Genomic DNA, 956,376 nt, shown 5'->3' on the forward strand with positions numbered 1-956,376 from the left:
ACTGAAGCGTAAACTTTGATGCAAAAATGTAAATGTCTAAGAGATGAAAGGAATGAGGCAGCAGCGAGACCGCATGACTGCACAATGTTAAACAGAAGCAATGCAGCGCTCATCAACACCGATATACTGTAAAACTTACATTAAACACATGCTCTCAGAACAGCATCACTGCAACCAACACAATCTGTACCATTTTAGACAGCAACAATGCATAATATGCAGTAAACACAAGCATTTATGGTAACAGAAGAGTCAGCATTATTTTCAGCACCAAAGACGATTCCAGGTTAGTGTAGTTAATCAGCACCATGGACAGCGCTAGTGTACTCTCAATGTAAATAGCGGCTCCTTCAACAGCATTTAAGATCAAAGATATTGAAGATAAGCTCCATGTAGAGGTGAACAAATGATTGGGGCATTTTGTACACACAATGCAATTATCACAGTCCTCTTATGGGTCTATAAAACACATACTGCATATGCTGATGATGAGCATTCTGTCTGGCATGCACTAGAATCAGCTGAAAATGGGAATATGTTAGAGGGATGAATGAAAAATAAAAGTGATGGAGATTCAGATGGGAGAAGGACAGTATGTACGATCATGTAAAGACTGAATGATTGCACTCTCAGTGGAACAGGAAGAGAGCAATCTTTCTCAAGCGCCGTCCTTCACTTGCCCTTCAACTCGCAGCATCTTTTGTTCTGCTTCCTTGAGTGTTTTACATCAGTTTTTAAGAAAGGCATATCATGTAGATCAGGATTTTTCTTGCTCTTTTGAAATACAACAGCCTGATGTACTACTAAAAAGAGTACCCAAAGAGTACCCAAATTTATCAAAATTAAGCTGCAAAAAGGAGTCGTTCATCCATCTTTGTCCCCAAAGTGAATTTCAGTTTTGCAAGACACTTCAGCAGCATGGATTGTCACTGTGTTACAGTGTAATGTAGGAAATAAAGTGGGTTAACCAATTACAACGGAGAACATTTACATATAGATTTAATGGAAAAGTATGTCATCATTTACTCAAACTCCTGTTTAAAGGTATATGAACATACATACACTCTAAAAAATGCTGGGTTAAAAACAACCCAAGTTGGGTTGAAAATGGACAAACCCAGCGATTGGGTTGTTTTAACCCAGCGGTTGGGTTAAATGTTTGCCCAACCTGCTGGGTAGTTTTATTTAAACCAACTATTGTATAAAAATTGCTATATGGCTAGCTTAAAATGAACCCAAAATAGTTGGGAAATTAAAAACCAGATGCAATTAGAGGCAACAATAATAGACAAAAGGTGAATGTTTATTAATAAGCTTTAATATTTTATTAATATAAATTTAATAGTTTAATAGTTTATTAATATAAATGTATTAATAAGCAATTTAATAAATGTTTATTGTTTAATAATTATTTATTGAACATTAATAAATGTTCATTTCCAACATACTTTGGGTTAATTTTAATTAAGCAATACAGTAATTTTTAAACAATAGTTGAGTTAAATAAAACTACCCAGCAGGTTGGGCAAACATTTAACCCTACTGCTGGGTTAAAACAACCCAATTGCTGGGTTTGTCCATTTTCAACCCAACTTGGGTTGTTTTTAACCCAGCATTCTTTAGAGTGTACAGTATGAACATATAAGAAATGTATAAGAAAATTTAACATCCATGGAACCTTTCCAATCCACAAAAGGCAAAGTCCCTTTAAGGCAAGTCATTTCACTCGGCGGCCATCTTTGAAACACCTCTCAGGCATGCAAGTGCAGCTTCTATCTATTTGGATGGGGAAACTGTATTTTTCAGGCTGGATCAAGCTCATGCGCATGCTCAGTCCTAAAGCGCACGTCTCTTGTGTCTCATTTCGGAGGCGCGTGTCTGACTGTTTCTATAGGAACCAGAGCTTCTGACGGCCGCTGCAGTGATGCGATGACTTTACCAATCGGCGATTGGCTCTTATCTAGAAGGCGGGACATATTCTGCCATATTGCACGTTGCACTTTCTCCCATTCAAAACAATACGAGTGACGTGTCTTGTGTTATTCTATAGTCTTTGCAAAAGGTTATTTATAATGGAAAAAGGTTCTTTAGACTTTGAAAATGTTCTTTACACCAAGAAAATATGGTTCTTTTAAAGGGTTAATTCACCCAAAAATGAAAATTCTGTCATTAATTACTCACCCTCATGTTGTTCTACACCTGTAAGACCTTCGTTCATCTTCAGAACACAAATTAAGATATTTTTGATCAATTCCGATGGCTCAGTGGTTCAACCTTAATGTTATGAAGCGACGAGAATACTTTTTGTGCACCAAAAAACAAAAACAAAATAACGACTTTATTCAACAATATGTAGTGATGGGCGATTTCAAAACACTGCTTCAGGAAGCTTCGAAGCTTTACAAATTTTCAAATCAGTGGTTCAGAGCGTGTATCAAACTGCCAAAGTCACGCCCCCCAGTGATGAACCATTGAAATTTCGAAACACTTATGGCGTAATGAAGCCTTGTTTGCTGAAATCACGTGACTTTGTCAGTTTGATACACACTCCGAACCACTGATTCGAAACAAAAGATTAGTAAAGCTTCGAAGCTTCATGAAGCAGTGTTTTGAAATCGCCCATCACTACATATTGTTGAATAAAGTCGTTATTTTGTTTTTGTTTTTTGGTGCACAAAAAGGATTAAGGTTGAACCACTGTAGTCACATGAACGGTTTTAAAGATGTCTTTAGTAGCTTTCTGGGCATTTGAAAGTGTAAAATAACTTGCTGTCAATGCAGGCCTCACTGAGCCAACGGATTTTATCAAAAATATCTTAATTTGTGTTCTGAAGATGAATGAAGGTCTTACAGGTGTGAAACGACATGAGGGTGAGGAATTAATGACAGAATTTTCATTTTTGGGTGAACTAACCCTTTAAGAGCTGTTCACTGAAAGATTATTTAGAGAACCAAAAATGGTTCTTCTATGGCATCACTGTGAAAACTCCCTTTTGGAACAGTTGTTTTTATGAGTGTATAGTTGCAAACACAGAGAGTTGAAAAACGGTCACGTTAAAATAAATGATGACACCTTTGGAGACTTGAGATGAAAAATTATAAGTGAACATTTTAAAAAAAGAAGTAAGATATGGACCTTACAAGTGTTTAAAAATGGATTGACTTTATAACCCCAAAAACATTCTGGGTGAATTCAATATCAAAAGATGTTTTCGTGTCCACTGCAAGAGGAAAAAAAAAAGAAAAAGAAAAAAATCAGTGTTTGATCATAGTAGTGGAAGTGATTTAAGGCTAGGATTTGTTAAAATAAAATGGAACACATGTATCTGATCGATTCTTTCTTTTCCAGGTTGTACTTCTCCACTCACTTTTTCTCCCTCTCCCCCTCACTCTCTTTCTAGTAGGTGGTATCTTTATATTGAAAAGGACCCCATCACCCTCTCTGTCTCTATTGTGCTTATCTCTATCACACATACTTCTGCCTTCTCCTCCATCCTCCCCTCTCTCTCTCCTCATCTAAACCAAATATCGCTCCTTTCATTTTCCCTCTCCTTCTTTGCTTTGTTTTTTGTTCACTTTGGGGACAAAGAATAAGTAATCTCTGCATCTTTTCAATCTGTCACTCAGCCGGAGAATGGCAGAGGAACGGAAAAGAGGAAGGGAAAAAAAGCACGTCTGAGTAGAAAAGATGGATGGGATCTTTTGATTTTAGAGTGCTTGTTAATTTTCCCCAGCTGTCGTTCTCACAGAACGGCGCACAAACTGCTATAGATAGATGCCGATTTAGTTAGCGCCGTGGCATACTTTCATGAGTCATTATGTTGAAAAGAGCCAAAGAGTTCGTAGAAAGTTGATGAATCTTTTGTGACCCTGAAACCTTTGATCCGCATTAGCAATTTATAGCTGCAGTTTGACGTGATGAAAAAGACTAGGTTTGTTGGCTGATATCTTTAAGATAAACAGTCAACAAACTTAGCAATAGGCAATCGCAACACAATATACACACACAAAAATCACATAAGGAATGAGTTAGAGAAGGATAGTTAGGAAGACTAAATGACAGATGATCTGGTGTTAATTATTCTGGCCAAGAACCGCCCACTTAGACAAGAAACTGTCAGACTGACAGACTAAAGCAACAAGCCACAGCAACATTTTTTTTACGTGCTGTTTGGAGGCAGATTTGGATTTAGATGTGGAAACAGATTAAACCACAATCATATAATAAAACATTTTATACATAATAAATTGACTACATAAAATGCATTTAAATAATGATGCTGAAGTCTCTGTAAACTGTTATACAGGAAACAATACAATAGTTTGCACAGACTGCCATGCAACTATGAAGTTTTTATTATATTATATTATAATAAAACATAATATTGTTTACACTACCATTCAAAGCTTTGGGGATGGTAAGATTGTTTTTGTAAGAAGTCTCTATGCTTACCAAGGATGGATTTATTCGATCAAAAATACAGTAATATTGTGAAATATTATTACAATTTGAAATAACTGTGTTCAGCAGCCATTACTTCAGTTTTCATTAATCTTTCAAAAATGTGATCTGAGACTATGAACTGCCTACTAACTCTACCCCCTAAAATCGATTTAATTTATCACAACATGCCTCATTACTGTATGTTGAATCACTTAGCCTTAGCAAATCAGAGAACCTTTAAAACTACATTAAATCCGCACTTGATTAGCTCACGACAATCCTTATTAGTTTCTCTCCATTCATACAAAACACAAAAGTCCCCATGGAAGGGAATTTAGGTGGAGGAACATTAGCTAAGTCTTCCTGTGCTTACTAATGCTCTCTGAAAGTCATGACCAATCTGTTTCCTGCCACCGAAGGCTGCGTGTGACTCATTCCTCACAGTCTGGATAGACCGCAGAGCACATGAGAGGAATATAACACCATCCAGATTCAGAAGTTAGCTTAAATCACTTCAAATCATGGGATCCGACAGGGCCTCCAACAATGCTTGGTTATTTTTAATGCATAATGAATGAATTTACAATATGCCGCAGCTGCTGTCAAGTCAATAGAGTGCCTCAGGGATGACGCATTTTTGTAGGCAAAACCCGGAAGTGAGTTAGCATTTTAGGACTTCCGGTTCCAATGCCATAAAGTCTATGGGTTTTTTGAATGGGTTTTTGCTAAATTGCCTGAAATAAGGTCTGTGGTTAACAAAGCCTCTAAATACGTTCACGTTTTGATCTATGACATAAAACACACCAGTTATAACCCACTTGTGATTTTTTAAACTTTTAATGTGTCTTAAAATCGGCGGTTGCTAACAAATTGCTAAAAGGGACTACTTCCTTTGGCGGGGACTTTAGACGTCATCATTAAAAACGGGACATTTGGACAGCATTTCTCATGAAAAAGTGGATAAGTATTAATAACAGCGCAGATCATAATCAGCGAGCATGTTTTTAAATAACGTTGTTTTTTAAATAAAGTTTGAGGAAGCTTGGTGGTGACGACGCTGATCCGCGACCATGGTGTGCTGTAGTCCGTTTATAGCCTACTGTTAGCTTTTTATATCTGACCACTTTATTTAGGCTTCAAAATCTATAAATGTTGTGTTAACTTGTAAAGATTATCTTGATAGACAAAACGTGTAAGTGTCATAACCCTTTGTTAAACACAGAGCTTATTTTCTGCGATTTTCCAAAAGTCTATGGGAAAAATGCATAGGCTTTCAACCGAGGGAACCCGTGCGCCGCTAACTTCTGGGTTGGCCTACAAAAACGCGTCATCCCTGAGGCACTCTATAGCCTGCTACACAACAACTGGCACCATTAGTGGCACCAAAAAAGTGGCACCAAAAGTTTACCATATAGTCCAGAAAAATATGAGGTGCATGAATTTTATTTTAAACCTTGCGCATGTTCCCATGGCTATATAATATAAATCTTATTGTAAACAGATCTATGAAAGAAAACACTTTTACCTAGGCAAAGACTGCAGCTCTCCAAATGATCTAACTCAATAAGAAGCAGTAGATTGCTTCATGGTTTCCCATGGTAGTTTGGCTCTGGCATGCTCTTCTGATGTGCTGCACTAATTGGCCTGTGCTGTCAAAGGCCACAGAGCATAATATGAAAGAGGAAAATGCCAGCTTCAAAAGACATCAGGCAGAGCGCCTGTAGTGAGAAACTTACTCCATCTCTCCTCACTGTCACATTCATTCCATCATTCTTCCAGATCACTGTTGCACAGATTTAATTTCCTCTTAAAGCCCTCATTCATAAAACAAATGGGTTTCAATGCTTTTGAAGCACTTCAGTTTCAACAAATAATCATTTGTGTCATTTACAGTTGAGTTGACTCTATAGTTTTTTGAAGTTATATGCTATTATAGTTTCTTTAAATCAACAGCACACAAGCATTGGAGTTTAAAAGACTGAGACCACACTGAAAATTTGAACATATTTTTGTGTTTTAAAACCTAGATTTAAAAAGAATGAAAACACTTAAAAAAAAAAAAAAACTAAAATGAGTAAGAAATATTTTAGATTCTGCTCTATTTCTAGGTCTCTAATCAAAGAAGTAAATTACTTTTGTAATTGTGACTCTTTGTACAGATGCTCAGATGTTCCTCTGTTCTTAGACTCAGTTTTAGAGGGGGGTATCACACAGTTTCTGCCAATCTCATGTTAATCATGAGTACCTATAGAGTAGTACAGCATCCTTCATATCTCCAAAAAGTCTTTAGTTTGATCATATTTATAAAAGATACACACACATACCGAGTCTTTCCGAAAACAGCCGAGCGCCTGGAGGCATGTCGTGTGAGCGGAGGTAGAGTGACGAGCTGTCACGAGCATACGCAGCTTTTGCCAACAAAACAGACATTTGAAGCAGTTTTACTCACCACCTGCGGTTCAGACTCATGACCGGGATCATTATCGCTGTGACCGCTCCATTTTTCAGTTTTAAACAATCTGTAAATCCAGCGTGGAACTGGGCCACCATAAGTATAAGCACCGATCCAAAAACGTGATTGCAACTATCAGTTTCCTTGGTTATTTTAATGACAAATAATGAGAGCGCATCAATGTATTGCGTGAGCACAAAATCTCAGCTCTACTTAACTCTGGGTTCTTTGGGAAGCAAGATTATCTTTTCCTCACAATCAAAAACACACTTCTTTGGTGACATTGTTGATTTCGTGAAGTCCTGTGACCTGTGCAGCGCTGCCGACAACTTCTTTAAACCCGAACGCGTGTTGATGGGCGTGCTCTTGCTCTCTCGCTCTGGTCGACGTGTGCGCGTGCACCCTTCTGGCAGAAGTGCCCGTACAAAGGATTCCACCCCCGTTTACGTCACTCAGGCCCATACTAGAAAAAAAGACCTCGAATCCTGTAAGGATTTGGAAGAGAATTTTTGGCACAGAAATACTCTGTCATTCGCCCAACTCATGTTTTGAAACTTTGGCCATGTTTAGCATGAGAATCCAACTCTTTAACAGAGTAAATAAGTCAGAATACATGAAATAGCATTATACCCCCCCTTGAAAGGATTAATCCACTTTTAAATACACTTTTCCTGATAAATTTATTCACCCCCATGTCATCCAAGATGTTCATGTCTTTCTTTCGTCAGTCGAAAAGAAATGAAGGTTTTTGAGGAAAACATTCCAGGATTATTCTCCTTACAGTGGATTTCAATGGCTACCAACAGGTTCAAGGTCAAAATTACAGTTTCAGTGCAGCTTTAAATCAAGGGCTTTAAACGATACCAGACGAGGAATAAGGGTCTTATCTAGCGAATCGATCGTTCATTTTCGAAGTTACGGAAAAAAAACAAAACTGGCGCCGCGTTCGTTCCGTAAGTTGAATAGGGAAGGCGTAGAACATTCAGCGTAAGCGTTATGAAGAATGCGGAAGCGGAAAGTACGTTCAATGCGATATTTTGTTTATAAAGCATAAACGGTTGTATTTTGTTCGAAAATGACCGATCGATTCGCTAGATAAGACCCTTATTACTCATCTGGTATCGTTTAAAGCCCTTGAAGCTGCACTGAAACTGTAATTTTGACCTTCAATCTGTTGGTAGCCATTGAAATCCACTGTAAGGAGAAAAATCCTGGAATGTTTTCCTCAAAAACCTTCATTTCTTTTCGACTGAAGAAAGAAAGACATGAACATCTTGGATGACATGGGGGTGAGTAAATTTATCAGGAAAAGTGTATTTAAAAGTGGACTAATCCTTTAAAGAACATTTTATGTTTTTTTTTGTTTTGTTTTTTTGTTTTTTTTTTACTTTATGCTTTATTTATGCCAAAAAGTTTCTATATAAGGAAGAAATGTCTTAAATGATTTCATAATACTTTCATGTTTAACGGGTTATGTTGTAGGGCTGCCCTAGTAGTCAACTAACCGTTAGTTGACAAGAAAAATTGTATTAGTCGCAGGAAAAAAAATCCACAGGAAGAGCGAAGTCATGCAGTCTGTGACGAACAGATCATTAACAGCTGGTCTGGTAATTACAGTACATCTGGCAGGACATGCAAATGCTCGGCTATCATTCATCGACCTCAAATATGGCTTGTAATCTGAAACATGTAAGCAGTAGAAACTTTATATGGCCGCTCGCTTTAATGTTAACCTAGAAAAATGTGGGCTATTCAAGTGTTCGTGAGGAGTGTGAAAGCTCAATAATAGTAGCGTGCTTTCTGACAGCTAACATCGAGGTGCCGGTGCGATCACTTGCACTTAAAATACTCTGTAATTTTTGGTCATACAGATAAGTGTAATACATACTTTTGAATCTGCGAAGAGTCTACTTTTATTTGTGTGCACTCAAAATAACAACAAAACATTGTGCTTTTGTAAAATAATGAAAGCAAACAGTGCGCTTTCTGCCGTCTCTCTCTGTGAACTTGAGCGTGCCCCAAAAAAAATAACCGAACCTCCATGTAAACTTGCCTCATAGACATGAAACATATATCTATAGAAAGCAAAATATATATGAACCAATTAAAGTGGAAAACAGATATTCTCAGGTTATGTAATCCATATGAAACGTGCATATAGGCGCGTCCACTACTGCGAAGATGACGAGTCAGCATCGTCAACATCATCACTGCAGGCAAAAATACAGAAAACACTAGTTTATCAATAGTTTATCATTTCCCCTGACACATTCATAATCATTACTGGTGTGCCATGGCAAGCTTTATGCGTGTGCACTTGAACACAGATTAGGCTATGTAGGCATTAAAGGGATAGTTCACCCAAAAATGAAAATTTGATGTTTATCTGCTTACCCCCAGAGAACACAAATGTAGAACACAAATGATGATTTTTAAAGGTGCCCTAGAATTAAAAATTTAATTTATCTTGGCATAGTTAAATAACAAGAGTTCAGTACATGGAACAGACATACAGTGAGTCTCAAACCCCATTGTTTCCTCCTTCTTATATAAATCTCATTTGTTTAAACGACCTCCGAAGAACAGGCGAATCTCAACATAACACCGACTGTTACGTAACAGTCGGGGTGTACGCCCCAATATTTGCATAATGCCAGCCCATGTTCCCAACATTATGAAAGGGATTAGACAAGGACAGCCAGTTAACGTCTGGAGCTGCACACAGCCGAATCATCAGACTAGGTAAGCAAGAACAACAGCGAAAAATGGCAGATGGAGCAATAATAACTGACATGATCCATGATAGCATGATATTTTTACTGATATTTGTAAATTGTCTTTCTAAATGTTTCGTTAGCATGTTGCTAATGTACTGTTAAATGAGGTTAAAGTTACCATCGTTTATTACTGTATTCACGGTGACAAGAGCCGTCGCTATTTTCTTTTTTTAAACACTTGCAGTCTGTATAATTCATAAAAACATCTTCATTCTTTATAAATCTCTCCAACAGTGTAGCATTAGCCGTTAGCCACGGAGGACAGCCTCAAATTCACTCAGAATAAAACTTTAACATCAAAATAAATACTTTACTCACATAATTCGAAGAATGCATACAGCATGCATGATGAACATCTTGTAAAGATCCATTTGAGGGTTATATTAGCTGTGTGAACTTTGTAAATGCGCTGTAATATAGTCGAGAGCTCGTGTGGCAGGGAGCACGCGATTTAAGGGGGCGGCGCGAGTGTAAATCAGTGCATTGTTAATGATGCCCCAAAATAGGCAGTTAAAAAAATTAATTAAAAAAAATTTATGGGGTATTTTGAGCTGAAACTTCACAGACACATTCAGGGGACACCTTAGACTTATATTACATCTTGTAAAAAAGCATTTTTGGGCACCTTTAACTGCAACCGCTGCCGTCTGTCAGTGGTATAAGAGTAAATAAAACACGACAGACAAATCCAAATTAAACCCTGCGGCTCGTGACGACACATTGATGTCCTAAGACACGAAACGATCGGTTTGTGCGAGAAACCGAACAGTATTTATATCATTTTTTACCTCTAATACACCACTATGTCCAACTGCATTCATCACTCGATTCGTGAGGTCTGATCGCGCTCTGACAGCGGCAGTGATGTTTCGCGCATATACTTCAATGAGTGCTAGACATCACTTCCGTCGTTATTTACTCTTATAGTCCAAGTTCCCGCTGACTTGCATTACACCACTGACAGACGGCAGCGGTTGGAGTTAAAAATCATCAATCATCATCTTGGATGCGCTGGGGGTAAGCAGATAAACATCAAATTTTCATTTGTGGGTGAACAATCCCTTTAAAGGCTCTTTATTATGATTTATATGGTTTATTAATAAAAATGCGATTAGTCGACTAATCGCTTAAAATGAACGACTAGTTGAACAGAAAAATCTTTAGGTCGAGGCGGGCAGCCCTTGGGTTTTCATGTTTTATGGGGACTTTTGTGGGATTTTTATACTGTACAAACTGTATATTCTATCCACTAATCCTAAACCTGCCCATCACAGAAAGCTTTCTGCATTTTTACATTTCAAAAAATAAATAAATAAATAATCACTTTGTATGCTTTACAAGCTGTTTTCCTCATGAGGACCAAAAAAATGCCTTCTCCATTTTGTCCCCATAACATAGGGTTTACCACGACCACGCACACACACATATAAGAAAAATGCCATAGAGCACAACATTTATCTCAGGCCTGCTAATGATGTGTGCAAACAATTAAGAAAAAGACAAAAGCTTTTCTATTCTTTGTCTCGCAATCCAAACACAGCACAATCTAATCTGCACAGCAGACAGAGAGAATAAAGCCGCTGTCTGCATTAAAGTTCCTCGATGAATTAAAATCATATTTCACGTTCCAGCACAAACCAAGAAGTAAAACCTCCAGCCACTTGGACCTGATCCAGAAAAGCCCTGGTCAAAACTTACAGCACGGAGGCGAGTCCGAAGAGTAAAAACCCTCCCCGTCCAGCCCAAACAGCAGGCAGTCTTCCTGCAGCATGACTATCAGTCCAAGAAGAGTAGGATGTGATGTTATGCTACAGCACACTGTTCAAATGGATGCATTTAATGCACCATCCTCCCATGTGTGTGTCCATATATATGTGGTCAAGTGTATTAGGAAGAGGGAAGTGCTATACATAATGGTGTAGACTCACATATAGTTTAAGCGCTTACATCTGCACTGTACAGCATGGCTATTCTGAAAAGAAACACACACCTGAGGGCACAGAAGCACTTAGGTTAAACCTGTTCATTTCTTTCTAGAGGAAGGATGACAATTGAAAATAATGAACATGGTTATGCTAAATATATCATATATTAAATGCTGTATTTGGAGTCATATTTAAATTCAATAATTGTAGAAGGATGCAAATTTTAGGGACAGCACACTGTAAAAATAGTCAATGCATGTTAAACAGCATGCAGTAAAAATGGCAGTTCACACACACACACACACACACACACACACACACACACACACACACGTGTACTAAAGGTTGATCCTTGCTTTTAAATGACAGAATTAACCTCTATTCAACCCCAGGGACAATACTGAAAACACATCAACAAAAAACAGCAGCCAAAAGCCAGTCATCAGTCGCTCAGTAAACACAGCTCTTCAATCCTGCTCTTTTTATGTTTTTTCTCTCCTCTTCCGCTCTCTGCCAAATTACCTCCTTTCTGCTGCCTCCAATTAAAGTGATTATGAGACTGTGGCTGCCGCTTGTGTGTATGCAGAGAAAAGAGGAATAACATGCTGATTAGAGCTAATAGAAAATGTGCATGTGGCTGCGGTAGTCAGTGTCTTGAAATGGTGTATCAGAATTTGTCCATCTATCATTTCTATGAATGTATGTGCATACATCTGTGTGTGTGTGTGTGTGTGTGTGTGTGTGTGTGTGTGTGTGCGTTTTAAAGGAAACATAATGGCAACTGCAGCACATCCGTAATGTGATATGAATCTGAAGGAAATTTTTATTGGAAAATAATATTTTCAAGGACTTCATTTCATCCACTGGGATTTGATTGGATCATGAAAACATTAGGCAGTCCATTAGGCTATGAAATTTTTAGTTCATATTTTTTTAGTCTTAGTTATATCATTTCAGAGGCAGTGAAAGTTATTTATAAGTTAAAAAGTGATACATTTCTGTTCAATTTACCATAACATGCACTGATGAACACCCTGAACAAATATTAAGAAAGTAAATAGGGTTTTTAAAGATTTATGTGAGTGTTAGATGACAGCAATCTAAATGTAAAATAGGGAAAATGGGCATGCACAATTAAATATCTAATATCAATAATCTATTAAAAAAAACTCTGTAGTATCAGATTTATTGGTATGGCACAGATGCATCCCCAAAACACTTTCTTATATTCAAGCTAAGCATGCAGAGACAACAGAGTCATTAAAACATTGTCATTATATTTACACATTCATTTGGTGATGCTAGTGGCACAGAAATTAAATGTGCCACTTTTAAACACTCCCAGCAGCTTCACAGGTATAATAATAACTTTAGAGAACACATTTACAGCAAAGAAACGGCAGGCCTCGCTTACTAGAGCACCATATAGTACATGCTGAAGGTCGAATTGACAGAGCAAAGCTCACAGCCATGTAGAGAACAGCAGGATCTGTGGCTCAGGGCTCCATGTTGAAGAGTGGGCGGACATTGGCTGTCAATAGACTTTATGCACACTGAACAAAAGATGGAAGGAATAATCCAGAGGGAGAGAGGAAAGAGAGATGGCAATATCACAGCAAATCATGTGTCAAACAGAGAGAAGAACAGGAAGGAAGGAGAAGAGAAAGAGAGCTAAATCAATACTGTTTTATATGCTGTGTATGTAAAAGTCAGATCATGCAGGACAGGGGGGTACGATGAGTGGGGAAGAGAGGAAATTGTAGACACGAATAGGTACAGTGCTATTGGTGTCCTTGTTTTTTACGAGGAATTCGTTCTCACTTGCACATACTGCACACATGTACACTGAGCACTGTGAACATCACTTCCACAATTAGATCTTGAATTATTCAAGGTACTGAAAATGCACTTGTTTATTATTACTACTGTTATTTTTAAGATATTTTTAAGATAGATGCAAGTGGTTACCAATGATTTAAAGGTAAAATCTTTGACAGTGAAAATGTGCTGGATATAGGTGTTCAGTTTTTGCACAGTGAAGAAAGTGAGGATGAGGTTTAGGTTCGAGCTTACTGCAGTGATGGTTAGGTTAGCACTCGGACAATGTTTAAGTGCAGCACAGTGACATAAAATTGGTCCTATTATGCTTTTTCACTTTTTCAATTTTAGTTTGTGTGTAATGTTGCAAACAGAGCTTTAAAAAAGATCTACAAGGTTACAAAGCTCAAATCCCACTCCAAAAGAAGATATTCACTTCAACAGAAAACACTTTTCAAGAACTACAACTAAAGGCTCGTTTGGACTACAACGCACTTCTTCCGGAACTTATAAAGTCACAACGTCACTCATTTAAATTCTTGTCCATGGAATATGCAAAAAAAGGGGTGATGCCTGGTTGAGCTGAGCTAGAGAAGACAAAAAAAGACCTGGGCTGCATCTGAAAACTGGAAAATGCTGCCTTCGGAGGACACATTTCAAGGTAGGAACGCATCAAGGCACGTCCGAATCCAATGTTAGCTTCACTTCCTGTTTCCGGAGATACCTTCATCTGTTCGTTTTTGAAGGCAGCATAGATGTATCCTTCGCTGCCTTTGATATCCCACAATCCTGTGCTTTACATTCTGTGACAGTTGAGCTAGAAAAATAAAGATAGGCGTCCGTAAGTTGCATTTGCTGGTCAGTTTGTGTGTAAATATACGTTTTTGACCAACATTTTCCACTTTTGATGTCATTTCTATCGAGAAATTAGAATTAACTATTGTAGTAATTGAATATTTGTTTAGTTCTCACCAAAGCTCACACTATTTTGTGGTAGATAATTACGTTACGCTGCCTCAGAAGTCTGTCTGAAATCAGTTTTGTGAGGTGACTTCATGCACAAACACTGCCTTACAAGTCATTGCCTGATACGGCAGTGAGGCAACAAGTCAGCTGCCTAGATTTTCAGATTAGGCCCTGCTTTAGTAGCGTGTTGTTGCCATTAGGGGTGCAACAGATCGTAGTTGATCTGTGATCCGTACGAACCAGGTCCCACGGTTCGGAACGCATGTGATTCGTGGATTAACTGCATTTAGCCATTATATAGTGAAAGTTTATTATTTGCACATTTTTGTAAGGCTTACCAATTTAAAACACTCAAGCGTTTCTAAACAACTCAAAAGCAAGAAGAGGCAAAAGAGATTTTGCACAAACACAAAATCTAGCTCTGTTTCGCGACTCCTTGAGCTTGAACGGACACATACACACAAAATGATCGTAAAAGTATTCTTGTATACAGTCAGTTATAAAGTCTTAAGTGAACCTAAACAGTTGAGATAACTTGAGAAAGAAATCGGATGCGTTTCATCATATTGGGTCCATACATTCGTACATTGGTTGTGACAGCAGCCTAAAAATAACTGCTATGTCATTAATTGTCAAACAACAAAACAACTTTAACAATGATTAATCTATATTTAATTTATACATTGAACACTATGCATGCAGTGTAATTACAATTATATTTATATGTATATTATTACATTTCTGTACTACTGTTAGACCTAACTTTATTTGTAACCGTTCTATAGTAGCTATTTATCTCTGTTTTAATTTGTGTATTCTTATTTTTACTGTCTGTTCACTTGTCTTTAATAATGTTTGAAGTTTATTAGTCAGGAGTTTTTGCTGTCCTTTAAGTAATAAATGAGAAGCAAAGTTACATTTGTCTTAAAACCGTAATATGATCCGAACTGTGAGTTTTGTGATCCGTTGCTATGTTGAAGAGAAGCTGGTTTTACAGCCTGGTCTCATTGTTAGGTATTAATAAGTAACTTTCAAAGGCACAAAACATAAATTTTTGTACGTTTGGATAGGTGCTGAAATGTACAATATGGACGTATTGGCAGCATTTATATGTAGCATTATTATGCTTTTATAGTGAAAAAAATATAAAAAAAAATATCATGTCATAAAGATGTATAATTTCCCTTTTATCACTTTATAGATACATGTAAGATCCCTAAACCCCACTCTTAACATAAACATACCTATTTTATACAGAATTTTAAAAGAATAAAACATAATGGACATAAATGTGTAGGAAAATGACAATTTTAGTAACTATAGCATAAAAACGATATTTTGAGCCGCTAATCCTACACCTACCCACAGCCATTTCTTAAAACTAAAGTAGTTCAAATGATGATGAGTTGCAGTCGCAGTCCTCGCTCGAAGTAATAGTTTTTAAGGGGTAAAGAGCAGAATTTAAGTTATTAATCCATGAAAATATAAATTCGACTTCTCTCCGTTAAGGCGCACACTTATTTCAAATGTAAATCCACTGAAACACGGCAATGTCGCAATCTGTGACGAAGCAGGTGAGAGCGTAAACCGTAAAAAAAAGTAATCCCTTACTTTACTTTTTCAAAGGAAAAGAGTTTACAGTAATTACTTAGTTACTAGTGAGTTACACCCAACACTGCGTTAGGGTTCAGATGATATTTTGGTTCAGTGCAGTGATGTTTACATTAGCGTTCAGATGGTATTTAAGTTCAGTGCAATGATGTTTATGTTAACGTTCAAAATGTGTTCAGTGCTGTGGCATTTATGTTAGAATTCAGAATGAGTTTACATTAACAGACTGGGTTTAGGTTGAATGCAGTTAGTCACTGCGGTCATGCATACAGGAACTAATCAGGAGCTATTACCATTATGAAGGAACTTACATGAATATATGATAGTTTAGTAGTGTTTAGGTTCAGCACAGTGGCATTTGAGTAAGTGTTTATACAGTGTTTTGGTTTAGTGCAGTGGGAGATGAATTATGAATGGCTCTTATCCAGTGTTGGGTTGTGTAAAAAGCACATGCTCATTTAAGTTGACTCCATAAATCAAAAACTCCTAATTAGTTCCTGTAGTTCACATACTCTGATTGGTTGAGAAACCTTGAGCAACAGTGGACATGGGTTTTCCTTTAATTTCTTGTTTGTGTTTGTTTAATTTATCTGAAATGACTGCAGATGGAATCTCATAAACTGTGAGACCTTGTCTCTCAGTGGACAAACACACACATACTTAGTCTAATACACATACTTTCACACTCTCTGGCATTTCATACCGACCGGAAAAACAGACTCTTTAAATGAAACGCGTAAAACACAAAAGCCCTCCCACGGGAAACACTCGCGCTCCGCATCAATAATTCCAGAAGTTCATGAATATTTGAAGATTCCATACCTGAGATGTGACAGGAACAAAGAATGTAAGAAAGAAATGCAACTGAGTGCACAAGAGAGATTTAGAGAGTGTGTGTATGTGTGTGTGTGTGTGTGTGTGTGTGTGTCAGACAGAGAGAGAGAGAGAGAGAGGAAATGCCACTGCTTTTGTCATCTAAGTGGATCTCTAAGTGACAAGAGTTGTGAACAGTTATTGATGGTGTTCCAGAATGGCCAAAAAAAAAAAAAAAAAAAAAAAGAAAAAAGGCGGCAACTCTTTGCAAAGTTCCAGAAAGTTCACCGAAACACACCCAGAGCATCTTGTCCAGGCAGATGCCAGGCAGCTAAAAAGACACCACTTTGATACCTGTCCAACTATGATGACATCACATCCAGTCAACACAGCAGGGGGCAACAGATGGTTTGTGTCATCTGCTATCTTCCTCGGATGCTTCTAAAACATCTTCCGCACCGCAAAAGATGTTGCGATGGAAGATGAATAGATGAACACATGAGAGCAGAAATAAAATTGAAGGAGGATCCTTTCAAATGACAACAGCATCTGCCTGTGGCTATTTTATTAATGCTTACACATCTATGCGTGTAGGAACAAGCAGGACTTGTTTTCTACATGACGTCTGAGATACAGTTAATAATATAGGCCGTCTGTGATTTTATGCTTTGGACCGGATTAGGATATAAGCAGTTTTTGCTAAAATTGGAGTGTCTGTAGTCTGGATTTAGGCATTATGCAAGATCATATGATCAAGATGTGTACATCACAAAACACACCCAAATCTTACTTGAGAGATGCAATGTAATTATAGCACTATGCATATATTTAAGGAATTAATTTAGATGATATCCAAGACTGCTATTACAGTGAGTGCTGAACAAAATATGATCACCATGCAACGTCATCAACCATAGATGACACTTGAGCCGTGCATATTAGAGGAATATAATGTATTATGACATAATATGCTTCTGTAAATAAACATAATGTTCATGTAATATGTATGATGTGTAATGTATCCAATACATCGATTTGTATTTATATATTAAGTTAATATTAATTGAATCCATATAAATTGTCATTTGAAATGCTAAACTGAATCTCTTAAAGGGGTAGTTCATTGCGATTTCACTTTTTTAACTTTAGTTAGTGTGTAGTGTTGCTGTCTGAGCACAAACAACATCTGCAAAGTTACGACGCTCAAAGTTCAAAGCAAAGGGAGATGTTTTATTTTTTAAAGAATTCTCTGTTTAAGGACTACAACAAATGGCTGGTAGGGACTACAACAAGCTTCTTCCTGGGTTGGTGACATCACTAACCCTAAAATTTACATGAACCCTGCCCCCGAGAACATGCAACAAAGGGGTGAGGCCATGTTACTGCATTACAGTACGTAACACAAATGCTATAGCATGTAAAAGCAAGATGACAACATAAGTTATCACCGTAATTAAACTAAACTATACCTGTTATATCTTTATGCAGCATTTATTCTCTAGCCCTGTAGGACCTTACAACAGTTCCCACAACAGCGATTGATAGATTATCTTTAAGATAGTTAACTCCACATCAGCTACATAAATTCATCAACTAACCATTCAGAAACGTCCTGTTGCATTCTGCAAGTTGTCACTTCTTCTTGATTCTCTCCATCATTGTCTGACTCCGGTTTGAACATAAAAGGCTGAACAGTTTCTGACATTTTCAGTGAGTCTGCCTGCTGCTAACATGAGCTCTTGAAACTCCACCCCCTTCATAGGAGCAGCAGCTCATTTGCATTTAAAGGGACACACACTCCCTCTTGTAACAGTCACATCTCTTGCTCCTTATACCCGTGAACAATGTTGTGCAAACCACACTTGGGACAAATTAAGCTCAATAAAAATGCCGGAGCCTCAAATAATTTTCACTACCTTTATTTTAGTCAAATTTCTTCTAGTACTGGAGTGATATGTAATACTGGGGAGTAAATTTCCCTCTTCACTTACTGTGAAGTGATGTTAATTTATTCCTTATGCAGTGCTTCAAACTGAACGTTGGCTCCCTTCGAATTGGAATCTCACTTAAGATGGTGGAATACCCTGTGAAGTTCACTTGGCAGGGTACTTAGGATCAAATGGAATATACCTTCTCAACCTACTCAGGTTTTAGCCTGGATTTGAACTTGAATGAGCTGGTCTCGACTACAACACTACTTTTTTCCTTTACATCAGGTGGTATACTATTAGTCCACAGAAAGTTGGCAGAAAGAACTGAATCCATAGTGGAGCTGCACCAGGAAGTGAAACGATGAATGTAACTTTAGCTACAGTATTCAACATAATAATACTGCAATAATACTGCATAATAAAATAATATACTGCAATCAAAGACATTCCTATCTTGACATGATTCAATTTCTCAGAGTACACTTGAGTCACCTGGAAAATGGCAGGTAATTTGCTCAGTTTTTTCCAAGGTTGTGTGAGAAAAACACAGACGTGTTTGATGTGGACATGACTAAAATAGATGCAAAGTATATTTCTGAAACGTGAATTTACGTGACCTCCACTGGGAAAACAAGTCTAGTCCTAATAGGGCCTTACTTCTGCATGCATACACACAAATACACACCACAGAGAAGGAAATACAATGAAACTGGAGAAGTAAATGGATGGACAATGCAATAACTCTTTTTCAGAAGCCATCTGATGTAGCTTAATTTAATTGATTTGTGTGTGTGTGTGTGTGTGTGTGTGTGCGTGTGTGTGTGTGTGTGCGTGTGTGTGTGTGCATGTGTGTGCACATTCTGGCATCAGTCTGTGTTGCACTCAGATTTTGATATTGATGAAGGTCAGACATTAGCCAGTTTAACTCACAGGCATGAAAGCAACTTTCTCTCATTCTCTATCCATCATTTCACTCCTCATCAGAGTTCCCGGCTGCCAACTTTTCCATTTTGTTCCTACCTTTCTCCATTTTAACGTCACAAATCCATAGAGAGCATAAGCAATTTAATAGCACATTACCAAAATGCATTGGACGCTAAAGCAAAACATTAGCTGACTACCACTTGCTCCAAATTTACATGTAATATTAAGCCACTATAAATATGCATTACATTTTCCCAGTCATTCACTGCACTGCACCCCTATAGCTTTGCTTGTAAACAAAACCATGGTGTCCTTACTTATTACTGAGCTTAAAGACCGGCAATTACAGATGACAATCTGATCTCACAAACAAACAGATTCTCCAGACAAGCTTCACTAAATGATTGAGTATGTCACATGCAGGGAGATATGACAGGGTGGGTGGCAGAGACAAAAAGTAGAAAAGGGTGTGTGTAACAGTATTTAAATACCTACAAAAGAAGCTCTTAATCATTTCAACAAACTTATTAAAATATTCAACATCTCCAAGTGCATTTCAGTACCTGGGTTGCATATTGCTGTGATAGAAAAGAGAAACAGCGGTATATATATATATATATATATATATATATATATATATATATATATATATATATATATATATATATATATATATATATATATATATTAGGGCTGGGCGATATATCGCATGCGATTCTCACGCGCATTTCGTCAGTAAAGCCGGTTCCCTGATTACCGCTAAATCGCCATCACCTGCTTTCAAATGGAGCGCCATTTAACAGACAGAGCCGTAGTTCACTGATAAGCCACGCAAATATCGCGTTCATTATCGAAGGCGATTCATCTGCGATATGAACGTGATATTGCGTGGCTTATCAGTGAACTACGGCTCTGTCTGTTAAATGGCGCTCCATTTGAAAGCAGGTGATGGCGATTTAGCGGTAATCAGGGAACCGGCTTTACTGACGAAATGTGCGTGAGAATCGCATGCGATATATCGCCCAGCCCTAATATATATATATATATATTTATTTATTTATATTTATTTTATTTGTTTTATTTTTTTTGAGATCTGCAATAGGTTTACATTCATACAAGGTCAAAAACAGTTTAATTTTCTCATAATATACATTGCAGCATCACCTCTTTTCTCACAGTGTCTGAAACAGCTCGATAAAAGATTCGGTCTATCTAAACTCCTCCTTTCTGGGAGCTACTCTGCTCTGATTGGTCAGATGGCGCAGTCTGTTGTTATTGTCTACAACTTACAGCATGCGTTAGAAGCAAAATACCTATTACCATATCTGAATTTCAGTTTCAGAGGCTTCCTCAGTGCTTGTGATACAAATAGTAACAATGGTATCGCTATAGGGCTGGACAATTAATCGAAAAGTAATCGAAACCGAAATTCAGAACCTCTAATCGACGTAATTTTCCTATGTCGGTTATTTCATTTTTTTTAATCCTGTTAATACTTCCCCCTTTAAAAACATACTACCGCGTGTGTAGCCACGTGACTCCGCCCTGTCCAGTCAACACGGCGCACGAGCGATAAGCCTTGTGTCTTCACTAAACTGTGTAAGTTGTATGTGTTTTAAGGTTTGCCAGTTTGGACATTCAAGCGATTTTAGATGATTGGATGTGTATTATTGTATTGAGCTACCGTACTTGTGCAGCTGCATTGTGGCACGAACACTCATACAAACAGTAGCTGCGCAAAACGCGAAGATCTGCGCGCACAGAGAGGAACGCAGTAACTGGTTGCAAAGACTATAGAATAACACAAGACGTGTCACTCGTATTGTTTTGAATGGGAGAAAGTGTAACGCTCAATATGGCGGAGTAAGTCCCGCCTTCTAAATCAGAGCCAATCACCGATTGGTAAAGTCATCGCGTCACTGCAGCGGCTGTTAGAAGCTCCGGTTCCTCTAGAAACAGTCAGACGCGCATCTCCGAAATGAGGCACAAGAGTTGCGCATTTAAGACTGCGCATGAGCTTGATCCAGCCTCGAAAATACAGTTTTTAGTCATGATTTGAGTGTTTAGAAACAAAATTTATGAGATATTTGTTGTCAGATTTCATTGGTGATTTCAAATATGAAATTTAATCGAAAGCTTGGCAAACAGTTTTGGAGAATTTGATGTTTCCCCATTCAAAGAGGTAGGAGCTGCACTTGCATGCCCGAGAGGTGTTTCAAAGATGGCCGCCGAGTGAAATAACTTGTCTTAAAGGGACTTTGCTAGTTGTCAGCGCTGTCCTGTGATTTATCACTAAAATAGTTTAGAAACTCAAAAGTTATTATAGCATATATTTTTCTACTTTTGAAGTAACTATTTACAACCCACAGCTTCACAATTAATATAGAGACGGTATGAATAATTCACACGCGCAATCGTTCTTATTATGTACTGGTACTGTTCTAATTTATCTTTATCTGATTTACGACAAGCAAAAATCTGTAAGAAATGTTACGAACCATAGATAACATCACTGCTGAAAGTGAGCTATGTCAGATCACTCTTTCAATAGGAAAAAATATCTCACCTTTAATAGTCAAGCATATTTATAGTACAAACCTTGTCAGTGAACTATGTGGGCAAAAATAAAAAAATAAATAAAATAATCGTTCATTAATCGTAATCGAGGTAAAATGTTAAATTAATCGAGGTTTTGATTTTAGGCCATAATTATCCTGCCCTATATTGAAATATGAAATTGAGCCGAATCCTCACCCTTTGGATGTTCTGCAAAGTAGATTTACATTTGCAGCACAGAAAACAGCGTCTTCTCGACATGTCAACAACACAAACCAAACTCTGCCAGGCCTCAGCTTCAACTACAATGTTTGAGCCAATGAAGACCAAAGACAGGCATTATGTAAATTTGTTACAAACCTACCTAGGTTCAAGCAGAAAGTAAAATTGGAATTACAGGCGATTTGTTTCAGGCAGTTCAGAATCGGTTCTGTCTTTTGGGAGACAATAACTCAATTTATTTTTGATCACTGAAACATTGACCTTTTACATTCACGAAGATCTATATAACACACTGAATAAAAGGTAATATCTGAAAAAGCATAATAGGGGCACCTTAAAAATTGCTAGCAAGGTGTCATAAGCGCATCACCTCATCCCTACCCATAAACCCCTCTGCCCCACACACCTCCCACATCATCTCGACCTGCTTTGTATTCTGGAGCGGCTGCCGTGTACGTTCACTCTCTCTCTCTCCAGCAGTGATGGCTGAAGAACAGAGGGAGGGAGATGAGTGTCAGACAGAGGCCAGGCGATTACCATTTCAGTGCAAACACACGCTTTCACAGTTTCAGACTGACACAACCAACTCATGCACATATACACATATATGTTGTTTCTGTGCCAGGAATGCCTAGGGATCTTTAACCTTGTGCTGAAGGCTACTATTTAAACATTTACAGATTAGATTCAGCTGTGTGAATTTTTTTGTGCGTGTGAGAGTCAAGCAAATCCATGAGTGTTTAAATATGCAGCTGGTGCTGGATGTTCCCCGCTCTCTGTCACTCAACATTAAACATCATCCTGCAAACACAGAGACTCGATGAGTGACTTTGCTCTCATCCTCATCTCTATACTATGACCTCATACATAACAGACAATCATATAACTCAACTGCCAGCACTTTATGTCCTGGAGTTGATTATTAATAGATTTTTGATTTTTTTTTTTTTTTTCCTTTTTGTTACATTAAGGTCAATTAACTTTTTACTAAGCCTTCATTGTTTCCAGCTTATTTTATTGTTTTACTCTGGTCCCAAATCTTACAATATTATACCCCATTATAAAAAAAAGGGAAACAAAACAAGATAATCTAAAAAAGAGCAAATCATTTCAAATATTGTCTGAAAATGATTTATATAAACTTAAACACAAATATAAACACAAATTATGATAGTCCCTTAGTTGTGGTGTCTTTTTCACTGCAACAAACATATTTACCACTAATAAAGTTTTATTAAAGGTTAATGTACTTGGTTTCCAGTAGGGCTGCACAACGATTAATCGCGATTAATCGTTTGCAAAATAAAAGACTGTGTTTATGTACTATATGTGTTTGTTCTTTGTATAATAATTATGTATATATTATACACACATACATGTATACATTTAAGAAATATATGCATGTATAAATAAATATATATATTTTATATTATATTTAAATATAATATTTTTCTTAAATATATACATGTATGTGTGTGTATTATTATATACATAATTATTATACACAGAACAAACACATTACATAAACACAGACTTTTATTTTGCAAACGATTAATCGCGATTAATCGTTGTGCAGCCCTAGTTTCCAGTGTCACATGGTGTCGTGTCAGTAACATGATTTGTAAACAAAACTTAGAAAAATATAGATCACTTTTGCTACCATGTGTCACTTCCAATCAAGCTGTGATTTCGCCAAATTATGCAAAAAGTATGAAAAATATTATTTAATTGTAAGTAATTGGCATTTAAAAAATTTTACTTATGAAATTAGCCGTAGCCATTAAAATGTTTAATATGCCACTTCAGTCATTTCCACCACAATATGCTGTTAAATAATACACACACTCTTGTTTGGGTTGGTGAGACTTTTTAATGCTACTGAAAGAAGCATCTTGTGCACCAAGGATGCATTTATTTGATCAAAAATACAGTAAAACAGTAATATTGTGAAATATTACAGTTTAAAATAACTAAAAGATCGCCGTTCAGCATCATTACTCCAGTCTTCAGTGTCACATGATGATAATTTGCTGTTCAAGAAACATTTCTTATAATTATCAATAGCTGAAAACAGTTTCTGCCAATCTCATGTTAATCTTGAGTACATATAGAGTAACAATGCATCCTTCATATCTCCGAAAAGTCTTTAGTTTTATCATGTTTATAAAAGATAGATACACTAAACCGAGTCTTTCCGAAAAAAGCAGAGCTCCTTGAGGCGTGCTGTGTGAGCGGAGCTAAAGAGTGACGAGCACATGCAGCTTTTGCGTAGAGATCGTCTGCTAGCTGCAACATCATTATAAATACAAAGGGAACAAAAACGTTTGTGGTGTTTACATTTTATGCACTATGGCAAAACAAAACACAGACATCTGATGGAGTTTTACTCACCACCCATGATCTGCAAATCCAGCGCCAAACTGGGACTTGTTTACAAAGTATTTGTCACCGAAATCCCGGGAACAAACAAACATACGTGCACAGCTCCACTGCTGCCCCAGAAAGACAAATTTCATCCTCTGTTCCCTTAACGCTGCATTCTTTGGGGAGCTTAAAAAGGTCATCTTTCCCTCACAACCAAAAACACACTCCTTCGGTGACAGGAGCTGCATCTCATTTCGGAGGCTGTGTCCTCCGGAGGTCACATTTGAAGGCTGTGTACGTCATCAAGGATGTCATATTTAAGAAAAGTAACCATAATAAAATTGACTGATATTCATTGTGAGGTGTAAATTACTGTAATTTCTTTCTTACGTTGCAATCTAATGGTTATTTTTCTTAAATGAGACTGCCTCGATGATGCATGCAGCCTTCAAAGGGTGCAGCCCCTGAATTGGGACACAGCCATTGTTGAAAAATCTCTCTGCTTCCGTATCCCAAACGAAACGCGTTGATGGGCGTGCTCTTGCTCTGGGTGGGGTGTGTGTGCACGCTTATCAGGGAGAAGTGCCTATACAAGGAATTCCACTCTCTTTTGACGTCATACAGGACACACTCGGAAAGAAAAAAAAAACTCTCTGAAACCCGGCCTGAAACCGGAAGTAGTGTATTTGGCACAGAATACATTACGTCCAACTCGTGTTTTGAAACTTTGGCCATGTTTAGCATGAGAATGCAACTCTTTAGCAGTGTAAATAAGTCAAAATGCATTGTAACATAGTTCGTATATACGGGAAGGAGGAGGCGGGAACCGCAAAGAACAAAACAAAGAACAAAACTAAAGTAATGCCGGCAGACCCTCGCAGACGTCTGCCGACCACACCAACATAATAAAACATAAAATAATATGCAGGCCTGGTCCTCTCTCGTCCTTCACAGTCGTCGCTCCTCCTTTTATGCTCCCGGAGCTCCTCCGTGAGAGACTCAAGGCCGGTACGCCTCCCAGGTGATGCTCGTTATTACTTGCGTCACCGGCCTCGCACCATTCCCTCACGGCTCTCGCCCGCCCTGGTTGCCACATACCCCCATCGCCCCTCACAGGCCGGGGGGTACTCCCAAGACTGCGCTCTACCCCCCGGGGCCTGTCTCGGCGGCCGCAGCACCTGGGGGTAAGGACAGACGAGACGAGAGAAAGGAGACGGAAGCAAGGGGAGCGACAGGACGAGAGAGGGGAGAGAGAAAAAAAGAGAAAAAAAAAAAATTCTGGGTCCGGTTCCCAGACACACTGCCGCTCGGTCCTCAGCCTGCCAAGAGGCTCTTCCTCGCGGTGCCATGCAGTGGCACTGGACGCTCAGTGGACGGCCAGATCCTCGACCGCCTCCTGGCGGCCGGCGATGGCTCCTCCGATTGAGGGCAGCCGGCAGCGAGTCCCAGGAACACGGCATCCGGGTCTCCGTCCCACCTTTCACAAGGCTCCAGTACCACCGCCTCGGGCAGCCTCTCGCGGTCTTCACTCCTGCACTGCCCGAACTCCGCAGCACCGTGATCCCCCTCAGCAGCGAGGGCTCTCCGACAGCATGTCCCTCCTTCCTCCCGGGTTTCAGCACCAATGTAACACAGTTCGTATATACGGGAAGAAGGAGGCGGGAACCGGCGAACATTCAACAAAACTTTAATACCAAAATAAACAAAGAACAAAATGAACACCAACATAATAAAACATAAAATAATATGCAGGCCTGGTCCTCTCTCGTCCTTCACAGTCGTCGCTCCTCCTTTTATGCTCCCGGAGCTCCTCCGTGAGAGACTCAAGGCCGGTGCGCCACCCAGGTGATGCTCGATCACTTGCGTCACCGGCCTCGCACCATTCCCTCACGGCTCTCGCCCGCCCTGGTTGCCACATGCATGAATTAGCATTACCCCCCCCCCCCCTTCTACATTTTATACATTTCATACTTTATACATGTCTCCACTGTAACTTTTGATTAATTTAATGCATCCTTGCTGAATAAAAGTATTAAAAACTTTTAAACAGTAGGCCTATAGTGCACATAATTTGAGATATACTGGAAATGTTCATGAAGGGGGGAGAAATGGCAAAAATAACCCTGTTGGAATTGTTAGCAAGCCATTTAAACAAACTTGTGAGGCTTAAGAGTGAGACTAGGGATTGGGGAGACATCTCATGGGCTGCTTTTAAAAGCAGATATGTGTCTATGGGATGCTCCGCTGAATATGTTCATTGAATTGAGTGATGGAGCGCGGTGCCAGTGGAGCCTCATTGTCTGGTACTAATGGCTAACAGCAAACAACTGTGGGCTCCTCGGGCCAGACAAAGTGGTGATTGCTTGTTTCTGTCTGCAGGCTCAGACACAGGCACCAGTCTGACCTAGTTCTGCTGCTGACAGGAAGAGAATTAAGACCAGTCCAGCCACAAATCGCAGCACTACTTCCAGCCCCAACAGCTGAACAGTCAATCACAGATGAATGACATGGAGAGGGAGAGGAAGGTCACAGAAATGCTTAAATACATGCATAGAATGGAATGGAATAGAATAGAAAGAAATATGTACCAAATGTCTCTAGCTGTGAGCAATTTGAGTGAGATCAAGGTGAACCTAGAAGCTTGTGTGAACATATATATGTGACAATGTAAGGGTAGATGGTTTTTCTACTGAGAACAAACAAACAAGAACAAAAGAGAGAAACTGTGCTACATAAGTTTATTTTTATATTTAAATATGTAGCACTGTGGGGTCCTGCGAGGCATGGCATTTTGTTCCACTTTTTGTCTCCACATATAGCAGAATGACAATAAAGCTTGACTTGAATATTCAGGTAGCTGAATGAGTCTGAAAAAGCCAGTGAGAGCAGTGACCGCAGGAGAGGAAGACCAGGCTCAGACACCTGTGTGGAGTCTGTGGTGCTGTGTGATTGCCTCACTGTTTGAATTATATCAGGCAATGATAAGAATCACTGAAGAATGACATGAGGCGAATATTATCAAGAAGTAACAGCTTCTGAAAGCCTGCTTTTATATTCAGCCGAATATCAGAGACCATTTTGAATCAGAGCAATAAAGATTTGCACATAATTTGATTTCATATATGGGTGATTCTTCAATTACGGGAACTTTTCTGTCCTCTAGGATGATTTAAAAGCAAAAAAAAAAAATCTAGGTTTAAAGAAGATATTACATTAGCTTTTTACTGCATCTCTTTACTTACATTTTAAGTGGAGAAAAGCTAAATTACTCTGACATTTTAACATTCCTTTATAAATGTTTAAAGGGGATATATGATGAAAATCTGACTTTTTCCATGTTTAAGTGCTGTAATCATTGCATCTACCAACCCAGAAAACGTGAAAAAGTACAAGCCAGTAACTTTGTTTTTGTAAGCCTTTCTCTGCAAGCATGTGAAAAAACGAGCCGTTGAGATTTCGCTCCTCTTGTGATGTAGGAAGGGGATCCAATTATAATATTACCGTCCCTTAATCTGTATGTTTCCACTCACTGTGGCGCCATTTTTGCCCTCTGGGGACACCTGAGACTTATATCACATCTTGTAAAAAGGGGCATAATAGGTCACCTTTAAGGTGTTGTGTTTTCTTTCTAAAACATATAAGTATATTTATGCACATAATATGAATATATGAATTTACACACTACTGTTCAACTGTTTGTGGTCGTTAAAGGTGCCCTAGATTCAAAAATTGAATTTACCTCGGCATAGTTAAATAACAAGAGTTCAGTACATGGAAAAGACATACAGTGAGTCTCAAACTCCATTGTTTCCTCCTTCTTATATTAATCTCATTTGTTTAAAAGACCTCAGAAGAACAGCCAATCTCAACATAACACCGACTGTTACGTAACAGTCAGGATCATTAATATGTACACCCCCAATATTTGCATATGCCAGCTCATGATCAAGGCATTACACAAGGGCAGCCAGTATTAACGTCTGGATCTGTGCACAGCTGAATCATCAGACTAGGTAAGCAAGCAAGAACAATAGCGAAAAATGGCAGATGGAGCAATAATAACTGACATGATCCATGATAACATGATATTTTTAGTGATATTTGTGAATTGTCTTTCTAAATGTTTCATTAGCATGTTGCTAATGTACTGTTAAAGGTGGTTAAAGTTACCATCTTTTATTACTGTATTCACGGAGACAAGAGAGCCGTCGCTATTTTCATTTTTAAACACTTGCAGTCTGTATAATGCATAAACACAACTTCATTCTTTATAAATCTCTCCAACAGTGTAGCATTAGCCATTAGCCACGGAGCACAGCCTCAAACTCATTCAGAATCAATGTAAACATCAAAATAAACACTGTACTTACGCGATTAGACATGCTGCATGACGAACACTTTGTAAAGATCCATTTTGAGGGTTATATTAGCTGTTTGAACTTTTTTTTATGTTGTTTAAGGCAAGCGTGAGCTCTTGGGGCATGGAGCACGAGAATTAAAGGGCCACACACCCTGAATCGGCTCATTTCTAATTATGCCCCAAAATAGGCAGTTAAAAAAATGAATTAAAAAAAATCTATGGGGTATTTTGAGCTGAAACTTCACAGACACATTCAGGGGACACCTTAGACTTATATTACATCTTTTAAAAAAAGTTCTAGGGCACCTTTAAGATTTTTTAAAAAATTTGAAAGAAGTCTCTTATGCTCACGAAGGCTGCCTTTATTTGATTAAACACAGTAAATACAGTAAAAAGAGTAATGTTGTTAAATATTATTGCAATTTAAAATAACTGTTCTCTATATGAATATATTTTAAAAAAAAAAAAAATTTCCTGTGATGGATTACTCCAGTCTTCAGTGTCACATGATCCTTCAGAAATCATTCTAATATGATGATTGGATGCTCAAGAAACATTTCTTATTATTATCAATTTTGAAAACAGTTGTGCGGCTTAATATTTTTGTGGAAACCTTGATTTTTTCTTTTTTTCAGGATTCTTTGATGAACAAGAATCTGAAAAGAACATTTCGTTTAAATGCAAATCTTTTTTATCATTAATAATAATAATAATAATAATAATAATAAATGTCTTTACCCTGACTGCTACAAAACATTTGATCGGTAGTGTATATACACTCTATTTATATATGTATGCATTCATTTGGCACTAATACACTATAAAATGTGGTAATGTGCAAATTTAAAATATCAGTGGTGTAACCTAGTGCAGGTGAATTCAATCATAATAAAAAATATTTTTGACTTGACTAGACATCAGTTATATAGATAAATTGAAGAATCACCCATAACTAAATATAGGTCCTGTGTACACCTGGTATTAACCTCTGTCTTGAGTAATCTGATCACGAGTAATCTGATCACTGTTTACACCTATTAACATGCATCTCATCACAGCACTTGTGATTGAATTTCTTAACTTCGCAAACAAGACTTTAAGCTGAGTGCTCACTGTTATTATAGTACTTTAATAGTTTGAGTGATCAGATCAAAATAATATTGTACCCCATTGGGACCAGTACTTAGCGCTGTCTATTTGTATTCAGATCACCTGAGATGACTGTAAATATAAAATGGGGCTATAATTCAATCCAGACCAGTTGAACAAAACAGTCAACAGAGTAGCTGAAGGAGCAGTGCACTGTTCTGACAAAAGCAAAATGACTAAATTATCACTTGCAGGTTCCAGTCTGTACAAAGACAGACAGATGAAGAGAGAGAACAGAGAAAGAAAGACGGACAGACTGGCAAGAGGGGATACAGCGGACAGGCGGGATGTCAAAGGGGATCTGGCTGTTCATTCATAAAGACTAATCGATTCACAGGAGGAAAGTGCTAAGAAAGCATCTGCAGGCTTTCTGTGCTCCCCAGCAAATTACGCACTGATTGATATGGATCCTATAGCTGCCAGGATTCGGATTTATGAAGTAAATCTGCAGATATAGACACACACATTCAAATGCAATGCACATACATAGCTGTGTTAAGGGATGTAATTTTCTGATTTATTTCATGGTTTATCTTGTGAGCCAAGACCTAAAGCCTCACAGTTAATCCTCTTTTATGCACAAAAACAAACACATATACTCAAATAGACTGACTCTGACAACTTAGTAAGAGATTTTCAGGCCTAAATTAGCTATTACTGCGGCAACACTGAAAAAACTAGGAGAGAAATCTTCTCTCTGCAGAAACAGACAGCGCTCCAATTAATTCAGATTGAGCCTGGAAAGCAATAACTGTCATTTAAGCGCCCCTGCTGTTATAAAGCCCCAATGAATACCAGCATGCACCTGTTTGTGTGTGTGACTGAGAAAAACAAGAAGAGAACGAGTGAAAGAATAGATGGACACCCCTCAAGGTTACCTGTCACAGCAATGTCATTGCTGGAGGCTGGCGTATCCCATGTTGCCATATACTGCGGATGAGATCTCTGGCTGATGTTTACCAGTGACACTCTATGTTTCCCTCTAAAATAAAACTCTCCGTCCAATCATCAACGCACTGTCACAGAAACATTGTGTCATCATCAGCCAATCACAGGACAGTTCGCATTAAAACATTTTTACAGTATGTATGATGGCAGAACTCTCCTGAGGGTAAATGCACTCAGAGTAAAATGCAAAAATTTAACTTAAAAAGGGAATATTGAGGTAGTATCACACAGCAATCAAAAATTCATAAGCTGCAGTTATAATGGAAATTTGTCCCTGACGATTTTACTGTTACAGCTATAAATTTTTCAATTTAATAAGCCTGGTGTTTTTTTTTAAATACAGGCCAAATTAAAATGCTCACTAGGTCATAAACTTTTTTTTTTTTTTAACTACTGCTCAAACATTTGGTCCAGAGAGAATTTTCTTTAAATAAACTGGTGCTTTTATTCAGCATTAAATTGATTGAAAGTGACATTTATAATGTTATAAAAGATTTCTTTTTCAAATAAATGCTGTTTCAAACTTTCTATTCATCAAAGAATCCTGATAAATGTATCATGGTTTCTGCAAAAATATTAAGCAGCACAACTGTTTTCAACATTGATAATAATCAGAAATGTTTCTTGAGCAGCAAATCATCATATTAGAATGATTTTTGAAGGACCATGTGACACTGAAGACTGGAGTAATGATGCTGAAAATTCAGCTTTGCAGCACAGGAATAAATTACACTATAAAATATATTAAAATTATTAAAAATATATATATCAAAATGATTTGAAATTGTAATAATATTTTTACTATATTTTTGATCAAACAAATGCAACCTTGGTGAACATAAGAGACTTCTTTCAAAAACATAAACAAATCTTACTGACCTCAAACTTTTGAAAAGTAGGATACAATGGGTTTTGCACAGCTGTGCGCAAACCAGTTAACCTTTGCGTAGTTTAGTCACTCTGAAAAAACATCATTCTGACACTAGAAATTGAGTTTTTTTTTTTAAGGGTTAGTTCACCCAAAAAATTAAAATTCACCCTAATGCCGTTCCACACCCGTAAGACCTTCGTTCATCTTCAGAACACAAATTAAGATATTTTTGATAAAATCCGATGGCTCAGTGAGTTCTGCATTGCCAGCAAGATAATTAACACTTTCAATGTCCAGAAAGCAACTAAAGACATATTTAAAAGTTCATGTGACTACAGTGGTTCAACATTAATGTTATGAAGCAACAAGAATACATTTTGTGCACCAAAAAAAAATATTTTATTCAACAATATCTATTGATGGGTGGTTTCAAAACACTGCTTCATGAAGCTTCGAAGCTTTACGAATCTTTTGTTTCGTATCAGTGGTTCAGAGCGTGTATCAAACTGCCAAAGTCATGTGAACTTTTAAAATTTCGAAACGTTTCGAAACACTTATGACATAACGAAGCCTCGTTTACTGAAATCATGCTCCAAACCACTGATTCGAAACAAAAAGCTTCGAAGCTTCATGAAATCGCCCATCACTAGATATTAGGGGTGTAACGATTTATCGCAGTACGATATTTCGCGATGCAAAAATGTTACGCTATGCATCGTAGAGTGATGTTGATACTTTTACGATATGACGGCAGTCTAATCTTATTGGTTGAGCTGCCAAAGTGACCTACTCTGCAAGGTGGGAGTGAGAGAAGCCGGTTGTCACCGCATATAAATGATGTGTCTCAATTAGCTCTCTAGTTCAGTAAGCGTTTCAGGCACACATTGAATCTTGCAAGCAGGTTTAAACGTTTCTCACGTCAGTCTCTTGCTTGGTCGCGTGAGAAAAGTCGTGGCTTTCCTTTACCGCAGTGCAATAGCAATAGCTGTGCTCACAGAAAAGCAAAAGATGCTTGCGATGCTTTGCTTTAAGAAGTTCCGCGGGGCCGTTCACATATTGCGTCTTTTCCACGTGCAAGTCAGTTATTTCAAATGTAGCCGCGCTCATAATGGGATCAACGCGGTCGCGACGCGCATCCGGTGCGTTTTCCAGGCGCATCAAGATGAACAATTCCCAACTTTTCAGAATGCCGCAAGCGCACCGCAGGTCGTGTGACATGAACCAACCGATCAGCTATGGCCTTTCCGTAACAAAACATCAAAAGCTCAGCCGAACAACTGATCATAGCTGTGCAGGGTGGTTTTTATATATTATCTCCATAAATATCTCTAGTAGTAAAGCTAATGCAAGGGCTAGAAATCATTTATCCTTTGCAGAAACTTCCTGCAGTTCATGGTTGCATAGCAACGACCGACACCACTGGAGCGCAAGCGCTTTGGAAAGAAGGAGAACCTTCCACGCGTTTTTAGACGCGATATGTGAACGGCCCCTATTCATAATTCAAAGTTCATGTTAAATTTAACTTTCTTGTTCAGTGACAGACAGACCTATTCAGCTGTTGATCTGAATACAGAAGGTTTTTATTAAACCTTGAAATGTGAAATATCATAATTTGTGTTCTGAAGATGAACGAAGGTCTTACGGGTGTGGAACGACATGAAGGTGAGTAATTAATGACAGAATTTTTATATTTTTGGGTGAACTAACCCTTTAATTTCCTGTTATCATTCTGTTGTCTACAAAATGACAAATTACCCCTTCTCTTCTCTCAAATGAGACTGTAAGTGTGGTGCTATATAATAGAATCTTACTATTATATAAAGCCTCTTTCTCAAACACTAATTCATAATCCATACAGATACGAAATGACATGTGAAGAAGTGGCATAACGTAAATCCTTCCTCAATCCATGGCTTTATATTCAGACAGTATTATCATTCAAGGGTGTTTAGTATACGCACAATGAAAAATATACAAAGCATTACCAGTACACTATTACAGGTCCTCTGGTTTTAGTCATGCAGCAGCAGAATACAGCTGTCAGTCCTGTTTGAAGTGCTAATGCGCTTCTGCTCATAGACATTTCAGTACACAACCATTTTTAAACAAAGTCACATTCAAAACTTTAAATTTTCAGCAGTCACAACCAAATTTTGAGAACAAGTTGGATGTGCAGTATGGACATGCTTTGTGGGTTATATTTTTGCAGTGAATAAATAATATTAGGGATGTCAACTTTCAGTTTATAAAAAATGCTCCTAAATAATGTTTAAATGTTCCTACAAGAAATGGTTAAGGGGGAAAAAAATCTTCTTCATTGCACTTTTTCCCCCATTCAGACGTTTAATGAAGAACTTTTTGAATTTGATTAATATGTGATATTGTGAAGAGTCTTTTAAGCTTCGGCTCTCTCTGCAAAATGAAAAAGTTCAAATAACCCAAATAACAAGATGGTTTCCTGCTTAATGATACAGATAGGATTTTAATTACATTGGATCAGAAAAAGAGCTAATTTGAACTGGGTCTGATTCACAGTGATTTTACACTTTTACTCTACTGCCAAACTGTGCTCTGACAATCGGCTGAGAAAACAGATGAGGAGAGTTTCTGACCTCATACCTGAGAGAACTAACTTTGGTTTGGAAAAAAGACCTGTTTTAAATATCAAAAGAATATTTATCATCATTATTTGTATGGTTACAGGCATTGCAGATCAGTTAGAATTTCTGTTCCATGTACAGGAAGTTTGAGAGAGTTTGTCAATCCCAAATACTTCATTGTGAAAAGCACATGTTTTAGAATGCTGTACACAAACAGTCTTGAAGGGCTAATTCTCTGTGAAGTAAATCACTGTATTTTGAGTAACTGTGTCTAACCACTTGAGATTAATGATACGTCCGTCTGAATATCTGTTTGGAGGAACTGTAGAATGTAATTTGTAACCATTCCTCTACCTGCCATTCACCCCAAAAAGCATATTCTGCGCAGACACTCAAATCAGACACAAATCATCTCAACAGCACTCAAACAATGTGAAGGTAGGCAAAATTGGGGCTGGTATCTGGATGGCTATTTTTACCTACACTAGTCCACAAGGGTAAGAGAAGACACTTGTGACGGTGCAAGAAAATTTAAAATAAATTAATAGTTTTATTCAGCAAGGATGCATTGAATTGATCAAAAGTAACAGTTAAGACATTTATAATAATAGCTGAACTTTCTATACGTCAAAAATTCTCAAAAAACAAAAAAAAAACAAAAAAAACAATCATGGTTTCCACAAAAATATTAAGCAGGTTTCAACATTGATAATAATAAGAAATGTTTCTTGAGTATCAAATCATCATAATAAGGCATCTTTACACAGAAAAAGCGGCACAGAAACCAACTCTGAAGCGGCATAAAAATCACAAAAATGTGCATTTACACAGACTGTTTAATGCTCCTCTGAAGCGGCATAAATGCATTTACACAGGAATTAAAATCGCGGGAAACAATGCTTTGAACATAAGTATTTCAAAACTAACAGTTTTAACAAAATTAATTTAAAAATAATTAAATAATAAACAATGAAATATAACTCGAAATAAAAAAAATACGAAAATTTAAAGTAGTAAACTGCATGCTATAGCCTATCTCACGCTTTGATGTTTGTCATAATAAAAATTGTTACAGTTGGAACGATGCAACAAAAAATTATTCATTATTACACCGGGTAGTTCACAACAGGATTAAAAGAGGTCGAACATTTTTTTTTTTTTTTCAAAGAGACAGAAACAACAAATGATGCTAGCATTTGCCTGTATCAGGCAGCAGCACATCACCAGACAGTCGTGTGTGGGTGAAATATCGTCCTCAAGGAGATGATTTTTGGAATATAATATAACAGTACACAATCAAAGTGACACCGATTGTGTTAAGCATTTACCTTATCTGAGAGAAATGTAGCAGCGCGTTGATCTGACAGTCTCTTCATAGGAAGATTACAAACGGCGAAAGCTAATTGATGACACACGATGATTCTCTGCTGTTATTTTGGTGGTTTGCTTCACGATGTGAGTACAGGACTCTTTTACTTCAATGCCCCTTGATGGTAGACAATATTTTTACTATTTGCCCTAAGTTATACGTTTCGTCTCCTGCTTCTTGAATCTCGCGCCGCCTGAGCTGACTGGAGTGATTTTGGTTGTCATGACAATGACGTAGTTTAGAGCGGCTATATTTCGCGTTCATTTACACTGAACCAGAACAGTATCAGACTCGCCTTTGATACCAGGGGCTGAGGTGGGTCAATTAAGATCTTTAAGATGCCTTTAGAATGATTTCTGAAGGATCATGTGACACTGAAGACTGGAGTAATGATGCTGAAAATTCAAATTTGACAACACAGGAATGAATTACATTTTAAAATGTGTTTAAAAAAAAAAGGAAACAGTTATTCGAAACTGTGATAATACTTCCCAGTATTACTGTTTTTATTGATTTTACATCATAAATGCATCCATGGTGAGAGACTCCTTTCAAAAATAATTTTAAAAAATCTTACCAACCCCAAACATTTGAAGGGTATTGTTTGTCTCTCTCAAGGGGACCTTGGCTTCATAAAGGGTGAAAATCTACATTTACACATGCTATAACATATTTCATCCAGAGATATCATATTATATAGATACATACTTTTGAGACACTTTACGATACTATGGTCTTGGATAGAGATTCTGTATTATAGATACTACAATAAATGCACTGGGAAACTGATAAGCATATTACACAACAAAATATCACACAAACCATCATCATGTGTACACACACACACTCCATGAGAAAGAAACTAGATCACACCAGATAACCTAAAGTCTTCAAGTTTCAACCAGGAACTGTTTCTCCTTCATCTCTCTATCCCTTCCTTTCATCCTAGTAGTGCTTTCATCCCCCTCTTTTCTTTCATCTACACCTATTTCTCCTTTTCATTCCTAAGAGCAATGCTCTTACACTCTCCGTCCTGCACACCTTCTACACCTCCACATTCTGCACTCTTCACTCTCTATTTAGCTTTCTTAAATATTGCTTCTGACATATTTTCCTGTGAAATGGGTAAATAAGAGTGGGGGTGAAAAAAGAACCAGCTTTGGAACATGGTAGCTGGTTACTATCTGGTCCATGCAATGGGTCCTTAGCTAATTGTTTACTAATCAAAGCTGGCCATTAGCTTGCCCAAGCTGGTCAAAACTAGTGATCGTTACCTGGCCCAAGTTGGTCACTAACAGGTCAAAGCTGGTCATTAGCTAATCACTAGCTGGTCCAAACAGGCCAACCAGTCAAAAAACAGCTTGACCACATTACATAGGTAAAGTATCTGCTGGTATAAATAAGCTAGAACAACTTCAAAAATAATCAAGAAATTCCTTATTTTAATTCACCCCTCAATAATGGTTTCTTTTTTCTTTGAAGAACCAAAGCTTTGGAAAACTTGGAGATGTGGTATAGCCCAATTATAAAGGTGGGATTTCTAAAGCAGGAAAAGTCATGTAATGTAAATGAATAAAACTGTATAACTCCATGGCCATTTAATGAATATACAAAGGTCTAAAATATTTTATTATAGTGTAGAAACTGTGAGTAAAAACTACTTTTAAAAGTCCTTTTTCTTATTCTGAATGGCTGGAAAAGTCATGGGGCCTTCAAAAACTGTTGTTGACAATGGGGGCCTTTGAGAGTTAAAATAAGGTTGAGAACCACTGCTTGTGACCTGCTAAAGCCAGCTTCATTTAGAAGATTTAGGAAAAGAAGGAATAGAAGGAGAGAAATTGTGAGATGTTCTCAGACTCTTGTTTTCCTGTTCTTCAGATTATCTGTTGTGTAGTTCATGTAATGAAGCATCAGTGTTCTCCATCCTCTGCAATTCCTTCTTTTTTTAGGCATATTGGCCCTCCCTTTCGTGCTTACCAAAGCTGGACTGTCCCAAGAGAGTGTGGGTATGCCTTCAATAGCCAGTCTCCTTTCTTACTCTCTCTCCCTGCCTTCCTCAATCTCACTTCAAGCAAGCATTTCCCTAGTTTCAATCCATCTTTCATCTGCTCTGTATATGCGTTTTTCTCTGCTGAAGAATTTTCTTGTCTTCTCTTGTAGCATTTCTATCTCAGGCCTCATATGAAATCTTTCTATCATTCTCGTGATGCCTTATTTCTTCTCCCAGCAGACTTCAGGGACAAATGCCTCTAAGCTCCTTTTTGTCCATTTTCTCTTTCTTTGGCTTTTTCTATCTTTTTTTTTTTTCGGCCATCAATTCGCAGCCTCCTTTCAAGAGAAGTGACTTTGAAACTGTGAGATACAAGACAAAAGAGGAATCTGAAACTAGATTTTTAAATTTTCTGAAGAAAATGCAAGTGCTTACTCAGGCTAAATTCTAACCACCACAGTGCCACACTTATGTTGGTGGTTGCCAGGGTGTTGCTAAGGAGCTCTAATGGTGTGTGCACACCAAAAGCGAACTTAATTATTTGAGCAAGTAGATTACATACAAAGTCAATGCAAAGATGAGATGCGAATGACGTAAAGTGGGTGACGCGAATGCCGCGAACACGCAATATTCGCTTCAAATGCGTCTTCCGCGCGAGTTAAAAAATTTCAACTCGAGCCGGAAATTCGCATGATGCGTTATCGCGCAAGCCAATCAGCGAAGAGCTTATTGACATGTCCAGTTTGACACGTCTGATTGTATCAGAAAATGGAGGAGAGCATTATTGTAGCTGTCTGAGGGCACCCCGAAATTTATGATACAACTTATTCATACAGAGACTGGACAAAAAAGGAGATAGCTTGGAGAAAAGTAAGCGAGGAAGTTGGATTATCTGGCAAGTGATGAAAATATGCATCTGTTACTTGATTCTAGCTATGAGTTTAACATTACTAAGAACTTATTAACATGGTTGATGACGGAAAAATGGCAGAAAGAAATATTGTTGTTGATGTACATGAAGAAACCCAATCATTGTGCGATTTTTCTTTTTTATTTGATAGAGTGTTCTGGGTGGCTGCTCAGTGACCCAATTCATAAGAGGCCTTCAAGGGATAGTTCACACAAAAATGAAAATACTATAATCATCTACTCATCCTCAAGTACACATGATAAAAGGACTATGAAGACTGTGAAACTCAATGGGGTTCCAATGTTGTTTTGGACCCCACTAACTCTCACTGTATGTACAAAAACAATTGAAATATTTTTCAAAACATCTTGTCTTGTGTTCCACAGAACAAAGTCATACTGGCATAAGCAGCAAATTTTGGGTAAACCATCCCTGTAAATGCATGAGAATATTTTTTTGATTGTTTTATAGTTCAATAGGTAAGTCAAAACGCTTGTAAGAGCAACTTCCAATCAACAAGCCACATTATTTGACGTTTGTGGCCCAAACAATGCAAGACAAGTTGCTCAGTAAAGTTTATTCCTCAAGGTTCAAATAGTAATTGCCTTCACAAGCACCACAAAATTCTCTCTCACCACATACTCACACACTCACTTCAGGTTTAATGGGTGTGATGCTTCCAACCATTATACCTACACGGCCACTGAAAGCTAAGATGCAAAACCACAAATATACACACTCACATACACGTTCACGCATTAAGCAAAAGCATCATTAGCAGATGTTTTTTTTCCCCTCTCCCTCTTTCCCATCCTTCTATTTCTCTAGGCATGGATCCCGCAATTTATCTCTGAGCTTCCACACCCACTGAGCCAGCCTTATCACTCCCATCCCTGGATACCCTGCTCATCAGCAGAGCCCTTGGCTCCCACAGACACAGAGCAAACGGCATGAACCGCCAAAAGCTCACTATGCACACAAACACACACATATACACACACACACACACACCCTCCAACCCCACCTTGCCCCACCCCCTCACCAAAAGCAATAGGAAAAAAAAAGCAGAAAATGAGGGAAAACAACAAACACAGCAAATAAAAAAATACCTGCTAGAGAAGAATAAATGAAGATAAGGTTGACATACCTTGGGATGGTGCATTTCCCATAATGCCTTCACCGTGCTCCGCTGCCTACAAGAGAGAGCCACCAGCCTGCTTCCTGATCCACCCTCCTGGTCCTCCTCCTCTCTCTTGTCTTCACTCCGTGTCGTTAACCGCTCCCGGAGCCGGCCGCGCTTCTATTCGCTCCTTTTCTCCTTCCGTCCCTGCCTTCCTTTGTCTTGCTCTCTCGTCCTCTGTTCCTCTCCCTCTCTCTCTCGGCGCGCGAGATGGGCTCGTTCTCTCCAGCTGGTTCTCACAGGCAGCAGCGCCGTACGCGTGTGAGGTGATGTGTGTGTGCGCGCGAGTCAGGGAGAACGAGCGTGTGCGGTCGTGTGTGCATGTGTGTACGTCCTTGCTCGCCGCCGTGCTATTGAGCTGGCTTACTAGTGTTGGAGAAGCTGCAAAGAGCTTTTACTAAACACACAGCTTGTACTAAGCAAAAAGAAAAAAAAATAGAGTCAGTGACAGATTAGCATGGTTTTGTTGTTCTTCTCTCGCTCACGCTCTCTTAAAGGTACAGTCTCTTATCTGCAGTGATTGTACTCATCTCTTTTCTCTTGGCCCTTTTCTCTTTCTCAATCTCTGCAGACTCCTTTGTGGAGGAATATTGGGATCTCTAGGGATGGTAGCTCTCCGTGGTGCTGAAAGTCACAGGAAGGGCTCTAGAGAGTGATGCTTAGATTAGGGAGGGGGGAGCCATGGAGGTCCCTCTTCATACTCAGGGTAACAACCAGGAGAGTAAGGTGACCAAATTTAACATAATAAATGTGGGAAGAACTTAAAGAGATAGTATTCCTTTAAATGAATTAAGACAACTAATGACAATAATTAAAGTATGAGTGAAAAGCATAAGGAAACACATTGTGATAGTGATCCTGTTTGCATGAGGGTTTGGCGGGAGCCCGGCGTGGAAGTGTCAAGGAAGTGTTACATGATTGCAACGAAACATGGCGAGGTTGCCATGACAGCAACATGTCCTTCTGCATGGGAAGGGGAGGGTTTTTTTGCCCACGTTAGCAGATGAAGCTGATGAAGGACAGGACTCTGTGTCCATTAGGCGCAACACATACAAAAATCCTTCTCTTATACACATGCACAAAACATAGACATACGTTAACAAAAAGTCACACTCACCCTCTTTAAAATCAGTTGTTTACCTCTGATCATAGACTACAAGTCAAGCCACCCTCTCTAACATAATGACCATGAAAATCATGAAGGTCTTCCAAAGGTCACATAAAAAAAAGTGTCCTAAATGTACAATTCAAGATGTTTGAATGCAAAATAGCCACACGACGTGACACAATCACAGCCAATCAGAAGGTATTTGATGTTTATTGTACAGCTATGCCGAGCAAACTTTGGACCAATGAGATTTCACTGTAGACGGAGCTACCCGAAGCAGCAGAAATAAAAACCAAGTGATCAACAAAATGTCCTGTGTCACAACTGAAGATAGTTAGGACAAAAGCTCAGAGCTTTCATCGCTTGTCACATGGCTCCTGTAGAGAACACAGTGTAAACGTGACATCATGCACTACAGGAGTAAAGTCATGGAACAGATGGTGGAAATACATGAAGGATCATGCAGAGAACACATAAGCACATGCTAAGACAACAAATCATATGGCTATTTTGCATTCAAACATCTTGAATTGTACCTCTAGGACACTTTGGACAAACCAGGAACAACAGCACTGGGTTAATATGCATAATATTAGGGTTGCATAACATTATATTGAAGGTCATATTAAGGTCATTCTTAAGTTCTGTTCATACTTAGTCAAACTAAGAACATGATATGAATCTGAGATCACGTTAATGACACACCACTGGCAGGGGTGTAACAATACATTGATATGGATCCATACATCAATATCGAACAAATGACTAACGATACGATCAGAGGCGTCATGCATTGAAATTGAGGGGGAATGTGCCCCATCAGATTTTTGAGCCAAATGGATTTTGAATGCAGATTCCATAAGACTATAGACACAATATATATATATATACATACACATACAGTGGGTACGGAAAGTATTAAGACCCCCTTAAATTTTTCACTCTTTGTTATATTGCAGCCATTTGTTAAAATCATTTAAGTTCATTTTTTTCCTCAATGTACACACAGCACCCCATATTGACAGAAAAACACAGAATTGTTGACATTTTTGCAGATTTATTAAAAAAAGAAAAACTGAAATATCACATGGTCCTAAGTATTCAGACCCTTTGCTGTGACACTCATATATTTAACTCAGGTGCTGTCCATTTCTTCTGATCATCCTTGAGATGGTTCTACACCTTCATTTGAGTCCAGCTGTGTTTGATTATACTGATTGGACTTGATTAGGAAAGCCACACACCTGTCTATATAAGACCTTACAGCTCACAGTGCATGTCAGAGCAAATGAGAATCATGAGGTCAAAGGAACTGCCTGAAGAGCTCAGAGACAGAATTGTGGCAAAGCACAGATCTGGCCAAGGTTACAAAAACATTTCTGCTGCACTTAAGGTTCCTAAGAGCACAGTGGCCTCCATAATCCTTAAATGGAAGACGTTTGGGATGACCAGAACCCTTCCTAGAGCTGGCCATCCAGCCAAACTGAGCTATCAGGGGAGAAGAGCCTTGGTGAGAGAGGTGAAGAAGAACCCAAAGATCACTGGCTGAGCTCCAGAGATGCAGTCGGGAGATGGGAGAAAGTTGTAGAAAGTCAGCCATCACTGCAGCCCTCCACCAGTCGGGGCTTTATGGCAGAGTGGCCCGACGGAAGCCTCTCCTCAGTGCAAGACACATGAAAGCCTGCATGGAGTTTGCTAAAAAACACCTGAAGGACTCCAAGATGGTGAAAAATAAGATTCTCTGGTCTGATGAGACCAAGATAGAACTTTTTGGCCTTAATTCTAAGCGGTATGTGTGGAGAAAACCAGGCACTGCTCATCACCTGTCCAATACAGTCCCAACAGTGAAGCATGGTGGTGGCAGCATCATGCTGTGGGGGTGTTTTTCAGCTGCAGGGACAGGACGACTGGTTGCAATCGAGGGAAAGATGAATGCGGCCATGTACAGGGATATCCTGGACGAAAACCTTCTCCAGAGTGCTCAGGACCTCAGACTGGGCCGAAGGTTTACCTTCCAACATGACAATGACCCAAAGCACACAGCTAAAATAACGAAGGAGTGGCTTCACAACAACTCCGTGACTGTTCTTGAATGGCCCAGCCAGAGCCCTGACTTAAACCCAATTGAGCATCTCTGGAGAGACATAAAAATGGCTGTCCAACGTTTACCATCCAACCTGACAGAACTGGAGAGGATCTGCAAGGAGGAATGGCAGAGGATCCCCAAATCCAGGTATGAAAAACTTGTTGCATCTTTCCCAAAAAGACTTATGGCTGTATTAGATCAAAAGGGTGCTTCTACTAAATACTGAGCAAAGGGTCTGAATACTTAGGACCATGTGATATTTCAGTTTTTCTTTTTTAATAAATCTGCAAAAATGTCAACAATTCTGTGTTTTTCTGTCAATATGGGGTGCTGTGTGTACATTAATGAGGAAAAAAAATGAACTTAAATGATTTTAGCAAATGGCTGCAATATAACAAAGAGCGAAAAATTTAAGGGGGTCTGAATACTTTCCGTACCCACTGTATATATAATTTTTTTTTACATTTGATACGATCACACAGGTGTGATCAGAACGTTCAGAGCGGCATGTAATTAACTGCTAAATTCAGCGTACATGCTTTGGCTGGCGCTGAACCAGAGACAGATGTGCTTGCCTGTCATGAGTCACAACTGTTCAGTGTTTTCAACCATATAATCTTTATTTTAGATTAGCGGCACCCACTACCTGTTATAGATCAACTACAGTGCCCTCCACTAATATTGCCATCCTTGGTAAATATGAGCAAAGGCAGCTATGAAAAAAAACCTGCATTGTTTATCCTTTTGATCTTTCATTAAAAAACAAAAAAATTCACAAAATTCCAACCTTTCATTGAAGTAAAACGACTCTTATTAAAACTTAACTAATAAATGTTTTTTTCTCCAATGTAGGGTGGCCACAATTATTAGAAACCCAAGAAATCCTTATGAGTAAAATATCTCTGAAGTATATTCCCATTCATTTTTTTGGGGGGGGGGGGGGGGGGCAACAGGGTAACTATGACAAATATGAAGAAACACAACGGCCGAATTCCCTTAATCATCCATCACAATAGGTAAAACCAAAGAATATAGTTCTGATGTGCAGAGAAAGTGACTGAAAATAGCTAAAAGCATTGAAAATCCCCATTTCCACCAACTAAAGATGTTACAAATCTGCCTGGAAGAGGACGTATGTCTATATCGTCCTAATGTGCGTGGTGAAGAGGAAAGTTTGAGTGGCCAAAGACTCTCACAGGAGTCACAGCTGGAGAATTGCAGAGATTAGTTGAGTCTTGAGTCTCAGAAAGCCTAAAAAAAAATTATCAAACCCCCTACATCACCACAAGTTGTTTGGGAGGGTTTCAAGAAAAATCCTCCTCGCTCATCCAAAAACAAACTCCAGATTTTTCTGAATGAAAGATCAAAAGGATAAACAATGCAGATTTATTTTCACAGCCGCCTTTGCTCGTATTTACCAAAGGTGCCAATATTAGTGGAGGGCACTGTAATATATCATTAGTCAATAAACTGGTGTTTAAAAAATACATTTACTATTTGAGAATGGGAATATTAGATCTTTTATGATATAGTTAACAAGTTTGAAAATGTTTCGAAAAAAAAAAAAAAAAAAAAAAAAAAGGAAAATTAAATAAAACCAATAGCCTTTTATTTAGCATGCAAGGGGACAAAGTTAAAATATGCTATTTAGTTATTGTAAAAAAAATAAAAAATAAAATAATAATACATATAACTTGTACATTGCTTAGTTAGTGTTACTTTTATGTTACTTTTTCCTCAAATAGGCTGGGCTTGCTTGCTTGTTTGTTTTTTAATAATTAAAAAAAAAAAGTTCCAAGCGAAAAGTGATTTTTTTAGAATTAGAAGGTTCTATCTGCATTTGACCCTTTCCAAAAATCCCCATTTACAAATTTGAGAAGATTTTGATATTGTACAGAATATATTTAGATTAAATACATTTCAATACATTTTTTGTTTCATTTATCATTTAATTATTGCAGGTTTGTGTAATATTCTGAGTTTGCATTTCACCATTTCTATTCATTTTCAGGAATACTGAATCTGTTGTTGTGCAGGTGAGATGAGTAAATTCATGTTCACATTTAGTCTAGATCTACAATAACCATCATGTTCACACACAGCGTCTCTGCAGGTGTCAGTCAATAAATGGGAGAACAAAGTAATTTGAGTTACTTATTTAAAAAAATAACTAAGATTTTTTTGGTTGTAATGCATTACTTTAGATTACTTTTTTCAAGTAACTAGTAATTATGTAACTTGCATTACTTGTAGAGTGTTATATATATATATATATATATATATATATATATATATATATATATATATATATATATATATATATATATATATATAAAATATATAAATTTCAACAATAAATGATAACAACAACAACAACAACACAATTTTATATGATTTTAAAAAAAATAATAATAGTAACAACAATAATAATTAGAATTTATATTAGTATTATGTATAAATCAAAATACATACGTGGATATGGAACTGGCTTAAAAATCAAGGGGCAAGAGTTTTTTGGTCATATTAAGGTCATACTTCAATCCCAGCTAAAGAACGTGCTATGAATCTATGAGAGCACATTAATGATACATTGTTGACTCATGGGTCAAAAATCCTTCTGATCATAACAAAAGGCAGAAGAAGAAACCACGACAGTTGCGCATAAGGGTCTGTTTGTGTGCATGTGTTTTTAAGGATGCTTCACAGAAAGGGTTTCGTAAGATTGACAGAGATGGCAAGGGAGAGAGAGAGAGAGCTTAATGATTTGTATCATTAATAATGTATGGCCAGGCAGGCTCAGGGAACACGACTGCCTGCCTGCAGTCCATCTGGTAAATGACAGGAAAAAAAATGAAAGGAGGACAGGATCCAACCTGCTGCTGTACCTCTATTAAAAAAGAGGGAGATCACAGGAGATCTCAGGCAATGTGCCAGGTAGTTATACATAGTTCAATATATCACTTACAGGTCCAAGATCAGTTTAACCAATAAACTTGTGTCCGTGTTATAATGAGATGGGTCAGATCTGATTGCAAATCAACCTCAGTGCAGTTTCTGTTCAAGGTTCTTACAGAGCAAAAGGAAAGATGAGTCAGATGAGAAACGCACACTCATTAACATGCAGTACTACACGCGATACAGTTGGACCACAGGGGTCTATCACACTCAAACACAAGTGCATGATTAAACGCACTCAAACACACACACACACACACACACACACACATCTTTCACTGTCGCTCTAATCTAGCACATGTCACCATGACAATGATGATGAGGATTGGGGATGATAATAATTGCCAAGTAATTCTCAAGGTCATCATTATCATGATGGAGAAAAGTGAGAGAGGGGAAGAAGAACTAGATTGGGGAATGGGGAACAGACAGTGAGTGTGAAAACGGGAAAAAAACAATATGGATTTATCGGAAACAGCAGAGAGAAAACCATGAAAGGGTCAGTTTAGTCCTTGAACCCCTACCAAGTTTGGACTCTGCAACAAACAGGCAAAACCAGCAGAGAACAAGGCAAAGGGAGATATTGATGGGGTGGAAACAGCAGGCATCTAATTTGCTATATAAGGACAAAGCATCAGACTCAGCAAAAAACAGAGCAACTTTTTAGGGTGTTTGATACTGCTGTACTTGTGGTTTTTTAAGATTGCAATTCAATTTTTGAATTTAAATGAAGGTAGCAAACAGGATGTATAATAATAACAACAACACAACAACAGGGGGGTATTCCAGAAAGCAGGTTATGTGACACACCTGGGTATGTTTAAAGGATTAGTTCACTTTCAAATGAAAATTTCCCCATCCTAGGTGTATATGACTTTCTTCTTTCTGATGAACACAATCGGAGAACTATTAATAAATATCCTGACACATCCGGGCTTTTAGGAGGTGAAGAAAGTGATTCCATCCACATCCATCCATCATAAACGTGTGCTCCACACGGCTACGGGGGGTTAATAAGGACCTTCTGAAGTGAAGCGATGTGTTTGTGTAAAATAATCCATATTTAACAAGTTATGAAGAAAAATATCTAGCTTCCACCAGACCGCCTTCCATATTCAACTTATGAAGAAAGCGTAAAACTTTCGCAGTTCAAAAAGCTTATTATACGTCCTACGCCATCCCTATTCAACTTACGGAAAAAAAAATTAACTGACGCGACACCAGTTTACACTTTCTTCAGAAGTTGAATATGGAAGGCAGTCTGGCGGAAGCTCTGATTGTGTTCATCAGAAAGAGAGAGTCATATACACCTAGAATGGCTTGATGGTGAGTAAAGCTTGAGGTAATTTTCATTTGAAAGCAAACTATTTCTTTAAGAGTAAGTGGGTAACCTCAACTTTCGGTTCCAAAAACGGAGGTAACTTTCAGGGTATGTAAGAAGCTATGGCAAAATACTCTCTGAACATACGGTAACCTCTGGAGCAGGTTATATTTCAGGGTTAGTTTGCTTAAGTGGCATTAATATAGTAATTATATATATTAATATAGTAATTTTATATATATTATATATTATATATATATATATATATATATATATATATATATATATATATATATATATATATATATATATATATATATATATATATATATATATATATATATAAAGGGGTGTGACGAGATCTCGTTTACAGAGTTACGCGCGATCGCTGAAAGTAAAAGCGAGCGCACATTCAAACGCGATTTCAATACCCCGCATTTTGAAAGCGGCTCCCTGATGAATGCAAATATCTCTCAATATGAAAGCTATCTTAGGCTGGGTAGTGTAGTGGTAACCATCTCTTAGCTCTGTATCAAAGAAAAATTTGGTCTTATTTGCACTTTGAATATTGAGAGAGTGTGATTATGGTTGCACTTATTGTAAAGTCTTACCATAAAAATGATAAACAGTTTTCTCTTAATCTTATAAGCACAAACAATAAGGTTTCATTTGTTAACATTAGTTAATGCACTGTGAACTATCATGAACTAACAATGAATGACTATTTTTATTAACTATCATAAACAAAGATTAATAAATACTGTAGCAAATATATTGCTCATTGTTAGTAGATGTCGGTTAATACATTAATGTTAATAAATGAGACCTTATTGTAAAGTGTTACCATTTTTATTTATACTGTTTTTATTTCTATGATCAGTTTGTGGAAAGGAGATCAGTTAGGAGGTCAAAAGTTGTAGAAGCTCATAAATCATGTACAGTAAGGTCTGAAGAGACTGAAATCATACAGAAGAGAAGTCAGTCAGTTGAGTTAGTAGCAAAACGTTTTACAGTACTTGAATATTGTTGTCTTTTACTGCATATGATAATTCATACTCAGAAAGTTGAACTGAAATGACATTCATTACAAAATGATTAAAACATTTCAAATGCACCTGCAGAATATTTTTTCTAGTCATGCATTTCGCCATTGAGGATTTCTTAAAAATAGTGTGTAAAAATCTTGTCTCGTCTCGTGAACTCAATCTCGAGTCTCGTCTCGTCTCGTCACACCCCTAATATAATTTTTTTTTCTTTTTCATCTCACAAATAGATCTCATATGTTTTCTATGCTATAATTTCTATAACAAAATGCATATTTGATATCTTATTAAATAATTAGCATCAAACAAACAATATTCTTATTCTCAGTCAATAAAGATTATTTATTAAATGAACAGAATGAAAGGATTGCACAACCACCAAATTGGTGGCTATGTGCACTAAGTAGGTTATGTAAATCGCAATTAAACAAAAGTAGTAGTAAAATGGCGCAGTTTCTATGGTGAATCATCGATCGTCGCTCTGTTGAGAATGTCTTGTGTGTTGACCAGGAAAATTATCTGGGTTGGCTGAACTTACTCCCGGACTCATTTTTGGAACCAACATACCTAGAGTAAGCAAAAGTTTGGGTTAATCCACCGAGAGTTTAGGGTATATGTGACGGTAAGTTAACCTTGCTTTCTGAAATACCTCCCAGTAAATAATAATATATTGTTACTGTTATTAAGCCATTTTGCATACTATTTTAAAACAAAGTCAATGACAAATTATCATTCATAAATCAATTCGAAATAATACTCATCCAAACTTGGTTCTTGGCCAAAAAAAGCAGAAAAAGCATTGTGCCGTGTTTTTATTATTATTTTTATAATTATTATTTCCTTAAATTATCATTCATAAGAAGAATTAAATCTGATAAATTTACAAGACGAGATTTGTTTTTGATTTTTTTTTTAGTATTTGAAGTGTGAAATGAGAATCATCCTGCCAGCATATGACAAACCTACAGTGCCCTTTTCAAAATGTATAAATGATCAATGACTCAAAACAACACTAAGGCGGCATTAAAAATGTCAAATGGAATGTCAGCCCAGGCAGCTTTTCCCTTTCAAAGCAAGCGAATCATCACAAAGCAAATTTTACAGTGACTTCTGACTTGACGCTAAAGGCATTCATCTATAAAGAAATGTTTAAAGGCCTTTTCTTTGTTGCTCATTCAATCAATGTCATCTGAAGAATACCCTTTCCTAAAGGAAGCTTTGATGACGTTATGAGAAAATTACTCAGAACTTCCTCTCTCTAATTCTTTGTGAGATTTTTGCTTGAAAACACCCCATAATTGCCAGGGAAGTAGTGTTCATACTAAATAACTCAATTTTCATGACATTTTTATCAAAATAATCACTATGGTTCAGCATCAACCAGTGATATAAATTTGGACTAGATGTTTATGATTTATTTGTTGTCGTTGTTGTTGTTATTGTTATTTTGCTCTCCAACAATCTCTCCGAAATTGAATGTTTTGAATTAGTTCCTGTTTATGCCATTTAAAGTATTAGTATTGCCTGAAACTAGCTCATGAGGTCTTAATATTAAAGCTACTTGTGTGAGAACACAGAACTAAACTAACACAGCTGTCCAAACTTTTATGAGATATTTTATGATTTATTCCAGGGAAACAAATTACCATGCAAAAACTCAGCATATTTCAGCCTATTTGATTTTGGACAGTAATTTGTACCCTTAAAAAGCATCTGTGAGCGGTAATCAGTGGAGGCATGCTGAGACCAACTGAGGGATTTGATTACTGCAATTTAAATATCGCCAGGGCTTTTGAGCTCTACCAGCAAGCACTGAAATTATTTTCTCTGAGAATTTTAGCTCAGAAGACTGAGTGGTTATGACATTCTTTTCTGAGGCAGAATGTGGAGTTTCACAGTGTTTAATCCCTTCCTTCTAGAGCACCACAAATTATATGGACGTGCAAAGCCGACAGCACTTGGCTGGCAGAGACTGACCACTGCTGATCATGTTTATTTCCCATGCTGCTCTTTAACTATTCATGTATTCTCAGTGCATGTCATGGAGCTCTGAAAAAGGTGAAGGTTTCTGGGTTGTTTTAATCTAATACAAATACCTTTTGTTTTCCATTTGGTTGCAAGATATATCAGATTTAAAAAAAAAAAAATTATATTTATATATATATATATATATATATATATATATATATATATATATATATATATATATAATTTTATTTTATTTATTTATTTTTCATTTTATGTGTGTATATATATATATATATATATATATATATATATATATATATATATATATATATATATATATATATATATATATATATATATATATATATATATATATATATATATATATATACACACACACACACACACACACACACACACACACATACACATATACATATATATATATATATATATATATATATATATATATATATATATATATATATATATATATATATATATATATATATATATATATATATATATATATATATATATATATATATATATATATATATAAAACCACACACACACGCTAGCATTCAAAAGTTTAGGATCAGTAAGTTTTATTGTTTTATTTTAAAAAAAGTCTCATGCTCACCAAAGCTGCATTTATTTGATTACAAATAGAGTAAAAAATTGTGAAATATTATTAAAATAAGTGTTTTCCATTTTAATACATTTAAAAATGTAAATTATTCCTTTGATGTCAAAGCTGAATTTTCAGCATCATTAATCCAGTCTTCAGTGTCACATGATCCTTCAGAAATCATTCTAATATGCTGATCAAGAATAACTTATTATTATTACCAATATTGAAAATAATTGCATTGATTAATATTTTTGTGGAAAGTATTTAAAAGAACAGTATTTATTTGAAATCTTTACGAAATTACGAAATCTTTTGTAACATTATAAATATCTTTGCAACTTTTGATAAATTGAATGTGTCCTTGCTAAATAAAAATATTAATTTCTTTAAAAAAAAAAAAAAAAAAAAAACTTTTGAACGGAAGTGTATATATAAAAATTTTACTTCTTAATTCTTTTGTACATTTGTACAATAAATATACAAAAAAAAAAAAAAAAACACATTGATATGTAGGCCTAAATTTTTATTAAACAAATATTATATGCCCCTGCTCATGTGGTCTGGGTTTAACAACAATCAATACAAGAGCAATTGATGTGCACCATGATTTCTCTCGCCAAACCTCCATCTTTCCTTCGCCTTTCACTCTTATACTTGTTTCCCTGACCTGTGTCTGTGTGTGTCTGTGTGTGTGTGTCTCATTAGTGAGGTGGTTGTGGTTGTGTTCAATAAAGCACCAAGCGGGTTCCTCCGCTGCTCTCCTCTCTTCCCTCAGGCACTGTGCTGCACTCTCTCTTTCCCTCCTGCCTTCTAATAACATGTCATCCCTCCTTCACTGCTCTGACGGCACAGTGAAGCTGATGAGGACAGATTCGAGTTCCTGCGTTTCTTTAACCTTCCTCATCTCTGCTCCCCTCTCCTGTACTCCACCTGCCATTTCCCTCAGAAAGGCCATGAGCAGCTCAACGCAATCGCTTTCTGTGCACGTGTATGTGTGTGAACAACTGTTTTCTAGTCCCCCGTTTCTAGCACTGGCTCTCTGAAAAGCACTGCGCACTAACCCAGAAACCTTTGCAACAGACAGCAGCTCAACTAAAAGAATTTCTCCTTCGCTCCAGTGACAGCATTGCTATGGCAATCGTTAGCCCTCTGGAGGTAGAGATGCTGATGTGAAGTGCTGGGCTAGTGGCTTGAGAAGACTGGATCAGACAGGGCAGTTGCATGGGACCGTAATCACACACGCACACACTGGGTTTCCATATTTCATGGGGACTTTCTATAGACATTATGGTTTTTATACTGTACAAACTGTATATCCCCTACCCTTCAGTGCACCCATTATAGAAACCTTTCTGTATTTTTACATTTTCAAAAAACATCATTCTGTATTATTTATAAGCCACTTTCCTCATGGCATGGGGACCCACAAGGTCAAAGATTTCTCACACACACACACACATACTTCTTAAGCTAGCATAATATGAATAATGATAATACAAACTGCCAAAAAAAACCACCAATATTGATACTAATGCTGAATCCACTATTAAACTGAAAGCTGCTTTCTAATAAAATTGTTTAAACAACATTTAAAAGCCATTATTAACATTATGGTAATAACCCTGTGTTATCCTTTCTTCAGCAAACATTTTAGAAAATAAAAATAAACTTATATACTTTAAAAGGACAAATATCGCTTAATGATTTGCTAACATAGTTATAATTTTCAGCCAAAATAGAACAAACTAGAGCCATAACTAGACTCATAATTCTTGTTTCTGATTATGAATTTTGAAATTCTGAATATTCTCTGAAATTTCACATTTATTCATTAAGAAAATATATTAAGAATATTTTTTGAAAGCTTAAGGTTGCATTTTTTGAATATTTAGACTGTAGATTCATTAAATTATATCATTATTAAATATTTTGTGTGTGTGAAATTATGTATATTATACAAATGACATACTTGAACATTATTTTTCAAACAGCCTAATAAAAAAAGAGTGGGGTGGTTCTAAACAATCTGGAGCATAAAAACATGTTCATTTTAATGCTTGTAAATAGTTGTTGTTGTTTTTTTTTTGGGGGGGGGGGGGGGGGGGGGTATTTAGACAAATGAGTAAAAACTGTTACACTCAAATTAGTGGCTTAATGTGTCTAATTCTAATGTCATTCCCTACAGATATGGTGGAGTTATTAAAAACAGCTTACTGCCATTTCAATGCACATCAGTATTTGTGCAACATAAAATCAGTATTAAAACACACACAGAATATGTTATCTGTACAACACTATATCAGTATAACATCAGTGTCAAAGAACTGATACATCAAGAACAATCACTTGTGCATGAGGGATGAAATGAAGAACATTGTGCATCTATCACAGCTTTACCCTGTACATCTTTTGTGTACCAACACACCTACACAGACAACATGCCATGCGCACAACAACATACATTTGTTTTCACACATCGCTGGGCCACTGCAACTGGCTTTCAGTGGAAGAATACACTCATATATCTACATCTTTGCACTTCATTTAAAGGTACACAAACAAGTGAACATCTCTGGTTTAGCCTTCACATTTTTGCTTATACTATTAAAGCCTTATTGCTTTGTGCCATGGTACAATGATGAAGAGCCAGGTTGATGGATAACTGTAGAAAAGCACGGTGAGGCACAGAGGATTCAATAACCTCAATTCTCCATCACACATTGACATCCCATCTTCTCACCATCTGGATTTTTACTGAAATCAGCTTCTCCTTTTCCAAGAACACTCCTTAAATTCCCTTTTTAAAAAAACTCTTCCCACAGTTCTATGCCTTTACTAGTTAAATCCTGCTTTTCACTGGCTTCAAAATCAGTGTTAAGGAATCTGTTTTTGTTTTGTGCTGTAATGGATGAGAATGACAGCTGTCTGTCTTTTCTTGTGGACCAATAGAAAATTATGATCATTGTGATGTGCATATTATATGTAATTAGTCTCAGGTCTTCCCTCAATGATAATTATCTACCCATCTCTGTTCTAGACTCATTCATATGCAGTATTGCTTTACAATTAAATAGGTTGCATCTCTATAGATTCTATGGAACAATTATTCCGACGTCTTATACTCTTTTTACTATATAAAGAATGAATTTTCCCTCAAATCATAACCCTAAAGCACAGCACACACCAACCAACCAAGACCTTTGGGTTTCCATGGCGACTGTGATGATGGTGGAGGGGTGCTGTATTTTTGCATTGTTGCGTGAGACGAGGAAAGTAAAGAAACTGTGGGGAGCTGTGTTTACAGGGCACTGATGTGGTCTGAATGTGGCCATTACAGCGTCCATAGCACAGGAAGTATTAGGAGAGGATAAAGAAAAGAAAAGACAGAGAGCGGAATCAGATTTACAGACACTGAGTCTTGTTTACTGTACGTTTGTATCTCTATGTGAAACCTGTTCACTAGTTTCACGCGAAAATTAAGATTCAACGACATGTTCAACTTAAAGTGGCTTTAGAAACATGGAATCTATTCATTTTCCCTACTTTGACATTGAAAATACTTTATCATCACATACTAATAAATTAACAACACAATTAAATGTAATCTGTAGCAAATGTCAAAGTAAATATTAATTTTCATATATACATTGTAATGCTGTGATGCCAAGAAACACTTGCAGCATTTACATTTTCAACCATATAACATATATATCATATATATATATATATATATATATATATATATATATATATATATATATATATATATATATATTATATATATATATAACATATATATATATATATATATATATATACATATATATATATATATATATATATATATATATATATACACACACACACACACACACACACACACACACACACACACACACACACACACATCAGGCATAACATTATGACCACTGGGTGGGATATATTAGGCAGCAAGTGAGCATTTTGTCCTCAAAGTTGATGTGTTAGAAGCAGGAAAAATGGCCATTCATAAGGATTTGAGCGAGTTTGACAAGGACCAAATTGTGATTGCTAGATAACTGGGTCAGAACATCTCCAAAACTGCAGCTCTTGTGGGGTGTTCCTGGTCTGCAGTGGTCAGTATCTATCAAAAGTGGTCCAAGGAAGGAACAGTGGTGAACCGGTGACAGGGTCATGGGCGGCCAAGGCTCATTGATGCACGTGGGGAGTGAAGGCTGGACCATGTGGTCCGATCCAACAGACGAGTTACTGTAGATCAGATTGCTCAAGAAGTTAATGCTGGTTCTGATAGAAAGCGCCAACAGTAGTGGGCATGTGAGCATCAGAACTGGACCACGGAGCAATGGAAGAAGGTGGCCTGGTCTGATGAATCACGTTTTCTTTTACATCACGTGGATGGTCAGGTGTGTCGCTTACCTGGGGAACACATGGCACCAGGATGCACTATGGGAAGAAGGCAAGTCTGCAAAGGCAGTGTGATGCTTTGGGCAATGTTCTGCTGGGAAACCTTGGTCCTGCCATCCATGTGGATGTTACTTTGACACGTACCACCTATCTAAGCATTGTTGCAGACCATGTACACCCTTTCATGGAAATGGTATTTCCTGGTGGCTGTGGCCTCTTTCAGCAGGATAATGCTCCCTGCCACAAAGCTTAAATGGTTCAGGAATGGTTTGAGGACCATAATGAGTTTGAGGTGTTGACTTGGCCTCCAAATTCCCCAAATCTCAATCCAATCGAACATCTGTGGGATGTGCTGAACAAACAAGTCCGATCCATGGAGGCCCCACCTCGTAACTTACAGGATTTAAAGGATCTGCTGCTAAATTCTTGGTGCCAGATACCACATCACACCTTCAGGGGTCTAGTGGAGTCCATGCCTTGATTGATCAGTGCTGTTTGGCAGCAAAATGGGGACTAACACAATATTAGGAAGGTGGTCATAATGTTATGCCGGATCTGTGTATAACCCCCACACACACATAAGAGATTCATTCAAAAATACAGATTCACCAGTTATGAAAAGTCAGTGAATCATTCATTCAAACTGATTTTTTAAAGAAACAATTAATTAAATATTTTTTAAATAGACTGCAGCAAATAATATTTTGTCAGAACCTCTTGTAAAAGTTATTTTGTTTAGTTGTCTACAGAATCAGGGGAGAATCATAATCTCTATTTTTAAACAAAAAAAAAAAATCATTCTGTGCAGCTCTGATTATCTCTCTCTCTCTCTCTCACATACATATATATATATATATATATATATATATATATATATATATATATATATATATATATATATATATATATATATATATATATATATATATATAAAATACACACACACACAGTTTGTGCACACATCCACAAGAGAGAAAGAACCATCACTCAATGTCCCTAGAGTATAGCTTGCGTGCCAATGATTGCGTGTGAAGCTGGATGTGAGCTGTCGATTTGATGCAGAGGAAAAAGTGATTCAACACCCTGAAAGAGGTCAGATAACAGATGAAATGTTCACAGATGCATACAAATACTCCAACTGACCAAAGAGCAAAATCATGTTCCTATAATGTATATAAACACAAAATGCAAACACTTTATGCATACAGGCGAGATCACACATGCACATTTACACCCGCATACACACAATAAATAACTAAAGAGGCACTCATGATAAAATAGGCTTTTATCTACTCTTCAATCTGAATCTGAATGCAGAGTGAACCGTTTGTTGCGAAGATAGATAGATAGATAGATAGATAGATAGATAGATAGATAGATAGATAGATAGATGATAATCAAAAATTATTGTCTTCTAAACTGTAAAAGTAGAATTGATACTTTGTTTTATTAAACATTTTTAAACATCAATTTAAGTATGTTTTTTATTTTACACGTGTATTTTAATATTTTAAATGTAAAATGATGTATTAGTTTGTTTTATTATTTTATTTAACTACATTTTAATATAATTAATTAAATAATTTTAAAAGTCTATTCATTTCTTTTTTTTTTAAAAACTGATTTCCATTTTTATGTTTAAATAATTGATAACTGATTCCTTCATTGTATTTTCAAGTGTCACTTCTAGTCCTCCATAAAAATGAAGGCATGGAATTATGAATTGATGAGGTGACATAGACATGACCTTTAACATTATTTCGATCAGCTATAACAAAATGCAAACTTCGCAAAGAAATATGAGGAAAAATGTCTTCTCAATTATACTTTGTTCCTTAATGGCAGTGTGGGGAATAAAGGAGAAATAAACTCTCATCCATCCATCTTTCCTCAATTGACGATGGCCTTCAAACAGTCCTTTGGGATTTAGAAGGGCGTGAAGGGAGGAGAGAAGCTCTGTGTGGAGGAGACTGAAGTTGTCGAGCTTGTCAAATGAATAACTGCCCACGAATTTCAAAGGACCCATAGGTTCAGCGATCAATGCGATTAATGCCGGGTGAGTGCATGTGTGATGCATGCGCCTGTTTCCTCTCTTGGGAAACATGGGTGGGGTTACTATGGCACTGAACTGTGATGCTGAACTCGATATGAATATTTAAGAGACATACCTCACCGATCAAACACCAACCAGATGTGGAGGGAAAAGAAAGACAGGGGCTTTCTTTTTTATTTTACCAGCTCTTTCACACTCTCTCTCCCTCTCCTCTCAGACTCTATAAATAAGTAAGATTCCGTTTCCAAGGTAACATGTCCCCTGAGACTTGGTCCCTTCTACTATTAGGGGGAAAAGGTGTGCAATGAACCAACAATATCACACAACAGGTCTCTCAGTCCTCGCAACTTCCACACACCTTAACCGTGACACAAATGTTTACAATCAAGCATAAGCTAGAGTCATAAATCTATCTATATGCCTCATGTTTCCCATCATTCCCTCCTGCTGTGTTTGTGTTGCCACCAAAGCATCGTTCCCCATCAGCAGCCCTCCGGTAAATCACAGCATATGGGGATGGCTTTGTGCTGAGATGCATGAATAAGTGCTCATAAACTGGGTGGGAAATTTACAAGTACACTGCTACAGCATGTCAGTAACAAGAACAGATGCCAAGCCAGAGATATTTGAGTAATGCTTCTGCAGTTCATATCTAACTGCTGACTTCGCTCAATTCCGCATTGTAAAGTGAAGCAGGGAAAGCTTGATGTAATTTAGGCATTAACATGTACCCTAGTTGTTTTTAAGTAAGTGGGCCTCTCACCTGCAGTCGCTGTGAACGGCTCCCTCTTGTGGGGGTTTTGGTGTTTGGAAGCAGAGCAGTCTCTGGCCTACAACGGACAACCAGGAACAATCCGTCCAAGCATTTGGCGATTTAACGACGCCATTTTTACTTGGCCGAGCCCCAGTAAAACACTGATGTAGGCCAAGTCAAATGTACAGTCTATGGTACAGATAAGTCATTATCCGACGAGGGATATTTTGGATTGGCAGCCGTGTCGTGTGCGCCTCGTGATCCGTCGACTGTTTGAATCAGAACTACTGATTCGCGAATGAATCACTCTTTTGATTTATTTCAGTGCATCGAACAAAACGTTAGCGAATCGGTGTGATTCGGTTCGTGATTCATTCTGAATCATTTGGACAGCTTCCTTGCACGTGCTGAGTCGTTGGAGCGGTTTGTAACTGAGAACAAATATTTTATGACAGGGAGAACAAAAAGAGCGCTTGATGAAATTAACATTCACCTAATAGCCTATAGAAAACGATCTTTTGTCAGTTATGAAGCAGTTTTTCTAAGTTCAACACTTTTGAATGACGACTGCAGATAAACACACTTTTCGGTCAAAACAGTAAACAAAAGTGCTTAAATTCCCGATATTACCGTGTAGTTTGAGTATGGTACACTCAGACTAAAAAAAAAGTGATATAGCACTAAAAGTGGTTCTTGTCTCGTAGTCATAAGGGAACCACTTTTGGTGTTATGTAGCACCATATTTTTAAAGGTGCTCTACAGCACCTTTGTCAAATGGAGCTATGTATTAGAGGTGCCATATCACATTTTATTTCTTCAACAAAAATGGTGCTAAACAGCACCAACAGTGCTTCTTTGGCTTGTAAAGAACATTTAAAGGGGCTTAACAGGTTCTTTGTACAGCAGTGGTGCTTAATAACACCTTAACCACCCTAAAGAACCACTGAAGAACCATACAGGGGCTTAACAGGTTCTGTATACAGTAGTGGTGCTATATAGCACTTCAGTCATGCCAAAGAACCAGTAAAGAACCGCTGAAGAACCACTGAAGCACCAAGATTTGGTGCTATACAGCACTTAAAGTGGTTCCCCTATGATTACGAGCCAAAGAACCACTTTTAGTACTATATAGCACCATTTTTTTTAGAGTGTACTGTAACCTTAATCATTTTACCTAGGACTGCGAGCAGGCCACTTGTAGTGTAATTTTGAGATCTAGTGCTGTGTGATGTGAATAAATCTTTTAGAGCTAGCTCTGTATCCCAACATTAAATAACTTTATTAATGTTTAACTAAATAACTATAATGTTTATTTATGGTTCTGCATATTTATGAAACTGTTTTTAATGGATAGAGCTGAAGAAGCCGAATATATAATTCTATTGCTGTCAAATTGTATTAATTTGGTTTGTGTTGGTATTTTACCCTTCAGGTGAATAGGAGCTACAGTATAGTACTTGTAGGTCTATGTATGACTAGATAATAGTCTGCAGAAGGCATTAAAATGTTTCCTGTGTGAACTGACTTTGCCTGAACTCGGTAAGCTTATCTTGGCTAAACACTTTCCAGCACTGTCCATTAATATGTGCTTCAGTCAAACAGACTATTATATGTTAAGGTGTTAATGGAGCACACTAGGGAGAATGAAAATACAGTATTAACCTACTGATTACACACACCAAGTCTAGTGGGAAGAGTATCTAGCAAAAAAATCCCTCCTTGTCTCTCCTCTTTTCGATAATGCTAATTAACATCTTTTAGCTGCGCGGATCCCAGGAAACATCAAAGCGCACGATTAAATTATCACAATTAATCCACTGGAAGTCATTATCCAGCGATCATTCCAAATATCAGTCATGGGGATTGGGAAATGGAGGGAGGAGAGATGGGTGGAGAGCCATTAGGGTGTCAAACAATGCAGTAGAGACAAAAAATAGAGATGGAGACAAAAGGGAAAATTTAATGCTCGACCTTATATTTCTCAAAAGCTCATTTGCGAACGTGTGATGATGGTTCTTCACCTCAGCTAATGAGTGACATGGAAAGCCCTGTACGAGAATGAAACATTCACACTGGAGCTCTTCAAAGCAACACACACCTCTCAGTGTGAGTAATGAGATGAATCCACCGGCAGCGGTTTCTGTTCTTACCCTGGTCTCTGGGAGTATTTTATAGGATTTTTGGACCAAATTTGTCTCTATTTTTACCAGCAGAAGAATTGTATTTTCTCTATTGGATTTCAATCCTGGGCTATGTTTCCAAAAAGCATTGTGAGCCTAAGTTTTTCATAAAGACAGCAATGCAGCAATGGTATCTATGATCAATATATGCTCACAATGCTTTTGAATGTTTTTAGAGTAATTGATCATTAGTCATGATGTACACAGGGGTGCCCAATCCTGAGATCTACCTTCATGCAAAGTTCAGCTCCAGCCCTGATCAAACACAACTGAACCAACTAATTAAGATCTTCAGGAGGAGCATTTGATCACAGACAGATATGTTTGATCAGGGTTGGATCTGAACTCTGCAGGCAGGTAGATTGGGAACAGGATCGGGCACCCCTGATATAACGGAAGTATCAAAAGATCTTTTATTCTGTATTGTAGGGTTTTAATATTTGGAGAAGTCTGGCATACGTCACCAGAATCTTTCGTTTACCAGATCAAGTCAGTATTTTTATGAAAAATTACATGGTCGACAAAACTGTACAAAAAAAAAAAAAAAAAAAAAGATATGGTGAACTTCTTTGTCAGGTGGACCTTGAAATGAATAACCTATATCTGAAATTCACTTTAGTATTAAGCCCTTTGGTTTAACAATATGAAGTGATTAATCTTAGCAATCATGCTAATTAACAGGCTACAACCTGTTCATTTGAATTCACCTGTGTTCAATTGCTCGATGCCATCATTAATTTCAGTTTGAGAGTTTGTGAGCTCTTATAACTGAAATAGAAACGCACATCAATCTTGCTGTCTGTGGGGTGTTGTGATGAATTTGTAAGAAGGTAAAAAGAAAGACTGTCAAAGCCTTGAACTGTCTTGCCTGAAAACAAAGTGCTATATTGGGTGCAAACCAAATATAGTTAAACCTCCATGACAATGTGTTGACAACATGTTCATTTGAACAGGAGGACCTGGAAAGCTCGTCATTATCAGCCTGAATTGTTTCAGTTAGACAGAGATCTGCAGGACAAAACACAAAAGGGTTAGTATTAGTGTTTTGAAGTGGCTCGATTTTGAAAATTACCTTAAATTTGAGTATTGGCTGCACTTAACCAGCACCAGTTGTGGTTGGACGGCTGGGTGCATAAGGATTATAAGAGAACGTAACTATCTAAAACCATATATGATTTGATGTACAACAGGCTGTTGCCACAGCATTAGACCCTTTCATCAAAGCAGAAGATTATATGTAGGTTTTCATCTTGCTTTTTCTTTGAATCAATTAAGTACTTTTCTCTTCAGATATATGGATGGCTATTGTCATGCTGCACAGTTCCATTTACTGGGAGCAAAAATTGGGATTACTCACTGCCACGTTCTTCCTCCACACTGATCACAGTTAAATGGCCTTCCTTCAGAGTGAGTTATTATTTATTCAAGTTGATTGTGATATTATAAAAATACATTTTGCAATTGTGTGAAATTGTGGCTTAAAGTCAGAATATATACAATATATTATAGATAAGCTTGCAATTCTGAGGAAAAAGTCAGAATTGAGAGATATAAATGAGCACTTCTGAGAAAAAAAAATCAGAATTGCAATTTATATATCACAATTCTGACTTTATAAGACACAATTGTGGCTTTATGATCATGCAATTCTTATTAAAGGGTTAGTTCACTCAAAAATGAAAATTCTGTCATTTATTCACTTTCAAGTTGTTCCAAACCTGTTTGAATTTCATTGTTCTGCTGAGCACAAAGAAATATATTTGGAAGAATGTCAATAACCAAAAAGATCTCGCCCCCCATTGACTACCATAGTAATTATTTTTCCTACTATGGTAGTCAATGGGGGGGCGATATCTGTTTGGTTCCAAAACAATATTCCAAAACAAATATACTAGGACTAAGAAGGGCATGTTATAATTTTCACAAAATTTATTTCAAATTTAATTCAAGCACTTTCAAGGTCCAATATTTGTTTTCAAGTACTTTCCAGGCCTTGAATTCATGTGTCTGAAATCCAAGTACTTTCAAGGTGAGTGGGAACCCTGAATATAATATATGAAGACTCCAGATGCAAAAGCCTCTAAGTGCCGTCTGAAATTTTCTTCTAAAATTAGCATTTTTATCAAGCTCTTATATTTAGGTTCAGTTATTTCACTTTAATGGCAATTAAAATGTCATTTTCATTGCCATTAAAGTGAAATTACTGAACCTAAACATACAATCTTGATAAAATTGCTCATTTTAGAAGAAAATTTCAGACTGCACTTAGAGGCTTTTGCATCTGAAGTCTTCATATGTGTGTGTGTGTGTGTGTGTGTGTGTGTGTGTGTCTATGTCTATATATATATATATATATATATATATATATATATATATATATATATATATATATATATATATATATATATATATATATATATATATATATATATATATATATATATATATATATGCACCAGACATTCCGTATTCTACTTGACGAAAGTGTAAAACTATCAGTTCAAAAAGTTTACGCTACGTCCTACACCTTCCCTATTCAACTTAAACTGACACGACGCCAGTTTACACTTTCTTCGTAACTTGAATATGGAAGGAAGTCTGGCGGAAGCTACATATTTTACTTCATAACTTGTTAAATATGGATTTTTTTTTTTTTTTTTTTTTTTTTTACACAGATGCATCGCTTCGCTTCAGAAGGCCTTTATTAACCCCCCAGAGCAGTGTGGAGTATGTTTATGATGGATGGATGTGGATGGAGACAGTTTATTTCTATGTTTGTGTATATAGGTACCAATAAAGCCACTTGAATCTTGTTTTTCAGGTGAGGTTTTTTCCTCCCTCAATTTTTCTCAAAACTCCAGATCCTATGTGGCAAGAAACTTAATTCATGAAAAACTTTACATACATTTTTATATTGATTGATGTCATTTGAGAAGTCTATTTTAAAATAAATTCTTAAATACTTAAGTTTTTTTTTTTTTAATAAATATATATAACTTTTATGCAGAATCTGTTTAAAGTCAAAGTTTGGAAGTTCAGCTCCACAGCACCACTTTGTGATTAACTAGAGTATGACATGGACACGTCAGTGCTCCACAAACAGCAACCATGCATAAGATTTGAATCTAGATAAAAGTTGTAAAATAAAAGCACAACAAAATCAATTGTAATAGAGATCTCTTTATTATAGTGCATTTATCAGATGTTACAAGATGGGTTTAAAAAAAAAAAAAAAAAAAAAGCTAAACAAAAACCATTTCAGTAAAAGAAAAACATCTGCACACGTTCCTTCCTCCTATTATTTTACAGATTTTTTTGAAATTAAAGCTTCACATCTGAACATAGGATAGCTAAACGAAATCTGAAAGCTAAATACATTTTCATACTCAAGTTCATACACTTTAATTACTTGTCATAGATGATGCTTATTCAAATAAATCTATCTACTACAGTAGATTTGTATCATAACTAAAAGGCCAAGAAAAACATTATTAGAGTTATGAAACATGAATTTTGGTGACAGACAAAGGGGAAAGAAATTAATAAAATGCATTCATGTTGCCATCAGGTTTCACACAAGGTGAAACGTCAGCTATTCCCTTGTGAGAGGTCAGCACAGGGTTCGGACCACTGGGATCTTTACAGCAGAATGTTCAATGCTGTATATTCAACACTGCAGTTGCCTTTGGAATATGAAGGGAAGCAAAGCGTTTGTCAGTTTTGGATTATTAGAAGATGCGTATACACGTTCTCAAAGCAAACATCTTTCTGCTGGTGCTTGTTTCTATCAGTGACGTGTTTCAAAATAAACCGGTGCATCAGGTAAAGCAGCCATCAACAGATGAAGAGAAATGAAGGAAGAAAGAAATGTGAAATATGGAATGGGGAGGACTATAGCTGGCTGGAGGAGTTTGCATTTTCACCTGCAGCTGTTCTGTATTTCTCTCACACAAAGAGAACCATAGAGACAACCACTGGAGCGTGTTGGCGACTCTGGATCAGTTGCAGATTCGCATGGATGTTCATCTATATATCATGGATCTCATTTTCATTTTCATTAATAGGGAACCCGAATGCACCCCAAAAAGCCCTTAGTGGCCTCACCTGAACACTCATGCGATTCTGACTCTACATATGATGCAGGACACCTTGAAAGAGACCGTAATAACAAAAAAATAATCATCACAACAATAAAAATAAAGAAAAGAGCTAAAAGAGTCATCACTGGAGTGGGAGCAGCTCGCAAAAGGCCTTGCTGCTCCAGCAGAAGGCGCTCACTCCCTCCATACTCCCACAAACACTCTTCACTTCTGCAGTCGCCTCTTACATGCCAATCAAAACACATGTAAGGCTGTTAGTTAGTGCCTGGGATCTGACTGGATGATCATAATACAGCAAGATCCAAGAAAGCAGACACACAGGGTCACATGATTTCTTCCCCACAGGCAATAGTTTAAGACGTTTTACAAGCTGACTATGTGTAAACAAAAAGTTTCACAGGCTTGTGCTTGAATGCGCTTGACTGAGGACAGCAGTAGGGAAAGCGAGCTGGTGTTCACATGATAAGTGTCATGTGACGTACCTGAAAGCATTAGCATGATTTTCAAATAACGCGAAGAAGAATGGATGAAAAACAAATGTCACTTTATTGTCTGATTTTTTTTCCTTCTTTTTTCCCAACCTGATGCAGGTTACAATGAGTTTTATCAAATGTGGGGTCAAAGGATGGCAACTCACACCTTGTAACATTTTAGTCATGCGTGATTGCTTTAAACATTGGGAAAGGGAAAAATCAGGCCTATAGTCTGGTTTCAGTGTATTAGGTAACAGAAATATTTAACATCCTGGGTCATTCTTTGCGTGCAGAAAACCACGGGGAGAGGAGGGAGAAGAGAGAGAAAGAGAGAACCGTGCTGTACGCTGAGTGTCTATTTTGAAAGGCACAGCAGGGCTACTCCCACCCTCAGTTCACTCACACACACACACACACACACACACACTTGCATGTGTATTTTAGACAGCACTGGGCTAAGTCTCTGACGTATACAAGACTGGACAAGAGAAAGATATGAATAAACTGGGCAACCGGGGAGACTGAAACCAGTGCTGTCACCCTTTACACACACTCATACACACAGCGCTGACAGAAGAGGAGAGGGTGGAATGGATCATTTAGCGTTTTTGAGCTGGTTGGAGAGCCAGTCGAGCCCTTCGTACAGGCCATCCCCGCTTGTGGCGCAGGTGGCCTGAATGTACCAGTTACGATGACGCAGGGAATGAAGGCCCAGCTTATCTGTGATCTCGGCTGCGTTCATCGCGTTGGGCAGATCCTGTATGGAACAAACGGGAAGAATGATGCAGTCAGTTACTGAGCTTTGTTAAAAAAAACAAAGATTTTTGATTGGAAATGATACTGAAATTAAAAAAGGTCTATAATTGTTCTGACTATTAGGGGTGTAACAATTTATCGTGTCACAATATAGCGCAATACAAAAATGCAACAATATGTATTGTGGATAGTGACAATCTGTATTGTGTATAGTTCACCCTAAATGAAAATTTTTAGCGTCAGTACTACATTAAACTAATGTTGAATATAATGTATAATAATGCAATGGAGGAATATTTGTGTCTCCTGATGTTACCAGTAAAAAGGGCTACATTATTTTAAATACTGTATATATTTAGCCAATTACAGAGTGAAAGCATATTTGTCTAAAATAATTCTGTATTTTCAGTGTTAGAATCATGAATATTTTTATTCTGGTATCATTGTCTTGTGCATTTTGTTACCAGCACCAAGTCCAAGCCTATTCATTCCCACCCAAAATGTAATACAAAATTTAACATTTTAATCAACAGTGCAGTATTTGTTATCCTTTTACCGTATGTCTTGGAGTATCACAATAATATCGTGAGTTCAGTATCGTGATATATATCGAATTGTGACATGAGGGTATCGTTACACCCCTACTGATTTTTTTCCCTGGCTTTGTGAAAATGTGTTTGTACAATGTTGCCCGTCCTGCAGATGTCATTCCTGCTACTAAATATTTTTGTGAAAACCATGACTTTTTCCCCCATATTTTTTATGAAATTAAAAAAACCTTCATAACAACAGCATTTATTTGAAATAAAATCCTTCGTAACAATATCGTAACACATCATTGAATAAAAATAAACATTTCTTTAAAAAAAAAAAAAAAAAGACTGACCCCAAACTTTTGAACAGTAGCGTATGTAAGCAAAATCAATTTAAGTGAAATATACCCAACTTAATCGGAATCAAATCAAATCAGAATTGGATCATTAGCTTGTGAATCAGAATCAAATCAGGAAAACTATATCGATACCCGAACCTCAGCCATAGCTGAAGTCTGAAAAGGAACCAAATAAATACTGGGGCTGCTGATGCTCCTTGAGTTCAGCTAATTATGTTCTGCTTTCTCTTACCTGTTTGTTTGCAAAGACGAGCAGCACGGCATCTCTCAACTCGTCCTCCGCCAGCATCCTCGTCAACTCCTCCCTTGCCTCGTTCACTCGCTCCCTATCGTTACTGTCCACAACAAATATCAGGCCTGTGAAAGAGACAGTGGGAGATTGAGTATGTGCTCAAGAGTTGCTTGATACCTGGTACTGTGTGTATATGAGTAGACACTGACCTTGTGTGTTCTGGAAATAGTGCCTCCAAAGCGGCCGGATCTTATCCTGACCACCCACATCCCACACCGTAAAGCTGATGTTCTTATACTCTACTGTCTCAACATTAAAACCTGCACAAAGAGAAGGGAGGCAAGTTAAATAAACATTGGCAGAAGGAATGAGGGTGAAAGGGCATGAACTGGTCCTGTCTCACACTGGGGCCCTACTCTAATAACACTACAGCCAGAGGGCAAAAACTTTTACCATATACACACACAGAGCAAAGAAAGAGGGATAGAGGGATAAGACCGGACACACAAAGATGGGATGAGATGGGAGACGGGGAAAAGTAGAATAAAGAGTTTTGTTTGGAAAAGACTTTTGACGATGGCTTACAACTATTTATTGATCATTTTTTAAATGCCCATGGAAAAAAGAAATATTTACAGAACCAAGCCGGAAAAAAAAGGGCAGCATTCATGAGCTGTATACATGGTGCAAAACTAGCTTATTAGTCTGAAATAAGGATGACTGAGAAAGAAAGAATAGTAAAAGTGAAAAAGTCACAGACCGATAGTTGGGATGGTGGTGACTATTTCTCCTAGTTTCAGTTTGTACAGGATGGTGGTCTTTCCAGCAGCATCCAAGCCCACCATCAGAATTCTCATCTCTTTCTTCCCAAAGAGATTCTTAAAGAGGCCTGCAAACATATTACCCATGGTGGCGGATCTGCGGGGAATAGAGAGGGTAGATAAAGTTATAGAGCAGACAAATAAGATAAGTGAGACAGAATATAAATGTTAGTATTATAAATGTTAGAAGCCGCACTTCAATGTCAATAACAGCACATTTAAATACACTACAGAAACAAAGAAGGTTATGAGGACACCAATTAATTTGTGATCTGACCAGTGTTACAATACTGTCATTGTGTATCAAACAGAAGCCAAAATATATGCCCAATTCATCAGACAACAACCATGTGACAAATACCTCAAGTTACAGATACAGGCATCTGCTAAATAATTACATACTATTCAAGTTATTAGAAAGAAAGTAAAGACCCAAATGACACAACCACAATCATATACACAGGAACTGATTAAGTGTTTAATGTGCCATGAATGCAGGTTATGCTTTAACCACATCTGACTGAGGGTAAACATGTATAGTTCAAGGCTGATTCACGTGTGAAGAGAAAGGAGGGAGGAGAGTCACAGAGAAACAAAAGGCTCAGTGAGGAGGTGAATGCAAGATGCCACCAGTGGAAAGAAGAGTATGGGAGGTAACCAGACACCTGACAAACCTGTAAGAGGAGACACCTGCCCTCTGAATTAATCAGAAACATGGAGAGAGAGAGAGAGAGGGCTGGAGATCGATTGAGTTACTCTCTAATCCCAACTGTAACTCAAGAGATAAACTACACAGTTTTAGACAATGAGGCCACTACATCCCTATACAGAGGAAAGACCGTCAATCCATCTTCTCCTTTCTTGTGTCTGAACAATAAGGGACATGTTTTAAGACTCTCAGAAAACAGCCAACCATAATAATTCAATCTGCTTTAAAACCTGTAAAGTTTGAACTGTATAAGAGTCAAAATCTGCTAAGGGGTAATAATGGCCATGTACACAATGCAGCTAAATTATGCACATCGGCAAACAAGAACAAGCCCATAAAAAAACAAAAAACAAAAGTAAATGTTTTATGCTGGAAAAAAATAAGACCTGCACCTGCTCACATAAACACAATTGCTTCTACCCCAAAAACAATTATAATAAGTGGATACTGGACATGGCAATACTGCAAGAGCCACTCTGTAAAGCAGCCTTTAAACAAAACACAACGCCTCCGTCGACTGTGCTTTAGTTAAAATTGCTGAACATAATGAGTCTTTTGTCAATATAACTTTTCTTTGGTCAGAATAGTGGTTTGGTATGTGCTATGTTCAAGGAAAATGATGCCAAGCAAAAATAAAGAAAATAAGAATTAATAAACAAATACAAGCAATAGCACAAATAAATACAATACAGCAAGGATGCAAATAAAATAAAATGTGCTTTTCTGGTTGTTCTAACAGTAGTTTTCAGGTACAGAAATTGAATAAAGCAATCAAATGTCAAATAACACTGCATATAATCTTCACTGTGTTTCTTTGTCATTTGTTGTCTGACTGACAAAAACAGACAGAAGCAGGAATTTTTAGGTTGCTGTCACTTTAAGGCAATGCACGGATCCAAAATACAGATACTTTACACGCGCTGTCTTTCTCAATTGTTTATATAACAGACTGTGTTTGTATGGATACTCGCAAAGACGGGCGTGATGTCCCGATGTCATGTCACATCTTTCACGATGGCCCCAGGCCATCAGCCAGTCCTTATTTGTCGAGCCCCACTGTCCAGGTCTCACCTGCTCTCACGTGCTATCAACACCCAGGTGATGACAGCGTAAATGACTCTTCATTTTAAAACATACGGCACTCGCATCAAATAAAGTTTACAAGAGTGACTTTTTTCCCCCACTTTTTTTTGACCATCGCTGTTGTAACATATAGGAAAGCCAGAATGTTCCCAGACATGAGCGGCTGTATCAACGGCTTCTCTCCTTTGCTTGTCATGCTGAACTGCAACACCAACACGTGAGGAACTGTAATCTCATTCAGTTGATTGGACAGCTTCTCTCACTTGAAAGGCATGCCTGTATCCATCAACAGAAACCTGCTCTATACAAAATACATGAGTGCAAAAATAATCCATCACACTACAGTACCACAAATAATAAAAGCAAGCTTGTTCACAAGTAATTAAAGATCTGAAGGAATGTACTGTCTACTGAGTCTAAATGTAGAACAAAAGTTAGGTGCCAAGAATGGTGTGAGAACACACCCATTGAGATTGTGAGAGCAGTGTCCTTTGGGTAAAAAGAAGAGAGGTGGGGCTTCATAATGCAGTGACTCCAGAGTTGAAACAAAGTCCCAAAAGAACAAACCTACTACATAATCCTCAAACTATTTGAAAAACACCCTTTTTGTTTTAAAAAAAAAAAAAAAAAAAAAAGTACTCCACAAGGGGCCACATCACTGGAAGACATCCCTGCAAATACAAGGAAGTACTGACTCATTCTGTGACTTACACATATTTCCACAGGTTGACTCACTGATCAGTCTGACAGGTTGCATTGTGGTCAATGTGTGTGTTTCAGATAAAGAAAGAACAGGCAAGACAGTATGGTTTGGGAAAATAATGGAGGACAATGCAATTTTTTTTTTTTTAATCTGCCATAGGGTACGTCAGCCACAAATTAAGCCACATCAATTATTCACAGGAACCAAAGAAGCTGAATTATTGAGTAGAAAAGGTGAAACGAGAAGCTCTTGCTAATGTTGTTGTAGTAGTCATAACTGCACACTAATCTCTGTCTGGTGTAAATAAATCTACAACCTTCCACTGAAAATCATACCTAAATCATCAGTCTAAAAAGTCTCGATATAAATTCATTTGATTCCATTAACAGGTTTCAATGACTATGTCTTAACATTTAAAAACCTAAAAACATTTAAAAACTATCAAGTGAAAGTTTTCTATTTTTTTTCCATGATTATTCACTTTGTCCTTCTGTGCAGCAACACATTTAAAAATCATGCATCAGATGTGATGAGTATTGCTGACTCTTTTTGTTTCCACTGGTTACAACAGACTGAAGTAGTCATGCTGAAACTGAAGGCATTTAAGGTTAAGCACTAGCTTAAATAACAGCCCCATTATTACGCTGAAGTCTTCAACTTAATACTCAAACAGCAGAGTAACAACCACATTGACTGACACTACAGTTCAAAAGTTTGGGGTTTAGGTTTTTAAACAAGTGTCTAATGCTCACCAAGTCTCCATTTATTTGATCAAAAATACTAAAAAGTAAATTTTATGAAATTTAAAATAACAGTTTTTTTGGTTACACTTCATTTTACAGTGCCGTAGTTACATTGTTACTCAAATAAGTACTGAGTAATATTAATTAACTACATGTATACTGTAGAGTTACAGTTAGGTTTTTTGGGTTTAGGGTTAGTTACTTGTAATTATGCATAATTTATTGTTATTGCTATAATAAGTACATGTATTAACGTGTAGCTACGGCACTGTAAAATAAAGTGTTACCGTTTTATTACTTATATTTTAAAATGTAACTTATTCCTGTAATGGCAAAGTTAATTTTAAGCATCATTACTCCAGTCTTCAGTCACATGATCCTTCAAAAACCATACTTAATATGCTGCTCAAGAAACCATGATAGTCATTTTCTGAATTCTTTGTTGAATAGAAAGGCATATATTTGAAATAGATGTTTGAAATATCATAAAAGGGTTTGCTTTCCATTTTGATCAAATCAATGCATCCTTGCTGAATAAAAGTGGCCTATTCATTTTTTTTCCCAAACATAAAAACTTGCTGGACACAAACTTTTGAACGGTATTGTACATTGTGTTGCTCCTATGTACATATAAAGTGACTCCAGCAGCTGTCCTCTCACAGTTACCAAAACTGCCTTTCACTAAGCACACATTACACACACAAAAATGTTTATTTTTCCAGCAGGGAGTAGCAGCAAACAACATTCCTGACATTTAGGAATGAGAATGTAAAAATAATAATATATTCAAACATCTCTGAAATTTTTTTTTTGATTAAACAGTACTCTTGTCTGATATATGTAGAATACTTCCCCTATATGAAAAGAATTATCATCAAACGATCAAAAAGATCAAAGACCGAAATGGTTGAGGCAACCCGTTTATCAGGCAGACTAGGAAGTGAGAGCATCACATGACAACATACGATCCCATCCAGTTTCAATGTTGCGACAGACACAGCCAATTATACCGAGAAATGCTTCCTAAACTAGAAATCAACACGTCAGTCATTCATAATCTTGGTGACTGGGAGGCTGTGCTTGCTTACAAAACACCTTACAACTCAGCAGCAGCACAACAACCACACATTGATTTAGAAAAACGGCAATCATCCGACATCAGACATCTAGTTCTACTATCTGACCAGGAACTGAAGGGGGTTAAATGAGTCATCACTGACAGTCAACTAAAATTACACATTCTTTGATTGAATCAATCTCGCCATACATTACAGTGTTTGACACCCGCTGGACAAATGAAAGATGTCATTCGCGCTTTTCAAAACGCAAACCACTTTAGACCTAACATATAGAGCATGTTGCCAACAATTATACAGGCAAACATCACTTCTGGTGAAACACCTGAAATAAAGCGAAAGAAACAACGTCAGTTGTCTCGTACACCAAAATCAGAAACGCGGCCTAGCAATTCTTCACCGATTACGCACAGTAAACTGACTTTGAGTCACTGCGATCTAATAGTCTGTTTATTTCCTCCATCGCTCCTATTTATCCTGCTAGTTACGAGACCAATTCGATCGACCAGATTACAATAAATGTAGACTGTCAGCGCAGGAGCTGTTTTTTTAATACAGGGAGCGTTCTGCTTGTGTCGCGAGCGACGCCTTGTCTGCTATATCATGTGCTAAGGGCGAGGTAACTAGATCACTCTACTGTTTACTTCACCGCTTATTTCACTCTGGTCATACCTGAGTATCTATACAGCTTGCGTAGACGGTAAAACGCGTGTACGCAGAAAAAATGAGCGCTGAAATGTCTGTATATTCGGATAAGCGGGCGCGAACTGGTTATGCAGTTCCACATCAGCTAAGCAAACATCCGTTAGTTAGCATGTTAGCCTCCGTGACTGAGATCATCATTCATAACCGAATTCTCGTTTTCCGTTAGCCACATCCGAACGACAGGTGATTTAAAACACCTCTGTACAACTTACGTCAGAATGACAAAGCAAAATATGTCGTTTCGGCGTTATTTACCTTTTGGTGCAGTTTCGCTACGATTTTTTTTCCGGTTCTCCTCCTCACCGCTAAAAAACAAAATGGCGTCTTTCTCTACTCGGAGGACGGTGGCGTCATGTGTTCCGCCCTCGCGTAAGTGCTGTCCAATCACATTGTCCAAAGTGTATGCGAAACCCCACCCCATTATTGTCCTCGGCCAATGACTGCATCGTGGGCGTGAGGGCCGAGGTACGCGTGTACAAGCCGCCTCTTCCCATGCAAAATGAAAGATGAGTCGACCTGAATATGTTTAGCAAATTTATGCTTCTAATGAGAACCTGTTTTTTTTCGAACCGAGCTAACCAGAGAGTTGAGGGAATATACAGTAAAAGGATAAAATGAATTGAAGGTTGTGTTGGAGGAGGACATTATAAATATGACAGATTAGCTGCTTCGAGGAATGCATCGTCTAACATCAACATGTAGGTTACCCTCTAGCGGCAAAGATACTACGACGTGTCAGGTGCCCATTTTATAGTCTTTAATAATAATAATAATAATAAATATAGTGGGTTTTTTCCCATTGTAGGATCATTTGTGATATCTTATCGCACTCCATATGCAAACAAACAAACTAAAAATTGTAAACAAAGTTTCATACTTGAAATAAAACAATCGTGTATCTATATAAAAATGGAAAATATAAAATAAAAACTAATACAAAAATATTAATAAACACTATAATAGTATCTTAACGATACTAAAACAACACTGATATTAAAAAAACGGAGGCCTAATTAAACATAAACTTTAAAAAATATATATTTTCGTTACCCTATTTATTTATCAGGCATTTTTGTCCTAAATCAAGATGATCTATTGGCCATAAATATATGAATAGCATCAAATCATAAATCAATAGTCCACTAGATGGTGTACTACAGCATTAATTCTGCAGAATATAGACAGAGTATGTTCCAGTCAGCAGAGGGTGCTACAGATAAGACCAAGCAATTGCCAATCCAGTGAAGAACAAAACTACAACTACTGGTAATTCACTGAATATTTGAAAGCTAATCTTTTTGTTGTTATTTATTTATTTATTTGAACTTGTACTTGGATGGCACATTCAAAGATTTTAGGTCACTGTGGGACATTGTACAAGGTCATCAACAATTTGAAATTACTGCATGTTAACATAATAGCTGGATACCAGGAGAGTCTGGCCTTAAATTAATTAAACTACATTTATTCATTGAAAAAAAATTCATTGATAAAAAAATAACCAAACAAGGCCTTTTCGAATTCAGACCTGAAAAATCCCTAAAATGTAAAATACATAAATAGACAAATTGTTGGGGAGACATTTTCATTTTAGAAATAAATAGTATTGTAGTAACAGTCCCAAAAGTTTACTTCTGGCTATAAAGAATAACATTGTCAAGGACTAACAGCCTGAAATATAAGTTCCTCTAACAACTTTAATATCAGTGGCAGTCCGGTATGCAAGGCTTTACTGTCAACAAGAAAAAAGCATTTTAATAAATACACATAACATTCTTAAAGAACTTTATATCAACTTAAGTGTTATCTGCTGTATCATTTTAAAGACCTCAAAACAAATGGACCCCTATTCAAGAATCCAACACTAAAGATGATTGTGTCTCTTCTCAAATGTCTTATTCACATTTTAGGAGCCGAGCATGTTTCCTCCATATATTGTTTGGATTGGTCACCACAAGCAGGAAGTGCACCTGACACACCTACGTCATAAAGGTGGGTGTCTTAAACAAAGAAGGTGACCTCATAAGGGAAATGCGGAGCCCAGTCGGTCAGTCACTGATGGAGGCGAGAGGAACTGAGATGAAAGATCAGTCATGATTAGCTCATTATATCTTGTGCTTAGTGATGACAACGGCATCAAAGATGCCAGTGCGTTAATGATGCTGAGGAAATGAGAATGGAGCCACAGTTTGTAAACAAGGTGTCGGAATTAAACAAGAGTAAACAGACACTCATTATTCCTCTCAGAACACTTATGTTTAACCTCTTTAAAAGAATTGTATTTATAACAAGTGATGATGACACACACACACACACACACACACACACACACACAAAAAAAGTCTAAATTATTCAATGTTGTATTTGTTTGGCATCAGTATGAGATATCAAGACACACAAAAAGTCTCTTCACTCCTTAATTTCCTCTTTATTTATTTTCATTTGGATTACAAAAGCAGAAATTAAAGTATTATACAGTATGTGAAGATAATTATTGAAACAGTACTTTATTAGTTTATATCGCCTAATCGATTTGTGGTGTTGGATAATTACATAATTGTCCATCCATGTGCTCCATAATCAGAAGGGCAGCCCTTAAGTAAACGCGAACCATTCAGCAGGTACGCGCACCTGCTAATCTGTAGGGAAATAAGAGTCATTTCCTTGGATGGCAAAAGGCGGAGTATATGACTGATGATCCAGTAAGTTCAGCGCTCATGCCTCACCCCTCTCGGGACCGCGCCTCCCCAAGGGCTGAAATGAGTTTCTGCCCCTTTAAGAAGTTGCTCTGTCCAGCACAGCTGGGATTTCAACAAGGACAGATAGCGCAATGAAGAGCAGCGTCGACCCGTCATCATGTGCACCGGGCTTCCAAGGACTGCCTGTCCGCTGCGACTTATTGCCCTCTGCATCCTTCTCTCCCACGCAGCAGCCTATTTCGGGTCAGCAGAGTCTTTTATATCCTGCATCTTTTCTGAATTCTTGGAAATAGCCTCTGAGTGTGTTAGTGATATATTTGACATGGAATAGAATCATTTTAAGTGGTGTCAACAGGTGGAGATATTTGGTGATGTTGGATAACCCATGCGCAATTACGCATATATTTTTTTATGTTTAACAATCATGTTTAAAACCTACATTGCAGACTGTCTGTTACAAATAACCACATTGTGCCGAATGAAACAATTATTTAAAGAATGTGGTATTTTAAAATGATCTAAAATTAATGAACTAAGAAAACGTTTGGCTTGCTCTTAAAAAGTAGTAACTAGTAATTTTTATGTATTGTTTACTTTGTTTGTTTGTTTTAAAAACATTGATTTGTCTAAAATATTTAAACAGTGTGTTGTTCTGGCTGAATATTGCCTTTTAGAGCAGCGCAGTGTATGGATCCAGATGTCTTCCGATGGTTTGGCACCGCGTCCTTACCCTAGCGCTACCTGATCATTAAGATCTTTCTGGCTTACGCTCACAGGACGTTGCCCCACTGGTGTTTATATTAAGAATCCTATAAACACGTAAAAACACTCTCCAGTGGGTTTTAATTAAGAGTGCTTACTGGAGATTGTTAAGCGCCACAGTGTTTCCAAAAGCACAAGGGCGCTCAGACTTCTGACTGGGGGAATAGCACGTGTAGTTGTGCGCGTTCTCTATTCAAACACGACTATTCAAATCAGGTATTTAAACATATATTCAAAGCACGCGTGCCTTCACTAGTGCATTCTAATTTGTTGATTTGCTGCCTTAAGATTTCAAATACAGTAAAAATTGTGCCAAATTTTACACTCTGAAAACCAGTGGACATTTAAGTAAGAGAAATAACAGTTAAACTGAAACAAATATTTTATAAAATATTGATTAAAACATTTTACAGTGTAGCCTATGTGATGTTTTTAAAGTTCTTTAAGGCTAATTTGACAGTTTTGTGTGTGTGTGTGTGTGTGTGTACTAATCAAAATAAACCTCCTTAAAAGTAATGCTTTAACTGTACTGTAGTTTTAGTGACTGTATTGTGTGTTATCGTTAGGCTTACAGGTCGCGAGCCCTTGGTTTTTCTGCCCGGTCCATTTGCCAACGAGCCTCCAAACGGTAAAGCGCACCTGAAGCAATGCGAGCAGATGACTTTGACGCGCCGGCAAAAGCGATTGTGTCGGCGGGAACCGGGGTTGGCGGAGACTCTGAGGGAATCTGTCCGCCTCAGCCTCCTCGAATGCCGCTATCAGTTCCGCAACGAGCGCTGGAACTGTAGTATGGATGGCCGTGGAAGCCTTTTAAAACGAGGTAAGGTGTTTTTGGAATTTATTCTGAAAAGGTGATTTTAAAAGAGAATTTCTGTAAAAAATTAAACAAATATTAGCTATTAACATTACATTTTGCTCAACTCAACGGGGGGTAAATGTAAATAGGCTATTGCGATATATGTCATTATAGCTATGATAGGCTTGACAGCCATTTTATTTTTAGCCATTTTTACCCTTTTGCTCAAGGTCAAAAAATTACAAGTTGTTTATGGGATTGTTTTCCCATCACGAGGGTGTTTTTTTGTTTGTTTGTTTGTTTGTTTGTTTGTTTGTTTTTTCAAATAATAATAATATAAAATTGTAGGCTATGGCCACTAAAATTTTACTAAAAACATAGATAGATAGATAGATAGATAGATAGATAGATAGATAGATAGATAGATAGATAGATAGATAGATAGATAGGCCTAAAGAAAAGCTAAAGTAGGCTAATTAGAATTTGTTGGGAAAAATAAGACAGGCTAGAAAAAGTAACTGTTGGGGAAAAATTAATACACAGTTACTGGTAGCCTATCAGCTTTTTATTGTTAAAGTCGTTGTTTGGACGTTCATAAGGGACAAAAAAGAAATGACTAAATATTGTGAGTTTAAAACCCACAAAACACAATTTTACAATTTGCTGTTAGTCTGAAATTAGTCAGTGCTACTTATATGTCAGAAAAGGAAATGTTTTAGTATTAACAACTATGCAGAAACCTCCATGTGGTGTCTGTTTCCAAACGGACATGTGCGTAATGTGCAGGATGTGAATGTTAAAGCCATGCGTAGGTCAGTCCGCTGGTAATTAGGGACTTGGGAAGCGCGGAATCCCTGTGCGGTGAGGCCTCGCGGGGCCAGTTGAAGTATTTTTATCTCGCGGAAAAGCGCCCAGTTCTCAGAGGAAAAGGGCGGCGTGATCGCGCGCTTTCATCTGACAGAAAACCTAGTCAAAATAATAATTAATTGGATCAAAATACACGCCTTGTCTCAGCTCTGATCTAAGCAAACAATAATACGAAGAGGTTGCAAGGAAGGATTATGGTTAAAGGATCATGACACGACACTGCACTTAACACTTAATGGGAAAAGTTGTAGGATATGCTGGAGGATTTGAATGTTGGAGAACGACGTTAGAGAGTCACGATAAGAGAGGGCTTTTCGTTTAAAACTTCACAAACTAACTTACATTAAATTATTTTTAAATAATGAACGTGGTCATGGAAATTTACTTTATAAAACAAAGATCCAATATCTCTGTTGTCTCATAATCACTTATAACGTATCGTCAGTTAACGATGCTGTTGTAGAAATGCATTATTTACAATCAAACATGATTAATTTATAATTTTATTAATATTAAATAATTCCAATAAGTGTTTGTTATTTAACTTGTCATGTAAGCTCATCAAGTCACTCCCATGATGCAACCCACTCCATTTAAAATCAAACAGCTTTTATTATGCTACTTATATTACTGGAGTTGCCATCTACATCATTTAAAAATATTTTCCAAAAGTACTTTTCATTTATTTTTAATGTGGAAAAAGACACATTTAAAGCAGTTTTGCACAGTGCTCATTAATAAATGCATAATTTCATCAGGTTTTAAAGAGACAGCCTTCCTGCTTGCGGTGTCATCAGCGGCCTTGTCTCATGCGCTGGCCAAAGCGTGCAGCTCAGGACGCATGGAGCGCTGTACCTGTGACGATTCTCCTGGTCTGCAGCACCGCGAGGCCTGGCAGTGGGGCGTATGTGGGGACAATCTGAAATACAGCACCAAGTTTCTCAAGAAGTTCTTGGGGCAAAAACGGGTCAGCAAGGACCTGCGTGCCCAGATCGACGCTCACAACATTAACGTCGGCATCCGGGTAAGATGCAAAATATTAAAAATATTATCATAGTACATAGTCCAAAAAACTCGAAAAACAATTTAGTATTTTTCATACTTTTTGATAGTGATATAATGATGGGGGAGCTTTTAATCTACTCCAAAGCTCGTAGAAGAGAACATCTGTAAGGGTTAATTACTCTCGCACCTTCCCGTCCTCTCTTGGCTGGCGGGTTGCGGTCTCCTGGTTCATTGTAGCCCAAAGGAGAGTTCAGCGAGTGGGGTGAGGCAGGTAGATGAGCAGGTATTGGCCAGCACTCTGGAGCCAGGTGTTCCTTCCCCTGGTCCAGGCATGACAGCGCTTGCTGTGGGGGCCCTTTTCAAAATTAGAGGTCTCCCATGAGGGCGATTATACGGAGAGGAGGCCTCTGTAATATACGAGCATTTTTTCCACCTACTGTATGCCTCCTGCTCTACCAGTCTCACTGCTGCCGCCGCTGCCGTCGCCGCTGCTCTCCCAGACTTTCATAAATCCTCATAACATCCCTCAAAACAGTCCTGTTACCAGGAGACTGGTAGCCTCAGGGAAAGACAGAGGGAACGAAAAAGGGGGAGGGTTTACGAGGTTCACAGAAAGAGTAAGAAAGGAACGGCTGGACAAACTCGGATCTTATCTTATCAGTCTCCGGTTTTGTTGTTTTCCACAATCGACACCTCGGGCCACAGATGGCGGTTAACAAAAACAAGCAAAGGTGGCTGAGGTCTTGTTATCCCCTCCCCTTTCAGATTCTCTCCATTTCCTCGCTTCTCCTTCTCTGTATTTCTCAGGTGGCCCTGGGGTGGGAGCTCATACCTGTGTAGGGTGGAACACCCCCATCGACCATTTGACCTCCCCATCTCCCCCTGGGCTCTTTTTTGATAGATTGATCTGCAGCCTCCTTCCCATTATGTGAAATGAAGAGAGGAGTCTGAATAGGAGAAAAACATCAGCAATAATAATTTGGCTCTCAAACTCAGAGATACAATACTTTGAAATATTAAAAATAAAGAGAGAGAGAGAACATTAGAACAAAGATGGAAATGTGCTGATCGGAGCATAGCTCAGGGATGGTGGTCTCCAAGAGGTGCAGGTCAGAGTTGAAAGACGACCAGCTCAGACATTCCCTCTGCATCCATCATCTACCATGTCAAACTGTTTTTTTTAGCGCAGTGCTATGTGGAGTCCTTGAGTATCCACTTAATTTCTTGTGAACAACTTATAATTTAAGCTAGCATGCCGCCCCACTTTTAGAAATGTCTGTGATCATCTCCCTCTCCACTCCTGGGGAGATAATCAATACCAGTATATTATTGTGACCCCTTAAACATGTAAAAATCGTTCTTTCTAGGCAAGTAGTCCTCAACCTTTTTGACCCCAAGGCCCCCCATTGGCCACAAAAATATTCCCAATACACTCCATAACTTTTCCAGTTTTCTTTATTTACTTGATAAGGATTTAGGAGAAGGATTTTTTTAGAGCTTGGAATAACTAGAATATCCTAGATTTCAAAGGCTGGGAGAATCCTGGTTTTTCAATGAAAAAAGAAAAAACTGAATTGGTGGATTAAAATAAGAAATATTTGATCTTATTTTAAGTCATTTTAAGTGATCTTGAGGCCCCCTTGGAAGTTTGCTGAAGGTTCTTAGTTTGCCTGGGCCCTCTGGCTGAGAACGACTATTTTAGGCCCTTTCACGCCAACATGATACAAACAAGTGAAAAGGAATCCCCAGCGAATGGTCTGTTCACACCAATAGCAGCAGAAACCATAGCAGCTTATGGTTAGTGAAAATTTTGAATTTTAAATTTGATTCACAGTAAATTTCAGGCTTGGAATGTGGACCAAAGCTTATATCTTATTGGCTGGCACGTTTCATCACTGGACAAAAAAAAATAGTCACAATCACAAAAGTGTTAATAGTTCTATAGGAATGAATAGCTTCAATTTAAAATCTTCTTTACTTCCAAATATTCACAGGGAAAGGGTCTTAGCCAGTCAAACTTACAGCATCCCATATCTAATCTGTATCAATCCTCTCTTTCGCCTCATAGTGTTGTATTTGGCATACTATGTTCATGTCTTCACCTGTCTTTTCTTTACCTCTCAGGCGGTGAAGAGTGGACTTAAGACTACTTGTAAGTGTCACGGCGTCTCTGGTTCGTGTGCTGTGAGGACGTGCTGGAAGCAGCTCTCCCCGTTTCAAGACACAGGCCATCTGCTGAAGTACCGCTATGACACGGCCGTTCGAGTGCACAGCGTCACCAACTCCGCCACGGGGGAGACGGAGCTGGCGAGCGCTCGTCGACATAGCAACACGATTCCCCGTCCACGGCCCACTGAGCTGGTGTTTCTGGAGGAGTCGCCCAGCTTCTGCAGGCCATCACGATACTCGCCCGGGACGGCCGGCAGACCGTGCTCCAAGGACACCAGCTGCAGCAGCCTTTGCTGTGGACGAGGCTACAACACGGCCCTCCGCCTCACCACCCTCTCCTGCAACTGCCAGGTCCGTTGGTGCTGTCACGTCGAGTGTCAAACCTGCCTCCGAGAAGAGGAGGTCTACACTTGCAAGAAACATTGATAGATCATGCAAGAAGGAGACTGAGAGGAAGAAGCAGAAAGTGAGAAAGGTTGTGGATGCGTCTAGTAGTCAACTAATGAGAGATTTGGAAAGGTTTGGATGTTGTGATCCAGGTTGTGCTAAGAGAAAAGATTTTGAGGATGATCTGCCAGTCTTACCTGATTCAGAATGGCTTAGATGAGATGGCGAAATAGCTGAGCGTCACTTTCTCAAACTCTGGGCTCCCACATGGAGTTCCTAACTCTGAGGAACATTTTCATGTAATCTAACCAATCAGCACCTGAACAAGAGTATAGAAGCTGCTGCTTACCCCTGTCCTACAACAATTCTTCCTCCAACTTCTTGGTCGGTTACCAATAAAACCGGTCAAGAGATTCCTAGGGGGGTATTTAGGGCTCGGGTCGGTCTTGAATCCTCCATGGACAGCAAGCCAAATATGTATGCTTTCTCTTCATTAAAGATTACATGAACATGTGAACTCGTGAGACCTGGACATTGGCCCCAGAGCGTTTGTGAGATGCTTGACTAGAATAAAATGGCTCTTCTGCTGTTAAGGAAACAAAATAGGACTTTCCATGTGTTTCCCAGCTTCTCGCAAGAAGTGGAGGTTTGAATTGAACCAGACTACTCTTTTCTTCTGCAGTGATAAACCAACCTCTCGGGGAAGGCTGCCTTTTGAACAGTCTGTGTTGCACGCACACTAATGCCAATGGACTAGTGATCTGCAACATTTAGATATACTCAAACTAATAAGTGAGATGGCTCACTTACAATTCTGACTGCTTGTCTCTTTTTACCTGCCTATACTGTATATCTCTCTATTGCTCTGAGAGTCCACATATGGCTTCAAAATATACTGAAAGTATGAAGCACTTACGAATGCATTTATTTGTGAATATTATTTTAGTCTTTTATTTGTAAGAACAAAACTTTGTGTCTGTTATGGTTGTTGTGTTGTCATGCTTAACATAGATATATATTACAAATGGGTGGGTGGGTTATGCTGATAAACTGGAAATCTACTGGGACACAGTCTGCTTTTATAGACTTTTAATGAATGTTAGAGCTAAAGTTATATAATCAAAAATGTTATGTTATCTTGAATGGCCATTAAATGGCTGTATCTGGTAATAGATAGGAATGTATTTATTGCAATTAGACAAAACCGATCAACTGCTGCACCAATTTCAAGTAAACTTGCTGGTGAATTCCAGACTGCATTTATGCAATTACACTTTTTTAGTGTAATTTGCCACATTTCTGCATGATATGCTGCTTCTCTATGCAGAAGTATGTCAAAAACACAAGCATTAGAGATCGACCAGAACAATGTGTGTCATTACAGCATGACCCAAACATAACCTCTCCCTACAGCTGCATACAGTGTGTGCAAACATCTGGGCTTCTGAGTGTGTTGTCTTCGCTATCCCATCAAGGGCAATGAGAGTGAATATGTCCCATCCAGAACAAAGGAAAACATCTCCTTCCCTAGTAAGCAAAGCTCTCTGCCCTATAAAGTCTGGAAGCCCTTTCATGTGTGTGAAGCCTTTGATAAAAGTCCATTCCAGTCCCTTATTAGCCCATTACCAATCAGAGAAAATAACAGTGCTTTTTTTCCAGGATGTGCCAGAGTTGAAAGTTTGCCTTTGTTACAGAGATTTTTAAATTCAACAACAACAAAACAACAAAAAAATACCATTCTTTTTTCAGAGTTTCTTTTTGTTATTGTTTTGTAGATACAAAAAACATGTTTTTTTGCACAAATTGCAAATTATATTGTAAAAGAGACCAAATATGAGAGGAAATGTTAAAAAAAAAACAGTTGTATTGGTGCACTGCACATAAAGGCACATTTCAACCTTCAGACACAAAGTATTACTCAAAAATATTTTCTGTTAAAACATCGCATGCATTTCTTCACTTAACAATAGAAATTTGAACTGAAAGTATGAGAATGTGAGCGTGAGCGTGTACGTGCCTACTTGTATGTACGTGTGTGTGTGTGTGTGTGCATGGTGTTTCTGGGAAGGGAGAAAACTGCAGTAAAATTGGCCACATCAATCAAGTGCAAGAAAGTCCAAGCATTCAGTGACGTGCCATTCAGCTGAAGCGAAAACGTTCGCTGTAAAAGGGTTTCACTCTGACTAGTTTATATGCATATAGTATGAAAGCTTTCACCTGTAATCAATTCATTTTCTATAAAAGAGACTAAAGAAAGAGAGTTCTCACACTGAGTCAACACATGCAAATACCTGAAACCCCAACTGTGGCTTTGAAAATCCAAATGAGATTGTACCCTTCTGAGTGTATGTGCATGTGAGTGTATTATGCCTGTGTTTCTCTGCTGCAATTGCTGAAATGGTAACATTTGTAGCATAGACATCCATAATGAAACCTCTGTCAACCTGCAGGTTATGGAGTCTATGTGTTTGTTTGTGTTGTCATAGCTTTAACAGTGTACTGTTTCACTTTGTGATTTCACGCCGGGGATTTTTTCTACTACCTCACCCGGTCTATGGGGGAAATGAATTTTTTTTTTTTCTTACTAGATATTTAAGACAATGCTTCTTTTAAAAGCTTTAGCCTGAAATACAGATGCATTTACTCCTTTTTTACTATTGTGATCTATTTCCTTATTTAAGAACCAATTTATCATATTCAAATAAAATAATACATTTGTAAAAATGGTGTCTGCACATTTATCTCTTCAACTAAAACACTGATTTCCTTTCTGTCTCTTGCGTTCTCTCTTTCTCTTTCAGTGTTTGTGGTTGCACACCTGTCCAGAGCTCTGCACGCAAGCACCTGCTCTCTAGTTAAATCGCAGCTAATCATGGAGCTGATGGATCCTGACCTGCAGTATTTTCCTGTCACTACTCTCAACCTGAGCCTCATTCTCATTTCACTCACCCAAAACATATACAAATAGTTGAACTTGCACATGATGATTTACCACACTACATTCGTAGCCACACATAACCAAAACATACAAAATGTACACTGGGAATCTGGCATGAGCCAAGTGAGTGTCTCGAGTATTTCAGTTGCTTTCATAATAGTGTAGCTTTTCCAGTAACAAGCTACTTTATGAAACCTTTGCTGCCTGAGCTAAGAGAGAATAATCAAACTGACTCACCTCAATAGTGCTATATCCCTCTCATATGTAACATAGTTAAAGGGTTAGTTTACCCATGAAATGGGTTAGTTTACCAATGAAAAGAAAATTAGCCTCATTTCATTCCAAACAAGTTTCATTCATCAAAACACAAATGAAGATCTTTTAAATGATGTTTTATTAACAATGTTCGGGAGGAGCAGATTCAATCACTTTATATGAACAGATTTAAATGAACATAAACAGAAGCTCAATCGTTCTTGTTTGGTGCTTACGAATAAACCTCACTTGCGAAAGCTCAAATGTGCTACGTAACATGAGAATGAACCTCATTGGTACTTATACTTTATAACTTGTAAAATATAGATATTTTTTAACACAAACACATCGCTTCACTTCAGAAGGCCTTTATTAACCCCTCAGAGCTGTGTGAAGTACATTTATGATGGATCGATGCACTTTCTTGAGCTTCATACTTCCCGTTCATTGCCATTATAAAGCTCGGACGCATCAGGATATTTATTAATATAACTCAGATTGTGTTCATCAGAAAGAAGAAAGTCATATACACCTAGGATGGTTTGAGGGTGAGTAAAGCTTGGGCTAATTTTCATTTGAAAGTGAACTAATCCTTTAAACTCTTATATGTAGTGTTGAGACGTGCGATTCATTCTAGTGAATCAGCGCTGGGAAGTCTGACACATTCTCAGATCATGCTAAATTGTCCTTGCTCTTATATGTACTTGGGAAGTCTGATTCATTCCAATTGAATTGTTTTATGATAAATGATCCTTACTCTCATAAAATGTTGAGTCCACATTCATTCTAGTAAATTCGGTTCATTCTAAATGGTCCTTACTGTGATATGTAGCGTGCACAAAAGATTCAGAATTTCTAGTCTGTAAGTACTATATATGTTTTCAACTCAATTATGTAAATTATGTTGTTTTGTTGTATTTAGTATAAATTTGTACCTGCACAAGTTTAATACTGACACACCAATTGAAACTTCATTGCTTGTAACCCAATCAATGAGCATGAAATTATTATAGAGTATCACTGTTTTATTTGTTAGTTATAAAAACATATTTCCCCCTTAAGTATCTTCAATATAGTTTACTATTTTTGCATGAATGCTTCAGAACAGTAGTTTGACTTCAGAACTCTGCAAAAGTTCTAAATATTTCCACAGAATTGGAACGCCCATAATTCATAAAGTTCTACACCTTACCTGCCCCGTTTAGGTTCATTTATTAAATGTTAAATATTTATTAGCTAAATATTCTGGCTAAAATGTCTCCAGATACCGTCTGGGTCTGGTGATATTCATAAGCTGACTCATCATAGAACTAATGTGCGCTTTATTGTCTGAACATTAAAGCATGCATGCATTGCTGTGTTTGATGTAGAGGTAATAGCCCTAATAAGACCCTCCCATTCTCTGTTAAGACGTAATGAGTATAATAGTTGTGCTCCATCAAACAGATCTGTGCTTTCACTGTCTGCCCAGATCCTCAGACCCAGACCTCATCTAATGACTGTTTATCAGTACTTACCTTTATTAAAGTCCCAGAAAAAGGTTGGAGGTGAAGCAGACCAGAGATTTCATGTTTACAAGACAACAGCCACGTCATGTGGTGGCTTTGTGAATAAAAGCTGATTTGGTACTAAAACAAAGTCTAAAAACAGTTAACTTAAGCCTTGTTGACTACATTTAAGCACACACACACATACACAGATGCACGCATGCTTCAACAAAGGAATTTCTATCCCTTGGGGCATGTCAAGGAGAGAAAGGTAAAGTTCAGACAGAAGGGAGGGATGAAGAGTGAGTGAGTGAGTGAGCATATGGATGAATAAATGAAAAATGTGCAGTAGAGAGATGGCTAATGTGAATAAGTTACTGTTTGACATTGGTTTCACACAGAAGCAAGCAGACTGCAGATGGATACGCTGCTATGGTGAACCGCAGGGGGTCTGTGAGGGATGATACAGCACTAGTTTAATAATGAATCCTAAAGCCTTAATTTCCCCAAAGCCCAGCATCCACAGCCTTCTTCTCACGCACACATCCCCTAGAGAGAGGCTGCATCAGGGAGAGAGTGTGTGTTCCTCAATGAGTGGCTTTGATGTGTCTATTTTCATCCTCATCATTTTTCTTTTCATTTGCATATACAAATGTGTTTGTGTTGCTTTAAATATTCACTATTCAAGCATGTTTTAATTGAACCAGAATGTTTGTGTGTGTGAGGTGTGTTTGGTCAGTGAGGTCAAGCAGGTAGGTCTGTTACCCTCTGGGGACAGGACACTTTATCTGCCATCTTCAGTCTGGACAGAAAACAGACACACATAGCATAAAAATACCAGTTGGCTCTTTGATAAATTAGAAATAAATTCAATCTAATTTTTAAGCTCCTGACAAGATGAAACACTGCAGGCCAGCCTGGGACAGTGATATGTAGAAGATAGATTATTCCGTTTTAGGAGCATTCCTGTTTTGTGATTTTGGAACACAAACATATATTTTGAGAAATGTTACAATTGAAGTCAAAACATTAACTTTCATTGTATAGACAAAAAAGCATTTAGACAGTTCCTAAAATGTCATTTTATGTTCCATAGAAGAAAGAAATACAGGTTTAGGATGACATGAGGGTGAGTAAATGATGACAGAATTTTCATTTTTGGGTGTACTATGCCTTTAAATAAGTAGGTCATGTATTTTCATAAATATTATTTTCTGTTGCTTAGGTAATGTCCTTTATCCATAATGGCTTACATAGTTTTACATTGATTACTGGTTTATGCGTTACCTATTGGAACACACACTGATGCTTAGCTCCTTTGCCTTGAGCAAGAACACATTTCTATGAATTTGCTACCTTATGTTTAGCTATGCACCCTTCAAGACCATCATATGAAATATCAAAGGAAAGAAAAAGAGAAATGCAGAAGAACAGTGGAGTGTTTTCATTTTAAAAGACAGGGAGCAATATAATAAAAAGGTATTGTCTGAAATGTTTCTATGAGTGGGTGAGGTGGGTGGTTTGGGGGGGGGGGGGGGTACGATGGCACAGGGTAAGAATTTGGAATGTGAAATGAGTAATGTTATTGCTCAACCCACATCACAAAGCCACAGTGCCTGGAGCTATGACAAGCTGAGTGCATATCTCCATTCCTTCATCCATCCCTTCATTCCACCATCTCTCTGTACTTTTTACATTCTTTATCCTTTCATTTGTCTGACTCTCTATAATTATACTGTATCTGTTTTAAGTTAAAGATTTAATCTCTTAATATCTGCCGATATTATAATGCAGATAAAGGAATCGGTCCATATGGTAAGTTACCGGGTAAAGCAGCAACGTTTATAAGAGCACTAATATACAAGTAGCACAGTAACTTTCAATGTTTGTTTCACTACACTTATCCATGTTTGCACGTTAAAGACAGATTATTTGTTTCTGTATTTTAGTGGTGGAGACTTGACTTTTTCTATCAGTTATATAGTTATATTGCCAGTAGGTGATGTAAAATGACTGTCTTTACAAGACAGTCATTTGAATTATTCACTCAACTGATTCATTGATTCAGTGACTGGTCATTCTGCATTGATTTCCTTTGAAACTATTTTCATTGGTGGCAAAATATAAATAAAATAAATAGTCATAATAACTGGCAATATTGTGTCTAAAATGCAAGTTACTCAATGCTGAATTCTTGTTTATTTAATTGTTATATATAAGCATATATATTATATGTCTTGACTGCAATATTGGTCTGAAAATCAGCATAGCTGTGATTACCTGCAGCATCATATCTGTGGCAGCTGCTTTCAGTGAGATAAAGTCGGCATGAAACGGAAGTTGCTATCATCTTTACTTCCTTATTGTGAGGTGTATCTGATCAAATGACTTCTTAAGAAAAAAACGTAGGGCGGCACTTGATTTTGTGCATCAGGAACTGATTGGATCGTTGAATGGTTGTGGTTTGCTATTGCTGTGAGATCATTTGAGCGACAGGTTGTCCTGCCCTCGCATCAGTAAACAGATCCGAAGAGAAGAGATATTGCTGCAAAAGGAAGGGGAATTTATTTTGATTAAAAATTACGAGGGCACATGAATTTTAAAAAATTGATGTAATGATGTAGATGAATAAATCATTTACACTATGGATGAAAGTGCTAATTAATTGATAATGGACTTCAGGTGTTTCAATCAGACCCATTGCCACAGGTGTATGGAATCAAGCACCTAACCATGCAGTCTGCATTTACAAACATTTGTGAAAAAAGGGTTGTTCCGAAGTGCTCAGTGAATTCAAACATGGTCCTGTGATAGCATGCCACCTTTGCAATAAGTCAGTTATTCATCCCTGAAATTTCATCCCTGCTAGATATTTTAAGGTCAACTGCAAGTGAATTATTGGAAAGTGGAAGTGTTTAGGAGCAGCAGCAACTGAGCCACAAAGCAGAAGAACACGTAAAGCCACGGAGAGTTTTGGCATTCCATTCGACTTTGTAAGTAGAATCGGTTTATTTTCTAAATAAAAGTCCCAAAATGTACACAACTTGAAAGAAATAACAATGTAAATAAGTCACAAGGTCATGGAAACTCATTCCATGAAGCTCTCTACAGTTTTTGAGCTGATATTATAGTGTGTGTTTTGTAGCACACTATGGGTTCAGATGTACTAAGTGGTATCTAAATACATTTTTAAATACAGAGATAGTATATTAAAAGCACAATTTAGTTCATATTTCATGGTGTCTCAAAACAGCACAGTTGAGTACACTTAGATGTTCTTAAGATTTTTTAGTATATAAAGTACAAAATTAGTGCTCTTTAAGTACATTATAGAAACATACTTTTTTTTCACCTGGGGTACCAACATATTCATAAACCAGCTTGATGTTCCAATGGGCCAGTATATATACTGTGCACAATCAGACCACTTCGTGGTCGACTCAGAGGGTACTTTATAGCTAAACATGCATGGTTTATACTGGTGACAATGGACTAATTTCAAATCTTGAACAGTTTTATAATAGCCAAGGAAAAAAAGTGGAAGCATTTCTGTTGTGTTGTGGCTTGATTCCGCAGTGTTGTTGATTTATATTTGCCTTTTTAAAATTTTTTTGTTGTGTTGTGCAAAACTGGGCCACCTTTCTGTTATTTCTGCTATTATGAGTGCTTCAACCATGCATAGGCGAAGACTTACTTGTGCTCAAACTCCTATATTCACTGTGAAACACCCGTTCAGCGCTATTGCTTCAAATGGACCAGCCCACAATGCATTACATACTACAGTACAAAACCTTAATACATAAATACAATAGAACAGTGTGAAATGGGCTTATATATATATAACAGCAATTGCTCACCATGCAAAATATTGCCCAGAATGCATTGTTTTTAATGGGATCCGCTGTAAAAAAGCTGTATAAAGCTCCTAGATCAACTGTAAATCAAAACATGATCACAAAATTTTAACAAATTTAGCTGTAAACAAAAGTTGGATTGAATTACATTGGATTTTGGTTGAAAATGAAAATCGGGTTGATGTCTTGACTCAACGTTTGTTTGATACAAAAGGTCCAACGTAAGGCAGATGTTGAATTTTGGTTGGAATAAACACCAAAAAAAACAAAAAAACTGTGAAATCCATACAGGGTGCCAAACGTTTACCATTAATGGAACTAATGATTGAAGACGTTACAACTGACTTCAGCCACAGCCTTAGATGAAATCAACCAAAGATAAACAAAGACATTAATTACTAACCAGATTGACCTGATTTCTGTCAGATATCTACAGAAGTTCTAATTGAGAATTAGGTTTAGATGATGTTCTGTTGAAAATGTTTAGTTTGAAGTCACCATCATAATTAAAAAAATTATATAATTTTAAAGAATCCTAGATGACACCAGCCAACTATACACTGATTGTATCTTCTTTATCAAGTAGACGACACCATCAGCTTCTCTTTCCACAACAAACACAGTCAAGCAGCCAAAGTACAACTAAAGGCCTGGGACAAACTGACTAGACGATTTTCAAATCTTAATAACACATTTAAAACGGTGGGAGACCACAGACATGACAGTTTCAGTCGATTTTTAGCATTATGATGCTCTGAACGAACGCTAGATGATTCAGCGTTCACACACCTGTTGATTGTGGAACGATCTCACGGAGACTCGCGATATCAAACGTGAGAAAAACAAATGGAGGACAAACGATGTTGTCAGCAGGCTTCTGTAACACGTTGTGCTTTACAATGTAAAATAAAAGAATAAGGGGGGTCTTCTTTCTCAATACTATACTTTCGTGGAATGTTTGTGGCTGCCAAGCACGCAACATCCGGTAGGTGACGCTTGCTCTCATTGGCTATCGCGGTTATCACGTCAGCGGCAGCCCGCTCATTTGAGATCTGGGACGTTCAGTCTCGTTTGGGAGCAGTTAAATAATCGTAGTGACACCACACAATAGAGGGTTTTTTGAACAAAAAATCGTTTGCGATAAGCCTCGAATCTAGCCATTCGAGGTATGCAATATTCATTATGTAATATATCACATTGTATTTTGCAGTATAATTTTTGCTTCATACGAGGTCTATGAAGCCCTGCACACCCATTAAAGCTAAGCAGGGTTGAGCCTGGTCTATATCTGGGTCGGAGACCTCCCCCAAACTGGGCTCATAAAATCTTCATGTGTGTGTGGATAGGCATGCGCGAGGCGAGTGCTCTGTAAAAGAATGTGTATATGCGCATGCGCATAGTCTTTCTTTACAAAGTAACATCGCCAACTACTTCTCTGGCATGCGTAATACAGCATTTTAGTTGTTTGCGTGGATCCATGTGAATGGGGATTTTTGATAATGTTGTCATCTGTACAAAGAAAAAAAAGTTTTTAGTACATAGTTGTTGTGTAAACATACCTTTAGTGTTTTTCTCTTGCTGCTGAAATTGTGTTAACTGTGGCACAAATAGCAAGGGAAAAAGTAATGTTGACAACATGATGATGAAGAGGTTGTCATCATCTAGTCATCTCATTTTACACAGTGTTTTTTTTTTTTTTTTTATCATGTAGATGTAATGCAGTTGATTTCAACTTAATAATAGTCTGTTATAGAATACATTGTGGCATCAAGCATGTCACCATTGTCGAGATTTGTATTCAATGTAAGAGGTTATAAAAGAGTTGGAAAAGCTGTTTGAGCAGCCTTGCAGCGGTCAACCTGAAGCTTTCACCTGTACACCCACTGAAGCTAAGCAGGGTTGAGCCCAGTCTCTATCTGGGTAGCTGCGGGAAGAGGTGTTAGAAAGGCCAGCAGGTCTGATCAACCTGTAGGCTGAGTGGGTCTTAATGCCCCGGTACAGTCGCAATAAGCTGTACTGTATAAAGGGTGTCACCCTGGTGTAAAATAGTCCACACATCACATACCGCCCAAAGCCCCCGTACAGTCGCCATAAACTGTACTGATAAAAGGGTTAAAATAAACCCCAGAAAATAAGGGGTGTAACCCTGGGGCAAAAAATAATCCCTACATTATTTTCATATCACAAATGGTTCTTACAACTTACATGGAAGCACTATATATATTTTTTTTCATTACTATTTTTAATGTTTTTGAAAGAACTCTCATATGCTCAACAAGCCTGCATTTATTTGACTAAAAATACAGAAAAAAGTAATATTGTGAAATATTAATAATATTAATAATATTGTGGGGTTTTTTTTCAGGATTTTTTTTTTTTTTTTTTTTTTTTTTTGTAGGAGGAGTAGGTTTTGTATGGTAGAAAATGGCAAATTTGGTATTGTAGAGCTCTGCATAAGCCAACAAATCTAACAATGTAAGTTAAATGACAATATGCTGAATTTTTCATATGTTATAAGCATTTTCATAATTTTCATTATATCTCTTAACCACTAGGATGTTATGTGCTATACAAGAACGGATTGGCCGATCAAAGCTTTTAATAACTTTTTGCCTGAAGTGTGAGTAGATGCTATATAGCACATTTTGAGCAAATTGTACAAACGTTCTAGAAGTTAGAAAAAGGTTTTTCAGAAAATTCAAAATGGTAGAAAAATTTTAATGATGGAAATGACATCATAGCATTCAAATCAGCATGAGCCATGGAATCAGAGGAAAAAATCATTCTGTTTCTAGGAATTAATGTGTCAAAAGCATAAACATGAGTGAATCTTTGAACTGTTGGTGGCACTAGAGGGTTTGAGGTAGAGACTCCAAATTTGCTATGGTAACATTTCAGACTGTCCTCTATCTGTGGCCCTTTTTAAAAATTTTACCATATTGTTCTATGGGCTGCCATAGACTCAAGAGCGGAAGAATAATATTAAGAAAACTAACGATCTGGTCCCTTCCCTTTAGTCCCTTTGATCGCTACAGTGAAAGTGCCCTTTACGGTCACATCGCGGTGCTCCCGCGTTCCCATTTCATTGAAAACTGACAGTCATTGAAATCTAATAACCGAATAAAACTGACCGTCATTGAAATTTCGTAGTGGAAAAAAAAACAACAACTGTCATTAAAATCTCATTAAAGAACAAAATATACCGTCATTGAGATCACGATCTTGATCTCATAGAAAACCGACAATGATTGAAATCTTGTAACCAAACAAAGTCAACCATAACTGAAATCTCGTAAAAGAACAATTGAAATCTTGTAAAGGAATGAAACTTACCGCTATTGAGTTCTCCTAAAGTAAGAAAACCTACCATGAATAAATATCGTAAAAGAACAAAACATAGAGTATTGAGATCTTAATCTCATTGAAAACTGACAGTCATTGAAATCTCGTAACCGAACAAAACCAACCATCACTGAAATGTTGTAAAAGAACAAAACCGACTGTCATTGAAATCTCGCAAAGGAATAAAACCGACGGTCATTGAAATCTCGTAAAGAACAAAACATACCGTATTGAGATCTCAATCTCATTGCAAACTGACTGTCATTGAAATCTCAACCCAGCAAAACCGACCTTCATTAAAATCTCATTAAAGAACAAGACATACCGTCATTGAGATCACAATCTCGATGTCATAGAAAATTGACAGTGATTGAAATCTTGTAACTGAACAAAACCAACCATCACTGAAATGTTGTAAAAGAACAAAACTGACTGCTATTAAGATCTTCTAAAGTAAGAAAACTGACCATGACTAAAATATCGTAAAAGAACAAAACATAGTGTATTGAGATCTTGATCTCATTGCAAACTGACAGTCATTGAAATCTCGTAACCGAACAAAACCGACTGTCATTGAAATCTCGTAATATAAAAAACAACTGTCATTAAAATCTCATTAAAGAACAATACATACCGTCATTGAGATCACAATCTCAATCTCATTGAAAACTGACAGTGATTGAAATCTTGCAACTGAACAAAACCAACTATCACTGAAATGTTGTAAAAGAACAAAACCGACTGTCATTGAAATCTCACAAAGGAACAAACTGACTATCATTAATCTTGTAAAAAAACAAAAACAACAACTGTCATTTAAAGTATCGTAAAAGAACAAAACATACTGTATTGAGATCTCGATCTCGACCTCATAGAAAACTGACAGCGACTGTTCGTTGAAATCTTGCAAAGGAATAAAACCGACTGTCATTGACCATCCATCTCGTAATGGAAAAAACAATTGTTATTAAAATATCGTAAAGAACAAAACATACCGTATTGAAATCTTGATCTGGATCTCATTGCAAACTGACAGTCATTGAAATCTCGTAACCGAACTAAACCAACGGTCACTGAAATCTCGTAAAAGAACAAAACCGACTGTCATTCAAATCTCATAACCGAATAAAACTGACCGCCATTGAAATCTCGTAATAGAAAAAAAAACTGTCATTAAAATCTCATTAAAGAACAAAACATACCGTCATTGAGATCACGATCTTGATCTCATAGAAAACTGACAGTGATTGAAATCTCGTAACCGAACAAAACCGACTGTCATTGAAATCTCACAAAGGAACAAAACCGACTGTCATTGAAATCTCGTAAAGAATAAAACATACCGTCATTGAGACCATGATCTTGATCTCATAGGAAATTGACAGTAATTGAAATCTCGTAAAAGAACAAAATCAACTGTCATTAAAATCTTGCAAAGGAATAAAACCGACTGTAATTGAAATCTCGTAAAGAACAAAACATTCCGTATTGAGATCTCGATCTCATTGCAAACTGACAGTCATTGAAATCTCGTAACCGAACAAAACCAACGGTCACTGAAATCTCATGAAAGAACAAAACCGACTGTCGTAAGAAAACCGACCATGACTAAAATCTCATTGAAAACTGACAGTCATTGAAATCTCATAACAGAATAAAACCGATCGTCATTGAAATCTCGTAATGGAACAAAACCAACTGTCATTCAAATCTTGTAAAAGACAAAACATACTGTATTGAGATCTTGTAACTGAACAATGCTGACTGACAATAGAAAACCAACTGTCATTGAAATCTCGTAAAGGAAGAAAAAAAACTGACCGTCATTGAGATCTTGTAACCAAGCAAAACTGTCTGTCTCTGAAATCTCACAACCCAATAAAACAGACATAATTGAAATGTCGTAACTGCGTAAAAGTGACCCTGATTGAGATCTTGTAACTGAACAAAACCGACCATCTTTGAAATCTTTCAAAGGAACAGAACTATTATCCATTTTGGTTTCATGGTGACTTTAAAGTCGGCATGAAATGAAAATTCACCCTATCTATTTTCTAAATGCATGTTATTGATCTTATTGTGAACGATCGATTAATGCATTTTTCTTTTCTTTTTTTTTTTTTCTTTTTTTTTTTGGAGCTCACAATTTTTAATCGAAATGTCATAACTTGATCTTCAAGTGAAATGACAGACTGGTGATATGCCCGATTTAGTCCACTTAAACCCCATCACTTTCTAACGATCAACCTCAAACTTGCATTCAATATTTCTCAATATTTTTCAGTAGCCCTTTTCAATCAGATGTACAGTATATCACAATATGAGTGATAAGATCTGTCGCTACTTCTGTTTCAGAGTAAGTGAGTGTGTGAGTACAAAGTGAATGATGAGGTTGTCTCTTTGAATGATTCTATTGTGAGATATTTGGAGGGTGAAGGGGGTGGGTTTTTTTGTCTACAGACATAAACTCTCTTTCTCTCTCACATGTACACTTTACACAAGTAACTGTGTGTGATTACTTCTACAAAGACCATAAGGATAAACAAAAAAATGAAACACCTTTCTCAACCTGTTGTTCGCCCTTGCAATATAAGCACACTTACCAGGGATTCATCTCCTCATGATCCTGACTGGGTGGCCGAGGGCTGGGAAAACTGTGAGGGAGGATTTCCCATGAGCCTTGCCATGGTGTTAAAGAAACACCTGTAGGGTTAAAACTCAAAGCCACTTAGGATAACTTTCATTCCAAACATATCTTACACTACACTGCTTGACAAGCACAGAAATATCCTGTACAACCAAATATATAACTTAAGATCACAAAACATCATATTCGGTACCTGTGTTACTAGATCCAGACTTGGATCTGACCTCCATTAGCGATGGAAACAAGAGTTTCCCAGACTGATCAACAAGTGCACTGAAGATAACGACAGATAGGAGGCAGGAGCAGCCTTCACTCCTCTTCTCTTCACATCAACATTCTCTCTGTTTCATACACATACAAGACATGTGTTCACCTAAACATGTAGTGTGATTAGAGTTTTTTGTGTGCTCCCTTTCTTTCCCAAGCCTATCTGTAATGCACCCATCTGTACTCTTTCTGTGGACGGCCAGCCATCTGCACACTGAAAACTCTATTACACGAACAAGGATATGAAACATTCTTAGTGTTCATGTATCAAATTTTGCTATGTTCATGACTTCACACAAGGTGCTTATTGCAAAGTTAGGGGCGATTTATATGGAATGCATTTTTGTGTTAAAAAAAAAATGTAAAAAAGGGGGTGAAAAAACACAAAGGTCTGTAAAGACATTTTTTATAAGATGAACTTTTAACTTGAGTGCTGTATTTTTATAATGTTGTGTTGTGCACAAGATGCAAGTGTAGCAGTCAAACATGTGGAAAAAAAATGCTGTGGAATGCAAAACTGCATTTTGAATTAATGGCCGCTTAAGGCCTGTTCACACCAATGATGATAACAATAACAGGGGAACAATGTCATTTGAATCACTTTCAGAAAGATTTTTAAAGTCCCCATAAAAGTCAAAATGTAGCCTTAAGGTTATGAATAAGTTGGTCTCTCATTTCCACCAAAATAGATCACGGATTTTCATGACATCACCGCAGCCTTCAGCTTCTCATCAGATCTTCTACCCGATCAAAATGCTCTCTAGAATCTAAAGCGCCCGCCCCCTACATTACAAATAGACGCTGAAGCTGTGGCTGAAATTGGTCACTTGTTCACACATTTACTGTTTTCTACATGGTGAATGGCACATAGTGCACTATATATTGTAGGGGACAGGGAACGATTAAGACAGTGTAAATATGCTTTCCATTGAGGCGAATGAAGTCTGGTTTCACGTTAGTGTCACGCGAACTGCCGCAGCGTGAACACAGTCTGCTCTGGTCTAGAGACACGATAGCACAGAGCGGATCATATCCGTGAGTCAGCTCAGACCACAAAATGTATCGGACCTATTTGAATTCTGCACAGAACCCTGCAAACATGCCCCTGCGGGGCCCATGCTGGCTTTTTGCGGGCACAGTTGGCTAGGGCCAGCCCACATTAAACCTAAACAGGCCCAGTGCGGGCTTGCCCAGGCGAGGCCCACAGCTTTGGGCTCACTGTGCCCTCTCTGTGAGCAGTCCACACTAGCGAACTGCCCACATTAAGCCCATGATGGCCCAGTGTGGGCCAGCCTGTTCGGGCCCAGAGCAACTTTTGTACCTTTGGGCCCATGCAGGTTTTGTGTAGGCAGCCCATTTTCATTTCCCATGCTCTGTTTGGCTGTATTTTTATACAGTATTTTCTGTTTTCTTAAATTACATACAAATGTATGTAAAATTACAAAAATGAATACAATAACAAAACAGTTAGATGATAAAACTTAAAATCTTTTAGATGGTAAAATCTCCTTATTTAAATTAGCTGAAAACACTGTCACATGACCAGCAGCAACAGAACATTAAATGCTAACAGATCTGTCTAGATCTCAGCATCTTTACTTAGTACAATGCAGTTTGACTATTTCTTTCATACAAAACTTTTAGATGTTGATGTTTTATTGAAAATAGTCCATTTTGAAGTCACCGTTATGGAGGTGAGCGTTTGCTAGTTGTGCTCTTGACCCTTAAGTTTTCAGCATCAGTTGTTCTCTGGTTGTTATAACTGTGTGTTTCTGAAGCATGTTTGTTTTAGCAAAAATTGCTACATGCATTGAATAACGTTGCATGTTCCAATCCAAGGCACTTCAGTGGGGCTTTAATAAAACTTTGACAACCAATCAGAATACATTCTGCTTTAAAGAGCTTGAGCTTTCAAAACAGCAGCTATGGCATAAGTGCAGCACGTGTTATATCTACAGAATGTTATTGTGTATTAGTGTAGATGTTAAATAATATACAGTAGTTATTGCTATACTGAAAATCCTCATTTTGGATTTTATATGCAATTCAAATACATAAATCTCAAATTCAGGCATAAATATTTATTTGAGTGTGCCCAATGCTGAAGAGCCCACTTACAAATACAGAGGAAAAAGCACAAAGCCTTACAGGTTTTTATTTGATCTCAGTAACCTCTTATCAGCTGAAACACAAGTGCTTTATTCTTCTTCTCAAAGTAAAGACAGTTCAGAAAACAAGAATGAAAAAAAACAAAAAACAAAAAAACAGACGTCTGGCATCCAAACATTTCTACCCCTGGAGCGATTTCAGCACCATTCATGATCTTCATCATGACATCATAGATTGCCACCTTTACCTGCTGTGCTGTCAAGTTAAAAGACACCGACTGCAGTTCTTTCCACCAAACATTAAGTGGCTTAATAACATATTATTTTCTCTTTATGCATGAAAAAAAGACACAAGAACACCTCGTGTTGTATATTTATAGCCACAGAACAGCAGTGTTGTTGCTATGGTGCCTGATGTAATGCCGACAAAATAGACAATTTAACCTACTGTTTATTTGTAGTCATTCTATTAGTTTCTTAGCAAAACAGGTCATCAGGGGCATTCACAAATCTCCAGCACCTGACAAAACCCCCTGCCTCTGGTTCACAGGTGCGTGAGTTTGTGTGATGGCAGAAGGTTGAATGATGCTCTGTCGCTTGAGGACAGATTGCTTTGACATGTGTAACCTCTGAAAATATGATCGAAAACATCATCTAGCCTCATTGCTCTCTATCTACTTCCTCTTCCCAGAATAATCATCCCTGTTTCTCCCCACCTCCATTTCTCTTGACTCCTGTCTGCTTATTCCTGTGAAAGTCTCCCTCCCTCTCTCTTTCCCTGAATATCCCTCTTGGCCTCAGGAGGTGTTATGACAGTAAGGATGGAGTGTGTGAAGAGCAAGAAGGAGCATGAAGAGAGATCGTGCTGGGGGCGAGCTGAATGGAGGGTAGACGGGAGTTAAAAAAGGGGCACTGTTTCAGAAAAGTAGCCTGGAGAGACAGACATCAACTACCATTTGGCTTCCATTCAGACCTGCCCATCTCACCCACCACACTAATGGTTTGGGGGGAACACATAACATCTTGAGTAACACATAAACACACATGCACACACACACGTACGCACGCACACATGTCTGGTTTGCTTTCTCTTTGGGGACTCTCCATAGACATAATGGTTTTTATACTGTACAAACTGTATATTCTGTCCCCTTACACTAACCCTACTCCTAAACCTACCCATCACATTTTACATTTTCAAAAAACACTCATTCTGTATGATGTATAAGCTTGTTTCTCCATGGGGACCTCAATTTAGGTCCCCACGGTGACAGGAGTCTCATCTTTGTAGGGACATTTTGATGCAGGAGGTAATACACTTGCCCTTCCCTCATAATGTAGGGAATACCAGACACACACACACACACACACACACACACACACACACACACACACACACACACACACACACACACACACACACACACACACACACACACACACACACACACACACACACACACACACACACACACACACACACACACACACACACACACACACACACACACACACACACACACACACACACACACACACACACACACCACACACCTGTCTATAGAGAATTCAGTGATGAAATTGTTGAGGTTTAACCATAGGGCAAAAAAAAAACAACAACAGTGTAGCAAAATCAATGTCACTTTCATCCACTCACTTGCTTCACACTGTAATGAACAGGTCAGCAAACAACCACCTCGTCTGTCTGTCTGTCTCTCTTGTGGAAATTTTGATATCATTATTCTTGTGTCTGTGTCTCCAGGCATGGGAGGCACTAGATCTGACTAGTGTTTTCTGATACAGGGCTGCGGAATCCAACATAATTAGACAAAACCGGGATGAGCGAAAGGAGTTGACAAAATCTAGCCCCAAGAAGTTTTGTCATTATGTTCTTCCTGTCACTGACGCTCCATCAAGGGATGAAAGTTGACACATCTTCCCCCAGGCCTCAAGCTGTTACCATACTATAAGAGTGATGGTATTTGCTTTCATAAAACTAGAATTGCTGCATGATTCATGTTTCACATTAATGATGAATGGGATTTAGGATTAATGTATTGAGGTTTACATTAATAGCTGCCATTTAAAGGGCTTTATGGAGCAGATTTCTGAATGCAGAGATCTATGGGAAAAATAGCCTATTAAGATTAAAGCTGGTTACTAATTGCGGTTCACATTCTAATATAAACATTCAGCTCTTCCTTACAAAAACTTAACGCTTTGGTTATAGTTTCCACCAAAATAGCCTACAGGGCATTATTTTTGCACGGGACACGATTTTATGAGCCACACAATGCTACAACGCAGTGTTTATCAATCAGTTGATGTTTTATGTCTCATCTTCATTAAATTCGATCACTTTTAGCATTTTATAATATCTCTATTATTCTGTTATTAGAAATGAATAGTGTCTGTAGGAGAAATGCCTTTTCATGTAGAAGTTCATAGAGAACTGTAGGCTATGAGAAAAAGGTACAATATTTTTGTCAAATTTCATTCACAGATATAGATTTATTCCTTACAGACTATATTAGGATTAATGAACACCATCTTTGTTTTATGTCCCCTCAAATAAAACAAATTATTAATTTATTTTAGCCTAACTTTAATTTTCGCTAAATATCATATAGGCCTAGCCTAAATAAAGTTATATAGTAAAACCACACCCTTGTTTTTGATCCTTGAACAACAGATTAAAATAGGCCTATGTATCAGGACTATTCTTCAATCCGATATATGGACATGCCCGTAGGCTATGTTTTCTTTTGTTTATATGATTGCAGTTCTGAATGTAATTTGACTTTGTTTGGTCTGTTGTACCATGAATGAATGAATGAATAATACGATGTTGAATACATTCGCCACAGCTGGCGCTGTTCTCTCGTCTAGTGTTTTTTTTTTTTTACAGTCAGGCGGTTGAGAGGGCGCCTAAAAGAGGTCCTTTTACTTGGTGACGTGTATCCTAGACAGCGATATGTGAAACTAAACGAAACGGATGATAAAACATTGCATAACTTTCGATTAGAGGCTTTTAAATTTTATTTTTTTTACCGTGTTTTTGGTGGCGTCTTTAACCGTCACTGAAGATGGAGATGCTTTACCATCAGACCAATAAGTGAGTTTGTTCATTCTTATTTCAAAACTATCAGAAATTAGCTGGCTTACCAGTAAACTGAACTATTAAATGCTGAATGTTTTCATAAGTTCGGTACAACATGTAACAAATAAAAGGCTCTTTGAAATCTGTTGTGTGGAAATGTGATAAGCTGTTTGGTCTGACAGCATCCGTTAAATGAAGAAGATAATGTGGCTTTGCCTTCTCTTTTTTCTTCCTGTTTATGAATCTATTTTTGTTGTTGTTGTTGTTGATATTATGCTTAATTATGGTCTCTCAGGTGTTTAGTACGCAAAAAGTGAGGTTAAACTATAAGGTAAAGCATGTATAATGCTATCATCTGTCTGACAGCAGAGACGTCACACTAGATAGCGGGTCATCCACATGAACCTGAAGTGCCCTAATGTCTCTAACAACAGAGAATAATGCCTTTCTTAATGTAGTGTGTTTAACCCTCTCTCTCTTCTCACACACCCGTGTCTTTCACTGCCAGACAAATTCAGGAGGTTCAGTCTCAGATGGGACGACTGGAGACAACAGACCGACAGTCAGTCCACTGTAAGTCTGTGTGTTTAATGTGTATGTGTGTGTGTGTGTGTGTGTGTGTGTGTGTGTGTGTGCTTACAATAGCTCGAATAAAGATCCTCATTCCCAAAGAGACAATAGGATACAATTAAGACACATATCTTTAAACATTAAGGCCCGGTTTCACAGACAGGGCTTAGACTAAGCCAGGATTAGGCCGTAGTTCAATTAGGGTATTTAAGTAGCTTTTAAATGTACCCTAGAAAAGAAACATTACTGGTGTTCATCTTGAGACAAAACAATGGCTCTTACATATTTTAAGATATATCAGTGCAAGTTGCTTTCAGTTAGGACCGCTCAAACGTGCATTTCAGTCTAGGACTAGCTTAAGCCTTGTCTGTGATACTGGGCCAATGATAGTCAGAGATGGGCAGTTTGGTTTATGAATATGAATTTCATCTAAAAGCTGCTTCATTATTTGTATTGTGTCTACCAGGTACATACATTGTTCTCTCTCTCTCTCTCTCTCTCTCTCTCTCTCTCTCTCTCTCTCTCTCTCTCTCTCTCTCTCTCTCTCTGATGTGTATATATAAACATTAACGTCATGATTTTTTTGTAAATGCTTTTAAAAATTGACTTTACTTTTAAATCTGGACATGAATAAGAATATACCAGTTGTTGTATAGGCCATACCAGGTATTTATTGTACCAGAATGTCAATATTGTAGCTCTACATTGACTTTAAAACATATTTTTGGTCTGCCCAATGTCATGAGACAACGATTTTTGAAACTTATTTTGTATCTTCCTACTCTGAACTGTTTGACGCTCTGCACTCAGAAATTAGTTGTTTCTGTGGCAGTGCCCATAACTGCGCCCGTTTTTTGTTTATATTTTAATCCCTACATAAATTCACATCTTTATTCTCTTGCAACATATTGAAGAACTGAGAAAGCACACTGGGTAACACCAGTTATAATAATGTGACATATAACGAGTCCCGATCAGCAGCTGTCCTATGCCTTGTTTACACCTGTGTACCGATTTAACTTCTTTTAAAAAATGTAAATAAAAAAAATTGTGGTTACATGCGTTTTCCACAACTTCCTAATGTAATTAAAAAAATGTATTGACCCCATTCACACCAGTATTTTCCACTTGATCGGATAACCTAGATGTAATACCACATGTAAACTAGGTCCAGCCGATCGAAGTCATTTGTGGTGCCACTGACCAGCTGATTGTTCTGTGGAGGTGGAGCTCATGCACAGAGCCAGGCTGGTGCCATGGCAGGAAGGACAGGGAGGAGTGATGGGGTGGGGGGCATGGAGAATGGATGCTTGACAGGAGGGCGAGAAGTGTGGAGTGGCGTGGTTTGTGTGTGTTTGAGGTGGTGTTGTGGCTCTGTGGTGAGTCTGAATAAGATAACTGTCTCCTACCCAAACTGATGACATCATATGAGATGTCATAGGCGGGAAGGATGCGTCACATATGCATATGTTCTTCTGTGTGAGAGCAACTTTGAGATTGCATTGTCTCAGTGGGTGGGGGTCAGGGCAGACTGTTTGATAAAACTTTCCCACCAGTCTGTGGTTCTCTCCAAGCAATCTGCACTCATTCCCAATCTGTGGATCTGCATGTCAAGGCTCGATTTCATCTGTACCTGTTACTTATTTAGTGAGCAATGTGGCATTTGAATTCCAGACCAAGGCTCTGTCTTCACAGCTGAGGCTCGAGCATTACTTCTGGTTCTGGAAAATATTGAGAAGGGTCAAGAACGGGACTTTTTAATTACCTCTGACTCAAGATCATGTCTTCAAGCACTTAAATCCCTAAAGGCTGATCGCCCCATAATTGTTGAAATTTTAACTAAATTAGATCTTTTAAAGAAGGAAAACTAGAATATTATTTTTTTGCTGGGTTCCAAGTCACATTGGACTGACTGGTAATGAGAGTGTGGACACGACTGCCAGGTATGCGCTTGACCTGGTAATATCTGACTGTCAAATACCACCTTCTGATTTTAAACCAGTAATTAATTTATACATCACCTAACAAGTGGCAGAAAGAATGGGATGAAAATAAAAATAATAAGCTGCATGAAATAAACCCTAGTATAAAAAGAAGTACCTTCCATAACTTCAAACATGATCAAATCGTCTTCACTAGGTGTAGACTGGGTCACTCAAGACTTACCCAAGGGTTTTTATTAATAGGTGAAGTTCCTCCTTTAATGTCTCTCATGTCAAATTCCTTTGACTATGAAGCATATTCTGTTGAATTGTAATTTTTATGATGCTACTAGAAAACACTTCTATTTCATATTTCAAAATGTATCACCTGAATGTATTTTAGATTTTCTATCTTATGTCAAAGACAACTTATTTAGTGCTATATTTGCATTTATTTACATTTGTAGCATTTAAAATGGCTAATTTTAGCTTTTAGTGTTTTGACTTTAAATTTATTTAGACAAAATAATGTAGAAATTTAATATCTGCCTTTTATCATTATCAGACATAACATGATTATCAATATTGGCCAGAATTTAAATATTTGTGAATCCTTAGTATATATATATATATATATATATATATATATATATATATATATATATATATATATATATATATATATATATATATATATATATATATTTGAAACTCATTATGAAACTTATTATGAAACAATGAGTAAAAATTTGTTTTGATTTTTTATTTTATTTTTTTTAGAAAATTTTATTCAGCAAGTATGCATTAAATTGATGTAAATTGACATTTAGACATTTATCATGATACAGTGTTTTTATTTTAACCAGTCAAGAACTACTGTTTGAACTTTTTGTTCAACAAATATAATATCCTGAAAAAAAATGTATCATGTTTTCTGCAACTGTTTTCAACATTGATAATAAGAAAATGTTTTTGAGCATCAAATCATAATATCAGAATGATTTCTGAAGGATCATGTGACACTGAAGACTTGAGTAATGATGCTGCAAATTCATAAAAAAAATTACATTTTAATAATATATTAAAATAGAAAAGAGTAGTAATTTAATATAAAAGAATAGTAATTTCAGAATATTATAGTTTTTACTGTATTTTTGATCAACTTGAATCGGTAACGTATGTGAAGTAATTTTGTGATGTACTGATTTGTGTACTTATATTTTCTGATGCTTGTATTTCTTGCAGTACTTGAGAATGAACTTCAAGCCAGAATTGATCAGATCTTTAATCAGCTGGAGCGACTCGAGATACTAGCCAGTAAGGAGCCGCCAAACCGACGGCAAAATGCCAAACTGTGAGTGCATCAGTAAAAATATCCACTAGTGCCTTCTTGAATCCAGTCCTCATCTTGATCAGAGGTTGGTTTCTAAAGAATTGTCAACTAGAGCAAAATATCCTTCCTGTCAGAAGTTTAAATTGGAATCCAATTTGATCATTAACCACACACAGATAGCAGTCCAGTATGAGAGTAAGTGGAAGCTGGACTATAGACTACCTCAACGTTGTAGGTTCAAAGATCAGAAGATTCATAAACTACCGCAATCGTGTCCACCATGGGAAGCCAAGTTGCTCTTGGAGGATTTTCCCTGTAGTAATTACATAATGTAAGTTGCTTTGAATAAGAAAGCCACTGCCAAATGAAGAATAATGTGATGTGATGTGAGGTGATGACGGTTAGGAGTGTTTGTGTTGTGTGCGCGCCCCGTGGCAATGAGATCCAGTGAAAACATTCCGTCTGCAGTCACGTCATCACCAACATTCCTGTCGTGTGTGGCAAAGCCTGGCTAAAGCACTGCACAAACACACCTGAGGCCAACACACCTGTGACACTCGCTCACAAAACACTGAATATCATACAGACGCTTCCTGAAGAGTGCCTTTATGACAATGTGTATGCATGACCTCAAACACTCTACACAGAAACAGCATAATCTTCTCACAATCCAGCTTAATGTTGGTAAGTTAGTCTAACAATGGGAATCCTTGTTGTAATTTAAGTGATTGTTAGACCTATATATAAAAGAATAATTTAAAAAAGTAAAATTGTAACACTATTTATTAATATATAACAAATTTACAATATTTTTTTTTTATTAATTTTTAAAAATTTTAATATTAATATAATATTAACTTTAATAGTATTTATCACTTTTAAAATGAATTTTAACAGTCATTGAAACAGTCCACTGGCCTGAAATTCTTACACTAGCCTTGAGCCTTAGTATCATCCTTACCGCTTAGCCCTGAGTGGTGTAAATAAAATGTGAACATTTTGATTCAAAACTCGTTTTTAGCTGTTACTGAGAGCAAGATCTCTTTATACTTAAATGAGCAGGAACTTTACAGCTATTGCATCACTAGACAATCCCTGCTGGCTGCTGTGTGGTCCAAAAGACACTCACTGTGTTTTTCTTTCTGTAGGCGTGTTGATCAGCTAAAGTATGATGTGCAGCATCTTCAGACAGCCCTGAGGAACTTCCAGCACAGACGTTATGCTCGCGAGGCTCAGGATAGAGAAAGAGAGGAGCTCTTGAGCCGAAGCTTCACAACAAACGTCAGTAGACCACACACGTTCCTCTGCATACTTTTTGCCCAAACTGTTTCATTATCACTCATCAGTCTATAAACATAACCTCACACTACAAAGGCATGATTTTCACAGTGCTGTGTGCTTTTTTTTTTTTTTTTTTGTAGGATGCAGACACCTCCATCCCTATTGATGAAACCCTGCAGTTTAATAGCAGTCTACAAAACGCTCACAGAGGAATGGACGACCTGCTGGGCTCAGGCTCCAGCATCCTTAATGGACTGAGAGACCAGAGGAGCACGCTTAAGGTCTGTGTGACACAGAATACAGGGCGGATTTCATTGGAGACCAGGAAGGGGAATTTTTTTTTAATCCTCTTATCAGGGTGTTTCTAAACATTTCAAATAGTGCTTGACTGATTGCTGGTAAAGTGCCGATGGCAGTTTAATGATAGCCAAATGAAGTGTATACAACATTGAGGAAAAACAATACATCTACTGATCCATTTAAAATTAAATAACAGTTGTTTAACAGTAGGTTTTTGAGGCAGTGATATTTTAGTGTTATTTATATACTATTATATTAGTTATTCACATTTTGAATTATGTAAGTTTATGCTTTTGTCATTTTATTAAATTATATTTCTGTTTAGATTTATTTTATTGTTTAAGTTTTTCATCTAATATTTATTATATAATTTTATTTCAGTGCAGGGTTCCTACGCAGTTTGGAAAAGTATGGAATTTGACTTGCGTAATTTCCAGGTCTGGAAAAGTATAGAAAAAAGAAAACCGTGTAGGGAAAAATATTTGTTTCTTCAGACTATTGCCCTTATTCAGTTTTTGACATATAATATGAAGAATTTCTAAAAATAAATGTATCATACAAGCAGAGTGTTTAGTGATTAATCAGGCAGTAAATAATCAAGCAGGTTTCTCTAAAAGGATGTGATTGTGCCACTCAAACCAGCAATGTAAAAGGAGGAAACAATCATCTAAATCAGAGTACTTTGCTGTTTGGTGATCGTGCAACATCAAATCATGATTGCAGTATCAAACTGATGTGTTAGAGGTGAATATATGCAGGTTATACAGCGTTTAAGGTTCCTTCTCATCATGTAAATGTCATCACTTCGAGAAAACCAATGAAAAAACTGAGAATATAAAAATATTTACCGATGACTGCTATATTCCAAAAATAATGCTGTATGAACCATATTTGTTAAATATGGTCTGAAAAATTGTGTGGAAGGGGGTTTGGAAATTTGAGTATGGAATTTTGAAATGGAAAATGTGAGGAACCCTGTCAATTAATGAAAACGTTTCAGTTAACGATAACACTGGTTTGAGGTCATGCGTGCACATACAGACGATGACTGTGTGTTTCCAGGGAGGAGTATGTGCTCTTCCTGAAGCTCCTCTGATTATCACAGAGCGTGAGAGACTGTCTCTGATGGTGGTTTTTGGGGAAATGGGGGGTGATGTGTACCTCAGATGTTTTACTGAGTGAATGGATGTGTCTGTTGCTCACTGTGTTAAAAAAAGCTGCAGATTCTTGGTAAGATCTTTCACCTTCTCTCTTTTTTTTCTTTTCATAGGGTACCCATAAAAAGATGTTGGATGTCGCAAACATGTTGGGTTTGTCGAACACGGTCATGCGTTTGATTGAGAAGCGAGCAACACAGGACAAGTTCATCATGATGGCTGGAATGCTGGCTACTTGCTTTGTCATGTTCCTGGTGGTTAAATACCTTAGCTGAACTTTCCCAGCTTTAGCCAACCTTGCTCCTTGATCCCGTCAGTGGCTCATTCCGGTTTTCATGGCACGTGCATCACATCTGTGAAAATTGCAGATGTGTGCTGAAGGAAGTCACACAACTGCTTCTTTGCAGGATGACTGTCAGTATCTTTTGTGTCTCTATTTCTTCATCTAATGTATTTTAAAAGACATTGAATTATTTCATAACTTTCTGCTCAGCTGATTTTCACACAAGCAGTTTAAACACATTAGTCTCTGCTAGTCTGAACTAAAAAGATCAGTCCTCCTGTAGTTCAATTTGGCTGTTGCTGATGGTGTCAGAGCAAATAGTCATTAAAATGTACTTGAAAATGGTCTGTTATCTGGCTCTTCATCGCCATCTTTTGGAGAACAAACCAAAAATGTTTGGTTATTTAATACTGATTTTGTACTGTATTATTCCTAACACTTCAATCCTGTAAATATAGATTCTTGGACGTTTTTGTGCAATAAACTCATCGCCCATATACATCCAGCTGCCCTAAAATGTAAAACTTGTTTCATACTGTTAAAATGTCTACGCCTGGATCTAAGCAGGAGCCACAGCCCCCGGCAAACAGGAAATGAGACGTCTTATTGGACATCTGCTGCATGGATCTTGACGCTCTGTGTGCGCACATTCACACATGCTCAGGACCCCAGCAGCAGAATCCTCAACAATGTTCTCCTGCAACAGTCGTATATCATTCATGTTTTTGCCACTGTTGCTGAAATTCATGTGCTGCTGAACAAGATACCATAAAGCTCCTAATATAGACTTAATCAGAGTTTATTTAAATTATTTGTTCATAGTAATGCACAATCATGATTTGTGTGTGTGTGTGTGTGAAAATGAGATAAAAATGTAAAAGTAAAATGTCACCTGCAGTTCTTTTCCAATATAGTTTAGGATATGATGAGAAAGACAAATGCACACAGTTAATGCTTATATTTGCGCAAACACATATTTTAAGGTATTAAAAACCTGCCTCTGTAATCCGACAAGCAGGCCGCACTTGTAATTGATTTGAAAGATAATTACTTCTTCCTCTATATAATTCCTGGTGAAAACTTTGCAACAAGCCTCAATTTACGGCGAGTGAAGTACAATCCAACAGTGCCATCTAGTGTTTGAAACCAACAGCTGTAAAATTGACATGTCATTTGGGTGAACTTCATTGTGGTGGTAAATTAGGGTTTGTTTTACCAAACCATTAGTAAATATATCTCTAAAATCTGCCTACAATAATGATAACATTGTTACAAGTTCAAGTTAATTTATATGGATTGAAAAAAATTCGGAACTATACTTGCTCAAAGGGCTTGTTCCACAGTAAGGTAATCCATCCCAGAAGGAAAGCTCTTTGTGTGGGTTTTGATCTTAGAGTACAGAGTTCAAACACTTTTAGTACAAAATTTTAAATGCCTTAGTTTGTTTGACTAGTACACTGGACATGTCCAATATAACCTTTTGTAATGGGTCAGGATACACATCAATAGGCTACTTTTATTGTCATGCAACTGGCTAAACAAAAACTATTATTTTATCAGGTTATGTCTATATATAGCACAGATGACCTTGCAATTTGATTCACTTGTTGCCATTTTCTGATGGCTTGCAGCTGGTTTTGCTCTTCCTGGGGTTCACCACTAAACAGTGAGGGACAGGTCATGGTGGTTTGCAAAACAAAATAGCCTGATGTTAAAGTGCAATTTTATTTATTTGCATTTCTATATCTTCCTGTTTTTTTAAGTGCAAACTTCATGTCCTGCTGATGTTCAAACCAAGGCTTTTTTGGAATGTTATTTTAAGTTAACCTAAAATCTTAATGTAAAGTTATGCAGCTGTAGTATAAGGCCGTTAAGGGCGCTTTGCTTTAGGAACATTTTTATTCAATGAAAAAAAGGTTTTAGTACTACTTCATATAAACCTGGATAAAAAAATAATCATACCTGTACACCAGAATTACAAGTCAAAGTTTTTTATTTGCTGATGCATCAAGGAGGAATAAAAAAAAGCTAATGTCATTGCTGCCATTTACAGTACGTCACCAAAAGTTGCCACATTCTGTCCCCTCCACTGTCCAAACACACTCCTGACCCCTGTAGTACCAGCCCTGATTCATGTTTACATATGCTTTTTTCCCCCATTTTTAATTTCATTATATTTTATTAGCATTTTAAATGGGTGTTACAAACCTTTATTTTACAGTTTCACTACGTTAACTTATTTACATTTAACTAATTGTACAGAAAGAAAACATTTTCCAAAAACAAAAAAAAATAATTTAAAATCAAATAGAAAATAAAATTATTGCAGAATACTACAATCATACAGTTGTTACAAGATGCAAAAACAGCATCTCAATGTACATTTTTCAGTGCAAGATTTCACAATTTCAATAAGGGATGGGAATCTTCAAATCCCAAAGTGTAACTTGTTATACAGTTTCAACTGCCTGTGACATTATAAAAACTTTTGACATCAACATGTGTGATGTCTGTTTCGTCCACTATTTTCAGATCATTTATATTGATTTACAACCAATCAGCAAAAATAGCTTAACACTGTTGAGTGCTGAGTATGGCTTTTATTTTAATCATCTTGTTCATGTTTCGTGATACCCTTTGATCAGAGTATAGTACAATGGTTTTTGATGATTGGTGTGCTGAAAATGACCAAATATGATAATCCTACAGCAAACCAATCAGTTTATCACAGCCTGGTTTTTAAATAGCAGGCTTAAGTATCTTTGCATATTCATACAATGTGTTAATTCTTAAACTCTGCAACTTTCATGAATGCTTAGTATGCAGAAAAACAAAATCTCCAAAAGTGACCCTTAAAGACCACCCATTATCAACTGTATACAACCATGCTAAAAGCCCACAACAAAGATCTTGATTATGGCTTCAGCAAGTGAGCTTCTGGATACAAGAAACACGTCAGGAAAAAAAACAAAAATTTGACATACCATACAAAATGAAACAATACGCCAGTGGTTTCCTAGTTGTAAGATCCATGTCTTGGCCTATAAACCAACTCATTCTCCTTGTGTTACATACCTTAACCAACCAACCTAGCTCCTGGTTCAGGACATACAATTTCTTAACATTGCAATCTCAAAAGGCAGACAAGATCTTATTCTGTCCTCAATTTAAATGCACCCCTAAACAGCCTTGTTGAGGTCACCCTAAGGTAGCAGAGGACGTAGAGGACAGAGGAGGACTATGGGTCACTGGACTGAGACACCCATTAGCTAAAACTCTTCAGCTTTACACGCTGCTTGGCCAGGCCTTCTCTTTGAGAGAAGCCGGACTTTCAGGAGCCATGGTTTGGAGGGTGCTGAAGGTCCTGCCCTGAGAAGATAGGATGCAGAAGTGGGTGTAGCTGTAGGGCAGCCGCTGCCGCAGCAGAGGCTGGCCGAGGGGCGAAAAGCGTTGGGTAGAGGGCAGCATGGGGGATGTGGTGTAGAGCAAGAGGGGTGTGATGAAGGGCAGAGGCTGGTATAATATGTATGGGCTGGCCTGAAAGGAAGGCAGTGTGGTGGGCTGGAATCAGGCCAGTGTGTCCTAATGAGTGACCCAGTGAATGGCCCAAAGAATGGCCCAGTGGTGACAAGGAGATAGGAGTTAGATGATGTTGAGGTATGTGGTGCACCTGGGCTAGCTGGGCATGGTGGGGATGATGTGGGTTATGGGGATGAAGGCCCATGGCAGCAGCGTGGTGCTGCAGGATGGCGTGCTGCACTGTGGTAATAGAGGTAGCAGAAGCTGCAGAAACTGTAGGTTGCTGGATGTGGATAGGCTGCAGTGCAGCTGGTGGTGGCGGCGGTGCAGGGGCAAGGTTAGCCGCTGCTGCCAAGTTAGCTGCCGCTGCAGCAGCTGCAGCTGAGGGGAAGCTCTTCACCTGCTTGGCCAACAGTTGCTGTTGAATGTGCTGTTGAGCTGCTTGCTGCAACTTGCTGTATTTCTCCATTTCCTCTGGGGTAAAGGTGATTGGTTGACTTTCTAAAGGTGCAAGACCATCCTCTTCAGCTTCCATGCCCATGTCCCCATCCTCCATTGTGGGAGGGGGGTAACCAGGGTAGGCATGCATAGAAGGCTGCGGTCCCATCTCGGGGCCCATAAGATGCCCGTCCAACATGGGGTTACTGGGGTCTTGTCTTGGCTCACCTTGGTATTGTGACATCATCATTGCTGGATCCTGCTCATATTGTGGCTGAGACTCATGAAGGGCTGGAGGGTCTGAGGGTGGATGTCTAGTCTCCTCGGGCACTGCAGCATTTGATACAGCCTCCTCCAATTGCTGCTTTTGTTGTTGTTGCTGTTGTTGAACTGGTGGCTGAGGTGGAGGAGGTGGTGGGGGAAACTCACGAATGGGTTCTACCAGGATCACTTCATTACTATCGGAATTTTTCCCCTGTTCGCACTTTTCACTCTCGGTTAAACGTGTAAGAGGAAGTAATGGTGGCTTCTTTCCTGCTTGGAGCTTGCCAAATAGAGACAACATACTTTTGTTTCCAAGGGCAGGGGGGAGCTTGGGCCCAAAGTATCCCTGTGGAGGGTCCTTGATCTTGATGCCCGTCTTAGTGCCAGTACCAGATTCATCTCCTCCTTTTCTAGATTGGATTTTCTCCAAGAGTTGTCGAGCTGTGAATGAATTTCGATGTTCTGCAGCACCTCCACCCTCCTTTGAGGAAGCTCCACCACCACCTCTAGTTCCTTGTACAGATGAAGAATTGCTGTTTCGGGATTGTGTGCGGGAAGAAGACCTAGGAGACTGGGAACGGTAGATTCGTGATCGGTTGAAATCCCGTCGCCGTGTTGAGCTGTCAGATCGCCGGCTGTGACCATGTCGATGTGGAGAGCCCTTGGTGGAGCTAGATGAACGACTGGCAGAGCTACGGCTGCGACTGTAGCTACTGCGTCTGTAGGAACGGGCGCTGCTACTCCTACTACTACGACTGGAGCTGCGACTACTGCTCCGTTGGTGTCTCCGCCGATGATGTTTCCTGCGGCTATGTGAGCGTGAACGTGAACGCGAGTCTTCCTCTGAAGAAGATGAGGAGTAATGTCGCCTGTGAGATCGCCCACTATCACGCCTCTCATAGTCTGAGTCTGAGGAGGGTATTCTTGATCTGTGGCGACGTTCTTCATCACTGTAGTCACTGTAGCTGTCTGAGTAGCTATGGCTACGGCGGCTGTAAGCACTGCTCCCTGCTGAGGAACGCTCTGAGCTACTTGAGTAGGATCGACTGCGTGACTTTTGTCCTCTGTGGCGTCTATGGTTGTGGTCTCCTCGACGAGACGACCTACTGCGTGAACGTCCAGAATCATCACTGCGGTGTCTGCGCTGCTCACGTGGTGGTGTGGAACGACGGCGAGCTGGTCGAGAACGTTGAGAGGATGATCCTCCATCCTCCTCACTGTCACTGCTTGGAGGTCGACCTCCACTTAAGCTCTTTTGGGCTGAGGCAGAGCAGGAGGCAGCAGGTGCATTGGTGTCAGATTTAAGACGTTTAGTACCATTGTGTTCCTCTTTAGAGCTAGGTTTTCCTGCACTGCCTTCCTCAACTCCAGACAACTGAGACAATTTGTGGGACCGTTTTCTCTTTCCTCCCTCAAGGGATGTGCTTACTCCTGATGACTGAGCAGTGGATACTCCATCTTTGTCATCCTTGTCTTTCTCCTTTTCCTTAATGCCACCTCCCTCTGCTTCTATTTCATCAGTGCCACGTGGTTTATTTTTGCTTTTCTTTCTTTTATGTTTCTTTTTCTTTTTTGCTTTCTCTCCTGGTGTCTCATTCTCCAACTCCCCCTCCACTGCTGCTTTTTCTTTACGTTTGGAATGCTTGCTTGACTTCTTGTGTTTCTTCTTCTTTTTCTTTTTCTTAGACCCTGCAGACACATCTTCATTACTTTGTAATTTCTGCTCATTGTTCTCGCTTTCAGCACCCTCCCCTTTCAATAAAGATTGTTCTTTTTGAACAGTACTGGGTCCTGCAACCGATGTAGTAGTGCAAGTCTCTCCACTAGTGTCAGGAGTCCTGTCTGTGTTTTCAGGCTTAGACCCCTCTTGTCCATCAGTGCTAACGACCTTGGCAGGTTTGCTGTTTTTGCTTGCCCAGTTTCCTTTGTTTCTTGACAGTTTGAAGTCAAAGTAAAGAGGATTACAACTGTAGGAGAGAGATGGCTGAGCCTTAGTAAATTCCAACAATTCAGAAGGCCATTGCAAGGTAGTGCTTTCATCCTTACTTAGCACAGGAAAGAAAGGCCCAGTTGGCATGCGGGGACCTGTGTCTGGAGACTCTGATATCCCTTGCTTGGCATCAGCTGGTTGGTTCGGGCTAACTACTACTGCTGTATCAATTTGCCCTGCAGCTGTACTACTTGATTCTTCCTCTGTGTTCACTTTAGCTAATGCGGGAGAGGGATTTGAGTTTTGTGCCTGTGCAGGTTCATTCTCAGGGTCTTTTTCAGATGTGCAGCTGCTGACTTTGACATGTTTTTGCTCTCCAACATTACCTGCTGCTGCCTTCTCATCTTTCGCTCCATCCTCATCCTCCTTGCTATCACACTGGTCTGTAGCCTTCATGAAAAGCAGAAATTGGAAATGGGGCTTGACCCGACAATGTGCAGGAGGTACGTAATGGTAATACTGTGGCTCCTGTCCAGAGTAACCTTCCTCCTTTTTCATCATCATCTTCAACTTGTTCAAAGTGGAGGCCAGGGCTGCTCCATCATCTGGTTGTGTCTGCTCTTCTTCACCCTCACCCCCCCACCACCATCTCCTCCTCCTCCTCCTCCACCTCCTCCACCACCACCACCTCCTCCTCCTCCTCCTCCTCCTGCTTGGGGGATATCAGTGGTAGATGCTACACCTATATCCTCTCCTCCAGTCTTTTCTCCTCCCTCTTCCTGACCTTCTTCTCCTTCCACTGTCTCTTCCCCAGGGTCTGCAAAGAAAGCTGCAGCTGTCTCAAGTTTGACTGGGGCTTTCTTAGCAAAAGAGAAGGAGACACTGACTTTGGGAGCCTGTGAGCCTCCAGAGGGTGTTGGAGAAGAGCTAGTCTTGTTAAACCCAAAGCTGATGGTAGGGCCTGTTCTAGGGGAGCCTTGACCACTAACACTACAGATTCCCTTATCTTCAATAACCTCTGTGTTGGTATCCACTGTCATAGGCACACCATCCATGGAGTCTTCCCCCTTTTCTCCATCTACTGCCACTGTGGTGGTTTTAAACATAGGGCCACTACCAGGGACACTGTAAAATAAATTAAAGAATGAGACCATTTGCTACAACTGGCAACACTTAGAAGACAGACTCAGAATTTTACTTACTGGTCTTGCTGTTTCCTCTGTTCGGCCAGTTCATGAAGCCGCCGCAGCATCCGCTCCTGTTTTCTGCAATCCTTTTTGGAACGAGAAGACACATTCCGAGCATACTCCCTCTGCTTCAGCTCCTTCAGTCTCTGTAGGATTAGACAGAGAGGAATAAAAACTTACTGAAAGTGTTACAATCTGGAGCTGCACATATGAAAAAGACATTAAATGTGAAGAAAATTATGACATGTTCAAATGTTGTTCAGTGTAGTCATGCCTATGTGAATCTCTCCTACCTGCTTGTGTGCATGATCGTAGGAGTTGATATGATTGTCAAACTCCTGATGTTTCTGGTATTGCTTATCACACAGTTCACAGTAGAAGTTGGCCCTCAGTTCCTCTAGAGCTTTAGCAATGGCTTTTTCCTTCTCTGCATAATCCTACAAAACACAGAACAACATATCATGAAACATTAATGGAATCAGGTTGATTGGGTGTGGAAAACTGGCTTGCATAGGCAACTTTTGGCATTTTGGGGATTGGTATATCAACATGTTAATGTACTGTACATGCAGGATAGTTTGTCAGGAAAGACATCAAGTGAGAAAGAGACAAATTAATTATAAGCATGCTTATAAATTCAAATGGCTTTCGAGAGAGACACAATCCACTAAGGTTACCCACAGTTATCCACAGTTACCCACAACTGATGTTTTTGTATGTGGTTGAGCTCCAGTGGAACAAGAGAAGCTTTGTATCCGTCCAAGGCAAGTGACTGTGACAAATCGATCTCAAACATTCACTGCATTTTAACTAGATAAGACTTGCATTCAATCTACTACAAATTAGGGAACTGGGAAGAACTGTAAGGAAAGAGAAATTAGGTGTGTAGGTTTGACAGAAATACTAACAGAAAAAGGCAATGAACCTTGTTGCTGTCATAGAATTTCACCTTGTATTTTTGACGCAGTTCCTCTGTGTCTTCTTTTTCAATTTCCAACACCCGGCGCTTCTCTGTGGCATCTTCTGCATAGTCCAGCTGTGGGTACACGTGCACACGGAGGTTAGAGGAGCACACATTAAAATGAACATTCATTATGAAAAGAAAGTACAAACAACAATGTTCTCACCTCCATTTCCATTCGCCCCATTCCCATGACGTCATATTTGAGGACGATGGGCACTGGGTCAGTTCGTCCTATGAGGTTGGGGGCGAGAGGCAGAGAGAGAGACATAGGACAGAGGTTAGACTTTTGTTCACATTTAAGAGAAAACTCGGGGCGGGACAGCCTGCTTAGAGCACAGGGTGCTGGGTTAGAGAGACTGCCTTCAAGTGCAAGAGACCAGAAAGCTACAGTGAACCAAACTCTAGCCATTCTCACAGCTTCATGTGCAGCTCTCCCCTTTAAAAGGCCATTCCAGGTGCTGCAATATGACTAACTAAGGCTAGTTTAATCGTTTACTGTTTGAATTTGCTGCCAATTTATTTTGTAATGAACTGCATACACTGAAAAAGTACAAGCTGCTTCCACTGAAAGAAGCAAGGGACAGAAAACAAGAAGGGGAATGTTGGACTGAAGATTTCACTGAATTTGCCGCAGTGTCCCTACAGTGGCCTGCTTAAGGGCCTGTCTTATTTCCACTTACTTTCCTCCTCACTTTCTGTTATCACCCTCACTCGCTTTTTAGCCAAGTCTCAATGCAGTATGGATTGTGTTCAGTCCAGCTCATGTTTTTAACGTTGGGTTGCCAGGAGTATTTAAGAGAGGGAGGAGATATCAGCATTCACTGCATCTTTTCACAGTACTTTGACAACACTGGCTACCAGATCCAAAGTGTGTGTCTCACAATATTCTCCTCTTTACACCCATTTATCTAGGTCTAAACCCTTTCTGAGCTGCTCAACTTTCCTACCTGGCAGCAGGCCACACCTGGATGCAAATGAGGTTTATGTCCCATATGATATCCTGAGATAGTACTTTCTTTTACTGATAGTCATAGCCTGTCATATGTTTTATATATGCAAGCTGTGAAAAGACCTAGATCAGAGGAAAAGTAACATCAGAAAAAATGAACACAAATCAGAATGAAACAAAAGAAAAAAAGACAATCAAAACTACATTGAAGATTGACACATAATTGCTTAATCCACTCATAACCAGCCAAACGAAGCAGAGAGAGAGAGAGAGAGAGAGAGAAAGAAAGAGAGACACAGGGAGTGAAAGACGGAGAACAGAGAGAATAAGGACAAGCAATGAGCTACAGCAGCAGAGTGACGTCAAAGGCCAGAGGTTGCCATGGTGACAGTGCAGGGTTGGGGAAAGGATGTACTTACCTGGGAGAGTGTGGGGATGGGGTGGGGGTGGCAAACATACAGACACAGAGACAGGAAAGGGTGGGGGGTTTCAAATAAAGGAGAAAAGGCACAACAACAGAAGTCATACTAATTTGCGGCTGCACAGGCTAGCACCATGGTCACAGTCAATCAGACTCCAATCAATCGTTTGGATTTCAGTTTTTTTTTCTGTCAGTCTTCCTCTTTTTTGTCATTTTTTTTGGGGGGGGTGGGGGGGGGTGGGAGTTGTTCAAGTTTTAAAAGTAGGATCAGTTCATACCCTTGGGCTGATGTAAATGACAAAAGGCAAGAAAAAATTATGAATAACATCAGGAGCCACGTAAAGCAATAAAGGGCTAGGAATTTAACAAAAAAATAAATAATTATATTAGAGATTTACAATTATTTAACCATTACCCATGTACATTACAATTACGTGATGCCTAAATGTCCTTAAGCATTGAAATGCTGATTTGAAACTTACATTTTTCAATATTAGCCATACCATGAAAATAATTCAGTCCATTAGTATTGGCCATAACTTTAATATCAGTTCATTCATATTTTATTTAATCATATTTTATTATTAGTTTAAAGATAAATAACCTTTGCCTATTACTTGTTTGAGAAACTTTCAAAACCGAGTAAAACAAGCAAGTATTCTCACCCTGCTGAACTAACAAAAGAAGAATATGCCTTTCAAATTTCTCTAAATAAAAGGAATTAAGGCATCAGCAGTGCAAATACATTTTGAGAAATCTGTGTTTGAGTCAAAAAAGATAACACATTAAGTCCTAGCCCTTGAGCAGAAAGAGATCCATTAAAGTTTGGATACTTGAGACTGTCTAATTTGTTGGCAGAGAGGACTGGAGCTTCAGCCCAGTGGTATAATTGTTCCTGTAATAAAGTGATAAAGGAGCATGTATGGAACGAAAAGGGCCTGAAGGGATTCCAGCCCCACCAGAGTCTCCAGGAAAGTGCACTGAGGTATTCATCCTACCACCAGGGTGCACAAGAGAGTTTATTAACAAAACAGAGAATCTGTATATAATAAATGAGCTTCATTTGAAATAGATACTTAATATTTATGTATCTGGTTAGTGTCTTAACATTCTAGCACATATAATCAGAAACATGGAATGTCTTATATGTTCCTGTAATGATTAGCACTGATTATCTCAGAGGTTAGAATATGCCTGAGACTATTCCCTAAAAGGTAGGGGGGAATCCCAAAATCAGGCCCCAAAATCAACTAATCCTTTCCCTTCCCAAACAATCAGTCGTTGGGAACAATGTGAGGTCAAGACTAGCATTATGCATTCCAGTGAAAGAACATAACGAGACTGGACGAAAAGGGTGCAATGCAACAAAAAAGGGGAAGTGAGTCTAAATATCCCCCAAAAAACTGAAAACAAACAGAATGAGAGTGTTCTAGAAGAGTGCATATTGAACACTAAGAGACGGGCAGCAGAATGAAGACTAATACAAAGAGAGGTAGAGACAGTTTAAGCCTATTAAACACTGGTGCTCTGATGATGAGAGTCATATCAAAACAAGAAATGGGGGAAGTAAAATCAAACAAAACAAAACAAAAGAAAAATATTTAAAAAATGAAAGAATAAATCAAAATAAAATAACCAATTCAATCAGGGGTAAAAATAACATTTACCACTAAGTTTACCATCAGCACAACATGGCCAGGATCATAATGCTGCAAAAAAGAAACACCAATTGGTTAAGCAGGAAGATTGAGGCACAAAGAGAGCGTTCAGGGGTAAGGGGTAAAGGGTTAGGGGTTGGGTTTGGGGGCAGGGGCTTTGGTGTACCCCCTACCAATGGGCCTGGGTGATTACAGAGATACCCTCTCACCATCCCTGACTCTCCTCCTCTTTACTGCTCATTTCTGGTACTATAATTTCAGGCTTTTGGGTTCCCCCCTGACAAAGCAAGGAGGAGTTTCCCCTCTCTTTGATGATTGTCTTTCAACAGAAATGTATCAAACCATCACTCAATCCAAAAAGGAGCACTCAACTCCCCGTTTCCCCCCTTTCTCCAATCCCCATGCGGGTCCAAGTCTCCACGTGAATGTGTTTCTGAGACAGAGAGGCAGTTATATACATACTTCATCACGCAGCTGTACGAGCTATGAGAAGCATACGCTGTGAGTGAGCTTTTAGCAGCGCATCGTTCTTATCGGACTCTGGCTTCTTTAGAGGACTAGATCTGTTTCATAGCCATTTTCATCTCACCATTTATCTAGAATCAACTCCAATCAGTTTTGTGGTCTCTTGCGTTGCTTAAAACTCAGCTTCACAAGACTGTGTCTCTACAGCCAGCATGCTCTGCAGGAGAGGGGGAAGGAGATGGGTCAGGTCAGGTGAGGCTTTCACAAGTAAGTACATTTATAAGAGGAGAAGTGGGATGCAGGTGGGATGGTGTGAAGACTTCTCCCTGCAAGCTAAAACACCTGAGCCCCCACCCCATGTTTTGGTGACACATACACACACTCAACACATACAATTTCCACTCCCACATGTACCACATGTGTACATTCACTTCACAATAGTGGACGCAGGCAGATAGACCGATCGAAGGCGGAAGGAGGGGGAGAATGGGCGGGAGATTGAGGCTCATTCTGGCAAGCCATTCAGGGGAATCATGGGAAAGAGGCAGAATCATGTTCACAGCCAATCAGAGGGCCCCATCTCATGTTCTCAGCCAATCAAAACACCCCCATCGCAGCCAAACAAACATTAAACTAATATATACAAGTACTATTCTAACATGGGTGAATTCTGAACAATCAAGAGAAAAAAAAAAGGGCAATTAATTTCTACAAAATGTTTACTGATTCCATTTTGGTATGAGTTTCAAATCGTAGCGCTGGTATTTTGAGCAGAGAGCGTTTAGTGATTGTAAGCATATATAGAGAAGAACTAAGAGAGGCCGTTAGGCTACACTGTAAAAGGGGGAGAGTTATTTTGTATTATTTACAAGAAAAAACATCCACACGCACACACACTCTTACTCAAACATACACACAAACATACAGTGGGGGAGGTCCTACAAACCTTACCTAAAAAACAAGAGTAAAAAAAAAAGAAAGAAGAGTAAAAAAACAGAGTCAATACAATGGAAACTCAAAGCATTTGGGGAGACATTTCAGTAAATTCACACTCAGTACCAAGGCTCTTTCCAAAAGATAGAGAGAAAAGGAAAAGGATAAGGTTCAAACACCATGGCATGAGCACCAGAATGGGTGAACAGGCGTGTGTGTTTGTTTGTTTGTTTGTTTGTGTGTGGGTTTGTGTATTTATGCAGCCAAGTTCTTTGCACTAAGAGCGAGTGTTTTCAAATAATTCCCAACACTTGACTGGGTCAAAACACACATACGCATGGTCACTTTCTCCTGAGAAACCTTGAGTCAGTTTCTCTGAGGATTCCACAAAAGCAATCTGCCATGTAATTTGGTGTACATGCTTTCCACAAGCTCTCACTCTACCCCTCCCCTAATTTCTCTCCTGCAAGATGGAACTAATCTACTTCCTAAAGCCTGCTAGAAGCTCCAGGATTTTATCTGATCTGGAAAATCTCTTTCACTGCAAACAAACTTCAGACACTCTGTCTGCTCTGTGTATTAAACACAAACAGCGTGATGACAGGAAGACGACAACCAAGAAAGGACAAAACTCTGATCTTTGGTGTGTTTTGCCAACAGATGGGCGGTGCTGGGGAGCACTGGAAACATTCCTAATCTGTCACACACTTGACTTGGCTGGGATGACAACCTCTGGCTATGGCTACTTCCTCTGGGTTCTCCGCAGTGCGAGTTCTAAGAAAACAACTCACACCAATGGAGTGTGAGTGGCTACGGCAAAGGCCAAAAAGAGAGCTGTCGTTCTGGTTTCTGCTGTCACCGCTTGGGGAAATGCTGACTGTGTGAAGTAGTGCTGGCAATATAAAATTAATCAATATGGTGAACATCACAATGATTTTATTGTGATTTTATAGGCCCATTAAGCTTCCTAATGGGCAAATAACCTCTTTCTACTGCAATGTGTGATTACTAAGAGAGCGAAATGGAGATATTTTGAAATTGCCTCCGACTTAAACCTCAGCAGCAAAAATAGCTATGCAAAAAAAAAAAAAAAAATGCTAGTTTTAAGCCATTTCAGAGCAAATATATATTTTGAACAATATCCTTACAGTGTGTACACCACTCAAATGTTTGGAATCTGTTTTTTTTTTTTTTTTTTTTTTTTAATTTTAAAAGAAGTCTCTAATGCTCAACAAGGCTGAATCAAAAATACTGTAAAAACAGTAAAATATTATTACAACATATTTTGTAACAATTTAAATGTCTTTACTGCCACTTCCAATTAATTTAATGCATCATTGCTACATAAAAGTAGGAATTTCTTTCAAAAAAAATTATCCTGCTATTTTGTTATTTTTCTTACTATGGTTGACATGGTATGTTGAGGGAAGCTCTCACTGAAAGAAATGAAAACCGATATGATGCCTTTCCCATTTATGCGCACTTATAACTGGATTAAGATCTTGGGCTTTTACACAACACTGACTTCAGTACTTGAATAGCAACAGCTGCAGGGCAGTGGTCTAGAGTGTATGTGTGCGCATGTGCAAATTTGTGCAATAAAAGCGATCTCTAGGGAGAGACTCACATACTTGCCTGACGGGCCAAATGACCTTGCAAAAGTTAGCTGACACAAACCTTCACTGTTTACTTTCAATAGAGGTAGAGAGAGAGCCATTATTATTCCTATCATTGATTTGTGTGAGCAAATTATTTCAAATCAAAACCTTTCTGCTGAAAAGATTTGTAAATTTCATTTTAACAAGGCAGCATGTCAGAAAGGTGTCAGCTGGGTTTGCCTCCTTTCACCTTGTTGAGAGTATCTTGTACTGATTTACATGTGGGCAGATCAATTTACATGTTTCTGTGCAAACAAAACCTCTCACGCACTCAGAAGTTGCAATGAGGACTAAAGGGAAAGAACAAAAGAAAGATCTAGACCTAGAAAAAAAATCTTTTGAAATGTGCTCAGAAATCTAAACATTCTTTCAGACTATAATACACTACATTTTGTTCTGATGCACTAGGAGGATGACACATACTAGCATTCCTCACTGTGTGCTTTATTTCCTGCAGGCTTTGCAGCGTGACTGCTGCACACATGCATCCTGCTGGGGTGATAAGATGTTTGTGTGTGTCTCAGAAACTGCTGGTCAATGTCTACATAGATTTCAGTCTGCCAACAATTGTATCAGCCTGAAGTAATGACCAAAATCAGAGCCTTTATAAAGCTAACTTTACTCTCTGTCTTGGCGCAAATCTTAACGTCTACTCTGTCCGTCCATGAAAAGAAACTCCCTTCTAAGTAATTGTGTTTCCTTACTCAGTGTTTGAATTTATGTTCCAAGTCCCAAAATGTAACAAGTACATTTTTTTAAGAAAAGTCAACATGAAATCTAACACTCTGTACATCTCTGCTCTTTGCACAATGAGAGACAAAGTGATCTTTTTCAGGGAAGAATGGCTCATATGCATATTATTCTACTCCCTCACACACATGCAAGCCAAATGACCACTGAACTCAGAAAACAAGACTGCATCAATACAGCATCTCAGCAGGCTACAAATCAAGTGCAGGGGAAAAAGTAGAGAGGGAACTGGGAGAGGACAGAGGGATGGAGAAAGAAATTAAAGAGTTGCTCTTCCTTAGCAAAAGCACAACAAAAGAACACAGTGAATATGTTTATCTGGTGTGACCGTCTGTGTTTCGGTTTCTCACTGATTCTGGGTTGCATGAGTGTTAGGGTGTGACTGTCCATATCAGGGATGTGCATGAGTAAGTACTCCTCCTACACTTAATACTTTGCTAGTACAAACACTATTTAGACTAATGCCAATTCATTTACACTTTCCAACTCAATTATAAGTCTTTGATTATATTGCTTTAATGAATGCATATTCCTCATTAAGTTTTGTGAAAATGCATTTTTGAGTGCGAGGTTTTGACACCATTATTTTTAAACTGCGATGTAACATTTGTAAATGAAACAAAATATAAGCTTCAATTGAACATTTTTGGTAAGGTTATTTTCCTACTTGCTCAGTCGGGCCGGTTGTTTTCCTTGTTTTTGAACCATGCAACATTGTAAAAGTGCTTTAAGATTTTCAGGTAGGTCTAAATATACAGAAATTGAAAAATTAGGCACTGTGCAGACGTCACTGAATAAATTGTAAATTAAATAAAGATCCTTATTAAAGCTACAGAAGTTATTCAGTCAAGAGCAGTGTGTGATTTTTTCATTGTCTTTTTTTCTTTGATTATCATTTATGAAACAGACAGCAGGAGGTTTATTAGGCTGCTGTCACTTGAAGACCTGACACACACAACGCGGATCTGACACACCACTCTTTATGTTCATTTAACACTTTTTAACTCATTTAAGACTGCGCTTATGAGGATACTCGACAAATACTCGACAATTTCGTGTGGCAAGCGGAATTATGTGCATGCGTTTCGGGTTTTTGTTCACGGAGAGCCGCTTCACAGACAGTAGGCTACAGATTTTAGGGGTTTTTTTTGTGTCTTATCATGCTTGAATGGTTTAATAGCACTTGAATGAATGATAGCATGATCATATACTGTAGCGCAGCCAAAGGACAACAGAAAAAAAACAGATGCTGCGTTAATTTTTTACAGCGTTAAACTGAATAAATTAAATCACAAAATTAGTGTGTTAATTTTGACAGCCCTGACAGAAATATATAAAAAAAAACTAAAACGGGCCATTTTGGTCTATTTTCAAATTTCAGAGGCATTCTAACTGCATTATAATATGCCATATCACACAATATATGTGTGCAGTCTCAAGCCGTGTTTCTGCTTGCTTTTTTTGCAAACTGAGTGAAAATGCAAGCTCCCACATATTTAAAACAATTACAATATCATAATATAAATCATAAAAGTATCTTTTTATTTTTACAGAACTGCAAAATTACTCAAATACCCATCTCCATATCTACTCTAGACTATAATGACCATAGAAATGCTAGAGCACTCAGTGCTTATCTGATGTCACCTCATGCCATTCTACCAACTCCTTCCTGTCTATCCATCTCACCCTGTCTTCCCCCATTCACCGTATCAACACTAGTCCAAACAAATTCATTCCTCACAGACACATCCACTAATGTCAGTACAAATGAAAAATACAAATGGGTGTGCTGGAACAGAATATATAGAGAGAGAGAGAGAGAGAGATCAGAAAAGAAAACATTTTTACAACTGATCAAACCATAGGGCATTGATGCTGTTGGGTGGAAATCAAGAGAGAGTAAGAGTGGGAGAGATTGAGCTTGATAGAGAAAGGTGCTTGCTTACCCTGCATGGTTTTGCCCAGGCCTTGACCCAACTTCCAGCCATGTTTCTGAAGGAGCCGGTGCCCAATGTTATCCTGATGTGAGGAAGAAAGGAAAGAAAGACCACAATATTCCAATAATAAGAAGCGCTTTCCTCACACACACACACACACACTCACACTGAGTCACGAGTACACATGGTAGCCAGACAACTGTCAAAACATCTTCACTCACTGTCATCAACATTAGCAACATCTGCTACACCTTTAAACTCCTTGTCAGATGGGGAGCGGAAGGGAGAAAGAGGGAGGAAGAGCAGAGGGAGATAGATAGAAAGAACAGGAGGAGGAAAAGTCATTGGGGCTCTGTAAAAAGGCACATATCTGAAGCCTTTACTCTAGTGTTTCTTGTGGAGGAGTAATTGAACCCAACTTCATACTAAAGTCTATAGTCTAACATCTAATCTATAGCTTAAAAGGGGCATTCCTCAAATTAACTAGTGAAGGTAACAGCTAAAAGGGATATAAGTTTACGCTACCAACCTCTGAGTTTACGAACTCACTTTTAGTCTCAAAGGAAGGAGGGAGGAACGTACGGTTATATACGTATCATGACACACAAATACATATATAAACCATCTCAGGGAGAAAGATTAATGCACAAACAACTAAGGGGGAAGGAACGGCACAGACATGAGCTTGCATACACATAAAAACCAAAAACTTTCACAAGCTTTTTGTGAGTTCATCATCATGACAACAGAGCCACCACAAAAAAAAACAAAAAAACATACAGTATGTAGCTGTAACGAGAGCGAAAGGAGGAGATCAGGGAGTGAGACAGTCAGAGAGGTAGATTGATAGATTTATGGAGAGACAAAAAAAGAAAAATGGAGAGAGAGGGAGGCCTCGGTTACCATTGAGAGGCCCGATCTGCATGTGTGTGAGTGTGTGTTCGCATTTTATAGACTGATCTGATGCTTCAAAAAATAAATAAAATAAAAATAAATAGAAAGAAAAAAGATAAACAGAAGTTACTAAAATAAATACATGAAATGCAAGAATATAAAACAAAAAATAAAAAAACAAGCTTAAAGTCACAACAGCTTTAATCTGATCCAAGCATAAAGAAAAAAAATAATATAAGGATTAAAAATGAGCACTGAAAGAAAAAAAATATTTATCTACACACACACACCACAAATAAAGGCCAATATGAACAACAACAAAAACAAAAAAATAGAGGTGAAAACCAAAACCATTAACCAGCATGCAGCTTTTTGTTAAACTCTTTTAACAAAAAGAGACGGCGGTGTTAGTCATATCTGTATAATAGTAACTTAAGCATATACAGGGAAGGAGAGGGCAGCAGAGAGCTCAGGATGTTGTTAGAGATGAGGGCAAGCATCTTACAGTGATTATGCACAAGGTCATCTAAACAGATGTCACAACCTACAGAGCGTGAGCATAAGATGGAGCAGCCATGAGTGGTGTGTGAGAGGCAAGGAGTGGAGCAAGAACAAGGTTAGAGCATTATGGGTAGGTAGGGAGGGTTTACCCCCACAAGACACACCCGCTTTCCATTTGCTCTGCCGATTGTTTGCCACGCCCACGCAATGGTTTGCCCAATTTAGATACTGAACTGACAGCCCTAAATATACATTTTATAAATATAAAGCCATTAGTCTTACAGCCTGTTATTAGAGATCCATGAGGCTTGTTTTTAATAGTGCTTCAAATAGCTACTCCATTTCTTTTCCTTACTTTGGTGTTAAGACTGCTACTGGGATTTGATCATATTTTTCCATTTATTTAATGGGGTTATTGCAACAGACCTCCTGAGGCATCCCTAACTCACTTAGGTGTTGGGTTGATGAGAACACCTATGGCAAATTTGAGAAGACCATTCAATTCACACTTTTCTGCTTTCTCTATGGGTTTCTTAAGAATAGTGCCAATAACTGTATTAAACGCAAGTACGTTAAACAGAGTACGTTCAAAGGAAAGGAAACTGACGTGTTTGAATAAATTCATTTTATTTGTGAATTTGCGTTTGCATATACACTAATGTTCAAAAGATTGGGGTTGGTAAGATTTTTTTGAAAATCTTATTATTAAATCAATAATACAATACAAAAATACAAAAAAAAATTTAAATAATAATATTGTGAAATATCATTACTATTATTTCTTCATATGATTTGAATTTTTTTCAAAGTGTCACAATGCGACTGAATAATAATAATAATAGGCTACAATTTCTTATTTAAAAAACATTTGTGCTGCTGTTCATGGATTATTTGATAAAAAAAAGTTCAAAAGAACAGCAATTATTTGAATTTTTTTATTTTTTTTTATTTAACAATGTCTTTAAGTCTGAATGAAGAAAAAAAAAAACCAAAAAACTTTTGACCCCAGACTTTTGAATGGTATTGTATATCTTAAAACAACTATAGCAATACTATTGTTGTTATTCAAAATTGTATTATTTGTATCAAAATGCAGAGCTAAAAATAATTAAAAATCAGTTCTGCTTCTTGGTTATCATACCCATACAAAAACAATAGGTATCATATCGGCCATACAAAATGAATAGTGGTCGATCTCTCCTTTTACATATGTTATAATAAGTTATACAAAATAATCATGTTAAATCTTCAGGTCATTTATGTCTTAGCTTGGAGAGTTTGTGTTTGCGTGCGTGTGTGTGTGTGGTGATAGAATATGGAAACGTTTTCTCCAGATGGTTTGCGCATGGGGAGCTGCACTAATGCTCATCTTGTACAAAATCCCCTTTGGGCCTCTGGACATCCAAACAGCTATGTGCATGTTCTCCCGTTCAAATTACAGGGATGAAAAAAAAAAAAAAGGAACAAGAGCGTGGGATAACGATCATTTCCTTTTCTGTATTTAGAGTCAGCAGAGGAGGCCACAGAACGCACATCAAAACCAGCAAAAGGCCAATTGCAGCTTGCATGTACCTCTAAAGAAATGATGATAGTCCAACATAATTAATCATAAGACACAAGCTCGTGTACAGATGTGAGGACAGACCGCACGATCAAGAGCGCAAGTCCCAGGATCTTTCATTTATCAGCAGTGCAGATGCGCCTGCAGTAAGCCCAACCCAAAAGGCCTGCAATGCAGTGGCTCTGCAGCATCCTCTGCTAACAACACACAGCATTTCATCATTCTGAAGACTCAAGGAGCATCTAAACAGGGTGCGCATTGAGCTGACCTAACATTACCTCTTCCTGCTGAGTGGAGCACTTTACATAGCAAACCTGAACTTTTCTTTCCCAAACAGGAGACCATTAGATCAAGAGAACAGAACTTGGGGAAGAAAGCTGTCTTTGTTTAGTATAATTGTTCATACGAGCCAATCAGAATCAGGCAAATGTGGCCCAGATCCACTGGCCCTGTGGATGGTGTGTCAGGCAGACGTGGGAGGCGGATGGGTTTTGTGGGGGCAAATGGATGAATGCACTAAAATTAAACAGACAGATGAAGAGCAAAAACGCCGAAGAATCCAACAGCAGTGCAAGTGGAGTGAAAACATGTCCATACGAACCTGGCTTTTAAACCCTGGGCTGTCAAAAGAACAGTCAAACGTCACACAAACTGAAGAAACTGGCCAATCTCTACAGCTTTCTACTGGTCACACTGTCTCTTTGATCCACTACATTACCACAGTGAATTCACACATCTACACATCCACTAACTGGCAGTTAATTCATATAAATGATTAAAAAAAAAACAACAAAATGTTATATTGTCCAAACATATACACTCCCACAAGGAAAGAGTGATAGAGAGTGATGTTATCAACAAAGTAAAAGCAGGAAGTGAGAGAGGGAGTGGAAGGTGGGATTAAAATAAAACAGGAGAGAGATGTGCAGAGCAGCGAGTGGTTTTACAGTGCGTTTAGGGCTTTATTAGCGGTTTGTGACCGCTTCATTAAGACCAACTTAAAACTTGAGAATGAGTTCACACTAAATTTGATGTTTTATATTGTGTATATCAATACTGAAGCATGGAAAATTCACAGCACCGCTGTTATAAAAACATGTCAATAAACATTTCTTCTTTTCTTTCTGTCCATGAAATTATGTGAAATGTAAATATGAAAATAGAAAGGACAATTATGCTGATACACTGGAAATAAAAAACATAGGAACTAGGAATTGATGGTCTCAGAGACCCATGGAAATGTCGAATCAAAGAACTATAAAGGCTGTGACACACCAAGACGTCAGTCGGTCACCGGTGCGCATCCGTTGGGCTGGTTTTCGCAGTGCATCCTACACATCGGCTCTAGCAGTGCTCACGGCAGAGTTTCCCAAAAGCATCGTAAGCTTAAGTTGATCGTAGCTCCATTGCCACCAATGGAGCTACGATCAACTTAGACTTACGATGCTTTTGGGAAACCCTGCCCACGACGGTGGGAGCTCACCAGATTCAGCGTGTTGAAATGCCGTCTGCGAGAAAGATCGCTTCGAATGGCTGCTTAGTTTAGCGAACGAGTCAGTGCATGAGAATAAAAGTGATGAAAACTAGCAAAGAAGTCAAGACGGCACTGACAGAAGGCCGTTTTAATTTTACATCATCTTACCTGAGCAACCATACACCAATATTTTAATAAAATGAGCTTGCTAGAATGAAGGAAGTGAACAGCATAATTGATATTCAAAATGGTAAGAAAGAGCTGCTTTGTTTTTACGGTTTGTATATCTGCAGTCCTATATTCGGTTTCCCTTTTTGAATGATAAATATAGACTATTGATACCTGCTGATATAGACAGTTATTTCCTTCCACGCAGAGGTAGAGCTCATGTGCTAGTTGGCAGTCGCCTGTAGTCCTTTTGATGTGTTCAAGTGCAGCTTTATGCCTCAGACGCAGTGGCAACAACAGTCAGCTTCTGTTACCGGTAGTTCTTTGACATTGGCTTGGTGTGTCACGGCATTAAGAGCCAGTGAGTGGTGGTTGATTAAGAAACCATTTATGAGATGACAGTGTCCCTGCTGACCTTCATACTCTGTAGCTGGTTGCCAAAAATGCTTTAAACAGATAGATGACCAACAAGAGCGAGAGAGATCAGAGCAGGAAAGTGTTATCAAGTTAAGGTGGGGTATTGGGCCAGCCAAAGTTTTTTAGGTGAGGGTGTATGTTTGTTAGGGGACCTTGACAGCTGTTGTTGCATCAGTGTGCTTATGGAAAAGAGAAAGCGAGAGAAATCGAACATTCTCTTCCTTACTGCTTTTGCTTAAAAATTGAACCGTTTCTGAATTCATTCCACTTTGTTTGATATTTGGTTCTCTAATGCTCTAACATTAAGTATGGCTAAAGTGTCCAAACACTTTTTGATGCCACTGAGTTCCTTGGAAAGTCCTGGTATTCAGTGTTAATTTAAAAAAAAAAATAAATAAAAAAAAAAAAAAAAGGAAGAGAAAGACTGAACACAGATGACGGAAAAGACACCTCGGCTATAGGGTCACAACTACAGGTCAGGGTTTTTTGAAATGGCAAACCTTGACCTTTCTATCATAACATTCCTCGGTTTATATTTCACACAGAAGATCATCAAGACCTTCATTAAGAGAATGTGTGTGCATGCTGCAAACTTAAACTGTATGAACTGAATGTTTTGAAGAATGCATGTGCCAATTTTTCAAGTCTATTAAGTTGTAAACTGTTGTATCAGTGAGAGACATTATGTATTATACTTACTGTATCTCATAGTCACTCATGGGCTATGTTTACACAGTCAGCATTTGAGTTTACAATCATTTATTCATACTGTTGGCATGAATAAATAACCAAAGCCAAGCTTTTTTTATACAGTGACTGAAAAAAATTAAAATGGGGACCTGCAGAACACTGGAAAGTCTTGTATAATAAATGTGTCCAATCAAGGTGCACATTTCTCCCTTCAATCTTGATTTAACGGATAGCAGCTTTGAAAACTTTTTTAAAATTTATATTTAAGTGTAGAAGGCAATGCTTGGGTCTTACCAGATCACAAAACCGACGGGAGCAGTGCCGGCAGAATGGTGACTGGACCTAAACCTTCAGATATCAAACAGCTCATATAACCATCTCTGTGAGTTACCAGAACCCCAAAAGAAAACACACTCAAGACACTGACTGTATGACGTGACAGACGACTATTTTTCCCGTGTGGCTGTGTTCACACAGCACAGGTTTACTGTTGCCTTGAACATTTAAGGGAGTGATGTTGGTCATAAATGCTTTTGTGACTCTAGTTAATGAACAAATTGTGAGAAAATAACCATATTTAGCAGTGCAAAACAGGACTGACAATTGTATTGCCAGTCATTATACATTCTGAGTTTCCTACAATATTCAAAGTAAAGCCTCTAGGGAAGCCAGTTACACAATCAAATCTATTATGTGTATGATTTATGTGATGTCTGTCATTTGACTTGATCACTGCCCTGTGCACATCTCCTTGGGTTGGGAGGCAAGAAAAGGAAGATGAGAATTAGGGTACATAGTAGGATGAAGGGGAGTGTGTGAAAGAGATGCACTAATGAGAGAACTAATGCTATTGACTTAACATGCAAACAGACAAACAAAGGTGTTAAGAGAGCAAGAAAGAAGAGGGAATAAGTAGATAAAAGCATATGGGAAAAATAAGAGAATATCCCGATTACCACAAACCTCTAGCTGCCTACAGATCACACACAATGATTGGCAGAGGAGAGGCATGGGAAACAAGAGCATGACAAACACAGCGCTCGAACACAAGACGCGCACACATACATGCAGCGATGGCTGTCACTGTCCACCCAGACCAGCTGCTAGGAGTTCTTCGATATAAATACACCACTGGTGTTTGGTGGAAATAGACCTGACACACTAGATCTAGAACAGGAAAACAGGGGGCAAATAAACCAAAGCTCAGATGTTGCTGTGTGTTTGTGTGATTGAGGAAACATTATGCACTGTATACTATGCTCTGAGTGTAAAAAAAAATGAATCGACAGTGATAGCCATTGCTTCCTGAGGTGTGTAACATCTCTGCTCTTCACGAACGCTGCGTGTGGCAGTTCTGCTCTCCACACCCCTCCATAGACAATAGTGCAGGAGCAGGAATCATTTGGTTCAGGCAGGCAGCCAGGCCACCTCTCCTGCTCTCTTGTGTCCTTCTGAACCGCACTCTGGGACGGTGGCTGCTCCAAACAATACTGAATAGATCTGACCAAGAGACATCTTGATGAAAAAATAAATAAATAAATCTGCCCCTAGACATATGAAAACATACTTCTACAGCTTGTTAAAAAAATATTGGACATGAATACAAGTCATACTTACAGTAATAATAGCTTTTACCATAGTACAGAAATATATATATATATATATATATTATTTACTTTTGACATTCAATTCACCATGTCAGTATCACACTCAACAATAAGGATTTTTTCCCCCAATGTTTTTAGCAAGTGTAATTGCTTTCATAATTTGAAAATTCCCTTTACCATAGAACAAAATAAAATAAAACAATAAATAAATAAAAATGTATATAATTTAATATATGTTTAAAATTTCCAATATGGCTGGCTCAACTGGGATACTCTCACACTGTGCCATCCTTATTGTTGAGCCCTGATACTAATGTCAACACATGGAAAAGTAGTCATTTCAATACAAAATGGTGTTTTTTATGAAACCGATGACCTGCTTTTAAAGACAGGACTGCAGATGTTTTATATAGCTTGATTTTCATGTATAAAAAAAAAAGAGAAAAGAGAGAGAGCGATATTAATATAATAGAATGATACACTTGAGAATCTGATTTTAGAGAATTTACCCTACAAAAGTGTAACTGGAGCAGAGAGGACAACATGGAGAGGAGGAGAGGCATCCGGCATGCAAACCTCTGAAATACAGAGCGAACCAGAGGAACAAGACAGAGAGACAGAGACGAGAGCTGCCTGCGATATTATCTACATGCCTAGTCAGCGAAAAATGCAGTCCCAGTTGCACAAGCACCATGCCAGCACATAATGACAGAGGGTACTGTACACCGAATCACTGTGTTGGAGAGACAGAAAGAAGGACAGAATGATGAGAGAGAGAGAGAGAGAGAGAGAGAGAGACAGAAAGAGGGAGCAAGAGAGAGTGAGAGACAGAGAGAGAGAGAGAGAGAGAGAGAGAGAGAGTGAGAAAGCGTTACAAGGAGCCCCTAAAGAGACAGGAGGAGGAGAGCAGAGCGTGCAGATACAAACCGGGTCAGAGCTGCTTAGCTAATTGGGGCCAATTCGCTGCAGGAGAGAAATGTCGAACACCCCAAGTTGTGTACAATACTGAAAATATCTGAAATGAACTGTCCTACACAAACACTAACACAAAAAACAAAAACAGACAAGATACTGGGCACTAGTGTGCTCATACACACATACACCACATTCCCTCTAGCTCTCTGCTATGTGAGGTGGACGACACACTGAATGGTTCATATCTAAATCAGGTCAGTCTAGTTTGAATCAAATGGAGCAGACACACAGACCAGTTGTGTAATTCAATTGGTGGCGTATCAGAGGTGTGCCTCTAAGTCTGTCAAATCTCACACTAAGAGTGAATGCATTGACGGAAAGCTTTAATTAAACCACTACATGTCTGTGTGAATAAATGAATTATTCTAGCTCTGTGAGTTAATGCACATGCACGTCTTCTAAAGAGGGAGTTTTTTTTTTTTTTTGTTCTGTATGCTTAAAGGACATTTGCATCACAAGTTCATGTATCTATTTGTACAAAAACACTGAGAAAAATACAGATTTTTTTGCAACGCATTCCAACATTTAATGCCATGATAATATATTTAATACTTTCTGCTCTGATTTAAGACCTTTTCAGGGTTCCTACTCTTTTTCAGCGATCATTTTCCAGGACATTTTCAATTTTAGTATGGCAGGAATAAAAGACAAGGATCACACCCTAAAGTAATATATTGCTCTCTAAGTCTTAAAGGCGTACAGTTTATTGCCATGACCTAACTATAAAATCAGTTTTTAATATGAGCTCTTAATCATACATTATGACTATGGAAGCTTGTTTCTGCCACAGAATAAAAAAAAAAATAAAAAAAAATGCAATTACCTTTTTTGTATCTCACTATTCTGACTTTTTTTCCCCTCGCAATTGCGAGTTTATATCACAGTTATGCAATTTATAATTCTAACTTTATAACACAATTGCGAGTTTATATCACAATTATGCAATTTATAATTCTAACTTTATAACACAATTGCGAGTTTATCTCACAATTATGCAATTTATAATTCTAACTTTATAACACAATTGCAAGTTTATATCACAATTATGTAAGCTTGGGATTTTTTAGAATTTTGAGATAAAAAGTTGCAGTTACCTTTTTTATTTTTTATTCAGCAGCAGACACTTCCATAGTTTATTGCCATGACTTAACTATAAAATCAGTTTTTAATATGAGCTCTTAATCATACATTATGACAAATTGTTCTCGTTACCAGTGTCCATATCATAGCAAAAAATATTGGAACTATTTTAATGTCTTGTTTAACTATTTGAAAATAAAAATATTAGTCAAAAGACAAAGTCGATGAACAACAAAGAAACCAATAACACAGAATATGTGGCAGGTCTATTAGTTATTTCTGTCCCGTCCAATGCTGGTTTTCACCATGTCAATGAATATAATTTTGGATTCAATCCTGCATTTAAATAAATTAGTCATTCCCAAAACTTTGCAGTGTGTATACTTAGCAGCATGAAATTATTATCGCATCAAAATTATTAGTTAGAAAGTTACTGAATTAGGTAGCTGCTTACTAATTAACATTTTCTGCATACATATGAACAATTAATAGCCTTAGCTTACTGCTGCAAATGGCAACACAAGACTAAACATCATCAATGAAAATACTATGTCAAAACTCAGCATTCCTGAACATCGCACTTTCTGCAACTAACGGTAATTGTTTTGGCCAGTAATAAACTTTTTGTTCTCGACTAAAGAAAAACCTAAGAACTTTTTAAGAAATTATTTTCAAGAACATGAAGATTTCCAGGACTGGAAATGACAGGACTGTCATAAATTTTTCAGGTTTTCAAGGTTTTCCAGGACAAGTGGGAACCCTGCTTTTTAAGGCCTTCATTTGTGCAAGGGCAAATTAAGAATTTTTAAGACCTGCAGAAAGCCTGTATAAAATTTACATTTATTCCTGCGATGCAAAGCTGAATTTTCAGCAACATTACTCCAGTCTTCAGTGTCACATGATCCTTCAGAAATCATTTAAAATGCTGATTTGGTGCTCAAGAAACATTTTTTTATCATTATCAATGTTGAAAACAGTTGTGCTGCATAATATTTTTGTGGAAACCATGATACATATTTTTTATATTTTTGTAACATTTTAAATTTACTTTATCACTTTTGATCAATTAAATGTGTCTCTGAATATAAAGCATTCACTTCTTTCAAAACAAAAATAGTGGTAGTGTCTACATATATTTTAATGGTTTTTGTGGATTGTTTGATTAATTATATGGCTATCATGAGGGCCTTTGGCTTCCTCCCACACTGAAGCTGAATGAAGCTCATCCAGGACAACAGCCAGAGGAGCCTACTTATGTACAAGCGGACAAACACTCCAGGTCTGCACGTTGAAACAGCCTTGGATAAGGCAGTGTAACAATTGAGCAATCATGGATAATAGATCAAAATTTGTTGATGTTGATCAAAAAGCCTGGCCAATGTTGAATTATATATTGTACATGCATGACGGTGCATGTCTGTTTCTATCTTTTACCTTTTCCACAGTGTGCCATCCACTTCACATTTCAAACAAATGTCAAAAACTCATTTTATTCAGGAAAACCATCTAACATCCACACAAACACATCCATCCTCACTCATCTGTGATCAAACAAATAAAAAAAATAGCAAGCTGATCACAGTGATTGGTACAATCCAACAGATCTGCTTCACCTGTGTCTTCATTATACAGTCACACAGGTGAGGACACCAGATGTGTTCACTGAAGGCCGAAGTGGAGAACAGGGAAGGGGGTCTACGGTGGCCTCCAGAAAGGGAGTGCTGACTTATTTACCAAAAAGGATGTGATTTGACTATCTCTAAAATAAGGGTAGGGGCTGACCATAGAGGTGGTGTGGCTATCCCTGACTGGACCAATCATTCACACACTCACACACAGGAAGCAGCTGTTCTAGTCAACAGTACCAAGTGAGGTGTGCAGCCTTACCGGTTCTATGGGCTTGTCCAAAGAGGCCTGTTCCAACTCCAACTGACCTTCCTCATACTGGTCAAAGTGATTTCCACCCTGAGAGGAGAAAGGGAAATGAAAAGAGACAAGGAAGATGATAAATTAAAGCAGAGCAAAAATTCCCTATAAAAATTTTTTGTGTGTTAAAATGAAGGATGTCCCTCAACGTTTCCCCAATAAAAATGTAACTGCATACAAAACAAACAGATGTTTCATTCTTTAAGGAAATGAGCAAACAGTACTGGAACATCCACTGATTCTTGGCTTCATGGTCATTGCCAAAAATCTAGACAAACCAGATCATTCATCTACCTCGATTCCGACAGCAGGAATTTAATCAAATGAGAAAAACAAGGTCAGCTTGAAAGGGAGGAGGGGTGATTTCCAATCCACATGCTCATCTTTTTCTCTATGAAAGATAGGTCAGTCCGTCTAGCCATTTTTGTTCTATTGGTATTTATATCTTTTGCCACTCGCTACTGAATTGAGAGGAAATTTGCAGGCACAAGAATGAGAGTGGGCTGGAATCAAAACTGTGTCTGTAATATATGAGTTTCACAGCTCAAAGCCTAACCATTAGGCCATGGCTTTGACCTCTTTAACCTTTTAAACATGTAGTTACATTGGAACTATTACAACAAACCAGGGACCAGTCTAAAAGTACGTTTGTGTAAGACAACAACGGAAGTAGATCTTTTCTTCCATATTGTGATCTACATCCTAAGGTATTGAGAAAAAAAAGTGGGACGGGGACTTGGATTTATCTATCGGTTGCAGATCTGAATGCGAGAATGAGGTCGATTGTAAGAAAATTTTAGGTTTTAATGATTGGAGAAGTCCAGGCATGTCACCAGAGAGTAGAGATCGACCGATGTATCGATTTACCAATATTTTCCCCAATATTTAAGCATTTTACCATAAACGGATATCGATTTTGTAATATCGGATTTACCGATGAACACGTGAGAATTGCGCGCAGGATTGCCGTTAAAGCGGGAGACGAGACAATGGCGTACACAGGTAAAGTATACTTACCTGCTTTGCTGTAATTAGTGAACTTCATTTAACATAACAGCCATTAATGTACAAATTAGATGTGTTACATAAATGCCTGAAATTTAGCTAGTTTATGCAGCTTGTATCTAAGAAAGAGAGACAAGCTCACGGAGTGACGTAAGATAGTCCGTCAAGTCCTGTCCCAATAAAGATGTAACTTTGCATGAATTAATTAATACAGCCATGAATGAGCACATGTTGGAAATAAAAGCACTGAATTTAATTCTCTGTGTTGTCTATGCTCATCATTGGTCTCTTCAAGTCGTCTGCATTTTGCTGGTCACTCAGCGGGTTGATGCTCTAGCACAGCCACCGAATGTACAACAAGATTCACTTGTTTTAAACACCGTAATTATATAAGCATTTACTATATAACCATTAATTTGCTAATAAACATCCAAGTAAATACAACTCTATGGAAATTAATTTATTATCTCCGTGAGTGATTGCAGTTTGAGTATAGTTCTCTGTAAATGCAGATAAACAGCGCTTTGTCAGCAGATATTTCATAATCTAAAATGACAAAAATATTATTAATAATTCTGATATAACATACCAGTTGAGAAATGCAATAAAATACAATGTTTTGTTTGTTATATTCCAATATTCCAGAGAATATTATTCTATATAATATTATTCTAATGTTATTTAACATTATCCAGTGAATTACTCTTCACTCTTGCCTATTAAACAGCTTATAAATCCACTAAAACTGTAGTTTAAAATGAAGAATTACATTTCTGCAAAGTTGATATGACTCCTGTCTTTAATTTATTTACTCCATTTGAAAACATTAGACATTCTACATTTATTTTTCTTATTGTTAACATTAGTGTTGCTGCTGATGCTTTTTATAAATAAAATTATTTTTGATATATTAAGATTAAAATTAACATGAAAGACTACAAATTTTCAACAAAAACAGTTTAGTAACAGTGCACTTTTTTATCTTTTGCACTTTCAGACCCCTCTATTTATTGGTGTATAAATAAGATTTGATTTGTTTTCTATGCAAGGAGTGAGTGATTGTTAGAAATAAAATGGTTTGTTCAGTTTAGTGGTGTTGTAATCGTGTCAAAAGCAGAAGTATAACGGTAAATAAATATCGGTTCTGCATATCAGTTATCGGGCACATAAACACAATATCAGTTCTGCAAAAAAAAAAAATCTATATTGGTCGATCACTACCAGAGAGGTTTGTCTTGTCGTTCACTGGAGGATTGAGCAATTTTGATTAAAAATAATGAGCTCAAAAAAAAAGGAAACATAAAAAAAATAAATAAAAATGGATGAATCATTTACAATAAAATGCATTTAGAAAATGGACCAGGTGAATTTATATTTCATGCTGACTTAAAGCTTTGATTTCACTTCTTTAAAACTATTGATCTTAATAATTAAAGCACAGGATCATGGCAAATGAGTAGACAGAAAATAGATTTAATACGAACAGAAAAAAAGACTGACAGCAGCTAAAACTGTTTAAGCTGTCAGCTGTTTCTGTACACCGCCATCACTCTCCAGCTCTGTGTGCGCCATCAGGAGCCTCTGCTACAGTCAACGCGTCCCAATGACAGGCCAATGACAAACCCACACCCACCCGCATACAAAGAGTTTAAACCCGAACTGGCCACAACAACATACTGAAGAACATCTATAAATTCACTCAACACAGCTTTTGCACTTGACATTTAGCTCTTTTTATGAACATTCAACAGCAGACACCCACATATATCCAATGGGACTACTGTGTGCTCTTACGCATGCAAACAAAGGAAAACTTGCTCTCAGCAGGGTCACGATTTGACACGCTCCTGCCCTCTGACACAGATCAGAGTGTTGTGGCAGCAGGACTGCAACACTGAGATAGAGACGAGAGATTTGTAGGCAGAAGGGTTATGCAGAGGAGCAACTGATGCAACCTCACATATGACAGATGCATGTGGTGTGGTGCGTTCCCCAAAGGATGGATGAGGGTGTTTATTCCCCCTTATCTAACCAGCGGCTCTATGGCTGTCTTTGTTTAAACTCTGACCCAAGTCACTGCTTAAAGCTGTTAGGCATGAAACCACACCTGTTCTGAGAATTTACACTCCCCACTCACATCTACACAAAAAAAACACTCAGCTAAACAACAGGGGAGCAGCCGCCCCCCTGATAGCTAGCTTCGCGTTCACCCGAACAGCTGAAGACAAGGGTCAGGCTCATTATTGGAGGTCTGTATGATCCCACTGCTTTATCTCTTACTGATGATAATGTGAACAAGTAAGGTTGTGCTAATGTATTACGTGGTTCTCTGGAATACTTGATTCTGATTGGTCAGTTGCTGCACTAAGCAACTGAGCAGTCAAATATGACCAATGAATGTAAATATTTCACTGCTGTCCATTGCAACATATCACAGATACTTTAATGTCTCTCATGACTTTGCAGTTAGCATAAAAAACAGAGGACCTAATTAGTGACATTTTGTGAGACTGTATGAGAGAAACATGTGACTGCAGATCAATGTTAGCTTACTAGTCTAGGGCTGTAACTATCTATTATTTTTATATTATTTAGAGATGCACCGATTGATCGGCTAGGGATCGGAATCGGTCAGTCTCACTTCTTACCGATTCCGAGCCGATCTTTTTTGGCAATAACGTCGTATTGGCACGGGCAATAACGTCAAATGCGCGTTCTCGCTCTCTTCTCTGTCACGGTGAAGTGACACACACCCGCACGGGCGCCTCCTCTTTCTCACTCATCTCATTCGCTCCGGTTAAATAGTGCTTGTATTGCGCATAATTTTAGTCATTCCCGCAGGTTTCGCACTCACACCGAAAAAGCCACGCTCCGTCTCAAACAGAGACAGAAGTCAAACAGTCACAAGTACCAAAACGAGTAGCATAATGCGCTTAAACTGTCAAATACATACAAAAGTATGTCAAAACCAGTGGCACAGGCAATCTTGGCGAGTATACAGAAACACACTTAGTTTTGAATCATTAAATAGCTAAGAAACTGAACCCACGTTGTGTGTAACAGTATTGGGTCCGTTCATAAACTCTTAAAGGGACAGCAGTCCACTGTCATGTTAATCAAAGAACAAAAGACAAAGAAAATCACTTTCTGCTCTTGAAATACGTTTTATAACTTTAATGGTAAGAATTGATCTGTATTAATATTTACAATAAAGACTACAGAAATTAAGGTAACCAATGTAAAATAACACTGAATGTGTCATTTTACATTTGATTACTTTAATTTCTGTAGTATTTCTTACCTGAATAGAAACCCAGTTAACCCAAAAAACTTAGTTTCATAGCTTTCTTTATTCTTTTGCATTTATTTGAGCTGTTTATATTTTATTACTGACTTTTACTTGTTTTTTTTTTAATGAAAATAAAACTTTGCATTGAAGAAAAGTAGATTTTTGTTTGTAGTATATGTTGTCAATTATAGTTCTTAGAAAAATCGGTATCGGCTGATCTCACTAACAAAAAATCGGAAATCGGCCAAGAAAATTGCAATCGGTGCATCTCTAATATTATTATATTTTTTCTTGCTTTCTCACTATGGTGGTGATATAATGATAACTCAGTTTCATTAATTAATCTGATCAAAAGTGATTCCATTGTGTAAGATCATTTTCATCCAAGTAATTCCAAACTTCGCAAGGCAGACGACAACATTGTGACGATCAAATAAAATAAACTTGTTAAACACGCTGCACAGCGCCACCCGGTGCCTTTAGTTATAACTGCGAGTTGTAGTGCTTAGGATTTATCATGAATTCACTGCATTTACGGCCAACAAAGCAACACAGTAAAATTCGAATAGTATTTTTATTTTTCGAATATTAATTACAGGTCGAATATTCGAATATTTGTGCACACCCCTAGTGCTGTTATGACAAAATGAGTGTATTTAATTCTCAGGCATGTCTCCATCTCTCTGCACAATGCTTACTGTTAAAATAAAGTTTTTAAAAAAATGGGGTCTTCTTAGATCCCTTTTTTGAAAGCATGAAATATGGTTGGTTGAAAAAGTAATTTAAGCATTGTTGCTTACCTCATATGCTGTGGATAATTTTCTTAATTTCTGTTAGAGCACATGAATATAGTTTATTAGAGACTAAATGGACAACTTAAAAAAGGATTTTGTTCTTTTGGTTAAAACTTTTTTTTCATGGTAAGGATGACCTTTGCGTGGAATTGCCCAACAAAAAAGGACAAGAAAAACAACGAGTTTGAGGACTCTGAGGAGAGATTGTTCTCCACATTTATTCTGGAATAGAAGAAAAATAATAATACAATTGAAAGAGACTGTGACAACCCCTCTGGGAGACCTTTCCCGGGAAATACATTTCCATTCTGTATGCATTCTACTATCATCCCGTCTGCTGGTAGTGAAGACATCTGCCTGACGACAGCAGGATCAGTGACAGTTTGAGTCCAGTCCCCTCAGGAGCCAGAGCTGAACTCTTATCAGCAGAACTTTGACAGAAAGGACAACCACTGAGAGAGAATATGGCATGGGGCACATCGATATATATAATAAAATTTTGGTTTAAGCAGGAAAGAAGAGAAGGGGTTTTAAATTAACTTTTTTTGAATACACACAAAACCCTTGCTTAACTGCAGCCAAGTAGGCCTGGGCTATATGGCCAAAAAGATTATGACAATAACATTTTTCATATCAGTCGATATTAATAATTATCAGGATAAATATCAAATCTTGGTCTTCCATTAGTATTTGGATCATGCTAATCACAGGTAAAATTATGCACTACCATGGTAAAATAGAAACTGTGTTGTTTCTATGGTATTTGTTAGGAAAACAGTGGCGTAAAGACATTTACAATACAAATGCACAAAAAAATATGGTTATATTAATTATATTCCATCACTCCTTTAATGCATTTAACGTCTTGTCTACATTAATGTAATAATATAAAATTCAATTTATATATCCCACATTTCTGCCACAATGATGTTTGTGACTTGTGGAGAGAAAAGCCTCTCACTGCATCGTTTTGGCTAAATGTTCTCCTGTTTTCTATGTCAGTGTTTTGTTGGGAAAGTTAGTACCTTTTCATCTGGCTTTAAACTAGTTTAAATCATAAGGCATTTGCGGTTTGTATGGGAGAACTCTGAGAAACATTAAATTCGGCGCATACGCAACAGAAATGGTAGCGCTTATCAGTTATTGCCACCAGTGCGGCGGTCTGCAACAAGTATGCGGAGCATTATTTGCATAGTGCATAAACATATCGAACACTTATCAAACTTTTGTTCTAATTTTATTGCCTATATGACGAACCCAGCCCTACAGCCAAGACAGGAGTGCAATGCAAAAATGTGACTGACAGTTCTTCTGTTGTGGACTAACCAAGCAGAACATGCGACTCAGACCGTGCAGCATGACGTAAGCTGACCCCACAACCGAAGTTCTGCGAAACTGCGACTCATCTCAGAGATCCTGCACACATCTCAGTGCTGCAGAAAACACAACCAAAAATGGACAGACAAACAATCACAGCAAAGATAAATAATCCCTCTCCATCACCCTATAAAAGACATTGAGCAAGCTGCAGAATATCATGCTAAAATGATCCACACATACTGCATGATGTGATGTCCAGTCTCGTACATAGATAAGCTTGAGTCTAACTCACACAACCACTATCAGGGAACGGTAGCATTACAATGAGAGTACAGAAAGTAGCGGTCTCTTTCTAGCCTAAACGCACACAACGATCAAACGCAGTGACCTTTAAACACTCCATGAAATTGTGTTTATTTAGCCTCTTCAGCTCAAATATTCACAAATAAATAAATGCACTGCATTCAGTTGTTTGGTGAACACTGCAAGTAGAAAATGCCAATAGTCAATTAAATACAAGCCTTTGTCACAGACTGTCAGACTGTATCTGATACAGAACAGGAAAGATATAGATTTATAGAAACATACCTCATGAATAAAGATGGATCAAAGCAAAAATACACAAAACAGACCACTCCATCAAGACCTTGAAGGAAAATACACATACCATAACATTGGTATGCTGACCAGAGTCACCAGGAGGCATTGCTGTTCAAAGATAGACACAAAGCATTTGAATTCATAATGCACTCTCACCTAAGACAAAGATGAGCAAAAAGTAAGCGGAAAAACCCATGGGAGAAGTAGAATGACCACAGCTATCCAGCTTTGGAAGTGACCTCTGAATGACGTCTATTAATATTTACTTTCAGCTTTCCAACATTTTGTGGGCTTTATATTTATATTTCCCTTAACATAATCACAATGTGAAGTTTAAAGGGTTAGTTCACCCCAAAATGAAAATTATGTCATTAATTACTCACCCTAATGTTGTTCCAAACTCGTAAGACTTCCTTGTAAGACGCAAGTTCATCTTTGGAACACAAATGAAGATCTTTTTGATGAGATGTCTGTTCCTCTATTGACTGTCTTTGCAACAACCACTTTCGTGCTTCAAAAACTTCATAAAGAGATCAGAAAACTAATCCATATGAATAGAGCGGTTTAGTCAAATTTTCTGAAGAGACTCAATCGCTTTTTATGATGAACAGAATTTAATTTAGGCTTTTACTCACATGTAAACATTGATCAGTGAACATAAACAGAAGCTCAACCTAACCTCAATGGGACACAACAACAAACCTCTTCCGGAAGCTCAAACTAACTGCGTAACACACGAGAATGAACAGGGCTCGACAATAAGGACTGCCCGATGGTCCGGGGCCAGTGTGAACGATGCTCGGGACAGTAGACGGAAAGGTCACTTGCCCGATCGTGCCAGTGCTGTAGGGTGTGTGATATATATTGTCTATGATATCGTAATTGTTAATTTAATGATCTGATATTATCGATTATGTCCCTCACTTTACAAAAAACAAACAAAAACACACCCATTGAGTGCACGCATACACTACGTGACATAGTCTAGTAGGTCAGACTAGTGCGCGTGCATATTTAGATGCACGCATTCACTGCGTGATTTAGTCTATTAAAATGCATTTAGAATGCCCTCAGAATTCAAGATAAGGGGCAAAAATGCCCCTGTATACATTTCATGTTTATATCATTTAATATAGTGAATTACACAAAGAGCGCAGTTTTTATCCAAATATTAGCATGATTAAGTTACAAATGTGATATTGATTTTATTCAGCGTACAGTTTAATGAACAAGAACTTAATATCAAGTGACTTACATTTTACACACCAAATCGTCTGTTTCGCTGTATTTCGCTAACGAAAATAGTTCCAAAGTCCACAGAATTGTTTTGTGTCTCTGAGCAACACTTCCTGAATGAATAAGCCGTTTGAATGAATCGGTTGAATCCGATTCGCTCATTAACAGTGATTCGCTGCCACCTGCTGGCGGGTTTAATTTCGCATTTAAAGTGTCTTCATTTTTTTTTAATAATTTCAAGTAACAGTATTTAACGTTTTATATTTTCAACATTAAAAACATTTTTATGCATCTGTAACTGTTCTCGACTGATTAACTTTAATAAAGTTTAATCTATAGTTATACATTTAGCTATACATTTAGATTACAATTTCTGTACCTGAAAATCTAGTTGAAACCTACATGAAAAACTTGAAAAGCACAATTTATTTAATTTATATGTTTGTTCTGTTGTATTTATTTGTGCTATTACTCATAATTTGATTATTTTTTATTATTTTATTACTTACTGTTTATTTGTCTAACAATATTTAAAATATGAGTGAGTTAATCTAATAGCTTTTGGTGTAAAAACCTATTTATTGAGGTTAAATGTAACAAAGACAAGGCCCATTTTCTTGTCTTTTACTTGTATTAATTTTTTGTTGTGGGGCCAGTAGAAAAAATCCTTAGCGTTGAGCCCTGATGAACGTCGTTGGTTACGAAGCTAGTTTCCGGAAGAGGTTTGTTCTTGTGTGTCATTCATGTTAGGCTGAGCTTCTGCTTATGATCAAAGTTTTGTTTTTTCATCAAAATATCTTAATTTGTGTTCCGAAGATGAAAGAAAGTCTTATGGCGTTTGAAACGACATGAGTTGGGTCATTACAGCAGAGTATCGCAATACTTTCTGCGGCAACACTGTATCAATACACGGACCCCAAGTATCAATTTTTGGTAGAATAATAAAATCAATTTCTTTTTCAGTCCACTAGATGGTGGTGTTGAGTTTTTTTTTTTTCTGGTGTAGCATAGCAGTGCATACCTGTTTGCATAACATTGTGGAGCAAAGAGGACACTGACAACGCACTAACAGACAAGACAGAGGAGGTTACTTTTGGTATGAAACAATGTCTTACGTTTCAAATTCACATGTTTTTAAAAGAAATTCAAACAATAAACCTTTTTTTGGCTCTTTAATGTGTCGTGACAGATCACTCTAGCGCCTTGAGCACACGTAAACCGATCATCTCTTCCTAGTTATTGGACGAAATAAATATGAATGAACATCAGAAGGAATGTTGTTTCAACTGCGGAAAGACGTCAATACACCATTTTCAAGTTCAAGTCCACCGACGTTAATCTATTAACTCTCCTGTCTGGTTTGTTTGTCCGACAAAACGGCGGATTCGGCGTTATGATTGGTCAGATCGTCTGTTAATCAAACTCCCAGCAAAGGGTGAATTAAGGTGGACTGGACTGTAATACAAATAGTTGAGTTTACCAGGGGCATACAACATTTATGACAGGTTTTCATGAAAGTGTTGGTCAGTTTGTCTGCTTGACAATCCCATTTTGCAGCAATAAAATTTAAGATGAACAAACAGAAATGTATCTTTTTAGATAAAACAGATTTTTCCTTTGTAATAAACTGCAATATTTCGCAGAATATCGTACTATTTAAAATCACAATAATATTGTATCGTGACACAAGTATCATGGGGCCCAATGTTCCCTCTCATTTTTTTCCCTCACTGAGCAAAACTTTTCTATGTTGAGCGCACATTTTAGCCACCTGAGCAAAAACATTCTTTATATCAGACCTGTACAATGAACGTAAACACACACACACACACAAAAAGGTTTTATCATGCAACTGTAACTTTAACTTTAATGTGCCATTTCTATTTTATTTGACCCTTGATGTAACTTAGTGATATATTAAATCATATTTCTGAAAACAAGCAGTTCAGTCACTAAATTAAGCACATTTTAGGTTACTTGAGATTTTTTCACATTGCTTTGTTAACTGTACCAGTCTTTACCAAGAAATTTTAAAAAAATCTATTTAAAAATCTCCTGCAGGACAGTTCAATTCTTTATAATAATATAATATGAGCAGTTACACTGATGGTTTGGGACAATGTTAACTCTTTTATAGTTATCTAAACATCCCTGAAACCCACACCACCACACACAATAATCTATTTAAACTGATGTAATTAAAACATGACTTTTTATTTCACATTTCATTTCGTTTCGCGTTGCCTCTCGTATTGAGGTATTAAGTCCGCAAACATGACAGTATTCTTACCGCGACTGATTTGGCTCAGGCCTGCTCACACGCGCTCAATCGTTCTGTTTCTATGAAACCTGTAAACCGCATTCACCGGTTCCAACTCTATAGCGACAATAACTCTATAGCGGTTGACCAGAGCACTGCACTTATTTCTCATTTAAACTATAATCGAATGGATTTTCCCCGATTTTCCCACATATGATTTCAGTCCTCTGCGCGGCAATTATTCTTTCTGCGCAGCCGTGTTATCAGAAGTGCGCGGTTGCGCACGCGCGCAGCTTAGATGAAACAATGATGGGGCCTCTGTTGAATGATTCCCACCCCTAGTAATTAATTACAGAATTTTCAATTTGGGGTAAAGTAACTCTTTAACATGAACAACTATTTTAGGCCGTGTTGGAAAAAAAAAAGAAGACTTTATCACTTCACCATTCAAAAGAGGATCATAACCACCCCGTTACCAGTTGAACATGCTTAGATGCAAAAATACTGAAATTTGATTCCAATGAACAAAGCAAAGCCAGAAATGCAAATATTATCAGCTGTTTGTTTAGACGTTCAATGACGCTAGATCATTTTCTCAGGGCAGTTTGCAAGAGCTAACACTTTAAATGAACTAAGTGATACTCTGAGTTTAGTTTTCAGCAAATAAATGGCGCGTTGTTTAAACTGATATATTTTTTCAGGATTCGGATGAGTAGAAAGTTAAAAAGCGCAGTATTTATTTGAAAGAGAGTTAAATAGAATAGTATATTGAGTAAAATAATGCATTACAATTAACATACATCAAAAAGTAATCTGATTACATAATGCAACGAATAAAGCATTACTAGTAACATGCATTACATAATCAGATTACTTTGTTGATGTAAATGCAAATTACATTCAGTTAACACAAATACATTTATTTACAGCCAAAAAAGTTACTGCAGATGAAGTATATTATTAAGAACAGTCACAGAAATAGTATGAATTGTAGCTGAAATATAACTAGTGATGTATGATGTCCAATTTAGTGGATGATTAATCAGAATTTCTTCTTTAAAATCAATCCTTGGAAAATGTAACAATGATATGACTCTTTAGATGCTAAAAGAGTCTCCTAGGATAGAAGGAATGGATGGATATTCCAGAGCAACTTGGCATTTCTGACTGGTCTTCAGCCATCTTTGTTTGGAAAAAGAAAATTCCACATACAACTGCATGCCACTTGGTGGCAGTGTATAGGATGAGCACTAGAGTCCTGTGTAATGGTTGATGTGCCATCAAAACCCATGCATATGCAAGAAAATGGCTTTTTGAATAGCTGTCCACTGTAGTGACCTCTATGCGTGAAAGGGTTAATTCTGTCGCCAGCTCTTGAAAAATTGCCAGTCAGTTTGGCTGCTTGCTCTAATATAAACACAGTGTTCGTCGCTTCACAGTGTTCCTAGGCACTCTAATGAAAGCCTGTTTGTTCCTGTCAATACTTGATGTGCAGCCCAACTGCGCAGTTTTAGAAACCCTTCTTTCAGAATTAGGGCTGGACTCTTCTTTGACAACATGGCCCATCTGACTAAACACAGGGACAAAACTAACTCAGTCTCTAGTTAAATAAGAAAACCTTCCCAGAGGGACCATTAAGGATTATATTAAGAAACCCTCATGACAAGCAACATATCATTTGTCAAGACAAGAACAACATTCCTCATACATTTCTCAAGAGATGCACAGAACACACACACACTGACATCTGCATAATGCAATACACAATGGATCTCTTTTATAGCCTTGTGCCCAAGCATCAATACTCCAGACGCTGTAATTGAGGGTAAAGTGTTATTTATCAGCTGGCATAACTTGCAAATCAGGTATGCAAAATACAGCACAAACATGGCATTGTGCTAGTCAAGAGTCAGTCTGAGACAAAAACAAATCAAACAATGCCTTTATTATTCGCATATAGTCACAAACGCGAGCAGACACAGGACATGATATCACGGCTAACGTCCTAGCAAAGTTAAACTGCACAAATTTGACTAGCTTTAACTACAAAACGCAGCATTAGATTTTGAACTTTCACAAGTAAAAGCGAACATTTTACATTCAGCGCATATTAGAGTCAGGTGGCCGCCAGTCGATTATATATTTGCTCATATTCTCCAGACTGAGGAGTTTATCTCTTAGTGCCAGGCCGGGCAGAGCCTGCGGTCATTATACCAGCGTCTCAAATTCACAACATACCCCTGTCAAACACAAGGGGTCAAATGACGACACTTCCCAAACTTCAGCGGCCATTTGGATGTTTTTTGGAGTTCTTAAAAATGTATGAGGTGAACTGGGAAGCGGCAAGGACACCTCAGTGGTCTCGAGCTTGTCAATGCTGAATTGGGACGATACCGCTGTTGTAGTGTCACAGTTGCAGCGCGAGCTCAGCGGCTCAATCAATTAACCCCAAATTGTACAAAGCACGACTCTCTAAAATACACACTGACCTAACATGTCCAGGATACGTGCAGTTTCCAACAGTTTTATTTACCTGGAAATCACGTTCTTCGTTGAATCTAGAGAATCTGTCGGCCATTTTCTCTGCTGTTCGCTTCGTCTCCTGCGTTCCGACTTGTTCCTCTGTTGATCGAAACGCCCAGTGAAGTAGGCGGATGAGCGATTGACCAATGACAGAGCGCCGTGGTTGATTGATGTGCTGGCTGTCCAATCATCTAAGCGCGTCGTGCTCCGAACGCATTGAAAGAGAAAGAGAGCGTTTTGAACCATTGCTGGTGTTTTTGTTGTTCCTAGTATGAATAGTACAATGTACGGTCATTGATCGCAGGATTTTGGACACTTTTACAAATTTTACGCATACCTTTTAAAATGTGGCTTGCATTTGTCTACTAGACATAAAACCTGAATGTATGAATGATCTAATAATACTTAAATTTGAATGACAGTATTTACTTAGTATGCTACTTAAGATGTTTTAGTGTGTATTGTATTTCATTATTTCTACGCATGTAACAATTATCATTCACGTGATTTGTTTTTATCAGCTGTCCTTTGTTAGTTGCTGTGAGGGCCCCCTCTGGTGACAGGATTAAAAAACAACAGCATCCATTTGGCTCACAAGCTTGCCAAAAAGTTAAAAAGCCTTTGAATCAAATGGAAAACTCTTGACTCTCAATTCTCCAGCCTATCCTCGGCCTATGGCCGTAGCTATATCAGCATTATGCAAAATTAAAAGAAAAAGTAAGGAAACTTGTGTTATAATATCCTCCTGGGACCCAGGAATAGACTTTTGTCCTCTGTAGTGGACATCATATTTTAGTGATTTTCTCTGACATCATAGGCTACATGTCACAGTTTTAAATCTGAATGTCCTGTAAAGAGCACATTCAGGGCTTTGCAGAGAGATCAAATGTTCAGAGGTTTCACTGTGACCACTCCTTCTCCTTGGTCTTTAAAAATGACTGACATCGATTTAGTGATCAAATTTAACACCCTTATGGAAATATGATAATATTTTGTTATTATCATTTACATCTGAATAATTTTCAAATTGTTTGTTATGAATCAACATCTCAGGAAAATGTTATGGGGTTTATAATCAAAATATGACTTTCTGTTATGAAACAGGGCATTGATTTCATACATGACCTCTCTAGAGGACACCAGGACTAAAATCATGTTTATCAGGCATTTTAGGAGACACAACAAGTGAATAGGGAAAGAAATTATATATCAATATTCCTATTAATTATTAGATATTATTATGAAAATGTTGCAAATTATTACTCCCATTATTACACCTCTTTTTCCATTACATGTTGCTCCAAGACCACATTAAAATGCAAATTAGACACAATGTATAGATGCATTGTATTGAATAGAAAAACTCATGTATGACTATTTTACCCACATACTGCATAAAGTAAAATGGTATATCAATTAATTTCATTATATCTTTCATAACATAGTTGAGAATCATCTTTATACAAAGTTTGGTTAAAAAAATCCTGAAGCCTAAAAAAATCCCATTGTCCCATACATGTAATTTCATGTCATTTATTTTTTAAACAACTTAGTCCTGCTGTCCACCACAGAGGACATAGCATAACATATGAATAAAATATAATTTTTCAAAAAATGTTATTTTTCATTTGTTTCTTATGCTCTAAACAATATAATGACATTTTTTTCTGGGTCCCAGGAGGATAAAATCTATGCAGCATTTCTCCAATACATTTAGTTGACAGTACAAAGTATTTTCAAAAGCAAATATGGAGTGAAATTGTGGCTGAAACTATCTATACCTTTAGAATAAGTATTACCTGTTCACCGCAAAAAGCAACAACACAAGTTAGTAAACATCATGAGGAAAGTTTTAACTTATGTCCAACTCCATGTAAACACTTTAAATCTTTTAAAGTGTAAAGATTTAATTTAATTTCAGATAATACAATAGCTGCTTTAAGGACAACGCACATGATTGACAAAGTACATATATGCAGGTGAGTGGAAAACACACAAGAATTGATGACAGGATTTTTTCTCACATATAATTTTATGGCATTGCCTGTTTTAAAACACACGATTGGTATATGGCTAGGTTAAAATGCAAAAATCTACAACCAAATCAGCACTTCTGGCAAGGTTTCTGAGAACAAAAATCATAGCTAATCAAATCTTTTTAAGTGAATCTTCCCACAATTGAAAGGCAAACAAAGTTTGTTGTGTTTTTAGTTTAATCAGAATCATGTAAAATTAAATAAATATATAAAATAGATTAGATAATATGGTCTGACTCTTACATCACTTGATTATAGATCAAATTCTACATAAACCTTTCTGTGAAAATGGGTCCTTCTTATTATCCTTCTTTATTATCTTTATTATATTATATTCTCGCAATCATAAGGGAACCACTTTTGGTGTTATGTAGCACCATATCTTTAAAGCTGCTCTACAACACCTTTGTCAAATGGTGTAGAACCATCTACACCATATCACATAGGTGCCATATCACATTTTATTTCTTCAACAAAAATGGTGCTAAACAGCACCAACGGTGGTTCTTTAGCTCATAAAGAACATTTAAAGGGGCTTAACGGGTTCTTTTTTACAGCAGTGGTGCTTAATAACACCTTAACCACCCTAAAGAACCACTGAAGAACCATACTGGGGCTGAACAGGTTCTGTATACAGCAGTTGTGCTATATAACACTTCAGTCATCCCAAAGAACCAGTGAAGATCTGGTGAAGAACCACTGAAGCACCAAGGTTTGGTGCTATACAGCACTTAAAGTGGTTCCCCTATAATTACGAGCCAAAGAACCACTTTTAGTACTATATAGCACCATTTTTAGCACACAACAGTGTGTACAGCTTTCATCTCTGTAACTTTTTCCCACACCCTCCTCTCATGGGATGCTTCTTTCCCCAACTTCTGTGCAAGCATTTATGTACCCACATGCCAGTTTGCCAGCAGATGGTGCTGTTGACCAAATATTGGCAAAATACCACTAAAAACTGAAGATTTTTTTGGAAACAAGACTGGATAAGTCAAATTTATATTATTTCCCATTACATACAACCCCAAAAAATTAAAATAAAAACAAAATAAAAACGCCTTAGATGCTATGAGATAAGAATACTAGCCTATTACTAATAAAGTAATACATAAACTAAAATGAATAAAAAATTAATGAGAGTTTAATGTTTTCTACATTGTTTGAATTGAGATACTGAATTTATTATGGTTGTATAGTGTCTATAATACTTGTAATGTGGCTGAAAGTGTGTAATGGATGTTCCACAAATGTATTTTATCGCACTACTGTGGCGGAAATACACACACACACACACACACACACACACACACACACATTTGAAACAAACACATCAATATGGCCATTTAACGTCAAACTCAACGCTGCTTTGAGGGAAGTCTCTTTCGATATGACTCTTCAGTCGTGTGTCACATTCCTTGTCTCAAAGCCTAGTGAGCTGTTTATCGAGACAGCCGCTTGAACGCGTATGTAGTGCCCAAGCATGCTGTCTAGGTAGGCAGCTTACTAGGTTTTGACACGCATTCACAGTCTTCCTGTCTCAGGCGATCAGAAGAGTTCGACACAGTCCGACACAAGACGATTCTCCTGCCTCATTAAATAATATTAAGGTAAGTCCCCTTAACTTTACCGAATTACCCTTATAGTGTCCGTCACGAACGCCTGTCTTTAATTCCCACAACAGCAGAATTCACTAAATTTAGTCTCGGACGATTTTCTCCCTGATTTGTGCGAAATGGCGGCGCGAAGGAGGAAGTTAAAGCGCTTCTTCCTTTCATCGTTTTAAAATGTTTTAACTTATGCAAATCCCCATTAAGGCTCTCAAAATAATGCTAATATAAATGTATAAAGATAATTGAGAAAAAAAGTCGTTCATTTGTGAAAACGAGGTATTTCATGCACAGATCTGTTGATAAGACAATTAAAGTTTTTTTTTCTCCATATCATGTGTAACATTCATGAAATATATACATCACGTATTAAGTTGCTCAACTTTAACAGTTACCTTGAGTGTGCGAGAAAAAGGATCTACAGTAAAACATACAGTTCATATTCTCTTCATATACAGTACATACAGAAGTGCAAATGTTTATCTTGTGTTTAATGTCTAATAATGAAAGCATTTCTGTAATGCAATGGAAATGGTGTCTCATAGCAACAGCCCTTTATGTATGCATTCTGTGTCACTTGGTGGCAAAGAGGCCCCTGACAGGTATTCAGGGGGGTCTGTTTGCAGTGGGCTGATCAGGTCTGGATCTTGCAGGCCTCCAGTTCCTGAGTTTAGACTTTTGAGCAGGACTTACTCAGGCCAAAAGCATCCTGTTCATGTGTGGGGGCGTGGATGAGTCACACCTAATGTCTCAATGTGTGTGTGTGTGTGTGTGTGTGTGTGTGTGTGTGTGTGTGTTTAAAGCAAGACACTACAGACAAAACCATTGTGTTTTTTTTTCTTCATGCTCTTGTCATTTTTGAGATTTTGGGCTTTTTGTTTCCATAGCATGTATTCTTTAAGACTAGTTGAAAGCAAACACCCAAAATACACATTTAAGTGTTTATTTTATTGCACTAAATAGCGCAGATTTATATTTTAAGGTGATTTATATCTATTTGCATCTGTAAATTTCAGTTACAATAGACAACTTTAAAGGCCTCATGTGCTAAACCAGAAATCTGAGCACTTTGCAGTTTTATTCATTCCTTCTGAGCGGGTTGTTCATATATAATTTGCCTGTTATATGTAAAATTGTATTCCTAAAAACTCTTTCTGGCTGTTTGACAGTATCTAATATGTCAACAAAATGAAAGAGAATTTTTTCATGTTCAGATTTTTTGTTGTGGAAATGTATGCAAATTTGTGTATATATAATTCCTCATTTGCATATTTAAAGATAGTATTTCAAAAAACTTGTAATTACAAAATGTAATGTCTTAATCTACTGTGATTCATTGAGTGAGGAAGTGTTGTGATATATTTTCACCACATTGGAAGACTTATTCTTTGATTTTCATGCTTCCATCTGTCTTATTTTTGAATGTGTAAAGCGAAAAGTTTGTGGTTTAGTGATAAAGACTAAAAGGACCTAAAGGTAACTGGCTTGCAGGAAGCAAGTACACTACGGTTAATGACTGGTCTTTCAAACACATAGTCATTGTGAAGTGGACATTCCCGTTGGTTAAACCGATTTGTTTTGTCACAGACTTCAGTGGTAAAAGGCTGTCATTATAGCTCTTAGCATGTGTGTTTTCCTTCTCGGCCCCGTCCCTGGCCTCAATACCACACTGTTCCTTTTTGAGCTGCCCGAAACATCCACACTTCCGTATGCCATGGCCCGCTGAATCCACTGTCTGTCATTTTGTGTTTTCTTCCTCATCTGCTTGCCGCTCTGCGCTCTCACTTCTGCATTCAACATTAAAAAAACAAAGACACAAAACCTGCTTTTTAACCGGCTTGATGATTACAGGCTGTGAGTTTTGACGAGTTGATGAAAAGTTAGCAGTTAACAGAAAAGATAACGAGTTTTTGTCTGTTACAAGCCAAACCACACCATTTCCCTGAACTGTTAATTAGAAATGACAAATTCAAGGTGTGGCTTAACTCCCAGTTCTGTAGTAGCCTGAACATAATTGACTGTGACAAATGTTTGCTGTGTGAAACTTTCTTTCTTAGTTGTTTTCTTACTTTCCGTGGCTTTGAATAACAGATAGATGCGTGACTATTATGCAGTAAGATATACACAGCCGTTAAAATTTTGGGGTTGGTTGGAAGGTTTTTGAAGGAAAGTCTCTTATTTTCACCACGGCTGCATTTATTTGATCAAAATTTTTGTTAAAACAGTACCATTATGATAAATTATTACAATTTAAAATAATTTTAATATATTTTAAAATGTAGTGTATTCCTGTGGTGGCAAAGCAATAAACATTCTTCTTACAATGTTGAAAACAGTTATTTTTTCAAAATTCTTTGATGTAGAAAGAATAGAAGAACAGCATTTTATTTGAAATAGAAATCCTTTGTATAATTATAAATGGCTTTACTCTCACATTTGATTTTTTTAATGCATCTCTGCTGAATAATAGTGTTACTTGAAATGTTTTTTGTTACCAAAACTCTTAGTGACTTTCGATCAGTAGTGTATCTTCTAAATGTGTTTAACGCCATAAAAATGTTCCTTCAAAGTGAAAATAGTGATCTGTAATGGAATGAGGTTGTTTAAATATGCAGTATTGTGTTGTTGTCATACTTTTCGGCTGACAAGGTTATGTCTAATTTAAAGACTATTCAGTTAAGCAGTCAAACCGGTTACAAAAAAACAAAACAAAAAAAGATGTTAGTCAGATGTCATTTAGGGACAAATTTTGCTCTCTGTGTTTTTATTATCATATAATTTTGGTGAGAATTGTGTGGCCCTAATGCTTCTTTTTCTCTTTCGTCAGCAACACTAATAATTGGATAACTTCTTTGTCATCTAAAGCCCAAGTATACTTCAGTTTTGACAACACATACACACTAGAACGTTTCATCATTGTCCAGTTTCTGCGCTATTTTTCTCCAGAAGTTATGACCGATAAAAATGTCTCTGTACTTGTTTAAACTTAAAGTTGTGGGTATCTCTTAACCCGCCTTACACAAGCGGTCATCAGCATGAGCATTTATTGTTGTCTCCGTTAGTTTGTGGTTGTTTTGTCTCCTCCATTTCTTTTTTTTATTGCAAAACAATGGGCTGGGGCAGTGTTTCCACCTTGTGGACAAACAAATTTGTACAAAAAATTTAAGCCACATGTTCAAGGTAAGCATACAGAATTAGAAATACGGCTGTGTGCATACTGTACAATATATGCGTACTATGCTGATGACAAAATTTTCGTCATACACTGTATGCATACAAAAGCATACGCATAAAATATGCTTTAGCCTCTTTAGTTTTATACAGCTTTGTATGTTGACTAGGCTATTACACTGGCGGGCGGCATTTTTGATGTTGGGTCAGATATGGAAATTCCACGACAAATGATGGACTTGATATCAGTGAATAGACACTTTTCACATTTCCAGGGTTCTTTGAAGAGGAAGTCGTCATAATTGGGTAAACTTCTATTGTGGTGAATGGAAACTACAACAAATCTAATTTTTTACATTCTATTGGCTGCAATTGCAAGAGAAAAAACAATGATAATAGCATTTCTATGACTTAAAAGAGTAAAAAAAAATATATTGAGAGATTCTGACATTGGTTAGAAGAGCGATAGATGTCAAATTTGCCGTCACTCCCTCAGATGTTGGATTAGAAACACTTACACAGCAGTGTTAACTAGTTTTCTGTCATTTGACGTCAAAGTAAATAAATACAAGGTATAGTGTTATGAATGTATTTTTCAAATACATTCATAAAACCCTTTTTTTTAATATAAATACAAAAAACGTTGATAGATTTATGCTATGGAAATGCGTCATCGCAGTCTGTGAAAAGGGTCTATTGTGAGGTTACAGTGGATGAGCAGGATCTGGCAACTGTCTTTCTCGGTTTGAATTTGTGCATCACGAGGATGTCTTCATCACCTCTACATTCAAATTGGACATTTCAAAGATCACAAGCTGTTGATATTTGTTTGAGTGATATCTGCCTTCTCACAAGAGAGAGCACCAATAGTTCATTCAGTCATTTTACTCACCCTCACGTTGTTCCAAACCTGACTTTCTTTGATCTGTGGAACACAAAAGAAGATATTTTAAAGAATGTTGGTTTCTCAAAATTTCTTATTTTATGTTCCACAGAAGAAAGAAAGTCATATAGGTTTAGAACGACATCACTATGAGTAAATAATGACAGAATTAAAATTTTAGGGTGAACTGTGCCTTTTGAGATGATAAATGCCAAAAAAGATAGAAATAAGGTGACAAATATATGAGGAGAAGAGACAGAGTCTTTCAGGCAGATTACTGAGAGCCTGACTGCTGCCTCAGGAGGAGGAGGAGGAGGGAGCGCAAGCAGGGGAAATGGAGATGGATTTCCCGTAAATCAGCCCCATCCAATCAGAGCGCAGTCGCTCTCGACATGGCAGACAGCCAGCGGGATCAATCGTCTGAGGTGAACACTGACTAATGGAGAGAGAGAGAGAGAGGGGAGGGACCGCCTGTGATAGTGTTAGTAAACGAGTTCTCATGCTTTGCTCTGCATTTGAAGCTGCATTTAAAAAGCGGTATGTTATCTTCTCTCTCTCTTGCTTTTTCTTGTTTGCAAGATTAAAGTGTGATACTATTTGCTACTCATCATTGAAGATGCAGATGACTACATTGAAATGAAAAGGACTGTCATTCTCTGCTGGGGTCTCATGTGGGTGTAACTGGACGTGTTGTGAGGAACATTTGAGGAACTACAGGTTATTTGACTGCATGACTTTGTTGCAACATATTTTCCATTGCTCATGTTTGAAACGCGGCTATAGGATGATTTTTATCTTCCCACAGTGCTGTGAGTGCTCTCTGAAGTCATTTTGGTGATGTAACAGCTTCTCCATTAGCTATCAAAATGGAGGATTCAGCTCCTTGCAGCCAATAAGCCGTTGGCAGCATCTACGTGGATGACGTTGGTTTTAGATGGAGGCCTGTTTTCTCTTAGTTTAGAGAGATTGAGAGAGAGAGAGAGAGTGGGAAAGGGAAAGGGAAAGGGAGAGTGTGGGACAGATTAACTGGGGTCATGTAAAGGCGCACTGATGCAACATGCTGCAACTGCCTGAGACCTTGCAAACCTTTCTTCAGGCTGTGAAGATCTTTCCAGCTGAACTGAAGAAAATGACCTGATTGAATTGTTGAAATGAATTGTTAGTGTATTCATATCATTAAATGCTTTTTGGAATAATTATTTCGAAAATGAAATTTATTTGCATGTTTGACTAATTTTATAAATGTTAAATGACTGCACAGTAATAAGATTTTCTTATGAAAATGTGGTTGCTGCTTGCAGAACTTGCTGCCACAGTGCTGTGGGTGGTTGCCAGGGTGTTACTGTGCGGTTGCCAAGGTGTTCTGGGCTGTTTTAGCTTGTTGCTAGAGTGTTTTTTCTGAGTAGTTTTAGTTTGTTGATATTCAGATGCATAGGTGTTTTATCTTGTTACTAACTACGCAGTTCCCTAAAGGATTTCTGAGTGTTTTTTGCTTTTTGCTAGTTTGATAGTTGCTAAAGTGTTCTGACTGGTTTTAACTTGTTGCTACGGTGTTCTGAGTGGCACAATTTGAGGCATCTTTACTGTCCGTAGGCAAGATGCAAACCAAAGATTAATGCTTAAGGCAAGGCATGACTAATATTTCTCACACAAGCGCCACTAACAAAACCTTCACTGTATTTCCAAACAATGAGGAAGTTGAAGACAAAAACTGAACCACACCTTCTGCATTTGAAAAGTTATCGTAGACCAATCAAACAAGGAAAAAGATTGTCTTGATACCTCCCACATATACCCGCAATGAAGTAGTGAGAAATAGTCACTGACGTTAGGTTTATGATAACAAGCTAGCTTACTTCTGTAATTCATCATCAGAGATAAAGCTCTGATATATTGTTCTAAATTAGGACTTTTTCAATACCAAAATGAGTCTTATAGTCTGATTTATAACTGGTTAGCTTGTTTAAATGTGTGTTGTACAACATCATGCCGTCAAACAGTGTCAAAACACTGCAGCAGTGGTGTGAGCCACCAGACCACACCTCCATTTTGATAAGCAGAAGGCTCATGTTACGCCCTCAGCAGCTCCTCCCGTTCCACAGATCAACCTAGAGGAGCAGGAAGTGTTAAAGTGAAGAATAGAGTCTTTGTGTTCACTGGAAATACTTAGAGTAGTGTCCTCTGTCACCTTCAGCAGGTACAAAGTTCAGGCGTTGTGACCAATCACTGTTAGAATGAATATATATCACCTTGTTTTACCTGAAAGAAAATACCCTTCCCTGCCAGTTAGCGTTCGTGAAGGCCAGGTGTGTGGGATCTTTTTCCACGGAGCAGTTATGATCTTGCTATGTGTGTGCGTGAGACAAAAAGTGAATGAGGGACCCTATTTAAGACCCATGAGGTTTAGTGATACGCATTTAATGTCACTGAGCAGTATGAGACTGAATTGATTTATTGATCTGTTTCTTTGTTTCATAGAATTTCAAGATGCCGTCTCAGAGAATTCTGAACTCCACCGTCCCGTTCTCCCACATGGACAGCAAAGCTCTCAACTGCCTCGGCTCCAACCCAGCTTCTCACACGGAGAGCAAAGGAGGAGAGCTGGACAAAGTGGATCCGTTGAAATATAACTACTTATGGAGTGTCATGAATCATGGCACTGCCAAACATGAGTGGAGACACGGGACAGAGATACAATCCATCATCGCACAGGCAGAGTGTAAGTACTGATCTAAAGAGACAGAAACAATATAAATAATATTTCCAAATATATTTGGGCTGAATTGCTTCTCTTTTTTCATAGGTGAGTCCCAGGATTCGCAGGAGTTCTGCCCCAATGGCAGGTAAAACCTACGGGACTGTCAAACAAACACGTATTTCGTTATGTTTTCTTTTAATACCAGGAATTAATATTTCACTACAACTTACGTATGTTTTCAGCCACAAAAATGGGCCACGTGTTATCTCCTCCATGTCGCCTGTTGGCTCCGTCTCTCGGAGTCGGTCCAGAAGGAAACGTCGTAAGAGACAGCGGCGGAGACAGGATGAGAAGGACAGCCGATCCAGCGAGTTCATGGGAGTCACAGGTGTGCAGGAGCAGGACAGCGGCGAGTACCTGTCGTCATCGCTCATTCAGGTTAGACTGAATTAACTGTAACTAGTGTAATTATCATAGAGCTGAGGGGAGGGAAGAGTATTATACAAAAATTAGGTTGAATTTAATGAAAGATATATGCAACAGTTTTGTTCCAAATCCTAGTGTGCTGTTTAGATAATCCACAGCGTGCAAAGAAAGCATCCAAATCCTCTTTCAAGGACACATCAAGGACAATATCTATTCCCTTCTTAAAGCGATAGTTTGCCCAAAAATGAAAATTCTGTCATCATTTGCTCAACCTCAAGTTGTTCCGAATTTCTGATGAACACAAAAGAAGATCATTTAAAGAATATTGGAAATCAAACAGTTGATGGACCCCATTGACTTCCATAGTATTATCGACTATGGAAGTGAGTGGGGTTCATCAGCTGTTTGGTTACTCGTATTTTTTTTTACCCAAAATATCTTCTTTTGTGTTCAGCAAAAGAAAGAAATTCATACAGGTTTGGAACAACTTGAGGGTGAGGAAATGATGACTGAATTTTCATTTTTGAGTGAACTATCCCTTTAAGAAGCATTTTTTTTTTTTATGGAGAAGTCCATACCACAACTATAACAATAACAATAATGACCCAGATGAAAGATATCATTGGAATTTCTTTCAGAGCTATTTTGTTTCCAGCAGGTGACCAGTAAAAACACTGACAGCCAATCAGAAAAAGCTTGTGCACTTAAAGCAGTAGACGACATAACAATTATAATAAAACAAAACGTTATTGTCTGTTGGTGTGGACACTAATATAGTTAAAGTTATATTTATATTTTGTTCTTGGTGTAAATGGGCCTGTTGATGCACTAAGCAAATTAATCTAGCAGAATCTGACAATAGCAGATTGTTAGCAGTTGTTAAACAACAGAAACTAATAAACACTACAAAGCTAATAATTTAATATTGATTAAATTAGTGCATTTTAATATCTTTTTTACTTTTCTGTAGTGAATTAAAAATGGTTATTTCTTTCTTCATCACTTTGGGATGCAAATTTTCACAGCAGAATCAGCATAGTTCTTCTAGGCAGGAAGCTCACTATGTTTTGGAACTGAATGTATATAAAGTCTTTTGATTTAATTTAAGACTATTAAAGACTCTTGTCGCAGCTGTTAGTTTGTTATGTCCCAAAGGAAATCCAGTGATTAGCTAAGTACTGAGTCATGTTTTGTCTTTAGCTCTCACTAGAGGCTTGAAGCACTTAATCTAAGGGACACCTTTACACACCCAAACAGATTTTTCCCATTGTCTGCATTGATTTTATATAGCTTTCAAGTGTCTTTCTCTCTAATCAAGTCCGGTCACCTTTGTTGTGTCCTCTTGGTTCAGGTTAGAGACCCAGTGTGCATCAGCAGCAGCAGCGGCCTCAGCACAGAGAGGGTGTCTGTGCAGGAAACAGAGGGACCGTCATACTCCTATCAGTGGGAATCCTCTTGCCAGAACTATGCTCAAGTGAGCGAAGAGCTGAAGTCTCCACTGAGAAGTGAGATCGAATTTCGCCTGCCTGTTATAGCCCTGAGGAACTACGTTACAACTGAAGATCCCTGCTTTGCATATAGCTTTGTCAAAGACGTGCTGAGAGAGGAGAGGGAGAGAGATGAGGACGAAAGAGAGGAGAGCGACAAGAACGAAGGGATCCTGTTTAAAGAGGTGATTTTAAATGGCAATTAAAACATGCGGCAACTGACACATGGATGAACTCATACTGAAAGTGCATAGATAGGTTCTCTTGCACGCTAAGATACAAATTTACATACAAGTACACAGCCTAAAAGTCATACAAGCACACACAACCCGACACCTTTAGAAAGACAATACAGATAAAGACAACATAAGTATACTAATACAGAGAGGAAGAGAGAGAGTAAGAAACACAAACTTGTCTGCGTGTGTACACATAGCCAGAAGTTGACTTGCGGTCGTCGATTTCCTGTTTTTCTTGCGTTCAGCCGGGTTTCATGTTTACATCACCAGCCTAGTTCTGCTTGGGGAGTTTCCTTTACAAAGAGAAATAAGCAAACAGCAAAAAAAAAAAAAAAACGTCTTCACACACTTACTGTGGTAGTCATGTGCTCTAATATGACATTTAGAAATTCTGGACATTTTCAGTAATTCTATTGAACCGTTTGATTATGTAATGAAGATGCATCAGTTAGGTATGCATCAATATTGAATCATGGTTGTACAAAATCATATATTTAAATGATTAAATAAAACACTAAAATAAATAGTTATAGTTTAAGTAAATGTAGGCATTACAACATTAAAAGGTACAGTGTATTATGAAAGATGGATAAAAATTGGATAAAAATTGAAAAAAGTGAAAAGTTGAAAGTTGTTTTATTATGCACAAATGCACATAATTTTACCATTCACATTTTTTAAAGAAATCAATACTTTTATTTAGCAAGGATGCATTAAATTGATCATCACAACATTTAAAATGTTACAATAGATTTCTATTTCAATTAATAAATGCTGTTCTTCTGAACTTGTTGTTCATCAACAAGTTTTCAACAAACATTATCACTGTTTCCACAAACATATTAAGCAGCACAACTGTTTTCAACATTAATAATATTAAATATTTCTTGAGCATTTCTGAAGGATCATGTGACACTGAAGACTGGAGTAATGATTGAAGCTGAAAATTCAGCTTTGACATCACAGGAAAAAGTTACATTTTAAAATATATTAAAATAGAAGAATATTACAGTTTTCTACTCGTGAAGAAACACTTGCAGCCTTGTTGAGCAAAAGAGGCTTCTTTCAAAAACAAAAAATCTTACCAAGCCCAAATGTTTGAATGTTAGGATAACCAGTAGATGTTAAATATTAAAATTCCATACTGTTTTGTCTAAATAAATAAAAAAAATAGAAGTCAATTTAGGAAGCACAACATTATAATGTACACTATTCATTTTGAGATTTACTAAAGATCACATTTAACATTATTTCTGTTTTTAAAGATTAACTTTAAGTGAATGTTAGATGACGGCAAATATATATTGTGGCATGGCTGGAGCACTGTATTGGCCAATCAGCATTCATAACATCATTGTGTCGTTTTTTTTTTTTTAGGGTCTACAACCTGTGAATTATGAGTACAGAGAGGGACGGGAGTATGAACGCTGTCGATTTCTCAAGCAGGGCTCCTTCGGAGAAGTCTACAGCATCAAAGACAAAGGCACCGGGTTCATGTGTGCCGCCAAAAAGGTATTTGTGACCTCCTTTGTGTCCAGCTTATTCTTCTGGCAGATGGCACTGCTGATATTTAAATGCATGTTGTTTTCCATTGATCCACTGATCGTGTGTTTCAGGTGCCGTTGGAGAGTTTCAGCAGTGAGGAGGTGGGCTCGTGGAGTGCCCTGCAGTCTCCTCATGTGGTAGACCTTTTTGGAGTGGTGCGTGAAGGTCTGTCCATCATCCTCTTCATGGACCTCAAATCCAGTAAGAACTCATAGACACACAACCTCTTTATTCCCTCATCCATTTCTTAGTTCATTATTTGGCATATCTGGTGTTCTGCACTAAGGAAGTCTCTAGTGGAGAGATGGAAAGTTTGATCCGCTCTGTTTGCACACTCTTACAGGTTCTCTAGGACAGCTGGTGGAGGAACGAGGCCGCCTGCCAGAGGATCTGTCCCTGCACTACCTTCAGCAAGTACTGGGGGCGCTAAACTACATACATAAGAAGCGGATCCTTCACCTGGATATCAAAGGTACGTGCAGAATGTAGGCTGGATTGCTAAAAAGGCCTCTGAAGGATTTGACTGGTTGATAAAAGTGGAAGCTAGGTGGAGTCTTATAAACAAGTCTAAAGCTTGAGCATTTGTTTTGTCCTCTTTTCACTAAACCAAAGACTAAAGATGACATTTAACATTAACGCGTCTTCAGGTTATGTGGAAAATGGACATCCCTTTTTTAATCTCACTTCCTTCACAGTTCTTTGGAAACCGCATAAATAAATGAAAATCACAAGTGAGATGTCCTTAATGTCACAATTGTTTCTTCTAGACAGCAGTTGTGATTAAATGGAGAAGAAACTGATACTTTTGCTTGTGTCTACTACTTAAAAAAAAGATTTTTTCTTGAGTAAAATGAGCCTGTGGTAATCTAACATGCGTGTTCAGATTTGCCAAGATACCAAATGCCAAAATGTAAATGTCAGATATCTCAATATGAACTAGTTTCTTATAACTTCTTTCCAAAATCGAATGTCAGTTCTTCAGTAGTTACCTCAATGTAAATTTTAGGAGATACATCTCAGACAAAGTTAATATACAAGTGAACCAGTGTTGTTATTGTTAAAACTTTTAAAAATAGTTTTCTGTATATAAAATAAATAAAATATATCATAAAGTAAAATATAAATATAAGACAAAACTCTAAACGTAAAAAATCTGGCAGCTAACTGAAATAAAACTAAAACTGAAATAAAAAAAAATAAAAAAAAACAACAACTAATAAAACTATTAAAAATGACAAAAGCACATAATACAATTACCAAAACTTAAACTAAAACTGAAAATATATGAATGAATGAATGTTAATAAATAAATACTTTAATAGTATATAAAAAATAACATAACAATACAAATATAAAATGACATAACATTGAAAAGAGCCATAACTGATGGACTTCAGGCCTCCTGAGCTATAAAAGAGCAGTATATGAGCAATAAAATGACCTTCTGGGTTGGTTCTGTTATCTTCCTCAGAAAATGCTGTAAGAAACACATTTTCAAACAAACTGTCATAAAGCCATATCTGAAGAATTACATATAAGCAGGTGAAGAAGTTGATTTTAATATTGTGTTTGTGGCTGGGTTTAGTTGTTTTTCCGTAAAATGGGGTGAAACAAACAGCACCTGTGGTGAGAGAGAAAGAGATCAGAGAACATTGTGAGCAACCCGGGGCTGGGAATTTCCCACAGCATGACTCATGTGGCTCAGATGAGGGGGGGTTGAGATCAAGTAGAAAGAAACAAGACACTGACTGAAGAAGTGACCATATATAATGCAAAAGGACACAGGAGATTAAATGAGCAGCTTTATGTCATTATAATCCATTCAAATTGATAAAGGGCAGTTCAATTCAAGCAAACAGTAAAACAAACCTTTCTTATCTGACATCTACAGCGCCATCTGCTGTCCAAATATTCTGCAGTTGATTATCAGCGTTTTAATCTTGTCTATTATTTTCTTCAGTAACAAGTTGTGGTTTGCAATTTAGAAACCGAAAGTATGCCGCATTCCAATTTTAACTTTTCCTGGAACCGGCCAATCACCACTTCTAGAGAGACTTATGGGAACACATTGGAAAACATAAATATTTTCTAAATACACATTGCTGGTATTCCTGTACACAATTCAACAGTGTTGCAATAGAAAAGTTGCTCTGCCTCTAATTTTAGGTTACTGCATCACCTTATTTTTCATGTAAGAGTGGCTGTGTAAATCGAATTCTGCTTCCAGTTATTTACAAAACAGCTCGTTATGCTGCTTGATATTGCAAACTGGTATTTCTTATCATATTATTTTAATGTATGGTCATAATTATAAACACACTGGTTTTAGGCGAAAATAGTTTGACCATTTACTACACTTTTTTAGTCGGCTAATGAATCAGAAGTCTCACACATTCACAGAAAATAGCTTACTTCTGCATTGAAAAATAAGGTACTGCTCCCATTCTGAAAACTTACCAATAGTTAATAAAGTCATTTCAATGCACTATAAACTAGATGCATGTAAATTATTGAATAGTAATTAAGTTTTACTATTCTTAATTATGTAATTAAGCAAAGTATGATAATTTTATCAATCGATTTTTAATCATTGTGATGCATCAAGACACTCTTGAGGATGATCTTAACCTCCCAATCAAAATGACTCAAAAGTGGGTGCTGGTCACCACTCTTATGCTCACCAAGGCTGCATTTATTTGATAAAAAAATACAGTAAAACCATATTTATTTGAAATAGAAATCTTTTGTAACATTATAAATGTCTTTACTGTCAATTCTGATCAATTTAATGCATCCTTACTGAAAAAATTAATTTCTTTTGAGGAACCCCCAGTCAAACTGGTCCAAGCCTTACTGAATGGTAGTTTAGCTTTTAAGTATTTCTCAGGGATTTTCCAAGTAATTATTCAGTTATGCTTAATAAATAAAGTAAATCATTTACTGTCATTTTTTTGGTCCATTTTTGTGTTCTCATGTTTATGTTTTATTTTCAGCGGATAACGTTTTGCTGTCAGAAGATGGGAAAGATGCATTCCTGTGTGACTTTGGGCATTCAGAGAGATCAGACAAACAAGGGCTTAGTGATGGTCAGGGTAAGCACATTTCATTATAGCCTCACACATATTGCAAGTGAATTTAGACACATGCATGCAGTGTTGGGGGTAAGGAGTTACAAAGTAACGGATTACAGTAACGATATTACTTTTTTGGGTAACGAAGTAAAGTAACGCATTACACTAATAATATTGGTAACTACACTACTTTACTAAACTATAGGAACGCGCTTTCCTTCGTTACCCAAGCCGTGTTTGCCTGCGTGTAAAGTTCTCTCTGTTTAAGTGGTGCGTGCATGTGTGTGCCTGTATGTGTGCCGTTGCCATAGAGATCGATTTGACGTAGCTACTGGAGCGGTAAATGGAGATGGAGACAGGGGGTTTCGGCAGGCCCGGCGCCACGAGGGGGCAAAAGGGGGCATATTGCCCCCTCAGATCTGATTTGTGCCCCCTCAGTTTCAATTTGTCCCCTTTCACCCGATCGATTTTAACTTTTTTAACGTGTAAGATAACACCGGTGTGATGAGAACGTTAAATTCAAACCTGCTTTCCCGCTGCTGGCGCTGAGCCAGAGATTGACGCGCTCTGTGCTTTTCATATTTCACAACTAAGTTTTCAACCACATGTTTATTTGAGGTTTCAAACGTTTGAATGAGGACTAGGCTATACATAAAAAAAGACATTTATAGTTTGTTAAATGCAGATTCCATACAGTCATATGGAAGCTGCGATAATCCTTTAAACTATAATTTGACGAAGTTGTTTATTCATATCAGATACAATGCGTATGAAACAAAGTTTACTCTCTTATCCCAGTTCACCAGCCACTTACGTTTATTTCGGGAAAAATTGATGAATTTATGTAATGTAAATCCGACAGATCCTATGTTTTATCAACTAACATGATCATTATAAAGGTGTTTAAACAAAACACATTCACTTCCACATATATGACAATCGGAAAATATCATATAATTCATGATATAGCCTAGTTAAGAAGTTTGTGAATATTTTAAATAAAAAAGGAAAAACAAAATAAACGCGATACCTGTAGCTTGGCTGCATGAGGCGTCGAATGTAATATGTAAATAATGTAAATAATAATGTTCTAAAAAAACAGGGCTTCCCAAACGGGGGTTCGCAAGGGAATTGCAAGTTGATGACAAGCAATTAATTAAATTATAATTAAATCATTACAAATCAAACAAATAGACTAAATAATATTCAAATAAAAAAAAAATCTAAATTTGGTTAACAAAACTTAATATTTTATTTCTTTATTTTGCATGTGACCATTCAGTTACAGAACTGAACGCGTCTGCTCAATTCAAAGTGGGCTGAACGAGAGTCGCACCTAACTTTGCCCATTTCGCCTCACCTTTGACTGGGCGCCTTTTTAAGCGAGTTTGTCATTGATTGTATTGTTTTGTTGTTGGGTTTTTTATTAAGAATAATAATAAACTCATCATTAATGAACCCATCATTAAAATGCATTCACGGGCGTTCATAACCGTACGTGCGTGTCCACGCGGTGCCGTTATGAATGCCCGTGCGGCCGTGAGCACTATACTTTCACTTTTGAATTAGCGATTCAAAGCCTGTGTTTTGAAACTTGTGTGTTGACACCATTTTAAAATGACCCCACCATAGCCTTCTTTATTTCTGTTGTTTACGGTGAGGCATATTTCTTTGTGCAGACGGGGTTATTGTTCTTTCATATGGTTCAATATTTATACAATAAACTCTATGCAGAAAGGTTAAGTAATGATAGGGCTATGATGTTTGTCCATGTAGCTATCTACACGGTAAATTAAGAAAAAGTAAAGTAAAGTAATAAGTAGTGAAGTTACTTTTCAAATGCAGTAACTAGTAAAGTAATCTCATTACAATTTACAGAAGTAACTAGTAACTAGTAACTAATTAAATTTTTTGAGTAACTACCCCAACACTGCATGCATGAGCTGAGCATCTAATTTGTTATGCGTTTAGGGCTGAAAGGCACAGAGACTCATATGGCACCTGAGGTGGTGCTCAATGAGCCCCGCTCTTCAAAAGCAGACATCTGGAGCAGCTGCTGTATGCTTCTGCACATGCTCAATGGCTGTCATCCATGGACCCGCTACTATTCCCGTCCACTCTACCTCAAGGTAAGCTATGATTGGAAATGAAGCCAAATATGGCCCTCCCACTTTGAAAGTCACATTTAATTTTTAATAACAGTGTTGATTTGCATTCACTAAACACTTAAGAAATATTGTTTGTGTTTGCACGGTGACAGATAGCAACAGAGCCTCCACCAGTGAGGGAAATCCCATCGGACTGCAGTTCCAATACAGCTGACGTCATAAAAGCAGGACTACAGAAAGATCCGATCAATCGAGCTTCTGCCAAAGAACTCGCTGTTAAAACTGCTAAAGCACTTAAAGAAGGTACCATTAAAGAAGCATGCAACACATACAAATGTCTTAATATTAAATATTGCACAATTAAAAATGTTATCCATTTATTTGCAGTCGGGGGACTTCGCAGTCCCACGAGAGGAGGAACCTATATGAAGCCACTGGGGAAGCCAGAGGAATCAGGCCCCGCCCATTCAGCCACACCCACCACATCCCACCACACCACATCCTCTCATAACTCTGAGCTGCAGTGGATGAGCTTTGAGCAGAAGAGGAAAGAGGGTGATGGGGAACCTGATGACAAACCACACAAGGGAAAACAGTGGAAACACATAGAGGAGACAAGAAACGATGACCACTCTCCTCTGAAATCACTGCTCCACATTCAAGCCACTTCAACTGAGCCGCAAATCATCTATAAAACCAAGCCAGAACAAGAGATGCGGAGACTGGAGAAAGGTGAGCAGCCCGTCACATCCGATCATGTGATATTCAAATGAATGCAGAATTGGTGAGCATAAAAGAACTTTCAAAAAATTGTACAAACCCCAAATGTTTGAACGGTAGTGTATAATAAATTACATGCAGTTTCAGAATTTTGACGTGCATCTAGTATTTTACTCCATAAATGTGTTCCTTAAGTGGTTCATCCACGTCTTTTAAAAAATTCAAATGTATCCACCTCAAAGGAACCTATTGGTTTTATGTGCATTTTGGATATATCATTTGCATCTTGGCGTCTCCAGTGGGGTTTTTTTGTGCCATATCCCAAAAATATATGGATGGAAACAAGCTGCTTGTTAATATTCATTCTGAACCATAGAATTGCAGATTATAATTAGTGATCGACCGATATTGATTTTTTATAACCGTACCGATACCGATTATTTGCATGTTTATGTACCCGATAACCGATATGCAGAACCGATATTTATTTACTGTTATACTTCTGTTTTTGACAATTATTACAACACAAATGAGCTGAACAAACCATTTTATTTATAACAATCACTCCCTCCTTGCATACAAAAAAAACCTTTATATTTATACACAAATAAATAGAGGGGTCTGAGTCCAAAAAATTAAAGTGCAATGAACTAAATAATGGTTATGTAGTAAATCAAAGATTAATAATTAGGGTGTTTAAACGAGATAATCTTGCAAAATTTCTGCAGTGGCCGTGCTTAGGCTTCCTGATCGTCAACCCATTCAGGTCTGAGCAATATAACGCACTTTTTTTTCCGAGACTATGTAAAGTTAAACAGCACTTGTCAGTTGGCATTTTAGATCTAAATTTAATCTAACGTTAAATCATGAAATGCCAACTGACAAAGTGCTGTTTGACTATAACTTAATCAACCGCGTCGCGCATGGAGATAATAAATAATTAATTTCCACAAAGCGGTAGGCTATATTTAATGTGTATTAGCGAAATAATTGTTATGTAGTAAATGATAATATATCTAGGGTGTTTAAACAAGATAATCTTGTCAAAAGTTTCATTCAGTGGCCGTGCTTAAGCCTCCTGATCATCCGTCAGTTGCTAAGCAATATGAACGAACTTTTTCTTCTAGACTATGTGAGCAAATACAACAGATAGAGAATTAAATTCAGGCTTTTATTTTCAACATACATCATTCATGTCTGTTTTATTTAATTCATGTAAAGTTACGTCTTTATTGGGGCAGGACATGACGAATTACACTACGTGACTCAATGAGTTCGTCCATTGTTTAGAAACATGCTGCATAAATTAACTATATCAGGAATTTATGTCTCAATCTATTTGTGCATATCTGTTATGTTAAATAAAGTTGATTAATTAAAGCAAACCAAGTAGAACATATACTTTACCTGTGCACTGAGTTGTTGTTGACTGATCTCCTCAGACGCCCGGGCTGCAATGGCGGAAATCTCAAAACGGCCACAAGATGGCGCCGTAAAATCGGCGAATCGATATTACAAAACCGAACCCGATTATGGAAAAATGCATATCGGGAAAAATTCGGTAAACAGATATATCGGTCGATCACTAATTATAATTGTAACGTTGAGTTTGTTCTCTTGCTTTCTCTGCAGATTTATTCCTGAGTAGTCTCTCCCATCCTCATTCTGCTGAGATACAGGAGCAGCTGCTCTCTTGTATCAGTAGCGACTGCCTCTCCACTAGAGAATACGGGGACAAGAAGGTAAACAAACCCGGGCATGAATGCTGGATACGAGGCAGCCTGTAATTCCTTCTAACCTAATTCATGTATATTAGAGGTTGAACGACTTAAGATTTTTTAAAGTCGGCATTTATGTGAGTCGACATTGACTAGTTGCTGATTATGTACATTAAGCTGAGACTCGGACGCGGGTTGCCTTGTGCACAGCTATGGCATATGACACAGTGTTGCCCACAAGGCTATTGCTCCTACATAACAGCTTATTTTGATCAGAACTAACCCTTTTTTGGTGCAACCCCTGGTGTATAGTAAATACAGTACATTATAAGGTTATTAAGAGTGATGGTTAAGACCACACTTCCTGACAACTCTCAGCTGTTGGTTGTTAGTGGAGCATCTGACTTTGACCAATTACATCTTAACTGAAATTCAAAGGGTTTCCTTTTTTTTTTTTTTCCACCAGGATTCGGGACGTTGGTCAGTCGCTGGTGATGATGACAGCTCAGGCGTGTTTTCTTACAACAGTCAAGATATCCAGAGCTTCAGCAGGGACTGGCTCTCCCCCACGCATCAACCTCCGCCCCGCTGCTTTGAGGGTGTGTTAACAAATACTGATTACTTCAAAGAAATGTTACTGGTCCAAAACTTAAAATTAAATCAGTAAATCAACAGCAGTTTAATTAATATTATTAACAACAGCAGGTCTAGACCTAATGCACATAATGCACAGTTCCATTTAATCTAACTTTTTTTTTTTCACATATTGGCACATAATAGTGAAGCGATGAGAACATTCACACATGCCGTTGTTGTGATATTTTTAGATGACATTTATCATGGTTATTTGTGCCATGCTCACATCTGTTCTTTGTTTCTTCAGGGGTGGATGTTTATATCAGGGACTTCGATGGGAAATGTTTTCACATTCGGGAGACGCCCAGGGTGAAAGTAGGCCACATTGCAAGAGGAATCAGCGATCAGGTAAACATTGTGTGTGTATAGTGTGTTTATGCAGAACACATTTTTTTCTGCATTACTCTTTGTGTTTGCTAGAGAATAATATCTTCTCTCTCGGGCAGATCTCAGAGAACGTGTTCAGTCTGCAAACAGAGGATGGTTGCATGGTGCCCCATGACAAAGAGGTCCTGGAGAACAGCCTGTTTCTGCGTTGTGTCCCTGCCCCTGACTCCTGCCACTATCATCAGTATGGACACAAGCCCTGCTGCACCCTGACCCCTGACTGCAAACTACAGTGGAACTGGAGGATCAGGGAGGGGATGCTGGAGACTAGAGACTGATCTCTCCAACCTCAATCAGTTTCTGTCAAGCTTTCTGTTTTGCATTGAATTTGGGCTGAATTTGTCTTCATGAATCTCATCTGACTAAAGGCCAGAACACACCAAGCCGACACCAGCGAACTAGTGGCGACGAAAGCAGACTGCGGGGTTGGCTCACGTCGGCAGCGTCTGTGTCCAAAATTGCCCTGACACACCAAACTGACGCTCAACAGCCGACGGCCAAGTAGCATGTCAGTTCTGCGCCTGTGTGAGATGAAATGCCTTTCCATCCCAGCAGGTGGCAGTATCTGAACAGCCAATCAGAATGATCAGATGGCCCGACGAGCTCTGACGCCGATTTAACATTTCGAATCGGCCGGAAAAAAAAAGCCAACGAGGACCAACTTCAGCCGACGGTGCGGAACACACTGAGAAAGCTGTCGGCCAACGAAGAAAAACTGCCAGACGGCTGACCGTCGGCTTGGTGTGTTCCTGCCTTAACTTTTGAGCCATTGTCATATTATTGGTTTACATTCTTATTATTTTGAAGTGGTTTTAACCGACTGTGCAGGTATTTTTTGCGCTGTGCTGTGATCATCATGGGACTTCATGGAGTCTTTTTATGATTAATGGCAAGATTTTAAGGCCTTTAGTCAATCAAGTATATGCCTTAAACCCTAAGCACTTATGAATTAATTACTTTGTCAATATGGTTGAGTTGTGGGACATAAAGATGCACATCAATATTTGAAATAATCACTAATCTTCTTTGCTAAGAATGTTTTATCTTGTATTTTAAAGATTCCTTAAGAATTCAATAAAAACTTTTCTTTACATTTGTTTGCAGTTGTTTCAATTAAGAATGATTGATAGTATTCAGTATTGTGCTTGCAAGCGTTAATTATATGGATAATCTTATTGATCATTTAAAAGTCAATCAAATGTCAGAAGTACAACCTGAATTCTGGAAATGTTGGGATGTTTTTTAAATTTCAATAAAATGAAAACTAAAAGTCTTTCAAATCACATGAGCCAATATTTTATTCACAATAGAACATAGATAACATAAATGTTTAAACAGAGAAATGTTACACTTTTATCTACTAAATGAGCTGATTTCAAATTTGATGCCTGTTACAGGCCTTAAAAAAGTTGGCATGAGGGCAACAAATTAAAATTTGAAAGGATTCAGCTGGGAGAACATCTAGCAACTAATTACATTAATTGATATCAGGTCTATAACATGATTAGCTATAAAAGGGATGTCTTAGAGAGGCAGAGTCTCTCAGAAGTAAAGATGGGCAGAGCTGTGAAAGAGTGCGTAAAAAGATTGTGGAATATTTTAAAAACAATGTTCCTCAACGTCAAATTGCAAAGGCTTTGCAAATCTCATCATCTGCAGTGCATAACATCATCAAAAGATTCAGAGAACCTGGAGAAATCTCTGTGCGTAAAGGACAAGGCCGAAGACCTTTATTAGATGCCCGTGATCTTCGGGCATCGCTCATCGGCATGATTGTGCCAATGACATTACTAAATGGGCCTAGGAATACTTCCAGAAACCACTGTCGGTAAACACAATCCGCCGTGCCATCTGCAGATGCCAACTAAAGCTCTATCATGCAAAAAAAGAAGCCATATGTGAACATGGTCCAGAAGTGCCTTCGTGTCCTGTGGGCCAAGGCTCATTTAAAACGGACTGTTTCAAAGTGGAAAAGTGTTCTATGGTCAGACGAGTCCAAATTTGACATTCTTGTTGGAAATCACGGACGCCGTGTCCTCCGGGCTAAAGAGGAGGGAGACCTTCCAGCGTGTTATCAGCGTTCAGTTCAAAAGCCAGTATCTCTGATGGTATGGGGGTGCATGAGTGCATACGGTAATGGGCAGCTTGCATGTTTTGGAAGGCACTATGAATGCTGAAAGGTATATAAAGGTGTTAGAGCAACATATGCTCCCCTCCAGACGACGTCTATTTCAGGGAAGACCTTGTGTATTTCAGCAGGACAATGCAAAACCACATAATGCAGCTATTACAACAGCATGGTTTTGTTGTAGATGAGTTTGGGTGCTGAATTGGCCTGCCTGGAGTCCAATTCTTTCACCTATAGAGAACATTTGGCACATCATTAAATGAAAGACGACCAAGAACTCTTCAGCAGCTGGAAACCTATATCAGGCAAGAATGGGACCAAATTCCAACTCCAGGTACTCATACCCTCGATGCCCAGACGTCTTCAAACTGTTTTGAAAAGAGATGCTACACCATGGTAAACATGCCCCCGTCCCAACTATTTTGAGACCTGTAGCAGGCATCAAATTTGAAATGAGCTCATTTTGTGGATAAAAGTGTAAAATTTCAGTTTAAACATATGTTATCTATGTTCTATTGTGAAATATAGGCTCATGTGATTTGAAAGTCTTTTACTTGCCAAGACAACATATCTGACTTTTAAAATTGTTGTCTAATATATCTTATTTCTGTTTTATTTCAACTAATAAAACCTTTTTTTTTTTTTTTTTTTTTTTAATTAAAAACACAGCATTACATAGTCAAAATTAAGTCAAGCTAAATTTGTTTCTCATGATTTCAAAGATAAGGATTATTCTTAAATGCTTCCAATTATTTTGCAAAATGTATTACAGCTAACAAGTGTCCAGCGTGCAAGTGAACTCCAACTGTTTTATAAACATACCAGGATGCACCTCATAAAGTCTTCTAAAATCAACCCAGAGTGAATAGTTTTGTTTTTTTAACATTCCCTACATAATTCCCATACTTTCGTTTGTTATTGCATTGTTCTGATGCTTTTCCCATTATTTTAAAATGTGGAAAATTATAAAGAGTATCTTTGTCTCTATCAAAAACAAAATACACCACACATTTAAATTGAAATCCATAAAAACAATTTATTGTTTCATTTTACATCTTACAAAACAAACTCATGGGCTCACAGCACATAGACTGCCTTAGGGTGCACAGTTCATACCATTTTACAAAGATGTAGAAAAAGATGAAAAAGTGGTGGCTAGTATCATAAAAAGGCCAAGGCACTGTCAACGAAAGAATCAAAAATAAAAAGAAACTGTATCCAAACCACCAAAAGAGAAAGAAACGAGTATATAAAAAAAGAACAATTGCATGTAAAGCTAGGATTCTGGGTCTGACTAACCATGGTTAAAATACAGTACTAAGAAGACTTTGCTGAGGGGAAGAGCTCAACTGGTCTGTCTGTAAGTCTGAGATGAGTCTGTGCCCATGAACTATGCCTTTAAACACCCAATGTTTGCACCAGCTCAAGCAAAACCAACTGCTTTTCGCAAAGTCCCCTTATGTGGAACGAATCTTCAAGTGTTTTGATAGTCAGGCAGGACCCCCCACTATTCGAAAAGGAAAATATTTGGTTCTGTAAAAAACAAAGTTGTCATGGCTCAGAGTTTAATGCATTTCAGAGTCACTAGTATCATCCATCCCTGTCGTAAGAGGGGCTCGGCGCTCACGCAAACTAAGACACGCCCACATACTGCAGCCAGAGTGCTGATTGGTTGGCTGCACTGCTCAAACGCTGCTGCAAACACTTTATGAATGCTTAAGAGGCTAAAATTGTACCTTCAAGTATAATCAACTTCATTGACATTGGTAGCCCCTGCTGTGATGTACTGGTTGAGACTGTGAACAAAGAAGAGGAGGAAAGAGGACATTCAAATATCAGCAGAATACAGCCTGAGCCCATTCCTACTCTTTCAGATGACAGACGTACACTCAAAAAAAAAAAGAAAAGAAAAAAAGAGACAGATATTGTAATAATTCAACATTTATAAGCTATTATAAATTTTTACTAAATGCAACTGTGACTGTCATTACGCAAAACTTTGGACCAAAAAAACAAACAAAAACAATATGACTTCTAAATCAGAATTCTGCATTCAATGTTTAATAAATTAAATCAAATACCAATACAGTCTTTTATATAACCTAGATACCCATAACTAAGAATAAATAGCTAAAATTAAGCCTAAACCTGAACTCTTGCGCATTAATCTCTCATTTTTCAGTGCAAATATTTAGAAGTTGTAGATGAGAAAGGGCACAGGCTCAGGAGTTACAAGAGTGGCTCGAGACATCTGCATCATGCTTGACTCTCACTCTTTCCTCCTCTTCTCTATCTCTTTCAGTGAGTTCATATCATTTTCAACTCTCTTATTTGTCTTTCTCTGTATATCTCTACTTCAAATCGCTCTCTGCTCCCCCTCATCTTTCCATTCTCTTTGCTGGTCTGTTTCACCCTCTGTTCACTGTCTCAACTCTCTCTTCTCTCACTCTCCACCATCTTATCAGTCCTCGTTCTCACATCTTGCGGATCACCACTACTGTGGTGAGAACTCCTGCCAGGAAAACCCCAATAGTTTGCCATGTGGGGGTGCCAAAATAGGAGCGGATTCCCTCCTGAAGGAGAAGAAAGGGGATGTTTGAGATGGCAAGTGTGGAAGAGTATTTCATACAGAGCAAATTACATACTTTATTTAAAAAAAATACAAAAATCAATGGTATAAAAGAGCCGATGACAGATAAGAGTGATCCTATGATAATAATATTAATAAAGCTTTTAGAAGAAGGGGAAAAAATTGTTTAAAACACACCAAGTTCTTAGAAATGTAATTCTTTAAATCATTTTTAATAATAATAATAATAATAAAGTTTCATTAAATGATTAAAGAAATCTTGTAAACATACACATATTCATCATTATTTGTAAAAAATTTTGTTTTTTATTTAATTATTTTTACAAATATCATTTATTATTAATTCTGTTACATTTCTAATTTTCTATTCTGACATAATCAAAGCCAAATGGGTTTGGTAAATAATATTAACCAATAATTTCATAGTCAAACAATTAAACCAAATCCAATAAAATTACACCACCATTCAAAAGTTTGGGGTCGATACAATTTTTAAAACATTTTTGAAAGAAGTCTCTTTTTCTCACCAAGGCTGCATTTATTTGATCAAAACTACAGTAAAAACAGTCATATTTTGAAACAATTTATTTCTATTTGAATGTATTTTAAAATGTAATTTATTCCTGTGATGGCAAAGCTGAATTTTCAGCAACATTACTCCAGCCTTCAGTGTCACATAATCCTTCAGAAATCATTCTGATATGATGATTTGTCTTGAATGCTCAAGAAACATTTCTTATTATTATCAATGTGTGCTGCATAATATTTTGTGGAGTACTGCCTGAATATTGAGCTTCACATTACGGAAGTTAAATATTCGTGTTGTTTTATGTCTTTTGTTTATCGTGGTATCGGTTTATTTGGTAAAGGTCAGTGTGACCTGTGCGGAAAAATCACATCGACATTGACATTTCACATTTCTTTGATTTTAAGGAACTGACTGAGTGACAAAGTCCCTGTCACGGCTTACCCATCCACCCTGTTCCCTGATCCAGTTGATAACATGTTCCTGAATGTAGGACATTGTCCAGCTAATGATGGTTCTAATGATGTCAGGAATCTTGGTTGAAATAGCCTAGGAGTTTAAAAGTAATAAAGATAAATATTTAAAATATCAAAACAATCTATTTCAATATGAGACTGAGCTTGCGAAGGTCTTTACCTTGATGACAAGCCGGCACGCAAAGTAGAAAAGAGCCACCACCCTGCCCCAGTTGAACTTCCCATCAGAGAAGATCTCGCGGGCCACTCGTATGAAGACGTCTTGAGTCGGTTGAAGAGCAGAGTCATTTAACATCCTAAAGCAAAACCACAGTGAAGACGTATGGATGAGTTGCAGCACAGTGCCATCCAGTGGGCATTTCCGAGCACAGCAGGAGATCACCCACAAGCTGGACCCCTAACTTACCTTTGCAGCTGCATATTTCCATCCAGCTCATCTCCGATCTGCTGCAAACACTGCGCAAGACGTTTATGGCTGGGGTCACACAGCTCAACACCACCCAACTGACTCCGGGTTACTTCAGCATCACCATCTCCATGGCGACGAACACGCTCATAGACGAAGCTGCAAGACAGGGGCGAGATGACCGAGATAATGAACAAAAACAAAGAAAGTGGGAAATGAGAAGTGGAGAGAAGATGATACTCACTTATTGAGAAGTGCAGAACCCAAAGCAAGTATCTGGTCATTGCCAATGCCTTCAAATGACAGGGAATAATAATGATTAAAAACAATACGCTTGAAAAGACACTTACAGTAAAAAAGGAGCAAAAAAAAGTTCAATATAAAAAACAGTAGTAAAAAAAGGTTTTAAAAACACTCATGTGAACTTTAAAGTGAACAGACAAGGATCTAACAGTGGAATTGTCCCATACTGTTTGTTACGTGACTCAGCAATGAATAATTCTGCACACATTTGGTTTCAGTTTCCCGGTGAGAAAAGTTGATGTAAAGAAACTAACATGCATGAGTGGTCCTGTGGAGAAAGATTAACTTAACCTAAATCCCCCAGGCACATATCATAAATAACTCATTTTGACTACTAGTTTACATAGTTTGTAATATTCAAATAAAACTAAGGACTGTAAAATAACTCAGAACTAGATTGCTGACCTTAAACCTTCACTTGACATAAACACAATAAAACAGGCTGTCTCAAAACTAGTGAGCTGCCTAACTAGACAGCATTTGATACCTAGAAATTATGTCCAAGTAAGCAGGTTGGAAACAAAACCCATTTCTGGTCATATATCAAGTATGTAACCCTCTTTTTGTGTTTGGGTCATTTTGACCCATGATACACTGCTTGAAACACTGGTTAAAATACTTATTTCTTTTTGACATTTTGTGACTGTTTCCTCATTTGGGGTCATGAATATCTACTCTTAGATGTGTTTTGGAATGGATGTACAAATTGTGTGTGTACGATGGTGTTAAAGGGTTAGTTCACCCAAAAATGAAAATTCTGTCATTTATTGTGTTCCAAACCCATAAGACCTTCGATCATCTTCAGAATCGATCATCTTGTTTGTAATTTTATTTTTTTGTATCTCTATTCTATTTATTATTCTGTGTGTTGAGCTTGCTGTGGCATGTGAATTTCCCTTCGGGGATTAATAAAGTTAATCTAATCTAATCTCTAATCTAGAACACAAATTAAGATATTTTTGATGAAGTCTGAGAGCTTTCTGACCCTCCATAGAGATCCAACACAACTACCACTTCAAGGTCCAGAAAGGAAGGAAAGATATCATTAAAGTACTCCATGTGACTCCAGTGGCTTAAACTCAATTTTATGAAGTGACGTGTTCACGCAACAATGACAGCTCTCGCGTGAACACAAAACGCATGTGTCGTGAAGCTCCTGTGAACGCGCTTTCCAGATCAATATTTTTGTATGCAAAGTGGTAAATTATGTTTTCTGGGATAAACAAAGCACTCATGTCACTTCATAAAATTGAGTTTAAGCCACTGGAGTCACATGGAGTACTTTAATGTTGTCATTCCAACCTTTCTGGACCTTGGAGTGGTAGTTACGTTGGATCTCTATTGAGCAACAGAAATCTCTCAGACTTCATCAAAAATATCTTAATTTGTGTTCCGAAGATGAACAAAGGTCTTACGGATGTAGAAACGACACGAGTTTGAGTAATTAATGACAGAATTTTCATTTTTTGTGTGAACTAAGCCTTTAAAAGGTCAAACTGGCCCCCATTAGTTTTCCATTCACCAAATTTCTAAATTCCCGTCTTGGCAATTATTCATGTACACACAGCCAGTTATGTCTCAAGTGAACATAATCAGTTTGGGTAAAGAAATCATGATGGAGATCTATTTTATTAACACAGCAGGAGCGTTATAAAAGTATAGTTCACCCGAAAATTACAATTCTGTCATCATGTCCAAGACGAGATGTTATGCGGAACGACAGCCTCGGTGACCATTCACGTTCATTACATGGAAACAAAAAGCAATAAAACTGAGGCTGTTACACTGCCTTACATCTCTTTTTGTGCTCCACAAAAGAAAGACAGTAACACATGTTTGAAACAACATACAATTAAGAGGTCAAAGATGACGTCATTTTCATTTTTTAGGTGAACTGTTCCTTTAAATCGACAGCAACTCAACTCGAAACCTGAATATGACCAGCTATCGCTGTGACGAGTGTTTACTGCCCCCTCCTAAGGATCATACGATGATGTCACCTCTTCCAGAAATCAACAACATCTCAGTATCGGGCATGTGAGCACAGCGAACACGCGCGCACACAGGCTGTGTCTCAAAACGCAGCGCGCTGCCTATCTAGACAGCAGGCATCATCTGCGCGTTCTAAACAAATCGAAAGTTCGGAACGCTCCAGTGATGCTCGAGTGTTCGTTCAGAACGCGGATGATACTCAAATACTTGGTCTGGTTAGGCGGCTGACTTTAAGACACTGCAAAAGACGACTGTGGGTTGTTTGTTTGTTTGTTTATTCAGCTCGAGTCATTGTTGTCAATTAGCAGCTCTGAGCAGGGATCGTCCGGTGCTCGGTATGTGTACAGACATGTTTCAGACAGACAGCGGTGTTGTGACAGTGAACGGAACTGAGCAAACTCACAGTTTACCTTATAAATGAAGTCTAATCTACATTAAAACGCAAGTCTAGATGCTCGGTTGGGTATCTGAGATACGAAGCGAAAAACTGGCAAAAATCATAATCTGAACATAAAGCGGCACTTACCCGTATCGCCTCCACCCGACGGCGCTGCCATATTAGCATGAAAATAAGCTTCCGCTGCCTGCGTGACGTCAATCAGTGATCCAGAGGTAGGAAGTCATGACGGACAAGAGTCCGATGCTGCACGCTTCAAATACAACGGTTTAGAGGAAACATTTTTGACCCGTTTTAAAAATATCACTGATTTACATTACAAGCTTTCAGAATTTCATTGTACCTTGTGGCCATATAAATGACAACATCTGCATATTTTTGTTCATTTCATTAAGAAATTGCGGTGTTTTTCCTCCTCGAGTGTGAGAATCAAATTCTCCACGTGAGCCATAAAAAATCTGAAGTATCAAATGCGATACACAACATAAATGCAAATTTTTATATGTATGTATATGACAAATAATTATTCCCTTGTTACTCGTAACATTGGGATCTGTGGTTCAGATGTATGACAGTTGTTGGTAATTTAACGTTGGTAACTTACTAATGTTAGTAATAATTTCACCACTTAATTTAATCGATTTATACTCACTATGATATATGACTGTCATTGCAGTTTGTCTTTCTTTTTCCTACTCTATCTGTGTAGATTCTCATAGAAAATAATATTTGATGTTCCTGACGGCACACCAAATGATATACGATGGTACAAGCGAATTCAATACCTTCTCAACAATGAATTCAGACGGTAACATCAAACACTTGAAGAACACAATGTCATTAAAACGATTTTAAATGTAAAGAGTTAAATAATAAGTCTCGGATAAGAGACCAGTTTGAATTCAAGATTGAACGGTTAGCTCAGCCACGCCCACAATTTGTCGTCACATCCGCGAAAACCTCTCTTCCGTCCGTCTCGCGCATGTGTAGCTCTCTTTACGACTCTGCTGGCGAAGATGGCGGACGCACAGGTATGTGAGCTCAAACGGCGTGGTCATGAAAACCCGGTTGATTTCATGTTAAACTTCAGCTGAAAAGCCACAGATTCTGGTAGATGAACAGCGAAGAAACCATCATGGAGACAATGATGTCCAAATGGACCACATTTAGGACTAGAATACGCGTTTTTCCGTCTCAGGCTAACGGGTAGTTAGCGCTGTTGAACGGAAACGCGAGCGGCCTTTCCTTACCAGACGAACAGAACGTGACTTATTAAACATGCAACTGTTTATATGGACTAACGTTACAGTTGTTTTAAGAGAGACAGTTGGATTTAGTATGCAGAATCAACTTCGTCGAGTGATTAAAATAACTGAATTTGTCTGCAAAGCACTCCAGCACATGGATGGCTTTGCCTTGAGAGGTGAGGAAGGATATGCTACAGTTCCAGTAGCAACAGTCTCAATGTTACACGAGTCCAAAAGCCCATTTTTGTGGATTTGAACACATCCTCTGATGCTGCAAATGATGTTTTCTCACGATGGTCTTCCAAGTCTGCGAGACTCTGACGACACTGCCTTATGGCATCACTGATGCAGCAAACAATGCCTAAAATGTTTAGTTAAAGCCGTTTTGATGCTTAGTCAAAAGTGTCCATTAATCAGGCTTTTATGTGGTCTGTTGAACATTCATATCAGCATCCATACTGACTCTGTGCTTGTGTTGTTTCAGAACGAGAGGTCTTATCAGAAGCAGCCCACCATCTTCCAGAACAAGAAGCGGGTTCTGGCTGTTGAAGGAGGTGGCAAAGAAAAGCTCCCACGTTACCACAGAAACGTTGGCCTGGGCTTCAAAACCCCCAGAGAGGTGAGTTTGTGTTTGCATGAAAGTGTAACTTTTCACAGCAAATGATGTTTTCTCACGATGGTCTTCCTAGACTCCAGGAGAGCTCTGAGGATAGAGCCTTATGGCAATGCTGATGCAGCTGAATATGCTTCTGTTATGTAACCCTTATACTTATTTCAAATGACTAAAGTTCTTGTGCTTTACTTCCACAGGCTATTGAAGGCACTTATATCGATAAGAAATGCCCTTTCACTGGAAACGTGTCCATCAGAGGCCGGATTCTGTCCGGTGAGTCTTTGTAGTTCTTCTTGGAGTAATGGTAGTTTTAATGGGGTGCAGATGATGTTTTCTCACGATGGTCTTCTGAAATGATTTTGAAGATAATGCCTAATGGCTTTACTGATGCCTCCCTGTATCTAATTTTACTATATCTTTATCCCTTTTGGAAATCAAAGAAAATGTAATATCTAGCCACCAGTATCTACATATGTGAACTTATTGGTTGTCGCCTTTTTCCAGGTGTGGTGACCAAGATGAAAATGCAGAGGACCATCGTCATCAGGCGGGACTACTTGCATTACATTCGCAAGTACAACCGTTTTGAGAAGAGACATAAGAACATGTCTGTCCACCTCTCCCCATGCTTCAGGTAAAACTCATCCTGTGGTGCTTTTAAGTGCCCAAAAGCTTTTGTAGACCCTTTAGTGGATTTGAACACATCCTCTGATGCTGCAAATGATGTTTTCTCACGATGGTCTTCCAAGTCTGTGAGACTCTGACGACACTGCCTTATGGCATCACTGATGCAGCAAATAATGCTTAATGTTTCTCATTGTTTTTGGTTTGAGTAGTTTGGAAACTACAAAGTTAAATTTTTTTTTTTTTTTTCTTCTTGAACATCACTAATGTTCTCCATCTGTTTAGGGATGTGACTCCTGGTGACATCGTAACAGTTGGAGAATGCCGACCTCTCAGCAAGACTGTCAGGTTCAACGTCCTGAAGGTCACCAAGGCGGCTGGAGCCAAGAAGCAGTTCCAGAAGTTCTAGAACTGTTGTTTGAACAACATGGCTCCTCTGTATTGTTTGTGGGAAAGACAATAAAAATCTGTTCTTTAAATGTTTCTATTGATTTGCCTTGTATACTATTATCTATAATGAAGTTACTTTGCAAAAGCATCCTACTCTTATGCCCCTCAACATTTTATATTTTGCACGTCTCCTAACTGACCCAATTAAAATGGTCAGCAGAGATTATATACTTTATAAAATATAGTATTGTTTTGAATTTTAGTGTGAATGACGCATGTTCATGTAGATTATGAACTTGCTGTTAATGCATTTGACTTTGCTGGCCCAATACTTGTATGTCCCATCAGTACTAAGAGAACCATTCACATTTAGAACAAATGCATATTCTCACATTTTATGAATGAATACTCTACATTAGATTGCAGTAGGCCTAATGTTTGGCTGCAATCAATGTACAAAACGGGGGTGCAAATGGATAAGGGGGAAAAAAGGCAAGAACATTCGCGTATGGCGTGGTCATGTTTCGCACAATTAATACCGTGTATATCTAAAACTGTAATGCAGGATATTTAAGACAATATTGGCTGATTAGACGCAATACTGAGCTAAACTGCAAACTTTTTGCCCTGCTCTCTTCACCATTCCCACATCTGAGACCTCAAATACATAAAATATTTCCCTTTAAAAACATTAGTTTTTAAAGTAAGAGTAAAGGAAACAATGTACAGTACTTATTGAAACAACCAAGTACCCTTGTAAGACCCCCACCCCCATAAAAACACTTTACATTGGATCTATGAAAATCCCATAAGTGACCTATTTTGATCTCAAAAAGGTGAGTTGTCACTGAAAGGTGAGGAGTTTGCATCTATGCAGTGTTTCCCAACCCTGTTCCTGGAGGCACACCAACACTGCACATTTTGCATGTCTCTAATCAAACACACCTGATTCAAGTCATCAGCTCATTAGTAAAGACTCCAAGACCTGAAAGGGGAGTGTCAGACAAAGGAGACATGCAAAATGTGCAGTGTTGGTGTGCCTCCAGGAACAGGGTTGGGAAACACTGATCTAGTGATGAGTGCTAGATTATAAATTGTAAATAACGGTAATATCTCATTTGAAAACTTTACGGAAGACCCTTCCCTGGGATTAGGGCCAGCTGACCCTTCCCTGGGCAATAATTCTGATCTGTGAAAAAATAACGGGTCAGCTGACCCTTCCCTGGGTCCATCTCGAGATTAAAGTCACTAACATCACTATTTGATCTTGAAAACTTTCAATTTCTGACCCTTCCCTGGGAAAAAGTCGAAATAAAATGTTGATAATAAAGCTGACCCTTCCCATTAAATTACGAAAAAAAAACTCGTTAAATTACGAGAAAAAAGTCGAAATAAAATATTGATAATAAGCTGACCCTTCCCTGGGTTAAATTACGAGAAAAAAACTCGTTAAATTACGAGAACAAATTCGTTAAATTATGAGAAAAGCTGACCCTTCCCTGGGTCACTAATATCGATTCTGATAAAATGTTGAGCTGACCCTTCCCTGGGTCACTAAAGTCTGTGAAAACTTTAAATGTCAGCTGACCCTTCCCTGGGTCACTAACATCACTATTCTGATCTGTGAAAACTTTCAAATACGGGTCAGCTGACCCTTCCCTGGGTCACTAACAATATTCTGATCTGTGAAAACTTTCACGAGTTTATTCTCAACATTTTATCTCGACCCTTCCCTGGGTCCTAATTCGCTTTCTGATCTGTGAAATTTAACGAGTTTTTTCTCGAAATTTAACTGAACTGTGAAAGTTTTCAGAATAGTGATGTACATGACCCAGGGAAGGGTCAGCTGACCCGTACTGAACTGTGAAATTTTTTTATTATTGACCAAAACTCAACTTGAAAGCCCGATATTAGTGACCCAGGGAAGGGTCAGCTGACCCGTACTGAACTGTGAAAGTTTTCACAGATCGTAAATGACCCAGGGAAGGGTCAGCTGCCTTTAGCAATAACTTCAAACTACAACGTTTATTATTCCTATGTTTTGTTCGCCATCATTTATACGTGTATTTTTATTTTTTATTTTTTATTGAGATAACAAAAGGGGAATACAAAGACATTTGAATCTGTAAAACAATAAAACAAAATATCTTATTGGTTCTCAAACCTGTCCTGGAGGACCCCAGCCCTGCACATCAGTCTCCCTCATATATCGCACCTGATTCAACTCATGCGCTCATTAGTAGAGACAGCAACACCTGAAATGGGTGTGTCAGAAATAGGGAGACGTACAGAATGTGCAGGGCTGGGGGTCCTCCAGGACAGGTTTGGGTACATCAAGTATTTTGTATACGTGTGTGCACGCGTAGGAAACCTCCAGCAGATGGCGCTACGTCACTGGTGCTGAACACGGCAACAAAACACGTCACCTGCGTACGTCACGCACGCTGTCCGTGTTTGAACGTGGCGGCGCGAGGGTGTGAAAATTCGATAGTTATAACACTATATTCGGTGTTTTCCATGTCTGCACACCTAATGAGAACGAAACTTTCAACAAATAGTTCCATACTCCAGTAATTAATGCTTGTCGCGTTGCATATCTGCTCTTATGATTAACAGAACAGACATGACAGCCACGGTAAGCTGTGTACAAAGAGATAGCATTTTTGTCGTAAGCTAATAACTAACGTTATATAAACTGACTATTGCGATTTTGTGTTGATGATTTTATTCACTATTTGTCGACACAGGCTGATAATAAATGGAAGGGGCTGTTCAGTGTTGGAGAGGAGTTTGATGATGAGGTTTGGAATGTAGTTTTAGTTTTAAAATGTATTTTAAGGCATGTTAGTGCAGTTTACAAAACAAACTAAGTTTACATAGAATATTGATGCTTTTTTTTTATAGTTGAGTAATGCCAACATGCACGTTAAAACGAAATACAAATATAACGTGTGTTGTGTGTATTCATATTGCTATATTTTTAACTTTGTTTTTCATCTGTAGGATTTGCTTGAAGCTGATTGGACATGTCCATCAGAGCACACATCTTCTTCATCTGTGTCCTCACATGTGTCGGCTGAAAAATCCACTCATGTTCAGCAGAGACCTGTTAGCTTGTCATCAGGCGCTGGGGAAAATAGATCAGGATCTGTTTGTGTGGCGACTCTTCGAACCCCAACATGTGGCACTATCAGTTCCCCACCAGACTTCTCCATACCTTGCCATCAGACACTTTCTTCCTGCATTTCTTCCCTCCGAGCGCCTGTGTCCTCCCTGAAACCCTCCTCTAACCCAATAAACCCTGCACCGCCAGCATCTCTCAGTGTCCCGCAGAGAGACCTCACTCCTCAGGATGACTTTGATGACTGGGATGTGGATCTGGAGGAGCTTGATAGCATTCCTCAGATGGTTTCTGAGCCACAAAATATTTCACCACCACTGGACAACATTTCACCCCTTAAACGAATGAGACATTCAGCAGCAGAAGTGTCCTCCCATGAAAGGTTCGGTGCAGCCTGCTCAGTGTCAGTTGCACGGCCCTTAATCAAGCACCTCATTTGCTTCCAATGTCGAAGGCCCCAGGTGTCCATCTACCCCTATGCAGAATCCAAATCACATGCATATCCCTGCTACATTAGACTCACGATTTCCCAGACCTGTGACTCCAAGGCCTCCAGATGTGTCGCCTCAGTGCCAGAGGGGTGCTTCGACACCGAGGACACCACTGCAGCCCAGAGGATCTCTTTTCCACTCTGTGTCTTCTGCTATCGATTCTTCTTCCACATTTACACCTCGTCCTCTCAACACGCCTGTCCTGACCAATCACTTGGTCCAGCTGGTGTCTGCAGCCAATAAGACACCTCAGAGACCACAGAGCTGTATGATGCCAGCCAAAGCACGCCGTTTCCCTGGCCCAGCAGGAGCACTACCACAGCAGGTCAGCCAAGCATTAATTTAGCTGATTACTGTCAATGGCACACAGTATGTACTGCCCATTTCTGTTATTTAGTACATTGCAAGACTGTTTCTCACTAAAACTCATGTTGTTTATGTTTATTATTGTTCTGTAACCTAGAGATTTCCTTTGTTTTCTCACTATTTGCTTACAATATTCCTGATTTTTGTAGGTCAGTGGGCGGAGTCTTGATGACATTGTTGTGTCAGTTCCTCAGACACCTGCACATGGAGCGGTTGCTCGCCTAAAAAGCGAGGTATGTGAAAGTGGGACCTTCCACATTACAAAATTACAGTCAATAGATTTTAGGCTTGTGGTGTCATTTTATTGTGTTTTTATTCCACTTTTATTGTTTACTAAAACTTATCAAACCTTTAAAAGTAATTCAAATAAAACATACATTGTTAGATGGAAAAAAACTTATTTAAAATTATTAAAACTAAAAGAGAAATAAAAATAAATAAAAGCTAAATGGCTAAATAACATAGCAAAATTACTAAAACTAAAGTGAAGAGAAAAAAAATGATAAAAAAGCTAATTCAAAGTAAATTAAAGGGATAGTTCACCCAAAAATGACAGATTAATTACTCACCCTCATGTAATTATCTCAATAAGATATTTGTGATGAATTCTGAGAGCTTTCTGTCCCTCCATAGACAACTACACAACTAACACTTTGACGCTTCTAATAGTTTATAAAGAGATTGTAAATCTAATTCATATGAATTGAGCAGTTTTGTCCAAATTTTCTGAAGACACTCAATCACTTTATATATTGAACAGATTGAATTTAAGATTTTATTTAGGATTGTCAGATGTAAACATTGATCAGCGAATATAAACAGAATCTCATCCGAACCTGAATGATAGAATAAACCTCTTGCTTTAGCTCAAACGTGCTGCGTAACACGAGAATGAACCTCATTGGTTCTCGCATGTCATGTGAACATGCTTGAGCTTTCGTTTACCACAACTGATGTGTGAGATGATGAATGTTTATATGTGAATGAAAGCCTAAATTCAGTCTGTTCATCATATAAAGTGGTCATGTTAGAAAATTTGGACTAAACTGCTCGATTCATATGGATTAATTTTCCGATCTCTTTATGAACTTTTTTGAAACATCAAAGTGTCAGTTGTGTAGCTGTCTATGGAGGGACAGAAAGCTCTCAGATTTCATCAAATCTATCTTAATTTGTGTTCTGAAGATGAACGAAAGTCTTACGGGTTTGAAACAACATGAGGGTGAGTAATTAAATTAAATTATGTTAATTAATTAAAGTTTATTTTTGGATGAACTATCCCTTCAATAAATGATAAGAGTATATAAATAATACTAAAATAACACTGGTTTGTTCCCAATGTACAGAAATTTTTATTCCAGGATTCCTTATAAAAATAAACACTACTTATGAGTAAATAATATATATTTTTTATTTGTTTACTTGTTTGTTTAGATGGACCTATTTTCGCTGATTTTAAAAGAAAAGACAACTAAAATCAGTCATTTTATATGCTACAGGTGAATTTAGGCATCTCAACATTATTAAATCAGGGTTCCTACGCAGTTTGGAAAGGTCTGGAAAAGTATGGAATTTGAATTTAGTATTTTCCAGGTCTGGAAAAGTATGGAAAATCATGTGTTTCCAGACAATTTCCCCCATTTAGTTTTCTGAAATATAGAATTAAGATAAATCTATCAGACAAGCAGAGTGATTTCATGGCAAAGTTTAGTGATTCTCAAACACATCTGAATGAATTAAAGGCATTCATTATGCAAAACTGTTTCTTTACTATAAGCCAGTCTGTTTTGAACTTCACTAATCACTCAAACCAGCAACACATTACAGTATCAAACTGATGTGTCAGAGGTGAATATGTCTAGATTAAAAGTAGGGCTGCAAAAAAAAAAATACTATTATTTTGATAAGCGATTATTCGAATGATTCTTAGAATGGTTAAGTGATGATTATTTCACTGATTAATCGATATGTTTGATTGACTATTAAATTACAGTTGTGTTACAGTGCCCCACTGGTCAAACTGCATTATTGCAGGCCTTAAAAATAGGTCTTATGAGTTCAAACGACTTTTCGTCAACAAAAATATTTGTCCACAGCTTTTTATTGTTATATATATATATTTTTTTTTTATTGCCCACATTGTCAATAATCATCATTTCAGCCCAAGTTATAAAGCATTTTAGGTTTCTTCTCATCATGCAAGCACGTTATCACTTTGAGAAAACCAATGGGAAAATTCCTGAGAAAATACTTACAGTTGATTGTACTATATACCAGATATAATGCTGTATAATGAACCGTTTATGTTAAAATAGGGTCTGAGTAATCTACAGAGAGGTTTGGAAATTTGAGTATGGAAAAGTATGGAATTTTGAATTTGAAAATCTGTAGGAAACCATTAGCCAATACCAGTAAATTAAAACGGTTCAAAATTCATTGGTAATCGATATTATATATATGTTCTTTTTCTTACCATTTCGTTTTTATTTTTTTTACACCCTACAGTTGTGGATTCACTGACACTTTCACTTTCTCGCACATACTCTCAAACTTGCACTCATCAGACGGGGTGTCCGTTTTTCTCAGCAGGTCTCCTGCTCTCAGGTGAGCGAGGATGAGGAGTTCAGCAGGGGTCCGTGGGCAGTGATGAAGTCTGAGATGGGATTGGATGAGAAGAACCCTTCTTGCTTTCTTAATTCTTACAGTGTTGCCATGGTTCTCCGCAAGGTGAGCTATTTAAGTCTCACAGCACACTGTGTATTTAAATTGGATTATTTGAGTGTTTGTGCTTGGGATAGAACTTTGTTAGCTTTCAGATTTCTTCGTTTTATCCAGATTTGCACAATAAATATTTGTATTGCTTTTTTATGCCTGAAGTGGAAGTTCATGACAATAATCGGGACAAATGAGAAGTCTCAGCTCCCTAAATGATTAACACAAACATAATCACCGTTGTCATCAGTCACCTTAAAGTGATTATTAATGTAATTTTAATGTGTTTTGCCCAGTGTGTCATAACGATCCTCTGCTAATGGTACACGTGTGTTAAATATTCATTAGGCTGACAAATGCTGATTAGCTTTTCACTTGATTCATTACCAGTGGCCTTGAGGCTGTGCTGCAGCTTATGTTTTTTTTTTTCTCTTCTTTTCTGTTAATCCTTTTTTTTTGTGCTTATTTGTGACTTAAATCTTTCTCACTCCTCCAGGCTGCTCTCAGGCAGCTAACTAAGAATAAGGTCCCTAACATGGCTGTTGTCTTGAAGAGTATCACACACACACACGCAGATGCAAAGGCCGTCTTCAGAGATCCCACAGGTACTACAATTAGGGTGTAATGTACACTACCAGCCAACTCTATCTATCTTGTTAAAAACATAGCTTACTGTCTCCATGGAGATATGGATGACCGTACCCATCTGTCTCAAGTTCTCTCTCACCCTCATACAATCACTGTTATTGTGAAATCAGGGGGTCCCTGACTGAGCCGGTGTTCCTGGTCTGATTGCACAATCTTGTTCCTAGAAAAGTCTTTTTTGACTTGTCTTTTCTTGTTTCTCTTTCTCTCTGAAGGTGAGATGCAGGGCACGGTTCATCGTCGCCTGGTGGAAGACAGACAGGGAGAGCTCAAGACAGGAGCTGTGTTACTTCTTAAACAAGTAACTATCTTTTTGACCTCATTATAAGCTATAACATGAAATAATATGCACTTAAGATTACACCAGAAATTGTTTTACTTTACTCATTATTATTTTAATTTATTACTCTGAGCCATGGCTTAATGGACAGTACATGTTGAGCCGTAGTGCTTATGTGGGCATTACGAGATCAGGCTCGCAATATTTGCAGAACCCATTGTGCACGCTTCTCTATCGTTTCCAGTCCTCTACTGTGTGTCTATCCAATAAAGAGACAAGGAGTCCATAGATTTCTAATTATTTTTTTTAAAGGTGGGTGTGTTTTCACCATCACACCGAAATCACTACCTGAATGTCACACCCAATAACCTTCTCAAGATATACCCACCTGATGGGGTCTTCCATAACTCCCAGCCATCCCACCCTCCACCGGTGAGTCACCTTGTTCTGTTCTCCAGTTTATAATTGTTTTGTATTTTGCATTTTCTGTGTTGTCTTTTTACAGGTGTTTGAGTCTAATTTGGTGGTCTCCAGCATTTTGTACCTGTCTTGAGGAGATGCTTCCTTTTTTCCAAAATGTTTCTCTATTAAACTATTTGTGTTTATCATTTGTTTTTTTTATTTCACCCCTGTTGTGCCGCATACAAGCAGGAGTTTGCATTGCGTAGTGAACCCAGCAGGTCTGCAGGGGGCCCGGTCTCTCAGATGGAGCTCCACTTTGATGACGAAGATGAAAATGCAGTTGAGGAAAGTCGGGCTGCTGATGGTTTAGCTGTCTCTAATGACCTCTGTCGAGCATCTACTGTGTCAGGACCAACAGAGGACACGGCATGGGACAAAGGTGTGTATGTTGGAGACAGTTTTGTCAATTAAGCAATGTCACACAAGCAAGAGTGCTGCTGTAGTCATGAAGCGACGTACCGGCTGAAAGCTGGTCTGGAACATAGTATGTGAGTTGAGCGGAGAGAGTCCCAGCTATTAAACACTCCAGCTTTGCTCCAAGTTTTGCATTTCCACTGCTGAGAAAAACTGCTCTGGGGTCCATTTCCTGTACAGTGATGTAACCCGCTGCTTAACCACTATAATATAATGATGATTAGTTGCTTACTGTGCTCAAGAGCGTGATCCACATGTCATACTAACAAGAATCTGTGTTTCAAACCACAGGTCGAAAGCTGTAGTTCCAACCACACACGTTTACGATGCTGTTTGCGAATGTTTGTTGAATCTCTGTTTTTGGGGAAACGCTGAATTCGCTGAACTATGTTGGCAATGACATAGTTAGTGACCATAGTTGTCTAATAATGATTTTGGGAAACACACCGCTGAGCTTTTCTGGAGTGGTAAGGAAACACAGGTGTGTTGGGAGGAAAAAATTCTTGCTCCAGGAGAAAACAGACCTTCACAGAAAACAAACAAGCAAAACAAAAATGCTCTGCTTCCACACTCACATACTCTAGTCTGGAATGGCACAGACAAGCAGAGTGATACTAGCAGCACTCTTGTGTTAGAAATGGCACTTCACCATTTAAAATAGGATCAGAACCAACAATTGTACTTTTTGGATGGATGCATTTTGCCAGATCCATTTAAATTTAGTAAAGAATTTCTGTCATTAATTACTCCCCCTCATTACTCCAAAACTGTAAGACATTTGTTCATCTTCAGAACACAAATTAAGATGTTTTTGATGAAATCTGAGAGCTTTCTGTCCTTCCATAGACAGCTACGCAACTGACACTTTGACGTTTCAAAAAGTTCATAAAGAGATCGTAAAACTAATCCATATGAATCGAGTGGTGTAGTCCAAATTTTCTGAAGAGACACGATCACTATATGATAAACAACAGATTTAACCCCTTAGCATTCCTGTAAAATTTGCCTAAAACAGCAAAAAAAAGCATACCCAAAGTAAATTGCATGCTGTTCTTGAACCATGTGGAGTATATGCATGGTTTTGGTCTCTTTTGAAAGGTATGTGCGTTACAGTTGAACGCTAACAATTTAATTTAAGCTTTTATTCACACACAAACATTCGTCAACTCCACTTCCATTGTGGTAAGCGGAAGCTCAAGCATGCTTGTTTGATGTGCAAGAACCATTCTCGTGCGACGCATCACATTTGAGCTAAAGCAAGAGGTTTGTTCTTGTTTGTCATTCAGGTTCAGTTGAGACTCCATTTATGTTTGCTGATTTATGTTTATATGTGAGCAAAAACCTAAATTCAATCTGTTCATCATATAAAGCGATTGAGTGTCTTCAGAAAATTTAGGCTAAACCGTTCAATTCATATGGATTAGATTTACAATCTCTTTATGACCTTTTGTCAAGCTTCAAAGTGTCAGTTACGTAGCTGTCTCAGATTTCATCAAAAAGATCTTCATTTGTGTTCTGAAGATGAACGAAAGTCTTGTGTGTTTGGAACGACATGAGTGTGAGTAATTAATGATTCATTTTTGGGTGAACCATCCTTTTAAGCTAATTTAAGTCATATTCAACTGCCTTGACATTCTAAGCAGCATTGAGGAGGAAAACATTGTGCCGTGCATAGTGGGAATCAGATCAGCATCCTTAGAAAAATTGACCATGTATTTACTGTAGTATCATTAATGTTAGTGACTATGAAGCTCTGTCAGGCCTAGGATGACCTGATGCGATTTATATATTGACCAAAATTGAGCGTATTGTGATGAATTCTTGCTTATTGCACACCACTAGAGCCGGGGACACACTTAACGTCTAGCTGAAACATTCTACAACTGAGCTCAACACACAAAGACTGTTTACTTCGACTGAAAAAAATTTAAAATACTTAAACGCGGCATTTAAACACCGACTAACTCTATGCATTAGGGCATGATCAGTTGTAAGTATCAAATTACATTCATAATTGGCCTTACAGTCGTTAATTGTGTCCCTGGATTAATTTTCATTTATACATTTTTTCACATTGTTTATGCTTTATTTGAACATACATTAAGAATAATGCACTTATCTTAATGGCTTTTATCACACAACTCACTAGAATATATTAAGTTGCAACCAATAATGTTTTATCTTCTAAACAGTGGGTGGTATGCTGTGCTTATTTGATCTGTTTGAAATGAGATGGGGAAAGAAAATTTAACTTTAACAGCTGTTCCAATGTCTTTGAACTGTGGAGAGTGTATGCATTTGAGTATTAATCTTTGTTTGTGAATGTTTCTTTTCTTAAGATGACCTTGATGAGCTGCTCGGGGAGTTACCTGTGGAGTCATATGATGGATTACATTGATCACTTTAAATACAAAGTATAATTGTAGAACATGTCTCATATTAATACATATTATGACCATACCCACTATTAAACAAACACCTACTAACCAAAGACATCACTACTTTTGTTCAGTTTTTGTGTAAACCTTTGTAAATATGTACATAATTCTATATGCATAAATTGAAGAAATAAATTCCCGATGAGACCCGTAAATGATGTGTTCACTTCTTGAGTCTTGCTGACAAATGCAACATGCTTTTGTAGGTAGTATTAGATGGGTTGAAAGAATTTGTCTTTAAGAATCAATGTTAATTTCATGCTGAAATTAGCCAGTAATCTGATGTGTTCTTTTTTGGCAAGCTTTCCTTGTGAATTTTAATCAGCCATTAAGGCTATACTTTGCCAGCTGGATTCCTCCTTAAAGGACTTGAATGGCATAATTAGTCATTTCTGGTGTGCTAACAGAGTGGCTGGCATAATGGGGTTTGTTCACGCCGTTTAAAAGCTTTTTCATGTCTTACCCTAAGACATCTTGAGTGGTTGACGTGATTTGATCACTTCATTGATTATAATTGGGAGTCCCAGCTTGTTACTTTGTCTTTCACTGCCATCTTTTAATTTACATTTTTACCTGTCTTGATTAATCTTCATATTTTAAGAATTGCTCTGTACTTTCTTGGTCTCACTGTCTCAACAGCATGTCGCTCTGTGTATTATTGGTTTCTCGATTAGGTGTATTCACTGCAGTGAACCCATTATAAAGTCATAAAGGTGCAATTACTTCTTCAGTCTTCCCTGGCATACCTTGTGTCTAATAATTTATTGGTTAAATATTAAATCCCCTGTCCTCCCTGCATAACTTATAAATTGGGCTGGAGGTGGGTTAGATCTATCAGCTGGGTGTCTTACGCTGTATCTCTCTCTTTTTTTTTTTTTTGAGTGAGATAGATGTATTTTTATATATATATTACATATACACATACACACACAGTAATATGTGATTTAGCAGGTGCAGATTTAGTTTATCAGGCTAATATTTGGACTAACTAATTAGTATTTACTGTTAATCTGCATCCGAAAGCTCTTTGTTTCATCAAAATCTGTCTCATCTTTAAATGGCCAAATGCAGCATTAACGGCTTTTGAACTTTGAAGTTCTCATAGGCATTTTCCTCCATTAATAAACCTGTTCTTGCTGCTTAGTATTGAGCTCAGAACAAAGACGGGATCTGATCTAATCAGTCAGCATGTCACAGATGTCTCTTGTTACTTGGTGAATGAATGTGTGAGTTTTATCCGGGGCCCAGAGGAGGAGTAATCCATGTTTAAACTTTGTTCATTACTGCAGCTGAAGGGGCACAGGGACCTTGCCTTATTCGCTTCATTAAGTCATTAACAGTCTGGAAGCCCTACAGCTGTCAACATTTTGGTGGCCTCCACAGAGATTTTGGTGCGAGACGAGCTGTGAATGGCATATATGAATGATGGAGGATGGGGATTATCAGTAAATGTAATATGGCAGCCATCATTTCTAATATGTCCTCTTTCATTTGGACTCTATCCTCATGTTAATTTCTTTACTAAAGGGATTTAATAGGCATATTGCATTGACTTATTTTTCTTTTATAAAATGAGAGATTTGTTCACTTCTCTTTAACATTCTTGGCTCGTCTAGCTTCCGTCGGTATGAACCACCCCAATAATCTCTTCTAGATAGTTATGCAGGCATTTTAAGCATTAATGCATGCTGTAGGATGTGTATCAGTCGCTAGGGGGCGACGTGCGCACTAATGATCAGCCTCCTATTGAAGCGTGTTTACCGAGTCATTCCTCCATGAGGTCTTTAGCTTAAAGTCCATAAAGGCGTTAGTGTTTCCGACCTTTTTCTTTAGGTCTTATTAATTTGCCTCGAGTAATTAACACACTTGAACGAAAGCCAGATTTAATCAGTATTGGGTCTTCTCTCAGTTTGAAAAGCTCTTCATTGTTATACATGGAGACACCTGAAGGATCAATCACCCAACTCTTCAGCATTGATTGGAAGACCTTCACCATTAGAGACGCCATCTTGCCTCTTTGAACGCGCCAAGTATACACACTTCTCATTCATTTTTCTCCACTAAATTGTGAATATAATCTTCTGGTCTAAATTATTATTCTAACTGGACAGGTGTGTTCTCACTGTACTTTTAATTTAGGTCTCATGATGTGCAGTTAAACGGCTGCTAAGAGTTATGAGTGACCCTGCCTGCTGTTGTCTTTAACTACTTGAAAATAACAGGTAAAATACAGCTTCTGTCTTTATACTTGGAGAAATGATCATGATTATCAGCAGCTAGAGCAATACCTGAAAACTTATTTGTTAATTTTCATGTAGTTCAATTTGATATACTTAAACTAAAACTGCAATACAAAACAGTAAAAAGACCAATTAAAAAAAGTTGCATCATTTTATTAGTTAAAATAATATACAACTAATAAAAATGACAAAAAACACAGTTACTAAATATTTAAAGTTAGAATGAAATTGGAAAATGTAAAAATAAAAACTAATACAAAATATTAAAAACTACTAAAATTACACTGGATCAAACTAAATTTGCTTTTCCAGAGTGAAGTAAAGGTTTTTGGTAGGTAGGAACAGATTATTACCGTGATTTTGCCAAGTAAGACATTTCAATCAACCAATCAGATTTGAAGGTACAAGTTTACTGTTTATGTCAATTTTAGGCTTGCAACCAGGGTTAGGTGCTTCTACATCAATGTTATTCACCTATCTTTCCCCTCTGATTTTATGGATAAGTTATGGGTAGGATTAGGTTTAGGGATAGGCATAGGGTTAAGACTAAATTTTCAGACTGGAATGTTGTTCCAGGATCAACAAAATGTGTCAATCCAGGAACATGTCTTATTTGGCAGAACCATGGTGACCGACTATTGTTAGCCAGCACCCCTGCTTTTGAAAAAAACAGATGCAGTTCATGAACCCTTTGCACTAAAAGCATAAGTATGGTCTCATTTGAAAGCAGACACTTTGCAGTTTATTGTAAAGTCATAATTAAGAAGATAATTAAAAATAGCTTAAAATGGCTAGTTTAGTTTTTATGATCAAAAAATATAACAACTTTATGTTTTAATATCTCATTTCTTTCATCAAACTTCTCACTTACCTTCTTTGAAATAAAATTGAAGTTGGCCTTGTTCATGTTAGCAGTCAAGAAATGCACTGCAGCTAAAGCCACATGTAGAGACAAGGCAAACACGGACTCAATAGTTATATCAAACGAAGGAGCATTCAAATAACAAAGCAAACTGAAGATGACATTATGTATATATATATATAAGTCTAAAACTCTGAGTTGTATTAAATTTTAAGTTTTTCAAGATCATGTCCATTAACAACTTTCAATTCACACAGACAACATTTATACATTTTTAATAAAGCCCAGATATAAAAAGCTCATTTCTTTCATCAAACTTCTCACTTCACCTTCTTTGAAAGTGTATCAAATGCCCTTCTTGGAGACGTCTAAAAAAAAAAAATAGCAACCGCCTTTACAATTCATAACTGGTGTGTTTTATTTGCATTACAACCACAGACCTTATTTCAGGCGCTTTAGCAAAAACCTATTTACAAAAACCCATTGACTTTAGGGCGATGGAACCGGAAGTTATAATATGCTAACTCGCTTCCGGGTTTTGCATACAAAAACACGTCATCCCAGAGGTACTCTATTCTGCACAATGAGAAAAGCTATGTTGATTAACATTGCATTATAAATAGAATCTATTATTATGAAAATACCCAACATGGCATGAAGAACACAGATAAACCATATATTGTCGCAAATGGGTATTTATTATCTAGTGTCTATCTGCATGTTATAGCGTTCTCTGGAAGCCTCTGTTAGTTCCTGGAATGTCACATGGTATGCTTGTTCCTCACCAGTGCCATTTGTGGACAAAATGTGTATAGAGCGCCCTCAGGCTGCAAGTATGAATTGAAAACAGTACATCAGAGTATCCAGTGCTCATAATGATGACAACGGCGCGTTTTGGGTAAAAATTGAATAAATATTACTCCTATGTATAAAAATTTGACATAAACATATGAGAATCCATCAATATTTCTCCAAATGTGCATGCTTTTGACCTAAAAGCCCTGAGGGATGTTGTTTTGTCAAAGTGTTTTCATGATGACCATACAGGAGTTTTTCTCAATGAATGTGGCTGATGCTCATGATTCAAAGAAAAGGTATTGATTCAGTTTTTCATATTCATAACTCCTGATGCATATTAACAAATTACAGTCACTCTAAGATTTTGAGAGTAAAACATAGGTCAGAAATTGAAGCTTGAGTCTTAGATCTTTTAATGATATTTAGTTTGTCAAGGTAATTACATTACATCTAACAGTAAATTTGAGCTAATTTAAACAAAGAAGCTTCAGTGCGTCTGTGTCCTCGTGAAGGTTAACAGGCGCTGTTGTCCTGACATTCATGTGTCTGTTTTCCATTGCTGATCTTCAACACAGAATAGGGCTTCTGTGCCACGTTTGCAATGTAAGGCGCTGGTCACACTGGAAGCATTGCTGTTTGTCTCAACTAGTTGAAAAAACTGTCAATTTTTGTAATGCAAGATGCTGAAAAACCAGTGAGATGCAACTGAACAGCTAAAGATTTGTTTTATTTAATACATTTTTAATATGTGGCATTCATCAGCAATAATGTGAAAATAATTGGCGTCTCAGTATCAGCCAGAATCAGTGCATCCTTATTATCTCCTAAATTTGAAAGAACTCTGTGTTCAGACATTCAAGCAGGATAACGCAAGTGTTGCAATGCGACATGAAGTCAATGTTTTGTCATTCTTTGTGCACCATATGGCAGTGGGCATGGGTGTCATGACTTTTTTTTTTTTTTTTTATGTGTGAAGGGGCACCAGAGGCAGTTCAAGCTCACTTAATGGGTTAGTTTACCCCAAAATGAAAATTATCCCATGATTTAGCTACTCACCCTTAAACCATCATAGGTGCATATGACTATCTTCTTATGTTCTAATAAAGGCCTTCTGAAGTGAAGCGATGTTTGTTTTTTTTGTTTTTTTTGTAATAATAATAATAAATCCATATTTAAAACATTATTAGGTTGTACTTTATTTTAGGGTCCAATTCTCACTATTAACTATTTACTATAACTTTGCCTCAAACTATAAACTAATTACTGCTTATTAATAGTTAATAAGGTAATTCTTAAGTTCAGGAATTGGGTAAGATGTAGAATAAGGTCATGCAGAATAAGGCAATAATATGTGCTTTATAAATACTAATACACAACCAGTATCCTAGTAATATGCATGCTAATAAGCAACTAGTTAATAGTGAGAACTGGACCTTAAACTAAAGTGTTCCCCATTATTGATACAATAACTTGATTCCGGCAGACAGCTGTACGCATTGATTTCCCGAAGCATGACGTAATGACAAACGCAGAAGTGCAGAGTATAGAGCAAAACAAAGTCTAAAACGAGAAATTCAAAGAGAAATGTGGGAGGATTTTGATATAAGAGAAAGAGGAGCTTGAGATTGTTGCCCAGCACTATTTGTTTAAATCACGTCCAAGCTTGCGCTACTCTTACATCCTACGTCATACATCGTGTCATGGGTTACTTTTGTGGAGCTAGTTATTTTAGATTATAAAGTTTTTAAATATGGATATTTTTCTTACAAAAAACCATCGATTCGCTTCAGAAGGCCTTTATTAACCCTCCGGAGCTGTGTGGATTATATTTATGATGGATGCACTTTTTTTTTTATGGCTTCAAAATCGACCCCCCCGTTCCATTATTATAGCTTGGAAAAGCCAGGATATTTTTAAATCTCTGATTGTATTTGCCTGAAAGAAGAAAGTCATATACACCTAGGATAGCTTGAGGGTGAGTAAATCATGGGGTCATTTTCATTTTTAGGTGAACTAACCCTTTAATGAACTAGGCGGAAAAAAACAGTAACAAAGGGATTTTTTTTTTTTAAATTAAAATGTGAAGTGGGATAGCTAGATGCTGATACATTTTTGTTTAGCATGAAAGAGGACGAAAATTCTGACCTAAACTATTTTTTAATGAACCAGTCAAAATTGCAGTTGATCTTGACAGCCATTGATCATCATGCAATTTGTTGAATGGAAAAGTGATGCATTTGGAGAGACATGAGAGTGAATAGATGATTTATGGAAGGTGCAACTTAATTTAAATGATAATATGTGAAAGAGTGATGTTTGCACTAGCATTTTAGACATACACTACCATATTCAAATAAATGCTGTTGCACAATTTCCATAAAAAAATAAAAAAAATTAAGCAGCACAACTGTTTTCAAAATTGATAATAAGAAATGTTTCTTGAGCACTAAATTAGCATATTACAGTCATAGCCAAAAGTTTTGACAGTGACAAATTTTGTTTCACAAAGTTGGCTGCTTCAGTTGTGTTGTGGATTCTCATTGTTTCTAGATTGTTGTGCAGAGTGATCGGATGCATTTTTAAATCATTGCAAAAAGCTTCATTGGCCAAAACAAAACAAAACAAAAACAAAACCTTATCACAAAAATCCAAATTTCACTGTTTTTGGCCCTGGCACAAAATGACCAGCTCACTAATTATATCATCAGCACATTGGAAAGTGTGAACGAGCACAAGTCAGTATCATTGCGACTGGATTATAAGAGCACTTTGATTGATTGCTATAAAAGGAGGGAAGAAGTGCTTCCAATCATTGTGTTCTTGTGTTAGCAATGTTACCTTCAAAGAAAGATGTGCAGCATCATCACACTTTGCAACAAAATGGCTTCACATGCAAGGAAATTGCTTCAAAAAAGATTGCACTTGAACAGTCCTTTTACTGGATAATCAAGAACTTCAAGGAGAGAGGTTCAGCTGCACTGAAGCAGGCTACAGGACGTCCCAGATTGTCCAGCAAGCGCCAGGACGGTCTCCTCCTGAGGAGTCTGCTACAGAATTGTGTCACCAGCAGTGCAGAGCTGCTCAGTAGAGTGTGAGTGAATCTGCACGCACAGTGAGGCCAAGACTTTTGGACAACGGCCTGGTGTCAAGAAGGGCAGCAAAGAAGGCACTTCTCTCAGAGAAAAACAGACTGAAGGACAGACTGAAGTTCTGCAGTAAGTACAAGGATTGGACAGCAGAAACTGATGAAGCCCCCTTCTGGAAACATCTGGAAAATCAATTGTCTGGAGAAGAGTAGGTGAACTGCACCATGAGTTCTGTGTCGTGCCATCAGTGGAGCATCCTGAGACCATCCATGTGTGGGGCTGCTTTTCATCCAAGGGAGTGGCTCTCTCACAATTCTGCCCAAAACCACTGTTATGAATAAAGAAAAGTATCAAAACGTCCCACAAGAGCAACATCTCCCAACAAAGCAGGAGCAATTTGGTGATGATCCATGCCTTTTCCAGCATGATGAAGCTTGTCACATGAAGTGGGATGGAGATCATTACATTTGAAATTTTGGATCTGTGGCCAGGCAACTCCTTGGATCTTAATCCCATAGAGAACCTGTGGTCAGTCCTCATAAGACAAGTGGACAAGCAGAATCCCACAAACTGTGATCAACTCGTCCCAGAAGCTGATATCCAGCATCCCAGAGTGAATTGCAGAGGTTACAAAGAACTGTAAATATGGACTCTTTGCTAAATGTTTTGGCCAATAAAAGCCTTTAAAATGTATGAAATTCATATCATTGTTTTCCAGTAGACCACAGAAGCATGAAAAAAATAATTTACAAATACCAAAGCAACAAACTCTTTATCTCACAAAAAGAAACAAAACAAAACAATTTGTCACTGACAAAACCTTTGACCATGACTGTAGAATTTCTGATGGATCATGTGACACTGAAAACTGGTTGCTTTAGCATCACAGGTATTGTAATAATATTTCACAATATTACTGTTTTTACAGCATTATTTATCAAATAAATGATGCCTTGCTAAACATAAGGCTTTTTTTTCAACATTAAAACAAATTTTCAGATGGTTGTATAAACCACTTCTTTTTTTTACCTACAATAACCGTGCATGCTCATTTAATAATTTGTGTTTGAAAGTTGCATTTGATATTAATTCGGGTGAATGGGCATGATGCTTCAGGCAGTATGTATTTTCTGTCAGGTCATGACCGTGTGTCTCATACGCCCTTTACTCTTTCAAATGGTTTTTGAGCTCGTGTCATTACAGGCTGTCAGAAATCCAGTATAAAGTTCCAGCCTCACCTATTGATCTGTGTGCCAAACGCTTTCCACACTTAGAATCAGAGCTGCGTGTGTGTGTGTGTGTGTGTGTGTGTGTGTGTGTGTGTCCCGTACACCCGTTTTGTGTAAATGTATTTGCAGGGGTTCATAAATTACCTCTTTGCTCGTTCCCCTTCTCTGTTCCTCACATCTGCGTACCCAGGGCTGAAACAGATGAGGAAATCAGGGAACTGGAATGAAGGAATGAAAGTGTGCAGCAGAGAGACCGATGAGGGAGAGAGAGGGAGAATGAAATGGGTGTCAAGGGCAATGAAATGGAGAGGAACATTTTCTCCACCTCACCTAACCCAAAAAGAAAAAGAAAAAAAAAAAAAAAACCTGAGAAAGATGTTTACGGTCTGTTGTGAAAGATAAAACAAGCTTCTTTCTTTCTTGTCTGCTTGATCTGGGGAGGTTTATGAGAGGTGAAGGGAGCTCAAGTAGCCATCCAGTTCCTCAGGCTCTGCTGTCTTAATGCGGTCTGGCGTTTCCCGCCAGATGAGCCGTGAAAAACGTGGCGTAGACGATGTCATTTCCGAAGAGTCGCACTACATGACTGTCAGGAGGAGAAATGGAAGGAGAAATAAATGCGAAAAGTATTGTAGAATGATCTTCTACAGTGGCGCTCAGAGATGGAGGAATGACATATTTTTTTATATATCAAATTTTTCACCAGCTGCTCTCATCCATTTAAATTTTATTTTTATATCCTTCTGGCAAATCCTTACTTTCCTCCAAATTCAGCTCTTGCTGTCATCTTATTTTGGATCTCACAGTCCCTGCTCTTTCCCTCTCTCTCTCTCTTTTGTCCTGTCTGCTTGCATTACAACACACACTTGTAGCATCTCTCTCTCTCTCTATCCCTCTTTTTATATCTCTCTTTTTCATATCTATCCCTTTCAGTCTTATTGCTTTTCTCAGTCCCCCTCCCTCAAGTGTTTGCGCCTTGAATGTTGTGCAGACGCAAGCATTAAACTTAAAGATGCCTCACACAGTTTCTATTTCACATTTTCAATGTGATGATAGTCGCCCGCCGGGCACCAAATACAGTATCTGTCATCACTCCATCTTTTCTCTCTTTCTCACTCTGTGTGTTCCCATCCTCTCCCCGTTTTCGTATTTGATTCTTTCAAGTCCCTCCGTTCCTGCTTTTACCCACAATCTGCTTCTTGTGTCCATCCATCACGCTCTAAGCGGAGAGAAGAGGAGTGGAGTATGAACGCACGCGGGAGGAGAGGAGAGAAAAGCGAGCGCGAGAGAGGGAAGTCTGCACAGTGTCTCGCGAAGAGCAAGAGCGAACGCGCCCCCTCTCTCTCCCTACCTCAGTTTGGGTTTTTGCACGTGAATGTGTGCGTGTAGCTCACATCTGTACCGGCTCAGCGGTCTTTCGCTTGGATACGACGAGAAGAGGTGCGGAAACGCCGGGCGCGCGATGGTTTGGCTGGACTAGCGCGAGAAGCGCGCGACTGGGAGAAGATCGCGCTCACACATTCAGCCGACTCAGGATCAACGACAACATCTTCTCCGGCCCGCTCTGACCCGCCTCTCTCTCTCTCTCTCTCTCTCTCTCTCTCACTCATGCACGGCGGGATGTTGTGTCGTTAGGCTGCACGTGAGGTGCTTAGAATTGCCATTGGATGTCTAGTGACCGTGTGTGTATGTGTGTGCACGTGCATGAATTTGTTTATGGGGGATGGGATTATTAAGCTCCATGTAATATTTAATTTATTATTCAATTGCAGTTCAGTTAGCTTTATTGACATGTCTGTAAGTAGACTAATACAATATTGCCAAACTCTTTACTGTATTTGCTCTGGGCACTTTCAAAACATTTCTTAAACAAGTGGGAGAAAGTTAGAGAGAGAGAGAGAGAGATTGATGTGAAATAAGGAAATGGTGGAGCGAGATTGCGTAGAGAGGGAGGATCCTGGGTTTCGGAGGGGCTGAAGTGATGGAGTGGGTGGAGAGACAGACGGAGGGAAACCCTTGGGCAGCATCTTCCACTCCATTGCTGCCCTCTCACACTGCTTAATATGGAGCAAGATCTGATCCTCCTTCAGTGCTCTGTGATCTCTGGTCCAGCCTGATATTTATTTGTAGGAGCAGCTCTGACTTCTAGTGTTCAATGGACCCTGTCTTTCTCGCTCTGTATGTGTTGCTTTCTCTGATTGGACAGGAGACAGTTTGACTATGGTTTCAGGGGGTGTGTGTACCATGATTTGTCTCTGTTTGAACATATTTTTTTTTTCTTTCTTCCTTTATTCTTAGATTTCTTTCTCCTTCTTTCCTCCTATTCTTCTTTCATTTTTTCCTTGTCATGTTTCTTCCTTCCTTGTAATTTTTCATCTCTATTTTTCACTCTCCTTTCTTACTTTCCTATCTTCCATATTTTCCTCTTTCGTCTGTGTCTAAAACTGTCACAGTTTCTTTGGTCAGTGGGGTTCATGTTACGTAACTCTCTCACTGGTGTCTACATTCAGTTTTATGTTTTTTCATAAAGCCTTACAGTGTCACAGTGTCTCTTCATGTTTGCATCAAACCCGGCGCTTCACTATATTTCATGATATATTATTGATGTGTTTCTGAAACTCTAATGTAGTGAAATATAGCCAGAATCAGATGCCAGAAGGTGCCTGGGCTTAAGCTGACAATCACTATGCGCTGATCTCCCCGCAGGTGTGTGCGTGTCAGCCATGGACCTGAAGGAGGGCTGTGGAAGTGAGGTCAGTCGTGAGACAGAGAGCGGAGGGATGGGGAGCCTGGGAGGCCCCTCGTCCTGGCAGTCCTTTGCCCACCGAAGCACCCTGCATGGTTTGCGCTTCATCTTCCCCTACTCTTCCTCCTCCTCGTCCTCCTCTTACCGCTCCACTTCGCGCCGTCTGCTCTGGAGCGTGGCCTTGCTGGCCAGCCTAGTTCTACTGGCTCTGGAGAGTGCCGAGCGGCTGGCCTATTTCCTCTCCTACCCCCACGTCACCAGCGTGGATGCTGTGGTTTCTGGCAGCCTCGTATTCCCCGCCGTCACCGTCTGTAATTTGAACGCCTACCGGTTCACACGTCTCACGCAGAATGACCTTTACCATGCCGGGGAACTGTTGGCCCTGCTGGACGTGCACCTGCAGATCCCCGAGCCACACCTGGCTGAGCCCCATGTGCTGGCCTTTCTCACAGAGAAATCCAACTTCACTAACTACCGGCCAAAGCCCTTCAGCATGCGGGAGTTCACTGAACGAGTGGGTCACGACCTGAAGGAGATGATGCTCTACTGCCGCTTCCAGGGCCAGGAGTGCAGCCACCAGGACTTCAAAACGGTGAGTGTCTGCAATACGTTTCTTTCACAAGGTATTTCTTTTAGCGATCAATTGACTCGGAAGAAGTGTGTTTCACTGCTGTGGACTAAAGCGTTATGGGCTCAGTGTTGTTAGCTCTAAAGATTATCCTTGTTGTTGAGCTGCTTCATAGGTTTGTAAAGAAATGATATTGATTCTTGCTGATGGTGTAGTTCTGGATGCTAAGCTGTGGTCTGAAGAGTTTTACTGCTCCATTAAGATACTCTCAGACTCTGTGTGTGTCTGGAAAAGCTAGCTTTCATTCTGAAGGTGCAGCTGTTTTCACCTTGACTGTGATTCTGTTCCTGGAATGTTTATGTAATGTGATGGGCTGATTAATTATCTGTTGAATTCCTAGGATTTAATGTGCCTCTTGCCAAGTACTTTAAGGATTCAGAATAGATTCTACCTCAGTAACTCTGAGATATTTTAGGATTTTCTCCAAAAATTATGCTTGTTTTAGAATTTGAAGGGTTAGTTCACCCAAAAATGAAAATTCTATAATTTATTACTCACCCCTATGTCGTTCCACAACCGTAAGACCTTCATTCATCTTTGAAACACAAATTAAGATATTTTTGATGAAATCTGAGAGGTTTCGGAGGTTTCTGATCCCCAAGAGAAAGCAACGTAATAACCTTCATTCAAGGTCCAGAAAAGTAGTAAAGACATCATTAAAATAGTTGACGTGACTACAGTGGTTCAACCTTAATGTTATGAAGCAACGAGAATACTTTTTGTGCGCAAAAAACAAAACAAAAATAACGACTTTTTTCTCCTAAGCTGTTTATGTTGTAGACACAGTGCAGTGCTTCCGTGTTCATCAGACTGCCTACTCATTATTGGCCGGCTCCAGCGTCAGCATCACACGCTGCGTTGTGCTGCTCACTTGAACAGCGGCGGCCAAAACTGAGTCGGCGTTCAGACATAGAATCCGAAAGCCTGCACTGTCTGAACGTAAACAGCATAGGAGAATGACAGGGAAGAGAAGGAATTGAGTAAAGTCGTTGTTTTTTCACACAAAAAGTATTCTCATCGCTTCATAACATTAAGTTTGAACCACTGTAGCCACGTTGACTATTTTAAAGAGGTAGTTCATTGCGATTTCACTTTTTTAACTTTAGTATGTGATGTTGCTGTTAGAGCATAAACAACGTCTACAAAGTTACGACGCTCAAAGTTTAAAGCAAAGGGAGATATTTTCTTTTAAAGAATTCTCTGTTTAAGGACTACAACAAACAGTTGGTAGGGACTACAACAAGCTTCTTCCTGGGTTGGTGACATCACTAACCCTAAAATTTACATAAAATTGACATGAACCCTGCCCCCGAGAACACGCAAAAAAGGGGTGAGGCCATGTTTTTGCAATACAGTACGTAACACAAATGCAATAGCATGTCATAAAAGCAAGATGACAACATGACAAATTATAACCGTAATTGACCCTTCACCGGGAGTTTGATTGACAAGCGATCGAACCAATCATAACACAGAATCCGCTATTTTGTCCGATAAAGCAGTCAGGAGTTAGATGATTAATCTCGGTGGACTTGAACTTGAAAAATGGTGTGTATTTACATCTATCGGCATTTTAAACAACATTCCTTCTCATGTTCATTCATGTTTATTTGATGCTATAAATGAACTAGTAGGAAGAGATGATCGGTTCACGAGCCGCTTGATCTGAGGCACTACAGCAATCTGTCACGACACATTAAAGAGCCACAAAACGGTTTTTATTGTTCGAATTTATTAAATTACACAATTTAAAAGATGGGACTTTGTTTAATATCATAAGTAGCCTGCTCTGTCTTGTCTGTCGACGTGTTGTCAGTGTCCTCTTTGCTCCGCTATGTATTTTTCACTGCGTGTGCCGTGACAGCGCCATGGCTTGTCGGACAAAGCAACATTAACTAAGGGGGGCAGGTCTTTGCAAAGGGTCAATTAAACTAAACTATACCTGTCTTCATCTATCTTCATGCAGCATATATTCTCTGGCTCTGTAGGATCTTACAAGTTCCCACAACAGCAATTAATAGATTATTATGACAGAATATGCTAATCAATGACTTTAAGATAGTTAACTCCACATCAGCTACATAAATTCATCAACTAACCATTCAGAAACGTCCTGTTGCATTCTACATGTTGTCACTTCCTCTTGAGTCTCTCCATGAGTGTCCGACTTCGGTTTGAATATAAAAGGCTGAACAGTTTCTGACATTTTCAGTGAGTCTAATAAGGTAATCAGTGCTGCTAACACGAGCCCCCTTCGTAGGAGCAGCAACTCATTTGCATTTAAAGGGACACACACAAAAACAGAGAGTTTTTGCTCATAAAGTGACAATTTAACACAGTGTTTCCCATACATTAACTAGACTGTGGCGGCCCGCAAAAGAACCGGAAATAGAATGTTCATAATATATGAATATATCAGGACCGGAAATATAGTGTCTCTTAATACCCCCATAGAAGCGAGCCGAGCGAAAGGAGCTATTTCTGTCGAGTGCTTGAGGTGTTACAACTGATAGACGAGTTCGGCTAAAGCTTCTGTTTATGGATACGCATTCTGGCTTCCCAATACATTACAACAACAGCAATTACAAAAAAAAAAAAACATGGACAAAACAGTCACTCTTTGTAAACTTTGTTCAATCCGAGTGCCGTATGCACCGGGTGTTGATGGCGCGCGAGTGCTGGAAAAACATGAACAGCACACGACGTTGCTATCTGTGTTTAAACTAAACTCATTTAACCCTTGCCAAATTAAACATTCAAGAGCCAGAAGACGCGAGTGAGAAGATTTGTGTGTGCGCTCATCTGAAGCGCACATACGGAAACCCGCGTCTCAGACAGCACGCAAATATAGAGTTCTCTTTCAAGTCTTGCGCTTCAACGGATAAATTCACACAAAAATTATGTCAACATGCCCATCTTGATGAGTAGCCTATCCTAGCAGACATACCCTGCTTCTCAATCTGCTCCCTAGCTTCCTAGGTTGTAAATCAGTATATCATGTAAATGAATGTGGCCGACTCCCTGATCAGTGCCCTAACTACTTAACTAGGGCACTGATTGAGACACATGCATTGTCTGTTATGCCTTAAGTGAACTTATATAGTCGAGAAAGACAGTATCAATATTTTGGATCCTTACATTGTCTTATAGTGAGAGCAGACCAATATTACTACTGTCTGTGTTTTTAATGTTAATCAAACAACAAAAGACAAGGAAATCACTCACTGCTCTTGATTGAATAGCTTTTGTAACTTTAATAAGGATTAATCTTTAATTTATACAGTCAAATATGTAAAGTTATTTTACATTTGATTACTTTATTCAATACTTTATTCTGAAAACTACTGAAAACCTGAAATGCACGGTTTATTTTATTTCAATCTTTGCTCTACTGTATTTGTGCTTGTGATTTGATTATTTGTTCTTATTTTCTTTATTTTTATTTGACAGTCCTTTTTCCCCTGAACATAGCACATACCAAACCGTACCGAAACTGTGACCCTAAAACCGTAATAAAAAGTAATTTGAACCATTACACCCCTAGTAAATAATAACTGTACATAATAAATATGTATTACCGGCCCCCACTAATAATTCTAGAAATAAATTAATTCAACAAAGGTAATCTCTTTTGCTACATATTTTTGATGGTTCAAGTTTGACCATTTATGAACCATCATTTACTATATGTTGTTTATGTGACTAATGTGCCCTACCATCACTATTCATGTCTATGCAACCAATAAATAAATTACTACGAGAACAAATTTCTTCATTGATGTAGTTACTTAATTTTGCTTTCAAAATGCACCAGATTTATGCATTTAAATGTAAAATGTCCAAATTTTCTTACGGGGGAGCATGTCCCCGGACCCCCCTAGAACGCCTGATGTCCACCCACCACAGTCTCACTAAATTCTGTGGGAAACACTGTAACATGCTATAAAAATGATCTGTCTTTGAGCTAAAACTTCACATACACACTCTACTTTTCTGGACCTTGAATGTGGTAATTACAATGCTTTTTCTGGGGATCAGAAACCTCTTGGATTTCATAAAAAATATCTTAATTTGTGTTCTGAAGATGAACGAAGGACTTATGGGTTTCGGACAACATGAGGGTGAGTAATTAATGACAGAAATATCATTTTTAGATGAACTGAGCTAATACATTTGGCTCTGCCTCAAAACCTACTGTCTCTGTCTACCACCTACTTAAACCGCATCCTAACTGAAACAGAATCTTATAAGCCTCTGATCTGAGACCTTCTTCATTGGCAGCAACTTTATAAACAGCCACTCAAGCATGCCCTGTGAATAGTGGTCCCCATGTGAACCTCACGAGATTCACAGACACTCACATTTCGTTCTGTTGTTTACATGTAGTCTGCTAATGATTTCGGATTAAAACAACTCTTTTATGTATCTATTATCAGCATCTCCCTTGATGCTTCAGGCACATTTTTCGCTGACCTCTTCGCAATGCATTTTTAGCCACAAAAGACGCAAACAAAACTGTTTCAAAGTATCTTTGAAAGCATTATTTGCTGATTACAAATTGAAGCTGAAATGGTCGTGAGACAGAGCCATTTGCTTTTCAGAAATGTTATTGACTAGTAGTTGCTCTAAATATTTCAAGACCACTAGGATGTTCATATTCTCTGACTGGTAAAAATGGATTTAGTGGTTTCGTGGAGTGGAGATGTAAATGCTGGCCGCAGCTGTGTGTGGAGAATGTGTTTTTCTCGACACTAAGGAGGGCTGAGATGATGAGGGTTGATAGCTGGTGTGATACTCCGTTGGAGTGCTGCTATTCTCTTCAGGGGTTGAGGTCTGTTTACCCCCCCTCAGTCACTACACGTGTGCTCTCAGTGCCTCAAACCACACAAGACCATTATAAACAAACTCGCGCACACGCTATGCTTGCTTTCTGTTGCTTTGAGCTGTCTCTTCTTGTTTTCATTGATGATACAGTATGAATTTGCACTGCAGCAGACAGGCATTATAGTGTTCTTGCTTTTGTATCTTCTGGTTAAATAGTGCTGTTATAGTTAATGATGCTAACAAAAGGTAGCTACCTACATTAAGTAATTTAAGGTTGCATAATTTAATATGTTGCAATATTTAGCAGTATCTCAAATAAAAACTGTGTGGAACTCAATTAAGTTGGAAGCATTCATTTGGATCAGATAGTTTACTATAAATACAACTAATGGGACATTTTAATTTTGCATAACTAAGTAATGAACCTCTGTATTTAACTTGATGTTTCAGTAAAAAAAAAAAAAAGGATGTAAAATGCCATGCAGGGACTTTCTGGCCCCCAACTTTTTTTTCTTTGAACTGGTTAATTGAAATGAACTGTCAGAACAAACCAATTTGCTCAAATGTATCGGACTTTTTGCTTAGGAGAGAGAGGGAGAGAGAGATTATAGGGGAATTTGTTTAATGATTGCTTCAGCTAGCTTGTGTTCAATACAATGTGACTTTTTTGGATAAAGTACCTTATTACAGTATCTTGAAAATAACCGAGCTGCTGTTGCACTTCTGAAAAATGTATTATTGTTTAACAGTACAGGTGCTAGTTAAGGGTTTGGGACTGTGCACTTTCTTGTGGTGCCATCATCCATCCAATTAGTGTTGCCATGGAAGAGCGATTAATCACATGACATTTAGAGCTCTGGTGATTGTTTCGTATGATAATGTACTTTAATGTAAAGTAACGGCCATTGAGACGCATGCAATATGTAAAAATGTTAAATCTAAAAATATTCAAATGTAAAAATAAAAGTAATATTTACAAAATAATCAAAATGCTACAGTAAAAACCTGTTAACTGTAAGTTATCAGAAAAACAAATGGTTGAACATTGCATTACATGTAAGGAAAAATGGAGTTTCCATATAATTTACAATGTAAAACAATAAAAGGACATTCCATTACTTCCCCATGTGACACATCACATATGATTAAATTCTCATTTTTGTTATCGGTAATGTTTTGTTACATATTCTATTGTTTAGTAAATCTTTATCGTATTGTTTCACTGTGGTTTGTTACCCTGATGGTGTTTTGACTTTGTGTGTATTGCCTGTGTATGTGCATTATTGGACAGGTCACTTAAAGTGAACCCTGATTCATCATGATGCATTCTTACCATCTGTGTTATAATGATGGTTATCTGTACATTTGAAGGTAAAAATCACATTTTGGTACTGGTAAATTAACATTATGTCTATGCAAATTATAACTATATTATAAAAAACACATATATTGTTATAAGTTGTATAGTCAAGCTGTAAAGATTCATGCTTCTCTTTATGTATCTTCAGAGATGAGAGAGCAAACATACAGTATCACATGAGTCATTGTACATCCTGTCTATATTACTGAATTGCCCTTGCTGTATTGTCATGACCCTCTGTCCACCAACAGGCCGTGTGTTATCACACGCTGAGAGCCAGGACATCAAATGGCTGTGCATGCTGCTTTACTTTGAAGATAGCCTCTATTTTAAAGATAAGTGCTTCATGTGTAGGCAGCAGATATCAAAGTCAGGAGTGAGCCTGGTACGGCATGACCTGATGAAATTCTTCACATGTAGAGCTGACCGTGAACAGGATATTGTGTGTATTGTGTCTGCATTTTCCTTACGCCCTGCATGTGGTCTGATTCAGTGCTAATGTATGATAGACTAACAACACTGAAGAATATAGACACACTCATGGTGATTCCATAAGTGTGGAAGAAGACATACTTTCTCTGTTCTAATTCAGGTCTATCTTTGCACAAACATAGCCTTTTCTATACTCAAGCCTTTCCTGATTGCACCCCCCAGTCATCAACCTGTCATTTCCTGTCACTTCTGTGAAATTACAGCAGTATGACAATAATTTCAATGGTGGGTAAAAGACAAGGCAGACTGTGCGACATCAACTATCCTTTATGTCACACTGTGTGCTGCACTTCTTAGCGTATGACAGCGTTGACTCAACATTTACCAGTCTGTGTTCATTCTGACATCCTCATTTACTTATGAAATTCAAATTACACTGTGCAAACCCAGTCAAGCTCTTGCACAAATGCTGCAAATGCATTGCCTGGGGGAAAAAAAAGTTGTGACTTTGTAAAAAATTGTCCAAATTTTCAAAAGCAAATTGAAGTGGCCTAAGTTTGACTGAGAAATTATAACTAGGGGTAGTGCACCGATATAAAAATTCTTACCGATACAGACAAGCCGATAATCATTTTAATTTTATGGCCAATAATCGATAAGGACTTTTTTTTGCCATAATAAATTAAAATAAAAAACTAAAGTCAGTTGTTTTAAATGCTACAAGTGAATTTAGGAATCGCAGGAATCATACAGATTTGCTAAAGATTACATTTAACTGTGTCATTAAATTATTAAAGTGCACCTATTATGCCTTTTTTTAAGGTTCCTAATATTGTTATGGGAGTCTCCTACAACAGGTTTACATGCATGCAAGGTGAAAAAACACTTTCGTTTTCTCATAATATACATTTAATTTCACCTGAGTTTTCAATGTTTTGTAAACGATTCGTTAGAAGCAGTTCAAAGAATCAGTCTCTCTAAACCCCTTCTTTCTGTGAGTCTACACTGCTATGATTGGTCAGATGGCCCAATCCTTTGTTTTTTCTCCTACTGCGCGCCCATTACCATAACTGAATGACAGCTATCAATTCACAACACATTGCATGCAATTTATGGACAGAAATGATGGCATCGATTTTACCGTATCAATTCGAGCCTGAGTCCGACGATGAAACATCTGAAGTAGTCGATCAACCAGAAACTGATTCACAATCAAGACTGGAGTAGGACGTTTCTATATAGTAAGTGTCACCTTAGTTATTTATAAGACGTGACAGCAGCGTCACTGTTATACTCTCTGTAGGTGCACCTGTGGGAACTGTATCAGAATGACATATACCTCTATAACATAAGATAAACATTTAGGCCAGATGTGTATACAGACTTTTTCGTCATAACTATTAACAAAGAAAAATGGCTATATCATTGTTGGACATTACAATGTCAAACAGTATTTACTGTTTACAGAGAGAATACTTCAAATAGTTAACGTGGACTAGCATCTTAACATCCTATTAAAATACAGATAGAGCTCCACTGTATTGAAATAATAAAAACGCAGTTTGTTTTACAGTTATGCAAGCGAACCAAGCCCACAGCTATGTTGTAAACTCCCACGTTAGCCGAGCACAAACGTAATAGCTGCTAATGCATTATACTTTGTAAACAGAAGTCATACTCCATCCTTGATCATTACTCCAAATAATAAGCTGCATTAATCGATGCATTTTTAGACAATATTGGACCAAAATCTGAATAGCAGAACTAAAGAAACGTGAGTTAGCCGGTTAGCAGGAGACATACAGACTGTACATTACACAATATAGCATACAAAACTACGAATTTTGAATGATCACTAGAAAATATAAACATATTAAATCATACTTACAGGTTGAGATTCAGAGGAGCAAGCTGGTCCAAATAAACTGGTCACTGATCCATATTTTAAGACCAAGCGTTTTGTGAATCCTGTGTTAAACTCCCAGAGGTTTGAGAAGCAGTCATCAGTAAAATGAAGGGAACACAACAAAAGACTGTACTGCTGTGGTATTGTTGATAAAAAAAACAACTTTCCCTGGCGTCTGCGCGCGCAATAAGTGGGCGGGCAATATGCTAATGTTTCGTTGTGACGTCACAACGAAACGGCTTGGGATTCGTTTTACAAAAGACTCGTTTAATTGACTCAGAGTTTTGAGAGACAATAACTTTATATACAGTGCACTTTCAGATTTAAAACTTTGCAGGATGTTTTCATTCACTTAGAGCTATGTTACACACTACATGAAAGGTAATTTTCAAAAATCCATAATAGGGGCACTTTAAAGTGGTCCATGTACTTTTGCGTCCATTCCTTTTTCGTTTTTAAACCACGTCAAGAAAAACAAAAAACGAACGGTTGTTGTATTTTTACGTGCTATGGTTAATACCAAAATTTAAATTAAAACTGAATACACAAATTTCATGTGCACAAAATAAATATTGACTTCTTTTCAGATTTGTTTATTACGATTTGTTTATTACGTTTTACGCTTAAACCAAAATTAAAAAAGGACATATTAAAGTCGAAGAAATGTCAATTTACAAGTTTTCTTTTGTAAAATTGTTGTTTCTCCCACACTTTCGAGAGCCAAGTCTCTGAAACATGATAATACTTGACTTGATTTCCACCCCATTCTCACTCGAGGGGTCCGATACTGCCTCATGTCCGAGAGAATACTACTGGCGGCAAACACGTCCAGTGAAGCGGGACATTCTGAGTGCTTAACGTGAAAAATGCTTAATGTGGCTTAATGTAGGTGATATTGGAGGAGCGAATTCACTACACCTTATAAGCAGCCCACTGTGAACACAATTAATAACACGTTCAGCATTTTCCTAGAAAATAAAACAGTTATGAAGAAAACGCTTAATGCATTTAGACACTGATATTAAATGCCCAATAAAAATATGCAGACAAGCAGGTGAGGCCGAATATGAAGGCAACGCGCTTTCAATGTTCAGCGTTAGGCTATAGAAAACCGTTATAAACACTTAACATAAAAATATTGTCCTTCCACTTTGTTTACGCTGCCGTTGTCCTAGCCTTAAATGCTGTCGATGACAAGAAAATGTGCGAGAAAATAGTTTCTCCCTGAATGTTGTTTTAGTAGGATTAAGCCACGTAAAGCGTTAATATCCATAACGCATCGAGAATTGAGAAATATTTCATGTCAAACCTCCACTGAGGCAAAGGGCATGGGAATTTTGTCTTCATGAAAATCACATATTGGGGTATAATTTTGTCATCATAACAAAAATTTTCAACTTGAACAGCATAGCATAGCTTAGGGCTGGACAATAATTCAATATCAATATATATCGCGATATAATTTTTTTCGATAACGGTGATATGATTTTTAAACATATTTCCGGTATTTCGATATATAACGTACATTACAGCATTTCTCTGAGGCGCAGCGGTTAGAAAGAGCATAACGCGATTGGCTATTTGCGTGATGACGTACACCACATAGACACGCAGCCATCAGCCAGTGCTCAGCGTGGTTAATATGCTTTGTTTAAAATAGCAACGTGGAAAACAGACAGACAGAGTTCAGATAATGTATGTTTCAGTCGATGGATGCGCAAAACGTTACAACAACGATAATCAAAAAGCGTGGACAAAACAGTCACTCTTTGTAAACTGTTAACAGCTAGTGCCGTATGCTCTAATGTCCAGTCATTTACGCCGTCATCACCCGTTGATAGCGCGCGAGTGCAGGTGAGACCTGAACAGCACACGCTGCTATCTTTGTTTAAACTAAACTCATTTAAGCCTTGCTGATTTAAACCTTCAAGAACAAGACGCGAAAGAGAGCTCGCGCGCTGTGAGAAGATTTGTGTGCGCTCATCCGAAGCGCGCACACGCTTATTTCAGTCAGCGCGCAAATGAGTTCTCTTTCAAGTCTTGCGCTTCGGCGGACAAATTCATACAAAAATTATGTCAACATGCCCGTCTTGTCGAGTATCCTAGCAAACATAGTCAGTTACGTCTTAAGACTTAAGTGAACGTATAACAGTCGAGAAAGACAGCGCATGTGTAACAGTATATGTACTGGATCGTGCATGTCTTAAAGGGGAAAAAAAATATTCCTGCTGCCTGTTTTTAATGTTAAATCAAACAACAAATAACAAAGAAATCACTCACTGCTCTTGACTGAATAGTTTTTGTAACTTCAATAATGATTCATCTTTATTTATTTTATACAGTAAGGATAATATGCAGTGTTATTTTATATTTGATTACTTTATCCATTTTCTGTACCTGAAAACTACTGTTAGATACCTGAAAAACTTGAAAAGCACTGTTTATTTTATTTGAATATTTGCTTTATTGTACTTATTTGTGATGTTGCTTGTAGTTTGATTGTTTGTTCTTATTTTCTTTATTTTTATTTGACAGTAGTCCTATTTTTATGGTCACGGTTTCGGTACGGTTCAGTATGTGCTAATAGCACGTACCAAAACCGTGACCCTAAAACCGTGATACGAACCGAACCGTGAGCAATTTGAACCGTTGTACCCCTAGTGTCATCAACACTCAACAACGTCCCTGCCCCAGCAATGTGTTTTTGTTGTTTCTCACTGTTTTTTTCTGTTTTTACTGTTCACAATCTTTATCTTGGCTGAAGCACTTTTGTTTTAATCTATATTAAGGATAATAAAATCAGCCTACATTATAGTTTAATGTTAAAGATATTAATATTACTAAAGTGATTGAGTCTTATGTTTATTTTTTATGTTTGTATGAAGGCTAAATACAAATAAAAGCTGAACATAAATTTATTTGTACTGTTTTTTTTCTAAAATATTATATAGTTTTATAGGAAGAGATTTCATAGATTTGGCAAATTCTTTTTTCAGACATTTGTAGGTACAGACATCCATTGTGGCCGTTCTTGGCAGTTTTTCTGAGGCTATTATATAGTTCATATCGATATCGGAATTATATCGTATCGACCGAAATTAAGAATTATATCGTGATATAAATTTTGTCCATATCGTCCAGCCCTAGCATAGCTATAAAGTGACTCCTAATCCCAAACAAGTTCTCAATATAAAACGATATAAAACACCTAAGATAGCCAAACGAAAAAGTCACATTAATTTAGATTCGTTTTGGCCTTTATTCATATAAAACAGAGTAAAAAGCAAAATGACAGGATTGAGACCACAAGCGGGAACTCGATAATGTTAGAGCGCTAAATAAGAGGCTATAAGGTTTAGAAATGTAATGTTTAGGTTAAAATATAAATGTAAAAATAATAATAATAGTAATTTAACGAATGAAATGAATGTTGTTCATATGTCTATTTGGTGTTTTTAATATGCTCTAAGACAAACCATGTGCAAGTTCATGAGTCAACGCCATTGCTGAGTATTTTCTCTTTAAAATTGCAATGATCTAAAGACAGTCCCACAGTTTGAAATTGCTGTCATTTCTGACATCACAAACTACCTTGTAACCAATCCTGTCAACGTGCTGGCAGGCTTTAGCATATCATTACTATGACCGATCTGAAGCAGGGGAGTCTCAAGAGAAGCCAGTTTATCCCGGTATATTTTTCTGTTGATATGAAAAATCATGTAGATTTAGCAATATAGTGGGTGTAAGATATCATGATGTTATGATGAACTTTATTTCTCCACCGACGTTCTGAGTTGTTCAAACTGTTTGTAAGGATATTGATTGTTAGAAGGCAGCTGTATGACTCTGAGATAGCAAAAGGGAACATGGTTTGTGTAACATTAGCATGAGTTTGATAGCATAGTCAAGCAAAAGGCTAATCATATTAATTACCGTTATGTGTCCGACGTTGTAAAAAACAATACCATTGTGCTCCATTTACCTCAGTAAGTTGACCTGGTGTGAGTGAGTGGAGGTGGGGCTAATTAGCATATTCATAGTTCCACGTATACTAAATGAAGCAAGGGTGTAGTGTTACATTCAGGCTATTTTAAGGCATGAAGAAATTTGTTTTCACAGGAAAAAAGCGTTTAAATATGTCATTTTAGGGATCAAAGTTGATTTTTAAGAGATAAAATGGGCAGTTGTGCATTTTATCATTTCTTCCACTCTCATTACCCATAACTGAACTGCCCTTGAGCAAGGCACCTAATCTAACCCTCAGTCGCTCCCCAGGTGCCACAGCAAAAATGGTTCCCCACTGCTTCTGGTGTGTGTTCAAGGTGTGTGCTGTGTGTGTGCGCACTTGGATGGGTGAAATGCAGAGCACAAATTCCGACACACGTCACGTCACTTTCGATTTAAAATGATTGACTACGGGGGGGCTTCAATGTTTAACATTATATGTTTAACATTAAAGGGGTGGTTAAATGCGATTTCACTTTTTTAACTTTAGTTAGTGTGTAATGTTGCTGCTTGAGCATAAACATTATCAGCAAAGTTACAGCGCTGAAAGTTCAATGCAAACGGAGATATTGTCTTTTAAAGTTAAATGACTACAAACACGACCGGTTTTGGACTACAACGGGTTGGTGACATCATAAACCCTGCAAAACACGCCCCTGGAAACACGCAACAAAGTGATCGAGGCCATGTCGCGCAGCATGTGGAAGCGGAAGAGTTGTGTACACCGGATGCGAGCGGCACGACGCGTCAAAAGATAACAGAACCCATAATAATCTGTGATATTTTCTACACTGGATGCGCCGCTGAAGACAGCTTCCAGAATCTACACGAGTTCAATGCTGGATTTGCACAAAACTAGGCTTTTACTGAAAGATGAAGCAGTTCCCACTTTAAAAGCAGAAGCTGCTGTTTATTGGCTTCAAACTGTAAGTACGTTTTATTGTTTGTACATGTCTTTTAAACATATAGTTCTGTTGCTATTTTTTGGTTGCATCAAGGACATATACAAAGAGCAACTTGTTTTTGCTTCACTAGCCAGTTAGCTGTATTATAGTGCATACTTCTCCAACAAACACCAACAAACGTCTATGTTCATAGACAAACAGTTGTTCATTCTATAAATTAAAAGCTACCTTTACAAAAATGTGACTACTCAGTCATGTATTCAGCTACAGTAAAACTTTAATCAGGATAAAACCTTATATTGAAAGCTAACAAACAGCAGTGAAAGCATGTCTATCAAGCACTTTGACACAAGTAAAAAAAAAAATGAAATACCATTCATAAATGTCCTTTAAAAGCCACGATTGCAGCTTGACCCTCTTCATCTGGGTCTAATTTGGGATCAATTTGATACAGCAATATAGACGCTATTATTTACATTTTCACTGAAGCAACGGATGGTAAGGGGCGTGTCGTTTCCGGATGCTTCAGCGAATCACGATACACTGGGCCAGCTACCAACCTGCTAACCAATCTGAGCACACTGCATAATTTGGAGGGAGTGGCTTCATAGAAGCAGGAAGTCAAACGAGCCGTTCATATGACAGTGGAAACAGAGGTGTAGAATAAAGATAAAATATATGAAAAATACAGCGTTTTCAAAAAAACGAAGCATTAAGACATGTTAAAGGTGCCCTCGAATGAAAAATTGAATTTATCTTGGCATAGTTAAATAACAAGAGTTCAGTACATGGAAATGACATACAGTGAGTCTCAAACTCCATTGTTTCCTCCTTCTTTTGTAAATCTCATTTGTTTAAAAGACCTCCGGAAAACAGGCGAATCTCAACATAACACCGACTGTTACGTAACAGTCGGGGTGTACGCCCCCAATATTTGCATATGCCAGCCCACTTTCCCAACATTATCATTATGAAAGGCATTAGACAAGGGCAGAACGTCTGGATCTGTGCAGAGCTGAATCAACAAACTAGGTAAGCAAACAAGGACAACAGTGAAAAATGGCAGATGGAGCAATAATAACTGACATGATCCATGATAACATGATATTTTTAGTGATATTTGTAAACTGTCTTTCTAAATGTTTCGTTAGCATGTTGCTAATGTACTGTTAAATGTGGTTAAAGTTACCATCGGTAATTACTGTATTCACGGAGACAAGACTGTCGTTATTTTCATTATTAAACACTTGCAGTCTGTATAATTCATAAACACAACTTCATTCTCTATAAATCTCTCCAACAGTGTAGCATTAGCCGTTAGCCACGGAGCACAGCCTCAAATTCATTCAAAATCAGAAGTAAACAATATAACAATATACAATACTCACATAATCTGACGCATACATGCCGCATGCATGACGAACACTTTGTAAAGATCCATTTTGAGGGTTATATTAGCTGTGTGAACTTTAAGGCACTGTTTAAGGCAAGCGCGAGCTCTGTGGGCGGAGAGCACGGGATTTAAAGGGGCTGCAGCATAAATCGTCACGTTTATAATGATGCCCCAAAATAGGCAGTTAAAAAAATTAATAAAAAAAAAAATCTATGGGGTATTTTGAGCTGAAACTTCACAGACACATTCAGGGGACACCTTAGACTTATATTACATCTTTTAAAAACATAATCTAGGGCACCTTTAAACTGTGCCCCAAAACACACAATCAAGCCTAGAAAAAAAACACTTAACCACCCCTTTAAATTTTTTTAACAGGAATAATCTTTGATGTAAAAGATCTAAAAATTGGGGAAACAATTAAATATCCAATATCTGCATATATGGATACATTTACAGCTCTAATATAATTTTGTTTGGTTTATTCTTTTTGTATTATTTCCTCTATCACTATCGTCTACAACCAGAATGGAGTCATACAGTTTGAAGTCAGCTGCAAGTCTTAGAAAAGCTCTTTCACATCCCACAATGCTCCTCAGCAGGCACATGCACAGGTAGGGCTCAACCTTTGCAGAGCACATGCCCTTTTTGTCCTTACACTCCGAAGTGGCCTTTTTTTTTGCACACATTTGCTGGTCAAAATCCCGGTGTAACTGCATTTGACTTTGACAAAGTGATTCTCGTCGTCAGCTAGGTAAAATATGTTTCTAAGAAATTTCTTGTTTGATTTATGACACACTTAATTTATTAACATTTAATCATATTATATATAGTCACACAGCATGGTTAATGTTTACGATGTTAATATGCATGTATTTGCAAGCTAGATCATTTTTTTAATGTAGTATTGTATACTTCCCCGCTTGTCTTCACATGTATAAACATAGTAAAACATGGTTTTGAAACGTGGGGGACGTGTGTGTGTGGGTGGGGTGGGGTGGTTGGGCATGATTGTTCTGCGGTAGAAATCACGTTCCTGGGGGAGAAATGGGAGAAATGGGAACGTGGGGGCACTGCGATGCGACCGCAAAGGGCACTTTCACTTTCGCGATCAAATAATTGTGCACGCCACTGCATGTTGGATAACGGTATGGCTATAGTATAATCTCCTATTTTGATAATTAAGAACCAACTCCGAAGTCTCTGCTCAGAGGAGAGACTCTCAGACAGTGTTAATTTTGACAGCAAATTTTGATTTAGTTTTAGTCATAGTCTTTTGACTAAAATGCCATTTAGTTTTAGTCATATTTTAGTCATCTGAAATTGTTTTAGTTTTAGTCTAGTTTTAGTCGACTAAATATCATAAGATTTTAGTCGACTAAATCTACAGTAAATTTAGTCGACTAAAATCTAATTTAGATAAATTGTAATGCATTAAGCATTTTGTTAACAATACACAGATCCAATACACTGATAGATCTGATATTCCCCAAACTATTTATGTTCACCCAACTGTACTTTGCTCGCCAAAGCGGACGGTTTTTGACCGTTTAAGTGCAAAAAGACATGAAAGAGAAAAAGAGTGACTTTTCAGGGATTGACACACTTATCATTGAGGTACTATTATAGTTTTCGTCTAAAATTTTTATTAGATTTCATTTTTAGTTTTTATGCTTTCATTGTAATTTTAGTTAAAAGTTTTTTAACTAAAAAAAACGCGTTTCCCGCGGTTAGATCAGCACATTACACTTCAAATGTGCGCATCTTCCACACAGGACAGCAGTCCTGACTGGATATCTTCCCAAATCGTCCCTCTCTTTCATTTTCGTCTCGTTTTTATTCGTTGATGAAAATTAGAGTAGATTTTAGTCATAGTTTTAGTCATTCAAAACGCATTTTTATTTAGTTATCGTCTCGTTTTCGTCCATGAAAAAATGTCGTTGATGAAAATTATGATGAAAACACTGCTCTCAGACCTTCTCCTCATAGCCATAGAGAGAGACATTTATTTTGTGTTATTTATTTGGAAGTGTGTGTGGGGGGTGGGGACGGGGGGTGCTCTTTTTCAGTTTCAGCACATGCCCATCAAAAGGTCTGTGCATGGCCCTGCTCCTCAGTAAAGAGTGTGAGGGAGGACAGCCACTTGTCTGTAATGTTGGTAAATATTTCCCTCTTTTTGATTCTTCCTATGATTGTGCATTGACCACAACAATGCTCGGTAATTATACTGTTTCGATCGTGTATTTCAGATGTGGTGAGTCACAGTGCTTCCCTGTGGCGCTGTCTGTGATTTTTGATGCAGCTCTGTGTCCTCCTGCGCTCCTCTCTGCTGTGATTCATTTGTAGTATGCTGATGTCATGAGTATTGAGTTTTCACTTACATCCTGCAATGACCCTGCTCCGGGGCTCTCACTGCCGCATGATGCTGTCGTCGGTTGGGGAAAATGTGTTGTTTTCTTAAAGTGCTTTTTTTTTTTTTTTTTTTTTTCCGTTTAGTATCAAAAGTTGTATTTAACAAACTCCTTGGGTTGTAACAGCTGGCAGACTACTCCATGACTTTGCTTTTTTGTAAAACAAGAGCAAGGGCTTACTGTTGTAGTCTGCACATAAGTTTTATTCTGATCTTCTCGGATAATTGCTAAAGGCTTATAAGCTTTACAAAGCAAAACGGACCGATGAAAATAGCCCAGCTAGGAAGCTCTGGGGTGTTTTTTTATGTCTATGGTAAGACTCTTGTCTGGATTTACAATGCTCGGTTTTGGTCTAAAGTTTTAGTGCTCTCAGGAGCCACCTGCAAAATCGACATCTTCCTGTTTGGTGCTTTGAGAAGCACTTTTGAAAGTGTCTTTTAATCTCCTCTTCCTCACTTCTCTCTTCTTTTGTTCTGTGCCTCTCTAAATCCTGTTTGGGACACAAAAACAACCATTTCTGTCTTCTGCTTGTTTTCCCAACCTTAGAGCATTTCAATTTTTACTGATGTAAACATCCAAATAATTTCAGATGTATGGGATAGATAGTTGTGCTTTCAAAATGCTGCTTTATTTCAAACTGATTCGGCTCTTTCCACACCCTTAAAGGTCCCGTTTTTCGTGGTTTTTTGAAGCTTTGATTGTGTTTATAGTGTGCAATATAACATGTGTTCATGTTTCGCGTGTAAAAAAACACAGTATTTTTCACATAATTTACTTATCTGTATACCGCTGTTTCCACTGTCATAAAAACGGGCTGATGACTTCCTTGTTCTATGAAGTCCCTCCTTCAGAAATACGTAACGAGTTCTGATTGTGCCAGCGGTTCCTGTGTTGTGATTCGACAGCAGCTTAGCGAACCTTGCCCGGAAAGGTCACGCCTCTTACCATAACGTGGAGATGCACGCGCTCAGTGTTATTGTAAACATGTCTTTAATTTTACCCTATCAATTTGAGCCGGAATCAGACCCGGTGATTGGACTGCGGGATGAAAATAACAGCGTTTCGACGACATGGCGACAAACACACTCTACAAACGCAACTCTTGTGTATTCCTGTGGGCGGAGGTTAGTCAAAAAACTGTTTTAGTGACGTCATTAAAGAAGGAAGTAGAGGGATGTAGTCCAAACTGGCCGTTCGATGTAGGCGACTTCTGTTAAATAAAATATCTCGCTTGGCATTGAACTTTGAGCTTTAACATTTTACAGATTTTATTTATACTCTAACAACAACATTACACACTAACTAAAGTTTGAAACATGGGATCACGAAGAACGGGACCTTTAAAATGAATTGTATGCATTTTTATCTGTCAACCACTCGGTTAGAGCTTGCTCTAGTGCAGCGTTACTTATTTCTACTTCTGGATAACCATCTTCCTACTCCAACACGCCTAACTGCCTTGATTATTTTGGTTAGCAGAGATGGAACTAAACTTTTCTGGAGCATAAATGTGTGGTGTGGAGGCACCATTGTTTTGAGAAATCTGATTTCTGAGTTATGAGCCCCATACATGACATGCAGAAAAAAGTACATATTTTAGAATTAAGAAATTAAGAATTAGAATTAAGAATTTATTATTCCCATAGCTTATTTATTCCTGGCCTCTTTTTATACTTTGTCTTAGTTAAATCATGTCAAGTCAATGTTTGATTATGTCGTTCTCTTGTTTTAGGTAAATCATGACCATTCTGTGCTAATTCATTCCCTCATTTTAATATAGTTAAACTGTGGCCACAATTTACTAGGGAATCACCAATCATGATTTTTCATGGCATATTCCGATTGCCAATTTTTTTTTTTAAAGCTAATGGGCCGATTCCAATAGTCCAATAGTCATCATGAAATCAAAATTGACCCTATTTACTTTGTTAGTGCATATTACTAGTCTTGTGGTGAACAATTAATCCGTGCAAGTTAATACACAGAAAAAAATTGTATGTCGTGGTAATCTTAAATCAAAATCTGAAAAGTTACTTCCGGTCTGGAATGGTGTTCCTTGTCTGATGACGTCAGTTTGACGGCTTGGTTTGAAAATGCTTAAACCACTCCTCTCCAACCGTTAGTCTGCTATGAGCGAGAGACGGAGAGGATGAACGCTAAAGTAAAACTCTGCCCTCTATTCAATATTCCTTTTCACTTGGAAATATATCACAACACTGGAGAAAAGTTGTTTGCAACTTCCGGTTCGCTGGGACTTTAAAGTTGCTCTATGTATGTAAGAATGACAGCTAGTGGTTGAAATGGATACTGCAGTCCAAATTCAAAATATTGTTTGCCCCGCCCCCTCCTCTTCAGACTTGACACGGGTTGCCAGTTTGAAGACACGCAACAGGAGCGAGCTCAATTGACATTGGAAGGTGAGGAGAGTTGATTGTAGTTGATTGATGATAAATGAATGATTCGTGAAACCAAATTCATGGCCACCATATTTTTTTTTTTCATTTGCAGGGCTCCATAGATGAACGTTAAGATAGTATAGTGAAACATGTTTTAGGACCATGCAAATACCATGCTGCATGTATATGGTAGTCATGTCAAGTCAAGTCAAGTCAAGTCACCTTTATTTATATAGTGCTTTTTACAGTGCAAATTGTGGTAGTCATTAAGTTACCTTGGTATATATGACAGTATTACATTCTGATAATATCACTGTACTTTTTTGTTAGCGTAAACTAGTAAATTAGTTCTCTAATTAATTACTAGGGCACTAACAACAACGTGTTGTAACGAGCAGCTTCACTACTAATAGGACTAGTAAGTAACTATTATAATAGCCGCGCTAATGTACGATTTAAATAATAATAGAAATAATCATCTAAATATTAGAAATCCGTGTCTGAGAAGATGAGAGATGTTTAATAGGGAAAGAAGCACTTTCACTCCACTGCTGCTCATGGGACTAGATATTAAAACAGTAGGGGATATAAAGCAGCAAACAGCAGGAAGTTTGAATAACAGAAAGATATGTTTAAAAAACAGACATTTCTTGCATTTTTATTTCATGCTTTCTGTGTAGTGTCTAAAGAGTAAAGAAGCGGGACTGTAGGGCCTCTGAAATTCCTCTGAAATTGTTATATTCTCTAAATAATGTTACAGATGTGTTTCAGTCATTGCCTTTGTAGCAGCGACATTGTAATGTCAGTTTCATACATGCTAGTGTTTGTGCTAGTGTTTGTTTATTAGGGCTCTAATTGGACTTTGATGATCACATCTCCACTGATTTGAAGATAATGTGCCATTCAGGAATATCTTTACACACATTGTGTTCATCCAGCTGAGTTTAGCATTTCCTTTGGTTGGCCTTTTAGAATAACAAGCACTTTATAAAAATCTTAACTTGCTTGAATATCTGTCCCCTAAGGGCGAGGTAGACAGATCCAGCTGCGCTCTTTTTGTTTTCTAGATGATTCTTTCTCTTTAATCTCCTCACAAAATAGGATCAAATTGGAGTTTTTGGAGATCATATCTCAATTAAATACAGTCCTCACGCACCTTCCTTTAAAAGATAAGTGTGGCATAAAGCACACACAGAGCTATAGTCATGAAAAATGCATGCTTGCTTTATCTTGATCGCTCTCTGTCGCACACAGTGCATTGTATAAAGTGTTTTTTTTTTTTACATTGTGTTTTTACTCAGTTCTATAAAATGGCATTATTGGTATGCTGCTGTGCTCTATACCACCTATTGTAATGTTCCTCACCATTTCACAGTGACATGTATTTTTTTACTGCTTCATAAAGCATTATTTAGTGAAGGCTAGTAGTTAAAGAAGGTCTGGGCTGTTATTAGGGATGGGAAATGTAACGATTTTTTTGCTCAGTTCTTTAAGTGCTTTTCAGGGAGCTCAATTCATACATTTAGACATAGTAAGAATTCTATGTTTATTTCAAGTTGGATGAAAGTAATGAGTTGCGGTTCAGTAGGCATGAGTTAGACGTGAGTTGAACTTTGCTTGTTAAAGTCCGAACCATGCATGTACTGGGTTCTGTCATGTTTCCTATGCAACATTTTGAAACTTTAGTTGTGGCAAGTTTGATTCAAGGCTTTATTAATTTCTTTGGATCTCATATTGTGCTCTCTTTTTCTGAGATATGGATTCAGATTAGTTATTTATGTTTGAGGGAGCTACTGAGTCTTGTCTTGCTTGTGTAATTGCAAGGTGAAATTGAATTGTCAATTTTTATATCAGCACACTGCACTTAATTTGCAGCTGTCAGGCAATAAACACGTTCATGTGATGTGCTAAGAATAGTCTGCGACTGGAAAAAGGAGAGAGGTTGTCTTAATATGTAGTTTCTGGCTGTCTTCAGAGAGCCTTTTCACAGAAACGAGAGAAAGAGACTGATTGAAAAGAGCTGTAAGATTTTCCTTCTACCAAAAGACAAATGGACAGGCAATTCAGACTCCTACACTCTTTCTGCTGGAATCAGACAAAAAAAGTGGAGAAAGGAAAAGACATTTGGAGAGTGTATGGGGAAGAGGTGATGAAACAGGGTGGAGAAAAATATGTATGTGGTGGGCAGGTTTTCCTACATAATGTTATTTTTGCATCATGGGAGCCCCTGGTCTACCTCTATTGCACTTAAAATGTTTAAATTCATAACTGATCACAACTACAAAATACTAAAATTAAAGGTGGGGTAAGCAATATTTCAAAAACACTGTTTGGAGGTTAGTCAGACCGACACCAATAACAAACGTTTAGCCAATCAGCATTAGGGTGCGTATAATGGTCAAGGAGACAGAACGAGGAAGAGGGAGATTTGAAGAAAGACTGCAGAAAGACAGATGAGACACAATACAAAAGAGCTCAAAAGAATATCACTGGAATGAAGTTTCATGACTGGGTAAGTGCCTTTAGGACCCGCATTAATATTAGAAAAGCTTTACAGTGCTGGAGAAAGCTAAGTGGGAAAACCTGAAAACAGACGTGGAGGCTGCGTTTTTTGTGCTGCCAAAGTCACGTTGTAACGGTGGTAACCTACCCACACAGCAAAATAACTCCACGGCGGATCGGCCGCGGAGGTATTGCAGCTTCTGGACTGTATCCGCGAACGGACCCGTATCGGCGTCTACTTGTGCGCAGTGACAGATCCGCAACGAAGGCGGATCGTGGACCCGCCGTGGCTCCGCGCTGCATCCGCTCCGCATCCACGATTAAAAACTTTACCTTCGCGGCGGGTCTGTTTGGGACCCGCAAATTGATACAACCGTTACAGTAAAGGTGTGTGCGCGTCCACGAATCCGACATGGGTCCGCTCAGGATCCGCTGATTGACAGTAGAATTTACGGCGCCGCCCGGAGGCAGAGCTGATCCTCTGGGCGGTGCCAAAATGAATGTGACTGTCACGCGGGTTTGGCGACTTGAATATGGATCCTCCTAGGAGTCTCCTGCTGTGTGGGTAACTATGGGAATTAAATTATTAATTAAAAATTAATTCCTCAATTTTTGCCAATTCGGGCACCAGGCAGACTCAGATCTGCCACATTAAATTAATTGTTTGACCCAGGATAACTCAAACCACCAGTTACACACAATTAAATGTCAAAATAATATAATGGAATTCACAACAAAAACCACAAAAAAGATTCAATCTCATCAAATTGTAATGTGCAATATCAAAATTGGAAAAAGCACTTTTCACACAGAGGATCACTGCAAATACACAAGTACAAAAAAATGTAATTATTAGTCCATGGGGGTAAGAGTTCGTTTCTCAAAATGAAAATGAAAAACAAAATAAACAAAAAAAAAGGTTGGCAAAACACTTCAATAATTTCAATAACTAAACAACCAACAAAGTTTCAATAATCAAAATATTCAGAAAAACAACAGTTCAGAATCAAACTTTTACCCAAAAAAGAAAACAAAAATAAGTAAAGCTTCAAAGATAAACAAAAATAGTGTGTGTGTGTGTGTTGTACTGGGGCGAATGATGTTGGGGAAGCTTTTGGACGTTTTAAAGTGCGTTGTTGATAGGAAATACCTGAATTGCGTTGAGGCGGGACTCGGCAGTTTTAAAACCGTTCGGCAATCGACACCGGTGAGGGCGATACAGCAATTAGTTCCTCTTTATTCGTTGAACTGAAGACCTGACTGAGGTTAAAGGCGAGCGCGTGGTTCAGGCAACGCTCCTCAGACGGCATCAGAGACGAAGGATCAAGCGAACTCAGCAAACACTCCTGGAAGCGATAAAAACCGGCAGCTCTCTGTCCGTGCCAGGCAACGCTCTGCAGTCGGCTTCAGAGACGAAGGATCAAAAGAGCTCAGCAGACAAACACGGAAACGATAGAACCCAGCACTTGTGGTCGTCCGTGCCAAGAAGATCCATCAAAGCGGCCGGTACATAATTCCTCTTTCAGTGCTGTACCGATCTTCACAAACTAGCGTGCACATTATTCAAATGCACCGCGACTTGACTCAGCAGCCTCTATTGTTGGTTGCCCTGTCACTGCGAACTCAACACGTCACTCACTACCTGTTGTTGCTCAAAACATTAAAGGTGATAAAGAGGATCTTTTCGTCAACTGAGAAACCAAAGACTATTACTGAGTTTTTGAAATGAGTGCATGCGTAAGAACAACCCCCCCTCCTTTCGAGGGAACGCCTCCCAAAACTTGTGCACGAGTATTGGAAAACGAGTGTTTACCACCGGCATTCGCTGTATCATGTTAGTGGATTCATTATGTCGGACTCACCGCGGGTAACTCATCTGCAGCTGTTATTCCTGTCTCCGGACAAAAACATTGCGTGCGGCGCCTGTGGAGTGTGGAAAGTTACTGGAGCGCGCAGCCGCGCTCGTCTCTCACAAGGAACGTCATGGCAGTGATTGACAAGCCAGAGGGCCAATCGTTTACGCGATGATCTCACACACGATTGGCTGATGTTTTTAAGGCCCTACCTCATCCACAGATGATGTATATTGATATTATTCCTTTCAGTGCACCTAATAAATAGTCTTTATCAGTTAGTAAAGACAGTTTCAAGTAATATTGCAAAAATGTAAAACAATAAAACAAAACATCCTCTTTAGCACCTTTAAGGTTGAACCACTGTAGTCACATGAACTGTTTTAAATATGTCTTTAGTACCTTTCTGGGTATTTGAAAGTGTTAATTATCTTGCTCTCAATGGAGGCCTCACTGAGCCATCGGAATTGATCAAAAATATCTTAATTTGTGTTCCGAAGATGAATGAAGGTCTTATGGGTGTGAAATGACATGAGGGTGAGTAATTAATGACAGAATTTTCATTTTTGGAAACCCTTTAACATGGGTGGGCGAAATGACCAAATTCTTATTTCACGAAATGCGAAATTTTATTTCACAATAACGATATATATCGTATATTGTGTTAATTCATCTCATTTCTGTTATTAAAAAATAAGAAAACATAAGCAAATTACAAACAGTAGGACAAATACAATAAAATAAGAATTAAACAAATTAAGCTTTTTAGGTAAAATAGGTTCATTTAACATGTAGTTATAATTAGTTCAGAAATTTAATAATCAAATGTTAAAATAAAATATTGCATAATCTTCACTGTATGAATTAAATATACATTTATGCTTATTAAAGCTAAAAAAGTTATTCAGTCAAGAACAGTAAGTTATTTTCTCTTTTGTTTGATTCACAGAGCAGCAGATTTATTAGGCTGCTGTCACTTTAAGACCAAACGCATGGATCCATTATAACGGTACACATCCGGTTTACACCCAACTGTTTACTTTCACTCGAGACATAACCGGCTGTATTTACATGAATACTCCATATGATGGGCATTTTGACATAATTGCATCTGTATTTAACCAATATTATAACAGTATTAACGCAATAAGACGAGAAAGTGTGTTGTGGTGCTCGGTCCGATCCACTTTCAACAGTGTTTCTCAGTGTTTCACCTTTAACAGTAACTAGGGGTGTAGCGGTACGTGTATTCGTACAGAACGGTTCACGGGGTTCACAAATGGAAGTGATCATCCCTATGCCCCGTGTGATCATCCCTTTGTTAGCAGGGCATGCGTGTGCCGTATGTAGCCATTTAGAATGCACTTGGCAAAGGGAGTGGCGTAATTTCCTCATTAACTTCAGCTGGGATGTTCCTGTGACAACACAGTGCCGGTATAAATAAATATACAATTTATATTTGTAAACGTTTAATATAAATAAGATGCGCAATATATAGTCATAGTCATGGAGTGGGTCAGACATGATTTTGACCACTTCATTAAGTTTTGTTTTATAGAAAGCCTCTCTTTAAAGTGAATTTCGTTTTGTAAAAATTGTATCTTAATTTTAATCAATGTTTCATCAACCAATTGCCTGGATTTAATAAATAAGAAGCATATATAGCAGGCAATATAATCATGGCAGGTGCGGGCGCGGGCGCGGGCGCGATCACTGGCGCGTGAACTGGAGCGCATCTTATAGGCTAAATGAACCGAAACTCAGCGTATAGGCTGCTTGCCTCGTAGACATGAAAAATATATCTATAGAAAGCTTGAAATATCTACTGTAAAACGAAATAATTAAAAACGAAAAGAGTCTACTCTGATTGTGTAATCCGAATGAAATGTACATTCTCTCTCTAGGCGCGTCCAGTATATGCGGAGATGATGAGAGTCTGCAATGTCAACTTCATCTTTGCAGCTGACATTGATTCAGAAAACATTACTTTATTAACAAACAATTAAAATGTCTCCTTGCTGTTTTTTGTCATATTCATAATCATTACTTTTGCCGGTTCTTTATGGCAAGCGTTATGTGTGCGCTTGAGTGCGCAGCCTATATTACATAAACGCTCATTATTAGTTTATTCTCTCCAGTATTTAAGAAATTAAATTAATATAAATGTGATTAGTCAACTAATGGCTTAAATGAACAACTACTAGTCGACTAGAAAAACTTATTTCACATAATTTCGATCCAGCATGTCACGTTTATCGCAGTAGATAGGACCTTCGAACCAGAAAGACACTGCTTACATTTGACTAAAAGGTTTTTGTCTTTATGCTCAACTAAAGTGAAATAATGAGCATATTTCCACTGTTGAGAAACTCGTCTAGCTCTCGCCTTGACTCGCCATGACTGCCGCACATACTTGAATAAACGGAAACACGCCCACAGTGTGTTTTCATGTTTACAGTGGTTGGCATCCACCAATCCTACAATGAGTCGCTGCTGTAAACAGGTTAGGCTGTTATTAATAAAATTAATTTAAAAAAGTAACGCATAACGCACCATATGGTAACGGTAACGGAGTTAATTTATTTAAAAAGTAATGCGTTACAGTATTAGTTACTGTCAAAAGTAACTGCGTTAGAGTAACGCGTTACTGCCCAACACTGACAACAACAATACACTTTAGCATTATAAACAATAGGAAAGTAATGATAATGGTCTAAATTTCATGAACGTTTAGCACATATAAAACATGTCAGGCTTCATTTCAAGTTGTATGTGACATGTGGTTCAGTAAGTGAGATCATTCAGTGAAAGTTTTGTTAGAGTGATTAAAACTGATAACGTATTAGTCTCTTGAACAATTAATTAAAAGAAACTGGCTCATAAGACTCATTCATTTGTGAATCATGTGTATTGTGGTGTATATTTGTTTTTGAGTGCAGCCAGCAACACAGTGCATTAAGTTAGTTTTCTTGCCATTATTTTGTGCTACATGGTCTGTTTATCTCATTACTTTGAATTTACTCCCACAACTTTGGTAAAATATTATTTCTTTTTTTCCGTGGCTCATATTCAGTAGCAGTGAAGTGCCAGCACTGAATACCGATGCAGAAAAGATCAGTGGTGGGTGAGGTGCGTTTTGATGGAATGTAGATGCATACTGCACAAAACAACAGATTTAATGTCCTGAGTGCTTTGTCTGGTGAGATTTGGTCTCTGATGTGCTGCAGGATGGCCTGTTTTAAGTGGAAATAGAAGATCAATCTTTAGGGGAATGTGCTTGCCTTTTACTTTTCTCCAGCCTATCAAAACCAGGAATTTCTGTGATGCAATTTCAATATATGAGGCAATACAGTGCAACAATGACCTCCCACTTTCTCAGCAGCATCGGTTCTGGAAGTACTTTTTCCATTCATCTCCACTGGGATTAAAAGAATCTTTCATTGAAGAGTTATGAATCAGACTTTTCAGCTAAACATTAATGGAAAACTGAAAGAAAGACTGATACTTCTAAGGGATCGTCTTTTATGAGGGAGTGAACTACTATCCAAACCTCAATGGTGTTTTGCACTCAAAAATCATGTTTTTATTAATAACATGGGAGTCAGTGTCACAGTGAGGAAAGCCTAAGAGCTGAAATATTTGTCTTTTTCCCTATGTTAATAAAAACAGTAAATGAGTGTGAATCACCATTGAGGTTATGATGCAAGTTATATGAATTCACAAAAATAAGACAACACAGGACATGATTGTTGGAATGAACTGCTATCCCATGATGCATTGCAAATTTTATAATTTTATCAGTTAATGGCAATGTATACTATGAAACAAAACAATGGGCTATATTTCAAAATATCCAGATATATACACATTTAAATTGTTGAGATAATCTTAAACTGAGATTATAGGGAAGATCAACTGCCATTTAGCATGCACTTCATGGGAGTGTAGGTCATAATTTCAATGGTAACAGGGACTTCTCTGATTTGTGGATCTCTCTTCAGAATTCATTGGTAGTGTAAGCATTAAAAAAAAAAAAATCACTTTAACTTGTTGCTTCATGGTAGGTTTGTTTTCAATGGCTCATACATTATTGATAGAAATCAATTTCTCAATGGAGAAAATGTTTTTTTTTTTTTTTTTCTGGAACCCGTCTGTTACACTCTATTAATGTATAATGGCACCTGCTCTGGGATGTTTTCCAGAGAGTCCTGGAAAACACTGTAGCCTATTATCAAAATATGTGTCATTAGTCTTGTAGTTAAAGAGAAACACAGAAACTCCAAAGACAGGAGGACAGAGAAAGGCACACAGTGTTTTTTTTAATATATGTCCAGGACACCGCTGTCTCATAAACAACATGACTCTCTTTATTACAGTATATCAAACACAGTTAAAGGGATGTAATATTACTCCAGTGCCCCAAACGAGTCTCCACCCAACCTAATGCATTTTAGTTAAATACCTGACTTGACACATTTTCAAGGACATACATCCGAGACACATAACATCACAATAACATCATAACAACACTGTGTTATGTATGAGTGCATACTGTGACATTTGAATGACTTTTCAGTGGAAACTCAAGCTCTCAAACCTGTTTTTTTTTTTTCATTCTTTGTGCTCAGGACTTCCCATCCCTCTTTTTCTCTCTCTCTCTTTTGCGGTCTCTCTTACTTCACCTTTAAAGGGAATATGTAATTGACAGATGCAGAGCTTTGTTGTACTTGTCTGTGTCCTTAACCATTTAAAGCCTGAAATAACAGTCTGAAAAAATGGATTGACCCCATAGATAAAATATAAAAGCATAAGTTTTTGAGGAACATATATGATACATCAGGCTGTTATGGCTTATATAGCATGATACTGGAGAATATGGACATAATTATGGCACATAATTATGGAGGAAAAAAAAACACCTCAATTTTATTCAAAGGGCCCAAACTCAATAATATGCAGTTTGGGGGACATTGAATATAAGCAGGTACACTCAAAAAAAAAAAAACTCTGAACGAACATAAAAAAATCATGGAAAGGATTTCCACATGATTAAGTTGCTTTATTTCAGCATTATGCAATTCTGTTATTCCAATTTAATGTACTTACGTTGGGTCAACTTAATTTATTAAGGTTGATTCAACTTATTTACTATGGTTGGGCACAGCTTAATGTAATAGTGTCAGTCCAACTAATTTGCAACGTTTTGGAAAATAAATAAAAAGCAATAAATAAATAAATAAATAAATAATAAATTGTTTTCATATACATTGATTTTTACAATTAATTCTTCTTGTTTAATTTTGTGATTTATATAACTTTTGTGATGTTCTGTGTTAGAAATCTAGATGTGATACTGGATTCATTCTAAATTACCTTAACCAAAAACATTGTAAAGCCTAAGTTGATCATATAAGTCCATTGGTGACAATGGTTTTACAATCAGCATAGGCTTACAATGCTTTTGGGAAATGCAACCCAGAGCACTACCACAGTGATTACTTTCTTATTAAAGTAATTTAAAAGTTTGTTAGCAGGTCCTCAACCCAAGTACAAGTGCAACAATTCACCACAATGGTAACCCTAAAACTATTAATTAACAGAAACTTTTAAATACCAACATAATAGAAGAGTAAACATTAAAAAGTCTTTCCATTTTCTCATCTTCCTAAAAACTGCTTAAAATAACACTTTATTTCAACATTTACACTCCTAGTTCAGCCCCTTTGCAAAGCATGATGGGAAGTGAAAATCCTGTTTGATTGAGTCCTGGTTGGGTTTACTTGATTGAAACATGTTATTTCAATATGAAAACATCAAGTTAAGTCAAAGAGTAATCGTTTCAAGTCAATTTAACATGAATCAATCACATTTAAACCAGAAACCTGATACAATGGTGTTGAATCATAATAAATTGTTTAAATAAACTGAACAGCATCAAAAAATCTTTTTTTTTTTGAGTGTAAACAAGTTGCTTCATTCCAGTAAGTGTTCATCTTAAAATATTGCTCATATAAAAATTATTCTTACATTTACTTCAAATCATTAAAGATTTCATAGTAAAAAGACACAAAATATCCAGATTGAGATGCATAAAATGTATTTCTATATTTAATTAATCTATTTTATTATTATTATTAACAACAACCATACTACTACTACCACTACTACTACTAATGGTAATAATAAAATTATTTGTATGTATTAAATATGCGGAACATATTTTTTTCACAGTTATTAAATAGTATTGTTCAGTGCAGCCTACTTTCTGTCACACTGTTCTGTGTGGATTTTTGGCCCAATTTTTTGGAAAAACTAGATTTTAGAATGAAACCATGCATCCCTATGGACCTCTTTACACCAAATGCATGAATATGCACTGCACTGATGCAGATAGGATGTAGGTTTTTTTGTTTGTTCACATTCTGAATATAATCAACCAATGAGATTTAAAGGTGCCCTAGAATTAAAAATTGAATTTATCTTGGCATAGTTGAATAACAAGAGTTCATTCCATGGAAATGACATACAGTGAGTCTCAAACTCCATTGTTTCCTCCTCCTTATATAAATCTCATTTGTTTAAAAGACCTCTGAAGAACAGGCGAATCTCAACATAACACCGACTGTTATGTAACAGTTGGGGTGTACGCCCCCAATATTTGCATATGCCAGCTCATGTTCAAGGCTCTCAAGCCAGTATTAACGTCTGGATCTGTGCACAGCTGAATCAACAGACTAGGTAAGTAAGCAAGAACAACAGTGAAAAATGGCAGATGGAGCAATAATAACTGACATGATCCATGATATCATGATATTTTTAATGATATTTGTAAATTGTCTTTCTAAATGTTTCGTTAGCATGTTGCTAATGTACTGTTAAATGTGGTTAAAGTTACCATCGTTTCTTACTGTATTCACGGAGACAAGAGCCATAGCTATTTTCATTTTTAAACACTTGCACTCTGTATAATGCATAAACACAACTTCATTCTTTATAAATCTCTCCAACAGTGTGTAACGTTAGCTTTAGCCACAGAGCACCATCAACATAAACATCCAAATAAATACCATACTTACGAGATTAGACATGCTGCATGACGAACACTTTGTAAAGATCCATTTTGAGGGTTATATTAGCTGTGTGAACTTTGTTTATGCTGTTCAAGGCAAGCGCAAGCTCCGGGGGCAGGGAGCACGAGAATTAAAGGGGCCACAGCCTATATATCGGTGCATAGTTAATGCTGCCCCAAAATAGGCAGTTAAAAAAATTAATTAAAAAAAATCTATGGGGTATTTTGAGCTGAAACTTCACAGACACATTCAGGGGACACCTTAGACTTATATTACATCTTTTAAAAAGATGTTCTACGGCACCTTTAAAATTTTTGACTTCAGAGTGGTGAATTGTATTTTTCATTAAACGTGAATAACCTGTGTGGCATCAGCTGGTGGGATTTTCTGCTGTTGCTGCTCTTGTGGTCAACTGTGTCCAATCTGATTCTAGTTCACATTTAGCCTCAATTACATGTTTGACAGAACAACAAATGGTGGGAATCAAGACTAATCCTCAAGTGACATCAGTCCTGAAGCAGCGGACTGAAGCCAGCACACATGGCTTAGGACACATACCAGGATCGTTTAAACCCTTAATTTTTCTGTGCCACTTGGTAGACACTTTTCATCCTGATCGGCATCTTGATTGTGATCTATAACAGTTCAACCTTGTAGTTTGTAGCTTAACCGTTAGTCTGCCCCTATGTAATCTATTGCTTGTCTAAGTTACACCAACAGCTAATCAATCACTGACACCTTGTGTATTCCGTCAGTCATAAACAGGCTCACACACAACCTGCAGATTATTTTGCATTATCTGAGCTGATTTTGAAAGAAAATCTGCAGAATGGATTTAACCATGATAAAATGTGTTAAGCTGAGCTGAGGGTACTACACTGTCATTCATAGCTGAATGCATGATCAAATTAGCCAGATTTTATGGCGTTCTGTGTGGATCTGGTCATGAGGTCATGTCTCACAACCAAGCCTCAAGTCAGACTTGTCATTACCGTTTAGATTGGATGAGGCACTTTTTTACAAGGTGATCCCACAGCAGTCATAAGAGCTCAGAGCCAACAGCTGTGTCTAAGCACCTTAAGAATCAGCCATTTCACTTTTTTGAACTCCAGAGACATTAAACAGAATGTCATATCAGTGTGTAGCTGACATATTGAAACAGAGAGCATTAATCTGTGTGTGAGTGTGCATGTGTTTATGAGATAAGATAGACAGAGAGGGGGAGAGAGTATTAATCTGTTTGTGTGTAGAACAGGTAAACAGACCAGCTGTGAGATGAGCGAGATGCTTTTCATACAGAGGCTTGATCCTCTGTTTATGTGGACGTGAGAAGAGTAGCAAGAGAACAGACTGCGTCAGTTCACCACTCTACACATTACATCAGAAACATGGCATTGTGCATCTGTGTTTTTAGGGGGCACAAACGGCATTCTTGGCTGAGCCATGGCCAAAGAAAACAAAATATGTCTTAACAACTAAGAAGATCACTGTCTGTAGTAGCATGCAAAGGGACCAAACCTACTGTGTATATGTGGACATAAAAGCATTAAACGCTTTATTTATTTGTATTAATAAACTAGCTGGTTTTGACAGCCAGTGATCATGTATTTTGATAATTCACTTTGTGTTCCACGGGATAAAAAAAACATGAAAGTGGTTCAGATTTCATTTTCAGTTAAAAGCACATGATCTGTGTGTGTGTGTATACAGTTGAGCCCAAAAGTTTACATACCCCTTGCAGAATCTTTGAAAATGTGAATAATTTTAACAAAATAACATGCATTTTGTATGATCTCTCTTATTTTTTATTTAGTACTGCCCTGAGTTAGATATTTTACATAAAAGATGTTTACATATAATCCACAAGACAAAAAAATTTGCTGAATTTATAAAAATGACCCCGTTTAAAAGTTTACATACCCTTGATTCTCAATACTGTGTGTGGTTACCTGGATGATCTACGACTGCTTTTTTGTTTTGTGATGGTTGTTCTTGAGTCTCTTGTTTGTCCTGAGCAGTTAAACTGAGCTCTGTTCTTCAGAAAAATCCTCCGGGTTTTGCAGAATCTTAAGTTTTCAAGCATTTTTTTGGCATATTTGAACCCTTTCCAGCAGTGATTGTATGATTCTGAGATCCATCTTTTCACACTGAGGACAACTGAGGGACTCAAACTCAACTATTAAAAAAGGTTCAAACATTCACTGATGCTCCAGAAGGAAACACGATGCATTGAGAGCTTTTGAACAGGATGAAGAAGTCTAAATTTTTCTTATTTTGTTTATATATCACATTTTTTCATTTAGTACTGCCCTTCGTAAGCAACATAAGATATTTTCACATTTCCTGGAAGACAAATTAAGTACAATTTACCTCGATATTCAAATTCCTCTGAATGCATCATGTTTCCTTCTGGAAACATTCCCCCCCCAACAACAGTTCAACAACAGTAAATGTTTTTTTTTTTCAAAATGTTTGTCAAATAAGTTTAAATGAAGATAATATATTATATTAGTGAATGAACACTTTATAAAATATGCTGAAAACTATATTAATCCAAAATGAAGAATGTATCATGTAAACAAAGTGGTTATAGTGAATTTGACCGAATTCTCTGGAAATATAAAGAGTAATCTGGAAATATTAACCTATGTATGAGGTAAAAAATAAGAGCTAGCATAAATCAACCCATTACTCTGTCAAATGAACTTTATTTATTTATTTATTTTTCCAATTTCAGGAGCTTACAGAATCTGCTTGGCTCAAAAATCTGAGTGGGCACAGTTTGAATGGGCATAATACTTTTTATCATAAAAAGTGTGGACGCTTTACCGGGTGTCTGCCTTTGTTGTCTGGAATCCAATCTCCAGTCCACTTTTTTTCCTTTTTTTGTATAAATTTGACAGCGTTTCTTTCCTCCTCCCTCTCCTTTGCTTCAGTTTCTCCCTTTTTCATCCTCTCCTGCTGAGCTGTGTTTGTTCAGACGTTTGAGGCATTAACACAGAGCGTGGTGCTCAGGACACTTCAGTGAGGCCGGAACAGGAGGACTGCAGAATCCCTCAGTACGTAGATCAATAATCCACTGAGTTTTGAGAGACACTCCACAGCCTCTCCTTTAATGCATCACCATTTATTAGGGCTTCTGTTCTACCTTCCACACAACAAAGTTTCAATTGCTTTGTCTGTTTGTTTTCAATACAGGTGTCTTTGAAGGTTGGGAAAAAAGCCTGTTCTGTGGTGTTTTATCATCTCTGTAATGTCCTTTTAAATGGAGGCACCTGTAGAATACATAAGCAGTTGGACATTGTTATGCTCATAAGGCAGTTGATTGTTTTTTCTTTAAAGTCAAATAAAACAAAAAAACAAAAAAACAGACAGAACAAGAACAATGTGACAGAAGTGGAGACAGAACAATGGATATGTTTACATGCAGTTTCAGATTCTGATAGTTGTATGTACTTCAGATTTACATATTCATTTACATACTTTACATGTATTCCAAACTTTGAAACAGAGAAGTCAGAAACATAGAAAGCACTGTGATTATGTCACCAGAACTACCGTGAGCATAACTGGTTTTTCTCTTGATTTTTATTTTTTTTTAAATATTTATTATATAATCATTCTCATTTGCTGACCGGTTTGTAAAATAAATAAACATAAGTCTATTTCATATGTCTGCAGATTATTTTTTAAATCCAATTGAGAAAGTTGTTTGTATGACAAAAATGTTCTTGTTAAACAGACTATTTAATATCTACACCATCCCTTTCAATTCGATCAAAAGGTCATTTGGATGAATTTGAGGCGTTTAAAACTAAGGCTGTTCCATCCAATTGAGCCATTGTATAAATGCATTATTTGGTTGCATATTAATAGCTAAATGATTCCATAACTGTCTTATGCCAGTAACCTTATACCTTCAACAGTCAGGGCTAGATTAAAGGACCATTGAACCCTGAGACAAAAACATCACAAGACCCTCAAAAGCAAACAGAGGGGATTGGTGATGTCACTGAAAATGAAACCCTTTTATTACAGTTTTTAGCTGATCAAACGTGGTTAATAGCTTGTCCAAACTAGTATAGGAGGTTATTCAGCTAAACAAGGGGTTTTTAAACTTTTTGATGACATGCATCTCCCAAATATTATAGTCTTTTTGCAAGCACACACACACAACAATGTTTTTAAAAACTCATTAATACTGAATAAGAAAAATATAATTTTTTTATATATATACAGGTGCTGGTCATATAATTAGAATATCATCAAAAAGTTGATTTATTTCACTAATTCCATTCAAAAAGTGAAACTTGTATATTATATTCATTCATTACACACAGACTGATATATTTCAAATGTTTATTTCTTTTCATTTTGATGATTATAACTGACAACTAAGGAAAATCCCAAATTCAGTATCTCAGAAAAATAGAATATTGTGAAAAGGTTCAATATTGAAGACAGCTGGTGCCACACTCTAATCAGCTAATTAACTCAAAACACCTGCAAAGGCCTTTAAATGGTCTCTCAGTCTAGTTCTGTAGGCTACACAATCATGGGGAAGACTGCTGACTTGACAGTTGTCCAAAAGATGACCATTGACACCTTGCACAAGGAGGGCAAGACACGAAAGGTCATTGCAAAAGAGGCTGGCTGTTCACAGAGCTCTGTGTCCAAGCACATTAATAGAGAGGCGAAGGGAAGGAAAAGATGTGGTAGAAAAAAGTGTACAAGCAATAGGTACCGCACCCTGGAGAGGATTGTGAAACAAAACCCATTCAAAAATGTGGGGGAGATTCACAAAGAGTGGACTGCAGCTGGAGTCAGTGCTTCAAGAACCACTACGCACAGATGTATGCAAGACATGGGTTTCAGCTGTCGCATTCCTTGTGTCGAGCCACTCTTGAACAGCAGACAGCGTCAGAAGCGTCTAAAGACAATAAGGACTGGACTGCTGCTGAGTGGTCCAAAGTTACGTTCTCTGATGAAAGTAAATTTTGCACTTCCTTTGGAAATCAGGATCCCAGAGTCTGGAGGAAGAGAGGAGAGGCACACAATCCACGTTGCTTGAGGACCAGTAAAGTTTCCACAGTCAGTGATGGTTTGGGGCGCCATGTCATCTGCTGGTGTTGGTCCACTGTGTTTTCTGAGGTCCAAGGTCAACGCAGCCGTATACCAGGAAGTTTTAGAGCACTTCATGCTTCTTGCTGCTGACCAACTTTATGGAGATGCAGATTTCATTTTCCAACAGGACTTGGCACCTGCACACAGTGCCAAAGCTTACCAGTTCCTGGTTTAAGGACCATGGTATCCCTGTTCTTAATTGGCAAGCAAACTCGCCTGACCTTAACCCCATAGAAAATCTATGGGGTATTGTGAAGAGGAAGATGCGATATGCCAGACCCAACAATGCAGAAGAGCTGAAGGCCACTATCAGAGCAACCTGGGCTCTCATAACACCTGAGCAGTGCCACAGACTGATCGACTCCATGCCACGCCGCATTGCTGCAGTAATTCAGGCAAAAGGAGCCCCAACTAAGTATTGAGTGCTGTACATGCTCATACTTTTCATGTTCATACTTTTCAGTTGGCCAAGATTTCTAAAAATCCTTTCTTTGTATTGGTCTTAAGTAATATTCTAGATACTGAATTTGGGATTTTCCTTAGTTGTCAGTTATAATCATCAAAATGAAAAGAAATAAACATTTGAAATATATCAGTCTGTGTGTAATGAATGAATATAATATACAAGTTTCACTTTTTGAATGGAATTAGTGAAATAAATCAACTTTTTGATGATATTCTAATTATATGACCAGCACCTGTATATAAAAAAAAAGGCTTCCAAAATTAACTTTTATATTGTTATTTTACTAAAGCAAATTGTAAAAATATTACCTTAAACATTTTTCGGTAACACTTTACAATATGGTTCATTTGTTAACATCAGTTAAAGGTTTATTTCACCCAGAAATGAAAATTCTGTCATTTATTACTCACCCTCATGTCGTTCCACATCCATAAGACCTTCGTTCATCTTCAGAACACAAATTAAGATATATTTTTGATGAGGTTTTTTTATCCCCCATTGAAAGCAATGTAATTATCACATTCAAGGTACAGAAAAGTAGTAAAGACATTGTTAAAATAGTCAACGTGACTACATTGGTTCAACTTTTATGTTATGAAGTGACGAGAATACTTTTTGTGCGCCAAAACAAAAATAACAACTTTATTCAACAATTCTGTTATTATCTGGTCTAACCCTAACCAACAAAACAGTTCTGATGTAGAACAAGAAACATAAAAATAGGAGACTGACAGGGGAGAGACTAAGTTGTTGAATATAGTCGTTATTTTTGTTTTGTTTTTGCGCACAAAAAGTATTCTTGTCGCTTTATAACATTAAGGTTGAACCACTGCAGTCACGTCAATTATTTCTTTGATTTCTTTACTACTTTACTAGACCTTGAATATGGTAATTATGTTGCTTCCTATGGGGGATAAAAAAACTCTCAGATTTCATCAAAAATATCTTAATTTGTGTTCTGAAGATGAACGAAGGTCTTACGGATGTAGAATGACATGAGGGTGAGTAATTAATGACAGAAATTTCATTTTTGGGTGAATTAACCCTTTAAGGTATTAACTAACATTAACTAATCATGAGCAATACATTTTTGTTACTATATTTGTTAATCTTTGTTAACATACAGTAAGTTAATAAAAAATGCAGTTGTTCATCGTTTGTTCATGATAGTTCACAGTGCATTAATTAATGTTAACAAATACAACTCTTTATTTTAATAATGTATTAGTAAATGTTGAAATTAACATTAACAAAGATTAATAAATGCTGTAGAAGTGCAGTTCATTCTTAGTTCATGTTAACTAAAGTGGTTAACTAATGAACCTTATTGTAAAGTGTTACCCATTTTTCAATAATATCTTACATAGGGCTAACTTTGAGAGCCCTAAAATACAATTTGGAAAAAAAAAATATCTCAAATTTCTCACAGATGTCCTAGAACACTCTCGTAGCTCCCTGGGGATCAATTGATGTCAGTTTGAAAATTCCTGTACTAGACAACTTTGATGTTTCTTTGTTCTGCGTTTTTAAATTGCTATGTCAAGTTGTGTTAAAAATGAATTCTCTTCCATTCAGTTGCTTTTTGTCTAATTGTTTGAAAGGAAGAGTTTCCATTGTGCTTTCTCAAACTGAACTGTGTTGTTTGGAAACAAATTGATATCTTATTGTACCTAAATTATAAGGACTGTTAACTGAGCCGGCCAAATTGACTACGCCACCCCCACTTTTCTATGGGTAGGGGACACCAAAGATATTTCTAGTGCAGGCAGAGGACAAAAGGTTGACACTTTATTAAAAAACAAAAAACAATCCTTCTCCACAAATACACTGTTGTTTAAACTGTTGCTTACAAGCAATATGATATGATTTGCTTTGCTGGGCCATGAGACGGAAACATCTCACTCGAGGGGAAAAGTGAACTTCAACGCTCTCTACTCTCTATGTACGTCCAAAATTGATGTTGTCCCCAAATCCCCTTCATCACAGGAATGGTTATTAAATTGCAGAAGCCAAGCCCAGGCATACACACACACGCAGCTCTTCCAACACGCCAGTGCAGGGGAGCAAAACGCACGCTCGTTTGTCAAGGGGAAACGAGAACAAACTGCATTTCACCCAAGATCGCGAGTCTTTAAAAGTCACCTGCCCTATTACCTCAGTATTATAAAGCAAGGTCATGGAAAATGACACTGTAACCAACCACATTTGGCACATTTGGCTGAATTGTGATCAGTGTGAAATGATTCAAAACAAAAGGTCAAGTCATGCAATTATTGTGTTTTCATTATCGATCATCGCTGTTGCTTCTTAGTTCTCGTGTCCTCACGCCCTCACACCCATCTCTAATTCCCAGTGATTCCTGATGAGTGGTTGCTGGCACACTTGGCCTGGATTCTTGTCTCATTTATTATTCAGCAGACGCTGTGGCACACAGGGACAGAATCTGGATTAAGGCTGAGCCCCAAAAATATCTCACAGCTACATTTGCATTCTTCACATTGGAGGCCCAGACCACCGTAACACAACACAAGAATCATAGTCACAGGCTGAATCCTCTGTGTGAATGGGCGGCAGTTCAGACTTGGGGATTTGAATACCAAAACGTGTACGTTTTGGCCTTGTGCCACAGTGAAGATTGAGGTTATCTGTATTATATGCATGGTAATGTGTCATGTTGAGCGATTAGAGTATACAGACATGCTTGTCATCCTAAACCCATTAAGATAGCAGGTGTTTAATGAAAATTAGAAAGGACTGTTTTCAGATAATCCCTGTAATAATCCCAGATAATAATTAAGCCATACAATTCTATAAAAAAGCTCATGTCATTGTGAAAACCAGCCTCGAGACTGACTCCGTCTGTTGCTTGGTTTATAATTCACAAATTCTTTGTAACTGTGTTCCTTATAGGAAACCATATTTGAGAGCAGTCATCTGGTGCAGTCAGAGCAGCTTCTCCAGAGCTGCTGCATGAGAACTGATGATGACACAGCTGTTTCACGATTGACCAAGTTCACTGATGACACTGATAATGTGTGTTTCGTGTTTATTCTGACACCTTCAGTTGCACTGAAGCTCACAGATCTGTGTTTTTAAGACAGTGAAAATTCTTTTCATCTAAACTTAATGTTATATTGTGTAATGTTTATCAAAATAAAATTCATAAAAATGTAGACCCCACTTTATGGTATTTAAATAATATAGGCTTATATTAAATTTAATTCTTGTACAGTCAAATGAAAAGCATTTCTATTGCTTCATGGAAACGTCTAAAATGTCAATGTGTTTGACAAATATTGCATGTAATCCTCTTCATCATCTGTGATAAAGTACTTAAAGGGTTAGTTCACCCAAGAATGAAAATTACTCCATGATTTACTCACCCTCAAGTGATCCTAGGTGTATATGACTTTCTCCTTTCAGACGAATACATCAGAGTTGTATTAAATAATGTCCTGGCTCTTCCAAGCCTTATAATGGCAGTGAATAGAGGATGTGATTTTGAAGCCCAAAAAAGTGCAACCATCCATCATAAAAGATATCCACTCAGATCCGGGGGGTTAATAAAGGCATTCTGAAGCAAAGCGAAATATATCCATATTTAAAACTTTAAAAACTAAAATAACTAGCTTCTGGCAGACGGCCGTCTGCACATCCACTTAGGCCAAAAGAGTAACCCGATGCGATGTAGGAGTAGCGCAAGCTTTGACGCCCCTCGCTGTTCAAACAAATAGGGCTGTGCAGCAAACTCAAGCTCCTCTTCTCTTATATTGAAATCCTCCAACATTCCTCTTTAAAAATTCTCACTTTAGTCTTCTAATTTGTGACCGGTGTTTTGTTTTACTCTCTCTGCACTTTTGCATTTGTCAATACATCATACATCAGGTCTGAGTTCACTCTTTTGCTGTAAATCGACACATACGGCCGTCTTTTGGAAGCTTCAAAATCCTCTATCACTGCCATTATAAAGTTTGGAAGATCCAGGACATTATTTAATATAACTCCAATTGTATTTGTCTGAAAGAAGAAAGTCATATACACCTAGGATGGCTTGAGGGTGAGTAAATCATGGGGTAATTTTCATTTTTGGGTGATCTATCCCTTTAAACACAGCATGAGCATCACTATGGGACGCAGAAAGTATCCGACTTGACGTCTAAGTTTTCAACTCTTTCTCGACTACAAGCGGTAAATCTTGCCAAACGGTTAAATCCAACCACAGCTGAAGTTGAGTACACCTAATGTCTGATGAAAAGGACCAGTCTCAAAGCATACAATGTGTCTGCTTTTTTCAATTATTGGGATTTTACAGTCATCACTTCCGAGTACTCTGGTCCTCATTCCTATCCATAATTCCCAGTAAATCCTGATGAGTGGAAGATGGCACAGTTGGCCTGGATTCTTGTCGCATTAGTTTTTCAGTGATTGCTTAAATTGTTGTTTGTAGCGTTTTATAATAGCTGTTTTATGGCAGCCAATTATGAGACACTCAGTTGAGTGGCAGTTGAGCTGAAGCTTTATTAAAATGTATTATTATTATTATTATTATTACTTTATTTCTGTCTGAGGATTTTAGTGCTGTAGGCATGGCCAAATATCATCCAAGGCTGACTGTTATATCAGTCTGCCACTACTTTTTACAGCAATGCACAGTGTGCTAAACACTCACTTCATAGCAAAAACCTCTATTAATTCATTCTCCTCAGAACGACTTTTTTCCTGTCCATGGTCTTGCCGAGTTCAGCATGAATTCTAGCCACAAAATGTTTACCACCACACTCAGTGACCCACATACACATACTTACACAGCTAAAGATTTGAAAAAAGAGCAGCAGTAGCAGATATTTGGCTGTAGGAAAGCAGAGAGGGGCTGTGAGGTGTTTGGCAAGCTATTATGATGCTTAGATGTGAAATTGAGTTTGCCATCTGGGAGCAGTTCTCCTGGCCCACGTGGAATATATTTGTCAGCTTTTTTTTTTCTCTTGCTTTATGATTGTGTAAAACTTTTGGAATATGTAATACTCTAGTCATATAGTAAAGTAGGACACAGAATTATTGATATGTAGGTACATCTGGAGCATATGCACACAAAGGACAGAGGTTTGAAGCAATGCATTAGTTATGAAAGAGAGAGAACAAAGAAAACAAGACAAAGTGAAACAGATGTTTACATTTCTATTTACAGCGTTAAAATCTGCCCTTTGAATTGCATTCTGTCCAATAGGAACATTACATACAAACTGTAAATCTGACAAAGAAGCATCGTTCGGTTAATACAAGACTGCAAAATCCATTCCTGCAAAACAAATAATATTAATTTGCAAGTGTGTGTTCAGATAGATTGCGCCGGCTTTCCTGGGTTTAAACCAAGGCGATATAGGCACAGATTCACACTCCACTTCTCACTTATCAGTGGTTTCATGGGATCATGACCACTTTTCGTTCCACTCGACCTTCCTATTGAGAATGAAATGTAACCTAGCGTGTAACTTTCTCTGAACAGCTCTCTGTGCTTTACCTCTCCAGCCGCTCTCACTTTGACTACTATTTGTCTGCACCCTAGAAATATGGTAATTGGTCTCTCCATGAAAACTCTCCACCTGCTGAAGAATGAATGTGCATTGACTCCTAATATCACAAAGGTAGTTTCAGTTATACATTTTAAAAACCCTGAACCGTACAGTCATATGAGACCATCAATATTTTTTTTGTTTTTAGTTTATTTGAGTGTGTGTACAATACCGTCCAAGGTAACACTTTATTTCAGCAGTCCACTTTAGACATTCTACTAACTTGTCAGCTAGCAGTCATTAGAGTATTAGTAGACTGTCTGCTTAATATCTGTTAACACTTTATTTTGATGGTCCTTCAACAGACATTCTACTGACTATAACTTTGCAAGCACATGTAAACTTATTCTACTAACCCGAACCCTATCCTAACAGAGTCTACTCTAATGAGAGTTAGTTGATATGTAGATGCAAAGTTACTTATAGTTAGTCGGATGTCTAAAGTGGACTATCAAAATAAAGTGTAACCTCATTCAAAAGTTCTTTAAATAAATTAAAACTTTTATTTAGTCAGCATTAAATTGACCAAAGTGACAGTAAACACATTTATAGTGTTACAAAAGATCTTTAATGCTGTTCTGAACTTTCTATTCACCAGAATCCTAAAAAAAATTATTATGGTTTCCACAAAAATATTAAGCAGCACAACTGTTTTCAACATAGATGATGATTGGAAATGTTTCTTGAGTACAAAATCATCATATTAGAATGATTTCTGAAGGATCATGTGACACTAAAGACTGGGGTAATGATGCTGAAAATTCAGCTTTACTATCACAATAATGAATTACATTTAAAAATTGTTTAAAATAGAAAAGTTATTTTAAATTGCAATAAAATTTCAAAATAGTACTGTTTTTACTGATTTTTTTTTTAATCAAATGAATGCAGACTTGGTGAGCATAAGAGGCATCTGGTGTTGTTTTGAAATTTTGACTTTAATCTGAGACTCCCAAGGATAAATAATGAAGCAGTTAAAAAAGGAGAAATTAAAAAAATTATATATATATATATATATTATACATTTTTGTTTCTCTAATCTTCACTGAGGGACATGCACATTATATTACATTTATTTAGAAAGAGCTCGTCACATACAGCTGCTTGTAATTGAGAAATGCAATTGAGAAAAGTCACAATTTTTTATGCTATATCTTTTATTTTTTGGCAGTAAAATTGTCATCATCAAAATTTCACACAGACAAAATAAGGTCACATAACGATTTCAAACCAGACAGCTTTCTGTCGGTCAATATGGTGAATACATGTAACCAACACTAAACCTATTGTGAAATCTGATTTTGCCAGTAAAAATTTCCAGAATAAAGCTAAGTGAAATGCAGTCATTAAAGGCCCGCTGTAGTGTCTTGGAACGCACAGCATTATTCAATGTGTTGACGTAATTTCAACTGAAACAGGAAGACAGGGTGATATATCGAACAGCTCTGCCCCTTTTTTAAAAAAATAGCCAATAGCGTTTTGTTTATACCACAGCTCGGCCAGAGCCGTTAAACTCAGTAAAACCTCTGTTCCTTCTAATCTCTAACAGTTTCTCCTCCTAATGCCCTCTATATCACTTTACAGTACAGCGTGTGATGTCATGAAAATCCGTGATCCATTTTAGCGGAAGTGAGAGACTGTAAATTTTGAATGCTTATATCTCCTAAATGCAAATTTTGTCAATGGAACACACCAGCTTATTCATAACCTTAAAGCTAAAAAAATAAGACTTTGTAATGGGTTGCATCAGTAAAAAATATTTTTTCATGTTTGTATTTGACATGGTATTTTTTAAATCTTCAAAATCAAATTACCCCTTGAAATATCAGCATGTGTGTCAGCGCCACTTTTTATTCTATTTTTGTCCAGTCATATTTCTGTGGCCTTTTGTTATTGGTAAAAATATTTTAAATAATTTTTGTTGTATTTGGTTTATATCATTTCATATCTCATATTTATTTTTCCCTTTAGAGGACAACTTGAGTAAGAAGTGGCACAGCTTACCCCACCCTCCCCATGCACCCTAGCGAGAAACACAGTCAGCGACACTCTTCAAATATTCACCGCACACTCATTCAAGGCATCTGAACAAAGATCTGCTCATCAGGTGGAAGGAGATGCTAATTTACTGTAATTTACTGTGAAATGAGTTGGATGACCTCCCAGGAGAGAGCAGACTGTTTATTACAGTGAGGGAAAGAGAAGTATTGAGCAGCTAAAGATCAGTCCCATCTGAATATTTGTTTACAGGTAAAGCCAATTGAACACCCACGACTATTTATTCAAATCCCTGCTTATTTGCATTCTGTCTTTTTTCCTACACCTTTGTGGAGATTTGTCATCTCCACACCTGTGCCTTATTTGTTTTCGCTTTCTCGCTCACCATCTTTCATCTTGTGGTAATGTGATGATTTTAGATTACACTTCGGAACTTATTTGGACAGTCCTCTACCTCCAAAATGACTTTCCATGCTGATTGGTCGAGGCTGACATGTTTGCAAGGAAATACGTGACCTGATCTCAGTTCATCAGACTCGGCTGAGAGAGCGAGGCATCAATCGCTCCTTCTAGATTGATTGAGAGTGGCCACTTCAGAGGTGCCAAGGCGTAAAGATTTGGTCTTCTAGCCTGATTAACTGCTTTTCCAGTGTAATTTGCATAAGCAGTGGCCACTGCAGAGTCTGGAGGCATAGTGATATTTTTTTTGAGGAATCTGTCAGTGGCACTGACACACTTAGCCATTCCGGTGCAATGGCTTCTTTTGCAAACCAAGACAGCGGCTCCATCAAGGGGCCCCATTTAGAGCTGCTAATGTAATCAAATTCATCCAATGACAATGCCTGCAAACATTTCACTAGGCACATGCATATGAATGAACATTATGCAAAGAGAGCACTTGAGGCCAGCTGTTGAAAAATGTGTTTTTTCTTAAAAATGGTCCTCCTCTCTCTTGTCTTCTCATTTGTTGAGTATCTCTGAGAAACAAATGTAAATACGCATAGCTTGAAGTAAAGTCTGATCTCCTCTTGTGGTTTTTACAAGGCTGAGTGATATCGTATTCTTTTTGATATATTACGTTCTCAACCCTCACCTCATTAAGTGTCAACTCATCCCACCATCATCCCACAATCCTCAGTGATTTTCTGTTCTTGTCTGGTTTAGATTCCTGCATCTCCTACCCAGGGCGAATCGGTTTTGGGCTGAGTGGTTTTGGCTGCTTGCCATTCGTTGTTTGATGAACGTCTCTGCTCACTGTAGGATGGGCTTCAGACACTGTGAACTAACTAAACAGGAAACAAGTTGTTTACTCAGCAACACCCCCTCAGGAGCATTAATTATGAGCATAGGTGATGAGACATGGAGCTCGCCTGCTGGGATGCTGGGTTGTGCCGCCTGTTGCGTTGGCTGTGTTCACCGCCGGAACCATTGATCTTCAATAGTTAATCATGACTATAGGCTTGTAGGAGCTGGCAAGACAGGCATGGCATGGCAGTATTACTCTGAGATATTTATGGACTGCATAAACATAACTATTGCAGCTCTCTATATTTAGTATTACTGTTATCAAAGTTCCTTTCAAGGGAAGTCATTTCACTCCTAATTCACTCCTATATACTTCAAAGGGGAATTACCAAAATCTCAAAAACTGCTTGCCAAACTCACATAAATAACATATTTCACATTAGCAACAAAATCTGACATGACCTGCCACATAAATGTTTGTTACGCTCAAATAGTGTTAAAAAATTGTAATGGGATTGGTCCAGCCAATGCACATGTGCAGTCCCAATGCATCTTTAGAACTGTAATTCTAAGATGCGGCAGCCGTAGTGACAAGATATCTTTACCAATTGACCCTTCGCAAAGAGTTTAACTTAGTTACTGTTGCTACGTTTGACAAGCCATGGTTCTCTAACGCCACACATCATGTGTCGTTTGAAAGTAATTAGTTACATTACAATATTACTGTTTCTGAATTCTAACAAATTACACTATTTTTGCATTATTTTTGAGTTACTTTCACTAAAATAACCACAGAAGTATAATGGCATAAAATGCTAAAATGTAGTTTATTGCTACTCATTATACGTCTAGTGAAGGGCGATGTCTTGCGGTGTTGGTAAAAAATAAAACTAACACCATTTAATTTCGAGTTAAAATGTGTTGTTTTAACGTGCGTTACTGAGATTGAGTACAAACGAGTATAACATTACCCAAATTTTGTTAGTAATGTGTTATATTACTGTGTTACAGCAAAAAGTAATATAATTACTTTTGTAATGTGTTACTCCCAACACTGGAAACAAAGTCTTAGCTTTACAATTTTGTAATTTTTTTAAGAAATTCAAACAATGAATACCATTTTGTGGCTCTTTAATGTGTTGTGACACATTGTGTTCATCTCTTCCTACTAGTTACAGCACGAAAAAACATGAATGAACATCAGAAGGTATGTTGTTTCAACCAAGGAAAGATGTCAACACACACTCCATTTTTCAAGTTCAAGATCACTGTCTTTAATCCACTAACTCTCCTTTAATCTACTAACTCTCCTGTCTTGTTTGTTTTGTCGGACAAAATGGTGGATTCAGCATTATGATTGTTCAGATCGCCTGTCAATCAAACGCCCGACAAAAGGTGGATTGGTGATGGACTCTTTTTATTTAGAAGGCGGGACTTATTCCACATATTAGGCATTGCAGTTTATCTTTTTTCATATTAATATGGGTAAAACATCTTGGTATATAAACAGTCTTTGGTGTTATGTAGAGTGCCATCTAAACATATAAGGTTCTTGCACATTCTTGGAAAGATTGTCAATTCAGATATTTGGTACTTGTGTAGTGCCTTAAAAGGGGTTATTATACTTTTATTTAATGTTATTTAGCTGTTTTTCCACATGATATAATAGTTTTGTGTTCAGAAGTGTCATGGCCATTCAAATGACATGTTTGAAGCCAAGTAAATTTTGGAATGTGAAAAAAAAAAGGAAGTTTGTCCCAAACACCATGGCAGAAATCTTCCATTCACATGTATAAATTTGGTAAGTCCAATCAAGTCACCTTTTCCACAGATGATTTGCTTTAAACCAGAAAATTCTGTCTCTGACACTCATATAATTTTTTTATTTTTTTTAATTTATTTATTTATTTATTTTTACAGTGAATACACAAGGAGTTATCTATTTTAGTAGCTAATTACTAGAAGCCTCTATATTTTAATATAAATATAAAACACATTTGACACACTCCAGCTATTTGTTAAAAAAAAAAGCTTCCTATAATCGACTGGTGGTCAGCTTGTGTATTTTTTTTAATTAATATTTTATTATTATTATTATTATTATTATTATTATTATTATTATTTTTACTTTGACTTTATTTATAGTGATAAATTAGTATTGTGGTTAAATATTCATTTAGTTATAACCAAAGCTTTCTGTATTTGTTGTAGATCATTAGACTGTTACACTTTTTCAGAATCAGTTTCAGGAGATACCGTGGAACGCAAATGCTATAGCTCATAAAGCAGCAAGGCAACAAGGCATCTGTCTAAGCGAAATGAAATCTGTCAACTCTGAATGGCCCAAAATCTGATGACAGTTGCCGACAAGCACAAATGGTGTTAAAGTCAGGTAATTCAGTTTGGCCATTAGGTCAAGAATCTGTCTCTTTGCATTGTAAATTACAGCTGTACCACATGAATAACACATCTTATACTTATACTAAGTTCTTAAAAAGTTGTTTTATTTTCTGTGGACACGTGTTACCTCGCCTCAGGCACCAAGTGAGCCAGGATTAAAGCTCTTGCCCTCTCAAAAAATATAGATGCATGATGCCCTTGTCAGATTCTGCCTCAGATATTACTTTAGAAATGCATCTTCACCTCAAGACCTCAGACTGAAATGGTCTTTTTTGATCATTTTGATTTAGACCACGAGAGAAAATGTTCTTTTTGAGTGGAGACATCCCGGTGTCTGCTTCTGTCATTTTCTGTTTAGTGGGAGAGTATTGTGAAGGGTTTGGAGCTCTTTCTAATCGATTGTGATGTCACATTGTGTTTAACATGACCTCAGTTTTGTTGTGGGGCCTCCTGTGATATTCTGTGGCTTCTTTTGTGTATGTACGTTTGTAGGTTTGTTTAAATGCTATGCTTGCCTTCTGTGTTGACAGTTGTGCTTATGGTATTTATCAGTCGTATACATGATACATATTTTAGTATCAGACTTCAGTGCAAAGCAGACGGCTCTTACTATAGACAAACTGTACCCAGTGAAGCAATGGATTTTCCTGAATAAAACATGCTGTATATAACAGATGTATATTAATAAAGAATGGTATTTGTACTCTTTTATGCCAGTTAACATACAGTTTAACATTTTGGGGTTGTTAATATTACAAATATTATTACAACTTGAAACAACTGTTTCTGTTTGAAAATATTTTAAAATGTAATTTCTTTCTGTGATCAAAGCTGGATTTTCAGCATCATTACTCCAGTCTTCAGTCACATGATCCTTCAGAAATCATTCTGATGTGATGATTTGTTGCTCAAGAAACATTTATTATTATTATCACTGTTGCAAACAGTTGTGCTGCTTAATATTTTTGTGGAAACCGTAATGTTTTTTTAGGATTATTTGATGAATAGAAAATCACTTTTGATGAATTTAATGCATCCTTGCTGAATAAAAGTATTATTATTATTATTATTATTATTATTATTATTATTATTTTTTTTTTTTTTTTAATAAAATAAAATAATATATAGCTACTGTGTTCCAAATTATTTTTCAAGTGACATATCAGTAGGATTTTGGAACAATAAACATTCAGATTTTAGATTTTCAAAGAAAGTGTTTGTTTGTTTTATTCCTCATATCTTTTTAGATAACTGGTTCAATCTAAGATAAGTTTGTTAAATAGTTTGCCAAGTCTTTTTAGGTAAATTGGAAACCTACTTAAAGAGGTTGTTCCACATTATTAAACAAGGCACAGTTCTCATGCAATATGGGGAGGAAGAAAGATCTTTCTGAAGATGAAAAGCATGAAATAGTGCAGTGTCTTGCAAAAGGAATAAAAAAAAAAAACTAATATTTTGCTGTCAAAAGATTTGTGAGTGATTTAGAGCATAGAAGCACAGAACTCAGATAAAGGCTAATTTAGCAAAGTTTCTGTCAAACAAATTAGTTGTATTAAAAGGGCAGCTGTAAAATAAAAAGGAAAAAAGCTGCTCTTGAGCAACAAACAGGTATTTGAAGCTGGTGCTGTCTCTGGAGTCTCAAGAACCTCTCCATTGAGGCTGGCAGATGTGTGTAAAGTTGCATTTCAGCCTTCCGAACCAAAGCTCACAAAGAGAAATCTTTACAGTGCGTTTAGAAATACATTTTCAAACATGGTGTTGTCCTGCATGAAAATCATTCTTATTTCAGAAGGCATTATCCTTCTTTTAATATCATAGCAGAAAATGGTCAGTTATAAACTCTACATATCTTGCAGAAGTCATTCTGACACCCTCAGGCACTGTTTACACTAGTGCATTTTCCTTTTAAAATGTGTTTTAAAATGAAAACACAATGCTGTAAACGGGGCCTCAGAGACCCTAAAGGGGACCTTTCACCTCAATTCCCAATATTCTAACCCAAAACATCAACCGCAAAGCTCCTTGCTGACATTGCGGTCTTGTTGGAATGGGGTGGCCATTCGCCAGCCATCCACAAATCCATTCATCTGGACCATTTATTGTAGTACGGCATTCGTCAGTGAATAAAACTATTTAAAAACGATTCTTTATGTATTTCAACACACACTGTAAAAGTTTCTCTTTGTGAGCTTTGGTTCAGGGAGGCTGAAATGCAACTTTGCACACAACTGCCAGCCTGCATGTAGAGGTTCTTGAGACTCCAGAGACACCGGCAGCTTCAAATACCTGTTTGCTGCTCAAAAGTAGCTTTTTTACAGCTGCCTTTTTAATACAATACATCCCTTTTGTAAGACATTGCACCTTTTCATGCTTTTCATCTTTTCATTTCATTCCTTTCCATATTGCATGAGAACTGTGACAGGCTTAATAATGTGGAACAACCTCTTTAAGTAGGTTTCATATTTAGCTAAGAAGACCTGGCAAACTATTTAACAAACCTGTCTGAGATATTAGTTATCTAAAATGATTTGAGAAATAAAACAAACAAATACTTTAGTTGAAAAACTAAAATCTGAATGTTTACTGAAATCCTATGGTGATATGTCACTTGGATAATAATTTGGAACACCGTATATATTAATGTCCCCAAACTTCTGAAAGGTATTGTATAACAGTATTGATTAATGAAATATGACATACACATTTCTCAACACACTTTCTGAGCTCCACCCTCTATCAGTTACATACTGTAGATTCTGTCCATTTAAAAAAGAACGCATTACTTTGCATCCTCTGTCTAAATTACAATCATTATGTTGCCCAGGAGAGTATAAGTTTCAGATCAGTAAGAGATATGATCATCAGGGATGATCATTTTTAATTAGGATCCATTAAGTGACTGTATTCATACATTATGTATGCATCTTTAATCGCAGTAAACAGCCTACAGCATGACTGGTTAAACCACAAGGGCATGACAGAGATTGCAGTATCACTGGAATAAGGAGTTATTGCTGTTAGTAAGGGGGGTCAGACCCCTCCCAAGCCCCCTTATTAGCTTATTTAAAAAACAAGAACATGCTGTCCTGAGGTGACAAGAAGCAGTGAGCACTCCAGCACTTTAGCAAGACATGCATATAAACATACAAAATGAAGAGATCAGACAACTTAAAAGATGAAGGCAACAGTTTGCATGTTCAGTTCAGTCCATTTATTTAATAGTAATAAACATATTGAATGTCAAGTCTCCATGACTTCCTGTATAATCCGCCATCATTATACATTTTTAGCATCTGAGAAAGGATTTTTTATATACAAGACAATGTGTTGCTAAACATGACAAGATCAACGACAGTGGTGTAAAGAAATCTGGCTTACAATCAAACAACGCAACCATATTAATTATTCATGCCCCAGTGCATGCTGGGAAAGGGAAATGGGAGTGAACCATAAAGCAATTTTTTTTTAACTCACTTCAATTATTAATCCATCTCACCTGCAGTGCTTGCTGGTTTGACATAAAAATTTTTTAGTTTATTTTATTACAATAGAAGAATGACATTGAGGTGCATTACTTGAGTACTTGTAAGTAAATCTTTGGTTATTTTCAGATTTTTTTCCTTGATTTAAAAGTCATTTTTATTATCAGGCCCATATAGAATTTGTTTTTCTTGCACTAATTTTTGTGAATAATCTGTGAATTCCAACGTAGTAGAATGCATTAAATGAACCCGAGAGTACTAACTGAAAGTGTAATTAAACACACCAGAGATGGGACGTGTATCACTTTGTGAATGACGGCTGTTCCAATTTGGCAGATTCTCTGTGGGTCTGTTTATTGTATCAGAGGACCGTGTCACACATTTATGAAGTCATGGGAACACATTGAGTGGATGTGTATTTCCCTCAGAGGGAATGACCTACATTTGACAAACTCAATCAGTCTGTCTCAAACATTACACTGTACTTTTCCTATCACTGTAACCGAGTGAACAAGTCTACTTTGCCGTAAGTTAGTAATGCCAACTCGGATCAATTCAGTGGACAAATTTACTCAAGCTTACATTCGCTGTGTGTATGGATGGAGAGGAACGGAAAACTCGTCCCAATTCATTGTCTGTATGCAGTGTTACATCATAGCTCTAACCTTAAACCTGAAATTAAAGGACAGTGACTGGTTAATAGGAAGTTAAAAGGATAGTTCACACAAAAATGCAAATTCTGTTTTCATTTACTCACACTCATGTCATTCCTCTTTGGAACACAAATTGAGATATTTTTAATGTTCTTTCATCATTTTTCTCCATCAATTGAAAGTCCACACAACCAAAATTTTCACCCTTCAAAAAGTTCATTAAGACATCATAAAAGCAAAGACTATACAGGTGCAGGTCATATAATTAGAATATCGTGAAAAAGTTCATTTTTTTTATTGTAAATTATTTTTAAAAATGAAACTTTCATATATTCTAGATTCCCTACATGTAAAGTAAAACATTTCAAAAGTTTTTTTTTTTTTTTTTTTTTAATTTGTTGATTAGAGCATACAGCTAATGAAAGTCCAAAATCCAGTATCTCAAAATATTAGAATATTTACATTTGAGTTTCATTAAATGACTATTCCTACAGTATAAATTCCGGGTATCTCTTGTTCTTTGAAACCACACTAATGGGGAAGACTGCTGACTTGGCAATGGTCCAGGAGACAATCATTGACACCCTCCACAAAGAGAGTAAGTCACAGAAGGTCATTACTGAATGTGGTGGCTGTTTACAGAGTGATGTATCAAAGCATATTAAATGCAAAGTTGACTAGAAGGAAGAAATTGGGTAGGCAAAGGTGCACAAGCAACAGGGATGACCACAAGCTTGAGAATACTGTCAAGTAAAGCCGATTCAGACACTTGGGAGAGCTTCACAATGAGTCAAATGAAGCTGGAGTCAGCGCATCAAGAGTCACCACACTTGGACATCTTCAGGAAGAGGACTACCAAGCCACTTCTGAAACAGAAACAACATCAGAAGCATCTTACCTGGGCTAAGGAAAAAAAAGAACTGGACAGTGAACAGTGGTCGAAAGTCCTCTTTTCAGATAAAAGTAAATTTTGCATTTCATGTTGAAATCATGGTCCCAGAGTCTGAAGGAAGACTGGAGAGGCACAGAATCCAAGCTGCTTGAAGTGTAGTGGGAAGTTTCTGAAGTTAGTAATGATTTGGGGGGGCCGTGACGTCTGCTGGTGTTGGTCCATTGTGTTTTATCAAGTGCAAAGTCAATGCAGCCATCTTCCAGGAGATTTTGGAGCACTTTATGCTTCCATCTGCTAACAAGCTTTATGGAGATGCTGATTTCCTTTTCCAGCAGGACTTTAGCACCTGCCCACAGTGCAAAAACCACTTCCAAGTGGTTTGCTGACCATGATATTACTGTGCTTTATTGGCCAGCCAACATGCCTGACCTGAATCTATGGGATATTTTTAAGAGAAAGATGAGAAACAGTCGATCCAACAATATACAGATGATCTGAAGGCTCAATAGTGCCTCAGCAGTGCCACAGGCTGATCACTTCCATGCCACACTTCACTGATGCTGTAATTTGTGCTAGGAGCAAGTCATTTGCTGTAATATGTGCTGCCGACCAAGTATTGAGTGTACAAATTAACATACTTTAAAGAACTTGAACTTTTCTGTTTTGAAAATTCCTTTTGTTGATTGATCTTAGGAAATATTCTAATATATTGAGATACTGGATTTTGGACTTTCATGAGCTGTACGCTCTAATCATCAAAATTAAAAAAAAAAAAAAAAAAAAAACTTTTGAAATGTTTTACTTTACATGTAGGGAATCTAGAATATATGAAAGTTTCATTTTTAAAAATAATTTACAATAAAAAAATTAACTTTTTGATGATATTCTAATTATATGACCAGCACCTGTAGATATAGAAAGACGGTTCACTCGAATTAGTTACGAATGGGAGAAACTGCAATGCGCAATATGGTGAAATACGTCCCACCTTCTAAGTAAAGAGCCAATCGCTGATTGAAAAAGTCATTGCATCACTGCAGCTGCTGTTAGAAGCTCCAGTTCCCATAGAAACCTGAAGACTCACGCTTAGGACTGTACATGCACATTGGCTCGTCTAGCCTGAAAAATAAACTTTTTAATGTTATTTGAGCATAAGACACAGCATTTATTGGAGCGTTCATGTCAGATTTTGTTATGATTTTATTTTATTTTTATGAAATATGTTAGATTTTATGTTATTTAATTGTGAGTTCGCTAAGCAGTTTTTGAGATTTCAGCATTCCCCCATTAAAATAGATAGGATCAAATATTGCAAATATAGCCGCCTAGTAAACAGACTTTCCTTGAAAGGGACTTTGATAAAAGCAATCCATATGAATCGAACAGTTTAATCCAAGCCTTCTGAAGACAGATTTAATTGAGGCATTTATTCACATAGAAACATTGATAAAAAAGATCAGACAAAATGATGAAAGAATATTAAAAATATAATAATGTTTAGAAAATGACCAATCATTTTGCCGGACAAGACCCTTATTCCTCGGCTGGGATCGTGTATAGTCCTTTGAAGCTGCATTGAAACTACAATTTTGACCTTCAACCCTTTGTACCCTGATGAAGTCCACTATATGGAGAAAAATCCTGGAATTTTTCCTCAAAAACCTTAATTTTTTTCGACTGAAGAAAGAAAGACATAAACATCTTGGATGACATGGGGGTGAGTAAATTATCAGGAAAATTGAATTCTGAATTGAACTAATCCTTTAAGCAACATTTACTTAGACTTATATAGTTATATATAGAAATTGAATGTGTTATTTTTTCCCTTTCATATTGCAACTATTACACCAACTAATGCACTTCAAAATAACAACTTATATAAGACTTTTTTATATAAAACTTATATAGAGCTGCAAGATTAATTGTAAAAAGGTATTTTCTTATTTTATTAATGACAACGATTCTCCCATGTCTATTAAACCTTTGACAAAATCATATTGTAACATTCAAATGTGTTCGTGCTGCAGCGGTTTTGCACCTCACAGTAGTTATTTCTGTTACAAATATTCAAATTATCACAGAAGTACTGAGATAAAAGTTTAAAGTTAGAATATAAACACTGATGTCTACAATAGCGATAAAAATAGAGCAAACCACCTTTTGAAACTAACTTGGCGCTTCAAATAATGGTTGTATCAATTACGTCTTACATCAGGTGACTGTTAAAAAATGTATTTGTCTTCATTATCATTCATTCAAAAGATCCGTTCAAAAAGACTGATTCATCCAGTAATTGAACAAGCATTTATTAATGAGTCGTTGAATTAATGACTATGCCGAAATTAATGCCTAATCGTTTTTTTTAAATAATTCATTAAAATAAGCTTTTTTTTTCCAGCAATTAATATTTTGTCAGAACCTCTAGTAAACAGCATGTTATTTTGTTTAGTTGTATATTATTCAGTATTGTGGGAGAATCGTGATCTCTATTTGAAACCAAACAATCGTGATTCTCATTTTATCCACAAATGTGCAGCTCTACAAGAGACAGTAAAATGCATAAAGATGAATGAACTGAATTTACTGTTGTATGTTTATAGAGGATTAACTAAAGTTAATTAGCATAAGACTAATATTAAAAGTTACTGTACCTTAGCTCAACTAATAAAGCTGGCAGGAAATAGTAACATCTGGTACATGATACAGGTAGTGCATTTTGAAATATGCTAGATATGTAAAAAAAAAAAAAAAAAAAAAAACTTTGCACCTGACTATCACAGCGAATATGTACTTTTTGATGAAATCCAAATGCATAGATAGGGTAGATTAATTTGGCCTTCAACTTGCTGCCCATTTTCAATCAAAGAAAGTCTGAAATGAAGTGCAGTTCGCTGCAGTCAGACTTTATGGAGCTGCAGTTATCAATGATATTACAGCTCTGTTTGCATGACAGTGTCTCTCTTTTATCATCCGATTGAGGTTTTTTTGTTTTTTTTTCAAATTGTAAATGTTTTTTGCAAGCATATTCCATTATCTGTTCCTGTGACACCACTTCTGAAACAGTTAAATGAGATGCAAGTGAATGAACAGTTTGCAGCACATGAATGTCAAAGTTGATCTATTTCTCATTGTCTGAATATTCAAATCATTGCAGTACCTTTTTTTTGCTCCAGGATATGTAACTTCACTGGCTGCCATTCAACAATTTATGGATGTGGATCCATGAAATTGCACTGCGGGCTTTTAAGGTAAATTTGATTGAACAGCAGCACATGCAAATGAGAAAATATCCAACTCATATTCTGCAAATTTTAGTCATTTTATAGCAAGTTTTGTAAAAGCAAAAACCTTTTCAGGTCAATGCTGTTGTGCAAACAAACCTCATTATTACCACTATGACTACTTATCTTCGTATTTTAGACCAAATACTAGACAAACGTTTCATTCTCAGATTTACCCTCGGCTTTGAAAGACTTTCTTGAATGAATCAAGATCAAAGTGACGGAAAAAAAGGGGAAAGAAGTCACACATAATAAGGATGCTGTACCAAAGCACACAGAAATCCCTTTTGTATTATAAGTACGTAAATGTGTGTGCAGGTCTCATTGGTTCGCAGGGGTAAAGCCTGCTTGAAGGCAGTGTAACTCAGACAGTGTTGTCCTTTATTCTCTATTAATGATGACAGGCCTTAACCCTGGTACATTATTACTGAAACCCTGTCTCTCTGTATCAGTAACCTTTAAAAGAGAGGCAGGCTGAGGATAAGAGAGATGAACTGAACAATTTTATAATGAAATTTAATTTATTTTCTCTGAAAATGAGGCTGTCCCTTGTCCTTATGTAAGGAGCATGCCTGTGTGTGTGTGTGTGTGTGTGTGTGTGTGTGCGTGCTCTTGAAACAGCTCTTGAAGATGATGGCCTTTTGGGAACTCGACTACTAGACAATTTCAAACAACTTTCCTCCCAATATCTCACCATCAAATAATAACCTTGGTCTGGCTGAGATTGTGATCCTCTCCATTGTGTGGGTATATTTGTGATTGTTTCTGTCTGCATGTACCTCTTTTTTTGTGTTTGTTTGTGTGTGTGTGTGTGTGTGTGTGCGCTCAAACACGATTTTGCAGCTACAAAATGAGCTGTACTTTCACAAAAGCTTCTGTTGACATTTTTAGACTCGTAACCATATATACACACAATCACACAAGCACAAATACTCTCTCTACAGCCAGGTTAGGTAATAGTCCTCTAATTTTTATGTGAATGTAATTGGAGAACTGTCTTGTTCTCCTTTGTTGTGCCTGGTATGGTAAAGTTCACTCTCCTGTTTGCCTATTTAATGTTAATTTGTGCTGTGCTGGCTGATACATTGTGAACTTTTTTAATGAAAAATACTAATACTGCTCTATATTTTCACATATAAACACCCGTTTAAAAGTGCATTTAGTAGTTTTTTTTAGCCATTCTTTATGTACTTCAAGTACCAATATCACAATGGTGGATCAGCATGAATGTCTCTTGAGTTTTATGTAAATTACACTGACATTAGGCGGTGTGTCCACCAAAGCATTTTTTCCAGAGGCTAGCAGCATACTTTTCCAATTGCTTTCAATGGGAGCGTCGCGTTTTTTAAACGGCAGGAGCGTAACGAGCCGCTGAGTGTCTTTTTCACGCTCAAGTGCTGAGCGCTCGCTGTTTTTTACTGGTCACCTCGAGTTGAAGAATGTTCAACTTTGAGACTTTTTAGCCAGCCGTCCAATCAGAGTGAAGGAGGGCGGGACAAATACAACACCGGCCAACTGTCACAACATTCTTGCTGTACAGCGACATCAACAGGCAGAGAACGGACCAAAATGGATGAGAAATTAATATTGCTGGTCTCCGAACTTACAAAGCAAGTACTATATTGTGTCTACATTTTTAGTCTGAAACAAATTATCTGGGTAAAATCGCTTTGGTGGACATGCAGCCTTAGTGGGTTTTAAGGCCAATTCACACCGCCCCGACAACAGCCAACAAACGCCAAAAAACTCGTCTGTTGGAGTTTGTTGGATCGGTGTGATAACCCTGTTGGCGTCTGTTGGCGTTTGTTGGATCGGTGTGATAACCCTGTTGGCGTCTGTTGGAGTTTGTTGGATCGGTGTGATAACCCTGTTGGCGTCTGTTGGCGTTTGTTGGCGTTGGTCGGAGTCGGTTTTCACCCGACTGAACATGTTTAATCGGCGTTTGTCGGGTCGTGGAATGTCTGCGCGGTGTGAACAGTTTTCCAACAAACGGCAACAAACTCTGACGTAATCTGACCTGATCACGAACCGTTGCCATGACGATGAGGCAAGTCCCCTGAATAGACAGCTGTTTGATCGCGCCCGTGCCTCACGCACACACAACAAAGTACTGGAAACGTGACATCGCAGCTTGTTCTTTATAAAAAATAAAATACAGTTAAAAAATTAAAATATACAAAAGGTACAATAGTCCATAGGGCAATCCGTGCCATTCAGCAAGATGCAGCTGCTCCACTTCACTGAAAGATAGAGGTAACGACGTTATAACCACCATGAGAGCAACGCAGGTTTACCTTCAGTTTCGTTTTTTAATAATTCGTTTTGGCTTGTTTAGCTACATGGTTTTATATGCTTATGGGTCTCGTTAATAAAAAGGGTTGCGCTAAAAAAAGTTTAAAAACCGATGTATACCAACCGCAGCGCAATAGGTTACGATCAGATCGATGGCTACAGCGCTTTGGATTTCAGGTTAGTATTTTTGTTTTGCCTCAATACTTTAATACAATGAAAATATATATGATGCTATATTATTAATATAATAAACTTGCCTGACAATATTGTTAACATGGTATGTAGTTGTGGAATTTTCCCAGTCAGACGTCACTCGTTTGTTGGTGTTTGTTGGGGCGGTGTGAACATGACAGTTTTTTTCTCATAGAATTCTAAATCCAACGGCCAACTTGTTCGTCGGCGTTTGTTGGTGTTTGTTGGCGTTTGTCGGTGCGGTGTGAACTGGCCTTTAGAGAGCGGTTTACACAATTAATTCCCTTACCCATCAAACAAAAACGAAGCAACTTTGGTGTCTCTGCTCAGGATTTTCTTCACCGTCAGATCTTTCCACCGTGTGTATGCTGTAACAATGTTTACACTTGCATTTGCCTTTGTCAGTCTCTCTGTCTTCTGGCTTTAGAGCTTTTCTGCTTATTCGGCCCTACAAGTACTAATTCTCCCATTCTCCATCGGTACAGCACAATAAAATGTGTCTGTATAGTCCATTGTCTAATTTTCCATCTTCGCATCACAAAACTGTATTAAAGCTGCAAGCAGTGATGAATGGGCCCTCGCACCTGAGCTCACCGCCACCCGGTGGCCTCAGGAAAACAGTGAACAGTGGGCGGCATGCATTTAAGTGAGTAAATACAGGAGAATTATGGCAAAGTAATTTCAAAGTGCCACACTTCCTCCTGCCAACAGGTGGCGCTTTGACTGTAACTGAATATTACCATGTAGATGTCTTCAGGCCAGGAATATTATCAAACGTGTGAAGTTTGGAGCAGATCAGACGTTGTATGCCTGAGTTACAACAACTTCCTGTTTCGTAGCGTAAATCACACACATTAGCACTTAGCCAAGTGTTGCATGATTTAACGTGTTTCTAGCATGTTTGGTACTTTGTGGCATATTTAACTGTGTTTCAGGGAGTGAATTACAGTGTAAAGCATGCCATTTCATGTTGCCAGCAAGTGGCGCTATGACTAACTGAATATTTGCATGTAGATGTCTTCAGGCCAGGACTCTTATCAAACATGTGAATATTGGGGCAGATCGGACATTGTTTGCCTGAGTTACAACAGCTTCCTGTTTCATGGCGAAACATCAGATTTTGTCAGGCCGCCACGGACACGCCCTTCAGCGAAAACTCAAGACCTTCACAATTTATCATCGCTAAGATCTTAAAGGGTTAGTTCACCCAAAAATGAAAATAATGTCATTTATTACTCACCCTCATGCCGTTCCACACCCGTAAGACCTTCGTTCATCTTCAGAACACAAATTAAGATATTTTTGTTGAAATCCGATGGCTCAGTGAGACCTGCATAGCCAGCAATGACATTTCCTCTCTCTGGTTCAGTATTAATACTATAAAGCGACGAGAATATTTTTTGTGCGCCAAAAAAATCAAAATAACGACTTATATAGTGATGGCCGCTTTCAAAACACTGCTTCAGGAAGCTTCAGAGCTTTATAATATTCTCGTCGCTTTATAATATTAATGTTGAACCACTGTACTCACATAAACTGATTTAAATATGTTTTTAGTACATTAATGGATCTTGAGAGAGTAAATGTCATTGCTGGCTATGCAGGCCTCACTGAGCCATCGGATTTCAACAAAAATATCTTAATTTGCGTTCCAAAGATGAACGAAGGTCTTACGGGTGTGGAACGACATGAGGGTAAGTAATTAATGACATTATTTTCATTTTTGGGTGAACTAACCCTTTAAGATTAGACTGACAACATATGATGTTAATCTGGGCCCGTATGTATAAAACTTCTCAGAAATGCTCTTAAAAAAAGTCTTAAGTTTTGACTAAAGTGTCAAAAAATTCTTAGTAAAGAGTAGGACTTTTCTAAGAGTAGGAGACTTTTACAAAGAAGCTAAAAGCAACTTTTAGTAAAGAATAAGACTGAACAACGCTGTACTGCACGTTCAAACTGCCGCCGGCGCGGTGCCGCTCTCGCCTGAGCTCGCCGCCGGCTCACATTGAAAATGAATGACTTCCTGTCACTTTGACACTCTCGCTGGTGGCGGTGTGAACACATGGTAAGTGTTGTGAACTAAGGACTACAATGATGTCAACTCAAAATGGCCACCCTCAACCTCTGAATCAGCCAATAGCGAGCCTGCAAGTGTGAAGTCACAGCAGCACAACACCAATAATTTAATGTTGTTAAAAAAAAATCATTTAAAAAGACACTGAAACGTTTTAATATTTTAATTTATTTTTAAAAATAGCTTTGCAGTACGCAAAATGATCACAAATTGGTATTGATGGTGTGTAATCTTTTTCTATTGATGTACTGTATGTCTCTTCATTTACAGTTAGAGCAATGATGTGTCATGAGTTCATCAACGGCTCCAACAACTCCACTATTAACATAAAAGTGGCTTGCTTTTGCCACATGGTTTGATGGTCAGTTGGAAAGTCAATGAACTGCCATAGAGTAGTGGCCAAATGTGATGTCCAACCATATGAAAATTAACATCTTCAGCCTTAATTCAAATATTTTTTAAAAATGTATTAAAAGATGTAAGTGTCATGTAGCTGTGCTTGGAGTCAATTGTTTCATGTGTGATAATGAAATGAAATTTCAAATTATTTATTTCAAATTATTTTTGGCCAGGCTGTCATGCAAAGAAATTATGAACAAACGCAAAAACAAGAGAGAACCAATGAAATATTAAAAACTGATTATGTTGTAGTCAATGTCATATTTTAAAACATTTAAATAATATAAACATAAAAATATTTTCCTCATATTTTGATGGTTTAAGCAAAATTGTAGGGTCATTTTAAAAAAAACAACAACCTTTGCACATCAATTTTGGCCACTATGTTTGGTGTGGTAAGTTTAGCAATAGTACTATGTAGTAATAGAACCAATAGTACTAATAGTAATTAAGCCTTACTGTGGACTGATGGGCTCAAGTCATCACCGGTGCACTGCTGCATTCTTACAGTCACCAAAAAAATATATTAGATATTAGATATCCCGCTGAAGCAGGATGCCCTGAAAACAGACGCGGAGGCTGCTTTTATTCCTTATTATGCAAGTAACACTGGGTTTTGATTGTCTGGAGCTGCTGTTCTGTTGGTGATTAACAAGAAACTCTTGTTTGTATTTACTCTTGTGTACTCTACGTTCATTTTTTGTGCTTCCTTGTCATTCGTTCATCATCTGCGCTTTATTTTGTTATTTTGTTGCGCGTCAGCTGAGATAAACAGAAATCCACTCGCATTGCGTGTATAACAGTGGCCAGATAGTGAGACTTTTGCAGGTAAACCACTGAACACTGATGACTGCTAGAGAAAGAGGTGTTTAGCATTTGCCTCGCATGCCAGCAACGATTGGGCTGGGATTCGAGACTGACTCGGAGCAGGGTGGTTAATATTGAAGTGTGAGTTTTGGAGGCGGCGCAATGACTCAATGTATCAACAGTGTTCAACAACGAATTTGAGAAATCGCATACAGCACCTTTAAATGTAATAAAATGCATTAAACATATAAATTATTGTTTAAGTAATATTTATTAAATTTATTACATTCATTTAAAGTTATTAGATTTCTTATTAGGTCAATTACAAAAAGAATTGACAATCAAGTTTATATAATTTTATCAACTCCATGTCATCATATAACATCGTATCTTTATTGGAAAGCATGTGTTTCCTGTTCTTTGCTGCCATCTTGTTACTCTTAACTAGGTTAGGAGACCTCTGCAGCTCTCCTGAATAATTTAGGAGCTAAGACCTAGGCTTGACACTTAGGAACCTTTATGAATCACACTTATTCTTAAGTCTAGGAATAAGAGTAAAATTACGTCATTCTTAGAATTTTGACACACTTAAAGGGTCATGAAACCCCAGAACACATTTTTTGAGCTGTGAACAGATATGTATAGGCTGCACATCATTGAAAACACAAAAGGTACTCATTAATTTTATTTAAAAGTTGAAATTAGTTATTTTTGCATTTTTCAGAGCGATTTCTGTCTTCCAGTTTGAAAAGCAAAGTCGGAGCAACGTCATAAAATCTGTCGTCATCGTGTACTACCGGCAAGATCCGGAGTGCTGATTGGCTCCAGTATGGGCTGGTCTAACATGCTGACATCAACAGTTTCTGCATTTATTCATGACATAAAGCTCATTCAAATCCAATCACTGCGCTGTAGTATGTATAAGATTATAATTGCGGTATTATGCATGAGGAAGTATCACTTCTCTTGCCTCTGTCTCTGTTGTCATTCAGAGACATGGGTCGTAGGTGCTTGTTTTCTCAATGTGGAGCTCTGCGATGAGTTTAACAACACTAGCCACGTGGCTCATAGCTCATATACAGAATAAAGTATCCGTGTTTAAAGTTTTTTTTAGACATATTTCACATATTCTCCTGCACCAAACATGAACCAGCACGGTGTATGCACACATATTTCATCAAGTCTTCTTCAAATGAAATATATGTGCAAACTGATACAGTGGTGTGAACGTGATGACACGATTATTCTAATTGACAAAAGACTGATTTAGATTGAAAATTTGAAAAAAAAGTAAACTGTCTTTATTCTTTCTGTGTTAAACTACGTGTTGTTTATCTTGAGACTGCAGTGCTCGTAAACATAATCAAAGTATTATTAGCCCTTTTAAATATTCTTTCGCATTTCTCCCTTGTGCTTGGGAGTTTGTTGTCATTTTTCTCTGTCCTCATATATTAATATTCATTATTCTGTATAATGAGTGTGTTCTGTGTCTGTGTTTCATTGGTTGTTCTCTCCCCTCTTCCCCCCCTCTACACTCCCACTTTTCCAGAGCTTTACACGCCCATTTTCACAGAGTTTTTACGCTTTGAGGTGTGAACGACCAGGGTAAAACGGGGGTTTCATGACCCTTTAAAGGCCAGAACACACCAAGCCGACGCCGACGAACTAGCGGAGACAAAAGCAGACTGTGGGGTTGGCTCACGTCGGCAGCGTCTGTGTCCAAAGTTGCCCTGCCACACCAAACCGACGCTAAACAGCCGACGGCCAAGCAGCACGTCAGTTCTGCGCCTGCGTGAGATGAAATGCCTTTCCGAAACAGCAGGCGGCAGTAGCTGAGCAGCCAATCAGAATCATCAGATGGCCCGACGGCCCGACGAGCTCCAACGCCGATTCAACATTTCGAATCGGCCGAAAAAAGGCCGACGAGGACCAACTTCAGCCGACGGTGCGGAACACACTGAGAAAACTTAATCGGCCGACGAAGAAAAACTGCCCGACGGCCGACCGTCGGCTTGGTGTGTTCCTGCCTTAAGACTAAAATTTTACTCTGAGCGGCTTTAAACATACAGGCACTGGTTAAATCTCCATGAGGAGTTAATCACAATGTAAAACATGACATTTGTTGTTGCCCGCAGGTGGCGCTATGACTGTAACTGAATATTGGCATGTCGATAAAACGTGAAGTTTGGGGCAGATCGGACATTGTATGCCCAAGTTACAACAACTTCCTGTTTCATGGCGAAACATCAAACTTTGTCAGGCCGCTACGGACACTCCCTTCAACAAAAACTCAAGATCTTCGCAATTTTACATCGCAAAGGCCTTTAGATTAGACTGACCAATATGATCTGATTAAAGCTCCAGGAGGAGTTTGTTAAAATACATCTGGAAATGGCAAAAACTGCAAAGAATTTGAAGGGAAAATTCAAAATATCTCACTTCCTGTTGGGTTTTCGCATTTTGCACCAGGGACTTTTTTTTTGTAGGTATTGGGCTGTTACATCTGTCTACCGAATTTCATACTTGTATGTGAAACGTAGAGCAGAGGGCGCTTAATTTAAATTTTGTAGGTGGCGCTATCGAGCCATTTTGCCACACCTAATTCTGAAACCCATATCAGATGTAAATTTTCACCACTTTTGACGCATGTGCAAAGTTTCATGCGTTTTCGAGCATGTTTAGGCCCTTAAAAATGCAATTCATTTCAGAGAAGAAGAATTGACTGAGCAATTACAATAGGGTCCTCACACCATCGGTACTCAGGCCCTAAATACACTAGTAGCGCATATACAGAGGCGGCATAGTTTATTGAAACTCGACCGGTAATGCCATTTCATGGTGAATTACTGTACATTGAGGAGTATCCACATTATACATAATTAAAACACTTTTTATAGAAAACTGTTATGAGTACAGTCTTCATCTCGTGAATTTACACCTTTCAGATGACTCTTCACAAAAACACAACGCATCTCTGATGAAAATGAAAATTCTGTCATTAATTACTCTCCCTCATGTCTTCTACACCCCTAAGACCTTCTTTCATCTTCAGAACACAAATTAAGATATTTTATTTAAATCCAATGGCTCAGTGAGGCTTTCATTGCCAGCAAGTTAATTTATACTTTCAGTGCCCAGAAAGCTACTAAAAACATATTTAAGTTCATGTGACTACAGTGGTTCAACCTTAATGTTATGAAGCGATAAGAATACTTTTTTGTGAGCCAAAAAACCCCCAAAATAAGGACTTTATTCAGCAATATCTAGTGATGGGCGATTTTCAAAACACTGCTTCATGAAGCTTTGAAGATTTACGAATCTTTTGTTTCGAATCAGTGGTTCGGAGCGCCAAAGTCACGTGATTTCAGCAGTTTGACACTCGATCCGAACCACTGATTCGAAATTAAGGATTTGTAAAGTTTCGAAGCAGTGTTTTTATGAAATTATTTTCATTTTTGGGTGAAATAACCCTTTAATGTGTAAAAATTTTGAATTAGCACTAAACTATTGAATGCACCTTTAAGAAAAATACTAAGCATGATAATAAGAAAATGCATTGTCAAAATTAAAAAATCAAAAAAAAAAATCATATTTTTTTCCCTAAAGTTTTAAATTGACCAGCATTCCCTCGGGGCTCCCTAGGAATCTTTGGACCCCAGTTTGAAAATTCCTCATCATGAAACAAAAAAAGTTTACTGTATCAATGCATTGATAAAAGTACCATATTTACAGACAAATTTGTCACTTGTGATCAATTTGTTCCAAAAAAGGTCTCATAATAGGGGAGCTATAGAGTCAAAGTGAGTCGTATTTGTCTGACCACGTGATCTAAACATGGCTCTTTTCTTTTCTTTTCTTTTCTTTTTTTTTGGTAACGCTTTATTTTAGGGTCTTTTAACTAGTTGCTTATTAGCATATTACTAGGATATTTATTAGTTCTTATAAAGCACATATTAATGTCTTATTCTACATTCTTAATCCTACCCAATACCTAAACTTAACAACTACCTTACTAACTATTAATAAGCAGTAAATTAGGAGTTTATTGAGGGAAAAGTCGTAGTTAATAGTGAAAAATGTGTTTCCTATACAAAAGTGTTAACATTTTTTTTCAATTAATTTGACAAATGCTTAAAATTTGGGATATAAAATCTTTATTTGTCTTAAATACATACACAGATTGTACAGCATCCTAGGTAGAGAAGTTTTAGGATATGTTTAAAGGGGTGTTTTTGGATCAATACATTGTGATGTAGTAAAAAGATGAAAAATTGAGGCGCTGGAGGGAAGAGGACAAGACAAATCAGGACTAAGAAATCAAAGTCAAACTCTCATTAATGGATCAACTCCTGTCTCTAACCCTCAGGGAAAGATGGATTCTCCCTCCACATCACTGTGCTTTTATCATTACAACTAACAGGCTCCTTCAGCAAATAAATAAATAAATAAGAATGCATTGTTTTGCAAAATTTAAGATGAGAGCTAAAAAAAAAAAGAAGAGGATCACCTGCTGTTTACAGACTGCGGTTCAAGGTCTTTCAGCTGAAAATATGGCTGTGTAAAAAGCTTTTTTATACAGTCAGTTAAATAGGTTCATAAAACTTGCCATCTACTGTAAATTACTTTAAGTAATGACCTCCTGGGCTTAAAATAGAATGTGATTCATCTTTTTTCATTAATTTTTCAACATTTTAAAGAGTTATCTGTTTGTAACTTGTGGTGTTAAAGACCATAAAAGTGAAGGAAAGTTGCTGCAGCTAACTTAGGCTGTTTGTTGATTGTTTGTGACGTTTAACATTTCGCTCATGTGAAATACGACTGACCAGATCGGCTCAGTTTCTCAGCTTTATGCACTTCTCCTTCATAAAGTATCAGGGTGGATACGTAGTTGTGTTTTGGCGGGGTAAAGCAGGGATGATTAAGAACACAAGGATTTTTCCAGCCCTCTCTCAGAGGAAAGAGAGCTGCTCTGACATGGTATGATCCCTCTAAGTGGCTCTGCTGGCAGGGCGGACGTGTCTGTGTTTGAGCGATTCAGCTTGTCCACACTTCACTGGGTTCAGGGCTCTCTGGGACTGGGTCACTCTGGATGAACCTGGTTTGAACTCTCACTACATCTCTATACTGCGAGCAACAGCACAACGTGATGCAACAAAACAGAATTGCTCTTGCTAAATTAAAAAAAAGCTGTTGTTAAAGTTGTTTGTTGAAAGCTACAACACCAGATAATACAGTATCTGTTGAGCGTACCATTTTATAACATACATGCATACACAAACACACACACACACACACACACACACACACACACACACACACACACACACACACACACACACAAAACAGCCCTGTAATGAACAATAAATCTATCTGGCTATAATGTACACAATACCATTCAAACGTTTCGGGTCAGTATTTATTATTATTGTTATTATTAATATTTAAGAAATTAATTATTTTATTCTGGAAGTAAATTGATCAAAAGTGACCGTAAATACATTTAATGTTACACAATTTTTTTTTTTTCTTGAGCTTTCTGCTCATCACTGAATCCTGAAAATGAATGTATCTGGGTTTCCACAAAAAGATTAAGCATCACAACTGATTTTAACATTGATAATATGAGGAAATGTTTCTTGAGCAGCAAATCATCATATTAAAATGATTTCTGAAGGATCATATGACATTGAAAACTGGACTAATGATGCTGAAAGTTCAGCTTTGCATCACAGGAATAAATTCTATTTTAAAATATATTAAAAAAAGAAAACAGTTGTTTTAAATTGGAGTACTATTTCACAATATTTCTGTTTTTACTGTAACCCAAATGAATACCCTACCCCTTTTTACGATATTGTATCTGTAAGTGCCTCATTATCATTATTATTATTTCTAAAGGGCAGGCAAAGATTCTCTAAATATCATTCATTTCTTGTACACTCTGTGAGTTTTCTGATGCAAAGGTATTTGTTAAATGAGCTGGATTGTTTGTGTTTGCTTGGTAAAACAGACCAAAGACAGGGTCTAATAATGGTCATGAATTATGGATAGAGAAGGATGTGATTAAGTTGTTAGAATAGACAAGTAGAGAACAAGAGGAGAAACGCAATAGAGAGAGAGCAGGTGACTTCAGAGGTAAGGTCAGATACAGACAGGCTATATATTTAGCAAAGTGTAACCACGGAGACAGTTGGTTTGATGTAAATGTGTTAGTATCCATGTGTGAGCAGCACACAACACATACTCAGAGATAATTCAGAATGACACAGAGGACACTGTATAGCAATTTTTTTTTCTGTTGTGTGTTTTTTTTTTGTACATGTAACTTGCCCAGTGTTTACCACAATCGGAGCATCTGAGACTTTGAACGTTGTTTTGTTTCTTGTCTTGACTTGTATATGTAATTGTGGAGATTGGGGCTAGTTGTCACATGAGAAAGTATCTCATATATATAATATAGTCTTTTAACTGGAGTCTAGCTGTACTGCAACACTTGGTAATTGAGAGACAAATCTGAAACTGAGCCAGATGAAGTCCAATTAAACACATTTGTGTTGTGTTTTCTCCAGCAGTGTTATAAGTTAGTTCTAAACATCTTGTTCAAAACATAATTTTTGTGAATTCTTTACTCCAAAATAAAACTCCAGTATTATAATTTTCCTTTTTTAGGAGAGATTTGAAATAGACTAATATAAAGAAGGTAGATTTTATCCAAATAGTACTTATAATACCTGTAATTCTATAACTGGCTGTGACAACATGGTAACACTACTGACAATGTGTGTTCAACTGACTCTTTTGCATTTTATGGAAATGTTCCTTAGCTTGCCTATAAAAATAAACATCCACTGGAGTAAAAAGTATGTTTGTTATTCTTGTTAGTGTGTTTTCTTTTTTTTTCGAATGATATTTTTTTTTTATGTTATTTTTTGCACAAAATTACTACTGTGTTTCTAACAAATGTGAGTTAGCCTAACATGAGGTAGCATGTCCCATAGCTTTCTCTCTGGAGTAATCTGGGAAATATCTCCAGGGAGCTCGTTTTGTAGGCACAGACCTGCTGGAGCTCATGTCAACAGTAATGATTGAAATTCAGAGGAAGGGTAAATGTCAAACCATGTTTGCTGTCTGCTCTTATTTAGCATTCATGTGCAATACTTAGAGAAAGAGAGAGCTGGTGAAGGTCTCAGCTTTGCTGTCTTCTTCCATCCTGTCTGTGAGTGATCACAGTGACTGGTGAATGTTATTGAACTAATAAGGGAAATTTCTACAGGATAATATTCTATTCTTCCAGATGTGTAGGAGTGTGTATATGTTACCTGTTTGACTCTGAATAGTGTGTATGTGTGCAGGTAGGATTAGGTCATTTCAGGTAGGATTAGGTCATTTTGTCATTTCAGGATGTTTCAGGTCTGTCTTGTCAGGATCTATTTAAATACACCGAGTAGAGACAGAGAATAATGTCATTTCACATCCTCAGCCCTGACGGATTAGTTCATCCAAAAATGAATCATTCTGTCATCTATCATCATTTCCTCACAACCTGCATGACTTTCTTCATTCCTTGCAACATGAAAGGAGAAATTTGGAAAAATGCACTAGTTCCTCTTTTCCATGCAAAGGCAATTCAAAAGGGAGGTGTAGGGGAATTTACAGTTAAAGACCCAAAGACCAGATATGATGAATGAAGACCTGGAGCCAGAGTTTAAAAAAATAAACTGAAGAAAAAATTTACTGAAGAATAGTTTGCAGTTTCAGCTTCAACACTCACAGGGAGTTTGTAGGCCGCTCTGCCTACACATTCAATACAGCAGCAATTATACTCTAACAGAGTACACTAACTACGTCATTACTTCAGGTTGAATGGCTCTGATTGGTTAAGGAATAGATAAACTTAGAAAATAGGCAGAAGCATGATTATCCGGATGACACCAAGACCATGCTTTAGACATGAAGTGACATTCATTTCTGGTCCACCTCTCCAGTACAGGATCTGTAACAGAAAATACTAGCACATAGCTTCTTCAATGTTGAAGTAGGCTGAACAGGATACTTTTCCAAAACATACTGATAACATGTTCTCTCTCACAGTAAGAGGTACAGACACTCTAGTGATTGAAGATGGAAAAGTAAAATAAATGCTTTAAAGGTGCAATTTGTAAAATTTGGGAGGATCTATTGACAGAAATGCAATATAATATACATAACTATGTTTTCAGTGGTACATAAAGACCTTACATAATGAACTGTTATGTTTTTATTACCTTAGAATGAGCCATTTTTATCACACACATCGCGGGTCCCCTCTCCATGTCAAGTCGGCGTTATGCGCCGGCATGTTTGTACAGCAGCCCTAAATGGACAAACACTCCACAGTGCGAGTTTCGTTACTATGTTGTTCTTCTTCTAAATCGTTCATGTTTTTAGAGGCAGCTTGCATCGTCACCACGTTGAATACGCACAGTAGTCGTCTGGTTTATTAGAAGTAGAGACCATTCTCTGTTAGAAGTAAGAAGAAACCTCATTGCTTCACACAAGCTACTCTCTGCTCTCTCAGATGACGACATGACGGCCACCACAGCTTCTCTGAAGAGGAGGGGTGCGAGGGGTGTGCGCAGTTAGTTGCAGTTCGCAACCTCACCTTTAACATATGCTGAAGAAGTCATTCAAATAATTTAATATTTAGAAAGATAAATATTGATTAATAACTTTATTATAAATCACTCAAAAGATATATATTGAAGTGGCAAGTGATTCCAGAATCCACCCCCTTCAAATGCAAAATAAAACCATTCAAACGTTTGGGGTTGGTAAGGAGTTTTTGAAAGAAGTCTCTTATGCTCACATTTATTTGATCAGAAATTCAGTAGAAACAGTAAGATAGGGCCCTATAATTTCCGCGATCACGGAATCGTGGAATCCAGTCATAAAAACGGAATTTACTATATAACGCGGAATGTCACAGAATTTGTCAAATTTTTGATGAATGAATTAAAAGCAGGTCAGTACACGTAAATTAAATTGCGATATTGACTAGTGACTGAATATTAAACCGCAAAAAGACTATTTAAACATGAATCCTGCATGCCTGTATGCCTCTGAAATGAATGATGCGGAAGCGCAGTTTCATTTACCTCACACCGCCTCACGCACACTCGCGCGGGGGCGCACGCACACTGAAGCACGTGCAACGCTCGCGGTGTTTTCGTCCTCTGTCGCCTCACTATATGAACCATATGAACACACGAATTCATCTCCAGAGCTGCTCTGAAAATCACTTCATCAGCATTTAACCGCTTCATTTGAGAAAACTACTATCATAAACACAGAGAAACTCAAAGCTCTAGGCAAACCGTCAAAATAAACGTTCGATTTAACTTGACAGAAACATATTACTGTTGTACAGTAGAATTTAGATAAATTAATTTAATAATAAATTATTAAAATATATTTTAAACAATAATCTCAGTGTTTCTTCCATGTTTTAATTTTAACAGTAAAGCTCTGTTGTGCAGCACATTGTTTGACCAAAAAGTTTAATTTCATGATTAATAGATAAATTAAATGGTATGCGTTCATTTGATTGCCAGAAAAATTTGAATACACAACAGAACTTCTGAAGAAAAAAAAATCATAAAAATATATTTTTTAATTAATTAATATTGTTGTTTTTAAGAATTCAATTAATTAGACATGCTTTTTGATTATTAAAATGGAATTAAACCATAAAAATGGAATCCAGAAAACAGAATTTGGTAAAAATAAAATTTGAGGGGAAAGAATGAAACGTAGGGCCCTCAAAAAAAAAAAAAAGTACTTTTTTGTTAAACTTTTTTTAAATTTTTTGTTAAATTGGACAAGATTCATTATTTCAATAAATTAGACATGCTTTTTGATTATAAAATTTAATTTAACCATTAAAATGGAGTCAAAAAAATAAATAAAACGGAAAAAAATGGAATCCAGAAAAATTAAAACGGAAAAAATTTAATTTGGGAAAAAATAAAACGGAATTTGGGAAAAAATAAAACAGATTTTATATTTTAAAATGTAATTTATTCCAATGATGGCAGAAGCTGAATTTTCAGCATCATTATTCCAGGCTTCAGTGTCACATGATCCTTCAGAATTCAGTCTAATATGCTAATTCGCTGCTCAAGACATATTTCTGATTATTATTAATGTTGAAAACAGTTGTGCTGCTTAATATTTTTGCTAAAAACTGATACATTCAAGAGAACAGTATTTATTTGAAATAGAAATCTTTTGTAACATTATAAATGTCTTTACTGTCACTTTTGAATGTTCATTTCTTTAAAAGAAAACCTTACTGACTCCAAACTTTTGAACAGTGGTGTGTATAATACAATACCACTAAAGTTCTCATTTTGATCTACATGCCTTCTAAAGTCATACAATAGCTTTGTGTGACAAACAGACTGAAATTCAAGTGGTTATTCACACATAATCTTCCCCTCCTCCAGTGAGCTCGAGATTCACTGCAACCAGGTCATTGAGACAGTGAGTCACTTAGAGTTCATTTATGTGAACAGGGTCAAATGATTCATTCAAAAGGTACTTGTCCTATGAATGCTCATAAATGCAAAAATATGAGTCAGTGAATAATCGCTTCAGAAGACTTGAAATATAGTGTACAAATCATCTAGATGACTTTTAATGATGCTTTTATGCTGCTTTTTTTTTTTTTTATAATGTACTTATTCATATTTATTTTGAGTGGCCAAGATGATGTTAAAAATTCACCTTTTGTGTTCATTTGAATATGACATTTGTAGGGTTTGAACCAACATGAGGATCAATAAATGATGGAAAAAATAGCTTTTTTTCCTTTAAATGAGTTTCATAATCTAATATCTTCTACACCATAGTGTCGAATATAATTGCATCTCCTGAGACATAGCTAATTGTGTCTACTCCTAATTGTTAGTCATTTCCTTTTAATTATAAGAGCTCTGAGTCTGGCGGTCTCATCCCAAACAGTCTTGATCTTCACTCAATGGTGATCTGCACTGCTAATGGAGCAGAGGATGATGTGATGCAGACGCGTGCACTAAAGATATCCTGATCTGTCTGGACCAGTGACTAATGAGACTTTCTGTGACCACATATCAGTTCTTTATCTTCACTTCACATGCACTTTTATTCTGCACTTCATTACATAGCTCTCAGGAGTATTTGATAATGATTGGTCAAATGCAGCAATGGGCAGTCAAATATTATATAATGACCTCAGATCTGTATAGTTGACCAGTATACTTGGCAACAGTGTTACTTTCAGTTTTCTATTGAGGGTGCTAGAAAGACTCAAAAAAAAACAAACAAACAAAAAAAAAAAAAAACACCTACTTTTTTCAAGGAAATTATTGCTTTTGTTAAGCAGGGATTAGGAGTGTGACGATACACTTAGCTCACATGATATTAGGTTCACGAGAATAAGACAACAATATTTTAACACTATTTATAAAAAATCCTCAATGACAAAATGACTGGAAAAAGTCTTTTATTCCACTGAAAGTCACAAAATGCAAAACAATGCAGGTGCATTTTGAAATGTTTTAACTATAATCATCTTGTAATGTCAATTCAGTTCTACTTTCTGAGTTTGAATTATATGCATTAGAAGACAGAACAATATAATGCAATCACCGTAAAAGGCTGTGCCACAAATTCAACTCTGTCATGAGTTGATAGTAAGAAATGTTTATTGAGCAGCAAATCATCATATTAGAATGATTTCTGAACAATCAAAATTCAGCTTTGACATTACAGGAATAAATTACATTTTAAAATATATTCAAATATAAAATAACCCACTGTATAACTTCACTGTTTGTACTGTATTTTTGATCAAAGAAATGCAGCCTTGGTAAGCATAAGAAGGTTTTTTTTTTTTTTTTAATAAAAACATTAAATCTTACTGACTCTAAATGACATTACTATACATTATCTCTTACAACCTAAAAACATAAAATAACTAGTTTTATTCAAGTCAGAAAGCATATTAACACCAATAAAAGTCATTTTTAAAGGTCATGTCAGGTATAGGAATAACTCCTTAATGTAACTATTCACATTTTCACTTTTCACAGTGCACTTAACTATGCAGCGAGGGGAAGATGTGGATAAGAAGGAGTGAATTATGTATTCAGCACGTTTGTTCACTGCTGAAATTGCTGTAATGACAGATTGACAATACAGTGAGGGACGGTGTGCGAGCAGGAAAGAGAGACAGAGCAACACAGATCAATATGCACACTCAATCCAGACAGTTCTGCTGATAGTTTGATAAATGTCATTCTCTCAAACTCAGGCTGAGCAGCGGGCTCAAAGCTCTGTGGGCGTGCGAGTGCACTTGTTTTCTTGGCTGCTTTGTGATAGACAGTAGGAAATATGAAAATTAAATGAAAACAGCACCAGTAGAGACATTAAGGATCCGCCCCTGACAACCCAGAGTGACTCTGATTGGCTGAGGAATAGGCAGGGCGAGCCTATAATTAAATTTGACTGGTTTAAATTCTGAAAGTCCTTTGGGAGACTGAGACTGATGAGGACTTTATTGCCGATGACCCCAAGAGCTTTGACGCTTCAGTGGCAGCGACGGGGGGCTCCGTAGACCAGTGAGAGGTGAAATCTCTGGCTGATGGATTGATCAATTGGACAGATTACTCTAAAGGACTCAGTCTGAAGCTGGGAGAGATTTGATTGGTTTAGGACTTTAGTGTACGGTTGGTTTATGGAGTAGAGGTTTTATTTGAATGGATAGGGCACATCACCCTAGATTTCCCTTTAAGCTTTTTTCTCCTTACAAACGCTTCCTGCCAAGTATATTGATCATGCACATTCCCTGAACAATCCAGTGGGAGGCCTTTTACTTAGAGTCCATTAGAAGCACTCTTAACTCACATCTCACCAGCCGACTATTTTCAGTCGTAAGCATCGTTTCCATGTGGGTGGGTGTTAATGGTTTAATGGCTGGGTTAATGGTTTTACTGACTAAAAATAAACTTCTGTTTTGCTTGAAATTGTCGTTCAGTCACACTGAAGGATCGCATTAGATCCTAATGTTTCTATAAAAAATCCTAATGTATTGCAAACTCCTGTTTTTAATTGTGATTGTGTAAACAAAGAGTTTTTCTGGTGTTCACTTTAACTTATGAAACAAACAATCAAAAAAGCAGGGACAAAACTTATTAATAAAAAAAATTATTTATTTTTTTCTTACATAAGCTTTTTTGTTTTGATGAAAAATGTTGTTGGCAAGTGTCAGACTGTACTACCGTTGAAAAGTTCAGGTCAGAAAGATTTTTAATACTTTTATTCAGCGAGAATGCATTAAAATCATCACAAAATACATTTATAATGCATGCATGCATATATATATATATATATATATATATATATATATATATATATATATATATATATATATATATATATATATATATATATTTTTTTTTTTTTTTTTTTTTTTTTTTTTCAAATAAATACTATTCCTTTTAACTTTATATTAATCTGAGAATTCTTAAAAAATATTAGGAACACAACAGTTTTCAATGTTGATAATAATCAGAAATGTTTCATGAGCTGCAAATCATCATATCAGAATAATTTCTGAAGGATCATGTGACACTGAAGACTGCAGTAAAGATGCTGAAAATTCAGCTTTACATCACAAGAATAAATCACTTTTTAAAATATATTAAAATAGAAAAGTTATTTTAAATTGTAATAATATTTCACAGTTTTACTGTATTTTTACTGTATAAAAAAAAAATGCAGCCTTGGTGAGCATAAGAGACTTCTTTTGAACGAAAGGGTATGCAGTGGAGATTCAATAACACCTCTATGGCCAATTAAACTGACAAGGCTTTGCAATATAAAACTATATTAATTAGCTACTTTATTTTTGATTAAAAAAAATCAGCTCTAAATATTTAATCAGCTTTTTGTGAGATAAAATTCTTGGATAAAATTCTTAAAACATAAAAATCCTTATCTAGTAAGAACAAATAACAAAGAACAAATAGGTGACAAAAAGTCATGTACAATTTCATTGGTTACAAAAGCATTGACACCCAGATTTTTAATCTTTTAAAAAAATATATAATTTATTATGTGTACTGTGTGAAAAAAAAGTTTTTCCATTTGAGAATGTCCCTCAATGAAGGTTTGTGTCAGACTTAGCTCATACACTCACACTTTATAGTCCTGACACAATCCATCTCACACACAGCAGTGAACATACAGCAAGATCATTCATGCTTGTCTTTCCATCACTCATGTGCTCCGACTAATGGCTTTGAGTTGGCAGCACACATCTGCCTTCTGGCAGAGGTCAGCAAGAATACGTCACTATGGTGATCAGCGCTGCTGGCACCTCTTAACATACAAACAACTGTAATCCTCCAACCAGGTTTTACTCTTGACCTGTGACCTGCTCTGTTCCTCTGGAAATACAGTAGGCACTGTATTTTCTCTCTCTCTCTCTCTCTCTCTCTCTCTCTCTCTCTCTCTCTCTCTCATATATATATATATATATAACCTACTCTGTTTACTCAATTTTTCTCAGCGCTTCACTTAAATTTGCTGTCCTCTCTGACTTACTACTACCTCCTTACACTGTAGCATAAACGGAAGTGGCAGCTTCCATTCATTTTCTCTTTTCAGACTGTTGGACACAATAAATGTTATCACAAGATAACCACCTTCAACTGCCAAATGGCATGTGTAGACTGTCAAATGCAGAATGTCTTCCTTTTTCGATCCACACTGACAGATACACTGTGCGTGGGACTAAAAATTTGTCAATTTGAGCCTTGTGGGTAAAACTGAGGAGTAAAAAACTTCATACACACACATACCCCGCCCTCTCTTTACCCCCATTTCTCTCCCTTTCCTTTTCTTATCTGGAATTTCCCCTTCAATCCTTCCCAAATAGATAGCATCAGCAAGAGATTACATGAAGATGAGGCAGTAATTGCTGTAATGTGGAGAGTGCTCTGAATCTAAACAGCTCTACACTTCCCCGTAAACTCACTGGCATTGCTCGGTTTTCTTCATCTATAAATCATTCCTCCAGGGCTTTGTGGCTGTCCTCTCTCTGTCTGAAGAAAACTCCTATTTACAGTAAAGCATAGATCAAACCAAGAGGTCAGAGTTTGCCTGGTTAGATTGGTCCAGTTTGTCCCTGCTGGTTAGAGCTGGGAATCGCAAGAACGTTTTCGGTTCTGGTTCCGCCTAATGGTTCCGGTTCCATTATAATTATTAAACAACTTAAAAAAAAAAAAAATAGTGGGAACAGGGTTGGGTTTTGTTTGAATTTTAACGATTCCGATTCTGCTTATCGATTCCTAATTTTGATTCCAATAAGGTAAAAAAACCCAACAACTTAGATATCATTCACATTTATTTTAAGTCTTAAAGGATTAGTTCACTTTGAAATGAAAATTAGCCCAAGTTTTACTCACCCTCAAGCCATCCTAGGTGTATATGACTTTCTTCTTTCTGATGAACACAATCAGAGAAATATTAATAAATATTGTGACGCATCCAAGCTTTATAATGGCAGTAAGCGTTACCAAACGAGTTTGAGCTGAAGAAAGTGTCTCCATCCACATCCATCCATCATAAACATACTCAACACGGCTCCGGGGGGTAAATAAAGGCCTTCTGAAATGAAGCGATGCATTTGTGTAAAAAAAAAAATAAAAAAATCCATATTTAACAAGCTATGAAGGAAAATATCTAGCTTCCACCAGACCACCTTCTGTATTTAAATTACGAAAAAAATGGAACTGCCGTTGCATCAGTTCTGTAAGTGGAATAGGGAAGGCGTAGGATGTAGCGTAAGCTTTTTGAACGGCAAGAGGTGTTACACTTTCTTCTTAAGTTGAATATGGAAGGTGGTCTGGCAGAATTATAAAGCTTATAAAGCTGCCATTATAAAGCTTGGATGCGTCAGGATATTTTTTTATATTTCTCCGATTGTGTTTGTCAGAAAGAAGAAAGTCATACACCTAGGATGGCTTGAGGGTGAGTAAAACTTGGGCTAATTTTCATTTGAAAGTAAACTAATCCTTTAATGCAAAACATTTCACTGTAGTTGAATGTAGCTGTTTCTATGGTTATTTTAATGACAAATATCGAGAGCGCATCAATGTAATGCGTGAGCAAAAATCTCTCAGCTCTACTTAACGCTGGCTCTTTGGGAAGCAAAATTATCTCTCCCTCACAACCAAAAAACACACTTCTTTGGTGACATTGTTGATTTCGTAGTCCTAAAACAAATCTTTCTCGAGCAGGGCTGCTGATGACTTCCACAAAGCCGAACGATGGCCGTGTTCTTGCTCTCGCTCTGGTTAATGTGTGCGCACACTCTTCCAGGAGAAGTGCCCGTACAAGGAATTCCACACTTTATTACATAATAAAGGGCCATGCTTGAAATATGAAGAGTATTTTTGGCACAGAAATACGTCCAACACGTTGTTTGAAACTTTGGCCATGTTTAGCATGAGAATCCAACTCTTTAACAGTGTAAATAAGTCAGAATGCATGAAATAGCATTAGACCCCCCATGGATCCATTCAAGCATGAGAAGACTGCAGTGCAGTGATTCACTCCGCTTTCAGTCATTTGTCAAACAAGGACTCTCATTATCATGATCCAACCATTGTAATTAACCAGTGAGGTCTGTCATTCAGTTTAGTCTTCAGTCTTAAATTCAGTTAAGATCAAATTCCCTTTTCTGCACAGCTGACTACTGGAATGCATGTTAGTATGCAAAAATGTCTTAGCGTGTGTTATTCAGTATGTCATGGCATTCATTCCGTAACATAGCAGCTGTTGTCTTGTGACCATGCCACTAAATGTGAACAAAGTAGTCAGAGCCTCAGACGACACTCTCAGAGTTGCTCATCACATCTCAGAAAAATTGAGTAAGAACATGAATAAGAATAATGAACTTCATTAAAAAGGTGTTTGGGCTACTGTATAAAACACGTGTTGGAGGGTTTTGGAGTCCTTGGAGTCTACTTCCAATAAATAAACACATTTTTTTCAGATGCTTTAGATGCTGTTACCGTAATTTTCCAGCCTATAGATTATTCATGTCTTTTTTGCTTGCTTGATGGGATGAATATAAATTTAGGTTATGTTAGGTTAGAGAAAGGGTGAAATTTATTCATTTAACAGTCCCAGAGTGGACTATAAAATTAAATAAAAGGAGGAAGCATGTATGAGTGTCTATGCCCAGGTGCGCATGTGTATATCCAGGTGTGTGTTTGAAGCTAGCGGTGAGTCTTGTGCTCATTAATTTTCTCATTTAGGCTGAACAGCGAAATGTGCAAACAGTAATGCTGGTCCTGCCTGCTAATGAGCGAGAGAGTTTCATGTGCTCATGTTAAAATAACCAACATTTGCTAGGAAGCTCTTTGATGTGTTTTGCTAATCAATAGTGCATCTGTAGAGAACTCTTGCTGTTGTAAACATCACTCAGCCTGACACACTCTGATTCAATTCCGCTCTGTGCAGCCTGAAAACCCCTCCATGTGTCCGTGGCCCTTTATCTCTGCTGTGGAGCTCTACTGTCACTCTCTATCACTGCACTCTGGGCTTTGGCTGGAGTGTGTGTATCCACAGAAGTGCTGCTCTTTTGCTCGGTTTATGCGCACTGTTAGTGTTTAACTCTATGGAGCGGATTCACTAAGAATTGTGCCTGCTGATAGAGTTTATATTTGCACACACTGCTTTGTTTTGCCGCTGTCTGCAATTCACTTGTAATTATCCAAATCAGGTATCAGTTCTGACAAATCTATGCTGAACTAACAGGGGTTAAGGTTAGGTTTAGGGGTAGGATCAGGGTTATTACCTAGTTAATACCCAGTTATTGTATTTACTGTAATAAGTACATTGTATGAATAGGTATGTTGAAAGATGCAGTATAACTTACTGAAACGGTCATATCTCTTGTAATCGCTCAATCAGTGTTTCAACAGCGGAAAGACATTAATGAAATCTTGTAAACAATATGTCATGTAGCATTTACCTCAGAAAAGCCATTCAGTGTCCATAGCTTGTTAGTTCGCTAGAGAAATGAACTCTTTCGCTAAATATATGCACTGTATTAGCCCATATATTCATTATGTTTTACTTAACCTTTTAGCGATGTCTTTATTATTTAATGTATGTATGCTTATATTAAACTGTCATGAAAATGACAACCACTGTGTGGGAATGATTATATTTCAACAACGAATTTAGAAGTTAATGCAAAAACTGCCTTAGGTGCAGCTTACATGTTTGTTATTTGAGTGTTGATTATTTTATCTAAAAATAAAAAAGCTCCCTACATAGTTTATACCGTTAGCAAAGATAATTTATCCTTAAGAAACTTTTAGTTATAAATTAATTTCTTATATTTAAAGACAAAAACACAATTTGTTCAGTAAACCTCTGTTTAATAATAAAAAAATGTTTAGTTTACTCCCCACCTGCTGTACTGAAAAACCAAGGTACATAACCGTGAGTTTTGTGTACCGTTACACCCCTAATCTTTACTGTCACTTTTGACCTATTTAATGCATATTTGCTGAACAAAAGTATGAATTGTATGAAAAAGTATAAGTATGAAAAAAAAAAACATTGAACAGTATATATTCAGATTTTTTTTTTCAAAGTTTAATTGACAAGTGATTTTATAGAAATATATTTATTAGGATTATATTATATATATATTTATTAAGAAAATGTATTTATTAGGATTTTTAGCCATTGTTGTGCCTGTTGTGTTTTGTTGCACACATAGCACTGAGTTCTGTGAATAAAGCACAGTCTATAATTAGACTAATTTATATAGAATGGAGACATATGCTAAAAATAATGACTAAAATTTATATAGCTTTGTTTCAGCATGTTTAGCACCTAGTTAAACTGGGTTGTAGGTGGTTAGTAAAAAAAAAAAAAAAAATACTGCAAAAGTGACAGCTGTTCAGTTCGTGTGTGTGGTATTATGGTCAGTTTAGCTGGGGACCTCAGTAGTACAATAAAAATCTGAGCCAAAATATTACAGAAAGACATCTATCTGTCCTTTCCTCTATCCTCTATTCCATCCCTCATTCCTCCTTGCTCTCCTGAAAACTCACACTGCATGCCAGTTGCTCTGTCACTTTATCATCACGTAATTCTGCTTTTCAGGTTGCCCTTGTGTCCCTGTGTCCATCTCTATCTTGCATTCTAGACAGCATAATAGGAATTTCACACATGCTTCTCATACAAAGTATCTTCTAAACAGTAGACAAGTATATTCTGCTCCCTCATGAACCTTATTTTACCTATCTATCTATCTATCTATCTATCTATCTATCTATCTATCTATCTATCTATCTATCTATCTATCTATCTATCTATCTATCTATCTATCTATCTATCTATCTATCTATCTATCTATCTATCTATCTATCTATCTATCATCTATCTATCTGTTGATGAATCAATAGCCCCTTTCACACAACAATCCCGGTAAATTACTGTAAAATTACCAGAATAACTTTACCAGTAAATACACAAATATGCTGTTCACACAAGCAATGGTGTTCTGGCTTTTTACCGATAAGAGACCATTCACTCATCAGCACCAAAATACTGGTAAATTCTGTGATGTCAGTCATCAGAAATTATCTTTAAACGCTGCACTGTTTTTGATGTCTGATTGAAATGCGTAAGGGGAAGATCAAACTGAATGTGTTTTTGCTCTTAAGGCAGGAACACACCAAGCCGACGGTCAGCCGTCGGGCAGTTTTTCTTCGTCGACCGACTAAGTTTTCTCAGTGTGTTCCGCACCATCGGCTGAAGTTGGTCCTCGTCGGCCTTTTTTCGGCCGATTCGATATGTTAAATCGGCGTTGGAGCTCGTCGGGCCATTGGATCATTCTGATTGGCTGTTCAGCTACTGCCGCCTGCTGTTTCGGAAAGGCATTTCATCTCACGCAGGCATAGAACTGACGTGCTGCTTGGCCGTCGGCTGTTTAGCGTCGGTTTGGTGTGTCTGGGCAACTTTGGACACAGACGCTGCCGACGTGAGCCAATCCCGCAGTCTGCTTTCGTTGCCACTAGTTCGTCGGCGTCGGCTTGGTGTGTTCTGGCCTTTAAAAACACAAAACGGAGCCGCAGTGCTAATGAATAGAAAAGAAGGCTGGGTCTTGAGTGCGACACATTAAAAAAGCTTCAAGATGTGGCGCAGCGGTCAAAGATGTCTATCTAGTGCTTTATTTATGTTTATAAAAAGTATTAAAAAGTAGCAGAGCTCACTGTAAATAGTGCGGAGTAATCACGTCACCTCCATAAGAACTTTATGGTTGGCCCAAAGCAGACTTCTTATGTCAGCGCATTCTGGCATACGTGCTAATACTGGTAATCTTTATTCTACATTCACACAGCGTCATACACTCTAAAAAATGCTTGGGTTGAGTTGAAAATGGACAAACTCAGCGAATGGGTTGTTTTAACCCAGCAGTTGGGTTAAATGTTTGCGATCCTGGATTCGGCTGAGTCATGTAGGTGGTTAAATATATTTGCACCTCGGCTCAGAATGTGTTTATGATGCGAGATTTGTAATTCGCTTCATCCTTTTTCGAACTTAATGAATGATTATTTTAGGTTTAAGTGGTGTGTGTAAAGGAACTGGAAGCAGGCAGTGTACGAGTGTTTCTAAAGCACGTATAGTAGTGCCATGTGCTGTTTAAAAATTAAGCTCAGAATCTAGGGCTGGGTATTGACACAATTTTCACGATTTGATTTCTATTCACATGCTTTCGATTCGATTATTTTGGATGTAGTATATCAGATACAGTATATGGCAAATTTTCTAGAGGAAAAAAATCTCAACTAATGTTGTCAACTACACATGGGAGTCAGTTGGTGCTACATTACTATAACATTGAAGGTTAAAATTAACTTATTAATATACAAACACTTAAATTACACTCAATGACGTTTTTTATAATAAATAAAGTTTAGAATTACATAATCATATTTCTACTCCAGTTCATGTTTTTTGTTTTGTTTTGTTTTTTTAAATATAAACATTTAAATCATGGTGGTCATAACTGATTTAATCAAACATGCCTTAAATATTGAAGAACATTAAAAATTATAATGAATATGTAACGGTGCATATATTTATCAGGATGCTGCTCTCTAGAGTTAATTTTTCTAGCTGACTAATGAGTTTATGGTCACTGAATATGGTGTTTCTGAGGTAAATGTGACGTTATGTGACATTGTTTAGCCTACAAGCTGTTTTATTGACGTCTTTCCAGGGTTGAAACACTGATTGAGCGATTACACGAGATATGATACAGATTTTGGTAAGATGTACTGTATCTTTTAACATACCTTCAGATGTTTAGTCGTGTTTATTTCGCATTGTAACTGGTATTAAAGCGGAGGAGAGGAGGTTCACATGTGGTCCGTGCTGCCGCTTCTCTTTAACTGAGGCGCTACAGCGATCTGTCACGTCACATTAAACAGCGCCAAAACGGTACTTATTTTTTGAATCTCAAGATGGACGTCATTTGAAATCTGAGACTTTGCTTCATATCAAAAGTAACAAAACACAAAGATTATTGTGATTTATTGGATGGGAGGCGCGCTACATATTCTGTTCATTCATCAACTGAAAACAGACTAGACTAATCGATTCTTGGGATTTAAGAATCGATATTGGTTCGTAAAAATGAGAATCGATTAAAATTGAGAAATCGATATTTTTTTACCCAGCCCTATCAGAATCGATTCGAGAGAGAATCGCGATACATCTGAAAATATCAGAATCTCTCCAGATTCTTTGTATCGCGAATCAAGATTCGATATATTGTCCCAGCCCTACTGCTGGGTAGTTTTATTTAACTCTACTATTATTTAAAAATGACTGTATTGCTTGCTTAAAATGAACCCAAAGTATGTTGGAACTCATGAACCCATGTGTGACACAATGGGAATCAATGGTTTATAGTTTGTTGTTTTTTTACACTAATTTTGCATGGTTTTTGAAGTGTCAACTTTGAGGGTCCCATACAAATGCATTAATGGACTCAAAGAGTTTTCTAAAAAATCTTTGTTTGTGTTCACCTGAAGATAGAAAGTCATATACAACTGTGACAGCATGAGGGTGAGTAAATAGTGAGTGAATTTTCATTTTTGGGTGGACTAACCCTTTATTTTTAGAAGAATTTCTTATTTTTAGAAGAAAATGCCAATTTCAGATTTGAAATGAGATTTGTTTGTCTGATTGATAATGGTTCTTGGCGACGAAGTCTCGCTGATCAAAAACACCTCAAAAACTGCCTGTAGATAACCATGATAATCATCATAAGCATGCACACTATTTTCGCCATTACTTGAAGATAACAAGGTAGCTCACTTGGTATTAGAACAGACCCTTTTTCTCCCCTCACCACCTCTCAATCCATTTGTTTGAGCATTAAAACGTGTTTTGTCAAACTTTGCATTGAACCAGCCTGAAAAATGTGAACCCCAGCACTCACAGAGGATATTTATTAGGCCTGATGCCGGTAATAATGACAGCAAACACACAAACACTGGCATGATTGGTTTTCTGGTGTTCTAGGGCCACACTTACAGTATGTTTCAGGCTGATGAGTGGAGCAGTGAGGTCCTGGGTTGCCACATCCTTCTGTCTGTTTGACAGCTCACAGCAGAGCTCCTCTAGCAGGTGATAATGAGGGGTCTTGGCACTGACTGGCCACCTGCTGAAAGAGTTTGATTTTAATGATCTTATGGACAGCGCCCTGTTAATGAGCTCTCTTCCCTGCGCGCGAAGGCACACGGTCACGCACGCCCCCTGTTAATGAGCTGTCTGTCGGGAGAGTGGGTGGATAGCAGGTTTAGCGCTGTTGCACATCCGTAATGACTTGCACTTCCTGCCCCTCTGCTCTCTAGAAGATCACGCTGCGACTACTCAGCTAAGCAAAGACACTCAGTATGTCCCTGCTTGGAGTAAGACACATCAGAGTGTGTGAGCACAGCTGTGTGGGCCAGAGGTATTCGCACACACACAACCATGTACTTATACACACAAATACACAGATTATCATGACCAGCTACACCATTAATCTTAGTTAGTTCTGTCAAGATGCAGAAGGCCTGTATTTGCATCTGTGTGTGTGTGTGTGTGTGTGTTCGCCCTTCAGCAGAGCGTGCAAATGCTAAACAACCTCCCACTGATTGAAACCTAAGGCAGTAACACACCAACACTGATTATACACGTCAAAGGAGAAGAAATAGAAAAGGGAAGAGGAGTTGTAATTGCACTGGAAGAAAGGCACTGAGAAAAAAAACACACATACAATGAGATTTTAGCGTTCTTACAACCAGTGCTGGGTAGTAACTGATTATGTGTAATCTGGATTAAGTAATCACATTCCTAAAATTTAAAACTTGCAATTAGATTTTAAAAAACTAATTTTAGTTACTTTTTTATTGTTTACATAATATTCACAAAATTGCAGTAAATTAATCATAATTCAATAATTCTCCTCAATTCTCCTAATTTTATCTTTTAAATTTTCCTTTCTAAAAACACCTATTGCTTATATATGTTCGGAAAGTCTTCCAGATTTGTAGAATTTTTGTGAAATTTCTTACACAAGAACAGCCGCTAATTAGGCAGCTATAATTACATGGAAAACTGAGAGGTTTTTAGTAAGTATTTTTAGTAAGTGTTTTATTTTGATTGTTTTTAATGTTTTAACTTAACATTTTTAAGATTTATTTAGCTTTTCATACATTTCGGAACCCCCTTCCCTTACACAAACCTCAGTTTTAATGTATGTTTAATGCATTTTCTTTCACTTTGCATTTTAATATCAATATGCTACAAGATTATTCTTTTCAAATCAGTGTGATAAATGAGTTTGGTCAAAAGTAATCAAAAAGTAATTCAATTATATTACCTAAAATGCATAATGTAATAGATTATGTTACTATCTACAATTTTCATCATGTAATTTGTATTCAGTAATGGATTACAGTTTGCAAGTAATCTACTAGGGATAGGCAGATCGATATGAAGTATCGATATATCGATACTGATGTTGAGTATTGAAAGTATCGATACTCAAATTAAAATATCGATACTAAGGTATCATGGTTTACCATGGTTTACCAAGTAAACATTTTAACCATGTGTAAACAAAAATATAATCTAATAAACTGCAATTAAGGCATATTGAATGTTAAAGTGCCTTTCAAATATAATGTTAAGTGGGTATCATAACCCATTTTACTCTTAGTAATTCATTAATTGAATAAATGTTAAAATCTATAAGTTCATATTAGAGGTATCGGTATCGATATCGGCAATATTGGCCTTGAAAGTATCGGTATCGTATCGAAAACAAAATAAGTGATATCGCCCATCCCCATAATCTACCCAGAATTGCAAAACAAACCACCATTTTCTAATGCAGTTTTTTTTCGGTTTGTCTATTTGCACTAAGTGCAAATAGCGTCCCTTGTTGACAAACACTATTTACACTAGCTCCGCCCACCAATGTCTGGTTGGGCCACTCAAGTATAAAAAAAGACGCATGGAATTCAATGTCTTCAGTGGCGCAGCAGTAGCGAGTAAGGCTTGCAGACCTTTTGACACGGGTGCAATTGACACGGGTTTGAATCCACCTTTTGCTGAGCTTGCTCTTTTCCATTTTCCCATCACATTTTACACCAGAAAGGCATTTATTTTTAATAAAAATAATGTTTTAAAAGTGGAAATAATCTGCCTAACGAGTGTTTAATAAAAGTGTTTATTGGGTAGGGATAGGAGAAGGTGTAGGGAGGGATTTTATTCTCCCAATAAGGCAGCATCCATTTAATAATTTTAACGAATACAATCATTTAAACTCTATAATATTATTGCATCCTGTTAATGTACAAAAATACTGAGGTGCAAATAGTATCTGCCAATATAAAGTAAGGTAACAATTACAATTTACACTACTTTTACTAGAATCTATCGCTATTTTCAGCAATATGTAAATAGCATATCGCTAAGAAAATGCTGCTGTTGACACTGTGATTTTGTAATTTTCACTTATTATGAATAGCATCTACATATATTTGCACTTGGTGTACATAAGATCTATCGCTAAGAAAATATGCTGTTTTCGCTTGGTGTAAACAGCATCTTTCGCTATTGCTATTTGCACTTAGTGCAGCTGCCTTTTTTTCATATACCAGTCTGCTAACTTCTAAATGTGATGTTGTTCATTCTTGAAAAAGTATCGGTATCGTATCGAAAACAAAATAAGTGGTATCGCCCATCCCCATAATCTACCCAGAATTGCAAAACAAACCACCATTTTCTAATGCAGTTTTTTTTCGGTTTGTCAAAAACATGTGTATGTCAGTATTGTCTGTGTGGTGATTAGATTCAGACATCTTGAATCTCATCAGAAATTGACTTTAAACTTAAGTCTGTGCATACAAAATGACACTTTCTATGTGTGGTACCCGTTTTGTGCTTGGATACAGTGTGGTGATATGACTTTTATGCTGCATTACATCTTTACGCAGAATTTGCAGCAGACAGAAAGACAGCTTAAATTTCCCTGACTAAAAATCCCTGAATGCTGAATAAAAATTTTTACAGTGTGGGGGGATGATAGAAGAAAGAAGACTAGACTGGAGTGTGAAATAAGTTTAGTAAGGCAGAATATCAAACAGGTTTGTCCTGCAAATGCTGATTAGAAACAATGTCTTTGGCTGTTTCATATGAATAATGGAAGAGAAGGTTGTAGGAGAGGGGAGATTCAGTGGAAAAAAAAAAAGAGTCAGAGAGGGAATGGATGTACTAAAAGGCTACAGAAGTGAGAGCGCACACATACAGGCACGCAAAGGAACGAAGCACAAAAATGAGAGTAGCAAGTGTGAAAGATGACAGGAAATGGGGAAAGAGAAAAGATGAAATGGCAAGTGAATGAAGATGAAAAAAAGCAAGCGAATGTAGAAGAAAATTGAGGTGGTTTGCATAATTAGCATACACTGAGATTGCTGATGGGTACTGCTGTCCTTAAATTCACACAACACTTATGTTCCTAAACAAAAACACTCACACCCACAAACCTTCTAGTCTTCAAGGACGGGTCATGATTGAAATCACCAGTAAGTGTGTACTTGTTGTAAGTGAGTAGCAAGTCTCTGTTCCAGATATGCCTTTCTCAAAATATTATTATATTTTGTATTTTTTCTCTCACCCTGTGAATTTCATGTGATTTTGAGCATAATGTGTTCATGAAGTCTGTTTGCAAACTAAATCTATCTATCTATCTATCTATCTATCTATCTATCTATCTATCTATCTATCTATCTATCTATCTATCTATCTATCTATCTATCTATCTATCTATCTATCTAAGCACATCTGTCTTACCTATCTGTCTGAAATATTTAATGTTTAAAGCTTTATACAAACTGCACATGGTCACAAATATGCTTTCCTTTTGGTCTGATTGCATTATGCATATCTGTTTGTTTTCATTGTTTTTAAGCACAGAATGGAGAGAAGAGACAGATGTGCTTTTATCAGTATTACAGTTTTTCCTCAGTCGCTTTGGTGCATTTCTCACATGACTATTTACATTTGCACAACAGTTAAATGCAGTTCTCAAAACAATTAGTACAAACTGCAAAACCTAGTTGATAACCTGCAAAAGCCTGTCACTTGCTCAAAATGGATAGGTCATTCCTCAAAAGCAAGTATTCATGTCAATGAAAGTGTCAGTGTCATCAAGATGAAAAGTCCTGACACCATTGTTTATGAACAAGATAGTCAAATGGCTTTGTCATGTTTTCATTATGACTGTTTACTCTGTCAGTGTTTTCCAATGCAAAAAAGTCAGATCTTGGTGACACTAGCTGAAAATGCTCAAGACAGCACTATATACTATTTGCACAGCCATTTGAAAAATGCAGTGAAGTTACACATTACTGTATTTAGTGAGGTAACTGAGTACAAGACACTGAATATGTGCTCTTTGCAATTCTAATTTGTTCACAGCATTGTGCAAAAATAAAAATACACCCTTATTTACAACAAACATAAACTCCCTTTGGGTAGAGCTGTGCACAACTGTAAACAATATTGCAGTACATATGGCAAATCTTTACTGTAACACTACTGTACACTACAATACACTAAATGTGTGATGCAGTAAAGCTGTACGTCTAAATGTAAAATGTACAGGGACAAGTTATTGTCCCACTGCAAGCTTCATGTATGACACGATGACAGTAGTGCAGTGCAGATTGTTTAGTGCTGAATCACTGTCCATTTATACACGTGTTCTCCTGATGAAATGTTTGAATAATTGAATTTACAGTGGTTCTCCCAACATTTGGCTGCACCCTTTGACCAGCCTCAGCCATTGTGAGGCCGTGATTGACAACATGATCCACAATTGTAGCCCTGATTTCATCAGGGATCTGCATATTGGCCTCTTCTTCCTCTTCCCCTGTTTTGTCCCCTTCCCCTTCCTCCCCGCACCCTCACCCCTCTTCCACGACGCTGACCTTCCATTTCTGTGTCACAGTATTGTAGAAATGGTACACACTATGTCCTGCTTGGTTCGTATACGCTTGTAAAGTGGGGGTTTATGGGATTCAGCTCTGACAGTGGTTGTAGAGAAGTGGCTTATCATTGGTTGCAACTAATGCTTCACACACCCCTTCTCATCAGTGAAAGTTGAGATTCACCTGAGAGAAATTGTTCAATTTAGGAGACATTTTCAGGAAAAAAAGATTTAAAAAAATGTGTAAAATTTGCTTGACAGATTTTGACAACTAGTTCAACATTTTTGTATGTAATGACTCAAGCAATGAAATGAGGAGTATTAGTTTTATATGGAATGACTATTCAGCATTCACAAGTATAGTTAATTTTGACTGACATGACATAAGCAAATGATAATGTTATAAAACAGCAGAGAGTTGTATGAAAGCAATTGATGCATGTCCAAAAGCATTTGCAATTTGTTTCGATGGAATGAGAAACTGCTACTATGATGTGCACAAATGACTAAATGTTGTGGAGGTTGAACTAACTGTTGTGCAAATGTAAATAGTGATGTGAGAAATGCACCAAAGCGACTGAGAAAAACTGTAACAGTAAATGATTTATTGAATGACTGATTTAGCCCTCAGATAAGTCAGCGTGGAGAGGCGTCTCAGGCTCATAGAGTTGTATTTGTGTAGGTGTGTGTCTCTGGCTGATGCATGTGTGGTTTTAGGTTCTTAGTGTCAGGACCACTGGGCGTATTTTGCAGTTGTCAGCTTGGCTTCTGCCCCACAGCAAAATAACTGTGTGTGCATTCTCCATTCTGTTTGTTAATGTGTGTGACACATGATGTGTGCCGAATTGATCCACTGTATCACTGAGTTTTATAGCTTCACAGCACCATTTTCACACATTTCTCAAAATAGTAAAACAAAAAACAAACAAAACAAAATTAAAAAACCACAAACAAACCTAATGATTTTTACCTCAGTGTAACGCAGAGAATGAAAGAGCACAAGCAGACACATCCTTTGCTCTTGTTTACTGCATTTTGTCTAAATATATTCCCTCATATATTCCCTTTCATCTGTCACCTGTTCATTTGTTTCTTGCATTCTCACTTTCTGAATTTGCTGGGAGTAAGCTCAGATGAAATGGGATGAAGTTTCCTCCTCCTTCTTGAGGGAAATGAACTGTCATTAGAACTGAACCTCACAGAGATGAACTGTAAATATATGCGAGTGGAAAGATGCCACATCTGCCTCCATATGTTTGAGAGCCCTTCAGATGGCAGAATGAGATGGAGGAAGCGCGCAATGAAAAGACATCAGCGCCTGCCACTGTTGTCTGACATTCTGGTGTGTTTGTGTTTGTGTTTGTTCATAGCCACATGTTGCTTCAGATGAGCATGTATTAGATGCGCATATGCTGTGTGCTCAGTCATTCTCTCACACTTCAGTTACACTTGTTTCTCATTCTCACAGTCTAGTGGGTGTTCGTGTGTCTGTGGGTTTATTTAGCTATTTTTTAAGGACAAATCTCCCTTTGGTGATATTAAGGGATATTCTTAACTGGAAGAATGGTCATAAATAAAATTATTTAGTTCTTAACAATGGTCTGGCTCTGGTGGCTTTGCCACAGGACCCAGATTTCAATGCTACACAGTGCCACAAAACTAACCAAGTACGTTCTTAAAATTGAATATTAATATTTTAACAAAATGACTGGACTAGGCTGACTAGAAAAAGCAAAAATTTGATAAAAGCATACATTTTGGTCGCTTGATGGTTTAAAGGTGCCCTCGAATCAAAAATTGAATTTTCCTTAGCATAGTTAAATAACAAGAGTTCAGTACATGGAAAAGACATGCACTGAGTTTCAAACTCCATTGTTTCCTCCTTCTTATATAAATCTCATTTGTTTAAAATACATCCGGAGAACAGGCGAATCTCAACATAACACCGACTGTTACGTAACAGTCGGGGACTCCGCCCCCAATATTTGCATATGCTCATGATCCAGGCCAGGCGGAACCGCCCAGCGGAATCATCGGAAGTTCTGCAGGCAGAGTGGAGAAACAAGCCAAGCGAGGATAACAGTGAAAATGGCAGATCATGGAAATAAATGTTATGTTCCAGGCTGTGCAGGGGATGTGAAAACTTTTCATAGTCTTCCTCCAGAAAAAAACTGTCAAAAGGCATGGCTGATGTTTATCTATAACCGGATACCGGAACAATTTAACTCAAAGTTGTTAGTTTGCTCTGCCCATTTCACCGCGGACAGCTTTTCTAACCTGGGACAATATCAAGCAGGCTTTGCTCAGCGTTTGACACTGAAGAAAGGGGCAATTCCAACTATATTCCCACAAGCAGTAAGTAGTGCTTTTATCCACATCTTGGCTGTAGAAACTATTTCTGATTAAATGTAAAGTTTCTTAGTGAGCTAACAACATTAACGACCATGTACCCAGTGATGTCTAGATCCAATGCAAGATGCTAGTACAGTAACAAATAGCAAAGTTTACGTAACTACTATTAACGGTGAGGTTAAAATTTATTACTGTCTTTGTTATATAAATCTATAACATAACCGTAGATACATATGCCAATTCTCTTTTGTCGGATATAATTATAATTTGACCTATATTTAACCAACAATACATTACACCGAAGCTAACTATGTAAGTTTATTGGCTAAATAAATCAAATTTAAAATCATATCGGTAATGTCAATATATTAGAAACAAATTTCCACGCTACACAGTTTGTTGTTTAGAGTTGTTATTGCAAAGTGAAGAAGCTATCATTGTAAAACCATACAGCGACACATTATTACAATTAATTTTTTTTACAATGCTAAAAACAAAGTTGCAAATACTGACGTTATGAGTTATAGTGTAAAGTTAACGCTATATTCTAGTTCCATTGACGTAACAGTTACGTTTTGCAGGTTCATACTGAAAATAAAGACAAACTTACCACTCAGAAACGTCCATGGCCAATCGCAACAAAATTGGTTGTTCCTCTACATCTGCATCTTTGTCAGAAACCGGCTCAAACATATAAGGTTGAATACCAAAACTCTCCATCGTTCACGCCGTACAGTACAGATTTGTTCGCTATCAGTGTGAGCTACTGGAAGGAGCCGAACAGTGAAACAGCCAATCAGAGCGGAGCACCATATTACTATTCATGACCCTTCCAAATAAGGCAAAAACAGACCTTTTCATTCTAGGGGCTATTTGTGGGGTTATAAATGGAGCTGTAAAACCATATCTGGACAATTTTCGACCATAAAAAAGCCACATACCCTCTATGTAGATATCAGGGAACAATTTAAAATGTTTTTTCAAATCACTCAAGGGCACCTTTAATACTTTCACCAGTCAATAAGGGGCCGTCTTCATGCCACCATTTTGTACTAAAAGCGGGAAACTTTTTATGCGTTTTGGGGGCCTGAAAATGCAAACTTTTGAAAACGGTTTTCAAAGTGCAAGTTTTTGAAAATAATACCTTTACAGTGTTTCCCACAAGGTTTTGTGAGACTGTGGTGGGTGGACATCAGTCTCTCTAGGGGGGTTGGGGGCATGCCCCCCAGAGGAAAATTTTGTACATTTTAAATTTAAATGGATAAATCTGGTGCATTCTGAGAGCAAAATTAAGTGACTACATCAATGAAGAAATTTGTTCTCTTGTAAACAATTTTGTGCTCTAATAGTAATTTATTTATTGGTGATGGTAGGGCACATTAGTCACGAACACAACATATAGTAGGCTAAATGATAGTTTGTAAGTGGTCAAACATGTAGAACAGTGTTTCCCAACCACATTCCTGGAGGCCCACCAACATTGCACATTTTGCATGTCTCCTCAATTAAACACACCTGATTAGGGTTATCAGCTCATTAGTAGTGACTCAAAGATCTAAAATGGGTGTGTCAGACAAAGGAGACATTCAAAATGTGCAGTGTTGGTGGGCCTCCAGGAATGTGGGTGGGAAACACTGATGTAGAATATACATTTAAACCATTAAAAATATGTAGCAAAAGAGGAATTAATTTATTTCTAGAATAATTCGTGGGGGCCTATATCTATACATCTGTATTTGTGGAACTAATGGTGTTAAACACAATACAAAATGCACTAAACACACTACTTCATTATAGAGAAAAACAACAAATTAATAGAAATATATAATCATAAGCTGACCAAAAAATAAATAAATCAATAAATAAAAAATCTAGGTGACTATATATAATTCAGCCTAATGCTAGCCTAATTCTTGGAGGGAAAAAAAAAAAAAAAAAAAAAAACTTTGCACAGTAATTTTATAAAATCGAAATATGTTAATACAAAAAAATTACAATTACTATTTGTATTCTAATGAAATGAAAAAAACTTTATATTTGATTGATATTTATATATGAATGTAAAGACTTATGCATTTATAATAATCTAAGATTAAAAGACGTTTATTTTAAATGTATTGTGCAGCTTTTTAATGGGGCAACAAGATATGATAGATATGACAGAACAAAACAGGCTATTAATAATCTTTCAGTGTGCAAAACCATGATAATATGAAACGCTTCAAAACAGCAGCACATCACGGGTGCAGAATGATGTGCTTAAAGCAATATGTCACAGTGCGCATTTGCGCTGCGCATTGAAAAGTTCACGGCACAAAGAGAATCTCTGTGTATATCTGCATCTAACAGTTTATTAATCATATGTTTCTTCTCACTTTTAAATTCCAGTTATTGTGCGTGTGATGCCAATTCATAGTCCTTGTGTTGTGCGATCTAACAGACACCCTGTAGCCAGTATGTACGATATCGATCTGAAACAGCAATAAACTCCAGCAAGATAACGACATTTTATGCAAATCCACAGTCCTTTATCTACATATCAAGTATTATAATGGGAATATATCATATTGGAGAGTTTTACCATGCTGACTGTTGTGACCGAATCTGAACAGAGAATGATTGACAGCTGCAGCGGAGGGAAGACGAGTTTCCTTGAACTTTTAACGATGTACATATTCTTCTGTCCCTCACATCAAGCTATGGAATGGCTTCAGATGACTTTGAATATAGTACACGAAAAACTTAATTGGTGCTAGTCTATTTTTGGTCTATGACTCCAATTTTTGCCGTATAAAAGCGCAATTATCAATCGGTTATTTAAATATCGCGACAGGCCTATTTTGAGACTGTGGTGGGAAAAATTAGAATGTTGCGGCCCGCCACAGTCTAGTTAATGTATGGGAAACACTGTGTTATAACTTCTGTGTAAACTGCCAAAACGTGAATTTGTGAAAATGGTGACGCCATACGCATGCACATTACAGGCCCTATCATACACTCGGGGCTATGCGGCACAAGGCGCGACGCAAGTGTTTTTTGCTAGTTTCATCCCGACGCAGTTATCATTTTCACGTCCAGCACCACGTTGTTTAAATAGCAAATGCATTTGCGCTCATTTGTGCGCCCATGGGCGTGCTGGTCTGAAAACAAGGTGTGTTCAGGTGCATTGTTGGCTTGTTGCTATTTTGAGGCAACTGAATTAGACTCACACGCAAGCAGATCCCTTTCCTCGCTAGAGAAGCGTTCAGTTTTTCCGCTTGCAAATTCCTCCATTTAAATAGCTCCCTGATGCGAGCGCAACTGGCTTTTAAAGGGAATGGGAGATGACACTCTGTTTGGTTTATTGCATGTTATGCCCAAAACACACCAAATACTCATTAAGAGAATAGGGACAACCGTTTTAGACCATGTGCCGGATGCGGCGTCCATTTTCCCTGTAGTTAAACTAGCAAAAGTGGATTCAGACACGCCCTAAGTGCACTTGTGCTATGCGCTTTAGACCATGCATTTAGATCGTTAGAGCCCTACATGTTCAGTCTACAGGCTCATAGTGTTTCTTTACAAAGTGACACCGCCAACTACTGGCCTGCCATGAATAATACATAGTTTTTAGTCGTTTTCATGGATCCGTGTGAACGAGGATCATTTTGACAATGTTGTCAAAAAAAATAATAAAAATAAACGCAAAGGAAAAACGTTCCAGTTTTTAGTACATTGTTGTCTTGTAAACGTACCCTTATTCACCACACAAAACACATTGTGGTCAACACAAACCATGTTTATTCTCATTGCAAATTAACTTTTCAACTATTTAATGTAGACTGGGTCATGTTTTCTTTTACCTTTCATGATTTTGTTCATGGTTGTTGACCCTTAGATACGATTAGAATGAACTTGCAAATATTTTTGGGGTTGCAGCCCACCAGTTAAGAACCAATGCATTACTATACACATTATAATTAAGCATGTCAGTTTAACATGTAAATTTAGTACAATAATTGCAATGCAATATATAGGATAAAATATAAAAAGAGTGGATGTGCACATCTGGCTGAGCAGAGATACAGTATTGGGAAGTTGTGCTTGATTTGGATTTGTTTAAAATGTTTACTAGAGGGAAGCTTTTGGAGCAGGTAATGTCCAGGGTGCGAAGGATATGTGATAATTGTCCTCTCGACACTCAGCCAAAAATGAAAGCTTGCAGCAATTACTTTTTCACAACACCTGATAATGCACTTTAGCTGTTTCTTTCATTAGTGGGCCAGACAGTCCAGACAATGGCAGAAGAAGAATATTCCTTCAATAATGGCCCTAAAGAACTGTCTGAGAAAAGGTTATGCAATGAAGGCCAGGTGTGTATGTATGTCTATAAGGTGCAACTTTCTGTATGGCATTCAAATTTCAACATTTCTACATTCACATTTTGAAAATAAGATCAGAAGGAAATATATAGTACTCTATGCTCGGAATATGTTTTTTTGTGCATTAGCATTGCAGGTATGTGCGCGTATGAGTATAATGCATCCATTTCCATTCTCTGCCACCGTACCTCTGTCGATCATAGTGTGACACCATCCACACTGGCTCATTACCATCCATTCTCTCTCTCTCTCTCTCTCTCTCTCTCTGTGTGTGCTTACTCACACAATATCTGATTTATCTGATATTATTCCTGCGTGCACATTGCATAAATCACCTGCTACTGTACGTATCTGGAGCAGACAGCATCTGAGACTTGATTGATAGAGCTCTCTTTCTCTCTGTCACACACACACCATTAAGTTTGAGGATCTCTGTGATTTTTCTGTTCTATGTCTCCTCACAAAACCAATCATGGTCATATTTAGCATTTTTTAGTTTAATACAATTTTCCAAAAAATGACTGCAGCACTCAAACATAATGATCATGTTCTTCAGGATAATTTGAGATGATCCAAAGAGCAACTTGATCTTCAATGGAAGAAGAACATCTATCTGCCCATCCATCCATCCATCCATCCATCCATCCATCCATCCATCCAGAAAATTTTCTTTAAGGCATAGAGGTTTAGGTTAGTAATCACAATTAGATTTATATAAAAACAATAGAAATCTGTGTTAGACTTTTAATGAAATACCAGAATGTCCATTTGAAGACTTCAGATGCAAAAGCCTCTAAGTGCTGTCTGAAATTTTCTTCTAAAATTAGCATTTTTATCAAGCTTGTATGTTTAGGGTCAGTAATTTCACTTTAATGTCAATTAATAGGTCCTTTTCATTGCCATTAAAGTGAAATAACTGAACATAAACATACGAGCTTGATAAAAATGCTCATTGTAGAAGAAAATTTCAGATGGCACTTAGAAGATTTTGCATCTTTGCAACTCTTCATTTCTTACATTTCGAATCCCATATTTTCAATAGAGTCTCAGGCGTTTGTAATATTCCAGTGGTTTATAATGAATATAAATTAACCTTCTTACGTCACAGTATTGAACCATCACAGACATTTCATTGTGACTATCATAGATTCGTTATTATTACACAATAATTCAAATGCATGTGCATAGAATCTCACACACTGGCGGGTTGTTGCTGGTGAGTGTCGCAACTAATATAATCCAAACTTGCCGGGAGATAATTGCTTTTCTAAACTCATGAATACACATGATACTGCAGCACGAACAACCAGTGGACTCCAGAGCCAACGCCAGGCCGATAAATCAGATTTGGGCCGCTTGTAATGAAAAAACGAAAGGATGCTGACACCAGGACTGCATTTCCCAGGGGCCCCGGCAGTTATCACCTTAGCAACAGACACGGCCTGAAGGTCATAGTTTTTAATTGAGTTTTTGTTTGTTGTCAGTCTGAGAGACTCTCGGAATGATAAAACATCAGTGAGGAGCTGTGCGGGTATAAAAGAGAGAATATTCCTATTTTATCTTGTCTCAATCTCTATTACACTTTGATTATGTCTTCCTTTTAACGATTCATGCTGTTTTCTTATCGGACATGCATTTCCCCCCTCACTTTCCCTCTTTTTCATTATAAATCAATACCAAATGCTTTCTGTCTTTTTGGACATCTTATTTTCCTTCCTTTTCCTTTCCTGCATGCTATAGCTCATGAGTTTACAACCTCAGTATGGCCACTGCAGTCAAACTATCCAGAAATGGACTGAAATATGTTCACGCTCTTTTTCATGTTCCATGATGCTTTGCTCCAGGCATGACCAAGATCTCTTGACATATTTTCCCCTTAAGCTTATAGAAAACTATTTTGTTCTATGAACAAAATTGGTCATTAGATTTGCTGTTTCACAAAATTTATAGTCTCAATTTATATTTTCATATCTCTGAGGATTAATGTACAATATATTCATAAATCATCATAATGCATATGTCTTTGCGAGAGTGGGTGATTTTCAGTGAGTATAAGGTTGTTGTTGAACCAATTCTAAATTTCTGTAACAGAACCCTTTAGTTTCCCAAACATAGATCAAAATGTGGGAGAGATGAAAGTCAGGTTTAGGGAACATTAATTCTGATGTTTCCTCAGCGCGAGGAACTTAACTGCGAGAGGAAGGGGTTTTTGGGATGGAAGACGTCTGATGAAAGGAGGCTTATCACCTTCATCCACAGCTCACTCTGATCTGAATATTTCTCTCTCTCTCTCTCTCTATGAAGGCTTATGAGGCTTCAGCACACATACATCCCTCAGGGAAACTTGCGTAACTGTGTTTGCCTCTCATCTCTCTTGAGATGAGGAGACACTTGAGCGGCATTTCAGAAACTCTCCGAACAGACTCTGGATTTAAACAACTGGCACTTTTCTTTCTTTCTTTCTTTCTTTCTTTCTTTCTTTCTTTCTTTCTTTCTTTCTTTCTTTCTTTCTTTCTGTGATCAAGAGGTTCAGTTGATGTTTATACTGTAAATCAGAAGAAATGTGATCTTTGATCGTAGAACGATTGTTGGTTTGAGTAGTTTATGTACATTTTACATGATTTAACAAGTAATAAAATACTGTATTACAAATTTTACTGTGAACTCCAAACAGGCCAATTTATTGAAAATAAAATTAATTCAAGAAAATGGTTATGTTAAAAGTCACCATTAATAGTGATTAGTTTTCTCTTTGTTTGGGAACTTGTTTAGTATAAATCAGTTTTACACAGATATTAATATCTCACAGCCAGTGTAATACACTGTAAAAATATCCTGTTAAGTTTACAGTAAGTTAGATGGTGCACAGGGTGATACACAAAAAGACAAAACACAGTCAAGGTAACACACATGACAATAAAATAATGCAATAAACACTAAGTAACATAAAATATAACAGAAAACACCCTAATGTACATTAATAACTGCTGATAAAATACAAAAAATATATATATAATTTTTTATTATAATTTTACACATCTTTCTTATGTGACATGCAATACCTCAGAAGGAATTATTATTATATATTGTTTTTTTTGGGTGACATTCCCCTACATGTGAACTGCGTCTGGATTAAATTTTGTGGTGATAGCATAAAGTAATCAAAAGTTACAGCATTTGGAACAAAGATAACCTTTTTGTGTAGCCCCTGACACACCCCTAATGGACATTTTAAAAATCGTTCCTCCATGAGGAATACCTCATGATTGACACAAGGGATTATGTTGATTTTATGTTGATATGGGTTTTGCAGGGCTTCATGTACAAAAAGGCGCAATGATATTATGCAGTGCCTCTCACAAATGTCTCCATGGTTTCACGGCACGCTCCCTGTGCAAGCAGGGGGTCACAGACGCTGCGTAATATCATTGCGCCTGCTGCACCCATGATACGGCAGCAAAGTTCCTTGATTAATACGCCGGAATGAGAGTATAGTTCCTAGCCAAATCGGCCTAGAAAATCGCAACTTTTCATTTTCCGGCAGTCTTAGTACACGATGTAACTACAGAGGAGTCAAGTTTTAAATAAGAAAAATATCGAAACTCTTTGGTCATTTTTGAGCGAGATGCTAACAGTCTAATCAGATTCAATGAACTATGCTAAGCTATGCTAAAAGTGGTACCGCCAGACCCGGAGATCAGCTCAATGGATTCGAAAACCGTAAAACTCAACTGTTTAACTCTAGGGGAGTTGGAAAATGAGCCTATTTTCAAAAAAAGTTGAGTGTTCCTTTTAGAATTGATCAAAATGGTTAGATGCATTAAAAAGCTGAGCTTTAAAATGATACCTTTTTTGTTATTCCTGTCAGTGGTTGCTTAGTAATTTGATTATGATTTTTTTCGAGGAGGGTGATGTGCTGCCGGTGGTACACTTTGGGTTTAAAGGGTTAACAGGTTTTTACTGTAGCTTTTTTTTTTTTACAGTATTTTCTGTAAAAATTACTAACATATTTTTATACACTGTAGTGTTACAAAGCGCAGTTGGTAGTAAAAATATGCTAGGCTTTAAATATAGTTCTCTGGTCAGGACTCATAAATTTTAATATTAGAAATAATATAGTCTTATAAACAGTTATAAACAGCATGATATGATGTTTGTACTGATGTTGTAGTGAGCTGAGTGGTTGGTGTCTGTAGTTAGATTTATCAATCAGGCACACACTTAGCAAGTCAGCACTTACTGTAGCATACAAAACTCAGCAATGCAGACAATCATCTAACATCATTTTAAATGAAAAATGAAAATTAGAATGCAAGTGTCTTAAAGTGGTATAAAAAAACAACAGCAGCAAAATAAACCAAAAAAATTTAAAACAGTGGAGCTGCATAATTTATTGATGCCGCAAAACAAGTGACAGCATATTACTGTGAACGTAACATTACAGTTAATGTGTAAATACACAAGTGCTTACTGTAAGGCAAACACGGATAATCACTGTGATTTCCTGCTCCTGTTCATTGTGAAGTCACACTGTAAATTATTCAACTACTATAAAAGAGCAACAGGGAGCCAGAAATATACTGTACATTCACACTAAGAAGTTTTACAGTGTTGGATTTTCGTGCACAACAGCCTCTAGGTTTCACAGAGAATGACTGGAAAAACAACAACAATAAAAAAAGCAGTGAGTGTCAGTTCTGAGGGTGAAAAGGCCTTGTTTTGAGAGAGGTCACAGGAGATCGCACCAGACTGGTTTCAAGCTGACAGGAAGGTGACAGTAACTGAAATAACCACACAATTGCACAGTGACATGCAGAACAACATCCCTGAACACACAACACATCAAACCTCGAAGGGGATGGGCTACAGCAGAAAGAAGACCACATTGGCTGCTTCTCCTATCAACTCAGAAGAAGAAAATGAGTCTAGTGGGCACAGTTGCAATTTGACAGTAAGCCACCTCGTCAAACTTTGACATTAACAGCATGAATCAATGTATCTTTTCTGCCTTGTTTCAGTGCTTTAGTCTTTAGTAATAGTGTGGGAAATATTTTTCCGGCATACTTTCGGCTGCTTAACAGCATTATTTAAGTCACAGTCTGAGTACTGTTGCTGACCATGTACCAGAGTAAACCTGCTGAAAAAAAGACAAAATCAATTTATCACTTACCCCCATAGTGACCTGATGTCAACACAATTGAGCACATTTGTGGTGTTGTGGAATGGCACTCAACCTGACATTTAACGCAACCAATCGCAGTTCGTTTTGTTCAGCGTCATGTTTAGGGGCGTGAAAATTTACAGTGGTGGTCGGAATTATTGGTACCCTTGGTAAATATGATCAAAAATGACTGTAAAAATAAATCTGAATTGTTTATCCTTTTTATCTTTAATTCATAAAATTAGCAAAAATCTAACAATTTATTGAAGGAAAAGAATTGAAAGTGGGGGAAAAATCAGATTATGAAATAAATGTTTTTCTCCAAAACACTTTGGCCACAATTATTGGCACCCTTAGAATATTTTATGAGTAAAATATCTCTGAAGTATATTCCCATTCATATTTACATTTTTTTAGCACACCAGGGTGATCATGAACATGAAATTGTCCAGCCATGACTTCCTGTTTCACAGGAGAATAAACATGAGGAAATACAATGGCCAAATTCCCTTAATCATTCATCACAAAGAGAAAAACCAAAGAATATAGTTATGATATGCAGCAAAAGATTGTTGAGCTTCACAAAATAGAAAGTGGCTGTAAAAAAAATAGCTAAAGCATTGAAAATCCCCATTTCCACTATCAGGGCAATAATTGAGAATTTCCAATTAACTAAAGATGTTACAAATCTGCCTGGAAGAGAACATGTGTCTAAATCGTCCTAATGCACGGTGTGGAGGAAAGTTTGAGTGGCCAAAGATTCTCCAAGGATCACAGCTGGAGAATTGCAGAGATTAGTTGAGTCTTGAGTCTCAGAAAGCCTAAAATAAAAAAAGATCAAACAGCACCTACATCCCCAAAAGTTGTTCAGGAGGTTTTCAAGAAAAATCCTCTGCTCTCATCCAGAAACAATCTCCAGCATATTCAGTTGTCAGTCAAGACTAGAACTTCAAACGGGACGAGCTTCTATGGTCAGATGAAACTTAAAAAAAAGAGCTTTTTGGCAGCAAACCCACCAGATGGGTTTGGTGCACACATGGATAAAAATTACCCCATGTCCACGGTTAAATATACTGCTGGATCTTTAATGTTGTGGGCCTATTTTTCTGCTGGAGGTCCTGGACATCTTGTTCAGATACATGGTATCATGGATTCTATCAAATACCAACAGATAAAAAATCAAAACCTGACCGCTTCTGCTAGAAATCCAATAATGGGCCATGGTTGGATCTTCCATCAGGACAATGATCCAAAACAAACATCAAAACCAACACAAAAATGTGTCACTGAGCACAAAATGAAGTTTCTGCCATGGCCATCCCTGTTTCCTGAACCCTAAAGAAGATGAGTGGAGATGAGTGAACTGAAAAGAAGAAGCACCAACATGGAGAATTTGGGAATCTGAAGGATCTGGAGAGATTCTGTATGAAGGAATGGTCTCTGATCTCTTGTCAGGTGTTCTCCAAACTCATCAGGCGTTATAGAAGAAGAGTGAGAGCTGTTTTCTGCCAATAATTGTGGCCAACGTGTTTTGGAGAAAAACATTTATTTCATAATGTGACTTTCCCCCCACTTTCAATTCTTTTTCTTCAGTGAAAGGTTAGACTTTTGCTAATTTTATGAATTAAAGATCAAAAGGATAAACAATGCAGATTTATTTTTACAGTCATCTTTGTTCATATTTACCAAGGGTACCAATAATTCTGACCACCACTGTAAAGTCTATGTCCCTACAATAACAGCCCAGAACATTGTGCAAGTTTACTGCAACAATGGAACCGCAAACTTTACAGCCTGCTCGGTCACAGTTGTAAACTTAACAACGTTCTTCTTCCATGAGGGGGTTTGGCATTTGTTTCCAGGTAGACAGTTAAAGAACACGACACACACATCTCCCGGACATCCTGTAGAATTCAACCAACCGTATGACGACTTCGAAAATCCTGAAGTGTTTCCAGTTAAGTGTGCCATATGCATCAGCCACCGGTCTGTAGATGTGACGTCTGAGGCAGAGACTATCGAACATCTGACACCACCCACACTACTGAGAGTGACGTATAGATAAGTATGTAAATATGTGCTGCGTGCTTTCCTCTCAGTAACAAAATAAACACAACAAAAATTAGAAAACAGCAAGCTTTTTTTATAGAAAACATAAGAAAAGCATCTGATCATAACAACATGGGTATGTTAGCACAAGCTCTGCAAATTAGCACTCCAGTAAAGTCATGCTTATGCTTACGTTTATTTATAAGGCATTTTATCTAATAGATTGCTTAAAAGCAAGCAGCTTTACAGTATCAAACATGAAAAAAACAGTCAGTGCCTCATTTAATCATAAGCACAAATTCATGTCCTACTATATAGCGGCTATGTGTTCAGTCAGTGCAGTGTGTTCATGTTTTCACCTGCGAAGATCTTACCTTGACAAACTCAACAGATGAAATGAGTCAAAGAACTCAGCGTGAAAGAAGGCGTAGCCTCAGTGCACAGCTCCTATTACATTTTCATCACAGTCCTGTGGTAGTACAAAGGTGTTTTGCAGCTGGAGCGAGCCATTTTGAACTCCCAAAACGAACTGCATTTTGTCCTGATTTTGTTCGAAATTACGTCACATCAGTTCGTTCTTAGATTTCTTTTGATGTATATCAGGATCTTCATGCTATCATGTCATCTTGGACCAGAGGATGGATATGTCAGGCTGTTCACATGGCAACTGATTAGAAAGATATGTACAAAATAGTGTTTCTGCAAAAAATATTAAATAAATAAATAAATAAATAAATAAAATTAAGCAGCACAGCTGTTTTCAACATAACCAACAAATCGTCATATTAGACTGATTTCTGAAGGATCATGTGACACTAAAGACTGGAGTAATGTTCACAGGAATAGATTAGATTTTAAATTATATTCAAATAGAGAACAGATTTTTTAAATTGTAATAATATTTCACAATTACTGTTTTTATTGTATTTTGATCAAATAAATGCAGCCTTGTTGAGCATAAGAGACTTGTCATGTTTATGTTCAGAACAGAACCCGCTGAGAATTCATTTGTTATTATGGTTAAATCAATTTAAACACGGCTGTGACATCTTTTCTTTCCATTCAACCTATGAATCCAGTGCATTGTTTTCTTCTAAATCATGATAAATTATGGTAGAAGAGGCTCTTTTGTATATGAATGTGTATGTGTGTTTTTTGTTTGTTGCTGTTTGTTCATTTGCATTCATCATTGGCCACTGGATCTTCAGCTCTTTTATGTAAGTGCAGTCTGTTTATTGCCTTTACAATGTAATTGGCAGAGCTCCCAGGTAGCACATGCGCATACGCACATACATACACACACACACATACACAAAGAGACAACCAGCTGAGTGCTATGGGTTTAATTGTGCACAGTGTTAATTCATAATTGAATTCATTATGGGTACAGGACGCCAGATCACCCACAATTCTCCAGTTAATCAGCGAAGAGGACAAGTTCAGTCCTTGTGGGACACAAACATGCACACATGCCAAACGTAGACACACACACTTTTTTGTACAGTGGCAAGCAGATGCCACGACAAAGCAGTAATTAATGACTAATCGTAATGCCTTTGTGTAACTGGTGTGTGTGTGTGTGTTCTGTACAGGATAATGGATTGCAACATTATATGCCAATAGATCCACACACAAACTGATCTTCAGTTGAACAAATGCATTCTCTACTCTTTATGTGCCTCTAGGAGTCATGAATATTTAAACCAGATAGGAGAAAGGTTACTCAGAGGGTGCCCTTAGCTCTCTAACACTGTAAGTTGAACAAAACAACGATGGGATGTTGTGTGCTGTATGAGTGTGAGTGTGTGTGTGTGCACGATCACAATATGGTGGATATTAACATCTCTCAGCTGTCAGAAGTTTATCATCACAACATATGTATAGTCACATTTTACCAAACTATCTCTTTCGTTAAAAAAATCTAAACATCCTTTATTTATGTAGATTATTTCACTTTACTATATTAATTCACTTTAGTATAGTATTAGTCACAGTCTATTCTGTCACTGAACAACCATTGCAGTTACTCTGTAATTTGGCAACTCTAAAAGTCATTTGGCTCTTGAATGCTTAATTTTAAGAGCCAATTGCTCCCTAATCATATTTTATCTGGGGCCCTGCCTTGTAACTATTTGAAGCATATAACTATTTGAAGCAAACCTCTTCTCTGTGCAAACAAATGGCATTTTGATATTTTTGCACCGATAAATGTTACCTATAACATTAACAATATAGTGATATTTTAGCAAACTGAGTCACATTTTCTCCCACACATAGGCATATATTGTGGTGTTATTTTAGTATTATTTATATACTATTATAGTATTTGCTTTTATTTTTATATTTTCAGTTTTCATTTTAATATTTTTATTTTGTTTTGTTTTTTTTTAGCTGTGAGTGTCATTTTTATTAATGTTACTTTTTAGCTTTAATTAGGCTATTTATAATTTCAGTAATAGTTTTTTTTAATTTTAGTACTTTAACATATCGTCGCTGCCCGATGAAACTCACGTATGTCCAAAACGGTTACTTTTCAGGAAGTGAAAAAAACACCGTATTTCAAAAGCAGTTGAATGTAGCGTTGTCATACTTGGTACGGCATCTTTACATGTAACCATATTCTTGCCAGTGTAATGATATAATCCACATTTGACCAAAATTGAGTTTAAATGGACATACGTGCATATTTTACAGTAACGGTGGTCGATACGCGTTCTTCCGATCATTAATTAGAATGGCCAAGTCGCGTTTCATATTGACAGATGAATACGCTCAGTTTATTAAATAGCCTACGTCTTAGTTTATTAAATACGCTTAGTTTATTTAATATTAATTATAAATTTATTAAATGTCTCTTGCAAACTATGAAGGGACAATGAATCAATACACTGACATGGTAATGCTAGACAGATACTTTGTTTGCACAGTCCTACCGTAATTTTGTCACTCCTAGACGTACGTCTGGCGTCAGGGGGGAAACGTTTACTTGAGAACAGTTGTCAAAAACAAACGTTTGCTGATACTTTACCTCACAGCGTTATTCGGCTATCCAGTGCTGAGCTTCGATGAAACTTCACGAGACCGGCGAGATGCTTCCACAGGGCGGGAGATACGCGGCGTGATTGACAGCTTTGACACCAAATGGATATACGTGAAAATCAGATGACATGATTTCACAACTTTTCATTGGCCATTTAGATATGTGAAGCATACTGTATACGGAAATGAACCTGGACATTCAATCCGTCGAAAAATCTCAAAATCGGCAAAATGGACATACGTGGTTTTCATCGGACAGCGACGATAAACATGTTTATTTCAGTCCGTTTTTAAGGAAACATTTAAGTTTTTCAGTTAATATTTATATTTTATTTAATTTTAGATTTATTTCAGTTACTGTGAAAGTTAGCATTTTAGGACTTCCAGTTCCATCACCCTAAAGTCAATGGGTTTTTGCTAAATCGCCTGAAATAAGGTCTGTGGTTAACAAAGCCTCCAAATATTTTCACGTTTTGATCTATGACAAACCACACTAGTTATAACCGGCTTGTGATTTTTTTAAACCTTTGTGTCTTAAAAACGGCGGTTTCTGACAAGTTGCTAAAAAGGACTACTTCCTTTGGCAGGGACTTTAGACACCATGACAAACAGGACATTTGGACAGCATTTCTCATGAAAAAGTGAATAAATATTCATACACAGCACAGATCATAAACAGCAAGCATGTTTTTAAATAAAGTTGTTTTTTAAATAAAGTTTGAGGAAGCTTGGTGGTGGTTGTTACGGTGCTGGTGTATAAGAGACGAGGCAGTACACGGAAATCCACAAATAAGGGTCTTTACTAAACAAAGGAGAATACATACAACTGTGACAGTGGTGACGTTGATCCGCGACCATGGTGTGCTGTAGTCCGTTTATAGCCTACTGTTAGCTTTTTATATCTGATGACTTTATTTAGGCTTCAAAATGTATAAATGTTGTGTTAACTTGTAAAGATTTTCTTGATAGACAAAACGTATAAGTGTCATAACCCTTTGTTAAACACAGAGCTTATTTTCTGCGATTTTCCAAAAGTCTATGGAAAAAATGCATAGGCTTTCGATCGTGGGAACCCGTGCACCGCTAACTTCCGGGTTGGCCTACAAAAACACGTCGTCTCTGAGGTACTCTATAGACCTTATGCACCAGAGAAACAAGTGTGCAGCCATCTTCAGAATTTGTATTTGAGCTTCCGTTTTTGATGTAGCTCTGTATATTTCTATGGCATCACTGTTGAAGAGTAATTAGCTGGAGAAGTGGATTTACTATTTACTAATTGAAGAGTTAACGAAAGTTATCATGAGAATTGTAATGTTTAAAGCGGATGTCATAAATTTCAGTAGGCTGAGGAGATTTTAAAACAAGCGGTTAAGTCATAAATCCATAAGATCTTATCAATCCTTAATACAAACCAGAAGACAGAACACAACGAGCGTGGTGCTGAAAAGGGGCTGGACTATTCTTTTAGTTTTGGTTAACAATAACAACACTGATACTATCATCATGCTGTTAATGTCACTTCCAGTCTTGCAGTCTGATCCCAAACAATGACTACTGTCGTACAAAGAGAGTAAAGCGAGTGAGGATCGATGAGATGTGGAAAGAGAAGGAGCCGTTATGTGCTGCAGAAGGGGAGGTCAATTTGACATTCATTTCATCAAGTGCAATGCTCAGGACTCTGTTAGTGGAAGAGGGCGCTGGGATGTGTTTGTTGTTTCATTGTGGGGAAGGCAGCATTTCCACACCGCTGTGCTTTTAAAATGTGAAATGAGAGATAGCAGGAAAGAGAGGCACACAGCCAGAGATCAAGAGGTGTTTCAGAACGAAAAAGGAAGGAAAATATTTAGGATTAGGAGGGAAGTACTCGGGTTGTGAAGTTAGAAAGTTAGTATGTGTGAGGGATGTTGAAGGAAATGGACTAAGATACAGGAAAGGAAATTACCCAGAAATGAAATCTGGATTTATGGGGGAAGAGGACAAGAGAGAGGGAGAGTTTTAGAATTATCTTTATAGAAAGAAGTTGCTAAGCAACCCCCTCCTTCAGATCGCATTTGGATGGATGGTGCATTTAGAGAACAGAAATAAAGAAATAAGAGGCCATGTAAACTGGGAGAAAGAGGGAGGAAATAGGAAGAGAGGAGCAGAGGAAGTGAAATTGAGGAACACAGTATGAGACATTATCATTCAGGGACATTTTTTTTCTTTTCTTTTCAAACTGAGTGAGCTATGGGTGGATATAGGGTTGAGATACACTTTACTATGAATACACACACACACACACACTTAATTCAGTCCCTTTCTGCATCATATTCCCAGACTTTAGTCCCACCAGTGTGCAGTGCTATTTTTAACTGACCTAGCTAACACAAACATAAAAAGGACCAACTCCCTTCAACTGCTGGAGAATGTTCTTCTGCCGTTTTACTGAAGCACTCCTAATTATTCAGTCTGGTGTTTAACATATTATCATGATTAAGGTTTGGGAAAGTTGCACTGCTTTGTAGCACTTTCATGAAGCCTGTTCCTATTAAATTATATTCGTATATCTCATATTCACACATTTAAAGAGTGTAATGCATTATATACCTTGACACATGATTGCAACACATGAATGTACTTGTGATAATGTGTTTAAACGGTATAGCCGTGATGAGTAGCTAAATATTTTTAATTTATCAAGAATACCTTTAAAATACATTACATGTAGAGTGAAGTCAGGTAAATTGGGTCACATTTTGACAAATTTTAGTGTGTAATGTTGCTGTTCGAGCATGAAAAAGGTCTGCAAAGTTACAAAGCACAAAGTCACTCCAAAGGGAGTTACTCTCTGTATCAGTAAGCACTGTTTCTGAGCTCCCTCAGACGCCTCGATTGTTGCCTTAGGTTTTCTTCCGGGAACGTACATGTCACAATATTCCTCATTTAAATAAAATCTGCGCAAGGCATAAGCAAAAACAAAAGTGAGCTATGCCTGGTTGAGTGGCATTAGTAGTGTGCTGAAACTCGCGGTTATGGTAAGGGGCGTGACATTTCCCAAACGCGCTGGAAGTGGCTGACCAATCACAACACACTGGTCCAGCCGACTAGTCAGAGCACATTATTTTGGAAGGAGTTGCTTCATAGAGACTAAACAGAACGTTACTGACAGACTGGGAAGAGAGGCGCTGCAATAATAAATGTGAAAAATAATGTGTTTTTTAGCATTAAATCCTATTCTTGTAGACCCCAAATATAAAATCAAGGCTTTGTAAAAGATCATAATATGGCCTGTTTAAAATGTTCCATAATGCTCAGTTTCCAGAAGTGTGTTCATATCTTGTCTGTCATTCTGTCAAAAATATTCTGTTTTCAGGTAAAATGGGTCAGTGAAGCTGCAAAAACATTGTAATGAACAATGATTACAATGAAAGAACAATTGCGCATTGTATTTTATTTATTTATTTGCAATATGGCTGTCACGGTCCCCGTCACTCCCTGACTCCATCTCCCATGATCCTCCCTGTTCCACACCTGCACTCGCTTCCTCATCACTCTCCTGATTACGGATTCCCCGCACCTGCACTTCATCGTCAGCACTCCCTTTATATGGACTCACTTCCCTGCACTCCTTTGTCTGTTCTTATGTTTGTTTAATTGGTGTAGTTGTTCTGTTCCTTGTTCAGTTTTGATAAATAAACCCATTGTTCCTGAATCCTCTCTTGCTGCAACTACCCGTAACAATGGGATTACACAAAATCATTTATATTTAAAGAAATGTGTGTGCTTCTGATAGAGAGAAAGTTTTTTGTGTGTGAGTGTTGTATTTAACAATATAAAAGGTATAATTTTAAAATGGAAATAACATTGAAATACAATAGCATTTAGTTAATATACTTAGATGCTTCAGCTCATACTGTTACTCATTTGGCTTGTTTTGGGCCGTTCTTTGTGAACCTCTGTGTGTGCGATTGAAAGACGGGACAAGCGGATCACTCTGTCTTGAATATTTGTTCATAAGAAGTCTTGGCAGTTATAACCTTCATCCCATAAATTCTGTTTGTTCTCCACGGCACTCGTGGTATTATTAAAACAAGGAGCGTGAGTGTGTGGGAGTGGGTATATGTAAGACCAGAATTAGCTGATATTTTTTTTTTACCTTTTCATTTATAGCTTATAGATTACTTCAAATATAAATGTCATCTCTTGGTATTTTAAACATACACTAGCATTTTTATAAGAAATGAAGACTTTTATTCAGCAAGGATGCATTCAATTGATCTAAAGTGACAGTGAAGACATTTGCAATGTCACCAAAGATTTATATTTCAAATAAATGTTGTTCCTTTTGATTTTTTTTTCATCAAATAATCTAAAGTATCAGTTAAAAAAAAAAAAAAAAAACATACAAAAAAACCCCAATCTTTTCAACAGTAATTGATGATAAATAAATAACTGATAATAAACAGTTTAGAGGACACGGAGCAAAGTAAGACTATAAAAAAAGAGAAAAAGAAGTGATGAATTTTATAGAAAAAGAGTGATGAATTGCATGTCATTCAAATTTCAAATTGATCAAAAAAAATAAAATAAAAATCCTTACAGACATCAAACTTTTTAATGGTAGAATGCTAAAATAACAGTGCCATTCAAATATTTTCACTATTAAAGTGTAACTTTAGATAGCAGATTTTCAAGCTGTTTTGTATTGTTGCAGTGTCGGTAGTAGGTGTAAATGAACAATGTTTACTTGTTCTCTGTGTCACCTGGACCAAAAATTCACTTTTATTTGTCAGCAAAAGTCTGCCGGATGACATGTTTTGCTTTTGACAGCTCCAAGGCAAGGCTTTCGTGAAAACTACAGATTACACTTCCACAATTTTGCATCCCCGTCCACGGGCAGTTGAATTGACAGGGTTATTAACAGAACAGTTATTGTAAGGGTAGGTTTATCACTGAAACCTGTATCATACTTTTTCTACTCTTTAAATGGCATTTAAAGAGTTTTTTTTCTCATCTGTATGCGACAGTGTTTTGCTACAGACGGAACTGACAGAACAGCAGTTTTTTCCCTCCATTTGGCCTAAAACACTGTGTTTTGTAGTCATCCAGTTTGAAATGTTGACTGTAAACATAGAGGTTTTTCAGATCTTCCATTGTGGCGTTCTCTCCATATTTATGATTCTTTGCAGCCTTTAGCCAGAGCCTACAATGCTCTGGATCATTCACTTTAAACCAGAAGTATCTAACTCCCTCTAAACGTTTAGTGTTTGAATTCTTGCACCCGGGAACAATACAAGTCAACACCATTATGATTAAAAGATAACTAAGAAGTATTTCCTACTAAAGCAAGGTGATATTTGAGTCTAGTGAAGCATATCCATAGCAGACTGGTGGTAGTGGCCTTGTATGGCAACAAACCAGTGCATTATAGGTGTTGAAGTTTTCCTACCTATTTGGCAAAAGGGAAGACAGGGTTTAATCAACATGCAAGTACACTCATCTGATGTTTCTCCAGCCTCTGGAGGAAAAAAAAAAGCATGTTAAGCACAGCTGAGGAAAGTTTGTATTTATACTAATTGTCTATTGATAATTAAATTAGTATTACACACCAACCATTTTATATGACGGATGATTTTACATGAATTAAGGTGTTACCAGAAGGTTTGTACTGTTATTTATGGCACTACTATTCAGTTGCACATTACACCCCCAAGCAGAGCGCACATCTAAATAAATACACTTCGGTGTGCCTCCTTTACAGCTATTTGTGGCATGTTCATTTAAGCATATGTTTTTAGAACATCTTTATTAGAAAATAAGTTACTGCTGGCAAAAATGCAATTAATTCTCTATAAATAAGAGAGTGTCTATAAAATCCGAGTGAATTGTTAGTGAAATATGAGATGATTAGCAAGCTGTGAGGTTTAGTTTGCAGTTGACTGATCTCAGATAAGTCATTTAGATGAGAGTGAGTCTTCATGATCCTGCATAAGTGATTTACAGCTCTGGTCATACTGTACAGAATAACTAGATTCTCTCTCACTGAGCTTGTTAAGTTACTACAGTAAATCACTGTAAATGCCAATTAAGCTATGTATCTCAGCTGTTTGTTGTAGTCTTGTGTCCTCTGTGTAGGTGTGTAAGTGCTCACCCTGGAGCATGACATTTTGGTTTGTGCGTGTGTTGTAATATGTAAGAGAAACCAATATGTGTGTGTGGCGGGTTTATATTACAGGGACAAATTTGACGAAAACATCCAGAAGGGGTTCCATGGTGGTCCGGCAATTATTGCTTGATCAAGTTTTTGTGAAATAAGTGAAAATATTTAATATTCAGTTAATACACATAAACTAAAAAGTAAAGAACTTAAATTTATTAACTTAAATTATCTTTGGAACACAAATGAAGATCTTTTTAATGAAATCTGAGAGCTTTCTGTCCCTCTATAGACAGCTACGCAACTGACACTTTGACACTTCAAAACGTTCATAAAGAGATTGTAAAACTAATATGAAAGGAGCGGTTTAGTCCAAATAATCTAAATAGACTCTATTTAAAAAATAGACTCTAGACTTAATATCAGGGTTCCTCAATTAGTTTTCACCAAGGGCCAAATTCTGCCAACAATACAAAGCCAAGGGCCACCGACTAGTGGTCGACCGATATTGTTTTTTTGATGGCCGATGCCAATATCTTAAAAAGCAGGGTGGCTGATGGCCGATATAAAGCAGATATACAATATGTATAATTTATATTTTAATTCATATTTAATCAATTAGAAATATAAAAATTATGAAAATTAAATTAATGAAAATTAAAATTAAAAGAAAATTTAAAGAAAAATCATGCTTATATTTTAGATGGCAACTTCTTGATCCTGCAATATCAAATAAAGACAAGGTAACACTAATTTTACAAACAGTGGTGCTCAGAATTATTGGTACCCTTGGTAAATATGATCAAAGATGACTATAAAAATAAATCTGCATTGTTTAGCCTTTTGATCTTTAATTCATAAAATGAGCAAAAATCTAACCGTTCATTGAAGGAAAAGAATTGAAAGTGGGGGAAAAATCACATTATGAAATAAATATTTTTCTCCAATACACATTGGCCACAATTATTGGCACCCCTAGAAGTTTGTATGAGTAAAATATCTCTGAAGTATATTCTCTTTCATATTTACATTTTTTTAGCACACCAGGGTGATCATGAACATGAAATTGTCCAGCCATGACTTCCTGTTTCACACGAGTATAAACATGAGGAAACACAAAGGCCAAATTCCCCTAATCATTCATCACAATGAGAAAAACCAAAGAATATCGTAGACTAAGAATAAGAATATAGTATATAGTTCTGATGTGTAGCAAAAGATTGTTGAGCTTCACAAAATAGAAAATGGATGTAAAAAAAATAGCTAAAGCATTGAAAATCCCCATTTCCACCATCAGGGAAATAATTAAGAAGTTCCAATTAACTAAAGATGTTACAAATCTGCCTGGAAGAGGACATGTGTCTAAATCGTCCTAATGCACGGTGTGGAGGAGAGTTTGAGTGGCCAAAGACTCTCCAAGGATCACAGCTGGAGAATTGCAGAGATTAGTTGAGTCTTGAGTCTCAGAAAGCATAAAAAAATGATCAAACAGCACCTACATCACCACAAGTTGTTCGGAGGGTTTGAAGAAAAATCCTCTGCTCTCATCCAGAAACAATCTCCAGCATATTCAGTTGTCAGACACGACTTGAACTTCAAACGGGACCGGCTTCTATGGTCAGATGAAACTAAAAAAAAGAGCTTTTTGGCAGCAAACCCACCAGATGGGTTTGGTGCACACATGGATAAAAAGTGCCCCATGCCCACGGTTAAATCTACTGCTGGATCTTGTGTATCTATTAATGCTGCTGTATCTATTAATGTTGTGAGCCTATTTTTCTACTGGAGGTCCTGGACATCTTGTTCAGATACATGGTATCATGGATTCTATCAAATACCAACAGATAAAAAATAAAAAACTGACTGCTTCTGCTAGAAATCAAATAATGGGCCGTGGTTGGATCTTCCATCAGGACAATGATCCAAAACAAACATCAAAACTAACACAAAAATGTGTCACTGAGTACAAAATGAATCTTCTGCCATGGCCATCCCTGTCCCCTGACCTGAAACCTAAAGAGAATGAGTGGAGTGAACTGAAGAGAAGAAGCACCAACATGGAGCTGGGAATCTGAAGGATCTGGAGAGATTCTGCATGAAGGAATGGTCTCTGATCTCTTGTCAGGTGTTCTCCAAACTCATCAGGCATTATAGGAGAAGACTCAGAGCTGTTATCTTGAGAAAAGGAGGTTGCAAAAAGTATTTAACAAAAGGATGCCAATAATTGTGGCCAACGTGTTTAGGAGAAAAACATTTATTTGATAATCTGATTTTCCCCCACTTTCAATTCTTTTCCTTCAATGAAAGGTTAGATTTTTGCTTATTTTTTGAATTAAAGATCAAAAGGATAAACAATGCATAATTATTTTTTATAGTCATCTTTGATCATATTTACCAAGGGTGCCAATAATTCTGACCACCACTGTACAGTACACAGTGAAAATAGCATGAATATGACATAGTGGGCAACTGAATATAGCGGAGCGTTTTTTAAAATCAAGGATTTGAAGTTTGTCGATCGCGTCTCCAGTGAAGCTGAATCCTCCAGTCCACATTCACTTCCCACGGACCGACTGTCATGCACAGAATACACACGTTCATGCGAGCTACAAATAGACACTTCAGAAGATCTCACAGTTCTAATAAATTAAATCTGCAAGGTTTATCAAATTAAATGTTAATTAGATATTCAGTGATTTGTTTTAATGATATAGATGTGTATTTGCTGAATGTTGAAGGTAAATGAGAATGTATTGTGACCTTTAGTTTGCCTTTCTGTTACTAATAATATAAAAGCAAATGCGATAGTTTCTCACATACCATTTACTTTCTTTGTTCAACATGCTGTCTTTGTGTTGTGGTGGTTAGAAAAAAATATTAAATTTCTATTTCTAATATAAAATTCTCATTTGAGTCATCTATTTTCCATGTCCACTTTTCTTTTCTTCACACTTGCCTTGTTTCCGCTGTCTGACTAACGTAAGCAGTGATGCTGCATTTGAATTTTTGCGACAGAAAAATTATGCTGACGTTACCTTGACAACACTATTTGACATAAACGCAGGCCACACATTTTTCTGATCATCATATAAAATGATCGAGTCTCTTCAGAAAATTTGGATTAAACCGCTCAATTCATATGGATTAGTTTTCCGATCTCTTTATGAACCTTTTGAAGCTTCAAAGTGTCAGTTGCGTAGCTGTCTATGGAGGGACAGAAAGCTTTCATTAATTAGATTTCATTAAAAATATCTTCATTTGTGTTCTGAAGATGAACGAAAGTCTTACGGGTTTGGAACGACATGAGGGGGAGTAATTAATGACAAAATTTTCATTTTTGGGTGGACTATCCCCTTAATTGACAGACAGTCCTACCTTATTTATAAAACATTTGAAGTGTTTCCTTTCCATTTAGATAAAACTTGTGTTTTATCCATGTAGATAAACTTGTGTTTGTGTGGCTGATACTGTCTTAGCACCTACTGTTACTGACAATGCTGGTTTTTGTTGATTTTCTGGGACATTGCTTGTTTTTCTGGGACACATAGCAACGCTTTCTCACCTGCTGATGAATTCTACAGCCACACTTTCCCGTGCTGTGAAACAACATCTTCACACAGAGCACTGATGGGCCTCATTAACACTTTCACATACTCAACAAGCCCAACTCCCCTGTATGCCCACTTGCTCTCGAAGCCTGTTCTCCCACTCCCTGAGTATCCTGCATGCATGATAAAGCTGAAATAACCTTGCCCTAGATTTTATGGAAACTTAAGACCAAAAAATAAGCAGTTTGAGCTTGCTAGCCACACTGCTTTGCAAGTCAAATGTATTCTTTTACTCATTGTCCTTTAGAGAGTGATTGGATCTCTGTGTTCATATTGCATACATCACTTCATGTTCAGCATTACAAAAGCCTCTACGAAGTGAAGTCCTGGTCTCTTCAGAGTTTTGATTCACTTGTCTCCCATTGTTCCTCAGAGCTAAAGGTCATCAGTTTACTCTGAGGTTGTCTTTCACTCAGAGAAATGTAGAGGTCTGTGATTCGATGTTCCAAGGTTCATAATACTTGCAGGTGACAAGCAATGTTTAAAGGATTAGTTTACTTTAAAATGAAAATTACGCCATTAAAGCCATCCTAGGTGCATTTGACTTTCTTCTTTCTGATGAACACAATTGGAGTTATATTAGAAATATCCCATCATGTCACTTACGCTTTTTTCGCGTAAACGTTTTGAACTGCGAGAGGCGTTACACTTCTTCGTAAGTTGTAAGATTGAATAAATGCAAATGCATGGAAGGCAAATAGATAGACATATAGATAGACAGACAGGCAGACAGGCCGATAGTTTGATAGATGAACATGTGTGAGTTTTTGAATCTTCACAATAGTGTCCTTACAAATAATGCTGCTAATGCCAGTGAATCCTACTCGACACTCTTACAGTACTAACAGGTCAGTGATGTGACGCTTATTGTTTTGTCCAGATTTATGAAATTAACTATAAAATAAATGAATGCTGTTTATACTGTTTTATACAATAACATTTTTTCTATAAAGATCATGTTTCAAATTTCTGAATTTATTTATTTGTTTATTGATGGGGCAAGTAAAAATGTCTAGCTTGAATCTTTTTTGTTTTCTTTTATTATTTATTTTTTATTTCCCTTTTTATTAGACATTTAATTTAGATATTCTTGCAAACTTACAGAAACATCAAATTGTCTAATCCTAACAAAACTTAAAGGTGCCATCGAACATTTTTTTTACAAGATGTAATATAAGTCTAAGATGTCCCCTGAATGTGTCTGTGAAGTTTCAGCTCAAAATACCCCATAGATTTTTTTTTATTAATTTTTTTAACTGCCTATTTTGGGGCATCATTAGAAATGCGCCGATTCAGGCTGCGGCCCCTTTAATTGCTCGCACTCTCCGCCCCCTCCCGAGCTCTCGACTTTATCATTGCATAAACAAAGCACAGCTAATATAACCCTCAAAATGGATCTTTACAAAGTGTTCGTCATGCATGCGGCGTGCATACATCGGATTGTGTGAGTGTAGTATTTATTTGGATGTTTACATTTGATTCTGAATGAGTTTGATAGTGCTCCGTGGCTAACGGCTAATGCTACACTGTTGGAGAGATTTATAAAGAATGAAGTTGTGTTTATGAATTATACAGACTGCAAGTGTTTAAAAATGAAAATAGCGACGGCTCTTGTCTCCGTGAATACAGTAATAAACGATGGTAACTTTAACCACATTTAACAGTACATTATCAACATGCTAACGAAACATTTAGAAAGACAGTTTACAAATATCACTAAAAATATCATGCTATCATGGATCATGTCAGTTATTATTGCTCCATCTGCCATTTTTCGCTGTTGTTCTTGCTTGCTTACCTAGTCTGATGATTCAGCTGTGCACAGATCCAGACGTTAATACTGGCTGCCCTTGTCTAATGCCTTGAACATGAGCTGGCAACAGTCGGTGTTATGTTGAGATTCGCCTGTTCTTCGGAGGTCGTTTAAACAAATGAGATTTATATAAGAAGGAGGAAACAATGGAGTTTGAGACTCACTGTGTGTCATTTCATTGTACTGAACTCTTGTTAATCAACTGTGCCAAGGTAAATTCAATTTTTAATTCTAGGGCACCTTTAAATAATATAAATATAATATGATTTATATAACATAATAATATACATTTGTCAAAAATTAATGATATTTATAAAACAGTATATATTATTAAATTAAAATATATATATATAAAAAATCTGTGAAGCTAACAGGAATGCTGGGATTTCTTTAAAAAAAAAAACAGAAGGTTTTTTACTTCATAATTTCTCCTTTTCACCATCTCCTACATCCTCATATTTCACTGACCCTGACTCTTCTGCCATGAAAGTGAGCCCAAGTGTTCCTTCAATGTTCTCGAAGCATTGGTGGTGGGCTCTGCTCCAGGTATAGTCATGGATAGACATGAGCTGGTCTTTAGGGGTAAGAGCTCTTTAGATGATTGATGCGGAGACACTCACCGCACCTGAGACTCTGATGAAAGGGCTCTGCTGATTAGACGTCCTGATTGGATGGCATTCAGTTGGATGAATATTATTGATTTGTGAGCACTCATTCTAGACTGTGTGTGATGTCAGAGATGAAAAAAAAAAAACCCCTCCTTTACTGATAGCTCTTCATGCATTTGCGATTACAATAGAAACCTAGTGTTCACACGAAACCTTACCTAAATAGTTCTCTCCCTCATTGTGTGTCATTTTTCTCAAGTCTCTTAGCTTTTTACCGGCATGTTCTATTTCGAGATTGTTCTGGTAAAGTTGCACAGGTGCTTTCTTATCTCCTCACTATAAAATCCTGATTTAATCCCTCATTAACATAGAGAACGTTCCAGGTGCATACCTCAGCTGCAGCCAAACATTATTCTGCTCTCTTAATCAAACATGTTATTAATCTCTTCTGCTATAACACTGATTATCCACAGTTTGTACATTCATTTACAGCACTTGACTACTGAGAACAGGGAAGATGACGTTCACTTTAGTTTATGGATTTAAAGCAGTGACGTGTTTCTGGTGAGAGATGACAGGAAATCCACAGCTCATTGTCTATGAAGTGTGTGTGTGCTAACCACCAGAGGCAGTGTAAGGAAGGAGGAGGCAGCAGCTCATTGATAGAGAAATGAATGACTTTGCAATTTTCAAAATGGCAGCTGTTTGGAAGGACAAGTATAAGAGCCAGTTATTGGTGAAAACCAAATTCATTTTGCTCTAAAACAGACATGAGCATTACCATGGGCTTGGTTTAGGTATTTTAGGTTTTATTGATGATTTGATTTGTTTTGGCAAGATTTTTGCTCTTATGTTCACCAAGGTAATATTGTGAAATATTATTTCAATGTAAAATAGCTGTTTTCTATTTATATTTTAAAATATTTCTCTGATGACAAATTTTAATTCTCAGCATCATTACTCCAGACTCCAGTGTCACATGATCCTTCAGAAATCATTCTAATATGTTAATTTGCTGCTCAAGAAACATTTCTTATTATTATCAATATTGAAAACAGTTGTGCTGCTTAATATTTTGATGAAAATAGTCATACTTCTTGTTTTTTAGGATTCTTTGATAAATTAAAAGTTCAAAAGAACAGGATTTATTTGACATAAAGATCTTTTGTAACAGTGGAAAAGTCTTTAGTGTCACTTTTGATCAATTTAACACAAAGTTGCTGAATAAAAGCATTAAGCTTAATTAAGGGAAAATCACTGACCCTAAACATTTGAACAATAGTGTATATTATTGAATATAAGCTTGGGAAACCATTTTGAAGGCTTCAGATGTTCTCCATTTAAGTCTATAGAAGATGTAAATTCAGGTGTGTGTGTTCTTGTATATGGTTTACGATGACACAAATGTGCATAATTACATCTGTATTACACTTCCTGTGTCCTCATATAGCAAATGGCTTAAAAACATATTATACTTTTTTTAATTCCAAAAATGCCAAACATTTTCTGTGATGGGTAGGTTTAGGGGTAGTTTTACTGTAAGGGGATAAAATATACAGTTTGTACAATATAAAAAACATTAAGCCTATGGAGATTCCCTGTAAACCACATATATAAGTGTGTGTGTGTGTGTGTGTGTGTGTGTGTGTGTGTGTGTGTGTACGTGTGTAAGCCCATGTGCAAGCAACTTCATCTAAATCCCTATTCCGAATCCATCCTGATTCTGACAGCTCCTCAGGATAGTTTTAGCTCCAGGCTCCTGTGTGCCTTCAACTTTTGTGTTTGGACAGCCCAGTATTACAGAAGGGTGACCTCATTGCTGTTACTTAGAGGGATTGATGTAATAGCCAAAATGTCAGCCTGAACCACCTGTGTTTTCATCACTGCATAGGCCAAAGACCACAAGATCAAATTGCTTCTATATTTTTGATGTGTATGCTTGAAGGAAAGACATAGTTTTATCAAATCTTCAGATCCAATCTCCACTTATGATATCTTCTGGGGTTATCGAAACTTCACATAAGATCAAATGTTTGTACTGAGGCTACAAAGCAACTGCTAACCAAAAAGTAGATCTGAGACTTGTTAAAACACATCTAACTAATGACAGCTTTGACACATCATGCTTTGAATGTAACCACACATACTTTTACTGTTCAGAGCAGGGAAGATGTAGAAGAGTAGAGATGATGGTCTTTTGTGGCAGTTTTAATTAAATAAACAAGATAATCCAACAGAGAACACAAATGTAATACAAACATCAAGACAAAACAATAACTGACCCTGAACTAAGGAAACTGAGGAGTATAAATACACATTGCTAATGAAGTAACAATAGAAACAAATTAGAACATACTTAGAAACCAAGTCTGCATCTGAAATCACATACTTCCCTACTATATAGTAGGCGAAAACAAAACAAAACAAAACAAAACAAAAAAACAAGTGACAAGTAGTCAGTCCGAATTCACAGTACTCATAAAAGAGTAGGCATAGATGACCTACTACTTCTGGTGAGATTTTTAAGTGTGCATACAATAATCCCATGAGGCCACGGGAGAGGATTTGTGAATGGCAGTGAAGCGACACAATTGACACTAATAGGTCACATGATTATGACAAAATGTTGAATATGCACTGTAAAAAATAAATCCATAAAATAACAGAAAAAGTACTGGCAGCTCATTACCAGGACATTTATCCATTCATTTTACAGACATTTCCGTTAAATCTAAAACACTCAACTCAAGTGCAGTGTTCAAAAAAAAAAAAAAAAAAAAAAAAAATCTAAATACTGGTAAAACACATGTAAAAAAAAAAAAAAAATGAAGACAGTACATTGTGTCCTATTTTTACAGTTTTTATTTTTGTGTGTAGAATATCCGAATTTCTTTCATACTACACACATTCATTGTATAGAACATACTTTTTTAGCGACCGTGAAGTAATTACTTATTCAAAATAAATCTACTCAAAAGCATATACAAAGTGCATCTTGATATTAGGTGTAAACAGGGCCAGAAAGCAGACCATAATATGTTCTTATGTGAAGATCATCCTTTGAAAGAAACTGTTTACAAATTAAAACATTTATAATTATACATTATACATATTTATACACAAAACCAGTTTGTCACAGGGCAGAATATAATGTAATTGTCAGTGTTACAAGTATCTGAAGGGCAATATAAAAACTCTCTTCTCTTCTTCCCCTCTCTGTGTACGTTTTGAAATCAGCACATGCACACACACGCACACGCACGCGCACACACACACAAAACATTAAACATTAAACATTTTTAAAACATTGTTTTTAAAGCTATTTTAAATATGAGGACTCATGAAATGTCCTCATATTTCATATTTATGTCATAATACCAGTGTAATACCCATGTCATTATACAAATTTGTGTCCTCATAAATCAGAAAACACACACACACACGCACACACGCACACACACACACACACACACACACACACACACACACACACACACACACACACACACACACACACACAGACACTCACACACACAGAGGTCTAGTGTCTCCTAAAGAGAGCTGTACAATTACACTCCTGTCTAATGAGATGTGTTGGATGACATCTCATGATGTCATGATTTGCAAGCTGATTTACAGAAGTCAAACACATAATATTTCTGGGGGATTAACAGATGTGATGCAGTTGAAAGAGTTTTTTGTTTAATAAATGTGTGTGTGTGTGTGTGTGTGTGTGTGTGTGGGCGTGCGTGCGTGTGTGTGTAATTTGTGTAAAATGGAAAAAGGGAGAGAAAGAGTTTTTCTCGAATCTATCATAGCTCTATTTTATGAGCCAGCTGTTGAGATCTTGGAGATTTAGTGCATTTTTCATGTGCCTTTATTTTGAGTCGATGTTGAATGTGTTTGCATATCTCTGTGTACTTAGAGTTTGACGTTTAAGTAAAGCTTGGGGTTGCATACAAAAAATATATATATATTAGTAAAAGTTACATAGAGAAGGAAAAAAAATCAATCAATCAATCAATCAATAAATAAACAAATTTCAATTTTCATGCAGTGTAGATTTGATGTTTTTTAAAATGTTAAATTTTCTTTCTTTCTTTCTTTCTTTCTTTCTTTCTTTCTTTCTTTCTTTCTTTCTTTCTTTCTTTCTTTCTTTCTTTCTTTCTTTCTTTCTTTCTTTCTTTCTTTCTTTCTTTCTTTCTTTCTTTCAATGATCTTGTCGTCCAAATTACTGAAGTGTTGCAAATGATTAATCATCATATTTTATGCGCTTGGTAATTAGAAACCACTTGAGTTTGACTCATATTTTGTTAGTCAGTGTTGTTTTAATTTCCTCTTATTCCCATGTATGGTGGATTCCAGGTCTTTAGGCATACTAATGCCCATTACCCATAGTGCTCCGTGCTGAGATTTCAACCCGTTAGCCTGCTCCACAAAACATGCAGCAATTTGCAGGCTTGACATTGGTTTAGTGCTTGTTTCTAGGAGTTGGCAGGCGAGTGTGGATGACACAAAATAAAAGGGAGATAGAAAGAGAGAATAAGAATTAATGGGAATGAGATAAAGCTGAGTGTTAGTCTGTGGGCTTTCTAAAAGCTACTCGGAGGCTGGAAATGTAGCACGTAATTCCAGAATGTTACAAAGAGCCAAATGTAATTAGAGAGTAAAGCTGGAGGCTGCGATGTTCCACTGTGTCATTAATGACTTCCTCCCCCTCCTCCTCGCTCTCGCTCCCTTTTTCTGTCCCTGGCACCTTTCTTCATGTTTCCTCCTTCTGTTCTCTTACAGTCATTCTGATAAGCTCAGACACTGCTGTATGCCCTTTGCATTGAATAATGACATGTAATTGGCTTTGCGTTGGAGTTGTATGAGAATCTCCTTCATTCTGAGGCTTGTAGGGTGTGTGTGAGGAGCTGCTCTGTTTTAACTGTGGCTTTAAGAGACCGGGAGTAAAGGGAAGGTTGTTAGAAAAGTTGCAAAACCCTTGGACCGATTCAGAGTGAGAGAGAAAAAGAGTGTATCAAGAAAGATGAAAAGGAATAAGGAGCCAAAGATGAGGAGCATGTCATGGTTTGACGTTGACACAGAAAAAAAAAAGGACTGAAATTAGAGTTTTTTTGTGAAGAGGAACTCTTGTGGGTCTCTCACATCTGTTTCATTTGTTTTAGAACACTTGATAAAGGCGATTTTCATTCTTTCTCATTCTAAACCGCATTTCTTTCTCATGTTGTGTTCTACATTTGCTCCTCTAATACAACTCAAATATTGAATAGCACACCTTGAAACCTATTCAAACAATGATTGATTTTTCTTTCATTGAAGATCCATAGAAATCACTGTGATGGCAAATCTGTTTTTGGTCTTGAAGATGAAGATGTAGATGTACTCCTCTCTGACAAAAAAACAAATCAAATCAAATAAAATAAATAAATAAACAGCCCTATCTATCTACTGATTTTCCCATCATAATATACAGTATAAGATTACTCATTTTAAGCAGATCAGCCACTTACAGTGCTTGTATTTCTGAAATTTCACATTTTTAAATTAACACTGTGTTGCCAAAGTTCGTATTGTGGCTTTATATATGGTTAGACACTTGCATGTGTCATTATATTATTAACATTTTACCAAAATTAAGCTCAAATGGAGTTAAAAGGTTTTTGACCAGTGAATGTCAGACATGTGTTTTTTCCATCGGTAGAATGGCTGCAACTGAGGCAGTAAATGCATACACACACACACACACACACACACACACACACACACACACACACACACACACACACACACACACACACATAGGTTTCTGCTATCTTAGTGAGGACATTGCATAGACTTCCATTGATTTTATATCAGGTCAATGATATTTTCTATACCCCTACTCCTAAACCTACCCATCACAGAAACATTTGCACATCATTAGATTTAAATAAAAACCTCTTTTGGCTGAGATAAAACTAGTGAGGACCAGTCAATGCCCTCACTAGTGGGTTGTGAAAGCATTTCACAATATAAGTGAGGACATTTAGTCCTCACAAGTATAGTCAAAACAAGTACACACACACACACAAACACACACACACACACAAACAACACACACACACACACACACACACACACACACACACACACACACACACACACACACACACACACACACACACAGTGTAGATTTTTGAATCTTCTCTGCTGTGGTGCTCCATCTTAGCAGGTCATTTCACTCCACGTGTTCTAGCATTCAAAGATGGCTTTGGCACATCTGTGGACATTGGAGGTGGCAAGTGCACATAGGGGTGGATGCCTGTTGAGCCTACGGGAGTTCTTTAATGGCAGCTCTCTTTTCTTTGACTCGCTTTCCAGTTTGTCATCGAAGGAGCCAACAACATATATGTCACCCCACTCATCCCAGTGTTCACAGTAGAAGATCTTATACAGTGGGCACATTGCACATCGCTCTCCAGCTTTCTAGCACAGTCTACTGTCTCCTTACACCCATTACATGTACTCCAGTTGACATCCTCCTCCCACAGTAGACTGAGAAGAGTTTTCATCGGCATCGAGCCTGAAATCTCTGCTGGCATCGAGAAAAGACTCAGCCATTCTGGCAATATCCGGTACCCATGGTTCTCATACTTTCACAGAGCTACTCCTGGCAGGACGCCAGATCAACCTTCCAAAGCTTCCAAAGCTTCTTTGCTCTTGCACTCTTCTATCTGGAGTTGGCCTTCCTCTGGACCCCAGTCTATTAATTTGTCTCAATTGTTTCACAACATCCAGATGAGGACTTCTCAACACTATCCGTTGTTAGCTTCACAACTTTACAGCTGCACAACTATAATGAAGAAATATTAATGATCTGACCAAAGCAGTAATTGCACTTGAAAAACTGCCATATAGATATTTTTTAATATTATCTCATAATTTGACAGCAGGTATATATTACGCTACTGTCACTTTAAGACCTGATGCGTGGATCCATTATACTGTTACACATGCGTCTTCTCTATCAACTGTCTACATTCATTTAAAACATAACCGTTTACGTGAACACTCGCCAAGATAAGCATTTTGACATTATTTTGTATATTTGACTGTTTGAGCGTCAAGTAAATTTAGTACTGAGAGGCGGCTTTATGTGCGCACACTTTGGGAATGAGTAAAATTATGCACAATATGCTTAGTCCCACACTGAAATTTATGCTCTGTACAACCATCAATAATGAAATGAAACGAGTGAGTTAGGGGAGGCGGGTTTGTGTGTCAAGTCAACAGGATGTTGAAGAGATGAGAGAGCGAGAAAGCACAGCTGGTATTGTGTATCTATTCTGTGAAAAATTTCAGATATTTCAGTATCGATGTGTATGGTAAAAATAGATTTTTTTCATTGCATTTAGTTTATTATTTTAGAGGCCTTTTTAAAAGACTACAATTGAAAAATGTATTATATAAAATTCAACCTGCCAAAGTAGCTAGAAGGAGTGACTGCGTTACACGCCACTGCTGAAATCCTCATATAAGTCTATATATATATATATATATATATATATATATATATATATATATATATATATATATATATATATATATATATATATATATATACATATATATATATATATATATATATATATATATATATATATATATATATATATACTTAAACACTAAGTTACTAAATGTTAAATAAATGCTAAATGTTAAATAATAAAACTTTTGTTTCTAATTTCATGATGTAATTTTGTCAAATTATGCAGAAGACATTGACATAGAGGTTATTTTGAATGCAAAATGGTTGTATTTTTACACATTATAAGGATACTGTATTCCCAACATGATTAAGCACTAAAAGGTGAAGTGAAATGTACATGGCCCTAAGACTAATGACTTACATAGAAACATATTTGTAAATCGTCCCTCTCTGCTGAACTCTGATGTTGATTTTTCTATTGTCTTCTGGGAAATCTTAGAATTGATTTCTAGAAAACATGATTAAAATATGCTACAGACTAGAGCGGAAAAGTGCTGCTGAATAAATGCTATATAGGACCGCACAGTTTGTTCAGCATTCAGAAAGGGCAATTACCATTTCCTGTGAGTGGGCAGGTTTTTCTACCCACTGCCTGAGTTTGATTAGCAGCAGCATAGACTTTTAAAGCATTCTGTGAAGTCAGGGCTCTTTTATTTGTCCCTCTGGAATACAGATTCTAAGTAGAACTAGTTCTACCAAGAAACCTGTCAGAGCACCGATTTTATTATTTACAATTTTTTTGGTATAGAAAATGTGAAAAAGAAATGGGTTAAATGTAAAGTGCAAGTGTTTTATGTGTGTTCTAATTTGCCTTTCTGAATCCAAAATAAAAAAAAATGCCTGATTCATGTCATAGAAGATTTATGTAGTGGAAACTTGAAGACATATTTTTTTACTCATGTTCTACTGTAGCTCTACTCTTCGATTCTACATGAAAAACATACAGTAAATTACTCTTTTTGCATTCAGAATAACTAGGGCCAGATTTACTAAATGGGGCAAATTAGCATGAGAGCGCAATTCCACAAATGCGCTGATGGGAGTGGCAAGTTTTGCGTGTGATCTACTGCTGATGCGCAAATTAAAGAACACAGATGCAGTCAAATCATTTACATAATGACCAATGCAATCTACCTAGAGCAGTGCAAGTTAGTGTTGGGTTGCAAATAAGCAGAGCTGATGCTGTTTTATGCGGTGTCTCCTCCTAGCAGCAAAAATTGCAACCATGTCGCAAGTAGGGTTAAGACATGTTTTTTTTTAGCCGTTAAATAATGGCTCAAATACCAGTAAATTGACTAGTGCAAACATTAGTAAAACGCATTGTGTGATTCATTTAAATACTCTTCTCTAGTAAATTTTGCGTTTGAAAGGGAAACGCCTACAAATGCATATGCAATAAGGTCAGCCGCAGAAACAACTGAGTCCATGCCTTTTCAGCGCTAATTTTAACACTGCATGTCTTTAGTAAATCCTGACAGTAGTTTTTTAATGCCAAAAGAGGGTTTGCGCTGGCGCAAACTATTAGTAGATCTGGCCCTTAATCTCAATCTAGTTTACATTACTTTAAAATTAATGTACACTACTGTTTGGGGTTGGTTTATTTAATCAAAAATGCATTAAAAACAGAAATACTCTGAACTATTATTGCAATTTAAAATAACAGCTTTCTATTTTAATATTTCCTATTTTTATTTCTGTGATCAAAGCTGAATTTTCAGCATTATTACTCCAGTCTTCAATGTAACATGATCCTTCAGAAATAATTTTAATATGATGATTTGATACTCAAGAAACATTTCTTCTTTATCAATGTTGAAAACAGTGGTGTAAACCTTGATTAAAACAAACAAAAAAAATGTTTCCAGGATTCTTTGATGAATAGAATGTTCAAAAGAACAGCATTTATTTGAAATAGAAATATTTTGTAACAATATAAATGCCTTTATGTGCACTTTTGATGAATGCAATGCATTCTTCCTGTATTCATTTCTTTAAAAGAAATTCTGGACCCCCCAAAATTTTGAACGATAGTGTATGTGTAAATTCCAAAAATTAAAACATTCAATGAAAAATTCAATTTAAGTAAATTAAGGAAGTCTTTTTTTTAACACTGTCAAATTAAGCCTTTTAAGTGGTAATAATAAAATAATAATAATAATAATAATAAAATGTTGTAGTCCTGTTGTACTAACAAAAGATTGTGAACTCAAGTCATTCTGACCACAGTCTGAGGGAACAGGAACATGGTGCATGACACTGCTTTTAAAGAAGTTTCTCAAAAAAAAAAAAAAAAAAACTTAACTTAATGTTTCTGATATTGTTTTCACACAATTAAATTGCTTTTGGGATTGACAATACAGCATTTGGATGCTAATTACAGGCCTTTCTAATCCTTTTGCTGTTAGTGAAGTGACCACTGGCAACAATAATGAGCTCTTAGTCTGTGTTAATTAAACATATTAATTCTATTTCTACTGCAACTTTCTCCATGGTGAAGCTGTCAGTCGCTCACTTCTGATGAGGCTTACATCTCTGAGGTCTGTCTCGACACTTCTGTGCAATGGGTACTTCACAGTCTTGAAAATGTCATCCAGGCATGGATGAGTGTATAGAGCCCACGCATGATTTTGTGTTTACTTGCACAGCTGCTTGTGCCAGATTCTATATATTAGCGTGTGGGAGTGCAGATTTGAGTTTTACTCCATACAGGTGAGACTGAGCTAGACGTGTTCAGGACCTTGCTGTAATTACTGCATGTTTTTAAAGCCTGGAGTGATGTCTGTGTGATCTCTCATTAAATGAATACCTTTGCTCTTGCTAAAATGAACCTTCAAGTGCTAAAGGTCAGTTACGTGCTGGACTTTGTCTATAAATAAAATTAGATCTTTTTAAGAAAATGTGGCATATAGTGAAATAATGTAAAATAATATTTGAACAATATGTAATTTTGAGTAAAAGAGAAAAATAAATACTTGTGGTGAATCAAGTTGAACTCATCTCTCTGGTTCTTAAGGAAACTGCATTAGTGAGCAGTAGTTCCTGATGATTAGTTCCTCTACATCACTCTGCTAATCATAATAACATAATAAGCTTTCTGATTCTAAGTAACAACTACTGTAGATATATTCCACATACAATTACAACAATAATGAAAGTGCACATGCAGCAGAGCACAGACTCAAATCAATTTAAGTGGGAGTGAAGATTTGAACATGTTGAATGTACTTGCTTTTTCTACTGTTGTAAAGACACTTAATGGGAATAAAGTAAATATATGTGTACTCAAACATGGAAAAAAAAAGTTCTGTCATCATTTAGTTTCTTTTAACTATTCCCCGTGTGCATCTCAAATTGAAGGGTGATTGTGCTTTCTTTGTTGCTGGTCCAAGACTGTGGAATAATCTGCATTGGATCTTTCTCAACTCTTAATGTTTTTAAGGACAGTTTAAAATCATATTTGTACTCTCTGGCATTTTAGTACATTAGTATATGGATGTTTTATGTCTTGTTTTGTTTTTCTATTGCTTTCTATTGTAATGTACAGCACTTTGGAACTGCTGTGTAGCCTGTAAGGTGCTATATAAATAAATAAACAAACAAATGAATGAACGAACGAAACGAAAAAGTAATAATCAGTGTTGGGGAAAATTGCTTTTAAAAGTAATGTGTTACAATGTTGCATTACTCCCTAAAAAGTAAATAATGGCACTACTTAGTTACTTTTTATGGAAATTAATATATGTTATGTTACTTTTGGATTACTTTTTCTCACCTGGGCTGAGCTGGACTGTTTGTTCTTTAATTAATTATCCTCAGGCTAAAGGAAATGCAAATCCACATCTGTAGAGTGTGCAGCTCAAACAAACCTTTCAGCTCTGCTGCCCTTCTGAGTTCAGCACTCTTACTTCAGCAATAATAAAAATAATAATAATAACCATACTAATAATTGCTTATTAGTATGGTTAAATTGGATTATCAAAGGTCAGCAGCAAAGACACTGGTTAATAAAGTAAGGTTAAATACACATTTTGTATTTGCGTTATTTAACATTTAATTATTGCAGGTTTGTGTAATATTCTGAGTTTGTATTTCACTGTTTCTATTCATTTTTAGGAATACTGAATCTGTTGATATTTTAAAATGAACAAAGACATTTGTTTTACTGTTTCAACCCCCTCTCTCTTGCTACAAGGGCCCTTTGAAAGGCACAAATGTGTTGATAGTGATCAAGCCCTATAGGCCAAAATGTGTGTACATCAGGGGCCTACAAATTGTCACATCTTTAGTACAGTGGGGGAAGTTTTAATCTTCTGATTGGTCAGTTTGAATGTCTCACATTTGGGTTTCAGTCACATGGTCAAGGAAGGGATAAAAGAAGATTGTAAGCGTTGCTCTGTCTCTTTTATTCTTGGCTTTTCTTGGGCACTTTCTGGCCCTCTCTCTTTTTACATACATGCTGGGTACAATTATTGGTATATGATTTTATCATCTCATACATCTATTTTGTAACTATTTTACCATAATCAGATATTGTCATTAAACCCTTTCAGTTACAAATGATGTGCTAACTAGTTTTGATTTAATATTAACATTAATGTGCTCCCTATTGCAATACAATATTGTCACACTATAGCAACACTCTCCCACATATTTTGCTAATTGTAACTGCGCTTATTTCCGTCGTTGGTATAAGTAGCAGTGGGTGGTAATAGACAAGAAATGTACAGTTTTCTACCATCTTGCTGATAACGTTTCTTTAGTCATTCGGCGACCCTACAGCCTGAACCCCTGTAGGCAGACCACCCTTACAAGTGAAATGAGTAAATGCATGTTCCCATTTAGTCTAGAACTACAATAATCATTACTTTTTTGAAAAAAAGTAACTCAGGTATTTTGTTGTAAATTTAAAAGTAATGCATTACTTTACTAGTTAGCGCAAAGCTTCCTTAAAATAGCCTGCTACAACCTTATTTTTATGTTGACCGATCACCTACTGATTTGAAAACTAACAATCCAATCATTCCTAGATTAATTTTCATAATCATGTGAAATTGACTTCACCATTGCAACAAGCTTGCTTTTAAGATAGAAAAGCTTACATTCAGTGGCTAGAAATATTGCCATTGCTTTGAATTTGTCGGGAGAAAAGATGGCAAGAACATTGTTGTCAAATGTAAATTGTGGCATTATTTTGTCAATACAACTCTTTGCCTACCCACATCCCTTTGATCCCAGTGTACATTTTACACTATATTGCCAAAGGTATTGAGACACCTCTCCAAATCATTGAATTCAGGCTTTCCAATCACTTCCATGGTCACAGGTATATAAAATCAAGCATCTAGGAATGCAGACTGCTTCTACAAACATTTCTGGGTCTGGGTTTGGTGTTTGCCAGGAGAACGGTACTTGCCTGACTGCATTGTGCCAAGTGTAAAGTTTGGTGGAGGGGGATTATGGTGTGGGGTTGTTTTTCAGGGGTTGGGCTTGACCCCTTAGTTCCAGTGAAAGGAACTCTTAATGCTTCAGCATACCAAGACATTTTGGGAAATTTCATGCTCCTAACTTTGTGGGAACAGTTTGGGGATGACCCCTTCCTGTTCCAACATGACTGCACACCCGTGCACAAAGCAAGGTCCATAAAGACATGGATGAGCGAGTTTGGTGTGGAGGAACTTGACTGGCCTGCACAGAGTCCTGACCTCAACCCGATAGAACACCTTTGGAATGAATTAGAGCGGAGACTGCGAGCCAGGCCTTCTCATCCAACATCACTGCCTGACCTCACAAATGCCCTTCTAGAAGAATCTTATAGCTCAAGAAGATTCTCTAGAAACTGTTATAGCTCAAAGGGTGAGCCAACTCCATATTAAACCCTACGGATTAAGAATGGGATGTCATTAAAGTTCATGTGCACGTATAGGCAGGCGTCCCAAAACTATAGTGCAATATAGTGTATATTATCAAAAGTATTTCTAGAAAACAAAACATTTTCTTACGACCTCACATGACAAAATACATCATGAAATATAGTCTCACTAAGGTAACAAGTGCAGTATTTCTACAATTATCAAGCTACATGTGACAATTTATGAGAATAATACTATATTCACTCAAAACTCACTGTAAAGCACCATTGAGTTTTTGTAATAACATCCATTTGCGATGGTATGTAGCTTTTGGTTATATAATAAGGCAGAAATATATTATTTATAAGCTAATTGTTATACCTGCTTAACATTTTTCATGTAAACATCTTATATTCTTATAAAAATAACCCAACTCACATAAGAATAATATAATGTTGTAATTGTATGTAGCTTCATGTTTCATATGTATAAACATTTCAGTGTGTTAGTTAAGAAAGAATGCAGAATGTCACAGGATATTTCCTCCACTGTACAAAAACAGTTGTAACATTTTTTTGTAACATCAAAATATCTTCTTTTGCTGTCATTTTGGGTTGAACTACTGCATTTGTCATACAACATTTTGTACCACTATCTGTTTAATCATATAACAACAGCAAGAAATACACTAAGGCTCGTTACACCTATCGCCTTTCCTTTTTCTAACATTACTGTGATGTTTATAGGAAAGTAAATGCTTTCTAAATTACATTTTGCCTGTCATCAGGTTCCTCAGTTCTGCATAAATCTGAAAACACTACAGCAGTGACTGGCTTATTTCTTCATAATTATTATTGCGCTCTATCATGAGCAGTTAAGCTACCTGTGCTCTCACTGCTAATATCATCTTCACACCAGCTACTTATCAGGGAAGATCAGAGATGCAGTGCCACTCTAAAATGTGTGTGTAAATTTGCTTTATGTCATCTATTTTGAGACCGGGGTTATATGTCACTCTTTATGAGGTTAGTTGTCTCAATGAAACCCACCATTAAACAGTTCTTTCTTTTCATCAAAGAATCCTGAAAAAACACAAAATATTATATACTGTAGCACAGCTGTTTTTAGCATTGATAATAATAAGAAAAGTTTCTTGAGCACCAAATCATAATATTACTGTAGATTGATTTCTGAAGGATCATGTGACACAGAAGACTGGAGTAATGATGCTGAAAATTCAGCTTTGCATCACTGGAATAAATTACATTTTTAAATATATTTTACCAGAAAATATTTTTAGAAAGCATTTTATTTTATATTGTAAATTTTATTTTTAAATTGCATAAAGACTGCCTCTTGACCAAAATCAACATGGGGTCTAATTGTACCATGATTGTTTTGGGGTTAACTTTTGGGCCAAATGGGTCTGTTAACATTCTTTCATCTTCAGAACACAAATGAAGATCGTTTTAATGAAATTTGAGAGCTTTCTATCCCTCCATTGACAGCCTCCGCAACTACCACTTTCAAGGCCCAGAAAGGTATAATGACGTTTTGTTTTGTACATTTTTGCAATATTACTGGAAACTGTCTTTATTAACTGATAAAAGACTATTTATTAGGTGCACTGAAAGGAAAAATATTAATATACATCATCTGTGCACGAGGTAGGGCTTTAAAAACATCAGCCAATCGTTTACGCGATCATCTGCCGGTGGTAAAGAAACACTCGTGTTCCAATACTCGTGCACAAGTTTTGGGAGGCGTTCCCTCGAAATGAGCTGTGAAGGAGGGGGTTTGTTCTTACGCATGCGCTCATTTCAAAAACTCACTAACAGTCTTTGGTTTCTCAGTCGACGAAAAGATCCTATTTAGCACCTTTAAAGTACTCCATGTGACTTCAGTGGTTTAACCTCAGTTTTCTGAAGTGACAGGAGTGCTTTGTTTGTGCAAAAAACACAGTTTACCACTTTATTTACAAAATATTAATCTCCAACACGTGTTTACGAGAGCATCATGACGCATGCATGTGGTGTTGACGCAAGAGTAGACGTTGCAAGAACGCGCAAGATTTTTTTTTTTTTTTTTGCGTAAACGAAGCACTCGCGTCGATTAATAAAATTGAGGTTCGAATCATTATATATCCCTGCAGTCACATGGATTACTTAAATGATGTCTTTACTACCTTTCTGGGGCTTGAAAGTGGTAGTTGCAGTGGCTGTCAATGGAGGAACAGAAAGCTCTCAGATTTCATTAAAAAGATCTTCATTTGTGGAGTTCTGGGGCCGGTTGCATAAACCACTTAGACTAGTCTTAAAAGTTAAGACACTATTTTTTTCTTGAAGAGTGGTCAAAATTTTTAAAAGTCTGTTACATAAAAAGGTAGATTGGTGTACTTGGAATTGGAAAAATAACATTGATTACCCCTTGGTTAACTGCAAGTTGGTCAAACTAGTTCTTAAGACACAGTCTTAATATAGTGACTAAGTTTATGCAACTGGCCCCTGGAGATGAACAAAAGTCTTACAGGTTTGGAATGACATGAGGGTGAGTAATTAATAACAAAATTTTCATTTTTGGGTGGACTATCCCTTTAAGTGTGCTGAAAGGTGCTGAACTATGGCCAAAACATTTAAAAAAAAAGATAAATAGTGCTGCCAGATGCACAAATTGTATGTTATCTTATTAAAAGATTAAAAAAGTTATTAAGCATTACTGAATATATTAAGAAGAGTAATTGTGGTTTTGGTAAGAAGGGTCTGAGAAATGTTATTGCTCAGCTACAGAGATAAATCAATGTGCGCTCATCTGTGGTTTGTGTGTGTGTGTGTGTGTTTTTTATCAGTTGTAAGCAAATATCACAATCCCTGATGCTTCTAAAAATCAAGGTCCTCTTTGAACTTTTTGTTTCATGTATTTCATTTGCTGAGAATTATAGTGATTGTTCTTTAATTATACTTAATAAATGAAGTGTCAGTAGAGCGTATGCTGATAATCAGATCAGTAAGAATAGGGATTGTTTGTAGGTACTTGGGCTATCCCAGCATCTTGGGTCACCACTAAGCAGGGTTCAAATTACACATACTTATGCACATGTATTTGCACAAAAATTGTAAAATGTAAATTGCCTATACAATTAAAAACAGGAACTCATTAGAGATTGAAGCTGCAATATCATGACAAAATCATTATTGTTGATTATTGCTGTTGTAATAATGATTTTGTTAAAGTTTTTTGTGGGCATAAAGCACATCATTTTCTGGCAAAATAAGCTAAGAACCTTTTAAGAATTTGTTTATTGCTTTTTACAGATTAGAAGACTTAACATTGGTTATTTCAGTAGCATGAAAAACAAAGGGTCAGAGATACCTACAGTGTCTAAAGTTGCAGAGAAGTTATTTGCTCAACAAATAATCACTCATTTAAACACCACATCATTTTCCCTTCACCCTATGCAATTTGGTTTTAGAGCTCAACACTCCACAGAAACAGCAAACTGTTTTTTAATAGAAAATGTTAAAAGCCTATTAGATAAAGGTGGAGTAGTTGGTGCTGTGTTTCTGGACCTGAAGAAAGCCTTCGATACTGTAAATCATAAAATACTAATGGCCAAACTAACTAAATTTAACTTTTCACCAGGTGCAATAAAATGGACAGAATCATATTTATCAAATCGATCACAGTCAGTGAGAATCAATGATCACCACTCTCCCTCCCTCCCGTTGGCCACAGGTGTCCCACAAGGTTCTGTTTTGGGCCCACTACTTTTTTCTCTCTACTTTAACGACCTTCCATCAGTTTGTTCAGATGTTTACATTCAGATGTATGCAGATGATACGGTCATTTATACACATGCCAAAAACACCACACAAGCTGCGGCTAAACTAACACAATCTATGGTCCATGTAACAGAATGGCTAAACCAATGTTGCTTAAAACTTAATGTTAATAAAACAGTAGCTATGTTCTTTTCCAGATCTAATGTTGCAAATAATAAATCTGAGGTTTTTGTTGCCGGGGAAAAAGTACAAGTTGTGCCTGAATATAAATATCTTGGGGTGTTAATAGATTCAAAACTTACTTTTAAATCACATGTTAAAAAAGTCTGCAATCGTGCCAAATTCAATATTTCAAATTTTCGGTTCATAAGATCCCACATATCACTCCAGGCAGCCAAAATGTTCATGTATTCTATGGTCATGTCCCATATAACTTACTGCTTAACCACATGGTCACAGGCTAATAAAACAACACTAAAACCTATAGAATCATTGTACAAGCAGACAATTAAAATACTGGATAAAAAACCACAAAGACATCACCACTGCAACATATTACAAAAGCATCATCTTTTAAGTTGGGAGAATGTCATCAAATACTCAAACCTTTGTCTGATGTACAAAATCGTTCATGGTCTGTCATCGCCTCCACTCAGCCAATTTGTGAACATAAGAAGTAACACACATCGGGTAACTAGAGGGGCAGCAAGGGGAGATTGTATTGTTCCTCTCCGCAAAAGTGCATTCAGTCAGAGTGTCTTCTCAGTTACAGCATCCCAGGAGTGGAACTCAGTCCCTGGGAGCATCAGAGAACTGGACACTTACAGTCTGTTTAAAAGACATCTAAAAACATGGTTCATAACAAACCAAACATGCCATCATCATTAATTTTTTAATATTATTAGGACTGTATCCCCCCTCTGACCTGAATATGTTACTTCTGTTTATTGTTTTCGGCAGTTGACTGTCTGAATTTGTTTTAATATGTTGTAATTGTATCTGTTTTGTCTCTACTTTGTATTTATCTACAGGTTTTGATGTATAGCTGTGTTTTTCACTGCTCGTTTATGTTTGCTTTGTTCTTAACTTTTTAATCTTTTAGGGTGACACTTTTTACCAACTGTCCAGGGACTATGGATGAAAAATAGCCTTTTGGCTAATTCCAGTGCATTTACAGTAATGTTAATTAATGTACATTGTCCCTGTCAAATAAAGGAAAAAAAAGAAAAAAAAAGAAAAAAAGATCTTTAGACCCCCGATATAAACTCCTGATATAATCACTGAAGCTGTCTACACTGCAAAATGAATCTCTTACCTGTATCTTGTTTATGATGACAGAATTTGTGCGTTTGCAGATTCAGAATTCAGTGAGCGCACACACTAAACTATGCAATCAAAATGCCTCTGATTGGACATTGCATTCATAAGCTCAACAGAAACGTGTGTGATTGCATATAATGCTCAACGCTGCAAACCATGTGTAAAAAGAAATCAGAAAACATTCTTGTAATTAATCAACTGTACCCATGTACACAATGTCCATCCAACAAATTGGACACTTTACATTCAGTTTCACATGGGGTTAAATACACTGTAAAAAAAATCCCAGTAAAATTTACGGTAAAAAAACGGCAGCTGTGGTTGCCAGAACTTTACCGTAAAACATACAGTAGCAACGTAAAAAAAAAATCTGTTAAAATTACGGTAAAATAACGTATTTCATTAACTGATATAATGTTAATTTACCAACCTAATGAAGTACTAATATCTGTTTTGTACCTTTATAATACACTGACAGTCACCAAACACAGTGGTGATAAGAGTCACATGATGAATCAAAGTTCATCAGAAGGACAATACTAATATATAGAAGGTGCACACAGTGTCATTCACACACACACTAAACACCATCATGGTAACATGCATGAAATTTTAAAAATGCAATAAACATTAATTTAACAACATTAGATGTAACATAAAACCCTAATGTACATAACTGATTAGAAAAAAAATGAGAAAAACTAAGAAGAAACAGAGTTATTTCAACGAAAATATATCAAATGTGAAGTGTCACGCAGGGAATTGTGGGAATGTCAATTTACGTTTTTTCACTGTAAATTTTACAATGAATTGTTATTTTTCACTTCCAAAAACTGTGAATTTAACGGTATTTTACCGCAAAATTACATTAAATGTACCATTAGATCTATTACAATTATTCACCGTATATAGTACGGAAACTTTCTGTAAACCAATTGACAGTTTTTCACCGCAGCATTTTTACAGTCTTTTACTGTTAAAATCACGGTCATTTTTTTACAGTGTAGTTTCACAATACACTAACAAACGTACAAGTGGATTTCTGTATCTGTTCAATATTTCACATGCCAGCATCTGAAAAGCCATTGATGTGTAGAAAGTATCCAGGATGTACTTGACTTCATCTCTAAACCTATTCACAGTGCAGAGGTGGGGAACCATTTTTCCACATTCCCTTCATATCTGAATCATAGCTGAGCTCATTCAATGGGTGGAAGATGAATTCTCAACCCTATGCAATGAGTGATATTCATATGAATGCAAAGTCTGTCTCTTTATTAACTCGACTGCCTTTGTGCAGGCTGCTCCTGACCTTGCCTTTAGAGTGAATACAGAAGGTTGCTCTGTTTTAATGAGGACCTGACCGGCTGCCTGGTATGTTGTTGCTGTACAATAACAAAATGAAAATATAGGGGACGTGACTTGGCTTGCAAAGTCAATCGTTGACATATTCTTCTCCATATTCAAGTGCACTTCTTTGTGAATATAATACAATATGACAGTGCAAATATCCTGTAGGAAGAAGGCAATCACGGTGGTAAGAGAAACCAATTTAAGTATCTAAGGATCTAAGAAATACCTGCCAAATTATTTTAAACACAACCTTTTCCAGAACAATCCGTGTATTCTTACCATGGGCATATTTTATTATTATTTATGTTATTATCTAAATTGTTACTCTTCTTTTATTTATTAATTCTTTTTAAAGTAGCTGCATACCAAAGCAAATTCCTTCTACACGTTGTACTTGGCAATAAAAGTGGATTCTGATTAAGTAGTTTTAAAAACATCTTGAATGCCTTGTAGTTACTTCCATTGATTAATTTGTTTTTTTACAAACTAAACGAGCAGGCATGATGCTGTGGGAACCATAAGCAAGAAAATGCTAAAAAAAATAAATGAAATAAATTAGAGAAGGTTGAACATCAGACTTCAGCCAGGCTGTTAAAAATGAAAGAAAATGGTGAGATAAGTGGAATGATTAAGCAGATAGATAAGTCCTCCATTTCATCTGTTTTCTCTGAAGTCAATGCAATCCATAAGTGAGGCTCAAGTCACTTCAAGGATGCAGACGGTATTCAGTGATTGAATAGTAAGAGGTAATGGCAGGGCAACACATCTGATATCGCCTGCGCTCTTGTTCTTTGGAGAAAGAACCAGGTGGTGAGATCCAGGCTCACTGTGTTTTGATGTTATGGATGTTTTTATTTTTTATTTTCTTTGTAGTGGTAGGGTATAGAGGTCTCTAAATCATACGATTATTAGACGTTTCAGAAAGAGTTTATCTCAGTTCGATAAAGGGTTCTCTGTTGGACACTGGGTCACTCAATATTGTGCTGTTTACAGAACGAAGTCACGTCCCAGTGTGGCTTTTCATTCAAGCAGTGGCAGCTCAAGGTGAAAAAGGGGAAAGAACCTAATTTGTTTCCTTTCAGTTTCCATTGTTTTTGGTCAGAAAGGGGTTTGGCCCAATAGACAGATGTGAATACTGGAGAAATGGTGGGATCATATGTTGATCAGCTCCTATCTTGTAAACCATAAAACATGATTCTTAGATCAGGTAAATAATGCATAACCAAAGATTGGCTTCGTATTTGAAATAATGCATTTTTTTTTTTTTTAATTATTATTACTGAAGTGAGTATGAAAGGACAACATTTTACTCTTCTTGCGTTACTTACTCTTACTCAGCTTGCCTAGAGTTTGACAAAACTCAAAAAATGATTAGGAAATCTAGATAATTGCTACAGTAATGGTGGCTTTTAAATCATAACTTAACAATTTAAGTTCCATCAACACATTTAAAATTAAGTGAATTCAGTGCAAAAAGAAAAAAGTCAATCAATGTTTAATTTTTTAAAAAACATTTTTAGTTCTACTTACAGTTTAGGATTACTGAAATTTTATAAACAGCACAAAGTCATGCTGTATTCTACAAATGTTTCTTTTGTTACTTTTGCAACAATTCTATTTCAAAACCTACAAATCATCAGTGCAAATAAATGACAACATAACCATATCAATATCACTAACTGTCACTGAATATGTAAGAAAATATAATATACTTTTGAGAATTATGAAATATAATATGAGTTTGAGTTTGGCTTTGACTCCACCACAAATAAATGTGAGAAATCGCCTTTGTACTTGATAGAGTGATTTCTTCAGGGCACCGGTGCGTGGTGTATGGAGTAGACATTTTGTGTACATTTTGTAAAGAACCATCAATCTCATGTTTTCAAATACAGAGCAGATGCCTGAATGAAATTTGATATACAAGTTTTTCTTCTTCCCGTCACACCAAACCAAACACTGTTTTTGTCTTTATTCTTTGAATTCTTTTCACCATAGCAACAAAACTGTCAAACTGGAGAACACAATCAATAGCAACCTGGGGAGAGAGGAAAAAACAGACCAGGCAGAGGAGATGATGAAAAAGAGGAATAACATTGACGTTTACAGTAAATGGCTCATTGAACAGTAACACACATACAGTCAGTCTCTCTTTGTTTCTCCACTGCAAATGCTTTAGGCTGTTGCTCTGTAATATTTCTCTCTCTCTATGGTTTATTTTTCAAATGTGGATGTGAAATTTTTTCTCAACATTTGGATTTAGGTTAAAGTATTATAATAGTGTTACATTAGTATGGATTTATATTTTTTTCTATTTTATATTATATTAAAATATTTTATCTTTTTTGTCTTTTTCTGGCTGATGAACTATAAAAACATTGACAGCCAATTAGAATCATCCCGATTAAGAGATCTCACTTAAGATGTGAGATACTGTCAATACTGTCCATTTGTGTTCTCGCTATAGTTATCATTCTCGGTGTTGAAAGTGGCCTTAAGTATCAGTTCTTCATATTTCATTCTCTGTATACAATATTTTTTTTCAGTGTCTATAGCAAAGAGAGTCCAGCCTAAATTCTCAGAGACCCAACTAAATAATTCCCATGTTTCACTAAATAAATAATGCTAACAGTACATGTAAGAGCAGTTCAAACTCTTGCTAAGAAATGTATCTTAGCAACAAGTTTGGTAGGAAAATGGCAGGAAAATAACCACAATTTCAATCTCCAGCATCAACCAACATAGTTGTCTTTCGAGGAAGCATTTGACCTGTAATTTTTTATTCACAATTCTTAAATATGACAGAAAGAAATGGCAACATTCCCCCAAAAATTAAATAAATAGATTATTTTTACTGAATGTTGCAGATATGCAGCATTGGGTCATAGTGGTCAACCACTTTTGTTTTGTTCACGAAACAGATCCTGTTCAGTAAATGTTACATAAACTCCTCCAAATGTTTTTTGTGACTTGATCAAGAGTAGGAGGGCTTAGTAATGCTCTGAGATGAACATACTGAGGTTTCAGCCTTCAAGCGTACTGTAAAGTACTTTGACCTTTTATAAATGTCAACTCAACTCTACTGTAGTTCTGTAAATGTGAATTTTCAGGCATTTACAAGGAGGTCAGAGAGGTGCAGGAATGTTTCAGGATCGTGAAACTTTAGAGTGTGCCATGAGAGTTGGTCCGACACTGACATACTGAGGTTTCAGCCTTTAAGACTCTTCATGAAGGTCATTGGCCTCTCAATGTGCATTTCTGAGAGTCAGTGAGGTTCTTGGATCATGAATCTTCAGAGGTTGACAAAGGAATGCTCTTCAGATGAACATCTCCAAATGTGCAAATGCAATTTTTGAAACCCATTTTTTTTTTTTTTTTTATAATTTAATAAATGTTATAAAATTCCAGTAAGATTTTTTAACAAGTGGCTTCTTAAAAACATGTTATAAAGAGGAATAATACATCAAAATCAATGCTAGAGTCTCTGAGGGATAATAAAACTATTAATGAGACTTTAAGATTCAGAGAGTGCCTCATAAAATCATTGAGATGATTAAACGTCATTCTTCATTTCGGAATGTGTCCTGCGTCTTAATTGCACTCACTGTATTTTTTCTCTTCCTTGTTCTTCCTTCCTTTATCCGTCATGTTCTCTGCACTCCCTGTCCTTCTTTTCTCGGGATCAGGGCGGTGGAGTTAGCAACAATAGGACTGCTGTAAGCTTTCATTGCTTGTCTCTCAGCGAACTGTCTTTATTACACAGGAAATATCGTTCTAATATCCTTTCTCATCTCTTCTACCTTGTTTTATTATTTCATTTTGGTTGACAGTGCTGATGTTGAAACAGCCACACATCTATTACAAGGCCATTTTTTATGATGTAACTGAATGTTATTCAGGTCATGAATTAGAACATGACTGTGTATAACTTTATCCTTATTGCTCCTTATAAAAATATAATAAGGTTTATGTTAGAAACAGTTGCTTGATTTAGTCTCACGTATAAAATATTATCCTGTTATTGGACTTTTGACTCTAAACCTTATAGTACTGAAATACAGTTGAGCCTCTGTGACAACTAGCCCCAGTCTTCCTTATACCAAACCTCTAATTCCTACATATCTGTTGTTATTAACTGAGGTATTAATAGCTACATTACTGAGCATTTTTCATTACAGTGACAGTAATCGTGCATATAATTTGGTAGCGTTAGTGTGGATTATCCACATCACACACAAAATGACTGCAGTTGCAGTTAAATTGCATGATTATATTTGTTTACACCTCTTCAGGGCAATAGACTGTAATGAATGCAGCTGAATTGCATATTTAAAGAGATAGTTCACCCAAAAATGAAAATTACCCCATGATTTACTCAACCCCATCCTAGGTGTATATGACTTAATTCTTTCAGACGAATACAGATAAAGGTTAATAAAGGCCTTCTGAAGCAAAATATACATATTTAAAACTTTAAAAACCTAAACAACTAGCTTCCGCCAGATGGCTGTACACATCGATTAATGGCGAGAGTGTGAACGTAGCAAAACAAAACACCGGTCACTAATTAGAAGTGTAAAACGATACATTTTAAAGGGTCATGAAACGCTAAACCAAATTTTCTGAGATTTTAACAGAGTTATGTGTGTTGAACAGCACAGAAGTCAATGTTACCATCTGTATGTTTTGAATGTAGGAGAAAACTAGTTAATTTTAAAGGTGCCCTAGATTGTTTTTTTACAAGATGTAATATAAGTCTAAGGTGTCCCCTGAATGTGTCTGTGAAGTTTCAGCTCAAAATACCCCATAGATTTTTTTTAATTAATTTTTTTAACTGCCTATTTTGGGGCATCATTAACTATGCACTGATTTTTTCAGCGCGCCGCCCCTTTAAGAGATGCGCTTCCTCTGCCCCACGAGCTCTCGACTATATATACATTGCATAATCAAAGTTCACACAGCTAATATAACCCTCAAATGGATCTTTACAAGATGTTCGTCATGCATGCTGTATGTATGCTTCGAATTATGTGAGTAAAGTATTTATTTAGATGGTTACGTTTGATTCTGTGTGAGTTTGAGGCTATGCTCTGTGGCTAAAGCTAACATTACACACTGTTGGAGAGATTTATAAAGAATAAAGTTGTGTTTATGCATTATACAGACTGCACGTGTTTAAAAATGAAAATAGCGACGGCTCTCTCGTCTCCGTGAATACAGTAAGAAACGATGGTAACTTTAACCACATTTAACAGTACATTAGCAACATGCTAATGAAACATTTAGAAAAACAATTTACAAATATCACTAAAAATATCATGATATCATGGATCATGTCAGTTATTATTGCTCCATCTGCCATTTTTCGCTGTTGTTCTTGCTTGCTTACCTTGTCTGTGCACAGATCCAGCCGTTAATACTGCCTTTCCTTGTCTAATGCGTCGAATGGGCTGGCATTATGCAAATATTGGGGTCGTACATATTAATGATCCCGACTGTTACGTAACAGTCGGTGTTATGTTGAGATCCGAGTGTTTTCCGGAAGTCTTTTAAACAAATGAGATTTACATAAGAAGGAGGAAACAATGGGGTTTGAAACTCAATGTATGTCTTTTCCATGTACTGAACTCTTGTTATTTAACTATGCCGAGGTTCAAATTCTGATTCTAGGGCACCTTTAAACCTTTTTGCGGTATTTTCAACTTCCGGGTTTAAATTTGTCTTTGTGTCAGTGTCACGGAATGTTACATGAGAGATGCATTAATGGATCAAAAACGACTGCATTGCACAAGTTCAATATCTGCATCTTTGACACAAACATGATTGTAACAAAGTTCGTAGATAAGGAAGAAGGAGGCGGGAACCGGCGAACATCAAGCATAACTTTAATTCAAAATAAACAAATAAAATAATATCCAGGCCTGGTCCTCTCTCGTCCTTCACTGTCGTCGCTCCTCCTTTTATGCTTCCGGAGCTCCTCCGTGAGAGACTCAAGGCCGGTGCGCCTCGCAGGTGGAGCTCATTATCTCCTCCGTCAGCCCTGCTCGCCACATAGATTCATCCACACTGTGAGTGTAACCAGTCTTTACGGCTCTTTAACTGTTCAAACTTATACAAATGCCACAAAATAAGTCTAAAATGTTATCAGAGATACAACAGCGTGTTCATATATGTATTTGTTGCAGAGAACAAAATGCGAATGGCTGTGGATTTATTTGTGCATTAAATTATAAAACCATGTGTATATTGTGTTGCATGTAATGGTATTTGCAGCGTGCATTTGTGGGAAGCTTTGATGCTTTAATAAGAAAATCTGTTGCTGTGTTGTCAGTCGCACCTCATCCCCCTCCACTCCACAGCTTAACCCTTTGACGCGTACGATCACACCGGTGTGATCAGTCTTGGCTGGCCCCAGGAGCGTACGATCACAGCGGTGTAATTAGAACGTTCAGTGCATCACGTGATCAACTGCCAAATTCAAATGTGCGTGCGCGCTTTAACTGGCGCTAAACCAGAGACGGACGCGCGCAGCGCTTTTCATATATCACATATATGCAGTGTTTTCAACCAAATAATTTTCTTTTAAGGTCTCAGACATTTAAATACACATGAGTACTAACAAAACAATATATTTAGAGTTTGTAAAATACACAATGATGTCTATAGAAGCGGAAATAACAACCCTTTCCATTATAACTTGACCACACGTTTAATTCATATCAGATACACATTGTGAAAGTAACTTAAAAGCTTACTCTATTCTTCCCCAGTTCACCGGCACACTTACTTTCATGTATTTCGGGAGAAGTGGATAAATTCACGGGTTGTAAATCCAACAGATCCGATTCTCTGCGCGGTGCAAACTAACATGGCGGCGCCCATCGCTCATATGGCTCAACTAACGCGATCGTTATAAAGGTGTTTAAACAGCAAAACACATCCACTTGCACATATTTGGCAATCGGAATATTAGATATTTCATGCTATAGTTAACAAATTTGTGAATATTTTGAATAAAAAAGGAAAAATTAAATGAAAGCAGATCATCAGTCATACAGCGCTGCGGTGTGTCACGTAACAAGCAATGGCGCGTCACCATGGAAACCATAAAGTGATACGTTCTAAATAACGGTCGCCTTAAAAAACCAGAATATTTGAAACTTACGTGCGAAAGGGTTAAACACACCCACTTCTGTAGCATTTTTCAAAACTGTAGTGAGAACTTAAGTTTAAGGCAACAAACTTCAGCAGATTTTTGAGTTTTCTCAACTTCTTGTATTCAGTTTATACAACAAAAAGTTGAGAAAACTCAAAAATCTCCTACAAAAACAAGTTGAGAAAACTCAAAACTCTGCTGAAGTTTGTTGCCTTAAACTTTTAAGTTTTCTCAACTTTTGATTTTTTTTACAGTGTAGGATGGCTTGAGGGTGAGTAAATCATGAAGTAATTTTCATTTTTGGGTGAAGTATTCCTTTAAAAAAAAAAAAAATTAAAAAATTTTTAGACTCTTTGTTTTTCAGTGCCTGAGCTTAGTAGTTTTTCAAGACATGATATGACATGACAATTTTATTAAAACTTGCCATACTAATGTAGCATTATGATACTTCATATGCTGCTCACCCAATCAGAATATAGAGTCAGATTCTGAGTTATATATATATATTTTTTTTTTTTACTGATTACAGTCTTTTATTACATAATGTGAAGCTGTTTTTTTTGGATGCCATATAAACTCACTGGCCACTTTATTAGGTACACCTGTTCAACTGCTCGTTAATTCAAATATCTAATCAGCCAATCACATAGCAGCAACTCAATTTATTTAGGCATGTACACATGGGCTGTGTCCGAAACCATAGTGAACATTATCAAGTGCACTCCTCAATCCTATAATGCACCGCAATAATGAGTGTACAACCGATGGACACTCGCCGGCCAAAGAATACCCATGATAATGCACTGTGAGGATAGTGCCAAATAAATTACCGTCTCTGACCAGAAGATGGCGCCTGCAGCTGAACCATCCATCCATTTTCCAAACCACTGATTCAATGTGGCTACACCGTTTATCATACAGGTAGAAATTCCCTTTTAATTGATTAATAAATTGTTTAATGAAGGTTTACATAGTTTCCATGACAGAGTTCAAGTTAAATCTTTTCATTACTACTGGAGATGCCAGTTTGCTAAGTTTCCAACTATGCAAAAGCGGCAGCCCTTCCGCCGCACTCAGTGTCTGAATTCATTCACTTGTTTTCATTCACTCCTTCAAGTGGACTATATTAGTGAAGCAATATAGGGAATAGTGAATGAAGGTATAGGGGCAATTTTGAATACAGTAACAGTCAAGACGATACACTGAAGTTAAGTATGGGGAGGAAAGGTGATTTGAGTCACTTTGAGTGTGGCATGGTTGGTTACTCACAGAGGAACATCATGGTAATTTCATGAGTTTGGCTTCAGCTCAGCTCTTAAGCATGGGTGAATATGATGGTTTTGAGGTGTACCAGTGTATCCATGGTTGCAGGTGAACATTTTATCAGACCAAATGTCATGAACGACATCAAAACTCACACTCCTCCTCATAAGTAAAAGCATAACATTAAAAAAAGTCTTCAACTTTTTTTTTTTTAAATTTTTTTTTTAATTGAAAACAAGTCTTTTAAAATAAATGTTTCAAATTATTTTAAAATGATTAAAAATAATCAATTGGAAATGTTTTAGTATTTATTTATTTTTTATTTTAATACATTTAATTTATTAATTTCACCAGATCTAATATGTACTACTACTGCTACTTTATTTAATTTAGAGCAAAAAACAAACAAACAAACACACAAACAGAAAACCCTAGATCTTAATACATATCATTATTGTGATATAAAATTCTGCTATAAGATTTTGCTCATACCCCTCACCCAGACTCTCTGGACATGAAATCCAACGTGACACTGGACGACATTTACCCAGTCTTGCATGGCAAAAGGCAGTCAATCATTTGGCTTTGCATATATATTCATATCATGAAGCTTCTATAGCATTTGGCATGCTTGACTATGAGAGAAGGTCACAGTTCAAAAGCATTTGAATCACAAGAGGTTGTCGGTCATTTGACTTGACTTCTGTAAGAGAGGCATGTGATGCACATGTCATACCCGTGACTGTTGTTTTCAAAGGCCAAGAGACCATGCCCTCCCCAGTTCATCTTGACTTATATACCCGCTGACAGGAAGGATATTATGAGCTCGGGGACAGTGTAGTGTTGTTTGAATGTGTGTGGTTTGTGCCATCAGCCAGCCTAACTGCTTTTAAGCATAGAAGTGTGTGTGAGAGCTGTTGCACAATGCTGAAGATGCTCGAAAGTGGTGTGCTCACAGGAATAATGGTGCAAATCTAGCCTGTGTCGTGTCCTGGTCCCTTTGCTGTTTCTCCGCTGTCATGTCTACTGTCCCAATCTGTAAATGATTAAATAATTCATTTATTATTTAAATGTCTAAGTACATACAATGTCTTACGGAAGAGGATTAGGGCCAAGCAATAATAAAAAAATAAAACCATCTCGAGATTAAAGTTGTTAAATTTCGAGAAAAAACTCGTTAAATTTCGAGAAAAAAGTAGAGATAAAATGTTAAGAATAAAGTCATTAAATTACGAGAAAAAAGTCATTAAATTGAGAACAAATTTGTAATTTAACGAATTTGTTCTCGTAATTTAACGACTTTTTTCTCGTAATCTTCGAAAAGCCAAGCCAATGTTGATTCTCATTTTATTATAAGCTCTGTCGCATTCTCTTTTTGCCAACATACACGGCTCTATTCTGTTTTTTATTTATTTATTTATTTAAATGGGTCATTCCCCGGAGATTAGAAATTTAGCTGCTCCATGTCAACCCTTCTCACTCATTGTGACAACTAACCTATGCCACTCTCACACCATACACGCGTCAAAGTAGCTGGAGCAACTTTTCTCTATTTACGGATATGATGCAATTTACAGCAAAAACCATCCCACCAGGTCTGAAATATAAGCACTTATAATAGGCTTACCATAGTGAATTGTGGATGACCCCTCACCCTGGACACAAACCTCCGAGGCACTCCCCTCCAGTGATGCGCGGGTCAATGTATAAACAACCCGCATCCGACCGACGTTTTCAACTAACCCGCCCGCAACTCGGACCGCAAAAAAAAAAAAAAGGAAAATATTGTACCTGACCCGCTTCCTGACCCGCATTTTTTTTAAAAGTAGTAAATGCTCATTGTAGCGTCATTGGGCCATAGACATAAGAACTAAGGGTGCGGGGGGGTGTGGCCGCCCCCCTCCCATACGCCCCCCATCAGCCTCCCTGGCCAATAATATCCATTAATCCAGCCTGTGGAGGAGAATGTTTCAGGACCTGACGTGGTGCGCTCAGAGGTGCAGCGGCGAGAGCAGGCAGTTCTTGATGCGGCCCATCATTTTCCATTTCAGCTGTCTAGATGCATATTATTGATGAATGCGATGTTTATGTTTCGTCCCTGCTTGAAGAATTAATCAGCAGGTCAACTGAGAGAAGGCCCACTTTTGGAAAAGTGTGAAAGCCCTTAGGAGCGCAAACTGTTCTTTTTCTGAATGTTGTATGATATAGCCTAGTGTTATGTAATAAAGGCTTGATTTATTCATTTATTTCGTTTCATTTTCTTAACAATTAAGATGCTGCATGTGTTTATCCAGTCTAGTCGAAGTGTGCGTCTCTCCCCCGACTTTCCCAACAAAAATCCCGCCCCCTCTCAGAAAATACATAAAACTGACATTACTGAGCTATATGTGTTTAAAAGTAGCCTATTAAAATGGTACAATGGCATTGCTCAGTTCAACGTGTTGGGAAATCGGGCATTTTGTCCCGCGTCAGCATTTATTCAAAAGCTAATAACGCTCAACATTCAAAAGGTAAATAAGGATTTCCCACTTGTATTAGTAGGCTTAGGCTATTTCGCCAAGTGAATGCCCAATTGAAGCTCTCACAAGCACAAAATGCAGGGATAGAATATGTTAATAAAGTATTTATTAACGCATTTTAGACGAACAAAAAAAGGTAGGCTAAGCCAAAGAGGCTACAAATATCCATAAATAAATGTTCACAAATACCCATGAAAGTAGAACTGAAACCTTTAGTAAGTAAAACTGAAAATTACAAAGGTTTAATTGGCATCTTTATTTCAAACGACCCGACCGACCGCGACCCGAATATCATTAAAAATATTTTTGGATGACTCGTAACCGCGGGTGAATCATTTTGGATCAACCCGCGCATCACTGCTCCCCTCTAATAGGAGGCTGCGGTCCGTCAAGACTAAAACATCCACAAGAAGAGTTTCTTTCCATCTGCAACTGGCCTCGTTAACAATACCCAGGATCCACCTGTCACAGATCCCTTGTCTCCAGAACTCCAATTCCCATTATCCTCCTGTTCTCCACACCTGCACCCACTTCCCTCGTCATCTCCCCATCTTCACTCATCATCATCACCTGGACTTCCTCGTTTGATAGACTTTGTTACAGAGCCCGTCGCTCCAGCCCTCAATGAGCCCTCAGCTCCAGTAGCGGCCAACGAGCCCTCATCTCCAGGCTCCGCCGCCGAGCCAGCATCTCCAGTCTCAGCCGCCGAGCCCTCCGCTCCAGTCTCAGCCGCCGAGCCCTCCGCTCCAGTCTCAGCCGCCGAGCCCTCCGCTCCAGTCTCAGCCGCCGAGCCAGCCGCTCCAGTCTCAGCCGCCGAGCCAGCCGTTCCACGCGCCGCAGCCGAATCAGCCGCTCCACGCGCCGCCAAGACAGCTCCATGCTCCTCCACCCACAAATCCATGATATTCCTTGGACTCCTCAAAATGATCCTAAACCTCCCCAAGTATTTTTTTGGGGGGGGGGGCAAGTACCCGTGGGTGGGGGACATGTGGGGGACACACATGTGGGTGGGGCTTTGCCATGGCCGCCCAAGGCTCCTGACCCGCCATGGCTGCCCACTGCACCTGACCCGCCATGGCTGCCCGCTGCACCTGACCCGCCATGGCTGCCCACTGCACCTGACCCGCCATGGCTCATGGACCCGCCCTGGAGACCTCCAGTCCTACCCATGCCTCTCCCTGCACCCGCATGAGGTCTCCAGGGCGCCCACCCCCCCTCCCCGGTGTTCCATCTACGGCGTGAGGTCACGCCTTCCGGGAGGGGGAGGTACTGTCACAGATCCCTTGTCTCCAGAACTCCAATTCCCATTATCCTCCTGTTCTCCACACCTGCACCCACTTCCCTCGTCATCTCCCCATCTTCACTCATCATCATCACCTGGACTTCCTCATTTGCACTCCCTATATATATGGACTCACTCCCTTCACTCCTTGTCTGTTCTTATATGTTATTCGATGTGTTGATGTTGTATCTCTTCATTGTATCATTAAATACCCATTTGCTGTGGAAGTCCGTGAATGCTTCATCCTTACAACACCAACCGTAACACCACCATGGTCTCTTATCCATCTCCATGGACATTACACTTTACATTAATGAAAAAAATCCTCATTGTCGTCTCTTATGCGTTAAATTAATGCACATAACTGCTATACTGCACCTTCTCACTTCAAACTGTGAAGATTTGCACTGGCCCTCTTTTGCATAGTTAAATGTTTCTATCTTTATTTTCCTAAATTTTTATATTATATTTGTATGCTCATTAGTTCTCTTAGCTTCATAGTTTCTTTATATTTATGCTTCTGTTTTCATAACTTCCTCTCCTTTACTTATCTTTCCTCACAATGTGTATCTTATTCATATCTTTTTAGGCACTAAGTGCAAATAGCTGTAGATGCTATTTACACTAAGTGAAAATAGCAATATATTCTATTTACATTAAGTGACAATAGCAACATTTTCTTAGTGATATACTATTTACACTAAGTGACATGATAACATGAACAAATATTTGCATTCATGTTATCTATCAACTTTATGTAAAGCGTCCTTGCATGGGTCCTTGAAAGGCACTATATAAATAAAATGAATTATTATTATTATTATTGTTATTATTATTATTATTATTATTATCAATTGAAAACAGTAATATATTCTGTTTACACTATATAAAATAAGATATTTTTGTTGAAATCCGAAGGCTCTGTGAGGCCTGCATAGGGAGCAATGGACATTTCCTCTCTCAAGATCCATAAAGGTACTAAAAACATATTTAAATCAGTTCATGTGAGTTCAGTGGATCAATATTAATATTATAAAGCGACGAGAATATTTTTGGTGCGCCAAAAAAACCCCAAAATAACGACTTATTTAGTGATGGGCGATTTCAAAACACTGCTTCATGAAGCTTCGGAGCAAAATGAATCAGTGTATCGAATCATGATTCAGATCGCGTGTCAAACAGCCAAACTGCTGAAATCACGTGACAATGGCGCTCCTAACAGCTGATTCAATACGCTGATTCATAATGCTCTGAAGCTTCCTGAAGCAGTGTTGTGAAATCGTCCATCACTAAATAAGTTGTTATTTTATTTTGTTTTTGGCACACCAAAAATATTCTCGTCGCTTTATAATATTAATATTGAACCACTGTACTCACATGAACTGATTTAAATATGTTTTTAGTACATTAATGGATCTTGAGAGAGGAAATGTCATTGCTCCCTATGCAGGCCTCACTGAGCCATCGGATTTCAACAAAAATATCTTAATTTGTGTTCCGAAGATTAATGAAGGTCTTATGGGTGTGGAACGACATGAGGGTGAGTAATAAATGACAGAATTTTCATTTTTGGGTGAACTAACCCTTTAATCTTTATTGAAAATAAATGCTGTTCTGAGTTTTTTTTTTTTTTGTTTTTTTTTGAATGGCACACATCTTCTTTAATCTTGTGTGGCCCCAACCAGACATTGGTGGGTGGAGTTAGTAAGTAGCATTTTACTGTTATTGGTAAGCACTAGAACACCATGACAAATCCCTTGTACATTTAAACCCACAGAACTTAACAATAAAGGTGATTCTGATTCTTATTCTGTATTGACTCATTATTTACATTTTGAAAAAAAAAAAAAAAAGTTACATAGTGTACCTTTAAATTGAACAATATGTTTATCTTTGTGAAATGTGCAACCAACCATATTCATTATTCATGGTAGAAAAGACATTTAGTAGAATTATTCAATAGAAAAGCTGCATTGAGATGGATTACTTGTGTTCCTGAAACTTATAAGTTGTTTACAAAAATATGCATGTATATATTTTACTTGATTTTAGAATTATATTTTAAGGTGTATATAAATCAAACAGAATGATGTAAATAGAATTAGAAGATTTGCATTTTCAAAAGAAAACACCAGTGTTTGCAAGGCAGCATAGCGTTAGACAAGCTTGTAAATGAAATGAAATTGACAGCATCAGAGCTGCTTTGCTGTTGTCACGACATTCAGCATGTGTCTTGCTGTCAGTCGCACTAGACACAAGGGTCGAAAAGGATACTGTGTAGGTGTGAATTTCTGTATGTAAAAAAGAAGAAACAGAAGTAGGCCAGAAAGAGAAATGAAAGAAAGAGAATTTTTTTAAGATGTTCTGCTCTCTCTGTTGGTCTGTCAGCACCACTGATTTTGACTTTAACACCATTAGACAAGTCTGCAATCATAGATGGCTTTTCTAATGATGTGACCAGACAAAGCATTGGCAGAAAGGATTTTGTGGCCAGTGACAAGCGCACATTGGAAAAATTTAGTGAAGGTCGCGTATTGGGCCAGAATTAATAAAGCCGTGCGGATTAGTTTGAATAGTACACTGGCTCTTGATAATGAGATTTCGTGACCAGAGGAGTTCTGTAATAAGTGTGGAAATTGTGCATCACACTGAGAAATATCCTATCTTCTAATTTTCTTGCTATATAATTGTATATATTATTCCATGTAGATTAGGGGTGCAACGGTTCAAATTGCTCATGGTTCGGTTCGTATCACGGTTTTAGGGTCACGGTTTCAGTACGGTTCGGTATTTGCTATGTTATGGAAAAATATGACTATTGTCTAAAAATAAAGAAAATAAGAACAAATAAACTACAAGCAACAGCACAAATAAATACAATAGAGCGAATATATTTAAATAAAATAAACAGTGATTTTCAGGTTTTTCAGGTATCTAACCATAGTTTTCAGGTACAGAAAATGGATAAAGTAATCAAATATAAAATAGCACTGCATATTATCTTCACCGTATAAAATAAATGAAGATTAATCATTATTGAAGAAAACACAGGCAGCAGGAATAGTTTTTTTCCCTTTAAGACATGCACGATCCATATACTGTTACACATGCGAAGTCTTTCTCGACTATTATATGTTCACTTAAGACATAACCAACTATGTTTGCTAGGATATTCGTCAAGACGGGCATGCTGACATAATTTTTTGTATGAATTTGTCTGCTGAAGCGCAAGACTTTAAAGAGAACTCAGTATTTGCGCGCTGTCTGAAATAAACGTGAGCCTCTTATCCCTGCCCTCTCTCCACCTTGATCTAATTACTGTAAAGAAGCTTGAAAGTGAGCTGTTCTTGGCATGATCCTTCCTTCATGACGATTGACTAGTCCTGTCCACCTTACGCTCAACAATTAAGGAGAATTAAGAAGACGTATAGATACTATTATTTGTAAACACCAGATGTTATTATTCTTCTTCATATCCATCTGAAGTTTACAAGGTCCCTGATAATTTCAGTCCATTTCAGGCATATTTCAGCACGGATTGCTCAATGTAATGCAGGCTTTGCGGTCCTGCAGCTCATGACAAATGATGTGTAAACAGATGTTTTGAATGCACAGTAGCAAAAACAACCTTTTTATATTATCTAAGGGTCAGACAGAATCATAAAAAAGTCATGTTTACATAAATAAAATAAAAAAAAAAGTAATGTTTACATAAATAAGAAAAAAATAGCAGTGTTGAGGAAAGTTACTTTTAAAAGTAATGCATTACAATATTGAGTTACTCCCTAAAAAAGTAACTACTTGGGTTACTTAGTTACTTTTTAATGAAAGTAATGTGTTACTTTACTTTTGTGTTACTTTTCCTACTTTTCCTTGGGCTGGGCTTGCTTGTTTGTTTTTTAATAACAACAAAAAGGTTATATTTTTTGTCAAATGTAAAGGCCCTTTCACACCAAAATTGACACGAATAAGCCTCAGGCTGATTACAGATATGATATTTATCTAAAGTCATTTTTGCTTATTAGTATGGTTGAAATAATTCATGAAGGTCAGCAGCAAAGGCATTGGTTAATAAGTGAGATTAAATACATAAAATATATTTGTTTAATTTAATATATTCAATTATTGCAGGTTTATGCAATTTTCTGAGATTGCATTTCACAGTTTTATACATTTTGTGGAATTTTATACATTTTCTGCTTTTGTGCAAGTGAGATGAGTAAATGCTCACATTTAGTCTAGAACTACAATAACCATCATGTTTACACACAATGTCTCTGCACTTAATCTCGATTTATCTAAACTTGGGGACAGGAGAGCTGTCAGTCAATGCATGGGAAAAAAAAGTAACTTGCGTTATTTATTTGAAAAAGCAACTCAGATATGTTGTTGTAAATTTAAAAGTAATGCGTTACTTTATTAGTTACTTGAAAAAAGTAATCTGATTAGGTAACTCAAGTTACTTGTAATGCGTTACCCCCAACACTGGTTAAACAGTTTTAACTAACCAAACTAGTTAAAATTGATTCACTTCATATTACATGTGTTAGACAAACACAGGTTAAAGGTAAAGAGGATTTTATTTACACAGGATAAAGGTGAGGAGGGACGATGATCCGCATTAGGAGAAGCAGTAGTTGTGGTTGTGCTTGTTGATCCACAAGTGCTTCAGTTTCGGATCGTTCATGTAGCGATCAAGCAGCAACTCTTTTTCTCGTCGCTCCTTCTCGATTATTTTTTTCTCCTCCTTGTTCTTGGCCTTCTCCTCTGCCCAGGTGAACAGAAAAAGTGGCACTTTTCTTTTGCACTTTTCCTGGATGTTCACAGTTTGCTGGGTCTCATTCTTGGGACAGTCAGGAGAGGTTACACAGAAGAGCTTCATCGAGAACTCACTGAGCTCTGTTTTCGGCGAGGCATGGCCTTGTATGGCACTGGAGTCTCCCATTTCACTGGGGTCTTCTTCTTCAAATCCCTGGACATCCACCTCTTTGCACTCCCACACTTCCTCCTGCACCTCGCTGTCCTTCTCCAACCAAGCAACCATCTTTCTCGGTTTCATTTCAGTCTCCGGCGCTTGGGGGCATTCAGACTTGAGAAAGTCACTGGCCGGGAAGGTCACATACTCGTTCTCCTCATCCTCTATATCAATCAGCATGAGTTCTGGAAGCGGCTCAAACAGGGAAGAAGTAAACAGCTGAGGCTTCCGGCTGGGAAGACGTTGCAGAGCAATGACTTTATCAGGTGCAGGAGTCGGGCTCGGAGGAAGTCGTTTGGAATGATGCCCCTTGAGATGAAGAAAACAGTTCATCAGGCGCTGGAGTTGGGCGTGGAGGAACCGCCAATGGAAGCATCGGTGGTTTGGAAGGACGCACTTGGGATGAAGAGTTCTGGAGTGAAACAACTTCATCAGGACATGGAGGAACCACAGACAGTTTGGGAGGATCCACTTGAGGTGCTGGAGCCGGTTTCTGAGGACTCTCAGGTGGTTTTGTCACTGGCGGCAGGGGTTCGAAGCGAGCAGCTGGTAGAGCGAGGTGCTCGGAGACACTTGGAGGCATTGGTAGTTCTCCCTCTATTGGCTTCAAGAAGGAAGATCTGACCGGAGTATGCAGAGGTTTGACCTCTAGCTAATTTTTTGCTAGGCTATATATCAACCTCAAATTTGGAATTGGAACACAACTTGTTTAGATTTATGGCTTTGATTTTCTCAGTTTTAGAGTAAAATGTGTTTTGAAAAATATAGATTTCATATAAAAATTGAAAATAGTATTTTTGTGCATTTTTCATAACAATGTAGATGTAATCTGTCCAACTCAATATCCCTAATACTGTGAACCCTTTAAGTTTTCTCTAAGGAAAAAGGTGACCTGATTTTTCTTTAGTTTACTAATTTGTTTCCTCTATGTCTATCTAAGTTTCTATTTTTGAAGTGAGGTTATTTCTATGGCAACGACATGAGATGTATAACCATTGTTTTTCTCCAGCTGGTTTGACAAGGGCGTCATCAATGATCTAGTGCAGCAGAACTTTAATGAGACTTGTGAAATCTAATGTTGGCAAACACATAAACATAAAGCGTTTCATGAAAACAAAAATGATGATTACTGATGGTAGCGACAGTCATATATCTCCAACCTGATATGAGTTCAACATATTGACAAAAGTTATGTTTTTTTTCATTCTTTATTCTCTAAAAAAAATCCATTACATTGGAATAATAGCTCCACCTTTTTCCTTTTTGTGTCATGTTTTGATGCACACTTATTATCGGTTTAGTTATTTATTGGTAAAGTTTACAATAAGGTTTCATTAGTTAACAATAATAATGAACTACACTTCTACAGCATCTATTAATCTTAGTTAATGTTAATTTCAACATTTACTAATACATTATTAAAATCAAAAGCATTGATAACATTATTTAATGCACACTGAACTAACATGAACAAACAATGAACAGTTGTATTTTTATTAGCTAACATTAAAAGATTAGTTCACTTTCAAATTAAAATTTCCTGATAATTTACTCACCCCCATGTCATCCAAGATGTTCATGTCTTTCTTTCTTCAGTTGAAAAGAAATTAAGGTTTTTTGATGAAAATGGATTTTTCTCCATATAGTGGACTTCAGTGGCCTCCAAACAGTTTCAGTGCAGCTTCAAAGGACTTTAACGATACCGAACGAGGAATAAGGGTCTTATCTAGAGAAACTATCGTTCATTTTCTAAAAAAAATAAATAAAAATTGTATACGTTTTAACCATAAATGCTCATCTTGAACTAGCTCTCTTCTTCTCTATTTGAATTTCAGCAGTGTAGATGCTGCCAAGTGTATTACTGCCCTCCACAGGTCAAAGTTTGAACTAAATTGTCATATACAATATGCTAGTGCAACAATTAGTTCAAACTTTGACCTGTGGAGGGCAGTAATACACTTAGCAGTGTCTACTCTGCCAGAATTCTAATAGAGAAGAAGAGAGCTAGTTCAAGTTGAGCATTTATTGTTAAAACGTATAAATATATACATAAATTTTATTTTTTTATTTTTTTAGAGCGATGGTTTCTCTAGATAAGACCCTTATTCCTCGTCTGGGATTGTGTAGAACGATTTGAAGCTGCACTGAAACTGTAATTTTGACCTTCAACCGTTTGGGCTCCACTGAAGTCCACTATATCGAGAATAATCCTGGAATGTTTTTGACTGAAGAAAGAAAGACATGAACATCTTGGATGACATGGGGGTGAGTAAATTATCAGGAAATTTGAATTTGAAAGTGAACTAATCTTTTAACAAAGATTAATAAAAACTGTAACAAATGTATTGCTCATTGCTAGTTTGTGTTAATACATTTATGTCATGACAACTCTCAGGAGATTGGTATGGTAATAGAGATTAGCATGGTAATGGATATGACAATGTTAATGTATTTGGTCTTGGCGGAATAGATCTGCTATGCTGCTGCTGCTGCTGCAGAGCAAGTACAGAGACTTGCTACTGCCAATAAATTCACAGAGCATGTAAGACATGCTGTTGCTGCTGCACATGTAACATACATGAATTAACTGCCATAGCAGATTTATACAGGTGGAGCTGGGGAGGGTGGAGGGTTTCTGAAAGTGTGCTGCAGACTGCTAACAGCAACACTACCAGTATTTGTTTGAATGTTGAGCCGCAGCTCATTGGCGGCTGAAGCAACAGCAACTAATCAGCTGTGCTATGTAGATAATGACAAGATCGCTATCAAATTAGTTAAAGACCTATCAGGCTGTGCCATCTAGAATTTCATGCCAGAACTAGGTAATGACTAATGTTAACAAATGAGACCTTATTTTAAAGTGTTTATGTATTAATTTATTGCATTTTACTTAGCATTGTTATAATGCTTTCAGTATTGGTGTTTAGACAATAAAGATTAATGTTAGACATCACTTTCTCAGGTTAATTTTGACTTCAACTTAAAAATTCTTGCTTGCTTCTATGAATGTGCACTTTATCAGTTACTTTAATCTTTTCTTAATTGTTTTTTCTCAGTTTATTTTTTTAACAGTTCTGTTGTTTTACATTTGGTACACTACTGGTATTGGTACATTACATAAAAGGCACACTACTGTTCAAAAGTTTGGAGTTAGGTTTTTTTGAAAGAAATTAATGCTTTTATTTAGGAAGGCTGCATTCAAATTCAAAAGTGACTGTGAAGACTTTTATGTTTCCAAAGAAGTTTATTTCAAATAAATGTGGTTTATTCATCAAATAATTCTGAAAAAAAAAAAAATATTGTAACAAGTCGTCACACAAAGTGGGATCCATAAGCAGGCTTTATTGACAAGTCTCGTGGTCAAACAGGCAGGGGTCAAACAGAGGCAAACAGGTTTGGCAGGGATCAGGCAGAATCATGGTCGTAATACAGGCAGTAGATCAGGGCAGGCAGATATCAATCACAAGTCCAATAAACAGTCCAAGGGCAGGCAGCAGAGAATCATAGACGGGGAACAAACTGGGTCAATCAGAATAATAAGTGCTCAGAAATGCAAACCGCAGTAATACAAGACCTCGCAATGATAGTGAGGTTGCGAGTGACTTAAATAGTCCAGATAAAGCACGGCAGCTGGTTTAGTTAATGAAAATATAGTTGTTCATTGTTTGTTCATGTTAGTTCGCAGTGCATTAACTAATGTTACAAGATTTTAATAATGTATTAGTAAATGTTGAAATTAACAAAGATTAATGCTGTATAAGTGCAGTTGATTATTAGTTCATGTTAACTATGTAGTTAACTAATGAACCTTATTGTAGTGTTACCTATATCACTAAAACAGGACAACTGTTTCTTGAGCGCCAAATCATCATATACTGAAGGATCATGTGACACTAAAGAATAGAGTAATGATGCTGAAATTTCAGTATCACACGAATAAATTACATTTTAAAATATATTACAATAGAAACTATTTACGAGAGTACAAAAGTGCTGATCCGAGACCTGTCTTGAGATTTATTGAACAACTTGACCCAGCTAGGTACTATTTGAGAAAAATACTCTGAAACTGCTGATCCAAGACTTGTAATATAGTATCTTCAGAACGGGGGTTGATTTAATGGAAAGTATATATTTATAGGGGACATGGGCAGGTTCATCTATATTGATCTGCGGTATTGAGAAATAAATTTGCACACACATACACATGATGAAATGTGACATCCCGGAAGGTTACAGAGATGCACGCGCATCGACCCAATTTATGGGTCTGGAAAATAACCTGTCCCTACACACCCCACAAAACACTCGCTCCCTTTTAATGGCCTCTCTGTGTGTATAGCCTCAGGCTGTGGACATTTTACACCAAGTCTTTGTTTGTTTACCGTTTGCTTGCTTGAGGATCTATTTACTGCTCACAGACGGCTGTTTAAGTCCATAGATAACAGTGCAAGCTTCATTTCACTCAGTCCTTAATGCTTTATCAAGAAATCACAGAGAACATTTCATGGCTTTTTGCAAACAGCTTTCTCATTGAGCCTAATCCAAAAATTCAAGGCAGTAAAATGGTACTTTGTGATGCTTGGAAGAAACACTTTCAACCTGAAGAATACTTGCAGACAGGATGGCATTAAGGTATATCTGAATCCAGTGTTGGCAAAACATTGTCTACCCAAAAATAAGTATTGTATTATTAAATATTCAATTACCTTTAGAGCTCACTTCGATTTGCTCTGGATCATTAGACATGATGTTATGAAGCTGGTCTGAATCAAGTTTCCTTGAGGTGCCTTCATACAAACAGGGATTTTATTATCAACAGATGGTAAACTGGATGAAAATATCATATAATATCAGATAGTGTTGTAGGAATTCAAAGCAATACACCATACGAGGTTGTGTTAGTGGTATAGTGTAGTCACATTAATGAATGTTTTGCAAAATTTTGCAGTCAAAAAGCCAAAGGGCCATTGTCTATTTTCAGTTTGTAGCGATGTATGAAGCACAGCTCACACAGAACTCGCTTTCAAATCCAGCAAATAGGCTTAAACAACTTGGACCCATTGCAAAACTGTGTGGGAAAATCTTTTGCCCTCACGTGAAATTCAATTCACATTTATTTGTATAGCAATTCACAATACATATCGTTTCAAAGCAGCTACTGTATACAGAAAATGCATGTTTCTGCAGTACAATTTAAAGTGATCTGTTATCAGAGATGACTATGTGTGTAATGTATTTCAGAAATGTACATATACAAATCATGCAGTTAGCTAACATAATGTAATAGTTTAATGCAGAAACAATGACCTCATTGAAATTATTATTACAAGTTGTTAACATAACGATTACAATATATAGAAAATGTAGCATTGGTGCATGTTTATTCAGAGTTTTCGTCATCTGAAGTCCTCGCGGGAGTTGGGTCATCTTTTCACATGTGTTGGGGCATCTGAAGTCTTCTGAATCCAAACTGGAGCTGGCATAGTCTCTAGATACCTCGGGATGGGCATCTCAAGATAAAACATAAAAGCAAATGGTATATAATAATTAGCGTTGCTGCTGTTCATAACATTTCAAGCAGAGATAATCATATGCATTTGATCTGATAACTGGATTTAATTGTGCATGTCAATGTTTTAACGCTCTCCTATTGTTATAATTAGATTACCTTTGCTGTTATTTAACACACATTTAAAGTAAATCTTTAAAAACACAAATAATTGCATAACACTGTAAATTCTCAAAATGAATATCCATTTTTCATACGGTACATTATGTTTTAATGCCTAAATTCATGTAGCATTTAAAAAGATTTTAGTTTTTAGTGTTTTATTTTTAGACACAATCATGTAGAATGTTAATATCAGACATTTTCCAATTGACATGACATGAAAGTAATTATCATCTTATTAGTAGCAGTCAGAATTTTAATCGCCTTAAGTATGTCACCTTATCCTGTGTTTCCTCCCTCTCTTCGCTGGCTATCCAACTCTTCTTTGTCATTCTCTTATTTCCTCTGTCACTTCCTCCCATTCTTTCTCTCTTCATCCTGCTATCCTTGTCTATTTGACTGTGCTCAGTCACGTAGGATGACAGAGTAAGTTGTTGATGCTCTGTAATTGCTGGGCTTTTGGAGAAAATGGGGTTGATTTTATTGGCTGGCTTTTTTGTCATCAACTTGGCCGGCGTTCAGTATCTGGCTCCCGTTCATGGATGGAAGGTGAAGGAGTGGTTAGGGCCAACCCGACAGAACTGTGCTAAATGAACCGCTTCATGGACTCTCACACCGTTTAGTTTGGGGTCATTTGTATGTTATTGCTTTCCCTAATTGCTCTGGAACATTAGTAACTGCTTTCCTTAATATCAGTAGGTTATAGTGAAATGCATTATGAATGCATCAGTGAAAAAACAGCAAGGAGACTGCTTTAACATTTTAATAATTAATTGATAAACTAGAGTTTTCTGTATTTTCACCTGCAGTGATGAAGTTGACGATGCTGATGCATCATCTCCGCGGTAGTAGACTCGCCTATATGCACGTTTCACATGAATTACATAACCAAGGGATATTTGTTTTACATTTGAATTGGTTAATTTAAAAGTAGACATTTCGCTTTCTACAGATGTATTTTTCATGTCTGTGAGGCAAGTTTACATGGAGTTTTTGTTCTTTCTTTTTGGGCGCGCTCAAGTTCACAGAGAGAGACGGCAGAAAACATACCCTGATTGCTTTCATTATTTTACAAAAGCACAATGTTTTGTTGTTGTTTTGAGTGCACACAAATAAAAGTAGACTCTTCACAGATTCTAAAGATTACTCTTATCTGTATGACCAAAAATGACAGAGTATTTTAAGTGCAAGTGATCGCACCGGCGCCTCCATATTAGCTGTCATGGAGTAAGCGTGCTACTATTGAGCTTTCACTCCTCACAAACACTTGAATAGCCCACATTTTTCTACTTTAACATTAAAGCGAGCGGCAATGTAAAGTTGCTACTACTTACATGTTTCAGATGATAAGTCACATTTGAGGTCAATGAATGATAGGCGAGCGTTCGGATGTTCTGCCAGACATACTGTAATTACCACATAAACCAGTTGTTAATGATCTGTTCCTCATGGACTGTGAGACTTCGCCACTTCCTGTGGACTTTTTTCCCTGCTACTAACAGACTAATACAATTTTGGTTGACTAAGCCTCTTCTCATCGACTAACGGTTAGTCGACTATTAGGGGACAGCCCTAATGGTCACAAAAACTAAAATTTTGATTTCATGGGTCTTTATGAATAATGAAGAAAACCACCTGATGAAAAACTTGACGAATTTCTTGACATTTATAAGGAAACAGCCAAGCGAATAAATGACAGAAGAACGACATAAATGTTATAATAGATAAATGAAATGTGCACTATTTTTTTTTTATTTTTTTTACATGATTACCCAATTATTTAGGCTATATTCACAATTTCTAGTATTTGTACAGGCAATTTTTTTATTTCAGTGTTGTAATTAGCAACTAATTTACCTTTGAAGCATATTTGACAGCATTAATTAAAGTTTCTTAAGGGTCAAGATCAAGTTATCTGCATCTCCTGCGCTTCATCAAGCCACTCCCATAATATCTGTCGCGGTTCAAATGCACAAATGCATATACGGCATAGACATCTGTACATCATGTGTGTAAGACTCCAATGAAAAATATTACATAATTATTCCCTCACGAATGATTCTCTCAAAGAGTAAAACTGTCGGTGTCTATGTTATGACACTACACGGCATTATAGTATTATTTGCAAATTTATTTTTAAATCATTATTATTGTCCCTGGTTTACATTAGGGTACTCTTGTGGGAAAGTAGCAGTGGCTGGGACAGACTTTAAGTATCACCTCCGCTTAAAAAGATGCAATCTAATAAAAAGTGAGTTAGCGATGTATGAAGAATATGCCCCAGGAGGCACACTGATGCACAAAAGGCTCAAAATTAATCTTGGAGGAAACATGTTTATAATTACTTGGATTTGAAACATTATCATTCAAAGGTCAGTCTCTCAACCTTCTCTACAAAGACAACAGCTCTGTTCACTCCTATGTCTTTCATAACCTATTAGTGTCTTTGTTTTATATGCTCTTCTATAACAGCCTGATAAAGTCATAAAAGACCTCAGGCAAGAGAGTGACTTTCAGAAAAGCACATTCCAACCAAAAACATTGAGTCTTCTTTGAATCGTAGCCTAACATTCAAATATGATTGAATAGTTGTTTATTTTTTTATTAATTTAATTTGATTTTTTTTAATTATTATAATTTTCCCCCTGTGGAAATCATAATCTCATTGACTGTGGACTTATAGAACATGAACATGAACACTTATATGAACATAAGTCAGATTTATGACATTTTATGTTCTGTTTGGAGCCGGTGCAGGTGCAGGTACACTGGTGCAGGCTTATGAAAAATACTTTTTGTGGTGCTGCTAGACACTTTTAATGTCAACACATTGAAAAGAAAATTACTTTTCTTCTCAGAAATTGAACAAACTACTTATATTTTTGCAGTTTTTTAGATGGTAGGTTTGAACAGTTATGACTCAGATGTGAGTCACTGACTGGAAAGCAGTTGTGCTTTGGGGTACAAGGATTGCAACACTACAGATTATGACATTCATGTGGCTGTCTCTCTGATCCCAGCACAGTGACCTTAACAAAGCAGAAACCTGCTCACTAAAACACAACTGAGCAAGTCAGCACAAAATCAGTAGTGTGTGTGTGTGTGTGTGTATGTGTATGGGTAATGCAGAATTCTGAAAAAACGAAAATAAATAAAAACATGTTTTCTCTCTTATATTACTTTAAAAAGCCCGAGGGGAAAAAAAAAAATTGTATTGCATATCACCAGCAAACCTATTTTGACAAATGTAGAAAATCCATAGCTCATAGAGATGGAAAAAGGATTAGGCAGTCTGAGCCTAATATTAAAAGTTTCTCTTATTCTTCTGTGAAGGTTCTGTAGCAGGAATTCACTACAAGGGCATTTTACCATCCCCCCACTTTGCTTAGCTTTCAAAAAGATTTAAAGAACATTTAGTTTGCACATATCATACTTCAAAGTAGTGGTGCGACAGATCACAAAACTCATGGTTTGTTTACATACAGCACGTATTTATAGTCTGCTGTCACTTTAAGACCGAATGCACGGATCCAATATAATGACACACATCCAATTTTTTTTCTCAATGGTTCAAATAACCAGCTTCGTTTTCAATAATACTTGCCGAAAAAGGATATTATGACATAATTTTGTGTGTGTGTGTATGTTGAAAGGCAAGGAGATGCGAAAGAGGAATCAATTCTGTGTTCGTAGTGAAAGGCACAGTTAACAGAGTGCAAGTACCGAATTGATTTCTTTTTTGCCTCTCCTTGCACAGAAATTGTAAATTGGCAAAACAAAACACATACAAATGATAAACTTTTACTCTATGATGGTTAAACATTGCAATTAATCCACGAATCACATGCGTGTCTCAGTGAATTTTATTTTTATTCTTAACATGAGGTGGCCACAATATACCATATTGTTCCGAATACAAGACGACCCTGAATATACGATGACCCCCCCCCCCCCCCCCCCCCAAAAAGGCTTTTTGAAGACCAAATCTTGTCTTTTAGAAAATAAATGCTTTTATTTGAAAATAATTTTCATATTGCATATTTTTCATATTTTCATTTTTAAATTTTTGTATTGAAAGTATGATAAATACTAGGGTAAATTGTATGGTAAAATGTACCAACAATAACATTTAATAATAAACACTTTATGGCATACCATAAAAATAACATGTAGTTCTCATTTTCAGTAGATTTCACAATGACTGATTTCTCACCTTTTTTATGTATAGTGACAAATGTTGGCATGTCAAATAACACAGGTGTTTGATCCGCATTACCTATCTGATCAAGGGGATATGAATGTTTTTTTTTTTTTCTTTCTTTGGGCCACTCACATAATGCTGAAAAGACAGCAGTTTCTCCCTAAGTCGGAGGGCAAATGCTGGGCAAGATTTGTTCTGTGGCGTAATGCTAATCCATTATGCTGCATCATTCTTACACAGCATCAAAGCAGCTGCTTTGAAGAAATTGACAGGCGAGTGTGTCAGTACATAGCTGAAATAAGAAATGAGGGGCCTCGCTGGTGGGTATGTTCAGCTCTTTGGTGATATCCAGTGCCTTCAGCTGGATGATGGCTCTGGTTATAGGCAGCCCCCCATTTCTTTTTTCAGCTATGTACTGACACACTTACCTGTCAATTTCTTCGAAGTGGACGCATTTAGGACTACGGTAAGCTTTTCTTTGACAGTTAGCTTTTTTTTTTTCTTTTTTTTTTACTGATGGTTCACACTCTGACACACCATATTTCTTGGCTGCTCAATAAGAGTTGTTTGAAACATGAGTTTTGCTAAATGGAAATAGGACAAATGGTGTAAAAAGTCCACGCATTGCATTTAAATGAACACGCATTTTGATTGGTATTGACAGTCAACACGACAGTGTCATTATTTTTTTACGCCAGCTAGAGGGCGCATGACTTATATGTTGTAATAAGCTAGGGTCGTTTTTTGTTTTGTTTTGGAGGACAGTCTGAAAGCGTCAAATGCAGTGGTGTAAAGCGCGCCGCCACTGGGTTTGGTGTTTGCCAGGAGAACGGTACTTGCCTGACTGCATTGTGCCAAGTGTAAAGTTTGGTGGAGGGGGATTATGATGTGGGGTTGTTTTTCAGGGGTTGGGCTTGGCCCCTTAGTTCCAGTGAAAGGAACTCTTAATGCTTCAGCATACCAAGACATTTTGGACAATTTCATGCTCCCAACTTTGTGGGAACAGTTTGGGGATGGCCCTTTCCTATTCTAACATGACTGCGCACCAGTGCACAAAGCAAGGTCCATAAAGACATGGATGAGTGAGTTTGATGTGGAGGAACTTGACTGGCCTGCACAGAGTCCTGACCTCAACCCGATAGAACAACTTTGGGATGAATTAGAGCGGAGACTGCGAGCCAGGCCTTATCACCAACATCAGTGCCTGACCTCACAAATGCACTTCTAGAAGAATGGTCAAAAATTCCCATAAACACACTCCTAAACCTTGTGGAAAGCCTTCCCAGAAAAGTTGAAGCTGTTTTAGCTGCAAAGGGTGGGCCAACTCCATATTAAACCCTATGGATTAAGAATGGGATGTCATTAAACTTCATGTGCACGTAAAGGCAGGCGTCCCAAAACTTTTGGCAATATAGTGCATAATGTCAGTGAATAATGAGTTTATAATGCAGAGGCCTAGCCTGCATGCAGTATTATTTGTGTGTGTGTGTGTGTGTGTGTGTGTGTGTGTGTGTGTGTGTGTGTGTGTGTGTGTGTGTGTGTGTGCGCGCGCGTTTTTGCGATTTAAGAGGACACAAATTTGTATGATGACACGGTATTACATTGGTATTATGACATAAACATGAAATATGAGGACATTTCATGAGTCCTCATATTTAAAATACCTTTAAAAACATACTAAAAATGTTTTATTAAAAATGTAAAAATGCAGACAGTTTCCTCTGATGGGTAGGTTTAGGAGTAGGGGTAGTGTAGGGGGACAGAAAATACAGTTTGTACAGTATAAAAACCATTACGGCTATGGAATGTCCACACTACGATAGCACGCGTTTAGATGGAGACGCGTTTAGATGTATCTGTAAAAATTTTGTATCGTATCGGAATTTCGTCCAGACAGATCCGGCATTTTGGGAGCCTGAAACAACTATTTTTGAAACTGGGTCCCAAAGTGGATAAATCTGAAAAGTCAGACACCGCTGCATCACGTAACAACAGCAACAACAACAACAATAGCGGACTACGTGCTTGTGTTCATGCCGCAGAAGCTACTGAGCCTATTAGCTTTACTAAAATAAAGCTTTATTTCTAAGCTTTACTAAAGTTTGTATAGGATGCGCAAGGTTTATGCGCATGCTCCTATTCTCCATTTTTAGTGCATTCTGTGGCAGAATTACAGCACCACATACTGATCTGGCATGTATACTGCATCGTTTTGAGTCGGTTTCAGTGGTTTTGTGTGTATGCAGATATTTTTTTGAGATGAGGGAAAAAAGATTGGACAGGGAAAGCTCTAGCTTTGTGTGGATGAATCACTTTCAAGGTTTCCTTTTTGAAACAGCTCGGCACACAATAACTCAGACCTCTTCATCTAATGATGTGATGATCAGTTCAGATGGACAAGTTGTACTTCAGTCCTGCTGTCTGGACGCTTACACATTCTCTCTGCGTGAAAGCATAAAAACCTAAGCCACTTGAAAACATAAGCTTAATTGTTGCTTTAAAAACCTATGCGAAACCAAAGTGATTAAATTCATTATTGCAGAGTAGATTGACTTTGGATTGCTCGTTGTTTTAATGTTGCTCTGCAAATTGACTATTTTCTTTTTTGACTGAGCAGAAAAATTCCTAGAGGATAATTTTTCAACTCCATGCTGAATGTTTTCCAGGATGGATCATCTTATTGGCAATGTTGGCAAACGCTAAGGGCCTTGACATGGCGAGAGCCCTCACAGACACTATCACAATGATCTGAACGGACTGAGGAGCCAATACATATAAATATTCTAGACACACATGGACAGTACACGCGTGGAACTTGAATAGCACTACAGCATCTATCACACTATCGCAAATGTGTAGTCCTGTGTTCGTGATTCAGTTATTCAGTTTTTTTTTCATTAATAATATATATATATATATATATATATATATATATATATATAATGTCAAACATCAAACAAATTATTAAAAGAATGGTTCACACCAAAATGAAAATTCTGACATCATTTACTCATGATATTTCAAACCTGTATGACTTTTTTTCTTCTGTGGAACACAAAAGAACATTGTTTTTTTTGTTCATTCAATTAAAAAGTGATTGTCCAGTGACTTTCATTGTGTATATATAGAGAGAGAAAAAAAAACATTTGAAAAAAAAAATATTCTTCTATTTTCTGCAGATGAAATAGTCATGCAAGTTTGAAATGACATGAGGTTGAGGGAATGATGTCTGAATTTTCATTTTACGGTTTACTGTCCCTTTAGGACAATATGATCATATGGAAATATGCTTAATACTGTTCTTAGTGTTCTTTTTTCTAGCACATGCATCCAGTTTCACACAGCAAACTGCAATGCTGAAGTTAAATTGTACAGCATAAGTTAAGCATTATGCTTAATAAAACTACATTACAGTGAATATTTAGCCTGATTTCACAGACGGGGCTTAAATTAAAGGGTTAGTTCACTCAAAAATGAAATTTCTGTCATTAATAACTCACCCTTATGTCATTCTAAACCCGTAAGATCTTTGTTGATCTTTGAAACACAAATTTAGATATTTTTGATGAAATCTAAGATTTTTTTACATTTTTTATCTCCAATAGAAAGCAGTGTAATAACCTTCATTCGAGGTCCAGAAAGGTACTAAAGACATCGTTAAGTAGTCAACGTGACTGCAGTGATTCAACCTTGGCAGAAATTATTGTGAAATAAATTAATAAAATTGATAAAAACAAACATGCTGGTATACCATTTGGTACAGTGAATGTGTGTGTGTGAGATGGCACTCAGGAGGACACTGTATGTACAGTATGTCTGTGTGGGTGTTCGTTCTGGGAATGTCTCTTAACAGACTGTGAACAGATTGGAGATAGAGTGTGAGGTGTTTTGTTCACAGCTAGACAGCAATATGGTGTTTGTGAACTTACTGCCTTCTTTCAGTGGCTCATACCTGTTAAACAAAAGCCAGGTTGTAAGGACACCCTTTCACAACTTTTTTAATATCATCGTACAGAACTCCCATTGACTTCTATTTATCTTAAATGGAGGTTATTGTAATCCAAACCTTAATCATTTTGACATTTTAGCATCTGAAACTTTATTTAGCCTCATCAGAAGGCAGATCTCTACAAAGTAAGTAAAATCTGATGTAGTATTGTGGATGTTTATTGTGCTATAGTTGGTCTATAAAAGATCAAATTTGAATATATTATTTAGCTGCACCTGAAGTGTTTCATGTTTCCTCACATGTGGCAGTGGAACGCTGCTCTTTGTCTTGCAGCAGCTGTTCCTAATTCCAGCGTGTCTTTAGAATGTCAGCCGATCAAAGCTGGCCTCTCCTTGCAAAGCCAGAACAAAAAACAGCTTAATTAGAGAGACCTCCTGTACTTGTGAAATCACACACATCCATTATGTACAGCACACGTCTGTGTTTCAACACAAGGTTCTTTGGGTGAAAGCCAGGAATTTTCAAAGCCTTCCCTTTAACTTGCGATGACTCTTAAAGGGTTAGTTCACCCCAAAATTAAAATTCTGTCAGTAATTACTCACCCTCATGTCGTTCCAAACCCGTAAGAATCCAGTATCTCAAAATATTAGAATATTTACATTTGAGTTTCATTAAATGACCATCCCTACAGTATAAATTCCGGGTATCTCTTGTTCTTTGAAACCACACTAATGGGGAAGACTGCTGACTTGGCAATGGTCCAGGAGACAATCATTGACACCCTCCACAAAGAGAGTAAGTCACAGAAGGTCATTACTGAATGTGGTGGCTGTTTACAGAGTGATGTATCAAAGCATATTGAATGCAAAGTTGACTAGAAGGAAGAAATTGGGTAGGCAAAGGTGCACAAGCAACAGGGATGACCACAAGCTTGAGAATACTGTCAAGTAAAGCCGATTCAGACACTTGGGAGAGCTTCACAATGAGTCGAATGAAGCCGGAGTCAGCGCATCAAGAGTCACCACACTCAGACATCTTCAGGAAAAGGACTACCAAGCCACTTCTGAAACAGAAACAACATCAGAAGCATCTTACCTGGGCTAAGGAGAAAAAGAACTGGACAGTGAACAGTGGTTGAAAGTCCTCTTTTCAGATAAAAGTAAATTTTGCATATCATGTTGAAATCATGGTCCCAGAGTCTGAAGGAAGACTGGAGAGGCACAGAATCCAAGCTGCTTGAAGTCTTTGCTGACCATGATATTACTGTGTTTTATTGGCCAGCCAACATGCCTGACCCCTGAATCTATGGGATATTTTCAAGAGAAAGATGAGAAACAGTCGATCCAACAATATACAGATGATCTGAAGGCTCAATAAGTGCCTCAGCAGTGCCACAGGCTGATCACTTCCATGCCACACTTCACTGATGCTGTAATTTGTGCTAGAGCAAGTCATTTGCTGTAATATGTGCTGCCGACCAAGTATTGAGTGCACAAATGAACATACTTTAAAGAACTTGAACTTTTCTGTTTTGCAAATCCATTTTTTGATTGATCTTAGGAAATATTCTAATATTTTGAGATACTGGATTTTGGACTTTCATGAGCTGTACGCTCTAATGATCAAAATTAAAAAAAAAAAAAAAAAACAACTTTTGAAATGTTTTACTTTACATGTAGGGAATCTAGAATATATGAAAGTTTCATTTTTAAAAATAATTTACAATAAAAAAAATGAACTTTTTCACGATATTCTAATTATATGACCAGCACCTGTGTATATATATACACACACACACACACACACACACACACACATACACACACACACACACACACACACACACACACATAATACTGTGCAAATTCCTTAGGCATGTTAGTATTTTCACACTCCAAAAAATGTTTTTAAGCCAGTTATTTATATCTTTTGCTGTAATGTGCCAGTAGAAAATATCAGTTTTCATTTCCAAACATTCATTTTGCCATTAATTGTAATAATGCAGTGAGATTGTCTGACAACAGCCGGTGCTCCACATGAGATCTGATCTCACCATCATCAAGTCTGTCTGGGATTACTTGAAGAAACAGAAACAACTTAGACTAAATCCAGAAGAACTGTGGCCATGTCTCCAAGTGGCTTGAAGAATCCTACCTGCAAAGATACAGTACTGTGAAAAGTTTAGGCACTTGTGTAAAAATGCTGTAAAAGCTTTCAAAAATAATGTCATAAATAGATTTTATGTATCAATGAACTTCTATTAACTAAATCAAATGAATATTTTGGTGTGACCACCCTTTGCGTTTAAAACAGCTTTTGTCCAGGTACACTTGGGTACACTCCTATATCTTGGAGACTTTGACACAGCTCTTCTGGATTTATGCTGCCTTCACATGCTCCTGTTATCGTAAATAAAAGTTTCCTAGGTAAAAATTGCACATGAACACCCTCCATTTTTGAACCTTGAATGCGATGAGTGAGTATTCACGACTTCAGAAGTGGGAATTACAGACACTCTCGATAATGGTGAGATCAGATCTCTGTGTTGTCATAGTCCTTGTGCATACAAAAATCTCACTGGATTATTACAATTAATGGTAAAAAGAATGTTTGGAAATGTAAAATGATATTTCTTTCTGACACACTACAACAAAAGATATAAATAACTGGCTTAGAACCATTTTTTGGGGGGTGAAAATACTAACGTGCCTAAGACTTTTGCACAGTACTAGTGTGTGTATATGTGTGTATATGTGTGTATATGTGTATATATATATATATATATATATATATATATATGTATATATATATATGTGTATATACGTATATACAACATTCACTAAAATGTAGAAGATATGTTGTCATGCTCTGTATTCCAGTAGAATAACAACATATCTTCTACATTTTAGTGAATGTTGTACTTAAATTAAAGTAGATGAAATTTCTAAGTATGGTAATTGGATGATGCATTTGTTTTTCATTTGGTTGTGCAAACTTTTCTCAGACCATTTGAGGTGGATCAAAATGTGTTTGTTACTCGATGCAAACAGTTGGGATGCAAATGTTCACTGTTGCTTTGTTGTGTTGCTCTCAGTGTGCAGTCAGTGTGAAAGACCTTGAGTTGTTTTCAGAGCATTTTAAATCTGTTTTATAGTTTGCTTTAAGATGGGAAGGCTGTTTGTTGCTCTTTCTGCAATTCCCTCATAGCCTGTTACAGTTTCTATGGGAAATGTATGTGATGTGAACTTTACATTATGACAGGATGAGCATTTAGAAGATGCTTTTATCCAAAGCGACCACCAATAGCGTTGAATAAGCAATTCATCACAGATTTTAGCCTTATTGATTCACTGTATAACTTGAATTGATTCATTTTAAAAAAACACACCATCTAAATGTGCACTGTGAGGGATGTACACAGCCTCATCAAGGCTGATGTCTGAATTAATGGACCCGTATGAAAAAATCAGGAGACTGGAACAGCGTCTTCTGTATATAAGGATGTTGTTCTGAATAGTAATAGACTTTTTTTTTCTGTTAGGGTCTAATAATCTGCTTGTTCACAGCTTTGCCCACTGTGTGGGTGGTGTGTCAGTTCCTCTCGCTTTTGTTTCATTGAAAATGTATTTTCTGGAAATTATCAATTGTTGCTTTAAAGGTATAGTTCAAATTAAATGATGGGAAAAAAAAAAAAAAAATCTGTCATTATTTGCTCACCCTCATGTCACTGATTTTTTATATCCATATAACATTTAATAGTGACCACATCTGTCAAGCACCAAATCACATTTCTTCCTTTAAGTTTCTCCTCATCAACTGAACACCTCTGGTTTGATACAAATAATGAAGCTCCTGCTGTTCATCATTCTTCAAGCCATCAGTGTGCATCATCAGCAGCACAACAGATGTTAACACACTCGTCTCAGAGTGACTCATGATGATTAGCTTCATCAGGGGAAAAACAACAGCAATTTTCTTACATTTGTGACTTGAACAACCTGTTTTTAAAAGTGTGCTTTTGTGTGGTGTTATTTGGATGCCCTCAAAGCTATTATCCACTTATCCCGTTATACCACTGGTCAGTGATTTGGTCAATCAGTCAGGTTGTGTGTGGTAAAAAAAAAACTAAACTATATACAGTGTATGACTATTCAAAAGTTTGGGGTTAGTACAACTTTACACTACTGGTCAAAAGTTTGAAATAACAGTAAACATTTGGAATATTTGTAATATATTCTACAATCTAATCCTTATGGTAAAATTGAATTGAAATCAGTATTATTTAAATGTTAGCACATGACGCACTTTTTTATTGTTGTTTTTGGTATACACTATAAAAATGCCAGATAACCTTATGTGCTTTATGCCGTAACATCTAAATTAACTGTTTTGGTTTTAAGTCAAACATATTTTCATATCACTGAATCACCCTGTCTAAATTAGGCTGCACCAACAAAGTCATTTGATAATTGTGAGATCAGGTAAAATAGCTCCTTCAGGTATCAAGTACCTGTTACTACATTTTACAGCGCAGTTTTATATGCATATGCCATATAATATGTTTTTGTTATATCAAATCTGCAAGTGTGCGTTCAACAGAAAACATTTAATCTTTACAAACCACAAGCCGTGGCTGCAGGGAGGGGAAAAAATCTATGCCATCTAGTGACAACTGAACATGACATCACACTCACACATGACAAATGTTACATGGCACATGCAATGTGCAACTGCATTGTGTGTCTAACACGGTTTTAATTTTTCAGGAATGTATGCAAACAAGTAAGTAATGTGTTTGTTCATGTTAGATGTGTAGTCCCTGTTGACAAAACAAAACAAAACAAAACAAAAACCAGCATATGCTGGTTAGGTATGTTTTGAAGCATGGCAGCTGGTTTGAGCTGGTTTAAGCTGGTCCTGAGCTGGAGCTAGTTGCTCTGGACCAGCTTAAACCAGCTCAGGACCAATTAAGGACCAGCATAAACCAGCTACCATGCGTCAAAATATAACTAACCAGCATATGCTGCTTTTTTTTTCAACGGGGTACAGGCATGTTTGTGAGATGAACTCCCAAATGCCATCAGAGAAAAATAAAGTGAAGGGTTTTATTGTTTAAAAAAGGTCACTTAACTGTCTCTCTCTCTCTCTGTGTGTGTGTGTATGTGTGTGTGTGTGTGTGTGTTTTGTGGGATGGTTATTTTGACAGTGTGGGGACAGCTGTAATGACTTCGTCTGGAGGTGGCACAATAACTAACGTTTGACACATCAATAATGCATTTCACACGCTGCTCTCCTCTCCTTGTAATTTCTGTTGTCATTGTCTCAGGCGATCTGAATGAAAAAGGCATTACGATTGGATAATGATCAGTCAGTAAATCTCATTCGCAGGCCACTGCTTTATCAAATCATCTTTCATTTCATCCTCTGACCTAAAAGAACTCTGGAGCAGATGAATCTGAATTGAAAGTGTGAATCAGAGTGGCTTTGAACTGAACCGGAGTGACTCAGACACGGACACAACTCTGATCTCTAATCCTCTTTCCTGTTCAGTGTCTGACAGAAACGGTGTTCAGAAAAAGAGCAGATTAAAAAGACAAGATGCTTCTTTTGCTTGAGACTCTTGATGTTCTCCTGCTTTCATGTGTGTGAAGTTAGTTTGTGCCTGCTTTACACACTAAGGATGGTGGATAGATCTGAAGTACGCTACTTTCGATAATGATGTTGTATTGAGAGGGTTATTTTAAAAGTATTGATGCAAAGTGGTTTAACCTAGCAATTTAATTATAAAAGCCTGAAAATTAATGTTCATCAAAAGTTAAAAAAACAAACAAACAAACAATAAAATAAAATAAAAATGACAGGGTTGTGTAAGCTGCTTGTACAGAGCTTTGCCCACTGTGTGGGTGGCGTGTCAGTTCCTCTTGCTTTTTTCCTTGAAAATGTATTTTCTGGAAATTATCAATTGTTGCTTTAAACTGGTATAGTTCAAATTAAATGAAAACAAACAATCTGTCATTATTTGCTCACCCTCATGTCACTGATTTTTTTTTTTTAAATACCTAAATTCACTTGCTGTAGCATTTAAAATGATTGATTTTAGTTTCTAATGTTTTTATTTAATTTGACAAAATTGTATATCATTTTAATATCAATCAGTTATCAGCCATAATGTGAAAATGGTTTTTGGCTCTTTAGTATCAGTCAGAATTGTAATTTTAATTCTCTTTTAGGGTTATTTCATATTAAATAAAGGTTAAGCTAAATTTGACATTTATAATTGGTTTGTGCATTTAAATTAAATCAATTAAATTTAAAAAAGCCTCTTTTATCCTCAGAAATGACAAAAACAGTTTCAGATTTTTAGAAGCATCAGTAATGTATTGATATTGGTCATTTAGACCTTAATAGTAATTTGTATATCCCATATCTATAACACCCCTGCTGTATTATAAAGCTCTTCTGCTTATGGGTGTCCACAGGGGTCAGTCATGCAATGGAGGAAGACTGTATTAAGCCCTGACTTCAATGCTACTGTTGTATTAGAGAGCATTACGATGATTTGCGCTGTAAATAAGTTTGTCTCACAGTGTGTGTGTGTGCTGTTGAAAGAAGATACAGGAGGTGAGGGAGAGAACATTCATCTCATGAGAGAGAATAAAAACTTGTTCCCTCCACTTTCTTTCGCATCCCTTCTCATTGGGGAGAACGTTTGCTTTCTTCAAGGACACTGAAATGATACTTGATTAGAGTGAATTCAAAAATGAGACTTCTTTTATATATATATATATATATTTCCTCAGCAGTGCCACTGGGTATCTGTGAAAAGAGACTGGTTTGAATTGATGGAGAGCAGAGAAACTCTTATGGAGCTGTATTGTTTTTCTTCCTCTGAAAGTTCCTTCCCACTAATGAAAGGTTTCCATGTCTCCTCGAATGCTGACAGAAAGCTAGCAGTATTGCAGAATGAACTCTTAAAAAGGTTGTAGTACTCCTAAAAAAGTTTGCTCAGTGTACTGTAAGAGGGTTTTATTTTTTATTCTATATTTATTATATATATATATATATATATATATATATATATATATATATATATATATATATATATATACAATGCTCAGCGTAAATGAGTGCACCCCCTTTGAAAAGTAACATTTTAAACAATATCTCAATGAACACAAAAACAATTTCCAAAATGTTGACAAGGCTAAGTTTTATATAACATCTGTTTAACTTATAACATGAAAGTAAGGTTAATAATATAACTTAGAGAACAAAATTTTCAGTTTTACTCAAATTAGGGTGATGCAAAAATGAGTACACCCCACTGAAAGTCTCTGGAGCAAAGCTAAATTTTAGACTACAAATGTCTAATTTAACAAGAATTCAACCACAGGTGAGTCTAATTATTCACTACACAGGCATCCAGCAGACAGGTGACTATAAAAGGGCGTTAAACCCCTTCCCATTTCATGCTGTCAGCAATGGCACCACATAGAAGAGAAATGTCACAAGACCTGAGAAAGAAAATAATTTCTTGACACCAGAAAGGTGAAGGCTAGATCAGCAAAGCTTTACCTATCAGTCAGAATACTGTAGCAAAAGTGGTACAAAATTTTAAAAAAGATGGAACTGCAACCATCTCACAGAGACGTCCAGGTCATCCACGGAAGTTAACACCTCGACAGGAGCGTCTTCTGATGAGAAGGGTTGAAGAAAATCGCCATGCAAGTTCACTGCAGTTATCTAAAGAAGTAGAAAGCCAAACTGGGGTGATTATTTCCCATGACACAATACGGCATACACTGCAGAGGAATGGCATGCATGGGTGCCGTCCACGAAAGAAGCCTCTCTTAAAGCCCAGGCAAAAAAAAGGCAGCCTAGAGTTTGCCAGGGCCCATTCTGACAAAGATGAAGACTACTGGGACTCTATACTCTGGAGTGATGGGACCAAGATAAATGTTTGTGGAACTGATGGCTTCAAAACTGGATGACGTCGCAAAGGTGAGGAATACAAAGAAAAATGCATGGTGCCTGCAGTGAAACATGGTGGTGGCATTGTCCTTATGTAGGGCTGCTGGTGTCGGGGAGCTGCCTTTCATTGATGGCATCATGAATTCACAGATGTACTGCTCTATACTGAAAGAGAAGATGCTACCATCACTCAGTGCCCTTGGTCGTCGTGCACTTTTCCAACATGACAATGATCCTAAACACGCATCTAAGGCCATGTTGGATTTCTGAAGAAGAACAGGGTGAAAGTGATTCACTGTCTCCTGATCTGAACCCAATCGAACACCTATGGGGAATTCTGAAGAGACAATTTGAGCATCACTCTCCACCCACCATCCAGTCTCTAAAAGAGCTCATTCTTGAAGAATGGAAAAAGATAGATGTTGCAAAATGTCGCCAACTTGTTTATTCTATGCCTAGAAGACTTGGTGCTGTCATTAAAAATCATGGAGACCAGACAAAGTACTAGATGTAGTAGTTTTTGTTGTGGGGTGTACTCATTTTTGCATCACCCTAATTTGAGTAAAACTGAAAATTTTGTTCTCTAAGTTATATTATTAACTTTACTCTCATGTTATAAGTTAAACAGATGTTATATTAAACAGTGCTGAGCACTGTGTGTATGTGTGTATGTATATATATATATATATATATATATATATATATATATATATATATATATATGTACTGTCTGTTGAGAGGATTGGACTCGATTTGACATGACAAATAAGTCCCATCATTCAGTTTAAACAAAACAGTTGCCTATTGGCAAAAATATGACTTTGATTATGCATGATGTATGGTTATATATGGTTGCTTTTTATTTATTTATTTATTTTTTTTGCTTTTTATTTAATTCTATTATTGTAGACAAAAGGGTTAGTTGAAATGAAATTTCTGTCATTAATTTCTCACCCTCATGTCGTTCCACACCCATAAGACCTTTGTTCATCTTTGGAACGCAAATTAAGATATTTTAGAAGAAATCCTTAATGACAGAAATTTAATTTTTGGGTGAACTAACCCTTTAACAGATGCCGACCAATGGCGACAGTCACCAGATTACAATACGTCAATTCTCAGACATTCCAAGACAACAAACGAGAGCCAACCAATGCAGACTGATGCCGACAGGAGACACACTGATCTGACAAAACCCGATGAAGCATCTGTTGCCGTCTGTCGGTGCGTTGTGAATACCTTATTTTCAAGTAACCCCCAAGACCTTGATTAGCTGTTGTGCTCGATTGCCTGTGAACACAGGTGGTCCTTGTAGCCTGATATTGTAGTAATACTGTAGTACCAAACTTCAACATGAAATGAAACTTCATTGGCAAAGTTTAGCTTAATGCTTTGCCAGCAACTTGGCCAATCCATCATCATATACGCCTGAGCAGATGGAACCTCTCCTAAACACACATTTTCTTCTGATTCTCTCTAATACCTTGTTCTCTCTGTTTCGTTCTACCTCCTTCTGTCTTTTCCTTCTTCCCTATCCTCTCTGGCACACACACACAGCCTGGTTGGCAAGCCTCTCCTCCCATAAGAGCTTTCGCTTTCTTATGCAGTAGAAAGCAGTTTAGCAGTCTCCTGCCTTCAGAGGAATGGTTAAATCCCTGCTGACTGACTTTTGAGGGTCTCATGGGATTCTGCAGTAACAGAATGAGAAAGAAGGGCCTTTACTGAATCCTACACCTCCAACACACACATAGCTCCAAACATTTATATTGTGGATCAGACATTTGAGTCATTTTATGAAATACAAATACATCTGTCAGACCCCCCATTGTACTATCCAGGTGGGTTGAAGGGAAAGGAGAGAGTTATTCTTTAGCATTTACATTCATCTTAGGCCCTGTCCCAAATGGCACACTTCATATGCACTTACAGACTTGTGGACTTACAATGGCTGCCGCATGTGCGTATCCTTTAAGTCCCTGAGACCGTAGGGTGTCTCATTTGTCATTTTATGTTTCAAAAGGGTGCTCTGGAGCGCCCCCTTTGAGGTCGATATGCATCCTTGATGCACATTTTTGCCAAGCCCACACTGGTGCAAGACTTCTTCCCGACAGTCAAAGCAGCGTTACATCACGAATGTGCGGACTTATAGGAAGAGTGCCATTTGGGACAGGTTCTCAGTGGCAGCTGAAATCAACTTTTTGAGGCAATCACTGAGACGAATGAAAAAAAAATATTCAGCTGAAGAATGCTGGATTGGAAGTTGAGTGAGAATAACAAGAAGTAGAATTCAATTCAAATTTCAACTCATAAATTAAAAGTGATCCAGAGGTTTGCCCTGAACTCTTTTTTTTTTTTTACTCAACCAAAGAACAAAGAGCTCATCACCAAATAGCAGTGGTGCAATGTAGTACGTTCTGACATATCACAGCAAATATAAGCTAGAACAAGAGGCGGACCTCCTGAGACAGATCATGTTTATTAAACATGACAATATCAGACTTGCAGGGCTTTGATCATATGCTGCTGTGTGTGATCATTTTAGCCAGCCCTACAGGCCAAGGGGCAGTTGATCAGAGGGAGCGTCAGCACAAATGAGTGTGAAAGCGTTAAGCTAGTGCCCACACTGAGACCTTGTGGGTGTCAATGATCACATTAGCGTCTGGAGGTGAGCTGACGCGTGGAGGTGAAGATGGAGAGGAGGATGAGGGTACAAATCAAAGCAGAATGAGGGATTTAGAAGATGTGTCTGTCTCTCACCTCTCCATTGATTTTAGTGAGTGTGTGTGTTCAGTCAATGTTTCTGTTATCGCTGAGAGAAAATTAAGTAAGGACTATGTGAGCATATACCCTCTTCAAGCATGATTACCTCCTGTGAGTGTGTGGAGAAAATGCTGGCAGGCCTGAAGGCCTTCAGATCTGTCCTTGTTTCAAGCCTGTGATAAATAACTAAATAACGTTTTCTTGACGTAGCTAATGTTTAACAATCTTTCAATGCAGAATTGTGTTGTTATTCTTTTATTCTAAGGACTTTATTATCCAATAATGCTTTGACCTTGCAGGTCATGATAATTATGTCAAATGGTCATCTTTGTACTTGATTCAAGGAGCTTGGGAAATTAAATATTGTTTACATATTGCTGCATTCAGTGTTTAAATCACTATTTATTAGGACAGGGCAATTTGTTGATTATTTACAATACATTCAAGATAATTTTGTTTGGTGAAATATTGAGATATTTTGAAAGTGTCTTAAATCTCATTAGCAAAAATTGTCTATTTATCTTTAAATAAATAATCACCCATCTATAGAAAAAGTAAAGTGTCAAGAGCCCAACTAAAGTAAACTGATCACAATTTTAAGTCACCATTATGGTGATCAGTGTTTACTTTAGTTGGGCTCCTGACACTTGACTTTTTAACATTAAAGGTGCCCTAGAACCTTTTTTAAAAAGATGTAATATAAGTCTAAGGTGTCCCCTGAATGTGTCTGTGAAGTTTCAGCTCAAAATACCCAATAGATTTTTTTTAATTCATTTTTTTAACTGCCTATTTTGGGGCATCATTATAAATGAGGCGATTCAGGGCTAGATTTGTTTAGAGATTTGTAAAGAATGAAGTTGTTTAAAAATGAAAGTAGCGACGGCTCTCTTGTCTTCGTGAATACAGTAATAAACGATGGTAACTTTAACCACATTTAACAGTACATTAGCAACATGCTAACGAAACATTTAGAAAGACAATTTACAAATATCACTAAAAATATCATGATATCATGGATACTGGCTGCCCTTGTCTAATGCCTTTCATAATGTTGGGAACCTGGGCTGGCATATGCAAATATTGGGGGCGTACACCCCGACTGTTATGTAACAGTCTGTGTTATGTTGAGATTCGCCTGTTCTTCGGAGGTCTTTTAAACAAATGAGATTTACAAAAGAAGGAGGAAACAATGGAGTTTGAGACTCACTGTATGTCATTTCCATGTACTGAACTCTTGTTATTCAACTATGCCTAGATAAATTCAATTTTTCATTCGAGGGCATCTTTAAGTTTTGTCTGGCTGCTGTAACTGAGTTGTAATAGCCAGGAGAAAAGGTGAACAGGTGTTGTTGGTTATGGTTTGATATAATCATCACTTGAAGATGTCTTGACTTGTCAGGGTCAGATCAAGTCAAGGTTTACTGGCCTAACTAAAGTAAACACTGACCACTATAACGGTGACTTAAAATTGTGATTTTCTCCTTCAGTGATTCTGCTTGTTAACATAAGGTGTCTTCACTTATGGTCAATCAGTGTTCATTTTAACACTCTTGAGTGTGGACTCAAACTCAGAGGAGAGTTAATTTAACACTGGGGCTTTTGCTATGCTGTTTTGCTTTCAGAGCAAATACATAAAAATGTATATATACACACAAATATTGATTATCATAAATATTGGATATCATCAAAAGGTTGAAAGATATGGATATATACATATTGCCCAGTCTTTCCTTATGTCATACAAATCCAGTCTCACAGAATCCTTTAACATTTTACCTTATCAGTGAGTATTAGTACAGTATTGTAAATGTGCATTTTTCTCTGTTTTTTTTTTTCCATGCTGGTAATACCCTCCTCCTTGACATCCTTTTCAACAACTCTCCGAACCTGGACAATGCTGATGTGGGACTCCTCCTCGGGCCACACAGGTAAGTTATCAACCTATTTGCCTTGGCAGCACTGCAATTGATGAAGCCCTTGATCTGTCCTCTTGTGTGAACTCCCTGCGGAGGACAGTGTTAAGACCTGCTTTAGACAAGGAATTTTGTACAACGGAGATAAAAAGTACTAGATTGGAGATCAGTGTAAGTCTTTTTCATTTTCAGGGTTATGTCTTTGTCAGGGTTATGTTATGTCTCTTGTATGCGTGCCTTTTCTTTACCCATGATTAATCAGTCAGAGCTTTAAGGCTAATAATGGCATGTGTCCTGGGACGCTCTGTATGGTTTTGATTTGTGGCACTGCATTCGATCTCTGCAGTCCTTTATCAGGCTAATAGGACGTTTTTCCAACTTTAGGCAACTCTGTGTTGTGTGGCTCACATTGTCCTCAAGGAGTTTGAAGCTGTGGTGTGTTATTTCACTAGCGCCATCAAACCGAATTGATAAGCTGAAAAATAATGATTGTGTTCATATAGGTTTTTGCTCATCTGTCACAAAGTTGCTTTGTTGGGCCGCTTATGGAGCATAGCAATGTTTTGAATGTAACAGTGTTTACATGCTTCAGGGAAATCAAGTTACGAATGACTGATGTATAGTTGTCCTTGCAAATGGGTTATTTATATTTGTCGCTACACATTAACATGATTGGAGGATTGGAGAACATATTTAACAGCTTTAAGATGAAGACAAATATGACAAGAGAGTGTGAACTGAGAATAAACCATTACTCATTTAAAGAGAGACACAAGCTACATCATACTGCCAGGAAGAGATGACGCACTCGCACATATATTTATTTATATAAATTAAGTCATACTTGTTCTGTTATTTCTGTTACTTATATACACTACCATTTAAAGATTTGGGGTCAGTAAGAGTTTATTTATTTATTTATATATTTATTTTTATAAATACATCTTAATATTTATTTTTAATAATTTTATTATAAAATGAGGTTTGACTGACAGTTTGAGGATCCAATGGAGTTACTAGGTTTTGTCACAAGCTCTTTAAAATCCTTTTCATTCGTTAAATATTTGTAAAAACCCACATACAGGCATAAAAGGGTGACCAATAGAATTGATTTTTTGAATGCAATTGTTGTTAATTTAAATATTGTTGTTCAATAAATATTATATTTTATCAAAATAATATGTTGTATTTGCTATCGAGAAAGGTCCATTAGTGCTTAATATGGATTGAGTGAAAGTTACATTAATATGCCTCTAGATGGCAGCAAAATTTTACGAGTGAATAAGTCAGTGAGCCGCAAGACTTTTAAATTGAATGAGATTTTTTGGAAACAAAGGAGGACGTTGTTTTGGTGCTGTTATGGAAAATTCCCTTAACCATAAAAAGGACAAATACGAAGATCGCTTTCCTCAGCGGACGTTCAAACGGATTTTTATAACGGATATAATATTGGATATAATATTGTGGACATCGACCTAAAGAATGAATGTTATATCAGACAGGTAATGCTTGCTTAGGCGATCTCTCTCTGCTCTCTCGCGCTCTCTCTCTCTCTCTCTCTCTCTCTCTCTCATACTGTACAAAATGTAATGTTTCAACAGAGGGACTCAACATTCCTTCGTTACTAGTTCTAAAGTGACATTTTAGAATTAGTAACGGAGGCGTGGTCAAACTGTCAAATTGAGATTTGAATCCATGGCGGAAAGAAGTAGTTCTGTACTAAAGAGGGTTTTAAAGACACTTATTTATTTACACTGTACCGTCGAACTGTTGTATAAACGCAATATCACACTCGTAGCCATGCGATATGGCTGTATATCAGCACACTGTGATTACCTGCGGCCTCGTGCCTACGGCCGAATTACAGCCATGCTGATATGCAGCCAATATCGCACGGCTACTCGTGTAATATTGCTCATATATATATATATATATATATATATGTGTGCAGTATCTCACAGAAGTGAGTACACCCCTCACATTTTTGTAAACATTTTATTATATCTTTTCATGTGACAACACTGAAGAAATGACACTTTGCTACAATGTAAAGTAGTGAGTGTACAGCTTGTATGACAGTGTAAATTTGCTGTCCCCTCAAAATAACTCAACACACAGCCATTAATGCCTAAACTGCTGGTCACAAAAGTGAGTACACTCCTAAGTGAAAATGTCCAAATTGGGCCCAATTAGCCATTTTCTCTCCCCGGTGTCATGTGACTCATTAGTGTTACAAGGTCTCAGGTGTGAATGGGAAGCAGGTGTGTTAAATTTGGTGTTATCGCTCTCACTCTCTCATACTGGTCACTAGAAGTTCAACATGGCACCTCATGGCAAAGAACTCTCTGAGGATCTGAAAAAAAGAATTGTTGCTCTACATACAGATGGCGTAGGCTATAAGAAGACTGCCAAGACCCTGAAATTGCAGCACGGTGGCCAAGACCATACAGCGGTTTAACAGGACAGGTTCCACTCAGTACAGGCCTCGCCATGGTAGGCCAAAGAAGTCGAGTGCACGTGCTCAGTGTCATATCCAGAGGATGTGTTTGGGAAATAGACGTATGAGTGCTGCCAGCATTGCTGCAGAGGTTGAAGGGATGACAGGATCAGCCTGTCAGTGCTCAGACCATACGCCGCACACTGCATCAAATTGGTCTGCATGGCTGTCGTCCCAGAAGGAAGCCTCTTTTAAAGATGATGCACAAGAAAGCCCGCAAACAGTTTGCTGAAGACAAGCAGACTAAGGACATGGATTACTGGAACCATGTCCTGTGGTCTGATGCGACCAAGATAAACTTATTTGGTTCAGATGGTGTCAAGTGTGTGTGGCGGTAACCAGGTGAGGAGTACAAAGACAAGTGTGTCTTGCCTAGAGTCAAGCATGGTGGTGGGAGTGTCATGGTCTGGGGCTGCATGAGTGCTGCCGGCACTGGGGAGCTACAGTTCACTGAGGGAACTGAATGTCAACATGTACTGTGACATACTGAAGCAGAGCATGATCCCCTCCCTTTGGAGACTGGGCCGCAGGGCAGTATTCCAATATGATAACAACCCCAAACACACCTCTAAGATGACCAATGCCTTGCTAAAGAAGCCGAGGGTACCTAAACCCTATTGAGCATCTGTGGGGCATCCTCAAACGGAAGGTGGAGGAGCGCAAGGTCTCTAACATCCACCAGCTCCGTGATGTCGTCATGGAGGAGTGGAAGAGGACTCCAGTGGCAACCTGTGAAGCTCTGGTGAACTCCATGCCCAAGAGGGTTAAGGCAGTGCTGGAAAATAATGGTGGCCACACAAAATATTGACACTTTGGGTCCAATTTGGACATTTTCACTTAGGGGTGTACTCACTTTTGTGGCCAGCAGTTTGGACATTAATGGCTGTGTGTTGAGTTATTTTGAGGGGACAGCAAATTTACACTGTTATACAAGCTGTACACTCACTATTTTACATTGTAGCAAAGTGTCATTTCTTCAGTGTTGTCACATGAAAAGATACAATAAAATGTGAGGGGTGTACTCACTTCTGTGAGATACTGTGTATATATATATATATATATATATATATATATATATATATATATATATATATATATATATGAGCAATATCACACGAGTAGCCGTGTGATATTGGCTGTATATCAGCACAGCTGTATATATATATATATATATATATATATATATATATATATATATATAAAATATTCAATCAAGGACATTTCCTTAATTTCCTCAAATGGTTTTGTCAAAACACACACTCAGACAACATTGTAGTTGCAAATACACAGGAATGACAGATATATGAAATTACAGATCAATTATAGTTTTATATGGCATATCCATAGAAATAACACAAACCAGTTGAACAGAGACATGGATTATGAGTAGAGACATAAACAGAGCGAGACAGTATGATACACAGTAAGAGGAAGATGAAGATGCTAACTCACAGTGACAGAGAGAGAGAGAGAGAAAGAGAGAGAGATAAACAGTAAGAGGTGAATGACTACTAAGAGGAAGGGGCTAGACAGGGACACAGATGGGAGAAGACAGAAAGGTTCCCTCAAGCTCAGTCATTTGTTTTCATGTTGGATGGTAGGAGGTGGTTCTGACCAGTGGTTCCCAACTGGTTTTGCTTCAGGACTCAGATTTCACACTGGACATATAGCGCCAGATTTGTTTATTATACAAAAGTAAATAATGACGACTCGCTTGTTGTATTCCTCACTTGTAAGTCGCTTTGGATAAAAGCGTCTGCGAAATGAATAAATGTAAATAAATGTAAATGTAAATAAAATATCTATTTTTGTGCTCTCAGCAGTCAATAATTCACTGCACAAAACACACTGTGGCACAAACCATGTTTATCCTTGCAGCAAGTGAACCATATTTAGGGCACGTCGTGCAGCCTGTCTGTGTTGGCATCTGCCTAATTTGACTCGTGACAGATGAATTTGCACTGAAATACTGCAGACGGAGTTTGATTGGCTGTACAGTCTTTAACATCTGTAAAAGATGAGAGTAGAGTTTTCTAATCTTAAAAAAAATGATATCTATATTACATGTTTTTAGTTGCATTCTATTATTTACATTGAGCATTTGGGATTTTGCCCAATGTCAGAACAGACCTGTGCTATTTTTTGGGTCGTGACCCACCGGTTGAGAAGCACTGTTTTAGTGAGGCCTAGAGAAAGGACTTCTGGAAGGAGTGAAAAAAACATTTGATCTTCCTTTCAAACATTGAAATCTTCCTTATTTTTATTCTGGTTCTTCTATTGCCCTCTGGTGGTTGATTGTGGAAGTTAATTTAGACTTCTTTGACGAGATGCCTTAATATAATGTGATGTATTTATTAATAATAATATAACCGTATCAGAAATGTTACAGCTTTCTGATAAGCCTCACTGCATGATAATGATGTAAACCTGGGAAGTAACATTAAGTCAAGCCAAGTAAATTCATGTTTTGGGTAATACCATTATGTGCTCAGTCATTAGCTAAACTGTTCTTTTAGTGTTGTGCACTAATTTGATGAGAGATTCAGCTTATTCAGTCCTGTAAAGATGACGCAGTCTTTCTGTGGGCTTGTAACGGTTAAAGAGTCTGATGATGCAGAATGAGATTTGCTGCGTGCCACAAAAATCCACTAGATGGCAGAGCTGAACAAGGACCAGTGGAACACCGTACCAGTTCATGAGAGACCGTTTGGGATGGATAGGGAAAAATACAAACATAGAACAGCTTAATAAACTTGATCTTAACTGCAGTCTAGAAATGCAGAGTGGTTTCTCTACAGGTAAGATTTAGATAGATGTAGGACAGAACATTTCATTAGCTCAGAATAAAAACAATAGAAATCAATGTGTGTGATATTCAGGGTTGGGGAGTAACGAAATACATGTAACTTAGTTACGTATTTAAAATACAAAAGTTGAGTAACTGTATTTCATTACAGTTACATTTTAAATGGGCGGTAATCAAATTACAGTTACATTTGGAAAAGTATTTTAGATTACCAAAGTGATTACTTTGAATGTTAACGTAATTTAAACATTAATGTAAACTGTGGCAGGCAATTAATGTGAACAGCAATTAGTGATCCTCCGACTCTGACGGAAAAAGCATCCTAAGCTGTAGTTCTGCTTAAAAGTTTCTTACCCCTTGCAGAATATGTAACATTTGAATCATTTTAACAAAATAAGAGGGATCATAAAAACTGCATGTTATTTTTATTTGGTCCTGTCCTGAATAAGCTATTTCACATAACAGATGTTTACATACACTCCACAAGACAAAATAACTAAATTTATAAAAATTGCCCCATTCAAAAATTTACATACTCTTGAATCTTAACTATCCTGTCATTACTGGATGATCCACGACTGTTGTCTATCATGTTTTGTGATAGTTGTTTGTGAGTCTCTTGTAATTGTAAAAAAGGTAATTGCGGCTTTTTCTCACAATTCTGACTTTTTTCTTTCAAATTCGAGTTTGCATCTCACTTTTTCTCAAAATTGTAAGATAAACTCACAACTGCAAGCTATAAAGTCAGAATTGCGTGATTAAAAACGTGCAATTCTGACTTATTTCTCACAATTGTGAGTTTAAATCTCACAATTATGACTTCTTGCAATTCAGACATTTTTCTGAAAAATTACGAGTTTTTTTCTCAAAATTCTCAATTTTCTCAATATTGCGAGTTTATATCTCACAATTCTGGCTTTACAACTCGCGATTGCAACTTTATATCACATAATTCTGAGAAAAAAGTCAGAATTGTGAGATAAAAACTCGCAATTGCCTCATTTTTATGTTACATATTTATTAGTATTCCAAAGTATTCTAAAGCATTTAGATTAAGTTACAAAACTTGGGTAATCTAACAAAATACGTTACAAATTACTTTTTAAAGCATGTATTTTGTAATCTGTTGTGAAATACACAGCCCTGGTGATATTTTGCTCTTTGTCCTCACTGTATAATAGAGCTGAGCTGAACATATTTAACCTCAAATTGTTTCTGATGTCTCTTGTAAATTCATAACTGTTCCATTAACAAATGTGATGGAGAGGCAAATAATGAAATGCAAAACGTTTCAGATTCCCTTGCATCACTCTTTGCGATTAAGTGGTTTTAATGGCAATTTTAATAACTCGTATGTGGACAAATTGCATTCATTTGGCATGAATGAATTGAGAGCAATCTCAGGTATGACTTTTGCTTTTTGTGGGTTTGGTGAAGTGGATAATGAACTGTTTTTATGTCACTGTGCCCTTGTGTCAGGTACTTAAAGCGATAATTCACCCAAAAATAAAAAAATTCTGTCATCATTTCAGCAGAAGAAAGAAATTCATACAGGTTTTCAACAACTTGAGAGTGAGTAAATGATGACAGAATGTTCCTTTTTGGGTGAACTAACCCTTTAAGCCCATGTCCTTCCATGAAGGGGTGTTTGTTTAATAAATATACAGTAGTATATGTAGATTAGAATAAAATCAGCTATATTACTTACTCCTACACGCTTGATAAACAGAGGCAGAAACGTGTTTTACCACATGCAGCATTGTACACTATTTCAAAAGCAACAGAAATATACAGTATGTTATGCTGGGAAATTGTACTGTTGAGAAAAAAAAGGGAATGGGGAAAAACTAAATTGTTTGCAAGGAAAAGAAAAGAGGAAGGAAAGAGACAAATCAATACTGATGTTTATGCCTGTTAAGCATACTTATTTTTAGATTTTATTTGTCCTTCCCTCAGGCGATAGAGAGAGACAGAGAGAGAGAGAGAGAGAGAGAGGAGAGGGCGCCAAACATCTTAGGTGTTTGTTTATTTGACTTTGATGATGAAGAGAGTTATAAAGACACCGGTAACAGGATGAAGATAGAGATGGACAAAGAGATTGTCGATAGTCAGTGGAGGTCAGACTTAAACCAGAATATCTGTGAAATGCACTCATTTATCACAAGACAATAATGTCTGTCTTTACAATAAGACCAGAAATGTGATTTAAGAGAGTAAATATGGTTAGGTTTTTAATTAAGTTTATATGATCATTCATATTATTTGTTGATTGATAATGTTGCTTAGCAGCTCTAAACATTCTACAGTTAATGAACTATATTACTTTTTTTTTTAAATTACCACATTTATGTATTTTATATAATTGCTGTTGAAATGTATTGTTTATATAATAACCTTATGTTGTTATTATTATTATATCTAGCGTGTTTTATATTTTTGTATATCGTTTTTAGTTGAATAAAGTACATGCATGTTCATACAACAGCGACAACAATAACTATTATTATTGTTGTTTATTGAACATTGCTGTTGCACTATTTATAAAAATGTAAATTATAAAAATTGGGTAACACTTTAGTTTAGGTTCCAATTCTCACTATTAACTAGTTGCTTATTAGCATGCATATTACTAGGATATTGGCTGTTTATTAGCATTTACAAATCACATATTAATGCCTTATTCTGCATGACCATATTCTACATCCCTTAATCATACCCAATACCTACTTAACAACTACCTTAATAACTATTAATAAGCAGTAATTAGGAGTTTATTGAGGCAAAAGTCATAGATAATTGACTCAGAATTGTATAAAATTGCTGTTGCACAATTTATAAAAGCAATTAGCCACTCAAGACTGTTACAGCATTGCGCCATACCCTAGAAACACAGTGCTAACTGTGGTAAAATCACTGCAATATACACTGTCTCGAGGCTTATTGGATATTACATTTTGTATGCTTATAATACAAAAAGCCTAAAACCTGTCTGTGTTGGCATCCTGTTTACTATTGATAAAATATAGCTGCATTAAAATCTCAATGCAGTTTATGCAAATGTGCTATACATAATATATGGCCATAAGCACTTTATTGTATTGCGCTCTCCTAATTTAGTTTTATTATATTGCTCTAAACTAATTAATTCCGCTCATTTTAGCATAACCACCTTATACATATGTATTTGCTTTTCAGTAAAATACAATAGCACATCTAATCCGACTATATCTTCCCACCCTTTTTCTCAGTCTGAATTTTCCCGTCACAAGAGATTTACTTCACTGATGTGTTTCATTTGCATTCCCACCTTCACGTGTGTTTCAATATTTGTTCATGTATGTGTGCCGCATGTGTCCTTACTGAAGGCGCTTTGCAGCTGTGTGCATTAAACTGACCCCTGTTTGCGTCCAACCTCATTAGCCTCTGTCTCACAGCAGGGCCCACCCTTCATACAGACACCCCTGCCTCATCCGTCTCGCCTCTCACCGGCCACCTGCAGCTGTGTGATACCACGTACATTCAGAGCACATAGTGCCACTGACACCAAACAAACCGTGTTGTTCTGTGTCTGCGAGGCTAAAGTCTGCATGGCACAGAAGGGTCTAGAACTGAAGCTTGTGCTGATATTCAAATTCTATTCAGTCAAAACCTTTGTCTTTCACATAATGCGTTTAATTAAAAGGTGTTCCTCTGATTGTAACAGATTGATATGAATATGCAAATGGGGAACATCAGTTGAATTTTAACTAAATCTAAATCCACTTAATTTGAGAGTAATAACATCAGTCAGCGCCAAAAAAAAAATCTGGGAGGGGGGGTTGGCTGGGGGGAGTATTGTCCTTTATTTGCACATGCTGTCAGCATTTCAGCACCCGATTCACTAAAGGAATCATGCAAATCAGTTTTTGCCACAAATACGGCTGAGCACAGTTTGCATGCATACCACAATTCTTCACCTTCCAGTTTTCGGTTGTGGTGGATGCAACAGACTACCGCAATATGCCATATTTTACTGGAACGGTAGAGCATCACTTTATAACGTGCAATCCAGACTCCTAATCGGGCGTATGCCCTGTTATAATACTGTTATCCATTATTGGATCATCATTTGATGAATTACTTATGTCATGATCACTAGAAAATGTACACAAATTTGCCATCTGCTTCCCACAGGTGGCAAATGCGTAATGTTAATTGCACAGGCTAGTAGAGCAGGGTTTTGTGAATAAATTGCAGTATATATTATCACTCAAAAGTTTGAGGTTATTTATTTATTTTAGAATTATCTTTATTTGATTTTATTTAATATCTTTATTTTAGAAAGGTATACTTTTATTCAGCAAGGATGTAGTAAATATATCAAAAGGTACAAACATGTGAACATCAAAACGTCCTGATAAAAATGAATCACTTTGAATCACAATATTCTGATAGTCAGAAATATTTCTTGAGCATTAAATCATCATATTAGAATGATTTCACAGATGCGGGAATAAAACACAGGGTTTTGTACTGAAATACTGTCTGCACACACACACACACACACACACACACACACACACACACACACACACACACACACACACACACACACACACACACACGTTGTGTTTTTGTGAAATGTGGGGACTTTCCATAGGCGTAATGGATTTTACACTGAACAAACTGTACATTCTATCCCCCTACACTACCCCTACCCCTAAACCTACCCATCACAGGAAACATTCTGCATTTTTACATTTTCAAAAAAACATCATTTAGTATGTTTATAAATCCATTTACATTGGCTGGTCCCCAGCAGTCATTGTGACATTTGGTCCCCACAATGTAATATAAAAAAGTACACACACACAAACTCAACAGTTTATTGATTTCACCCTTTATATTTGGCAACAACCGAAGCAAACCATCAGCTGCTCATGGGTCATTAACAGTGGACAGAGAAGAATATAGCGATATCAGAAAATCTCACCGATTTTTTTTTTTTTTTGGCTCCAGTGGTTTATTTCTTGTTTCTCACCTGCTTTTGATAAAGTCAATAAACACACAACACGCACATACGCCAAATTCAGTCACTCTTTGGGTAATCTTAGCTTTCATTCATGTCCTCCTCCTTTTCGTTCCCTCGCTTTTTGCTAGCCAAGTACATGCCTCCCCCTGCGGTCACTTTCATTGATGTCTTTACATGCTATTAGCTCTCTAATGGAACTCTTTTCTCTCTCCATACATTACTACAATCCCTTGCCAACTGGACGCAGTTTGGTCTGCCTGTCCTGTCAATTACAGTGTCCACTGAGGAAACCACTAAATGAGAGGGCTGGTGGTTGGAAGAAGAGAGAAGGATGGGGTGAAAAGTTAAAGATACACAGGAACTGTGGGAGAGAGAGTTTAAAAGAATGAAAAAGGTCAATTTTTTTGTCTCTAAAGGCGTATGTGTTGGCATCAGAGTGCTGGAAGTAAACTGTCTGGAAAAGCTTTCTTGACTCTGACACCCCCACATACAGTCTTTCCTCTGTGCTCATTTACCTGCTAGCAGAGGCCGGCATCCTGTTGGGACTTCACTAGACAAGCGAGTCATGAGAGAGAGAGAGACTAAAGATTTGGCTCTTTTGATTTATACATCCAAGCTGTCAAATGTCCAAATAAATTAGCTAAGCATTTGTCATCTATGCTTATTAGTCAATACAGTCAGTTTAAAGAAATGTTTGTGTAAATAAAGCCGTTTTCATGCTAAATGCCAGAATGTTTTTGCCAGTTTATGATAGGACAATAGGATCATTCATTTAACAAGGACACATTCACTGATCAAAAGTATATCAATAAAGACAATTTTGATACAAAAGATTTCTATTTCAGATAAATGCTGTTCTTTTGAACCTTCAGTTCATCATTGAATCCTGAAAATGTATCACAGTTTCCACAAAAATATTAAGCAGCACAATTGTTTTCAACATTGATTATAATAGTGTTTTTTGAGCAGCAAATCATCATACTAGTATGATTTCTGAAGGATCATGTGACTGGAGTAATGATGCTAAAAGTGCAGCTTTAGCCCTATTTGGACGGTCATTGTTTCTTAGGGGGATGTAAGGTATTTTCACCATTTACAGGGGGTAGTCTGTGATTTTATTGCCATCTGAATCCAGAATGTTGGTGTTTTTCTCCGACCACCCATGTAAAAATTCCCATCTGAATTACCTACTGTTTTTTGATAAACACCAAGGTTATGTGGTAATTTAATTGCCGCCTGAATCCTCTGACTGTACAAGAAGAAATCAATACAAAATGCACTGTTTAAATCCTTTTTGGCCACTGCAGAGCACCTTATAAGTGTTGAGCTTCGCTGTAATTTGCATGCGTTTTAAAGATATACAGTACATCTATTCGGAAATGTTGGAAAGTATTTATAAGAACAGTATTTCATCACCGCTCCATCACAGTGGTGGAAAGATGTTAAAGGATTAGTTTACTTTCAAATGAAAATTAGCCCAAGCTTTACTCACCCTCAAGCCATCCTAGGTGTATATGACTCTCTTCTTTCTGATGAACACAATCGGAGATATCTTAATAAATATCCTCCTGACGCATTCGAGCTTTATAATGGCAGTGAACAGGGTGAACATGGCTCCGGGGTGTTAATAAAGGCCTTCTGAAGTGAAGTGATGCGTTTGTGTTAAAAAACATCCATATTTAACAAGTTATGAAGTAAAATATCTAGCTTCCGCCAGACCACCTTCCGTATTCAACGTACGAAGAAAGTATACAACTCTCGCAGTTCAAAAAGCTTACGCTACATCCTACGCCTTCCCTATTCAACTTACGGAAAAAACTGACGCGACGCCAGTTTACACTTTCTTTGTAATTTGAATGTGGAAGGCGGTCTGGCGGAAGCTAGATATTTTACTTCATAACTTGTTAAATATGGATATTTTGTACACAAATGCAACGCTTCGCTTCAGAAGGACTTTATTAACCCCCTGGAGCCGTGTGGAGTATGTTTATGATTAATGGATGTGGATACACTCTAAAAAATGCTGGGTTAAAAACAACCCAAGTTGGGTTGAAAATGGACAAACCCAGCGATTGGGTTGTTTTAACCCAGCGGTTGGGTTAAATGTTTGCCCAACCTGCTGGGTAGTTTTATTTAAACCAACTATTGTTTAAAAATTGCTATATGGCTAGCTTAAAATGAACCCAAAATAGTTGGGAAATTAAAAACCAGATGCAATTAGAGGCAACAATAATAGACAAAAGGTGAATGTTTATTAATAAGCTTTAATATTTTATTAATATAAATTTAATAGTTTAATAGTTTATTAATATAAATGTATTAAGCAATTTAATAAATGTTTATTGTTTAATAATTATTCATTGAACATTAATAAATGTTCATTTCCAACATACTTTGGGTTAATTTTAATTAAGCAATACAGTAATTTTTAAACAATAGTTGAGTTAAATAAAACTACCCAGCAGGTTGGGCAAACATTTAACCCAACCGCTGGGTTAAAACAACCCAATTGCTGGGTTTGTCCATTTTCAACCCAACTTGGGTTGTTTTTAACCCAGCATTTTTTAGAGTGTAGAGACACTTTCTTCAGCTCATACTTGTTGATCCTCACTCACTGCCATTATAAAGCTCGGATGTGTCAGGATATTTCTTAATATTTCTCCAATTGTGTTCATCAGAAAGAAGAAAGTCATATACACTTTGGATTGCTTGAGGGTGAGTAAAGCTTGGGGTGATTTTCATTTGAAAGTGAACTAATCCTTTAAGAACAAAAAGGAGAAAGAGAAATAAAGCACAAATGGGCAGTTATTCTGTCAGCAACAGTGTGCAATACCATTTTAAAATATGTAGCCTATTATATACAGTTACATTAAAAATATAAACCAAGCAGCTTCATGCTTACCTCATATACTGTAAATAAGATGCTGCATCAACTTATTTCCATTAAATTCTCCATTTTTAAAATGACATTTGACATGAAATGCAAGACAAAACCATTTAAACTATATAGCGCTTCTATATTCCTATTTTTAAACAGATTTAAATAATCAAATAATGCTAATATAGCGCTAAACTCGCTCCTGACCATGAATAAATCGCCATCTGAATGCTATGCCATGCAAATTTATTTTCACAAATGTCCACATGAGAAACAATTACTGTCCGAATAGGGCGGTCATCACTGGAACACATTACATTTAATAAAATACATTAAAACAGAAAACAGATATTTTAATATTATTGATCAAATAAATGCAGCCTTGATGAGCATAAGAGACGTCTTTCAAAAATCTTTCCGGCCCCAAACTTTTCAACGTGCAATCCAGACTCCTATTCGGGCTCTTTAACATGCAGATAGTGCATTAATCTGTGTGTATGCCTGGTTATAATGCTGTTATCCATTATTGGATCATCATTTGAAGAATTACTTATGTCATGATCACTAGAAAATGTACACAAATTTGCCATCTGCTTCCCACAGGTGGTAAATGCGTAATGTTAATTGCACAGGCTAGTAGAGGCGGGTTTTGTGAATAAATTGCAGCATACATTATTGCTCAAAAGTTTGAGGTTATTTATTTATTTTAGAAATGTGTACTTTCATTCAGCAATAGATCAAAAGTTACATTTGAACTTCATAAATATGTGAACATCAAAACATCCTGATTAAATAAATGCAGCTTTGGTGAGCATAAGAGACTTCTTTCAAAAATCTCTCTGACCCCAAACTGTTGAACAGTAGTGTATTTTTTTCCACACTGCATTTGTCTGTGTTTTAAAAGCAGATGGATTCTTTTTTTCTTTTTTTTTATAACTTGGTGAAAGATCAGGTCAAATATCATGATCAATTTATGCAGTAATCTGCTGTAAGTTCACATACTTTATCCCGCATCTGTTCATTTCCGATGCTTTACAAGCCCTCTAGACTGAGCAAGCAGTTGGTTTTATTTGTTAGTTTTGTTGCTTGCTGGCAGTATATAATTATAAGCACAGTTCAAAAGTTCTGGAAAGAAAGTAATAGTTTTCCCACAAAGCATTTGTAGCAACGTAACACAACAAATGAATGCGTGATCTGTAATGTGACAAAAGCGAAGACTGAGAGCCGAGACGAGATGCATGACCTTTGGCATTCTCAGCCACCGGCAGGTGATGGACCAGAATACTGAACACTCCAGACACTGGACACTCAAAATGTCAGACTGTCTTTGGCTAATTTTAATTGCAAAAACAATCCAGCTTCACCGGACAGGCACACAGGTGTCATGATGTGGTGGGTGCTTAATTCAAATTGAATCATGAGGTAAACAACCCGATGCCATTAGATTATGCTAAATGTTGAATTTCCATGCTTGAGGAGTTAAAGCAAATGTGCTCGGACGTGTGTTTTCAGGATTCTGGCCAAGCACCTGCCCAATGCAGGATGAGGAAGGTCATGTTTCTCACCTCTCATGCTTTCAGTGTTTTCACTATTGTGACAACATTAAACATTAGCCATTAAATTATTCTGTTATTCTACAGATCTTTGTGAGAAATGCATTTGTTTTCCAGACCTTTCTGAACTGTGCTTCTCATTATACAATGCAAGCAAGCAACATGTCGAGAAGTGCTTTCTAGTTTTATCTCATCGCATTGCTTGCTCACGTTGTAGACAGCATATAAGACATTGCAAAGTACAGTTGCCAGAAAAAGTATGTGAACAATTTGATGTATTTCTGCATACATTGGTCATAAAATTTGATAGCAATAGACGAACACAGTGTGCTGATGTCTTTTTTTCACACTGCAGGGTGGGAAAGTATGCAAACACTTGTATTTCATGACTGGTTGATCCAAATGTTTGCTTTTAGAGCAGCCCTGCAAAAGCAGTGCATTTTGCACCCATCTGTTCACAAAAGTGCTTCAGTTTAGCAATATTCTAGGGAGGTTTGGTGTGAATTGCCCGAATTGTCTCGAAGTCATGCCAAAGCATCTCAGTCAGGTCAACAAACTCTGTCTGGACTGCTCCTAAAGATGTTTTCTTTAGCTGAAGCTCTTTTGTTCTCAGTTTCCTCCTGTGCTTTGGGTCATTGTCCTGTTGCATCATCCGAATTCAGTGCAGTCATCTTTGCAGGACGCCCACTTCTTGAGAGACTAAAAACAGTGCTGACCTTTCTCTGTTTATTTATCTTACTGTGAACTGATGATTGACAGCTGTAAGCAAGTCAACAATTGTGAGATCTCTCTTCAGACGATGCTTCCTGTGAAGATCAAACTCAAAATGAGGGAGTGTTTTCATAGAGCTTCATTGTTTGGGCTCCTCCAGGTTCGCTGACCTCTTACTCTGAATAGCTTTTGGAGAAATCATTAGTGTGGAGAGTTTGTCCACTCTGCACTGAGAATGTTTACACATTTTTGTTGCATTGTTTGTTTAAAGTCAGCATGAACATCTTTTTTTTCTCTCTATTGTGATAGTGAAACAGCTTCTCGAATGAGAAGAAATGGTAGGGACTTGATTTTGATCAGGAATTCAGGAATAATCATTTATCATTGATAATTTAAAGTAAACAATGCGATATTCCATAACAAATAATAACTGTCAATTTTTGTGTTGACTTTAAGCTGTATTCATGCTTGCGACTTCACTTCAGGTCAAATTATATGACCAATTTATGCAAAAATCCAGCTAAATGCACAGGGTTCATATATTCCTATATTCCTATTCCTACTAACTATCAACTGGTGGTAAACAAGCTTTCCAGGCACAAATGAGGGAGTTAATTGCCAATCAATGCTTGTATCAGTCCAGGAGTGTGTGTGTGTGTGTGTGTGTGTGTGTGTGCACTAATGATGCAGGGAAATGAATTTTGTATAGAGGAAATAGTCTATGTTTGTGTTAGTAATACATTGGGCAGCACAAGCCACCAATCACTCTGAAAGTGCAATGCTTGCAGACACTAATTTCACCTCATCCCCTGATAAAATGGCCTCAGGATTTATATAGCACAGTCAGAGAGATGGCAGGGTGAGCAGGTGTGCTTTTGTATATAAAGGCGGAGGCTGCAAATTAATTCATTTTTGTAATATTTTCACATGATTTAATGTAGTATTATATTTATGCTGTCGGTGGAACGGCCCTCTGATAGAGGGCATAACTGTCAAGTGCCGAAACATGAGGGATATCAATGACTTGTGTGTTGCTACTGCATACACACACACTCAAACCCTTAATAGTATTTGGCTGCTGCAGATGTTATTACTGTACTCTGTCATAAGTGGGTTTTCCACCTTAGGCCCTAATAGTATGAGCATGCTGATGATAGAAAAACACACACAAACTCACACTTGGGCTCCAAATTCACCCCTAGGCATTGTGTTCCTCTGTCATATGGCTGTTATTGCTTTATATGTTCTGTTCGAAGACAAATTGTCCAATACAGCAATAAAGCAGCCCCTGTCAGGCACGTACAGCATTCGACCGCTCTCTCAGTGACCACATATGTGTGTTTACATGCAGAATGGCAATTCATACAGATGGCATTCAGATTGTATACGTTATTACTAGCGATTTGAAACAAATTGTGTTTAATATCACAATGGAGAGAGCGTCTTCCCAGAGATTCCGTTTACTACCCTTCTCAATCCTGTTAGAAATGTTTAGAAAACTGATTCATAAGTATTCAGAGAGTATGTTGTTGTATAGTAGCTTCAAATGAGCTTTTAATCAAATATAGTATTGACAGTTTTTTTTCAAGAGTTGCTTTCATGTTACAAGGTTTGCTGTATTTTTAAAAACTCGCTATAGTGAAAGTGTTTTATGGTCAGGGAAGTGGGTTGGCATTGTTTTTATTGCCAAATAACTGCAGTATGCTCTTAGCAGTGGATTGGTCGCAGATTGAAAATATAAAGAATTTTTCCATTGATTCAATGTCATATTATTTTCAATGTGAGTTTTATTTCAATTCATATCTTAGATTGGAGTAGTATGTTTGGTCCTGACAAACCTCTTACGATTAATGTACTTTAGGTAAGTTATTGAAAGTGCACTTGGCTGTTTTCTTTAAATCATCTTTCAAATATATTGCAAGCTGGATTGATTTGATTTCATGTCTGTCCAAAATCAATACGAGGAACATTATGGAGAACATTTTGTTTTTTCAGTTTTGTTGTAGTGCAGTATTAGTAATTAATCAGAAACCCAAGCCACTATTACAGACCCAAGTTCCTCTTAAAAATCCTTTTATTGCTTCATTGACCATCGAGTACCTTCACAAACATGTTGTTCCTCCAGCTTTCATTTCTCTTGTTTTGGAGCAGGCCGAGCAGCTTCATTAGGTTCTGTTTTCCTAGTTGCGCAGTGACTCTTTGATCACAGGGAGTTCAGAGACATTTCGGCACAGCGTTGCTTTGGACTGTTTCATGTGCTTACAGCACCCTTTCAGATGTCTTCAAATCAGCGTGGCTTTCTGAGCGCTGCTAGAGATGGACAGATGTTTGATGGCGGCAGAGCAGATTAAACGCACTCTTTCGTATTCAAAGAATAAAAGAATGCAAGACAGAATGGGGGTAAAAGGGAACAGAACATCATACAAACAAACACAAGAGCATGATTTGACTGTGTATTTGTTCAGCCATACTGATTTTTGATGTCTTGGTCAGGGTTTAAATTCTGAGAACATCATGCTTCCACCATTTTGCTAGATTATAGAAGGTTCGAAATGCAGAAATGTTAGTTCAGATACACCAGTGTCTCCATAAATAAACTTGTTCAGAACATACAGTATCAGCTGGAAAAACAGGTACTAAAAAAATGATCATTTCAGTCAAATGTTATTATCGCTGCACTGGTTACCTGACTGTGGACGTGTCATTTACATATGTATTTTGTATTTTACAAAAATTGCAGGAACCAATTTTTTCTCACTGGCTCTGATGACATGTGACATGGGTATGACCCGACTCATGACATATTCCACAGGTTCTCTGCCTATTGGCAGTGAGGGGCTTGTTTGAGACAGCGCCTGCCTTTTTGTTCCCAGGATGTTTACCACCATTTCCATCAGAAAAAACGTACAGGAAAGGTAAACTAATTATTAACAAAAAAGACAATATTAAAGAAATTATCTCCAACTGAAATATTTAAATATACAGTAGTACAATCCAAAACAATCAAAGCAAACCAGAGAGAGAGATAGAAACGGACGCGAATGACAAAATGTCCCAAAAAAAGTGTTCAGAAGTTTTTTTTTTGTTTGTTTCTGAGAAAAAAAAGAAAAAAAAATCTCTTATGCTCACCGAGGCTGCATTATTTGATAAAAAATACAGTAAAACAGTGATATTGTGAAATATTATTACATTTTAAATAGATATAAAATAACATACAAAAAAGATAAAATAACAAATTCTATTCTACTATGTTTTGATGTAATTTATGTAATTTATTTCTGGCATGAAAGCTATTTAGTCATACATAACAGCCATTACTTCAGTCTTCAGTGTCACATGATCTCATTTGATCTCACATGAAATCAATCGAATATGCTGATTTGCTATTCAATTAACATTTCTAATTATTATACAGTTAGGCGTTATGACTGAAATAATTCATTTACAGCATGTGTTATTCTAGGTTAAAAATTGTAAGTTACTAATGATTATACTTGACATTTTAAGTTGTATAAATATTTGTTACATAAATTAACAATAAATAATGGTATATTTATAAATTAACATTAACCTAGATTAATAATGCTGTAAAAATTGTATTGTTGCCATAGCTATTTTATGATTCCTAATGCGTTAACTAGGCTAATGCTTATGAATTAAACCCTACTCTAAAGTGTTACCATTACTTTTATTGAACCTTTACTTTTTGGTCCCACTTTATATTAAGTGGCCTTAACTACTATGTACTTACATCAAAAAATAAGTACAATGTACTTATTGTGTTCATATTGTATTGCAAAACACTTTTGCTGCTATTGAGGTGGGATACGGGTAAGGTTAGGGAAAGCTTTGGTGGTATGGGTAGGTTTAAGGGTAGGGGTAAGGGTTAAGGGAAGGTCAACAGTGTAATTATAAATGTAATTACAGAAATTAATTACAGATGTAATTACATGCAGGTGTTTTTAAAATATAAGTACAATGTAAAAACATGTATGTACACAATTAGTGCATTGTATCAAATGATTAATTTAAATGTAAGTACATAGTAGTTAACGCCACTTAATATAAAGTGGGTCCTACTTTTTATAGATATACTTAGGATGGCCATCCAGAGGTTAGCTCCCACTAATAATTTAGTCAATATTTTATTAATATAATTCCGGAATACATTTGTTCAAATCACCATTTGTGCATGTTTGCATGCTTTTTTCCTCTCATGGTTTCTTCCTCATCTACATAAACATCTTTTCCACTCTCGCCTTTGGCTTGCTCATTGGGGGTTTTGTCAGGCAGTGCTCTTTGTAGCTGCTTCTGGGTGATATAGAGTGTACAAAGTGCTGTAGTTTAACATTGAATTGAACTGAATTGAATTAAATTAAACTCCTTTCAGGCCAAGTGTGAATAGGCATATTAAACACTTTTAATATTTGTTACTTGTGAAAAGTGCCAGGCTTTTTTTTTCTCTCTTTCTCTCTATCTCTCTCTCTTCCTGTCAGACAATAGCAAGTGAGTTGGGCTTGTTCTGTGTTGAGAGCTGTGCTGCCACAGGTCTGCTTTCCTGTTGTCACACATGGGCGTCCTCTGGCTCTGACCCTATCATCTGCCAGCGCATCCAATTAAAGCGTGACAATGGCCACCTTCACCACGTCCAGAACACCATCTACTGACCATCATTGCTGATACACACACACACACACACACACACACACACACACACACACACACACACACACACACGACCCCATTCTCCAGTCTCAACAACTCAAACCTTATTGAACTCCACAGGGAATTTTGCTCATTGCATGATTCTCTTGCTCATTTCACACTTTCATCAGCCTCTTCTTAATCATTGAGTGTCATACTGCACCAGCATTAATATGTTGGTAAATAAAAGAAACATGCAACCGGGATGCTTCTAGCCTTTCATAAGTATTGGAGCAGTTACAAAACACTCTGACCAATTAGATCAAAAGTGATTCATTTTTTTTAATTGGCATCGCTAGTTCTGATCCTAAGCAGCTGATTGAAAACACACAGGATTGTGGAGTATTAGCATGAAATATCATTCCCTACGGCGGCCGAGAGAGCTCAACGTGCTGCAACTGAAGAAAACACATGCAAATAGAAAAAACACTAGCATATCTTCATCAGTTTGACAACATATAAGCTGAAAATACTCACAACGCAACCAAATAGAGAAATGTGCAGCAAATAGCACGGAAATGTTTCAAGTAGACCCCAAGTTACTTATTTTTCAATGTCTACTCGCCAGTGGTGTTGTCGATGAACTGAAAGGTGAGTTTTTTTATTATAACATCCTGATCGTATGCGTGTTGTGAGTATTTGCTGAGAATTTCTGTAATTGGTTGCGTTGTGAGTATTTGCAACACATGTGTTGTCAAACTGGTGATGTTTCCTTAATTTGCTGGTGTTTTCTTCAGTTGTAGCGTGTTGAGCTCTCTCGGCCACCGTATGATTCTCAGGCCGCTATAAAGTAAACTTGACCATCAGATATAGGATGCATATCCTAGGAAAACCTAGGCAGCTGCCTTATCAGGCAATGACTTTGCAGGGAGCGTTTGCACATGAAGGCACCTCACAAAACTGATTTCAGACAGACTTCTGAGGCAGCGTAACGGTTTAATGATCTACAGCAAAATAGCGTGAGCTTTGGTGAGAACTAAGCAAATATTTAAGTTCTACAATAGTAATTTCTCGCTAGAAATGATATCAAAGGTGGAAAACAATGGTCAAAATTGGACATTTACACACGAACTGACCATCAACCACAACTTTCAGATGCCAATCTAAAATTTTTAGCTCAACTGTAACAGAATGGAAAGCACAGGATTGTGGTATATCACAGGCAGCGAAGGATGCATCGATGCTGCCTTCAAAAATCAATTGGATGAGACAGGAAAGTAGAAGAAAGTGAGAAAGTAGAACCGTTTGAAAGCTTTGGATTCGAACATGCCTTGATGCCTTCCTACCTTGGAATGCATCCTCCAAAGGCAGCATTTTTCAGTTTTCGGATGCAGCCATATATTTATCAGTAATATTTTACTGAGACTCAGAGTTTGTCACATGTTGTGATTAGGGATGGATGATGATGGTCAATAAGTCATTCAAGAAGATTGCCTAGTTTATTTAAATTAGTTGTTGTTTTGATATTTTAAAAATGGTACTTCAATTAGTGTTCTCTGCTTTGGTTGTTACACCGCTACATGGTAAACACTCTCAAAAAGTTGATCATTCCCTTTAAAGCACATCTTTGGCCATTGTGTCACATGTCATGTTTTTTTTTCTTTTTCTGTTTCAAGTTAACAATAGTTCTACTTTAGAAAACCATACTGTTCCACTCCTTTAAAGCTCTGTATAGTTGTTTTTGAGTGCAAGAACATATCTGCTAAGAAAAGTGTCAGACTGGAGTCTTGCAAACCGGAAATCAACCTAATTATGCGTGGTTTCCTCAAGACTACCAACGGTTGAGGCAACCCACAGACTAATATTTGGAATATAGTCTTACACATCTTTAATTTGAGTTGCAGAGGAAAGTATGAAAACGCAATTTGTTCACTTGGACCACAGAAGAGAGAAGCAAAATTCTCCATCCTTCTAGCTGGCAGTGCTGTCAGGTGGCCTGATTCCAGCTGCTCTGGTTGACAGAGAGTGACACTGAAGCCCATCTCTCACTCTCCGGCTCTGTGTGGATGGCTGTTGTCTGCTCTTTTCAAACAACCCATTAGGGTGCAACAGTACATCTGTCTGAAGTAAACACGCCATTGTTCCAGGTAAAGACCCCTCCGTCTTCCTTTTCAGAAACTCCTGTCTCAATATAAAAGCAGGGTCATCATAGATGTGATACTCAGTCCCCCATGAAAACAAATTGTAGGGGGTAGTAATAATAGTTAGGCACCTGTACAGCTGTGAAATCAGACTGACATCCACTAGCAACCTGTTGAGCACAGAGCTGTAGCCCCTAGTATGCCAGCAATAATTTAACACACACTTTTATCCAAAGCACATAACAGTTCACTTATTACAGGAACAATCCCCCTGGAGCAACTGCAGGATAAGTGCCTCGCTCAAGGGCCCACTGCTGGTGCTTTATGGCTCGCTCCTGGTATGGATCAAACCAACTTCTGGATATCAGCCCACATGCTGTAGTGAGCAACAGAATCTTTGATTGCACTTTATTCTACACTATGTGTACTTACAGAGTAATTACCTAAGAATATACTGGGTAATATAAGGTTACCATACAGTGGTTAAGGTTAGGTTAAGGGTTAGTACCTAGTTATCGTATGTACATGGGGAACAGGACTCTAATAAAAAGTACTACCGAATCTTTTTATGAAGTGTCCTTCTGCAAAGCTGTTAGCAAAATGTACATATGTTTCACTTTACAGAATTCATTTTATAGTTTATGATTGCGTTTTGGATCGTAAGTCTTTCTGATTCATTTTGAAACCCTAATGTGTCTTCAGTGTCACATGATCCTTCAGAAATTGCTGCTCAAGAAACATTTCTTATTATTGTCAATATCGAAATCAGTTGTGCTGCTTAATACTTTTGTGGAAACTGTGATGATTTTTTAGGGTTCTTTGATGAATTGAAAGTTCAAAAGAACAGCATTTGTTTGAAATATAAATATATTGTGATACTCCAAATGTCTTTACAGTCACTTTTGATCAATGTAATGCTTCCTTGCTGAATAAAAGTATCAATTTCTTAAAGGTGCCCTAGATTCAAAAATTGAATTTACCTCAGCATAGTTGAATAACAAGAGTTCAGTACATGGAAATGACATACAGTGAGTCTCAAACTCCATTGTTTCCTCCTTCTTATATAAATCTCATTTGTTTAAAAGACCTCCGAAGAACAGGCGAATCTCAACATAACACCGACTGTTACGTAACAGTCAGGATCATTAATATGTACGCACCCAATATTTGCATATGCTAGCCCATGTTCAATGCATTACGCAAGGGCAGCCAGTATTAACGTCTGGATGTGCACAGCTGAATCATCAGACTAGGTAAGCAAGCAAGGAAAACAGCGAAAAATGGCAGATGGAGCGATAATAACTGACATGATCATTGATATCATGATATTTTTAGTGATGTTTGTAAATTGTCTTTCTAAATGTTTCGTTAGCATGTTGTTAATGTACTGTTAAATGTGGTTAAAGTTACCATCGTTTCTTTCTGTATTCATGGAGACAAGAGCCGTTGTCATTATACACATTTGCAGTCTGTATAATGCATAAACACAACTTCATTCTTTATAAATCTCTCCAACAGTGTGTAATGTTAGCTTTAGCCACAGAGCACTATCAAACTCATTCAGAATCAAATGTAAACATCCAAATAAAAACTATACTTGCGCGATTAGACATGCTGCATGACGAACACTTTGTAAAGATCCATTTTGAGGGTTATATTAGCTGTGTTAACTTTGTTTATGGTGTTTAAGACAAGCCTCTTGGGGAGTGGAGCACGAGATTTAAAGGGGCCGCAGCCTGAATCGGCGCATTTATAATGATAGGCAGTTAATAAAAAAAAACTATGGGGTATTTTGAGCTGAAACTTCACAGACACATTCAGGGGACACCTAGGGCTGTCACGGTTAAGGAATTTCCCTTGCGGTATTTTTGAGTGGCTCAATAGCACGATATGCGGTATTACCGCCATATATACATATATATATATATATATATTTAGAGAGAGAGAAAGAGAGAGGTCATATTCAATAACGAAACTAAAGAGCATTGAAATAAAGAGAATGTCAAAATAAGGGTCTACAAAACAGAACATAAACCTGACAATAAGATGGTAGAGCTATTGTTGTATGTATAATAGTTAGTTTCGATCCTCGAATCTGACAAAACAAGACTTTCTGCTGATATTTCACGAGTATAAGCAGAACTAACGTTACTCATCTCTGCGCGTTCTAAACGGCAGTCAGTGCAGTTACATTGTTGTGACACAAGGTGGCGGCAAGGGACTGTCTTTGAGTCTTTAAACCGTTCATTCAACTGCACGTTCAAAAACGCAGATTCATTCAAAGAGAGATGAAATGAAACAAGCTGTTGAAATCATTTTAACGTTGAGCGTCACTTTATAAGGCTCAGCTGACCAGTAATGCTTCGATGCTAAGGCAGAGATTTCGCTATCCTTGGACACGACAACTTTTTTTCACGAATATATGTCTCGGCCTGAAGGACAGACGCAGGTAATCGCACACGCTCCGTCGATCTCTCTCACATTCACTGTCTGTTTAGGCTTGTTTAGTGCAAATCTACGGAGCCTCTGTACAAATCACCATGGTACACATTATGCTATCATTATTACCTTATTTAATATTTAGTACACGTGTATGAAGTGTAAAACGAGAAGGACATAGCCTTTCAAAAAATAGAAAACATGCAAATATCGCGGTTGCTGCGGTTTTTGCAGTGTTCTGCGGTTGGCTCGTCAAAAGCGCGGTATTACGAAATTGCGGTTATCGCGACAGCCCTAGAGACACCTTAGACTTACATTACATCTTTTGAAAACATGTTCTTTGGCACCATTAAGAAACACTTACTGACCTCAAACTTTTGAACAGTAGTATATTAAGTTTATATATAATCATATATGGCAGCCTGTATGAGATATATAAATGCAAGACAATTGCTCTGTTTGTTTGACCAGCACAGCATGGTTTTTCCAGCCAGTTGGACTTGAGATTTGTGTTTCATTATACAGAGACAATACACAAGTTAAAGTTAATTTGAAATAAATACTCCAGAGGCAATATTTGACACAAAAGGATTACTTGCAACAACATTTGTAACAGAATGTAGCTATATAAAGGTGTTACAATGTGAGGTTGTGGCAGAGATGAGGCATTCATGGACTTCAACAGAGCAGGGTATTTATTCAAACGAATGAGAAAGAACAACCAAAACATATCTAACTTAACAATAAGAATGGACAGGGAGTGCAAGGAGTGAGTCCAACCTAAAGGGAGTGCTGACGATGACAACAGGTGCAGGGAATCCAGGGATGGCGGGAAGGCTGACGAGGGAAGTGCAGACAGGTGAGGAACAGGGAGGATACTGGGAAACGGATCCGGGACAGGCGTAGTTGTAACAAAAGGATAGTTGAAAAAGGAAAATTCTGTCATCATTTACTCAGCCTCATATTGTTCCTCACATGTATGGCTTTCTTTCTTCTGGATCAACGCTGTTTTAGACACAATTTTATGGACAAAAAGTCTCATCAACGTATCTCCTTTCCTCTTCCACAGAAGACAGAAAGTCATGCAGGTTACATGTGAGCTTATTGAGTGATGTCCACACGCTACTTATTGACTGATGTCCACACGCTACGTTTCCCTCCAACAACTAATTACAAACCGCGAGGCAACATGCATCTCTGTAACCTGCACAGCATGCTTGGCCTGATCTCAAATCAGTGCTGAGCCCAGATGATCCATGTAATATAAACACTCTCACAGTTGAGTTTCATCAGCGCAAATGACTGTCTGCGCCACATCGTTTGGAGTCATTTTTCATTTGTGTAATTATAAACACCACCACTCTGAATCACACAAATGAGCTGAAGTGTGTGATAGCCGGAGTGCTGTGCATTATTAAGACAGTGTTTGGGTGTACAACTGGTTTGTAAGAGGATCCCATTACGCTGATGTTAAAACCCTGTTCAGACAGCAGGATTAGGACTGGATTTGGAGCAGGGTAAAGTGTATCTGTCCTCAGAGAGAGAGGATATGCAGGAATCAAGAGTGAGAGAGAGAGAAGGAGAGGTCTGGTTGTTATGAGAAAAAAAGATTGCCGAACATTTGTCACGTTCAGTTCAATGTGCTGTTCTTGTGTCACAGCAGAGCTCAACTCTAGAGCTGAACTCCCTTCATCAAGTGCTCCTTAAATGGCATGCCTGCAGAATGCTGTGCGTCAGCTATTTCTAAAGGACCCTTAGGATGGGAGTTTAAAAATATTGTAAAACACCCCTGCTCTGTTTTAGAGGTAGTTAGACGTTTTAAGTGCTCTTATGTGAGCGCCTCTACTCTATATGGATGGCAAAATAGCGAAAGTGAAGAGATTTGCATTGTGAAAGATTTGTGTGTGTGTTTCTGTGTCCTATGTTGAATAGATGACTGGAGATCAGCACAGAGGACAGGCTGAAACATTCTACACTTGATTATGTCAATATTTATGATTTCTTGCACGTAATATCAGCACTGTCACCGCACTTTTTGTCTGTTTGTGTCTTGTATTTATCTGTCCTCTGACCCAAACTCCTGTCTGCTACTGTGCTCAATTTCACATCTATTTTCTTCAAGCTGCTAAATCCCGTTTCAGTGCCCTCACTCTGCCCCTTAAGTGTTCTCGTGTTGCATGTCTTGGCCCCCTGGTCAAACAATAATTCATTCTCTCTTGTAAATATATTTATGTCCTGTACAAAAAAAGTGAAAATATTGGACCAGTGGTTTTCATCTGATAGGTCATGCATTATATGCCAATAGTGACAGTTCAAATATGGCAAAAAGCACTTCTTGTGTTTTTTTGCCTCAAGTTTGCATGCCTGTAACTAAAGAAGTATTAAAGATATCTTAATATTCTTTTAGATTCTGGTTCTTAACAAACTTTCCTTTTGGTTTCTTCATTTTAAAGGCCCACGATGGTTCAATCCCAGAGATATGGTGATCTTAATGTGGCTCCATTAGTAAATTGGTAAATTGTACACTTTTCAGTGGTCAATAACCAAACGTGGGTCACTTTGCATACAGCTGATACTTTAAAAAGGACAGTTTATTAAGAATGAGAATCTAGAAGGATATTAAGATATCTTGAATACTTTTAGAGTTGCAGGCATGCAAACTTTGGAAAAGGAGTATTTATGGCTCTCACGTATGTTCTATGCAATTGAGATGATAGAAAAAGATACATTTCTAGTTTCAACATTATTTGTTCTTCAGATATTCCTCTTTAAAACAAAAAAAGTATCAGCTGTATTCAAAGTGACCCGCATTTGGTTTTTGACCACTGAAATTGTGTACAATTTACTCATGGAGCCACATTAAGATCTCCATATCTCTGGAATTGAACCATTGAGGGCCTTTAAAATGAAGATACCAAAAGGAAAGTTTGTTAAGAACCAGAGTCTAAAAGGATATTAAGATATCTTTAATACTTCTTGAGTTACAAGCATGCAAACTTGAGACAAAAAACAAAAGAAATGCTTTTCACCATATTTGAACTGTAACTGTTGGCATATAATGAAACAAAGATTGCTAAAGTTAACAATTTTACAAATAGACCTACCAATCTCTGTGTAAAAATAAAATAATGATGCTGCCATCTTTCTAAAGTCATTTTTAAACCCCTGTAAATTAGCTTCAAATCTCAGGTGAAAACTCAGTAAATACACATCTGTGACATTTGACATTTTGGCGTTCATCACTACTTATGTTTTTCTTTCTACAGAAAAAATATTGACAAAATCTGGACCTCTGGTTGATTTGACATGGAATGACCCTATTGTATATTAGGGGTGTAACGGTACATGCATTCACTCCCAACTGTCACGGTACGGTTCGGTGCATACAGTCAAATGACGAATACAGTCAGTCACAGCCTTACAGGCAACCCACACTCCAATTCACATGGGGTGCGTGCGATAATACAACACTGTTTTCTAACCACCACAACAGGAAAAAGTGCAAAAAGAAGAAGAAGAATGATCTATGCATAGATCTTTTTACATGTAGTCTCTCAACCAGAGAATACTGAGAATAATATCTCACAGCATTACATTTACCTCAGACAAGTCATTTAGTGTCCACAACATGTTAGTTCACTAGAGAAATGAAGAGGGGAGCATTTCACTAAATATATGAACTATATTAGCTTATATATTCATTATATTTACTTTACCTGTTAGTGATGTTTTATCCAATATAAAATAATCTCTGCTTTGTAAAGGATGTTTAAATGTTCTACTGCATTTACAAAATAGTCAATACTTCAACTTGAGTTACAATAATTTTGCATGTCATGTGGTTGGGTTTGTGCAGTTAATAATAATATTAATACATTTAAATTTCATAAAATTCAACAATTTCATATGTTAGAATTTTGGGTAACACTTTAAAATAAGGTTCAACTCATTAGTTAATGCACAAAATGAGCAACTTTTTTTTTATATCATTAATGTTGTTTATGTTAATGTTAATTTAATACGCAATTGTTCATAGTTGATTCATGCTTGTTACAGAAAATAATATTAATTAATACATCTTGAAATGTTAAAATGTATTTCTTTATATATAACTCAGCATTAACCAAGATTAATATATTACAGCAGCGGTTCCCAAACTTTTTTTCCTGCGCACCCCCTTCTATGTCCCAACCGGGTTGGCGCACCCCCAATCCCCACTTCAAAAAAAACGCAACAAAGCTTTGTTTTATCGCTATATAAAGACTCATGTTTAATCATGCGCAAATAACCAGAACACGCATGACAATAACATCAACAAAGTTTCAATATAATGCAACAATATAATGCGCACCACACTTTGGGAATCCCTGTATTACAGTATAGTGTTGTTCATTGTTATTTCATGTTAGCTATTGAATTAACTAAGTTGCAGAACCTTATTATAAAGTGTTTCCAGATTTGTTTGTTTTATGTTGCAAAAGCACTTGCGATTCACTCTGGTAGACCAAGCTACTTTACTTTTTGTTGGTGTTTTCAAGTGCGCATGTATAAACAAGCCGTGACCTCTGACCTGCACATTACTGTGTGTACAGTATGTGTGTGTAACGTTAGGCTCCTGTGAGACTCTGATCATTCGAATCTCATTACCAGGCTCTTCACCGGGTGAACTGACCTATTTGGCACACAGGTGCCCAGCATTATTAGCCCTCATTTCTGCACCTCACCTCTACAACAAACACACACACACACACACACACACACACACACACACACACACACACAGGTACAGTTACATAAGGTGTAGTCTTTCCTTCATTAGAGAGCTCAACGCTCACAGCAGGCTCTGTTCCGTGAGCTTCATGCCTCACGGTGGGTTTTGGGTCCTGAACTCACACTGCTCATTATATCCTACCAACCACACTCCCACATACTCACTGTACTGCATCCAGCAGAGATATGCACTCATACCGCATTCAGTCATTCTGCTCAAGTATACACATCTCCAAATGGGTTTTTTAAAATTACTCTTGTTCAAAACAATAACGGGTAATTTAGACAAACAAAAAGAGTTTGGATTTGTATTGTATAAAGTACTGAGTCGTTATTCACTACCATTTAAAAGTATCTGGTCAAAAGTTTTTTTTTGTTGTTTTTTTTTTTTTTTAAAGAAGTCAATACTTTTATTCACCAAGGACACATTACAAAGATGTTACAAATATATATTTTAAGATAAAAGACATATTTCAAATAAATGTGGTTCTGTACTGACAACTCTCGGGAGATTTGTATGGAAATAGAGATTGGTGTAATGGATAATGCAATTTGCATTATTTGCAAATCAAATAATGCAAATAAATTAATAAATGGTAATTTATTTGGTCTTGGCAGAATAGATCTGCTACGCTGCTGTAGAGCAAGTACCGAGACTGGCTACTGCCAATACATTCAATACATTGCTGTGAGCATATAAGACATGCATGAACAAACATTAATTAGCAGATCTATACAGGTGGAGCTGGGGAAGGTGGAGGGTTTTTGAAAGCGCGCTGCAGACGTGATCGCTACCAAATGATTTAGATCTTTCAGCCTGTGCCATCTAGAGTTTCATGCCAGAACTATGTAATTCTTTTGAACATCAGTCAATCAAGAATTAATCATCATATTGGAATAATTTCTAATGGATCATGTGACACTGAAGACTGGAGTAATGATGCTGAACATTCAGCTTTGACATCACAGGAGTAAATGACATTTTACAATGCATTAAAATAGAAAACAGTTATTTTAAATCATACTTTATTTATTTTAATCATATTTCACAATATTGCTGTTTTATTGTGTTTTCAATCAAATAAATGCAACCTTGGTGAGACAGACTTCTTTCAAAAACATGAAAATATCTTACCAACCTCAAACATTTGAAAGGTGAACTCACCCTCATGTTGTTCCAAACCTGTATGGCTTTCTTTTTCTTGTGGAACATAAAAGATGATGTATTATTTAAAGTGTCTTCTGTTGCATTCCACAGAAGAAAGTCATATCTTTATGGAAATGGATGCTGTAAATTATAAAAACATTGAAGCAAAAGTATTCAAGTAACTGATATTAAATGTGTTTAATTAATAAAAATTGTAAGTGAACAGCAAGGCAGCCTAGATAAGTGATGTGGTTCTGGAGTGTATGTTAGGATATGTTAGAGCTGTTCACTCAAGAAACGCTCCATGTGATTCAATGATTGAATGTTGTACTACTGTGGCCTTGGGAAACAAAAGTAAACTAAAGAAATTAAGCCACAACACTACAGGAATAGTCCACAACAAAATACAATTAAGATATGAAATATGTATTTATAAAAGGACTGCATATGCAGTCGCTCACCACAGAAGTGCTCTGGGCGATTCATAATTGCTTGGGTTGCACCAGAACTGATATAAGGAAAATTCTTTGCTCGCCTCTGACTCAATAATAATAAATCACATATAATTAAAGGTGACCTATTATGCCCCCTTTGACAAAATGTAATATAAGTCTCTGGTGTCCCCAGAATGTGTCTGTGAAGTTTCAGCTCAAAATACCCCACAGATCATTTATTATAGCCCCGATTTGGGCAAAAACACGCTATTTTTTAGGGTGGGTTGCTTTAAATGCAAATGAGCTCATGCTCCCCGCCCCCAAGCTCGCTCATCATTCCAATACACTGAGGCATACATAAACAGAAGGTAACACAGCAAATATAACTCGCAAAACGGACCATTACTAACTATTCCTGATGCAGCATATAACATAGGTATGACATATAATTTGTGGATGTTTGCTAAAATTCGATCCTGAATGATTTTTATAGCGTGATGCAGAGCTAACGTGGCTATACACTGCTGGAGAGACTCAAAAGGATGAAGATGTGTTTATGAATTACTCAGGCTACATGTGTTTTTGGGTTGAAAATGAAAACGAAATGGCTCTGGTCTCCCTGAATACAGTAAGAAACAATGGTAACTTTAGCCACATTTAACTGTACATTAGCATTGTGCTAGCTAAACACATTCAGAAAGACCATTTGCAAACATCACAAAATAAATATATATGAAATTGGATCAGTTGGTATTGATCCATCTTTGAAAATCAATTTCTATGCAAATCCTGTTTTACTGATGATCGTGTGAAGCATTCTAGTGTTAATGACTTACACATACTGGTATATGAATTTATCTGGACACAGGAGTTTATGGAGACTCGTATGTTTACCATTATAGCCGTTAACAGATCAGTGATAATGTTTACATAGCTGAGACATATCATGAGCTCAGGGACAGTCGTTCTTATTTGCTGCTGTCCTGCAGAGTTTTGCTCTGACTCAACTCACCTTCCTTCGCGTAGATTTAGTAATCCTGGACACCAGGACCAGTGTTACTCGTCGGTTGTGAAAACAGTGGCGGCACCTTGGGTGGAAACATACAAATTAAGGGCCGGTAATATTATAATAAGATCCCCTTCCTACATCATAAGAGGAGCGAAATCAGAATGGCTCAATTTGTCTCATGCTTGCAAAGAAAGGCTTACCAAAACAAAGTTACTGGGTTGTCTTTTTTCACATTTTATGTGCTGGTAGATGCACCAGAGACCTGATTATAGCACTTAAACATGGGAAAAATTCAGACTCATGGCTTGTTTTTCACCCTTTAAAGGTGCCCTAGAACACGTTTTCACAGGATGTAATATAAGTCTAAGGTGTCCCCTGAATGTGTCTGTGAAGTTTCAGCTCAAAATACCCGATAGATTTCTTTTAATTATTTTTTTTTAACTGCCTATTTTGGGGCATCATTAAATATGCGCCGATTCAGGCTGCGGCCCCTTTAAATCCTCGTGCTCCCCACCCCCGAGCTCGCGCTTGCCTTAAACAGCATAAACAAAGTTCACACTGCTAATATAACCCTCAAAATGGATCTTTACAAAATGTTCGTCATGCATGCATGCATTGGATCATGTAAGTATAGTATTTATTTGGATGTTTACATTTGATTCTGAATGAGTTTGAGGCTATGCTCCGTGGCTAAAGCTAACATTACACACTGTTGGAGAGATTTATAAAGAATGAAGTTGTGTTTATGAATTATATAGACTGCAAATGTTTAATAATGACAATAACGACATGGCTCTCGTTTCCGTAAATACAGTAATAGACGATGGTAGCTTTAACCACATTTAACAGTACATTAGCAACATGCTAACGAAAGACAATTTACAAATATCACTAAAAATATCATGATATCAATGATCATGTCAGTTATTATTGCTCCATCTGCCATTTTTCGCTGTTGTTCTTGCTTGCTTACCTATTCTGATGATTCAGCTGTGCACATCCAGACGTTCATACTGGCTGCCCTTGTCTAATGCCTTGAACATGAGCTGGCATATGCAAATATTGGGGGCGTACATATTAATGATCCTGACTGTTACGTAACAGTCGGTGTTATGTTGAGATTCGCCTGTTCTTCGGAGGTCTTTTAAACAAATGAGATTTATAAAAGAAGGAGGAAACAATGGAGTTTGAGACTAACTGTATGTCATTTCCATGTACTGAACTCTTGTTATTCAACTATGCCAAGGTAAATTCAATTTTCCATTCTATGGCACCTTTAAATGATAAAACACCTTAAAGGGATAGTTCACCCCAAAATGAAGATTTTGTCATCATTTACTCACCCTCTTTGTTCCAAACCTGTATGAATTTCTTTCTTCAGTTGAACACAAAAGAAGATATTTGAAAGAATATTGGTAACCAGACAGTTGATGGCACCCATTGACTTCCACAGTATTGTTTTTGGAAGTCAATGGCTTTCGTCAACTGTTTGATTACCTACATTCTTTAAAATATCTTCCTTTGTGTTCAGTAGAAGAAAGAAACTCATACAGGTTTAGAACAACATGAGGGTGAGGAAATTATCTTTAACATCATGCTTTGCTCAGGCAAGCACTAATCACATCACTAATCACAAGTATTGTTTGATACTGTTAAAATGTGTGTTTTTCTATTTATATCCAAGTTATGTAGTAGAGTTTATCTGTTTTATAAAGGAAAAGTCTGTCACGCTAACATTTTCAGGCTAAATCAGTTTTGAAGATAAACCCACTCAGTAAATAACATTAGCATTGTTATTGTCAGGCATTTTCATGAGCACATCTGGTCTTTTTATTGATTCACAACTCCCAAGAACATGATATTAAACATATGGCACCTTGGTAAAATGGAAACGGTACCTGCATTTTATTGACTTCTGAACACTATATCTGCTAAAAATGATAAATATGAGGAGTTCTGCAGGACAGCGGGAGACTTATTTTACATCTTATTACACATTACTTCAGCAATATTTAGCAACTTTTTTATATTATTTAAGCCATGAATGTATCACATAGATTTCCAAAACACAAGTTAAAGCTCACATGGACAGTTTCTTCTGGTTATATTTTCCAGTGGAAGCCATTGTGTGTTTTCCGAGGCACTTCTGTGATTCAGATTAATGATTTGTAATATGTGATCTTTGCAAACCAGTTTTTGATGAGTTCTTTGAGATTTTTCTCAGTACATAACATGTATTCTGCTGCATCTCAACAGATTCTTTTGAGTTTAGAGTCACTCTACTCCTGTAGCGACTCATTCGTAAGAGTTCTCCTCACTCTCTCTTTCACTCTCAGTGGGTAGTGTTGTTTTTTTTTTTATTTCACTTTCACCTGCTGGTGTGATTTCATGCAGTGTCATTTTAAGTTCTGAATTAATTTCATTTGAGCCTACTTTCCTGTCCTTCATATCTTTCTCCTCTGTTTCTCCCCCCCCCGGACAAGAAATTTAATGCACCTTTTGTCACGCATTTACAGCTTGACATGGTCCTTCTTTGCACAGATTGTTGAGTGTGTGTGTGTGTGTGTGTGTGTGTGTGTGTGTGTACCATTAAGGCATTCTTCTGTATCTCTGTACGTTTTCATTTTCCTCTGTAATTCAAAAACTTGTTTTTGCTCAGAGATTAATTAATTTTCCATTATTTTATTTTCTTTGGTGTTTATTTGCTGGTTTTTAGATGTTGTAACTACACCCCTCTGCTGCCAAAAAAAAAAAAAAATAATCCTTCTCCATTGACAGCCATTTAGAGTTACTTTTGTAACTGGACTAAAAAACATATTGTTAGTCAAACATAAATTACAAATATTTCATTAATTTATAGTACCATATTTTCTGAAAAATAAGTCACGCCAGATCAAAATTTGAAGAAAACAACCAAACAAACAAACATAAGTGGCATCTGCAACTCCAGGAGAAACAAGAGTGAGCTGGATCCAAATGCAGATGGTTTATTAGAACAATACAAAAAAACAAAGAACAAAAACATAAGGTACACAATACCAGGAATATGTAACAGCTTTGGTGTATATGTCACATTTTATTATTATGTTCAGAAATAATGTAAAAGACTGGTAAATAAAGCAAAACATTCAAAAACATTATAAACACTATAATGAAATAGTTTCCCTCACTCCACAATAAATCCTTTAAATTTTAAAGGATTGGTATTCTGAACAGAACAAGAATGTAAAGTATAAAACAAACTTAAAATAGTGGCATTCATTATAAACAGCATTTATAAACAAATATTTTTAAAGTGAAAATGAAACATATGGGAAAAGTGTTATACAAATAAACTTGGCTCGCGTAAATCTCCTATTCGACACAAATCCGAATGTGTCTGCTTTGCGCATATAAATCGCTTACAGCATGTTTCAGATTAAAAAAAAAAAACTTGTCATGTTCCAAAAAATACAGTATTTTTTTTTTTTTGTCTGTGTGAAATGGACATATTCTTTAATCATTTGCCATCGTTGATGTTACAGATCACATTCTTGTGGTACCATCAGCCAATCAGCATTATTGTGATGTTATTTTCCTGTGGCTATGGCATAGATGACTGGCTTGAAGTGAGTGTCTGTGAGGAAAGATACAGGTTGGAGCAACTGCTATTGAGATGAATGGGAATGTTAACAGTTAACACTCTATTATAGATGTCTTTGCAGACCAATCATCATCTGCACATCGCTAAAGCTCTTCCCATCACACACCGACCAATCTCCAGTCACATATCCCTAAAACTCTTCCTATTATCCTCCTGCATCTAGAGCACTTCCAAGTGACAGCTTAAAAGTTGATTACACTCCTGAGTAGCATTAATAATTCATGTCTTTTGGCTGAAACAAAAGAATAAAAGGTATTAAACATTTATATTCATTCATTAAAACTAAAAGGATAGTCTCAATTTAACTGTATAAAGTATTCATGGTCTCTAGCGCCAGCTCAGGGCACCGGATCAGATGTTGATTTACCGACCTTGCTATGGTTGTGTATTGTGCTAAACGTTAGTCATTAATCAGCATCTCTATGTGCAATGACACTGTTCACGAGTCCCAAACACATTCACTGCTGTGGCTACAGAAATACTTTAATATGTAATCCGATGCATCTTCCCTCAGGATTTAATATGAAGTGGTTGTAGATGCTTTGGGACTCTGTAATCCTGTACCTGTGGCTGTAATTATGCCTGATTTGTGTCCTGGCTATAATCTGTGATTCATCCAAATGGCTAATTTTCTCATTTCATCATCTATGTTCTTCCTAATTAAAGCTCCTCTGTTTTCATCATCTCTCTTCAAACCTGTTATTGCAGCGGTTTTAAATGTGGGAGGCTGGGCATTTTGCATCAACAACTGTAGCTTTCTCCTACTAGCCATTTATATAATTTCTTATTGCCATAATATTCATCACTATGGATGCATAAGCTTTGTCAAATCTACGCTTGAGATAAAATGGCTGGTTTCTAGAATAGTCAGATGTGAGAATGCACAATACCAGTTGTTTTCTTTTCTGTCGAACCATTAAGGCAGATAAACCAATACAAATACTGCTATTAAACTGCAATTAATTTCAGTTTAATAAAATGGGTAATTATAGCCATTTAACATTAAAATATTAAATTGTAGAATCCTCTTTTGTTTACTTGTTGTTGTTTTTTTTCATTTATTAACAACAATTCTAGAAAATCATTTAACTATAATATATATAGGGATGATTTCAGGTTGATTCAGACACTTTTCCCCAGTCATCTCAATTGCAAAAAGTGTCCCAATCAACCTGAATTCACCCTATATTACAACTTTTATTTTATTATATTTTATATCTTATATGTAAACAACTATTATAGCTTACATTTTTATCAAACACCAGAAAACCTATTAGCCTATAATAAATGTAACATGTATTAAATGAAGTGTCACAAGGGACACACTGTCACTTGTCCTGTGACTGTGTTCAGATGTCCAGAAGAAGAAATAGTTCATATCTTACAAACTGTTTGCTATATACTGTCCAAAGGTTTGGGACGATAAGACTTTATGCTCAACAAACCTGTGCTTATTTAATCAAAATTACTGTAAAAACAGGAATATTGTTTTAAAATGTCACCTGATCCTTCAGAAATCATTCTAATATGCCGATTTGGTGTTCAATAAATACGTATCATTACTATTTTTATTATCAATGTTGAAAACAGCTGTGCTGCTTAATATTTTTGTGAAAACTGTAGTACTTTTTTAGGATTCTTGATGAATAGAAAGTTCTAGAGAACAGCATTTATTTGAAATAGAAATTTCTGTAACAATGTAAATATAGCAAAATACTTAATAATGTACTTTCAAACTTATAAAATAAATGATGTTGAAAACTTCTTTGGATCGATATTTTGATGTAAGGATCGATCTTCATTTTGAAGATATCTTTTGTAGAGAAACCTTTTTTTCCCCTCATAATTGTGTAATATTTTGAGTAGTTACAGTTCATTTATCTTATATGAATGTAATTTTAAAGAAACTGAAGTTGATTAATTGATTCTTTGTTCTGTTAATCCTTCAGAGCTTGGCCTGGTTTGATGCATTAATAAGGAGTGCAGACTTTCGTTTTCGATGTCTGTGATGTCTTGTTCTTTATATCCATCAGTCTCAGTCTTTCTGGATGTCCCTTTGTTTCTTTCTATTGTAGGACAGCTTTGATTGCCCTGTTTTTAATGCTGTTTTAACTAATGCCAGTTGTGAATTTTCAAAGTAAAGCAAAGTGATAAAAACACTTCAACGATACACGGTTTCTGTATGTGACTGTGTGATGTAACATGTCTGCAATTGTGTACTGCAAGGAGTATGTGCAAGAGCTTTATGCACAAGTAATTGATCTCTTATTGTGTTTTTTCTTTCTTTGGTTTTAAAATACTTACAGTATTTATCGTGAACAGAAACCTTTCAACTTTTTTACTGTGTATGTACTGTACATGTGTCCAAACCTCTTAACTTGTACTTATCGATACTGTAGGCTTTAAATAATGATCACACAACTCTTAAAGTCACAATGCATGAAATTGGAAGGAGAGGACGCAGGGAGTGAGTGAAGCAGATGAGTGGAAACAGAATGTTTGTTAAGAGGACATGCTGTTAAAGTGATGCACTGTTTCCAGCCTAAATCATGCTGGCTGTACCAATGAAAGACTTTAGCAACAACTACAGCAGAAATAACTTTTAATAAGTGTGTTTCCATTATCAGAAATCACAACCAAATGGCAACACAACAGTCAATACCAGTTCTGTATTGGGCACTTCTTTGTCTATGAAATCAGTATTAAAGGGATAGTTCACCCAAAAATGAAAATTTGATGTTTATCTGCTTACCCCCAGTGCATCCAAGATGTAGGTGACATTTTTTCTTCAGTCGATCACAAATGATGATTTTTAACTGCAACCGCTGCCGTCTGTCATTCAAATAATGGCGGTTGATGGGAACTTCATCTATAAGAGTAAATAAACCTTGCTTAGACAAATCCAAATGAAACCCTGCGGCTCGTGACGACACATTAATGTCCTAAGACATGAAACGATCGGTTTGTGAGAGAAACCGAACAGTATTTATATAATTTTTTACCTCTAATACACCACTATGTCCAACTCCGTTCAGGACTCCTTTAGTGATGTCTGATCGCGCTCTGACAACAGAAGTGATGTCTGACACTCATTGAAGTATAAGCGCGAGACATCACTGCCGTTGTCAGAGCGCGATCAGACCTCACTAAAGGAGTCCTGAACGGAGTTGGACATAGTGGTGTATTAGAGGTAAAAAATGATATAAATACTGTTCGGTTTCTCTCACAAACCGATCGTTTCATGTCTTAGGACATTAATGTGTCGTCACGAGCCGCAGGGTTTAATTTGGATTTGTCTAAGCAAGGTTTATTCACTCTTATAGATGAAGTTCCCATCAACCGCCATTATTTGAATGACAGAGGGCAGTGGTTGCAGTTAAAAATCATAATTTGTGATCGACTGAAGAAAAAAATGTCACCTACATCTTGGATGCACTGGGGGTAAGCAGATAAACATCAAATTTTCATTTTTGGGTGAACTATCCCTTTAAGTCTCTAGCATACACCTGGCTTTTAAAGGGAATGGCAGAAGACACTTTGATTGGTTTATTGCTCATTATGCCCAAAACACACCCATGAATCATTAAGAGACTATAGGTACAATCCTTTTGGACCATGCACCTGTTGCGCTGACCATTTTTTCAGTCTTTAAACTAGCACCAGTGGATTCGGACATGTCTTAGATTGTTAAAATAGGGCCCTATGTCTGTTAGCTTTTATGCCCTCTTATCTGTTCCCAAATCTGTTTTAGCCCATTTAAAACATTTCAAATGTACTGCCTTTATAAATATACTCGCATGTATCTCCAGTCAAATGCTCAATCAAACGAAAATGCTCCTCCAATTATCACAGGAACTTATTTAACTTCATATTTTATTATTTATTTTATTATTTTTGATTATTTACCCTCAAATCCGACCATTTCATAATGTACATTTATGATCTGAATTCACTGGTGGCCTGATTGAAATCTGCTGAGAGTTACAGCAGATTTATATCTAGTAGTAAACTTTACCGGCTGTGTATCTCTCTGTCTGTGTCTAGCCGCAGCCATAAATCAGACCTAGTTATTAGCCCTAGCGTTGACCTCTGTGGATCCAACTGCTTTGCCTGTCTCCGCATGTTCCATTTGTACACACACTGATGGTCTGGCCCTGTGTGCTGCTTAGAAACAGAGATATTGATTTAGAGGATACTCCTGTGCAATTTACAACATAGAGTACAGTCGGATCGATCCCAAGCAAAGTGACAGTGGCTGCATACACATCTCTGATCTATATAACTAGAGCAGATTGACAGAATGAGTATTCGATCTAAATCCCAATGTTTAACCAAAAAGCATTTTTAAAAAAAAGAAAGAAAAACATGCAGTTGGTTTTATAGTCTCTCAGGAGTACTAAATGACAGTTGGATCCTAAATGAAGTCCTGGGCTTCTTTCAGTGACTTGCTGCTTTCAATTTTCATGCTGTGCTGCTTTCCCCCCTCCTTTTTTAATAAAGCTACCGCAGTCTTCTGTCTGCCATTAAAATGTAAGTCCAGAAAACTTATGTAAATAAATTGTGTTTAAGAAATTATTATGAGACTTTGTCATGTGTATGATTGAGGTGTCATCTGATTGGTTAAGATTGCTGTAAATCTAAATAAATAAGCTCTACATGGGCAGAGACTTTAAATGACACTATTGTTAAAGGGATAGTGAGCTTAAAAATGAAAATTGTGTCACCATTCTGACACCAAGTTCATGTTATTCCAAATACATCTAACTATCTTTCTTCCATAAACACAAAAGGAGGATTTTCGAAGAATATTCTGGGGACTCTTTTCATTGTGACAACAACAACAACAACAACAACAACAACAACAATAATAATAATAATAATAATTTTTGGTCATTTTGTAGCTTGACAGCTCCAGTCCTCATTCACTTTCATTATATAGAAAAGTATAGGTTTTGAAACAACATGAGGGTGAGTAAATAATGACAGGAGATTCAAAATGAAAATTCTGTCATTAATTCCTCACCCTCATGTCGTTCCACACCCGTAAGACCTTCGTTCATCTTCAGAACACAAATGAAGATATTTTTGATGACAGAATGCTGTCAGATTTCCTTCCATTAAGTGCCTTTGTAACGACCACTTTGACGCTTCAAAAACTTCATAAAGAGACCAAAAAACGAATCCATATGAATCAAGCAGGTAAGTCCAAATTTTCTGAAGAGAATCGATCACTTGTTATGATGAACAGATTTAATTTAGGCTTTTACTCTCATGTAAACACTGATAAGCAGAAGCAGAAGCTCAAACAAACCTCTTCCAGAAGCTCAAAATGTGCTGCGTAACACACGAGAATGAACCTCATTGGTTGCGCAGCACATTTGAGGTTCTGGAAGAGGTTTGTTCTTCTGCGTTATTCATATTAGCTTTTGCTTATGTTTTTGATGTGTCAAAGTGGTTGTTACAAAGGCAGTCAATGGAAGGAAATCTGACAGCATTCTGTCATCAAAAATATCTTCATTTGTGTTCCGAAGATGAACGAAAGTCTTACAAGTTTGGAACGCCATGAGGGTGAGTACTTAATGACAGAATTTTCATTTTGGGGTGAACTAACCCTTTAAGGCATTGCATATCCGTGCCATCCAGGATGCAATTTTTATTTCAATATGTATTCACAAATACGCACACACTCAGAGAGCATTTCTGTAAGCATCCTAGGCAAAGGCTTAAGATTACACCACATCAGCTGCCTAGCAACATATTGCTCTGAACATTTTCTTTCTTGCTGGAACTTTAATACTTTGAAGCTGTCCAAAGTTATGGGTCTGAAATCATCCCTCAGAGGGAAACCTAAGCTTCAAATCATCAGCTCCCTGCCCATCCTCTAACACACAAACACACACACGGGTGGATAAAACTAGATTTTAACTATAAACCCTGAATGGTTTTCGTTGTCCTCAAGTACACCATGTATCTTATATAAATTCACCAGTTCGCTTTCTGCATGAAGGTACAGTATGTGTAATTTGAATTTCTGATAAATGGATCTGTTGAATTAATATTTAAAACACTCCAACTAGGGCTGAACAATATGACCTAAAATCAAAATCTTGATTAATTGAACATTTTATTTCAATTATGATTAATGAACTATTGTTTTGGGGGGTTTTTTGCACTCATAGTTCTCTGACAAGGGTTGTACTATAAATATGCTTGACTATTAAAGGTAGGATATTTTTTTCAGAATGAAAGAGTGCTCCGACATAATATCTCACTTTCAGCAGTTATTTTATATATGGTTTGTAACATTTCATACAGATTTCTGCTCATTGTAAATCAGATACAAATAAATTAGCAGTTAACAGTACATTTATATGAATGCATTAATGAGAGCGATTGCGTATGTGAATTAGTAATACCATCACTCTATTAATTGTGAAGCTGTGGGTTGTATGCCATAATGCATCAGCGCAGTAGCTAATGATAATGATAGACGTCTGATGGTCTAAAATCGCTTGAATGCCCAAACTGGCAAGCTTTAAAACGCATACAATTGACAAACTTTCATGAGGACGCAAGCAAAAGTGATCTGTGTGTTGACTCGACTTTTGTGTTCGCCTCGGTGTTGCTTCCATGACGCTGACTGGATGGGGTGAAGTCACGTGACGACACACGTGGTAGTATGTTTTTAAGGGAAAAGAATTAACAAGATTAAAAAAACGAAATATCCAACATGGGAAAATTATGTTGGTTAGAGTTTCTGAATTTTGCTTTCGATTACTTTTCGTTTAATCGTCCAGCCCTAACTCCAACACTTATTGGAGTTTCCATGGATATACAGTTTCATGAACTTGCATTTGCATTTATAATGCATATAAAATTGTACCTTTCGGGGTACAACAGCTTGTTACTGCATGGGGCAGTGCCCTCAAAGAAAAAACTTTGTACCTTATCTACCCCTAAATGGATCATATTAGTACCTTAGAGTAATAATATGTACCCTTATGGTACCTTTTAGGGCTAAATAAGGTACAAAGTTGTTCCTTTGGGGCACTGTTTTTTGCACTTTTTTATAGAGTGAATAACATAACTGTTTATTTATGTTTAAGAAACTTTTTTTTTTTGCTTTGCTTTGTTCTTGCAACATTGTAAAAAGAAAAATGAAGTGAGAATGAATTGAAGTGAGAATAAATTTGCCTCACTTATTGGACTAAAATTGTGAGTAATTGTGAAGACACAGAAAAACAGGAAACCAATAAAACACTCTATTCCAGCATACTAAACTTTAGCTGAGAAAATGAAATCCTCTTCTATCTCCAGATCAGAAATGTCCCACCTTTCATTACTGCATATATTTATCACTGAATAGGTACATGTTTACTATCGTCTTTTATTTATTTAAAGCTCATTTTGTACTGAAACCGCTGTGCCGTCTCCACCTGCATATGTTTCAGTCAAACTTGTACCGTAACATTTAATTATCTGAAACCAATAGCAGCCCTTTTCTTTAAATACCGAATCCCTGTTTATATGTCTCTGCCTCCTACTCCCCTAAAGATTGCACTATAATCAACTTCATATTAGAGTTTTCTTTTTGTCAATACTGCAGTAACATCTTGTGTTTAAAGGTGAGGTGTACAATTTCTTCATCACTAGCAGCATCAAAAGTAATTGCAAAAACAATGTTTTCAAATAGCATTAAAGCCCTTCCATTATCTTTCAGGAGGTCTGTAATACCTGCAGAGAACTATCCAGTAACATTCCCATTCATCTCAATGCCATTTTCTCAGCTGGCATAGGACCTCCTGGAAGTGATTTGCAATGGTGAATGATGCATTTTGGATCCAGCTGAAACACCAGGAGCCAACAGCCTCCTTGGTTGGTTTGGTTAGAGCAAATATTGGAAAGAAATGTCACACTAATTTAATTGCAGGAAATGTAAAAACCCATTAAAAGCCACAATTATGATTCTTTAAGTTCAGAAGAAAAAGCTTTGTGCCGCTATTATGACAGCAGTCTATGATAAATGAATTAAGTGTAGCAGCTAAGTGCCTGTTAATTAATTATGCTAATTGGATGATTGTGGGTTTGCGAATTTTTTAAGGCTCATAATATGATGCTATACTGTGTATTTTATGAATTTTTACAGGGCTTTTCTTTGTCAGAGAAGAGCGGGAACAGCTCGTAGTTCACCTTGAAATTACATGTGAAAAAGCATCAGACTGAGTTGACGTCTTAATAAGAAGTTTGTGAGACACGGCAATCAAAGAATTGTTTGCGTGTATGTGACACTGATAGTCAGGAAATTGTTGTGTAACTGATTTCACGGTAATGTAGCAGAGGAGGAGGGAAGTGTCTCTGTTGTGAGGATAAACGCTGCCCATCACTCGCATCACTGTCCCCTCAGAGCAGACACGAGCAATCAATATAACTGCAGGGGTCAGATGTCAGCACCCCTCCTTCTCCCTTGAGGATCTGAGAATGTGATAAAGCTTCTCTCACCGTATCGCTCACGTTTGATTCTGCCTTGTAATGCCGTACTGCAACCCTCGTGTTCTGTTTGGCATTCCAGGGCCATTTTAATACAGTAGCTCCAAAAATACTAAACATTGATACTTCGTGACTGTTCCTAATCGCATGCAAACTGATTATATTTTTCCTCCATGAAAAATGTTACGTAACTTTACTAGTTTAAGTTTGAGGTCACAAAACATGAATGGTCTGATTCATGTCCACTCACCTGCCTGTTTATATGGTATGATTTATTATGTTTATAATGTCGAAATACAACAGTTTTATGTTATAGTAATATCACTATAAAAATGTTTGTAATTTTTACAGAAAAATTGTAAATGGTTTTATGTCACACTAGTGTCATGTACTGCTCGGAGATGCAGAGGTTGAGGATCCAAATGCAGTAGTTTATTGAAGGGTAATCCAAAGACGTAATCCAGAAACAGACAAAAGGTCATGAACAGTCCAAACGATAACAGGGCACAAGAACTCACCAGAGACAGGCAAAACAGGGTGAATCCAAAAGACAGGCAAACAGGGTCAGAGAACAGGAAACCAAATGTAGGAAAAGAAATGCAGTGCAGAAACATACAAGACTTCACAAAGAATGACAGTGGGAACCAGGCTTATTAGGGTATGTTAACACGACAACGATATGCTTAAAACGGAGAAGTTTTTCTTTTGAGTTTTCTGCATACGGACGACAACATTGTCAAAATGATCCCCATTCACACGGATCCGCGAAAACGACTAAAAACGCTGTATTCTGCTGGCAGGCCATTAGATGGCGATGAAACAGATTTGCATTTTTGTTGTTTACCGTTTTCATAAACTTGCAATTTGAAACCGTTTTCAAAAGTTTGCGTATTCAGGCCACCAAAATGCCGGTGTCGTGTAAATGAATGGCCAATATGCGTAACAAAAAAAAAAACAAAAAAAAAAAAAAACAGTTTTTAGTTGAAAACAGTGCCCGTTTAGCAGAAAACGACCCCATAGGGTGGTGAGCTAAACAGGCTAATGAGATGCAGCTGTAAGAAATCAGGGATGATGAGACCAAGCAGAGAATTATGGGAAATGTAGTTTGTGAGGGAATGACAATAATCTGATGTGGAGTGCCCTCTGGTGGCTATGAAGGGCACTCCAGCTGGTGATCGTGACAACTATTAAGTATTGCTGTAAAATACTGTCTGTAAGTATAAACTTTTTTGAAGTAAAAACTATGAATTACAGTATAATTTACAATGAAAAACAGTCAAATTACATTACTAGAAGACCCACATCACATATGATTGTTTTATATAAATAATTTTGTTTCTTCTTGTTTTGTTTGTTCTTCTTGTTGCCAATATCAGTATCAGTAATGTACATTAGGTAAAATATATTATCAATGTATTTTAAGGTAAAATCAGAAATTAATAGTTCAAGAAGATATATTGATATGGTATATTGACATTATATCACTAAATGAAATATTTGGTTATAAGTTTTAAAATATACAAGCACCAATATGCCATCCCTTAACACATGAAACAGCACAGCTGGCATTTTTTACACCATACGGATAGTGGGTTTTAATTAGGTCAGATGAACATATTTAAAGAATTTAAAGGGAAAATAAGGGGTTAATTTTGAAATTACTATTATTATTCTTAGACATACATCATTAGGGTTTCTGGGTCCCCAACCATGAAAACAATCTCAACAGATCATGAAGGTTAATTGAACTGAATAGATTCATGTATTTTCCAACCCCCAGCAGATATACAGATAATTTACCGAATGATATTAAAGAAATATTCTTCTTTCATGTTGCCCGACCACATTAAAGGAGAGTATTCTGCTCTATTTGCATTCATTTACTGCATTTCTTTGCTGGACTGCACAGCACCATTGTTCTAGGTTTGCAATACTCTACTTTAAAACCTGTGTTGCAGCATTACACTTTTTTATATGTGTGCATTTGCTCTATAGCTTCTGTTGCATCAGCATGTTTACCAGCCGCATCTGAGATCAGTGCTGTCACACTATGCCTCAGATCTTGCACTTAAACTCACTGCTTTTGCTGGGTGTGTATGTAAATATGGATTTGAAGTGTCAATAATCACTGTTTGCATGAAAACACCACACTGGCAGCAAAGATATACAGTATGAGGCTCTGGTTAAACCATGTCTCTGAAACCGACTCATAGGCATAACTGGAGTTCTGCTCCAGCTTAATCAATTTACAGCCTATGGCAGCACTGACAGGAATGTATTCATCCTGTCAGTTATTCATAAAACAGTATTTATGATGCCAGATGTTTACAGTTAACACCGTTAATCATTCTGTTCTGAAGCAGAATCAGTGAGAAACCTGTGTTCATGATATCACACGATTGTTTTTCCACCCAATAGCATTTTTTTTATGTAATGAAATATACATTTCTCCTCAGTATAGAGGGCATGCATGTGACATCACTGTCGACCGGAGTGACTGCGGTTTCGCCCACTGAGTGGCAAAAAGACTGAGTGGCAGCATTGGTTTTCAGGGTGAATGCTGTAGAAAACACACAAAACACATCTAAAATGGGAAAGAGCTTTGAGATTGACTGTACAAATAGTTTTGACAAGAAATCTGAGATATATTCTTACAGACTGCTGAAAGCTACAGAAAAGAGAAGCTAATGTATTGCTGCAATTCACAGAAATTCACAGCTGGACTCCAGGCAGAGAAACATGGATTTGCAGTTATCATTTTGTGTCAGTATGTTGAATTTTGAGGTAAAATCATCCCATATATAACTGTACTGTTATATATTGTATTGACAACCCATTAATTAAATATTTACTATTTACAATTAATAAATATTGACTTTTTAAATCAATGCATACCCTCTATTGCAAGTGATTGAAATTAATGAATTGAAAAGATGAAATCTGTTAATTTATGTGCTGGATGACAAAGTTAAAGGGACAAAAATGAAAATTCAGTCATCATTTACTCAACCTTGTGTCGTTCCACACCTGTAATGACATCTGTGGAACATGAAAGAAGAAATTTTTAGAAATGTCTCAATGTTTTTTGCCAACACATTCTAAGCTAATGGGCACCAAAACTGTTTGAAAAATAGAAAAACGTTAAATAAAAAAGTCATACTGATTACAGTTCAGGGGGAGTAAATAATATACTTAAAAATTTCCTCACTTAATATAAACCTTTCTCTTGAGTAGCACTTGGATGTCTGATTCATTTTAGTGAATCAGTTCATTCATATACAAGAATCGGTAACACTTTACAATAAGGTTCATTAGTTAAACATTATTTAATGTATTAACTAACATGAACTAACCATGAGCAATACAGTTGTTACTGTATTTACTAATCTTTGTTAATGTTAGTTAATGAAAATACAGTTGTTCATTATGTTAGTTCACAGTGCATTAACTAATGTTAACAAGATTTTAATAATGTATTAGTAAATGTTGAAATTAACATTAACATAGATTAATAAATGCTGTATAAGTGTAGTTCATTATTAGTTCATGTTAACTAATTTAGTTAACTAATGTTAACTAATGAACCTTATTGTAAAGTGTCATCCAAGAATCTGCTCAAAAACGATTCATTGAAACAAATAATTTTATTTTTACACGAATCGCCTGAATGAACCAATGTTTTATAAAGTGCACAGCATTTTTATCCTCTTTTTTTCCTAGTGAAATATGTAGTTAAAGTCCTTCATTTTTTTTATTATTTAACTATACAGTTTTAATGTAGTCAAATGAATTAAGATCTTCATTGATTTGGTATCAGATAAATTCTGTGCTCACTGTAAAAATAAATGATATCATCTACCGGTTTCGTATTTAACGAGATATTGCCATCTAAAACAGCTTGACTAGTTTAACTGTTTTACATTATGAGTAGCACTTTAACTTGCAGTAGCAAAGTAGCTTCCTCATCACTGTTAATAGACTGTGTAAAATGACCCCCACAGTGTGCAGCTAAATCAATGTCTCTGTTTAAAAACTAGATCTCCATCTAAAAGAGATCTTTAATCAGTTAGGCAATAATATGATGTAAATGAGGTGAAGACTATACACTCGATTCATTAATTCAGATTTGAGCTGCATTAATTCTCATCCACACAGTTTAGAAGAGCATGACTGATACAGTCCTTCAAGATGGCAAAATACTGAAGATTAAAAACTAGAATAACGTTATGGACTATCAGCATCGCAAATGAGAAGTCAATGGATGTGAAGATGTCAAGAAATGCGAAATGGCTGTTCAACAGCGTTGAAAATAGCGTTATCACTAAATAGACCCTTTGATCAAATTTTGACGAGGAAGTATATGTTTTCTGCGTGTCGCTGCATTTGCTATCTGTCTCTTCAGATGAGCGTATTTGCATGTCTGGAAGCTGCGTTGTTTGTGGATTTGCACCTAGCGCAACACCCTGCCACATCAGCCTCAGTCACAAAGTGTTAAACAAGTCACAATCTTGTCAGGCAGTTGAAATCCAGAGCCTGGGAGTCTTAGCCCAGCTTGTCTGCCTTAAGTTCATGAAATATTTAAGAACTGCTGCCCCTGTGGTGCTCTGTCCGATAACACTGAGTGTACTGAGTCCCTGGATGGTTCCTGGTATCCCAGAAACGGTCAGATCCGGACACCCTCACTCATTTGCCCCCTTTGCCTTCTCATGTTGAGTGTTTAAACAGATCCTTTAGAGAGCCTTTAGGCCTACACAAAGACAAAGTAGAAGGCACTGAATCTCCTCCTCAATAATACATAAGGCAAGTGTGGAAGAAAGCTGTCTCTAACAGTGATGTGAGAGAGCGGCTAGAGACGGACAGGAAAACCCCAGAGAAATGCGCTGCCACAGTTGGAGAAGAGAAAGACGAATGTTTCATTTCACCTGGGACAGAGGGACGGGGAGAGAGGATAGACAGATTGCATTTCAGAATGACTCAGTGGATAGATGCTGACCTGCATCAATTGTTTTTTTTTTTTTTTCTTCTTCTTTTTTTTTCTCCAATTTGCTCATTAATTAGCATGGAGAAGAGAGGGTGAGATAAAGAAAAGAGGGTCAAGTGTTAGCTGAGATGCACATATGTTTTCACAGATGCTCTGTTCCTGTCCATTCTCCCCTCGGCACAATTAGGATATGAATACAACATTTGTGGAGTGGAACAGTGAAAGTGTTCCTTTGAGAAAATATCGATAATCAAATGATTCTTAATTGTGTTGCCAAAAATGCAGTTGAAGCTTACACAAAGGTTCTTTGGTTTATAATATCTGATCCATGAAAAGATTATGCAGTAAGGGGCCCGTTCCACATTGCTCATTCAGTTAATGTTTGTTTGATATATTTGAATGCACCTGGGCCACAAAGCCTGCTTTCTGTTTAACTTTATTTTGTATTGTTACCAATGAAATATGCCATATATGGTGATCTCAATAGTAATCATAGGTTTTTAAACATTATTAAGATACTGACAGCATCAAAAATGAAGGCATTTTGCCTAAGAACAACTTTAGAGATGAAAAATAAATGTTTATGAATACTTCTGTCAGGTATTGCTGTGGCTTTATAACACGCACAGCTCAGGAGACTCAAGGAAACAATCTTTAATAAACTAAACAATCACTCAGAAAAACTACAGGAGAAATAAGTTTTACCGCAGTTAAACATAAACAACACCAAACTAGTGATGTTCGATTCTCGAACAATTTGTTCTTTTGAGGAAGCAACCGGTCAAGCCGGTTCACAAATCGAACTGAATCGAACTTTAGTTCCGGGTTGATGACGCAAAGACACACAGCCAAAGTAGCTCGTCCGACTCAAAAAGAATGAGCCTGTTCAACCAACCTGTCGAAGTTTGCCAATGATTACCGAGGACTCAAAATGAACCAAATGAGCCGGTCCAACTGACTGTCGAAGTTTGCCGATGATTACCGAGGAGTCTTGATGATACAATGCAGGCCTGAGGCACATACTGGAAATATGCTTATTATGACTACTGTTATTAAATAACATTTCATTAAAACCTGCAAAAACCTTTCTGTCGAGAAATAAATTTTACAATGGTTCATTGTACATTCAGATTATATTTTAACTTGACTGGTTTATTCTTTTTATAGGCCTATACTTTAGACAGGTAGAACATATCCACGTTTGTGCATCAAATGTGTGTGAATCTTATCCAAGATGTAGGCTACTCAATAGTGGTCAGTCATATCTGACATAAAGGATCCGCAAATGAAACTGTGACCGCAAACTCCATTAACTTAAGTGAATGAAAGGCAATAATCTGCAACATGCGTTCACACAAATAACTTTTTATTCGAATGATTCAATATACGTTGGCACAAATGACTTTATTTGAATGTTTCATTGATATAACATGACACTAAGTTGTTAGAAAAGAAATGCATATTGACATCATTGCATGATGACGCAGGAACCTACTGTATGAATCGGCTTTTTTAACCGGTTCATTCAGCCGAACTTTCCAAAAAGAACCGGTTTGCGGAAATGAATCAGACTTTGCATCTCGACACCAAATGAAGAACTGAATGAACTGAAGGTTTATATATATATATATATATATATATATATATATATATATATATATATATATATACAGTACAGTCCAAAAGTTTGGAACCACTAAGATTTTTAATGTTTTTAAAAGAAGTTTCGTCTGCTCACCAAGGCTACATTTGTTTAATTAAAAATACAGTAAAAAACAGTAATATTGTGAAATAGTATTACAATTTAAAATAGCTGTGTACTATTTAAATATATTTGACAAAGTAATTTATTCCTGTGATGCAAAGCTGAATTTTCAGCATCGTTACTCCAGTCTTCATGATCCTTCAGAAATCATTCTAATATGCTGATTTGCTGCTCAATAAACATTTATGATTATTTTCAATGTTGAAAACAGTTGTGTACTTTTTTTTTCAGGATTCCTTGATGAATAGAAAGTTCAAAAGAACAGCATTTATCTGAAATACAAAGCTTCTGTAGCATTATACACTACCGTTCAAAAGTTTGGGGTCAGTAAGAATTTTTATTTTTATTTTTTTGAAAAGAAATTAAAGAAATGAATACTTTTATTCAGCAAGGATGCATTAAATCAATCAAAAGTGGCAGTAAAGACATTTATAATGTTACAAAAGATTAGATTTCAGATAAACACTGTTCTTTTGAACTTTCTATTCATCAAATAATCCTGAAAAACAATATTGTACACAAATATTTTGTACAATTTTACACATTAAATGTTTCTTGAGCAGCAGATCATCATATTATAATGATTTCTGAAGGATCATGTGACACTGAAGACTGGAGTAACGATGCTGAAAATTCCGCTTTGCATCACAGGAATAAATTACTTTGTGAAATATATTCAAATAGAAAACAGTTATTTTAAATTGTAATAATATTTCACAATATGACTGTTTTTTACTGTATTTTTAATTAAATAAATGTAGCCTTGGTGAGCAGACGAAACTTCTTTTAAAAACATTAAAAATCTTAGTGGTTCCAAACTTTTGGACTGTACTGTATATTATGCATACAATATCTATATAATATTATAATGTAGCTAAAATTATTATTAATGTATTGATTAGGTTTAGAGATTGGGTTAGGTGTTCAAAAATTTTGCAGTAAAATGTAACCACACATCTGTATTTATGACAAATATAATATAAAATATTATATTTGCAAAGATTTTCATGTTTCTAAAGCTGTGCATAGGTCAGTAATCATACGGTTTAGATGCTACATTATTATAATTAAATAAACTGATTTTTATTTATTGTATCACTGTAATTTATTCCAGTGATGCAAAGCTGAATTTTCAGCATCATTACTCCAGTCACTCCAAATCAGTTAATTATAATAGCGTAGAATCCAAACTTTTTTTTTCTTCAATTTTTCAATTTTTCAATTTTTTTTTACTAACCCCAAACTTTTTGAACCATAGTCTATGTGCACTATGTATTCATAAATCAAACTCTCATTTTCTGTGTGGCAGGATATTCTGTTCTATTCTCTTTACTTATTATTTATAGACTAACTTTGCTCTGTGTAATGAAATACAAGTTCAGTGCATCTCTTCAAATACATACTGGTTTGAACTAAAAAATGTATCCAGTGATGTCAAAGTAAATGAAATGAGACATCACCATGTGTCAGTTGAACCTCACAGTGAGATAAGATCTCTCAAAAGTAACATCCGTCAGCTCTGCTAACATCAACAGCGCATTACTATTTCATTGTCACAGAGATGGCTTATATCTACAGTCTTTTCTAGAAAGGTCACACCAAACAAAGTCATGCACACAAACAAAACAAGACAGGATCAAGATAAAGATATATTTAATATATCTTGTAATATAATGCCGGGTTGGGGCAGGTTGTCTCGTGTTTCAGATGTTTTGCATTCTATACAATTACACACACACACATGTTATTATAAATTCAATATATTTATATTAATTCATAATAATGTTCATATTTATACATTAATTTATATAATTCATATGTTCATATATAATTTATTATTAATATTACATTACAGAATATTCATTATTATTATAATAAAAATAATGCGGGACACGTTGAATATCTTTTTAAGACTTGGATGTATGTTCTATATTTAAATAAATAAAAAAAAAATCAACTCAATTTGAACTTACTTTAAGTACCACAGTGGCAAATCTTGAAGATCTTTCCTTTTCTCATTTTGCTTCCTCTCTATTTCAGAGTAGCTTAGTACTGATACAGACTATGCACACTATAGTTTCACTTTTTCATTTTTCACTACCTAATGACATCTTTAATACTGTAAATCAGAATACCACTTAAATTTAAAATTAAAAAAAAAAAACGTTCTGTCTCTCCCTCTCCTCCCACGTACCTCCAGTACTTCAGAAAATCTCAGTGTGTAAATTACATTTCTCCACATTTTTTTTTTCTTTTTTAAGTCTTTTCTTTTCTCTGATTCATTTTTGTGGCTAGAAAGGTTGGTCAAACCTCTTTGTATCCAAATTCCCCTTCATCAAAAGCACACACTCACCATCGTCCCCATCCACAAATTATTCTTGCAAAGCGCTTAACCGCCAACCCTTCAAGTGTTTGCCCTCATTCACCATGACAGGATCAAAGTAGCAGGTAGACTTATACATGAGGGAGCTGCCAAAATCAGCAATTTTCCAAAGCCATGGCTCAGGAGAACCAGCGTACGAGAGCTGCCAGTGCATACAGCCTCATTTTAATTGCACAGAAGAGGAGGAGTGAAGTGGGTGTTAGGGAACGAGACTACCTGTGTTGGAGATAGTGATATCTTCTTTTCCGCAAGACCCTGCAATTTTCTTTCTCGCTGAAGGAGACTGAGTTTGCTCTTAATGCGTGACTGGATCCTTGCAGCCAGTCTGAAGGTTCAGATACCGGTCGTATTTCAAGTAGGAATGACCTTTCCTGACATACTCTTTAATCACTCTTTTTCTTGTACTCCTCAACTGTGATGGCCGTTTCTGCATAACACTTCTGTGTTTTTATTTGTCCACTTCCATGTTAGCAAGCAATGAAGCACACGAGACAGGAGTAGCAAACTTCATCCATCTTGTATACTCTTCACTTCTGTTCTCTCACACAACACTTCAGAATAGTAGTCAGCAATACAGTGTTACTCGTGAACACAACACTATAACACAAGAGATGGATCTTAATAATGTCTGCGAAAATCAAATGATTACCAGTGATGATTATACAGCCCACAGGGACTCTTTAGCACCACATTGTCCACAAATCTTTTTTTCTTTGCTTTCCCATGCACAGTTAACAAAGCCGCAAATAGAAATGGTTCCTGTGGCGATAAGTCTAATTAAGATTTGCGCTATAGTTCACTGTAGCTTAATGCGTGCGACTAATTTCGGCCTTTACATCAGGCCTTTGAGAAAGAGAGACAGCTTTGTTTATGCCCTACTTCTAATATGAATCACACATCAAAGTGTGCCGTCACATTTTGGAGTTTCAGATTGGTACATTTTAGTTTTGTAACTGCTGGCTTTCAGCTAGCAGAGGTTAAGTTATTAAAGTGCTGTAGTCATGGTTACAGTTATAGCTTCTCCTAATGCATGAGGTTTATTTCAAGTAATCACTGAAATTTGTGACTGCCATAAAAAGGTTAATTATTCATTTTGTGTGTGAAGATTTTTCAGTTGAAGAAGTGGCAAAGAATACAAAGTAAAAGTGCACATTTAATACCTGAAATTAAACTGCAGTGTTGGATATGATGTTTCGTTGGCTTCATTTGAAACTTATCCTCTCTTTTATAATGAGAGTAATTTATAATTATATAATACCCGGAGATTTCATTAAAGCAGCTTGCAGAATCAAGGGGTTCTTCAAAAAGCAAAATGAGGTGGGAGGGTCTGCAACCACAAAAGGTGAGTTAATGAATGCTTGTCTATGGCTTTAGCCCAGAGCTCTCCTCTCAGGTGGTCCTTTATCTCCACAGCCAAGAGGAAAGACCTGCATTACAATCACATAACCAGCGGCCTTTGATCTAAATTCAGCTTGTGTGATGATAAAGATAGTGAGAAGAATCTGGCTGAAATTACTGTATTTTAAATAGAGGAGCCAAAATGTTGGACCATTTTCACTTTTAGTTAAAGGAACTTTTTCAAAAGATTACTCGTATATAAAGTTTTATGATTGTTTTTCATGTCGCCCACTAATTTTAACCCTGCGCTGTAAAAAATTAGCATAATTTTAATGGTACAAGACTGTAAAAATGTGATGGTAAAAACCTACTGATTGGTTAACGGTAAGTTTTTTTTTTTTCTTTTTTTCTCATCAGTTATGTACATTAAGTTTAGATGTTACACAGATGTTACTGTTGTTAAGTTAATGTTTATTACATTATTTTAGTGTCATGTGTGTTACAATGCACTGTAAAAAAATATCTGTTTTAAAAAAAATTAACTTACAAAACAAGATAATCGCAGTTTTAACTGGTAAATTCAACAATGCAGACTGCTACTAAAATCAAAGTTACAAATCAAATACAAATGTTTTGTACCTTTAACATATACTGACAACCACCATAATAATGCAGGTGGTTAAAGAGGAAGCCACATGAAGAATCATGAGGAAGTTCATCACAAGTAGCCTTTCTACAAGCTGAATTAACGCACATGACACTAAAATAATGCAATAAAAATTCATTAAACAACAGAAGATGTAATATAGAACCCAACTGTGCATACTGGAAATGTCAGTTTACAGTTTTTCACTGTAATTTATAATTTGACTTGCCTTTTTACTTCTTCTAACTGTACATTTAAAGGTATTTTACTGTAAAAAAATTAGTTCTTTTACAGGTTTTTCCTGTACTTTCTGGAACATACTTGTCACGTTCTCGTTCATTCTGGACTCCAATTCCCATAATCCTCCCTGCCAGTCACATGCACACTCTTCACCAATCACCCATTGCCACATACAGTTAAGTACATTCTCTGGACTATTTAAGACTCACTCACACACTACCTCATTGTGAGGTCTTGTTTACCTTGTGTAGCAATTCTGAGCGTTTGTATCCTGTCTGCCTGTCTGTTATTGATCCTGCCTGTTTCCTGTTTATGATTCTCTGCCTTCTGCCTTTGGACTGTTTATTGTTATCTGGACTGTGAACGATATCTGCCTGCCCTGATCTACTGCCTGTATTCTGACTACGATTCTGCCTAGCCCTTGCTGTTCCTGTTTGCCCCTGCCTAGACCCTGCCTGTACGACCACGCTATTATTTAATAAAGCTTGCAGATGGATCTCTGCTTGAGTCCCGTCTCGTTACAATACTGTTAACCTATTAACTGTTTTTTGTTTTTGTTTTTTTTCCATTATATCAGTTTGTTTTTACTGTAAATTTTAGTCAATTCTGTAAAACCTAAAATGTTGCTCCCGTATTTGTTGCTGTAAAGTTCTGGCAGCCACAGCTCCTGTTATTTTAAATTGCACTACATTTCATAGATTTATTATTATTATTATTATTATTATTATTTATTTATTTATTTATTTATTTAGATCAGGACTCCAGGACCTTAAAGACCTTTAAGATGTCTTGTGATCACTATTGTATAAAGTCTCAAAAAAGAAGACAGTTTGGATCCTAATAACCTCCTAACAACAATGTAATCTACCTACATTATTATCCTTTAAAAAGGAAGCTTGAAGCTTGACGTAGATTAACCCTCTGTGATGGATGTATGGAGATACTTAATGGATCTGTCAGTGGGAAAACAGTCCATCGTCTCTCCTGTAACAGGGTAGACCCTTAAATAAAGATAAGTATTGTCTGAAGAAAATTATCTCTGAGTGAAGGGCAGGCAATTACACTTGGGCTGTTTCCCAATAATTGCTCCTTTTTATATTATTATTATAAAAAATCCTTGCATATTGACATCCCAGACCATCACTTATGGAAATAAGATGAAGAGATGAAGTTTCTTTCACAGACGCTCTTCAAAATAGACAGTGATCCCTGCCCTGACATCAACCTGTTCTCATTTTCCAGGAATTGTCCATCCATCCATCCATCCATCCATCCATCCATCTGTCTCTTGTGCAAAACAGATTCATCTTCATAGTATGATTTTTTCTGAAGACTCAAAACAGGTCCCCTCTAATTTTTTTGCCACAAATCTAAATGACAAAGTGGCAGTCATTTGACCCAGAGGTTACTGGAGTGAAACCTCTAAGAGCAGCGAGAGCTTTTTTCTGTGAGAGTGATTTTATGTATGCACTTAGCAGATGGAGTCTGTAGCTACTTTGTTCTGAAATTTGCTGTATGAACCATTAACTCTGCTTTGTTAAGGTTGACTGGCCTAGAACAATGTAGAGTCCTAATAGCACAGCACAGACCCTGTCCTGAGCATGCCTAATGTCTTCTGAAAGTGTGTGTGTGTGTGTGTGTGTGTGTGTGTGTGTGTGTGTGTGTGTGTGTGTGTGTGTGTGTGTGTGTGTGTGTGTGTGTGTGTGCGTTTTTGTGACACATCAGGACACAAATTTGTATAATGACATGGGTATGACATAGGTATTACAAGGAGAGAGTGACTTATTAGGACATTACCCCATGTCCCCATTTTTCAAAAGGCTTATAAATCAGACAGAATGAGTTTTTTTTTGAGAAAGTAAAAATGTGCACAGTTTCCTGTGATGGGTAGGTTTAGGGTAGTGGTAGTGTAGGGGGATAGAAAATACAGTTTGTACAGTATAAAAACCATTACCCCTATGGAATGTCCTCACAATTCACAAAAACAAACCTCTCTCTGTGTGTGTGTGTGTGTGTGTGTGTGTGTGTGTGTATGTGTGTGTGTAATAACATTTTCTGGCTTTAAATGATTTATCCATTTTAAAAAGTCATCAAAAGATGTTAAAGACAATGTTTTAAGAAACACCTTGGATAAATGTGGGGGAGCAAAAGGATGCACCTTCTTTTTTTCTTGTTTCTCTTATAACAGGTGAAATAAGAATAGATTTCCTAAGAATAGCAAATACTCTCTTGTTATTATTAACTAATATATATATATATATAATTATTTGTAATCCACAGTAATCTTTATCTGTAATCTGGCCTTGTCTAGAGCTAGTGAGCTAGTGCACAATACTAAACCTGCTTACTAAAGAGGACTATTTACACAGTTTTGTTACTTTATATATATTTCAACACTTGCACCAAGTAAATTGTCTATGGTTTAATTTGGAATAGCATAATAACATATTACTATTTCTTTTATAGATGCACAAAGCATGCTAGTATGCGATTCTGAATTCAGCCATTAGTTTTGCCATGTAATATAATATATAGGGGATTTCAGTTGGTGCCAGTGTTGAGATCAATTCAATTCAATTCATTTTTTTTTTTTTTTTTTAATGTATACAGTAATGTGACATGAACAAGTAATATGCACTATTGTTAAAAAGTTTGGGGCCAGTAAGAATTTTGTTGTAAGAAATTAATACTTTTATTCAGCGAGCTACGACGCGGCTACCGGAGCTGATACACGGCCACTCTAGTCAATGCTCGTGTTTACACCAGCCGTGCCGTGGTGCGTTTGAGAAGCGTCCCAGAAGCGGCTCAACGCGCCGCATCGCTAAAGATAGGTGCCTCGCCTATTTTGACGGACGCCGCGTCCAAGACGCGCAGCTCAACTACAAAATAAAGTCAGAATAATCACCCTGAGTAAACTCCTGCTCATATTTCACACCACTAGGAGGCCAGAAACTGACGACAAGTGATTCGAAGTTGAAAAACTTTAAATTTCTTTGTTTTTGTTGTCCATAACTGGACTTTTAAGTATATTAACTTCATATGTATGGCTACAGCAAAATAGTATGGCATAGCAATAAACACAATAAAACTGGACAAAATATAACAATTTAGCCATTAAATACATGAAAAAAGCAACGAAAACAACGTTGGACAGGCAAATTTAGTGGTCTCGCGAATCCAGCCGCTTCGCTTCTGAAATGCTTCTGGTGTAAGTTGACACCGCGCAGAGGACGGAACAAAACCTTGCCGGGGCCGTAACGAGCCGCACACGTGTGCAATGTAAACAAGGCTTTACGCCAGTTTCACACTGCAAGCGTCAGCGGCGCGTGAGCAGCGCGTATTTTTTTTCGCCGTGCATGTTAACAAAAAGATGCATTCACAACGGCAGCAGGAGCAGCACGTGAGCAGCAGTGAAGCGGGGGTTTCGGCGCCGAGTCTATTTTTGCTGCGCTGCTGATGCTCAATAAAAGTGAAAGCACACTTTTGATGGACAAAATAAATGTAATTTCACACAAAAAGTGTTCAATTCACAGAATAAGCATGTCTAATGTGTTTTATCAAACATTTGAGTATGACAGAATAAAAAATATTTATAGAAGATTTACCCATTTAAAGGTGCCCTAGAACTTCTTTTTAAAAGATGTAATATAAGTCTAAGGTGTCCCCTGAATGTGTCTGTGAAGTTTCAGCTCAAAATACCCCATAGTTTTTTTTTAATTCATTTTTTTAACTGCCTATTTTGGGGCATCATTAACTATGCACCGATATATAGGTTGCGGCCCCTTTAAATCTGGCGCTCTCCCTCCCCCGGAGCTCGCGCTTGCCTTGAACAGCATAAACAAAAGCAAGTTCACACAGCTAATATAACCCTCAAAATGGATCTTTACAAAAATGTTCGTCATGCATGCTGCTTGCATACATCGGATCATGTAAGTATAATATTTATCTAGATGTATTACATTTGATTCTGAATGAGTTTGAGGCTGTGATCCGTGGCTAAAGCTAACATTACACACTGTTGGAGAGATTTATAAAGAATGAAGTTGTGTTTATGAATTATACAGACTGCAAGTGTTTAAAAATTAAAATAGCGACGGCTCTTGTCTCCGTGAATACAGTAAGAAACGATGGTAACTTTAACCACATTTAACAGTACATTAGCAACATGCTAACGAAACATTTAGAAAGACAATTCACAAATATCACTAAAATATTATGTTATCATGGATCATGTCAGTTATTATTGCTCCATCTGCCATTTTTCGCTATTGTTCTTGCTTGCTTACCTAGTCTGATGATTCAGCTGTGCACAGATCCAGACGTTAATACTGGCTGCCCTTGTGTAATGCCTTTCATAATGTTGGGAACATGGGCTGGCATATGCAAATATTGTGGGCGTACACCCCGACTGTTACGTAACAGTCGGTGTTATGTTGAGATTCGCCTGTTCTTCAGAGGTCTTTTAAACAAATGAGATTTATATAAGAAGGAGGAAACAATGGAGTTTGAAACTCAGTGTATGTCTTTTCCATGTACTGAACTCTTGTTATTCAACTATGCCAAGATAAATTCAATATTTAATTCTAGGGCACCTTTAAACTTGTTTTTAATTATTCAGTTTGGGTTAAAGTATGGTGTATTATAAAACAACTAAAGTAAACTAGCCAGAAAATATGATATATAAACATTTTTTTCACAGACAGCTATATAGGCTGCAGCATACCCAAATCAAACCCGAGTTTGCTGTCTTGTAAAAATGTGCATGTGGCAGATGATGTAAAACAAAGCTTACCTCATTCACGTGCAGCATGGATGACACAAGGCTTTAATTTATTTATTTCTATTTATTTATTTACATGTTGTACACCTCCCCATGTTGACAAACTTTCAAGACTGTCAAGTTTATAAATTACCAACTTATAAAAACAAATTTATAGCCGTCTTTGTAAAGAAATGCTCACTTTATATGTAGCTTAGAGCCGCTGCTGTGACGCTGTACAAACGCTTCCAGTGTGAATACTCGCGCGTCTCTGCAGCTGCAGTGACGGTGTAGTTACGCTCACGCACTGCTCATGCGACGCTCAAGCTTGCAGTTTGAAACGGGCGTTAGAGTAAAATACAATATCTATTGTGTAAATATCAAAAAGATGCATGTTTGACATGTTGAACTTACTATAATATAAATATTACTTTATGAACACTTTATAAACAGGAAAAACAAGAAAAGTGCAATGAAAACAGAAGGATAGAAAAAGCCCTGGGTCAAACTCAATTCATGTGTGCTTGTATTCTTTAAACTGTGTGAGACAGAAGTGGAACGCTGTTGATCTAATGCAGGTAACCTTTAAAAGCCCTCATTACGGATAATCCCTCACCAGGATCACTGACCTTTTCCTGTCCCACTCACTCCCCGGGGGCCTTATGGACCATCTGATGAAAGCAATAAGAAGCCTAGAATGACTGGAGACTATAAAAAAGCATACCAAAAGCTTCATGAATATTTCTAAGACCCATCCTCTCCGTCTTAGAGAAGATTGCAGGATTAGATACATCAGAAAGTGGTTATCAGAGAGCATAATGTCTTACTCGCCTTAGAGTGATAATGACCAGCGGCACTCATCTAGAGCAGATGAGTTATTTGCAGGATAGTGCTACATGCGCCATTTCCTTCAATCCATTCACTGTATGTAGATACTGGCCGAAAGACATTTTGTGCATGTTGAAATTTGGTTTCCATGTCACCCAGGCAGACACTTTGTGTCTGAAGCACCATACAGTGATCCCAAAAAGTATTTCGATATACATACACGTGTATTTGTATTATAAAAAAATCTGGTCCCACTTTATATTAGGTGTCTAACTACTATGTACTAACATTTAAATTAAACATCTGATACAATGCACTTATTGTGTACATACATATTTTTTACATTGTACTTATGTTTTAAAAATACCTGCATGTAATTACACTGTTGAGCTTTCCCGGTTACACTTTATTTTAAGGTGTCTTTGTTACACTGTAATGTCAAATTTAAGTACTGAGTAACATTAAGTAACTACATGTACATACTATAGGGCTAGGGTTTGGTTTAGGTTAGTTGCATGTAATTATGAATAATTTATAGTTCTTACTATTGTAACTGCATGTAACATATGTAACAATAGGGGCTTTCGCACCGAATAGTTCTTGGAACTAGCCACTAGGATAGTTCCCCAAGAACTAATTTCTCCCCCGGGCCATGTGCCTAGTTGCATTCGAAGTGGGAATAGGAACTGTGAAGCGGCCGACAGCGGCATCTTTAAGCGCAGCATTTACAAATGCTAAAAACTGCTGGATGGAAGAAGCCGTGATTGGAGCTGTGTTTGTTGTGTGTCGTGGGTTTCATGATAACAGAGATGGAATGTAAATGCATAATTTACGTGACTGAAAGAGCACAAAGTGGGGCTAAGAGACGAAATCTCCTATGACAACGTTCAGTATTACATATCATCGAGGCAGAGAAAAGAACACAACCCTGCAGACAACAGGTAAATGCCGTTATCGCTGTTTTCCATGTTCGTGAAGTAATTACATTTACACACAGCTTTTTAAAAATGCCGGGTGCCGGTGTTTGACCAATCACTGAACACTTAGATCACTGATAGTTCCTATAGCGCTGGTTTAGACCCTACTCTGAAGTAGGAGCTAATTTAGTTCCCCCAAAGGAGTTCCTAGTACTAAAATAGTTCTTAGTGCAAACACGGCAAAATCCGGGTCCTTCAGCCAACAGTTCTAGGAACTATTAAAATGTTCCTCCGGTGTGGAAGCCCCTAATGACACTGTAAAATAAAGTGTTACCGCTTTCCCTTACACCTTAACCCACCCTTAAACCTAACCATACCACCAAACCTGTCCCAAACTTTACCCGTATCCCACCTCAGTAGCAGCAAATGTGTTTTGATGTAAGTATATGGTAGTTAAAGACACCTAATATAAAGTGTGACCTAATCAAGTGCAATTAATTCAAAGAAAGAGAACACTTTTTTAAAGTAAAACATCCCTGCTGAAAAATCCAGCATAAACCAGCATGAATTCCATGTTGGTCCAGGTGCGTTTATGACGGTTAGAACTGGTGTAGTGCTTGTCTAGCTGGTTGAAGCATCCCATGCAGCTCCCAGCATGCAAAACATACCTTATGCTGGTGACCGGCAATGCTGCAGGGTTTACAACTGTCAAATATTTTGAAGTGTCCAAATGTGCCCAAATATTATGTTCCTTTCATTTCAATTTCAAATGATCAGTTGATGCCCACTTTATTTCCATCACATGGCATGGCAAACAACATCCACTGTTTGTTGCCTTTTAAGCGCTTCATGTTGGAGTGATTGTAGAGCATGCCAGGGACATGCTGAGATTGTAGCAGTTGTTACAATGAACAGATGAAGGTTCTGGTGGCCAGATTTAATCAGTGTACGATCTGATACTTGGCTCTGACATCAAGATAACGGCCTCTCCCTTTCGAGAGTGTCTCCATGGGAACAATCTGATGGAAAGCACACATCCAGGACCCAGCCTTCATGCCTCATTTGATCTTGTAACCATCTGTGCTAAGTATGGGTCTCATATTTAGCCCAAAGTTTTCATTGTCCTAAGTTGACTTCTACAAGCTCGCTGCTGTATTTTAACACTGATAATAACAAGAAATGTTTCTTGAGCAGCATATCGGCATATTAGAATGATTTCTGAAGGATCATGTGACACTGAAGACTGGAGTAACGATGCTGAAAATTCAGCTTTGACCTCGCAGGAATAAATTACATTTTAAAATATATTAAAATAGAAAACAGTTCATTTAAATTAAAATAATATTTCACATAATTTTTTTAAAATAGTGATTTACAGTTTACTGTATATGAACAAATGATATGTGTATATATCGTTTTGGCCCAATTTACACCCTTGTTATCCTAAATCTTTTGTCAGAACTTTCTGTGATAAGGTTTGCTTGTCTACAATAGGATCTTGAAGCACTTCAATCCAAGACTGTCAAAAATATATGTTCCTGCCAAATGAACGGTTGATGCTCACAGGCTTCTTAGCGAAATGCAAATTAAAAATCTGTTCCAGTCAATTCAAGTGCTGCTAGAATAATGTGAGCTCATCTTTAATTCATGGCTGTGTTTTTTCCTGGGCTGCTGTTTGAGGGTGACTGTCTTAAGATTAACACGGATGTCCGTTAATCCCATCACTGGGATCCCATCGCCGGATCAGTCCCTTAGGGAAACAACTGGAAAACATTTCACCTGCTGCCTTTTCCCTGTGTTTATCTGTGCTTTTGATCTCACTCATTCCTTTTGTGCCTCTCATGTCATCTCTCTTTCCTCTCCATCAGTCATGGTTCAATCTCGACACAGCTCTGCATGATAGAAACATGGGAGTTGTTGGTCATCGATCTTCACCCTGGGCATTAAAACCAGTTGTAATGTTTCAGCTGCCACTGCTGACTCTGAGCTTGATTGCATGCTAGGCATAAATATTTTATTTGAGGAAGCCATTTGTGCTCTTGTTGAGCTATCCCTCAACATGATGTCAGGTGGACACCAAGCAGGAAATGAAATGAAATGAAATACTGGGAGCACACCTTGCCTGACAAGATAGCATTTGTCTAAATTACCATATCCAGCGGCATAGTTTTCTGATGTTCTTTGTTTCTGACACATATTCGTCTTCTGTCATGTTTCTTTTTATTTTCATTTCTATTCCGTATGGGAATAATGTCTTTCTTTCTTTTTCTTTTTTTTTTTTTTAAATAAATTACACAGTTTTGCTGTAAAATAATCTTTTGTAAAGTGTGCATAATTCTGAGCTCAACTGCTCCAAGGGTTTGTGAACTTAAATTACGTTAAAAATGAATCTTTTAAATTGATTCTGTTTGGGCAAATTTGTTATGCTATATCTTAGTATTGAAGTGTCTACTGAGTTTAAATTACATTCTGTCATATCGAACTCAAGGCTATAAACCTTATTGTTGAACATCTAAGGTCAACAGAAAACAAATATTATGTTATTGTATTTATTTATTTATTTATTTTTTCTTTTCAATTTTAAGGCAATAGTGAAAATGCCTTACCTATTATTTATAACAGTGTGCAAAAACTTTTGGTAACACCTTAGTATAGAGAACACATATAAACTATTAACTGTGATTTTCCCTCAATAAACTCCTAATTTACTACTTATTAATAGTTAGGTAGTTGTTAAGTTTAGGTATTGGGTAGGATTAAGAATGTTGAATATAATCTTGCAGAATAAGGCATTAATATGTGCTTAATAAATAGCCAATATTCTAGTAATATGCATGCTACTAAGCAACTATAGTTAAAAGACCCCAAAATAAAGTGTTACCAAACTTTTCCTTGAGACATCTGAATTGCTGAAGAGCCATTAGAAGTAACCTAGATAAACATTATTGTTTGTCATTAAGAGTTCCCTGTCTTGTTGTCAGTTGTTGACAGGCAAAGATTACACTATGACATTCCTGCTGATTTGGCATATTAGCCATCTGGCATGCCCTCCTCCCAAAGACACACACATTTGCGCTGGTGGCACAAACCCACAGCAATCCATCTCCCCCTGTGTCCATTTAGTACACAGCTGAAAATGATGCCTGTTGACTAATAGTGTGCGTGCCTTCCTTTAGTTAGCACTAATAACCTCCTGATTGATCGGCTCCCTGCTGAACGTCTAATGACATCATTAGAAATATTCCAACTTTTCACTTTTGTGTTCCTGTACTTCTTCAAGGGGGTGATCTGGTCATGTTTTGGTGCATCAAAAGCTGGGACAGTGCTTAAAGCCCTGATTTATTTTATTTTATTATATTTTACACTATTACTCTCACAATTATGTTTCTATGGACGCTGATTCAATCATCACACCTGTTAGTCTTTTAGTTTGTTATTTTGTGTATAAATGCTTTCTGTTTTCAGTTCCTCATTGTTGAGTATTGTTTGTGCACAGCACACTGATTTGTGGAGTTTGCTTGTTGTTTGGATGATCTGATTCCGAGTTATTTAATAAACCTTGTGTTATTTGGATCCTTTTTGGCATTTCTTCATCATCTTTGGACATTACAATTACACACAAAGTCATATAGCACTCGCAGCATATTACAATAAGCGTTTCATTGTTGACAAGCACTTGGCAAAATGTTTACCGCATATTCAGACACATGCAGTTTTATATAATACAAAAGTAAGGAATAAATAAATTTACTAACTCATGATGTGTTCAGTCTGTTTCTTTAACTGGATACAAGTAACCAATTAGGACAACTGTTCAGTCCAGCCGCAACCTGCATGTTTTTGTAAATGTTACTTTTATGACACCTGAGCATTAGCAGCGGAGAGAACAGTAAGTATACAGTTACAGTGAGCAGTTGCCATGGTAACATCCAATAAACTCCGCAGGACTAATTGCAAAGTACAATCATGAAAGAAAGAAGGAAAGAAAGAAGGAAAGAAACTGTGTACTTTAGTGGAATGGGACAGGTTTTTCTGGGAAAAGCGAAGGCATTTATAACTCAAGTTAAATCAAATATATTGTCATTCATCTTATTACAGGCAAGTTTTTGGAAACCAAGGAAAGAGCACAGGAGTTCTTTACAAGAACGTCAATCATTCTAGGCTATTACCTCCATCTGATTAGGTGCTGACTCGCAGCGCTATATGCCCTTTTGTTACCCCTGAGGTCCAGTCTCACGCTGCTAAACACCGCTAGCATACATCATTTCAATTTATTTCTGGAGCTTTCAAATTATTGCATTAATGCTCCACTCAAAGAGCATGTGTGATTAAATAAGAGTTGACATATGCCTCGTAGTACGAGTGAAATTTGATAACGAGGACACTATTTACAATACTTGTATGGCACGTTACATTTAAAAGCTTATGATAATCGTGTATTGATTATTCTTAAGCAATTAAAAGCAATTGCATTTCTGTATTTCTGCTCTGAGAACTCCTCGCAGTAGAATATTTTTAGGCTTTTTATTGTTTTTAAATAACCATGCATCTCTTTCTGGGCAAGAAAACATTAGTAAACTTGTTTTATGATGTTTGAGATACAATAACGGCCAGCGTGTGTGCATGAGGCAAGCTGAGCTGGAAAAAGTTGCTACCACATTGTTAGTGCTTGCTATTGGCATCACACACACTTTAATGTTTTTAATTCGCACATGCCCTCAGAGGCTGTAGAGAGATTTTTTAGGTGCAGGTGCAAAGTAAATTATATAAATAAGTTGCTGCCTAGAAGAAATAAGAAAACCAACATGTTGTCCATCTTTAAAAGCTAGAATCTTAATTGCCAGTTGAATAGGTGAGGATTTGAATGACTAATGGCAGAAGAACATGCAGTGGACTGAAGTCAAAAAACACTGCTATTAGGCGAGGATAAGTAAGGAATGAGCCTTTATAGACCAGGCAAATTACCAAAGTATAATGAAATCTCAAAGGAGTTTTGCTACTGATTTTAATTGCTAGGTTAATTGCAGGACTGGCCAAGAATAAGCTTTTAAGAATTGAGCAGGTGTTTCCAAATAATTAGTGTCCTTCTTCCATATGTACAGTATGCAGAAACTTTAAATGGTTCGGATGTGCATAGTTCAAAATGTTACAACAAGCTCTAAAGCTGCAGTCAAGCTCATATGAAGATCAATATTCAAAAGACAAAGTTTCCCATTGGTCACATGTTAAGTGCACGTCATATATGTATATTTTTCATACAGTTTCAAATGCTGTAAAAATGTATTTTTCAAAGTTGTAACAGAGATTATTGGATTGTGCTTTACAAAAAAAAAAAAATATTCTACTTCAGACTTTCATTGAATTGTTTAATTCAGTGTGTTACTTGCGGTTCCTTTGTAATTATTTGTGACATTTTTTTTTTCAAAAGAAAAAAAACAAAATTCAGTGCAGAGAGACTGTACAATTGTAGTCTCATGGTCTGTCTCATGTTCCAATTTCTTTCTTAACATGAAAGAAGATATTGTGATATTGTGAAGTTTTTGTCCACACTTTCATTGTATAGGATTTCACAATATCTTCTTTTGTGTTAAACAGAAAAAAGAAAGTCATACAGATTTGGAACGAAATGAGGGTAAGTAAATGATGACTGAATTTTCCCTTTAACTTTATGGTTTAAGTTTTAGATCTGCAGTTGTGCTGGTGATCATTAAGAATCATTCAGTACTGAAATATGGTTTGGCTGGTGGCCAGATATTTTCTCTTAGTCAGTGCCAACCTTACCCTTTGTGTTCTGCATGAGTTTGCCATTAGCCCTGATGAGAGGAGGGGAATTTAAATCAGATCTGATCTTTACGGACCATAGATCCCATCTATGCTGATTTAAGAAAGTGCAATGCTGCATTTGTAGTTTACACCAGTTTCCTGAATCTATAGAGGAGCATGTGCATGTTGATGTCTGAGTTTTGCTCCATTGGTGTTCATTTTGCGAATGTGAACTCATTGAGAAGCCATGGCTTTTTGGCTCAGATTCTGCAGCTTATACTATATAATTACCATCTAACCCCTATATTTTGTGGTGACTGCCCATTTAATGTGCCTTGGACCTCAAGAGAGTGTAGTTTTGTGCTGGCGCCGGCTGTGGCTTACTCTGCAGTGATTAGTCACTGCTGAGTCTGTGTGTTTGAGCGGGAATAAATAACCCGGCTGGTAATTCAGGTCACGTCAGAATCACTCTTTACAAACACACACGCGCATTCTGAGCAGCACCATGGCTTAGTAGACGGTGCTGGTCACCAAAACAACTGACCAAAGGAAACTTTCGTGCAATTGTATTAGTTCCAGAGAGGGAATGACACCACAAGTGCACAAACACACACACACACACACACACACACACACACACACACACACACAAAACTGAATTTAAGCATCTCTACAGACACTCTCCCACACATTTTATGTAACACAGAGCTTTCTGTTTTCATCATCAAAGGTTGTCATGCTTTCTTCACATGGGTTATGTGTTATGTCACTGGACACAGATGTTTTTGTGAGGCGGTAGGTAATAAGAGAGCCGTATTGAAACATTCAGGTGGTTTCAGTGAGAGAGAGAAAGAAAAAGAGAACAGGAGGAAAAGGAAAGAAAAATATCACACTGTGCAGAAAATCTGTAATGATTTTTATTGCTTTTCTGAAAACAGGAAGCAGCTGAATGTGAAATGTGCCACTTGCTTGGTGATATGAAAAGGTCAGAGATGTTGGAAGCTTGCGTGTGCTGCTGTGTGTGCAGATAGATAGCAACTTTTCTCTCCTGACCTTCCAGTGGTGGAAAGGAATATTCTCTCAATCACAGTATGGCTGCCAAACACCAATAACATTTCACTGTAACGTAGTTCATAGATGCGGGAAGAGGGAGGCGGGAACCGGCGAATGTTAAGCACAACTTTAATATATAAAATAAACAAATACAAAACGAAAGTAAATGCCAGCAGACCCTCACGGACGTCTGCCGGCCACACAAACATAAAGAAAAGTCCAGGCCTGGTCCTCTCTCGTCCTTCACTGACGTCGCTCCTCCGTGAGAGATTCGAGACCGGTGCAACACGCCGCTCCCTCACGGCCTGCCCTGCTCGTCACATTCACTATTGTAGGAAATCTTACCTCAGAAATCTTGTCAATATGCCAAAAAGGCTAAGAAAGTAGACACTTTAGAAACCACTAAATCCAACACTTTTTTATGAGCTAAGAAGCTATCCATCTATCTATCTATCTATCTATCTATCTATCTATCTATCTATCTATCTATCTATCTATCTATCTATCCATCCATCCATCCATCCATCCATCCATCCATCCATCCATCCATCCATCCATCCATCCATCCATCCATCCATCCATCCATCCATCCATCCATCCATCCATCCATCCATCCATCCATCCATCCATCCATCCATCCATCCAAAAAAGAACATATCATTGCTACAATATACATAAGAATACCACTGTAAGTTGGTGCCACCTAAACTGGCCAAAGGTTGAATAAATAAATGAATAAATAGTATTTAATCTACTCAGTCTTTTCAACTAACTTGGACCTGCAGTTGCTGCTTGCAGCTATATATAAATGTACATGTAATAGAAAAGATGAACAGGCAGGAAGTTAAAAATTAAGATATCAAGAAACAAATGTTTTATCAGTGTCTGGACTGAGTCTGAAAATTACATTCATTTTTATAGTCAGTTTAAGTGCCATTCTCCCTTTGTATCTCAGAGACCTGATAACATAGACGGAGAGGCTCCAATAAATCATTGCTAATAATTTCTGTGGCACATCTTTGCTCCCTGGTCAAGCTGGTCTCGGAGAACACAAGCAGGCAGAGCTCTATAGAGACCTGGAAGCATCTGAGATTACAATCCTGCAGATGAGTCAGAGAGCTGTGCCAGCGGCACTATAACACTTCTTCCCTTCTGAGATTCATCCTTTGTGATTGCTGCGTTTGCTTTTTTTGGGTGTATGACTATATGTGCACATGTCTTTTTGCAAAAATTGTGACCTTAAAAATGAATGCCAATAACAGCTGTGTTATTTATTTTGTTTGAAAATATGACATTTAAGGGTTACATTAGAGATGATTCCAGACTCATAACCTTGCTGATTCATTTGTTTAACCCTAAAAGGGGCGACATATCCTGGGGATACAAACATTTGAAAGGCTGTGGGGAGGGTCAGGGAAAGTTTGGGTTTCATTTCTTGGTTTCATGTTGAAAGGGTGTTTGTTGTGAATATTGATCTGGTGACTTTGTTCATACATTCTTTGTTTAGCTCACTGGCAGCATTTAAAAACAATGACCACCTGTAGTGGGAAATCTACTCACCTTCAGATAAAAGTTGATATATTTCACATATTTACAATATTTGGAGGGGACTTACATGTTTAAAAAGTTGTTGTTTAGTGTTAGCTTATTTCATTTATGTTGAAATTTTATGAATTTAATTTTTAAATTTTTCATAATTTATCTATAAAAGTTTGTATCTCCCTGTAGGTGTCGCCCATATAAATCCATTGAAAAAAGAATGCTTGTTTGACGGTGTGTATTACAACATTATAGCCACATTTTCTAAAACATTTATTCTCTCATAACTTAAATTAAACATTCTTATCTGTTGAACAATAAATATAATGCCTATTTATGAATATATTTTCTTAATAAAAAAAGTATGAACTATCAATCAGAGGACAGAAGGCATGAAGTAGATTGTGTACAACAAGTTTTCCGGCAACGTTTTGGTCATATTGATAATTTATAGGTCCTAGAACTTTGTGTATTAAATGTTAAACAGTAGGCTAATATATTCATAAATAGGCATTATTGTTCAACTGAATTTTACAAAGAATGTATGTTTAAGTTATGAAAGAATAAATGGTTTTAAATATGTGGATAAAATGTTGTCACTCATAATATAATGTTACAAAAGATGTCTATTAAAAAAAAAATGCTGTTCTTTTGAACTTTCTATTAATCAGCACAACTGTTTTCAACATTGAAAATAATCTGAAATGTTTCTTAAGCTCCAGATCATCATATTAGAATGATTTTTGAAGGATCATGTGACACTGAAGACTGGAGTAATGATGCTGAAAAATCAACTTTGACATCACACAGTTATTTTAATTACTATTTCACAGTATTACTGTTTTTACTGTATTTTTCTGTAAATAAATGCAGCTTTGGTGAGCATGAGGACTTTTTTCAGAAACATTAAAATTTCATAAATATGTCACCAATAAATTTACTTTTTACTTCAACAGTTTGAGTCTTGACATGGACTCCAAATTAGAGATTTAAATGGCTGTAATTGTATTTATGTACAATATGTATGTATATATGTACTACGGTACCTGCTGTGCAAAGAAAAATATTACAAAAAGGCATTTGAGACATCAATTGTCCTTGAAAGCCTTGCGATTTGACTTGGATTCTACATCAGACACTTATAACATGGATTCATTTCTGTTCTTAAAATGTCACTTTTGTGGTTAGGGTTCATGTCAGAAATGTAAATCAGCATTTAACTTACATTTCTATTCAAACTGACTTACTTTTACAGAAACCTGTAATCAAGTGCCTTACTCAACAGCACAACGGTAATAGCTTTAACTATTACACCACCACAACACATCTGATCTTAATAGCTCTTTAGCACACTGTTTGTCTTCACCAGGTACAGTGCTTCATTAGTCCTACTGGTGTATAACTATTATAACAGCTCAACAATAGTCAGGAGGATGTCATATTATTCTAATAAAATCATTCTAATAAAACAACCTCAGCCAAAACATATTTTGGCTGGTTTATCAAGGTTGTTTTGTCCAATCGCAAAAACAGGAGCAGAGACTACTTGTGAAAAAAATGTGTTTTTTTTTAATGCCTGAAATACCTGAAATGGTTGGTTCTAGTCATGCTACAAACAGCAATCTCTAACTGAAAAACTGATGTTATTATAGATGATGCACTTGCATTTTTCCGCTTGCAGAGCATCAGGTAGGCAGTGATTGCAATAGATTGAAAAGTTGTCATACTGCCTGTCCTAATCCATCCACTACCAGGATCACAAAGTATTCATGACATTTTGGGTGACATATTCACACTTCCTCTAGCTGGCCCACATGCTTGATTGAAGTCACTTTTCCCTTGCCATCTTCTTGTATCAGTCCAGAATCACACAGTTGTCTTGGTCATGTGACATCTGTGGAGATGCCCCAAGGGCAGCAGTTGGCTAAAGAGCTTTTTTCCCTTACTAATGAAATGATCTCTGTATTGATGGCATGAAGTGATGATTTTTGTCTGTAGTGTGACTGAACAAGTTTCCATCACCATCAGCAGAACGCTTGCACACAAACAGTTTGACAATTTTTTTGTCTGCTCTGCTTTAGTCGAATACAAAACGTGCACTTTGATACTCCATGATACGAACCACAAAGTGTAGATTGCATCTTCCTCCTGGCTCTCATTAAATCGTTGTTATCCGTTTTGTCGTTCACTCCCTTTGCACTTTAACTCCTTTGTTGTCTTCAGCTTGCACCCATTCATTGTGGTCCTCTTTTAGGTGTCCAAGTCCCATTATCTCATTCACCCCCTTTCGTCCTCTAATCTCTCCTTTAATGAGTTCATTTTCAGTGGCTTTACAGCAAGACAGACTAATGTGAGCTCCTGCTGGTCACCCACAAGACCGGCGTCTCCTTGAACAGAGCAAAAAAGCTTCATTCTGACTTAATGTGCTATATTATAGCATGTCACAGATTGTCACAACATAATGTGTTATCACACGGAGGATTAGGTCACCTGACACATGCAAATGATTTAACTTTAATTGAGCTTCACTGTGGAAACACCAGATTGCTAGTCGTGTTGATTCAGAAATAAGTTTCTGGTACGCACCTGCTATTCTACCATCTATGTGTGAATGTTTATATGGTCTTTTATGATATTCAAACAAACCCTGATGTAAACTGACTTTAGCATAACACGTCCTCATTTTCAAGGCTGCAACCTGCAAGAAAAGGGCTGTCATTTGTGATTACCTGCAATTTTTGTGGTGAATGTGTAAAATCATTTGGTTTTATGTTTAATTTTGTTTTAGAAAACAAAATTAATGTGTGGTAGTACTGGGTTCAACAATGTGAGAGGATGACACTCAAATGTGTGTGCATATAAAGACTCCAGAGTGCACTCTTAAAATATTTTTTCTTTATTGTCATCTATAGTTACAGTACAAGAACCTTTAACATCCATGGAAAACGGAAAACGTGGAAAACGTTTCCTTAGATTAAATAAAATGTTCTTAACACTAGGGATTTTTTAAAATGTATTTATTCATTTTTTTATAAAGAACTTTTGTGAACCAAAAATGCCTCTACTATGGCATCGCTACGAAAACTTCTATTTGATACCTTTTTTTAAGAGTATGAGGTAGAGGAGAGTGCATGGCTAGTTGTAATACACATGGCTTAAAGGATTCCACACATGCTAGAATATTGGAACTTACAATTTTCTAGTTTACTTGTGTATTTAGTAGTTGCCATATCAACACTATATAGAGGAAAAAAATGCGGCAAAAATATATCACTGAACATTTTAGGCTAGTTAACCAAAACAAACGAAGATTTCCTGCTAAAGTAAAATTTTCCTCTCATTTTTTAGTGTTCATTTAAAAAAAGACAAATCTCCTATTATTCTAATCTCCAATCTGTCATTAAGCAGTTTAGTATATAAAATATTTTAGTTTTGTCTAGAATAAGTTGTAGAATAAGTTGACATGTAGTTGCAAAGTTGCTCAGAAGAAAGTCTGTTGAAGGACTATCAAAATAAAGTGTTAGCAGATATTGAACCATTCGCTCAAACGGTTCATTCAATAATGGACAACTTGCCTTCATGAGTGAATCATCAATTCAATCGATCAATCATTGATTCATTCATGAGAGTCACTGAGTCATTCATTCAACCGATCCATTCGAAAACACTGATTCATTCAGTAACAAAACAACTCAATGACTTTGTTGTTGATTTATTTCTCTATTTTCTTTGGCGGAGCACAAGTACTAGCACAGTTTGTTTTTAAAATGTAAGTTACTCAATATTAAAGGGATAGTTCACCCAAAAATGAAAATTTGATGTTTATCTGCTTACCCCCAGCGCATCCAAGATGTAGGTGTCTTTGTTTCTTCAGTAGAACACAAATTATGATTTTTAACTCCAACCGCTGCCGTCTGTCAGTCAAATAATGCTAGTGGATGGGAACTTCTACAATAACAGTAAATAAAACTTGCTTAGACAAATCCAAATTAAACCCTGCGGCTCGTGACGACACATTGATGTCTTAAGACACGAAACGATCGGTTTGTGTGAGAAACCGAACAGTATTTATATAATTTTTTACCTCTAATACACCACTATGTCCAACGGCATTCATCACTCGATTCGTGAGGTCTGATCGCGCTCTGTGATGTCTCGCGCATATACTTCAATGAGAGCGAGACATCACTTCCGTCGTCAGAGCGCGATCAGACCAAACGAATCGAGTGATGAATGGGTTTAATTTGGATTTGTCTGTACTCTTATAGTCCAAGTTCCCGCTGACTTGCATTATACCACTGACAGACGGCAGCGGTTGCAGTTGAAAATCATCATTTGTGTTCTACTGAAGAAACAAAGACACCTACATCTTGGATGCGCTGGGGGTAAGCAGATAAACATCAAATTTTCATTTTTGGGTGAACTATCCCTTTAACTTCTTGAGCTGTTGTGTAAAAGCACTAGCACAATCATAATCATACTGTAAATATGTTTATCAGCACGTATTCCCTCCTTGTCTCACAGCAGTCAGTGTGAACATGGTTATGTGTTTTTCCTGATGCATAAAGCAATCTGCTTTATAACGTTTGAAAGATAGCCGTTTGTTGTAGCAGTTGGAACTAGCAGGGTGAATAGCTGCCTGTTGTTCTGTAATCAGCACACAGTAAATGCCCACTGATTGAGATGGCCACCTTTCCTTTTAAAGTCAGCTGCATGTTTTTTTTAGGTGATTACCATCACTTGCTGCTTGCTGCTTTCTAATTTGATCTTGCTGGTCAGCCACACCTCCCTCCATCGCTCTTAGTATCTCCTTCTCTTATCGTCCTTTTGCAAAAACCCAGTCAATAATATCAGAGCATTGTGTAGATGAGTGTGGATGACATTGAGAATATGCGCTATGTCGATCTCCCCTCTCTCACAAACACTATTAATTTCCTTTCCTGTCTGATGAGGCATGGCCCTTCCATTAATTTCAATAGTCTCCTGCTTTTAAAGTAGTAGGTCTGTGATTCTTGGGTAAAGGCAATTTCTCACATCAGACATGTTCGGCGTCGCCTTGATTAAAAAAAATCATAGAGCAGACTGAGGTCATTGATTACTAGTGCTGTTGGAGTTATCTTTATTCAGAATACTGTCTCAATGATCGCCTTGACAAAAGGCATCTCTTCTTCTTTTTTTTTTTTTTTACCATGAAATCAAAGTAGACCATTCTTATTTTTTATGCAATATTGCAGTACTGATTATAAATGATTTATCCATGCACATCATTATTTTTTATATATATAAAATTCATGTGCCCTCATAATCTTTAATCAAAATAACTTCCCCTCCCTCTTGCAGCAACATCTCTTCTCTTCTCTGAAGATGTGTTTACTGGCGTGAAGGAGGGACAACCTGTCACTCACCAACCATCCAACAATCCCAACATGTTCTCCAACCAATACGCCTATATTGGTCGTTTGTCACTTCACTGAAGTACGACCCATAGGAGCGTTTGCTAAAGTTGCGCCCCTATCAGCAACAGGACACTTTCATTTTAATTCATGAAATACGACCCATAGGAGCATTTGCTAAAGTTGCGCACCTATCAACAACAGGACACTTTCATTTTAATGCATTGTTCCCTTTTATCTGCATCATGTTTTGGGTTTTGTGTAGCTCATTTGGCAGAGCATTGCAATATATAACAATATGGAATCATGTGATCATGCGATTGTGGGTTCGATCCCAGGGAACGTATGTGCTCATAAAGCGTATATGCACTATAAATCACTAAGGTTAGGTTTAGGGATGGGGGTGGGTGTAGTCATTAATAAAAAAATGAATTTTGCTAAATGGAAATAGGAGAAATGGTGTAAAATGAAAAATGAACACGCATTTTGATTGGTAACGACAGTCATACATCATTTCATGACGACAGACGTAACACAACACTGTCATTATTTTTATGCCAGCTAGAGGGCGCATGACTTTAAAACGTAAATATAGGTCGTAATAAGGTGCTTGAAAAACGACCTATAGGGTTTTTTTTTTTTTTTTTGGAGGACAGTCTGAACAATCCATTCAATTCAATCAATTCCTCATGGACAAAATTAAGTCCCGCCCTATATTTTTTTCTTGTTTGAGAAGCCATTTCAATCACATATACACATAAGGGAAGACTATCGCAACTTCCGTTTCATCCCGAATTTAAATATTGATCCATTTGGCTGATGTTTAAGCAGAGCTTTTTGTGCATTATTTCGTTTTTTACTGCAATTCTGAGACTTGGTCCTGGTAAATTGAGCGGCATCTGAAAGAATCTCAATCATCCCTTATTCTAGAGTGAATTGTATGTAAATTAGGGAGGAGAAATCTGTAGAGAAATAACTGTACAAGCTCATCTCCCTTGATTTATCACAGCAAATAAGGACCACCTCAAATCATGCATACTGGTGCTTCAGTGCACATTAACACCTAATAGTACATCTCTTTTTGCATTGTTTTGATAAGCGTAGTCTTTACGTTTGACAGTAATACCCCCATTGTGCAAATACTCCTACACAGCATTACCAACTTTTTCAAAAACTTTTTTTTTTTTTTTTTAAATTGCAAGCATTTACTGCACTAACTCACTCTGCATAGCCAATTGACTGCTATCTGCCATTTTTCTAAATCTCAGTCTGTGCCTGCACTATGCATACAGTATTCTATTCCACAGGGGTTGTCTGTTGATAGTGGGAAAAGAACACTAATGACTCAGTTTGGCAAGGTTGTGCGTGTTTCTGCTCGTTTATTTCAAGAATGGCTTTGTTGTTTGTAATAATGCTGCCTCATAACAGGCTACAAACAGTAAGAAATTCCCTTTCATACTGATTCTGTCACTTTCAGGGGATAGATCAGATTAAAGTAGGGGTAGCTGATGTGTAGCTGACTATGCAAATGGGATACTACATTGTGCAGCTTAATTCCTGAGATCACACACACACACACACACACACACACACACACACACACACACACACACACACACACGTGAACAAGACTGGCTTGGATAAAGATGCCATGGTGGGGACATTCTCTTGCCTTCTCCTTTGCTTTCCATTTTTTATTTAAAGAGCAATTTAAAGTGCCCCTGTTATGGGATTTGAAAGGTTCCTATTTTTGTTTTGGGAGTCCCCAACAACAGGTTTACAAGCAAGGTCAAAAAACACATTCACTGTCTTATAAAATGCATTTGTTTTTACCTTATTTGCTCAATGACTCCCAAACGATTCGCTCAACGATTAATTTTTCCATTTGCGTGATGCCCATTTGCGTGATTGGTCAAATCTGTGGTGATTTTGCTGGTTAACACTGAGTACAGTATACAGTGCTTGCATCATTTACATTGTAATAATGATGGTGCTCCGCTCTGTTCTAAAAATATAAAGACTCAGAGAGGAAATAAGTTGTGTTATGTTCATGTTAGCGAACCTAACCCACAGCTCGGTGGTAAACACCCAAACAGTCATGGTATATGGGTCAAAGATGAGACGTCTAAATTTGGTGTCCGAAGGCCTTTCATTTAACATAAAAAGATAAATATGTGTAAATATAAAATTAAATCACTTAACTCTTACCCTTCTTTTGACCCAGAAATATTTGTGTTGCAAACTATTAAATTAAGGGAGTTATTGAGCTCTAAAGTGTCAAAATGTTATTCAGTTTAACTGTCCAGATTAAAATTCTAATGACAAAAGTGTTCATAAAATGTAGAAATTCATTCTAAAAATATAAATGAACACCCATGGCATAATTGTGCTAGTGTTTGCAGCAATATATAGAACTATGGGCAGCATACTGCATCTAATTCAGTAAAAAAAAATTAAAGCATATCACATGATGGTAATCATGTGACAGTGTGTGACATCACAAAGATGACCCATTGAAGACCCTCTATCTATGGGATAAGGTGAGTAAATCTCTGAAATATTTGATGATTTCACTTTTTCACCCTCTAGCGCTCCTATTATCTTTGGGGTCTATTTGACCCCATGCAATGTTTTAACGTCTCTAAACATATGATTGACATATTTGTTTTTGCTTCATATTTAATTACTTTTCATCATTTAATGGGGCAAATGGGTAAACATAAATTTTTCTCGAGGATATGTTTTCTGTGTCCAGTACACATTTTGTAGCATCAGTGATCTTTGGCCCTCAGGCTCATTTATCTATATAAGACATATTAGAAATATAAAAATTTTACACATATTTGTTTTGGATAATACTGAGAGGTCATTATGAAATACAATTTTATGATCTTCAAACAACTTCCATCTGCTTTAGGGCCCTAACCTATCATAACCATACCTGTAGTATTGCGAGAAACACTGTCATTAGTGGGGGGAATCATAATTCTCACAAGAACTTGGATGAGGAGAACCCTAATTTTGAGGCATCCTGCTCAGATGAGAATGAGACTCTTAGTGTTGTCTCTCCTGTTGTCTCTCAAGCACAAGGAGGTACATTACCTTTCAAAAACGGCAATTTATTATGATCCTGCTCCCCATTTTTAAGCCATCGCCAAAAGTTTTGGCAGTTCTCTGCAGTGGGCCGTCATCTCAGAAACCCTCATTAGATGAACTGCTTGTTAAATGTTGTGTTTTGCAAAGTTTGCTGCTTCAATTGTTGTGATGTTGATTCACATTGTTACTAAATGATTGTGTAGAGTGATCAGATGCATACAGTATTTGCAAAATTCTTCATTGGCCCAAAAAAAAAAAAAAAAGTGACCAGCTAGCATCATTTCACTAATAATATCAGCACATGGGAAAGTGTGAACAAGTTCTAGTCAGGAGGAAGAAGTGCTTCCAATCATTGTGTCCTTGCGTCATCAGTGGTTACCTCTAAAGAAAGACATGCAGCCGTCATCGCTTTGCAGCAATTTCTTTGCATGTGAGGCCATTTTGATGCAAAACACCTGAAAGAACCATTTACTGGATAATCAAGAACTTCAAGATGAGAAAATTCAACTGTCCCACAGTGTCCAGCAAGTGGCAGGACGGTCACCACTAATGAATTATGTGCTTGGCAGCAGGTGTGTCTGAGTGCATCTGTCATACAGTGAGGTCAAAACTTTTGGACAGTAGCTTGGTGAAGAAGGGCAGCAAAGAAGCCATCAAGGACAGAAAAACATCAAGAACAGACTATAATTCTGCAAGAAGTGCAAGGTTTGGACAGCAGAAGATTGAAAGAAGTTATTTTCTCTGATGAAGCCCTCTTCCAACTGTTTGAGACATCTGGAAAATGATTTGTCCACGGAACAAAAGGTGAACTCTACCATGCGACCCTCCATGAGTGGAACGATCCCAAAGGAGGGTCAATTTGACCCCAAACATAATGCATGTTAGTACCCTTGATAGCAAATACAATAATATAATATAATATGGGGCCAGGGTGTTGTTTTATTTAATGAGCTACTTGAGTAGTCAATGAAGAAACATAAAGTACCTGACACATGAACTTTGGTAAATAAAATCATATTCTGGAGGTTTAAATTGCTGGGGTCAAATTGACCTCAGTGGGGAAAAAATGTTGCTAGATTTGAGGGTAATAGGAGGGCTAGTAACCTTTGTAACAAAAGCACCTGTCCTAAAGTACAACACAGAAAAGATACTTTAAAGGGGTGATGAACTGAGAAATCAAATTTTCCTTGAGCTTTTGACATAAAGAGGTCATCATACTTTAAGAATATCCTGTTTTAGAGCTGAAAACTTCCTTGTTAGTCCAATAAAAGCTTTAAATTGACACCAGACCCAGCAAACGACAGGATTTACAAAGTGGGGATCTATGACGTCAAAGGGCAGCAAGCACCTCCTCTGCAGAAGAAGATCAACGCCTACTTTATCACTGCGTGTTTAGCCCCGCCCACCGATTTGCGCATGACATGCAATAGAATAGGTAGCCTAAGTAACATAGTGGTGCTAAACCAGATCGAATTACCAAGCAATAAACATGTTGTTGAGGATTACAAAATATTGTGCAGTGCCTCGACTCGACAGTAATGCAACAACATGTAAGTAACTGTGGTAATTCTAATGCCTGATCTGATATTAATGATTCATGTACAGTCAGATGTTCTTTGTGTCAGTAAATCAAACCCATGACTAAATGTCAACTTGCATTGTTTCTCTTAGTAGGATGAAAATAATCTGTTATTTAACAGTGATTAAATTATATAAAGAAAGCGATCAAAGAAAGCTCCCTTTGCAATCGTTGGAGCAGCACGCGCTGAAGCTGTCAATCAAACAGCGCGAGTTTATCAGTGACTGACGTGCAAAACTCCCGTTTTATTCAACAAATCTTTTAGTTATATCGTGTTTGCACTGTTAGTGAAGATGAAAGCATTTGTTAGTGTGCAGAAATTGAGTTGCAATGACGAGATCACTGCTTTCATGCACTCAACATATGTGATTGGCTACACAGTGTTCTAAATATAAATGCCATAGATCTAAATGTAATGCAACACTTTTCACGATTAGTAAACCTTGAGAGCTGTAATAGTAAAAATGCGCTAAAAGAGAGAATAATACTTGGCTATTTCATATGCAAAGATGTCAAAAAACAATAAACCAACACAGTTCATGACCCCTTTAAATGTTATTATTTTATAAAAAGCTATATTAAATATGAAAATTAAGGATAATCTTTATAGGTAAAGGGCATTCCTTTATATAGGTGGCCAAGGAGCAGCCTGTTAAATATGTTCATGTATGAAATCTGTCCTTCAGCACACTTTTGTCCTTCAGCACAACGCTTTTGTCCTTCAGCACAACAAAAGTTTCATTTTATACCATAATGTCACCCGTTATGCTGAATGACAGCGGCTTTGTTCAGCAGTTTACAACATTTAAATCATGTAATTCATATTTACTTGCTGTATGAAAGCTGAATATGATCAAACTATCAAATATTATTAAACTATTTTATGGCATTTGAAGGCATTTCAAAGCACATTATCTTTATACTGTAGATGCCATTGTCTAATAAAGAGAGGGCTGCATGGCACAAAAAAAAAAATCTAAAAAAATTTAAAGCTGGTTGGATAACACTTAACATTAACCCTTAAATGCATACCTCGGGTCTTTAGTGACCCGGGACGTCATTCACTACCCTCCTCCTTGTTCATTTTTTTAAAGTTAGACATCAACCTTCTTAGTATTCCTCAATCAATTCATTATAAAGAATACAACAAGAAAAAAATCATAAAATTATTAAAGAATGCCTATTTTTGTATTCATTTTTTGTAAAAATTGTATAGGGTCGCTAACGACCCAAGGTCTGTATGAGTGTACGTATATTTCTTCTGCACAACAATAATTAAATCTTAGATGACGAAATAAGTGGAATTCACCTTTATTCCACAAGGTGGCAATGTCTAATACAAATGCAACTCATTCAGACAGAAAACAAAAGAATAAGAAAAACATGAAATGGCTCAGCGATTTACTGCAGAGCGAGTACTGAACGCAATGAAATATGACTGTAACTGTTACTGGATAGATGAAGCTGGTAAAGTTGTTAGCGATCAAAATATTGATTTTGAAGATGTTGAAAATTATATAGTTTTGAGAATACATTTGAGATCACGAATGGGCTCCTATTCGTGACCTCAAACATAAAACTAGCCTATTATTTGCTGAATTTACTGGGAAATGAGCTCTGACGAGGACAGGGATGATGGCATAAAACATCTGCTCAAACGGAGCCCTTTCAAGCTCCAAAAGGTAACAAAATAAGATTTATTTTATTCTTCTGTAATTGTTACTTTAATATCAGAGGAGTTTTATATTATTACGACAGGTAGAGATCCATCAGTGTTAGATATAGATCCGGGTCGATAAAGACCCGAATATGTAAGAATGATTGGCGAAACAGTCATGCATTTAAGGGTTAAGGTGCACTATGGATTATATTAGTTAATATAATATTACATATACATACAATTATGGATTAAAACTGATTATGAATTATATTAGCTAATAGCTGCTTCATATTTGGGGCACTTTGAAAAATTGAGACTACAAGTTTGGGAGAGTTGGTTTAAGTTTTAAACTTTGATTAAGTGTTATAACCTACTATTAATGGACTACTAATAACATTTAATGGATATAAATCATATTCTGTACCAGTGTCATAACTATAAAATATTCATTTTTTAGTTATCAGAGAAGAAAGAAAGATGTCAAACCTGATCATCCACCAGTCCATACAAGGACACAATCTAATGCTGAAAATACCTGATGTGATGTAATTTCATGATATTACTTTGCAAAAGATGTACAATGTTTTATGATGATTTCATCAAGTTTTTTTTTTTTTTTTTTTTAACACAGTTTTATTACTTAAAAAGAGCTAAAAGAAAAATACTATTGCTGCTACTAATAATAGTTTATAGGATCAGTACTGTTATTGCTGAAGGACTCACATTTAATCAGTATTTTTAGGCTGTAGTGATACGTGTCATTCAGGGTAACAAAATATTGTCATACATTATAACACCAGTATTTTATATTAAAATACAATAATTTTGTTTCGTTGACTCAGAGTCAAAACAAATCTCAAAGGATGAAGTGAAAGATACTTTTAATAGATTTGTGTGTTTTTTTTTGTTGGTTTTTTTTTTTATGTAAGACAGGAAATATTTGTAAAAAAAAAAAAAAAAAAAAAAAAAAAAAAAAAAAAAAACCTTGCAAATTTTCAGTTGTACCTGTGACACATCAAATATGTGGTATTCAAAATAAAATAATGTCATTTTTTTCTGGTTAGCTATATTTCTACAAGTCTAAGCATGGACATATACACTTGTGATTAAGTGTATTTTAAAAAATAATAATTTTATTCCCATTTTCCATAATGTTGACATTTTACCAGGGTACATTCATATCAAACACAATAAATATTAATTATTGGTTTTATTCTTGAATATAACTAATATAAGGGCATAAGTGACACTCCAATGAACATAAAAAACATTGAACGCTTTTAGGTTGAAGAAGCAGTCGTCAGTAAAAATACGGGAACACTGCACAAGGTTCGGGCTATACTGCTGTTGTATATTTGTAAAGATGAGTTTTAACTGCTGTTTCTTCATGTACTGGCAGTGTTTGAGGAGTTTCAAGTTTTCCCTGGTGTCTGCACGCATAGTAAGTGGGCAGGCAATATGCTAACGTTCACGTCACAACGAAACGGCTTGGGATTGATTTTACAAACGACTCGTTTAATTGACTAAGGGTCGACTCTTACATTTGAGAGACAATAACTTTATATACAGTGCACTTTCAGATTTAAAACTTTGCAGGATGTTTTCATTCATTTAGAGCTATGTTACACAATACATGAAAGGTAATTTTCAAAAATCCATAATAGGGGCACTTTAAGTACTTTGATACCATAGAAAAAGCTGTTAGCCTAACCAGTAAAGTTTGATTTACATTAATGACAGACAGCAGCAGGTTTATTAGACTGCAAGATCCAATATAATTATACATATTTTTTTATTTCTCAAATTTTGATGTTCATTTCAGACAACCGACTGTGTTTATGCGGATACTCATAGAGACGGGTATTTTGAGATAATTTTGTGTGTATATGTCCATTCAGGCACACAGATGTGAATAAGAATTAAACAGAATTTGGTGTTTGTGAATAAAGTTGTCTTTCTTGTCTTCTTGCGCTTGAATGGTTTAAAATTGTTTACTTTTTTTTTAATTAACTTAAGAACACATGCAAATGATAAACTTTTACTCTATGATTGTAAACTTTCCATTCGGGTCCATTCAGATCATAGATTCAAATTTAAAAAGGTTGCACTATTTTTGAGAACATTTGAAAAAAAAAAAAAGAGAATGTGGTGGTGGGTGTTACCTAATGTAAGTAAAAATGATGAGAACTTTGAAGGACTTTATGAAGAAGTTTATTGCTGCATAGCAGTGACAAAGTACATGTAGCACCTTGGGTTCAGTGGAGTCAGAATGAAACCTGAACATCAATATCAAACCTTTTATCCCGTGACAGTTTACCACCCCTAATGTAAATGAAATTGCTCCTGTTGTAACAGCTGTGGTCTGTATGTTAATGAAATTGAGACACCCAATTATCTGAGATGGTTCTCAGGATCCCTCAGCTGCTCCCATTCTACAACTGATGACCATTTGTTCACAATGTGATCACCCCAAATGGTCCAAAAACAACAAAATTGACTTTGTTCTACTCTATGATAATTAAGCCATTTTGGGGAACAAAATTGTTTGTTCTAACACCTATCTTGGAGTGGAATCTAGGTTGAGCCAGACATTGCCATTTCTTACACCAATTTGCCTAATTACAGCTAGATTAGCTGGATCAATAAAGATTCATCAGTTTTGCATGTGGGGAATACCATTCAAGAGAAATACATACATTTTTTTTTTTTTTTTTTTTTTTTCAGATTTAAGACCTGTGTGTGTGCATCTATCTATAATTCAATGATATTTCACTAATACTTTATATCCAGTAGTCCTTTTTGTTTGTTGGCAGTGACTGTGAATGTGTGAAGTGTGAGCATGGCTCTCAGTAAAAACAGATTGACCTTGTGATGCAAAAACTGAGGCAATAAGATCCAGGCAGTCCAGCAATGATTATGTCAGATTTGAAAAAGGAATAATAAATTTATTAAGTAAAAATTATAGCGACAAGCAAATTAATCAAGTAAATAATCGTTTATAATAAAATCCGGAGTATTGTATCTAACAGATGAAGAGTGAAGTTCAAAAAGGAAGAATGAAAGAACATATTTAAAGAATGAAATGAGGTAGAAGAGATGAAGCAGAAGCAGAAAGAGTAGACGCAGAAGGAGAGGCAAACAGCAAAACGTAGAGCAAAAAGCTAAAAGAGCTAAACTATCAAAGACCTAGTCAGTTATATACCATAAGCATAGGAAAACTTACATCCCACTTAAACTTATGTTTTGGTCTAATAAGAAAAGGTCAAACAGACTTGTCCATCATGTCATAGTTGGTGTAATGGCTAGGTCAGAGTGAATGGTAAAATGTCAAAGATAGATGAAAATAGATACAGAAGGTTGTTTTGACACCTTTAAAGGTGCCCTAGAACCCTTTTTCACAAGATGTAATATAAGTCTAAGGTGTCCCCAGAATGTGTCTGTGAAGTTTCAACTCAAAATACCCCATAGATTTTTTATTATTCAGTTTTTTAACTGCCTATTTTGAGGCATAATTAAAAATGCACCGATTCTGTGCGTGTCCCCTTTAAATGCTTGCGCTCCCTGCCCCCAAGCTTGCTCTATAATGCATTGCATAAACAAAGTTCACACAGCTAACATAAGCCTCAAAATTGATCTTTACAAAGTGTTCGTGATGCAGCATATCAGATCATGTAAGTATAGTATTTATTTGGATGTTTACATTTGATTCTGAATGAGTTTGAGGCTATGCTTTGTGGCTAACGGGGCTAAAGCTAACATTACACACTGTTGGAGAGATTTATAAAGAATGAAGTTGTGTTTATGAATTATACAGACTGCAAGTGTTTAATAATGAAAATAACGATGTCTCTGATCTCTGTGAATACAGTAAGAAACGATGGTAACTTTAACCACATTTAACAGTACATTAGCAACATGCTAATGAAACATTTAGAAAGACAATTTACAAATATCACTAAAAATATCATGTTATCATGGATCATGTCAGTTATTATTGCTCCATCTGCCATTTTTCGCTGTTGTCCTTGCTTGCTTACCTGCATAAAGTCTGTTGATTCGGCTGTGCTGCTCCAGACGTTAATACTGGCTTGTCTAATGCCTTGAATGGCTGGCATATGCAAATATTGGGGGCGTACATAATATGATCCCGACTCTTGCGTCACAGTCAGTGTTATGAGATTCGCCTGTTCTTCAGAGGTCTTTTGCAAAAATCTAATTTACATAAGAAGGAGGAAGCAATGGTGTTTGAGACTCACTGTATGTCATTTCTATGTACTGAACTCTAATTATTTAACTATGCCGAGGTAAATTCAATTCTAGGGCACCTTTAATAGAATATTTCTCATGTCTGCAGAGACAGAAATAGACATATTTTCACAAAAAGGTACATCAAGTTCAAATGAGCAACTAATTCTGAAAACATCATCACTTCTGCAGTACTTGGCAGGCATCCAATATGTAACCGCAAACGTGTCAACATAACCTGTCACATTGGAACACTTGAAGAACAATATATATAGCAAGAATATAGCAAGCATACATACTCTTAAAGATAAAGGAAGAATAACCATTAATGAGTACAACAAAGAATAAATATTTGAAAATATGATGAGGATTAATATCTGGAGTTGGAGTACATGAATATATGAAATCAAAGATTATGTTGATAAATCATAAGCCATAAATGATTAACATGAAATATGAATAAAATGCATGAATATGAATATTGACCATTTTGGATCCACCACCTTGTCAAGCTGAGAAGTTTATATTCACATGCACAGGTATTTTTATCTGAGTCAGGACCTGTACAGTGAGCAGAGTGTTTTAAATATTTTTTATTATTTGTTGGTTTATTTTAATTTGTTGGAGAAAATGTCAAAATGCTGATATGCTCTGCTTGGATCTAGTATTTGTTTAGTTCTAGCAGAGGGTTTGTGTGTTTGCCCCTCAGGTACCTGGTGTCAAATTCAATACAAGGTTCTTTGAATGAGGGTTGGACACTCTCATTAGTGAGCTACATACCCTCTTGCTCTCTATAGAAACTATTTTGATTATCGGGGAAGTGGACTGCATAGTGACTCCGGAAGTAAAATCCCATTTAAGATTTCCACGAATAAATGGATTTTTAGTGTAAACCTTTGAACACAGACCTAGCATGAGCACAGACAAATGTAAACAGTAGCTCTATAAAACAAATGTAAAGAGTACTTAAAATTAAACATTAAAGGTGCCCAAGAATGCTTTTTCACAAGATGTATATAAGTCTAAGGTGTCCCCTGAATGTGTCTGTGAAGTTTCAGCTCAAAATACCCCATAGATTTTTTTAAATAAATTTTTTTAACTGCCTATTTTGGGGCATCATTAACTATGCACTGATTTTTTTCAGCGCGCCGCCCCTTTAATTCACGTGCTCCCTGCCACACGAGCTCTCGATTATATTACAACACATTTACAAAGTTCACACAGCTAATATAACCCTCAAATGGATCTTTACAAAGTGTTCGTCATGCATGCTGTATGCATGCTTCGAATTATGTGAGTAAAGTATTTATTTTGATGTTTATATTTGATTCTCTATGAGTTTGAGGCTGTGCTCCGTGGCTAACGGCTAATGCTACACTGTTGGAGAGATTTATAAAGAATGAAGTTGTGTTTATGAATTATACAGACTGCAAGTGTTTAAAAAATGAAAATAGCGACGACTCTTGTCTCCGTGAATTCAGTAAGAAACGATGGTAACTTTAACCACATTTAACAGTACATTAGCAACATGTTAACGAAACATTTAGAAAGACAATTTAAAAATATCACTAAAAATATCATGCTATCATGGATCATGTCAGTTATCATTGCTCCATCTGCCATTTTCACTGTTGTTCTTGCTTACCTAGTCTGTTGATTCACCTGTGCAGATCCAGACGTTACTAGCTGCCCTTGTCTAATGCCTTTCATAATGTTGGGAACATGGGCTGGCATATGCAAATATTGGGGCGTACACCCCGACTGTTACGTAACAGTCGGTGTTATGTTGAGATCCGTGTGTTTTCCGGAAGTCTTTTAAACAAATGAGATTTACATAAGAAAGAGAAAGCAATGAAGTTTGAAACTCAATGTATGTCTTTTCCATGTACTGAACTCTTGTTATTCAACTATGCCGAGGTAAATTCAAATTTTGAATCTAGGTCACCTTTAACTAATTTTAAAATTAAACTTTTTCCTAATTTTTAAATACTTTTTTTTCCCCCTTCATATCATGTTGAAATTTTGTAGTTAATCCCTGTGCATGTTGACTTAATCATCATCACTACCTTTATTATGGACCCACTCCCTTCACTCCCTGTCCGTTCTCTGTTTATGTTAAGCTTATGTGTATGTAATTTATCTCCTTCGTTGTTATTAAACCTATTATTGTGGATCTCTGTGTACGCTTCATCTCTCCAGCATACACAGCACCCCATATTGACAGAAAAACACAGAATTTGTTGACATTTTTGCAGATTTATTAAAAAAGAAAAACTGAAATATCACATGGTCCTAAGTATTCAGACCCTTTGCTCAGTATTTAGTAGAAGCACCCTTTTGATCTAATACAGCCATGAGTCTTTTTGGGAAAGATGCAACAAGTTTTTCACACCTGGATTTGGGGATCCTCTGCCATTCCTCCTTGCAGATCCTCTCCAGTTCTGTCAGGTTGGATGGTAAACATTGGTGGACAGCCATTTTTAGGTCTCTCCAGAGATGCTCAATTGGGTTTAAGTCAGGGCTCTGACTGGGCCATTCAAGAACAGTCACGGAGTTGTTGTGAAGCCACTCCTTCATTATTTTAGCTGTGTGCTTAGGCTCATTGTCTTGTTGGAAGGTAACCCTTCGGCCCAGTCTGAGGTCCTGAGCACTCTGGAGAAGGTTTTCGTCCAGGATATCCCTGTACTTGGCCGCATTCATCTTTCCCTCGATTGCAACCAGTCGTCCTGTCCCTGCAGCTGAAAAACACCCCCACAGCATGATGCTGCCACCACCATGCTTCACTGTTGGGACTGTATTGGACAGGTGATGAGCAGTGCCTGGTTTTCTCCACACATACCGCTTAGAATTAAGGCCAGAAAGTTCTATCTTGGTCTCATCAGACCAGAGAATCTTATTTCTCACCATCTCGGAGTCCTTCAGGTGTTTTTTTAGCAAACTCCATGCGGGCTTTCATGTGTCTTGCACTGAGGAGAGGCTTCTGTCGGGCCACTCTGCCATAAAGCCCCGACTGGTGGAGGGCTGCAGTGATGGTTGACTTTCTACAACTTTCTCCCATCTCCCGACTGCATCTCTGGAGCTCAGCCAGTGATCTTTGGGTTCTTCTTTACCTCTCTCACCAAGGCTCTTCTCCCCCGATAGCTCAGTTTGGCCGGACGGCCAGCTCTAGGAAGGGTTCTGGTCGTCCCAAACGTCATCCATTTAAGGATTATGGAGGCCACTGTGCTCTTAGGAACCTTAAGTGCAGCAGAAATTTTTTGTAACCTTGGCCAGATCTGTGCCTTGCCACAATTCTGTCTCTGAGCTCTTCAGGCAGTTCCTTTGACCTCATGATTCTCATTTGCTCTGACATGCACTGTGAGCTGTAAGGTCTTATATAGACAGGTGTGTGGCTTTCCTAATCAAGTCCAATCAGTATAATCAAACACAGCTGGACTCAAATGAAGGTGTAGAACCATCTCAAGGATGATCAGAAGAAATGGACAGCACCTGAGTTAAATATATGAGTGTCACAGCAAAGGGTCTGAATACTTAGGACCACGTGATATTTCAGTTTTTCTTTTTTAATAAATCTGCAAAAATGTCAACAATTCTGTGTTTTTCTGTCAATATGGGGTGCTGTGTGTACATTAATGAGGAAAAAAAATGAACTTAAATGACTTTAGCAAATGGCTGCAATATAACAAAGAGTGAAAAATTTAAGGGGGTCTGAATACTTTCCGTACTCACTGTATATTCATTTCACATATAAGCTATTTATTCTGACATTTGTGAGACGACATGCTGTCTTAAAGAAGTGTGTTTCTTCCAGTTGCTGCACATTTGTGTTTATGTTCTTTTGTACTCATTTGTGTTTGTTAACATGATAACAAAGGGGTCAAACTGAAGGGCTCGTTTCATGTTGAGATCATATGAGCACTCAATAAAGCATCTGGCTGAAAGAAAGCATGTTAAAATCAGTTACATGCTTGCTGTGAAATTAAACGCCCTGCATACTGGGGAAATTAATCTAATAGGCTAAAGGATTCTTTTTTATTGGAGTCTTTTTTGTTGTACTTAGCGTAGTTTTGTAATGAAAAGAGTGAAAAACACAATGCAGATGCAAATGTTCTATATTGTACTTACTAAATCCAAATCAAGCAGCAGTTAATAGATGCACTGATGTCCAGGCTGCTTGAATACTCTCCAGAGGATATGAGATCCTAGAGGAAGTGTGATGGTAACTGATAAGTAATGGCTGAAAGGTTCCAGACTGAAAGTTGTAGATTATACGTGTGATTTGAGGACAATGAAGAGAATATGAATCTTTCTCCTGTTGGAATTAATTAAAATGTGTTTTATACAAGGCCAGTTCACCGCTGGCCTTACATCATTGCCAATTTCTCTGTTGTTTGCTGGTTGCTATTAGAATGACCTTTTATGCAAAACATTTTTTTTCTTTCTACTCTAACAATGTATTGCCTCAAAGAACAGCCAGACAATTGTCAGACAGGTCCAAGACAATGTTTTACAAGACAAAGTCAAGCCCCAGGTCTGAACCTTCAAGTCACTTCCTACAAGGTTTCAGTAAAGTCAAGAATCTGAATTTAGCTCTCCAAGTCTTACCAAATGAATTATAAATCACGTTTATTGTAATTTTATTAGGCCTTATAAAAAATACATACAACTGGGGCTAGTCATGCAATATAGATAAAGAAATACATTTTGCAAATTTAGCTATAAATCTAAAGCAGTCTCAATGTTATGTTAAGTAATTCTCTTTGGTTTATAGCTAGAACTACATAATATGATAAAAATGTATTTGCCAGTATAATAAAGAACTGAATAATCATGAAATAATCTGCACCACTGTGAACAACATTATATATTTGAGACTTGCATTTAGCTAATCCAAGTCCAGCAGAAGCAACACAGTAATCTTGGTGGCTTGGTTGCATTTCCCTTTTGATTTTTTTGGGTCACATTTCAGTTTGGGGAACATGTATTCACTATTAACTATAGCTTTTGCCTCAATAAACGCCTAATTTACTGCTTATTATTAGTTAGTAAGGTAGTCAGTGTAGTGGTAAATTTTAGGTATTGAATAGGATTAAGGGATGTACTTTATAATATGGTTATGCAGAAAAAGGCATTAATATGTGCTTTATAAGTACTAATAAACAGTCAATGTGCATGCTAATAAGCAGTTAATAGTGAGAATTGGTCCCCAAAACTAAATTTTTACTAATTTTTTGGTTTAATAAAGTCTTAGAAATACACTAATAATAGTGTTTTCAATGTTCTTAAGAGATAGTTCACCCCAAAATGGAAATTCTGTCATCATTTACTCCAAAATTGTTCCAAAACTGTGTGTTTGTGTGTGTGTGTGTCTGTGTGTGAAACAAAAGCATTAAATATTTTGAAGATATGTAGCTGTGACTTATGTGCTATATTCCAAATCTTTTGAAGCCACAAGTTTGTGATGAACAGACAGAGTGACTGGACCATTATTTTCCACTGGTACTCTTCCCACCCAGTAAATTGTTAACTAGAACTGCCCTCAGTAACTAGATCAGCCGGAGTAAAGAACAAATAGTTCTGTCCGTTTTGTTAACAAGATGAATGTGTTCATTGAAAAGAAATGTCTCACAAGACCATCAAACAGAATTATAATGATGTTTTAGGTGAGAAAATTAATTTCGGGGTCAAGTATTCTTCTAAGAAAGCCCTTATTTGTCACTAAACAGTACTGTATGCCATCAATATCCAATTTGTATCTCCCAATGACTCATTTACATTTTCAGAGCCTATGTGCCTTATGAAGGCGTCTTCATTAATGATATCCAACTGAGAAAGCCGCTACTTTGGTTAAATATGCATTTTTAATTGGATTTCCCTCTATTTTTCTGTTTTTAAGTGATGACTTTAAATGCAATACTTGAAAATAAGAAAACAAGAAAGAGATTATTGGCTAATTAGTGAAACCTTATAAGAGAATGATGTGATGTGTCAGATATGTGAGTAACAAGTCAAAACAGCTTGTAATTGTGTGTGATGTATTCAGTTTGTGATTAAAGAAAAGCTTCCATCTAACTCTCACTCCATCTGTCCCCCTCTAAATATTTGGTGATCTGTGACTGTCACTTATGTGGCAAAGACTCTGACTGGTCATTTGGATTCTGCATGTGTGTGAAGATGAAGAAAATGAGTGAATGAATAAATGAATGAATGAATGAATGAAGCAATAAATAAACTGTGGTAAAACGTGATAAATTGGCTATTAATTAGATATTTGTACCTAATCTGACCCTTAAATTTAACTTTTTCTGGTGTAACCTAAACCTAAAACCTAAAATAGGTTGTTTGCAATCACGTGGTTCTGGTGACGCGCAAAATACCGGTGGAGGGCAAGCAGTGAAAATTAGAATGGAAGAGATGGAGAAAAGTCCTTTCTGTGCTGGTTTAGAAAGGTATAAACAGAAAATAACAACATATGTTGGACGTGATCTTTATGTTATGAAGAGGAGCGACTTTTCCACTGAATTGAAATATTTGATTGCCATGGAGGAGGTAGATATAGAGAATGTGAAGCTGCCGTCATGCTGTGTTCAGTTCTAGTTTGGTTTGTTTATATCACGCTCGCTAATCGAGAATTACAACAGGAGCTCACATCATCGTTCAAATAAAAAAACTGGACGGTGTAATACAATTTTCACCTTTTCTACGTGTAAAAACAGACTAAGGGAAGCAGGCTGAGGAGGTGACGGGAAGACGCCGTATATCAAATCTAATAATGTCACCCACTCCCTATCACTCAATAAAATAATCACATAGCTGAGTGTTTTTGAAAGTGTTGTCTTTGTCTTTGTTGTTGAATTGACTTCTGTCAGCTTGTTAAACATTTATTTATTTGGACATTTTCTACCATATGATGGCTGAAGCAGCAGCGCGTGACACTGTTCTCATGGTAACCAGATCAACATTGTGAACGGAATACTACAAAACTTAATCGAAAACACCAAATTATCATTCAGTGGGATAAAATAGCTTCTCTTCCCTGCAAACGATAGCATGAAGAATGTGGATATTTAACCAAGTCAAAAACAAATAAGGTAAGCAGGTATCCATATTCATTTCAGTATCAGCAGACGCAAAACACTTTTAAAGGCGACAACTTTTAAAGTTAAAAAACTATATAAGTTATTTAAACGATATAAACACCTTCTGGGTTCTCGATTTTATCGATTAGAGCAACCACATACGCAAAACATACGAACTTTGAGTTTTTGATAGAATTCCTATATAGAAAAAACACTCCCTGCCCTGCAGACTCATTCACGCTGCTGCAGTGACGTCATGTGCAAACAACCTATTGTAAGCATGTAACAGTAGGTATACTTTTTTCAATAGAAGAATGAGTAGTTGAGTGATTATAAATGAACTTAACTAAATAAATAAACTACTTGAACAGGAGTGTAGGGCACAGAAGGTACCACTGGAATACATTCTCCACACTGTCATGCAAATCTTTAATAATTAACATTTCTGTCATGCTAGAAAAAGGTTTTTGGCCATAATCCTTTTATTAAATATGATTGGCACACTTGTGTAGCTTGCAAAGAAAGAAAAGCACCAAATATTTATGTAAAATACAAAAAATGAAGTGACATAGAATATAAGTGTGAGAGAAAGGAAGTGTGGGACACCAGTGAGCTCTTTTGGCTTTTCTTCCCACACAAAAGCAACCCTCCTACACGCTCACACACAGGACACCATTTTACATTTTAACAAGCACATGAAGAGAAACATTAGAGTGACTCTTTTGTTTCTTTTCAGCCTTGTTCAAGGAAGCAGACAGTGAGCGAAATATAGAGGCAAATAAAGAGAGAGAGAGACAGAGAGAGTGAGAGAGAAAGAGAGAGAGTAAGAAAGAAAGAGAGTGAGCGAGAGAGCTGGCACAGGCTGAGCCAGGCACTGACTGTGTGGACACGGAGGAGTGCGGAGAGAACAGAAACGACAGAGCAGGAGGAGGACTGAATGGATGGAGTGACCCAGAAGGAGGAGAGGAATGCTGAGCGAACAGACTGACAGAGCGCAAAAGGGAAGATGAGAGTGGTAAGGCAGCAACAGCAGAGCAATTAAACAGTGCAAAGGAAAGCAAAGGCTCTCATGCCGAGCAGCTTCTGTCACTCGCTTGCGCTCTCTCTCTTTCGAGCGACCAAAGAAGCAGAAGTGAATCCGTCCAGACAACGATAAAGGACAAGAGGAGGCACGCAAGAGGCAGGGGGAGGAGCAAGCATGCTTTGATTGACAGAGTAAAGAGGAGGGACATGGATGCAAATTGAAGAATTTAAATTTCTGGGAATGGATATTTTTAGCAAAGGAAAAACAAAGGAGAAGAAGATCAAGGATGCTGTTTCAGTGTAAAAGAAGGATGGAAAAAGGGAAGGAGAGAGAGAGAGTGAGATGCTGAATTCGGACCATGTCAGAACAGATTCCACATCAGCGGCATTCAGCACTCCTGCAGGCAAGAGTCAGTGTGTGTGCGTATGTGTGTGCGCGTGTGTGATCTAGCACGGAGTACGACCTCTGTAACACCAGGCTTTTGCCAATGTGCCCCCGTAGTTGAGGACAGAGACACAGAGAGGTAGGAAGGTAGGAAGGTGAAAAGTTAGTACTGTATCACTGTCAAAGCCAGAGAAAAAGGGCAAAAAGACAAGATCAGTGTAATCATGGGTTGTGGGGTCAGTTGTAGCTAGTGTTCAGGAAACCCTCTCTCCAGGGACTGTGGAAAAAGGTCGCACAAGACAGTCCATTTTACCAACAGGACAGCCTGCCTGGAGACTCTCTCGGATCCTTCTTTCTTGTGACTTAGCTGGCGCTGCCTTCCACAATCCATCTCTTTTTCATTATTCTCTCTTACAATCTGTCTTGCATCTGTTGAATATTTTCTCTCATTAAGATCACTTCCTATTTAACTGCCTCATTCTTTACGATTCACCCGCCTGAACTTTAGGAGATTTGGGGATAATCTTAGATGCAGATTGCAGGCTGTCCCCAAGCCCAGACTAAGTCTTGGCACCCTGACCAGTTGGACTGAGGAGGGGAGCAAAATAGAGAGGGCTAGAAAGAGAAAGCTACAGAGAAAATAGCCTGGGGATTTTGCCTGAGGGGTTATAGAGTGTTGCCAGCGGGTATGAAGACACATGCTGAATTTTGTGTACCTTAGGGAGCAGTGTGCTTGTGCGTGAATGTGTTTATTCAATCCAGAAATGAAGTTTGCATACATATATTAAAGTGGAAGTCAAAGTAGAATTGGAATTGTACACTTTGGTTGAACCTCGAGTAGTATTGCAGGTGCTACAATAGTGTGTGACTTGATTGCTGGACTCTAAAAGTCAGAGTAGTATTCAGGAAGTCAGTGTTGTGGCTCTCTCTGTGCTCCTGGAGCCCCATGAGGGCCCCGGCCGTGGAGGCCTGGCTGGGAGATGAAGCCGTCCCCCCTGCTGCTCTAGCAGCCCTGTGGGCCGTCATGGCTCTGGAAGGCCGCTGTCTGCGCCCTGCCTCGCCCATGCCTGGCCAACGCAGGGCCCGCCGTCGCCGCACCCGGGCTGGAGCACCACGAGACAATCTGTCCCACCTCACAGTGGCCCTCCTTGCGCGGACTCGCCTCCACGGATTGCGGCACATCTGTGCCCCGTCAAACTCTCTCAGCCGCCGGGCCTTTTGGATGCTGGCACTCTGTACTTGTCTGGGTCTTCTGGTTTCCTGGTCCTCAAATCGGCTGCTTCACTGGCTGGCCTTTCCCACTCACACAAGAGTCCACACAGAATGGGCGAGAGAACTCGCTTTTCCCACGGTCACCATCTGTAACAATAACCCTGTACGTTTGAATCACCTCACTAAGAGCGATCTGTACTTTGCCGGTCACTGGCTTGGACTGTTGCTGGCCAACCGCACAGCCAGACCCTTGGTACTGGAACTGCTTCAAGATGACAGGCGGGCATGGTTTAGCAAGCTGTCAGATTTCCGTCTTTTCCTGCCTCCACGGCGCTTCGAGGGCACCAGCTTGGAGTTCATGGACCGACTGGGCCACCAGCTGGAGGATATGCTACTGGCCTGCAAGTACCGCGGAGAGCCCTGTGGAGCCCACAACTTCTCTGCTGTGAGTCTGAACAAATGACCTCCACCTCTCTCTCTCTCTTTCTGTCTCTTTCTGTCACCTTTTCACTCTAGTGTTTGTCAAATTCACTGTGACTTATTCTTTCATGCAGCACATGCACAGACTCAGCTCTGACCTCTCGTTAGCTCTTGTCCTGTGATGCCCTCTTCGTCATGCTTCAGATATTTCACAGCACATTTTGTACCCCCGTTTCAGAACTTTCTGACTCCAATTCATGAAGACAGTTTTTTTTTTTTTTTTTTTTTTTTTCTTCAGAGAAACCCATGTTGAATACCAGCATTTACAAACAAATCAGGTGCACTGATCTTCCAAGGCTGATTTTCATAATGTGATTTTGATTGAGCAAAATGTGCTATTTGCATTTGCATTGCTCATAAAGTCCTCCAATTCCAGGATGCTCAACCTATTTCCTATCTGGTAATGTAGCAACTGTCTAGCCTATTAGCAAACACTGATTTTTCATGCCAAGAAATAATTATATAATTATGTCTCTTAGCCAGATGATAAGATTACAATTTTTTTACCCACACCTAACAGAAAATGGCAATCAATATCATCATTTTGTGGATGAATTCTCTTTTTTGCTCACTTTCTTGCAACTATACAGTGCACAATGCTTGTTTTTACATGAATATTTATTTGTACTTTTCAGTAAAATCTCTTCATATTCATAGAAATGAGAGTTGCTTTATGTTTCTAAACATTGCAGTACTGTCACCACTCTCAGACTCCTACTGTCAGTGAACATGTCGTTCTTCTCCTCATGCTCATCCTGTTTCTCCACAGTCACTACTGCTGCTCTATCACGTACATTCACTCAGTCCTTTCTGTGCAAAAAACAATGAATAAATCAAGGTAGTAACAGTTTAGAGTTTTAATAATGCTAGAAAAGAAAGGTGGTTTTAAATGCAATTAAATATTTGAATGGGGATTTTCATATCAATATTTTTAAATGATTAAAAAATGCTTTATATTTGCAGTATTTTAGTATTTATTATTATTATTATCATTACTGTTTACTTTATTTTATTAATTTTTATGGGGAAAAAAACATTATGGCAGGTTCCCTTTGTGATTAATGACCCCATATATTATTACTTTAATGGATCTACTGAAGGCAATGATTGGAGAACCCAAGTGCAGCTTTATTTGATGGATCCAAACATAAACAAAATTTAAAACAAAGACTTGGCTTGGCTTAGCTTGGCATGGCTTAACAGAAATGTAAAACTCACCAACAGTGGTACACGGACAATACTTGACCAAGAACGTAGCAAACACGAGGGCTTAAATACACAGAGACTCATGACATAACAAGACAAACCTGATTAAACCAATTAACCAATAGGCTTGTTCGACTTCATACAGCGCTCCACAGACTGATCGGCGGCTGACTTGAAGCAGTGCATGCTGGTAAGAAATTTTGTCCAACTTGAGACAGTGTCAATGCCATGTGACTCTGACATATGGCTTCAAAGTACCACGAGAGCGTTTCGAGATCAGTCGTCTGAGTCAGCCAGTGCAGTTTCTCAAGAGCAGCTGGACAAGCTCTGATGACGACACAGCAAAACGATCATGTGTGTTTCATGTTTATTCTCACACCTTCAGTTCCATATCTGTATTTTAGAGAGTTAAAGCTCTTTTCATGTAGTCACAATGTTATATTGTACAGTGTGTTCGACGTCGGAACCAATCGGCGAGAGTATATAGCAGCGTGCAGGTGGGGAGGACCTGAAAGTGAAGACGTGAAGTCGGACACTTTCTGCTTCCTGGAGTGATGCTCACGCTGCATTTGCATACTTTATCACAGCTGAAGTGAAATGAATGCAATATTTGACTAATACACAGATGTTTCAGAAACATTTTCATTCAGTACTGCTTACAGCGTCTGTTTTTACAAGAATAAAGTTCAAAATAAGATATTATTAAGATATTATTCAATATATATATTATTTGAATTCCATTGTGGTGGGGTCTATGTTTTTTTTTTATCAGTTTTATTTTGATAAACATGACACAATAAAACATTGCGACTACATGAAAAGAGCTTTAACTGTTGTAAAAATACAGATTTGTGAGCTTTAGTGGAACTGAAGTTTTCAGAATAAACACAAAACACATGTGATCATTGTCATGCAGTAAATCCGGCCGTCGTGGAACAGCTGTGTCGTCATCAGAGCTCGTGCAGCCGCTCCTGAGAAACTGCACTGGCTGACTCTAATCATTCTCGTGGTGCTTTGAAGCTATATTTCAGAGTCACGTGGCGTTGGCGCTGTCTCAAGTCGGACAAAATTTCTTACCAGCACGCACTGCTTCAAGTCAGCCGCCAATCGGTCTGTGCAGCGCTGCATCAAGTCGAACAAGCCTATTGATAACCTAACACATGAGAACAAGGGAATCACATGACATGATCACATGGGGACATGAAAAACACTTGACAACAGGGAGTACATCGCAAACATGGAAACAAAGCAATGAAAACATGACAAGACATGACTTAACTATAAACATGAATCAAAACCCAACACCATCCGTGACAGTTACAGTAAACCATGATATTGGGGCATGTTTTCAGTGTTGTACAGTGGTCAATAAAAAACACCCCACAACAAAAACTACTACATCTAGTACTTTGTCTGGCCTCCATGATTTTTAATGACAGCACCAAGTCTTCTAGGCATAGAATGGACAAGTTGGCGACATTTTGCAACATCTATCTTTTTCCATTCTTCAAGAATGAGCTCTTTTAGAGACTGGATGGTGGGTGGAGAGTGATGCTCAAATTGTCTCTTCAGAATTCCCCATAGGTGTTCGACTGGGTTCAGATCAGGAGACAGTGAATCACTTTCACTCTGTTCTTCTTCAGAAATACAACATGGCCTTAGATGTGTGTTTAGGATCATTGTCATGTTGGAAAAGTGCACGACGACCAAGGGCACGGAGTGATGGTAGCATCTTCTCTTTCAGTATAGAGCAGTACATCTGTGAATTCATGATGCCATCAATGAAAGGCAGCTCCCCGACACCAGCAGAACTCATGCAGCCTCACATAAGGACACTGCCACCACCATGTTTCACTGTAGGCACTATGAATTTTTCTTTGTATTCCTCACCTTTGCGATGCCTTACAGTTTTGAAGCCATCAGTTCCACAAACATTTATCTTGGTCTCATCACTCCAGAGTATAGAGTCCCAGTAGTCTTCATCTTTGTCAGAATGGGCCCTGGCAAACTTTAGGCTGGCTTTTTTGTGCCTGGGCTTTAGGAGAGGCTTCTTTCGTGGACGGCACCCATGCATGCCATTCCTCTGCAGTGTACGCCATATTGTGTCATGGGAAATAGTCACCCCAGTTTGGCTTTCTACTACTTTAGATAACTGCAGTGAACTTGCATGCCGATTTTCTTCAACCCTTCTCATCAGATGACGCTCCTGTCGAGGTGTTAACTTCCGTGGACGACCTGGACGTCTCTGTGAGATGGTTGCAGTTCCATCTTTTTTAAATTTTTGTACCACTTTTGCTACAGTATTCTGACTGATAAGTAAAGCTTTGCTGATCTAGCTTTCACCTTTCTGGTGTAAAGAAATTATTTTCTTTCTCAGGTCTTGTGACATTTCTCTTCCATGTGGTGCCATTGCTGACAGCATGAAATGGGAAGGGGGTTTAACACCCTTTTATAGTCAACTGTCGGCTGGACGCCTGTGTAATGAATAATTAGTGGTTGAATTCTTGTTAAATTAGACATTTGTAGTCAAAAATTTCAGAGAATTTCAGTGGGGTGTACTCATTTTTGCATCACCCTAATTTGAGTAAAACTGAAAATTCTGTTCTCTAAATTATATCATTAACCTTACTTACATGTTATAAGTTAAACAGATGTTATATAAAACTTAGTCTTGTCAACATTTTTGGAAATTGTTTTTGTGTTCATTGAGATATTGTTTAAAAGTTTACTTTTCAAAGGGGGTGCACTCATTTACGCTGAGCACTGTATATATATATATAGAGAGAGAGAGAGAGAGAGAGAGAGAGAGAGAGTGAGTTTGTATATATATAGAGAGAGTTTGGAACACTACAGTTTCAAACACCATTATGAAATTTTAAACTTTTTAAAGTTTATTGTGCATGTCGCAGATTATATAGCAGACTATTCATTACAAGTTTACATGTGATTAATAGGCCACTGTTAAATGTTTTGTAAGGAGTTGTGGGATGTTGCAGTCAGTGACAGCTGTAGGATGCACTGTTTTGTTGAAATTGTAAATAAACTAATTGGAAGTGTTGTGGGACTGTGAGAAGGATTTTTTGTTGTTGTTGTTAGGATGTTGTATGCTATGGGTTCTGTCCTTCCTCTCTCTTCTTCATTCAGTGTCATTGTGTTGTTTTCCACTGTGTTGTTTCTCTAATTCTCTTGATGTGGGGAAAGGAGGAGCGCTGGCAGATGTTCTCTCTCAGGCTACATTTCAGCAGAGCTTCTTTCTGCATGTGTGGATTTGTGTGAGACTACTTTGCAATTCTCTCACAATAATTCTTAATTAGGACTGGATATCACTGAGGTGTTTTTCACTGTGTTTAGGAATGGCACTGCTGTTTGTGGAGAACTCTAACAACCCATTTCACAAAAACAAGAACATATGTGCTTTATGTAGTGTATGCACCTTATTTCACCCCTCATATATGTCTTATGTCTTCTAACGGCAAGCTTATCAATAGTTTTAGATGTGATCATTTATGTCTGTATAAATGAGTGTTTATTTATCATACTTCTTACCCAAGAGGATATCTGTGTTTATTTAGCTCATATAGTAGTCACTGGAGGTTAAATACACCAATTTTAAGAGTTTAGAAAGTGGAAATCCCGTGTGTGATGGCTAATTTTCTTCTTCCTCATCAGCTCAGTTTTTCTCTCCATAACATTAGCTAAACATTATCCACTCATTACAAAGTGTATTAGAGACCCAGTTAGACAATCAGAAGCTCCAGCTGGGAAAGCTCTAATACCCAGCTTTGGGATGTCTCATATGGCTGCAGTTTATCTGTCAGATGTTACAGAAATGTATCCTCTGAACAAATTCTGGCTTACTCATAATTATTACATTAAAGTAAGATGTAATAGATGTAATAATTCAGTGAACAGGAGAGTTTATTATCAACGTATACTAAGGGGCTGTTGAATGCTTAAATCTGATTGGCTGACAAACATTCTATGGGCAATTATTTTCCAGGAAGCGCACAGCTAATGTACAGCTGTTCCTGTTCGTGACCTCATTATATCCGTATCACTTCGCCAAATTATTTCAGTTATTTCAAAGGTGTTTACAGATCCTCTGCTGTTTCTGTGTCCATGTATTTTACGTCTTCCTCTTTCTATTTCTATGTCATGGTCACTTAATCTGTATTTAGAGAGGATTTGTCTTTCTTTAAATTGTTTATTTAATAAATAATTAGCCAATTTTGTGGATCTATTTAGGGTCAAAGAATAGCATTGTTTTAATAGTTTATTTTGAAGGTCAAATTGAGTTTTTAGTGATTCATCATGAGTGTTTTTTAGTTTTTGTTAATTTCTTTAATAATACTTTAGACAGTCAGGAGTTGAGTTTCATGGATTGGTTGAAGAGCAAGTGTGTTTAGAGGATGCGGTTCTGGTGAGGTTTCTTAGGCAAGCAGTGCTTTATATTAGAATGAATCAGGATTTGAATCAGAATCAGATGGAGGTGATGCCAATACACTGAACACATTTCTCCTGGATCTCAATGTTCAGTGAGTACAAGCCTAATTCAGCCCTGCAGGCATCATTGGAAGTGCTTCTGTGGACCTCCAAAATGTTGAAGTTTTATCCCATTTTTTTTTTTTTTTTTTTTTTTCAATTTAGTACTGATCCCCAAATTTCACATCCATATAAAATAATGTTTTATTATTGAATTACATCATTTTATTCAAGTTTTAAAGGGTAGTTTGACCGCAACATGACATTATGGCATACATCAATGTAAAGCTGCTTTGAAGCAATCATAAATAAAGGTGACTGGAACCTTTTCCGCTCAGTGTTTTTCACTCAGATCGAAGCCTCCCTGAGCGCTGATGTCGATGCCCAGATAACTGTAGCTTGTGCTGTGCTGTAAGATCTGTCCTTTATAAGTGAACTAGTGTTTGTTTCCCTGAGATCTGGCTTTCTTCTGGAACACCATGCATGGCTCTGGTTTTGCTCAGATTGACTGTCAAAGATCACTCGTGACAGTACTGTTCCTGCAGGGACAGGTTCTGCTGAAGACCCTCAGCTGTGCAGGACATCAGGACCAGATCATCCACATACAGCAGACATCTAACCTCTGTGTTGTGTTAGAGTGAGGCCTGGGGATACTACTGCCAGATCATTTATGCCGATGTTAAATAGAGTCGGACTCAGACTGCATCCCTGCCTCACTCCACGTCCCTGATGGAAAAACACTGTTCTATGATTAGAACACATTTCACTCCACATTTACTGTTGGTGTACAGAGATTGCATATTAAAAGTTTTTAAAATATTCATTTCTGACGAAAGTGACGTACTGTAAGCCTGTAAGTAAAGCTTGCACGGAAAGCCCTTATATGGTGTTTTATGCAAATGACTAACCTTGTGCACACAGCCGCTCATTTAGGATAATCCAAATACATTCAAATAAGAACAATGTTAAGAACAAATTTATGTGTGTACACGTGTTGTGAATTAGGCAGATATTTTTCTCCTGCGAGTACAAATTTGAAATAATCCACCCAATTATTAGTGAATGAGGCCCAATATCTGTTACTGAATAATCAACCACTGGTTCCTAATTTGGAACATTATCTCCAATATTATATCCCCCCTAGTTCTGCAATTAACGATATATAGCCCTAAACATTTACAGAGTTTTAACATTTGCTTTCCATTTATGTTGACTAAACTAGCTGTTTCTTGGTGTGATAATTGATGAGGAATGAAATGTGGTGTTGCTGATATGTGACCAGTTTCTACAATATTTACATAATCAATTTCTCTCCCGGCCCTGGCATTTAAGTCTCTGCATATGAAGATATTTCCCCTGGGCTGAAAGTGTAAAATGACAGCCTTTAACTTAACTAAATTGTTTTTACCTGTGAAAACAAACCTGGAAAGAGACGTGAGGAGAAAAACGAGAGATTCTTCGTGCATTCCAATGAATTATTAATGGTGTATATTGTAAATTATATCAAGAGAACAGATCACAAATGTGCAGTATATGTTGACCTTTTTCATACTATTACAGCGGTATGCAAAGGGACAAAAGAAAATAATCACAAGGATAGAAAGCAGCGACTGAAAAGAGCTCTTGCCATAGATTTTCTTGTTATAACATGTTACGTTAAAATACCAAGTGTTACGTTATTCTCATGATGTCTGAAAATATAACATGAAAGAAAAATTGACAGCTCATTCAGTCAAACTGACGGATAAGCTTTATTTGTAGGGCAGCCTTATGATTTGAAACGATTTGTTTCAGTCTTTTTTGAATGGAAGTTCCCCAAACTGGATGTGCAACCCATAATTCGAAACGCAGTAGGCTAGTCAGGAATAAGGTGGATAGGGAGAGTGAAAAAGAGCATTGCAAGGACAAAAACCTGACAAATGTCTTGAAATAAATCTGAACAATGTCTTTAAGTGTGGTAACTGTAGTATAAGCAAAATAAATAACTCCAGGCCATTGAATTATTAGAAAATAATTATGCTTCACATCGTGGCTGTATTACCACCTCACTGTAAACCCTAATGCTCAAAATACTTAAATTTAACAAATTAGTTCAGTTAAATTAACTTTTATGAGTATTCTTTCCTTTTCTTTTGAGTTCACAGAACTGATATATTTTAAGTAAATTTAACTGCTTTATTGTTTTAAGATGTATGAACTAATTTCTTTTAATTTAGACTAACTTATTTCCCAGCATGCTTTGTCCATGGCAAATTAATGGATAAGGGAGATTTAGTAGTGAATAATGTTTTGTTATGCTAATTTAGAAAAATTTCTGTTAAAGATGCCCAAGAATGCTTTTTCACAAGACGTAATATAAGTCTAAGGTGTCCCCTGAATGTGTCTGTGAAGTTTCAGCTCAAAATACCCCATAGATTTTTTTTAATTCATTTTTTTAACTGCCTATTTTGGGGCATCATTAACTATGCACTGATTTTTTCAGCGCGCCGCCCCTTTAATTCATGTGTCCCTGCCACACAAGCTCTCGATTATATTACAGCACATTTACAAAGTTCACACAGCTAATATAACCCTCAAATGGATCTTTACAAAGTGTTCGTCATGCATGCTGTATGCATGCTTCGAATTATGTGAGTAAAGTATTTATTTTGATGTTTATATTTGATTCTCTATGAGTTTGAGGCTGTGCTCCGTGGCTAACGGCTAATGCTACACTGTTGGAGAGATTTATAAAGAATGAAGTTGTGTTTATGTATTATACAGACTGCAAGTGTTTAAAAATGAAAATAGCGACGGCTCTTGTCTCCGTGAATTCAGTAAGAAACTATGGTAACTTTAACCACATTTAACAGTACATTATCAACATGCTAACGAAACATTTAGAAAGACAATTTACAAATATCACTAAAAATATCATGTTATCATGGATCATGTCAGTTATTATTGCTCCATCTGCCATTTTCGCTGTTGTTCTTGCTTACCTAGTCTGATGATTCACCTGTGCAGATCCAGACGTTAATACTGGCTGCCCTTGTCTAATGCCTTTCATAATGTTGGGAACATGGGCTGGCATATGCAAATATTGGGGCGTACACCCCGACTGTTACGTAACAGTCAGTGTTATGTTGAGATCCGCGTGTTTTCCGTAAGTCTTTTAAACAAATGAGATTTACATAAGAAAGAGAAAGCACTGGAGTTTGAAACTCAGTGTATGTCTTTTCCATGTACTGAACTCTTGTTATTCAACTATGCCAAGGTAAATTCAAATTTTGAATCTAGGGCGCCTTTAATGTGGGTTTTTAGAGAGTTACCATCATGGTGACAAGTGGCGGATGCGGCTTGGTTTGAGAGCAGGTAAGTTACATGGTTTAAGTTGCTGTACTCATTCATTAAGTGTTATACCATGCTATTGTTAACATGTTAGCAAATTAGCAACTTTTTTATTAGGATTTACAGTGAATTAACTCATTTGATTTAGTTAAAAAGTTAATTAACTAAATATTTTATGTTAATTAACTAAATATTTTATGTTAATTGCTATCAAAGTATATGAGTTAGCTAACTCAATACTTCAAGTTAGGAGCAATTAACATGCATGAGTACTAAAAACTTAAAATTTGATTGTTCTGCTTACTTAAAATTGGGAATGTCATAACTGATTACCTCATATTTTTTTGAGTTAGCCCAACTTATCCAGGTTTACAGTGCTTGGATGCGCATTGTTTTCTAATAATTCATCGGCCTGGAGTCAATTATTCCTTACTTATTTTTAACACATTTTTTACTATAGCTTTACTGCTACTACTAACTATGCAGTACTACTGTAATTGAACTTAATGAAGTTCTATTACTAAATGTTTTACATAGTGGGATTTCTGACGGCTTAGAAATACAGTATGATTATTAGGCCTACTGTACATTTGCAAACCTTTGAGCTGGGCTATCTATATATTCATAATCTTAGTTATGAAGACATAGATTTCCATCACTGCATCACCATGGTAACGCTATTAGTTTGCCATGTCCATCACTTGATGTAAATGGATGAGTTTCATTAGCTCCAACACTGCGTTGATTAGTTTGGTCTGGCACTGTAATGATCCTTGAGGTTGGAGCTTTCCGTCAGGGGGTCTCCCATCTGGAACGAGAGCGAGAAGCCTTGCCTCCCTTCTGTGGTCTTTCTAGTTTCATTAAGAATAGCTTTGGATTTTTCAGTTATGTACTGTAGCTAGTATATTTTGTTGTGTGAAATGTGTTTAGCTGAAACATGTAATAAATGTGGTATACTGTGAGAGATTTAGTGGTTTGGGGAACTTACTATGAAATGTCTTACATATTTTCAGTGGCGACTGATGCTCTGGGGTTTGATCAATCAGTTAGCCCAATATAAGGGCATTTCTAATCAAGCAAAAAAAAAGAAAAAAAGAAGCCATATTCACATTGACAGTCAATAAGTAATGGATGTTGTATGTATCACTAGAATTGTATTATCAGAATTAAGCCAGACTGACTCACCATTAGCGATCTGTCATTTGTGCATCACTTGTGTCAGAAACTATTGAGATCTGGCTGTCCATGAAATGATTGATTTAAAAGCATTTAACCTTTCAAGGTTTCTGTCATATGGAGCACTTTAACCTCATAAACATGCACATGAATATTATGATATGAATGCAAATGTGTTCATATTTGTTCAGCTTCAAGCACACATTTTTTTTTTTTTTCTTTTAAGCATCAGAGGAAATTAACATAAACCAATATACAGATGGGTAACAGCACTGGAACAGCCTCATATTTAAAAAGGTTACTGGCCTGCATTTCCCAGTTCATCCTTCATCTTTTTCCATTGTTAATGACATGAATGATCTTATTAATATTCCTAAAATGCAGAGTAATTAACGGCTAGAGTGACACAAGACAATAGCGTGAAAACCATTATTTGGTCAATGTCTCAAACCACAAGAAAAGGAGACATTTTATTTTATTTTATAACCCCTGGACTAACATCCTCTCTCTTCTTCTTCTTCTTTTTTGTATCACTGTAAATCTGCTCACATTCTGCTTCTGTCCAGCAAGAGTTCATGATTCATAACACATTCAATTTGAATGACTCTCATCTGATTTGAGACTCTATGCTCTCTCCCTTTCTAATCTCCTCTTCTTTTCTTCTCACCTCTTATACCATCTCGTCTCTTTCCTCGAATCTCTCAGTGCCATCTGCTCTTGCACTCTCTTCACCCTCTCTCCCTCAGTTCCTCTTCATCTCTTCCTCCTATTCTCACTCGACACACTACGTACATCACTTCTCAGTCCTACAATTCAAAGGTGAGCCTTTTCTTGAGAAGCAGTTGTTTTGATAACTCAAACACATGTTATTATTATTATTATTATTTGCATGAGTTTGACAGTTCAGCTGTGTTATTTGGAATTATAAAAGAATACAGACACTATTTAGATTGGTGGCCACAACTAAAAAAAAGAGTGAAACGTTCTAATTAAAATGGTGCCCACCAACAGGGGTATTTGCCATCAGACAATGACACTATCAATCAGTTATTTCATATAATTGTAAACTAGCATGAGAAAAAATGCTACAAACCATTATAAAGTGACACCTACCATTCTGAAATGCATTATGAAATCTGGCACCAACCATTCAGAAGTGTACCAGACCTTGACACTGTCTCTGCACAATGCAGAGTAAAGTATATATTGTAAGTCTGTACATTTAAACTGGATGTCTATTATAATGTTCCTATAGCAAGTCAAATACTTTAACAAAACATTCAGGCATCTTTAGAAAGAATAACTGTTGAAATTGTTAAAAATTCCATAATTCCATAAATGTTTTGTGAAATATTAAAGCCATAGATGAAACCCAGTAACCACATATTATATTATTTAAAATATATACAGTGCCTTGCAAAAGTATTCAAACCCTTCAGTTTTGCACATTTTGTTATGTTGCTGCCTTATGTTAAACTACTTTCCTTTTTTCTACGTCAATCTACACTCCGTACACCATAATGACAAAGCAAAAAACAGATCTGTGACAACTTTGCAAATTTATTAAAAAGGAAAAACTGAAATAAGTGCATTGCACAACAAGTATTCTAACCCTTTTCTGGCACACTTGAAATTTAGCTCAGGAGCATTCCAATTTCACTTGTAGATGTTACTACACTTCGAGTGGAGTTAACCTGTGGCAAATTCAATTGAACGGGTATGATTTGGAAAGTTACATACCTCTCAATAAAAGGTCTAACAACTGAAAATGCATATCAGAGCAAAACAAAGCCATGAGGTCAAAACAGAGATCTAGGAAAGACTACAAAACAAATTCTGCTGTATTGAAGGTTCAAAGAAGCATGTAGCTTCCATATTCCTTAGTTTGGAACAACCAGGGCTGCGTTTCCCGAAAGCATCGTAAGCTTAAGTTGATCGTAGCTCCATTGATGGCAATAGAGCCACGATCAACTTAGGCTTATGATGCTTTTGGGAAACCCAGCCCAGGACTCTTCTGGGAGCTGGCCTCCTGGCTAAACTGAGCAATTGATGGATAAGGGTCTTGTTTAGAGTGATGACCAAGAAGCTGATGGTCACTCTGATTGAGCTCGATGATCATATATGGAGATGGGAGAAATTTACAGAAAGACAAACATCACTGCAACACTCCACTGATCTGGGCTTTATGGCAGAATGGCTAGACTCAAGCCTCTCCTAAGTGAAGACACAAATACCCACTTGGAATTTGCAAAAAGCACCTAAAGGACCCTCTGAGACTGTGAGAAACAAGATTCTCTGGTCTGATGAACCTCAGTTCCAAGCATCATGCCTGGAGGAAACCAGACACTGTTCATCACCTGCACAATATATTTCCAACAGTAAAGTGTTCTGGTGACAGCATCATGCTGTGGGGGTGTTTTTCAGCAGCAGGGACTGGTCTGCTTGTCAGAGTAAAAGGAAAGCTCAACACAGAAAAATATAGAGTTAGCCTTAATGAAAACCTAGTCGAGAGCATTCAGAACCTCGAACTGGGCAGAAGGTTCACCTTCCAACAAGACAATGACCCAAAGCACAGCTAAGACAATGCAAGAATGGCTCTCTCTCTCTGTCCTTGAGTGGCCCTGCCAGAACCACGGCTTGAACCCAATTGAACATCTTTCGAGAAACTTGAAGATGTCTGTCCACCGACGGTCCCCATCCAACCTGACAGAGCTTGAGAGGATCTGAGGAGAAGAATGGTGGAAAATCCCTAAATGCAGATATGCAAAGCTTGTCACATCATACCCAAAAAGCTGTAAAGGTGCTTTAACTAAGTACTCAGTTAAGGGTTTGGATACTTGTGTAATGTACTTGTTTCAGTTTTTCCTTTTTAATAAATTTGCAAAGTTGTCACAGATCTGTTTTTTGCTGTCATTATGGTGTATGGGGTGTAGATTGATGTGGAAAAAAAGTAATTTAAAGTAGTTTAACATAAGGCAGCAACATTGCAAAATGTGAAAAAATGAAGGGGTTTGAATACTTTCATAAGGCATTGCAAACATTCTATCTATATTTATTTAGATCAATATCAGACTCCAATTACTAGTTTTTGTTTTTGCTACCGTCTAACTCACGAACAAATAACAAACACACCACTTGTGGATCTTCCTCAACTGTCGTAAGTTTTAGTTTATCTTGCGCTGGCCAATATTATACTTACCGGCATGCACGCAGCATCATGCAAAAATAAAGGTTTACAGTAACGGATGTGACTGTTAATGCAGTATTCATAGTGACTCATGATAGATTTATTCCTTGTGTTTCCTAGAATGGAAAGTTTGCATGATTAACAACATACAGGCCTGGTATTGCATAACATTCAGTGGCACATGCCACTCAAATACAGATTACAAACTACAAACTGACTACATGTTTGAAAAGTATTACTGAATTGTAAATTCATTAAAGTTTATTTTGATATTTATTTTTAGAAAATCACAAAATTAGGCTGTTTGTTTCAGATTTTGTGTCACAAAATTACGTCAGTATAGCTGCTCAACTCATCTGTCAGTCACTACTGGAGGTGCCACCTCATGCTCAGCAACATTGTCAGTGGCACATGACACAATCCATCGGCACATATGTCACAAGTTTTAGTGGCACATGCCACTATCCACTGGATAGTGCCACTAAGCATAGCGGCATGTGCCAGTGGCTTCTGTGCATAAGATACCATGCCGCTTAATGTTAATACTGCTTTTCTTTCCAAAACAGTAGTCATCATTTAGCAGTATAGAAAGGTTTGAACAATTTAGTAAATTGTTTTCCATAAAATTATGTATGCAAGATCTGTTAAATCAAAGAAAATGTACAGTGTGTTTTGGAAAAATTAGAAGTTGCTCAAGAATTATATTGATGTTGGAGAAATAAGTTAAAGTACATGAGAAAAGCTGTAATATTACAGGTTTCTGAATGAGAAATCTCTAAGCCTCAAAAATTCAAAAAATGTGGAGAAAACTAATTGGTTACCATGAATTTAAATCAGCATATTTATTGATATAAAAACTGATGGGTTCTTTTAAAATAAAAGTTATGCAGGAATACAGCAAGTTTAAACAAAGAAGAAACAAAAATTACATCAAGATAAAGACAACAACTGCAACCCTAATGTTTCAACTAACTATTAATTATATTCAGTGACATAATAGTATGAATTACTCTGCCTAGCTATAAAACTGCCAGTCTTATCCCAAGGCTAAATCGATTTTTAATGTTGCTCTGGTGAGCAGTTTCTGTAAAGTTGCATTCAAACTCATATCCAATATTTTCAGACAAGTTTACATCCTTCTGCTTCCAGCAGTTTTGAATGATGCATCTTTTGATATCCTGTGGCTATATCAAGCTATGGTCTGGAGTCCAGTGGGTTGAGATAGGCTGTTCAATGTGTTCAGTGGCAGATGAATTAAACTCTGCTGTGCTATCTCCTGACTTCTCAATACTCCCAGACCCTGCAGAGATTTTAGCTTTGAGATGTTCTTGACACTTACACAATAAAACATTGGTGAAGTTTTAGGGTTGTTTTTTTTTTTGTTTTTTTTTTGTGCAGTATTGCTATCATTCTCATAGTGTGCCAAAATGGTTTGCAAAATGTTTTCTTTCATTAAAGGGTTATGTGTCCATTTGTACTCACATATTTTCTGCCAGCTGAAGCAATATGTCACTGTGTGTGTGTGTGTGTGCTACCTTTGGCTCTCCTGGCTCTTATTGAGACAGCTGTGCGTGAATGCTGGTCGATAAGAGTTGAATACAAATAGCTTCACTTATAGTCTTGCCATGAAAATAAACCATGTTCCATATCAGTAAGCAAAGCCAGCTGCCATTATTTATGATTTATACAAACGGTTCATCACTCAGTGTGGCATGACCTACAACTTTCTTTTAATTGTGTCATGTAGATGTCCACTGTTCCACATGCAGTTTGTGTCTCTTTGTATAGGTTGGGCAACATTCAGAATTGGCGTTTAAATTGGACTGACAACCAAAAGTGTGTTTTCCTTATTTGAAATTCCAAGACATTCAACAAATAATGGCATTCTGGGAAATCAAGTGTTCACTTTAGTCCATGAATCTTTCTGTGTCTGTCTGTAAGGCTCTAAAATCATTCAACGTTTAGACTTTAAAACAAAATTCAACTGACATTCCAAGTTTCTTCTCAAACCTTCCTTTATCTTGGTAAGATTTACACTTATTTGGGTTATTTGAAATTCTTTGTATTTATTTTCATTGTTATTCTACTTCCTTCAGTTCAAATTCAATTAATGGTATACTATGTAATTTTTTTTGTTCAAAATTAACAAGATTTAAAGTCAATACATCATCAATCCTCCTTCCAAAACATGTTTTTGTCTTACTCTGATTCACTATGGTAAGTGCTTCTATTTTAGACCTGTCAGAATGGTTTTCGCGAGAAAGACATGTCCCGTGCATGTCTCGTCACATCCGTAAATAGAGAAAAGTTGCTCCAGCTACTTTGACGAATGTATTGTGTGAGAGTGGCACAGGTTAGTTGTCACAATGAGTGAGAAAGGTTGATACGGAACAGCTAAATCTCAAAACTCCGGGGAATCACCCACTTAAACAAAACACTGAACAGAGGGGAGTCTGCGACAGAGCTCGTAATAAAACAAGAATCAACATCGGCTTGGCTTTTTGGAGATGAAGGGGTTTGAAATGTTGTAAAAGAGTAAGGTATTTCATTGAACAGATAAATTGCCATATGTAGTTCATTGTAAAGCATTGTCTGTTGTGAAGGGTCACATTCATCTGCCCAGTCACACAGAGCCGAGGAACAGCCAAAACAATGTTCTTCTGCGAAATGCATGCATTTTTGTATTTTAACCACTAGAGGCCCAAAATTATCTTTAAGATTCAGCAATTGAATTGGAATCTAAAAGGCATTTTCAATTTACACCTCTGCTCTGTATCTAATTAGGGCTGCCAATTTAACATGTTAATTTAGTGCAATTATTAACAGCAAGAATTAAATTAATAATATTATTAAATCATATAATTTAATAATTAAACTTAATAACATCTTAAACCACCTTTTGCCTACTCTGTGTTTTTATCTGCCACAATATTGCAATGTCTTTACATTGTTTTCTTCATTTGGCCAAATTACTCAACAAATACAATATTTGCTATTTGGTGTTTTGATTTAATGAATTGCATCTTTGTGTAATTAATTTCTTATAACACTGTTAATTGCTAAATTGTTAAATCATGTAAATGTGGTTAATTGTGTTGTGACTGCAGTATTTGTTGCTATGTGTAAGGTCTGGATGTTTTCAGCAGTGGCCTAGTGTCTGAGCTCATCTAACAGTCAGTCACATCACAGCTTTTCCTTACATATAAAGTCACAAACAAATACACGCCCACATACCTATGAGGAAACAATACCTATGCGTATGTAGATTCACAGCGGCCCAGTGTTCACGACATCACTATCACACAAAACATCAGCGCATTAATGAAAGAAAGAGACACAGTTGCTTTGGGTCTTTATGGAAATGCTTGTGCATTGCCATCTTGACGAGCATAAGCTGTGACAAGTCCAATAGTGCTGAGAAGCCTTTGAACACCACAAGTGAGATGTGAAGGAGAGAGAGGATAGATGACAGAGAAACTGTGCCATAGTGACAGCCAGACACGCATGAAAAGAAGAATAAAGGAGCTATGTGAAGCTACAGGTTGCAAAGATGAGCTGCTTGGGTTTTCACTGTGTACTCGGACATAGAATAAAATTAGAGAGGATCTGACCAGTGGTAGGATGCGTAGGTCACTGTGTGTGCATGTGTTTGTGTGTGTCTATGTCTGGTTGAGGATCTGAATTCTGAATGTATCGTATAAAACAAGGTGTCAAGGTTTGATAATGCTTAAGTGCATTTGCAATAATCTGTGTGTTACTCTGCTTTTTAGCACTTCACACAAATGTAGACACTTTTAAAATTCCCATTCACTGAAAGGACCCAGTGTTTCTGCTGTATAGTGTGAATTTAAACATGGTCTTTAATTTAACAAACCCAGATTACTAATCGAAAATTGCCTTTGCATTTAAATTAGGCAAGCAAAATTGGCAATCAATTTATTGCAATTAAGTCTTCTCAAGGGCATATTTAAATATGAAATATTTTACAGTGTGCTGACAGATTTCTCACATGCTCATGCTTGCCTCTTGGTCTCTTTGTGTGCGTGTGTCACCATGCCTGTTCTTGTTTGAGTTATTAATGTGGACTTGATATTGATTTCTTTTTTCTTTTTCATCATGAGTCATTTATCTATGATTAAACTTGAGTGCAGCAGTGGCCTTCGTCAATAATTAATATCACTCCAGTCGTAGTACGAACTCCTGCTGGTTTTAAAAGGACTACCTCACCAAAATAAAACAGACTGCTCCCTTAAATTCAAAACAAACCTGACCCGTGATAATATAAAATCCATTCTTTGTGGATATTTAATTGTTTCTTCTCTGTGGAGTTCCCCCCTCACTGCGGCAGCTGCAGGTTTATAGTACATTTTACGCGAAGGTCCTATTTTCAATGGCATGCCGAGTAAAATCTCATGGCAGAGGGTTTATTACCATTATCAAATACCACTTGCGGAGCGCAATGGCTCTGTGTTGTGAAAATTGCCAATGGTATTTTAAAAATCTCTGCGTAATAAACTACCCAGCTCCTGTTCTCGTTTCTTTTTTTTATTGACCTTCTGTGGTTTTTTTGTATGTCAGGGTTGTAAACTATCGATCTGCAGTGGAGAAAACAGAACATGGTATCACCGCAGAGATCGGGCACAGGGTCAGTCGTCTGCTGGATCTACGACAATCTTATTAACGCACGGTTCAGATCTAATTTACGCTCTGTAAACCCACAGTTAGAGTAGGGCTTACGCTATTTAACAATCTATAACATCACTACCTTTAATCACAAAATAGGCCATTGCAGACATTTTCAGGTCTTAGTGAGAGTGTGTTAGTGTGGGGAAGGAGGGGTTCTGCTGTATGTTTTATTCGCATTCATTTTGTGTCTGAGCAGTGTGCTTCAACCATATTAAGTGGGAATTTCCAGATTTACTTCACTAACTCTTAGTGCATATGGTAGCAATAATCAGCTTGTTGATATTCATGAGGATCAACCCATATGAGAATGTTTAGCATTTGAGATGGAAAAGCTAATAGATTGTTTGGGCCCATGAATACGATTAGTGCTGGCAGCATGTTTGCGCACCATAACAACCTAGCAGAAGTCTTCATTTGTTTCATTAGAAAGTCAGATTGAACAGTACAATTGAAAGTTAGGAGTCATTCCAGCCAAACTTTGAGCCGACATTTTAAGCCAGTGTGTAAATTAAGAACACATGCTTACTAAGGGGTGTGCAGTGTATCGGTTTCTGTTGTTTTGCAAATATGAATCATATACTCTATAAACATATTTCTGTCATGACAACTCTCAGAGTGTTTGGCATGGTAATGGGTATGACAATGTTAATATGTTTGGTCTTGGCGGAATAGATCTGCTATGCTGATGCTGCTTTTTTAAGTACGGGACTTGCTACTGCCAATACATACACAACATGCTGCTGTGATCACGTAAGACATGCTGCTGTACAATATAGCATACATGAATTACCTGTAGCAGATTTATACAGGTGGAGGGTTTCTGAAGCGCACTGCACTGCTAAGGCAAATGCTACTCATGTATTTAAAGATTGAGCACGCAAACTCATTGGCTACTGATACGGCAGGAACCAATCATCTGTGTCCTATAAATAATGATGTGATTATGAGCAGGTTGAGTTAAGGACCTATTAGCCTGCGCATCTAGAGTTTCATGACATAACTTTGTATTTATATAATATAAAATATATTTTAAAAGCAATAAATTTAACTTTGCTTTCCATTTATTACTTAAAGCACACTTTAAGTACTTCAAAAACTACTAGCCTAACTAATAAAGTTAAAACATAATTAAAGACAAGTGAACACTCAGTAAAAAATAAGAATAAGCATACAGTAAAAGCATAGACAAATACAATATAACAATGTTACAACTGAAGTCTTACAGTGGTATATTAAATTACAAAAATCTAATAATTAAATGTAAAATCACACTATATTGTTCACTGTATAAATTAAAGGTGCCATCGAATTGAAAATGTAATTTACCTCTGCATAGTTGAATAACAAGAGTTCAGTACATGGAAATGACATACAGTGAGTCTCAAACACCATTGTTTCCTCCTTCTTATATAAATCTCATTTGTTTAAAAGACCTCCGAAGAACAGGCGAATCTCAACATAACACTGTGACGTAACAGTCAGGATCATTAATATGTACGCCCCCAATATTTGCATATGCCAGCCCATGTTCCCAACATTATGAAAGGTGTTACACAAGGGCAGCCAGTATTAACGTCTGGATCTGCACAGCTGAATCATCAGACTAGGTAAGCAAGCAAATACAATAGCGAAAAATGGCAGAAGGAGCAATAATAACTGACATGATCCATGATATCATGATATTTTTAGTGATATTTGTAAATTTTCTTTCTAAATGTTTCGTTAGCATGTTGCTAATGTACTGTTAAATGTGGATAAAGTTACCATCGCTTCTTACTGAATTCACGGAGAAAAGAGCCGTCGCTATTTTCATTTTTAAACACTTGCAGTCTGTATAATGCATAAACACAACTTCATTCTTTATAAATCTCTCCAACAGTGTGTAATGTTAGCTTTAGCCACAGATCACAGCCTCAAATTCATTCAGAATCAAATGTAAACATCCAAATAAACACTGTACTTACGCGATTAGACATGCTGCACTTTGTAAAGATCCATTTGAGGGTTATATTAGCTGTGTAAACTTTGTTTATGCAATGATAGTCAAGAGTGCGAGCAATTAAAGGTGCAACTGAATCGGTGCATTTCTAATTATGCCCCAAAATAGGCAGTTAAAAAAATGAATTAAAAAAAATCTGTGGGGTATTTTGAGCTGACACTTCACAGACACATTCAGGGGACACCTTAGACTTATATTACATCTTGTAAAAAAAACTTTCGATGGCACCTTTAAATATAGATTCATATTTCTTTTAAAGCTGTGTTTTGTTGTTTGATTAACATTAATGACACTAACAGCAACAGGTATATATAGGCTACTGAACCTTTAAGACCGAATGCACTTATCCAATAAAAACACATTTGATTTCTTTCTCAACTGTTTATGTTCACATAAGACACAACCAGCTGTGGTTATGAGGATACTCACAGAGGTGGGAATTTTGACATAATTTTGTGTGTATGTGTCCGTTTAAGCACAAGGAGACTTGAAAGAGGAATCAATTTGGTGTTTGTGCGCATTTCGGTGTGCGCACAGATAATGGCGTGCGAGTACTGAATTGAGTTCTCTTTCGGCTCTTTTTTGCTCTGGAAAGGTTTAAAACCACTTGTGGAAATTGGCAATTCAAAATGTGCAAATGATAAAGTTTTACTCTATGATGGTTAAATTTTGCAAATATTTCACAAATCACTTGCGTGCCAAACTGTAGGGCCTGTTCCGTATGGATCATGGATCATCTACGTTCCCTTGCACCCCTACTGAACCCTGTTCTACTTCTTAGATAACTGGAAATAAAGTGAACATAATCCAGCCCTCTTTACCCTGCTGCTGTGAGGCCAGAGTCCCTTCACAGCCAAGACGCTCTCACTGCCCCAGCACAGCCTGCTAAAGCCATCAGGCTCTGGCCAGGGAGCCAACCTCGGTGGACTTAGTCTTCCAAATGGAGCCACTCATCCATCTGCTCAGTCCTATTTCTGACTTCAATCTCAGTTAATCAGAGCTGCACAATGTCCAAGTCTTTCTATCTCTAAGCAGCTATGGTAGCTCTGGAAGAAAATTGAGGCTTTGGGGGCAATAGAGGAAACAAAAGGTTATAAAAACCGGAGTTATATTTAATGTCAGGCATCAAGACACAACTTTTTTTTTTTCTTTCTCTGAAAAACCTGTCATGGAAGAAAAAAGATCTTGTTTGTAGCGTGACAAGGAATTCTGAAATATTCCTCTCCAGGAAAGACCACAAGCTGGTAGTCTAGAGGAACTGAATGCTGAAATCACTCAAGGCCAATTACCACAGCTAGCAAAAAGCTTCTCTTTTATTCATGTGTTTATTGGCTTTTCCCGAGGAGAGGAGCTCATGGAGCTTCACCAATAGAACCACAGAATATTGTGGTAGTGATGATACAGATGTAGAGAGGTTGTATTTCAGAAACTGAGGCCGTTTAGTAATCCCAGACGTACAATCTGAAATTATGTCTTAGAGAATATTTTCAGCCTGTCAAGTAAAGCGTGAGAAAGGATCTGGGTAGAGCAGTTATCTAGAGCTACAGGTTATTGTACTCTTGGCATTACACACAGAGTGCTGTCAGAGCCAGATAACAACAGGCCCAAATGATAAAGCCATATGTTATTTATGTCTGTGTATGACAGCTGACCTGCATTCAGAGCCTGCGGACTGTGAGAATAACTTCCGTTTTGAAGTCACAGCGCACATAGGTGGAATAAACAAAAAAGTGGTATCCTATAATTGCCACCTTTGTGTGTGTGTGTGTGTGTGTGTGTGTGTTTATTCCTCTTAAATTCCAGTCTTTGAGCAGGCTAAGACTTCAGTTTTTTTATTTCCAGTCAAATATAGGTGGGGCTTATAAGGATAAAGAGATAAAATAGCCAAGTGTTTGTATAGTGAGAGTCTCTAAGCTCACATACAAACAAAGCGAGCTGTAATACACTAACAGAGCTCAAACAGTGCAGCGTATATTTTACTCCATCAGTCGTTTCCTTGAAAAGCCGTATTATCTTCATGGCATATATCTCACAGGCCCAGTGCTGGATGTGCCTCTCACTCTGTTTTGTTCCAACATTTAATCCAGTTTCACTCCATTTATTTAGTATAGAAATATCAACAACTGTTGTTGTCACAAACAATTGCTTAATGGAGTGTAAAAACACAAAACAAAACAAAAAAATAAAGAAATAAACAAAAATAAAGAATAAAAAGGCAGAGGATGATAACAATTATGAATGTTTTGGTATTACTATCACTGAATGTGCTCGGTTGAGGTTACTGTGTTTGTTTCATGTGTTTAGTACCGCGGTGCAATTTTAAGATGTATCATGCTTGTGCACTTGGCACATGTTATAGCTCTCCAACGGTGTGTGTGTGTGTGTGTGTGTAAGGCTCTTCACAGTGAATCACAGTTTTATTGATTTCACTTAAGACAAATGCACACGCGAAGAACACTTCACATCCATTTCCCAGCCACATGACTCTGACCTTGACCTTTGCATCTGCTCTTGATCTGTGCTTGAGCTCCCACAGCTTTTCCTCCTCCGCATTTCTGTTCTTTTCTCTGATCCTCCATCGTATTACCCATTCATCTCTCTCTTTCTCTGGCATTGAGTGGTGCAGTATATCGATGGAGGGAGAACTGCTGATACTGCTATGGATGTTAATGTCCACATGAAGCCTGTTCCTGTCAAGAATAAATGTATTTATGAACTTTTGGTTCCTAGACTCACATCCGCTCCCCTTTCATTATGCCCATCAAAATTGGATATTCCTGAATCCATTGAGGTTTTATGTAACTTTGAGTTTCAGAAAAGTTTGCTATTCCCTGTTCCTCTGCAGGGGTTGGGTAACGTTTAGGAAGTTCTTAAAACTTTCAGACAAAACTCATCATTAAATGAAACTTCACTTCACTTCACTTTAATTCTGCATAGATTTAAATTTTAAAGATTTAGTTCACCCAAAAATGAAATTTCTGTCATTAAGTACTCACACTTGTCGTTCCACACCTGTAAGACCTTTGTTCATCTTCGGAACACAAATTAAAATATTTTTGATGAAATCCGAGAGGTTTTTTTTTTTATCCCTCATTGAAAGCAATAGAATTACCACATTTAAGGTCAGAAAACTAGTAAAGACATTGTTAAAATAATCAACGTGACTACAGTGGTTCAACCTTAATGTTATGAAGTGACGAGAATACTTTTTGTGTGCAAAAACACACTTCTTTACTAGTTTTCTGACACTGAATGTGATAATTACATTGCTTTCTGTGCAATTTCTCTCTCTAATATTATTAAATGTATCTTTCATGTCAAATTCTGAAATCCAGTATCAACAAAATCCACCAGCTCTGGTGTAAACTGCATTTAGCCTTTCTCCCATAAATGGATAGTTCACCCAAAATGTAAAATTATTTCATTATTGTCTTACCCTCATGTTGTTCCAAGCTCTTATGCTTTTATTTTTCCATGAAACACAACGCAAAAGCACCATAAGAGTTCATATAACTTATGCGCTTTATGTTACCTGCTCATCATTTTGAGTCTTTTTGACCTAGTTTCATGCATTTAATCCAAACAATTTTTTATTCAATCATATATTGTATAATTAAAATGTTGAGAATATAATGCATTGATTTAATGATTGATCATTGCAACTTTCAACAAAATGATAGGGTGCGTCACATATAGATTTTAAAGTCATACAGTAACTTTAACGTGGTACAGACTGAAATTTAATCACTCTAGTTGCAAAAGCAGAGCAGATCTCTTCCCCAGCTATGTGATTGTGTCTGGTGGCTGTCCATGGTGCTGAAGATCTGCTTGTGCTTTTGTGTATTCATGTATGTGCTGTCCGTGGTGCTGAAGATCTGCTTTTTGTATTCATGTATGTGCTGTCCATGGTGCTGAAGATCTGCTTGCACGTATTCATGTATGTGTGCCATCTGTGCTGCTGAATGCTTGCTTGCCTTCACAATGCTTTTGATTTCTCACTGCCGCTCTACAGCAGCACTCAATCTGCAATTATCATCTTTTTAATACAGTAATATCACGCATTGAAGCTCAGCCTGTACGCTTCACAAGCTATTAGTGCTGATAAAAATAAAAATGTCCTCCAATGTATGGCTAATAGTAGTCCATTTTCAGCTTTCTGAGGAAGGCACTTTTCACTATTTGAAGCAGTGGCATTTTGCTAAAACCATTAGCGGGGCAGGGCTCTCACAGGGGGTTCAGAACATTGTCGTGTCTTTGCTTTTCTGCTGAGCTGTTTTCCCCCTCTGATGGTGGTACTGTACTCCACAGGGAAAAGTTTGTCTCTATGTGGAACAGAAAATAGCAAAACACTCTCATGACAACTTGGAATAATTTGTAAGTGATAGTGAAATCATATGATTCTGTATGACTTGAATTGTATGAAAATGTACAGCTTGGTCATACTAGTATTTCAGACACAGTCTTAACACAATGGCTATGTTTATGCAACTGGCCCCAAACTGGAAAATAGCCAAGGAGGCTTAAAAAAAAAACGCCAACTGCCAATTACTTATGTATTCCAATATCATCATCTTAGCAAATTGTTTTAGTTATGAGTGCCGGTACTTGCCATGCTGTATAATCCTTTGTTTAAACATGTCATGTGATACATTTGCAAACAGTCACATCCATAGATGTTATACATTGGTCTTGTGGGATTAGCATTGATTAACATTACAATCGTTTGAGTGAAAAGTGGGAAATAAATGTCTTTCCTCTGGTGTCAGTTGAAATAGACATTAAAGGGCAGCGTGTGTGTGTTTTTAGCTGAAGTGTTCTGAACATATCCGCTATCCTTCAGAGTTAATGAGGCGTGTTCTGTGAATGGTATTTACTTATTCCAATCACATTCCTGATTCATTTAAACCCATAACCTCACTTCCCTCTGCAGGACGTGACATGCATTTCTAAAAATACGTTAGTCTCCTCCACAACACCATGTAAGTTTTGAGGCATTCTGGGTTGTTCTGATATAAGAACTAGCAGATGATATTGTGTTGCCAGAGCAAACATCACACTTTCACACATAACATTAAGTCTGAGACGTATGAAGAGATCACCCCAGCAGACTTCCACAGATGTTCTTTTCTTTCCTAAATAGTTGAGGGAAAATTCAGACAACACACACACAGAGACAAGCATTACAGAAAACACTGACAATTTGACAGTGGCACCTTCTGTGATCTCTAGAGCCAGTGAGGGAAAAACATGACTAAAGTCCTCCCACGTACAGACGGAGGAGGGTAGAGAATAAAATTAAATTAAATTTCACTTTACGCTACCAAATAGAAGTACAGTAGGGAAAATCAATAAGTAATAAACGTCTAGGCTGCTTTTATTAGCTTATATTTGAGGTGCATGTACTGAATTGTCTGTCAGCAAACATTAGTGGCTTTTGATGAGGCATTTCATTATTGGACGAGAGTGACATGAAATTCAAATGAGGTCTTTTGACTTATTTAAAAGACATACTCTTAAACTTTAGACTGCGCAACAATATGTGTAATGTACACACACAGAGAGAGTTCAATTTGTGACTGCAATGCAGTCTCAGGTGGCTTCACCCTATTAACCAAACCTCTCTCAGTGGAGCCTGTGCCTAGAATCACAAAAAAAATAATGACTTTGTTTGCTTTTGCTATTTTTTTCCACCACTTTTTCTCTTTTACTGGAGCGATCAAGTATGTAAACTCTATTACTATAACCATTTAATTTATGGCTTCTATAAAATGTTACAAATACATGGCGTTCATGCACTGTAAGAAAAATAAAAGCCTCCTAATTAGTTAATTGTAAATTACCTTATTGTGCAATTTTATTACATAAATTTACGGTTGAAATACTGTAAATTATACGAGTTTTGGCAGCAAATAGCAAGCATTACTATATAATTTGCATTTTGCAATTTAAATATGTATAATATTCAAGAAAATGCACACACTTTTATGGTAAATTGTTGAAAATTTAAGTAATAATACAATAAGCTACTTAATTTGAAGCATTAAAAAAAAGAAAAGAAAAGAAAAGAAAAGAAAAGAAAAGAAAAGAAAAAATGCATTTGTGAAGGTTCCAGTTTCATGTTACACATGGCTCTATTTATTTAAATAATTTGTTAACACTTTATGATAAGGTTTCATTAGTTAACATTAGTTATTTCTTTACTTTAGTTAACCTGAACTAAGACAATTAACAATACTTCTACAGCATTTATTAATCTTAATCCAACATTTACAAATACATTATTAAAATCAAATGTTGTATTTGTTAGCATTAGATAATGCTCTGTGAGTTAACATGAACAAACAATAAACAACTGGATTTTTATTAACTAATGTAGCAAATTAGCTCAAAAAGGAAATATGAATAATTAATCATAACTCATTAATCACGAACACATAGCTAGACTAAACACACAGAAACATACAATTCATACATACATAGGAAATGAGAGAGTGGAAATGAATTTGAACCGTAGCATAACAGGGGAAAGGAGCTATGAAAAGAGTCATTTAACAAGCTGGAAGAACCATCAGTTTCTCACTCTAAAGCAGCTTTGTTAACAAAGGGGTTCAAACATAATACTAAATCGCTGTTTAGTGTTCAAATTATGATACTTGCCATTTGCCGTAGCTGTTGAGGAGAGCCCGGATCTGCAAGCTGAGGAGAAATTCTTGTTGGTTTGGCCCAATGGTGCTGAAATTGTAATCAATATCTTCTGCGTTAAATGAAGAAAATGACTTGCGCTGTTAATTTGACCCTTTTGTGGTCGAGGAAGTTGCACATGGCTTGAAGTAAGTGAGGCCAGGTGGGATCTCACATGACAGCAAGTCGTAGTATCAGCAGGAACAAAGAGAAGAACCAGAAGAGGACCAGTGCGATCTTTGTGGGGGGCTTTTTAACCTCTACAGAAGTCACACCTTTGAGTTTGGCTTGACCAATGAGAAAGGTACAATTCTTTAGCGGGAGAGTTTCTTTGTTTGAAAGTGACCTCATTTGCATGAGGGGAGTAAGCTATGAATTTTGTGTCCATTTATACTCTGATAAATATGACAAACATACAATACATTATATGAGATGGTGATGTCCACCAAAGTGTGAGTCATTAAACAAGGAGTAATTTGATATGAAACAACACCTAGATGGCAGACATTATGGAGTCTGCATGTTGTGAAGATTGACTTTTACAACTGTGTGTTTGATCGATTCAGATGCTAGACTAACATTAACAAATTAATAAATACTGTAACAAATGTATTGCTCGTTAGTTCATGTTAGTTAATGCATTACCTAATGTTAATATATGAAACCTTAATGTAAAGTGTTACCAATAATTTTGCTGTTATCAGTTGTGCAACATTTTACAAAAATGAAATAGGATTTTCATGCTGGGGGTGTTTGTTGTTTAGCGCATTTTAATCTGGTTGCATGTTGGTTAGTTTTATGATGTAAAAGTTAATGATGGTTGTTCCTCACTTTATGCTCATTGACATTTTCAGATTTGAAGTTTCATAAACTGAGGTAATCATGTCATAGCAGGATACAGTCACTGGTCTGAACTTAAGTCGTATCTTGTCAGTGTCTTGAAGATTTGACACGCCTGGCTACAATTTTCAGTTCAGAGTCTTCAGTAGAAGCATAAAGAAATTGTAGATGGATCACTTCTCTTGCCTTTTACACTTAATTTTCTTGTCACCTACCTGTCCATATAGTATGACAACAAGTCATCATGTCATCATGTCTCATGTGTCCAGTCTGGATAAACCTTTTACTCTGTGACTAATATGTTCAGCGTGTGAGTGTCTTGTACCTGCTCCCTCTCCTGCTGTTGATGGTCCACTGATGGCCAGGAGAATCTCATTAGAGCGCATTTAATTACATCAGACCTGAAGCTGCACGTAGCAATGATCAATCAGTGCTCAATAACATCACTGAGAAAGGATGAGTCTCTAATCAGATTCCTCCAGTGTGCAGAGTTGGCGGCTTGTTTCACCCTCAGGTGTTCAGGTCAACAGGGTTGATGGATCAAGGGCTTTTATGTTGAAACGATCGATTGGATGTAGTGAAGGAGAGTGGTTTGTTTGTAACTCTTGCATGCATCTTGCTTTCAGATATGGAGGTGAATTATAGAGTGTGACTGATTTTAGTGGGTGAGCGATTTGGCTGTAATGATGTCCGGTGTGGCCTGGGAGCACATATCCGGGAGGTTTGAAGTGAGCCGTGTAATAAGAATGTACTTTGGATCCAGTCAGATGAGGTCATGAGGAGAGGAGAAAGATGACACAAGATTAGAAAAGTAGAGGTTTAGAAAACAGATGAGTAGAGATGAGAAAAGCGCTATGAGTTGAGATTAGATGAGATGAGTTGAGTTGAGACTGGAAGAGATGGTAAGTAACATGAGGCAAGAGTTGCCTGATGATCAGTAAATAGGAGCAGAGAGCAAATGGGGACATATTTATATTTATGTTCTCTGCAGATGTTTTCATATCAAAGCATATTACAACAAAGTGCATATGTAGTTTGACAGTTCAATCAGCACACGGCTGCTCTTCTAGGTTCATAGACGAAATCACAGGGGTCCAGAAAAATTACATTATATGTAATTGTAATATTAATAAAATTCAAGTGCTATCAAAAGTATTGATGTCTTAAAAACATTCAGCATTTTGAGTGATCTGATATTTTGGTTTTAAGTTTATTCAAGGACATTTTTTGTTCTATGCCTGCATTAAAATAGATTACCTGCTGTTCAGCCTTCTCCTCTCTGTTTGATTTTCATCATGCTCTATTGAGCGGTGAAGCATATAGAAGTTCAAAAAGTTTGGGAAAGTGCATTGCAGATACATAGAGAGAGAGAGAGCAAGAGGGAGTGAGGGAGGAAGTCTTGGCCCCATGAGTCCCAATGTGAGGGTTATTCACAGTTTCTTCTGTACCCGCTCACTGATAGCCTGGACTTAACACACACACAACTACATTTATGCAGTCGTAACTCTCTCATGAGCATCTTCACACTCCAGTGCTTAGAAAGCTCATTTGATCAACTGTATTTTTGTTCTTGGTACAAATGTGAATTATTAATGATGTTATAGAGGGGATTGTGTGAAACTGTGCTGAATTTACCTGATTTTTTTATAGCCTTGGATAAGACTGTGCTCCAGTTTTCACCTTCACCCCCCCCCCCCCCACCACCACCACCACCACCACCACCACCACAGAGATACACAGATAGCATTTTTGATTCAGAGACATCTATCTCTTGTCTGCATCTCTTCCATTCTCTTTTCAGCCCCCAACTCCCTTCATCTCACTTGTATATTGAAATCGGTTTTGGCACAAAGACATTTCAATATCTCTCTCACTCTTTTCCAAGCTTTGGCTGTAACTCAAGGGCCCTGAGCGTGCATGTCTCAGGGAGGCTTTTTTGACAGCAAATAGACATGCCTCGGCCTCAAGAGGCTTTCCCTTTTTTTTATCTCTGAAAAGTCAGTCGTGCTCCAAGGGCCTGCCATGGACTATATTGATAAACACATTTGTCAGTCATTGAAACTCTGGGTTTTAGGTTTAGTCCATGAGAGGTTATTCAGGTTACAGAAGTGTTTTGTTCTAATGGGAGAAAAATGTGTATGATTTAGTTACTGCCTACAAGAACTAACTTAAGCAACACATTAATTTGTATTTGCACAGCAAAGGCATGAGATAGCTTGACATTTTGCTTTGCATAACGTAAGTTTTGTTATGCTGTGTATTATTGTTTGTCTGTTTCTTTAAGGGATAGTTTACCCTAGAATGCAAATTAAGTCATCATTTACTCTACATCACTCTCATGTCATTCTAAACCGATATCACGTTCTTGAAGATTTAAAGATATTTTGAAGAATGAACTGGCTACTTATTTCCATAGAATAAAAATTAATAGTAACCATTGGTGAACTCACACAATTAACCATTGTGTGGCATCAGAACAGAGTATATACATACATATGTCTTTTGATGTCACACAATAACTGTAAGGAATAGACTGAAATTGAAGTTGATATTCAATGAAAACTCTTGTTTGACAGCCATGATTGCTATTCACTCTCATTGTGGTTTATGGGGACTCTCCATAGACGTGATGGTTTTTAGAATGTACAAACTGTATATTCTATCCCCCTACACTACCCCTACCCCTAAACCTACCCATTACACAAAACTGTCTGCATTTTTGGATGTTTGGATGAACATTTTTAGTATGTTTTTTTAAGCCATTTGGTTTACGTTGTTATACCTATGTTATTATACACATTTGTGTCCTCATAAACCATGTATACAAGAACACCCCCCCCCCACACACACACACACACACAGAGAGAGAGAGCTCTATGTGGCATCTTTATGCTTTGTGATAAACATGTAGGAGGTGAAATAAAGAGCATATTATTTAACCTGCTGGAAAGTGGCACAAAATGTAGATGAAAAAATCACACCAGAAAAGTGAGAGAGGATAGAAAAAAGAAACGATGTAAGGTGAAAGGATGCAAAAGAAAATTGGAACCTACAATGTGAGAGGAAAACAATGGCTAAAAAAGTGAGTGTGTCACAGCATGAGTAAGAATGTGACACCAGCAAACTGAACAACACAGTCAGAGACAAATGTGGACATGAGCAGAAAGGTGGAAAAGGCAGAGCAATCTTCACAAGACCTGTAGGCCTCTTAGATACTGCCATTTCCATGGAGACGGGTTTATTATGGGATTTTTGATGCCAAAGGTACCATCTTTTAAGATGAAAAAAGTTTTCAGTCTGGCAGCTGAAAGACGACTCCTCCAGAAAATGTGCCAGGTCATCTTTCTTACACTCTTGGTAATTCTATGAATAAACACAGCAATCAAATGTTCTAATTAATCTTTACATAACCAGTTATTCCATGAATGCAAAAATAGATTTTGTATCTTGCCAAAAAATAGCATAGAGAAGACCTACATTGAGTTTAAAGGCATACCTGTAGTTCATCAAATCTTTATTTAGTCACCCGTCACTCACATGACTTTTGTTCTTCTGTGGAACACAAAAGATGAAGTTTAGCAGAAGTTTAGCTGCTTTTGTCCATGTATATGTGTGTTTGTGTGTGTTTCCATATGCATTTGAGCACTGATTATGCTCCAATTTGGTCAGTGATTTTATAAGGACTTTTAGAAGACCTTGTGAGTGATAGGTGAAATGAAAGTTTTAAGTGTTACTCAACAGTATGAAACACTTGTGATGAGTGTGTAAGTTAATTATATCTCATCTTCCGGGTCTGCAATAACAGTATATCTTTTAGGACCATCTGCTGTAACGCGATGTATTTGCGAGTGGGCTGCCGCTGAGGACATGATATGTTTTGCATAGTAACCGATTGTTGTACCTTTTGACATCTGGAGTTTCTGATTAGGACAAAGCACAATACTCCAGAGGCGGCCACAGCGCTAATGATGGATCATTGTGGCTGGACTATAAACTATATCTGTTCATAAAACATTTTGTATAATGGGGTGATTGTGGCGGCTGTAAATCTGCTTAATTGGGAGTGGTAAAGGTTGCTTCATTCTTCATGGCGTTTGCTCATGGGGGTGTCTTATGTTTGCACCACATGTTTGTGTTGTAGCAGTTATTTCCGCTGGTCGGCTATTAATCATAAATCCGCCATGACTAACCACACTGCGGTCAAACTTTAACACTGCAAGAAGCATGGCTTCATTAAGTTACATGTGAGATAATTTACCACTGGAAAGCTTGAAGGGTGCTTGAGAAAGAGAGAGAGAGAACAAAAAGCAGTGATATTCATAGTATAAGATATCTTTGAACTTCTACAGCAAGACATCACAGTCTTGTCCTTGGGAATCACACAGCATTCTAAGTTTAATACATTTTCTCTAATAAACTCATTCAATTTTGCTCAAACCTTCCACAACATATGACAAGATATTTAGTCTGTTTTTGTGTGTGTGTGTGTGTGTGTGTGTGTGTGTGTGTGTGTGTGTGTGTGTGTGTGTGTGTGTGTGTGTGTGTGTCAAAAGAGGTCTATAAACCTGTAAAAAGTTATGAGTTAACATTCCATTCATCTTAATGAAGTTCATGCTTTGAAATTTGTCAGGTTATATTGAGCCAATCACCTGACCTGTAAATGTCATGTGTCTAATCATTATGGAAGCTGCAGGAAATGACATCATAATAATAATAATACTGATTGGCTTGTGGCATAACAAGATTCATTAGCAACTAGACAAAGTCCATATTACCAATAAGGTCCTTCTCAAGAGACCTTTCAGATGATTGTTCATATCACTGTGAGTCAGTACTGTAAAGACTGACAATCAGTTTTGCATATTCATGAGAGCATTCCTATTGTTTGATGATGACATGAGCTTGTCATGAGTTTTTAAAGTCAGAACACACATTCAATTAATTAGTCACGCCATTTAATTAGTCTATCATTTCTTGCTGAGCCATTTGTGCTGATTGCATTAAAAACTCGAGGAAATAAAAGAGCGGGAAAGGAAAGAGAGAGCTGAGTCATTCATAGAATTGCTATATATAACATAAGACCATGAAAAACGGTTTATACTCATCCCCCGAAATGATACCACCCCTGCTGCTTTTCCCATACACACACGTCCAGCCATTCCCTCTTCCGTGAACAATTAAGCAAGGTCATTAAGCTGTTCTGTAAGATGACGTCTGTTTTAAAGGGCAGGCGAATCAAGAGAATCAATCTCATTAGAGATGAATTATCCTCTTAATCATTCAGCCCAGTTCTTACTTAGCACTGGCCTGTACCCTATTTCATATTTATGGTTCCACGATTATGCTTTTATTATGACACATCTATTTTCTGACTGCTTCGTCATTCTTCTGCGAGTTTTAATGGACACCGCTTGCTTTCCATACGAATGGACACTGATGTCCTGAGACACAAATGACGTTTAATCAGGGCAGTGGGCAGTGCTCATTGGTTTAAATACAGGGTAGTGTGGTGATGAGGGGTGGATTTAATCAAATTGTGAGTCAGAGGTTTTCTTTTTCCACTAGAAGTGGGCATTAGAAGCTCTAAATGCTTTTGTGGTGCATTTATGTTTCGTATGTAGCTCAGTTTTAACGGGTCTGTAATGCTTTTAAGAGCTGATGCACTGAAACTTTTATGAATGTGCAGCTGGCCAGAGTCAGCTATAAGAAAAGGATCCAAGTCTTAAAGGAATAATTCAAAATGAAATGTATTATCATCATTTACTTGCCCTCATGTTCCAAACCTGTATGATGTTAATTAGCCCAAAAGGGAAATATGTGTAATGGATTATGATCAGCAAAAGTAAATGACTTGAGGAATTCCTAATTTAATCAGTCTTAGACATCCAGCCAACACTCATCCAGTGAAGTGAGAACATCGATAGACTATATTAGGATATTACTCTACTTGACAATAGACAATAATAACAATAATAGAAAATAATATCCTAATACTATTTTATGAGAGTATGTAGCTGCGATAATTAGTGACTGCAGTTATGAGCAAAACAAAAAATAACCTCAAATATGATACAAACTTTATTAACTACATTAACCCTTAAATGCATGACTGTTTCGCCAATCACTCTTACATATTCGGGTCTTTATCGACCCGGCTCTATATCTAACACTGATGGATCTCTGCCTGTCGTGATAATATAAAACCTCTCTGATATTAAAGTAACAATTACAGAAGAATAAAATAAATCTTATTTTGTTACCTTTTGGAGCTTGAAAGGGCTCAGTTTGAGCAGATGTTTTATGCCATCATCACTGTCCTCGTCAGAGCTCATTTCACAGTAAATTCAGCAAATAATGGGCTAGTTTTATGTTTGAGGTCATGAATATGAGCCCATTCGTGATCTTAAATGTATTCTCAAAACTATATAATTTTCAACATGTTCAAAATCAATATTTTGATCGCTAACAGCTTCACCAGATCCATCCAGTAACAGTTACAGTCATATTTGATTGCGTTCAGTACTTGCTCTGCAGTAAATCGCTGAGCCATTTCAAGGTAAATTGCACTTCTGTCATCTAAGATTCAATTATTGTCGTGCAAAAAAATATATGTACACTCATACACACCTCGGGTCGTTTGCGACCCTATACAATTTTTACAAAAAATTAATACAAAAATAGGCATTCTTTTATAATTTTATGATTTTTTTCTTGTTATATTCTTTATAATGTATTGATTGAGGAATACCAAGAAGGTTGATGTCTAACTTTAAAAAATGAACGAGGAGGAGGGTAGTGAATGACGTCCCGGGTCACTAAAGACCCGAGGTATGCATTTAAGGGCTAAACACTTAATTGATTCTAACATATATACACACACATACAGTCTGGTATAGGAAGAGGGTTATAATCTCTTTATGAACTTTTTGAAGCATCAAAGTGTCAGATGTGTAGCTGTATGGAGGGACAGAAAGCTCTCAGAATTCATCCAAAAAAAAAAATTATATGCGTTCTGAAGATGAACGAAAGTCTTACTGGTTTGGAAAGACATGGCCTAATTTGAGGTCATGTTCATTTTATGTTAGTATTGAAACCATGAAAATGCATTTCAATTTTTCCTAGTTATGCTAGATTTTATTTTTAAGTTAACAAAAGTGCTTTCATTTACTTTTCGTTTTCGATTATTGATTTATTCTTCGCATAATCAAATTATTCAATTATCTTTTATCTTTGTTTACAGTATAACTTTTCAAAACGTTCTTCAGACAATTTTTGTCTTCTTTGATTTTCCTCCCTTTCCCTCTCATATACACACACAGCAAAACCTTACAGCAGAGAATCAAAGGTTCTGAAATAAGCTAAACTCAACACACATTCGAGGTTATCTATCACCCCTATCTTCGAGAAGAGAGCCAAACACCGGATCGATACCTTGTTGCCGCAGTGTGTCAGCGTCTGCCCCCCCCCCCCCACCCGGTTGCGTGGATCCAGTCTATTAGTTGAAAGCATCATAAAATCACAAGAGGGACTGCGAGAGATGACATGAGAAGAAAAGAAGCTGACGGAAAGATAAAGGCAGAAAGTGAGGGAGAAGGAGAGAGAGAAATAAACAAAGGAGGCAGGAAGTGACTGAAATTAAGAAGGTGACTCACCTGCAGGACCGCGCAGACAGAAAGTTGAATTGTTCTGGAGTATTACAGCTCGGTACCCCCTTCCAGCTCAACACTTAATCCCTCCATATCATTTCCTCTGAGGCACTATATTTCTTCTCCTTCCGTCCTCTCGTCTCTGTACCTCTTGAGAGCTGGCTTTGAAGAGGCTTAGAGCTTGGCTTCATTTCATACCCCATCAGTGCTGTTTATTTGCAACCTGGATATTCATCTGGGGCCAATAAAATGTGATGTACGTCTTTGCACCAATCAAGAAATCTGCTTAATAACTTTTCCCTGAGTGTTGAATTAAATGCAGATTGCATTTTGTTGTTTATGCACTGCTCCTCTATCTTTAAAAAATCTAATTAGATCATAAAACGTGGTACTTGAGCAGTTACAGATACCTGAACAAATGGAAGACTGTCCGTACTGTGACTTTCAGTGCTTGTGCTGTCAATGCAACAGCCCCTCTCCTTCACCAAACCATACATTAAAACAGTGGACCAATCATCTCACTGACTCTGAAAATATTCACTCCAGAACACTGAGCGTGTGAAAAGGCACTATGGTTTAATCTAATGAAAAGAGCAAAAAGCCATCTGCAGAACTAACTGCTCTTTTAAAACAAGATCAGAAATCTAATTCATGGCACTCCACTCTCTCTCTCACACACACACACACACACACACACACACACACACACACACACACACACAAAATCCCTATAGTTCCCTAGTGTTTATAGCCCTCCTCCCACTCACCCCAGTTTTCCGTCCCTCTCGGGTTCTCATTTCATTAGGCTCAGTGTGGAAAAGCCAGAGTATGTAAATAAAGGCTGTCTCGTAATGACTTTATCACTTGGTGGCAGCCATTTTGGTGATTTATCACCATGGTGACTGGGACTAAGGAAATGGCAGGAGCGATAGTGACAGACTCTCTAAGGAAAGGAAGGAAAGACACCCGCTAATGACTGATTATGAAGTTCAAGTTCTTGTGGAGGGTCACCGACTATGGGCTTTCAGCTGCAGCTGAAATTGTAAATGCTCTACTTCAGAAAATGTTATATGTTCTCAAACAAAATTTTCACAGCTGAAAGGTAAAGATGATGATGTGTGGGTGTTTCTTCAACTATGGACACTTTTGGCCCTTTGGACTTTTAGAAAACAAACAGTTAAATCATACTTTTCACACTCTAGTTTATTTCATTTGTCTTTTAACAATGCCCAACAGTGGACATATGTACAAATTTTGTCATTTGTTTCTTCTTCTAGAAGTGATATGGTGTCATTTCACATCTCAAATGGTGTGTTGTGTTTATTAGCTCACATTTGACATTAGACACATTTGAATTTAGTTTGATTAACTAAATGACTGCTAAGGGAAATTTGGTAGCTTGCATTTTATGTATCCTAGTAAATGTGCACAATTAAAGGTGGGGGAAGTAGTTTTTCAAAAATACTGTTTGGAAGTTAGTTGGGCCGACACCAACAACAAATGTGTAGCCAATCAGCATTAGTCGGTCAAGGAGTCAAGAGGGAGATTTGAAGAAAGACTGCAGAAAGAGAGATGAGACACAATACAGCGCTTTAGGACCCGTGTTAATATTAGAAAGCTTTCCAGTGCTGGAGAAAGCTAAGCGGGAAAACCTGAAAACAGACACTGAGGCTGCTTTGATTCCGCTTCACTCATGAATAACACTGGGTTTGATTGTGTGGAGCTGCTGTGCTGTTGTCGACTATCAAAGAACTCTTGTTTGTAATTTACTGTACGTTAATTTTTTTGCTTCCTTGTTGTTCTTTCATCAGCTGTGATAAACAGACATCCACTCTCGCATTGCATGTGTAACAGTGGCCAGCTAGTGAGAGTTGTGCAGGTAAACCACTGCACACTGACGACCGCTAGAGAATGCAGTGTTTTTAGCGTCATTGTTAGTGCACTCGCCTCGCCTGCCAGCAGCGATCGGGATTCGAGACCGACTCAAAGCAGGGTGGTTAGGATTGGAGGGTGAGTTTTGGAGGCAGAGCAATGAAGAGAGGGGTGGGTTTGTTTTGACTTAATTTCAGATATGTGCAACAATATCCAACAGCTAAACTACTTACCCCACCTTTAAATAATACTGTATATTCACACTTAGCATAATTTGAGAAAATCACATGTAATATGTGAAGAATTTTCAATTATTTTTCGGTAATTTAAATAAAAAGCTAGTTCAAAATATTATTAATTCCAATTAGCTTGATTTTACACAATAAAATGCACAATAAAATTGGTAAATAACTAATAAATATTGTACTTGTAACATGATAATTACCATGATTTTACTACTTATATTTTATGTCCTTAATAACACTCTTAACTTTTTATCTATTTATTTTTTTATTTTATACATTTTTATTAGGGACATAAGTGTTCATTGTGGTGAAAATTACACAACTGGGAATTTATTTATTTTTATTTCACTTGCCTAGATCAACATTGTTTAAAGGTGCCCTCGAATGAAAAATGGAATTTATCTTGGCATAGTTAAATAACAAGAGTTCAGTACATGGAAATGACATACAGTGAGTCTCAAACTCCATTGTTTCCTCCTTCTTATATAAATCTCATTTGTTTAAAAGACCTCCGAAGAACAGGTGAATCTCAACATAACACCGACTGTTACGTAACAGTCGGGGTGTACGCCCCCAATATTTGCATATGCCAGCCCACGTTTCCAACATTATAAAAGGCATTAGACAAGGGCAGCCAGTATTAACGTCTGGATGTGCACAACCAAATCATCAGACTAGGTAAGCAAGCAAGAACAATAGTGAAAAATGGCAGATGGAGCAATAATAACTGACATGATCCATGATTACATGATATTTTTAGTGATATTTGTAAACTGTCTTTCTAAATGTTTCGTTAGCATGTTGCTAATGTACTGTTAAATGTGGTTAAAGTTACCATCGGTTATTACTGTATTCACGGAGACAAGAGAGCTGTCGCTATTTTCATTTTTAAACACTTAAACACTTTTAAGCACTATCAAACTCATTCGAAATCAGAAGTAAACAATATAACAGTATACAATACTCACATAATCTGACGCATGCATGACGAACACTGTAAAGATCCATTTTGAGGGTTATATTAGCTGTGTAAACTTTGTTAAGGCACTGTTTAAGGCAAGCGCGAGCTCCGTGGGTGGAGAGCATGGGATTTAAAGGGGCCGCAGCATAAAATTGGCGCATTTATAATGATGCCCCAAAATAGGCAGTTAAAAAAATTAATTAAAAAAAATCTATGGGGTATTTTGAGCTGAAACTTCACAGACACATTCAGGAGACACCTTAGACTTATATTACATCTTTTAAAAACATAATCTAGGGCACCTTTAAACAGTTCATATTTTTATAATGACGTTTTAGATTTAAGATTGAAAGTTTTGGTCTGGGACAAGTGTAAAATGATCTCTAAATTAAAAGCATCTGAAAAGTAGCTAAAATAAATGGCATGGTAAAAAGTTTCCAAGTTTCACTGCAACCTTCAGATATTAAAAAAGGGGGATGGATAGACAAACAAACAAACAAACAAATAAAAATTCTAAATTTTGGGACCTAAAAGTGTCAAAAATTGAAGGACACTGAATATGGCCCTTTGTTAAGTCCTTCCCCCGGTTTCACGGACAAGGCTTAATCTAGTCCCAGACTAAAATGCATGTTTGAGCTGTTTTAACTGAAAGCAACTTGTACTGAAATATCTTAAAATATGTCCGTGCTTTGTTTTGTCTCAAGATGCACATCAGTAATGTTTGTGTTTTCTAGGAAACGTTTTTTAAAAGCTACCCTAATTAAATTAAAGCCTAATGTTGGCTTAGTCTAAGCCCTGTCTGTGAAACCGGGCCCTTGTTTTTTAAAGAGTGCTCCAGCATTCGGGTTTGAGGTCACGGCTGCTGTGGACTGTGGTCCATTTACAGCGCAGAGGAAAAGCTCACAAGTCTGACACATCACGGCCTGTGTCAGGATGAATTTCATCAGAATGATCTCCACACCAGAGAAAGGGCTGGTAAGGGGACGACAGAGAGTGAGGGATGAGTTTCAAAGGAAGTGCTTTGTCAGATCTTGTTTTTGTTGTGCCTCTTCCTTGACTCTCTCCCTGCCCTCACACGTTTTCTGTCCTTCCATCTATTTAAATCTGTGCTTTTCTCAAAGTCTCTGTCATGATCCGTTGGCCGATCTGTCCATCATGAGACCAGATCTTTCCTTTCTCTATTGAGCAGGTCTGCACCTATTGTCTCACTCATTTACTCCTGCTCACAGTGTGTCTATTCCACTCATTCTCACTCAATCTGTCCTGAAACTGTATCCGTCCCAACATACAGTACCATCCATATTGTGCTGTATCCCTCTGTGTCAGACAGAATCGATGTGGTGTTTAACCTAATAAACCAAACAAATACAGTAATGATAGGTTAAAAAATATATAAGCTTGTAAGCTTTTCCCATTGCAAAACTGTTGCTCTTTCAAAGCTTGGGAGATTGCTGGTCTAGCATAGTCTGGTCTATTTATTTATTTATTTATTTATTTATTTATTATTTTCTCCAGCAGAATTGCATGAGATATTTCTCCTTGTCAGTCATAATTGGGGACTTTCGATTCACGATTTGTTTTCATTTTTATATCTTTTGTTTTTCATTTGCTTTTTTTACTGAGCCAATGATTTTTTGCATCCCCTACTCTCAAAAATGTTTCAAGCATTTTTAGATGTATCTGCCCTGCCACTATTGAAGAGCTTGAATACTTGTTACTGGGTCAAATTGACCCTGCATGACAAATTACAGCTCAAGAGTCGTGATTTGCTGTTTGTGACTGAGCGTGTGTGAGAGACATGGTGACAGCAAAAGCATTTTACATTGATATGTGCAAATCACATCTTGTGGAGCATGGCAGGAAGTTTCAGGCTGAATAGTTGACATTAAGTCACAGTAAATCGGTGCTAAAATGGTTAAAATGAACCATAGCTGAAATGTTATTTAAGACATGGCTGTTCAGCATTGCCCTGGAGGGCCAGTGTCCTTCAGAATTTTTTTTCAACCCTAAACAAACAAACCTGAGAAAATTACAGTAATCAAGGGCTGTGTCCGAAAGCGCCTCCTATACTCTTAAATCGGGCACTATTTGAGAGGACAGCTGTTTTCCAAGCTTTCGATTAAATTTCATATTTGAAATCCCCAATGAAATCTGACAACAACTGTCTCATAAATTGTGTTTCTAAATGCTCGAATCATGACAAAAAACTGTATTTTCCAGGCTGGATCAAGCTAATATGCATGCGCAGTCCTAAGCACACGTCTCTATAGGAAGCGCGCGTCCTGACTGTTTCTATAGGAACCGGAGATTCTAACCGCCACTGCAGTGACGCGATGACTTTACCAATCGGTGATTGGCTATTATTTAGAAGGCGAGATTTACTCCGCCATATTGCACGTTGCAGATTCTCCCATTCAAAACAGTGATGCACACTCTAAAAAATGCTGGGTTAAAAACAACCCAAGTTGGCTTGAAAATGGACAAACCCAGCAATTGGGTTGTTTTAACCCAGCGGTAGGGTTAAATGTTTGCCCAACCTGCTGGGTAGTTTTATTTAACTCAAATATTGTTTAAAATACTGTATTGCTTAATTAAAATTAACCCAAAGTATGTTGGAAATGAACATTTATTAATGTTCAATGAATAATTATTAAACATATATTTAATTGCTTTATTGCTTATTAATAAATTTATATTAATAAACTATTAAACTATCAAATTTATATTAATAAAATATTAAAGCTTATTAATAAACATTCACCTTTTGTCTATTATTGTTGCCTTATTCATCTGGTTTTTAATTTCCCAACTATTTTGGGTTCATTTTAATAGCCATTGCAATTTTTAAACAATAGTTGGTTTAAATAAAACTACCCAGCAGGTTGGGCAAACATTTAACCCAACCGCTGGGTTAAAACAACCCAATCGCTGGGTTTGTCCATTTTCAACCCAACTTGGGTTGTTTTTAACCCAGCATTTTTTAGAGTGCATATTGTGTTATTCTATAGTCTATGGTAATTCCCAATTATTTCCATTATTTCACAATTTCTAGTGTGTGCAGTCTTTACATTTTATTTCAGTGTTGTAATTAGCAATTCATTTAATTTTACATGTGAAGCAGATTTATGTGACAGCATTAATAGCATTAATTAAAGTTTCTTAAGGGTCACCGTTCAAATTAATGCACAACTTAGACTAACCGTACATCATGTTTGTAATACTCGAATAAAATTATTAGATAATTATCCCCTCGCAAATAATTATTTCAATGAGTCTATATGCGTCATGTTTTTCGTTTATTTTTTGATCTGTTTTCTTGTTCTGTTTATATCTTAGTTTCTAAGTTTTTCAATCTGTTAATTGTTCTGTTAAAAGTTCTCCTTTGTCTCCTATCAGTTTGTTTCCATGGTTACATATTGATTTGAGTCTCAGTTCAGGCTGTGTCTTGTTAATTAGTCTTGTTAGCTCCTCTATATAGTAAAGTCCGCGTTTCATAATGTGGTTGTGTGTTATTTTTTCTCCAAGTTATCTCCTACATGTTTCCTAGTATGAGTCTAATTTGTGTATCTCTAATTAATTTGTGTATCTCCTGAGTCACGTGCTTCACTACAGCAACCACACGTGACAATATAAAGACTTCAGATGCGAAATCCTCTAAATCTGTCTGACGTTATTCTTTTAAATGAGCATTTTTATGTTTTTAATTTTACTCTTATCAGTGACATTTTTGAAAATAAGGCATTTCAATAACCTTTTCATTGCCATTAAAGTGAAATTACTGAACCTAAACATAGGAGCCTTGATAACAATACTCATTTAAAAGAAAAATGTCACAAGTTTTTGCATCTGAAGTCTTCATTATGATAGACTACACAACATTATAATATTAGTTTACAAGTATATTATTGTCCCTGGTTCAATAGGGTACTCTTGTAAGAAAGTAGCAGTGGCTGGGACAGACTTTAAGTATTACCTTTGCTTAAAAAGATGCAATCTAATCCTGTTTACGTGAAATAAGCCCACGCAGAAGGTTTCTGTTTATGGACTTGTTGCTATGACAGAAACTCAGTCCTCGATCATGTCAAATCGTCAACACTAAAATCCAGATAACTGAGTAATCAACGCACGAAGAACGGGCCCCTGATTTAGTAGGATTTATAAAATATGTTTCTAATGTTGGTTTCCTATGTGGGGATTGTTGTCTGGTCCACACAATCTTGGTGTTTTCATGTTTTGACCTTGCTTTTAGAGATATTAGTGGTCCCCAAAATGTAGACAAAACCTCACCACACACATATCATAACATATAATATCACATATAAATCACACAAAAAAAAAAAAAAAAAAACCATTTTATTAATTGGTATTGTTTGGTTTCAAATGAAGAAATGAACAGAACAGAACTGGAGAAGACAGAGAGATGAATATTTGAAGAGAAAGAAAATAACAGAGAGAGAGATAGTAAAGGGAAGGTATATGAAAACAGAGGGAAGACTGTTTTGATTAAAATAACCTGGAAGTGTGGCAGCACCATCACTCTGCCTGTCATCTGAACAGGTGCTTCTGATGTGCAGAGAGAGAGAGAAAACAACAGAGGACTACTCAGGGCAGGGTGGGACCTCTTCTCCTGCTGCTTCTCTGCAACTGCTGTCTGTTGTACTGCTCTTCTAATTTTCCTATCACACGGTGGTGACACATGAAATAAATGTGAGAATGAAAGGAAGATTACATCATTTGATGGCTGGCACATACAGTATGTGTTATGTATAAAATTATTAGTGTGGTTGTTTTAGTGTGCAATAGATTGTTTTAAATTACCTTTGTGCATTAGAGTTCATGCTGTTTTCCAGCCTACGCACACAGATTTAGCCTGTGGTGCCCCAGTCCTCTTGAGATTGAGGATCCAGAGTGTGTCAAAGCCTGTGCTTATGGAAGAACAGTAGTATAAGATCTGTCTTCACTTCAAGACATTTCAACAACTTGTTCTCTGGTATGGTTGAGAATCTAGAACTGTATTTTATTCAAAACTGGTTCCATTTTTGTTCCGATAAAGACAGAATTGATGTTTTATATGAGTTGTGAGCTTACAATAAGAGGTGAATATATGTGATGAGAAAGACTAGGCACTGTAGAATAATGAAATGAACAACCAACATACAGCGTGACTAGTGTAGTGTTATTTGTAAATGCCTGAATGACTCTTTGAAATGGATCAGTCAAAACGACTCAAATGAGTTGTGTTCAAAACCTATAGACAACTGTGCATGAAGGTTCTGCCTGAAGAAACTGGCTCCTAAGGCCTCCATAACGTCATGTCTAATGTTCTATTTAAGTGAGATTTAGAGATAACCATACAAATATTTAATGACTATGATGCTTACTTCTCCATAGATATTGAGTTATATCTTGAAAAAAGGAGGAAGTAAGTAAGTACTACTACCAACCACTACTTCAGATGGCATTATTTATTCTTTCCACCAACTAGAGGATTGTGAAGGACATATCTACTGCATGATGCCTTCAAAAACTGATCAGATTAAGGCGTCTTAGACAGGATATGATGTAAAAAGTCAGTTCAGACCTACCTTGTTGCTTTCCTACCTCCGTGTACTGCCTGCGAAGGACACAACCTCAAACAAACAATCCCACTTAAAATACACCAAGAACTATCATAATGTTCTTAAAGAGATAGTTGACCAAAAAATGAAAGTGCTGTCACTCACCCGCATGTCATTCCATAGCCAATGTCTTTCTGTGAAACACAAAAGAAGGTATTTACAAAACAAAATCCATACAATAAAAGTCAGTGTGTGAACCCCACTTTAATTTTGTGGACAAAACTATTTTAAATATATAAGTTATAAGTAATTATAATCATCATTTTTGTGGGGAACTAAAGGCTTGTAAGGCTTAAATCAGTATCGTTATAAAAAGGTTGTTTGTACGACAATATCTTGTTAATGATACACATCACAAACATAATTTTGTTTTAATAATTGTGAGAGGGGAAGTACTCAAAATTTCCAAAGAACTACTCAAATCGCTAATGCAATCATAACACATAAGTATCTGGGATCATTCCGTATGATTCCTATTCCTATTCAGTGCATTGAGAGAGGCAAAAGCTGATGTTCAGTTCAGCTCTCAGTTGCTGAACTTGGGTCATGTGATGGGGTAGGTCAGGTGAATGACACATGAAACGCAGCGTGGTTTGGGCTCTTCAGTTTCTGTAGGCCTGCAGGGACCACTGCACATCAGCATATAGTCCAAACACACAAACTTGAAAAAAAGATGCTTTGAACTGCGTGCGCTTTGAAGCCCAGTCAAGCTTTTGACTAATACTGAGGAAAAAGCTAGAGAGAGACAGAGAGAGGTATAAGAAGTTGAGTGTAGTCTAATCTCAGACAGAGCTGAGACTTTTGCTTGAATTTATGGGATCAGGGACAAAACCCTTCTTCAAAAAGGTGGCCCTGGTATGTGCAAGTCAAGTTAAAAAAGGTCTAAAATCTGTGCACTTTTACATCCAGAGTTGCCATTTTCTTTCATCGTACTATCTGTGTGTTTACTCTAAATCAGTGCTTCTCAGTCTGGTTCACAGAGGCCCCTCCAGCACTGTACATTTTGGATGTCTCCTTAATCTAGCACACCTGATTCAATTCATCAGCTCATTAGTAGTGGCTCCAAGACCTGAAATGTGTGTCTAATAAGGGAGGCAGCCTCAACGTGCAGTGCTGAGCTAGGGCGCCTCCAGGAACAGGGCAGACAAACACTTCTCAGAGCATTAGCAGCAGTCAGCGGCTAAAAAACCCTGCGTTTGACAGCTGAGACCAGGCATGATTATGGAGGTTGTGTAACAGATCTAAATAATAATCATATAAATGTTATTTTTATATACTTTAGTGTCTGCTTATATATTATGTCATTAGCATGTATTGTATTAAAGCTGTATATTACTGCCATATGGCCATTACATTGATACACTTTGACTTTAATTAATTTTTTTTTTTCATCATATAATTCATGTATTTTCCTACACAAATTAATTGATTAATTCTTTATAAGTACAACTTTTCATGAGGAAAAGAACAATTATATTGTAAATGGATTAGACAAGAGCAGTGAGTAGTGTAGAGATGGTGTAATATCAGTGTGAGATGAATAGTGTTTTGGCTACATTCACACTGTCAGTAAATGGGATTGACAACCGCATTTACTCACAGGTATGAATCTCAAAATGTCCCGTTCAAACAGCAACTTACAGTAGCGTCTCGAATACTGTCTGTATGAACGTGCAGCGAGAGTCAAGCCCTTATTCTTTTACCAATGAATATACACTATATATACTTTAGTGTCTGCTTATATATTATGTCATTAGCATGTATTGTATTAAAGCTGTATATTACTGCCATATGGCCATTACATTGATACACTTTGACTTTAATTAATTTTTTTTTTTTTCATCATATAATTCATGTATTTTCCTACACAAATTAATTGATTAATTCTTTATAAGTACAACTTTTCATGAGGAAAAGAACAGTTATATTGTAAATGGATTAGACAAGAGCAGTGAGTAGTGTAGAGATGGTGTAATATCAGTGTGAGATGAACAGTGTTTTGGCTACATTGGCACTGTCAGTAAATGGGATTGACAACCGCATTTACTCACAGGTATGAATCTCAAAATGTCCCGTTCAAACAGCAACTTACAGTAGCGTCTCGAATACTGTCTGTATGAACGTGCAGCGAGAGTCAAGCCCTTATTCTTTTACCAGTGAATATACACTAGACTAAAAACAACCCAAGTTGGGTTGAAAATGGACAAACTCAGCAGCTGGGTTAAATGTTTGCCCAACCTGCTGGGTAGTTTTATTTAACTCAACTATTGTTTAAAAATTACTTTATTGCTTGCTTAAAATTAACCCAAAATATGTTGGAAATTGACATTTATTAATAAATGATAAATTATTGAATGAGTTTAATGAATAATCATTAATAAACATTTATTAAATTTCTTATTAATAAATGTTCATCTTTTGATTATTATTATTGTAAGTAATTATGTGTCTGATTTTTAACTTCCAACCTATTTTGGGTTCATTTTAAGCCAGCCATATAGTAATTTTTATAAACAATAGTTTAGTTCAATAAAACTGCCCAGCACATTGGGCAAACATTTCACCCAACCGCTGGGTTAAAACAACCCATTGGGTTTGTCCATTTTCAACCCAACTTGGGTTGTTTTTAACCCAGCATTTTTTAGAATGTAGCGACAGTGACTAAAGTAGCCAATGTGCGAGTCCTGAAAATTTGTGGGTGTGAGTTTGACTATAGAATGTGTTTGTCACTCCTGTAAATAACCGAACTGTGTGTGAACGTATCCGTAAAGGACTCAAATACAGGACTTTGCTTCTGTGTGAACATGGCTTATCTTTCTCTTAATCTATTAATTCATTAATTCATTTGTTTGTTCGTTTGCATTAGGGTTTTCTCTTTTCATTTAAACTGTTGTATTGCTTTTGATTCAGTGTATCGTCTATGCATATATTATTCTTATCATTATGTAGCATAGAAGAGATGACTTGTCTAGAAGAGAGACACATGAACACATTCAGTTGGTAATGAGGGATTTCAGTAGTTACATACAGTGGTTGGCCATAGGAAATACTGGGACTCAGTGGTTTCACTGTAACATGGAACCTAAAATATGACGTGAATATGCAAGAAACTCAATACGAACTCAAACATGTCTCATTAAATTCCTAGCAACTGTCTCATTGGTGCGAATTTTAAGGTGAAACATCAGAGACTTACAAACCCGATTCCAAAAAAGTTGGGACACTGTACAAATTGTGAATAAAAAAGGAATGCAATAATTTACAAATCTCATAAACTTATATTTTATTCACAATAGAATATAGATAACATATCAAATGTTGAAAGTGAGACATTTTGAAATGTCATGCCAAATATTGGCTCATTTTGGATTTCATGAGAGCTACACATTCCAAAAAAGTTGGGACAGGTAGCAATAAGAGGCCGGAAAAGTTAAATGTAAATATAAGGAAGAGCTGGAGGACCAATTTGCAACATATTAGGTCAATTGGCAACATGATTGGGTATAAAAAGAGCCTCTCAGAGTGGCAGTGTCTCTCAGAAGTCAAGATGGGCAGAGGATCACCAATTCCCCCAATGCTGCGGCGAAAAATAGTGGAGCAACATCAGAAAGGAGTTTCTCAGAGAAAAATTGCAAAGAGTTTGAAGTTATCATCATCTACAGTGCATAATATCATCCAAAGATTCAGAGAATCTGGAACAATCTCTGTATGTAAGGGTCAAGGCCGGAAAACCATACTGGATGCCCGTGATCTTCGGTCCCTTAGACGGCACTGCATCACATACAGGAATGCTACTGTAATGGAAATCACAACATGGGCTTAGGAATACTTCCAGAACTTCCTTGTCGGTGAACACAATCCACTGTGCCATTTGCCGTTGCCGGCTAAAACTCTATAGGTCAAAAAAGAAGCCATATCTAAACATGATCCAGAAGCGCAGACGTTTTCTCTGGGCCAAGGCTCATTTAAAATGGACTGTGGCAAAGTGGAAAACTGTTCTGTGGTCAGACGAATCAAAATTTGAAGTTCTTTTTGGAAAACTAGGACGCCATGTCATCCGGACTAAAGAGGACAAGGACAACCCAAGTTGTTATCAGCGCTCAGTTCAGAAGCCTGCATCGCTGATGATATGGGGTTGCATGAGTGCGTGTGGCATGGGCAGCTTACACATCTGGAAAGGCACCATCAATGCTGAAAGGTATATCCAAGTTCTAGAACAACATATGCTCCCATCCAGACGTCGTCTCTTTCAGGGAAGACCTTGCATTTTCCAACATGACAATGCCAGACCACATACTGCATCAATTACAACATCATGGCTGCGTAGAAGAAGGATCCGGGTACTGAAATCTCCAGCCTGCAGTCCAGATCTTTCACCCATAGAAAACATTTGCTGCATCAAAAAGAGGTTCACGAGTTCACACTTACAAATAAGTCAGGTAAATTAATTGGTAAACGTATTTGGCGTGCTGTCCGGGGAGAGGGCTCCGAGCTCGGTAATCGGCCCGAACACAGAGTACCCCCCCCCCCCCCTCCTTTTAGATTATATGAAGTAATCCAGAGAGTGTGAGGAGACGGGGTGGTGGAGGGATTCTGGAAACTGTCGAGGATCCTTGGGTGAGTTTGACTGTGATTATATACAGGCCTGAACTCATGCCGATTGGGTAGATATGTTGATTACAGATTGTTGACAGCTGGTTGAGATGACGTAATGATTAAGATGTTGTAATGATTGGGTATCTTATTTGACTTGTTCCTCCTGAACTACGTTTATAAAACATCATAAGATGCGACAAAGAAGACCTAAGACAGTTGAGCAACTAGAAGCCTGTATTAGACAAGAATGGGACAACATTCCTATTCCTAAACTTGAGCAACTTGTCTCCTCAGTCCCCAGACGTTTGCAGACTGTTATAAAAAGAAGAGGGGATGCCACACAGTGGTAAACATGGCCTTGTCCCAACTTTTCTTGATGCCATGCAATTTAAAATCACCTTATTTTTCCCTTAAAATGATACATTTTCTCAGTTTAAACATTTGATATGCCATCTATGTTGTATTCTGAATAAAATATTGAAATTTGAAACTTCCACATCATTGCATTCTGTTTTTATTCACAATTTGTACAGTGTCCCAACTTTTTTGGAATCGGGTTTGTATATAAAATAGTCCATTGAACTATTGAAAAAAGCAATAAACCCTTCCTCCGGGACCTTTCTTGATTCATGGTTCCATTTTCTTTGACTTTGATGCATGACTTCCAAGTTAGAAAAGGAACATTCGCAATATTATAAATAAGAGGGAAGAAAAAAAAACAATACCATGCTATGGGGCAGTAGACACAGAGGTGAGAGAGTAATTCATGCAGGAGAAAGAATGACGCATATGCCCTCGTGTCTGAGCCGATTAGACAGACAAACTGTTGCCTTGAGTCAGTACCTTGCTACCTACCTTAGGCAGTACATAGCCTCATGGTTCACTGCTTTCAAGATCAAATCTCATCTGGGAAAAATTAACCTGACGAATCTTTCACCCATACAAACTGATGTTTAATCATTATAAAACATGTCTTATTTATTTTGTGTGGAATAATAGATGGAAACGGAAATGTTGCAGTGTCACTGTTATCTGGACTAACGCTGGAGCTAACATGACACGGCAACGATGTCATACTGTCACAACTTTCCCTGTCATTGTGCTCATTTATGAAGTGTTCACACATTTCATGCAGCTTTACGATTAGTGTCGCGGGCAGAGGATTAATGATTAGCATCCCACTTGTGCTGGTGTAATTGCAATGTGCTTGTCTAGCAGCTATACCTAAAGCTGCTGAAAATCTGCTTCCGAGTCCCTTCGACCGCAATATCCACCAAGTCCCTGTCAGGAAACGTTTCAGATTCTGTCCTCCTCAGTTAGTTAGGCTAATCAACACTCATCCCCAAAGTCTATGTGTGCAAACGATTCCTCTTTTATCTGGTCTGAAGAGGGAAGGCCTCTGAATAGTTCACAGGAAATCAGTGTCTGGAGACTTTCTGACTTTCTCTCTCCAAAGCTCTTTTGAGGTATTTACTAAAAATGAATTGGGATGCTTATAGCTTGGTTTATTTGCACATGCCGTCTGTGTGGTTCAACCCGATCTCATGAGAAAATGTAAAGACAGTGGATGTAAAAAGTCTACACATCCCTGTTACACACCCACATTTAAGAGAAAAAAAAACTTGGGATAACTACAGTATGTTATGATTCTGCAATTTCGTATGAAGTTCTATGAATTTACTCATACAAAAACATATGATTATTTTTATTTAAAAAAAAGTAAAGTATGAAGGTCCACCCCTAAATCTAACCACCAGTGGGGCGTAGATCATACAAAGACGCAATTTGTAAAATAGTTCGAAATTGACACTAGAGTGAGTGGGTTCACTAAATAAATTGTGCAGATCAAGTAATTTTAATTGCAATAAATTAACCACATTTGCAGATATATAATTTTCAAAATTGAAATACATATTTTTGTAAATGTCCATCTCTCGTTCTTTGGAGCATATGTTCAAGAATTTTTCTTTTTTAATTGAATAAAAAAAAAAAAAAAAAAGATATGATGTCAACTTAAAAAGCAAACATTTTCCAATATTTAAATAATTTGTTGCAGTTTTAGTAATGAGTTTAATTTCAGAAAAATATTAGAAAAAATGAAGCTCAAGTGGTGTTGAGATAAGTTCAGAGCTGCTCTGTTCTGCTCCCTCCATCTCTTGCTCTAAGAAATGTGGGAATCTTTTACTCTGACATCCTGAAATAGATTAAAAGATGTTCCATCTATTAATATGGGTTTTGATTAAGGAAGGATTTCATCCCTGTTGCGCTGAACCCAATTCGTGCTCTGCTGAGCTCTATGAGTTTTTTTTTTTCTTTCTCTTTCATTGAGGACATGTTGAATTACAAATCATTCAGCCTATAAAATAAGCCTTTAAATCATACAGATCAGAGCCTTTTCACCTGTTTAGAAATGGCAGTCTTATTTTTCTTTAGAAACTCTCTCAAATCCGCTTTGAAGTAAGATAACACCTGTCTCTGCTGTAAATACTTGCACCATGTGAAGCTAAGCTCTCTCCCAGATAATTAGCTTCAAGCTCAATATGCTCTTCAGAAATATACCACCTTGCAGTAATGATTATGCGTGTATGTTTGTACTCATACTGTTGCATTTGTTTGCGATTTTGTATATTTCATGCTTTATTAGTATCCTTTGGCAGCATGATTCTTTAAAAAAAGTAGAAAAAAGAACGAGAAAAATCTGTGTACTGTATGTAAACTACAAGGTCTATTATACCTGAAGAGAATGATCCGTTAGAGCTCCTATTCATCTCAATAGCCAATGTCTCAAGGCTTTCCTTTTTCAGTGCGTCCTTGCTTGCTGCCTTCATTGTGATGGAAGGAACATGAACAGGAGGATTATTTATATCTGTGGAGATGAATTTGGCAGCTTTGTAATAGAGCTGAACTGATTGTAAGAGGGTCACTCTTGAAAAAAAAAAAGAGGGGAAAAAGTCCTTCTGAAATTGTTTCAATGGAGTCAGTGATTAATATAAATTCCAGTATGAACCCAGCTTCATTATGGGTACTTTCATCTGAATGAAGTGGCATGAACATTATTAAGGGATGTAGGTGTCCTACAGTACGACTTAGACATGAATTGCTTAGGTATGTTTCTGTATGTCAACATTACCAGCCATTTCGGCTTTAACATGTTAAATGTGGCTTTAACATGTATTAAATGTCATAAACTATTACTACTTTGTGACCATTAGTGGTTAATTTGTTAGATGATGGATCATAGTTCATAGCGGTTAATAATTGAGGCCAAAACTTGTAATCACCTTAACGTGGATGTAACGGGGGTCTTTATTCACATTATAGAGCTATATTTAAGGCTATTAAAATGTAGTTCATGCTCATTGCTGGTTAATTAAGGGATGTGAAGCCATACACAGTGTCTAATGCTGGCATAGAGGCTAATGGGATCATGTTCATGAGGAAAAACTGCCAGAGACACTCACGTCAGAGACACTTGGCTAATGGTTCTATCTATCTATCTATCTATCTATCTATCTATCTATCTATCTATCTATCTATCTATCTATCTATCTATCTGTCTATCTATCCATCCGTCCGTCCGTCCGTCCATCCATCTATTCATCCATCCATCCATCCATTCATGTCCGTCCATCCGGGTGGTGGGTGTGTGTTTCGTCCAGCCAGCCCTTTCTGAATTTGAGTGGCCCTGATCGATTACAGGGCAGTAAAGTTTAAGCACATGCTTCCTCACACTGACTGGTCTTGATCATGTGACTCATTAATCACATGTAAGATGCTCTTAGGCGTTAATCAAAGCAATCAGATTGAAGTGCACGAATCGTATGTAAGAGCAATAGAAATTAAGCCAGCAACTTTAATGAGAACAGAAAGATACAGGCCTGCTGGAAACTTGCACACATTCTTAATTAGCTCATTCTAAACCCTCTTTCTCCATTCTGATCTCTCGCGGGCTATCTCTAATCCACTGTGGCTCACATTGTTTTTTAAATTTTTTTTTTTTTTTTTTTTTTTTTTTACTCATTCATTATGCTGATATTTTCTCCCCCAATGGTCTCTTTTTTGCAGTCTCCCTTTCTTCCGCTTCCTTTTCCTTCACCCTGTCTCATCTGCATAAAAACACTCATTTATATGCATTTTGTATGAATGTATTTTGCTCTCACTTTTTTTACACTCCTATAATAAGATATTCTGTTAGTAAGTCCCGTCTCAGGACATGGAGACATTAAACACACTAAGATTGTTTATTTTTCCTTTTCCATAATTCTCTTTGGTTCTCTCTTTCTCTCTCTTTTGGTGACACTCCCCTTTGAATTTTATTTTTATAGATATGCGAATAATAAAATGAATAAGGCAAGGCAAGGCAATTTTATTTGTATAGCACATTTCATACACAATTGTAATTCAAAGTGCTTTACATAAAGAGGAATAATAAAAATAGAACATAAGGAATAGAAATAACAGTAAAAACAGAGAATTTTGCTATCTGGATGGATGAGCTAGGAAGATTTTTGTTGTTGTTGTTGTCCATCAGAGTGGATCTAAACGGATCTATCCATCAGAGCAGATCTGAATGGATCTTCCTCACACGACAGGACTGCTACCTGTTAAGGCACTTCGAACTGATACAAGTTTCAATCTCCCCTTTTGCCAAGACACCTCAAACTGCGCCACACAGCCCTAATCCCCCTTCCGGAGATATCTCATCTATGCAACGCAGTTCAAATTTCCCCTTTGTAAATTTCCCCCTTTGGAAAGTGTTCTGACTGTAATCCAGAGATATCTTAACCATGCACTACAGCTCAAATTTGAGGTTTGTCCCATGGTTTGTCCCCTTATCCAAATTTACCAAATTTTAACCTAATCACAAATGCTTTCTTCCTAATTCTCCCAGCTCTTTCAACCAGCAATATTTAAACTGCATTAAAAGTTAGAATAACAAGATGGTACATAAAAGATAAAAACAGGAAAAGGAATTAAAAGAAAAAAAAGATAATAAGTATAAAATAAAATGCAAACAGTATATAAGCACTTTTCACTTTGAATTTATCATCAACAGCAAGTATATGAGTAGGTGGATGAGATTTTCCTAAAGTCAGTCTGTTATTGTGTATTCATTTTGTTTCAAAAGTTTGGTTTCATTTTTTTAATGTTTTTAAAAGAAATCTCTTATTTTCTCATCTACTAGATATGAAATGATTAATTTTGCTCTGTTCTTTGTGACTTCTGCTGCAAACTAGTTTTTACAGATTACATAATATTAAACAAAACATAAATTCACAAAATTTTATTTGTGCCCTGTAATCCAAAATTTTATATATTTTATATATTATTTTTATATTCAAAGTTAAATGGTTATGTTTGGGATTGGGGGTAGAATTAAGGGATCTAAACTGTATCTATAACATGGTAAAAGGGCAATTATACAAATATATATGGTATAAAAGGTTCATCATTTTTTTACATTTCTTTAGCTGTCAATATGTAATAATGTTTACGTTTAAATGTTATCAATACGTCCATGTTGTACATTTCATCATCTGTCTAGATGTACAAAAAAGAGAGTTTTTCCTACTGTTCATTAAACATTCACTGCCAGGCTTAAGAGATATAGTATACAATTTAGATGGAAAAAAACTCAAGCTGACCAGCTGAAGATGATACTGCAGATATAGCCATGAATACACACGGTACTTCCTTAAAAATAAATTCCAGCACAGCGCAACAACACCCATAATAAAACAACCCCTCACAATAGGTAATGCTTTACAATCAACTCTGTTAAAGAGCTACATAGTTTATCTGTTCAATAAAATACCTCACTCACCTGTTGAGTAATAAAAACACCATCTTTGCTTTTACAACATTTCAAATCCCTCAGTTCTCTCCATCTCCAAAAAGCCAAGCCAATGTTGATTCTTGTTATATTACGAGCTCTGTTGTGTTCTCTTTTTTTGCCAGGAGACTCTCCACTATTCAGCGTTTATTTTAAAAATGGGTAATTCTCCGGAGGTTTGAGATTTAGCGTGATTCATGTCAACCTTTCTTGCTCATTATGAGAAGTAATCTATTCCACTCTCACACCATTCCTGAGTCAAAGTAGCCGGAGCAACTTTTCTCTAATTACGGATATGACGAGACTCGCATGGGTGAGTGACGCATGTACGCAAATATAAAAACTTATAATATTCTTACTATAGTGAATGAGTGTCAGACAAAAAAACACATTTTGGAACAGGATTGAGGATTATTTGACTCATTATTCAAATTTAGTTGTTACAAATTTACAAAGTGTACCTTTAACAATGAGATCAGGCTGTGAGATGTAGATGTATCTCCTTAGAACTGTGAAGTATCCATATCTAGGATATAACTATGTCATCTAAAGTATTCATCTTCTCTGTAAGCAGTGCTGACAGAATTTGTTTCTTATCTCTGTTTTGTTCAGTTTTGATTGATTTTATTTACTCTTATTTTATTTTTTTTGTATGTTTGTGTTCTTTTGAAAATCTAATAAAAAGTAAGTCACAAAAAAAAAAAAAAAAAGAGATCAGGCTGTGTTTTTATAGAACAACGGCTTGTTCTCAGACCAACTAATATCATCAGAGAGTGCGAGTGTGAAATGACAGTGGTTCAGCAGCACTGATTTTAAATCAAGCTCATTTTTGAAAGAGTCTCTTTCTCAGTCCGATTGTCTCCTTTCTCTCACTCTCTCTCTCTTTCTGTCTATCTCTTTCTCTGTCTACTAGCAGCACCTCTGAGCAGCTATCCACTTTAATGGAACATTCTTGTGAGCCACCATGATGAATGGATTTGAGGCAAACAGGAGATGAAAGAGGAAAAGGAGCAACGATAGACAGGAAGGGCGATGATTTGAATTTGACCGAACAGATAAAAAGAGAACAAAAGACATGTGAAGCCCCGAAGGTGACCCTTCAGGGTCAAGACAATGTATGATGGATTAAGACACTTTGGGAATACAAATATAGACTGATAGAAAACCCTAAGGACAGAGCCAGAAAGAGTGCAGTTCTAAAGTTTCAGAAGGTTTCCTTTATTTTCTCTGTTTTATAAACTCTCTGCTTCAGCCTCTCGTTCTCAATAGTAAACGCGCCTTTAACAGGAAACCCCTAACATCTTTCACATTTACCCAGTGGATTTTTTGAGCCCTCAACAGGAATGCATAATCATCCAAACTAAGAATTGTTAAGTACATCCAAAACACCAGGGAGGGAGACGTTAATAAGAAAGGAAGACCAAAAGGGGAATGGGGAAAAAGAAAAGGAGGATCAGTGATTTAAGTGAGGCAAGAGTTTGAAATCATGGTCTTTTTTCTTCTCGGCCATTCGCGGTGCACATATTTGGGTTTTGCAAATAAACCCAAGATTTATCTGGAGGTCAAAGAACAGAAAAGGTCATTTTTCTTCTTTGAGAGGGGAAAAAAATCAATTATCTCACTGCTTTGAAGCACCAAAACTCTTTATTAAATCATAGTAGACCAGTCCTGATCTCATAAGCCCATCTCTACACTCACTCTTCTTCCTGTTATCATCTTCTTTATCTACTGTCACTCTTCCTCGACTCCTCTATTTCTGTATACTCATTATTAAGGTCATAACTATAGTGTATTAAAATCAGCCAGACCTCTTTGAACTGTTCTGTATAACATTTAATCAGATTGTTAACTGGATATCCCGAACAGATATATCTCATACTCCCTCTCACCAACCACCTGAAAGTCAAATTAGACTTGACACTGTGTGCTATTCATCTGTTTTGTAGCCAATTTAAAAGTGCACTTAGTCATTTTTTACCTCATTAAATAAGTTTTATACACAGAAAGAAGTGAATAGTTCTTTTAAAAGTGTTGGAGTCAAAAAGGTTGTTCCAAACGAATTTCTGTACGAATTTCTTTCTCCTGTGGAACAGAAAAGAAGATATTTAGAAAAAAAGAAGGGTTTCTTTTCTGTCCATATAGTGATAGTCGAAGCAGGTCTCACCAAATTATAGATGGCTGCACCTGCACCTGTTTTCAGAAATGTTTATTTCACAAATAAGCACAATTACTAATAATATTACATCATTTGTTTCATGGAAATTGATAAGACACTAAAGAACTGAGTTAGAGTTGAGATGCCAATGTAAATGTATTTATATTAACAACAGAAGCCTCCGTAAGAAGTGTAAACCTGTTTTCATAGAGAAAGATTTAAGTCGTCTGACAGTGTGACTGAACTGTGACTGTACAGCTCTTTATTTGACTTTGTGTTTGCATTAAAATTCACTATCTTTATTCCATAGTATCATCTATTTGTAAATCATGGTATCCACAGTTAAAGCCATGCATGGCTCCTCACTACTACCACAGTGAAATGGTATTTGTTATAAAAAAACAACAACAAAACAAATCAGTACAATTTTTAAATGTTTTTAAAAGAAGTCTCTTATGCTCACCAAGGCTACATTTATTTGATTAAAAAAATGTAATTGTAAATGTAACTGTAATTTGTTCCTATATTTGCAAAGCTACATTTTCCGCATCATTACACCATCCTTCGTGTCACATGACCCTTCAGAAATCATTCTAATATGCTGATTTTCTGCTCGAGAAACATTAATTATTATTATCGATGTTGAAAACAGTTGTGTGCAATTTTTTTTTTTTTGAGGATTCTGAATGTTTTAAATTTTTAATAAAATAAATGCAGCGTTGGTGAGCATAAGAAACTTAAACATAAAAAGCATAAAAAATATTAAAAATGCTTACCGATCCCAAACTTTTAAATGGCAGTGTATATCAATATATTTAAAGGTGCATTGTGTAAAATTTGTGAGGATCTATTGACAGAAATGCAATATAATATACATAACTATGTTTTCAGTGGTGCATAAAGACCTTACATAATGAACTGTTATGTTTTTATTACCTTAGAATGAGCCATTTTTATCACACACATCCCCCCTCCATGTCAAGTCGCCATTTTGCGCTGGCATGATTGTACAGCAGCCCTAAATGGACAAACACTTTACAGAGCGTATTTACTCACTATTTTGTACTTCTTCTAAATTGTTTGTGTTTTTAGAGGCAGCTTGCATCGTCACTGTTGAATACGCACAGTAATAGTAGTAGTCGTTTGGTTTATTAGAAGTAGAGACCATTCTCTGTTAGAAGTAAGAAGAAACCTCATTGCTTCACACAGACTACTCTCTGCTCTCTCAGATGACAACATCTCTGTCTTGTGTCGGCCAGACGGCCACCGTAGCTTTTTCGAAAGAGAGGAGTGCAAGGGGTGTGTGCCGTTAGTTGCAGTTTGCAACCTCACCGCTAGATGCCAATAAATGTACACATTGCACCTTTAAGGTTTTAAAATGCAACAATTTAGCCTCGATTTGGAGTCCTTCACTGTATGGACAAAAACAGTCCTCAAAAATTCCTCAAAATACTTATTTTGTTTTTCCTGTTCAACAGAAGAGAGAAAGTCATAAAGGATTGCAACTAAATGAGGGTGAGTAAATTATGTCAATTTCCATTTTGGGATGAACTATTCAATTAAAAAAAAAAGTCATTTAACTAATTGAAACAAAAGTAATGAAGAAAATGAGCTCTTTTCTGAAGAAAAACTTTGAACTTTTAAATTATACAAACTGTTTTCGTTAGCACTGTGGTATGCATCAACAGCAACCCTTTCTACAGGTATGAGCACAGATACAACATGATTAGATTCGGTTTAAATTAGAGCGATTAATCAGGTGGAAGATAAAACAATAAAACTCTTGCAGAGGAGAGATACATGCTCTAAAACAACAGAACAGACTAAAACTTCATGTTGATCAATAGACAGGAGCTAAAACAACAGGCAAACCCCATTAAAACACAGCAGCAGTGAGAATGTGCTGGGAAACTGCACAGCATTCTTATCTTCGACAAAGCAAATCACAGGATGTCAGTCTCAAATGTTTACCCCATGAGCAAAAGGAACGAGGGGAGGGCGATTATCCTCTTTTTAAACCTTTTAAAGATCTGCAGACAGAATGACAGACTAACGGTTTGCTGAGTGGAGGTAACGCTATGATTGAAATGCGCTTCAGGCTGCGGTTTAGCTGTGCTAGCACTCTGTCGCTAGTTTAACTCAGTTCATACTACAGTATGACCAAGCTGTCCATCAAACACCTCTGATTGTGTCCACTAAGCACTTCCATGTGGTTCACAGTGTTCCATCAAGTGCAGATGTCTTTTCCTTGAGCAATCCAGACTTTGTATGCTTTCTATACAGCAAGCGTTCATAAAGATCTACGCCTGGTGAATTGATATCAGATCTGTTGGTTTTGCCTGCCTTCCCATCTGTCAATTGACCCAAGTCGTGCATAATCACTAATCCAATTGAAGCTATTATGCGGTTCAATCTCAACAGAGGACCTGATATTCTGGGAGGTTTGAATCTATTATGTTGCAGACCCATCAGATAAATTGTGATGTGATCATGAATTCTCTGACATTCGTACTCGGAGAACTCTGTATGTGCTCTAGGTCTCTTTATTGTTTGCACTGGCAGGTGTATATATGGGGATAGACAAAGATTTGTAGACTGTAATGCACAGGGGAAATCAGACTCGTTATTTCAGTATCTGCTGTTGGAGATCGCTCTGTTCTCCCTCGACTCGCTCAATTCTCTCTGTGAGACAGGAAGACGGTATTGGTTTGAGGTGCTGAACTTTTCGACGGTGAGAGACTCAAGTGTTAGGATATCTTTGCTTCAGTTCTTTTTCTTTATTAGAGCATGATATTATGTACACTATCGTTCAAAGGTTTGAGGTCAGTACTCATGTATTTTAAAAGAAATTAATACTTTTATTTAGCATGGGCTCATAAATTGATAAAACTTGACTGTGAAAATATGTATAATGTTACAAAAATATTTTATTTCAAATAAATCCTGTTTTTTTTTTTAAACTTTATTCATCAGACAATCCTGAAACAATGTATCTCTGTTTCCACAAAACATTAAGCAGTTTAAAAACATTGATAAAGATAAGACATGTTTCTTGCAAATCATCTTATTAGTATGATTTCTGAAGGATCACTGAAGACTTGATGCTGAAAATTCATCTTTGTCATCATAGGAATGTAGTAAGTTACATTTTAAAATGTATTAAAGTAGAAAACAGTTATTTTAAATTGTAGTAATATTTTACAATTTTGCTGTTTTGATCAAAGAAATGCAGCCTTGATGAGACTTCTTTCAAAAACATTTTTTAAAAATCTGACTGACCCCAAACTTTTGAATGGTAATGTACCTTATAATGTTATTAATTTTCTAAAAATGTCAAAGTTCGTTTGATGAATAAATTCATAATTTCATAAATGTATTTTTTACATTAGGTTAAATACATGTAGATTTTTGAAAGTTATTCTTGAGTGTTAAGAACTCCAACTGAACATTTCAAACCCTAAGCCATTTTTTTTTTTATCGTATGTAACTCAACATGTGTGGAGAAAAGGGTTGTCAAAAGTACCAACTTTGGTACCAAGTTGGCACTGAAATTTAAAAAAATATTACTATAGCAGCATTTCCCCCAAGCATTTTGAGTGGATTCTTAGGGTGTACTCGCACTAGGCACTATGATCCGTGTCCGAGCGCATTTGACTGTGCCCGGGTGCGGTTCTTTTAGCCGTCCCTGGCCCGCTTGGAAGAGGTGAGCCAGAGCACGGTTCGGTTGGGCTCGAGCGCGGTACACATGCAGTGTGAGTGCTAATCGTGCCTGAGCACGGAACAGCTGCTACTTTTGTGTGTGCTACTGTCATCGTTACGATGGCAAACATCTTTATTACTACTTTGATAGTACACTTTTCAATTCATGTAATTAATTCGAGTGTATTTGGGTTTATAATGGGTCTGATTCTCACTTTATTGATGAACAGGAATTGTAGTTTGCGCCCTTAAACCCCTCTAATTGGCCATTTTGTTCACGTGCTCAACAGATATGTCTGTGATTGGCTACAATGATCAACACTTCAAAAACATGTTGTAAGTAGACATCAATGACACTCTTCACCAAGCACTTACACAGATACACACGGGAGCGTTTGAAAGCAGGCATTTATCAGCAGATCTGTCTCTCAGCGGATATATTAGGGATCCGCTGATAGACGCCTGCTTTCAAACACTCCCATGTGAATCAGTTCAAGCGCTCGGTGAAGAGCATCAAAGATGTCCATTTACAACATGTTATTGAAGCGTTGATCATACATATGGTATATATTGTACATATATTACATTAAAGCATAGATATCTAGTTACTTAGAATAGTTGCATTGAAGTCCAAATTGCATTATAATCCGGTGAAAATGGGGTGCAGCATCAATCTCAGCACCTTTACCTCCTGCATCCTTGCACTGTCTACATCTATTTTTGCCTGATTGTGTTTGTCTGCATGTGTTTAAATGCCTGTGTCTGTGACCTTAAAGGCAGTCTTTGATCCAGTCTGCATGTTAGCATTTCACGCATCAAGGAAGGGGGTGGATGTGCTTGAAGAGAAGGGGACACAGCAGAAAGAAAGATGGGAACCGATGAAGCAGGAAATTGCAGTTTCTCTACGTGTCAGTGGTCTATTTGTTTGAGTACCCCCTGCATGCACAGGGACCAAACACCATCTTTACCAAGAGTCCTGAATTCATTAAACTGCACCAACACCTAGCCAATATGTAAAGACCACTTTATCTCAGCTTTTTTTCCCATTTATGCAGTATTCCTATACAGTTTTTGGCGCTGTAAAAATAATGTGTTTGTTAAACTTGTGTAAGTGTTTGACAGGAATTATAAAATGGTCTAATTGCCAAAATAACTAACTGACCATTTTAAGTAGTAGAAATATATAACACTGTACTTGTTATATATAGCGGTGGACAAAGTACACAAATCAAGTACTTGAGTAAAAGAACAGATAACATAATAAAATATGACTCCAGTAAAAGCATAATTACTTATTTTATATTTTACTTGAGTGAACGTACTTGGTTTTTAATGTACTTTAAAGTAAAAAGTAGGTTTGATGAACCATGTTTATTAGCCAGCACTAGTCAGACTCAGTCAAGACTAATAAGAAAGATACATAATATGCATTGGTCTGCAAATAAGCTAACTTTTTATTTTATTACCAAAATGACTTCAGTATACTAAAATATCATTTTAACTTACTGATAATTCAAGTGTGCAAATGTGAAATATACCATATAGTATTTTAAAAGGAAAATCGAAATTTGTGTAAATATATGGCTACAAATAGCCTAGTATAAAAATACTGCAGATGTCACATGGTGCAAAATGCATTGATACTTTAAAGGGAACACTATACAAAAATACTAGTTTTATATCATTTATAAGTGCTACAACAGTGAGGAAGATGCATGCATTAATTGGTGATATTTTATTTAGGTAAAATAATGATGTGACATAAATGCCCAAATTCAAGTATTTCAATGGGCTTAAACAGCTCTTCCTTTTACAGCAGATTTCCTTCACAAATAATTGGCAGTCATAACCTAAATATGATTTTCATTTACAACAATCAGTAGTAAAATTCAATATGTTAGTAGGCTACTTTCCGTGCCGTCCATCTTGCGCACATTCAAGCTCCGGTGATATCACGGTTTTTCACTCATTTTGACCGGATCATTAAATCAGTTGTTGATTCAAGAACAGCTGCAGTCGGATCAGTCCATTTCATGAATAAATCGTTCAGTGCGATTTGGGAACCAATTCAACAGGTTCATTGGAAAGAATCAGCTCTGTCACGATTCGGACATTGCTCTTGCGCTGGCGATTTCTCCGGCTCCAAATAACGAGTTATTGGAGTAAAATGTACGATGTTATGCTTTAGAATATAGTTTCCCAAAATAAAAATAAAATACTCTGATAAAATACAGATATTTGAAAGTAAAATAACAAAGTAGAAATACTTTGTTACTGTCCACCACTGATTATAGTACATGTAAATGTCATTCTTTAAAAAGCTATCGGTATCAATACACTGTGTTAAAGGAGATTTTTCTCATAAAAGAAGCCTTAAAGACATAAGTGAAATGACCTTCCCTGACAACCGATTGATATTCCGACACAGCGAGTCTTCATACCTCACAATCAAAACCTTTGTCGCGGATTGTACTCAGACTTTGATTGCAGGAATAGTCTTTTGGAGTGTCATTGAGGTTTATCTGTTCTTCGCATCAACTATTTTTTTTTTCTTCTCGTCTACCTTTTTGGCTTCTAAAGGCTAATAAGGAAATGGTGGTTGATGGATATCACCGCATAGGTGGACTCTGGAGACCTGCATAGAATACCATCACTGCAGGACAATAACAATATCACCTTGATGGGTTTAATCCACAGGTTTCTGAAATAAAACTGTACCATATTGTGCAGTAAAGCTCTTTCTAACTCACTTAAAATATACCGCCCTCTGATTGTACAGGCTTTTAAACATAAAGCCACACACATCCATGTCGAATGACATTTACACACGAATGCACACACACACGCGCGCATCTAAGGTAATGGCATACAATTTCCCTCGAGCTCTCTTTGCTTTTATGAGAGACATGCCTCCCTGAGAGTGGTAATGACAAAATCGTGTGAAGGACAGTTAGCTGTTGCTTGTGGCTACATTACTCCCTCTGGACTCATACTTGTGCACGCACACGCACACACATGAAAGTAAATGGACAGTTTCAATGAGGATCTGATTCTAATTTAGAGCCAATTAGCAGCAAGAGCAGCACATAAATGACCTGCTAAATCATCAAGGAGTTAGGGGTTCATGAGTGTCCTCTGAGCTTAGCTAGATCCACACTAGCACACTCGGTCTATACTAACTTCCAGCTGGGAGATTTCACTTGCTTTGAGTGAACTGCCCTTGGCCAAAAGGCACTTGTCTTAAGTGCCCTAACAAATACCGCCATTTGCACTCTAGGGCTCACTGCTCATGATCAAGGCGAACACGTGTCTGGAGGACATGTGCCTTTGTGCAGGTCTCACATCGGTCCTGCATCTGTTGGCCCTGATGTTAACGGGAGAGTTCACCCTAAAATGAAAATGAAGTCATAAATTACTAACCCTTATGTTGCCCGTATGCCCTTCTTTCTTTTGTGGACCACAAAAGGAGAATTAAAAAAAAAAATTATTGTCCATATAATGGCATATAAAAGCATTAAGCGGCATACGATATGAAATTTAAGGTATTATTTAAGGAAAATCCTGATCCTGGCCGTTGGTCTGTGCACGGCTACGTGACGTGTGCATTCATGTGACTCTATTAGCGCCACAGTTCACTCCGTCTCGCCCAGAAAAAGCACACAAGCAGCAGAGGTGTAAAGTACTTGAGTAAATGTAATTAGTTACTGTACTTAAGTATCTTTTTGGCTACTTTGTAGTTGTACTGAGTATCAAAGATATTACCAACGTTTACTCTTTACTTGACTACACTCTAAAAAATGCTGGGTTAAAAACAACCCAAGTTGGGTTGAATATGGACAAACCCAGCAATTGGGTTGTTTTAACCCAGCGGTAGGGTTAAATGTTTGCCCAACCTGCTGGGTAGTTTTATTTAACTCAACTATTGTTTAAAAATTACTGTATTGCTTAATTAAAATTAACCCAAAGTATGTTGGAAATGAACATGTATTAATGTTCAATGAATAATTATTAAACAATATACATTTATATTAATAAACTATTAAACTATTAAATTTATATTAATAAAATATTAAAGCTTATTAATAAACATTCACCTTTTGTCTATTATTGTTGCCTCTAATTGCATCTGGTTTTTAATTTCCCAACTATTTTGGGTTCATTTTAAGCTAGCCATATAGCAATTTTTAAACAATAGTTGGTTTACATAAAACTACCCAGCAGGTTGGGCAAACATTTAACCCAACCGCTGGGTTAAAACAACCCAATCGCTGGGTTTGTCCATTTTCAACCCAACTTGGGTTGTTTTTAACCCAGCATTTTTTAGAGTGTACGTTTTTGAGCAAGTAAATGTACTTTTTACTCCACTACATTTGTGAGGAGTAATGCAATTACACATTACATTTTTCATGGCACCTAACTTTTTCTGCAGCAGTTTGTTTCTGCTATAAGAAGTGATATCGCCATCTAAGGGCATTGAAGGTACTATATCTTGTGCATTTTGCCTTTACTCACCCAAACTTGTCATCAAGGCTAGTTTATATGAATGTGAGTGCATTAGCAGGTAATGTGAATCGCAGATGTTTGATTTATTAGATGAGGAAAATGACTGCAGCCGGTGATGAGGCTCAAACCAGCACGTACAGTAGTCTTTGACTATTTAATTTTACTTAACATTGTTTTATTTATCCACTATAGTGACAAGATCTTTTTGAAGGATATTGCTTTATTTATAGACTTTCGGTGCACTTGAGTTCAACTGAGACTTAAGAGTTTGTAGACATTTAAAAGGTTGTTGTGGTGACCTTGATTTATTGCAATATTGAGGTGTTCAGTTTTATTTTGATTTTAGAAAATAAACTTGATTTCTCATCTTACAAATCAATTGCTTCTTAATTTCACTGGCATGTCTCTCAGGACTAGTGCCTCTCTGAGCCTACATTCAGCATGAGTAAAATACTTAAGTACTGTTAAAATCAGATACTTTAAGACTTTTACTCAAGTTGTACTGGAATTGATTACTTATAACTTGTAATGGGGTCAATTTCGATGTAAGGTATCAGTACTTTTACTCAAGTATGGTTTTCAGGTACTCTTTACACCTCTGACAAGCAGGGGCACCTTAAGATAACCAAAGGTCCCCTGGGCTACAGCTTTATGATAGGTCTCCTAGCCAGATAAATTTGTTTAGCTTCCTGCTAAAAAAAAATAATTCCTCAATTATTTGTGTCGAAATTTATCAAAATTGTATTGTCGATAACATTAACATTTAGAATACTGTGGGCCCTAGTTTAACAATCTAAGTGCATGGTCTAAAGCGCATGGTGCAACTGCACTTGGGGAGTGTCCGAATCCACTTTTGCTAGTTTAATGACGGGAAAAGTGGTCGGTGAACCCGGTGCATGGTCTAAAAGGGTTGTCCATATTCTCTTAATGAGTAATGGGTGTGTTTTGGGCGTAACATGCAATAAACCAATCAGAGTCTCCCATGGGCACAAATGCATTGTGGCGCAGGACATGCAAATCATAATTGCGTCAGGCTGAAACCACCAGCAAAAAACACTTGCGCCGCGTGTATGATAGGGCCCTGTGTGTATGATGTGTAAAAATATGGGACAAATAATATCTCTGCCAGTAGGTGATGCTTGTGGAACAGCAGAATTATAGCGGTTACATAAACAAAGCAGTGCTGCGCTTAAAAACACTACATCAGTGGTTCCCAAACCTGTCCTGAAGGAACCCTAGCACTGTACATTTTGTATGTCGCTCTTATCTGACACACCTACTTCAGGTCTTACAGTCTCTACTAATCAGCTGATGAGTTGAATCAGGTGTGTCAGATGAGAGAGACATCCAAAATGAAAGTGCTGGGGGTCCTCCAGGACAGGTTTGGGAACCACTGCGCTACATTATTATAGGCATTATATGGAGGTATTATGAAAAGAAAATGCCATCAAAACTTTTCTGGCCGAAATGCGAGTTTACAGGTATTTATTGTTCATCAGCAGTAGATCAAAACAATCACTTGACATTAATGTGGGCTATATAGTGATTGCAGAAAAACTCGTGCACGTAGAAAGCAAAACAGCACCGGGGGCCTCATCTATAAAATGTTGTGTAGAATGGTAAACAATTTCTCAAACGTGCATATGTGTGATTCAGAGAACAAATGTATACACAAAAAAGATCTCCCCCTAGTAAACACCACCTAATTAATGTCATTAACATATAAAAGAGCATTAGTCAATGTCCAAATCCTTTACTTGAGAGTGACGAGTTGCAAGAATTGCTTAGATTTCCAAATACCTGCAGTACTCCAACTCTCTGCCACAAGGAAAAGTGCGTACGTCTGCTTAGACCCTGATGTGGTGCTAGGAACTTTTCAACATCAAAGACCGGTTTTATATATATGAACATTGGTGTGGATTTTAGTGTACGCACACAAAAAAAAAATCTCACACCTTGTGTGCTTTTTCTGGGCAAGATGGAGTGAACTGCAGCACTAATTAATAGGGCTGGGTAAAAAATATTGATTTCTCGATTTGAATCGATTCTCATTTTTACGTACCAATGTCGATTCTTAAATCCCAAGAATCATTTAGTCCACTCTGTTTTCAGTTGAGGCCTCCCATCCAATAAATGGCAATAATCTTTGTGCTTTGTTACTTTTGATATGAAGCAAAGTCTCAGATTTCAAATGACGTCCATCTTATTATGAGATTCAAAAAATAAGTACCGTTTTGGTGCTGTTTAATGTGACGTGACAGATCGCTGTAGTGCCTCAGTTAAAGAGAAGCGGCAGCACTGAGCGCATGCAACCTCCTCTCCTCCGCTTTAATACCGGTTACAGCGGGAAATAAACACGACTAAACATCTGAAGGTATGTTAAAAGATACAGTACATCTTACCGAAATCTGTATCATATGTCGCATAATAGCTCAATCAGCGTTTCAACCCTGGAAAGACGTCAATAAAACAGCTTGTAAACAATGTCACATAACGTCACATTTACCTCAGAAAAACATATTTGGTGACCATAAACTCATTAGTCAGCTAGAAAAATGAACTATAGAGCGCAGCATCCTGATAAATACATGCACTGTTACATATTAATTATAATTTTTAATGTTTTTCAATATTTAATGCATGTTTGAATAAATCATTTATGACAGCCACGATTTAAATGCTTATATATATATATATAAAACACAAATTGGAGTAGAAATATGATTATGTAATTCTAAACTTTATTTATTATAAAAAACATCATTGACTGTAATTTAAGTGTTAATTTTAACCTTCAATGTTATAGTAATGTAGTACCAACTGACTCCCATGTGTAGTTTACAACATTAGTTGAGATTTTTTTCCTCTAGAAAATTTGTACTGTATCTGATATACTACATCCAAAATAATTGATATCTAATTGAAATCAGAATCAAAACGCGAGCATGAATAGAAATCTAATCGAATTGTGAAAATTGTGTCAATACGCAGCCCTACTAATAGAGTCACATGAATATGCATGTCATGTAGCCATGCACTGAGCCTGCCGTAGCTGTATCCTGTGCAATTGGCTGGATTAGGTTCTGTCCTCACAAATGGGGATTCTTATCCTTGTGCCAAAGGACTGTAGCCTGCACTCAGATAAACCATGTGTTCATGCATCAACAGCCTAATTCCTATTTGAACACAAATCTGGTAAAATATGACAGTTATCTAGCACAGAATCAAAGAAACCAATATAGTATATATAAAAAGGTTAGAAGATTAAAAACATGCAGAGGGATTGATTTTGTTTTATGATGTAAATATGAGTGGTGTATGTGTAAATGAAAGCTCTTATTCTGCACTGGGACTGACATCAGAGACCCAGTTATTATTATAGTGCTTTGGCATTTTTGATTTTGAGGCATTCACTGGTTTATTTTAGAATGTGACTCAGAGTTGCGGTGATCCTCATGTGAACCAAAAGATAGTACAAATTATATAGAGTACAAATTAAAACATTAATGCTGGTGTTTCAGACAGTCATTTCTCAACATAATCTCAGAACCCAGTCACTGATAAACCTGTGCTTTTTGATTGACAGCTCCAGCAATTGTAAAGGGAGCTTTCTTGGATTGCTTTCTATATATAATTGAATCACCATTTAGATAACAAGATTATTCTATCCTACTAATAGAAGCAACATGAAGTTGACCGTTTAGTTTGAATTACTGACACATACAAAGAACATCTGACTTTACATGAATCATTACATATCAGATCAGACTTTAGACCCGTAGGAGTAACTCAGTTACTTACATGTTGTTGCATTACTGTCGAGTCCTTATTGTAAAAGTCTGTTTGCACAGCCTGCGCTGAAATGCAATTGTTTTAACAAAGAATCCACAGTGAAATGTACCAAATGCTAATAAATAATGCTCAACTGAGACATTCACATTGTTGAAAAACATGTTCCTAGCATTAGGATCCTTTGAAAGGTAATGTTATTTTTAATCCTGTATCACACTTCTCTCCAGGACCAGTCGTTGGCTGGATCTGGTGTCAATAAAAGCTTTTATTGGACTATCAAGGAAGTTTTCAGTTCTAAAACTTACAGGATATTCTTATAGTATGATGACCTCTTATTGTCAGGGGTTGGTTAACCAACACAAAAGGAGCTTCAATATAAATGTCTTTAATGACAAAACTCAGGAGAACAAATAAACACAACCTAACAAAAACGATAACTGACAGAGACTGAGGGAGAACACAGGGAATAGAGGGCATGCATTGACGTCACTTTCCCGCCAGAATGCGCTCCCTCAGCTGGACTGAGTGTCAAAAGACCCTGCTGCATGACTGGATTTAATAGGGGAAACTGCGAAAACGTGAGTAAAACAAAAGATTACACTAAAGGTTGGGCTCGAAAGTGTTCCTTATGACATGACAAAGAAACCTAATACATGGATATTGACATGCAGCCAGGAGTCGTGTTTCCTGACATTTATATGTGCCTGATTTCGACGCTGGGGAAAATACATAAATCAAATCGGCCTGTGAACGCTTTATATAAATACAATATATGTAGGTCTAAATCGGAGTGATCACTTATATCAATCTTATATATTTTGTCATATTGTCCAGCCCTAAAACTTGTATAGTTTTTGTCAGTGCTTATTTAAAAACACCCAATTATGCAGAATATAAGATGGTAAATATACAATACAGTATATAACAATACAATATTTATATACGGTATGATTTTACTCCAAAATCCAACATGTTGACACAAAATAAACAGCAAATTTGTGTGTTCTCTGTCTGGAGTCCAGCTGTTTCTGTGGATTGCAGTGATCCATTTGCTTCTTTTTTTTCCTGTAGCTTTCAGCAGTCTGTAAAAACATACCTCAGATTTCTTCTGAAACCTATTTGTACAGTCAATCGCAAAGGTCTTTCCCATTTTTTATGTGTTTTGTGTTATTCTCGCAGCATTCATGCTGAAAACCAATGTTGCCACTCAGTGGGCGAAACCGAATCCATAACGGTCAATGGTGATATCATGTGAATACCCTCTATATTTACAGGGCAAACAAAGGACTAAACGAGACTTAATTAACAAGACACAGCTGGGACAAATTAACTCAAATGAGGGTAACCATAGGAACAAACAAGTGGCGGGAAAACAAGAAACAAAGGAGAACATGTGACGAAAGGAAAAACAAACAGAGAGTCAAAAACAAACAGAACCCTGACACTTATATATCAAAAGCTCAAGGAAAAGTTGATTTCTCAATTTATGACCCCTTTAAATGTTGATTCAGTTTGACTTCAGGATGTTTAGAATGCTCTTATATGCTGCTTTTTTTTTGCATTGTGCGTTGTATTTTACACATTTTTTGCATGGATTTTTTTTATTTTTTTTAATATTATCTACATTTATGTACCTGTTATGCTGTTTTATATTGTTGTGCAGCAGTGGGTAGGGTTAGGGTTAAATATCTACATTATAATATAACTTATTTTATGTTAATAATATACTAACACTCTTTCTTTTATTTCTTTGTTCACTCACTGTCACTACAACAATATATTTGAGATGTTAGATTAGAAGCAGACCTTTTCAGTCAATGAAACAAGTTGAAATTTCATCCTATTAATCAAGTAGTATAAAATGAGCTTTTGACTTCGGCTTTTGACACATCATTATAACATCTATTTAGACTGAGGAGAAAGAAATTAATAAGGCCAGTTCAGACTAGAGAATAAAACAGGATCGAGAGGAGGTGAGACTTAATTAAATATGAAAGCAAGACAGCAGCAGAGGATTCGAAGAGATGGAAGGAGGAACAGAGAGAGATAGAGCGAGAGAGAGAGAGAAAGGGGACAAAAATAAAAACCAAGAGGAGCCGCTCACAAAACCTTTAACATCAAACTGAAGCATGGCATGTCAAATTTAACATGCACTCAGTCATCTCAGATGGAAGGCTTAGCATGTTTAGCATTTCATCACAGTTTCAAAAAAAGAATAAACGTATAGGCTTTGGATATTTTCCTGTGACACAAGGCCAGATTGTGGCTCTGATGGTACAGAGCTCTCGGTTGTCAAACGCGAGCGAGTTTCTGACTCTGACAAACTAAGGAGGGCTGCTGTATTATTGATGATTCATTCTGCTTGGATCCTTTTTAGCCCTAATACAGTTTCTCATTTTCTGTATTAATATTTCACAGCCTGGATAATCTTGATGGAAGAGAAGCCTGCTCTTGTCCTGGCAGCTTATATGGTTTGCAGCCTCATGAGTTTCAACATGCATAAGCAGTAAATCCATACTTAAAATACACAGTGTATAAAACATGCAGTGGCTGATAGAATCCTGTGGCATGTTCCTCTAGTCTCATTTTTATGCAGTTGTAATAAATCATACTCTATTTTAATATCATTATTCAGATAATCCCTCCCTCAGTTTTCAGGCTGTAGCCTCCTCTCGGTCTCTGTCTATCTCTGACATGATGCCCTGAAGGCCATTTTCTCCCCATATTTCTTTCTTTACTGTGATAGAATGAATATTGTTCTCGACCTTCTCAGCGTGCATCTCCTGATGATGATGAAGGTTAGTTGTTAATGAGGGGCTGGACGCTGTCACAGAGAGGTCAACGAATATCTGTGAGGCTTAAAGAGAAATGCATCTATCTATCTATCTATCTATCTATCTATCTATCTATCTATCTATCTATCTATCTATCTATCTATCTATCTATCTATCTATCTATCTATCTATCTATCTATCTATCTAGTGTTCAATCTAGCATTGTTTATCAAAATTGACTCACCTCTAGTATCATTCGTACAAGCAGTAATGAAATGATAGCTTCCTCAGCCTAATCATAATATTCATTATAATCTCTGTATAACTCTATAGAGACTTGTTTACTTCCTGCCTTTCTTTGTAAAACACCTGCTGATCATCATTCCACCCTTGTAATTAAAGACATGAGAATAGATTAATCTAACCCCACGTGTCTGTCTGCTTGTTTGCTGTTACACTAAATTGTATTTCCCCCCATGGATTCTGTGAAGTTTCAATTAGCTAACACTTCCATCCACAGAGAAAACCCTTTTGCTTAAGCAAGTTCATGTCATGTTGTTAAATTTTTCATGCCTGGACTTTTTCTTTTCAAGACATTTACATTTACATTTCTTTCTGACCAAAACAGACTTCTTTATAATGCATACAATATGTTAGAGTTACAAATACCCCAGCAGGAAGAACAAAATGCAATTCAAACACAGAGAAAGGCCTGAGGCATCACAGAAAAGATATATTCCACAGTGAGAGGAGAGAGAATGCACTATACTCCGTGTTTGAAATAAAAGCATTCTGCTATTCTGTACATATAACGCAACTGGGTGCAGAATAATGTGTAGCAATTAGATAATTCAGCTCAATAGCACAACACAAAGACAACAGTGAAATGCATTATGCTGTTAGAAAGAAATCTTGGAGGATAGACAGTAGATAATTCCAACCCGATCTCATGGTAATTTGTAAGTATTTTATGAGGTGGCTAATTCATATGAATTTGTACGATTTGAATCATACAATTTCGTACAAATTTTCAAAAAAAGTCACCAGGACAACCCCAGGTCTAAATAAATTCATATGAAAACGTACGAGTTGTACGAATTCGTACAAATTAGCCACCTCGTAAAACACTTACGAATTGCTGTGAGATTGCGTTGGATTATTCACTTTAAAAAAAGGATTTTAGCCAAATTAAAGGGGCGTATCATGGTAAACGGGATTTTGCTTTGTCTTTTCATATTCGTAGTATATTTCACAATGCAAAGCTCCTTCGCCAGCCCATTCAGACCATGAAAACAGCATGATTTCACACAGACAGCAATTTGAAATAAAATTGAGAATACATGAGAGAAATAAAGTTAAACAGCAGAGAAAAACCACCAATGAAAGAAAAGAAGGAGTTATGGTGAGTCAGGAGTGAAGAGAGGAAATAGGGCAGCGTCAAGGGCAAAAAACAGTCAAGAGTATTTTCCTCTCCATCTGAGGCTGTGACACTACAAATGTGGCTGGTCTTTGTAACAAGAGGTATCAATTAAAGGTCTTTCCACTCTAGACACTCCAAAGCACTTTATAATCACAAAAGTCTCTGTTCGGGTCAGTCTTCCTCTTGAAGAGTTTTTTTCTTTATTCCAGTGTATGTGTGTGTGTGTGCATGTTGTACTGTAGAGCCACCAGTGAAGGTTGACAGGTTAAGTGTGTAATTTTCACTAGTGGCACCAGATTGAAATATGGTTCTGGCCCAGACATAACAACACTGGCTCATCCAATGGCATGAGTTTGGGGATAAGCATTTTTTTTTCCCTAAGCAATGGAAGATTGATGTCAATGAGGTCAATATTTGAAACTTCCCTGCTGTGAAAAAACTGTATGGATATGATGACATGCCATATGCAGATCATAAAGAAGTTGAAACTTTATGCCCACTTAGGTTAAAGGTCACAAAGTGCTTTTAAAATAAAGGTAAATTTGTGGAGCTGATGAGTTCCCCTTCATGCTTTCACGTTCGGAGGCAGCTGATCTCTGATCTTTTGACCATACAGTTTTGCAGAATGTTTCTCACCACCTTAGACTGAATCAAATCCATTGCCTTGGCCTTTAAAGAAACCTGTCATGCTGAATTTATGAAAAGTGTTTGTGTGCACTTGTGCGTGTTTATCTCAGAATAAGATAGAACATCTTGCTGTTTCATCAGTTTCTTTATTCTGCTCAATTTCTTTGCACATGTAAATTTAAGTGTCCTTTCTTTTAGTTCTTCCTCCCACTGCAATTTCAAACTAATATTATCTCTAAGGTGCAGTAGAAATGCTGAGAGTGGCTATTTGTCTGTTTTTGATCACCGGCTAGGCATGGGAAGGGAAGCACATGGTTCCCGTCAGGTTTTTTGGATTGGGAATCTCAGCATCTTTTATCTGCATCATCATAACATATGCTCACCAATTAGAACCCTGCTGCCTGCTGCTAGAGCATCAAGACGCCATGTTCTCTTCTTTCCGTCTCTCTTTGATATGTCACCACGTGTCACTGCACACTGTTCAATGCACTAATCATTCCCAGAAAGGGTATTCTGTCTCTCTCTTTCTAGCTTGCTTTAGGCTGATGCTTTTAAAGTAGCATAAATAAAGTCTTGGGTTTTGGTTTAGTTGAATTTCTCATTCAAATACTCAAATGGATCGATTTAGATTGATATCACAGCTACTGAGGGATATATCTGTGGACATTACACTTTTACAAATAAAGGTTCCAAAAAGGGGGTTTTCAATGTGATGCCATAAAAGAACCATTTTGGGTTCCCCATAAAACCTTTCAGTGAAAAGTTCTTAAAATACCCATTTTTTTCTTAGAAAAAAGAACATTTTACACTTTTTCAATTATTAAGAAACTTTTGTGCACTGGAAAGGTTCCATGGATGTTAAAGTTTTTTCATGGAACCATATGCCAATAAGGAACCTTTATTAAGAGTATACTTCAGTCTTCAGTGTTACGTGATCCTTAAGAAATCATTCTAATATAGGAATGTGTCCTTGCTCAGTAAAAGTAACTTATTCCTGTTATGTCAAAGCTGAATTTTCAGCATCATTACTCCAGTCTTCAGTGTCACATGATCCTTCAGAAAATCAGAATATAATTTATCTAATATGATGATTTGCTCAAGAAACTCACTCTTGCTAATATCAACAATGATGTAGCTTAAAGGTGCTCTAAGTGATGTCACGCGTTTTTAGGCCAAAAGATTTTTTGTCACATACAGCAAACATCTCCTCACTATCCGCTAGCTGCCTGTCCCCTGAACACACTGTAAAAAAACGCGGTCTCAGTAGTCGCCACAAGCTCCGAAAATGGCAATAAAAACAACCTGGTGCAGCCTGGACCACGAAACATAATAAACATGATCCAGCCAATAACCGACAAGAATGATTTTAAATGCGCCTTCATGACTGTTTCAGGAAGCACGGAGGGGAGGGGAGGAGGAGGAGGAGGAGGGAGGGTCTAGCTAGCCTCTGTTTTGTTTGACAACACTTCGAACGTCAACAGGAAGTTACTCCACCCAGGATCACTTAGAGCACCTTTAATTTTATAATGTCAGAAAATTAATTACAAATATATTGTATATGTAATATCACCTAGCAACAATCACAACTTAAGGTGATGATACACAGGGCAACTTTTTGAGCAATGTTGCTGGGCAATGTTGCCGTCAACGGGCAACCTGGTGAGACACAGGGCAAATAATTAGGGCAACAGTCAGTTGGCAGCAACCAATCAGAGAGCAGCAAATCTATTACCAATTCTATTAATACTTTATTATAAACACTTGTTTGGCACTTTATTTCAACTTTTCAAATATTTTATTCATTTTTATTAAATATAAATGCCTTTCCGATCTGATTTGTGATAGGAAAAAGGAGAAGAGCGAGTTTGGCAAAGGGCCGATTCGAACCAGAGTCGATCACGTCAAAGGCTACTTTCACGTGCCATAAGCCCTACAGCCTATGCCATCACTCTATTACTGTCTGTCATTCATTAAATATGTTCCTGATTCTTTGAGAAAACTCATGGTGATCAATCTGAGAGGATTGAACCCATCTGCGAAACTGCCCTATGAATCAGCGATAGCAAAAATAACAGCTGATGTTTGTTCTGTTTATTCAATTTGTTTGTTTACTCCACAGTGTTGATCTGTCAGCTCAGCACTTTGAATTTGCTTTCACTCTGTAAGTGATTGCATCTGAAATTCGTATTTAATATTGTGCTGATGTAAGAATTTGTCCAATAAATGGATTTGAAGATCTTCCCAGTAATCCTGACTAGAACATAGTATTAATGGGTTGTTTTTTCCCACCCTGTCAGTGTTTCGACTTTTTGTATAGTTGCTTTAAAAGCTGAAATGGGAAAAGTTTGACTTACAGTTAACCTGCTATTCAGCACGTCACAACAGTGACAGTGAGTCAGCTGACTAAAAATACATGACAAAAAAGGAAAGTTTTTAATATTCTTTTCAGTCCAACTCTTGTATGAAAGTTTATTGTATCAGAACCTCTTTCTCGAACTGTCAGGGTGATACATACTGTAGTAGTGCAGCTGAAATTACACTGATCATGTGCAACATTTGAGAGTAGTGACTGGCAAGAAATAACCAGCATTTATATATATATATATATATATATATATATATATATATATATATATATATATATATATATATATATATATAAATTATATATATAAATAAATTTGGTATAAATTTATATATACCAAGGCTCTTCTCCCCCGATAGCTCAGTTTGGCCGGATGGCCAGCTCTAGGAAGGGTTCTGGTTGTCCCAAATGTCTTCCATTTAAGGATTATGGAGGCCACTGTGCTCTTAGGAACCTTAAGTGCAGCAGAATTTTTTTTGTAACCTTGGCCAGATCTGTGCCTTGCCACAATTCTGTCTCTGAGCTCTTCAGGCAGTTCCTTTGACCTCATGATTCTCATTTGCTCTGACATGCACTGTGAGCTGTAAGGTCTTATATAGACAGGTGTGTGGCTTTCCTAATCAAGTCCAGTCAGTATAATCAAACACAGCTGGACTCAAATGAAGGTGTAGAACCATCTCAAGGATGATCAGAAGAAATGGACAGCACCTGAGTTAAATATATGAGTGTCACAGCAAAGGGTCTGAATACTTAGGACCATGTGATATTTCAGTTTTTTCTTTTTTAATAAATCTGCAAAAATGTCAACAATTCTGTGTTTTTCTGTCAATATGGTGTGCTGTGTGTACATTAATGAGGAGAAAAAAATGAACTTAAATGATTTTAGCAAATGGCTGCAATATAACAAAGAGTGAAAAATTTAAGGGGGTCTGAATACTTTCCGTACCCACTGTATATTGCATAACATTTTACTTTCTTCTGCAGAGAAAGTAATGGGAAAGAACACAGTGAGGTTTTCTTGGACGGGTGTTAGAGAGATTTAGGCCCGGGCTGTGTGCAGTGATGCACTGACTGTATTTATTAAAGACGAAATGCGCAGGACAGCACTAGGCACAGTCGTCTCGAGATTGCTGAAAACTGTTTTCCCCCCTCCGCATTATTGCACAGAAGAATAGCACATTCTTAAATCTGTGCTTGTATGCATCTCTCCAGAGACGCATCGCCATGCCTCCACAATGGACGTAATGAGATTTTTCTGAGGCTTGTATTCAAACTTATTCACTTGGGAACATATAGGGGCAATATTATCTGAAAATATGGATGTGGTTGTGATTAATATTGCACACGAACGCAAATAGATATAAATGTGTATTGCAATGGGAATTAATGCACGACTGGATGGTTTTAAGCAAGATTGTGTTCATTTATCAGAGACTGTGTGATGCATTACATTCATATTGCATGAATTAGTTTTTCAATGCTTCCGGAATCCTCTTCCCAGGAGTCTTGATGCTGAAGTTATTAATTTAATTCTGAATAGAGCTGCCACCAAATGGAAAAGACATGGAATAGTTTTACGTATATAGGTCCCCCGTTTTATCTACCAGTTATTCATCACCTGTCATTTCCTGTCACTTTCCAGGACAAGATGAATAAATGAACATTTATAGCTTTGTCCTTAATACTGGAGAATGGGGTGTTAAATGATGGAAAAACAGAAGAGTTTTTGTTTTTTATCAAACTAAATAACATCTCTTTTCACTCTGAGACAGCTGAAGTGCTTCGTGCCCTCCTAAGTGTCGTTAATAAACCACTTAAATATCAAGGCATGTGTAGAAAAGCATTAGGGAGATAAACATATTTGCTTACAAGGCAAACATTTTTGTTTTAATATTTATTGTTCCTCATTAGATATCTTTTGTGTTTTGATGTATGGTTTCAATAATACTGAATAAGTCTCAACAGAGATTTTTCCTTCACCCAGTGCTCTCTCACAGCTTAAATTGTTTCTTTTTGTGTTATTATTTATTTGCGGTATATAATTCTCCTCTGTTTTTCCAATCATACACTCATTACCATGGAGACTAAAGCATCCTGTAAGTGCAGATAACATTTTCGTAGATTAATGAGATAGATACGGCAAAAACATTGCTATTAATATACATACAAAAGCACAGTCACAGTCACAAACTCTCTGCTATATAATTTATCACTAAGCTATACAAACATTTGCATCACTGATCGATATTTCACTTCTAACCAAAGTAGTTCACAGCTCAGTGCCTAAAGTCATCAATGAATATGAAAGGTCACTGGCTAATAACCCTCATCCTTCATCTTTTATGGTGTGTGATTGTGTGTGTGATAGATCATCTGTGCATCTTTGTGGGCTTGTGTGTGCTGGTGTGTGCACTGGACTGCACAGTGTTGTAACTCTATTGTAAGTCTCTTGGCCTTGAACAGAACCAAGGGCATATAAACAGCTCAGCCCATGGGGGCAAGTGCAATGCCTTTGACTTTAAGAAAAATTGTAATTTATCAGTTTCAGTTCTGTAGTAATATAAGTGTAAATGAAGAACTGAGATGGAATTATTTTGTCCACAATATTTCAGCATGATCTCATTAGTATTCATAGCTATGCATATGTAAAGCGTGGTTCTAGTGCGCACACATTTTTATGTTTTGATAGACAATGAAACGCACAATATCAGCATATGACAATATCTAAACCATAAAAGCTTTTGCATATGAAGAACTTTAGAGATGTCGAATGTGTATGAAACCTTTGATGTTAAGAGAATATTGACTTATTGGTATGCAAAAGTGTCACACGTTTCCGTGTAGTTAGATTCCAAGGATGATGCTAGAAACGGGTGAGGACTAATTAAAAAAAAAATGACAGATTAATGACTAGTCAAAACAGACAATGAAAACTACTAAAACAAGACAGAGAAACAGAACATAACTGTGACAAAAGGTCCATTTGGTTTAATTTATACTGAATTGAATATGTTTAACATGTATAGTGCAGTTAACACCTAATTTTATTACGATTTCAATCTGTTGTTTGTAATAAAAAATGTGACAGCACACAAACATACACAAACAAGTAAAACACGAAGTTAAACACGATGCTACTTAAGCTTTAAAAGATTAGTTCACTTTCAGATTAAAATTAGCCCAAGTTTTACTCACCCTCAAGCCATCCTCAGAGTACAGTATATGACTTTCTTCTTTCTGATGAACACAATTGCAGAAATATTAATAAATATTCTGGCACATCCAAGCTTTATAATGGCAGTGAGCGGGATCAACGAGTATGAGCTGAAGAAAGTGTCTCTATCCACATCCATCATAAACCTACTCCACATGGCTCCGGGGGGTTAATAAAGGCCTTCTGAAGCGAAGCGATGCATTTGTGTAAGAAAAAAAAAATCTATATTTAAAAAGTTAAGAAGTAACATATCTAGCTTCCGCCAGACTTGAATTTTTTTTTAAATATGTATAATTTGGCTTGAGGGTGAATAAAGCTTGGGGTAATTTTCATTTGAAAGTGAACTAATCTTTAATTACAATATCTGAGTTTCTTATATTAATAAATTTGCCATTAAAAAGGTCTTTCTGATTTAGTTTAATGATAAATAAGAGTCCTGCTTCAAAGTTTTAGTGTCTTTCTAAACATTTAGGGGCAGTTTCCTGGACAGGGTTTAAATTAAGCCAGGATAGGCCTTAATTTAGAATAGTTAATCCTGTCTTAAAAAATGGCTTTGTGAAACACAGATTAAGTACAGATTACCAAAACCTAGACTATGGAGTTCCTAACTTAAAATAAACTAGATTAATTTAAAACCAACTGTGCTAATCTGAATTAGCATGAGAGAGGTTGCCTGTAAAACATGGAATGAACCAAGAAACGCTTAATATTGCATGGAACTGAGAAGCAAATCCAAGGAAAACAATGGCAGCAGAAAGACTGCAATTCATAACATTGCTTATTAAGAGACAGTTCTTTTAAAGCAAGCAAAATACATCAGCTGTGAAAAAAAGGAAATGCCTGGAAATCTGTTTGTAATGAATTGTATTTAAAAAGATGAATTATATATAATAATCATATGATTATTAATGCTTTTGTTTTGTCTTTACATAGCAACAAACTAAACATTAACACGTGATAATTGGTGTAATACTGGTTTGATCTAAAGCACTATCATAGCGCTTGCTTGATTATATACAAAAAGGCGATTCTTGTTAGTAGGTCCTCAACCCAAGCACAAGCTCAACACTTCACCACAACGGTAATCTCCAAAAAACACAAACATTAAACAGTAAGATGTCTCTCCATATTCTCATCTTTCTAAAAAAATGCATAAAATAACACTTTTTCAACATTTACTAATTCAGCCCGGTGCAAAGCATGATGGGAAGTGAAAGTCCTGTTTGATTGGGTTACTTTACTTGACTGAAACATGTTATTTCAAAATGAAAACATCAGGTGAGTACTAGTAACCATTTCAAGTAAATTTAACATGAAGCAATCACATTTGAACCAAAAACAATGTGTTAAATCAAAATTGTTTAAATAAAGTGAACAGCACCAAAAAACAACAACAACAAAAAAACAACTATATATATATATATATATATATATATATATATATATATATATATATATATATATATATATATATACACACACACACACACACACACAGAGTGTATATCAATATCGATATATATATCCAAGTAATACATGTGTCTTCTTTGAAACACAACGTTAATCTGAAGTTAAACCTGCCTCCCAGTAGGTTTAATTTAAACCTCAATTTAGTCCTGGAGTAGCTCTAGTCTTCCTCCAGGAAATTAGTTTATTAAACTCTGGACTAGACTAAGTCTAGGACTATTTTAAACCATGACAGAGAAAGCAGATTTCTGTTATCCTGGTTTAAAGGGCCATTTTATTCTAGGACTAGGCTTAATCTCTGTCCAGGAAACCGCCCCTTAAAAATGTCTTTGTACACCTTATGAATGAAAATCTACAAATGAGAATCACTTCTGAATATTTTTATGAAGGTTTTACATAATGAGCTTGTGCATGCTTGTGCATATAGCCAGTGGAAAGAAAGGAAAAAAAAAAGATTAAGAGGTTTACGGCATGTTTCCAGATCAAGTCTCTATAGTCTCCTGGATTTCGTTCCTTCTTGAAATTGTGTGTTTGTAATACTACCTCTTCTGTTGCCTGGTGGAGAGTATAAACCCAGCAGCCAAAGGCCAGGACACTAACAGTCTGATTTACTGACCCATGAAGTGCATGTGAAATTGCTCTGCAGGTGCCGAAAGTCATGGAGGATTTCGACAAAATCCTTGAGGATCACAGCAGCCAATCCACCCAAAAACCACTTTGCTCTGCATTTTATAGACCACCAGTTTGGGTTCCAGCTGAACCAGTTTCTCTGCAAAGCTTTACACGTGTATTAACTAGACATGGATTTTTCCAGCAGAACTGCTGCCAATCACAGCCAATCGGATTTAATGCTTACTATACAGTTATGTAGAACAAAAATTTGGACCAATAAGATGGGTGGGGAAACCAAGCTTCATCATGTCTGGTTAGGATATGTAAGAGAAGGTGCCATGTGTAAACTTTTGTCGAAGTTACCATGACAATAGGTGGCCGTCACAAGTGAATATTAAGGAGACTGTAAGAATCTGAGGCGTACTGTGATATCCCCTTTCATAGTAATAGATGAGAAAAGTGAACAATAGTCTTGGGGTTAAAGAAAATCACACCTGCTAGTCTTCAACCTGCAGATTTTGTAACATTGGTGTTATAAAGCTATTGCCATTGTCAGTCTGCAGAGTAGATGGAACCAAACCGTTTCTTCAGTGACTTCAAACACTAAAAGGAAAGTTTGAGGGGCCACAACACCATTTTCAACTAAAAGTAGAAAACTTTTTTATGCATTTTGGCTGTTTACATGGGAGCCTGAAAATGTGAACTTTTGAAAGCAGGGTTTAAAATGCAGCTTTCTACAACCAGCGGAGAACGAGTTTGTTTGTTTGTAATGTAATTAAATGCCTGGTTATAGTTTATTCATAATACATAATGTATTAAGTAATGTTAATCTATTGAGTCTTATTGTAAAGTGTTATCATATTTTTCAACAACTTTCTCCACCAGAAGTCAGGGTTGTAAGGGTTAGATTCAATACAAACAACTCCTATAAAAAAACTTCACATGCTCACTTTTACAATTTGTAACATTAAAATTACCTGGATTTATTCAAATCAAGTTTTTTCTTTAATATGACTGAACAACTAGACCTTTTCTTATGAAGGTCAATATTAAAGTTTATTCAATTACAAATAACCCACTTAAGGCACCAGTGGTGTTTAGTGCACAGTATGTCATTATTGTACTGCTGGGGGGAAACACGCTTGCCCTGTGGAAGGTTAAAAACATTCACTGTCAGTGCACCACCTCGCAAATTGGTGATGGGAGGAAGCACTCGGGCAGATTTCAAGCATCCATTGGGTGTACAGTATGTTGGAGGTTTCTGAACTCTGAAGATTCTCCCTGAAGGGCAGCGGGCCAAAAGGTCCATAAGAGAGGTAGTAGTTGACCTTCCTTCTTTAAACTGGTTGGTGTGAACTTCAGACAGGAGGAAGACCAGATCCAGTACAGCTCTAGGGGTTTCCACTTTTAGTCTGAACACTTTCCACAGCAAACACTGCATTGCAGATAAGTATGCTCTGAGCAACACTTCTGTAGAAGCTAATGAAGATCAGGGCACTTGTGATGGATGGTCTTTGCTGGAGTGGGTTTCACCAGTAAAGAAGTAACTGACGGTTAGCAAATTGAGGGAAAGGAGGACTAGTAACAACACCTGAAGTGACCCTCTAAAACAACTCATCAGAGATGCATGCAGCATCTCTTCAAATGCCTGCTTATGTTAGCTACACTCTTGGGCTTTCACGCTTAACGTTTCCTTTCGTTCAACATCTTCTTCTAACACCCACAGCCTGGATCATCACCGCCAAGCCCAAATCCCTCCATCCCTGAGCTCTTCTGTCTTGATTCTCGTCATGCAGTCTCTGACTTAAGTCTAGGCGTGTATGGACAAGTGAGAAGCTCTTACCTGTTTGCCTGCCCTATATTTTATTTGTATCCAGCGTCATGTTTTCCATCATGCCTAAAAAAAAGAAAAAAAGAAAAGAAAAAGAAACTCACAAACTGGAGCTACTTCCAGTTTCTTTCTACCATATTGTTCTGAATATAAGACGACCCTGTAAATACTGGTTAAATGTACCGAACACTTTTTGGCATACTATAAAAATAACCTGTAGCCCATCTGAATTGTAACAATTAGGCTATCCATCTCATTGTGAAAACCATGTAGCCTACCACAATTTCTTTAACACTAAAAGTGAAATACAGTATTATTGCAGTTTTGAAATCTGGTTTACCTTCTTTTTACAATCACGTACAGGGGAAGTTTGGTCCCATCAGCGAGGCTTTGATTAAGATAACAAATGACGCCACAGGCTAAGCATGGTGATTGATGAGCCTAAGTCAGGGTCATCGCCTGTTGCCACGGCAGCAAGACTCCGTGACTGACAGTCGGGATAGAAACGTACCCGAGGGGGTGGTGTCAGGGCTGAAATGTCCTTTGCGCTTAAAGATGGAGACAGGTAGAGAAAGGGCAGATGAGGGAGCTGATGGTGTTGTGACAGAGAATGGTCCATTTTATATCCCATAAGAGACTTAGAGAGAGAGTGTGTGAGGGAGAGTGTGGAATAAAATATGCAAGATTGGCTATTAATCTTCTATTGAGGGTATGGGATGTCATGGTTGTAATGTTTGGACGTTTTCACTGGCTCTTGCTGTAATGATTACATGCCTGCAGAATACCTAGTGAGCTGCTTCACTGGCTACTGCCTATGCACAGTTTCCTTTTAAATGGGACCTATTATGCCCATTTTACAAGATGTAATATAAGTCTCTGGTGTCCCCAGATGTGTCTGTGAAGTTTCAGCTCAAAATACCCCACAGATCATTTATTATAGCTTGTCAAATTTGCCTCTATTTGAGTGTGTCCCTTTAAATGCAAATGAGCTGAAGAGGGCGGAACTTTAACAGCTTGAGCTTCGGTTGCTTAACATCAACAAAGCTGGAGAATCTCATGCAGCCAAAATGACAATTGTCAGTAATGGTGTGTAGCTTTTACATTGTTTAAACCGGAGTCGGATACTGATGGAGAGACTCTGGAAAATGGTTAGTAGACAAATGTATGTAGTTGCTGTGGAGTTGATTCAACTCATTGACTAGCATGTGCCATCATGTTAATCTTTTGTGCAAATCCAGCGTTGAACTCAAAGTTCAATGACGAACTGCTTCACAAACGAGGGTTCGTTTGTGAAGCAGTTCGGTGTAAAATTGATGGCATTGAACTTTGAGTGTCGTAACTTTGCAGATGTTGTTTATGCTCTACATTATACACTAACTAAAGTTAAAAAAGTCAAATCATAATCATTCACCCTTTAAGGGCCTCAGACATGTTTTGAGTGCTCTATATAGGTAACAACTTAATGGCTACTGCAGAAATAACGTTCTGCATGTGTTGACTCACAATTGATACTGTAGTAGAGTTTGATGTTAGCATTCTGCGTAATAACCACAAAATACACAGCACACACAAATATGGAGTGAAAGAGTTTATTGATAATCACACCAAACAGTACTTTTCAGTGTTGCACGAAATATATTTCATTATAATTCTATAGCATTTATCTAGCAACTCTTGTCCGTCATATAAAAAGCATTCTGCATGTTCACATACTCAGTATGTGTGAGTACTTTTTCTTTCTCCAAAGAAATTGATACTTTTATTCAGCAACGTTGCACTGAACTGATCAAAAGTGACAGTAAATATTTATATTGATTTATATTTCAAATAAATGCTTTCATTTTATTAACTTTCTGTTCATCAAATATTCCTGGGAGAAAAAAAATGGTTTCCACAGAAATATTAAGCAGTACGACTGTTTTCAACATATTTCAGGCAGACAGGGAAAACCAAAACAAAAACACAATAATTCATCATCCTCTAAACCTTAATTCTCAATAAGAACTTCTGTAGACATCTGGCAGAAATAAAGTCAATCTGTGAAGCTGTAATGCTGTTTTTGGAGTTGTTTAATCATCCTCTGCTGAGATCTTGTGAGATTTAATGTTTTCTTTTATCTTTAGTTGATTTCATCTAAGGCTGTGACTGGAAGTCATTTGTAGTTCTTGTTTCTCTTTTATTCAGTGATTCTGCTTGTTAACAGCAGGTGTTCATCAGTGTCAGAATTCACTCATTTGTTTTTATTCTCTCTGTCAAGTGGACTATAGTATTAAACTAATGTAGTGAATAATGAATGAGGGTATGATTTGGAACACAGCCTCTGAGTGTCGACTTTGAGGGCTGTTAATTCACAGTACATTGCTGTAGGCTACTTTTTGAAAACGACAAAGAATGCATTTTTTTCTATGGTATATTACTGTAAAAACAGTATGTTACCAGAATTTAGCCACATTTTTAACAGTGTAACTAGGAACACAGACGAGCAGGCAGACAGGGAAAATCAAACACAACCTGACACAAAATTTTTATAATCAGCATTTTTTCTGGCATCATGTATTTATTTTTTTCACTCGCTCTTCATTCTGGGATTGCCTTCTGTGAAGAAAACATGCAGTGCTGACCTAGAATTTGAAAAAAAAAAAAAGGTATTTTGGCATAATTATGCTGTCAACCTTTTGAACTAGTCTTCGTGTCTCTGCCTGTTAAGCCTAAAATACTGCCTTCGTAGGCGGCTCAGAAGGATTTGGAACAGAGCAAGGGTCTCTGACTCATAATGACTCTACTGAGTGATATCTTATGCTGCATTTGAGAGCACAGTATTATAATATTTTAATGAAGCCTGTTTTTGAGGTGTCACAGCTGAGCATGAACTGTAGTTGAACTAGGAAAAGGAAAGAAAACTAGAAAAAAAAAAAAACATTTAAGTTGCTTAAATCCACAAATAAGCAAATAAATGGAAGAGGGCATTAAATGAGTGGAAGAGAGTAAGTGAATTATCTATGGATGAATCCACACGGACACTGTCTGAAATGACAGTAACACTGGATGCACAGAAATAAACAAAAATAATGAATGTTTGAAAGATTATTTCTCTGTTGACTTATCACTTTCTTCTTCTGTACTAGTTTTAAGCTTTATTGTCTAGAATACTCTGTTCATACTTTCCCTCCTCAGACCTTTAATTAGTGCTAGTCAAGCACATATAACTACAATAACATTTATGACAGAGGTGATAAAAATTAAATTGGGTAATGTTGCATGTCCAGTAATGGTCTTTGTTTAATTGGATGTAAAGATGATGAAGTTTAACTAAACCTGTCTTTGACCGTGTCTGCGTGTGACTGTGTGAATTTGTGTTTCCGCTGTGTACCTGTTTCGTCAGTGGTATGAATTATGAATTATTCACCCCATCACTGTTAATGCTCCGTGAAGCAAAGTGCTCACCCTGCAACTCTACAGATTTTTATAAACATAACTGCCGGTAAACACCCTGCCCATACCCCCTCTTTTCCATCCTGTGACAATCCACTGCAGAACGGAAATCGATTTAGGGGAACAAAACAGAACCACATCACAATAAAAATGGTCAGAACGCTTCAGTCCTCTTTGGCTTTGATAAAAGTGCTTAACTGGTTCTTAACGCTCCTGATTTAAATTTTCCCATCATTGCTCCATCCTCCGGCGAGCTGCTGGGGCGGAATGGGAATTCGTCTGAGGAGATAAGTGTTGTATCACCTGCTTATATCATATTAGTGGAAATAGTGCTCTGGTACAATTACTGTGGTAATCAGAAAACAGGTTTCCTACTTAGCCTTTTTTATTCTATTATGTGGGAGAAAGAGGTGGTATTTTGAGATATTTTCTCTCTGTAATTTTCACTGATGGCTGAAAGTTACTTTCTTCTCACTGGTGTTTTGAGATATGAAACAACTGACAGCTTTAGACATGATGGTTGTTGTGGAGGTGTTATGACTGCAGCAATTTAAAGGGATAGTTCACACAAAAATGAAGATTCTGTCATCATTTACTCACCCTCATGTCCTTTTAAACCCTGTGTGACTTTGAAGAATGTTGGAAACCAGTTTGGTGCTCAGTGACTTCCATTGTATGGACGAAAAACATTTCTCAAAATATCCTTTATTGTTCCACAGAAGAAAGAATGTAATACAGGTTTGGAACAACATGAAGGTGAGTATGATGACATAATTCTTTTTTTTTTTTTTTTGTGAACTATACCTTTAAAGTTTTCCATTTACTGAAAGGTAAAGTGGTTAAGTAAATTTGGAGAGTTTAATGGAGGCCTACTTGCAAACTTTGAGTTTCTTGACCTTTTTTTTTTTTCTCTTTCGTTTCCTGAGTTGAATTTGTGTGTGAACGATGATGCCATAAAAATGTCAGCGTGTCATTGATTTTGTGATGGTGTGATTGACCATGTGGAATCATGAGGCTGAGCAGGTTTGGGTGGCAGACTGTCAAAAATATCCTGGCATTATGCCATTAGCCGCAAGGCACTGGCACTCGCTGTCCAGAATGAGGATGTAATGCGTCTGGACTCACTTCTCTTCCACTCAAATGCTAGATCTACTCAACAGCCATGGACTTTTTCTGCTCTCCTCTGCTCACTGCATAAATAAAAAATTGTGTGGTAGAACTTTTTAAAAATAAAGACAAAACTTTTTTTGAGTTAAGTTGAATTCATTTGCTGAATTATTTTAAGCAAATGCCTTGACAAACTTAAAATATCAAGCTGCCATGAACTGAAATCTGCCATCATTGTAACAAGTACTTATTTAGATTATGATTAACTTTAAAACAATTTATATAATTAAGATGAATAAAATTTTCTATGAGATTTTTCTCCAAGTTGTTTACAGTGTTTTTTAGTTTTTATTTCATGTTTTACCAATAATAATTAAAATAACCAATAATCACCCTCAGTTTTTATGAGTACATGTATGAGATTCTTTCTTCTGTTGAACACAAAGGAAGATATTTTAAAGAATGTTGGTAATCAAACAGTTGACGGTATCCGTTGACTATAGTAGGAAAAAAACAATACTATGGAAGTCAATGGGTGCCATCAGCTGTCTGGTTACCCACATTCCTCAAAATATCTTCTTTTGTGTTCAACAGAAGAAAGAAACTCATAAAAATTGAGGGTGAGTAAGTGATGACAAAATTTTTATTTTTGGGTGAACTATCCCTTTAAGTTAAAAGAAAACTGCAATAATAATGTCATTTATTTATTTAATATAAGAATCATTTTTACATTGTTCTTTATTTCTAACTCTTTCTTGTCCTAGAACATCTACAGCAATAACTTAAACTGAGATTTTATCCTATGGAAACATAACAGACACTTCATAAAAGCCACTTTAGAGATAAACACACACTATAAAGTGGAATTAAAGAGTGGAGGAGGGCCTGGAGACTGCGAATGAAATGAGGAAATGATGGCATCCATGTTTGAAGAAGATAATCCATGTGGCGGGCGACAAGGGAGATAAAAAACACCAGGACGGTGACTGATAAGACTCAGAGACATCGCAGAGCACTTCCAGGTCTTCAGTTGGAAAAAGGCAAAAACATTATGCTCCTGGCACACCAGTTGAAACTTCTCCAGATTTGAGGATGACTTAGTGTGAACATTTGCAGAAAAGACCGCATTTCTCTCTGTGGGATTAAGACCCCTGGGGTAGTCTTTATTTTTGCAATTTCAGTGATAAATATCCTGTCAGTCATATAGCCAATCTGCATACTACATGATCAGTCAGAAAATAAAAAACAAAAATCGAGGGTGCAAATACAAGGTGATCAGCTCCACAGGGAGCATTCATAATGTGCACTGTTAACACAGTAGTTAGCAGTCGAGAAGACCACTCCAAATAGCATCTAATCATGGACCCCATAAATATTCAGATTAACCTGATTTATTCATACATCTATATTCTTAAACGAAACCTTGACCTTGAGCGAGAGAGAGAGAGAGCAGCTAAACAACTAGATGTAAATCAGCGTGACCTTTTGTGAACATCAAGTTGTACTTTATCTCCTACTGCTTTCCCTAAATATGATTATCTTAATGTATTCATCATATTCTTACAGTCGACCCGGCACACATTCACCTGTCAGAGATGGCACAATAGAGCCCTGCCACAGTCAAGCTTCTCTTGCCTACAGCCGTATCACAGAAGCGCTTGCGCTAATAGCACCTCTGTCTATGTCATTAAAAGCAATGTGCATCACTCAAACCAGGTCACGCCATTTTGTTCTAGAACACTCGAACCGCTTCCTTTCTTTGAATGTTTAATGAGAATTCTTTTTTCTTATTCACAGAAGCGCACAATCCAGCTAATGAGCTTGATTTTACTCACACAGGCGCTTATACATAAACATTCACATCTCAAATACGCGCTTCTGAAGATGTCACAAATGCGACATGGTTGTGAGCTTGCAAGTTAATTGAAAGTGTGTTTAATAACATGTACTGTATTATCAGTAACCTGATGACCTTGAGGTAACAGAGGTTGTCTAATCTTGACATGAAAACACCAAACTTAAGGACTAATGGAAGGTTTCTTTTCTTTGGAGAGAGAAAATGGAAAAAGAGGCATCTTTTTGAGTTTCATTACTTGTCTAAATTGGTTTAATGGTTTTTAAGGCTATTAAGAAAGCATTTAATGTGTGTGCTAACCTCTTAAGCCTTCACAAATGTTTTGCTGGTTTTCTTTTAGTTCAGAGAGACATCCTTGGTCAATAATAGCAAATGACTATTGGCATGTTTACAATGATTCTGAATGTTAAAACGCTAGTCGCTAAGTGGTAATGACAGTACACCTTTATTCCAAACAACAGCAGTCATAATGACTTATTGACTATTTTAAAGGGTGATGTTTACTGTGTGCTTTGTATCTCATTATTCTGTGAGAAATTTTTAGTAGATGTCATTTTAGTAGATGCTAAGTATTTTGTTTAGCTTCTGCTAAATCCTGCTAAAACCTCATTTTGCAAGACAGCGATTAGTAGGCACCTTCAAATTGCGGCTTTTGTTATGGAGGTTTTAGTTATTTGGATTAAATTTTTCATTATTAGCTCATTGTCAAAGCTGTATGGTAAATCCTAAAGGGATGGTCTGGTTCCAAAGAGATGTCTTTGGTTTTATGAGGAAAGACAGCTTTAAGTTGCTGGTGCTATATCCCTATTTAATAAGCTGCAAGCAGTCTTAAGCGGAAATCCTTGCTGCTGTTTGTCTTGTCAGTTAAAATTAAATTGAATTTGTAACAGAGAGCAAGAAAAGAACTGAAGCTGTCAGTCAGTCCAGGAAATGAGGACTATATGGCCTACTGTGTCTTGAGCATTCATTTCCCTCTGTCTTAACTCTCTCTCTCTCTCTCTCTCTCTCTTTATCTCTGAAGGGTGATCTCTGCTAGCGCTAGCTCAGGCATGAAGGATGAGACTGAATATTCATGTCGATTTTGTGGGCTGTGGTCTGGCAGCTGCAGGCTATGGTGATTTATCTTGAATGTCTCTGTGTGTGTACAGACATGCTGTAAAGAGAAACCTTCTCAATCATTCATCCATCCATCAAGCTCCTACACTAGATAGAAGCGGCTCTTTTGCAGATCTCAGATCAGGTGGGCAGCATTGTCCACATCAATGTCTTTGGCAAGATACGGTGTCAAAGCAGCTTTCCCAAAACAGCTTCACGCTTGTTTTTGAGGGAAGACCAAAAGCTTTCAACACTTGTTTTTCAGTCAGTTAATTGCAGCTCTGATAGACCATCTCTAGCCTTAATTATAGCATCTCTCAAACAAAATAATCACAAATTTTAGCTAAAAGCAGAAAGAAAGAAAGAAAGAAAGAAAGAAAGAAAGGGATTTAAGTGTTGGGTTTTGTAAAGGTGGTGGTCTCTTTGCACCTCATTGCTCTGAAATGGCTGTATTTGTCTCTGCTCAGTCTGCTGTGTAAAAATCCTTCATTGGCAAATGAATATAAATGCACCCAGCCCTCCATTTTTTCTCCTCCATGTCTGCTGAATGGGGAACATTGGGGTTGTTCTATCACTCTTTCCTTGAGGGCTATAATGTGGAAGGGCTCTGAAGGGTGACGGCGAGATTCACTTTGCATCCTGGAATCAGATGTTATCTAGTTCTCACAGACTCACAGTATTTTCTCTAATAATCTGAGCCAGAAGTCATATCTTAAGATAAAGATGCTGCACAGTTCTAATGTTCTCATGTTCCTCAAACAAACAAGTCTGAAACTCCATTTCACATATGTCTGTTAGTCTGATGAACAGCGATTATAGCCAGCATTTTTGATAATTTTCACAAAACTTTCAAGGCAGAATATTTTGTTGTATGAATATCTGAACATGCAATATATCAAAAGAAAGAACAGACCCTCTGCTTTTAAACAAACAAACAATATAGATATATTGAACAAAAAGCCGAGAAAAGACTACAACGTGCATAAGCAATTCTTTTATCGATTATTTCTGCTCAGTTTTTCCCTGTGTTTTCATCTGGAGATTCAGTACTTGGAAAATGCTGTCAATAGCGGGGAAGCGTTGTCTCATAAATGACGGAAAGTTCCATTAAAGAGTTAAAGGGTTGGTTCATCTAAAAAAATCACAATGTCCTTTCAAACCTGTAAAGTTTCTTTCTTCTGCAGAACACAAAAGGATAATGTACTGGTCGATCTTTTCTGTGCTATTATAATGCATAGGGACTAAAGCTTTCAAGCTTCCAAAAGGACTAAAAGGCAGCATTAAAGCAGTATGAAAGAAGTCCACATGACTTCTACACAATAATCTAGTCTTCTGAAGCCATATCACAGCTTTGTGTGAGTAAGAGTCTTTCAATAGAGCAGAATTTTGGCTGATTTTCTTCATATATATATACGTCTACCCTAACTCTCCTTTTACACATTCATGCAAGGCCATGAAAGAAGTACACTATATTGCCAAAGTATTTGGACACCCCTCCAAATCATTGAATTCATGCTTTCCAATCACTTCCATGGCCACAGGTATATAAAATGAAGCACCTAGGAATGCAGACTGCTTCTACAAATTTTTGTGAAAGAATGGGTTGCTTTCAGGAGCTCAGTGAATTCAAGTGTAGGACCGTGATAGGTTGCCCCCTGTGCAATAAGTCCATTCGTGAAATGTCCTCACTACTAAATATTCCACGGTCAACTGATAACAAAGTGGAAGCAATTGGGAACAACAGCAACTCAGCCACGAAGTGGTAGGCCACGTAAAATCACAGAGCGGGGTCAGCGCATGCTGAGGCGCACAATGCGCAGAAGTCGCCAACTTTCTGCAGAGTCAATAGCTACAGACCTCCAAACTTTGTGTGGCCTTCAGATTAGCTCAAAAACAGTGCGTAGAGAGCCTTATGGAATGGGTTTCCATGGCCGAGCAGCTGCATCCAAGCCTTACATCACCAAGTGCAATGCAAAGCATCGGATGCAGTGGTGTAAAACACGCCGCCACTGGACTCTAGAGCAGTGGAGACGTGTTCTCTGGAGTGACGAATCACGCTTCTATGTCTGGAAATCCGATGGACGAGTCTGGGTTTGGCGGTTGCCAGGAGAACGGTACTTGCCTGACTGCATTGTGCCAAGTGTAAAGTTTGGTGGAGGGGGATTATGGTGTGGGGTTGTTTTTCAGGGGTTGGGCTTGGCCCCTTAGTTCCAGTGAAAGGAACTCTTAATGCTTCAGCATACCAAGATATTTTGGACAATTTCATGCTCCCAACTTTGTGAGAACAGTTTGAGGATGGCCCCTTCCTGTTCCAACATGACTGCACACCAGTGCACAAAGCAAGGTCCATAAAGACATGGATGAGTGAGTTTGATGTGGAGGAACTTGACTGGCCTGCACAGAGTCCTGACCTCAACCCGATAGAACACCTTTGGAATGAATTAGAGCGGAGACTGTGAGCCAGGGCTTCTCGTCCAACATCACTGCCTGACCTCACAAATGCACTTCTAGAAGAATGGTCAAAAATTCCCATAAACACTCCTAAACCTTGTGGAAAGCCTTCCCAGAAGAGTTTAGGCTGTTTTAGCTGCAAAGGGTGAGCCAACTCCATATTAAACCCTACCGTTTAAGAATGGGATGTCATTAAAGTTCATGTGCACGTAAAGGCAGACATCCCAAAACTTTTGGCAATATATTGTATGTCCAGTTTGTGAATTTTATCTTTTGAATCTGGTCTTTCCAGTAAATCAAAGCCCTTCTGAATGATTCATTATTTGCTATTAGTCAGTCTCATTTGGTTCTTGACTGGAAGGACAGATTATTATATCAATAATGATTTAAATTTCAGCCTGTCCCTCCCACAAAGCTATCATCACATGACTTCAGAAGAATGTAGTTGCCTGGACCACTTTTATAATACTTTTACTTTCCTTTTGAAAGTATGAAAGCTACCCATTCATTTTAACTACATGAAAAAGAGTAGCAGTCTTCAAAATGTCTTCCTTTGTGTGTCAAAAAACTCATTTCAATAACGCTTTGCAATAAGGTTGCATTAGTTAACATTAAAAATACTTTAGTTAACATGATCTAAGAATTAACAATAATTCAGCATTTACTAATCTTAGTTAATGTTAATTTCACATTTACTAACACCTTATTAATCTCAAATGTTGTATTTGTTGACATTAGTTAATGCTCTGTGAGTTAACATGAACAAACAATGAACAACTGGATTTTCTAACATTAAAGGGTTAGTTCACCCAAAAATTAAAATTCTGTCAATAATTATTCACCCTCATGTCATTCCAAACCACTGATTTGAAACAAAAGATTTGTAAAGCTTCGAAGCTTCATGAAGCAGTGTTTTGAAATCGCCCATCACTATATTGTTGAATAAAGTTGCTATTTTGTTATTTTTGGAGCAAAAAAAGTATTCTCATCACTTCATAACATTAAGGTTGAAACACTGTAGTCACATGAACTTAAATTTTAAATATGTTTTTAGTAGCTTTCTGGGCATTGGAAAAGAGAGTGTTATTGCTGGTGATGCAGGACTCACTGAGCCATCGGATTTGATCAAAAATATCTTAATTTGTGTTCTGAAGATGAACGAAGGTCTTACGGGTGTAGAACAACATTAGGGTGAGTAATTAATGACAGAATTTTCATTTTTGGGTGAACTATCCCTTTAATAAAGATTCATAAATACTGTAGCAAATGTGTTGCTCATTGTTAATTCATGTTAGTTAATGCATTAACTAATGTTAATAAATGAGACCTTATTGTAAAGTGTTACACTAATTTCTTTGTACTGCATCTGTGGCATACTGCCATTTACCACAGGGAAACGCATTATGCTACATACAATACTAATGGCAGAATATGTGGCATATGAAAATTGAAGCCTTTAATTTGCAGCACTGCAAAAAATGTTTCAATATGCAACCATCAAACCTTTTTCAAAAGTAAACACTTCAAAATTACAGTCTTGGCTACAAAAACAAAAAAATTCATTGAACACAGTCTCAAACCTTTATAATTACTAACCAATATATTAATTATAGTCATCTGTAATATTTAAACTCTCATCATGACCAGTTAAAAAAGTAAATCCACTTAGTTTTGTTTGGTATCTCTGCAAGGAATACCAGGAGGGCACATGAGGGACAGGATATGAATATTGTATGTGATATGTAAACCACTGTTGATGTGGAGCAGCATCCATTCTGCAAACTCCACCCACAGGAATTATATCAATGTCTTATAACCAGAAGTTCATCCACCTAGAGAATATTCCCATCTCAGGAGGATGATTCAGACAGCTTTACAGCTCAATATATACACATTTTTTATACTAAATTATGAATGAAAGTTTAAGAAATATACAAGCTTCACATTAATGCTTTATACTCTCTGGCCAAATCTGCCCGCTTTCATTATTAGTGTATCTAGAGTAAATAAATGGAATTTATACACAGATCAACAGCATGAAATCAAATTATTTATTTTATTTTTTTTATTTTTTTCTCACTCTCCCTCTTTTCAGGTGTTTACACGTTATGGGAAGTGTTACATGTTTAACGCTGCCGAAGAGGGGAAGACTTTGAGGACCACAATGAAAGGAGGCACAGGCAATGGCCTGGAAATCATGTTGGACATCCAGCAAGATGAATACCTTCCTGTGTGGGGAGAAACAGGTACACACACATACACACACACAGTCAACCCTGATCACACTATGTGCACTTGAGCTTTCCCAGAGCTCTCCCTTGCTAAACATCTCTCCTCATTCGCAGGAGAAACTCAGATTGTCTTACAGGTGTCTGATTAGGACAAGGTTTTGTCAGCGCTTTCAGTGTGATGCCATCCCCAGGGACACAGTGAATATTTGCCAGAGACACACACCTTGAAGAACAGCTGTGATGCTGTAATGGTGTAGACAAATCCAGTGGGATTCATTATCAAATAGAGGTTCTTGCATCCTGTTGAACTGATCTGATGCATCTACACTTCTCAGAACAGTAGTACACAAAAAACTTCACTTTTTTTGATTAGCATTGTGAAACCCAAGGAAAGCACAGCTTCCCTCGTAGTGTGTACGATATTTCAAAGGAGATGAAAGCCTTTAAGGATTAAGAGAGCGGCATTGAGAATTCCCAGCAAAAGATTCATTAGCATTTGAAAGGTTACAAGTTTAGCTGAAGCTGAATTCTAATTTATTCCGAGAAATATCGACATACTTTTTCCAACAATGAACAAAAAGAATCAGAGCGTAATGACTATACATTTCATCAGCTGTTTTGAAAGAGTGGCCTTTAAAGCAATGGCACGAATTGTACCACGGCTTTATCGCTGCTTCAGGGCTGATATGTAAATCTTTTTCTTCACATAACTGTGAAGGATATGGACAATAACCAGATATATCTTCTACAATTCCTATATTCTGTAGATCTGATCTATGGCCTATTTTACGCATCTGTTGTCAGATCAGCTATTTGGGCAGAGTCCATAAGTGATACAGTATATTGAATTCTCGTTCTCTTCCTCACATACAAATTTGCCACATTGATGATGTACACAAGAACCAATGAAGTTTGTGCATATTTTTGTTTGCTCCTCCTCTTTTCTCCTTATATGGTGTCCAATGTGCTCACTGCTCTCCACTGCTCTTAGGCCGAGTGTCCACCAAAGCGTTTTTAGCCGGCTGAAAACGCTAGGCGCTCTGCTGAAAATGCCTAGCTGTGTGCCCTTGAGAGTACAGCAGGGTTTTTTTCAGTTGAGTGGCTTTGCTTGCTATTATACGGAATATCCGCAGAAGTGTTACTAGTATCTCATTTCACAGATAGTTTGTTTCTGTACTGTTTCAATATAAAAATGTCGATACATGTAAAGTATTCTCGCTGGCTCTTGTTTTAAATAATTTTGTTCCATTATTATTGTCGTTGTCATCTGTTGACATTGTACAAGAAGAATGTGGTGATTGGTCGGTGCTGTATTTGCCCCGCCCCTCCTCCTCTGTGATTGGACGATTGGAAAAATGACAGTGATTAGCACTGCGTTTTACCCAATATTGAACACTCTTCAACTCTCGGAGACCGGTAAAAAATGCTGTAAGACTTGATTTTCCTGCTAAACAAAAACAGAGATCAAGCATCCGCAATAAAGCAATAAAACTAATCTGGAAAAAGATATCAAAGAAGTAGTAAAGGACAACGCCTTGCCCTTACCCCAAAAGGACAATGCCACCCCCCCCCCCCCAACCAAACACACACACACACACAAACACACCTTCCCTTCCCCCTGACGTAAGTCACTGAAAGTTCTTCAAGACATATAATGTAACTTGTGTATTTATTGTTTTTCCCTTTTCATTTTAAACGTCTCAGTGCGATTGGTAAAACGGTCTCAATTTCACAGCAGTCACTGGTATTATGAAGAAGATTGAAAACTAAGGAAAATTCTGTCCTCTTTTTGGGTGGTGCCTTTGTGAAAACCCACTCCTCTTCCCCCAAAACAGGTGTTGGTGTAGTAAATATTTATAACCTTTTATGTTCTGGTCTGTATATAAGGTAAATTGCAAAGCAGTCATGTGGGATCTTCTGTAGCCAGAAACCCCCATGCAGAGATGGGTGCTGTGTGTATATGCATTTCTTCGAGTAATTATGCATTTATCATTTCTGAATTGGCTTCTAATTGTCTAACTGTAATGTAATTGGCATGATACATTTTTACTTATACTTTTACAAATAAAATGTTATATTTGGTTTATTCTGTATTATTCTTAATTCATTATTTCTAGTAGATCAAAGCAAAGGTATTACCTCAAATCTGTGTTCAGGATTGTTCATACGAAAGGTTTAATAGATGGAGCATGGGGCACATCAATTAAGTCCATTTCGATTTCTGACAATCACTGCCTTAAATAAGTTGCAGTTTTCATAAATATATAAAAACTATGCTTTTTGTTACGAGTAAGCAGAGCGCGACCGACGTAAAGGTAGATATTTACCCTGCATCCAATGTTTAAGATCAGAACTGATGAGTTTGTGTCCGGGAAGAGCATTTAATTCGGCCGAAATGACTCTTCTAAAGAGATACCGGGACTGCAGTGAACGAAATAATTGAAGATGTAAGGTAATCAGAATAATCAAAAAACTAAATTAATACATAACAAATGATTAATTTCTAGTTGGAAACACAACCTAAAAGTAATAATCATTTGAAATTGGAGTCAGATTAAACGAGTGAAATTGAACATTCAGAGGTGCTGAAAAGGCATACACGCGTTAACCTTAGCCCAGGCCGTCGGACTCTGTTTTTGGGGCGATGGGGGGGTTCCTTACAACGCTGAGCTCTCAGCGCTTCAGCGTGAAATAGACTCTCAGCGCCTTGTTATGCTCCTGGCATAAAACGCAGCATTCCCATTGAAAACAATCAGAAAAATATGCAAGCCTCGGAAAAAACACTGTTGGACACACGGCCTTATTCTCATGCTTATCATTAGAGCACCAGATTTGAATTGTATGAAGATGTTCAGTGTTATAATGTTTTAGTCTGTTCCTCACACAAAGCTATCATATGGTTTCAGAAGACTCTGAATATTCCTCATTTGGACCACTTTTATGGTTCTTTTATGTGCTTTTTGGAGCTTGAGAGCTACTTTCCTCTCATTCCACATCCAATCCTCTGTTGTGTTCCATATCCAGTAAATGTTTATTTTTGGATAAACTTATCCTTTGATTTTGCTCCGGAAAAGCAGTTTTCATTTGTTATTCATTCATTTATTTTAGGACATTTGGATAAAAGTCATAAAATGTTCTTTGTACAGAAAATAACAAGTTATTTATGTAATGGAAAGTTTAACTTATCATTATTCAACAAAATAAAATTTCAAGTTTCATTGTTTTTTTGTTTTGTTTTGTTTTTTAAATAGGTGTTTTCGTTATAAGGTGTTTTTTGGACATAAAGAAGAAACACAAAAATGCAGTTTATGTTTTTCACAGCTGTTCTTAAAGGATTAGTCCACTTTTAAATAAAAATTTCCTGATAATTTACTCACCCCCATGTCATCCAAGATGTCCATGTCTTTCTTTCTTCAGTTGAAAAGAAATTAAGGTTTTTCATGAAAACATTCCAGGATTTTTTTCCATATAGTGGACTTCAATGGGCACCAAACAGTTGAAGGTCAAAATTAGTTTCATTGCAGCTTCAAATTGTTCTACACGATCCCAGACGACAAATCATGGTCTTATCTAGAGAAACCATCGTTCATTTTCTAAAAAAAAAAAAAAAATTACAATTTTATACATTTTAACCATAAATGCTCATCTTGAACTAGCTCTCTTCTTCTTCTCTATTAGAATTCCAGCATTGTAGACACTGCTAAGTGTATTACTGCCCTCCACAGGTCAAAGTTTGAACTAAATTGTCATATACAATATGCTAATTCAATAGTATATAACTATATGGAGAACTATATGGAGAAAAATCCTGGAATGTTTTCATCAAAAACTTTAATTTCTTTTTGACTGAAGAAAGAAGGACATGAACATCTTGGATGACATGGGGGTGAGTCAATTATCAGGAAAATTTAATTTAAAAGTGAACTAATCCTCTAACAAACATTTTTTTTTTCTAGTTTCAATGGGGACCACTGCACAAAAAGATATTTGAGGAATTCTGTACAGTAGCTGGGATTCATCCTGTTTAAATTGAAAGGGAGGGATAGAAGGAAAGTCAAAAGATCACCAGCTGTATTGTTTACTTTCTGCGTTTTCATGATCAAAAAGTCATTACCTAACAAAGTTTTTGGAGGGCCATGGGGAAAGAGATGGAGAAATTGAAAATGGAAGAGATGAAGAGGAAGTGTGCGCTTGCATATGTAATATTATAAATGTGCTACGTCGCACTGAAAAATGTTGGCACAATGCACAAGGAAGATGACACATCTGAAGCAGAGAAAGAGCCAGTGATAAACTTGCCATCATCTTTTTCAAATTTAAGACATGGAGAGAGATCCCTGAGCCTCACTGAATAAATGTGCGGCCAATCCGTCATTCTGTCTGCCGGTTTCCAACTCTGATGAATGCAGAGTGATGAAGAATGTATTCACTTTGAAAGAAGAAATGGGGAGATAAACAGTATATTATGTAGAGCAAGATTCAGTGTGCTTGAACGGGAAGATTTTTGTGTGTATTGTTTTTTGGATGCAGTGGTGAAGCTCAGCAGTACCATAAATCCAGTCAAAAGTTTGCTACTTTGCCTTTTTTTTTCAGAACATTTTGCATTCCCTTCTCTCATTTCACTTCTCCTTCCTCTTCATGTTTGTGTCATGCTTCTAAATTAGAGCCTTCATACTGAAAAAAATTACTTTAATTATCTTTCCTTGTAGTAATCTTGGATTCTGAAGTACTTAATCTTTCCTGGAAGATAAACATGTCTTCATCTCTCTTAATATGTGTAAAGGATAGTCCATGACTAGGTGTACAATAAACTGTTATAATGCACGATGCGGAGGCAAAAAACTACCCAACGTGAAGCATTTAATACATGCTTAGCCATAGATTATCTCCCTAATACCATGGTCACTTGTCGGCTTGGACAAGTTAAAGCTGCCATTGATGTTTGCAGAATTTCACTGGATGGATAAAAATGAGTCACTGTAAGTTGGTTACATTTCATTAGTTATTTTAGGGTTGTTAAATATACAAATCTGAAGTAAAACAAAAGGAGCACTGTAAGATTGCATTTATTTCAATGAATTAAGAGAAAGAGAGAGACCTTGCATGTGTGAATCATCGTATATGCATACGGTATTCAGATACTGTAGACCATGGTATAAATGGTTTAATTACCTGCACATCTGGATGCTCTTGTTTTTCTGTGATGATGCTTTTGATTCAGAGAGCACAGTGCCTTGAAATGTTCCAGCTTTATCAAAAGAGCTTTTCATGTTTGTCTCCATGTTTCTATCTTTTATGTGAATTTTTTTTTTATGCTCTGCATGCATCACCCTCTGTCATCACCCTTGAATCTTTTATAGCCAGGGTTTGGGTTTGTTTGTGTGTGTCAGGTTTGTGCACTGTTTAGAAGTGATTTGTGAATGCAAATGTCATTATAATTCAAATGTGAATTTAATTAGTAAAGTTAAAATATAATTCAAAGAAAATCTAATATCTGCTGTAATTGTAGGTTTTAATAGGCTATAATAATAATAATAATAATAATTTAATTTCTCTCTGATTTTCCCCATAAACGTTAAAATGCCACCTGTAAGAATTTGGTATTACTTTTATACATTTCATTATACTTAAATGAACCTCCATTTTATCACTCGTGCTTGGAGAGCACTTAATGTCCCAGAATACTCTAATATACTCCATCAATTACATATTCAATATGTTAAAATTTTGATTTTAATATAAAGTGACCTGAAAAAAATGTGGTAAACATTTTGTCATACTCCATAGAAACAATTGTAGAAAAATTCTGCTTTGATGGCTATGTTCATTTAACATAATTGAGCTTAGTTCAGAGAAAGTTGAGACAACATGTTCTATATATCAAGGAATAAATATGCATAATTAGTAATTAATGATGCAATCTGTTATGCTTTAATGTAAAACACTTTAAGGTAATGAAATTCCGGTAACACTTTACGTAAAACCTTTATATATAATGCATTATAAAAGTATTCTTAATGCATTAATTATGCCTTGCAATATACATCATAATGCATTATGTGGTCTCATGAATAATTGTAACCACAGTTATAATAATTGTAACGCTTATGTTACAGCTTTAGAAAGTATAATGTGACATGACAAACAACCAATTTCAAATGTAACAAGGAATCTGCAAATGTCATAAAGCATTTTAACTTTTCAATTATTTATGGAATAAAAGATGTTTATGTACAACTGTTTAATTTCTTTGAATTTAAATTCAGTACATTTCTTTTCACATTCCAAATTTAACATCTTGTGGGAATCAAATCGATTCAAATTCAAACTCATAAACTGAAAAGAAACCCATTCAAAATTCTGAACTTTGCACAACCCTGATGTGTGTGTGTGTGTGTGTGTGTGTGTGTGTGTGTGTGTGTGTGTGTGTGTGTGTGTGTGTGTGTGTGTGTGTGTGTGTGTGTGTGTGTGTGTGTGTGTGTGTGTGTGTGTGTGTGTGTGTGTGTGTGTGTACAACAGTATGTAATATATAGTTGGTCTTGTGAACAGAGTTTAGGAGGAGACCACTAAATCTCTCTTCACACTCTCTTTCTGTCCTTCATGCCTGCACTCTCATCTTGGTTTCTGATCAAAGGCGAATATTTATGCATTCTGCTCAGCATGTGTTGTTTTTCCACTTTGTAGCTGTGGAAGCGCCGGCAGGTTTTGGCGGGTGATCACTAAGTCTGGAATCAACAGCCTCAATCTGTAAAGATATTACATTTCACATGGCAAATATTTGATTGATTTCTTTCCGTTTCGAAACTTTAATTAAACCAGCTTGTTTAATTATTGAGCCAAGGAGCCCAAATTGGAGTCAATAGTCATTTTTAACCAACAGTTGTTTGGTCATGTGCAAATATATTGATTACTGCAATATAGCAGCAGGGAACAAAATGATAACACTTCATGTGTCTTGTTAGAAGAGGCAAAGGAAAAATCAGACGAGTCTATACAAATGAAAAACATAAGGCTGATGTGTCATAGATCACTCAATTTGGGGATGAAGATGAGACTCTCCAAATAGGTGTTGTTGACTTTCCTTCTCTCTCTCTCTCTCTCTCTCTCTCTCTCTCTTTCCCTCTCCACCTCATTCTCCATCATCCCCTCATAATGACCTGTCTTTCATCTGTAATACCTTAAGTGTCAGGTGGAAGAGAAAGGATGCAAAAGAGACAGACTTCAAAAGCATCAGCATGGTTTTGAGTTGTTCTCATCTGTCTGCTAAAGGCATATGTCTGAAGACAGATTCATCTTTGATTTATCTTACTGATTTATCTCACACACATTAAATAAATAAATAAATAAATTAGTTTAAATTAAACTTTATAAATTAGTTTTTCTGTTTTCTGTGTTCCTTTGTTCCCATTAGTTGTCGTGGATGCTCATTTAATGATCACACCTGTTAGTCTTTGAGTTAATTATCATTGTGTATTTAAAGGGGACCTATTATGCCACATTTTACAAGATGTAATATAAGTCTCTGGTGTCCCCAGAATGTGTCTGTGAAGTTTCAGCTCAAAATACCCCACAGATCATTAATTATTCCATGTTGTAAATATAAATTTTTGAGTGGAAGGAAAAACATGCTGTTTTGGGGCATGTATCTTTAAATGCAAATGAGCTGCTGCTCCCCACCCCACTTTCCAGAAGAGGGTGGAGCTAAACATCTGTTTGGTTTTGATTATCATGTCTATCGTCACACGCTCACATGCAGGGGTGGATCTAGAAAATTATTTATAATGTGGCAAAGGGGTGGCAACACCAAAACAATCGCCCATGCATAGTTTTTGGAGATTTATGGCCTGACATACACAATTGCGTTTACAAATATTGCATTACAACAAAATAATCATCTATACAGTTTAAAATTAAAAATAAATAACAAGATTTCAATATCCATCATGGCACCCAGTCAAGACACTATATGAAAAACATCAACAGATTATTATTTTGAGCTTGTATCACTAAAGATGAGCAGTTTTATTAATATTACACAGGCTACTTCGATGGTATAAATCACGTTTTAGTGCAAGTTAAAGAGCAACAAAACTTTTGAATTTCCACAGTTTTGCAAACAATTTTTGAGTTTCTGTTATTAAAGGATTAGTTCACTTTCAAATGAAAATTAGCCCAAGCTTTACTCACCCTCAAGCCATCCTAGGTGTATATGACTTTCTTCTTTCTGATGAACACAATCGGAGATATTTTAATATCCTGATGCATCCGAGCTTTATAATGGCAACAAACAGGGGTCATGAGTATGAACTGAAGTGCTTCCATATTCATATACTGCCTTCCGTATTCAACGTACAAAGAAAGTGCAAAACTCTTGCAGTTCCAAAGCTTATGCTACGTCCTACGCTTTCCCTATTCAACTTACGGAAAAAGTGTAACTGACACGACGCCAGTTTACACTTTCTTCGTAACTTGAATACGGAAGGCGGTCTGGCGGAAGCTAGATATTTGACTTAATAACTTGTTAAATATGGATATTTTTTGTACACAAACGCATCGCTTCGCTTCAGAAAGCCTTTATTAACCCCCCGGAGCCGTGTGGAGTACACATTTATGATGGATGGATGTGGATGGAAGCACTTTCTTCAGCTTATACTCGTGACCCCTGTTCACTGCATTATAAAGCTCGGATGCGTCAGAAGGATATTTATTAAAATATCTCTTATTGTGTTCATCAGAAGGAAGAAAGTCATTTACACCTAGGATGGCTTAAGGGTGAGTAAAGCTTGGGCTAATTTTCATTTGAAAGTGAACTAATCCTTTAACAGTGATGGGAATGTCTGTGTGTGTTCACCCAGGACACCCTATCAACCAAATACTCTCTCACATACACACCCTATCAACCACATACTCTAGCAACACCCTAGCAACTGCATACCAAGAGCCAAGCAACCACCCAGAATCTCCTAACAACACATTAGCAAACTCGTAGAACATCTATCTATTCTGGCCTAACTGATCAAACTATTTAATACAAGACTTTAAATTGGCTTTATGACAAGCCAGCATAAATTTGTCTTTCAAACTTTTCAATCTAGTTATTGTTTTTCTTGATTACTATCACACAATTCATAACACAGTTCCACATTTTCTTGAAACTATACATCAACTTTCACAAACCTCAAACTTCCAGGTCAAAATAAAATGTTCTAGTCAAAGACATATTCTCCAAAAAGATAATGCAAGAGATGTGCTGCACGGGGTGTAAATTCAGTCTCGGTGCTCTTTGGATACGAGGGAAAATTTTTTACATGTAATAGTAGGTAATCCAAGGCACTCGAATCAAGTGAAAAGTAATGTTAAAAAGCCTTTATTTCATCTTGGCTGTTACTTAAAAACAGGTGATACACACAAGCTGCACACCTACGCGTTGCGGCTATTGCCTTCGTCAGGGTGTGATGAAATAAAGGCTTTTTAACATTACTTTTCGCTTGATTCGAGTGCCTTGGATTACCTACTATTAAAAGACATATTCTCTTCTGACAAAATCAAATGCAAAACAATACAGTAGCCTATATTGTCAATTACAGTACAGTAAAAAAAAAAAAAAAATCAGCGTCCTCTGCACATTTGGACAAATTTCATTACAGTATACAGTTCTATAGCAGTATATTGGTTATCTGACACAAGACTATATCCCTAGGCAGTCATTTCTTAGTTCTGCAAAAATACAGTACACATAAAAAATGGCTACAAAGAAAGTTGACAATCACAAGTTTGAGGGTGTTACAACATGTTCTCCAGTTTACTGTACATAGAATAGTGAAATTTCCCTAAAGTACCGGTACTGTGTACTGTAATTATACTGTATGTGTAAGTTTAAAACACTCGTAAATGATTCTTTCAGCTCTCTCTCAGATTTTGACAGGTGCGTCGTCAGTTTTGCTATCTAATGTTGTCATTTTAAACGTTTTGAGAAATGTGTCTTTGTTTTGAGAACTGAATGAATGGTTTGGAAAAGTGGGCCAACTGAATCACTTAGGGTGCGTTCACACTTGTAGTTCGGTTTGTTTGGTTCATTTGGTCCAGACCAAAAAGGAAAAAAAAAAAACATTTAGTCCTGGTCCGATTAGCGTTCAAATTGGCAATTTTATCACCGAACCTAAAGGCACAGGGATACATTCACAACCTGATTGGTTCCATTTTATGACGTATTGCCTATTTTGAGACGGAACTTACCGAACATCCAAAACAATGCTGTGTGCTGAGATAAATGCGCTCGTTGTATGTATGTAGCCTGAATATGATGGTATTTTGGCCAGCTGGGAACTCATGAAGAGCTTATAAAATGTGTCCGTCACACACACAAACGATCTGCTGACTACACTGGGCGCACTGCGTGTGCGTGCATTTATTTATAATGTGGCATTTATATTTTATTCTGTGATAATTCTGGGGTGGCAGATGGGGTAGCAAAGCTTTTTCTTAGGGTGGCAGTTGCCACCCTGTGCCACCCCAATAGATCCGGCCCTGCTCAAGTTGACATTGCAGTTCATAAAAGTTAATCATTTGCATGCGTTTTTAAGCTATAACAGTTTAAACTTCTGGTATATGGTTTTCTGAGTGCACACATCCAAAGCACGCTCACAGAAAGCTGCCTGTCAGACGGCGTGTCGCATGAGTATTAAACTAATTTCTCTTACACGTAAACTTTCAAATACACACAAGGTTATATCAAAAACACACACAGTTCATAAACACAGTTGGTTATGTCTGTGAACGTAAACAGCAGGGAAAGAAATTGCACGTGTCGATTAGATCTGTGTATTAAAGTGACAGCAGCATATTATACCTACTGCTGTATATGCTGTTAATATGAACAAAGCAGCAAAAGAAAAACAGAAAATCACTCACTGCTCTTGATTAAACAACTTTTGTAGCTTTGAAAAGAATACATTTCTTACTTGAATGCTGCTGTTAAATTCTCTGGTGTGGAGATAAACAAGGCAGACTGTGTACCGCTCACTCGGGGGAGGAGCTAAGCTAATAGGGCAGATTCCGTCGCCAGTCATGGCCGGGGCTTCTCTGGAACCGTTAGTTTGGAGAGACTGTTTATGATTTATGGGGATTGTAAAAAAAAAAAAGTGTGGGTGGAGTTTTAGCATTATAGGCTGATTGTTTACACACACACACACACACACAAACACACTGTGGACACACATCTGTGTTCAAATACCTTATAAAAGTGCATTTTGCATAATTGGTTCCCTTTAAGTTCCTAATTTCCTTCAGTTCGTTCTTTGGTTTTGTTATGTTCTACATGCCGTGTCATATGTTTTCGCCATTTATTTAAATAAAAGACATATATACTTGATCTTCTTTGCCTAAGTTGCAAAGAAGTTGTTTCGGTTTTGGGGAAGTTAGCCCACTTTCCAGTGATCTCTCTCTCTTTTTTTTTTTTTTGAGAGGTTTTAGCTCAAATGTTTACTTTTTATAACCAAAAGAAAACTGCAACTGTCTGTCAGGATATGTATATCATTAACAGGACATTTTGTTGTATTTTATTTTGTGACTTCACTGGAATGGAGAGCAGGCCTGCGGATGAGAGATAGGGAACAGGATGCTTCTAAAATCCAATAATTGGTGACCTCTGATTTACAAATCCCAGGATTTTGCACTTTGCACTATGTCAAGTTATATAACAAGACTTATACTGTATATAGGCCCTCAGCTTCCCTTTCTAAGACAGTAAAAAAAATCTACAGCACAGGTCAAAGCTAAATTACACTCTTAAAAATAAAGGTCCCAAAAAGGGGGGCATTGATGCCATAGAAAAAAACATTTTTTTGGTTCCCTCAAAAAACCTTTCAGTGAACAGTTCATAAAAGAAAACATTTTCTTAGTATTAAGAACATTTTAATGATCTAAAAGATCCCTTTTCCACTAGAAAGGACCTTTTGTGCAAGAGTTTGGGCATAGTAAGTATGTATTACGTATGTATGTATTTATTTATTTTATTTATATTTGATCAAAAAGACATTTATAATGTTACAAAAATTTCTGTTCTTTTCAAATTTCTATTCATCAAAGAATCCTAAAAAAAAAAAAAAAAAAAAAAAAGTATCATTGTTTTCACAAAAATATTAAGTAGCACAACTGTTTTCAACATTGATAATAAGAAATGTTTCTTGATCATAAAATCATCATATTAGAATGATTTCTGAAGGATCATGTGACACTGAAGACTGGAGTAATGATGCTGAATATTCAGCTTTAAAATCAATAAATTACATTTTAAAATATATTAAATGTAATTTATTTACTATTTAAATTATACTAATATTTCACAATATTTACAAATGCAGCCTTGGTGAGTATAAGAGACTTTTTTCAAAAACATTAAAAATCTTACCGACCCCAGACTTTTGAATGGTAATGTTTGTACTGTATGAATCAGCCTCAAACAAGCTCTCCAATTAAAATGCCCTTTTTATGCTATAATAATTACATGACACTGTGCATTTCTTCACAGCTTGCATTAAAAGCAACCAGTAGTTTTTTGAGTTTCATGTCTCACCATGTCTACAACAGCAGCCAGTTACTGAGCCAACAATTCTTGTCCTTTTTCCCGTTTGTGTTTTCCGTTCTGTTTCTCTATACTCAAAGGCTTTAATTTGGAGTGACAGATTGTTATCTGGAGCAAACAATGAATTAGCATCACAATACTTTCAACATACAAATAAGAAATTATTCACCAACCTTACAGCAAACATTCACATCTCATCATTAACCTGCAGAGACACATGACACATTCTTTCTTACATCCCACACACATACACCTCATTACTGAGATACTGATAGTGCTGATGATGAATGTAGTGAGAAATGGTGAAAAACTGAAGCCTTCTTTACAACCAAATACGGTCTATAATGAATAGTTTTCTTGCCTATAGCATCACACAGACCCGAATCTGATGTCATTGATTATTCGGGATGAGAAATTAATGACTCTGGTTCTGAATCAGATTCTGCTTTAAGGCTTTGGTTCCTTAATGAGCCTGTTAATGATTGTTTTATACTTAGGAGGAAACACACAAATCATCACAAACACAATGTGCATTTCAAAACAAGTTAAACAAAATAAAAGGATTTCATTATTCATTATTAATCATGTTGTTCCAGACACTTAAGGTGTGATCATTTATTATTGTTCAGCGAGTGAAATCCAGTCATTTCAATAGAAATACACAATAATGAATTTCGCATGAGGGCAAAAGATTTCCCCATGCAGATTTCCCAACGGATTCAAGTTGGTCACTTGCATTCGCCAGAAAGCTGCTTGATTTAAAGGTGCCCTAGATTCAAAAATTGAATTTATCTTGGCATAGTTGAATAACAAGAGTCCAGTACATGGAAATGACATACAGTGAGCCTCAAACTCCATTGTTTCCTCCTTCTTATATAAATCTCATTTGTTTAAAAGACCTCCGAAGAACAGGCAAATCTCAACATAACACTGACTGTTACGTAACAGTCAGGATCATTAATATGTACGCCCCCAATATTTGCATATGCCAGCTCATGATCAAGGCATTACACAAGGGCAGCCAGTATTAACGTCTGGATCTGTGCACAGCTGAATCATCAGACTAGGTAAGCAAGCAAGAACAATAGCGAAAAATGGCAGATGGAGCAATAATAACTGACATGATCCATGATAACATGAAATTTTTAGCGATATTTGTAAATTGTCTCTCTAAATGTTTCGTTAGCATGTTGCTAATGTACTGTTAAATGTGGTTAAAGTTACCATCGTTTACTACTGTATTCACGGGGACAAGAGCCGTCTCTATTTTCATTTTTAAACACTTGCAGTCTGTATAATTCATAAACACAACTTCATTCTTTATAAATCTCTCCAACAGTGTAGCATTAGCCGTTAGCCACGGAGCATAGCCTCATTCATAAACAAATGTAAACATCCAAATAAATACTATACTCACAGGAATCGATGTATGCATGATGAACACTTTGTAAAGATCCATTTTGAGGGTTATATTAGCTGTGTGAACTTTGTGTTTGCTGTTTAAGGCAGTTGAGAGCTCGCGGGGACGGGGGAGTGGGAGATTTAAAGGGGCCACACGCTTAATCGGTGCATATGTAATAATGGCTTAAAATAAGCAGTTAAAAAAATTAATTTAAAAAAATCTGTGGGGTATTTTGAGCTGAAACTTCACAGACACATTCAGGGGACACCTTAGACTTATATTACATCTTTTGAAAAGGCACCTCTAGGGCACCTTTAAAGGTGGGGTAAATAGATTTTCAAAAGCGCTGTTTGGACATTGTTGATATTTGAAATCAACCCAAACAAACCCATCCCTCTCTTTATTGCTCCACCTCCAAAACTCACCCTACAATCCTATCCACCCTGCTCAGTCTCAAACCTGCACAACTCTCACTAGCTGGCCTCTGTTACACACGCATTGCGAGAGTGGATGTCTGTTTATCACAGCTCGTGCGCAACAAAATGCTTCATGAAAAATAAAGCGCAGATGATGAACAAACAACAAGAAGCACAAAAATGAATGTAGAGTACACAAAAGTAAATAACAACAAGAGTTTGTTGTTAGTCGCCAACAGCACAGCAGCTCCAGACAATCAATGACACTCAAAAGCAGCCTCCACATCTGTTTTCAGGCCTTCCCGCTTAGCTTTCTCCAGTGCTGGAAACTTTTCTAATATTAACACGGGTCCTAAAGTTCTTGCCCAGTCATAAACCTTCATTCCAGTGATATTCTTTTGAGCTCTTTTGTATTGTGTCTCATCTCTCTTTCTGCATTTTTTTTTTTCTTTTTTTCAAATCTCCCTCTTGCTCGTTCTGTCTCCTCAACCATCATACACCTTCTAATGCTGATTGGTTATACATTTGTTGTTGGTGTCAGTTCAACTAACTTCAACTAACTTTTGAAAAACGACATACCCCACCTTTACTGTAAAAGTGACTTCTGTGTGAGCTGTGCCTCATGAATCGCTACACAATAGACTATTGACCTTTTTTGTCTGCAAAATTTCACTAATAAGACAAACCTTTATTTTTTTTCATGAAGGCAGGCAAGGCAAGGCAATTTTATTTGTATAGCACATTTCATACACAATGGTAATTCAAAGTGCTTTACATAAAGAAGAAGAATAAAAATAGAACATAAGGAATAGAAATAACAGTAATGAAACACAAAAGGAGGCATTTTGAAGAATCTTCATACAGCTCTTTTCATTAAACTGACAATTCACTGACAGTTCAGCCGTGACAATCATGGCTGCCAAATAGGACAAAAATAACACCATATAATTCTGTTTATTCAAAGTCTTCCAAAGCCATAAATGCTGAAGAACTGACTTACAATCAGTTTAGACTACATTGTATTTGTCTTGCATTCAATGCAGTGCCATTCAACTAGTGAGGACAACACAATAGTGTTGTCAGTTTATTGGTTTTGTAGTATTTCATAGCACTTTCTGTGCTGGAGGGGTCTTTCTTTCATCACATTTAAGGACACAAGAACACAACTGAGCTAAAAATAATTTCTTATGTCATGGCGCAGTAGGTGCAGTAGATGCAATAGCAGCGCCACCACTGAAGCAGTGCAGGAAACACTGAGTATTTTAATTCTTTCTTTCATATTTGACAAGCTACACTTTTGTATGTTTGATATAGGACACATAAACACACACACTGCTGAAAGTATTGACTGGTCCCAGTGTGTGTATGGCTGCTTGCAGCTGCTGTCATGGTGTGTTTCCATCATTGCCTTGGTCTCTGGAGTGTGAATGGAAGGTTGGGGGTCTTTGTGGCTGTGCTCTCCTGTTATAGATGGCAGTTAAGATGTCTGCGAGCCTGTGGGGGTCCTGATGACTGAATAAGGCCTCTCTTCTCACCAGGTCTTTGAGAATGGATGAGGTGGGCAGGGGAAAATTAATACTACCAATATTACAGGCTAGCGAGACACGGCTAATCAAACCAAATGACACATATTAAATGTGTGAGTGTCCTGTGAGTCGTGGCAATGCATTTGGAAGAAAAAAAAACAAAAAAAAAACAGAGGAAGGCTGTGGAATAGGTCTGATTTCCTGACACTTTTTCCTTTTTTTATGTGATTGCATTGTGTTGTGTTGAATGATACTAAAGCTGTTCTTTTTTCACATTTACACTCTGAAAAATAAAAGTTCCAAAAGCAAAACAATTTTTTTTTTTTCAATAATCTAAAGAACATTTGTAAGCTATTCAGGGTCTTTAGACCACAAATGACATTTGCTGAAGAAAAAAAAAAAAAAAGTTCCTTTCATCTAAATGGCATGACACTTGATGTTGTGGTTGACACTTGCATTTGCTATACAAACAAAAAAAAAAAATTGGAATGATATCTATGTATGTCAGTGTGAAAAAAAGTCCCTCTCAGGATGTCCGGGGCCCCACATTGAAATGAATGGGGAAATTTAAAAAATCTATACTTTTTTAAATATTTGTCAAATAAATCAGCCACAGCACAAATACATAGAAGTGAAGTGGCAACCCTATGGCACATTGTGGATAGCTCATGCTCACACACACATGCACCGCTCCACCCCTATCCAACAGCCCTAACCCCCAAAAATCGCCCATAGACATCAATGGGAAACGCTAAAAAAAATTAGCTTTGTTTTACATAATTTGTCAAAAAAATGTTGTTACAATGTAGAAAACATACAAAAAATGAAGGGGCGAGACCACAACACATCCCTGATGGTGTAAACACACCCAAAATGAATACTTTTATTCAGCAAGGAGACATTAACTTGATCACAAGTGTCAGTAAAAACATTAATAATGTTACAAAAGATTTCTATTTCAAATAAATGATGTTCTTTGTATCATGAAAAATATATCATGGTTTCTACCTAAAATATTAAGCAGCACAGCTGTTTTCAATATTGATGATAATAATAATAAATGTTTATTGAACAGCAAATTAGCATATTAGAATGATTTCTGAAAGATCATGTGACACTGAAGACTGGAGTAATGATGCTGAAAATACAGCTTTGCATCACTGGAATAAATTACATTTAGATTAAAATAGAAAACAACATCCAGTCTTGCTTGTGTCATACACTCAAAAAAATGAACTTTCACTGTTGTTAGTTTCACTCAAACCACCCTTGTTCACATTACTTAAAAAAACTCATGTAACTACAGTACAGTCCAAAAGTTTGGAACCACTAAGATTTTTAATGTTTTTAAAAGAAGTTTCGTCTGCTCACCAAGGCTACATTTATTTAATTAAAAATACAGTAAAAACAGTAATATTGTGAAATATTATTACAATTTAAAATAACTGTTTTCTATTTGAATATATTTCACAAAGTAATTTATTCCTGTGATGCAAAGCTGAATTTTCAGCATCATTACTCCAGTCTTCAGTGTCACATGATCCTTCAGAAATCATTCTAATATGCTGATCTGCTGCTCAAGAAACATTTAATGTGTACAATTGTACAAAATATTTGTGTACAATATTTTTTTCAGGATTATTTGATGAATAGAAAGTTCAAAAGAACAGTGTTTATCTGAAATCTAATCTTTTGTAACATTATAAATGTCTTTACTGCCACTTTTGATTGATTTAATGCATCCTTGCTGAATAAAAGTATTCATTTCTTTAATTTCTTTTCAAAAAAATAAAAATAAAAATTCTTACTGACCCCAAACTTTTGAACGGTAGTGTATAATGCTACAGAAGCTTTGTATTTCAGATAAATGCTGTTCTTTTGAACTTTCTATTCATCAAGGAATCCTGAAAAAAAAGTACACAACTGTTTTCAACATTGAAAATAATCATAAATGTTTCTTGAGCAGCAAATCAGCATATTAGAATGATTTCTGAAGGATCATGTGACACTGAAGACTGGAGTAACGATGCTGAAAATTCAGCTTTGCATCACAGGAATAAATTACTTTGTCAAATATATTTAAATAGTACACAGTTATTTTAAATTGTAATAATATTTCACAATATTACTGTTTTTTACTGTATTTTTAATTAAACAAATGTAGCCTTGGTGAGCAGACGAAACTTCTTTTAAAAACATTAAAAATCTTAGTGGTTCCAAACTTTTGGACTGTACTGAACATGAACTGCATTGTTTCTACTAAAATTGAGTATTGTCAGCTTTACTTAGTAAGTGTTTGTTCAGTCAACTTAAAATTGCTGTGTGAAACGCACACATTATTGTTGACATAACTAACTGTGCAGTGGATCCATAGTTCCCAGCATGCTTTGCAAGGGACTGCATTAGGAGAGTAAATTTAGGGATTAAAGTGTTATTTTATGTGTTTTTCAGTAAAGGGAAAGATGTTGTTAGTTTATGTTAGTGTTTAATGTTCAGTTATGTTGGACATTTAGAGTAGTTTCTGTTATGTTTTTGAATTTTGTGGTTACCATCATGCAGAAGAGTGTCGCCTGTGTTTAGGCTGTGAGCGCTCATATACACATGTTTATAGGAAGAAGTTCCTGCTTTTAATTCAATTGAGTTTGTTCAATTAGTTATTTTTTGAGTGCATTTTGGGGGTGAGGGGCTGCATTCTGATATGTTGTATCCTTTTTATTTAAATGATTATTCAGAAAAAAAAAAAATGTTTTCATCTTACGTAATCAACATAACATTATTAAGTAAACTCCACATATAAATATTATGTAACAGTGACATTCAAATGATTTGTATTTACTCAAAGAAATTTTGTCAGCGTTACTTGAATTTCTTTTGTTCATTCAACTAAATAGTTTTTTGTACAAATTACTCAATATTGTTGCGTGGAACCACTTGAAACTTATTTTTTAAGTAAATCCAACAATTCATTTTTTTGAGTGTATGTTGGTTCTGCGTTAAAAAATAAACCCTTATTATGCATAGTCTAGGCCTAAATAAATGTTGTATGTTGATTCAAATAATTTTAAGAATGGTCCACTTGTTTTTACTCAAAGTTCTTGCTACATGTACTGTAAGAAGAGATAAATGTCTGTAGAAGTGACGATATGTGTAAAACTCTGATATGGAGATGTTTGCTGTGTATTATGCAAATTACTAATAGTAAGCAGCATGCAGTAGCTCATTTAGAATAATCTGTTTTCATCAGCATTACAACAAGGGTACAAACAAATTTGTATGCACCAAACTTGATGTTAATATGGTGAAAATAAAATAAATCTGGTCACCATGCAGCTGAATCAGCTTAGGTGGTCTATGTGACTTTTTAAAGCAGTAAAGATGCAAATATCTTTATTCAACACTACTTTTGCACTATTGTACTCTGTTGAAGCACAACTAATCTTTTTATTTCTCTTTCTCTCTGTTAGAAGAGACAGCATTTGAGGCAGGAGTGAGGGTGCAGATCCACAGTCAAGCGGAGCCGCCCTTTGTACATGAGCTGGGCTTCGGAGTCGCCCCAGGCTTTCAGACCTTCGTGGCTACACAGGAGCAGAGAGTAAGTGAGCTTTAACATCACCTCCAACTTGCCTGATTTCATCTCTCATTGCCACCACTATATATTTGTCCTCACCATAAATAGTGAGACTCTCAGGTCTCATTTACACCTGGTATTAACATCTATCTAGGATTATACAATCACAAGTGCTCAGTGCTAAAAGTGGCATACTAAAACCACATTCAAAAGTAGTCAGAAACGGCTGCCAACACATCTCATTGGTAGTGTAAATGCTAATGCTTCCTGATGCATCACACACAACAGCAAAGGACCACTGACTCACCAAGCCAAAACGAGAACAGCTAGGTTAATAAATGGGACCATTTTATCCATATCAGTGTGTTCATGCTTCTTATTGCTCCACGTTTGTAGTCTGTTTCATTAGCAATGTTTGTATTTCATCAGCCTTCTCAGGGTGCTCGACCTTAAGAGATCATTACATGGTTTGTGTGTTTGTGTGTGTTAGGTGAAAGTCTGTGCATAACAATGATGTTTTGAAACCCTTAGATATTGACTACTCACTATATGACATCTACGCCACTTCTTTTTAGTTATTCTATTGGGTTTTTGCTCTCCAATCTTTTTCTTTTTTTTCTTTGTTGTACTGATGCTGTGAAGCTTTAAAATCTCTGTGACCTTGCTGGCAGTTTGACTACCATTTATTTGAAATCACTTTCAGTCAGAGTCTCACCACAGTGAGTGGAAAGCAAGCCAAGCATCACATATTTAATGATTGTTGGTTTAAAGGTGCATTTAGAAGTTTAGTGCTAATTTAAAAAGTTTTACACATTAAGAAATATGTTGTTGTTTTGTGAAGAGTCATCTGAATGGTGTACATTCACTTGCAATGAAGACTGTACTTATACTGTATTATAGTTTTCTATAAAAAGTGTTTTAATTATGTAGACGGTATGAGGGTCAACTCCTTCAAGGAGGTCAGGACATTATTGACCTGACTTGACATTATTCCTCACGCTCATTGGCTGCTGCCTCTGTATAGTTGTTGTAGTACACAAAGAACAGCAATGCTAACGCTAGCTAAAAACACTACTGAATGCACCTTTAATATTTATCCAGTATTATTAAAAATATACACAGTAGGCACAAGAAAATGTACTGCATAGTATGAATGGCCCAGCTGGTTGAGTAATAATGATTCTTTTTAAACAATGAAAGTCACAGAACATGATCCCACACCACTAGCGTATTTCAGTTTACTACAAATTTATGTCGCACTTATGTCGCTGATTGTGCTTATGGATGATTACTGGTTTTGTTTAATTATGGTAATTGTTATGTTTAGGTGGCTGTTAAACTGAAATACAGGCTAATGACAGTGCGCTAGTAACCTCAGTCCTCTATAGTTGTGGTGTGTAATTACATTTATAAACATTATTAGTGTTTGGCAAGCATTTGGTGTTGTGCTTTTTATTCAGCTATTGATAGTTTAGTCATAGCAGCACAATAGTATATTGAGATCACTGGCACATATCCACTTTAATAACAACAATAACAAACAACCTTGTTCATTTTTTTTTTTTTTTTTTTTTTTTTTTCCCCTTTTTTTCAATTGCATCTGTCTGGTCATGGCAACCCCATAATATGTGCATAAAGCTGTTGTGGATGATACATATGCAGCTGGTGTGGCTGTCTGAGATTTTGCAGCCTTCGCCCTCCCTGCTGTTATCTGAGAGTGTAAGGGTGGTGTTCACTTATCTGCTGTAGTGTCCAGGTTAGGGAGGGTATCAACATCTCTCCTCTGGGCTGCTTTTATCTGTCAGGGCCTCCTGCTCTCTTACCTTGTGCTATCTGCTCTCTCTCTCTCTCTCTCTCTCTCTCTCTCTCTCATTTTTGACAGGCCTTATTTGTATGGTCCTACAGCATGTTTTAGATCATTTCTTATCATTCAGCAAAACAAATTAATTGTATATATATATATATATATATATAAACGAGTGCTCCATTTCAGAAGCACTTAAATACACCAAACTATTCCCATCTGAGCAGTTTATTTATCATTTGCCTGATTTGTGACATTTTATTCCTAAAAACATGGCTTTTTTTTTTTTTAGCTGTTGACAGTATTTTCTGATTTATGGAGTGATAAAAAGAGATATTCAAAATCTCCTCTGTAAAAACCTTCAACTCCAATTTGTCAACAAAAAGAATTCATGAACCTGGCTTTATACAATGTTTAAATTTCTGTTCTGAAAATGTATGCAAAGTGTATATGAAGGCTTCAGATGCAAAATCTTCTGTCCGTCTGAAATTTTCCTTTTAAATGAGCATTTTTATGTTTTTAATTTTACTCTTATCTGTGACATTTTTGGGAAAAAAAAGTTTTTTTTTGTTTTTTTTAATAACTGACTAATAACCTTTTCATTCCCATTAAAGTGAAATACTGAACATAAACATGGAAGCCTGATAACAATACTCATTTAAAAGAAAATGTCAGACGGACTTAAAGGTTTTTGCATCTGAAGTCTTCATATATAATTAGATAATGCCTCATTTGCATAACTAAACATAACATTTACTTGTAACTTGTAATGCAGAACAATTGCCTTAATGCACTTTGATTAATAAACTGGGTTAATATGGTGGGTCACAGTGATTTTGCCAAATAAGACATGTTCCTGGAACAACATTCCTGTCTGAATATCTACCCCTAAATCTAACCTTACCCATAAGTTATCCCAAAAATCAGAAGGAAATGATATATGAATAACACTGATGTAGAAGCAACAAACCCTGACTGTAAGCCTAAACTTCACATAAACTGTAATCTTGTCTATCAAATCTGATTGGTTCATTAAATTTTGTTACTTAGTGAAATCAGATTCACCCAATAGGTCAATATCTATAAGCTGAATTTTTTATCCTAATCACCTGTGGTGTCTTGCCTTAGACTGAATTTTTGCTATTTGACTTGTTGACATCTTTACCTATAAGAAAAATATCAGCAGCCCTCCATAACACATGCAGAATTGTTTCAAAAACTCCAGGTGGTGAATGGCGGTATGTGCAAGTGATTTAAAAATACGAAAACATCCAAAACACCCAAAAAGCTCTCGTTCACTGAAAGTCTAGTGTCACAAAATATGCAATAACTTATGGGTATAGGTTTAGGGGTAGGGATAAAATATTCAGACAGGAATGTTGTTCAAAGCTACTACAAATGCTCGACTGAAATAACAATGCAAAACAAAGTTACATACTAGAAACGTGAAAAGTTTATAAATCTTTATCCAGATACTAATACAAGTCCTGGTAGCATATGCTGCAGTACAATGTATAATTATTACAGAGCTTTCTGCAAGACTAATTGAGCGTTAGTTTGAAACTAAAACTGTCCAATGTTGTCCATGGAAATATCTTACATTACTAATTTCATGTCTCTTGTTGCACTCCACAATCTCTGTGAAGTCAAGTCAATTTTTCATGTCCATTTCATGTAAAACATTATTCTTGACCTATTGTTACTGGTTCATAAGCAATTCACATTGATGTGCTGAACAAACAAATAATCCTGCACTAATGCAATCAGGCACTTCATTAGGAAAACGTCTGTACTGAGTGTCAGTGAAGACGCAATGATGTGAAAGAAGGCATTGATGTGTAAACTCCAATGTTTAAAACAGTTGTGCTGCTTAATATTTTTGGGAGACTGTGATACATTTTTTCTGGGTTCTTTGATGAATAGAAAGTTCAAAATTTTGATCAAATTATTATTAATTTCTTTTTTTTAAATTATTGACCCCAAACTCTTAAACGGTGGTGTTGTCCAGATTCACTCTCTTCTTTTTGTAGTATGAGTATTGTTGGGCAACACAACAAGGTATTTGGTATAACTGTGGTTGTAAATGTGCATAAAAGATCAGTGGAAATATTTAACTGTCATTGACACTTTAAACTTTAAACTGTCATTTACTCAACAATGACACTATTTTCTTCTAGAGATGCTGTACAGCCGAAATAAACGTTGTTGCATAATTTTCCTGTTATCACTGTAAAGCTGCTTTGAAACAATCTGTATTGTAAAAAGCACTATATAAATAAAGATGACTTGACTTGACAAAGTACCTGAGCCTAACAAGATCAGGACTTTTTCTCTGAAGCCACTTGTTACAAACTTGGTTTTGACAACTAGGCTGGCCCACATAGATAAAGTGCTCTTTATTGCCAGTCCACCCTGTGTGTCAGGGAGACGCTTTAAAGGTCCCGTTTTTCATGATCCCATGTTTCAAACTTTAGTTAGTGTGTAATGTTGTTGTTAGAGTATAAATAAAATCTGTAAAATTTTAAAGCTCAAAGTTCAATGCCAAACGAGATATTTTATTTAACAGAAGTCGCCTACATCGAACGGCCAGTTTGGACTACATCCCTCTACTTCCTTCTTTAATGACGTCACTGAAACAGTTTTTTGACTAACCTCCGCCCACAGGAATACACAAGAGTTGCGCTTGTAGAGTGTGTTTGTCGCCATGTCGTCGAAACGCTGTTATTTTCATCCCGCAGTCCAATCACCGGGTCTGATTCCGGCTCAAATTGATAGGGTAAAATTAAAGACGTTTACAATAACACTGAGCGCGTGCATCTCCACGTTATGGTAAGAGGCGTGACCTTTCCGGGCAAGGTGCGCTCAGAGCTGTCGAATCACAACACAGGAACCGCTGGCACAATCAGAACTCGTTACGTATTTCTGAAGGAGGGACTTCATAGAACAAGGAAGTCATCAGCCCGTTTTTATGACAGTGGAAACAGCGGTATACAGATAAGTAAATTATGTGAAAAATACTGTGTTTTTTTACACGCGAAACATGAACACATGTTATATTGCACACTATAAACACAATCAAAGCTTCAAAAAACCACAAAAAACGGGACCTTTAAAGGGTTAGTTCACCCCAAAATGAAAATTCTGTCATTAATTACTCACGCTCATGTCGTTCCAAGCCGTAAGATTTTAAGATTTAAGATAATTAAGAATGCTGTCAGATTTCCTTCCATTGACTGCCTTTGTAACTACCACTCGCATGTAAACATTGATCAGCGAACATAAACAGAAGCTCAACAACACCTGCTACACGCATGAGAATAAAGCTCTTCCGGAAGCTCAAATGTGTTGCGTAACACACGAGAATGATCCTCATTGGTTATGCAGCATGTTTGAGCTTCTGGAAGAGATTGTTCTTGCGCGTGTAGCAGGTGTTGTTGAGCTTCTGCTTATGTTTGCTGGTCAATGTTTGCATGCGAGTAAAACCCTAAATTAATCTGTTCATCATAACAAGCAATGGATTCTCTTCAGAAAATTTGGACTAAACCGCTCGATTCATATGGATTAGTTTTCTGATCTCTTTATGAAGTTTTTGAAGCATCAAAGTGGTCGTTACAAAGGCAGTTAATGGTAGGAAATCTGACAGCATTCTGTCATCAAAAATATCTTAAATGTGTTCTGAAGATGAACGAAAGTCTTACGGCTGTGGAACGTCATGAGGGTGAGGAATTAATGACAGAATTCCATTTTGGGGTGAACTAACCCTTTAACAACACATCATTTACACTGTAAAAAAAATCCCAGTGAAATTTACGGTAAAAAAATGGCAGCTGTGGTTGCCAGAACTTTACCGTAAAAAATACAGTAGCAACGTAAAAAAAAAATCTGTTAAATTTACGGTAAAATAACATATTTCATTAACTGATATAATGTTAATTTACCAACCTAATGAAGTACTAATATCTGTTTTGTACCTTTATAATACACTGACAGTCACCAAACACAGTGGTGATAAGAGTCACATGATGAATCAAAGTTCATCAGAAGCTGAGATGGACAACACTAACATATAGAAGGTGCACACAGTGTCATTCACACACACACACTAAACACCATCATGGTAACATGCATGAAATTTTAAAAATGCAATAAACATTAATTTAACAACATTAGATGTAACATAAAACCCTAATGTACATAACTGATTAGAAAAAAATGAGAAAAACTAAGAAGAAAGTTATTTCAACGAAAATATATCAAATGTGAAGTGTCACGCAGGGAATTGTGGGAATGTCAATTTACGGTTTTTCACTGTAAATTTTACAATGAATTGTTATTTTTCAACTTAATGGTATTTTACCGTAAAATTACATTAAATGTACCATTAGATCTATTACAGTTATTCACCGTATATAGTACGGAAACTTTCTGTAAACCAATTGACAGTTTTTCACCGCAGCATTTTTACAGTCTTTTACTGTTAAAATCACGGTCATTTTTTATAGTGTATTGTCCTTTTCTCAGGCCTGGTTGTTCCTTAGGATATGGAAAAATCCTACAAATCTCACTCTGTACATTTAGCTTCTTACCAAGAGTAAAACACATATCTTATATTGGGGAGCATTGATTGAATTTAGGAAGTATATTGTTTCTTGTGATAATAACAGTATCTGATAGATAGATAGATAGATAGATAGATAGATAGATAGATAGATAGATAGATAGATAGATAGATAGATAGATAGATAGATAGATAGATAGATAGATAGATAGATAGATAGATAGATAGATAGATAGATAGATAGATAGATAGATAGATAGAAATGTTCATGAAATATGTCTCTCTTTCTCTCTGTCTAGCCCTTCATATTCACTGTAAAAATGGATCATAAGCTAAAAAAATCCTTTGGTTCAAGCATCATTTGCCTGAACAATACATTTCTTGACTTTTCATTACCAAACGGTCATTTGGGTCTATATTGTTGTTTAATGTTTTGATCATTCTTGTCAAGAGCATACAGATAGGAAGCATTAATTATGCAAACTTACATTAACAGATCTAATATGGGATTAATATTTAAGCCAAAATAAATTCAGGAACAGAACTTTTCACTGTAGATTTTGAGAAAATGTTCTGGATTTGTTTTTAAATATCCTCTGACCAGGAGGGTGTATCTCCAGCTAATGATCATTAACCCTGGTGTCCTAGCCAGAGGCCGTAATGACTCGCTGACGCAGTGTTGCAAGAAACCCATTACAAAAGACCCAGAGAGAAGGAGAAAGAGAACAAACAAGGTGAATGTGGCCAATTTCTAAAGTCATGCAATATGAATGCATCTAGTGGGGTGGCTTGCAAAGGCTTTTCATTTGATTGAAGAGTCTCAAGTTCACAGATTGAGTCTGAATGACATTTTCCTCTCAGAAATGCCTTTTCATTCCTCTCTTGTTGCTTCGTCTCAACTGGGAGCTATGTAAATTTAGAACCGGTTAATTAACTTTACTTTAGGCTTATAGGACCTGCAAAAAAACATCCAGCAGCGGGATATCTTTCCACTCCCTTCTGTCTGTCTCAACCCTCGCTCCTCCATTTGTGAGCGTCTCTAGTGATCCCTCTGGCAGAGTAACCCCCCAAACACTCTGCCAGTAAATACGCTAAATTAGGTCTTCAAACTAGTTTTGAAGAAACAAACTGTCATTCCCAGCATTTATAATTAAAGCATGGCCTCTAAGTCATTATGATAAATATGATATTTAAGGTTTTATCAGTTCAGTCTGTGTTAACGTAAGGCATGAATCAAGTTTAAACCAATTGTTTTTAGAATGGTTTGTTATTGTGATTTAATCAAAAGTATTGTCAAGGATGTGATATGGTTAGTATTTCACTGGACTGCCATCCTTCATATTCGTGTATCTCAACGAAACCCATTTACTCTTGTAAGAAGTAAGAAGAAGCTTTATCTGTTCTCTATAACAGAATGTCTGAAACAGCCTGATCTTTGAGCACATATACATCCATTTTTTTCTGTCCTACATTCTTTTATTTTGGCACGAAAACACAATTATCCTTAATTTTGAAGACACTGCCGAGTGTACCAGAAAGAGGCTTGTTACTAACTGAAGCACTCTGTGATAAATGTGAACTAAAGAACTCTACTGAATTGCCAGTAATAAAGTGCATTTTAGTTTACTTTTCAAAAGTTTAGGGTCAGTAATAGAATGCATTTATTTGTTTAAAAATACAGTAAAAACAATAATATGAGTGAATTTCCAGCTTTTGCTGATCAAGAAACATTTATTATTATAAATGTTGAAAACATCTGTGCTTAATATGTTTGTGGAAATCATGATACATGTACTTTCAGGATTATTTGATAACTTGGAAGTTTAACATTTATTTGAAATAGACATATTTTGTAACATCATAAATGTCTTTACTGTCACTTTTGACCGATTTAATGCATAATTGCTAAATAGAAGTAATTATTTATTAAAATAATAATAATAATAATAATCTTACCTTTTCCCCAACCCTCTAAATGGAAGTGTAACCATTTTTCAGAAACTGATTTGGGACACATTGGGGCCAGTAAGCTTATGCATTAGTGACAGAAGGTGGAAGGTAAAGTCTCTACCCTTAGTGTGAGTTGAGTGTGATCACAGATAGAGCAATTATGAGCTACACACACACACACACACACACACACCGATGCTGGAAAGGAAGGTCAGTATGAAGGGCAGAACCCTGATTTACACTCTCATTGTGTTAATCATTAATGAATAATTAATGGAAATGGAACATCAGCATTTTCTACAACTCAATTGACTGATTGAATTGTAAAATAATAGCTTATACAACCTTGCTATACAACTGATTGTAAAAAATTATGTGTAATAATTAAAGCTATCAATTTAACAATTTAAGTTAAAATGTAAAAATAAGTTTTAAAAAAGTGAATGCTGTTAGTTTTAATTCATAAAAACGTATTACAGAATTTTTATCCGAATAAAACAGAATGAAGGGGTCTTGACATGTATTTTTGACACAACATCTTGACAGTGTTCATTGCTTATGTTCAGTGATATGAGAATTATACAGCAAATGATATATTTACCTCTAAATCATATGTGACCCTGGACCACAAAACCAGTCACAAGTCACTTGGGTATATTTGTAGCAATAGCCAACATTACATTGTATGGGTCAAAATTATCGATTTTTCTTTTATGCCAAAAATCAATAGGATATTAAATAAAGATCATGTTCCATGAAGATATTTTGTAAATTTCCTACTGTAAATATATCAAAAAAATTATTTTTGTGAGTGGACATGCATTGCTAAGGACTTAATTTTGGACAACTTTAAAGGCGATTTTCTCAATATTTTGATTTTTTTGGCAACCTCAGATTCCAGATTTACAAATAGTTGTATCTCAGCACATCCTAACAAACCATACAACAATGGAAAGCTTATTTATTCAGCTTTTCAGATAATAAATCTCAATAAAAAAATGAATAAAAAAATTACCCTTATGATTGGTTTTGTGGTCCAGGGTCACAAATGTGCTCATTGCTCTCATCTGCCACAATAATTTAAAGGTGCCCTTGAATAAAAAATTTAATTTACCTCAGCATAGTTGAATAACAAGAGTTCAGTACATGGAAATGACATACAGTGAGTCTCAAACTCCATTTTTTCCTCCTTCTTGTGTACATTTGATTTATTTAAAAGACCTCTGAAGAACAGGCGAATCTCAACATAACACCGACTGTTACGTAACAGTTGGGATCATTAATATGCACGCCCCCAATATTTGCATATGCCAGCCCATGTTCCCAACATTATGAAAGGCGTTACACAAGGGCAGGCAGTAACGTCTGGAGCAGCACAGCCGAATCATCAGACTAGGTAAGCAAGCAAGAACAATAGCGAAAAATGGCAGATGGAGCAATAATAACTGACATGATCCATGATAGCATGATATTTTTAGTGATATTTGTAAATTGTCTTTCTAAATGTTTTGTTAGCATGTTGCTAATGTACTGTTAAATGTGGTTAAAGTTACCATCGTTTCTTACTGTATTCACGGAGACAAGAGCCGTCGCTATTTTCATTTTTAAACACTTGCAGTCTGTATAATTCATAAACACAACTTCATTCCTTATAAATCTCTCCAACAGTGTAGCATTAGCCGTTAGCCATGGAGCACAGCCTCAAACTCATTCAGAATCAATGTAAACAATATAACAGTATACAATACTCACATAATCCGACGCATGCATGCCGCATGCATGACGAACACTTTGTAAAGATCCATTTGAGGGTTATATTAGCTGTGTAAACTTTGTTTAGGCACTGTTTAAGGCAAGCGCGAGCTCTGTGGGCGGGAGCGTCAGCATTTAAAGGGGCCGCACAACATAAATCGGCTCATATTTAATGATGCCCCAAAATAGGCAGTTAAAAAAATTAATTTAAAAAAATCTATGGGGTATTTTGAGCTGAAACTTCACAGACACATTAAGGGGACACCTTAGACTTATATTACATCTTGTAAAAAAACGTTCGATGGCACCTTTAATATCTTTGAACTGTCTTCATTTGAGGGCTTTTTTTAATGATTTTTTCATATTTTAAATATGAAATTATATATAATATATATATATTCTCATTTTTGTTATCCTTTGATATTAGAATTACTGATGTAATCTTGCATCTACACAGCTAGTAGTATACAGATGCAGTGTGTTTTTTTTTAGCATGACTTAATTAAGGCCGTTTTTCATACAGTTCAAAGAGAGTCTATTGGCTGCAAAATGTCTGAAGGCAAGCTGGAGAAATACAAATGAAGTTATTATAAGGCTGTTTACTAAAGAACCTGTCATTGAGTTTGCTTTAAAGATGTCGTTTGTTGCGGAGGACTAGTGTCAGATCTGGATGCTGGGTTTATTTTTGATTCCTGGAGCAGAGGTAAGACGACAGGCATTTTAAAGTCTTCCCATGCCAAAACAGCTTTGATTTTATCTCCACTGACAAATTTCATTTGCCTGTCAGATATCTTTTTTTCCCATCAGAAGCCGCGTGAAATCGGTTCCTCAATCTGTGCCTGATGCTCAGTGGTTTCCAGACGCAGTTGGAAAGAGATTATGTCCCTTCTTATCCTTTCCAAGTCAGCTCATTATTCACATTTGGCTCTTTCAGTCTTCAAACTGCATTACCCATGATCTCTCCCGCTGAGACTAAATGAAGCTGACCTGCATGGAAGCGTGGGTAATGTATGCTAGGAGAAGTGTGAATGTGGACAACCTATTGTTTTGGGGCAGATGGGATCCTCCTCCTCTCCACCTGACATTTCCTGTGCCGTGTCTCTGCCTCTTGTTGTTTACTATCTCTTTTGTCATTCCCTCTTAAATCCTTAATCCCGCTCCATATTTCTCTCTCCCATGACATTCACGCCCTTCCCTCCCTGTCGTCTTCCCCATCCGTCTGCTGCCAGGTTCACTGAGATGAGAGCCAGTTCAAGGTGTTTGCTCATGAAGGATTGTGGAGTATGAGTGTGTTAGAAGTTGTAACACAGTAAACACTCCTTCCAGCCAATGGACTCATGCCAGCAGAATGCCTGTTGCTGCGCCTGGCAAAAACACGCTTTTTGTGTTTGTGTGACTTCCTTAGACAAAGACACTTTAAAGCAACCTTTTAATTATTAGTATTTTTTTGATCAATTCGTATAATTCCGATTGTTTATCACTCTTGCACAGAACAGAAGGCAGGGAAACTATGCACTACGTATGCCGAACTTGAATTCACCCTTTTCCGATGATTGTGATGTGCAAATTTAAATGTGTGAGGAGTACTTTTTAAATTGTTTTTCTGGCTGAAACAACAATGGTTTTGGATTTCATACTGACAGGCATGGATACAGAGGATGCAACATTTATTTATTTATTCAGCAAGCAAAGAGTCAGATAATAGGGGGTTACTAAGAACTTTCTATTTAAACAGGAAGAGACTGTCTGATGGATTTGATGTCAAATGAAAAGTAACAGACCACACAGTTGTCATTGTTAAATCTTCCCTTAAATCTTATCTTTACTTTGTAGCTCTGTAGCTTTTTATCTTTTAAATTGGTTGACCTTTTATTTTTTATTTTTATCTGTTTTCATTTTGTCATAGCTTTGTAAATAAACTTCGACTTAATAGTTCATTTGGTTTATACTTGCAGTTTATAATAGAGCAAACTCATGAAAATGCATTATGCGGCAGTTTCTGTGACCGATTGTACGGAAAGCAGAAAAGGTCAAAACAGGCATAACTGGACTGTACAGAAGATCTGTTTCACTTGCTAAATCAAAACTCTAATGGCACTAATTAAAAATGTAAAAATGCAGAATGTTTTCTGTGATGGGTAGGTTTAGGGGTAGTGTAGGGGGATAGAATGTACCCCCAAAATTACTTGTGTAAAAAATTGTACAAAAACCTTTATGCTGTTACTCACTTATGCTGTTACATGTCAATCATATGCTAATCAATCTGTCTAATGAATTATAATCCTTTCTCCTCCTTCAGCTGACGTACCTTCCTCCTCCGTGGGGCGAGTGTGTGTCCAGAGCCCTGGATTCAGGCCTCTTTCAGGTGTACAGCGTGTCTGCCTGCCGTATCGAGTGTGAAACGCGCTACATCATAGAGAACTGCAACTGCAGGATGGTCTACATGCCTGGTACGTCCCAACCTAGCAGTGCTTATACCTCTTTCTTTATACTCATCTGTTTACTTTATTTTTATCTACAAAGCAATGTTAGGTAAAATTCCGGCTTACCTAGCTTAATAGATAAAAACGTCCAGCTTTTCTCTGTACCCTTCTTTGTCTTAGATCTGGCAGTTACCAGCTACGCTCTTCCAAGTTTTTGCTTTTTATTGTACCTCGAGTTTTTACAGAACTGGGGAAAACTGCATTTTACTTCCACACACCCTGGGCTTGGAATAATTTGCAAAAAGATTTAAAACTAGATAAATTTGTGTCTATTGGTCCATTTAAAAGTATAATAAAGACAGTAGTAATGGAGGCTTGTGATTGTTTTTGTTGAGAGGATACTTTGTTTTAATATTTCTGTTTTATTGTGTACTTGTTGTATTTTAAAGTGTTGTCTTGGCTGCTGCCTTGGCCAGGTTTTTCTTGTAAAAGAGATTTTAATCTCAATGAGACTTCCTGTTAAAATAAAGGTAAATAAAATAAAGTACTTTATACAGATCCTCTAGCACAGTGTTTCTCAACCCTGGTCCTGGAGGACCCCCAACACTGCAGGTTTTGTCTTTCTCACTAATTAAACACACCTGATTCAACTCATCAGCTCATTAGAAGAAACTCCACTACCTGAAATGAGTGTGTCAGACAGAGGAGACTTTCAAAATGTGCAGTGTTGGGGGTCCTCCAGGACCAGGGTTGAGAAACACTGCTCTAGCACATCTCAATTTCAGTTTTCAGTTTTAGTTTAATCATTTTTTCAGGACTTTACACAAAATATTGTTGAAGCATTAATAATAATAATTAAATGTGAAAAAAGGTGCCTGTGATGACAAATTAAAAAAAAAAAAAATATTTAAAATGAATATAAAAATAATAACAGAATAATAAAAAATAATAATAATAATTAAATGATTGCCTGTAATGTCCTGTCATAATAAATTTGGCCTAAGAGCAACCTCTCAAAATAAATAAAATTAAATTGACAGTACGTGTTTGAAACCAGCTTGCAATTAAATTAATAAAAAACATTCAGCAAGACATTTAAGAGCAGTGAAAATATTCTATTATATAAACAAATACAGAAAATGGTGTTCAAAGCAGTGAGTGATTACATACATATGGGATAGAAATAAATGACAGCTTTTATGATGTGCAAATAAATAGTCTGCAAATCAGAACAGATCCAACCCTTTATTTATGTTATCAGAAGAAAGACACGATGAAGACGACGCTTATAATGTCTGTGACTGAATAGTTATGACAAATAGAGTTTGTACTGTCTTATCACAAAACCAGCAGGGACCGATGTTCCTGTGTAAACCCCTGTTGAAGATCTTCATTTCTTGATGAACAGTTAGCCAATGAGGTCAGATTTCATATGCTCGTGGGAATCATAAGGTTGTGTGTTGCAATAACGTAATGCCTTGTGGCATTTGTGGTTTTTATTTGGCAGTGGAGCAAAACCTAGCTGAACTTGTTTAGGAGAGGTCAGAATATAGAAAATAATTCAGTTTTCTGTGGGTCAAAGGTGGTTTGGACCAAGCCCACAAACTGACAGCAAGGACTTGGAAGCAGGAGCTGTGACATATTGTGTAATTTGAAAAGTGTGGAAGAGCTCTTCCCAAAATATTCTTTAGAAACGTTTAGTTTTAATTTCATTTCACTGATAAAATGGTAATTTTGGCCCACTGATAAATAGTCATCTTTAACTGTTGCTAAATGGTCTTTTTAAAGACGTAATATATTTCCATGATTTCATAATATGATTTCATGAACTTCTCATTGTGACTCAGGGCCCTTTATGTCCCGTTCTCAACGCCAATTTACGCTCTCCCGTAATAGCTTATATTTAAAGTTAGTGCTGCTGTAGATTTCATTGTCAAATGGTCTCTTTTAATGACACTATATAGTCTCCATTTTCACCATTTTCTCCATTTTCATCTGATAAAATTGCACTTCTTTTTCATAAAGGTCCTTATTAATTCTAACCCATAGGTGCCAACCTCAACCTCTTGCTACTTCAATTGGCGCTCAAGACAGAACAATTATCTCATAGATGATTAGTCCTTCATTCACACAGGCGCCCTGCTCTAATAATGTAATTATAGATTCATTAACTGATTATGATTGTCCTGTAATGTACGTTCAGGATACATCTGATACATTTTGACCAGGAGCAAGTGTAGACTCGTTTACTTCTCTCTTCCGTGCGTGCACACACATACGCTCACTGTTGTTTATTTCCTTGTCGTGTTTGGCTGGGTGAAGGTTGGGTCTGTTTTTCTCCTACTCAGAACACAATATCAGTGTTTCATTATTAATTTAAGAAGGCTGAATAAAGAAGAACTTTTCTTTGACATTTTCCGTATTTTTTTCTTTTCATTTTCTTTGTTTCCTTCTTGCTGCTAGGTGATTCTCCGTACTGCACTCCTGAACAGTATAAGGACTGTGCTGAACCTGCTCTGGGTGAGTGTGATCTTCACACACACACACACACACACACACACACACACACACACACACACACACACACACACACACACACACACACACACACACACACACACACACGTCTCAACAGCCATTCATTAACTAATACACACACACACAGGTTAAGATGAGTCAGAACAATCCAGAATGGCGTTCCACCACCTTCAATTCAAGAAATATTGGCAATTTGTTTGCCAGTCCATTAACGTTACACATATTAAAATTAATATTAGTATAAAAAAATAATAAAATAATATTATCTAATTGACTGCACTGACACTATTGGATGAGAACAAAACTTGAACTCAATTTAGCTGGATAATGACACTATTGTCTTCTGTAGAGCTGCTTTACAACTGATGAACTCTGCAACATCGACACTGTTATTGAACTGAATTGAATCAACATTGAACTGACTTGAGCTGAAAATCACACTGTTTCCTTCTGTAGAGCTGCCTGTAGCTGAATTGATTTTGTTTCATAATTTATGTGGCACTGTTATTGAACTGAACTGAGTTGAGCTGAATAATGACTCTGTTGTCTTCTGTAGAGCTGCTTTATAGTTGAAATGGAATTTGTTTAATAATTTATGAATTTTGCAAGATTAACATTGTTATTTTCCTGTTTATTAGTTAGAAACAATCTGTATTATATAAAGCACTTTATAAATAAATGTGAATTGACTTGACTTCCCTGTTGAAGGCTCTACTAATAAACTCATAATATTAAATAGATGTGTTGCAGAAGGGAGACTTAACAACCAGAATTAAGAACCAATGTACTTTTTAATGTCGGATCCTGTTATATATAAGCTACATCTGAAATTGCAGACTTTTAGTACTTACATTGTGACTTTTTAAAAACATATATTTTATAGTATTGATGTGTGTAGTTTGAATGCAATATGGACAAACATTTGTCATGTTGTCATTGCCTTGTGGCCTACAGCATCAGTTGTGTTGCTTCACTGACATTCACATCTGGGTACTTTTTGCATACTATTTTATAAAAACTGTGAATTCAGACATATTACTCTTTTTGCCAACTATAAAGTATGCATATCCGGATGCAGCCATAGTGATTTCACGTAGACATATAAACCCCCGTAATTGGCGTGGCACGACGCAACAAAACAAGAATCCTGTTGTAATCAACAAAGCTGTCCACACAGGCACTTTTTGTTGTGTTGCTCGCTTGCACGGTATAAATCCAGGTGTATCTGACATTTTCTCAGTGAGACAGACTGAACGAATGAATTGTGATTTGAATCCTGATGTATTACTAGGCTCATTTTCATTCATCTACCACACTACCATGGCACAAAATATATATGCACAAGTTTCTGTTCAACAGGCCTTCATGACTACTATGGCACTGACCCTCCATAAAATCCAATTCAAGGAAAAACTGACAACAACCACCATCCCTCTTTCATTCTCTGTCCCACGTCTTCCTCCTCTGTAGTGGCGTTTTGTTCTTGAGTAGAATCCTTAAAGAGGATAAAAGGGCAAATGTTAGAGCAAAAAAATAAATAAATACAAAGTTCTGGCATGAAACTCTAGATGGCGCAGGCTAAAAGGTCCTTTAACACACCTGCTAATTATCACATCAATATCTATAGGTCACAGATGATTGGTTCCTGCTGTTTTAGTAGCCAATGAGCTGCGTGCTTAATCTTTAAATACATGAGTTAGCATTGCTTAGTAGCGCAGCATGCTTCAGAAACCCTCCACCTTCCCCAGCTCCACCTGTATAGATCTGCTACGGTTATTCATGTACGCTATATTGTACAGCAGCAGCATGTCTTACTTGCTCACAGCAGCGGGTCGTGTATGTATTGGCAGTAGCAAGTCCCGTACTTGCTCTGCAGCAGCAGCAGCAATTAATCAGCAGCAGCGTAGCAGATCAATTCCGCCAAGACCAAAAATATCTACATTGTCATATCCATTACCATACCAAACACTCCGAGAGTTGTCATGACAGAAATACAATTAGAACAAATCTGTTTGTTTATATGTGTTTTGTACAGCAGTGTGTAGCCGTAGACTTTAGACATCAGAATGTATTATCTATAATCTTCACCAGCTTCACCAATTAGACTATATTAACTCTGCATGGAGAAACTTTGAAAGTATGCTTCAGTTCTCTCACAAAATAATTTTATTTTTCTTTGCTGATCTTGATTCCTCTTAACACGGAGACTTCTTTATTGAACTTTAAATTCCCTCGTGAACTTGCTCAAATTAAGTCATTATTTTGGAAACGTATTCAGGGAAAACAAAGACTTTAACTGGTTTATGCACCATCCCTACCGACAGAATGCAGTCTGGCCCTCATTAACTCCCTCTCTACGTACCATCTGACGGTATATACCAGTGGTCTATCCCACTCATAATAAGCAAGTTGGCTCCGTGCTCACTAATTATCTTCCACTAATGAGGAAATTCAAATTAGAGCACTGCTAAGACTGCTTTTCAGGTATTCAGCACACAAACTATTTCCAAAGACTTCCTTGGGTTATTAACATGTCTAATTACACACATTTTTACCTTTTATTAGAATTCTGTGTGCACAATCATAGGAGATAAAGCCAATTTTTAAATATGAAGAGGGACAGCATTCCAAACCACTGCAAAAGTTTTGATGGGAAATGTCTGACCTCAATTGACAAGGCACAACAGCACAGCATAAGAGGCTGCACAGCTTGTCCAAAACTTTAACTGCTGGCTTCAAAATGCTTGACAGCTGGTTCTTATCTTTGGCAAAGTGGAGAGGAAATTATCACCAACTCCAACTCTCTGTTCACAGCACCCTGAGGAGAGAAGAAATATGTACTTTCTGTTTCACTCCAGAACAATATGCAGATGAACACATTTAGACATGAATGAGAGGCTATTAGAGGTATGAAGCGAAAAAAGAAAAAAAAAATACAGCATCGTCTCAGATGTTTGAGATAGATAGATAGATAGATAGATAGACATGGCAATGATATAGACCAATCAGGGACAGATGAATATTATTTTGCAATTTAAATCAAATTATTTTAATCCAAATTAATATTTGTGGTCAGTGCCAGGGCTAAAACCTGGTAGTTAGCACATATACTGTAACACATGATTCTTAAAGGTTATGTTTACAATGCATGTTTGAATCCAGCTTGCAACATTTCCTAATCCCATTTTACCCTCTTTTCTCCATCAATTCTTGTCCTCTCTGTTCTATACTATACTATACTATACTATACTATACTATACTATACTATACTATACTATACTATACTATACTATACTATACTATAAATAAAAGGCTAAAAGTAAAATGAAACATAAAAATTGTGGCTAAATGGCTAGCCACGCTGGAAGTGGAAGGTCAGGTCGAGTGGAATGCATTGTGAGATATGAGTCTTGAATGCTTTGGTTGTATACTGTACTTTGACAAACATTGGCCATTTAACTGTTTCATGCATGCACTGTTTATATTTTTCACTGTCAAAGCAGTACAAGTAGTATGAAACTCACAACCGTTTTCTATAACAGAACCTTTGTGGTTTGAGCACAGGATCTGCCATAGGCGATGCCTAGAGAAGACAGGAGTTATGGGATGTGAACAGTGCTGTGAAGTTCATACAGAACGATGGATTTAGCAGAAGATTATAGCAGATTTAATAGCCGTGTGTGTGATTGTTTTCTGTTCATTTGTCTATGAGTGTGTTGAGGAGGTTAAATCTGACTTAAGTCCCCAATTAAATGATGTGACTTTAGCATCGTCTCCTAGGGTTTTAGAGAGGATGGAAGTGAGGAGAAGATAGAAAAGGGAGATAGAAAAGGTCAGGGATGGATGCGTTTTAAAATGTTTCTGTGAAAGGTCAGATTCCATCTCCAGGTCATGCAAGTTATGAGCTGATTAGAAATCTGAGGAAGGCACAGCCAAGAGCAAAAGATTTCAGCCCTGGGCAACCGGCAAGAGAATAGCAAATTATTCTCTTTTGTTTCTTTTACATGTACAAAAAATGGAAAAAAGAAACAGTATTAAACATTAAGGTGTCGGTTATGAAACAAATTTGATTCTTGCCAAAAGAAATTCCAGATTTTCCTATTTTAAATTCCAAATTGTATTTTTATTAAAAAATAAGGCTATTACGATTAACAATAGGATAAAATGTCCCCGTAGGACATCAAAAGGAATTTACAGAGAATCGTTGAGGGTTTTTAATCTCTTGTTGCTCCCCTGTGATTTTTCTTTCTGTCCAGCTGCAGAACAGTTTATGGAAATCACAGTTCAAATGAAATAACTGGGATTCTGACGAAGACCCAGATGGACTCTAGGAATCAAATACTAATCAAAAAGTCCTGTAGGAATTTCTTTATATCCAGTAGGGGCTTTATATGGTTCCTAGATAATTCTTATTTGATCCCATTAGGATGCTTATTGGTTCCAAACTATGATTGGCATTCCAATTACAATTCCGTACACGTTCTTTTAGCACTTTTTGACTAGCAGGGGATAGACTCTTCACTTCACTCAAATTACCATCTAACTCCTTATTACTCACTGAAAGCTAAATGTCAGCACAAGTTTATTCAAAATTAATACATTTCACCTGCCAATCAATAGTCTTTTGTTTTTCAGTCAGTTTTTGTAGACTTCTAGAAAGCACTTTGACAGAAAGATCCTTGTGGTTTATTTTTATTTATTTATTTTTTTCCTTGCAGTATCTCTGTAAAGGTAATCAAAAGTGCAAAAGTGCAAGACGCAATATTTTTCAAAGCCTCAAGGTTTGACAGCAGCGATTTAAAAGTGTTCTGACAAGGCCAAAAGTTGAATTATACTCCGATCTGTGTGAGTGTTTGTGTGTGTGTATGTGAAGACATGTGGATATCATATATATATAACCCAGTTCGGGAATACCTCCTGCAGAAAGAACAGACAGATATTCTCCCTTTCTTCCCTGTACTCTTTCCTGTCTCTCCTCATTTTCTTTTTTCTCACTTCTATTCTATTTTATGCTCTCCGTAGCTGCTCTGTCAGCTGTTGAAGGCACAAACTGCATCTGCAGGAGCCCCTGTAACATGACCCGATACAACAAAGAGCTTTCCATGGTCAAGATCCCCAGTAAAACCTCTGCCCGCTACCTGGAGAAGAAGTTCAACCGATCTGAGAAATACATCACGTGAGTTTGCACCTCACAACCCTTTTAAAAGCCGCTTTCCTCTACATCAAAATGGCTTTGAATTCAGCATCCAAAGGTTTCTGAGGTTTTTTTTTTTTTTTTTTTTTTTGTCTGTGTTGCAACTTCTCCTTTCCAAACTTTTTAATTGTAGTTCTTGTAATACCTTTCACAGGCTTTAACTTTACCTCATTACTGCCACCAATTTGCAAAATTACCAGTTAATGTACCACCTCATATCAATGATCACAGAGATACGGAGCTTGTTAATGATCACAAGCCTGCACTTTTCTGCCAAGGACGAGCTATGGTGTTATTAGGATTGAGAATAAAATTTGGAAATTAATAATTGGCTTCATTTTATTCACAAGGTTGTACTGAATTGGCCATGAACCAGAGGACATTGAAATGACAGGAAGAGAAATGTACTGAATTGAACAAAACAATTTAGTAAAAACAGTAATTAACTGTATAAATTTGGAGTCAGTATGTTTTTGTTTTATGTTTTTGAAAGAACTTTTTTCTACTGACCAATTTTTCCAATATTTTTAAAAATTTTATTACAATTTAAAATAATCAACTGTTATATAATAATCAGTTTTTTCTATGAACATATTTTAAAATGTAATTTATTCCTGTTATGTCAAAGCTGAATTTTCAGCATCATTACTCCAGTCTTCAGTGTCACATGATCCTTCAGAAATCATTCTAATATGCTGATTTGATGCTCAAGAAACATTTATGATTACTTTCTGTGTTGAAAACAGTTGTGCATGGTAATATTTTTATAGAAAGCATGATACATTTTTTTTCATTATTTTTGATGAAGAGAATGTTCAAAAGAACAGCACTTATTTGAAATAGAAAGATTGTCACTTTTGTTACATTTAATGCATCCGTGCTGAATAAACAAATTAATTTATTTTTAAAAAAAATCTCACTGACCCCAACATTTTGAACAGTAGTGTGTATGTATAAGTTAAGAAAAAAGCAAGTAATGCTGGAAAACACAGCATGACTGTTTGTATGGTAACATTTATTGGTAATTCATAATTATAAGTAAAATGCATTATTATGAAGTAAAGCAGTTTGGTATGCTTTTGAATTTATTCTGTCTTAATTTTGCTTACTAAATTTAAGTTGCAATTTTTTAATTGTTCAAATGCAAATTGAGGAAATTATTATAAATGAATTGACCTTGCCATTCAGTTATAAACGGCACACAGCCAGGGTTGTGACACTGTGCATGAGGAAATGGACACTGGATTCTGCAAGAAAGCTTCACTCGTGTCAAAGAAACTCCCCATGTGTGTTGTCATTCATAATGTGCGTTTGAAATTTTGCCTCATAGATGTGCTTCTCTACAATAAAAGCAGCATTAGGACACCAAGACATTTGATGTGGCCCTCAGACATATTTATTTCTCCTCAAGACATTTAGCTGACAAGTTGAGAACACTTTTGCTTTGTGTCAAGAAGATTCAGTGAGTTGTTCTTCAGTATGGTGACAGATATCACATCCTCTCCATTCATTAGTTCATCGTCATAGCGATAAGCTTGTGATTGATGTGTCTGAGACGTGGAGCTATTGGGAATACTGACTCTCTCTCTCTCGCCCTCTCTCTCTCTCTCTCTCTCACACACACACACACACACACACACAGATGTTGCTCAAGTGCAGAGTCAATTAAATCAGCATAAAGCAGACAGCATATCATCACTCTGGTGTCCCACTAGAGAGATAAGCTTCTCTAGACAGTTTCATTTTATGGTTATAGAAAAAAAAAAAAAAAAAACCTTGTTTACTTTTAACTCCTCCACTCCTCCTCACATTTACGCACAAATTATCGGTCATGCCAAGATCATTCATCTCTGCAGCATAATTGGAGCATAATGAATGGTTGAGATAATGCTAGTGTAATTGTTGTCTGGGTTTGGAGGTTGCAGTTTAGCCACTAACATCCAATAACAGTCAATTTGCCTTTGGCTCAGTGTGTGTGTGTGTGTGTGTGTGTTTCTATCCCAGTGGGGGCTTAAACCTGAATGCACACGGACTCATGGGGACTCGTGTCACCGTGGGGACCTAAATTGAGGTCCCCATGAGTTAGCAGTCCTAAATCACACAGAATGAGTGTTTTTTGAAAATGTAAAAATGTGATGGGTAGGTTTAGGAGTAGGGTTAGTCTAAAGGGACAGAATATACAGTTTGTACAGTATAAAAACCATTACGTCTATGGAGCATCCTCACAAGGATAGTAAACCAGACATTACCATTTATTTGATCTGAGTTTCTGTTCTAAACAGCCACAATGTTTTATTGGCCAACTGGACATTTTATTGGTTATTTGGTTTTTATCATGGTGAGTAGCTCTGCCCATGGTGAAATCTCATTGGTCCAAAGTCCTGCTATACTTAGCTTAAATTGAAACATCAAAAGTCTTCTGCTTTGTTGTGATTGTGTCACATTTCACAGCATTTTCAAGTATTTCAGGTGTGAAGAAACCAATTACTTTTACATGAAACTTGTTTACTGGTTTTGCCATGAATCAAACTATCTGAAATTCAAAACATCACTCTTTGTGTTCTGTTGATACAGGGACAATATCCTAGTTCTGGATGTGTTCTTTGAAGCTCTGAATTATGAGACCATAGAGCAGAAGAAAGCATATGAGGTGGCAGGTCTACTAGGTAACACAACACACTATGGATACTGTCTCTTTCATCTTTTCTCTCTCTTTGTTCATCTGAATCATAAATATATTTATGTTGCAGGTGATATTGGTGGTCAGATGGGCTTGTTTATCGGTGCAAGTATCCTGACCATACTGGAGCTATTCGATTATGCATATGAGGTATGTCAGCATCTAAACACAGGGTCCAACATGCTATCATGTAACATTCTCTATTATAAAATGTATATATATATATATATATATATATATATATATATATATATATATATATATATATACATTTTATAATAGAGAATGTTACATATATATATATATATATATATATATATATATATATATACACAGTACAGTCCAAAAGTTTGGAATTTATTCCTGTGATGCAAAGCTGAATTTTCAGCATCGTTACTCCAGTCTTCAGTGTCACATGATCCTTCAGAAATCATTCTAATATGCTGATTTGCTGCTCAATAAACATTTATGATTATTTTCAATGTTGAAAACAGTTGTGTACTTTTTTTTCAGGATTCCTTGATGAATAGAAAGTTCAAAAGAACAGCATTTATCTGAAATACAAAGCTTCTGTAGCATTATACACTACCGTTCAAAAGTTTGGGGTCAGTAAGAATTTTTATTTTTATTTTTTTGAAAAGAAATTAAAGAAATTAATACTTTTATTCAGCAAGGATGCATTAAATCAATCAAAAGTGGCAGTAAAGACATTTATAATGTTACAAAAGATTAGATTTCAGATAAACACTGTTCTTTTGAGCTTTCTATTCATCAAATAATCCTGAAAAAAAATATTGTACACAAATATTTTGTACAATTTTACACATTAAATGTTTATTGAGCAGCAAATCAGCATATTAGAATGATTTCTGAAGGATCATGTGACACTGAAGACTGGAGTAATGATGCTGAAAATTCAGCTTTGACATCAGAGGAATAAATTACTTTGTGAAATATATTCAAATAGAAAACAGTTATTTTAAATTGTAATAATATTTCACAATATTACTGTTTTTACTGTATTTTTAATTAAATAAATGTAGCCTTGGTGAGCAGACGAAACTTCTTTTAAAAACATTAAAAATCTTAGTGGTTCCAAACTTTTAAACTATACTGTATATATATATATATATATATATCCAATATACTGTAATCACTATGACAATTATTTACCGGCTTTTATGTCACAAACACTATGTCATATTATCATTCAAAAGTTTGGGGTCAGTAAGATTTTATATTATTTTTATTAATACTTGTATTCAGTAAGGATGTATTAAATTGATTAAAAGTTAGAGTAAAGACATTAATAATGTTACAAAATATTTCTACTTCAAGTAAATGCTGTTCTTTCTAACTGCTGTTTCATTAAAGAATCATGAAATAATGTATCATGGTTTCCGCAAAAATAACAACCAGGACAACCGTTTTCATACATTGATAATAATAATTAATGTTTCATCAAATCATCATATTAGAATGATTTCTGAAGGATCGTGTGACACTGAAGATGATGCTGAAAATTCAGCTTTGATTAATGGAATAAATGACAGTATAACATATATTACAATAGAAAACAGTTACTGTTTTTACTGTATGAGCATGAGATATGTCTTTCAAAGACATAAAAAAAAAACAACTTACCTATACACCAATACCTTTTCAATACCCCAACATATTTTCATTTTGCTCTATTATTTCAAGAAATGTGATTATCATTCTTATAAGTTAACAAGTTTACAGCCATTGACACGTAACTTATGTTATTCACTTGCCAAAGCCAATATTGTATGTATTTGGTACTTGTCGAGTGAAACTGTCTGACAGAGACAAAAACACGCTTTTCAGTGTCCGAACTCAGGGGCACAGGAAACGCTATACACACTGCAATAAGCACACTGAGACATTGAAAACTGCAAATTTATTCAGAGAATCGCACACACACACATACATTCCCCCAGACACTGTGATGGTTGTTGAAAACTTAAGTCTGTCTGTCTCTGGTGTAGAATGAATGACACTCTGATGGAGAGTTTCATCATAATGAGCCTTCATTAATTCTGCATTGCTACTGGTCTCTTTGCTCTGTGGACAGCAGCCAGCACAAGCCCTTACACCACTCATACCCTCAGGGACACACACACACACACACACATTTTGCATTCTGTCCTGTCCTGTTTTAATAGATTTTTGATTCATTATAGCTTTAAATGGATGTTTATTTAATTTAAATTCAAACTTTTTTATTTTCTTAAGCTTCTGAAGTCTCTCTGGATTTTAAGAATTTTGGCTGCTGTTAAAAAAGCACATAAAATTTAAAGAAACACTAAAGTGTTTAGCTTCATTGTGAATGCATGACACAAAAATGTGGTCATGAACTGACCTATTAACCGGTAATTATTAAAAAAGAAGAGGCATGTTAAACATCCTCGGGGCCAGGGCAAAGGCACCCCTGCTAGTGTGTGATATTACGAATCATACTAGAGCTCATGAATATTGATTATATGAGCCTCATATTTCTTGGTATCCTTCTAGTGCAACCCAGTAATGTGACCTAATTAATATTCATGAGTTCTGACTTTTCCATAGAAGAATTCTACCTGCCCAAATTTTTTCACATGACCAAAAAGAGAAAACAGCAGACTCAACAATGATAAACAAGTTACTTAAACATGTTATATAGGCAACATGTTCTCCAACCAATATGCCTATATAGGTCGTTTGTCACTTCCCTGAATTACGACCAATAGGAGTGTTTGCTAAAGTTGCACCCCTATCAGCAACAGGACACTTTCATTTTAATCCATTGTTCCTTTTTATCTGCATCATGTTTTGGGTTTTGCGTAGCTCAATTGGCAGAGCATTGGAATATATAACATTATGCAATCATGTGATCGTGGGTTCGATCCCAGGGAACACATGTGCTCATAAAGTGTATATGCACTATAAATCACTAAGGGTAGGTTTAGGGATGGGGGTGGGTGTAGTCGTTAATAAAAAAATGAGTTTGGCTATATGGAAATAGGAGAAATGGTATAAAAAGTCCACACATTGCATTTAAATGAACACGCATTTTGATTGGTAACGACAGTCATACATCATTTCATGACTACAGACGTAACACGACACTGTCATTATTTTTATGCCCGCTAGAGGGCGCATGACTTTACAAAGTAAATATAGGTCGTTATAAGATGCTTGAAAAATGACCTATAGGGTCGTTTTTTTTTTTTTTTTGAACCATATTGAAAATACAATGTAAACGGTCAAGCAATGATCTCAGTTCTAACCACGCTCTAAAAACGAACATTTTTGTTAAACAACAATGAAATTAATGCAACCGTCTACATCAATCTTTTTCAGTTATGACAACTTCTAATGAAATTATGTTCCACCAACAAACTAAGTTAGTGGAACTTAATAATTTGTAGCATGAACACAATTTTTTTTTCATAAACAGTCAACAGTTAAATTAATTATTTTTAGAGTGCATATTAAACAGGCTTTGACATCACTGTCAAGAAGTTTATACTGTTTTCAGGCTTTTTATTAGCTCCAACTTCAAAACCTTTCCATTCCAGTGACATTTTAGATTAGATCATGTCCAGCTGAGATCATGTGTGCATTGCCAACATGAGGATCTGCGGAGCCAGTTTGGAGATGGAAACTAGACCAGACTGCATGAATTTCCCAATCAAAATGGCCATTTTCAATTCCCGTATGATTTCAAGTTCCTGGGATCCCCCCGTGGTCATTGCCCTGGGCAGCAACCCATGTCGCTGATTTGATTAACACAGCGCTGGCAGAGCTACAAAGCTGTTCTCAGGCCAGCAGTTTGAGACCTGATTTGGCAGTGAATGAGATGGTGGTTTGTGATGTGTGCTGGCAGGTGGTGAAGGAGAGAATGCTGGACCTGCTGAACCGAGAGGAGGAGGAAGAGAGTCATGGAGAGGATGTGGTAAAAACAACCGCATGCTAAGCTTCAAATAATTTATTTAGATATCAAGAACCCATTGCGTGGAATGACTGAGTTGTGCCTCAGGCATACAGTTTTAAGAACGATAACATCTGTTTGTTTGGTTTTTCTCAGAGTACATGTGATCCGGTGGTAAACCACTCTGAATCGATTAGCCACACAGTCAGTGTTCCCCTGCAGACCACCCTGGGCACCCTCGAGGAGATCGCCTGCTGAGCGCTGTTCCCCTCCACACCACCAGGGGGAGCCGGGCCTCTCCACTCCAATGGGTGAAGGACAGAGGAAAAAGAAGGAAACAGACTGCTTTTCTTTTTCTCAACATGTCATCTTTTGGCATAAACATGAGAACTCGAAGCCAAGGAGCTTCTTGAGGAACATGAGGACCCCAAAGTTTCTCACAAACACCATCTGTTTGTTCTGGACTCATGAAGGAAAGCAGAAGTTTGTGGACCTGTCAGGACAGTCACTTGTAAACATAAGACAAACACGAAAACACGAGCATGTGAGGAACTGCAAATGCACCCGGCCTCGGCGTGTTCTCGCATCCTCTCTCTCTCTCTCTCTCTCTCTCTCCCCCCAGCCGCCATTTTGAAGTTTACTGCCAAAACACTGTAAATTATTAACAGAGAAAATGTTGTAAAACTGTTCTAACTGTGCATGTGTCAGTTTCATGCGTTACAATAAGGTTTTCTCGAACATGTCATTCTCTCTCACGTGTGGAGACGTTTTTTTGTTTTCTTGTGCTGTTCGTTTGCTATGTGATTCTAGCATCTCATTTGGCTTTTTGATGTATCAGGGATGCATCATAAAACCGAGAGCCCCTTCCTTCCTTTTATTTTTCTATCCTTCATAGAAAAGCCGGATGGGTCACGGTACAATAGCAACCATTATGAGCCCATTGTGGCTGCGTATGGCTCTTCTAAATGCTTTCCGGATCCCACTTGAAAAATGATGAACAAAGAAAGTGCAGAAAAAAAAGTTTTTGTTGCTTTCTGCATAAGAGATACGGTTTTCATTTTGTCAAATGTAAGAGGTGTTAATTTGTCATTTAAAACTGATATTAGAAAGCTGATGTGATCTTTCATGCTTTTAATTCAGAGTTGAGAGTACTCTTTTCAGAGACTTTTGAGAGCCATCATGATTCCACTTTCCCAGCCTCCTTAAATGGGACATTTTCAAACATATAAAGGATTTAGAGGTGTTCATGGTGGTTATTATGTGTGTTCAGTCTTTATCTCATCATTTCAGAGCTCTTCATCTGTGCTGCGGTTTGTAATACTGTAATTGCCATATGTTATCTGATATTTTCCCACAGTGTTCTTCGATGATGGATGATAGACAGTTCAAATGTGTGATTGTGAACTAAATATGTGGTTCTCAGATCACTATACATTAGTATGAATGAAGCCTCAGCTGACCTATTCATTCTTCAACATGTGCACAGTGTTTCAGCCAAAATCCATTAACTGAGGCAAAATCATTCTCGCAAAGATTTTTTCTCCTTTGGCTGAAAATAATGAAAAGAGGGCCAGTTCTGGGTGGTGAGAGTGAGCTTGATTGTATTTCTCAATTTAACTCACTTCAATATTCAATTTAAGAATACTGACTGGTGCAAAATTCAGTCACAAAATGAATAGAAAGAATAAGAGCTTGTGTCTTGGAACTGTAGGTAAAGCTTTTGAACAAATTGTTCTGGGACACTAAGGCCCCTGGCAGATGTGTTGCACCATGAATTTGTTGACAAGCTCCTAGAATCTGCATATGAATAAATAAAAGGTAATCTGGTTTAATAAGCCTAGGCATCCACATGTGACCCACAGGGCACCCTTGTCCAATCAGATTTGAGCTTAGAGCCAGTATGCAAATTTCTGTCATAAATATCCATGCTAAGATATATTTGTTTCAGGATTATTAGTAGTTATTTTCATGCCCCACTTCTGGGGCAAGAGTATTAAGAGGTGTGATTTGCACCTATATCGTAACGCAAAATTTAATAAAGGAGCGGAAACGCTATAATTTTGCCACAGGGAACAGAATAATGAATGTGTTGTTTGCAGCATGTGAGAGAGCCATGCGATTGTTAATACAGACACATGTTGCTTAATATGTGTTATGTTTTATTCTATAAAAGTAGTCGGGGAAAACACGCAGTCGGGTCACTTTCCTAATTTGCAAAGTATCTGTGACCGAATGTAGATGATTTTAGTTGTTTTATTTGCAATTCAGTTTGTGTAATGGGCTGCAGAGGATGAACGTCTTATCCTTATTTGCCCTAAAATGTGATGATTTCTTAAATCTGTGTCAAAGATAGATCTGTGAACCTCAGAGGGTTTCAAGCACATGCAAAGAAAAAAATAACCAGACATACACAGTACAAACACCGTCCGCCCCATACTTACAAAACCGTGAACTGAGAAGCCACTCATAGTGTTAAACAGTGATTTTAGTAGACAGACTCTTTCTTGCCATGTGGACAAACACCAAAGGGGTGTCATGTCACCTTTGCTATTTTCTCATTAGCAGAAACCAGAGGGGTTGATGGTTTCTAACTCCAAGGTAATTGCTTCAGTACCTCAAACCTTATATGAAAACAATAAAGGATAAATGGATTACAGCAACTGTGTCTTTGCCTATGTCTCACTTGCATCTATCTATCTATCTATCTATCTATCTATCTATCTATCTATCTATCTATCTATCTATCTATCTATCTATCTATCTATCTATCTATCTATCCAATGTACTTTTTTCCATCATTGGGTTATTCAAGGACTGCTTTCACAAAGAAATCCACTGTTTCTAAATTTGATTGAAATATTTTTATTTTATACATGCTTTATCATGTCTTCTTACTCGATTAAACGGTTTCTCTTGTATCATGTGCGTGCATGTGGGCGTGAGCACGGGTGAAGGATATGCATGTCTGTCTAGGTTGTCAGAAACAAATGGTGAAATACAATTTTGACAGTGTGATTATTTGTGGCTCTACCTAGTGAAGAAGAAACAAAGAAGTGAAGATGCAAGAAATTCATTTTCAACACCCTTATAAACATACAAACATCATGAAGAACAAGAGCTGTTTTTGAGCTCAGAGATAATGTATGAACTCAAGTGTGAGGGCTCTGCATGCCATTTACTTCCAAGAAACCTAGCTACCAGCTCCTTTCAACTTAATTGTAACTTTGAGCTATGAAAGTTGACCAGAAATTGCGTCACAAGGCTTTCTAAGGTCACGTTGCATAAGATGTTATTGCTGTTCATTGTCATCACTGCAGCATTAAATATTTAATTATGAATGGTTTATTTACTGATTTATGAATACAAGTGTTACCTCGCTGTTGTGGTTCTTGTTGCTGGTTTGTCTATTTTTTTATTTGATATGGTACCGTCGAAAGTAGGGTAAGATGAAGTAAGGGTAAGAAAACTTTATTTTTTGTTTCTTCTTGATCATAGATGCTCATAAATTCTATGAGATACATGTACATTTCAGACATATTCACTGTTTATTAAAACCTACTGGCTAATTTAGTGAAATCATTCAATTTGAATTTATATGTCATATTTTCAATTAAAATATGGGCAATTAAATATTTACATATTTATTTAAGTCATAGAATAAATCTACCTTTCAGATTATAATATATCTTTATATATATCTTTTACTGGGATTCTGCCTTGTCTGTCATTGGTTATTCATTTATTCAACTAAATTGTCAAAACACATTTTAAAAAGAATAGTTGATTTAGTACTTTAAAAATTAAAATGCACATGGTTCTTGAGGCATCTTTCCCCATTTTACCCTACCATCTGCCCATTGCAGTGCAGCACAGGATATGGAATGACTAAATATGTGCAAATTTAACTTTAATTGTAATCTTTAATTGCAATTCTAGTGATTTCCCTTAGTCGTAATGAAATCAAAATTGATCCTTGAAGTAAAGAATGCAAAAGAAGGGCTGCACAGTTCGTGAGCACTTATAGCCATGATGAAATAAAGGCTTTTTAAAACATTTTCAATAAGATTTGAGTGCCGTGGACTATCATTATTTTCAAAATTGATCCTATTTACTTTGTTAGTGCACATTATTAGTCTTGTAGTGAACAAATCATTTGTGTCAGTCCAAAAAAAAAAAAAAAAAAAAATGTTTTGTCTTCCTAATCTTTAATCAAAATCTGAAAATACTTCCCCTCTGGAATGGCCTTCCTTCTTTGATGAGGTCAGTTTGGGTAGAACCAGAGAACATCCCCTCCAAAGGCATAAGCAGACTAAGCGGCTGCTTAGGGCCCCCGTAGCCACCAGGGGGCCCCCAAGAGCATATGAAATGACAGCTTGATCAGTTGCAGTTCTAGTGCCTCCGTCCCAATAATACTGTACAACTCGACGTACGTTCATATCACATTAGGGCTGCACAATGCATCGTTTTAGCAAAGATATCGCGATGTGCGTATCCACGATAGTCACATCAAAGGAACTGCAAAGATTAACCAAAGTTGCACGTGTCACACGGAGCCGCGCAGACGCACGTGAACACCGAATTGCGTTCGGACCACTTCCGCATCTATTTGTGTTTGAACGGACATATACACGCAGAATTATGTCAAAATGTCCTTGTAAACACAGTTTCTTATGGCTTAGGTAATGCAAACAAAGAAAACGGATGTGTATCATTATAAACGATCCGCGCATTCGGTCTTAAAGTCACAGCAGGCTTGCTGCTTTCTCTTTCATGAATGTTAACAAACAACAAAATACAAAGAGAAAATTTGCTTTAACAGATTAATTATATTTAATTTATACAGTGAAGACTATGCAGTGTTATTTTACATTTGATTATTCATTTTCTGGACCTGAATACTTACCTGAAAAATATAAAACACTCATTTATTTCATTTAAATCACCCCAATCGTTCTAGAATAATTATTTCCAAATAGAGCTATTCAAGTAATCTGTTAAATTTATGTCAATGTCAGTTTTTTCCAATACCGTGCAGCCCTACATCACATGTTAACGCAGCAATAGAGTTACACTCACTGGACACTGCACTTATTCACAATCACAAAAGTTCATTATTTGCATATGCTTTAAAGCCTTGCCGGTTAAACATTTCATTCATATGCTGTTCTGACATGCGCTTTTTCTGAGACCAGAAACTTGAAGCGCATGCACACTAAAAGCCTGTCAAACAGCGCCCGATTACGTCTGATTGCGCTAATATTGTCAAATACTCACTAGGTTTACATAAACACAGTTGGTTATGTCTAAAGTAAAAGTAATCATTTGAGAAAAAAATGAATGTGTGTCTTTTTGTTAGATGCGTGCAGGTCTTAAAGTGACAGCAGCTTAATATTAAACGTTAAACATATTAAAAATTAAGGTTTTTGATGAAAACATTCCAGGATTTTTCTCCATATAGTGGACTTCAATGGAGCCCAAATGGTTGAAGGTCAAAATTACAGTTTACACAATCCCAGATGAGAAATATGGGTCTTATCTAGAGAAACCATTGCTCATTTTCTAAAAAAAAAAATTTAAAGTTTATACATTTAACCATAAATGCTCATCTTGAACTAGCTCTCTTCTTCTTCTCTATTTGAATTTCAGCAGTGTAGATGCTGCTAAGAGTAAACTTTTAATTTTTTTTTTTTTTTTTGGGAAAATGAGCCAGAATTCTAATAGAGCTAGTTCAAGATATATAATTATTATTTTTTTTTTTAGAAAATGGCCGATGGTTTCTCTAGATAAGACCCTTATTCCTTGTCTGGGATCGTTTAAAGCACTTTGAAGCTGCACTGAAACTGTAATTTGACCTTCAACCATTTGGAGGCCATTGAAGTCCACTGTAAGGAGAAAAATCCTGGAATGTTTTCCTCAAAAACCTTCATTTCTTTTCAACTGAAGAAAGAAAGACATGGACATCTTGGATGACATGGCGGTGAGTAAATTATCAGGAAATTTGAGTTTGAAGGGGAACTAATCCTTTAAGTTATTCTAACAAGAGGCCCCCAAATAAAATTCTGCTTAGGGCCCAATAAAGGCTTGGGCCGGCCCGGCCATCTGCTGTGAGCTTTGACAGAAAACTGAATGAAACGCTCACTTATCTATATCTTATCGATTCCCAGAAGGGAAAAAGCCACACTCTCTATTTGTTTTATTCAATGGCTGTGTCCGAAATCTCAAAAATTCTGCCTTTGGAGGATGCAAACCAAGGTAGGAAGACATCAAAGCACGTCCGAATCCAATGTTAGCTTCGCTTCCTGTTTCCTGAGATACCTTCATCTGATCGATTTTTGCTGCCTTCGACCTTCGCTGCCTTTGATATCCCACAATCCCATGTTCTTCCCATTCCTTTACCATCGAGCTAAAAAATATAGATGGTGTCTGAAAGTTGTGGTGGGTGGTTGGTTTGTGTGTAAATGTATGTTTTTGACCAGCGTTTTCCACTTCTGATGTCACTTCTAGCGAGAAATTACTATTGTAGTAATTAAATATTTGTTTAGTTCTCACCAAAGCTCACGCTATTTTGCTGTAAATCATTAAACCAGTGCCTCAGAAGTCTGTCCGAAATCAGTTTCATGAGGTGCCTTTGTGCGCAAACACTGTCTAGTCAATCAAGTCATTGCCTGATAAGGCAGCGAGGCAACAAGTCAGCTGCCTACATCACAAAACTGAAAATACATCACAATACTGAAGTAAAGTCAGTTGCAGACTGCTCAGTTCACACTAAAAATTCACTCTCTTAAGATTACAGGTGTGAGGCTGACACAATATTCTCATGATGCTTGATTACAGCAAATTTTAGTTTGTTTAAGCTCACATTTATTCGCATAATGTATGTCCAGTTCCAAACTGCTTATCTGGTAGAAATTGTTTTCATTGTTTTAGCCATCAGTCCCTTCCATCACAAAAGTAATCAGAATTAGAGTGGTTTCGCCAATTATTTCCACACCCAAATACCAAACATATTTTAGATGTGTTTTGTAAATCACAAGCAGCAGTTATGTTGAGGGCAAGTCGTATGCAATCACTTGCCACTCTTGTTTACTGCCTCTGCTGGCTAATCGAATGGTGTATATCCTGATGTTAAGAGTGCTGCACTGAAAATATAACAAGGCCTGAGGAAATCAATGGCATTTAAACAGTGGCCCAACAACTAATGATGAGCGTGGCATCGGTGTCAGCCATTTGGATCCACAATAATGCTCCTTTCTGACTTCCTGCTGACAAATAATAATCTCAGTATGAGGCATTTACAGCAATTCTGTGAACCTGTTCTCCAAGGACTTAATTGTGCCATTAAAGGTAGGGAAGGCAATTTCAGAAAGGATAACAATAGCCAGCTAGCTTTGAAAGCTTAAGATCCCACCCTCCCTTCAGAGCATCTCCAAACCCACACCTCCTCCAAAACACATGAACCCGCACATGGCAGAGTCTGCAAAGCATCACAAGACGAGAGAAGGTACTAAATCACCTCATATCTCAAAGCACATAACATTTCAATAACTTACAGAGCTCCAGTTGTACCACCTGACTGCTACAGATTCATTTCAGCGTTGTCAGTGTTGACATAGAAATGCATAAATCAGAGTCGGAGGACGTGAATAGCTCTGGGGAGAACATCAAGGGTTGCCATCTTGTAAATTTGTGACCCTGGACCACAAAACCAGTCATAAGTCACACGGGTATATTTGTAGCAATAACCAAAAATACATTGTATTGGTCAAAATGATCAATTTTTCTTTTATGCCAAAAATCATTAAGATATAAAGTAAAGATCATGTTCCATGAAGATATTTTGTAAATTTCCTACTTGGATATGAATTGGCTAAGGACTTCATTTGGACAACTTTAAAGGTGATTTTCGCAATATTTCGATTTTTTTGCACCCTCAGATATTCAAATAGTTGTATCTTGGCCAAATATTGTCACATACAAACCATACATCAATGGAAAGCTTATTTATTCAAAAAACTGATCCTTATGACTGGTTTTGTGGTCCTGGGTCACATATGGTTATGACATGGTGTGAACGCAGCATAAGCTCATAGCTGAAATGTTAAGGAGTGGTCACATTAGCGAAATTTCAGTACATTTGTATAGGCAAAAAAGGACCATTGTCTGGCCTTTACAGTGTAGCAGAAGCACAGCCACAAGCTGCTTTCTTTTGGTCAACACAGTGATTCTGCTTGTGAACTCTTTTTCGCTCTCACGCAAAATATCTGATCGCGTGGATTCCTGGTTTAGCCTGAGAATTTGCTGAACTGTGGTTAATGTATCGGCCCCTTAAGTGCTTTAAGTGCTTGTTTCCACTTGCAGTCGGGAGGAGCTGAAAATGGAGACGTGACGTCAGACACTTTCTGCTTCCCGTAGGAAAGACATGAACCTGAAGGTGTTAGAATAATCACAAAACACATGATTGTTGTCATGCAGTGAATCCGGCCAATCGTGAAACAGCTGATGTTGTCAGCGCTGTCTCAAGTCAGAAAATTTCTATCTGGCATTTACTGCTTCAAGTCAGCCGCCGATCAGTCTGTGCAGTGCTGCATGAAGTCCAACAAGCCTACTAACTTAACTGTCAGTAGATTGTTTGCTTTTACAAACTGAGGTATATGTGTTGGTTTTTATTTTAGCTTGCCAAATTGACTGCACACAGCCAATAGAATATAACTTGTATTTACCCAGACCTTTACCCAGACCTTTTAAACTGACCCCCCACCCCATAAAAGCATAAAAGCATAAAAGCATACTATCCAATGGCTCTGTGATGTTGACGGTCTGTCTAGAATGTTTAAATCCTCAAATCTGTGCTTTTTATTCGTTATGATTCTTTTGGAGTTTGATGACATAAATCCAATCTGTAGCACAGAAGAAAATACGGTGTTTGAATAAGCCCCCTGAGGCTAAATACAACAGGTATATGCAGGGAGAAGATGTTCTGCAGGAGGTAATTTATCTAAATCCTTCAAAGATGACACAAAGCTTTTATTTTCCTGCGCATCTAACATAGAATACTAATTTCAGCTTAGAGTGTTTGCAAACAAAGGTTATAGCCTTTTTTTTTAATGCGGATGGCAAGCTAGCTGATGTTGGCCTACATGCGTAAGAGTAGAAACTGCAGGGTTTTATTTTTTTTTTAGGCCGTTTGAATGTTCACTGTGATACTTTGAGCTCCATTTATCAATCAAGTGCTGAGTTAAACATAATATTCTAATGCTTGTTGCTTCTTTTTTTTTCTGATTTGACTCCCAAATGTTTTGTCATATATGAATGAACTGGAGGCACTAAAAAGGTGTAAGTGTGAAATGAATGCGTACAGTATACGGCTCAAGATGCTAGACTCCACACTGTAAAAAAAAATCCCAGTAAAATTTACGGTAAAAAAACGGCAGCTGTGGTTGCCAGAACTTTACCGTAAAAAATACAGTAGCAACGTAAAACAAATCTGTTAAATTTACGGTAAAATAACGTATTTCATTAACTGATATAATGTTAATTTACCAACCTAATGAAGTACTAATATCTGTTTTGTACCTTTATAATACACTGACAGTCACCAAACACAGTGGTGATATGAGTCACATGATGAATCAAAGTTCATCACAAGCAGCTTTTCCACAAGCTGAGAAGCACAATACTAACATATAGAAGGTGCACACAGTGTCATTCACACACACACTAAACACCATCATGGTAACATGCATGAAATTTTAAAAATGCAATAAACATTACAGTTTTTTTCAATTGCTAACAAGCGTTTAGCAATACTTAAAGTACTTTTTCTAAACTCTTAACACAGCAACACACAAACATCACACAGTTAGCCAAATAGTTAATTTTCTGCCCAAAACAACATTTTGTTATATAAATACAAACTCCACATTTCAAAATGCTAAAAACATTTTTCAACACATACTAACTCTATCAAAATACAGAAAACCTGATTCAAAATCGAGTCGTTCTGTCAAAACATAGCACTAGTTTTCTATTCAACATGAACATATAGTCAATCAAAGCGCAATGACTGTCAAAATACTAACAGTTGATGGCATTATGAAAACTGCATTACTTGTCATGTTTCGGTTCTAACTGGAGAAAATATGAAATCCATTGTTTTTATAATTCAGTTTCCTTTTACTACAGTAATAGTATAATGCATGTAAGCCATTCTACATTTTTGGTTGAGTGTTGAATGTGTGCATTCCTGGCAACAGAAGTGAGTCATTATTTACAGAATGTGCAGTAGAAAAAGAGAAGAAGAAAGTAACAGAATTGCTCAGGGCAGCTACTGGTCAGATAAGTCCCCTATGCAGGACTTCAGTGCCCCCCTTGGTTGAAATCTCTTTCTGGGGTTGGGTGTGTGGTGTTGATGGTGCCCTCATAAAGGGTGGGATGGTGTCCCCTTGGTAGTTAGTGCCCTACGCAGACCACATATTCTGCATATATGGAACAATGGTAGTGGAATCATTGTAGTAAAAGATTTACATGAAGCTTTTACCGAAATGAAAACATGAAATTGCTGCCATTGATCAACAACAAATCCAACATACATGGCCTTTGGTTATTGTTGAAGCTTTTTCCACCACAGAATAAAAAAGTATAAAAGGTAATTGTGACTTTTTATCTCACAATTCTATTTTTTTATTTATTTTGCAATTGTGAATATACATCTCACAATTCTGACTTTTTCCCCTCAGAATTGTGATATATAAACTATAGGAATTGAGTTTAAAAAGTCAGAATTGTGAGATAAAAAGACATAATTACCTTTTTTATTTTCTATTCATGGCAGAAATAAGCTTTCATAGGTTTCCATGTGTAAGTGAAAAAAACAGAGATGCACAGTCCAGCATTCTTCCTCCTCTCCCATACCTCTTCTTCTCCCTTGTCCTGATCCAACTTCTCCTTTCCTCCTTCATCTATTCTTCTCCCTTACCCAGATATTATTTTCTCTCTGCTCCTCTGTGTTGTTCTTCATCCACACTAAACAAATCCGATTCAAAGAGTCCTATTTTACTGTGTGTCCATGAAAATAACTTCAACGCCTGACTATGCTTCCAACTGAGATTGGAATCTGCTATTTCTCAATATTTCAGTGATCTGCTAATTAAAAATGCTTATCAATTGTTTCAGTATTTGTCTTGTATATTTTTTCAATACTTTTGAGCTGCTGTTGTTGCAGAATTAGAGGTTTTATCCTATATTTAAAGATTGGAACATTGGGTCTTCATTTCTGACTTGCTGTGTTTAAGCATTTGCAAATAAGATGAGAAAGATCCATAATTTTGGTATGGGGTAAGCTTATATGAAAAGAAAATTTAAGCATTTAAGAAATGTGTTAATTGACTGCATTTTGTGTGAAAACGACATGAATTGTGTTAATGGTATGGTCACAACAGACGGATGTTCTGCTAAATGTGTTTAGAGTTTTGAAAATGTGACTACAGAATGGACAAAAGCATGTTAGCAATTGAAAAAAACTGTAATTTAACAACATTAGATGTAACATAAAACCCTAATGTACATAACTGATTAGAAAAAAAATGAGAAAAACTAAGAAGAAACAGAGTTATTTCAACGAAAATATATCAAATGTGAAGTGTCACGCAGGGAATTGTGGGAATGTCAATTTACGGTTTTTCACTGTAAATTTTACAATGAATTGTTATTTTTCACTTCCAAAAACTGTGAATTTAATGGTATTTTACCGTAAAATTACATTAAATGTACAGTTAAATCTATTACAGTTATTCACCGTATATAGTACGGAAATTTTCTGTAAACCAATTGACAGTTTTTCACCGCAGCATTTTTACAGTCTTTTACTGTTAAAATCACGGTCATTTTTTACAGTGCAGCATCCCCATGACCATGCATAGTGCAAGCGGTTAATTGGGAGGATGGATGGATGTTTGTTATTTTTAGTTATAATGCATCTAATTACCCCTCGTATGTCCTCTTGTGGTTCTCAAAGGCATTGCTGCCATAGTTAAACTAGCAAAATCGACTCTAAAAACAGACGACAGACGAAGATGGTTTAATAAAAGAATAATCACACATGAATTTTCATTCTGATGAGCCAAACAGAGTTCATTCGTTTTTGTTTATGAAGTCAAAGCTGTCCTCAGCCTCTTCACTGGTCACTTTACATTTGCATTAATTATTAAAAAAAAGAATAAGTAAGACTTGACAGATATTCAGTTGGTTTTGAGCTATAAAGTAAAAAGTAAGGTAATTCTGCATCACAGATGCAAAAAAGTTTGCTGTCAGAAAGAAATATACAAAAATCTGAGCTTTAGGGGTACAACAGCTTGTCAGCAGGGCAGTATCCTCAAAAACACTCATAGTGCCTGAAGTACACATTAAGGTACTAATGTACCCTTTAGGCCACAGTGACAAGCTGTTGTCGTATACCCCTAAAGGTACAAATTTTGCAAAAAAAAATTCTAACAGTACAGTATACTCATTAAGTTTTAACAAGTTATAATGCCAGCGGTGCTGCTTTCGTAAACAGACATCATGGCATGTCTGATGTAACAGGCTGATAGTTGAGCCTCAGGATGCTTGTGAAACATTTTAAATTACTTCAATGTAATAGAAATCAGGAGTTTGGAGTCTGAACAGCAAAGCAAAACTGCAAAAGCTGAGAGTCCAGGATGCACTAAACAATGATACAATTACAAAACCCGCCCAATGCGTATTTGCAATATCAATTGCTCTAATGACATTCAGTAAACTTAAATAAAGGTAGGCCATGAAAAAGCCAAGCAGGCTACTGATTTGAAAATATCATTAATGTTGGCCTTTATCAGAGTTATTAGCAATGCCCTTAATGATACACAACACAATACAGTGTAAATTAGCATGCTGTCAGACACACGCAACACAAAAGTCTCAGATAAATGAATAAACTAGCTAATGAGAATATTGTTACCTCGCAAGGATGAATGTCTGTTTTGCATTTTCAGTATAGTATTTCGCACAAGTTAATCACACTGTGTGTGTGTGTGTGTGTGTGTGTGTGTTGTTGGCTTCAACTTCACTTTTAAGTTCCTTCTAAAAATGTTGTGTTTATGGCATTATGATTCTGTGCTGGTAATAGAAATCCACTCCTCTGCCAAGACTTCCATACTAATGAGATCAATCACCACCCATTTTAATTGTTTTCTCTTCGTCTTCCCATCTGTCTTATAGGGCAACCAAAATGTTCCAGAACTTAATTGCTCGAGAGGGAGAACGAGGCTGAGACGGGATTACTTCAAAGGATCTTTCTGCCACCAAACAAATAACAGTTCTTCCCACACAATCAAACAAATGTCAATTACCAAGCATCACATCCCCTCCCTCTCAGCCCAATTAAGTGGATAAAAGTCTATCACACAAATATGCCACTGCTCAGAGACCTGCGAAATAAAGCTGGCTTAAGATAGCCGGGCTTTCACTGAGCCCAGGCCTTCTGTCCATTTTCCAAATAAAGACCACGATCTACTAATGAATAAGAAAGTCTGACACTCAGAGGTCTCCGCCAGTGGGTTGGTTGTTTAATCGGACACTTGGCTTTTCTTTGATGCTTTTAAAGGATTACAGGATGACTCCACTGAGGGAATGTGTTGTTTAGCTGTTTTCTCCATCTTTTCACTACTCCCAGATTGAATTTGGCAGAGCTAGCACCCCGTCTGATTGATGCATATACCTTTTCGCTTGCATATTAGGTGAAATGATTCATCTGAGTGTCGTGGACACCTCAAATATTGAACAAATCTAACATTGTTTATTTCAGTTCTGTTTTAAGACAGCAGCTGTCAAACTGTCATAAATGCAGTCTAACATGAAACAGATAAAAAACAATAACCTGAGCTTGGAAATGGGATAACACAGTCTCGGGTTTGATTGCCCGCAGCAAATATATTCATAATGTTAATGCACAATAGAGTGGCTGACAGAATAATCCACAAAAACACGCAGTACTGCTTACTGTCATTTCAATCTCAATGCAATAGACAAATGTAATAAGAGGTGGCGTTAGTCATAAAATTCACATTTCCACACATTCAAGACAGCCAACTTCTTGATTGGTTTTGATTTTTACTTGCAACCAGTACATGACATACAATTAAGAATTTACACCAAAGAACGGCAGCTTACAACAAAAGCGACAGATTTCAGTTGAAAAACAGGGTGAGGTAGGATCAAGAGGATTTGTATGATATGTTGGGAAATGGTAGAAAGTCCTAGAGAAATTGTGAATGTGACAGTTAAATGGCAAAAGATGCATGAGCTCATAAACGTATCACGCTGAACTGTCGCTTAAACCTTTACAACCAAAGTCTAGTTTAAAATAAGGGGCCTTTGTGTTACTGTCTCAACTCAACACTGTCTCAGTTCATCTACATCTAACAAACCTCAACTCCAGGAAGCTTAGTTACATATTTACATAGATGATGTGTAGCGTAAGTGCTTTGGCGTGGTATTTCGTAACCCACCGAATGAAGAAAATCTCTGAGAAGAAAAGCTTGGTGCATTGAGACAGTTGTTGGCACAGCAGGAGTTTAATATTTTCCTGTGAAACATTGATCAGTCGTGCTCTTCAAAAATAACCTGATTTCTGTGATTAAATTAGACAACAAAGTCTGATAAGCAACACTTTATGAAATTAAAACTTCAAATGATTTTCAACTGAAGTAGTTACGGTTGCTAAATGAGTCTCTGCATGGGAGTGCGTGGGAAAGGCTTACTGTGCATTGTAGAAAAATGTACAGTTCAGTCTGCAAATTTCCCACTTGCTATGGCCAGATGTGGAGTTCTATGGTAACCATATTCCACATTCAATACTAAATATCAACACCTTTCTGAAAATATAATCTGGTTATAACTGAAGTATTGCTTTAGTGAACAGTCTACTGAAACTCTTGAAATAACTTAAAAGGAAGATATCAAGTATCAACTGAACAAATGTTATGACACAACGAGGCAAATAATAAATAACTAAAGTAATTAAAAAATAAATTATATCATTCATGCCGATATAAGTGCTTATGTGCCTGCATGTCCCAGCCTGAAAACAAAACCTGTATTAAGACAGACACCCTCAATGGCCTGTTTCCCTCTTTTTAGTCTCTTAATGCTTTCCCTAGAGGTCTGCGAGACCCGTTGCAACAGAATACGGCGCGGGACGGGTTTTGAATTTCTGAGTGTGTGCGGAAGGGAAGATACCGATATGTGGCAGAACCTGATTTCATGTTCCTGGAGCAAAATCTTTGTTGATCCTGGAACAACATTCCAATCAACCAATCAGATTTGAGGGATAAGTTTACAGTTTATGTCAAGTTTAGGCTTACAGTCAGGGTTTGGTGCTTCTAGATCAGTGTTATTCACCTATCATTTCCTTCTGATTTAGGGATAACTTATGGGTATGGTTAGGTTTAGGGGTAGGGATATGGTTAGGATTCATTTTTGGACAGGAATGTTGTAATTTTTGGAAAAAAAATATGTTGACTCAGGAACGCGTCTGCTAACTCTGCAAAATCAGGATGTGCTGATATGTGCGCAGAAAGAAATGACTCGTTGGCTCCTGCAAAATATAATTATGTAATAATAACTGCACGCACAAGTCTGTCACTGGAGCTCTGAAGCGTTGTGTGTGTGGAAATAAGAAAAAATAGCCCATTGACACCTGAACAAGACAGAATCTAACCAGAGTAGGACTGAAAAATCTGCATAGACCTCTTCCTATGGGCTTTTGTTTGAGGGAACGGGACAAAACGGAATAAACTATACGATTTTTATTGGGAGTGGGCAGGATCGGGATTGAAAAATCCATCCTGTGCAGACCTCTACATTCCCTTACAGATAGTGGATGGCTGAAAGAAGCCAGGCCAAGGAGAACCTGTGCAGTCCGACTGCACCGTATGGAAGAAAAGAAGCCTTCAGTGGAAGTGTTGGCCAACAGTCTGGAATGAAGCTAATGGGGGGGTCCTAGGCCTTGACCCAGCTCATAGGAACCCAGAAGGTCTCCCGCTCCAGTCTCTCCAGGATGCTACGTAGTTCTGCGCAGGCACTGGCAGTGTCCTCCTTAATCAGGACCCGATCCACTAGATGACCATATTGTTGATCTATCTGCTGCGCAGACAGACGCATTTCCTGCAGTTCCTCCTCCTGAAAAATGAAGAGATGAGAGAAAGTAGGGCATGAATATTAATAGTGAGAATGAAATGAAAGAGATGTCAGAAGATGTGTGCAAAAATATATAATAATCAAGCTAGCGATATTGTGCCTGTAGATTCTGTGATTTTCCCATAAATTCTGCAAGTGAGACAAACCTCAAGCTGATTTTCAAAGCCAGACAGTCGTGGTAATTTTATTGCAATTATTACTAAATTACCCAATTTCATGGTTGATTTTTGAGAGGTTGGAAGAATCGTTGTTGATCAGTGTCACAGGGTTTCTTGAGAGCTGAGTGATGTAAACCTGCGAAGAGACTCACTGTGATTCGGCCATGTTCACCTCCTCCCGGCGAGGTGCCGGCACTGCGGCGTCTGCGACTCTCTGGGATTCGTGGTTTTACAAATATGACATAAGGCTTGAATTCGGCTGTCCGCAGGGCCTTCAGAGCCTGTGGCAGGGCAAACAACAAAAACAGTAATGTGAAGGGTTAAATGACACTATCTATATGTGTACAGTACTGTTTTGGTGTCAGTAAGATTTTTTTTTTTTTTTTTTTTTTTTAAAGAAATTAATACTTTTATTCAGCAAGGATGCATTAAATTGGTCAAAAATGACAGTAAAGACATTTATAATGTTAGAAAAAAAAATATTTCAAATAAATGTTGTTCCTTTGAACTTTCAATTCATCAAATAATCCTAATAATAAGAAGAAATGCACCAAATCATCATAGAATGATTTCTGATGGATCATGTGACACTGAAGATTTAAGTAATGATGCTGAAAATTAGGCTTTTCCATCACAAGAATAAATTAGGTTTTAAAATATATTCACATACAAAACAGTTATTTTCAATTGTAATAATATTACTGTTTTTCTGTATTTTTGATCAAATATATACAGCCTTGGTAGCATAAGAGACTTCTTTTTTTTTAAAAAACATAAAAAACGTGATGCCTATCTAGAACTGACCCCTATCTATCTGACTCTTTCAAAACCTTTTCTTTATTGAGGTTTGACATTTAAAGGTGCCCAAGAATGCTTTTTCACAAGATGTAATATAAGTCTAAGGTGTCTCCTGAATGTGTCTGTGAAGTTTCAACTCAAAATACCCCATAGATTTTTTTTTATTAATTTTTTTAACTGCCTATTTTGGGGCATCATTAACTATACATTGATTTTGGCAGCGCTGCCCCTTTAAATCACATGCTCCCTGCCACACGAGCTCTCGACTATATTACAGTGCATTTACAAAGTTCACACAGCTAATATAACCCTCAAATGGATCTTTATAAGATGTTCGTCATGCATGCTGTATGCATGCCTCGAATTATGTGAGTAAAGTATTTATTTTGATGTTTACGTTTGATTCTGTATGAGTTTGAGGCTGTGCTCTGTGGCTAACGGCTAATGCTACACAGTTGGAGAGATTTATAAAGAATGAAGTTGTGTTTATGCATTATACAGACTGCACGTTTAAAAATGAAAATAGCAACGACTCTCGTCTCCGTGAATACAGTAAGAAACAATGGTAACTTTAACCACATTTAACAGTACATTAGCAACATGCTAATGAAACATTTAGAAAGACAGTTTACAAATATCACTAAAAATATCATACTATCATGGAGCATGTCAGTTATTATTGCTCCATCTGCCATTTTTCGCTGTTGTTCTTGCTGGCTTATCTTGTCTGTGCACAGATCCAGACGTTAATACTGCCTTTCCTTGTCTAATGCCTTGAACATGGGCTGGCATATGCAAATATAGGGGCGTACACCCCGACTGTTACGTAACAGTCGGTATTATGTTGAGATCGGCGTGTTTTCCGGAAGTCTTTTTAAACAAATGAGATTTATATAAGAAGGAGGAAGCAATGGGGTTTGAAACTCAATGTATGTCTTTTCCATGTACTGAACTCTTGTTATTTAACTATGCCAATATAAATTCAATATTTAATTCTAGGGCACCTTTAAGAAATACATCTGTAGGGCCTCACCAAGATACTTTCTCAAATAGTTAAACTAGTTTTAACCCAGCTGCAGTGATCCTCTGATGTTCATTTACTGTACAAAATCAAATATTAAGTCAATTATGAGGCCCATATTCCCTGATAAACTTCTTGTTCAGTTTCAGCCAGTAGCGGTAAAATCTCACATTAAAAATGCATGAGAGCAAGTTTAAGGTAAATTGCCTGCCATGACCATAAGAAGGATTCTTGCCATTGGGGCTAAAGTGCTGCATGTGGTCTTGCACAACTAAAATGCTTTTTGCAATAGGCAAGTAGCTCCACCTGAAGGTGAAACCAGTCAGTACATATCAGCATTGGAGAAAGACTTCCTTTTGGCTAAGTGATGCATGAAAATTGTAAATATAACCAAAACAACATGTACAAATCTACAAAACATGTAATTAGACATATGCTTTTGTGCATAATTTAATTTGATCAGAGAATAGTTTTCATGTAAATTATAAATGACAATGTTTACAGTAGTTCTTGCATCACACCCAGGGCAAAAGCTGCAGTAATTTACCTCAGGCTGTACGTCTACCAGACACATCTTGTTCTTGGCTTGAACAGAGCGGATGGCCTCTATACTGGTCCCATACAGATTCTCCTTATACTCTCCATACTCTATATATCTACAGACAAACAATTTAAGTCAGGGTATGACAATAGGACAATATATTTTCAAATGGTAGTAGAAGAGCAGCAGTACAAGAAGACCACATCACCGCAGCACTCACTTGTTATTCTGTGCATCTGTATCAAAGGCCTGCTTAGTCACAAAGTGGTATTCTACTCCCTCCTTCTCGTGGCTCTTTTTGGGCCGTGTGGTGTCTACGATGGAGGACAGAAAGCCAAAAATGTCATTTGGTTTAAATGGATATTAGAAAAATGATGCTGTCATTTACTCACCGTTATGTACTTTCAAACATGTATGACTTTTCTTTGTGTAAAATACAAAAATTAGAATTCCCAAGACTGCAATTATAAAGGGAACTGAATCTTTCAAGCTTCAAAAGGGATGAAAATGGACCATAAAAATATCATCAAAGTGGTCAGTTTGTGCTTTTACACCCAGTCCTATTTCACTTTGATTATGTATTGCCAAGATATTCTGGTCTAAAAAAACTTTTAAGACTAAAAACCCTTTTAAGTTTGAATGTTAATGGTTTGAACTATGTGTATATAATGTAACTAGTGCATTTATCAGGAAACTCTTCTTATCCTGAATAGGAAATGAGGAAATGAAATGAAGACCTACGGGGCACAGCCACGGCGTAGCGATGGGGATTTTCTGCAATGACCTTTTGCTTCAGCTCATTGATGCGTGCTCCCAGAGAACCTGCGCAAAGATAGGCAGCAAGTTCATTTCAGTTTAAACTAGTGTGTATTTTTAACCACATATTTTGTTTTAGGTTGACGAATAACATTCTGTCCAGGGACTACAGATGAAAAAAAAGCCTTTGGATAATACTGGCGCAAACAAAACAAAACTAATAAATTTAAATAAATAAGTAAAGTAAAATACTTTAATGACAGTGATCTCAGAAAATGACTGAGATCACAGAGACTGAGTAAAATCATTATTGCCACTAGAGGTCAGTGTATCATCAGAATGTAGGATACAGTAAACCAGGTTAGCAAACATCTAACTGATACAGGCAATTGTTTATGGATGGTATAATTTCTTTGTTCTAGCTGCCATGTGTTCCAAGTCTTATTCATAATGATGTTTAACAGGGCACAAAGTCATATTGATAAGGCTGTTGTTTACTTTGTAAAATGGCAAGGACTTGGACAACCACTGTGCCTCCATATATAAAATTACACAGTGCACAATACTTACTGATTACTAATTACAAAATTATACAGTGCACAATATACACAGTATACCAAACACTGATCTGTAGTTGAAATGTTATGTTTTATATTATCTTACCAATGAGAACTACTAATCGGGGTCTCTCATTGGGCCTCTGCTGGTAACGTGTCACTTCTTCATAGGTCAGGAACTCTGTGTCATTCTGGTCAGTAACATTGGCCTCTCCTGAAGAACCACGACGGTCCTTCCGACTTAGACGGAAACTTCTCCTTAAACCGGCTGAGACAGAGTCAAGAAAGCAGGTCACAAAATCAGAAAACATAATTTATTACATGTCTTAATTACAAGACTAATCATTTTATGTATTTTTTCACTATACCATTCAAAAGTTTGAGGTCAGTAGGAGTATATGTTTTTGAAATAAGTATCTGCCAAGGCTGCTTTTGTTCTATCAAAAATAAAATATAATATTGTATAATATAATTATTACAATTTAAAATTTTTGTTCTAAAATACTATATATTAAAAAAAATTGCTGAATTTTCAGCATCATCACTCCAGTCTTCAGTCACACGATCCTTCAGAAATCATTACAATATGATTTGCTGCTCAAGAAACATTTCATAATCAACATTGATATAATATGAAATGTTTCTTGAGGAGAAAATCATATTAGAATGGTTTCTGAAGGATCACTCACAATGAATTGATAATAATTCATTGTTTGTTATATATATATACATATATATGTATATGTCACCTTTTTGTGCATTCTTGTTATATATAACAATGAATTATTATCGAATGAATTATTATATATTATAACGGTTAGTTCCTGTCCTTGATTCTGATATTCACAATAAAACACGGCTATGACCGCTTCACCCAATGGTTCTGTGTATAACCTCAATTGATATTGTTCATTGAAGCTTATTGTATTGTGTAGAAGAGTGTTGTGAGAAAGAGATAGATTGAGCGAGTTTATTACCTGCATTCAGATTTAGCATTTTCCTTCAGGTCAGTCCTATGTTCATAATAAAAAATCTGTTTAATTGTCCGATGTATTATCTTGTCCTTTTAACATTTAAGGGGTTTTCCCGTGACTGACAGCGCTAGTCAAAGCATTTGTCAGTTGCGTCTTGTTCCGTGTTCACAACAATTCAGTCTTTTCAATATAAAAGTCTTCGCTACTGACTGACACACTCATAAAGACAGTCTTTGCTGCCATCTAATGGCATATTAATGTAACTTCTGTTGCTGTTCACGGTCAGGGACTATTTTTTTCCAGCAGAAGGAAGGCTTTTAGTGAAAGTTTACTTCATGAAAGTCGCATTGATACATATTTTTGGCTTTAATATTTGTATTGTGTGGTAACCGTTTTATAAAAGCAATAAGGTACTCGAGGCTATATATGTATATATATATATATATATATATATATATATATATAGGATTTATTTGAAATAGAATTGTTGTCTTTCGATTTGGATCAGTTTAAAAGATTTAATGCAGTAAAATCTTACTAACCCCAAAGTTTTGAATAGTAGTGCATATTTACTGTATTTACAGCTATAATGGCAGAATAATGTGAAAGACAATTAAAAGTGAAATCATAGTTCAGTTTAACTGATGAAATTCTCAGTAGTCAACTTACTCTATTTAAACTCTTAAGAACTCACACTTTCACATTGTATAGTAATGATAAAGACATTGCCAAATGATAAAATATTGAAACCAAGCAGTGATTAGCCATAGCCTAACCACTAACTGTCCCTTAACTAGTTTCATCTTCAATGAAAATCCTGTATTGTAACTCCTGTAGTCTTCACCCCACCCTCTAGCAGTATGGCTGATGTTATGAAAATTGTTGTAAAGTGTTATATTTCAGGACATGGAGGTTAGTGGTGGCAGCTGTGTGGGAAGATTGAGGACTGTACCTGAGTAAAACTCCCAGGAAAACACCTGGCCACAGGAGGGTGTCACTGCATTACACTTCGAAGAGACTACAATGCGCATTAGACCACCTCACACTTGTGCATAAGCCACACTCTGCCTTCAACAACTGACCCAAAATCAGTTTAGACTTTCACTTCTGAGATCATTTATAACTGACCATTAGTTGAATTCTGCATCAGCACTACCCCAAAAGTTGGCCTATTCAGAATCTGCCCAATTCATCACAATTTCTGTAACATTTGTGAGGAAAAATCAGCAGCAAACATAGGATTTAAATATAATAAAATGCAGCTGAAAGCAACAACAAATTATCAAAAATATTTAAGAAACAGTCAAGTTGGAAATAAGGGATATGCAGAATGTTTTAAATTACAGGTATTTGAGTTCTGCTGAAAGTTATACAGATGTTTTATAATGTTCTGTGGAGGCAGATTCCTTGCTGTCAGTAAATGACACTTCTCAGTATTAATGCTATCGGATTATTGAAATGATTCTAGGTCAGTGGCTAAGGGCTGAGAGTCGCCATCATGCACATTAGCTATCACACACTTGACTCAGTGAGTGAGTGCACAGCCAATCGTGCAGGGTGGAATGTGCAGAGTGTCCAACAGAAGGGCAGCAGCCTGACAGTGGTTTTGGAGGGGTGGGGTTTTTAGGGATGGAGGACTAAATGAAGCAGAAGGCAGCAGAGGAATACATTCACATAGAGATCGGGCAAAGGAAAGTACTACCTGCCAGAGGGGAGGAAGGTCAAGTAAATTATTCTCATCTAATTTCAATGTAAACTAAGATTTGGTCATATTTGAACCAGAGGAAAAGTCTCACTACGAATGATATTCGCCTAACCATTTGCACATGCTGTCCCTGTTGTTGGTCTATATACACTATCGTTCAAAAGTTTAGGGTCAGTTTTTATGTTTTAAAAAAAAGTCTCTTATGCCCTACATGGCTGCATTTATTTGATCAAAAATACAGTAAATAGTAATATATTGTGAAATAATTTCATTATTTTAATATTTATTTTCAGCAGTCATTACTTCAGTCACATGTTTAAGTGTCACATGATCCTTCAGAAATCAGCTTAATATGCTGATTTGCTGCTCAATAAACATTTCTCATTATTACCAATGTTGAAAACAGTTGTGCTGCTTAATATTTTTGTGGATTTTTTGTCAAGATTCTTTGTGTAATAGAAAATTTAAAAGAAGAGCATTTAAAAATAAATAAATAGAAATCAGTTGTAATGTTTAAAATGTTTTTACTGTCATTTTTGATCAGTTTAATGCATCCATGCTGAATAAAAGTATTAATAACAAAATATCTTGACCCCAAACTTTTGAAGGGTAGTGCATATCCAAAGTTACATATCTGTCTATTGTTTAATCAGTTTTTATTTCCATGATTAATACAAAATAAATACATAAACAAACAAACAAATAAATAAATAAATAAATAACTTTTTAGAGCAATTTTAATTTTGCCAGGCCAACAGCAATCCATAACAAGCATAATGTAGATAAAAAAAGAAGGTGTGTTTGAACTAAGTTTAATAATCACATCACAAACTATTTGAGCATAACTGGCACTTGGGAAAAAAAATTATTAAATTACAGGTGGTTGGTGAAAATTTGCACCAGTGTTTCAAATATCATAGCTATACTTATTCACACCACCCACAGAAAGTCACATAAATCTAAATTTGTCAAGCTCATCTTCACAGACTGTAAGAAAGAGACTTCTGGTGTCAGAAAGTGAAGATTGGCAGATGAGAAGCTGTCAGCCTGTTGGTCGTCCCCACTGACACATCTTCATGGATATTTCTGCAGCTGCTACACATTTTGAAAATAGCGTGATAGCCTGTGAATCAAATGTCTAACACTATCTGAACTGAATATCACTTCTCTTTCTTCACTCTCACAGCTCCTCAAATTAGCATTCATTAACTAATGAGACTTGAAACATGGTAGACATGTTTCTAACACTTTTAACTCAGAGGGATAACAAACCCTGGCTCTCTTTTTTAAACAGTATGTGAGCGTTGCGGAGCATGATTTTGCCTAGAGCTAAGAATGTTGGTGTTCTCAATCCCTCCAATACAACTCCATCATGGACATAATGCACTAACATGTGAACAAGTTTTCACTATGGTGAAAATACTGCTTATGAGCTATTAGCAATCAAATTCATAAAACAATTATGTTATATAATAATGTTATATTAATTGTATTACTGGAAAGTTATTGATCAAAATTACAAAATCTTTTGTGAAAAATAATGGCAGACAAATGTGACAGGTGAACTGTTTTTTTTTTTTTTTTTTTTTTCAGATTAGCACATTTTTATCTTGTAATTCTTACTGTTTCTCGCAATTGTGAGTTTATATCTCAGAATTATGAGAAAAAAGTTAGAATTGTGAGTTATAAACTCATAATTGCGATAAAGTGCGAATTGCAAGAAAAAAGACAGTCTTATTCTGACTTTATTTCTCAGAATTGTGAGATTTTTCCCCAGTTTCACAGACAAGGTTTAAGCTAGTCCCAGACTAAAATGCATGTTTGAGCTGTTTTAACTGAAAGCAACTTGCACTGACATATCTTAAAATATGTCAGTGCCAATGTTTTGTCTCAATATGCACATCAGTAATGTTTTTTTTCAATAAAATATACTTAAGTACCCTAATTGAACTAAGGCCTAATCCTGGCTTAGCCTAAACCCTGTCTGTGAAACCAGGCCATAAACTCACAGTTGTGAGCTATAAAGTCAGAATTGCAAGATATAAACTTGCAATTTTGAAAAAAGGTCTGAATAGTGAGAACTTGCCAAATGAATATAAATCCGATCTTCAGTTCTAGAGCTAAATGCGAATTCAAGTTCACATCACTGAAAGTAACAGATAGGCTATGTGTAGCAACTTATCATCAGCTGATTTCAAGATCAAAGACCACAAGAGGAGAGAGAGCAGAATCGGCAATGGCGAGAGAATTTAGCATTCACCACTTTTAATGAAGATGACTATGTGTTGAGATTCAGGATGAGATGCGAATGTTGAGTTTAAATTGCAGCAGTTTGAGCGTCTGCTTGCTGAAAAGAGATACTCATCTCCAGCGGGCCATATCTATGAAGATGCACCTTGTATCTGGCTACTCCTTTTCCTAATCTACACATTTATTATTTATTTTTTACCATTTTGGGAGGAGTAAAATTTACATATGTGGCTTCAACAACCAAATGCATTTACAATTTGGCATCAGGAATGCATCAAAAACCACTTCCTGAAGAGGATTGAGTGGTCGATAGCTATTCAAACAGAGGTAACACATGAAATGACCATGGGGAAATAGGCCCCCCAGTGAGTAAGGAGCGAGAAATGGAAAACCCGGCAGTGATTATTGAGGAGAAATTGCTGTCGTTCCGCTCCACTCACATACTCTATTACTATGCGAAATCAAAGGTGTGAACAAAAATAACCACCCGCTTCCCAGTCTCTCTTCCAGAGAAACATCAATGCACCACTGCAAATTGGTTTCTTCACAGTGAAAGATTCAACTGATCTAAAATTCCCTTCACGCTGCCAAACACCCCCCAATCCGGCCTCCCCTCATCAAGGGCTCGGCCATTGCTCTTGGCACAGAGGCAGGCAGCAATAGATGCTCACTCAGGCAGAAGGTTAGTACATTTCAGAGTTAGCAGGCACTGCCTGGGTACAGGAGTGGGCATGCAGGTTCTCACCTATGTACTGTCCATTGAAATAGCCCTCACAGTCACAGTCTTCTGTAGGGAGGCAAGCAGGGAGAGAGGGAGTGAGCAAAGGAGAACAGGAGAGAGGAAGCTGGGCTGCAGAACTACAGTTACACAAGCAGGCTCAACAATTAGGCAGGCAAGAGGGTGGACAGCAAGTTTTTCAGCAGACTGTGACGGCCGTGGCCAACCAAGGGGGTTTGTTATTTTCCAGGAAGAAAGTGATGGTGTGATATTAGGATTTGTCTGTGTGGTGGGACTCAGAGGAAACAATGATTGTTTATAACCTACAGTAAATGGAAATGTGATCCTTAGATTGAAAAACGAAACAATGAGAAAAGGTGATAGAGATTTGAAAAAAAAAATTAATAATAATGGAAGATACAGTCAAACCAAAATTTATTCAGACACCTTGAACATTTCATTCATTAATACAGTTTATTCGCTAGTTTAAAATAATAAAAGTAATAAAATATGACAAGATCTCAGAGTTAAACTGTGTCAAATTTTTTATCAGTTTTACTGGTAGTCCACTGTATGAAGATTTTTTGGGTATAATATGTCACAGTTTACTTTATTTTGCTATCCTCACTTACATAAATGAACTATAGTGTCCTGCACCCACTAGTAAAAATATATCAAAAATATAAAAAAAATGTCTGAATAATTTTTGGTTTGACTGTATAACATCACCTGACGGCTATAGACAACCTAAGAAAGAAACTGGGAACACTTGTAGGGGGTGTAATCAGTAATTTTGTGCTTCTGTTGTACTGGTCTAAATGCTATTCATTCCTAACAGTGTTAATGTAGTATTATGCAAAAGCAAGAGGTGTCAATTGCTGATGCCACTGTGAAAATGTGTACAGTCAGCCAGATTCATTTACTTCACATGCAAATGTGTTACTGATTTGGATGGTTATGTGATCTCAGCATGACCCCCATGAGGTGACTATAGCCCCAAGTAAAACATAAAACATGTAAATCCAATGTGTGTGTGTGTGTGTGTGTGTGTACAGTAGAACAGCAGTTGTAGTCTCTTTGCAGGAATTAAAATAGATTAGATGACAGACTGGCCTAATTTCCTAATCACTGTGGTACCAATAGGTGTGTGTTGTGTATTAGAGTGTGAATGTGTGAACTCAGATCTAGAAACCCACCTTTATCACATCCCTGGTCATCTGGTGTCAGCAGTAATAGGAAAAGGAAAAGATATGATGACAATGAACTGCAGACTTCATTAACAGTGAATGGGAAATAATGCTACACTGGCCCTGGGGTTTATTTATTTAATAGAGATTGTTCATAAATGACATCATTCCCACATCACGCAGGTCAACAGTGAGTCCAGCAGTGAAGACCAACTCAGAGATGCAGTAATAACGTTAAAAGCAGAAGAGGATCAGATATAATACACGTAATGATAGTCTGTGAGTGAGTGAGCGGGGGAGAGAGAGAGAGAGGGGAGACATGTTGCTAAACTGCAGATGTGTCTGTTCTCTAATCAGCTTTAGATTAGCGAACATGAAGCGCTTGGTTGGAGCTCAATAATCACCTGGCCACTTCACACAAGCACACACATCAGCAAATTATGCCTCCCATTAGTCAACACTGATTAATAACAGAAAGGGTTTTCGGTAAGGATATAAGATATACTCACAGACGGTTTTTTTGGGAGACTTGGAGTTTTGAAGAGTGCCCATTTTTATTCTGTAGGCTAACCGCCTGAGGGGGAAAACCATATAAGGTGAACTTCAAACAGTTGAAAAACATCAAGTCCCTTGGCAAATATAGCTATACTGGTCTGACTAGAGCCATCATACATTATTGAGCAAGATCAAACAAACTCATTGGTGAAAGAAAAAATCCTATTCTTAGTATATCCAGCCAAAATACACCCCGCTGAGATGAAAGACAAAAAGACAGACTGGCCCATTTCTGTCTGGTAAGACCCACAGAGGGAATAATTTAGAATTAATTTCATTGATTTGGCCTAAGGAAACCACAGCTTTGAAAGACTGAATGTAATTTGTAACTATTAACAATGATGCAGCAGCCACACTGTCCATTTATATCTGATTTACCAAATTCTCAATAGCGTTGTGTAATTTAGAAACACAACTGTATCTCTTAACACATATCAGGCTGATATTACAGATAATTGTTTTTAAGCAACCAAAGTTACCTTGTGTTTAAAAAATGCTAGTCAAGGTTGGTTTAAAAAAGTAGTTTGTATTAAATGTACAGTGTATCTCAAATCTTAAAAGTAGGCTATATTTAAAAATAAAACTACTTGCAGATAATATTAATGAACTTAAATGTACTTAGAGTGTACATTCATGACTGCTTCTTAACTTTGTAATAATGTCAAATTAAACTTTTACTTTAAAATACTGTTTAAATCATTATGTTTTAATAATCTTTTGTAATGCTTTAAAGAAATATTACTGTTATTATTCAGGTCTCATTTCATTCTTCGTGCTGTGCTCAAGGACTCTTATGTTGAAGTGTATTTTCTGTTACTATTGTTCCTGTGTTTCCTTTCCTGTGTTTTCCTTGTTTCCTTTGCTCCCTTGATTGGCTGGATCCCAAACGGCACCCTAAACCCTCACGGTCTTCCTCTGAGTCTGCACTTTTGTGACGTTATGCCTCTTTGAAAGTCCTCTGCGTAGCTCGCGAACTCGCGGGCTCAGCTGAAGTGCGCATCGAGGGCGCATCCCTCGTGAGCACCCTTCTGAAACCTAAAATGATTAATGGGACACCCTGCGGTCTCGTGGACATAAAGAGTACGCTCACGTGGCAGCCATTGTAAGTCCACAAGACCGAAAGTGCTATGAAGTGTGCCATTCGGGATTCAGCCGTTGTCTCAATAGTTACTATAGTTTGTTGCGATAGTGATTAATTACCCTCACCTGTCCCTTGTTAGCCCCTTGTTATCTTGTGTATTTAAACCCCAGGGTTTTCCATTTTCTTGGTCTAGTGTTTTCCAGTGATTGTTGATGTGCTCAGTGTTTTCAGCTCTGATTTTCTGTGTTTCTCTGATATTTTAAGTTAGTTTGTGTCTTTGTATTCAGCTCTCCCTCGTTTCTGAGTCTGTTCATCATTACAATTATATTTTCAATGTACTAAATAGCAACTTCACCATTACAAATGAGTAATTAAAAAAATATATTTAAATGCTAGACATACATAGTTTCTTACAAGAAGCTGGTTGATCTTGCTAGTCAGGCTATTTTTTGAACAGAGCTCCTAAAATATTTAGTAGTTTCATACAAACGAAACATCTCTGAGGTAGCAGGGTGTGTGTTTGATGAATCATTTGTCCCACCTCTCCTGAAACTGTTTGGATGGGATGAGTCCTGCACGTAGGCCGCAATCTCCCACTCTCTTGGCCTGCCACCACGTCTGATCATCCTGACTGACCACCTGCAGGACGTCTCCACGTTTAAACGGAAGCCCTGCCTCCTGACATGGCGTGGCTTTGTCCTCCAATGGAGTGTAATCGAACAGTGCCCGCATGTAGACCTGAAGATGACGCAAACTCAGTTGACAAGACAAAAATACTGGAGAGATGCTGGGCTGATTACTGTTAAATTACTAGGTTTCTTGCTGTTTTATAGTCAATCACCTTGCTCTCTTTCAGCTTGTCCTCCTCTTTGATTGCTGGGATGATTTTCAGTGTGATAGAGCCTTGTGATTGAGACTAAGAAAGAAAAAACTGCTCAAATGATTCTGTTATTACGACAATAAACGGGAATGATTATGGTAATTATTGGGACTGTCTCAATTGATTAAACAGGTTAATCAAATTAATTACATGATATGTTAATTAACTCCATTATTCACAATTCTAGTATGAGAACTCCGAAGATTTTAACATGGTAATGGATATGACAATGTTAATGTATTTGGTCTTGGTGGAATAGATCTGCTACGCTGCTGTTGATTATTGCTGCTGCTGCAGAGCAAGTACAGGAACTTGCTACTGCCAGTACATAAGCTGATATGCTGCTGTGAATATATGCAAGACATACTACTGCTACACAAATAGCATTTATAAAATGACCCATAGCAGATCTATACAGGTGGAGCTGGGGAAGGTGAAGGGTTTCTACCTATACCTTTGTGTCTACCTATAGACTTTGTGTCAAGCTAGAAATGCTTTGATGATAGAGCAACACCTTGATATAGAATTTAGGAAGCATGTGTTGTTAATTTATGTGTTTTAATTGTTTTGTTTGTTTTTTAAAATTGATTATTATTTATTATTATTATTATAAATTATACCAAATGAATGTAATAGGAGTTAAGGAGGTCCTCCTTACCAGTAGTTGACTGATCTCATCTGGTCTCTTGTGCATTACAGAGCTGCCGTTGACTTCTCTCAGTTCATCACCGACATGCACCAGACCTGTGGAGAAAGGAAGGAAGGAAGGACAGATTTACTACTACATGTTCAAGCTGCACCCGCTGTATTTGATCCACAATACACTTTATAGGCATAGTTCGATTAATTTTTAATGACCAAGATCATTCTCACCACACACACACTCACAGCTTATATGGATTATATTCCCATGGCAACAGCTGTGGTCAGGTGGTTAGTGAGTCTGTTTGATTCTCTAGATTGGGTCCTTGGAGACCCACTTTGACCACACAGATGGGACATTGCAGCAGACATGCCGCCCAGTGCCCATCACGGAGGTGAAAATAAGCATACAGTATAGCACACTCAGTAGAGGTGCAGGGATATTTAGACTCTTCACTGGGTTTTATGGATTAATACAGAACCTCTGAAGACTACAATGGTTTTCCATTGATATACGCAATGGTAATTGAAAAAGATAAAACACATTTCAGGAGTATATTTGGTAAAATAGCTTTGCATCAGGATAATTATGGATTCCAGCATGAAGTAAAATGAGACCTCAAGATTAAAGAGAAATTCTTTGAAGTGTCACTCACCACTCCTGTCTGCAGCCCCTCCCTTCATGATCCGAGCTACAATCACGGCCCCGGTGGATTCATCCCGCCGAATAGTGGCACCCTGAGAGACAGAGAGAGACAAAGAAAAGGTTCTGCAAAGAAAAAACAAACTATAATGACCTAAATATTGATGGTGATGACAGATGAAATTTTCTTGAATCTCTTCTGACCCCAAAAAGTGTATTAGGACTTTTTAGTCACACTTATAGTGTTTGATTTATTATTATTATTTGCTTCTTTTGCTTTCTTATGTGTTGTTCAAGTCAGTGTTGTTATTTGTTAACTAAAACTAAAACTATTAAAAACCATTTTCCATAATTGAAATAAAGCTGAAATAAAATAAAATATACATTTTAGCTGAAAAAAAAACAAAAAAAAAAAAACATTAATTAAAAATGCAACCTTGGCAACTAAATGAAATAAATTACATTTAACAACTAAAATTACTAAAACTAAATTGAAATAAAAATGAAACCAAATAGACATAAATAAAAAACTAATAAAACAAAAGTACAGAAGAGGATTAGGGCCAAGCAATAATAAAAAAAATAAAACCATCTCGAGATTAAAGTTGTAAAATTTCAAGAAAAAAGTCGAGATAAAACGTTGAGAATAAAGTCATTAAATTACGAGAAAAAAAGTCATTACATTTCGAGAAAAAAGTCGAGATAAAATGTTAAGAATAAAGTCATTAAATTACGAGAACAAATTCGTTAAATTATGAGAAAAATGTCGTTAAATTTCGAGAAAAAAGTCGAGATAAAATGTTGAGAATAAACTCATTAAATTCTGAGAATAAACTCATTAAATTATGAGAAAAACGTCGTTAAATTACGAGAACAAATTCGTTAAATTACAAATTTGTTCTCATAATTTAATGCCTTTTTTCTCGTAATTTAATGACTTTATTCTCAACATTTTATCTCGACTTCTTTCTCGTAATTTAACGAGTTTATTCTCAACATTTTATCTCGACTTTTTTCTTGAAATTTAATGAGTTTTTTCTCGTAATTTAATGAGTTTATTCTCAACATTTTATTTCGACTTTTTTCTTGAAATTTAATGCGTTTTTTCTCGTAATTTAATGAGTTTATTCTCAACATTTTATTTCGACTTTTTTCTCGAAATTTAACAACTTTAATCTCGAGATGGTTTTATTTTTTTATTATTGCTTGGCCCTAATCCTCTTCCGTACAAAAGCAAATAAATATTTAGTTTAACATTACTAAAACTTAAACTAAAATAAAAAAAAAAAAAAAAAAAAGACCATGTTTTGCTTAAGTGTTAGAAAAAAGTGTTAGTAAAGTCTTAGGCATGACAGTATTTTCACCCCCCAAAAAATGGTTTTAAGCCAGTTATTTATATCTTTTGCTGTAGTGCGTCTATAGGAAATATCAGTTTACATTTCCAAACATTCATTTTGCCATTCATTTTAATAATCCAGTGAGATTTTTGCGTGACAACAGCCAGACTACAGCCGGTGCTCCACATGGAGATCTGATCTCAATCAATGAGTCTGTCTGTGATGAAGAAACAGAAAAAACTTAGACAGACTAAATCCAGAAGAACTGTGGCCGTGTCTTCAAGACGCTTGAAGAAACCAACCTGCAAAGATACAGTACTGTGAAGAGTTTAGGCACTTGTGTAAAAATGCTGTTAAGTGAGGATGCTTTCAAAAATACTGTCATAAATCGATTTTATGTATCAATGAACTTCTATTAACTAAATTAAAATCAATATTTGGTGTGACCACCCTTTGCGTTTAAAACAGCTTTTGTCCAGGTACCCTTGTGCATCATTTTTCAGGTATCTTTACAGGTTGGTTTCTTCAAGCCTCTTGGAGATGTTTCCACAGTTCTCCTGGATTTAGTTTGTCCCAGTTTCATCTGTTTCTTCATGTAATCACAGACAGATTCGATGATCTTGAGATCAGATCTCAGTGTGGAGCACCAGCTGTTGTCAGACTCCTTGTGCATTCAAAAATCTCACTGGATTATTACAGTTAGTTGCAAAAATGAATGTTTGGAAATGTGAACTGATATTTCCTACTGACACACTACAACAAAAATATATAAATAACTGGCTTAAAACCATTTTTTGGGGGGTGAAAATACTGACGTGCCTAAGCTTTTGCACAGTACTGTATATAAACGTAGGAATAAATACTATAATAGTATGTAAATAATACTTAAAACAGACAAGTGTCCTAATGTTTTCTGGGTCACTGTATGTGTGCAACAGGCATTGTTTATTTTTCTCACCAGTGGCTCTTTGTTTTTAACTAGGCGGACGATCTTGACAGAGTCCTCATCTAGTTCATCCTCAAAGTCGTCAGGAAGAGGAGGCAGCACAGGGTCAAAATTCTTCTGCGCCACTGTGTCATGAACTGACAGAACCGCCTAATAAGCAGGAGGGATATGAACATCAACATTTTGTTTCTAGTCCAACATTTTTAATGGAGGTCTAACAATAAAGGTGTTTTTGTACCTTGAGATGAGGTGATGTCAGCAAATGTAGAAGTTCTTTTTCCTCAACGCTCATCGGTCCACTTTGCAACTCCTCTGCCACCTACCAATCAGTAAGGGTAGACCAAAATCAAAGCATTTAGCAAGCTAGCTATCTTTAAATAATATACTCTTCTCCTTTAGCCAACCTCAAGGGACATTTTTGAGCAAATTTTTTCCTCAGAGTATGGATACATTAGAGATTCAAATTCGTATGCAATTTAATTAACTTTCTCAAGAAAGTGTAACACAGAAAGTTGCTGAGTCAAGCAATTTAGGGTTCCCTCAGTCCTCCCAGATACCATTAAACTAGTCTCATATATTATTGTAAAAGGCCATTAATCTTGCCTGAGGTGACGTGATATGACAGACTGCAGCACTTACATCCTCTGCCAGAGTGGAGGCACTGTGGAGAACTGGGGTGGGGCTCTGCCTTTCATATTGACGCAACTTCTCATGGATCTAAAAAAGACAAACATAATGCATTGCACATGTACTATATACGGAACTGGACAAGACTGGTTTCTTACACATTTGCTTCCATACCTTTAAAAATAAGATATATGGTAAATAATGCATGTTGTGAATAATTTATAACATATGATGCTGCGTATAAGAGGCGAATTCAATGCAAAACCCACACCTTCATCAGGTAGCTGAGACTCCTCTCACTGAAGACATCTTTGAGGAAGACCATGTCCTCTTTGTGGTTGGCATCTGGACGCAGCTGTGAGGTCAGAAGGGCAAGCGTCTCATGCAACCCTACAAGTAAACAGGAGATCAGTAAGCATCATTGTGACTGACTATCTGTGACTGTACATACATAAGTATGTTTGTTTTGGTGGATACATTTGTGCAGCGCACCTGCTCCTGCAGAGAGGACTGGCATGGCTTCTTTCATTGATCAGGAAGGGGTTGACCTAAAAAAGAGGTAACCATTATTGCAGTGTATGCACCCACAGTCCTGACAGTCTTTTTAAATCAATAGTTTCTATTGTAGTTTTAAATTTACGATAAAGGGCTTGGAGAAATGTAAACATTTGTGACGCTAACTTTCATTAGTCTGAGGTGACGTCCACGTTTTTACCGCAAACAATGTTTACTGCTCAATTCGCGAACAAATGGATTGTGAACCGGTTCTTTTTAATGAATCTGTGAATCTTTCAGAGCTGTAAATTAGTTCACAATTGACTCACTCACTGAACCGCAAGTCATTTTTCATTCCAGTTCAAAGATGAAGCCTATTTGAGTCTATTGAGGTGTAATTAAAGATATCATTTTATGACAGACTTTTGTTGTAATATTCTAGAACTAGAACTGCTTATAGCTGAATTGAACTTTCATAATTTATGAACTTTGTAACATTGCCACGGTAATTGGACTGAATTGAAACAACATTAAACTAAATTGAGATGAATAATGACGCTATTATCTTCTGTAGAGCTGCTTTACAGCTGAAATTGAATTCATTTCATATTCATAATGGATTAATTTTATAACATTAACACTGCTATTTTCCGGTTCATTCATGTAAAGCTGCCTAGAAACAATCTGTATTGTATAAAGCACTATATTCAACTCCAGAATTATTGGCACCCTTGGTAAATATGAGCAAAGGCGGCTGTGAAAATAAATCTGAATTTTTTATCCTTTTGGTCTTTCATTCAAAAAATTCACAAAATTCTAACCTTTCATTAAGGTAAAACAATTGAAAGTGGGGGGAAACTCACATTATGAAATAAATGTTTTTTCATAAATATTTTTTTTTTTTTTTTTTTTTTTGCACATCAGGGTGACTAGGAGCATGAAATTGTCCAGCCATGACTTCTTGTTTCACAGGAGTATAAATATGTGGAAACACAAAGGCCAAATTCCCTTAATCATCCATCACAATGAGTAAAACCAATGAATATAGTTCTGATGTGCAGCAAAAGTTTGTTGAGCTTCACAAAATAGAAAGTGGCTGAAAATAGCTAAAAGCATTGAAAATCGTACTCGGTTACTAACGTAACCTCGGTTCCCTGAGATACGGAACGAGTACTGCGTATAGGGAAAAGTCTCCCTTTTTCCCCGTCACTGAAGCCTTTTTCAATAACGCAGTGTAACTGCATCGTCATTGGTTCACTCATGAGAAGTTGTTGAACCAATGACGGCGCGGCATAGCTGCGCGCCCTATGGCGAGAAAGCGCGCGAATTTTCCCGCCGAAAGGGGCGGGGTTGAGTGCTATATAAGCGGGCGTTTCGCCATAGGAATTCAGGCCATATCGACTGAAGCGACGACCCTGAAGCCGCAGCCTCGTGGCACGGCAAGAAACGCAGTACTCGTTCCGTATCTCAGGGAACCGAGGTTACGTTAGTAACCGAGTACGTTCCCTTTCGATACTTCACTCGTACTGCGTATGGGGAACGAATTCAACCGCGCCGTGCCACGGAAGGGAACGACTGGACATGTTTGGGACACCTAGAAGGGGTCCACGAAACTAAAGAGAGGGCCGAAGCCGTCGAACCCTAGTTACACTACAAGAGGAGATCACTCCTAAACCGGTTGAGGCGGAGCTCGAAGAGGCCGCTGCATCAGACCGATAGGACCCGAGCTTGCAAAGCCGGAACGTCCAACTGGTAAAACCTGACAAAGGTGGACGGCGAGGACCAGCCGGCCGCCTCACAGATGTCTTTGATAGAAACTCCACTGGACCAGGCCCAAGAAGAGGCCATACTCCTAGTGGAGTGAGCTCTAACTCCTATGGGGCATTCCGAGCCCATGGAGGAGTAACAGAGAGCTATGGCGTCGACAATCCAACGCGAGAGACGTTGCTTTGAGACCGGAGACCCTTTGGTGCGGCCGCCAAAGCAAACAAAGAGTTGATCTGATAGCCGAAAAGGCTGCGATCGCTCTACATAAGTTCTCAATGCCCTAACAGGGCAGAGCAACCCCAACTCTTGCTCTTCTGACGAGACAGGGAGCGCAGAGAGGGAGATGACCTGTGCTCTGAACGGGGTCGAGAGCACCTTGGGGACGTAGCCATGCCTGGGTTTCAATACGACTTTAGAGTCGTTGGGTCCAAACTCAAGGCAAGCAGGGCTCACAGAGAGGGCCTGCAGATCGCCGACACGTTTAACCGATGCTAGAGCCAGTAGCAGCGCGGTCTTAAGTGTCAGGGGCTTGAGGTCAGCTGAGCACAGCGGCTCAAAGGGACGCCCTTTGAGAGCCCTAAGGACCATAGATAGGTCCCAGGTGGGAACAGTGAGGGGGCGAGGAGGATTCAATCGCCTAGCACCCCTCAAGAAACGCACCACTAGGCCGTTTTTTCCTACCGATTGGCCAGCGATAGGAGAGTGAAACGCTGCGATGGCTGCTACGTAAACCTTGAGCGTTGAAGGAGCTCGTCCTGCATTCAAACGCTCTTGGAGAAAGGACAGTATCTGAGATACGTCACACTCTACTGGATCTATGTTGCGTGCAGAGCACCAGTCAACAAAGATCGACCATTTCTGGGCGTAGAGACGTCTCGTAGACGGAGCTCTCGCCTGAGAGATGGTGTTCAACACGTCCCCGGGGAGGCTGACCGGCTCCCATCGAGGGACCATAGGTGCAGAGCCCAAAGTTCTGGCTGTGGGTGCCAAATTGTCCTGTTCGCCTGAGAGAGAAGGTCCCGTCTCAGGGGAATGGGCCACGGGGCTCTCGTGGAGAGCCTGAACAGCTCCGAGGACCAAATCTGGCTCCTCCAGAGCGGGGCCACCAGGAGGACTCTGTGCTTGTCTTCCTTGATTCATCTGATAACCTGAGGGATCAGAGCGATCGGGGGAATGCGTAGAGAAGGGAGCTGGGCCAATGGTGGGCCAGCGCGTCGTCCTTCCTCGAGAAATAAGTTGGGCAATGAGAGTTGTCTTCTGAGGCGAAGAGGTCGACCTCTGCCTTCCCGAAGAATTCCCATATTGTGAGAACCGTCTGGGGGTGGAGCGTCCACTCGTCTGAGGGAACATTGCTCCGGGACAACATATCTGCACCCAGATTGGTTTTCCCAGGAATGTGTGTCGCCCTGAGCGACAGAAATCTGGGTAGAGCCCATTATGCGCACTGGGTAGTGCGCATAAGCGGCTGGACGAAAGACCTCCCTGGTGATTTATGTACAACACCACCGTCATGCTGTCCGATTGGACTAGGACGTGGCGACCCGTCAGGTGAGCCTGAAAGAAGTGAAGGGCACGTATCACTGCCAGCATCTCTAGGCAGTTGATATGGAGATGGCTCTCTTCGTGTGACCACGAGCCGAAGGCCGGTCTGCCCTCGCAAAGAGCGCCCCAACCCGAGTTGGATGCGTCCGTCGAGAGCACCGTCCTTCGCGACGCCGCCTGAAGGGGTACACCACGCTTGAACCACTCGGGGTTCAACCAGGGCTTCAGGGCTGATAGACAGGCCTAATTGACCTTGAGACAGAAGCGGCCGTGCCGCCAGGCGTTGGGGGGGACCCGAAACTTCAGCCAGTACTGCAGAGGCCGCATCCGAAGAAGGCTGAGCTGAAGAACTGGAGAGGCGGAAGCCATCAGCCCTAATAGCCTCTGGAAGGACTTCAGAGGAAGGTAGGCTTTGTTTGTGATGGAAGCCGCAAGCTGCTGAATGGCCAGAGCGCGCTCTGGCGAGACTACTGCCGTCATGCGGACAGAGTCGAAAACCGCTCCCAGGAACGAGATGCGTTGGCTGGGAAGCAGCGAGCTCTTGGATAGGTTGACCCTGAGTCCCAGGCATTCTAGATGGCTGAGGAGCACGGATCTGTGAAGTTCTAGCTCTGCTCGCGAGTGGGCCAGAATGAGCCAATCGTCGAGATAGTTCAGAACACGGATTCCCATCTGTCTGAGCGGGGAAAGAGCCGCATTCATGCACTTGGTAAAAGTGCGAGGAGCCAGGGGCAGCCCGAAGGGCAGGACCGTGTATTGGTAAGCCACACCCTCGAAGGCGAATCTCAAGAACCGCCTGTGGTGGGGGGCTATCTGAATGTGAAAGTAAGCATCTTTCAGGTCCAGTGAGCAGAACCAGTCCTCGTGACAAATTTGTGCGAGGATCTGCTTCAGCGTCAGCATCTTGAACTTCCGTCTCATGAGGGAGTGGTTCAAGATCCTGAGGTCTAGGATGGGTCTGAGACCGCCGTCTTTCTTGGGGACCAGAAAGTAACGGCTGTAAAAGCCCGACTCGCTCTCTGGAGGAGAAACTATTTCTATAGCCCCTTTCTTGAGCAGCGCCAAGACTTCGGTTCGGAGAACGTGAGCGCTGTCCGAATTCACCGAAGTCTGAAGCACCCCGCCGAAGCGTGGGGGTCTTCGGGCGAACTGGAGCGAGTAGCCCTGACTTATGATCCCTAGGATCCACTCTGACAGACCGGGGATGGCACGCCAAGCCTCGACCCGGGCGGCAAGAGGTTGAATAACATCGGCTGACAGCCCGCCTGAGGGGGGGCTGTGCACCGAGGGGAGTGGAAGAGGAAATTTGCCCTTTATTAGAGAAGGTAAAAATGTGTTCACCGTGAAAACGGCGGTTTGAGTGGACGCAACATTTGTGGGCCCATCTGTAACACTGAGCATTATTCCCGCGCCCGGATGTAAACGAGGCGGAGGGGAAACTGCACAAAGGAGCTTTGGGGGTGGTCCGGCCGCAGCGAGACATTCCCCCGTCCTCTTCCTTCTTGGATCAGGATGACTTGGGCGTCACAGGGTCCAGCGCAATCTTGGGCCGGGGTCCCTGGCGTCTCGGGAAGGAGCGTCTGGCAGAGCGCGAGCGGTGGCGTTGCTCCTTTGGCGGTGCTGCCTGGGAGGCAGAGGGGGTAGGCTTGCTCTGCTGAGCCGGCGCAGGCCTGGGTCGGCTTGAAGCAGATGCGGAGCTGGAGCGTTTTGGCAGGAAGTGTCTCATGGCCTGAGACGACTTCTGCGCTGCGGTGAATCGCTCGGTGAGACCCTCTACTGATGTCCCAAAGAGACCGGAAGGCGAGACAGGGGCGTCTAAAAAGGCCATCTTATCTGCATCCTTGATCTCGGTCAAGTTGAGCCATAAGTGGCGCTCTAAAACCACCAGGCTGGCCATGGACCTTCCAATGGCCTGGGCTGTGGCGCTGCGGAGGTCCCTGAAGGCGGGTGCATCAAAGCCGGACTCGTCCATAGAGCGGAGAAGCTTGGCTTGAAACTCTTGGAAGATGGCCATAGTGTGGAGCGCCGAGGCAGCTTGGCCAGCTGAGGCGTAGGCTCGCGAAGCCAGGGTGGAGGTAGTTCTGCAGGGCTTCGAAGGAAGGGCTCTCTTAGATTTCCAGCCCACGGCCGTGGGAGGACAGAGGTGAGCTGCCACTGCTTCATCCAGGGGTGGCGGGTGCTTGTAACCCTTTTCTTCAGCGCCGTCTACAGTGGTGAGGGCTGAACGGTGCGTGGTGTGCAGGCGGGCAGAGTAAGGAGCGCGCCATGACTTGGTCAGCTCTTCGTGTACCTCGGGGAAGAACGGGGCAGCACGTTGACGAGGGGCCTGGCGTCTTCCCGGCAGGAACCACTCATCTAGACGGCTTCGAGACGGCTCTTCCGGCGGAGCCCAATCCAGGTCCAGTTCCTCCACAGCTTTTGAGAGGACGCGGAGAAGTTCGGCGTCCATACCCGAGCCGTGTTCGATGGGCTCCAGCGGAGGCGGGGGGGCGGGGTCGTCCAACTCGCCAACCCAGCCTTCTGCTTCAGAAGCCGCGAGAGACATGGACTCATCCAGCAGCTCTTCGTCGGATCCACCAAATGAGACGAGGTCACTTGCATGTGCTGAGGGACGCTGCTCAGGGTGGGAGAACCTGACGGGCGACTGCTCTCTGGTGGGAGAGGGCGAGGCACGCGGGGGCTGGGCCGACGTGAGCTCGCTCATCTCCGGGCGCTGAGTCGCTCTACCCCGCTGTCTCTTCCTCGCAGGCTCGCGGCGGGAAGGGGACGGGAGGGCGCGAGCGGCGGGACTGCTTCCGGCAAAGAAAGCAACCCGCGAGCGCAGAGAGGCCAGACTCATGCACTCGCAGTGCGGGCATGAAGTGTCGGTGAGCGCGGCTTCCGCATGGGGCTTACCCAGGCATCCAACGCACTCATCGTGTCCATCGTTGTCCTGCAGAGGGGCTCTGCAGGTGTCACAGAAGTGACGCGGCATTTGTAACAACGCCGGCGCCGTGAAAACGGCGATTGGGGGGCTCTTTATGAGCGGCGAGGACCGCGGAAGCTCTTTTAGAGCGGACGAATCCGCTAGGAAAAATGCTCTTAGAGCGGTAATAAACCGCGAGGAAAACGCTCTCAGAGGGGGCGCCGGATGGTGGCAGGAGACGCCGGCCGGAACAGGAAGCAGGCGGCGGGCGTCTTGAAGACGGCGCTCGGGGCAGTAGTCCACGAGGGCGCCGGCGCTGTGGAAGTCCGGTGGCTCAGCTGGGTCCGCTGCGGGGCCTCTTCAACGGCGGCGAGAGCTGCTTATTCCAGGCGGCGAGCTTCTTCGGCTTCAGCACGGAGATCAGCGAAGAGATGTGTAGTCGTCGCTGAAGGAGAAAGGACTGAATTCCTATGGCGAAACGCCCGCTTATATAGCACTCAACCCCGCCCCTTTCGGCGGGAAAATTCGCGTGCTTTCTCGCTAGGGATGTCCCGATCGTAAATGACAGGACATTAGAGCAGACGGCACTTGCAGTTAATAGTTTACAAAGAGTGACTGTTTTGTCCACGCTTTCTGATTATCATTGTTGTAACGTTTTGTGCATCCATCGACTGAAACATACATTATCTGAACTCTGTCTGTTTTCCACGTTGCTATTTTAAACAAACCATATTAACCAATAGATGCGTCGTCATTCGAGATGAACCGCGGTGCAAATGCGTAACGAAACGTAAATGGAGAACCGTATTATTCGATTTTTTACCGAGAACCGTTGCACCCCTAATACATATATATATATCCGAGTCCTGATCGGGAGGTAACGTCCGATTCCGATCGAGTCTGAAACCACGTGATCGGGCCCGATTTCCGATCACGTGATCGGATCTGGACATCCCTATTTCTCGCCATAGGGCGCGCAGCTATGCCGCGCCGTCATTGGTTCAACAACTTCTCATGAGTGAACCAATGACGATGCAGTTACACTGCGTTATTGAAAAAGGCTTCAGTGACGGGGAAAAAGGGAGACTTTTCCCCATACGCAGTACGAGTGAAGTATCGAAAGGGAACTCCATTTCCACCAACTAAAGATGTTACAAATCTGCCTGGAAGAGGATGTATGTTTATATCATCCTAATGCGCGGTGAGGAGGAGAGTTTGAGTGGCCAAAGACTCTACAAGGATCACAGCTGGAGAATTGCAGAGATTATTTGAGTCTTGGGGTCAGAAAGCCTAAACAAATTATCAAACAACACCTACATCACCACAAGCACCACTTTTACCTACACTGGGTTCTTTTAAAAGAAAATGAAATTGTATTTATTAGAGTTGGCATTTGGCTCAACACACTGAGTGAAAAAAAGTGGGTTTCTTGCCCATGATGTTTGTTTTATTTGTTTATTTATTTCTCCTTTTTCATCTTGTGCTGTTGGTCTCCTTTTTACTAGTTATTATTGTACAGCACATTGGTCAACCTGGTGTTGTTTTAATTGTGCTTTATAAATAAAACAAACAAAACAATCAAACAAAAGATGTTCGGGAGGGTTTCAAGAAAAATCCTCTGCTCTCATCTAGAAACAATCTCCAGCATATTCAGTTGTCAGACACGACTGGCACTTCAAACGGGACCAGCTTCTATGGTCAGATAAAAAAATAAATAAATAAAAAATAAAAAAAACTTTTTGGCAGCAAACCCACCAGATGGGTTTGGTGCACACATAGATAAAAAGTACCCCATGCCCACGGTTAAATAAACTGCTGAATATTTAATGTTGTGGGCCTGTTTTTCTGCTGGAGGTCCTGGACATCATGTTCAGATACATGGTATCATGGATTCTACCAAATATCAACAGATAAAAAAAAAAAAAAAAAATCAAAACCTGACCGCTTCTGCTAGAAATCTTATAATGGGCCATGGTTGGATCTTCCATCAGGACAATGATCCAAAACAAACACTGAAATCAACACAAAAAATGTGTCACTGAGCACAAAATGAAGCTTCTGCCATGGCCATCCCTGTTCCCTGACCTGAACCCTAAAGAAGATGAGTGGAGTGAACTGAAGAGAAGCACCACCAACATGGAGCTGGAATCTGAAGGATCTGGAGAGATTCTGTATGAAGGAATGGTCTCTGATCTCTTGTCAGGTGTTCTCCAAACTCATCAGGCATTATAGAAGAAGAGAGAGAGCTGTTTTCTTGGCAAAAGGACGTTGCAATATTTGGGTGCCAATAATTGTGGCCAACGTGAACTAGAGAAAAACATTTATTTCATAATGAAATTTCCCCCCACTTTCCATTGTTTACTTCAATGAAAGGTAAGAATTTTGTGAATTTTTTTGAATGAAAAATAAAAAAGGATAAACAATATAGATTTATTTTCAAAGCCAGGGTGCCAATAATACTGGAGTTGACTGTAGATAAACATAAAAATGTAAAGATAAACGTAAAAAAGAAGAGCATATGGAAAATCAACAAAAGACGTGTTCTCCAACAGAAATGTTTACGGTGTATGGATGTCAGAATTCAGACACCAAATATCGAAATTGAACTTGACCGGAGTGTGATCCAGACACCATGCCCTGAACAATCAAAACATAAAAATATAACAGGGATGTCACAATCTCATCACCGTTGACCAGAAACAAACTCACAGAGGTGACAGGACCATGACACCAATGGCTCCTTGGTTTTTTTATAGTAACCCTGCTAAAATCATGTTATTTTTTTCTTTGTTTTATCTTTAATCTACAAAATCATTTATGTATTTTCAATGTATGATTCATCTACCATCTAACCATTGCTGGTTTTGTCAAAGCTCTAGTAATCTGTTTAAATACCTGTAGTGGATCTGTACATCGATATTCCATCACTTTTAAGCTTTAAACTTCATATAGTTCTACTGAGTGTGCATTGCCTTGATAAGATTAATGGATATTCAGCCATGATAAAGTGCTAGAATAGAGGAGAGAGAGAGAGTGACTGGAAGAGATGCTCTTCTGTGGGTGCTGAGAGGCCACAGCATGAACACAAATCTCAGAGTGCTGTCACAACTTCCTCTTTTACACTCTTTCTCCCTCACAAACACTCTCCCAAAGAAATTCAGACGTGCCATACTTTCACAGTGCCCAGTGAAACAGAAATAGCATTTCCACAAGCACTGATCCATCTAGAAAAGAGATGAGAGACAAAAAATAGAAACTCTACTGCAGTTTTTCTTCCTTGTAACACTCGGCGTAAGCAGTGTTGTAACATGGGGTGAGCTTTATCGGTTGAACCAGTTAGAAATGAGCTACAGTGAAGCTTACCTGCTGACAGTCTAGAATGAATGCTGATGCAGATGGACATGTCAGGACTGAGTAATGTGCTCATTGTGAACACACTCATACTTATTTAGCTGGCTAAAAGCAAACCAAGCCACCAATCCTGCATCACTCTTGTGAAAATAATTAGACGGAAATATGTGACTGTTCCATGTAGTGACACAATATTGTTGGGGAAAAAACAACAAAAACAACTACAAACAACTGCATCCAACAAGCTATATGATTGCAGAGTATACATAAGAATATGGCAAATCATATATATATATATATATATATATATATATATATATATATATATATATAGGGGCTGATAAGATAGCTGCAAGCACATATAATACTGTAAAGCTGCATTCAATTCTCAGCATTATCAGAACAGTGAATGTGAGATATAAACTAATAATCCAGTCATGACTACCGCAGACAGGAATCCACAATCACTTTTGCTCTAAAGCATGATGTCATTCCCACTTTATGCTGTTCTGGTAATGATATAATTGGCTTTGTGGAGCAATACACAGGGGAATGAGATGTGTTTTTAAAGGTGTGTGTGTAGCTAGTATTGAGAAAAAGGGTTTTATTGTTAGAGACTTTATAAATGTATAGTATATCATCAAAGGAATACCAGTTTAATGTGTTTTTTTACTAAATAAAAGTATTACTTTATAAATATATTAAAAAATCTTACAGGCCCCAAATGGTACTGTATAGTTAAGCATTGCTATATAACTGTAATACAGTACTTACTGTATTTGATCAAAAATAATATCTGGTGAAGTATGTGTAATGTTTGTGTTGCATGGCTTGTTCACCTAAAAAGATAAATATGAGTTTTGGCATAAATGCATGAACACGTCATCATGTGTGCTATTTCTGTACAGAACGGCTTAGAGCCCATTTCGTTTTTTGGCTCAGATATAAGAAAGGCACAAACAGACACACACAGGCACACAAACTCTCAAAGACCTCTCTGCAACCTTATTGGCTTTGAAAGTCTGTTTAGGTCACAGAGTCTTCAGCAGATAGTACATCTGTTTGGCCTTCCTAATTCTCACGTATGCGTGCTGAATTTCAGACCGTCAAATGCAGTCTGGTTGTTAAAAACGTTAAGGATGTATAAAACACATTTAACACTGCAAAAAATGCTGTTCTTACTTAGAATTTTTGTCTTGTTTCTAGTCAAAATATCTTAAAGTTCTTGAATCAAGAAGCATTTTCTCGACAAGTAAAAAATATTTTCGTTTTCAGGAAAAATAAGTCAAAATTGAGTGAGTTTTTCCTTAAAACAAGCAAAATAATCTGCCAATGGGGTAAGCAAAATAATCTTATTTCAAACCAAAAATAAGCTATATAATCTTGTTTTCAGTTTGGATTAAGATTATTTTGCTTACCCCATTGGCAGATTATTTTGCTTGTTTTAAGGAAGAACTCATTTAATTTTGACATATTTTTCCTAAAATCAAGAAAATAATTTTTACTTGTCAAGAAAATGCTTCTTGATCTAGGAATTTTTAGATATTTGGACTGGAAACAAGACAAAAATTCTAAGTAAGAACAGCATTTTTTGCAGTGAATGTAGTTAAGCGAATGTTGCTGTCTGGAGGATATTCACTGATACAGACAATGAAAGGGAACCAGCGCAAAATATGTAACCTATAGGGAAGCTTGTGTTTCTACTAGCCTTGAACTTGAATATGATTGAACAGTTTTAAGATTGTTTGAATACAGTCATACTTTTCATTAACATTTTGTAATTTTCTCAATGTAAAATACATTCCCCATTCCCTGTTTTATACTGTAGGTTAATTTCCCTGAAAAGTGAAACACTGGCTTTGTTGTACCATCAAACATTTATGACAGACAGTTGCTTGATGAGTGCAGTTCGCTTTCTTGAGCTGACCTTACTAATGAAACTGGAAAGCTGAAAAAACAGCATTTATTTGAAATAGAAATCTTTCGTAACATTATATGTCTACTCTCACTTTTGATCAATTTAATGCATCCTTACTAAACAAAAAACATAAAAGAATTTATTTAAAAATCTTACTGAAATTGGTCCCCCGATATACTAAATCATGCTATATACTATTTATTTGTCTGAATGCCATGTGTGGGACTCCATAGTACATATTTGCTGAAAGTGAATTTTGTTAAAGTTCAGGAAAACACTAGCATGAGCTAACACACACATGAAATAAAAGTTACAAAACTCGATTTCTTAATTTCATTGATGATGCCTGGTGACTGCTGGGAAGGTTATTACAAATAATCACAATGAATTGTTTGCTTACACAGCTGAAAGCAGGTGGAGAGCTGCTTGGCAGGATGGTGCCTGCTGTCTAAGGGCAGGTGGGATACTGCTCCTCTAAACTGTTATAATGGTGACGAGATATTTCAATCAGGTTATCTAAGAAATGGATAGGTTTTCACAGACAGAGATAAAAGCATGTACATGATTGTAGAGTTTTTATTTCCCTCAGGATGAATTTTGATCCAGTGCTGGTGATGAATCTGGGAAGGCAAGGTCTGAGAATAAAGCATCACATTTTGACCTGGACACTTTAAGATAAAAATAAAATCATACTCAAAAAACACCATGGATTAGGCCTAATAGTATGATTTTTTTTTTTACTAAATGATATCTTGAACAATAGTTCTCAGCCTTTTTGTCTAAAAGCCCCCATTGTCCAATTTCCTCTTGTATTTGTGTTGGGTGTAATGCATTACTATGTAATTAATTGTTTTAATTTAATTACTTTTCCCTTAAAAAGTAACATATTGCACCTAATTTTTCTTTAATTTAAATCCAGTTACTTCTGATGTAATTGCATTAAATACTGTATAGATTATAGAACAGCTCTATACAAAACAATAGTGGATCTAACTTCAAAATGTAACATCTAATGATAAAATGTGTGTTTTTAATGTAACATTCTCCCTTTAAATACTTTGACCAGCTCAGTAATAATTTATACAATTTTATATTATTTACTTGAAAGAATTAAAAGAGCAGTTTCATGTCTTTCCTTGTATTGTTCAACTGGTTGAAATGGGATTTAGAAAATAATTAGTAATAAGTAATGCAATACGTTTTTGAGAGCGTAATTAGTATAATCAAATTACACTGTTGAAGATGTAATTAGTAGCTAGTAATTCATTACATTTTTATTAACAGAAACTGTGAGTGTTATTATAAAGGGGAAAATAAATCAGATTTAAATTGATTTTTTAGCATTTAAACTAAGGATTAATTATAATATCGTTATCCTGAACCACTGATCTAGAACAATATGGAAACAACTGAGTCCTTATTCTTACTTTTAAAGTCTTTATAGGGCCTCTGAAGATGGTGCATGTTTATGACATATAGTGGGAGATTTCATAGTGCCAAATGGATTTATGAATAATAATCTGACCCTAGGGGTGAAAGGTCAGCCATCACAACAGAAGCTCCTTTTGTTAGAGATTAAAAAGACAGCAAGACATTTTTAGACATCAGTTTGAGTGTTTTCCTGGACCCTCTTCAAAAATTTCATTCATCTGAGAGGAATATAAGTTGCCTGGAGGCCGCACTCTTGTTAAAATAGTTATTTTGCAAAAGCAAGTTCATTAATAGTTCAACTGCCTGTTGGCATGAACCAAACTAAAACATGTTATAGCATTCTGGCACAAATAGCGGTTCTTTAACCCTGCATCCACCTCCAAACAGATCCAGACCATTAGAATTCAACTCACAGTGACCTAATTCTGTTTCACTTACATTGTTGCATTACCATGTGCAACACATACAGGAACACGTGCACCTTATAAGAACAAATAGATGGACTCTTATTAATGATAACGGAAACAGGTGGGCACGTTTTCCTCAGCAGTGTTGTGAAAGCATCAGTACTTTCTCTTTCTCTCTGCTCAGATGCTTAATGCATCCTTACACACACTCTCTCTCTCTCTCTCTCCATTACAGTCTTTCCCTTCCTCTGAATCTCTCTCTTCCTCCATCTGCAGTGCAGTGCTGATTTGCACATATGCCACTGATTGGCTCAGAGAGAAAAAAGCCCCTCTACATAAGATAATCACCAAAACACACACATACAATCGCACGCATGATCTCGTGCAGTGCATGCTGGGCCTTGCTTTGTGTTTAGCTCCGGTATGATGAAGCAAATGAATGTAATAAAAAGGAGCAGCCTACCTCTGGCTCTGTCTTCTCCTCTGTTTTCTGTGTTTCTGGATCTGTCGTTCCCAGACGGTTGCCTTACTGATCCTTTCGCTGTGACTCTTCCTCCGGCTGCCGCCCCTGCCGTCTGTCGCTTCTCTTTCTGTCTCTCTCTTCCACACACATACACAAACCCCCTCCCCTTTCCATCCTCCCTCCCCTACTATCTCCTCCCCTTCTCTCCTCCGTTCATCCAGGACTGTATCCCCCAGCTAGTCTCTCTCTCTCTCTCTCTCTCTCTCTCTCTGCTGTCATTATGTCACCAGAGACAGAAGCAGGTGGGCGTTGTAAGACACTCGGGGTCCGTGTTGCCTTCAGTGGGCATCTCTCCCCCCTCCCACCCTCTGTGTCTTTTTTCTCTTTAGATTATTGTGTTCACTTGAGCAGCTCTGAAAGCCTGAGCACTCATTCACTCACAGTCAGATGGAAGAGAAAGAGAAAAGAGGATATCCCCACCCCCCTCTTCTCTATTCCACGGGCATGCAGCATGTTTATATGCGTGTGCATGTGAGATTGTTGCTGTTTCTTTGTTGTGTAGATGGATTAGTCCAGTCCAGAGCTTATGTTTGCTTCTGAGCTAGTGTGGGTTTCATTTCAGGTACAGATGGAAATCTGGAATGTTTATTTCTTTATTTATTTCAGTTAAACCTGGATGTGAACAGAAACTTTTAGAATTCTGAACATGTTAGAAAATTAATAAATTAAGTTGAGAAAGTGAATAAGATTCTTCACTATTTAGAATCAAAACAGTAAATTTGTGATTTATCATCAAATTTTTTGTACAGATACCATTTTATTCAATTTTTCATTCATCTTTTTTTAGGTTATTTCTTTTAAATTGTCTAATTTGTTTTTAACTGGTTTGTCACTGGTAATATAATTTATAATTTTAACATTGATATTGTAATTTATGAAAACATTTGCATTAAATTAAAAACTGGTCATTTTAAATGAAAACAATTGTTTTAAAAATATAATGGTTGATATAATTTGTAATGAAAATATTTATATTAAATTAAAAACAATACATATATATATGTCCATAAAAATGGGGCTTAATGTACTGTGTTAATATGAAGAATATGAAGTTTTACCTGTATTTTGAATTTCGCATTGCATTTAGTTGTGTTTTAGTGTTGGAGAAAATTATCTTATCTCTAACTTATCTCATTATCTTTTTTACTTTTATTTTTTAACTTAATGAAAAATGTTGCATTAAATTATAAAGAAATAAAAAAGAAACATTTTCACAAGTAGTCTTTTGTATGCTGCTGTATGTGATACTAAATCTCACTAAATAGAAGATTAAATACAGACATGAATGGACTTGTTAGTAGTTTATAATGGAACTCTTATTTTAATAACAGGCTTATACTGTAGGATCAAACCGTGTGTTTGTGTTGGGGCCATGTGGTCCTCTCTGACACAGTAACATAAATGACATGGATGTTCTTCAGTCAGAGCCCTTCATTTTTGGGTGCAGGGTCGTTAAGGGTTGAAAGGGTTGTTTTGGGACTGCTGTCTAATTAATTCAGAGACATCTGTTACACCTGATCTGACTCTAAGGAAAAGATTTAAAAGAGCCCTCTGTCAGTGCACACGCGCACACACACACACACACACACACACGTTTGTTTTTGTGAATTGTGAGGACATTCCTTAGGCGTAATGGTTTTTATACTGTACAAACCGTATTTTCTATCACCCTACACCAACCCTACATCAAACCCATCACAGGAAACTGTCCACATTTTTACTTTCTCACAAAAACTCATACTGTATGATTTATAAGCCTTTTGAAAAAGGGTAATGTCCTCATAAATCACCCTCTCCTTGTAATACCTATGTCATACCCATGTCATTATACACATTTGTGTCCTGATATGTCACAAACACACACACACACAGAGAGAGAGAGAGAGAGAGAGGTCATCTTTAAATGTTATAGAATGTTTTCACAATATATCTCAACCTGAATATGTATTGCTGATACATATTTTGCTCTTATATGGACAGTCTTTTCTATTTAAAATTTTTATTCATGTAGTTTCCAATTTCCTTTGACTAATTTATAACTTTTCAGAATTTAACACATATTATAGGTAGGGTAGGTCATTTTCGGATCGGCTGAAAATAGCAAGCTAGCTTTGAAAGCATAAGATCCCACCCTCACTTCAGAGCATCTCCAAAGCCACGCCTCCTTCAAAACGCATGAACGCACACTTTATTTGCTTTGGAAGTTTAGTTGGCAGAGAAAATAACCGTTATGTATGCCATCAATTATCCGGCCAATACTTAATATTAATTAAATAATCTCAGCGTATTGCCTAAAACAACAGTTATGACTGTGTATGATGACTTAAATTGATACTGGTCTGAGCATCACTACCATATCAGTGAGCCAAAGGTGTTGGCTATTAGGTAGTTGTGAGTGCAGGTGCGAATAAATTATTATTTCTGAGATAAACTAGTATATTAATAATATTTTGTCAAGCCATTTGCTTGTTTGGCTGTTTGATGAGAAAGAGATTAAATATAGTTGCAATAAATGCATTAAGAATCCATAGCAGTGGGCTGCGGAGGACTATTATTCTGCTGCGCGGAACTGTGGAAGAACTGATGACGGCACGGTTTAATGTTTGGTTGACCAATCAGTGGAAAAGGGTGTTTCATTCCCGCCCACATGTAAAGATCAAATATTCAAGTTATTTATTAATTTTCTACACCTTAACAAATATTGTTTTTTGTTTTGTTTGTAAAATGAAAAAGGTGGCTTTTTTTTCTTCATTTTTCTGATTTAATATTAAATCAAAAAATGATTGAACGGAAGATACCCTGATTTGTAACCAATGAGGTTCATTCTTGTGTGTTACGCAGCACGTTTGTGCTTCTGGAAGAGGTTTGTTCTTGTGCGATGTTCAGGTTAGGTTGAGCTTCTGCTCGCTGACCAATGTTTACATGAGAGTAAAAGCCTAAATTAAATCTGTTCATCATAACAAGCAATCGATTCTCTTCAGAAAATCTGGACTAAACCGCTCGATTCATAGGGATTAGTTTTCTGATCTCTTTATGAAGTTTTTGAAGTGTCAAAGTAGTTGCAAAAGCAGTCTATGGTAGGAAATCTGACAGCATTCTGTCATCAAAAATATCTTCATTTGTGTTCTGAAGATGAACGAAAGTCTTGCGGCTGTGGAACGACATGAGGGTGAATAATTAATGAATTTTCATTTTGGGGTGAACTAACCCTTTAAACTACCTCATGTCTCATAGCACAAACAACATAAACAACTTAAAGAGCACTGACCTGTACCATCTGACAGCTGCAGATTCACTTCGACATTGATAGTGTTGCCATTGAAACGCATAAATTTGAATCACGAAACACTCTTATTATAACATCACAGGATTCCATCTCTTCCAAATTACAGTAGTGTGAACGCAGCATGAGCTCATTTTTTTGGTTCAGGAGGAAGGTGGCTGCTGTTTTGGGTGTGGTGCTCGTGACTGACATCTGTCTAACACTAGCATGAACATAGCATGAAATGCACTGATGACGTGTGATGTCTGCGTGAGCAAGGTGTGCAAGAGTATGAAAATACATAGATTGACAGGCAGGTAGGACATCATATCATTGCTTTCGGACTGAATGCAATGATTGGACGAACATTTCATGGTCCTACGCCTTCCACAGACTAATATACTAAATTAGACCACTTATGTAAGAATGTACTTTTATAATGATTGTTATCTCATAAACCAGATGCCATGATTATACAACTGTGCACTAATAAACTAATATGGTAACACTTTACAGTAAGGTTCATTAGTTAACATGAACTAATAATGAACTGCACTTTTTCAGCATTTATTAATCTTTGTTAATGTTAATTTCATCATTTACTAATACATTATTAAAATATTGTTAACATTAGTTAATGCACTGTGAACTAACATAATGAACAACTGTATTTTCATGAACTAATGTAAACGAAGATTAGTAAATACAGTAACAAATGTATTGCTTATGGTTAGTTCATATTAGTTAATACATTAAATAATGTTTAACTAATGAACCTTATTGCAAAGTGTTACTACTAATATTAAATGTCTTTAACACTTGCAAAATATTTTAATTTAACAATACTGGAAAACAAAAGAAACAGGCTACGTGTCTAAATGTGCGTATGCGTGTGTGGCGGCATATACAAAGACAGCTGGACAAATATTAGATAACTACATCTTTATATTAATTTATTTCCTTTCAATATACAGAACAAGATGAACCAATTTGTCCCCAGAGCATTTCTTTACAAAAGCTTTATGTACAGATAGAAAATATCCCAGTGACACATAAATAAGTATATATATATATGACGCAAACAGATGGTTGAGTAAACAACAACGTCATGTTCTGATTTAAATAAATATGATTATTGGCACGACTACAGAGGAGACATGGTTAAGAACTCCTCTTCATTGCATAAGTCTCCTATTCAAAAGACAACATCAGAGTCAGGCACAGAGATCAATTTCTGGTGGCATGCATTATCCTGGCATAAAATAAATTAATGCTTTCATATAGCATCATATAACTTAAAACACAAACACAACATAGACACATGACATGCTCTCTTACTGTATCAGAATATAGATTAGATGCAATCAGAACTACTGGATTACACTGTATATTCCGCCATTTATTGCTTCCACAGATAAGAAAAATGAAATATAAATATGCCGAAGTGTGGTTCAAAATTAAATCCTTTATAATAAAGTATTTTGAGTTGAAAACCACAGTAACATGCATGACCTCTGACAGACAACAAAACACTGAACATGATATAAATTGTGCAGATAAAACATTGTAAGAAATGACAAGAAATACAGATGAGTGGTTGTTCAATGTTCATCTCTCATTGACATACATAAGTCACATCAGTCAAGCTTGTGGTAAAAGAAACCCAATCATCAATGCACTTTTAGGAAGTGAGCATTTTATCCTGGGTGAGAGGGATTTAGGATAAAAACGGTAAAATATTAAAAACAATGTATCTCTCAAATGCCGTTTGTGTGCAAACTTTGAGTCTGTGATCAGCTGTATGGTTTTGACAGCATTAACTTTCCTGAAACAGTTTGATCCAAGGCCTTTTTTATAATTCATGTTGTTATTGCACTCTTTTTTTTGTCCTCTTACTATTCACTGGCTTTTCTGCTTCTTTCCTCATCTCTTCTCATCTCCTTGTATGAAGTAGGGGTTTTCATGACCCACCAGATAAGAGTATCGTGTGGGGTTTGGGTCCTTAAAAGTCCTCATGCCATCTGTTCTGAGGTCATACGAGCCCGTCTGCCCAAGAAATGAGTTCATATTAGCCACATAGAGGTAAACACAACCCACAACCCTTCACTCTCTCAGCCCATCTCCTCATAATAATACCAGCATGCAGGAAAATTACCTGCTTAAAAACACATGCAAAGCTTATGATGGCATGCAAACAGAGATCAAAGTCAAGATCTCATCCAGAACGGCAATTCAGCATAGTGGCAGATTAGCAGTGATGTCATTCACAAAGAGAAAAGAAGAAATAAAGAAAAGTAAAGGAATATTCCTTCCAGGTTAAATACAGCTTAAGTCATAGCAGATGTTGGTGCTGCATTCATTATTCTGGTACTTATTATACTTAACATTAAAGTTGTATTTAATCCAGAATATTCCTTTACTTGGACTTGGACAATAAAGTCTCTTTAAGGCACGTCAGTTCACTTGGTGGCCATATTAGTAACAGGCCGTGAAAAAATTCAATTTATGTAAATGTTTGTTAAAATTACATTTCAATAACATACACTACTGTTTAAAAAGTTTGGGCACTGAATAAAATAAATAAATAAATAAATGTTTTAAAAATGCAGTAAAAAAAAAACAGTAATATGGTGTAATATTATTACAATAAAATAAAATAACTGTATTTCTATTTTAAAATGTCATTTAAAAAGTCATTAAAATGTTTTACTAACTCCAAACTTTTAAAAGGTAGTGTATTTTAAATCAGTAATATAATCTGACAGCAATCTTATCATATTTTGTGCTTTAAGCTCAAATCACATATACAAATATTGCATTTTTCAGGCTGGTCCAGCTAATGTTGAATGTAGAGTAAACAAACACATGATTGGCTGTTTTAACTTCCATTCCTACAGCCATCTAATTAAGCATTTCAATAACACGACTGCCGTTTTAACTTTTAGGCAGAACTACAGGAGGTATGTTCCTGTTGTGCATTCATATTTGTGCAAGTGGACCGTCTTTGCCTTTTACAGTCCCTGACGATGCACCATTACACACTTCAACAGCCCAATTTTTTTTCCATCGCTGAGTCGGTGACTTACCTTTCCTCTAATCTTCTATAGTCATAGTGTTTGGAGTGAGGCAGAATCAAGCCCGTGTACGGGATACCACATACACAGCACAGTGACCACAAATACGTGCACAAACACACACAAAGAGGTTTGTTTATGAGCTTATGAGGTCATAAAACTTGTACATCTACTATGATAATATTATGATTTTAAAAAAAAGTTTAAAATACACTCAGAGATAGCCCAGTTTCCTAAGAAATGTTAGCTTTACTTTGCCTCACACTGCAAAAGGCACTAATGTAATAGAGCCTCTTTATGTGTGGCCTTGTTAGGACTGCATCTGCTCATAATGGACTTCAGTCATTCAGTCAAGTAATACTTGGGTGAAAATTAGGATAATGGATTAATTAATAGTGTTAGTGGAGTTCAGCTTGGCAGGCAGAGTATTAGTTTGTAAGTATATATATGTATTTGTAAGTATATATATATATATATATATACTTGAAAAATATATTTAGTATTGGTTAGTGGTGTGGTGTGTCTACCATGCGGCTGATGACACTTACTAGTGTTAGTATAAGATTACATGCAGGATTAATGTAAGAATTGGATGGAACTAACTTACAGTGGGTTAATTTCTACAATTATTAAAACGAGCTACAGTAATATACAATATAAAAAATGAATATAATATATAAATAAAATAATATATAAGAATAATATATAAATTACACACTATCATAAAAATTTGGGGTCAGTAAGAATTTATATTTTTTGAAAGAAGTCTATTGTGCTCACCAAGGCTACGTTTATTTGAACAAAAATGCAGTAAAAACAGTAATACTGTTATTACAATTTAAAATAACCGTTTTCCTTTTGAATTAGTGCATCCTAAATAAAAGTTTGTGTTTATATCATACATGTGTATATATTGTGTATATTTATTATGTATATATAAATACACACACATACATATACATATTTAAGAAATATTTACATGTATATATATATATATATATATATATATATATATATATATATATATATATATATATTGGTCAAATATATACATGCATGTGTGTGTATCTATATATACATAATAAATATACACAATATACACACACGCATTACGCAAACACAAACTTTTATTTTGGATGCGATTAATCGCGATTAATCGTTTGAAAGCACTAAGTGAATATATTTTATAATGTAATTTATTTCTGTGAGGTCAAAGCTGGAATTTTAAGCATCAATACTCCAGTCTTCAGTGTCACATGATCCTTCATAAATCATAAGAATATGCTGATTTGTTGCTCAAGAAACATTATTATTAATCTGCGATGTTGAAAACAGTTGTGCTGCTTAATATTTATGTGGAAACCTGACCCCAAACATTTGAACAGTAGTGTATATGTATAAAAAAATAATAATACAAAAATTCAATTGTTTACTAGATTTTATTTTACAATGATTTATTATTTTATTCAAAAACGTCTTCACAAACTTGTCTTTGAATCAGAACAAAACCCACTGTAAGTTAAAGATCAGTGTAACGGCTCTGTGAACCAGTGTGTTTAATAAGTTTTCAACTTATTTGTGAAGTTTTGACTGGAAGGAGGTACTCACCATTCCATTACTGTGGCCCTTTTTGCCTGGCCCTTCAACCATCTCCAGATTGTTGCCAAAGACATCATTGCTGGAAGTAGATGTGAGAGTGACACGAGGAATATGGCTGATGTCCTGAGAGGGCCACGTGCCCCGGAATTCCTCAGCAGGATACGGGCTGTTGAAATGATTGTCGTTTGACTTCCTTCTGCTGCAAAATAAGTAATACACACACAAACTGTCAACAAGTGGGGAATGTACAGTACATCCATACCCAAGCATAAAAGACACAGAAGAGAGATTCAAATGCATGCCAACCTGACCTCTCATAAACACTCACCTATGAGTCACACAGATATAGATGAGAACAGCCAGAATCACAATGAGCAGAAGTCCCCCTAACACACACGCCACCACCACTAGAGCCAACAAAGAGGCTACGCAGAGAGACAAACTCATTAGGCACAAATATACACACAAATCTATAATTTAGCAAAGTATAAAATAAACAAGCACATCTATGTAATGAACGGTGTAAAAAAAAAAAAAAAACAAGAAAAATTGTCACAATATTATATCTTACAGTCATCACAGTTGAAACCAGAATAGCCAAATGAACATCTGTTAAAAAAAGAGAGAGAAAATAAACATTGAAACCCAACCACAGACATGTGACTGTTGCAATTTTGCCATGACACAAGGGGGCAGCAGTTTCTATTACAAATACACTGACCATTGAAAAGAAACTGTCAGTTGTTTAGGAGATGATTGCATTACATATTATATTAAAAACAAAAAAATGAAATGGTACTCACCGAACACAATCATTTCCCTGTGCTTTGTAGCCACTTAGGCAAACTGTGAAAAGAACAGAAAGTAAATAGTTGGTTTTGTTTATGAAAATGACATTACAATAAGACTATTCTTCTTACAGTAGGATTTTATTTTATATTATATAGTAATTCTCCCCAAAAAAAGTTGCTTTTTTTATTTCTTTATTATTTTTGGTGACCCTGATCTCATCAGATCAGTATTAATTTGTCTGTTACCATAGATAAATCCACTTCAAACTCAAAGGTCACAGATGATTATGATATGCACACACAAACACATAGCCTATGTAAGTGTATGTGTGTGTTTTTTTTTGGGGGGGGGGGGGGGGTGACACATAATTATCATAATTATCGGTGACACACAAGCACACATAAAAGACACGAACTCACCTCTACAGCTTCTGGTCTGGTAAAGGCTGGGTACATGGCCAGGTTTGCAGGTACAAACAGCGATCCCATCTTTGGTCTCACACACTGTAGTGTCAAGATCACAAGGAGCAGGATCTTGCTCGCACAGATTGCTTACTAACAAGAGAGACAGTGACAGAGAAAGAGAGTATTGTAGTGGGTAGTTTTTTTAGAGAGATGTATGAAAGAAAGTGTGTATCTAAGGTCCTTTAAGTCTTTCAGCATTTTTGCCTTCACTGGTTATTTTAAATGGTCCTGTGATGCAACAAATGGATTTTTAAAGTATAAATATTTTACAGTCTCATGTAATTTAATGTAGTTTCATGTAATATGAATACTGTAATACATACATAAAAAGCTACATGTTAAGCTATATCTTTGTGGAAATTATCATTAAAAAAATACTATTGATATTAATACTGTGAAGGCGAATTTGTTGCCTAAACATGAATTAATGTGTTTAGAATTAATGTAATGTAGATGTAAAGAATGTATTTTTAATTCAAAACTGGATCTTTTCAAGATACGCACCAGTATATTGAGCACCAGCAAGAATGCCACAGTCTGCCGTTCCACAGTTTGTTGCAGTTTTTATAGCAGTATTTATAGCCGATGTAACCGATTCCTGGGTGACTGAAGAGTAAGGCTGAAAATAACTGTTTACTGAAGCCACTATACTGCCAGGCCTGGAAACATTTACACAAAGATTAGTAATTGTCAAATATGATACAAATGTGTAAGAGCTGTGGTTAAAAACTGTTTGGAAGGGCCACTTACGTCAACCTAAGGACCACGCTGTTAATGTAGTTTGGCTGGTTATGCAGAGCTTGATTTACCTATGGTGAAAGAGAAGAATGGGTAATGATTTAGACTCACTGAGACTGAAGGATATTGATCCAGGATATTTACTTTGGCAGTCCCAAGTTCAATGAAGCGTTATTTGCATGACTATTAAACAGTCTATACTGCCAAAGCAATATGTAGCAACATTTCATCTTATATATATATATATATATATATATATATATAGCTTAAAATACAGTGTATCTGGAAAGTATTCACAGTGCTTCACTTTTTCCACATTTTGTTGTTACAGCCTTATTTCAAAGGGGATTCAATTATTTTTTTTTCCTCAAAATTATACAAACAATACTCCATAATGACAATGTGAAAGAAGTTTGAAATCTTTGCAAATTTATTAAAGTCCCCCTGTAGTCAATTATTTTATCCATTAAAAATCATCTTTGATCACCAAAATGACATATTTTTAAAAAAATTCAAGTGAATTTTTTTTTTCATGCCTTAAAATAGCTTGAATGTAACTCTACAACCTTGCCTCATTTAATATACACGAATCAATGAATATGCAAATTAGCCCCGCCTCCACTCCCGCCAGCTCGGAGAGTCTACTGTTGCTGCAGTGACGATTTGTTGTTTGTGTGGCTACATGAAATAAATGCACATCCTTGAATGAATGCGAATTTCCAGCGTATTTACTTGAAGTTATCAGGTAGGCTAATATCTATGGTTTGATCCATTCCAGAGCCGGCCAAAATCAGAATTTATAATGGACTGAATAGCTCTCTCAGAACTTGACGTGCGAGGACACACTGACTGACATATGCACATGAATCACGGTCACACGCTCAGAGCAATATTGTTTTAGCTATGTTTTATAGTATTAAAGTATTTCGACGGACAAAAAAATTAACTTTATTGGCTTTACTTCAAGTCAGCTGTCACTTTACTTTGGCGCGAGCCCCTATGCGCTCGCACACTTGGCACAGCCCTTGCGATGGTTCTGTCATTAATTAATATGAATTAATATGATTAGCCTTTTGCTTGACTACGTTATCAAACAGCTAATAATGTGTTGCTAATGTTACACACACCGTTCCTGTTCTTCATCTCAGAGTCAGACACCTGCCTTCTAACAATCAGTATCCTTACAAACGCTTTGAACAAATCAGAACATCAGTGGAGAAAGGCATATAGTTAATCATAACATCGTAATAGACTCGCTATATTGATAAATCTACACAATTTTTCATATCAACAGAAAATTTACCGGGATAACCTGGCTTCTCTCGAGACTTTCCTGCTTCAGAGCAGTCATAGTTAATGATATGCTAAAGCCTGCCTGCACGTTGTTGTGACTGGTTACAAGGTAGTCTGTGACGTCACAAACACCCACAATTTCAAACCGCGGGTTTTTGGTTTACTGCAGTTTCAAACATAAAATACCCAGCAATGGTGTTGACTTATGAATTTGCACATGGATTGTCTTAAGCATATTAAAAACACTACATAGACATATGAACAACATTAAAAACTTGATTTTCACCACAGGGGGACTTTAAAAAGAAAAAAGAAAAAAAAATACATGTACATAAGTATTCACAGCCTTTACCATGACACTCAAAATTAAGCTCAGGTGCTTCCTGTTTCCACTGATCATCCTTGAGATGTTTCTACAACTTGAATGGAGTCCACCTGTGGTAAATTCAGTTGATTGGACATGATTTGGAGAGGTACACACCTGTCTATACAAGGTCCCAGAGTTAACAGTGCATGTCAGAGTACAAACCAAGCCATGAAGACCAAGGAATTGTCTGTAGACCTCCGAGACAGGATTGTATCGAGGCACAGATCTGGGGAAGGGTACAGAAGAAAATTTCTGCAGCATTGTCGGTCCCAATGAGCACAGTGGCCTCCATCATCCGTAAAAGGAAAAAAGTTTGGAACCACCAGGACTCCTAGAGTGGGCCGTCCGGCCAAACTGAGCGATCGAGGGAGAGGGGCCTTAGTTAGGGAGGTGACCAAGAACCCGATGGTCACTCTGACAGAGCTCCAGTGTTTCTCTCTGGAGAGAGGAGAACCTTCCAGAAGAACAATCATCTCTGCAGCACTCAACCAATCAAGCCTGTATGGTAGAGTGACCAGACAGAAGCCACTCCTTAGTAAAAGACACATGACAGTCCACCTGGAGTTTGCCAAATGGCACCTGAAGGGCTCTCAGACCATGAGATCAACAAAGATTGCTAGGAAACCAGGCACCACTCATCACCTGGCCAATACCATCCCTACAGTGAAGCATGGTGGTGACAGCATCATGTAGTGGGGATGTTTTTCAGCAGCAGGAACTGGGAGACTAGTCAGGATAGAGGGAAAGATGAATTCAGCAATGTACAGAGATATGCTTGATGAAAACCAGCTCCAGAGCGCTCTGGACCTCAGACTGGGGCGAAGGTTCATCTTCCAACAGGACAACAACCCTAAACACACAGCCAAGATAAGGAGTGGCTACGGGACAACTCTGTGAATGTCCTTGAGTGGTCCAGCCAGAGCCCAGACTTAAACCCGATTGAACATCTCTGGAGAGATCTGAAAATGGCTGTCCACCGATGCTCCCCATCCAACCTGATGGAGCTTTTGCAAAGGTCCTGCAAAGACGAATAGGAGAAACTGCCCAAAAATAGGTGTACCAAGCTTGTAGCATCATACTCAAAAAGACTTGAGGCTGTAATTGGTGCCAAAGGTGCTTCAACAAAGTATTGAGCAAAGGATGTGAATACTTATGTACATGTGATTTTTTTTGTTTTTGTTTATATATATATATATATATATATATATATATATATATATATATATATATATATATATATATATATATATATATATATAATATAAAAGATACCAAAATGTGGAAAAAAAATTAAGCACTGTGAATACTTTCCAGATGCACTGTAATTCTATATGATACATGAAATCAAATACACTACATTTATGATCAAACTCTATCCTAATTTGTACTAATATATTTATTTTGCAAAGTTATTAGATGAAGAATTTTATTCCATGCCTTCTTAACAGTTATACAGCCAGACTTCATAAATTACACAGTTTCAGTGTGTAGAAATACATCTTTGCAATATTAACTGAAATGTTAAAGCTAAAACACCAGATTGTAATGTAAATTTGTGACATACCGCAATTAGGATTTCATTAGATGCATTCTGGAATGCAGATGATTGGCGATCATTCATAGCATTTACAAATGTGCGGTTCACCCTTAGTGAACTAGGGAAGGTTTTAGCTGGGAATAAGAGAGAATGGGGGTGTTAAATGTCTTGCACTGTCTATCTTGTTGTTTTCACCACAAAGTATTACACAAAGTGTAATTATACAAACTAAAAGAAAGAAGTGATTGACAGTCATTGACAGAGTCTTGGCATCAGATAGAAACTTACTTTCCACACAGGTATTATTTGAAGGAATAGTTCCTGTCAGACACTGACAGGTGGAGTTCACACAGACACTGAGTGGTGGGCAGGGCACGGAAGGACAGGTAGCTAAAATAACAAAGGGAGTGGGTTAAATGGAGAATGGGAGAAAGTATTAGGCATTTGTGAAGATTTACAATGCATGAACATTACACTGCAATTCACACAACACATTCATTCAAACACACCTGGTGTGGTTGTGGGGTTAGTTGGGTTAGTAGTAGGTACGATGGGTCCATTCGTTGAGTTGGTAATGGGTGGTGTGGTAACATTTCCTGTTGTAGACTGAGGTGGTGTGGTAGCATTCCCTGTTGTAGTGTTTCCTGATGTAGTTATGGGTGGTGTGGTAGTGTTGCCTGGTGTAGTTATGGGTGGTGTAGTAGCATTTACTGTTGCATTGTTTTCTGGTGTAGTTGTGGGTGGTGTAGTAGCATTTACTGGTGTAGTTAGTGGTGGTGTGGTAATGTTTACTGTTGCATTGCTACCTGGTGTAGTCATTAGTGGTGTTGTAGCATTTACTGTTGCATTATTCCCTGGTGTAGTCATGGGTGTGCTGGTAATGTTTACTGTTGCATTGCTACCTGGTGTAGTTAGTGGTGGTGTTGTAGCATTTACTGTTGCATTATTCCCTGGTGTAGTTATGGATGGAGTGGTAATGTTTACTGTTGCATTGCTACCTGGTGTAGTCATGGGTGGTGTTGTAGCATTTACTGTTGCATTATTCCCTGGTGTAGTCATGGGTGTGGTGGTACTGTTTACTGTTGCATTGCTACCTGGTGAAGTCATGGGTGGTGTTGTAGCATTTACTGTTGCATTATTCCCTGATGTAGTCATGGGTGTGGTGGAAATGTTTACTGTTGCATTGCTACCTGGTGTAGTTAGTGGTGGTGTTGTAGCATTTACTGTTGCATTATTCCCTGGTGTAGTCATGGGTGTGGTGGTACTGTTTACTGTTGCATTGCTACCTGGTGTAGTCATGGGTGGTGTTGTAGAATTTACTGTTGCATTGCTACCTGGTGAAGTCATGGGTGGTGTTGTAGCATTTACTGTTGCATTATTCCCTGATGTAGTCATGGGTGTGGTGGAAATGTTTACTGTTGCATTGCTACCTGGTGTAGTTAGTGGTGGTGTTGTAGCATTTACTGTTGCATTATTCCCTGGTGTAGTCATGGGTGTGGTGGTACTGTTTACTGTTGCATTGCTACCTGGTGTAGTCATGGGTGGTGTTGTAGAATTTACTGTTGCATTATTCCCTGATGTAGTCATGGGTGTGGTGGTACTGTTTACTGTTGCATTGCTACCTGGTGTAGTCATGGGTGGTGTTGTAGCATTTACTGTTGCATTATTCCCTGGTGTAGTCATGGGTGTGGTGGTACTGTTTACTGTTGCATTGCTACCTGGTGTAGTCATGGGTGGTGTTGTAGCATTTACTGTTGCATTATTCCCTGATGTAGTCATAGGTGTGGTGGAAATGTTTACTGTTGCATTGCTACCTGGTGTAGTTAGTGGTGGTGTTGTAGCATTTACTGTTGCATTATTCCCTGGTGTAGTCATGGGTGTGGTGGAAATGTTTACTGTTGCATTGCTACCTGGTGTAGTTAGTGGTGGTGTTGTAGCATTTACTGTTGCATTATTCCCTGGTGTAGTCATGGGTGTGGTGGAAATGTTTACTGTTGCATTGCTACCTGGTGTAGTTAGTGGTAGTGTTGTAGCATTTACTGTTGCATTATTCCCTGGTGTAGTTATGGTGTGGTGGTACTGTTTACTGTTGCATTGCTACCTGGTGTAGTCATGGGTGGTGTTGTAGCATTTACTGTTGCATTATTCCCTGGTGTAGTTATGGATGGGTGGTAATGTTTACTGTTGCATTGCTACCTGGTGTAGTCATGGGTGATGCTGTAGCATTTACTGTTGCATTATTCCCTGGTGTAGTCATAGGTGTGGTGGTACTGTTTACTGTTGCATTGCTACCTGGTGTAGTCATGGGTGGTGTTGTAGCATTTACTGTTGCATTATTCCCTGGTGTAGTTATGGATGGAGTGGTAATGTTTACTGTTGCATTGCTACCTGGTGTAGTCATGGGTGGTGTTGTAGCATTTACTGTTGCATTATTCCCTGGTGTAGTCATAGGTGTGGTGGTACTGTTTACTGTTGCATTGCTACCTGGTGTAGTCATGGGTGATGCTGTAGCATTTACTGTTGCATTATTCCCTTGTGTAGTCATGGGTGTGGTGGAAATGTTTACTGTTGCATTGCTACCTGGTGTAGTTAGTGGTAGTGTTGTAGCATTTACTGTTGCATTATTCCCTGGTGTAGTCATAGGTGTGGTGGTACTGTTTACTGTTGCATTGCTACCTGGTGTAGTCATGGGTGGTGTTTTAGCATTTACTGTTGCATTATTCCCTAATGTAGTCATGGGTGTGGTGGTACTGTTTACTGTTGCATTGTTCCCTGGTGTAGTCATGGGTGGTGTTGTAACATTTACTGTTGCATTATTCCCTGATGTAGTCATGGGTGTGGTGGTACTGTTTACTGTTGCATTATTCCCTAATGTAGTCATGGGTGTGGTGGTACTGTTTACTGTTGCATTGCTACCTGGTGTAGTCATGGGTGTGGTGGTACTGTTTACTGTTGCATTGCTACCTGGTGTAGTCATGGGTGTGGTGGTACTGTTAACTGTTGCATTGCTACCTGGTGTAGTCATGGGTGTGGTGGTACTGTTAACTGTTGCATTGCTACCTGGTGTAGTCATGGGTGGTGTTGTAGCATTTACTGTTGCATTATTCCCTAATGTAGTCATGGGTGTGGTGGTACTGTTAACTGTTGCATTGCTACCTGGTGTAGTCATGGGTGTGGTGGTACTGTTTACTGTTGCATTGCTACCTGGTGTAGTCATGGGTGTGGTGGTACTGTTTACTGTTGCATTGCTACCTGGTGTAGTCATGGGTGTGGTGGTACTGTTAACTGTTGCATTGCTACCTGGTGTAGTCATGGGTGTGGTGGTACTGTTTACTGTTGCATTGCTACCTGGTGTAGTCATGGGTGTGGTGGTACTGTTAACTGTTGCATTGCTACCTGGTGTAGTCATGGGTGGTGTTGTAGCATTTACTGTTGCATTATTCCCTAATGTAGTCATGGGTGTGGTGGTACTGTTTACTGTTGCATTGCTACCTGGTGTAGTCATGGGTGTGGTGGTACTGTTTACTGTTGCATTGCTACCTGGTGTAGTCATGGGTGTGGTGGTACTGTTAACTGTTGCATTGCTACCTGGTGTAGTCATGGGTGGTGTTGTAGCATTTACTGTTGCATTATTCCCTAATGTAGTCATGGGTGTGGTGGTACTGTTTACTGTTGCATTGCTACCTGATGTAGTCATGGGTGTGGTGGTACTGTTAACTGTTGCATTGCTACCTGGTGTAGTCATGGGTGGTGTTGTAGCATTTACTGTTGCATTATTCCCTAATGTAGTCATGGGTGTGGTGGTACTGTTTACTGTTGCATTGTTCCCTGGTGTAGTCATGGGTGGTGTTGTAGCATTTACTGTTGCATTATTCCCTGGTGTAGTTAGTGGTGGTGTTGTAGCATTTACTGTTGCATTGATCCCTGGTGTAGTCATGGGTGGAGTGGTAATGTTTACTGTTGCATTGTTCCCTGGGGTAGTCATGGGTGGAGTAGTAATGTTTACTGTTGCATTATTCCCTGGTGTAGTTAGTGGTGGTTTTGTAGCATTTACTGTTGCATTGTTCCCTGGTGTAGTCATGGGTGGAGTGGTAACGTTTACTTGTGTAGTGGTGTGTGGTGTGGTAGCGTTTGCTGTTGTAGTATTACCTGATGTAGTTTGTGCTGTAATTGTGACATTGCTTGGTGTTGTAATTGGTGAAGCTGTGCTGTTGCCTGGTGTGCTAATGGGAGGAGTAGTGTCATTCCCTCTTGTAGTTTGGGGTAGAGTTGTGCTGTTGCCTGGATCAGGTAAAGAAGTAGTTGTGGTGTTGCCTGGATCAGGTAAAGGAGTAGTTGTGGTGTTGCCTGGATCAGGTAAAGAAGTAGTTGTGGTGTTGCCTGGATCAGGTAAAGGAGTATTTGTGGTGTTGCCTGGATCAGGTAAAGAAGTAGTTGTGGTGTTGCCTGGATCAGGTAAAGAAGTAGTTGTGGTGTTGCCTGGATCAGGTAAAGAAGTAGTTGTGGTGTTGCCTGGATCAGGTAAAGGAGTATTTGTGGTGTTGCCTGGATCAGGTAAAGAAGTAGTTGTGGTGTTGCCTGGATCAGGTAAAGAAGTAGTTGTGGTGTTGCCTGGATCAGGTAAAGAAGTAGTTGTGGTGTTGCCTGGATCAGGTACAGAAGTAGTTGTGGTGTTGCCTGGATCAGGTAAAGGAGTAGTTGTGGTGTTGCCTGGATCAGGTAAAGGAGTAGTTGTGGTGTTGCCTGATGCAGTTACAGGATGACTTGTAGCATTCTCTGTTGTAGGTACAAGTGGACTTGTGGTGTTGGCTGCTGTAGTTACAAGTGCAGGTGAAGTAGTGGTATTTCCTGATGTACTCACTGATGAACTTGTAGCATTTACTGGTGCAGATGTGGATGAGTTTGTCACATTGCCTTGAGTAGATATAGGTGGAGATGTGACATTGCCACCATGCGTTGACAACAGTGGAGTTGTGGCATTGTTTGGGAATGTTGTCGTCATATTCCAAGATGGAATGCTTGTTACTGCTGTTGTTGGCCAAAAACACAATCACAAAAAAAAAAAAATTATTGCATAAAGTTTTAAAAATCTAATCTCAACTCGAATCAGTGGCAACTGAAGCTGTACAGCTGTACACACTGTGACCCAAGAAACGTTTTCCCTGCAAATATTTTGGCAGTTATATGTGTCTCATATTCCCGAACCAGTCATTTGTGACTTTATCGTTTTTTTTGGTTTTTTTTGAGTCACTGAAATTAATGCTTATGTTAATTTTATGTTTATTGCCTATTTTAATATCTTTGAGAAAGATTTTAGGGTTATTTCAGCTGTGTTGAAAAACATTAGTATAGAAAAGTGTTTCCACCTCAGAGTAAAAGTAGGTAATTTCTTGTTGTTGTGACTCTTTAATCTGTCAGCATGGGTTTCATATGATGGGGTCACCTTATAACTTGAATAAAATTCAACTTATTTTATTCCTAAATTTACTTAATCTAATTACATTGGATGTTAAAATATGTTCTCAGAACTCTGTACTGTTAAAGGTAATATTGTATACATGATTAAAACTGTAAAGTATGCTGTATTTACAACTGTATTCACCCAACATATAGGACATATTATGTAAAAACAGTGGTTTTGTAGTGTATTTTATAAAACTTTAGAGGGTTTAAGTTAATCTGGAAATATTAACCCATGTATGAGGTAAAAATAAGTTAGATAAAAATAAGCATAATACCTGTAATAAATGAACTAGCATAAATCATTCCATTACTCTGTGTTAAATGAACAACCCAACATGCTAGGTCAAAATAACCGACTGTCTATTTTTGACCCATCAATTGGTTCCAGAACAACTCAAATTGGGTTAGTTTCAACCCAACATTTTTAGTGCGTATAGCATGATATCAGAAACAGATTTGGTATTACAGAAATAAGCATGTGAGAATAAACATTCATCAACAAATATCTGAATTAAGCTGTATTTAAATAACAATGACCTATTTTGTCAAGACAAAAGGTCTTTATACCAAATTCTTCAAATAAAGTGTGCTAATATTTATGTATGGCTATAACTAGTAGTTGCCCATCCTTACTCCTTTAAACAAATGACAGACAGTAAAACCAGTATAAAAACAATGGTTTGGTTAATGAACAAGCAACAGCAGAAGTTGAACAATGCCGATGTATTGTGGCTAAGTTGTTTTCAGAAGTATATGCAAAGCTTGACTGACAAGGACTGAATGACTGAACTTTGAATGACTTGAATGAGAAAACAAAAGGAGAATATTTACAAAATTGTTTTTATTATTTAAAAGAAAGATCAATTGTATCACATGAAGAAACACTGCTAGTGCTGCTTAGCTTCTGAAGCAACAGCATATTAGCAATGATATTTCTTGAGGTAGTAGAGGTCGATGTGGTGTTACTGTTTTTAATATAGGCTATAATAATGTCTGATATAATGACTTCATCTGCATTGTAGTGATTGTACAAGCTAATGTTTTGAATTGGAAGTAGAGAGTGTGTCCTTACCAACAGTGGCAGTAGAGGTATCATTGATTGGTCTAGCTGTGGAATCACTGGTTGAATTTGTGCTAGATAAGGTAGTCAAGGTAGTCATGTTTATGGATTCTGCATTGCCTTTGGCTATTAAAGCTGTGAAAACACACAAAATTGATCAGATGGCATGATACATATATACAACAAATGCATACAATCTTGGGACACAAATTTCAGTCTTTATTTGGTTTCCTGACTCTTTCTTGTAATTCAATCAGGCACACCCATAGCATTTCAGTAGTCAATAAGGTACTATTTACTGTCAAACACAAAAATTACACAAAGTATGCATCACATCCTGGCAGTAATTTCATTAGTTTCCGAGAACAAACAGTCATATAGAGTGAATGTCTCCTGAAGCTATGTTAATACCTAGCAACCACACACAAAAGAACAATAGATTAATAAGGAAATGTGAACTCCAGAACACACACACACACAGGTTTGTTTTTGTGAATTGTGAGGACATTCCATAGGCGTAGGTTTTTATACTGTACAAACATAATATACCTAGTTTTTATACTGTACAAATACCCGTATTTTCTATCGCCCTACACCAATCCTTGTACTAAACCTACTCATCACAGGAAACGGTGCACATTTTTCTCAAAAAAACTCATTCTGTATGATTTATAAGCCTTTTGAAAAATGGGGACATGGGGTAATGTCCTCATAAGTCACCATCTCCTTGTAATACCCATGTCATACCCATTTCATTATACACACACACACACACACACACACACACACAGAGAGAGAGAGAGAGAGAGTCTTATTTCTATTATTGCTTTTATTGTTTGCTTTTGAAAGTAAGTCAGAAATCCAAATAAAGGCAAAGAAAGAAAAAAAAAAGTTACAAAAATTAAGAACTATCAGGCTATTTGCATAACTGCCCGTTTATTTATTAACTTTTCCACTCACCTACACACTCACAGATAGATCACAGTTTACCCAGCAATAAAGTCACATTATTCACGCTTAGTGGAGAAGAACATGTCAATAAAATAGATCAAAAATAGGCTATCACGACTTGTTTAAAAGAACCATATGTCAACCTTATAATTCATGTATGTCTTGCGAATGTAAGCAGAACTCTCATTTATGAGCACAAGTCATACAGAGGTGTAAAGAGTACCTGGAAACCATACTTGAGTAAAAGTACTGATACCTTACATCGAAAATGACTCCATTACAAGTTATAAGTAACCATTTCCAGTACGATTTGAGTAAAGGTCTTAGAGTATCTGATTTTAACAGTACTTAAGTATTTTACTCATGCTGAATGTAGGCTAAGAGATGCACTAGTCCTCAACACCTGAGAGACATGCCAGTTAAAATAAGAAGCAGTTGATTTGTAAGATGAGAAATCAAGTTTATTTTCTAAAATCAAAATAAAACTGAACACCTCAATATTGCAATAAATCAAGGTCGACACAACAACCTTTTAAACGTCTACAAACTCTCAAGTCTCAGTTAAGCTCAATTGCACAGAAAGGCCATAAATAAAGCAATATCCTTCAAAAAGATCTTGTCACTATAGTGGATAAACACAACAATGTTAAGTAAAATTAAATAGTCAAAGCCTACTGTACGTGCTGGTTTGAGCCTCATCACCGGCTGCAGTCATTTTCCTCATCTAATAAATCAAACACCTGCGATCAGCAACTACCTGCTAATGCACTCACATTCACGTAAAGTAGCCTTGTTGACAAGTTTGGGTGAGTAAAGGCAAAATGCAAGATATAGTACCTTCAATGCCCTTAGATGGCGATATCACTTCTTATATCAGAAACAAACTGCTGCAGAAAAAGTTAGGTGCCATGAAAAATGTAATGTGTAATTGCATTACTCCTCACAAATGTAGTGGAGTAAAAAGTACATTTACTTGCTCAAAAATGTAGTCAAATAGTGAGTAAAAGTTGCCAATATCTTTGATACTCAGTACAACTACAAAGTAGCAAAAAAGATACTTAAGTACAGTAACTAATTACATTTACTCAAATACTGATGTGAACTCATGTGAAATCAATTAGATTGAAACAAAGTATTCTTACAAATGTGTATATATATATATATATATATATATATATATATATATATATATATATATTTCTTTGAATGTCTCCCATGTTGGGTGAGCTTTGTAAAGGAAAATCAGGCTTAATGGATCCCTGCATCAGTAGGCCATGTCTCAAAGGATGCAGGTTTTTAGCTAACAAAGAAAGATGTTGATAGACATTCACATAGGCAGTTCTAGAATCTGCATTTCCTGAGGATTTAAGGGGCTTCTTTAAAAGTAAAGATCCAGCAGACTCAGAGGCACTATGCTCAAATCAGAAACATCTGCTTGTCTTCATAGTTTATCATTGTGAGGACAAAAAGTGAAAACATTACCGATACTCCCAAAAATGAAGTATATTTCAAGTACTGGATTCCCCAAAGTACATACTATCTAAATAATTGTATTTAAGTAACTATTATATTACATGACATAACTTTGCAGGAAAGTTATCTGTTTGACGATCATATATAAGCAAAGTAAAAAAATAAAAATAACACTACAGCTAAAAAAAATTACTGTCTAATCCTGCATTATTTTATTAAACAATTTTAGCATTAATAATAAATCTTGTTTGTTTTCCCAAGGGCAGGGCATGGTTTAGGGTGATTAGCCTACTACTTGCTAATCTGTTCCAGACACAAAAGAGATGAGTGGGTTACGTAAGGTCCGGTTCTAGCTCAAAGCATCACCAGAAAACCAAGTCTGAATGAGGAATGAGGCTGTCTGGGTCAAAGAGCACATAAGACTTCACTTCTGACCAGAGCAGAGGTCAGGTCAGATGTGATCCTAGTGGAATTTACCAACTTAATTGAACTTTCTACATATATTTTTCCACAGATCTCTTATTTGAGGGTAGTAGTGGTCTGGACGGCAAAAGTTCATATTTTTAATGTTTTATTTATTCTGTGTTAAGTTTTATTTCTATATACATTAAAAAAATAATAATAACAATGAACATCAAATGGTTCATTTGCAGTGGATTTTAAATTATATTTTATATTAATTATATTTTATGCTACCTCTTGAGTGGTGGAGTCTTGAGCACAAGTATCATGTTATTATACAAACCTTTTGTTTGTTTTTTAATGTGTTAATGTGCTTGTCAAGAATGGATGCCATTATCATAACATTTTACTGCAAAACAAATTTATCTGCAGGTATAAATAAAGTAACCTAACCTAAGTGCCATCAGCAATACATTTTGAATAAAGATAACTTTTTCATTAACAATAGGACTGTCAATTCACATGTAGTGGTTAAAATAAATAAATAAATCAACAAATAATTAACCGAATTAGGTATTATTATGAATAATTATTATTATTAAGACAGTAAAGACATTGGCTTTAGGGTCAGTTAAAGTTAGTCATCAAAATGAAAGACTGCTAGTCTGCTGAGAGCATTCACAGGATATGATTATTGGGGTCACCCTAGAATTCAGCTACAGCATTCATTCAGGTCAAAGGAAGACAAGTTGCTTCTGTCCTGTTACCAGAGTAGCCAATGTCTCAACACCCTGTCCTCGAACCAAATTCCACTATTGCTATGTACAGTAGGACCTCTATTTCTGAACTAATGTGTGTGTGTGGCAGGTATAAAATGACCTTGGAGCTTATCCCCACAGAACCTTGGAGCTTGTCCTCTCCCTCTCACACAGAAACACACCCACTAGATTTGTGAACTATGTGGCAATAAGCTTAAGTGTAAGATATAAAGCCAAAATTACTTCTTTAGACCAAACATGCACACTGAGGGGCAGACAGTGCAAGAAAAACTAAACAAGATGGGTTGTGTGTGTGTGTGAGAGAGAGAGAAAATGTGCGGGTTGACAAGCAGATCTGAGCTGCCCCGAGGCTGGAGTCTTCTGCTCGCCACTTCAAAGCAGCAAACTTGATGCCAGGCAGCAGGAAAACGTGAAAATTGTGAACTGCTTTCACCTCCACCTCCCACAGATAAACACACACTCACACCCACCCACACAATCATCTATCATCCTGGCTCTCTAAAACACACGTAACCTTCTCATTCTCGTAACCCAACACAAAAACCATGTCTGACTTTCTCTGACGCACACTGATTGCCCTTTCTCTCTGTTTAATCATCTCCTCCATTCACTCCATGGGCTCAATTAAAATCTTTTGTTAAGCAAGTTGAGTTTCGGTTTTTGGACAATAAGTGGTTAAATGTATTTTAACATATAAAGTTAAGTAATAAAGTAATATAAAGTAATATATCCTTGTATGTATTTGTAACATGTATATATATATATATATATATATATATATATATATATATATATATATATATATATATAAACTCAATCTGCTTGCAGTCACATCATTCTCTATAGGTCACAGCTGATCACTTCCTGCTGTTTCAGTAGCCAATCAGCTCGCTGCTCAACCTTCAAATACTTGGTCAGCATTTGCTGCAGCAGTTTGCAGCGCACTTTCAGAAACCCTCCACCTTCCCCAGCTCCACCTGTATAGATCTGCTTTGGGTAATAAATGTATGCTATACTGTACAGCAGAAGCATGTCTTACTTGCTCTGCAGCAACAGCGTAGAAGATCTATTCCATTAAGACCAAACATATCAACACTGTCATATATCCATTACCATGCCAAACACTCCAAGAGTTTTCACGACAGAAATGTGTGTGTGTGTGTGTTGAACAACTATGGAAAGATAATTTACATTTGCACCCTTCCCTTTTTACAGTAAGGGTGTGAGAAGAACAGCACGTCGGTCTGATCACAATGTTATCTGATGTTTTACACACTTTGTACAACCAGTGTTTCCCCCACCATTTCAGACACATTTTCAACTTGACATGTTTTATGGGCTGGGGGTGGCATATGTTGTGCCTTTTTTAAAGATAAAATAAAAATTTTGTCATCATTTACAGCACTTACAAACATTTCACCTTCAAAAAGTTTTGGTTACCACTGACTTCAATTTTGTATGGATGAAAAAACACTGAAACATTTGTCAGAATATGTCCACAGAAGAAAGAAAGTTGTACAGGCTTGGAATGACATGAGGGTGAGAAAATAGGTGAACTACACTGCAAAAAAATAAAAACTGCTATTCTCAAGACAAAAAAATCTAAGCAAGAATAGCATTTTTTACAGTGTATCCCTTTAAGTTATCCTCTAGGCCAGGAGAAATTAAATAATAACATTAATATACCTAGTTTGATTTAAGGCTGTCTGCCATCAACTGAAATGTAAAGAAGGCATCTATGAGAGGGCCATAAGAACATGACTTCTCCAAAAATGTCATGTAGTGAGACAAATCCACAAGGTCATAGCGACACGACACCCCACCTCAGGCATAAGCTGTGTCATTGTAATCAAAGTAAAGCCGGGTTCACACTGTGCGATTTATAACAGTCCTTTACGATGGTTGCTTGTCAGACTGTACGAACATGATCCTCATGTCACACTGTGGGATCTCAGCTGTCATTAATGTCAGACTGCATGACAGTCAAGACGCGTTAAAAACGGACGTGCGCGTGAAAACTCGTCCGGAGTTTTACATCATCAAAACATAGCCATTCGATGACAGTGAGCTGCGTTACACACGGGACTGAAATGGTGGCTAACAACGACATCTCTATCATTAATTTTGATCACGGCTTGTCTTGAAAAACGAAGACAATATGACGTTCGTCGTAGGAGAAGTCACACTGGAGGATTGTGCGCCAAATCTTCTGACACTGACAGAATTTCATCGGAGGTAAAATTTGATCGCAACGGTCATTAATTGGCTGTCGGTGAACATGTCAAACTAGCGTTCAAAGACAACAGATTTTAGGCTAGGATTATAGGAATCTTTTAGGATTTGCAGAATTTGTCTCAGACGACCAAATTGTGGCCAAAATCACACAGTGTGAACCAGCCTTAAGTTGAATCAATGGGCAATACCATTAACCTGCTAGGAAACAGTTTAAAGGTCCCATTTTTCGTGTTTTTTTGAAGCTTTGATTGTGTTTATAGTGTGCAATATAACATGTGTTCATGTTTCGCGTGTAAAAAAAAACACAGTATTTTTCACATAATTTACTTATCTGTATACTGCTGTTTCCACTGTCATAAAAACGGGCTGATGACTTCCTTGTTCTATGAAGTCCCTCCTTCAGAAATACGTAACGAGTTCTGATTGTGCCAGCGGTTCCTGTGTTGCACATCTTGCCTGGAAAGGTCACGCCTCTTACCATAACGTGGAGATGCACGCGCTCAGTGTTATTGTAAACATGTCTTTAATTTTACCCTATCAATTTGAGCCGGAATCAGACCCGGTGATTGGACTGCGGGATGAAAATAACAGCGTTTCGACGACATGGCGACAAACACACTCTACAAACGCAACTCTTGTGTATTCCTGTGGGCGGAGGTTAGTCAAAAAACTGTTTTAGTGACGCCATTAAAGAAGGAAGTAGAGGGATGTAGTCCAAACTGGCCGTTCGATGTAGGCGACTTCTGTTAAATAAAATATCTCGCTTGGCATTGAACTTTGAGCTTTAAAATTTGACAGATTTTATTTATACTCTAACAACAACATTACACACTAACTAAAGTTTGAAACATGGGATCACGAAGAACGGGACCTTTAAATGCATCCAATTTAATTTGTGAATGAATTTAAACATTTATTTTTTTTTATCAAAATCGTATCAAAAGTATCTGGCAAAAAAGTTTAGCATATAAAAATGATTGTGCATCTTTCAGTCATAGGCAGCTGCATATCATGAGGCTTTTGTAAATATTTACGGTGACATGAACAAAATAATTTGCATTTGTACAAGCAAATGGCACTTTCAAACAGAAACTTGCATGCGATCCGTTCCTCACTTGCATTGTTACATACTCAGCTGTGACAATGTTGTTCCTCTATCTTATCTTTCTTTTCTCTCTCTTATGGCACAGACATGCTCTCCCACACTCTGTTCCTCCTTCACACTACCTTATCTGTATTCATAATATAAGTAGCATTTGGAGATAAGTGACCTCTGTTTAGGGTTCCTGCCTGCCTGGTGCTTTAGAACTAGTTTCATAGACTGAAACTTCTTAATGCCAATACTAAAACATGGCACCAGCCATCCTGACCATATTTAAAGTAGAATCACATCTGGTCTGTCAAGTTAATCAGAACAAAGCAATCAGGTCACTGATCTGAAGTCAGCTCAAAATCAATGTTAAATCTGTAGTTTGGCTTAAAATAAGGGCCTAAACAATTTAAAGTCTCTTGTGCCCTGAAAGGGATTTCTTGAACTGCTAACAGTAACTGGAGACAGTATTTTTATATTGTATTGTTAATTAACACTAAAACTGCTATAAAACCATATTTGTGAAGTGAAGTAAAGATGAAATCAAATCAAATAAATGATGACTCAAATCTTGCCGCTCGTTGGGAAAAAAAAGGTGTGATATGACTTTTTTAAGCCGCCTGACTGATGTACTTTTATTTTGGACCAGTAAGCAACCACATACAACACCCTAGGATTCACAACACCCACATACCATTTTATTTAGAATATGTAAAAAATCAGAGTAGTTCTGATTTACATATAGCACTTGGCCTGAATACTTGTTTTAGATAAAGTTCCCATTTTCTTTGTTCCTTAAAAGGTTAGTTCAGCCAAAAATGAAAATTCTGTCATTAATTACTCACCCTTGTGTCGTTCCACATCCATAAGACCTTCGTTCATCTTCGGAACACAAATTAGGATCTTTATGATGAAGTCTGAGAGGTTTCTGTCCCTCCATAGAGATCCAACACAACTACCACTCCAAGGTCCAGAAAGGTAGGAATGACATCATTAAAGTACTCCATGTGACTCCAGTGGCTTAAACTCAATTTTATGAAGCAACGCGAGTTTTTTTTTTTTTTCCACAAAAAAAGACAACAACATAATTTACCACTTTATTTACAAAATACTATCCAAGGCGTTTTCACGCAACGACATCAGCTCTCATGCGAACACAAAACGTATGCGTCATAAAGCTCTCGTAAATGTCGCTTGATAAAATTGAGGTTAAACCACTGGAGTCACATGGAGTACTTTAATGATGTTATTCCTACCTTTCTGGACCTTGAAAGTGGTAGTTGCTTTGAATTTCTATGGAAGTACAGAAACCTCTCAGACTTCATCAAAAATATGACCAAAGATGAATGAAGGTCTTATGAATGTGGAACGACATAATTAATGACAGAATTTTCATTTTTAGGTGAACTAACCCTTTAACCACACATCCTCTTTTTGTGTAAAATTGGATGATTTTGCCATTTATAGACACAACATGCCATTATAACGCCATATACTCTCCCTTACTCTCTCTTACAAGGGCTTACAAAGCTTTAAATGGTAACAGATGGTTCCCTGGAGAAGCACTTCTGAGCAAATACACACTAGACAAACTCACACTCAATCATATCCAATTAAAGCACAGTCAGTCTATGCTGTCCAATTAAAGGGGCAGATTTACAATTTCTAATCCGAAAAGAATTAATGTTATAAACAATTTCTGAAACCTAGAATTATCAAAAGAAACTAAAATCTGTAATTAACTACTTGTAGATTTAGATGAAGCTCATGGTTAATTTACAAACCAGGCAGCATTAATAAACTATATTGGCTGTATTAGAGGGCTTCTTTATCCCTCAGATGGCCAGATTAGCGTTACAGCACTTTGCCTGGATTAGAGCACACTCTGAAACAAAGGCCTTATTCCACAATCCTCCCAGCCCCATTTAATCAGACCTCAGAGGACCCAATAACATCATTTATAATGATTTTTTAATTTAAATATATGTCTATTTCATTGCCTATTTTATTCTGCTACTACTGCAAGTACTATTCCAACAAATAAATAAACAAGGAAAAACCAAGGAGTGTCCCAAAGACCATTTTGTTTAGAGCTACTTTCTTATGACTATGATTATTAGGGATCTGAAATGGTCCAGGCCTTATTACTCAATTAAAAAACATCACTTCAGAACTAACAACAACACATGTTGTTTCTGAGGCAGCAGAATTCTATGACATTGCTTTTACACAACAGTTCAATAAACAAGAAGTTAATATTGAATAACTTCCATTTTAGACACAAATTCACAATATTGCTTTTCATGAACAAAAAAAGTCCCAAACAAAGCCACATCAGAACCTTAGCAGCACACTTTAGTGGTGTTTGCTTTTCGAAATGAATGATTCAGTGTTTATTAACTAATCGGTTTCGCAAATGATTCAATGACTCATTCATACATACAGTCACTTATTTCATTCCTTAATGTATCAGCGTTTTTGAAGTAAATGATTAAATTAGTAAATGTTTCAAATGACAGTAATATGTGCAGTAAAATTCTGTTAATAAATTCTTTGAACAATATATATTGGGCCGCCATAACATCCTCAACAGAAGATCAGTAAACCTCCATCAGTAATATGATACGCATGATGATTATGGGTTACTGAAGAAATAAGGGAGATAAATATAAATACTATCTCTCTCTCCCCCTCACACATGACATCTTGCCATCTATCTGTCATCCTGCCATTCTCTCTTTTACTCGCTCTCTGTGTTTGACAGGTCCCCTGTAAGACACAGCTGGACTTGGTGCCAGACAGAAAGGCAGGACATACCCACAGGCTATTCTTCTATTACAGAACTTCACACACACACAGTAGGACTTTATTAGAAACACAAACAAGCCCTGAGGCAAAGGTACGTGTGATGCCGTATCTATTATGTTTAACTAGGTCTCCAGACCAGTTTGCCATTATTGTAATTTCAAAACATGAAATTTGAGTCAAATTTATGAAATAAACTTATCAGTCTGTGATCAGTAAGTCACAATCAGAGCTGCAACACAAAAGCTCATATCCTGAATGAAACAAATGATATTTGATAGCCTACTTCTGTGGTAGCTGCTAAACTAAAGGATGTGATGTAGTCAGTCCCCCGAGTGCTCACTCACACCCAAGTGTGTGTGCGTGAATGAACACTGGAGAGTCTCAAAGTCATGTCTGACTGTGTGTGATGCAGTGACTCACCACAGACTAACCCTCACACCACACAAAATGCCAAAATTAAACAGAAACTTGAAAATAAAATAAACCCATGATCTTTTTGATATTATGTTTTTTATGATAAACTTTTGTTCTATTCTCTAACATACAAAAATCCTGTAGTTTACTTGATTTGTTCTATTAGGCAATAGTGGATAGTGAATAAAAGGGGAAAAATCCAAGAATAAATCATAACTATTGCTTGTTTCAATAAATGTATCTACTTTGAAACCTACAGTTTTAAAATGTGAACCAGTTACTTATTCAAAATGAGTCTGTTTTCCACTGACCACAACTGTGACCGATGACATATTTGCATGTGATCATGTTTTATGTGAGAAAGAGCAATCTTTTTTTTTTAAAATACATTATAATTTCAGTACTCTATTTAATCTACTAGCCTACATGTGGCAGCTGTGTTTGTATTACTGCATGTTTTACAGAGCTTTATCAGAGGAACAACATGTGGCATCATGTGACTTTAAATTAGCCATGAAAATGTCCACATGAATTCAAAACGCTCTGTACTTTAATTTATAGCTGACAACTCTGTGTAAAATGTAAAATGATTCAGCTGCTAGTTTTTAGAGTCTTAAAAAGTACGTAATGGACGCAAATGGTGCCTGTAGGATTAAATGGGTTAACTAAGGACAACGCTGAACGCCTTTGAATGCTGTCTTAAGTTTTCAATATCGAGTATCAACACTATTATTTCATCATTTTTTCTTCTTCAAAACGGGATAGACTCTTTTGTGCTCAAAATCTGTGCCCCACGTTTGCGCCCAGCGAAAGTTTCGTCTTTTACAAACAGAGACAAACATTAGTATAAAACTAAATGGAAATCGTGGAGCTTGTCCAGCTCTCGAGACTGTCCATGGTCCTTAAAACATATCGAAGGAGCAAGTCAAATTAACACCTGTGTGTTAGTCCAAATGAAATAGCCGTCACCTGTCTTTCTTTTCAAATAGACTACTTGTTGTATATCTAAAATAAACCCATAAGCACACAAAAACACACGCGCTTACCTGAAGTCGAGATGAACATTAATAGGAAGAGTCGATGCGTCAGTGACATAGTTCTCTACTTGAGTGACGTTCATACAAATAAAAAAACAGATAAAAGGCTAAAGCAAAAATATTAAAAACAAATTCCCTAGAAGAAATCTTCCGTGTCAATGGGTTTATGTCCGTTAACCCGGTGGCTTTCGGAGGTTTATTTCCGTTGGAGGACACAGATCCGCTACAGGTGGCTTCAAAGAGTCCAGCGAGTTAAATACGCCCGCAGGGGGAGGATACTTAGGCTACAGCCTAGATTGCGAAACTGGACTCTTCAAATCAGTGTGGCATATTTCTTCCCCTACGGATAGATTCCGTAACACTGGTTTAACCAACGTCATGGGTCTGTTGAGAAAATGTCATTTAACTGGGCGCCATTATTAAAAATCAATGGTTAACTTCCTATTTTTAAATGTTTAGACTTGCAATAGTCCTCTTTATAGCTGCTGCTTCGTTTGCATTCGTTTGGTATACATTTGCATCAATATGCAGTTTATTTTCAATAACATGAGCGATGAGAGTGAGATCAGAAAATCCTTTAGGACTCATGTAAAGACCTCTCAAAATTTAAATTAATTTCCATAGAGAATCAACAGTGAAATTAAGCTTATGACTGATTTAGGGTCAGTATGAAAGAAAACTGTATTGTTTTGTTTTCTATTTTATTCACGTTGGTACTATTTTCACCATTGAATTTTAACATTTCACCATTAGATATCACCATACTACCCCAGCTGAATGATTACATAAAAAAAATTGCAAATATATATATATATATATATATATATTACAAGCTTTCTAAAATGTTTAAATATGCAAATGAGGCATTATGTAATTAAATATGCACTAATTTGCATACATTTCTAGAACAAAAATCTGAATATTGAATGACGTCAGGTTCAAAATTCTCGTTTAATTTTTTGGACATATTAAATTCAAAGGTTTTTAGAGAGGGAATTTTGGATATCTCTTTTTATCACTCCATTAATCAGAAAATACTATCAACAGCCAGAAAAAATATATATATTTTCACCATTTTTTTAGGAATAAAATGTTGTATAAAATCAGGCAAATTATATATTAACGAATCCCTCTGTAAAATCCTTCAGAATATAGATAGGAATAAAACTGTAAAGTTTGGTGTATGTAAGTTCTGCTGAAGTGGAGATTTCTTACTCAGAGCAGGAGAAAAAACTCATTTTGAGAAAACGGCCTTTAAAGATATTTACTGTAATTGAAATCTATAGACGCAAATAGATAAAGTGCTATAAAATATACACTTAAAAGTGTATTTTGAATGTTTTCTTTCCACCAGTCTGAAAAAAACACTTTATGAAAAGTCAAAAAGTGCAAAATCTCAAAATTGACAGGTGCCTGAAAAAACAGTGTTTTGCCTGTAGTACCCCCTAAAAAAACACAACAGTATAATCTAATTTTAACAACAGCAAACAATGCAAGGCACATGTTTCAAATCCCCCTTGTTGCTAAAGCAATTACAGTAATGCAGACTACAGATGCTACATTTGAAAATACACTTGCATTACTTGTGTAACTGACACAAGTTAAAAGTGTTTGCTGCCAATACAGTATTGATTTTGTACTGTATTTTGTACTGAGCTGTGGCAGTCTCTTCCATGGTAATTCCTCGGTTTACAATATCACATGGTATACTGCAATGTAAACTGCTGTATTTGATGCATCTGTCTCCCTTCTAATGCATCTTTGATCAATCTGATGTTACACAGACACTGACTGTTTCTTTTCCTTTATACTTTATCCTGATGTGTTCACAAATCGCAAATCATCTCTCTGTATCTCTCTCTCTCAACACACACAGACACTTTGAACACAGTGGTTATCGTCTAAGATAAATCACTCATAATGTTAAAAGCTTATTATCGCTTTCTATATCAGAAATTGCAACTAGTTCTACAGAAAGTAACTATATCTGAATCTATATAGAAATCTATGAACCAAATGATTCAATGATTAACCATTAAGATCAGTTTGGTTAAATAATAGACAAATGTATTAAACTGTGAATGAAATGTTTATATTAAAGATGAAACACTTATTTTTGTACTGAAAATTGTACTTTGTGATTTTGCGTATTGTACTAACAATTGAAAATATGCTGAAATGTTTGATAAAAGTGCACTTTTGATGATCTGTTGTGATATTAGTACTAAAAGTTTTGAAAATTCACCACTTTCTAGTGAAAATTGCGCCAAAGCGATTTAAGTGTGTGTGTGTATGCATGATGTATGTCACTCATTTATTCTATCACTTTATGACGGAAACACTTAATTTAGATCAGTAATAAAGCAGTAATAATTAGATAACTGTCGCCTTTCAAACTATATCGTCATATTGGTCCTATATACTGACGCACACATAGGAGTTGGTCAATTAGAGCACACCTTATTGTGAAACATTTTTCAAATTCTTTTTCATAAAATTAACTCAAGCCTTCTAGTATAGCATAATATGTATTTTTATGAGGCAATAAAAAGGCTCCTGCTTTGAACTAAATCATATCTGAGGTTGTCAACATTACAGGCTTGCTTTATGTTTGCAGATGACATGATGAAGCATAAGTAAACCCTATTAACAAATATGAAAAATTAAAACCACAGAGAGGAAAACAGTATGAAAAAGAGTCTGACGTCAAAGTTTTATTACTCTGATTCATTACGAAACTCATCAAGAGCTTCACACAAGGGTGGAAATCACTCATATCTGCAATGGAAACGTTCTGTTTGATATTGTTTTAAAGAAGAATGTCCTGACATTTAGTGCCCCAACTCCTTCACTTTGTATCAAGTAGCTAGACACTCCCTTCCTTCTTATCACTTTGGAAAATTTGTGGATTGCCAAGGACGGGATGGCAACATAAGCCTTTTGTTTAACCAGCAATGATAAAAAGAAAGACTGTGAACACTCCAAGTCCCAAGAGATAAAACTTCGCTATGCCAAGACTCGGTGTCAACTAGCATGCCACAGCAAAATGTAGCAAAACAAAACAGCCAGACATTGTTCTAGTTGTTTTTATGCATTTCTAATTCACAAACCTTTTTATTTTACTCCTCAAGGCACCTTTGTATAGTAATTTTACAAGAGGGATATTGTGGATTCATGATCAGAACATTATGTAATGAGAATATCTTGGGTCCTCCACGTCTAATCTCTCATCTTCTGAATGTTCTACACACTTCATTCAAACATTATCAAAAGCTTCCACTTACGTGCCATTTACTGTGTGATAAAGACTGAACTGTGCTGCCATTCGGACTGTATATGAGGGCAAAGAGTTGTTGAGCTGCAGCCTACCGTATTGATAACATTTCGAAATGGTCATAAAGACAAACGGGGTCTGTGTAATGAGGAGGGCTTGAACTCTAATCTGTGTAGGAATGCAAAGTCATCAGTGTGGAGTATCAGTATAGTCGGTGTAGCAATGGCACTGACAGGGATACACCACACATATGTCAGATTTTTCCATGTTGTTATTACTAATAGAGCACCTATGGCTTTACTTAAATCTTAGTATTTATGTAAATGTTTTAAGTAAGGCTGTTAATAGTGAGCTAAATTATTAGATTGACTTGTACATTAAAAGAAAAAGAAAAAAAAGTAAGGGTACGTTTACACAACAACGATTTGCTTAAAATGGAAAAGTTTTCCTTTGAGTTTTTCACATACAGATGAAATTGTCAAGCCCTGTTCTCACAGATCCACAAAAAAAGGACTAAAAGCGCTGTAGGCTAGGCTTGCTGCCAGGCCAGTAGTTGGCAATGAAAACTACACACCTGTAGAATGAACACGTAATACCAATGCTATCTCACGACCAATTCTTATTATTTTATGAGGTCGCTAATTCGTACAAATTTCTATGACTTCTACGTCTAAACCCCAGTGACGGGTAGGTTTAGGGACAGGGTTAGGGGTTTGTACGAATTTGTACAAATTAGCCACCTCATAAAATACGAATGAATTGCCCTGAGATCGGGTTGTACACATGCGCCGTTCTCACAAATTCACAATTTTTTGTAGTCATCAGGCCCCCAAAATGCCGGTGTTGTGTAAATTAAAGGGCCAAAATGCAAAGTTTTCTGTTTTTAAGTTGAAAACGGTGTCATGTAAACGCCCTCTTAAAGGGTTAGTTCACCCAAAAATGAAAATAATCCCATGATTTACTCACCCTCAAACCATCCTAGATGTATATGACTTTCTTCTTTCAGACAAACACAATCGGAGATATTTTTAAAAAATATCCTTAGTCCTCCAAGGTTTATAATGGTTGTGAATGGTAGCCCGCATTTTGAAAAAAAAAAAAAGAAAAAAAAAAAAAAAAAAATTGCATCCATCCATAATCAGTGTAATCCCTGCAGCTCCCATTCACAACCATTATAGATCTTAATGGAATACTTTGATTATGGATGGATGCATTCTTTTTTTTTTTTTTTTAAATGCGGCCCCCATTCACAACCATTATAAACCTTGGAGGACTAAGGATATTTTTAAACTGTGTTCGTCTGAAAGAAGAAAGTCATATACACCTAGGATGGTTTGAGCGTGAGTAAATCGTGGGATAATTTTCATTTTTGGGTGAACTATCCCTTTAATCTCTTCTCTACAAAATACTTGCTGGAAATGCTGTTGAAAAAAGTAAACAATAGCAATGAGAATTGGACTTAAAATTCGTATTTAAGATTCGGCATCACATTTGTTGGACTCAATGCAGGTTATTAGGTTAAGTCAATGCTGGTTATATAGGATGGAGGAAGCAGATTTTGGACTAAGCATGATGATTACATACAAGTATACAGAGGCTCATTTTGCCCTAGCATTTACAGTTTGAGAGAGCTCCATTATGTACTCATGAAAATTTGAGGGAATGATTTCAAACAAGTATTATGATAGGCAGGCAAATTGTCATGAGAGGAAGGCAGATAGCTGGCCGCCACCATTCCAAGAATGGTTACAGAACATGGGAAATTTGCAGCTTATGAAAATGTTTTATCGTCTAGTTAAAAGAATAGATGTTTACTTCCGAAAAGGGTATATTTTATAGTAGGTAGTGAAACATGACCTTTCAGGGAGACTCGATAAGACCGTTAATTATTGGAGGACATTTTCAAATTACCCGTTTATTTGAACAGCACATGTATTAATTTGGCACATGTGTGAGTTTTATAATATAAAATAAAATAATTTTAACTTTATAAAAGGATGCTTTATCTATTCCTGAATCCTGTATTCAATTAACACTTTTGTACATATTATACTGTTCTCTTTGTCATCCATCATTTCAGAGTAATGGCAGAGTAACAGTGACCATAGTAAAAAAAAGCTGACCACTTCCAAACAGAAGCAGGTAGACATGAAAACTTTACCATTTAAAGGGATAGTCATCATTTACTCAGGCTGTTACAAAAAAACTGCATACATTTCTTTGTTCTGTTGAACACAAAGGAAGATATTTTGAAGAATGTGAGAAACTGAACAGTTTTACGGCATCAATATCTTCCATGGTATTTTTTCCCTAATATGGAAGTCAAAGATGCCCCAAAACAGCCTGGTTACAAACTTTCTTCAAAATATCTGCCTTTGTGTTCAGTAGAACAAAGAAGTTCATACAGGTTTGGAACAACTTGAGGGTGAGTAAATGATGACTGAATTTTAATTTTTGGATGAACTATCTTTATAAGTAACATATTTTTTTATGCAGCATGTATTTATGAACCATGTGGGAATCTGTTGTTACTTTATTGATATGTAACAGGAAGAAAAATGAGGAAATAGGAACAAAAATATAAGAAATGCATATAAAGTAGTAAATGGAAGTTCCCTAAAATGTATCACATACCAGCTCTGTCAATATTCTTTTATTATGCTTATTGTCTCATATCTCCAGCACAAATGCTCTCAATAATAGAGTCTGTGACACACATCTGAGCCATTGTTTCGATGTCCTTTCCTCAAGATGTTCTAAACCATCAGTAAACGTGTGAGTGGTTGTTCGGCAAGATTGCCATGTTTGAATACGCTGCTTGTTCCTAAGATACACGGGACAGAAGTTTTTTTTTTTTTTTTTTTGTGGCCAGTCATTCATCAAAAGGACAGGACATAGAAAACTGCAGTAAATCCTTGTAGCTTTAATTAAAACAGAAGAAAAAAAAACACTTCTTAAGGTCATGGTAAACTTGACAGTCTTACAGCTGCAACTGATTAAAATTTGGACACCCTAAAAGAACCTAAATCAAGGACGATTTTAGTACAGTAAGTTATTTTCTTTTTGCACTGTATAATCCCACGAACCTTCTAAATCCAAAATGTTTTAAGTATGGTAATCACTGAGTAATAGAGGTAGTAGTACACAGTAACAAAACAAAACAAAACAAAACAAAACAAAACAAAACAAAACAAAACAAAACAAAACAAAACAAAACAAAACAAAACAAAACAAAACAAAACAAAATAAAATAAAATAAAATAAAATAAAATAAAATAAAATAAAATAAATAAAAAAAAAAAAATAAAATAAAATAAAATAAAATAAAATAAAACAAAAAAATAAAATAAAATAAAATAAAATAAAATAAAATAAAATAAAAACAAAATTAAATAAATGCATATTGTGATAAGAAAAATGTAAATACAAATTTAGCCTTAATTTTTAAGCTTTTGGCGTGAAGCTGCAGTTTTTTTACATAAAAGAATAAAAACTTCCCTTTGTCTGTAAACAATATGCATTCTAAGTTCAGATCCACTGGGAAGTCTATTCCAGGACATGGGAAGCAGGAAGAAGAATTACTGTATATTCACAGTAAAATATGACTTCTTCCTTACTGTCCTGGTTTGAACGGAAGTGAGGAATCAGAATAACAAACATATAACAAATAAGCAGCCCATCAAGAATGTCAATTTAGAAACATTTTTGAAGCATCTGCATACAGTTGATAGAGACTGTACCTCGTCTCTGTGATGCCAAACTAAGGATACAGCATCTTAAACACCACACTGAGTTAAAAGAGTTCACTTCGGTTCTGCTGGGATATTCTATTATTAAAAGGAGGGTGGTGAAATGAAGTAAAAGACAAGGAAGTTGACTATAGATATGAACGGCATTGTCATATGATATGACTCAAATACAGTCAAACAAAAGTCTCAAAGGGATTTGCTCCTAAATTACATCAAATCTATCACAAAATGGGAAAATATGAACAATAAAGAACAAATGGATGAAATGAATTTGAAATCTCACACCACACCACCTAAATCGCAACCTAGAATTGGAAGCTTATTACATACAGTCAATAGATGCTTGGCTGAAATGTATTCTCTCTGTCCAAGTAACAACTCTTTGTTTGATCAGGTGTGCTCAGGACATGATACACCTTTATGGCTTTATGACATGCAAGTTGCCATGGTGATCACTCGGTCCTTTGCTGTAAATATTTCATAGAAAGCTGCTCCTTTGCCCTCTTTTTGTGACTGATGCAAATTTAGAAACCTACAACTTGCCTGATAAGATGAGAGTACTAAAGTCATTTTTAAGAGTTCATTATCATAGCAGAGTTACAGTGGCCTATCTAATGTGTGACGTGAATGACAACAAACAAACAGTCATGCGTGGACTTTAAGCCTATTGAGTGACTGCACAATGTGTCTAATGTGTTATTACTAGGGCTGTTAATTGATTGAAATATTTTATCTAATTATTTACACAATGTGCCGATTAAGTAGTCTAATTAATGGCAAATTAATTACACATCAAATTTGGCTGAGAAATCATTATTGTGTTTTTTTGTGCAAAAAAACCCTTAGAAAGTAATATGTTATTTGATTCAACAATCAACATAGAATTTATTATACAAACATTTAAGCTACTGGGCCATGTTTTTTTTTATTTTTTCAGAAGCTGCATCTGAACTGAATTTGATTACCAACATTCTTCAAAGGTCTTCTTTTATGTTCCGCAAAATAAAGAAAGTCATACAAGTTTGAAACAACATTAGGATGAGTAAATGCAAATAAACAGAATTTGGGCAATGTTTTTCAACTCAAAATATGAAATTATTATTATTTTTTAATGAAGTGATACTACAAATAAGAAACTTAAACAGTAAACGTCTAAATGAGTAAGTCATTGAGTTGTTTATTCATTCAAATGGCTGATTTACTCAGGAATGAAGTAAATAATGGCTCGAATGGGGCCATTGAATCATTGGTTCACCCAACTGATTCGCTTATAACCGCAGATTTATTCAGAAACAAAACACCATTGTGTGTTGCTCGGAAATGCACAACAGTTCTGCTCTGGCTTCATAGGTCATTTTTCCGTGGGCAAAAGCAGACAATATTGTGTCTAAAATACACAATATTAACTTAGGCCTATGTATTGAACTGTTTTATTAAATCAAAATCACATTTGCACTCTTGCTATTCGAGGCAAAAACAGCACTTTAGTGATATTGCTTAACTATATCACATGATATAAATATACAAAAAAAAAAATAATAATAATTCAGTGGGGTTTTTTTGCACTGATATCTTGAATTTTAGGGGAATACTAACTGCATTCGTTAGGCTTCTTCACGCAGTGAGTTGTTGCCCTGCTTCCTGTTCGTCACCAATCAACTAAATTTAAAGGGTTAGTTCACCCAAAAATAAAAATTCTGTCATTAATTACTCACCCTCTTGTCGTTCCACACCTGTAAGACCTTCGTTCATCTTCAGAACACAAAAAGCATTCTTGTCATTTTATAATATTAAGCTAGAACCACTGAACTCACTTGAACTGTTTCAAATATGTTTTTAGTACCTTTATGGACCTTGAGAGTTTCAATGACTTTTCTCTCAATGGAGGCCTCACTGAGCCATCGGATTTCATCAGAAATATCTTAACTTGTGTTCTGAAGATGAACGAAGGTCTTACGGGTTTGAAACGACATGAGAGTGAGTAATTAATGACATTATTTTAATTTCTGGGTGAACTAACCCTTTAAGATGAACTATGTAGGTCTGGGGCTGTATTAAATTATGTATTATGTAAAAATTGCAATTGTAATTATGTAAAAAGTGTATTAAATTATTTTCTTCATGTTATTTTTCCATAACTAATTAAATTAATGCATTAAAACACTATAAATGGGACAATAGCAGATCTCAAATCATTACAGAACATTCATGGACAACAAGACATGGATCTTTGAAAATTAATATTAATATGCCTGATGAAATATAAAAAATATAAATAAATAAAAAGTATGGGGACACGCCCATTCCCGCCTAACATATTTTCATAAATTCAAAAATGGGTAGTCAAGCATATTTTTCATACATTCAAATTTCATCACTCCTCAAACAAAATGAACAAAGCATCTATTGATTATGAAGCTGAATTTATTACCCTGAAACGAGCAGGGCCATAAATATCTCTGTTGACTATAATTGTATTAAAACTTCCTTAATGTTGTAAGATATGAGTAAATGTTCAAACTTTAAAATGGCTTGAAATGTTTGATCAGCATTTAGCTTCCCAAAATGGGCCTAAAAGATAGTGATGTTTCAACTCTTTTTTTTTTTTTTAAACATGAAATAGGACACAATCTATGAATATCTTGTGCATTTCCATTAAGATGGAAACTCCATAATTTCTTGTCAAGCAAATATTAAATGTACAAATATAATCTGCAAAACAATAGTGGACAAATTCACTAAAATCTTTTTTTTTTTTAAACAATTTATATAATTATAATAGTAATTCTAATGATGCTGCCTGTAACCAAGACTAATGCACTAATGAACATGTACAAAACAATATCTAGAAATTTTATTACATTTTATTTTATTATCTAGCTTTTATTACAGAAGGTCATCTTTGAAATTCTAGATATTGTTTTGTCTGGTTACTCGCATCAAAGTTTGAATTATATTGAATTCAAAAGTTTGGGCTCAGTATGAGATTTTTTAAAATGTTTTTGAAATAAGATTTTATGCTCACTGAACTGTAAAAACAGTAAAAAATATTGTGAATTATTACAATTTAAAATAGCCGTTTTTCATTTTAATATATTTTAAAATGTAATTTACTCCTGTGATGCAAAGCTGAATTTTCAGCATCATTACTCCAGTCTTCAGTGTCACATGCTCCTTCAGAAATATTTCTTATATGCTTATTTAGTGCCCAAGAAACATTTCTGATTATCAATGTTTAAAACAGCTGTGCTGCTTAATATTTTTGTGGAAACCTTGATTTTTTCCCTTTGATGAATAGAGTGTTATTTGAAACAAATCTTTTGTAACACTTATTTTTGGTCAATTTAATGCAGCCTTGCTGAATAAAAGAATTTCTTTCAAAAAAAATAAATAAATAAATAATAATAATAAAAATAATAATAATAATTTAAAAAAAAAATGTGTATTGTATATTTCACCTTAAAATAATTAGATTTGTCCACTCAATTTCAAGAGTGAGTTGCTATCTGGGAATGGTTAACTTCGATGAACTATGATGAACTATGATGAACTATGGTGAACTATGGTGAACTATGGTGAACTATGGTGAACTATGGGCATAGATAACTACATCACAGGGCTGGGTAGAGAGCTATAAAAAGACCTGAAACACACAGGTCCACCCTGATACAGACATTACCTCATAGTGGTGCACACAATGAGATTCCAAGAAAGAAAAAAAAAGAAGATATTTTTCAGCATTTATTGCTTGATTTCAGAAAGTAAAGTAAATACTTTAAGATATTAGAGTAGGATAATTGCTGCAATTGTCACCCTAGTGTACCTTGATTTATGGTCACCATGATGACAGAGCGAAACTCAAGATTAGATTCAAATTCACCTCTACTTTTGCTTTAGTGGTCCAGAACCTTAATTCCACTTACGCAAATCCTTCAACTCTATCTGTTGAGCTAATCAAACGTTTTTATCAAACGGTTATGTAAAAATGTCCTTGTGCCAACACAATTAAAATAAATCCATACGTCCGAACACACTGATATCAGCATTTTTATTGTTTTTCCTAATCAATAATAAAGTCAAAATGGACAGGTATAGCCCTGTGTATCAGATCACATGAATCTGTAATAAAATAAGACAGGAGAGAAAAAGATCATTAGCTACAAATTTGGCATGGTGACAAAAAGGGGGCGAAAAGAAAACAATATCAAAAATTTACATGCAAAAAAAAAAAAAAAAAAAAAAACACCAAGGGAGAGGAAAATAATTTAGTGTTATTAACTGTATGTAAACAAAATAAATACTTTCAGGAATATACAGCAAGGAGCCCAAAAGAAAAGAAAAAAAAAAGTGTCAAGAGAACTTTATGGTGGCAACCACTGACCGATTGATGGCTGGCATTATTCAAGCCAAATAGGATCCCATTTGAGGCTTAACAGTGTTTGAGCGGGCTTCACACATTGAATCGGAAATCATATTTCAGTTCCGCAGAAAATCATAAAATAAAACAATGAACATTACTGCAGGGCATAGGATGAGTTCAAAACACAAGTAAACTGATAGGCTGTGCACAATCTGGATGTGATGAATAAACTTTGATTTGAATTCATAGCATCTTTGGATCTCCTGTCCTTACCGTTATTGAAACAATACAAAATGACCAACTTCAAGAGTTCAGAAATACACTGTGTGCACGGTCCAGACACAGACATCATTGCCTATGCCATTAGGTTTGTCTGGAGAAAATTGTCTCCCAAGAGGAAAATAGCAATTCTGTAATGCAAAAAAAAAAAAAAAAAAAAAGGCGAGGGGACTATTTGAGGCGTTTCTTAACGCTAGCCACATCAGTCAAGCTACATAAAGTCACTATTTGATATCCCTGCTTCGGTCACCAGTAATAAGAGGTATAAAATCATCAGCTGTAATGATTTCATTTTAGTCAAGTCATCACAATCCTCAGTAACGTGATTATTATTACCACTATTATTGTGAACAGAGTACCTCAACCATCCTAAATGAGTGCTAGTGGTCTGTTTGTGTTCCCCAAGAGACAGCCGCCTGTCAAACAATCTTGCATGTGGTTCTGTCCTTTTGGGGTTTTGCAGGTACGAAAGGAGTAAAACACATGAAGGAAAGAACAACATTAGATGACAGTAATTCAAGGACAGTGTAACAGCAGCCAACAGCGCTGATGGAAGACAGTTATTGATCGTTCAAAAAAAAAAAAAAAAAAAAAAAAAAAAAAAAATTACAATAATACTTGTACAGTACAAAAACAACGTATAAAAATGTAGTTCAAGGTAATACTTTGCCCTGCATGCACACTGCAATAAGTTGGCTGAATTCCTTTTGGACTGCAAGTCAGTATGTTTAGGACCTATACTATATAAATTACTAAGAGCGGGACATTTTACAAGTTGCCTCTGGTGAAAGGCCTGAAAAAACACGGTAATCGGTACAACAGGGGCCATTTTAACACATAGCACATTTTCCAAACCCAATACTTTTGAAATAAAACAGAAAACAAAATGGACAAGAAAAATCCCCCTCTATAACCTGCCCTACATCCATGAGAAGCTGGAAATAAAATATAAAAAAAGACACCCTACGCTCCCACCCCGAGGAAAGCCAACCCTTAATTCCAGCAAACACATCCCATTGAAACTAAAAGTTTCCATTAGAAAGACCTTATTCACTGGTCTTTTCAACATAATCTACACTTACTAAAATGAATCCCACCCCTTTTGTCCACTGCCCCCTTTTAAAAACAGCGTGTCAGTTGCACAGTTTAAATACTGTGTGATCATTAGCCTGGGTAGTTTCATTCACCACGTAAAATAAACAGGTTAAAAAAAAGTGCTAGATGGGATTCTTTCTGACAAAGAAGGTAAAGCAGGAGTGGACAGAGGGAGAAAGGGATGAGCAAGCCAGACAGGCACGGAAGAATCCCACGATCTGGCCTGTGCCAAGAGGCACTTACATGCTCGCATGCAGCGCCCTCTAGTGTATAGCCCTTGGCTTAGCAATCCAAGGGAAAAAAGAAGGACAGAGTGAAGGGGCTGTTATGTGCTGTCAGTCACAGGCCTCCCTTTACAAACTCAATCCCTCTTTATCTCCCTCCAAGTCACCTGCCAGTCTCAAGAAAGAGTACATGTTATTTTACATACAGATATTCTTATAAATATATATTTATATATATATGGCCCTTACTGAAAGAGAATGTGAGCATTTCACATTGAGATAAAAGTACCATAATCTCTATACAGCTAAGTGGAAAGTGGTGTCAGTGTAATTTAGCAGGCAGCGCTTCTGTCTTCTACGTGTTGCACTCATTCAGAAGAATAAAAAAAAATATCTCCTGAAAAAGCTCTTTGTATTTGCAAAACATCTGCCTCTTCGATGAATGCTTGCTACCCTTCTTATAGATTTGCCGACCACACATTTTCCTGAGTAATACTTGAATCATTGTAACAGACGATTTCAGTTCTGGGTGACTCCCTGCCATTGCTATTTCATAGTTATTTTTGACATGCTTGTGAAGTCAATTACTAAAATGTGAGTGAGCGACTTTTGGAAAAAGTAAACTATTTTCACTTGTTTATTTCCCCCATCTATTGATTAACAGAGCAGAACTAAAAGTCTACTGAGAATAAAACAGATGTGTTTCCTTGTTTTCCAAAGGAAACTGAAAAAAAAAAGAAAAAAAAGAAAAAGAAAAAAAAGAACGTAATAGTGGAAAATGCATCGCAGGCCAAAGGAGAGTGAAATTTCATATGAACATAATGGCAGTGAGAAAAACATTACTTAAAAACATTACAATTTCATTAAAGTAGGACAACTAAATAATAACAATATTATTAATAATAATAATAATAATAATAATAACAACGACAACAACAACAACAATAATAAAAATAAAGACAGCATGACAAAATAAAAATAGGGAACCTCCATCTGAGCATCTAGGCACAGGAGCCCATTCACCTGTAGCTTTGGCTTGTTGGGGTTTTGGAGCCACTGCTGACTGGGTCGCTGGCATCAGCCAAGAGACTGCTATACCCTGAGAATTCGGAGACTGATGTCTGTAAGCGGTGATTTACCTCTCCCCCCGAGTCACTGCTGAAGGCCAGGGACACTCGTCCCCCTTTAAACTGTGCCCCGAAAGCCTGGGCAAAGTTTTCAATCTGATAAGAAGCCTTGGCTGGGTCCAGGCTGGCCAGGTCCTGGGAAGAAGCCAGGGAGAATCCTCCAGTGGTGGCTGCGGCTCCATTTTTCGGCCCTTGCGGTTCTTTTGGACCACCCAAGTCGGGAGGCTGAGGTGCGATCTGGTAGGCGTTGGTGTTGGGGGTGTGTGGAGGTGGAGGAGGGGAGGTGTGCTGCTTGTCCAGCTGTTCGGTGAGCTCCTGGGAAGGTGTGAGCTGCTGCGTGTGCGCAGACTGCTCCAGGCTGCTCATGTGGAAGCCCGTTGGAGGCGACGAGCCCTCTAGGAGACCAAAGTGAGACTTTGGCACTGACGAAAGGGAGGGCGACGACGAGACTGCTTGTGAGAACGAGTACTCGAGAGGTGAGGAAGTATACACATGCTTGTCTGACAAAAGCGGGCTATGCCCGGGAAATGGTCCCGTGGTAGTCACGGCAGAACCAGGACCCAATGGGAAGCTTGCGTTGTGACTGGTCCGCTCTAGTGCCTGTAGAAGAAAACGCGAGTACTCGTGCATGATTACGGCTTTGTCGCCACTGTTGGGACTTGACGGGGAGCCCTCGGGTCCCAGTGGGTCTGTGGCATCCGTGCCGGCTGGCTGGAGCTCCACGTGATGGGGATCGGTGATGTCGAAAGTCACGTCAGGCTTGGGAGCGTAGTGGTCCAACAAGCTCTGGAGAACCTCATCTGGGATTCCAGACTTGTCCTGCTTTATATCTCCCAGAGGGGACGAGTCCAGCAGGCCTAGCGCGGCATCACCATCTAGAACCCCCGAAACGACACCCTGAATGACCGTCGGTTGCGACTGCAGATGACTGACGCTTATGTCGTAGTCTGAAGCTCCGGAACCCGCACCACCATTGTTTGTCACATTGAGGTACCGCCTCTTCTTCAAAAACTGCATGGCATCGTCATAGTTACTGCTGCTGGGACCAACTTTGGCCACTGGACCTGGAAGAAGTCCAAGGCCTTCTAAGCCTCCTCCCACAGGCAACTCCATGCCTCCTGGCTTGGATTGATCCATGGGGTGAGTAGTCTTCTCCAGGGACTTCCTGTTCCCCTTCTTGAAGGCCATCTTCGGAGCCCGGCCGTGTTCGCCATGCATGCTGGGGCCTGGCTGGATTGAAGATGACGTTGATGAGACCTCGTGGTTCATGTCGTGCACCCCGTAACCATCCGCCCCCTGACTATGCGTCACCCCCAAAGACCCTGATGACTTCTTACGCTTGCGCTCACTCCCTTCGCCAGCGTTTTTTGATTTGCCCCGTTTGCGGCCAGGTGTGGCCGCATTTCCCTGAGAGATTCCGTAGCTGCCGTGTTCTCCGTCACCTGCTGCACCCAACTCGTGCTCTGCTCCATCCACACCCTTTTTTATGGCATCTCCACACGTCCGCTTGTGCTTCAGCAACCGGTCCGTCCTGGAAAAATACTAAAGACAGAACAACAGTATAAGAAGGCAATACAGCCAAAACAGAACCGGTGGAAACTGCATGAAACACACCTGTTGGCAGGTGTCACACTTGTATGGCTTTTCTCCACTATGAGTTCTCTTGTGTCTTTCCATGTGATACTTCTGAATAAAACGCATGTTGCACTGGTCACAGCTGAATGGCTTCTCTCCTGGAAACCATAAAAGCAAGAACAGAAAAATAAGTTGCAGAACAAACAGGCTTCGAAAAATTCACAACAAAAACAGAAGCTGCTATGAAGCGTGATAAACATGTTGCAAACAAATAAGACAGAAATGAGGAAATGAAAGCTGACGTTTGTGCAAACTTTGAGGAACTTACCACTGTGGATCTTCTCGTGTCTCTGCAAGAGGTATTTCTGAATGAAGCTCATGTTACATTGAGTGCAGCGGAAAGGCCTCTCACCTGCAAAGGAAATAAGAGTGTCAAGCATTGACCGGGTTTGTAATGACTACAGAGGCAGCAATACAACATGATGGTTTTTTTAATGTGACCAACTGCACCCCTAAGTATTTGTACTCTGTACTGGCATCAGTGTGCATATGAGTAGAAATAATTACAGCACTTACAAACTGAATCAACTACTTCAGAAAGACATTTTATGGGCAGAACTGAAAAACAGCAAACCAAAAATAGCATTTTCAATGAAATATTTGGAGCAATAAGCTTGTTGAAAACTGAAGATCTGGCTGCCCTAATTGAGTGCTTTTAAAGCAGTGGTTCTCAACTTTTTTAGGGCTGGAACAACATGTTGATGTAATCAATTACTCACTGTTTATGTTCATCCCTAATCCCCTGTCATGTTTCACACAAAACAAATCTCTGGAGCAGATAATGGCTAGTATGGCAGCACCGCTTAATACAAGGACTTTTAATGCTAAGTAACCCAGTACAAGGAGTATATTTGAGCCGTGCACCTCCCAGCTTGCACCCACTGCAGCTCCGGTGGATCTGCGGATGAATGCAAATCATTTCTAAAAAACTAAACCAGCTATGATTATACAGTTCACTGTGGCTCTCATATTATATGACATGGCAGGCAACTAGTTGTCCAGTGCAGTTCCGTTCATTCAACACAGGTTTGTTGAAAATGTGCAAGCGTCAGGTTGGTAATAGAATGAGGTTGTCACACTCATAAAAAGACAACTCTGCATGAATGCAAACGTATTAAGTGGCGCTGCCATACTAGCCATTAGCATCTGCTCTAGGGTTTTGTTTTGTGTGAAACATGACAGGGGATTAGGGATGAACGTAAACAGTGCATAATCGTCCAATTGAGATAATATAACTACATCTTAATTATTAGTTAAGATGTGAAGGGTTAGTTCACCCAAAAATGAAAATAATGTAATTAATTACTCACCCTCATGTCGTTCCACTCCCATAAGACCTTCGTTCATCTTCAGAACACAAATTAAAATATTTTTGATGAAATCCGATGGCTCATGCTGCATAGCCAGCAATGACATTTCCTCTCTCAAGATCCATTAATGTACTAAAAACATATTTAAATCAGTTCATGTGAGTACAGTGGTTCAATATTAATATTATAAAGAGATGAGAATATTTTTGGTGCACAAAAAAACCCCCAAAATAACGACTTATTTAGTGATTTCAAAACACTGCTTCAGGAAGCTTCAGACCGTTATGAATTAGCATATCGAATCATGATTCAGATCACGTGTCAAACCGCCAAACTGCTGAAATCATGTGACTTTGGCGCTCCGAACTGCTGATTCGACACACGGATTCATAATGCTCAGAAGCTTCCTGAAGCAGTGTTTTGAAATCGGCCATCATTATATAAGTCGTTATTTAGTTTTTTTTGGCTCACCAAAAATATTCTCGTCGCTTTATAATATTAATATTGAACCACTGTACTCACATGAACTGATTTAAATATGTTTTTAGTACATTAATGGATCTTGAGAGAGGAAATGTCATTGCTCCCTATGGAGGCCTCACAGACCCATCGGATTTCAACAAAAATATCTTAATTTGTGTTCCGAAGATTAACGAAGGTCTTACGTGTGTAGAACGGCATGAGGGTGAGTAATAAATGACAGAATTTTCATTTTTGGCTGAACTAACCCTTTAAGACTAATTAAAATGTCTCAAATTTTGTTAGAAGCTATTCTAGCTGTTATCAAAGTCACTTTGCAGTACATTTAAGCCAAATATGAACATTTGTTTCTTTTATACAGTAACAAATAATAAAAATAAATAAATTGTGTATTAAAAATATTTTGCTATTCTGTGAACATCTTTCCTTAATAAATGTAAAATAGTTCAATATTTTTGCTATTCCACAAACCTTTTTCCTTAAAATCATTTAAAAACTTTAAGAAATAATTCAAACAATTCACCTGGGTAAGTAATGTTTTCTTTGTGTAAAAAGACATTGTTTCGCTATTTTGTGAACTTGACAAACCAGCTATTTTAGAATGCAAGTACCCTTAATCTCTACTTAATACCGACTGCTAATCTGTGGACCAAATTGATTGGTGATGACGCTGTGTGCATAGGCCAATGTCTACTGTGTAGAACACAAGTGAACTCATGCACGCCCTTGTGTGTAAGTGAAGCGCATGCTGACCTGTGTGTATAAGCACATGTCTGCGTAAATGATAGGAGCTCCGGAACGCTGCATTGCAGTGCTCACAGATGTGCGGTTTGGAGTTTGGAGACAAGCTCCCTCCATCTGGATCCAGCATCATTGACTGCAGATAAGACAGTGATCAGCATTAGACAACATTAATATTATTATATGAAGGGAAATCTTTACATTTTAACAATAAGCACAGCTGCGAATAATAAATAAGCTTTGTGTGTTTGCACCTTCGACTCTCCTCGTTTTCTCCGTGTCTTGCCCTCCTGTCCCTCACCGTTTGACCTTCGACCTTTCCTCCCTGAGGATTCCTTTACCAGCCGTCCTGACAGCTGGAAGGATAACAAAGAATAGAATTGGGAGCGGACTAAATAAAAGAAAACAAAATCCCTTTCATTCACACAACATTTGTGAAACGCAAATCTGTTTTTCATTTTGTATGCACAGGTTGAGACTCACTTTGCGTGAATGAGAGACACTGCTTGTGTGATACTCTGTGCCTTTCTTTTTTTAATGAAACAAAAAGCACATACAAAAATCAGACACAACTCTATAATATGCGCAAAATAGAAGAAAGTCTAGTTTGAATATTAAAAGTATTCCCTAATGTGCATGTGGCAGAAGGCATGGTGGTAAATCTCTTATTTACGAGCCTCTATATCTATCCCTGGAGAATAAATGGCACTTTACTCATTTTCTCAAACATCTATGGAAAATCACCATGTGGATTATTGACCAGCTGCACATCTGAATATTGTCTCACACTTGGGCAGCATAAAACAAGAGATCGCCGAGAAACACACACAAAAGCCCACCCTGAATGGGGACACTTATTGTCCCTCTGAAGGCTATGGCATATTTGACAACAAAAGGAGAAAACTAGAGCGAGGAAGTTAAAAATTTAAAAACTGCACCCAGGGCTAGTCAAAACAAACCTTACTCTATGCTTTGTTCTGATGTCTTTAAAATGACCTCAACACAAAGAAGAGCATGAGGAAGAGCTACTCGGATAGATTAAAACCAACCGACCAGAAAACAAAACAAGACATAACGAAGACGTTATGCATGTAATTTCTTAGCATTCTGCTAGAAATAACTGCAAATTAGCATGAGTCATCATTTTAGCATAGCTGCTTTTGGCTACTGCACAAAGACCGAGCCAGATGCAGTGTCTCAATGCTTCAGCCTGATTTCCTTTCAGCTGTTGGTGCGGATGAGATGATCAATAAGCCCTTATAATGATTAAATGGGATCATTGCCCTTATAACCCTGGAAAGGGCTTTATTATCACAGTATGAGAAGCAACGGTGCTGTTTTACATTTCCACGCACACATCTGCATGACTCGTTGCATCTGACATAGTCAAACCCCTTACTCATCCACAGAAACGACATGACATCACTGACAGGAAGGACAATTTGTACCCTACAGTATTATTATGGCATCTGCGTTAAGCTTGGCTTGGGATTCAGCTGTATGACTTCCATGGAATCTAGACCTTTATAAATCTGGCTTAACTCAAGAGTCTGGGGAATCAATTTGGACATTCTGACCATATTCAAATTTTAAACACATCAAAGCAAAAACAACATGACAAAAAGCATGGTACATTTGCAACCCTCCAAAATGCAACAAATAGGGACTTCCTATAAAGAACTTTCTGGATATAACTGTCTAGTGATTAAAAGCAGGGAAGTACAGTAAAATATTCTTAAAGACCCCCTGTGGTGAAAATCAAGTTTTTAATGTTGTTTATACGTCTATGTGGTGATTTTAATATGCTTGACGACAAACCATGTGCAAATTCATAAGTCAGCACCATTGCTGAGTATTTTCTCCTTAAAGCTGCAGTTTACCAAAGACAAAAGTCTCAAAAACACGGTTTGAAATCACCCATTCTCCATGTCACAAACATATTGTAACCAATCTCGTCAACATGCGGATGGGCTTTAGCATATCTTTACTATGCTGCGAAGCGGGGGGGTCTCAAGAGAAGCCAGGTTATCCCGGTATATTTTTCTGCTGATATGAAAAATCATTTTAAAAGGTTAGTTCACCCAAAAATGAAAATTCTGTCATTACTCACCCTCATTTCGTTTTACATTCATAAGACCTTCGTTCACAGCAAGATAATTAACAGTGTCAGATGCCCAGAAAGCTACTAAAGACGTATTGAAACAGTTCAAGTGAGTACAGTGGTTCAACCTTAATGTTTTGAAGTGATGAGAATACTTTTTGTGCGCCAAAAAAAAAAGAAAAAAAAAAGACGACTTTATTCAACAATATCTAGTGATGGGCGATTTCAGAACACTGCTTCATGAAGCTTTCGAAGCTTTACGAATCTTTTGTTTTGATCAGAGCGTGTATCAAACTGCGAAAGTCACGTGAACTATTGAAACTTCGAAACACTTATGACATAACGAAGCCTCATTTACTGAAATCCCGTGACTTTGGCAGTTTGATTCACTCTCTAATCCACTGAAAGCTTTGAAGCTTCATGAGGCAGAATTTTGAAATTGCCCATCACTAGACGTCGCTGAATAAAGTTATTTTGTTTTTTTTGTACTTTTCTGGGCATCTGAAAGTGTAAATTATCTTGCTGTCAATGCAGGCCTCACTGAGCCATCGGATTTCATCAAAAATATCTTAATTTGTGTTCCGAAGATGAGTGAAGGTCTTACGGGTGTGGAACGACATGAGGGTGAGTAATTAATGACAGAAATTTTATTTTTGGGTGAACTAACCCTTTAAACCAGTATTTCCACTTGCCATCGTGCAGCGTTTACTACAGTAAAGTTGATCGAGTGGATCAGGTATTCTGAGCAGGTGTGATTGAGGCCTGGCACTAATATGCATATTCATGGATCCGCGTATACTAAACGAAGCAAGGGTGTAGAGTTACTTTCAAACAATTTTATGGCATGAAGAAATTATTTTCACAGGAAAATGTTTTTTTAAATATCATTATGGTGATCAAATTTTAGGAGTAAAAATATTGATTACAGGGGGACTTTAATGGAATCTTGGAAATGAAACAATGGTGGTTCTGTACCTTTTAAAAACACGAGTTATTTCTTTGAAGAAATAAATTTAAATTCTTTGAAGTAATTACTTTGTCCAAATGTAACTTTAAAGTCAATTCTACAGACAGGCACCGGCACACTTACATTTCCCAGACTGAGGTCATGTACCAGCAGGTTCTGATGGTTGCCCAGCGAGACCTCCAGCAACTCTCCTCCACTTCGTACTCCAGCTCCTGCTCCACCCCCCGGGTAGAGAGGAAGTCTGTAATCGTGTTCGGAAACCTTCTCCTGTTTAATGCCCATGGCATGAACGTAATCGCCCACACTTCCCATCATCCCTCCTATGCCACCTCCACCACCCATGCCTCCAGCAGTCAGCCCTCCTCCTCCACAGTCCGGCGAGTCCCTCTCCTTCTTCAAGATCATCTCATGGGGCTGTAGGTCAGCCATAACCGTTTGACTGGCCAGACGGGTGAAGCTAGTAACAGGGGGCAGGTGGCTGAACATGAGCATGCCTGGACCGAAGCCTGCCTCCATGCCACCATTGGAGCGGAGGAACTCATTGCCAAGTTTGTCCTGGATCAGGCTCATGTTGAAGGGGCAAGGCTCTGAGTGTTATCACACCGACACTGATGCTGGAACAGGGGTCTGCTTCAATGCAAGGCCACCTCACTCATCCTAAAGACATCAAAAGAGACAAAATAATGATTTCTTCATATACATTACTACTGTCCAATATTCACAATTGTGTCTGATTAGCCAAATAGCAGAAGGAATTAGTTTGTAAATAGTGTAATACGTTATGTTCAAAATAAGTGATTTTCACTTTGGGGGACAATTTCCAAAATAATATAAGAATAAACATTATTGTTTAAAAGTTTTGCTTGGTAAATTTTTTTTTATGTTCTTGAAATAAGTAATTTATGCTCACCAAGTCTGTATTTATTTGATCAAAAATACATCAAAAACAGTAATACTATTACAATTTTTCTTTTTTGCATTTTATAATGTAATTTATTCCTGTCATGGCAAAGCTGAATTTTCAACATCATTACTCCAGTCCTCAGTTTCAAACAGATCCTTCAGAAATCATTCAGATATTCAGATTTGTTGATCAAGAAACATTTCTTAATATCAATGTTGAAAACAGTTGTGCTGCTTAATTTTTCAGAAACCATGATACATTTCTTTAAAGAAAAGAAAGTTTAAAAGAACATCATTTATTTTAAATAGAAATCTTTTGTAACACTCTAAAAGTCTTATTTAAATTTAATGCATCCTTGCTGAAAAAAGTATTCATTTCTTTAAAAAAAAAAAAAAAAAAAAAAAAATAATAATAATAATATATATATATATATATATATATTTAAATATATATATTAAATATAATATACATTATATATTATAATTTTATATATTTAATAATAATAATAATAATAATAATAATAATTAGGGCTGGGCGATATATCGCTAAATCGCCATCACCTGCTTTCAAATGGAGCAGCAAAACCGTAGATCACTGACAAGCTGCGCAATATTGCGTTTATTATCGAAGGCGATTCATCTGCGATAATGAACGCGATATTGCGTGCCTTGTCAGTGAACTACGGCTCTGTCTATTAAATGCCGCTCCATTTGAAAGCAGGTGATGGCGATTTAGCGGTAATCAGGGAACCGGCTTTACTGACGAAATGCGCGCGACAATCACATGCGATATATCGCCCAGCCCTAATAATAATAATAATAATCTTACTCCAAACTTTTTAACAGTAGTGTATATTTATGTGCCATTCTGCTCTAGATATCAGTACCAGCAATTAAAACAAACCCATAAGAACTCCCACACAACTGCAATCTTGCATTTATTTTTTAATTTTACTTCCTTAATATTTTAAAGCTACATTGCTAAGAGGATCGAATAATAAATCTTGGAAAAACAAGTGTAATGTGTGTAAATATAACCAAGTAAGCCATGTCAGTGTTAAGACCGGAACACTCTGAATACCTATTGCATCCTTCTATGTAGGTTTGTAATTCGTAAAGTTCTCATTTCAGGTCTTTGAGGATCCTCAAAACCAGGTCACTGTGACAAATGTTTGCAAGAAAACAACAATTGTTTGAGGTTTGCAACACTGATGGAAATCTTAAAGCAGTGATGTGGAGATCTTTGAGGACAAACTTAGGAACAGTAGCAGTATGCTCTTTTGATCCAACTAGTGCTTAACTGGATTAAACACAGAGGATTGTGGGTCAGACACAAAAGACATGTCAACTGCTCAACAGTGAACTATGGTCGCCATTTCCTTCTTTTAACACATAAACGACAACCTACAGGAAGCAATTCACTTGGGACTTTTGAAGGACTAACATTAAGTACTTATAAAGATCAGGAGTCATTAAGATAACAGTCACACAAACAGATCAGCGGGGCTTCATCACAGACTCGCTTTCATTTAAAACTCTGTAAATGTGCTGCTGAGATAAAACATTTGATCTCATATGGACTTATTTATTATTCATTCTTTACTCTGTATTATAGAGTCATTACCCAGCTAGTTTTATGACACATTAACATATTGGCTACATATTGTAAATGCATATAAATGTACAAGACATCTCTCTCTAATTCATTTTGCCCAGCCCAGAGATGATTAAACATCGATTAAAGGTCACTTACAGACACAGATCTCATTCAAATAGCTGAAAAACTAGTTTGTAATTTTTTTTCTAAATTAAAATCAAGAAGCAGGACCAAAGAATTACATAATAATGTAATGACTATATTTCTATTCTTAAGCTGGGAGAAAAAAAAACAAAAAAAAAACAGTATTTACACATGCACAGGCATTCATTTTAAGATATCGTATATATGCAAAACAAACTGGCTAGTGTTTGCTCACATGCTCTATTTTGAACGTTAAGGATTAAGAGCATGTTATAAATACAAACACAGATGTTTGCCCTGTGAACCTGTCTAGCATTAGGAATGTTAGTGGATGGTGGCCTGTGTGAAAAAAAAAAAATATTTATAAATATTTATTATCCGTTTACTACAAATGACGCAGATTACTACCTATGCAAATTTAACCAGCCCTAACCTACTGTATGTATTTGCATGTCTACCTACAGTGTCATATGAACAAACAAGCAGTAATGATACCATAAGTTTGAAATGTAGTATTAAAAAAATAAATAAAAAAAAATGTATGAAGTGGCTTAAGCACACAAACACTGAAAGTAATGACAGTGAGTCACATGATGATTCAGCAATCGCTCTTGACTGATCTAGTGAGTTCATTCATTGATCTCATTCCACTAAACTCTGTGTACCTCAGTTAAAATATGAACAATAAAAGATTTAAGAATATAGTCTGAACAATGTTGGAAACCAAACAGTTTTGATTACCACTGACTTCCATTGTATTGACCAGAAAAAAAAAAAAAAAACATTTCTCAAAATATCTTCTTTTATGGTACACAGAAGAAAGTAAGTCATACAGGTTTGGAACAACATGAGGGTGGGTGATGATGATTTAAATTTTCGGTCGAACTATCCCTTTAACCGAGGCATTGTTTTACTCATCACTGTCTGTCACTAAAGGAATAAATGAATAAAGTGACAAAAGCTTTTATCGGTTTAAAGGAAAACTCATATTAATTCACAGTGGTTTTACAGTGCTAAAAGAGAGAGTTGAAGTAACTACTGTATTTTGCAGAAATGTTACTGGTAATTTTTGACAAGCACTGAAGATTGATCTCCATGTCTGTCTCAATGCATGCGCGCACGTTTGCTGAGGGTATATGATGTTTCCGGGAAGTCAATTGCCATTTGCTCTTCTTTGGATTCATGCGGCATCCGATGATTCATACTATTCATTTCCCCTTAAAGGGCTGTCGGACTGGATCTGAACCAGATGCCCTGCATTAGTCAGAACCACGCCATCTGTGTCACTTCATATTCAAGGCAAAGATGAAGTCTAACTAAGGACCAACAGGAGCCCATTCAAGACATGGATAGTTCATGTCCAACATTTAGGCTACTTATTAGAGGTTTAAAACATGTCCAACTATCTAATTAAAAAAAGCATACCGTCCCAATTTATACTAGGCATCTTTGAACTTATGTCAAAAAATTGTTAGAAACGTATGACAGTGTTCATGTTGTATTAAAAAAAAAAACACTGTTGCAGCTATTGAGGTGGGATACATACTGGTAAGGTTAGGGATGTTGTGGTATGGATAAATGTAAAGGGTTAGTTCATCCAAAAATGAAAATAATGTCATTAATTACTCACCCTCATGTCGTTCCACACCCATAAGACCTTCGTTCATCTTCAGAACACAAATTAAGATATTGTTGATGAAATCCGATGGCTCAGTGAGGCCTGCATAGACAGCAAAGCCATTCAATCTCTCAAAATCCATAAAGGTACTAAAAACATTTAAATCAGTTCATGTGAGTTCAGTGGTTCTATCTTAATATTATAAAGCGACGAGAATATTTTTGGTTCTCCAAAAAAACCCAACAAATTTTCAACAATATCTAGTGATGGACGATTTCAAAACACTGCTTCATGAAGCTTCTGAGCTTTATAAACCTTTTGAGTCGAATCAGTGATTCGGAGCGTGTATCGAACGGCTAAACTGCTGAAATCACGTGACTTTGGCGCTCCAATCCACTGATTCGATTCGTAAAGCTCCGAAGCAGTGTTTTGAAATTGGCCATCACTAGATATTGATGAAAAGTCGTTATTTTGATTTTTTTTGCTGCACAAAAAGTATTCTCATCATTTTATAATATTAAGGTAGAACCACTGAACTCACATGAACTGTTTTAAATATGTTTTTAGTACCTTTATGGACCTTGAGAGTTTGAATGTCTTTACTCTCAATGCAGGCCTCACTGAGCCATCGGATTTTATCAAAAATATCTTAATTTGTGTTCCAAAGATGAACTAAGGTCTTACGGGTGTGAAACGACATGAGGCTGAGTAATAAACTACATTATTTTCATTTTTGGGTGAACTAACCTTTTAAGGGTGGGTTTAGGATCAACAATGTCTTTCAGTGTAATTATAAATAACCACAAATTAATTACAGTTGTTATTTCATACAGGTATTTGATATATATGATTTAAAAAAGTGTAAACAATAAACGCATTGTATCAAATTATTAATTTAAATGTTACTATATGGTAGGCTAGTTAAAGACACTTAATATAAAGTGGGTCCAAACATGTTGTGGAGTAATAAAGGAACACTTTGTCCCAGTAGAGGAGTCTCGTATCTCACGCAGCTCGCGTCTCTTTGTGTTGTGAGTGCGCGCAGACGGCACGCGACGCAGATGGTATGTAAATAGCTCGTGCATACGTTAGCCAACTGAGCTAGCTCATCAATCAGAGACATGAATCATTTATTTCACACACTCAAATCAAACCGAACCGAACCTCAACTCGGGACGCAGTGGCCACATTTGAGAGAAAAACAACATGACTCCCTGACGCGAAACACTCAAGTCTATACCGTGAACGTGGGAGTTTTAAGTTTTTGTCAGTAAGGCAGGACCGTTATGGTGGGATCCATATTAATAACTTCATGCCGACTCACAAAGGGCCTCGCCGCTAACGCGCTAGCTATCCGGCTAAGCGACGCGTAATATATAAATTACATTGGCGAAGGGTAGGACATGCAGTGTGCAATCATATGACGACAAATATAATAAACATATGTAATAAGTAACTATAAAAGCACTTTGCAAAGTAAAATGTGACTTTATTATACATCAGATAATCAAAACAAGAATTTAAGACATATAGAGTAGGCACAATGGTGTGGCTGCGCGAGCGACAGCGCTTACCCATAATAAACAGCACCATGCAACTCCAACGAACAATTGATGCTCCGCGTCAAGCTACGCGGCTACATGCTACACTACGTCGCTGCGCTGCGCTTTGTTGTCTGCCCCGCTCGCGTGCACCTCTCCGGCGCATCAAACTTCACGCAAAGCTGATCTCAGGATTTCGCTTACCAGTGCATGTCCACCGTTGTCTCTCTGTGTGTGTGTATTTCCCCCCTCGCTCGTTTCTTTTAATGTTCAGAGTCCAAACATTGTTCTCCCGCAGCTGCTGCGTTCCTCCATCTTGTCTGCGCGCGGGGAACTGTGGGTAGAGCGGACGGGTCCTGCGAGGAGACAGACGCTCTGATCCAGGGCATTGGAGCAGCGTCCGATAGTGAACTATCGCACAGAGGAACAGGCTAGACCTAGTGGGTGCTATTGGGAAGATTTTCAGCAGAATTCACTTTTGCATTTGTCAGTTGTATCGACGCACTCATATGGAAGCCCATTTCCGCCACATAGGAAAAAAAATCGTGCTTTTGTAAATCATAATTATGAGAAAAAGGTCGAAATGATGACATACTTAGTCATTAGAATGAGATAAAAAAAAATCTAAATTATGAGATAAAGTCAAAATTATGACACAGTTTCACAGACAGGGTTAGATTAAAGGATTAGTTCACTTTCAAATTAAAATTTCTTGATAATTTACTCACCCCCATGTCATTCGATGTTCGTGTCTTTCTTTCTTCAGTCGAAAAGAAATTAAGGTTTTTGATGAAAACATTCCAGGATTTTTCTCCATATAGTGGACTTCAATGGAGCCCAAACGGTTGAAGGTCAAAATGACAGTTTACAATGATCCCAGACGAAAATATTAAGGGTCTTATCTAGAGAAACCATCGCTCATTTTCTAAAAAAAAATAAATAAAAATTGTATGCATTTTAACCATAAATGCTCATCTTGAACTAGCTCTCTTCTTCTTCTCTATTTGAATTCCAGCATTGTAGACACTGTTATTACTGCCCTCCACAGGTCACAGTTTGAACTAAATTGTCATATACAATATGCTAGTGCAAGTATATAACAATTAGTTCAAACTTTGACCTGTGGAGGGCAGTAATACACTTAGCAGTGTCTACACTGCCGGAATTCTAATAGAGGAGAAGAAGAAGAGAGCTAGTTCAAGATGAGCATTTATGGTTAAAACGTATATTATTATTATTATTTTTATTTTTATTTTTTTTTAGAAAATGAGCGATGGTTTCACTAGATAAGACCCTTATTTCTCATCTGGGATCGTGTAGAACATTTTTAAGCTGCAGTGAAATGTTGACCTTCAACCGTTTGGAGGCCATTGAAGTCCACTATATGGAGAAAAATCCTGGAATGTTTTCATCAAAAACCTTAATTTCTTTTCGACAAAGACATGAACATCTTAGATGACATGGGGGTAAATTATCAGGAAATTTTCATTTGAAAGTGAACTAATCCTTTAAGCCAGGTTTAAGCCTTATTTCAATTAGGACATTTAAAATAGATTTTATAAATGTAAATTTTATAAAAAAAACATTACTGCTGTGCATCTCGAGACAAAACAATGGCACTGACATATGTTAAAGGGGGGGGGTCTAATGCTATTTCATGCATTCTGACTGATTTACACTGTTAAAGAGTGTTGCATTCTCATGATAAACATGGCCAACATTTCAAAACACGAGCTGGACGTATGACGGAGTATTTCTGTGCCAAAAATACAACTTCCTGTTGTGGACTTGTTTCGCCAGGTTTTTTTTTTTTTTTTCTCCGAGTGTGGCCTTTATCGTGTAATAAAGGGTGGAATTCCTTGTATAGGCACTTCTCCCTGATAAGCGTGTGCCCAAAAAATACAGAAAAACACAGAAAAATAACCGTTAGATTGCAAAGTAAGAAAGAAATGACAGTATTTTACACCTCACAATGAATGTCAATTTTATTATGGTTACTGTTCTTAAATATAACATCCTTGATGACATATACAGCCTTCAAATGTGACCTCCGAAGGACACAGCCTCCGAAATGAGATGCAGCTCCTGTCATCAAAGGAGTGTGTTTTTGGTTGTGAGGGAAAGATGACCTTTTTCAGCTCCCCAAAGAACGCAGCGTTAAGGGAACAGAGGATGAAGTTTGTTTTTCTGGAGCAGCAACGGAATTGTGCTCGTATGTTTGTTTGTTCCCGGGATTTCAGTGACGAGTGCTTTGTAAACAAGTCCCAGTTCGGTGCTGGATTTGCAGATCGCGGGTGGTGAGTAAAACTCCCATCAGATGTCTGTGTTGTTGGCAATCAGCGTGCAAGTGCATAAAATGTAAACAACACAAACGTTTTTGTTCCCTTTTTATTTATAATGATGTCACAGCTTGCAGACGATCTCTATACAAAAGCTGCACGTGCTCGTGACTCGTATCTATCTTTTTATAAATCTGATCAAACTAAAGACTTTTCAGAGATATGAAGGATGCAATACTACTCTATAGGTACTCAAGATTAACATGAGATTGGCAGAAACTGTCTGTCATACTCGATTTAATATTTGCTATATTCTGAAATGTTTATGTTATAATTATAACTTAGGCCTACTAAAGTTTGATGTCACTTGTAATTTTGACTTACTATGTCATAATTTCGACATTTGTTGTCATAAATATGATTTACAAAAGCATTTTTTGAAATGCAGCATCTACTGTGGATAATTCTCACAAATACAAGCTAATGGGTTTTTTTTGTTTTTTTTTGGGCAACATTATCACATTCATGTACACTCACAGATGAAAACATCTGCATTGACTGCTTTCATATTTTTTCTTGACAGTCTGTTGAAGTCTCCATTCCCCATCTTATTCTCTCAAAAATATGGTGGTATCCCTTTGGGTCCTCCAAAATGAGGACACAGCACATCCTACCAATACGGCTCTCAAATTAATAGGATGGCTGACACAATTCATTAAAGAAAAAAAATCCTCAAATAGCCCCTAATTAACTACTTTATCCTAATTGTGAACAGAAATAGTGACCCTTAAGAGAAAATCCAAAGAGAGAGAGAGAGAGAGACAATGAAATAAGATAAAACAATAATAAAATTTAAGCTAAAAATTATGTGCTTACCTGAAAGAGCTTTGGAGAACAGAGCCATTATTTGGTCAAAAACACTCCTTAAAAAGTTGGGCCTGCCAGAAGAACCAATTATGAAGGTCCATTCTTAAACCTAACCATCTGTGAGACGTAAGCAGATCTTACAAAAACATACAAATCCAATTAGCAAAAATGTAAAATAGTTAAAAAATGCCATGACAGTGTACTGAAGATGCTGTTGTTGCAACACACTCTTACTGATAACTATTTCACATGTTGTCAACTTGGATAATAATTTGAATGAATTTGTATGATCTACCTATGGCCCACTGCCAGTTAGGTTTATGGGTGGGGTAAGAGGTGGCTGTATGAATTCATCCGAAATCAGCAGCACCTCATAAATTAGTTATCTTTTCTCATGAGATCTGATTGGCTGCATCTTCTAATGGTCTATTTTAAGACCCAATTAATCCAGACTGAGAAATAATGGACATGATGGATAAATTTAACAATGGAAAGGACATTTGATATTGTGGTAGCTGCAGCACTTTACAGTAAGGTCCCATTAGTTAACTTTACGCATTAACATTAACTAACAATGAGCAATATATATTTTTTTAAATAATCTTTGTTAAAATTAGTTAATAAAAATACAATTGTATAAGCTGTTAGTTCATGTTATCTGAGGTCCATTAAATAACATTAACAGATACAACTTTAGTTTTTAAGAATGTATTAGTAAATGTTGAAATTAAGATTAATAGATGCTTTAGATTTATGTTTCATTCTTAGTTCATGTTAACTAATGTAGTTAAGTAATATTAAAGGTGCCCTAGAATCAGAATTTGAATTTACCTCAGCATAGTTGAATAACAAGAGTTCAGTACATGGAAAAGACATACAGTGAGTTTCAAACCCCATTGTTTCCTCCTTCTTATGTAAATCTCATTTGTTTAAAAGACCTCCGGAAAACACTCGGATCTCAACATAACACCGACTGTTACGTAACAGTCGGGATCATTAATATGTACGCCCCCAATATTTGCATATGCCAGCCCATTCGACGCATTAGACAAGGAAAGGCAGTATTAACGGCTGGATCTGTGCACAGACAAGGTAAGCAAGCAAGAACAACAGCGAAAAATGGCAGATGGAGCAATAATAACTGACATAATCCATGATATCATGATATTTTTAGTGATATTTGTAAATTGTCTTTCTAAATGTTTCATTAGCATGTTGCTAATGTACTGTTAAAGGTGGTTAAAGTTACCATCGTTTCTTACTGTATTCACGGAGACGAGAGTCGTTGCTATTTTCATTTTTAAACACTTGCAGTCTGTATAATTCATAAACACAACTTCATTCTTTATAAATCTCTCCAACAGTGTAGCCTCAAACTCACACAGAATCAAACGTAAGCATCTAAATAAATACTTTACTCACATAATTCAAAGCATGCATACAGTATGCATGACGAACATCTTGTAAAGATCCATTTGAGGGTTATATTAGCTGTGTGAACTTTGTTTATGTGATGTATATTATAGTCGACAGCTCGTGGGGCAGAGGGAGCGCATCTCTTAAAGGGGCGGCGCGCTGAAAAAATCAGTGCATAGTTAATGATGCCCCAAAATAGGCAGTTAAAAAAATTAATTAAAAAAAAATCTATGGGGTATTTTGAGCTGAAACTTCACAGACACATTCAGGGGACACCTTAGACTTATATTACATCTTGTAATAAAACAATCTAGGGCACCTTTAACAACTGGAAAGTGTTGACGATATTGTACCTGTCTGTTCTCCTGTTTCATCCACTTTCCACAAAATGTTGCAGCCAGTATTAGCATTTCTTTCTTTTGTAATTGCCAGTGTCTTCCCATGCAATTGAAATAACTGAAAAATCTGGTGTGACTGAAATGTTGCTGATTTAATACAGAGATAATAAATTCTTGCAATCTGAGAGTGTGGGATTTTTCTCTTCTCTTTCCGTGAATGTGTCTAACACACATGCAGCTGGTCAGGTGTGCGAGGAGGGGTTCTTATTTATTTTTCAAAATAGATGGTGTCTGTGAAATCTCTGGACTGGTTAAATATGCATTGAACACTCTTCACAAATGCTATACTCCACTGTATAATTCATTTGAAACATTATTATGATTAAGATCAGACAATAGCACAATAATGCTGCTCATAACCAACCACAACAAACTATTGTGTCTATTCAAATTATAGAAAGACCTATACACTACAGTCAGATCGTATCATAGACTTATTTTCCTCTTCATCAAATTTTGAGAATGCAATAAGTTCATATTTAATGAGAGGTAGTGCTATATTATGAATGCAGTTACTGCTAACATCCATGGTTGGGCCTTTACAAACATTAAGGACACATTTTTATTATTTTTTATACATTTATTATTAATCAAATTCATATAGAAGCAATGAAATAAAACTATATGTTTGCCAAATCTTTCCAGTATTGAAGCTGTTAGTCTGCTAATTTTGAACAAACAGCTCATGACTGTTATTAAAGGAAACTTGACAGGTCATGTGATATCATATTAGATGTAATCAATTCTTAGAGCTTATTCATTATTCAAAAGCTAGCTTGTATTAATATGCTCACTGTCCCCATTTCTGCCTTTCTCTTTCTGCTTCTTTCCTTCTCATCATTTTTTTCTTTTCATTTCCAAATCTGAAGGGCTGTGTAACAGCATCTGGTGTTCTTGCGCTGTATTGTATTGTTTATTTATCATGGAGAACAGTATATATAATAATCCGAACTTCTATGCACCATCCACATGGGACCAGTGATCATGTGATTGGGGGGGCAACCCTGTCCCTGTCAATCACCAAGCATGAACATAAGACCCTGATTCATTTCAGTCACAGTTCAGACATGTAATCAGACCAGTTGAAACGATCGCATAATCCATACTCTCTATAATATTGTCTTAGTAGTTTGCATTGAAAACAAAGTATACTGTAATCATGTTCATAGATACACACAGGTTTACATAATAAAAAAACCAGACCCCGCTCAATATTTTAATATTGCTATTAAGTCATTCCACCTGTAAATGCATTTAATACTGCTTTAATCTAAGATGGTGACAAATACACCGTGCCTCCCTCGACAAGAGAAGTGCTTTTTCATCTGTGTTCATTATTTCTCAGAGCCAGCAGAGTTGTCATTATGGGGACTGTAATATTTTTTAATATAACGCACAAACAGATGTACTGGCCTGGCCTGATGGCTGCCCATGTATTTGAGATTTCCCCAAGGAGCAAACAGAGAGAGGAAGAGAATGCAGTTTCAAATTTCTCTACCCAATGAATAACTGCACAACAACCAAAATAAGCATGCCATTAGACTGGCGGGAATATTATGTTCACGTGCCTCTACTGTTTAGAGCTATAAATTAAGAGTATTTTGAACAAAGTCAGACAGTGCCTTTCTTTTAGTATTAAAATCATCAGTATAGCAGACCTCACTGCTTTCTAATGGGAGGGCGGGACAACCTGTCATGATGATGTTATGGACACACAACACAAGTAGTTGGATTTTATCAGTGTTGGAGATAACGCATTACAAGTAACGTTAGCTACGTAATCAGATTACAACCCCCGCACCCCATGTAACAAGTAATGCGTTACTTTTAAATTTACAACAAAATGTCTGCGTTTCTTTTTTCAAATAAGTAGGGGGAGACCAGTTATGGTTGTAACACTTTTATGGTTGCACAAATTCAAAAGCTCTGCAAGAATATCACAGCCCTTATGAGCTGATGTCAAATACATGGTGTGCCTTTGTTACAATCTAGGCTACCCCACTACCGGGGTAGGTTGTAACTCATGCTGGGGTTGTAACAATTAGACAAAAAAAAAAAAAGCATATATATATATATATATATATATATATATATATATATATATATATATATATATATATATATCTTAAATAGCCTGTGTCTTAAATGTCTTAATGTCTTAAATAGCCTGTGCATAGCATTTCGTTTTATAACATGAAATTGACAGAATATGAAATGACAGAAAAGAGCCCATATAGCTACATAAACTTCATAACCCAAAGTAATATGATGCAATTACTGTCCCCATCTCTCTCTCTCTCTCTATTTATAAAATATTAAATAGATGTTTTATTATTGTTAACATTATTGTTATACAAATACTTGTGCCTTTCTAATAAGAATAAAAAATAAACTTAAGAAAATCAACAAATTGTGTTAAATGTCTTCAAATTATGAAGACGCAAATATTTGTATAAATGTGAATAAGAATGCTTTATTTTATTTTATTTTATTTTATTTTAAAACCCATAACCTCCAGACTTTTGTTTTGACTTACTCTGAGGTGAATTATTACAGGGTTAAAACCCCACCAAACCACCTTCATTTCTCCCCACAGGATGGACACAAATAAATAAACTGCTATCGTTTGTTTTAGAGAAGTGTGAACTCACTCATTTCAGTCAGCAGATGGCGCTGTTAGTTTGATCAATTAACTGCGGGGCAGCGTTCAATTTTGAAGAGCAATTGAGTATGATTTTCTTTTTGCCTTCAGTGACAAGAAAGATCATTTTCATATTTTGGTGCAAACATTAACATGACATAACAAAATATTGTGTCCGCTTTACCAGGACACCAGTGTAGTCGACCGAGCAGCGTATTGATTTCAACACTGGACTGGAAATCCAATCTTCTTCCCAATGCTGGGGAACACACACACACACACACACACACACACACACACACACACACACACACACACACACACACACACAAGGTGAGTTTTCATGTTTTATGGGGACATATTATACATTTTTATACTGTAGAAACTGTATAATTCTATACCCTAAACATACCCTTCACAGAAATCTTTCTGCATTTTTACATTTTCAAAAAACAACACAGTAAAGCTGTTTTCCTCATTGGGAACAAAAAAATGTCCCCACAAGGGCAAGGACTTTGTACCGCCATTTTTTGTACCCAAAACGCAGGGTTTACCTACCAGGACCACACACACACACACACACGCATCTTTTCCAGTGTAGAAAATAGTATTTCGCTCACACAAGCCCCCTCCTCCCGTCCGTCCCTCACACCCACTCTCTTCTTCTTTCTCTTATTCTGCTGTTCATGCCATATCATGTGCAGAAGAGCCGAAAGTGCACAGAGAACACAGCCCGTGCATTTCACACGGACATCCAGAGAAACCCGACCAGAAGAGAGATTCATGCAATGATGCTACAGTAAAGTGACATTATATCAGGGGTGCACCTTCAGCTTTTTACTGGCTACATTTTACAGTCTAGATTTACTCGAGGAAAAAAAAAAAAAAGTTGGCAGAGAGACCTTGCCCTGCCTGGCGACCTTTTCAACTACTTTTGAAAGTGAAAAAGGCACCAAAGCCATGCTACAGAGAAAGTAAGTTTCCTTTTTGTGTTTTTAAAATACAACCCCCTTCCCACCGGTTTAATGAAACAAACGTGCTGAAGTTATGGCAGCGCTGAGGCGTAAATTTGGAGAGGACTACCAGGTGGTGAACACGAACAGAGCCGCGACTTTCCCCAGCGCGCCGGTGAAGAAGAAGCGGCAGCGCTTCGTGGAGAAGAACGGACGCTGCAACGTCCAGCACGGGAATCTCGGCGGAGAGACCAGTCGCTATTTATCCGACCTGTTCACCACGCTGGTGGACTTGAAGTGGCGCTGGAACCTTCTCATTTTCATCCTTACCTACACCATCGCCTGGCTGGTCATGGCCTCGATGTGGTGGATCATCGCATATATAAGAGGGGACTTAAATCATGGTCATGACGCTTCGTACACTCCGTGCGTCGCCAATGTTTACAACTTCCCGTCAGCGTTCCTCTTTTTCATTGAAACCGAGGCGACCATTGGCTACGGTTACCGCTATATAACTGAGAAGTGCCCTGAGGGCATCATCCTGTTCCTGTTCCAGTCTCTGCTGGGTTCGATAGTAGACGCGTTTCTCATCGGCTGCATGTTCATTAAGATGTCTCAGCCCAAGAAGCGCGCGGAGACGCTCATGTTCAGTCAGGACGCGGTGATCTCACAGCGAGACGGAAAACTCTGCTTAATGTTCCGCGTGGGCAATCTGAGGAACAGCCATATGGTGTCCGCACAAATCAGGTGTAAACTCATAAAGGTGAAAACACACACTGCACTCTTACAGCGCAACTTTGACACTTATTCATCTTTAGAATTCATTTACAATCAATACACAGTAGCCTACAGCATAGAGAGCGAAAGAAACAACTTTTTAAGAAATGCAGAATTTTAGACTTTTAGATCATTCTCTCTCCTTTTTTTTATTAGACGATAGTTTTCTTTAACCTCCTCAGCAATATGAATATAAAAATAGTACATTTAGGCTATATAAACAGCTGGCTTGACAGTACAAGCATTAGGGGGTGGCATTATGGTGACTGTATCAATCCCTATTTGTCATTAAATTCTATTATACAATATATAATTATACAATAATCCAAATGACATAAAATGCAACATAAACACTCCAACATTACTGACAACAAATGGAGAACTCTGTGAATGAAATTAAACTATAAGGCGATTTATACTTTTTTACTTATACAGTTAACCAATTAACAGTATTTTACTCATTTATTGTATGTTATTGTACTGTTCAACAAATGAACCAAACAATGTAGCTTTGAAACAATAGACTTCAGATGCAAAAGCTTCTAAGTGCTATCTGAAATTTTCTTCTACAATGAGCATTTTTATCAAGCTTGTATGTTTATGTTCAGTTATTTCACTTTAATGGCAATGACAAGGTACCTATTAATTGTCATTAAAGTGAAATTACTGAACTTAAACTTACGAGCTTGATAAAAATGCACATTTTAGTAGAACATTTCAGAAGACACTTAGAGGCTTTTGCATCTGAAGTCTTCAAAAAACACTATACAAATAAATGTGAATTGAATTTAATTTAATTGAACAAATTGCGTAAGAGGTGTTGCATGCATCTTTAAATCAGCAGGCTGTTTGTCAAAGAGAAATAGTTAACATGGGTAAGTAGTGTGACTGTAAAACAGAAGTCGTTCACTAGTAAAAATTCATTAATTCATTCATTCATTCATTCATTCATTCATTCATTCAAAGTTAACAATGTGTTTTACATATTGTGTAAAACATTGAATTGCAGAAATGTCAGGTAGTTATTATATGGATTTACTTTTTTTTTTTTTTACCAGGCAAGGAGGAGGCTGTTTACAAATATTTTAATTTTAATCATAATTTGCATTGCTGAAATCAACAATATCTATGTCCTCACAGAAAGTTTAGCAAGTTTTAAAAGAGTGTCATGATTAATTCTGTTAAGTTGTCATTCTTAATTGATGCAGTTGTATGGCAGTACAAATATTAATAACATTAAGGATATACCCTATACAATGTCCTTGGTTCTGTGAGACAGGGTTTCCCAACTGGGTTTCCCTTTCAAGGGAACTCGTGCTGTGTCTGAGTCATGACGCTTTGGGAACACTTCTGTGTGACCGCGTCTTGAAGCATGTGTGAAATCAGTCCAATGGCATGATGAAACGTTATAGGTAGGTGCTCATCTGCAGGGAGATCGGCCAGGCAGAAGTGGATCTTTTTGTGGGTTTGGCCTCTGAGAGGTTGAGTCTGATCTCTCAACCAAGGTTGTTGAGACCATTCTGCAGCTCCTTTCATGAGGAAACTACGCCCTGAAGTGGAGAATGTTAATTTCATGGTGCGGAAATCACCAGCTGCACCCAGTTAACTGCCCGATTGGTACAGTGCTAGAGTTCCTGCAGGAGCGGTTCTCAGCAGGGTTATCCCCCTCCACTCTAAAGGTTTAATTGGTGGCCATAGCTGTTCACCATGCACTTTTAAGTGATGCATCTTAGGGTGAGAAACCCATTGGTTTTACTTTGAGGCTGTGGCCTGCAAATCACACAGTAGTACCGGCTTGGGATTTGGCCTTGGACTTGGAAGGCCTTTCAGCAGCTTCCTTTGAGCCTATTGAATATGTTTCAGAGAAGATTGCTATTACATCTCTCAAGAGAATAGGAGACCTGTTGGTGGCCCCTTTGTGTCTAGAGTTTGCACCAGGCACAGGGAAAGCTTTTCTTCATCCTAAACTGGGTTATGTACCTCAACTGGGCACAACCTATTTTATTGCAGGCCTTTTGTTCTCTAAAGCCATATAAACAGGAGCTTCCCTTCAAGATGTATTTAATGCACCAGTCTGGTCCTCTCCACACACTTTTGTAAGGTTTTACGACCTGGATTTGTGCTCCACACCGGGGTCCCAGGTGCTTTTTAGTTGTGCTCGCTATGATTTCACACAAGACAGGCACTTGTTAGTACAGCGAAGTGGGTATTAACGTCCCCAAAGCACTGGAATTCCAACACAGGTTCCCATGAAAGGGAACATCTCAGGTTACAACTGCAACCATGGTTCCCCGAAAAGGGAATGAGACACTGCGTCGCCCTGCCATAATCCCTGTATGCCTGTGATCACTTGCTTTGACCTATCAGAAGCTAACACTGTTTGGCTCAGGTGTGCTTTATATTTTTTTTTATGTCAAACAGGTTCGAATGACAAAAAGTTTTTGAATCCCTGTTATAAGGCATAATTCATAATTCGCTCTTCTATCAGAGATAGCATGCTGAGCAAAGATTTGTTAGAATAAATGACAATCAAGGGACCTGTGAAATGCGATTAAGCAGGATGGCAGTGTAGCTGGAATTTCAAGGCGCACGGGTACCCCCTTCACAACTGATTACCAGTGATACATGAAAAGGCGTTACACTGTTATTATTGTAATCTTGACACAGACAGCCATCATTACAGTTGAATGAGATGAAACTCCAGAGACAAAAGGCTTAGAGAAAAGACTTTTACAGGCAACTAACTGTGTCCAACATCTGTCACTCTGTAACCTGTGACATTTAAACCGATCTGCTCGGTAATTGGAAGGCGGTTCCACATCAGCTACATTTCTGTCGGTTTTAGAGAGTTTGTTCCAAAATGCAAAAAGAAAAGACAATGTCTCTGGGTTTTGGGCTCATAAGCCTCTCTAAGACTCTTGCGAGTGCTGAGGTCACAGCCAGAGAGATGCCAGAAAATCTCCATTTGCACACTTGTGAAGGAGGATTTTTTTGTTGCTTGTAGCCTCAGGCGCTAACTTTCAAAGCCTTAGAAAATGTAGCAGAATAATTACAGATGTGCACGTGAGTGCACTGCTGGATTTGTACAAAATATATTCTGAGGGGGAGAGGAATAGTTCTTGTCAATGGAAGCTTTTTCTGGAAGAACATGCTTACATAACAGCTCTAGTAGAAATATAGTATGCATTCATACACTACGTCTTGATGCTACTGTGTGAGTGTGTCTGTCTGTCTGCTGTTCCATATCAACTCGGTCAATGGAACAGGTGTAAAATTTAACGAATAAGGCATGGAAAGTTGACACACAATAGGATTTCTTCCCTGTAATTGATGAATAGGATTGTCAGTCAAAGGCTGCTGATAAGGTGAACAAAGAGGTCAGTGCAATAGCCTGGAACTTTTATGGCCAATATGCCTTGAAATTATGTGATAATCTGAATCTATCCAGTATAATAATGTTAGGATAACTTATCTCAGCTCTCCGAACAATTACAGAGATAAAGCAGGTTAATATTCTTCAAAGATATGGATGGATAACCTTTCAGGCCCACTCCAAAAATGTTTTGTAGAGCTCAAGCTAATTATCTAGTGTCAAGCAAATGCTGTGAATGATTAAGAGTCTTTGGTCAACGGCATCTGATGTAATGAGGCACACTGTCAGTTTAAGCTATGCTGAAGTTTTTCTCTCGATGAGAGAATAAGAAGAGGAAGAGGAATAGAGGATAAACAAAGAAGTCTAAGTAAGTAAGTGGGAGATAGTAAAAGGTTTGCCAGAATAGTATAAGGTTGAGAAGGCATCAGGGAACACAAAAAAATAGACAGAGAGGCAAAGAGAATTTGGTTTTTTGGAAGTAAAAGGGGAAAAATGAAGAGCCAGAAAACTGACTCAATAAAGAGAACAAGAGTGATGAAATGTGAACATAAATTGGAAAGAAGAAATTTCTTTCCCTCTACCACTCTCTCTCTCTCTCCCCTCTCTCTCTCTCATAACCCTAACTCTGTTCTCATCAGTATTTTTCCTTGTGCTTCAGGGCTATTTAAGCAGCCAAGATTATTTATCTTTAAAGAATCCTCAGCCAGAGCACCAAAGATGTGGAATGTGAAAAAAAAATAAAATAAATAGAAGCACTATGTTACAGAAGCAATATATGGCTTACTTAAAAGAACACGTATACAACATAGACACAGCAAATTATTATATGTTCATACCATACCATTACAATCATATATAATACAATGTTGCTTTTTATCAGAGGCAGGGAATGATTTAGTGTGGTCTGTGTTTAGTGTTACTGTGATTTAGTGTTAGTGTAATCTCTCATGTTTTTGTCTTGCACTGCTTTGTCAAAGAATAGGAATGGATATTATTTTTTATATTAGTACATCAATAATAGTATGTATATGAACAGTACTAGCTGACTGAGCACTATAGGCATGTGCCTATACAATAACAGATAAAGGATGATATTTGGCAATGTTCATACTGCTAGCCAAAATCAGATTTTTTGCATATCCATATTTTATCCAGATGTGTTTTTGAAAGTCTGAACCTCCATTTTGACAGCCTTGTCACATATGTGAGTACACCTATATCATTACCAAAGTAAACCATGCAGATAGATTGGTTATGTCTGGACACACAAATCTTGTTTGATCACTTGCAATTAATAGTGGACAGTCTGCCTGAAAAAAAAAAAAAAAAAATTCAGATTAGCCTGCAGTCGAAACATAGCCTTCGACACTTAAGAATACCTAGGTGGCATTGCTCTGTGTTTTAATCACATACACACTCTCTCTCTCTCTCTCTCCATCCTGCCAATTTTTTTTTAAAGCCAGCATATCCAGTCCATTTAGATTCAGTCGCCCACACACACACACACACACACACACACACACACACACACACACACACACACACACACACACACACACACACACAGTCTCAGTCATTCCCAGTCACCTTTTGTCAGATCATGCCTCATAATACTGGAAAAACAAAGCGTGCTTTAATACTATTGATTATGCATTTGTAATTTAATCTGTGAGATGCACACGTAAAGAGGAACACTCACATTTTATGAACATTTACAATGTATCCAAGACACACACACACACACACACACACACACACATATATATATATATATATATATATATATATATATATATATATATATATATATATATATATATATACACAGTGGTGTGAAAAAGTGTTTGCCCCCTTCCTGATTTTTTATTTTTTTGCATGTTTGTCACACTTTAATGTTTCAGATCATCAAACAAATTTAAATATGAATCAAAGATAACACAAGTAAACACAACATGCAGTTTTTAAATAAAGGTTTTCATTATGAAGGGAAAACAAAATCCAAACCCACATGGCCCTGTGTGAAAAAGTGCCCCCCGCTTTTAAAACATAACTTAACTGTGGTTTATCACACCTGAGTTCAGTTTCTCTAGCCACACCCAGGTCTGATTACTGCCACACCTGTTCGCAATCAAGAAATCACTTAAATAGGACCTGCCTGACAAAATGAAGTAGACCAAAAGATCCTCAAAAGCTACACATCATGTTGAGATCCAAAGAAATTCAGGAACAAATGAGAAAGAAAGTAACTGAGATCTATCAGTCTGGAAAAGGTTATAAAGCCATTTCTAAAGCTTTGGGACTCCAGCGAACCGCATTGAGAGCCATTATCCACAAATGGTGAAAACATGGAACAGTGGTGAACCTTCCCAGGAGTGGACGGCCGACCAAAATTACCCCAAGAGCGCAGCGACGACTCATCCAAGATGTCACAAAAGACCCCACAACAACATCCAAAGAACTGCAGGCATCACTTGCCTCAGTTAAGGTCAGTGTTCATGACTCCACCATAAGAAAGAGACTGGGCAAAAATGGCCTGCATGGCAGAGTTCCAAGACGAAAACCACTGCTGAGCAAAATGAGCAAAAGGATTGTCTCAGTTTTGCCAGAAAACATCTTGATAATCCCCAAGAGTTTTGGGAAAATACTCTGCGGACTGACGAGACAAAAGTTGAACTTTTTGGAAGGTGTGTGTCCCAAGTCCACCTCTGAATGGCTGAAGAACAACAAAATGAAGACTTTGGAGTGGCCTAGTCAAAGTCCTGACCTCAATCCTATTGAGATGCTGTGGCATGACCTTAAAAAGGCGGTTCACACTCCAAAGTGGCTGAATTACAACGATTCTGCAAAGATGAGTGGGCCAAAATTCCTCCACAGTGCTGTAACAGACTCATTGCAAGTTATCGCAAACGCTTGATTGCAGTTGTTGCTGCTAAGGGTGGCCCAACCAGTTATTAGGTTTAGGGGGCAAGCACTTGTACACACAGGACCATGTGGGTTTGGATTTTGTTTTCCCTTCATAATAAAAACATTCATTTAAAAACTTGTGTTATCTTTGATTCATATTTAAATTTGTTTGATGATCTGAAACATTAAAGTGTGACAAACATGAAAAAAAAAAAAAATCAGGAAGGGGGCAAGCACTTATTCACACCACCGTGTTTATATAATTATTATACTAATGAGAGAGTTTTCATTGTTGGGTGAACTATGGTGAACTATCCCTTGAACAATTTTCCCTCCCATTTTTGTCTTTCTCTCTTGCTCCTAATTATCTGTCTTTCCATGTTCTCTAATTTTAGAGAAACATCACTATGATTTTTTTCCCATCTTCTGTTCCAAAGAAATGAAACATATCTATCACCTTCCTCTCACCTAATTCCAGCTCTGAGTCACTGTCTCTATTATTTGTGAATTGATAAACAGAGAGTACAGAGAGAGGGTAGAGAGAAGAGGAAAAAATAACAGATGAAAAGAGCAGAGAGATGAAAGGTGAAAAAGATTGTTATCGTAAGGAACAAAAAAGAGAAATTACAAGGAAAAGAGTGGGAGATCGAGAGATAGAGTTCAGCCTTTTGTTTCAGGAAGTACACAAGAGCATTCTAATGCAACATGGAAGAAATGAGGAACACTCAATATCTGGGTTGTGTACAGTGCGTAAGAAGACAATGAGCAAGGAAACATGAGTGAGGAGATGAGAGGAGGACACTTAAGGGTAAAATGTATAGGAACGAATAGAATAGAATAGCACACTTGAGGGTACCACAAGATGTTTACACAGTTTCCAGGTTAGAGGATTATAGAACACCCTATACAATTTTTTTAATAATTATATTAACATACTATTTATCAAAGTCAGGGTTTCCCAAATTGAGGTTCATGACGGAACTGCAGGGGGTTTGTGAGTTGATGAAAAGCTAATAAAAAAAAAAAAAACATTAAACATTTGAAATATTTTCATCAAAAAAAGAAAAAAATGTGACATGCAAGAAAATTTAACATGCAAATGTTTTGTTAAATTATTGAAGTACACCGTACAACCTCAGGGGAAAATATTTTAGGTCAAAGGAGTTTGGCTAACAAAAAATGGGAGAATATCTGATTTAATCAAAAATCTGATTCATCAAATTCATCATAATCAAATAAGTTTTTACATTTTTTATATGGCTCCAGAAGTAATAACTATAATAGATTAAAAATATTAAAAATAGTACGGTAAAAGCTTTTTGTGTAGCTCTTATTTTTCGTTCTCGTTATAAGTTCAAGTTCGTTATGTTGATTCAAATGTGATAAAAATTGATTTAATTTAAATTGAATTAATTTCAAGAGTGGGAAACTTTGTAATTTGTCTATCCATTTACAGTAGTTTTACACATTCAGACCAATTTATGGACCAGTTGCAATCATGATAGGTGGGCAACATTGACAAGGACAACACTTCTTGTTTTGTTTTTGTACGGTTGATCTCCAAGGTTTTCTCACCTTATTTTTTGAGATATTGCCTCCTTTTCCACCTCTGCGGATATTAGCACACATTCATTTTCACATTTTATGAGATCTAAATTAAATTTATAAGGTGATGTGATTACCTAGAGAGAGAATTCATTTACATTTTACTACTGAACATTCTTGTCAGAACACACACACACACACACACACACACACACACACACACACACACACACACACACACACACACACACACACACACGTTTGTTTTTGTGAATTGTGGGGACATTCCATAGGCGTTATGGTTTTTACTGTACAAACCGTATTTTCTATCCCCCTACACTACCCCTACCCCTAAACCTACTCATCACACAAAACTGTGCACATTTTTACTTTCTCAAAAAAACTCATTCTGTATGATTTATAAGCCTTTTGAAAAATGGGGACATGGGGTAATGTCCTTATAAGTCACCCTCTCCTTGTAATACCTATGTCATACCCATTTCAATATACACATTTGTGTCCTGATATGTCACAAAAATGCATGCACACACACACACACACACACTAGAGTTTAGACATGATGATAACAAAGTGCTAATTGTGCAAATAACCTCGTAAAAGCTGAGGAGAAACATGGATTTGTTTGATTTAGCGTGTCTTACAGCGGAAACAAACAGATGTTTGCTGTTGTGCAGACGGTCACATGTGTGCTGTGATGAATGAGTTAATTGCTGATAATTAGATTACAGGAGAAAGGCTTTGACTGAGGAGTCAGCTTGTACTGAAGGTTGACTGTGTGGGTGTGTATTGTGTAAAGGTCTTTGTTCTGTGCAGTGTTATATTTTGTAAGTGTAAAGGTCTATTGTAAATGAGTTTGCTTGACATGAATGAAAAGGTTTTGAATGACCTATAAGGTTCATGTACATAACCTCAAACCACATGAATGTATGTTCATAATGGGACACAGGCATGCTGGAAGCTATTTATACCTTTGTATCAATATGTACGCTTTGGTGTGTTGAGTGTGCATGTGTGTTACAGGGCTGGCAGTGGTGCATGAAATGTGAGGTGGACAGCATGTTATTTGTCTTGTCACTGACAGGCATTGGGTACATGTGATCCAGCAGTGATACAGATGAATGAGTTTGTTATAGACACGCATACAGGTTATATGTGTATGGCCTTCAGCAGTATAAGATACACATTCAGGAATGCAAATTACATTGCCTATATAATTCATGTGCATTTTATTGTGTAATTTCACAAAGGAGGAGAGAGAGAGAGAAAGAAAAAAAGAAAAATGAATACAGGAGTCACGTGTCTTTTATTTGAATTACTCAGTAATGATTCAGTTCTGTTTACTCTGAATTGGTTATATTGATTCTTTTCTGAAATTGAGTAAAGAACTCTTGCATAGAATAGAATAAATCTAAATAACTACAACAATGTTCTGTAGAGTTCTATAGAATTTACAGTACCGTTCAAAAGTTTAAGATTTTTATTAATACTTTGTTCAGCAAGTATGCTTTAATTTGTTCAAAATAGATGGTAAAAACATTTCTAATGTTGAAAAATATTTCTATTTCAAGTAAATTCTGTTCTTTTTAAACTTTCCATTCATTAAAGAAATCATGGTTTCTACGAAAATATTAACCCCTTAGCATTCCTGTAAAATTTGCCTAAAACGCCTAAAAAGGCATACCCAATGTAAATTGCATGCTGTTCTTGAATCATTTGGAGTATATGCTTGGTTGTGGTCTCTTTTGAAACGTGTTCCACTGTTTTCAATATTGATAATAATAAGAAATGTTTCTTGAGCAGCAAATCATCATAGTATGATTTCATTAGTATAATTTCCGAAGGATCATGTGACACTGAAGACTGGAGTAATGATGCTGAAAATTCAGCTTTGACAACATAGGAATAAATTACATTTTAAAATATATTCAAATAGAAAACAGTTGTTTTAAATTGTAAAAATATTTTGCAATATTACTGTTTTTACTGTTTTTTTGATTAAATAAATGCTTTTTAAAAAAAATTTTAATGTTTCCAAAACATTATTCAATATTAATGTTTTAATGAAAATTGAGATTTTCATCATCTGAAAACTGAATAAATAAGCTTTCCATTTATGTATGGTTTGTTAGGATATGCCGAGATACAACTATTTGAAAATCTGGTATCTGAGGGTGCAAAAAAATCTAAATATTGAGAAAATCGCCTTTAAAGTTGTCCAAATTAAGTCATTAGCAATGAATATCCACTCACAAAAATACATTTTTGATATATTTACGATTGGAAATTTACAAAATATCTTCATGGAGCATGATCTTTACTTAATATCCTATTGATTTTTGGCATAAAAGAAAAAGTGATAATTTTAACCCATACAATGTTGGCTATTGCTACAAATATACCTGTGAGACTTATGACTGGTTTTGTGGTCCAGGGTCACATATATGCCTCGCAAAAAAAAAATAGAATAAAGTTATATTCTACTGTTTTGCAGAGTTCTATAGAATATTCTGAAATATGATAGATAGTAGAGAAACATTGAATAGAATATAGTATAGTTGCATGCATAGAACATAGAAACTGACTGGAGAATACATTTTCTTCTCATTAAACTGGTCATAGTTCAATCATAAATAGTTTAATTTTAATTTGTTTAAATTTTGGTTTTAGTGCCTCCTTATTACCAGTGTGGAAGTCCTATCTATTTACTTGTGAGTACCCCCCCCCCCCCCACCCCCACAGCTGCTGTCAAAGCCACTGTGAGTCAGAGGAAGGCAAAGCAGTGAAGTCCCAGCTTTTATTCACCCATGCACATGACTGAGTCAAACGGATGGCTGCTGGTACCTGCTGCAGTAGAAAGAGGTTTCGATCCACCTCCTCCTGTTTTCCCTCTTCTTTAAGAGACTCTCCTTTCTATTTCTCCTCTTCTTTCCTGTGGGATATGAAAAAGAATGACATGTTTGATCTGGCAGCTCTTTAGCCTACAAGGCACACATAAACACACAGATGAACGTTTGTGCACACAGACACATTCAAACGGCTATTTAAATAATAGCTTTTTTACTTCAATCACGGAGGTGCTGTTTTTAAGATAGCTTTGGCTGTCTAGCTCTGTGCCTTAAAAGTCAATGGATACTGAATTAAGATGAGTACAGCCTTTAGCTTGACATCAGTCATCATTAATATAAGCATTAGAACTTATCAGACACATGCAAACATCTCATCACTTAACATCAAATTAAGTAATTTCCTTATCTGAAGCAGTTTAAGATTATCACCACTGCCCACTGTGATTTTGTGTGAATGTCTGCATTAGCTGCGTTTTCCTGAAATGTGCAGGAAAGGTGATGTGTAAGATTTGCTCGTCTCCTTCTTGAACTCAGTAATCTGTCTTTTCAAGCTTAACTTAAAGAGACAGGAGTAAAAAAAAAAACATTGCCTAGAGTGGATTAAATAAGCAGAAGAAAGAAACAGAATGTCTGTGCATCAACACAGCCAGCTAGAAAACAGTGTAATCCCATTCATACTCAATACCACAAACCTCCCAATGAACCCCACATCATGTATAGGACAATGAAGGTTTGTGTTCCATTAGTTGTGTATTTTAGTTGCATGCAAAAAATGGGGAAACCAAAAATCAGAGCAACAATCAAAAGTATGCTTGCAGGTTTGAAAGGGAGGTGATTTTATTTCTAAACTTCTCAATACTACATTTCTTATATATCTGTGTTTCTCATTGTCATGAAAATCACTTTACTCTGTTCAAAATACATTGTAAGGTGAACTCAGTATCTACCTTTTAATGGCCAAAATATCAGACAGAAGTATATGACAGAAGTACCCCTGTTTAGGCATTGTTAGGAAAAGTACTACTGTAAACTGCAGTAAAGCTAATAATAATAACACAAAGCAATATTGAAAGGTATAATTGTGAAAGTTTGGCTAACTACAAGATATTTACGGTGGATATGTCCTCTTTTAAAATAATTTACAATATATATATATATATATATATATATATATATATATATATATATACATACAGGTGCTGGTCATATAATTAGAATATCATCAAAAAGTTGATTTATTTCACTAATTCCATTCAAAAAGTGAAACTTGTATATTATATTCATTCATTACACACAGACTGATATATTTCAAATGTTTATTTCTTTTAATTTTGATGATTATAACTGACAACTAAGGAAAATCCCAAATTCAGTATCTCAGAAAATTAGAATTGTGAAAAGGTTCAATATTGAAGACACCTGGTGCCAACACTCTAATCAGCTAATTAACTCAAAACACCTGCAAAGGCCTTTAAATGGTCTCTCAGTCTAGTTTGTAGGCTACACAATCATGGGAAGACTACTGACTTGACAGTTGTCCAAAAGATGACCATTGACACCTTGCACAAGGAGGGCAAGACACAAAAGGTCATTGCAAAAGAGGCTGGCTGTTCACAGAGCTCTGTGTCCAAGCACATTAATAGAGAGGCGAAGGGAAGGAAAAGATGTGGTAGAAAAAAGTGTACAAGCAATAGGGATAACCGCACCCTGGAGAAGATTGTGAAACAAAACCCATTCAAAAATGTGGGGGAGATTCACAAAGAGTGGACTGCAGCTGGAGTCAGTGCTTCAAGAACCACTACACACAGACGTATGCAAGACATGGGTTTCAGCTGTCGCATTCCTTGTGTCAAGCCACTCTTGAACAGCAGACAGCGTCAGAAGCGGCTAAAGACAATAAGGACTGGACTGCTGCTGACTGGTCCAAAGTTATGTTCTCTGATGAAAGTAAATTTTGCATTTCCTTTGGAAATCAGGGTCCCAGAGTCTGGAGGAAGAGAGGAGAGGCACACAATCCACGTTGCTTGAGGTCCAGTGTAAAGTTTCCACAGTTAGTGATGGTTTGGGGGGCCATGTCATCTGCTGGTGTTGGTCCACTGTGTTTTCTGAGGTCCAAGGTCAAGGCAGCCGTATACCAGGAAGTTTTAGAGCACTTCATGCTTCCTGCTGCTGACCAACTTTATGGAGATGCAGATTTCATTTTCCAACAGGACTTGGCACCTGCACACAGTGCCAAAGCTACCAGTACCTGATTTAAGGACCATGGTATCCCTGTTCTTAATTGGCCAGCAAACTCGCCTGACCTTAACCCCATAGAAAATATATGGGGTAATGTGAAGAGGAAGATGCGATATGCCAGACCAACAATGCAGAAGAGCTGAAGGCCACTATCAGAGCAACCTGGGCTCTCATAACACCTGAGCAGTGCCACAGACTGATCGACTCCATGCCACGCCGCATTGCTGCAGTAATTCAGGCAAAAGGAGCCCCAACTAAGTATTGAGTGCTGTACATGCTCATACTTTTCATGTTCATACTTTTCACTTGACCAAGATTTCTAAAAATCCTTTCTTTGTATTGGTCTTAAGTAATATTCTAATTTTCTGAGATACTGAATTTGGGATTTTCCTTAGTTGTCAGTTACAATCATCAAAATTAAAAGAAATAAACATTTGAAATATATCAGTCTGTGTGTAATGAATGAATATAATATACAAGTTTCACTTTTTGAATGGAATTAGTGAAATAATATACTTAATACTTATTAAACACAAAACACATTATGGTTAACACATTATGGTTAACTTTAAAGTGAAATTAAATAGAACATTAATAGCCTAATTGAACACTCAAATTATGTCTGAGTTGAAAACATTGTAAAAAGCAGCATTTAACTGTCACAGAGCTCTGAGACTTGAGGTAGATCCACGTGCAGCTTTATTCAGTTATAACCAAAATCGTAGTACAGTCAGGCAAGAGTCAAAATCCATAAATACAGTCCATACATGAAACAAGAAAACAAAAACAAAAACAAAAACAAAAACAAAACAAAAACAAGAGTGCTCAGTAAAGCAGGTAAAAATAAATTAAACATCCATGAAACTGACTGAAACAAACCGGGTATAAGAAGGCAGAAACAAACAACATAATTGGAACCAGCTGTGAGCAATGACCAGTTATGAGTCCGGAACAAAGGGTTGTGGGAAATGGAGTCCTATGAGTGATGCAATAGTCCGGGGTGGAGTGCCCTCTGGTGTCTAACCAGGGCACTCCAAACTGGTGATCATGACATTAACTACAAAAAAGTAGACATAAGTCTGGGGTCAGTAAGATTTTTTAATGTTTTTGAAAGACTTTCAAGTCTCATCCAGGCTGTATTTGTTTGATTAAAAATACAGTAAAAACACTAATTTTGTAATTATTGTAATTGTATATTATTAATATTGTGAATTTTTCAGCATCATTTCTCCAGTCTTCAATGTCACATGAGAAAACAAGCAACCATTCTAATATGATGATTTACTGCTCAAGAAACATTTATTATTATTATCAATGTTAATATTTTTGTGGAAACTGTGATTTTTTTTTTTTTTTAAAGAAATCTCAACCAGTATATTGCCAGGATTTATGTGCAGGGACAGTTTTTAAACTATTTAATTGTCCAAATGTTTGCTGACAACAAATTAATCAGACTTTCTAATACTACATTACACATGATCTTTGTCACTCTGCATCATGACTCATTGGCAAAAGTAGCTTGTTACTGGAAATGCTACAATATTTTTAAAGCAGCTGAGCCACTGACACACTACTAAAATGTAGTCAAGTTAGTAGCATTGCAACTTTTTTTTTATTATTATTATTTTGTATGGGGGTTACTCCCCAAAACCAGTCCTGGAAGACAGGAGTGCTGCTAAATAAAAAGCAGTAGGCACATCGATATTTGGCAGGAATGTGTGTGTGAGAGAGAGCAGGGATACACTGGATATAGGTAGTTGGTGTGATGAGACTTCATGGTGGAAGAGCTCCTTGTGGGTTGATAAAGAGTTGAGGAGACACTTAGTGCTGCTGCTCCAGAACCTCTGTGTGGGTGAAGGTTGTGTATCAGTGTGTGTGTGTGTGGGTGGGATGGTGTGATTTCAAAAGTATGTTTATCTTCTCTTTTTCTGAGGCGGAAATGTGAGCACAAGAGTATCTACTGTATGTGTAGAAATGGTCATGTGAGTATAAGAGGTTAAAGTTTTACATCATCACCAAAAATCTGATCAAAAAAAAAAAAAAAACAAACAAACAAAAAAATCACACTTGAACAATTAAATAAGAGTTAACACTCAATATGCAGTTTTGCTAATTGTTGATGTGTTAATTTGTCATGCTGTAATCAATACACCCAGTCAATGAATCAACCAGCCATACTGGTTACTGGGTCGATCCCACATTAAAGCTTAATCAAGTCAATTGACAATCCAATACATCTGATCCAAGACTAGTGGTTCAGCCACAAATTCATTATGCCATCACTGTGAAACACCTGCTATGCTGCCATGAAAACCAAACATATTTTCAGAGTTTGATCTATGTGTGTCATCTTATGGTGAAATTTCCCTCACTGTCTCTGATTTTTTAGCCTGACCAAGAATGTGTTTGCAAAAGAAAGTACAAGACAAGGAAAGAAATAGCAATAGGAGTGAGATGGAGAAAATAATGGGGTAAGAGAGAGATAGAGAAATGTCATACTCTGTCTGTATGAGCACTATTAAATTTTTCTGCTTGGGCGCACAGGATGTAGGAGTGATAGGCCCTGTCCAGCCAGCCTTCCCTGCAATGAGAGTTCAAACTCACCTAGCAGCTCCATAGATTTATCACATGATTTATAAATAAATATTCACCTTACTGACAATATTTGCTTCAGTTTACAGTGTATATTAGCTGATCAGATTTGGATTTGAATCTGTCCAGCTGTGTACAAATCTGACAGTCAGTAGGCCACAGTGAATTGTATTTGTGTAATTGTATAATTTATATAAAGACAAACACACACACACACACACACACACACATACATATACCACACACACACATACATATATATATGGTTGGTGCGTGAAGTCCAGCTCCCCTTCTCCAGATGTAATTTGGCTGCTGCCAAAACATGCACATAAATACAGTGAATAGAATGTGAGCTGCTGCAAGTAAGTTAGAAAAAACTCCCTTGCAGAACTAGGCAGGTGGTGCTGGGGAAGGTGGAGGGTTAGGAAACAAACAGATAGATTGGCCAAAGTGGTCATCTTTAAGAGAACCAATCATCAGCTCGGAAGATTTTCATGACTGAACTAATTATGGGTGTAACTTCCGTTAAGCTGTAAACATTAAGTGAAAGGCTCAATCTATGAACGCAATAATATATTTATGGTAACAATTTACAATAAGGTTCATTAGTTAAACATTATTTAATGTATTAACTAACATGAATTAACCATGAGCAATACATTTGCTACTGTATTTATTAATCTTTGTTAACATTAGTTCATGAAAATACAGCTGTTCATTGTTTGTTCATGTTAGTTCACAGTGCATTATCTAATGTATTAGTAAATGATCAAATTAACATTAACAAAGATTAATAAATGCTGTTTAAGTGCAGTTCATTATTAGTTCATGTTAACTAATGTAGTTAAGTAATGTTAACTTCTGAATCTTATTGTAAAGTGTTACTATATATATATCTGTATTATGTAACATACGTTGCCTTAATCAAAATGTTCATTATCTTTTGCATTGTGTAATACTACAAAGTGTTTTCCTTCATGTTTTATTTTCAGACATCATGAGAATAGCATAACGCTTAGTATTTTAACGTGACTTGTTATAACAAGAATATCTTTTCAGTTGCTGCATTCTTTTCCTCGTTATTATTTTATTTTTTTCCCTTTGCATTCCGCTATAATAGTATAAAAAAGGACATCATATACTGCACATTTGTGGTCTTGTGGTCCCTATTTAATTTTACGATATATCCCATTAATAATTCACTGCAACGCAGGAAGAATCTCTTGTTTTTCTCCTCAAATCCTCACGTCTCTTTCCATGTTTGTTTTCACAGGTAAATACAATTTATTATCTGTCAAAATGATGGAAAATTGATAGCTCATTCAGTCAAACTGACAGATAAGCTTTATTTGTAGGGCAACCTTATGATTTGAAACGATTAATTTCAGCCTTTTTAAATGGAAGTTCCCCAAACCGGAAGTGCAACATAATTCAAAAAGCAGTAGGCTTGTCAGGAATAAGGAGTATAGCCTGTATATATGCATATATAAAGTATAATAATAGGTGAATGACAGTTTTTTTCATCATGTAGATACCATCATGTTAAAAAAAAAGAGAAACGTGTTATATTCAACTCTATTGTATTAAGTCTTATTGTATTCTATTCAGTAATCTACAAGTATATGACTGAAATTCAATAAAAAAAAAAATAAAATAAATAATTTGAAAACATTTTAACCTACAGGTTAATCCTCCCAAAAGAAGGAAGGAAGGAAGATGATTCTGAAGTTATTATCCAGTCACCTCTGTAGGTCTTAATGCACTTTGGCTGTATTTAGAGATTGGAAATGCCTAGACAGTTTTGCGTAGTTTTCATGTGGAATATGATACCATGTGGAAGCTTTTTAGTGCCCTACTGAGCTTCAGTGTTTTAAGTAATGGGCCTATTTATAGAGGGTTGTTGGTTTACATCCCATGAGGCTGTTCTACAGCTGTAGGGCCCTTTAGAGATGCTCTTAGCCTAAACAGCTCCAGTAAGTCCACTGTAATGAGAGTGGATGATATGGAGACTTGGAAGTGAGGGGACATCTGCCAACTAGCTGAATGTAAGAGTGATTTCTTCCACTTTGTATTCACAGCAACATTATTCATAAGAGAATTTGTGCGTGCGGCTCCATCCATCGGCTGTCTTTCCACATTTAAACAGGAACCCCTCACTATATAGAAAAAACATACCCTTGACTTTGGAATTTCATTCTCTTTTTCAGTTTGACATCGTCTGTAAATCATCAGGTCTTAAATTTCACTTGCTCTCTGATAAGACTCTTTATCTTCGTCTGAAATAACACAATGCTTTGTAGGCATTTCTTATCTCCTCCCAGCCTCCTCCTTTGCTCCATCTGTGTTTTATTTCACTGTTCTGAGCACTCATGCTTGTCAAAATCCCCCTTTCACTACTTGCCAGCCACAAACACTCTCTCTCCACTTGCCTAGAGAGGAATATTTTCCTTCCACACTAAACAGCATGAATTTGTCCCTCAATTTCAATATATTTTGTTATTTTGGGTTCGATTATGATTCAGTTTATACAGTGGAAAAAGTGTAAATATACATGCTGTCATTCTTCTTTCAATTTCCTTTTTCAATTTCCACCCACATTTCCACATTCCATTTTTTCAGGTTGATTGTTCCTGCTGTAATTTGTCTCAGATATTGGATGGCATAATCTAAAATTGAAGTTTTCAAAGTAAAATGGATAAAGATGATGACTTAATGATGATAATGTCTCTCACTAGTCTCGTCAGACCCCGGAGGGCGAGTTTCTGCCGTTGGATCAGTGTGAACTGGATGTGGGCTTTGGAACAGGTGCTGACCAACTCTTCCTGGTCTCTCCCCTCACTATTTGCCATGAGATCAATCCCAAGAGCCCTTTCTTCGATCTGTCCCAGCGCTCGCTCATGAATGAGCAGTTTGAGATTGTCGTCATCTTGGAGGGCATTGTAGAGACAACGGGTGAGTCGCATTCTTCACTCTACTCTCCATTCCTTTAAGAACATCATTTGGCTTGAGAATGTGTCACAAAAGTTCATTTACAATGCAACTTTGCTTGCATCCCCTCGGTCATTTTGCACATTATTTTTTCTTCTTCTCATTTTCATGGAAAAATATCCTAACATTACAAAAACAATATATATATATATATATAAACAATAAGTCCCCATGAAATCCAAATGTAAGTTTTTTGGCTTCAAGTATGAATACATTAGCCTTAAAGGATTAGTTCACTTTCAAATAAAAATGTCCTGATAATTTACTCACCCCCATGTCATCCAAGAAGTCCATGTCCTTCTTTCTTCAGTCAAGGAATAAGTGTCTTATCTAGCGAAACAATCGGTCATTTTCTAAAAAAAAATATAAAAATATATATGCTTTATAAACACAAATGATCGCCTCGCAAGTGTTTTTTTTTTTTTTTTTTTTTGAAAATGACTGATCGTTTCACTAGATAACACCCTTATTCCTCGTCTGGTATTTTTTAAAGCCCTTTGAAGCTGCACTGAAACTGTAATTTTGACCTTCAACCGTTTGGGCTCCATTGAAGTCCACTATATGGAGAAAAATCCTTGAATGTTTTCATCAAAAACCTTATTTCTTTTCGACTGAAGAAAGAAGGACATGGGCATCTTGGATGACATAGGGGTGAGTAAATTATCAGAAAAATTTTATTTGAAAGTGGTTCCCCGCGTCACTTTCGGTGCTCTGGAGGAGGACCAGATGTCGATTGCTGAATCGGGGAGTGGGCTGAAGGACACAAAGGGACGGTTGCTCAGTCAGAGGCGGACTCTGAGTTAACGGCCATGCTTGCCCGGGCCGCCGCGGGCATCAGTCTCGTGTGTGACCCTCCACCGTCTCCCGAGCGCTCACGGTTGATGATTGGTTTCTGCCATTCTGTGCCATTCTTCCCGGAGGTGCATGAGGAGCTCCAGAAGACGTGGATGGCACCTCACACTGTCAGAAATCGTTCTTCTGCCTCCTCCACTCTCACTACCCTCGATGGCGGGGCCGCCAAGGAGTATGTGGATATTCTGCAGGTTGAACGTGCGATTGCGGTGCGCTTGTGCGCTTGTGTCCGCGGCCACCTGGCAGAAACGTCCGCGTCTCCCGTCCAAGGCGGGTAAGACCACGGCTGCTCTCGCTGCCAAGGCTTACTCCGCCGCTGGACAGGCGACCTGTGCCCTGCACGCCTTGCCCATCTTGCAGGTCCATCAGGCAAAAGCTCTGAAAGAGATGCACGAGGGTAGTTCTGAGCCAGGGCTCTTGCAAGAGCTGTGCACGGCGCAGTAGTTTTGGAGACTGCTCTACAGGAGACCGCACCGCACCGCTCCTTCCCCCGGGAGAGGGTCCGGGGGAGAATCCTGTATTTTGTTTTCTTTCTGTTCCCACATTGTCAATAAAAGAGCAATTTCCAAAACCTCTGGGTCATATAAGAAGGTCTGTGCTGAGTCAGCACGTCTCACCAACAAGCGTACACAGTCGGTGCTGAACTGCCTGAATTAATTTTTGCGGAAAACAGCGGTCCCACTGAAACAATTTCAAAGGCTCCTGGGGCATATGGTATCTGCAGCCGCGGTCACGCCGCTCGGATTGCTTTATATGGCACCACCGGCTGGGGTGCTATATGCAGTGGTCAGTCGGCGTCGGGCTCCTGGACAGGACCCCAACGCCACTGGCACATCAACTGCCTCGAGTTGCTAGCGGTACTCCTTGCTCTGCACCGGTTTTGACCGCTGCTGCAGGGCAAGCATGTGCTGGTCCGGACGGACAACACATTGACGGTAGCGTACATCAACCACTAGGGTGGTATACGTTCCCGTCACATGTCACAACTCGCCTGCCATCTCCTCCTGTGGAGTCAGCGCCGACTCAGGTCGCTACGCGCCTCCTACATCCCGGGCGAGCTCAATCGTGCGGCCGATGCGCTCTCACGACAGCTCACGCTCCCGGGGGAATGGAGACTCCACCCCCAGGCGGTCCAGCTGATCTGGGGCCGATTCGGGGAGGCACAGGTGGACCTGTTTGCCTCCTAGGAATCCACCCACTGCCAGTTGTTTTATTCCCTGACCGAGGGGACCCTCGGCACAGATGCACTGGCACACAGCTGGCCCCGGGGCCTGAGCTCCTTGAGTCAGCCGAGCTGAAACATCTGTCTCTGAAGACAGTGCTCCTGACCGCGCTCGCCTCTTTCAAGAGGGTTGGGGACCTGCAAGCATTTTCGGTCAGCGATTCGTTCCTGGAATTCGGGCCGGACTACTCTCACGTTATCCTGAGACCCCGGCCTGGATGTGCCCAAAGTTCCCGCCACTCCCTTCTGGGACCAGGTGGACCCCCGGAGGAGGCAGACCCAGCCCTTGCATTGCTGTGTCCCGATTGTGCCCTGCGCGTTTACGTGGACCGCACGCAGAGCTTCAGAAGCTCTGAGCAGCCATTTGTCTGTTTTGGAGGTCAGCAGAAGGGAAAGGCTGTCTCCAAACAGAGGTTGGCCCACTGGATAGTGGATGCCATCACCCTGGCGTACCAATCGCAAGGCGAGCTGTGCCCCCTCGGGTTGCGAGCTCACTCCACTCGGGGTGTTGCTTCTTCCTGGGCATTGGCACACGGCGCCTCTGTTGCAGACATATGCAGAGCTGCAGGCTGGGTGACACCAAATACATTTGCAAGATATTACAATCTCCAAGTGGAACCGGTGTCCACCCGTGTGCTGTCTACTTGTAGATAGCGACGGGTGTTCGTTTGCTGTGCCATTTCCCTCGGGAGAGGGAATGCGAGCACTTTTCCCGCTCCTCAGTTCAGTTCCCCATAACGGTGAACCCTGTGGAGTTCCTCCTGCATCCAGCGGCAGCCAGACGTGGCGGAGGCGTCCGGTGCTAGGTCCCGTACTCGTGTGTATGCCCGATTGGTCTGCCCTTGTACTGGGCTAGATGCCCAAATACTGTGATTCCCCGCAGGTAATCCCATATGTGTTTGTCCACGGTACGGTTTCCCTGATGGTAAACCGTGTCTTTCCCTGGGCGGTTTCGCTCTGCCCTGTCTCTGATTGCTAGTATGTTCCTCCCGGAAGGTAGGACCTACATCAGAGATCTTCCATATGCGTTACTGTCCTCAGGCCAGTCCATTTGTGTTTTCCACACATTACCTCCCTTCGGGCAGGGTGTGGTCTCGTTAGCTTTCCCCTCCTCGGGGAATGCTTTCCTGGCATTTTGGTCATGGCTGAAAAACGTGGGAATTGAGTCCCGAAGCACTTTTCCCCGGGGGTAAGGAACAGCAGCTTCGACCTTCTCCATTGTATCGCCCTGTCCTCTCCATCCCACTGGTATGGAAGACATTCCTGGGCTTACTCTGGGCGCTGGAGGGTTACGAGTATGGGCCGCACTTACATTTGGGCACGCCATGGCTGGCCAGCATCTGCCTCCTTAACACTCATAACATGGTTCAGTTGCTATGGCGCTTTCCACTGGACCTCATTACATCAGTATCGATGTAATGTCGAACGTGACTGACTGAATGGGAATGTCTAGGTTACTATTGTAACCCCCGTTCCCTGAAGGAGGGAACGGAGAGGTTACGTCCCCCTGCCATAGCTCAGAGTCACCGCTGAGCAGCCAGATACCTATCTCGGCTCCTCAGCAAAAATATGAATGAGGGTGAGTATGCCGGCCCTATTTATACCCGGATGCCGGGGGTGTGGTCCGGCATGTAAATCTGACTTGCCAATTCCCATTGGCTTGTTTTGTATCTTTGGAGGTGATTGGGCTCCCAAGCGAGACCCCATTACGTCAGTATCGACGTAACGTCTCCGTTCCCTCCTTCAGGGAACGAGGGTTACAATAGTAACCTAGACGTTAGACAGACTCTGCATTAGAAACAACACTGACGAGTAGAAGAGATAACACCGATGCCATGTACCATCATAAATTACACACTTTTCAAACTACACATCCTCAGCAACATAATGTTCACAGTTTTGCTTCAGTAACAGTTTCATATTAAATCTAAAAGGGGAATCTGTTAGACTGTGGCTGTTATAATCTGTCAAATGCCAAGCTCAACGACTCTGACCTGCCAAGCTGTGATATTTAAACGCTATATTTTAAAGGTGGAGGAGCTGCTCGATATATGTCCCGCCCTGTCTTCCTGTTTCAGTGGACATTACGTCAATACATTGAATAATGTTGCACATTTCAAGGCACTTCAGTGGGCCTTCAAGAAAAAAAGTAATATTAAGGTTTTTTTCTTGTTTTATGCATAAATTTAACAATGTTTTGATAAGAACAAAACATACACAATGATTCTACAACAAAACATGATTATTTGATAAATAAAAAATTTTCAAAATAACATTTATTTCAAATAGAAATATTTTGCAACATTATAAATATCACTTTTGATCACTTTAATATGTTCTTTCTTAACAAAAACATTAATTTCTTTTTTTTTTTTTTAAATATCTTAGTGACCCCAAACTTTTGTAGTATTGTAGTGTATGCCAAAGCAGATTTAATTTTCTCAAGATGTATTCTCTGAAAACTGCTCCCTAAGTAAATTTATCTTGTTTTAATTATGTTTCAATGTTTAATGGTAAATGTGACACAATTATTAATTAAGAGAAGGATTTTTTTTTTTTTTTTTGCAGGGTGTTCATTTATCATCACGCATATTCATTTAACAGATCAAAGTGAACATATCACTTTCCTCACACTTGCCTTCTAAACTTGACAAATTTGTAAACTTTCTAAATTTGATGACTCTCTTCTCCTCACATCCCTCCGTCCTGGTTTCCATCTAAACGGACATAATAGGTACAGCCAGGTCAGTAGGGGTGTTAAGTGGGTTGTAAAAAGGTGTCTTTCTGATTGCATTCATTCAGGCCTGTGTTTTAGCCATGCTGTTAGCAGCGCCTTGTGTATAATTAGGTTTTTTTTTTTTTTTTTTTTTTTTTTTCAGTCACATGCTTGTCAGTTTGATGTATGAGCTTCAAACCTCGCTCGAGTTCGATCTGTTCCTGGTGTCTTTTATGCAGGCAGAGTGCGAGGAAGTAAAGTAACTGAGAAAGGCAGAATGGGATTTTCTTTTGAGGATGTGAGAGGAGGAGGAAGACGACAGCGGTTCTTTTCACATTCTTTTTCCAATACACAAATAAACACATATTACAATTTCCTTTCCTGTCTCCTTCTCATTTTTTCCCAATCAAATATGATTCAAATATGGTGTTTTCTAAACATCACTATTACTTTAGCTCTTAGTGTTAGTGATTTGACAATTTGGCTATTACCCTAAGTATTAAACTTTGAAACGTAACAAGACTGACACCTCAAATCATTGGGGTGATGTGTGCTATTAATTGCATTTCCAAATTTTTCTAAGGATTTTTCTAACAATGAAATGAATATATATAAAAAAAATCCCTTGGATTTAAATTGAAGGAGTGACTTAATATGGACCAGATTAGAGATTTGAGACAGTAAGCAACAGCATTATTTAAGTATCATTTATACACTATTACAGCATTTATTAATATAATGAATTATTCTTATATTTATAATTTTTTATATTTATATTTATATTTATATTTATATTTTTATTTTAAATTTAGTTTGTTTTTATTCATTTTGTTATGTGAATTTTATATTTAGCTTTATATTTCAGTTTTATTTTTTAGTATTTTTTGGTACTTTAAATTAAACTTATTTCATTTCAGTTAGTTGCCAAGGCAGCATTTCTAATTTTCATATAGATTTTTTAAGTGTAAGTTTTCATCTAATATTTAGATTTCATTTCAGCTTTATTTACATTTTCAATTCAATTCACATTTATTTGTATAAAGCTTTTCACAATACATAATCATTTCAAAGCAGCTTTACAGAAAATGTTTTACTTCGAAAAAGCTTTACTTTGATTGTTTGCAGTTAACGACCACCCAGAAAAAACCTAGAAATTGTACATCAATGCACTAAAACCCCCCTGCTGGAATATCGTAGTCCATGAAAAGCACGTAAGCCCCACTGACACTTTAATCAGAAAATGTAAATAATAATAATAATAAAAAAAGTATTTTATTTATAGGCTAACTATTTTTGTGAATTCTTTCACACATTCTAATTTCTAATTCTTTCAGAAGTCAGAAGAAAACAAATATAATTCAGTTAATAGTTGTTTTATTGTAGATTACCTTTGATAAAATGGAAACACTATGCAGGGGGTCTTTCAATTTGAACTCTAGCTCTCTCAGAGAGACAATATAAGATGGAAACAAAGCGTTGCCCATTATTACAGGTGTTACAGCAGTGATAGACACAAAACTTATCAAGCATATCAGTGCACACCAGAGGAAGACTCCTGTTAAACAATCTATTAATTCACTCACTCCTTTAATTCAGTTCTTGTCAGGCCAGTAATGGGGTAAACAGTCATGTGGTGATTTAAAAAAACACCCTGCCGTTTGGGAGCTGAGGCCTGTCATGTACTCATAAGTGCTTATTGATCCACTGAAGCCCTGGACACAGACAGAAATGTCAAGTTAATCATTTTACAGACGCAATGGTACAAGACAAAGCTATGACTCTATATTCCTTTTAGGACATATTAAGGGCTTTGCGTGAACAAAGAATTAAAATGCATCTTTACTTTGTATAACCTAATAAGAAATAACAAAGAACAAAATAAATGTGCAATTTAGTTAAATAGACTAAATGCAAGTGTGAAATAGGCTTCCTTTAATCAATGCCTTAGATCAGACTAGAGACGAAAGACAGGCCCTAATTACGTATGCCGAAGGAGTATTGCGCAATCAAGAGTCTTACTGTGAAATTTGTTTTGCTTTAAATGAGAGCTTAAAAAGCTGCTTTCAACTGAAACACAGTGAAGCCACTGATACATTCACAAAACTTCTTCCAGCATTGATCCATCATTTAAGCCTTTAGATGAAGCCAGGCCACCCCACTGCTCCTACTCAGCACGATCACTCCGGCAGCAAAATATAGGATTTTCAGTGTGATTAATGTCACAAAAACCCGGTTTAATTACATGGGATGATGTAGTGCCAGCAGAAATGCTCGCAGAAAGCGAGTTGCTGGGATTTTCATCCTTCATTTTTGAGGCTTGTTCATGTTTTGTATTAGGTGCTGCTAATTAGTAGGCTATTTAATGATAATTATTTAATCATGAGCAGACCCACACAGAAGCTCTGCGGACTTGGAACACCTTTCACTGATGAATTTACATACAGATCCCCTGCCCATGCATATTTGTTTATTAAATGTTTGGCTAATTTGATGCTTTCAGCTATCTGTAATACTCCCAAGCAAAGTACAATGGAAATAGTCTCAATAAAGCCACAGCAGAATTAGCCATTATGCGGCAACACACAATACTGGTGTTTAATTCAAGAATGATTAAGTGTTTTCGCATGAAACATTTGAGTGAAGATGTGTGTTGGACTTAAAGCAGTGCTGACATGAAAGTACTGCGAGAGTGATTTGAAAACATATGGAGCCGTCTGCTCTCTAATCGCTCTTGCAAATACTTCGATGTCATACAAACAAATGCACAGCGCTGCTTTAAGTTCAACACACCCAATGATTCAATGTCTCACAAATAATAACTTGACATGAATAAATCAATGTCTTGAACAAATCATTTGAGTGAAAGATTCAACGACTCACTCATATAATCACTTGTTTTGTTCATGAATGAAGTACCAGTATTTTGAACACATCGGTTGAGTAAATGATTCAATGACTCACTCATGATCACTTGTTTTGTTTATTAGTGAATCAATATTTTTGAATGAATCAATTAAATGAATGATTCAAATACACATTCATAATCACTTTTTTTTTTTCATTTATGAACAAATCTGTGTTTTGAACAAATCATTTTGTGTGAATGCATGTACTTGATTGCAATATTTGATTCGGTTTGCTTGTTTCAGTGAACAGATTAGTTCAATGACCCACTCATAAAGAAAGTAATTTGTCACCAACTAATAGCAATGTAACCAGCAAAAAAAAGAGACACTGAAATATCCCCACCACTACACAGACTAACAGTCTCAGCTAATCAAATTTAAGTACTGGAACTACTTCATAATATAAGCATCTACCTTTTTAAACACCATTCTGTTTGAAATTGCACATATGCTACTTCAGCATAACAGAATACATTTTTCATTTGTCTTTTTATTTTTTGGTTTATCCCCATGAAAATAATGACACATTCCTCTGCAGAAAAAGAAAACAACAAAAAACGATCCATTTTTTTTTAGGAACACCAGTTGTTTAGTGATTGCTCTATTGATTGTTTTTAATTTTATTGAGGAGCAGATTGGATTTTCAGTCTTCCTGGCTGGGTTTATAAGTGTAAGAGCATGGCCGTGTAAAGCTATGGCTGGGCTGTGTTTATGACTCACTGAATGGCCCTCTGGCTGAATTATGGTTGCTGGAGTCTTAAAACTCTGCCTTGCATGGCCTTCTCACGCACATTATGTACTGAGAGTCTTTAAATCACATTCTAGTAAGACGGAAGAATAGGACAGTATAAATCATTCTCATGGCCAGGCCAATCTGACACAATGAAAGCCTCCGTAATACGTTTTGACCGTAAACCTTTCTTCTCCATTGTAATGCTTGTTTATTATACGCCGTCTCTCACAGGTATGACATGTCAGGCTCGTACCTCGTACACGGAAGATGAGGTGTTATGGGGTCACCGCTTCCTGCCCGTCATGTCTCTGGAAGAGGGCTTCTTTCGTGTAGACTACTCCCAGTTTCACAGCACCTTTGAGGTGCCCACGCCACCCTACAGCGTGAAAGAATATGAGGAGAAATCCTCGCTCCCCTCGCCCCTGCTCACGCCACACCGCGAGAGAGTATTTTCCATGGACTGCCTGGAAGCAGGTGATGAAGGGACGCATTCTGGAAGCGCTTCTTGCAAGCTGCCCAGTAAACTCCAGAAAATGAATTCGTCTGGCAGAGAAGATCTGCAGAGGAAGGTGCTACGCTTAAGCTCGCAGCACTCCGAAAAGGCTTCGAGTACTGGGGACCTTCCACTTAAACTACAGCGCCTCAGCTCTAGTCCTGGGCAGGTTGACGGAGAGGCACGATTCCACCTTAAAGCCCTCAAAGTGGGTTTCCAGCCCATGGCCTTGTCCACTGGAGACCTCCACCAGAGGAGTCTGCCTCCCACCCCAGTTGTTTTGCCCACACACCAGCACGCTCCTCCACACACGCCTGGTGGCCGAATGGAGGACAACCTGCCTGCCAAATTAAGGAGGATGAATGCAGATCGCTGACCTGGAAGTGCTTTTGGAACTTTTGTCCTGATCTGAGAGAGGTTTTCAGGGTTTGTTTACAATGAGCACGGACAACTACTTCCAGATTAGGGCAAAATTATTGTTTTGTTTGGAACTGAATAAGGACTCTTGTAGAGTAACAGTAATGTGAACTATCTGACTGCACATTGAATGAATTGTTGCTTTGGCTTGCACTGAAAAAAAAAAAAAAAAAAGGTATTTTTAATTAGTATTTTTTGACTTATCTTACAGTTATCTAAAATCCCTAAAAACAATTAATGTTTGAACAGTTAAAATATCTAAAGATCATGGAAACAAAATGAATTTAAACAAGATAAAAACAACAACAAAAACTTGAAACAAGATCAATTTACTTGAAAGAAAACATTTTATATGCTGTATATACATCACCATTCAAAAGTTTGGGGTCATGAAGATTTTATTAACTTTTTTTTTTTTTTTTAAATTTTTATTCACCAAGGATACATTAAATTGATCAAAAAGACATTTATGTTACAAAAGTTTTTTGTTTCAGAAAAATGCTTTTTAATTTTATGAATCTGAATCACTAAACAAAAGTATAATGGTTTCCACAAAAATATGAAGCAGCTCAACTGATTTCAACATTGATAACAATAAGAAATGTTTCTTGAGCAGCAAATCATCATATTAGAATGATTTCTGAAGGATCATGTGACACTGAAGACTGGAGTAATGATGCTGAAAATTCAGATTTGATCAGGAATAAATTACATTTTGAAATGCATTCAAATAGAAAACAGTTGTAATATTTCACAATATTTCTGATTTTTGATCAAATAAATGAAGCCTCTGTAAACATAAGAGGCTTCTTTTAAAAATACTTAAAAATCTTACTGACTTCAAACATTTGAACGGTACCTTATATTATTATTATTGTTATATTATATCTTGAATGTAAGTATATATTGTCTTCACTGGCAGATTTTTTCATGTTTTTGTTTGTTTGTACTTAAAATAAGTGTAAAGAATTGTCAGTGCAATGCAAAGGTAATGGGTTTGAGCAAGAACTGATAAAAAATAAATAAAAAGTGTACCTTGAATCCAATGTAAGTCACTTTGGATAAAAGTGTCTGCCAAATGCATAAATATAAATGAAAAAAATACACCTATATTAAAGCTTAATTCTCTGAAAACAAGTCTTAATGTCATATGCATTGCTGATTCATTGCTGAAGTAGATTTATGTTTATTTTAAATTTCATTTTCAATGATTTTTAGATATTTTAACTGGAAAATAAGACAAAAATACTTGTTAAGAATAGAATGTTTTGCAGTGTGAGAAGTAGTTGGAGGTAGATAACTTGTTGAAAGCATGAGAGATGGCATTGAGTTTTTTTTCTTGGTCAGTTGTGTTGTTTTTTTGTTTTTTGTTTTTTGTTTTTTTAGAAAGCACAGAACTCTAGCTGGAAGTACTGTGATTTGAATTCTTTAGCTGTTTACTGGTGGCTATATGGTCGCCCAGTGTGTTTCACTCGCACACTTAGAAATGTCACTATTACACACAATTACAATACGTGCATGCCTACCTCTCATCTCTAGCGTCATACAACCCTTTGGTATCCTTCTTTAAAATGAATAAATTCTATTTATAAAGCTGCAACATGGTGTCTGTAGTAGTCTTTCTGTCTCTCAATGAGTAAGAGGCATTATGAATTCAGTTTAATGTCTTAAGAAGAGCTGTAATACATCTCCAGTACATACATCTGACTTTGTGTTTAGTCTATAAAATGCTCTTTTGTGAAGTTTTTTAAATGCATAAAAGACCATAAAATTGGCATTAAAGAGGACGCATCATGTTGAAATAATCATTTCAACCTCAAGTCCAAACAGCTTGTTCATTAATAATGTCTTTAGAACTTTGTACATTAATTAAAAATTAATGCATTCATAGAAAATTTTAATGACCATTGACCTTTGCCATTGCCAGAGAGCTTCTGTAACAAATCAATGCATTCTAGAGGAGCCATACATGACATGAAAACTGATAGAAAATAGTTTCCATCAGAAAATGGAATTCATAAATTCAGTCAATGCATTAAACTCTGACACTGTCAGGATGCAATCATTAGGCTGGTGACATGTTCATATTCAAACAATCTTTCTGTCACCTTGTTTGATGCGTGGGGTGAACTTTTGATGTTCTAATCATTACCCGCGGAGAGAAAGAAACACATTAAATGGCTACTTTGTCTCAAAGCGATCCATTAGGACCTTTTGCTGTGATTGGTTGAGAGAATAATCACTGTGGGCTTTACTGGTGATTGAAAGAATAGTGATTGGTTGACAGAATAAGTAATTAGAGGAGTCATCAGGTCAGACAGAAATGAACAATGGCAGTTCTATCAGAGCACATAAAGATCTGAACGCACAATATTTTTAGAAATGACAAATAGTGTTAAACCAGCAATATTAGTAAGGGTCAATTATGTAAATGAGAAATCTTTTAAAAATCTCAAAACTCACTCTTGAAATGTAATCTTTGTATTCATGACTGTTTGATAAATTTATGAATGATTAATCTGATACATTTTCCAGCATGTATATTGATTAAACAACTCTAAATATGTCGAGTATTACACTCATACTCATCATTATTTTTCAAATTTTAGAAATGAAATAAATCATAAATTAAGAATCAAGGATATTGACCTGAAATAACCCTGCTTTTTCATAAAAAGTCATAACATTTAATAATAATAACAATACATTCAAAAAAATACTGACCTTGACAAAGTCATGAGGGTTGGTTAGATCACACTGACTTTGATTCAGTGGACAAAAGTCTTTCAATTGTTATTATTTATTATTAGTAGTGTATTCAAGTCAATTTCTATCTTTCAATTGAATGAATTGAAATGTAATTTGTAATACATCTGAATAAAAATGAGCATCACATTATTTGCTCAAAGAAAGAAAGAAAGAAAGAAAGAGAAATTGTGTTTTCAGCACCATGGACAGGGATCTGTGATCACTGCTTGTGATGAAAAAGCGTGTTCATTTAGCACCTCTCCTCTGCAGAAAATAAGCGAGAGAGAAAAGCCGAGAAGACACTGAGAAGGGTTGAAAGGTAAAGATTGAAATACAGGAGGGACAGAGAGAGAAAAAGAGGTCTCCACGGACAGAGCTCAGATGGTGAATGAGTTTCAGTTTTCACTGCGAAAGTGACATATTGCAGAGACACAGAGAGCAAAAAGGTGGGAATGAAAAACAGATGACCAAAGCTGGGAGTATTGAGAGAATGAGCTTTATATAGTTACATGTGCCTGTGTGTATATTATCAAACATAACTACAGAGACGCGTGTCATGTTATTTCAAATCTGTATACCTTAAAACAGATCAGTACAGAACTTCCTTCTTGAGAGATCATGTTACTCTTTTCATCTTTTCACATCTGACTTTCAGAAATGAAATCATTTATCACAGCGTCTGATAGCTGAGCAGTCTAATAACTCTGACAGGCTGCTGGTGTAAAAATACTTCTGACATTAAAGTTTCAGAAGAAAGTAGAAGGGTGAAGGAAAGGAATAGGACATGAAGAGTCTCTGAAAGGTTTGATGAAGGTGAAGGATAATTCTGGGCAGTGAGACAGCAGACAGAAACTGAATGTCTCCCAGGAGTAATTAATAATCATGACCGGTAATGATTAAGACCATTTATTATGCGGCGCTCTGGAACACTCGACCCTGATTGGTCAGTTGTGCTATTCAACGGTGTGATGTTTCCTAATATTCGTTCGTCATGGCAATGCTGTATATTAAGAGTCAGATGCTCATCGAAGTAAACAAGTCTGTGTTCGCACAGATTCAATAGAAAAGATTTTATATGAAGTGTACACCTTGTGTCTTTGGAGTGTGTGTGCCATATCCTCAGTGAGTCAGTAATGGAGGTGAGTGGACATGCTCATGACATCCTGTAACTTGAAGCAATGGCTTGAATCAGACAACATTAGGCTACATAAGTAGTGCGTGTTCCTGATCCAATAACATCATTTGTTTTTCTGGACCAAAATTTCTATCAAGCCAATCACAACCTAACCCTGAAAGTAATTTGATGATAGGAATAACGTGTGTTGATTCAGGAACCTGTTGTACTTGCAAGCACATCACCACAAACAGCCTTTCTTCACTAAAAGTAACTGTAGACCATCCTAAAACTCATCACAGCAAGAATATACTGCTTTATTCTTCAAGGAGGACAGATTTGCTCATATAGTTGGTTAGTCAGCAGGTGTCTTTAGCAGATGTATCATCCACTCTCTGTCTAGAAGACCTACTGAACTCTTGAAATTGCTGTAAACGGCACAAATCAGTGGGATTTAAACAACAATGTCCTTATGTGTCGGTTCAAGACGTCACTGGAACACGCCGTGCACTCGCTCACTTCTGGCATTCCTCAATGAAGACTCGCATGAGAGCTGTAGCTCCACGAGGATCACATAGAGCTGGAGATTTGTTCAATAAATATAAACTCAGAGTACAGCACACAGTGTTCTTTAACTGCTGTATGAAGCTGAATCACAGCCTTTCCACTGAGTCAAATTAGATGTTTTTATCTCCTTCTGTGCTTTATTTTTTATCTTTTGTGAATTACATGGTTGTTAAAACTTGGAGCTTCTCAATGTACTATTATCAGTGTTCCCTTGATGGTGTAGCAGCTATTATCACGCAGCATAATTTTTTGACTCTTTGGAGCTAAAAAACTTTGCAGACTTGAATTTCTCCTATAAAAAATTCAGTGCAAAATCTGCAGTTTAAAAATACTAATGTTTAAAACATGTGAAATGTCCCATAGCTGTATAATACAATGTGCAAAACACAAAATAATATAAATAAATAAATAAATAAATAAATGCATTTTGTTAAGCGTCACATTGTCACAGTCACGTTTGATTCCCGCCACTCATCAGTCATGTAGCATATGCACACGTATCAGGATAATCAATAAACTTTGGAATGTTCAGAACGATTTTAGCATGCTGGACTGGGTTGTAAATCTCAGCTCGGCCCCGAAGAGACTGGAGAAGATGAGCCCACTTGACACCTTTGTTACCCTCCGAAGTAAAACAGAAAACTCCAACTTCCCAAATTTGGAGACTTCAAAAGGAACACCCCCCCAGAGACTGACCAGATCACATTCCAACACACACCACACACACACCCAGACACATACAGAAACACACAAATATACATTTTTGACTGTATATGTAAAATACAACTATGCTGAAATATAGGCCTATCCATCATGTATTTAGGGCCTATGCATGTTTTCTAGTGTTTAAATGAGTGTATTTGTGCGAGTGTTAGTTGTAATAAGGGAATTTTGTCTGTAAACCATAACTTCTTGTATATGCCTTTCTGATCTATCGAGTTTGATCTCGTTTTAAAGCTCCGGACTCGAGCTATTCACTGAGAGATGTCACATAGCTGACAAATGCATTTTTCTATGTGTTTAATGATATTGTGAAGAAAGCACTCCATCTCGAAATCCGATCTGATAAAGTATGCAAATTCATCTAGGAGACCAAACAAAGAAAGAGCTTGCCCGCCAACTTTGCATCAATGTCATTGGCCATTCCACCTCAAGGAGGTGTGTCGGCCTATCTGTCATAAAAAGGAACACCAGGATTCTCCTGTGTGTGCTCCCGACAGCCCTGAATCATTCACGTGGGGGTTCTCCCTATTGTCTCACGAGCACCTCGTGCACGTCTCTCCCTGACGTCTCCTGTGACCACGCGCTGCCATCGCGCTCAGCTTCGGGACCGCCATCTTCCAGCGAAACTCACTCTCAAGTCCTCAGTTCAAACCTTCCCGCGGAACGGAAGAAGCCAACGAACCGCACCAGCGCTAAACTGAAATTCGACACGCACAACCAATGCAAGTATACTGCCGTTTCTCAATCTTAGATGATGAAACTGATTTCCGTGCTGGCTTAGGACTGTTTGTAAGTTTGCTACTTGCCTTCTCTCTTTCCTTCTCACATAGCTGACAAATGCATTTTTCTATGTGTTTAATGATATTGTGAAGAAAGCACTCCATCGCGCTCAGCTTCGGGACCGCCATCTTCCAGCGAAACTCACTCTCAAGTCCTCAGTTCAAACCTTCCCGCGGAACGGAAGAAGCCAACGAACCGCACCAGCGCTAAACTGAAATTCGACACGCACAACCAATGCAAGTATACTGCCGTTTCTCAATCTTAGATGATGAAACTGATTTCCGTGCTGGCTTAGGACTGTTTGTAAGTTTGCTACTTGCCTTCTCTCTTTCCTTCTCTACTTCCACTCTTGTACATAGGTGTGTATATTCTTGTATATATATTTAGACGTATAACCTCTGTATTCGTAGTTTGCATATATTAAAACGTTATTCACGCTTGATTGTTCTGTTTGTTCTTTCAACTGAAGACCAAGTCACTTTAACGTTTTTTAGATCGTTTTATGCTTTGATGCTATAATAGCAAGTTGTTCTCATGGCCAGAGAATAACTCCGTTCATAATATTCTATGAGAAGCAGGACGAGCTGGTAGTTTCTCTAAATAATTATTGAACCTGAACTAATCACATATGTAATCAATTATAATTCGTTGTAATTGATTCACAATATATGTTTAATTCCCCCTTGGGTCAATATGTGCATAATAATTCATAGAACCTTATGAATTATTATATTCATATTCCACCCATAAATTGATTAATAACTGTACGAACCGCTACATTGTTACAGTCACCATGGATCATCACAGCTGTTCGTCTTTTAGTTAATCGTCACTGTGTATTTAAGTTCCTCCCTTTGTTCTGTTCATTGTCGGTTATTGTTTGTGTCTCAACGCACTTGCACGTTTGCATGTGCTATGATAGCTGTGGATTTTAACTGAAATAATAATATATAATCAGCTATTTTAAGTAAATAACTTTAAAAAAAAAATGTCTTTATGTTACAAATCAAGTTCTTCTAAAGGTAATTATTTTTTGGAGTGGAGTTTTGATCACTAACTTGATCAAATTTGGTAAACCCATTGAAAGTGTCTCAGCTTTGATTCTTGATTTAACTGAATGTCCTCGATGTATATCTAGAAACTCTTTTCTCTAATGGATGACCTTATGTAACAGACACAACTTCTGTTTGTCTGTATCTACAAGTGTCTAGAATCAGTATGTGCTTGATGTGGAGAGCATCTGGCTCTGTCATTGGTGTGAAGAGATGCTTAACTTTATGGGAAAATCAATTCAAAATTCTCGGTCAGTTTCTAATCATCAGATCTTGTGTGTGTGTAGACTGAAGATGTCTGTGTGAACACTCAAGAAGAAATAGTCACACTTCACTGAGCAGATGGACTTGATGCAAAACGATGCAAGTGAAATGATCCACTTGACATTTCCTTGATTGCATTTGCCTGGACACGAACAAACACATTCACACACACAAACAGATATGCACATCTTAAATAAGCTGAAAGAAATCATATTTGTGAGGCTACTATAAGGGCAAGAGAGCAGACTTCCTTGTCCTCTGTAGGTGGTAGCCAAACAGAAACCTCCAGGATACTGACTAAATATCAGTCATGAATTATTGAATAGATTGACTGAAAAGACATTTATGTATGACCCCACATAGTGAAGAAATACATCCATAAACATGATATATTGAAATGGAGAATGCATACCATTTAAAATAAAATAAAATAAGGTTACTGTGGGAATAAAATGAGATATGTCTCATGGTCTCATATCTCAAATATAAAATTATAATTATCTTATTTATAGTAATTGTTTTATAAATTAACCATTTCATGTTATTTAATCATTTTTTCAGCAAGGTTTATGCAAATAAAGAATTCCATGATCAAATAAACAACCTATTGATTCATTCAAGTCTGTTTTTTGTAACTAAATATTTTAATAACTTTGAACCTATACTGTTCATCTCTTTTGGCAACGTACAATTTACAGTTTGGGGCATAAGCAGATTGTACAAAAACATTTGAATGATATTGTACAAATTCATACAAAATCGTCAAAAAAGATAGGAACTGCCATTAGAGTGTGCTGATTTTCTAGTTTTATTAATTGTATTTATCATAAAATGTTTCATTTAATGTTTTTGTGTTATATAAATCCTCTGCAGAATTAAATCATATCCACTTTTACAAAGATATTGTCTCCTTAAATAGCTTCAATATTTAGCTTTTTTTTTTTGTCCGTACCTCATAGTGCTAATCACTTTTTTACAGTTTTGTTTTCCGCCAATCTCCTCTCCTCTTCTAAACTTTGATGATAAAAAGGACAAGCCTGATGAAACCTCAGACTGATATTTCAGAAAGCTCTGAAATGGCCTTTCTGTTGGGTTGTCACAATAACAATTTGACAGAGCCAGTCAAAGGAGTAGGACTCATTCCCTCAGAGGCAGCAAAAGTTAAAATGAAAAGCAGTGTGGTGGGGGGGAATCCTTTCTTTCTCTCCTTTTCTCAATCATCCTCTTATTCTTTCTCTCCTCTGTTCTTTTGTTGTATTTTACTATCTTTAGCCCATTTTCTCTCTGCATGCGCCTGAGGAATTCAGAATACCTGGAGTTCCTCTCTGTTCGCTTATCCTGTTCCTCCAGATTTCTGCTCTTTCTTTTTCTCTCTTTCTCTCTGCTTCAAATCTTGTGTGATAGTTTTGTTCTGTGGGTTCATGGCGTGCTGCACTGTTCTGTGCTCTCAGTGTGTCCCCAATCTCCAAAACACATAAGGTTTGTTTTAAATCCTCCTGTGCAAACACACAAACGCTCACATACATCCACACAGGCCAGAGGGCACTGTTTGAACATCTGTTCATTGTCGCATTGTGCCAAAGCACCATTTTTCTCGCTCTTTCCATGCCATTCTTTCCATTATTAATACAATATATTTATTTCTTTGTTCTTTTTACCTCAATTCTACCTCTATTTTTTATTCCTAGTGTCTCTTTGAAAGGAAACGCAAACATTTAACAGGCTCTCAAAACCTGTTAAACTAGAAAGGTGTGCTTATGGCACAAATACTGTCTTAAAATTGCAGTACATGAAATTATATCATTAGACACCTCATTTTGACCAAAATTTGAGATTTGCATATGTCCTTCCTGTATAAGACTTTGCATTGTAAAAAAAAACAAAAAAACAAACAAAACAAAAACAAAAAACAAAAGGTTGATTTAGTCTGTCCTAGGGCAACATGTGAGTCAGGGCTGCCACTGCATTTAAACGACGCAGCATACAACATACTGAATAACTCAATGAAAAAAAAAAAAGATCTGTGCTGCACAAGCTTTAATAAATAATTACTCACTTCTTGTCATATAATGGACATGTTTACTATCTTTCTAATTAGAAATGTATTTTCCTTAATGTCACAGTCACCATCTCTCCCTCTGTTCCTTCACTACATTTCCCAGCATCCTCCTTGGATCCCACCTGCAAGTCCTTCTCAATCACCAGCACCTGCCAACTATCATCCTAATCACCTGCACTATATCTTCACTCACCTTGTCTCTCCTTGTTGTCCAGTCTTGTAGTTACCTAGTGAGTGGACCAGTGAGTGGACCAGTGAGTGGACCAGTGAGTGGACCAGTGAGTGGACCAGTGAGTGGACCAGTGAGTGGACCAGTGAGTGGACCAGTGAGTGGACCAGTGAGTGGACCAGTGAGTGGACCAGTGAGTGGACCAGTGAGTGGACCAGTGAGTGGACCAGTGAGTGGACCAGTGAGTGGACCAGTGAGTGGACCAGTGAGTGGACCAGTGAGTGGACCAGTGAGTGGACCAGTGAGTGGACCAGTGAGTGGACCAGTGAGTGGACCAGTGAGTGGACCAGTGAGTGGACCAGTGAGTGGACCAGTGAGTGGACCAGTGAGTGGACCAGTGAGTGGACCAGTGAGTGGACCAGTGAGTGGACCAGTGAGTGGACCAGTGAGTGGACCAGTGAGTGGACCAGTGAGTCTCCTTCATTCCACTCCAGCATCTGTGTTCTCCTTGTGGCTGTTTGTTTGGCCACTGCTGCACTAATAAACATCTGTCACCCTTTCCTCTGTCTCTGGGTCCCAGTTCCATTACACCTAAATTAAGTTAGTTTGTTTGTGGACAATTAAGAATAGTTCATCCCCTATCCTTTATTGCCATTTGTGACTCCGGATGAGCAAAAACAAGGATTGGTGGAGGTGAATATTTTCATTGAGTAACTACAAAAAGGGTTAGTTCACCCAAAAATGAAAACTCTGCCATTAATTACTCACCATCATTTATCAATTATTTTCCTACGCTCTTTCCATTGAAGACGCAGTGCAGCGCTTCTGTGTTTACGTCCGAACGCCGACCCATTATTGGCCGGCTCCTGCGTCAGCATCACATGCATGCGTCATGCTGCTCACGCAAACGGTGTCGGCCAATACTGAGTCGGCGTTCTGACGTAGAACCTGGAAGCACTGAACGTAAACTGGGTAGGAGAATGACACAGAAGAGAAGAAATTGTCTTCTGTTCTAATCAATGTCTTTAGTACCTTTCTGGGCCTTGACAGTGGTGGTTAAATTGCTGTCTATTGAGGAGTCAGACAGCTCTCAGATTTGATCATAAATATCTTAATTTGTGTTCTGAAGATGAACTAACCCTTTAAATTCTACTAACACAAAGCTACTCAATGTACTGTGTTTCCTGCACTGTATTTCAGCAAAAGAAATGTTTGTAGTCTGCATTGAGTGTGATGCAATAAAAAGACTGCAAAATAATGGTGATATTTGTCTTTTGCAGGCCTAATGCAAAAATAAGCAAACAGTGCAGTTTCAGATCCAGAGGAAAGAGGGGCTTTGGCACCAGGTAGTTATAAGAACTCAGTTGTAGGAACTAGCCACCAGGGCAGTCTCCCAAGAAATAAATGTTCCCCTACAGTAAGTCCATTTTCCTGGTTGCATTCGGACTACTAGTAGGAACTCTGAAGAGACATAAGCCAGCCGACAGCGGCGTCATTTAAGTGCAGCATTCAACAACGTCAACAACTCCTTAGCACAAAGGTTGAGAAGTGCCTGGACTTTGGCGTCAATCTATCACTCTTTTCCATGTTTGTGGAGTTAGTTCGTGGAGAAAGTATATGTAAACCGTGTGTTTACAGTAGTCTGATTCCTGAAAAAATGACTCTTATGAGCAAGTTCTTTTAATGAATAGTTTGATCATGAATTACTGGATTGAATGAGTCTGACAAATCCTTCACTGAACTCAGAGCACTTCCGACTTACTTACTGAATTACAATTTATCATTATTTTCAGTGACAAGAAATGAAATGCAATCAATGTGTCATTAAAGCTTTTTCTGTAATTATACAGGTGCTGGTCATATAATTAGAATATCATCAAAAAGTTGATTTATTTCACTAATTCCATTCAAAAAGTGAAACTTGTATATTATATTCATTCATTACACACAGACTGATATATTTCAAATGTTTATTTCTTTTCATTTTGATGATTATAACTGACAACTAAGGAAAATCCCAAATTCAGTATCTCAGAAAATTAGAATATTGTGAAAAGGTTCAATATTGAAGACACCTGGTGCCAAACTCTAATCAGCTAATTAACTCAAAACACCTGAAAAGGCCTTTAAATGGTCTCTCAGTCTAGTTCTGTAGGCTACACAATCATGGGGAAGACTGCTGACTTGACAGCTGTCCAAAAGACGACCATTGACACCTTGCACAAGGAGGGCAAGACACAAAAGGTCATTGCACATTGTCTATTAATTGTGTCCAAGCACATTAATAGAGAGGCGAAGGGAAGGAAAAGATGTGGTAGAAAAAAGTGTACAAGCAAGAGGGATAACCGCACCCTGGAGAAGATTGTGAAACAAAACCCATTCAAAAATGTGGGGGAGATTCACAAAGAGTGGACTGCAGCTGGAGTCAGTGCTTCAAGAACCACTACACACAGACATATGCAAGACATGGGTTTCAGCTGTCGCATTCCTTGTGTCAAGCCACTCTTGAACAGCAGACAGCGTCAGAAGCGTTCTAAAGACAAAAAGGACTGCTGCTGAGTGGTCCAAAGTTACGTTCTCTGATGAAAGTAAATTTTGCATTTCCTTTGGAAATCAGGATCCCAGAGTCTGGAGGAAGAGAGGAGAGGCACACAATCCACGTTGCTTGAGGTCCAGTGTAAAGTTTCCACAGTCAGTGATGGTTTGGGGCGCCATGTCATCTGCTGGTGTTGGTCCACTGTGTTTTCTGAGGTCCAAGGTCAACGCAGCCGTATACCAGGAAGTTTTAGAGCACTTCAGCTTCCTGCTGCTGACAAACTTTATGGAGATGCAGATTTCATTTTCCAACAGGACTTGGCACTTGCACACAGTGCCAAAGCTACTAGTACCTGGTTTAAGGACCATGGTATCCCTGTTCTTAATTGGCCAGCAAACTCGCCTGACCTTAACCCCATAGAAAATCTATGGGGTAATGTGAAGAGGAAGATTCGATATGCCAGACTCAACAATGCAGAAGAGCTGAAGGCCACTATCAGAGCAACCTGGGCTCTCATAACACCTGAGCAGTGCCACAGACTGATCGACTCCATGCCACGCCGCATTGCTGCAGTAATTCAGGCAAAAGGAGCCCCAACTAAGTACTGAGTGCTGTACATGCTCATACTTTTCATGTTCATACTTTTCAGTTGGCCAAGGTTTCTAAAAATCCTTTCTTTGTATTGGTCTGAAGTAATATTCTAATTTTCTGAGATACTGAATTTGGGATTTTCCTTAGTTGTCAATTATAATCATCAAAATTAAAAGAAAAAACATTTGAAATATATCAGTCTGTGTGTAATGAATGAATATAATATACAAGTTTCACTTTTTGAATGGAATTAGTGAAATAAATCAACTTTTTGATGATATTCTAATTATATGACCAGCACCTATACATACACACCAGTGAACCCTGTTCCTGGAGGCACACCAACACTACAGTTTTTTGAACTCTCAGAATTAAATCATCAGCTTGTTAGTAGTGACTTCCAGAAATATATGGGTCAGATAAGGGAGACATCCAGAATTTACACAGTTGGTGTGCCTCCTGGAACAGGGTTGGGAAACACTGGTATATACTACTGTATACTGTATATACTACGATTAAAAAAGAAATTAATACTTTTATTCATCAAAGATGCATTAAATGGATCAACAATGTAACATTTATACTGTTACAAAAGATTTATATTTCAAGTAAATTCAGTTCTACCAGAAAGACTCAGGAGGCAAGGAAACATTTGAATAAGATTTGTTTAACAGTTTGTATGCAAATATCGAATAAATTGAATGATAAAGTTCTTTTGCGTAGGCCCCGTCCATAGTACAATCCAGAGGGTAGCAGACAATTGCAGATCCTGCCTGAAGATGAAGGCAGGGTCGGAGCTTACCCCCGATGTATTGACAGGGACCGACCTGGTGGTGGTGGGGAGGATGGGGTGAACGTCGGCGTCGGCATCTGTGAACACAATAGTGGAAGGGAACAGAACTTTTATACTCAGGTGATGTGTAATGATTGGTTAGATAATGAGCAATGACGTGCTTTAGAGTCTTCCGGGTAGAACTTCCGCTAAAGCTCCCATTTCTTTAGAACTTTCTATGCATCAAAGAATCCTGAAAAAAAGTATAAAATATTACTAAAATATTAAGCAGCACAACCATTCCAACATTGATAATAATAAGAAATATTCTTGAGAAGCAAATCAGCATATTAGAATGATTTCTGAAGGAACACGTGACACTGGAGGCTGAATATTTTTTTTAATCGAATCATTGTAGCTTATAAAAAACATTTAAAAAATATTAGTGACCCCAAACTTTTGAAAGCTCTATGCGGTTGAGTAAATTTTTTTTTTTTTTTTTTCAGAATCTTGGGTGAACTATACTTTTAAATGTAAGAGATGTAATTTTCAAAGTGTGAAGATGTGTAAGCAGGCAGGCCGTAACATAACAAGAATTCAGTAATAATTTTAACATCATAACAATAACATACTCCACACATGCTCTCTTAACCCTGAGCCCAGGCTATCTAATGACTGCCTCATTAGATGGAGCAGTTAAACACAAAACCTCTCTCTCTCACACACACACATACACTCATATATTCAGTCATGTACATGCACACAAAAGGGAAAACAGCTGATTTCCATCCATTGTCCATTGTAAAAAAAGATCCTTTCAGTCTATCCAGGCAGAGTGTGAAAAAAAACAGCCTGAGTGCCCTCTTCAAAACACCATGGCAACTCTCTGGTCAGCCCTGGTTTATTTCTTAACCTTAATTCCCTCTTTCAAACCACCTCTTATCCACAGGTAATTCTCACTCTCCTTCTTTCTTTGCCTTCTCTCCTTTCTTGTTAACAATGAAGCTACACAAATCTTATACTAAAATTGTAATGCTGACTATGACAACCAAAAAAATGACTTCACTGTGTGATATGTGCCATTTTGTCGATGACAAAAAACCCCAGTCTGTGGCAAAAAGAAAAACACAAGTAGCCTAAAAGGAATAACATAGGGAAAACAAGCAAATTACTAATTGTAGGGTTCAAACCAAACTCATTTCTCTTCGTTCCTCCATTCAAAACCCAAATCTGATGTCTTTCATCTTTCTGTTGCAATAGGAATTGAGTTGACGTCTATCAGCCTTTCTGTTTCAGTAGGGCTATATGTTTGATTTGAGAAGACGCTAGACACAAATGGCCTCAAATCATTGTCTTTTTTTCTCTTTTAAATCAAAATGAGTGAGTGCTGTTATGAATAATGCATCAAGGCTGGTTTTCAGTTTGTTAGTATGTTAGACAGTCTGAGTCCTTGCCATCCTTCACTTTTCCAGACATGGAAGAAGGAAAGGCTTTAGAGTTAGAGTTTTATATGGACGGCTGCTTTCCAGCACTAATGGAATTGGAAATTACAGGTAAAGAATAATTAAAGATAGCCGTTTGAATCCTTTCAGCTTGAGTGACCTAGAGTAAAGTCTTCTCTCTCACACATGTTCTCCATATATCTCTAAAATATAGACTCCATTTCTCCGACAGTGACGTATGTCTTATCAATCATTCTGTTCTCTCTTATTCGGTTAAAATTGCTGGAGAAACGAGTCAGGATGATAAATATTTATTTGTTTATTTGATGAACGGGGGATGAACACACCTGCTCTGAGTTACAATGAGCTCAATCCATATCCACCCACAGAGGCTATCACACACACACACACACATACACACACTTAGGCAGAGTAATAGCACACCTGTGTTTTGATGTTTACATGCAGACAGAAATTCAGACTGAGGTGATTATCTGCATGTCTGTGTTTTTTAAAGATGAAGCCACTTATGTAAACCATACTTGACATGTTCTTTGCCTGGCATAACTAAGCACTAGCCCTGCGCGTGATTCACAGACAACATCAATACTAGAAAGGGAGAGATGCTTTTAATATGCCTTTGAATCTTCAATCTTAAGATACATTCTGAGACACACAGAGAGAGAGAAATAAAAAAGTGAGTCAGACAGCGTCAGTGGGGGCCACTTTGTCATATATTATTTGAGGCTTTATAAATATCCTCCTGGAAAAAACAATGAAGAGTAATAACATCGCCATTCAATTTGACCTCCTACACCTGTCACTCACGCAGGGTCTCAGACTCACTAATTATCTATTCCACATTTGAGCTCCGATTTAAAGCAGATGAAAATGAATTTACGTGTCTTGTTTCCGGAGAGTGTTAGGTGAATTCATTAAAGTTCATTATACTGATAGAAATGAGCAGAATTAGCACCTGATTAAATTAACAAAGTGTATGTGTGTGTGAAAGGGAGAGCGAGAGAGATAGACAGACAAATAAAATTCAGTGTTATGGCTGTACTATGGCTTTAATATTGTTGGTTACTGTATGATAAATAGCTTTCCTCATTACACTCTGACAAACCCTTGACTGATTTTAATATCAGTCAGTTCAGCACCGCTAGACTTTAATCTAGAGTCTCCAAATCATGGGATATAGAAGCTCAAATGTATCATTATGTCTAAACCTGGCAGGATATTCATTAAATATTCACTAGAGCAGGTGATGTTTTGAGCGAGGTGAATGATGTCCTTCATGATGACAACACTCGGGAGCAATAGACCGACTGACAGATTTCAAACTTTACACTTTAACCACTGCAATAAATTCTGAGAGAGTTTGTCTAAAGATGCATGATGAAAATTTCAGAGGATAGAGAGAGATTATAGAAATGATGACTCAAAATGATGGGTCATTTTTTTGTCTAAAATAAGCCTTAATAATAATAAAAAACAAAGATATGACATCCAAAGTATGTTAGGTAGTACAACTTGATCTCTTTTATTGAATCCAAAAATGTTTTAATTATATTTTGCTACATATAAAGGTATTTTAAAGATTTTGAAGTGTCAAAAGGTCATTCGGTTTAACCATCCAAAGGCCAATACAGCCATTTCATTGTGATTAAAATATCTTAAAATGTAATAAATATACATTTATTACATTTTAATATATTCTGGCATGATTTTATAACATCATATATCAACATGGCAACATGGTATTAAAATTAGTCATTGCTTTGTTATGAGAAAGATGTCCTAAAATGTCCTAAAAATTGAATTTCATTGATGTCATTCGGAGTAACCAATATAAAGGGACCATTTTGGATCAAGTCATGCAGTCAATATCATGTGACAGGATGTGACATCATTCAGACACCTGCAAAGGAGCACATGGTCATGAAGCAAAGTAACTAAACTCTCTCTTAACTATTTGAAAAATTCATGTTTTCACTCGCTCATACGCATGTCCCGATACATCAGGTCATTCGGTACAACCGCTATAAAACATGGAAAATGTTGTAATATTTTAAAAACTTGTACTAAATATAAAATTTTTTATTGTAATTTTTAATATCAGCCTGTTAGCATTGTTTGAAAATATCGTCATTCGGTAAAACCAAAATTTTGGATCAACTGAATGACTTTTTTGGTGACAAATTTTGGCCATCTTATAAAAAATGACAAAAGCAGTGTTCATTGATTATAAAAACCACATAATCTCATTGTTAACACTGAATAAAACTTCAAAATTAATTATATCTCCATTATGTTTTTTTACACTTTTAAAAACCTTATTCGTTAAAGACCCCCCCCCACACACACACACACAAACATTTGCATATATATATATATATATATATATATATATATATATATATATATATATATATATATATATATATGATATAAACCCTAATAAGTTAGTAGAATTTTAGAATTAATTTAAATAACGAGTAAGCTAACTAATTCAGTTTGATTGCTCTTAACACAGTTTTTTTCATGCACCGTGGATGAGATAAATGGAAATATATCTAACATTTATAGAAGATAAATGAATAAACAAATAAATTAAAATCCATAGATAGTCCTTATTAAGCAAACAGTTCCTGTGGGACCAAAGTAAATATCACCTAATGACAACCAACCATGCCTTATCACTGATCCACTACAATAAATTGTTTTCTGGCAGCAAAGGTTAATATATTGTATAATTTCCTGTTGGCAGATGTCTGTGTGGAAAGCTAAAAACTAATGACAGTGGATCTAATTCTAATTGCATGCCGAACATGTTATCTACTTCCAATAGCACTTGAGAGCAGTATTTTTGTAATTTAACATGATTTCATGTAGCGCATTAAAGTCATCATGAATTGCTATTTGCAACACATTTTACTTTTGCAAAATTTAATGTATGTCTGATTGAAATGTCTGAAATTGAATTATTTAGAGTGGACATTATAAACAAGAACGGAGCCAGACTAGATGTGAGTTTGCAAAATCATTGTTTAAGTAACTTAATAACCCTAACCCTTTTTACAAAGATAGATCTATTTATTTTATTTTATTTGCAATAACATGTAAAGGTGAATCACACAAGGTCAATTTTGATTTCACGTTTGCTTTAAGGTACCCATTTCAGTTTACATTTTAGACATGAGGCATTCATAACAACATCTACAGCTAGGGAACATATTTAATTTAAAGATGATTTTGAATTACATTTCCTTTGTGCAAATGCAAATGGATATTATTTTGGTGTGCTTCCGTACATCCTCCCATGTGGAAAGCAGGTTTAAATATGGGAAAGGCAGAAGAATGTTCTACAGCAGACAGAAAAAGAATGCTGGATCGTCCACACTCACACACATGCTGGCATACTGTCTGTGTTGTATGCCTCCATCAGATCAGTGTCTCCACAAGGTGTTATTTCAGCTGTTAATCACATACTTCTCACACACAGACACCCTTCAGAGAGATAAGTAGTTGTTGCAGCCCTCCACAGAAACAGCATGGCATGTGTTCCAAGCTAGCAGACAAAAGACATAAACTTTGTCTGATTTTGCTCTGATTACACACTTAATTTGTTATTTGATTGTGGATGTGACTGGTTGAGATACTTGTAAATACACCACTCAGGGGTTTTGGAGGTGAGAGAGTGTCTGTGTGGGTTTCACCGGTGTAGTTCTCACCCACAGTAATAAGTGTCAGCATGGCACTCTCCTGTTCTCCTCCTCTCTTCCTTCATTACCACCCTATCAACCGTCCTTCACTCCCCAGGGAAGCACAGAGACAGAGTGCACGCACACCACTTAACAGCCATCTCCACATCCCACCAAACACCCCACATGTCACATGCACTTCACTTAATACACAATCTGCTTCATAATACAGCAGCAAATTTCCACAAAGCCGTTTCTATTTCCTTTTCTATCTGTTTTTATAACTGGAAAAATTGGTATTCTCCCTGCATCCTTTTCTCTGATTTCTGTCTTCCCACAACATATATTTTTTTTTTTTCCAATTATATTTCAACTAGTTGTTACACATACATTTATTCAGTTTTGTGAAGCACATTCATGGCAGGTTTTGAAGGGCGCTGGAGGCTGAAGACATAGAGGTGTCACTTTCCAGAAAAGCAGACTAATATGACAATGAGAATACTAACTTTGACATTATCAACTTTTGTCTTTCTGTCATGTGGGAAAACAAGATGCAGTTAGAAGGCCATACTTACACTACCATTCTCTTCTGCTCACCAAGGCTGCATTTATTTGGTCAAAAATGCAGTAAAAACAGTAATATTGTGAAATATTGTTTGTTACAATGTAAAATAACTGTTTTCATAATATTTTAATGTAATTCATTCTTGTGACAGCAAAGCTATCTAATTTCTAAAATTATTCCAATGTGTTGCTTTGCTGCTCAAGAAACATTCTCAATATTCCTCATGTTTCTCATTGTTACTCATTTCTCAAAAAAAAAAAAAAAAGATCAATGTTGAAACAGTTCAGTGGAGCTTAAAGGATTAGTTCACTTTAAAATGAAAATTAGCCCAAGTTTTACTCATCCGAACTTTATAATGGCAGTGAACAGGACCAACGAGTATGAAGCTCAAGAAAGTGCATCCATCCATCATAAATGTGTACTCCACACTGCTCCAGGGGGGGTAATAAAGGCCTTCTGAAGCGAAGAGATGCGTTTGTGTAAGAAAAATATCCATATTTAATAAGTTATAAAGTAAAATATCTAACTTCTGCCAGACCGCCTTCCGTATTCAACTTAGGAAGAAAGCTTACACTACGTCCTACAACTTCCATATTCAACTTACGGAAAAAGCTTACACTACATCCTACAACTTCCATATTCAACTTAGGAAGAAAGCTTAATTGACGTGACACCAGTTTTTAAATATTATAAATGTCTTTACTGTCACTTTTGATCAGTTTAAGGCATTCATGCTGAACAAAATTGATAATTTCTTTAAAAAAAAAAAAAAAACTTTGGATCACATGAATCGTTAAAAGCCCCTGGGAATATGAACAAGCCTTCAGAACTTTAAACACTCATTTATTCACCATCATGTGCATTCATGGAAGAATGAAGCAATTTTCAATTCATGAACGAAACATTCTCTTTAAGTCAGATTCTTTCATTTAAACTATGGTTCACAATACTAGTCTAAGCGATTCACTCAGAAATGGGTTAGCAGCAAGATTATCAGTAAATAACAAATTATGGGTTTTTTTTCCCCCCACACAAAAATATCACAAGACTTTAAATGCCTCAGAATATAGCGCATATATAATATGGACCACTTTTCTGATGCATTTGTGTCATATATATATTGAAATCTCTGGTTCACATTTATTGAAATTGCATAGACAGCCTTTACATTCTTTAAAATATCTTATCCACAGAAGAAAGTCATACTACAACAACATGAGGTTAAAGGGTTAATTCACCCAAAAATGAAAATAATGTCAGTAATTACTCACCCTCATGTCGTTCTACACCCTTAAGACCTTCGTTCATCTTCAGAACACAAATTAAGATATTTTGATGAAATCTGAGAGGTTTTTTATCCTCCACTGAAAGCAATGAAATTACCACATTCAAAGTAGTAAAAAACATAGTTAAAAATTAGTCAACATGACTACAGTGGTTCAACCTTAATGTTATGAAGCGACGAGAATACTTTTTGTGCACAAAAACAAAACCAAAATAACATCTTTATTCAACATTTTTTCTCTTCCCTGTCATTGTTAAAGGGTTAGTTCACCCAAAAATGAAAATTATGTCATTAATGACTCACCCTCATGTCGTTCCAAACCCGTAAGACCTCCGTTCATCTTCAGAACACAGTTTAAGATATTTTAGATTTAGTCCGACAGCTTTCTGTCCCTCCATTGAAAATGTATGTGCAGTATACTGTCCATGTCCAGAAAGGTAATAAAAACATCATCAAAGTAGTCCATGTGACATCAGTGGGTTAGTTAGAAGTTTTTGAAGCATCGAAAATACATTTTGGTCCAAAAATAACAAAAACTACGACTTTATTCAGCATTGTATTCTCTTCAATCTGGTCAATCCGGGTTCAGTGAACCGCAGCGCACTGCTGACGTAAGACGCTGCTGACGTGTTATCTGGTGTGCCAGAGTTTCGTTTACAGTCTGAGGGAGACGCACGCTGTATTGAAGCTATTTTTTAAAATGGTGCGTAAGTGTGCATGTCGCGGATGTCCTAATCGCCAAAAACAACGACGTAAAAGTGCATTACCAACACAGAGAGATGAAAGGATTCAATGGAATCAATTCAGTGGAAAGGATTCCGGAAGAGAATACAATGCTGAATAAAGTCGCATTTTTTTATTATTTTTGGACCAAAATCTATATAAGATGCTTCAAAAACTTCTAACTAACCCACTGATGTCACATGGACTACTTTGATGATGTTTTTATTACCTTTATGGACATGGACAGTGCACTGTACATACATTTTCAATGGAGGGACAGAAAGCTCTCGGACTAAATCTAAAATATCTTAAACTGTGTTCCGAAGATGAACGGAGGTCTAACGGGTTTGGAACGACATGAGGGTGAGTCATTAATGACATAATTTTCATTTTTGGGTGAACTAACCCTTTAAGCAGTTGGCGCATTGCGGTGTGTTTATGTCCGAACACCGAACTCATTATTGGCTGGCTCCTGCGTCAGCATCACATGCTTCCTCGTGCTGCTCACGTGAACAGCGTCGGCCAATACTGAGCCGCCGTTCGGATGTGGAAGCTGCAACAAAAATAGCATAGCAAATGAGAGACTGGGAGAGACAAATTTGTTAAATAAAGTCATTACTTTTGTTTTGTTTTGCACACAAACAGTATTCTCGTCGCTTCATAACGTTAAGGTTGAACCACTGTAGTCATGTTAACTATTTTAATGATGTCTTTCTGTTGTTGCTTTCAATGGAGGATAAAAAAAACCCTCTTGGATTTCATCAAAACATCTTAATTTGTGTTCTGAAGATGAACGAAAGTCTTACAGGTTTGGAACGACATGGGGCGAGTAATTAATGACAGAATTTTCATTTTTGGGTGAACCGTCACTTAAAAAATGGAAATATGAGTTAATAAAATATGAATTGGAAATCCTTTTATTTAATGACTGCAGTTCATTGTCAATAGGCTGGTGTTATATTTAATCAGAGAATGACACTGTTTCTTACTGTATGTGGTTTTTCTAATACATGAGATTCATGGGTTAAACAGAATGACAGGATTCCTAAATCAATGTGTCACTAAATTTCAAACTGGTGTCCTGAATGCTCAGATTGTAATTTCCTATGCAATAAGGCCTCATAAAGAAATCCTCCTGTGTGTGCAGCTCAATTTCAGTTCATGCATAAGCAGGAAGTGACAGGAAATCCACAAACCTCTGCGTTGTACTTTTGACACTCCAAGATGTGCTCTTGTAATACATTAATCTAAATCTCAGAAGGTTACATATAGTACATTTGGTTCTCTCACACACCACGTGATCTACAGTAATATCAATATTTACTTGATCTATAATCATCTAAAACATTATTACTGGAATAAATGCATGAAACGACCCGCGCTCATGCACAATCACTCCCTCGGCACGGCTAATTTGTTTGCCTGTCTTTGTAAACATGGTGAGCAATATTTGAGCAGCGCATGAACCTTAAGATTATAGAGTCAGCGGACACATACGCTTATACGTGCAGATCCACATGCACACACAAATACACACCAACATAGTTTATCAGCCAACCAATTTTAGGGAAAAAAAGAAGGGACAGGATGTAATTTCAGTCCAGTCCATAAATCGACATTGTCGTGATTGGTTGACTGTCTGGAGCTCTGCTGCATGTTTAACTATAATGAAAGTCAGCTATAATTCAGCACGGAAGAGCAGAATAGATGAAGTAATGCAGCTTAGTCTTTGATTATGATAATATATGTACATATTTCTGCAGATGATTAAGAGAAGCAAATGTGCAACGCCCGACATGGTCAAAAGCATTTACATGGCTAATTTCCATGGAAAAGGGGGTTGTGTGTTTTGAGGGAAGGTTGCTTTTGGTCTTCTGCACAGGGGTGACAGGTTATGAATAAGATTCAGGATTTTTTGGAAACCTGAAGGTTGCTGGTTCGATTCACAAAAGAATTATCATTGTATCATTGCAGTTCATGATGCACTGTATGGAAACATCAGTGATGTGGAGATAAATAAAGGACTTATTCCATCAGGTTATAATAATACAGTGATATTTAAACTTTTTGATCCCAAGGACCTCTTCCTAAAATATAAAGGTAGCTTTACTAATTTTTGAAAGAAAGAAAGAAAAAGAAAAAAAACTCTCAAGGCTGCATTTATATGATAAAACAGTAATATTATTACAATTTAAAATAACTGTTCTCTATTTTAATGTATTTAAAATTTTATTTCCATGATGGCAAAGCTGAATTTTCATGATCCTTCAGAAATCATTCTAATATGCTAATTTGCAGCTCAAAAAACATTCCTTATTAATTTTGAAAACAGCTGTAATATATTTGTGGAAATTGTGATATGTATTTTTTCAAGATTCTTTTTATAAAAAGCATTTATTTGAAAGAGATTTTTTTTTTGTAACATTATAAATGTATTTAATGTCGCTTTTGGTCAATTTAACGTGTTCTTGCTCAATAACAGTATTATTCATGGACTTAAGATTCAAGAAATAATATTATCTGAAAAATAATATTAAATCAAAATAAAATTTTCGCAATAATTAGCATCTAAAGCAACTATTTGTACACCTTTTAATTTTCTTTACACATTCTTTAAGCCCCTTCAGGGTCCCTGGATCCAGTTTGAAAACCCCTGTATTAGTAGATACATAAATTAGATGAAGCTGTCACAAACAAACAAACAAACAAACAAAAAAACATATAGGCCACTTTCAGGTGGGCCAGCATAAACTATTTTAGGAAGTTTTTAGGACCTCCTGAAAAGAGAGGTGTTGTGGATATCTGTCCAATTCACACTTCGTGAAGGTGAGAAGAGAAGAGGAAAAAATGTATGAGACAGACAAGCTATCACATGCACACCACCCCCCTGATGACCCTCATCAGAGAGTAAGGGAAAACAGCACGGTTGTCACAGGAACCCTGATGAGGCGTACCGATCCAATAACAGGCACACAGTGCACCTTATCTCCAAAGCAACTACGAGCAGACACACGTGTAAAGTGGGTGACAAGGCACTGGTGTGTGGATCTGCAGCCCTCCAGCAAGGCCATCTGTCCACACACATCACACCAGCCCTAATGAGGCAGCTAAAGGTCAGCTCAACACCGCTCCAGTCAGGAATGCCCTCGGCCTGCCCAAGGGACAGACAGATGTCCCGATTACAAAGGACCGCAGGATTAGAAAGGTGCAATACCTGGATCAGTACCCTGTTGGAGAAAAAAGTTAGAAAGAATATATTGGATATTTAAACCTTCATGTTCTGGTTGACCCTTTTAATATCTCATAAAACCTGCTTAATTAACCCCAAATTCTGCGTTGACTTTTCCTGACCTTATGAGAACTAATTCTAAGCAAACATTTACATTAAACATCCTCCATGAAAAAAAAGGAATCACAAAAACCCATGTATGAAACATGAATAAATTGTTTGCATTTTGCAATTGTTTGCATCACTCCTGCTACTGTATTTTTTTAAACTGTGGATATGTTTGAAATGGCATACCATCAAAAAATGATCATGATTTTAATGGTAAAAGTCTGTAAAAATACTATGGTAAATAATGGTACATTTAATGTAATCGTACGGTAAAATACCATGTTAAATGTATAGTTTTTGAAAGTGAAAAATAACAAGTCATTGTATAATTTACAGTGAAAAACACAATTCTCACAATTCCCTGCATGACACTTCAGATTTGATGCATTTTTGTTATATTGATGTATATTTTGTTATTTTGAAATAACTCTGTTTCTTCTTGTTTTTTCTAATCAGTTGTGTACATTAGGGTTTTATGTTACATCTAATGTTGTTAAATTAATGTTTATTGCATTTTTAAAATTTCATGTTTGTTACCATGATGGTGTTTAGTGTGTGTGTGTGTGAAAGACACTGTGTGCACCTTCTATATGTTAGTGTTGTCCTTCTCAGCTTGTTGAAAAGCTCCTTGTGATGAGCTTTGATTCATCATGTGACTCTCATCACCACCGTGTTTGGTGGTTGTCAGTGTATTACAAAGGTACAAAACAGATATTTGTACTTCAATAGGTTGGTAAATTAACATCATATCAGTTTAATAAAATAAATAATTTTTTTTACTGTAAATTTAAGTTAAATCTGTAAAACCTAAAATGTTACGACTGTATTTTTACGGTAAAGTTCTGGCAACCACAGCTGCCGTTTTTTGTGTGTGTGTGTGTGTGTGTGTGTGTGTGTGAATCGTTTTTCCATAAATTTTATGGGGATTTTTTTTTTTTTTTTTTTTTTGCATATGCACAGTACACGGCACTGTATGCTTGGAAGACCTTGCATATGGCAAAATGCACAGTACCCAGCACCTATGTAAAATAACCTAGCAAGATAATCCAACAGGCTGAACCCTGTTAAAAAAAACCCTGGGTTCTCATATGATCCCATAATACATTTTACCTGACATCTTTTAAAAAGAAATGTTTACAGAATTAAAAATGCAAATTAGCCATATTTATATCTGAACTGATAACTGGACTCAATTTGCTGAACTTAAGGTCATGTGAACAATGTATATCTTAAAATATTGCTTTATAATTAATATTTTTTCACTTAATATTTTTTAAAATACTAATTATGTACAGTACAGTATGCAGTAAACTAATACTTTGTGAAATCTGTGTATTCCATTAGGGTAATTTTGGGTTAGGACTAGCAGAGAAATTACTCAGTTTAATGATATTTCTTATATGTGAGACATGGAGAGCACAGTGACCACAGATGTGCACAGAGCACTGAACCAGCAAACTACATCTAAATCAGTCCACCTCCACACGGACTTAGCCACACTGCACTGCACAATAATCTACCTCTGTCTGTCTCTGTCATGCTTCCTTGAAAGCTGCTCTGATATCCAGGTCATTATCACAAATGCACAAAATCATGCATGCATACTGCTAGCAGGATCAGTACAGGACCCAGATGAACCCTTCTGTAGAAAAGAATCCCGAGCGCTAGACATTGTGATGACGAATTTAGGGATGTAAAAAAATCTATTTTCCACCAGGACCCAGAGCCCTGGGACCATGACAAATTGAAATCTGTCGGTCATGAATCTTCAATTAAAGGGGAGAAAATCTGGAAATATATTACTCTGCAACTTTGCAGCAGCTGTCACAAAAGGAGATCAGCCACGCTAATGACTTTGAGCTTTCTAAAATAGAAATATTCATAAAATGATTGGATGTCAAATGAACTGGTTTCATTGCTTTCATATCTGTAACTTCATGTGCCTCTCAATGGTCACAATGCATTATTATAATATGCTTTACTTGTAATTATATGAAAAAAAAAATAATCCTTTGGCTGAACTGAATTTAATTTAATACAGTGGTTCCACACATTGGAAATAGGTTTCTTAACCCTCTACCGCACGCATTATGTTAAATCTATAGAAAAAAAAAGGGACTCTTTTTCTTTTCTTAGAATGGCTTAACTTGAAGTGCTGTAAAAAAAAAAAAATTGGAAAAAAAATATTATTTTAGGGTACTTTATGCTATGTTGCCATATGGCAACAATGTACAATAGTGGAAATAACTTAGAATAAGTGTAAGTGTATATAGTTAATATTTTTCCTCAGAAATGTTGTTTGTATTGAATCAGTTGGTGCTATTATAAGCTTTAGCAGTAATTATAAACAATACCTTATACTTATTTTCCAACATCTTGTGCTTTTATTTATGGAATTTATTCTTTTGCTGAATAATGCTTTATATTCTTTGAATTTCATTACGTTTTTCATGAATATTATTTAAATTGCAAATGTAGACAGTTAAAAACAAATCTAATACTGTTCATCATGTATCATAAAACACTCACATAAAACCAAAAACATTGTAGTTCATGAAAATTCAACATTACGCAATCTTATGAGAGGAAGGTTATGAACATGAACCCCCCATAATCCTTGAAACTTCACCTTTTTTCTGTATGAAACTTCAAAAAGCATTTTTTTTTCAGAGGTGAGACACATGTACACATCACATTTGGTGCACTTCACCCTAACAGTACACTTACATCCACTTGCACCTTTTTGAGACACAATGGTAGACCAGTGGTTGGTCTGGGCCAGTATACTGGCTGTGGTGGCAGGTCTCTGATGTTGATTTAATCCATAATACAAATGCCATGGCAGTCCTTAACATACGACTAATCAACATTATATCACTAGCATTAATGTTTTTATTGTTACAGCTTAACAGACTGCAGCTAACTTTTGCTAGCTAGCTAACCTATTATAATAATGGCATTCCATTATTGTGCAGTGTTGCCATATGGCAACACAGACATTTTACCGATTTACCAAAAACTAATTTCATAAAAACTTTTTTTTAGTGGTGAATATGTCATCATAACTTACCTTAGATGATGTTAACAATTTTTTTTGTGAATGTGACATGGGCGGGTCCTTGTTTGTTACTGACGTTTTCGTTTGCTTTCAGCAACTACCGACAACAGACAGTCTGTCAGAAACCGCGCGACCAAAAAAAACAATTGCATGTCATGTGACTTAACCAAAGCACATCATTGGCTAAACTAGGTCTTCTCTTACCAACAAAAAAACCCCAAAAAAAACGAGAATGTTCTCTTAAAGAGACAGTGGCAAGGAAATGAACACAAAGAGTATGTTGCCATATGGCAACACTATGCGGTAGAGGGTTAAATATTAAATTAAACTGTGAACTTCAGTGAATTGATGCAATATGATTACACATCAAAGTAAGCAAGAATATGCAGCTATACAACTAGTGAACCACAGTACACATTAGTATGCTAAATACATCCATTTCTATCCTATGGTGTTGGTGAAAGGAGACAAAATTAGTCTCTCTCCTTGCATTTGCACAGTAATTGCTTGTAATTCCAATAAAGAAACATACACTTCAGAGGCTATTCATTAATCTCCTAAGCACGAGCTCCACTCTTCAACAATGATAACCCCTGAAAATTCCAATATAACAGAAACTATTCTCAATTCGAACATAGCAACACATTAAACACTAACTGGTCTCCCCCTTTTATCATTTTGGCATGGTGGGAATTGTGAATCAACTGCTTGAACCAAGGACACATGGCATGACTTCTGTAGTTAGCACAACCCTGCTGGTAGATGCTTTACACCATTTGGTTCAAGTGTTATTATTGTTAAAGCTGCAGTCGATAAGTTTTGTCTCTTTGTCGCCATCTCTGTTTGAAAACTTGCAATTGCAGTTATTTGCAGAATTATCATTTTTATGTGCGTTGTGCATCAGCACAGCTCATCAGCACGGATTAATGTAATTTTTGCTGTCAGTCACCACACCGGTGTGGATACTGTACTTTGGAATCACAGATTCTACGTCTTGGAAGTATGACCAAAATAAGAATTTTCACCGGAGAATGTCATCTGAACAAATAAGTAACATTTCTGCCACTTTTGTTCTGACCAACTGAGAAAAAAGCATTACAATAAATCAAATTGTCAATGGTGATTAAATCTAATGATCGCTTTGCTCGGATCATGTCAAACCGTGCAAATTATTATTATTGTTATATTTTGTTCTCAAATTGTTAATGTTAACAACATCAGCATTGCGTGTGACTATGTGTATTAGTGTTACTTGTAGATTTCAATTTCTGTAGGCTTTTGACTACGGGTGAATCTCCAGTTGTCACTGATGACTGTCATTTGGACCTTTCTGGATTACAATCCGACATCAAAATGATACGTTTCATTATTCCAGTTGCTGTGAGAAAATACTGTAAACAAAGTCCATTTCAAAGAAAGTCTGTTCACTCTGCGGCCATATCTGCAATGCCTCCGGGCAGCTATTTCGGGCATCTAAGACCAAGTCCTATCTAATTGAATAGGGGAATCCTGAAATATCTAGAACTGCTTGACGAACTCACAATTAAATAACATATTTGAAATCAGCAACAAAATCTGACATGAACTGTCCAATAAATGCTGTGTCTTATGCTCAAATAGCATTAAAAAGTTTATTTTTCAGGCTAGACAAGCCAATGTGCATGTACAGTCCTAAGCGTGAGTCTTCAGGTTTTTTATGAGAACTGGAGCTTCTAACGGCAGCTGTAGTGACGCAATGACTTTTTCAATCAGCGATTGGCTCTTTACTTAGAAGGAGGGACCTATTTCATGATATTGTGCGTTGCAGTTTCTCCCATTCTTAACTAATTCGAGTGAACCATCTTTATATATCTATAGTCTTTGCTATAAATGATCCGCTATTAGCAGCATCCTCACATGCCATGTAACCCACTAGCTGGGACTCCTTCTTTCCGTTTACATAATTAAGCATTTCCTGCAAATTTATGAAATATTATTAAAAGCTTTGAACACTGGCTGGTTACGTACTTGCTCAAAAATTTATTTTTGGATATTTTTTTAACCAAAAAAGTTATGGACAATAGCTTTAACTTTAACTAATGTGCTAAACTAAAACTGAAATAAATATAAATTAAAGCATATTAAATATTTAAAAACAACAAAAACTATTAAAAATGACAAAAGCACATATTATAAAAACTTAACCTAAAATTAATAAGAAAAAAATATATAAAAAATATTAAAATAAAAGTAGGCCTAATATAAAAATATTCATAAATATTATAAAAGTGGATAAATAATACTAGCGGGTTGTAACTAATCTTGTTTCAAACTTGAATGCAATGAAATTAAGCTCAAAATATACAAAAAATACTTGAAGAATTACTAAGTTCTTGCATCTATTGTGTTTGATTTTAAATAATCATATTTTCAAAATGAATGCATTTATTAAATTATTTAAAATCAGCTTAAATCTGTTAATAGTAAAAACAATTAAATTTCATCAGTTAAAAAAGTATGAACAAAATTTAAATATGGCTAATTGTGGAACAAGATGGATGTGTTTATGATTAATATATAAACCTGGTTGTTGAAAAATATGACAGTAGTTTATTAGTTTATGTTAAATATGGGTGGAAATTCTATATGCTATCAAAATAAATAAATCTTACATTTAGACCTATATATTATATATTATATTATATATTATTATTATTTTTTTCCTTCTTTTTTTCAGTTATGGTCATTTAAAGGTGCAAAGCACAATAACTATTGCACACTGTTCCCTTACGATACTTCAGTGAGAAAGTAATGACAGGGAAGAGGAAGTAAATGGAAGAGATGAAACCTTGCAGCCTTAGGTATGTGTACAGCACAGGTGAGATCCAGTGAAAGTGATTATTGACCTCTGTCCCCCAGGACTCTGGTGGTGTGTGAGATTCAACCAAGACCCTTTTCATGGCTATATTAGCCTGCTTTTAGACAGAGAGATAGCGGGGGAGGAAAAGATGGACACTACTGATGAAGAGAGAAAAGAGAAACAGCTCATGCAGGTGGAAGAGGCAAAAACCTATTACAGCCCCAGTCATCTGACACATGTTCCATAATCAAGTGAAAAATATAGTGTGTGGTTGTACAGGCAAATTACCTTCTGCTTCTGGCTGTGAAATATAACAGCATGTGTGAGATTGACAGATAAGAAAGAGGTGGAGAGAGTATTAGCAAACAAACTTAGCACACTCCAGACGTCATACATGCACACAGACCGGCACATACACAGCGTGAGACGTACTGAGAATGTTTAATCTTGTTCTTGACCTCAGATCTCCCTCACATGTGTGAACAGCTCAGTCCCACAGCGCCACAGTAAATGTTAGCATTAGCATTTTGGCATTTCAAGTGTGTTTGCAATACTCAGTGTGTGTGTGTGTGTGTGTGTGTATGTGTATGTATGTGTGTGTTTGTGTGTGCGTGCTTATGTAATCACAGGAAAAATGTTGTAGGTCTCATCTCTTTATGCACACTTGTTGACCACCATGACCCTAGCTCACTAATGCACAAAGCACACTTGAACGGTTCACACTTCAACTGTTTTGTTTTTCTCCCAATTGTGACATATATCTTATAATTGTGACTTTATATCTCATAATATTTACAATTTAACTTTGATATCTTATAATTGATATCTCACAAATGTGACTTCATATTCACAATATCTCTCTGTTATCTCTCACAATAATGCCTTTATCTCAAAATATCTCACAATGAGTTAAATATTTCATAATTATGAATTTATATCTCAAAATAGTGACCTTATATACTTTATATCTCCCAGGTATTACTTTACATCTCACAATAGTGCCTTTATATCTAACAGGTGTGACTTTATAACTCACAATAGTGAATATCACACACAATAGTGACTTTAAATCTAACAAATGTGACTTTATAACTCACAATTTCTTACAATTTGTGTTAAATGTCTTATAATTTATTTTTTTTTATTGTCAATCAGCACTTAAAGTTTCTAAATCTGCCTACGATCTGTACATGGACATAAAGTCTTGCTAAAAGTGATGTGACAGGATGAATGGAAAACAAAATTATATCATGGCTTTTTTTTAAGCCCTAACATAAAGGTCTCATAACATCACCCACACACAATAAAGCATGCTGGGAATAACCTTTAACCATGGTTGCTGCTATTGCTGTGTGTAAGTGTGTGTGCATATGCATGAGTGTGTGTGTTATTGCTTAAAGCAGTGTAACAATGAATTCTATTAGAAATTTCTAACAACGTCAGTCCATCATGGTGGGCTTTTCTCATTCTAACAATTTCACACAATGGAGGCTAAAGGTTTTATCACAGCACAAGTCAGGGATATAATTAAACTGTCCTGTGTACACCACTTATCTTGGGCTAGCACATCAGCTGAAGTGGCACTTCAAGCAAGACACAAGTACATAATGGCTAGTTTTATCATTTGACGGTAAATGTGGTATGGTTTCATGCCTCGTACGCTACTACACAATAAATTCATGTTGACGGTTATATCTGAGTGCAAATTGTTACTCAAGTGTGGCCATCAACTGTGTTGCAATAGTGTCTCTGTGTCTCATTCCTAATACTACTAAGCAGCGTGTGTGTGCATTTGTGTGAATGACAAACGCGAATACTCATTAAGCGATTTGACGAATGCAATTTTCTTCCTCTCTGTATTGACATATTTCCTGTTGAAACAAGATGTTAGAACAGGGCATATCATACTTAAGTAGCCATTAGAGTTTAGTTCGGATTAACTTTTAGACACTGCATGTACAATATGTGCAAATAGGGGGAGGGGCATTCTTTTCTAGATAGCATTTGATTCGACAAAAATTTGTTTATTCAACAGTTAGTTTCGGTCCTCTAATTTGTTCGGCTGAGTGACATTCTCAGAAATCTGGGGCCGTATTCACAAAACATTTTATCTTACTACTAAGAGTTCTCCTAAATAGCATAAAAAGTTCTTAGCTAAGAGTTTTCTCTTAAAACCTATTCACAAAGCTGCTGAGACAAACTTTTACTAAGGAATAGACTGAAGTCTCAAGCTAAGAGTAAGGGCGGGGTTGACCTCGTTGCAGTGATTGGCTGACGGGAGAGGAGTCAGCCATTTAATCATAGAAATATTGTAGAATGAGGTGTCATGTTTCCATGTTAAAATAAAGGTTTCAAAATACAAATGTTGACCTATTCAAATAAATATTTTTTTAATAAAAATGTAGCCATATTCAAATAAAGGTTTTAAAATGTAGGCTAAGCCCTATTCGGACGGGACTAGTTTTCCAAACGACGTTTGAGTAACAATTTTTATCAAACTAGCTACGTCTGTGATTTTGTGTACGGATTCGGACGGGACTAACATCTCCGTGTTTATTACCGAGGTAGGAGTGTCTGTGTTTTACATGTGGGCATTTCAGAAGATCACGTGTTCAGAATGCACTTTGAAATATAAAGTAAAACGTCCTAACACATTTAGTGTTTTGTAAACATTTTATAAAAATTGTAGTGTGAAAAAACTAAACATACATTTATCATCATGATTTAATAGAACTGGGTTCTTATAATAAACCCACTGGAATAAAAAGTTTTAACTTATATAATTTACACGTTATGTAATTAAGTGCAGAAATGAAAGTAATCTTACCTGAAACTGATATTACAGTAGCCAGTCGTAACAGTTTACGTGATTTGGCTCTTCTTGTTGATTTTTTTTTTTAATTATTTCTTTGCAGTGTAAGTTACCAAACACATCTACATTCATTATCGGTGCGCAAAAAGCAGAAACTTGAATACCGCGCGCAATAGCGAGAGATTGTACGGTAGTTCACGTTGACCAAAACACACAAGAAAAAGCGTTTTGGAAAAAACATTTTCGGAAATCACAGACATTCGCATTTGGACGGGATTTAGATTTCTCTGAGGAGGACCGCCGAGTTTGACAAAAAACAGTAGGTAATTTGCTCTGGAATTTTTACAGAGGTCGTGTGAGAAAAAGACAGACATGGCAGATTCGGACGGGATTAAAATCTCAAAGTACGTCTGTGAAACAGAAATTTCTCTAACGTCCCCCTGTGAAACTAGTCCCGTCCGAATAGGGCTTAAGTGTCACTAATTAAACTAATATATACATTTAATTGTGGACCGCCTCTTGGATGTCTGCATCTCAAGAGAATGCAAAATGCAAGCGACAAATTATGTTTTATAAAAAGAATAGGGGAGGAACACATTCAAACAGACTTTCTAATCAGCTCAAAAGGATGAATGGCGAGAGCTGACTCACCTATAGTTACTTTAGCAGTTTTCTGCATCCCTCCAGGAGAACTTTGGGTTAAATTCCAAGCTTGGAGCCCTCGATCCCAATGGACAGCACTCCACATACACTTTTTATATATATTTTTTACTCTATTCAATCATTTGTAAATGTGAACTCATGAAAACCACTGCCACAGGTAATCGGACAATATTAATTAATTTATTAAAGATTTTTTTTTGGCGTCTTTTTGTAGATTTCAATCTATAAATCAAAATATGTATTGCATTTATGAAGAAAAGTTTTAGCACCCAAGTTTCTATCGCTATTCCCTCAATGGTGTACAGTGTCTTTGGGTGGATTAGGACTGTTTGTGATTTGGTCTTAGTGATTTAGGAGTCCTCTTGACTACTCCTAACGTTTCACAGATTTAGGAGCTACTTTTAGCGCTAAAATGCTTTGTGAAATACTCTTAGAGCAAAATTTTAGGACTCCTAAAATTAGAACTGACACGCCCATTATTTTTAAGAGTTTCTCCTAAATCTGCAATTTAGGAGCTACTTTTTGTCTTAAGATGTTTTGTGAATACAGCCCCTGATGATTAGTACAACAGCTGAATATCAAACTGAGAAATTATAAAAGACAGCCGAGTGTGTAAAACAAAGTCTTTATGTGTCTAGAGAAAACAAAAGACTAAGACTCTTATTTCATAGTTGAGTGAGGGTTCAAAATGTGGGTCATGTATCATTTGTGTATGAGGTGAAGTGTTCTGTGGACTGGACTTGTGTATACCACCTCCATTGTTTCGACTCAACTGTCTTTGTTTGACTGTTCAGAGATTTCCTCAGAAGCACCAAATATGTCCTTGTGTGTGTGTTTATCGTTGTGTGTGAGTGCTCCAAAATACGTTTCATCTGCCAGCTGTCGAGTCTGTGACAGCCAAACTGGAAGCTCTTTGAAGTGTGAAACGCCAGAGCTGAGCTGCATTCAATTATGTGTAAAATGCCCTACACACACACACACACACACACACACACACACACACACACACACACACACACACACACAATCAAAAACACTCAATTTCATTGTGCACTGGGTTCACTGAAGGATGGGTTTCAAAATCAGGCATCTATACATCACATACAATTACTGATTAGGCTTATAGTCTATGTTGAGTAAACAAAGCATTGAACACTAAACTGCACATAATGGGCTTTCACACTGAATAGTTCTAGGAACTCATTTATAGGAACAAGCCAGGATAGTTCCCCGAGAACTAATTTCTCCCATGTTCCAGTCAGCGCGTTGTTTACAAACACAAAAACGGTGGATGGAGGATGCCGTGATTGGAGCTGTGTTTGTTGTGTGTCGTGGGTTTCGTGATAATGGAGATGGAATGTAAATGCATAATTTACACAACTGGAAGAGCAAAGAGTGGGGCTAAGAGACAAAATCTCCTATGAGACAGAGAAAATAACAACCCTGCAGACAACAGGTAAATGCCGTTATCACTGTTTTCCATGTTCGTGAAGTAAATATGTTTACATGGCTCTTTAAAAATGTCAGGTGCCGGTGTTTGACATGCATTTGACCAATCAACATACATTTATGTCACTGATAGTTCCAATAGTGCTGGTTTAGACCCTACTCTGCAGTAGATGCTCATTTAGATCCCCCAAAAGGAGTTCCTAGAACTAAAATCTGAGACAAATACTGAACATGCTTCTTTTTTGTATGCTTTTCTAAATTCTTGTGTCAAAAAAATCCTGAAAAAAAATTATCAGCATCACACACACACACACACATACAATAGAGCAATACACATACACAGATATAAACACAAACACACAAAAATGTGTTTGTGTGTGTCCTGAGTTGCATGTCAATAATGAACAAGCAAAAACCTCATTCACTTTGACCCTCATCCGCTAATCATCATAAAAATGCAACACAACAACACAGACCAATCAGACGATGAGGAGGTAATGGGGCACAGAGGTGAGAAAAACCAATCAGCATTAAGAATCATCATGTACCGATGCAGATGTGATTACAGGGTCTAAGGGCCAAACGACTGCATCATCCTCGAATGGTTGAGGAACAAAACAGTGATTCTACTGCAGGAACCAAACACGTTGTTTGGAGGGCAACTTTGGGCAGGATGTGGAATGACATTTGTTTTAAATGAAATACAGTAAATTAAACTTGTATCTGATTAATCCATCAAAGAAATGGTTAGAAGATTGTGCCATAAACAGCTGTATTAAAGGTGCCCTAGAATTGAAAATTGAATTTACCTCAGCATAGTTAAATAATTAGAGTTCTGTACATGTAAATGACATACAGTGATTCTCAAACACCATTGATTCCTCCTTCTTATGTAAATTTGATTTGTGCAAAAGACCTCTGAAGAACAGGCGAATCTCAACATAACACGGACTGTGACGTAACAGTCTGGATCATTAATATGTACGCCCCCAATATTTGCATATGCCAGCCCATGTTCAAGGCATTAGACAAGCCAGTATTAAGGTCTGGATCTGTGCACAGCTGAATCATCAGACTTCATGCAGGTAAGCAAGCAAGGACAACAGTGAAAAAAGGCAGATGGAGCAATAATAACTGACATGATCCATGATATCATGATATTTTTAGTGATATTTGTAAATTGTCTTTCTAAATGTTTCATTGTTGCTGTCTAGCATGTTGCTTCTTGTCGTTTCTTACTGTATTCACGGAGACAAGAGAGCCGTCATTATTTTCATTATTAAACACTTGCGGTGCAATGCATTTGTAGAGTCGAGAGCTCGGGGGCGGGGAGCGCGAGAATTTAAAGGGGAAGCAGCCTGAATCGGTGCATAGTTAATGATGCCCCAAAATAGGCAGTTAAAAAACGGAATAAAAAAAAAATCTATGGGGTATTTTGAGCTGAAACTTCACAGGCACATTCAGGGGACACCTTAGACTTATATTACATCTTGTGAAAAAGCATTCTACGGCACCTTTAAAGCTTTGGAAGCATTACAAATCTAGTCCATATACAAAAGCTACATGAACTGCAGTATGTTGGTATGAAGAGTGTATTAAACAGGCCATATTATGCCTTATGAAGCCCCTCCTTCCAAAAAACTTAATGTGCTCTGACTGGTCGTCTGAAACAGTGTGTTGTGATTGGTCAACCACTTTGAGCCCATTTTTGAAATGTCACGCCCCATACCATAACTGCAGATTTCAACATATTACTAACGCAACTCAACTTCTACTTTGTGGAAAATACCAAAATATTGTTTATCACCATTCAGCCAAACAATACAGAGATTTGACTTTTGGTCCATTTTGTCCAGCCCTAATATATACATATATATTTAACCAAAAAACATGGACAAATGGTGTTTTTTGTTACTTTTATATTAGTGTCAGACTATAATAATAATCATCATTTCAACATGAATACAATTAACCAGTAACAAACTGCTTTTTACTCACCCCTTGTTTTGTTTTTTTAATCTCTAGGCAAGTTAGCTTGCGGTCCTTCACATACAGTACTGTACAAAGTACTGTTAGTTAGGATTAATCATTAAATGTCTTATTTGATGTTTGTATTCTGCACCATCTGGCTTTCCATATGATCCCAGAGCACTCTGGGAATTACAGTCCCTCAGGGGTTATGGTGTGTGTGTTTTTTTCCCCCCTCTGTGGGTCATTCTGATAGCGTCATATTGCCTCATTTGGCTTAATTCGTTTTTAATAGGGTGTTGTCAAGCAGAATTCTATACCACATGACACATACTGCACAGCACCATCAAATTACTGCACAGGTATTCAAAGTTGAGCATCAAATACAGTCACAAGGAACACAACAAATGCTCACAAAAACATAGTAAGGTGGACCAAAAACAGACTGTGTATGTGTTTCTTGTGTGACGGCGTATCCCCTGGGTTTTGTTTCAGGCCTGTTTAAGCTAGCCAGCATCAGGAGAGCATGCATGAAGTGGTTAGCTTCTCTTCAGCCGATCCCCTCACAGAGAGAGAGAGGAGAAAGAGTGAGTGTGCATCTGGGGATCTGGCTTACTTATCACACACTGGCAGGACAGAACACTCACCACAGGGACTTACAATCATTACGCTTAGTCACTCAGCATGTCTCCAGCTATAAAAACAAATATGCACAAACTGGACACACATACAAATACAGAAGAACCCTCTCATGATCATTTCAATGTTATTCTATCAGTTCCATGAAGAACCTTTACCATAAATCGAACCTTTCCGTTGCACAAAAGGTTCTTTATACTGTAGATTATTTGGGTTATTGAAATATTCTTTACACTAAGAAAACATGGTTCTTTTAATGGCTGTTAAAGGGTTAGTTCACGCAAAAATGAAATTCTGTCATTAATTACTCATCCTCATGTTGTTACACACCAGTAAGACCTTCGTTCATCTTCGGAACACAAATTAAGATATTTTTGATGAAATCTGAGAGGTATTTGAACCACACATAGGCAACACCGTCATTGCACCTTTCAAGGCCCAGAAACGTAGGAAAGACATGGTTAAAATTGTCAGCGTGACTACAGTGGTTCAACCTTAATGTTATGAAGCAACGAGAATACTTATTGTGTGCAAAAACAAAACAAAAATAACTTTATTCAGCAATTTTATTCAACAGTTCAAACGTTGTTGCTTGTGTGTGGTTCAGATACCTCTTGGATTTTATCAAAAATATCTTAATTTGTGTTCCGAATGAAGAACACAAGGTCTTATGGGTTTGGAATGACATGAGGGTGAGTAATTAATGACTGAATTTTCATTTTTGGGTGAACTAACCCTTTACCAGAAAGGTTCTTTGGGGAACACAACATGATTCTTCTATTGCAATGCTACGAAAACCATCTTCTCGAACCTTTATTTTTAAGAGTGTATGAACCTAATGTGGCCTTTCTGTGAATGAAGGGGTTGTAATGAAATTCACTTTTTGACAAGCAGCATCTTAAAGCGACAGTTCACCCAATTTTGTTTTTATTTACTTGCCTCTATTTTATTCCAGTCCTATACATTGCTGTGTTTATCCAAACATAACCCTACCAATGAACTGTTAACTCAAGAACCCCAGTGACCAGCGGGGTATTCTAGAAAACAAAGTTAACTTACCATCGCACATACCCTAAACTCTCGGCTGATTAACCCAAACCTTGCATAGTATACTGGTTCCAAAAACACATCCGGAAGTAAGTTTAGCCAATCCAGAGTATGTTCCCAGTTAACACACAAGACATTCTCAACAGAACGACAAATCGATGATTCACCATGGAAACAGACGCTAAGAAAAATCATGTCATTCTACTTCTTCTTTTGTTTAAAGGCGATTTATATAACCTATTTAGTGCACATCGCCACCTATTTTTTGGTTGTGCAATTATTTTTTCAATCTTTTAATTTAATAAGTAATCTTTATTCACTAAGAATAAGAATTATATTGTTTGTTTAATGCTAATTATTTAATAAGATATCACATATGTATTATCTTATAGATATTATAGCATAGCAATTCCTGATATAAAAAGGAGATCCATGTGTGAGATGACAATTGTCAAATTAATTGTCAGATTATAGATTATATAAATGTGGTCACACATCTAAAGTTTCTTAAACATGAAATTTCTCCTTTTGTGTTCATGTAAAAAATAACAAAATACAAGTTTGGAGCAACCTGAGTAAATGTATTCCTTTAAAACAGACTTCCAGACACACACACACACACAATTAGTGTCTCTCCAGAAGCAACAGCTGCTTGTGAATGCAAGGGCAGAGTGGACTGATTTAATAAAGCCGACTGACAATGTACAACTCTCTCTACACACTTATTAAATGACTGCGAAAGTGCAGCAGAGGAACTTTACTGTAACCCAGCCCTGTAGATGCACACGCTCACCTCTGAATGTGATTAGCATCGAACCAATGCAGCACACAAGAAAAGTAATTAGTTGCTTTGATGAGAAGATTGATGGCTGGTGTTTAATCATTCTGGTACGGGTCAGGGATTTTCATGTTGCTTCGTGGTGGAATCAGTATCAGTATCTTGCTAATTGAGAAGCCATGTTGCGAATCTCTGTTGTGTAATAGATCTTCATCATCTCTCGTGACACAGAGAGAGAGAGAGATATTAATGCTCATGAAGAAACTGCTGACATGTGAAATTGGATTACATAATCTCTATTTGCTAGTTCTGTGTGATGGCGTGTGTCTGTGTAACTGAATAAAGCTCAGTTTTATATCTATACCTGTACATTTGGTATGTCTTCTCCATTGCACGGTTTGTGTGCGGGTGTGAATGCGACTGCGAGAATAAGGGGGTTTATATATCTGAAACTAAATCAAACACCCTCTCCTGTGCTGAAGGCAACATCCCGCTGAGTGCAAATCACTGAGAAAGACCTCCGAGTACCTAGAAAATAACTCTAGCTATTGTTAACCTCCTCATTCCAAAAGGTCTAGAGAAATTTGCATAAATTTACAGAATATATTTTATAAAACATATATAGACTTTTACATGCAGTAGATATAATAAACGTGCTGTGCTTGCTTTTATTGTATCTTTCAAAGTGGGTGAAATTAAATATTTCAGAAAATGAAGCACTACAGAAAACACAAAAGCTATTTTCTTAAAGTATACACTTATAATTTTTTATAATTGTATAATTTTCAACAAATGTGAAACCAAGCAAACAAATATCAAAAGAAATGTTTACACTGATATGGTGCATTTTGTGTAATATCTCAAACTAATATGATGTTGTTACGCCATGAAATGAGTCTGATTCAGATGCCACTGTGTTCAGTGACTACATTCCTTTCTTGAAGGGGACTGGAAATAACTGAACTAAAGCACATGATGATCTCATCTCGTTGTCCGGTCCAGTGATCAAGACCGATCCTGGGGAGTATTTCAGGGATATATCTGAATCACCATCTTCAGCCTGGACATCAGAGCTGAGTCAATGGGAAATGTCTCTTCCTTTAAGTCCAACGTGAAGGTGTCATGGTCTCCTCAAACTAAAAGGCATCAGTGAACAAATGGGACCATCAGAGAACTCCCCCTTTTCATAAAGGGATATGATTTATCCTATAGTGCTTGTGTCATGACCCTGTCAATCACCAAAGTGACATTATGACCCAAGCCTCAAGAGATGAGTTCAATCAATTCAGATTCTACATCTTATCAATTCATCTGTGTCAGTGAACTGCAATGATTTTCATGCACTTGGACGTGTGATCTGTTGCTTTTTTTTTCCAAGTAAAACTTCCCAAATAATGGATATTTGCTCAGCAAAGATACTAGCTCACAGATTTCAGCCTAAAATAAAGAGACAGAATTAGAGAAGCGTGTTTACATAAATATTACATCCATCTCTCTGTCCCCCTCCTCTCTTTTTTATCATTTTTCTTTCATTTTTCCATCTGTCTCATTGGCTTCATGCCTCTTTCTTACACTCTTGCCCTCATCCCCTCCTCTCCTTCTTTCCTTCGTCTTCACACCATCTCTGGCTCCAGGGGACCGTCTGCTAGAGGGAGGGACACGACTACAGGAAATTGGGAGGGTGACTCGATAAGGCAGGACATTAATCTGATAGGGTTCCTAAGCAACCTACTAGGCCAGTGAAGAAATAAAAGTAAGAGAAAGTGTATGAGATCGGGGAGAAAAAGTGCAACACGGGGCGTCATACACTTATTTTTATTTTTGTGGAGGCACCAGTGACAGTCTTGACTCACACTGTCCCCACTGAAAAGACATGGTCAACCAGTACATAAATACATTTCAACTTTTTAAAAAATGTATAATTTTTTAAGTTCACTAAATAAGTCTAAGATGTACTGGTCTAATGGTACAGTTTTTCTTTAATGACCCAGGTCCAATTCGTTACATAATGAATTTTGTCACATGACATGAGTGTGGGTATGGTGACAGAAGTTTCTGTTTAACTCAAATGATCTGCGGAAGATTATTGGACTCAACTGAACTGACCAAACTTAGACATGTGAATAAGTGATTTCTGACACAGCATTTTAGAAAAGTGACAGTAAAGACATTTATAATGTTACAAAGGATTTATAAATGACATGCTGTTCTTTTGAACTTTCTGTTCATCAAACAATGCTGAAAAATATTAAGCAGCAAACTGTTTTCAACATTGATAATAATAAAAAAAAAAAATGTTTCATCAAATCAGCATATTAGAATTATTCCTGAAGGATCATGTGACACTGAAGCCTGGAGAAAATTCAGCTTTGCATTACATGAATAAATTACATTTTATTTTATTTACATTTTAATATATTTAAACAGAAACAATATGCCACCATGTCAATAATAAAAAATAAACAATAAACAATATGACTGTATTTTTATTTTAGTGTATTATGAACTTTTATTAATCTTGGTTCATGTTAAATTCTATGGATTTATTAATACATATTTCAAACTGTATTAAAGGATTAGTTTACACCGGAAATTTCCTGATAATTTACTCACCCCCATATCACGTAAGATGTTCATGTCTTTCTTTCTTCAGTCAAAAAGAAATTAAGGTTTTTTTTATTTATTGAAGGAGTAAAGCAACATGCATTAAAACAATAAAAGTTACATTTTCCTTCCTTCTATTTTTACTATAACAACCACCCCACCCACCCCATCCCTTCCCTAGACAGCTAGTTACAACAAAATAGCGTAGTGTCTGGAAAAATGAAACAATCTTATTACATCTTGTCAAGGCATGGACCCATTGCATACCACTACATAGTGATGATAATAATAGTATTATTATTACAATAATATTATTACAGTATGACTATATAAAAGAAAAAAAAAAAGAAAAAACCCGATTCCAAAAAAGTTGGGACACTGTACAAATTGTGAATAAAAACAGAATGCAATGATGTGGAAGTTCCAAATTTCTATATTTTATTCAGAATACAACATAGATGACATATCAAATGTTTAAACTGAGAAAATGTATCATTTAAAGGGAAAAATAAGTTGATTTTAAATTTCATGGCATCAACAAGTTGGGACAAGGCCATGTTTACCACTGTGTGGCATCGCCTCTTCTTTTTATAACAGTCTGCAAACGTCTGGGGACTGAGGAGACAAGTTGCTCAAGTTTAGGATTCTTGTCTAATACAGGCTTCTAGTTGCTCAACTGTCTTAGGTCTTCTTTGTCGCATCTTCCTCTTTATGATGCACCAAATGTTTTCTATGGGTGAAAGATCTGGACTGCAGGCTGGCCATTTCAGTACCCGGATCCTTCTTCTTGAATATACCTTTCAGCATTGATGGTGCCTTTCCAGATGTGTAAGCTGCCCATGCCACACGCACTCATGCAACCCCATACCATCAGAGATGCAGGCTTCTGAACTGAGCACTGATAACAACTTGGGTTGTCCTTGTCCTCTTTAGTCCGGATGACATGGCGTCCCAGTTTTCCAAAAAGAATTCAAATTTTGATTTGTCTGACCACAGAACAGTTTTCCTCTTTGCCACAGTCCATTTTAAATGATCCTTGGCCCAGAGAAAACTTCTGGATCATGATTAGATATGGCTTCTTTTTTGACCTTCAGAGTTTTAACCGGCAACGGTGGATTGTGAGAATCTGCTGGTTTTGGCTTTTAAGTACAGAGCATATAATCTCTCTCTCTCTCTCTCTCTCTCTCTCTCACACACACAGGCACTTTTATGTCAGCATTCTTGAGCATACTAAAAGAAATGGCATTATAAATAGAAAAAGTTTGGGACAAGGATGTTCATCTAATCCTGCCAACCATGCAAAGATATACAAGCAAATGTTTACCTCTCTTCTGTGGCAATTCTTCCAGCATTTCTCCACCACACCAGTTCCACCTTTTGTTCTATTCTATATTTGATAAATTGCATTAATTGCTCATCCTCAAGCTCATCCATTAAAAAATCTGTTTAGCCTAATAGCTCTCAAGGGTTATATGAACATTATCATTAATGAAACAACATGAAAATGAAAATTATGCTCTTCTAACAAGAAGGATCTTTACAAAGGGAGAAATTCTGAAGACTATGCTGGTCGCTCTTTTCCCATTCAATAAATGGGGACTTTCAAGCTCAAAACAACACAAAAGCAGTGTGCAATATTTAAAGTCTTCTGAAGCCTATTAACATATTGAAATTTAAGTTTATTACCATTCACTGATAACCAGTGAGCAGTGAAACGCTGCAGCTGGCTCATTGAATCAGTTGAAATTGAGAACCAGAGCAGTTATAATCATTTAGATGGTTTGTGAACAAATTAACAATGAAATATAAGATTTAACTCCAAAGAGCCAATTTAATTGCACATTTGGCATTGCTACTTCTCTCATGAACTATCATGAGAGTGATAAGAACAGCTAGGGTATCGAAGGAATAACAAATTAACATATTTTTGGTCCGTTCCTCACACTAAGACATCCAATGGTTTCAGAAGACTTGGAAAATAGTGCACAAATTTTAAGCTATTGCCTGTTCCACATTAAAATGCATTAACTACTGTACTTAAAATTCAACTTTAGCTTCTTAAATTCTAAACTTTCTAAAATGCAAAATTGTTACTTGTTGTACAGTATGTGAATTTTGATGTAAGACATTGAAAACATTTAACACAAATTTGATTTAGTAAATATGTCATTTCATGGTTGGCCTGCAACCATTTAATTCTTTCCTAATTGTATTTGCTTTTTAGATATTTATTATTTTGCTGTAAGGGAGTCGTATATTACAACTGAAAGAGTCATTACTATTCATTAGCATGTGGGAAACCAGGAAACTTCATGCTGTTTCCTTATTACGCTCATTTTTTGTTCAGATTAAGCCTCTGACGCAGAGGGTCTCTTGTTCACACAAGCCCCCTATTCTTCTCCTCCGCTCTTCTCTTCATATTTAAGCATGCAAGCACATGTTACCACATCAAAGGGACAGCTTGTCCAAGAGTGTAATCCTAAATACCGGCTTAGTCTGTGTGTGTGAATCCTGTAGGTACCCACAGTTAAAATGCATATATAAAGATCAATTTAATTTAGGGTTTACATTTAGCAAAGCACTCCTACTGTTTTCACATTACTATCTTTGCGTGTACAAGTCATGCACATTGTTAATGTGCGCTTATATAGTCAGAAATGCAGTAGACGGGCTGATATGGTCAGACAGACCCAGAGGAGTCTGATTCAAAAGGTCATTTAACACCTTACGGAAATCAAATGTGACTCTGCATTAAAGCAAAGAGCCTGTGGATAGACTTGGACATACAGTATCAAGTGTGTGTGTGCATTTTGTGTGTGATGTAAAAAAAAAAAAAAAATTTAAGACAAACCTGTGATCACTACATTATGACATTACATTACACCTTATTAGTACCCATATGTGAGCTCTTCCTCAGGGACAATAGCAGTGCTCAACATTTGAGTTTAAAGTAATGGTTACGGTTTGCTTAACCATTCACTCATTTATTGCCCTTTGACATTCAAAACCAGCAACCATTAAGTTATTATTTGCAAGATTTGCTTCAAGGGAACTACATTAGTCTTGTACAACGAACCACAACCAGGGACAAACCTGAGATTAAATGCTAACAAACACAAAACATTCAATGATGAATGGTAATTGCAGGGAGTGTATAGGAAGAATAGAAACAAAGTCCGGGAAAGTCTGAGACACTCTCATTGCTAAAGGACAAAGATTTTCTTCAAACATTTTAAAAACAGCATATGGTCAATCTGCATATTTAGAGTATAAACTGGTCAATCATCATATTTAAAACCAGATGTGAAATGCAGGTGGAAGTGCTTCCAGGTGGAATTGCAAGACAGCAATTCTGCTGATATTATTGATGCTTTTTGTTAATCACTCAGCATTTGATGATGTTCAGCTGCTATGTTTGCCACATGCTACCCAGCAGGCAGTGCAGCTCGTAGTGACAGTGCATGTGTCTGATTTAACATGAGACTGGCACTCAATTAATATGCTGAGGCTCAAAAAATGTACACACACACACAAACAACTTCACTGTGAAAAGAGAGGGGAGCGCATGGAAGAGCAAAGCCAATGATGCTCTCGTCATGTCCAATCAGAAGCTCTTCTCAGCCGGATCACAGCCATAACGGGCCAGCTGACATCTATGTCACATTTCCTGTTTCTGTGACGCAAGGAGTCAAGGTTTGACGAGTTAACATTGGCCCTGAGTCACAGCATCTAGCAGCACACAGTGATATATGTCTCCCATTTAATTCATAAAGAAGAGTTTGAACTCTCAACATTTTTCAGTTTTACAGAAAAAAGTCTTTAATGAAAATGTTCAGGTTCTGTAAGTTTCATTTAATATAGACAGCAGTTGCGGAATAATGTTCATTACCAAATAATAATATTTCCGGCTAGTCCCTATATACAGGGAGTGCAGAATTATTAGGCAAGTTGATTTTCTGATCATATTTTTTTTCCAAGCACATTTTACCAATTCCAATCCACATCAATCTTAATATCTAATATTAATATTGTTTTTAATCATTTATAAGTGATATATAATTGTTCATGAAGGCTGGAAATGAAAAATGCCTTATATTCAGGTGTGCAGAATTATTAGGCAGGTTTTCTTTTACAGGCAAAATGAGCCAAAAAGAGATTTAACTCAGACTGAAAAGTCAGAAATTATTAAATACTCATGAGAAGGACGCAATACTAATTCAATACTAGAAATTGCAAAGTTAAAGCATGACTAATGGACAGAAAAATGCTCACTGGGTCAGCGGGGTCAAACAAAAACAGCTGGAGAAGCAAAGACACATGTTAACTGCAAAATAATTCAGAATTAAGGTGAAGAATTAAGTGTGAAACAATCAGGAACCCTTTAGTCTCCAGCAACACATTTTCCAGAACTGCAACCTACCTGGAGTCTCCAGAAGTGCAAGGTGTCAGGATCTCAGAGACTTACGTTAGCTAAAGAATCCTAAAAAATAACCCACTCTTAATAAGAATCACAAGCTGAAGTGTTATAAAATAGATGAAGACTGGGTTTTTATAGGCCTTATAGACAGACAGCTTGAGAGTGACTCCTGAAGGACCAGCACCACATCCTCTTGTACCACTGTTTGAAGAATTTATCTTCCAGAATCTGGCAGTAAAGTGTGGGAGTTCACTTTTAGTCCATCTCTTATCCTGAAATGTCCGTCTTGCAGAGATGGACTAAAACTGATCTTCCAAAACTTACTGCCAGATTCTGGAAGATGAATTCTTCAAACAGTGGTACAAGAGATTGTGGTGCTGGTCCTTCAGGAGTCACTCTCAAGCTGTCTGTCTATAAGGCCTATAAAAACCCAGTCTTCATCTATTTTATAACACTTCAGCTTGTGATTTTTATTAAGAGTGGGTTATTTTTTAGGATTCTTTAGCTAACGTAAGTCTCTGAGATCCTGACACCTTGCACTTCTGGAGACTCCAGGTAGGTTGCAGCTCTGGAAAATGGTGTTGCTGGAACTAAAGGGTTCCTGATTGTTTCACACTTAATTCTTCACCTTAATTCTGAATTATTTTGCAGTTAACATGTGTCTTTGCTTCTCCAGCTGTTTTTGTTTGACCCCGCTGACCCAGTGAGCATTTTTCTGTCCATTAGTCATGCTTTAACTTTGCAATTTCTAGTATTGAATTAGTATTGCGTCCTTCTCATGAGTATTTAATAATTTCTGACTTTTCAGTCTGAGTTAAATCTCTTTTTTGGCTCATTTTGCCTGTAAAAGAAAACCTGCCTAATAATTCTGCACACCTGAATATAGGGCATTTTTCATTTCCAGCCTTCATGAACAATTATATATCACTTATAAATGATTAAAAACAATATTAATAGTAGTTATTAAGATTGATGTGGATTGGAATTGGTAAAATGTGCTTGGAAAAAAATATGATCAGAAAATCAACTTGCCTAATAATTCTGCACTCCCTGTATATATATATATATATATATATATATATATATATATATATATATATATATATATATATGAGCAATATCACACTCATAGCCGTGCAATATGGCTGTGATTCGGCCATAGGCAGCGTGCTGATATACAGTATATCCATATTGCATGGCTACGAGTGTGGTATTGTGTTTATTAATGTTGTAGTACTCAAGACCAGTCTAGGTCTTGAGACCGGTCTTAAGAAGGTCCTTTTTTGAAGGTCTCGGTCTTGTCTTGGACTCGGCTGCATTTGGACTCGGTCTTGGCTTGGTCTCATACTAAGAGGACTCGGGATTTTATTTCAAGGCCGGTCATTATTTCTTCTGTTAAATCTTGCACATTATTTGAACTGTAATGTTGTTCTCCTCACTTTTTGGTCATTTATAGATTGTTTCATTGAAGTTGTAAAATTGGATAGAGAAATGGTTATTAAGCTATTTTAACACATTAAAATCATTTTAACATGCATGTTGTTTATGTCTTGTGGCTATACTACTGAAATAGTGAGTATTTAAAAATCAATTAATTCCATTGTAAGTGCCTCATTGTAACAGTGTTTTGTTTTTTAATTTTTGAAATATAAATGTATTTTATGGTAATGTCGGTTGAGCTTAGCTCTTTATTGAACCAAACATTTTTATTTATGACATTTTCTGAGGATGAACCTCCAAGTGCTTCTTCTCAGCACCTGACCTTTGTTAAAAAGTCCAGAAAAGTGTGTTCAAGCCCGATATCAATTAGTCCAGACAGCTTAGTGGGAGGTGAGCCCCATCTGATATTAGAAACAAGGTAATCAGTGAACAAGAAGGACTTGACTTTTAACGTCTCGTAATCATAAGAACACCAGAACAAAGATCGGTCAAAAACTATGACGCAAACAGAATCAAAAGAGTTTCAAAGGAACTGAACTGAATTCATAAATCCACTAAAATTAATCAATGCTCTAACATGATTTTGATATTTTATCTCATGCGAATTCATACATTTTGAAGTGTGTCTTAAGTGTCCAAAGCCATTTATGGTCAATAATTATCAGTACTACATAGTATTCTCTATGATACTATAGCATACACTCTTAGAAAAAACAGTAACCTTTAAGCAGTAAACACCCTGTGTACAAGCACTGTGACAGATTTTCTGAGAGAGTAAATACATGTATGTAAACAGGACACACAATAAATATATTGTTTCTATGTCATTGCTGGGCATAGCTTGCGTCTTCTTTTGTTTTGCATGGCAAAAGAAGAAGAGGACTGTCTGTAAACATCATCAGTAAAGAAAGCCCTAATGACTCAGCACAGAAAACAGAGACAGACAGAGAGAGTCGAGGCACACTTCAACCATAACATCCCACTCTTTCAGATTATGCATCTATGAAATGGCCTATATGTCTACATTTGTCTTTGTTATGAAATTGTGTTTGCGAAAGAGAACAGGAGAGGAAAAAAGAGATTTGTTGCTCATCATCATGAACACAGGAGTGTGTGTGTGTGTGTGTGTGTGTGTGTGTGTGTGTGTGTGTGTGTGTGTGTGTGTGTGTGTGTGTGTGTGTGTGTGTGTGTGTGTGTGTGTGTGTGTGTGTGTGAGTTTCCTTGCAGCAAAAGGTGAGTAATCAGAAATCACAACATACCTTGGCTCTGTACTCACAGACGGAAAGCTCATCCTGCTCTGAAATCTTTAAGCAGAACCGTCAATCACTCTCTCACACACACACACACACACACACACACACACACACACACACACACACACACACACACACACACACACACACACTCAGCTTCTCTCCAGCACACGTCCTGAAAATACCAGAAAAACACAACCTTAGAAAATCTGATTACTGATAAATAAAGCCATCGTGATTTTTTTTTAAACATCTAATATCCAAGAAGTGCCTGTAAATGACTGTTTATCACCTCAGGCACCTTTTAAGTCTGGCCAACTATTAGGAAAATGGATGATAATGAGACAACTGAATGTACCAACGACAGGAGAACAAAGCATGGATCTCTTTGAGAGGAATGTTTTTTTTAGCCTTGTGTCTCTGGTGCTTTCTTTCACTCACTCTCTTTATTTCTCTCTCATACACTGTATGCACAAAAAATACGATACACACTCCCTTTTAGAAAAATGCTGGGCCTAGATGCTTCAAAATGATTTTAAAAAGAGAAGAAACTTTTTTTTTACCATTGTATCTCTTATGTCTCATTTCTCTCAGTTTATGCAAAGGCAAAATGAGCAGAAATTGCTTTGAAACCCGTGTTAAAAAGAAATCTCTTTCAGTAAAAATCCCCATCAGATGTAATTTGACCAAATGGTTATGATGTTCGAATGAAGTGTTTTGGTAGATTTAGTGCATTTTGAATGTGAAACTGACTGCTGTGCCAAGATGAAAGTTGGTTAGGAGAGCTGTGTGAAGAGTTTTGAAAAAGTGACCAAAGTATTGAGAAATGTGTCCTAGTCAATACTGTAGTACACAAAAAGAAAATGGACATTTGGTCACACTTTGTATTAGATGTCCCTATGTACTCACATCAGAAAATAAGTACAGTGTACTTATATTATTCATATTGTATTGCAAAACACTTGTGCTGCTACTGTGGTGGGATACGGGTAAGTTTAGGAGCAGGTTTTAGTGGTTTAGAGGTTTAAGTTTGGGTTCTTTTTTTTTTTTTTTTTTTTTTTTTTTTTTTACAATAGCCAGGACACATTTCTTAATACTCAGGTCACTTTTTCAAAACTCTTCACACAGCTCTCCTAACCAACTTTCATCTTGGCACAGCAGTCAATTTCACGTTCAAAATGAGCAGAAATTGCTTTGAAACCCGTGTTAAAAAGAAAGCTCTTTCAGTAAAAATCCCCATCAGATGTAATTTGACCAAATGGTTATGATGTTCATTGGAATAGGATCACATTAAATGTGGCCAAATAGCTCCTAAGAGGAAGTGTGCTTAAGCACCTTATTTTTAATGTGACAAGTGACACACTGCTTGACTTTTCAACAAAACCCTGTCAAATCCAAGAAGCCCTTTGTGTAACAGCAGTCCAGCTGAGCTGAAACGCATGAACTCTGTGGGGAAGCTCCGCCACAGATGCTGAAACGCCACGTAACCGTCACTCACAGCATTCTGCTTTCTGAATGTCAAAGACCTCAGAGATGTGAAGAAACTGTTATTATTTTGATGCTGCTTCATTCATCAGTTACCCACTGTCACATGCTATATCCAAAACAATAAAAATGTCATATCACACATTTTTATGAATTACAAAGTCATCATTTAATTTTTATTTGTTTTATTTGTTCTTCTGGTACTATGAATATTTTGCCATGAATTTTCCATACTGACTAATGCCAACATCAAAATCTTCTCCGTTTTAGTTTGTTATTGTATCATTTTACATCTTTAAAGAGCTACTGCCCCCGTGTGGTTAACAGCCCTTAACACAACTCTGACTAATGTAGGCTACTCTAGTATAATGTTTCTATACTATAAATTCCTGTGCTATTAATATATTGTGAATATTACTAAACATTTAAATAATGTAGCGTCATTCAGTGACAATAAACAATGGTTTCTCAACCAATGACAATAAAATCCATAGAACAGAAGGGGGAAGTGTTATATTGGCCTAAATAAAAAATCTACTTGCACATAATGTTATCTATCGTTGTATGTTCACCCCATGTATTATTATAAGTGTATATAGGCTAACCATCTACACATTTTTGCGTTTTTTACAAACTGTGTAACGAGTCAAAATTATTTGTGGTAGTTATCTAATCAAATCAGAGAAAGAGAGAATGAGATCTGCTTGGTTACAAACATTCTTCCAAATATCTCCCTTTGTGTTCAGCAGAACAAAGAAATTTATATTCACTAAGTGTCATTGTTTTGGAACACGCCAGCTTATTCATAATCTTAAGGCAAACATATCCATATACTAAAAGCTAAAAAAACTTACATTTTGATTTCAGGGGGACTTTAAAGGACAGCTCCGTCACTTAGTTATGTGCATGTCACCATTTAAACTGCCCTTTCAATCATCTTGTCACAGTTTAAATCCTCCACGTTCAATTTTTCAAACAGTTGTTTTCAATCACTTTGGCTCAATTCTCAAACAAGACTTCTTTTTTCTTTTCTTTTTTCTTGCCTGGCACTCCATATCAACATGCAGGAACATCTAAATTGCTAAACGGCAACAGCAGCATTTTTGTAGAAATGTGTTGTAAACTGAAAATTCATAATTGCTTGTCATGAAAGAGCAAAGATAAAACTCTTCACACAGTGAGCACAACAGAAATCTGTGTGGGCTAACTGTGGATCATTTATCATTGCTTTGGCACAAAATGCATTCAATGACTACATCTTTCAAATTACATTACAGTTTTTTACAATCGTTAGGACACATTTCTCAATACTTAGTTCACTTTTTCAAAACTCTTCACACAGTTCTCCTAACCAGCTTTCATCTTGGCACAGCAGTTAGTTTCACATTCAAAATGCACTAAATCTACCAAAACACTTCATTCACGTCTCAAATCAACTCATTCTTCCAGAACACTAGCAAAGCTTTTCACCAGCAAACACACTTTGTCAGTCATAAAATACTGACCTAAAAACACTAACATCAGGTATCATTATACAATGTTTTCTTTTGTAAAATTTCTTAACAAAACAAGAATAACACTCTCTATTGTTCATAATTCACTGCAGTTTGTTACATGAACCTTGTTTACATAACAGTACAAAATTATTCCGAAGTTTTCCTGTTTGAATGAAAAACGAATGCTTGTGTAGGTGTTCATTTTCATCTAATTGCTTTAATAGTATTTGATTTTTTTAGATTCAGCATATATTTCATTACAATATTACTGTAGGAATGTAGCAAATTGCCGTCTTATTCAGTTTTGTTTTAAACATAAGTTTAACAGTTTTGAAAACAGTATGTAAGCATGTGCAAATTGGCCTGTATGTACAAAGAGTTTTGGCAGTTGTTGTGTCTGAGTGAGAAAAGAATTCATGAAATTTGAGAGATGTAGTCACTGAATGCATTTTGTGCCAAAGCAATGATAATTGATCCTCAGTTTAGCCCACATAGACTTCTGTTGTGCTCACTGTGTGAAGAGTTTTGCAAAAGTGACCTAAGTATTGAGAAATGTGTCCTAGCGTCTGTAAAAAAACAAACGCTAAAACTCAGTGAACATACAGGCCAATTTGCACATGCATACTGTTTTCAAAACTGTTAAACTTAAGTTCACAACAATAACATATTACAAAACTGAATTAGACAGAAATATGCTACATTTCTACAGCAATATTGTAATGAATTATATTCTGAATCTAAAAAAAAAAAAAATCAAATGCTATCAAAGCAATTAGATGAAACTTATCACCTACACAAGCATTAGTCTTTCAATTTCATTATCATCCATTCAAAGGAGAAAATTTAGTACTGTCATAACATGGTTCATGTAACATAAACTGCAGTGAATTATGAACAATAGAGAGTGTTATTCTTGTTTTGTTAAGAAATTTTACAAAAGAAACATATAAGAAATGTATAATGATACCTGATGTTAGTGTTTTTTAGGTATGTGTTTTATGACTGCCAAAGCGTGTTTGCTGGTGAAAAGCTTTTCTAGTGTTCTGGAAGAATGAGTTGATTTGAGACATGTATGAAGTGTTTTGGTAGATTTACTGCATTTTGAACGTGAAACTAACTGCTGTGCCAAGATGAAAGTTGGTTAGGAGAACTGTGTGAAGAGTTTTGAAAAAGTGACCAAAGTATTGAGAAATGTGTCAATACTGTAGTACACAAAAAGAAAATGGACATTTGGTCACACTTTGTATTAGATGTCCCTATGTACTCACATCAGAAAATAAGTACAGTGTACTTATATTATTCATATTGTATAAAACACTTGTGCTGCTACTGTGGTGGGATACGGGTAAGTTTAGGAGCAGGTTTTAGTGGTTTAGAGGTTTACAGTTTTTTTCAATTGCTAACAAGCGTTTAGCAATACTTAAAGTTTTTCTAAACTCTTAACACAGCAACACACAAACATCACATATACTTAGCCAAATAGTTAATTTTCTGCCCAAAACCATATTTTGTTATATAAACACAAACTCCACATTTCAAAATGCTAAAAACCTTTTTCAACATATACTAACTCTATGAAAAAACACAGCAAACCTGATTCAAAATCGAGTCGTTCTGTCAAAACATAGCACTAGTTTTCTATCCAACATGAACATATAGTCAATCAAAGCGCAATGACTGTCAAAATACTAACAGTTGATGGCATTATGAAAAATGCATTACTTGTCATGTTTCGGTTCTAACTGGAGAAAATATGAAATCCATTGTTTTTATAATTCAGTTTCCTTTTACTGCAGTAATAGAGTAATGCATGTAAGGCATTCTATATTTTTGGTTGAGTGTTGAATGTGTTCATTCCTGGCAACAGAAGTGAGTCATTATTTTATAGAATGTGCAGTAGAAAAAAAGAAGAAGAAAGTAACAGAATTGCTCAGGGCAACTACGGGTCAGATGAGTTCCCTATGCAGAACTTCAGTTGGCCCCTTGGTTGAAATCTCTTTCTGGGGGTGGTGTGGTGTTGATGTTGCCCTCATAGAGGTTGGGATGGTGTCCCCTTGGTAGTTAGTGCCCTAAGCAGACCACATATTCTGCATATATAGAACAGTATAGTGGAATCGTAGTAAAAGATTTACATGAAGCTTTTACTGAAATTAAAACATGAAATTGCTGCCATTGATCAACAACAAATCCAACATACATGGCCTTTGGTTACTGTTGAAGCGTTTTTCCACCACAGAATAAAAAAAAAAGCATAAAAGGTAATTGTGACTTTTTATCCCACAATTCTTTTTCTTTTTTTTTTTTCTTTTTTTGCAATTGTGAATATAAATCTCACAATTCTGACTTTTTCCCCTCAGAATTGTGATATATAAACTATAGGATTTGAGTTTAAAAAGTCAGAATTGTGAGATAAAAAGACATAATTACCTTTTTTATTTTCTATTCATGGCAGAAATAAGCTTAGGTTCCACGTGTAAGTGAAAAAAACAGAGATGCACAGTCCAGCATTCCTACTCTCCCATACCTCTTCTTCTCCCTTGTCCTGATCCAACTTTTCCTTTCCTCCTTCATTAATCTTCTCCCTTACCCAGATATTATTTTCTCTCTGCTCCTCTGTGTTGTTCTTCATCCACACTGAACAAATCCGATTCAAAGAGTCCTATTTTACTGTGTATGTCCATGTAATGGAAAGAAGTTCAGCCCCTGACTATTCCTCCAACTGAGATTGGAATCTGCTATTTCTCAATATTTTAGTGATCTGCTAATTAAAAATGCTTATCAGTTGTTTGAGTATTTGTTTTATATATTTTTTTTCAATACTTTTGAGCTGCTGTTGTTGCAGAAGTAGAGGTTTTAAAGATTGGAACATTGGGTCTTCATTTCTAAGCATTTGCAAATAAGATGAGAAAGATCCATGATTTTGGTATGAGGTAAGCATATATGAAAAGAAAATTTAAGCATTTAAGAAATGTGTTAATTGATTGCATTTTGTGTGAAAACGGCATGAATTGTGTTAATGGTATGGTCACAACAGACGGATGTTCTGCTAAATGTGTTTAGAGTTTTGAAAATGTGACTACAGAATGGACAAAAGTATGTTAGCAATTGAAAAAAACTGTAAATACAATTCAGTGAACATAATTTGAGTTCTATACAGAGCTGATGAAAACAGGAAATGGCGCAACATGTTTGAGTTCCTGAGGAAAAGAAAAAAAAAACTGCCCAGATTTAAGACACTTTAAGTTCACGTTTACTGATCAAGTGAAGAGTGAGTAAGTTTGGACCATCAGTGTGTGAGTTCAGAGGATCAGTCATGAGGGAGTGTTTCTGTCTTTTCTTCTTTATGCTGCACTTTGCTGAAGGTAAGTTCACATTTATAAATACTTTCATTGTGAAAGAATTCAGAGTGAAATTAATCAGTCAATGGTTCCCTGAAAAATAAATATACTAAAATCTATTTGAAATACATTTATTTTATGCTAAGTGTACTATAATTGCATTTACATTTTCATACTTAATGTAAATACCCTGCAACTGTACTGCAATTATACTAAATTGGTATACGTAAAGTCTGCTAAACTGGAACAAGTATTTTTGTGTTGAGGTCCAACTAAAGATATACTTAAGTATATTTGATTGTGCTAAAGTGGAACCATTGCAAGTATACTTTAGTACAAGTATATACATCTTGCATTCAAATTATACATTGATCATACTATCCTTACTAATAGTGATATTAAACACATTTTATGCTTAATATTTAGAAATAAATAAATAAATGTAAATATGCATTGTGCATTGTGCAGTAAAGAAGAACTGAAAATAAAGTTTCATTAAAATACTTTTGTCAGTATGTTTCTAAATAGTCAACATTTGAAGTGGATCAAAACCCTTCATCAAAGTTGTCCTAAAATCTTCTTCTAAGGACAACTTTGATTAACTTTTTTGATCCACTTCAAATGCTGACTACTGTATATTAATGGGTTTTTAGTTAGTGTGAAATTAATGTAAGCCTATTTTAAATACATTGTGGTAGGGTTTTTTTCACTAGGGCAGACTCTGCATCCATTGCCTCTGACATGTTTTCTCACCATCACGTACTTAACTCAGAAACTCTTAAGGAAATTAACTAATAATAATGAGTTGTGCTGATGTTCATGTGCATTTTAAATACATTCTTTCTGACATGACTTGAAAACCCTGTAACTACTGAAGCTAAACCTTGACCCCCATTGGCCTGCCCCAGTGGCGCAAAAATGGGGTATGCAGTATATGCAGTGCATAGGGGCGCCGCACGGAGGGGGGCGCCATTGTGCCAAAACTTCTTTGAAAATCTTTTTGAATAAAACGTTTGAAATAAATGTAAAAATTATGTTTGTTGAAAAATTATGTTTGTTCAGCATTTTAAATTAGTAAAAATATAGATTTTATTATATTAAGTGATATCAACCGCTCACCATTTCGACAAGAGCCGTTGCTCTGTTACGGACAGTCACATGTCCAAAATGGACAGAGGAGGGAAGCGGTCTGGGGCGCAGAACAGAAAACGTAAAAAAGAAAATGAAAAACAGTGTCTTAACATGAGGACATTGATGTCCAAGAGGATAACAAGGAATTTGTAAGTGTAACCTATCATTATCACTGCAAGTCTTTGATGTCATAGCTACACGTGAGTCTGCGTGTAGCGCCGCTCCAAGTCTTTTATGAATGGTCCGCTGAATCATTTTTTGTTACGTTCAAAATGCAGATTCAGAAATGAAACTGCTGTGTATTGCGTGGAGACGAACAGCATTTGAATTTGCATTTTGCACTCGACTCGTTATATTTGGGACAAAAACAGCACTCACTATCTTGAGTTTTATGGGCATTCTGACTGCGTTCGTGTAGTGAATTGTTGCCCTGCATTATATTCCTCTTCAGGCAACGGAATCTAATGTCAGATGACATACTGTAGGTTTGGGGTGGGGCAAGTGCATTAAAAATTTTAACGTGTTTTTTTTTTTTTTTTTTACCGTAATTAATTAATCTAAGGACGTTTTCTGTGAGGGTTAGGGGATAAAGTCTAGAGTACCAAGAAAATGGAAAAATGTGAGAAATTTTGGCAATAATTGATCATATCATCAACTGCTCAATGTCATATTCATTAAAGTCACAAGTAGACAAACACAATGTAGTTAACATAATAATAACATACAAAAAAAATAATCATGTCACAGTGTTTTTTTTTTAAAAAGTAAGTGAAAAGTTTAGAGTGGGCAGTTTAACTGCTCAAGACAAGGACTCAGAACAGATGTGGGTCATCCTGGTAAAAAAAATAAAATAAATAAATAAATAAAAAACAATGTTCACATACTTTTCCCACAGCACTGTGAATGCTTAAAGGTGCTAAAGAGGATCTTTTCGTCGACTGAGAAACCAAAGACTGTTAGTGAGTTTTTGAAATGAGCGCATACGTAAGAACAACCCCCCTCTTTCACAGCTCATTTCGAGGGAACGCCTCCCAAAACTTGTGCATGAATATTGGAACACGAGTGTTTGTTTACCACTGGCATTCGCTGTGTCGTGTTAGTGGATTCATTATGTCGGACTCACCGCAGGTAACTCATAATCTGCAGTTTTTACTCCTGTTTCCTGACAAAAACATTGCATGCGGTGCCTGTGGAGTTTGGAAAGTTACTGGAGCGCGCAGTCGTGCACGTCTCTCACAGGGAACTTCACGGCAGTGATTGACAAGCCAGAGGGCCAATCGTTTACGCGATGATCGTGAATTATAATGAGATGAATTCAATAAAGAATCCCTGCTTTCTCGTTTACTTAATTCTGACATAATATTCGACCACAGATGTTTTTCGTGACTTTTCTCTCTGTAAAATTAGGTATCGGCAGTTAGCAACATTGATAGGCTATCAAGTCATCTCTACATTGGACTAATTTGGACAGTCTCGCTAAACGTGTGTTGTTTTAATGAGGGGATTTTAAGGCTTCGTGTCGGGGAAAAACAAATTAAGTGTGTAAGGACTGCCATCTTGGCTTATTTATGACCCTGTTTTGATGTACAGTAAATGGAGTCGAGGAGTCGATTCCATCGACTCCTACAGTGGGAGTCGGGAATCGGAGTCGACTCCAAAAAACCTGGAATCGAACACCCCTATTTTTTACTGGTCGCCTCGAGTTGAAGAATGTTCAGCTGTAGAATGTTAAGATCAAGTTGTCAGTTGTCATGCCAACTTGCTACTGTAAACAGAAGCTCGCAACGCTTGCCCCGCCTCCAAGTTCTTCTGATTGGTCCACTGTTTTGGAACTGACATTGATGAGCGGCGCTCCATGTAAAAGTTGAAATTCTTTTAACTTGACACGGCGTCTTAAAAACACGGCGTTCATGTGCGAGGCGCTGCAAAAGACGTGAGCGTGCTACCATCTCTATAACAACACTAATCAATCAACAACTTTTGTAACTTTTGTAACTCTGTTATGTTTATAAAGTGCAGTGTTATTTTACATTTGATTACAGTTTCTGTACCGGAATACCTGAACATCTTAAACACTGATTACTTCAATCATATCTTTGTTCAGTTGTATTTATTTGTTGCGACTGTTAATTTTTTATTCTTCTTTTAATTATTATTTTTAAACCACAGGCAAAGGTTCCTTGTGTAAGTATTCTTTAGCCTATTGATTTTTGTTCATGAGAAAGTTCTTGCTCCCTGAGAAAGTCAATATGTTGATTTTATTACAGTTTTTGCCCGTTGCTTGAACACTATAGACCCATGCTTAGACTAAAGTAACACAACTTGAAGCTTTTGTTACCATACCTTAAACACATGTACCCATACCTTAAACAAAAGCGTTGCTTTGCACTCTAGTTGAAATTCTGCAACACACTTACTCCTTTATGCAACACACTTGGTCCTGCACACTACACTCTATTTCATACATAAGACACTTTGTTCAAAAATGAAATCTCAGGGTGCCATTTGGAAAACACATGTATCCAAAATACAAAACACATCGGGTAATTGCAACCACTCAAATACACACCTGAAGGCACTTACTTGCAAAACTGAACACCAATCAGCCAGCTACAAAAAGCCCTCAGTTTAGCCAATATCAAGAACTTTGCAAGCATGGATGGAGGGAGAGCAAGAGGAGGAGGAAGAAGAAGAAGAAGAAGAAGAAGAAGAAGAAGAAGAGGAGGAGGAGGAGGAGGAGGAGGAGGAGGAGGAGGAAGAAGAAGAAGAAGAAGAGGAGGAGGAAGAGGAAGAAGAAGAAGAAGGAGGAGGAGGAAGGAGGAGGAGGAGGAGGAGGAGGAGGAGGAGGAGGAGGAGGAGGAGGAGGAGGAGGAGGAAGAGGAAGAGGAGGAGGAGGTTGAAAAGGCCATGCACGGACCCCTATTTCTGATGATATAAGAGCAACTTTGGTGGACCATGTCATCAACCATGGCCTGACTATGAGGGAAGCTGGGCAGAGAGTCCACCCACATCTAAGCCGCTTCACAGTGGCATCTGTAATAAGAACATTTCGACTAGAAAACAGGTATGTCTTCACCTCTCTACCTTCTACTCTACTGAGATGGTATTTACAGCACTGTACTACATTATATCACATTGCTTCTTTTTCTTACAGTACTTTACTGTATATACTGTATCATCCACTGTACTGAAACATCTCAATATAAGTAATCATGGTATGTTTCACAAAAACTACCACTTTGGCTGCAAAAGGAGCATTAGAACCCTGCAATACCATGTACACGTGATGTGGTAAACTGATGACAATTTGTGGTTGCATTTCTCTAGAATGACTAGAAGACCTTCTGGGGGAGGACGCCAACGCCTGTTCACACAACAGCAGGAACTTGCCGTTGTGGACCTAGTGAGGGCAGACAATGCCATCCGTCTCCACCAGCTACGACAGAAAATACTTGCAGACAGGCAAGTGTTCAACAACATAAACCATGTGAGCATCACCACCATCAGACGCATCTTGGGAAAACACAACATCACCATGAAGCAGCTCTACAGGGTCCCATTTGAGAGGAACAGCGTCAGGGTCAAAGGACTTCGAGCTGAATATGTACGGGTAAGTGTAACTGTCCTTTACATTTACAATACAGTATTGGTGAAATCCAGTAGCAGCTGAATATGTACCATATCAGTACCACATGGATCCATTCGGAGAGCTACACAGGTACCTGTGTGATGGGGTGAGGGTTCTGTATGTGTAGCACTGTAGTACAGTAATATGTGTTTTTTTTTTTGTTACAGAGAATCTTGGCCATGGATGGAGCTGCACAGCCTCATGAATTCATTTTCATTGATGAAGCTGGATTCGACCTGAGCAAAACAAGGCGACGGGATCGTAATGTAATTGGCCAAAGGGTAATTGTGCATGTCCCAGGGCAGCGCGGGGGAAATATCACATTGTGTGCCGCCATAAGCCTTCGAGGGCTTCTGCATCATCATGCAAAACTATGTCCATACAATAGCCAACATATACTCACATTTCTAGATGCTCTCGATAATATAGTTGTACAGAACAGACCAGATCAGCCCAGGTTTGTGGTGGTATGGGATAATGTCAGTTTCCATCTTTTCAGCTTGGAGATAGCGTGTATATGACCGCCAACCACATGCCCGCATGCCTCTTCTGCAGGCAATGGAACAGGCCTGCGGCGACATTCAGGTGACAGCAATCCATGGATGGTTTCGACATGTAAGGGGATATTTTCCCCGGTGCCTAGCGGGAGAAGACATTGCTTGTGATGTTGATGAGATCCTGTGGCCAGACCCCAACAGACGGCGGGATCCATGAGCCCACGTATGCACAATTGTGTTTTTCTGTGTTTACAGTAGTGTATTGTTTGTTTTAATTTTGATTTAACTGAATTTAGTGTACTGTAAAATATACTACTGTAATGTAATGATTTTGAAATCAGTATTTCATTTTTTGGTTGTTGTGAAAACATGCCCTCTGTGGAACTGAATAAAAATATTGAAAACAAAAGACTGCAGTGTTTTATATAAAGTAGACTAGTGTGTTGCTGCTGATCTGAAAGTGTATTCATATGATGCAAGTGGGTATCATTTTGTCATCAGAGTGACATTTTGACAAAGGATTGTCAGGTTTTGATAGCAGAGTTTCAGTTTGACATAGATGTGAATGGTTTATTTCCCAGTGTTGTGTCTTATTTGCTTGTGTGTAGAGTTTTGACACAATGAGCCAAATTTAGCTAAATGTGTGTAAGCAATAGGCAAAAACTGTAAATAAAAATAGCTAGAGAGACACCAGAATTCTCTATTACATTCTGTTGTGCTTCTATGCACATGCTGTTCAAATATGTTGTGCTGTGGATTGCTGAGGAAACTTCTCTCTCTCTCTCTCTCTCTCTCTCTCTTTGAAGGGCCTTTTTATTTTAAAAATGTGCTTTGTGTCCTTTTCTATTTGCTTAGAGGCATTTGTAAACTACAGTACTAAAGTTTAGCAGAAATTTTTCACATTATCTTTTTGCACCAAATAGAGAGTAGTATTGATAACCAGTATCGGTGTTGGTATCGATCAAATTCAAACAATACCCATCCCTATTCCTAAGTGATGAGAAGTGTGAATTTTAATTTAAATAGAAAATGTGTCATATTATAGAGCCTCTGACACCCTGAGCAGAACTTAAAGCTCAGATTGAGTCTCATGTTCTGTTATCATGTCTGTTAAAATTTAGTTCATTTTAAGCATGCTGAATTATTATTCAATGATGGTATGATAAAACTCTTCTTGTTAATCTCTAAAGCTCACATTGATCCATTCTGAAAGAAACTCTCTCTGTCTGCAGGTTGTCATCTTTCAGCTAGTGTGTCTGAAGTAACAGGTTACACAGGTGGATCAGTCCTGCTGCCCTGCTCCTGTACTGACCCTCAATCTAGAGTCAAATTCACCTGGCAGTACATAACAACATGGATTAATGTTTTTAAAGATGGAAAATTCATGGGCAGATGGAAACTGTTTAATGAAAGTTCTCCAGCAAATCTGTCTCTGCTCATTTCTGACCTCAGAAAGAAGGATGAAGGGTATTATAGGTGTCAGACTTCAGCAAATTATAAAGACATTTGGTAAATATAAAAGGTAAATGGAATATTTTCGTATGAAACCCATATTTCTCAAAATGCAGTATATGTTTTCTTCTTTCAGTAAAGTGTAAATGTCAATGTCAGTCTAACTGTTGTGAATGTGTTGTCAGGGTGTGATCTGGACCAGAATAAACAGACGGTCGAGGTGACGGGACACTCTGGAGAGTCTGTAGTTTTGCCCTGTTCCTGTACTGAACTACAGGCTAAACCTCCACAGCTTACATGGACATTTACTCCACTAAACCAAACAAAACCTGAAGAAATTTACCCAAATGAACAGAGTGAGAGACACAGAGGTAGAGTCAAACTGTTGGATCAAACCTCTCCAGGAAATCTCTCTCTACTCATATCAGACCTGAACACAGAAGATCAGGGAGAATATCATTGCTCTGTGCTTCAACAACAACACGTCAACATCAGACTCAGTGTTCAAGGTAATTTCCTGCTGCTGTTGTTATGAAAATCAGTTAAGTTTGTTCATAAAAAATTAACTGTAATGACATTAAGCTTTATTATAATATGTCATATTGTGTTAAATTATGACTGATTATTGAATTCTGCAGAGGAACTTCACTTTCAATCAATCTGTTTATCAATCCATAAACCTGCAAAAGAAGAAAGTACAAGCATCAACACTCAGGAGGCATACAGAGAAAACAACCACACAACTCACCTTAATGTAAGTAGTCAGTTAAGATTTTAGTTTTAAGAAAGTATCTTGACTAGAAATAATCGGATAAATTAATATATTGATACATGATATGATGCTTGTCTGTTTTTGAATGCTTTATTTTGCTTGTGACATTTCTCAACCCAGATAACACTGATCTCTCTGTACAACATCTCATTCTCTCTCTCTAGGATGAAGTGACGTGTTCAAACAGACACACCAGCTCACAGAGATACAGTAGAGCATGTGAAGTGTACAAGCGTCAAAGAAATATGACTTCATCATCTGTATTTAGTTTGAAACTTCCTGTTTTAACTCAGCGTGCCTATTTTATGCCCTCTGTTTTAACTCAACTTATCTAGTTTATACCCTGCAGTTATAGTGTGTGTGTTAGATCATTTTCAAAAAGCGCTTTTGCTAATGCATTGGTTTAAAAAGTAAACAATAAAACACCAAGTTATTCTGACTAAGTACTGCTAATACTACATAGACTGACAAACTAAAGAGATTTATACAGCCAGACTAAAACCAGTGTTTATGTACGTAGAAAGTTATAGTAGCTTGTTCTTCATAATCTCTGTGGCAAGTTTCCTGTAGACATTATCTTGGTACCATGTAAACATTTTAATGATTTAACAAATAGTGGAGTATGTGAATATCTGTCTTTCAGCAGGACTGTTATGTTTTAACACAATAAAAAATATTGTCAGATATTTATAGTTTTTGAGTACATTATGGCTAGAGGTCTTGACCTCTGAAATGTTACTAAAGTAAAACATTTTTATGTTGCAACAGCATTCCTCTACATGTTCACAAACACACGTTTGTTTCACTATATTAGTGAGGACGTTTCATAAACCACAAATCAGTTATCTGCACAAAGAATGCAAGTCATTAATATTTAGGAAGCATTATCTTTGAATGCCAACTATTGTAAAGCACTTGATCACCTGATATCATGTTAATCACTTTCACATTCACACAACATGAACATCATGTAATCAGAAATATTTGGAGAACAGTTTAGAGCAAGTTTAGAGATATAAATCCACTGCTTACCTATTATTTTTGTTTGTTTAACAGTCAGCTTAATCTGCTAATTGAGATGAAACATTCACATGTTTTCATGACTTTAAAGGATGATCATTTCAGTTTGATGAGCTCAAAGCAATAATTCAGTCCTCAATTTGAGCAAAATCAGCAGTTTAACAGCCATAAAACAGACAACATTGTGAATCATGATCTACTGACTAAATGTAGATCATTTAACTCTCTAAATGTTAAATCATGAGTTGCGGTATATGAAAACAGCATATATGTTTTACTAGTGTCAGTGATCCAGGAAGAGAAGCAGAATTACATAGCTGATGAAAAGAGGAAATGGCACAAAATGTCCTGAAGACTTCAAAGAAAACCAGCAGAATTAAGACTCAGTTCACATTCACTGATAAAGTGGAGAGTGAGTAAGTTTGGACCATCAGTGTGTGAGTTCAGAGCATCAGTCATGAGGCAGTGTTTCTGCCTTTTCCTCTTTATGCTGCACTTTACTGAAGGTAAGTCCACATTTATAAATACTTTAAAGAATTAAGAGTGAAATTAATCAGTCATCAATGGTTGTGATTCTGTGATAGTGCTGCTGAGTGATTTAGTTCCCCAACACTGCACATTTTGGATATCTCTCTTGTCTGACAAAAGCTTAAAATACAGAAGATCCAGCACACTGCTTGTCATGCTCCCAAAGACATTTATTACCTTGCAACGTTTCAACCACAAGGTCCCTCAATCAACAGTAAAGACATTCAACTGGTATCACACAACAGGATGAATTAAAGTTTTTAAAAATGAAATCTACAAGGGCAGACTGAAGCTGTTTAATGAAAGATCTCCAGCAAATCTGTCTCTGCTCATTTCTGACCTCAGAAAAAAGGATGAAGGGTCATATAGGTGTGAGATTTTAGGCACAAATTATACAGACATTCGGGTAAAGATAAAAGGTAAATGGAATATTTTTGTATGAAACCCATATTTCTCAAAATGCAGTATCTGTTTTCTTCTTTCAGTAAAGTGTAAATGTCAATGTCAGTCTAACTGTTGTGAATGTGTTGTCAGGGTGTGATCTGGACCAGAATAAACAGACGGTCGAGGTGACGGGACACTCGGGAGAGTCTGTAGGGGTTTTTTTTCTTCTCAAGCATTTATTAAGCCACACCATCATTAAATTGGTGACTTGTCTGACATTATACTGATTTAATATTTCACAGCAATTTGGCTAAGATTTGTTCATTTCTAGGAAGGAGAGATGTCAAAAAGATGGCCAATGATGGACTTGTGCTAGTGTGTAATGAAAATGAGAATCAGGTGAGACGAATTCTCTGAAGCTCATTCAGATAAATATTTAATATGTTGATACTGTACATGTCATGCGTGTGAGTATGTGTTTACTAGCTAAATGAAATAAAGAGCAGCATCTGTATGTGTGTGTTCTGATCATGATGTCTCTTTAGGCTGATGTAATTCCTGATAACTTAACTCAAGGACAAAACTTAAAACAAGATCAAAATGAGGTCAGTCAGAGTGTATTCTGTGTATGCATAAACGCATGTAGTTACATGTAGGTATTTTTAACTAAATCTCTGTCTTTTCCTCTCTCTCCAGGATGAGGTGACGTACACTTCTGTTGTCCATGTCAAGACTGCTGCCAAACCAGCTGACAAACAGACTGTCATAGAGGAGCACTCTGAGTATGCCAGCATCAAATGAAGTCAAAATATGCAACTTTCATTTCATTGCTTTTCATATTATTGCAAACAGACTAAACTATAATATACAGCAGGGGAGAGTCGGGCACAACCTAATGCTTTTTGACTTTCTCAGTTTGTGTAAATCTACTTGGGGTTCAGGGAATTTCTTTTGTTCCACATTAATTTCACACGTCTGGTACAATATGTGGCTTTGTTTCGTTAATACAGTGTATACTTTTTTCTTTGTTTACCCCGAAAGAAGGGAAGTGAAATGTGACAACATGCCCCATAGATGGGCCATGTTTTAACATGACCATATGACAGCTAAAAATGTTATCGGACTTAGTTAACAAAGTATACATGACAAACTAAAATATTTTGTCAATAAAAGACAATAATTTTTTTTTTCATATAAAATAATAGCATTTTTTTAGAAATTCAAATTTAAATAATTTTGTAGTTTGACAATGAACACTCTGTAAAGCTATACAGCACTGGTCAAAACAATACAGGCAAACAGAAGAAAAAATATATCCAGACATTCAGAAAAACACAGAGCTGAACAAAACACTCCCCTCCCTCCACTCACAGCTCTCACAGAACACGAGATAAATAGACGAGACAGTACAAATGCTGAACATTTCTTGAAATAATGTTTTCTGGATGTTCAGGTTCTTCCTCTCAGTCTTTATTCACCTTTTTTCCCGTTGTTTCTCAACAGAAATTCATAAAAGTTGATTATGCCAGTTATATCGTAACTGTATAGAATATTATAGCTCTAGTAGTGGGGAACATTGTAACGCAGAACCCTATCTGCGCAACTGGAATATAAACCTGGTTAGTGTCTTCTGATAGTTAGTGAAGCATTAAAGAACTACCCAAACTGCTAAACAACAGATTGGAGATTAAAATAATATCAGATTTGTCTAATTGTAAATAAAAACAAAAAATATAGATGAAAAATTAGCTTAATATGAAAATTATTGCTATTGTTAAATAAATGTTCAGTGATATCTTCCAAAGATATATGAATTTTGGCGCACATTTTTCTCTATATATTGTCGATATGGCAACTAGTAAATACGCTAAGTTTCTTCATGCTAGCATGTGTTTGTGCCCCACACTCCCCTCCATATATAGCCTGTTAAAGTGCTAACTTAAAAAAATTGTGGTTAGCTTCCTGTGCTTTCTAAATGTAGAGATAAAGCTAGCTTGTTCTCTCCTATAGAAGAGCTGTGAAATGGCATACTTCTCTCTGTTCGTCTTGCTTGGAGCCTGTATTTGAAATTCAGTGTTTCTGTTGTGCATTCAAAATGTCCATTTACAGAACAAATAACTGCAGAATCTTTTTAATAAAATTTGAGTGATTGAATGACTTAGCTCTTTCTCACTTTCTCACACACTCGCACATTAAAACCTGTTTAACCACTGTACCACAGTGCAACACAAAAATAAACTTATCTAATTAAATAATTTAACTCCTTACGGAAATCAAATGTGACTCTGCATTAGAGCAAAGAGCCTGTGGATAGACTTGGACATACAGTATCAAGTGTGTGTGTGCATTTTGTGTGTGTGTGATGTAAAAAAATAAATAAGACAAAACCTGTGATCACTATATTATGACATTACATTACACCTTATTAGTACCCATATGTGAGCTCTTCCTCAGGGACAATAGCAGTGTTCAACATTTGAGTTTAAAGTAATGGTTACGGTTTGCTTAACCATTCACTCATTTATTGCCCTTTGACATTCAAAACCAGCAACCTTTAAGTTTGTCATATTTGCAAGATTTGCTTCAAGGGAAATACATTAGTCTTGTCAAACCTGCTATTCTGCAGGAAGAATAGAAAAAGTCTGAGACACTCTCATTGCTAAAGGACAAAGATCTTCTTCAAACATTTTAAAAACAGCATATGGTCAATCTGCATATTTACAGTATAAACTGGTCAATCATCATATTTAAAACCAGATGTGAAATGCAGGTGGAAGTGCTTCCAGGTGGAATTGCAAGACAGCAATTCTGCTGATATTATTGATGCTTTTTGTTAATCACTCAGCATTTGATGATGTTCAGCTGCTATGTTTGCCACATGCTACCCAGCAGGCAGTGCAGCTCGTAGTGACAGTGCATGTGTCTGATTAAACATGAGCCTGGCACTCAATTAATATGCTGAGGCTCAAAAAATGTACACACACACACAAACAACTTCACTGTGAAAAGAGAGGGGAGCGCATGGAAGAGCAAAGCCAATGATGCTCTCGTCATGTCCAATCAGAAGCTCTTCTCAGCCGGATCACAGCCATAACGGGCCAGCTGACATCTATGTCACATTTCCTGTTTCTGTGACACAAGGAGTCAAGGTTTGACGAGTTAACTTTGGCCATGAGTCACAGCATCTATCAGCACACAGTGATAAATGTCTCCCATTTAATTCATAAAGAAGAGTTTAAACTCTGCGGATTCGCCGCGGGGCTTCCAGTCTCCAGCATGGCCTTGGTGTGAGGATCCCCTGTCTTCACCTCCAGCCACAGAACCCCAGACTCCACCTGTGTCCTTTGATCCATCGGATTCGCCTTGGCTCATTGCGCCCTCAGCTCCACTGTGGCACGTCATCCCATCCGCTCCACCAGGCTTCCTAGTCTCATTGGCTGCGCCTTGGTCAGGCCTCACCCTTGTGGTGTAGTTATACCATAGACTGTAAAAAAATATGGACGTAGTGTCCGTGACGTCACCCATAGAGTTCTGAACAGCAGTTTTGACGCGCAAATGAGGCCGCGGCCATCTTAGCTGCACGTGACCGCACGTCACTCACGGATAACTGAAAATGGGCAAAGAGGCGGGACGAAGTTGGAGCCCATGCGACTTGTTGCTGAAACCACGCCCGCCCTAGCTATCTATCTTAGATACTATCTAAAATATTAATAAAGATAGCAATATCATTAGAAAGTACTAAAGGATTACTGTCAATCTACGGTGATTTTTTTACGATAACGTTACAGATGCTCCAACACCAGTAGGCTAATTAATTTGTGTGGGGTGTGCAAATAACACAAATCAAATGGGATTTCATACCTTTATAATGAAATAGAGATCGCGAGATGAATCCAATCCGTGGCACTTGGGTAAAATATATATAGGCTATATGTACCAGATGTATATCTCTCAAATGTTCTCTCAAACTAATGAGCACGTATCCAAAGTATAATTTTTCAAAATAGTGCAGCAGTTTTAGTTATATCCAAGCAGTGCTGTCGGAGTTGTATATCCTCCTGGTATTGTCATTGTAGTAAATCTCAGGAACAAAACTTTTAGCCAATGCCACGACGATCCAACAACGTGTGTTCCGCATGAGAGCACATGTACACAGGCTGACATCTGTCTCGAGTATGCAGCAAGCCATATATTGTATAAAATAATACAGAAAAAAGCACAAATATGACTGAGATGCCAAATTCAGCGGCTGAAATAAGCTGCTGAGGTAACATGACGGCTCACAGACAGCAGCGGCATACCTGTCACTCAAGTGACCACGCCCTTAATTATGCAGAACTTTAAGGCTTAATATAATTTAAACAGATGAGCTATAAAAAAATTCACCCCCATCAGAGTTGTCATGAAGGGCAAAATTAGCTATACAGACCAAAACCACAATTTGAACCAGACTGTAAACATGTTTTTTCTGCTGTAAACTTGGCTAATTTAACATGATGGTCAATGAGATTCTGCTCACTTCTGCAGCCTGTCCCAGTCGATGAATTGCAGTTTAATTCACTTCCGTATTGGCTTCACAAGAAACGGGGAGGTTGCCGCTTGAGTTATACACTATGGTGTAATTGCATATTGACTCCACTAGAGGGCCACCTTGGTTTTACTGCTAGGGGGGTTTACCATGAGTGAGTGAGTGAGTGAGGGATCCTCTTGTCATCCACAGGCTGGTGAGCAGCACAAGTTGTTAGTTTGTGTTCGGTAATAAATACATGTGAGACATACATCTCCGTGTGTATAGTTTGTTAAATACACTACACCAGAACGAACACTACAACCCTGGTTCCACCTCAGGATTTCTGGCTGTCGGCTGCACCTCTGCCTTCTATCCCTCTATACTGCGTGAGGCCGCGGCCTTCCCAGGAGGGGGCGATCTGTCACATGTGTCGTGTTTTCTGTGACCTAGTTCCCCCATTCTGTTTGATTAATCATTTGATTCACCTGTGTCCAGTTAATTATCTCATTAAGAGTTACCTTTGTTTATCACATGTATTTATACCCTGTGATCTCCTTCATTCCTTGTCCGTTCTCCTTTATGTTAGAATGTATATTGTGTTTCCTGCCTGTTTCCGTGATTAAATACTACTCCTCGTATTTGCCTTTGTCCTTGTGCCTTTTTGATACACACGTCACGTAACATTATGACACTTAATATAGCCCTTGAGCTAAATCTATTAGCTCTGGAACAAGTAATAGATTAATAAGATCAAAGATTGCCCATTAGATATACCGAAAACGAATTATACCTCATGTTAAACACTACCTACATAAAAGCTAGTGGCAAATTTCCGAAGGACTGGCCGAGATAAAGCTGTTCTCTGCAGGTACATGAGCGCTGAAAGGTCACTGATGGCCTGGAGCTTACATCTCCGAAAGTGTCTAAACAAATTTTCAAATAGGCGCTATGTTTACATATAAAGCACATATCTGAGGTCAAAACAACTACATTCCATCACAAAATAACAGCAGTATCTATAAAAATATGGTGGGTTTGCTCGTCCACCATGACACTCGCTGTGGTCAAAAGGTGAAGCAGTTCTTGTGGTGATACTTGTAGAATATTGCATGGCTGGAAAGACCTCTCAGCCAATCAGATTCGAGAACCAAAACAAACTGTTGTATAAATATATATATACACAAGTAAAGGTATTTACAATGGATTTTCTCCAGTGTTGTGACGTATTTCCAAGTGAAACAGAATATTGAATAGAGGGCAGAGTTTTACTTCAGCGCTCCTCCTCTCCATCTCTGGCTCATAGCAGACTAACGGTTGGAGGGGAGTGGTTTATGTGTTTTCAACCAAAGCCGTCAAACTGACGTTATCAGAGAAGGAACACCATTCCAGACCGTAAGTAACTTTTCAGATTTTGATTAAAGATTACCGCAACATACAATTTTTTTCTGTGTTTTAACTTGCACGGATTCATTTTTTTACCATTATTACATTATTACTTATTACATCAGTTACATTATTTCTTCTGTTAAAACTTGCACATTATTTTAAATGCAAAGTTGTTCTCACAATCTTTTGGTCATTTGGTTGATTGTTTCATTGAAGTTGTAAAATTGGATAGAGAAATGGTTACTAAGCTATTTTAACACATTAAAATCATTTTAACATGCATGTTGTTTATATCTTGTGGCTATACTACTGAAATAGTGAGTATTTAAAAATCAATTAATTCCATTGTAAGTGCCTCATTGTAAGTTTTTTTAATTTTTGAAATAGAAATTTATTTTATGGTAATGTCGGTTGAGTTTAGATCTTTATTGAATCAAAAATTTTTATTTGTGATATTTTCTGAGGATGAACCTCCAAGTGCTCCTTCTCAGCACCTGACCTTTGTTAAAAAGTCCAGAAAAGTGTGTTCAAGCCCGATTTCCATTAGTCCAGACAGCTTAGTGGGAGGTGAGCCCCATCTGAGACACTTAAGAGAGCAGACATTAGAAACAAGGTAATCAGTGAACAAGAGGGGCTTGACTTTAAACATCTCCTAATCTTAAGAACACCAGAACAAAGATCAGTCAAAAACTATGACGCAAACAGAATCAAAAAAGAGTTTCAAACAGGGCCGGATTGGGACTCATTTTCAGCCCTGGAGTTTCATGCCTTAGACCGGCCCACTTTAATTCATGACTGACTATATTAAAATAATGTAATTAAAACCTCAGTATATAAGTCTGCAATAGTGCACTGTTCTCTACAACCTTGTAAATAATTGTATTTTTCAAAGATATCTTCAAATACCCATGATAGTACAAATAATAGTACAAAAAATGCTAAAATTTGATATAGTTATTTTTATAGTTAATAATGATTTTATAATGTGAACCACTAATTAATTTTAATTTTAATTTAATTAAGTGTTTGCTTTCCAGTAGATGGCAGTAATTGTCCACTAAACCCAGGCACATTTTTCATGTCTTTCACTATGAATGAAATTTAGAAATGTAGATCTTTATTAAAGTGGATTTTACATAAAATTTTGCTATTTTATATAAATGTATATACTTAAATTATTACAAATTGGGACAAATAAATAACACAATTTACCATAAATCCTACAAAATTGCACAACTTCACAGTAAAATATTAAAGTAGGCTATTACGTTTGTTTAAAAAAAGTTACATGTTACAAAATCACATTTTACTGTCTGGTTAAGCTAGTTGGACAGAAAAATGAATATTGTTGGCCAATGTGTAATAGCATAGCAAGCAACATAACATAAGTGATAGGCCATATTTTATTATTTGCCTACTATTATTAGCTACGATATGAGTAAGCTGCATACATGCCTTTATCTTTTGCATGTTTTCCCCTCATTCTTTTTATTTATTTACGTTACTTAAATCGGTCTCCGGTGGCTTAGACCTTTTGCCTTACCATAATTTAGCGTTGATTTAGAATTGTCCCGCTGTCCCTACAGACGTCACCTCATCCTTTCTTCTCGTATACTTTTGAGTGAGTTGTCTTCTCCGAGCGCACACTCCGAGTCCCTCCCGACCAGGTTAATTTACCCACCGAGTGACATGATATCATTGACGTTGAGTGCAAATGAGCGGTAAAAAGCCGATCGCGCATTCGTTTGTTTGTTTTTTCTTGCGCGGGTGCCCCGTGCCGCCCTGGGCCGTCCTGGCCTAAATCCGTCACTGAATTGTATTCAGGAAAAAGTTAGGCTACTCAGCTTAATACATTTGGCCGCGTCCACAGTTTCTAGAGCATCCATATGATATTTAAACCCAGTGCCATGACAACACCGGCCCTCGCGGCCAAATAAACTGACCGGCCCACCGGGAATTCTCTCGGTGCTCCCGATTAGCCAATCTGGGCCTGGTTTCAAAGGAACTGAACTGAACTCATAAATCCACTCAAATTAATCAATGCTCTAACATGATTTTGATATTTTATCTAATGCGAATTCATACATTTTGAAGTGTGTCTTAAGTGTCCTAAGCCGTCAATAGTTACCAGTATATATATTCTATATAATACTATAGCATACACTCTTAGAAAAAAAAGGTACAAAGGCTGTCACTGGGATGATACCCTCTAAAAAGGAGAGGAAAAAAGAGATTTGTTGCTCATCATCATGAACACAAGAGTGTGTGTGTGTGTGTGTGTGTGTGTGTGTGTGTGTGTGTGTGTGTGTGTGTTTCCTTGCAGCAAAAGGTGAGTAATCAGAAATCACAACATACCTTGGCTCTGTACTCACAGACGGAAAGCTCATCCTGCTCTGAAATCTTTAAGCAGAACCGTCAATCAATCACTCTCACACACACACACACACACACACACACACACACACACTCAGCTTCTCTCCAGCACACGTCCTGAAAATACCAGAAAAACACAACCTTAGAAAATCTGATTACTGATAAATAAAGCCATCGTGATTCTTTTTTAAACATCTAATATCCAAGAAGTGCCTGTAAATGACTGTTTATCACCTCAGGCACCTTTTAAGTCTGGCCAACTATTAGGAAAATGGATGATAATGAGACAACTGAATGTACCAACGACAGGAGAACAAAGCATGGATCTCTTTGAGAGGAATGTTTTTTTAGCCTTGTGTCTCTGGTGCTTTCTTTCTTTCACTCTCTTTATTTCTCTCTCACACACTGTATACATAAAAAATGCGATACACACTCCCTTTTAGAAAAATGCTGGGCCTAGATGCTTCAAAATGATTTTAAAAAGAGAAGAAACTTTTTTTTTACCATTGTATCTCTTATGTCTCATCTCTCTCATAGTTTATGCAAAGGCAAAATGAGCAGAAATTGCTTTGAAACCTGTGTTAAAAAGAAAGCTCTTTCAGTAAAAATCCCCATCAGATGTAATTTGACCAAATGGTTATGATGTTCATTGGAATAGGATCACATTAAATGTGGCCAAATAGCTCCTAAGAGGAAGTGTGCTTAAGCACCTTATTGTTAATGTGACAAGTGACACACTGCTTGACTTTTCAACAAAACCCTGTCAAATCCAAGAAGCCCTTTGTGTAACAGCAGTCCAGCTGAGCTGAAACGCATGAACTCTGTGGGGAACATCTAGCACCACAGATGCTGAAACGCCACGTAACCGTCACTCACAGCATTCTGCTTTCTGAATGTCAAAGACCTCAGAGATGTGAAGTAACTGTTATTATTTTGCTGCTGCTGCTTCATTCATCAGTTACCCACTGTCACATGCTATATCCAAAACAATAAAAATGTCATATCACACATTTTTATGAATTACAAAGTCATCATTTAATTTTTATTTGTTTTATTTGTTCTTCTCATACTATGAATATTTTGCATACTGAAATAATTTTCCATACTGACTAATGCCAACATCAAAATCTTCTCCGTTTTAGTTTGTTATTGTATCATTTTACATCTTTAAAGAGCTACTGCCCCCGTGTGGTTAACAGCCCTTAACACAACTCTGACTAATGTAGGCTACTCTAGTATAATGTTTCTATACTATAAATTCCTGTGCTATTAATATATTGTGAATATTACTAAACATTTAAATAATGTAGTGTCATTCAGTAACAATAAACAATGGTTTCTCAACCAATGACAATAAAATCCACTTAGACATAATGTTATCTATAGCTGTATGTTCACCCCATGTATTATTGTAAGTGTAGTATATAACAATCTACACATTTTGGTGGTACCACATCAATATTTGATATCTTGTTATAGTTTCAAAGTGTTAATAATAGAAAATTTAAAATGCATTTAAAAACACTTTTGATCAGTGATAAATCTTGAGATAAGATCTGTGGCTTAAAATGTTGATGATCATGAAATCATTAATAAACACCAGAAATTCTTCATCCCCAGAAATTCTCTTTTTTTATTCTCTTTTTTTTTAATGACTGTGTCATATAAACACACAGTTACAGCAAACAGAAAAATTAATGTTATAAAATCAAGGGTCAAGAACCCAACTAAAGTAAATACTGATCTCCATCATGGTAACTTTATTATTTTCAGTAAAACATTAACAACTAAACCTCTGTTGATTCTCAGTAAGAACGTCTGTAGACGTCTGACAGAAATAAAGTCTATCTGGTTAGTAAGTGAAGCTGGTAATGCTGCTTTTGTTGTTTATCCTCCTCTGCTGAGATCTTGAGAGATCTGTTAGTTTTTTAATGTTCTGTCAGTTTTTTAAAGTTTTTTAATGTTCTGTTATCGAATCAAATCAGAGAAATCGTCGCATCAACTGACACGTGGGAAGATAATAATCTTTATAACGCAGTACAGCAGTGCAGTGTCATACAGACAGACAAACAAAAAACGGTTAAAGGGATAGTTCACCCAAAAATGAAAATTCTGTCATCATTTATTCCCCCTCAAGTTGTTCCAAACCTGTATAAATATCTTTGTTCGCTGTACACAAAAGAAGATATTTGTAAGAATGTTTGTAACCAAGCAGATCTCGCCCCCCATTGACTACCATAGTATTTTTGTTTTCTACTATGGCAGTCAATGGGGTTAGTAACACCAACCAATCATGGCTTTAGAATAGGCCTATAAATAGGTCAAAGGTCAAGATATAGGTTTTGCAGAACTTTTCTGTTGTCTACTTGCTTCCATATTCATCATTTCTAAACCCTATTGAGGATTTTTTTTCTCCACATGGTGCTGGAAAGTGCATGATAGTTGTCCCTATGTCAACGTAACATTTCTCCAGGCAATGGAGGAGGCATGTGGAGACACTGACGCTGCCTCCATCCGAGGTTGGATACACAAGAGAGAACACAGCATGTGACGTGGATGAAGTATTGTGGCCAGACCCAGCCAGGAGGAGAGATGGAGCCTAGATACATCCAACCATCTCGCCCACCAACAAACACACACACACACACACACACACACACATGTTGGGTTTCCATGTTTTATGGGGACATTCCATAGATGTAATGGTTTTTATACTGTACAAACTGTATATTCTATATCCCCCTACACAAACCCTACCACTAGACCAACCCATGACAGAAAACATTCTGCTATTTTAGATTTTCAGAAAACATAATTCTGTATGATTTACATATAAGCTTGTTTCCTCATAGGGACTTACTGTAAAAAAAAATGTCCCCACAAAGTCAAAATGATATTTATATAAACTGATATTACTATATTTGTGGGGACATTTGGTCCCCTACCAGGACACACTTACACACCATTCCTTTGGAGTATTTACCTGTTTCAAAATTATGCTAGTTTTTTTGATTGCTATTTTTTTTTTTTTTTTTTTTGTCCAACTACACATGGTTGATGTATTTTTCTTTCATACTGTGCAGGTTTGTTTGTGATATTTTGCATGCAGTGCATTTTGCAAGAGATGTGAGGCGTTTTGCATTTTTATGTGCAATTCTTGGATTTGTGTGTAAAGTTTTTTTGTTTTTGTTTTTTATTTTGAAAATGTCTGTAAGCAGTTGAAAAAACTGTAAAGGACAGCTCTGTCACTTAGTTATGTGCATCCTGTCACAATTTAAACTGCCCTATCAATTATCTTGTCACAGTAAATATCCTCCACATTCAATTTTTCAAACAGTTTTTCTCAATCGCTTTGGCTCAATTCTCAAACGAGACTTCTTTTTTTTCTTGCCTGGCATATCAACATGCATATCAAACGTTTAAACTGAGAAATTTTAATTTTAAGGGAAAAATAAGTTGATTTTAAATTTCATGGCATCAACACATCTCAAAAAAGTAGGGTAGGGACAAGGCCATGTTTACCACTGTGTGGCATCCCCTCTTCTTTTTATAACAGTCTGCAAACGTCTGGGGACTGAGGAGACAAGTTGCTCAAGTTTAGGAATAGGAATGTTGTCCCATTCTTGTCTAATACAGGCTTCTAGTTGTTCAACTGTCTTAGGTCTTCTTTGTCGCATCTTCCTCTTTATGATGCACCAAATGTTTTCTATGGGTGAAAGATCTGGACTGCAGGCTGGCCATTTCAGTACCTGGATCCTTCTTCTACGCATCCATGATGTTGTATTTGATGCAGTATGTGGTCTGGCATTGTCATGTTGGAAAATGCAAGGTCTTCCCTGAAAGAGACGATGTCTGGATGGGAGCATATGTTGTTCTAGAACTTGGATATACCTTTCAGCATTGATGGTGCCTTTCCAGAAGTGTAAGCTGCCCATGCCACATGCACTCATGCAACCCCATATCATCAGAGATGCAGGCTTCTGAACTGAGCGCTGATAACAACTTGGGTTGTCCTTGTCCTCTTTAGTCCGGATGACATGGCGTCCCAGTTTTCCAAAAAGAACTTCAAATTTTGATTCATCTGACCACAGAACAGTTTTCCTCTTTGCCACAGTCCATTTTAAATGAGCCTTGACCCAGAGAAAGTGTCTGCGCTTCTGGATCATGTTTAGATATGGCTTCTGTTTTGACCTATAGAGTTTTAGCCGGCAACTGCGAATGGCATGGTTGATTGTGTTCACCGACAATGTTTTCTGGAAGTATTCCTGAGCCCATGTTGTGATTTCCATTACAGTAGCATTCCTGTATGTGATGCAGTGCCGTCTAAGGGCCCGAAGATCACGGCCATCCAGTATGGTTTTCCGGCCTTGACCCTTACGCACAGAGATTGTTCCAGATTCTCTGAATCTTTGGATGATATTATGCACTGTAGATGATGGTAACTTCAAACTCTTTGCAATTTTTCCCTGAGAAACTCCTTTCTGATATTGCTCCAATATTTTTCGCCACAGCATTGGGGGAATTGGTGATCCTCTGCCCATCTTGACTTCTGAGAGACACTGCCACTCTGAGAGGCTTTTTTTATACCCAATCATGTTGCCAATTGACCTAATAAGTTGCAAATTGGTCCTCCAGCTGTTCCTTATATGTACATTTAACTTTTCCAGCCTCTTAATGCTACCTGTCCCAACTTTTTTGGAATGTGTAGCTCTCATGAAATCCAAAATGAGCCAAAATGTCTCACTTTCAACATTTGATATGTTATCTATATTCTATTGTGAATAAAATATAAGTTTATGAGATTTGTAAATTATTGCATTCCTTTTTTATTCACAATTTGTACAGTGTACCAACTTTTTTAGAATCAGGTTTGTAAAAATAAAGTTAATTAAGTGGTCAGGTAAAGTCCTTTTTTACAAGTTGACCTATAATGCAATGTTGGACAACTTAATGAATCTTGACACACAGACAACAGGATATTCTGAGGGATTTATTTACTTTTTCTAACATGCTGTCTTAATTTGACAGTTTGTATTATAATTTATACAAAAAAATATTACGATTTATTCATTCTTAAAGGGGTACTTCACCCCTGGAAAGATGAATGTGTATTTAAAATTGGTCATTTATGTAGTAGAAATGTGAAATTATTTTTGAATTTGGAGCTTTCTAGACTGAGAAAAGGCAGAAAATGTATTTTTGACTAATGTGGATGAAAGACAACAACTCCCAGAATGCACTTGTTTTGCTGCCCTTGCGAGGCCACGCCCAAACCACGCCTATCGGTTACAGGCGGCATTACCAGGAAAATTCAAACAACTGCTTTGTTACATATTAATTCTATAAATCGTGAGTTAGTTCATACATTTACAGCGAAATGGTGCTAAATTGCTTTGTACCTGGATGTAGGAGAAGGAAAGGACAAGTAAGTTTCCATCATTTTCCGATTAAGTTAAAGATTTGGAGCGATGTAAACAGTGGCTGCGGGCCATCAAACACCCGAAGTTTGGAGATGACACCGTTATAGAAAACCTAAAAAAACGCAGAATATGTAGTCTCCATTTCAAGCACGAGGACTACGAACCAAATATCCTTGAAATGAAGAGAACCATTCTGAAGGACACAGCGATACCATCAATATTCACTTTCCCAGAGGACGAACAGCCTGGGCATCTGGTACTAAGCGTATTCGCCTAGAGGTAAGACTCGCTGATACTAGACTGATAACACAGTAGCCTATGTGTAGTGTTGTAGGTAGCAGTAAAACTGCAAACTTAGCAAAGTAATGTTAGATAGACAATTACATATAAGTTGCATATAAGTTGACTGTTATCAAAGTAAAGCCTCTGTTCTGTAAAACTGAGTTAGTCTATTTATCTATTTATGCTAACGTTACCACAAAAGCCTGTTGCTGTATTGGTTGAGATGACTGCAGAGACCGATAAATTTGCGAGATGAACCACTGATGTAGTGCAGACAAAATAAAGTTAAATACTGTAAGCTTAAAAATATAATTGACACCCACTTTTGATAAAATCTTTGATCTATGTCCATGAGTAACCTCAAACGCGCATATGTATGGGCGTGGTGAAAAAATGCGGAACTACCTGCTATTACTGGCTGTAGTTTTAAGCCTCTGGCCAAAAAAGCCTCCGATGACGCAAAATGACGATTTTTGCGTCATCGGAGGCTTTTTTACAGAATAAAAATGCATAAATCTCTCATCTCTGGCTGATATGAAGGGGGAAAGCACGGTAATTCGAAAATACTAGTGGTATTCTACTAATACAAAGCTTAATGCTAAATCCTGAAGTAACCCTTTAAGTGTTTACTTGGCTTTAATTTCAGCTCTACAAAACATTTTATTTTAGAGTTAAAACACAAATATATAATATCAATAGTATGAAACACTTGTAAGGCTGGAAGCTTACGCTGCTATTTTGAACCAATAATCAGAAACAAAAAGCAGTTGAAGGATGACGTGCATAATTCAGTTATTTATCTCCAATATAATTAATCTGACTCAGTTCAAGTTGTTGTTATTATCTGACCTCTTATTCTTTAAAGATAAAAGTCTTTCTTAGAACTGATAGGAAAATCAGTTATAACAACACCAAAACCAAATGACAGGAAACCAAAAGATATAGCGAATGGGTGGTGATCAAGAGGGGGAGAAGTACATTAACATATTCGTCACTGAGGTGTAAACGACACTGTCTCTCCAGACAGAACCATCCTGTGCCTGTCCTAACAGTCCTCAGTCAGCATATTGATGAATCCCTCACACTAGATAGGCATTAGCATACTGTGATGATGATGGCCATTGTGCCACGTTTAATTCACATGTATAACTTTAAAGGGATTTCTTTAGTACCCATATTCGCTCAGCCCTACTCACTGTTGTGACTAAATGGTTATTGGGTAAATTATGGCCTGAGATCTTGATCTGTTTGCTTTTTTTTTTGCTTTTTTTTTTTGCTTCATATGTAAAACAGTTCATGCGACTACAGTAATTCAACCTTAATGTTATAAAGTGATGAGAATACTTTTTGTGCACCAAAAAAAATAAATAAATAACGACTTTTCAACTATATGTAGATGGGCGATTTCAAAACACTGCTTCATGAAGCTTTGAAGCTTTATGAATCTTCTGTTTCGAATCAGTGGCTCAGAGCACCAAAGCAACTTGATTTCAGTAAACGAGGCTTCATTATATCATAAGAGTTTTGAAACTTTAATGGTTCACTTTGGCAGTTTGATACACGCTCTGAACCACTGATTCAAAACAAAAGATTCGTAAAGCTTCAAAGCTTCATGAAGCAGTGTTTTGAAATCGCACCATCACTAGATATTGCTGAATAAAGTCATTATTTAGTTTTTTTGGTGCACAAAAAGTATTCTTGTCACTTTATACTATCAAGGTAGAACCACTGTAGTCACATGAACTGTTTTAAATATGTCTTTAGTAGCTTTCTGGGCATCCGAAAGTGTAAATTAACTTCCTGTCAATGGAGGCCTCACTGAGCCATCGGATTTTATCAGAAATATCTTAATTTGTGTTCTGAAGATGAACGAAGGTCTTACAGGTGTGGAACGACATGAAGGTGAGTAATTAATGACATGGATAAATGGATAAATCTGTTTGCTTTTGGATCATGTTTTGGTTACTTTAAATGATTAATCATGAGCTAGTAGTGACATGAAAACCCCTGATATAGTCCCATAAATACAGCAAGATGACATATGCGTTTTACTAGTGTCAATGATCCGGGAAAAGAATTATAAATACAGAACTGATGAAACAGGAAATGGCGCAACATGTTTGAGTTCCTGAGGAAAAGAAAAAAAAAACTGCCCAGATTTAAGACACATTAAGTGTCTAAGTTGTCTAAATGTCTAAGTTCCTGAAGACTTCAAAGAAAACCAGCAGAATTAAGATTCAGTTCACATTCACTGATAAAGTGGAGAGTGAGTAAGTTTGGACCATCAGTGTGTGAGTTCAGAGGATCAGTCATGAGGGAGTGTTTCTGCCTTTTCCTCTTTATGCTGCACTTTGCTGAAGGTAAGTCTACATTTATAAATACTTTCATTGTGAAAGAATTAAAGGTGCCATCGAACGTGTTTTCAAAAGATGTAATATAAGTCTAAGGTGTCCCCTGAATGTGTCTGTGAAGTTTCAGCTCAAAATACCCCATAGATTTTTTGTAATTAATTTTTTTAACTGCCTATTTTGGGGCATAATTAGAAATGCGCCGATTCAGGCTGCGGCCCCTTTAATTGCTCACGCTCTCTGCCCCCTCCCGAGCTCTCGACTCTATCACTGTATAAACAAAGTTTACACAGCTAATATAACCCTCAAAATGGATCTTTACAAAGTGTTCGTCATGCATGCTGCATGCATACATCAGATCATGTGAGTAAAGTATTTATTTGGATGTTTAAATTTGATTCTGAATGAGTTTGATGGTGCTCCGTGGCTAACAGCTAATGCTACACTGTTGGAGAGATTTATAAAGAATGAAGTTGTGTTTATGAATTATACAGACTGCAAGTGTTTAATAATGAAAATAGCGATGGCTCTTGTCTCCGTGAATACAGTAATAAACGATGGTAACTTTAACCACATTTAACAGTACATTAGCAACATGCTAACGAAACATTTAGAAAGACAATTTACAAATATCACTAAAAATATCATGATATCATGGATCATGTCAGTTATTATTGCTCCATCTGCCATTTCGCTGTTGTTCTTGCTTGCTTACCTAGTCTGTTGATTCACCTGTGCACAGATCCAGACGTTTATACTGGCTTGTCTCATGCCTCAATCATGGGCTGGCATATGCAAATATTGGGGGCGTACATATTAATGATCCCGACTGTTACGTAACAGTCAGTGTTATGTTGGGATTCACCTGTTCTTCGTAGGTCTTTTAAACAAATGAGATTTATATAAGAATGAGGAAACAATGGAGTTTGAAACTCACTGTATGTCATTTCCATGTACTCTACTCTTGTTATTTAACTATGCCAAGGTAAATTCAATGTTTAATTCTAGGGCACCTTTAAGAGTGAAATGAATCAATGGTTGTGATACTGTGATATTCCTAAGTGATGAGTAGAGTGAATTTTAATTTAAACAAAATATTTGTCATATAGTTATACAGGTGCTGACACCCTGAGCAGAACTTAAAGCTCAGACTGAGTCTCATGCTCTGTTATCATGTCTGTGAAACTTTATTTCATTTGAAGCATGCTGAATTATTATTCAATGATGGTGTAATAAAAATCTTCTTCTTGATGTTAATCTCTAAAGCTCAAACTGATCCGTTCCAAAAAAAAAACAAACAAACAAAAAAAAACCTCTCTGTCTGCAGGTTGTCGACTTTCAGGTTATAGAGAGTCTAAAGTAACAGGTTACACAGGTGGATCAGTCCTGCTGCCCTGCTCCTGTACTGACCCTCAATCTACAGCAGAGACATTCACCTGGCTCGTGTTACACGGGAGTCAACGAAATGAAGTATTCACAAATGAAATCTACAAGGGCAGACTGAAGCTGTCTAATGAAAGATCTCCAGCAAATCTGTCTCTGCTCATTTCTGACCTCAGAAAGAGTGATGAAGGGTCATATAGGTGTGAGATTTTAGGCACAAATTATACAGACATTCGGGTAAAGATAAAAGGTAAATGGAATATTTTTGTATGAAACCCATATTTCTCAAAATGCAGTATGTTTTCTTCTTTCAGTAAAGTGTAAATGTCAATGTCAGTCTAACTGTTGTGAATGTGTTGTCAGGGTGTGATCTGGACCAGAATAAACAGACGGTCGAGGTGACGGGACACTCTGGAGAGTCTGTAGTTTTGCCCTGTTCCTGTACTGAACTACAGGACAAACCTCTACAACTTACATGGACATTTACTCCACTAAACCAAAGAAAACCTGAAGAAATTTACCCAAATGAACAGAGTGAGAGACACATTGGTAGAGTCAAACTGTTGGATCAAACCTCTCCAGGAAATCTCTCTCTACTCATATCAGACCTGAACACAGAAGATCAGGGAGAATATCATTGCTCTGTGCTTCAACAACAACACGTCAACATCAGACTCAGTGTTCAAGGTAATTTCCTGCTGTTGCTGTTATGAAAATCAGTTAAGTTTGTTCATAAAAAATTAACTGTAATGACATTAAGCTTTATTATAATATGTCCTATTGTGTTAAATTATGACTGATTATTGAATTCTGCAGAGGAACTTCACTTTCAATCAATCTGTTTATCAATCCATAAACCTGCAAAAGAAGAAAGTACAAGCACTCAACACTCAGGAGGCATACAGAGAAAACAACCACACAACTCACCTTAATGTAAGTAGTCAGTTAAGATTTTAGTTTTAAGAAAGTATCTTGACTAGAAATAATCGGATAAATTAATATATTGATACATGATATGATGCTTATCTGTTTTTGAATGCTTTATTTTGCTTGTGACATTTCTCAACCCAGATAACACTGATCTCTCTGTACAACATCTCATTCTCTCTCTCTAGGATGAAGTGACGTGTTCAAACAGACACACCAGCTCACAGAGATACAGTAGAGCATGTGAAGTGTACAAGCGTCAAAGAAATATGACTTCATCATCTGTATTTAGTTTGAAACTTCTGATATTTCCTGTTGTTATAGCGTACCTATTGTATGCCCTCTGTTTTAACTCAACTTAAAAAGTAAACAATAAAACACCAAGTTATTCTGACCAAGTATCGCTAATACTACACAGACTGACAAACTATAAAAAGATTTATACAGCCAGACTAAAAGCAGTGTTTATGTATGTAGAAAGTTATAGTAGCTTGTTCTTCATAATCTCTGTGGCAAGTTTCCTGTAGACATTATTTTGGTACCATGTAAACATTTTAATGATTTAACAAATACTGCAGAATATCTGTCTTTCAGCAGGACTGTTGTGTTTTAACACAATAAAAAATATTGTCAAATACTTTGAGTAAATTATGGCTAGAGGTCTTGACCTCTGATGTTACTAAAGTAAAACATTTTTATTATGTTGCATCATCAAATAGCATTCCTCTACATGTTCACAAACACACGTTTGTTTCACTATATTAGTGAGGACGTCTTATAAACTTACATTGTTTTTATATTAGGCTAATGATATTTTTGATCACCTGACCCAGCTCCTACCCGAAACATTTACAAAACACTTTAGATTTAAAATAAAAACATGCTTTGGCCAAAATATAAGCCTTTTTTAACTACTGAGGACTAGTAAAATGTCCTCACTAATCAGTTGTCACAATGTATTTCACTGTATAAGTGAGGACATTTGGCCCTCACAAGTATAGCCAAACCTACACACACACACACACACACCACCACAAAGCACAGTTATCTGCACAAAGAACGCAAGTCATTAATATTTAGGAAGCATTATCTTTGAATGCCAACTATTGTAAAGCACTTGATCACCTGATATCATGTTAATCACTTTCACATTCACACAACATGAACATCATGTAATCAGAAATATTTGGAGAACAGTTTAGAGCAAGTTTAGAGATATAAATCCACTGCTTACCTATTATTTTTGTTTGTTTAACAGTTAATCTGCTAATTGAGATGAAACATTCACATGTTTTCATGACTTTAAAGGATGATCATTTCAGTTTGATGAGCTCAAAGCAATAATTCAGTCCTCAATTTGAGCAAAATCAGCAGTTTATCAGCCATAAAACAGACAACATTGTGAATCATGATCTACTGACTAAATGTGGACCATTTAACTCTCTAAATGTTAAATCATGAGCTGCTGCGGTATATGAAAACAGCATATATGTTTTACTAGTGTCAGTGATCCAGGAAGGGAAGTAGTATTACATAGCTGATGAAAAGAGGAAATGGCGCAAAATGTCTAAGTTCCTGAAGACTTCAAAGAAAACCAGCAGAATTAAGACTCAGTTCACATTCACTGATAAAGTGAAGAGTGAGTAAGTTTGGACCATCAGTGTGTGAGTTCAGAGCATCAGTCATGAGGCAGTGTTTCTGCCTTTTCCTCTTTATGCTGCACTTTACTGAAGGTAAGTCCACATTTATAAATAATTTTATTAAGAGTGACATTAATCGGTCATCAATGGTTGTGATTCTGTGATAGTGCTAAGTGATTCAGATCAGTGGTTCATGACCATGGTCCTGGAGTATCCCAACACTGCACATTTTTGATATCTCTCTTGTCTGACAAAAGCTAAAAGTTGTATATATGTGTGTGTGTGTGTGTGTGTGTGTGTGTGTGTGTGTGTGTGTGTGTGTGTGTGTGTGTGTTTCACTGAGTGGGCCTCAAGTAACACTTTTAGTGTGTAAGCAATTTGAAAAAAAAAAAAAGTAGTACCTTCCTGGTCAGGTGGGACTGCAAAGATAGAGAGTCTTCTGCCTAATAAAAGATCAAAATAATTCAAATTTATAAAGTAAAGTTGTTTAGAATGCTAGATTTGGTATGAATGATTTAGTGAGAGTTTTACTGCAGTGCTTACCCGGATAAATTTAATTTGGTGAGACTGAACATAGAAAATGGTCCATCTTCTGATTAATTCATTTGCTGTATGTAATAAACATAATGTTAGACATGATGCAAATTCACTTAATTGATAAAAAGTTAGCAAATTTAGAAAGCTTCCGCACAAGTGCACTCAATAAAATGAACTTTCACTGTTGTTAGTTTCACTCAAACCACCCTTGTTCACATTACTTAAAAAACTCATGTAACTACATGAACGTAATTTAACTGCGTTGTTTCTACTAAAATTGAGTATTGTCAGCTTTACTTAGTAAGTGTTTGTTCAGTCAACTTAAAATTGCTGTGTGAAACGCACACATTATTGTTGACATAACTAACTGTGCAGTGGATCCGTAGTTCCCAGCATGCTTTGCAAGGGACTGCATTAGGAGAGTAAATTTAGGGATTAAAGTGTTATTTTATGTGTTTTTCAGTAAAGGGAAAGATGTTGTTAGTTTATGTTAGTGTTTAATGTTCAGTTATGTTGGACATTTAGAGTAGTTTCTGTTATGTTTTTGAATTTTGTGGTTACCATCATGCAGAAGAGTGTCGCCTGTGTTTAGGCTGTGAGCGCTCATATACACATGTTTATAGGAAGAAGTTCCTGCTTTTAATTCAATTGAGTTTGTTCAATTAGTTAATTTTTGAGTGCATTTTGGGGTGAGGGGCTGCATTCTGATATGTTGTATCCTTTTTATTTAAATGATTATTCAGAAAAAAAAAATGTGTTCACCTTACATAATCAACATAACATTATTAAGTAAACTCCACATATAAATATTATGTAACAGTGACGTTCAAATTATTTGTATTTACTCCAAGAAATTTTGTCAGCTTTACTTGAATTCTTTTGTTCATTCAACTAAATAGTTCCCTTTCGAAACTTCACTCGTACTGCGTATGGGGAAAGGTCTCCTTTTTCCCCGTTACTGAAGCCTTTTTCAATAACGCAGTGGAACTGCATCGTCATTGGTTCACTCATAGACAAGTTGTTGAACCAATAACGACAAAGCGCGCGAAAATTCCTGCTGAAATGGCAGGCGTTTCGCCATAGGATTTCAGTTCTCTCTCCTTCAGCGACAACTTCACATCGCTCTTCGCTGATCTCCGACTGAAGCCTTCGCAGCCTGGAAGAAGCTCGACTGGAAGAAGCTCTCGCCGCCGTCGAAGAGGCTCCCGCAGTGGACTGCTGAGCTCGCCGGATGAAGACAGCGTCGGCGCCCTCGTCGACTGCCGCTTCGAGCGCCGCCTTTCCTGCTGCCATCCGGAGCGGCCCTATTAGAACTTTTCCCCGCGGTTTATTACTGCTTCTAAAAGAGCTTTTCCAGAGGTTTTCACCGCTCTGCGGCCCTCGCCGCTTTAAAAAGAGCCCCTCAATCGCCGTTTTCCCCACGGTGGCATTGCTGCAAATGCCGCGCCACTCTTGTGGCATATGCAGAGCCCCTCTGCATGACGACGACGAGCACGGTGAGTGCGTCGGCTGCCTGGGCAAACCCCACGCAGAGGCTGCGCTCACCGGGACTTCATGTTCTCACTGCGAGAACATGAGTCTTGCCTCTCTGTGCTCGCGGATCACCTTCTTTAATGAAGGCGGTCCCGCCGCTCGCGCCCTCCCGTCTCCTTCCTCCCGCGAGCCGGCTAGGAATAGACAGCGGGGTAGAGTGGAACAGCGCCCGGAGTTGTGCGAGCTCACGCCGGCTCAGCCCCCGCGTACCTCGCCCTCTCCCACTAGAGAGCAGTCCCCCGTCCTGTTCTCCCGCCCTGAGCTGCGTCCCTCGGCAGAAGCAAGTGACCTCGTCTCCTTTGGCGGTTCAGAGGACGAGCCGCTTGATGACTCCATGTCCCTCGCGGCTTCCGAGACTGAAGGTTGGGCCGGTGAGTCGGAGGACCCCGCCCATCTTCCCACGTTGGAGCCCATCTAATGCAAGCCGGGTATGGATGCCGAGCTCTTCCGCATCCTCTCAAAAGCAGTGGAGGAATTGGACCTCGAATGGGCCCCACCAGAAGAGCCATCGCAGAGCAGACTTGACGAGTGGTTCCTGCCGGGTCGTCGCCAGGCCCCTCGCCAACGCTCCACCCCGTTTTTCCCAGATGTTCATGATGAGCTGACAAAGTCATGGCGCGCCCCGTATTCTGCCTGCCTACGTACTACACACTATTCTGCTCTCACCACTGTGGACAGCTCTGAGGAGAAGGGTTACGAGCACCTTCCGCCCCTGGACGAAGCAGTGGCGGCTCACCTCTGTTCCCCCATGGCTGTGGGCTGGAAAACGAAGAGGGCCCTTCCGTCTAAGCCCTGCAGGACCACCTCTGCCCTGGCTGGCAGGGCCTACGCGTCCGCAGGCCAAGCTGCCTCAACGCTGCACACCATGGCTATTCTCCAGGTGCTCCAGGCCAAGCTCCTCCGCTCTATGGACGACTCCGGCGTTTATGCACCTGCCTTCCGTGACCTCTGCAGCGCCACTGACTTAGCCCTGCGTGCCACAAAGGCCACAGCCCAGGCCATCGGATGATCCATGGCCAGCCTGGTCGTGCTTGAGCGCCATTTGTGGCTCAACTTGACCGAAATTAAGGTGACAGACAAGACGGTCTTCCTGGATGCCCTGGTCTCTCCCTCCGGTCTCTTCGGGCCAGCAGTAGAGGGCTTTACAGAGCACTTCACCGCAGCACAGAAGTCGTCCCAAGCCATGCGACACTTCCTGCCTAAGCGCTCCAGTTCTGCATCTGCTTCCAGCCGCCCCAGGCCTGCGCCGGCTCAGCAGAGCAAGCCTGCCCCCTCTACCTCTCAGGCAGCGCCACCAAAGGAACAGCGCCAGCGTTCACGCCCCGCGAAGCGCTCTTCCTTCCAAAGGCTGCGTCAGGGACCCAGACCAAAGATCTTTCTGGACCCAGTGCCTCCTAAGTCTTCCTGATCCATCAGGAAGGAAGAGGATGGGGCAAAGTCTCGCCGAGGCCGGACCACCCAAAAGCTACTTCATTCAGTCTCCCCTCCGCCTCGTTCAGTTCCGGGCGAGGGAGATATGTTCAGTGTTGTGCTAACTGGGCCCAAGTATGTTGCGTCCATGCAAAACGCCGTTCTCATGGTGAACACTATAAATATTTTACCTTCTCAAAGAAAGAGCAAATTTCCTCTTCCATTCTCTTCGGTGTGTTCTTCCACTTAGACTCCTGAACCTTTCCCTCATGAGACAGAAGTTCAAGATGTTAACGCCGAAGCAGATCCTCGCACAGATTTGCCCCGGGGACTGGTTCTGCTCACTGGACCTGAAAGATGCATACTTTCATATCCAGATAGCCCCCCATCACAGGCGTTTCTTGAGATTCGCGTTCGAGGGTATGGCATACCAATATACAGTCCTTCCCTTCGGGCTGTCCCTAGCTCCTCGCACTTTTACCAATTGCATGAACGTGGCACTTTCCCCACTGAGACAGATGGGAATTCGGGTTCTAAATTATCTCGATGACTGGCTCATTCTAGCCCAGTCCCGAGCCGAGCTAGAGCATCACAGATCCGTGCTACTCAGCCACTTGGAGTGCCTGGGGCTCAGGGTCAATTTTGCCAAGAGCTCACTGCTCCCCAGCCAGCGTATAAAGTTCCTGGGTGCAGTTCTCGACTCTTCCAGTATGACGGCTATAGTCTCGCCAGAGCGCGCTCTGGCCATTCAGCAGCTCACGGCCTCAGTCAGAAACAGAGCCTATCTCCCTCTGAAGCTCTTCCAGAGGATGTTAGGGCTGATGGCTTCCGCCTTCCCAGTTCTGCAGCTTGGCCTTCTTCGGATGCGGCCTCTGCAATACTGGTTGAAGTTCAGGGTCCCTCCTCACGCATAAATCACCAGGGCGGTCTTTGGTCCAGCTGCTTATGCGCTCTGGCAAAGCGTCTTCTGGAATGGGCATTACCAAGGGTTCAGTCGCTCAGTGCGACTCACATACCCGGGAGACAGAACTTGGGTGCAGATATGCTTTCTCGGAGCAACGTCCCCTCAGACGAGTGGATGCTCCACCCCCAGGTGGTTCTCAGGATTTGGGTGGGCAGAGGTGGATCTCTTCGCCTCGGAAGACAACTCTCACAGCCCAATTTATTTTTTCGAAGGAGGAGGAATGCGCTGGCCCACATCTGGCCCAGCACCCTCCTTTACGCATTTCCCCCAATCGCTCTGATTCCTCAGGTCATCAGGCTAATCAGGGAAGACAAGCACAGAGTCCTCCTGGTGGCCCCACTCTGGAGGAGCCAAGTTTGGTCCTCGGAGCTCTTCAAGCTTTCCACGAAAGCCCCGTGGCCGATCCCCCTGAGATGAGACCTCCTCTCTCAGGCGAACAGGACAATCTGGCACCCTCAGCCAGAAATCTGGGCTCTGCACCTCGATGGTAGCCTGCTAACCTCCCAGGGGATGTGCTAAATACCATTTCCCAGGCGAGAGCCCTGTCCACGAGACACCTCTATGCCCAGAAATGGTCGGTCTTTGTTGACTGGTGCTCTGCACGCAACATAGATCCAGTGGAGTGTGACGTATCACCGATACTGTCTTTCCTCCAAGAGCGTTTAGATATGGGTCGCTCCCCTTCTACGCTCAAAGTTTACGTAGCAGCCATCGCAGCATTTCACGCTCCAATCGCTGGCCAGTCAGTGGGACGAAACGGCCTGGTGGTGCGTTTCTTGAGAGGTTCTAGGCGATTGAATCCTCCTCGTCCTCTCACCATTCCCACATGGGACCTCTCTTTGGTCCTTAGAGCGCTCAAGAGGTCTCCCTTTGAGCCACTGCGCTCAGCTGACCTTAGTCCCCTGACACTCAAAACCGCTCTGCTGCTTGCTCTAGCATCGGTCAAGCGTGTTGGTGACTTGCAGGCCCTCTCCGTGAGCCCTGCATGCCTTGAGTTCGGGCCTAACGACTCCAGAGTCGTCTTGAAACCTAGGCATGGCTACGTCCCTAAAGTGCTCTCGACTCCTGTTCAGAGCACAGGTTATTTCCCTCTCAGCGCTCCCTCCCTTGTCGGACGAGCGAGAGCTGGAATTATTCTGCCTCGTCAGGGCATTGAGGATCTATATTGAGCGGTCACAGTCTTTACAGCAATCTGATCAGCTCTTTGTCTGCTTTGGCGGCCGCACCAAGGGGTCTTCGGTCTCAAAGCAACGCCTATCGCGTTGGATAGTCGACGCTATTGCTCTTTGCTACTCCTCTATGGGTCAGGACTGCCCCATAGGAGTCAGAGCCCACTCCACTAGAGGAATGGCTTCCTCTTGGGCCTGGTCCAGTGGAGTCTCTATCAAAGACATCTGTGAGGCGGCCAGCTGGTCCTCGCCGTCCACCTTTGTCAGATTTTATAATCTGGATATCCCGACCTTACAAGCTCGGGTACTCTCGGTATGATACAGTGGCCTCTGTTGAGCTCCGCTTCATACTTCTCAGGGAGTTAGCTCCCCTTGCAAGTGTAACACTGGGTTCGACGGCTCTGGCCTTCTCACTTGTCCACTGGCTCCCTCACGGTGTCCAAGACAAGTCCAGTCGTTCCCTGCCGTGGCACGGTGTGGTTGAATTCGTTCCCCATACACAGTACGAGTGGAGTATTGAAAGGGAACGTACTCGGTTACTAACGTAACCTCGGTTCCCTGAGATACGGAACGAGTACTTTGTTACATGCCGTGCCACGAGGCTGCGGCTTCAGTGTCGTCACTTCAGTCGTATGACCTGAAATCCTATGGCGAAACTCCTGCTTATATAGCCCTAATCCCCATCCATTTCGGCGGGAATTTTCATGCGCTTTGTCGCCATAGGCCATGCCGCACCATCATTGGTTCAACAACTTGTCTATGAGTGAACCAATGACGATGCAGTTACACTGCGTTATTGAAAAAGGCTTCAGTAATGGGGAAAAAGGAGACCTTTCCCCATACGCAGTACTCATTCCGTATCTCAGGAAACCGAGGTTACGTTAGTAACCGAGAACGTTTTTTGTACAAATTACTCAATATTGTTGCGTGGAACCACTTTGATACTTTAAACATAATAAATAAGGAGTATTTTATGAACAAAAATGAGTAAAATACAGAGTGTAAAAGTGCGGATATGTTGTTGCTCGTCGAAATTCCGCGTGCGAAATCCAGTAATTTGTAAAGGTATCTTCACTATCGGAAATGTCATGTTAATGTGTGTGTGTTTTGTGGGGGAGAGAGATGGTGAGTTTTAATCAGTTTTTCAATGCGAATTTGCTGCGTTGAGCAACACAAAGCTGCTTGGTTAGTGACTAATGCATTAGCTGTGCTTCAGCTATACTATTGACATTGACAATGAACTTTTTGGCCCCTCAAAATTTCGTTGTGGCCATGCTTTTAAACCAGTATTACAATAACATCGGCAGAAAACATTGCTTTTGTAAGCAAATGTAAGTAAAAATATGCTTTCAAATACAGCTTACCTCAGGAACAGGAATCTTGCCAGCAGTCAATGGCGCAAATTGGCGCTTTGTTGCAGTTGCCTTTAAAACAAAAATTGCAGTAAAAATTAAATTCCATAATCTAAAAATTTTTTGTAAAAAGAAACGTTAATGCAGTTTACTGTGGTAAAGAAAATGTTTTACCTTGCTTGCTGGCAGGGGCATAGCACTGACTCTTGGTCCCTACGAAAAAATAGTGTGTGGGGGCCCCTTTGCCAGCATCCCGTGATCCATGCTATTTATTTTGTAATATTATATATTTTGTTTTTATTTCACACTTTTATTTAAAATAATAGTGTACAACTATACATTACACATAGCATTCACTGATAGAAAAACAGTTGTAGGCTACTATATCATGTAACACTCACATTAGTGTTTGAATTATGCTATATTTAAATAGAGCACTGCAATATTAGACATAAAAATGACAGTTTAACAATATTTAATTAGAATTGTGTTTTATTAACAGACATTAACAATATTTAATTAGAATTGTGTTTTATTAACAGACATTGTGCCTTGTATTCCAAAACATTATAATCTTTCTAAACTATTTAACAGTATTGTGTACCTCTACAAGCATGATGAACACCGTATTGATATTACCCTGCCTGAGCCATATATTAGGCTACATGTCTGATATTTATGCTATTATAACAGTAGTTTAAGAATAGCTGCTGAATAGTGTACATGGTAGAAATAATGGCAATAGTGATATTACTTTAATCTTTCATGACAGTTACTGAGATGGCCAATTTGTATATATTTTAAAACATTTTTGTCATTTCTGTAAAATGTTAAAAGTGTGTTGGATTTGGATCTTGTAAAACTGTTTAATGTTTTAATCATTTTTTTTTAGTTTATTATCATCATGCTATCTTAAAAAAGACCAAGTTTGCTCATATTAATAGGCTATTTTAATGCAAGATCCACACAAACATCGTTTACATATTGTTTTCCATATTTACAATTTATCTTTAAAGATTTGTCACTCACTTTTTGTGATACTTAAGCCGCGCACACACTTAAGCCAGGCACACATTTAACGACTAGCTAAAACATTCCAAGACTGTGCTCAACACACAGCGATTGTTTCCTGTGACTGAAGCAGATTTATATACTTACACATGGAATTTGAACACCGACTGTAATCGCAGACTGAACGCAACTGGCCTTACAATCGTTAAGTGTGTGCGCGGCTTTAACGATTGTAAGGCCGATTATGAATGTAAATTGATACTTATGACTGATCACGCTCAAATGCGCCCAGTCAGAGCCATAGTATATAAATCTGCTTCAGTCGCAGGAAACAATCGCTGTATGTTGAGCACAGTCTTAGAATGTTTTAGCTAGTCGTTAAATGTGTGCCTGGCTTTCGGTGTTTAGAGTATGATAAGAGCGTTTATTTCCGGCTTAGAAACAAGTTGTTTCTCATTATGTAGGAAAATGCAGACTCCCGTTCAGCAAGCATCTATTTACACAATAAACAGCGGCATATTTCGCCGTCACCTCGTTCTAACAATATAGGTTCTCATTTGGTCTCTTTGGAAAGAAACTTATAAGGCATTGTTTTCCCTTCCCTACTGTTTTATTTTTGGCTGATCTTAGCTTGAACGGCTGCGGCGGTGCGATTCAAAGATCACCGCATTCTTGAGTCCGGCCAGTCTGCTCTCCCTCACAGCCATTTAGCGCTTTGCAACATTCCCAGACACAGCCAATCAAATCATGCAAATTGCATGCATGCTGTGCTTGTGGGAGGCGCCTAAACAGATGTATGCCAAAGCTTATCAAACGAGCAAACAGAGAAATAGCGCAGACGGAGAGAATGAGCACAATGGTAAAATGGTAATAATAATAATAATAATACTTTCAGGATGGGTAAAAGGCCCCTCACATGCCAGGGCACTCTGTCACCTTTTTTCCCCACTTACGATGCCCCTGCTTGCTGGGCTCTCTCTCGGGGATAAGTCTTCATGCATTGGTACACCGCACAGATTGTGGCGCTGCCGCACTGGTTCTGTCTCTACCCTGGACGCAAACAGCGCGATCAAACAAAAGACAGAACCCATTATAATCAGTGGTATTGTTTACACTGGAACACGACAAATCCCAAACTGTATACTGATGCCCCTTCGTATTTCTGAAGTATGGTACTCCGAGTCCAAGCGTTTGTGCTATTTCTGACACAGGGACAAACAGGTTTGCACTTTGCAAAGGTCCAGTCGCTTCAGTGTGTCCAATATAGACAGAAAAGGCAAATCATGTCAAACCAAATGTACAAAAAAGAAGAACATAAAAAACACGATGGAAAGGTGCCTGAGAGGCCGTTACAGTAAATACAGTACTGCAAATTTAAAAAATACAGTAGGCCTAAATCTCTGGATGTGGTGTTTGACGTCACAGAAAATTCCCATGATGCAAAGGGAATCAGTTTTTTACTGTAAAAAGAATTACCAGTATAATACTGGGTGATATAGAGTAAATAACTGCAGAAATTACAGAAATGTTTAACAATCAAAGACATTTATTAACTTGCAATGTCTTCATCAGGCAAACCAATTCTTTTGTATTTTAGCTAAGGTTAATTTTTGATTGAGCACCTGCCTGAGTTATTTAGGATGTGCACATACTTTGAACTCTCTTGTCTGTTTGATACATCTATCTGAGGTTTTGGAGTCTTTTCTAATGAGCTGATAGGTTGAATCAGGTGTTTTGATTAGGTGGACACCTAAAATGTGCAGTGCTTGCGGTACTCCCAGACCAGGGTTCAGAAACACTGATTTAGATGAGAAGTGTGAATTTTAATTTAAACAGAATATTTGTCATATAGTTTTACAGCCTCTGACACCCTGAGCAGAACTTAAAGCTCAGATTGAGTCTCATGCTCTGTTATCATGTCACTTGTGAAACCTTATTTCATTTTAAGCATGCTGAATTATTATTCAATGATGGTGTAATAAAACTCTTCTTGTTAATCTCTAAAGCTCACATTGATCCATTCTGAAAGAAACTCTCTCTGTCTGCAGGTTGTCATCTTTCAGCTAGTGTGTCTGAAGTAACAGATTACACAGGTGGATCAGTCCTGCTGCCCTGCTCCTGTACTGACCCTCAATCTAGAGTCAAATTCACCTGGCAGTACATAACAACATGGATTAATGTTTTTAAAGATGGAAAATTCAAGGGCAGATGGAAACTGTTTAATGAAAGTTCTCCAGCAAATCTGTCTCTGCTCATTTCTGACCTCAGAAAGAAGGATGAAGGGTATTATAGGTGTGAGACTTCAGTCACAAATTATAAAGACATTTGGTAAATATAAAAGGTAAATGGAATATTTTCGTATGAAACCCATATTTCTCAAAATGCAGTATATGTTTTCTTCTTTCAGTAAAGTGTAAATGTCAATGTCAGTCTAACTGTTGTGAATGTGTTGTCAGGGTGTGATCTGGACCAGAATAAACAGACGGTCGAGGTGACGGGACACTCGGGAGAGTCTGTAGTTTTGCCCTGTTCCTGTACTGAACTACAGGCTAAACCTCCACAGCTTACATGGACATTTACTCCACTAAACCAAAGAAAACCTGAAGAAATTTACCCAAATGAACAGAGTGAGAGACACAGAGGTAGAGTCAAACTGTTGGATCAAACCTCTCCAGGAAATCTCTCTCTACTCATATCAGAACTGAACACAGAAGATCAGGGAGAATATCATTGCTCTGTGCTTCAACAACAACACGTCAACATCAGACTCAGTGTTCAAGGTAATCTACTGTGTTGTTGCTTTGTTACAGTATTAATATTGTTCATAAAAAACTGTTGAAAATAACAAAGTTCTAATAATATATCTCTGTTGTCTATCCGATGGCTGGCATTTTTTTGTTCAAGCAATAACCATATAACCTAACTAACCCTTACAGAAAAACAAATTGAAAATCCAATTGAAAATCCAGACAACAAAAGCTGTACGTAACCGCCTCAATGCTTCAAAGATCAATTTCTTTTTTAATCTTTTTTTGTATTTTTGCCTGTTTTCTCACAGTGTCTACATAGTATTTAAGGTGTGTCTGTGTGTGTGTGCGTGTGTGTGTGTGTGTGTGTGTGTGTTTCTTTTTTTTTCAGTCTTCATTCTGCTGTCAGTGCTTCCAGTAGTAATGTTACTAGCAGTACTGGCACTGATCTACTGGAAATGCAGAGGTACACACACACACACACACACACACACACACACACACACACACACACACACACACACACAGAGAGAGAGAGAGAGAGAGAGAGAGAGAGAGAGATCTTTTATATCTTATTTTAAATTGTATATACTATCTTTTAACTAATATGAAATATTAAAAGAAAAATACATATGTCAAAAGAATGTAAAATGTAGAACTTTAAGCTTCAATTATTATAAACTCACCTCCATCATTTTTTTAGCCACACCATCATTAAATTGGTGATTTGTCTGATGTTAGACTGATTTAATATTTCACACCAATTTGGTTGAGATTTCCATTTCATTTGTTCATTTCTAGGAAGGAGAGATGTCAAAAAGATGACCAATGATGGACTTGTGCTAGTGTGTAATGAAAATGAGAATCAGGTGAGACGAATTCTCTGAAGCTCATTCAGATAAATATTTAATATGTTGATACTGTACATGTCATGCGTGTGAGTATGTGTTTACTAGCTAAATGAAATAAAGAGCAGCATCTGTATGTGTGTGTTCTGATCATGATGTCTCTTTCTTTAGGCTGATGTAATTCCTGATAACTTAACTCAAGGACAAAACTTAAAACAAGATCAAAATGAGGTCAGTCAGAGTGTATTCTGTGTATGCATAAACGCATGTAGCTACATGTAGGTATTTTTTAACTAAATCTCTATCTTTTCGTCTCTCCAGGATGAGGTGACGTACACTTCTGTTGTCCATGTCAAGACTGCTGCCAAACCAGCTGACAAACAGACTGTCATAGAGGAGCACTCTGAGTATGCCAGCATCAAATGAAGTCAAAATATGCAACTTTCATTTCATTGCTTTTCATATTATTGCAAACAGATTAAACTTTGTGACTGTAGTGTGAAATTTTACCAAATGTGTCATGCACATTTTTTTGAGGGTTAATTACTTTTTAGGCTATGGGATGGATTAGTGGTGTAGTTGCCTAGCAAAGTGTATGTTTAAAATGTTAAAAATTCAGCCATTTGTGACTTTAACTTCCAAGTAAATGTCCTTCTCACGAATTTGGACCAGTGACATTGTTAAAAAAAAAAAGTGTTGCATAAATTGGACATTGTGAATTGCTAAGGTTCTCATATTAACATACAGCTTGCACATGAGTGAAAGAAACAAATATATACATAGTCTATGTTAAGGTGCCAACTTAAAAAAAAAAGTGTTTAGCTTTTTGTGCTTTCTAAATGTAGAGATGAAGCTAGCTTGTTCTCTCCTAGAAGAGCTGTGAAATGGCATACTTCTCTCTGTTCGTCTTGCTTGGAGCCTGTATTTGAAATGCAGTGTTTCTGTTGTGTATTCAACATGTCCATTTACAGAGCAAATGACTGCGGAATCTTTTTAATAAAAGTTGAGTGATTGAATGACTTAGTTCGTTGTCACTTTCTCACACACTCGCGCATTAAAACCTGTTTAACCACTGTACCACAGTGCAAGCGCGCCGAACTGCCCCCAGGTATTGCTCATGCGCAATATGGAAAAACCCGCATGCAATTTGGAAAAGCAACACAAGGCTCGTGAATGATGACACCTGGTGGCTCAAAATAGCTGACGTCTGTGGATGTAAGCGCGCGACTCGGGCAGGAGCGAAGTTCACAGCGCTGCTCTGCTCTGCGCGCTCCCGCGCTGGAGATCTCCGTGCCGTCTCCGCCTGTCCAGCCCAAACGCGCTTTGTGTCGTGGGACAAACGCCATAAAATGGAAAATATATATAGGTAAGATTAGAAAATACAACTAAATACGCCAATGACTGTATAATTGACCTATGTGAATACTTAAGCGATTTGTAACTTACTGTTTTAACGATAAAAAAAAATTAAGAGAGTCAAAAGTGACAGACAGAAAACAGGCTTTCGTTTTTCTTTTGTTTGAATTTAATGACATTTAAATTAAATAACACTAACTTATAAACATATCAGTTTGACTTTCCTTGTGTTCGGTCTGTTAGCTGATTTGGTTAGAATAGCTTTCTTTGTTTCAGTGCAGATGTTTGAATATGCAATAGCTTGAAAGTCTTTATTCGTGTGCCTCATATATACATCATGCCATAAACATCGAATCCTTTAGACATTTAGGAGTAAAATGGAGGAGAGTAGCTACTGTGTTTAGGCCGATAACAGTTCACACACTTCTGTTATTCGCTAATGCTTTGGTAACACTTTATAATAACTGTAAGTCGTTAACTTCTATGTTCAATAGATCATCAATAGATCATAATCAATACATTCCCACCAACCACTACTCAAAACGCTTTTATATTTTCCTTCTTTTCTAAGTTTCATTATAAATTATATTATAAATTGAGAATCTTTTTAGTAAGTGTTTTATTTTTATTGTTTTTATTATTATTATTATTATTATTTATTTATTTAAATTTTAATGACTTACAATATTAGCTTTTCATGAACTGCAGTTCCATCACAAGCCCCAGTTTGGGAAACACTGACATAATGTAATGTTTAATGCGCTTCATGTCGTTGATAACAAAAATATGTAATATATTTCTTTCTCTTTGTATTTTTATATCAATATGGTATATCAATATTTATTATATCAATAAGATTTTTTTTCAAATCAACGTGATAAACGAATTAGGTCAAAAATAATCTAAAAGTAGTCTGATTATATTACCTAAAATATGTAGTAATTTTCATCATGTAATTTGTAATCAGTTACAGACTACAATTTGTAAATAATGTACCAAGCTCTTCTTTGTATATACATTCATTTCTTTATTAATTGTTTACTTGGGCTGCATGAACTCAAGTCTGCATGGATATCAAAATAATGGCTATGTATCTATAACTAAAGACCATCTTCCTTAGCAAGGTAATGCTTTTCTCTGTTTCCTTTCACATGGTGTAAAATTTGTGATAACATAACTGTTTTTGTTTCCCCAAAATACATTGTATTCATCAAAACCGTAAAGGTTAATCCAGTGTCTCTGAACGCCTGGGTGAATTTGAATAAGAGCCTATGGAGAGTGCACAGTATGATACGGCCAGGAGAGTTCAAATTAATCCGATTAGGGAATTACAGCATTCCAAAACACAATTTCACATAATCATCTTGATTGAAATACTACTTCTCATGTGTTTGTAACTGCTGCCCATGTTGAATAAGCATTGAATCGCTGAAAAGACAAAATGCTTTAAATGAACAATATTTCTCGGTTTGTTGTTTTTGGGATTAGAAGTGAAAGTAAGTTTTCCTTAAGGTTTCAAGACTGTTGGGATATAGGCCCAACTGTAATCCTACAACCATCGATGTTCAAAAACATGTTTTAAAAAACAGGCTTTTCGTGCCTAAATTGAAATATTCAACATTGCCTCTGGTTTTTACTGAAAGGGCAAGGTAAACACACCATACAGCATTAATGACAGTGATACAGACATATGGTGCCAGACTAACACACTGTGAGCAGGTTAATGACTGACTGATCAAAGGTCTGAAAGGTGTGGCCCTTACATACACACAATTAGACACAGGTACACAAAAACACTCCTTCATTCATTTTGCCTGCATATACTCATAAAAAAGACTGCTGTAAGCATCAGAGAGGCCATAGAGAGAGTGGATGAGAGGACAGTCTGAATGAAGTTTTACATATTCAGTTGAAAAGAGTCTAGATAAAAGTGAAATGATCAAGATAAACGTATAAATCAAGTTGTTATCTCTGTATTTTGTGAAGCATAAGGAGAGTAAATGGGAGGAAATGTTTTCAACAAGACATTATTTACTCAACATGTTACAATATTACTAAAGTCACATTCACAAGTTCGCCTGCCCATTCAGTCTGAATGGTTAATGGTAAAACAAACTTGGCTTGCTGTCCTCAAAGGAGTTAAACCCCCCTATAACAGTACTGCATAGAGGGAGAATGAGAGAAATAGAGGGGGAGATGGGGAGGACGAGGGATGCTGGAAGAATTGTCGCTGGGATGACATAGTGATTGCTTGCTCGTAATGATGATTGACTGGACTGAATGTTTAGGCTCCTCCTGAACCTACGTTTGGAACTACATTTATGATACTTTTTCTTTGGTCCTTCAAGCAACACAAAGATAAAACAAAGCCTTGATGGCTCTGTACTAGACAATAAGGTCCCACTTTATATTAAGTGGCCTTAACTACTATGTACTTACATTTAAATTAATCATTTGATACAATGCACTTATTGTGTACATACATGTTTTTACATTGTACTTATATTTTAAAAACACCTGCATGTAATTACATCTGTAATTAATTTCTGTAATTACATTTATAATTACACTGTTGACCTTCCCTTAACCCTTACCCTACCCTTAAACCTACCCATACCACCAAAGCTTCCCTAACCTTACCTGTATCCCACCTCAAAAGCAGCAAAAGTATTTTAAAATTCAATATGAACCCAATAAGTACATTGTACTTATTTTTTGATGTAAGTACATAGTAGTTAAGGCCACTTAATATAAAGTGGGACCGAAAATAAATTTTAATATAAATTTTAGATAGATAGATAGATAGATAGATAGATAGATAGATAGATAGATAGATAGATAGAGAGTTGTAGTAATTAAAAAGTTATTATTTTGATATAAAAACACAAGTCTTCTTATATTTGTTTCCTCAGAAACTAGCTTTTGCAACTACAAACTCCAGACAAGCAACTTTTGACAATCCTTGTTCACCATCATCACAAGCATGGAGACGGTGGTGATCGTGGCCATCGGTGTACTCGCCACCATCTTCTTGGCATCATTTGTGGCACTGGTGGTTGTGTGCCGCCATCGTTACTGCCACCCTCCAGACTTTCTGCACCAGTTTGATTCTAAGTATGTATTCTACAGCATGACCTCACCTTCCCACACTCAGGATTAAGCAGGCATCATCATTGTGCATTCCAACATTTCATTCTGAGACATGAAAAAACATCTACTCTTCTTTTTTTATATATTTTAGACCTACAGTGGATTTGATCGGAGCGATGGAGACTCAGAGTGAACCATCAGAGCTGGAGCTGGATGATGTTGTCATCACTAATCCTCATATTGAGGCCATGCTGGAGAACGAAGACTGGATCGAAGATGCCTCGTATGCCTTCTCTCCACATTCATGTTCACAACCATAATGTTTTTATTAATAATAATATTCTGTGATTAACACTTTACTGGTATCTCTTTCTCTCAGTGGTCTTGTGTCTCACTGCATTGCAATTCTGAAGGTAGATTTTGTGCTCAAATTTTAAGATCAAATACATGAACTCACATAATATAATATAATATAATATAATATAATATAATATAATATAATATAATATAATATAATATAATATAATATAATTAATGTTTAAAGACATGGTTAATTTGGGGTCGGTAAGATTTTTTAAATCTTTTTTAATGTTTTAGGTCTCACCAAGGCTGCATTTATTTGATCAAATAAAATAAAATAAGTAATATTGTGAAATATTTTTCAAAAATTCCATTTTATTCCTGTGATCAAAGCTGAATTTTCAGCATCATTACTCCAGTCTTCAGTGTCACATGATCCTTCAGAAATCATTATAAACATTTCTGATTATTATCAATGTTAAAACAGTTGCTGCTGCTTAATATTTTTGTGGTAACTGTCATACATTTTTTTAAAGATTCTTTGATGACTATAAAGTTCAAAAGAACAGAATTTATTTGAAATAGAGATCTTTTGTAACATTATAAATGCTCTACTGTCATATTTGATCAATTGAATGCATTCTGAATAAAAGTATTAATTTCTTTAAAAAAATAAATAAAAATAAAAAAATCTTACTGACCACAAACATTTGAACAGTAATATAGTGTAAGTATAATGATACACAGAATTTTTCTTTTGGTTTAATTAAATGAGCGTCCTGGTTCTGTACAGATATGCCACACTCTCACCGAAAAGCTAGTTGCCATGACAATGGGCTCTGGAGCAAAGGTCAAAGCACCTGCCAGCCTGAATGACATCATCACCGTGGCCAAACGCATCAGCCCAAGGTAAACAGTTTGAGGAGTTGATATGACACATATGAGAGTGTTGATACTGACACTTTGTGCCATCACAGGGTGGATGACGTGGTTCGATCCATGTACCCTCCGCTGGACCCCATTCTTCTGGATGCCAGGTAACTGCATATGCTAGCAGGGTCTATTGTATGTTTAAAGGGATAGTTCACCCAAAAATGAAAATTCTGTCATTATTATTCACCCTCATGTCGTTCCACACCCGTACGACTTTCATTCATCTTTGGAACACGACTGAAGATCTTTTTGATGAAATCTGAGATGTTTTTGTCCCTCCATTGACAGCTACGCAACTGACACTTTGATGCTTCAAACAGTTCATAAAACTAATCCATATGAATTGAGTGGTTCAGTCTGAAGAGACAATCATTTTATATGCTGAACAGATTTAGTTTAGGCTTTAATTCACATATAAACATTCATCAACACACACATCAGTCGTGGTAAATGGAAGCTCAAGTATGTTTGCTTGACATGCGAGAACCAATGACTTTCATTCTCGTGTGTTTCTCAGCACGTTTGTTCTCGCGCGTCAAGCAGGTTCAGTTGAGCTTCTGTTTATGTTCGCTGATCAATGTTTGTGAATAAAAACCTAAATTATGGAGTGACGGAAAGCTCTCAGATTTCATCAAAAATATCTTAATAATCTTAAATATCTTACGGGTGTGGAACGACATGAGGGTGAGTAATAAATGACAGAATTTTCATTTTTGGGTGAGCTAACCCTTTAAGTTTTTGCAAAGAAGTGCATTGACTTTGCCAACTTGTTTTCTGGACCAGGGCCACAGCATTACTGTTGTCGGTCAGTCACTTGGTACTGGTGACACGAAACGCCTGTCACATGTCTGGCAGCCTGGACTGGATCGACCAATCACTGCACGCAGCCGAAGATCACATGGTCGTGTTGAGAGAGGCGGCTTTAGCGTCTGAACCAGAGAGAGGTTTGCCAGAGAGGGAGCAGTCAATCTGAATCACTCACAAGACTTTATATGTACACACACTATTATGTATGCGCCTGTAAAGAGTATGTAATTTAATGGACAATACCTCAGCACATCCATGGTATGAAAGAGAAAGGCACCTTAGCTTAGCCTTGTTTCCAAATATTGTTTCTTTCTCTCTTTCACTGTATCTTTCATTTTATCTGTTACATTCCAGCTTAATCTCTGGTGGTCATACTATCTGACATGCTGGATTCAAATGTACAGTCAAACACAAAATGTATTCAGACACCTTGAACATTTCATTCATTAATACAGTTTATTCACTATAGTTAAAAAAAAAATGGTAATAAAATATGACAAGATCTCAGAGTTAAACTGTGTCAGAAAAAAATCATCTTAATTATGTCAGATAACACTAAAGCAAAACATGGTCAGGTCAAAGTGTCTGAATAATTTTTGGTCCCAAATTTTTATCAATTTTACTGGTAGTCCACTGTGTGAAGAATTTGGGGGTATAATGTCACAGTTTACTTTATTTTGCTATCCTCACTTACATAAATGAACTATAGTGTCCTGCACCCACTAGTAAAAATATATTAAAAATGTCTGAATAATGTTTGGTTTGACTGTATATAGTAGACAATCAAAAACATGAATGAATAAACCAAATCAAATATGCTAAATGGTATTGCTAAGTTTGTTAGCTAAACCTTATATAAACAAAATAAGGTCTACCTTTTCTTTCTCTTGACTCATATTTAAGTCTACTTGGTGTATTGTTTTAAAATTATACAAGCTATGTTTTCATGCATTATTTACTCATTTTAATTATTAGCATAAGAAGTCATTTGTATTTTTTTTCCTCTCTAAAATATACAAGTTCTGGTTCATTTCCTTATTTCCAGTTCAGTCTCATTTGCAGATCAGTTTGTATATAGTCAATATATCAAACTCAACAAAAATAACATATAGTCAATATTCAATAGTAAATATTCATAATTTGAAGAGATATTTACATAATACAATCACATGTTAAGTTGATATAATACTTTTGTATTAGATGTTTTTTTTTTCTCTCATGGTGTATACACTACAGTTCAAAAGTCTGGTAAGATTTTAAAAAAATATTTTTTAAAGAAGTCTCTTATTCTCACCAAGAATGATGATCAAAATAAAAACAGTAATATTGTGAAATATTAGGACCATTTAAAATAACAGTTTTCTATTTTAATATATTTTAATGCAGTAAAATAATGTAATTTATTCCTGTGATTTTTCAGGATTCTTTGATGAATAGAAAGTTCAAATGAACAGCATTAATTTGAAATAGAAATGTTTTGTAACACTATGCATGTTTTTTTTTTTTTTTTTTCTGTCAATTTTGATCAATTTAATGCATCCTTTCTGAATTTATACATTAAAAAAAAAAAAAAAATCTTACTGACCCCAAACTTGAACAGTGTAACTAGCTGGATGTGAACAGTTATGCAGCAAGCAAAACACACTCATATTCTTTTTCATCTGCTATCTAGCTGTGGCCTGTAATTTTTCACTAGAGTCACATGAAGTCTAAATCCACACTAATTCCTTCCCTCAACCCCCCACTACACTTTACACTTTCAGGAACCACACACACACACACACACACACACACACAGTATTCTGTAATTCATGTATTAAATACAGATATCAATCATATATTCAGTTTCAATAATAAGAATATATTTCATCATACTGTTGGTGACGATCAGTATTTCCTCTTTTGATTTCTGTTGCTGTGTTTTTGGGATTTTTTTTTTTTTTTTTTTTGCAATATTGTTACTGACATTTCTTGCTTGTTCCTCTATTTCATCAATTCTTGTTCTGTTGCATTTGAGATTTGTAAAGTTGAATAAACGTTTCACAGTGAAAAGATGTCATAACGTTTTTATTTTAAAATAAACATTACTAAATTCAACTGTAAGTTCAGTAAAACAATCAGACCTTTATTCACATGTGCTGCTTTGTGTAGAGAGGAGAGATAAAAGGCAGACAGGAATAGATAAAGAAAGAGGGAAGAGAAACAGCTGCAATGGAGGATGGGGAGGAAGAAAGAAGAACGTGAAAGCTATTTCTCAAATTAACGGTTTTGTCTAGCTTTTGAGCAGAAAGCTTTTGGCCAAAATGAGCGCTGGACATTAGGCATTATAAGAAGCAGCAGACTGAAGAGAAGCAGACCAAAAGACACACTCACTGTTAAACACACTCACAGTTACACTGTACACATGACCACCATCAAGAACATGTCCTCTTACAGACAGATCTTGTTAAAATATTGCTTCCTGTTGAGCCTAGGTCACAGAGCTGCTGACACTCAGTAAAGTCCTTTGCTTTTCTTCAGGTCCATTTTTTGTAAATCTGACAGACAGTTGTAGTCATTCCATGTCATTCCTAAAGCAGCCTAAAACAAACAAACAGGGCAGTTACTTCAACCTTTCCCTGATTCTTTTATTTTCCTTCAAGAAGATAGCAAGATGACCTGTTAGACTTAATAGTTTACTTGATATTAGCCTCTATTTTATTAATGAGGTGAGCATTAATTTGATTGGCTTACTTTAAAAGCCACACTTTTTAATTCTGCCTGGAAACCAAGTTGTTTATAAAAATTTTAGTTTTATAAGACTTTATATGTTTGTAGTTAACTAGATATTCTACATATATATTCTGCTTTATTTTCTGAAATATACTACTGTTCAAACGTTTGGGGTCAGTAAGTTTTTTTTTTTTTTTTAAGAAATTATTCAGATTAAATAGATCAAAAGTGACAGTAAAGACATTTATAATGTTACAAAAGTTTTATATTTCAAATAAATGCTGTTCTTTTGAATTTTTATTCATCAAAGAGTCTAAACAAATTCATCATGGATTCTACAGTAATATTAAGCAGTGCAATGGCTTTCAGCATTGATAATATGAAATGTTTCTTAAGCAATATTTCACAATATTACTGTTTTTACTGTATTCTTAAGCAAATAAATTCAGCCTTGGTGAGCATAATAGACTTTCAAAAGTATAAAAAAAAAATCTTACTGAGCCCAAACTTTTGAATAGTTGTGTATGTCTGTTAAATAATTTATTCAATTAATAAAATAACTAAATATTTGATTGTTTTAAATGATTATTTATTATATATGTAAACAAAAATATATATATATTTAAAATCCACCCTTAAATGACACGTAAAAAAAAAAAAAAAGTTTGGCAATGCAAGATAAATACAATTGTATAAAATACAATTTTAGATTCAAAATGCAGTGTAAAAATAATTGATGACAGTAAAAAGCCACTTTTGCGATATTTTCAAAGCTCATCCTGTGAGTCAACCATACTGTAATCTATATTATGTTTTAATGTTAGACCTTGAAATCGTGCTGAGAGAGGTAGTTCTCCAGGTGTAAAGGATCCACTCCCTCAGGTAAAGGTCTCTTGAGCAGATCCTTAAGGGGAAACTGGGTCTTATTCAGGGCAGCTAGAGCATCCTGCACAAAAGTCAGCTTTTTGCACACTGTGCAGTCCTGGAAGAAAACACAAACAAATATTTAAATGAGACTTTAGTGTAAATCATATAAGCACTCACTCATGTACAGTATATAACAATGATGATGATTTGTCCTCACTCACCTGTACTCCCTGTGTCAGTCTCATCTCCCATGAAGGGAATATATTAGTAAAGGTGAGAGGCTCTGCCCCTTCATCAATAAGGTACGCCATGGGAGGCCGTCTGGGATTTCTCTCTGAACACAAAACACCAAAAACAGCTTAAAACAGAAACAGAAGGCTTCTAAACAGCATCTGTGCTCCCTTATATCTTTTTGTCAAATCCAAACTCACCTTTGCAGTACTGTAAGACAGTCTCCATGGCGCACTTCTTCTCTTTGTCCCAGTGGGGGTGCTGTGAGACTGAAGCTTCACAACTTTGCCATAAATAGACCTCCAGATAGTTATCCAGCAGGAAGAGTGCTGCCGAGAGAATGTTACAACACCACAGCGGTGTGAGGAAAAAAAATACTCCAAAGTTATGTGTATTTGTATCTTATTACACGGCTCTGTGGAATACTTGATTCTGACTGGTCAATCGCGCCATCCAGCTGTATGTAATGCTTCCTTCATGTGCTCTCGGAATTATCGGAAATACTAGTATCCTAGCTAAAAATTGCAAATGAACGCCCTCCAATTTCGAAAGTTAACCCTTAAATGCATACCTCGGGTCTTTAGTGACCCGGGAAGTCATTCCCTCCTCCTCGTTAATTTTTTAAAGTTAGACATCAACCTTCTTGGTATTCCTCAATCAATTCATTATAAAGAATATAACAAGAAAAAAATCATAAAATTATAAAAGAATGCCTATTTTTGTATTCATGTTTTGTAAAAAATTGTATAGGGTCGCAAACGACCCGAGGTATGTATGAGTGTACGTATATTTTTTCTGCACAACAATAATTGAATCTTAGATGACGGAATAAGTGCAATTCACCTTTATTCCACAAGGTGGCAATGTCTGATACACAATGTGACTCATTCAGACAGAAATCTCTTTCTCTTTCGTGAGCACTTAACCTCATCTTAAAAAAAAAAAAAAAAAAACTTCTTATTCCTATCCTTTCACTTCCTCTAATCCCTCTCTATTGTATCTTAGGATAATCTGAGCACTGCCTATAACTTGTATTATGAGCACTTCTTGTCTATTTGCCTCGTCATGACGACTCGCTTGTTGTATTCCTCACTTGTAAGTCGCTTTGGATAAAAGCGTCTGCCAAATGAATAAATGTAAATGTAAATGTAAAACAAAATAATAAGAGAAACATTATGGCTCAGCGATTTACTGCAGAGCAAGTACTGAACGCAATCAAATATGACTCTAACTGTCACTGGATGGATCTGGTGAAGCTGTTAGCGATCGAAATATTGATTTTGAAGATGTTGAAAATTACATAGTTCTGAGAATATGTTTGAGATCGTGATTGGGCTCATATTCGTGACCTTAACCATAAAACTAGCCCATTATTTGCTGAATTTACTGGGGAATGAGCTCTGACGAGGACAGTGATGATGAAATAAAACATCTGCTCAAACGGAGCCCTTTCAAGCTCCAAAAGGTAACAAAATACAATTTATTTTATTCTTCTGTAATTGTTACTCTAATATCAGAGGAGTTTTATATTATCACGACAGGTAGAGATCCTTCCGTGTTAGATATAGATCCGGGTCGATAAAGACCCGAATATGTAAGAATGATTTGCGAAACAGTCATGCATTTAAGGGTTAAATGCGATGAGCTTGTAATCACGACTTCAGAATTGGGAATTATCCAATTTCCGATAGCACGTGAAGGCAGCATTATTCCCCGAAAACAACCGCCAAAAACAGATAACACAGGCTCATCAACAAAACATTACTTTAACTCTGCATTAAATGTTATCCTGTGGTTCAGTGTAGTGTGAAAAGCCTTTATGTGCACTTGTGTTTCTGTGTATGTGAACTTGCTTGCGCTCACCTGGATGTGGCACAGCATATAACTTATCCTGGAGGAAAGGCATTGCTGTAATTACTCCATTAACATGGGAGGGGCTAATTAGCTCCACCCCTTTGAAAGTTCCTGATTGGGCACTCATGTGAAAAAGGCGGGGGGTAAAGTTAAATTTACCAGGATCTGAAAGGAATACAAAGCATAGAACATCTCTTGTGAAAAATGGTTGCAAATGTTCATTGCATGACAGAAAAAGTTCACACATGATTGAGCATGATTTTGTTATACGTCACACCTTGTAGCATGCAGTCATATGACTTCCTGTCCTGTGGTCCAATAGCATTCCAGAATTCTGTGGGCTCTTTCCCCTCCTCCACTTCCTGGACATTCATAAAGCTGCCAGTTCTCAGACTCAGCTCAGGTGGGCACCTATTTATCACAATCAATCACATCAATCACAATCTGGCAATGTGCATCATTCATCATGTTTCATGTGTTTATATGATACTTTATACATAATGTTAAAGGTGTGGCTCACATCTGTGTGAGGCGTTGGACGGTCTGCTTGGCCACCTGACGTGCTTTGCTGTGAGCTTTGCAGCCATGCCACAGGTAGATCGCCCCCTGCTGGCTGTTCAGCAAGACCAATGAGCCACGAGATCTCAGACTGGAGCAGGAACATGGTACCTCCAACAGACTGCCCTCCACAGACACATTACCCCTCACACAGAACAGACGCCAGGCTCCTGAAACACATACCAAACTTACATTGTCAGATGGAATAAGTGGATCCATAGTACAGAAGAGTAATAGATTTTGCAATGACCAGACCTGTGTCTCTTCTGTGTTTTCTATAAATCACCATTCCTCCCTGGAACAGCTGCAGAAAACAGGGTGGCTCCTCCCCTTCTGTTACAAACACCTGAGAACTACACTGATTGGTCAGCGCTGGTGACAGGTCCTGCCCACTGGTATTGGAGTGCCGCCCCTTCCAGATGAAAAGAGCAGAGTGTTCCTGACCTCTTGCCATCTGATCTCCTGTGAAGTAATAGGAGAATAAATGCATTTAAATTCTCAAACGTATTCATTTTCAAAAATGTTATCTCATATATATATATATATATATATATATATATATATATATATATATATATATATATATATATATATTTTACATGTGTTAGTTCTTGTTTCCTTAGTCCCTGTTTATTAGTTGCCATTTATTAGTTGTATTAGTTTATTAGTTGTTCCATTTGTTTCCATAGTTACTCATTTGTTAATTGATTAACGCCACCTGTTCCTTATTTTCTCTCTTTATATATAGTTTATTATATATGTGTATATATTGTCCTCATTTTCAGTTGTTTCTTTGTCTGTTCTCGTTTCCATTAAGTTGGTTGATTTACTCCTGTGTTTTTCTTGTGTTCCAGGGGGGAATTTCAGAAAGCAAGGTAAACTTACAGTCGCATATACCCCGAACTCTCAGTTGATTAACCCAAACCTTGCTTACTCAATGTATGCAGGTTCCAAAACCGCTGTGTGGAGTAAGATCAGTCAACTCAGAGTATGAAACTCATAGTTAACGGTGACCACACAAAGACATTCTCAACAGAGCGCCGAATTCATGAGTCACCATGAAAACGGATGCTAAGAAGAAGCACGCCATACTTTCCCTTTTGTTTAATGGTGATTTAAATTCTTAGTGCATATCACCACCTTTTGAGTCCAGAACCACAATGCGAGATGAGGATAAAAGAAATAAATTAGAGTGCTAAAAACATGGCTTCGTTTAATATTATTGAGCAAAAAATGTCATGCCCGGAAGAGCCTCATCAATAGGGCAATAATCCGGAGCATGTTATCTTCTGAGAATAAGTTGCTATGGCTACTTGTATACAAAGTTACCTCAGGTTTTGGAACCAAAATTTGAGGTTATCAACTTACTCCGAGTAAACGTACCCAGGTAAGCCATATAACCTGCTTTCTTAAATACCCTGTTTGTCTGTTGCTTTGTTTGTATTGTTAATAAACATTATTGCTGCAATTAGATCCTCATATTGCTGCAACTGACTGTGACAACAAGATTGCATGAGCGAGGTTTAAGTTGAATAAACGTTTGGAGAAGTCCTGCATATTTCACCAGAGAAGTCTGTCATTTTCACCAGATGGTCCAGTTATGACATTTCAGTTGAATATTGCAAATTTCAAATTTGATGCCTGCTACAGGTCTCAAAAAAGTTGGCAAAGGGACAGCAAATGGCTGAAAAAGCAAGAAATTTGGAAAAGATTCAGCTGGGAGAACATCTAGCATCTAATTAAGTTAATTGATATCAGGTCTTTAACATGATTAGCTATAAAAGGGATGTCTTAGAGAGGCAGAGTCTCTCAGAAGTAAAGATGGGCAGAGGCTCTCCAATCTGTGAAAGAGTGCGTAAAAAGATTGTGGAAAACAATGTTCCTCAACGTCAAATTGCAAAGGCTTAGCAAATCTCATCATCTGCAGTGCATAACATCATCAAAAGATTCAGAGAAACTGGAGAAATGTCTGTGCATAAGGGACAAGGCCGAAGACCTTTATTGGATGCCTGTGGTCTTCGGCCCTCAGACAGCACTGCATCACTCATCGGCATGATTGTGTCAATGACATTACTAAATGGGCCCAGGAATACTTCCAGAAACCAATGTCAGTAAACACAATCCACCGTACCATCTGAAGATGCCAACTAAAGCTCTATCATGCAAAAAGGAAGCCATATGTGAACATGGTCCAGAAGCACTGTCGTTTCCTGTGGGCCAAGACTCATTTAAAATGGACTGTTTAAAAGTGGAAAAGTGTTCTATGGTCAGACGAGTCCAAATTTGACATTCTTTTGGAAATCACACAAACCTGTCCTCCAGGCTAAAGAGGAGGGAGACCTTCCAGCGTGTTATCAGCGTTCAGTTCAAAAGCCAGCATCTCTGATGGTATGGGGGTGCATAAGTGCATACGGTATGGGCAGCTTGCATGTTTTGGAAGGAACTATGAATGCTGAAAGGTTTTAGAGCAACATATGCTCCCCTCCAGACGACATCTATTTCAGGGGAGGCCTTGTATATTTCAGCAGGACAATGCAAAACCACATACTGCAGCTATTACAACAGCATGGCTTCGTCATACAGTAGAAGAGTTCAGGTGCTGAATTGGCCTGCCTGCAGTCCAGATTTTTCACCTATAGAGAACATTTGGTGTATCATTAAACGAAAGATGACAACGAACTCTTCAGCAGCTGGAAACCTATATCAGTCAAGAATGGGACCAAATTCTAACTCCAGAAACTCATAACCTCGATGCCCTGACATCTTCAAACTGTTTTGAAAAGAAGAGGAGATACTACACCATGGTAAACATGCCCCCGTCCCAACTATTTTGAGACCTGTAGCAGGCATTAAATTTGAAATGAGCTCATTTTGTGCATAAAATTGTAAAACTTCTCAGTTTAAACATTTGTTATGTTATCTATGTTCTATTGTGAATAAAATATTGGCTCATGTGATTTGAAAGTCTTTTAGTTTTCATTTTATTTAAATTTAAAAAACGTCCCAACATTTCCAGAATTCAGGTTGTAAAAGATATATAATGCAATAAATTACCTAATGCTGTGAGGCTGTACGTCCAGCGTGTAGCGTATGTGCTGCCCTCATTAAACTGTCCCAAGCTCTCTGCGGCGACCTCACACTCCTCACCCTCTGAAATAAGCCACGTTTTCACCGCAAGTGTGCATAACTCCGCCTTCTGACCATCACTCAGAGTGACCATGTCTCGTCCCCTTCGTACATCCACACCATCCAGAATGATTTGTGACACCCCTGAGGGACAGACTCCACCGAAGAGAGCTCTGGCATCACATGACCACTGCTCAGTGGACACTGGCTGAGGAGAGGATATGAGTGAGGGGGTCTGTAGAAAAGATGGAAAACATTATCAAGCTAGAAAGAGAGAAAATAAAATGATTTAAAAGTAAAAACTAATCACTAGAGGGCTGTAGTATTAAAAAAAAACTAAGGGGCCGGTTCACACAGAACGCTTTTTTCCGTTTTGCTTCGCCACTTTTCCGTTGTTTTTCTATGTAAACACACACTAGACGGATGTGTCTGACCATTTTGCTCACGTCTTTTGCAGAGTCTCGTGCATGACACAGCATCCTAAAAATGCAGCACTCAAGTTTAAATGTTCAGCTTTTAAAAAACACGTCTCGAGACCTTGTAATATTTCGAAATTCCCACATCTTGTGTTTTTTCAAAGCAAAAATGCGTTCTGTGTGAATGGCCCCTAAGGATGATGAAAGTCATATGTATAAAAGACGAACCTGAGATATGTCTGTTATTATAACATATATGTATATAAGCCTCCTCACCTGCACCTCTTCTTGTATGAAAGGTTCAATGTGATTTTTGTTCACTTTTGTCTGCTCAAATGAGTTGGCAAACTTCTCTTTGAACAGTACCGTCTCATTTTGGTCAAACACACGGCCAAAAAGTGCCCAGTCTGGCCGTCCAATTCCCTGCCTGAACACATAAACAAGTACATTTGTTTGTGAATACAAGCAATATGCTTGGATTTCTCTTTCTGCTTGTATCCTAAAATTCAATTTATTTTTATTCCTTCAGTGGAACAAAAAAAAAATTATAATAGTATTAATATAATTATTATATATATTTTACATCATTTATACATTCATACAAACTTACGTTGTTCATGCAGCTAAAGTGCTGCTGTCATTAAAACAAAGGAGACAGAGCAAATACTGAGAAATTCTGAAATGTTTTTATGCAAATAATATAATTTGTATTCATTAAAAGGAATGCAAAACAGAAGCATTCTCACTAGTGGACTTTTGGACCCCACTGTAGCTGGATATATGAAGAATCTCCCATTACAGTGAACATACTTGTGGATATGTGCACTGCCACCAGAGGGATCCAGAGGGTTGATCCTGCAGTTGCTGTAGTCGTACGCTCCGTCCCAAACCTGCTGAGCCAGCTGAAGGGCCAGTTTCCTCTCGCTGGGGCCGACGTCTTTCCCATGCCACAAATAGAGCTCGCTGCCGAAGTCAAACAGCAGAGTCTGAAACGGAAAAAAAGCACTGTCAATAATTTTTACTAAATCACCCTAAATGCATTTTTGTCATATGTAATCACAAGCAGTTAAACAAAACTGCATATAAAGTGCATGCCATTTATTTTTTAATAATATATGGCTTGAGATCAGGACCTGAGAAGAGTTCAGTAGAGTGAGGTGTGGTACGGCAGCCCAGCACTGCTCATGGGGGCTGAGTCTGTCCCCCTGCAGCCTATAAATACAGTTTGACTCTGATATGGCTCTCTCGTAGTGCTCATCATCATCGGCACTGTCTGCACATGCAAAGAAAAATGCCCACATAAACATACAAATGTCATTTGAGCAGTTTTGGGAAATAAAAGTGTTGTAATGTTTACAGTACGGCTCTTGCCTTTATACTGGGTCTGTCCCCCGAGAAGGTTCCAGAACTCTGCTGCCTGCAGGCTGTCTGTATTTACACCTTCATCCAGGTGAACGACGCCTGTTGCTTGACAACCCAGATCCCTCTGGGTCACAATCAACGAGGCCATTTCAGACGCCTAGAACACAGCATTAGTCAACATCCAGGAAATAAATCCCAAAACACTTAGAAATGCATCTTAATTAAATGTAATATTTGAATCTCATCTGAGCTAAAATATTTAATTAATTTTTAATTTAAATGTATTACAATTATTATAACAAAATAAAATGTATTAATAAATAACAATCTACCCAAGTACTTCACATTTTATTCTACACCCAAAATGCGAAAATTCTTGCACTGGCTTAAACAGGAATCGCTCTGTTTCTGTGTGAACTGATGGTACCTTTTCTCTCTCGATGGTGTTGGAGAGTTTGCCGGTCCAGAGGAAGCAGTGTGAGGGCGTGACCAGCAGAAAGCAGTCGCCACTGTTAAGAGAGCGTGACACCGGCTCCACCAAGCGCACCTGCACCTGCCTCCATCCTGGATAACAGACACATGCATAGACTACATTACCTACATTGCTCTCGCAAGAGGATCTTATGAAAATTCCAAGCATGGAAACTTGAAAATTCTAGTGTGCTTCTAAGACTACAACAAACAATGTAGAATTTTAAAAGTTAAAAGTTCAGGGTATGATTTTTATTCAGCAGTGATGCCTTAATCTTATCAAAAATGAAAGTAAAGAAATGTATAATGTCACAAAAGATTTATATTTCAAATAAATGCTGTTCTTTTGAACTTTCTATCCATCAAAGAATTCTGAAAAATATATATCATGGTTTCCTCAAAAATAATAAGCAGCACTGTTTTCAACATTGATAAAATAAATAAATAAATAAATAAATAAATAAATAAAGACTGATTTCTGAAGGATCATGTGACACTGAAGACTGGAGTAATTCAGTTTTGCCATCACAGAAATAAATTACATTTTAAAATATATTCAAATAGAAAACAGTTATTATAAATTGTAATAATATTTTACAGTATTGCTGTTTTACTGTATTTTTGATCAAATAAATGCAGCCTTGGTGAACATAAAAGACTTCTTTCAAAAAACAAAACAAATCTAGTGTAAATGTGTAATATTCTGATGAAGAACATTAGATGAATATTAGATACATTATCATACCTTTAACCTGGATGAGCATGAGTTTGTTGTATGGCACTGTGGGTCTGCTCACTTTTCCAGAGGAAGTGACATCAGCTGGGGTGCAGTTAGAATTTTTCAAAGCTTTAGGGAAAATAAACAGATAAAAATACAAAAATTGTGATTGAAGGAAGTGTGATGATGCTAAATATACAAAAATACAATACAATAATACAAGTTTATTTATATAGCACATTTAAAAACAACTGGTGTTGACCAAAGTGCTTTACAAGGCAAAAGAAGTCGACAATAACGACAAAATTTAAGCACTAGAGAAACAATAAAAGTAAAAAGAATAAAAATAAAATAAAAGAGAACAGCTAGTTACAAAAACAATTAAGGCCAATATGAGTCACGGGATATTGAAAGCCATGGAAAAAAAGTAAGTTTTCAGGGCAGATTTAAAAGTTGACAAGGTTTGGGCAGATCTGATGTAGGCTGGAAGGCTATTCCATAACTTGGGGCCGATGGCCGCAAATGCGCGATCACCCCTAAACATTAAATATGTTTAATTAATCATGATAAAATATGTTAATCATCTGACTCTAAAAAATGATAACACTGGCTGACAAGTATAAGTCCAGGATGTAAGATAAAAGTAAAATTTTCATTTTAAACCTGTATTATTCTCCATTTCGCTGTTTTCCTCAGGCTGCATGAAATCCTGCTGGATATCCTCTCGAGCAGCGAGAGCACGTAATGGATTCCTCGAACCCTGAGTCCTGCGGGATGGCCGTACTGAGCGCCTGTGTTCGGCTACAGCTGAGCTCAAGCTAAACACACACACAGACGCACACACAGAGAGAGAGTATTAAACCTGTATCTAATCACAAACATTGAGAAATCCCTTACAGACGCTGGATTTACATTGGCGTGCTGGTCTGACAGAGAGTGCTGAGGTCCGGCTCTGTGTCTCCTCCAGGGGTAGGACACGCTGGGAGTGAGCAGGGTTCAGAGGTCATGACCTCTTTAGTCATCTCAGTACCAAACATCTGACTCTCCTGGACTTCATTGGTGCAAATGGTTTGTGTCTCTGTAAAGATGGGTTTGGGAGAGTCTTCCTCTTCACAGCTTGCCTGAAATAACAGAAAAACTGTTCAATGTGACAGGAAAGCTGAATTTTCACTCAACTATGATGATTTGATGCTCAAGAAACATTTGTAATTATTATCAATGTTGAAAACAGTTGTGCTGCTAAACATTTTTTATGGAAACTGTGATGCTATTTTTTTCAGGATTCTTTGAGGAATAGACATTTCAAAAGAACAGCATTTATTTGAAATAATATCTTTTGTAACAATGTTACAACAGTCTTTACTTTTGATCAATTTAATGTGTAAAAAATATTAAACAGCAGTGTATGAATATCTTAAAATTACCTTGACTCTCCCCGTCACCTGTGGTTGGGTTTGAATGGTTGTGGAAACCTCTTGTGCTTCATAAGACAGACTCCTCTAGAGAGGGAGAGAGAAAGATGATGAGAAGAATATAAAAATGGCAAATTTCTAGCTCTGCTGGTTAAAGTCAAATCAAATATTTGACATGCCATTATTGACAGTAAAGTGTGGAAACGTTTTCTGCGGACAAAACAAAATGGATCTTAACAGGACAAGGAAGGCAAATGAACACATTCAGGACACACTATACTGGAAAACAAAAACAAATGTTTTGTTGAAAAGCACATGCTTAGAGCAATAACAGAGTATAGACACATTCATCACATTAATGAATTTCTCACCTCATTGAAAAACATCACGTATTGAGGTGTGGTGCTTGAGCGAGAGTATACAGAGGAAAACACCGGCTCCTGAGAGGAGAGGAGAGGAGAGGAGAGGAGAGGAGAGGAGAGGAGAGGAGAGGAGAGGAGAGGAGAGGAGAGGAGAGGAGAGGAGAGGGTGATTGACTAATGAAATCTCATTCACTCCCTTACACATAAAATACAAACCCGATTCCAAAAAAGTTGGGACACTGTACAAAAAGTGAATAAAAAAGGAATGCAATAATTTACAAATCTCATAAACTTATATTTTATTCACAATAGAATATAGATAACATATCAAATGTTGAAAGTGAGACATTTTGAAATGTCATGCCAAATATTGGCTCATTTTGGATTTCACCAATTTGCAACTTATTAGGTCAATTGGCAACATGATTGGGTATAAAAAGAGCCTCTCAGAGTGGCAGTGTCTCTCAGAAGTCAAAATGGGCAGAGGATCACCAATACCCCCAATGCTGTGGAGCAATATCAGAAAGGAGTTTCTCAGAGAAAAATTGCAAAGAGTTTGAAGAACAATCTCTGTGCGTAAGGGTCAAGGCCGGAAAACCATACTGGATGCCCGTGATCTTTGGGCCCTTAGACGGCACTGCATCACATACAGGAATGCTACTGTAATAGAAATCACAACATGGGCTTGGGAATACTTCCAGAAAACATTGTCACTGAACACAATCAACCATGCCATTCGCCGTTGCCGGGTAAAACTCTATAGGTCAAAAAAGAAGCCATATCTAAACATGATCCAGAAGCGCAGGCATTTTCTCTGGGCCAAGGCTCATTTAAAATGGACTGTGGCAAAGAGGAAAACTGTTCTGTGGTCAGACAAATCAAAATTTGAAGTTCTTTTTGGAAAACTGGGACGCCATGTCATCCGGACTAAAGAGGACAAGGACAACCCAAGTTGTTATCAGCGCTCAGTTCAGAAGCCTGCATCTCTGATGGTATGGGGTTGCATGAGTGTGTGTGGCATGGGCAGCTTACACATCTGGAAAGGCACCATCAATGCTGAAAGGTATATCCAAGTTCTAGAACAATATATGCTCCCATCCAGACGTCGTCTCTTTCAGGGAAGACCTTGCATTTTCCAACATGACAATGCCAGACCACATACTGCATCAATTACAACATCATGTCTGCGTAGAAGAAGGATCCGGGTACTGAAATGGCCAGCCTGCAGTCCAGATCTTTCACCCATAGAAAACATTTGGTGCATCATAAAGAGGAAGATGCGACAAAGAAGACCTAAGACAGTTGAGCAACTAGAAGCCTGTATTAGACAGGAATGGGACAACATTCCTATTCCTAAACTTGAGCAACTTGTCTCCTCAGTCCCCAGACGTTTGCAGACTGTTATAAAAAAGAGGGGATGCCACACAGTGGTAAACATGGCCTTGTCCCAACTTTTTTGAGATGTGTTGATGCCATGAAATTTAAAATCAACTTATTTTTCCCTTAAAATGATACATTTTCTCAGTTTAAACATTTGATATGTCATCTATGTTGTATTCTGAATAAAATATTAAAATTTGAAACTTCCACATCATTGCATTCTGTTTTTATTCACAATTTGTACAGTGTCCCAACTTTTTTGGAATCGGGTTTGTATATGGCCAGTCAAATAGAATGAACACAGAGAGACAATGACTAATGAAATCTCACTTTTTAACACATAAAGTAATAAGCAATGATACATGATCATTTAGTCAGTTGAAGTAACTAAAACACGTCCTGTATAAACTCACATAGCATTCTTACCCAGCATTGAGTTTGAGTAGATTCAGCTGTACTGACAGTCTCATCCTACAGGGGGCAGTGTGGAAACCAGGGAGAAGAAAGACATGGATGAAACATTAAAGGGACACTTGTGACTCACATGCTGCAAGCTAGCATACATTTGACTACAAGCACACATGATGATGTATTACATACAGAAATACAAATAAATCTCATAGTCAATATCACCTAGTTAAATATGCATTGATATTTCAGTTCTCTGTAAAAACACATTGAAATTAGCATCTCATACAGACCTGTAGCCCACTGTTTAGACTGATATTGCAGCTTGCCTTGGCATTCTGCTTCTCCTCTTCTTCTTCAGTTACTCTTGAGTCTGTAAGCCTATGAAAAAGACTTTCTCTTAAGGGGCTGATGAATTTTGTCAAAAAATACAATACCACACCCAATCCATCTTATTTTTCACCTTATTAAGCTATTTTCTGTGAATGTGTGAGACTGTTTCTTTAGTTGCTATAGGTAAATATCACAAGAATAATGAAGTACTGTAAACAGTAAAACTGTTTGCCCTTCAAGCCTGTTTATTATTATGATTAATTATATTATAATAAATTAAAATAATATGATAACAAATACCAGTTAAAAAGCAGCAAAACATATTTTATCTCTTACAAAAACTTTGTAAAAACAGTCTACAAGCGTCTGACACCAGAAGCCTTGCACATTAAAAATAGCCATTCCTGCTCTTATTTTAAAAAAGGTGGATAGATTTCATCAGATTTTCATCTAATTTTTAGCTACATAATCCTTATACAATATTGTTTAAAATTAGCATATCAGCTATTTTTATGGTGAGTACACAAATCAGGAAATAAGGCAGAATATTAGCAATGCTTTGGGGTATTAACATGAGACTCTCAATGTATTATTGCCGCAGTGGCTTGAGTATCCAGCTTTGTACAGGAGAAAAGGAACTTTGGAATAACTTTTGGTTTAAACTCGTGATTCTTCATCAAGTCTGTGCTCAATACAGTCTGTTTTTAAGAATTAAGCATTTTAATTGCATGACAAATTATCATCAGACTGAATTGAGTCATCTTTAAATGCTGTACATATTATGATTTCTGAATATGATGATTTGCTGCTCAAGAAACATTTATTATTATGATCAATATAGAAAACAGTTGTGCTGCTTAATATTTTTGTGGAAACCCTGTTAAAAAAATTCAGGACTATCTGATGAATATATAGTTAAAAAAAACTCATTTATTTGAAATATAAATAATTTGTACATTATAAATGTCTTTACTGTCACTTAAAATAAAATGCTGAATAAAAGCAAATAGTATTAAGTCTTACTGACCCAAACTGAAAGGTGGTGTATATCTGACAACAAACACAAAGAGCAAGAGAGTGAAAGGGAGAGAACCTGTCAGTGATGGCTGATTCTCTGCTCTGTTCTGTGATCTGGAGGTCCTCTGATAGGGATGGACATTCCTCAGGCTTTGGAGCAGATCTCCGTGTTCTGCTGGAGGACGTAGCGGCTTCCGCCCTTGCCCTCTGTCTCCAAGGAGCGCTGGAGAGACGAGCTGGAGACGGATCCACAGTTGACATATGTCTCTCCTCTGTCACCTCCCTCTCTCTCCTCTCGCCCCCATTCTTCTCCAGGCCATGTCCATTCAGGTCATCCCTATCTCTGGTTCCACTCCTCCACACAACTCCCTCCGAAGAGCTCTTTTTCAAGATGCCTTTAATCTGCACTGAATTCTGGGAGTTGCTGTCTGCTGTAGGCTTCAGATGGGGTGGTGAGGTGAGTTCAGAGGAGGAACCCCACTCCTGTGAAGAGCTCAGCCCAGAGTGACGCACTTCACTGGGCTTCAGATTGATGGAATCAGCCTGCTGTCGGTCAGTGAGGTGAGGCGCCAGATGGAGACGAGGAAGCTGAACAGGCCCTTTCTGAAGCTTAAGCAGAAGAAAGGCTTATAAACATCGCTGAAAAAATCTTGAGAAGGTACTCTAGAAGTTAGTCACAAGATTAAAAAATCCCCTGGAGAAAAAAAGGGCTTATGTTGTGTTTTTGGATGCTGCTTAACTAACTTAACTAGCAAGACTTCTGTGTTCAATGAAACTTTTGCTGGTGAGCAGCATTACTACAACAATCTTGATCCTAATATCCAGTATTTCTACTTTATTTTCCAGTAGAAAATATCTAAACTTCCTTCACACAAGATTTTCAGATAATATATTTTGAATGAAATGTATTACTTTTCACCCTGTTTTAAACATTAAAGGATTAGTTCACTTTCAAATAAAATTTTCCTGATAATTTACTCACCCCCATGTCATCCAAGATGTTCATGTCCTTCTTTCTTCGGTCGAAAAGAGATTAAGGTTTTTAATGAAAACATTCCAGGATTTTTCTCCTTATAGTGGACTTCAGTGACCTCCATATGGTTGAAGGTCAAAATGACAGTTTCAGTGCAGCTTCAAAGAGCTTTAAATGATACCAGACGAGGAATGAGGGTCTTATCTAGAGAAACGATCGGTCATTTTCGGAAAAAAATTTAAATGTATATGCTTTATAAAAACAAATGATCGCCTTCCAAGTGCTTCCGACAAAACCGCATTTTCGTATTCTTCAAAAGTCCTACGCCTTCCTACGCCTATTCTACTTACGGAAAAAAACGGAACTGGCGCTGCGTTCATTCCGTAAGTAGAATAGGGAAGGTGTAGGACATACAGCATAAGCTTATTCCTCGTCTGGGATCATGTAGAACGTTTTGAAGCTGCACTGAAACTGTCATTTTGACCTTCAACCGTTTGGGCTCCATTAAAGTCCATTATAAGGAGAAAAATGCTGGAATGTTTTCATCAAAAACCTTAATTTCTTTTCGACTGAAGAAAGAAGGACATGAACATCTTGGATGACATGGGGGTGAGTAAATTATCAGGAAAATTTTATTTGAAAGTGAACTAATCCTTTAAGCTTAAAAAATGACAATAGGGTAAAAAAACAACTCAAGAATAATAATGAAAATTTGATACTGGAAAAAAAAGTCCAAAATGCTAAAAAACAAACCAGATGTTCCAAGTTTCTGAAAATTAATAAAAAAATATTTATTTTTTATTTTTATTTTTTTTTATGGCTAGCACCAACCAGCATAAACCACATGGAAATCCATCAGTTTTTTTATTTTTTTTTTTTTTTATCATGATCATTAGATCTGAAGCTGACGCACACTGATTAAAACATGCTGACTGGACAGATTTAACAGTTACTCCACAAGTGGCAAATAGAGATGATGCCTAGTAATGCAGACCCATATGTTCATGCATACCAAACATACTTACCAAATTGACCTCATCCACAGTAATGGGCTGTGTGCGGTAGCGTGCACCCTTCTGTCTGCGTCTCTCAGAGGCCTCTAGAGGGCTGCCGTCTCTCCCGGGACTCCCCACTGCACCCATTATGGGCTGAGACAGTTTGTTAAAGAGAGCCAGTTTCTCACTCATAGACAGTTTAGTGCCAGCATCATCTTCCACCTCTGCCTCAGGCTCACCTGTCTCACCTGACTGAGGACTGAAGGAGGAAGAATAGACAGTGAATAAGGTCATTCATTTTCCCAAATACGCTGTTTGTTTTTAACCTCAGAATTACTTCTTAAAGTAGTGCTGTAAGCATAGATAGAGATTTTAAGATACACGTATTGTTAAGATGCAAGAAAAGTCCTGCCCACCTTGCTGCCATCACTGTTTCCTCAAAGGTGATTGGCTGAGTGAGTGCTCGAGGATCTTTGTTACGGCGAACTCTGCGCTCATGGAAACTATTACTGGAGCGAGGTTTGAGGAACGAGGACGCCTCGGGTGAAGCTGTCTTCTCCAACTCCTGATAGCAAAATAACAATGTAATTAAAAGTATTAAATTGTGAAATTAAAAGATGAGAGAGAGAAAATGGCAAATGTATATAATTTACCTAGAGATGCAGTTGTTGGAAAAAATGCAATTCTGATAAGTACGATTTTTATTTTAATACTTTTAAAGACTGAAGCATTTAATTAAACAAAAGTGACAATAGGACATTTAAAATGTTACAAAAGATTTAAATTTGAAAAGTAATGCTTTCTTTTTATTAAAGAATCCTGAAAAATGTATTATGTTTTCCACAAATATATTAAGCTGTTTATTATCAGCACTGATGATAATAATACAGGTGCAAATATCATCAAAAAGTTGATTTATTTCACTAATTCCATTCAAAAAGTGAAACTTGTATATTATATTCATTCATTACACACAGACTGATATATTTCAAATGTTTATTTCTTTTCATTTTGATGATTATAACTGACAACTAAGGAAAATCCCAAATTCAGTATCTCAGAAAATTAGAATATTGTGAAAAGGTTCAATATTGAAGACACCTGGTGCCACACTCTAATCAGCTAATTAACTCAAAACACCTGAAAAGGCCTTTAAATGGTCTCTCAGTCTAGTTTTGTAGGCTACACAATCATGGGGAAGACTGCTGACTTGACAGTTGTCCAAAAGACGACCATTGACACCTTGCACAAGCAGGGCAAGACCCAAAAGGTCATTGCAAAAGAGGATGGCTGTTTACAGAGCTCTGTGTCCAAGCACATTAATAGAGAGGCAAAGGAAAGGAAAAGATGTGGTAGAAAAAAGTGTACAAGCAATAGGGATAACCGCACCCTGGAGAGGATTGTGAAACAAAACCCATTCAAAAATGTGGGGGAGATTCACAAAGAGTGGACTGCAGCTGGAGTCAGTGCTTCAAGAACCACTACGCACAGACGTATGCAAGACATGGGTTTCAGCTGTCGCATTCCTTGTGTCGAGCCACTCTTGAACTACAGACAGTGTCAGAAGCGTCTAAAGACAATAAGGACTGGACTGCTGCTGAGTGGTCCAAAGTTATGTTCTCTGATGAAAGTAAATTTTGCATTTCCTTTGGAAATCAGGATCCCAGAGTCTGGAGGAAGAGAGGAGAGGCACACAATCCACGTTGCTTGAGGTCCAGTGTAAAGTTTCCACAGTCAGTGATGGTTTGGGGTGCCATGTCATCTGCTGGTGTTGGTCCACTTTTCTGAGGTCCAAGGTCAACGCAGCCGTATACCAGGAAGTTTTAGAGCACTTCATGCTTCCTGCTGCTGACCAACTTTATGGAGATGCAGATTTCATTTTCCAACAGGACTTGGCACCTGCACACAGTGCCAAAGCTACCAGTACCTGGTTTAAGGACCATGATATCCCTGTTCTTAATTGGACAGCAAACTCGCCTGACCTTAACCCCATAGAAAATCTATGGGGTATTGTGAAGAGGAAGATGCGATATGCCAGACTCAACAATGCAGAAGAGCTGAAGGCCACTATCAGAGCAACCTGGACTCTCATAACACCTGAGCAGTGCCACAGACTGATCGACTCCATGCCACGCCGCATTGCTGCAGTAATTCAGGCAAAACTAAGTATTGAGTGCTGTACATGCTCATACTTTTCATGTTCATACTTTTCAGTTGGCCAAGATATCTAAAAATCTTTTCTTTGTATTGGTCTTAAGTAATATTCTAATTTTCTGAGATACTGAATTTGGGATTTTCCTTAGTTGTCAGTTACAATCATCAAAATTAAAAGAAATAAACATTTGAAATATTTCAGTCTGTGTGTAATGAATGAATATAATATACAAGTTTCACTTTTTGAATGGAATTAGTGAAATAAATGAACTTTTTGATGATATTCTAATTATATGACCAGCACCTGTAAATGTTTCTTGAGCATCAAATCATCATATCAGAATGATTTTCTGAAGGATCATGTGACAATGAAGACTGGAGTAATGATGCTGAAAATTCAGCTTTGCATTACAGGAATAAATTACATTTTAAAATATATTTATTTAGAAAACTTATTTTAAATTTTAATAATATTTTACAGTATTAATGATTTTTTGTATTTTTTATCAAATATATGAAGCCTTGGTGAACTTCTTTTAAAGGGATAGTTCACCCAAAAATGTGACAAATTTGTTATCCTTTACTCACCCTCAAGTTGTTCAACTTGTACGAGTTTCTTTCTTCTGTTGAACACAAGTGAAGATATTTTAAAGAATGCTGGTAAACAAACAGTTGACGGTAGCCATTGACTTGCATAGTAGGAAAGGAAAAAATTTATAAGAGGTCAATGGTTGCCATCAATGTCTGGTTACCAACATTCTTCAAAATATCTTCTTTTGTGTTCAACTGAAGAAAGGAACTCATACAAGTTTAAAACAACATGAGGGTGAGTAAATGATGACTGAATTTTCATTTTTGGGTGAACTATCCCTTTAAAAACATAAAAAAAAAAAATTCTGACCCCAAAATTATAATGGTATTGTGAACGGTATAGTGTAATTTGAAAAATGTAAATGTGTCGATTCAAAACATAACTTTAACTGCGTATAGAAACTTAATTACTTTAAATTCCTTTTTACTTAAATACTTCATGCTTTACCAAATCTGTTTGATTTTCTTTCTTCCATGAAATGAAACTTTTTGCAGAATGTTCACACTGCTCTTTTCCATACAATGAAAGTGAATACTGACTAGGGGCCATCAAACTCAAAAAAATGACCATAGAAGTGCTGGTCCGTTCAACTCGTTTATGTGACAAGATTTCAGTCATTGCATATATTTTTGTGAAAATTTACTTTGAGAATGAATATCATTTGTCATATCAACATGTGAGTGAGTTAATGACATAACTGTTGTCGTTAGGACAACAATCTGTTTATTTTCTGTATCGCCAAGAAAATTCAACGACAATGCAATTTTCTAATGTCTCTGTCTGTCTGTGAAGTGGGTCAGTGGCAGAATGAATAAAATACAGCGCTGACAGTCTGGGTAAGGAAGTCACAGTAACAAATGAAACCCAGTGGGTCATGCTGTAACCAAACACTCACAGGTGTCTTATTACCACCTATGACCCAAACACAAAGCATAAGAACAGAGAGGAAAAAACATACTGGAGCAGAAAGAGAGTGAGAGAGATTATGCCAACATTATTAGAAATAATACCTATGGTAAAATAAATGAAAATTCATTTTCAAATGTTTCCTATCAGCATCACGTTTCATAAATTTACTGCATCCATAACAAATTCTAGAAGATTAAAAACGCCTTTCTATGTGAGAATGTGTGTGTCATTTCTGACAAATGAGAAAAGGAAAACAAAAAGGTCATTAATGTGCGAAATACTAAAACATCAAAAGGTGTATTTTATGGTGATGGATACAGTAATTATAATTAGCTTCTATTAAAAACAGTAAATTGGGAAGTCCCCAAAAGGGTAAATATATACAAGGTGTGTGTGTGTCTGTGTTTTCCATCCATGGCAATGACCTTTTTCTATTCAGGCTGCAGCAGTTGCTAAAGAGATACGGTGGGCTCTTGTTTCACCTACTTTAAACAGAGACATCTTGGCAGCTACACTCATCTTGGCTCTGTCATCTGTCTTTACATCCACTGCAAGAAAAATAGCAAGCACAACATTACAAGGGGAAAAGTATCTCCTAGTGACACACATGCATTTTAGAGCAACAGAAATGCCACGGTAATCAAAACTGACACAGCATAACATACTGCATAATGTGGCACAATGTGAACGGATCCTGCTGATTCACACTACACACAACATGCGTATCTAATTGAGGACATAACATACATAGATTAACATACATTACATAGTTAAGTGTCTGTAATTCAAACCAAGACATTTTGCTTTTTCAGAACGATTTTTGCAATTAAGGACGTCCCTATAAAAAGCTTTTGTCAGATTTGGCTTAGTCCTGGGGACTAATTAATTTGTCCACAAACTGTAGCTATCTAAACCTATACGCATGTGATTCACCTTAGATCATAATGGTGAAATTTCTGTGTGAGATCACTAAATGACTAACAAACTAATCATACATATTCTTTCACACACTCATAAACCTATTGCTCTGTGTTTGGCCAAACGCACAAACAGTCTGGCAGATGTATTCTTCACCTGTGTGTACTTCTCTTGAATGGCAGATTTATGAGTGATCTCACACACACGTTGGGTTTCCGTGTTTTATGGGGACTTTCCATAGACATAATGATTTTTACACTGTACAAACTGTATATTCTATCCCCTAAACCTAACACACACACATCATCCCTCCTTTTGTCTCTTAGGGCATGTTAAGTACTATACTAAATGTGTTTTTAAGGAATTAGACTATGTGAGTGTCACTTACTGTCCTAAAAAGCATGGCTTATATTTATAACTCTTTAAGCTTTCTCTAATACAGCATCGTAAGATTTATCATCTCACCACCAGTAATAAAACAGAGGTCATTATAACTGTTTATGACAGTATCCACTTACTCAGAATATATGCATGTGTAAAAGTGTGTACGAGTGTGTTTATGTTTCAGTTTACTATGGTATCATGCACATTTCCGTTACACACGCAGTTTCACTTTTATGAGTTGTTTTATAATAAATCTTGCAATACTGTAAAAATGTAATTTTTTTATATAGGTATTGTGTTGCATTGGTTCTATGTAGTGGAAGTGTTTCAAAACTCCATACAGGCCCATATATATTATATACAGTACCGTTCAGGGTAGTGTATAGAGTATACAGGTTTAGGGTCAGTAAGATTTTGTTAAATTAATTAATACTTTCATTTAGCAAAGATGCATTAAATTGATCAGCGGTGACAGTAAAGATTTTTACCTTGTTACAAGATATTTCTATTTTAAATAAATGTTGCTCTTTTAAACTCTTGAGCAGCAAATCAGCATATTATTATGATTTCTGAAGGATCATGTGACACTGAAGACTGGAGTAATGATGCTGAAAATCTTTCTGACCCCAAACTTTTGAACGGTATGAATACTGGATTTCATAAAAATCAAAAATACTTCAATATTATAATATCATCTTTGTTTTCATCAATTCAGCTTGTCACAATAATGTCTACTCAATTCAGAGTTTCAACTAAATTTTTTCATTTGTAATTAAATTCAACGCTGTTGAAAATGTGCAATTAGCTTCTCACTTGCAGGTTTTAACTTTTTACCTAAATTAAAAGGCAGCAAATTACTTAATGTTCCATTTTAGTTGATTAACATTTATACTGCATATAATTGTAGGTTAAGCACTTACTTTGCGAGGTGTCCTGATTTTCGTCATCCATTGTTCTGTGAAATGAAGAACTTTATGAGTCTTAAAGTAACATGAAGGACCACAAAATCAAACTCGCATTCAACCACTCACTCAGTCTTTCTCATGCAAAGTACGTGATACAAATACATGTACATGTTATTCAGAAAAAAATGAGATGACTTCACACCAGATCTGCTTTAACAAGCCTTTCCCGCACTACAGGCATTGTGACACACACTCAGACACATCTGTGCAGTTTAAATGCATGACATAATGCTATCTATTAAAACTGTGAACTCTAACACACACCCTGTTTGATGATCCTATCAAGCACATGGGATACATACTGAACTCATTTCTTGACTCAAAGGAAAGGACTGTGCTTACTTATGATATCTGGCATCTGTTAATGTATTCCAGGTATTTACGATTTCGAAAGGTACAACACTACTAAAAAGGCCTTTTTTAGTCTCAAATATAAACAAACACACATAGCACTTTCCTAAACATTTATTTGTGGTTATGCATTAATTTTCCTGATCTAATAAGGTTTAAACCTAGTTTTAAATAATTGTAAAATATATTAAGTGAAAGAAAGTGCTTAATATTACTTAAAATGTAAATATATATATATATATATCTTGATCTCAAAATAAAGTAAAAACGGTAATATTATGAAATATAATTAGAATTTAAAATATCTGTTTTCGATTTTAATATGCCTTAAACAGTGTGTCTACTTATACCAAGTGCAAACAGCCCACCTTGTTGGCAGAGTTACCAAACTCATTCTTCTCCCTTTTCCCATCGCATATCAGTTTGGAGTAGCTTGATTCCCACTATAAAATACCCATTATAGGCACCATATATATATATATATATATATATATATATATATATATATATATATATATATATATAGGTAAAGTGCCTATAATGGGTATTTTATAGTGGGAATCAAGTGTTTAACAGATAGGGTTAGGAGTAGTAGGAGTAGGTATAAGGGAGGCAGCATCCATTTATGATATTAATATAGTCATATACACTGAATATGTTGTTATGATTGCATAATGTTTTATAATATAATACATTGTTACACTGAGGAAAATAACATGTTCCTCTGTTTGCACAAAGTATAAATAGCTTCTAACAAATATTTATACTTAGTGCAAAGAAAATACTTCTATTTTTACTTTAAAGGGTTAGTTCACCCAAAAATGAAAATAGTGTCATTAATTACTCACCCTCATGCCGTTCCACACCTGTAAGACCTTCGTTCATCTTCAGAACACAAATTAAGATATTTTTGATGAAATCTGATGGCTCCGTGAGGCCTTCATAGGGAGCAATGACATTTCCTCTCTCAAGATCCATTAATGTACTAAAAACATTTAAATCAGTTCATGTGAGTACAGTGGTTCAATATTAATATTATAAAGCGACGAGAATATTTTTGGAGCGCCAAAAAAACAAAATAACGACTTATATAATGATTGCCGATTTCAAAACACTGCTTCATGAAGCATCGGAGCATAATGAATCAGTGTATCAAATCATGATTCAGATTGAGAGTCAAACCGCCAACGGCTGAAATCACGTGACTTTGGCGCTCCGAACAGCTGATTCGACACACTGATTCATTTATGATCTGATGCTTCCTGAAGCAGTGTTTTGAAATCGGCAATCATTATATAAGTCGTTATTTTGTTTTTTGGCGCACCAAAAATGTTCTTGCCGCTTTATAATATTAATATTGAACCACTGTTCTCACATGAACCGATTTAAATATGTTTTTAGTACATTAATGGATCTTGAGAGAGGAAATGTCATTGCTGTGAATGCAGACCTCACGGAGCCATTGGATTTCAACAAAAATATCTCAATTTGTGTTCCGAAGATTAATGAAGGTCTTACGGGTGTGGAACGGCATGAGGGTGAGTAATAAATGACAGAATATTCATTTTTGGGTGAACTAACCCTTTAAGTGTAAATTTACCTGTGATGTCAAAGCTGTATTTTCAGCATAATTACTCCAGTCTTCAGTGTTACATGATCCTTCAGAAATCATTCTAATATAATGATTTGGTGCTCAAGATTATTATCAATATTGAAAACAATTGTGCTGCTTAATATTTAATACTTAATAGTAGACTTATAGACCTACCATCTGCTTAATAGTAGAAACTGTGATCAATTTTTTTAAGATTCTTTGATGAATAAAGTTGAAAAGATCAGCATTTATTTGAAATAGAAATCTTTTGCGAGTGTAAATGTATTTACTCTTACTTTTGATTTAATATGTAAATAAAAGCATTCATTTCTTTCAAAAAAATATTGACCCTGTACTTCTGATCTGTAGTGTACATATATATATATATATATATATATATATAGAGAGAGAGAGAGAGAGAGAGAGAGAGAGAGAGAGAGAGAGAGATCGATCATGTTCATGTATGGCTTTTATGAGTGGTTTTTTTCACATGAAAAAAGGTTAATGACAATCATAACACGCAACTAAGTTAGTGTGTCTAGGTAGTAAGCAACTGCAGGCCTGAGAGGAGATCAAAGACAGTCTCCATACCCACAGCTCTCCTTTATCTCACAAGCTGTGATGGGCTGAGTACGGAAACGTTCACTGTTTTTGCGGTTCCCTGCAGGATCCCCTGGCATGTACCGACGGGTACGCCGACGACTTCCCTCGGCACCTGGTTGAACCGCTAGGTCAAGAGTCAAGGCCACCACACCACCATCAGTGGCTCTGATGTTTGAGTACACAGACCAGAACAGATGGTGGAAAGGAAGAATGTGTGTTTGTGAGGGAAAAAGAAGCAGAGAAAGAAGGATTGAGTCAAAGGAAAAGATTAGAAAATGACAGTACTACTTCTCAAAGCACACTGAAGATGGTAGAATGTTAGACAGCATCAATCACACTGTCACCATGGTGCCAATTAGCATTGTGTTAGCACCACAAAATGTGTCATATGATCCTTCAGAAATCATTCTGATATGATGATTTGATGCTCAAGAAACCTTTCTTAATATAACATTTCTTAATATTATCAATGTTGAAAACAGTTGTGCAGTTTAATATTATTGTGAAACTGTGATACAGTTTAATTTTTTATGATACTTCAATGAATTGAAAGTTTAAAATAACAGCATTTATTTGAAATAGAAATATTTTGTTATTTTATAAATGACTTTACTCTCACTTTTGATCAATTTAATGCATACTTGATGAATAAAAAGTAGTAATTTCTTTAAAAGAAAAATCGTAAGACCCCAAACTTTTGAATGATAGTGTATATACATTATAAGAATATATATCAGGGGTGGCTAATGCTGGTCCTGGAGAGCCTCAGTCCTGCAGAGTTTAGCTCCAACCCTGATAAAAACTCACCTGCCTATAGTTTTATAGCAACCTTTCAAACCTTGATTAGCTTTTTCAGGTGTGTTTGAATAGGGTTGGAGCTGAACTCTGCAGGACTGTGGCTCTCCAGGACCAGGGTTAGCCACCCCTAATATATATCATATACAGTGGGTACGGAAAGTATTCAGACCCCCTTAAATTTTTCACTCTTTGTTATATTGCAGCCATTTGCTAAAATCATTTAAGTTCATTTTTTTTTTCCTCATTAATGTAAACACAGCACCCCATATTGACAGAAAAACACAGAATTGTTGACATTTTTGCAGATTTATTAAAAAAGAAAAACTGAAATATCACATGGTCCTAAGTATTCAGACCCTTTGCTGTGACACTCATATATTTAACTCAGGTGCTGTCCATTTCTTCTGATCATCCTTGAGATGGTTCTACACCATCATTTGAGTCCAGCTGTGTTTGATTATACTGATTGGACTTGATTAGGAAAGCCACACACCTGTCTATATAAGACCTTACAGCTCACAGTGCATGTCAGAGCAAATGAGAATCATGAGGTCAAAGGAACTGCCTGAAGAGCTCAGAGACAGAATTGTGGCAAGGCACAGATCTGGCCAAGGTTTAAAAAAAAATCTGCTGCACTTAAGGTTCCTAAGAGCACAGTGGCCTCCATAATCCTTAAACGGAAGACATTTGGGACGACCAGAACCCTTCCTAGAGCTGGCCATCCGGCCAAACTGGGCTATCAGGGGAGAAGAGCCTTGGTGAGAGAGGTGAAGAAGAACCCAAAGATCACTGTGGCTGAGCTGCAGAGATGCAGTCGGGAGATGGGAGAAAGTTGTAGAAAGTCAACCATCACCGCAGCCCTCCACCAGTCGGGGCTTTATGGCAGAGTGGCCCGACGGAAGCCTCTCCTCAGTGCAAGACACATGAAAGCCCGCATGGAGTTTGCTAAAAAAATACCTGAAGGACTCCAAGATGGTGAGAAATAAGATTCTCTGGTCTGATGAGACCAAGATAGAACTTTCTGGCCTTAATTCTAAGCGGTATGTGTGGAGAAAACCAGGCACTGCTCATCACCTGTCCAATACAGTCCCAACAGTGAAGCATGGTGGTGGCAGCATCATGCTGTGGGGGTGTTTTTCAGCTGCAGGGACAGGATGACTGGTTGCAATCGAGGGAAAGATGAATGCGGCCATGTACAGAGATATCCTGGACGAAAACTTTCTCCAGAGTGCTCAGGACCTCAGACTGGGCCGAAGGTTTACCTTCCAACAAGACAATGACCCTAAGCACACAGCTAAAATAACGAAGGAGTGGCTTCACAACAACTCCGTGAATGTTCTTGAATGGCCCAGCCAGAGCCCTGACTTAAACCCAATTGAGCATCTCTGGAGAGACCTAAAAATGGCTGTCCACCAACGTTTACCATCCAACCTGACAGAACTGGAGAGGATCTGCAAGGAGGAATGGCAGAGGATCCCCAAATCTAGGTGTGAAAAACTTGTTGCATCTTCCCAAAAAGACTCATGGCTGTATTAGATCAAAAGGGTGCTTCTACTAAATACTGAGCAAAGGATCCGAATACTTAAGACCATGTGATATTTCAGTTTTTCTTTTTTAATAAATCTGCAAAAATGTCAACAATTCTGTGTTTTTCTGTCAATATGGGGTGCTGTGTGTACATTAATGAGGAAAAAAATGAACATAAATGATTTTAGCAAATGGCTGCAATATAACAAAGAGTGAAAAATTTAAGGGGGTCTGAATACTTTCCGTACCCACTGTAGATAAAAAAAAATAAAACAAAATAAGTTATTATTAAATTATTAGGCTGTTGTGAATATGAAAATGTGTATCTAAGTGCATTTTTGTAGCAAATTAGAAATAAGTGGATACTTAAAGGTACACTATGTAACTTTTTTGTTCAAAATTAACAAAATTTAAATAACAAGCCAATACATCATCAAACCTTGTCTTACCCTGTTACACTATGGTAAGCTTATTATAAGTATTTATATTGTAGACCTAGCATGATGGTGGTCACCAGAAATTATGCATTTCTCGTCATATCTGTAAATAGAGAAATGTTACTTTGAGGTGTGTATGGTGTGAGAGTGGCAGAGTTTAGTCAAAACAAGCAGGAAAGGTTGACATGAAGCATGTTAAATTGCGAACCTCCAGATAATCAAACGTTTCTAAAAAATCACTGATTTGAGGAGAGTCTCCTGGGAAAAAGAGAATGTGACAGAGTTCGTAATAAAACAAGAATCAACATTGGCTTGGCTTTTCGGAGACGGGTGAGTAAGGCATTTTTTTGAACAGATAAACTACCATATGTAGCTCTCGTTGATTGTAAAGCATTATCTATTGTGAATGGTGATTTCATTATGGTTGTTGTACTGCTGTGCTGGAATTTATTTTCAAGGAAGTACAGTGCCTATTAATGGGTAAAGCTACAGTAACATCTTCAGCTGGTCGGCTTGAGATCCTTTTTTATCTAAACTGATTATATCTCTTAAGCTTTATAGCATTATTAGCAGTAGGACAATCTTATTCATCCACACAGTCACGCAGATCCGACGCACAACCAAAACAATGTTGTACCGCAAAATGCATGCAGTTTTGTTTTTTAACTATTAGAGGGCCAAAAGTTACATAGTGTACCTTTAATGAAATATCATTATTATGCAGAATAGAGGTGTTAGAGTTAGCAATGGCCAGATAAATGAAAATGTTTGCCTGTGGCAATACAAACAGAATGAAGCAGGAAATGAGCACACACACTGAGGTGTCCCTACACTCTATTAGACGGAGCTGGGCTCGAGGTTTGCTGTAGAAGAGCGCTCTTCAGCTGGCCTACTGATACATGAGTGTGTAACTGGGGTGTGTCAGGGGTTGAGGGCCCATGGGAGTCTGGAGTGTTTTCCCCATCCACTGTACCCAACAAACATTCCCTGGAGAGGGTTATGGAGAGAGGCAGAAGACTTCAACTACAGAGAAGAACTGGAGGAAATAAAGTGTGCAAGGCATAGACATGCACAGGAGGGATGGTGCAGATATAGAGAATAACGAAAGTAAAGCCTAAAAAATGTATACACTCAAAAAATATTTAGGCTTAAATCTAAGATTTATTTATTTGGCTTTTTGTCAGTCATGCATTAATGAAACAGGTAAGATTTCACAGTAAACTGAATGTGTACACACAATAACCAGCCTTATATATTTATCAATAAATCCAATTTGTTTCAATCTCATGCATTTTGACTAATTTAATATAGCTTGTTCCACAGCTAGCCATGTTTTAACCTTAGTTTTTAACTGTATAAATTGAATTATTTTTACAATGAACAGATTTGTGCTGATTCTAAGCATTTGTGCATTTTGAAAATAAATATTTAGATACAATAAAATACAAAGATGCAAATAGTTAATAATAAACTATGCCATGATTTTTTAAGTGTAGAAATATTACCTGTTTCTTACCAGTTTCATTTATGCATGACTGACAAATATCCATCACATTCAGTTTATTAGCTTATGTATGTTAAATTTGTGTAATCCAAATGGATGGAAATATTATATGTAATTCAAATACATAAATCTTAAATTTAGGCCTATTTTTGTACAGGGAAATTTAGTAGAATTTTTATTTTGGGAGGATTAGAATATATCCAAAGCCAGAAGTCCTGAGAGATCTTGTGAATATCTGCACAGGATTTTATCCATAACGCCCTCATAATACATAATGCCTACTTTATGTCCACAGGAATGTGTTTTAAGAAAGTAATTAGGATGAATTTTGAGAGAAATGAAGCAAATCTTTGCATACTCTAAAGCCTCATTAAAGCTCACCTGTTTTGGTGTGTGTTCTCTCCACTGGCGTTCACCTTACATCCATTGGAGATCATTGCAGGAACAGGCCGTTCTTCTAGTGGTGTTCGTCCATTCCTCCCCATCCCTCCATTCATTCCTCCTGAAACAGACTTATCCACATAGGTAGAGTCACGGACACCGCGTCCTTCCCTCTCTCTTCTCGACCACTTAGATGGAAGCTCCTCTTCCTGGCTGCCGTAACGTTCAGCCAGTTCTCGCCGTCTCTCTGCTTTGTAGCGAGCTATCCGCTCTGCTCTGGACTCCTGGGCTACATTTTCCATTTTGTCCATATCATCAACTCCTGTTTTGTCACTTTGTTTGGATGTTTGAAGCAGGCAAATTATTACTGGAGTATGATCAAGATGACACCTCAATTTTGAAAACAAGGGTGGAGTCACAACCGGAGAAATGTTTGATTGATCAGAAGCTCAAATTACAGCAGGTTCCTGTGATAATATGTTTGTGTACCATCCTGATCACTTCCCCGAGGACATGGCACTGTTGAAAAGCAAATGAAAGAATTCTTGGTTAAAACAGACATATTCATCCGCTTGACATACAGAGGTGTCAGGTATCTATAGATAAACGGGAGAACAGGAAAATACCTTCATTCAACAATCAACACCCATATATTTAGACTGTTTAATTATAATTTCTACCTGCAAACCTGCAAAATTAGCATTTACCTTTCCTATTTATCAGTGTAAGTGTACTCCATGACCTACTTTATTAAGCTTCTGCATTTGGGAAACTCCTCTTGCAGTGACACTCTACACCTCTGAAGTGCAGCTCAACTCAGCAGTCTTTTTAAGGCAAGCCATTCATCAGACAAGCTGATCCATCAACACCAACACAGATGTACTTTAGTAGGCCTATATTTTAGTCTCAGCGGAATTATTAGTATTGGCATACTACGACACATTTAAGTAAATAACACAAGTCAAACAGTAATACAATAACAATTGCCAAACACACAAAAATTATTCCTATTTAAGTTTTTGTGCTACAAAGAATGGGCAATACTGCATAAAAGATTAAACTGAACAATGCTTGTTTATTGTGTCTCAGATCTTTTCATTTTGAAAGACCCCAATGACCTTTCAGTAGCTCCAAAAATATACACTGTATTCATCAGGGATGCATTTATTTGATCAAAAATACAGTAAAAACAGTAATATTGTAAAATTTTATTACAATTTAAAAGGATGGTTTTCTATTATAATATACTTTAAAATATAATTTATGTCTGTGATGCAAAGCTGAATTTTCAGCATCATTACTCCAGTCTTCAGTGTCACATGATCCTTCAGAAATCATTCTAATATGATGATTTGATGCTCAAGAAACATTTATCATTATTATTATTATTATTATCATTGTTGAAAACAGTTGTGCTCCTTAATATTTTAGTAGAAACCTTGATACATTATATCAGGATTCTCTGTTGAAAAGAAAGCAACATTTATTTGAAACAGAATGTACTACAGCTTAATGTCCTTGACTAATAAAATTATTATTTTTAATAATTCCTGCTAATTATTATCTTTTTGGATTTTTGCTGCTTGTTTTACTCTATTGGATAGTGCTGATGATTCAGATGTTGATGGTCAGAGAAACATGTTTTAAAGGAAAACTATAATTCAGTTTAGAAATTAGTATTATTGTTTATTTTTATGCTTCTCTGCATCATTTCTGAACAATAACATGAGGAACCTGAAGAACAAGTGGAGCAAATGCATCTGGTGTGAATACAGACTGTAAGCCATAATCTTGTTAGTCACACTCTGCTGTAATGCATGAAATTACCCAAACAGGGCCAGTCAGAACATGCCTTCCTAAATTATCATTCATGACTCTACATATGTGGTTACCTAGTCACCAAGCTGCCATAACAACACAAACACAGCTTTACTCATACATAAATAATGACATCACCATCTTATCACCCATATACAACATGGACCTGGCATGTGGACGATGGTCAACCCATGGGAGCCCTCCAAGAGAGCTGCATCAAAGAGGAGCTATGAGTGTGTGTGTGTGTGTGTGTGTGTGTGTGTGTGTGTGTGTGTGTGTGTGTGTGTGTGTGTGTGTGTGTGTGTGTGTGTGTGTAGGGGGGTCCTCTCCTCCTAAATAAGCAAACTGTAAGCATCAGCATTCTGCCAGATCCGCTCACAACTGAAACACAATAGCCTCAATATAACAACAGAGCAAAGATCCAGCAGTACTACAGCAGAGAGAGGGGTACAACTTCACTCAGTGAGCCTTATATGGTGTTTCAGGAGCACAAAGCAGAGTCTGAGCTCTCAAATCTACAGCAGTAGTTTAATGAAGAATCAGTTTCCATGATGAAAATAGTTCTTTGAGGAACTTACAAAATAGACATAAGTTCCTCCAAGAACTCGAAATACTGTCATATGTTAATACTGGAAATTACAGGTTGATATATTTAACTCTGATATCACAAAGTTCAAAGAACAAGTCAATTCTGCAATTCAAGACTGCATCATTTATGGATCATCCGACTGTCATCCTGGTACAACTAAACAGCTGGCCTACATATAAATGCAGATAAATAATATACAAGTCAGTAATTCTAATGCTATTTTGACACACACACACACACACACACACACATATAAAACAATATACACACACATATAAGACAAAACAATAGCTGAATTTATTAAAATAACCCCATTCATAAGTATGTGAACCATTGATTCTCAATACTGTGTGTGGTTACCTGATGATCTACGACTGCTTTTATGTTTTGTGATGGTTGTTCATGAGTCTCTTGTTTGTCCTGAGCAGTTAAACTGAGCTCTGTTCTTCAGAAAAATCCTCCAGCTCCTGACGATTCATCAGTTTTCAAGCATTTTTGTATATTTGAACCCTTTCCAGCAGTGGCTGTATGATTTTGAGATCTGTGTTTTCATACTGAGGACAACTGAGGGACTCAAACTCAACTATTACAAAAGGTTCAAACATTCACTGATGCTCCAGAAGGAAACACGATGCATTAAGAGTCGGGGTGTGAAAACTTTTGAACAGGATGAAGATGTCACAATTTTTCTTATTTTGTTTAAATATCTTTGTTTTTCATTTAGTACTGCCCTTCGGAACCAACAGAAGACACTTGCATGTTTCCCGGCAGAAAAATCAAGTACAATTTACCTTGATATTTGAATTCAAAAGTTTTCACCCCTCGGTGCAAACTCAAATATGCAAAAATGCTTGAAAACTGATGAATCTGCAGGAGCTGGAGGATTTTTCTGAAGAACAGAGCTCAGTTTAACTGCTCAGGACAAACAAGAGACTCATGAACAACCATCACAAAACATAAAAACAGTCGTAGATCATCAGGTAACCACACACAGTATTGAGAATCAATGTTCACATACTTATGAATGGGGTTATTTTAATAAATTCAGCTATTTTTTGTCTTGTGAACTAAATGCAAACATCTTTTATGTAAAATATCTTACTCAGGACAGTACTAAACAAAAAATAACATGCATTTTTTATTATCCCTCTTATTTTATTAAAATAATTCTCATTCATTTTCACAGATTCTGCAAGGGGTTCACATACTTTTTCATGCCACTGTATATATATATATATATATATATATATATATATATATATATATATATATATATACAGTCCAAAAGTTTGGAACCACTAAGATTTTTAATGTTTTTAAAAGAAGTTTCGTCTGCTCACCAAGGCTACATTTATTTAATTAAAAATACAGTAAAAAACTGAAATATTTTGAAATATTATTACAATTTAAAATAACTATTTTCTATTTGAATATATTTCACAAAGGAATTTATTCCTGTGATGCAAAGCTGAATTTTCAGCATCGTTACTCCAGTCTTCAGTGTCACATGATCCTTCAGAAATCATTCTAATATGATGATCTGCTGCTCAAGAAACATTTAATGTGTACAATTGTACAAAATATTTTTGTATTTGTATTTTGAAGCTTTGTATTTCAGATAAATGCTGTTCTTTTGAACTTTCTATTCATCAAGGAATCCTGAAAAAAAAAAGTACACAACTGTTTTCAACATTGAAAATAATCATAAATGTTTACTGAGCAGCAAATCAGCATATTAGAATGATTTCTGAAGGATCATGTGACACTGAAGACTGGAGTAACGATGCTGAAAATTCAGCTTTGCATCACAGGAATAAATTACTTTGTTAAAATATATTTAAATTGTACACAGTTATTTTAAATTGTAATAATATTTCACAATATTACTGTTTTTTACTGTATTTTTAATTAAATAAATGTAGCCTTGGTGAGCAGACGAAACTTCTTTTAAAAACATTAAAAATCTTAGTGGTTCCAAACTTTTGGACTGTACTGTATATATATATGATATAAAAAGGCTAATATTAGTTTAAACCTCTCAACAGACTTTTAATGCAATACTGAACCGGATCTTCAGCAACAATATCCTCTCTACAGGGAGCATGTGAGTCAGGTCTCATCTGAGAGTGACTTTCCTGAGAGATTTAACAAGCTTAGCCATGTCACGAGTCTCACGACCCCTGATAAGAGTCTCAAATCAGGAGAGCACACAGTACAGTAAGTGACAAAATCAAAAAGTGTATGCTGATTTTAAACATCTAAATAAATATTTATAAATCTATTAATATTTTTGTAAAACATAAAAAATATTTGAATGTGCATGTGGCAACATCTGTGTTGTCATCTATTTAACTTACAAAAAAATGTATTTTATAAGTGGCTATAAAAGTGCTTAACTTATCACTGCAGGCTGTCAGTTTGGCACCACTTTGATTTTACTTAAAACTTAGATTTTATTTATTTTTGTGTGCGTAATGTAACAGTGTCCTTTTTGATGACACCCAAAACCTCCACAGCATCCAGCAACAAAACAAGGTGGTTACACTAGAGACATTATGATGAGAGAGTCAGAGAGACAGAGCGAGTCACGTGAGAGAGGGAGTTTGAGGATACAGGATGGAAAGGCGCTGTAGTAGCTGGTTGACGTTTGGGATCAGTTAGACTCATCAGTCCTTAATCCGGTAACTCTATCTGACATGGACATGTGCTGAGCACAGACATACGCAAACAAACACACACACATAGACGGCAGCATTCACGATTCACTAGTTGTGACTGAGGTATTCTCAGCACACGCTACTTATCTTGCTTAACAGCTGTTGGATTAATTGTACTACAGCTAGCTTATGGCAGGTGTGTTTTCTTGTTTTCTTGTGGCTGATTCACAACAATCCAGCTGCATTAAGATTAAGTCTCATATAAGCTTGCGCCAGGAAAAGCAGGTAATACAAGATGCATTTGAGTACACCAATTAAATAGTTTATTAATCGCCAAAGGGTTTGTACTCATGTTGAAAAGAGAAACAGGAGCAGGTGAAATGCATTCAGTATGGTACACATCTTCAGATGTGCTTTAAATTATTGATTTATTCCTGGTTTTTGACACAATAATTAATCAGACAAAAATATATACTACTAATAATAATAATACTAAAAATAATGGTTGCAATTTTGTTTAATATTGTTATTATTATTAATAACAATAATGGTTCCTATTTTGTTTTGGGCTGCTGTCTAACTTAAAGTTGGCATGAAGCAAAAGATTGGTGGCATCACAAACCCCCAAATTTACATAAACTCTTGGGCTGCTTTAGAGAAGAGGAAGAGTTGTTGTAAGTAGAGAGTTGCTGCCATGCCGTCATTTTACGTCGGACTGCTTCACAAACGAGGGTCAATTCAACGCTGGATTTGCACAAAAGATTAACATGACGGCACATGCTAGTCGATGAGTTGAATCAACTCCACAGCAACTACATAAATTTATTCACTAACTATTCAGAAATGTCCAGTTTCATTCTAAAAGTTGTAACTTCTTCCTGAGTCTCTCCATCAGTGTCGACTCCGGTTTGAAAAATGTAAGGCTGAACACCGTTACTGACAATCGTTATTTTGGCTGCGTGAGATTCTCCAGCTTTGTTGTTGTTGAGCAACCAAAGCTTGAGCTGTTAAAGCTCCGCCCTCTTCTGGAAAGGGGGAAGGGAGCAGCAGCTCATTTGCATTTAAAGGGACACAGTGTTTTAAAGTGTTTTTGCTCACACCCAAATAGGGGCCAATTTGTCAAGCTATAATAAATGATCTGTGGGGTATTTTGAGCTGAAACTTCACAGACACATTCTGGGGACACCAGAAACTTTTTATTATTACATCTTGTTAAAAGGGGCATAATAGTTCCCCTTTAAATTGTTATGTAACATTAATGGCTGTTAATCAAAACATTACATTTATGCAAACACTATACTAAATAACTTCATTACATCAAAATCACATGAGCAAGAGTGTGTAATTGCCATATATCAGCACAGCACAATGCAGAAAATTCATTACATTCCAAAGTAAGAAAGAAATTACAGTAATTTCAATTTTATAATGGGTGCTTTTCTAAAACGAGACAGCAGCTTCAATTGCGTATGCGGTTGACCAATGCGACCTACGGAGGGCACAGCCTTTGAAATGAGTCACAGAGACAGTATGTTTCTGAACAAATTGGTTGAGTAAATGATTCAATGACTCATTCATGAAAACAGTTGATTTTTTTATTCATGAATGAATCAGCATTTTTGAACAAATGATTGAATGATTCAAATGAATCACTCATATAGACAGTAACTTGTCACCACCTACTAGCATAACAATGTAACCTGCAGAAAGAGTTAAGGGTGTGTTTACACTAGTAGTTCGGTTCTCTTAGTTATTTTGGTCTGGACACAGGCATTTGTATCTACTAACCTAAAGATACAAAAGGCTTTTAAGTTATATATTTTGCAGTTGAATTTACGAAGCATTTAAAACAATGCTGTGGGCTGGGCTAAATGCACTTGTTGTATGTGCATACATAACTCATAAAGAGCTTATAAAATGTGTAGGAGTCAAAACAGCACCAGGAATTCTTCCATTGCACACACAAATGAAGATGGCGTTTCCGACATCTGTACCGAACTGTAATGGGCAACAGAGCTCCCAAGACAAAAAGAATGTATGCTTGAGCATTTATCGTTTTTGGCATTTTGTGACATCACTTCTTGTTTTTGGTTCGTTTAGATGTCTTTGGTCCATGTTGAGTTCACATTTCGGTCGAGTTTGTTTGGAAGTGGACCGAGACCCACCTTTTCAGGGGTTTCGGTCTGCTTGTTTGGTGCACACCAAGGTTCAGATGGCAGCATTCACACTCATTTAAATGATCTACACTTACAGAGGAATTGGACAAGAGTTCGTTTTAATTGAACCAAACCTGCCAAGTGTGAACACACCCTTAAAATCTCCACCACTATTGTACAGACTGACAGTTTGTCTGGAACGAGCAACACAGACAAGCGGATTCAAACAGTCACAAATAACCAGAGTCACAAATAACTGTCACTGATAACCACAGAAAAGTATAAATAATGGTTCAAAAAATATAAAATAAAATAAATAAATATTAGTCAAAACGAATTACCTCAACAACAGACAAAACAATTGAATAGTTCAAAAACTAAATGCAAAAACTGCATCACATTGTTATTATGTGGGAATGACCAGCAAAACAATAAAAAAATTCAGATGTATTTTTGGACATATTAAAAGTTTGAAGATATTTTGTTCGCTATAAGACACTTTACTACAAGACACGTCCTATTACATGTCATTTAGCTCTGTTACATCACAAGGATTCAGAGTAAGAGCAAGTTCGTGGACTTACAGTTATAACCATTATGGGATTCCAGCACTTCTAGCCCCCATACTGAGCTATGATCAGGTAATGCAATGTCAAGGTTATTTTTAACACCATCATGACAGGCATGGTAATAGTCTTAGGACAAGAGGTAAACAGTTCAACAACAAGATGTTTAAGAGTTTATCAGGAACTGTCAGCATGGACATAATAAATTAAAAAATAAATGGCAGCGAATGACAGAAATTACATAGCTTTTGACCTTGTCAAGTCATAACCCTCACACACACACACTCATAATCTCAAGGAAGAATTTCCAAGATACAATTAATTTCCCATTATGATCATTATCCTTTATTATGCACACAATTTGGATAATAATTATAACCTGTAACACTTTGACGCCTGTACATATGATGCATTATAGAGGTATTCATAAAACTGTATAGTACACTTTATAATGCAAAGCATTTTCATAAATAATTGCAGAAACTGTAATATCTATTCTCCAAAATAATAATCACCTTTAACATGCTGCTTATCAAGCTCTGGTGAGAAAATTCAGGCGACCACAATATGAAAATAATGTGCCACATGGTCATGTAATTTTGCTATATTAACAAATGGCAAAGTCATTTGAATTTGCAGTATCGTACATTTATAGATCGTGCTATTAGAAACTTGAGGAAGTGAGTTATTTAATTTGAGGTGTACAGGTGCGTTTGCTGCGCTGCAAAAAGGTGCAAGCCCAGTTGCAGATATGTACTGAGCAGGATATTGGAGCAGGTATCGCATTTCACTCACTTTATACAATAAAGATTCTCAATACAATTTAAAAAAAAACTCATTTGACTGCAAGCAAAATCCAGCGCGCCATCTCTTTACAAGAGAAAGACACCATTGAAATGTTTAGTATGAACTGCCAAAGCAACTTTATGATATGAACTGAAAAGTTCGTTTTATCGTTTAGTTTCAGAACGATAGGAAAATCTAAGTGTTGTTATTCTTAAAACTCGTGGTAAGTGTAACAGCAGGAATGAATGACGGTACTTACTCGATCTGTGGATGGATCAGCTGTGCGCTCAGATCAACACTGACAGCTACACACACTTACACTGCCCCAATGGCCAATGAGAGAGTGTGACATGCCTTTTAGGGTGTGCGAGGAGGGGTTGGCGACGGGGTTGGGTTGGGTTGGGAAGTGAGAGAGAGAGAGAGAGAGAGAGAGAGAGAGAGAGAGATAAAAATACCCCCATGACTAGGGGGCAACATTCCATTGCAAGGGGCCACAGCTCATTTTATTAAAAAAGCTACTTCAGGTCGCACTCATATTTTTTTGCTTATTTAAAAGTATTACAGATCAGCACTTTTAAGAAATATTATTAAAATGATTTACACTCGCATGTAATGACGATTCACATCAGTAGTCTAGATTACAAAACAAAAACGTTTTGCGTTACATGGAGCGGGTCGCCCCCTCATGGGCGCCATTATTTTTACATCACATGCACTCGACGGTGTTTCTAATAAAAATAGTAACGCTGTGGATGTTTACTGAATGAGACAGAGAAACACAATCGAAAAGGAACAAAAATACAACAACTTTTGTTAGTAAACATATTTTAAGAATCTAGGCTGACAGGTGTCATACTTCAAGTATACAGCGCAAAACACTAGTAGCTAGCGACTATTGGGACCAACGGGAGCCAGCTAAAGAAATAAACACATTTTTGAGTGCACTTTTAATTTGGATCTACAGTATATGGATATTTAAAGGTACAGTAGGAGATCTGGGAAATGCTAAAGTTAGCCTACTAGCATCAAAAGCATCCCACCTTTCCTGCAAATCGGCGTCCAAAGCCACGCCTCCTCCAAAACACATGAACGCACGCACACAGCAGCTCTTGGAAAAGTGTCACAAAAGAAACTGAATTAGAGGCTGTTCACATATTGCGTTTTTTGCGCACTAAATTTTGTTATTTCAAATGTAGCCGCACGGCAGTCGCGCTCAATATGGAAGCGACGTGGTCGCAACATGCGTGCAGTGCGTTTTTTTCACAGACGCATCGAGATTAAAAATTCTCAAAAAATTCTCAGCCGAACAGTTGATCATAGCTGTACAGGGTGGTTTTTATATCTCATCTCCATAAATATATCTAGTAGTAATGCTTTGCACGTTTTTAGATGTGATATGTGAACGGCCGCTTAAACTACCTCATGTCTCAAAGCACATAACATTACAATAATAATGAACGTAAATAACTTAAAGAGCTTGTACAATAACTGCACATGAGCGCCCTCCCATTTCAATGAGCTCGTAATCACTACTTCAGAAGTGGGAATTATCAAATTTCCGATAGCACGTGAAGGCAGCATTAATGGTAGTTATGGCGTGAACGCAGCATAAGCTTGTTGTTTTGATTCAGAAGGAACCGTGGCTGCTGTTTTTTGTGACTGAGGTCTGTCTGTAGTCTGTATAAACTGCATGGAAGGGAATGTAAAAACATATGCTGACAGACAGGTACGTCGTATTATTTCATTCGGACCGAATATAAAGATTGGATGAACATTTTATGGTCCTATGCCTCCCACAGACAATATATATTTATAAAAATTACATTTAGACCGTTTAACATAGTGAGTGCTATCAGGATATGAGGAGACTTTCAACCAGTATAACAAAAATGTTTCTGTAGAGAATCACCTGTTGCATTTAATGGCGTCTCTGATCCCTCTGCATTACATTTCTTGGGGATGGCAGATGTCATTCCATGGGACTGAACTAGTTCCAATGTATGGTCATGCGCAATTGTTAAAAAATAAATAAAAAGTTATACTGTGGCATGACTGCCTCCCAGTGGCCACCTTTCGTAACTGTAGTCATCTTGCTCTTTACTATTGCATTAGATATTCTTGACAGTGGTTAAAGAAAAAAAGGTGGCAAGCAATGCTGAAATTGCTATTTTATTACTGAAGTGTCAGTTTAAAGAAAATAGTAAAATGTGCATTCAATTACATATTTAATTGATTTGTATTCATTTGAAAAATCAGAATGTCAACTAAGCTTAAATATCAATCTCAGCTCATTCAACAACAAACAGGCACCATTGCCTCTAGTTTGTGTTTACCTCAAATTCATCAGGAACAGAAAACACAAAACTTCAAACATTTTGCTCAGAACCTAAAACATTGTATACCTTTAAAAATAAGGCAAAACAAACACAAAATGGTATAAAAACATTACTATAAAAAAGTAAACTTTCAAAAACATCTTTAAAGTAGCACATTGAAACAATCTGGAAACATCAAACTTACCTGTTAAACAACCAATTGTGCTGCAACATACACAAAATGTCATTATTAGAGAGTTGTCACAAGTGAAAAAGACAATTTCTCATTCCTCAACCTTCGTAAACATGAGAACAAGGTGTTGGTATATAAAATAAAATTTTAGGGCAGGAGAGCTTCAGTAGAGAGTTTCATAAGGGCATTTGTTTCTTTTTAAACATCATCAGTACAGAGTTTCAGTAACATTTTCAATTTTCACCAAGAAGTTTTCATAGGAGAGAGAAAGAAAAAAAAAAAAAAAAAAAAACGTGATCCATTGGTTAAGGTGATGCACTTCACTCCATTATTTAAAAATCAATCTAATAGCTCTTGTGGCAGAATAATTCTTGGTGCGCCTCAGACTGGATGGGAGGAGCCAGTCTAATTATGTGACCCCGCCCTCTTCACTCATCTGTCACTCATCTTCACTGCTGCAGTCTGCCAGGAACGGGTGAGCCAAAGCTCTGCAGGCAGAGATGCGATGAGCTGGATTGAAAGCCAAAAATTGCTGCATGGAGAGGGAAGTTTCAGACAAGAAAAAAGATATTTAAATGTGTATTTTGAGTACTAAAATCTCTCTCCATATAGGAATCAATGAGTAACGCTTACAGACAACAAGTCATTCTCCTCATGGGCGAGGCTGGGCAGTAGTTGTGCTGTTGGCTTTGTCTCAACCCAGGCAGGAGTGTAGCAGACAGGGCTTTCTATGGGCCAGTCCTCCTCATCTGGCAAACCAATTACCCTGTGAGAGAGGGAACATAAAATTATCACAAAAATGTGTAGCTCTTGGTTGCAGTTAATATTAACTGAGATTTGGGAAAGCAAAAGTATTTCCACTCACTCAAAGATCTTTTGCAGCTGCTGGATCTCTGTGAATCCACAAAACAACGGCCTGCAGAAAAGTTGAGAAAGTTCAATCTCATAAATTGAAAAGCTGTTTTTTGGCTGTTTGGCTGTTTTTTTTTCTCGTATTTTGGAGCAAATTCATCTATCACTTGGTTAAAGATTTATATTAGGCCTGCCTTGTATTAGTGCATGTTTGACATCCTCAAAACCATAAACATGCCTGCATAAGGCAAAAGAAAATATGACCCAGACTACATTAAATACTGGTTCATAAGGTGTGCAGACTATGATACATAAGAAAATAAACACTATAAATTTATAAACCACAAAGATAATAATACAAACTTTAAAATAACAATAATTGTTATACCTACTGACTTGACTTATGCAGTTTATGGTAATATAAATACATTTCAGTTTTCAATATTAAGCATGTTTTTGCTTACGTTTGTACTATAGAAAAACACACTACCGTTCAAAAGTTTGGGAACTAATATTTCTTAATGTAACATGTAAAACAATTTAAAATACCTATTTTCTATTTTAATATACATTTAGACAGTAATTTATTCCTGTGATGTCAAAGCTGTATTTTCAGCATCATTACTCCGGTCTTCAGTGTCACATGATCCTTCAGAAATCATAATAATATGATGATTTGCTGCTTAAGAAACATGTATTACTATTATTAATGTTGAAAACAGTTGTGCTGCTTTATATGTTTGTGTTTCAGGATTATGTTTATGTATGTTCAGGATATGTTTCAGGATTCTCTGATGAATAGAAAGTTCAAAAGACCAGCACTTATATGAAATAGAAATCTTTTGTAACATTATAAATGTCTTTGGTGTCACTTTTGATCAATTTAATGCATTCTTGCTGAATAAAAGCCTAAAAACTGACTTTGGAACGCTAGTACGTGTCAGGTTGCAAATTGACATCCATTGTAAAAAAAAATGTCTCCGTTTTGCTCTCACCTTAACAGAAAGAGCTCTGCAAAGATGCAGCCGGCACTCCACATATCCACTGAAGACATGTAACTGGACTGCAACAGGACCTCTGGAGCCCTGTACCACAGAGTCACAACCTACACAAACACACAATTACAAATCACACACCAGAGCTCCCTACCACTCCACTTATTACAGCGAATGTGAATGTGAGGTCCATACACATGGAGTGAGGGCGATATGGTATGTATATATCCTGGCTAAACCAAAGTCTGCGATCTTGACCACCCCTCGACTGCTCACAAGCACATTGTCTGGCTTCAGGTCCCGGTGAATGACAGTGTTGGTATGGAGGAAGTCAAGTCCACTGAGCAGCTGACGCATCACATCCTACATAAAGACAGAGAGAGAAAAGCACATCAATCTAAAGGCCCGTTCACACCAAAAACGATAAAAAATAACTATATTAAAGGGATAGTTCAGCCAAAAATGAAAATTTGATGTTTATCTGCTTACCCCCAGCGCATCCAAGATGTAGGTGACTTTGTTACTTCAGTAGAACACAAATGATGATTTTTAACTCCAACCGTTGCTGTCTGTCAGTCAAATAATGCAAGTCAGCGGGAATTCCATCTATAAGAGTCAAAAAACACGTGCTCTGACAACGGAAGTGATCTCTCGCACTCATTGAAGTATAGGCGCGAGAGATCACTTCCATCATCAGAACGCGTTTTCAGACCTCACCAACCGGATGCTCAAGGCAGTTGGACATAGTGGTGTTTTAGAGGTAAAAAATGATATAAATACTGTTCGGTTTCTCACACAAACCGATCGTTTCGTGTCTTAGGACATCAATGTGTCGTCACGAGCCGCAGGGTTTCATTTGGATTTGTCTGTGCATGTTTTTTTTACTCTTATAGACGGAGTTCCCATTGACATGCATTATACGACTGACAGAAGGCAATGTTTGGAGTTAAAAATCATCATTTGTGTTCTACTGAAGAAACAAAGTCACCTACATCTTGGATGCCCTGGCAGATAAACATCAAATTTTCATTTTTGGGTGAACCATCCCTTAAATGTCCACGCCAACACACAATATTGTTCTGTTTATTCAAAGCAGACACTGCAATTTTGTCGTCTAGCACTTTAAATGCTCTTTAAAACTGAGCTCTGATTGGCTGTCAATATTTATATACAGTAGTCAACATTTGAAGTGGATCAAAAAAGTTCTTCAAAGTTGTCCTAAGAAGGTTTTGGGATAACTTTGATGAAAAGTTTTGATCCACTTCAAATGTTGACTACTGTAGTAATTCTGAAAGTGAGTCCAACTATATCGTTCCTCTGTGCCATTATTGTGATAGTTGTGGTGTGGACTCTGCTTTTCTTTTATACTTGAAATGATTTTCTAAAATGTGTCTTTATCATTATAGTCATTGTCCTTGGTGTAAAAGGGCCTTAAGCTGTGACATGTTGTATGTTCATTGAACTGTATCTTTTTTCCTGGGCAATAACGGAGGAAGTGTTGAATAATTTTCTTTGTTATGTGTCTATACAAAAACTGGTTTTCACAAAGACACATTCCCTAAGCAAATATGTGTCAACTAGACCTGGTTTCCCCTTTGTTGTTCTACTGAATATGAAAGATTGTCACTGCAAAATGAGAGGAGCAAAGTTCAAACCTTGATTTTGTCCCTGGCCAGGCCTTTCGCTGATGCTCTGCTGAGAAATGTGGTCAGGTCTTGATCGATGTACTCAAACACCAACGTCAGGTCAAACTTCTGGTTGTGCCATCCAGCTGAAACATTCAGCAACCTAAAGAGAGATGTCACAATGCTCTCAAACTGAAAACTCGCAAAACTTCTTCTCTGGTATTTGACCGTTTCCATGCTCACTTGACTATGTTCGGGTGGTTGAAGTGCTCTATTTTTCGCAGAAGAGCCACTTCTCGTATCACAAACTGAGGGATGCCAGACTCCGGCTCCTCGGGAACGTTCAGTCTCTTCACCGCTATGAGGCGCTGCTGTTCGCGCCTCTCTCTGGCTTTGTACACTTTCCCGTAGGAGCCCTGGCCGATTTCTGCCAGGATTTCATAATCTGAGCTCTCCCAACAGCTGTCATCCATGTTTAGATCAGATAAATCTGCCAGACCGCGTTACTGCAATAGACAAAAGTCATGAAGTCATTAAGAAAGCCGGACCGAGCTTTGTCAGGGCTTTCAAATGGTGTTCTAGCGATTCATATTATCTGGACTGTGCAGTTTAAAATTACTAATGAATAAACATAATAATTACATTAATATAATAAATATTTAGGAGTACAAGTGATTAAATTCTAGCGGAAAATTTTTTTTTAAGGACGACATGCCACTGACTTTAAATTTGTTTGTAAAATTAAATAAGTTTGCAAATTGACTTATTGAGATTAAAATCAATTAGATTTGACTTGATTCATTAATTGGTATCCGTGTAAGATTTGACATTTCCACAATCCTGTCGAGTGACCAAAGATGGCTCACGGTAACACGAGATAATAATTTATCCTTAACATATATATCGTGATAAAATGGTGTTTATTAAAAAATTATCTCAATACCGCGGTAAACGTGCATGTCCATGTGAAAACTGTACAATATAATGTGATAACTAACGTTACTGCCATACCTTTGCTGTCAATGTCACCCAAAACCTTGAGCAGGAAAATCACCTCTTTTAGATCACTGACACGGACCAATATGTGTTGTTTGCCATGATTTTAATAAAACCTCGCGACATGCAGGGGTGTGAGATTTATATCGGCACCACCAGCCAATGAACAGCTGTGGATTTCTGCTGGGTTTCCCCCATCTCACTCAACTATTTAAGAAAACCTATTTTCTCACGTGGAAAGATGTACATTTATGCACTGAGATTGTCGACAAAAATCTTAATATTGTAGGCTATAAATAAAAAATAATATAAAAACCTACATATGTTAATACCTGTACCATGACTTTAGACACATGAAAATGCAAAATTTACTTCTTAATGATTGAGTTTAGGCTTGTTTAAGATTATCATTCTTTTTCTTACCAAGTACTGATGATTAGACAACAAATGCATTTATCAAATACAATATCTGCCATTTTGAGACTTGCAGCCACACACTGCCCCCTCCATGTAAAACCACATACATTCCACACAGTGATTTGTTGTTCAAATGAACACATTTATTCCTGATGCACAAGCATCCATTGTATATTAATTAGCACATTTATTCAAGTCTGCAACTTGAAAAGGCAGCAAAACACACAGGTAAATGTGCACATGCCATCATCAGACAGCTTCTTCAATATATCATTTGCATGTAAATCCTTTATACAGACCTAGAGGCCTAGATCCACAATGATTACTCAAATCTAAGTGCAAATAAAATTTCAGTTCATACTCATTACAAAAACCCAAATTACTCAGTGCTAAGCATCTGTCTTCTGCTTTTTACACTAAAAAAAAAAAAAAAACACACACATAACAAAACACAAAAACAGGTTTGGGAAAAGTGCAAAGCAGTTTAAAAAAAAAAAAAAAAACTTGATTACAGTAAAAACATTTAACTGAATCTGATTTGTTTCCCTTTAAAAGTAGATTTGAAATTTTGAAAGTTTTAAACCAGTAAGGCACTTGGTTAACTCTGCATTACTGTTAGGTTGTGCAGTGGTTAATTTTTTAATAAATCACACAGATCCTCCCTCTGTTCTTCTCCGGAGCCATATCTAACATATATATGCACATCTGAATGATTATGAAGGTTACGTGTTACTGATACTTATTCTTTCTTCTTGTTGTTGCAATTCTTGACTTTTCTGGCAAGACCGATGGAATCTAGATGAAGATTACGGTTCAGGATGACAGAACCACACGTGAGCGCTCCTGCCAATGCTCCAGCAAAACCACACAACATCATATCCTGACCTGCAAGTGAAGTGCAGATTTGAAAGAAAAAGGAGACAAAGCAGAGATCTCAGGACATCCATTGAAATGCACTTTGTCTTTTCTTCATTTTAAACAGCAAATACAAAAAAATGCAAGGCATGGCCTAAGTCTCAAAATATACTTTTGGATGGTATAACTATACTGTATGGACTTGCACGCATTAAGGAAGTTTTCCCGAACAGGGTTTCGTGAGTTCATGAAAAGCGAAGCAATATAATTTAGTGTGATGATTATCAAATAAAAGCCTGCAATTGAATTAAATAACTATAGTTTGTTTATAACTATAGTTTATAGTTTGATGTACTGGGTGTTTCAGAGTAAAGAAAGTAAAAATGAAAATACCGTGTCAGAAACAAGTTTCCATAACTACTACTACTAATAATTATAACTACTTTTATTAATATTATTATTATCAACATCAGAGAATCGTGAACATGCAAATGTGTCGATAATTATTGTTTAAGTTTTAACTTAAAATCTCAAGGGGTACTCCAAGTACTTTTTTTTTTATATACATCTAAGCAGTTCAGCTGACAAAAAAAGTTTATGAAACCCTGCATTAAAGGGTTAGTTCACCCCAAAATAAAAATTCTGTCATTAATTACTCACCCTCATGTTGTTCCAAACCAGTAAGACTTTCGTTCATCTTCAGAACACAAATTAAGATAGTTTTGATGAAATCTGGGAGATTTCTGTCCCTTTACAGAACAGCTAGGTGACTACCACTTTTACACTTCAAAAGTTCATAAAGAGATCGGAAAACTAATCCATATGAATCGAGCGGATTAGTCCAAATTATCTACAGAGACACGATCGTTTTATATGATGAACAGATTGAATTTAGGCTTTTATTCACATATAAACATTGATCAGTGAACAAACAGAAGCTCAATCGACCCTGCTTGATGCGTGAGAACAAACCTCTTTCTGAAGCTCAAACATGCTGCGAAACACAAGAATGAACCTCAGTGGTTCTTGCACGTCAAGCAAACAAGCTTCTGTTTACCACAACTGATGTGTGAGTTGATGAATGTTTACATGTGAATAAAAGCCTAAATTAAATCTGTTCATCATTAAAAGCGATTATGCCTCTTCAGAAAATCTAGAATAAACCACTAAATTCATATGGATTATTTTTACAACCTCTTTATGGACCTTTTGAAGCTTCAAAGTGTCAGTTGCGTAGCTGTTTATGGAGGGACAGAAAGCTCTCAGATTTCATCAAAAAGATCTTCATTTGTGTTCCAAAGATGAAGGAAAGTCACACCCTTTAAGGCAAAAAGGCAGAATCAGATACAATCACCTGTGAGGAAGAGGTTTTTAATGGGTGTCTGTGGTCTGATGATGGCATTTAGTTCAGTGTTGAAGCGAGGAATTCCATGATCGACTCCATAGATCTCTCCTTTAGGAGCACCAATGTAATGCTGATTTCGTGATTGGGGTGCCTGCATCCACATATTCAATCTACAGATAGAGACAGACAAAAAGAGTGCATAATAAAACTAAATCAAAAGGAAAAAAATGTGCAATTTAGAGACAAAGACCGTGTTTGTAGAGTTCACACCCTGTCCTTGATCTTAGGAAAGATCTCAGTCACTGCTTCTAATATGTTATTGATGAACGCCTGCTTCAGCTCCTTATAATCTGTGCTTCTGTTCTTCACTTTGTCATCTTTCCACTCTTCAAACCATTCATAGTTAGCAAAGCTAACAACAGTCACGGTGGATTTACCTGTAGGGAAAACGATGATGCATCAAGCAGAATTGTCAGTTATTTTAGTAGAGAATGTGTAATAATTGTTTTGATTACATGTGTGGTCAAATGTGGACAAGCTCAAAACACTTTGGATGCATTTTACACATGTATCTTTGTCCACTTGTGAGCAGATAAACAAAACAAAAAAAATCCAGATGTGAATATCATTGTATCTACTATTTTTCTCTCTACCTGGTTTTCTTTCTGGCCAAGTTGGGTCTTTGGCAGAGGGAGAGGCCACAAAAATCACAGGAACACTTTTAGAAGATTCTTCCCTGCTCCCCTTCATGTAACCCTCCATCCTGGAAGAACAGCAGACATGTGCACATAATGAGAGGCGTGCTGTTTTTAGAAAAATGGTTGAAGAATACACAAAATATTGGTAGGTTCACACTCACAGCTCATCCAAATTGTTGTCAGGGAAGATAAAGAAATTGTCTGCTTTTAGGCCCAGCTCCTCCTTTGTCCCATCCAAACCAATGAAAATACTGAGACCACCATCTCCATGCTGCACCATACTCAACTGTTTCTGGATCGCTGCACAGTACCATCACAAAAAGACCATACAGTACGCTCACATTAAAAGAAATACTGTACAAACTTCACAGCAAAGAGGATACTAAACAAAGCGGGCATTTTGGCATAACTTTGTGTGGTTTTGTCTGTTCAAACGCGAAAGAGAACTGAATGCGGCCGGCACGCTGAAGCGGCTTTCTGTGTGCATGAGTCGTATGAGTCTGTCACACAGACAGGAGATTCACAGACAGCGCGCAAGTACAGATATAAGTTTTCTTTTTTGCATCTTATCATGCTTGAATGGTTAAATAGCACTTAAATGAATGATAGCGTGATCATATAATGCAATGCTAGCTAAAGGATGATGGGAAAAAATGGATACTGCATTAATTGCATTGAATATTTTTAACGCGTTAAACTGAAAACAATTTATTGCATACATTAACATGTTAATTTTGACAGCATTAATAACAATCTAAAAATATGTTGTTGTCGTTGTAGTATCGCTCACCAGGCATAGTCTGCACATCTTTAGGCAGGAGATGCTGGTATGTATTAAAGATTCCAGCATCTGAAATCACTATGGGAGCGTGTACATGCACCTCCTCCTGACCCTTCAGAACACTCACACCTGCAGAAATGCCAACAAAACAATCCAGTTATTAAATCCACAGAAAACATCTTTAAACATGCATGTCTTGCAAATGTCTCATTTAAATTGAATCATGTTACCAATAGCCTCTTTAGCGTCGTTGAGGAGTATACGGTTGACAGGTGCTCTAAAAAGCACAGCACCTCCTGCCTTCTCAATGATGGGGATCATGTGGTAGGCGATCTCACTAGCGCCACCCTTTGGGAACCAGGCACCATTCATGTAGTGGCACACAAGCAAACTGTGCATGGAAAAGCTTGCTTCTTTGGGCATTTTACCTGTTTACCAAACACAAAAACCAAAGGAAGGTCAGTAGCTTGTGAGATGTGTGCACCCATAAACATCCAACTCTTATTAACTAGAAATACAAAGGGTAGACATGCAACAACAAACTGATATCGTAATTTTCAATAAAGCCAGATTATCTCACCGTAGGTCCCAAAGATGTAGCACAACACAGCTCTCAGGTCCTTATTCTGTGTGAGCTCATTCACCACATCCGTCAGGCTGCGGGAGGCATAGCGGAAGAAGGTAGAGAGGCATTTGGCCAGGCCTGTGTGCACCAGGAACTTTGCCAGAGGAATCGGGAGGAGCTTCAGCAGAACCATGAACCACACACCATTCCCAACTTTCTGACAGGTGCATTAAGAATCAGAGTTACATTTTGTGTTTTACTCCATGTCTTTATGAAGTTCTGTAATGTGTCTAATCAGTTTCTAAGGCCCACCTGGTATTTAGATGCTTTTTGGTCGATCGGATCACAAGTGGACGACAGTAAATACAGGTGTAAATGGGGTGTAAAACATTTTGAGCTTGTAAACTTTGACCACTTCCAGAGGTAGTCGAAAACGCATTTGACTGGATTGCTTTCATAATGGAAACTCTCATGTGGTCGAACAGCCAGCCACTTAATACCACCTACTGACCTATTGCGTAAACATTATGGGAAGTGCGCTAGCCAGGTGAGATTTAAACTTGAAAACGGCTGAAGACCCAAGTTTGATTTGAAGCAGAAACTAAAGCTCTCTCTGTATATTTTCCCTTCGTTTCCTGCCACGTTCATATGTAAATTGTGTAAGCTTATTGTGTCCATTAGATTAAAAGATCTGGAAAAAAAAAAAAAAAAACATACATTTACCCACACATAGACTGTCCCCTCGAAGAAATCAGGACAGAAGTGGTGGAAAGTGGACAAGAGATGGATTAAAATATGAGGTGTAAACGGGTATGTGTCTGCCTTATCCACTTGTGATTCGATCAGCCAAAATGCATCTTAATACCAGGTGGAAACAGGGCCTAAGTCTAGCATTTTAACTAATGACATGCAGTATAATGCATTAACAATCATCAAAGTGTCAAAGGACAGAACTTTAATGAAGTTCATGCACAAGCATGCAGTGTTTAGAGAAATGTCACAACACTCTTGGATGACTGCCTGTCTGTGGCTATGATTGTGGGGGAAAGGTCATGCAATCAGCTACTGTACATGTTGTCATAAAGACATTTATTCTTTTAACTCCTAAAGGCATTCAAATCCATAGATTTTTAGAGCACTGAATGGTTTCAACTAAAAGTTTGGGGTCAGTAAGATCTTTATTTTTCTTATGGGAAGAAATTAATAGGAGTAACATGGGTGGTGAGCATAAGAGACTTCTTTGAAAAACCTTTTTTTTAATCCTCCCCAACCTTCAATGTATTTTAATAAAAACAGCTTCCATATGACCAAAACATGCACGGATACCTGATAGACAACCCCTATATTTTAATATCTAAACACTATCCTTGTTTCTCACCTTGGAAAGTCTCACATATTCATCAATGGCCTTTTCCTCCCCTGGGAAGCACTTCTTCAGTTCGTCCATGTAGCGTTTTCGTCCACTGTAGATGGGGTATATGCGCCAGATTTTCTGGTGGACCCAGGATCACTTTATCATAGGGATTATCCAGTGGCACCCACTGCAGCTGCCCATTGGTCAACTGGTCAATCACACAGCGAAATGGCTTGTGATCCAGCAGTTCCCCTATATAGTGGATACCTGAGGTAGGGAAAAGGCATTCAGATCACTGGAAACTGACCATTAGGAAAACAATGTGTGCTATTTTGAAGGTAAATTATATATGGCTATGATGGTTTAATAAGACACAATAAATGAGCTTATATATGGATTATCAGGTTGATGAGGTACAAAATTCATTCTCACCAACATCAAACTCAAAGCCTTGCTCTGTGAAGGTGTGACAGCATCCTCCAGCCCGGTCATGTTGCTCCAGAACCAGAACCTTCTTACCAACTTTAGCCAACAGGACAGCAATTGCCAATCCACCAATCCCACTGCCTACCACTATTGCATCCAAGTCCTGGGGGACCTTATGGCCAGGAAGCCTGGATGTGGAAACAAATGTGGAGTTAAAGTGATGATACACAAGGCTAATTTTTGAGCAATGTATGCCGCTCTTTTTATTCATCAAAGAAATCCTGAAAAAAAAAATCACGTTAAAAAAAAATATATATTAAGCAGCACAACATTTGTAATAAATCAACATATTAGATTGATTTCTGAAGGATCATGTGACACTGAAGACTGGATTTAATGATGCTGAAAATTCAGCTTTGATCACAGACATAAATTATATTTTAAAGTATATTATAATAGAAAACCATTATTTTAAATTGTAATAATATTTTACAATTTTACTGTTTTTTTCTGTATTTTTGATCAAATAAATGCAGGCTTGATGAGTAGAAGACACTTCTTTCGAAAACATTAAAAATAGTAATGTTTCCAAACTTGGTAGTGTACATACACATACATAATAAACTTATACATACATACATTATTTGAAGTTATCATCTCATTAGATTTTGCAACCAACATTTATTTCCTCGTTTCGTTTTTCGTCTCATTAAGACCTCTGAAATGAACCAGTCAAATAAATAGGCTAATTTGTCGTATTGCATGTTATCAATTTCCTTATTTCACAAGGTCATTTTTTATAGCCTACATAAACAAAAGGTTCTCAATTACCATTCTCAAATGAAACAGACTCAATTCTTAAATAAATGATGGTAGGCTAAATAATCTGCTTTTCTCTTATGAATATTTATTTATTTACTACTTCTCTAAATAAAGACATTATAACTGATTTAAAGGGTTAGTTCACCCAAAAATGAAATTTCAGTCATTAATTACTCACCGTCATGTCGTTCTACACCCGTAATATCTTCGTTCATCTTCAGAACACAATTTAAGATATTTTTGATGAAATCCAATGGCTCAGTAAGGCCTGCATTGCAAGTTTAAAAATATTAAACATGTTAAGCAAGTTAATTTTCTTTTTCAATGCCCAGAAAGCAACTAAAGATGGTTCAACCTTAATGTTATGAAGCGATGAGAATACTTTTTGTGTGCCAAAAAACAAAAAAAGGCTTCATTACGTCATGTGTTTTGAAATTTCAGTGGTTCATGTGACTCTGGTAGTTTGATACACGCTCCGAACCACTGATTCAAAACAAAAGATTTGTAAAGCTTCGAAGCTTCATGAAGCAGTGTTTTGAAATCACCCATCACTAGATATTGTTGAATAAAGTCGTTATTTTCGGTGCACAAAAAATATTCTCATCGCTTCATAACATTAAGGTTGTAGTCACTGTAGTCACATGAACTGTTTTAAATACATCTTTAGTAGCTTTCTGGGAATCTGAATGTGTTAATTATCCTCACTGAGCCATCGTACTTTATCAAAAATATCTTAACTTGTGTTCTGAAGATGAACGAAGGTCTTACGGGTGTGGAACGACATGAGGGTGAGTAATTAATGACAGAATTTTTGGGTGAACTAAAGAAAGCATTTATGGTTTAGCTAATTTACTAATGGATTAGGACGAAAGAGATTGGATGTGTTATTTTAATATATTTCAGTGAGCTGTTGTGCGTTCAAGACGTCATAATAAATATCCTAGCGTTTTAATAGGCTAACAATAAACACTATAAGCCTAATGCCCAAAAATATAAAGCAATTGTTCAGGAATAGCAATTCAGATTGCTGTTGTCTGAAGCTTATCCTATGAATTCTTATGTTTGGCATGTTGAGAACATTGTGAAATTTCTTTGCAAATGACTGGGCATTATTCTGACACCACATTTCAGCATTTTGGCTTTTTACAAAACAAGTTTGAAACAGAATTAAGTAAAGTACTAGGCCTATACAACAGAATTGGGCACAGCAACCTTGTTGGATACACTCTCAGAAAATAAAGTACAAAATTGTACCTTTAGGGGTACAATGGCTTGTCACTGGGGCTGTACCCTCAAGGGTACAAATTTGTACCTTTGTACCATTGTACCCCTAAAGGTACAAATTTGTACTTTAGTTTCTGAGAGTGTAGCCTACAGTACGCAGGGTGTAAATTTATGACTTTATTTGCAAACATAACATGTATGGCATTACACATGACCAATAATTATTACAACTCAACACTCATTATGACAACAGGTTTAAAGTTTAAAGATAACTACATCTAAATAAAAGCAATAAAATTAATCTCTTTTAATTATTCATTTAGATCTCTGTCACTGAGGTGATGGAGAGCATGGGATCTGACAGATCCTTTTCTCTTTCCTCAAACAAGAAACGTCCCCCCATTTCTCACCCTTTAAGATAACACAGTCTTCACCATGCAAAGGATTTTCAACTTTCCAGTCATCTGGGGGTGACTCCCATCTAAAACAAAGTGTAGTATTAGCCTATACATGTATGAGATCAAGAATAGAACAAAAACTCTTAAAAGTAAAAGGTTATATTGAACCTTAAAGGGTTCTGTCAGGTGCTTCATATATAGAAACCTTTAGAGGTTCCCATCATGCAATCATTTTAGGAATTTTGGCTAAAAAAAAATTATTTTTATTTTAATTCATAAACATACTTTTTATCACTAGAAAAAACATTAAACATGAAAGTATTGTGCAAACATTTAACACATTTATCCTTATATAGGACTCTCTTTTTTGCACAAAACACCTAGTAAATATATACAACACCACTGAAACTTTTTTTGTGTTGGCAAAATAACAGCTTCATTGGTTTGTGATTCGTCACTAATTACAGAACTGAATATCCTGACAGGCTTTTAAAATGATACTTACAAGAGGTTGTTGTTTAAGGGGGTGTTGTCCACCCAAAGCCACACCCCCTCTGTCTGGCTGTCGGTCAGGCCAATCCAGTGGTAGTCAATGACTCTTTCAGAGAGAAATTCCTACAACACAAAAACAAGGGCTCTTTTCATTGTCTTGTGTAATGAAACCCAAAATGTATTATTTTAAAACACATCGTTTTCTTTATCCTAGTCACACTGCTCCCCATCTGTACCTGCTCTTCCATGCTGTTGATGATGACCAGGTCTCCACCCAGATCCTGACAGCGTTCTCTGCTGCTGTTCCAGTCCATGGTATCAGTGGAGAAAACATAGAATCTGCCCTTGTCCTGGACCCACTTCTCTTTTATATCTGCATCTACAGTTTAGCTATAGTGTTAATAAAGATGTACAGGAAGTGTGCACACACGCACACACATAAACATGATCTGAGTATGTGGTTAAAACCAGATAAGTGAGAAAGAAATATCTCACTTCAAATATTTACATATTTCATTTTCTGTGCTTCAGCCTAGTGTTGTAGCACTCGTCTTGGTCTTGAGACCGGTTTTAAGACCATTTTTTGAAGGTCTTGGTCTTGGCCGCATTTGGTCTCGGTCTTGTCTTTGTCTCAGACTAAAAGGACTCGGGATTTTATTTCAAGACCACAACTGCAGGGATATCACCAAATTGCAGTTGCATTGTCTGATGTCTTTGTTAACATCATTAATTTGATTGTATGTAAAACTTCCTGCATCAAATCAACTTATTTCTAATTTCATTATTTTATTTTGTTGCTGTTGTGCCAGGTCAGAAATCAACAAGGGATTGTGTCAAAAAATGTCACCAAAATTAATACAAATGCCCACAAAATTCAAGATATGATTTCAAAAACGTAGATCTTGATAACATATGATATAATTAAGCAATATCACAAGAAAGAGGGCTGTTTTCACAAATATGAGCACAATTGCAAATGTCATATTGACTTTTTATTATTATTTTAAAAATGTTCAATAAACAAAATTTTATTTTTAAAACATTAATCTCAACATTATTTATGCATTTGTAATTGTACCTATTCAGATAGGCAGTTGTCATGGTAGAAAGATCACTGTTGTTTTTATGGATGCATTTAAAAATGGTTTTAATAAAAAATAAAATAAAAACCTTGTTAACAGTGTATGTGTGTGTTTGGACATTATTTCAGGGAAAATTGTTATTAGGGCCAGGTGTTATAGGTCCTTACGAAAGCGAAAGGAACCACAATCAGCTTTAGGTAAATACATACAGGATTTAATAATAAATGCTATGTTTTCTGATAACCAGATTGTTTCTAATGTATTACTTATCTCAGTGTCCTTTTCAAAAGCAGCTATATAGTTTAGTAATAACAGCACCACCTGCAGTTACGATTAACATAACATAGCTTTTATATTATAGCAATGGCCATTTTAACCCTTGTGCATTGTTTTGGGCATTTAAAATTAAATTAAAAGCTTATACTTACAACAGATGTACAAAATAAGTAAATAAATGTCATTGTTAGTGTGAAATCTAATGGCTTGTTGTTTTATTCATTAAGTTTTTTTCCCCAGTAGATGGCAGTAAACTTTCACTAGACTGGTTCAATTTTCAATTTCAATGAAATTGAGAAATGCAAATCTTTTTAAGTCGAATTTGCTGTAATGTTGCCATTTTAACAAAAACATGAAAATGAAGAAATGAAGGCAAATAAAAATACCATAACTGTAGACTAAAAAATAAAGGATTGATATTACATGTTAAATTATATAAAATTTAGTTACAAAATAGTTACGAAATCACATTATACCAGTTAAACAGTTCAATGCACTTCCTAAATGAACAGCACACAAGGGTTAAATAAAGATGTGAAATAATTAAAAGTCTTTCTATCACGTTCTTCAGATCACACTTGAAACCATCACCCCACCTGAACCGACAGCATATACATGCTCATGTGCTGCTGGGAGAAATTTGTGCAACCATCTGGTTGCATTAATGTATCAGACAGCACATTTTAGTACGCTAGGCACCAAGAATGTTCCGGCTGCCCTTGCATGCACAAGCGAGCAGCAGTCCTGGCATAGGCCCCGCACCCAGGTAAAAGAAAAAAAGAAAAGAAAACTCCTCATCCTTCAAACAGATTTAATTTAACAACAGTTAATAATAAAGCAGTAATAAATAAAAATAAATGTAAAGTGGCTAATGTGCAAATAAAGTTACGATCTTCCAGTAAAAATATATAAATGTTTTGTCAGGGCATAACTCCTGAACCGGTGGATGAACTTGTGGTGCGTAAGCCGAAAGCCTCTGGCAGGAGCAGTGTGCAGTCAACCCTGTACAAAGCATATGGAGGTAATCTCCATATACTAATAACACACACCTTCTGATGATGATGTCCTTGCTGGAGCAGCATCCCTCATTTCTCTTAGACCACAGCCGCTAATAGCTAAGATTGTCGATGGGATGTCTGCTGTAACAATGGTGTCAAAGTTTGGAGGTCCCCAAAGGTTCACTGCTTTCCTACCAGTGTCCTGCTGTGCTGCCAAAGGATGTGGTTAAGCATCCAAATGCTCCACAATTCCCCCCATTACCTGTCCCACAATACACACTCCCACAGTACAATTTTGTCCCTGGCAGCTGGGCTGAACTCCTGCATATGCAGAGTCTGGAGGTGACACCTGAGATGTCAGGGATCATTGAGGAGGGAACACGGGATCAGTCCAAAAGCCCCCTCTGGGTAAGCATGTGCCGTCTACGGCTTACAGCAAGTAAGTTTTATGAAGCAGCTCACGTAAGATCTGAAACCACTGCGAAGACGCTTGCTGGACGGATCATTAAAGGTGCCCCCCAGACCAAGGCAATGCGTAGAGGAGTGGAACTTGAGCCAGAGGTTCTTCATGATGCCAATGTCAATGTCCTCCCATGCGGTCTCATCATCCACCCCCATGCTCCACATCTTGGTGCCAGTCCAGATGGCAAAGTGGTGGACCCAAATGAAGAACCTCCCTATGGCCTGGTAGAGGTTAAATGCCCTGATGTGGAAGACATTGGAGAGGCATCACATATTGAGTTTGTTGGGGGCCAATCAAAGCTAAAGAAAAAAAACACACTTACCACTGGCAAGTTCAGGGTCAGCTGATGGTCACTGGCTTAGTTTGGTGTGATCTGGTGACAGATACTAGGGGTGACTTTACTGTAGAGAGAGTGTGGAGAGATGATGTTACTGATCCAAGAAATCAAGGCTAAAGCTGATGAATTCTACTTTGGCACATACATTCATGTTTTGCTAGGGAGAAAATAGGCAAGAAAAGGTGACAAACCAATGATGTTATTATTCACTGTTATATAGTTATGTTCAGAAGAAAAATCAGCTGATTAGTCACAGTTCATTTAATTGTTTATGGTAGTAGACTTTAAGATTTAAATATAATTTGTTATTATTCAATTTAGATTAAGATTTATGTTATGTGTTATTCAGATCTTTATTTTTGAACATTAAAAATATATTGTTGCAACATACATTTCCCAAACTGGAAAGATGAGAAGTCAGTCAATGTGTTCAAAATCTGAAAGTTGCAGGTCAAAACAGAGTTAGTTTACATGTTAAAATTTGAAAAATAATATTGATAAAAAAGAAAAAGGTAAAATGTCATACATATAATAACTTAAAACCCTGTCTGAAAAGGGTAACAAAAACAAACTTACCAGAAGATAGACCACAGTGTCACAAAGTAGGCTAGCTCAGGACAAGCTCTGGTTCTGTTAAAGGAAATTAAGAGATAATCTGTCTGTCATAAAATGTGTGTAGGTGATGTATTAATGCTAAGTTCTATGTGACCACAATTAATAAAGAATATTGACCAAAATACAAAATAAAGAGAAGATGAAAATTAGAGAAATTACTTTCCTAGCAAGGGATGAGGTTGACTGAAGATTTTTATGGTATATTTTACACACACAGTTGATAAAAAGATCAATGTTACTGGCTATAGATGAGGAGGAAGTGGCCCATGTTATTGGCTATAGATGAGGAGGAAGCGGCCGATGTTATTGGCTATAGATGAGGAGGAAGCGGCCGATGTTATTGGCTATAGATGAGGAGGAAGTGGCCAATGTTACTGGCAGGTAAGTAGGTGAGAATGATGGCACTGGGTGACAAGGATACGAGGATGACACATAGCACCAGATTTGGCTGCAATGAATGAAATATAGCAGGCTGACAGCATGTTCACTCTATCCAGTATTTCATCTCACCTTCAAGATCTAAAGGACCCTGGTAATTTGCCATCATGCAACAGCAGGACCACATCTGATTGACAGTGCCTGCTAAAGTGAGAGGAACCGGAGAATCCCAAATGTGGTACTCTTTTACTCGTCTAATTGCACGTTCAACAAGGATGCGGGGTCTGGCAATGGCCTGGGTTCTCTCAGTTTCCTCTCTGCTAAACTGGTCACTGTGCTTGAAAGGGGGGATGATTCATTTTGCTTTAAAATCCTCTAAAAACTTTCCAATGAGGAAGCCCTTATCTGCCATAACCTCGTCACCTGGCTCCAGTAAGTTCAAAATCCCTGACTGCCTTGTCAACTCCTTGTCAGAGATAGAGCCAGTGAATAACTTGGATGCAAATGTGATTGCACCACAGGGTGCCACTCTAATTAAAGCTTTGAAGGTGGTATAGCTCTTGTAGGTTGAGAATGTTTCAGAGTGGAGGGTAATTGCCTCTGGGCTCTCACATCTGAACTCTGTGCAGTCAATAATGACCCTTACATTTGGGCAGTACTGCTGAAATTTCACAGGCATTGTTCGACCTCACCTGCTCCCGGGTCATCCAGATTTGAACCGATCCCAACACAAGGTACAGGTAGTTTGACCATGTGATGGTAATGCGACTCACTGTAGAAGTGCTCACTTGAAAAATCGAAAAAACAGCGACTTGCAAGCAAAACATGAAAAACTCATCAATGAGCTGCATCTTGCGCTGGGGGCTTGGCTTCACAACCTCTTTCTCTACCGTTGAAAGTCCAATCCGCTTGGCTTTGGACCAGTACACAATCCTGGATGCAGAGGGCTCAATTGATCTCCAGAAAATAAAAAAGATGTTTTTGTTTGAGAACCTTGTGAAGTATCTGAAGTCTTCATCAGAAACACACCATCGCTCCAGCAAAGCTCGTGAGATGGTAAGGCTTGACACCAGTTCTTCCAGTTCCTTTATTTTTTCTAGTGCCTCATCAAGAGCACCTAATTAAAGAGAAAAAAAATAAAACTTTTAAAAATATTTTTTAAAACATGACACTTTATCATTAGAGGAAACTTTCTAATGAAAAAAATGGGTCAATTACTATTACAGATTTATGCAGTTATATAATTGTTTAAACACCACTATAAATTCTTTATTCACCCCAATATTCTTACATGCCATAATTAAAAATCTGAATTTGCTGTATTTTATGGAATTTGATTATTGTATTGTCTCCATTGTTGTACATTTATTAATAACTTTAATGGTCTTTGCTGATTTCTGTCCCTCTCATGTATGTGAGTGTTCCTTGTGTGACGTTCCCCAACACTGCCCATCTTGCATGTCTCCTTAATCAAATACACATGATTCAGGTCGGTGTGTCAGACAAAAAAAAATCATGCTAACGTTACATGTACAGTGCTGGAGGGCTCCAGCAAAGTGGTTGAGAACCACTGAGCCAAGCCACAGAGAGCAGTATAACGATTAAAAATGAGAAAATAAAAATAATTATTATTATTAGAAAAGAGTACAAATTACCAGTCATAAATCTACAGCAGACAGTAATAATTTAATACCACATTCACCTCACTAACATGCTCAACACTGTTAGGATAACTGCGATCTTAATTGTATATATAATAAAATTGTATAATTTCTATTTAATTAATAATTATCTACTATTGTATTGTAGTTATTTAGCTAACAACATGCTACACTCACCCGCGGGAGCGCGGCTGTCGTAATCGTGCACCAGTAGCGCCGTATCAACACTCTCCATTTCAACATCTACTTCCTCCAGCTCACCACGGACACCTCTTTTTGCCGTCCGTGTCTGGCGTGATTTAACATCTCCCCAATTGTTCCAAGAAAACCTGGAAGGCACAGCCTGCGGTGTAAGGTATTTACGACCGGACTAAGGATGGACGCGGACTTCATCCTCTGTGAAGTGCAATGACGTCCCCTCATCTCTTCGTACAGCCCAAATCCAACGCTTTTTCACATTTTCATCGCTCGGAAAGCCGTGAAACGACAAGTAGGGTTGTTTCTTCTTTGAGTTGTAACACAAAGGCACGCTACAAGACTGACTACTTCAGGGCTGCCAACTTTTGAGTTCAGCTTAGAGTGAGATTTTGGGGGGCGGGGCTTTGGTTATGGGGAGGGGCTTGTGGAGGGGCGTGGCTTGCTTTTGTACTGGTTTTTTATGATAAAGTTATGTAAAATAACTGCTCAGGGCTGCAAAACAAACAACTCTGCTAATGCTAACTTAATTCTATATAAACTATAAGGGTGTGACGAGACGGGTATCTCACGAGACGAGACGAGACTCGAGATTGAGTTCACGAGAAGAGACAAGATGGTGAAATACATGACTAGAAAAAGTAGTCTGCAGGTGTATTTGAAATGTTTTAACTAATCATATTGTAATGAATGTCATTTCAGTTCTACTTTCTGAGACTGAATTATCTTATGCAGTAAAAGACAACAATACTCAAGCACTGTAAAAGGTTTTACCACAAACTCAAGTGACTGACTTCTCTTCTGTATGATTTCAGTCTCTTCAGACCTTACTGGACATGATTTATGAGCTACAACTTTTGACCTCCTAACTGAACTCCTTTCCACAAACTGATCATATAATAAAAACAGTATAAATAAAAATGTTAACACTTTACAATAAGGTCTCATTTATTAACATTAATGTATTAACCAACATCAACTAACAATGAGCAATATATGTGCTACAGTATTTATTAATTTCTCAGTGCATTAACTGATGTTAACAAATGAAACTTTATTGTTTGTGCTTAATAAGATTAAGATAAAACTGATATTCATTTCTATGGTAACACTTTACAATAAGTGTAACCTAAGGTGACCAGATTTCTGAAATGGAAACCGGGGACATTTCCTATTTGAGTGGTCAAAATACCACCAAAATCTCATTTGTTATTATCTATTAATTAAAAAAGGGGACAGTAGCCTACTTTTTTTTTTTTTAAATTGTTGGGGGTTCTACATTTTACATTAATAAATGATTTAATCTTATAATTAGGATTTTTGGTCTGGTTTTAATACAATTCACCAAAATAACTAGCCAGTAGGCCTAGACTACAAAAAACTGTTAAACTACACTATTTTGAAAAATCACATTACAAAATATGAGCTAAATAACACAAATAACATTTGCAACATTTATTATTGAATTTAATATTTTCATTTCATTTTCCTCTAGGGGGGTCTGGGGCATGCTCCCCCAGAACAAAATTTTGTACATTTTAAGGTTAAATGCATCAATCTGGTACACTTTGGAAGCTCAAAATTAAGAGCTTCAACCCATGTACAGAGTGCAAATTAAACAAAGAAACAACATTGACTTGTACCTGGACATTAAAGAGGGTTTAAACATATTTTTAGTTGTGATATATAGTGTCTTAGTCTACATTGTGTTTTAGGATGCCAAACAATTATTACAATAAAATAATAATATAATATCCATTTAGGCTATTGTAACAAATGCACTCTAAAATAAATTATTATTTAGTTAGGCTACTTTACTCAACTTATGGGGAAATTAAAATACTAGTTTGTAGCCAATTTCTAAGATAAATCCTTGAGCTTTAATTTTGATCACCAGCTGATCTGAGCAAAGTGCGCACTTCTCTTTAAAACACGCAGGACAGACAGACTGTATATATACTTAATCACTGTATTTTGCTGTTTTATAAAGGTACAAAGCCATATCACGGTTTCGATTTTAGTTCGTTGGCAAAATACAACGTATGTTTTAAATTTTCGGTTCATTATGAAACTATGGCGGCGCACAGGGTCATTAATGGGAAACACTGAATGAATGTTTAGCTGACACATGTGCTAAAGTTGTCATATCAATTGTTATATCATAAAAACCTTTCAACCGGACCGAAAGAGCGTCTCGAGGTCTCGCTGCGCTGAGTTAATCAAATACACATGATTCAGGTCGGTGTGTCAGACAAAAAAAATCATGCTAACGTTACATGTACAGTGCTGGAGGGCTCCAGCAAAGTGGTTGAGAACCACTGAGCCAAGCCACAGAGAGCAGTATAACGATTAAAAATGAGAAAATTAAAATAATAATTATTATTAGAAAAGAGTACAAATTACCAGTCATAAATCTACAGCAGACAGTAATAATTTAATACCACATTCACCTCACTAACATGCTCAACACTGTTAGGATAACTGCGATCTTAATTGTATATATAATAAAATTGTATACTTTCTATTTAATTAATAATTATCTACTATTGTATTGTAGTTATTTAGCTAACAACATGGTACACTCACCCGCACTATTAAGAAACCTCTATGGATGCTGGCGCTTTTTGAAATGTATTTGCGGATTATTTTGTAAAACGACATTTCCGGGGAAGCTCGTCGGGGACGGAGCACCAAAAACCGTTGCTTTGCAGTAGCGCCGATATTTTTTTTCTTACTTCTCACGAGTCTGCGTGAGAATATGGGGGTGTGGCGTCTGAGAGCGTGAGAATTGGGTCAATTGCGTGAGTCTCACGCTGAATGCGTGAGAGTTGGCAGCTACTGTGCTGCATTCCAATTCGCCTACTTATACACGCCCTAAAAGTATGTACTCTTTCTGTGAACAAAAAGTACTTACTTTTGAGTGTGTAGTAAAAGAGTAGACAAGCTTTGGGACATACTAACACGTCATACAATCGCGTCTTTTCTCTCTGTCGCATCCTGTCACCGTAAACTGGCCTGTCAATCATCTTACATCCTCCACATTTCATTTAGTTAATTTCCTACCGTATCGGAGAGAAATGCAGCACGTTATCTGCAGTCGCGGGTCTTTCATGTGGAGAATCTCCATATTAATGCATAATGATGCATTTAAAAGTTAATGGCCATTCGGATCTTTATAAAAGTCCACATTGGTATTTGCAAGAAAAATAAACGGGTAACATTAAATATATATTTTCTATCAGGTTAAACTGATTATTAGTCACTCAAACCTCTCAGCGCGATTGCGTATATCCGCATGTTTTGTGATTTTTAACACTTTTTACTCGTGTTTGTATTTGAACTGAATCCTCGTCCAATGCGCAATGGGTTGTGGGCAATATTAGCCTCTTTGGGCTGCGTTCCAGTTGGACGCGGAACTCCCCTAAACACTTGTCACTTCATCCTCCACTGTGAAGTGCAATGACGTCCCCTCATCTCTTCGTACAGCCAACAAATCCATACGCTTTTTCACTTAATATATGTAATTTTAAACGCGATATCATCGCTTGTTCAGTTTAAGGGGAAGGTACACATAATAATCGCTCGGAAAGCCGTGAAACGACAAGTAGGGTTGTTTCTTCTTTGAGTTAAAAACCGAACTGGAACGCAGCCATAGTGTGCACGGATCCACACTTCGAAAATCTACCGGAAATAGTAGACCATCCGGGACTTTTGGCATACTCTTTTCAACATACTATGCTTTGGGACACACTTATTTTAATCTCACATACTATTTAGGATGGATAGTATGGACATTGGAACGCAGGGTTGGTCTCCGCTATTTTTCTGGAAGCGCTTTCACTGATCGTAGTGGGCGTCGGCGCGACCGGAAGAAACTACTTCCGTTCTCGGCCGCCATTTTGTGAAATAGGCCTCAGCTGCATTTTCTAAATTCTGGGTGGCAGTTGAGAGATTAGAGTTACCATGACAACTGCGGCGCATCCTCACACAACACAGAGGATCGCTAGAATCTACCATTTACAGATAAGGTTCGTTAAATTCATCAAATTTTATATCAAACTCTGCGTTAGTGTATCACTTACTTCAGTCATTCGGGTCAAATTACATCATTTAGATGCTAAACTGAGTTCAACCAGTTGTGTGAAAGAATATTTCTGTCTTTCTAGAAAAACAACAAAATAACTAATGTTATGTGTGATGTGATGTAAATAGAGGCTGTTACTTGATTTGTCACCTACATCAAATTTTCGGCGATGTCAGTTCAATAAATGGAGCTGAAAATCATTTTGATGCCATCCGTTAGTTACATTTGTCAAATTTTTGTATTTGTATTTTGTAATTTTTGTCTTCATTTTTAGAGCCTATCTGACGGTGTTTACACGACGTGAGTGGCTGGCAAGGAAAAACACGCATTTTCTGAGAATCAGAGGATTGCTCCTAAATATAGGTGAGTACGTTATCTCTGAACATGTTGAACAGAGTCATCCGAAATCATTTCTTTACGCATATATTACAATTATTCTTTTCAGTAATTTTAGTCAGATTATTCAGTGAATAGCCTTGGATTCTTATGAATTTTAATTGGCCAAGACAAGAGTTAAAGGCGCTCTAAGCGATTTGACGCGTTTTTAGGCCCAATTTTTTTTTGGTCACATACCGCAAACATCTCCTCACTATGCGCTAGCTGCCTGTCCCCTGAACACACTGTAAAAAAAAACGCGGTCTCTGTAGTCGCCACAAGCTCCGAAAACTGCAATAAAAACAAACTGGTGCAGCCTGGACCACTTAACATAATAAACATGCTCCAGCCAATAACCGACAAGTAGCGTCAATACGCAAGCTACTTACATTTTAAATGCGCGTTCATGACTGTTTCAGGAAGCACGGAGGGGAGGGCCGGAGGGCTGTTTCATAAAACAAGATTAGAAAACAAGCCAGGCTTATTTTACTTAGTCAGACTCAGGGCTGGACTGGGACAAAAAAATGGCCCTGGCATTTTTGCTCAGACCGGCCCACCACAATCGGTCGGACACCACCCACCAGAGTATTACAATTAATTGGTAGAGTTATTAAAAGTACACTTAGTAAGAGTAGGATTTCTAGATAGACAATGTGCTCCATGATATAAAAGCTAGTTAACCCTTAGAACGTGGATGTAGAATACTGATAATTCTATAAAGAATTAAAAAAAAAAAAATTTCCAATGAAACAGACAGCAGAAAAACTATAATTTACAATTACAAATATACTTTGTTTTAAAGAGCACAAACCCCTGTTTAAGTGTCAAACATTTACCTCTCATTGTTTAGATACTCCCCATTAAAAACAATGAAAAAGAAAACTATACTACCAAATTACTCACAAAAAACGTCCTAATAAAATGATATTCATGTTATTCACTTGCCATAAACAACCAAGTGTTCATACCAGAGTAATAGGGTACAAGAGCTACAAAACATAACTTTTTATAGCTGAAAAGTGAGATCTAGTAGACCATCATCACGACTAACAGCTATAAATAGACACCTATAGTCTCGTTGTGAAATAAACACATCGTCAGTAATATTACATTATAATAATAACCTGAATTTTTTTTTTTGAAAAATCAAATTGCATCATTTCAGGTTTTTCTATGAGAAAGGCCGTTACTGCATAAGTGAACTCTGATAGCTACAAGGGCACTGCTAACTACAAAAAACAGTGCAAAATAACTTTTGCTGTGCTATTTGACTTTAGCTGACTGAGTGACCAGTGCAGTAGGTGACAGTCTGACTTTATAATAACGACGACGATTATGTTGTCTTATAATATTCATTCATTTAAACATCATCGTCGTCGTCGTCGCATCATGAGTCCCTCGCTGTTAATCATGTAACTACCCTGCTTACCGCTTCTATTATACTCTCCTGCTTACTCTGTCCCTCATTGGCTTCACTGTCAGACACCTGCTGCTCCTCTGCCTTACAGGTGTCTCCTCCATGTTCTTCTATGTTCACCTGTTTTTGCACGTCAGGTACTGTAGGTTTGGAAACTGAAGCTACAGTAACCGCACTAAACATGCCAGTAATTTTTGCACGTTGAGGCATCAACCTCTAAATTTTTTGATTTTTTTGCCCGCAACTTCTCCGCACCCCCCTTGCACTTGCGCTTTTGTTTCTCCATCCTCCTAATCCAAAGATGTTCTGGCGAAACAGAGGGGACGGGCTGGAGTCTGTTAAGAGATGTGATTGGGCCAGCCCAGTGTCAGTATGGAAAATGAACCAATGGGCCGCTGTCCCTGCTTTATGGGCCGGTCGTTGGCCAATTTTTATGTTTATTAAAAAAAATCATATCATATAGCGGCCCCGCCCTCAAGTGCATCGGCCCACCGGGCATTTGCCCGGTATGCCAGATTACCAGTCCAGGCCTGGTCAGACTTGTTGTCAGCGAATTCTGTTTCATAAAACATAAAACTTAAATTAGTTCAAACTCAGTTACCCTGGCAGCTTATGCTGGGAAACTAGCCTGGGGTGCGTTTCCCAAAGCGAACTATGGTCGTAAGTTCCGTCGTTACCAATAGAGTTCAATGGGACTTGCGACCATAGTTCACCAATGATGCTTTCGGGAAACGCACCCCTGGTCTGGAGCAGGCTAACTGTCAGGCTAAGCTGAGCTCCTCTAACACTGACCAATAGGAACGCAATGATATCACAGCTGACTCTCTCACATACAATTATTTGACTTTATTAACATATATATATGTGTGTGTGTATATTATGTGTATATTATTATGTGTGAGGGCTTGGAACCAGAGGGGCGTAAGTGGCATTTGACAAACTTTACAGGAGAGCCAAAACAAAATTTTGACCACACTTCAATCAACTGTATTTATTAACCTTCAACCACAACACTGCAACCACATACATACTTATACGAGTAAGTTCTTAAGTGAACATATTATGGCATATTAACACAATGAACATATTATAAAACCTTGCAAAATCTTGAAAATATGGCAAGAACATCAAATACGCCTTTTTGGCACCAAACATTTCCATTTCTTCTAAAGAAAAATAGGGCGTATCTGCTGATCACTGCAGAAATGATTGGTAAAAACATTGGTTAAAAACACTCTAACTTCATAACTTTTCATTTTATTTAAAATACTGTATACATAGTCATTTAATTTCATCATTTCAAACTGTTTAACATTTCATTTCTAACCGTTTAATTTCAGTTCTCATTTATGAGTTCACATTCATGTCAAACAGTTTAACATTTAATTTCAAACAGTTTAATTTCTCTTGTTTATTACACATTTCACTTTTTAGTTCACTTTAGTTGAACTAAAAAGTTCACTCACTGCCCACTGTCAGAGTGTTATAGAACTCTGCATAACAGTGGGGAATACTCCCATTGGTGCACAGGGTGAGTAGGTCTTTTTTCTTTAAGGCACTGATCCCTGGAGGACTTTCATACAATGAGCTGGGGTGTGTTCTGGTGCCTCTGGTGCCTCTTGTTGCCTGTTGTGCCACCGTCAGTTTTCGGAAGTTTGGGGCGGTGAAATCATACTTGAAGAAGATTGTGTTTGGTTCATCTTTCGTGTAGCGGAACCATTTAATCTTCTGCCAATGAACTGATTGTCCCTCCTCATCTTTTGTTCTGTTTTTGAGTATGTGGTTGGAGAGGGACTTGAAGTCCAGAAAGTCCTTGTGTTCAAGTTCATGTACACTGTATGGGTCGTTCCTTCTTGCCATTCTCACAAGTGTGAAGTAGCCATCAGGGGAGTAAATAGAAACTTTTCTTCTTGCAGTTTCCACTGCAGCATGCACACTATCACACTCCATCTGGCTGTGACCAGACTCCATGTATTTATGGTCAATAGTGGAGAGGGACAGTGAGCTGACAGCACGCAGGCACATCGTGCTAAAGGCAGCATTCCTGTTCTGTCCACCACAAGTATCTGAATAAAGAACTGCATGTTTTACATGTGGACTAAGTTCTTTAAGGTACTTGTAAACACATGTGCTAATCTCTGAAGATCCACGGCCTCCTTCCCCCTCATGCCACATGTAACACTTGACATCTTTACTGTCTAATTCATACACAGTGAGGTTGTACGTACTTAGCTTGCGTGAGTAGAACAGGCAACTTACGTTGCTCCAGGGAGTGGTCAACACTTGTTCTAGGTCAAAAGTGACAGCCTTGTATGACTCATTCTCTTTTGCTTTCTTTTTATCATTTTCTTTTTGTTCTCTGGCCTGGGTCTTTCTTAACTGGTGAGCATCATACTCATTCTTGTGATTTGTCTTCTCACTGTCTTCTAAACGTTGGTACCACTCACAGTATTTACATGCATCTTTCTTCGGAGTGTGAAAGGCAAGATTGAACTCATTGTCAAACACTGTTCTATAAAGACTTTGTTCCACTCCTGTTCGCATTTCTCTTTATGCAGTGCATACATTTTTGGCAGATTCAGAGATCCTTCCAAGTAGAGCTTGTTTGTATCTTTCCTGGAGTAGTGGGATTCAAGTTTTGGGAAAGAATCGATATGCTCTCGTATTTTATCTTTGCTACTCTCAGGGACTTTGTTTTGAGTTGCATGCCGCCCTTTCTTGCTTGAAGGGGTAATTCCCAATTCACTAGAGGCATGGCCTGCCTGCAGACCGTGCAAATTTCTCTGACACATCAAGGGTCTTCAAAAAAAAGTCCTTGCATACCCTAATCTGTCTTCTCTCTGAGGTTAAATAATACTCAAATGTATGATTTCTTCTTGAGATTGTTTCCCTGTTTATTTTCTCTCTTTTGACAACATGATTGACAATGAAGTCTTTCTGCCTCGCTGCATCTCCCATCTCCCAATAATATTCAAATACTTTTTCCCTCACTTCCTCAGGGAATTTTTCATTGCATTTGTAGCGACAGGAGGCACAGTTCTTCTCCCTCATCCTCCTTCTTGGGAACTGAATGCCATGTGAATTCATGTAGCTTTGGCCAGAATTTCTTAACCTCTTGCGTTTGTTCTTTTTCCTAGTTGTCAACATTTATCTGTCTTTTTCTCCCTCTTTGTGTGTTGGCATCCTCCTCCTGTCCATTGTCTGCCTCTCCCTCCTGAACAACTTCAAGCACAATAACTGTCTCACTCCCTAGAGCTTCTTCTGTCTCTGTGTGTCCCTCATCAATTGCATGATCTCTTGCCCTGTCTGTCTCTCTCCCTCCATCTTGTGCTGCTTCCATGTGCATGTCTCTCTCTCCAATCTCCTCATCTCTCTCCCTCATCTCATGTGGTTGTGTCCCTAAACGATTAATCATTAATATTTACCATTATCCTATATTGGTAGTACTGTTTATAAAATATGATATATATATATATATATATATATATATATATATATATATATATATATATATATATATATATATATATATATATATATATATATATATATATATAGGCCTACTGAGCCTGGGCCTGCAACAGATTCTTGGGCCTGCAACAGATTCTTATTAACAGATTAACCATTATCCTACATGAACTGAATGATTAAGGGTTAAATTAGGTTATGCTTAATGTTCAAAAAGTGCAAGTCAGAACTCACTTTCTCCATCATGTGCTGTCTCCATGTTTTCCTTAAGCCGATCTCTCTCCCTCACCTCATTCAGCTCTGTCCCTTTATAATTTACATACAGTATGTATTAATATCCTACATGAATTCCCTGAATCTAGTAGTTCAGGGTTAGAGTTAAGTTGACTGTGAATGTTTAAAAGAATATTCGGTAACACTTTATAATAACTGCACACTAGTGATCGAGCGATATTGATTTTTTATAACCGATACCGATTATTTGCATGTTTATGTACCCGATAACCGATATGCAGAACCGATATTTATTTACTGTTATACTTCTGTTTTTGACAATTATTACAACACAAATGAGCTGAACAAACCATTTTATTTATAACAATCACTCCCTCCTTGCATACAAAAAAACAACTTTATATTTATACACAAATAAATAGAGGGGTCTGAGTCCAAAAAATTAAAGTGCAATTAACTATATAATGGTTATGTAGTAAATCAAATGATTATATAATCTAGGGTGTTTAAACGAGATAATTTGTCAAAAATTTCATGCAGTGGCCGTGCTTGAGGCTTCCTGATCATCAACCCATTCAGGTGCTGAGCAATATGAACAAACTTTTTTTTCCGAGACTATATAAAGTTAAACAGCACTTGTCAGTTGGCATTTTATGATCTAAATTTAATCTAACGTTAAATCATGAAATGCCAACTGACAAAGTGCTGTTTGACTATAACTTAATCAACCGCGATCGCGCATGGAGATAATAAATAATTAATTTCCACAAAGCGGTAGGCTATATTTATATGTGTATTAGCGAAATAATTGTTATGTAGTAAATGATAATATAATCTAGGGTGTTTAAACAAGATAATCTTGTCAAAAGTTTCATTCAGTGGCCGTGCTTAAGCCTCCTGATCATCCGTCAGTTGCTAAGCAATATGAACGAACTTTTTCTTCTAGACTAATGGTGAGCAAATACAACAGATAGAGAATTAAATTCAGCGCTTTTATTTTAACATACACTCATTCATGTCTGTTTTATTTAATTCATGTAAAGTTACGTCTTTATTGGGGCAGGACATGACGAATTACACTACGTGACTCAATGAGTTCGTCTCAATTGTTTAGAAACAAACTGCATAAATTAACTATATCAGGAATTTATGTCTCAGATCTCATTTGTGCATGTCTGTTATGTTAAATAAAGTTGATTAATTAAAGCAAACCAAGTAGAACATATACTTTACCTGTGCACTGAGTTGTTGTTGACTGATCTCCTCAGACGCCCGGGCTGCAATGGCGGAAATCTCAAAACGGCCACAAGATGGCGCCGTAAAATCGGCGAATCCGATATTACAAAACCGATACCCGATTATGGAAAAATGCTTAAATATCGGGAAAAATATCGGTAAACAGATATATCGGTCGATCACTACTGCACACTATTAATCATTAATAGTGATTAATGACAAGGCATAACTAGTACAAGGCATAACTAGTCCTCACTTTAGATGAGCTCACAAAATAGTTCACTGACCACTACTAAATGCTTTATAACTACCTGAATTAACCCTTAATTACAGTAGAAATACATAATAAATCATTATTAACACACCAAGCAACTATTACTATATGTCTGAATAATATGTATGAATGTACATTTAAATAGTTTATTAATCATTTACTTACAATTTCTAAGTGATCTTATCTGACAACTCCTAAATAATTGGTGTGTAAATAATGCTATACTTCATTTAGAAATGATAAATTGATCATTAATAAGGTATGAAAATACATTTATTAAACACATTGTAGATATGCTTGTAAATCAAGTATAAAGTGTTACCCAAATAGTCTATGCCAGAATATTAGGCTACTTTAAATCACAGTTAGCCAGATTAGACCAAGACAAAGGTATTAGCATGCTAGGCTAGGCTAACAAGGCTAGACTATCAATGCATGTGTCTTACCTCCAACACTCAAGGTGAGGAGCAGCATACAAAAACATCTCTTCATCTGTCACTTCTTCACAAGATTCATCCGTTTGCTTCATTATATTCATAAAAATTTGTTCTGCCTCAGACAGTTCCATGTGTGCAGCATGCGTGTCAGCCATTTTAGCTAGTGCTGTTTAGGGGCACCTACACACTTACGCCCTTCTGGCCCTGAAAAATACTGTAGGCTCTTGTATTGTTCAGAGCTAGAAGGGCGTAAGTGGACTTGCGCCCTTCTGGCTCCAAACAATGTGTAGGCCATACATGTATTTTTTAGAGCCAGAAGGGCGTAAGTGGACATACGCCCCTCTGGCTCCAAACAATGCTCAAACTTTTGTGTTAGGTCTTTGTTGTTTTGTTGCTTTATTCAATACAGGTTCGATTTCTGATGCGTCTTTTTGGACACAACTAGATAGAGCTCATCAAGACCTTTTAATTTGATATATAGAACTCATTTTCGCCCAAAATGCCACTTACGCCCCTCTGGTTCCAAGCCCTCGTATATATATATATATGTATAATACACACATTTACTAAATAGTGCTAAATAAAAAAAATATATATTGGTGTAAGTTTAAGGCATTTTTTTTATTAAAAGGTAAGTATGATGAGAAACAAAACATTTAAAGAGAAGTAATTTCTTAAAAATTAAGTGTTATATAGCCCACTGAATCATTCTCAGACTTAATGCTGACAACAATGGAAGCAATTGGGAGAGAACTGTCCAGTAAACCTTATTTCTTAGCACAGAAGAATACAAGAGGATTACCAAGATCATTGTTTTAAGTGTGAAAATATAGCAAAAGTAACACAGAAATTCAAAATCAATAAACCTGTGACAAGGCCCCTGAAACAATCAGGCCTTCATTTGTAATCTTTCATTAAGTGATGAGTGATTATTTTGCTAGACAAAGAGCAGGAGAAATACCAAGTGAGTGTTTCAGAGCCAGCAAAAGCTATGAAAAGAGTGTCTGAGTAAGATGTGGCCTGCAGAAGTGACATGCATGGTTGTTGTCCACACTGAAACTACCCACTGTAGTCAAAGCACAATAAAGTCAGCTAGCCTTTTCCAAGGCCCATATTTAATCTATACTCTGGTTATATATATATATATATATATATATATATATATATATATATATATATATATATATATATATATATATATGGAATTCAGGTTGATTAGGACACTTTTTGCTATTGAAATGACTGGGAAAAAGAGTCCTAATCAACCTGAATTATATATATATATATATATATATATATATATATATATATATATATATATATATGTGTGTGTGTGTGTGTAAAACCTACAGGTTTTCCTTTCTTACTGGCTAAATGTTCTTGTGCCCAATATTTAATTAGATTGTTTTAAAATATATGAGTACATTTCTCTCTGGTTTTGTTTGGCAGTAGTACTCTTTATGGTTATTAGAAGAGCAGAAATTAAAATCACAAAATTAAAAATTAAAATAAATATGCACAGACTAAATTTTAATTGGTAAGATGAATCTAAACTCAGTAGGCCTAATTGTCCCAAAGTATATTGATTTACCGCATTACAATAGTCCATTTACAGTTACTATCATAAAAATACACTTACTTGTAGGTTTGAAAGTGTACATAAGGCACATTTATTGTCCAACATCAAATATTTTAGCGAAATGTATATTTTAGAATTATTGCGCTTCTATTGAATTCCGTCTGTTTAGCGCGCATGCGCGCAGCAGCGCTCGTTCACTGTGAAGTTTAGCCGCAAAATGGAAATATTTGCATGACTTTCTAACATTTACAGATGGAGAATAAACTTGTGAAAAGTAAGTTATGCACTGAGGAAAACACCATGTCTAAAACGCATAAAATAGCACAAAATGTATGCCATTTCCTATGGTGGATCGATTTGATCCATGATCGACCTCTAGGGCTGCTTAAGAAAACCGTGCACGCGAAATTATCTTGACTAGGTAAACCTGGATCGAATAAGCGGGACTGCGTGAACTTCAATTCCCTTTTATGAAACTGTTTTAGCCCAAACTCATTTGTTAGGTTAATTCAAGTCAGGTTTTGGAGTTTAATCCTCGCTTTTCTTAGCATCTTTTATGAAACAGCCCTCAGGAGGAGTAGGAGGGAGGGTCTAGTAGGGATGGGCGATATTATCGTTTGCGATAAATACCGTTGAAAATTCTCCTCATGATACAAATTTGTCTCCTCGCGATAATTACGATAAGTCTAGTTGTTGACTTATTTCGTGCGCGACCGATTCACTGTTCATGTGTGGAGTTAAAACAAGCATGACGAAAGACGTGAGGCTGAGGAGCAGCTTGTTGTTAAGCGAAGAGTTCCCTTCACAATTTGGAACTGGTTTGGTTATAGAAAATCAGATGTGGAGCAAACTACGGTAATCACTATAAACAAATGTTCAATGAATGAGCCGTATGTCATTCACGCCATCATCACCCGGGTTTTGATAGCGCGCGAGTGCAGGTGAGACCTGAACATCTCACATTGCTACTGTTTAAACTAAACTCATTTAAACCTTGCCAGTTGCCACTTTAAACATTCAACTGTAAGACGCAAAAGAGAACTTGCGCGCGCTGTGAGGAGATTTATGTGTACTCATCCGAAGCGCGTACACGGAGAGCTGCGTCAGATATATTTTGTAAACTATCTGAAGACATAGTTAGGATTGTTACTTTTTGATACAGTTAGGGCTGTTACGGTCGGCATGACAATCGCGCGACATTATATATTTTTATATATATTTTATATATATATATATATATATATATATATATATATATATATGAGGTCGCGTTAACTGTTGTTGTTTTTTAGCAATGACGGAAAAAATATGAAGGCCGTCCGTCAGATTACTGAGGCTGATGTAGCTTGTAAATGTAATTCCCACCCCTGCCCAGTAGGTGGTGAGCGCGCTCCAGTGTGGCAGCAGAGCGCGAGTTCAGTCTCCAGAATAAAATTATGCGTTTGATTACAAGCACACAGTTTAGGTATATTTATGATAATAAAGTTATGATACTTATACTTAAATAATTCAGTTTCTAATCCAGTTCATTTTGTTTTAAATGGTTTGTTTTCTTATTTTTCTTGCTGAAAAAATGACGGAAAAAATATGAAGGCCGTCCGTATATATATATAATTATCGTCATTGGTATCGTTATCGCAATAAATACCTGAAATTATCGTGATAATTTTTTTAGGCCATATCGCCCATCCCTAGGGTCTAGCTAGCCTCTGTTTTGTTTGACAACACTTCGAACGTCAACAGGAAGTTACTCCGCTCAGAATCGCTTAGAGCGCCTTTAATTTACACTGAAGCATGTTTTCAGCATCTCTAAAGACATTTTCCGTCTTAATAAGAGAGATAAAAGAGTATCCGGTGTGAAGTAATGCGGGTAAAGCCAAACGAGGCGTCACGTGCTCCCGCGTTCTGCTCACTAGAAGTTTGGCGTGACACATCAAGGGAGAATCCCGACCAACATAGATGCGCCAAACCCTTTCGCAGTTTTTTTATTTGGATAATGGCTTTTCTTGCTTCAAACCTGAGACAGTCTGATATGGTTTGGGATAAATCACTGAAGATTTGGTCATTTTAAAGAAAATTGAAGGGGCCGTTCACACAGAACGCGTTTTTCTATTTCAATGCGCTACTTTCCCATTTTTTTTCTATGTAAACACGCGCTTGACGGACGTGCATGACCGTTACGCTCGCGTCTGGCGTCTTTTGCAGTGTCTCGCACATGAGCGCCACATTTTTAAGACGCCGTGTCAAGTTACAAGAATTTCAACTTTTACACGCAGCGCCGCTCATCAATGTCAGTTCCAAAACAGTGGACCAATCAGAAGAACTCGGAGGCGGGGCAAGCGTTGCGAGCTTCTTTTTACAGTAGCAAGTTGGCATGACAACTGTTTTATTTGACTGCGACATGGCAGAGGAAGCGCTCGTTATTATCTTGTTTTCTTTTTTTCCATGTCAAAACCGCTATCTATCAATTCTGCTATTTGCCTATTTCTATTATTTCCGTTATTGTCGTTATTGCATCACGTCTCAAAAGCGCATCTCGAGAAATAGGCATGGCAAGCCGATTTAACATTAATTCCTCTTCACTATTTTATTTTATTAGTACTTAATATAAATTGTTACTTTTAGTTACTAGTAGTTTTTTATATCACTGTTTCACTAGTAATAAATGTAATGCTAGTACCTATTCATTAGATACTACTTATTACAATAGTTACTACTATTAATTTAATTATTCACTACATATATTGTGTTCTACTAGTAACATTTTAAATTGAACTGTAACCATGTGACTAGTCAATACATAAGACAAGTAAAAAATAACTAGTAGCTGAGATATAAGAATTGTTATAACATTACTAGTAACATTAATGTTACAAGTGTTCGTGTTTCCCATACATTAACCCGCCACATTCTAGTTTGTCCTGCCACTGTCTCAATGTTAAACGGAAATTAGGCCTGTCGCGATATTTAATTAACCGACTGATAATTGTGCTCTATACTGCAAAAGTGTGAGTCATAGAGCAAAAGGAATAGACTAGCACCAATTAAGTTTTCATGTACTATATTTAAAGTCATCTGAAGCCATTCCATAGCTTCATGTGAGGGACAGAAGAATGTGTAGCCTACATTTAAGTTAAATTTAAGTTCAAGGAAACTCGTCTTCCCTCCGCTGTAGCTGTCAATCATTCTCCGTTCAGCACTCAAACGGCACGTCGTGTTTGGTCACAACAGTTAGCATGGTAAAAACTCTCCAATATGATATATTCCCATTATAGTACTTGATATGTAGATAAAGGACTGTGGATTTGCATAAAATGACTTTATCTTGCTGGCTACAGGGTGTCTGTTAGATCGCACAACACAAGGACTATGAATTGGCATCACACGCACAATAACTGGAATTTAAAAGTAAGAAGAAACATATGATTAATAAACTGTTAGATGCAGATATACACTCTTTGTTCCATGAACTAGTTCACCCAGAAATGAAAATTCTGTCATCATTTTCTCACCCTCAATTTGTTCCTAATCTGTATAAATTTCTTTGTTCCTTTGAACACAAAGGGAGATATTTTGAAGAAAGTTTGTATCCAGGCCACTTTGGGACACCATTGACTTCCATAGTAGGAAAAAAAACTACTATGGTAGTCAATGGTGCCCCAGAACTGTTCAGTTTCTCACATTCTTCAAAATGTCTTCCTTTGTGTTCAACAGAACAAAGAAATTTATACAGGTTTGGAATAGTGTTAATTTAATAGTCTTAGTCTTAGTCTTAGTTAATAATAGTCTTAGTCTTGTGCCAAATGTCCTTGTTAGTTTTAGTCATATTTATTCATTCACATATCTTTTTTTGTTAGTCAAGTTTTAGTCGACTAAACGTCTCGTCATTTTAGTCTAGTTTTAGTCAAAAGAAAACTCAAGGTATCTTAGTCAAGTTTTAGTCGACTAAAAGTCTTTTAATTTTAGTCTAGTTTTAGTCAAAAAATTGTAGTCTTTTTTAAAAAAATAACACATTATTACTGAGATTATTACTGATAAACATTTCAGTAAAAAAAGTGTTTCACATATCTCAAACATTGGTTAAATGTCATAATTACCTGACAAAATACACTTGTTGAAAGATTTTTGTTGAATGCAAATGTTAAACGTGTCTGGTTTTCAATTTCTGATTTAGGAGACACATTCACAAATGATTAACCTGTTCTGAAGAGTATTTTATTTTAACCAAACAATTCAATTCACAATTCAAAAGCTAGCATGTGTCGTCGTCGTCACTCGTCACTCGTGTTCGCTTTGGGTGTCGTGTGTTCAGCAGTTTCGTGTTGCAGCCACAGGCGTATGAGACCTGTAAAGCCTCGTTTACACTGCACGCGTGTGCGGCTCGTTACGGCTGCGACGCGGCTACCGGAGCTGATACACGGCCACTCTAGTCAATGCTTGTGTTTACACCAGCCGCGCCACGGTGCGTTTGAGAAGCGTCCCAGAAGCGGCTCGACGCGCCGCTTCGCTAAAGATAGGCGCCTCGCCTCCAAGATGCGCAGCTCAAATACAAAACAAAGTCAAAATAAGCACCCTGTGTAAACTCCCGCTCATATTTTACATCACTAGAAACTGACGACAAGAGATTCGAAGTTGAAAAACGTGAAATTTCTTTGTTTGAGTTGACATCGCGCAGAGGACGGAACAACACCTTGCCGGAGCCGTAACGAGCCGCACATGCATGCAGTGTAAACAAGGCTTCAACGAGGCTTAACTTGAGCAACAGCGCGAAGCCGCGAACTCGTTCTGAATATTTTAAAGGCGTAACAGCTGATGAAAAAGCAGAGACGATTGTAGACGAAAATGAAGAGAGATTTTATCTTAGTTTTTATTTTATACAAAACATTTTCGTCTCGTCTTTTTTCGTCAACAATAATGCATGTTAATTTAGTTTTAGTCAGCGTTTTTGGACAGTGGTGCAGTCTTGTCATTGTCTCGTCTTAGTCATGAAAAAAAAGGTTGTTGACGAACATATTTCGTCTCGTCTGACGAAATTAACACTAGTTTGGAACAACATGAGGTTTAGTAAATGACAGAATTTTCATTTTTGGGTGAACTATCCCTTTAAGCACATCATTCTGCACCCGGGATGCGCATAAGTGGTGTGTGCTGCTGTATTGAAGCGTTTCATATTATCATGGTTTTGCACACTGAAAGATTATTAACAGCCTGTTTTGTTCTGTAGTATCTATCATATCTTGTTGCCCCATTAAAAAGCTGCACAATACATTTAAAATAAACGTCTTTTAATCTTTCATTATTATAAATTTATATAATTCTTTAGATTCATAATATAAATCTAATATAAATAGTTTTTTCCATTTCATGAGGAGAATACAAATAGTAATTTTAACTTTTTATTAACATGTTTATATTTTATAAAATTACTGTGCAAAGTTTTTTTTCAAGAATTAGGCTAGCATACTTTTTGCTGCTGAATTATATATTCACCTAGTTTTTATTTATTTATTTATTGGTCAGCTTAAGATTATATATTTCTATTAATTTGTTGTTTTTCTCTGTAATGAAGTAGTGTGTTTAGTGCATTTTGGATTGTGTTTAACAAATCAAAGAGTGACCATTAGTTCCACAAATACAGATGTATAGATACAGGTCCCCACTAATTATTTGTTGGTTGTGGGTCTCTGTCGGTAGAAATCACGTTCCGGGGGAGGAGAAATGGGAACACAGGGGCACCGCGATGCGACCGCAAAGGGCACTTTAACTTTCGTGATCAAAGGGGCAGGGGCATGTAATATATAGTAATACTAATCATATTGAATTCTAATGAAAATTCAATAGTATTGTAATTGAAAGGGAAGTAGTCACTATTGTATTACCTACTAGTATTAAAAAAGCACTAGTCACTCGGTCTGCACGTTATATTGAAATTATCGAAATATTGCAAATGTGCATACCGCAGTGGCTTATGATAACGGAATAATTTTAATACTTCAAAAGATTGCGCCAAGTGTAAAGTTTCAGGTTACCGCAGAGTAGACTGGACACATGACTGTTATTTACTAGCGATATTTACTACTAGTTCGTATAAAGGAATATTTGTTAAATTGGCTTGCCATACAGTCATTGTTCGCTTGACATATTTGTTCTTTTAATTGTAGGATTCCATTGTCAGACGCTTTATCATGACTGATAGTGAGGGGAGAGAACACTTTCATTACTTGGAGAGAGGAGAGGTAAGAGTTCCCATTTCAGCCCTGTACCGGGCGCCCTGTTCCAGTGAAGAGATCAGCAATGAGGAGGAAAAGAGCAGCACATGGATCCCGGTCCATGAGAGCTCTCAGGCACAGGGGTCTGGGGCCCGGGACCCCACTCCAGATTTGGTCTCCGATGAGGAGGAGCAACCCCCCTACCCGATGCTTGCGCCTGTGGTGTTCTTCTGCATCAAACAGACCACTCGTCCACGTAGCTGGTGTCTCAGGATGGTTTTCAACTCATATCCTTTAACTAATATTTTCATCTGAAACTACTATTTAGCAGTTTATTATGTGGTTTGTTACATACTTTTGACATGCTTAATGTTATTAGGCGCAATTAAGTGAAGTAGGGCCTACTCATGCGCTCAGGAAGC

The 956,376-nt window shown here is 37.2% G+C and overlaps 21 protein-coding genes, 4 long non-coding RNA genes and 4 other non-coding genes across 52 annotated transcripts in view; 18 read left to right on the forward strand and 11 right to left on the reverse strand.

Moving 5' to 3' along the window:
* LOC125271916 (SRC kinase signaling inhibitor 1-like) overlaps window positions 1–40,798 on the reverse strand; it is a 132,993-nt gene extending 92,195 nt beyond the window's left edge. Inside the window, exon 1 of one of the 3 annotated variants that reach the window (XM_048196278.1) lies at window positions 40,148–40,798. In XM_048196278.1, coding sequence (XP_048052235.1) covers window positions 40,148–40,169 — 22 coding nt within the window. In that variant the 5' untranslated portion in view covers window positions 40,170–40,798. The remainder of the gene's footprint in view (window positions 1–40,147) is intronic. The other 2 variants (XM_048196328.1, XM_048196362.1) reach the window with 2 other exon arrangements.
* A 20,499-nt stretch (window positions 40,799–61,297) lies between these two features.
* LOC125272041 lies at window positions 61,298–63,499 on the forward strand. The gene is made up of 4 exons (XR_007185756.1): window positions 61,298–61,516; window positions 61,640–61,716; window positions 61,977–62,093; window positions 63,362–63,499. It is a non-coding gene; the product is annotated as an uncharacterized LOC125272041 (long non-coding RNA).
* A 1,810-nt stretch (window positions 63,500–65,309) lies between these two features.
* arf2a (ADP-ribosylation factor 2a) lies at window positions 65,310–73,367 on the reverse strand. Its single transcript, XM_048196588.1, has 5 exons — window positions 73,235–73,367; window positions 67,900–68,057; window positions 67,349–67,459; window positions 67,140–67,264; window positions 65,310–66,016 (listed from the first exon to the last, which is right to left on the reverse strand). Exons 2-5 carry the CDS (start codon window positions 68,045–68,047, stop codon window positions 65,855–65,857), a joined length of 546 nt encoding a protein of 181 aa, XP_048052545.1. The 5' UTR covers window positions 68,048–68,057; window positions 73,235–73,367; the 3' UTR covers window positions 65,310–65,854.
* wnt9b (wingless-type MMTV integration site family, member 9B) lies at window positions 72,712–84,185 on the forward strand. Of its 5 annotated transcripts, none has more exons than XM_048196562.1 (5): window positions 72,712–72,893; window positions 74,890–74,971; window positions 77,007–77,260; window positions 78,862–79,127; window positions 81,233–84,185. In XM_048196562.1, the coding sequence occupies exons 3-5, from the start codon at window positions 77,098–77,100 to the stop codon at window positions 81,701–81,703; spliced, it is 900 nt and encodes a 299-aa protein (XP_048052519.1). In that variant the 5' UTR covers window positions 72,712–72,893; window positions 74,890–74,971; window positions 77,007–77,097; the 3' UTR covers window positions 81,704–84,185. The 5 variants fall into 5 exon arrangements, with proteins under 5 accessions (XP_048052519.1, XP_048052498.1, XP_048052489.1 ...); XM_048196541.1 differs by lacking the exon at window positions 72,712–72,893 and adding an exon at window positions 73,320–73,718; XM_048196532.1 differs by lacking the exon at window positions 72,712–72,893 and adding an exon at window positions 73,320–73,677.
* Window positions 84,186–101,484: 17,299 nt separating this feature from the next.
* On the forward strand, window positions 101,485–109,007 carry gosr2 (golgi SNAP receptor complex member 2). Its single transcript, XM_048196620.1, has 6 exons — window positions 101,485–101,677; window positions 102,171–102,235; window positions 105,400–105,508; window positions 106,636–106,768; window positions 106,909–107,049; window positions 108,339–109,007. The coding sequence occupies exons 1-6, from the start codon at window positions 101,649–101,651 to the stop codon at window positions 108,498–108,500; spliced, it is 639 nt and encodes a 212-aa protein (XP_048052577.1). The 5' UTR covers window positions 101,485–101,648; the 3' UTR covers window positions 108,501–109,007.
* Window positions 109,008–110,483: 1,476 nt separating this feature from the next.
* gpatch8 (G patch domain containing 8) lies at window positions 110,484–150,058 on the reverse strand. Its single transcript, XM_048196607.1, is given in 9 exon segments — window positions 110,484–115,291; window positions 115,294–115,784; window positions 115,862–115,992; window positions 116,140–116,283; window positions 116,796–116,882; window positions 116,974–117,041; window positions 125,594–125,666; window positions 136,839–136,916; window positions 149,915–150,058. Coding segments are annotated over 9 exon segments (4,569 nt in total). The 5' UTR covers window positions 149,960–150,058; the 3' UTR covers window positions 110,484–111,839.
* A 3,275-nt stretch (window positions 150,059–153,333) lies between these two features.
* Window positions 153,334–173,128, forward strand: map3k14a (mitogen-activated protein kinase kinase kinase 14a). 4 transcript variants are annotated; one of them, XM_048196632.1, is made up of 16 exons: window positions 153,334–153,550; window positions 160,083–160,323; window positions 160,408–160,447; window positions 160,545–160,740; window positions 162,074–162,400; window positions 163,832–163,966; window positions 164,071–164,200; window positions 164,343–164,471; window positions 166,993–167,091; window positions 169,042–169,199; window positions 169,331–169,481; window positions 169,566–169,910; window positions 171,531–171,640; window positions 172,083–172,215; window positions 172,500–172,600; window positions 172,699–173,128. In XM_048196632.1, the coding sequence occupies exons 2-16, from the start codon at window positions 160,092–160,094 to the stop codon at window positions 172,915–172,917; spliced, it is 2,505 nt and encodes an 834-aa protein (XP_048052589.1). In that variant the 5' UTR covers window positions 153,334–153,550; window positions 160,083–160,091; the 3' UTR covers window positions 172,918–173,128. The 4 variants fall into 4 exon arrangements, with proteins under 4 accessions (XP_048052589.1, XP_048052612.1, XP_048052606.1 ...); XM_048196655.1 differs by having other exon boundaries at window positions 153,336–153,550; window positions 162,080–162,400; XM_048196649.1 differs by lacking the exon at window positions 153,334–153,550 and adding an exon at window positions 157,716–158,141.
* Window positions 173,129–175,783: 2,655 nt separating this feature from the next.
* Window positions 175,784–182,384, reverse strand: baxa (BCL2 associated X, apoptosis regulator a). 3 transcript variants are annotated; one of them, XM_048196667.1, is made up of 8 exons: window positions 182,243–182,383; window positions 181,801–181,915; window positions 181,587–181,710; window positions 179,010–179,058; window positions 178,766–178,924; window positions 178,520–178,655; window positions 178,328–178,432; window positions 175,784–177,340 (listed from the first exon to the last, which is right to left on the reverse strand). In XM_048196667.1, exons 3-8 carry the CDS (start codon window positions 181,615–181,617, stop codon window positions 177,242–177,244), a joined length of 579 nt encoding a protein of 192 aa, XP_048052624.1. In that variant the 5' UTR covers window positions 181,618–181,710; window positions 181,801–181,915; window positions 182,243–182,383; the 3' UTR covers window positions 175,784–177,241. The 3 variants fall into 3 exon arrangements, with proteins under 3 accessions (XP_048052624.1, XP_048052640.1, XP_048052629.1); XM_048196683.1 differs by lacking the exon at window positions 182,243–182,383 and adding an exon at window positions 182,110–182,234; XM_048196672.1 differs by lacking the exon at window positions 181,801–181,915 and having other exon boundaries at window positions 182,243–182,384.
* Window positions 182,334–184,420, forward strand: rps11 (ribosomal protein S11). The gene is made up of 5 exons (XM_048196694.1): window positions 182,334–182,488; window positions 183,189–183,323; window positions 183,515–183,590; window positions 183,822–183,951; window positions 184,227–184,420. The coding sequence occupies exons 1-5, from the start codon at window positions 182,474–182,476 to the stop codon at window positions 184,348–184,350; spliced, it is 480 nt and encodes a 159-aa protein (XP_048052651.1). The 5' UTR covers window positions 182,334–182,473; the 3' UTR covers window positions 184,351–184,420.
* LOC125250635 lies at window positions 182,977–183,059 on the forward strand. Its single transcript, XR_007180823.1, has one exon. It is a non-coding gene; the product is annotated as a small nucleolar RNA SNORD35 (small nucleolar RNA).
* On the forward strand, window positions 183,360–183,445 carry LOC125250642. Its single transcript, XR_007180824.1, has one exon. It is a non-coding gene; the product is annotated as a small nucleolar RNA SNORD35 (small nucleolar RNA).
* Window positions 183,637–183,714, forward strand: LOC125250647. The gene has a single exon (XR_007180825.1). It is a non-coding gene; the product is annotated as a small nucleolar RNA SNORD35 (small nucleolar RNA).
* LOC125250630 lies at window positions 184,033–184,115 on the forward strand. The gene has a single exon (XR_007180822.1). It is a non-coding gene; the product is annotated as a small nucleolar RNA SNORD35 (small nucleolar RNA).
* A 2,268-nt stretch (window positions 184,421–186,688) lies between the features above and the next one.
* On the forward strand, window positions 186,689–195,415 carry hrob (homologous recombination factor with OB-fold). Its single transcript, XM_048196703.1, is given in 11 exon segments — window positions 186,689–186,966; window positions 187,079–187,132; window positions 187,335–187,889; window positions 187,891–188,268; window positions 188,459–188,542; window positions 190,899–191,036; window positions 191,518–191,626; window positions 191,882–191,967; window positions 192,259–192,378; window positions 192,595–192,787; window positions 195,162–195,415. Coding segments are annotated over 11 exon segments (1,788 nt in total). The 5' UTR covers window positions 186,689–186,954; the 3' UTR covers window positions 195,221–195,415.
* A 1,276-nt stretch (window positions 195,416–196,691) lies between these two features.
* Window positions 196,692–629,513, forward strand: asic2 (acid-sensing (proton-gated) ion channel 2). Of its 3 annotated transcripts, XM_048196722.1 has the most exons (12): window positions 196,692–197,290; window positions 197,400–197,482; window positions 206,179–206,810; window positions 580,394–580,544; window positions 599,921–600,048; window positions 612,388–612,538; window positions 614,975–615,031; window positions 620,072–620,225; window positions 622,818–622,909; window positions 622,994–623,073; window positions 626,813–626,881; window positions 627,014–629,513. In XM_048196722.1, exons 3-12 carry the CDS (start codon window positions 206,196–206,198, stop codon window positions 627,113–627,115), a joined length of 1,599 nt encoding a protein of 532 aa, XP_048052679.1. In that variant the 5' UTR covers window positions 196,692–197,290; window positions 197,400–197,482; window positions 206,179–206,195; the 3' UTR covers window positions 627,116–629,513. The 3 variants fall into 3 exon arrangements, with proteins under 3 accessions (XP_048052679.1, XP_048052688.1, XP_048052672.1); XM_048196731.1 differs by lacking the exons at window positions 196,692–197,290; window positions 197,400–197,482 and adding an exon at window positions 204,663–205,119; XM_048196715.1 differs by lacking the exons at window positions 196,692–197,290; window positions 197,400–197,482; window positions 206,179–206,810 and adding an exon at window positions 483,057–485,506.
* Window positions 629,514–638,918: 9,405 nt separating this feature from the next.
* mpp3a (MAGUK p55 scaffold protein 3a) lies at window positions 638,919–674,887 on the reverse strand. 3 transcript variants are annotated; one of them, XM_048196744.1, is made up of 19 exons: window positions 674,725–674,886; window positions 660,938–660,993; window positions 660,717–660,835; window positions 660,458–660,535; window positions 660,057–660,137; window positions 659,831–659,968; window positions 657,549–657,630; window positions 656,909–656,994; window positions 656,212–656,286; window positions 655,912–656,108; window positions 654,244–654,308; window positions 653,744–653,764; window positions 652,575–652,616; window positions 647,007–647,168; window positions 646,329–646,409; window positions 645,808–645,901; window positions 645,594–645,702; window positions 643,380–643,508; window positions 638,919–643,051 (listed from the first exon to the last, which is right to left on the reverse strand). In XM_048196744.1, exons 2-19 carry the CDS (start codon window positions 660,972–660,974, stop codon window positions 642,872–642,874), a joined length of 1,776 nt encoding a protein of 591 aa, XP_048052701.1. In that variant the 5' UTR covers window positions 660,975–660,993; window positions 674,725–674,886; the 3' UTR covers window positions 638,919–642,871. The 3 variants fall into 3 exon arrangements, with proteins under 3 accessions (XP_048052701.1, XP_048052710.1, XP_048052718.1); XM_048196753.1 differs by lacking the exon at window positions 652,575–652,616 and having other exon boundaries at window positions 674,725–674,887; XM_048196761.1 differs by lacking the exons at window positions 652,575–652,616; window positions 653,744–653,764 and having other exon boundaries at window positions 674,725–674,887.
* LOC125272145 lies at window positions 654,325–660,061 on the forward strand. Of its 2 annotated transcripts, XR_007185781.1 has the most exons (5): window positions 654,325–655,391; window positions 656,950–657,055; window positions 657,210–657,287; window positions 657,564–657,658; window positions 659,855–660,061. It is a non-coding gene; the product is annotated as an uncharacterized LOC125272145 (long non-coding RNA). The 2 variants fall into 2 exon arrangements; XR_007185780.1 differs by lacking the exon at window positions 657,210–657,287.
* A 4,086-nt stretch (window positions 674,888–678,973) lies between the features above and the next one.
* On the reverse strand, window positions 678,974–705,927 carry si:ch211-198m17.1 (mucin-2). 3 transcript variants are annotated; one of them, XM_048196800.1, is made up of 14 exons: window positions 705,632–705,927; window positions 694,446–694,568; window positions 692,060–692,938; window positions 688,199–688,300; window positions 687,938–688,044; window positions 684,726–684,784; window positions 684,480–684,634; window positions 683,931–684,065; window positions 683,523–683,565; window positions 683,291–683,328; window positions 683,048–683,144; window positions 682,729–682,918; window positions 681,133–681,147; window positions 678,974–680,092 (listed from the first exon to the last, which is right to left on the reverse strand). In XM_048196800.1, exons 1-14 carry the CDS (start codon window positions 705,678–705,680, stop codon window positions 679,970–679,972), a joined length of 2,115 nt encoding a protein of 704 aa, XP_048052757.1. In that variant the 5' UTR covers window positions 705,681–705,927; the 3' UTR covers window positions 678,974–679,969. The 3 variants fall into 3 exon arrangements, with proteins under 3 accessions (XP_048052757.1, XP_048052749.1, XP_048052743.1); XM_048196792.1 differs by lacking the exons at window positions 692,060–692,938; window positions 694,446–694,568; window positions 705,632–705,927 and adding exons at window positions 688,420–689,196; window positions 689,245–689,972; XM_048196786.1 differs by lacking the exons at window positions 681,133–681,147; window positions 692,060–692,938; window positions 694,446–694,568; window positions 705,632–705,927 and adding an exon at window positions 688,420–689,972.
* Window positions 705,928–716,674: 10,747 nt separating this feature from the next.
* Window positions 716,675–733,226, reverse strand: znf281a (zinc finger protein 281a). The gene is made up of 7 exons (XM_048196813.1): window positions 732,972–733,226; window positions 727,088–727,621; window positions 724,151–724,252; window positions 723,909–724,032; window positions 721,634–721,717; window positions 721,345–721,463; window positions 716,675–721,272 (listed from the first exon to the last, which is right to left on the reverse strand). The coding sequence occupies exons 2-7, from the start codon at window positions 727,532–727,534 to the stop codon at window positions 719,623–719,625; spliced, it is 2,526 nt and encodes an 841-aa protein (XP_048052770.1). The 5' UTR covers window positions 727,535–727,621; window positions 732,972–733,226; the 3' UTR covers window positions 716,675–719,622.
* A 7,702-nt stretch (window positions 733,227–740,928) lies between these two features.
* Window positions 740,929–770,609, forward strand: kcnj19a (potassium inwardly rectifying channel subfamily J member 19a). Of its 2 annotated transcripts, none has more exons than XM_048196828.1 (3): window positions 740,929–742,084; window positions 760,353–760,569; window positions 769,266–770,609. In XM_048196828.1, exons 1-3 carry the CDS (start codon window positions 741,416–741,418, stop codon window positions 769,901–769,903), a joined length of 1,524 nt encoding a protein of 507 aa, XP_048052785.1. In that variant the 5' UTR covers window positions 740,929–741,415; the 3' UTR covers window positions 769,904–770,609. The 2 variants fall into 2 exon arrangements, with proteins under 2 accessions (XP_048052785.1, XP_048052795.1); XM_048196838.1 differs by lacking the exon at window positions 769,266–770,609 and adding an exon at window positions 765,248–765,771.
* Window positions 770,610–825,530: 54,921 nt separating this feature from the next.
* On the forward strand, window positions 825,531–833,827 carry LOC125272189. Its single transcript, XR_007185787.1, has 5 exons — window positions 825,531–825,685; window positions 832,150–832,439; window positions 832,555–832,878; window positions 833,008–833,123; window positions 833,306–833,827. It is a non-coding gene; the product is annotated as an uncharacterized LOC125272189 (long non-coding RNA).
* On the forward strand, window positions 829,670–832,140 carry LOC125272178. 2 transcript variants are annotated; one of them, XM_048196859.1, is made up of 4 exons: window positions 829,670–829,856; window positions 830,120–830,402; window positions 830,588–830,701; window positions 830,920–832,140. In XM_048196859.1, exons 1-4 carry the CDS (start codon window positions 829,771–829,773, stop codon window positions 831,007–831,009), a joined length of 573 nt encoding a protein of 190 aa, XP_048052816.1. In that variant the 5' UTR covers window positions 829,670–829,770; the 3' UTR covers window positions 831,010–832,140. The 2 variants fall into 2 exon arrangements, with proteins under 2 accessions (XP_048052816.1, XP_048052808.1); XM_048196851.1 differs by having other exon boundaries at window positions 830,588–832,140.
* Window positions 833,828–834,513: 686 nt separating the features above from the next.
* Window positions 834,514–837,227, forward strand: LOC125272194. The gene is made up of 4 exons (XR_007185788.1): window positions 834,514–835,108; window positions 835,224–835,472; window positions 835,619–835,678; window positions 835,770–837,227. It is a non-coding gene; the product is annotated as an uncharacterized LOC125272194 (long non-coding RNA).
* A 13,899-nt stretch (window positions 837,228–851,126) lies between these two features.
* LOC125272201 (neural cell adhesion molecule 1-A-like) lies at window positions 851,127–854,339 on the forward strand. The gene is made up of 5 exons (XM_048196887.1): window positions 851,127–851,404; window positions 852,720–853,025; window positions 853,139–853,462; window positions 853,592–853,708; window positions 853,891–854,339. The coding sequence occupies exons 1-4, from the start codon at window positions 851,356–851,358 to the stop codon at window positions 853,705–853,707; spliced, it is 795 nt and encodes a 264-aa protein (XP_048052844.1). The 5' UTR covers window positions 851,127–851,355; the 3' UTR covers window position 853,708; window positions 853,891–854,339.
* A 13,802-nt stretch (window positions 854,340–868,141) lies between these two features.
* On the forward strand, window positions 868,142–874,490 carry tmem98 (transmembrane protein 98). Its single transcript, XM_048196899.1, has 7 exons — window positions 868,142–868,279; window positions 871,182–871,383; window positions 871,511–871,642; window positions 871,739–871,772; window positions 872,453–872,568; window positions 872,637–872,696; window positions 873,376–874,490. Exons 2-7 carry the CDS (start codon window positions 871,253–871,255, stop codon window positions 873,563–873,565), a joined length of 663 nt encoding a protein of 220 aa, XP_048052856.1. The 5' UTR covers window positions 868,142–868,279; window positions 871,182–871,252; the 3' UTR covers window positions 873,566–874,490.
* A 958-nt stretch (window positions 874,491–875,448) lies between these two features.
* On the reverse strand, window positions 875,449–916,273 carry svilc (supervillin c). Of its 4 annotated transcripts, none has more exons than XM_048196910.1 (30): window positions 916,193–916,273; window positions 905,712–906,230; window positions 904,658–904,813; window positions 901,053–901,229; window positions 898,472–898,506; window positions 896,736–896,797; window positions 893,011–893,159; window positions 892,625–892,853; window positions 890,703–891,235; window positions 889,570–889,657; window positions 889,295–889,339; window positions 887,498–887,566; window positions 887,139–887,213; window positions 886,627–886,835; window positions 886,378–886,532; window positions 885,742–885,843; window positions 884,953–885,089; window positions 884,535–884,682; window positions 884,297–884,436; window positions 883,974–884,149; window positions 883,440–883,590; window positions 882,676–882,982; window positions 879,877–880,083; window positions 879,584–879,791; window positions 879,341–879,474; window positions 879,073–879,228; window positions 877,410–877,538; window positions 877,200–877,312; window positions 876,938–877,093; window positions 875,449–875,979 (listed from the first exon to the last, which is right to left on the reverse strand). In XM_048196910.1, exons 2-30 carry the CDS (start codon window positions 906,020–906,022, stop codon window positions 875,893–875,895), a joined length of 4,644 nt encoding a protein of 1,547 aa, XP_048052867.1. In that variant the 5' UTR covers window positions 906,023–906,230; window positions 916,193–916,273; the 3' UTR covers window positions 875,449–875,892. The 4 variants fall into 4 exon arrangements, with proteins under 4 accessions (XP_048052867.1, XP_048052873.1, XP_048052881.1 ...); XM_048196916.1 differs by lacking the exon at window positions 916,193–916,273 and adding an exon at window positions 914,543–914,678; XM_048196924.1 differs by lacking the exon at window positions 904,658–904,813.
* A 163-nt stretch (window positions 916,274–916,436) lies between these two features.
* On the reverse strand, window positions 916,437–921,430 carry cdk21 (cyclin-dependent kinase 21). The gene is made up of 8 exons (XM_048197123.1): window positions 921,275–921,430; window positions 920,507–920,769; window positions 920,294–920,426; window positions 918,834–919,001; window positions 918,639–918,748; window positions 917,657–917,707; window positions 917,425–917,557; window positions 916,437–917,323 (listed from the first exon to the last, which is right to left on the reverse strand). The coding sequence occupies exons 2-8, from the start codon at window positions 920,734–920,736 to the stop codon at window positions 917,231–917,233; spliced, it is 918 nt and encodes a 305-aa protein (XP_048053080.1). The 5' UTR covers window positions 920,737–920,769; window positions 921,275–921,430; the 3' UTR covers window positions 916,437–917,230.
* A 737-nt stretch (window positions 921,431–922,167) lies between these two features.
* LOC125268406 (all-trans-retinol 13,14-reductase-like) lies at window positions 922,168–928,534 on the reverse strand. Its single transcript, XM_048190621.1, is given in 13 exon segments — window positions 922,168–922,561; window positions 923,886–924,012; window positions 924,014–924,046; window positions 924,147–924,313; window positions 924,530–924,639; window positions 924,736–924,874; window positions 925,365–925,484; window positions 925,586–925,783; window positions 925,936–926,137; window positions 927,299–927,403; window positions 927,405–927,541; window positions 927,707–927,888; window positions 928,509–928,534. Coding segments are annotated over 13 exon segments (1,692 nt in total). The 3' UTR covers window positions 922,168–922,415.
* Window positions 928,535–929,916: 1,382 nt separating this feature from the next.
* On the reverse strand, window positions 929,917–931,191 carry LOC125272412 (CD209 antigen-like protein E). The gene is made up of 3 exons (XM_048197225.1): window positions 930,873–931,191; window positions 930,650–930,759; window positions 929,917–930,227 (listed from the first exon to the last, which is right to left on the reverse strand). The coding sequence occupies exons 1-3, from the start codon at window positions 930,948–930,950 to the stop codon at window positions 930,077–930,079; spliced, it is 339 nt and encodes a 112-aa protein (XP_048053182.1). The 5' UTR covers window positions 930,951–931,191; the 3' UTR covers window positions 929,917–930,076.
* Between the last annotated feature and the right edge of the window lie 25,185 nt (window positions 931,192–956,376).

This window comes from Megalobrama amblycephala, linkage group LG1, assembly GCF_018812025.1.
Source record: "Megalobrama amblycephala isolate DHTTF-2021 linkage group LG1, ASM1881202v1, whole genome shotgun sequence".
Taxonomy (NCBI): domain Eukaryota; kingdom Metazoa; phylum Chordata; class Actinopteri; order Cypriniformes; family Xenocyprididae; genus Megalobrama; species Megalobrama amblycephala.

Coding starts and splice junctions, on each gene's coding strand:
- cdk21 (XM_048197123.1), bottom strand. CDS start 920,736: ATGGATGACAGCTGTTGGGAGAGCTCAGATTATGAAATCCTGGCAGAA. Junction 920,427..920,506: donor AACCACCCGAACATAGTCAA/GTGAGCATGGAA, acceptor ATCTCTCTTTAG/GTTGCTGAATGTTTCAGCTG. Junction 917,324..917,424: donor AGGAGAATGACTTGTTGTCT/GTAAGCGTTACT, acceptor CTCTCCATGCAG/CAATTTTTGGCTTTCAATCC.
- arf2a (XM_048196588.1), bottom strand. CDS start 68,047: ATGGGTAATATGTTTGCAGGCCTCTTTAAGAATCTCTTTGGGAAGAAA. Junction 67,265..67,348: donor CTATTTCCAGAACACACAAG/GTCAGTGTCTAC, acceptor TCTCTTTCACAG/GCCTGATATTTGTTGTGGAC. Junction 66,017..67,139: donor TCGTCTTTGCAAACAAACAG/GTAAGAGAAAGC, acceptor TGTTCCATACAG/GATCTGCCCAACGCGATGAA.
- si:ch211-198m17.1 (XM_048196786.1), bottom strand. CDS start 689,881: ATGACTACACCAGGGAATAATGCAACAGTAAATGCTACAACACCACCA. Junction 683,329..683,522: donor CAGGGAAATGATTGTGTTCG/GTGAGTACCATT, acceptor TTTTTTTAACAG/ATGTTCATTTGGCTATTCTG. Junction 680,093..682,728: donor AGGGCCACAGTAATGGAATG/GTGAGTACCTCC, acceptor TTTCTTGGGCAG/ACGGGCTCGTATGACCTCAG.
- asic2 (XM_048196715.1), top strand. CDS start 484,796: ATGAGGGCCCCGGCCGTGGAGGCCTGGCTGGGAGATGAAGCCGTCCCC. Junction 612,539..614,974: donor CAGGATGGTCTACATGCCTG/GTACGTCCCAAC, acceptor TCTTGCTGCTAG/GTGATTCTCCGTACTGCACT. Junction 620,226..622,817: donor CGATCTGAGAAATACATCAC/GTGAGTTTGCAC, acceptor CTGTTGATACAG/GGACAATATCCTAGTTCTGG.
- wnt9b (XM_048196524.1), top strand. CDS start 75,836: ATGTGCACCGGGCTTCCAAGGACTGCCTGTCCGCTGCGACTTATTGCC. Junction 75,922..77,006: donor CACGCAGCAGCCTATTTCGG/GTCAGCAGAGTC, acceptor TGTTATCGTTAG/GCTTACAGGTCGCGAGCCCT. Junction 79,128..81,232: donor ACATTAACGTCGGCATCCGG/GTAAGATGCAAA, acceptor TTTACCTCTCAG/GCGGTGAAGAGTGGACTTAA.
- svilc (XM_048196910.1), bottom strand. CDS start 906,022: ATGGACAAAATGGAAAATGTAGCCCAGGAGTCCAGAGCAGAGCGGATA. Junction 891,236..892,624: donor CTGTGGATGAGGTCAATTTG/GTAAGTATGTTT, acceptor CTTCTGCTTAAG/CTTCAGAAAGGGCCTGTTCA. Junction 887,214..887,497: donor ACGTGATGTTTTTCAATGAG/GTGAGAAATTCA, acceptor CTCCCTCTCTAG/AGGAGTCTGTCTTATGAAGC.
- baxa (XM_048196672.1), bottom strand. CDS start 181,617: ATGGCAGCGCCGTCGGGTGGAGGCGATACGG. Junction 178,925..179,009: donor GGTTCTGCACTTCTCAATAA/GTGAGTATCATC, acceptor CCTGTCTTGCAG/CTTCGTCTATGAGCGTGTTC. Junction 178,656..178,765: donor GGAAATATGCAGCTGCAAAG/GTAAGTTAGGGG, acceptor GTTTTGCTTTAG/GATGTTAAATGACTCTGCTC.
- mpp3a (XM_048196744.1), bottom strand. CDS start 660,974: ATGAAAGAAGCCATGCCAGTCCTCTCTGCAGGAGCAG. Junction 660,836..660,937: donor AGTCCTCTCTGCAGGAGCAG/GTGCGCTGCACA, acceptor GTTTACTTGTAG/GGTTGCATGAGACGCTTGCC. Junction 656,109..656,211: donor ACAAGCTGAAAGAGAGCAAG/GTGATTGACTAT, acceptor CGTCATCTTCAG/GTCTACATGCGGGCACTGTT.
- kcnj19a (XM_048196828.1), top strand. CDS start 741,416: ATGGCAGCGCTGAGGCGTAAATTTGGAGAGGACTACCAGGTGGTGAAC. Junction 742,085..760,352: donor TCAGGTGTAAACTCATAAAG/GTGAAAACACAC, acceptor GTCTCTCACTAG/TCTCGTCAGACCCCGGAGGG. Junction 760,570..769,265: donor GGGCATTGTAGAGACAACGG/GTGAGTCGCATT, acceptor CGTCTCTCACAG/GTATGACATGTCAGGCTCGT.
- tmem98 (XM_048196899.1), top strand. CDS start 871,253: ATGGAGACGGTGGTGATCGTGGCCATCGGTGTACTCGCCACCATCTTC. Junction 871,773..872,452: donor ACTGCATTGCAATTCTGAAG/GTAGATTTTGTG, acceptor GGTTCTGTACAG/ATATGCCACACTCTCACCGA. Junction 872,569..872,636: donor GCCAAACGCATCAGCCCAAG/GTAAACAGTTTG, acceptor GTGCCATCACAG/GGTGGATGACGTGGTTCGAT.
- LOC125272201 (XM_048196887.1), top strand. CDS start 851,356: ATGAGGGAGTGTTTCTGCCTTTTCCTCTTTATGCTGCACTTTGCTGAA. Junction 851,405..852,719: donor TATGCTGCACTTTGCTGAAG/GTAAGTCTACAT, acceptor CTCTGTCTGCAG/GTTGTCGACTTTCAGGTTAT. Junction 853,463..853,591: donor CATCAGACTCAGTGTTCAAG/GTAATTTCCTGC, acceptor TGAATTCTGCAG/AGGAACTTCACTTTCAATCA.
- LOC125272178 (XM_048196851.1), top strand. CDS start 829,771: ATGAGGGAAGCTGGGCAGAGAGTCCACCCACATCTAAGCCGCTTCACA. Junction 829,857..830,119: donor ACATTTCGACTAGAAAACAG/GTATGTCTTCAC, acceptor GCATTTCTCTAG/AATGACTAGAAGACCTTCTG. Junction 830,403..830,587: donor TTCGAGCTGAATATGTACGG/GTAAGTGTAACT, acceptor TTTTTGTTACAG/AGAATCTTGGCCATGGATGG.
- LOC125272412 (XM_048197225.1), bottom strand. CDS start 930,950: ATGGACTGGAACAGCAGCAGAGAACGCTGTCAGGATCTGGGTGGAGAC. Junction 930,760..930,872: donor TCAACAGCATGGAAGAGCAG/GTACAGATGGGG, acceptor TTTGTGTTGTAG/GAATTTCTCTCTGAAAGAGT. Junction 930,228..930,649: donor CCCTTAAACAACAACCTCTT/GTAAGTATCATT, acceptor ACTTTGTTTTAG/ATGGGAGTCACCCCCAGATG.
- map3k14a (XM_048196632.1), top strand. CDS start 160,092: ATGCCGTCTCAGAGAATTCTGAACTCCACCGTCCCGTTCTCCCACATG. Junction 160,741..162,073: donor TGTCGTCATCGCTCATTCAG/GTTAGACTGAAT, acceptor TGTGTCCTCTTG/GTTCAGGTTAGAGACCCAGT. Junction 164,472..166,992: donor CCTTCACCTGGATATCAAAG/GTACGTGCAGAA, acceptor TTTTATTTTCAG/CGGATAACGTTTTGCTGTCA.
- rps11 (XM_048196694.1), top strand. Junction 183,324..183,514: donor GCTTCAAAACCCCCAGAGAG/GTGAGTTTGTGT, acceptor TTACTTCCACAG/GCTATTGAAGGCACTTATAT. Junction 183,952..184,226: donor CACCTCTCCCCATGCTTCAG/GTAAAACTCATC, acceptor CCATCTGTTTAG/GGATGTGACTCCTGGTGACA.
- gosr2 (XM_048196620.1), top strand. CDS start 101,649: ATGGAGATGCTTTACCATCAGACCAATAA. Junction 101,678..102,170: donor CTTTACCATCAGACCAATAA/GTGAGTTTGTTC, acceptor TTTCACTGCCAG/ACAAATTCAGGAGGTTCAGT. Junction 107,050..108,338: donor ACCAGAGGAGCACGCTTAAG/GTCTGTGTGACA, acceptor TTCTTTTCATAG/GGTACCCATAAAAAGATGTT.
- znf281a (XM_048196813.1), bottom strand. CDS start 727,534: ATGAGCCTGATCCAGGACAAACTTGGCAATGAGTTCCTCCGCTCCAAT. Junction 724,033..724,150: donor GAAAACGAGGAGAGTCGAAG/GTGCAAACACAC, acceptor TCTTATCTGCAG/TCAATGATGCTGGATCCAGA. Junction 721,273..721,344: donor AGTGTGACACCTGCCAACAG/GTGTGTTTCATG, acceptor TTCTGTCTTTAG/TATTTTTCCAGGACGGACCG.